Here is a 1,153,433-nt window from a genome sequence, read left to right as displayed (position 1 = left end):
TGAAGCCTCTTCCTAATGATGGGCCTTTGAGCTCCATTAGTCCTAACAAAGGACTTCTGAAAGCTCTGGAATCCCATGGGTTATGGGATCCTGATCATCCCTGACTCCCTGTATATGCATGTGCACACACAATTGTATGCTCAGCTCAACCACTACCCATCCCCATGGGACAATAGACATAAAGAATTTATAAATTCAGCCTCAAAAGGTCCAGTGAGGTCTGGGTGGTCCTAGCAAAGGGTGGGCAGAACCACCTTCTGACTTGGGGTTTTCTCTCTGAAGCAGAGAAGTGGACCTAAGCTCTTTGTCTAGATGTTGAGGGGAGCTGCAGTATGGACAAAATGATATTTAGGGAACATCAGAATGCCCCCCAGAAGAAACGGATTTCAGGCTGAGAGATGAGAAAGCCTGCTGCGCAGGCCTGGATGGTTAGAAGGGGAAGAAGGCTGCAGTTGGCAAAGGTCTTAGACCATTTTTTTTCCCATTGGTGAATCAGCAAAGAGTGGTAATAGGAGCCAGGCTGGCCTGACCCCGGCCACTTCTGTGAGTCATACTCCAGGGCCCTGTGCTAATCTTAACCACTCAGAGAGGACTTGTTAGGACTTGCCACCAAGCCTCGAACACCAAAATACTCTGGGGGAGGATGTGGCTCTGGAAAGGTCTGACCTATGAGGGCAGGAGCCAGCAAATGAAGCCTGGGTGGAGAGGGCCTGCTCTGGCACCCGGCTCGTGCTTCCCACTCTCCCGTGACCTCTAGCGGGCTGAGCTCCCAGGTCCGCAGCAGCTCCAGAATTCTCCCAGGCTGGAGCTGAGCAGCACCATGGAGGGACAGAACCTGATCTGAAAACAACCCCAGGACAGGTCTGGTCCTGCCCCATCCCAGAAGTAGCTCACCAAGAACATGGCTTTCAAGGGTGCACAGCAAGTGACAGCCACCTGGCTCTGGGGCCAGCTGACGCTATTGTGTGATTTTGAACAAATTGCTCCCAAGCCCCTTTCCTACAGTAGAAGCAATGTATTTTGAAGTCACACTAGCTTGGGTTAGGATTTGATTCCAGCACTGGGTGTCCTAGAGCAAGCCATTTAACCTCACCAAGCCTGAATTTGCTTACCTGTAAAGTAGGAATAATAAGAGTTATTTGCTAAGGGGATTACTCTGAGGGTCAAGTAAGTAGCATTGTGATATACTTGGATCAAGACTTGCTGTACAGAAAATCCCAACTGCTAGCTTTACCAGCCTTTATCAGAAAATAAATAAATAAAAGCAAAGTAAGAATGACAGTTCTATAACTGTCCTTTCTTCCAAACAGCTCCTTGGTCCTGCTCTCAGATGGTAGGGATTAAGAAAGCAAAGAGATGAACAGCTCTTCTGGGAGAGATTTGACACGTACAGAGGAAGAGAGGACAGGTGAGCACTAGTGAGCTTCGGGAAGGCTGTGCAGGAACAAAAGCCAGTTGAGTACTAAAGCTAGGGACAAGGACTACCTCTTGGTCCTGGGGTGTCCCTAACGGCCGGATGAAGCCAGTCCCTCAGCCTGACTGGTCCCCAGATTTCCACTGCATTCTAAACAGAGAGCACTTTCTCATTACATTTCCTCCAGGAGAGGTGGGTCTGAGTATTTATTGCCTTATATCGAGCCATCTAAAGACAGATATGGGGATACTGCTGTCAAACACAAAGCCAGGCCTGATGTTCAGATGAGAACACAGAAGTCCAGAAGGGCTGGACCAGAACAGAGGGGCCCAGAAGAGATGGAGGTGTCTTCTCTTAGGAAGGTGAGGTCACATGGAGACATTGAAAGGGACAAGGAGCTTGGGAAGAAAAAAGCCTCTCATTTGGATGTGTTGTCACACTGTCTCCTCCTGTAGGGAGGAACCTGGAGTACATGGAAGTCTTGAGTGTTTGGTGTGAGAGGCAAGCCCAAGAACATGGGAAGCAGGGTGGTGGGAATACAATGAAGACACAGAGGGAATAGTGTTGACAGAAGATGAAAGACTATTAGGGTGTGGGGAGAGGGAGAGAAAATTACAATTGAAATGCAGCCCCGTGTGGGACCTCTCAATTCCTGCCCCAACCCTGCTCAGCAGACCTCCAGTCTGAAAAGGTGAAGCTAAGATGGAACAGAGAAGGAGGGATGGTCAATCCCTGGACAGAGAGAGGCTGTGACTGAGGCCAAGGGAACAGCTGTGAATGCCAGAGGCACATCTGGCCAGCTGGGCTGAAGGAGGGTGTGCCTATAGCTGGCTGGAAGCCAGGGGCTTGGTGGAGACAGTTAGAGCTCCTGTTTACTGTTCATTGGAGGTGTTGCAACAGGAAGGCGGCTGGGGATGAGGAGGAGGCTCCTCAGGCGGAAACAATTTATCTGGGACATGAGGAGCAGCTGGGGAGGGAGGTCAATGGAACTGGATTGTTTCCAAGGCTAAACAGGACTACAAGACTGCCCTGGGCCAGAGTGCTGGTAGAGATGCCTCGTACCCCCACCTGCTGGCTGGATCAGCCACTGACTGGTCCAGAGAACAGTAACCATCTGTTTTCACTCCTCATCCAGCCTGGGCTATCTTTCTTTGGGGATGCCTTGTCCAGATGTAAGTTTTGTTGCCACTAACTGTACTGGGAGCAAGCACCATATGTGAAGTGTGATGCAGTTCTTCCACTTGAATGTCCTGGGAGACAGGTGAACTCTCCATTTTCCAGAAACAAAACTCAAGAGCTGAGGATGTAGCTCAGATGGCAGAGTGCTTCCCTAGCATGGACAAGCCTCTGGGTTCCATCCTTAGTCCCTCATAAACCAGAGTGATGGCACATGCCTGTAATCTCAGCACTTGAGAGGTAGATCAGGAATTCAAAGTCATTGTTGGCTCCACAGTAAGTTTGAGGCCAGCTTGGGCTATATGTGACTCTATCTCAATGAACCAAAGAAAAAAAAAGAGAAAATAGAGATTGCAACGAAAGGCTATACAAAAAGAGAGGACAGTGCTGTAGGAGAAATTCAAATCCAAGCCCATCTTATTTAGAGAATAACTCAAATGTCCTTAAGTATATGGAGGCAAATTGGGGCTTGTTTTTGTCCTTGTGGGAGCACCTCTAGCTCATTAGCCTTGACATAGAACCACTAACCTCTATGCACCTAACAGCCCCCTCCTGGTCAACAGATACTCCATGCTTACCGGGAACAGCCAGCACCAGCTGTTACCCTGCCCTAAGGCTTTGTGCCCAGAACCAGGCATGCCAATAGTAGCTGCTGAAAAATTACCTGAACAACTCTGTCTTCTCTTTTGGAGGAGGCTGAGGAGTGGGGGTGGGAGAAAGAAAGCAAAGGAGCTGGTGGCTATATTTACACTGTTAAAACCCACTAATCAGACACTGGAACAGAGACCCTAGTTCATGTCCAGCTGACTCTCAGAGGATGTCAACACTCTCTGAAGGGATGGACACATCCTATGGAATATCTAGTATGTGTCCCTTTCAGCCCTTGCAATAATCCTAAACAACAGGTGTGACCACTCCATTTTTGGATGAAGAAACTGAGGCTCAGAGATGAATGAACAGCCTAAGGTCATGAACAGTTGGAAGCTGCTTTCATTTTAGTAGAGAGGTATACACAATGCACCAGGTGTTAGTAAGGATAAGAGAAGTTATGCTGCAGTAACAAATAGCCCCCAAATTCTAATGCAACTAAGGTGGAATATTCTCTCACTCAAAAATCTGAAATGGACCTGCCAGGACAATTTCTCTGACTTCAACATCTTCTGTTTGGGGTTGTTCTGAGCTAGGGTTCTATTGTACCATCAAAAACTCATTCCCTGGGCCAGGTGATAAGACAGTTCACTAAAGCACTGTCCAGAGCTGGCCACACAGTCTTGCTTGTCTGTGGTGGAGTGGAGGGAATGGGGGTACTGGCAGCATGTTGATGGGTTCCATTCTCACTAGAACAGCCATTATGCTGCAAGGCCCTGGGGCTTATATGATTTCCTGATCTATTCTGGGATGTGCTGTTACCATGAACATCCTCTTGGGCACTGCTTTCTGTGGTGGCCACCAGGCTTCGTGTCTACAGCTAAGGTGAACTTGAGCCTCAGCCTCTGGTAAGCCTGGAGGAAACCTATAGCAGAATTCAAATAGGCCCAAGACTATTTTGCTGTTTTTTCAGACATGGTTATATGCAAACCAGCCTGGCCTTGAACTCATTATGTAGCCAAGGTTGACTAAAACTTCTAATCCTCCTGTCTCCCAAGTGCTGAGATAATAGGCATGCATCACCATGCCTGGTTTTATGTGGTACTGAGGATAGAACCTAGAACCCAGTGCCTGATAGGCAAACACTCTACCACCTGAGCCATATTCCTAGCCCCCAAGTCCATTTTGAAGACATATTTCTTTTTTAAAAATTAAATTAAATTATTTCTCAATTTTTAAAACATTTTCCATGATTATAAAAAATATCCCATGGTTTTTTATAATCATGGAAAATGTTAATAAAAATTGAGAAAAAAATATCCCATGGTAATAAAAACCATCTTCCCTTTTTCCCCTTTCAAATTCCATTCTCCATCATATCTCCTTGCCATCTCAATAAGTCTCTCTTTTATTTTGATGCCATGATCTTTCCCTCTTCTTATGATGGTCTTGTGTAGGTAGTGTCAGGCACTATGAGGTCATGGTTATCAAGGCCATTTTGTGTTTGGAGGGAGCACGTTGTAAGGAGTCCTACCCTTCCTTTGGATCATACATTCTTTGCGCCACCTCTTTCGCATTAGACCCTGAGCCTTGGAAGGTGTGATCGAGATGTTACTCGGTACTCTAGTCACTTATTTCCAGCACCATGATACCTTCTGAGTCATCCCAAGGTCACTGCCATCTGGAAAGAGGAGATTCTCTACCCAAAGTGAGAGTAGCATTAATATAAGGGTATGAATAGTAAGAGAAGTGCTTACTGGGCAGTTTGATAAGCATAGTATATACACTTATCCACACATCAGCAGAGGTTACACCCCTAGGGCTCATGACTACCCCTGTTATAAGTTTTCAGTATCAGGGATGTATTCTCTCCCTTGGAGCCGGCCTCCAGTCCAGTTGGAGGGAAGTTGGTTTCCACCATGATAGATGTACCACTATTGCACCCATTGACTCATTAGGCCAGGATGGCCAATTATAAGGCTTGCAGGGTCCACTGTTGAGTATCTTCACTGGTGATACTCTTTCTATCATTGAATTGCATGTAGAATGACTTCTTCCAGCTTTCTGTCAGCTGGTCTACCTGGGGGAAGTTATCAGCTCAGTTCCAGCAGGATTTTTCAGTGGCCTTGCAGCCCAAGTATGTGGAGTCTTCAGAAATAGGGTCTTACCATCTATTTCTGGTAGGAAACCAAGGGCATCAGCAATGGCCTATAATGTTTTGGCGGCATCAGGAACCTCCCTGGCCAACAGCTCACTGGGAGATATTCCATCCCTGGCACTGAAAAATTTCTAGCAATGCTCTACAGCTCCTGAGTGTTCTATTGTCAAAAACTGGAGAATTCCATATGGTTTATTTATATCCTCTTAGATTTTGATTAGCCCTCCCTCTACCTTTCCTTTACTCAATCTCCTCCCCTGACCTCACTTTGGGCCTTTTCACCCAATTAATCTATTCTTCTACTTACATATATACAATACCAACCTATTAAGTACCCTCCTTCCTTCCTTTCTCTTCCCTTTGTATTAATTTTTTAGCTTACTGGCCTCTGCTACTGTTTGTTTTTCCTTCTCACACAGAAGCCCAATCATATGTAGCTACGATCCACATATGAGAGAGAACATGTGGCGCTTGGCTTTCAGGGACTGGGTTACCTCACTTAGTATAATCCTTTCCAGGTCCATCCATTTTTCTGCAAATTTCATAACTTCATTTTTCTTTACCGCTGAGTAGAACTCCATTGTATAAATGTGCCACATCTTCATTATCCACTCATCAGTTGAGGGACATTTAGCCTGGTTTCATTTCCCAGCTATTATAAATTGAGCAGCAATAAACATGGTTGAGCACTTACTTCTAAGGAAATGAGATGAGTCCTTAGGATATATGCCTAGGAGTGCTATAGCTGGGTCATATGGTAGATCAATCTTTAGCTGTTTTAGGAACCTCCACACTGATTTCCACAATGGCTGGACCAGATTGCATTCCCACCAACAGTGTAGAGGGGTTCCTCTTTTTCCACATCACTGCCAGCATTTATGATCATTTATTTTCATGATGGTGGCCAATCTGACAGGAGTGAGATGGAATCTCAATGTAGTTTTAATCTGCATTTCCCTGATGACTAGGGATGTAGAACACTTATTTAGATGCTTATAGGCCATCTGTATTACTTCCTTTGAGAACTCTCTATTTAGCTCCATAGCCCATTTTTAATTGGCTTGTTTGATTTCTTATTATTTAACTTTTGAGTTCTTTGTATATCCTACATATTAATCCTCTATCAGATATATAGCTGGCGAAGATTTTTTCCCATTCTGTAGGTTGCCTCTTTGCTTTATTCAGTGTCCTTTGCAGTAAAAAATCTTTATGATTTCATGAGGTCCCAGTGGTTAATCTGTGGTTTTATTGCCTGAGCAATTGGGGTTGTATTCAGAAAGTCTTTGCCAAGACCAATATGTTGAAGGGTTTCCCCTACTTTTTCCTCTAGCATTTTTAGAGTTTCCAGTCTGAGGTTAAGGTCTTTAATCCATTTGCACTTAATTCTTGTGCATGGAGAGAGAGAAGAATCTATTTTCATCCTTCTGCAGATATATCCAGTTTTCAAAACACCATTTGCTGAAGAGGCTGTCTTTTCTCCAATGAGTATTTTTGGCATTTTTATAGAACATCATGTGGCTATAGCTACTTGGGCTTACATCTGGGTCCGCCATTCTGTTCCACTGATCTACATGTCTGTTTTTGTGCCAGTACCATGCTGTTTTTGTTACTATGGCTCTGTAGTATAGGTTAAAATCAGGTATGGTGATACCACCAGCCTCATTTTTGTTGCTCAGTATTATTTTAGATATTCGAGGTTTTTTGTGATTCCAAATGAATTTTTGGATTGTTTTCTCTATTTCCATGGACAATGCCTTTGGAATTTTGACGGGGATTGCATTAAATGTGTAGATTGCTTTAGGTAAGATTGCCATTTTCACAATATTGATTCTTCCAATCCAGGAACAAGGAATGTTTTTCCATTTCTTAGTGTCTTCTGTAATTTCTTCCTTGAGTGTTTTAAAGTTTTCATTGTAGAGATCCTTCACTTCCTTGGTTAGTTTTATTCCAAGGTACTTTATTTATTTATTTATTTATTTATTTATTTATTTATTTTTTGATGCAATTGTGAATGGGAGTGATACTCTGATTTCATCCTCTGTGTGTTTGTTGTTAGCATATATGAAGGCTACTGATTTCTGTGTCTTTATTTTGTATACTGCTACATGGCTTTGGTTTTTGTCAGTTCTAACAGTTTGCTAGTAGAGTCTTTAGGGTCCTTTATAGAATCATATCATCTGCAAATAATGATCACTTGATTTCTTCCTTTCCAATGTGTATCTCTTTTTTTTCAACAATGTATTTTATTTATTTATTTATTTATTTATTTATTTATTTATTTATTTGAGAGCGACAGACACAGAGAGAAAGACAGATAGAGGGCTTCCAGCCACTGCAAACGAACTCCAGACATGTGCGCCCCCTTGTGCATCTGGCTAACATGGGACCTGGGGAACCGAGCCTCAAACCAGGGTCCTTAGGCTTCACAAGCAAGCACTTAACCACTAAGCCATCTCTGCAGCCCAACAATGTGTATCTCTTTATGTGTGTCTCTTGCCTTATTGCTATGGCTTAGACTTCCAATACTATATTAAATAAAAATGGGGACAGTGGACACCCTTGTCTTTTCCTGATTTTAGTGGTAAAGCTTCCAGTTTTTCCCCGTTTAGTAATATGTTGGCTGTAGGCTTGTCATAAATAGCCTTTTTTATATTGAAATATGTTCCTTTTATTCCCAGTCTCTGTAGGACTTTTATCATGAAGGGATGTTGGATTTTGTCAAATGTTTTCTCTGCATTTAATGAGATAATCATGTGATTTTTGTCCTTCAATCCACTTATATAATGTATTACATTTATCTATTTGCATATGTTGAATCTTTCCTGCATCTCTGGGATAAAGCCTACTTGGTCAGGGTGAAGGATCGTTCTGATATATTCTTGTATTCTGTTTGCCAATATTTTGTTAAGAATTTTTCCAACTATGTTCATGAGGGAGATTGGTCTGTAATTTTCTTTTGTTGTTTGTCTTTGCCTGATTTTTGTATCAGGGTAATGCTGGCTTCATAGAAGGAGTTTGGTAGAATCCTTCTTTTTCTATTTTATGGAAAAGCTTAAGAAGCAATGGTGTTAGCTCTTCCTTGAAGGTCTGGTAAAATTCCACAGTGAATCCATCTGTGCCTGGGTTTTTCTTAGTTGGGAGACTTTTAATAACTGTTTGGATCCATGCTTGTTATAGGTCTATTTAAGTGATTAATCTTATTTTGATTTAATTTAGGTAGGTCATATAAATCAAGGAAATCATCCATTTCTTTTAGATTTTCATACTTTGTGGAGTATATGTTTTATATTATGTCTCTATGATTTTTTGAATTTCTCTGGCATCTGTTGTGATGTTACCTTTTTTTTTTTATTTTTATTTGAGAGTGACAGACACAGAGAGAAAGACAGATAGAGCGAGAGAGAGAGAATGGGCGCACCAGGGCTTCCAGCCTCTGCAAACGAACTCCAGACGCGTGTGCCCCCTTGTGCATCTGGCTAACGTGGGACCTGGGGAACCGAGCCTCGAACCGGGGTCCTTAGGCTTCACAGGCAAGCGCTTAACCGCTAAGCCATCTCTCCATCCCTGATGTTACCTTTTTCATCTCTAATTTTGTTAATTTGTGTCTCTTCTCTCTTTCTTTTGGTCAGATTTGCTAAGGGTTTATCAATCTTGTTTATCCTTCCAAAGAACCAACTCTTTGTTTCATTGATTTTTTTTGGATTTTTTTTTATTTCTATTTCATTAATTTCTGCCCTAATGTTTATTATTTCTTCTTGTCTGCTGATTTTGGGTTTGCCTTGTTCTTCTTTTTCCAAGGCTTTAAGGTGAAGCATTAGGTCTCTTACTTGCGACCTTTCTAATTTCTTAATATAGGCACTTAAAGCTATAAATTTACCTCTTAAGACTGACTTCACTGTGTCCCAGAGATTTTGTTATGTTATGTTCTCATTATCGTTTGACTCTATAAATTTTTTGATTTCCCTCTTGATTACTTCATTGACCCATTCATCATTTAGTAATGTGTTGTTTAATGTCCATGATTTTGTGTATGCTCTGTAGCCTTTTTTGCTATTGATTTATAGTTTGATTCCATTGTGGCCAGATAGAATGCAAGTAATTGTTTCAATTTTCCAGTATTTGTTAAGATTTGCTTTGTGTCCTAATATATGGTCTTTTTTAGATAATGTCCCATGTGTTGCTGAAAAGAATGTATTCTCTGTAGCATTTGGATGAAATGTCCTGTATATATCTGTTAGGTCCATTCCTTCTATGACCTCATTTAGTCCAGATGCCTCTGTGTTTATTTTTTTGCCAGGATGACCTGTCAATTTATGAGAGGGCGGTGTTGAAGTCACCCACTACCACTGTGTTTGATTTTATCTGTGACCTTAGTTCTAATAGCACTTGATGATGAATTTGGGGGCCCCCATGTTAGGTGCATATATGTTTAGGGTTGTAATGTTCTCCTGCTGGAGGGTGCCTTTAATCAATATAAAGTGGCCTTCCTTATCTTTCTTAACTAATGTTGGACTGAAGTATACCTTGTCAGATATTAGGATAGCAATCCCTGCTTGTTTTCTAGGCCCATTTGCTTGAAACACTGTTTTCCAACTTTTCACACTAAGATAGTGTCCATCCTTTGTAGAAAGGTGGGTTTCTTGGAGGCAACAACTTTAAGGGTCCTGCTTTTTAACCCAGTATGCAAACCTATGTCTTTTGTTTGGGGCATTGAGGCCATTGATATTAAGAGATATTATTGAAAGGTATGTATTCATTTTTGCCATCTTTTTGTAGTTCTTCTGGTTTTACCTTTTCTCTCTTGTGTTAACTAGTATTTAAGTATTGTTTGTTTTTTTTCCCAGTTCCTTAAATGTGTGCTTTTCTTTTTCTTCAGCATGGGGGATTTTTTCAAGTATTTTCTGTAGAGTGGTTTTGTCTTCAAATAGTCCTTTAGCCTAATTTTGTCGTGGAATGTCCTTATTTCTCCATCTATTTGAATGGATAGTTTTGCAGGATAAAGTAATCTTGGTTGACAGTTGTTATCTTTCAGAACTTGGAATACATCACTCCATGCCTTTCTGGCTTTTAATGTTTGTGTTGGGTAATTTGCTGTAATCCTGATAGGCTTGCCTTTGTAGGTAAATTTTTCTCTCTGTCTGGTTTCAATATTTTTTCTTTGGTTTGTATGTTTGGTAGTTGGATTACAATATGGCAAGGAGAGTTTCTTTCTAGGTTTTGTCTGTCTGGTGTTCTTAAGGATTCCTGTATCTTCATTGGCACCTCTTGCACAATTTGGGGGAAATTTTCTTCTATGATTTTTTGAAGACACCAACTATGCTTTTGGAGTGAAATTCTTCCCCTTCTACTATGCCCTAAATTCTTATGTTTGATCTTTGCATAGTGTCCCGAATATCTTGAAATTCCCACTCATACTTTTCTATAAGTTTTTCTTTCTCTTTGTAGGACTGTATTAGATCTACAACCTGGTTTTCTAACTTAAATATTCTGTCCTCTCCTTCATTCATTCTACTAGTGAGATTTTCTACAGAGTTTTGTTTTTTTTTTTTAAGTGAATCATACTTTATTAGAATTTGAGTAGAACAAGCATGGTTTGTTACTTGTACTTAAAATGAAAAGATGCTAAATTTTAAGTTATTCAACATTCATAAGTAATATTAATTTAAAACTAAAATAACTGTAAATTGTTCTTTCTCTCTAACGAGTTTTTTATTTCATTAACTGTGTTCTTCATTGCTAATAATTCTAACTGGTTTTTCTTTATTATTTCTATTTTCTTATTTATGTCTAGTGTTGACCTCTTTATTTCATTAAATTGGCATCCTGTGTCTTCTTTGCTTCCTTTGATTTCTTCTTTGAGTTCTTTGAATTTTGTAATTTTTCTTTTGAGATCTTTCTCAGGCATTTCCTCTAACTCGCTCTCACTGGAGGTCATTTCTGATGCATTAATACTTTTTGGTGGATTTATATTGTCTTGATTTTTGGTGTTTCTTGTGTTATAATGTATGTATTTTTGCATCTTGGATTATTTAGATATTAGATTTTCCAGTTAGCTGCTTATCATGAGATGTATCAATCAATCTGATGTTATATATTTTCAGGGTAGGATCTTAAGGTGTTAGGTGTGGCTCTGAAGACTCTCAGAGTATCTACAAAGGTGACTCTAGGTGTTGGGTGTGTCTGCTATGAATGAGAATATTCAAGTAGTCTAAGTGGAACAAAATACAGGCAGATTCTAAAATTTACCTAAACAGTGTACACTTACAATGAAAACCAGCACAGAGTATTCATCCAAGAGTAGGTTTTATGACAACCAGATCCTCTGTCTGTCCCTTAGGCTGTGTGGTGCCTCACCCACTCTCTTAATCCTGACAACAAGGTGGTTAAGATTTCTGGTCTGTAGAGGGTTCTGGGTCAGCTTGTGACCAGGTGAGAGCCTTCTCTAATGTATAACAGAAGAGTAAACAAAGCCACTATAATTTAAAAAGCAACAAACAATAAGCCCAAACTACAGCTTATTTAAGAATGGCAAATTTGACCATCCATCTGATTTAAAAATTTATCCTGATATGGAAGGTGCAATTAGCACTTCTGGTTCAGGCATATATACCAGGTTTATTAGGTGGGTACTGACCTGGTGTATTCCCAGTTACCTTTTGGGATGATTGTGGTCTCAGCTGTGCTCTTGATTGGGACCTTCTTTGGCGCTCTGTCAGTTCAAGTAGGTGTAGCCAGGTCCCTGGACTGCTGCTCTGTTCCCAAGGGCTGGGCACTGGCGGTGGGGAAGGGGAGGGAGCTGATGCTGCTCTAGTTTTCCTGCTGTTTCATGGGTTCTTCTACCTTGTGATCTGCTCCTCCGTTGTTCACTGCTGTTCTCCTTTCACGTTTCTTGAGTTTGCAGAGTGCTCCAGTGGAGTGGAGAATCCCCTCACCTGGCTTTTCCTGCAGCTCAAGCCGAGCCTGGTGGCTGGCTGGCTGGCACATGCCGCCACCGCCTCACACACTGGCCCACCCTGCCGGAGCAGCTTCTGGTGTGTTCTGGATGCTCTGGATCTCACCTACTTCTCCGCTACTGTTTCAATTTCCTATACACCTCACTTTTTAGTAAAAGTGTGTATTTTGCTGGGTTTTCTTTGGCTTTTCCCCGCTAGGCTGCTTTGGCGGTACCTATGCCACCATGTTAACCGGAAGTCTGAAGTCACATTTCTTTAATCACTATTTCTTGAGAAGAAATCCTGTAGTCACCAACCACCAGCTGCATTTCTAAAGCTCATGGTGAAATGCCCTCTAGCCCCCTCCTAACAATGGCCAGAAGCATGCCTACTTTTGTTAGCCAATGAAAGACAAAGAGGGACCAAAGGGTCATGAGAAGTCACCTCCATTGCTTCAATTCAGCCTGTCCCCAAGCAAGAAACTGATACAGGATCTTGTGTTCTATAAAGATGCAGGAGATCCCAGGCTTGTTGACCACAGATTTTGGATTCTTATCTGCATTAGCAAAGTACTGAAAACCATAGACTCCAAAAAGGGTAAATTATGAATTATGAGGTTTATTTTTGGGAGAATTAGGATTCAAGGGGAAGGCTAGCTAAAAGACCCAAGCTAGAAGGGAACTCTTGTACAGCTAGAAAGGGGGAGAGGAAAATGGAGAGACCCTCCTCTGGCAAAGGTATGTGCATGTACACACACACACACACACACACACACACACACACACACACACATGCATGCATGCACAAGGAAAGCAAGGCATGAGTCCAAGCCACAAAATGCATTCACCTTCACATTCACATAGGAGGTCAAAAAAGATTAAGAGAAAGTAAAGGACTCAGAGCTTAGGAAGATCATACATATAACAAAGCAAGAAAGCACCCCCAAATAAGACAGGAAAGCCCCAGGACAAGATAGAATGCCCCACTTCCTAGCCCAGCTGGGAAGGGGGAGAACTTACCAAAGCAAGAATCAGGAGAGTCAGGATGCAAGAAGAATAGCCAAGAAATTTACACCCATGTGCCAGGCCCATTTATATAGGTCAGACTTCCAATAAAGACAAACACTGTCACTGGACTCAGGCATATAAGGGAGAGAGACCTGAATGGTGGGTGGACTCAAGAGACTGACTCAGGAGGAGCCGGCCAGCAGGAGTGCTAATCTGAGAAAGAAGCAGGAAACGTGCTGAGGAATTACTTGCAGCCATCTTGTCTGAGACTGGCTTTAGTCCTGACAGGGCAGGCTGACTGCCTAAAAATACACTCCTTCTCCTGCCCCTCCTTCAAGAGGACCTCAGACATCTCTGCTTTCTTCCCCTTTCCTAACATCTTGGTCCAGCACCACAGCCTCTGCTCTGGCTCCCAGGATCCTGGGGAAGCCCGGGTTCTTTGTATGTGGGATTCAGGTCTCCCGGGTGTGTTTGTCTAAGCTGTTCCTCCCAAGCACCCCATCTTGACTCAGAGGCTCCTCCTTTTCCATCCACAATGTCACTTCACAAAGCTCTGCTCTTCAAGAGCACAGGATACAGACATGAGAGAGATTTCCTACCCATTCTGGGAAGATGGGGAAGGAGAAGCTGGGTATGGGGCCCCTCAGACGTTTTCTATCCATTCTGTAGAGAAACAGAACAAACCTCATGGTTTCAAAGAGGCAGTTGCCTGGGATTCACATTCCTCTAGGGCATTAAGGGAGTTAATGAGATAATTATGTAGAGTACCTTGTAAAGCATTCAACAAACATTGGACAACTATATTCTGCATTAGTTGGTATGTGTGTATGTGTGTGTTTGATGTATGTATGAATATGGGCTCCAATGCCAAAGCACATGTATGGAGGCCGAAGGATAACTTTGGGTGATTGTCTTGTCTTCTACCTTGTTTGAAGCAGTATCTCTTGATGTTCACCACCAGGTTAGCTGGCCCACAGGTCTCCCATCTTGCCTTAGATGTTCTGGGATTACAGACACCACCACAGCATCCAGCATTTGACATGGATTCTGAGGAGTGTTGCCAGTGTATTTATCTACTAAGCCACTGCCCCAGCATAGCTTTAAGAGCCCCAGCTTGAAATGTTTACTGTCTCTATTGAGAGGTTCTAACACACCTGGCTGTAGACTCTCAATAGCCATTCTTTTCTCTGCCCATTTTCTTTTTCTTCAAGTCTATCTTCCATATTGATGGGTTGGGTCAAAGTATAGGGCTGCAGTAATCCACAAGTCTGTCCACAAGTTTGTATGGGGTGACATTGGCTGTGGGCAGATCCTTTCCTGGGTCTTAGGTGGAAAGCTTCCATGTGGACTACCTGATTCACAAGATGGGCTTCTTCATGTGTGGGGGAGCAAGTGCTGTGGGTGAGGCTTCAAACAGGTCATGCACTTTGTCTTCCTAGATGTCTTTCCAGCTAAGGCATGGACATATGATTTCACTTTGACAATTGGACCCAAGTGTCTATTAAAATAGGTACAAGAACCGAAATTGTGTTCCCTTTTGTCCAGGAGTTAGCTTTTTGAGATGGTGCCTACATCTCCAGGAGCCATTTTGTGATCATAAGGGGATAAATAGATTGGAAATGTGGGAAAGTACTGTCTTAGTGATTCTGTGATTGAACCAGTAAACCAATCCTGCATGCCTGGGATTATCAGTATATAACTTTTGTTCTAAGCTACTTTCAGTTAGGAATTCAGGGACAAAACTGACATTATCTTAACCAATATACCACTCATAATCAATGGATCAAAAGACAAACTTGTTAACTCCTCAAGGCATGCTTCGCCAAGTTCCTCATCTCAACATGATGGTCTTTGGCTAAACATTGCATAGCAATTTCTGTCCCCTTCTCCTTCATTTCATCTATCTAGACTGTCACCTCCCACTTTGATGTTCATTCCAGTCACTTCTGTGCCTGCCTGTTGCCAAGCTGATTATGAAAGACTCCTGCTGGTCTCCCTGGTGCTGTTTCTGCTGCTTTAGTTCAGTCTCTGTGGCCTTGAGCATCTCTTGTCTGAACATACCATCCATGTCCTTGTGTGACTAGGGCTAGACTAATCCAGAAATCTGTCAAAGAGCATGTCTGATGGGTGATACGGGTAGTAGGCTGGGCTTTTCACTGAGTCTTAGATGGAAAGGTGCTATGTGTACTCTCTTTATAATCTGGGCTTCTTCACATGTGGGGACGATCAGGTGCTAAGGGCAAGCCTTCCAAGAAAACCAACAGAAGTCATATCACCTCCATAGACATGGCTTCAGTAGTCACATAGTGTCTCTATCATCATCATCATGTTCTAATTAAGACAGTCACAAAAGCCAAGGAGCATACCAACCCCAGGAAACAAGCACTAAGACTCCAAAGTGGTGGCAGCTCAGAGTTAGAGCAGGGATGATCTACACCCTGAGAGGAGGGCAGAACAGGCTGGGGAAGAGCACTGAAGTCCAAGCCACCGAACTTGGGGAAGAGGAAGATAATTGTGAGCATGTATGGGAACAGGAGGTGCCTGGGATGCAGCTCAGTTGGTAGACACTTGCCTACCATGTACAAAGCCCTAGGTTCTACCTCCAGCACTACATAAACCAAGTGTAGTAGTACACACCTCTAATACTAGCACTTAGGAAGTGGAGGCAGGAAGATCAGGAGTACAAAGCCAACCTTATCTACATAGTGAATTCAAGGCCAGCCTGGACCATGTAAGACCCTGTCTCAGAGGAAAAAAATTTCAAAACACATAGGACAAAATACACTGTGTTTGGGCTGGAGGGATGGCCTGGCACTTAAGGCATTTGCCTGAAAAGCCAAAGGACCCAAGGTTCGATTCCCCAGGACCCACGTTAGCCAGATGCACAAGCATAGCGCGGGGCACTTAACAAGCATCCAAGCAACCCTCAGTGAAAGAAGGAGGCTACTCATGTTCTGGGGAGAATGAGACCCCATGTCCCTTCCAGTGTGGTCTGATTAATGAGAGCTTGGTGGCAATGCTCCCCTCCCTGGGTCCCCATATTATACTTTTCTTAATGTGGCCCAAGATTGTATTAGTCTTCTTGGCAGCCTCCACACACAGATGATTCACATTGAGCTTGAGGTCAACTGCAGTCTCTGAGTCTGTTTCGCATGAGCAGCTATTAAGGCAGGGTTTCCCCATCTGTCCATATGTAGTTGATTTTTTTTTTTAACTAAGTGCCTTATGTAACATTTCTAACTTGGTGAGAGTCCCTCCCCTGGCTTCTTAAAATCTATTTAAATCCTAAATCTGGCTCGAAGTGTTATTCATCCCTTCAGCCTTGCTTCACTCATCATGGCATCACAAAGAACTTCTGATCCTATGACAAAAATACTGAGCAAGACAGGCCACAAGCCACCTCTCTACATGTGGAGAATGATCTTTTGATCAGTGTAAATTTGGGAAAATATTAACTTAGTGGTGATGTCTACTCTTCATTGTCCACTTGATTGGGTTTGGAATCACCTAGAAGACACATCTCTAGACATGTCTATAAAAGTGGTTTCAAAAGATTTGATGGATTCACCCTGAATGCAAACAGTACCATACCATGGGCTGGGGGCCTGTACTAAGTGAAAATGAGAAAGCACGCTGAGCAGAGGAAACCATGTCTCTCTGTTACCTGACTACAGATGCAGCATGACCAGCTTCTTCATGCCCATGCCACTGTGCCTTCCCTCCTCTCAAATTGTGAGCCCACACAAACCATTCCTTCCCTGAGATGCTTCTTGCCAGGTGTTCAGTCATATCAACAAGCAAAGTTACTAATACATTAGCCATCTAGTCACCTGTCTGTATCCTCACCTAGCCTGTCCAAAGATACAATGAAACATAGAAATACCATGACCCCATCTCCCTCACTACGGTGGGGAAGGAGTTCAGTCAGGGACACTTGCTTTTCACAAAGCCATGCTGTTAAATCCTCTCCTCGGCTGCCAGAGGGTTGTCTATCCTTGATCAGAATCTATCAAGAATCATGGAGATATTCAAGTTCTTAACCTTGTAACTTCACAGTAGTGTTGATTAGGAGTTCAAAGAAATGACAATGGGGAATGTGGTAATCCTCTCCATGGAAGGGCAAGCACCCATTAAACCAGTAAAAACAACCAGAAAAACACCCCAAACAGGAGAAAGTTTAGATAGAATGTGAGTGTACAAAAGCATGTTGTTAGAGCTGAGAGCTAGCTCAGTGACCTGCACACTAACATGTGGACCTGAGTTTCACACACAGAACCCACATAGAAAAAGCAGATGTGGTAGGTTCTTACAATCTCAGAGATGGCAAAGTGAAGACAGGAGGATCCCCAGCATGCAGTGGCTAGCTAGTCTAGCCTACTTGGTGAGCTCCAGGCTAATGAGAGACTGCTTCTCAAAAATGCTATACATAGTGTTCCTTAGGAATACCTGGCGCTGTCCTCTGGCTTCCACACATATGTGAAAACACACACGCACACACGAACAATCACACAATAAAAGCAGCTTATAAAATGATGGTAACAACATGCAAACAAAACTGTAAAAAAAAATGCATGAGGAAGAGTCAGATAATATAGACACAGCTATACAGAAAACACTGGACTTGATTTCTCATTTCTCTTTTGCAGACTTTCCAGAACTCTACAGAAAGCAACATTCGAGGTCTAGTGGGTAGAGGGACCACAGGGAAGGAAGTGGGCAGAGAGGGCAAGATGGCCTCCAGTCGGTAGTGTCCAATAGGCCTCATGAGATAAACAACATGGCTGCTGTCAGTGAGGGACATGGGGAGAACCCACCACCTTCTGTTGCATGCTGGCAGAGGTTTGCCCATGGGTACTCACTCTTGGTACTAGAGGTCGTGTATGTGAGAACATTTAGGAGGTTCCTGGAGAACCAAACTGTTGCATCCATAGTGATTTCCTACAAAGCGAGGCAAAGGGCCTTTGATTGTGCCCCTGAATCTGCCCCTTGGGACAGCACCAGCTACACCGAAGCACTTGCTGAGGAGCCGGGTGGAATATGCAGAGTGGGCCAGTCAGGCCCAGCCATACTGATGGTTTAGACAAAACCCTGTAAACCCTGTTCTGTTCTAGTGCCGGGGACAGGTCTCTCTGTCTCCAGCTAAATTCCCTCTTGAAAGTCCATCACTAGTTTCCAGCTTTCTCTTCCCATCTAGTTGGCTGTGGTTGCCATTTCTGCCAGATCCTGAAGCCCAGTCATAACAGCCTGTACCTCCTGTGTCCATTATAGCTCTGCCTCTCCTGCTGCCTCCCAGAGAAGATCATTTCCAAGGATGTGCCCTCCTTCTCCAAGGATGAAAGGTCATTTTTGGAGGTGAGGGTTCAGCCATCTCTCTCCTCATCAGCTCTTCGCATTTTGATAAACTTCTTGCTTCATTCTTGTAGAAACACTGCAAGCCACCTGACCTGAGGATGTGGCTTCCTGCACAAGGAGCTGATTTGCATTTCTGGCTATGTGCTAAATACCTCTCTACCTCCTCTGTGTTCTTTATCCATTGTTGGTGGTAGTTTCTGGTTTGGTTGGCTGGTTGTCTTCAATTTTTCATGGAGCTGTGGAGCCTCATTGCTCTGTTGAGTCGTCTGCTTGGAGCCATTATATTTTCTTCACTTGAAAGCAATCTACTTTCTCAAGGCCCACCCTGCACAGCTGGCTTTGCCACCCCTCCCCTCCTGTGACATTGTGGATGCAGGGATGACAAAGCCTCCCCCTCTCCATCCCTATCACTTTCCTTTTGCCACCATGTGCTTCTTTGTAAATAGGCATTGGGTGGACCCTGCTCAGCCCACTTGTTGCTTTTTCAGTGATTAAGTTATCAGCCAGGAATGAATGTAGCAAGTGTCCTGGCTTTGCAAATGTCCTTGTGGCTAAAGTCCCATCACTCCAGCTGGGAGCTGACTTCTGCCAATTTAAGATCTGTGATCATGAACTTAAAGAAGTGCTTCCTAACTTATTCACTCCACAGTGAGGCTAGAGATCTTCTTGGCTCCCAAAGAAATGCACGGGGGAAAGGAACTGGTCAGCATGGCTGGCTTCCCAGGGCAAACCTTGCAGGTGGTTGGAAGCAGGATCAGGGAGAGTCAGGCTTCTAACCTTACATACTATTGGCTGTATAATTTGGGGCTAGTCCCTTAACCTCTGGGTTTTAGTTTCAAAGGCCATAAATACTGAAACTTTCTTGATTATTCCATGACTTTTCAGAGGAAGATTGGTTTCTGCAGATGTATAATATGTTTACATGATATGGATGTGATAGATGTGTGGTGTATGCACCCATATGTGTTTATGCAATGCCACATGTCCTCAACCTCCAGGGCCCCATGGGCTCACCTGTGGCTATGTTTTTCCTTGTGACAGGTCTCTTACTGATTCTGGAGCTTGCCCTTGTGAGCCCCAGTGATTCTCCCAGTCTTTGCACAGCACAGGACTGGGGTTACAGATTCATGTAGCCATGCCTAGCTGTTTATATGGATTCTGAAGATTTGAACTTGGGAGATTTGGGGCCTTCAAACTTCTGCAAAAAGCATACTTAACTGCTGAGCCATCTCTACAGCCCTCAGAAGGAAGGGTTTTGTTTTTGTTTTTGTTTTTTTTTTTTTTGCACGCTCACCCTGATTGCTGTTCAGCTTATGGCCAAGTGTAAGACATCATTTTAGAACCCTAAAGGGTATGTATTGGGGTGGCGATACATCTCAGAATCTATGAAATAGAGTGGTATGTACTCATATAGTGTTGTAAGAATGGCAGGACTTAAAATGTACAAAGCACAGCAACAATGATTAGTACATAGCACCATAGGTGTAGTTGCTCTTTTGGATATCCCCAGTGCTATGTGACTCATTGTCACATGTATGTGGGTCACTTCCCAACCAAAGGTTTCACAAAGGAGTGTGCACTCTCTAGACTCTGCCTGTTCACTATATCTGAAGTCCTGTGGGTTGAAGGGGTGGCACGACAGAAGTCACAATCACCAGAGCCACCACATGGAGGAGAGTAAGAGGAACACCATGTCAGACTGCCTCCAAAGTGATGAACAAGCCAGGGTTCCATGAAGCCACTGAAACTGGCTAACTGATGTCAGTACCCCATTAAACCAAAGTCTCTGGGTGCCTGTAGAGGAGGCTTAGAGAAATATCAGAGAAGTGGGAGGAACCTCAAAGCCAAGGTCTCTCTCCTCAGTGCCTCAGAAAACAGTTGAGAACCTCAGCCTCTCCCAGTCATTGCTGACTTTATATTGAAGTTTTCATCTAACATGTAATACACCTCTATCACATATTAGTGCCAAGTCCCAGCCTGATAGAGTTCTGCTGGGTGTGGTATCCATGTGACCCTCAATCCTGTGGTCAGGCCCACTCCCCACAGGCCATACATCACACTGACACAAAGAAGAAACCCCATTAATCACAACACCTCATTTGCTAATGTTACTTCATTGGCCACACTGTCAGAGAGGAAGCTCCCCCCAACCAGGAGTGGGTGGGGGTCAGGGACAGTGCCTTGAACCCCATGGACTAAAAGCAGAGTTTCCAGGCTCTCGTAGACCCCATTTGTGATGGGTCCCTCTTCATGGCTGCACAGACGCACAGACTCCACAGGAAGCTTTCAGGAGGCTGGGGACCTTTCCAGCTCAGCCTGGGAGGCATGCAAAGTTTCCAGTGCTATTATCTGAAGTGAGCTCTGAGTTTCTTTCACTCTTTTCTTTTTGTTGTTGTAAAAAAAAAAAAAAATACCAGCACACACAGTTGGTCTGCATTTTCGTTCAGTATGTTAAGATCAAGATTAAACAGTCTTTGGTTGCTCCTCAGTTCACCTCTCAGATCATAAAACCTCCTGGTGACTGAACACAGGAGTCTATCACATCACTTTGGGTTCCCTCCCCTGCCCCCCAGGGCTACTTATAAGGAATCCAAGTTACAAAGTGCAGGCTCCTTGTGGCTGAGCCCCCGGGTGGCCTTGAATGAGGTTCTCATAACTCCAGGCCTACAATTGGGTGTGACAGGTTGACCCAGGCTGACCTGGGTTCTCTGAGGCATCCCTCCCAGACTCCTAGGCACGTGGCCACTGAGCAGCCCCTTCCCCCAAATCCTGACTTTTGCCTGGTCCCATGGCTGGGTCTGGCAGGCCAGCTGGAGGAAGATGTCCAGAGGAGAGAAGCCTGGTTTGGAGGAACTACTAGTTCTCTGCATGGAGCCTGGTCTCCCCTGCCACCCTCCCATGACTCTTTCACTACATATCCTTCACAGTGTTTCAGACCCATAAGCTCGTTACTCAACAAAGCATGGCGACCAGGAAAAAATGAATTTGCTCCAAAAACACAAAAGAGTAAAATTGGAAATCATAAATATTTAATGAATACATTCTAACTTATTAATCATGCAATTGCAGACCCCTGAGATTTTCCTTCCATTTGAAAACAATTTGTACTTTACGTTTTCTCACCTTGTATAGATTCCTGAGTATGATGGTGGCTGGGAATTCAGAGCCAATCGTAAACTAAGTGTATAAACTGCAGCCAAATCATTTCAAAAGCAAAATTATAAAAATTCTTTCCAAGTATTTTATAGCAAAATAATTCTATTTAATGTGGGATGTGGGTGCATTGTAATTCTTTTATATACTCTGGGGTGGAGCCTACAAAAGTTAGACTGTCTGGTACCCAGGAAAGCCCCAATTCTCCTTGTCCTTTCTACCCCCACTCTCTTTTTCCTTGGCTCCCCACCTTTGTATACTCCTCAGATCTTCCTTGTTGGCAGTATTCTTGCTAGGAATACTCCTCTGGGTGAAGACACTGATTGTAACCATTAGTGTGTGTGTGTGTGTGTGTGTGTGTGTGTGTGTGTGTGTGTGTGCGCGTGCACATGTGTGCATGTGTGCGTGTGTGTGTGTGTGTGTGTGTGCGTGTGTGAGTGTGTGTGTGTGTGTGTGTGTGTGTGTGTGTGTGTGATATGTTTGTATGGGTGCGCCTGTGCCATGGCATACATGTGGAGATCAGAGGTGTGGTCCATGCCTTCTAAACCTTGCTTGTTCACTGATGAGAATGTCAAAAAAGCTGGCCCTGAGCATCAGGAGTCTTCTGACTCTACTTTCACTGCCATAGGGGGCTTGAGATTGTGGATATGTAAGCCACTGTGTGTCTGGCTTTAGTGGGTGTGGGTATCCAGACTCCAGTCAGCAGGCTGGTGCAACAAGTGCTTTTAAACAAGGGCTACCTCCTCATCTCATGATTTTAATACTCTCAAGGCCTTCCCTGGGGGTGCACATAGCACACAGAGGCATTCCCAAGACAACAGTGCTGAAATGGCATCTACTTCCCAGTAGCAAAGGTACTAGGACACACTGCCCTGTCTTTTCAGTGGGTGGCCTAGACCCTCACAATTCTGCCTGAGTGTTGGCTGCCATCATGGTCCATGGGTTTTTAGGCTCTGTGGTAAATTCAAGCAGGAATAAATCACAACTGCAGTCTGTGGTGTAAGCTAAAAAGTCCTTTTTAACCAGACAAGTGGGTTACCCACAGCCAGGTACTGTCTTGCCTAGGTGCTTAATGCTCTCAGGGCTTGGAAAAATGACTTTCTTACCTCACAAGAAGTCTTTCTTGAACAGAAGTCTTTTTTTTTAAACAGCTGAGTGTGTGGGGGGTGATCTGCCCCTAGCACTTAGGGGATCAGAAGAGAGGCTCAGAGGCACTCCCAGGAAGCTCCATGGGCCCTTTCAAACAATAAGGAGAACACTTCTCCCAGTTTAGGGTAACAGGTCCTGTGGTGTTCTCCAAGGACCTTATGGTGGCTCTGTAGTTCTCTCCACATTCCCCTTACCCCTCATGCTCTGCCCTCCCCATGGCAGCTCTTGAGCAGCTTAGGCCCAACTGAAGTCTCTCTGTTTACACGGTCCCCCTCTTGCAATTGCCTGTGGCTGTGGCACCCCAACCTCACCAGTCATCTTCTGTCTCCTGTAAGACTGGGCTAAAGTGTGCCCTCTTCTCAGTGTCTTCCAAGAAACAGGTAAGCTTTTTTTCAGCCAGTTTTCCTCTCCCTAGGCCAGAGATGCTCTTCTGTGCTCACTGTGCAAAATAGATGATGGATGACAGATAGATTGAAGTATAAATAAATGATTGATACATCAATGATTGGGTGGATGCATAGATGACCATAGGTGAATAATAGATGGATACTAGATACAGAGATGAATGGATGCATATAGAGATGATGGATGAATAGATTATAGATAGATACATAGATAATATATGGATGAATTAATAGATGGAAGGAAAGATAATTGGTGGATTGGTTGACAGATGGTGGATGATAATGAGATAGGAGGGTAAACAGATGACATGAGTGGATGAATAGATGGATGACAGATGACAGATAAAAAATAGATTGGTGGATGGACAGATAGATTGATAGATAATAAAGATAGATGACAGATTGATAGAGACATATGATAGATAGATAGATAGATAGATAGATAGATAGATAGATAGATAGATAGATAGAAAGACAGAAGAGAGAGAGAGAGAGAGAGAGAGAAGCTAGCAGAAACCCTTACTGTGGTAGATGTCAAGACAAAGTCCCAAACCATGGCCATTGTTCTGATTCAGGAGATCTGCAGAGGGTCTGGGACTATGAATATTTCACCAGTACCCCATACTCCATCCCTTTTGTCTCTAAGCAGTATTCAGCTGCTCTGTGAGGAAGCAGAGAGAAGAGTGGAGGCCATACCTTCATGAGGTCTACCTGCTCCCCTGCCATATGTACTTGACTGAGTGCAGCCAGGGCATTACCCAGGGAAACATCAAGTGGACATGGAGCCACTCTCTCAGAGTGGATCAAGTTAGTAAAGCATTTGAAGATAGCTCATTGACAAGACATGGTTAGCTGGATCTATAAGCCCAGCAGAATCTGAGTGGATAGAAAGGCAGATGTACTTGGGCCCTGGGGAACAGGAACTCACTGGCCCCCATAGTCAGTTTTGTATTAGCAAGAGAAGAAGCAGCAGAAGGGAAGACAGATAAAAGTAGACTCAAGCCAGGGGGTGGTGGCGCACGCCTTTAATCCCAACACTCAGGAGGCAGAGGTAGGAGGATTGCCATGAATTTGAGGTCACTCTGAGACTACATAGTGAATTCCAGGTCAGTGTGGGCTAGAGTGAGACCCTACCTCAAAAAACCAAAGGAAAAAAAAAAAGGAAAGAAAGAAAGGGGGGAAAAAAGACTCAAAGAGAAGCTGGAATGAAATGTTCCCAATGTCTAAGTGAACCTGAAACTCTGAGTTCTGATGCCGTTTTTCCATCTTAGTCACTAGTCAGGGTTGGAGTAGACGGAGCCAGGCTTGAGAAGCCGAGCATGTCCAAGTGTGTTCCTGGGTTTGGGCCCTGGGTATGGTGTCCTGCGGGTAGGATTCTGGCCCTGGGCCCAGATGTTAGCCTTTCCTGCCCAGAAAGCCAATCTCCCCATGATTACCTGCCACTGGTGGGTTTCCAGACTGGCTGCTGCCCACTTCCCTGCCTGGGCACCAGCTCCTGGCCTTGATATCTTTGTGAACAATCCTTTCTTTGTACCCTTTCCATTCCTCACTCAGCTCTGTTATACAGCTTCTCCCCTACACAAGCTCAGAGGAAACCTAGTGTTCAACTGAGGGATAGATTAAAGATGATAAAGAAAGTGTCCAAGACCAGGAAAAGGAGCCTGGCCTGGAAGACCCAAGGCCTGGGCTCCAATTCCGTGTTGGGGGCCTGGTCTGACTACTTTCCCTTTCTGGACTCTAATCTCTCTGAAGTGAAGGCAATGAAATGTTCAACTCAAAGGTCACTCGAGTCCAGGGTGCTGTGTCTGGGGGAAGACTTACAGGGTGTATGTTATGGAGATAGTAAGCCAGGAGCATAAGGAGTGTAACGGGAGGTCTCCTAGGAAGTGGTTTGCACTAGATCTAGGGGGAGAAATTTGTTCCTGAGCTGGAAGCAGAAGCCCAGGCAAACATGATGGGTTGAAAGGCTGAGAGTTCTCACCTAAATGTGGTTAAGTGCCTGCAACCAGGTACTAGGTAAAAGAGCTTGACCAATGTTAATATGTCCTCTCAATAGCTCTGGAACAGTGGTGTTACCTGCATCACAACAATATGGGCATTTAGGCTCTGAGAATGTAATTGATACATCCAAGCTCCAAGGGAAGGGAACTAGGAACTATGGCTGCATTGGTCCAGGACAAGGCATCCAGGGAACTACTGTGAGTGAACCTTCTATCAAAACCTTGCTCTCTTTGGGCATGAGGCAGGCTCAGAGGCTCCTAGGACTGGGTGAGAATCTGCCTCTAGCCTTTCCCTTCTGTAACAGCCTCCTGACCCACAAGGCCTGGGGGTTCAGGAAGAGTCCTGATCCCATATAGGCTGCACCAACACCCCAGGCCAAACTAGTCAGTAACTCAGACAAAGCTAGGGCCTCATATCAACTGCCTCATTTGTTGTTTCTGACCAGGCTACCCTGAATGCACCTGATCTTGTCTGAAATTCCCCTATTTAGAAAATGGGAAATGATAGGGAGAAGCCTACAGTGGTTAAGCCATAGCTTGGCTTCTTACGGGACAGCTAAGCGCCATGACAAGGGCTTCGGGGATCCTGGAATATTTTGTGACTTTTTCAGGACTAGTGTTTCGGTAAGAGAGGCCTGAAATAAAATCTCAAATACCAGGGCTGGAGAGATGGCTTAGCAGTTAAGGAGCTTGCCTGCGAAGCCTAAGGACCCAGATTCAATTCCCCAGAACCCCCATAAGCCAGATGCATAGGGTGACACATGCGTCTCGAGTTTGTTTGCAGTGGTTAGAGGCCCTGATGCACCCTTCCTCTCTGTCTTTCTGTCTGTCTCTCTCATTTCTCTCTGCTTGCAAATAAATAAAAATATTTTTTTTAAAAATTCCAAATACTTAAAGATATTTTATTTGCATGTGTACATGTGAATTATGTGTGTTTTTGTATATGTGTTTTTTTTGTGTGTGCACACATGTCAGTGCAGGTACATGATGTATACATATATTATGGAAGCCTCCACAATGTCTAGTATCTTTCTCAATCATTCTCTATTTCTTTGAGCTGGGATCTCTCACTAAACCTAGAGCTCACCAATTCAACTAGACTAGCCAATGAGCCCTACAAATGCTCCTGCCTATGTCTTCCCAATACTGGGGTTACAGGTAGTGCCTTCATGCTTGACTTTTACAGGAGTGTTGAGGGTCCAAACTCAGGTCTTCATACTTGTGCAACCTGGACTTTATTAACAGATCCATCTCTCCAGAATCCGAACAAATATTTTGGACACTTGGTATGTACCCAGAGCTGTTTTTAATGCTTTGTATAAATTAGCCCACTGAATCCCACTATAGGTCCATGAGGTAGATATTACTATTATCAGCATGTTTGCCAATGTATAAACTGAGGCACAAGAAGGAAAGAGCCTTGTCCAAACTCACTTGTCTGGTAAGCAAGTGGCAGGGCTGTCACTCAGGCTGAGCAGGCTGCTTCTCTGAGGCTGCAGGACAGGAATGGGCCAGAGCCCTTCTGACAGCATTCTCCCTGGAAGCCCTCTGCTTGTTGTCTGTGAATTACTATAGTCCTTCTGGCCCGTGTTTCCATTATAGTCTGGCCTCCAAGTGAGGATACGACTATATAACCTTTGGAGAAGGAGCATCTGGGATCTGTCACCATGCTTGGGGGAACTGACCTGAGTTCTTTGGTCCAGCAGTCTTCGGCAGGAACACTTCATAGCACTCGGCTTTTAAATCCATCCAGCTGACACATTATACTATCAAAGCTTTCCGATGCATGTATTTCAAATTCCTCCTGCTTGCAGTTGTTATTCTTAAGGAACACAAGTTTCATTTGTATTTTTTCTTTGCAAATTGCCTACTTACGTCACTTGCTTACTTTTTTCTGTTTAAGTGTTCCTTTTCGTATTGGTCGGTTGTAGCGCTCTCACCTGTGCTCTCTTTCTCTCTCCTGTCTTCATTTCCTCCATCTCTCTCACATTGTTGTCCATTCACTTCCAAACTTCCATTCTCACAGCTCGAGTGGAAATCCTCCCACCGTAGCAGCAGCTCTGTTCAGATTGTAAGGCAGTGGTCAGCACTGTTCTTTTCAGTTGGTTCAAATTCTCTCTCCCCTCTTCATCAGCTATGTAACCTTGCATGTGTCACCTATCATTTCATGTCACAATTTCCCTGACATGAAATGAGAATAATAATAGAACTTCCTGGGCTGGGGAGATGGCTCAGTAGATAGAGTACTTGCCATGTAACCCTGAGTACCTGAATTTGGATCCCCAGACCTCATATAAAAGCTAGAAGCTGTAGCAAGCTTCTGTAATCCCAGTTTTGTAATACTAGGGATGAAAAGACAGGAGAATTTCCTGGAAGCTTACAAATGGAGCCATGAACAATAAGATAACCTACCTCAAAACAAGGTGAGCTACAAAGAATGACGGGAAAGCTGTCCTCTAACCTCCACACCAGTGTAATGGTGAGCATCCCTGAACACATACACACCTAAATTAATTAATTTTAAAAGTAGACTTTCTTTACAGGGGTGTTGAGAGGATTAAGTGAGAAAAGCTAAGTAGTGTTTAGAATAATGCAAATAAGTGTCAAGTGAGAACTATAATTTCACCACTAAGTATACTCCCTTCATTGGTAGTCTGCCATTTGTTCCAAATATAATAGGAACCTGCTGTCCTTTAAGGTCCAAGGAGCCTATAGAGTAGCAGGCTTAGAGTTGAGCTGAGTTTGAAGAGTTGGGCTTTTGATTATGAGATGAAACAGAGCAGGCAACTACTGAACTGCTCCACACAAGCAAAAGAACTCAATTGAAATTCAAGGATGGAGAGAGTATTAGCAACTCTTCTCAGTGATATAACAAAATACCTGACAAAAGCAACTTGAGGAAGAGTTTATTTTGGCTCACAGTTTTAGAATATAGTCCAGCATGGCAATAAGAGCCTCAGGACATTCGATCCATAGTGAGAAAGCAGAGAGCAATGAATGCTACTGATCATCCAACTGTCTCCTTTTTATTTAGTACAAGACCCCAACCCATGGAACAGTGCCACCCACATTTAATATGGGTCTCCCCACCTCAGTTTTCTCACTCTACGAATTCCTTCACATACATACTCAGAGATGATTCCGAATCTGTCAAATTGATTGTGAAGAATAGCCATCACACAGGATGGGAAATACGCAGGGGAGAGAGCATGTGGGTACTTTCCAGAACACGACCCTCTCCACAGGGGAATGGGAAGGTACTTAATGTAAATTTTCTCTTGGTCTGGATTCCACACCCTGATGGAATGACGTCACTGTGGAGTTGAGGCCTCTTAGAGCCCCAAGTTTCTGTGGCTTCCTGAGTTGGTACACCAACCGCCAAGTCGATGCATGTGCTGGTTTTACAGTTGTGGAGGACACCATGATGTGTGTCCCTTCTGGGAAAGGACTGTGGCTGGACATCTTGGCAGGAGGGGCTCACCACATAGCTGCTTGAGAGCGCTAAGAACATGATGGCTTTTCTCCCTTCAGGAGAGAAGTGCATTACCTTATGGCCTAGGCTTCGACATCACATGTAGCACTTCCAATCCATGCTATTAGCTAGGTGTGGCTCAAGTCCTCACTCAAAGGGAGGGAAATAGGTTCTACTATTTTAGGTTCAAGTGTTAAATAACCATAGACACATTTTTTAAACTATCACAGTGCTCCAGTCCAGAAGGGGCCCACACCTAATGTTCACCTGAAAATATCAAGGCCAAGTTTCTTCTCCCAACTTGGGGTCAAACCTGAAGGGCTGTGCCAATCTCCGTGTTCCCTGAAGAGGCAGCTGAGGCTCCTGTTGAGACACATCCCCTCAGACCTCAACTTCCCACTGCTCACTCCTGCTTCTCCACTTCCTGTTCTCCCAAGAACACCCTCTGCTAAACCTCCCACACTTTCATTTCCTCCTTGGCTGGCTTCCCAAGAGCTCTCCCGTGAAAAACGGTGGCTTTAGTTAATGTGTGAATGGGTTTTTCTAGATGTCAAACCTATCAATCTTGTTTTTGTGGTTCTGCATTTGTAATGGTTTTAAAAAGACTTTCCAATCCTGGGGGAGGGGGGAGACAAACATTGTATCAGTCAGGTTCTGTACAGCAAAACAAACGATAGAATGAATACGTATTATAAAGGTGATTTATTAGATTGGCTTACAAACTGCAGACTGGACAACCCAACCATAGCTGTCTACATCCTGGAGAGTCAGAGAACCCTGGAGCTGTTCAACCCATGAGGCTGGATGTCTGAGCAGTGTCAGTCTGGTGCTGGAGGCCTGGAGGTTCCTGGAGCAATGCTGGTCTTCACTCAACCCTGGAAGGCTGATGTCCATGAAGGATGGCACAACGAAATATGGACTCACCAACAGGTAGCGCCAGCAGCCAGGTGAAAGGCACTGCTTTCTCTTGGAGCTTCTTTATTCTTTAAAATATTTTTATTTATTTATTTGCAAACAGAGAGAAACAGAGACAGAGAATGGGTATGCCAGGGCCTCTAGCCACTGCAAACAACTCCAGACGCATGTACCACCTTTTGCATCTATCTGGCGTTATGTGGGTCTGGGAAACCAAACTCAGGTTGTAAGGTTTTGCAGACAAACACCTTGACCACTGAGCAATCTCTCCAGTTCTCTTGGAGCTTCTTTATTTATACTCTGCCATAGCAAGGGCCAGCCATTCTGGTGGAAGGTCTTCCTCCTTCCTTCAATCCTTCCTGGAAACACCCACAGATGCACTCAAAAGGCATGTCTCCTACTTGATTCCTAATCTGATAAGGTTGACAACAGAATTTAAGCATCACAGACACCTAGACTTTTTGTTTCGTGCATGTGTGTATGTATATGTGTGTGGTGTGCATACATGTATGAGTGTGCATATGTGTGTGAATGTATGAGTGTGGGGTGTGCATATGTGTATGTGTATGCATATGTGTGGATGTGTGTGTGGTGTGCATATGTGAGTGCATGTGTGTGTATGTCTGTGTGTGTGATGTATATGTGTGTATGTGTGTACATGTGTGTAGCTGCATGTGTATATGTGTATGTACATGTGTGTGGATGTATGGGGAGTGTGTGTGTGTAGGTAGATACCTGAGGTTGACATTGACTGTCTTCCTCAATCGTTCTCCACCTTATTCTCTGAGACAGAGTCTCTCACTGAACCTAGAGGTCACCATTTGGCAAGCTGCAGCCAGCGCTGGGAATGCTACTGTCTCCCTAGTGCTGGGGCTGTAGGCGCACAGCTCCACAGCCAGCTTTGAGGCAGGAACTGAGGAGCGGGACTCAGGTCCTCACGCTCGTGCATTTTATCCCCTGAGCAGGTCCCTGCCACAGCTCGCAAACATGACTGAACATGTGTTCTTAAGGATCTCATATAACTGGAAGTCTTTATATGTCTTAAGAAAAAGAGATCTAATTTTTCTTTTCTTCTGTGGTTTATCAACTATCCCACACCAAAGTTTTTTCTCAATTATTTTACTTATTTTAGATGACCTGTGCACTAAATTCTTACTGGACTGATTTCTGAGCTTTCTCATCTGTTTTGGATTCTTGCCATATATATATATATATATATATATATATATATATACACATACATACATACATATGGTATTTTTTGTTGTTGTTTTTTTTTGAGGTAGGGTCTCACTCTAGTTCAGGCTGACCTGGAATTCACTATGTAGTCTCTGGGTGGCCTTGAACTCATGGTGATCCTCCTACCTCGGCTTCCTGAGTGCTGGGATTAAAGGCATGTGCCACCATGCCCGGTGATTGTTCATTATATTTTAAAGTATTGAGAGGACAGGCCAGTTTTTCTTTCTCTTCTCATTGGATATTGCCATAAATTTAGTTTTTCAGAATACCTTTAGAGAAAATTCTTTAAATCCTCCATTGCCCAAAATTACCATGATATTTTGATTGGGACATCAAATTTTTTTCATGACGTTCTTCAAACATACCTTTACTATATTAAAACTCAAATATTTTAATATTTTTGTTTATGAAAATCTCATATAGAGAAGGGCTTGCTGGGTATAAGCTATATAGGCTATCTCTGTGGAGGGAGTGTATGAGGACATGACCGCGTAGAGGTTCTTATGTGTATGTAGAATAAGTATAACACATGTGTGTGTTAGTTACCTAACAAAAGCAGCTTAGGAAGGACATGTTGGAGGGATACAATCCACCATGGAAGGTAAGGGATGGCAACAGAAGAATGTAAGAGCTAGTCACATTGTATCCAGCCAGGAAGCAGAGAGAGATGAATGTTGATTTTTCAGCTCACTTCCTCTTTTAATTCAGTCTGGGACTCCAGCCCATTGAATGGTGTTGCCCACATTCTAGAAGGCTCTTTCATCCTCAGTTAAACCTCCCTGGGAACACCCTCATAGACATGCCAGAGGTGTGTCTTCTGGATAATTCTAAATCAAGTTGACACTGGAGATCGACCAATCATGGCTTCACAAGGTGTGGGTGTATTACAAATGCCAACCTGTTAAATCCAGATAAAACACATGCACCTCTCTGCAACACCTCATACATTTTCTTAAATGATTTCACACACACATATACGTGTATGTGCAGTAGTCACCCTTGTCCATATTTCCATATGTTCTGCAGATGCTTCAAATGCAGCTAGCTCAGAACCTCATGTACACTGTGTGTTATCTTATACACATGATAAATTTTTCTTAAGGGCTGGAGAGATGGCTTAGCAGTTAAGCGCTTGCCTGTGAAGCCTAAGGACCCTGGTTCAAGGCTCGGTTCCCCAGGTCCCACGTTAGCCAGATGTACAAGGGGGCGCATGCATCTGGAGTTCGTTTGCAGAGGCTGGAAGCCCTGGCGCGCCCATTCTCTCTCTCTCCCTCTACCTGTCTTTCTCTCTGTGTGTGCTGCTCTCAAATAAACAAATTAAAAAAATTAAAAAAAAATTCTTAAGATAAAAGGTTAAAATGGATTATTGATTGAATACAAAAATTTAAAATTGATCTGGTATGGCAGCATATGCCTTTAATCTGAGCACTTGGGGGGTAAAGATAGGAGGATCATCATGAGTTCGAGGCCCACCCTGATACTACAAAGTAATTTTATATCAACCTGGGCTAGAGTGAGACCCTACCTCAAAAAAAAAATTGAGGGGAATATAAAATATTTTTTATTTTTAAAAAAGTTCAGGACATCTAAGTTGTCCTCCTTTGATAGTCCTTTAAATATCCTTTGGAGAGTAGCTCTGAGCCCTGTCCCTTCCCATCTTCCCCATGTGGTATACATTTCTAAAATCAAGTTGGTGAGTCAAATGAGACATGCTCTTAAGAAATTTTGATTTATGTAATATTTTCATGATAGTGGTCACAAGGGGGGTTATAATCCTAAGTGTTTCATTGGCATTTGCCTCATCTTTGCTCTCAGAAATGCTGATTTTACCATCCCTTTTCATCTTTGCCAACTTGAAATAAAAGACATCATACTCCATTATGAGTTTCTTTAATTACAGGGCAGAGTGAATCCAGTTGGAAATCAGATCTTTCTTTCTTGGGCTGCCTGCTTACATAGTTTGTCTACATTTAGATTGTGAGGGGGTGATTGTGTAATTATGTTATTGAATCTCAGGAATTCCACACATAAAAACAATTCCAACCCATTTTGGTCAAATATATTGCAAATACTTTTAATAGTTTGCTGTATAACATACAGAAAATTATAATCTTATAATCGATACATGCATTTTGTCACTTGGCTTTCAGAAATGTCAACTGTCAATTTGCCCTGAGTTTTAAACCAGAGAACACTCCATTATACTTGAAGGACTCTGTGTTCTTCTCCACATTTTTATTCCCCTGCAACTCTTTCCAAATCTAATCACCATGCTAATTTTTTTTAATATCATCCCTCTACCAGTTGGCTTTGCATTCATATTATAAAATACATAAGATAATTAACTTTTACAGAGACAAAGTTTATTAAGCTTAGGGTTTTGGAGGCTACAACCCAAGATCACTTGGATCCCGTGGTGGATGTGCCAGCAAGCAACGGCAGAAGACTTTTGGTCTAGTGATTCAGGAAGAAAAGAGGAAAGGCTTGGGTGTACTGGTATGTAGGATTAGCACTGGGAAGGCTAAGGCAGGAGGATTGCCATGAACTCAAGGCCAGTCTGGGATACCTAGAGTACCAAGCCAAGCCAATCAGGGATATATAGCAAGCTTGTGTCAAAAAGTGAGAAGGGGGAAGGAAAGAAAGAGAGAGAGGGAGAGAGAGAGGATCTGAGTATTATAATACCCTTTGAGGTATAACTCAAATGACCTAAAGACCTCCCACCAGGCCTCACCTGCTAATAACCACCTCCCCATAGTGTCACTCTGGGGGCCAAACCTTTAACAAGAAGACTGTGGGGACACCTATCCAAAGCCTAGCAATCCCCATGTGTGTTATAATAACACTGCACATGCATTCCATAAGCAATTTTTGCCATTGTTTTGCACGTTTCATGTTTTGATATTTTATTTAAACAGAACCACCTTGTAGGTATCTCAATATGATATTTTGGAAAGGTTTTCATATTGAAATACATGGTTGTAATTCTTTTTTGTTAATGTAAGTCACGATATTTTGGGCATAATATTCTGATTTATAAATATATCACAATTTTACCATTTTCTTTTGATTGGTACTTAGGCATTTCTTTAAAATTTTCATGACAAACCCTCTAAATATTTATGTTTATGCCTATATAGCGATGGTGTTCTCACTTTTGGCTAGAGAAGCTTCATTTTTCAGATGGTGATAACCACTGAGTAGACTTAAAACTCATCTAAGTGCAAGTGGGAGGATAGTTAATCAAGATTAAGATTTATGAATAAGTCATGTGAAAACCTACTTCTTTGCTAGCTAATAATATATATGTCAAAAAGAAAGAGGTTGGGCAGAAGTATCTTGTGATGGTGGATAATATCGTGCCTAGCAGCCATCCATAGATTGTTGTTGGAAAAATTCCATTGGCAGAGGAGAGATATCTTCCAGAGAGATGTTTGCCAGGGAGGTCTCTGATGCCCCCAAAACATTACAGACTATTGTCCAAGGCTCTTGGTTGCCCATCAGAACTAGATGTAAGGATCCTGCTGGTGAAAACTACACATGTTTGGGCTGCAGGTCACTGATAAATCAAGCTGGAGCTGAACTGGAAGTCTCTTCCATTTGACTAGTTGTCAGGATGCTACAAAGAGCTATGCAGCCTGTTGGTGGGGAGAAAGCCATCAATCACTGGAAGCAGCAGAAGACCCTGAAAGCTTTACACCTGGCCAGACAGGCCAATGTACCACCTGGAGCAATGATGACATGTCTGTTATAGGGGAAATAAATGGCTCTGACTGGACTTGAGGACTGCTCCATGGGAGGGAATTCTTGCCTAGTAAGGATGGTACAAAAGGATATCTCACTACTTTATTTCTATATTTTCTTTGCCCAAATAATTTTAGTTACCTTTTAACATGCTTATTGGCCTTGAGCTTCTTTCTTCTCCAAATCCTTTAGTCTTTGTCCATTCTCTCACCCATCTCTCTGAGTGAATCACACACTCCTGTGTAGTCAGATGCGGTGGCAGGTTGTGTTATAGTTTGCAGTTGGCTTCATAAACTTATAGTGTGTTTTTGTCAAGCAAAATCCATATAATGTCCTTTCTGATCTTTCCCTTCAGACTGGGCTCTTCAAGTGTTTCTGCAAGCATCTTTCCTTTCCCTAACAGTTACAAACATTATATATTTTGTTCTAAAAGTCAAAAAGTTTTTCTTTCTATATTTAGATTTTAGATATACCTAGAAATTTTTATTATTATTATTGGATTTTAAGTATTTGAAATTTACTTCAAACTGTCTTAAAAAAAAAAGTATAATGGTCAAGTGTGTGGGAGGTGCGTTCATGTGAAAGACTGTGTACCTTCTTCTTCTTTTGTTTTTTTTCTTTTTAAAAAATTTTTATTAACATTTTCCACGATTATAAAAAAATAGCCCATAGTAATTCCCTCCCTTCCCCCCCACATTCCCCTTTGAAATTCCATTCTCCATCATATTACCTCCCCATCTCAAACATTGTACTTACATATATACAATATCAACCTGTTAAGTACCCTCCTCCCTTACTTTCTCTCCCATTTATATCTCCTGTTTAACTTACTGGCCTCTGTAACTAAGTATTTTCCTTCTCACGCAGAAGCCCAATCACCTGTAGCTAGGATCCACATATGAGAGAGAACATGTGGCGCTTGGCTTTACAGGCCTGGGTTACCTCACTTAGTATAAACCTTTCCAGGTCCACACATTTTTCTGAAAATTTCATAAATCATTTTTCTTTACCGCTGTGTAGAACTCCATTGTATAAATGTGCCACATTTTCATTATCCACTCACCAGTTGAGGGACATCTAGGCTGGTTTCATTTCTCAGCTATTATAAATTGAGAAGCAATAAACATGGTTGAGCACATACTTCTAAGGAAATAAGATGAGTCCTTTGGATATATGCCTAGGAGTGCTATAGCTGGGTCATATGGTAGATCAATCTTTAGCTGTTTTAGGAACCTCCACACTGATTTCCACAGTGGCTGGACCAGATTACATTCCCATCAGCAGTGTAGAAGGGTTCCTCTTTTTCCACATCCCTGCCAGCATTTATGATCATTTATTTTCATGATGGTGGCCAATCTGACAGGAGTAAGATGGAATCTCAATGTAGTTTTAATCTGCATTTCCCTGATGACTAGTGACGTAGAACATTTTTTTAGATGCTTATATGCCATTCGTATTTCTTCCTTTGAGAATGCTCTATTTAGCTCCATAGTCCATTTTTTGATTGGCTTGTTTCATTCCTTATTATTTAACTTTTTGAGTTCTTTGTATATCCTAGATATTAATCCTCTATCAGATATATAGCTGGCGAAGATTTTTTCCCATTCTGTAGGTTGCCTCTTTGCTTTTTTCACTGTGTCCTTTGCAGTACAAAATCTTTGTAATTTCATGAGGTCCCAGTGATTAATCTGTAGTTTTATTGCCTGAGCAATTGAGGTTGTATTCAGAAAGTCTTTGCCAAGACCAATATGTTGAAGGGTTTCCCCTACTTTTTCCTCTAGCAGTTTCAGAGTTTCAGGTCTGATGTTAAGGTCTTTAATCCATTTGGACTTAGTTCTTGTGCATGGCGAGAGAGAAGAATCTATTTTCATCCTTCTGCAGATATATATCCAGTTTTCCCAACACCATTTGCTGAAGAGGCTGTTCTTTCTCCAATGAGTATTTTGGGCATTTTTATAGAATATTACGTGGCTATAGCTACTTGAGCTTACATCAGGGTCCTCTGTTCAGTTCCACTGATCTACATGTCTGTTTTTGTGCCAGTACCACACTGTTTTTGTTACTATGGCTGTGTAGTATAGGTTAAAATCAGGTATGGTGATACCACCAGCCTCATTTTTGTTGCTCAGTATTATTTTAGATATTCGAGGTTTTTTGTGATTCCAAATGAAATTTTGGATTGTTTTTTCTATTTCCATGAAGAAAGTCTTTGGAATTTTGATAGGGATTGAATTAAATGTGTAGATTGCTTTAGGTAATATTGCCATTTTCACAATATTGATTCTTCCAATCCAGGAACAAGGGATGTTTCTCCACTTTCTAGTGTCTTCTGCAATTTCTCACTTGAGTGTTTTAAAGTTTTCATTGTAGAGATTCTTTACTTCCTTCATTAGGTTTATTCCAAGGTACTTTATTTTTTTGATGCAATTGTGAATGGGAGTGATTCTCTGATTCTCTGTGTGTTTGTTGTTAGCATATATGAAGCCTACTGATTTCTGTGTATTTATATTGTATCCTGCTACATGGCTACAGGTTTTGATCAGCTCTAACAGTTTGCTAGTAGAGTCTTTAGGGTCCTTTATGTATAGAATCATGTCATCTGCAAATAATGATAACTTGATCTCTTCCTTTCCAATTTGTAACCCTTTTATGTGTGTCTCTTGCCTTATTGCTATGGCAAAGACTTCTAAAACTATATTAAATAAAAGTAGGGACAGTGGACACCCTTGTCTTGTCCCTGATATTAGTGGAAAATATTCCAGTTTTCCCCATTTAGTAATATGTTGGCTATAGGCATGTCATAAATAGCTTTTATTATATTGAGATATGTTCCTTTTATTCCCAGTGTCTGTAGGACTTTCATCATGAAGGGATGTTGGATTTTGTCAAATGCTTTCTCTGCGTCCAATGAAATGATCATGTTATTTTTGTCCGCCAACCCGTTTATATAATATATTACATTTATAGATTTGCGTATGTTGAACCATCCCTGCATCTCTGGGATAAAACCTAATTGGTCATGGTGAATGATGTTTTTGATATACTCTTGTATTCTGTTTGCCAATATTTTGTTGAGAATTTTTGCATCTATGTTCATGAGGGAGATTGGTCTGTAATTTTCTTTTTTTGTTCTATCTTTGCCTCGTTTTGGTATCAGGGTGATGCTGGCCTCATAGAAGGAGTTTGGTAGAATTCCTTCTTTTTCTATTTCCTGGAAAAGCTTAAGAAGCAATGGTGTTAGCTCTTCCTTAAAGGTCTGGTAAAATTCAGCACTGAATCTATCTGGGCCTGGGCTTTTTTTAGTTGGGAGATTATTGATAGCTATTCGGATCTCCATGTTTGTTTAGGTCTATTTAAGTGATTAATCTCATTGTGATTTAATTTAGTTAGGTCATATAAATCAAGGAAATCATCCATTTCTTTCAGATTTTCATACTTTGTGGAGTATATGCTTTTATAATATGTCCCTATGATTTTTTGAATTTCTCTGGAATCTGTTGTGATGTTACCTTTTTCATCTCTGATTTTATTAATTTGTGTCTCTTCTCTCTTTCTTTTGGTCAGATTTGCTAAGGGTTTATCAATCTTGTTTAACCTTTCAAAGAACCAACTCTTTTTTTCATTAATTCTTTGGATTTTTTTTGTTGTTGTTGTTTCTATTTCATTAATTTCTGCCCTAATGTTTATTATTTCTTCCCATCTACTGATTTTTGGTTTGCCTTGTTCTTCTTTTTCCAAGGCTTTAAGGTGAAGCATTAGGTCATTTACTTGCGACCTTTCTAATTTCTTTTTTTTTTGTTGTTGTTGTTGTTTCTTGGTTTTTCGAGGTAGGGTCTCACTCTGGCTCAGGCTGACCTGGAATTCACTATGTAGTCTCAGCGTGGCCTTGAACTCTCAGCGATTCTCCTACCTCTGCCTCCTGAGTGCTGGGATTAAAGGCGTGCGCCACCATGCCCAGCTCTAATTTCTTAATATACGCAGTTAAGGCTACAAATTTACCTCTTAGAACTGCCTTCATTGTGTCACAGAGATTTTGATATGTGGTGTTCTCATTATCATTTGACTCGATAAATTTTTTAATTTCCATTTTGATTTCTTCATTGACCCATTCATCATTTAGTAGTGTATTGTTTAGTTTTCATGACTTTGTGTATGCTCTATAGCCTTTCTTGCTACTGATTTGTAGTTTAATTCCATTGTGGTCAGATAGAATGCAAGGAATTATGTCAATTTTCCTGAATTTGTTAAGATTTGCTCTGTGTCCTAATATATTGTCTATTTTAGAGAATGTTCCATGTGCTGCTGAAAAGAATGTATATTCTGCAGCATTGGATGATATGTCCTGTATATATCTGTAAGGACCATTCCTTCTATGACCTCATTTAGTCCAGATGCCTCTCTGTTTATTTATTCCTGGGATGACCTGTCAATTGATGAAAGTGGGGTGTTAAAGTCACCCACCACCACTTTGTTTGATGTTATCTGTGACCTTAGTTCTAATAGTGTTTGTTTGATGAATTTGGGAGCCCCCATGTTAGGTGCATATATGTTTAGGATTGTAATGTCCTCCTGTTGGAGTGTGCCCTTAATCAATATAAAGTGAGCTTCCTTTTCTTTCTTTACTAACATTGGACTAAAGTCTACCTTGTCTGATATTAGGATAGCAACCCCAGCTTGTTTTCTAGGCCCAGTTGCTTGAAACACCGTCTTCCAACCTTTCAGCCTAAGGTAATGTCTATCCTTTGCAGAAAGGTGAGTTTCTTGGAGACAAAAAATCATAGGATCCTGCTTTTTAACCCAGTCTGCAAACCTATGTCTTTTCGTTGGTGCATTGAGGCCATTGATATTAAGAGATATTATTGAAAGGTGTGTATTTATATTTGCCTTTTTTTTTTTTTTGTGGTTCCGGTTCTACCTGTGCTCTCTTGTGTTAACTAGTATTTGAGTATTGCTTGTATTTTCTAGGTTTCTTATATGTGTGCTTTTCCTTTTCTTCAGCATGGAGGATTCTATCCAGTATTTTCTGTAGAGCTGGTTTTGTCTTCAAAGACTCCTTTAACCTGCTTTTGTCATGGAATGTCCTTATTTCTCTGTCTATTTGAACAGATAGCTTTGCAGGATAAAGTAACCTTGGTTGACAGTTGTTATCTTTCAGAACTTGGAATATATCATTCTAAGCCCTTCTGGCTTTTAAAGTTTGTGTTGAATAATCTGCTGTAATCCTGATGGGCTTGCCTTTGTAGGTAACTTGATTTTTCTCTATGACTGCTTTCAATATTTTTTCTTTGGTTTGTGTGTTTGGAAGTTTGATTATAATATGGCGAGGAGAGGTTCTTTCCAGGTTTTGTCTGGCTGGGGTTCTAAAGGCTTCCTGTATCTGTATTGGCACCTCTTTCCCAATTTGGGGGAAATTTTCTTCTATGATTTTGTTGAAGATGCCTACTATGCCTTTGGAGTGTAATTCTTCTCCTTCTACTATGCCCTGAATTCTTATATTGGATCTTTTCATAGTGTCCCAAATATCTTGAAATTTCCACTCATACTTTTCTATAAGTATGTCTTTCTCTTTGTTGGACCGTATTAGGTCTGCGACCTGGTCTTCTAGCTTAGATATTCTGTCCTCTCCTTCATCCATTCTACTGGTGAGATTTTCTACAGTTTTTTATTTCATTAACTGTTCTTCATTGCTAGGAATTCTGACTGGTTTTTCTTTAATATTCCTATTTCCTTATTTATGTCTTGTATTGCCTTCTTTATTTCATTAAATTGGTGTCCTGCATCTTCTTTGATTTCCTCTTTGGTTCATTTGATTTCCTCTTTGATTTCTTCTTTGATTCTTTGATTTGTTCTTTGACCTCTTTGAACATATTTACAATAATTTTTTGAAATCTTTCTCAGGCATTTCCTCTAAGTCGTTCTCACTGGAGGTCATTTCTGATGCATTAATGCTTTTAGGTGGATTTATATCATCTTGCTTTTTAGTGTTTCTTATATTATAATGTATATATTTTTCCATCTTGGATTCATTTAATGCTTGGATTTTGTAGCTAGCTGGGTATTCTTAGCTGTATCAATTGATTTGATGTTATATATTTTCAGGGTAGGAGCTTAAGGTGTTAGCTGTGGCTCTTACGACTCTCAGAGTATCTACAAAGGTGTTCCTAGGGGTTGAGTTTCCCTGCTATGGGAGTATTCAAGTAGGCTGAGTGGAATAAAATACAGGTAGATTCTAAAATTTAACTAAACACTGTACACATTCACTCAAAAACAGCCCCAAGTATGTATGCAAGAGTAGTTATTATAACGACCAGATCCTCTATCATGAAAGAGGTTAAGATTTCTGGTCTGTTGAGGGATCCAAGTCAGCTTGTGAATAAGTGAGACTCTTCCCTGGTGCAATCCCAGTTACCTTGGATGATTTTGGTCTCAGTCAAGTTGCTGCCTGGGTTGTCGGGCTGCTGTTCTGATTTCTGGAGCTTGGGCACTGGCTTTTCCTGTGGGGAAACCGAGCCTGGCTAGTGTGGCCCTGCAGATCAGCAGCCCCGCTACTGGAACTGCTGCTGCTAAAGCTGCCACTGCTTAGTCTGTTGCCACTGCTGCTGAAGCTGCTGCTGCTGGGTCCACAGCTGCTGCTGCCACTGAAGCTGCTGCTGCGGGATCTGCTGCTGCTGCCTCTGAAGCTGTTGCTGTTTGGTCTACTGCTGCTGCTGCTACTGGCTCTGCTGCTTCTGGGGCCTCTGTTACCAGTGCTGGAGCTGCTGATGTTGCTGCCAGACCCTGTTCCTGCTTGGGTCACACTGTCGGCTCAAGTTGGCGTGGCCGGGTACCGGGACTGCTGCTTGTTCACTGGAGCTGGGCTCAGGCGGTGGGGGAGGGGAGGGAGCCGCAGCTGCTCTAGTTCTCTTGCTGTTTCCCGTGCTCTTCCACCTCGTGGTCTGCTCCTCCGTTGCTCACTGCCCCTCTCCCTTCACGTTTCTTGAGTTGCGGAGAGCTCTGGTATGAGTGGAAGCTCCCCTCACCTGGTTTTTTCTTTGGCTGGAGCCAAGTCTGGCGGCTTTCTGGTGCACTGCCGCTGCCACCACTGCAGTTGGCAGAACTGCCTGGGCTGCTTTTGCCGGCCTGTGCAGGCTCTGGATGCTCTGGATCTCTTTTACTTCTCCACTGCCACTTCAATTTCCTATACACCTCACTTTTTAGTAAAAGTGTGTATTTTGCTGAGTTTTTTTTGGTCTTTTTTCCCCCAGGCTGCTTTGGTGTGGTACCTACACTGCCATATTAACCAGAAGTCCCTTATTATTATTTTTGACGCAAGGTCTCATGCCAACCCAGGTGGCTAGCAAGGTCTCACACTAGCCTGGAACTTACTCTGTAAGCCAGGTTGGCCTTGCACTCATATTGATCCTCCTACCTCAGCTTCTCAAGTGCTGGGAGTAAAGTCCTGAGCCACTCCACCCACCTTATTTTTACATGGTGTGGCACAGAAGTCTAATTTGACCTGTTTTTTTCTCCTGTGGATACATGTTCTCTTCGCACCATTCACTAAAGAGTTTGTGCTTTTGCCATTTGCTTGATACTGCCTTTTCTGTCCTTTTCACTCTCTGAATATGAGCAAGACTGTTCTTTTTTTGTTTCCTATACCATTAATATCTTTGTCAGTCCATCAACAGCACATTATATTAACCACACATTTGTGATGTCAGTAAGTGATCAAAAAGTCCCTAAATCAGTTTATTATTATTTTTTTTTTGCAAGTACAGGAAGTGAGAGGGAGAGAAGAGGGGAAGAATGCGCACACCAAGGCCTCCAACCACTTCAAACAAACTCCAGATGCACGCACCACTTTGTGCATCTGGCTTTATGAGGGTATTTGAGAATCAAACCCAGACCATGAGGCTTTGCAAGCATCTCTAACCGCTGAGCCATCTCCCCATCTCCAGGTTGACACACTACAGAGACAGTGTTCTGGGTTAGGTAGATCAGGAAGGAGCCCTTGGTGACACATGATAGCAAAAGGATGCAGTAGCTTCTCCTTCTTCCTGGTCTGGATGAATTTTCCCTCAGTGCTGCTTTGGTTGGCAGGCCTGACCAGCCTCCTGAGAACTGGCTCAGTAGTGGATGCACCATAGATCAATGAGCTCCTCACCCCTTAACTCAAGCCAACCTTCACTCACTCAGGACAGGTGGCCCTTTCCCCTTTCAGTAAAGGTTTGGTTCTGACAGAAACTGTGGGATTTTCTGGCTTATTCTCCACGGTGCGGAGCTTGCTTTCTTTCCTCTTCTTTCCCTCTTACAGTAAAGTATACTTTACTGTCTCTTGATTCCTTAATTGGCAGAGAATATGAACCCAGACCCCTAGATGGTATCAAGGTGTGTGTGTGTGTGTTTTTTTTTTTTTTTTTTGAAGCTAAGACAGAGATGTTTATTCATGATTGAGAGTCAGGCAGAGCCTTTCTTCTGACCTAAAGTATTTTCTTTTTTTTTAATTTTTATTAACATTTTCCATGATTATAAAATAGATCCCATGGCAATTCCCTCCCTCCCCACTGCCACACTTTCCCATTTGAAATTCCATTCTCCATCATATTACTTCCCCATTACAGTCATTGTAATTACATATATACAATATCAACCTATTAAGTATCCTCCTCCCTTCCTCGCTCTACCCTTTATGTCTCCTTTTTACATTACTGGCCTCTGCTAATAAGTATTTTCATTCTCACGCAGAAGCCCAATCATCTGTAGCTAGGATCCACATATGAGAGAGAACATGTGGCGCTTGGCTTTCTGGGCCTGGGTTACCTCACTTAGTATAATACTTTCCAGGTCCATCCATTTTTCTGCAAATTTCATACCTTCATTTTTCTTTACCGCTGAGTAGAACTCCATTGTATAAATGTGCCACATCTTCATTATCCACTCATCAATTGAGGGACATCTAGGCTGATTCTATTTCCCAGCTATTATAAATTGAGCAGCAGTAAACATGGTTGAGCACGTACTTCTAAGGAAATGAGATGAGTCCTTTGGATATATGCTTAGGAGTGCTATAGCTGGGTCATATGGTAGATCAATCTTTAGCTGTTTTAGGAACCTCCACACTGTTTTCCACAATGGCTGGACCAGATTGCATTCCCATCAGCAGTGTAGAAGGGTTCCTTTTTTCCACATGCCCGCCAACATTTATGATCATTTGTTTTCATGATGGTGGCCAATCTGACAGAAGTGAGATGGAATCTCAATGTAGTTTTAATCTGCATTTCCCTGATGACTAGTGACGTAGAACATTTTTTTAGATGCTTATATGCCATTCGTATTTCTTCCTTTGAGAACTCTCTATTTAGCTCCATGGCCCATTTTTTGATTGGCTTGTTTGATTCCTTATTATTTAACTTTTTGAGTTCTTTGTATATCCTAGATATTAATCCTCTATCAGATATATAGCTGGCGAAGATTTTTTCCCATTCTGTAGGTTGCCTCTTTGCTTTTTTCACTGTGTCCTTTGCAGTACAAAATCTTTGTAATTTCATGAAGTCCCAGTGATTAATCTGTAGTTTTATTGCCTGAGCAATTGAGGTTGTATTCAGAAAGTCTTTGCCAAGACCAATATGTTGAAGGGTTTCCCCTACTTTTTCCTCTAGCAGTTTCAGAGTTTCAGGTCTGATGTTAAGGTTTTTAACCCATTTGGACTTAATTCTTGTGCATGGTAAGAGAGAAGAATCTATTTTCATCCTTCTGCAGATATATATCCAGTTTTCAAAACACCATTTGCTGAAGAGGCTGTCTCTTCTCCAATGAGTATTTTTGGCATTTTTATCGAATATCAGGTGGCTATAGCTACTTGGGCTTACATCTGGGTCCTCTATTCTGTTCCACTGATCTACATGTCTGTTTTTGTGCCAGTACCACGCTGTTTTTGTTACTATGGCTCTGTAGTATAGGTTAAAATCAGGTATGGTGATACCACCAGCCTCATTTTTGTTGCTCAGTATTATTTTAGATATTCGAGGTTTTTTGTGATTCCAAATGAAATTTTGGATTGTTTTTTCTATTTCCATGAAGAAAGTCTTTGGAATTTTGATAGGGATTGCATTAAATGTGTAGATTGCTTTAGGTAAGATTGCCATTTTCACAATATTGATTCTTCCAATCCAGGAACAAGGGATGTTTCTCCACTTTCTAGTGTCTTCTGCAATTTCTCACTTGAGTGTTTTAAAGCTCTCATTGTAGAGATTCTTTACTTCCTTGGTTAGGTTTATTCCAAGGTACTTTATTTTTTTGATGCAATTGTGAATGGGAGTGATTCTCTGATTTCATGCTCTGTGTGTTTGTTGTTAGCATATATGAAGGCTACTGATTTCTGTGTATTTATTTTATATCCTGCTACATGGCTGTAGGTTTTGATCAGCTCTAACAGTTTGCTAGTAGAGTCTTTAGGGTCCTTTATGCATAGAACCATGTCATCTGCAAATAATGATAACTTGATCTCTTCCTTTCCAATTTGTATCTCTTTTATGTGTGTCTCTTGCCTTATTGCCATGGCTAAGACTTCCAAAATATATTAAATAAAATTGGGGACAGTGGACACCCTTGACTTGTTCCTGATTTTAGTGGAAAAGCTTCCAGTTTTTCCCCATTTAGTAATATGTTGGCTGTTGAAATATGTTCCTTCTATTCCCAGTCTCTGTAGGACTTTTATCATGAAGGGATGTTGGATTTTGTCAAATGTTTTCTCTGATTTTATTAATTTGTGTCTCTTCTCTCTTTCTTTTGGTCAGATTTGCTAAGGGTTTATCAATCTTGTTTATCCTTTCAAAGAACCAACTCTTTGTTTCATTAATACTTTGGATTGTTCTTTTTGTTTCTATTTCATTAATTTCTGCCCTAATCTTTATTATTTCTTCTTGTCTACTGATTTTTGGTTTGCCTTGTTCTTCTTTTTCCAAGGTTTTAAGGCGAAGCATTAGGTCATTTACTTGCGACCTTTCTAATTTCTTAGTATAGGCACTTAAGGCTATAAATTTACCTCTTAGAACTGCCTTCATTGTGTCCCAGAGATTTTGGTATGTTGTGTTTTCATCATTTGACTCTATAAATTTTTTGATTTCCTTCTTGATTTCTTCATTGACACATTCATCATTTAGTAGTGTATTGTTTAGTGTCCATGATTTTGTGTATGCTCTATAGCCTTTCTTGCTACTGATTTGTAGTTTAATTCCATTGTGGTCAGATAGAATGCAAGGAATTATTTCAATTTTCCTGAATTTGTTAAGATTTGCTTTGTGTCCTAATATATGGTCTATTTTAGAGAATGTTCCATGTGCTGCTGAAAAGAATGTATATTCTGCAGCCTTTGTATGAAATCTATTAAATCTGTTAAGTCCATTCCTTCTATGACCTCCTTTTGTCCAGATGCCTCTCTGTTTATTTTTTCCTGGGATGACCTGTCAATTGATGAGAGTGGGGTGTTAAAGTCACCCACCACCACTGTGTTTGGTGTTATCTGTGACCTTAGTTCTAATTGTGTTTGTTTGACGAATTTGGGAGCCCCATGTTAGGTGCATATATGTTTAGGATTGTAATGTCCTCCTGTTGGAGTGTACCCTTAATCAATATAAAGTGACCTTCCTTATCCTTCTTGACTAACGTTGGACTAAAGTCTACCCTGTCCAATATTAGGATAGCAACCCCTGCTTGTCTTCTAGGCCCATTTGCTTGAAACACCGTCTTCCAACCTTTCACCCTAAGATAATGACTATCCTTTGTAGAAAGGTGAGTTTCTTGGAGACAACAAATTGTAGGATCCTGCTTTTTATCCCAGTCTGCAAACCTATGTCTTTTCGTTGGGGCATTGAGGCCGTTGATATTAAGAGATAATATTGAAAGGTGTGTATTTATGTTTGCCATTTTTTTTTTTTTTTTGTGGTTCTGGTTCTACCTGTGCTCTCTTGTGTTAACTAGTATTTGAGTATTGCTTGTTTTTTCTAGGTTCCTTATATGTGTGCTTTTCCTTTTCTTCAGCATGGAGGATTCTATCCAGTATTTTCTGTAGAGCTGGATTTGTCTTCGAATACTCCTTTAACCTGCTTTTGTCATGGAATGTCCTTATTTCTCTGTCTATTTGAATGGATAACTTTGCAGGATAAAGTAACCTTGGTTGACAGTTGTTATCTTTCAGAACTTGGAATATATCACTCCAAGCCCTTCTGGCTTTTAAAGTTTGTGTTTAATAATCTGCTGTAATCCTGATGGGCTTACTTTTGTAGGTAACTTGATTTTTCTCTCTAACTGCTTTCAATATTTTTCCTTTGGTGTGTGTGTTTGGAAGTTTGATTATAATATGGCGAGGAGAGGTTCTTTCCAGGTTTTGTCTGGCTGGGGTTCTAAAGGCTTCCTGTATCTGTATTGGCACCTCTTTCCCAATTTGGGGGAAATTTTCTTCTATGATTTTGTTGAAGAAACCTACTATGCCTTTGGAGTGAAATTCTTCTCCTTTTACTATGCCCTGAATTCTAATATTTGATCTTTTCATAGTGTCCCGAATATCTTGAAATTCCCACTCATACTTTTCTATAAGTTTGTCTTTCTCTTTGTTGGCCTGTATTAGATCTGCCACCTGGTCTTCTAGCTTAGATATTCTGTCCTCTCCTTCATCCATTCTACTGTTGAGATTTTCTACAGAGTTTTTTATTTCATTAACTGTGTTCTTCATTGCTAGTAATTCTGACTGGTTTTTCTTTATTGTTTCTATTTCCTTATTTATGTCTTGTATTGTCCTCTTTATTTCATGAAATTGGTATCCTGCATCTTCTTTGATTCCTTTGATTTCCTCTTTAAGTTCCTCTTTGACTCTTTTGATTTGTTCTCTGACTTCTTTGAACATATTTACAATCATTCTTTTGAAATCTTTTTCAGGCATTTCCTCTAACTCATTCTCACTGGAGGTCATTTCTGATGCATTAATACTTTTAGGTGGATTTATATCATCTGCTTTTTAGTGTTTCTTGTGTTATAATGTATATATTTTTGCATCTTGGATTAAGTTGATGCTTGGATTTTCTAGTAGCTGGGTATTCTTAGCTGTATCAGTTTATTTGATGTTATATATTTTCAGGGTAGGAGCTTAAGGTGTTAGATGTGGCTCTTAAGACTCTGAGAGTATCTACAAAGGTGCTCCTAGGGGTTGAGTTTCCCTGCTATTGGAGTATTCAAATAGGCTGAATGGAATAAAATACAGGTGCATTCTGAAAGTTAACTAAACACTGTACCCATTCAGTCAAAAACAGCCCCAAGTATGTATGCCAGAGTAGTTATTATAACAACGCGATCCTCTATCAACATAGAAGTTAAGATTTCTGGTCTGTTGAGGGATCCCAGTCAGCTTTTGACCAAGTGAGACCCTTCCCTGGTGCAAACCCAGTTACCTTGGATGATTTTGGTCTCAGTCAAGTTGCTGCCTGGGTCATCGGGCTGCTGTTCTGATTTCTGGAGCTGGGCACTGTCTTTTCCTGCAGGGCAAGCCAAGCCTGGCATCAGTGGCCCTGCATATCAGCACCTCTGCTGCTGCAACTGCTGCTGAGAAAGCTGCCTCTGCTGGGTCTGTCAGCAGCTCAAGCTGCTGCTGCTGGGCCCTCTGCTGCTGTTGCCTCTGCTGCTGCTGCTGTAGCTGCCACTTCTGGAGCCACTGCTGTTGCTGAGGCTGCTGCTGCTGGGTCTGCTGTTGTTGCCGCTCCTGGGTCTGCTGCTGTGGGGTCTGCCATTGCTGCCGCTCCTCAGTCTGCTGCTGCTGGGGCCGCTGGTACCGGTTCCGGAGCTGCTGATGTTGCTGTCGAACTCTGCTCCTGTTTGGGTCCCGCTGTCGGCTCAAGTTGGCGTGGCCAGGTCCCGGACCGCTGTTCTGTTCGCCGGAGGTGGGCTCAGATGTTGGGGGAGGGGAGGGTCCTGCAGCTGCTCTGGTTCTCTCGCTGCTCCACATGTTCTTCTACCTCGCGGTCTGGTCCTCCGCTGCTCACTGCCGCTCTCCCTTCATGTTTCCTGAGTTGTGGAGAGTGCCGTTGTGAAAGGAAGCTCCCGCACCTGGCTTTTCCTGCGGCTGGAGTCAAGCCTGGTGGCTTTCCGGTGCGCCGCCACCACTGCGGTTGGCAGAGCTGCTGGGGTCGCTTTTGCCAGCCTGTGCGGGGTCTGGATGCTCTGGATCTCTCCTACAGCTCCGCTGCTACTTCAATTTCCTATACATCTCACTTTTTAGTAAAAGTGTGTATTTTGCTGAGTTTTTTTGATCTCTTTTCCCCTCGGGCTGCTTTGGCGTGGTACCTACGCCGCCATCTTAACCGGAAGTCTAAGGTGTGTTTTTTTTTTAACAAGGTTCTTTTTTATTATTTTTTGCTTGTTTGTTTTAAACAGGTTGACATGTATGCCAGCTGGTCTGTAACTTGCTACATTGCTGAGGGTGACTTAAAACATATGATTGATTCTCTTGTCTCCACCTCTCAAGTGCTAGAATTATGCATGTGTCAACAGACCTAGTTTTATTCTGGGGGTTGAACTCAGCTTCACACATGCTATGTAAACATTTTGCTAACTGAGCTACATCCCAAATCCTACAAAGTTGTTTTTTAGTATAGTCAAGGATAACATTTTTTCCTTACTTATGAAGACTTAAGTAATGATTTTCAATGCTATGGCAGAGCCAGCCTCAAATGCAATCAGGAATTGGCCAGTTATTCCCATAATTGTCATGCCACTATTGTATTAACTAGCAGGCACGTCTTGCCTGGTAAGTCAGTACTGCAACATGCAGGTTGCACAAATGGGAAAAGCTTTTCTCCCCCCAGTAGCTTCTGGTACTATGAAGGCTGACTGTTAGGGAGGAAGTTTCCAGTTCACTTCCATCTTGATTTCCTGTGCTTTGTGTGTGGGTAGGAGGAGGTGGGTGTCTTCAGTTTTTTTTTTTTTTACTGCTTGGATTTTATGCTGTAACCAATATAGCAAACATGACCCATGACATAAACAATATAAACTTTTCTTTTATCATTGCTTCAGAAGTATTTCTTTACTATAACACTTCCTGCTCCTGGTGGCCAGCAAGCAGAGAGAGAAAGAGAATGGGGAAGAGAAACAGACAAGGAGAAGATAAAACACTTCAAGGGCATGCCTCTAGTGACCTACTTCCTCCCACAAGACCCCCATCTCAATGTTGCCACCACTCCTAATAATGCTATCCACCTGCCAATCATGACTATAGCATACAGCCTTTGAGGGACAGTCAGATCAAACCAAAACACTATTCCAATGCAAAAACCAAAACGCTGAACTTGACTTGGTATAATGTCTTCTCCCATGTCTCTGGCCTTGAGGACTTCCGGTTAAGATGGAGGCATAGGTATCATGCCAAAGCAGCCTAGGGGGGAAAAAGACCAAAATAACTCAGCAAAATACACACTTTTACTAAAAAGTGAGGTGTATAGGAAATTGAAGTGGCAGTGGAGAAGTAGAAGAGATCCAGAGCATCTAGAGCCCGCACAGGCCAGCAAAATTGGCCCCGGCAGCTCCGCCAACAGTGGCGGTGGCAGCACACCAGAAAGTCGCCAGGCTTGGCTTGAGCCTCAGGAAAAACCAGGTGAGGGGAGCTTCCACTCACACCAGAGCTCTCCGCAACTCAAGAAACGTGAAGGGAGAGCAGTAGTGAGCAATGGAGGAGTAGACCATGAGGTAGAAGAACACATGGAACAGCGAGAGAACTAGAGAAACTGTGGCTCCCTCCCCTCCCCCACCACCTGAGCCCAGCTCCAGTAAAGAGAGCATCAGTACCAGGACCGGCCACGCCAACTTGAGCCAACAGTGGGACGCAAGCAGGAGTAGAGTCCGGCAGCAACATCAGTGGCTCCAGCACCAGTAACAGCAGCCTCAGCAGCAGCAGAGCTAGTAGCAGCAGCTGCGGCAGACCCAACAGCAGCAGCTTCAGAGGCAGCAGTGGCAGTGGACACAGCAGCAGCAGCTTCAGCAGCAGTGGCGACAGACTCAGCAGTAGCTGCTTTAGCAGCAGCAGTTTCAGCAGCGGGTGTCCTGATATGCAGGGCCACATTTGCCAGGCTCGGTTTGCCCTGCAGGAAAAGACAGTGTCGAAGCTCCAGAAATTAGAACAGCAGTCCGACGACCCAGGCAGCAACTTGACTGAGATCAAAATCATCCAAGGTAACTGGGATTGCACCAGGGAAGAGTCTCACTTGGTCACAAGCTGACTTGGATCCCTCAACAGACCAGAAATCTTAACCCTTTTTGTTGATAGAGGATCTGGTCATTATAATAACTACTCTTGCATACATACTTGGGGCTGTTTTTGATTGAATGTGTACAGTGTTTAGTTAAATTTTAGAATCTACCTGTATTTTATTCCACTCAGCCTATTTGAATACTCCCATAGCAGGGAAACTCAACTCCTAGGAACACCTTTGTAGATACTCTGAGAGTCTTAAGAGCCACATCTAACACCTTAAGCTCCTACCCTGAAGATATATAACATCAAATCAATTGATACAGCTAAGAATACCCAGCTAGCATGTCTCTGGCCTTGTGTGTTTGCTTGTGGCTCTCCCTTGCCACATCCTGCCCTGGTCATTGTTTCATACCTCCAGAAAGAGAAGGTGGGGGATGGGGAGAGTCAGCAAGAGAGGTAAAGAGACAGGACGGATATGCTTTTGGCTGAATGACTAAGTACTCTGCCCCTCACAAGTGTCTTGTGCTGTCTTTTAGTGAGCTTTGTGGAATCCCTAGAGAGCCCCACCTTCCCAGCGTTCTCCTGAGCTTCCCTAATGGGTCCTTGAGGTGCCTCTCAAGGTGTGAGTGCTGTAGTATCTCTAGCCTGGTTTCATCAAGCTCCTCTGGGCTCTGGGGACATCTCTAGTGATCCAGACCCAAGGAAGCCTCAGGTTGGTCCTCTCTTGGGCATACGGCCACATGAGGCTGTGTTCTAACTATCCCTGACATCAACAGGGCACTGACAGCTCAGGCATCAAAGCTACAAAGGCAGCCTTCTGGATTTTAGGGAATCAGCCCAGCTAGCAGGCCAGCTCAGCAGTCTCAGGCATGAGACCAGCAGCTGACTTTTATGCCTCCCACTGCTGTAAGTGCCTCTCAAAATTTTCCAAGAGGTCTTCTGAGAGGCCCCTGTAGCTGTTACCTCCTCTTTGCTTAAGTAAAACACTTGACCAGAAGCAGCTTATGGGAGGAAAGGGTTTATTTCAGGTTTACACTTTTAAGACATTTCACCATAGTGGAGAAAAGGTTTGTAGCTGGGTAACAATTTCATATATCTGCAGCAGAGAGAAAAGAGAGCAGCAAGGGCAAGCTAGTGTTAAACATCCAGTAGGGCTGAATTAACCAGCCCCAGGGTCTACGCCCAGCAACACAACTCTTTCAGCAAGACAGGTTCCAACTTCCAAAGGCTCCACCAGCTACAGACCAAGTAAGAAGTTTAATCACAAATACCTGATGCTATGGGGACATTCTAGATTCAAACCAACATACCATCTTCCTAGTTTTTTAATATTTACCATGGTTCCCCCATAGCTCCTTCTGTAAGTTCCCTCCTTAAACTTTCCACCCTCCTCTTCATCCTTGATCCTTCTGATTATTGCAAGAATCACTAAGCAGATTTGAGGCCTCATTCCTCTGCCTCTCTGTGAGGGTCTGTGACATACTTCCTTTGGTGTTTCCAGCCAAGAACAGCTACCTTCTGATATTTTGTTATGTGATAAGAAAGGATGCTTCTGTGACTAGCTTGGACAGGATATTAATTTATGCATGTGCATCAGTAAATATTCATGGCCTACCAGATGAATTATTGGAAGAGAAACAGTGTAGTCACAGTATGGAAGCACCCTTTCACCTTAATGGACACTGTCAAAACCCCTTCCACAAAGATATTGTCCTAATGAATCCACTCAGTGGAATGGAACCCATACCTGAAACAGAGAAGCCAGTCAGAATCATGTCCAAAAACAAGCCCATTCTTCAATATCAAGCCCTCACCAATAGTGGGCTACAAGAGGATCTACACCTATTAAATTCTCTCTAAAATAATAATGGGTATCCAGATATCTTGTACTGACCACACTCTCTGTTGGAGAATTTGCTTCTCTTTTTCAGATGGATGCAGAACCTGAGGAGAGGATCCACACATTGCACCCCACCAGGGCACTAGCTGAAGCCATACAGTTAGTGGGGTTAACGAGCAAGAGCTGCTTTCTCAGAGAACCTGGTACCATCACAGGGAGAAGGAGACAGACACAGAGAACACTCAACTCCTATCAAACCAGATATCCAGAGACACAGAGACTCCCAAGACCTCATCACTGAAATAGACCTAAGACGAACCCAACATGGCTCAGGGAAATTTGCAGAGGAGGGGGACAAAAGACTGTTAGAGCCATAAGTTGGGTCATTATGCACAGAGACATTGCCTCTCCCCCATAACTGAAGGCCACCCCTACAATGCAACACCCATAATCTGCAGGGGGGATGACAGGGAGAAGGCTAATGATGGTACCATCATGGCTGTATACACACTATATACATAACTAGTAAAAAATACTGTCACCAAAAATGTACAAATGCCTGTTTTCCACTTAATGAGCTCATATTTAACACCTACCTTATTTACTCTATCCAAAGCATGTTTTAACTCCTCACGGATCTCCTACTCCAAATATATTGCATAGTAGGTTCATATTTATTTATTGAACAAATCCATCTTTGCCTTACTGTTTGGAAATGCTCTTCTATCTTTCAGAAGATTCTTGTACTTTTTTCTGTGCTTTGTCTTTTGTTCCAAGTGATCTGTTTTGTCTACCTCTGCACAGTTCCATACGATTGTGATTATTCTAATTTTATTATACATTTTTGATGTCTGGTAGAGAAACTCCCATTTCATTACTCTCTGTTTTCAAAAGTTTCCTGGATCTTCTCAGACTTTATTCTTTTGGTATTTTTTGGAATCATTCTGCCTACCTCTAAAACAATTCCTTATGGATTTTGATGAGGATTACAAATAATTTATAGTTAATGTCTGGGAGATGGACAGCTTCCTGGTAGTAAGTACAGCCAAATGAGAACACAATATTATCCCTACTCATTTATAACTTGTCATTCAATTGAGCTTTGTAATTTTGTTAATATAATTTATTTATGTATATTTTCCTAAACCTAAAAATATAGATATATGATATTGTATTTCATGACTCATTGTTATTATACTGAAGATTTTACCATTATATTTTAGTTAAATAGTAGAAATCCTCCTTTTGAACAAACTTACTATTTCCAGCCATTTTTGCTTCATTTCTTGGGCTTTCTGAATTGGTAGTCATATTGCCTATAAGTGATCATAGTATTCCTAACTCTATTCCAAGCTTTACACTAACTACTTAATTGTGCTTATTTAATTCCAAGTTTCCACATCAATCATATAAATTTACAAAGCCCATATCCATGAGTGTCTCCAAATATGGATAAATATTGTAATGACATCTAGCAAAATATCAATAGTAATTATTTTCTTTGTCAAAAGCCCCAAGTCTTGGCAATACCAGAAATATCATAAAGTCAGCAAAATGAATTTCCAATAATTTGCATCTGTGCTTCTTAGATAGATTGAGATTTTCTTATATTCTCTGTCAAGAATGAAAAGGATGTCTGCTCTTTCACTCCTAGTGATGATGGATTGATAGTCAGGGTTTACTCTCTAAGCTTCAGCAATTACAAATCAGAAAAAAAACATATAAGACAACTGTGCTCAAATGTTGGACTGTAGACAGGCCAGACTGTGATGCCTTGAGACTGAAGATATCTTCTGGACCACAGAAAATTTTGGGGGATCCCAAGTGTGTGTATGGCAATCTCCAAATTATGAAGATGATACTGGATCAAGGGGCCTGAAGCAGCTGAACACTGAGAAGAACTATTAGGTGGAGTAAGCCATTTAGCAGAACAGCCTGAGAAACATGCATAAAGTTACACTTGAGTCTAAATATAAGGTGATTAAGAGAAGAGTGAAGCTCCACATGCCACAGAATAAGCCACAGGGAGCCACTAGTTGAAGAGATTAAATGGGGCAGGTGGAACAAGAGACTAGAAGAAGTAGATTCCAGCAAATACACTAGTCTTCTGTTATGAACTACTAGAAGAAAGCTTAGAAGCTTTGAAAGGCTCAAACAAAACCACCAGTGTCATAACTACCTAGCAAAACAATGCCTTTTCTATTTCCAAAAAAAAAAAAAAAAAAATTCAAACTCTCCAAAATTCATTATTGACAAGGCCCAATCTCCAATATAAAATTTCAAAACTTGACGAGGAGTTGATTCATTTAAAAAGGCCAATACTAAATGTGTCCACCTCCTGTGACAGATTACCTCAACCCCTCACCTCTCACCCCCGTACAAGCATACACATACATAAACACACACAATGCACATACACACATACTCACACACACATATACTCACATACATACATACATACAAAACCTCACAGAAAAGGAGTCATGTTCATATCAGAACATACATTCTATTTATCTCAGTCTCTGCTATTTCTTCTACATGTCATGTCTAATATATAATAAACTAAAAATAAGAGCTAGAGAGATGGCTCAGGGGATAACATGCCTGCCATCCCTTTTATCCCATAGGCTGCTTCTGGTCAGGTGTTTGTCCCAGCAATGCTATATAAGTGTGAGGGCCAGGGCTCAGACCTCCAGTACCCACAGAAGTACTAGGCAGCCATGGCAGCCACCTTATAAACTCACTGCTTAGAAGGTAAAGACCAGATATTCCTGGGGAAAGCTGGATAGCTAGACGAGCAGAATCAATGAGTTCTGGGTTCAAGTGAGAGATTTTGCTTCAGTAAATAAAGTCGAGAATGATCGAGGAAGACACCCAATGTAAACTTCTGGTCTTCATATGCAGGCACACATGCACACACATACTTTTATAAAATAAAAATTTTGAAAAACTACTAAAAATTATAAAAAGCATTAAAATTAAACAAATCTGTTAAGAGTTAGAGCAGTCAACATAAATAGATCAGAGATTACTCATCTATTAGCATGATAAAGGGGAATCATAAACTAACTGGTTATTGTGTTAAATGAATAAGTGAAAAGGCTGGACAACAAGTTTGAACACAAGGGCACAGATTTGGAAACATAAAAGTATCAAATGTAAGTGCTAGTGGATCATGGTGGTTTGAATGTAAATGGCCCCATAGCTTCAGGAATTTTTTGTTTTGTTTTTCGAGGTAGGGTCTCACTCTAGCCCAGGTTGACCTGGAATTCACTATGTAGTCTCAGGGCAGCCTCGAACTCACAGTGATTCTCCCACCTCTGCCTCCTGAGTGCTGGGATTAAAGGTGTGCGCCACCATGCTTGGCTAGCTTCAGGAGTTTTTAATTAAGCTTTCTCCTTAGTCTCCAGCAGGTGAAGCCCACTTAAGCAGGTGTGTCATTGGGGCAGATCTTGAGTCCAGACCTAAGGTTTTCAGAGTCAGCTCCTTCCTCTTTGTTGGTGTAGGCTTTGGTCTCTCTGCTGTGGATGTGTAATATGGCAAGCCAGCTTCTTCCGCCATGACGATGGTTCCTCCAGATGCTGCATGAAGTAAACCCTTTCATCCCATAGGCTGCTTCTGGTCAGGTGTTTGTCCCAGCAATAAAGCCCAATATTCAGGAGCAAGGGTTGGCATGTTAGCCCTGGATTTTATGTGGAAAAATAAAGGAACTAGAATGACCAAAACAATTTTATAAAAGTCACAGCTGAAAGACTCATCCTAGGTGATTTCAATACTCATTAGAAGGTTACAGTATTCAAGACTGGGGAACTCAGATCAATGGAACAGGAGGAAGTACAGAAATAGTCTATCATGCATCTAGTTAATTGGATTTTGATACTGAATCAGACAATTGATTAGAAAAAGCATAGTGTTTTCAAAATTGGCCATCCAAGTCTGGTTCTTCTACAGCCTCTAGTGAATGCTCTGCATATTCCAAACTTCATAAAATATTTTCAAAATTTCAAAAACAGAATTCAGTTCCATACTGCACTCCATACTAAAAAAAAAAAAAAAATTCGAAATATGACATAGTGGGGAAAGAGGATGTGAGCGAGTAGTGTGGTGAATATGAGCAAAAAACCAATGATACATATGTAGGAAAATGTCGTAAAGAAATCCAGCATTTAGTACATTAGCTAAAAAAAAGTGCCATTAACATAAATGTTATTTCTAAGCCTAGAAAAGGAAAAGATTTTGAAGGAAATCTATTGTAAATAAACACATGAAGGCATAGTTAATGACAATCATCATTAGGAAAATATAAATTAAACAAGTGTGGTATCAGTACACAATGAATAACACAATGAATAACATTAAAAAATAACAAAAGGGCTGGAGGGATGGCTTAGCAGTTAAGGTGTTTGCCTGAAAAGCCAAAGGACCCTGGTTCAATCCCCCAGGACCCATGTTAGCCAGATGCACAGGGGGCACACACATCTGGAATTCATTTGCAGTAGCTGGAGGCCTTGGCATGCCCATCCTCCCTCTCTCTCTCTCTCTCTCTCTCTCTCTGTCAAATAAATAAATAAATAAATAAAAATGTTAAAAAAATAACTGAAAATATCAAATGTTAATTTAAGATGTGATGAATTAGAGCCTTCCAATGTTGCTTGTGAAAATGCAAAATAGTACAGCCTCTTAGTAAAATGCTTCAACAGTAACTCATAAAGGTAAACATAAGCTTAGTGTGCATGCTTGTTGCAGTAATCCTACTTCAATGAATTTCTCAAGAATAGAAATCGTTCAGTGATTAAAGGTGTTTGCATGTAAAGCCTGGCAGCCCAGGTTTGAGTCCTCAGTACACACATAAAGCCAGATGCACAAAGTAGTGAATGAGGCTGGAGTTCATCTGGAGTGACAAGAGGCCCTGGCATACTCGTGTGTTCTCTCCGTCAAGTAAATAAATAAAAATATTTTTTAAAGGGAAAAAGAATAGAAATGTATGCTCACTCACAAGAACTCAGGCCATGCTTTTGCTGTTTTAATAAACAGAAAGATGTTCAGCACCATTCTTATTTAAACTAGATACTTAAAAGAGTGTTACATAAAATTTGGGGGATTTCATTCATAATAACTCCAAATTGGAAAAATATAAACTTTTCAACTGACAAATGAATGAGCAAATTGTATGCAATCCACAAATGGCATACTAGACAGTAATGAAAAGTGGTAACATGCATGTGAATGAATCTCAAGAGCACTGTAAAGTGGGGGAAAAAATCCAATCATGAAAAGAAACTACCATATTATTCCATTGATTTGTCATTCTAGGAAAGGCAAAATTAAAGGGATAGAGATTCCCAAGTTCTCTCCCCAGTTCATATGCATAAATGTTCTCTACATTAATTCTTCAGGTGCAAACAAACATGCAAAACCAAAGCTCTAGGGGGAAAATATCAACCTACATGTTGACTATCTTAACGTTCATCATCGTGTTCTTTAAAATAGATATTGAAATGAAACAGTTGGGTAAATGGTCTCTGACAAGAAAGCAGCTATGTGGTCATGTTACAGAGAATGTTAATGATCCAGGGTGAAGGTTAGGTCATACATGTCAGAGGAAAGGCTAAAGACCAGAAACACTAACATGATCACTGTTGCATGATTAGTACTGGGTCCCGTTGAAGTGCTTTAAATGTGCTATCCCACTCAGCCCTGGCAGCTACCAAATTGTTATGTTATCACCAACTGGAGATGATAGGCCTGAGGTTTAGGAAAGTGATGTGACATGCCATTAAATCATGAAGCTGGCATGTGGGTGTGGGTTGCCTAGTCTACTAGTCTTCAAAATTGAATGACTGTGCTGTTTCTGTCCTGAGTGGCTCTAAATGGGGATCTAAATGAGAATTTAAAAACACACATACATGCACACACATACACACATACTCATTACAGGCCTGAGTTGTGAGTGTAATGTGAAATGCACCGCCCCCCCCCCCCCAGGCTCATGTATTTGAATACTTGATCCCCAAATCAGCTGCTGTTTGGAATAGGTGTAGAACCTTTGGGAGATGGAAACTTTCTGGATGAAGTAGGTCACTATGGGTGAGCCGTGAGGTTATTGTTATTAACTTAGGGTGCTGGGAATTGAACCTAAGGCCTACAACATGATAAGTAAGTACCCTATCACCTGGTCCTTGAGAGTTGATGTTTTTACCTTGCCTCACTTCATGTCAGTTCTCTGCTTCCTGATCATGGATACTACCTCACAATCCCATCACCATGCATTCCCATCCATGGACAGTGCTCTGTTTTAAACTACAATCCAAAATAAACTATTACTCCCCTAAGCTGATTCTTGTCAGATATTTTGTCACGGTAAGAAGAAAAGTGACCTGGAAGTAACTATACTGAAGTGTTCACAGAACTCTCTTTGAGAATGGGTTTTAGGTAGCTTTTATTTTGCTTTACTGTGCTTTTAAGATTTGTACAAAAGGAGAAAAGGTTATGCTGTTTACAAGGAAGAAGTGAAACAATGTAAGTCTGAAAGCAAGCTCATCTGGAAAGTTTCCTGCTCATGAGACACTGCAGTCTCGTGCTGGGGCTTAGTCCTATATTCTGCCCGTGACACTCAGGGAGCCTTGCCTCTCCCCACCCCCACCTCTCCTCCTGGCTCAGCCCACTCAGAAGCCTAGGAGGAGCAGAAGTGCTGTCTCCAGAGCAAAGGACTCCTGGATGGCAGTCTGGGGTAGTCTTATAGCTAAGGGTGAGCTGAAACCACTAGCCCTGGGTCCTTGGCTGAGTATAAGCAGCAAGACATAGGTCTTCCAGCCCAGACTGACTTAGAGAAGGAAGAAGACAGACAGCTACTGGTAGTGATGACCAAACTTAACAGAAATGACCTATACGAGGAAAGCCATGTCTTTCCTCCCCAGGCCCCTTCCTCCCTCCATGGGCTGTATTGAGACCCCATTGCATTGAAAGAAATCTAATCCATGTGTTTCTGATTCATTTACACATAACTCATCAAAACCCTGTTTTGAAAGAGGCCATTGGATGAGCTACAAAGTGGGAGCAATGCTCCCAGCCATCAGAATTCATCTATAGCAGGCACTGTCCCACAGAGAAGACTGACCTAGTGTCTGCCTGCCCTCTGGCCTTAACCTATGGAGGCTTCTTGGTTGCTTCAATCTGTGGGGGAGGTCTCATGCTGGGAAACACGTGGCTCAGGGAGAGACATAAAGGGAGTCCTGAGAATGTGAGCACATGAGAAAATTCTGTTGACCCTAGGGCAGAGGGCAGCACCACAAGGCCGGCCTGCAGGGGCCCAGCAAGCTGGTGGCTATTCACAGCAGGTAAGAAACGGACCCCTCACTCACCCATCTACATCCCAAAAGATTTCTCAGCCTCAGAGCTTGGGGTGGATTTGAAGGATGAGACTGTCTTCCCACAGAGCAGGACACTTAGTTCTCATATTCAGGTCCCAGAAGGTTCTATTGGGTCTTCTTGGATGTAAAAGCATGCCAGAGATAGAAAGGCCTTAGACAAATTTGGGTCCAATCTTCACGCTTACAGACCCATCCCCGGAAGAGACCCCTCCAGTCCAGAAGTGCTCAGGGAAACCCAGCACCTCCCACTTGCTGTTCTGGGAATGTATAGTGCGGCCACAGAAGGCTAAGCACCCCCAAGCAAAGCCCTAGATGAAACACAGGTGAGTAAGAATGGACTAAGACAATTAGGACCTGGGTACTTTCATGTGACTGTTCAGTGGCCTTGGGTCCTTCCTACATTGACTTCTTTTCCCCAAGGTCAATGACAGAGACAGTTCTTCAGAACCTTCCAAGAGTGTGTGTGCAAGTTGAGGACCAGAAGACAAGCAGTGTCCCGGGGGAAAACAATGGGAAGGGACACCAAAGGCTGATTAAAACAGAAGGGGAGAAGACGAACTATTTACAGGGGTCCTTCAATGGTAAATATGAGGGAGGTTCAGTAAGTTACTCTATTTCACACAGCTACTAAGTGATGACACCAAAATTAAAATCTGTATCTTGACAGTAAAATCCATGCAACTAAAGACAAAGCTTGGGGACTGGGGAGAGAGAATGAAGCTATGTGCTCATTGGTATTCAGGGCCAATAATCACAGAAGTCACAGAGAAAGCACTGTGTGCAGAGCTGGAAGGAGAGGAGAGAGAACTGTGATGTTTATGGTAAAGAGGAGGACGGTCCATAGCCAGGAAGCAGGTGGGATCCAGCTGGGATGTGTCTCCGGGTACTGGATGGTGTGCATTGGCTGCACTCAAAAAATGCCAGCAGGTGGCAGTATTTCTAGGACTAAGGAGATGCTCGCTGTGCTCTCCCTGAATCAAGCACTCCTGTCAAGTATCAGGCATTGCTATCGAAGTTTGGTGCAGACCCTTCTCATTTAGTTGTCACAATGACTATCACTGGGCTCACTTTACACATGAGAAAGCATCTAGCCACCCTCAAAGCCACAGAGGCAGGGACTACCAGAACCAAAATGCCACCAGGCCAGCTAACTCCTAACCTAAACTCTAGAGATGCAATTCCCTTTTACCTCAAAAAACCAAAATTATATATATATACACACATATGAGAGAGGGGAGGGAGTGGGAGAGAGAACATGCCAGGGTCTGTTTCTGCTGCAGACACACAGACTGTGTACACTTGTGCGTCTGGCTTTGTGTGAAGGGAACCCAGGCTGGCAGCTTTGCAAGTAAGCCCCTTTTAGCTACTGAGAAGTCCCCAGCTCAAGATGCAATATCTCAACTTAGGTGCTTTAAGCTTCACTCAATCTCCACCATGCAGTATGATTGTGCTGGGTGCTCAGTTTTACCAGTGGCACATTCTGACTCCCTGTGATGACAGCGATGGGTACATGCAGAGCAGCAGGTAGCAGAGTCAGTACTAGGCTCAGCCTGGGTGGACTGGAGCATGTGAAGTGATGTCTCGGGGCTCCATAGCTTCAACCATCTATGACTGGGCATAATGTCAGCCTCATGAGAATTCAATGAGAGAATACATGCAGAGAATTAGATATGGAGTCTCTCTTGTGTTTTGCTGAAGTGACAGCAAATAGCAATGGGAGCCAGAAAAGGGGAGACAGAAGCAAATCTCTGAGGCTGGGCAGCTTGGCTGACAGGGGGGTTGTGGCTGCCAGTCCAGGAGAACACAAGCATGGAGAGAGGCCGGCCCAGGCACTCGAGACAACATAGGGCAGAGGATCTTGGTGACCTCCTTGATTCTATGGAAACAGGACATTGAAATACATCTCAGAACTGGGAATGATGACCTCCCGGAGGTTCAGACTGAGCTAGATTTGTACAAGGATTGTACTCCAGTGAATACTATGTCCAACAAACACCTCGAGAGTCTACTTAGCACCCAGTGATAATCTTCAGTTGCTATCTCTGTCTTACTGTATTATCTTCCTCACTGTGTCTCTGGAGCTGCTCAGAACATAGTTTTGTCCCTCACTTGATCTAAGTTTACCGAGCTCTTACCGTCAGCCTCTCCCAGCTCTGCCAGCAAAGCTCAGCAGCCTTGATCGTGTAAGAATTTCCTGACTTACCATGTGCAAGACACTCCATCCACAGTTCCACCCTAGCTGCAGAGGGGACCCACCAGGGCAGCAGAGACAAGATGTCTCTATGTCTTCTGAAATGGTTAAGTCACTCAGAAATAATTCTGTAGGGTGCTAGAGGGAGGCAAAGTCCAGCCCTGTATATTTAAAAACAGATGACCTCTGAGGTATCTCTCAGTCGGCAGAAAAGGAGAGGTACTCAGGTCACACAGCCTGTACCCTCTTCTTTCCACCTCCTCCTCTGGCTTCCAAGTCTTCAGAAGTGGCAGCAAGAAACATCTCCCCACTCTGTTTCAACATCACCCCTTCCCCATTCCTGCCTCCCTCTTCTGGCCCTCATTTTGAAGATATAGAAGAATCAGGGTCTGGGGAGAGAGCTCATTCAGCAAAGTGTTGGCCTTGCAAACGCGAGGACCTGAGTGTGACAGCCCATGTCCATGTAAGAGTGCCGGGTGTGGTAGTGTACACCTGTAATCCTACCACTGGCAAGGTGACGGCAGGATCCCTGGGCCTTGTTGGTCATCCAGTCTAGCCTAATTGGTGAGCCATAGGTCCCTGAGAGACCCGGTATCAAAGGAGGTGGATGGTGTTTCTGAGGATGACACCTAAGCATATGCACCCCCCACACACGTGTGTACTTGCATACACACACACACACACATTTAAAAAAAGACATGGCAGGAACAAAGACATGTGGCTCTCCAGGGTGAGCAGGGGTTGACAAGAGAATGCTATCTTCTCAGCAATGCATTCCTTCCCTAGACTTCCCCTACCACAAAACATGACCATTCACCCCATTACACTCAGCTAGGGAGGGGGAGGCCATGACAGGTGGGCCAGTAGGGGAGGAGAGGATGGGGCAGCACTGCCTTCTTCCCATCCCCCAACAAGATAGATATGTCCCCTCTGAACATGCTTGGGGAGATTATTTTAACAAGCACTTTTGTACCAGGAAATCAGTGTGTTTAACCTAACAAGCAAAGAACAGCCCAGTGGGACCCATAAATCTAGTTCCCACCTATTAATTTTATGGCCTACATAAAGCAGTGTTGAAGTCCAAAGTATATGTGACCTAAAAAGGCATTGCTCATTCTGACACATATACGATGTGGCCAGGACTCGAACCCTGACCCTGACCCTAACTCCAGGAAGCCAGCTCCCAAGCCACACAGGGCTCAGAGGTTTACACTGCAGAAGCTTCCTCCTGAAAAGATGGGACAGCTGGTGTACACCAGGAGTCTTACCCAACATTGGAACAGTCCAGCTCCATCCCTGTTTTGGTTGTACTTCGATCTTGACTACAGAGCTCCTCTCCGACATGTAACCTCTTCCACAATTTCTTTGTACCAGGCTTGGGTCTCCAAGAAATCAAGAAATCCTCTATGTGGGGGCCAGAGGATCTAGGCACTGCTGGAAACAGTGAGAACCCTATGCCCAAAGACCTAGACTACCCCAGGGTGGCTGGGTGTCAGTCACTTCCAGAAAGCATGCAGATGGGCTTTCAAGTGAGAGGACAGGTGGGGACTGAAATCCAGCCTGCACTGCATTACCTACCCTGAGGCTGAGTGCAGGGCTGCATGTGTCCAGGGAGAGCTCCTTTTAAAAATCCATCTCAGGGCTGGAGAGATGGCTGAGCAGTTTAGGCCTTTGCCTGAAAAGCCAAAGAACCTTGGTTCGCTTCTCCAGGACCCACATTAGCCAGATGCACAAGGTGATGCACGCATCTGGAGTTTGTTTGCAGTGGCTAGAAGCCCTGCACGCCCATTATCTCTCTCTCTCTCTTTCTCTTTCCCTCTCCCAAATAAAGAAAAAAATAAAAATATTTTTAAAAACTCACTTCAGGCTGCTATATGAATTGGCAGAAGCTAACAACCTTTGATAAATCCTGGTCCCCACTCTGACATCTTAAAATAGCCCCAAATTCTGGGACTCATTATGCCACCAAACTAGCCACACAGCCTACCCAAGGAACTCCACAATGATTGACATCAAACACAAGATGTGGGCCAGTCACAACCAGTAGCAATCATACCCATAACTTGCCCACTCTAATCACCCCACAGCAATTATGAATGGCTCCCCAGAGATTCATGGAGAAATAAATAACTACAATACATATGAACCCTATAGTTCAGCCTCTTCAATCCCACACTGACCCTACAACAGAAGAAACAATACAAGGAAGTTTGATTCCAACAGTGCACACTTATTGTACCCCTAGCCCCAAGCTTCTCAATCCAAGTGTGCAGTGAGTGTTCTTTGTCCCTTTAGTTCATGTTCCACCTTTTACCATATTGCCTGACCCAGGGTATGATGTCCGGGGCTGCATGGTGTACCCTTTGCTCTTGGGCATCCAGCTGGGACTCTCAAAGCCCTTATTGGTGAGCTGAGAGAAGGCACCTCACCATTAGAGGCACAGACTGTATAAAGTTTTATGCTTTATCTACAAAAGTCACATGGAATTCATGCTCCATTATATGTCTCTATTAACTTTATTATAAAAATACATTTCTTAAACCAGGCATAGTGGCACACACCTTTAATCCCAGCACTTGGGAGGAAGAGGTAGGAGGATCACCATGAATTCGAGGCCACACTGAGAATACAGAGAGAATTCCAGGTCAGCTTGGGCAAGAGTGAGACCCTACCTCAAAAAAACATTATGTTTTTCTCAGGTTAGGTTCTCCAAAGCAGAGCTAAGATGGAATGCGAGGACAAGTCCATTTACCTGGGCCGTGAACCTAGGGAGCTGTACAGAGTGGAAAAGGGAGCCTGGGGAGAAAGAAGACCAATCAGGGTGCTCCAGGCAAAGGAGCAAAGGCACATAGTCTGCTATGTGCACCACCAGAGGAAGCACTGGGCATAGAGAAAGAAGGGCCCCAGGCACTGAGAGAGGAGCCATCTGTGCACCAAGAGAGGAGATCGCTGTATACCATGAGCAGAAATGTCTGCTGGGGAGGGTTCAGTCCTGATAAGGCTCTGAAGCTGGAGTACTTACCTTCTGCCATCCTTAGTGTTTGGTATTCTCTGGGAACAGGCTTCTCCCACCACTCAACACAGCCATGGGTGCTATAGTTCTTGCGTGAGGAGAGCTGAGAGTCTGGAAGCTGTGGGCAGTCTCGTCTGCTACAGCGCTTACTCAGCTAGTCAAGTCAATTTGACCCCTGGCTTCCGGATTCTCTGAGAAGCCTGGTTTGTGAGGTCAGTGCCCACAACTCTCCATCCCACATGAGGTGCCAGTGACCCACAAACTCCCTCTCCACGAGCTCCTATGATCTGTCCTCTATCTCAGGCTCACATACTGGCCTCTAACCCCATCACACAAGGAATCCACAGCCCCAACAAGCCACGTGTGCACCCCTAACTTCACCAACATGCTAACTCTCCAACCTGATCTTGATCCACTAACCCCCCCCAATACACACTGACCACTCCAAGCCTGGCTGCACCCTGACTGTTGAATCCTCAACCCCAAGCAACCCCAAATCATCCTGATTCTCCAGTTCTAATCAATTCAATACCTCAGCTCCATCCTTAGTGCCACACTGACCTAAGACACATATATGCATACTTAGCCTACCTAGTTACATGTTTATCTCTTAATTCAGGGACACAAGCCAGCATCCCCAACGCTTAATGTATATCAGTTCTCCAATTTCAAACAACACACAGGCTAACCCTCTTGACTCCATGAGACGCTGATCCCCAAACCTCAAAGGGTGCTAGTCACAAGCTTTCCAACCGCATGTTGACCCCAATCCCAGTCACTGTTATGCCCTGCTCAAGCTTCACATGGATCCTCACCACCCACAAAAATCACTGGCATAGATACCTTGTGAGCCAAGCCAAACTATGACCTCAATCCCAGCTACCCCAAGACCAGGCATTCTCATTCCACAACAAGACCACACCCATAATCCCAGAACATCACCCATCTGCAGCCCTAACACAAGGGTGATCTGCTAAACTTAACTTCAGAGGGACCCTGTCTCATCCATATACAGATCCTCAAGCCCCATCCCTACCACAACCCCAGCCCATCTCCTTCAACACAAATGATGACTCCAAAGAAGCCCCCCTCATGTCCAACCTGGCTTCAAGCCAAATTCCCCAAACCTCATTGGCCTTCAACTTAGAAAGGGAATTTTGATGGCAACACAACCCACTCAATATTCACAGACCTCCAAGCCTGTCTGGGCCTTCAATAAACTACTAACCTATCAGCAAACATTCCAAACCCAGCCTTACCCTTCTACCTCCCCCATACATGAACATTCACCCCAACTTGCTTCAATGCACCCAGATTCTCTGGCACAACTTCACCAAGGAGGCTGTTCCCCTACTTTGTCCACATATAGGGATAGTATTCACACAGGGAGTATTACCAGCTTCGGGTCCCAGCAGAGTTCACTCCTGAGCCTGACATTCTCTTAACATTCTATCTCTAAAACTCAGAGGACAGTGCCAAAGTCTTGCCCAGTATTGGAACAATCCAGCTACATGTCTTCTTTTGTTGTACTGCTATCTTGTGTGTGTGTTTGGGGGGGGGATACATATGTGTGTGCATGTGTGGAGACCAGAGGCTTTCTCCACTATTCTCCATCTTATTTTTTGTGACAGGGTCTTTTCTGAACCCAGACTCACTGATTTGGCTGAGCAAGCTAGCCAGTAAGCTTCTAGGATTCTCTTGTCTCTGCCACACCAGCACTGGGATTACAGGCATGTGGCACCACACCCAGCTTTTACGTGGACGTTGGGTCTCCAAACTTGTGCTTGTACAGGAATCTCTTAGTTTATGAGTCATCTCTCCAGCCATGTATCTGTTTTGACTATCAAGTTCCTTCCTCCAGTATATTCATATGTCCCGGGAATCATCTTGACTACACTCCACCGTGCAGCATGCAGGGCCGAAGGGTCAGGAGCCTGGGCAACTCTATTACTCAGTTTCCCACAATCTGAGTGAAGTTGACTTGTCTCTTCACCTCTCTGGCATTTATTTTATCTTATAGATCAGAGATTAGCAAGCCTCTGGCTGGGGTTCAAGTTTGGGCTAGCTCACTCATCTACCAATTATCTCTGGCTGGCTCTGCTCTGTGGTGGCACAGGGGAATTGTTTTGAAAGGAACTGTATAGAGCTCAAGGGCAAAAATCTTTACTATCATTTCTTTCAGAAGAGGTGGACCCTCGCCCCTTCTGTTTACTCCTCCTCTCTGGGAGGGAGGCCTCATTCTAGGGAGTTCTGTGTGAAAGCTTTCTTCCTTTTCTGGGTTCCCCCATGAGTTCACTCCTTTTAGATGCGTTCATTGTTCACTGATGGTGATAAACCTGTGATGCCCATCCCCCACCTGCAGAGGAAGGCTCGGATAACATCCCAGGATCAAAGACAAGGTCTCCTGGATTGAGTGGCCACACTGGGATGCTTCAGTCTCTCATTGAATTATGGAGGCTCTTCCAACATTACTGGTCTTGTTTATTGAAATCTAACCCCCATGGTGCTCACCACCCTTGGCCTTGTGCCCAGACCTGCCAAGGCCCCAGTTTGCCAGTCCTGGCCAAGAAGTGTGGGGAGGATGGTATAGGGAGCGCCAGCCAGGCCCCATTCCGCAGTGCTGCCTGCTTATAGCCTGAGGCGCCCCAGCCCCTCCCTTTTTAACGTCTTGCTTACAAGACAGCATTTGGAGACAATTTCTCATCAGACCTTCTTGTAAACATCCTCCTGGGTGAAGCAAGCCTGAAGGAACCCTTATTAGAAACACCTGTGCCAGACAGCAGGCCTGGTGAATGACAGCTTGCAGAACCATGCTGGGCCCCCTGCCAATCTCGAGCTGGTGAAATGGGGTGGAAGGGTGATAGGGGATGAGATTTGGGTGGGCAGCTGTCTCTTCCCTCCTGACACGTCCCTGCCAAGCCTCCATATGGCCAGAGTTGCCAAAGCAGTGCCCTTCTCACCCGGGGAGAGGACTAGGCAGAGACTCAGGGGTGTTAGCTAGGCCCATTAAACAGAAATCTCTCACCATCACCCCTGTCATTAGTCACCTGCTCATCTTAAACAATGTCCTTGACCAGGATAATGGCACATGTTTGTAATCATAGAACTTGGTTGATGGAGACAGGAGTTCAAAGCCATCCTTGGCTACATAGTGAGTTCAAGGCTAGCTTGGACTACATATGAAAAAGCCAAAATGGGGAGGGGGTGCCACAGACATACATATACACACACAACCCAACAGCAACAGTAATAATAACAAAAGGGTACTCACTGTATTTTCCAATAAAACAGGAGCCCTGGGCTGGGGAGATGGCTCATAGTTAAAGGCACTTGCTACCAAAGCTTGCCTTCCTAGGTTTGAGTCCCCAGTGACCACAGCAAACTAGATGCACAGAGTGGCACATGCATGAATTCATTTGCAGTGGAGGGAAGCCCTAATGTGTCCATGCTCACTTGCTCGTTTGTTCTCTGTCTCTCTCTCCTTGCAAATAAATAAAATTAATAAAAAACCACAAACCCCTTCTTTCTCATACGGGCACCCTAGCAGTGTAGCGTACTGGGAATCTGGCTGCTTTAAATGAAGGGGAGGTTTTAAGGCGTTCCTCACTGATAGAAACAGAGCTGAGACTCCCTACATGGAAACCTTGGGCTGGAAATGACCTTGACTTGCCAGTGAAGCCACAGAAAAAGCAGGCCATTGTATCAGAGGGCCAAGTCTTCCATGACAGGGCAGTTTCATGTCATCTTCCCTGCTCTGACCAAGCATTGTAACTGGAGCTGACCCCAACCCCCAGTTTTCTAAGAGCAAACAGGAGACCAGAAGGAGGAAAAGGGGCCCCCTAAATTGGGCCCTGGGTTGATTGGGCATTCTGCTACTAGTCTTTTGTGTATGCATGTAGGTAGAGGATGCACTTGTGTGTCCAGGCGTGTACATGTATGTGCTTACATGTGGAGGGCAGAGCACAACCTTGCATGTTGTTCCTCTACAGCATCATCCATCTCCTTTGAGACAGGGTTTCTCATTGGTCTGAAACTCACCAATTAAGTTAGACTGGCTGGCAGCAAGCACCAGGGATTCACCTGTCTTCATCTCTCCCATACTGGGATTTCAGGGGTACACCACCATACGTGTGTGTGTGTGTGTGTGTTGTTTTGTTAGGTTTGGTACTGGAGATCAGAATCAGATTCTCATGCAACAAGGCAAGCACTGATAACTGAGTCATCTCTCACCACTGCTGTTTGTCTGTGATTGAAATTTCTAAAGCTCCCTGCATCCCCATACCCTCCTGTTGTTCTCTGGGCAAAATCAAAAGCTCTCTTCACATGTTGTATGCAACATGTTCTGCTATTTATCTGTGAGTGGTGGGATGAGCTGAGGCCAGGTCTTGCCCTGGGTCATTCTTCAGCCCTCCTGAAAACCCAGCAAGGGATTTTCTTCTGGTCTGCCGTGGGACAACCCACTGTATCACTTTCCTGAGGCAGGCTCTGTTGTTCTTGAGGGAGCAGAGTGCACGTGTCTCAGGGCCAGGCCAAGATAACCCAAGTTCATCTTACCCCTCACCCTCAGCCTCAGCAGGTCACACTGCCCAACATGGACAGAGGTGAGAGATAGAGAAAGCAGCTGAAAGGAGACCTGTCTTTAATGAGTTGGGCAGAAGGAGGAAACACAAGGATCCATGAAATAAATTAGTGAAATCTCAATTCCGATAAATCCAGTTTCAAAAAAAAATACCCAGCAACTAGTAGGAAAAGAAAATGTAATTTATGCCCATTGAAAGGAGGCCAGGTTTAAATTGATGAAGTCTCCTGTTTATGTAATAAATCCATTTCCATTCATGTCACCAATATATTTATCCACACATCCTGGTCCAAGTCAAATCTTCATTATTTTATTATTCAATGGGGGGCAGAGGGGAGGGCAAGGGAACAGAGTTCTGTGTCGAATTAATAAAGTCTCACTCTCTCCCCCAGATCCTGCCTCACACAGGGACAATTTATTCCTAAGAAGGAGGCAGAAGAACTGGATGCAATTTATGTGTTTTGAAAGAGACCCAAACGTAATTAGGCAAAGTCTCAAGTTCATGGAGAAATAAATCCCAGAGAAAGTAGCCGGGGGGAGGGCGGGAAGGTAAAATTTACGTTCTCTGAAGGTCTGGAAGTCTCTCCTTGGCCTGCTCTGCCCCTCCCCCAGGCCACCATGTTTGGTGCGCCCAGCTCACCAAGGACTTCTCCCACACCCTCACTTCCTAAACTCTTTGCCCCTATGTGTCCATGGGGCGCCCCTCCCTGGAAAAGTCCCCCAGAGGAATGTTAGCTCTGCCCCTGCATTTCTCCCCAAGCAAGCCACTGTCATCAGGAAAAGAGGTGATCGGGGTTCTGTGAGGGAATAAAGGGGGAGTTGGTTTCTGGGATTTCTGACCCTGCCTGGACATATACTCAGAGAAACAAGGAATTCCCAGGCCTGCCTTCACCTCCACATCTAGCCAGATGGGTTTTTGAAGCAAAGCAAATAAATTGCATCCAGTTCTTTTGTCTCCTTCTTAGGGTGTTCCACATCCCTCAGTTTTGGTTTTTTAATAGGTTGGACTTGAACTCTCCAAGTAGTTAAGGATGACCTTGAACCTCCAAGAAGGGTTTTCTGAGCAAGGCACTTTCCCTCAAGGCATACTGACCCTTCCTTGGGGCTCAGAAGCCTTCCTTTTCCTCCTCCCACAGTGCAGCTTTGCTTGGGAGGGAGGGTGCAGGAGCTCCAGCAAGCTGGCACTGACTAATTAGGTGAGAGTCCTCCGGGGGTCTCTAAACATATCAATCTGCAGAACTCAGAGTGGCTGGGTGGGTCAGTAGTCAAAAGGGCTGTGATTTGAGCGGGAGCTCCATGAGTGGGTGGGCAAAACCAAGTGCTCCACCCCCTTGGGAAGCACCGGGGCTGCCAGGGGCTCCTGGAGGAGGTGCTAGTCTATCGGAGATCTCCTCCAGCCACCAGCCGCACTACTCAGGGGCAGCCAAGTGTGCCCATGGGGTGAACACACTGCCTCAGGCTTCCAAGTCCAATAAACAACGACAGGCCTGCTGCTGGGCCACATTGCTATGGAGACCACAAGACCTTCAGCTCAGTTCAGCTGTGTATTTCAGGGCCTCCTGGGCAGGACAGAGGCCTATGGCCCATCCCTTGTTGAACACATCTCTTTCCCCTGCAATTGGCAGGGGTGGGGAGGGTGGGGGGGATAAAAGCACTCTTGAAAGGGCCTAAAAGTGGACAATGAGGCTTGACCAAAGCTAAACCCTGGCCACAGAGAAAAAGGACATATGTGACAAGTGCTTTGTAGAAAAATCAACAGCCTACAGGGGGATGAGTGGAAAGGAGTAGCTCACAGATTTCAGGTTGAGCAACTGATTTGTGATGCAACTTGCTGCTGTGTGGAGTGGTGTGGGACACAGAGCTGAGTGGGTACCAAAGATGAGTTTCCCTGGAAAGAGTGGGACAGGGAGGAACAGCCTGGATTCCGGGGGCTCAGCTGTGGAGAGTGAGCTAGCTGAGTCTGCTGCTGCTTCAAGGTCGCATCTAAGAGGGACATAAGCAGGCATTAGAGAGGAGTGTGCTTTTGTCTGGAGTGGAAATCAGCAGCCAGCAGCCAGAAGCTCAGTCTGGCCAGGGCTCCATGACTCAGGACCTGCAAGGGATTGAGGAAGGCATATATAGGAGAAGAGAACAAGAAGGGGTCAACCCAACAGTGTCTAGCACTGAGAGATGTCAGTGCCCTGAACTCTGAGATGCCTGCATCATTGGCAGCATAGAAGGACTTTCCTGGAGGCTTTTTGGCAAAACAAGGAGACAGGGCAGAGACTAGACCTCAACAGATGGACAGTGGCTCAGAATCCTCTGTATCAGAGGACAAGAGAAGCTTGCATTTCATTAGAATCTTGGAGCTTTGGAGATGTGATCAGTTGTTTTTTTTTTTTTTCTCATCCTCTCTGACAAAACACCTGACAGAAACAACTTAAAGGAGGAATATTTATTTTGGCTTGCAGTTCAGAGGAATATAGTCATTCATAGCAGGGAAGGATGGCACCTGGGGTTGCTAGGTCCATGGTTGCAGAAGCTTGTAGCAAAACCTATTATACACCTCAACCATCTGGATACAGAAAGTTTAGGCCAGAAGTGGAACTAGTCTCTAGCCCTCAATCCTTCCCAGCCTGCCAGCCAGGTGCAGTACACAAAAGAAGGCACAACTTCCCAAAGTACTGCACCCAGCTGGGACCAAGTATACACGGGAACCTAGGGAGATACTCACACTCAAGACCACCTTCCCTGGAGGCTCTAACGTGTATGCTTATGCCCCCACAGTGTATATGTCTAAATCGTGCATGAACATACAATAGGGGGAAGAGGCAGGACCTGTGGGAGGTGACCTGGCCATGGGGACTGAGCATTAATGAATGGATTCATGGCCTTATAAAAGAAGCCTTAGAGAAACCTTTGCTCCTCTACTGTATGAGGACACAGCAAGAAAGTCCCACCTATGACCCAAAAGCAGTCCTTACTAGACAGATAACATGTCAGTGCCTTGATCTTGAACTTACCAAGCTCCAGAATTAAAAGAAATACATTTCTCTATGTGTACATGTGTGTAAGAGGGTGTGTGGGTGCATGTGCACATGTGTGACTACAAGCAGAGGCTAGATGACACCACCAGGTTTTGTTCCTCAGGAACACGATCACCATTTTTGGAACAGAGATTCTCATAGGCTGGGACCTCACCAATTAGGTTAGTGTCACTAACCAGGAAGGCCCAGGGATCCTCCTGTCTCTGCCATTCCATTGCTGGCATTACAAGCATGTGCAATAATGCCTAGCATTTTCCTTGGGTTTCTGGTATTCAATTTAGGTCCTCACGCTTGCAAGACAAGTCTCTCAGCCCAAATTACTATTGTGAAATGTTGCTGTGTTTTATTCTGGCAGCTGAAAGTCTAAAACACAGGCTGCAGGTAACTGAGCCAGGATGGCAATGGCAGGTGCTGAGCTGGGGCCTTGGGAGAGCATAGAAGCTGGTTCTCAGAGCAGCAGCTGAATGGAGCTGTGCTGTGGAGGTCATAGAAGACTGAGGTGGAGGGATGAGCCAGCAGGTCAAGATGGAGTTGGTTAAAAGCAGTCCCTTAGAATATGGTAGCACGTCAGAGCCAAGCCCTAGCCCTTTCCCCAGACTGAGCACTTTGTCTTGATCTGGGACCTTGCTGTCATCTGCTAGTGAGGTGTCCTGTGGGAAGCTGGCCACTGGGCCACTGCTGAAGAACATCCAGCTTCTGGTCAGCATCATGACTTTGCTGTAGTTTGGAGAGGGTGCCTTAGTCCAACATCTCAGCTGGAGCACCTTCCCCTATCTAGCCCAGCCCCAAGCACCACAGCCTGGCAGAATGCTGGTGCGAGGAATGCCAGTGTCTGTTTCAGAAAGGTCCCACCTGGGTGTCCTTGCGGGTACACTGCCTTTAGGAGACAGTTTGTAGGAGCCACACCTCTGGGAACATCATCATGACTGTGGGGGACCATCTGATCCAACTTACACATTATGACTCAACAGTGGTCCATGGCATATGCTGACAAGAAGCGGGAGTGCAGTTCAGCCAAAGAACTGACCCAGGTCTTTGATGATGCAACAATTGTCATATCTGTGACATGGGCAATCTACAGTGCTGAAAAGAAGCCCTTTCACCCTCAAGCTCCCTCTACACAGAGGTGAGCTTGAACTGGCTAGGGTAACGTGTAATGGAAGAGGCAGTGGTTGTGAAGGAACCTCTCTCCAGGGGGTATGTTCCCTGTGGTCACATGACCTTGATAGTGACTGTTGGGTCCCAGTCTAACTTCCTTGATCTGGGTATCAGAGACTCTGGCTGTAAAATTGCTCTTTTACAAGCTTCTCTGGGAAGCCAAAACTCCCCTGGCAGGCAGACCAGCACAGCCCCACAGGAGCACAGCAAAGCAAGCTTGGTTGCCAGGACGTGTTGGATCTTCATCACTGTGAAAGCCACTGTGTTCTCAAAATCCCAGACACCTGCCAACTGTCACAGAAGGGCCTTGCCTTCATCATGAAGGGTGGGCTCTGAGTAAAAACCCCCTGTGTCCTGCTGTCCTTGACCTAAGCTCAGTGTGGAAGGAGGGAGGGAAGGAATAACTGGTGCCAGCTCTAGGCTCTTCTTCCTTTTGCATCAGCCCCAGAAGCCCTTGCCAGAGCTGTGGCCTCCCATACCTTGAGGAGAAGATTCTTGTGTGGTTGATTTATCAGTGGAAGACTCCCAGAAGAGCCCTGGGAAGATGAAGCATGAAGCAGGATGGCGGATAGGGAAGAGGCCATGGCAGGATTGCATTTCAATGACATTCTAGCCTTGGCCTGTTCCCTCAAGGAGCTCTGGAGTATGAGTGCCTTGCAGGTATACCTGAGACAGGCATACTTACACCAAATGAGAATTAGCTTCAGTTGACCCCATGAGGGTAGAAATTCTTGCTTCCTCCAGATTCCCAATACTTTTCATGAAGCAGCCCTAGAGACCCAAGTTGCAAGTTCAAGCTGTTAGGATTGAGTTTCACATGAGCTGGGGATGGATGCATGGGACTGGCAAAGGGAGTCTCTATGGGCCCCAATGGCATCTCTCATACCTGATGGTTCCATTAGTCTAAGGTAGCGTGTGGGGCTGCCTCAGCTCCCACAGCACTGGAACTTTTGTCCTAAGGGGTAGGCATCACTTCCTAAAAATTGCCTATTGAATATCCACAGGCTGGTCACAAAAATACTACTTTTGGTCCCCATTGAAAGACCAGAAGAGCTGGTCTGTAACAATGCATATAATAGCCTACTGCCTTTGTGCTTAGCAAGAAGTGGCAGCTGGGCCTGAGGAGATGCCTCAGAGATAAAGCACTTACCACACAAGTGTAAAGACCTGAGTTTAGATCCCCAGCACCTATATAAGTCCTGGTGACCCTTCCTATAATCCCAGCCCTCAGAAGGTAGACATAGGGGATCCCAAGGCAAGCTGGATAGCTAGACTAGTGAAATCAGCAGGCCCTGGGTTCAAGTAGAAGACCCTGACCCAGTAAATAAAGTGGAGAGCCATAGAGAAAAACACACAACAATGACCTCTGGCCTCCACATGCACATATGTGTGAACATATGAATGCACACTACACAATAACTGGAAAAAAAAGATTTTTTTCTTTTGAAAGAAGTGTCAGCCTCTTTTTTATGGAAACTCCAAATTTATACCCATTCTGCCCAACAGAAACCATAGCTGAAAATCATCCACCCTCTTCTCAGAATGAACCACACAGTCCTGGCCTTGGCCTCCCAAGCAGGAACCACATCTAGAGCAACTGAGTGCTTTGAGTGTCACTCAGATGTGACTTGAGAACTTTGATGACCAACCTCGAACTCTGGGTTTCATTTATGACAGTTTCTTTTTGAAATGGATCAAGGAGGGCTCATATCTAGGCCCCTCCTAATTTTCTGAGACTTGAAGCATTTGGCTCCTGATGTAGGTTTTTAATGACTACCAAGACTCAACCAAGATATGGCAGTCCTCAATCCTCTGGGGACTCAAGGTTTTCTCATGAACCATAAAAAGCCTATGATCTTGGCCTTTTAGAACTAGTCAGTAAACTTTGAATTTGAACCAAGGTTTTCACAGAGAAGTAATATATGGAAGAAATCCATATGCTCACTGTCTATTATTATTTTGGCTGCCAGAAAGCTCCCATCAAAATGTTGATAGCAGGGATCCAGGCTAGTTTGTGCCTGTGTGTCTTCTCAATACAGCTTCCACTGTTTCCTTTCCTCTCCACTCTTTCTGAATTAGACTATCTATCCAGGCTTTGTTTCAAGAAATGGTGCCTTAATTTTTACAGACAGCAGAAGCTTTTTTGCCTATTTCACCAGCAGAGTCCATGGCCATGCCTTCAAACAAAATTAAAGTTTTTTTTTTTTCTGGTTGTGTGCATGAATTATAACCTGAACCATCTGCTACTTTTAAGGTTCAGGTAAAAGTTTGGATTAGAGAAATAGTCACCAGGGGTTGGAGTTTCCAGATGATATTAAAATTCTCATCCCTGAATCAAACCAGGCCATCCTAAGTCATCTGAGAGCTCAGACACAGACCACATGGCTTTGAACTCTTCTATAATTGCTCTTACTGAACTGTCTTTTTGTCCTCAGCTTGCATTTCATCCTGTAATCAACAGTATGCTTTATGTAACTGTATATGTGGTTCAAAATAAGTTGTATGAATTTACTATCCATTATGGGAATATTGCCTAAGCTCTCATCTATTAAAGTACCTATTTTTCTGAGGAGCAATCCACAGATGAAATTTTCTCTGATCTCATAGCCAAGAAGTCAGACCCACTGGTCTACTTTTTTTTAATTGTATGAGTATTGAGAATTCTGAAAGTAATTATCTATTTCTCTGGCCTTGTAAGCTTTCTGTCACTGTGAGAAAATGCCTGATGTAAAACAACTTAAAGGAGGAAGGATTTATTTTGACTCCTAGTTTCACAGGTTTTAGTCCATGATTAGCTAGATTTGTTGCAATGTTTTGTAGTGAGGTAGAGTATCCTGACAGCAGGAACACATGACAAAGGAAGGTAGTTAGAAAGCACTGGAGAGACAGGGCATGGAGAAGCACCAGCCAACATCCACCAACTAAGCCTTGACTCTACTTTTTACCACCTTCTACCCAGGTAGGCCATCACATTATGATCTCTCAATGGTAAGGTCAGAGTGCTCATGATCCAATCACTTCTCTAAAACCCGACCTCAGAGGAGTGCATTGAGGACCAAGGCTTCAACATATGTGTCTTTTAGGGGGTACACTGAAGAAAGTTCAATCCAGAGCTGAAATATTCTCTCTCCACTCCTTGGACTAATATTCCATTTGAATATTATTCTCATCTAATTGGTTTTTATGTGATGCACAGACCATTTTGCCTAGTTCCTTTTGCTCCTGACTCCTTGGAATGTTTTGAATCTGCTTCGATTCTGTGTCCAATTCCTTTGTAATATGCTCTGTGTGTGTGGGGGGGGGCACATGTGTGCATGTAGGTATAGAGGCCAATAGACAACCTCAACCTTAGGAGTCATTCTTAGATACACCATCCAGTTCATTTTGGCTAGCTGAGGTAATAAAAACAACCAAATTGAAATGGCTTAACAAAAATAAGTGTTTTTTCTGCCTTATACAGTCCAATGGCTGATCAATGATTGGTGAATCTCTTCCTAGCTCTGTGCATCACAGAGTTCCCTGCTGGCTCCTTCATATCTAGCAGGGGTAAAGGGTATGTGTGTGGTGTGTGCGGCAAGAAGAGGTTTTTGGGGCCAGGCCTCCAGTCACATACTTCTGCTTATTTCCCCTAGGCTGGAACTTGGACAGTCTGTCTTACTTCTCTTCAAGGGAAGCTGGAGATGCTTGAATAGAGTCTGAGGAAATAGGGCTTGGGGACAGCCTCCCCATTATTGCCCTCACATGGCTATCAACACTCTGTCTTTCAGTCTTACGGATAGCTCCATCTGTGTTTGCTTTCCTTGTTGCTTTCAGATCACAAATACAGCAGCAGTAAAGATAACTAACTGGATGCAGATGAGTGGTAGGCAGGAGCTGGGACAAAGTGGGAAGAGCTTGAACTTCCTCAGAATCTTTGGTGGGATCACTTTAAGTGTTGTGAACACCCATCTTTTTTAGGAATGAGAGATACAGGAAGAGGCTAAAGGAAGAGAAAATCTGAGGCAGTGGAGACAGCAGACAACAAAGGAGAAATTGCTGCTAGAAAAAGGGAGTGGTCAGCACTGGAAATGGGGAGATGGACCAGTGGGAAAAAGCACTTGTCAGGCAAGCAGAAGGAATCAGGTCTGGATCCTCAGACACGTTTGTGCATCTGTAATCCCAATATGCCTATAGATAAATGGGGGGGGGCAGAAACAGGAGAACTCCTAGAAGTTCTGCCTCAAATAAGTAGAGGAGGGGCTGGAGAGACTTAAGGTACTTGCCTGCAAAACAAAAGGACCCAGGTTCAACTCCCCAGGATCCATGTAAGCCAGATGCACAAGGTGGCACATGAGTCTGGAGTTCATTTTCAGTGGCTGGAGGCCCTGGCATGCTCCTCCTGTTCCCCCCCCCCCTCTCTCTCTGTCTCTCTGCCTCTTGTCTTTCTCTCTCTTTCAAATAAATAAAAATATTTTTTTAAAGAAGTATATTAGAATCAACATCTGAGGTTGTCCTCTGCCCTGGCACATGTGCAGTGCCTCCCTCACATGAGCATGCACATGCACACAGAAAAACTTCAAAAAAAAAAAAAAAAAAAAAAAGATTAGTGGTGGCCAGGCTTGTGAGCTAGGGAATGAAGAGACTTCAGAAATACGGTTTGAGACTAGTGGGTCCTTCTTTGAGAAGCCTGTCTGTCAGGGAGGATGTAGGTAGATAGACATGGCAAAAGGACAAATGCTCTGGGGACTGTTGAGAGTTGTCCCTGCAGTGGATCCCCTCCTGAGCCGGGGAGCAGCAAACAGAGAAGGTGGACAGAGTCCATGTTCTTGGGGCATTCAGTGTCGGGAAGGGCAACAGCCTCACCTGATGACAAAACCCCAAGAAGCCAAGTGCACAGCTTCCTAGAAGCTATGAGCAAAGGGACGGCATTTTCCATGATTACAAAATATATCCCATGGTAATTCCCTCCCTCCACACACCCACACTTTCCCATTTGAAATTCTATTCTCCATCATATTACCTCCCCATTAAAATCATTGTAATTACATATATACAATATCAATCTATTAAGTACCCTTCTCCATTCCTTTCTCTTCCCTTTATGTCTCCTTTTCAAATTACTGGCCTCTGCTACTAAGTATTTTCATTCTCACACAGAAGCCCAATCATCTGTAGCTAGGATCCACATATGAGGGAGAACATGTGGCGCTTGGTATTCTGAGCCTGGGTTACCTCACTTAGTATAATCCTTTCCAGGTCCATCCATTTTTCTGCAAATTTCATAACTTCATTTTTCTTTACCGCTGAGTAGAACTCCATTGTATAAATGTGCCACACCTTCATTATCCACTCATCAGTTGAGGGACATCTAGGCTGGACCCATTGCCTGGCTATTATAAATTGAGCAGCAATAAACATGGTTGAGCATGTACTTCTAAGGAAATGAAATGAGTCCTTTGGATATATGCCTAGGAGTGCTATAGCTAGGTCATATGGTAGATCAATCTTTAGCTGTTTTAGGAACCTCCACACTGTTTTCCACAATGGCTGGACAAGATTGCATTCCCACCAGCAGTGTAGAAGGGTTCCTTTTTTCCACATCCCCGCCAACATTTATGATCATTTGTTTTCATGATGGTGGCCAATCTGACAGGAATGAGATGGAATCTCAATGTAGTTTTAATCTCTATTTCCCTGATGACTAGTGACGTAGAACATTTTTTTAGATGCTTATATGCCATTCGTATTTCTTCTTTGAGAACTCTCTATTTAGCTCCATGGCCCATTTTTTGATTGGCTTGTTTGATTCCTTATTATTTAACTTTTTGAGTTCTTTGTATATCCTAGATATTAATCCTCTATCAGATATATAGCTGGCAAAGATTTTTTCCCATTCTGTAGGTTGCCTCTTTGCTTTTTTCACTGTGTCCTTTGCAGTACAAAATCTTTGTAATTTCATGAGGTCCCAGTGATTAATCTGTGGTTTTATTGCCTGAGCAATTGGGGTTGTATTCAGAAAGTCTTTGCCAAGACCAATATGTTGAAGGGTTTCCCCTACTTTTTCCTCTAGCAGTTTCAGAGTTTCAGGTCTGATGTTAAGGTCTTTAATCCATTTGGACTTAATCCTTGTGCACGGCGAGAGAGAAGAATCTATTTTCATCCTTCTGCAGATATATATCCAGTTTTCCCAACACCATTTGCTGAAGAGGCTGTCTCTTCTCCAATGAGTATTTTTGACATTTTTATCGAATATCAGGTGGCTATAGCTACTTGGGCTTACATCTGGGTCCTCGATTCTGTTCCACTGATCTACATGCCTCTTTTTGTGCCAGTACCATGCTGTTTTTGTTACTATGGCTCTGTAGTATAGGTTAAAATCAGGTATGGTGATACCACCAGCCTCATTTTTGTTGCTCAGTATTATTTTAGATATTCGAGGTTTTTCGTGATTCCAAATGAATTTTCATATTGTTTTTTCTGTTTCCATGAAGAAAGTCTTTGGAATTTTGATAGGGATTGCATTAAATGTGTAGATTGCTTTAGGTAAGATTGCCATTTTCACAATATTGATTCTTCCAATCCAGGAAAAAGGAATGTTTCTCCACTTTCTAGTGTCTTCTGCAATTTCTCGCATGAGTGTTTTAAAGTTCTCATTGTATAGATTCTTTACTTCCTTGGTTAGGTTTATTCCAAGGTACTTTATTTTTTTTGATGCAACTGTGAATGGGAGTGATTCTTTTATTTCATCCTCTGTGTGTTTGTTAGCATATATGAAAGCTACTGATTTCTGTGTATTTTTTTTGTATCCTGCTACATGGCTGTAGGTTTTGATCAGCTCTAACAGTTTGCTAGTAGAGTCCTTAGGGTCCTTTTGTATAGAATCATGTCATCTGCAAATAATGATAACTTGATCTCTTCCTTTCCAATTTGTATCCCTTTTATGTGTGTCTCTTGCCTTATTGCTATGGCTATGACTTCCAAAACTATATTAAATAGAAGTGGGGACAGTGGACACCCTCGTCTTGTTCCTGATTTTAGTGGAAAAGCTTCCAGCTTTTCCCCATTTAGTAATATGTTGGCTGTAGGCTTGTCATAAATAGCCTTTATTATATTGAGATATGTTCCTTCTATTCCCAGTCTCTGTAGGACTTTTATCATGAAGGGATGTTGGATTTTGTCAAATGCTTTCCCTGCGTCTAATGAGATGATCATGTGATTTTTGTCCATCAACCGGTTTATGTAATGTATTACATTTATAGATTTGCGTATGTTGAACCATCCCTGCATCTCTGGGATAAAGCCTACTTGGTCATGGTGAATGATCTTTTTGATATACTCTTGAATTCTGTTTGCCAATATTTTGTTGAGAATTTTTGCATCTATGTTCATGAGGGAGATTGGTCTGTAATTTTCTTTTTTTGTTCTATCTTTGCCTCGTTTTGGTGTCAGGGTGATGCTGGCCTCATAGAAGGAGTTTGGTAGAATTCTTTCTTTTTATATTTCCTGGAAAAGCTTAAGAAGCCATGGTGTTAGCTCTTCCTTAAAAGTCTGGTAAAATTCAGCAGTGAATCCATCCAGGCCTGGGCTTTTTTTAGTTGGGAGATTATTGATAACTGTTTGGATCTCCATGTTTGTTATAGGTCTATTTAACTGTTTAATCTCATTTTGATTTAATTTAGGTAGGTCATATAGATCAAGGAAATCATCCATTTCTTTCAGATTTTCATACTTTGTGGAGTATATGCTTTTATAGTATGGCCCTATGATTTTTTGAATTTCTCTGGAATCTGTTGTGATGTTACCTTTTTCATCTCTGATTTTATTAATTTGTGTCTCTTCTCTCTTTCTTTTGGTCAGATTTGCTAAGGGTCTATCAATTTTGTTTATCCTTTCAAAGAACCAAGTCTTTGTTTCCTTAGTTCTTTGGATTGTTCTTTTTGTTTTTATTTCATTAATTTCTGCCCTAATCTTTATTATTTCTTCCCGTCTACTGATTTTTGGTTTGCCTTGTTCTTCTTTTTCCAAGGCTTTAAGGTGAAGCATTAGGTCGTTTACTTGCGACCTTTCTAATTTCTTAATATATGCACTTAAGGCTATAAATTTACCTCTTAGAACTGCCTTCATCGTATCCCAGAGATTTTGGTATGTTGTGTTCTCATTATCATTTGACTCTATAAAATTTTTTATTTCCTTTTTGATTTCTTCATTGACCCATTCATCATTTAGTAGTGTATTGTTTAGTTTCCATGATTTTGTGTATGCTCTATAGCCTTTCTTGCTACTGATTTGTAGTTTAATTCCATTGTGGTCAGATAGAATGCAAGGAATTATTTCAATTTTCCTGAATTTGTTAAGATTTGCTTTGTGTCCTAATATATGGTCTATTTTAGAAAATGTTCCATGTGCTGCTGAAAGAATGTATATTCTGCAGCATTTGGATGAAATGTCCTGTATATATCTGTTAAGTCCATTCCTTCTATGACCTCATTTAGTCCAGTTGTCTCTCTGTTTATTTTTTCCTGGGATGACCTGTCAATTGATGAGAGTGGGGTGTTAAAGTCACCCACCACCACTGTGTTTGGTGTTATATGTGACCTTAGTTCTAATAGAGTTTGTTTGATGAGTTTTGGAACCCCCATGTTAGGTGCATATATGTTTAGGATTGTAATGTCCTCCTGTTGTAATGTGCCCTTAATCAATATAAAGTGACCTTCCTTGTCTTTCTTGACTAACGTTGGACTAAAGTCTACCTTGTCCAATATTAGGATAGCAACCCCTGCTTGTTTTCTAGGCCCAGTTGCTTGAAACACCATCTTCCAACCTTTCGCCCTAAGATAATGTCTATCCTTTGTAGAAAGGTGAGTTTCTTGGAGACAACAAATTGTAGGATCCTGCTTTTTAACCCAGTCTGCAAACCTATGTCTTTTCGTTGGGGTATTGAGGTCATTGATATTAAGAGATGTTATTGAAAGTTGTGTATTTATATTTGCCATTTTTTTTTGTGTGGTATTGGTTCTACCTGTGCTCTGTTCTGTTAACTAGTATTTGAGTATTGGTTGTTTTTTCTAGGTTCCTTATATGTGTGCTTTTCCTTTCCTTCAGCATGGAGGATTCTATCCAGTATTTTCTGTAGAGCTGGTTTTGTCTTCGAATACTCCTTTAACCTGCTTTTGTCATGGAATGTCTTTATTTCTCCATCTATTTGAATGGATAACTTTGCAGGATAAAGTAACCTTGCTTGACAGTTGTTATCTTTCAGAACTTGGAATATATCACTCCAAGCCCTTCTGGCTTTAAAAGTTTGTGTTGAATAATCTGCTGTAATCCTGATGGGCTTGCTTTTGTAGGTAACTTGATTTTTCTCTCTAACTGCTTTCAATATTTTTTCTTTGGTGTGTGTGTTTGGAAGTTTGATTATAATATGGCGAGGACAGGTTCTTTCTGGATTTTGTCTGGCTGGGGTTCTAAAGTCTTCCTGTATCTGCATTGGCACTTCTTTCCCAATTTGGGGAAAATTTTCCCCTATGATTTTGTTGAAGATGCCTACTATGCCTTTGGAGTGTAATTCTTCTCCTTCTACTATGCCCTGAATTCTTATATTGGATCTTTTCATAGTGTCCCGAATATCTTGAAATTCCCACTCATACTTTTCTATAAGTTTGTCTTTCTCCTTGTTGGACTGTATTAGATCAGCCACCTGGTCTTCTAGTTTAGATATTCTGTCCTCTCCCTCATCCATCCTACTGGTGAGATTTTCTACAGAGTTTTTTATTTCATTAACTGTGTTCTTCATTGCTAGCAATTCTGACTGGTTTTTCTTTATTATTTTTATTTCCATATTTATGTCTTGTATTGCCTTCTTTATTTCATTAAATTGGTGTCCTGTGTCTTCTTTGATTCCTTTGATTTCCTCTTTGATTTCTTCTTTGTTTCTTTTGATTTGTTCTTTGACCTCTTTGAACATATTTATAATCATTCTTTTGAACTCTTTCTCAGGTATTTCCTCTAACTCGTTCTCACTGGAGGACATTTCTGATTCATTAATACTTTAGGTGGATTTATATCATCTTGCTTTTTAGTGTTTCTTGTGTTATAATGTATACATTTTTGCATCTTGGATTAAGTTAATGCTTGGATTTTGTAGCTAGCTGGGTATTCTTAGCTGTATCAATTGATTTGATGTAATATATTTTCAGGGTAGGAGCTTAAGGTGTTAGCTGTGGTTCTCAAGACTCTCAGAATATCTACAAAGATGTTCTTAGGGGTTGAGTTTCCCTGCTATAGGAGTATTCAAGCAGGCTGAGTGGAATAAAATACAGGTAGATTCTAAAGTTTAACTAAACACTGTACACATTCAATCAAAAACAGCCCCAAGTATGTATGAAAGAGTAGTTATTGTAATGACCAGATCCTCTGTCAACAAAGAGGTTAAGATTTCTGGTCTGTTGAGGGATCCAAGTCAGCTTGCAACCAAGTGAGACCCTTCCCTGGTGCAATCCCAGTTACCTTGGATGATTTTGGTCTCAGTCAAGTTGCTGCCTGGGTCGCCGGTCTGCTGTTCTGATTTCTGGAGCTGGGCACTGGCTTTTCCTGTGGGGCAAACCGATCCTGGCAAGTGTGGCCCTGCAGATCAGTACCCCTGCTGCTGGAACTGCTGCTCAAGCTGCCCCTGCTCGGTCAGTAGCCGCTGCTGCTGAAGCTGCTGCTGCTGTGTCCACTGCCACTGCTCCCACAGACGCTGCTGCTTCTGGGTCTGCCGCTGCTGCTGCTCCTGGGTCTGCTGCTACTGGGTCTGCCGCTGCTGCTGCAACTGGAGCTGCTACTGCTGGGGCTGCTGTTACCGGTGCCGGAGCCACTGATGTTGCTGCCGCCGAACTCTGCTCCTGCTTGGGTCCCGCTGTCGGCTCAAGTTGGCATTGCCGGGTCCCAGGGCCGCTGCTGTGTTTGCCGGAGCTGGGCTCAGGTGGTGTGGAGGGTAGGGAGCCGCAGCTGCTCTGGTTCTCTCGCTGCTCCACGTGTTGTTCTACCTCGCGGTCTGCTCCTCCTTTGCTCACTGCCGCTCTCCCTTCACGTTTCCTGAGTTGTGGAGAGTGCCGGTGTGAGGCGAAGCTCCCGCACCTGGCTTTTCCTGCGGCTGAAGCCAAGCCTGGCGGCTTTCTGGTGCGCTGCTGCCGCCGCGGTTGGCCGAGCTGATGGAGCCGCTTTTCCCGCCTTGCGCGCTCTGGATGCTCTGGATCTCTCCTACTTCTCTGCTGCCGCTTCACTTTGCTATACACCTCACTTTTTAGTAAAAGTGTATATTTTGCTGAGTTTTTTGGTCTTTTTTCCCCCCTAGGCTGCTTTGGCGTGGTACCTACACTGCCATCTTAACCGGAAGTCCTGGTCCCACTTTTCAACTGACAAAATACAAAGTGAAGGAAAGCACACAGGTCTTGCCAGAGAAAGTGGATAGGCAGCAGAAAGGGTGTGACTAGGAGGGAAAGGCAGAAATCATGTGGTGTGTTCCTTCACCCAGTCACTGAGTAAGCAGTACCACCTTCTGGAGAGTCCAGGTCTGCCAATGCCAGCATGCCTCTAGGACCAGGGCCTCAGATAAGACCCTCTGCCAGCCCATATGTGCTGCACCCACCCTAGAGGCCAGTCTTCAGGTCAGCTCTGGGTTTCCTGTGGAGATGAGAGGCCATTTCAGTCACAGGCCTGGGTGATAGAGTAGGGCTCAAGTTTAGCCAGCCCCCTCCCAGAGTATGAGCTCCAAGATGCTGCTGCTCCTTCTGATCTTGAAATCCTGTCATGTGGTTAGAGTAATAAATAGTAATACAAACATCTTTGTCTGTAGGAAGCCAAAGGAATAGGAACCCTGGGTATAAATGTCTCATGCGCTCACCTGGATCTTGAAGGGCTCAGGGTAGGAGGATGAGCAGCTGTTGTCTGTGACATTCTGAGCAGTGATGTCGTCTTAGGACTCTTTTTGCTTCTCAAAATGGCCATTCTGATTTTCCCAGAAATGTGCAGCCCTGACCCTCTTACCTATAACCTTCAGGGCTGAACTCCTGCAGCCAATCATGCTGAGCCTCCAACCTGGTGATGTCATTTGAAGGGCAGATTGGTCCATGGTCACCGTCACATCCCATCCTTGTTCACATCCTGCTGTGACTTCCTCCTCTGGGTTCTGATTGAACCTCTCTAGAGCTGAGACTCCATCTCCCTCCCTACTTTTCTTGCTCCACCTTCAGCTCTCTTTTGAACAAAGATCTCCACCTACTGCTTCAGAACACTCAGACACAATCCCAACACCAAGCACAGCCCATCAGAGACCTTCCCAGGGTCACCCTCCAACCCCCATTCCTGAGTGCTTATTCCTTCACTCTACCACCTTTGCTTTTGCTCCCTACTGGTTTTCTGTCTAGTTGGGCACCCAGTTGAGAGACCAAGAGAAGACTCTTTTTGCCAAGAATGAGATCCTTGGGCAGGAAACTATGACTGCCCATAGGAAGTGGTGCCCCTTTGGAATGCACACCAAGGCATTGTGTGTGTTAGAAGATCCATCCATTCTGCCAACACCAGGAAATAACGTGCTCAGGTGTGATAGATGGAAAGTGAAGTGGCAAGGTGAGGTGAAGACCCAAAGGGCCTCTGTCAGGCTGTAGTACTGTCTTCAGCCGCTAGGCCATGCTGCTCCCCTGGGTTGGGGCCAATGGATCAGCTTCCTGCAAAAGGTTGAGGCAAAGCCCACAATCCTCCAAAGGGGAGGGGATAGGAGCCAACAGAAAGCAGTAAGTCCTCCATGCTAGACTCCCAGGATGTTGAATGTATTCCCCTATCTTGCCAGGAAAGGAGGAAGGCACAGGACCCGAGAGAAAGGAACACTATCCAGAGGAAGAGAAAACCTTTCCTTCATTGCCTTGTCTTCATTCCTTGCTGCATCAACTTCTCTCTAGCCTAAGATGGAGAGCAAGTGCTTCATAGAAGAAAGTCTCTTTCCTAGAGGGCCCACATATCTGGAGCCTGGCCTTCTGCAGACTCCATGGCTATCTCCTGGGAAGCTGGGCAATGTCCACTTGGTCCCTGGTTCTCCTCTGCCTCACCTAGTTTCCAGAGCTTACCTGAATGCCTACTCTGCATGACATCAACTGTGGACAAGATGCTCTGTCTCCAGACTTGGAGCTCACATCCCCTCCAGCCAGAGCACTGGGCAGGGGAAGGCAGAGGGACCATCCTGCCCATCCATAGCTGCAGGGATAGGCCAAGAACTAGGAGAGTACCGGAGTCCATGGCAACCTTCCCTGGGCTTATTAGGTCCCACCCATCATTTGGGGGCAAGCAGGTTTGACACATGAATGGACAGTGAATGAATCAAAGTTCCTGAAACTGTAGCAGGTCCCTGCTATTGCCCCCTCCCCATTATGATAGAGGGAACCTATGTCATGCCATACGGTTGTGTGCTCTATGTGAAACATTGGCTCTCTTAGAAAACTGAATGAATTCGAGCTACTTGGGCAGAGACAAATGGAGGCTAGTTAATGGTTTAGTCTTAACTACATAAAATTTTATGTTTCTTAAATATATGATGTCACCCTGGATGGCCATTAAGAAAGTGTGGTCAAGGAAGATCCTGGCTGCCTCAGAGATAAGGTCAGAGTTTATTTGTGATTGGCATGCTAACTTCTCCCAAGCAGGCAGGTGTTGCCAAAGGGCACACTACTGTGCTGCCATCTGGAACCCAACGCCTGAGGCCATAGTGTCTGTTATGATTATCTTGTTCCCACTAGGAGTTTGTTCAGCACATGTTCCATCCACAGGTCCAATTCCTTTCTGGCCTTGTAAAAGCATCACAAATTCTAAATTAGAGGGCCTCTCCCTCCACTTCTAATGTTTCTTCCATTGTGTGTTTCTCATCCACCCACACCTGATAGAGCTCCATTTCCATGGAGACAGGGACCATGTCTTTGATTTCATCCATTCAACAATTTTTGATTGGCCACCTGTCATCAGCTGCACCAGGTGCTCAGAGAGTACAAAACATGGGGAGAAGGTGAGTTTCACCTTCAGGGATGCAGCTACAGGTGCTTGCTGCATGTACTATTAATATTTAGTTCTATTTTAGAGGCTAGCTCTTTTGAGAACCACAAAGCTCCTGTGGGAGAGACAGAGCTAGTATTGCTGCCATTTGTCAAATGATTAAACTGAGATTAAGAGAAGCTAACTGTCTTCTCACAAACCACTCCCCATTCACAATGTATCTTGTGCCATATTCCCTGGCCCTTGCATGCTCACACGTAGCCCCTTCTACCAGCCTGTGTCCAGGAACTAGGCTCTGCTTCCTCTGTTTTTAGCCCCATATAACACAACACCAAACTTCCCCATCCACCCCTTGTGTCCAGCTTAAGCAATGCTTCTCAATAGGAGAGTCTGCACTCACTCATCTGGGAATTAACTAAGAAAATAATAAAGGCAATGAAAAAATTGATCAAAAATCTTGAATCTTCAGCCAAATGCTCACAAGGAAAGGAAGATTTTATTGACAGAAAGCAAATCCCCCATCCATTCAGTGCCTCCCACAGGCTCTGTCCCACCTCTGTGGAGGAGGGTCTTGTGTTCTGTGGGAAAGGGATGTCTGCTCTGCATAAGGGGGACCTGAAAAAATTGATCAAAATTCTTGAATTTTCAACCAAATGCTCACAAGAAAAGGAAGATTTTATTGACAGAAAGCAAATCCCCCACCCATTCAGTGCCTCCCACAGGCTCTGTCCACCTCTGTGGAGGAGGGACTTGTGTAATGTGGGAAAGGGATGTCTGCTCTGCATAAGGGGGACCTATGTTCAATGGAGAAGGTACCTGTGGAAGAGCCCCTCCCCCCACATGTTCTATGGAGCAGGAAGCTGTGTTCTATGAAGGAGGGATCTGTAATCTATAGAGGAGTATTCTATGATATGTAGAGGCGGGACCTGTGTCTTATAGAGGAGACCTGTGTTCTGTGGAGGAGGACCTGTGTTCTGTGGAGGAGGGACATGTGTCTTGTGGAGGAGGACCTGTGTTCTGTGGAGGAGGACCTGTGTTCTGTGGAGGAGAGATCTGTGTCCTGTGGAGGAGGGACCTGTGTTCTGTGGAGGAAGGACCTGTGTCCTATGGAGGAAGACCTGTGTCCTGTGGAGGAGGACCTGTGTTCTGTGGAGGAAGGACCTGTGTCCTGTGGAGGAGGGACCTGTGTCCTGTGGAGGAGGGACCTGTGTTCTGTGGAGGAGGGACATGTGTCTTGTGGAGAAGGACCTGTGTCCTGTGGAGGAGGACCTGTGTCCTGTGGAGGAGGATCTGTGTTCTGTGGAGGAGAGATCTGTGTCCTGTGGAGGAGGGACCTGTGTCCTGTGGAGGAAGGGCCTGTGTCCTGTGGAGAAGGACCTGTGTCCTGCAGAGGAGGACCTGTGTTCTGTGGAGGAGAGATCAGTGTCCTGTGGAGGAAGGAACTGTGTCCTATGGAAGAGGACCTGTGTTCTGTGGAGGAGGGACCTGTGTTCTGTGGAGGAGGGACCTGTGTTCTGTGGAGGAGGACCTGTGTTCTGTGGAGGAGGGACCTGTGTTCTGTGGAGGTGGACCTGTGTTCTGTGGAGGAGGGCCCTGTGTTCTGTGGAGGAGGACCTGTGTTCTGTGGAGGAGGACCTGTGTTCTGTAGAGGAGGGACCTGTGTTCTGTGGAGGAGGATCTGTGTTCTGTGCATGAAGGATCCATTTTCTGTGGAGGAGAGATCTGTGTCCTGTGAAGGAGGACCTGTGTTCTGTGGAGGAGGACCTGTGTTCTGTGGAGAGTACCTGTGTCTTGTGGAGGAGGACCTGTGTTCTGTGGAGGAGAGATCTGTGTCCTGTGGAGGAGGACCTGTGTCCTGTGGAGGAGGACCTGTGTTCTGTGGAGGAGAGATCTCTGTCCTGTGGAGGAGGGACCTGTGTTCTGTGGAGGAAGGACCTGTGTCCTATGGAGGAAGACCTGTGTCCTGTGGAGGAGGACCTGTGTTCTGTGGAGGAAGGACCTGTGTCCTGTGAAGGAGGGACCTGTGTTCTGTGAAGGAGGACCTGTGTTCTGTGGAGGAGGACCTGTGTTCTGTGGAGGAGGGACATGTGTCTTGTGGAGAAGGACCTGTGTCCTGTGGAGGAGGACCTGTGTCCTGTGGAGGAGGATCTGTGTTCTGTGGAGGAGAGATCTGTGTCCTGTGGAGGAGGGACCTGTGTCCTGTGGAGGAAGGGCCTGTGTCCTGTGGAGAAGGACCTGTGTCCTGCAGAGGAGGACCTGTGTTCTGTGGAGGAGAGATCTGTGTCCTGTGGAGGAAGGAACTGTGTCCTATGGAAGAGGACCTGTGTTCTGTGGAGGAGGGACCTGTGTTCTGTGGAGGAGGACCTGTGTTCTGTGGAGGAGGGACCTGTGTTCTGTGCAGGAAGGACCTGTGTCCTGTGGAGAGAACCTGTGTTCTGTGGAGGAGGACCTGTGTTCTGTGGAGGAGGATCTGTGTTCTGTGGAGGAGAGATCTGTGTCCTGTGGAGGAGGACCTGTGTTCTGTGGAGGAGGACCTGTGTTCTGTGGAGGAGAGATCTGTGTCCTGTGAAGGAGGACCTGTGTTCTGTGGAGGAGGACCTGTGTTCTGTGGAGAGTACCTGTGTCCTGTGGAGGAGGCCCTGGCTTCTGTGGAGGAGGACCTGTGTTCTGTGGAGGAGGACCTGTGTTCTGTGGAGGAGGGCCCTGTGTTCTGTGGAGGAAGACCTGTGTTCTGTGGAGGAGGGACCTGTGTTCTGTGGAGGTGGACCTGTGTTCTGTGGAGGAGGGCCCTGTGTTCTGTGGAGGAGGACCTGTGTTCTGTGGAGGAGGACCTGTGTTCTGTAGAGGAGGGACCTGTGTTCTGTGGAGGAGGATCTGTGTTCTGTGCATGAAGGATCCATTTTCTGTGGAGGAGAGATCTGTGTCCTGTGAAGGAGGACCTATGTTCTGTGGAGGAGGACCTGTGTTCTGTGGAGAGTACCTGTGTCTTGTGGAGGAGGACCTGTGTTCTGTGGAGGAGAGATCTGTGTCCTGTGGAGGAGGACCTGTGTCCTGTGGAGGAGGACCTGTGTTCTGTGGAGGAGAGATCTGTGTTCTGTGGAGGAGAGATCTGTGTCCTGTGGAGGAGAGATCTGTGTCCTGTGGAGGAGAGATCTGTGTCCTGTGGAGGAGAGATCTGTGTCCTGTGGAAGAGGGACCTGTGTCCTGTGGAGGAGGGACCTGTGTCCTGTGGAGGAGGGACCTGTGTCCTGTGGAGAGTACCTGTGTCTTGTGGAGGACTACCTGTGTTCTGTGGAGGAGAGATCTGTGTCCTGTGGAGGAGGACCTGTGTTCTGTGGAGGAGGACCTGTTTTCTGTGGAGAGTACCTGTGTCTTGTGGAGGAGGACCTGTGTTCTGTGGAGGAAGGACCTGTGTCCTGTGGAGGAAGGACCTGTGTCCTGTGGAGGAGGCCCTGGCTTCTGTGGAGGAGGACCTGTGTTCTGTGGAGGAGGACCTGTGTTCTGTGGAGGAGGACCTGTGTTCTGTGTAGGTGGACCTGTGTTCTGTGCATGAAGGATCCATTTTCTGTGGAGGAGGACCTGTGTTCTGTGGAGGAGAGACCTGTGTTCGGTGGAGGAGGATTCTGTGTTCTGTGCATGAGGGATCCATATTCTGTGGAGGGGGGACCTGTGTTCTGTGGAGGATGGATCTGTGTTCTGTGGAGGAGGACCTGTATTCTGTGGAGGAGGGACCTGTGTTCTGTGGAGGAGGGCCTGTGTTCTGTGGAGGAAGACCTGTGTTCTGTGGAGGAGGGACCTGTGTTCTGTGGAAGATGACCTGTGTTCTGTGGAGGATGGACCTGTGTTCTGTGGAGGAGGATCTGTGTTCTGTGTATGAAGGATCCATTTTCTGTGGAGGAGGGACCTGTGTTCTGTGGAGGAGGGATCTCTGTTCTGTGGAGGAGACCTGCGTTCTGTGGAGGGCCCTGTGCTCTGTGGAGGGCCCTGTGCTCTGTGGAGGAGGGATCTGTTTTCTGTGGAGGAAGGATCTGTGTTCTGTGGAGGAGGGCCCTGTGCTCTGTGGTGGAGGGTCCTGTGATCTGTGGAGGAGGGACCTGTGTTCTGTGGAAGAGGAACCTGTGTTCCTTGTTTTGTACAGGAGGGATCTGTGTTCTGTAGAGGGGTCTTGCTCTCTGCTTTAGAGACAACAGTGTTCCATAGTTTATTATATAATATTAGCCCTGTAAGTTCCACAGTGGAGTGGAGAGTATGAAAATTTGACTCCTTCCCCCCCCCCAAAAAAACAGTGAACTAAATACAGATTTTATCAGTGCATGCACACCTACTCTTTATCTTCAAGTGCAAGCAGATAATTATGAGTGTATCTGTGCTAGGGACAGAATTCTGGAGCAAAAATGGGAACCAGATAAGCTAAAGTGGAATTGAAGTTCAGGTAGACATCTTCATAATTAATGCCAACCAATTGATTCTTCTGTGTAGGGATGTTTTCCATTGATGAGGCTGGCTCTCCTGAAGTCATTTCATGGTTGTGACAGGCTTGTCTGTGGATAGGGAAGGAGGGTGACCCGATGCTGCTGCTTGAACTTCATTCCACGAGACTAGGAGAGTGAGAAGTGTGTGATAAAGTTAGTGTTCAAATGGGCAAAAATGACTTCTGGAATGGAGGCAGGGTCGATCCTGGAGGTGGTCTATAGGAACTTCCTCTGAGGGACCAGCGGAAGAGATGTAATGTTGCCAGGAAAAGTTTGGTCTCAGAGGAGCTAGGGATCTTAAACACAATTGTACATCAGAACCCCTCCACAGGGCTTATGAGAACAGGTTCCAGGGCTCAACAATTTACATTTCTATTAAGTTCCCACATGGTACTCATGCTGCTAATCTTGGGTCTAAGCCTTAAAAAGCACTGCCTTTTTTTTTTTTTTTCTTGAAGAATGGAGAAGTTAACCTACTATGTGGGGAGATTCAGAACAGAAGGTGAACCAATGGCTGTCTTCAAATGCCTTTTGTTTGGCTCTCTGATTATTATCTGGGCTGGTAAGGCAGGGAAAGTGTCAAAATGATACATTCTATCTCATCATGAAAAGAGAGACATGAAGGGATCAGGAGTGGTAAGGTGAGACCTCCTGGGATTATATGTTATATGTGCATTGTGTGTGTATTATGTGTGCATATATATGTGTGCACAAGTGCATAGTAGGAAGACATACTTCCTGGTAATGACTTCACTTTTCACTATTTGTCTTCAAATAAGTGTCAACAGCTTTGAAGGGCTCTCTCTTTTTACTATGGTAGTAATTTTGTGGGTTTCCTCTCCATGCCAGGACTGGTTGAAATAAATTCAGTGTACTGAGCTAATTCCTACCAGAGGTAAGAGAACCAGGGGTGGGAGGCAAGAGATGGAAAGGCCATGTGCTCCCAACTGCTGCACTAAAAGAGGAAAGTGATATTGCAGCCATGGAAGTTTGGCCTTCTTCCTTCTTTACCATCTGCTTTGTGAGGAAGGGAGCAGGAAGAGGCCATTGAATGTTCCTCACTCACTGAAGTCACGGGTTGAGGCAGATGGGGACAGAATTAGGCTTGTGTTATAACTAGAAAATAAAATGTCCCCAGGGCACAGGCTCATAAGTGGAAGGCTTGATCCCCAGCTGGTGTGCTATTTTGGGAGGTTCTAAAAACTTTAGACAGTGGGGCCTGGTTGGAGGAAGCATGTCACTGGGGACATGCCCTCCCCTCGAAGGTTATACCTGTTCCCCAGTCCTCTCCTTGCTATATTTTCTTCCAGTATTTTATGTAATGAGCAGCTCCTCACTACTCCCTCCTGCCTCCATGATACTCTGCTCAGGCAACCATGGGCTGACTGAGCCCTCTGAAACCATGAGCCAAATAAGCAAATTCCTTCCTTAAGTTGTTTCTGTTATGTGCTTTGGTCATGGCAACACTGTGAATGTTCCCTCCAGCCACCCTAGTTATTCAAACTGCAGAGTAGGACCCTTATTCTAGTCCCTCAGGATAACCAACCAGTGCTTTCTGCATTCATCTGCATTGAGCTGGTATCATCTTGTAAAGCCTGCCTTCTTCCCTTGCCTGAGTCCTTGTCAGCCTCTTTTCTTGACACACTAATGCTGTCCCCGCCCCCACCCCTGATCCACTCTAGCCAGAATGGTACTTCAGAAATGTAAGTTAGTCCTATCCACACTGAAGACTTTTAAAGTTCCTGTGGTGGAAGTCTATCACACTGTCTCTGAGCATAACACCCACTACCATCTTAATCAGGGGCTATGAATACCTACCTGCAAAAGCCTTTCAAGAGTGAGTCTATTGATATTCCTTCATAGAAGGAGGTCCATATGAGATTCCAGCCACCCATCCTGTACCCCACTCCCAGCTGCACATGGTCTCAGGAAGTGCTAGAGTATTTATAGAGAGGATGGAAGGCCAAGTGAAGGGACTCCATCTATCCAGCTACAGGGAAGTTGTCATCCATGCTGGGAGGAAACTTTCTGGTGATGTTTTGGGATCACCCATGCTCCTGTAAGCAAACCCTTGCTCCTATAATAGCCTTAATAGACTCGTTCATCAAGCCAGACTTGGGTGAACAATGCATTTATTCTGTCATTGTTGTGCTAGCTCTGATGAGTAAGCATTTGTTCATGTTTCCCCAAGGAAAGTGAACACATCAGCTCTCCATTGCTCTTAAACTAAATGCACACTCCTTCTCTGGCCTTCTAGCATTATGTGAAGTTATTCCTGCTCCAACCTCCACCTCTTCTTTCCCCTGCAGTTCTCCTACTTGACCCTTGTTCTGTGGGCACAACAGCCCCTGGTGTCCACTAGGGCCTCCCATGTCTAATCTCTTGGTACTGACCCTTCCTTGACTGGTAAGTTCTCCTTGAGGCTTGTCATTTGGAGTTTACTCACAAGCCATGTGCACACCATAAAGACACTGTTGGTTAGAGGATCAAGTGGTTGATCATTACGGACCATACCTATCCAAGAGGGATTCAGAAGAAAGACTTCCTGCACCATGGCAGTTAAGAAAGAGAGAGATTTTGAAGTAAGAGGGTATCCAGTTTTTTAACACATCTTTATAGGAAATAATGATACTTCAGAGTCCCAGACAAACAAAGATTCTTCATTGCCTCATGGAAAGGCCTGAGCTGCTTCTGCTGTTGAGGAGGGTATGTGGAAATCTTTGGGAGAGATGGGCTGAGATCTACACCAGAGACCATGTGAACAGTCACTGATGTTCTTCAGCACAGTTTCTTAGTGATCTGGGAGTGATGCCTTTCCTGGGAGGAGACAGCAGTGAAAAAAGAGAAGTTATGGTCAAATTCATGTTTGCATACAGAATGTAGTTTCTGTCAGTGGAGTGGTGGACAATACCAAGGAAAGGAGAGGCTCTTTGAACTTCATTGTTTCAATACATCTGCCTGATCCCTAATGATCACTTTTTTAAAAAAATTATTTATTTATTTATTTATTTGAGAGCAACAGGCACAGAGAGAAAGACAGATAGAGGAAGAGAGAGAGAATGGGTGCACCAGGGCTTCCAGCCTCTGCAAACAAACTCCAGACGCGTGCGCCCCCTTGTGCATCTGGCTAACATGGGACCTGGGGAACCGAGCCTCGAACTGGGGTCCTTAGGCTTCACAGGCCAGCGCTTAACCACTAAGCCATCTCTCCAGCCCTAATGATCACTTTTATTTCACTCTTAAAAATTATTTTTATTATTATGAACTTTACAGTATGAACATATTGCCACCAGTTTATACTCCTATCTCGTCTAACGTGCCCAAATTCCACTAAAGGCCCTCCTCAATGAGGTTGTTAGTATTCATTGTAAGGTCATGAGTGCACCAGTCAGTTTCAGTGCAGGGAACAATGCCCAGCCTGTGGCTCTTCAATCATTCTGTCCTGTCTTTCCCAAGGTTTCCCTGAGCCTTGACCAGCTTGTCCTAAGTCTTGTTTAGGGTTGAGCTCTCTGCATCCTTTGAATTTCTGCTTTGGTCTATGACTATACCACCCTGAATGTGCCCAATCTCATCTGAATTTCTGCTCTGAGGACTTTTGAGTCTCTTCAGTGTCTGCTGCCATCTCCCTGGAGGAGGTTACAGGACAGCAGTGGGAGAAGCACTGGTGTTTAAACCTCCACTTCCTTAATGGTGTCTCTTGGGCCCTGGTACATGTAATAGAGATGACTCTTCTCATGCTAGGCAGTCAGCTTTCTTGTCTTGTTGTAGTGATGGATCTTGGAACTCCTTAGTGACCTCCACCATCTTTAAAGGGCAGATTCTCCGACCAAGAGTGAGAGTAGCATGGATCAAAGAAGATAAATATAGTCCTCTCAAAGACTTTTTGATGGGCATACCTGCTTTTCTTAGCCAAAGAACAATAGGAGCTTCTCTCTAGGGTCTCTGATCTTCTTATCCATAGGATTCTGACTTGGTTCTCAGTGCCAGGTATATCCAATAAGAGAACAGGTAATTCCCATAACCTATGTGCACTATTGCACCCATGGGTACATCTTGTATGGCTGGTTAATTTGTAGCTTACAGGATCCACTGCTTGTTCACACTGCTGTGACCATTATCCAGGAGCAGCTTTCATAGCTATTTACAGCACTATGAGGGCCAGCCAGCAGAGAGCTGGCTTTCTTCTGAGTTCCAGCATGATCTATTGATGTCCTGTGACTGCAGCCTATGAGATATTCAGCAATAGGGTCTTTTTCTTTTTAATTTTTTTTTTTAAGGTACACACTCTCTAGCCTAGGCTGACCTGGAATTCACTAGGTAGTCTCAGAGTGGTCTCGAACCCATGGCATACACCTACTTCTGCCTCCTGAGTGCTGGGATTAAAGGCACGTGGCACCATGCTCAGCTAGCAATAGGGTCTTACCATTTATACATAATGAATAGCAAGAGCTTTAGCAATAGTCCGCATTATTTGGGGGATCTCATGGGCAACCTCTCTAACCAACAGCTTTCTGTTGAAGGGGTAACCAGTTCTAGGTCTGAAATTTCAGCTAGACCCTAGAGTTTGAGAGCTAAATTTTCTCCACCCTCTACAAGGCACTTCTACCTGGACAATGCCCACTCCTTAATTGAGAATTATATCTTTTTGTTAGCTGGCCAGGAGAAAGGTTTATATCGTACTGATTCACACTGTCATTAGTTTTGTGTACTCGCCCCTTCCTTATCCCCATAGTCCCACCACCCTTCTACCCTCTGTATTCTATCCCTCCACTTCCCTATTAAGTATCTCTTCCTCTCATCCATCTCTCCTAGTCTAATTTTAGTTCCTTGCCAATACCACTAATGTATGCTACAACCTTCAAACAAAACAAGTTGTTCCATGTTAAGATCTGCATTATCTATTTATCAGCTGATGGGTATCTGGGCTGGTTCCAGTTCCTAGCTATTGTGAACACAACAGTGACAAACATGGTCAAGCAAGTATCTGTAATAAAGACTAGAGTCCCTAGTGCATTTACCCAGGAGTGGTATGGCTTGGTCATATGGTAGATCTAATTTTGTGTTTTTTCAGAAACCTCCATCTGATTTATAGAGCAGCTGTACAAGTTTACATTCTTACCAACAGAAGATGAAGGTTCCTCTTTCCCCATCCTCCTGCTGGCATTTGTGACATTTGATTTTTTTTGATAATATCCATTTTGGATAAAGTGAGATGGACTCCCAATGTTATTTTAATTTGCATTTACATGATGGCTAAAGATGTTGGACAGATTTTTAAGTGTTTATTGACCATTTGTATTCCTTCTTTTGAGACTTCTCTGCTCAGTTCCTTGCCCCATTTTGGGGGGTGGTGCTTGCTTTGTTACTATTTAGCTTTTCCAGTTCTTTGTTCATTCTAGATATTAAGCCTGTCAGATGTATAGCTGGTAATGCATTTTCTCTATTTTTTAGGTCATCTATTGACTCCATTTTGCTTACCTGTACAGTAGCTTTTTTAGTTTCACGAGGTCCAATGGTTCAGTGTTTGTCTATTTCCCTGAACTACTGGGGTCTTATTCAAACACTCTGTCCCTGTACCTACAGCTTGGGAGTGTTCTCCCTGTTTTTTTCTTCTAGTCACCTTAGAGTTTTCAAGTCTTATGTTTAGGTCCTTGATCCATTTTGAGTTGAGTGAAGGTGAGAGAAGTGGGTCTAGATTCATTTTTCTACCTGTGGTTATCCAATATCTCTAGCACCATCTGTTGAAAATGCTATCTTTTCTCTAGTGTGCAGTTTTGGCCTCTTTGTCAAAGATCAGGTAGCCATAGTTATTAGAACTTACACCAGAATCCTCTATTCCGTTCCATCAGTCTATGTGTCTGTTTCATGCTGTTTTAATTACTATGGCTTTGTATGATAACTTGAAGTCAGGTATGGTGAATATATATATATTGCTAATGATACATTTGGCTATCCAAGGCCTCTTGTGTTTCCATATGAATTTTGAGATTAATTTTTTTCTAACTGTGAAAAATATTGTCATTATTTTGACTGGAATTTCACTGAATCTGTGTATTGCTTTTGGTAGTATGGCCTACAGTATTCTTCTAATTCATGAGCAAGGGGGATAGTTTCATCTTATCATGTCTTTCTCAGTTTCTTTTTTCAGTGATTTTATGTTTGCATTGTAAGGTTTTTCACTCCTTTAGGAATATTCCAAGATACTTAATTTTTTCTAGCTATTATAAATGGACTGCTTCCCTGATTTCTTTCTCTGTATATTTGTATTCAGTATATATGAAGGCTATTGACTCTTCTGTGTAGATTTTTATATCCTGCTACTTTGCAAAAAGAACTTTTGACCTCCAGGAGTTTTTTTTGAGGAGTCTTTCAGGTCACTTATATATCATATCATCTGCAAATAGGATTACTTTGACTTCTTTCCAATTTGTATATTTTTCATTTCTTTCTCTTGTCTTCAAGTACTATGTTGAAAAGTAGTGGTAAGAGTATTCCAGACATTATTGGCAATGTTTCAAGTTTTTCCTTATTTAGTATGATCTAGGTTTTTGTCTGTTATATATAGCCCTTATTATGTTGAGATATGATCCCTCAATATCCAGTCTCTTCAGTATTTTAGTCATGAAGAGTTATGTTTGTATGAAGGCCTTTTCCGCATCTACTGAAATGACCATGTAATTTCTGTCTTTAAGTCTCTTTATGTGATGTGTTACATATATAGACATCCTTATGTTGAACAATCTCTGCATTCTTTTTTTAATTTTATTTTTATTTATTTATTTGACAGAGAAAGAGGAAGAGAGAGTGAGAGAATGAGCATGCCAGGGCCTCTGGCCTCTGCAAATGAACTCCAGATGTATGCACACCCTTGTGCATCTGGCTAATGTGGGTCCTGGGGAATCAAGCTGGGTTCTTTGGCTTTGCAGGCAAATGCTTTAACCACTAAGCCATCCCTCCAGCCCCATCTCTGCATTCCTTGAATGAAACATGCTTGATTGAGATGGATGATACTTTTGATGTGCTCTTGGATTTTATTTGCAAGAATTTCTACAGGAATTTTACATCTATGTTCATCTGGAATATTGGTCGATAAGTTTCTTGTGGCATCTCTGTCTATTTTGGTATTAGTGTAATGTTTGCTTCATAGAAAAAGTTGGGGAACATTCTTTTTTCAATTATGTGAAATAAATAACTTTGTTTTAATTCTTCAGTGAAGGTTTAATACAATCCAGCAGTGAGTTCTAGGCTTGGACTTTTGGTGGGGGCATTGGGATATTGTAATAGTTTGAATATATGACCGCATAGACTCGTGTTTTATTAAATCTTATAACTTGGGGCTCCAGCTGCTTGGATGAACGACATGTCACTGGGGGTAGATTCTGTAGTCCAGCCAAAATGTATGTTTGGGGGCAGATCTGAATTCTAACCCAAAAGTATGCAGAGAGGTTTGAGCTGCCAGTTTGTGCTTACTGCTCTTTGGTGTTTGCTGGCTCATGGTTGTTTCTCTCTGCTTGAATTTATTAATGACAGCCAGCTTCTTCTGCCATTGATGGAACTTCCCCTAGATCTATAAACTTGAAATAAATTCCTTCCTCCCTTAAAACTGTTTGGATAGATCCAGCACTGTAGAGCTGTGTCTAGTGTAGACACTTTCACTTTTATTAGATGCTACCACTCTATCCAGGTAATTTATCTCTTCTGGATTTAGTTTTGGAAGGTGATATGAATCAAAGAATTCATCCATTTTTTCCACACTTTCCAATTGTGTGGAATATAGGTTTTTGAACTATCCCCTGATGATTCTCCCAATTTCATTAGTATCTGTTGTAACATCTCTCTTATTTTTTAATTTTTTTATTTTTTTGGTTTTTTGAGGTAGGGTCTCACTCTGGTCCAGGCTGACCTGGATTTAACTACAACTATGTAGTCTCAGGGTGGCCTCAAACTCTCAGTGATCCTCCTACCTCTGCCTCCCAAGTGCTGGGATTAAAGGTATGTGTCACCACGCCCAGCTATAACATCTCTTTTTTATAAATCTCTGATCTTGTTGGTTCAAAGTTTTATCTTTCTTTTTTGTGTTCTTTTGATCAATTTGGCCAGGGGCTTATCAACTTGTTTTTTTTTTTTTATTTTTTAGGAACCGGCTCTGCAATTCCTAATATTTTGTTTTCTTCATTTCCAACTAATTGATTTCTGCCCTGATCTGGATTATTCCTTCTCCTACTCCTCCTCCTTCTTATTATTTGCATTATTATTATTATTTTAGTTGTATTGAGGTAAGATCTCAATCTAGCCTAAGTTTACCAGGAACTCTATAACCCAGGTGGCCTCAAATTCAGCATTCATCCTACCTCAGCTTCCTGAGTGCAGAAATTAAGGGCGTTCACCACTTTGCCTGGCCTTGATTTTGTTTTTAGTTTTCATCTGGTACTTTTGGGTTTGGATTGTTCTTGATTTTCTGAAACCTTCAGATGGATAGGCAATTTATTTGAAATCTCTCTATTTTTATAATGTAGGCATTTACAGGTATAAACTTTCCTTTTAGCACTACCTCATTGTGTCTCATAAGTTTTGGTATGTTGTGTTTTTATTCTGATTCAGTATCAGAATTTTTAAAATTCTCTTTTGATTTCTAAACAACCCATTCATTGTTAATAGTGAGTTGTTGCGTCTCTAGGAGCTGGTGGATTTTCTGTTGTTCCTCTTGTTTATACCTAGTTTTCTTGCATCATGGTCAGATACAATTCAGAGAGTCATGTCAATTTTCCTGAATTCATGGAAACATGCTTTATGTCCTAATATATGATCTACTTGTGAGAATATTCCATGAGCTGCTGAGAAGAATATGGATTTTGTAGAGTTACAATGAAATGTTCTGTAGATGTCTATTAAGTCTGTTTGATCTGTGGTATTGTTTAGCTCCATTATTTCTCTATTTATTTTCTGTTTGTCTGATCAGTCTATTGATGATAGTGGCATATTAAAGTTTCCTACTATTATTGCGTTTGCATTTATTTCTTATTTAGTTGCTATCAGATTTTCCTTTATAAAATTTGGTGCACCTGTGTTTGGTGTGTATATGTTAATAATTGTAATGTTCTCTTGTTGAATTGTTCCCTTGATGAGTATAAAGTGGCTTTCTTTACATGTTTTATTACTTTTGTTTTAAAGTTTATTTTGACAGATATTAGTGTAGCCACACCTGCTTGCTTCCTATTTGCTTAGAATATCTTTTTCCATCTTTTTACCCTAAGGTGGTGTCTGTCTTTAATGGTAAGGTGATTTTTATTTTTTTTTTTAAATAAACAGCAGATGGCTGGATCCTGTTTTCTGATCCATCCTGTGTCTTTGGACTGGAGAGTTGAGTTCATTGATGTTAGAATTATAATTGAAAGGTGTAAATTAACCCCTGTCAAGCTGAAGAACTTTTGGAGTATGGTGTTTTCTTGATCTTCATTTGCATTCATGTCTGTTCTAGTTTTGGCTATTGTTTTTCCTCTCCTATAACCTCTTGAGTATGTTTGTTCTCTTTGGTATGAAGTATTCCATCCAGTATTCTCTGTGGATGGTTTTGTGCTCATATATTTATTTATTTGTTTGTTTGTTTTTTCAAGGTAGGATCTCACTCTAGCCCAGACTGGTGTGGAACTTACTCTGTAGTCCCAGGCTGGCCTCAAAATCACACCGATCCTCCTACCTCTCTGCCTCTGAAGTGTTAGGATTAAAGGCATGGGCCACCATGCCCAACTATTCTCATATATTTATAAAGCTGGCATTTATCATAGAACTTTTTTTCTTTTATCTTCTATTCTGAGGGATAATTATAATGGGTACAGTAGTTTAACTTGACAGACCTTATCTTTAAAAATTTGAAATATTCCACTCTAAGCCCTTTTGACTTTTAGATTTTCCATTAAAAAATCAGAAGTAATTCTGATGGGTTTGCCTTTATAAGTCATAAGTTGTTTTTCTCTTGCAGCTTTCAGTACTCTTTCTTTGTTTTCTGCATTTAGTGTTTTTAACTATGATATGATATGGTGAATTTCTTCTCTGTTCCTATCTGTTTTGTCTGTGTACTTCCTGTACCTTGATGCATCTCTCTTCTGTACAATTTTTTGGAAGATTAGAAAAAGTTTCTTCAATAATTTTATTAAAGATATTCCCTATGCCCTTGAGCTGTAGTTCTTTCCCTTTCTGTGTGCCCATGATTCATATATCTGGTCTTTTTAAAGTGTCCTACACTTGTCTCATGCTGTGCTCACATGCTTTTTTAACTTGCCATTGATTTTGGACTCCTGTTTCCTCTGTCTTGTCCTTGAGCTCTGATAGTCTGTCCTCCACATGATCTATTCTGTTGGTGAGGTTTTCTTGGGGGGGCTTTAATATGAGATATTTCATTTTTTGATTCCATTATTTTTTCTTTAGTGTCTCCATTTCTTTTTTTCCCATTTCTTTATTGAGTTCTATTTTTATTTCATGGTTTGACTTTATTATTGTCTCTTGGAATTCATTCCTGCATTTCATCATGTCCTCACTGAATTTATTCCACTGATCATTAAGCTCATTTTTTGTTGATTCTCCCCCATTTCATTCATCTGTTTATTGCATATTTTTTGTTGATTTTTTCCATTTAATTTAACCATACTTATTTCTCTTTATTTTGTCATTTCTCTTCCATTTCATTCAGCTATTTGTTCACAGCCTTGTTTGGGGGATATCATGTGTTGGTGTTCTAAATTATTTGCTTTGTGTTGGGGTTTGTCCATGTTGAGATCATTCTCATGTCTTGGTAAGGATGCAACAACAGAATCTTTTATGAAGCCTGTGTTGAGTGGCCTGGTCAGCTGCAATTGAGTTGGTGTGGGGTGTTAGTCTATCCACAGGTTCATGATGGGTACCTTTGAATCATCTGAATAGGTGCCTCCCTGTATGTGCAGCCTGCAGGAGTGTCTGGGCTGGACCTTGGGAGGCCTGGTATACTCAGTACCCAAGCTGTAGGGTATGATCAGCCAGGATATCCCTACTGAGGGAAATACAGAAAGGCCGACCAGACAAGGGAATGAGTGTTTGTAGCTCAGGGACAAGAGGAAGCTTTATTGGGCTCTGGCTGGAGCTTTGGAGTGAGATCATTTCTGGGGTCCCTAGTGATGGTGTAGTGTGGCTGATCCATATTCTCAGAAAGTGGGGAGGTTTTGTTCCCTGTGCGGTAAGGGGGAAAGCTCACCTGAGCCATGGTCACCCTGTGCTCCTCATTGCCCCAGACTTGGGAGTAAAATCAGCTCCAGAATCCCTACTGATGGCAGTGGCAGAGTCTGGGGAGAGGAGCTTATTTCATTCTTTGTATTTTTTTTAAAAAATTTTTTATTTATTTATTTGAGAGTGACAGACACAGAGAGAAAGACAGATAGAGGGAGAGAGAGAGAATGGGCGCGCCAGGGCTTCCAGCCTCTGCAAACGAACTCCAGACGCGTGCGCCCCCTTGTGCATTTGGCTAACATGGGACCTGGGGAACCGAGCCTCGAACCGGGGTCCTTAGGCTTCACAGGCAAGGACTTAACCGCTAAGCCATCTCTCCAGCCCCATCTTTGTATTTGTTTTGTTTGTTTTTATATGTGTGTGGTATGCCTGTGGGCATGTGTGTTTTTGTGTGAGTGCGTGTGTGGGGGGAGTGGTGGTTGTATGTGCATGAATGTGGAGGCCGGAGGACAACCTCAGGTGTTATTCTTAGGTATGCTATCCACTTATTTTTTTAATTTATTTATGAGAAAGAGAGAGAGAAAGGCAGATAGAGAATGGGCCCGCCAGGGCATCTAGACACTGTAAACAAACTCCATATGCATGCACTGTCTTGTACATCTGGATTTATGTGGGTACTGAGGAATCAAACTTGGGTTCTTTGGCTTTGCCAGCAAGCACCTTAATCACTAAGCCATCTCTCCAGGCCCCATTTACCTATTTTTGAGACAGGGTCTCTCATTGACTTGGAGTTGACCACTTAGGCTAGACTGACTAGCCAGTGAGCTCCAGGGATCTTCCTGTCTTTGCCTCCACAACACTGGGATTACAGGTGCACACTACCATGCTTGGTATTTTTACATAGACTCTGGGGATTTAAATCAAGTCCTCATGCTTGTGAGGCAAGTACTTTACCAATTGAGATATTGCCCTATCCCCTAATTTATGCTTTTTTTGTGACAACAATCTTTCAGTAATGTGTTAAATCCTATGTGGTTAATCTGAAGCACAGTTATACTATCTGGTCTCTGTATCCCCATCTCACTTTCTACCTTGTGAGTTGATAACTGACAGACCAACTTCTCTGCCCAGCGGTGCTTGGATAGCTATAGAAGTAATCACTGACAGCCCCCAGCATGGTGTCTTGTCTCAGGCATGGGGCTTTTGTCATGGGTCCTATGGACAAGACCAGGGTGGAGTGAGAATTTGGGAACAAAGACGACTTTCTGGCACCTCCAAAATTATACTCTAAGGAGAATGAAATTGGAAGAAAGCACAGAAAAGGGGAAAATAACAGTTCTACGTGTCAACATGCTTCCAATTTGGAGATACTGGCAAATGCTAGGAGTCAGCATGATGGGTGAGTAGAGCACTGACCCAAGGCCAGAAGTCTAGGGTCCTTAAGTCCCTTGCTGAGCTGTGGCTTACGGGCCTGTCACCTCATCCCTCTGCCTCCATTTCCCTCTGCACACCAAGGGGCCAAGAGGAGAATACCCCAGGCCAGCCGGCTCCTGCCCAGGCTGCATCTGAGATCTGGGATTCTATTTAAGCACATGCAGCCCATCTGGTTCCCATTGAGGAGGCTGCATTTTCTCAAGTGCTCCCTCCTCCTCCCCTACAATGCACAGATTCCCACCATGTGACCCTATCTTCTCCCAGTGGTGTTCTGTTTTATGACTTGTTGTTCTGTGTGCGTGATTTGAGTTTGGGGACTTTTTAAATCCCTCCCCCCCGCCACAGATTCCCCTCCCTCTTCCAGAAAACAAGAAGAGCCTGAACTTTTGACTGCTGGGAACCTCAGAAGCATGATGTTGTTGAGGACACAGGATAGATGAAGATGGTCTCCGCCTGCAAATATCCTAGCTTCTTCATTTCTTCTCTGTTTAAAGGAGTGGTCCTGATGGGACATGAATCAGTGAGAGCCAGGACAGAGAGGAGGCTGGGGAGAAAGAACCAGATCAGTTCAACAGTTCAACCTGCTTTTATTGAGCCACCTGGGCTTGTGTGCTGGAGCTGCAGAGGGAGAGGCTGGGCAGAAGGAAGCTGCCTAATAGGGTTAGGCTCTCATGCAAGTTAGCCAGCCCTGGCTGAGCACATGTATGGTGGGGAGATGGGAATCCACCAGCAAGGAAACCATAGAGAAGGTTTCTTGGAAGGTGTGATACCCACTCATTCATCCAGTTGCTCCACAGTTACTTTTTAGGTCCTTTGTAGGTGCCTAGCCCTGTATAGTAGTTTATAGTCTAACAGAAGGATATCAAATAAACAACAGCAGACACACATACAGAGTTATGAAGTACAAAACTGTCAAGAGAAATTATAAAGAAGTCTCGGGTGAACTAGCTGATCCACAAGAAAGGGGCATCTTAGCAAGATGGAGCAAAGAAAGACCAGGAGGAAGGAGAGAGTGTTGCTGGGAGACCAAAGGGTATATGAAGGTGTAGAGGTTTGAAAAAGCTTTATGCCTCCAGGCGACTGGGAGAAGAGCAAGACATGGAGCTGGAAACATGGGGGCACAAGTCACCGGTGGGGGGGGGGGCAAATCATCTAGCCAGGCAAGGCAGGGGTCACTGGGGTCAAGAGAAGGATTAGTGTGAATCCAGCCTCAGTGCTCCAGCACCAGTGAGAGGCTGGGTCAGGCTGCAGTCAGAGTTAGGTTGTTGATGCCAGAACTTTGGGTTGGTCTGTGGCCAGTGTTAGAAGTCATCCTGAGGACAAGCGTAGGGGTCAGTCTGGAGACAGTGTTAGTATCAATCACTCATTAAATATTCAGTGAGCAGCTCCTAGCCCTGGGAGGACAGTGCTGGCCCGGAAAGCATCCCTGCCCTCCCAAACATGGAGATGACTGAAAAAGTAATCCTTAAAGGGGGAATTGCTTGCCTGTGCCACTCATTACCTTTGCAGAGATGCTACAGGGACAATTCCAGGTGCCCTGAGACCTCAGGGCAAGGTGACCATGACCACACAGCTAGTGACCTATCCCCAGCTTACAGAAGCCATCCATGATGCCCTCGGGGCCTGTGGAACTAGATGGTGAATCATGTCATGTGGTACTTCAGCTGTGCAGACCCAACAACTGGGACTCCAGGGTCTGGAGTCTCCTGAAGATTCTTCACTCACACAGTTGGCACTGGACCAGGTGAGATTATTTCTCTTTGTGCCTTGACTTCCTCAAAGTATGGCAGCCTGTGAGCAGTCAGTGCTCACCAAGAATGAAGGAAGATGGTGGGAGCCGACTGGTCAGGAGGGCACGGGGATGAGAGATACTCAGCCACCAGTGAAAGTCCAGTATTCCACAGACTCAAGCAGAGGCCAGTCATTTGGGGCAATGGGGTTCCATCCAGGAGCAGAGGAAGAAAAGAAGATAGTTTGCTTCTGGAATTCACCCTGACCTCTCTCACACTGTAGCTAAGGCCACAGTTAGGTAACCCCAAGCCTGAAGGACATTTGGGAAGAAAGGGGAGAATTCAGAATTAACAGTGCTCCTTAATAAAGAGCCCTCACAAGGATCTCCTTGCCTTTCTGGAATCCTGTGGCCAAGTCTGGCCTAAATGTCTTCCAAAGGAGTTTGTAAATCACAAATTTCCCCCACATCGGGTTTTTGGAAGTGCAGTGGGGTGAGGTGAGGCCGCTTCCTCAGACTGTAGATTCAGAGCACCTTCTCCCTCTCCCCTTGTCTTTCTCTGCTGACCAGAATTTTGACTTGTGCCCTGGGGGTCTTGAGAGGAAAACAAAGGGGCTCCAAACAGCATCAAGGTAAGTCTCAAGTTATGAGTGGGCATTGATCCAGAGATGGGCAGGGGAAATCAGAGCCCTGTAGCCTCAACGACCCTTTATGTTAGGACTAGAAAAGGCCTGGACGCCACTCACAGCTGGCTGACAACCTCCTCAGTGACCTCTCTCTGGGCTCCAGTTCCTTGCCCCTTAATTGTCTCTCAGGTCAACTCCACCACTCTGGGCTTTATCCTCAACAGCAGCCCACCCATCATCTCTCCCTGCTTGGTGGTGGTGGAAGCCTGGCAGCAAGCTCTGCGTGACCCCTTCCTCGCTGGCTTTGGGAACTCCCTGAACTTGGCCCCAGGGCTGGAGTCAGGCAGGAAGTGTGGCCCCGATGACTTCACACTCTTGCCCTGCTGCTCATCCTTCTGCAGCATATGACTCACCTCCAAGAGGGGGAGGAGCACTACAAAGCCATTTGAAAACTGAAAGCCTCATGGGGCCTTTCTGTTCCACAGCTCTGAGAACAGACCTCTGGCAGCATTTAGCTCCTTTCTCCTCATGAACACAGAAAGAAAGACCAAATATTTCCAAGTAGATTATTTCCCCCACCTCCACTGTGGCCAGGTACTGCATCTTGTCTTCTCAACTCTCCAATTCAGGATTCAGGACTCAAGGTCCAGTCTGGCTGTGTGGTAGTGACTAGGCTCCCTGCCCTCTATGGGCTGGTGTCCACATCTCTAATCCCACCAATCATGAGAGATTCGCATCTCTAGTCTCATATCTCCCTTCCCCATCTCTTTCTACCCTTGCCCTACTCTTCAACTAGACTTCTCAGCTGCCCCCACCACCCAGCTCCTCATGAATTTTGGCAAACCTGTGGCAAAGTGTCTCTGGCTCTGAGTACCCAGTGCTTTCTCAGTTTTCCCTCACTGTGAAGAAGGATCTGGTGACTAATTCTTACCTATGATTACTTCTTGACTGGGCAGAGAATTGCTGGTGGAGATTCTCCATGCTTTTGTCTCCTCACACCCAAGAGTGGAACAGATTTCATGTTATGGATTAGTGCTGTGCAGTGAGGAAGCCACCAGCCATGCAGGTCTGTGTAAACAAAATAAAGCAAAATAGAATTTAAAATCCTATTCCATAGTCACACTCACCACATTTCCACTTCTGAATGGACCCAGGTGACTAAGAACTCTTTTAATGCATATCACAGATACAGAACATCTCTATCATTCCAGAAAGTTCTGCTGGACAACACACTTCCAGGTGATGAAACTGTAAGACGTCAGGTCCTTCTTAGCCTGGTCCTGGAGCAAGACTCAGGAGCAGGTCCGGCTGACAGCCCACAGCAGACATGCAGCACGAGTGAGGAATAAGCTTGCCCTGTGTGCAGCTCCTGAGGTGGGTCAGTGGACTGTTGGTTGGGCAGAGTCAGCCTATCCTGATGAGCCCAGCCTAGCTGAATGAATTAAACAGAAACAGTGAACACAGGCAGAAGAGGATTAACTCGTAGCTTCTTACTTAGGTGCCATATGCCACACAAACAATCCGTGTGGCACAGTATCAAGACCTTGTGGGCTTCACTGGGGCAGCTTTAGCACAGTCATGAGAAGGACCCTGGAGGAGGGAGTGAAGGAAGGGCCTTTGGGAAGATGGAAGGGGCTCACATAGGCATGAGCTTGTCAACCAATATGAATGTTTGGTTGTCTACCTGGCAAGGCTGAGATGAACCAAGTAGGTAGGAAGGCTTTGCTACAGTAGAACCAGGATGGGAAATACACACAAGCAAAAATATTGGCACAAGCAGACCAGGATCTGGCCATGCAGTTGTCCTTGGAGTTGCCTAGGAACAGTAGCAAGCTGAGGAGGTAACTCAAATGGGACTCCAGAGGCGAGTTTCTCCGTATCTTTCCACCCAGAATTGGCCAAGAACAGGAAGCAAAATGTGTAGAGAATGGTGAACTGATGTGATCATTACTGATAGTCAAGGGTGGAGTTGATCTCAGCAATGACAGGCTGGAATTCAATAACTGGGGTTGCAGTGGGAATTTACAGGCAGTGTATTGCTGGTGGGATGATGACAGGAAATAATTGGGACTAATTCACAGCAGAAACTAATTGTGGAGCTCCTCCCTTCTAAGGAGTTGAACTTCCCATGCTCCTATTGGCTTCCTCAGCAGAGTGTCCACTCACTACCTCAGCCTCTTTAAAGGTATGCACATATTACCCACCCCTATAACTGGGTGCCAAATGTCATGGCCAAGAATGATCATTACTTTGTAATCCTATGGGAGTCTCTCTCTCTCTTAACAAGTCTTGCCCAGACCTCTCTTCCTGCCTCAACTTCTGTGGCACTTCCATCCCACTTTGGCTGTAGTAACCTCACAAGTGCTAGCCTTGCCTACTATCTCTCCATTTTCTCAACTTACCCTGCATTCCAGTACCAGAAGAGGTCCCTGATATTTGTCTGGGTCATGCTTCTGGCCCAAACCCTTCCTCCTCAGCCAGCCAGCCAATTTAAAGTCTTCTGCTATCTGGTTCCAAACCATGCTGAACCTCATTTCTTACTACTCCCTTGAAAAGAAAATCCCTGCCAAATAGATACCCTTTGTCCCTTACTGCTTTCAGACCCCTGTGTCCCATCAAGCCTTCCCTGATGCCTCTAATAGTTCACCTGTCTCCAGGGGCAGACTCAAGGGCTGTAGCTGGAAACCTGCTTCTCTACTTGTTATGTGATTTAGGTAAGCCACTGAACTTGTCTGAGCTTCAGTTTCATCTCCTAAGTGAAGATAATATGAATGTCACAGAGCAGTAAAAAGCTGAGAAACTGCTTTGCAGAGCCTTAACATAATCCCCAGGTTTCAAGGCTTTGCTTAGACTATGGAGCTACTTTTGTAAATTTATTCAATTTTATTTTTCCATGTATGTGTGTATGAATGTGCGTGTGGGGGGCAGAGGACAACCTCTAGAATCATTTCTCATGTATACCAGTCATCTTTTTTTGAGACAGAATCTTTCACTATCTTGATTTCACCAATTAGATTAGACTGCTGAGCCAGGGAGTCCCATGGATTTGCCTGCCACTTTCCCTATCCTGGGAATATAGGCACGTGATGTGAGGATAAACTCAGGTCTTCATATTTGTGATCCAAAACCTTTACCACTGACCTATTTTCTTGATCCTGTTTGTTTAAGGCAAATATTTTAGAGTGGTTCACACTTAATTGAGACAGTATAGAAATTTCCCACTCAGCCCCTAGTATTTATAGCAGAGCACTGCATTTACTGCAATGAACCTCCATTGACTCAGCATGATTACCCTCAGCCTCATGCTTACCTTGGAACTCATTCTTGGTCTTGTGTGCACTGTGAATTGGATGAATATATAACAAGACATATCTACCATGACAGTATCCTAGAGCACATTTCATCATTGTTGCAGCTAAGTACTCATTTGTGGGACAAAACACTGGACCAGAAGCAACTGATGGGAAGAAAGCTTTTATTTTGTCTTACAGTCTCTGGGGGAAGCGTCACAATGGCAGGAGGAAGCACGGCATGAGTAGGGGCTGGATGTCACCTCTGCCATGGCAGTTGGAAAACAGCAGTAGTAGAGTGAGCTGAGTTCTGGCAAGGGGTAACTAGCTATAACAACCCTAAACCCACCGCAGACAAATACAACCCCTGCCTCTCAAACTGCCATCAGCTAGAGATCACACATTCATGTGGGACATCTGATCTAAACCACCACAGTCACCATAAAAATCATCTATGCTTTACCTATTCAGCCCCGACTCTGCTCTTGCCTCTGGCCACTATTTTCTCCATAGTTTTGCCTTTTCCAGATGTCATGTAGCTGGAATAATGGTATTTAGCTCTTCAAAGTTGGTTTCTTTATTTTAATAATATGTGCTTGCCCCACAAGTGTAAGTACCTGAGTTCAGATCCCCAGAATTCACATAAAAAGCTAAACACTATGGTGGGTGTCTGTAATCCCAGTGCACTGATGGCAAGTGACAGGACAGGGACAAGATAACTTCTCAGACGCTCATGGACCAGCTACCTTGAAAAATGCAGTGATGCACAAGGTGTAAGGCAAGGACTAACACCTGAAGTTGCTCTCTGACTTCCTCACGTGTCTCATGGCATGTGTATGACGGTATTCATACATGTGAACATACACACACACACCAAAATAATCATAATAATAATATTCTTCCACATCTTCTTATGGTTAAATATCTCCTTTCTTTTCAATGATGCCTGGATATGCCACAATTTATTTGCCCTTTCGCTTACTAGGTCAGTAATGACTAAGCTTCTATAAGCAGCCATGTGCCCGCTTTGTGTGGCCATCTCTTAAGTCTACCTGAGTAAATCCTAAAGGATGTTGCCAGGCTCCCCCTGCAGGTAGTGCTGAGGAGGTTGAGGAGGAGGGTGAGTGTCGAAGGCCAGGAACATACCACCAAGCTGGGAGTCTTGTTGAAGCAGGAACTCACTTTATTGTAACAGGCAGGTGCTTATATAGCTTTGAGAACGAGGGTGGGGATTTTAGGATGGGGTGAGATGTAAGGGCCAATAGCATACCGCGACTTTTGGGATGATTGGTTCTAAGCGTGCGCCAACTTCCTACGCAGAAGTAGCAAGCCTGAGGCCATTAGGCGTCCTGCTGAGTCCTAGCTGGCCAGAGACAGGTCGCCAAACTTTAGCTAGGCTCAGGAAGTTCCACTAGGCCTCACGTCCAGGCTTCTCAAGGCCCAACAGGATGTGATTAACAATCATATGGTAAGGGTAAGTACAGCTTTGGAAGACTCTGTTGAGCTGTCTTCCAATGTGTACTGTACTATTTTTCATTTCACAAACAACGAATGAGTTCCTGTTGCTCCACATCATTATCACCACTTGGTGTTGTAGATTTGGGACATTTTAAAGGTATGTAATGGTCCTCTGTTGTTTTAATTTGCATTTTCATAATGACATAAGGTAGGGAACATCTTTTCATATGCATATTTAACATTTGTATGTCTATTTCAGTAAGGTATGTAATTAAGGTCTCATTTATTTGCAGGCAGAGAGATTAAGTATGGGCAGGTCTCTTGCTACTGCAAATAAACTCCAGAAACATGCACCATTTTGTTCAGCTGGCTTCAACAGGCATTGCAAGAAAGTGCCTTTCACCTCTGAGCCATCTCCCCAACTCAGAGAGTATATGGGCACTCAGGACCTTCTGCCATTGCAAACAAACTTCAGTTGCATGCACCACTGTGCATCTGGTTTTATGTGTATATTGGGTCATTGAACCTAGGCTGGCAGGCTTTAAAAGCAAACATCTTTAACCACTGCTCTATCTTCCCAGCCCTTTAGCCTGTTTTTTAAAAATTAAGTTCCTTGTTTTATTTATTTATTTATTTATTTATTTATTTAAGAGAGGGAAAGAGGCAGAGAGAGAGTGAGCACACCAGGACTTCCAGCCACTACAAACAAACTCCAGATGCATGTGCCCCCTTGTGCATCTGGCTTACATGGGTCCTGGGGAATCAAACTGAGGTCCTTTGGCTTTTCAGGCAAGTGTCTTAATCACTAAGCCATCTCTCCAGCCCAAGTTGCTTGTTTTCTTATTGTTTTTAATAGTTATTTGTATAATTTAGAGAATAGTTTTTGATCAGATGAGTCATTTGCAAATATTTTCTCACAGTCTGGGGCTGGTCTTTTCAGCCAACATTGTCTTCCAAAGAAATTTGAATAAAATGAGGCTTATCAGTGGCTTCTTCATGGTTTGTGCTTCTGGTGCTGTGTTTAAAAAGTCATCTAGGTCTCTGTTATCACCTAGGAGGTTTATAGCTTTGCTTTTATACTTGGACCTAACTCCCACTTTGTGTTTACTTTTCTGCAGGATGTGAATTCTGTGTCTAGATTCATTACTTTGGTTATGGACGACCCTAACTCCAACACCTGCATCCACTGCATCACTTAGCATCTGTACCAAAGAACATTGACTCTATTTATACAGCCCTTTTCTGGACTCTGCGCTCCATCCCTTTGGTCTGAAAGTACATCGTTTTAACAAATTACTTTGGGTATGTATTTGTTTAGTCATATTATACAATGGATCGACCTAGTTACTTTCTCAGTGTTGACTCTGCTTTACATAAATCTTACTTGGTTATGATGTATAAATTCTATTTATATATTATTGGATTCTTTGCTGAAAATACTTTTTTCAGGAATTGTGTGTCTGTGTTCATGAGGTATGTTGAACTAGAGGTTTCTTTAGAAGTTGCTGACTTATTTTAATAGTAGGATAATGCTGGCAGCACAGGATGAATTAGGAAGTATTTTTAAACTTCTACCTTAGGAAAGAGAAAATATCAAATTGATATAATTTTTTCTTAGAAAATGTTAAGGTTTACCAGAGAACTTGCCTATGACTAATATTTTCAGTTTATAAGATTGTTATATATTCTGTTCCTTTTAATGTAGTCTATTTCCTTTTGTGTAAGCAAGTTTTGGCAGATTGTACTTTTCAAGATCTAGATTAAGTGACAAAATTTGTGGGCATACATTATTCACATTATCCCTTTATTATCCTGATTATATCCATAGAATCTACAGTTATGCCTCCTTTTCATTTCTGACATTAGTAATGTATATTGTCCTTTTCTTTTTTTGTTAGCATGGCTAGCAGATTGTCATCTTTTACTGATCATTGCAAATAACTAGCTTTCGGCTTTATAGATTTTTCACCTTGATTTTCTGTTTTCAATTTCACTGATTTCTGCTGTAAATACTTTTTTCTTCTGTTAATTTTAACCAAACCTGTTCTAGTTCTCCTAGTGTTGCAAGGTAGGAACTTAGATGAGTCATTATAGATCTATATTGACCTCTAATATTTATATTCAGAGTTATAAATTTACCTCTAAGTACTGCTTTTGTAGCATCCTATCAGTTGTGGTAAGTTGTGATTTCATTAAATTTAAAATATTTTTTAAATTTATTTTTAAAATATTTTTTGTTGTTGAGAGAGTGAGAACATTGGCGTGCCAGGGTCTTAGCCACTGCAAACAAACTCCAGACACATTTGCCAGCTTGTGCATCTGGCTTATGTAGGTTCTAGGGAGTTGAACTTGGGTCCTTAGTCACCACAGGCAAGTGCCTTAACCACTAGGCCATCTGTAAAACCCCAAAATTTATTTTTGTTAATAGAAGCTTTGCTGATCCTAAAATTTGACTTTAAAAAAACAAAAGCAAAACAGACATATTTAACACTGTCACATCTAGGAGAAGAGGACTGTTGGCAAGCTATAAACAGCTTTGCATGTGGATGGTAATGTGAGCAAAAGGAAGAGGAAAAAATAAATTCAGATGTGTACTAGAATATTTATTTTTAAAATGTTTTAATTAAAGTGATTTGTAAATTATCCATTGTTTTTGAATATACCTAATTGATGTGATAAAATTTTCATTGTCTTACCATAAAGCCTTGATGATCAACATGGGGGAAGCAGATATTGTAAAGCTTTTGTGAACTTTAAAAATGCAAAATAAGGCAACTGAGATGAGGTTAAAAAAGAAAGAAAGAAAGAAAGAAAGAAAGAAAGAAAGAGAGAGAGAGAGAGAGAGAGAAAGAAAGAAAGAGAGAGAGAGAGGAATAGAAGCTTTGTGTGGACATTGCATATGTATCATCATTTTCCTCCTCCCTGCCCCCACTCCACTGGGGGTCCTCCTCAGTGGGATTGCTGCTCTTCACCCTGCGGCTGGCTATGGGTTATAAGCTGCAGTCATTGTGAGGAGGAAAGGGCAATGCCTCTGGACTTTCCCCTCCATTCTGTGGCTATTACAATCTTTTTTTGTTTGTTTGTTTTTTTGATTTTTTGAGGTAGTGTCTCACTCTAGCCCAAGGCTGACCTGGAATTCACTATGTAGTCTCAGGGTGGCCTCGAACTCACGGCGATCCTCCTACCTCTGCCTCCCAAGTGCTGGGATTAAAGGCGTGTGCCACCACGCCCGGCGCTATTACAATCTTTTTGTCCCCACTTCCACAAAATCCCCTGAGCTGTGGGAGATGTGCTTTAACTCTACTTTAGTGTAGAGTTCTCAGAAGCTTCTGGATTTCTGCTCTAGTGCATTTTAAGTCTCCTTAGTGTCTGTCCATCATCCTGGCACTGGTTGACAGGCTCGCCATGGAAGCAGCACTCTTGCTCATCTCACCAGTTCCTCTGTGGTGTCACCTGGGCCCTGGATATGTGTGAGGGAGGGTTATCTCCTCAGTTCTCACTGCCTTCTGAAAAGGAAAACCAGATTTTCCAGTGGAGAATAAGGTTAACATGGGGTCAGTGAGATAAGCATTGTTAATTAAGAGATTTTAATGGGTATAACCTCTCTTTTGGTTAAAGACTAGTGAGAGCTTCTTATTGAATTCCAATATCTTGGTCTCTATAGGATTCTGACTTGGTTCCCAATGCCAGCTATGGGTTCCTTTTCATTGAGCAGATCTCTTAGCCAAACAAAGAGCCATTGGTTATTCACCTAGGCTGGGTATAACTATTGCACAGGCATAGCTATCTTGTCAGGCTGGTTGCTTTTATATAGCAGTGTCCCCTGCTAACACACAATTTTGGCCATTTTCTCCTAGCAGCTCATGTAGTGTTTTCCAGCACTAGATGGGCAGACTATCTGGGATTCTAGTCAGATCTCTCGATGCTCTGTGTCAGCAGCATGTCGTGTCTTCAGCAATAGGGTCTTTTACCTCAGGTGGTTAATTAAGTGCTTTGACAGAAGCCTTGTCTTGTTTTGGGGACCTAGTAGATTTCTCTGATCAACAGCCTAATGTGGGTTGTAACCTATTTCTAGTACTGGGAGTTAGAAACCAGAGCTAAATGTTTTACAGAGAGGCTTCATTCCACCCTCACCAGAGTCCTTCTTACCAGACAACCCCTGCATACTCCTGTTGAGGGTTGTATCATTTAGTCTTCTAGCCAGGGGAAAGGTTCCATGGAATGAATTCATTTTGGATGTAGTTTTGTATGTATCTATCCCACCCTCCCATTTCCCTTCCCTGAAAAACTTCCATCTCTATTATTTAACCCTCACATTGCCTGTCAGGAATGCCTGAAACTCAAGCTGTTCCAGGTTAGGAGCCACAGATGAAGGAGAACATGCAGCTTTTGTCTTTCTGTCTTTCTGTGCTCATGTGAGTTCACTTACTATGATCTGTTCCAAGTCCATCCATTTTCCTACAAATTTCATTGTATCATGTTTCCTTACTGCTGAGTAAAATTCCATTGTGTATAAGTGCCACATCTTCATTATCCAATCATTAAATGATGGGCCTCTGACTTGATTCCAGTTTTTAGCTTTTGTGAAGTAAGCACAATAAGCATGGTTGAGCAAATATTTCTGCAGTGAAGAATGGAGCCTTTAGGGTAGATGCTCAGTAGAAGGATGGCTGGATCAGTTGGTAGCTCTATTTTCATCTTTCCTAGGAGTCTCCATATTGATTTCCATAGTGGTTGTACAAACTTGCACTCCCATCAGGAGTGAATGAGGATTGCTTTTTCCTCACAACCTTGACAACATTTATTGTCATTTGATTTTTTGATGATTGCCATCCTGACTGGAGTAAGGTGGAATCTCACAGTTGTTTAATTCTGCATTTCCCTGATGTGTTAAGGATGAACATTTTCTTTTTTTTTTTTTAATTTTTTATTTATTTACTTGAGAGCGACAGACACAGAGAGAAAGACAGATAGAGGGGGAGAGAGAGAATGGGTGCTCCAGGGCTTCCAGCCTCTGCAAACGAACTCCAGACGCGTGCGCCCCCTTGTGCATCTGGCTAACGTGGGACCTGGGGAACCGAGCCTCGAACTGGGGTCCTTAGGCTTCACAGGCAAGCGCTTAACCGCTAAGCCATCTCTCCAGCCAAGGATGAACATTTTCTTTCTCTTTTTTTTTTTTTTTTTTTGGTTTTTCGAGGTAGGGTCTCACTCTGGCTCAGGCTGACCTGGAATTCACTATGTAGTCTCAGGGTGGCCTCGAACTCTCGGCGATCCTCCTACCTCTGCCTCCCGAGTGCTGGGATTAAAGGCGTGTGCCACCACGCCCGGCAAGGATGAACATTTTCTTAAGTGAGTATTAGTCATTTGTATTTCTTCCATTGAGAACTCCCTATTCAGTTTTCCTGTCTTGTTTTTTTTTATTTTCTTAGTAGATTGTTTGATTCTTTTCCTGTTTAGTTTTTGAGTTCTTTGTACTAAATATTAGGCCTTTGTCAGTGGTATGTCTGGTAAAGATTTTTTCCCATTCTGTGAGTAATCTGTTGGCTCTGTTTATGGTATGTTTAACTGTCAAAAGATTTTAGCTTCATGAGATACCACTGGTTGAGTGACTTTAGTATCCTGGGCTATTGAGGATTCCCCATCCCTATATAATGGAGTGTTCCCCCTATTTTTCCTTCTAGGCAATTAAGAATTTTCAGTCTTATGTTGAGGTCTTTCATCCATTTGGAGTTTATTTTTATGCAGAGTGAAGTATGTGGGTCTACTTTTATTTTTCTATGTGTGGTTATCCAATTTGACCAATTTGGCCAGCACCCTTTGTTGAAGATGCTTTCCTTTCTTCAGTGTATGTTGTTGGCTAGTTCTTCAAAATAGCTTGAGAAAAAGTGGTTTTAGTTCTTTGTGAAGGTTTGATGGCAACTGACTGAGAATCCATTAGGTTCTGAAAGTTTCCTTTGGGGGAGGTTTATTATTATTATATTTTCAATTTTGATTGATGTAATGGGTTTGTTTCGATAGGTGGTATATGTCTAGGAATTGGTCCATTTCTTCCAGGTTATTCAATTCTGTGGAGTAGAGGTTTTGGAAGTATGTCCTCATGATTCTTCCAATTTCATTGATGTTTGTTGTGTCCTCCTCCTTTTCATTTCCAATTTTGTTAATTTGAGAATTCTCTTTTGGTCAGGGGTTTATCAATCTTGTTAATGTTTTCAAATAAACAGCTCTTCACTTCATCAGTGTTCTTGTTTTGCTAGTTTCCAATTCATTAATTTCAACTCCGATCTTAATTATTTTGTTCTGGATTGTTCTTTTTTGCAGTGCCTTTAGGTAGATGTTTAGGTTATTAGAGATCTATCTTTGTTATGAAGGTATTATTGCTATAACTTTTCCCCTTAGGACTGCCTTCATTGTGTCCCATAAGTTTTGATATGTTGCATTTTCACTATCATACAGTTCAAGATACTTTACAATTTCCTTTTTGATTTCTTTCATGATCTATTCATTGTTTAATAGCATGTTGTTGTCTCCAGGTACTGGTGCAATTTCTGTTGCTCTTCTACTTCTTAATTCCTAATTTTGAAGCATTGTGGTCTGATATGATGCAGGAAGTTGTATCAATTTTCCTAAGTTAATGGAGGTATTATTTATGCCCTGATATACGATCTATTTTGGAGAAGGTTCCATAGGTTGCTGATAAGAATGTGTATTTTATGGAATTGGGGTAGAATGTTCTGTAGATATCTATTAGATCTAATTGATATATGGTATTAAGATCTACTATTTCCTTGTTGATCTGTCTAATGATGATAGTGAGGTATTGATGTCCCCTACTTGATGGTACTGGGGTTTACTTCTGATTTCTTGTCAAGTAGGTTTTGCTTTATATAATGTGGTACATCTGTGTTTGGTTCATATAGATCCTCATTGTGGTGTCCTCTTCTTGGATCTTCCCTTTATGAGCAAAAAGTGGCCTTCTTTGTTCTTTCTAATTACTTTTGGTTTGAAGTCTATGTTGTCAAATATTAATATAGCCATATCCACTTGTTTATTATTTCCATTTGCTTGGAAAATCAGTTTCCATCCTTTCACCCTGAGGAGGTATCTATCTTTAACAGTGATATGGGTTTCTTAAAGGCAGCAAATTGAAGGGTCCATTTTTCTGATCCTGTTAACTTGTGCTTTTTTATTGGTGAGTTAGGTCCATTAATATTCAAAGTTGTAACTGTGAGGTTTGATTTAATCCCTGCCAAGCTGGAGAGTGTAGAGGTTTGGTACTTTTTCAACCCCGTTCTCGTTTTGGTTATCGTATTCATCCTTTTACAGGCTCTTGAGGTTGGTTGTTTGCCTCTTCCATGTCCATGTGAATATTTGCTGGCGTATTCTTTGTAGGTTTGACTTTGGGTTCATTTAATCCCAGAGCTGGCTTTTGTCATGGAAAGTTTTCCTTTCTCTATCTATTATGAAGGATACTTTTACTGGGTACAGTAGTTTGGGTTGGAAGACATAGTTTTTTTAGGGTTTGAAGTGCTCCATTCCAAGCCCTTCTGTCTTTCATGGTTTCCATTGAAAAATCTGAGGTAACTCTGAGATTTCCCTTGTATGTAATGACTTGTTTCTCTCTTGCTGCTTGTAGAACTCTCTTTGTTTTCATTGTTTAGAGTTTTAACTATGATGTGCCTTGGAGAGTTTCTTCATTGGTCCTGTCTGTTTGGTGTTCTGTTAGCTTTCTGTATTTTGGATGGGCCTCTCTTTTGCAAGATTGGGAAATTTTTCTTTAACAATTTTGTTGAATATATTCTGTATACCTCTGGCCTGGATTTCTTCCCCTTCTGTTATATCCATGATCTGGATGTTTGGACATTTTCAGGTATCCCACAATTCATCGACATTCTGTTCACATGAGGTTTTGAACTTATCACAGTTTGTGGACTCCCAATCAATTTCTTCAGTCTTGTCATCAGAGGTTCTGTCCTCCACATTATTCACTCTGTTAGTGAGTGCTTCTTGTGAGGCTTTAAAAGCTCTATTTGATTTTTGTTTTCTGTTGTATTTTTCTGGATCATGTATATCTCTTTTGTGAGGTTCAATTTTAGGTCAAGATTTCATTTTGTTGATGCTTTCTGGAATTCATTCTTGCATTTGATCATATCCTCCTTAAGCTTAGTTAGCTTGTTGTTGAGATGTGCTGACACACTTTCAATTTGTTTATCTCTCTTTTGATGTCTCTCTAATTTTATTCAATTAGGTTGAGCCTATTGACAAAGGCTATTTACTGTAAGAGTTGACTCTGCTAAATTTCATTTGTGTGATTGTTGGGATTTTTTGTTTGTTTGTTTGTTTTGATAACTTGCTTCCAGTTCATAAATTCACTTGGTCGGGGTCACATAGCTGATTGTGTTTTCATTTAGAATTTAATTTCTGTTGTTTCCTCAGTGTTCATTGTAAATTTCCATTGTGGGACTAGTGATCCTTGGTGGAGACCTCTCAATTTGTTGATTTTTTTTGCATTGGGGGTCTACTCATTTCTGGTTAAAAGTCTTATTTTATTAAGGAGGAAGTATTTGTCCTTATAGGATCTTCAGTGAATGCTCTTTTTTAGATCTGAACCAGGTTGGATAGCGATGGGGTTATAACCACAGATGCACAGTTTGTGGAGGTTACAAATGCACCAGAAGCTCTAGGTTTGTGGCTGATATGCGAGCTGGTTTGGAGGACTGGGATCTCTTCAGCCTGAGGTCATAGCTGTGCCTTGCATGTGGGGCGCAACAGCAGTAGCACTTTCCCCTACTCCTGCACTGTACCTCAGCTGAGCATATTGTGGAGGTGCATGGAATTCCCCCTGGGTTTGCCAGGTGCTCCTGTGATCCCCATCTGGGGCAGAAGTGATGTACAAGGAGACAAAGATGGTGCCTGTCTGGGCATGTGGGCAGTGGGAAGGAGAGGGAGATTGGTGGAGCCGGGTTCCACAGACCATGCCTGATTGAGGATCTGCAGAGGAGGCCAAAGGTGTGACTTGGCACCATCAGAGGAGGTGGTGAAGTCAAAATGTGGGTTTACCTATCCCTCGCAAGCAGGGTTTCCCCTGTGATGCCCTGCCCCCAGTAAGCACTTCCCTAGCAGCTACCTGTTCCAGGCTTTTTTTTTTTTTTTTTTCACGGTAGGGTCTCACTATAGCCCAGGCTGACCTGGAATTCATTCTGTATTCTCACGGTGGCTTAGAACTTATGGTGATCCTCCTACCTCTGCCTCCTGATTGCTGGGATTAAAGACATGTGCCACCACTTCCAGCTTCCCTCTATTAAATTTTTATTAAAGGTAGGACAGAACCCAAAACTTAGAGTTCATAAATTCTGGGCTACCCAACCTGAACTCCCAAATCCTGCATCAACAATACATGTAGGGATTCAGTGGTTCCCTATCCACCCCACTAAGGAGTAGGAAACCAGGGCCTACTCTCACTGCACATGTGTGTAGGGTCCAAGCCATCCCATACCAGTAGCAGGGGAACCAGGAGTTGGGGAACCAGGAGCTGGGAACCCAGGCTTGCTTGCCTGCTGGAGCACAGGATCCAAGCAGCCCCACACCAGTGGCAGGGGAACTGGGAGCTAGGGAGCCAGGATCCAGGAACAAGGAACCCAGGCTTACTGCCACTGTACCCACTCAGGGTCCAAGCAAGCATCCTCATACCAGCAATAGGGGTACTGGGAGCTGGGAAATGCTTTAAAATATTTCTAAACTTCTGCTGAGATTTCTTCTTTGCCTGTTTAGAATTAGGAGTTTCACCTCCAAAAGTTCAACCATGTACAAAAAAAAAAAAAATTCTTCATGCTTAAGAAAAAGGAGGGAAAGGACTTATCTGGAAATCCAACCTCAGCATTCTGTTCTTAGCAAGGCCTGCCCTCCTGCACTCAGAAGTGATTTGACCAGAGTCCAGCCTTGAAGATTCCCTCCACCTAGAGTCCTACACTCCACTGGCAATAACCACCCTTCTTTGAGGTCCCAGTTCATCAGTGGTTTCCTTGGGTCAATCTGTCCCCACCCCCACCATAGATCTGAATATTCATATTCACTCCCATAACACATTGTTATTTTTCTCCCTAGCTTTCCTTCAGTTTCTCTTCATCTTTATTTTGCTTGTATATGTGTGGGGGGCTATTTATGCATGTGAAGGCCAGAGCTTGATGACAGAGTCTCTCACTGAACCCAGAACTCACTGATTCAAATAGATAAGCTAGCCAGTAAGTCCTGAGGATCCTCCTGCCTCCCCCTAACCAGCACTGGATTTACAACTATGTGCCACAAGCCAGGTTGTATGTTGGTTTGGGGGAAGTGGACTTAGGTCCTCATGCTTGTGCAATACTTTAAAGCATGTACTTTACCCACTGAGCCCACTTCCTAGCACCTCACAGTTTGTAACCACACACTGGCGTGCTTATCTGTCCTTCTCTCTACATCAGAATGCAAGCTCTGTGGAGACGAGGACCAGCCCATTTTGTTCACTACTTAATCTTCTTCAATGAGTCTGACAGCTAGTGATGCATAAAGATTTGAGGAACAATGAGTGAATAAATGCATAGGAAAGAAGAGACAGTTTTGAATCATGAGAAAGGATACCACAGGTGACCACACTCTAGGCTTGTCTCCTCAGTCAGCTCCACACCCCACCCTCACCATTCTCTGCTCCACTCTGCTCATCCTTGCCAGACATGGGAAGGGGCCATTCCATATGGCCTGGGCCCCACACTACAGCTGGCTGGCTGGGGTCTGCAGTGAGTCAATAGTCCTAATCCAGACAGGCCTTGCTTTGCCCAAGAACTGGGTTTAGATGCAGAGAGCAGTGGATGTGATCTCCGCAGACTTCAAGCTGCCACCTCTAGTGGGGCCTCTGGACAGAAGCCAGAACCCTCAGGGTCTTTTGCCTCCCACAGTTCTCAGGCCCCTCCACTCATAATCTCTCATCCAAGATGTAAAAATATGTTTTAAGGCACTAACCAGGGAGGTCATTACTTCAAAGACCCTCTTGGCAAATTCTTTTATTGGCCCCAGTTTAAAAAGCCAGAGTCTTCTTATAAAGGGGGCTTCTTAAAGCAAAGCCCACCTGTGAAAATACGGCCCTTGTTAGGGATTGAGCCAGCAGGGAAGCCAGGCACCAGACCCCTCAGCAGCTCCCGGAGGAAGAGTGGGGAGGAGGCTCGGAAGAGGAAGAACATGGGACTGGTCTTACCCTAAAGAGAAAGAAAGTCCTTCTGGTCTAAAACTGCAGATGGGAGTTAACACTTTCTTTTCTAGGCAGCCAGCGGCATGCTAGTCCCAAGCAGCAACTCTGCTAACTTCAATGTAGGAATTCAGTGTAGCAAGGGGACGTGACTAGACCTAACACACTCATAACTCTGCTCCCCAGCCCTCTGAGCAACCAACCTCCCTCCAGTTGACACAGGAGCTACTTCAATCCCTTACCTTACTTGAAGTACAGTCCTCACAGAAAATCATAATCATCACTTCTCAGGGTTGGTCTTGCAGTCATCACCCTGTCCTCACTATTTGCTCCCTGACTCTATTTTCCCTCCCATCAATATTTATAGTTCTCAGGTGGCTGACCATTTAAAACTAAGCAGTTGGCTGCAGCCCTGCTCCTTCCCCCACTCACAGTAAGCCTCCTAGTATGCACATGGGCTGGCTTTCCTCCACCCCCCTTTCCTCCTGTGTTCATTCACATTTTGCTGCTATAACAAAACACCTGATGCTGGGTGTCTTGTAAGGGAAAGAGATTGGTTTAACTCATGATTTTGGAAGCTAAAGGTCCAAGAACAAGCAGCCCCAGGTGTTTGGTCTGTGAAGGCCTCTTTAACACCTGTCACCAAAGTGATGGGAACTCATATGGAAGGGATCATATGGCAAGACAGAAAGCCAGGAGGAACCAGAGGTCAGACTTGATCCTTTTGTTGACATCTTGCTTTCTTAGGAACTAAGTCAGTCTAGGAAACCAGCAGTAATCCCTTCTGAGGACTTAAGTACCCTGTGGGAGGCCCCACCCTGTAAAGCTTCTCTCTTCTCTTTCCTTCCATATTTTTCAAGGTAGGGTTTCACTCTATCCCAGGCTGACCTGGCACTCACTCTGTAGTGTCAGGCTGGCCTTGAACTCATGGCCATCCTCCTGCCTCTGCCTCCTGAGTGCTGGAATTAAAGGTGTGCCACCATGTTCCACCTCTCTCTTCTCTTTCTGTATCCTTCTTTCTTTCTCTCTGAACAGAGTCTCACTCTGTAGTGCAGGTTATCAAATTTATAATCCTCCTGCCTCAGCTTCTTGAGCTGAGATGACAGGAATGGGTGACCACACTTGTCTTGTACCACTGCTAGTGCCACTACATTAGGAACTGACTGAGTCTTCAGCACATGCAGGTTGAGAGGTAAACTGTATCTAAACTAGGGCACCCTAAACCCATATTGTATGGCTTCTGCCCCCCTCATTTTCCTGGACCTGCTTCCCCCAGGGAGCTAGCATTATGGCATATAACCTTGTCCCCCTTCAGGACACCTGCTTTTCCTTGTTTTTCTTCTGTCAACACAACTGTAGTTGGTTCCTACTCTCAGGCAGCACCTTCTCATTTTCCCATATGGTCTCTTTCAGAATTCCATCTTTAACTCTTTTTTTTTTCTTATTTTACACTCCCTTTCGGTAATCTCATCTACTTCAATGGTTTCAATGACTTTAGAATGAAAAGCTCATATATCTCCTGAGCTTTGGACATATATAATATAACCATCCATCCCTCAAACAGCACAGATTGAGCACATTGGCGTGCCAGGCACTGTCTTCAGCAACCAAACAGATCAGGTCTCTGCTCATGAGGCACTTAGCACCCTAGTGGCAACAATATGTGCAGGAACTCAGCTTTGAGGCATTGTAAGTGTTTGATAAATATCTGTTGACTTAGCAAAGACTTAAAAGAGTTGCACAAGAAAACATAACTAGGAGTATTCTATGACACTTATGCAAAAGCCAGAATACAAATATTTGGGAATAGTACAATCTCAATTTATAAAATAAATAGAAGAAAAATTATGCACAGCCAAAAAGGGGGGAGAGGGGGAAGGAACTAGTTGTAACTATCCATACAGGCTCACCTCATGACTATGAGTGAGTTTTCTTCTTTCTGTTTCAATTTAATACTGTTCTTTGAGATTAAAGAATTTACCATTAAACTTTCTTTCAAAAGCAATAAATTGCCCTCTTGCCACCCAGTTCTATTTTTATATTTACATTCCTTCCTAGTCACATTTGTTCTACTCTCCCAAGAATTAAGGACTGTCTTCAAAGGGTAAAGCCAAATTTTCCCTTTCAGTGGGAGTTGACTGACCTGTCTTCTCTCTGTCATCTGCTCTCAGACACCATCTGTCAGAAAATGTGTTCCCATTTCTTTCTAATTCTTCTTTCTTGGTATGAGGAAAGTAATCATGAGGAGTGGGTATTTATAGAGACAGATAACCGAGTGTGGATTCACATATCCTGCTTTCAAAAGGCTTCCCCCAGCTTCTCAAAGGGAAATATAAGCCTGTGAAATAGAATAGGACAAAGGAGTCCTTCATACTCTATTGAAATTTTGTCAAATCTTGGTTGTAGTATTGAGCCAAGTGTCCCTTGGCTGGTCTGGGTCACCGAGTGTGGTCAGTCTTAGGTGTTGGCCTTCATCAAATGAGGAAGGTCAACCCCACATACTGCAGGCTGGGAAGAAGCAGGGGCATGGTCCCTGCACTCTGGTCTTTGTGATCCAGGATCTTCATTCCAGCAACGAGAGCATCTGCCAGACTTGCCCACCTCATCTGTTCAGTGAAAGTAAGTAACCACACAGAGACTGAATGCAGGAGAGAAAGTCCACCATACTTCAGGTAGTGAGGACTAATCTATAACCTTGGGCCTCTGATGGGAGGAGGAAGAGGGGAAAACATGAAAGAGGATCTCCACCATCCCAGCAAAGAGTAGTTTTTAAATTGACATTTTAGATTGCTCTAAGTCTAAGCTCGAGTTTTCTTAGATACTCCCCTCTCTACCTTTGCTTAGATTCTATTGTACTATGCTCATCTTCAAACTTCCTTGGAAGCTTTAGATGAAACATTTAAAATAACTTCTCAACACCTTCAGTACCTCTTATAATACCTTCCTTTTGCAATTTTCAATCACTGCAAGCCATGGTAAGGCACTTTGGGGCTGGGAAGATGACTCAGCAGTTAAAGACAGTTACTTGCAAAGTCCGATGGCCCAGGTTTGACTCTGTAGTACCCATGTAAAAGCAGATGCACAAAGTGGTGCATACATCTAGTGTTTGTTTGCAACAGTAAGAGGCTCTGGTGCACCCATACTCTAGCTTTAGCTCCCTCTCTTTCTCTTTCTCTCCAATTACAAATGAATGAATGACTGAAAAAATAAATAGACAAAATTTTAAAGCCACTTTAGCTAAATAACCTATCATCAACTTAAAGCACAAGCAGAGTGAGATAAGACTTGTGCCAAGAAGATTACTAAAATCCCATTGCAGTAATTTAGTGATCCATAACAGAAGACTGATATTATCATTCTAATGTGTCCACTAAGTATCATGTGTTGGAAAATTAAACCCCAAGTTCATAAGTTACTAATATTTGTAGGTGAAACTTTGGGAGTGATTAGATCAGGCACTTATGAATGGATTAAATACACAGATTAATGGATTAATAGACTATAGAGGGAGTGGTTTTCTTATAAAACCAAGCCTTCTTTGGTATGCTTATTCTGTCTCAACTAGGCTGTGATGCCACAAGGTCCAAGGCAGGTGCCTGGACCATGTACTTGGACTTTCCATCCTCCAGAATGTGATTTCAATTCTATTCTTGGTAAATTGCATGCTCTCAGGTACTTTGTTACAGCAACAAAATGACTTCTGAGCTAAGGAAATTTGAGGAGGTGGTTTCATGGGAAGATTTGAGAGACATTTGGAGGGGACAGTTAATTAGATTAGAGACAGAGAAAGGAGAAATGAAAATTATACACAAGTTTTATAGATTTAGAAATAATTAGTACCGACTGTACCTAAGGTGTGTAACACAAATGGGAAAGTGACAATTTGAGAAAAGAATAAGAAATTTTTGAGATGCTTGCGGAATATCCAGGTAGACATTTTCACTATGTTTTTAAAAACATGTCTCTGGAACTTGGAACAGAGACAAGAGATGTAATCAGTAAGGATACAGATATAGAGAGATGTGGACCATTCTCTGAGTGATGTGGACCATTTTTTAACCTGTGGAATCTGCTGTTCTGTCCATGTAGACAGTCTCAGACACTCAGCTGGCATCTAAAAGAAAATTGTTTGGCATGTGGTGAGAAACCCACACACATCTGGTGGTGCACTGAGTGGTCTGTAGGAGTGAAGGGGGAAAAGGACTTGATCTCTGCCTTTAGAACCATACCAGGAATGATAGGTCTCCCTTGGGCTCCTGCAACTCTGCAATTTTATGAAAATATTTAGGTAGCTTGAACCTTTCTGAATATTGCTTCCCTTTTAAAAATACACAATTTAATAAAGGCATATGCATTTAGAAAATGATGAAAAGTAGAGAAAGATATTAGGAATTATTTGTAATTTAATTTTTTAGAAGATGAAATTAGATTATACTTCATTGAATTGTTTTCAAATCCTTTGTCCATGTCTTTAAAGGTCATTATAAGTTGTTTCTTACCATGCGTACTAGCTCTTAGTCACTTTCACCAATTCAGTGAAATACCAAATAGTGCTATGCTTTAATATTTTGTTTTGAATTATTTTATTAGCATTTCTTAATAAGGAACATCATTATGATCTTTCCAAATATGAATATAATGTACTTTAATTATACTCACCGCCTCTATTACTTTTTTAAATTAATTAGTTTTGTACTCAGTGAATACAGTCAAGTTGGTACCATTGTTAGGCTCATCCATGTCCTAACCCCTCCCCATGGCCCCTCCTTGTTGAGGTATATGGGTCATGCTTCTAATACTTTAATAAATATCTTTATTTAATTAAAATTCAAGCTACTGATGCAGTTTTTTTAGCCTACTTAGTGTAAGTTAATATTATGGGAATGTTGTACCATTGAATTTAACTTTCTTTTGTGGTTCTGAGGGTGGAACCCAGGCCTCTGTGCATGCTAGGCAAGCACACTACCACTGAATTCTATCCCAGCCTCATCTAATTTCTTTTTTTATATATTTCATTTTTATTTATTTATTTGACAGAGAGAAAGAGGGAGAAAGAGGGGGAGAGAGAAAGAGAATGGGCACACCAGGGCTCCAGCCACTGCAAATGAACTCCAGATGCATGCACTCCCTTGTGTATCTGGCTAACATGGGTCCTGGGGAATCAAACCTGGGTCCTTTGGCTTTGTAGGCAAATGCTTTAGCTGCTAAGCCATCCCTCCAGCCCCCAGCCTCATTTAATTTCTTTTTTAAAAAAGCCTATTTTAATGTTGTTATCTCCACATGAATCTTGTAAATAATGTATGATACTCATCTTTAAATATATCTGTATTATTTCTGATGAATTCCTTCAAGTAAAATTACTGATTGGAAGAGTATGTCTTTAGAAAGCTCTTGATATAATATAAAGGACCAATTTCTTTCCAGCAAGTTTTTAAAATTAGATTTATTTTTATTTATTTATTTATTTATTAGAGACAAAAGGAAGAGAGAGAGTGAGAATGGGAGCACCAGGGCTTCTAGCCACTGCAAACGATCTCCAGATGCATTTGCCACCATGTGCATCTGGCTTACGTAGGACATGGAGAACTGAACCTGGGTCCTTAGGCTTTGTAGGCATGTGCCTTAACTGCTAAGGGCCATCTCTCCATCCCCAAAAGGCTTTTTTTTTAAAATCAGTTCCTACCAGATCTTCTTTAACTCTGCCATTTATGATTTCTTATCTACATATTTATTTTGGGGGGGTGTTTTTGTTTTTGGTTTGGTTTTGGTTTAGACAGTGTCTTCTGTAGTCCAGGCTTGCCTGAAACTCCCCATGTAGCTCAGGGTGACCTTGAACTTCTAATCGTCCTGCCTCAGCTTTCCAAGTGCTAGAATTCCATGCCCATGCCATCACAACCAGTTATTTATGAGGTATTTATTTATTTATTTAAGAGTGACAGACAGAAAGAGGCAGATAAGGAGAGAGAAAATTGGCTTGCCAGGGCCTCCAGCCATTGCAAATGAACTCCAGAAGTGTGCGCCCCCTTGTGCATCTGGCTAACATGGGTGCTGAGGAATCGAGTCTCAAACCAGGGCCCTTAGGCTTCACAGGCAAGCACTTAACCTTAACCACTAAGCCATCCCTCCCGCCCTATTTATGAGGTTTTTAGTAATGTGATTTAGCATGCTTGTTTTGGTAGTATAAGTTGATTTTATTTTACTTATTACTTACATAGCTTGCATGCATGCTTGAAATTTTCATTTATAAGCTAAGAGTAAGGAGTACATGCACAAATGCTTGGTAGATACTCAAGTTGTCCCCTGATATCTGTGTCCTGTCTTCTCTACTAAGAGACCCCCAACAGCCACCTAGTAGACACCTGGCCACTTATAATGAAGACCTCCCTTCTTGTTGCTAGAATGACCATGGGACTGACATCTGACCAGTAGAGTGCAAAAGGAAGTGATGTAGGCAGCACTATTTTCTCCTGAAGGATGGTGCATGAGCCTTCTTTCCCCTTTCTTGACCTTGCTGCCTTGAAGGGGACTCTTCCAGGACTGTGAGAATGTATAACAAAGAGCTCCCTGTACTGTCTAGATTCTGTGTCTCAGACACTAAATGAGAAACAGGTAGGTTTTCCAACTAAGTCACTGGCATTTGGGCTGCTGCACCAAGCCAAGTGTGAAGAAAGAGACACACCTCTTGGACAGGTCTGTGAGGACATTTCTAGGAAGGATTAATTGAAGGGAAAGACCCTCTCCCAGAGTGGGCAGTGTTGCAATGGCAGCCCATATGTAAAAATTTACAGAGAAAAGCAATGCTTTTGTCTTACTACTTTCTGGTTGTTGCTGTCCTCTGGACACTGGTACTCAGTTTCTTTGGCCATTCAACATGGACTGAAGATGAGGCACCCAGCCTCCTAGATTAAGTAATTACCATCTTCTCAGGCTCTTCAGCATGCAAAGAGAAGCTACTCTTGGACTATTCAGCCCAAATGTGTAAGCCAATAAAATACATTCTTTTGTGATATGTACTTATTCTGCCTGTTCTATTCCTCTAGAGAACCCTGACTAATACACAGATGCAGTTCCTGACTGATTTATACATCAAGGAAAAAAAATCTTTAGCCATCCATTAAAATGGGATGAAAATAGAGATCATTTTAATTGAGGCTTTACAGAACCTAGGTGGTGCAGGGAGCTGCTTGCTCTATCTACCACATGGTCTGCGTATTACTGCCTTGAATCTCCTCAATAATCCTGGAAAGTGGATGCTTTTATCCTGTTTGTCACACCTGAAAAGACTGAGGTTCAAATAGTTTCAGAAACTTGCCTATAATCATCTAATTATAACCTAACTAGTTTGGGGGTTAAATTCATAGATCTGTCTCACTCCCAGACCTGATTCTACTCATGTCCTGTTAACCTGAAGAAAGCAGGGCATGGTGGTACATGCCTTTAATCCCAGCACTCTGGAAGCAGAGCTAAGAGGATTGCTGTGAGTTGGAGGACAGCCTGGGAGTACAGAGTGAGTTTCAGGTCAGCCTGTACTAGAGTGAGACCCTATCTTGAAAACACCAGACAAGGGCTGGAGGGATGCTTAGTGGTTAAGGCATTTGCCTGCAAAGCCAAACGACCCAGGTTCAATTCCCCAGGACCCATGTTAGCCAGATGCACAAGGTGGTGTATGTGTCGGGTTTATTTGCAGTGGCTGGAGGCCCTGGCACCCCCATTCTCTGTCTCTTTCTCTCTCCTGTCAAATAAATACATAAAAGTAAAATATTTTTTAAAAAATTTTAAAAGACAAATAGCAAAAGTTAAACAAAAGACAAGACTTTAACTTTGATCCTCTGACGATAAATGAACATCAGAACGGGGGATCCCCAGTGGACCAAGAGAAACATTATATTCTTGGTTACTTCATCATCTCTAGAACCTGTATGAGAAAACAAAGAGCTGATGGCAGAACTTGACAACATTGTCCTTGGAACACAAAAGATGCAAGATGGAGGAAGTCATGGAGTCTTATGCCATGGTGCCAGAGACTTACTGAGGCCAGGCAATGTGTGGCAGAATCAGACCCTCTGCAAGGAGACCATAAGTGCCATTGCATTCAGCTATGAAGGGGAACCATAGCTTGCAATGGAGACCCTAAGATGTTGAAGATGCCAGAACCATGAGACATCTTCCAAGGAAAGCTGCAAGTTGAGTGGAGCTACTTGAAGAAAGATGCTCTGTGTGCTAAAGGCAGCAGAGCCTGGGGGTGGGGCTACCCAACTTCAGTGGAGATGCTTAAAGAAAAGTGCTCTGAGTACTATAGGCAGCAGAGCTTCATGGGCAGGCCTACCCAAGTTCTTTGGAGTCCAGATGATTCACTCATGAGTCCCAGATGCTAGACATACAACTGGAAGGTTTGAAGTTTGCTCAACTGGGTTTCAGTCTTGCTTTGGCTTGATATTTACTTTCTATGATACAATTTCTCCTTTTTGGATTGGGAATATTTATTATGTGTCATCCTATTTTAGAAGTATGTAACTTGATTTTTGAAGTTAGAAGAACTTGAAGTTAAATGACAGCCTAAATCTCAGACGAAACTGGGAACTTACACCTTTGAAAAATTTTGAGACTGTTAACGACTTTTTAAGGGGACTTTTGAAGTTACACTGAACACATTTTGCACTATGAGATGCCCATGAGCCTATGAGAACAAGGGATAAAATGTTCTGGCTTAAAAGTGTACAGTTAACAAAGGGTAGACTTGTGATGGTTAATCTCTGATTGTCAACTTGACAAGATTAGAATCATCATGGAAACAAATCTCTGGGGATGTCTATGGGGAGGTATAGCTTAAGTTGACTAAAATGAGAAGACATGCCCTAAGAAAGGGCTGTACCGTTCAGTGGGAACAGTAAACTGAACAGTATTTATCCCTCTCAAATTCTCACTGTGGACTGAGTACGACCCGCTGCCTCAAGCTCCTGCTCCATGCCTTCCTGCAATGACAGACTAAAACTTCAAACTGAAAGTCAAGAATAAACTCCTCCTTCCTTAAGTGGCTTCTTATCAAATCTTCTGTCACAGTATTGAGCAAGTAATAATACATCATCTCATGATAGCAACTGCTCTTGACAAATCAAAGTTTCCTTCAACACTGAGGAATGGTTAGGAGCTTTCAGCCCAGGGGAATTATAAACCATAAGAAAGGCAAGAATTTCAGACTCCTGCTGGTCAAAATAGAGGCTTATAAAAGCCAACACACCATATATGTCAGATACTTATGACTCAGATGCCATTGCCAGTCTACTACTACCTCTCTTGTGCAAAACAATAAATTCCCCATTGACATTCCTGTTCCTCTTTTTTGCATAGTTGATAGCCAGGCAACAGGAGAGTGGACTCATAGACATTTTGGACAGGTCTTCTTTTTTTTCCTTCTCCAGGATAGTATGAACACGAACTGCATCAAATAATGTATCTGGATCCTGGATACCAAGGGGTTGTCATTATTACTCAATGAGAGCTTCATTTTGGTACTTTCTAGGCTTTTGTTTTCCCAAATGACTCCTGTGGACCAGTGCTTGGTGGGACACAACACAAAGTTAATCTGTCCTTTCAGATAGTCAGGTTGTCACTACTGTTGTCCAAGGGCCTGTGCTGCTGTGCTGGAGTTTCAGGTCACTGGGGATAAGAAACTTTGCTGGGTTCTACACAAGAATCCACACTTACTACTGCTGAGTGCACAGTGAAGCAGCCATTATGAGAAACAGTTTAGCAGCTCTTCAGTAAGTTAAATGCAGAGCTACTGTGTGACCCAGCAACTCCACTTCTAAACATATACCCTATAAGAGCTGCTTTCCTTCTTTCTGTAATAAGAACGTGATAAGAAGCAACTTCAGGGAGGAAGGGTTTATTTTGGCCCCATTATGGTGGGAAAGGCTGGTTGCAGTAATGACTCAAAGCTATGGCTGCAGGAGATCCTATCTCAAAAAATAAGATAGAGATGGGGGCAAGGAAATTGTTCAATGGTTAAAGGTGCTTGCTTGCAAAGGCTTCCAGCCTGGGTCCAATTCTTCAGACACCCACGTAAGGCAGATACAAAAGATAGTGTACATGTCTGGTGTTTGCTTGCAGTGGTAAGATGAGACCTGCTCCTGTTCACACATGTGTGTGCATAGACCCATGTGCAAATGCATAAATAAAAATTTAAAAAATAAAATGGGGCTGGAGAGATGGCTTAGTGGTTAAGGTGCATGCCTGTGAAGCCAAAGGACCCAGACTCAATTCCTCAGGACCCACGTAAACCAGATGCACAAAATGGTGCTTGCATCTGGAGTTTGTTTATAGTGGCTGGAGGCCCCAGAACACCTATTCTCTCTCTCTGCCTGCTCAACAAATAAAATAAAAAGGGTTTGTTTTTTTTTTTTAAAAAAAAAAAAAAGGTGATGAGCAAATGAGGAACACACCTGACATCAACCTCTGGCGCACACACACACACACACACACACACACACACACACACACAGACACATGTGCAGACATACACACATGAACAGGCAAACACACATGCACACTACACACACCTATCATGTACATACAATGAAATGTTATTCAGCCACCAAGACAAGAGTAAAATCTTGTCATTTTCAGTAAAATGAATGGATCTGAACGTCATTATGTTAAATAAAATAAGTCAAGCACTGAAGGACAAATACTGCATGCTATCAGTCATCTGCAAAAGTCAAAAATTGTTGACCTGAATGTTGAACAGCGATTTCTAGATGCTAGGAAAGGGGAAGTGGGCAAAGGTAGGAGGAAGTTGCATGTCAGACACCAGAAGAAGTAAGTGAGGAGTAAGTTTTAGTATGCCACAGCATAATGAGGTAACTGCAGCTCACAGTAAACTTTATGTATTTTATGAAGAACTAGAAAACAGGAGCTCAAAGTCCCTAAACCTAAAAGTAATGAAGAGGAAAGGGAACTTCTAATCACTCTTACTTGATAATACAGGCTGGATCCACATATGTCCACATAAAAGTCACATATGTATCTCATATGTGCAATTAGTGCATATTAAAATTTTAACAAGAGATTTCAAGCAGTACCTTTCATAGTCAACATTAGCCCTTTGTTCCAGAACTAAATTCATGTGTATGAATCTGGAGTTATACCTATCCCATTCTTTTTCCTCCTCTGATGTCATAAATGTTGACTCCATAAAATGTAGTAAATATTTAAGATAAAATGAAAATAATATTCCTTGAGCTGCTAAAATCCAAACATAAAGTTTATATCACTAGTAGACAGAGAAAGACAGATTCAGGTAATAAAGAAATGCCATTTTACCCAACAGATTTTCCCAGAGGAGACACAGAGGAAGTGGAACATTAACATATTGTGTGCAAGTTATGAAAAACAACCTGTAAGCAACTATAATATATAGAACATATATGTACATGTGTCCTAATGATTACACTGTTGGTAATCTAGCCAAGGAACTAGTATATGGGAAATGTATGCAAGGGTGTTTATTATAGCACTATTATTTTGGCAAAAAGAAATTTGTCACTGCAAGTGTTTGAGAAAATATGGAATAGATAAACCATGGAATATTTATTATGCAGCTGTTTTTTAATTAATTGTATACTTTAGTACACAAACATATTGCGTATTGGTCATATTCTCATTAGGTTATGTTCCTTTTCTTCCATCCCCATTCCTCTGAATTCTCCTCAGTGGAATTATTTTTATCCACTGTGGGGTCATATGAATGCACCAGTCAGTCTCTGTGGAGGGTTGCTGTCACTCCTCTGTCATATTTCATGAGCCTTGGTGGGAATGTTATAAGTCTCCTTTAGTGTTAAGCTCTCTGCATCTTCTGAATTTCTGCTTTGATGAGTTTTGAGTCTCCTCAGTGTCTATCACCATCTCCCTGGGGGAGGTTTGCAGACTAGCAGTAATAGCAACACTTGTGTTTAAATTGCCACTTCCTCTGTAATGACTCCTGGACTCTTCAGATGTGATAGAGATGACTCATTTGTGCTAGGCAGTTGGCTTTCTTTTCTTGTCCTGCGAATGAGTCTCAGGTCTAGTATTTGCTGCCATCTTTAAAAGGCAGAATCTCTAGCAAGAGTGAGAGCAGCCCAGATTAAAGGGGATATGCATAGACATTTAGAAGACTTTTTGATGGACATGCCCTCTTTTCTCAGCCAAAGAAGAGTCTATGATCTTCCTATGCATAGATTTCTGACTTGGTTCTCAGTATGAAGTATGGATTCACTTCCACTGAGCCAGCCTCATAGTGGGTCAGAGAGCCTGTTTGCCACTGTTGCTCACGTGTGTGCATCTTGCCTGGCTGGTGGATTGTGTAGCTTTCAGAATCCTCTGCTTGTTCATACTGTTGGTGATCATTATCGCCCAGCAGCTCACATAGCACTTTCCAGAACAATGAGGGCTAGCCAACAGGGAGCTGGCTTTCTTCTCAGCTCAAGCATGATTTGTCAGTGTTCTGCAAGACAATCTGTGGAGTCTTTAGTAATAGGGTCTTACCAGGTCAGCCTGGGCTAGACTGAGACCCTACCTGGAAAACCAAAAAAAAAAAAAAAGAGAGAGCGCTATATCTTTTATTTATTGATTTATTTAAATTTTTATTTATTTACTTATTTGGAGAAAGAGAGAAGAAGAAGAAAGAAAGAGGCAGATAGATACAGAGAATGGGTGTGCCAGGACCTCTAGCCACTGCAAGGGAACTCCAGATGCATGTGCCATTTTGTGCATCTGGCTTTGTGTGGGTATTAGGGAATCAAACCTGGATCCTTTGGCTTGGCCAGCAAGTACCTTAACTGCTAAGCCATCTTTCCAGCCCAAGTTATATCTTTTAATTAACTAACCAAGAAGAAGAGGAAAGCTTCTATGGTACAGATTCATGACTTCATTAGTTTTGTGTATTCCTCACTGCTACCCTCCTATAGTCTTGTCTCCCCAAATATTCTTCCACCCCTGTATTCGTCCCTTCACTTACGTGCCAAGTGTCCCCTCCTCTTGTCCCTTCCTGCTTCCCTTTTCTAGCCTCATTCTAGTTTCCTTGCCAATACTACTATACAACTCATAAACAAGTCAAGCTCTTCCATGTTAGTAGCTGCATATGAGAGAGAAACATGATACATTTGTCCTTCTGAACCTGTGTATGTATCATTTTGTATAATTTTTTTTCAAGTCCATTCACTTTCCTGAAAATTTCACTAATTTGTTTTTCCTTGCTGCTGAGTAGAATTCCATTATGTACATGTGTGATATCTTCATTATCCATTCTTCAGTTGATGGTGATCTGGGTTGATTCCGTTTTCTAGCTATTCTGAATACAGCAGCAATAATTATGGCTGTATCTCTAGTAAAGAGCAGTCTTTAGGGCATATGCCTAGGAGTGGTGTAGCTGGATCAAATGGTAGATCTATTTTTAGGATTTTGAGGAATCATCATACTGATTTCCATAGTGGAAATAGTGTACACTCCCACCAACAGTGAAAAAGAGTTCCTCTTTCCCCAAACTCTTGCCAGCATTTATTGTCATTTGTTGTTGTTTTTTAAGTATTTATTTGATTGCAAGGAGAGAGAAACATAGAAAGATAATGAGAATGAATAGGAACAACAGAGTCTCCTGCCACTGCAAATGAACTTCAGATGCATGTGTCACTTTGTACATTTGGCTTTACATGAGTTTTTACTGAGGGATTGAATCCAGGCCATCAGATTTTGCAAGCAAGTAACTTTAACCACTGAGCAACATCACCTGCCCATCATTTGATTTTTGGATCATAGCCATTTTGATAGGAGTGAGATGGAATACCAAAATAATTTAAATGATTTTTATTAATGTGTGTTTCCCTGATACTTAAAGAAGTTGAACATCTTTTTAGATGTTTATTGGCCATTTGTATTTCTTCAAGAACCTACCCTGTTATATTGAGTGGGTTGATTGATAATTTTTTAAAATATTTTTTGTTCATTTTTTATTTATTTATTTGAGAGCGACAGACATAGAAAGAGAGAGAGAGAGAGAGAGAGAGAGAGAGAGAGAGAGAGAGAATGGGTGCATCCTGGCTTCCAGCCACTGCAAACGAACTCCAGATGTGTGCACCCCTTGTGCATCTGGCTAATGTGGGTCCTGGGGAACCGAGCCTCGAACTGGGGTCCTTAGGCATCACAGGCAAGTGCTCAACGGCTAAGCCATCTCTGCAGCCCTGATTAATATTTTTTAATTGTTTAGTTTTTGAGTCCTTTGTCTAGTATAGATATTAAAATTCTGTCAGTTTTATATCTGGAAAAATTTTCTCCCATTCTGTAGGTTGTCTATTAACTTGTTGATGGTTTTCTTATCTGTATAGTAGTTCTTTAGTTTCATGAGATCCAGTGGTTGACTGTCTAATTCCCTGAATTACAGGGACCTTATTCAAATAGTCTTTTCCTATATCTATATATTAGAGTGTTCTCCCCATTTTTATTGACAACTTCCATAATTATAGACAATAAATCACGGTAATTCCCTCACCTCCCCCACTTTCCCTTTTGCAACTCCAATCTCCATAATATCCCCTTCCCCTTTCAATCAGTCTTTTATTTTGATGTCATCATCTTTTCCTCCTATTATGATGGTCTTGTGTAGGTAGTGTCAGGCACTGCGAAGGATTTCCAGGCCATTTTTTGTCTAGAGGAGCACGTTGTAACCCTATCCTTCTTTTGGCTCTTACATTCTTTCTGCTGCCTCTTCTACAATGGACCCTGAGTCTTGGAAGGTATGATAGAGATGTTTCAGTGCTGAGCACTCCTCTGTCACTTCTTCTCAGCTATGGTGCTTTTTGAGTCATCACAGAGGTCACTTCCATCTGAAAAGAGAAGCTTCTGTAACCAAAGATGAGAGTAGAATTAATATATGGGTATGAACATTAAGAGAAGTGTTTACTGGGCACTTTGGTGAGCATAATATATATTTAGACAGATACAAGCAGGTGTTAAACCCCTAGAGGTCATGACCTCCCTACCATAAGTTTTCAGTACCAGGCATGTATTCCCTCCTATGGAGCAGGCTTCCAGTCCAATTAGAGAGCAATTTGTTTCCCCTATAACAGACATGCCAGTATTGCACCTGTTAGCTCATTTGGCCTGGCTGACCATACTTAAGGTGTGAAGGGTCCACTGTTGTTCATTTCTACTAATGATTTCTCTCCCATGGAGCTGCATGCAGTGTGGCTTTTTCTAGCTGTCAGCTGGTCTACATGGAGGAAGTGTTCAGCTCATCTCCAGTATGATTTCTCAATGACTTTGCAGCCCAAGTATGTGAAATCTTCAGCAACAGGATCTTATCATCTATTCCTGGTGGGAAACCAAGAGCCTTGGCAATGGCCTATAATGTTTTAGGGCTATCAGGGACCTATCTGACCAACAATTCACTGGAAGGTATCCCATCCCTGGCACTGAAATTTTGCTAGTAACAATTTATGGCTTCTGGGTGCACCATTGTCCAAAATAGTGTGTTTCCATATAACTTATTCCTACCCTCAAGTCAGTTTAAAGTTTCAGGTCTTGGGCTGGAGAGATTGCTTAGTGGTTAAGCACTTGCCTGTGAAGCCTAAGGACCCTGGTTCAAGGCTTGATTCCCCAGGACCCACGTTAGCCAGATGCACAAGAGGGTGTACATGTCTGGAGTTCATTTGCAGTGGCTGGAGGCCCTGGCGTGCCTATTCTCTCTCTGTCTGTGTGTCTCTTTCTCTCTCTGCCTGTCGCTCTCAAAAAAATAAATAAAAATATTTTAAAAATTAATTTAAATTAAAATAATTTAAAAAATTAAAAAATAAATAAACAAATAAAGTTTCAGGTCTTATATTGAGGTCTTTAATCCATTTGGAGTTTATTTTTATGCAGGGTAAGAGAAGCAAGTCTAAATTCATTCTCCAACATGTGGTTATCTAATTTCTTCAATACCATTTGTTGAAGATGCTATCTTTTCTCCAGAGTTCATTTTTGGCCTCTTTGTCAAGAGACCAGGTAGCTATAGTCACTAAAATTTATACCTGGATCTCCTATTCTGTTGTATCCTATTGATCTATTTGTTTTGTGCCAGGACCATGCTATTTTTATTATTATGACTTTGTAGTGTATCTTGAGCTCTGGTATGGAGATATCACCAGTAGTATTTTTTTGCTGATGATATTTTTAGCTATTCAAGGTTTCTTGTGTTTCCATATGAATTTTTAGACTATTTTTTTTTTCTATCTCCAAAAGAGGGATGCTGAGATTTTTATTGTAATTGTATTGAATCTGTATTACTTTGGTAGAATGACCATTTTCATAATATTAATTCTTATGATTCATGAACATAGAAGGACTTTCCATTTTCTCATGTCTTCCTCAATTTCATACTTCAGTGTTTCAATGTTTTTATTGTAAAGGTCTTTCACTTCCTTAGTTAGGGATATTCCAAGAAAATATCTTTGTGGCTATTGTAAATGGCACTGCTTCCCTGATTTCTTTCTCGGTATGTCATTGGTACATACAAAAGTACTGATTTTTGTGTGTTTATTTTATATTCTGCCACTTTGCTGAAAGAATTTATCACCACTAGAAGATTTTGGGGGTGGTTTTTCAGGTTATTTATGTATACAATCATATAACTACAAATTGGGCTAGTTAGTTTTACCTCTCCCTTTCCAATTTGTATCCCTTTTATTTCTTTCTCTTATTATTTGAACTAACACTTCAAGCACTATGTTGAAAAGCAGTGTGAGAGTGGGCACCCTTGTCTTGTTCCAGACCTTAGTGGGAATGCTTCAAGATTTTCCTCATTTAGTATAATAAGGGCCTTAGGTCTCTTATATATAGCCCTCATTATATTGAGATATGATCCCTACATCCCAAGCCTCTCTGGTGTTTTAATCAAGAAGGGATGTTAAATTTGTTAAAGGCCTTTTATGCGTCTGGTGAGATGATCATGTGATTTCTGTCCTTAAGTCTATGTGATGTATGACATTTACTAATTTCCATATGCTAAGCCATCCCTGCATCCCTACCTCAATCAAATTGGATGAAACCTATTTGACTGAGGTCAATGATACTTTTAGTGTGTTCTTGGATTAAATTTGCAAGAATTTTATTAAGAATGTTTGTCTCTGTTCATCAGAGATACTGTTCTATAATTTGTTGTCTCTCTGTCTGATTATGGTATTAGTGTAATGCTGACTTTATACAAGGAGTCAAGGAGCACTACCTCCTTTGCAATTGTGCAAAATAACTTGAGAAATGGTGGCTTCAGTTCTTCAATAATAGTTTGGTATAATTCAGCAGTGAATCCTTCTGGGCTTGGACTTTTTTTTTGTTCCATCTCATTAAATATTATAGCTCTATTCAGGTAATTTGTCTCTTCTGGGTTTAGTTTTGGGAGGTTATAAAGTAAAAAAAAATCCATTTATCCCGTATTTTCTAATTTTGTGGAATGTAGGTTTTTGACATATGTCTTGATGATTCTTCCAATTTCATTTACATCTGTTGTAACAACTTCTTTTCATCTCTAATCATGTTTATTAGAGTCTTTTTCTTTGGATAAATTTATCCAGGCACTTATAAATTTTCTTTAATTTTTAATAACCAGCTCTACAATTCGTTGAAATTTTAATTTCTTTCTTCATTTCTTTAAATTTGAGAGTAATTTCCACTTTATTTTGTTTTCTCAGAAGATAGCTCATCTTCAGTCCCTAAGAATCCCGCTTGGCACCTGGGCTTTGGTGGCTGCCGTGAAGCAGCACCAGCAGGTCTAAGCCGTGTTGAGCGGTTTGGTCCTTCCAGGTTTCTCCAGATCAATTCCTGACCACTTTGCTGTGAACTGCGTAACTCACACAGCAGCTTCACATAGAGCTTCGAAAGAACATAAGAGTTGAAGACACTTGCTTCAGAAGTGTCCCAGCGGCCTCTACTACTCTCCGAATGATGAGGTTTTTTTAAATATTTTATATATTTATTTGAGACAGAGAGAGAGAGAGAGAATGGCATGCCAGGGCAAATGAACTCCAGGTGTATGTGTCACCTTGGGCATCTGGTTTACATGGTTCCTGGGGAATCAAACCTGGGTCCTTTGGCTTTGCAGGCAAGCACCTTAACCACTGAGCCATTCCTCCAGCCACAAATGGTGAACTTCTTACTGGCCTCCTCCTTGGGCACACTTAGTGAAGCAAATTGGCTGCATGTGCCCACGGTCTTTCTTGGTTCCACTACTGCTCTTCACTTCTTTGTCATCTTGGAAGCCAGGGCCAGAAAGAAAGCTTTGTTCATTTCTAATTCATTGATTTCTGCTATGATCTTGATTATATCTTTTCATCTGATATTTTTTGGATTTGGATGGGTCTTGCTTTTTCTTCAAAACCTGCAGATGGGTTGTTACTTATTTGACATCTTTCTGTTGCTGTGATGTAGGCATTTAGTGCTATAAACTTTCTTCTTAGGACTGCCTTCATTGTATCCCATAAGTTTTGGTATGTTGTGTTTCTACTGCCATTCAATTCTAATTTTTTTTTATTTCATTTTTGATGTCTTCAATGACCCATTCATTCTTTAGTAGTGTGTTGCTTAATCTCCAGGAGTTGGTGTATTTTCTGTTGTTTCTCTTGTTGATTTCTTGCTTTATTGCATCATGGTCAGATATAATACAGGGAATTATGTCAATTTTTCCAAATTTGTGAAGACTTGCTTATGTTATAAAATATGGTCTTTGTTAGAGAAGGTTCCATGAGCTGTTAAGAAGAATGTATATTCTGTAGAGTTTGAATTGAATATTCTGTAGAAGTTTGTTAATTCTATTTGATCTAAGGTATTGTTTAGCTCTATTATTTCACTGTTTATTTTCTATAAAGATGATCTGTCAATTGATGATAGTGGGATATTAAAGTCTCCCATTATTATTATGTTAAGACTGGTTTCTGATTTAATAAGGTTTTGCTTTTATAAAATTTAGTGTATCTGGGCTGGAGAGATGGCTTAGCGGTTAAGTGCTTGCCTGTGAAGCCTAAGGACCCCGGTTCGAGGCTCAGTTCCCCAGGTCCCACGTTAGCCAGATGCACAAGGGGGCGCACGCGTCTGGAGTTCATTTGCAGAGGCTGGAAGCCCTGGCGCGCCCATTCTCTCTCTCTCCCTCTACCTGCCTTTCTCTCTGTGTCTGTTGCTCTCAAATAAATAAATAAATAAAAACTTAAAAAAACAAAATTTAGTGTATCTGTGCTTGGTGCACATAAGTTTATGATTGTAATATCCTCTAGTTAAATTATTCCCTTGGAGTATGAAGTCTCTCTCTCTGGTTTTGTGAGGTAGATTCATGCCCAGGCTGACCTGGTAATTCACTGTGTAGCCTCAGGCTGGCCTCAAACTCACAGCAATCCTCCTCCCTCAGCCTCTGGAGTACTGGGACTAAAGACATGCACCACTATGTCCAGTTTATATCTTTTTTTAAAATATTTTACTTTTATTTATTTATTTATTTGACACAGAAAAAGGGGGCAAAGACAGAGAAAGAGAGAGAGAGAATGGGCACTCCCGGGCCTCCAGCTATTACAAACAAACTCCAGATGCATGTGCTCCCTTGTGCATCTGGCTAACACGAGTTTTGTGGAATTGAACGGGGGTACTTTGGCTTTGCAGGCAAATGCCTTAACCACTAAGCAATCCCTCCAGCCCCGGATTATCTCTTTTTATTCATGTTTGTTTATAGTCTATTTTTGCCACACCTACTTATTTCCTATTTTCATTTGTTTAGAATATGTTTTTTTTTTTAAATTTCCTTTCACCCTAATAGTAAATTGGGTTTCTTATATACAACAAATGGATAAATCTTGATTTCTGATCCAACCTGTTAGCCCATGTATTTTATTTTTCATATGTATTAATTTTTTTAATTTTTTTTTTTCAAGGTAGGGTCTCACTCTGGCTCATGCTGACCTGTAATTAACTATGTAGTCTCAGGGTGGCCTTGAACTCATGACGATCCTCCTACCTCTGCCTCCTGAGAGTTGGGATTAAGGTGTGTGCCACCATGCCAGCAACCTGTGTCTTTTAATTAGGGAGTTGAGTTGAGTCCAGTGATGTTCAGAGTTATAACTGAGAGGTGTAAGTTAAGCCCTGTCAAGCTGAAGACTGTTGAGTTTAATGTGTTCTTGATCTTCTTTTTCTTTTCTGTCTGTTCTAGTTTTGATTATTACTTTTTTCCCCATCCTGTAGCATCTTGGGTATGTTTGTTCTTTTCTTTTTTTTTTTTTAATTTAATTTATTAGTTTTCATTTCAGTGAATACAGGCAGTTTGATACCATTATTTAGGCTCATCTGTGATCTACCCCCTCCCATTAGACCCTCCTTGTTAATGAAAATGGGTCGTGCATTGTGGAGATAGCCCCCAGTTATTAGTATGATAAATGTCTCTGCAAATCATGACCCAACATGTAACTCTGACATTCTTTCCGCCCCCTCTTCCGCAAGATTTCCCTGAGCCATGTTGGGTTCATTTTTGGTCTGCTTCAGTGCTGAGGTGTTGGGGACCTCTGAGGCTTTGGCTCTCTGATTTGGTAGGAGTTGATTTTTCTCTGCATTGATCTCCTTCCCCTTTGTGCTGGTATCCAGTTCACAGGAAAACATCACCCTTGCTTATTTCACCAGTTGTCCTTAGTTTCAGTTGGGCCCCTTTTGAGGTATGTTGGGGCAGCTCTCTTCTTAGGATCTGCATCTATCTAGAAAAGAGAAGCAGATTCTCCAACAGAGAGTAAGTTAGCACCCGGAAAATTGAGATAACACTTACTTTTTTGATAGACAGTTTGATAGGTGTAGGCCCTCTTATACCCCATGATTGATGGTAGCTTGATATTGTAGAGTGGGCTTGTGTTTGGGTATGGTTCTGACTTGTTTCCCAGCTCCAGCTAAGGGTCTAGTACCACTGAGTGGATCAGTTAGCCAAATCAAGAGCAATTGATTCCTCACCATGGCTGTGTACCACTATTGAACTTGTGTGGGCATCACATCCGGTTATTTGTTGCTAATTAGGTTAAACAATGTGTTGCTTGGACAGATCTTGGTCATTTCCCCCAGTCGCCTATGTAGCGCCTTCTGGCACTAGACACGCTGACTGTCTGGGGACTGACTCTCTCCTGGCTTCCAGCCATGTCATTCCATTTTACGCATCAGCTGTGTATGGAGTCTTCAGCAATAGGGTCTTATCACTGGCCTTTGGTGGGTCATCAAGTACTCTGACAGAAGTCTGTCATTGTTTTGAGAAACCTTGTAGGTTTCTCTGATCAAAAGCTCATTGTGGATGGTAGGCCCAAGCTGGAAGTGGGGGTTACAGGTCAGTGTCCACTAAGAAATTGAGGAAAAAGATAACTAATATACAAGAGTTAGAGAGGAGAGAGATAGAGGGGAGAGGGGGAGAGGGAGGGAGGGAAGATGTAGGAGATTTAGGTCAGTCTTGATCCTACCCTCTCCAGTGTCTTGTGGTTCAGGTGTTTCCTGTAAGGGTCTAGTGAAGGTTCAGCCATTTGGTCTGTCTTTTAGGAAGTAGAATTTTATGGTACCATTGCCGTTTGGGTCCGGATTACTGTTTTCCACTCTTTGATTCCCTCCCCGCCCTCCCATCCATCTTATTGTCTAGTCCATGAGGTACTTGCTGGGTATGTAAGGCATCTTGGGCAGATTCAGTTTAGGTGTGGCAGATGAGTGAGACTATGTGTCGATTTTTTTTTCTGTGATTGGGTAAGTTCGCTGAGAATGATCTGTTCCAGGTTCAACCATTTTTCCTCAAATTTCTTTATGTCGTTTTTTCTTACTGCTGTATAGAATTCCATTGTGTACATATACCACATCTTTGTTATCCATTCTTCTAATGATGGACATCTGGGTTGATTCCAGCTTTTAGCTATTACGAATTGAGCTGCTACAAACATGGTTGAGCAAATCTCTCTGGCTTTTGGTTTGAAGGTTTTAGGGTACATGCCCAGTAATGGTATAACTGGGTCTGTTGGTATTTCTATAGTCAGCTTTTTCAGGAGTCTCCATATTGCTTTCCAAAGTGGTTGTACCATCCTGCATTCCCACCAACAGTGAATGAGTGTCCCTGCTTCTCCACATCCTCGCCAGCATTTATTTTCATTTGACCTTTTGATGTTGGCCATCCTTATTGGGGTAAGGTGGAATCTCATCGTTGTTTTAATTTGCATTTCTCTGATGATTAGGGATGATGAACATTTTCTTAGGTGTGTGTTTGCCATTTGTATTTCTTCCTCTGTGAATTGCCTGTTTAACTCTGTGCCCCATTTTGTGAGTGGGGTATTTGTCTTCTTATTGTTTAGACTTTTGAGTTCTTTGTAAATTCTAGAGATAAGGCCTCTATCAGTTGGATAACCTACAAATATCCCATTCTGTGGGTATTCTATTGGCTTTGCTTATTATATGCTTGTCTGTAAAGAAACTCTTCAGCTTCATATGATCCCAATGATTGAGTGACTGTTTAAGAACTTGAGCCACTGGGATTTTATTCAGGAAGTCTTTTTCCATTCCTATATCATGGAAGGTACTTACTAAATTTTCTTCCAGTAGTTTTCGAGTTTCTGGTCTTATGTTGAGGTCTTTGATCCATTTGGATTTGAGTGTTGTGCATGGTGAAATGTGTGGATCAAGTTTTAGTTTCCTGCATGTGGTTATCCAGTTTGTCCAGCACCATTTGTTGAAGATGCTATCTTTTTTCCAGTCTATATTGTTTGGGCCTTTGTGAATATCAAGTAGCTATAGTTGCTTGGCCCAAAATCCGGGTCCTCAAGTCTATTCCATTGGTCTATACTCCTGTTTTTATGCCAGTACCATGCTGTTTTTATTACTATGGCTTTGTAGTATAACTTTATATCGGGTATGGTGATGCCACCAGAGGTATTTCTTTTGCTGAGGATATGTTTGGATATGCGAGGCCTTCTGCCTTTCCATATGAAATTTGAGATCATTTTTTCTATGTCTGTGAAGAACACTGTAGGGATTTTAATTGGAATTGCGTTAAATCTATATATTGCCTTTGGTAAGATTGTCATCTTCACAATGTTAATTCTGCCTATCCAGGAGCATGGGAGGTCTTTCCATCGTTTCAAGTCCTCCTCAATTTCTTTTTTGAGAGTTTTTATATTTTCGTTGTATAGATCTTTTACTTCCTTGGTTAACGTTATTCCAAGGTATTTTATTTATTTTTTGTTGCTATTGAAAATGGGACTATGTCCTTTATTTCTTTTTCTGTGTCTTTGTCATTTGCATACAGAAATGCTTCCGATTTTTGTGCATTGATTTTGTATCCTGCTACTTTGCTATAGGAGTTAATCACCTTCAGGAGTTTTGGGATGGAGTCTCTCAGGTCTCTTACATATACAATCATGTCATCGGTGAATAGCGCTAACTTAACTTCTTCCTTTCCAAATTGTATCCCTTTTATTTCCTTCTCCTGCCTTATTGCTTGGGCTAGGACTTCCAGAACTATATTGAAAAGCAGAGGTGAGAGAGGACATCCCTGTCTTGTTCCTGATCTCAATGGGAATTCCTCCAGTCTCTCTCCATTAAGTATTATTTGGGCCTTTGGAGCTTTGTATATTGCCTTTATTATATTAAGATGTGAACCAGCCATGCCGATTCTCTCCAATGTTTTGATCATGAAGTGATGTTGTATCTTGTCGAAGGCCTTTTCTGCATCTATCGAAATGATCATGTGATTTTTATGTTTAAGCTTGTTTATGTGGTGTATTACATTGACAGATTTTCGTATGTTGAACCACCCTTGTGTTCCTGGGATAAATCCCACTTGGTCAAGGTGGATAATGCTTTTGATGTGTTGTTGGATTCGGTTTGCGAGAATTTTGTTGAGGATCTTTGCGTCTATGTTCATTAGGGAAATAGGCCGATAGTTTTCTTTTCTTGTGGCATCTCTGCCTGGTTTTGGGATTAGGGTGATACTAGCTTCATAGAAGGAGTTGGGTAGTTTTCCCTGTTCTTCAATTGTGTGGCACAGTTTTAGGAAGATTGGTTTGAGTTCTTCCATGAAGGTTTGATAAAATTTGGCTGGGAATCCATCTGGTCCTGGACTCTTCTTTTTTGGGAGGTTTTTTTATTACTTTTTCAATCTCCATGAGCGTGATGGGTTCATTGAGGTGATTGATCTGCTCTGAGTTTAGCTTTGGTAGATGATATGCATCCAGGAATTTATCCATCTCCTCCACATTTTCCAGTTTTGTGGAGGAGAGGTTTTTGAAATAAGTCCTGATGATTCTGCCGATTTCACTGATGTCTGTTGTGATCTCTCCTTTTTCATTTTGAATTTTGTTAATTTGGAGTCTTTCTTTTTTTTGCTTGATCAAATTGGCCAGAGGTTTGCCAATCTTGTTTATTTTTTCAAAGAACCAGCTCTTTGTTTTGTCAATTGCCTTAATTGTTTCCTTGGTTTCCAATTCATTAATTTCTGCTCTGATTTTAATTATTTCTTTCCTTCTGGAGCTCTTTGGGTTGGATTTTTCTTGTTTTTCCAATGCCTTTAGGTGGATGGTTAGGCTATTGATTTGGGATCTTTCTGTCTTTTTTATGAAGGCATTGACTGCTATGAATTTTCCCCTGAGGACTTCCTTCATTGTGTCCCACAAGTTTTGGTATGATGTGTTCTCATTGTCATTCAATTCCAGGAATTTTGCAATTTCATTTTTTATTTCATCCACTATCCATTTATTGTTTAAGAGTGTGCTATTCAGTTTCCAGTTGCCATTGGGGCTCTTGTTGGTTTTTTTGTTGTTGATTTCTAGGACTATAGCATTATGATCTGATATCATGCAGGGAATTATGTCGATTTTCCTAAATATGTGGAGGCTATCTTTGTGACTCAGTATATGGTCTATTTTAGAGAATGTTCCATGGGCTGCTGAGAATAATGTGTAGTCTGTGGATTTGGGATGGAAAGTTCTGTAGATGTCTGTTAGGTCTAAGTGCTCTATGGTTTTGTTGAGCTCTCTTACTTCCCTGTTGAGCTTCTGTTTGGATGATCTGTCTATTACTGATAATGGTGTGTTAAAGTCCCCAGCTATGATGGTGTTGGTGGTTATTTCTGTTTTATTGTCAAGCAGGTTTTGTTTTATGAACTGCGGTGCCCCTGTGTTTGGTGCATACAGATTTATGATTGTAATATCCTCTTGATGGATTGTTCCCTTTATAAGTAGGAAGTAGCCTTCTTTGTCTTTTTTGATTGTTTTTGGTTTGAAGTCAACTTTATCTGATATTAATATAGCTACACCTGCTTGTTTCTTATTCCCATTTGCTTGGAATATTGTTTTCCACCCTTTCACCCTGAGGAGGTTTCTGTCTTTAGTGGTAAGGTGGGTTTCTTGAAGGCAGCAGATTGAGGGGTCTAATTTTTTGATCCACCCTGTTAGCCTGTGTCTCTTGATGGATGAATTAAGGCCATTAATGTTTAGGGTGATGACTGTGAGATTTTATTTGATCCCTGTCATGTTGTGGTGGTAGAGGTGTGTTGGCATTTTCATGGGATTTAATTTTTTTTTTTTCTATCTACTCTGGGTTTGGTTGCTGTGATCTTCTTCTTGTAGGCATTTGTGTTTGGTTATTTGTTTCTTCTCTGTGGAGAATTTCCTGGAGTACTTTCTGTAGGTTTGGTTTTGTGTTCATATAATTGTAAAGCTGAGTTTTGTCATGGAAAGTTTTCCTTTCACCATCTATTATAAGGGAGACTTTTGCCGGGTAGAGTAGTTTAGGTTGAAAGCCATAGTTTCTTAGAGTTTGGAGAGTTTCATTCCAGGCCCTTCTAGCTTTCAGGGTTTCCATTGAGAAGTCTGAAGTAATTCTGATGGGGTTTCCTTTGAAAGTGGTGTGCTGTTTTTCCCTAGCTGCTTTTAGGATTTTTTCTTTGGTGTCAATGTTTAGAGTCTTAATGATAATATGCCTTGAGGAATTTCTCCTTTGGTCTAGTCAGTTAGGAGTTCTGTTTGCTTCTTGAATCTTGATGGGCCTTTCTTTTAAGAGACGGGGGAAGTTTTCTTCAATTATTGTGTTAAATAAGTTCTCCATGCCTTTGGTCTGAAATTCTTCTCCTTCTGGTATTCCAATGATTCTGATATTAGGACGTTTAAGTGTATCCCACAATTCTCTCATGTTCTGTTCACAGGAACTTTTGAACTTACTGAAATTTTTGGATTCTCGAACTGTTTCTTCCATCCTGTCTTCCAGATCAGAATTTCTATCTTCCACTTCGCTGACTCTATTCTTGAGAGCCTCTAGTGAGTTTTGGACTTGTTCAATTAAGTTTGCATTTTCTACTACTTTCCTATGTATCACTTCCATCGCTTTGTCCAGCTCCCTTTTGGTCTCATTTTCTGATTTTCTTGCTGATTCTTGGAAATCATCCTTGCATTTCTTTATGTTTTCATTTAGTGTGGCCAGCTGATTTTTAAGGTCCTCTTTTTTTTCACTCTCCCTCAACTCTCTTAGCTCTTTGAATTCCTTCCAGTGTCTTATCATATTGCTCTAGCTTAGTGATGGTAGCATCCATACGATTATCTATCCTTTGTAGCTTTCCTGTCAGTTCTAGCAGTAGTTTGGTCAGGGTTGCATTGTTCATTGCTTCCACTTGATGTTCTGATCCTAAACACTCTTCTATGTTTTGGTTAGTTGTGATCCTTGTTGGACTGGGTGATCTGTCTGGATTTTCTTCCATTTTATTTTTCGTGTTATTTCTTTTGTGCTGTGGTCTACCCATGTCAGTGTATGGACAGGTAGGTGGGTGGAGCAGCCTGGGATCTAGCTTAATGTGAATCCAAGGCAGCCTGGGGCAGTTGTAAGCAGCCTGGGTTTTTGGTCAGTCTTGCTAAAGCCGCCTACCTATAGCCTGGCAGGGGCACCAAAGTTGCCTGAATTCTCACCCAGTAATGCACCTAAGCTGCCTGCCTTTGAGCTTGAAAGGGGACTGAGGTAGCAAGCCCTGAAGGTGCTTAGATTCTGGCTGGGTACACTGGGGTCTGTAAACAGTCTGTGCTCTTCCGCCTCAGGGGAGTGGGGGCTGGGTGACGATGTACAGGTAGGGGATGGCAGCAGCGCTGGCGCTAGTGACTCAGTGTGGACTTATATGGCTCTTGCTGTGGGGTGGGCCTGCACGTGCAATTGTAGTGCAGAGGCAGATGATGTGGGTACGTAATCAGGACACAGCAGAAGCTGACCGGCGTCAAGTGATGTGAGCACAGCAGCAGGGGATCTGGCAGCCACCTATTCACGGCAGGGGTGGCCCCCACAGGCCTGCGAACCGAGCACCACGTGGCTGGTCTACTAGCAGGATCAGAGAACAAGGGCGAGGTAGGAGGTCTCAGCTTCAGTGCAGCAGGCTGGCAGGTGTGACTGGTGGGTGCCCGATCAGAGCACAGCCACGCGGGATGTGCAGAGGGTGTGTGGGCGGGTGGGCAGAAGGGGGCGCGGGGTGCGATGGTGTGTATGGAGCGAGTGGGGCACGCGGCGGGGAGGGGGTCGGGGTGCGCCGGGGCACCGGGCAATCAGGGTGGGGTGTGCGGGAGGTGGCAGGGCTCAGGGGGTGCGGGGTGGGGTGCCCTGGAGGGGCGGGGGGCGTGGGGCGCTCTGATCAGTTAGGGGGCAAGGGGCGCACTGTTGGTGCGGGGGGGTGCGCATGCAGGGGGGGTGTGCGGGGCGCGGCAGGGTGCAGGGCACCTGGGGGGCATGAGGGGGAGCGCGGGGCACGCGGGGGGTCACGGGGTGCACAGGGGGGCGCGGAGGAGCTTGCAGGAGGCGCGGGGGGGCTAGGGGCACAGGGTACGTGGGGGGTGCACAGGGTGCGCGTGGGGGGAGGGGGTGCGGGGCACACCGGGGTGCGGGTTGCCAAGGGACACCACAGGGTGCTCTGGACGCGGGGGGGGGGGGCAGGACTTGCGGGGGGGGGTTGAGGGGGTTGCGCGTGGGGCGTGGGACGTGGAGGGGGGCGGGGTAGAGGCACTCTGGGGCGCAGGACGCGTGGGGGTGGGGCACAGGGGGCACGGGGCACGCCTGGGCACGCAGGGGCGCCCGGGGCCGCCTGTGGCGGGGTGACGAGGGGCCTGCGGGGTGGGGGGCGGGAAGCGCCGGTGCGGGGCGCAGGTGGGGCAGGGAGCGCTTCAGGGCGCACCGGGCTCAGGGCGCGGATGCTCTGGGGCACGTGGGGAGGGTGGACGGCTGGGGGGGGCTGAAGCCACGGGGTGCTCTGGACTGGGGGGGAGGGGTGGGTCATGTGGGTGAGGGGGTCAAGGGGGTCGCGGGTCTTGCATGGGGTGTGGAGCACGCTGAGGTAAGATGGAGCGTGGGACGCTGGGGGACGCTGCAGGACACCGTGGGGCACTCTGGACGCGCGGCAGGGGTGGGGCGCACGGGGGCGGGGGACTCGAGGAGCGCGGGGGTGGGGCGTGGGGGCGCGGGGCAGGCCTGGTCGCCGGGGCGCGGGAAGCTTAGGTTCACTCCGGCTGAGCCTCTGTGTGTGGATAGGGAGCGTGGGGCGCGCTGGGGGGGAGGGGCGCGCTTGGGGGGGCGGGGGGTGCGCAGGCGTGGGGCGCAGAGGTTGTGGGGCGCGCGCGGGTCGCCGGGCCGCGTGGGGCTTGGTGCGCACGGGCACGGGGCGCCGGCGGCTGAGGTGCTGGGCCGTGCCAAATGCGGCGATTCGCAGTGGGCGGGGTGGCGGGGCGTGGGTTGAGGGGGTGTGTGCTTCCCTCTTTTACCCCATCTGTGCCCTCCCTCTTCAAAAAGTTCCTAATTTCCCTTGAATACTTACCTTTTTTTCCCCTTGTTGTTTGTAGTGCAGCTAGGCGGTTGCCATCTTGACCGGAAGTCTGTTCTTTTCTTCAAAGTTTTCTCTGTAGAGCTGTACTGGTGTTCATATATTCATAAAGCCATCTTTTATCATGAAACATTTTTTCTTCGTTTTCTGTCATGAGGGATAATTTTTCTCAGTAGAGTAGTTTTGGTTGGCTGTCATGGTCTTTCAAAACTTGAAATAGGAGCTGGAGAGATGGCTTAGCAGCTAAGGCGTTTGCCTGCAAAGCCAAAGGACCTCTGTTTGCTTCCCCAGGACCCACATAAACCAGATGCACAAGGTGATACATGCATTTGGAGTTCATTTGTGATGGTTGGAGGCCCTGGCAGGCCCATTTTCTCTCTTTCTGTCTCTCTCTCCCCCCGCCCACCTTCTGTCTTTCTCTCTCTCAAATAAATAAATAATAGAATATTTGGGGGGAAAATCTCCATTACAAGCTCTTTGGCTTTTAGAGTTTCCACTGAATAATCATATGTAATTCTGATAGGCTTACCTTTGTAAATGATGAGCTATTTTTATCTTGTAGTTTTTAGTACACTCTCTTTGTTTTCTGTGTTTAGACTTTTAACTATAATGTGATGTGAGGAACTTCCTCTCTGTCCCTGTTTATTTGGTGCTCTGTGTTCCTCCTGTATCTGAATGGGCCCTCTTTTGTAAGATTAGGAAAATTTTATTCATACATTTTATTGAAGATAGTCTCTATTCTCTTGGTGTATAGTTATTCCTCTTCTTGCATGACCATGATTCAAAGGTCTGGTCTTTTTAGTGTGTCCTACATTTATCTCGTGTTCTGTTCACATGTTTTTTGAATATGTCATTTGATTTTGGACGTCAAGTCTATTTTCTCTGTCTTGTCCTTGAGTTCTGATAGTCTATCCTCCAAATGATCTAGTCTATTGGTGAAGATTTCTTGGAAGCCTTTTAAATGAGTTGTTTTATTTTTATTTTCCATTAGGTTTTCTTCAGTATCTCCATCTCTTCATTGAGCTTCATTTTTATGTCTTGATCTGATTTTCTTACTGATTCTTGGAATTCATTCCTGCATTTTATCATGCCTTCACTGATTTTTTTCCACTGACCATTGAGTGCATTTTTATTCTCTTCCATTTTATTCAGCCATTTATTGAGTTCTTTTTATTGTTTCTTTTCCATTTCATCCAGCTATTTCTTCATGGCCTCAGTAAATTTGTTGAATATGCTTGTTGTATCTGCAGTTTGGAATTATATGTCTTGAGTTTCTTATAAGTTTTCTTTGGAGGTTTTCTCTGTTGAACTAGTGGGGACATCTTACCTTGGTGTCTTGCGTTATTTGTTTTGCATTGTGGTTTGACCATCTCAAGATAGTCTTGCTAAGGAGGCAGCAATAGCAGCTCTAGTGGAGTCTGTGCTGAGTGGCCTGGTCATTCTTGATTGAGGAGCATGTGGAATAGCAGTCTATCTGCAGTTTTAAGTTGCATACACTTGAATCTGAGCAGGATCCTCCTTGTGTGTCCAGTCTCTATGTGGTTCTGGGCTTGATCTCAGAAAACCCAGCCTCCTCAGTGGCCAGGCTATTGAGTGTGATCAGTGTGAGAGTCTATGCACATGAAAGTGCAGGTACCCAGGCCAGGGAATGTCAGCACCAAATGGGGCTGATCCTCAGTTCCAGCAAGTGAAGGCTAGAGTTGGACCCATGTGGGCTGACCTTACCTAGATCCTGTTCAGCCAACCATACTCACTGCCTGGGGCCTTGTAGTGCAATCAGCTCCATAGTTCCTACTCTGATAGATGTAGTGGGAAAGCTCAGCACAGGCCCAAAGGGTGGGGGGGGGGATGGGGAGGGGAACACAGCTGTTTTTTAATAGGGTTGTAAATATAGCTTTTGCAATCTTGGAAGAATTTACATAGTTTCATTTGGCAAGATATGGGATTTAAAAATGAGAAACAAAACAGTCTCATGTATATGAGTGTTCTGTGCATGTGTGTGTATTTGAATGGGTGAGCATGTGGCACAAATAATCACAGTGGTATGGAGCAAAAGGTAGGAGAAAGCATGTTAGTCACTGTCACAGACTTGCATGCTGTCAATAGAAGGAGGGACAATAAAGTGGGAATGAGGGAGGACGTCAAGCAAAATCATAAGCAACACAAGCAATATATTTGTGCCTTTTGTAAAATTAGCTATATAGACATAAATAAAAACTTCAAAAGGTAAAGATTAAATGATTTTATGAGAAATTAAATAATCTTTTGCTTCATTCATCTTTCTGCTTATTTCAAGGATGTAAGTGTCATTTATTTGCTTCTAAACCATAATTGGCCAGCTTTTCTTTTTTTTCCATTTTTTTTTTAACATTTTCAACATTTTTATTTAAACTTTGTGTCTTAAAAAGTCCTTAAAGTATCCAGTACAAGAATAATAGCTCATCTACCTTGCCTTGTTATTTTTTTATAACCCACCTTAAAATTTGAGAATATACTAGCTGCTCATGTTACTACTGTCCATCACACTGGAATAAGCAAGTCCTAAGATAGGATCTAGGTCTTTCATTTACAATTATGTCTCCAGTGCCAGGAAAAGTATCTGGACAGTAGGACACCTACCTTGAAAGTAGGTCTTTAGCCAATGCTTAAGTGAATTTACAAATAAATAAATTTTATAATTTGATTTTTCTATATTTGAGTTTATTCAATACCTTAAGATTTACTTATTACATGCATAAATAATATTTATTATATTATCAGAAGTAAAAAACAGTGAGACAAGGGCTGGAGAGATGGCTTAGCGGTTAAGCGCTTGCCTGTGAAGCCTAAGGACCCCAGTTCGAGGCTCTGTTCCCCAGGTCCCACGTTAGCCAGATGCACAAGGGGGCGCACACGTCTGGAGTTCGTTTGCAGAGGCTGGAAGCCCTGGCGCGCCCATTCTCTCTCTCTCCCTCTATCTGTCTTTCTCTCTGTGTCTGTCGCTCTCAAATAAATAAATAAAAATTTTAAAAAAAACAGTGAGACAAAAATAGAAATAAGTAGAGGAAGAAGCTATGGTCCACTCCCCTTAAGCAGCAATGTTTTGGTGGAAGATCAGGAAATCAATGATTGTGTAGACCAATAATGAAAGTGGTACATTGACATATGAAAAAAGTGATGCTTCAGTATTGTTTGTTTGCTTGTTTGTTTCAAGGTAAAGTCTCACTCTAGTCTAGACTAACCTGGGACACACTAGGCTCGAACTCATAGAATCCTCCTACCTAGCCTCCCAAGTGCTAGTACTAAAGGTGTATGGCAGTAGAGGTGTGAGAAAACTTCCAGAAGGTAGAAACTGCATAAGGAAAGGCACAGTGGGTGCCCAGCTCCTGAGATAGCAATAGGGCCTCTGTGCCTGAAGCCAGTATGCCTAAGGAAGGAGCTAGATGAAGGAGAATGGGTCCAGACAGCATGGTGTTAAGTGCTGGGCAACTACTTCTTGAAGTTTTCTGGGACAGACCTCTTGTCTGAATCAACTCGGAAAAAGTGACTAAGCTTAGAGGTGCCACTACATCCAGGGGCCCAGTTCTGTGGTTTGCAGAGGCAGGGGCAGCCTGAGCATTTCCCATGGGATTTTCTTCTCATCTTGGAGGTGTGAGAAGTTATGAATGCCTCTTCTTCCTACATAACACCATCTATTACATGCACATCTGGGGGTAAGTAGCTGTAAGTTTTTTGTTGTTTGTTTTGTTTTGCTTAGTGTGCTCTTTCTCCTCCCCTAGCACTTCTGAAGTTAGTGACAGTAAAAGTCACTATATGTTGGATTATTCCTGTGCCTTCCTTAATCTTCATAAGAATCCTATGAGATAGTGTGGTGGTTGAGGTGACAGTTTTCCCCATATCCTTCTGTATTTTGAATACTTGGTCCCCAGCTGATGACCATTTTGGTAGTGGAGTCTTGCTGGGGGAAGTGTGTCACTGGGAGCGGACCTTGGGATTTGTTAGTTCAGCTGGCTAGTGCTGAGTAACTCAGCTCACTCTTGCTGTTTTCTGCTAGCTACTATGGTAACATGTGATGCCCAGACTCTGCCATCTTTTCCCTGCCATGATGAAATTTCCCCTCATGACTGCATTAAACCTTTTCCTTCTATCAGTTCCTTTGAGTTGGGTGTTTTGTCCTGGCAACATAAAGTTAACTACACCAAGGCAGGGAGGCCAGCCTCTATCCTGGTGAGATAGGCCAAGAAAGAAGAAAAGAGGCAGAGAGTAACCAACTCCTGTGAAGGAACCTGGACCTGTGGACTATGGGGGCAGCTACCTTAATTACATTTTATGTTGCCTCAATCTACTGCTTGTCACTAGAGCTACCCCAAAATAAATACCTTTGAGCATGAAACCCATCAAAAGATCCAATTTAGTCATATCCGAGAGCCTACAGAGAAGAGAGAGTTTTCCTAATTAACTCTGTGTCCCACTTTCAAAATTTATATTTTCCAGTTTTGTGATTAACCTTTTGTAAAGATGGTAGACATGAGGCTGGAGAGATGGCTTAGCAGTTATGACACTTGCCCGCAAAGCCTAAGGATCCAGGTTTGAGTCCCCAGTGTCCCTGTAAGTCAGATGCACAAAGTGGCACATGCAATTGCTGAAGATAGTCGACAATGGAAATTAACTTCACAAAAATTTCAGACCTTAACCCTAGGAACACAACGTTGCCTATTAAATCTTAAGAAGCATATGAGCCTATAGTTACAACTCAAGATATTTCCCAAACTGGCTTAGTTTGTCTTGAAAAATGCCATGTGTGATCTATTAACAGCCCAAATGAATAAAATCATTCCTGTTTCATCTTTCCTATATAAGCTGTGTTGATAGACTTTCATAGTCTGTCTGTCGCCTTCAGGGTCTCCCCCAAGGCCTGTGACCCAAGGCTTGAAGGTAATATAGAAGCTGCTCTGATGAACAGGTAATGTTACACCCAGGATTACAGCCAGACCCAGTAGTTGTAAAAGAGGTATTTGTTTCAAGAAAGTCACCCTGTCTGCAGCGGTGTGACTCTGTCCACACCTCCCGGGCTACAAGGGGACCTGTGGATGCTGACATGCAGAGACACATGGGTCTTGGAAATCTATTCCCCTTGCTTTGCTTATCAGAAGGGCCCTTGCCCAAGAATAAATCTAAGAACTAGCCTAAGGCAACAAAGGACATCTCCCGAACTTTTAAATTCATGGCTGTCTTCCAGCTGCGTGCTTCCTGATGGGAGGACACAGACAACAGGACCAGTGTTTGCTCTGAACGGCAGCTCAGAGGGCCTGGCCCTTCTCTTCACATTAACTGTTCTGTAGGGAGGGAGGAAGTTTCCAGAGTAGGTGACTTGACACTTCCTAGGGCTGAGCACTTTACACACACTTCCACAAAAGAGAGTCAGTCATCCCGAAAACCCAATTAAAGAAAGAAAAGATTCAAACTCCGAAAGGCTAACCAGTTTTCTCAGGGCCCTACTGTGAATAAGCATGGAAATCGTCATTGAACCTGAGTCATACGGCTCAGCTTTCTTAGCTGTGACTTACACAGCTTCCCATGTGGGGATCTGGAGGCAAGGAAAGTGCTGGGTCCTTCTCCCTTCTGCTACAGTCCACGGGCAGCCAGGCATTCTCCTCTATGATACAGAAAGCCCCTCAGCTGACACCTCCTGTCCAGACTCAACCTGCAGGGCCCCTCCCTCACCTATGCCCTAAACCTGGAGGAGAAAGCAGCTGTGGGTGCAGGTCTCCTTCACCGCTGTCCAGGAGAACCCCAGATTCCATCCTCAGGGCCTCTTCTTTCTTGTTGTTTCTATTGACACTAGCATCAACTATACACGATCACTTATGGAAGCCCTGCTGTCACTGCAGGCCATTCGCCTGCTGTCTTTACTAATAACGCAATACCACAGACTAAGTTGTAAGGAAAGAAGTTCATCTTGGCTTGTAAGTCTGATCCTAAGTCAAGGGGCCACATCTTATGATGGCCTTCTTGCTGGTAGTGTCCTGAGGCAGGGCAGGGAATTATGTAGCAAGAGACAGGGAGTAGGCAAGAGATCTAGTCAAACTGGCTTTTATAGCAGACCCACTCTACAGATAAACACATTAGGCTATTAATACATTAATCCATTAATCACATGAATGAATTAACCTATTGATGAGGGTAGTGCCTACTTAGCTGCACCTCTTAATATCTCACAGTGGGGTTAAATTCCACATGAATTTGGACAGGACAAACCCTATTTAAAATGCAGCACCTGTCTCTCTGGCAGCTGGAGGAGTAAGTTGGAGGAAGTGGTTGCTGGGTAAGAATAGAAGAAAGGGAACTAAATTCCAAAATTCTAAACTAGTGAGATTGTCAGCTGATTTCACTCCCTGATTTTCTTTCTCAGTAGAGTCCCTTCTTATGCCCACGGGGATCTCCAAACACAATGCTTCTCTTTCCCGTGTGTTTTCCAAACATCTGACCTATTTGTTTTGGATGCAGAGGTGGAGTCTGACAAGCTTTTACGCTGTTTCTTCACCCAGTTCCCTCAGCACTGTGTTTAGTAAGCACTCCTTTGAATCTGTGATATTTAATTAAGCAAGCAAATAGGTGATCTTTATTTAAAACCAAGAAGTGGCTTTAAATGAGTCCAACAAAGTCTTAGATGTATTAACTACAGAACATCCAACAATATTGCCAGTGTGATTACTAAACCATTATTGATTCTGTCTGAGAGGTCAGAAAGATCAAAACAGGAAACTAGTAAGTGTTTAGTATTTCTCATTGATCAAATGAAGGTGGGGAAATTGCAAACGGGTGAGGATATCTTTTGCCAGGAAGGCACGGGACTACACTACTGAACTGACAGTTCTTGCACTAAATCAGCCCGCGTAATTATCGGTTCTCAGGATAGAGCTCAAAGTAAATCATCTTGTGTTTCCACTTGGCCATTTGACTTATGGGTCAGGGAGCACGGAGGGCGTGTCTCCTTTCCTGGCTTTTGTGAACCATTTGGTAAAGCTTCTCCTGAAATCTTACTAAGATACAATGGAGAAGTCTGAATTGGCTCCTCATAATATAAGTGAATTTATTACTGGCTATATAATTATGCCTAAAGGATGCTGACAAAATACTTTTTATTCAGCAACTTAAACAAAAATATTTATAACATTCTTGGAAGATTTACAAATGATACAAAATTACAAGGGATAACATATATTGGATGGATAAAAATGGGATTCCAAAAGTTTTTTGACAGACTGGAACTTGATCTGAGACTAGCAGTTACAAAGCCAATGGTAGTGAAGTTTTTCATGTAGATACATGGAAGGCAGTAATGAAAGCACACAGGAAGTATCCGTGAGAGTTACCAGTGATGCCTCACAAGGATAATTTGGACTGCAAGTAAGCTGGTTCAAGATGCACAAGGCAACTTATCAGGTCCTGAGACAAGGGAGTGATGAGAAGCAGTAGCAGGCATGCATATTTTGCTTCTCTGCGATTCCAGTGAATGGTTCTCATGGGGCTGTTTGCCCCAAGGAAATATCTGGAGACTTTTTGGTTGTAACAACTGGTGAGGTGGTAATAGACTCTGGCAGTTAGTGTGTACAGCCAGTGATACTACCAAACACCCTATAATGTTCAGGACAGCCACACCAACAAAGAATTTTCTGGCCCCAAATGTCAATAGTTCAAGACTGAGGAACTCCTGATTTTTATAGTAACTCAGACTCATCCTTGAAGAGGTCAGAAATTATTTTCCCAAAGTCGCATGGGGGAATAGCAGACATGGCAGCAAAGTTGGAGTTTGTTAGGAATAGGAGTGGAATGGTAGCAAGTCCACCCTAAAGTAGTTCATGGACCAGGAGTCTTTGCACGAAGCAGAAAAGGCTCCCTTTCCTTAAACTCTGTGCTGCCACCTGCTGGAAGTCATCCAAAGTAACCTATAAATCTATACTATGTTATAAATAGAGCCCCCTAGAGTTGTGCAGCACCTAAGTTTACAATAATTTATAGTATTGCTTCTGGAGTCTAATATGAGCCAGCTGTAAAAATGGCTGCTAAGAAAGTAAATTAGGACTTCACAAGCAGGAACTGTATGCCCAGGTAAGAAAAGTCAAATCTCTATGAAGACATTGCTTGAAGCAATGTGGAATTGGTCCCTCCTAATACTTCATTCTCCTGTTGGGCATTAACATTTTAAATGGGAACTGAGGAGATGGCTCAGTGGGTAAGAGCACTTGCTGCATAAGCATGAGGACCAGAGTGCAACCCTTAGCACCCATGTTAAAGGGTGGGCATGGCCACACATGCCTGTCATGAGGAGGACAGAGACAGGAGAATTCCTCGGAATTCCTTGCTAGTCAGCCATTCTCCCAGAAACAAAGTAGAAGAGTGAAAAGAGGATATCAGATGCTCTACTCTGACTTCTATATGCATGTACATATGCATGGGGCACATCTGCATACATACCCATACACTGTACACACACGCGCACACACACACACACACACACACACACACACACATACACACACACATCAAATAAAATAAGTAACCAAAGAAGTTGGACAGGAACAGTAAGAATCAGGAAGTCATAAATAGTGGTTTGAAAAAAGGAACAGGCTGTGTACATGGTGAAAAAGAAACACTAGAAGTGAACTGGAAATTTCTCTGCAAATATCCGATGAGCTGATAGGTGAGGGATCTTACTGAATCAGTTCTCAAAACAGCCAAACTAGGTCCAGTGAGTACAACTCCAAACTCCTGAGACCTAAGGGCTGGACACGGCTTGTGGTCAGCTAGCCTTCATGCATTCAGCACTCCTTTTGCACATTCCCCAGCATCACTGTCAGGTAAGGGGCAATTTGGCCATCTCCACATGACCCTGAAGTGTCCTTCATCCCTTTGAACCCTACCTGCTCTGTCTCCTCTATTCCTCTCTCATTGTCAAATTCATATACATGTTTTTTTATCCATGGGGCAGACAGTTTGTAGCCAGCATTCCCCTCCCACACAACCCTGGACTTAGAACAGAAAATGGATACCCATCAGCTAGAAGTCAGGTCACTCATCTATAAAAGAGACTAAATGGAAGCTGATGATCCCAAGAGCTTCCTCATATGGAAGTGGAGAGTGGCCACGAGCTGCAGAAAATGGGTTCCTTCGCCTCCTCACACGCCTGGTGCATTTTCCCCATTAGGCGTTTGAATACACCATAATGAATTTAGCCCGTCTCCAGCTCACAAGTCTTCACACTGTTCCCAGTTTTTCATTACTAAAACCATCCTACTCTAAATATCTTTAAATATCCCTTTGGGACACTTATGTAAATATTTTTATAGGTTAAGTTCCCGGTAATGGAATTGCAGAGTGAAAGGAATAAAAAACCAGGCATGGTGGCTCGCGCCTTTAATCCCAGCAACCGGGAGGCAGAGAAGTGGAATGGGAGGATCCCCTGAGCTGAAGACCAGCCTGGGCTACAGAGTGAGTTTCAGGCAGCCTGGGCTAGAGAGGTGAGACCCTACCTCAAAAAATGAAGAAAGGTAAAAGGAAAGGGGGGAAGGAAGGAAAGAAGGAAAAGAATAAACACTACAAATAATGCTCTTTATGGCTTATCTTTCTGTATCCATGTCCATACTGACAATCATTTTGTCAATGTAATGTGTGCCATTTAAGATTCTTTAGGGGTAAGAAAAGATTTTTGATTAGTAATGAAGTTGAGTAATTCTTTCCTTTGTTTATTCGTTTCTGTGAATTTCTCTTCATAATCTTTACCTGTCTTGTGAGTTATCAACATTATGTAAATGTTCTTTGTATGTGAAGGGGCATATATACACACATGTAACAACAATAATATAATTTATAACTTTTAAAAAAATAAAATATTTTATTTATTCATTTGCAAGGAGGGAGGGTAGGGATAGAGAACATGGATATTCCAGGGCCTCTTGCCACTATAAACAAACTCTAGATGCATGTACCACTTTGTGTATCTGGCATACATGAGTACTGGGGAACCGAACCTGGGCCATCAGACTCTGTAAGCAAGCACCTTTAACTGTTGAGCCATCTCTCTTGCCTCATTTTATAACTTTTTGATATTAGTTACACTTGGAAAGGTGTTTCAAATGGAAAAAATGTGGAAATATTCTCCAATGCCTTTACAGTGGGATGTCTTACATTAATTAGTCTGAAAATGTTCTTGGATGTGATATCAAGTAATTATACACACTATTTTTTTATGTATGTGTCCAAATATTCTGACCCCAGCTAACATGACTGCCACCTTTTTAGGCTTAGCTCTACACGTATTCACATGTGTTTCTTTTCCTTGTTGTGTGTGTATAGGTGCAAGTGTGCTTGCATGTGTGAGTGGGCACATGCCACAGCATGCATGTACAAGTCACAGAATAACTTTTAGGGTAGTGTTCACCTTTCTACCATCCTGAGGCAGGGCTCCTCTCTCTCTAGATCTCATGCTACGATTGTTCTTTGCTGAGCTCACCCTGAGCTTCCAAAACTTCTGTCTCTGCCTCCCATCTTACGGTCAGTGTGCTGGAGTGACAGACGTCCTCCACAGCTTCCAGCTTACTACAGTAGGTCTGGGGTGCTCAAGCTTAGGCTGTGAGCACGTTTCCTGCTGAATTATCTTCTCAACTCCAGCGCATTCATTTTTAAATTCATTTTCTTCCACTCGTCCATTGTTATTTTTTGGTTCTTCCGTCATACACTCTTCATTGATGTGGCTTTAGAGTATTTTTTGACACCATGAAGAGTACATTTGCTCTAAATAGCCTTCCTTTTACAAAATGAAAGTTATTTGTCATGTGAAAATGTTAAGTTCCCATCGTGCTTCTCATGGTAATGAAATGAGCCAACAATCTGTGAAGAACTGACATCTGCACAACTCATTGTGTTCCTTTATTTTTTCAAATATTTAAATATCTTCTATGTCTTTCAATAAAAGTGTATAATTTTACATGTCTTCCACATTCTTTGTTAAATGTGTTATGAGTTACTTTGTAGTTAAACTTTCCTCTGAGTGACTTTACATTTCTTCCTAAGAAGTTACACTCAGTATAGGAAGCCTACTGATTTAGGAGTTTTACATAAAATTAACCTGGCTGTCCCTTGAAATTCATACTGCTACATACCAACCAGCCGATTCTCCCAGATATTCCATTCCTCCATTATCTACAGTAATGACAACCTTGTCTCTCATCATTTACTCTGTGTGTCTTCACTGAGTCCTCTTGTTATTTTGATGACTCTTCAGAACAATGATAAAGATAAGGATGTTTCATGTGCCATGGTGATAATGTCTCAACCTGAAAGCTATAGTTCGGTTAATTTACTATAGATATTTTTATCCAGTTAAACTTGCTTGTATCAAGGACACATTTGAATTTGTCAAATTGCATTTTGATACCTGTGTGTGTACATGTTTGTGTGCAGGTGCACATGTGTGTGCAAGTGCTTGTGGTGGCAACCTCAGGTGTTCCAAAGGCATCATGCATCTTTCTTAGAAACAAGGTCTTTCATGGGTCTGGAGCAATCCAAAGCAGCAAGACTGGCTGGCCAGCAGACCCCGGGAATTTGCCTGCCTCTGCCTCTCCATCTCAAGAATAACAAACACGTGTCACCACACCTGGCTTTTTTTGCATGTGTACATATGTCTGGTATGCAGGTAGGATTATGTGTTCATATATGTGTAGGCACATACATGTACATTTGTGGAGGCCAGAAGTCAATGTTGAGTCTTTCTCAGATTGCTCTCCATCTTTTCCTTTGAGACAGTCTTTTGCTGAATGCAGAGCTCATTAATTTGGCTAGAAAAGCTAGCCAACAAGCCCAAGGGGCCCTGCTTCTGCCTTTCTAGTGCTGGGACTACAGGTGTGTGCCACCATGCCGGGCACTTTATAGGGGAGCTGGGGATCTGAACCAAGCCTAATTTTCATGGTAAGTTTCTCACTCACTGAGTTGTCTCCCAAGTCTTATGATTGGCATTTTTATGTAGGCTCTGGGCATCAAACTGAGGTCTTCATGTTTGCAAAATGGTTACTTTGACAACTGAGCTCTCTCTCAAGTAGCAAATAACATTTTAGCATCTGTCACAGTTATCATACCTTTTCTTTAGCTTATTAATATGACTTAGTGGATTCTTCTATTTTATCCATTATCTATCTACCTCCCTCCCTTCCTTCCTATTTATTGCTATGCTGGTGAATGCACCCTGGGCCTCACACATGTTAACCAAGTGCTCTGCTACTGAGCTACACTTCTAGCCCTGAGTTAATGATTTATAATACTGAACCAATCTCAAGCTGTCATGGTATTTTTAAATCCTTTAACACATTGTTATGCTCTGATAATAATTTACTTAGGATTTTTGTATTTCCATAAAGTGTTCTATATTTTCTGCTATCTTTTAGATTTTGGTATCAAGGCTCACGAGTCTCATGAAATTGCTAACAGATAAAGTCACTTTATCTGTAAGTATAGATAAAACATATTTGTCTTTGAGAGATAAGCTAAAATCATGAGGTCTCAAGTCTTTGGGGTATTAAATATTTTACTACCTTTCACTTTCTTCAATGACATTTTTAGACCTTTTTTCTTCTCCTGAACTAATTTAGCTACTTATATTAAGTATGAAAAGTCTTCATTTCCTCTAAAATTTTAAATTTGCTGAAATAAATCTTCCATGATATCACATTTTAAAAATTACCCTCCAGAGCTGAAGAGATAGCTTAGAGGTAAAGGCACTTGCCTGCAAAGCCTAAGGATTCAGGTTTGATTCCCAAGAACCCACATAAGCCAGATGCACATGGTGCATGCATCTGGAGTATTTTTGCAGTGGCTGGAGGCCCTGGTATGTTCTGTGTCTCTCTTTCTCTTAATAAATAAGTAAATAAATAAACAAAAATAAAATACTTTTAAAAACTGGGGATGGAGAGATGGCTTAGTAGTTAAAGGCACTTGCCTGCAAAGCCAAAGAACCCAGGTCTGATTCCCCAGGACTCACGTAAGCCAGATGCACAAGTTGATGGATACATCTGGCATTCGTTTGCAGTGGCTGGAGGCCCTGGCACACTCATTCTCATTCTCTATCTGCCTCTTTCTCCCTCCTCACCCCCATAAATATATTAAACTATTTCCCTCCACGTTTGTTATATCTGCTTTCTTATTTATTCTCTTTATACTTTATTTGTGTCTCCATGCCCTTACTGTTGTGTGCTCTGTGTGAGATGACAAACATCAATAAAACTATGTCTTGGGCTGGAGAGATGGCTTAGCGGTTAAGCGCTTGCCTGTGAAGCCTAAGGACCCCGGTTCGAGGCTCGGTTCCCCAGGTCCCATGTTAGCCAGATGCACAAGGGGGCACACGTGTCTGGAGTTCGTTTGCAGAGGCTGGAAGCCCTGGCGCACCCATTCTCTCTCTCTCTCCTCTATCTGTCTTTCTCTCTATATCTGTCGCTCTCAAATAAATAAATAAATAAAAATAAAAGAGAAGCCATTTAATAAAACTATGTCTTTATTTTTCATTGATTCTATTTTCCTCCCACGACTTTAATTTCTTCATCCTACTCTCTTTTGATGTTTTGTTGTTTTGGGGGGAAAACACTCAGCCAGTTATTTTCTACTTTTATTTATAATAATAATCAACTAAAAAAACGAATTTTATTCTGAGTACAGCTTTGGACTTTCTGTGTAAGCTTTGATCCATTCTGCCTCCTTCATTATTAATTTTTAAGTAGGTAATACTTTAAAATATGTTTAATGTTTATTTATTTATTTATTTGAGAAAGAGGAGAGAGAAGGAGGGAGAAAGAGCAATATTGTGTGTGTATGCATGGGTGCACCAGGGCTTCCTGCCACTGCAAACATGAACTCCAGATGCATGCACCACTTGTGAGTGTGGCTCACAAGGGTTTTTCAGGAAAGCACCTTTAACTTCTGAGCCACCTCTCTAGCCCCATGGAAAATCATTTTTAAAAGTTGTTTCCAAGTGATTTCTCTTTATATAATTTTTTATTATTATTATTTCTGGCTTTACTGCTCTATGATAGGTTTTGGGAATTTGTAGAGAATTCATTTAGGTACTTGTACATTGTCAGCGTTTAGAAGTAAGTCAGAGGTATTTTAAAAGACTTTTTCTGCATGTCAGGTATGAATTATACTGTATACATTAAATCAAACTTAATTATTGTGTTTTGTAATTCTTTCCAATGTCTGCCCCATTGAGAGAAAAGTGTGCTAAAACTTTCCATTATTTCTGGGGCTTCATTAAATACTTGCATTTTATATCTTTATCTACTTTTTAATAATAAGGGCTTACTAGTACTGCATATTTAGATGTGTAAAGTTTTTTTTATAAATTATTCATTTTTTCTAAAATTAATTTTTGCTATCTAATTAAAGTATACTTATTCTGATATGCCAGTTAAATTTTTTCCTAATCATCTCTCTCTTACACACAGACAATTTTTAGTCTATCTTTTCTAATATTATTTTAACAGTTTTTGTCTGTTTGGTTTAGCTATTTCTCTTATAAAAAGCACACTCCTGGGTTTAACTTTTATACCCAAGCTGAAGTGCTTTTCTTTTCTTCAAAATTGAACTTGGTGTACTTGTGCCTGTAGCAAAGTCACTGTTGCCAGCAGGACAAAAGAAGGTTGGGAGGGGCTGCTGGGAGAGCTGAGCGCCTTGGAAGCTTTCCCAATCTTGAAATCCCATTCCTTCCATCCTTCATATTTGAGGTACTTCTTAGAGTTTGTAGGTATGCTGCCTCACCCCATTTTATGCTTTCATCCTCATTGAGACTTGGTAAAGAACTCATGCAGAATGAACCTATTGCTTTCACCACGGGTAAATGACCCAATTCCCAGTTCATGTACTTTCAATTTGCCAACCAGGTCTATTCCATGACACACCTTCATTCATCATCCTTATTACACCAAGCACTGGTCCTCTGAGGCCCTGCCTTCCCTTTTAGGAAGATCCTCCTCACTTGCATGCCACCTGTGTCTGCTCAGCTGTCCCTTTAGCCTGACCCTCTCTACTTGACTCCTTCTAGAAATCCCTGAGTTCCTTCTCTGACCACAGTATCCTTCCCTCTTGGAAACGGTGCTATAGACCTTGTCTAACTTTATTCTTGTTGGTGACATCTGAGGATTGTTGACAGGCAACTTTCCACCCTGGATCTGCACATCCTGGGATGTGTATTCAAGCCTGGAAGAAGAGCAGCAGTTTGGGAGTGAAGGAGCAGGTGCTCAGGCAGAGGAGACTTGAATGTGCTCTGCAGAGCCACTGTAGGACAGCTGGATTGGAGAAGGGGGTGTGTCCTAGGTCAGTCTCAGGAGACACTTTCCAGGCAGAGCCTGAGAAGTAGAAGAGCTAACTCCTGGTATGCCCATCCCAGAAGTGGACGAGCTGCCTGTAGCAAAAAGCCCGAAAAAAATGAAACTGAAGAGAAGTTTAGTTTAAGCCATTAGTAAACCTCCTGCATCTGCTGTCACTGCTATTCTAATGTCACTGCAGCTGTGGCTTCTGCATACAGGCACACATTGGAATTTTATGGAACAGCCAAAAACCTGTAATACGAGAACAAGTAGTATATTGTATGAGCAAAAGGTAAGGGACTTCCAACTATGGATAATCCTTAAACATTCAGTCAAAGAAGGGATGTAGGGGTGTGGCCTGCGGGAATCTGCTGATCCAGAACCCACATGCACTCTGATCACAAGAGCAATCACGTTAAGCCCACCTGTTGTCTTTGACAGATCTGTGGGCTCTTAGTTACTGATCTTGTTGTCTCCAAAAAATTATGGTCAGCACTTTTTATGAGTGTATATTTTCTATGAGTTGAGAGTCTAATCGGATGTCTAGGGCAACTGGGCAAAACAAATAGCTTAAGATTAGTCAGCATCTCTAAACATTACTTGTCAATATTGGTCATCTTGTGCTGTTTAGACCAAAGACAGAGGAAACTTAATTACATTGCTTTAGGCAGATGGGTGACATGGTTATAAGATTAACTTAAGGGCAAGTGACAAGTAAGGAATTTAGCATTTCACAGCAATAATCTCAGAAAATTCTTTCCCACAGTTTGTTCTTATAACTCACTTCCACAGTTCATCCCCACAGACTTTATTCTGGTAGTCTCATAGGAATGGGAATGAGGAAAGTGAGCTTTGTGTTTTAGAAAAATCACTGCGGAGGCAAGAAAGAGGAGCGTCCTGGTAATGCAGAGCTAGAAGGACCATTGCATCACAGGAAGTAAGAGCCACTGAACCCCTGAACTTTGGCAAAGGCCAGAAGACTGAGAGGAGGAGATGGAACACTAAGATAATAGAAAGGATATTCACTTGAACCTGGAGACCTGTTGGATACAAGGAAGAGTTGGGGATGACTCAGAGATTTCTGGTTGGGGCAACTCTGAGGATTATGCTGCTATTCATCGAGACGAGCATGGGGAGGAGAAGCAGGTGTGGAGGCAGAGAATAGGCTCAGGCTTGAACTCGCTGCTCTTAACTTGCCTGCAAAAATGACACAGTGCTGAGGTCAATAGGTTGGGCCAACAGCTTCAGTCTGGGGCTCAAGAGAGAAGATGTATCTGGGCACTGTCGTGTGTGTGGTTGGTAATGCCACCCTGGATGAAATTGTCCAAAAGTATGTAGAGCAAGCTGGCTTCATGGGCCTGTGAATAGCAAAGTTCCCATTCACAGCCTGTGCTGGCTTTCGCAGTCTGCCACTGTCATCATGTTGAATTCCTTTACAACTTTTGAATAAGACATCCACTGGGCTATGAATGGTGTAGACATTTCCGAGAGTGAAGACAAAGACAAACCTGAAGCAGCGAGCTGAGAGAGCCTTGCTATGCTTGAGAGGAGTATGGTCATGGGGAGCGCTGTGCCAGATGGGCAGAAGTACTGCTGAGGGAGTCACGGGAGGGAGAGAGGTGAGGGTCCCATGGGCACCACCATGGTGTATAGAGAAGCCAGTGACCTGAAAAAAGATGTGCACAGCCTCTCTGCTACGCCATACCACTTGGAATGAACTTACAATGTAGACAAGATGAACTTCTGTAAGAGTGAAACAGGATGGAGATAATTCCAGATTCTGACCATTGTCACTACTGTCATTCCAACCGTTATCGCCTGCAATCAAACCACTTCTGGACACTCCTGACTACCCACTCGATCCTTGACCCCTGATGGTCAAGGTAATTGTGATGAGACTTATGTTCTATGTTCAATTACATCATGCCTCTGCCCAAACTCATCAAAAGCTTCTTTCTTATGTGAGAAGCACAAACTTTTACTGTCTTGAAAGGACCAGCCCTGCCTCCTGCCTCCTACAGCTCTCATCTCCACTTGCTTTGCTCTGGCTATGTTGCCTCTATCATTACTGGCACTGTCCCCAATGGCCTTCTGGTTGCCTGTTTTCTCACCGTAGGTGCTCCAACTCCCTCTCTTGCTTGGAGTTTCTCATATAACACCTTTCAGGGTACCCTCCCTGCCACTGTGTCTGCACCCTTACCCTGCTCTCTGCTCCTCACAGTCTTAACACCACCTACTTAAGGTGTCATTATTTGTTTGCTTTTTGTCACCCCACTCTTCGAGGAAGAAATGGTTGGCTGGTCTTGTGGAGAACAGTGGCCTTGAGGGACAGCAAGATTTATAGGAACCCTATTTCCTGAGCCAGAAATTTTATGACCAGTAATGGGAATGCATATTCATTTGTATATGCATCTCTTTGTTTCATAAAAGGATTTAAAGCACTTTACAAAGCTACATAGAATTCAGTAAGATGATAAAAATTAGAAGCAGGTGAGAAATAAAAAAATAAGTCCACAAAAGAGTAAAGCTATAAAATGGAGCCAAAGATAGAACTAATACAAAATAAACATCCCATAAACTTTGATCCATTTGCTAGGGGTGGGCCACAAATTTGGCTCTGATATTTCTAACCAGTGCCAGGATGAAACATGATCAGCTGTACAATTCCCTGGATCCTTGAGATTAAAGCAAACCACCAGCCCAGGAGAAACAGTGCATTCTTAACTACAGGAGGACAGAGAGCATTGTCTCCTTCATCCCCCCACACCCCCCGGGACAGTAAGCAAGGGCTTTGAGGCATCTCTGTGTGGCTGGAACCCCAAACTTTGTTTCCTTCATTTCCTAGCCAGGCTTGGGGGCTAGATTTGTCCTCCGACACATATGTCCAGGCATGTGGTGGCTGCAATGGACTGCTAACCCAAAGCAATGCTCCCAAGTGTGACTAGGTCGAGCCTCAGGAGTTGTCAGGGGATGTGGTTTCTCTGAATCATACCTCAGTTTAAAGCCCTTACAGGTGACAAAGCTTTGTGTGACCCAAAGAGCCACATCAGGCTAAAGAAAAGTTGGGCATCTTGATGTGAAACCTTATGAGAACATGGCTCCTCTCTGAAAATTCACAACTAGGGTTAGGATTCTTCCCAGAAATTAAGATTGACACAGTGAAATAGACATCCAAACACCTACCCAACTTCAGTGTCATCAGGAAAGTCTTCTTCCTGCTGTTCCTTCCAAGACAAACAGCTTGTGAACCACCCTGTCGAGTTAACTGTGGGGAGACTAGTGCATGACATACTGTCCTTAAGAGCTGAGGAACAGCTACCAAAAAAGGACTTTGCTGTCCTCCTTCTTGGTGATAAGTGGCAGGGCCCACTGTGTCTTGGGACTAGATATTGAAATTGTGCTTTCCCCAAAAAAATCCAGAGTGCAGACCTGTAGGACACAGAGAGGGGCCCCTCCCCAAATGGGGTTCTCCACCCCTGATAAGGATCCCAACCGCCTCTGCCTCCCTGGAGTGTTGAAAGTCTCTAAGATAACAAAATGAGCTTCTAAGGCCCTGGGAAGGAAAAGCGAAGTAACAGAAAGCCAGGCCTTGAGCCAAGAGCCCCTCAGACTCACCATCTACATGAACTCACGTGGCCCCAGTCCACTAGCCTCCATCCCTCCCAGAGCACTGGCTTTTGAAATTGAGGTCTCCAATCCCAAAGCAGGTCAGACTATTTTTTTTTTTTTTGAGGTAGGGTCTCCCTCTAGCTCTGGCTGACCTGGAATTCACCATGTAGTCTCAGGGTGGCCTCAAACTCACAGTGATCCTCCTACCTCTGCCTCCCGAGTGTTGGGATTAAAGGAGTATGTCACCGCTCCTGGTCAGAATTTTTTTTAATATAGTTTCAAAATAGTCCTTTCCTTCTTCCCCCTTCTATTCCTGAGACCCTTCTCTTCATGCTCTTACTCCTCCTTCTCCCCTTCCTCCTCTTCCCCTCCTCCTGCTCTTTTCCTCCTCTTTCCTTGCTCTTCCTCCTCCCTCTTCCCTCTGTTCCTCTGCCCTCTCCCTCCTCACTCTTTCCTTCTCCTCCTCTCCTTCTTGTCTTCTCCTGTGCCTCCTTCCCTCCTCCTCCACAATCTCTCTTGTTTGTCTGAGACAGGCTGTCACTCTAAAACCTAGGCTAGCTTGAACTCACAGCAATCCTCCTGTCTCAGTATTCCTAGTGCTAGAATTACGGATGTGTCCACTATAAATTCTTGGCACAGATTAAAACACAGGGAAGTCCACCAATACCAAGTACTTTCAGTAACCAAAGTGCAGGGCATATAAATTCCAAAGAACTTCTTGCTTCCCTTTGGCCCCTAGAAGCTTCTCTGCTTTACAGAATCCCCTCTCAGCCCCTTCTCCAGCCTACCCTATCCCTGGCCCCTAGAAACCCAGGCATCCACTTGCCCAACCTCCTGGGCCCACCAGGCTTTGCACTGGCTATCCCCTCTCTCACCCTTCATAATCCTGCCTGCCCTTTAGGGTTAGTCATAATAACCCCTCACGTCAGCAGGGCAAGAGATCACCTTATATCTGCCTCACATGCACAAGGAGGTGGGTGGTGGGAGGCTAATTACCCTGTGTTACAAATAAGAAAACAGGCTCAGAATCGCCCCGTGATTTTCCCAGGGAGCTTCCAGGTCAGAAGCAAAACTCAAAACTCCAGGCTCTCAGCTCAAACCACACCTATCCTGACCCTCAAAGGAGCCTCCCTGGTCCAGGAGATGTCAACTTCACTGAAAGAGTATGAGCCGAGCAAGCTATCTGCAGGTGTATGAATGGAGCCCAAGGCAAGGCAGGATGAGACCTTTGGAACCCCATTACCTTTGCATCTCATATTCCCAGGGAGGCCTTGACCAGAAGGAATCCAACTTTCTTGAATGCAACTCTCTACTTTGGAGGTGGGGAAACTGAGAAAGGAAGGCCGTCTATTCCATGACTAGAGTTGGCTACCAGTACCCCTAGGTGATGGCTGAAGGAGTCAGCGTCTCAGGCAGCCACACATGTCCATGCCTGCCTCTCACCCTTCACCTTCTGAACATCTATGCTGCCCTGAAAGGAGCACAGGACAGGGCACTAGCCAAAATTCCTCTGCCCCAGCTTGATCACCTTGGGGGCCGCGGGCCATTCCTTTAACCTGAAAAGACCTGTTCTCACTCTCTTTTTGTTTTTTTTTTTGAGGTAGGGTCTCACCCTAGCCCAGGCGGATCTGGAATTCACTATGGAGTCTCAGGGTGGCCTCAAACTCATGGCAATCCTTCTATCCCTGCCTCCCAAGTGCTGGGACTACAGGCATGCACCACCACATCTGGCTGTTCTCACTCTTTATCACAAAGGAGTTGACCAGCATGAGCTTCTAGGTCTTTCCAGTTTCAGTGTTCATTCTAAACTCCTAGGCTTCTCTAGGAAGTAGGTCCACCTTAGAGAAATATACTAGATCTGGGGAGTTGGGATCCCAGGGAGCCAGAGTTGACCAGGCAAGGGGAGTGTTAGATTGTGGTTGGAACTAGAGGCAGGAAGTTGGCTTGCAGAAGACAGAAGAGCACTGAGGAGGAAGATCAGAGGGCTAGACTTGGGGAGAGGACTGGGAATCTATAAAGCTGTGGCCCAGCCCAAGGCACTGGTGTTATCAACTGTCCAGCTTCTCCTTCCTCAGACCAAAAAATCCCAGGTCCACCTTTGACATGAATCAATCCTGAATGGTTCATGATGGACAAGTTGACAATGCAGGATCCCATCACTGCTCCATACCTAATTTGCCATTAGATTAACGTCCCCAATTTGCAGATTAAAAAAAAAAAAAAAACCGAGAATAGAAAAGTGAAGTCAGAGCAGAACTATAGCAGAAGGATGGATTATAGGGTATAGACCAGAACTTTCTCCTGTGTGAAGCTCTTGGCCTCAGCAGACCCCTTCATGCCTTCCTGCATCTGATAACAGGAAGACTAGGTTGTGAGGAAGGCCTTGACACTGAAAACTGCTGCTCGGACTTTTGATGTCTTTTCTATTTTTTTTTTCCTTTTGTTCTCCTTTCCATTCTTTTTCTCTTCCTCCCTCCCTCCTTCCCTCCCCACCCCCTTTCTTTCTTATGCCCAGAAGCCAACTCAGCCTCCTATATGCAAGGCAAGTGCTCTTTCATTGAGCTACATCCCTGGCCCATAACTTCCAGTTATGGAATCTGAAGTGTCCTTTCCCAGGTGAAAACATTTCTTATTCAATAACAAACTCACCTACACAGTTTTTTTTTCCTTCATCAAACACTTATTGATCTGTGCTAGTGCCTATGCTGCACTGTAATTTTATGATTTAGATTGGGTACAGACTTTAAAATGCTCATGCACTGGTATACTTGAACATCATTGGGGGCAACTATTCTGCTTGACCCCTGAAGTTCTCCTGGGAGTTGTGTTCCCTATGGGGCTCTGTGGATGCAAGGAGTGGAGGCTGTGAGAGTAGTGGAAAGGGAGTGCCGAGCCTGAGAGAGCTGTAGAGGGAAGAGGTAATCGCTGGAGTTCCTCTCCGTCATTAATGAGAATCTTAATTAAGGTCCCTGAAATAGATACTCAAAACAACTGGCAGCTGTGGGAACCAGACCTGAGGGATGGAGGGCTCGCACAGCTGCCCAAAGGTGCTGGGTGTTAGCTGACTCCTCACCTGTCATTAGGGAGTGGGAAATCTCCCCACATCAAAGCCAGCCAGGAAGGAATGTGACAAAAGCCATTCACCTTTAAAACAGTGATGAAAATAAATGTTAAAGTCTGCCAACCATTGTGTGCGAAACTCCTCAGGCAGAGGGATGAGAGAGAGGTGTGTCCATCAGGAAGCAGAGGCAGATGCCTGGAACTGGGAGAGTCTTCCCAGCCTGTGGCCTACTTGAACTGACCATGCTTTCCTTGACCTCTGACCCTCAGTTGACTGGGGCTGAGGCTCTAGGGGGATCCTCACTCACTATCCCACCACCTGACCAATTACCTCAAAAGTTGCTTTTGTTTCCAGAGACCACCAGGGAAGACAGATGAAAGGTAGAGGTCCAAAGACATTCCTACCACGGGCTCTGTCACCCATGATGAGGAGCAGTTACTTCCTGCTCTGGGCCCTCTGGTTTCCATATTCTGGGGTCTTTTCTCCTTTTGCTTTGTAATATAGATAACTGCGGGGGAGCAGTGGAAATGTGCCTTCTGAATGGTGTGTTTTATTACAGCATGACCCACAATATGGGAAACAATGGTGGGTTGGCTTTTCAACATGGTCAATGGGGTCAGGAATTTGCTAGAGAAAACCTGGAAAAGAGGGAGCCATGGTACCAAGGTTGTGTCTACTCACTCCCCTGTTGACAGGGCCTCCAGCGATCTTGCCTCATGGACATTTTAAAGGGGACATGAGATGCTTTTTTGAGAACTGGAGGCTTGTTAGGAGAGTATAGATTATACTGGGTTCTAAAGCCCGAGATGGAGTGAGAAACTCTTGAAATCCAAGGAAAAAAGCAAGGTGGTCCTTCTGAGGGGCAGGGTTATGCCTGTGCTCAACTACACCAGAGAAGTCACAAGTCCTGAGGCAACAGAGGACAATGAGAGACAAATAAGGCCTCTGGGTCTTCAAGATCTCCACAGGGGAAAGGCTGTTATGCTCCTGTTTTTTCAGGGTGAGTGTTGGAGAGGCAGGAAGGCACACTCCATAAAAGAGTGATTACTTAAGATTGCCTCAGCCCAGGCAGCAGCCCCCGTAAAGTGACTGCATCTGTGTTCTAACACTGCTTTGAGCCCAAAGCAGTGACATAATGGCACAGAGACTAAGAGACGGAAGGGGCGGCAGGCAAGGGGAGACCCAAAAGAGCCTGGGCAAAGACCCACCAGCCATAGAAGGTTTGGTGAGACACTGTGTTTCCTAAGTACTTTCTGTTTACACTTTACTTCAGTTCCAACTGAGAGAGCCCAGCCTACCCTCTCTTTTGAACAAGTTCAAAGTGTACCCGTTCAGAAGCCAGTATGGTCAAGGCGCATCATGGCTCTCAGCACAGGAAGACTAAGTGCCATCAGGGCAGCAGAGAACTCTGTTTCTTGACCTTCAGACACTTCATCACACTGTTGGTTGCTTTGGCCAGGCCTCAGCTATCACAACAGAGTGGTATAGCAGGACAGGATGGACCCTAATCCAGCTGAGACACACTTGATATTTATATCAAGGGCCAGAGATGGCTTCCTGATGGAGAAGGCATGTGATCTGAGCCTTAAGAGTGGACAGGAGCTGACATAGCTATGAGAACACCATTTGCCGTGGCAACTGTGCAGGCCATGGATTGGGGGCCATGGCTTTGAGTGTCCCAACCAAAACTCATGTTGAAATCTAATCTCCATTACAAAGTATTAAGAGGCAGGATCAGGTGAGGCTTTTAAGAAGTGGTGATATCATGAGCTCTGTCCTCATCAATGGATTAATCTACTCATGGATGAATGGTTTAACGAGTTACTTCAGAGTGAATCTGCTACAGGGACAGTCTCTCACATGTTCCCTTCTCCCCATGTGACGCCCTGTGCCATCTCAGAACTCAGCACAGAAAGGCCTCACCAGGTGCTTTACAGCCTGAAGAACTGTAGGCTAAATAAACATTCTGTTCTTTATAAATCACGGTCCCAAGTACTCTGTTACAGTAGTGGGAAAAGAACTAAGATGGGGACACATACTCCTTGGGTCATAGTGACAGAGGGAATGTTGTATTGTGCCTCTCTGAGGTGGGTAGAAACAAAGAAAACTGGTATGCAAAGCCTTGATGTGAACTCTGTTTACAGTTCTCAGTAGTTGCTCTAGTTCAGGCAAAGCTTATTAAATTGTTGATCATGAACCCTGTGGAATTGTGCCACTGAAGGTAGGGTTGGGAGTAATTTTTCAGTGGTTAAAGGTTTCTGAATGTGCAATGGCCAAAAATCAGTTAAAAACCAAATGTAGGAGGAATCCATGGTGCTTCTAGCAGCCCTCGCCCATGATGCTTGTCATGATTTCACTGCAGCCTTGGCTCTGAACACACACAGGGACACTTTGCACCATGCAGTGCCCGTGCAAACACGCACTACCTGAAACTCCCAGACTCAGATTCCAGACAGTTATGATTGCAGCATTTTCATATACTTACAGACTTGCCTGCTCTTATAGAAACAATGGCTTAGGTACAGAAAATAAAGACTTAATTTTTTCCTGCCATCATCCTTCAGCATTTAAGTATGGAATTTGGATTGTATTGGGTTAGACAAGCAAGCACATCTATCTCATTAGCATGAAAATATGCCTTTGTCCTTAATATATGGTAAGTTTATATGTATGCTAAAGAGTTGTTGAAACATAAATTCCATGGACCTGGGGAGATGACTCAGCAGTTAAAAGCACTTGCATGTAAAACCTGACAGTCTGAGTTCAATACCCCAACCACCCATGTAAAAGACAAAAAGTGGTGCAAGCGACTGGTGTTCATTTGCAATGATAAGAAGCCCTTACATATGCTCACACATGCATGCACACACACAAAAATAAATATAAGTAAATAGATTTCTTAATGATGCATTATCAGTAGATGTTTGATTGGTGTACATATTTTATAAACCAATATATCCAGGGTTGTGTAAAAATTTCTCCATCAAAAAGGATCACGAGTGGAGTAAGTTTAAGAAGCCCTGTTTTAAGGCTGGGTCCAGGGAAGCGGGAACGATAGCATGCCGGGGACCACCCTCACTCCATCCTCTTCTCATGGCTCTGGCCACTAGGAAACTCTAGCCTGGGAATCAAGCCATTCTCCTGTTCTGTATTGAGCAAAAGGGAAGCACAGATTTGATTAGGCTGCAGTTATGGCTAGAAGTCTGATGTAAGAAGGAACTTCCTGACAGGGACAATGTGAAACTCTAACAAGAATTGAGAGCGATCTTAGAATCTTTTACCCTACAGGCTTTAACAAGACCCTTGTCTGTTAGCCAGTGGTAAACCCATCCATACAGACCCTTAGGTTCTGGAAGGTGGGACTGGGAAAGGCCAGAGTTGAGACACCACCATCTTTACCATAAGTCACAGCCATTATTATAGCTGACACTCTAGGTTCTGGGTGCTGTTCTAAGTGTCTTTTTGCATGTAACTGTGCACACTTCATGCAATCCTGGGAAGCATTATCACTCCATTATACAGCTGAGGTAACTAGGAGTGAAGACAAAGAGTTCCCCATCACTTCGTTGGGAAGTGGTGAGGTTAGAGTTTGGCGCCCTGCTCCTGAGCGCTCTGCACCATGCACATCATCACAGGTCTCGGCTGCGTTCCCAGAACTCTTCATGTGCAGCAGGCAGACCAGAATTTAGCTCATCCACAGCCTCGGGGATCTCCTGAATGTGTGAGATGCTACAAGACACCTAGGTACTAGATGAAGTTTGGCCCAGAGTAAAATCAAATGACTGTTTTCCCGAACTCTAAATGTAGGCTCAATACCAGGCAAAGGGCTGAACTAAACTTTGCAGGAACGCAGGGGTGTGAGAGCCAACAGATTCATGGAGGAGTCTGAGAAGACCTCAGGGCACCATTGTGGATGGTAAGGAGGAGGTCCAGCCATGGCAGCTTCAAGCAGGGCCAGTGGCAAGAGCAAAGGCACGCTATTGTCCAACAAACCTGGTGACCCTGAATATGGTACCCTGCTCTGCCGGAGAATATGTCATGCAAAGGGTGGGAGGAGCACTGCAGCGTCATGGATTCAGGTGGGTACCACAGGCCAATATGCTCTTGCTACCACATGATCTCATACTAACTTCAAAGAAAGTAGGTGAGGGCCAGAAGCCTCTGGTCAATGCCAGAACTGAGCATCCGCAAACACCACGGATAATGTTCCAGCTGCCACATATACTTATCTGCTGGCCTCATTAGCTAAATCAGTGATGCTTCAACCCTTAGGACACCAGGATACTGCCATCAATTTTCCAAAAATAAATATATTCGAGGAAAACAGAAAAGAGAGATAAGTCAGCCATGCATTCAACCATCAGTCATGCAGCAAAAAGAATTAACTACATACACTACAGACTATACACTATGTCCATAGTGGGACAATGAGGGAAAAGTAGGACAACATTCTGGGATGGGTTTCCTGGCAGAAGATTCCAGAACCAACCTGGCAAGTGGAATTTCCTCTTCCATCCTAGACTAATGGGGCAATTAGCTCACCTGTTTTAACAATCCCAAAGTTTCCCCACCTCAGAAGTCACAACTGGGTAGTTCCCCAGCCAGGTGTGTGAGGGCCAGAGGGTTAGTGGTGGGTGGAGGCCTCATCCTTTCTCCGATGGAGAAAGCTACTTATGACCTCATGGGATGAAAGGAACCAACCCAGGCCTGTTGCACTGTTATTATAACAATTATCAAGACCATCACCTCCCTTTGGGAAATGTCCCCTTTCAAGTTGCAGGGCCCTGTTGTCCCCTGGATCACAGTCATTGTCAGATGCCCAGGGCAACTTATTAATGCTTTCTTTCCCATGTGGATGGGTACAATCCTGTTGAAAGGGCTGTAGCTTTGCGAGGGGCTGTGTATACATGGGTGTGTAAATACCACCCCTTCGCCTATATGCCATCATCAAGAAGTACAGCTGGCTTTGATCCTACTCAACCTCCCTGCCATGAACATAGCCTCCCTGCTCAGGAGGAAGAGAGGAGGACCAGGGGAAGGTTTTCTTAAAATTTCTACTACCAGGTGACTCATGCCTGCCACCTCTCAGCTGCAGAAGTCTGTGAACACTTGGCTGGAGACTTCTGGGCATGCATGGGCTCTGTTTCCTTCTAGAAGTTGATTCCAGACCAGAATTTCCTCACCTGTATCTCTTTTCCTCAGATCCAAAGCTACTTGAAAAAGTCCACTCATTCATACCTGCCCCCCTACATCTTGACTGTTCTCACCGTCATAGATCTGTGGGGGGTTGGGAACCAGTGGCTTTGGATTCTTGAGGAAGCATGGGGGAACTTTCAAAGTATTTTTGACAGTCACAAATTCTGTTTACCTTATAGAGGGAACATGAATACTCAAGAAGGCAGATGCCTAACCCACAGACACACGGCTGGCCAGTTGGATATTTGTGTGATTGCATAGAAGGCTGCTCATATTTCATTTTAAAATGCTTTGGCACGCTGACAAGATGGCTAAGCAGTTAGAGGCACTTGCTTGCAAGCCTGAAGTCCACATTCATTCCTCTTCCCAGCACCCATGTAAAGCCAAATGCAAAGTACCTCCTACACCTGTGGCCCCTTTGCACCTACGGTGATGGATGGCAGGGTCAGGAGAATCGGAAGGGTTGTAGGCCAGCTAGACTGGGGCACACAGTAGCAAAGCAACAAGGAAGATCCTGTTTCAAGAGAAGGTAGAAGAAAAAGACAAACACCCCAAGTTGTTCTCACATGGCCATATTCATGCACATTCACACCAACTCTAGGATACTGGCATGAAGGTTATCTCCATTTTCCAAATGAGCAAACCACTCCCCAGAGAGGCTCATGTTCAGAGTTGCACAGCTATAAAGTGGTAGCACGAGAAGTCAAGCCCAGAGGGCCCAGGCCTGCTCTTTGCATTTTGCCACCAAGACCACCTCTTCATGGCCCTGGGGTAACACACAAACTCTTCCAGAAGACTTCTCTCATCTCAGCCCTCTGTAGCCCTGCAGAGAACTGTTGCTGAACCTTCACAGGACCTCTTCGCAGTGCTGGCTGCAGCACTTCACATTCCTCAAGCTGAGCAAGCATAGTGATTCTCAACGATGCCTATTGCAGAGCTGAACTGGGCTAACAGGGCCCACCCACAAATGCAGAACCTGTCCTCACTCTGTGTTTTCCCTGACTCAAACTAAACTATCTGGGTCAGGACAAGTTTGAATTATTTTAGTGCTGTGTGTGTGTGTGTGTGTGTGTGTGTGTGTGTAGTGTGCAAGTACATGTGTGTGCACATGCATGTGGAGGCCAGAGGACAGCTCCCAATGTTATTCCTCAGGAATGCTATCTACATTTTCTTTTAGAGACAGGGTCTCTCATTGGCCTGGTGCATGCCAATTAGGCTACACAGGACCCTCTTGTCTCCGCCTCCTCAGCACTGGGATTATATCTGCACCACCACAGTACATTTTAGCCACCTTAAAGGATAATTTCTGTCTTCACAAAGGGAAGAAAGGAGTTTTGTCCTTTGTCTACTGTCATGGACATCTTTGGACAGTCAAAACCTACAGCCTCCTCTCATGTGGATTCTGGAAATTTTGTCTCCTGTAGGTATAAAGGTCTGGGGTGTAAGGGTGCAGGGGGGCCTCCAAGGTTGGAAGGGAAGAGTCAGCAAGGCCTGGGAGATAAGTCTAATGGAACACAGGAAAAGAGGAAGAGAACCTGGTGGGGGAGGCAGAGAGATGCTCATCCAGGCTAGCAGGAGTCATTCACTATTAGAAGACAGACAGATGGACATATGAAGACAGTGGGGGAGAGGAGGAAGAGGCAAAGGAAAAGAGGAAAGAAAAGCAAGAAAGGTATCTAGGAAGGGACACAGGGGACAAGAAGGGATCAGGATGAGGGATTTCCGGTACCCTAACTTGTCGTCAGCAGGATTCCCCTGCCTACAGCCAGAGGGAAGCAGGACAGAAGTGGGACATGGCTTCCCTTGGAATCCAGGGGCACAGGAGGGAAGAAGAAAGGGATGAAGGGACTACTCCCTCTCCAGACTGATCTGGGCTGCCCATGAGTGGGCTCCGCATGCCCCTGACTCAGCCGTGCCTTTGGGAAAGGACCTACCCTTCATCAGGCCTCAGACCCCCCTTCCCAGCTTGCCAGTGAGGGAGCCCTGGTAGGCACAATACCCGCTTCTCACACTACCCAGGGAGAAAGATATGGCCTCAGTGTCAGGAAATCCCACAGAAGTTTCCTGTGACAGCTCCTCCCTGCTCATGTCCCAGGAGGTGTCACCACTGTCAGTACACTCTGGATTCTTCTACCCATTCTCCAGGTGGGGAGGCTGAAGCTACACATTCCCTATCTGGCAAAGTGCTGAGAACACGTGTCAGCACTTAATAAATGTCAGCTCTGGACGTCATTACAAACTCAGGTCACTAGCTTGTTTGGAACCCTCCCAGGGTGTGCCATCTCCACACATCTCTGGGCCCAGCCCCTGGCTCCTGGCCAGGAGAGTGAGATCTAGAAGAACACAACAGGAGCACTGGTGGGAGGGATGGAGGGCTTCAGCTGCTCTAAGCAGGCCTTGGGAGGCTCAGATGAGCCTTACTTCGCATGTGACTCTCAGTCTCATTATCTGTAAAATGAAGATGCTGATATATTCCTAAAGAAAGAGCCACGGGGTCAACACCTATGGGCAGGTGACAAACACAGGCAGACCTAGAGTCTTTCTTTTTCTCAGTTAATGCTGGCCATGTCAGTCAGAGATGCCTTTGAGAGGCTATGCCAAGGGCCATCCATATGCAAGAGATGCAGCAAGGTCTGAGAATCACTGTGGGGCCGACCTGAGCATCACTCACAGGCAGCTCATCATGCCATGCAGGCGTAGGAACACAGTCCATGCAGACTACTAGAGGCATTGCAAAGTGCAGGATGCAGGGAATGGCTTACCTGGTCTGTCTTGATTGCTCTTCTCCTCTGATACCTGGCATAGGGTCTATGCAGAAGAGAGAGGTCAACATAGGAGCCCTGTGGGTTGAAGTGACCAAGGTGGAGCTGGGATTCTGGCCTCCCTTGCAAGGCAAGTTGTGAAATGGCATCATTATGAAAATACAAACACAGGAATATCTGCTTATAGGAACTAATGGTTTTTAATGAAGGTAACCAGCTGGGTTATTCCAAATTATTCACTTTGACAATAGATGTGTAAACAGGAACGTAATGAATTTGTTGATTGTTCTTGCCTGCTCAAAGCCCTTACAATAGTCATCTAGCCTGGATAACACATGTGGTCTACCCTCCCAGGGTTAGGCAACACCCTCCTCCATTACACACATAGGGACACACACCAATGCAAATATTCTGGGAGCTCCCCGAGGCAAAGAATCTATCTTTCCCATCAGCTCAGGATCCCGAGGGGTGGGGCCCTTGTTCTGCTACTTATATTTCTGTCTCTCTTCTGATATGTTCTTCACATGGTGTCTGCCCAGTACCCAGTCTTTGGGGAACAAGAGATCAAAGGGGCACAGAAGTCAGGGCAGGAGTGGAATGGAATAAAGACACTAGGCTTCTATGTCCCAGCATTTTTGCCTATGGGATGTTCTTGAATCCCGTGAGGGTAATTTGTGATGTTAATCCTCCTTTACAGTTTAGAAAACAGGTCCAGGGGAGGAGTAGGCTGGGGCAGGGCCGGCTCATTCAGTTGGTAGAGAAGGTCAAGTCCAAGGAGGCCGAGAGGTTATGGGTGGATACGGTCAGAAACGCAGGCCAGACCTCAGGGCTCACTACTGGGATTATTTGTAAGCATCCCAGCTCTAGTGATACCCTAGTAGCAAAAATGTCCTAAAAGTTTCCACTTGGGGACTAGAGAGATGGCTTAGCAGTTAAGGTGCTTGCCCACAAAGCCAAAGGACCCAGGTTCTATTCCCCAGGACCCAGGTAAAGATGCACATGGTGGCACATGCATCTAGAGTCCATTTGCAGCAGCTGGAGACCCTGTTGTGCCCATTCTTTTTCTATTTGCCTTTCTCTCTCTCTCTAATAAAAATGTTTACAAAAAGTTTCCACTTAGAAGAAATCACATGGCTTGTTCATCAGTGGGTACAGAGGGACTCCTTCCCTTAAATATACACAAATTCACATATATTTGCATACATGCATGTACACACATGTTCCTATGTCAACCAGGCAGGTATCCTCATAGTCCTTGAGGGTAGGGTGTTAATCCTATGTGTCTGTGAAGAATGCACTGAGCCCAGGCCAGGGCTGGGGTTGGGGCCAAATAGGGGTTGAGGCAAGCAATAGGCAGACAATGCCAGGAGAAAGCTCACCCACGCCACCACTGAGATACCATCACAGGTATACCGCAAACACAGCTGCTGGCCAGGGCAGCAACTCAGGCGACATTGTTATCTCTCACCTGGGGCTGGAGAATAGCAACATTAGTCAGATGGAGTGAGGGAAGAGTGTGTTGAAACCACCTCAGGCCCTCTCCAGCTTCTTGTGGCAAATAGGCCAGCCTGAGAGGCTCCAACGACCCTTTCCAGACAGATCCAGTCCCTGTCCTGGGCCGGTAGGAAAGATCCACTGAAGTTATAACCCCTGGGCTGGTGGGAAAGCTTCGTCCCACCACTCAGCAGCTTGATCTGTATTAGGGAATACACTTCTGCACTCTATCTCTTGATGCCTGCAATCAGTTACATTGGGACACCTGAGATTGAGAGCCATTTCAGAGAGACATAAAATGAGGGTGAGAGGTGGGATAGGCACAAGGAGTAGCAAAGAAGGAAGGTATAAGAAGAGCTTCTGGCCCAAAGACTAGCATGCCAAGTCAGGAGGAGTGGAGATAGCTACAAGCTGGAGACACAGATGCTGTGACTGTGAACTTTACTAATCCAACAGAAGGACGTGCCAGACCACAATGTGTCCCCAGGAAAAGTTTTTTTAAGGAAGACAATCTATCTCCAGGGAGTTTGTCAGGGTGCCTGGAAAAGTGTGGCAGAAATCTAGCCACTCTAGAATTCCTTCGCAGAGTGACAAGTTCTTTCCTCAAGGTGAACCTGGTGATACAGAAACAGGAACTTAGGAATTGGCTTGGCACCGAGACAAGGACTGCCACCAGCTTAGAAGAATCCGTTCCGAGGATGGAAAGAGAGGCCTCTATTCCAGCTCTTGGCTCCTGCGATCAGTGGATCTGCCCTGTCCAGAATTCTCATCACACATTGTACATTCCTCTTCTAGTACAGTATGTACTAATTAAATATGTCCTTCCTTCACTAGCTAATGAGCTGCTTTAGTGCAGAGATGGTATGCCTGACTCACAGTGGGTGCTCAGTATTTGTTGTGATGATGGGTAGATGAATGAATAAATGAATAAGTGGGCAGATGGATGAATAACAGATGGATGGATAAATGGTAAATGGAATGTAAACAAGCAGATGGATGATTGGAGAGACAGAGAGAAGGATGGTGGATGGATGGATGGCTGTTGCAGTCTGGTTCGCATTGCTGTTAGAAATCACCCAACCAAGAGTAGCTTCTGGGAAAAAGAGATTTATTTTGGCTTACAGGCTTGAGGGGAAGCTCCATGATGGCAGGAAAAACGATGGCATGAGCAGAGGGTGGACATCACCCCCTGGCCAACAGAAGGTGGACCACAGCAACAGGAGGGTGTGCCAAACACTGGCATGGGGAAACTGGCTTTAATACCCATAAGCCCGCCCCCCAACAATACACTCCCTCCAGGAGGCATTAATTCCCAAATATCCATTAGCTGGGGAGCTAGCACTCACAACACCTAAGTTTATGGGGGACACCTGAATCAAACCACCACAATGGCAGAGATATGGATGGTGGGTAGAGGGATGGTAGGTGAATGGGTGGCATATTTTCATACTCAGAGAAATGGATGGATGGACAGAAGAGATGAGTGAAGTTTGTGAATGAACAGGTGGGTGATGGATGATGAATGTCAGAAAAGTGGACAGATGGTGAATGGATAGCAGATGGATAGCTTAGTCAATGGATGTGAGGTAGAGAGATATGTGGATGGACAGAATGATAACAGAGACAAGGATAGGTGGATGGATGATGGATGGAGAGAGATGGATAGTGAAGGACAAGTGGGATGGTTGGATAGCATAGATATGTTTATATCAGGGATGATTGGTAAGGCAAGTAGATGGCAGGCATGTAATTGGGTAGATGAACACCACACTCACACCCATCAGATGTGTGAATTGATAGATGGATGAATAGATGGCAGAAGGATATATTACTGAGGGTGATTGGGAGAGTGGGTAGACAGCAGACATGTGAGTGGGTAAACACTATACTCACATCTATCGATGGCATGGAGGTATATGTATTGGAGGTGACTGGGAGAGTGGGTAGATGGCGAGCATATGAATGGGTAGATAAACACCTCATTCACATCCATTAGCACTCCTAGCTCCCACCAGAGTTTGCCTTCTTGAATTGGAGCTGGATCAGCCTTTCTCCACTTTAGCTCCATGCCACTGATTCAAATGCCTACAAGTCATTGCCTTGCAAAATTTCATTCTCAGAAGTGGTTTAGAGGCCACAATCTATGTCTCTACACCCTACATAAATGCCACTCCAGATTGTGGTTATATCAAAAACTTCCATTGGAGAAGGGGTAGAATCAAAACTGGTAGAAGAATGGAGAGACTTCCATAGGAGAGAGAGACAAAGTTTTCACTCCCTTTCAATCCCAACATGCTTCCAGGGATGGAGCAGGACAAGTCCATTTTAAGGGATCCTGGTACTGGCACTTCCCAAACACAGCCCCCTGTGACCATGAGGCAGAACCTTGGCTAATGGGTGGAATCATGAACTATAGTTACCCTTACTCTGCGACTAACCCAGCCCCAAGCCCTAGTCTAACCCCAAACAGTACAATAGCAGACACTTAGATAGCAATTACCAAGGCATTGATCTAAATGCTTTACATATATTAACTCATTGAAATGTCACAATAACCTCTACATATTGTACATTCTTCTGCTAGCACAATGTGTACAGATTATTGTTATCATGAAATGAGGAAACTAAGACCAATGTTACATCAGTTGTTCAAGGGAAACAATCAGTGGTGGGAGCATGATTTGAACTTTGAAATCCTGGATCCTAATTTCTTGCTCTTAGCTACCAAATCATCACGCCCAATGCAACCATCTCTGCCCTGAATTTAAACCCTTTTCAACCCCACATTAAAGTCCCCTCCCCTAACTCATTCCCCAACTCTTAGTCCACTCATTACACCCTGGCCCTGCCAGAAATAGAGGTCTTTAGAAGTAAATTTTTTCACCAGAAAATATAAGGGGTAAAGGAATAAAATCAACACCAAAAAGAGGCAAAAAAAAATCTGGATTTGGAGAAATTCTACAAAATTACTTAGCATGTTTCTACAGTCAATGGCATGAAAAAATTAAAATGAGGGATTAATGCTCTTCACTCAGAAATTTCAGAAATACAATGACCTAATATCAACTGGAGCACTTATCTGCATGCATCCAGTTGGGATAAACACACTATAAGAGGCAATTTTGAGACATTTGAGGTCATTTCATAATTGGCTGCCTATTGGTCATACCAAGGAATCAATGTTGGTCTTGTGGAGCACAGTAATGCCATTGGAGTGTTGTAAAGAAGCACTCCCAAACACTAGTGCCGAACAGATTCTTGATATTCGCCATAGTTGTGTCATAGAAAGCTACCAAAACACTAATTTAGCCAATGCTCTTGTACTGCTTGCAGGGGGAATATAGGGTCAGTTTTCTGTGTACATCTGCTCACATCTTCATTTGGTCAGCATGTCCCTTTGTCTCACCTGTGTTTCTGTTGACATGCAGGTTGACATTGACTTTGAACTCAAGACCAACACCACCACAGCTCAAGCTTGCATGAAGCTCACCTACCACATGGATGTCCTTCATGAGGGCCTCATAGCTTTCTTGTGCTTGGGAGCCACTTTTTAAACAGCAAAGCAGATAGCAAAAATCACAAAGGTGCAGAGTGTGTGATGCTAAATAGACCACAGAGAACACTTGCTGAAGTCTGATGACCATAACATGAAGACAACCTCTCACCTGCCGGACCCCGTGCCTTGCACTCTTCACCACTCTGCACAAGTCTATGAAGAACAAAGAGCATGCTCCAGTGTTGACTTTGGCACTCTAAATAAATGTTATACATATGCAAATAGAGAATATACGATTAATGAGGATCTGTTATATTTAAGACTAAAGACATGGTGTCTGGGATTTGCTTTAAATTATTTAATTGGAGAAAGAAAAAGAACCAGGAAAGAATAAATGAAAAATGTGCTGGAAAATATCACTAATCATTGCCTATGGACAAGGGGTCTGTGGGATCTGTTAGTCCAAGTCCTCTATGAAGCAGGCACGAAGACAAGGAAGCAGAGAAGGGCCTGCAGGGCGGGTGGAGCCAGCACCATTCTGAAAACCAGCGGGATCCAAACACAGGGAAGGGGAGAGGAGAGTGAGGAGGTGAGAGGAACAGGAGAAGGAGCAGGAAAGGGTGAAAGCGGAAGTAAAAGGAGGAAGAGAAGGAGAAAGGGAGAGGAGGAGGAGAACAAAGAGGAAAAGGACAAATAAGGGAGAAGAGAAGGATGAGCAGAGAAAAAGCAGGAGGTAAGCCTGGACAGTAGTGGACAGGTGGGCAAGATTGCAGGGTCTCCTTCTACTAAGTGAAATATGCTCTCTGGGCCGCCACAGGGAGGTTCATGAGACAACTCTCTAGAGTATATTTAACAATTTTCAGTGAAAATTATAAGAAAAAGGCAGCAGAGAGAGCAGCCACATCTAGGTGGAGGAAACTCTAACAAGCTACAGTGTGTAACACCATTTTGACACACGGAATCCAGCAGGCTGTCAGCCATGCGCAACTTCTCATTTGAATATCACAGTCTGGATAACATGTCCACGTTTCCAAACTACTTCTGCTCCTCCAACACTGAACCCCCATGCCTGCTGCAGTGCCCAGAGGGCAGGTGCTTGGTCTCATGATACCCATTGGGCAGGTGAGTAAGTAGCTGCACTGCAGTGGAGAGACTTATCCAGTCATTGGGTTGAGCCTGAGCCAGATTCTCCATCCAGACCAGGCTGGGCTGTGAGTAGGTACCAGGGACTCCCATGGAGCCAGCACACCACCGCACCCACTCTCTGTTGGAGAGAAGGGCATTCATTCTATAGGGCAATGAATAGGGCTTACAAGGTCAGCATGAGGAAGCAAGATTGGAGCTCACCTGAGGCTTGAAGAGGGCCACACTTGGGTCAGGATAAAGGGAACTGCCTGTGTGGGAGAGTGATGTTTGGGGACCCCAGTGCTGCCCACATTGAGCCACTTCACTCTTCAGGTGCCCGCAGCCCTCTGGCCTGATCTGAGCTCTTTCCTTTCTGGACCACATCTACAGCAGAGGTGCCCTGCGCTTGGCTTCCAGGTCCGTTTGCATGTGGTGCATGGCAGGTTCATCCGGAACATTTCTCAGGAATTTAGCAAGTCAGCTGCCTGGGTTTCAGCCCACTGACAGCAGGACCAGCTTTGGGACAAGACCTGTCCAATCTCCCACCCATTGCTTCAGACTTAATTACAGTGTCCGGACATAGCAAGTGGCTATCTTCTACACCTGTGTGGGACAGAGGAGGGGCCCAGTTTGTGCTCCACTAGTGAGAATCAACAAGATAAGAAAAATCGGGCTGAAGAGATGGCTTAGTGGTTAAGCGCTTGCCTGTGAAGCCTAAGGACCCCAGTTCGAGGCTCGGTTCCCCAGGTCCCACGTTAGCCAGATGCACAAGGGGGCACACGCGTCTGGAGTTCGTTTGCAGAGGCTGGAAGCCCTGGCGCGCCCATTCTCTCTCTCTCCCTCTATCTGTCTTTATCTCTGTGTCTGTCGCTCTCAAAAAAAAAAAAAAAAAAAAAAAAAAGATAAGAGAAATCAAGCACCACTGGAAATGTGGTCAGTCTCCATGGTGTGATGTTCTCAGGTGCCTAGTGCTCTGCTTTCTATGCTCCTCTGCCTCAAATCTCTTGTCACCCCAGTCCTCCATTCACCTGGAAAGGAAATTGAAATGTCTTGCCACTCTGTGAAGGAACCCGAGGGAACATTGTTTCTGCCCACAAGCAGGTGGCTATAGCAGGAAGACTGGTTGTGGCCATGGACCTTCTGGTGCTTGGTAGAATCAAGGCCCCTCCAATCTCCAGCCGGAGCAGTACCCTTCTCTTCATTAGTGTCTTGGCCTCTCACCAAAGCTGTATGTGGTCCCCTTCCCCTTGAGCTGTCTGGGGAAAAAGCCAGTGTGCTATGGCTATCCATCACCCCACAGCTGAACCTCTTCCCCCCGCATACCTAGTCCTTATCCAGAGAAAAGTCTAGCAAATGCATTCCACCTCTATACTCTGGCTCTAAGGGAAGACTGTCCTTCTATACCTGGGCAACAGCTGTTAGCTTCTTCTCCACTGTGTGATACAGCACTTCAGCCATGTCATTTCTCAGCAAAGCACCCACCACCAAGGCCCTAATCATGCCATGTGAGATGCAAAGGTCAGCTCCTGCCCACCGCCTGCCATCCCAACACCCCAGCAGGTGATTATTTTACACAGTCAGTTGTAACCAGAGTGTATATTTATTTAAACATTGTTTTATTCATTTATTTGAGTGAGAGAGTATGGGTGTACCGGGGCCTTTTACTAATGCAAATGAACTCCAGACACATGTGTCACTTTGTGCATCTGGCTTCACATGGGTCCTGGAGAATCAAACCTGGGCCAACAAGCTTTGTAAACAAACACCTTTAACCAATGAGCAATCTCTCTAACCCCAGCAAATGCTCATTTTAAACTGCAGTTAAGTGAAACACTATATCCCCAGAAAGTCATACTCTTTTTTCATGAATATGCCTTTGTAATTTTCATTCTGTTATTATTTTATTTTAAAATTTTTCATGGAAAAATTGTGAAAGGATGATTTATCTCTTGTCATAGAATTGCATGTAATATAAGTATCTCATTTCGTGCAGCTTTTGTTGTTGTTCTCTCTCTCTCTCTTTCTGTGTATGTGTGTGTTTTGAGGTAGGGCTTTGCTCTAGCCCAGACTGACTTGGAATTCACTATAGTCTCGGGCTGCCCTCAAAGGCATGTGCCACCATGCCAGCACAAAAAGCTTTTTTCACTACTCTTATGATCAGCACCTATCCATGGGTATAAGAATAAGTATTTAGAAGGCAATCTGACATCATGTCCATTTAGCAAAACAATAGAAATAGGTTTCCCTGTAGGGCCTATGATCTCCCCAGCTAGCCCAGCAACATTAAATTTAAAGGATTACAAAATAATGAAAGTCATGTAAGTAGCAGGGGACTCGTTGGTAAGAAGGATTTGGGGTTGGGGAGTGCAGGGGGATAAGAGAGGAGTAATGGGGATAAATGTGACTAAAACACTGAATTTACATGTATGAATTATCACTAATAAGAAGAATTGCATATAATAGTATCAGTTTTCCCTCCTTGGCCTTCAGAGTCTGAAATATTTACTGTTTGGTCCAGAAAAGGAAAAGGTTGTCTAATATTGGTGCACCTGGTATATCCAACTGCAGCCCATGGGCCACAAGGGCTGAGGGTAGCTATGAATGTCACCAAATACAAAATCATACACTCACCTAAAACAGTATCAGTTTTGGGGGGGTTGTAACTTGATTGCACAATTCTTGAGTGTGAACTTCATAGATGGTAACACTGGACTGGACATTCAGGTCCCATAGCTGCAAACATGCCTGCCTCCCCCACACTACTAGCAGACATGTTTCCTAACCCTTCCGTTTACCTTGCTGAGGGGTTATTTATGCTATCTGTGCCTCAATTTCTTGATCTGTGGAAATGAAGTCAGAAAGTTGTAATGAATTAGTATTTACAAAGTATTTACAAAGCACTTATAGCAATGCCTGCAGTGTAGTAAGCCTGTGCATGTGTTTGATGCCAAAGGAAACCCTTCCCCACGCACTGTGACCCTAAGCATTCCTGGAGAGTCCGTCTCCTCCCCTGTTTCCCTCTGCTTTCACTGTCCCTCCAGCGCAGACCTTACCTCTGGTGCACATGAACAGGGCCAACTCCCATGCTGCATCCTCCACTCTATTCCCTACAAGCTCCTTAAGAGCAGGGATAATGTCTTCACCAAGATGATTACCACGCTGAATGTAATTGAACACACACACACACACACACACACACACACACACACACACACAGGAAAAACAGGTGATGTCCCAGAAGTAGATGAGGGAAGCTCCCCCCCCCCTTTTTTTTTTTAAGGTAAGGTTTCACTCTAGCTCAGGCTGACCTGGAATTCACTATGTAGTCTCAGGGTGGCCTTGAACTTGGGGTGATCCTCCTAACTCTGCCTCTTGAGTGCTAGGATTAAAGGCGTGTGCCACCATGCCCAGCTGGAAGCGTTTTCTTAAATGAAAGTAGAGGAAGCAGTTAGAAAGAAAAATATTTCCAATTGCTTAAAAAATTTGTCCTCCAGAGACTAGTTGGAATGAAGGTATTCAGTGAAGGGGTATGAGGAGGAAGAAGAGAGAGCACAGTGGGAGGGTATTATGATCATGCGATGTTGTCTATATGTTTGGAAGTCATAAATAACAAGTCAAAAGAATAAAAAAGAAGGCCCAGCATGGTGTCACACACCTTTAGTCCCAGCACTTGGGAGGCAGAGGCAGGAGGATCACCGTGACTTTGAGGCCACCCTGAGACTACAGAATGCATTCCAGTTAGCCTGAGCTAGACTGAGATCCTACCTCCAAAATAAAAAAGATCTGTCTCCCACATAAAAGAAAAGCAGAATATAAAATAAAACAAAACAATATATAGAAACAATATTTGAAACAAACATAGCCAGTAAAAAAGAGCTAACGTCCTTCAATATGAAGCTGGATATGGTGGCTCATACAATCTCAACACTCAAGAGGCTGAGGCAGAGGATTACTGTGAGTTCAAAGCAAACCTGAACTACATAGTGAGTTCCAGACAAGTCTGTACTACAGACTGAGACCCTCTCTCAATAAAACAAAACTTTAAAAAATCAGCATAAAAAAATTCTGGGCCAAAGTATAGAAATGTCATAATAACAAACAGAAAAAAAATTAAAAATGTAAATGAAAAATTAAAATGCTTATCATAATTAATAATGAACATATGCAAATAAAATAGAATGACACAAAATTAATAAATAATTTTAAAATAATAATAATATCCAGATCCAACAAAGGAACAAGAAAAGCAGAATTAGTGCTGGGCATGTGAACTAATCATTTCAATAAGTGTGATGACATGAATGAATCCAAGACCTTTTAAAAGTCTTACCATTTGACCCAAGGACTCATTAGATAATTGGATCAAGGTTCCTGCATCGTGATGTGAGAAATAAACACAATCATAGTTCCAATAATGGGGGGTTGGTTTAACAAATTGTGCTCTACCCAGATTATAATAGATTATGCCATGATTAAAAATAACGTTTACAAAGAGTACTTCATGGCATAAGAAACAAATTATTAATTTATTAACTATAATTAATAGCAACTTTAAAATTAAACATGTTGGGGTTTTTCCTTGACAATAAAGACTTACTATGTAGCCCAGGCTACCCCAGAACTTGGAATCTTCCTGCCTCAGCTTCCTAAGTGCTGAGTTAATATACCTGCACATCATGACCAGCTTCAAGTATAGTTTTCAAGAGACCAAAGGTGATTATGTATTACACCCACCTTCAGCTTACTTTAGGGAACCAAACCTCACGTAGGTACTGTCACACATCTGAGACAGGGGCATCTGTTTTTGTATGCAGTTCTCTGTTCATTGATGTGCATTGGAAAAACATGTCCTCATTCATAGATATGAGTGTGAAATCACACACACAGTGTACATATGTCTTTGCACAGAAGATGTTATGTTTAAGCAATGCAATTATAATGCCAGTACACCTGACCCATAGGAAACATGGCCTCCACAAAATGCACACTTGGCCTCTGAGCTGTCTCTTTCTAAAAGCCTTGTTAAGCGCACACTAAAGTCCAGGACAACCTGGGGACCAAGGGTGGAGTAAGTGTGGGCCTGCCAGTCCAGAATAGCAGTGACTAGAAGTCCCTGTCCCCATGCTCATTGCTGCATTGTTCCCAACAGCCAAAGAATGGAAACATCCCAAATGATTGTCACCTGGTGAGTAATGAGCTGTACACACACACACACACACACACACACACACACACACACACACACACCATGGAGCACAGAACAGTCAGAGAAGTTAAGAGAAGGATGGAGGCGACCAGAGGCTGGAGTGTGTTTTACATGCTAAAACAAGGCTCTTGGTCTAGGGAGATGGCTCAGGGGTAAAGTGCTTGCTGTGCAAGCATGAGGACCTGAGCTCAGATCCCCAACACCCATGTAACATGCCAGGCATGCTGGCACATGCCTGTAAATGCAGGGGTGGAGAAGCAGACACTGGAAATCCCTTGGATTCAATGGCTAGCTAAGCTAGCCAAATTAGGGAGCTCTTGGATCAGCTAGAGACCCTGTCTCAAAGAAAAAGGTGAAAAGTTACTGAGGATACCTGACATTGACCTCTGGTCTCCACACACATGCACACATGTATCCACATGCATACAAACACACACACACACACATGCACCCAGAAAAATACACACACAAACTACATCAAAATGTAAAAAAAAAAAAACACAAAAAGAAGGATCTTAAATGTTTTCACTATAAAGAAATGAGTGACATTTGAAGAGATATGTTTGCCAACACTGAATCATTATGCAATGAATCCATGTATTGAAATATTACATGGCATTCTATGAGTATGTATAATTTTTATATTTTCATGCATTTGTTAAAATAAATTTACATTTTAAGAGAATTGATTAGAGGTTAGGGATTTGCCTCACACTGTGAAGTGCTTGCCTTGCAAGCATGAGGATCCAATTCAATCCCCAGTGACCACATACATGCCCGACATGGTGGTGCATGCCTATAATCCCAGCTCTAGGGAGGTGGAAATTGATGGATCTCTAGAGCTTGCTTTCCAACCAGTCTAGTCTATTTGATGAGCTACAGGCCAGTAAGACACCCTGTCTCAAAAAGTGGTAGCATTTCTGATAACTCCTGAGGTTGTCCTCTGTCCTTCACACATATTGCACCACACACATGAACATGCATATACACATGCATGCAAATCATATACACACACATAAAATGTGATTATAAATACTGAGTGGTGGGCTGGAGAGATGGCTTAGAGGTTAAGGCACTTGCCTCCAAAGCCAAAGGACCCGAGTTCAATTCCCCAGGACCCAAGTAAGCCAGATGCACAAAGTGGAGCATGTATCTGGAGATCCTTTGCAGTTGCTACAGGCCCTGGAGCACCCATTCTTGCTCTCTTTCTCTCTCTCTCTTTCTCAAATAAATAAATAAAAGCAATAATCAGGGGCTAGTATAAGGGTACTCTTGATTCCTGAGGCCCTGAAAGGTTCCATGTGGTGAGAACTGACCCTCAGTTCAGCCTGATTCAGCCTAAGTACTGACCACATGAGAGTATCAGAGAAAAAGCCCACCTGTTTTCCTGAACACCTTTCCCAAGCCCACAGGCATGACTTCTGGCCCAAGCCTCTGTTCCAACTCCCAGGAAGGGACCATGTGGCGCTGTGATTTTCCACTGATGAAAGCCTGTGAGATTGCCATCTCCCAGAGCCAGGCTGGCTCTGCCCACTGGCCTGGTTGGCGATAAGTGGGCCCCACCTGCTGTCCCTGCCCCAAAAAACAGGTGGGGGCAGGTCACAGGGGTGTGCCAGGATACTATCTGGAGCACCCAGCCCATATCACCAAGTTGAAATGTCCCAGACACCCTAGCACCTTCCCAGAGCCACCTGACCAGGAGTTGACCCCGGGTACCTTGCCTGCCTCTTCCCTCCTTCCAGGGACTACCCTCTCCCAACCAGATCATCCTATCTATCCCTCTACCTCCAATCTTGGCTAAGACTCAGCTTGGCACACATTTATTGAGGACCTACTCAGCCACTAGAAGCTTCCTCAGAGCCTTGCCCAGTCAAATGGTATCTGAGTCACTGTCAGCCCTCCTGAGAGACAAGGAGGACTTAACCAGTTCATGGGGAAAATGGCTACTTGCCCTAGTGGCAGACAGCAAAAGGTGGGCTAGCTTGAACAAAAGCCAGCACAGGGGACTCAGGAGCTGCAGGCCTTTTCTGTAAGGAAGGGAGAACTAGCAAGTAACTGCTGCACCCCTGCTGGGCCAAGTGCAAGCTAGACACTGGGCCAGCTGCCACCCTCCTTGCTCCTTGGACCTGACGTTTACTAGAGAGGCACACTCATCAATGGGCCACTACTGTCCTTGCTCCCTGAAACCTACAGTCTGATAGAGAGTACATTTATCAAAGAAAGATAGCACCGCAACTGCAGTAGGGACTTTAAGCTAGAGTATAGTGCTATTCTATGTGGAGATGGCAGCCTAACCACCCCCATGCACCCCATAACCCTGTGGGGCTGCATACTTTCCCCATGTCTTCCATAGCTTCTGATTTCAGTGCAAGCTTCAATCTAGTTTTCTGAGTCTGCTGGTTCTCCCAGAAGCAAAGTTACCCTGTGACTGCCCCCATGTGAAATGAAAGGGCTCCCAGCCATCACCAATGTGAGATAAAATGAACTTGTAACTAAACATGGAGCAGAGCAGCAAGTTTGACATGCAGGCTCCACATACAGCAGGATGGGGGTTTAAAGGCTGCAAGAGTTTGGACTGTAGAACTGGCATGGGGTGCCCTATGTAGAAGGGCCAAGGCCAGACATACATGCAAGCACAAGCAGGAATGCACACAGGGGATGGTCCACAGGAGCCTGGTGGGACATGAAGGGCAGCCAGGACTGGCCCTTGAGGGCTAAAATCTGCCTCTTGTTCTTATCCTGGAGGTGGTGGGACACATGGAAAGACTTGAAGCCTAGGATGACATGGTGAACTCTGCATTTTATGTCCATTTGGTCACCAGTGGAGACCAGGGGATGGTCCTACCTTAGAGGAAGGCAAAGAGGTGACAGAAGTGGACAAGATGTATTGCCACAAAGGGAAAAGGGATAGGAAGTAGGGCACAGGTGTAGATAAGAAGTGATCACTCAGCAAGATGTCTCAGAGAAACATACCTCAATGGGGAGCTCAGCCTCACAGCCTCCCACCCCAGCATCTGCCCTGTAGCTGATCCTGTGGCATATCAGAGGCCTCATGGCCTGGGAAGTCATGGATAGCATACAGAAGTTCTGAGAATTGAATAGGAAAAAATAACTTTTTTTTTCACCAGCCTTAACTATTTTCTTTTCAATTATGCATGAAGACAACAAACCACAAGTCTGAAACATGTCTGAGACATTGTCCCAGTAGAAAGCAGATATTTTCATGTCATGTTAGTTGGGAAGTACCTGAATGATCACAGATGCTTATCCCTTGGCTGAAATGATAAGAATTACTAGACCTGCTGCTGGTTCTTGTCACTGAACACGTTATAAGAACACAATGTGGCTATATCCAAACTGCAAACTGTGGAATATTTCCCAATAGCATCCCCAGCCCCCCTGCCACATTCACCCAGCTATACTCACCAGAGGGGGAGCTAATAATTTGGTGGTTCCGCTAAGCCATCAAAAGTGACTTCATTTGGGTTGGAGAGTTGGCTTAGCAGTTACAGGCAACTGCCTGCAAAGACCCATGTTTGACTACCCAGATCCCATATCATCCAGACGTGCAAGGTGACATGGTCATACATGAGCACAAGATGGAACACGTGTCTGGAGTTTGACTGCCACGGCTGGAGTCCGCAGTGTGCTGATTTTCTCTCTCAAAATAAAATAAAATAAAATAAAAATTAAATAACTTGGATTCATTCAACTTATTTATTAGAAATAGAATCAGTTTCCAGAAAATATTAATTATATACATTTTTATGTTTAGTATGAGCAATGAAGTATTTTCAGTAAATGTAACTTTTTTTTTAAAATTATTTTATTTATTTATTTGAGAGCGATAGACACAGAGAGAAAGACAGATAGAGGGAGAGAGAGAGAATGGGCACGCCAGGGCTTCCAGCCTCCGCAAACGAACTCCAGACGCATGTGCCCCCTTGTGCATCTGGCTAACGTGGGACCTGGGGAACCGAGCCTCGAACCGGGGTCCTTAGGCTTCACAGGCAAGCACTTAACTGCTAAGCCATCTCTCCAGCCCAGTAAATGTAACATTTTTAATGTACTTGAAATGGTCTTCATTTCACAATCTTTCCACTTTTTAATAACTAGCCACTGTGAACTACATTGCATCATTGCTAAGGCTTATTTGTAATATATTTTTAGATCACTTTATTCTGATTTACGGTCATTCACTGATCATGCCCCTCAAGTTCTTAGTGTTTGTTTTCCTAAACTGCACCTGTTTCTGAGAGTCATGTCAAAGTCTTTAAACTTTATAGCTAGGTATGGCAGTTCATTCCTATAATTCAGAACTGGCCTCGAGTACATGTCTTGCAAGCTTGAGGACATGAGTTTGATCATCAGAACTCACATTTTACAAGCCAGACATGGAGGCGCACTCTCATAATAAAAGCACTAGGAAGCCAGCCTGAGATACAGAGTGAAACTGTCTCCAAAAAAAAAAAAACAAAAAACAAATCCAGGAGTGGTTGTGCATGCCTATAATCCCAGAACGCAGAGATAGAAACAGGAGGATCAGGATTTCAAGGCCGGTTTCTACTATATAGTGAATCCAAGGCCAGCCTGGGCTACATGAGATCATACCTCAAAATAAACAATGAATATAACACTATATATGATAAGTCACCCTTCTCCTCAACCATTTCTGTGTGTCCCATGCAGCTGTGACTCTGGGTCCCAAATGAGAGGTGTGGCTTGTAATGTACTGTACAACATATGCATACTTAATACAAAAATATACAAGTAAGCTACATGGGTGCTAGGCTTTTCAACCTTACTCAAGGGTACCACCTGTCTTAGTGAAGCTGAGTTGCATCTTGTCAGTAATGGATGGGGCAGTGAGTAGAAACCTGAGTTAGTTGGTATAATGTTTGTAGCTTGAATTTTCTGTACTACCCCAGCCGGGAGTGGTGGTGCAATCTTTTAATCCCAGCACTCAGGAGGCAGAGGTAGGAGGATGACTGTGAATTTGAGACCAGACTGACACTACATAGTGAATTCCAGGTCAACCTGGGCTAGAGCAAAATCCTACTTTGAAAAAATGAAAAACAAACAAAATGACTGGCTACCTTGCTGGTGCCAGACTGGCTTTCCCTAAATCTACAAAGAAGAACTGGCCTCAAATCCATTTTCTACAAGTCTTGCAAACTTGAGGACATGAGATCAATCCCAGAACTCACATTTTACAAGCCAGACTTGGATTCGCACTCTTGTAATAGAAGCACTAGGAAGGCAGAGACAGGAAGGCTCCTGGGGATTGATGGTCAGCTGCTCCAGCCTTCATGGAGAGCCGAGGGCTAGTGAGGTAGACAGAGCCTAAGGAATGACACCGAGCTTGTCTTCTGGCCTCCACATGCACATCCACACACACGCATGCACCTTCTACACACAAACACACATAAAAATTACTTTTTTATAAAAGTGACCAATCTTACATCCGATATGAAAGGAAGCCAAAGTCCCACAAGAAATTTCATTGAAAGAACAAGATTTCTTAGCTGAGAAGGCCAATGACCAAGTGTGAGAATAAGTTATTTTAAAGTTTCCCAGCGGACATAAGAGTGAAGTGGCCTCCCACACCTTCCTTCCCTCAAGGTTGTGGGGTAGCCCTGCTCTTGTCACTCTCGCAGAAGAAAGCATTCCATATGGTATTCACAGTGATGGGCACAGCTATATCCTCCAAGGGGAATTTTCCTATAACTGGGGGCTATGTCCAAGTCCAAAAGCGTGAATTGTCTTCAGTGCAATTCCAGACAGTACAGTGTACACTCCAGGGCCCTTCCCACAGTACAACTGACCAAGGGGCCAACTCTCCCAAGCCCTCACTCCTCTTGGGACAGTCTCTGGTTTTCCCAGCATCTTAGTGGTATAAACACTCTGATCTGCCCATGCCCTATTCCCTGGGACAGTATGCATGACCCAGGAAGTACCAGCTGTGTTGTGGAAGATCTGGCTAGGGCGGAGGAACCAGAGGAGTTAGTGCAGGAAGGCTTTCTAGAGAAGAGGCAGCAGCCCTGGGCCCCTCACCATATGGCCTAGAACATTCTATAGGCATTCAGAAACTTCTTCAACTCTGCCCTCCTCCCCACCCTATGTTCCTGGACTCTGATTCCAAATTCACTCCCTTTCTCTGGCTACTTTCCTCCCTGGAGCACCTTATATCCAACTTGTTCTGTGGTAGTCTTCTGATTACTCCCATGGTGGGGTGATCGCTAAGTGCCTAGACCACCCAAGAGTCATTCACCTTGCTGTTCTTCCATCGCTCCTCTGCCTATCAACAATTTTCCTCCTCAAAGCCACAGCTTTCTCATTTAGAACAGGGAACTGAAGCAGAGTTGGAAAATGTCAAGCAGGCATAGGAACAGTATTGGTTGGGCACAGGAGAGATGCTGGCTGCCGAAACCTAGGCTTTCCTTATTGTCTATATGGGCACTCTTAAGCCAGCCTTCCTATCTCTCTGAGCCTCAGTTTACTCATCTGAAAAATATGACCATTTGAAACCAGGTGTAGTGGTTCATGCCTATAATCCCAGCCCTTGGGAGCTGAGGTAGGCAGATCACCTTGAGTTCAAGGACATCCTGGGCTACAGCATAAGTTCCAGGTCAGCCCTGGCTACAGTGAGAGCCTGCCTCAAAAACAAAAATAAAAACAAGGGCTGCAGAAATGGCTCAGTGATTAAGGCACTTGTCTGCAAGGTCTAAGGACTCTTTTTATCCTCTCCAGGCCTCACGTAAGCCAGATGCACAGTGATGCACGCACACTAGGTCACACATACACACAAGGGGGCACATGCGTCTGGAGCTCAATTGCAGTGGCAGAAGGCCTTGGTACACCAATTCTGTCTCACACTCTCGATATCTTATAAAAAAGATCAGTCTGTTGGGTTTGTCTCAAAAAATAAATAAAAATAAAAAGACAACTTGAAAAGCCTATAAGCTATAGAATACCAGGCATGTCCTTGGAAATGGCTAGCTAGCATTCCAGGACCAGGCAGGAACTTGGAGCAGGTGTGGTCGGCTGCCTGCCTCACAAATCCTCACAGATGAACAAGGTCAACCTTGGCCAAGAGTTGTCCATAACCCTCCTCCCAGAATCCAAGGATTTGCCAAACAGGCAGCCCTTGCCTGAAAAGAAAGTGACTCAGGCCTCCAGGAGATCTGGAATGAATCAGGGAGGCAGGACTGAGTGTGGGGCCTCCACCCGGGGCCTAGGCCTCTCCCAGCAGGAAGAGCCAACCCCAGCACTCGCTGAGTGAGATGGCAATTCTGCTGAAATGTGCCCCTGGCCAACCAATGGGCTCACACTCACTCCTACATTCCATACCTGTCTGGGCTCCTTCCCAGCACCAGAGTGTCATGCAAAGTTTCTGCAGCCCAAGTCAGGGAGGCCAGGCAGTCACATGAGCCTCCCATGTGGAAGGTACTGGGGACTTCAATGGCCCTGGCCTCTTCTTTTTCTGGTGGGAAAGTAATAACCAAAGAACATGGGACACAGGAGCACTTGAGAAAAAACATGGAATTGGAGCCCAGTTCTGCCTTTGTCCAACTCTGCAGATCCACCTCTCACTGTCTTCTCAGGGCCTGTCCCTGCCCTGCTGGTTGGTGGGACCCCAGACGCAGCTCCCCTACCTGTTCCTCTCTCTTTACATCAGACCTGTACATCCAGCTGCTGGCCCAACAGTGTGAACTGCTCCAGCTCCATACTGACTTTCAAGCATCTCCCAAATGCCCCCCAAAGAACCTTCTCGAACCTAGATCTCCATTCCTCAGCATGTAGTTCTCTCTTCATTACCTCTCTGCTTCCCTCATCTCTTACCATACCTTTCCTTCCTGGCTGTTGGGAGCCCTGTGGTGTCCTGAGCCACATGGGAAACTCATTAATGGGTCTTTTAGTCTTGGTCTTCTGGAACTCCTGCCACCATGCTCAGTTCAGCCAGAGCTTTCATAAACACAGAGTTATACAGGCCTCCAGCACTCAGGACTCTGCAGAGGCTACCTCTGGGTCAAAGCTAAACCATGTGACATAGCTATCCTCTTGTTCTGGCAGTAAAGAAATTCCCAAAGGCCCTACAGGAACCTGCGGTCTACTAGGTCTACCCTGTGACTAAGAGAAGCCATGCCCTTGTGTCTTCCTTTGCTCCTCTTCCCTTGAGACATGCCAGTGACTATGGATGTTTTCCTCCCAGATATCGATGTGCCTCCTCCTCCCACTCCAGTCCGGCTGTGTTATGATTTGATCTGAAATCGTTCCTCCATCCCCATCCCCACAGGCTCATAGTTTGGATGCCTAATTCCCCATTTGGTGGCACTTTGGGAAGGCTTTGCAACCATTAGTAAGTGGGGCCTAGCTGATGGTAGTAGATCTTTGTGGGTGGGCCTTTGAAGGTAATGCTCATACCCTGGTTCTTGTCAAACTGTCTGCTTCCTGGCCTGCTGGATATGAACAGTATCTGCTGCATACTTCCGCTTGCCATGAACTGAGCTGCTCTCCATGGCTTCCCAGCAAGGTGTTTCATAGTGACACAAAAGTAACCTAGTCCCCACCTCCCTCTGCTTCCCCTTCCCCTTCACAACTCCACTCTCCACATATCCCCTCCTCCTCTCAATTAGTCTCTCTTTTATTTTGATGTCATTATCTTTTCATCCTATTATGATGGTCTTCTGTAAGTAGTATCAGGCACGGCAAGGTCATGGATATCCAAGCCATTTTGTATCTGGAAGAATGGATTGTAAAGAGTCTTACCCTTCCTTTGGCTCTTACATTCTTCCCACCGCCTCTTCCACAATGGACCCTGAGCCTTAGAAGGTGTAATAAAGATGTTTCAGTACTGAGCACTCCTCTGTCACTTCTTCTCAGCACTATAGTGCCTTCTGAGTCATCTCAGAGGTCACTGCCATCTGAAAAGAGAAGCTTCTCTAACCAAAAGTGAGAGTAGCACTAATATGTGGGTATGAACATTAAGAAAAATGCTTGCCTGGCAGCTTGGTGAGCATAATTTATGCAGTTAGCCAGACGGTAGCAGATGTTACACTCCTAGGGTTCATGACTTCCCCCATCATAGGCTTTCAGTATGTATTTTTTCCTGTGGAACAGGCCTCTAGTCCAATTAGAGAGTGGTTGCTTTCCCCCATAGCAGACATGCCACTATTGCATCTGTTGGCTCATTGGGCCTGGCAGGCCAAACTTATGGCTTGTTGTGTTCACTGTTGCTTATCTCCAATGATGACTTCTTTCTCTCCCATGGAGCTGCATTCAGTGTGGCTTTTTCCAGATTTCTGTCAGCTGGTCTACAGAGTTGTCAGCTCAGCTCCAGTAAGATTTCTCAGTGACCTTGCAGCCCAAGTATCCACATGGAGCCTTAATACTGGCTACAGTATGCACTTAGTACATACTTATGAAATGAATGAATGAATGCAGAAAAATCAGCATATCATATTGATTAAAAGAATCTTGGTAACCAGCCATTTCCTACCTGTATGACATCATCTCTTATCACCTCAGTCTCTTTATTTACAAAGTTAATCTAATAATGATAATTAGTTCACTGAGCTGTTGTATGTGTTGACATGCATTCAGTAAATGTTGACTGTTACCATGACATCATATGCATAACTACTAGAAGACAGATGACCTGGTGACAGTCCATCAAGCATGTATTCAGGTCAGGAGATGCCCCTGGAGAACTCCCTTTGTATTCTTCTGCTCAAGGCAGCTGAAAAGCTGGCTCCTGCTTCAAGGGAGTTTGAGCTGGCTCTAATGCTGGGAAGGTGACTTGGAGGAACTGAGGCCAGCAGTGGGAGCAGACAGCAGTGGGATTACTTTAGAGGTAGCTCTCATTATCATTTGTGTAAAACATGGATCCATCTTTTAGGAGCCAGGAGTCTTTCCAGACATGGAACCTGAGCAGCTCCTGCTCCACGCAGCAAGAGACAAAAAATAAAAATAAAAATAAAAACCTGATCATAGAAATCACTAAAATCCTTTTTTTTTTTAGGGGAGCCTCAAGAGGCCTCCATGAGAGCCAAGCTCAGACCCTCACCAAATCAACAAGGACCCACAGGAACAAGAGTATCTGCTGGGGGTTCTGATAGTACAGAAAGGAGAGGCTGGGGCCAGTAGCCAACAGCCAGCTTGTGACCCCAAACTCAGGCCAGTATCCTTCCAGAGAGCCATAGGGTGAGCCAAGTTTTGGTTAAACCTGTTCCCCTACCAGAGGTTGCTACAGCTGAGTATTTTTCCAGGGTCGTTAGCCCTGAGAACTTGCTATGACACACTATGCAGTCCTAGATTTCCTAATCAATAAGGACGAATGCTGGCTATTCTCGTAGGTCCCACTTGACAGTCTGTGAGTACCTCCAGGTCCTGCAATTTGATGTAATTCTACTTAACCTGCTCCCAAAGAGGACTGGGCACAGTTTGCAATAAAACACAAATGAAATTTTAAATTCATATAACACTGCTATAAACAAAATAGTTAATAAGAAAAAACAAGGGAAAGACCCAAAGATGCTGTAAGTAGGAGCTGAATGATTCACTGTGATGGAGGATTTAATGACACCAGAGCTCTCAGTGGTTAAGGCAAAAATGCTCTCTAGGAAGGAAAATATCTTTCCAGGAGTCTGAGGAGACAGTTCAGTCAGTGAAGCACTTACATTTAATCTTCAGAATCCATATTAAACATCCAGTCATAGCGGTATACTCTTGTAACCTCAGTTCTGGGGAGGCAGAAACAAGAGGATCCTTAGGCCTTGGTTGGCCAGCCAGTCTGACTCACTTAGGCAAGTTCCAGACCAGTGAGGGATCCTGTCTCAAAAAAGGGGGACATTGCCTGAGGAACAACACCGGAAGCTGTCCTCTGGCCTCCATATATGTGCACATGCATGTACACTTGTGCACACACACACACACACACACACACACACACACACTATTATCATTATCTCCCCCACCTGATATCTTGGACACCCTTTGAGAATTTTCAGTGCTACTGGAAACAGAGGTGCTCTAGTCTCCTGGGTAGTCTGAGTCCTTACCTTGCTTTGGATGAGGGATCCTACAAGAAGTCACATGCCCAGCCTTATAATCTGTCTCTGAAGCCAATCTAGAATGAGCTTTGGCTAAGCCAAGGCCTACACTTGACCTTTTCCTGCCCTAAGTAATGATCCATGGGCAGGATCTCCTCCCTAACCCATCCACAGGAAGTGCCCCAACTCAGGATGTCATGGATGACTTTGGCACCTGCCCTGTTGCCCTAATAATGAGTCAAGCCTCAGTAAGGAGAAAGCCTCAAGTAGCTGGCTGGAGTGATTCAAAATGACTTAATTGATTTAATTCATTGAAAAGAGGAAAGGAAGCCAAGCCCTTCTGAAGGCAGTTTGAGTACCACTTGGGTCATGAGTTCTGTAGAGATGTCCCCAACATGTGACTCTACATAAAGGACTCGCTCCCCACCCATGCCCCAGGTCTTTGTAGGAGGGACAGGCTAGCCTAGATCATAATTGTCTTGGAGAACTGGCAGCCAGAGATCACAGCAAGGCCACCGCTGAGGATCAGTGGAGGTTTTATGGCTTAGTCTCAGAGAGCCAGGCCCAGGCAGATGCCAACACTGGAAGCTTCCTCAACAGGGGAGGGCTGGGTCAGACAACCCAGGCAGGATGGGCAGGGTGTGGGGAGATGAGGCCTGGGAGGTGAGGCCTTATGATGGTGCAGCCCTCTGGGGAAGTTGGCTAAGCACTGAGGCCCAGAGCCCCAGAGAAAGCATGATGAGCATTGGTGGGCAGCAGAGACCTTGTGAGCCTGTTCTAGGTAGAAACGGCTGCTCTGCAGTGGGGAAGACCTCAGTCTTGTTGACTCTCCATACCCTGGGGAAAGCCTGATGAGAGGTATCGAAGGCCCCTCATATCTGACTCATGACTGCTAACATTCTCCAAGCACTGGTAAGTAGCTAGACACTGCTCCAAGCTTCTTGATGCTTATGCCACTTAATCCTCACAACTCTGAGGATATTATGTCACTGGCTCCATTTGTCAATGAGGAAATGCAGCGAGTACACAGTGAGGCCAAAATTGCAGTCCAAGCTTATTCAAGTCCAGCATCCAAGCTTTGGGACAATCCTTAGGGATTCCACTCCAGTGATTGACACCCATGCTGTGTGTATCTCCCAGTCTGATGGAAGAGACATGCATGCCCTTAAAAAACATGGTGCAGGCAGAAGAGATGGCTTAGTGGTTAAGGGGCTTGCCTGTGAAGCCCAAGGACCCATGTTGTAGCTCTCTCCAGATCCCACATAAACCCAACACACAAAGGTGAGGCAAGGTCACACATGCCCACTAGGTGGTGCAAGTGTGTGGAGTTCAATTACAGTGGCTGGGGTCTTGGCATGACAATTCTCTCTCTGTGTATCTATCTCTAAAAGAAAGAAAGAAGGAAGGGAGGGAGGGAGGGAGGGAGGGAGGGAGGGAGGAAGCAGGCAAGCAAGCAAGCAAGCAAGCAGGAAGGGACCTGGTCCAACTAAAGGAGCATGACAGGACTCATGGGGAGCCCCTTGGCTAATGGTAAGGGTTGGAGAATCCCTAGTATCTGGGAGCTGCCACCAGAAGGGCTGTGAGAAAAGAGGTTCCTCTATGTGCATCATCACAAAGTAGGCCAAAAGAGAAGACCTGCAGAGCCCACCTGCATGGTCTCCGCTAAGGCTCCTGTGACACCCCGTCCCCATGAGCAGACCATGCCCAGCAGGAGACAGGCAGGTCCAAGATGAGCAGGAGGGTAGTAGATGCACATAATGGGTGCATCAGCCCAGCCATCCCTGAGCCCTTTCCACATCTGTGAGATGGGCCATCAGCAACTGAGGCCTACACCAACCACCAGGGCTATCTGAGCCAGTCAATCCATGGTCAGAGGTCAGTTAAAGGTCATAGGCCCATGTCAGAAAGAGGCTACTTAAGGTCTCAACTAGGGATCAGGGTTAATGGACCATCCAAAGCTGGAATTGGGGTCAAGCTTTAAGCAAAGGACTTCAAGAAGGAACAGTTGGGAGGTCCTGTGCCCTGGTCTGGATCAAGAAGCTACAATGAGTCACAGGATGATTCTTGGAGTGACCCCTAGGGACCAGCTGTCTGTTGGTCACCTGCTTGGGATCTGGTGCAAGGTGGGGCTGGGTGGCCCCAGGGGTAGGCAGGGGCCTGAGATCAGCCCTGGCAACTCCTCACCCCTCATTCTTCCTGGCTGAGGTCATTCCATTGGCCCAGCCACCCTGGCTTGGGGGAGGAGGCAGAAGTTCTGAGGCTGCTCCCCCATAGTACCCAGGATCCATGTTCCCTGAAACTGTAGCCACCAGGTCCAGCAGCAGATGGGTACCCCAGCACACTGCTCCAAGACCTCACATAGTAGTTCATGGCCGGATCATATGGAGCCATAAGCATGTGGCAGCACAATTTATGTAAGGTATTTCTCTTAATCCAGTAGTGTTGCCTCTTGCCTTATCGATGAGGAAAATAAGACCAAGAATGATTAAATACATGGCTCTGGCATTCAAATATGGACAATTTCAACCCAGGTGGCCAGTCTCATTCTTTTTTAACAATAAAATTATTTATTTATCTATTTGCAAGCAGAGAGATAGAAGAGAGACAGAGAGAGAATGGGTATACCAGGGCCTCCAGCCACTGCAAATGAACTCCAGATGGATACACTCCTTGTGCATTTGGCTTACGTCGGTCCTGGGGAATTGAACTTGGGTCCTTTGGCTTTGTAGGCTAACACCTTAACTGCTAAGTCATTTCTCAAGCCCACCAGTCTCATTCTTAACCATTCTTTTATGTCAAAACAAGGCCAAGATAAGCCCTCCTCACTTACACAGGCTACAACAAGTCACCCCATGTCCCCACAGTTCCTTTTCTTCCTGAGGATAATTGAAGCCAGAAGTTCAATCTTTGCGAATGACAGGTGGTAGAAGTAGGTGCTTAGAATAGGGTAGCCTCCAGGCAGTGTTAAAATTGACACTACTTTCCTTAATCTCTGAAAGTCCACTATCTCCATTGCTTGCTTTCCCTGGGCCCTGGGCCCAGACAGCTTCCCTGGACCTGATAGGCTGTGCCCGCCTGCTTTTTGAGAGGATGGGTGAGAAGTGGGGTACTTCTGGGAACTGATGGGCTGCTCCCATAGCTGCATGTCTACTTGATAAATGTGAACCTGGGCCTATCCTGTAGTTCCTCCAGGCAGTACTGACGGATAACAAATGTGGTAGCCTAGAGCCATTGCATTGGGTGTGCAACCTCTGCATTACTGGAAACCCTTGCACTTAAGGCCAGTGTTCTACACACTCAAAGAAAGCAATCCTCCTGACCCTGTTATTTCTAGTCTGCTTTGGTAATGTATCTGAGCCCTTCTCTCCAGTATCCCAAAATGACACTCACGTAATACACTTGCAAAAGGAAATAAACCAACACAACACCTTAGCTGACATACAGAAGAAACTATTTCCCCTGAAGTTTGTGCTGCAGCATGCAGATGGTCAGCAGGCCACACCCAGGATGGCAACAGATGCCACCAACCCAAAGTGCTGTGGTCACTTCTGCCCCAACAGCTGCTCTGCTGAGGCTTGGAAACCTTCAGAAGTGGTGGGCGGCTCTCATTCAAGTTCCAATGAAAACAACAGAGTGCTTTCCCCCAATTTACCTGGTTAATCTTGGGCAAGAACATGTCTATAAAGTGGAATTAGGTCCTGGGCTTGGATAATAAAAAGCAGGTTTTTCATCTCCAAGGTTGGCTGCTGTGACTGCTATGGAGAGAACAAACCATCCCATGACATGCACAGTGTTCAAATTCCCCTCCCCCAGGCTGCTGCCACACACCATGATGCCCAGGCACTACTATGGTTACCCCCTCAGAGCCGATGGTGTAGGCTGATGACTCGGCTCCCTTCCTTGGTCTCAGTGTGCCCTGTGGAAAGGGGCTGAGGGAAGATTTTCTCATGCAAAAGAGGGAACCACCCCTCCTGTCCAGCAAATACTATTTTATCTCTTGCTAACCTAAGGGAGAGACCATCAACTGCTACCTTAAATAGAAGGTCCAAGTCTTTGGAGGTTAGGGGACTGTGACCTGCTAGATCCATAAGCCATAGAGTCACTATGGGTCATATAAAAAGATAACCTGCTGCTCTGAGGCAGACCCTAGTTAGTTTTCATTGTGAGTACCCAGATACAAACAGTGGCCTTTTTTTTTTTTTTTTTTTTTTTTGGCAATTCTACTGATTGAACTCATGGCAAAGTCTCTACCACTGAGCTCCTATATCCCCAACCAGTGATTTCTCTAGACCTCATAGCTACTCCAGAAAGCAGTGCCTGGGCTCCTGGCTTTGGTAAGTGCTCTTTCTGAAAATTGGAAGTGACAGGCCATACACTTTAAGGGAGCACCTTGGCGGTGGGGGGTGGGCTCTGAAACCCTGAGGTCCAGACCCTGAAGGGGAATATCTCCTAGGATGGTTGAAGGGGCCTAATCCAAGAGCACCTTGGGAGCTGACCCCTCCATAGCTCATCCTCTGACTCAAGGGGATTAGCACCACATTCCTCACTCCTGTCATCGTTTATGCTGCTAAGTGCTTTACATGCACTTAGTTAGCTGCCAAAGCACCCCACCTCCAGATGACACAGAGGCAAGACCAAGTGTCACCTGCCCCAAGCATGGAATGCTTACTTGGGGGCCCTGCTCAGCCCCAAAGGGTAAGATGGAAGCATGGGTCCTGGTGGAAGTGGCTGAGAAGACCTGTAGCCAGTAGACCCAACAGGAAGTAGGCCATAGCTACTCAAGGTGGAGACCCAACAGTAAATTCTGAGCTTCACTCAGGACATGAGGGAGGGGCCATTGGACAGTTTGAGCACAGGATGACACAGTCACCTGGAACTGGCCTGTTCCTGATCACCCGCGCATATGCCAAACAATTCTCACTTCCATTGAACCCAGATGCAATGAGCTGGAGTTCTCTCTTCTATGAAACCAGAATCTAAGCAGCTTCCTTCATGGCCAAGGACAATGCCTCTGGCATAAGTCTTTTGATGCTTGGACTATGGGCAATAAAGTATCAGTCCACTGTTTTCTGTAATTGCTTCTTGCTACATGGCTTTGTAATCTATTGTATGCTCCCCACACTGTCATGGCTCCCTTATGGCCAAGATATCAAGTCCAAGTCCACCATCTGGGCTTGACTGACCTCTGTACCTTTCCCCCTTTATGCATAAACCCCAATGCTCAGGTACTACCCAGCAAGCTGACTTCACACAATGTTACCACCTTAACACCATTGTTCATGTTGTTCCTCCCCCCTGGAATGGTCACCCTAACTACACAATCACAGACATCACCTGTAAGCTCCACTGGTTCTCACCAGCTACATCTGTTACAAACTCCATCAGTCCCTTAAGAAGATAGGGAAGATAGGATTGCACTCTCACTGGGTCTCCAGTATTCCCTTGAGCAGTTACTTTCATCTTATATTGTTACTCATCTTTTAGCAAGGGGTTCTTCCACCCACCTCAGCTCTACCATCAAGTCTTGGAAAATGGAGACCTGTCTTACTCACACATTCCCAGAAACTAGTGTGGTGCTGGCACTGGCCTGATGGGGCCCAAAGAACATTCTGTGGTTTTTGAAAAATGACTCAGTGATAAAATTTCCTATAGGGAGATAATTGATGTGGGAGCCTGAGGGAAGGGTCCTTTGTACAAATTATCAATGGATACTTGTTTGTCTTTGTTGCTATTCTATTTGGAATAATGATGATGAGAACTCCACAAACAATAAATGAAAATGGAAAAACAGAACCAATAAATATATACACAGAGCTGGGTATGGAGATGCACATCTGTAAACCCAGCACTTGGAAAGCTGAAGTGGGAGGACTGTGAATTTGAGGTGTTCCCTGTTTCAAAAACAAATAAGAAAGACATGGATGTAGGACAGAGGCCAGAAAAAGATGGAGCCAGAGGTGTGAAGACTTCAGAAGGCACTGATGGGGACAGTTGAAAAAGGGTCTGGAAGAGGATAGAGGCACACAGAGACAGGTAGAAACCTATAGAGATGAGCAAACAAGTGGACAGAGAGAAAGCCAGTTGAGAGGCCAAAGGGCGCTGAGTTGTTGAGTCTCTCCCTCCCTAGTTGCCTCAGAGATAGACTGGGCTCTACATCCTCAGAGCTGCTCTTGAAACTTCTACGTGTCAGGGCATGAATGAAGGCTGGGAGGAACACAGCCAAGCTGAAGAGCAGCCCAGCACCCATTGCCAAGAAAGTGTACACTCAGGAAGGTGGCATGGACAAGGACACCTTGCCATTCCTATACCCTCCCCATCACATGCCCTCCCTTCTGAACTGGAGGATGGTTCCTTTCCTTGCCAGCTAAGTTTGGCTGATGGTAAGTTGTACAGTGCTTGACTGAGGTGCCTGCTGGGGACAGCACAAGGGAGTGGCCCAGCTGAGACCATGGCAGCTGGGGGGATCAGGAACCAAAGGAAAGCTAGGATTAAAGTTTCAGTAACCTGCCTTGAAAGTGCCAAGGCATTGTGTGTGTCAGGATTCCTGGGTGCTGACTAAGGTAGCTATCCCAGTATGGATAATGGAGGAGAGCCCTGGCCATTGATTGGGGTAAGCAGAGGCACAAACAGCTCGGCTGCATCTGGCAGGGGACCATGGTCTCACCCTGATTCCACAGTTTGGTTGGTCCCTTCTTCACAGCTCAGGCAAATAACCCATTGCCTGAGGGCTCAGACCTCAACTAATCAGAATTCTGTGGGAAAACTCAGGAGGGTGATGAGTTTCTATGTAGCCTGGGCTACATAGAAAGACCTTGCCCCCCCCCCCACACACACACACTAAAATAAAATAATGCAGAGAAGAGGTGGGTTGAGACTTAGAGATGGTCTAGAAAAGATTCCTATATGTATGGACTGGGAAGATGGCTCAGCAGGTAAAATGCTTGTATCCCAAGCATGAATACCTGATTTTATATCCCCAGCCATCTATATAAAAGCTGAGCAAGGTGGAGCACACTGGAAATCCCAGTGCTGGTAAGGTGGAATCAGGGGATTCCTAGAGCTTGTTCCTGGCTATTCGAGCTGAATCAGTAAGCAAGAGACCTTGCCTCACAAAAATAACATGGAAAGCAATTCAAAAAGACACCCATCTTCAACCTCTAGCATACACACATAAACATACTCATGTGTTCACATATATACAAACATGCCTACACACATGGACCCATACATATACATGCAAAAATAAAAAGATTCCTATATGTATAGTGGACTGAAAAGGGGAGAGGACAGGAAAGAAGAGACCAAGGATGATAGGGACTAAGAGACAGAGGATATAAGACTAGCTAGCCAAACTTTGTTATGGATTTGTGCCTTTAAGCCACACTTACTGGCACAGAAAATAAATTGGATCAATTCAGAAACCAGCACACTGACAAACCCAAACCCTGATCACAGACTAAGCCCTAAACCTGGCCTCAGAACAATCTTTAACCATGGCCACAGACTTGCCACTGGACCTGTCCTTAGACCCATCCCCAATCCCGACCACTCCAGCTCCACTGTGACTAATCCTGGCTGCTGGCTATCTCAAAACCAGTTCTATCTGAAAACATACTGGAAAAGACCCTGTAGGTGTTTCTGGAATATGCCACCAACAACAAGCACACAGCTGACAGGCTATATGGATTTGGCATTTAGATGCATGTTGGAAGTGGTTGAAAAGTTTGCCCACCTATCCTGACTCTGAGATTTCCCATTACAGGCTCCTTTGTAAAAACCTCTGGTACCTTTGGGATCTGGCTTCTCTCCCAAACATTCATATGCTTCATGGGGGTGTTGAGCTGTGATACCATCATCTCTGACTCTGAAATCCCTCCCATTGCAGGGTCCTTTTTAATCACTGGCATGGCTGAGATTTGTTGTCCCCCAAACACATTGGTTCCACTGATTGTGGTGAGATCTGGCACCTTTAAAAAGTAGAGCCTAGAAAAAGGCAATTGGGTTAAGGGGGCTGTACCTTCATAAATGGACTGATACTATCTCAGAGAAGTGTGTCAGGTCTCCTGTGACTACATTAGTTCTCACAAGGGCAACACCACCCATATCTTGGCTCCTTTCTCATGTAGCCAGGTTACTCTCCACTTCTTCATGTTGTGACAGCCACAGAAGTGTGGTGGTATCATGCTGTTTGGACCTAATCATCAGAATTTCGAGCCCAGGAAGCCCCATTTCTTTATGCATTGCCCAATATTAGGCATTCTATTATAGCAAGTTTCCAAACCCCTTGAACCCAATCTTACCAGCCTAGTCCAAACTTCACTTTCTTCTCCTAACCAATCCTAGCCAGAAGGCTCCACCTTTCCCCAGAATTCCTGCAGTGATATGAGTTAAGATTCACCTACCTACTAGAACTGTCATTTTATTATTGTCTTTATTGTTATTATTGTCTTTATTATTATTATTATTATTAAACTGTAATTTTCACGTGCAGCATGACTGCATTATGATATATACTCAAATTTTCTCTCCAAATAGCAATATTTTAATCAGAAATAATACTTCCATTAACATCTTTACATTATATCTTTAAAAAGCGTTTCTAAGGAAAGAAGTCAGAGGAGGAAAGTGAATGAGGGGGCATAAATGAGAGTTGTGGGAAGAGATTATAAGAGTTTTATTTTAATTAAAAACACTTCCTCGGGCAGAGCAATATTTGAAATACGGTTTAAGTAGTGCTGGAGATAGAGCCCAGGGCCCTACACATGCTAGCAAACTCTATCACTGATTTACATCCTCAGCCTTTCGAATAATAATTTTAAAAGTCAAGTCATGGGGGCTGGAGGGATGGCTTAGCAGTCAAGGCATTTGCCTACAAAGCCAAAGGACCCTGGTTCAATTCCCCAGGACCCACATTAGCCAGATGCATAAGTGGGCGTATGTATCTGGAATTCATTTGCTGTGGCTGAATGCCCTGGCATGCCCATTCTCTCTCTTTCTCTGTCAAATAAATAAATAAATAAATAAAAATAATTTTTTAAAGTCAAGTCATGGGCTGCAGAGGCAGCTCAGTGGGTAAAGTTATTGCTACACAACTCTGAGTACCTGAGTTCCAGTCTCCAGACCACATGTAAAAGCTGGAAACTATAGCAGGCTTCTATAATCACAATGTGCCTACAGAAAAAAGGGAGGCAGAGACAGAAGAATATCTCAGAAGTGTGCCATTAAACAGAAATCCTTCCTTAAAATAAGGTGGAAGGTGAGGATCAACCCAAAACTTGTACTCTAACCTACACACACACACACACACACACACACACAAAGCCAAGTAAGAAATCTCACAATGAAAATTATCCCTGCTCTTCCCTGCTCCTCCTGTCCTCACCTCACCCTGACACACTTGTAATTTCTTTAGTGATTTTTTGGTACTTAACTGCATATACCTCAATAATATGGTTATACTTTGCTTTCTGAATTTATTAAATTTACACATCATCTTTTGACTTTCTGTTGTGGAAAATGGAAAGGAGATGCAATTGTACTGCCCAAACACTGTCCGACCTGATCTTCTAACAGGGTTGAATCGCAACATACCCAAATGTGAACCAGGTAAAAACTAGGATTACATTTCCTGTTTTGTACAAATTTTAGTCTTTCTGTAATCACTAAATCCTCTCATTTTTTATTTGCTTAGCTTTCCCACTATGGATTGCTAACTCTTTCCAAAATTCCTGACAGGAGCACCAACTCCTCTACACAGGTCACCTCTCAAGTCACCTCTGTACTTTTTCTTTAGGATTCCGTATTGTAACAGCTACAATACTGATGCTTCCACGTGGTCTTGGGTTGGCATGTCAGATCACTGTTCTTTTAAAGTCTCCTGAGTTCATGTTGGTTCTGTTTTGTGTTGGCTCTTGCTTCCTAACTGCTCTATTTATTTTATTTTATTTATTTATTTATTTATTTATTTATTTATTTATTTTTGGTTTTTCAAGATAGGGTCTCACTCTAGCTCAGGCTGACCTGGAATTCACTATGTAGTCTCAGGGTGGCCTTGAACTCACAGTGATCCATCCTCCTACCTCTGCCTCCCAAGTGCTGGGATTAAAGACATGTGCCACCAAGCCCAGCTCTAACTTCTTTATTTTCTTTTTGTTGTTGTTGTTGTTGTTGTTTTCAAGGTAGGGTCTCACTGTAGCCCAGGCTGACTTAGAATTCACTATGGAGTCTCAGGGTGGCCTCGAACTCACGGAGATCCTCCTACCTTTGCCTCCCAAGGGCTGGGATTAAAGGTATGCACCACCACACCCGGCTTAACTTCTCTATTTTCATAGTCATCATTTCTTCCTATATTTCATTGGCCTGCGACTTCATAGTCATTTATTGAGGAAGAATTGGATATTGGAGTTGAGAAAGAATTTGAGAAATTAGATGCCCAAAGATGCTTCTACTTTGTCATTTCATTACTTGACTGTTCTAAGTTCATAGGGTTTTTTTGTCTTATTATTTATTTTGAAAGAGAAAGTTGGAGAGAAAGAGAGAGAGAGAGAGAGAGAGAGAGAGAGAGAGAGCACAGAAGTGAATGGGCACACCAGAACCTCTACCCACTGAAAATGAACTCCAGACACATACATACACCACCATGTGTATCGGGCTTATGTGAGTACTGGGGAATCAAACTTGAGTCCTTAGGCTTCACAGGGAAGAATCTTAACCACTAAGCCATTTCTCCAACCCCTAAGGCAGCAGGATTGCCATATGTTTGAGGCCAGCCTGAGTTACATAGTGAGTTCCAGACTAGTGTATGCTACCATGTAAAACCCTGTCTTAAGAACCAAAAAAAAATTCAAAATTAGAAAAAAAATTGAAGGAAAGTAATAAAGAGAATAAATCAATTTTTTTAAAATTTTTATTAACATTTTCCATGATTATAAAATATATCCCATGGTAATTCCCTCCCTCCCCACCCCCACACTTTCCCATTTTAAATTCCATTCTCCATCATATTACCTCCCCATTACAATCATTGTAATTTTTAAAAGTAAATAAAAACAACAGAAAAATCAGTGAAACCAAGATACTTATGTGAGGTGTTAGGGAGATGGTTCAGTCCTTGCAAGCATAGGGACCTGAGCTAAAGCCCCAAAACCTAAGTTTAAAATAATTAAAAGATGGCATAGTAGCACACACTTGTAATCCCAGTGCTAGAGAAGGCAGAGATAGGTAGATCCCTGGGACTTGCTTACCAGCCAGTGAAACCTACTTGGAAACGTCTATGCCAATGAGAGACCATCTTCAAAAAATCTAAAGGTAACCAGGCATGGTGGTGCATGCCTTTAATCCCAGCACTTGGGAGGCAGAGGTAGGAGGATCACCATGAGTTCAAGGCCACCCTGAGACTACATAGTGAATTCCAGGTCAGCACATACATGCATGTGCAAATATGATCCTATACACACACAATCACACACAATATTTATGTGAGAAGTGGCACTACAACCATAATACTCAAAACTAAAAATGACTGTGAGAAACTCCATCAGACCAACTTTCTTCATGACACTCATGAGGTTAGAGCTAAAAGAAAACCTTTCAAATGTGTAACAAATTAGAACCCAAAATATCTCTCTAGGGCTGGATAGATGGCTCATCAGTTAAAGCTCTTGCCTGTGGAGGCTAAGGACCCATGTTCCACTCTCCAGATCCCATGTAAGCCAGATGCACAAAGGTGAGGCAAACACAAAGTAGGACATGCTCACTAGGTGGCTCAAGAGTCTGGGGTTCAATTTCAGTGGCTAGGGCCCTGGAGTGCCAGTTCTCTCTCTGTCTCTTCCTCTCTTTCTCTCTCTCTGTTTCTCTCTCTCTCTCTCTCTCTAAAAGTAAATAAATAAACAAAAATATAATATAAATATAAAAAATATAAATAAGGTGATTCAGAATAACCAAATGGGGTTTATCTCAGGAATATAAAGTTGGTTTAATATTCTGAACTCAATAAACTTCAAATAGCATATGTGACAGGCTGAAAAATGGCCCCTAAAAGATATTCATAGCCTACTCCCTGGAACCTATGAATTTACATTTATTTGAAAGTAGGCCTTTGCAGGTGACATAAATGAAGAATTTTGAGGTGAATTTAGCTTGGAACACCTGGGATGACTCTAAATGCCATTACAGAAGAGCAGGTGAGGTAAGATTGCCAGGCTAATATGGTATGGCTGCCAATTAGGGAGTGCTAAGAGCTGTCTCCAGACCTCCCCTCACCTGCTGGAAAGAAGAGAGGCAGGCACCCAGAAGTACAGCTCTGGAGTAGAAATATGGAGATCTGATTAATTATGAGGGTTTTGTTGTTGTTGTTATTGCTTTGAGGTGTGTGTGTGTGTGTGTGTGTGTGTGTGTGTGTGTGTGTGTAAGGAGACAACCCATGCACATGCATGTGGAAGCCAGAGAAAGATGTTAGGTGTCTTCTGTCACTCTTTTGTTGGTTCACCATTCTTTGGTTAGACTGGCTGACCAGGGAGCCCCAGTGATCCCACTTGTCTCTGCCCCCAGTCATTACTGGGGTTTCAGGTGTGTGCTTTATGCCCAGCTTTATACATGAGTGTGGGGACTCAAACATTATCAGCCATCTCTCTAGTGCCCTGTAGCCTCTTATACACCTTTCAAACAAATCTTCTTTTCTTCACCTCCTTCCAGAGGTATTTAGACCCTGGGTTCTTGGGACTTGAAGATTCTGTATGTATTCCAGGAAAAGTTTGAGGCTTCTCAGCTTTGCCTGCTAAGTTAGCCCTCTTCTATTGGGCTCTCAGTTTATAGACTTGATTGCTTATTTCTCATGTCCCATTCTGTCCACCCTTGTGAGCTGAGTGAAATAGAGAAGGTCTCACAGTACTGTCCAGGCTGGCCTCAAACTCTCAATCCTCTAACCTCAGCTGGAATTACAGGTGTATGTCATCATTCCAAGTGGTTTCATGTCTTTTACACAATTTTTTATTGTAGTTTTAGTGAACTTTCATGGAGGATGCAGGAAAATCAAACACATGTGTTCAATTTCCCACTGTCTGGTTGTGCATCTGCTTTTCAACTTCTGTGGCTATGTTGACTTTATTCCTTTGTCATCTCCTTTTTAGTTGATTTAGTTGTTTTAATTTGATGTTGGTCTAATGGGTTTGAGGAGGGGCAGAGAGAAAGTCATGTATTCAACCCACCATTTAACTTAAAGCTCTCTAAGTATTTGCATAGGAAACATCCCATCCCAGAAGTGAAAACAGTGGGGCTTGCACAATATTAGGACTTAATAGACAGTGGATAATCTTTGTGGGAATGTTTTGTTAAATTATATTCAAAATAATTGTTAGGGAAGTGCTAGTTTCACTACATCCCAGCAATCATTGGGCAATATTCACCTTTAAATCTTTGCCAGTCTGTTAAAGGGGGAAAGATTTCATTTCACATCACTTTTACTACTGAGTATCAATGATTTTAATAGGCTTATTGGTGTTTTGTTTTGTGAACTGCCTGCTGCTGACTTTTTAATTTTTTATAATTAGGCTTTATTCTCTTTCTAACTAGTTTTAAAAACCACCTTATAAACAGACTATTGATTCCTACAGATTTATTGCCAAAAAGTCCCACTTTGGCATCCTTCCCTTTAATGTTTCCTTCATAACAATTTTCTAGTATAAAATCACACTTCTTAGAAATTGAAGCAAGAGGAGGCATAGACTCTCCATCTCAAATGATAATAGATATGTGGTACAAAGGAGGGAGGAATTGATAGCTAACATCACAGAGACAAGTTGCCACATGGCCTAGAAAACTCACATAATATATAAATACAGGTTATGCATGGACCAATAATAATCCATTAATCTAATACTATAGTACTTCACATTTGTCCATTTGGTGACAAGAGCAGAAAATATCTCTCATCTTAGGCTGTGAAAACAAGAATTATTTTGGCTTATAGGCTTGAGGGGGAAGCTCCATGATATAAGGGAAAATGATGGCATGAGAAGAGGGTGGACATCACCCCCTGGCCAACATAAGGTGGACAACAGCAACAGGAGAGTGTGCCAAACTCTGACATGGGGAAACTGGCTATAACACCCATAAGCCTACCCCCAACAATACACTCCCTCCAGGAGGCATTAATTCCCAAATCTCCATCAGCTGGGAACCTAGCATTCAGAACATCTAAGTTTATGGGAGACACCTAAATCAAGCCACCACACTCATTTTCCCCCAGTTTCTCATGTAACACCTTCTGGCACTAGACAAGCTATCTGGGGACTGACTCTCTTCCAGATTCCAGCCAGGTCACTCCATGTTCTGTACCAACAGCATATGGTATCTTCTGCAAGAGGGTCTTACCACTAACCTTTGGTGGGTCAAGTACTCTGACAGAAATCTGTCTTCTTTTGGGAAACCTTGTAAGTCTCTCTGATGAACAGCTCATTATGGATGTTAGCCAAAGGCTGGTACTGAGAGTTACAGGTCAGTGCCCAAGAAAAGAAGGACGAAAAAGATAAATAATAGAAAATGTATAGAGAGAAGAGGGAGCAAGAGAGAGAAATAGGAGACAATTAAGGTCAGTCTTCATCATACTCTCTCCAGGGCCTTGTGATTCAGGTGTTCCCTCTAAGGGCCTGATGAAAGTTCAACCATTTAGTCTGTCTTTTAGGATGTAGAATTTTATGGTACCATTGCCATTTGGGTCCAGTTTTGTGTCCCCCCACCCCCACCCTTACCCTATTGTCTGGTCCTTGAGATACTTACTTGGAATATCAGCATCTTGGGTAGTTTTAGGTTAGGAGCCATATGAATGAGACTATAGATTATCTTGCTGTAATTGGGTGAGCTCACTAACAATGATCTCTTCCAGATTCAACCATTTTTCTTCAAATTTCATTGTGTCATTTTTTTCCTTACTGCTGAGCAGAATTCCATTGTGTAGATATGACATATCTTGGTTATCCATTATTCTAATGATAGACATCTGGGTTGATTCTAGCTCTTAGCTATTATGAATTGAGCAGCTGAAACATGGTTGAGCAAATTTCTCTGAACTGAGGTGTGGAGCTTTTAGGATAAATGCCCAGTAAGGGAATAACTGGGTCTGTTGGTAACTCTATAGTCAACATTTTTAAGAGTCTCTATATTGCTTTCCAAAGTGGTTGTACCATCTTACATTCCCACTCACAGTGGATAAGGTTTCCTATTTCTCCACATCCTAGCCAGTATTTATTTTCATTTGATTTTTTTTTAAATGTTTACTGTCCTTACTTGGGTAAGGTAGAATCTCATAGTTGTTTTAATTTGTATTTCCCTGATTATTAGGAATGTGTGTGTTTCTCATTTGTATTTCTTCCTCTGAGAAACTGCCTGTCCAGTTCTCTGCCACATTTTGTGAGTAGGTCGTTTGATTTTTATTGTTTAGATTTTTGAGTTCTTTCATAGATTCTAGAAATTAGGCCTCTGTCAGTTGGATGGCCAGCAAATATTTTCTCCCATTCTATGGGTAATATATTGGATTTCCTTATTGTAATTTTGTCTGTGAAGCAACTTTTCAGCTTTATGAAATCCCAATGGTTGAAGGATTGTTTAAGATCATGTGATCCTGGCATTTAGTTCAGGAAGTTTTTTCCATTCCTATATCATGTAAAATTCCTCCCAGTTTTTCTTCCAGTAGTAACTGAGTTCCTGGTCTTATATTGAGGTCTATCATCCATTTGGACTTGATTGTTATGCATGGTGAGATATGTGGATCAAGTTTAAATTTCCTGCATATGGATATCCAGTTTGTCCAGCACCATTTGTTAAAGAAGCTGTCTTTTTTGTTTGTTTGTTTGTTTGTTTGTTTTTTTGAGGTAGGGTCTCACTCTAGCCCAGGCTAACCTGGAATTTACTATGTAGTCTCATGGTGGCCTCAAACTCATGGCAATCCTCCTACCTCTGCCTCCCTAGTGCTGGGATTAAGGGCATGCACCACCATGCCCAGTTTGAAGATGCTGTCTTTCTTCCAGCCTATATTGTTAGGCCCTTTGTCAAACATCAAGTAGCTATAGTTAATTGACTCAAAGTCCAGGTCCTTGATTCTGTTTTATTGTCTATTCTCCTGCTTTTATGTCAATATCATGATGTTTTTATTACTATGGCTTTGTAATATAGCTTCAAATCAGGTATGGTGATGCCTCCAGAGATGTTTCTTTTACTGAGGATATGTTTGGATATCCAAAGCCTTCTGCCTTTCTGTATAAATTTTGAGATCGTTTTTTTTCTATCTCTGTGAAGAACAATGTTGGGATTTTGATTGGTTTTGCATTAAATCTATAAATTGCCTTTGGTAAGACTACCATTTTCACAATGTTTATTTTGCCTCTCTGGGAGCATGGGCAGTCTTTCCATTTTCTCAAGTCCTCTTTGGCACAGGTGGGGCTACGGTGGCCTGGGTCCCCTGGCCTGCAGTTCGTGCAGGAGGAGCCTGTGGCTGGGACTATGGCTAGGACGGTTGCTTGAGGTTATGAGGACTGGTGGGCAACCTGAGAGTGTGGGAATCAGCCGGTTCCCTTTTCTGCCCCTGCATACCCTCCCACTGGAAGTCTATAAGAGACTGCTAGCCCTAGAAGACCCAATGAGCCCTTAATGTTTTGCCATTCCTTCCCCAAGAGGTGTGGCAGGGTTAGGTGGATGCCATTTTGACCCTTTCTTATAGTTGTATTGCTCAGTTACATTTATTAAAATTATACTTTCTATTTTAATTTTATTAAAATGGTATACAGAATCAGTGTTTTGGCAATAACGTCAATATTACAATAATATTATATTTTAGGATTTAAATATGTAGTTGGATGTCAATTTAGTTCATTTGTTCATGGAATATCTTATTACCTGGTATTACCATAATGTACTCTTCCACACTTGTATTTATGACATTGATATCATTAGGTTTTTAATGATGTAACAATAGCTGTAGGAATAGACTTACATGTTTCTTTTTGTATTTGTGCTTATTTCTGCAGGTATATATCTACGACTAGAATTATTAGCTTTAAAAAAGTGGCTAACTTCAGGAGGCATGCCTGTTTTCCATGTTTGTTGTGCCCATTTCAATCTAACCAGCAATATGCAAGGTACATGTCTTTTGGAAAATGCCAGAAGATTCTATTCTGGTCTCTTCAGCTTTAGAGTTGGCAGATATTTTTTTCATCTTTGTCAATTTCATGAATTTATTCATTGAATTTGAAATGTTCCTCACAGGTTGGTGTTTTAAGTGCCTAGTGCCCAGCCCATGGTGTTATTTTGAAAGTTATCAAGGCTTTAGGAGCTGGGAACTAGCTGTCAAAAGTAAGACACTAGGAGTAGGCCTTTGAAATTATGCCTGTCCCTGGTTCATTCCACTTCCTGTCCACCACCATGTGAAGAGCCATACACAATTCTAACACCATACACTGAGTTTTCCCTACCATGTACTTTCTGCCACAATGGACTGAAATCCCTCTGAAACCATGAGTCAAAATAAGCCTTTCCTTTCCATTATTTCTGACTGATATTTTTATTACAATGATAAAAGTAACTAATTCAGAAAAATGGTATGAAAAGTGGGGGGTTTTGCTTTGACAAACCTGACCGTGTAGTTTTTTAGGCCTCTGGAACTGGTTTGTAAGAGGAGTGCAGAGGAGCATGGAGATGTGGCTAGAGAAGCTCTAGAAGGCTTCAAGCTCTTATGAAGTGGAAGACAATGGTGGCAATTTGGAAGACCATAATGCAGAGAAATATAGACAGTAAGAACTATGCTGTTGAGGTTTCAGATGAGAATAAGGACTGTGTTGGGAACTTCATTAGAAGCTATTTTTTGTCACATTCTGGCAAATTCTAGCTATTTTCTGTCCTAGAAACGTAAGTCAGACTGAATTCAAAAGTTCTGAACTACTTTACTTGGCAAAGAAAATTTCCATACAGTCCAATTTTCAAGATGTAATGTGGTTTTTGTTCACCTTTTGCAGCCAACATTAAAGTGAAAAATGGGAGAAAAACAACAGACCAATAAGATTTGAAAAACATGACTTTTCTCAAGGAAAGGAATGTGAATACAAGCTGGGTGTGGTGGCACATGCCTTTAATCCCAGCACTTGGAAGGCAGAGGTAGGAGGATTGCCATGAGTTCAAGGCCACCCTGAGACCACATAGTGAATTCCAGGTCATCCTAGGCTTGAGTGAAACCCTACCTGGGGCAGGGAGAAAGATGAGGAAAGAAAAAAAGGAAAGTTAAATTTAAATTTACAAAGTAGCTATAGGGGTTAAGAGATTAGTGTCTTTAAAGAGAAGTCACACACTTCTCTGGGACAATAGAAAAGGTGCCTTGACCTGGAGACTCCTTTCATGACTCCTGTATAGAAAGGTGAAAATACATTTAAAAACTTTCCTTTAAAAAGGGCATTCAAATCAGGGTGTGGTGGTGCATGCCTTTAATCCCAGCACTTGGGAGGCAGAGGTAGGAGGAGCATGGTGAGTTCAAGGCCACCCTGAGAGTACATAGTGATTCCAGGTCACCCTGGGCTAAAATGAAACCCTATATTGAAAAACCAAAAAATAAAATAATATCAATAATTTTAAAAAATAAAAAGAGCATTGAAATGCAAATGAAAACTACTTTTGAGATTTCATCTCAAAACACTCAGAATGGCTATCATCAAGAAAACAGATAACTGGGCTGGAGAGATGGCTTAGTGGTTAAGCGCTTGCCTGTGAAGCCTAAGGACCCCGGTTCGAGGCTCGGTTCCCCAGGTCCCACGTTAGCCAGATGCACAAGGGGGCGCACGCGTCTGGAATTCGTTTGCAGAGGCTGGAAGCCCTGGCGCGGCCATTCTCTCTCTCTTCCTCTATCTGTCTTTCTCTCTGTGTCTGTCGCTCTCAAATAAATAAATAAATAAATAATTAAAAAAAAAAGAAAACAGATAACAATTGCCAGCAAGGATGAGAAAAGAATCTCTATTCAATGATGGTGGGAGTATAAACTAGAATAATCATTATGGAAATCAACATGGAAGTTTCTCAAAAAATTAAAAATATAACTACCATAAGACCCAGCTATACTACTCCTGGATAAATGTACTAAGGACTCCATATCCTATCACAGGAATATTTGCACTCAGAGTTTATTGCTGGATTTTTCACAATAGCAAGGAAATAGAAATATTCTAGATGTCCATCAAGAGATGAATGGAGGGACATCCAGTTAAGATGGCAGTGCAGGTACCATAGCAATGCAGCCTGTGATCGGGGAGGAAGCCAAAAAAAAAAAAAAAAAATCTCAGCAAAATACACACTTTTACTAAAAACCGAGGTGTATAGGAAATTAAAATGGCAGCTGAAAAGTAGAAGAGATCCAGAGCATCCAGAGCCCACAAAGACTGGCAGAAGCAGCTCTGGCAGGTCCTCCAACCGCAGTGATGGCCACGGCATGACAGAAAACTGCCAGGCTTGCCGTGAGCCACAGGAAAAGCCAGGTAAGGGGATTTTCCACTCACACCGGAGCTCTCCACAAACTCAAGAAATGTGAAGGGAGAGTGGCAGTGAAAAACAGAGGAGCAGCTCACAAGGTAGAAGATCATGTGGAACAGCAAGAGAACTGGAGCAGCATCAGCAGCCTCCCCTCCTCCACTGCCAGTGCCCAGCTCCAGCAAACAGAGCAAACAGGTCCAGGGACCTGGCCATGCCAACTTGAACTGAAGCAGGACCCAAGCAGGAGCAGAGGTAACTGGGATCCCACAAGGGAAGACTCTCACATGTTCACAAGCTGACTTGGAACCCTCAACAGATCAGAAATCTAAACCTCCTTATTGTCAGGATTAAGGGTATGGGTGGGGCACCACACACCCTATGGGGCAGTTATAGTATCTGGCTGTCATAATACCTACTCTTGGATAAATAGTCTGAGCTGTTTTTCCTTGAAAGTGTACATTGCTTAGTAAATTTTAGAATCTGCCTGTGTTCCACTCAGCCTACTTGAATACACTTATAGCAGGCAAACACAACACCTAGGGTCACTTTTGTAGACACTCTGAGAGTCTTGACAACCATACCTAATACCTTAAGCTCCTACCCTGAAGTTACATAACATCAGATTATCTGATACATCTAATAATACCCAGGTAACGAGAAAATACAATCATTAAATAAACCAGGTTGCAAAAATATATGCATTATAACACAAGAAACACCAAAAATCAAGACAATATAAATCCACCAAAAAGTATTAATACATCAGGAATGACCTCCAGTGAGAATGAGCTAGAGGAAATGCCTGAGAAAGATTTCAAAAGAATGATTACAAATATGTTCAAACAAGTCAAAGAAGGAAACAAAGGAATGAAAGAGAAAATCAAAGAATCAAAGAAAACACAAGATACCAATTTAATGAAATAAAGAGGTCAATACTAGACATAAATAAGGAAAGAGAAATAATAAAGAAAACACAGTCAGAATTACTAGCAATGAAGAACACAGTTAATGAAATGAAAAACTCTGTAGAAAATCTCAACAGTAGAATGAATGAAGGAGAGGACAGAATATCTAAGCTAGAAGACCAGGTCACAGATCTAATACAGTCCAACAAAGAGAAAGACAAACTTATAGAAAAGTATGAGTAGGAATTTCAATATATTCAGGATACTATGAAAAGATCAAACAAGAATTCAGGGGATAGTAGAAGGAGAACAATTTCACTCCAAAGGCATAGTTGGCATCTTCAACAAAATCATAGAAGAAAACTTCCCCTAAATTGGGAAAGAGGTGCCATTAAAGATACAGGAATCCTTTAGAACCCCAGCCAGACAAAACCTGGAAAGAAGCTCTTCTTGCCATATTATAATCAAACTACCAAACATACAAGCCAGAGAAAAACTATTGAAAGTAGACAGAGAGAAAAATCAAGTTACCTACAAAGGCAAGCCTATCAGGATTACAGCAGATTACTCAACACAAACTTTAAAAGCCAGAAGGGCATTGAATGATGCATTCCAAGTTCTGAAAGATAACAACTGTCAACCAAGGTTACTTTATCCTACAAAGCTATCCATTCAAATAGACGAAGAAATAAGGACATTCCATGACAAAAGCAGGCTAAAGGACTATTTGAAGACAAAACCAGCTCTACAGAAAATACTTAAAGAATCCTCCATGCTGAAGAAAAAGAAAAGCACACATATAAGGAACTGGGAAAAAGCAAACAATACTCAAATACTACTTAACACAAGAGAGCAAAGGTAAAACCAGAAGAACTACAAAAAAAAATGGTAAAAATGAATACACACCTTTCAATAATATCTCTTAATATCAATGGCCTGAATGCCCCAACCAAAAGACATAGGTTTGCAGACTGGGCTTAAAAGTAGGATCCTTCAATTTATTGCCTCCAAGAAACCCACATTTCTACAAAGGATGGATACTATCTTAGGGTGAAAGGTTTGAAAACTGTGTTTCAAGCAAATGGACCTAGAAAACAAGCAGGGGTTGCTACCTAATATATGACAAGGTAGACTTCAGTCCAACATTAGTTAAGAAAGACAGGAAGACCACTTTATAATGATTAAAGGCACCCCTCAACAGGAGGACATTAAAATACTAAACATATATGCACCTATCATGGGGGCCCCAAAATACATCAAACAAATGCTATTAGAACTAAGGTCACAGATAACACCAAACAGAGTGGTAGTGGGTGACTTCAACATCCCTCTCTTATCAATTGACAGGTCAACCTGGGGAAAAAAAAAGAGGCATCTGGACTAAATGAGGTCATAGAAGGGATGAACCCAACAGATATCTACAGGACATTTCATCCAAATACTGCAGAATATACATTCTTCTCAGCAGCACATGGAACAGTCTCTAAAATAGACCAAATATTAGGACACAAAGCAAATCTTAACAAATTAAGGAAAATTGAAATAATTCCTTGCATTCTATCTGACCACAGTGGAATGAAACTACAAATCAATAGCAAGAAAGGCTACAGAGCATACACAAAGTCATAGAAACTAAACAATACACTGCTAAATGATGAATGGGTCAATGAAGAAATCAAGATGGAAATCAAAAAATTTATAGAGTCAAACGATAATGAGAGCACAACATATCAAAATCTTTAGGACACAATGAAGGCAGTTCTAAGAGGTAAATTTATAGCTTTACTTGCCTATATTAAGAAATTAGAAAGGTCGCAAGTAAATGACCTATTGCTTTACCCTAAAGTCTTGGAAGAAGAAGAACAAGGCAAACCAAAAATCAGTAGACAGGAAGAAATAATAAACATTAGGGCAGAAATTAATGAAATAGAAACAAAAAAAAAATCCAAAGAATTAATGAAACAAAGAGTTGGTTCCTTGAAAGGATAATCAACATTGATAAACCCTTAACAAATCTAACCAAAAGAAATAGAGAAGAGACACAAATTAATATAATTAGAGATGAACAAGGTAACATCACAACAGATGCCAGAGAAATTAAAAAAATCATAGGGACATACTATAAAGCATATACTCCATAAGTATGAAAATATGAAAGAAATGTATGATTTCCTTGATTTATATGACATACCTAAATTAAATCAAGATGAGATTAATCATTTAAATAGACCTATAACAAGCACTGAGATCCAAATAGTTATCAAAAATCTCCCAACTAAAAAAAGCCCAGGCCCAGATGGATTCAGTGTGGAATTTTACCAGACCTTCAAGGAAGAGCTAACATCACTGCTTCTGAAGATTTTCCATGAAATAGAAAAAGTAGGAATTCTACCAAACTCTTTCTATGAAGCCAGCATCACACTGATACCAATACCAGGCAAAGATAGAACAAAAAAAGAAAATTACAGACCAATCTCCCTCATGAACATACATGCAAAAATTCTCAACAAAATATTGGTAAACAGAATACAACAATATATCAGAAAGATCATTCAAACTGACCAAGTAGGCTTTATCCTAGAGATGCAGACATGATTCAATATATGCAATTTATAAATGTAATACATTATATAAATGGATTGAAGGACAAAAATCACATGATCATCTCATTAGATGCAGAGAAAGCATTTGAAAAAAATCAAACATCCTTTCATGATAAAAGTCCTACAGAGACTGGGAATAGAAGGAACATATCTTAATATAATAAAGGCTATTTATGACAAGCCTACAACCAACATATTACTAAATGGGGAAAAACTGGAAGCTTTTCCACTAAAATCAGGCACAGGACAAAGGTTCCACTGTCCCCAATTTTATTTAATACTGGAAGTCTTAGCCATAGCAATAAGGCAAGAGACACACATAAAAGGTATACAAATTGGAAAGGAAGAGATCAAGTTATCATTATTTGTAGATGACATGATTCTATACATAAAGGACCCTAAAGACTCTACTAACAAACTGTTAGAGCTGATAAGAACCTACAGCCATGTAGCAGGATACAAAATAAATACACAGATATCGAGACTTCCGGTTAAGATGGCGGCGTAGGTACCACGCCAAAGCAGCATAGGGGTGAAAAAGACCAAAAAAACTCAGCAGAATACACACTTTTACTAAAAAGTGAAGTGTATAGGAAATTGAGGCGGCAGCAGAGAAGTGGAAGAGTTATAGAGCATCCAGAGCCTGCACAGGCGGGAAGGGCGGCCCCGGCAGCTCGGCCAATCGCCGCAACCGCGGCGCAGCAGAAAACCGCCAGACTCTCGGCTCGAGCCGCAGGAAAAGCCAGGTGCGGGATTTTCCCCTCGCACCGCGCTCTCCGCAACTCGGAAACGTGAGGGGAGAGCGGCAGCGAGCACCGGAGGAGCAGACCACGAGGTAGAAGAACACGTGGAGCCGCGAGACAACCAGAGCAGCCGTGGCTCCCTCCCCTCCCCCACCGCCTGAACCCAGCTCCAGCGAACACAGCAGCGGCCCGGGACCGGCCACGCCAACTTGGGCTGACGGCGGGACCCAAGCAGGAGCAGAGTTCGGCAGCAAATTCAGCGGCTCCAGCACCGGTACAGCAGCCCCAGCAGCAGCGGACCCAGGAGCGGCAGCGGTGGCAGATCCCGCAGCAGCGGCTTCGGGGGGAGCAGCGGCGGTGGACACGGCAGCAGCAGCTTCAGCAGCGGTGGTGGCTCCGGTGGTGGCAGCTACGACAGCAGCAGAGGCAGCAGCAGCGGCTCGGTTTGCCCCATAGGAAAAGCAAGTGCCCAGCTCCAGAAATCAGAACAGCAGCCCGACGACCCAGGCAGCAACTTGACTGAGACCAAAAGCACCCAAGGTAACTGGGATTGCACCAATGAAGGGTCTCACTTGGTCACAAGCTGACTTGGATACCTCAACAGACCAGAAATCTAAACCTCTTTGTTGATAGAGGATCTGGTCATTATAATAACTACTCTTGCATACATACTCGGGGCTGTTTTTGATTGAATGTGTACAGTGTTTAGTTAAATTTTAGAATCTAACTGTATTTTATTCCACTCAGCCTGCTCGAATACTCCTATAGCAGGGAAACTCAACCCATAAGAACATCTTTGTAGAAACTCTGAGAGTCTTAAGAGCCACACCTAATACCTTAAGGTCCTACCCTGAAAATATATTTCATCAAATCAATTGATACAGCTAAGAATACACAGCTAGCTAGAAAATCCAAGCAGTAACTTAATCCAAGATGCAAAAATATATACATTATAACACAAGAAACACTAAAAAGCAAGACGATATAAATCCACCTAAAAGTATTACTGCATCAGAAATGTCCTCCAGTGAGAAAGAGTTAGAGGAAATGCCTGAGAAAGAGTTCAAAAGAATAATTATAAATATGTTCAAAGAGGTCAAAGAACACATGAAAATAATCAAAGAAGAAATCAAAGAGGAAATCAAAGGAATCAAAGAAGAGGCAGGACAGCAATTTAATGAAATAAAGAAGGCAATACAAGACATAAATAGGGAAATAGAAATAATAAAGAAAAACCAGTCAGAATTACTAGCAATGAAGAACACAGTTAATGAAATAAAAAACTCTGTAGAAAATCTCACCAGTAGGATGGATGAGGGAGAGGACAGAATATCTAAGCTAGAAGACCAGGTGGCAGACCTAATGCAGTCCAACAAAGAGAAAGACAAACTTATAGAAAAGTATGAGTGGGAATTTCAAGATATTCGGGACACTATGAAAAGATCCAATATAAGAATTCAGGGCGTAGTAGAAGGAGAAGAAATCCACTCCAGAGGCATAGTAGGCATCTTCAACAAAATCATAGAGGAAAATTTCCCCCAAATTGGGAAAGAGGTGCCAATACAGATACAGGAAGCCTTTAGAACCCCAGCCAGACAAAACCCAGAAAGAACCTCTCCTCACCACATTATAATCACACTTCCAAACACACAAACCAAAGAAAAAATATTGAAAGCAGTTAGAGAGAAAAATCAAGTTACCTACAAAAGCAAGCCCATCAGGATTACAGCAGATTATTCAACACAAACTTTTAAAGCCAGAAGGGCTTGGAGTGATATATTCCAAGTTCTGAAAGATAACAACTGTCAACCAAGGTTACTTTATCCTGCAAAGTTATCCATTCAGATAGATGGAGAAATAAAGACATTCCATGACAAAAGCAGGTTAAAGGAGTATTTGAAGACAAAACCAGCTCTACAGAAAATACTTGATAGAATCCTCCATGCTGAACAAAAGGAAAAGCACACATATAAGGAACCTAGAAAAAACCAGCTATACTCAAATACCAGTTAACAGAAGAGAGCACAGGTAGAACAAGTAACACACACACACACACACACACACAAAAATGGCAAACATAAATACACACCTTTCAATAATATCTCTTAATATCAACGGTCTCAATGCCCCAACGAAAAGACATAGATTTGCAGACTGGGTTGAAAAGCAGGATCCTACAATTTGTTGTCTCCAAGAAACTCACCTTTCTACAAAGGATAGACATTATCTTAGGGTGAAAGGTTGGAAGACAGTGTTTCAGGCAAATGGGCCTAGAAAACAAGCAGGGGTTGCTATCCTAATATCAGACAGGGTAGACTTTAGTCCGACGTTAGTCAAGAAAGATAAGGAAGGTCACTTTATATTGATTAAGGGCACACTCCAACAGGAGGACATTACAATCCTAAACATATATGCACCTAACATGGGGGCTCCCAAATTCGTCAAACAAACACTATTAGAACTAAGGTCACAGATAACACCAAACACAGTGGTGGTGGGTGACTTTAACACCCCACTCTCATCAATTGACAGGTCATCCAGGGAAAGAATAAACAGAGAGGCATCTGGACTAAATGAGGTCATAGAAGGAATGGACCTAACAGATATATACAGGACATTTCATCCAAATACTGCAGAATATACATTCTTTTCAGCAGCACATGGAACATTCTCTAAAATAGACCATATATTAGGACACAAAGCAAATCTTAACAAATTCAGGAAAATTGAAATAATTCCTTGCATTCTATCTGACCACAATGGAATTAAACTACAAATCAGTAGCAAGAAAGGCTATAGAGCATACACAAAATCATGGAAACTAAACAATACACTACTAAATGATGAGTGGGTCAATAAAGAAATCAAAAAGGAAATCAAAAAATTTATAGAGTCAAATGATAATGAGAACACAACATACCAAAATCTCTGGGACACAATGAAGGCAGTTCTAAGAGGTAAATTTATAGCCTTAAGTGCCTATATTAAGAAATTAGAAAGGTCGCAAGTAAACGACCTAATGCTTCGCCTTAAAGCCTTGGAAAAAGAAGAACAAGGCAAACCAAAAATTAGTAGACGGGAAGAAATAATAAAGATTAGGGCAGAAATTAATGAAATAGAAACAAAAAGAACAATCCAAAGAATTAATGAAACAAAGAGTTGGTTCTTTGAAAGGATAAACAAGATTGATAAACCCTTAGCAAATCTGACCAAAAGAAAGAGAGAAGAGTCACAAATTAATAAAATCAGAGATGAACAAGGTAACATCACAACAGATTCCAGAGAAATTCAAAAAATCATAGGGACATACTATAAAAGCATATACTCCACAAAGTATGAAAATCTGAAAGAAATGGATGATTTCCTTGATCTATATGACCTACCTAAATTAAATCAAAATGAGATTAATCACTTAAATAGACCTATAACAAACATGGAGATCCGAACAGTTATCAATAATCTCCCAACTAAAAAAGGCCCAGGCCCGGATGGATTCACTGCTGAATTTTACCAGACTTTTAAGGAAGAGCTAACACCATTGCTTCTTAAGCTTTTCCAGGAAATAGAAAAAGAAGGAATCATACCAAACTCCTTCTATGAGGCCAGCATCACCCTGATACCAAAACCAGGCAAAGATAGAACAAAAAAAGAAAATTATAGACCAATCTCCCTCATGAACATAGATGCAAAAATTCTCAACAAAATATTGGCAAACAGAATACAAGAGTATATCAAAAAGATCATTCACCCTGACCAAGTAGGCTTTATCCCAGAGATGCAGGGATGGTTCAACATACGCAAATCTATAAATGTAATACATTACATAAACGGGTTGAAGGACAAAAATCACATGATCATCTCATTATACGCAGAGAAAGCTTTTGACAAAATCCAACATCCCTTCATGATAAAAGTCCTACAGAGACTGGGAATAGAAGGAACATATCTCAATATAATAAAGGCTATTTATGACAAGCCTACAGCCAACATATTACTAAATGGGGAAAAGCTGGAAGCTTTTCCACTAAAATCAGGAACAAGACAAGGGTGTCCACTGTCCCCACTTCTATTTAATATAGTTTTGGAAGTCTTAGCCATAGCAATAAGGCAAGAGACACACATAAAAGGGATACAAATTGGAAAGGAAGAAATCAAGTTATCATTATTTGCAGATGACATGATTCTACATAAAGGACCCTAAAGAGTCTACTAGCAAGCTGTTAGAGCTGATCAAAACCTACAGCAATGTAGCAGGATACAAAATAAATACACAGAAATCAGTAGCCTTCATATATGCTAACAACAAACACACAGAGGATGAAATCAGAGAATCACTCCCATTCACAATTGCATCAAAAAAAATAAAATACCTTGGAATAAACCTAACCAAGGAAGTAAAGAATCTATACAATGAGAACTTTAAAACACTCAAGCGAGAAATTGCAGAAGACACTAGAAAGTGGAGAAACATCCCTTGTTCCTGGATTGGAAGAATCAATATCGTGAAAATGGCAATCTTACCTAAAGCAATCTACACATTTAATGCAATCCCTATCAAAATTCCAAAGGCATTCTTCATGGAAATAGAAAAAACAATCCAAAAATTCATTTGGAATCATAAAAAACCTCGAATATCTAAAATAATACTGAACAACAAAAAAGAGGCTGGTGGTATCACCATACCTGATTTTAACCTATACTACAGAGCCATAGTAACAAAAACAGCATGGTACTGGCACAAAAACAGACATGTAGACCAGTGGAACAGAATAGAGGACCCAGATGTAAGCCCAAGTAGCTATAGCCACCTGATATTCGATAAAAATGCCAAAAATACTCATTGGAGAAGAGACAGCCTCTTCAGCAAATGGTGTTTTGAAAACTGGATAAATATCTGCAGAAGGATGAAAATAGATTCTTCTCTCTCACCATGCACAAGAATTAAATCCAAATGGATTAAAGACCTTAACATCAGACCAGAAACTTTGAAACTGCTAGAGGAAAAAGTAGGGGAAACCCTTCAACATATTGGTCTTGGCAATGACTTTCTGAATACAACCCCAATTGCTCAGGCAATAAAACCACAGATTAACCACTGGGACCTAATGAAATTACAAAGATTTTGCACCGCAAAGGACACAGTGAAAAAATCAAAGAGGCAACCTACAGAATGGGAAAAAATCTTCGCCAGCTATATATCTGATAGAGGATTAATATCTAGGATATACAATGAACTCAAAAAGTTAAATAATAAGGAATCAAACAAGCCAATCAAAAAAATGGGCTAAGGAGCTAAATAGAGAGTTCTCAAAGGAAGAAATACGAATGGCATATAAGCATCTAAAAAAATGTTCTACGTCACTAGTCATCAGGGAAATGCAGATTAAAACTACATTGAGATTCCATCTCACTCCTGTCAGATTGGCCACCATCATGAAAACAAATGATTATAAATGTTGGCGGGGATGTGTTAAAAAAGGAACCCTTCTGCACTGCTGGTGGGAATGCATTCTGGTCCAGCCATTGTGGAAAACAATGTGGAGGTTCCTAAAGCAGCTAGAGATTGATCTACCATATGACCCAGCTATAGCGCTCCTAGGCATATATCCTAAGGACTCATCTCATTTCCTTAGAAGTACATGCTCAACCATGTTTATTGCTGCTCAATTTATAATAGCTGGGATATGGAGCCAGCCAAGATGTCCCTCAACAGATGAGTGGATAATGAAGATGTGGTACATTTATACAATGGAGTTCTACTCAGCGGTAAAGAAAAATGAAGTTATGAAATTTGCAGAAAAATGGATGGACCTGGAAAGTATTATACTAAGTCAGGTAACCCAGGCCCAGAAAGCCAAGCGCCACATGTTCTCTCTCATATGTGGGTCCTAGCTACAGATGACTGGCCTTTGCGTGAGAATGAAAATACTTAGTAGCAGAGGCCAGTAAGTTGAAAAGGAGACATAAAGGGTGGAGAAAGGAAGGGAGGAGGATACTTAATAGGTTGATATTGTATATATGTAATTACAATGATTGTAATGGGGAGGTAATATGATCGAGAATGGAATTTCAAACGGGAAAGTGTGGGGGTGGGGAGGGAGGGAATTACCATGGGATATATTTTATAATCATGGAAAATGTTAATAAAAAAAAAAATAAATAAATAAATAAATACACAGATATCAGTAGCCTTCATATATGCTAACAATAAACATACAGAGGATGAAATCAGAGAATCATTCCCATTCACAATTGCATCAAAAAAATAATAAAGTACCTTGGAATAAGCCTAACCAAAAAAGAAAAGGATCTCTACAATGAAAACTTTAAAACACTCAAGTGGGAAATTGCAGAAGACAGTTGGAAGTGGAAAAACATCCCTTGTTCCTGGATTGGAAGAATCAATATTGTAAAAATGGTAATCTTACCAAAAGCAATCTACACATTTAAAGCAATCTCCATCAAAATTCCAAAGGCATTCTTATGGAAATAGAAGAAAACAATCCAAAAATTCATTTGGAATCACAAAAAATTTTGAGTATCTAAAATAATACTGAGCAACAAAAATAAGGCTAATGGTATCAACATACATGACTTTAACCTATACTACAGGGCCATAGTAACAAACATAGAGTGGTACTGGCACAAAAACAGACATGTAGATCAATGGAACAGAATAGAGGACACAGGTATAAGTCCAGGTATCTATAACCACCTGATATTTGATAAAAATACTCATTGGAGAAAAGACAGCCTCTTCAGCAAATAGTGTTGGGAAAACTGGATATGTATCTGCAGAAGGATGAAAATAGATTCTTCTTTCTCTCCATGCATAAGAATTAAGTCCAAATGGATTAAAGACCTTAACATCAGACCTGAAACTCTGAAACTGCTAGAGGAAAAATTAGGGGAAACCCTTCAACATATTGGTCTTGGCAAAGACTTTCTGAATACCACCCCCATTGCTCAGGCAATAAAACCACAGATTAATCACTGGGACCTCATGAAATTACAAAGATTTTGTACTGCAAAGGACACTGTGAAGAAAGCAAAGAGGCAACCTACAGAATGGGAAAAAAAATCTTCGCCAGCTATATATCTGAAAGAGGATTAATATCTAGGATATACAAAGAACTCAAAAAGTTAAATAATAAGGAATCAAACAAGCCAATTAAAAAATGGCCTATGGAGTTAAATAGAGAGTTCTCAAAAGAAGAAATATGGATGGCATATACGCATCTAAAAAAGTGTTCTACATCCCTAGTCATCAGGGAAGTGCAGATTAAAACTACATTGAGATTCCATCTCACTCCTGTAAGATTGTCTACCATCATGAAAATAAATGGCAGGGTTTTAGAAAAAGAGGAATCCTTCCACACTGTTGCTGGGAATGCAATCTGGTCCAGCCATTGTGGATCAGTGTGGAGGTTCCTAAAACAACTAAAGATTGATGTACCATATTACCCAGCTGTAGCGCTCCTAGGCATATATCCTAAGGACTAATCTCATTTCCTTAGAAGTACGTGCTCAACCATGTTTATTGCTGCTCAATTTTTAATAGCTGGGAAATGGAACCAGCCTAGATGTCCCTCAACTGATGAGTGGATAATGAAGATATGGCACATTTATACAATGGAGCTACTCAGCAGTAAAGAAAATTGAAGTTATGAAATTTGCAGAAAAATGGATGGACCTGGAAAGTATTATACTAAGTGAGGTAACCCAGGCCCAGACAGCCAAGAGCCGCATGTTCTCTCTCATATGTGGATCCTAGTTACAGATGATTGGGTTTCTGTGTGAGAAGTTAAAAACTCAGTAGCAGAAGTCAGTAAGCTGAAAAAGAGATACAAAGGGAAGAGAAAGGAAAGGAGGAGGGTACTTAACAGGTTAGTATTGTGTATATGTAAGTAGAGGAATAGATTAACGGGAGTAAAAAGGCCCAAAGTGAGGTCAGGAAAGGAGATGGAGTAAAGGAAAGCTGGAGGGAGGGCCAATTAAAATCTAAGAGGATATAAATAAATCATATGGAATCCTCCTATTTTGGACAATGTAACACTCAGGATCCATAGATCATTGCCAGAAAGTTTTCGGCACCAGTGAGTTGTTGGCCAGGGAGGTCCTTGATGCCCCCAAAACATTATAGCCCATTTCTGAGGCCCTTGGTTTCCCACCAGGAATATATGCTAAGACCCTATTATTGAAGACTCCACATACTTGGGCTGCAGGGCCACTGAGAAATCCTGCTGGAACTGAGCTGATAACCTTTTCCATGTAGACCAGCTGGTAGCAACCTGGAAGAAGCCATTCTACATGCCATTCAATGGGAGAAAGATACACCACCAGTGAAGACACTCAACAGTGGACACTGCAAGACTTATAATTAGTCAGCCAGGCCAATTGAGCCAACAGGTACAATAGTGGCATGTCTGTCATGGTGGAAACCGACTGCCCCCCAATTGGACTGGAGGCCCACCCCAAGGGAGGGAACACATCCCTGATAGTGAAAACATAAAACAGGGGTTATCATGAGCCCTAGGGGTGTAACATCTGCTGATATCTGGATAAGTGCATATACTATGCTTATCAAACTGCCCAGTAAGCACTTCTCTTAATATTTATACCTTTATATTAATGCTACTCTCACTTTGGGTAGAGAATCTTCTCTTTTCAGATGGCAGTGACCTTGAGACAACTCAGAACATATCATGGTGCTGGAAAGAAGTGAAAGGAGTACTGAGTAACATCTTGATCACACCTTCCAAGGCTCAGGGTCTAATGCAGAAGAGGTGGCAGAAAGAATGTAAGAGCCAAGGGAAGGGTAGGACTCCTTACAATGTGCTCCTTCCAGGCATAAAATGGCCTCAATATCCATGATCTCATAATGCCTGACACTGCCTACACAAGACCATCATAAGAGGAAATGAAATATCATGTCATCAAAATAAAAGAAAGACTTATTGAGATGGGGAGGAGATATGACGAAGAATGGAATTTCAAAGGGGAAAAGGGGCAGGGGGTATTACCATGGGATATTTTTTATAATCATGGAAAATGTTTTTAAAAATTGAGAAAAAATAAAATAAAATTTCGAAAGAAAATAAAAGTGACCCAGATCCAAACAAATATGGCATGTTCTCTAGCATCTGTGGATCCCAGCTTTTAATATCTCTCTCTCCTCCCACCCTTCGTCTCTCTTTCTCTCTCTCTCTCTCTCTCTCTCTCTCTCTCTCTCTCTCTCTCTCTCTGTGTGTGTGTGTGTGTGTGTGTGTGTGTGTGTGTGCAATAAAATGAGAATAGCAACCACTACAAGGGGAAAAGTTGTGTTGAAGTAGTGACAGAGGGCAATAAAACATTCATGATAGTCTTGAAGTCCTACCAAGATATGAAGAAGAGTAAGTAATCTTACTCCTTAAGCTGCATTATTATTATTTTTTAAGTTACTCTAATCCTATATAGTCCTTGAGACTCTATCTCAATATACTGGGACTTAGTGACCAATTAAGAATGATTAGTGCAGCTGATGTTTTGTTTTTGTTTTTTTTTTTAAGTCACAGAAGTCAGCCTGGATGAGACATCTGAATCAATTTACCTTTGGTGTTGGGAATGCCTGGTTCTGTACCGACTCAGTTTCCTTTCATTGAGACCAATATGTTGCATGAAGTTGGGGGAAAGTCATAAAACAACTGACAGTTCCTGACCAGGGTTGTTCTGTGGTGAAACTTGAGGACTTTTTGACTAGAATCCATTTCTGACTGCCTGAATGGGTGACAGACAAGGAATCTCGGTATGTTCCTACCCTTCCAAGGTGATCTGTTTGTCACACGAGGTCAAATAAAAGTCTCAGAGCATCTGACAGTTTCTAGCTGGAATCTTTAGAGACTACCACAAAAGAGCTGATAGTCCAGCAATCTGAAGGCTCTTTGACTAAACTTCACCTTCCACAGCCTGAATGAAGAAAGAAATCTCACCACCTGTTTTTGTGGCCAAACCTCTTCCCCTGATGGCCAACTAGGTAGTAGTGCCCCTTCAGAGCAAAGAGCACCCAAGTTAGAAGCTAGATTGGTCTCCCATGCCAAGCCCACCATCCTGGCTCAGCTCTCCAATCCACAGGTCTCCGCTTTTGACCTGCCCTCTTGCTAATCCCCTCCTTACACCAACTTCCTGTCAATTCTGTCTGTGTTTGTATCACCCGTCCTGGTTGATGGAGTATATAAATTTCCCCCAAGGGAATGAAATTATTTTTCAGCTTGCAATCCCAATTCAAGGAATCCCCTCTGTGTAGCATGGAGGAAGGCTGTGTCGGGTGTTAGAATGGATAGCATGTTTTCTCCAACACTTTTGTGGACATGCCTATGGCTGCTCCCGCCCAGCTCACTTACAGCGCTTGCACATTTTCATTCGCCTCACCGCCCTTCTGTCTGCTTGCACTTTATTCTAAGCTTTCCTGCTCTTTCTCACAGTTCACATGTAATGCTGTTCTTGGGTTGTTTAATTCTCTTCTCTCTCTCTAGGAACTGGGCCTTTCTTTCACTGTCATCCAGAGTCAGGAAAACCTCAACCAAATTTTAAGAGAAATGAGAAAAAAAAGCCTGTTGTTCCATATTGCTTTTAGCAAGCTGGTGTAGAAAACCCCTAAGCAAAATGGCTTATACCTGGGGTGGGGGGTTGCCATCACAAGATCCCCAGGCACTTCCTTTTCTAACTGGGTAAAAGTGCCACATAAGGCTATTGAGACTTTAAACTTGAAAGCAGGGATTAACTCATTTTTTTTTTTTTTTGAACAGTTTGCTCACATTTACCAGCCAAAAATAGTGATGGCCTCAGGGACTAATATGTATGGCATCAGGTGAAGATGAAAATACCCTACCAAAAGTCATAAGAGCAAATTAAACCCAATTCCATATATAAATGACATGGAACCCCAGAATACCCAGAAATTGAGCCAGAATAGGAGAGCTCTCCTGGCTGCAGACCTAAGGTGTTCTCCCTCTCCCTCCAGGCCATGGGGCTGCCTTCAGGTTTCCCTCTGCCACCTGAAGCAGAGAAACAACAAAGGGTAGGCATCTTTCCTTCTGCTTACCTATTCTTGCTCCATTTCTGGAGATTCTTCATATCCACGCTATTTATATATGAAATCAGGTTTAATTTGTTTTGATGACTCTTGATAAGGCATTTTCTCTAAAAATGTGTATCAGACAAATGCCGTTGAGGAGTAATGTTCAAAAGCCAGCAGGTGCTGAGTACAAAACTAATTAATAAAAAAAAAAGAAAGAAAACAAAAGGCAGTGGGGGAAAAAAGCCAGCAGGTGAAAGTATCCATGTATGTATTTTGGGTAAAACATTACAGTCGAGTCTGGCTATGGCTTCCTTGGACTACCATTAAAAATAGATCAATAATTTTTACAATATTTCTGATAGGGAAAGATGTTTTCTCCTGGGCAGGCCAATAGGAAGCACCTTCACCATTTTCTTTTGCCAACTTCTGGGGAGGCAGAGATTACTGTCAAACTCATGCATTGATTGGAAAATAGGGACGTTCCTTTAAAAGAGCTTCTTGACAACATAAAAATGACAGATGCGGGCTGGAGAGATGGCTTATCGGTTAAGCGCTTGCCTGTGAAGCCTAAGGACCCCGGTTCGAGGCTCGGTTCCCCAGGTCCCACGTTAGCCAGATGCACAAGGGGGCGCACGCATCTGGAGTTCGTTTGCAGAGGCTGAAAGCCCTGGCGCGCCCATTCTCTCTCTCTCCCCCTCTATCTGTCTTTCTCTCTGTGTCTGTCTCTCTCAAATAAATAAATAAATAAATAAAAATTTAAAAATAAAAAAATAAAAAATAAAAATGACAGATGCTAGATCTACTATAAAATTTTGACAGAATGGAAAGGAAACAGTAAGTAAGAGAACTGTTAAGGATATGAGCATACAGATATGTCTGGTAAGGAAGAAATTTTTTAATTTTTTTTCAGTTTTATTTATTTATTTGAGAGCGACAGAGAGAGAAAGAGGCAGATAGAGAGAGAGAGAATGGGTGTGCCAGGGCTTGCAGCCACTGCAAACGAACTCCAGACGCATGCGCCCTTTTGTGCATCAGGCTAATGTGGGTACTGGAGAATCAAACCTTGAGCCAGGGTCCTTAGGCTTCACAGGCAAGTGCTTAACCACGAAGCCATCTCTACAGCCCAGGAAAAAATTTTTGATGGTATGATTTCTCTGAAGTAAAATGGTTGCATTTTTCCAACATGGAAAAAAAAAAAGAAAGACGAGGACAAAAATAAAAAATTTAAGTACATTATGTTGTAGGAGGTCTGAGTAATTTTCCAAATTTTGTGAAATTTGGAGATTGTATGGGTATGGGTATGGGATGTAGGGAAGAGGAAAGAGTTGCAACAATGACAGATCTATAAGGAGAAAATGAGAATATGGAGGTGTGACTGGAAGAGGAAATAGTATCTGGAAGGAAAGGGGGAAAAAAGGGACTAAAGGCTGCCCAAAAGTGGGTGTACAGTTTGATAGGCAAGCCGATTTTAAAAAATGAAAGAGAACGCCGGGTGTGGTGGCGCACGCCTTTAATTCCAGTACTCGGAGGCAGAGGTAGGAGGATCGCTGTGAGTTCGAGGCTACCCTGAAATTACATAGTAAATTCCAGGACAGCCTGAGCTAGAATGAAAATACCTCGAAAAACCAAAAGAGAGAGAGAGAGAGAAAGAGAAAAATAGAACACAGGGAATAAACAGATTTTCAATGAACAGGTCAATTGAATAAATGCTATTAATGCCAAAACAATTTGCATTCAGCTTTTGGAGAGATCTAACGAAAAAGAGGATTCCAAGTTGGGTATAGGTAAATCAAATAATACCTTCCTACCTTGGGGCACCACATGGTCAAAAACACAGGTACAGTTGAGTGCTGTCCTTCCAGGATCTTCTTCCCTTTATTTGGGTCGCATTGAAGAGGAAAAGATATTTATGTAGGTAATCTGAGATATTCTTACTAATCTGACTTTTTTTGTCCTTTGGGTAAATAATTTAAGTGGAATTCTTGAGTTTAATTGCCACCCTTTAGGCATTATAATTATTCTATCACTAAATATTTTGCCAGGAGTCCCAGCATTAACAGGTTAATCATGGGGCATTGACTTAGAAAGGCTAAAGGAAGTTTCAGGGTAAGAAGAGGCACTAGTGGGTGTGCATATTCTGATTGGTTTCTCTTCGTAGGTCTCTGGTAATTGCCAGGAATGTACCAGTTGACCAGGCTTCAGGTGACACTCCAAGGGTGAAAGAAGACAGAGATTTTTAAGAGACATCTCTTGTGACCAACTCTGTCTTTCTATGTGGGTAACAGGTCCATAGTTGCATGAAGACTCCTTTGTTCCCCAAAACCTAAAGACCAAAGAAAAAACAGACCATCCAATCTTTATACTACTTGGCTGGCCTACAATTAGAAGATGCAAGGACTACAAATTAAACAAAAAAGTAGTCATTTGCCATTTCTCCAATTCTTCAGAAAGACAACTGCCTTTTGTAACTTACTAAGGTTTTGGCACTCTGTATATTTTCTCTCACATTTTATTGCCCACTGTGATGTACATTTATTAATAAATTGTCATGCACTGTTTAACCTTGTTAAAAGCTGGCTCTCAGAATAGGGTAAGTGCTCCCCTAGCTCAGACACAAGCAGGTTTATCTCTATATCCTCCAAGACCCTTGTCCTGAGATAGGCTGGACCCCCTGGTTCTGTGACAAGGAATAGGAGAACAGCAAACACCTCAAGAGTTAAAACCACTGATCCTTCAAAAACAGGTAAAACATAGTTTTCCTCTACACTGTCTAACAAAAGACATCTCTATGTGTTTCTCATAATATAAAAATGCTAAAAAAATGATTATGATAAAAAGGGTTAACAATACTTAATAACCTGTTAGAGCTAAAAGATCAGACCCTTTTGCTGAAGACACTACAGGAGTCATCACCAGTTATAAAAATACCATACTGGAACTGAGAGGGTAAGCAATTCCCTCCTGGCTAATACTCATAGTGCTAGAATGTGCTAAGGGTGTTGCTGGGGAACAATGGTCACTGACAGCATGAATAAGCAGGGGACCATGCAAGCTATGAAGTCAAATAGCTGGGCAAGAAGTACACATTTGTGCATTAGTGGCATGCAGCCTCTGTGTGTAACCAACTGTTCTCCTCCTGGACATGAGGCCCACTCATCAGGGAGGAACTCATATCTGGTAATGTATAGCAAGTCATAATTCCATGAACAGGAAATTCATAGACTCTAGAAAGAATCTGTCAATGGTCTCTAAATAAGAAGGGTGGGCTTACACACCAACAACTCTCACAAATAGCTATGTACATTCCCTTTAACACAAGCTGTTCCCAATCTTGGTTGGGGAATCTGTTATATTTTACAGATGGCAAAGAGAACTGAGGAGATCAGGATGCATCAATATGACAAGAAAAAATAGCCAATTGCCTACCATAAGATGTGCCACCTCTACCACATCTGCCAGGGCCCCATGAGAACTTGCAGAGAAATGGTGACATGAGTGCTGACCCCGCCGCTAGCCTAACAACCAGCTTCAAGGGAATAGTGAATACATCGAATCAGAAACCCAGAGACTACAGAGAACTCAGTACTAAGGCAGACTGCTAAGAGACTGCCTAGGCTCAGGGACCATTGCATAAGAGGGGGTGGGAAGATTTTAAGAGCTCCAGGGTAGATAGAAATATCCTGACATAGCCCCCATCCTGCAGAAACTGATTGAAGCCCTAATTACCCCACAGAAAATGCCAATAAACCCACTGAGGTGAGCCCTCAAAGAAAGTAGGACTGGGGTAGAGGTAGTATAAGACTCTACCTTTGTAAAATAAATAAATAATTGTTATTATAATACAAAACAAAATGTAAGTGAAGTTAAAGACCCTTATTTTCCATAAAAGGGTTAACCTGTGAAGAGTTTGGTTCTCTGTATTTTCTCTCCTCACCTTTAATTGCTTACAAGTCATTTCACTATCCAAGGTTTTTGCTACCTCTTATCTTTACAAGCTCCTGCTAGACTGTAATTCTCAAACTTTTGTGTGACAGAAGAAAAGCATAAAAGAGTCTTTTTTAAAATCCAAGTGGCAACCAAGTCTGCCTAAGACAATCGACAAGGACTTGACTGTGTAACATGTGAACAGGCAATCCTAATTTATTTTTTTCTTTTTTGTTAATATATATATATATATATATATATATATATATATATATATATATATATTTTTTTAATTGACAATTTCTATACTTACAGATAACAAACCATGGTATTTCCCTCCCTTCCCCTTCCCTCCTCCTCCCCACTTTCCCCTTCATAACTCTGCTCTCTGTCATATCCCCTCCCTCTCTCCATTAGTCTCTCTTTTAATTTGATGTCATCATCTTATTCTCCTATTATGGGGGTCTTGTGTGGGTGATGCTAGGCACTGTGAGGTCTTGGATATCAAGGCCAAATTCTGTCCTGACAGTTGTATGTAAAGACTGGTACCCTTCCTTTGGCTCTTACATTCTTTTCGCCACCTCTTCTACAATGGACCTGAGCCTTGGAGGGTGTGACATGTTTCAGTGCTGGACACTCCTCCATCCCTTTTGGGTCATCCCAGTGGTCATTGCCACCTGAAAAGAGAAGCTTCTCTAACCAGAAGTGAGAGTAGCATTAATATATGAGTATGAACATCAGGTGTAGTGCTTTCAGGGCAATTTGGTGAGAGTAATATATGCATTTATCCAGACAAGAGCAGGCTTTATACCTCTAAGGCTCATGACCACCCCTGCCATAGGCTTTTAATTAGGTTTTCAGCATCAGGCACGTATTCCCTCCCATAGAGTGGACCTTCAGTCCAATTATAGAGCAGTTGATTTTCCCCAGAGCAGACATGCCACTATTGCACTCATTCAGTCATTTGGCCGGTCTGGCCAAATCTGAAGTTTCAGTGTCCACTGTTCTCACCACTGATGATTTATGTCTCCCATAATACTGCATACAGTGCAGCTTTTTCCAGCTTTCAGTTGGCTGGGCTACAGGGAGAAGGTTTTCTGCTCAGCACCAACTTGATTTCTCAGTGACTTTGCTGCTCAGGCATGTGAAGTCTTCAGCAATAGGAGCTTACCATCGCTTTCTCATGGGGAACCAAGGGCCTTCGCAATAGCCTGTAATGTTTTGGAGGCAACAGAGACCTCCCTGGCCAATGATTCACTGGAAGGTATCCCATCCAAGGCACTGAAAATTTTATAGTAACAATGTATGGCCTCTGGATGTGCTATATTTAAGAAAGTAGATTTTCGTATGTCTTATTCAGAATATCTTGAATTTTGATTGACCCTCCCCCTAGCCTTCTTTTATACAATCTTTTCCCCTGAACTCACTTAGGCCTTTCTCCTTCCTGTAATCAATTCTTCTACTTACATATATATATAACACCATCCTCTTAAGACCTTCCCTCTCCTCTATCTTATAGCTTTTTTCTAGCTTATTTGGCCTCTGCTATTGATTTTTGGTTCCAGATCACACACAAATCTATACATTTGTAGCTAGAACCCACATATAACAGAGAACATGTGATGTTTGGCTTTCTGGGCCTGGGTTACCTCCTTTAGTATAATCCTTTCCAGATCAGTCCATTTCCCTGCAAATTTCATGATTTCAATTTTCTTTACTGCTGAATAGAACTCCATTGTGTAGATGTACCACATCTTTATTATCCTTTCCTCTGTGGATGGACATCTAAGCTGGTTCCATTTCTTAGCTATTGTGAATAGACATGGTTGTGCAAATATCTCTAATGTAGTGAGAAGAGTCATTAGGATATATGCCTAGGATTGCTATACCTGGATCATATGACAAATCTATTTCTAGCTATCTCAAGAACCTCCACACTCTTTTCCACAATGGCTGTACCAGATTACATTCCCACCAATAGTGCAGAAGGGTTCCCCTTTTACCACATCCTCACCTTATTCTCATTTGTTTTCTTGATTGTAGCCATTCTGATGGAAGAGAGATGGAATCTCAAGGTACTTTTAATTTGCATGTCCCTGATGGCTAAGGATGTAGAACACTGGATTAGCATTTGCATGGAATGTTCTGTAGATATCTGTTAGGTCCATTTGTTCCATGACATCATTTAATTCAGATGTCTTTCTGTTTGTTTTTTGCTGGAATGACCTGTCAATTGATGAGAGTGCAGTATTAAAATCTCCCACTACAGGGCTGGAGAGATGGCTTAGCGGTTAAGCGCTTGCCTGTGAAACCTAAGGACCCCGGTTCGAGGCTCAGTTTCCCAGGTCCCACGATAGCCAGATGCACAAGGGGGCGCACGCGTCTGGAGTTCGTTTGCAGAGGCTGGAAGCCCTGGCGCGCCCATTCTCTCTCTCTCCCTCTATCTGTCTTTCTCTCTGTGTCTGTCTCTCTCAAATATATAAATAAATAAATAAAATTAAAAAAAAATCTCCCACTACAATTGTGTTTGATGTTATCTATGACCTTAAGTCTAATCGTGTTTAATGAAACTGGGAGCCCCCATTTAGGTGCATATACATTTAGGATTGTAATGTCCTCCTGCTGGTGTGTTCCTTTAATCAGTATTAAATGACCTTCTTTATCTTTCCTCACTAATGTTGGTTTGAAGTCTATTCTGTCAGATATTAGGATAGCAACCTCTGCTTGTTTCCTAGGCCCATTTGCTTGAAATACTGTTTTCCATCCTTTCACCCTAAGGCAGTACCTATCTTTTATTGAGAAATGAGTTTCCTGGAAGCAACAAATGACAGGACTCGCCCTTTTTAACCAGTCTACAAGCCTGTGTCTTTTGGATGATGCATTGAGGCCATTGATATTAACAGTTATTATTGAAAGGTATGCATTTGTTCTCTCCATTATTCCTTATTTTGTAGTGTTGCCTGTTTTCCCTTTACTCATTTGTTTTAATTGTTATTTGAGTGTGGTTTATTTTTTCCTATTTCCTCCTGCGTGTGTTTTGCTTTCTCTTCAAGTATTTTCTATAGAGCTGGTTTAGTTGTCATAAATTCCTTTAGCCTGTTTTTGTTTTGGAATGTCCTTATTTCTCCCTTAATTTGGAATGATAGCTTTGCAGGCTAAAGTAATCTTGGTTGACAGTTGTTATCTTTCAGAACTTGGAATACATCATTCCAAGCCCTTCTGGCTTTTAAAGTTTGTGTTGACTAATCAGCAGTTATTCTGATGGGCTTGCCTTTGTAGGTGACTTGCTTCTTCTCTCTACCTGCTTTCAATATCTTTTCTTTGGTTTGTGTGTTTAGTAGTTTAATTATAAGATGGCGAGGAGAGGTTCTTTCCACATTTTCTGTTTGGTGTTCTAAAAGCTTCTTGTATCTGCATTGGCATTTCTTTCTCAATTTGGGGACAATTTTCTTCTATGATTTTGTTGAAAACACCTACTGAGCCTCTGGATTGAAATTCTTCTCCTGTTATACCCTGAATTCTTTTTTTTTTTTTTTTTTTTTTTTTTTTTTTTTTTTTTTTTTTTTGGTTTTTCAAGGTAGGGTCTCACGCTGGTCCAGGCTGACCTGGAATTAACTCTGTAGTCTCAGGGTGGCCTCGAACTCATGGCGATCCCCCTACCTCTGCCTCCCGAGTGCTGGGATTAAAGGCGTGCGCCACCACGCCCGGCTACCCTGAATTCTTATGTTTGATCTTTTCATAGTGTCCCAGATATCTTGAAATTCCCATTCATACCTTGTTATTAGCTTGCCTTTCTCTTTGTTGGACTGTATTAGATCTGCCACCTGGTCTTCTAGTTTAGATATTCTGTTCTCTCCTTCATCCATTCTACTGGAAAGACTTTCCACAGAGTTTTTTTTTTGTTGTTTTTTTTTTTACTGTATTATTCAGAGCCAGGATTTCAGCCTGGTTTTTCTTCAGTATTTCTATTTCCTTAGTCATGTCTTGTAATGTCCTCTTTATTTCATTAAGCTGATTTCCTGTGTTCTCTTTCAGAAGTTTGTTTTCTTCTTTAATTTCTTTGTTTTCTCCTTTGATTCACTTCATTTCTTCTCTGATTTCTTTGAGCATAGATATCATCATCTTCTTGAAATCTTTTTCAGGCATTTCATTGAAAACAGTCTCATTGGTGATCACTTCTGATGAGTTTATAGTTTTTGGTGGCACTGTATTGTCTTGAATCTTTGAGTTTCTTGTATTATATTGTATGACTTTTACATCCTGAATTGATTTGATGCTTGGGTTTTCTATTTATCTGCAGTGTTCCCAGATGTGGCAATTCACCTCTATGTACCCTCAGGATATGAACTTAAGGTGCCAGGTGTAGCTCTTGTCCCCCAATCAAGCCACAAAAGTAATTCTAGGTGTTGAGTTTGCTTTGATAAGCAAGTATTCTAGTGGACTGGGTGGAATAATTTACTGGAAAATTCTAAACTTCAACCGAGTAACATACACAATCAATAAAAACCAGCACAAAGTATGCAATTATGGGCATTAAAACAAACAGATAGTCATATAAAGCAAAAATCCCTAAGGGTATGTGTTGTTCTACACCCTTAATCTTGTCATCTGGGAGGTAGAGATTTCTTCTCTGAATTGTGTTCCAGGTCAACCTGGATCTGGGTCAGACCCTGCCTCCAATAATGACAAAAGCAAGACACAAAGGCCCTATATATATGAAAGCATCAAAGACAACAATATTCAACCCCCCAAATACAGGTTATTTGAAATGGGAAAGTCAAACAAGAATATATAACCCATAACCTGCCCTGACAAGGAAAGAGAGATTAGCTTTTGAAGGACTGTGTACCTGATTTTTTTGTTTTTTGTTTTTTGTTTTTTGTTTTTTGTTTTTTGTTTTTGTTTTTGTTTTTTCCCAGTACTCCTAGTTGCTTTTAGGGGTGGCTTCCAATCTCACCAATGCTGAGTGTCCACCTCAATCTCTCCATGGTGTGCTGTGCAGCTGTACCTCTCATCTGCTCTGCTGGCTGTGCTGCCACTAGGTGCTGAATGCTGGAGGTTCCCTGTTCTGATGGTGGAGGACAGGAGAGTTCAGACTTCTGGAGTTGCTCACATTTTCAGTAGCTCTTTAGTTGAACTCAGCTGTCTTTCCTTCAGATCTCTTAACTTAGCAGGAAGGCTGATGGAGCTGAAAAATCTGTTGCTTGGTCACTGCTGCTGCTGCTGCTGCTGCTGTTGCTGCTGCCTGTCACGCCTTGCTGGGCAGGCTTGTGGATCACAGGCCACAATCGGCTCAGTGGGATTCTGGCTGTTTTCCTCCTTTCTGGTGGATCTTGGTCTCTACAGCTTCTCCTCTGTGTCTAAAAATAACCTATATTCCCTCAATTTTCAGAAGAAGAGTGTATTTTGCTGGGGTGTTGCCTAAATCCCTCCTTAGGCTGGTTTGGCATGGCTCCTAAGCTGCTATCTTACCCAGAAGTCCAGGCAACCCTCATTTATACACAATGCTGTGAATGTGATTCAGACTCAACTCTTTATTAAGTTGATACATTTTCTTCTCTTACCATGTTTCATGATATCAAGGTGTTGTAGTTACAGGGAAAACACTTGACCAACAGCAGCTGATGGGAAGAAGAATTTATTTTTGGATTATAGTCTTGTGGAGAAGCTTCATGATTGTAGGGGAAAGATAGTAGAGCAGAGGCTCCAGCAAGGGTCCACCTCCCAAATTGCCACCAGCTGGGGAGCAAGCATTCAGAACACATGAATTTATGAGGTACACCTGGTTCAAACCACCAAATTCTGGACCCCATAAACTGATGACCATCCATGATGTAAAATATAATACATTCAGTCCAACCTTAAAATTCTCTATAGCTTTTATCAAATCCAGCATTGTTTAAACATCCCCATAGGCCGAGGTCTCCTAACTATGAGCTATAAAACCCAAAACACATATTTTCGCAGAGTAAACCTTCACACTACAAAACATGGCATTACAAGGAAAGATTGAACCAATGTAAGATCTAAAACAAACAGGGAAAACATCAAACCCTGTAGCTCCAAGTCTGACATCTAGCCCAAGCTAGCACCATGCAGTTTTTTTTTAATTAATTCACTTATTTATTTATTTGAGATAGAGGAAGAGGCAGATAGGGAGAATGGGCACTCAGGGCCTCCAATCACTGCAAACTAACTCCAAACCCAAGTGCTACCTTGTGCATCTGGCTTACATGGGTATTGGGGAATCAAACTGGGCATGGAAGGTAATCTACCTTAACCACTGATCCATCTCTCCAGCCCAATACAGTCCTTTGTAAAATTTATTTATTTTTATTTTATAGATATTATAATAAGTTATATTCTTTTATCCATGTGTCCCAGCTTCTATTACCCTACAGGCCCTCCTCAGTGGGGTTATGGTATCCTCACTGTGGAGTCATGAAGACCTAGGTCAGTCCCTGTGGGATAGTGGGAGATCATGCATTAGGATATTGCTACCTACTCTGTGGCTGTTCCAATCTTTCAGCTCCCTCTTCTGCAATGCAGAAAGGACATTTTCAAGTTTAGATGGGTAGGCACAGAGGCCACTGCATCCATGGGGACCTGGCTGCTTCTTTTACTAGCAGCAGAACTTGGTATCATACACATTGTACTGGTTTGCAGTCATGCAAACTATAAGAATTATGGAATCATGAGACTTACACCATGGTTCCAGAGAAAAGCCTTTGAGGTTAGGCACTGTGTAACAGTATCAGATTCTCTATAGGGAGCCCCCTGAAGACTACGCATGAAGTTGTGAGGGTGACACCTAAATTGCAATGGATGTCCCAGAATGTGCCAAGGACATAGCACATCTTCCAAGGAAAGCTGTAGACACTGAGTGAAACTGCTGGGGAAATGTCTGTACAGAAATTGACCTTGACACCAAATTGGGTGGAAAAGAGGAGATTTATTAACATGTATTCTGGAGCCAGGATATCTCCTGAAAGACTCCAGTCAGCAGCACTGCATGCCCTTCCAATTTTATTGATAAGTAGAGACACTCAAGCAGGCAAGTGGGCATTCCAGATGCAGATATGTGCCAGTTAATGGCAGCAGTTCACACAAGGAGATGAGGAGAGGTGTACAGGGAGAAATTACAAAACAGTATGTGTAGTTCTTATCCTTAGCAAGCAGGACTAGCTGGGCGTATGTCTTTGGGCAGGAAGGGGGTTGCCATAGCAGCCTCAGGTCTTTTCTAGCAACTTTACAAATTTTAATTGTTCCACCACATTCCCTCCTCTTCACCTCCATAATACTTTATGTCTTTTACCTTATCTTGCAAGAACTCATAGGTAGTCTTGGCAGGTGAATCTTGACAAACCTAGATAGAAGGTTGAGAAGGACGGCCCAAACAGCAGACCCAATACGATCGTGACTAGGAGCCCCACTAGAGGCATGAACCAAGGTTCCCACATCATACAAACAGCTTCCCATTGTGTACCTTCCTTTTTGCTCAAAGCCTTAATATTTTCTAACAATTGCCTAACATTTTCTCTTACATTCTTCACCCAGGAACACACGTATTCCCCATTTTTATGCAGTAAACAAGCCTAGTCCTCTCTGTTTCTTCAGGACCACCACTGTCATCAAGTTCATTTGGTTCTGAAGGGTGACTGTGCTCTGTTGGACAATGGTCAGGTTCTCTTGAATGTGGCTAAAGAGTTGACTATGCTGTACTTGTGATGTACTGGTGGCTGCAGTTCCTGCCAAGGCAAATCATTCTATTTTTCCTCCCTTGGTTTATAGGTACTTACAGACTTCATCTCCTGGGAACATATCCAAGTCAGGGGCTAGGAATACTGGCTTATAGTTCCCTCCTGGATAGCAAGTATTGATACCTTAGGGAAAGCATCTTGGTGGCCAGCCTAAGGTGATTTTTCTCCTGTTCCAATACATTGAGCCTTCAAATTCTGGGGAAATGCACCTCCAGAAATCAACCCAACACCCAATAGGGTGAAAAGAGGAGATTTATTCATGCGGACTGGATTTAGGATATTTCCTGAAAGACTTGGGCTCCCATAATCTCATGTCCTTCCAATTTATAGTTTAATTGATAAGCAGAGGCAAGCAAGCAGGCAAGTGAGCATTCCAGAAGCAGATACATGGCAGTTAGCAGCTGCAATTCACCCAAGGAGATGGGCAGAGGGCTAAAAGGGAGAAATTCCAAAGCTGAGTATGTGTAGTTCTTATCTTTAGCAAGGAGGACTAGCTGGGCTCATGTCCTTGGGCAGGAAGGGGGTTGCCTTAGCAGCCTCAGGCCTCCTTTCCTAGCAACTTTGCAATTTTCCATTGTTCTACCACAAAATCAACCCAGGAGAGAGGCCACATATGCTTCAAATAGCAGGGCCAGGTTAGAACTCACACTCATATATATGTGGTAAGGGTACTAGACATGGAAATACAGCATTTAATGCTGCCTTTCCTGGTTTTTGGTCTTGCTGTGATACTTTCTTTCCTTGCTATCTTCATATTCCTCCCTTTTAGAATGGAGTGTTTGCTATGTACCATTGTATACTGGAATATGTAATAGGGGCTTAAGCTAAGATACGGCCTTGATGCTCAATAGGGATTTTGAACTTTACACTTTTGAGCAGTATTAAAACAGACTATGGGACTCTTAAATTTGGACTAAGCACATTTGCATTATGAACTAGCCATGAGCCAGGGATATTGTCAGATTCTCTTCATCTTTGCCAATTACAGTATGTTATCATTTGAATCTGAATAATCACCCACAGGCCCATATTTTTAATGCCTCAGTCTGCAGCTGACAGAGTGTTGCAGTCCGGTTCGCACTGCTGTTAGAAATCACCCAACTAAGAGCAGCTTCTGGGAAAAAGAGATTTATTTTGGCTTACAGGCTCGAGGGGAAGCTCCACAATGGCAGGAGAAAACGATGGCATGAGCAGAGGGTGGACATCACCCTCTGGCCAACATAAGGTGGACATAGCAACAGGAGGGTATGCCAAACACTGGCCAGGGGAAACTGGCTATAAAGCCCATAAGCCTGCCCCCAACAATACACTCCCTCCAGGAGGCATTAATTCCCAAATATCCATCAGCTAGGAATCTAGCATTCAGCACACCTAAGTTTATGGGGGACACCTGAATCAAACCACCACACAGAGCTATTTTGAAGGCTGTAGTGCCTTTAGCAGGTGAAGGCTGTCTGGCAGGAGTAAGTCACTAGAGTAGGCTTTTGAAGGTTATACGCTACCCTGGTTCAGGCTTGCTCTCTTAATTTTCTAGTCTGCCACAATGGGAACAGTTGCCACCACATTCTCCCACCACCAGGAACTGAGCTGTTTCCGCCATGCCTTTCCTTCCACAATGGACTGAAATCCCTCTGAAACTATGAGCAAAAATAAAACTTCTCCCCCTTAAGTTGTTTCTGTCAGGTATTTTGGCCACAGTGATATAAAAGTTATTACTACAGATGTGAATTAAATGATATTACGTTGTGGTCATTTCAATTTGTGCATTTGTAAATGAAAAAGCAAATACTGAGTACATGAAAATTGTTTTAGAATATCAAAGTAAGCCATTGCATTGACACCATTAGTGGCATAGGGCATGAAGTTGCTTGCAGGGCTTGGGGTGGCTACAAAGGCAGACGTGGGCTTTTGTTCCTTCCCTGAAGATTACTCAGTCTTAATATGCATTAAGTAGTGTTGAACATCTCTTCCTCCCCTTATGAGTGTTGTGTGTTTCTGCCATGAAGTATCTGCTCATATCTTTGACAAATTTCTATTGGATTCTTTGTGTTCTTCTTAATTTTCTGCAGGAATTTCTTATCTATTCTCAATATGATTGCAACTGTCATCCTCACATATTTCCAATATCTTCTCTTGGTTTTTACTTTGTCTTCCTATTTCATTTTGCATTTATTTTTAAAATGTTTTTATTGACAACTTCCATAATTATACACAATAACCCATGGTAATTCCCTCACTTTCCCCACTTTCCCCTATGCAACTCAACTCTCCATCATACCCCTTCCCTCTCTCAATCAGTCTCTGTTCTATTTTGATGTTATCATTTTTTCCTCCTGTTATGATGCTCTTGAGTAGGTAGTGTCAGGCACTGCAATGGATATCCATGCCACTTTGTGTTTGGAGGAGCACACTGTAAGGAGTCCTATCCTTCTTTTGGCTCTTTCATTCTTTCTGACAGCTCTTTTTTTTTTTTTTTAATTTTTTATTTGTTTCTTTGAGAGCGACAGACACAGAGAGAAAGACAGATAGAGGGAGAGAGAGAATGGGCGCGCTGGGGCTTCCAGCCTCTGCAAACGAACTCCAGACGCGTGCGCCCCCTTGTGCATCTGGCTAAAGTGGGACCTGGGGAACCGAGCCTTGAACCGGGGTCCTTAGGCTTCACAGGCAAGCGCTTAACCGCTAAACCATCTCTCCAGCCCTCTGACAGCTCTTCCACAATGGACCCTGAGAATTGGAAAGTGTGATAGAGATGTTTCAATGCAGAGCACTCCTCTGTCACTTCTTCTTAGCACTATGGTGCCTTCTGAGTCATCCCAAGGTCACTGCCATCTGAAAAGAGAAGCTTCGCTAAAAAAAAGTAAGAGTAGCATTAATATATGGTTATCAACATTAACAGAAGTGCTTACCAGGCACTTTGGTGAGCCATTTAGCCAGACACCAGCAGATGTGACAGCCCTAGGGCTCATGACTACCTCTGTTGTAGGTTTTCAGTATCAGGGATGCATTCCCTCCCATGGAGTGAACCTCCATTCCAATTAGAAAGAGGTTGGTTTCCTCCACAACAGACATGCCATTATTGCACCTGTTGGTTCATTTGGCTTGGCTTGCAGTATCCACTGTTCAGTATCTCCATTGTTGATTTCTCTGTCCCCAATGGAACTGCATGCAGTGTAACTTTTTTCCAGCTTTTTGTCAGCTGTTCTACATAGAGGATGTTTTCAGGTCAGCTCCAGAAGGATTACTCAGTGACGTTGTAGCCCAAAAATGTGGAGTCTTTGCTGTAGGGTCTTACCATCTATTCCTGGTGGGAAACCAAGGGCCTTGGCAATGGCCTGCAATGTTTATTGGGGGGGGGTCAGAGATCTCATGGCCAACAACTCACTGGAAGGTATACCATTCCTAGCCCTGAGAATTTTCTAGTAACAATCTATGGCTTCTGGGTGTTCCATTGTCCAAAACTGTGGGTTTCCATATGACTTATTCATACCCTCTTAGATTTTAATTAGCCCCCCTCCACCTTTCCTTTACTCACCTCTTCCCCTGACCTCACTTAGGCCTTTCCATTCCAATTAATCTGCTCTTCTACTAATATATATGCAATACCATCCTAGTAAGTACCCCTCCCTCCCTTTCTATTCTCTTTATATCCCCTTTCTAGCTTATTGGTATCTGCTACTGAGTTTTATTCCAACTCATATGAGATTCCAATCATTTGTAGCTAGGATCTACATAAGAGAGAGAATATGTAATTTTTGGTTTTCTGGGCCTGGGTTACCTCACTAAGTATAATCTTTTACAAATCCATCCATTTTCCTGCAAATTTCATAATTTCATTTTTCTTTACCACTGAGGAGAATTCCATTGTATAAATGTGCCACATAATTATCTAGTCATCAGTTGAGGGACATCTAGGCTAGTTCCATTTCCCAGCTGATGTGAATAGAGCAGGAATAAAGATGGTTGAGCAACTATCTCTAAGGTAGTGAGATGAGTCCTTAGGATATATACCTAGGAGTGGCATGGCTGGATCATATGGTAAATCTATTATTTGCTGTCTCAGGAACCCCCACAATGATTTCTACAGTGGATATTCCAGATTGCATTCCCAAAACAATGTAGAAGGGTTCCTCTTCTTCTGTATCCTCACTGGCACTTATTGTCATTTGTTTCATGATAGTAGCCGTTCTGACAAGAGAGCCATCCTTGATGGCTAAGGATGTAGAACATTTTTTAGATGTCTACATGCCATCTGTATTTCTTCTTTTAAGAACTCTCTATTTAGTTTCATAGCCCATTTTTAATTGGGTTGTTGGATTTCTTATTTTTTTAGTTCTTTGTATATCCTGGATATTAATTCTCTGTCAGATGTATAAACTGGAAAAGATTTTCTCCCATTCTTTAGGTTGCCTCTCTGCTCTATTTACAGTGTTCTTTGCAGTACAAAAGCTTTGTGATTTCATGAGATCCTGGCAGCTGATCTGTGGTTTTATTTCCAGAGCAACTGGGGTAATATTCAGAAAGTCTTTGCCATATTAATATGCTGAAGACTTTCCCCTACTTTTTCCTCTAGCAGTTTCAGAGTTTTAGGTCTGATATTAAGGTCTTTGGTTCATTTAGACTTGATTCTTGTACATGGAGAGAGATAAGGATCTATTTTAATCCTTCTACATATAGATATCCAGTTTTTCCAGCACCGCACATTAAAGAGGCTATCTTTTCTCCTGTGTATATTTTTGACATTTTTGTTGAAGATCAAATGGCTGTAGCAGCCTGAATTTATATCTGGGTCCTCTATTCTTGTCCACTGATCTACATGTCTGTTTTTATGCTTTTTTGTTACTAAGTCTCTGTAATATGTATTAAAGTCAGGTATGGTGATATCACCAGCCTTATGTTTGTTGCTCAAAATTGTTTTAGATATTTGAAGTTTTTTTTGTCCTTCCAAATGATTTTTTTCTATTTTTGTGAAGAATGCCATTGGAATTTTAATGGGGATTGCACTAAATATGTAGATTGCTTTTGGTAATATTGCCATTTTCACAATATTGATTCTTCCAATCCAAGAACAAGGGATATCTATCCATTTCCTAGTGTCTTCTGCAATTTCTGTCTTGAGAGTTTAAGTTTTTATTGTAGAGCTCCTTCACTGCCTTGGCTAGGTTTATTCCAAGGTACTCAATTGTTTTTTTTTTTTACACAATTTTGAGTGTTTATCAGCTCTAACAGTTTTCTGATAGAGTCTTTAGGGTCATTTACATATTGAATCATATCATCTGCAAATGATGATAATTTGATCTATTCCTTTCCAATTTGTATCCCTTTTATGAGGGTCTCTTGACTTATTGCTATGGCTAAGACTTCCAAAACTATATTAAATAAAAGTGGGGACAGTGGACACCCTAGTCTTATTTCTGATTTTAGTGGAAAAGCTTTAAGTTTTTCTCCATTTAGTATTATGTTGGCTGTAGATTTGTCATAAATAGCATTCATTATGTTAAGATATGTTCCTTCTAGTTACTGTAGGGCTTTTATCAATGAAGGCATGTTCGATTTTGTGAAATGCTTTTTGTGCCTGTAATGTGATGGTCATGTGATTTTTGTCCTACAGTACACTTACAAAATGTATTACATTTATCAGTTTGAGTATGTCAATCTATCCTTGCATTTCTGGGATAAAGCCTACTTGGTCAGAGGGAATGAACTTTCTGCTATATTCTTGTTTTCTGTTTGCCAATATTTGGTTGAGAATTTTTGCATCTATGCTCATGAGGGAAATGTCTGTAATTTTCTTTTGTTATTCTATTTTTGTCTGGTTTCAATATTTGGGTGATGCTGGCTTTGTAGAAGGAGTTTGGTAGGATTCCTTCCTTTTCTATTTTATGGAAAAGTTTGAGAAGCATTGGTGTTAGTTCTTCCCTGAAGGTCTGGTAAAATTCACCATTGAATCCATCTGGACCTGTACTTTTTTTAGTTGGGAGATTTTTGATAGCTGCTTGGATATCCTTATTTATTGCAGGTCTACTTAAGTGGTTAATCTCATCTTGATTTAATTTTGCTAGGTCATATACATCAGGTAAAAATCAAAGAAATCCATTTCTTTCAGATTTTCAAACCTAATGGAGTATATGTTCTTATACTATGTCCCTATGATTTTTTTTTAAGTTTCTTTGGTATCTGGTTGTAATGATGCCTCTTTCATCTCTAATTTTATTAATTTATGTCTCTTCTCTCTTTATTTTGGTCAGATTTGCTAAGGGTTTATCAATCTTGTTTATCCTTTCAATGAATCAACTCTCTGTATCCTTGATCCTTTGGATTGTTTTTTAGTTTCCATTTCATTAATTTCTGCCCTAATCTTTATTATTTCTTCCCATATACTGATTTTTGTTTTGTCTTTGTTTTTCCAAGGCCTTAAAGTGAAGAATTAAGTTGTTTACTTGCAAGATTTCTAATTTCTTTTTAAATTTTTATTTCTTTATTTAAAAGTGACAGAGAGAGAGAGGGAGAATGGGCACACCAGGGCCTCCAGACATTTCAAAGCTCCAGATGCATGCATCCCCTTGTGCATCTGGCTAATGTGGGTCCTGGGGAATTGAGCCTTGAACCAGGGTCCTTAAGCTTCACAGGCAAGTGTTTAACCGCTAAGCCATCTCTCCAGTCCTCTAATTTCTTAACATAGGCTCTTAAATCTATAATTTTCCCTCTTAGAACTGCCTTCATTGTGGCCCAAAGGTTTCGGTGTATTGTGTTTTCATTATACTTGACTCTATGAATTTTTTGATTTCCTTCTTGGTTTCTTCATTGACCCATTTATCATTTAGTAATGTATTGTTTACCTTCCATGATCTTGTGTATGCTCTATAGTTTTTCTTGCTACTGATTTGTACTTTAATCCCACTGTGATCAGATAGAGTGCAAAGAATTATTTCAATTTTCCTGTAATTGTTAATATTTGCTTTGTGTCCTAATATATGGTCTATTTTAGAAAATGTTCCATGTGCTGTTGAAAAGAATGTGCATTCTGCAGCATTTGGATGAAATGTTTTGTAGATATCTGCTAGGTCCATTTGTTCTATGACCTAATTTAATTCAGATCCATCTCTTTTTTTTTTTTTTTTTTTCTACAGGGATGACCTGTCAAATGATGAAAGTGGATGTTGAAATCACCCAGTACAACTGTGTTGTCTGTGACCTTAGTTTTAATAGTGTTTGATGAAATTGGGAGCCCTCATGTTAGGTGCATATATGTTTAAGATTGTAATGTCCTCTAGTTGGAGTGTTCCTCTGATCAATATAAAATAAAATTACTTAACTTTATTAACTAATGTTAGTCTGAAGTTTACTCGCAGATATTAAGATAGTGACATCTGCTTGTTTTCAAGGCCTATTTGCTTGAAACGCCATTTTCCAACCTTTCACCCTAAGATATTGTCCATCTTTGGTGGAAAGGTGAATTTTTGGAGACAATAAGTTGAAAGATTCTGCTTTTTAACCCAGTCTACAAACCTGTGTCTTTTGGTTGGGGCATAGAGGCCATTCATACTGAGTTATTATTGTAAGTATGTGCTTATGTTGCCATTTTTCTTGTTTTGTATTTCTTCCAGTTTTTCCTTTGATCTCTTGTATTAAGTAGTATTTGAATATGGTTTGTCTTTTCCAGGTTCCTTATGTTTGTGCTTTTATTTTTCTATTTATCTTTTTCCTTATAACTAAAATATCTTGAGTCTTCATAAGAAATATTTTTAGTTTTTAAAGTTGGGATACTGATTTAATCTATCATGAGTTTATTTCTGTATGTGATAAATGGATTCCAATTTCATCTTTTTCCCATATAGATAGCCTTCTTGCCAACCTCCCTTCCTCCCTACCTCCATTCATTCCTTAATATATCTTTCTTAAGTTGCTGCTGTTGTGTAAGATGGAATGATGAGTCCTTGGAAAGTGTGATAAACATACTAGCTAAACTGTCTGTAACTGCTGCTCTTTGTGGGAAGATTTGAGTCACTGCTTTACTTCTTTTTACAGGCAGGTCCTACAGTTGCAACTTTCTAGGATTTTTTCCTACTTTGCCTAAATTTTCAAAATTGTTGGCATAGGGACTGAAGAGCTGGCTTAATGGTTAAGAGCACTTCTATGAAAGTATAAAGGCCTGAAGAGGCCTGAGAGACCACTCAAGTTCAGTCTCCAGGATCCACATAAACAGCTGAGCATGGACATCTGTTACCCCAGCCTTGTGGGGAGCAGAAATCTGAATCACAGGAGCTTTCTGAAAAAACAGCAAGCTCCGGATTCAGTGAGACTCTGGCTTGGCAGAAGAACAATGGAGAGGGACTCCCACTATTCCAATCTGGCCAGCACAGGTAAGTACACAGGGTAACACATGGCAAAAACACATGGATTTCACACACACACACGCAGAAATAAATTGCTGGCATATAGTTGCTGATATAACCTCTGATCTTAAATATGTAGTGGAGGCTGCCTCCCTGCTTATGTTGGTGATACGTGTCTTTCTTTCTTCTTTCCATTATCAAGCTCCCACTAATCTTGGGCTAGAAGAGGGTCTACACCCTTTAAATTTTCTCTAAATTAATGGTTATCCCATTTAACTGGTGCTGACTTCACTCTTCATTGGAGAATCTGCTTCTCTTTTTCAGACAGGAGCTGGAGCTGAGGAGATAAACAATTCAGCGTACTCCACCCCAGCCCCACCTGAAACCACAGAGGAATTGGGGAAATGATCAAGAATGTTGCTTTCTTAGTGAACCTGATTTCAGGCCAAGCGTGAAGGAGATAGACACTGAGGACATTCAGCACCTACCAAACCAGAGATCCAGATGCTCCTAAGAGCCCATCACTAAGTAGACTTAAAATTCACCCAACATGGCTCAGGCAGAAGAGGAGGCTGAAAGATTGCTATAGCCACAAGTGGGGACATCTTGCACAGAGACATTGCCTCTCAACCCCATAATGCATGATACACAATCCCCATGGGGTTGACCTGCATCCTCAATGAGGAAGGTCTCTTCGGAAAAGGAGCAGGTAGGATGGAAAGGCTGGTACCAACATGAGTTGTTTACATACAAAATATGCCCGTATATAATAAATATAAATTTTTTAAAATCTTAGGAAACACATAAGATATCCAAAAGTCATGTTTATTATTCAGGAATGTAAACTCTGGGAATACAATTCAAAACAAGTGCATTTTCTAAGAAAAGGTTAGAATCACCACATGATTATGAGATCAGAGGTACACAGTACATTCTGAATGACAGAAAGCAACAGTATGTGAAACAGTATCTTGAGTTCTCGAGTAAAAACTTCATATTAAGATGCAAGTCCTCTACAATGTTACTGTAAAAAAAAATAACTTCAAAAAGTTTCACTGTTAGTCTTTTTAGATATGTACAAGTTATGCACTCTGATAGAAAGTATAACAGGGTTAAACATAAATGTGAGGTCTGGAGAGATCACTTAGCAATTAAGGCACATGCTTGTGAAGCCTAAGAATCCCGGTTTGATTCTCCAGGTACCATGTAAGCCAGATGCACAAGGTGGCGCATGTGTCTGAAGTTTATTTGCAGTATATGGAGACCCTGGCATGCCCATTCTCACTCTGTGTGTCTCTAATAAATAAATAAAAAATAATCTGGGCATGGAGACACATGCCTTTAATCCCAGCACTCAACAGGCAGAGGTAAGAGGATCACCGTCAGTTTGAGGCCACCCTGAGACTACCTAGTTAATTCCAGGTCAGCCTGGACCAGTGAGACCCTATCTTGAAAAACAAACAAAATAATAAAATAATAAGTAAATAATAAAATCTTTTAAAATAACATAAATCTGAATATTTACAGTATGTGGTTAAATTTCACTATGCAACAAATCTAATTTACATTCATGCTAATTAAAGGACCAGAGTTTATCTTCTCACTCAAAGATTGGGAAAACACTATTATTCATCAATTTATATCTACAATGCTTAATTTAAGTATTCATTAAACAGTTTTTTTTTAATTATTTATTTATTTATTTATTTATTTATTTATTTATTTATTTATTTATTTGAGAGTGACAGGAGGAGGAGGAGGAGGAGGAGGAGAGAGAGAGAATGGGCGCGCCAGGGCTTCCAGCCACTGCAAACGAACTCCAGACACGTGCGCCCTTTTGTGCATCTGGGTAACGTGGGTCCTGAGGAATTGAGCCTCGAACCAGGGTCCTTAGGCTTCACAGGAAAGTTCTTAACCACTAAGCCATCTCTCCAGCCCTCATTAAACAGTTTTGAAGACATCTTTTCAGGTATGTTATTCAACATGTATTTTCTTGATGTGCTTTCCTTTAGTATTGGTTTACTGTGACTATCCTCTCAGCTACTAAGATGCCTTCTTTTAATTACTTGTTTAAAATTATGTTTCAGAGTAAACTTTTCCTTCCTAATTAAGCATTTAACATTTTAGTCATATTCTTGCAAAATAGGCAGTATCCTTAAAACTTGGATCATTGTCAACTATTTTGGTGTAAAATATATATGCCCCTTTAATTCAATGTTAAAAAATAAACGTTGTGTAGGTAGTGTCAGACACTGTGAGGTCATGGATGTCCAGGCCATTTTGTGTCTGGGGGAAGCACACTATAAGGAGTCCTAACCTTCCTTTAGATCTTCCATTTCTTCCGCCACCTCTTCTGTAATAGACGCTGAGCCTTGGAAGGTGTGATGGAGATATTGCAGTGCTGAGCACTCCTGTCAATTCTGTCCAGCACCATGATGCCTTCTGAGTCATCCCAAGGTCACTGCCATCTGAAAAGAGAAGATTCTCTACCAAAAGTGAGAGTAGCATTAATACCAGAGTATGAACATTAAGAGAAGTGCTTACTGGGCAGTTTGATAAGCACAGTATATACATTTAGCCAAACAGCAGCAGACATTACACCCTAGGGCTCATGACTACCCCTTTTCAGTATCAGGGATATATTCCCTCCCATGGAGCAGGCCTCCAGTCCAATTAGAAGGCAGTTGGTTTCCATCATGACAGACATGCCACTATTGTACCCGTTGGTTCATTTGGCCAGGCTGGCCAATTATAAGGCTTGCAGTCTCCACTGTTGAGTATCTGAAGTAGTGATTTCTCTCTCTCCCATTGAACTGCATGCAGAATGGCTTTTTCCAGATTTCTGTCAGCTAATCTACATGGAGGAGGTTATCAGCTCAGTTCTAGCAGGATTTCTCAGTGGCCTTGCAGCCCAAGTATGTGGAGTCTTCAGCAATAGGATCTTCCCATCTATTTCTGGTGGGAAACCAAGGGCCTTGGCAATGGCCTATAATGTTTTATGGGCATCAGGGACCTCCCTGGCCACCAACTCACTGGAAAGTATCCCATCCCTGGCACTGAAAATTTTCTAGCAACAATCTATGGCTCCTGAGTGTTCCACTGTCCAAAAAAGTAGGTTTCCATATGGTTTATTTAAATCCTCTTAGATTTTGATTAGCCTTCCCTCTTTGTTTCCTTTACACAATCTCTTCCCCTGACCTCATTTGGGTCTTTTCACCCCCATTCATCTATTCTTCTACTTACATATATACAATACCATCCTATTAAATGACCCCATTCCTTCCTTTCTCTTCCCTTTATATCTCTTTTCTAGCTTACTGGCCTTTGCTACTGAATTTTCTGCCTACTCACACAGAACTCCAATCATCTGTAGCTAGGATCCACATATGAGAGAGGGCTTTCTGAGTTACCTCACTTGGTATAATCCTTTCCAGATCCATCCATATTCCTGCAAATTTCATAATTTCATGTTTCTTTACAGCCGAGTAGAACTCCATTGTATAAATGTGCCATATCTGCATTATCCACTCACCAGTTGAGGGACATCTAGGCTGGTTCCATTTCCCAGCTATTGTGAATTGAGTGGCAATAAACATGGTTGAGCAAGTATCTCTAAAGTAAAGAGATGAGTCCTTAGGATATATGCCTAGGAGTGCTATTGCTGGGTCATATGGTAGATTTATTTTTAGCTGTCTTAGGAACCTCCACACTGATTTCCACAGTGGCTGGACCACATTGAATTCCCACCAACAATGTAGAAGGGTCCTTCTTGCCACATCTTCGTCATTTGTTTTCATGATGGTAGCTAATCTGACAGGAGTGAGATGGAATCTCAATGTAGTTTTAATCTGCATTCCACTGATGACTAGGCATGTAGAACATTTTTGTAGATGCTTATATGCCATCTGAATTTCTTCTTTTGAGAACTCTCTATTTGGTTCCATAGCCCATTTTCTTCTTATTATTTAACTTTTTGAGTTCTTTGTATATCCTAGATATTAATCTTCTATCATATGTATAGCTGGCAAAGATCTTTTCCCATTCTGTAGGTCACTTCTTTGCTTTATTTACACTGTCCTTTTCCATACAAAATCTTTGTAATTTCATGATGTCCCAGTGGTTAATCTGTGATTTTATTGTCTGAGCAATTGGGGTTATGTTCAGGAAGTCTTTGCCAAGATCAACATGTGAAGGGTATCCCACACTTTTTCCTTTAGCAGTTTCAGAGTTTCAGGTCTGATGTTAAGGTCTTTAATCCATTTGGACTTAATTCTTGTCCATTGAGAGATAGAAGAATCTATTTTCATCCTTCTGCAGATATATATATATCTCCAGTTTTCCAAGCACCATTTGCTGACAAGGCTATCTTTTCTCCACTGAGTATTTTTGGCATTTTAATCAAATATGAGGTGGCTATAGAACCCAACTTACACCCGGGGCCTCTATTCTGTTCCATTGATTTACATGTTTGCTTTTGTGCCGGTACCATGCTGCTTTTGTTACTATGGCTCTGTAGTATAGGTTAAAATCAGGTATGGTGATACAACAGCCTTATTGCTCAGTATTGTTTTAAATATTCTAGAGCTTTTGTGATTCCAGATGAAGTTTTGCATTGTTTTTTTGATTTCTGTGAAGAATGCCATTGCATTTTGATGGGGATTGCATTAACTGTGTAGATTGTTTTGGTAAGACTGCTATTTTCACAATATTGATTCTTTTGATCCAGGAATAAGGGATGTTTTTCCATTTCCTAGTGTCTTCTGCAATTTCTCACTTGAGTGTTTTAAAGTTTTCATTGTAGAGATCCTTCACTTCCTTGGTTAGGTTTATTCCAAGGAACTTTATTTTTATTGAATTTCCTAGTGTCTTCTGCAATTTCTCACTTGAGTGTTTTAAAGTTTTCATTGTAGAGATCCTTCACTTCCTTGGTTAGGTTTATTCCAAGGAACTTTATTTTTATTGATGCAATTGTGAATGAGAGTGATTCTCTGATTTCATCCTCAGTGTGTTTGTTATTAGCATATAGGAAGGCTACTGATTTCTGTGTATTTATTTTGTATCCTGCTACAATGCTATAGGTGTTTATCAGCTCTAACAGTTTGCTGGTAGAATCTTTAGGGTCCTTTATGTATAGAATCATGCCATCTGCAAATAATGATAAATTGATCTCTTCCTTTCCAATTTGTATCCCTTATAGGTGTGTCTCTTGCCTTATTGCTATGGCTAAGACTTCCAGTACTATATTCAATAAAAGTGAGGACAGTGGGCATGCTTGTCTTGTTCCTGATTTTAGTAGAAAAGCTTCCAGTTTTCCCCCATTTAGTAATTAGGCTGTAGGCTTGTCATAAATAGCCTTTGTTATATTGAGATACATTCTTTCTATTTCCAGTCTCTATAGGACTTTTATCATGAAGGGATGTTGGATTTTTTTCAAATGCTTTCTCTGCATCTAATAAGATGATCATGTGTATTTTTGTCCTTCAGTCCATTTATATAATGCATTACATTTATTGATTTGCATATGTTGAACCATCCCTTCATCTCTGGGATAAAGCCTACTTGGTCAGGGTGAATGATCTTTCTGATATATTCTTGTATTCTGTTTGCCAAAGTTTTTTTTTGACAATTTTTGCATCTATGTTCATGAAGGAGATTGAGTTGTAATTTTCTTTATTTGTTCTATCTTTGCCTGGTTTTATCAAGGTGATGCTGGATTTGTAGACGGACTTCAGTAGAATTTCTTCTTTTTCTATTTTATGGAAAAGCTTAAGAAGCAATGGTGTTAGCTCTTCCCTGAAGGCGTGGTAAAATTCCCAGTGAATCCATCTGGGAATGGACATTTTTTAGTTGGGAGATTTTTAATAACTGTTTGGATCTCCATACTTGTTATAGGTCTATTTTAGTGATTAATTTCATTGTGATTTAATTTAGGTATGTCATATAAATCAAGGTAATCATCCATTTCGTTCAGATTTTCATGCTTAATGGAGTACATGTTTTTATTGTATGTCCCTGTGATTTTTTGAATTTCTCTGGTATCTGTTGTGATGGTTCCTTTTTCATCTCTAATTTTATTAATTTGTGTCTCTTCTCTCTTTCTTTTGGTCAGATTTTTCATTCTCCTTTTTTCAATTTTTTTAAATTAGTTTTGTATTCAGCAAATACACTCAGTTTGGTGCTATTATTAGGCTCATCTGTGACCTACCCCCTCCTCTTGGCCCCTCCTTATTAAGGTATATGGGTCGTGCATTGTGGAGTTAGCCCACAGTTATGGGTAAGATAAATGTCTATGAATATCATGACCCAACATGTGGCTCTGACATTCTTTCTGCCCCCTCTTCTGCAAAATTTCCCTGAGCCATGTTGGGTTCATTTTTGGTCTGCTTCAGTAAAAAAGGTGTTGGGGGCCTCTGGGTCTCTGGCTCTCTGATTGGGTAGGCATTGATTTTTCTCTGTGTTGATCTTCTTTACCCTTGTGCTTGTATCTGGTTCACCAGGAAAACAGCACCCTTGCTAGTTTTGCCACTTTTTCTTAGCTTCAGCTGGGGCCCTTTTTATGTATGATGGGGTGGCTCTTTCCTTAGGATCTACATCTATCTGAAAAAGTGAAGCAGATTCTCCAACAGAGAGTAAGTTAGCACCAGGACAAATGAGATAACCCTTACTTTTTTTATACAGAATTTAGAAGTTATAGGCCCTCTTGTAGCCCATAATTGATGGTAGCTCTATAATGGACAGTGGGCTTCTGTTTGGATATGGTCCTGACTTATTTTCCAGCTCCAGCTATGGATCCCGTACCACTGAGGGGATCAGTTAGCCAAATCAAGAGCAGTTGGTTCCCCACCATGGCTGTGTGCCACTATTGCACTTGTGTGGGCATCACATCAGGTTATTCTATGCTAAGTAGGTTAGACCATGAGTTGCTTGGACAGATATTGGTCATTTTCCCCCAGTCGCTCATTTAGCACCTTCTGGCACTAGACATGATGACTGTCTGAGAACTGACTCTCTTCCAACTTCCAGCCATGCCATTCCATTTTATGTGTCAACCACATAAGGTGTCTTCAGCAGTGGGGTCTTACCACGAACCTTTGGTGGGTCATCAAGTACTCTGACAGAAATCTGTCTTTCTTTTAGGAAACCTTGTAGGTCTCTCTGATCCAAAGCTCATTGTGGATGATAGCCACATGCTGGTACTGGGAGTTACAGGTCAGTCCCCACTAAGAAAAGGAGTTAAAAGATAACTAATATACAAGAGCTAGAGAGAAGAGAGAGGGGGGGGGGACAGGAAGCTGTAGAAGATTAAGGTTAGTCTTCATCATACCCTCTCCAGTGTCTTGTGGTTCAGGTGTTCCCTCTAAGGGCCTGGTGAAGGTTCAGCCATTGGGTCTGCCTTTTAGGAAGCAGAATTTTATGGTACCATTGTCGTTTGGTCTAGATTAGTGTTTCCCATCCTTCCATTGCCCTCTCCCCCCTCCCCACCCATCTTAGTGTCTAGTCCACAAGATGCTTGCTGGGTGTGTAAGGCATCTTGGGTAGATTCAGGTTAGGTGCTGTAGATGAGTGGGACTATGTGGAGCTTTTTTTTTCTGTGACTGGGTAAATTCACTGAGAATGACTCTCCCAGGTTCAACCATTTTTCCTCAAATTTCACTGTGTCATTTTTTCTTACTGCTGTATAGAATTCCATTGTTTACATATACCACATTTTAGTTATCCATTCTTCTAGTGATGGATATCTGGGTTGATTCCAGCTCTTAGCTATTACAAATTGAGCTGCTACAAACATGGTTGAGCAAATCTCTCTGGCCTGTGGTTTGAAGGTTTTAGGGTAGATGCCCAATAAAGGAATAACTGTTGTTGTCTATGTATATGTCTGTTGTTATCTCTATAGTCAGCTTTTACAGGAGTCTCCATATTGCTTTCCAAAATGGTTGTACCATCCTACATTCCCACCAACAAAGGATAAGTGTTGCTACTTCTCCACATCCTCGCCAGCATTTATTTTCATTTGATTTTTTGATGTTTGCTGCCCTTATTGGGGTAAGGTGGAATCTCATAGTTGTTTTAATTTGCATTTCCCTGATGATTAGGGATGATGAACATTTTCTTTTCTTTTTTTTCTTTCTTACCTTACACTTTCTTTTTTTCTCAATTTTTATTAACATTTTCCATGATGATAAAAAATATCTCATGGTAATATCTCCCTATACCCCCCCCACTTTCCCCTTTGAAATTCCATGCTCCATCATATCCCCTCCACATCTCAATCATTCTACTTACATATATACAATACCAACCTATTAAGTACCCTCCTCTCTTTCTTTCTCTTCCCTTTATATCTCCTTCTTATCTTACTGGCTCCTGCTATTGAGTGTTTTCCTTCTCACGCAGAAGCCCAATCATCTGTAGCTACGATCCACATATGAGGGAGAACATGTGAAGCTTGGCTTTCTGGGCCTGGGTTACCTCACTTAGTATAATGCTTTCCAGATCCATCCATTTTTCTGCAAATTTCACAACTTCATTTTTTTTACCACTGAGTAAAACTCCATTGTATATGTATATGGCCATATCTTCATTATCCACTCATCTGTTGAGGGACATCTAGGCTGGTTCCATTTCCCAGCTATTATAAATTGAGCAGCAATAAACATGGCTGAGCACGTACTTCTAAAGAAATGAGATGAGTCCTTAGTATATATGCCTAGGAGTGTTATAGCTGGGTCATATGGTAGATCAATCTTTAGCTGTTTTAGGAACCTCCACACTGATTTCCACAATGGTTGGACCAGATTGCATTCCCACCAGCAGTGAAGAAGGGTTCCTCTTTTTCCACATCTCCTCCAGCATTTATGATGATTTGTTTTCATGATGGTGGCCAATCTGACAGGAGTGAGATGGAATCTCAATGCAGTTTTAATCTGTACTTACCTCATGATTACTGACATAGAACATTTTTTTAGATGCTTACATGCCATCCATATTTCTTCCTTTAGAACTCTCTATTTAGCTCCATAGCCCATTTTTGATTGGCTTGTTAGATTCCTTATTATTTAACTTTTTGAGTTCTTTGTATATCCTAGATATTAATCCTCTATCAGATACGTAGCTGGCGAAGATTTTTTCCCATTCTGTAGGTTGCCTCTTTGCTTTCTTCACAGTGTCTTTTGCAGTGCAAAATCTTTGTAATTTCATGAGGTCCCAGTGATTAATCTGTGGTTTTATTGCCTGAGCAATTGGGGTTGAATTCAGAAAGTCATTGCCAAACCAATATGATGAAGCATTTCCCCTACAATTTCCTTAAGCAGTTTCAGAGTTTCAGGTCTAATGTTAAGGTCTTTAATCCATTTGGAGTTAATTTTTTGTGCATGGAGAGAGAGGAGGATCTATTTTCATCCTTCAACAGATACATATCCAATTTTGCCAATACCATTTGCTGAAGAGGCTGTCTCTTCTCCAATGAGTATTTTTGGCATTTTAATCGAATATCAGGTGGCTATAGCTACCTGGACTTATACCTGGGTCCTCTATTCTGTTCCATTGATCTACATGTCTGCTTTAGTGCCAGTACCATGCTGTTTTTGTTACTATGGCTCTGTCCTATAGGTTAAAGTCAGGTATGTTGATACCACAAGCTTTATTTGTGTTGCTCAGTATTATTTTAGATATTCGAGGGTTTTTTTGTGATTCCAAATTAATTTTGGATTGTTTTTTCTATTTCTGTGAAGAATGCCTTTGGAATTTTGATGGTGATTGCATTAAATGTGTAGGTTGCTTTTGGTAAGATTGCCATTTTCACAATATTGATTCTTCCAATCCAGGAACAAGGGATGTTTCTCCACTTTCTAGTGTCTTCTGCAATTTCTTGCTTGAGTATTTTAAAGGTCTCATTGTAGAGATTCTTTACTTCCTTGGTTAGGTTTATTCCAAGGTACTTTATTATTTTTTTTTTGATGCAATTGTGAATGTGAATGATTCTCTGATTTCATCCTCTGTGTGTTTGTTGTTAGCATATATGAAGGCTACTGATTTCTGTGTATTTATTTTGTATCCTGCTACATGGCTGTAGGTTTTTATCAGCTCTAACAGTTTGATAGTCGAGTCTTTAGGGTCCTCATATATAGAATCATGTCATCTTCAAATAATGATAACTTGATCTCTTCCTTTCCAATTTGTATCCCTTTTATGTGTGTTTCTTGCCTTATTGTTATGGCTAAGACTTCTAGAACTATATTAAATAAAAGTGGGGATAGTGGACACCCTTGTCTTATTCCTGATTTTAGTGGAAAACCTTTCATTTTTTCCCATTTAGTAATATGTTGGCTGTAGGCTTGTCATATATAGCCTTTATTATATTGAGGTATATTCCTTCTATTCCCAGTCTCTGTAGGACTTTTATCATGAAGGGATGTTGGATTTTTTTCAAATGCTTTCTCTGCATCTAATGAGATGATCATGTGATTTTTGTCCTTCAATCCATTTATATTATGTATTACATTTATCAATTTGCATATATTGAACCATCCCTGCATCTCTGGGATAAAGCATACTTGGTCAGCGTGAATGATCTTTCTGATATATTGTTGTATTCTGTTTGCCAATATTTTGTTGAGAATTTTTGCATCTATGTTCATGAGGGAGATTGGTCTATAATTTTCTTTTTTTGTTCTATCTTTGTCTGGTTTGGTATCAGGGTGATGCTGGCTTCATAGAAAGAGTTTGGTAGAATTCCTACTTTTTCTATTTCATGGAAAAGTTTCAGAAGCAGTGGTGTTAGCTCATACTTGAAGGTCTGGTAAAATTCCTCACTGAATCCATCTGGGCCTGGGCTATTTTTAGTTGGGAGATTTTTGATAACTGTTCGATCTCCATGGTTGTTATAGGTCTATTTAAGTGATTGATCTCATCTTGATTTAATTTAGGTATGTCATATAAATCAAGGAAATCATTCATTTCTTTCATATTTTCATACTTGTGAGATATGCTTTTATAGTATGTCCCCATGATCTTTTAAATTTCTCTGGCATCTGTTGTGATGTTACCTTGCTCATCTCTAATTTTATTAATTTGTGTCTCTTCACTCTTTCTTTTGGTCAGATTTGCTAAGGGTTTATCAATCTTGTTTATCCTTTCAAGGAACCAACTCTTTGTTTCATTAATTCTTTAGATTCTTGTTATTTTTGGTTTCTATTTCATTAATTTTAGCCTTAATGTTTATTATTTCTTCTTGTCTACTGACTTTTGGTTTGCCTTGTTCTTCTTTTTCCAAGACTTTAGCATGAAGCAATAGATCGTTTACTTGCGACCTTTCTAATTTCTTAATATAGGCAATAAAGCTATAAATTTACCTCTTAGAACTGCCTTCATTGTATCCCAGAGATTTTGGTATGTTGTGTTCTCATTATCGTTTGACTCTATAAATTTTTTGATTTCTATCTTGATTTCTTCATTAACTCATTCATCACTTAGTAGCTTACTGTTTAGGTTCCATGATTTTGTGTATGCTCTATAGCCTTTCTTACTATTGATTTTAATTTGATTCCATTGTGGTCAGATAGAATGCAAGGAATTATTTCAATTTTCCTAAATTTGTTAAGATTTGTTTGTGTCCTAATATATGCTCTATTTTAGAGAATGTTCCATGTGCTGCTGAAAAGAATGTATATTCTGCAGCATTTGGATGAAATGTCCTGTAGATATCTGTTGGATTCATCCCTTCTATGACCTCATTTAGTCCAGATGCCTCTCTTTTTTTTTTTTTTTCTTGGCATGACCTGTCAATTGATGAGAGTTGGGTGTTAAAGTCACCCACTACCACTGTGTTTGTTATCTTTGACCTTAGTTCTATTAGCATTTGTTTGATGAATTTCGGAGCCCCCATGATAGGTGCATATATGTTTAGGATTTTAATGTCCTCCTGTTGGAGGGTTCCCATAATCAATATAAAGTGACCTCCCTTATCTTTCTTGACTAACATTGGACTGAAGTCTACCTTGTCAGATATTAGGATAGCAACCCCTGCTTGTTTTCTAGGCCCATTTTCTTGAAACACTATTCTCCAACCTTTTACCCTAAGATAATGTCCATCCTTTTTAGAAAGGTGAGTTTCTTGGAGACAACAAATTGTAGGATCCTGCTTTTTAACTCAGTCTTCAAACCTATGTCTTTAGGTTTGGGCACTGAGGCCATTGATATTAAGAGATATTATTGAAAGGTATGTATTTATGTGTTCCATTTTTTTATTGTGGTTCCGGTTCTACCTTTGCTCTTTGTGTTAACTAGTATTTGAGTATTGCTTGTTTTTTTCAGGTCCCTTATATGTGTGCTTTTCCTTCTCTTCAGCATGGAGGATTCTTTCAAGTATTTTCTGTAGAGTTGGTTTTGTCTTCAAATACTCCTTTAGTCTGCTTTTGTCATGGACTGTCCTTATTTCTCTGTCTATTTGAATTGATAGCTTTGCAGAATAAGGTAACCTTGGTTGACAGTTGTTATCTTTCAGAATTTTGAATACATCACTCCAACTCCTTCTGTCTTTTAATGTTTGTGTTGAGTAATCTGTTGTAATCCTGATGGGCTTGCCTTTGTAGGTAACTTGATTTTTCTGTCTAAATGTTTTCAATATTTTTTCTTTGGATTGTGTGTTTGGTAGTTTGATTATAATATGGCGAGGAGAAGTTCTTTCCAGGTTTTGTCTGGCTGGTGTTCTAAAGGCTTCCTGTATCTGCATTGGCACCTTTTTCCCAATTTGGGGGAAGTTTTCTTCTATGATTTTTTGAGGATGCCTGCTATGCTTTTGGAGTGAAATTCTTCTCCTTCTATTATGCCCTGAATTCTTTTGTTTGATCTTTTCATAGTGTCCCAAATATCTTGAAATTCCCATTCATACTTTTCTATTAGTTTGTTTTTCTCTTTGTTGGACTGTATTAGATCTGCCACCTGGTCTTCTAGCTTAGATATTCTGTCCTCTCCTTCATCCATTCTACTGGTGAGGTTTTCTACTGAGTTTTTTTATTTCATTTACTGTGTTCTTCATTGCTAGTAATTCTGACTGGTTTTTCTTTATTATTTCTATTTCCTTATTTATGTCTTGTATTGACTTCTTTATTTTGTTAAATTGGTGTCCTGTGTCTTCTTTGATTCCTTTTATTTCCTCTTGGATTCCTTTGGTTTCCTCTTTGATTCCTTTGATTTCTTCTTTGACTTCTTTGAACATATTTACAATCATTCTTTTGAAATCTTTCTCAGGCATTTCCTCTAATTCATTCTCACTGGAGGTCATTTCTGATACATTATTACTTTTTGGTGGATATATCTTGTCTTGATATTTGGGGTTTCTTGTGTTATAGTGTATATATTTTTGCATCTTGGATTAAGTTAATGCTTGGATTTTCTAGTTAGCTGGGTATTCTTAGCTGTATTAATTGATCTGATGTTATATATCTTCAGTGTAGGAGATTAAGATGTTAGGTGTGGTTCTTAACACTTTCAGAGTATCTAGAAAATTGTTCCTAGGGGTTGAGTTTTCCTGCTTTGGGTGTATTCATGTAGGCTGAGTGGAACAAAATACAGGTAGATTCTAAAATTTAAACACTGTACACATTCAATCAAAAACAGTACTGAGTATTTATGCAAAAGTAGGTATTATAACAACCAGATCCTCTATCAACAAAGAGGTTAAGATTTCTGGTCTTTTGAGGGTTCCAAGTCAGTTTGTGAGCAAGTGAGACCCTTCCCTGTTACAATCCCATTTACCTTTTTGGATGATTTTGTCTCAGTCATGTAGGCTGGCTGGGTAGCTGGACCACTGTTCTGTTTTCTGGAGCTGGGCACTGGCTTATCTTGCGGGGCAAACTGACTCTGGCAATGGTGGCCCTGCAGATTGGCACCACCACTGCTGGAACCACCACTGCTGCTCCTGAAGCTGCCACTGCTGGATTCCCCGCTGCTGCTGCTGCTGAAGCTGCCACTGCTGGGTCCACTCTGCTTGGCCTGCTGCTGCTGCTGCTTAAGCTGCTGCTTCTGGGTCCGCCATTGCTGGAGCCACTGTTGCTGGTGCCTGAGCCACTGTTGTTGCTGCCACAGCTGCAGCTGCTTCCACTGCTGGAGCCCGGGCCACTGCTGCCAGAGATGCTTCGGCCTGCCTTGTGGGTTCTGGATGCTCTGGATCTCTCTTACTTCTCTGCTGCCATTTTAATTTCTTATACACCTCACTTTTTAGTAAAAGTGTGTATTTTTCTGGGTTTTCTTTGGCCTTTTTCTCTCTTCTGCTGTTTTGGCGTGGTTCCTATGCTGCCATCTTAACCGGAACTCCAATGAACATTTTCTTAAGTGTGTGTTTGCCATTTGTCTTTCTTCCTCTGTGAACTGCCTGTTCAGCTCTTTGACCCATTTTGTGAGTGGAGTGTTTGATTTCTTACTGTTTACATTTTTGAGTTCTTTGTAGATTCTAGAGATTAGGCCTCTATCAGTTGGATAACCTGCAAATATTTTCTCCCATTCTGTGGGTAATATATTGTCTTTGCTTATTGTATGCTTGTCTGTAATGAAACTCTTCAGCTTCATGTGATCCCACTGGTTGAGTGACTGTTTAAGATCATGAGCTACTGGGGTTTTGGTCAGGAAGTCTTTTTCCATTCCTATATCATGGAAAGTACTTCCTAAATTTTCTTCCAGTAGTATTTGAGTTTCTGGTCTTATATTGAGGTCTTTGATCCATTTGGACTTGAGTGTAGTGCATGGTGAAATGTGTAGATCAAGTTTCAGTTTCCTGCATATGGTTATCCAGTTTGTCCAGCACCATTTGTTGAAGATGCTGTCTTTTTTCCAGCCTATATGGTTAGGGTCTTTGTCAAATATCAATTAACTATAGTTGCTTGACCCAAAGTCTGGGTCCTCAAGTCTATTCCACTGGTCTATACTCCTGTTTTTATGCCAGTACCATGCTGTTTTTTATTAGTATGGCTTTGTAATATAGTTTTAGAATAGAAGGTGATTAACTCCTATAGCAAAGTAGCAGGATACAAAATCAATGCACAAAAATCAATAGCCTTTCTATATGCAAATGACAAAGATATAGAGAAAGAAATAAGGGATATAGTCCCATTTTCAATAGCATCAAAAAAATAAAATACCTTGGAATAATGTTAACCAAGGAAGTGAAAGATCTATACAATGAAAACATAAAAAGACTCAAAGAAGAAATTGAGGAGGACTTGAGAAAATGGAAAGACTTTCCATGCTCCTGGATAGGCACAATTAACATTGTGAAGATGGCAATCCTACCAAAGGCAATATACAGATTTAATGCAATTCCAATTTAAATCCCTACAGTGTTCTTCACAGAGATAGAGAAAATGATCTCAAATTTCATATGGAAAGGCAGAAGGCCTCGCATATCCAAACTTATCCTCAGCAAAAGAAATACCTCTGGAGGCATCACCATACCTGATCTTTTGATCAGATTTGCTAAGGGTTTATCAATCTTGTTCATCCTTTCAAAGAACCAACATCTTGTTTCATTGATTTTTTGGATTTTTTTTTTTTTTTTGGTTTCTATTTCATTAATTTCTGCCCTAATCTTTATTATTTCTTCCTGTCTACTGATTTTTGGTTTGCCTTGTTCTTCTTTTTTCCAAGGCTTTAAGGTGAAGAATTAGGTTGTTTACTTGAGACTATTCTATTTTTTTTTCTCAATTTTTATTAACATTTTTCCATGATTACAAAAGATATCCCATGGTAATACCCCCCCACTTTCCCCTTTGAAATTCCATTCTCCATCATATCCCCTCCCCATCTCGATCTGTCTCTCTTTTATTTTGATGTCATGATCTTTTCCTCCTCTTATGATGGTCTTGTGTAGGTAGTGTCAGGCACGGTGAAGTCATGGATATGCGGGCAATTTTGTGTCTGGAGGAGAGACTATTCTAATTTCTTTTTTTTTTTTTAATTTTTTATTTATTTATTTGAGAGCGACAGACACAGAGAGAAAGACAGATAGAGGGAGAGAGAGAGAATGGGCGCGCCAGGGCTTCCAGCCTCTGCAAACGAACTCCAGACGTGTGCGCCCCCTTGTGCATCTGGCTAACGTGGGACCTGGGGAACCGAGCCTCGAACCGGGGTCCTTAGGCTTCACAGGCAAGAGCTTAACCGCAAAGCCATCTCTCCAGCCCCTAATTTCTTAATATAGGCATTTAAAGCTATAAATTTTCCTCTTAGGACTGTCTTCATTTTGTCCCAAATATTTTGGTATGTTGTGTTCTCATTATCATTTGACTCTGAATTTTTTTATTTCCTTCTTGATTTCTTTATTGACTCACTTGTCATTTAGTAATGTATTGTTTACTTTCCATTATTTTGTGTATGCTCTATAGCTTTTCTTACTATTGATTTGTAGTTTGACTCCATTGTAGTCAGATAGAATGCAAGGAATTATTTCAATTTTCCTATATTTGCTAAGATTTGCTTTGTGTCCTAATATATGGTCTGTTTTAGAAAATGTTCCATGTGCTGCTGAAAAGAATGTGTATTCTGCAGCATTTAGATGAAATGTCCTGTATATATTTGTTAGGTCCATTTCTTCTATGACCTCATTTAATCCAGATGCCTTTCTGTTTATTCTTTGCTGGGATGACATGTTAATTGATGAGAGTGGGGTATTGAAGTCACACACTACAACTGTATTTGATGTTATCTTGGACTTTAGTTCTAACAGCCTTTGTTTGATAAAGGTAGGAGCCCCCATGTTAGGTGCAAATATGTTTAGGATTACAATGTCCTCCTGTTGGAGTGTGTCTTTAATCAATATAAAGTGACCGTCCTTATCTTTCCTAACTAATGTTGGACTGAAGTATACCTTGTCAGATATCCGGATAGTAATCCCTGCTTTTTTTCTAGGCCCATTTGCTTGATGCACCATTTTCCAACAGATAAAGTAATATAGTAACCTTGGTTGACAGTTGTTACCTTTCAGAACTTGGAATACTTCACTCCAAGCCCTTTTTGTGTGTGTGTGTTTGTGTTGAGTAATTTGCTGTGATCCTGATGGGTTTGCCTTTGTAGGTAACTTGATTTTTCTCTCTAACTACCTTCAATATATTTTCTTTGGTGTGTATGTTTGTTAGTTTAATTATAATATTGTTATGTTTGATCTTTTCATAGTGTCCCAAATATCTTGAAATTTCCATTCATACTTTCCTATTAGTTTGTCTTTCTCTTTGTTGGACTATATTAGATCTGCCACCTGGTCTTCTAGTTTAGATATTCTGTCCTCTCTTTCATCCATTCTACTGATGAGATTTTCTACAGAGTTTTTGATTTCATTGACTGTGTTCTTCATTGCTAGTAATTCTGACTGGTTTTTCTTTATTTCTACTTCCTTATTTATGTCTTGTATTGACCTCTTTATTTCATTAAGTTGGTTTCCTATGTCTTCTTTGATTCCTTTGATTTCCTCTTTGACTTCTTTGAGCATACTTATAATCATTCTTTTGAAATCTTTCTCAGGCATTTCGTCTAACTCATTCACACTAGAGATCATTTCTGACATATTAATACTTTTTGGTGGATTTATATTGGCGAATTTTGTTTCTTGTGTTATAATGTATATATTTTTGCATCTTGGATTTATTTAATGCTTGGTTTTTCTAGTTAGCTGCAGTATTATTAGATGTATCAATCACGTTGATGTTATATATCCTCAGGGTAGGAGCTTTAGGTGTTAGGTATGGCTCTTAAGACTCTCAGAGTATCTACAAAAGTGACTGTAGGTGTTGGGTTTGCCTGCTATGAGAGTATTCAAGTAGGCGGAGTGGAGCAAAATACAGGCAGATTCTAAAATTTAACAAAACAATGTACACATTCAGTGAAAAACAGCACAGAGTATTTATGCAAGAGTAGGTATTATGATGACCAGATCCTCTAACAAAGGCACTATCCCTTATGGTGTGTGGTGCCCCACACCCTTAATCCTGTCAACTAGGAGGCTAAGATTTCTGGTCTGTTGAGGGTTCCCAGTCAACGTGTGACCAAGTGAGACTGTTCCCTAATGCACAACAGAAGAGGAAACAAAGCCACTATAAATCAAGAAGAAACAAATAACAAGCCCAAAATATAGCTTATTTAAGAATTGCAACTCCAACCATCCATCAGATTTAACATATATTTTATCCTCATATGGAAGATGTAATTAGCACTTCTGGTTCAGGTCTATATACCACGCTTGTTTGGCAGGTGTTGACCTTGTGTAATCCCAGTTACCTTTTGGGATGATTTTGGTCTTAATTATGCTGTGCTCATGCTTGGGTCCCTCTTTGGTGCACTGTGGGCTCAATTAGGCTGGCTGGGTTGCTGGATCACTGCTCTGGTCGCTGTTGCTGAGTGTGTGAGCTCCCTTCCCCTAGTCTCTGGTGCTTGCTGACGCTTGTGCTGGTGGTGGGGGAGGGGAGGCTGTGGATGGTGGCTCTAGTTCTCCTGCAGGTCCATGTGATCCTCTACCTCGTGATCTGCTCCTCCTTTGTTCACTGCAGTTCTCCCTTCATGTTTCTTGAGTTTGCAAAGGGCTCTGGTTCGAGTGGAAAATCCCCTCACCTGGCTTTCCTGTGGCTCAAGCGGAGCCTGGCAGCTGTGACCCAGCAGGCCTGGCGCTGCCGCTGCTGGAGCCGCTTCTGCCGGCCTGTGCGGGCTCTGGGTGCTCTGATCTCTCCTACTTCTCTGCTACCTTTGGTAATTTCTTATACACCTCACTTTTTAGTAGAAGAGTGTATTTTGCTGTCTTTTTTGGGGGTGAGGGGTGATTTTTCTCCCCTAGGCTGCTTTGGCATGGTTCCTATGCAGCCATCTTAATGGGAAGTCCCTAGACTCCTGCTCTTGATGAACACTTACTATAGATCCATAGGAAGCCTGTCATCGTGAAGATCTTTATAGGAAAGTGACCTACAAAGACCCCACCTTTCAAACTTAAAAGGCAAAAGGAGAAAGAGTAGTGAGGACAGTAACAAGTGTTGCCACAGTTAATATCACCTAACTTTTATAATTGTTATAAAAGCCTTAAGTGTACAATTCTTATTTGAAATAACTTTTTTTTTTTTGGTTTTGTTTTTAGGGGTATGGTCTCACTCTAGCTCAGGCTGACCTGGAATTCACTATGTAGTCTCAGGATGGACTTGAACTCATGGTTCTGCCTCCCAAGTGCTGGGGTTAAAGGCTGAAATAACATTTTTAAATTTTATTTTTTGTTTATCTTGTAGAGAGCAACAGACAGAGAGAAAGAGACAGAGAGAGAGAGAGAGAGAGAGAGAGAGAGATTGAGAATGGGCATACCAGGGCTTTTAGCCACTGCAAACAAACTCCAGACACATGTGCCCCCTTGTAAATCTGGCTAACATGGGCGCTGGGGAATCGAGTCTTGAACCAGAGATCTTAGGCTTCAAAGACAAGTGCTTAACTGCTAAGCCATCTCTCCAGCCCCAAATTTTATTTTTATTTTTATTTATTTATTTGAGAGAAATAGACAGAGAGAGAAAGAGTGAGATACAGAGAGAGAGAGAATGGACTCACCAGAGCCTCCAGCCACTGCAAATGAACTCCAGACCTGTGCGCACCCTTGTGCATCTGGTTAACGTGGGGCCTGGGGAATCAAGCCTCGAACCGGGATCCTTAGGCTTCATGGGCAAGTGCCTAACTGCAAAGCCATCTCTCCATCCCTGGCCTAACATTTTTTAAGACAGATTCTTACTACATAGACTTGGAAGCCCTGGAGTTTTTGCTTTGCAGACTAGGCTGACCTGGAACTTGCAGGAATCCCCTTACCTCTGCCTCCTGAGTGCTCGGATTACAGGTGTGTGCCACTGTGTCCTGGTTTTTAAATATTCTTTATTGTGTCTTTTTTCCTATTACATGATCTTAATTTCTGTTTTTGTTTTTTATTCTATTTTTTTTATTGCCTAAGCTAAATATATGGCTTACTTGTCTTGATTGCATTGTTCTCTCATACATATATTTAAAACTTTACCTTTTGGCCAGGTGTGGTGGCACACACCTTTAATCCCAGCATTCGAGAGGCAGAGGTAGGAGTATCACCATGAATTCAAGTCCACCCTGATACTACATAGTGAATTCCAGGTCAGCCTGAGCTAGAGTAAAACCCTACCTTTTATAACTTCTGCATGTTCTGATATTTAGTGTTTTGTAGTCATTTACATATAAATAAATTTAGTTTTATATAACAATTTATATAACAATTTCTTCTTTATCCATGATCTAATTAAGAGTGTATTTTCAAAATACATGAAATTCCTTATTGCTCTTTTTGTTATTAGTAAGTGTGTGGTGGTCAGAGATCACAGTCTGAATCACATCTAAGATTTGAAATTATAACTACTCTGGTTTGCTTTTAAAAATGCATACTGTTGGGCTGGAGAGATTGCTTAGTGGTTAAGGCCCTTAGGTTTGATTCTCCATCACCCTCATAAGCCAGATGCACAAGGTGTCACATGCATTTGGAGTTCATTTGCAATGGCTAGAGGCCCCGGCCACCACACCCATTCTCTATCTATCTATCTATCTATCATCTATCTGCCTCTTTCTATTTCTCTCCAAATAAGTAAATAAGTAATATTTTTAAAGTTAACAAAAAAGCATACTTTTGATTCTTTATCATAGAATTTAATAGATGCCTACTAAGTCAAGCTTGTTACTTATATTATTTAGATCTTTAAAAATGTGTGTATAGTGTGTATATGTATCTTTATATGTGTGTGCTGGTGCACATATAGTTGTGTGCACAGGAATGTGGAAGCCAGAGATTAATAGATCTTACTTGACCACTCTCTCATGCTCTGAAACGGGGCTTTTTTCTAAACCTACAGCTCACTGATTTGGCTACATTAAGCTAGACAGTGTGCCCAAGGGGCTTCATCGCCACCTCCCCAGCACTGGGTTACAGGTGGGCTGCCATGCCTGGTCAGCTTTTATGTGGGTACTAGCGATCTGAACTCAGACTCCTATGCTTTTATCGTTACATTCTGTAGTGTTTCCTATGCTGTTTCCCTAGTGTCAATATCATTTGATATCAATATAACTATATCATTTATGTTTAGATTAGAATTCACTAATATATATTTCCTTTTACCCTATGCCTACACATATCTATGAGGTTTTATGCATACATCTGGATTTAAACTTAATATGTCACATCTTCCCTTGTTGTGAGGTAAACAAATTCATAGTGAGGAGAGACAAAGACTAGAAATGCTGCATCACTATTTTATCCTCAAGACAGTAAAGAAGAGGACAGAGAAGAAGGAGGCCCTAACCTCAGCCTAACATTCCTCACTTGCCCTGGGAAATTAGAAATTGAGGATCCCAGAAGCAATTTTCTAAAGTTAATTAACTGCTCCCTTTTCTGTGACGGTTTAATTGGATGGGGGTGAGGCTATTTGTTTTGTTTTATTTTTAAAATAGAGTCCACTATGTTTCTCTGACTGGCTTTAAATTCTTGGGTTCATGTGATTCTCTTGCTTCAGCTTCCAAAATACCTGGGTCACAGGTTTAAACACAGGTGCCAGCTTTCTATCAATTGATCTTCCTTCTTTTTTTCTCTTTCCCCCTCATTTTAAAAAAGATTTTAAAATTTTTGTTTTATTTATTTATTTGAGAGAGAGAAAATGAGCACACCAAGGCCTTCAGCTACAGCAAACTCGAGATATATGTGCTGCCTTGTACATCTGGCTTAGATGGGTCCTGGGGAATTGAACCTGGGTCTTAGGTTTTGTAGGTAAATGCCTTAACCACTGAGCAATCTCTCCAGTCTTCTTCTTCTTCTTTTTTTTCCTACTCACACAGAAGTCTAATCATTTGTAGCTAGGATACAGTCCTCATTTTTTTAATGTAATGCTGGAGATTGAACCTAGGACCTCATGGATGATAGGCCAGTGCTCTGCCTCTGAGCATCTCTATCTTCCACCCTCTACTTTTTTTTTTCTTTGTTCCTCATACTTAATTTGAATTTCTGGAAAGAGACCTGTTTTAGAAAAGTGTGTTGTTATTTTTCTATATGAATATATTTGATGTGCTGATGTTTTCTTGGTGATTTCATGAGCACATTATTCAGTGGCTTGTATTCTTGCCTATGGAATGTTACCATCCACAGTTAAGGTGGGTCTTCCCTACCTCAGTTAACCATTTCTAGAAACTACCTCATAGAGATGCTTGGCAATTATAAAATTGTCAAGCTGACAAATGAGATTAATTACTATATCTTAAGTTCTCTAAACTTATCCCTTTTAATAACATCTTTCTGGTTATTGTAGGTCTTTTAAACTTTTCAGATAAACTTTAGATTATGCTTATCAATTTCTTGCCTCTCTTCCCACCCAAAAGTACCTACTGAGATTCTGATTTGTGCTAAGTTCAATCAATAGATCATTTGGTGGACATTTGAAGTCTTAAGTTCTCTAATTCATGGACATGGAAAGTTCTTATTTCTCCTTCAACTATGATGGATAGCTTTGTTGGATACAGTAGTCTGGGTTGGCAGGTGTTGTCTTTCAAAACTTGAATACATTGTTCCAAGGTCTTGATTTTGTGGCTTGCATTTCATAATCTGCTGTTATCTTGATTAACTTGTCCTTATAGGTGATTAGGTGCTTCTCTCTTCTTGAATTCAATATATTTTCTTTGGTCTTTGTGTTTAGTAGCTTATAGTTATAATATGGTGAGGAGAGGTTCTTTCCTGGTCTTGTCTGTTTGGTGCCCTAAATATATCTAGTTTCTGTATTGGAATCTCATTCCCTACGTTGGAGAAATTTTCTTCTGATTTTGTTGAAAATACTTACTATGCCTTTAGATTGAAATTCTTCTTCTATACCCAGAACTCATAAGTTTGATTTCTTATAGTGTCCTAAATGTCTTGAAATTCCAACTCATACCTTCCTGTTAGTTTGTCTTTATCTTTGCTAGAATGGTCTAGATCTGCCATCTTATTTTCTAACTCAGATATTCTGTCCTCTCCTTTATACATTCTGTTTGTGAGACTTTCTACACAGCTTTTATTTGACTTGCTGTGCTTTTCAACTCTACTATTTAGATTGGTATTTCTTCAATATTTCTATTTCCTTATTCATATCTTTTATCAACTTCCTTATTTTATTAGGTTGATTAACCATGTTCTCCTCTGGGACTTTGTTTTCTTCTTTTATTCCTTTGAATATACTTTTGCATTATCTGTCTGGCATTTCATCTGATTTTGTCTAATTTAAGGTCATTTTATTTAGATTTATAATTTTTAGAGGAATTATGTTGCTGTGATTTTTTTTTCTGTTCATTTTCTTTGCTGTGATTTTTTTGTGGTTCTTTAATTATTGCATAGAGACTTTTGCTCTTGAGCTATTTCAATGATTAAGTTTTCTAGTTATCTGCTATGTTCTCAGACATGTACATCCGAAGTTATGTTGTCAGGGCAGTAGTTCAAGTTGCCAGATGTGGCTTCTATATTATTCCCAGAGTGACAGCAAGAATAACCCAAGCTGTTATATATGACTGCTATGCAAATATCCTAGTATCAAAATTACAACAGTGTTCTTTTTGATGTCAGTAACTGTTGGTTGGTAAAATAATAAGGTTGGTAGACATATGCTAGGTTGGTGTTTACTCAGAAGTGGGAGCAGAGTAGAGGGAATTAGTGTTAGGGATAGTATTAACTTTGAAAAAGTTCAAGGTGGCACAGGAATCTAGAAGACAGATTTTGGAATAGTGTTAGTTTCCACAGATTTTAGAAGTTGTTGGGGCTATGGGAGATTGTAGTTAGGAAAAATAAGGTGGAGAGATAAGAAAAAGAGACTTCCCAGAAAGCCAAGTGCCACATGCTCTCTCTCATATGTGAATCCTAGCTACAGATGATTGGGCTTCTGTGTGAGAAGGAAAATACTTAGTTGCAGAGGCCAATAAGTTAAAAAGGAGACATAAAGGGAAGAGAAAGGAAGGGAGGAGGGTACTTAATAGGTTGATATTGTATATATGTAAGTACAATGATTGAGATGGGGAGGTAACATGATGGAGAATGGAATTTCAAAGGGGAAAGTGTTGGGGGGGGAGGGAGGGAATTACCATGGGATTTTTTTGTAATCATAATAAAATATAATAAAATATAATCAAAATGCTAATAAAAAATTTAAAAAAAGAGACTGGAAAGTGGATTGAAAGGAGGGAAAGTAAAATGTTGTGGGTGGGAAGGGTAGTAGAAAGAGTACAATAGTATGCAGGATGTAGAAAAATACCAAAGAATCCTAAAATTCAACTGAGCAATATGAAAACACAAATAAAACTAGCATGAAATATTTATGCATGAGTAGAGATTAAAACAAACAGGCAAATTTACAAGACCAAAAGCCTTAAGCTGGCTGGGCATATTGGTTCACACCCTTAATCCTATCAACTGGGAGGCTGAGATTCCTGGGCAACAGTGGGTTCCAGATCAGCCTGGGCCAGAGTGGGACACTGCCCCCATGAAAGAAAGAGGTTAAAAACAAACTATCAATTAAGAAGTATCAAAAATGAGAAAAGTTAACCTTAAAACAACTCGTTTAAGTAAAGCAAGGTAGAGTAATCATACACCAAATCCAACACATCACTATTTTTTTTCTTAGTGTGTTAGGTTTCAAATTCTTTCCCTCCCTGGTATTCTTTTCTTTAGTAACCTGTGCTAATAATATGAGCTACATATGGAAAGTGTAATTGGAACTTCCAGTGAAAGCTTATATTCATTGGCTTTGGGGTATATATTGCAAGCATAAAATAGCTCAGTTACCATTTGGGGTAACTTTTTGTCTCACCTACATTGAGTGTGTAGCTGGTTTCCTCTTTAGGGCACGTTGGGCTTGGCTGCTCTTCAGATCAGTTGTGCTGGATGCTGTGTGGGGGTAGGGGGAAGGTAGTGATTCAGATCCTTTGTAGTCCTGATATCTCCAGCACTTTCTGGTGCTGCTGGATGGAAGAGGCGATGTGGAGAGTTGCCTGAAGTTGTTCTGGAACTTCTCTGCTTGTTCCTGTTGTCTTATTATTAAGCTTTTTTATTTTGCAGGGCCAGCGTGGGTGGGAGAATCTATCCCCAATAGTGTTGCTCTTACTGGCTCAGGTAGGGCCCCTGCAGTGGCTGAGTGGAGCAAGATCAGTTATGTAATTACGGGAAACCCCAGCTCCCTCTTGCTTCTCTGTTGGGGTCTCACCTGGATTGGTAATTCCTTACACTCCTTAACATTTTGGTAGAAGAGTGTGTGTTGTGTGTTATCTTGTCTTTCTTCCCCCTCGTTTGTCTGGTGAGAGTCCTATTCTGCCATCTTAACAGGAAGTTCAAAATAAAAGTTTTGGCATAGGTTACTTAGTTCAATTTTTTTTTTGCCTAAAGTTTTTCTTTTTGTTATGGTGCTAGGTGTTGACCCAGGACCGTGTACATGTGAGATAAGCACCACTGAGTTATCACACCAGAGACCTCGTTGATTACTTCTTGCATGTGTGTTGGCACTATGTAGATAACAAAACTGAAACTCAATCCAAAACATCACTGCCTAGCACTTAACACCTACTCAAAATTTTAGGTGTTGTTATTGCTGGTAGTGGCACTGCTTCATAGATAATAATCTATAAAGAGGAACTATAACTGCTCCAAAAGGCATGATGTGTGGTCCACTGCTTGTGATCAGAGCCAGAGAGCATAAAATTCTATCTGCCCTCAATCCACAACTTTTCAAGGTCTAGCATCATGTTCCACTAATCTCCAAACCACATGGCCCAGTCAATCCCAAATCTTTTTTTAGTTTTTGTTTTCTTATTTCATTGACTTTATTATTTTTTTTTTAGCTACATTGTAGGCAAGTTCTATGGTCCTATCTTTTTCTAACATTTAGGATATTTTTATTTGAAAAATTAATCAAAATGTAAGAAATAAACATTTCTGTATGGCACATCTTGCATATGAGGGTTTTACTGTTACCTTGTCAGTTTTATTTCATCGAGTAATCTTCCACTTTGTGAATACAGACAAACCTAAGAATGCCTATATTGTCTTATACATAAATAATAATCAGGTCCAATAAGTGAATATTTGTTCATTTGGTTTGCTTTGTTGTTTTGTTCTCTGTGTGGACCTGGCTCCTATTACTTTCTTTTAGCGAGGGACTGCTAAGGTAGGCAGACATATGAAGATGAGATGGTGGTGATCTTTCTGCCACAAATTAATTTGGTGATGGCATTGGCTATTCCAGGCCAATGAGAGTTAGATGAGGGCCAGGGGATCCTTGAAGGAATATTTCTATTTGCATGACTGCAGTGCCCTACCTGCTGAGTCATTGCACATATTACCTACCTGAAATGATGCCATCAAAGATGTTTCTGTTAATGAATTGCAGGCTTCAACCTCTCTCCGTGTCCAATCTTTTTCTCCACGGGCATGTGCCCCTTGTCTTTTAAAGTCTATAGTGTGGTTGGAATGCTTACATCTTTTATATCTCCCTCCATCCACAGCAGCATGCCAGCTCTTTCTAACTAGCTCTCAAATCTGCCTCTCTACTCTAAACTCAGGTATTTGGTAGGTAGTAAGGTAACAGGTAAACTGATTTCACATGTAAAACACAGACTCGCAGTGCCTCCCTCAATCCAGTAATTCTCAACCTCACAGAGGTTTCCTTCTAAGGAGGCCCACCAGAACACATGTACATAGAGAAGTTCTGAGGAAGACAAATACAGTGAAAACAGGGAAATTCAATATTTTTAAATTTATATCAAACTAAAAGTAAAGCACAACAGATGTTGTTGACAGGAGATTATGTTGAAGACAGGGTGAGCAACCTTTCCAAAGGCAAAGATACTGATAAACACAGCATCTGATTCCATCCAGGAACTTCCTGAGGGATTCCTTCCCATATTTTGGTCATGTAGATACACAAAGAGTAGGTGATCACATGGATAGATTGTGTGGTGGTTTGAGTCATGTGTCCCTGTAAACATGTTCTGAATGCTAGGTCCTCAGCTGGTGGCAATTTGGGAATTGGAGCCTCCTGGAGGTAATGTATTGTTGGGGAGGGCTTATGGGTGGCCAGCTTTCCCTTGCCAGTATTTGGCATATTCTCCTGCTGCTATTGTCCACCCGATGTTGGCCAGGAGGTGAGCCAGGAGGTGACATCCACCCCATGCTTATGCTATCATTTTTACCTACCATTTTGGAACTTCCCCTCAAGTCTAGAAGCCAAAATAAGCAATTTCCTCACACAAGCTGCTCTTGGTTGAATGTTTTCTGCCAGCAACACATAGCTAACTACATACCCAGATCTATCTGTAGATCCCATGAAGAAAAAAAAAAAGACATTTGAAAAGTACAATATATTTTGAATCAGCTTGACTTTCCATTTAGAAAGATAACTTTTATTTGGGACTACTAGTGTCTTCACAGTGGTAGCTCCAAGTGTTGACTGTCTACGAAAACACCATCTCTCTTTCATGGATGGTTGAGAATGCTCTCTCAGAACAGGCTGTGAGCCTAACACCACACTTCTCAGTCCCCTTTCCCAAGACAAGGTTACATGGCTGCCCAGCATGGCCAATGCTCACATCCCTTTCTGTCCCTTCCAGGAATGAGGTGGCCATACTGGAGCATCCTTAGAGGTTGATGCTGGGGTTGATAGAGCTTTTGTCAGCTTGACTCCATGCATGACTGGCTGGAGCAGAGAACTTCTGTGTAATACAAGTATCACCTATATTCACATGGCTTTTAACTCCTTTTTGGGAAGCTTATTGTTTTACCTTAACTACAAATGACTTTGTCCAAGAGTTAGTCACTTCCTCCCCACTTCCTGCTACTTCTAAGATGTGCAAAAAGCACAGAAGAAGCAACTTTATCTGTAGAAAATCTTAAAGCCTTTAATTTTATCAGCATCTTAGAATAGGGAAAAATCAGTTACCTGGAAGATTACCCTAAAGAAGTAAGAGGCCCTGAGTGATAAGTTCCCAATGGTAGGGAAAACTGAGTCTTAAGACATCTAATACTCAATGTGATGTAGCTCTAGATCCATCAGCCCCTTGTAACATCGTAAAATTGCTACACAAAACTGTGTTAACTATTCATTAGACAAATGACTGCTGTGTACACTAAGCACAGTGTTAGCAAAAAAAGTCGCACAAGATACAGAACCAGTCACATAAGTCTTTTCACTTACATGCCTGCACAGCTCACATTCTGTGAGTTTGTTTCATCATTAATAAGTCAATGAATAATTACTCCCAGTCTTCCAGTTAAATATGGTAGATTGAGCCACACTCCCTAGGAATCCCCTAAAACTAAAATAAAATGATGATCCTAGGCACAAATCCATAATCAGGAAGAATAAAATTAGTGAACAGGGCTAGGACTATAGCTCAATGGATAAAGGGATTGCCATGAAGACCCAAGTTAAGATTCCCAGTACCTGGTACATGCCTGTAACCCCAGTACTGGTGAAGCAGAGACAGGGATCCCCCAGGTAGGTTAGAAAGCCAAATCAGCAAGGCCTGGATTTAGTGAAAAACCACCCTGTCTCAAAAATTAAGGTAGCTGGGTATGGTTGTACAAGCCTTTAATCCCAAACTTGGGAGGCAAAGATAGGAGGGTCTCTGTGAGTTCTAAGCCAGCTAGAGCTAGAGTGAGACCCTACCTCAAAAAAATAATAAAGTAAATGGCTTGGAAGATGACTCAGTGGTTAGAAGAACTTCTTGCAAAGCCTGTTGGCCCAGGATAGAATCCCCAGCACCCATGTAAAGTCAGACTCAAAAGTAATACATGTGTCTGGAATTTGTTTACAGCAGTGGGAGACCATGGAGTGCCCATATACTCTCTCTCAATCTCTTTCCCTCTCTCTCTCAATAAATAAAAATACTTTTACAAATAAAATGGAACACATTCCAACCTTGAGCAAGGCAGACTAGCCCTCAGGCCTTCTTTCAGTAGTATACCATAGATTCACACCTATGCCCTGTCCAGACTGTTACTGTGCACCTGCCTAGAACACTGCAGACTCTCAAACCAATAGTTAGACTACCTGACCATGGTCTCCTGCTATAGCTGCATTCTTGACAAGACAGGGGTTTTCTCCAAATGGGCAAAGTACAACACAAAACAAACAAAGAAACCAAGGCAAGAGGGCTGGAGAGATGGCTTGGCAGTTAAGGCACTTGCCCATAAAGCCTAACAACCAGAGTTCTATTCCCCAGGACTTGTGTAAGAGCCAGATGCACAAGGTAGGACATGTTTGTTTGCAGGGGCTGGAGGCCATGATGCATCCATTCTCTCTTTTTCTCTGCCAGGCATGGTGGCCTATGCCATTAATCCCAGTACTTGGGAGGCTGAGATAGGAGGATAACTGAGTTTGCAAACAGCCTGAGACTACATAGTTTCCAGGTTATCCTAGACTATAGCAATACCCTACCTTGAAGAAAAAAAAAAACAAAAAAACAGGGACTGCAGAGATGGTTCTGCAGTTATGGCACTTGCCTGCCAAGTCTAAATGACAATAGTTCAATTCCCCAGTACCCACATAAGCCAGATATACAGAGCTGCACATGCATTTGGAGTTTATGTGTGTGCAGTGGCTGGAGGCCCTGGTGTGCCCATACTTTCTCTCTCTCTCTCTCTCTCTCTCTCTCTCTCTCTCTCTCTCTCTCTCTCTCTTTCTCTCTCTCTGTATCTCTCTTCATGCAAATAAATAAAATATTTTTAAATATGTTTTTAAAAAAGAAACCAAGGCAAAATATCCCCACCAAGAATGCCTAGCCTCATAGTGGATGCCTCCAGTGAGAACTATTAAAGGATAAACCAGACAAAGAATTCCAAAATGCAATTATTATAATCATATTCAACAAACAATGAGACTATGAACAAACATCTGAATGAAATGAAAGAGAATCTATAAAAGAACTCAATAGATAATAGAATGAACTCAAAGAGGACATGATCAGATGCAGGATTGAATTCCAAGCAACAGTGAATGAGTCAAACTGAGAAATGAAAATGGAATTCAATAAAGAAATAGAGATGCTGAAGAAAACCATAATTGAAATCAGAAATGAAATAATCAATTAAAAGTCTCAGCCTGGTGTGGTGGCACACGCCTTTAATACCAGCACTTGGGAGGCAGAGGTAGGAGCATCACTGAGAGTTCAAGGCCACCCTGAGACTACATAGTGAATTACAGGTCAGCCTGAGCTAGAGTGAAACCCTATCTCGAAAAACAAAAAATAACAACAACAAAAAAAAGGTCTCTCAAAAAAAGCCTCACCAACAAAATAAGATCATGTGGAGGACACACTACCAGGGATTGAGGACAAGACAGAGGGAAAATAAGCCAAAAAAAATAATCTACAGAGCATGAGGGAAATGTAGAAACACCTTAAAAAGACCAAACAGTCAACTCATGGATATACAAGAAAAACAAATGGCCAATAAACATCTAAAAAGATGTTCAACATCTCTAGGCATCAGAGAAATGCAAATTAAAATGACTTTGAGATTCCATCTCACTCAAGTCAGAATGGCTATCATCAAAAATGTCACCTACCAAATCAGAGACCCAGAGGTCCCCAACACCTCATCACTGAAGCAGACCAAAAATGAACCTAACATGGCTCAGGGAAATTTTGCAGAAGACGGAGTGGAAAGAATGTCAGAGCCACATGTTGGGACATGATATGCAAACATTTATCCTACCCATAACTGTGGGTTAACTCCAGAATGCATGACCCATATACTTCAACAAGGAGGGGCCAAGGGAAGGGGTAGGTAATGGATGAGCCTAATAATGGTACCAAATTGACTGTATTTGCTGAGTACAAAACTAATTAATAAGAAAAAAAGGAATTGACCCAGTTTCTTTAAAAAATATCCTTTTGGGGGCTGAAGAGATTGCTTATTGGTTAGGGCATTTGCCTGTGAAGCCTAGGGACTCAGGTTTGGTTCCCCAATACCCACGTAAGCCAGATGCATAAGAAGGTGCATGTGTCTGGAGTTTGGTTGCAGTGGCTGGAGGCTCTGGAGTCCCCATTCTCTCTCTTTGTCAAATAAAATATTTTTAAAAGTAAAAAAAAAAAAAAATCAAATGATGGGGCTGGAGAGATGGATCAGTGGTTAAAGGACTGGAATGCAAAGCCAGATGAACAAAGTGGTACATGCAATTGGAGTTTGTTTGCAGCAGATGGAGTGCCCATTCTCTCTCTCTTCCCCCTCCTTGCAAATAAATAAATAAAATAAAATAAAACAAATGACAACAAATGCTGAAGAGGTTGTGGGGAAAGAAGAACCCTCATCCACTATTGGTGGGAGTGCAAAGTTTGAATAGCCACTATGGAAATCTAAAAATAGATCTACCATTGAACCTAGCTATACCACGACTAGGAATATACCTTAATAACTCTTTACTATAGAGATAAAGTATCTATAGTTTGTTTCTACTCTCACAATATCTAGGAAATGGAATCAGCCCAGATGCTGTTTAACTGATGAATAATAAAGATGTGGTACATATGTACAATGAAATTCTATTCAGAAGTAAGAAAAATAAATTATAAAATTTTCAGGAAAATGTATATATATGGAAAAAATAATTGTACTAAGTGAGGTAAACCAGGCGCAGAAAGACAAATGCTGCATGTTCTCTTTCATATGCAGATCTTAACATGGAATAGTTTGATCTGCTTATGTCACAGTAAGCATCAGTAATGTTGCAGTCAGCTTTGCATTGCTGCCAGAAAACACCAGACCAAGGGCAGCTTGTGGGGGAAAAGGGTTTTTGTTTTGTTTTGTTTTGTTTTGTTTTGTTTTGTTTTGTTTTGTTTTGTTTTGTTTTATAGATTCGAGAGGAAGATCCATGATGGCAGGTGGAAAATGAAGGCATGATCATAGGGTGGACATCACCTCCTGGATAACATCAGATGTACAATAGCAACAGAAGAGTATGCCAAACACTAGCAAGAGGAAGCTGGCTAAGACACCCATAAGCCCACCCCCAACAATACACTGCCTACAGAAAGCTTTAATTCCCAAATTGCCATCAGCTGGAGATATAGAATTCAGAACACCAAAGTTTATGAGGGACACCTGAATCAAACCACCCATTCTGCCCTGGCCCCCATAAACATTAATGATGTAAAATACAATGCATTCTGTCCAACTTTAAAAGTCCCCATAGTTTTAACAATCTCAATGATGTTGAAACATCCCCATAGTCCAAGGCCATTTAACTGAGCTATAATAACAAAAAAGAAACCCATTAGGGCACAGACTAAACAGTCACACTGTAAAGGATGACACTGAGTATAGCAAAGAAAAATTCAACCAATATAAGATTTAAACAGGACAAACACCAAATATACAGCTCCAAGTCCAAGAACTCTAGGCAATGACAGGTCTCTAAGTCTGATAATTCTAACCAGTTTTAAGTCTCTGGAGTTCCAATTCTACCCTTCCAGCTAGGCTACTCACAGTTCTGGAACACTTCACTTGGTGCTGGCAGCTCTCCTTGGCAACCATCTCAAAGTTCTGGCATCTCCACTGGCTCTCCACTGCAACTTGTGGTTCATCCTGATGGCTCCATTGGGTCTGCATGCAGGTAGTCCAATAAGCCTTCTTCACACTACCCATGACCATATCCAAAAACACAAAACCATGTTGCAAATTCAATGACCCTCTCTTTCCTACATTTGTTATTAATACAAGGTGGGCAGCCAAGTTCTTAATCCAGGGAGGAATAAAGCAGTATTTAAAGGACAGGACAGTCCTTTAGCATTAACACCACTTCAAAAGAGTCTGTATTTTTTCCTGTTGTTCCAATGCAGGTCAGATGGCCCAATATCAAAGGTTGTAATCTCTCATACAATTGCAGCTGTACAGGAAGAAGTTTCTGCCCAAAGATTTCTTATTGTGCCATATTCCTCTGCTCACACCAGTTCGTTTCTATGCAATGCAACCCTGCACAACTTCTCAGAACACAGGCATAAAAGCAAGCCTTTCACACAAACTGCTTCTATCCCAGTCTAGACAAAGCTCTTCCTCACCCTCATAAGCCAAACCTCAAAGTCCATAGTGGTTACTGCATTCATATCTTTCAACTCTGACCAGAATAGTCCATGAAGATATTCTTACAGCACTTCAAGGCATCTCTTAGGCCAAGGTTTCAAATCCTTCCACATTCCTCTCAAAAATCAGTTCCAAAAGGGCAAAAGGACAAAAATTGTTGTTTCTAACAACAATAACCCCACTCCTGGAACCAATATTACTGTTGTAGTCAGCTTGGCGTTGCTGTAAGAAAACACCACACCAAAAGCATCTTGTGGGAAAAGAAGGTTTATTTTGGCGTATAGACTCGAGGGGAAGCTCCATGATGGCAGGGGAAAACAATGACATGAGCAGAGGGTAGACATTACCTCTGGACCAAGATCAGATGGACAAAAGCAACAGGAGTGTGCGCCAAACACTGGCAAGAGGAAGCTGGCTATGCCACTCATAAGCCCAACCCAAAAATACACTGCCTCTAGGAGGTTTTAATTTCCAAATTGCCATCAGCTGGGGGCCTAGCATTTAGAACATCTAAGTTTATGGGGGACACCTGAATCAAACCACCACAAGCAGTGTTGGTAAGGAAGCTACAATGAGGCTTAGAAAGAGGGGAAGCATGAAAGGATCAGCGGAGGGGGGATACTTGATATGCAAGTGTTGGAACAAAATACACAGGCTGGAAGGTTCTGAGGGGAGAGTGTGAGGAGAGGGAGATGGAAGACAGGAGAGCCACATATTTAATGTGCTTGCCTGCAAAGCTTATAGACGTAAGTTCAATTCCCCAGTACCCACATAAAATCGCATCAACAAAGTGGTTCATGCATCTAGAGTTTGTTTGCAGTTGATAGAGGTACTGGTATGCCCATTCTCTACGTCTCTCACACCTCTCTCTCTCTCTGTCTATCTATCTCCATCTTCCTCTTTCTCTCTTTCAAATAAATAAATAAAATAAAGTTCTCAGGTGTGGGGCACCTGGGCTGCTGTGCATGTGTAGCCATGAGTAGGCCTGGGATCCTGGTTCTTCAGCTCTCAGTTCCCTGAGTCTGGGGGAAAGAGCTGGAGCCCTGAATGCATGAGGTATGAGTAGGTCTTGGCTCCAATTTTCTGGCTCCTAGTTCCAGTGGCTGGGGTGGGGTGGATTGGGCCCTGTATGCAGTGCAATTAGGCCTGAGCCCCGGGGTATCCACCTCCAGGTTCCCTGGTTCCTGTTCCCCTACAGTTGGCATTGGTCAGCTGGGACACTGTGTGTGCGTGCATGTCCAGTGAGAATAGGCCCCCAAGACATGGTGAAGCAGGCTCACAAGCAGGAATCTACCTAGAACCATCTCAACCCCAAACTCGTGACCCAGGCAAGGCCCATAATCACCATGACTGAGATTCAACCCCCGCTGGGATCTCTACTATCCCTCGCCCTGCCTTCCACCAGTTGTCATAGCCAAGCCCATTACTAAGGACCATGAAGCAAGTGCCAGAGAGTCAACAGGACCCTCCATGGTCACTGAGTTGGCCAGGCAGTCCAGGACCCCACCCAGAATTCCCAGGAAAGTGAATATACAAGAAAGACTTGCTCAGGCTCAAGAGCACCCAGTCAAAACCTGTGAATATACCGCCTTCTCACTCCCACCTTGATAAAGCCTGAATAAGGAAATCAATACACATTCCACAAAAGATACTAATTGCGCCGGGCGTGGTGGCGCACGCCTTTAATCCCAGCACTCGGGAGGCAGAGGTAGGAGGATCGCCATGAGTTCAAGGCCACCCTGAGATGACAGAGTTAATTCCAGGTCAGCCTGGACCAGAGTGAGACCCTACCTCGAAAAACCAAAAAAAAAAAAAAAAAAAAAAAAAAAAGATACGAATTGCCACAGTCCCAGAAAAAAAAGACAATAGTCTCAAGATAGGCAAACCCCAATGCAAAACAAAGAATGTAAAACATCAAGCCAAAATATCCCCACCTAGGCCACCCAGCCCCACAATGGAAGCCTTTATTGCAAAAATAGCGGAAACCCCAGCCTTGGAACCCCAAAATGAAGCTATGGCACTTATATGCAACAAATGTATTGAGGTCATGAATACTAGGGTGAAAGAATTAGTTGAAAACCAAAATAAACAACTCACAAAAGATTTTAAAGCATGGTTGAATGAAGAAAATCAACAAAAGAATTCAAGAATGAACTCAAAGCATAGCTGAAGGAAATGAAAACAAATCAGTAAAAAAAAAAAAAAATACAATTCTCAAAGAAATTGAAGATAGTCACAAAGAACTTGATAGAAGGATATAGAAAATGGAGGGGAAAACAAATAAATGACCTCGATATGCAGTGAAATAAACTCAATGAAGATATAATCAAATGCAGGAATGAACTCCAACAAACAACTAGCAAATCTATGCAAGAACTGAAATTGGAATTACACAAAGAGATAGAGATGCTAAAAAAATTATAGACAATAACATTGAAATAACACTTTTGAAAGGCTCCCAAGAAAGCCTTACCAAAAGAGTAGACCATAAGGTATACAGAAACAATGATAAATTCCAAAAATCATTTACATAGCATATGATGGAAACTCAGGAGACCTTAAAAAGACAAAATATTCAGATTATTGGCATACAGACCAAAAGCATAGAGAACATCTTCAACAAAATATCGAAGAAAATTTCCCTAACCTCACAAAAGATAGCCCTATTAAGTACAAGAGGTGTACAGAACACCAAACAGGCAGAACCAGAGAAGAAAATCCTCACATCATATTATAGTTAAACCTCTCTTAACACTGAAAATAAAAAAGGGGGTTTAAAAGGCTGCAAGAAAAAAAAATCTTCTTACATACAATTGTAAACCCATCAGAATTATCTCCGATTTTTCAATAGAAATTCTAAATGTCAGAAGGGATTGAAATGGAGCATTTTAAATCCTAAAAGCTTATGGTGACTTCCAGGTAAGATGGTAGCATACTATCCATGCCAAAGCAGCCTACAGAAGGTTTTAAGCAGAAAGAGAACAAAGTACAATCTTTTACTGAAAAAGTAAAGGTGTATAAGTTATGATTAACACAGCAGAGAAGCAGGACAGACCATAATCTTCCAGAAAGAAGGAAACTGGCCAGAATCCTGCCAGGGTGCCTGCAACCCCTATCCACTCCCACTTGGGTGGTGCAGAGCCAAAAGAGGAGAAACAAAGTGAAGGGATTTTCCACTGACATCAGCCTCCTTGCAAAGTCAAGAAGCCTGAAGGAGAAGTCAACAGTGACCAGCTGAGCAGTTGCTGAAGGAGAATCCAGATGGGACCAGCTGAGAATCTCTAGTGCCACTACAGGTACTCTGCATAGCCTCCCATCCCCCAACCATCAGGGCCATAAACCTCCAGAGAAGTCATTCAACCCTGGCTGCCAGAGATCAAGGTGAGCACTCAGCATTGGTGAGATTGGAATTCACTCCAAAAGGTAACAGGGCCTACTTACACAAAGCCAGATATGCAGGACTACACTTGAAGTGCTAATCTTCCTTTTCATGTCAGAAAAGTTTATGTATTACATTTGAATAATATATTCATGGTTGGCTTTACCACTCTCAAATAAGCTGTATTTTGGTGATGACTATTATTGCCTCTGATGTATCCTAATTTTAGGACCTTTGTATTTTTCATCTGTGATTACTGAGGGTAGGGTCTCACTGGCCCCAGGCTGATATAGACCCCATTTCAGACCAGAAATCTCAACCTCCTAGTTGACAGGATTAAGATTTTGGGACAACACACACCTTTAGGAACTTTGGCTTTATTAGATTATCTGTTTATTTTAATCCCCACACTTGTATAAATACTCTGTATTGACTTTAATTGTATATGTGCATTGCTCAATTGAATTTTAGAATTTGCCAGTAATTTGCTCCACCAAGTCTACTACAATACTTGAATAGCAGACAAACTCAACACCTAAGATCACTTCTGCTGTTACTCTGGGAGTAATATAAGAGCCACATTTGGCACCTTAAACTCTGACCCTGAAGATATATAAAGTCAGATTTACATGTCTAAGAATGCTGTAGTCAATTAGAAAACCCAAGCATCAAATTAACTTAAGATGCAAACATCTGTACATTACAATGCAAGAAACACAAAAAATCAAGACAATGCAATTCCACAAAAAAATTGTAAATCCATCAGAAATGACATTCAGTGAGACTGGTTTAAATGAAATGCCTGATAAAGATTTCAAAAAAAAAAATGATCATATATATGTTCAAAGGAATCAAAGAAGAAAACGAACTCCTGAAGCAATCCTAAGAAAGCACAGGAAACCAACTTAATGAAATAAGGAGGTCAATACAAGACATGAGAAAGGAAATAGAAATAATGAAAAAATACCAACCAGAAATAATAGAAATGAAAAACAGAGTTAGTCAAATAGAAATCTCTGTAAAAAGTCATAGAAGAAAGCTTCCTCCAAACAGGAAAAGTTATGCCAATGCACATACAGGAAGCCTTTAAAATGCCAAACAGATAAAATCAGGGAAGAACCTCTCACCATCATATTATAATTAAACTACCAAACGCACAAATCAAAGAATATATATTGAAAAGCATTTAGAGAGAAGAATCAAGTAACATACAAAGGCAAGACAATCAGGATAACAGCAAATTACTCAACACAAACTTTAAAAGCCAGAAGGGCTTGGAATGATGTAGTCCAAGTTCTGAAAGATAACAACTGTCAACCAACATTACTTTATCCTGAATAGCTATCCATTCAAATACCGTCTGAATAAGGACATTCCAAAGTAAAGCAGGCTAAAGAGTTGGATCTTTGAAAGGATAAATAAGATTGATAAATCCTTAGCAAATTGGACCGAAAGAAAGAGAAAAGAAACCAAAAAACATTCATAAAATTAGAGATAAAAAGGCACCATTACAATAAATACCAAAGAAATTCAGAAAATCAGAGGGATATACTTTAAGAATATATACTCCATTAAGTTCAAAAATCTGAAAGAAATGGATGATTTCCTAGATTCATATGACCTAGCAAAACTAAATCAAGATGAGATTAACCAGTTAAATAGTCCTATAATAAGTATAGAGATCCAAGCAGTTATCAAAAATCTCCCAACTAAATAAGTCTAGACCCAGATGGATTCATTGGTGAACTTTACCAAACCTTCATGGAAGCACTAACACCACTGCTTCTCAAATTTATCCATAAAATATGAAAGGAAGAAATTCTACCAAACTCCTTTTAAGCAGCCAACATCACCTTAATACCAAAACAAAAGACAGAACAAAAAAAAGCATATAACAGACCAAACTCCCTCATGAACATACATGCAAAAATTCTGAACAAAATCTTGGGAAACAGAAATATAAGTTGTACTAGAAAGACCATTCACCTTGACCAATTAGACTTTATCCCAGAGATGGAGGGATTGTTCACTATATGCAAATCAATGAGTGAAATACACTATATGAATGGACTGAAGGACAAAAATCACATGATCATCTCATTTGGGGCACAAAAAGCATTTGACAAGATCCAACTTCCCTTCATGATAAAAGTCCTGCAGAAACTGGAATAGAAGAAACATATCTCAATTAAGGCTATTTATAACAAACCTACAGCCAATGTAATACTCAATGGGAAACACTTGAAGGTTTTTTGCTTAAATAAGAAATAAGCCAAGGGTGGCAACTTCCCCACTCTTACTTAATAAAGTACTGGAAGTTTTAGCCATAGCAATAAGGCAAGAGACACACATAAAAGGGATCCAACTTGGCTTCATTTTTGGTCTGCTTCAGTGCTGAGGAGTTGGGGGCCTCTGAGGCTCTGGCTCTCTGATTTGGTAGGAGTTGATTTTTCTCTGTGTTGGTCTCCTTCCCCCTTGTGCTGGTATCCGGTTCATCAGGAAAACAGCTCCTGTGCTTGTTTCGCCAATTTTCCTTAGTTTCAGTCAGGCCTCTTTTGAGGTATGTTGGGGCAGCTCTGTCCTTAGAATCTGCATCTATCTGCAAAAGAGAAGCAGAGTCTCCAACGGAGAGTAAGTTAGCACCCAAAAAATTGAGATCACACTTACTTTTTTGATAGAGAGTTTAATAGGTGTAGGCCCTCTTGTACCCCATGATTGATGGTAGCTTGATATTGGAAGAGAGGGCGGAAAGAATGTCAGAGTCACATTTGGGTCATGATATGCAGAGACATTTATCGTACCAATAACTGTGGGCTAACTTCACAATGCACGACCCATTTACATCAACAAGGAGGGTCCATTGGGAGGGGGTAGATCATGGATGAGCCTAAACAATGGTACCAAACTGCCTGTATTTGCTGAAAAAAAAACTAATAAATTAATTTTTTTTTAAAAAAAAGGGATACAAGTTGGAAAGAAAAAGAAAAATATCATTATTTGCAGATGATATCATTCTATGCATAAAGGACCCAAAAACTCTACCAGCAAACTATTAGAACTGATAAACACTTATAGCAATATATCAGGATACAAAATAAACACACAGAAATCAGCAGCCTTCCTATATGCTAACAACCATGCTGAGGATGAAATCAGGGAATCACTCCCATTCACAATTGCATCAAAGAAAAAGTACCCTTGAATAAACCTAAACAAGAAAGTCAAGGATCTCTATAATGAAACTTTCAAACACCCAAGCCAGAAATTGCAAAAGAGAGTAGAAAATGGAAAGACATCTCATGTTCTTTGATTGGAAGAATAAATGTTATAAAAATGTCAATCTTACCAAAAGCAATCTACACACATTTAATGCAAGCCTCATCAAAATTCCAATGGCATTCTTCACAAAAATAGAAAAAAAAAATCCTAAGATTCAACTGGAAGCATAAAAAACCTCAAATATTTGAAACAATTTTGAACAACAATAATAAGGAAGGTTGTATCACCATACCTGATTTTAACCTATATTACAGAGCCATAGTAACAAGAATAGCTTGGTATTGGCATAAAAACAGATATGTAGATCAGTGGAATGGAATAGAGGACTCAGATGTAAGTCTAGGCAGCTACAGCCACCTGATCTTCAACAAAAGTGCCAAAAAATACTCATTGGAGAAAAGTCAGCCTCTTCAACAAATTGTGCTGTGAAAGCTGGATACATATCTGTAGAAGGATGATAACAGATCCTTATCTCTCTCCATGAACAAGAATTATGCCCAAGTCCAAATGGATCAAATACCTTAACATCAGACCCAAAACTCTCAAACTGCTAGAGGAAAATGTATGGGAAACCCTTCAACATAGTTGCATTGGCAAAGACTTTGGGGATATAACCCAGGTGTTCAGGAAATAAAACCACTAATCAACCACTGGGACCTCATGAAATTACAAAGCTTTTGTACCGCAATGGACACTATTAATAGAGCAAATAGGCAACCTACAGAATGGGTGAAAATCCTTGCCAGCTATAAATCTGACAGAGGATTAATATCTAGGATATACAAAGAACAAAATAATAAGAAATTAAATAACCCAATTAAAAATGGGCTATGGAGGGCTGGAGAAGTGGCTTAGCAGTTAAGGCACTTGCCTGCAAAGCCAAAGGACCTTGGTTTGATTCCCCAGGACCCACAAGGTGGCGCATGCATCTGAAGTTAGTTTGCAGTGACTGGAAGCCTTGGCATGTGCTTGCTCTCTCTCTCTCTCCCTCTTTTTATCTCTCACTCTGCCTCTCTCAAATAAAAATAAATAAATAAATAATTTTTTTAAAAATGGGTTATGGGATTAAATAGAGAGTTCTCAAAAAAAGAAATACAGACGGCATATAAACATCCACAAAAATATTCTACAAACCTAGCCATCAGGGAAATGCAAATTAAAACTATTTTGAGATTCCACCTCATTCCTTTCACAATGGTTGCCATCAAGAAAACAAATGACAGGCTGGAGAAATGGCTTAGCGGTTAAGGCATTTGCCTGCAAGGACAAAGGACCTCAGTTTGATTCTCATAAGCCAGATGCACAGGGGCTGCATGGGTCTGGAATTCATCTGCAGTGGCTGGAAGCCCTGGCACACCCATTCTCTCTCCCCCCCCCCTTCTGCCTCTCTCTCTCTCTCTCTTTCTCTCAAATAAATAAATAAAAATAAAGTTGTTTTTTAAAAAAAAAAAAAGAAAGAAAACAAATGCTGGCAAGGATGCAGAAAAAGAGGAAGCTTCTACACTGTTGGTGGTAATGCAATCTGGTACATTCACTGTGGAAATCAATGTGGAGTTTCCTGAGACAGCTATAAACTGATCTACCATATGGCCCAGCTATAGCATTCCTAGGCATATGGACTTGCCTCACTTGAGAGATACTCACTCAATAATGTCTATTGCCACTGTATTCACAGTAGCTAAGAAATGCAACCAGCCTAGATGTCCCTCAACTGATGAGTGGATAATGAAGATGTGGTACATTTATAAAACGGAGCTCTACTCAGTAGTAAAAATGAAATTATGGAAAAATGGATGGATCTGGAAAGGATTATACTTAGCGAGGTAACCTAGGCCCAGAAAGCCAAATATTGCATGTTCTCTCTCATATAAGGTCCCTAGCTACAAATGTTTGGACTTCTATGTGAGTTGAAATAAGACTCAGTAGCAGAGACCAGTAAGCCAGAAAGGACATATAAACGGAATAGAAAGAGGGGGAGAAGAGGGTACTTAAAAGGATGGTATTGTATATATGTCAGTAGAAGAACAGATTACTAGGGTTAGAAAGATCAGGGGAAGAAATTGAGTAAAGGAAATGTGGGGGGGGGACAAATAAAAATATAAGAGGGTATAAATAAATTGCATGGGAACCTACTCTTTTGGACATTGGCACACCCAGAAGCCATAGCTTTTTTCTAGAAAGTTTTCAATGCCAGGGATGGAATACCTTCCAGTGAGTTGCTGTCCAAGGAATTCCCTGGTGCCCCCCACCCCAAACATTACAGGCCATTGCCAAGGTTCTTAGTTTTCCACCAGGAATAGATGGCAAGACCATATTGCTGAAGACGCCACATACTTATGATGCAAAGTCACTGAGAAATCCTGCTAGAGCTGACCTGAACCCTCCTCTGTGTAGACCAGCTGACAGAAAGCTGGAAAAAGCTATGCTGCATGCACTTCCATGAGGGAGAGAGAAATAACCAGTGAAGATAAACAACAGTGGACACTGAAAGCATTAAATTTGGCCAGCCAAGCCAAATGAGAAAACAGGTGCAATAGTGGCATGTCTGTTATGGGGAAAACCAACTGCTCTCTAATTGGTCTGGAGGCGTGCTACACAGGAGGGAATACATGCCTGATAATGAAAGCCCACAACATAAATTATGATCCCTAAGGGTATAACTTCTGCTAGTGTCTGGCTAAAAGTATATACTATGCCAAACTTCCCAGTAAGCACTTCTCTTACTGTTCACATCCATATATTAATGCTATTCTCACTTTTGATTAGAGAAGCTTCTCTTTTCAGATGGTAACCTTGGGATGACTCAGAAGGCACCATGGTACTGAAAAGAAGTGAGAGAGGAGTGCTCAGCACTGAACCATCTCTGTCACACCTTCCAAGTCTCAGAGTCCATTGAGGAAGATGTGGTAGAAAGAATTTAAGAGCTAATGGAAGGGTAGGACTCCTTACAATGTGCTCCTCTGGGTACAAAATATGCTTGGATATCCATGACCTCACAGTGCCTGACACTACGTACATGAGACCATAATAACAGGAAAAGATCATGACATCAAAATAAAAGACAGACTGGTTGAGAGGGGGAAGGGATATAATGGAGAGTGGAGATGCAAGGGGGAAGGTGGGGGGAGGAGAGAATTATCATGGTTTATTGTCTATAATTATGGAAGTTGTCAATAAAAATAACACTTAAAAAAATAAAAAGGAACTCATGGCTACCAACCCAAAATATTACACCCACCAAAATAATCCCTCATAATCAAAGATGAAAGAAAAACTTTACATAATAAAAGCCAGCTTTATGATTATAGGGACACTAAGCCAATCCTACAGAAAATATTGCATAGAATAATCCAAACTGAGGAAATGAACAATCACACCCAAAAGTCTACAAGAGGGGAAAATAACAACAAGGAGTAGAACAGACCTGAAAACTTACAGAGTCCAAGTAAACACCAAACTCACAAAGCCTCCAATTTGACAGAGATTAACTAACACCTCACAGTTATAACTCATTGGTCTCAGTGCCCCAATCAAAAAACACAGGCTTAAAAGCTGGATCACAGAAATGGACCCATCCATCTGTGGTCTATAGGAAAGCCATCCTACCAATAAAGATAGACACTACCTTAGGGTGAAATGATGGAAAAAGATATTTCAAGTGAATAGAAACAAGGGCTGGAAAGATAGATTAGCAATTAAGGCCTTTGCCTACAAAGCCAAAGGACCCAGGTTCAATTCCCCAGGACCTATGTAAGCCAGATGCACAAGGTAGCACATGTGTCTGGAGTTTTTCTTGTGGCTAGAGGCCCTGGTATGGCCATTTTCATTCTCTCTCTCTCATCCTCTCTCTCTCCCTCTTTCAAATGAATAAATAAAGATAAAATGTTGTTTTTAAAAAGAAATAAGCAATCTCCCTAATCAAGGAAGTGAAAACATATGCAATGAAAGTATAAAAAATTGATGAAAGAACTGGAGGAAGACATGAGAAGATGGAACCATTGTACATGCTCATGGATGGGAAGAATTAATATTGTTAAAATGGCCATCCTACCAAAAGTACTATATAGATTCAATGCAATGGGTGCAATAGGGGCATGTCTGTTATGGGGGAAACCAACCATCCTCTAATTTGACTGGAGACCCACTCCTTGGGAGGCAATACATCCCTGATATGGAAAACCTACAACAGGGATAGTTATAAGCCCTAGGGCTGTAACGACTGCTGGTGTCTGGCTAAATGCATATACTATGCCCACCAAACTGCCCAGTAAGCACTTCACTTAATGTTCATACCCATATATTAATGCTACTCTCACTTTTCATTAGAGAAGCTTCTCTTTTCACATGGTCATGACCTTGGGATGACTCAGAATGCACTAGGATGCTGAGAAGACGTGACAGAGGAGTGCTCAGCACTGAAATATCTCTATCACATCTTTCAGGGTCTTTTGCAGAAGAGGTGGCAGAAAGAATGTAAGAGCCAAAGGAATGGTAGGACTCCTTACAACGTGCTTCCTCCAGACACAAAATGTCCTGGATATCCATGACCTCACAATGCCTGACACTACCTACACAAGACTGTCATAATAGGAGGAAAAGACCATGACATCAAAATAAAAGAGACACTGATTGACAGGGAGAAGAGATATGTTGGAGAGTGGAGTTTGAAAATGGAGGGAAGGAGGGAATTACCATGGGCTATTGTCTACAATTATGGAAATTGTCAATAAAAATATATAAATAAAAAGGTCTGAAAATAGAACTACCATTAGATCTAGCTAAACCTCTTTTTACATTTATTTAAGAGTGACAGACAGAGAGGAGGAGGAGAGACAGAGAGAGAGAATGGGCATGCCAGGGCTTCCAGCCACTGCAAACAAACTCCAAATGCGTGGGCCCCCTTGTGCATCTGGCTAACGTGGGTCCTGGGGAATCGAGCCTCAAACCAGGGTCCTTAGGCTTCACAGGCAAGCGTTTAACCACTAAGCCTTCTCTCCAGCCCAAGCTATACCTCTTTCAAACATATACCCTGAAGACTCTAGTATACACCAAAGAGACACTTGCACAACCACTTTTGTTGCTTCTCTATTCACAGTAGCCAGGAACTGGAAGCGGCCCAGGTGCTCATCAACAAATGAATGGTTAGTGAAGACGTGGTACATATACAAAATGGAATGCTATTCAGTGGTAAGAAAAAATGAAAAAATCAAATTTGCACAAAAAATGGAGGGACTTAGAAAAAATCATGCTGAGTGGGGTCACACTGGCTCAGAAAGACAAACTACTGCATGACTTCTGTCATATGTACTTCCTAACCTGGTCCAGTATCAGTTAATTGTTAGCCATAATCAATATCTACAATATTGACATGACATTGGAATGAAGATAAGGAAAAGGAGAAAATAGTGAGGGAAGGGAAGAAGGATTACTGGACCAGTAAATGATCAGCAAAAAAAAAGATTAGTATGGAAAGGCCTAGGGAGTAGTAAAATGGGGGGAGGGGTAGAAGGGATACACAAAACTAATGGGGCCCTAGAGTGACACCCACAATCAAAAAGTTTTATGCATACATATGATACAGATTCCCAAAGGATTTTTAGTACACCTCATTGCTATGACAAAATATCATAAAAGCAACTTAAAGAAAGAAAGAGGAATTTGTTTTGGCTCAGAGCTTCAGGTAGCAATGCATCGTGGCAGGGAGGTTACCATACCAGGAACTCAAAGCAGCTGGTCACATGGATCTGCAGTCAGGGAGTAGACAGAAATGTCTGCTGGGGCCCAGACAGCTTTCTCCTTTTAATTCCATCCAGAAGACCAGCCATGGAATGATACTACCCAGAGTTAGGGTGGATTTTCCCACCTTAGTTAGCCTAATCTAGAAACTCCCTCACAGATAAACGTAGAGATTTGTCTTCATGGTAACTCTAGATCACTTCAAGTTGTCAACCACGAGATTGAGCATCACCTCTTCAATAGGAAGTCCTAGACACTTCAGCTCAAGACCTTGAAATGCTCATAGCAGATAGATGTGAAGTGAATTAAAGTCTTCGCTACAGTCTTCCCACTGAGGTGGGATCAAATCCTCCTCTCTTGAATGTGGCTTGGGCCTTTACAGGCTATGGACCAGTCACTGGCCCTGAGACAGCCATGCTACAGTGGCCTCCTGAAAGTGTTTGGTTTGACAAAGCCCCAGCTGAGTCTGCTGTGGCAACTCTCATCTAAGCCTACAGAAATCCTTTGAAGAAAGCCAAAAGGAGCTAACATATGAGTAAGGTCACATAATCTTCCAGAAAAGCCTATTTCCAGATGGCATCCAACACAAGAGTGAAATTGTCTAGCTAAGCCTTTTATCTGACCCATGAAATGCCAAGATATAATAAAACAGTGCATTTTTTAAGTCTCTGAAGTTTTGAGGAAGTTTGTTACACCACAATAAGAGTCTGTGCCTGGCCATTTGGGCCAGGATGCATGCACAACGTGTTCGTGGACCAGAGAATGAAGAGATGATTTGTGTTGACATAGTGAGGGATGAAGAAATTTCATGGGAAGAGACACGTGAGTGGAAGAGTAAGAGAACTGGGAGAAAAAGAGTCCTAAAGTTTATCAAAAAATATGAGGAAGGCACTGGCGATCAACAGGGTTTCTGAAAGAGGGGCTCAAGGAGCAGGGGCTCAAAAGAGAAGCCCAAGGGGTGAAGCATGGCTGAGCCCCATGAGTCCTTGTGAGATTCTGGTGCCACCAGCTCTCTGTGCCTGTCTGCTTGGGTCAGGCAAAGAGAAGAGGGGGTATCTTCATTTTCAAAAAAAATAAATAAATAAAAACACCTTAGCTAAGGCCAAGTGTGACAGCCATGGGCCCATGCTCCCTTCTACCCTAAGTGAGCTCTAGTGGAAAAGGAAGGGCAGACTTCTGGGAAAATCAAGAGTCAGCAAACCACACTTTGGAAAGCAATATGGAGACTCCTGAAAAAGCTGGCTATAGAAATACCAAAAGACCCAGTTATACCCTTACTGGGCATCTACCCTAAAACCTTCAAACCAAAAGCCAGAGAGATTTGCTCAACCATGTTTGTAGCAGCTCAATTCGTAATAGCTATAAGCTGGAATCAACCCAGATGTCCATCATTAGAAGAATGGATAACAAAGATGTGGTATATCTACACAATGGAATTCTATACAGCAGTAAGAAAAAAACGACATAAAGAAATTTGAGGAAAAATGGTTGAACCTGGAACAGATCATTCTCAGCGAACTTACCCAATCACAGAAAAAAAATCGACACATAGTCTCACTCATCTGCAACACCTAACCTGAATCTGCCCAAGATGCCTTACATACCCAGCAAGCACCTCATGGACTAGACAATAAGATGGATGGGAGGGCGGGGAGGGAATCAAAGGGTGGAAAACAGTAATCCGGACCCAAACGGCAATGGTACCATAAAATTCTACTTCCTAAAAGACAGACCAAATGGCTGAACCTTCACTAGACCCTTACAGGAAACACCTCAACCACAAGACACTGGAGAGGGTAGGATCAAAACTGACCTAAATCTCCTACATCTTCCCTCCCTCCCTCTCTCCCTCTCCCCTCTATCTCTCTCCTCTCTAACTCTTGTATATTAGTTATCTTTTTCCTCAATTTCTTAGTGGACACTGTCCTGTAACCCCCACTTCCAGCTTGGGCCTACCATCCACAATGAGCTTTTGATCAGAGAAACCTACAAGGTTTCTCAAAACAATGACAGACTTCTGTCAGAGTACTTGATGACCCACCAAAGGCCAGTGGTAAGACCCTATTGCTGAAGACTCCATACACAGCTGACACATTAAATGGAATGACATGGCTGGAAGCCAGGAGAGAGTCAGTCCCCAGACAGTCAGCGTGTCTAGTGCCAGAAGGTGCTACATAGGCGACTGGGGGAAATGACCAAGATCTGTCCAAGCAACACATTGTTTAACCTAATTAGCAACAAATAACCGGATGTGATGCCCACACAAGTGCAATAGTGGTACACAGCCATGGTGAGGAATCAATTGCTCTTGATTTAGCTAACTGATCCACTCAGTGGTACTAGACCCATAGCTGGAGCTGGGAAACAAGTCAGAACCATACCCAAACACAAGCCCACTCTACAATATCAAGCTACCATCAATCACGGGGTATAAGAGGGCCTAAACCTACCATACTGTCTATCAAAAAAGTAAGTCTTATCTCAATTTTCCGGGTGCTAACTTACTCTCCGTTGGAGAATCTGCTTCTCTTTTCCAGATAGATGCAGATCCTAAGAAGAGAGCTGCCCCAACATACCTCAAAAGGGGCCCAACTGAAACTAAGGACAACTGGCAAAATAAGCAAGGGTGATGTTTTCCTGTGAACCGGATACCAGCACAAAAGGGAAGGAGATCAACGCAGAGAAAAATCAACTCCTACCAAATCAGAGAGCCAGAGCCTCAGAGGCCCCCAACACCTCAGCACTGAAGCAGACCAAAAATGAACCCAACATGGCTCAGGGATATTTTGCGGAAGAGGGGGCGGAAAGAATGTCAGAGTCACATGTTGGGTCATGATTTGCAGAGACATTTATCATACCAATAACTGGGGGCTAACTCCACAATGCACGACCCATTGTCATTAACAAGGAGGGTCTAATGGGAAGGGGTAGATCACAGATGAGCCTAAATAATGGTACCAAACTGCCTGTATTTACTGAAAAGAAAACTAATAAATTAAATTTTAAAAAATAATAATAATAATAATAAAAGAGTCAGCAAACCAGAACATGGCTGGAGTGACACACCCAGTGTGGGATGAGCCGGGGCTCTGCGGTTCTTGGTCTTCACTCTTGTTCTCACCACCAGGCCACACTTGAGTAACAACCTCTGCGGAGGGGGAAAAGATGAGCGATGGGAGATGAAGGGAAAGGAGGTAAGAGAAGAAAAAGTGGTTCACATCCCACCTCAAAGCTGGTTTTAGGCAGAACTGTGGCTGTGTAACTGTCACTCACAATACAGTGTGTGAACATAACCCAATTATTGGTGTATGTCATGCATGAGTGTGCATGCATGAGCATGCATGCACACACACACACACACACACACACACACACACACACACATATTAACATGAAAGGGTCTATGATTCACAAACAAAACCATGTGAATCCTGAAGACCCAGGCAGCAGCATTCCACACTCAGTACCCTCCTCATCATTTGAGGTCCATAAGGGTGACTAATAGAGCATCCTGGGAAGGAAGGAGAACTTGGATGATTTCTGACATGATGACTCACCCACCTTTACCCTTAAGTCCACCCTGATGCTTTGGTCACACAGAGTACGGCAATTCCAGGTTACTTGGAGGAAACCATGAGTTAGCCTGTGGCCCTAGAGCAGCTCTTCACTCCTCACTCAGCCACTGAGCCCAGGATCCACAGCAGAGGGACACACATGCCTCAGAGTTCATGGGTCCCCGCCTGTCTGCTTCTCACTCTTCTGTAAACCCAAGTGACTCAGTACTATGAGACTCCCAGATCTTCCTCCCTTTGTAGCTCAGCTGACATAGCTAAGTCATCAAAGTATCCATTTCCCAATCTTTGGGCTCCTTTGGAGGCCAGCAGAGTCTTGGTTGTCAGGGTCACCTCTTATTAAACCCCTTGGCCTACTATGACCCTAATCTCAGCTTAAGCCCCAGAACAAACAGCTCAGTCCTGCCTCCCTCCCCCACTCTGGCCGAGCCCTTCCTGGTCTCCATCTTGGCCATCTGGCCCCCACACTCCTGAGAATTCTGGGGAAGTAGAAAGGTGTGGCCTAAAATTAGAACCGACAGCAGAAGCATGGAACTCTGAGTCACGCACTGCTCTGCTGCTGCTTCTCAGGCTAGCCTGGCTAGCGCTGGCATCAGGATCAGAGCCAGCTGGGCCTCGATCAGAGGGACTGTAGAGGGACAGCTCATCGGGCCTGGGCTTCTGGACCTTATAAATGCAGAAGGTTCTGATGGGCATAGAGGCCCAAGGCAGCATGAGGTGCCTCCGCTGCTGCATCTCCTACCTGCCTTTGACTCACAGCCTCCCCCAGCATGTCTGTGGCATGTAGTATGGATGTGCAAAGTTCCATGTTCACAAGAAATGATCTTGGCTGGGAGGCCAAATCACCCATGGTCATGGTTAACCCAGGATCATTATGCAATAGGTCCTTCCCCTGAGGCCATATGTATGCTACTTTCTCAGAAAAACTGATTCACATACCCACACTCCTGGAACCCAGGAAGGGAACTGTGTGGACTTCTGCACCGGAGTGTAGGGCCCTCAGCACAGAACCCACAGAGACTTCCTGCCCACTTTACCACCCCACAGACTTCATTTAATGAAAGAAAACAAGGTTGGATGTCCTAATCTGCTTTTAGCCTCTCTACCATCACTGAGGAGTTAAGCATTCCATCTCTAAGCAGGTCATTCTGAGGTAGGGACAGCCTGAGGTGGAACATGGTTTTCTTTTGTTAGCACTAGGTATTGGAGGGACTAGAAAGGAAAGACAGCCCCCACCCCATTCAGTTGTCCCTGGCATACTTCAGGGCTCCCCAAAGGCAGCATGCCAGAACCACTATTCAGGACTCCCTGACTTTGCATTCCCACTTCCTGTTCATCTCTTAGAAACAGGCAATGACATTTGTAGGTTTACTGCCAGGAAGGGTTTCTGCAAGACAGGAGAGGGCACAGCCTTGAGCTGGGGCAGACTGAAGAAGAAAGAAGAGCAACAGCTCAGGTGAGAAGGTAGGAGATGAGGCCTGGGAATCTTTTTTTTGTTTTGTTTTGTTTTCGACGTAGGGTCTCACTCTGGTCCAGGCTGACCTGGAATTAACTCTGTAGTCTCAGGGTGGCCTTGAACTCACAGCGATCCTCCTACCTCTGCCTCCCGAAGTGCTGGGATTAAAGGCGTGCACCACCACGCCCGGCAGAAGCCTGGGGAATCTTACCTGGGGTTGAGGTGGGGATGAAGGGAGGAAGGGCAGGAGGGAGGGAAGAAGGAAGGAAGGTGTAGGGAGCTAATGCAGACGCCATTACAAGATGGCGCTGGCTTCCTGCCAGTCTTGAGGTAAACAATTCCTTATTTAGGCAGCGCCTTGGCGCCAACCTCGCTTGAGGTTGCGCATGCACTTGACGCACCTTGTCCCGAGCCTATCCCGTGGCTCCTGTGGGTGGGTGAGCCTATGGCAGCCAATCAGCAGGCGCCCTGTAGTATTCTGCCCTATAAAAGCAGCTACACTCCTGCGCCCCTCGCCCCTCGCCATCAGCTTTCCTGTTAACCAAGAGGCTCTCCAATAAAGTGTGATCAAGAAGGATCTTCGTCTGGTGGTCGTTCTTCTCCTGCAGGACAGGGGGCTCGCCCCAGGAAGGAGGGAGGGTTGTGGGCACTCTGGGCTTTACTGAAAAGTTACACATGTGTACAATGTCGCTGTGCTGCGGTTTTCACAGATGCCATCCTATTGTGCACCAACACCCACCCACAGGCTCACAAGTCCTGAATCTGGAGGGGAACTGTGTCTGTTAAACTCTGTCCCTCCCAAAGGGCAAAGGCATGTTGTCTGTCCTCCCAGTCAGTCAGTATCTCAAGAGAAGATCTGGCAGCTGGAGGGGCTCCCCACAGCTGGTGAATGCAAGCACAAGGAGGGGGTGGGAAAGGTAGAAAGGGAGGTTCAGGCAGCCACCATCATCCAGGCCTGAAGGAGACTCAAGTCTTTGTAAGGAATTGAGGGTGGGGTGGGGCCAAGGTTCTGTTTATATTGAAAGAAAATCATCAGAAACTCAGACTTCCAGTTCCAGTTCAGACTGGCTCACGGGTCTGTACTCCTTTCTAACACTGTCTTTGTGTATAAAGCATGTTTGTATTTGTTTCCATTTGGGATTCGGCAGATGAGTGTGGTGCATTCCAGAATGAGCTTCACAGATCAGCTCCACTTATACACATGCACACTCCGCACTCATTCTGGGGGAGTCCAGGGATGTGCTGACTCAAATCTGCCTACACTGTAGACAGCTCCAGGATGGAGGGTGTCCTGAGTAGAGAGGAGCCAGGGGCTGCCTACTAGAAGCAGTGAAGGCTAAAATTCTATACTGGACCAATGTGGAGACTTCCCATGTGCCAGCTCTTGGATCACCTCCTTCCATCAGAACAGTCATTAACCCATCCTGCAAATGGAAATGGACATTCAGAGAGATTTGAAGTATGCCTTTGTTTGCTCTCCTGGCACCTGAAAACCTTGAACTTGAACCCAGGGATCAAGCAGTAAGGCTCCTGGAGTCTATCTGAGCAATCATATATAGTTGTTACCTCCCACACAAGCAGTAACTTCTCTATCCTGCATCCAAGCAGGTACCTAAGGGGCTAGAAAAGCCAACTGTAGAGGCGTGGGACCCAGACCCATCTCAGGCTGCAGAGCCAGAAGCAGTCTCTCTTCTGGATACCTCCTCAGAACTCTGTCCAACTCCTAGGCAGCTTCTGCACCACATCACCTCCAGCCATGTCAGGGGATGAAACATGTTTGGAGGGCCGGTTTGCGGGGAGGAAACCATCTTCATGTAAAGACACCCATCACAGATAACACCTGCTACAGACACATCAAGGTCAGAGATAGGAACAAGAACCATCCACAAGCATCAAGACTAACACAAAGACCAGGAAGCTGACCCACATCTCTGGTAAGCAGCCTATGGCAAACAGTAAGGTGTGGGGTGATCCACCAGTTCCCCACACCAGGATTAAAGGAGACAGCTTTCTGAGTACTTCTAGTGCTCCATCTCCAGAGGCTCAGGCTCCCAGGAAGATGCACTGAGCTACCAGGTCCTCTACAAGCCACAGAACCTATTCTGTCAGAGGGAAGAAGAAGCAGAGAGGGAAGATAGGCTCAGCCGGGGAGGAGGTGAGAAGCCTTGTCTGTGTCCAGCAGCTGTACCACCTAAAATGTCAGTTCTGCAACTCATTCCCTGACCACAGCCTCCCTCCTCCCTGAATAGGACCCAGGGACATACATGGACCCAGACACCCCAGCCTCTTGCCACCTTTACTGTGCCCCAAGATGTCCCATGCAGCAATACTAACCAGTGACCTCTCCTTCCCACCTGTGCTCTTGGCTCTTTTACACAGACTGCCAGCCAGTATGAACTTTCCACTCCTGGAAACCAGGATGCCTCCTGCACCTTGTTCCTAATCTGGACTGACAAAAGGACACTCCTTCTTCCTCAAGATACAAACTTTCTGTGAAACATTTCTGGCTTCCTCTCCCCCACTAGGATGAATCTCTACCATAGTGCTAGACCAGTGAATGTTTGGAAAAGGAAGGAAGGAAGGAAGGAAGGAAGGAAGGAAGGAAGGAAGGAAGGAAGGAAGGAAGGAAGGAAGGAAGGAAGGAAGGAAAGAAAGGGAAGGAAGGGGGATTAGGATGATGTTTGGACACCACGGACTCCTTTCTTCTCTCCACAGGCTATATAATGGCTCCCTGAGGACAGCTTTGCTGTGGACCATTGGTGGAGGCTGAACAGAGACCATACTCATCATTGCAGTATTTGAATATGTTCTGCTTTTATTCCTTTAGAGTACCTCCCTCACCCTATGGGCTATTTTCCCACAGCCAATGAGACATATCAAATATTTCTCAACAGAACTGTGGTGTTGTGGGATGCTACAATCAGGGAAGAAGGAGCATCCTCCATTCATCCACCTCAAGAGTCATCACACATCATTTGACCCATCTTTCTAGCCTAATGAGGTCTCCTTGATCTTTGACCTTAATACTCCATTACTAATCCTCCTCAGTCCTGGGTCATAACCCCATTTGATAAACATATCATCTAGGCCTTCGTCTCTGTAGCTACTGAAATCATTAAATGGGCTGAAACATTTTGAAGAAATCTCTATTCATCTGACCTCCATGTTTTCCTTCAATCCCTTTTGGGTACAATCATTAGACCTAGAGTACTACCTAGGACCAAGGTCCTCCTCAGGTAACTCAGAAGTAAAGTTTGCCACTGATAGGGTTCCTCCAGGCCTGAAAGGCTGATACTAACTGACTGTCAGACACCCAAGACTGGCTCAGCTTGGCTGGGGAGCTTCATCTTCATCTTCCCCATTTCAGAAGCACATGCCCCTCTTCCCATGTCTTGCCCTGATTCTCCTTTGCCCTGAATTCTATAAGTTACCTACTTGTACAATTTCCCAGAGGAAAGATCTATTTAGGTGAGCTAGTCACCATCCAGTACAGATATCCTATTAGGTGCAGTCCCACCACATAGGTGGCTGCCAGTCAGCTTATCTCCAGCCAACAGATAGCTTCCTTAGACTCAAGTTCTGAATCCCATGGCCAGAACAGCAGAGTCCAAAACCAAAATACTCACCATTCACTTATAAGTAGCCACCCAGTACTGCCTTCCTCAGCAGGAAGTGTGTATGTGCTCTTTGGAGTCCCATAGACTAGCACTTCTGGAACCCAGCTTGTGAAAGATGAGGCTTTGGGGATTGTAGGATGTGAGAGAGCTGAGATCTGGAGTGAGACAGGACTCAGGAGCAGCAGGTCACTAGGGTTACAGCCAGCTATTATAATGGGCAGGAAGTGCAATTGACCCAGTATAAAGAGAGTGGCTCACAGAGGATTCTGCCCAAGCACTGTCAGCCTGGAGAGGTCCAGCGAAATGAACAAAGAGTGTGGGGCATTCCAACCAGCTAGGTAGATAGGCCTTAGCAGCTGCATGGAGTTTGCTAGGAAGAGAGGGTGCAATAGACTAGTAAGAACAAGAAATGTGGCCACACCTAGATGACCTTGGAATCTTGAAAGCACCTAGACAGGCAATAGGCCCAGTAACCCAGTGGGTCCCCATGTCAGACTGGCCTCATGTAAGCCCTCATCTCTGGAGCTGGGCATCAGGTCCTAGCAAGGCTGAGAGCAGCAGCGAACAGGCCCGCTATATCCAATCACAGACCTAGAACTTTCTACTCCCTACAACCTAGGTTGAGATTTATTCCTGAATCGGCCTGCCAGGTAACTGGACATCCACCTGCTCTCAGCTTTGGCAAATGAAAAGGGTCAGAGAAAGGCCAGGTCATCCCAGCCCCAAGGGTCTCCATTAGGTCTGAGCAGGGTGACTCCAGAGACTTTGGGTAAGACAAATATACCTGCCCACCCCTGGCCTCCACACCTACCTGCTACAGTGTTGCCCACCATGAATGAACATGAAGAAAGTTCATAGGCCTATCAAACACAGTCAGATTGGTTCCTGGTCGTGACCACTTTTCTTTTTACAATTTTTGCAAACAATTTCAATCTACACAGAGATCAACATGTGGGTCTTATGATCCATCTCCTCTCCAGTTTTAAAATTTGGAATGTCCCTAGCCCAGGTTTCCTGTCCCTGGCCTAGGTTCCTGTTGCACAGGTCTCTCTAGGCCTGTAGGATAGTATCCACAACATAGCAACAGGAGTCAGAAGAGCTATAGAGTGCTCTGTGGCAATGTCTGGGCATGGTCTTGAGTCATCAATAGTGCAGTGACAGAACTGTATATATGCTGCAATTGGTTCTGGCTCATTCACCTACAGGAAGGTTAAATTTATCCCAGGGGCCACTTGAATAGAGCCAGTTGGAGGCAAAGGGCAGGTCATGGGGAGTAAGATGCCTATGAGCCACTTACTCATGTATTTTACAAGGTCAAATCCAAGCTTCTCAGCCTCTATGAGGAAATGACTCTATCATAGACCATGTTTTTCAGTGTATCACGACAATGTACTTTGAAACATAAACCACACTGATAAGACATGGAAAAATCATTTTATTTGAAAGTCCAGAGAAGGATGCCTTGGTGCTAGAGAAAGCTGGTGAATGTAACTGGAAAGGGCTTGCTCGTCTCTTGGTATAATCATCTCTTCTGTCCAAATGTACTGGAAATCAGGGGTGTACCTTGACCTCTGTAACTGGAGATGGAAATGTTCTAGAAGGGCCATGAATTGGAACCAAGGTTGTTATTCTTCCCTTTCCTTCAGCATCTCCCCCCACTCCCTCTCCCCCAACCTGAAAACTTCTATAAACAACAAATATTCCTCACTGGATGGAAAAGAGTTTAAAAAATTATAAAAATTATTTCACATCTATTTATATGTATTTACTATATCAATAAACATTTAATATAGTGTGGTATGATAGTATCCTTCTGCTACTATTTAAATTTAAAGTAGCATTATACTGCTTTTATAACAAGAAAGTAGTGTTCCTAGCCCAAAGCCAAAATGAGGATCAAAGGCATTTGCTTTTTAAGTTTATGTGAACACTATAGACATTTTCACTCAGTAGAAATCCTTTATTAGTTTCACTGTCCAGCTCACCATAAGCTTTTCTAAGGATTTGGTTTTTCTTCAATGCAAGCAGCTTCCAGAACTCTATGAATCTCTGGTCAGTCCAGTTTTCCATTCCCCCACCCCATCACCATCTCTTTATGATTCCTTCCCTAACCCTCATCTCATGGAGAAGTTCAGTTACTCCCTCTTCATCCTCAACTCTGTCCTCTCCCCAGTGCTGGGCACTAGAACTTCTGTCTTTATCACTTCAGGAAGACTGGTCAAGTCACTAGCAATCTCCAGGTGTGATTTCTCCATAATATTTCATACTTGGCAACTCCCTGTTTCCCCCAAAGTCCTCTCACATTAATTCCTGTCTCCTCTTCTAAATTTCCCTCACAGCCCTCCTCCAGAGTCAGCACTCTGTCCTCTTGCAGGGCTCTTTCCCACAGGTCTATTTCCATGGGCACAATGCCATGGACTATCTCATGATCTAAATCCCACCAGTACCTCCAAGCTAACAGGTTCAAAGCAAGACATTATCTTCTCCCTCTGTGCCACTTCTCCTGCCCCTTATACCCTGTTGTTCCTCTGCTAGGGATTCTAGCACCCAGTCTGTCCCTGAGGTAGAAAATGTGGTGGTATCTTTGATGTTCTTCCTTTATCTTCCTCATTCGACCCATCTCAATGTTCTATAGCCATGTCTTCCTTAAAATGCTCAGACAATCTTCTTCTCTCCAGTTCCTCCTGGGAAATGATGTCTTCTCACCTCACCAGGATCCTGTGTAGTCTCATGACTGGTTTTGCTAACCGTCCCGCATCTCTACCCTCACTACAATACAACCTCCACACAGGAGATATTGTTTTAAAAAATGCACATCTGATGATACCACTCCCTTTTTGTAAGATCCCAGAGGCAAACTATCCCTGCCCAGCTCTTACATTTGAGGCCTTGCACCAGACTCAAGCAGGAAATGATACACCAAGCCTCCAGACCATGTTCCAAGATCTTACAGCTTTGTACTCTGGTTGTCCAAAGCCTCATCAGGCCCTGAGAGCAAATGAGGTCATTGTCTTGATGGAAACCTAGATTTCTATGGTCCATGTCACATAAGAATTTAACATTTTGGGCTGGAGAGATGGCTTAGTGGTTAAGCGCTTGCCTGTGAAGCCTAAGGACCCCAGTTCAAGGCTCGATTCTCCAGGACCCACGTTAGCCAGATGCACAAGGGGGTATACGTGTCTGGAGTTTGTTTGCAGTGGCTGGAAGCCCTGGCGTGCCCATTCTCTCTCTCTCTCTATCTATCTGCCTCTTTCTCTCTCTGTCACTCTCAAATAAATAAATAAAAATGAACAAAAAAACTTTTAAAAAAGGTTTTTAAAAAAGAATTTAAGCCGGGCGTGGTGGTGCATGCTTTTAATCCCAGCACTCGGGAGGCAGAGGTAGGAGGATCGCCATGAGTTTGAGGCCACCCTGAGACACCATAGTGAATTCCAGGTCAGCCTGGGCTAGAGTGAGACCCTACCTCAAAAAACCAAAAAAAAAGAACTTAACATTTTAAAATCTCTACTCCATTCATGTCTAAGAGTTTCCAAGAGTGTCTCCTTCATGTACATGCACAATTCTAATTGCCACCTAGTGGTCTGCTGGGCACCTATAAGGATATATTACCATTCTAGCATTCATATCTTCCTCACCCCTTCTAGCTGGGTAACCAACCAAACTGTCTGAAGCTCTGATCCAATCTCAACCCCAATGGGGCCCTAAATCTAAGCCAAAGTTTCTCAATTTCAGCACTATTGACATTTTGGGCCAGTTAGGGGAGGGCTGGAGCTGTCCTGTGCAATTTAGGACAGTTAACAACATTGACAACCCTTATTTACTAAATGCCAGTCACACATATACCTACATTTTGATTGAATGTTCCATACATTGCCAGTGTCCTCTGGCTGAACACATTTGGTCTTGCCCATCTTTAAATACCATTATCGTCCACAGATATTGGCCAAGCTAGGCATAATTTGGATGAAGTTCAAGAACTATGTTCCATGATTTTCTTTCTTACCTGTTCTAGAAAAAGCCATTTTGCAAATACAAGAGCTCCAGCTGTAGAAAGAGATAAATACTGTGGAAACAAAATAGAGATATGAGGACTGGAGACATGGCTTAGGGGTTAAGGCACTTGCCTGCAAATCCAGAGGACCCAGGTTCAAATCTCCAGGACCCACCTAAGCCAGATACACAAGGTAGCACATGCATTTGGAGTTCGTTTTCAGTGGCTGATGGCCATGGCATGTTCTCTCTCTCTCTCTCTCTCTCTCTCTCTCTCTCTCTCTCTCTCTCTCTTTCTTTCTCAAATAAACAAATAAAATAAAATATTTTTAAAAATAGAGAGATGAAATAAAGTCCTGAATGACATCTGAGGACTTCTAGATACTGCTGTCTTGGCTGTACATTGCTAGACATTTCTACATACCATGCCTGCAAATTCTCTTTATTGTTGAGAATGTTTATAGTCATGCTATATCCTGTGTATGGAAAGATCCCCGATTGACATAGAGTTCTGCACAACCACTGCATATGACTAGGCACTGAACTCCACCCCAAGTATGGCATCTACATCTGACATTTCTAGTAGGCAATCAACAATCTGGAATATTTAAGACGTAAGAGCAATATAGGGCCAGGACAAAGTGGCACAGAATATCTCCCATCCTTGTGTATTACTCTTTGGGATGTATAATACTCACTGTTTTAGATATCATTCTGAGTTTTAGTGAAACAGATATTTAGGATTTACTTAGGTTATAGTACTTTCTTCCCCAAAGACAAGACATGAGTTCTTGGAACATGACCAAGGATGTATTTAAATATACTATGCCACTCTGTATTAGATTCCTTTATCCTCTCTAATGCAACTAAACCACATGTGAATCTTTTAAATTTTCTAATCTGGGGGCTGAAGAAAGATGGCTTAGTGGACAAAGCACCAGCTGTACAAGTGTGAGGACCAGTTCATATCTCCACAATACATGCTGGGTTACATTTCCAGCCCACCTGTAGTTACAATGCTTAAGGTAAGACAGATCCCTAGGGCAAGCTAGCTCTCCAGACTAGCCAAATTGCAAGCTGTACGATAAAGTAAGAGAATATGTCTCCATAAATAAGGTAGAGTGATAAAGGAAGACACCTAATATGTCCACATACCTCTGGCCTATACACATACCTGCATACCACATACACATTAACATGCAAAATGAAGGTAAAAGTGGTCCCTCATTCAAATAGACCCTGGTTTATAGTCTAGCATTGGTGTATCAGTGAGTTTGTGCTAGTTCAGGCTGCAGTGACAAGCAGTCCCCAAATGGCTTGCAACTTTACATTGTCAATATTATAATAACATAAAGGTTTATATGTTAATTTACTCAAGCTTCATCATCAATCCTTGAGAATAAAAGGGTTTCATCATCCAAGAGTTCTTTATTTAGAGTCATTTCTTGATTAACTGGATTCCATCACCAGGTAGTTTTTCCAGAATATTTATGGGTGCAACAGTCCTGGCATATTTTCATATCATGTTTGTGAATGACTACTGTCTTTGTACTCGAGTGACAGCTTGGCTAAATGAAAACTTGTTGGTTCATCTATCTTTCAGAGCTCTGCAGACAATAACTCACTACTTGTTACAACTGAATATCACTGGCGATCTGCCTGAGGCAAGCTGTGTGTTCCTGTGAGTGAACTTAGTTTCTGCTTGGATGGACATGGGTATCTCTCCATTCTATTATTTCACAGGGATGTGCCCTTTCTATAACATAATACACCCTTCCAAATTCATATTTGCCTCAGTCTTCCTTAATAGAACAATTTTCCTATTCTTGACCTTTGTTCTGCTTATCCTGTCTACTGTTGAAATAACAATTTAGCTTCTATTGGACTTTATCTATCTTGACTATCTACCAATTTTTCTACCTTTATTCTCCATTTTATTTTATTATATTTTTCTCTCGTATCTATTATGCATCTGATTCCAACTTTCAAAACTCCATTCTATTCTTGTGATTGCCAATAATGTTTTGGTATTTTCAACACATTTCTAATAAGAAATGCGTCTTACATTTCTCTAATTTGTCATATTACCTTTCACATCTCTCCAGCCTATTCCTTTCTTTTCTTTTTTTTTTAATGACAAGTTCACATGTAGCCCATGCTGGTCTTGAGCCTATAATATAGCCAAAGGTGGCCTTGAATTCCTGATCTTTCTGCCTCCACCTCCCAAGTGCTGGGATTACTGGTGTGGACCACCTGGCTGGCTCTATAGTCTCTTCCCATAGCTTCTCAGAGATCTTTTTCTTCTTAGCAGTTCATGTTTCTTGTGCATTCCTTTGATAATGGACAGGGTAATTTGTCTGAAAAGTTCCTCTGTTTCCTAAAGTAAGTCTTTTCCTGAGATATTTTCTGTGTTGGTTTTTACTTGTTTGGTGTCTTTTTTCCTTTCTCTGGTGACACTCCTGTATTCCTATTTTTACTATTTTACGGCTTTCAATGGGGAAAGATTTGCCCTAAGTAGAACTTTTCCCAAGACTCATGGAGCCCTGGAAGAGGGCTCTGATAGTGTCAACTAAGGCATCCCTTTGAAACTACTTTCTCACTCAAAGCCCTGTCAGGAGTGTCAGATCCCCTCAAATTTCCATGTTGATCCATAATGATGAGCAGAAAAATTTTCTTACAGTCCTTTCTTCTTTGATTGTTCTTTCTATCATTTTATACTTTCCTCCCTTCATCTAAATAATCATATTTATTGGGGTATAATTTATACACATAAAGTATTGTAAATTTAATTTTGGAAATGACTGGGTATTTATATACAGTCTGAGATATACAGTCATTGCTGGCAGAAATCATCCAACCAAGAGCAGCTTTTGGGAAAAAAGGCTTTATTTGGGCTTACAGACTCAAGGGGAAGCTCCCCGATGGCAGGAGGAAATGATGACATGAGCAGAGAGTGGACATCAATCCCTGGACCACATTTGGTTAACAATAGAAACAGGAGTGTGCCAACCACTGGCAAGGGAAAACTGGATATAATACACATAAGCCTGCCCCAAACAATACACTGCCTCCAAGAGGCATTAATTCCCAAATCTTCATCAGCTGGAAACCTAGCATTCACAACACCTAAGTTTAAGGGGAACACCTGAATCAAACCACCACACAGTCATCAGTCCATTATAATCACCAAGATATAAAGTACTTTCCTGACCTAAAATGTCTCTGTGTTTTTTGTTCAGTCCCCTCTTCTAGAGGCCTTCAGTCCCAGACAACCTCTTTCTTTTCTTTCTGTCATGATAACTTTACTAATTCTAGAATTCCAAATTCTAAAACATGTGGGCTTTGCATTTGCCTCACTCATGTGGCATGATATACCCATGTTTTGCTCTCTAGCTGTGGAGTAATAGTATATGGAAATTCTCCACTCTGTCAGCCCCTTGTCCTGTTTATAGGCACTTGTATTCTTTCTAAATTGTAATGTTTTGTGGCAGTACTGAGAATCAAACCCAGGACATTCAGTTGAGCGCTGGCTTAGTGGTTAAGGAACTTGCCTGTGAAGCCTAAGCACTCATGTTCAACTCTCCAGGCTCCACGTGAGCCAGATGCACAGTGATATAAGCACGCAAGGTGGCACATATATACAAGGGGATGTACACATCTGGAGTTTGATTGCAATGGTTGGAGGCCCTAGTGTGCCAATTCTCTCCCCACTCCCTCTCTCTCACACACATTAAAAAAAAAAAAAACCTTAGAGGGCTGGAGAGATGACTTAGTGGTTAAGCACTTGCCCGCGAAGCCTAAGGACACCAGTTCACCAGTTCAAGGGTTGATTCCCCAAGACCCACTTTAGCCAGATGCACAAGGGGGCGCATGCATCTGGAGTTCATTTGCAGTGGGCTAGAAGCCCTTGCACGCCCACTCTCCTCTCTCTCTGCCTCTTTCTCTCTCTGTCTGTCACTCTCAAATAAATAAATAAAAATTAAAAAAAAACATTTAAAAAACAACCTTAGGGATTTGAATATGTTAAGGAAATGTTCTACTACTGTGCTACATCCCATGCCTCTCCATTTGGGGCCATTTATGAATAAAACTCTATGGACATTCACCTATAAGTATCTGAATGAATGTGTGTTTTCCTCTTTGGAAAGTACCTGGGGGGGAGTGTAGATTTCTGTGTTGCAAGTTAAAGGTGAGCTGTGCCTTTACAATCAGGCTTTTAAAATATTTTTTTCTTTTATTTATTTATTTATTTGAGAGCGACAGACACAGAGAGAAAGACAGATAGAGGGAGAGAGAGAGAGAATGGGCGTGCCAGGGCTTCCAGCCTCTGCAAACGAACTACAGACGCGTGCGCCCCCTTGTGCATCTGGCTAACGTGGGACCTGGGGAACTGAGCCTCGAACTGGGGTCCATAGGCTTCACAGGCGAGCGCTTAACCGCTAAGCCATCTCTCCAGCCCACAATCAGGCTTTTTGTCTTACATTCCCAAGTAATGTGTTAGCTATCTACCTGATTGAACTTGACAGCATTTGGCATTATCAATCTTCTAACTTTACTTCTAGTATGAAGTGGGATCACATTGTGGTTTTAATTTGTATTTCATTGAAAAAATAGTGAGATCAAACATCTTTTGTTTATTCACCATTCATATGATTTTTAGTATTTATTTATTTATTTGAGAGAAAGATGAGAGGGGGCTGGGGAGAATGGGTGCCTCCAGCTACTGCAAAAAACTCTAGACGCATGTGCCACCTTGTCATCTGGCTTATGTGGGTCCTGGGGAATCAAACCTGGGTCCTTTGGCTTTGAAGGAAAATGCTTTAACTGCTAAGTCATCCCTCCAGCCCCCATATGTTTCTTGAAGAAGTATCTCTTTAAATTTTTCTCATTTTTAAATGGCTTTTTGTCCTATTATTGGGTTGCAGGAGTTCCTTGAATATTCTATGTACAAGTCCTTGGCTAGATACATAGTTAGTAGATATAATCTTCCATTCCGTGACTTACTTTTTCTCCTCTTCTCCTCTCCTCTTATCCTTCTTATTTCTTTCCTTCCCTTCCTCTCCTTTCATGCTAGAAATTAAACCCAGGCCTGTACCATTAAGGTATACCTATAAACCCCTTATTTTTATAACAATTTCATTTGAAGAGGAAAGCTCTTTAATTTAGTGAGAATTATTCTCTCAACTTTCTTTTCCTATGTTATAAATTTTCTGTGTGTTGTTTCAAAAATCTCTATGTAAGCCCAAGCTATAATGATTTTCTCTTGTTTTCTCCTGCAAACTTTTATCATCTGATCTCTTACATTGTTCTACTTTATCACATGTCATGTATCTATTAATAGACATTGAGCACCTAGTGTGTGCTTGATACTCTACTAGTTGCAAAAAAAATTGGGGGGAACAAAATAAAACCCCATAAATATATTCCATGAAAGAAGCAAATAATAAATATTTGAGGACAATAAGCAAATTTGAGTTAACAAGACAGCAAACTTTCACTTCTGTCTACTCTCCCCAGTGGATGATACAAGGGCACTGGCTATATGGATGGTGTGCTGAAGACACCAAGCAGAACTCTGGGGCTTGCTGGCCAGTCAGTCTCTTAGTGAGCTCCAAGCCAATGAGAGACACAGTCTCAAAAAGAGGTAGATAATGTGCCCAAGGAATGACACCAAAGTTTGTCCTATGGTGTCTACATACATATGCACACACACATGTACACATACAAACATGCATACACACATTTAGTCACACCAAACACAAATTCACAAAAGCAAAAATAAATTGATAGAATTGACGGGATATAAAGAAAAGAAGATATCCAAGAATGAGTCCAAAACTTTTGGCCTGCATTATAGCATGGGAGGAATATGCCAGAAAAAAAAAAAAAAAAAGGATAACTGCTTGAGAAGCACAGGGGACAATCAAGTAGACATGCTAATTGGGATGTTAAACATTTCTGGAGTCCAAACACAAGGACACTGGAAGTGCAAACATATTAATCATCAAAACACAGACAGTTCTTAAAGCTAAAATATTAGATGGCGCCACCAAGGGAGGGGAAGAAAAGAAAGAAATCCAAAGGGAGCTCTCAACATTGTTTATGAAGACCGACTAAAGAAATTCCTTAACATGTGTATAGTTAAAGCTATGCACTTGGCCTTTCATAGTATCTTTAAAAATCCTTTTAACCCACAGATACATAACTATCCATTAATGGGTCTTTTGTGGTGAAATTTTGAATACTTAATAGTGTTAAGATCTTTATTTCTTAACATCATTTCCCAGACAAATGAACTAGTGTTCCTTACGAAAATGGCTGATTCCAAATTTGGGGTAGGGAAAGTACAAATTAAAGCTAATACATCTTATGCCAGAGAGCAAAGAAGTGCTCACAAAATGATGGGAACATGACAAAAGGACAAAGGAACTGCTTGTGCAACCTAAGACAACTTGAGCATCAAAATGATTAAATATGGTAATGGAGAATAGCCTTTGATAGCATAAGAATCCAGGATTGTTGACAGGAAAGGAAGAAAAAGAAATGGGAAGGAAGGTCTTTCTTTTTATGTTTTGCTTTGCTTTGCAAGGCAGAGTCATACTATATAGTTAAGACTGGCCTTAAACTCACCCTGTAGCCCAGACTATCCTCAAATTTGTACACCTGCCTCAGCATTCCAAGTCCAGGGATTATAGGCTTATACCACAACCCAAGCAGTAAAGTTCCTTCTTACAGTAAAATGCCAACTAGAAAATATGAAAGGACTATTAAGAGTTAGAAAAGTATCACCTTAGCACAGTCCTAGAAATAATTAGGTTAGGCAAAAATAGACAATAGGTTAATTCACACAGCCTTCAAGTATCTACCACAAAGATTTTGTATGAATCCCAAAAGGAAGTAGCATAATTTCACACTAAAAAAACTTGTCAAACACTTCTTAATCAAATGATCAAAGTTAAGATCATCATTTGAGTGTAGTGATACACACCTAAATACCAGGACTCAGGAGAAATGTAAGGAGGATTGCCACAAGTTTGAGGTCAGCCTGGTCCATGCAGTGAGATTCAAAGTTATCCAAGGTTGTCAAGTGAGACCCTGCCCCTAAAATCAAAACCAAACCAAAGCAAACAAAAACCATCATTCGTGATGGAAGGTGACCTCCTCCATAGATGTCTGCTGAAGGTGATGCAGCAAGAACACAACGGGCCTTCCCCTGTCCATAAAACACAGTCTGTCTCCAGTTATGAAAAAACGTCAGGTGCACACAAGTTAAGGTAGATTCTTCAAAACAATTGTATATTAAAGCATAAACAGACATATCAGTGCTAAGCAAGACAATGAAAAGCTGAAAAGTTAGTCCACATGGAAGATGTTGAAAGCCTGTGACTAAATACCATGAATGGGCCCAGATTGGATGGAGGGAAGGAAATGTGTATATAAAAAATACTCTAGGAAAATTTCTCAATATTAGAATATGAATTAAGCCTTATTCTGGAAAAATGTCATTGAAATATTTTTAAAGATAAATACTTTGCATTGCCTGCAACTTACTTTCAAATGCTATAGGAAAAGCATGTGTGTGTGGGGGGGGGGGGTGGAATGTAAGGTTAATTCAATGAGGTTGAGAATAAAATATACAACCCACAACCCCATAGGGAATACCTGCAACCCTGCTGAGGAGGGTCCTCAGTGGAACAGGGGCAGGGATGAGGGAAAATAGGATACCAACACATGATGTATCCATACAAAATATGTTGTTAATAATAATAAATCAAAAAACAATAATTCAATATACATACATATATATATACATAATTAAAAGCTGATATTTGTTTTTATATGTATCTTGTAGAAAGAATCTAACTTAGACCTAATTAATTTATTGGTTCTATTCTAATTGTCTGAACTGCCTCTGTAATCAGTAATAAATCTTCACACATGCTGGGATTCATTCCTGCCTTCTTCAGCCTCTGAAAATTTCTTCCCTGCAAAGTTTGTTTTAATTATTAGACCCTTTAACTATGGTTTTTATATGATAGGGCAGTACTTTTCTTCACAAATTTCTACTCTACACATAAAGTCTTCCAAAGAAAATTATAATAACTTTGTCAAGATGTGCTTAAGAAAATAAGGCTCATTGAGATTATTAGAATTTTTTCATTTATAAATTGGCTGGGATGATTGGAGTCTTATGTTACAGACTCTTCCTAAGAAAAGAAAGCATATTTGTTCTCTTTAAATTTCATATTGTGTTCCTCTGTAAAACTTTTTTTTACTTTTCTTTGTATCAATCTTGAATATTTCTTAAGTTTAGTCCCATGAACTTTGTTGCTTTGATAAATGAAATACATTTCCATGGTGTATTCTAACAGTTTGCCTTAGAAAACCATAACTAACATTATATGTCTATATTTTGTGGCTGCTACCTACTCATTTGTTAGACATAAGACATTTTCAGATGAGTCTTTTTGAAATATTCAAACTACAAAACCATATCCCCTGAAAATGATGGGGATAATATTTTACCAGTGGAAATATTTATGACCCTTACTTTTATCTTCTTATTTAATTTCATTGCTAAAACTTTCAGAGCATTAGCAAGTAATAATAAAGACAGAGGAGTCCTTATATTTATCCTGAAGTTGAATGGGATGTCACTAATGTTTCCACAGTTAATGATGCTGTTGTTGTGGTTTGAGAGTTTATCTTTGCAATGATAAAGAAATGTTCTTTACGTCTGTTTACAAAAACACTACCAGGGATGGTTGGGTGGCAATGTCTTGGAATTTTCTAGAACTCTGATTTACTAAGCTGACTTTCATGCCAGGCTCTGTGCCAAGATTTTTGTATCTATTATTGGATTCATTCTTTTCCAAATTTTAAAAGAGGTAGCATCCTTCCTGTACCCCAGCCCCTCCCAGTTCCCTGGTCCCAGTACCCTGTGCTGGATGGTGTGCATGCCCTGCACAGAATGAGTAGGTCAGATCCCTGTTCTACAACTCCTCCCAGTTCTCTGGTCCTGATACCCTGCACAGTGTGGTGTGCAGGTGCAGCATGAAATGAGTAGGCCAGATCCCTATTCCCTGGCTCCTTCCAGTTCCCTGGTCCCCATAGGTCTCACTGCCCCTGTCTTGGAGAGGCCGTGGTCTCTGTGGGGGGAGGGGTCTATGGAAGCAGGCCTTTTGCTCTGGTATCCTGACTGGCCACTGGGAGCCAATATCCCTATCCACCTGAGTCAGAGGGTACATGGGCCATTGTAGGAGCTGGTCTCTTGCCTCTGGTTCTCCAACTTCCTGGTGCTTGGTCCCCAACCTATGATCCCCACGTGCTGAAGAGTATGTGCAAGTGGAGTGAGCAGGCCAGAGCTCCCAGTTCACCAGGTACCTTTGATGTACCTGCAATCTCCACAATCTGCACATCTGTGGTTATAACCCCATCATACACCAGTACACCAATTCAATTCATATTTAAAACAGAACATTCTGAATATCCTATAAGGAAAAAAACTTGATTCCTCCTCAATAGAACAAATTGTGTCCCCAAGATGTATAGAGCACAATGCAAAACTGCCAACAAAATTCAGAAAATGGACAGATGTCCACCAAGGATGCCCAGTCCTACAACGGGAGCCTCCAATGAAATCAAAAAGAAATTAACAGAAATCCAATCCCTAAATGAAAACAGAACAATCAATGTGACCCTGATCAAAACAATTGCTGAACTGGAAGCAAACTATCAAAAACACCAACAATCATATGAATGAATTTGAACAGAATCATCTCTTAGAGTATTCAGCTTCTGACAGTAGTCTTAACTTGATTAAAGAAAACATTAAAACCCTCAAAAGAGATATGAATGAATTGAAGGTGAGTCAAGAAATGGAAGATCTCAACAACCAATAGATTAAACTTAATGAAGACTTGAACAAATGTAAGAATGAATTACAGGAAGCATCAAGAAAATCAGAACGTAACTAGGTGGGGTGGTGCACGCCTTTAATCCCAGCACTTGGGAGGCAGTGGTAGGAGGATTGCCATGAGTTCAAGGCCACCCAGAGATTACCTACTGAATTCCAGGTCAACCTGGGCTACCATGAGACCCTACCTTGAAAAACAAAAACAAACAAACAAAAAGAAAATCAGCACTTGAACTGAAATTGTACCTCAAAAAAGAAGAACATAATGCAAAGTTGCACAACAGAAAACAATCAAATAGAGCTTATAAAAAACCTCTCTAGAACTTCTCACTAACCAAGTTACTCATTTGGAAGACAGAACCTCTGACTTGAAAGACAAGACAGAAGAAATTGATTGGGAGACCAAAAACTTCACTAAGTTCAAAAATCAAGTAAACAGAATAAGAGGGAACTGTGGGATATCCTAAAATGACCATACATCTGGATCATGCTTATATAAGAAGGAGAGTCATAGAGAACATATTCAACAAAATTATTGCAAAAAATTTGCCAGTCTTTCAAAAGAGAGGCCCATCCAAATACAAGAAGCCCATAGAACACCAAACAAACAGGAGCAAAGAAGAAACTCCAAGGCACATCATAGTTAAATCTCGTAACAACGAAAACACAGAGAGAGTGTTAAAAGCAGCAAGGGAAAATCAAATCACAACATACAAAGGCAATTCCATCAGAATTATGTCAGATTTCTCAATGGAAACTCTGAAAGCCAGAAAGGCTTAGAATGGAACACTTCAAAGTCTAAAAACCTATGGCTTCCAACCCAAGCTACTTTACCCAGCAAAAGTATCCCTCATAATACATGGTGAAAAGGAAACTTTCCATGAGAAGAAGTCAATTCTATGATTATATGAACACAAATCCAAACCTACAGGAAATACTTCAGGGAATACTCCACACAGAACAGGCAAACAACCAATCTCAAGAGCCAAAAAGAAACAGATCACAATCACCAAAAATAGACCAGGCTCAAAAAAGGACAAAACACAAGAAAGCACCAAACCCCATAAAACACCTCATTATGGCAGGGATTAATACAAAGCTCGCAGTGATAACCTTAAATATTAATGGTCTGAACTCACCCATCAAAAGACACAAGTTAGGCCAGGTGTGGTGGCGCACACCTTTAATCCCAGCACTCGGGAGGCAGAGGTGGGAGGATTGTGAGTTCGAGGCCACCCTGAGACTCCATAGTGAATTCCAGGTCAGCCTGGGCTACAGTGAGACCCTACCTCAAAAAACCAAAAAAAAAAAAAAAAAAAAGACACAAGTTATGAGGGTGGATCAAAAAAGTGAACTCTTCTTTCTGTTGTCTTCAAGAAACCCACCTCACTGCCAAAGGTGGACACCTCCTCTGAGTGAAAGGATGGAAAACAATATTTCAAGTGAATGGAAACAAAAACCAAGTGGTTTTTGCCACATTAATATCTGGTAAAATAGACTTCAAACAAAAATTAATCAAAAAGGACAGAGAAGGCCACTTCTTACTTGGCAAGGGAATGATCCAATATGAAACATCACAATCATAAATCTATATGTGCCAAACACAGGGGCACCACAGTTTATAAAAGAAAACATATTCGACATAATTAAACAGAAATCAACACCATCACAGTCAGAGACTTCAATACTCCGCTATCACCAATAGACAGATCAACCAAGCAAAAAATCAACAGGGAAATAATAGAGCTCAACAACACTATAGATCAACTAGACCTAACAGACATCTACAGAACTTTTCACCCCAACTCTACAGAATACACATTCTTCTCAGAAGCCCATGGAACCTTCTCCAAAACTGGCCATATATTAGGCCATAAAACCCCCATAAATTCAGTAAAACTGAAATAATTTCCTGCATCATATCAGATCACAATGCTTTAAAACTAGTAATGAACAACAAGAGACTCATCAAGAATTTTACCAGCTCCTAAAAGCTAAACAACACACTTTTAAACAATGAAGGTGTTGTGGAAGAAATTTTTTAAAAATTGTAAAATTCCTAGAATTGAATGATAATGAAAACACCCTAACTCTAACCCTATCAGAACTTATGTGACACAATGAAGGCAGTCCTAAGGGGAAAATTCATAGTCCTAAATGTCATCATAACAAAAACAGACCCCAGATTAATAACCTAACAGTCCACTTAAAAGCACTGGAAAAACAAGAAGAGGTCAAGATAGAGAGAAATAGTCAAATCAGAACAGAAATTAATGAATTGTAAACTAAGAAAACAATTTTTAAAATGATAAAACAAAGAGCTGGTTCCTTGAAAAAAATAAATCAAATTGATATAGTCCAGGCCAATTTGACCAGGCAAAAAAGAAGTCTCAACAAAATCAGAAATGAAAAAGTACAGATCACAATATCCATCAATGAAATTGGATGAATCATCAGGGCATAATTCCAAAACCAATACTCTACAAAATTGGATAATCTGGAAGAAATGGTTGAATTCCTAGACACATACCACTCACCAAAACTAAAGGCAGAGAAGATGAATCTAATAAATAAACCTATCACATCCATAGAGATTGAAAAGACAATCAAAAACATCCCCCAGAAGTAAAATCTAGTACCGGATAGATTCACAGCCAGATTCATTCAAACCTTCATTGAAGAATTGAAACCAGGCTGGGCGTGGTGGCGCATACCTTTAATCCCAGCACTCAGGAGGTAGAGGTAGGAGGATTGCCATGAGTTCGAGGCCATCCTGAGACTCCATAGTGAATTCCAGGTCATCCTGGGCTACAGTGAGACCCTACCTCAAAAAACAAACAAAAAAAAAGAATTGAAACCAATTTTTCTCAAACTGTTTTGCATAATCAGAGACCAGGGAATCCGCCCCAACTCCTTTTATGAAGCTAGCATTGCCCTAATACCAAAACCAGACCAAGATACAACAAGAAAAGAAAACTACAGGCCTATATCCCTGATGAACAGAGATGCAGAGATTCTGAACAAAATCCTCACAACTGAATAAAACAACACATCAAAAGCATTATCCTCCCAGATCAAGTAGGCATCATCCCAGGGATGTAGGGGTGGTTCAACATATAGAAATTGGTCAATGTAATATATCGCATAAATAAACTTAGCCATAAAAACCATATGATCATCTCAATTGAAGTACAGAAGGCCTTTGACAAAATACAATACTTCATGATGCCTATACAGCATTTATATCTTAATAGAATGAAGGCTATATATAAAGCACCTAAAGCCAAAATAATACTTTGTAAGGAGAGAATAAAAGACTTCTCATTGAGATCAGGTACAAGACAGGAGTGCCCATACTCATCACTGCTCTTCAATGTAGTACTAGAAGTCCTAGCCTAAGTGATAAATCAGGAGAGAGAAATAAAAGGGATTTAAATCAGAAAGGAAGAAGTGAAGTTATCCCTATTTGCAGATATCATGATCCTGTACATAAATGACTTGAAAGACCCCATCTCAAAATTCCTTTTTTTTTAAGTCTTTTTTTTTTGGCTCTTTCTTTTTTTATATATTTAATTTTTATTAACATTTTCAATGATTATAAAAAAAAAATCCCATGGTAATACCCTCCCCCCCTCCACACTTTCCCCTTTGACATTCCATTCTCCATCATATTACCTCCCCATCTCAATAATTGTACTTACATATATACAATACCAACCTATTAAGTACTCTCCTCCCTTCCTTTCTCTTCCCTTTATATCTCCTTTATAACTTAGTGGCCTCTGCTACTAAGTATTTTCCTACTCACGCAGGAGGCCAATCATCTGTAGCTAGGATCTACATATGAGAGAGAACATTTGGCACTTGCCTTTCTGGGCCTGGGTTACCTCACTTAGTATAATACTTTCCAGATCCATACCATTTTCCTACAAATTTCGTAACTTCATTTTTTTTTTTTTTTTTTTACTGCTGAGTAGAACTCCATTGTATAAATGGGCCACATCTTCATTATCCACTCATCTGTTGAGGGACATCTAGGCTGGTTTCATTTCCCAGCTATTATAAAATGAGCAGCAATAAACATGGTTGAGCACGTACTTCTAAGGAAATGAGATGAGTCCTTAGGATATATACCTAGGAGTGCTATAGCTGGGTCATATGGTAGATCGATCTTTAGCTGTTTTAGGAACCTCCACACTGATTTCCACAATGGCTGGACCAGATTGCATTCCCACCAGCAGTGTAGAAGGGTTCCTGTTTTTCCACATCCCCGCCAACATTTATGATCATTTGTTTTCATGATGGTGGCCAATCTGACAGGAGTGAGATGGAATCTCAATGCAGTTTTAATCTGCATTTCTCTGATGACTAGTGACGTAGAACATTTTTTTAGATGCTTATATGCCATTCATATTTCTTCCTTTGAGAATGTTCTATTTAGCTTCAAAGCCCATTTTTTGATTGGTTTGTTTGGTTCCTTATTATTTATGTTTTTGAGTTCTTTGTATATCCTAGATATTAATCCTCTACCAGATACATAGCTGGTGAAGATTTTTTCCCATTCTGTAGGTTACCTCTTTGCTCTTTTCACTATGTACTTTGCAGTGCAAAATCTTTGTAATTTCATGAGATCCCAGTGATTAATTTGTGGTTTTATTGCCTGAGCAATTGCGGTTGAAATCAAAAGTTCTTTGCCAAGACCAATATGTTGAAGGGTTTCCCCTATTTTTCATCTAGCAGTTTCAGAGTTTCAGGTCAGATGTTAAGGTCTTTAATCGATTTGGACTTAATTCTTGTGCATGGCGACAGAGAAGGATCTATTTTCATCCTACTACAGATATATATCCAGTTTTCCCAACACCATTTGCTGAAGAGGCTGTCTCATCTCCAATAAGTATTTTTGGCATTTTCATCAAATATCAGGTGGCTATAGCTACCTGGGCTTACATCTGGGTCCTCTATTCTGTTCCACTGATCTACATGTCTGTTTTTGTGCCAGTACCACACTATGTTACTATGGCTGTGTAGTATAGGCTAAAATCAGGTATGGTGATACCACCAGTTTTATTTTCGTTGCTCAGTATTATTTTAGATATTCAAGGTTTTTTGTGATTCCAAATGAATTTTTGGATTGTTTTTTCTATTTCCATGAAGAATGCCTTTGGAATTTTGATAGGGATTGCATTAAATGTGTAGATGTGTTAGGTAAGATTGCCATTTTCACAATATTGATTCTTCCAATCCAGGAACAAGGGATGTTTATCAACTTTCTAGTGTCTTCTGCAATTTCTCGCTTGAGTGTTTTAAAGTTCTCATTGTACAGATTCTTTACTTCCTTCGTTAGGTTTATTCCAAGGTGCAATTTTTTTGATGCAATTGTGAATGGGAGTAATTCTCTGATTTCATCCTCTGTGTGTTTGTTGTTAGCATATATGAAGGCTACTGATTTCTGTGTATTTATTTTGTATACTGCTACATGGCTGTAGGTTTTGATCAGCTCTAACAGTTTGCTAGTAGACTCTTTAGGGTCCTTTATGTTTAGAATCATGTCATCTGCAAATAATGATAACTTGATCTCTTCCTTTCCAATTTGTATCCCTTTTATGTGTGTCTCTTGCCTTATTGCTATGGATAAGACTTCCAAAACTATGTTAAATAAAAGTGGGGACACTGGACACCCTTTTCTTGTTCCTAATTTTTGTGGAAAACCTTCCAGTTTTTCCCCATTTAGAAATATGTTGGCTGTAGGCTTGTCATAAATAGCTTGTATTATATTGAGATATGTTCCTTCTATTCCCAGTCTCTGTAGGACTTTTATCATGAAGGGCTGTTGGATTTTGTCAAATGCTTTCTCTGCATCTAATGAGATGATCATGGGATTTTTGTCCTTCAACCCGTTTATGTAATGTATTACATTTATAGATTTGCGTATATTGAACCATCCCTGCATCTCTGGGATAAAGCCTACTTGGTCAGGGTGAATGATCTTTTTGATATACTCTTGTATTCAGTTTGCCAATATCTTGCTGAGAATTTTTTGCATCTATGTTCTTGAGGAAGATTGGTCTGTAATTTTCTTTTTTTGTTCTAAGTTTGCCTGGTTTTGGTTTCAGGGTGATTCTGACCTCATAGAAGGAGTTTAGTAGAATTCCTTCTTTTTCTATTTCCTGGAAAAGCTTAAGAAACAATGGTGTTAGTTCTTCCTTAAAGGTCTGGTAAAATTCAGGAGTGAATCCATCTGGGCCTGGGCTTTTTTTAGTTGGGAGAGTATTGATAACTGTTTGATCTCCATGTTTGTTATACGTCTATTTAAGTGAGTAATCTCATTTTGACTTAATTTATGTAGGTCATATAAATCAAGGAAGTCATCCATTTCATTCAGATTTTCATACCTTGTGGAGTATATGCTTTTATAGTATGTCCCTATGATTTTTTGAATTTCTCTGGAATCTGTTGTGATGTTACTTTGTTCATCTCTTATTTTATTAATTTGTGTCTCTTCTCACTTTCTTTTGGTCAGATTTGCTAAGGGTTTATCAATCTTGTTTATCCTTTCAAAGAACAAACTTTTTGTTTCATTAATTCTTTGGATTTTTTTTTTCTGTGTGTGTTTCTATTTCATTAATTTCTGCCCTAATCTTTGTTATTTCTTCCCGTCTACTGATTTTTGGTTTGCCTTGTTCTTCTTTTCCCAAGACGTTATGGTAAAGCATTAGGTCCTTTACTTGCGACCTTTCTAATTTCTTAATATAGACATTTAAGGCTATAAATTTACCTCTTAGAACTGCCTTCATTGTGTCACAGAGATTTTGATATGTTGTGTTCTCATTATTGTTTGACTCTATAAATTTTTTGACTTCTTTCTTGATTTCTTCATTGACCCATTCATCATTTAGTAGTGTATTGTTTAGTTTCCATGATTTTGTGTATGCTCTATACCCTATCTTGGTACTGATTGTAGTTTAATTCCATTGTGATCAGAGAGAATGCAAGAAATTATTTCAATTTTCCTGAATTTGTTAAGATTTGCTTTGTGTCCTAATATATGGTCTATTTTAGAAAATTTTCCATGTGACCTCATTTAGTCCAGATGCCTCTGTGTTTATTTTTTCCTGGGATGACCTGCTAATTGATGAGAGTGGGGTGTTAAAGTCACCCACTACCACTGTTTGGTGTTATCTGTGACCTTAGTTCTAATAGTGTTTGTTTGATGAATTTAGGAGCCCCCATGTTAGGTGCATATATGTTTAGGATTGTAATGTCCTCCTGTTGGAATGTGACCTTAATCAATATAAAGTGACCCTTATCTTTATTGACCAACGTTGGACTGACGTCTACCTTGTCAGATATTAGGATAGCAACCCCTGGTGCGGGAGCTTCCACTCAAACCACGCTCTCCGGAACTCAGGAAACATGAAGGGAGAGCAGCAGTGAGCAGCAGAGGGGCAGAACGCGAGGTAGAAGAACATGTGGAGCAGCGAGAGAACCAGAGCAGCTGCTGCTCCCTCCCCTCCCCCACTGCCTGAGCCCAGCTCAAGTGAACAGAGCAGTGTCCCAGGATCTGGCCAACCCAACTTGAGCCGACAGTGGGACCTAAGCAGGAGGAGAGTTTGGCAGCAACATCGGCAGCTCCAGAACCGGTACCAGCGGCCCCAGTAGCAGCAGACCCAGGAGCAGCAGCAGCGGCAGACCCAGGAGCGGCAACAATTGCAGACCCAGAAGCAGCAGCAGTTCCAGCAGCGGGAGTGCTGATCTGCAAGGCCACAGTTGCCAGGCTTGGTTTGCCCTGCAGGAAAAGCCAGTGCCCAGCTCCAGAAATCAGAACAGCAGCCCAACGACAAAGGCAGCAACTTGACTGAGACCAAATTCATCCAAGTTAACTGGGTTTGTACCAGGGAAGGGTCTCACTTGGTCACAAGCTGACTTGCATCCCTCAACAGACCAGAAATCTTAACCTCTGTGTTGATAGAGGATCTGGTTGTTATAATAACTACTCTGGCATACATACTTGGGGCTGTTTTTGACTGAATGGGTACAGTGTTTAGTTAACTTTTAGAAGCTACTGGTGTTTTATTCCACTCAGCCTGCTTTAATACTCCCATAGCAGGGAAACTCAACACCTAGGACCACCTTTGTAGATACTCTCAGAGTCTTAAGAGCCACATCTAACACCTTAAGCTCCTACCCTGAAAATATATAACATCAAATCAATTGATACAGCTAAGAATACCCAGCTAGCTAGAAAATCAAAGCATTAACTTAATCCAAGATGCAAAAATATATACCTTATAACACAAGAAACACTAAAAAGCAAGACGATATAATTCCACCTAAAAATATTAATGCATCAGAAATGACCTCCAGTGAGAACGAGTTAGAGGAAAGGCCCGAAAAAGATTTCAAAAGAATGATTGTAAATATGTTCAAAGAAGTCAGAGAACAAATCAAAGGAGTCAAAGAGGAAATTAAAGAGGAAATCAAAGGAATCAAAGAAGATGCAGGACACCAATTTCATGAAATAAAGAAGGCAATACAAGACATAAATAAGGAAATAGAAATAATAAAGAAAACCAGTCAGAATTACTAGCAATGAAGAACACAGTTAATGAACTAAAAAACTCTGTAGAAAAATCTCACCAGTAGAATGGATGAAGGAGAGGACAGAATATCTAAGCTAGAAGACCAGGTGGCAGATCTAATACAGGCCAACAAAGAGAAAGACAAACTTATAGAAAAGCATGAGTGGGAATTTCAAGATATTTGGGACACAATGAAAAGATCAAATATAAGAATTCAGGGCATAGTAGAAGGAGAAGAATTTCACTCAAAAGGCATAGTAGGTGTTCTTCAACAAAATCATAGAAGAAAATTTCCCCCAAATTGGGAAAGAGGTGCCAATACAGATACAGGATGCCTTTAGAACCCCAGCCAGACAAAACCTGGAAAGAACCTCTCCTCGCCATATTATAATCAAACTTCCAAACACACACACCAAAGGAAAAATATTGAAAGCAGTTAGAGAAAAAAATCAAGTTACCTACAAAAGTAAGCCCATCAGGATTACAGCAGATTATTCAACAAAAACTGTTAAAGCCAGAAGGGCTTGGGGTGATATATTCTAAGTTCTGAAAAATAACAACTGTCAACGAAGGTTACTTTATCCTGCAAAGTTATCCATTCAAATAGACGGAGAAATAAGGACATTCCATGACAAAAGCAGGTTAAAGGAGTATTTGAAGACAAAACCAGCTCTACAGAAAATACTTGATAGAATACTCCATGCTGAAGAAAAGGAAAAGCACACATATAAGGAACCTAGAAAAAACAAGCAATACTCAAATATTAGTTAACAGAAGAGAGCACAGGTAGAACCAGAACCACAAAAACATATTGGCAAACATAAATACACACCTTTCAATAATATCTCTTAATATCAACGGCCTCAATGCCCCAATGAAAAGATATAGATTCGCAGACTGGGTTAAAAAGCAGGATCCTACAATTTTTGGTCTCCAAGAAACTCAACTTTCTACAAAGGATAGACATTACCTTAGGGTGAAAGGTTGGAAGACGGTGCTTCAAGCAAATGGGCCTAGAAAACAAGCAGGGGTTGCTATCCTAATATCAGACAGGGTAGACTTTAGTCCGACGTTAGTCAAGAAAGATAAGGAAGGTCACTTTATATTGATTAAGGGCACACTCCAACAGGAGGACAGCACAAACCTAAACATATATGCACCTAACATGGGGGCTCCCAAATTCATCAAACAAACACTATTAGAACTAAGGTCACAGATAACACCAAACACAGTGGTGGTGGGTGACGTTAACACCCCACTCTCATCAATTAACAGGTCATCCCAGGTAAAATTAACACAGAGGCATCTGGACTAAATGAACTCATAGAAGGAATGGACCTAACAGATATATACAGGACATTTCATCCAAAGGTTGCAGAATATACATTCTTTTCAGTAGCACATGGAACATTCTCTAAAATAGACCATATATTATGACACAAAGCAAATCTTAACAAATTCAGGAAAACTGAAATAATTCCTTGCATTCTATCTGACCACAATGGAATTAGACTACAAATCAGTAGAAAGAAAGGCTATAGAGCATACACAAAATCATGGAAACTAAACAATACACTACTCAATGATGAATGGGTCAATGAAGAAATCAAGAAGGAAATTAAAAATTTTATAGAGTCAAATGATAATGAGGACACAACATACCAAATTCTCTGGGACACAATGAAGGCAGTTCTAAGAGGTAAATTTATAGACTTAAGTGCCTATATTATGAAATTAGAAAGGTCGCAAGTAAATGACCTAATGCTTCACCTTAAAGACTTGGAAAAAGAAGAACATGGCAAACCAAAAATCAGTAGAAAAGAAGAAATAATAAAGATTAGGGCAGAAATTAATGAAATAGAATCAAAAAGAACAATCCAAAGAATTAATGAAACAAAGAGTTGGTTCTTTGAAAGGATAAACAAGATTGATAAACCCTTAGCAAATCTGACCAAAAGAAAGAGAGAAGAGACACAAATTAATAAAATCAGAGATGAACAAAGTAACATCACAACAGATTCCAGAGAAATTCAAAAAATCATAGGGACATACCATAAAAGCATATACTCCACAAAGTATGAAAATCTGAAAGAAATGGATGATTTCCTTGATCTATATGACCTACCTAAATTAAATCAAAATGAGATTAATCACTTAAATAGACCTATAACAAACATGGGGATCTGAACAGTTATCAATAATCTCCCAAGTAAAAACAGCCCAGGCCCAGATGGATTCACTGCTGAATTTTACCAGACTTTTAAGGAAGAGCTAACACCATTGCTTCTTAAGCTTTTCCAGGAAATAGAAAAAGAAGGAATTCTACCAACCTCCTTCTATGAGGCCAACATCACCTTGATACCAAAACCCGGCAAAGATAGAACAAAAAAAGAAAATTACAGACCAATCTCCCTCATGAACATAGATGCAAAAATTCTCAACAAAATATTGGCAAACAGAATACAAGAATATATCAAAAAGATCATTCACCCTGACCAAGTAGGCCTTATGCCAGAGACGCAGGGATGGTACAACATATGCAAATCTATAAATGTAATACATTACATAAACGGGTTGAAGGACAAAAATCACATGATCATCTCATTATACGCAGAGAAAGCTTTTGACAAAATCCAACATCCCTTCATGATAAAAGTCCTACAGAGACTGGGAATAGAAGGAACATATCTCAATATAATACAAGCTATTTATGACAAGCCTACAGCCAACATATTACTAAATGGGGAAAAACTGGAAGCTTTTCCACTAAAATCAGGAACAAGACAAGGGTGTCCACTGTCCCCACTTTTATTTAATATAGGTTTGGAAGTTTTAGCCATAGCAATAAGGCAAGAGACACACATAAAAGGGATACAAATTGGAAAGGAGGAGATCAAGTTATCATTATTTGCAGATGACATGATTCTATATATAAAGGACCCTAAAGAGTCTACTAGCAAATTGTTAGAGCTGATCAAAACCTACAGCAATGTAGCAGGATACAAAATAAATACACAGAAATCAGTAGCCTTCATATATGCTAACAACAAAAAAACAGAGGATGAAATCAGAGAATCACTCCCGTTCACAATTGCATCAAAAAAAAATAAAGTACCTTGGAATGAACCTAACCAAGGAAGTAAAGAATCTGTACAATGAGAACTTTAAAACACTCAAGCGAGAAATTGCAGAAGACACTAGAAAGTGGAGAAACATCCCTTGTTCCTGGATTGAAAGAATCAATATTGTGAAAATGGCAATCTTACCTAAAGCATCTACACATTTAATGCAATCCCTATCAAAATTCCAAAAGCTTTCTTCATGGAAATAGAAAAAACAACCCAAAAATTCATTTGGAATCACAAAAAACCTCGAATATCTAAAATAATACTGAGCAACAAAAAAGAGGCTGGTGGTATCACCATACCTGATTTCAACCTATACTACAGAGCCATAGTAACAAAAACAGCATGGTACTGGCACAAAAACAGACATGTAGATCAGTGGAACAGAATAGAGGACCCAGATATAAGCCCAAGTAGCTATAGCCACCTGATATTCGATAAAAATGCCAAAAATACTCATTGGAGAAGAAACAGCCTCTTCAGCAAATGGTGTTTTGAAAACTGGATATATATCTGCAGAAGGATGAAAATAGATTCTTCTCTCTCGCCATGCACAAGAATTAAGTCCAAATGGATTAAAGACCTTAACATCAGACCGGAAACTCTGAAACTGCTAGAGGAAAAAGAAGGGGAAACCCTTCAACATTTTGGTCTTGGCAAAGACTTTCTGAATACAACCCCAATTGCTCAGGCAATAAAACCACAGATTAATCACTGGGACCTCATGAAATTACAATGATTTTTCACTGCAAAGGACACAGTGAAAAAAGCAAAGAGACAACCTACAGAATGGGAAAAAATCTTCGCCAGCTATGTACCTGATAGAGGTTTAATATCTAGGATATACAAAGAACTCAAAAAGTTAAATAATAAGGAATCAAACAAGCCAATCAAATAATGGGCTATGGAGCTAAATAGAGAGTTCTCAAAGGAAGAAATACGAATAGCATATAAGCATCTAAAAAAATGTTCTACGTCACTAGTTATCAGGGAAATGCAGATTAAAACTACATTGAGATTCCATCTCACTCCTGTCAGATTGGCCACCATCATGAAAACAAATCATCATAAATGTTGGCGGGGATGTGGAAAAAAAGGAACCCTTCTACACTGCTGGTGGGAATGCAATCTGGTCCAGCCATTGTGGAAAACAGTGTGGAGGTTCCTAAAACAGCTAAAGATTGATCTACCATATGACCCAGCTATAGCACTCCTAGGCATATATCCAAAGGACTCATCTCATTTCCGTAGAAGTACATGCTCAACCATGTTTATTGCTGTTCATTTTATAATAGCTGGGAAATGGAACCAGCTTAGATGTCCCTCAACAGATGAGTGGATAATGAAGATGTGGCACATTTATACAATGGAGTTCTACTCAGCGGTAAAGAAAGATGAAGTTATGAAATTTGCAGAAAAATGGATGGACCTGGAAAGTATTATACTAAGTCAGGTAACCCAGGCCCAGAAAGCCAAGCACCACATGTTTTCTCTCATATGTGGATCCTAGCTACAGATGATTGGGCTTCTGTGTGAAAATGAAAATACTTAGTAGCAGAGGCCAGTAAGGTAAAAAGGAGACATAAAAGGTAGAGAAAGGAAGGAGGAGGATACTTAATAGGTTGATATTGTATATATGTAATTACAATGATTGTAATGGGGAGGTAATATGATGGAGAACGGAATTTCAAATGGGAAAGTGTGGGGGTGGGGAGGGAGGGCATTACCATGGGATATATTTTATAATCATGGAAAATGTTAATAAAAATTAAAAAAAAAAATAATATGATGATGAGGAGGAGAAGTTCTTTCTAGGTTTTGTCTGGCTAGGGTTCTAAAGGCTTCCTGTATCTGCATTGGCACTTCTTTCCCAATTTGGGGGAAGTTTTCTTCTATGATTTTGTTAAGATGCCTACTATGCCTTTGGAGTGGAATTCTTATCCTTCTACTATGCCCTGAATTCTTATATTTGATCTTTTCATAGTGTCCCAAATATCTTGAAATTTCCACTCATACTTTTCTATAAGTTTGTCTTTCTCTTTGTTGGACTCTATTAGATCTGTCACCTGGTCTTCTAGCTTAGATATTCTGTCCTCTCCTTCATCCATTTGACTGGTGAGATTTTCTACAGAGTTTTTTAGTTCATTAACTGTGTTCTTCATTGCTAGTAATTCTGACTGGTTTTTCTTTATTATTTCTATTTCCTTATTTATGTCTTGTATTGCCTTCATTATTTCATGAAATTGGTGACCTGTGTCTTCTTTGATTCCTTTGATTTCCTCTTTGAGTTCCTCTTTGACTCTTTTGATTTGTTCTCTGACTTCTTTGTACATATTTACAATCATTCTTTTGAAATCTTTCTCAGGCATTTCATCTAATTCATTCTCACTGGAGGTCATTTCTGATGCATTAATACTGTTAGGTGGATTTATATCGTCTTGCTTTTTAGTGTTTCTTGTGTTATAATGTATATATTTTTGCATCTTGGATTAAGTTAATGCTTGGATTTTCTATCTAGCTGGGTATTCTTAGCTGTATCAATTGATTTGATGTTATATATCTTCAGGATAGGAGTTTAAGGTGTTAGGTGTGGCTCTTAAGGCTCTCAGAGTATCTACAAAGGTGTTCCTAGGGGGTGAGTTTCCCTGCTATGGGAGTATTCAAGCAGGCTGAGTGGAATAAAATGCAGGTAGATTGTAAAAGTTAACTAAACACTGTACACATTCAATCAAAAACAGCACCGAATATTTATGCAAGAGTAGTTATTATAACAACCAGATCCTCTAGCAACAAAGAGGTTAAGATTTCTGGTCTGTTGAGGGATGCAAGTCAGCTTGTGACCAATTGAGACCCTTCCCTGGTGCAATCAATCCCAGTTACCTTTTTGGATGATTTTGGTCTCAGTCGAATTGCTGGCTGGGTCATTGGGCTGCTCTTCTGATTTCTGGAGCTGGGCACTGGCTTTTCTTGTGGGGAAAACCGAGCCTGGCAACTGTGGACCTGCAGATTGGCATCCCTGCTGCTGGAACTGCCACTGCTGCTAAAGCTGCCACTGCTGGGTCTGTCACCTCTGATGGGTCCACCGCTGCTGCTGCTGCTGATGGTGGTGTTGGTGCTGCTTTAGCTGCCATTGATGGATCCTCCACTGCTGTTGCTGGATCTGTGACTGCTACCTCTGAAGCTGCTGCTGCTACTGGATCTGCCACTTCTGAGGCCACTGCTGCTGGTGCCAGAGCTGCTGATGTTGCTGCAGGACCCTGCTCCTGCTTGGGTCCCATGTCGGCTCAAGTTTGAGTGGCCCAGTCCCAGGACCACTGCTCTGTGTGCTTGAGCTGGGCACAGGTGTTGTGGGAGGGGAGGGAGCAGCAGCTGCTCTGGTTCTCTCACTGTTCCACGTGTTCTTCTACCTCGTGGTCTGCTCCTCCATTGTTCACTGCTGCTCTCCCTTCATGTTTCTTAAGTTGCGGAGAGCTCCAGTGTGAGTGGAAGCTCCCATCACCTGGCTTTTCCTGCGGCTGGAGTCAAGCCTGGTTGCTTTCCAGTGCGCTGCCGCCGCCACAGTCGGTGGACCTGCCGGGGTTGCTTTTGCCGGCCTGTGTGGGCTGTGGATCTCTTCTACTTCTCTACTGCAGTTTCAATTTCCTATACACCTCACTTTTTAGTAAAAGTGTGTATTTTCCTGAGTTTTTTCTGTCTTTCCCCCCACAGGTTGCTTTGGCGTGGTACCTAAGCTGCCATCTTAACCGGAAGTGTATCCATCTCAAAATTTCTAAAGGTAAGTACTTCCTTCAGTAAAGTGGCAGGATACAAAATCAATGCATAAATCACTAGCCTTTCTATATACAAAGGATAAATATATAGAAAAAGAAATCAGTGAGGTTGTTCTGTTTTCAATAGCCAAATAAATAAATAAATAAATAAAACAACCTTGGAATAACACTAACCAAGGATGTGAAATACCTATATAAGGAAAATATCAAAAAAAAAAAAAAAACATAAACACCTTAAGAAAGAAATTGAGGACTTGAGAAGATGGAAAGACCTCCCATGCTAATATATAGGTAGGATTAATATTGTAAAAATGGCAATCCTACCAAAAGCAATACACAGGTTTAATGCAATTACAATAAAAATACCAGCATCTTTCTTCACAGAGATTGAAAAAATGTTCTCAAAATTCACATGGAATGGTAGTAGCCTTAAGATATCCAAGCCTAACCTCAGCATTAGGGAAATGCAAATTAAAACAACTATGAGATTCTACCTTACCCTAGTAAGGCTAGCAAACATTTAAAAATCAAATGAAAACAAATGTTGGGGGGGGAATGTGTAGAAATAGGAAACCTCATTCACTTTTGATGGGAATGTAAGCTGGTAAAACCACTGTGGAAATCAATATTGAGACTCCTGAAAAGGAAGAATATAGAGTTGCCAATAGACCCTGTTATTCCCTTACTGGGCATTTACCCTAAAAGCTCCATAACCCGATTCAGAGATACTTGCTCAACCATGTTTATAGCTGCTCAATTCATAATAGCTAAAAACTGGAATCTATGCAGGTGCCCATCATTGTACAAATGAGTAACCAAGATGTGGTATATCTACATGATGGACTTCTACTCAGCAGTAAGAAAAAAAAATGACACAGTGAATGAAATTTGTAGAAAAATGGTCAAATTTGGAATAGATCATACTCAGCTAACTCAGACAATGACAAAAAGACAATCATCTAATGGTCTCACTCATCTGTCGCTCCTACCCTGCATCAGCTCAAGTTGCTGACATACCTGATAGGTATCTCAAGGCCTGGACAATACAGAGAGTAGATCTTGGGGGAGGAGAAGGGTGGGTGGGACACAAAACTGGACACAAATTGCACTGGTACTATAGAATCCTATATCCTGGAAAATAGACTGAAAGGTTAAACCCTCTACAGAACCTTAGGGGGAGCTCCTGAACTGAGGGACCCTGGAGAGGGTGCGATGAAGCCTAACCTTAAATTTCTCCTGTTTGTCTCTGGTTTTTTCTTTCTTTCTTTCTTTTTCTTTTTCCCTTTTTCTTGTTGCTGGCCTGTAACTCCCAGTGCCAGGATGAAGTTAACACTCACAATGAGCTATTGATCAGAGAGACCTACAAGGTCTCCCATAACAAGATAGATTTCTATCAGAGCACATGATTACCCACTAGAGGTTAATGGTAAGAACCTTCTGCTGAAGACACCAAGTGCTGTTGACTCAGAGCATACAGAGACCTGGCTGGAATCCAGAAAAAAAGCCAGTTCCCAGACAGCCCACCTAGTGCTAGAAGGCACAACATGAGCTGCAGGAGAAAAGTGGCCAACATCTGTCCAAGAAACTTGAGTCCTAAACCACTCAGAAGCAAACAACCTGACATAATGCTCACACAAGTGCAATAGTAGCACACAGCCATGGTGGATAACCAGCTGCTCTTTGATTGGCTAACAGATCTGCTCAGTGGGAAGGAAATCATATCTGGAACTGGGAAGCAAGTCAGAATCATATCCAGATAACAATTTTTCTTTCCAATATAAGCTTCCACTAATCTTGGGCTATCAGAGGGTCTTCAGCCATTAAATTCTCTCTAAATTAATGATGGTTATCCCATTTAACCTGTGCTGACTTCACTCTCCATTGGAGAATCTGCTTTTCTTTTTCAGACTGTAGTAGGATCTGAGGAGATAAATGACCCATCACACTTCAGCCTGGCTCCATCTGAAACCACAGAGGAACTGGGGAAATGAGCAAGAATGCTACTTTCTTAGTGAATCTGATATCAGCACAAGAGTGAAGGAGATGGACACTGAGGACATTCAACACCTACTGAAGCAGAGATCCACAGGCTCCCAAGAGCCCATCACTGAAGTAGACTTAAAATACACCCAATATGGCTCAGGGAATTTTGCAGAAGAGGAGGTGTAAAGACTGTTAGAGTCACAAGTTGGGACATGTTGCACAGAAGCATTGCCTCTCCCCCATAAGTGACTGCTGCCCCCACATTGCAAGAACCCACAACCCCCATGAAGATGACCTGCATCCCCAACAAGGAGGGCCCCTTTGTAAAAGGGGGAGGGATGAGGGAAATGATGGTACCAACATATGTTGCTTGCATACTAAGTAGGTCCCTAACTAATAATAATAAATTTTAAGAAAAGAGGGAGCATGACTACTAGACTCCAGTTAGGATATAGAAAAGGACAGGGTAAGACCTCAGGCTTTTGATTTCAGAACATAACTTAATTTCTTGCATTTTATTACTTTATTTATCATTATTAACAACATATTTTGTATAGATACATCATGTGTTTGTACCTTCTTTTCCCTTATGCCTGCTCCCATTCCACTGGGAATCCTTCTCAGTGAGGTTGCAGGTATTCCACATGGGATTGTGGGTTATGCATGGTGGGAGCAACAGTCAGGTTTTGGAGGGTGGCAATGTCTCTGGGCATGAGGTCTCAATCTATGGTCTTATAATCTTTCTGCCCCTTCATCTACAAAATTCCCTGAGCCATGGTGGGTGAGTTTTAAGTCTACTTCAGTGATGAGCTCTTAGGAGCCTCTGGATCTCTGCTTTGGTAAGTGTTGAGTATCCTCACAGTCTGTCTCCTTCAACCTGGCACTGATTGTCAGGTTCACAATGGAAGCAGTACTCTTGCTTGTCTCCTCAGTTCTTCTGTAGTTTCAGCTATAGCTTGGCTGAAGTGTGAGGGGTAGTTTACCTCCTCATGTCTCACCACCTTCTGAAAAAGAAAAACTGGTTTTCCAACAGAGTGAAGTCAACATAGCTTAAATGGGATATGCTTGCTGAGGATATGTTTGGATATTCAAGACCTGCTGCCATTTCATATGAATTTTGACATTATTAACTTAGGCAGAATTTGATGTATGTAACTGCTTTTTTATCCAATGTCTAGTGAGAGCTTGACCCTGGAGAGCATAATCTTTGTCCCCATAGGATTCTTATCTGGTTCCACTTCCAGATATGGGTTCCTTTACACTGAGTGGAACTCTTAGCCAATCAGAAAGCTATTGATTACCCACCAAGTCTGTGTGTCACTGTTGCACTGGCATGTACATCCTGTCAGGGTGTTTGCTTCTGAGTAGCTTAGATCTCTTGTTGCTCAGACCTTTGTTGGCCACTCTCCCCCAATAGCTCATGTAGTGCTTTCCAACACTAGATAAGCTAACTGGGGACTGGCTGTCTTCCAGATTCTAGTCAGATCTCTCCATTCTCTGTGTGGGCAGCATATGATGTCTTCAGCAATAGGGTCTTACCTTTAACCTCAAACTGGTAATCAAGTGCTTTGACAGAGACCTGTCTTGTTTTGTAGACCTCATAAGTCTCTCTAGTCAATCACTCATTGATCAGATCAACCAATTTCTGGTACTGGAAATTATAGGCTAAAGATTAAAAAAAAGTTAAGGTTAAGCTTCATCCCACACTCTCCAGGACCCTTCTTTTCAGGTGCTCCCCACTTACTCCTGTTGAGGGTCTATCTCCAAGGATTAAGATTTCTATGGTTTCTATTTTGGATTTAGTTTTGTGTTTGTTTTGCCCCACTTTCCCCTCCTCCTCCCCCCAAAGCATTCCATCCCTATTGTCTGGGCCTTGAGTTGCCTACCAGGTATGTCAGCAACTCTAACTGGTCCAGGTAAGGAACCAGAGACAAGTGATTCCATGCGCTGTCTTCCTGTGATTGTGTGAGTTTGCTGAATATGATATGTTTTAAGTCTTCATTTTCCTACAAATTTCATTGAAGCATTTTTTCCTACTACTTCATAGAATAACATTGTGTAAATGTACCACAATTTCATTATTGATTCATCCAATCATGGGCACTTCAGTTGATTCCAGTTGTTAGCTATTATGAATGGAGCAGCTATGAACATGGTTTGAGCAAATATCTCTGTAGTGAAGCATGGAACATTTAGGGTAAATGCACAGTAAGAGAATAACTGGATCTGTTGGTAACTCTATATTCATCCTTTTCAGGAGTCTCTATATTGATTTCCATAGTACTCATACAAGTTTACATTCCCACCAACAGTGAATGAGGGTTCCTCTTTCTCCACATCCTTGCCAACATTGGGTGTTTGTTTTTTTAATGATTGCCATCCTTACTGGAGTAAGGTGGAATGTCATGGTTGTTTTAATTTGCATTTCCCTGATGATTAGGGATTTTCTTAAGTATGTGTTAGCCATTTGTATTTCTTCCTCTGAGAATTCCCGACTTAGTTCTCTGAGCCATTTTTGGAGTGAGTTGTTTGGTTTTTTTATTGCTTAGGTTCTCAGTTTTTTGTAGATTCTAGATATTAGGCCTCTGTCAATGGTACAGCTGGAAAAAAATTTTCTCCTATTCTGTGGGTAACCTATTGGCTTTGATTATGGAACGTTTGTGCAACAGCTTTTTAGTTTCAGGAGCTTCCAATGGTTGAGGGACTGTTGGGCTACAGCGGTTTTGTTCAGGAACTATTTCCCCACTCATATCATTTTGTTTTGTTTTGTTTTTTTCCAGTAGGAGAAGAATTTCAGGTCTTATATTGAGGTCTCTAATCCATTTGGGCATGATTTTTGTGTATGACGAGATGAGTGGATCTAGTTTCATTTTTTTACATATGGCTATCCAATTTGTTCAGCACCATTTGTTGAAGATGTGTTGCAGTCCGGTTCACATTGCTGGTAGAAATCACCCAACCAAGAGCAGCTTCTGGGAAAGAGATTTATTTTGGCTTACTGGCTCAAGGGGAAGCTCCACGATAGCAGGGGAAAACGATGGCATGAGCAGAGGGTGGACATCACCCCTGGCCAACAGAAGATGGACCACAGCAACAGAAGGGTGTGCCAAACACTGGCATGGGGAACCTGGCTATAAAGCCCTTAAGCCCGCACCCAACAATACACTCCCTCCAGGAAGCATTAATTCCCAAATATCCATCAGCTGGGAACCTAGCATTCAGAACACCTAAGTTTATGGGGACACCTGAATCAAACCACCACAAGATGCTTTCTTTTCTCTTGTCTATGTTATTGGAACCTTTGTCAAAGATCAAGTATCTGGAGTTATTTGACCTAACTAAGGTCCAGGTCTTCAATTCTATTCCATTGGTCTATATTTCTGTTTTTATGCCAGTACCATTGTTACTGTGGCTTTGTAATATAGCTTTAGATTGGGTATGGTGATACCTCCAGAGGTTTGTTTTTGTTTTTTGTTTTGTTTTTGATGAGGATATGTTTGGATATGCAAGGCCTGCTGCCATTCCATGTGAATTTTAAGATCACTTTTTCTATCTCTGTGAAGAATGCTGCTGGAATTTTTATTGGTATTGCATTAAATCTATATATTTCTTTTAGTAAAATTGTCATTTTCACAATATTAATTCTGTCTATCCAATAATATCAGGTTTTCCCTCTTCTCAAGTCCTCCTTGATTTCTTTCTTGATTTTTTATATGTTTTCATTATATGTATGATTCACATCTTGGTTAATGTTATTCCAAAGTATTTGATTTTTTGCTGTTGTTGTTATTGAAAATGGGACAGCCTCACTGGTTTCTTTCTCTGTATTTTTGTTTTTTGCATATAGAAAAGATACTTGTATTATTGCATTGATTTTGTAGCCTGCCACTTTACTGAAAAAATTAGTTACCTCTAGAAGTTTTAAGATGGAGCTTTTTGGGTCACTTATATATAGGATCATGTCAACTGAAAATAGGGCTAACTTGACTTCTTCCTTTCCAACTTGAATCCCCTTTATTTCTTGCTCCTGTTTTATTGCTTGGGCTAGAACTTATAGTACTATGTTGAAGAGAAGGTTTTCTTTTTTAAAAAGAAACCTACGTTTTTGGACAATGGGACACTTAGGAGCCATTGATTGTTGCTAGAAATTTTTCAGTGCTGGGGATGGGATACTTTCCAGTGAGTTGTTGGCCAGGGAGGTCCCTGGTGCCCATAAAACATTATAGGCTATTGCCAAGGCCCTTGGTTTCCCACCAGCAATAGATGGGAAGACCCTATTGCTGAAGACTCCACACACTTGGGCTGCAAGGCCACTGAGAAATCTTGCTGGAACTGAGCTGATAACCTCCTCCATGTAGACCAGATAACAGAAATCTGGAAAAAGCCATTCTGCATGCAGTTCAATGGGAGAAAGAGAAATCACCAGTGAAGATACTCATGAGTGGACACTGCAAGCTTTATAATTGGCCAGCCAGGCCAAATGAGCCAATGGGTGCAATAATGGCATGTCTGTTATGGGGAAACCAACTGCCCTCTAATTTGACTGGAGGCCTGCTCCATGGGAAGGGAATACATCCGTGATACTGAAAACTTAAAACAGGGAGAGTCATAAGCCTAGGGGTGTAAAGTCTGCTGTTGTCTGGCCAAATATATATGTTATGCTTATCAAATTTCCCAGTAAGCACTTCTGTTAATGTTCACACCCTTATATTAATGCTACTCTCACTTTATGTTGAGAATCTTCTCTTTTCAGATGGCAGTGAACTTGGGATGACTCAGAAGGTATCATGGTGATGGAAAGAAATGACCACAGCACTCAGTACTGCAATGTCTGTATCACACCTTCCAAGGCTCAGGGTATAATGTAGAAGAGGTGGCAGAACGAATGTAAGAGCCAAAGTAAGGGCAGGACTCCATACAACATGCTCCCTCCAGATACAAAATGGCCTGGATATCCATGACCTCACAGTGCCTGGTACTACCTGTATAAGACCATCATAAGAGAAGGAAAAGATCAAGACATCAAAAGTAAATGAGAGACTGATTGAGATGGGGAGGGAATATGATGGTGAGTGGAGTTTCAAAGGGGTAAGTGGGGGGGTGTATTTTTTATAATCATGGAAGTTGTTAATAAAAAATATTAAAATAAGCCTGTCTTCATTGTGTCCCATAATTTTTGGTAAATTGTATTGTCATTATCATTCAATGCTAAAAATTTTACAATTTCTTTTTTGTAATTTTACAATTTCTTCCACAATGCATTCATTATTTAAAAGTATGTTGTTTAGTCTCTAGGAGCTGGTGAAGTTCCTAGTGTGTCTCTTGTTTTTGATTTCTAGCTTTGTGATTTCTTGTGATGCAGGAAACTACTTCAATTTTCCTGAATTTATGGAGGCATGCTTCATGGTTTAATATATGGTCTATCTTGGAGAAGGTTCCATGGGCTTGTGAGAAGACTGTGTATTCTGTAGAATTGGGGTAGAAAGTTCTGCATGTATCCTTTAGGTCTAGTTGATCTAGGATGTTTGTGAGCTCTATTATTTCTCTGTTGATTTTCTGCTTGGATGAACTATTGATGACAATGGAGTATTAAAGTCCCCAACTATGATGGTGTTGGTGTTTATTTCTGCTTTCTTGTCAAGTAGGTTTTGTTTTATAAACTGTGGTGCATCTGTGTTTGGTGCATATAGATTAATGATTGTGATGTCCTCATATTGGATCATTCCCTTGACGAGTAAGAAGTTGGCCTTCTTTTTCCCTTTTGATTACTTTTGGTTTGGAGCCCATTTTATCAAATATTAATATAGCAATGCCAGCTTTTTTCTTATTTCCATTTGTTTAGAATGTCATTTTCCATCCTTTCACCCTGAGGAGGCTTTTAGTGGTAAGGTGGATTTCTTGAAGAAAACAGACAGAAGGGTCTATTCTTCTGATCCACCCTGTTAACTTGCGTCTTTAAATGGGTGAGTTAAGACCATTAATATTTAAGGTTATATCGATGAGGGTTGAATTAATCCCTCCCATGACAGGGTGCTTTATGGGGTTTAGTGCTTCCTTGTGTTTTGTATTTTTTTGATCCTACTCTAGTTTTAGTTACTGTGATCTTCTTTTTGTAGGCTCTTGAGATTGGTTGTTTGACTCTTCTTTTTGAGAATTTCCTGAAGTATTCTCTGTAGGTTTGGATTGGTGTTCATATAATCATAGAGCTGGCTTTTGTCATGGAAAATTTTCCTTTCACCATCTATTATGAGGGATGCTTTTATTGGCTATAGTAGTTTGGGTTGGAAGCCATAATTTTTAGATGTCTTCCATTCTGGGCCCTTCTGCCTTTCAGGGTTTCCATCCAGACATCTGAGATAATTCTGATGGAATTGCCTTTGTATGTAGTGAGTTGTTTCTTTCTTGTTGCTTTTTAAAAACTCTCTCTTTGTTTTCATTATTAAGAGATTTAACAATGATGTGCCTTGGAGAGTTTCTTCTTTTGTCCTGTCTGTTTGGTGTTCTGTGAGCTTCTTGTATATGGATGGGCTTCTCTTTTGTGAGATTGGTAAATTTTTCTGCAATAATTTTGTTGACTATATTCTTTATGCCTCTGGCCTGGATTTTTTCACCTTCTGGTATACCCATTATCTGGATGTTTGTTCATTTTAGGGTATCCCATAGTTTCCTCATATTCTGTTCACATTATTTTTTAACTTACCAAAATTTTTGGCCTCATGCTCAATTTCTTCAATCTTGTCTTCCAGCTTGGAGGTTCTGTATTCCATGAGTAACACTATTAGTGAGGGATTCTAGAGAGATTTTTTTAATCTTTATTTGATTTTTCTTTTCTTTTGTGTTATATTGCATAATGACCCTCTCTTTTCTGAAGTACAATTTTGGTTTGAGGTCTGATTTTCTTGATGCTTCCTGATATTCATTCTTGCATTTGATCAAGTCTTCATTAAGCTTAGTCAGCTAGTTGTTGAGATCCTCTATTTGTTGACTTGTCTTCAATTCATTTATATCTCTTCTGAGGCTTCTCTGGTTTTCTTCAATAATGCCTACACTAGTGACAAAAGCTGAGTGATCTAAGAGATGATTCTGCTCAATTTCATTTATGGGATTGTTGGTTTTTCTATGGTTTGCTTCTAGTTTAGCAATTCTTTTGATCAGGGCTTCATAGTTTGCTGTGTTTTCATTTTGGGATTCAATTTCTGTTGTTTTCTCTGTGATTTCACAGGAGGCTTCCATTGCAGGACTAGGCATCCTTGGTGGAGATCACTCAGTTTTCTCACTTTTGTTGGTTTGTTTTTTGTTTTGCATTGTGGTCTACCCATCTTGGGGAAAAGTTTTATTATATTGAGGGGGAAGCAAGTATTTGTCCTTGTAGGATCTTCAGTAGGTGTTCTGTTTTAAATTTGAGCCAGATTGTTGTATGATGGGGTTACAATTGCAGGTGTGCAGATTGTGGAGATTGCAAGTACCTGGGGAACTGGGAGGTGAGGAACTGGGAGCTCTGGCCTACTCACTCCACTTTGTACACTCTTAAGCACAAAGGGTTGGGAACTCAGGAGCCAGGAATCTGGGAAGCCAGGGCCAAAAGGCCAGGTCCCACAGTGGCCCAGGTGAACAGGGATTGGAGATTCAAGGGGGTGGTCAATCAGGAAACCCCAGCAAAAGGCCTGCTTTTGCAGAACACACATAGGAACCAGGCCACCTGAAGGCAGCAACAGGGGTACTGGGACCAGGAAACTGGAAAGGTGTAGAAACAAAGTGGGAGCTCTGGCCCACTCACACTGCATGCACATCCTCCAGAGCAGGGCATCTGGGAGTTGGGGTCCCAGGGTCCAGAGCAGGGGAATAGGGATTTGGGGACACAGGGGTTGGTCAATCAAGAAACCAGAGCAGGGCTGGAGAGATGGCTTAGCGGTTAAGCGCTTGCCTGTGAAGCCTAAGGATCCCAGTTCGAGGCTCGGTTCCCCAGGTCCCACGTTAGCCAGATGCACAAGGGGGCGCACTTTGCAGAGGCTGGAAGCCCTGGTGCGCCCATTCTCTCTCTCTCCCTCTATCTGTCTTTCTCTCTGTGTCTGTCGCTCTCAAATAAATAAATAAAAAATTAAAAAAAAAAAAAAGAAACCAGAGCAAAAGGACTGCTTCCACAGCACACAGTCAGAGACCAGGCTATACAAGCCAGTAGCAAAGAAACTGGGGCCAGAGAACTAGGAGGTGGGTAAAGAGCTGGGAGCTTTGGCCTACTCACTCTGCATACACATCCTCCAGATCAGGGGATCCAGGAGTAGTGGACCCAGAGTCCATTCAGTCAGGAAGATAGAGCAAGTTCACAGGGCCCAGGCAGCTCCTGGACAGCAGCAGGGGAATGGGACCAGAGAACTGGAAGGTGGAGAAGGAGCTGGGAGGCCTGTCCTAGTCACTTTGTGCACGCACTCTCCAGAGCAGGGGATTCAGCAATTGGGGACCCAGGGAGCCAGAACCTAACTTCATAATTCCCTGAGAGGGCTGATGTGGCTTTCTACCATGATCTACTAACACAGTCAGTCATAGTAAAAGATGGCCTTTCATACTTTTCTGGCATGTGTGAGGTTTTTGTTGTTACTATTGTCGTTGGAGATAGTCCCATGAAGACCAGGCTGATGTTGGATATCTTATCTTCTTGCTTCTTTTTTTCAAGTGCTGAGATTACAGATATGCTTCCAACACACCCAGAAAGATGTTTTAATACTGAACACTTGCTAGAATCAACTCTGCTGGTCATGGTGTGTCACAGCTCCAAGCCCATGGCTGAGAGCAGGAGAGATGGCTTTATGGGTAAAGTGTTCACCATGCAAGCGTGAGGACCTGAATTCATATCTTCAGCACCCACGTAAGCACTGGTGGGGGTGGCAGCCCAGCACTAACTCAAATGCACAGGAGGCAGGGACAGGGGATCCCTGGGGCAAGCTGGCTAGATGGACCAGCCAAAACAGTGAGCTTTTGGCTCAAATGAGAGACCCTGTCTCCAAAAATAAGGTTAAGAGCAATCAAGGAAGAAACCCAATATTAGCTACTGACCTCTATGTGCATAAGAACATAACACACACATGCACTCATATCACATACACATGGAAGAAAGAAAACACATATGGCAGAGTTCAATTTTCTAATATTTTGAGTCTGTGCTTGTGAAATTGAGCTGCAACTTCTGCCCATCTGGCTGGCTTTGGCACTGGGCATCACTAGCTTAGTAAGGTGCTGCAGGGAGCTGTCCACATTTGCCCTTTGACTTACCTTTGTAAATAGCACAAAGACAACCAGTTCCATGCGCTTGAAAAGATCTTACCTCTGAAATAACCTGGGGTTAGTATTTTGACAACCTTTATCAGCCTTCTTTATGAGTATTAGTCCATCCAGGCTTACTACTACTTCCATGAAAGTTCATGATTTCTATTTTCCCAGAAAACTATCCACTTCATTATGACTTGCAAGTTTATGAGCATATAGTTATAAAACCTATTTTTCCGTTTAACAAACTACGATTTATCATTTCTACACTTTTATATTTTTTCTTTCTCTTGATTAGGCTTGCCAATAGTTTCTATAATGAGTTGGCCTTTTTAAGGAGCCAGACCCTGATTTTATTTATCAAGTTATGTTTCCTATTTTCTAATCCATTAATTTCTGGGAGGTTTCATTACTAGATTCTTGTTTCCTTGGGTAGTGGTGGTGACTGTTTGCTAATATCTCTCTCTCTTTCTCTCTCTCACTCATTCCCTCTCCCCCCCCCCCCGCTCTCTTTCTCTCTCTCTCTCAACTGGCTCATTTATTTTTCTGTGTCACCATCATTATCATTATGTTCTCTATAGTATTTCTAGGGTCTTCACTCCCTCCTAGTCTAGGGAGTTACTAAAGAAGGGATTTTTTTCTTTCTTATGTGTCTCAAGGTCTTGTTCTCTGCTTATCCTTTGGTTTTTAATTTCTGGATTTCTCATATTCTGAAGAAGGTGCCTTGTAGTATCTGTATATCACAGAGGTCATTGGCAACTTTGTGGTTTGGTGCAAGCACAATTTCTGAATGTCCTCGGCAGGGACAGGCAAATGTGGGGGGGGAGTGTTGTTGTTTTGGGGTTTTTTTGTTGTTGTTGTTGTTTGTTTGTTTGGGCTGTGAGAGTTTGCATGGCTGCCTCAGCACAAACTGCATGGAAAACTGTGTCTTTGACTTTCTCCCACTGTCTGGCTAACACTAGAGAGGAAAATCAAACAATGGATTAGATCAACTGACAGAACTCCTGGGCAGCAAAGGTGCTCACAGAGCAGGGACAATGGCACTCTATACTGTTGTCTGGCCTGACTCAAAATGGGACCCAAAGGTGACCTGGAAGCTCTCCTTTGAGATGTGCATGGCAGGAAGTAGGTAGAATGTGTGGACTCCTCTCATGGCATCATCCAACTGTTTAATATCCCAATTTTGTATTTAAACAAGAAAAGATAAATTGTCGCAGTGGGCCAAATAATGTCCCCAGAACCAGCCACTCACCTTAGCCCCTTGCTCCCTCTCTTGATGAGAATACATCTGTCCTTCCTTGGCTCATGAGGGATTTAGTACTGACACCCTCAGAGGAAAGGGAGCCTAATTTCTGCTGACAAATGGCTATGTCTTCCTTAGAAATGGGCATGAGTGTGTATTATTGTGTGTGTGTGTGTGTGTGTGTGTGTGCATACATGTATGTGTGTGCACAAGTGTGTGTAACTGTTTGTGTGTGTGCATACAAGCTGTGTGGCAGTACAAGGTGTTCTCTTCTTAACTCATCACATATCACAGCTTCTTCCAAACCATAACCACACACCACTATAGGAACCCCAGCCCACTGCTCTTGGAGTCCAACCTTCTGACCAAATTGCCCTCTGTGTCCTTGTCTTTGTTCTCTCTCTTTCTGTTTCTCTCATCCTCTGAGGAAGTTAATCTTTATCATCCACTTGACTGAACTTGGAATTACCTAGGAGAAACACCTCTAGGTGTGTTTTGGGGGTGTTTGCAGAGAAGTTTAACTGAGGTGGGAAGACCCAATCTAAATGTAGGAAGTATCGTTCCATGAGCTTGGGTCCCAGGCCACATCAAAAGGAGAAAGAGTGCTGGCATTCGTAGCTCTGTGATTCCTGACTGTGGTGGTTTGATTCATGTGTCCCCTATAAACTTATGTGTTCAGAATGCTAGGTCCCCAGCTGGTGGCAATTGGGCAATTAGATCCTCCTATAGGTGATGTATTCTTGGGGGAGGGTTTATGGGTGCTATAGCCAGCTTCCTCTTGCCAGTGTTTGGCACACTCTCCTGTTGCTGTTGTCTGCCTGATGTTGTACAGGAGGTGATGTCCACCCTCTGCTCATTCCATAATTTTCCTCTGCCATCATGGAGCTTCCCCTTGAGTCTGTAAGCTAAAATAAATCCTGTCCTCCCACAAACTGCTCCTGGCTGGGTGGTTTCTGTCAGCAACATGAGGCTGACTACAACACTAACAATTGCACACACACACACCAGCTGTCTCATGCACCTGCTGCTGTGCTTCCCATCACGAAGGGCTGAACCCTCAGACTATGAGCCAAAATAAACTCTTCTTCCCTTAAGTTATATTTGTCAGGAATTTTGTCATATCGGTAAGAAAGGTAACTAATAAACTTTCTAACCTATAGAAACAGGAGGACTTGATTCTGCAGAGGAAATGAGCTGTCTTCAATAAGGTTACCCCTTTGTATAGTAAGCCCCCGGCCTTCCTCATGCTTCTTTCACTGAAGGTGAAAGACTTGCAGGATGCCAACAACATGCCTGTTTACATTTACTTTTCCCACTATCCCTGCCCATACCTGCAGCTGGCACAAAACATCTTAGACAGGTGACTTATAAACATCAGGAACACATTCCTCACAGTTCTTAAGGGCAGCAAGTCCAAGTGCAAGGCACTATCAGATGCAGAGTCTGGTGAGAGCCACTTTTCTGCTTTATGGATGGTGACTTGCTCTAGTTATCATGTGGCAGAAAGGCAAAGGACTACTCGACTCCATCAGCCCTTTTGTAGGGTGCTAACCCCACTCATGAGCAGAGCCCACCAGCCCCAGTAACTCTCAGAGACCCCCATCTCTTACTACTATTGCACTGGAGATTAAGTTCCAACAAGTATTGGAGGCACATAAACATCCAAATAACATCACCCATTACCAGCCCTTTAAATGGTATTTTTTTGTTTCTTACTTTTAGATAATCAAAGCCCCAAATAGCAACTCAACTCTCCAGGCCCCTGTGATATTAGTCTTCAAACTTGATTTTCTTCTTTGTCCCCATAAGGGGATGGGGCTATAGTGACCACTTGGTGTATGAAAGACAGTAGTCCTTAGTACTCCTTCCCCTGATCCTCCAGGGTTGGAGGCTTACTGAGAGGAGAGAAGAAGGAAAAAAGAGGCAGATGAGCTCTTGCATGGATGACTTTCTTCTGGTGCATGTTCATGGGTCTGCAAAGGACCTGCAGGGCATGGACTGACCCTGATAGAAAAGAGGCGGGTGTTTCTTCCCTGGTCCTTTCCCACTTTTGTGCAGATTGGCTGTCACTGGCAGGAACCCCTTGTTCTGTCTGAAGGTTCTCTGGGTAGGGTGTCTAATGGGTCCACATTAGTTTATGAGTTCTCCTTCCACATGGCTCTATCACAGGCAAGAGTCTATGAGAGGCCATTGAATGTACTCTCCACAGAAGTATCTCCATAAGTAATAGCTGGCCCTCACAATGTTCCAGCTCCCTCAGGCCTTCTCAGTGGATCCTACATGGGAGACTGAGACAGACTCTTTCTGACTCTATGGAGGAAGTCCCCTCAGAGCATTTCCAACTCCAAACATCTGTATTCTCACAGGAGGCTTGTTGACCATAAGTAATGAATGTGCCCAAGAGTCAGCAACCTTATTGTTTATTGACTTTTTGTCACTTTGAGTGTGCTGTCAAATGATGGTTCATAGCTTCCAGTATACCCAGAAATAACCCAATGTGTTTTAAAAAGTGGTAATGTCTGGACTGAATCCTCTGATTCCTGCTCACTTGGTTTCTAGATGATTCTAGGGAGCAGCTGAGAACTTGATCTAGCATTCCTCACACTTAAATGTTTCTGAAGTTCCCAGGGTGACCTTGAACTGAGCTTTCTTTCTCAGCAGTTCTGGATGGGGTGGAGGGTCTGCACATTGCTGACGTGAGGACCACACACGGGAGCATCAAAGAACCCAACTGCCCTGCACCTTGGCAAAAGTCTAGTCTATAAAAGAAAATTACTTTATTTTTTAGAAGAATCCTAACAAAATTGAGTATAAAGAACAAGAAGGCCCCACCTATGAAGATCCTTTCCTATCCTAGTCACCTAACCTATCATGGCCACCTAAGGAGTCCGTAGATGGCATGATGATCCACTTGTGGTGCCAAGCAGTATGGGTCTACAGTTGTGGAAGAGTTTATCTCCTCCACTGTATGAGAAGCTCACAGCCGCCTAATTCCCCTGGGATTTGTTTATTCATGTGTCCTCCTGTAGCCTCTGGCAACCTCATAAAACTTTGATTTTTTTAGATTCATCTTACTTAGTTGAAATCTCTAAATTCCCTAAGTAAAGAACATGCTATGTGCTTCAGTAGTTTCCCTCTTTATGAACATTTGTGGGCACAGAATTCTCCATCCTGGAGCTACTCTGTGGGTTCTAGATGACCAGCAGCATCCCCAAACTCCATCCAATAGCTACCATAGCAACCCCAGTGTATCCTCTGGGCATAATCACTCCACAGCCAAGAACTACTGGTCCAGAGCCACAAGGAACACAGGGACATTGTAAATTGTTCATATTTATGAATCATGCTATCGAGTACCTATCATGTGACAAGAAGAATCCTATCAGTGGGAACAGAGGTGAGCAAACAGAACGTTTTTATAATATTACATCAGATAGTATTTACTGTGCGTACAAATACATAAATAAAAAAGAATAAGGGGTGGAGGTGGCTTGGCGCAGGTGAGCTGGCAGGGACAATCCCACTGCACAGTTAGGGAAGGCTTCTTTGGGAAGGTGACTGTTGATCAGAAAAATGAAATGTTGGTATGTGAGTCAGGTGAGTATCATGAGGGCAAGTTGTTAAGAGCCAAGGGAAAGCTGGTACAAAGGTCCTGTGGTGGAAATGAGCTTTAATCCAATTGAAGGCTGGGCCAAAGATGAAGGGTTGTCCCCTCTCCAACAGACGAAAAAGCAATGCAGGCTAAGAAGATGACTCTGCCCTGTTCAGATGGAACCCTAGGGCCTTCCACTTCCTTGGTTCATAGGAATGTCCATAGCATTCAGTTTCTCTCTATTTTTTCAAACTACTTTCATCTTCAAGTACAGAGATCCACATGTTAAAATCCTTGCTTAAAGCCTCTGTTTTATGAGTTTCTTGTACCTAAAATAGTTTTTGCTTTCTGTTTTTAGTGAGATGTTATTTGGTTTATATTGTTTATAATGTGTTGTCATTACAGATTATCATTTTAAGTGACATAAAAGAGCTTCTTTTCCCTTGAACTCCACCTCTTCTACTACCATTTTATGACTGTTTCCTTTAGTTTGTCTTCTGAGACTATTTTCTGCTTTATTTTGACATTTGCATATCATTGTATATTTCTGAAAAATAGTATGTATTTTATGCAATGTTAAATTTTTTATTTATTCAAAATGAAATTTTAGATGTTTGTATCTGTTATGAAATTAGTATGCTTGGCATTTTTCTGAAATATTTCATATCTTGTTTCTTTTTACTAATTTATTCAATTGTTTCTTCTTGACTAATTTTTGTCTGTAATAATTTAAAAACTATGTGCCTATGGAATAAGACAAAAACATTCTCAAATTCTAAGAAAGAATTGGCTGAGGAAATGGTCTATTGGTGAGAGTGCTTGCTGCACAAGCATGAGGGCAGAAGAGGACCTGAGACCATCTGAGTTCAATCCCCAGCACTCCTAAATAAAGTTGTGCATGTCTGTAAGCCTAAGGCTGTAGGTGGGGCAAGATTAGAGAATCACTAGGAAGCAAGTCTGACCCAAAACAGCAGCTCCAGATGCCTTGATAGACTCCTTCTCAAAGAAGCAGGAAGAACTGCTGTAAGGAAAGGCATCTGACGTTCTCCTCTAGTCTCTGAGCTTATGTGCACACACAGACACACTCATGTGAACACACACCACATACACATGTACTACATACGCACAAGCAAATAAAGTCCAAGAATTAAATAATAAGCAGATTGCATAAGATAAGAACTTTAGGACACTTAGAATTCTTTCCTTGCCTTTCCCTGATCTTAAATTCTTGTCAGAATAATTATGTTTGGAATTTACATTTTTTTCAAGAATTATTCTTGGTGTTTGCATTTGGTTTCGTAATCATGTTTCAAACAATGATTTAGACATGAACCACTCTTTTCTAATCTAATTGCTCACGCTTGTTTCTTTTGTACCTCATCTTTCGTTCTTGGAATCTTGGTCTGACTCATTTCTTGGTTCGATGGTGGCCCTTTGGGGGCATTATTTTTCAGACGGTTTACATAAGTCCTTACATGTCTTAGAATGTCTCATTCTTGACCTGTATGAGTGACATCATAGTTCTGTAAAGAATGCTGCTGGTCTTCAACTTCAACAGATATGGCTTCCTGGTCTTCTGAAGTAAGTAAAGTCTTAAACAAGACAACTCTATCTATCTCACCTGTCTCTTCCTTGCCTAAATACTGAAAACATTTTTTCTTTATCCTTGAAACATGGAATTTTATAAAGCTATAAAAATGTATGAGTCCCACAAGTTTGAAAAAAAAAAAAAGAAGAGACAGAGATATCTTGAGCAGAAGTATCCTGCTAGTGGAGAAACTTTACTCTGAAGCCATGGAATGACGCAGGTGAATCCCAATGCCAGAGATGGGTCACCCCTACCGAATGAGCTGTTGGTCAGAGAGACCTATAAGGCCCCTAAAACAGTGCAGGCCATTTCCAAAGCACTTGGTTACCTACCAAAAGAAGATGGTAAGACTTTATTACTGAAGATGTCACAGGCCGCACTCACAGAACACTGAGAAATCAAGTTGAAACTAAGATAGAAACCATCTCCTTGCTAGATAGCAGTCATTGTGCTGGAAGGCGCTTTATGAGCTACTGGGGGATAAAAAGCCATCAACAGTGTGAACAAGCAGTGGATGTTGCAAGCTACAAAATAAACCAACCAGACAAGATGTGGCCCACTGGTGTAATAGAGGTACATAAGATATGGGAGTAATTAACTGCTCGCTGATTGGATAAGAGGCCTCACTCAAATGGCAGGAAATTTACACCTGATACTGAGAATGGGGTCAAAAACCTATGGTTTGGAAATTGAGAGGCCCCAGAGAAAAGCTTCCACTGCATAAGTTTAAGGTTTTTGATTAATCTCATTCTCGCTTTTGATTTTAAAACCTTCATTTTGGGGTGAAGAGATAGCTTAGCATCCAAGGCAATTGCCTGCAAAGCCAAAGGACCAAGGTTCAATTCCCCTTGATCCACATAAGCCAGATGCACAAGGTACCACATGTGTCTGGAGCTCATGCAGCTGTTGGAGGCCCTGGTGTGCCCATTCTTTCTCCCTTTCTTTCTCTCTCTCTCTGCCTCTTTCTCCCTCTCTCTCTGTCTCTCTCAAATAAATAAGTACACATTTTAAAGAAACATTAAAAATAAACTAAAGGGCTGGAGAGATGGCTCAGCTGTTAAGGCTTTTGCCTGTAAAGCCAAATGACCTAGGTTTGATTCCCCAGGACCCAAGTAAGCCAGATATACAATGTGGTACATACATCTAGAGTTCATTTGCAGTGCCTGGAGGCCCTCATGCCCATCCGCTCTCTCTATCTGCCTCTCTCCTTCTCTCTCAAATAATAAATAAAATTAAAAATTAAACAAAAAAATAAAAAAGAAAACTAAAAAACCTTCATTTTAACATCTTTATTTATTTATTTATTATTTTTGTTGTTTATTTGCAAATAAGCAAGCAGATAGAGGGAGGAGAGAGGGAGGGAGAGGGAGAGTGTGTAAATATCAGGGCCTCTTACTGCTGTAAACAAACTGCAGACACATGTTTCTTGGTGCATCTGGTTTTACACAAGTACTAAGGATTGAATCCAGGCTGTCAGGCATTTCAAGCAAGCACTCTTAACCCCTGAGCTGTCTTCTCAGCACAACCCCTCCCAAATGCTTCATTTTACAGATGGCAGAAAATACTAGGAAGACTCAAGACTTATCAAAATGACAAGAAGAGAAAGCCCAGGGCCTAGCCCTGGATAAGTCCTCTCCATCACCCCCCTCAGAGCTCAGGGAACAATACAGAGGTAGTTGCAGAAATAATACGAGTGCTGCTCTCACTGCTAGACAGAAACCTTTCTCCAGGGAGATGGAAGTAGACACTTAGGAGACTCAAAGCTCATCAAAGTAGAAAATAAGAGACTGTTGAAAGCTCAACACTAAAGAATATTTCTATCACACTCTCCAAGGCCCAGGGTACATTGAGGAAAAAGAGGAGATATAATAGGCATACTGTGGGGCATTATCCTCCTGACATGAACTAATTGCTACATTCATACCCTCATAGTGGTTACCAATACCCACACAAGATCACCATGATTCTGAGCCCAAAAAAGATTTTGATATAGAATATGGAGGACAGAAAGAATGAGACGAAAGGACAGAGGAGGGTCCTCAGGGATGTGGGTAGAAGAGAGGGGACATAAAATAATAAGGACAGGGGAGCATGATCGAATTAGTATGTCTTTATATATTAAAGTGCTTAATTTAAAAAAAAAAAAGAGGGCTGGAGAGATTGCTCAGTGATTAAAGGCACTTACTTGCAAAATCTGCTGACCCTGGTTCAATTAATTTCCCAATGCTCATGTGAAGCCAGATGCACAACGTGGTTTATGTGTCTGTAATTGTTCACACAACTCTCTCTCTCTCTCCCTCTCTCTCTCTCTCTCTCTCTCTCTCTTTCTCTCTGCATGTATGTGTGTCTACGTCTTTCTCTCAAATAAATAAATAATATTTTTTAAAATTTTTAAAAAGAAGGGGGAAAAAGAATGTATGAGTCCCATTATGTCAATTTTGAAGAATATGTTTTTCTTCATGCCAGAGAAATTATCTTCTATTGTTTCTTTGATTATTATTCATATTTAAACAAAATTTTAGGTAAGAACTTGAAATAGATATGTAAAATACATAAAATTTCTTCCTTCTCCTTTGTATTGCTGGGAATCAAACTCAGGATCTTGTACAAGCTAGGCAATGGCTCTACTACTGAACCCATCTCCAATCTCAAGAAATCAATTTTGGCCAGGCATGGTGGTGCATGCTTTTCAACCCAGCACTTGAGAGGCAGAAATAGGAAGAGCATTGTGAGTTTGAGGCCACCCTGAGAATACATAGTGAATTCCCAGGTCAGCCTAGACTAGAGTGAAACCCTACCTCAAAAACAAATAAAAAAAAAAAGAAATGGATTTTGAATGAAAAGGCAACCAAATAAATGAATTACTGAGTTCTTCTCTTTTGTTCTCTTCCTTTCCCTCTTTTACATATGTTGTACCACTAACAGGTCTATGCAAGTGTTTTCCCTTGAATGCTTCATTCTTTTTCCAAGTCCATGTGGTTTCATGCTGTGCAAGGCTTTCATTGTTTAAATTTACCAACAACAGTGAATTTTCATACAAATGAAAATTTTTCTCATTTATGTGTTTCTAAAAAACTACAATAAGTCTAGGAGAAACTGTAAGGTAGTATATATATAATGCCATACTTTTTTCCTTCTGCTTTATTTTTCTCTTATTTTGTGCACTAAGTTTTTCCTAGGGGATTATCTGTACCACTCCTTGCATGAGCTCTGTGGCAGCCATCTCCCAAGATGTCCCTCTAGGGATCCCTCCTGCTGTCTCTGCCTTTTGTGTGGCCCTCATCTGGTGAACCATGATGCCTCAAGATGCAGAGGGATGCCTGTGACTTCTGAGGCTAGGCCAGGATGTTGAAAAGCATTGCAGTCTCTGCCTGGAAGCCTAAGGACATTGAACAACATAAAAGGGCCCGCCTGCTGAGGGGATAAACTCTCTGCCAACAGCCTGTGGTATGGCTGAGCAACCTTGGAGGTGGTCCCTCCTGTTCAGCCTGCCTGTAACAGCAGCCCCAGTGGCCTATGAAAGAACAAGAACCACCACAGGCTACCAAACCAGAAGCACCAACTAGGGGACTCCCAAATTCCTGGCCCACCAAATTACAAAAGACATTAGACTTGGGCAGATAATTGAGACAATCTGCTTTCAAATGAATTTGCATCAATGTCACTTTTCCTCTGTCTTGCCATTATGAGGAGCTTTCACAGGTTCTCTCCATGATGGGATAGGCTCCAAATATTCCATCCCTGCTGGAGGGAGAAGGGAGAAAAGTGGCAGCACCATGGCTTACTGCTTCTGTCTGGAAGTTGGGGATCAGGGTAGACAGAAGTATCTGTGGTCTACAAATCCTGGAGTTGGTGTCCCATCACAATGGAGGGGGTTGCCTATGGGGAATGGCTGAACACCAGCAGAAGCAGGAGCCCATCTAACTCAGGTTGACACTATCAGAGGCAGCAGGCACCTCAGCTCCTTCTCCACTCTTCCTCTGAAAACCTTGGAGCCACCATGCCCATCATCTGGCTTGCTTGCATCACTCTCTCATCTGGCGCTGCACTGAGCCTCCCAAGAGTCCTCATGTTGTCTAGCATTCAAGAGCCAATCACCTCTTTCCTCCACTGAAACCCATCTGGCTACTTAAATGAGCTCTCCAAAACACAGACTTTAGTTTATGTTTGTGTGTGGGTTCATGTATATGGGTGCACATATGTGTGTGCGCATGTGGAGGCCAGACAACAACCTCAGCTGTCATTCCACAGGTGTCAACCACCCTTCCTTTGCCTAGACGACCTCAGCAATTAGGTTAGACTGACTGGGTTTATAGGCACATGCTACCCCATGTGGCATTGTATGTGGGTTCTAGACATTGGACTGAGGTTCAACACTTCAGTGACTGAGTTATCTCCCCAGGTCCCTAATTTATGTTCTTAACTAGAGATTTACATAGCATCAGGAGTGCCTACCACACAGGAAGAACAAACCTGGAGAAATACTGCTCTGTCCCTTCTACCCGATGACATCTTTGCAGGTGATTGGATATTGGTGCAAGATGTATGGCTTGTGACTAGACAAAAAGAAGGAGATGGGAGGTAAGGGTTGACTTGTCTGAAGTGAAATCCCTGATGTGGCCTCTGCTGCCTCCGCTCCGCAAAACCAACTCGGTTCCCAGAGTAGCTAGTTTTGGTCGGAGGGAGGGGCAGTCTGTCATGCCGAGAGAGGCAGCAAAGTTAGCAACTCTCCTTCCCTCCAGAGCCCCACAGCCCTTGGCTTTCCCACAGCAACACCTGACCCCATGTGCTGTCTGTCCCTGCAGAATCCCTGCTACATGGCTTCCTGTAATCAAACATCCCCAAAAGGCCCAGCTGCCATGCGGTCTGGTCATTTCTTCTGTCCACACAAAGAGGAGCAGGTGCCTGCTCTGCACTGTAGTGAAGCCTTTTGTGTGTGTTTATATGTGTGGTTTGTATGTATGCATGCTTGCATGGATGTGGGTGTACATGTGTGCATGTGGAGGCCAGAGGTCAGCATCAGATGTCTTCCTTGATGGTGCTCCACTACATTTATTGAGTATGTCTCTCACTTGAACTCAGAGCTTGCTCACTCAGCTAATCTAGCTAGTTATTTGTAAGTCGCAAACCACTGCCTCCCCCTGCAAGCAGAGCTTCTCCTCTAATGGTAACAGCAGTAATGGAGAAGACACATTGACTGTGAAAAGGGACTGGGCTATGTAATTGGCTATGCAACCAATTACTTCTCAGATGGGTACTGAGGGAGAAGATAGTTCCTGGAAGGAGGGGAGGAGTTCCCTGGCAGCAGGAAGGAGGCTGGGAAGATGGGAGAGCCAAGCTAGCTGCTGGAAGGTTTTCCAGCTCTGGCCCTGTCCAGCTGGTGACCAGGAAGTATTGACATGTGGCAAGGCTCAACCTCCTCTCAAAGGGTGGGAGGCCCAAGGAGGAAGAAGAGGAGGAGGAAGATGTGCTGGGCGCATGGTCACCTAGGGCTGACCTCTGAGGAAGTAAACAGCCATCCTGGGTGTCACCCTTTCCCAGCACTTTCACTGTCTGTGGGTCCCCTGCTTGTCAGCTAGCTGCTGAGTCACAGATGCCCCAGGCCGGGGGCTGCCTGCCAGAGGCCTGACTCACTATGGATGAGTAGTTGCCCAGCCCTTGCCCCTCCCTGTTGTAACACGCAGAGAGGCTGCACTGGGCCACCCCTCTCATACATGGATTATGTCTTGCTATGCCCTGCACCCCCAGACCACAATGGCCACCTCAAGGACCTGTTCTGCGGAATTCTTTCTGTCCCTAACCCACCCATCAGGAGCCATGGTACGGCTGGGTATTGTGGTGAAGGACAGAATGCGTCCCCTGGATGCTGCTGAAAGTACACCCACCCTCCTCACTCCACACAGCATCCCTCCTCCCTAGCTCCTCAGAAGTATTAGAAGCTATAGTCATGATTCCACCAGGATTGAAAGAGACATTTTCCTCACACTCCACTTAGTGCCATCAACATTTTATGTGAAGAGTAACACCCACTTTTGAGCCTAGATGATAAATGGGTCAAAGTCAGAGCTTAGACCTGTGAGTGAGTCCTGAGGACAGAGAACTGCAAGGACCTCCAGGGTGGGTGATGCTAAAGCTGGGGAAATCACTTCCTGGCCCTTAGACCCCACGCCCTGTCATGCTGCTTGGACCCACCCCTGACCCCAGGCCTTTTTCTCAAACCTGTATCCCCAACAGCTCTCCCACCCTGGGTATTCATGCTGCCAGCTGCCCTCAGGACACACCTTATGCTCATTCCTTTGGTCTGAGCCCACACATGCCCTGACTCTTCTCTATGCTCCTGTCACTCCTCCCAGCCTCTGGGCACAACTCCCAACTTACATACTAAAGAGGCCTCAGCAGAGATGAGCCAGAGAAGGGGTGCACACTGTCTGCCCTGGGAGATGGGGGATTCTGGGCCCTTTCCCTCAGCACCCTCTCTGCTTGTCCTCTAGGGTAGTTAAAGAGGAGCCCATGCCCAAAGGAATCCTACATAACCTGTAGGTAACTTTAGCACCCCTGGCCTTCTGGGTAGCCATAGCCAAGAGAAGCCTAGCACCTCCTTCATATGACACATGGGGACCTTCCCACCCTTTAAGTCTTCCCCACTCCAGGCTCAAACTCTCAAGGGACAGCCTGTGAGAAAGGAAACTCACTCTCCAGTGTGGCACCCTGGCCAAGTGACTTAGTACTCAGAGTTGGAAATAGGAGAGTGAGGAGTAAAAATGACCTCTCACTATTGAGTTGCTATGGACCAAAGACAAAGCCCTACTTCTGGACCAAGGCCTTTAAAAAGCTGTGAAAACTGAACAATCACCTCCAGGAAGGTGCATGCAGGAAACATGAAAGCATACTTCTGAGAGTGCAAAGACCTCCTGAAGCCACCCTTTATCTCGAATTAAGATCCCTGTTCTGCAAAGACTATCTGCAGCCAGACTTGGTGCTTAGGAGGCAGCTAAAGCCAGTTTCATAGTCAGTCTAGGCCTGCAATTAAAGAATGTCTCTGATCTACTGTTACAGCAATGTCCCAGCCCCACTATGGTAGCAATATGCCTGCCCAGAAGAAGTGGTTCCACCAATGAAAACCCTCATGGGAACTGTGGTCTAACCCTTCACTATAGTTTTACACACCCTAACTACAATACTAACAATATACTTCATCTTACCTGCTTTAAAATTATACATACATATGTAAGTACATACATAGTGGAGATTTGCTCCTTAACATCACCAAAAGTATAATGTATACAACCTCAATTTTTTTATTAAGTAGACACTTTGTGTGGACACATCATGTGTTGGTGCCATTATTTCCCTCCTCTCTGCCCCTATCCCACTGTGGGCTTGCCTCAGCGGGATGCTGGTATTCACCACGGGGTTGTGGACTATGAGATGTGAGAGCAGCAGTCAGTCACTGTGGGAGAGCAATGCTGGACATTAACATCCATTCTGTGGCTCTTAGAATCTTTTCACCCCCTTTTCCACAAAATTCCCTGAGCCACGGTGGGTGTAGTTTAAGTCTGCTTTAGTATATCTAAAATTTGACGTCTAGCTTCTTTTGATCAATCTTTTATTTAAACTTAATCCATACTGATCATATAGCTGTGATTTGTGGACCAAGCTATATCACTGTGTAGAGAAATCCAAGACACTCTGGAGGACTCCAGATCCCCAGTGTGCACACCATCCTATAGAATCTCCTCTTAGTATATATGAGAGGGGCACATAACTCTGATTGGATGTCACACCAGGGATAAAATGATGTTTTCTGCCAAATATAAAGGGGCTTTGCCAATGTAATTAAGCTCCCTAATCATTTGCCATTAAATTAATAAAAAAAAAAAGGGAGGAAAGGGAAAGGGAGGGGAGGAGAGGGGAGGGGAAAGAAGGGAGGGAGGGAAGGAGGGAAGGAAAAGGAAAACTGAAAGGGAAAGAGAAAGAGAAAAAAATAAGGAAGGCAGGAAGATATTACTGAGTGGCCTGGCTTTTTCAGAGGTCTAGAAGCTCAGCATCAGACAGAGGAGAGACCTCCTGTTGGCCTGGAGGAAGCAAACTATCAAAGAACGACATTCTGAGCAGGTGGTGTTTAGGAGCAGGCCTTCATTCTACAGCACTGAGGGCCACAGTTCTGCCAGTGACCAGGGTCTTGGGGAGTAGCCAGAGCCCCACACCAGCAGAATGCAAAGGCACCCAGAGAATGGTCCCTAGTCTTAATTCTATTTCAAATCATGTGTCTGGCATTTATCCACAATGTATAAAGAACTACTACAATTCCACAACAGCCAAATGAACGTAGTTTAAAAACAAACCAAGTAAATTTTTTCAAGGAATATCTAAAAATGACCAATAAACACATGAGATGATTGTGTATTCATTTTTTTCCTCATCAAAGTGATCATATATCTGGCAAAGGTAAACTTAAGGGAGGAAAAGTTTCCTTGAGCTCAGGGTGTCAGAATGTGACCCATCATGGCAAGGAAGATGTGGCAGCAGGCATGCAAGGTGCTGTCCACGCCACCCTCACACAGTCCCAATGTGGAGAAAGGATCACCCCAAGACCCCAGGGTGCTCTCCACATTGAGGGTGAGTATTCTACCATCAGCTAAACCTCTCTGGAAACACTCATAGCAACATTATCACGGAACTAAAAGGTGGAAACAATCCATGTGTCCGCTAGCAGCCTGGTAGTTAAACAAGATATAGGATAACAATGGAGTACCAGTCTATCTTTAAAAGGAAAGAATTTCAGGGTTGGAAAGTTGGCCCAGTCAGTAAAGCCCTTGCCTTGCAAGAATGAGGACCTGAGTTCAATCCTTAGCACCCACATAAAATGACAGCCATGTAGCATGGTGCTATAATGCCAGTACTAGAAAAACAGACACAGGCAGATCCCTGGGGATCACTGGCCAGCCAGGTAAGCCTAATAGGTGAGCTCCAAGCTAATGAAAACTCCTGTCTCAAAAAGAGGTGGATGGTGTCCTTAAGGATGACAGCTGAGGTTGTCCTCTGGCCTCTACATGTACCATATACATATGATCATGCATTACACAACCTGCTTGCAGAAAATAAAGTTCAGAAATGAGAAGCAACATGGATGGAACTTGAACACATACTTACTGAAATAAGCCAATCAAGAAGGAGCAAACTGGGAGCTGGAAAGATGGCTCAGAGGTTAAGGTACGTGCCTACAAAGCCTAACTACCGGGGTTCAATTCCAGAGCACCCATATAAAGCCAGGTGCCCAAAGTGGCACATGCATCTGGAGTTTTTTGCAGCAGCTGGAGGCCCTGGCATGCCCATTCTCTCTGTTTAACTCTCTTCTCTCTTTCTGCTTACAAATAAATAAACCAAAAACAATTTCCTTTTTTTTTAAAAAAAAGGTGGACTGGAAAGATAGCTTGGTGTTTAAAGCACTTGATGGCATTTCAAAGGATACAGATTTGATTCCCTAGTACTCACATAAAGCCAGATACACACAATGATACATGCATCTGGAGTTCATTTGCAGTGGGTGGAGGCTCTGGTGCATCTATTCTCTATCTGCTTTTCTCTCTCTCTCTCTCTCTCTCTCTCTTCCTCTCTCTCTCTCTCTCTCTCTCTCAAACAAGTAAACAAAACTTTTTAAAAGGAACAAACTGTGTGCAACTCCACTTACATGAAGTTCCTAGAGGAGTCAGAGTCATGGGGGCCAGAGCAGAATGATGGCTTCCAGGGTCAACTGATTCAGGCTTTCAGTTTTAGCAGATGAAGGTGCCCTGGAGTTACATGGTGTAATGTATGCACAACAATGTGAATATAATTAAAGCCACAGAACCACATATTTAAGAATGGATAAGGTGGGCTGGAGAGATTTCTCAGTGGTTAAGGCTTGCCTGTAAAGCCTAATGACTTGTGTTTGATTCCTCAGTACCCACATAAAACCAGATGCGCAAAGTGGCACATACATCTGGATCTTGTTTGCAGCTGCTGGAGACCCTGGCACACCCATTCTCTCTGTCTCTCTCCCTCTGCTTATAAATAAATAAAGATTTTTTTAAAAAGTACCGCATAAGAGGGCTGGAGAGATTGCTTAGTGGTTAAGAACTTGCCTGTGAAGCCTAAGGACCCCGGTTCAAGGCTCGATTCCCCAGGACCCACGTTAGCCAGATGCACAAGGGGGTGAATGCGTCTGGAGTTCGTTTGCAGTGGCTGGAGACCCTGGCCTGCCCATTCTCTCTCACACTCTCTGTCTCTGTCTCTGTCTCTGTCTCTCTCTCTCTCTCTCTCTCTCTCTCTCTCTCTCTCTCTCTCTGTCACTCTCAAATAAATAAAAATAAAACAAACAAAAAAAATACCACATAAGAGCTGGAGAGATGGCTTAGCATTTAAGGCACTTACCTGCAAAGTCAAAGGATTCAGGTTTGGTTCCCCAGGGCCCATGTAAGCCAGATGCATAAGGTGACACATATATCTGGAGTTCATTTGCCGTGGCTGGAGGTTCTGATGTACCCATTCTCTCTCTCTCTCTCTCTCTCTCTCTCTCTCTCTCTCTCTCTCTCTCTCAAAATAAACAAATACAAATATTAAAAGAATGTATAAGATGGTGTCTTATATATATTTTTACCACTGGATATATCTATGCATATGTGTGTGAGTATGCAATATAAACTAGCAACAAAGACCAAGTGGTGTTTACTCCAAGCATATAAAGCTGGTTCAAGATGCAAAACTGAAAGACATTCCTGATGGCTACATTAATACTACTTTCTTTTTCTACATTAAAAAAAATCTTTCATTGTTATTATTAGCAACATATTTCACATGGATACATCATGTGTTGGTACTCTCTCTTTTCCCTCATCCATTCAGTAGAATCTTTGGACACATCATGTGTTGGTACCATTATTGCCTTCCTCCCTGCCCTCTTTCTGCTGAGGGACCTCCTCAATGGAATTGCTGGTATTTTCCCTAGGGTTGTTACATGCAGTCATTGTACATGGTGGCAATGGCTCTGGACAGTCCCTTCTACTCTGTGGCTCTTAGGATTTTTTCACCCTCACCCCTTTTTTGCAAAATTCTCTGAGCTGTAGTGGGTGTGTTTTAAGTCTACTTTAGTTTTCTGTTCTCAGAAGCTTCTGTATTTCTGCCTTGGTGCGCTTTAAGTATCGTTAGTGTGTGTCTCTATGTCTCTGGCACTGGTTGTCAGGCTCGCCGTTGAGGCAGCACTCTTGCTCATCTTGCCAGTGCCTTTGTGGTTTCACATGGGCCCTGGAAGATGTACAAGGGATTCTTTATCTCCTCAGTTCTCCCTGCCTTTTGAAAAAGAAAAACAGATTCTTGAACAGAGAATGAGGTTAGCATAGGTTAAATTGGATAAACATGGTTAATTTAGAGATTTTTATGGGTGTAGCCTCTGAGTTGGCTACAGATTAGTGGGAGCTTCTTGTAGGACTCCATGATCTTGGTATTCATAGGAATCTGACTCAGGGCCCAGTTCCAGCTATGGGTTCCTTCCCACTGAGTGGATCTCTTAGCCAATCAGAGAGCCATTGGTTACCCACCAAGGCTGGGTGTCACTATTGCACAGGTGTGTACATCTTGTCTGTTTTGCTTGTTTGTTTGCTTTCTTATTTGTTTGGTTTTTTTTTTTTGTTTTTGTTTTTTTGTTTTTAGAGACAGAGAGAGAGAGAATTGGCATGCCAGAGCTTCAGCCACTGCAATCAAACTCCAGACACTTGTACCACTTAGTGGGCATGTGCATCATTGTGCTTGTATCACCTTGTGTGTCTGTCTTATATAGGATCTGGATAGAGATGGAACATGGGTCCTTAGACTTCAAAGGCAAGTACCTTAACTTCTAAGCCATGTCTCCAGCCAGGCTGGGTGTTTTTGCATAGTAGTGCCCCTTGTTATCACACAACATTGTTGGCCAATTTGCCCTAGCAGCTCATCTAGAGCTTTCACTTTCCAGCACTATATGGGCTAACCATCTGGGAACTAGCTTCCTTCCATATTCCAGCTGGATTTCTAGATATTCTGTGTCAGCAGCATGTGGGGTCTTCAGCAATGAGGTCTTCTAAACAATGTTTCTAGGAGTAGGCCAGACCCCTGCTTCCTGGCTCATACCAGCTCCCTGCTTCAGGTACCCTGTGCAGGAGTGTGCAATGTGCAGGCAGGCACAGCAAGGAGTGAGTAGGCCAGATCCTTATTCCCTGGCTTCTCTCAGCTCCCTGGTCCTGGTAGGTTCCATTTTGCCTTTCTTGGAAAGGCCTAGTCCCTGTGTGGGCTGTGGAATCAGGCTTTTTTACTGGCCACTGGGTACAAACATCCCTGTTCACCTGAGTCAGAGGGTGCATGGGCCAAAGGACAAGACTTGCTTTCTCTCAATGAAGCAGTCTCCCTAAAATGGGTAAACAACAATGCAAAAGAGCCAATGAAAATCAGAAAACTGAGATCGCCACCAAGGATGCCTAGTCCTACAATGGAAGCCTTTGATGAACTCATTGAGAAATCAACAGAAATTCATTCCCAAAATGAACACACAACAATTAATGAGACTCTGATCAAAAGAATTGCTGAACTGGAAGAAAGCCATCAAAGAACCAACAATTGTATCGATGAAATTGAATAGAATCATCTCTTAGAGCATTCAGCTTTTGACAGAAGGCTTAACTTCACTGAAGAAAACAATAGCACCCTCAAAAGAGAGATATAAATGAATTGAAGGTAAGTCAAGAAATGGAAGATCTCAACAACTGGTTGATTAAGCTTACTGAAGACTTGATCAAAGTTAAGAATGAATTACAGGAAGCATCAAGAAAATCAGAACATGAACAGAAATCATGCCTCAAGAAAGAGATGGAAGTGATGCAAAATAACACAACAGAAAACAAAAATCAAATATAAATTGTAAAAATGTGTCTAGAACCCCTCACTAAACAAGTTACTAATGGAAGACAGAACCTCTGATCTGGAAGACAAGAAAAAAGAAGTTATTTATTGGAAGGCCAAAAACTTTGCTAAGTTCAAAAAAATCAGGTGACTTCCAAAACTATATTAAATAAAAGTAGGGACAGTGGACACCCTTGTCTTGTTCCTGATTTTAGTGGAAAAGCTTCCAGTTTTTCCAGCTTTAGTAATATGTTGGCTGTAGGCTTGTCATAAATAGCCTTTATTATATTGAGATATGTTCCTTCTATTCCCAGTCTCTGTAGGACTTTTATCATGAAGGGATGTTGGATTTTGTCAAATGCTTTCTCTGCCTCTAATGAGATGATCATGGGATTTTTTTCCTTCAACCCATTTATGTAATGTATTACATTTATAGATTTGCATATGTTGAACCATCCTTGCATCTCTGGGATAAAACCTACTTGGTCAGGGTGAATGATCTTTTTGATATACTCTTGTATTCTGTTTGCCAATATTTTGTTGAGAATTTTTGCATCTATGTTCATGAGGGAGATTGGTCAGTAATTTTCTTTTTTTGTTCTATCTTTGCCTGGTTTTGGTATCAGGGTGATGCTGGCCTCATAGAAGGAGTTTGGTAGAGTTCCTTCTTTTTCTATTTCCTGGAAAAGCTGAAGAAGCAATGGTGTTAGCTCTTCCTTAAAAGTCTGGTAAAATTCAGCAGTGAATCCGTCCAGGCCTGGGCTTTTTTTAGTTGGGAGATTATTGATAACTGTTTGGATCTCCATGTTTGTTATAGGTCTATTTAAGTGATTAATCTCATTTTGATTTAATTTAGGTAGGTCATATAGATCAAGGAAATCATCCATTTCTTTCAGATTTTCATACTTTGTGGAGTATATGCTTTTATAGTATGTCCCTATGGTTTTTTGAATTTCTCTGGAATCTGTTGTGATGTTACCTTGTTCATCTCTGATTTTATTAATTTGTGTCTCTTCTCTCTTTCTTTTGGTCAGATTTGCTAAGGGTTTATCAATCTTGTTTATCCTTTCAAAGAACCAACTCTTTGTTTCATTGATTCTTTGGATTGTTCTTTTTGTTTCTATTTCATTAATTTCTGCCCTATTCTTTATTATTTCTTCCCATCTACTGATTTTTGGTTTGCCTTGTTCTTCTTTTTCCAAGGCTTTAAGGCGAAGCAATAGGTCGTTTACTTGCGCCCTTTCTAATTTCTTAATATAGGCACTCAAGGCTATAAATTTACCTCTTAGAACTGCCTTCATTGTGTCCCAGAGATTTTGGTATGTTGTGTTCTCATTATCATTTGACTCTATAAAGTTTTTAATTTCCTTTTTGATTTCTTCATTGACCCATTCATCATCTAGTAGTGTATTGTTTAGTTTCCATTATTTTATGTATGCTCTATAGCCTTTAAACTACTGATTTGTAGTTTAATTCCATTGTGGTCAGATAGAATGCAAGGAATTATTTCAATTTTCCTGAATTTGTTAAGATTTGCTTTGTGTCCTAATATATGGTCTATTTTAGAGAATGTTTCATGTGCTGCTGAAAAGAATGTATATTATGCAGCCTTTGGATGAAATGTCCTGTATATATCTGTTAGGTCCATTCCTTCTATGACCTCATTTAGTCCAGATGCCTCTCTTATTATTCTTTCCCGGGATGACCTGTCAATTGATGAGAGTGGGGTGTTAAAGTCACCCACCACCACTGTGTTTGGTGTTATCTGTGACCTTAGTTCTAATAGTGTTTGTTTGACAAATTTGGGAGCCCCCATGTTAGGTGCATATATGTTTAGGATTGTGCTGTCCTCCTGTTGGAGTGTGCCCTTAATCAATATAAAGTGACCTTCCTTATCTTTCTTGACTAACGTCGGACTAAAGTCTACCCTGTCTGATATTAGGATAGCAATCCCTGCTTGTTTAATATAGTTTTGGAAGTCTTAGCCATAGCAATAAGGCAAGAGACACACATAAAAGGGATACAAATTGGAAAGGAAGAAATCAAGTTATCATTATTTGCAGATGACATGATTCTATACATAAAGGACCCTAAAGACTCTACTAGTAAACTGTTAGAGCTGATCAAAACCAACAGCCATGTAGCAGGATACAAAATAAATACACAGAAATCAGTAGCCTTCATATATGCTAACAACAAAAAAACAGAGGATGAAATCAGAGAATCATTCCCATTCACAATTGCATCAAAAAAAAATAAAGTACCTTGGAATAAACCTAACCAAGGAAGTTAAGAATCTATACAATGAGAACTTTAAAACACTCAAGCGAGAAATTGCAGAAGACACTAGAAAGTGGAGAAACAGCCCTTGTTCCTGGATTGGAAGAATCAATATTGTGAAAATGGCAATCTTACCTAAAGCAATCTACACATTTAATGCAATCCCTATCAAAATTCCAAAGGCATTCTTCATGGAAATAGAAAAAACAACCCAAAAATTCATTTGGAATCACAAAAAACCTCGAATATCTAAAATAATACTGAGCAACAAAAAAGAGGCTGGTGGTATCACCATACCTGATTTTAACCTATACTACAGAGCCATAGTAACAAAAACAGCATGGTACTGGCACAAAAACAGACATGTAGATCAGTGGAACAGAATAGAGGACCCAGATGTAAGCCCAAGTAGCTATAGCCACCTGATATTCGATAAAAATGCCAAAAATACTCATTGGAGAAGAGACAGCCTCTTCAGCAAATGGTGTTTTGAAAACTGGATATATATCTGCAGAAGGATGAAAATAGATTCTTCTCTGTCGCCATGCACAAGAATTAAGTCCAAATGGATTAAAGACCTTAACATCAGACCAGAAACTTTGAAACTGCTAGAGGAAAAAGTAGGGGAAACCCTTCAACATATTGGTCTTGGCAAAGACTTTCTGAATACAACCCCAATTGCTCAGGCAATAAAACCACAGATTAACCACTGGGACCTCATGAAATTACAAAGATTTTGCATCGCAAAGGGCACAGTGAAAAAAGCAAAGAGGCAACCTACAGAATGGGAAAAAATCTTCGCCAGCTATATATCTGATAAAGGATTAATATGTAGGATATACAAAGAACTCAAAAAGTTAAATAATAAGGAATCAAACAAGCCAATCAAAAAATGGGCTATGGAGCTAAATAGAGAGTTCTCAAAGGAAGAAATACGAATGGCATATAAGCATCTAAAAAAATGTTCTACGTCACTTGTTGTCAGGGAAATGCAGATTAAAACTACATTGAGATTCCATCTCACTCCTGTCAGATTGGCCACCATCATGAAAACAAATGATCATAAATGTTGGCGGGGATGTGGAAAAAAGGAACCCTTCTGCACTGCTGGTGGGAATGCAATCTGGTCCAGCCATTGTGGAAAACAGTGTGGAGGTTCCTAAAACAGCTAGAGATTGATCTACCATATGACCCAGCTATAGCACTCCTAGGCATATATCCAAAGGACTCATCTCATTTCCTTAGAAGTACATGCTCTACCATGTTTATTGCTGCTCAATTCATAATAGCTGGGAAATGGAACCAGCCTAGATGTCCCTCAACAGATGAGTGGATAATGAAGATGTGGCACATTTATACAATGGAGTTCTACTCAGCGGTAAAGAAAAATGAAGTTATGAAATTTGCAGAAAAATGGATGGATCTGGAAAGGATTATACTAAGTGAGGTAGCTCAGACCCAGAAAGCCAAGTGCCACATGTTCTCTCTCATATGTGGATCCTAGCTACAGATGACTGGGCTTCTGCGTGAGAATGAAAATACTTAGTAGCAGAGGCCAGTAAGTTAAAAAGGAGTCATAAAGAGTAGAGAAAGGAAGGGAGGAGGATACTTAATAGGTTGATATTGTATATATGTAATTACAATGATTGTAATGGTGAGGTAATATGATGGAGAATGGAATTTCAAATGGGAAAGTGTGGGGGTGGGGAGGGAGGGAATTACCATGGGATATATTTTATAATCATGGAAAATGTTAATAAAAATTAAAAAAAAAATCAGGTGAGTAGAATATGAGGGAACTGTGGGATACCCTAAAATAACCAAATATCCTGATCATGGGTATACCAGAAGGAGAGAAAATCCAGGCCAGAGCCATAGAAAGCATATTCAACAAAATTACTGCAGAAAATTTTCTGAATATCTCAAAAGGGATGCACATCCAGATATAAGAAGCACATAGAACACCAAACAGACAGGACCAAAGAAGAAACTCTCTAAGGCACATCATAGCTAAAACTCTTAACAATGAAAACAAAGAGAGTGTTCAAAGCAGTAAGAGAAAAAAGTCACAACATACAAAGGCAATCCTATCAGAATTACATCATATTTCTCAGTGGAAACTCTGAAAGCCAGAAGGGCCTGGAATAAAATACTTCAAAGCCTAAAAAACTATCACTTCCAACCCAAGCTACTCTATCCAGCAAAAGCATACCTCATAATAGATGATAAGTAGAAAACTTTCCATGAAAAAAGTCAACTCTATGATTATATGAACAAAGCCAAACCTACAGAGAATACTTAAGGAAATACTCCACACAGAACAAACAACCAATCTAAGAGTCAACAAGAAGAAGATCACAATAACCAAAATAGACCAGGCTCAAAATAATACAAACACAAGAAACACCAAACTCCATAAATCACCCCATAATGGCAGGGGTTAATTCAAACCTCACAGTAATAACCTTAAATATTTATGGTTTTTACTCACCCATGAAAAAAATAGGTTATCAGGGTGGATCAAAAACTGGACCCTTCTATATGTTGTCTTCAAGAAACCTACTGTGATAGTTAAGGTGTTGTCAACTTGATCTGTTTAGTAATCCACAGGCTGCTTCTAGGAAGGATCAACTAAAGGAGGAGGTCTTTCTCCCAGGGTGAGCCCTTCCCCCAGAGTGGGCGGTCCCGCTCAGAGAGGGACTTGATATAAGGAAGCTCTGGGTAGAAGAGTTCCCTTTTTTCCTTCCTTCCTTCCACTTGGCTGCGGGAGCTGCTCCCTACCTTCTAGCGTGGATTGAAGACCAGTGCGGACTAAAGACCAACATCAACTGAAGACCCACGTGGATCGAAACCCAGCGGCTCCTCAGGAAGCCTCCAGGCTTTCCGGCTCCTCAGGAGGCCTCCAGGTTTTCCGTCACCATCTGCAGTGCCGGTCGGGACTGCTGAGGCATCTGGCCACGTGGACTGAGCAGCTACCAGGTTCGGTGATTCTCAGGCCTGCAACTGCAATTGGACTACTGTAAGCTAATCCAATAAATTCCCTTTATAAAATAATTCATTCTAGTAATTCTGTTCCTCTAGAGAACCCTGACTAATACACCTACCTTACCACCTCCTCAGGGTGAAGGGATAGAAAATGATATTCCAAGCAAATGGAAATATGAGTACATCACAACTATATGTATATATACAATTATATATATAGGTATACCACATTTTATAAAACAAAATCTACTTGACAATAAAAGAGAAATAAACACCAACGCCATCACAGTCAGAGACTTCAATACTCCACTATCATCAATAGACAGATCACCCAAGCAGAAAATCAACAGAGAAATAATAGAGCTTTGGGCTGGAGAGATGGCTTAGTGGTTAAGCGCTTGCCTGTGAAGCTTAAGGACCCTGGTTCAAGGCTCGGTTCCCCAGGTCCCACGTTAGCCAGATGCACAAGGGGGCACACATGTCTGGAGTTCGTTTGCAGAGGCTGGAAGCCCTGGCACACCCATTCTCTCTCTCCCTCTTTCTCTCTGTGTCTGTCTCTCTCAAATAAATAAATAAATAAATAAATTTAAAAAAAATAATAATAGAGCTCAGCAACATCATAAATCAACTAGACATCTTCAGTACTTTCCACCCCAACTCTACAGAATACACATTCTTCTCAGCAGCCCAGAGAACCTTCTCCAAAATGGAACAGATATTATAAAGCATGCCTTCATAAAGTCAGGAAAATTGAAGTCACTTCCCGCATCATGTCAGATCATAATGCTTTGAAACTAGAAATTAAAAACAAGACTCACATTAAGATTTCCACCAGCTCCTATATACTAAACAACATACTTTTGAACAATGAATGGGTCTTGGAAGAAATCAAAAAAGAAATTGCAAAATTCCTAGAATTGAATGATAATGAAAACACAACTGCCAAGCGTGGTGGTGCATGCCTTTAATCCCAGCACTCGGAGGCAGAGGTAGGAGAATTGCCGTGAGTTTGAGGCCACCCTGAGACTACATAGTGAATTTTCCAGGTCAGCCTGAAGCAGAGTGAGACTCTACCTCGAAAATCCACAAAAACAAACAAACAAACAAACAAAAAACCCCACAACCTACCAAAACTTATGGAACACAATGAAGGCAGTCCTAAGGGGGGAAATTAATAGTGCTAAATGCCTTCATTACAAAGCCCGAGAGATCCCAAATTAATAACCTGTATGTCCACAAAAAGGCACTGGATAAACAAGAATCCAACCCAAAGAGCTCGAGATGGAAAGAAATAACCAAAATTAGAGGAGAAATTAATGAAGTTGAAACTAAAGAAATAATTTTTTTAAAAACTGATAAAGCCAGGCATAGTAGTGCATGCTTTTAATCCCAGCACTAGGGAGGCAGAGGTAGGAAAATCACCATGAGTTCAAGGCCACCCTGAGACTACATAGTGAATTCTAGGTCAGCCTGAGCTACAGTGAGACCCTACCTTGAAAATAAATAAATAAATAGGGGTGTACACCAACACACACACCTCAAAAACTGATAAAATGGAGAGCTGGTTCTTTGAGAAAATAAACAAGATCTACAAAGGCCTGGCCAATTTGATTAAGCAAAAAAAAAAAAAAAAGCAGAAGTTTCAAATTAATAAAATCAGAAATGAAAAAGGAGAGATCACAGCAGACATAAATGAAACTGGAGAAGCATCAGGGCATACTTCCAAAACCTATACTCCAAAAAATAGAACAATCTGGAAGAAATGGTTCAATTTCTAGACACATACCACTTACCAAAACTAAGCCCAGAGAAGGTCAATCTCCTAAACAGACCTATCACATCCATGGAGAGTGAAAAGATAATCAAAAACCTCCCCAAAAAGAAAAGTCCAAGACTGGATGGCTTCTCTACCAAATTCTATCAAACCTTCATTGAAGAACTGAAATCAATTTTTCCCAAACTGCTTCACATAATCAGAGACCAGGGAATCCTCCTCAACTCCTTTTATGAAGCTAGCATCACCCTAATAGATGCAAAGATACTGAACAAAATCCTTGCAAACTGAATTCAACAACACATCAAAAACATTATCCACCTTGACCACATTGGCTTCATCCCAGAGATAGAGAGATGGTTCAACATACAGAAATAAGTCAACTTAATACAGCACATAAATAAACTTAACCATAAGAACCACATGATAACATCAATTGGTGCAGAGAAGGCCTTTGACAAAATACAAGACCACTTCAGGATCAAAACACTGGAAAGAATAGGCATGGAGGGTTTATATTCCAACAAAATAAAGGCTATATATAAAGCACCTAAAGCCCAAATAATACTTAGTGGGGAAAGACTCAAAGAGTTCCCACTGATATCAGAGAGAAAGGTGGGGTGCTGTGGTGGTTTGATTCACTTGTCCCCCCCATATAAGTGTCTGTTCTGAATGCTAGGTTCCCAGCTGATGGGGATTTGGGAATTAACACTTCCTGGAGGCAGTGTATTGTTGGGGTGGGCTTATGGGTACTATAGCCACTTTCCCCTTGCCACTGGTTGGCACACTCTCCTGTTGCTAGTGTCCACCTTATGTTGGACAGGGTGTGATGTCTACACTCTGCTCATGCCATCATTTTCCCCTGCCACCAATTATATGACAGATTACAACCTTTGATATTGGGCCAGCTGACCTGCACTGGGCAACAGGAAGAATGTAGACTCTTTTGAAGGGGCCTGAGTGCTCAAGGAGTATCCTGTTCTTCAAAGTCTGCTTTATTCCCCCCCACCCCCTATTAACAAATTGGCACCCTACTTAATATTGTGGAATATAATAAATGCAGGAAAGAGAGGGTCATTGAGTATGCAACACTGTCTTGTGTTTCGGAAAAGGCCATGGGCAGTGTGAAGCAGGTTTGCTGATTGCCTGCATGGAGACCCGGTGGAGCCATGAGGATGAACCTCAGGTTGCAGTGGAGACCCACTGGAGATACTAGGACCAAGAGATGGCTGACAAGGATAGCTGCTAGCCCATATGAAGTTTGCCAGAACTGTGAATAGCCTAGCTGGAGGGGCAGAATTGGAACTCCAGAGTTGTTTTGCTGGTTTGAATTACTGGACTTGGAGACTTTTCACTGACTACTTATTGGACTTGGAGCTACTGTGTTTATTGCTTGCTCTGTTTAAATCTTGTATTGGTTGAATATTTCTTTGCTATGTCCAATGTCATCTTTTGCAGTGTGACTGTTTATTTGGTGCCATTATGGGTTTTAGGGGGATTTGTTTTGGTATTATGACTCAGTTAAATGCCCTTGGATTATGTGGATTTTGAACATCATTAGAGTTGATAAAAATTATGGGGACTTTTAATGCACTAAATGCATTGTTGTTGCAGTCGGGTTGCTGGTAGAAATTACCCAACCAAGAGCAGCTTGTTGGGGAAAAAAGGCTTATTTTGGCTTACAGGCTCAAGGGGAAAGCTTCATGATGGCAGGGAAAATGATGGCATAAGCAAAGGGTAGACAACACGCCCTGGCCAACATCAGATAGGCAACAGGAAAAGGAGAGTGGGCCAAACACTGGCAAGGGGAAGCTAGCTATAATACTCATAAGCCAGCCCCCAACAATACACTGCCTCATAGAGGTATTAATTTCCAAATCAAACCACCACATTCTGCCCGTGGTCCCCATAAACTGTAACCATGCGTGATATAAAATACAATTGTGGTGGTTTGATTCAGATGTCCCCCATAAACATGTCTATTCTGAATGCTAGGTTCCCAGCTGATAGAGATTTGGTAATTAATGCCTCCTGGAGGCAGTGTATTATTGGGGAAGGGCTGATGGGTATTGTAACCACTTTCCCCATGCCAGTGGTTAGCACACTTTCATGTTGCTATTATCCACCTTATGGTGGCCAGGGGGTGATGTCCCCTTTTTTCCCAAAAGCTTCCCTTGATCGGTTTATTTCTGCCAGCAATGTGAACCTGACTGTAACAGGTGCCCACTCTCACCATTGCTCTTTAATGTAGTACTAGAAGTACTAGCCCAAGCAATAAGACAGGAGAAAGAAATAGAAGGGATTCAAATTGGAAAGGAAGAAGTAAAGGTAGCCCTATATGTATGTGACATGATCCCGTATATAAGTGATCTCGAAGTCTCCATCTCAGAACTTATAAAGGTGATTAGTTCCTTTAGTAAAGTGGCAGGATATAGAATCAATTCACAAACATCAGTGGTCTTTCTATGTGCAAAGGACAAATATACAGAAAAAGAAATCAGTGAGGCTATCCCATTTTCAATAGCAACAAAAATTAAATACTTTGAATAACACTAACAAGGGATAAGAAAGACCTGTATAATTAAAATACTTAAAAAAAAAAAAAAAAACAAGAAACAAAGGACTTGAGACAATGGAAAGACCTGCCATGCTCCTGGATAGGTAGAATTACTATTGTGAAAATGGCAATTCTACCAAAAGCAATATGTGGATTTAACATAATACCAATAAAAATACTGGCATCATTCTTCACAGAGTTCAAAAAATGATGTCAAAATTCATATGGAATGGCAACAGGCTTCAGATATCCAAACATATCCTCAGAAAAAAACAAACAAAAAAAAATACCCTCTGGAGGTATCACCACACCCAATCTAAAGCTATATTATAAAATCATAGAAATAAAAACAGCATGAGGCCAGGCATGGTGGAGCATACCTTTAATCCCAGCACTCAAGAGGCAGAGGTAGGAGGATCACCAAGAGTTCAAGGCCACCCTGAGACTACATAGTTAATTCCAGGTTAGCCTGGACCAGAGTGAGACCCTACCTCAAAAAAACAAAACAGTATGGGACCTGGAGGGATTGCTTAGTGGTTAAGGCACTTGCTGCAAAGCCAAAGGACCCATGTTCGATTCCCCAGGACCCACATTAGCCAGATGCACAAGGGGGCACATGAGTCTGGAGTTCGTTTGCAGTGGCTGGAGGCCCTGGTGCACCCATTCTCTCCCTCTCTTTCTCTCTCTCTCAAATAAATAAATAAATAAATAAAATATTTTATAAAAAAACAGCATGGTGCTGGAATAAAATCAGAAACATAGGCCAATGGAATAGAATTGAAGACCCAGACCTTAGGTCAAATAACTAAAGCTACTTGATCTTTGACAAAGGTGCCAATAATGTAGACTGGAGAAAAGATAGCATCTTTAACAAATGGTGTTGGGCAAATTGGATGACCATATTTAGAAAAATGAAATTAGACCCACTTATCTCTCCATACACAAAAAACAAGTCAAAATGGATTAAAGACCTCAATATAAGGTCTGAAAATCTTCAACTACTGGAAGAAAAACTAGGAGGCACTCTCCAAGATATAGGACTGGGAAAGACTTTCTCAACAAAACCTCACTAGCCCAGGAAATTAAACAAGCACTCAACCAAGGGGATTTCATGAAGCTAAAAAGCTTTTGCACAGACAAATATACCATAAGCAAAGCCAATACATTACCCACTGAATGGGAGAAAATCTTCTCCAGCTGTACCACTGATAGAAGCCTAATATATAGTATATACAAAGAATCTCAAAAAGCTAAACAATAAAAAAATCAACCAATCCACTCCAAAAGTGGGGCAGAGAACTGAATAGGGAGTTCTCAGAGGAGGAATTCCAAATGGCTAATACACACTTAAGAAAATGTTCAACATCCCTTACCATTAGAGAAGTGCAAATTAAAACAATTATGAGATTCCACCTTACCCCAGTAAGGATAGCAAACAATAAAAAAATCAAATGAGGGCTGGAGAGATGGCTCAGTGGTTAAGCGCTTGCCTGTGAAGCCTAAGGACCCCGCTTCAAGGCTCAGTTCCCCAGGTCCCATGTTAGCCAGATGCAAAAGGGGGCGCACGCGTCTGGAGTTCGTTTGCAGTGGCTGGAAGCCCTGGCACGCCCATTCTCTCTCTCTTCCTCTATCTGTCTTTCTCCCTGTGTCTATCGCCCTCAAATAAATAAATTTTTTAAAAATGAACAAAAAAATATTAAACTATATATATTAAAAAAATTAAAAAATTTTTAAAAAATCAAATGAAAACAAATGTTGGTGAGAATGTGGAGAAATAGGAGCACTCATTCACTCTTAGTGGGAATGTAAGCTGGTACAACCACTATGAAAATCAATATGGAGACTCCTGGAAAGGATGAATATAGAGTTACCAACAGACCCAGTTATTCCCTTACTGGGAATTTACCCTAAAATCTCCATGACTAAATACAGAAATATTTGCTCAAGCATATTTATAGCTGCTCAATTCCCAAGAGCTAAGATCTGGAATCAACCCAGATGCCCATCATTAGATGAATGGATAACCAAGATATGGTATATATAAATGATGGAATTCTACTCAGCAGTAAGAAAAAAATGACACAGTGAAATTTGTAGAAAAATGGTCAAACTTGGAACAGCACACTCAGTGAACTCACACAATCAGAGAAAGACAATTGTCACATGGTCTCACTCATCTGCAATTCCTAACCTGAATCAGCCCAAGTTGCTGACATACCTGATGGCATCTCAAGGCTTAGACAATAGGGAGGGTAGGGCTTCGGGGAAGGTGACGGGTGGGGGGGACACAAATGTGAACCCAAATTGAACTAGTACCATAGAATCCTATATCCTGGAAGTTAGACTAAAAGGTTGAACCCTCAACAAAGACCTTAAGGGGAGAACCAGAATTGAAGGACCCTGGAGAGGGTGAAATGAAGCCTAACCTTAAATTTCTCCTGTTTATCTTTTTTTTTTTTTTCCTGTCTTTTTCTTTTCCCTTGGTGCTGGCCTGTAATTCCCTGTACTAGGATGTGGTTAACATTCACAAGGAGCTGTTGATCAGAGAGACTTCAAGACAAACAGGACAGACTTCTGTCAGAGCACTTGATTATCCACCAGTGGTTAATGGTAAGACCCTACTGCTAAAGATACCATATTCTGTCAGCACAGACCATTGAGAGAACTAGCTGGAATCCAGAAGAAAGCCAGTCCACAGACAGTTAGCCCATGTAGTGCTGGAAGTGCAATATGAGTTACTGGGGGAAAGTGGCCAACATCTGTCTGAGCAACTCACCCAAAGTCCAAGCAACCCAGAAGCAAACAACCTAAGGTGATGCTCACACAAGTGCAATAGTGGCACACAGCCATGGTAGGTAACCGAGTGCTCTTGGATTGGCTAACAGATCCACTCAGTGGAAAGGAAACCAAATCTGGAACTGGGAAACAAGTCAGAATCATATCCAGATAATGATTTTGCTGTCCAATGTCAAGCTCTTGCTAACCTTGGGCAATTAGAGGGTCTACACCCATTAAGTTCTCTCTTGGTTGTGTGATTGCTTAATTTCCTGAGGCACTAGGGTATTATTGCTCAGGAAGTATTTCCCACTCCTATATTGTGAGGAGTTACCCCTACTTTTTTCTTCTAGGCAATTAAGAGTTCCAGATCTTATGTTGAGGTCATTAATCCATTTGAAGTTGATTTTTGTGCATGGTAAAAGGAGTGTGTCTAGCTTTGTTTTTCTACATGTGGTTATTCAATTTATCCAGCACCAGCACCATTTGTTGAAGATTCTGTCCTTTCTCCAGTGTACATTGTTGGCTCCTTGGTCAAAGATCAAGTAGCTTGGTTGCTTGAACTGAGAACTGGATCATCAATTCTATTTTATTGGTCTATATGTCTATTTTTATGCCAGTACCATGCTGTTTTTCTTACTATGGCTTTGGAGCATAGTTTTAGATCAAGTATGGTAATACCTCAAGTGGTATTTCTTTTGCTGAGAATATTTTTGGATATGAGGCCTTCTGCTATTCCATATAAATTTTGAGATTACTTTTTCTATTTTTATACAGACTGATGCTAGGATTTTTAGTGTTATTACATTGAATCTGTGTGTTGGTTTTGGTAGAACTGCCATTTTCACAATATTAATTCTACCTATCCAAGAGGGCTTTCCATCTTCTCATGTCCTCTGCAATTTCTTTCTTTAGTGTTTTTATGTTTTCAGTTTACAGGTCTTTCACTTCTTTGGTTAGTGCTATTCCAAGGTATTTGGAATTGTTTTGTTTTGGGGGATTTTTTTTTCTTGGTTTTTCAAGGTACAGTCTCACTCTAGCTCAGGCTGACCTGGAATTGACTATGTAGTCTCAGGGTGGCCTCGAACTCATGGCAATCCTCCTACCTCTGCCTCCTGAGTGCTGGAATTAAAGGTGTGTGCCACCATGTCTGGCTTATTTGGGGGTTTTGTGGCTATTGAAAGTGGGACAGCCTTGCTGATTTCTTTCTTTGTATATTTGTCCTTTGTATATAGAAAGGCTACTGATTTTGTGTGTTGATTTTGTATCCTGCCACTTTGCTGAAGGAATTGATCACCTTTAGAAGTTTTGAGATGGAGACTTTCCAGTCACTTATGTCATCTGAAAACAGGGCTAACTTGACTTCCTTCTTCCCAATTTGTATCCTTTTATAACTTTCTCCTGCCTTACTGCTTGGGCTAGGATTTCTAGTAGTAAATTGAAGAGCAGTGGTGAGAGTGGGCACCCTGTCTTGTTCTAGATCTTAATGGGAACTCCTTGAGTCTTTCCCCATTAAGTATGATTTGGGCTTTAAGTGCTTTGTACATAGTCTTTATTATGTTGAGATATAAACCCTCCATACCTAGTCTCTCCAGTGTTTTGAACATGAAGTAATGTTGTATTTTGTTGAAGGTCTTCTGTACTTCTATTGAAAGCATCATGTGGTTCTTGTGTTTAAGTTTATTTATGTACTGCATTATGTTCATTGATTTCTGTATGTTGGATCATCCCTGCATCCCTGGGATGAAGCCTGCTTGCCCCAGGTGGATAAAGCTTTTGATGTGTTGCTGAATTCAGTTTGCAAGGATATTGTTCAGAATTTTTGCATGCAAGTTCATCAGGGTTATGGGTCTATAGTTTTCTTTTCTTCTTGTATCTCCATCTGGAAGGATCTGGGGAGGATTCCCTATTCTCCAGTTAGGTTAAATAGCTTGAGTAAAAGTATCAGTTCTTCCATGAAGATTTGGTAGAATTTGGCTGTGACATTTCTTTTTGGGAAGATTTGTTATTCTATTTTCAATCTCAATGGATATGATGGGTTTGTTTAGGAGATTTATCTGCTCTGGACTTAATTTTGGTAGGTGGTATGTGTCTAGGAATTTGTCTACCTCCTCCAGGTTATCCAATTTTGTGGAGCAGAGATTTTGGAAATATGTCCTAATGATTTTTCCAATTTCATTGATGTTTATTGTGACCTTCCCTTTTCATTTCTAATTTGTTAAGTTGAGACTTCTGTATTTTTTTTTCATTTGATCAAATTGGCCAGGAGTTTATCAATCTTGTTTGTTTTTTACAAAGAACCAGCTCTTTGTTTTGTCAATTTTCTTTTTTCTTGGTTTCCAACTCATCCAATTTCATCCCTGATGTTAATTAATTCTGTCTGGAACTCTTAGAAATGGATTGTTCTTGTTTTTCCAATGCCTTTATGTGTGTGGTTAGGTTATTAATTTAAGATCTCTGTCTTGTTAAGAAGGCACTTAGTGCTATGAATTTTCCCCTTAGGACTGCTTTCATCGTGTCCCTTAAGTTTTAGTATTTTTGTTATCATTTAGTCCAAAAATTTTACAATTTCCTTTCTGATTCCTTCCATGACTTATTCATTGTTTAATACTGTGTTGTTCAGTCTCCAGTAGCCAGTACAATTCCTGTTGTTTCCCTTGTTGTTAATTTCTAGCTTTAAAGCATTGTAGTCTGATATGATGCAGGAATTTGTGTCAATTTTCCTCAGTTTGTGGAGGCATGACTTATGCCCTAATATATATGATCTATTTTGGAGAAGGTTCCTTGGATTGATGCAAAAGTGTATTCTGCAAGATTGGGGTGAAATTTTCTATAGATGTCTGTTAGGTCTAATTGATCTATGCTGTTGTTAAGATCCTTATTTCCCTGTTGCTTTTCTTCTTGGATTGTTTGTCTAATGATGATAGTGGGGTATTGAGGTCTCATACTGTGATGGTGTTGGGATTTATTTGTGATTTGTTGTCAAGTAGGTTTTGCTTTATAAAATGTGGTGCACCTGAGTTTATGATTGTGACATCCTTTTGTTGGGCCATTCCCTTGATGAATAAAAAGTGGCTTTGTTTTCCTTTTTTTGTTTGTTTGTTTGTTTAATGGTTTTGGTGTTGTGAGGTAGGGTCTCTCCCTAATCCAGGCAATACAACAAACTCCAGACACATTCACCACTTATGTATCTGCCTTATGTGGGTACTAGGTAACTAAACCAGGGTCCTTGAACTTTGCAGGCAAGTGTCAACTACTGAGCAATCTTTTTTATTTACTTTAAGTTTGAAGTCTATTTTGCCAGATATTAATACAACCATACATGCTTGCTTCTTATTTCCATTTTCTCGGAAAATCATTTTCCATTCTTTCACCATGGGGTGTCTGTCTTTAACAGTAAGGTGGGTTTCTTTTTTGTAATATATAGATATTTTTTAATTGACAACTTCTATACTTACAGACAAAAAACATGGTATTTCCCTTCCCTCCCCCGCTTTCCCCTTCATAACTCTGCTCTCCGTCACCTCCCCCTTTCCATTAGTGTCTCTTAATTTGATGTCATCATCTTTTTCTCCTATTATGAGGGTCTCTTGTGGGTATTGCGAGGTCTTGGATATCTAGGCCAATTTCTGTCAAGACAGTTGTATGTAAGGAGTGGTACCCTTCCTTTGGCTCTTACATTCTTTCTGCCACCTCTTCTGCAATGGACCCTGAGCCTTGAAGGGTGTGAGATGTTTCAGTGCTGGATACTCCTCTGTCCTTTCTTCTCAGCATTATGTTGCCTTTTGGGTCATCCCAATGGTCATCACCATTTGAAAAGAGAAGCTTCTCTTACCAGAAGTGAGAGTAGCATTAATATATAAATATGAACAGAGGTGGGTTTCTTGAAGGCAGCAGATTGAAGGGTCTATTTATCTGGCCCACACTGCTGGGTGAGATAAGTCCATTAGTATTTACAGTTATAACTGTGAGGTTTTATTTAATCCCTCCCATGCTGGAGGGTTGGGGTTTTGGTGATTTGAACTTTTTCATGCCTGCTCTCATTTTGGTTATCATGTTTGTCCTCTTGTAGGTGCTTGAAGTTGGTTGGTTGTCTCGTCCATGTCTGTGTGGAATATGTCCTGAAGTAGGTTTGGCTTTGTGTTCATATAATCATAGAGCTGGCTTTTGTCATGGAACGTTTTCCTTTCTCCATCTATTAGGAGGGATACTTTCACTGATATAGCAGTTTGTGTTGGAAGCCATAGATTTTAGGTTTTGAAGTGTTCCATTCCAAGCCCTTCTGGCTTTCAGGATTTCCATTAAAAACTCTGAGATGACTCTGATGGAATTGCCTTTGTATGTAATGAATTTTTTTTTTCTCCTGCTAGCTATGCCTCCTTCTTAAAATTACAAGATCACCTGTGTAAAGAATAGATTCCTAGCTGCAGAGAGGAGGGAAAGAAGGACAGTGGTGACAGGACAGGGTCACGTCTCGTGCACAGGGGTTCCATAAGCCTATAAGGATGATTAAAAAACCTCAAATTGCACAAGTACACCATGCCAAAGTCAACCTCCTCATTTTGATTTTGTACTAGAATTGTATAGAATGTCTTTGGGGGAACCCCAATTAAGAGTACATGTCCTGTCTTTTTAGTTATAATTATTTCAAAATTAAAAGTACATTCAAGGGGAACTGGGATGGAAAGGGAGATAGAGAGGGGACAAAGCCTTGAGGCTCAGGACAGGCTTTGTTTGCATGGAGAAGGGTGGCATGATTACAAACAGCCTGGTGTAACACAACCCAGGCTTCCATGCAGCTCCTCTGCTCTCAGGCTCACTCGTTGTTCCTCCATCTCCAGGACTTTCAGCAACACTGGTCTCCCACCTTGTGAGCTCCTGCTCCTGCCCCTTCCCTTCCCATATTTCCCTAAGATTGTCCATCTTACAACCACTCCCCAGTCCCCATCCCTCCAAGGGGACCCATTAGAGGAAGTTTGATTCCTGGCCAAAGGCTGACTCAAATTGATCCTGCTAGATTCCTTGCAAGGGGTTGTCCTCCTTACCTCTGTGGGTATGGTCTCACCTGAGGGGCACCACTCACCATGTGTCTTCATCTGAGTCCTAGAGGAGGAAGTAGGGTGTGGCTGTATGCTGAGGCCAGGCAAGGCCTGTGTGGACGTGTGGATGCAGATCAGCACTCATGCCTCCTAGAACACTCACATTCCCTCCCAGGGAGCCCACACACCCAGAAGCACCAGCACTCTGGGCCATATTTCTACTGCAAGCCAAGGAACCCCCACTATACCTCAAAGAGCCTCCAGGGCCAAGGTAGCTCCCTGTAGGTGAGGTCACAGATTCCCCACCCATTTAATGGACATTTTCTGGGCTCCCCTATCACTCTGCAGCAGGATGGGGACCAATAAGGAAGGCTAGTCATAGAGCAAGGGGTCTATGAGGAATAAAGGGAGAGTCCTCTTTTCAGGGAGGAAGCCATGGATAAAGATGCCAGAGCTGAAGTAGGAAAGGCCAGAGCCACCAAAGCCTGGGGCAGATCAGCCTCTGGTGAGGTAAAGGGCAGCTGGCTGGGAGTTGAAATGTGTGAAGCAAAGCCCCAGTCTGCTGTCTCCATGGCCCTTATGCCATGCTGAGTACCCAGGAAAGAAGCCTGAACACACATCCCTCTCTCCCTGCCTCTCAGTCCCTCCTCCTGGTCTTTCTCCTCCTCCCCTTCTTCTCCTTCTCCCCATTTTTCCCTCTTTCCCTCCCTTTCTTCTCCAAACTCCAAGGCCCATCAAGCTGAGCAGGTCTATCTGTCTCTGACCTTCCTTGGTCACTTTACTCTGCTATCTCTGAGTCCTTACTTCTCTTTGCCCTTTACCTGGCTTCTAGCCCCTAGACATCTTGGGGAGCAAGGCCTAGCCAAGGTCACGCTGTTTTGGAAAAGTGCTGGGTGATGGCAAAATGTGTGGTCTCTGAGCTCCTCTCCAAATTGGTGCCCCAGTCCCAGGACAAACAGTGTCCTCATTTGCCTGTCCACACTGCTGTGATCTCCTTCCAGACTGGGGCTCTGGGGTCAGCAGCCCACTGTGGGGAGGGCCGTGTGGTGTGCAAGCAGGCTGCTGATGTCATAGACTCATCCTACAGGTAAGAGGCAAGGACAGGCAGGTGATGACAGGGTTCTGTCTGCCAACCCTACACAGGGCAGTCAGGCCAAGGGAAGCTATGGGGCCACACTTGGTTCTCTCCCCCAGCTGCCACAGAGAACATTCCCCCAGCACAGATGGAATTTGTGCCCTAAGAAACCACTGCCTTCCTTGGCAGGTTCTCTGGGCAGTCTGGCTCCTGCTGGTGGTGAGGCCTGGGGCCTAAGGCAGCCTCAGGGGGCCTCCATTCATGGGGCAGAGCACCAGTCTCTGTCATCCTCCCTTGGTTCCCCCTATAGTCACAGAAGTCACTAATACTTAAGGTTGCATTTATGGAAATGGAGACTCCCCTCATTCTTCTCTACCCTGGGAGAATAGAGGGTCTGGTTGGGAGATAAGACCCTGGCTTGGCAGGATGGAAAACAAGGACATACCAGGAGCAGAGGAGCAGGTAGCCAGGATCCACTGCACCTATGGGGAAGCCGTCTAGGTGGCCAGTCTTTGTGATCCAGGCTGGGCAAGCCCTTGTGCCCTGGTGTAGCTGGGCCAAGGGTTATGAGCTCGGATCTACCTATATCAAAAAGAACTCCTATCCAGCTCAGCAGTGGCCATCCTGGACTGTAGGAAGGGGAACAGGCCGGGAAATCTGCAGTCTTTCTGGATCCTAGTATCCACTCTGTCTCTCTGCTGCCCTCCCTCCACCCACATAGCCTTAAACTTTGGACCCTCAGTGAATGCTCCTGGCCTCAGAACTAGAGGCTGTGCCTTTCATTGTCCCCCACCTCAGGCCATTGGGACTGTCAAGCTATATAATAGCTGAGGAAAGAGGACAACATTGCAGTTGTCAATCATGCTCATAGAATACAATAGTATTACTTGACATTAGACCACTTCCTAAGCCATACTATTCTGGGGCTCAAGGCTTACAAACCTGGTTAATTTTGTTCAGCTCATTTCCCAAGCGTACTAGACCATGGGCTCTGTTACATGCCACAACACTCATGAAATGGCTTTGAGAAGTGCCTACATAGGGCATGAGGCTGGAGTCAGGATGGAATCCTGCTCCTATGTTCCCCATGTCCCTGTGGACATGAGCATCCTTACTCAAACTGATAGACAGTCCTTCAGATCTCTGGATCACTGAGCCCAGATCATAGATGCTTGACAATCAGTCTTGGCCTCATTCAGCAGAGAGCAGGGCCTCACCTCTCCACCCCTCCAACAGGCTTGTCTTCTGCAGGGAACCTCCTCTCTCCGGGATCCTGCTACATCCTTCTCTGTACCCACATGTGCCCAAAGAGCACGGGCTGGCCTGCCTCTAAGATGTATAGTTTAGAACTTCTTGACAGGTTGGTCTGGGCATTGCCAATGTGAACATGGATAACCTAGGGAGTCTTTTAGCCAGAGTAGAAAGCAGAGACCAAAGAGGAAAGAGACAAAGGAGAGTCCCCATGGTTTATTATGGAAGCCGATAAGAGCCACATTGAGTATTTCCAAAATCACAAAATGCACAACATTCATTGTTTTAATATGCAACATGGAATATTATACACAGATTAAAACCACACAATAGCCAAAACACACGGCACCAAGTTCATATCAAAACACACAAGTGTTTTTTCAATTATTAAAACAACTGTGATAAAAACATATTAATATTTTGAACCATGTTTACAATAGAGAACAATTCATATTTTACTAAATAACAAATATTTAACAGCAAAAACTTTATACTAAATATCTATTTTGAATTATAACAAAAATAGTACTTATAATAGATTATAAAGACAGACACAAAATTATAACATTTATGGAAAAAAAAGTTTTGAGTATAAAATAATATTCTAGCATTCTGGACAGGGTCGGAATGTTACCTAGCACACAAACGCCAGCGCCTAATTTTGAAAGTGCTTTGATGCGCAAGCCCATGGCAGGAAGAATTTTGTGGGGTTTGTCTTTTTAATGTTATCATAGTTAGGAATGGTTAAGTGAAAAAATCACCCATCTAATGCTACCACAATGAAACACACACATACATACAAGCAGGAACACAGGGACAGCAACACAGCTCTACAGAGGCATGACAGAGGGGTCGCCTCAGTGGGCTCCTGTTAGCCAGGCCTTTGTGTTGCCTTTGAGGCCCAGCCGGGCAAACAATCTTTCCTTCATCCCTCATAAGTATCCCTTCTGCTTTTCCTTCTCCACCTTTCCCAGGTAGCTTCCCCAAAGGAAGATCCCTAAAGGGACCCTCTAGCACCCCCCCCACACACACACACAGCAGACATACTGCATTCCATATTCAATCTGTCAGTTGGTTCTAGGCAAGTGGGATCGGCATGAAGGACAAGGGAACTTCCAAACACTGGACTTCTGGTGAGTAATAGATTCTGGGTCCCCATGCAGCTATATCCCATGCTTTGATGAGTCTCCACTCATTTTTTCCCTGTGTTATAGAACTGGGGAGGAGGATGAAGGGATTTTACTGACAAAAAAAAAAAAAATCAGTAATTCTTACCAGTAATATCTGTTAAAGCATGAAAAAGTAGACCAATGAAACATTTTGGAACTGGGCTTATAGGATGATGTGTGTGATGTGCCCCATTCCTATAAAATTTCCCTTTGGGGAGATGTGGGATGCTCTGTTCAGTGGACTTCATGGGGGCACAAGTAGCCATGGTGGCTATGGGGGAATCCACATGGGTTGTCAGGCCATAGTTTTTATTTTCCTGTAAAAGTGTTCACATTTATAACATCCAGAACCAGTGAAGAAACACAGAAGTAAAGATGAATTTGAAAACAAACCGAATTGCCTAGACTCATCAGAGGACCCCAAAGTATTCCAAAAGATGCCCCAATTTGCCCACAATACAAATGCCCATGGCAGGAGCTAATTCTTTCCCTCAGTTAGCTCCACTGGCCTGTCTGCAACCCAATCACTTCTGACAAATCTCATATATGCTGTTATCCTACTCTTCCTCCTTATTCCCTCTCACTGCAGCCTCCACCTACACACAGTGTCTCAAGACCACACAGGGCCCAAGTCAGCTCAGAAGGAGGGCTCTCTCTGCCTTACTTCTTCCTTGTTTCCATCTTCGCCCCACAACCCTGAGCTGGGCTTCCACAGACAGTGGCTTACAGGAGGGAGGGCTCAGGACATTGTTCCTGGCTAAGGGTGAGGGGTAAAGGCTAAAAAAGGGAAGATGGGCCCTAGTGCCTGTCGGAAGAAGGAACCAGAACCTTTCCCCATCCTTGTTAGTGGAGTGGGCGGCACTAGGGTGGGCAGTGGACAACAGGAAGTGGTGGCACATGGACAGGGTGTGGAGATGCTAGATGTCAGTCTCTGAGGTTAAACCTGGTCATCTGTCAGGTACCCTGGCTGGGCCAGGGATCTGGGTTTGACCAGAGACCCCAGCCTCTCCACTCACAGAAGTTCTGCAGGGAACATGGAGTCTATATTTGCATCACACCTCAGTATGGTCAAGGTCACTGAATAAATATGGCCTGGGTTTGGGGACAGCAAAGCCCAACCTTAGCTAGGAGCCACCTGGCTATGGAGGTCCTGTCTGGAGGGGCTGTCAGTGTACCTGCCCAGGGCCACCAGGGAAGATGCTAGAGAACAGGTCTGGGACTCCTGTACCCCAACATCATAAAACAGAATAGCAGCAACAGGCAATTTCAAATGTTCAAACTGACTGGGCTGGTATAGGGGCTATGCAGTCTGGTGGCAGCCCCCACCCCACCCAAGTTGATTTGGATGGCATCCCACTGCTCCAACTGAGCAGTGGCAAATGGCGGCTAGGGAGCTGACAAGAGCTCCAAGGGGGACCTTCATTCCTCTCTCCTGCCCCCACAATCACCTGACCACTAATGAAAACAAAGGAGTGAAGGGAAGGGACCTTTCAGAAGGTCACAAGCACACACTGCAGCTCAGCTGACTGGCACTAACACTGATGGACATGCAGAGCCCTGGCCCAGGAGCTAAGCTAGGAGGAAGAGGGGAGATCTGAGAGAGCGGGAGCCAGGAAGGCCCCAGCCCCAGGAATGACAGGGCCTTTTGGCATTGGATTTGGTTTGCCAGAGGAAAGCATGCACGGGGGCCCCTGGTCTTCCCATCCAGCCCTTCCCACACACAGGTTTCTACCTCTGTCCCCCATCCCTCCACCAGGCTGGGCTGGGCAGAGGCCTGAGCACTACACAGTTGCACTCAGCATGGCCTCTGTCTCAGGCAGAATCTTATTCTGATTGGAGTCCAGGCCAAAGAACTTGACGCTGAGGCCATCTACAGGGTGCAGGACTGGGACGAGGGTCATGCGAGGGAAGGTCCGGGTGGCCAGCTCAAAGCGGCTGGTGCTGGCCAGCTCCACAGCTAGCACCTTCAAGAAGAGCTTTGCCAGGTGCTTGCCCAAGCAGGTCCGCACACCACCTCCAAATGGTAGGTAATGGAAGCGGCCGTCCTTGTCTTCACTGCGTGCCTGGCTGAAGCGGTCAGGGTCGAACACATTCACATCTTTGAACACAGGTGCTGTGTCATGGGTGTCACGGATGCTGTACATGACACTCCATCCTTTGGGTATCTGGAAACCCTGGAAGGAGACAGAGAGCAGGGAGTAGAGTGATGATGAGAGCTGGAAGAGACTAAAAGTGGGTTCAGGACTGCTTGCAGCCTGTCCTCACCCTCAGATGCTCAAGGCCTGTGTCTTCCCAAAGATACTCCCTCAACACTCTACTTATACAGGCTGCATGCAGCATTACATGTGACACCCAGGTTAGCTTTGCCCCTCTCTGTTTTGGGGGTGATATCTCTCCCCCTTCATGCAGAAAGTTTCCTCAAGGCATGCAGTCTCCCCATCACACTGAGGATGTTAGATGGTACTCTCCAGAGGTCAGCCCGGGCCCTAGGGCACTCGCAGGTCCTCAGCCCCAACCTCCCAGGGACCCAGGCTCACATCAAGCTCGAAGGTCTGCAGCACAGTGCGGTAACCACCAGAGATGGGTGTGAAGAGCCTCATGACCTCCTTGATGACGCAGTCCAGGTAGTGCAACCCGCTGAGCGTGTCGAGGCGCAGGCTGCCCTCGCAGGGGCAGCCACCGCTGTGCAGGAGGCCCTGGGCCCGCAGCTCCTCCCGCAGCTTCTCTAGCACAGCCGGGTGTTTCAGCAGCTGCATGATAAGAGATGTGCTGGCACTAGCTGTGGTGGCATAGGCTGCAAAGATCAGCTCCAAGGTCCCGTCCTGCAATGACAGAGAATGGAGGTGCTCTGGGACACGTGCAACAGCGGCATGGGGCAGCCCATGCTGCCAGTGTCTCCTAAGCCCAAACTCACTGGCATGGGGCCCTGTAGCCAGATATCAGATCTTTTTCTGTGAGCCTCACAGGCTGAAGCTTCAGGGGTACTAACTACTCCTGTAGGGCACAGCAAATCCCTGGCTAGGCTGAAGACACACTGCTATAACCCAGGGCAGAGCACTGGGCTGCTGACTCCCAAGGGCTGGGCCACTTCTCACTCACTCACTGCTGGGTTTCTGGCCAATGCTCACAGAAGAGAAAGGGCAGTTCACAGGAGCCAGGCAGTGCATTTGTGAGTGGGTGTACACAGCTGTGGGTGGTGGTTCACAGGTGTACAAATCCTGGTCTCCTTGCTCCCAACCCCAGTTCCTTTCTTCATTCCCAGGAAACAGACATCTGTTAGATGGTCAGAGGGGTAGACAGGATCTGGAGACTGCCAAGGGCCACAACCAAGAGGACCTAGCAGTGGGACCTGAAGGTTCCTTCCAGGTTCGTGAAAAGGCTACAAGAGTTCCTTCACTCCAAGGCCTATGCTTTACAGATGGGGACTTCCAGCCCAGAGAGGGCTAAAGTGGCTGGGTCCCTCACTTGTGGCCATACCCCATTTTCCCACGACTTGTGCCTGGCTGTATTCAGGAAAGCTGAAGCTAAGACACTGAGAAGCAAGACTGGGGGGGGGGTGAGAGCCTCCCTTCATGAAGAATCTTTCTGCACCTGGCAAGGAAATGGGTGAGCAGAGTCTGGGGGAGGGGATTAACAAGTCCCTCTCGGTAGAATACCTCCCCCCCCCCCCCGCCAGACAGGACCCAATTCAGACTAGCTAGGAAAGTGTAGCTGGGCTGGGGCAGTGGGATGGACAAGATTTGCAGGGCCAACCACTGGAGAAGCTGGATGAGGAGGGGCCTGAGTGGAGACCAGATCTCCCCTTGATTAAGGCTGCCTCCAGCAAGCAGCTTTCCTCTGGAGGGCTGCGTTTCCTCCATGGCCCCCAGGGCTACTGGGCCCATAGATTGGACTGAGTGGACTTGGGGTGGGGTGGGAGGCTCAAAGGGAGGAGTCAACAAGCCACTGATGTCCTCAGAAGTCCAAAGTAAGGACTGGGAAGATGGCTCTATTGGTAAAGTGCTTTTATGCAAATGTGAGGACCTGAGTTTGGATCCCCAGCACCCAGTAAATGCCAGCAGGTGTGGAATGTACTTGCAATTCAAGTAGAGGTGGAGACCAGGATCTCTGGTATCCCAGGAGGAAGCTGGATCCCTAGGCTAGCTTATTGGTGAGCTCTGAACTCAAGTGAGCCCTGCCTCAGCCAAGAAGGGGACAGTGATTGGAGAAGACACCAGACCCAACATCAATCTGTGGCCTCCACAAGCCAGTTCACACATGTGCACGTATGCACATGTACCACACACAAGTGTCTTCACATAAATACAGGCATACCACACACAGAGAGAAAGAAGGGCAAATGTTCTGAATGCTCTTAAGAACAATCGAGATGGCTATGGGCAGGATGGAGGGTGTTGGGTCAGGCCACACCAGGATGTGGTGCAGACAACCCCTGGCCACCTGCTGCTGGAGTCAGAACAGGAAAGCCCTAGGGATCTTGCCCGGCTCAGCACCTCATGTCCATGACACTGACATTCTGTCCTGTTCAGAAAGCAGGTGGAATGGCCAGGCAGCCTTCCAGCACTGGGGTCCTGGAGGAGCAGGTGGGCTCCCCACCCACCTTCAGCTCCTGCATGGTCATCTCCTTGCCGTGCTCTTTGCTACTCTCAATGAGGATGTCCAGGGCGTCCGCGTAGTCTTTGCCCTGGGTGCACTGCAGCTTCTCGCGGATGGCCTTTTCCAGAGCCTTCTGGAGGATGTGCCGAGCCTGAATGCCCTGAAGGAAGATGGGCCATTAGCCCTATAGGATGGACAGGGCTCCCTCCAGCCTCAGTATTGTTAAGGAAGGTTCCAGACCCCTCCCACTAACTAGCTCTGTGTGTACCCAGGCATCTGACTAAACGTCCCCTGTCCAGCAGTCACATCCCCTTCCTGAGGATGGGTCCTGTGTCCTCTCCTCCCGGGCACTGGATACTCACCCTCCGGTAGCCACTAAAGGGCAGGTCCACGGGCAGGGAGAAGACATTCTCCATGAACTGCTGGTAGACCTCAAAGAGGTGACCCAGGTCCTCCTCTGGGATGCTGAAGCCCAGCAGCACACGGATTGCCATGTGAAAAGTGAGTCTCTGTGCCTCTTGGTACACATTTACAGCCTCGGGCTGACTGCTCCAGGCTCTCAGAGTATCCTGGATCACCAGCTGGATCTTCGGCAGGTAGCTTTCCAGTGCTTCCTGGCTGAAGATCTTGGAGAATACCTGGAGGGCCCAGAGGGAGATGGTGATGGTGTTAGAACCACAGCCAGGCAGCCCTCTGTCCTCACCCCCCACCCAGCTTCCCTAACCTACAGACACATCCCCCCTACGGCATTCCCTACTTGGAGCCCCTCGCCCTACCTCCTGTGTCTAGGGGAGAGGGGCCATGTGGCTCTCCAGGACTTGGCACCAGAAAGGAAGCTGGCCTTTGCTGAGAGGCCTAGCTCCCAAATGTCCAGCCACAGGACAGAAGTGTCAGGAGAAATGAGACACAAGTGCTGGCCACAGAACACACGGGAAAGCAGTAAGTAGTTCTCCTCTGCTCCACTGGTGAGGGACCCCACAGCAAAACTACAAACATCTTCCTGGGAGCAAAAATTCTCTTCTCTCTCTGTGAAACAATTGTTGGGAGAGATTCTAGGAAGTTTATCAGCTGCACCATTAAAATGTCTTCTGTGTGGCCAGGTCTGGAGGTTGTGGTCACCCTAAAACACTGAGAGCAAGAGAAGCTCTTTAAAGTAGGTACACCTTTCAGGACCATCCTGCGTGGCCAAGGAGGCCCGTTCCCAGCTCCTGCCTTACACGGGAGGATTGGCAGGGCACTGCCCTGTCCCCCCCCCCCCCGGCACATATTTTCACACCACTGCCCCATAGATCAGGAGAGACTCGGTCAGAGCCCTGGGATCCAGAAGAGAAGGGGGTGTCCCCACTGGAGCTGAGGGAAGGGTTGTTGTGGGAGGAGGGTGCAGGGGAGGACACTTACACCCACCCTGTGCAAACCACACACACGTGCTTGCTCTCCTGCCTGCCCCCAAACACAACCACCACACAAACTGTAAATGTGAGAATTTCCCCTGCAGTCAGCTCGCAGAGGAAAAGGTAACATTTTCCTGGCCTGGGCCCTGCATGGCTAATGGGAGGGCTGGTTTGCAAAAATAACAGTGCTGGCCCTTCAGTGGCCCGGGCCGCTCACACAATAGCACTTTCATTCCCACATTCCCGGTGGGCAGAGGGAGGGGAGGCAGTCCAGTGAGGGGCAGAGAGCAGCATTACTGGAGCCAGTTCTTCCATGAAGGGAAGGGACAGCTACAAGGTACCAAGGTGACAAGAGGGCCTCTAGGTCGGCCACATCTTGCCTAGTGTCAGAGGTCCCAGGGAATTTCCAAGGGAGCTTTGGCTTCCACCTCCTGTCAGAGGATTGTAGAGAAAGGAGGTACCGAGTGCCTCAGCCCCTTTCTGGTGTCTTTAGGATTTCAGGTTCAGCTCTTGGCCAAGGGGTCTTGATGAATAGGGGTGCAGTTCCACCCCCATACCCCATCAGCCACCCAAGGGTCCTTGCAGAACAGCAGAGACCCCAGATGAGTATGACAAGGTACACAGGAGCTGAGCAAGGTGCTGAGAACTGCTGTGGGGCTGGAAGATCCTGTCACAATCAGTGAGGCCATGCAGACCCACAGCCAGCTACCTGACAGAGGGGACAGGATCAGAGATGGCATTCAAGAGACCTGAGCCCAGAGATTTTCATGTGAAGGAGGGACAGGCAGAAGACAGTTACCAGGACGAGCTGAAGCTAGACCACCGGGGCTGCAGGGTGGGAGGAAGAAGCCCAGCAGGCATGAGTCCTGACTTTTACTCATGACTTGCCTGCAAGACCACTGTGTGGTCACGGCAGTGCCACTCAGCCCAGTTCCTCAGTTTCCTCATCTTTACAATGGTAAGGCCACATGTGTGATAGCTGGGGTTCTCTTCAAGTCCCAGAGCAGCTTACCATCAATTTCTAGTTTCCCAGCACCCCAGCCTACCAATGCTGAAGCCCTCTGTGGGTGGTCTTCCACTCCACAAGGGCTGTGATGGCTGGGCATGGGCCAGCAGAAGGCTAATCAAAGGAGAGCACCTTGAGGAGTGACCACCCTGGACCATGGGCAAGCCCCTTGTTCCCCTTAGGGTACAGTCCCTGCGCCCTCTAGTGACAGCCAGCTGAATCACTGCTTCCCTGGCTTTGCAGTCTAGAACAGGGACAGCCTAGGAAGGATGAGGACTTAGAGACAGGGTTCCACACTTGCCCTACATAGGAAGGGGTGAGGAGCCAGGCCAGGAGCCACAACTGCACCACAGCTGGGGCCCCTGCGAAGATAAGTGAAGGCGGGAGTAGAGCTCTTTTTCAGACCAGCCTCACACTCAATGCCCTTCTGGGCCTCAGTTTCCCCACTGGGTTCAGAGGGGTCCAGCTGGGTGTTTGGAAATACCTTTCCATCTAGATTTCCTCTGAGTGTCCTCAGAGCCCCCCAAAGTGGAGCAACCACCCAAATGTGAAGGTACATCAGCCTAGGGGGCCCTTTGCTCGGAGTTCACCAAGTCCATGCTCCTGTCACCAGTCCAGCTGCCCCGGAGACATGGGAGCCTCCTGCATGTCTGGGTCACCTGTGTCCAGGGTTAACAAGGTGGATACTTCCCAAAGCACAGAAACAGCTGCCCACCACAAAAGACAGGCAGAAGCATCTGCCAGGACAGGGAAGGGTGGTGGGTCTGAGGCCACTGTCCACAGAGGTCAGGCCTTGGGAACAGGAGAAGGCAGTGGGAACTGCTTGGTGTGAGGAGAGGAAGGGTTCTGGTCCCCATTGCAATGGCCCTGACCACAGGGCAGCACCCATTGACCAGGCTGTTTTGTCTTCCACCACTGGGGCTTCCCTGGGAATTCCTGAAACAGCCAAGAATGCCACACAAAGGTCACTGGGAACAAGCCAGGCGCAGGCAGAGCCCTGAGTAAGCCCAAGGTATGAACTTTGCAGGGAGGGCAAGGGCAGAGTGTCCAGGAGACCAGGGTCGCCACTATGAGTGCATTTTCAAATTGCAGGGAGGGCTGAAGGGAGGATGGGCTCTACTTTGGGGGTGTCCATAGAGAATTCCCCAGCTCCCCTTGGTTTCCTTAACAACACAATCACCTAAGATCCCACATCCCGTTCTCTGCCTCCCCTTTCTACTCAAAAGGAACTGGTTGTGCAGGGTCTGGGGCACCCCTCCCTCACTCCTTTCAAGGCCTAAATTCCCTATATTTGACCTTACAAATGTTTCCTCACCTCAACCAGACTTTCTCATTGCTCTTAACTGGTGGCCCTGGGGGAGGGGATTACCCTGTGAAGCCCCACAGCCCAACAGGGGCAGTACCCTCCTGTCAGCTGGCAGCTGTGGGTGGATGGGCTAATGGATGGACAACCACAGGAGCTGGTAGAGCACCGAGGAATCCCAGCCCCCTGCCAGTGACTCAGACCTGGAGGAATGAGGCTGCTAGCCAGGAGGGGTGGGGGCCCAGCAGGCCACCCGGCCAAGCCACCAGAGCCGCAGGCCTGTGGAGTGGAAAGAACAACACAAGGCAGGCAGCTTTACGCGCAGGGGTGACGCCAAGGTGTGTACTTTATACTCCAGTACGGGGCGGCCCACAGAATGAAGGCGTCATCCACTGGGGCCTGCACTCCACCTGGAGCAGGCCCCGTTCAGCACCTCTGGTCAGGAGAGGAAGGCCCAGCCTTCCCAAGTCTGTGCTCTGAGTCTTCCTGGCCTGGTTGTCCCACAGACTCAATCAAGTGCTTGATGGGAGAGGGGAGGCAGTGCTGGCCAATACTCGCTGGGGCCCCTAATTGGAAAAGGACTGCCCAGCTGAGCATGCCCTCTTCCCAGGTGAGCCAGTGGGGAAGGGCCTCCTAAGGTCACAGGGTAGGGCATGACTGGCCATACCCTGCAGAGCCCTTCAAGTTCCTGCTTCTCACCACTCTAAACGCCACCATGCTGTCCTCCCCCAGGTCTGGTGGGTTCTGAAGTTACTTAAAGTCCCAGATAGCCTCTTCGTAATTCATATGTGAGGCCAGGCCAGCTGTGGTGCCCATTCTGTTTTGCTGTCAGCATTTCTTGGGCTTCTAGAGCCCTCTCTTTTAGGCCTAGGGAGCCCAGAATGGCTACAGTGACTGGCACAAGAAGCTCAGTGCCACAGCAGACCCCAGCCAATCCTCCCTAACCCCTCAAGGCCACATTCACCTTCCAAGGCTTACAGAGTAAGCAAACACATCAGCACCTCTGCCCTGGACCCCTCCCCACACTGGGAGTTGGGCATCTGAAGAAGAGGAGGAGGAAGGTGCGGCCCCCACACTCATCCGCCTGCTGCCCGGCACAAGGGCAAGCAGAGGGAGTTGCCCACTCCCAGACACCCTGGCAGCTGGCCCTGAGCTTCCTCCCCACTGACCTTCAGAGAGATCTGCTCCTGTCCCAGCCCCCTCAGCAGCCCGTGGGCCTACATACCAGTGCTACAGTAACTTTTGGGTGAAAGACTTCAGCTGGCAGAACGAAGGCTCTGTGCCTAAGCCCAGAGCTGGGAAGATCTTTTAGTAGTTAGCCTTTGTAGCCATGCTACCTGCCTGCCTAGCTCTGAGCTACCCTGAACCAAGCCCTGTGCACATGACTGCAAGCACTCTAAGCGTTGGTCCAGAGGCCTCCAGAGACGGGCCAAAAGTTTTTAGTCTGCTGCAGAATCCTGTGCCCATGGCCACTCCTGGCTCTCTGGCCTCTACAACCCCTAATAAACCTCAGTGAGTTTCTGAGCTGCACGCGGTGACCCTCATCCTCACCCCACTCCAGTGGGAGTGGGTGGGTGGGTAGGGCTCTGTGACCCTGACTAGCTGCTCCTGCTTCAGGTACACAGAAGGTCCTGCAGACAGTGGCCTGAAGAGAAGGAGCAGGAAACCCACTCCTGGCTGTCTCCAACCTAGAGGCTACAAGCCTGAATGTACCCCCAAATGTCCTCCAAGTTCCCTGGGAGGTGTGGGGGGCCCCAGTCTGGGGTGCACAGAAGCCATTAGCCTCTTGGTGTGGAGGTCCAGTTCAACCCCTTCTACGTCTCTTTCCACCTCTCACCTGACTCCACCCACCCTCCTCAGCAGTACCCAGCCTTAGTGCACACTCCACCACAGAAAGGGCCTCCTGTCCCAGGTGGGGAAGGATCCCAAAGGAGGAGGAGGGAAAGAGTTTGAGGATTGGCTTTCCACAGGTGACACTATTAGACTGTGGAAGACCTTTCTAGAGCTCTTCTGGCAACCCCACCCCTGCTGGCCATAGACCACCAGAGCAGCCAGGGCCAACACCTGCAGTGCAGTGATCTGACTGAGGCACCTCCTGGCTGCACATCTGGTCAGACCTCCCAGAGAAGGAGTGGCTTTCCCACTCCAATGGAAACAGTGACACTTCTAGTTCCCCAGCAGCCATGCCTCAGCACACTTGGGCCCAATTTCCTGCACGTACATCCTAACCAGGCACAGTAGCCTACTCTCCAACCAGGCTCCTGACTATAGTGCTAGATAAGACAGCGTATCACTGCATGCAACTCAGAAACTCACATTGGCCACAAGATGCCCTCCAGGCTTTGGCTCCAGAAGACTGGCCCATCTCCAGGACAACATGGCTATTCTAGAACCAGGCACCTGAGTACTCTCTCTTCATCCCTTCTGCCAAGCTGTACTTGCTGAGGGCAAAGGTCATGCAGCCTCTTTGTTTATACTTAACCCAGGGCTTCCTATGTAGCTTAGTGAACCCAGGGTCATGGATCAGTCATTAGGGGGACTAGGGGGGTAAAATCCTACTCATGTGACCCTCCCCCCAGAAAAGACTCCTTGTCTGGTTCCTGTGCCTGCACGCCCTGGCCTCTGAGGATTCTCCACCAGCAAGGAGCTAGAGAGCCACTGTGCCGATGAGAGGGAAACTGCGGAACCTCACTCATGTCCTCAGTTTCCAGCCCATTCCTCCTTCTCTCTTTCTGCCCCAGCACTGTTCATCTGTGCTGTGCTGTCCCCCTCCTAGTCCCTTTGCCTCCGGATGGAAGAAAGTGCAATCCCAAACCTTGGCCTTTCCACACAGACCTTCTCCATCTGCCAGCTGGAGGCACTAGGCCAAATTGGGCAGAGGGTGAATGGATAGGGCTCAAAGCCTGCTGTGGCCCCCTTCCCCGGGGCCTCACACTGGAATCCTGACCAAGCTCCTTCCTCACAGCATCTCCACCACCCCAGCTTCCAGCAGCCACAGCATGCTGGACCCTGTACTGCTGGAGCCAAGCGTTCCTTCTGCAAGGAGGAAGAGGAAGTGCCCTCCGTATATCCCATAGCTCTTGACTCTTTACAATGTGCAAAGATAGAGTCCCAGAGATTAAGGTGTAAAAACCACTGTCCACTCTCCTTAGAACCCTTCTCCCTTCCCTGCTACTTCCCCAAATACCTCCTATTTATTTGCCAGAGCTGCCTTAACTGCTTTCAGTTCTGACAGACCTTTAGGAGCCCCTCTGCAATTCACGAAATACCGGCGTCCTCAGGGGATTCCTAGGTGGACCTGATCACCCTGTGTAGTTCAGAGAACATCCATGGAGAGGCCGCATCAGCCAGCGTGGCCTCTCCAGCCACTTGGACCACCTCACACGAGGACTGCTAGCCAAGGGAGCTGCCCCAGGATCTCTGCCCCCTCGCGCCCTCCGCCACTCCTCGGAAGACTAGAGGCCCCATCTTCCTTTCCTTTAGGTTGCTGTCATGGGTGAGTCCTCTGACCCAATGGAAAAAACGGAGTGGAGAAGCCCAGCAGCCTCCGTTCTGGCAGCGTCCAGCCCGCAGGCAGACGCCCCGCCCAGCCGGCCGGCTAAGCTTTCGGGTTACTACAGTTCAAACAGCACGTGCCGCCCGCGCGGTGAGCCCGGCGGCGGCGGCGGCGGCGGCCAGCGCAGGAGGGGGCGGGGAGGCCTCTCCGGGCGCCGCGGCTAGCCTGCTGCGCCTCAGGCAGTCACTCGGGAAATCCACAGGATAAACACCCACTTTCTCTTCCTCTTTCAGAGAGGTGGGTGCGCTTTGATCCTCCACGCGCGCCTGGGCTGCGCTCCCACCCGTCGCCCTTCCCCCACCATCCATTCTGTCAGCGCAGGGTCCCCAAGTTCACTGAACCTCTCTCCCTGCATGACCCTCCAACCACTGCTCAAAGGGTTCCCCCAAGGTCCTAGAGCTCACGCAAGTGTAGCCCTCAAAGCAGCCTGTGGTTGCAAATCAGGGCTTGAGTTTAGAATGATCTGTCCTAGGAATTCCCGGGTGTGGGTAAGGGGGGCACTGACTGTGCAGCCCAGGTCAGGCCCTGCATTTTCAAGCCTCAACACCTCCAAGGAAGCCCCCTTTGATCTTGTCAGTCACCTCTGAACAATCCTCCACAAGGAAGGTGGGATCAAGGTGGGTGGGAGGAGACCCAAAAGGTCCCCCGCTCAGGCTGGAAACTTGGACAAAGTGCTCAAAAGGGAGTTCAGATTCCATGGGGCCCTTCCCAGCGCTCGTACACTCCTTTCCAGAGGGAGGTACTGGCCAGGCCAAGCGAGCGCTCTTACCTTGCGCTTGTTGCGGTGGATGTCGCCAATGGAGTTGGCCACCGTGTTGGGGCCCAGCAGCATGCGCGCGCTGCGCGGCCACTCGGTGCTCACGAGCTGGTGTTCGCCCAGGAGGATCTTGCGTACATTCTCAGCACCAGTAACACGGATCAGCGGCCGCCCCAGCAAGTGTGTCTTGAACACGTTGCCATACTTCTCCCTACGCGACGACTGGAAGCCAGAACCCTGGGGAAGGAACACCAGACACGTCTCTCAGGACTTGGTGAAGACTTGCGAGGCCCAAGGGTGCGAGCACGCGACACCTGCCCCCTGCACAAGAGAGACCGCGCGCACGCACACACACACACACACACACACACACACACACACACACCGGGAGTGCACGCAGATTTTATTTTTTCACTGTGCTTATTTGGGAACTGGGGCCTACAGGATAGCGCAGGGAGGCAAAGGAACGGACAACCTCGGAAGGTTGTTTTTAGTAATGACTTTCCAAAGGGAAAAGGAATCTGATGGCTGGACTTGAACCTTGAGCATCCACCCCCACCTCGTGCTCGGGAGACTCTCCGAATAAATATTTCCAGGCTCCAGGCCACGGGCTGGCGAGACCCGGAGGGGTGGCTGCAGGCCAAGGATTATTTATAGCATCGGGCCGTGCGTGCCCGGGAGATGGAGGCTGGAGTTTCCTCTTTTCTCCGGTGTGGCCCATAAGGGGACCCGCAAACCTCTGCGGAGTGGAGGGTGGGATGTTGGACAGAGAGCCTAGACTTTCCTAAAGTATTTTGCCCTGGAAATAACTGCGACGGACTTTCGTCACCGCCCTGCCGTTTGGCACTGGAGAGCCGGGAAGGCGCTTCTGGGGGAGGGGTGGGACCTGGCGCGGCGACCCGCACACGTAACCGGATCCCTGCTGCGGCCGGACCACTGAGATCCTGGGGCCTGTTCCGACCCCAGTTCTGAGAGAATCTGGAGCCCAAAGCCTGCGGGACCGGAAGCCGAAGGGACCGGGGAGGGGGGAAGGGGCACAGGGCGTCCGGCTCACCTTGAACATAGGCATCCGCCTCCCCAGCCCGCCTTAACCCTTTTCTTGTAGGGGCGCACAGAGGGCGAAGGGGCGGGGCGCCACCTGTCCGGCCCTCCAGCCCGGGCGCTGAAGCGCTATTCCCGCCCCGACCTCCCCTTTATGTTCCCCAAGGACAGCTCAGCTTCCTCCCTCCACCGCCACCACCAAGGGACACGTCGACCCCCCTTTCCAGGTTGGCCCGCCTCCTTGCTCTCCTTTCTTCCACGGAAACTACTCCAGCTAATGTGAACACGCCCCAGCACCAGCGAAAAGTGACTCTGCAGAAGCAGATTCCTAATCGCTTTTCCACATGGTCTTCGCCCCAGCGCGCGACAGGGCGCGAGGCGGGAACCCCGGCGCCGCCAGGAGAGGGGGGCCGGGCCTGGTGCGCCGTCCCGCTCCCGCCCGGGGATCGCGCCGCGCTTCCCTAACCCAGACGCCTGGAGACGGCGCCTCTGTCTCGGAGAAAAGTGAGGCGGAGGGAAAGAGCGGGAGTTCGGTCCTCGGTCTGCAGTATAGGCTCCCTAGAAGGTCTCTTTCCCCGTTTCTTCTCTCCGACTTTTCCTCTGTTTTTCTTGTTTTTTTGACACAAAAGTTAGGTTGTGAATTTTCCGAGGTCGCCGCCGCCTTGCCATCACCCCGCCTCTGATCTGCCTAACTATAATTAAAGTGCGTTTTGTGGCATTAATAAAGAGTTATTTGTCCGCCGTTTCCACGGTCTTCACAAAGAGGACTTTCATAGGGGCGGCCGCTCGGGCCGCTAGTCCAATTTATACAAAAATGTTGTATTTTTAGCCCTGGGCTCTGTTTAGATGGCGCTTAGTGGAAACGGAGAGCCCTTGGAGGTCTCCCCCCTCCCCGTAAAATCTGATAAATGACTCCTAAAAAATAACGTCGGGATTCAGAGAGCGCGCCTTAACCCCTTCGGCACCCGCAGCCCTCCTCCGTGCTGCTGCGTGGGGCGCACGGGGCGCAGGTCTTCAGGCCAACTTCTCCGAGGCTTGCACCAGAGACCTTCAGGGCCCTTGGTGGGATTGGTGGTAGGTCAAGAGGCTACGAGAGGCGGAGAAAGGTCAGGGAACGGAATGGGTGGGGGGGTAACACGGGGGATTCTGCGGATCCACTCTAACCAGGCAGGAGCCATTGTCCACGTGAGTTATTTTCTAAATTCTTGGCCAAAGCCTGGACCACCGCAGCAGTTAACCCTTTAAATGTGGTACCAGGGAAAAAGGCGACAATAATTTCTTTTGGAAGGATCTTCAGGTTGGTTGAAGAGACACCCCCTCCCCAAGAGATGGACCAATTCCACGACTTGGACAGATCCAGGAGGAGAGAACCTTACGCACCACCCTGTACCCCTGGCTCTCCAGGCTCTTGGCCTGTGGCCGCCACCGCGGCGTGTATGCGCGCGCGCCTGCGGATTGCACGCGTCTGTTAATTTCAAGCCAAGCTTTTGCTCATCTAAATTTACATCCCCGTGCTCGCCTTACGTTTCAGCTTTCGCGTACTGCAGTTGTCTGTTTCAGGATACCTAGGCTCCCTCTGATGTCCCCGCTGGACAAACACACACACCCAAATACACCTTGGGCGGTTGCCCCAGAGCAGTTCCCTGGGGGAGGGGAGCCAGAGGTGTGTCAAATTGCAAAAGCGATTGCCTAGCATTGGACAAGGTTAACTCTAGGTTAATCTGGTGTTACCTGCCTGGGACTGGTCCTCCGCGCGCCCAGCTTTCATACTCTCGGATGGACTTGTTGGCATCTCGCTGCGCTCACACTCTCAGGATCTCCCGCACATTTCTCCCAGCTTCCTTCTGCTAAACTTCCCCACCCAATAAGCAAACAGACCCTTTCCCCGAAAGCTGGGGTTACTCAGGTCTCCTGACCTTCATTTTCCTTGAATTACCTTCATCCTTTCCCATCAGAAAATACAAAGACGCATACGAGAGCGGTTGTACCTGGTGCAGACCGCTACATGGCCGGAATGCAGCTCTGATCTTAAAGGGGGGCATTCCAGCTACCACCGCTCTTGTACACCCTCCCCTGATCAGAGTTTTTGGCTCTGGGGACTCCGTGAAATCCCAGATCGCTGACACAGACTGGGATCTGGAGCGCAAAGGGGAGACGTAAAAGACCCAACGCCCCTTGGGACTCTCCGGGGCGCTCCACGTACCCCTATATGGTGGCCCGCTACAAAGGGCAGAAGTTTAGGAACTCCTCTCTGGTCACAGGCTGTCTGAACTCTTGCACCGGGCGTCTTTGGTCTCCAAGCCAGTAGGCGAACGAGGGAAACCCGGGAGGTCCAGGTGGGGAAGGGCAAAGGCGGGCAGAAACCGGTGCCTTTAAGCTCCTGGCACCCGCGGGCCCTGCCGCCACTCAGCCGGCTCCGCGAGGGCAGGTAGCGGACCCCGGAGAGCAGCGGTGCGAGCGTGCGCTTACCTGGAGCAGCCAGTGGCCAGTCTCTCCGATGAGCGGGAAGCCCATGGAGCCCTTGGGGATGGGCAGCTTGCAGCTCTTGTCGCGGGTAGCAGCCCAGCGCAGCTGCCACAGCTGCTGCGACACGGCCAGCAGCAGCGTCACGGACACAAGGCACGCGGCGAGGGTGGCCAGCGCCGACACCAGCTCCAAGCCCTCAAAGAGCATGTTGGCCGCTTGGGGGATTGGCTGTGCTGGCCGCGACGGGGGAGGGGAGGGCCGGACCAAAGTGACGGGGGAGGGGAGGCTGTGGCCCGGGTCCTAGCGAAACCCAGAAGGAGAATGGGATCCAGGGGGAAGGGGACTGGAGCTGCGAAGTGAGAAAGCAAAGAGAGGGAGGAAAAAGATTGCCTGAAAGAGGAGAAACAAGGCAACTTGAGGTGTGACTTTGTTTGTTTGTTTGTTTGTTCCTTTACAGCGGGTTTAGGGGCTGTTGGAGGGGTGGTGAGATGATGTCCAGAATCAAGCTGGTGGGTTTGCTCTCCCGGCAACCATCACAGTCGGAAAACTTTGGAAAACTTTCTGCGCCAGAAGTCTCTCATAAGCTCCTTCCCCTGCTCAGAGAGAGGGGGAAGAAGAGGAACAGAGAGGTAGCGGACAGAAAGTGTGATCAATTTATCAAAAGTACTCCCCCAAAATTCCTAGGTGCAAAGAAATAAAAATGGAAAAATATCGGAAGCCAAAAATTCTAACGAACCAGAAACTTTGGGGGCGAGGGAGAAGGCTCCCCAGATGAGGCGAGTGCGGAGGCTTGAGCCCAGCGTCCTGGGCAGTCCTGGGCGGTGTACCCAAGCCCCGAAGCGCGAAGGCACGGCACTCCGAGGCGGGCGCGGCTGCGCGGCGGCCCGAGCGCGGGTGCGGCGCGGAGTCGGCGGGCCGCGGCGGGCGACAGAGCCCCGGGCAGGCGGTGGGGCCGCGGCGGCGGCGGCGGGCAGGCGGGCGAGCGGGCGGGGTGAGGTGGGGTGGGGTTGGGATAGGAGGTAAAAAAAAAAAAAACCGGAGCCGGGATATCGTATCAATTAAGAAAAGGTAGTCTGTCCCAGGACGCAGTCTCTCGGCTCAGGAGGAGCTGTTGGGGAAGGAAAAAGAGGAGAGGAAAAAGAAAGGCAAAAGGGATGTAAGAGGGGAGAGCAGGAGGCAAGACTTCAGGGCTGGTGGTTTGAAAAGCGTCTCTCAATCTGATTTGATCCCCAGCGAGGCGATGCGTGTGTTTATATAGAGGCGGGAGGCTGCGCCGTGGCTCGCGGCCAGCACCCCCCTCGCGCGCTCACAAAGCGGGGGCGTGGTGAGAGGCCGGCCCGCCGCGGAGCGTGTGAGCGCCGCCGCCCCGCCCGCCCGCCCGCCGCCGCCTTGCCGAGGACCCACTTGTAGCCGCCTCGGGATCACACTCAGTTCACCTCGCGCCTCCTCTTCCTCCTTGCCGGCGTCGCGCGAGCCCAGCACCTACGGACAGACGGGAGGAGACACTGGCGCGCGCGCAAACGCAAACGCGTGGGGCACAGTCGCGGGGTGCCCGCTCGGCTTCCAGGCTACTTCTCCCGGGCCCTGGGTCCCCAGCCCCCTCCTCCTGCTCCCCGCCGTCCCCTCAGCGGAGGTCTCGCCCTACTTTTCTCTCTTTGGGTTCCAGAAGCCCCCCCCCCACAGCTGTCTAGCGTCCATGACCCCCAGCGATGCCATGGGACCCCCGCGGGCTCCTGCCTCCTAAAACCTCTCATTTGTCACTCCCAACCCCCTATAGCCCGGGTCCCCACCCCCTGATCCCTACATCCCCACACCTCAGCTGTCAAGATTCCCCTCCCACCTTCAGTCGTACGCTCGGGCTTCCGAACCTGGAGCGTCCCCTGTCGCGGCCTGTCGCTGATGCAGAAACACCTTCTCTCCCTCCCCTTCGACACACACACACACACACACACACACACACACACACACTTTATAGTAGTGCAGGCTCGCAGCAGCGGTGTCACAAGAATTGCCATGCTGGTCCCTGAGAGTGTCCAGACCAGGTGCTAAATACGAGACCCCTGCACCGGACGCGGGAGGAGGCCGGTACAAATGTTCATTGATACGGAGGAGTAAATAAATGCCGCGAGCTGGGCCACCTTCTCAGGGCGGGCTGCAGAGAGCCTCGAGCGCGTGCGTGCCCCTGTGAGTTGTGCATGTGGCCCGGGACCGCACCTCTGTGTGCGCACGTGTTCCAGTCTTGCGTTGGCCCAAATAAGTGGAGTGAGGTGGGTGTTCAGTTTTTTGGGGTTCTCTCTGAAGCCCTATGTGTGTCTGTGCATCCATGCATCCATCTGTCATGCCGCCTTTCCTAAGAGCCAATGACTGATTTACGCACATCAGTTCCGACAGAGACCGCTCTCTGGTGGATCCTTTTCCAACTCACTTGTCTTGTAGTTCACTTCCAGACCAAACACAGAAGACTAGACATCCCACCTTCCTTTTAGAAGGCTATGCGTGTAAACGAAAATGGACTGTCCTTAAACAGCCTTCTGCACTTAGTGCGGGTTCTGCTGTGGAGCTCATTAGAAGAGAACTGCGCGAGCATCTTAGATGCGCGCCGGTGTTGCTCAGCCTCTGGGGGTGAGCGGGGCAGAGCTGCAGGGCCAGCGGAGCAGTCTTCTTGGGCTCCGGGGCTGCGCTCGCGAGGGGCACTCTAACTCACTCGCTGCCCTGGAACCCCACCTGGTGGACAGTTGCAGTACTACAGAGCCAGGGAAAGCAATTCCTGCTTTGCCTTCCCTAAATGGCCTTGATCAGCTCCAAAGGGCCAACTTTTAGGCTCAGAGGGTTTCCCTCCCCTACACCCAGGGCTGAGGGACTCGGAAAGTCTGTATCAGGACCACTATGATCACAGAAACAAAGCGCTGGGGAGTGGCAGCCAGAGGAGATTTTGCAGGACAGTCAAATCCGTGTTTGACCGCTCTGTAGCCCCAAATCTAGCACAATGCCCCTCAGAGGCCAGCTTGGGGCACAATAGGACTAGGGGGAAGTTGTTGAGGCCCTGCTGTTTTGAAGAGCTCTAAGAACCTTTCCAAGTGCCCAGAACTACCCTTGAGGTGAAACAGGCAAAATGATAGTGAGGCCCCTACGTGGTAACGTCTATCTCCACACGAATGGACATGAACACAGCCACCAAGAGGGGCACAGTGATGCGTAAGAAGACACCGAGCATGCACGAAGAGCGCACGCAGAACCCTTTACTATAGTCACAAGACTCTTTCTTCCCAGCTACCAGCCCAGGTCCACAGAATCTGTCCAATCTGGGAGTTAGCTATCTCCTGCCTTCAAGTGCCTCTTCCACTTCCTTACTCCCTGGGGACTCACTCCCTGGGTGGCTTTGGGAGTCCTTTTGCTCTCTCCTACCTTTGGCCTGATCAGCTGTGGAGTAGAAGTGGTGACGGAACATGGGGGAACATTCTAAAATCCCTCTTACTGCTCAGCCCAAGCGGGTTCCTGGGGAGCGCCCACAGGGACACAAAGTTCCAAGGCACTATGTGGTCAAATCCCAAAGTGTTGATGAGCAAAGAAACACCTGCCGCTGTGAATGCGCAGGGTTTTCAGCAGTGATGTACACATGGGCATGCTAGGACAGTGGGCAGGCTGGTGAAGAGGGAGGCCAGCGCCCCGCACACCCAGGGGAAGAAAGGCTGAGGTTGCTAAGCCCCTGAGGTGGACTTCTGATCCTGGCCCAAGACAAAGGACTGATCCACACCTTACTATGAGTCATAAGTCTGTCCTAAAATAAACCTCTGACCCTAATTTCTGACAGGTCACTGATCCATCCTGTCCCTGACCCCAGAGCAAGTCCTAGTACAAACAAGCATTACCTAGGCCCACCTTGAGCCACAGAGGGTAGCCATTATCTTGTGGAAAGTCCCATGGCTGGTTTTCACCTCATAATGCTCTGGGAGCAGGCAAGACCTCCGAGTAGGAATATTTCACCTCATCCAGCCTTTAAGTGGCCTCTTGGCTCCCAGGTGTTCCCTTTTAGTTCCTGCTTGTATAGTGGATCACAGGAGCTTCTCCTGTGAAACTCTATGCACAGTCCAGGTGCAGCAGGGCTTCAGCTGTGGTGCTGAGAAGTCTGAGCTTACCTGGTATGTCACTAAAACCCTCAAGGCACTTTGAAATTAGTGATAGCAGATGAGGACTTCAGATGGGGGACACTGGGTCTAGGGGTGTTCTGCCTGGATGGTATTTGCAAGGCCTGGTAGAAGGGGCTGGAAGAATATTGAGGACGGGCCTTGGGCACTGGTAGAGTCTGTACATGGTGGGCAAACCACGCTCCTTCCGGGCTCAGAGAACGCCCAGCAGGCCTAGCTCAAGCCCCACTCTTTATTGGGTCACAAAGCTATGAGAACTGTCATTTGTCCCAGATGTCCTATACCCAAAGCAAGGATGACAGCACTCCTTCAAGTCCCTCTCTAAGTACAGTCCTGTGTAACCAGCAGACGTTTCCACCACTATGATTGAATATCACCCCACATAGCACTATGAGACAATGCTATTTGTGGAGACAAACTTTGAATATTATTCCTTACATTGATGAGAAAAGTGCCCATGGTTTTGTTTTATTTTCTCTCTCACAAACTGGAACATATTTCCCGGTCGTGAGACCCTTTATTAAATTCTCATGTTTCTCATTATGGAGGGAATCCTCTATTTTATACTCAATTTGCACAGTTTTGGCCCTGATATTTTTCAATTGATGTTTCGTCATATTCTTTTCCCTAAAACCATTTTTCTTTTATCCCATCAGAGACAAAAAAAAAAAGGGGGGGACAGGGATAAGGGTGGGAGCACTCTGTAAGTGTCCAGAGATCACAGAGACCAGGCAGTGGTGAGCAGGATACAGGGATAGGCCCTCAGGGACCAACGCAGGCTGCACCCGACCAGCTCAGAACAAGGGAGGGTTCCACCTCGGCCTGCTCTGCGCTTAGCTCTGGAGCCTCTGGATTTCATCTCACAGATCTTCATCCTCCTCAGGGTCCCAGAATGATCTCATTCCACTCTAATGTCCCTTGGCACCCTGCCTCAGAGAGGCTAGGGGACTAGGTCCTACCCAGACCCTTCTACAGAGCTGGAGCAGAAACTGCAACTTCAGCAGTTCGAAAGGGCCTTCTTGTTCCTGGATGTTCCTTCTAAGGCCCGTTTGCCTACCCCTCTCCAACTCTGTGCCCTCCCTAAAGAATAGGTGTGACAAGGCCAGCCACAGCCCTCTAGTGCCCAGAATTCAAGGACGGTTTAGAGGACACTGTGAGCAGCGTTCAGGGTCTGTTCAGAGAGGGGCTGGGCCCATGCTGTCCAGACTGGTGTGAAAACAACCACAGTGCAGGGATTCTACCTCCAAAGCCTGCAGCTGTGAAATATTCCACTCCCCTCCACTGCTTCAAAGGCTCTTCAAACCAACAGCCTACCTTCTAGAAAGTCACCAGCCTGCCCACCGCTTTGACGTGCCGTCCTTTCGTCTTCCATACTCCTAAACTAGAAGTTGGATGTGGCTTCTCTGAGGTTGCTCCTTCTTTTCCTTTGTCCCGTACTGAGACTTGCTCCACCACTTACCCCAGCCCAACCATCTTCAGATATTTTTTAGGTTTATTTCATAGATAACAGCCCCTGTGTAAGTGGCTCTACCAGGCAGAGGCTGATGCAGACATGGCCTGACTCCATATTGCCAGATCCTTAGGCATGCCTAGCTAAGAGGATCCCCTCTCTCACCTATTTGCTACCCTATAGGAAGGAGGGTAGCCTTGAGGTAAGAATTTGCTGCTTCCTCCCACATCACACCTTACCTCAGGAACCTCAGCTCCCACACTTGCCCTAGAAGGAATTGCTTTTCAAAAGTAGAAATCTTCCCACCCTCCCCACCAAAGCCCCCAGGCCCAGCCCTTCTCCTGCTGCCTGCACCACCCCAGACCCAACCCAAAGCAATCTGAAAAGGGACTTGCCGATGGGAGGTACGTCGCTGACAGCTGTGTCTAAAAGAGGAGTCTGCCTGGTAGCGATGGGACACCGGCAGTGGCCCAGGCTGCCTGTGGCTGGCAGGGACACTGCCGCAGCGATGGCGCTCCCTCAGGCCCAGGGAGCCAAGAGCCCTTTATAGCCTGAAACCTGCCCTGGCACCGCCCACTGGGCGGTTGCAACAAGGGCCTCTGAGCTGGGAGGGCATCCACCCCAGGACCCTATGCACAAAGTCTGGTATTTCACCTCTTCCCTCCCCAGACAACTCAATGTCCTGGTGTGTGTGTGTGTGTGTGTGTGTGTGTGTGTGTGTGTGTGTTTTGTGTGTGCCTGAATGTAGTGTGCATGTGTGTGCTCCTGCTTAAACGTCCATTCAAAGATCTCAGATCTCTCTTCCCCATCCCCTTTCTCTGGCAGTAACAGTTTTTGAAAGGATGGGGAGAGAGTGTGTTTTGCTCAGTTTATCAAATTACACTCAGTGACAAAGGGCTGAAGTACATTTTCTTGAAGGCTTGACAATTGGATCCAGGAATCAAAAAGAAAGGCATGACAGAGAACTCAGAGCTTTTGTGGAAGGTAACACGGAGATGGGGAAGGTGGGGGACATGGCCGGGTGGCATTCAGTGAATCTGCCTGCATGTTGTCCAATGTTAACAATTGCTTTCCTCACCCTCTACCTAAGCTGCAAACAACCCACAGATCCCAGAACTTGCAAGAGAATTGATTTGTGAAAGGAATAAACACTGCACTGGCAAAATCAGACAAATTTAAATACAGCTTCCTCTCCTCTGGATTCTCAGGGCCCCCAGGTTCCTTTCTTAGCCACCATGCATGCCAACGAAGCCTCCTCAGAGGGTTCACCTAAAGAGATACACTGCCCTTTGTCTCCTCACTGTCCTACCAAGAGCTCCTTAGGGTCACAGTGGAGACAAGAACAGAGTGGTCTATCCCTGCTGACCCACAGTCTCTCCTCTGAGACTGGCTCTATGACAGGCTGCTTTGTGCCAGAAAAAGAGTGTATGAGGCACTAGATTGCTCCTGTCTGAGGACAGAGGTCAGGCCAGCAACATAAATCACCAGTTCCATGAAATACAACAATCTGAGAGGAAAAATATTCATTTATACAGAGCTTGGAGACAGCCAGAAAACCCACTTTTCTGTGCCTGTGGGCTTCTGTTCCAAAGACCCCACTGGGCAAATTGGCCCACTGGCCAGCACCCTTGCTCAGGGGTAACCTCCGAATCTAGTTGACAGAGTCATTATGTAAATAAAAACATGCCACCAGCTCACGCCCTCCTGTCTATGGCCGCCATTCCCGATATTCCTGCTAGCAGATGAAGAGGCAGAGCCCAAGGCTGTGTGGTCATCTGCAGGAGCTCCTCCTTTCCCCATAGCCTAGCTCTAAGCTCACATGAGTTCCCAAGCTCCCTCAGAAGTAGGTGTGGTGGGGGGCTGGAGAGATGGCTTAGCAGTTAAGGCATTTGCTTATGAAACCAAAGGACCCAGGTTCTATTCCCCAGGACCCACATAAGCCAAGCACACAAGGGACACATGCCTCTGAAGTTCGTTTGCAGTGGTTAGAGGCCCTGGTGTGCCCATTCTCTCTCTGTCTCTCTTCTCTCTGTCTCTCCTTGAAAATAAATAAAAATAATAAATAATAAAAATAAATTAATTAATTAAATTAAAAATAAATAGTTGTGGCCAAAGATAAGAAGAATCAGGCCCAATAAAGATACTTACTCCCCCTGACTGCTCCTCTGGCCCAGTCCTGGCCATTCTGATGACCTGGGCTGTGAGGCACAGGCATGTCATCCCTGCAGGGCCTGACTTGCTCTGAAGGCCCTGAGAGGGTCTTTGGAGGACTCGTCCTTCCAACAGCTTCTTTCCACCAGCATCTACCCTGCTTTTCTTCAGCCTGGCATCAGTATGTGTTCATCCCTTACTCCCACAACACTGTCACCTGACCTCCTTGCTGTGCAGGAATCTGGGACCTTGAGTACTCTCTTTCAGTTCTCTCTCTGTCTCTTTCAGTTCTCTCTCTGTTGGCTTCATTTATTCCTCACTGTCTTGCTATTCCAGACCCATTTATTCTCCAGGCTCACAAACAGGAAGGTGGTTTAGTAGCTGAGAACAAGAGCATCGAAGTAGGTGATTTCGGGTCAAACTCATCTTAAGCAGTAGACGGCACTGTCCTGGGCTACAGAGGTGCTTCTCATGTGGAGAATGGATGAGAACCAAGTGGTAACTTATAGTGGTAACAATAGTGATGATCAGGACAGGTTTACAAAGGGCTGCCTGTGTGCTAGGCTCTATACAGCATGCATTGTGTCCCATAATCCTGACCACAGCTCCAGAGGTAGCAATTTGTTCAAGCAGCTTGAGCTGCACTTCGGGGGTGGGGGTAAAGTACAGCTTCCTCTAGACACCCTCCCATGGCTCTGGATCAGAAGCAGAGTCTGGGCTCTAGAACATAGAACATCAGCCAATTGCAGTGAGGATGGGGAAAGAGTACAGATTCCAGAAAGACATGGTGGACACATTTGGCAATTATGGTAGGGTTAAGGAGAGCTGCGTTGTGGAAGCTGGGTGCATGGTGATGACAAGGTGTCCTGAGCTAGGGAACTTAGAAGGAGCAAGTTAATGAGTGTGGTTTGAGCCACAATAGATTCTCAGCGGCTTTGTACTAATCCCAAGGCTCCGTCTGAGGGCCATGGCAGTCTGCAGTGCTTAAGGCAGGTTGATGGACAGGCACGGGCCAAGGAGTCTGCCCACACAGAACAGCCAGCCTAGGAACAGCAGCCATGTTTAAGGCTCAGTAGAAATAAGAAGGAACACTTGCTTTGCTCCACATACACACACCCTAGCTAACCTCACTAGAGACTGATTATCCTTTTGTTTGTTTTCCTTCAGTGCTTGGAATCACAGAGTTCTTAAGGGAGTTGGAAACTAGCATTCACTGCATCTTCCTGACCTAGGGACCCTGACACATGCACACATACACACAGAGGTATGTGTACTTGGACACACAGGGTTTCCTGGCCAATAGCCTCCCATTAGCAAGGTTCTGTGCCTTTTTAAAGGTTAATTCTGGAATCCTATATTTGTATATAAACTTATCAAAACACTGAGGCTTTCCACTCTGTCATGCGTAACATTTAGAGGGCGCCTCCCACATGGCTATGAGCTGATCACTTCCATGTCTGCTTGTTTCTTCAGGGTGGAGCCCATACAGGGCTCTGCAGACTGTGCAGCCTGGATCACACACCCTAGCCGGTTGCTGTGTGTGCTTTTTGTTTGCTTGTTTTGCTCAGGGATGAGGCAGCAAGGGTACTGGTAGGAGGCTAGAGTGGGAAGACCTGTTGTGGTCAGAGGAAGGAAAAGAATCCCCTACTAGATGGCCAGAGTGGGAGTGAGGCACAGAGAGATCCATATAGCAAGTGGTGACTGCTGTGTGTGGAGGAGTCCCGGTGGAAGGAGTCTTGGCCATTTGGAGGCTGAGGCATAGGGAGCAAAGGGAAGGACCAGGTCAGGGTAAGGGAGAGGGAAAGGACAGTGGAGCTTTGGCAAGACCTCTACAAGATGGTACTAGCAACTGTGGCCACAGACCGGGGCTAGAAAAGCCCTTGTGGAAAGAGAGAATGTAACATCCTGAAGGCAAGATTGGGGAGAAACCATGCCTCTCTACTGGGTGAAACATTCTCGCTCTTGCAAAACACAAAGATCCCGTGTTTTCCACAGGAGCTATGCTCGTCCAACCCCCTCTCCTCTCTTCACAGCTGAGCTTTGTGGTCTCAAAACACTTGCTTGACAGGAGGAGGCGCCATCCTCAGCACCTTAGTATCCAGGAGGGAGTGACTTAGCTGCAGTATGATGAAGCCCGCCAGATCATGGATGGAAAGGAAAACTTGTTGGGAGGAAAGAGATGAAGGTGAACAGGCTTGAAGTCTACACAGATACACAAAGGAGCCTTGCATGGTCCTCTGCTTAGGCCCCAGATGTGCCTTCTAGTTCTTCTCAGCTTGAACCCAGCTCACATGTGGCCATGGGTTCTGGGGGAGAAAAGCAAAGTACAGGCTCACAGTACCCACCACTTCTGCCTCTGCTCTATGTGTCAAGGGCTCTTCCTTCTCTCCAGTCCCCTATCGCTTGAGGAATCTGGAAAGGTCCCTCCTGACCCATCACTTAACCAGGCAACTCAAGCCCAAGGATGATGAAATGAGCACAACCCCAGAGTCCAGTCGTCATTCTGTCACTTACCAGGCGGCCAGGTCACTTCATCTCTCTAAAGGTTCACTTTCTTATAAAATTGTTCTGCTGACCAGTTGGCAATTCTGGGGATATTCTGTTACCAGCACAAAGGTGAAGGAAAGAGACACAGAGAACACTCAACTCCTACCAAACCAGATATCCAGAGACACAGAGGCTCCCAAGATCTCATCACTGAAGCAGACCTAAAGTGAACCCAACATGGCTCAAGGAAATTTGTGGAAGAGGGGGCGGAAAGATTGTCAGAGCCACGCGTTGGGTCATGACATGCAGAGACATTTCCTCTTACCCGTAACTGAGGGCTAACCCCACAATGCACGACCCATATACCCCAACAAGGAGGGTCCCTGTGGAGGGGGAAGGACAGGGAGGAGGCTAACGATGGTACCAACTTGACTATATTCACTGAGTACAAAACTAATAAAACCAATAAAGAGGATGAATTTAAAGCCTGTGGCGTGGCAGTCGCTCGCGCCGGCGCTCCCCATGGTGTGCTGCAGAAGCTGAAGCAGTAGGGCCTCTTGCTCCGAATGCGCTTCTCCCAGAGCCCTAACAGGTCGTAGCAAGTCATAATTTTGCAGGAGTTTTAAAAATAATGTCTCTCAAACCACGTAAGCTTCAGCATCTATGAATACTAAAACCTGAAAGGGAATGATTAACATTGATATCCTGATATCATCTGCCTTCTCACAGGCTCCCCTGTGCACAGCAAAGTCGCCTAGGCTGCAGGACAATGACAATAAGCGCTCCATATGGCCTCAGCCCAGAATGTCTTTCATGCGAAGGGGGCCTAGGACTGGTCTCTTTTCTGAGCATGCTTGGTGTCTCTTCCTTCTGCCCTCAGCTTGTAGCTGTGAACCCAGCCTATGTCCTAGCTTCCCCAGCAGCTATGAGTAGCACTGGACACTGTGTCCTTGTCCTGACTGGGCTTTGCTCCAACCATTATAAAATAGAGAAGCCATTACTAGGATTGTGCTAGACAACCTAGGGCCTCAGGAGTGGGCCTTCAAGAGAACAAAGGCAACGCGGCTAGTTCCCTATTAGCACCCGTTTCCCTACGGAGTCTTGGAGTTGAGTAGGGACCCAGGACACCCTCCTCGGTGTCTGAGAGATGGATGAGACTGATTTTTTCCAAGATTCCTCCTCATAAATCTGACTTGGCCCCTCATCTGTCTGGGTCAGTCTCCATGGAGGTGGGTGGTCATGATGAATGGGCTGGCCGACTAATGTGACTGGGGTGGCAGGGTCTTGGGGAGGGCTCTGCTCTGATGGATGCTCTCATGAGGGCAGATTGCATTAGACCCTGTAATATAATCAGCAGGGCCATTTCCATCCAAATTTGTTGCTCCTCCTCACCAGGGTGGGGCTGTGGAGCTAGAAGATGAAGGAGGGTGTCAGGACTTTGGTGACACCTGGGGTTTTGGAGAGGAGGCAAGATTTCCCTAATGAGCTATTCCTAGGAAAATACTATAATATGGAGCCTAGGAAAACACAGGCTGAAAGAGGAAGGAAGGCAGGTCTAGAGAGAAGATGTGACCTGGTCAAGGTCACCTCTGGAGCCAGAGGAAAGAGCTGGAATTAGTGTCTAATGTCTTTATGCCTGAAGAAGGGATAGAATCAGGAAAGCCATTATCTCACTGTGGCCAGAAGTTCTCAGACATGGAGAGTATACTGAAATGGCTGAAGTCAGTGACTACCTTCAGTCTAAAAGGAGGTGATCCTCTGTGGGTCCTGGTACTGGCCCTAGGGGACACCCACTCCTGAGCAATCAATCTACCATGGCTCTGATGGTCATATCTTTGTCATTTTACAGGACATTTCTCAGCACTCTATTGCCTCTATCTCTTCTTAGCATCCAGTCACCAGAGGGGATCTTTTGGAACTCTGTGCTCTTTTCTGACTAAGAGCTGTCAGCAGCTCCTAGTTGCCCTTAGGCCAGGGACCACTGTTCCAGCCTGGCCTCTCTGGCCTCTTCTGTGGTGAACAGACCAAACACACACACATGACCTGCAGCAAGAAACTAGTTTTCATACTCTGCCACACATGGTGTATCAGCCCACCATGTTTCACTCTTAGTTCCTTTCCCCTTTGCTGACAGCCCTTGTCATGAGCCTCCTCTTGCCCTCAGAAACAGGCTCCACTCACTGTTGGTGCTGTCTAGAAACACAGAGTTCATTTGTTGCAGAGGGATTTTCTTTTTTAACACATTTTTGCTTTTTTTTGTTTATTTGTTGTTGTTGTTTTATTGTTTTTTGGTTTTTCGAGGTAGGGTCTCACTCTAGCCCAGGCTGACCTGGAATTCACTATGGAGTCTCAGGGTGGCCTCGAACTCACAGCGATCCTCCTACCTCTGCCTCCCAAGTGCTGGGACTAAAGGCGTGCACCACCATGCCCAGCTTTTTTAACACTATTTTTCAGATTTATCTATGTTAATTTATTACTTCTAGTTCATTACTTCATGTTTTGAGCATATATATATATATATATATATATATATATGTATATATATATATATATATATATATATATGGTGTGTGGTGTGCATGTTCACATATGAATAGACAGATGTGTGTTATGTGTATGTCCATGCATGTGGAAGCCAGAGGTTAACACTGGATGTTTCCCTCAATTGCTCTCCACCTTGTTTTGTGAGGCAGTGTCTTTTACTGAACATAGAAACCACTGATTCAGCTAGACAAGATAGCTAGCCAGCAAGTCCTGGGGATCCTGTCTTCCTAGTGCTAGGGTTACAGGTATGCACCACTATATCTGGCTTTTACTTGGATGCTAAGGATCCAATCTCAGGTCCATATACTTGGCAAGCACTTTAGGGACTGGGCCATCTTGCTGGCCTAGCTTATTATTTCTGACTATCTATTGCATTTTACCCTAGTAACAGACACCTAGATCCCGCCAACTCCTTGTCACTGCACTGTGCAGTAAATGGCATTTTCTCTGGCGTTTTAGCCAAAAGTGAGCTTATGGGGTCCCAGCAGATGTGTGTATTTAAATGACTTTCTGCTGGGTGACTCTCCAGTGAGGCTATGGTAGCTGGCATTCCTTAATAAGGTTCACTATGTCATCTTCAACTTACATTATTTTACATTTTCATTTTGCCTGTCTGATGAGTGTGATATGATGGTACATATCAACTGCCACTACTTTGAAAGTACTTTCCTCTTAATAATTATTTTAATATATTTCTACTTAAAATAACCTTCTCACTGCTGTGAAAACTCTTACTCTTTCCAAACCCAATTCTTTTTTTTTTTTTTTAATGGTCCTTTCTCTTTTTTTTTTTTTTAAATTTTTATTAACATTTTCCATGATTATAAAATATATCCCATGGTAATTCCCTCCCTCCCCACCCCCACACTTTCCCGTTTGAAATTCCATTCTCAATCATATTACCTCCCCATTACAATCATTGTAATTACATATATACAATATCAACCTATTAAGTATCCTCCTCCCTTCCTTTCTCCACCCTTTATGTCTCCTTTTCAACTTACTGGCCTCTGCTACTAAGTATTTTCATTCTCACACAGAAGCCCAGTCATCTGTAGCTAGGATCCCCATATGAGGGAGAACATGTGGCGCTTGGCTTTCTGGGCCTGGGTTACCTGACTTAGTATAATATTTTCCAGGTCCATCCATTTTTCTGCAAATTTCATAACTTCATTTTTCTTTACCGCTGAGTAGAACTCCATTGTATAAATGTACCACATCTTCATTATCCACTCATCTGTTGAGGGACATCTAGGCTGGTTCCATTTCCCAGCTATTATAAATTGAGCAGCAATAAACATGGTTGAGCATGTACTTCTAAGGAAATGAGATGAGTCCTTTGGATATATGCCTAGGAGTGCTATAGCTGGGTCATATGGTAGATCAATCTCTAGCTGCTTTAGGAACCTCCACACTGTTTTCCACAATGGCTGGACCAGATTGCATTCCCACCAGCAGTGCAGAAGGGTTCCTTTTTTTCCACATCCCCGCCAACATTTATGATCATTTGTTTTCATGATGGTGGCCAATCTGACAGGAGTGAGATGGAATCTCAATGTAGTTTTAATCTGCATTTCCCTGATGACTAGTGACGTAGAACATTTTTTTAGGTGCTTATATGCCATTCGTATTTCTTCCTTTGAGAACTCTCTATTTAGCTCCTTAGCCCATTTTTTGATTGGCCTGTTTGATTCCTTATTAGTTAACTTAATGAAATTACAAAGATTTTGCACCGCAAAGGACACAGTGAAAAAAGCAAAGAGGCAACCTACAGAATGGGAAAAAATCTTCGCCAGCTATATATCTGATAGAGGATTAATATCTAGGATATACAAACCCAATTCTTTCATCAGCATTTTTGTGGAGCTTTCTAGTTTGTTCCTTGTGTTCCAGAACATTCTATACAGACCATCCTAGTACTTTACATCTTTCTTATTCATATCCTGCTACCTACCTTAGTAATTGAGACCAGAATGGTTCCTTCCTAATGTAACTATGGGAGGATGAGGGGAGGAGGTGAGAGAGGAAATGGGAGAGTTAAGTGGTGAGAGCTGGGAAATCAGACAATTCACTGCATGCTGTCTTCTTGAGATGGAGTAAAAGAACTTTAAGTACAGAAACTGTATGTTCTTTGTGGTTCCACGTCTATGCTCTCAGTAAGTGCTTTCCTATTTAAATTGCCTCTTGTGGACTTCAGGACCTCACTCACTTCCATCTCAAGTAACTTTGTCCTGGCTATTTCTCAACAGCTCTTCACTTCTGCCTCTAACCAAGAAAGTAACTCTACCGGAAAAGACTAGTGTCAGTGAACTCTGCGCGGACATCTCACAGAGCGTGGGTGTGATGAACATTAGAAATGGCAACCTTGGGAAAGGCTTCCCATTTCTGGGCCATCACGTTTGGCCACTGTACAATGGAGATGTGTTAAGTTCTGTGGTTAGCATCAAGCACACACTCAGCCATGTCCATCCTCTTTCCTGCCCCCTCTCTCTTCTTTTGGCTATACTGGGGATTTAACCTGGGGCTTTATGCATGCTAGGTAAGTACTCTACCCCTGAGCTACATCCTCATTCTCTTTTACTTTTTATTTTGAGACAGGGTCTCACTATATAGTCAAGTCAGGCCTTGAACTTACAATTATCCTGCCTTAGTCTCCCAAGTAGCTGGAAATACAGGGCTGTGTTACCAGGCCCAGCTCCATCAAGCTTGATAATGTCTTCTATACATGTCCAAAATTAAAGTCCTCATCTTCTTTGAAATCAGCAGTCCTTATGAACTTGTTCTTGTATCCCCTTATTATTTTCCTGCATTCAGCAGTTTAGTTAAGCCATCTATGTTCATTCTGCCTCTTAGTTTTTCCTGAGGCACTTACAATGAAGTGCAAAGTCTTGGGTATAGCAAATGAGCACTATGCTCCCAGCCCTCTTGTCCATTCTTAAGTAGACCCTCGTTTCTGTCCTCGGTGACATAGGCCAGAGTGGAGGAAACTTCAGACTGAAGAAGAGTTGGTTTAGAGACAATGTATTGCACTTAGTAGTATTCATTTCCAAGAGGCAGAAGGCCCTGGCATGCCCATACCTACACTCACTCCCTCATTCTCTCTCAAATAATAAATAAATAATTTTTTTAAAAAATTGTTCTGATACAAGACAAACATAATCAATAGCTCTCTTACATGTGGTTAGTAATAAATCTGAAAATGGGACTTAAAATTTATAATAAATAGTATGAATATTCATGTGAATTCACATGAGTAAAGCTAATTCATAAATAATGCAAGACTTACTACGAGAAGGAAACATAAAACTTTATGAAAGACATAAAAGAAGACTTAAACAGAGGCTTACCACAATGGGATGTTAAAATCTCCCACACTGAATGAATTTAATTTAATCTTCCTCATCAAAAATTCCCAAGGCATTTTAAGGATGTACCCTCATAGATGGGTCACCTTTTACCTCATCTACCTAGGCCTAGAAGTCACCATAGAGGAAGTGGTGACATGAATACTGCTCTCACTCTCACAACCTGAAAACCAGTTCTAGGGAAATGGAAAAAGACACAGTGGTCAGTCAAACCTCATCCAAACAAAGATCCAGAGGCTACAGAAAAAGCAACACTAAATCAGATCTCTATCTTATCTGCCAAGGATCAGGAACATTGCAGAAGAGCCTCAGGGTGGGTGGGAATATATTGAGGCACTGTGTCCACCCCGCTGCAGAGACTGACTGCACTGACCCCACTGAAGAAGACCCTTGGCAGGATTAGGGTGTGGGTGAGGAGGTCTAAGAGTACAACTTTTAATTTAAAAAAATCAATAAATAATGAAAAATATTTTTTAAAAATTCACCCTCATAAATTAAATAAATCATAACATAAATCATGACACTTTATCTGTGGAATTGAACATACAAGGAGATCTAAGAGATACTTGAGAAAGATGCTGGAGACTGTCCCTACTGCATTGTTCAGAATAACCCCAAAGTAGAAATAACTTAAGGTTACAAAAAATTAAAAGGACCTCATGTTGGCACAGAAACAAAGAGACTCCCAGAACACAGGGTTAGGAAGCAGCCCCACAGCAGCCCAGGGTGGAGAGGACTAGTAACAATAAATATCTGGGCTCTTGGATGGCCACTGAAGAACAGGGGTTGTGTCCATTCCTTGAAATATAAAGTAAAACTAGGAAGTTTCAAATCAGCAGGGTGGGTGGGTGGGAAAACCCTTATAGGCAAGATATCAAATTCAAGAACTTAAAAGAAAAAGACTGATAAGCTACCTAAAATTTTTCTGTTTTGTGTAATAAAAACAGCCACAAAGGGTGAAATCAGGCAAGAGTGGAATGAGTGTACAGGATGACAGTTTTAAAACTATGTGCTAGGGTTAGATCAGTAAATGGCTAGCCAGAGAGAAACAGTGAAAGACACTTCAGTCTAGGCATATACTGTGGTTGACGGAGTGCCTGACCAGCATCCATGAAGCCCTGGGTTTGATTCCAGAATGATATAAACTGAGCATAGTGGCACATGCCTATAATCCTAGTACTCAGGAGGTAGAGGCAGGAAGATCAAGAGTTGAAGGCCAGCTATGTCTACATAGGGAGTTTAAGGCCAGCAACATGAGATAAACAAACAAAAAGCTTGTCAGTTCCTTGAAAAATGGTCAACTCCACTCCTAGGTACATACCCAAGAGAACTGAAAACAAGTTCAAACAAAGAATCATGCATCAATGTTGAAAACTGCATTGTTCAGAATAACCCAAATGTAGAAATAGCTTAAATGGATAAAGGCAATGGAGTATTGGCACGTGCTACAACATGGATGAACTTTGAAAGCATGCTAAATGGAGGAAGTCATGGCAGATCGGGTTGCATGAAGTATACAGAACAGACACTTCACTGGGAGAGCACAGGCTAGAGGGAAGAGGGGACATGGAAGGACGGCTATCACTGATACTCACCGAGGGTAGGTACACACTGTGAGGATAATGCAAAAACTGGACAGTCAACTTCAAACTGTGAGTTTTATAATATTGGATGAGTTACTTCTCATTTGAAAAAATTAAAAGAAATAAGAAACCTGGGCTGGAGAGATTGCTCAGTGGTTAAGGCAATTGCCTGCAAAGCCTAAGGACCCAGGTTTTATTGTCCAGTATGCAGGTAAGACAGATGCACAAGGTCTTGCATGGATCTGGAATTTGTTTGCAGCAGCTGGAGGCCCTGGTACACTCATTCTCTCTTTCTCAATTTGTGCCCCTTCTGAAACAAATAAAGAAAGAAAAATAAAATCTAAAAAATAGAAACCTAAAATAGGTTCAGAGAGAAACCTATGAATTCACACTGACATACATACACGGGATATGGAGTAAGAGGTCCTGTATACCTTACAGAAGAAGGTTGTTGGACAAGGATTTTGTGGGAAGGGAACCTTAGTCCCATCTTCCCCTTGCTGCTGTAATCTAGGTGTGGGCTGCAATTGTGATCTGAAACACAGGAGCTTCATGGTGAGGGCATCTGGCAAAGACAGAGTCAAGAAATGCTGATAGCCAATGTCGGCAGTGATACCATGCTGATATCAGCTGACCTCTAATTCATGATAAGGAAGGTCCTTCACCTTCATTGTCTTCTATCAAAATGCCCATCAGGGCTGGAGAGATGGCTTAGTGGTTAAGTGCTTGCCTGTGAAGCCTAAGGACTCCGGTTCAAGGCTTGATTCCCCAGGACCCACGTTAACCAGATGCACAAGGAGGGCACACACATCTGGAGTTTGTTTGCAGTGGATGGAGGCCCTGGCGGGCACATTCTCTCTCTCTCACTCTCTCTCTCTCTCTCTGCCTCTCTCTCTCTGTGTCTGTTGCTTTCAAATAAATAAATAAAATTAGACAAAAAAAAAAGAAAAAAATGCCCATCATAGCCAGGTATGGTGCTGTATGTTCTAATCTCAGAAGTAGGGAGGCTGAGGCAGGAGGATTGCCAGTTCGAGGCCATCTTGGGTTACATAATGAGATCCCGTCTCAAAGCAAAAAAAGAAAAAGAAAAAAACACCAAACAAATAAACAAATGAACAACCAAAGATCCAAAAGCAAAACAAAACAAACAACAAATTAACAACCAGTCATCAATGCAATCTAATCAAGAAAATTTGAGGGACATACACAATGCTCTGTGCTGGCCACGGGAACAACGAAAGACAGAGCTGCCATCACACAGCAAGGCAACCAATATGACCACTACATGCAATGTCGTCTCGTGGACTGGATCCTGGCATGGAAGAACATCAGTGAGAAACTGCAAATCTGGATGAAGTCCCACTTTAGTCACTATGAAAGTGTCGCTGTAACTTTTAGAAATGCACGTGATGATAAGACCCGATAATAGAACATTCTAGTTGGGGATATGCAGGAGCTCTGCCAGTTTGCAACTTTGCTGTAAACCTAAGATTATTCCAAAATAAGTTTATTTAAAAGGCTGGTGAAAAGACTGGGATACACCCCCAAGACCCTCAAAACCCTAAGCTAACATCCTATCCTATGCGACAAATTAAACCCACTTGGCAGGAACAGTATCAGTAATCAAAGCCATACTGACAGACCCACCTCTTGACAATCATCATTTCTGCCTCAGCAGATGGGCTCTGAGTGGTGCAGCCCTCTATCTCCTGCCCCACCTTCATGCATTCTCCAATTGGGCATACTCTTAGCTCCTCCAACACTTACTGAACTATGTGGGAATGAGGCTGCGACCCGAATGTCCTGACCTCATGGAGTTTGCAAGGAAAGGGCTACCATCTGTGTAAGCCAGCTGTGATACTCTCATTCCTCCTTTAGTTACACTGGCTTACAGTGACTGTGATTCAGCATAAGGTAAGGTGAGGTATATAAAGCAGTACTTATAAATGATATTTTAAATTAAATAATTTTGAGAATATATTACATAATTTCAGGAAAATCTGTGAATGTAAAGCAAGATAGAAATCATGGACCTATAGGGAAAAGAGTAGATTCAGCCTGCAGAGCTCTTCAATTTCTTTGTGTTGTCTCTATTTCTTCCACCTGGAAAGTAGATGTGAGGTCTCAAGATGAAGCAGCTTCCATGCCTAGGCAATGAGAAGCATGCTAGGGATGGCCCAGCACAAAACTGTGCTGCTCCCATCTGCGCTTCAGCCACTCTGCTCTGTGCCACTCATGCCTAAGCCCCAGAACCTTCATGTCACAAAATGAAAACCAAGCCAAACCTCCAAGTCCTCAAAGCCCCCAGCTACCACTGTACCTTATTATTTATTGCATTAACAGTCCCTTTTGAATTACTTGTAGCTGAATATACATCAAACTAATGAAAATCAACAGGCAACTGAATGAGGACAACTACATATGGCTAACAAGACATTAAACAGCCCATCCAAAGTTGGAAAATTATAGCCATTTCTCCTCACTCCAGTCTGACAGTCTTGTTAAGTAAGAGTGTAGGAAGGCTGAGGTCACAGGACCCTGAGAAAACAAGTTGGAACTGAGATTGAAGCCATCTCCCCAATGCACAGCTGCCAAAGTGCTGAACTTCCCTGTACGAGCTGCTGGGGGAGAAGTCATCAGCAGTGTGAACAAGCAGTGCCTCTGGCGAACTCCAAAATCAACCAGCCAAGCAAGATATGTCCACTGGTGCAATAGTGGCACACAGGCTATAGGGGTAATCAACTGGTTTCTGATTGAATAAGAGACCCCACTCAAGTGGAAGAGCATTCACACTTGGTTCTGAGAATCAAGTCAAAAACATATGGCTTCAAAGGTCAGAGACTCCAGAAGGAAATTTCCACTCTCCTTTAGATAACCAAAGTTGTTATGCCCATCTGACAGCCTTCTCAGCGTGTATGTTTAAACCCTTTGATTTATCCTGATTTTACTTTTAATTAGAGAATGGCCTTTTTACAGATGGTGGCAAGTGCTGGGGAGAGTCAAGACTCACTGCTAAACCATCTCTATGGAGATGGCGATAATACTGAAGAGGTTCAAAACTCATCAAAGAAGAAAACTAAAGGAGATGTTAACCATACCCCCAAGGCTCAGGGTACACTGAAGAAGAGGGGACAAAAAGAATATAAGAGCCACAGGGGCACTGTTCTCCTGACATTAGCTGTCCAATAGCATTCCAATACCCCCACAAGGCCAGCATAGCTCTGAGCTCACCAACATTTTGACATGGAAGATGGGGGAGGGCTAAAAGAATGAGACAGCAATACAGAAGCTGGAATACCTTGAAAAAGGAGGGCCCCCAGGTATTGGGGAGCAGGGAAGAGGGGACAACAAGTATAAAAGGATGGGGACATAAGGAACTGGGCGTGGTGGTTCATACTTTAATCCCAGCCCTTGGGAGGCAGAGGTAGGAGGACTGCCATGAGTTCGAGGCCACCCTGAGACTACAGAGCAAATTCCAGGTCAGGCTGGGCTACAGTGAGACCCTACCTTGAAAAAAAAAAAAAAAGATGGGGACATAAAAATAAAAGACTATGGGGAAATGACCATTCTTCTATGCTGTTAATTAATGAACTGGTACATCCTTTCCGAAAGACAAGTAGCATTATTTGTGAAAATGTAAAATGTACCCTTCACCTATAGAAATATTTGCATGCCTTAAAAAATATATCAAAGATGTATACTTTAGTAGTGTTTGTCATAATTAGCAAACAAAAGCAAGTAAGAGGAAATAACTATACAAATCAAGAAAAAGTTACTCTATAAAATGTCATACAGCCATTAAAAGATCAAGAGCACTATATAGAGTACCAATCTGTACCTGTAAAAATATCTGAACGTTTTCCACTTTCATATTTTAAAAATAAAAATGGAATCTAGAGATTACATTTAAAAACCTACTGTGTGGGCTGCAGAGATGGCTTAGCAGTTAAGGGGTTTGCTTGTGAAACCTAAAGAGCCTGGTTCGATTCTCTAGGACCCATGTAAGCCAGATGCACAAGGGGGCGCATGTGTCTGGAGCTCGTTTGCAGTGGCTTAAGGCCTTGGCGAACCCATTCTCTCTTCCTCCCTCCCTCCCTCTCCCTCTCTCTCTCTCCCCCCCTCCCTCCCTCCCTCCCCCCCTCCCTCCATCCCTCCCTCCCTCCCTCCCTCCCTCCGTCCTTCTTTCTCTCTCAAATAAATAAATAAAATATATTAAAAAATAAAAGTAAATAAAAAATTTTAAAAACCTACTGTGTGCCCCAGGAACTTCAGTCTTCCTCCCTCTGCAGAGAGAGCTATTACACTGAATTCAGTGTTACCAGCTTCATGTGTTTTCACTTTAAATGGTACTGTGCTGTTTTCTAGCAATCCTCTACTCCCTTTTAAAATTAAAAAAGTGGCTTCTTTTAAAAATATTTATTTTTATTTACTTTAAAATTTTTTATTTTTTTTTATTTTTATTTACTTATTTATTTATTTGAGAGCATCAGAGAGAGAGAGAGAATGGGAGCTCCAGGGCTTCCAGCACTGCAAACAAACTCCAGATGTGTGTGCCCCCTTGTGCATCAGGCTAACGTGGGTCCTGGGGAATCGAGCCTCAAACTGGGGTCCTTAGGCTTTATAGGCAAGTGCTTAACTGCTAAGCCATCTCTCCAGCCCCTTTTTAAAATTTTTTATTGACAACTTCTATGCTTACAGACAGCAAACCATGATAATTCCCTCCCCCTCTTTCCCTATAACAGCTCCACTCTCCATCACATCCCCTTCTTCTCTCCATTAATCTCTCTTTTATTTTGATGTCATTGTTTTTTTCTCCTATTATGAGGGTCTTGTGAAGGTATTGCTAGGCACTGCGAGGTCATAGATATTGAGGCCAGTTTCTGTCTGGACAGTTGTATTGTGAGGAGTGGTGCCCTTCCTTTGGCTCTTACATTATTTATGTCACCTCTTCCACAACAGAGTCTGAGCCTTGGAGTGCTGGACACTCCTCTGTCACTTCTCAGTTCTATGTTGCCTTTTGGGTCATCCCAATGGTCACTACTATCTGAAAGGAGAAGCTTCTCTAACAAAAGTGAGAGTAGCATTAATATTTAAATATGAACATTAAATGTAGTGCTTTCAGGGCAGTTTGGTGGGAATAATATATGTATTTATCCAGACAAGAGCAGGCTTTATACCCCTAAGGCTCATGACCTCCCCTGTCATAAGCTTTTGATTAGTTATCAGAACCAGGCATGTATTCCTTCCACAGAGAGGGCCTCCAGTCCAATTAGAGAGCAGTTGGTTTCCCCCAGAGCAGACATGCCACTATTGTACCTGTTGAGTCATTTGGCCTGTCTGGCCAAACTTAAGGCTTCCATTGTCCACTGTTTTCACCACTGATGACTTCTGTCTCCCATAGAGCTGCATACAGTGCAGCTTTTTGCCAGTTTTCAGTTGGCTAGTCTACATGGAGAAGGTTTTCAGCTCAGCACCAGCTTGATTTCTTAGTGAGCTTGCTGGCAGGCATGTGAAGTGTTCAGCAATAGGGTCTTACCATCTATTACTCATGGGAAACCAAGGACCTGGGCAATAGCCTGTAATGTTTTGGAGGCAACAGGGACTTCCCTAGCCCACAACTCACTGGAAGGTATTCCATCCCTGGAACTGAAAATTTTCCAGTAGCAATCTATGTCTTCTTGATGCACCATTATCCCAAAAAAGTAGGCTTTCATATGTCTTATTCAAAATATCTTGAATTTTGATTGATCCTACGCCCACACTTCTCTTACTCCATCTCTTCCCCTGGCTTAACCTGTTCTTCTACTTACATATATAAAATACCTTCCCCTAAAAACCCTCCCTCTCGACTTCCGGTTAAGATGGTGGCGTAGGTACCACGCCAAAGCAGCCTAGGGGGTAAAAAAAAAACAAAAAAACTCAGCAAAATACACACTTTTACTAAAAAGTGAGGTGTATAGGAAATTGAAGCGGCAGCGGAGAAGTAGAAGAGATCCAGAGCATCCAGAGACCGCACAGGCCAGCAAAAGCAGCTCTGGCAGCTCCGCCAACCGTGGCGGCTGCAGCGCAACACAAAGCGGCCAGACTCGGCTCCAGCTGCAGGAAAAGCCAGGTGCGGGAGCTTCCATTCACACTGGCGCTCTCTGCAACTCAGGAAACATGAAGTGAGAGCGGCAGTGAGCAACGGAGGAGCAGACCACGAGGTAGAAGAACACGTGGAACAGCGAGAGAACCAGAGCAGCTGTGGCTCCCTCCCCTCCCCCACTGCCTGAGCCCAGCTCCAGCGAACAGAGCAATGTCCCAGTACCCGGCCACGCCAACTTGAGCCAACAGTGGGACCCAAGCAGGAGCAGAGTTCGGCAGCAACATCAGTGGCTCCGGCAGCAGTAACAGCGGCCCCAGCAGTAGCAGATCCAGTTGCGGGAGCAGCGGCAGACCCAGCAGCAGCAGACCCAGGAGAGGCAGCAGCGGCAGATCCCTCAGCAGCAGCTTCAGTGGCAGCAGCAGCAGTGGACACAGCAGCAGCAGCTTCAGCAGCACTGGTGGCTCCAGCAGTGGCAGCTACAGCAGCAGCAGAGGAAGCAGCACCGGTGGGCCCAGCAGCAGCAGCTTCAGCCGCAGCGGCTACAGACCCAGCAGGGGCAGCTTTAGCAGCAGCAGTTCCAGCAGCAGGGGTGCTGATCTGCAGGGCCACACTTGGCAGGCTAGGTTTGCCCCGCAGGAAAAGCCAGTGTCCAGCTCCAGAAATCAGAACAGCAGCCCAATGACTCAGGCAACAACTTGACTGAGACCAAAATCATCCAAGGTAACTGGGATTGCACCAGGAAAGGGTCTCACTTGGACGCAAGCTGACTTTGATCCCTCAACAGACCAGAAATCTTAACCTCTTTGTTGATAGAGGATCTGGTCATTATAATAACTACTCTTGCATACATACTTGGGGCCATTTTTGATTGAATGTGTACAGTGTTTAGTTAAATTTTAGACTACCTGTATTTTATTTCACTCAGCCTGCTTGAATACTCCCATAGCAGGGAAACTCAACCCTAGGAAGACCTTTGTAGATACTCTGAGAGTCTTAAGAGCCATACCTAACACCTTAAGATCCTACCATGAAAATATATAACATCAGATCAATTGATACAGCTAAGAATACCCAGCGAGCTAGAAAATCCAAGAATTAACTTAATCCAAGATGCAAAAATATATACATTATAACACAAGAAACACTAAAAAGCAAGATGATATAAATCCACCTAAAAGTATGAATGCATTAGAAATGACCTCCAGTGAGAACGAGTTAGAGGAAATGCCTGAGAAAGAGTTCAAAGGGATGATTATAAATATGTACAAAGAGGTCAAAGAACAAATCAAAAGAATCAAAGAAGAAATCAAAGAGGAAATCAAAGGAATCAAAGAAGACGCAGGACACCAATTTAATGAAATAAAGAAGGTAATACAAGACATAAATAAGGAAATAGAAATAATAAAGAAAATCCAGTCAGAATTACTAGCAATGAAGAACACAGTTAATGAACTAAAAAACTCTGTAGAAAATCTCACCAGTAGGATGGATGAGGGAGAGGACAGAATATCTAAGCTAGAAGACTAGGTGGAAGATCTAATACAGTCCAACAAAGAGAAAGACAAACTTATAGCAAAGTATGAGTGGAAATTTCAAGATATTTGGGACACTATGAAAAGATCCAATATAAGAATTCAGGGCATAGTAGAAGGAGAAGAATTCCACTCCAAAGGCATAGTAGGCATCTTCAACAAAATCATAGAAGAAAATTTCCCCCAAATTGGGAAAGAGGTGCCAATGCAGATACAGGAAGCCTTTAGAACCCCAGCCAGACAAAACCTGGAAAGAGCCTCTCCTCGCCATATTATAATCAAACTTCCAAACACACACACCAAAGAAAAAATACTGAAAGCAGTTAGAGAGAAAAATCAAGTTACCTACAAAAGGAAGCCCATCAGGATTACAGCAGATTATTCAACACAAACGTTTAACAACTGTCAACCAAGGTTACTTAATCCTGCAAAGTTATCCATTCCAATAGACGGAGAAATAAGGACATTCCATGACAAAAGCAGGTTAAAGGAGTATTTGAAGGCAAAACAAGCTCTACAGAAAATACTTGATAGAATACTCCATGCTGAAGAAAAGGAAAAGCACACATATAAGGAACCTAGAAAAAACAAGCAATACTCAAATACTAGTTAACAGAAGAGAGCACAGGTAGAACCGGAAACACAAAAAAATAATAGCAAACATAAATACACACCTTTCAATAATATCTCTTAATATCAACAGCCTCAATGCCCCAACGAAAAGACATAGGTTTGCAGACTGGGTTAAAAAGCAGGATCCTACAATTTGTTGTCTCCAAGAAACTCACCTTTCTACAAAGGATAGACATTATCTTAGGGTGAAAGGTTGGAAGATAGTGTTTCAAGCAAATGGGCCTAGAAAACAAGCAGGGGTTGCTATCCTAATATTGGACAAGGTAGACTTTAGTCCAACGTTAGTCAAGAAAGATAAGGAAGGTCACTTGATGTTGATTATGGGCACACTCCAACATGAGGACATTACAATCCTAAACATATATGCACCTAACACGGGGGCTCCTAAATTCATCAAACAAACACTATTAGAACTAAGGTTACAGATAACACCAAAGACAGTGGTGGTGGGTGACTTGAACACCCCACTCTCATCAATTGACAGGTCATCACGGGAAAAAATAAACAGAGATGCATCTGGACTAAATGAGGTCATAGAAGGAATGGACCTAACAGATATATACAGGACATTCCGTTCAAAGGCTGCAAAATATACATTCTTTTCAGCAGTACATGGAACATTCTCTAAAATAGACCATATATTAGGACACAAAGCAAATCTTAACAAATTCAGGAAAATTGAAATAATTCCTTGCATTCTATCTGACCACAATGGAATTAAACTACAAATCAGTAGCAAGAAAGGCTACAGAGCATACACAAAATCATGGAAACTAAACAATACACTACTCAATGATGAATGGGTCAATGAAGAAATCAAGAAGGAAATTAAAAACTTTATAGAGTCAAATGATAATGAGAACACAACATACCAAAATCTCTGGGACACAATGAAGGCAGTTCTAAGAGGTAAATTTATAGCCTTAAGTGCCTATATTAAGAAATTAGAAAGGTCGCAAGTAAATGACCTAATGCTTCGCCTTAAAGCCTTGGAAAAAGAAGAACAAGGCAAACCAAAAATCAGTAGACGGGAAGAAATAATAAAGATTAGGGCAGAAATTAATGAAGTAGAAACAATAAGAACAATCCAAAGAATTAATGAAACAAAGAGTTGGTTCTTTGAAAGGATAAACAAGATTGACAAACCCTTAGCAAATCTGATGAAAAGAAAGAGAGAAGAGACACAAATTAATAAAATCAGAGATGAACAAGGTAACAGCACAACATATTCCAGAGAAATTCAAAAAATCATAGGGACATAGTATAAAAGCATATACTCCACAAAGTATGAAAATCTGAAAGAAATGGATGATTTCCTTGATTTATATGACCTACCTAAATTAAATCAAAATGAGATTAATCACTTAAATAGACCTATAACAAACATGGAGATCCGAACAGTTATCAATAATCTCTCAACTAAAAAAAGCCCAGGCCGAGATGGATTCACTGCTGAATTTTACCAGATCTTTAAGGAAGAGCTAACACTATTGCTTCTTAAGCTTTTCCAGGAAATAGAAAAAGAAGGAATTCTACCAAATTCCTTCTATGAGGCCAGCATCACCCTGATACCAAAACTAGGCAAAGATAGAACAAAAAAAGAAAATTACAGACCAATCTCCCTCATGAACATAGATGCAAAAATTCTCAACAAAATATTGGCAAACTGAATACAAGAGTATATCAAAAAGATCCCTCACCCTGACCAAGTACGCTTTATCCCAGAGATGCAGGGATGGTTCAACATACACAAATCTATAAATGTAATACATTACATAAACGGGTTGAAGGACAAAAATCACATGATCATCTCATTAGACGCAGAGAAAGCATTTGACAAAATCCAACATCCCTTCATGATGAAAGTCCTACAGAGACTGGGAATAGAAGGAACATATCTTAATATAATAAAGGCTATTTATGACAAGCCTACAGCCAACATATTCCTAAATGGGGAAAAACTGGAAGCTTTTCCACTAAAATCAGGAACAAGACAAGGGTGTCCACTGTTCCCACTTTTATATTTTGGAAGTCTTAGCCATAGCAATAAGGCAAGAGACACACATAAAAGGGATACAAATTGGAAAGGAAGAGATCAAGTTATTATTTGCAGATGACATGATTCTATACATAAAGGACCCTAAAGACTCTACTAGAAAACTGTTAGAGCTGATCAAAACCTACAGCCATGTAGCAGGATACAAAATAAATACACAGAAATTAGTAGCCTTCATATATGCTAACAACAAACACACAGAGGATGAAATCAGAGAATCACTTCCATTCACAATTGCATCAAAAAAAATAAAGTACCATGGAATAAACCTAACCAAGGAAGTAAAGAATCTCTACAATGAGACCTTTAAAACACTCAAGCAAGAAATTGCAGAAGACACTAGAAAGTGGAGAAACATCCCTTGTTCCTGGATTGGAAGAATCAATATTGTGAAAATGGCAATCTTACCTAAAGCAATCTACACATTTAATGCAATCCCTATCAAAATTCCAAATGCTTTCTTTTTTTTTAAATCTTTTTTTAAAAATTTATTTATTTGAGAGGGACAGACACAGAGAGAAAGACAGATAGAGGCAGAGAGAGAGAATGGGCGCAGCAGGGCCTCTGCAAACGAACTCCAGATGCGTGCGCCCCCTTGTGCATCTGGCTAACATGGGACCTGGGGAACCGAGCCTCGAACTGGGGTCCTTAGGCTTCACAAGCAAGCGCTTAATAGCTAAGCCACTTCTCCAGCCCCAAAGGCTTTCTTCATGGAAATAGAAAAAACAATCCAAAAATTCATTTGGAATCACAAAAAACCTCGAATATCTAAAATAATACTGAGCAACAAAAATGAGGCTGGTGGTATCACCATACCTGATTTTAACCTATACTACAGAGCCATAGTAACAAAAACAGCATGGTATTGGCACAAAAACAGACATGTAGATCAGTGGAACAGAATAGAGGACCCAGATGTAAGCCCAAGTAGCTATGGCCACCTGATATTCGATAAAAATGCCAAAAACACTCATTGGAGAAGAGACAGCCTCTTCAGCAAATGGTGTTTTGAAAACTGGATATATATCTGCAGAAGGATGAAAATAGATTCTTCTCTCTTGCCATGCACAAGAATTAAGTCCAAATGGATTAAAGACCTTAACATCAGACCTGAAACTCTGAAACTGCTAGAGAAAATGTAGGGGAAACCCTTCAATATATTGGTCTTGGCAAAGACTTTCTGAATACAACCCCAATTGCTCAGGCAATAAAACCACAGATTAATCACTGGGACACAGTGAAAAAAGCAAAGAGGCAACCTACAGAATGGGAAAAAAATCTTCGCCAGCTATATATCTGATAGAGGATTAATATCTAGGATATACAAAGAACTCAAAAAGTTAAATAATAAGGAATCAAACAAGCCAATCAAAAAATGGGCTTTGGAGCTAAATAGAGCATTCTCAAAGGAAGAAATATGAATGGCATATAAGCATCTAAAAAAAATGTTCTATGTCACTAGTCATTAGGGAAATGCAGATTAAAAGTACATTGAAATTCCATCTCACTCCTGTCAGATTGGCCACCATCATGAAAACAAATGGTCATAAATGTTAGCAGGGATGTAGAAAAACAGGAACCCTTCTATGCTGCTGGTGGGAATGCAATCAGGTCCAGCTATTGTGGAAATCAGTGTGGAGGTTCTTAAAATAGCTAAAGACTGATCTACCATATGACCCAGCTATAGCACTCCTAGGCATATATCCAAAGGACTCATCTCATTTCCTTAGAAATATGTGCTCAACCATGTTTATTGCTGCTCAATTTATAATAGCTGGGAAGTGGAACCAGCCTAGATGTCCCTCAAATGATGAGTGGATAATGAAGATGTGGCACATTTATACAATGGAGTTCTACTCAGCGGTAAAGAAAAATGAAGTTATGAAATTTGCAGAAAAATGGATGGACCTGGAAAGGATTATACTAAGTGAGGTAACCCAGGCCCAGAAAGCCAAGCTCCACATGTTCTCTCTCATATGTGGATCCTAGCTACAGATGATTGGGCTTCTGCCTGAGAAGGAAAATACTTGGTAGCAGAGGCCAGTAAGTTAAAAAGGAGACATAAAGGGAAGAGAAAGGAAGGGAGGAGGATACTTAATAGGTTGATATTGTATATATGAAAGTACAATGATTATAATGGGGAGGTAATATGATGGAGAATGTAATTTCAAAGGGGAAAGTGTGGGGGTGGGGAGGGAGGGAATTACCATGGGATTTTTTTTTATAATCATGGAAAATGTAATAAAAATTCAAAAAATTTAAAACAAAAAACCTTCCCTCTCCTCCCTCCCTTATACCCTTTTTTGTAGCTTACTAGCCTCTGCTACCAATTTTCGGTCCCAGCAAGCACACAAGTCTACATATTTGCAGCTAGGATCCACATTTGAGAAAGAACATGCAATGTTGGCTTTCTGAGTCTGGGTTACCTCACTTAGTATAATCCTGTCCAGATCCATCCATTTCCCTGCAAATTTTATTTTTTCTTTACTGCAGAATAGAATTCCATTGTGTAAATGTACCACATCTTTATTATCATTGATCTATTGAGGAACATCTAGGCTGGTTCCATTTCTTAGCCATTGTGAATAGAGCAGCAATAAACATGATTGTGCAAATATTTGTAAGGTACTGAGAAGAGTGATTAGGATATATGCCTAGGAGTGCTATACCTGGATCATATGGTAAATCTATTTTCAGCTATCTCAGGAACCTCCACACTGATTTCCACAATGGCTGTACCAGACTACATTCCCACCAACAGTGTAGAAGGGTTCCCCTTTTTCTGCATCCTTGCCAACATTTGTCATTGGTTTTCTTGATGATAGCCATTCTGACAAAAGTTAGATGGAATCTCAAAATAGTTTTCATTTCCCTGATGGCTAACGATGTAGAACACATTTTTAGATGTTTATATGCCATCCATATCTCTTCTTTTGAGAACTCTCTATTTAGTTCCATAGCCCATTTTTAATTAGAATGTTTGATTTCTTATTGTTTTATTTTTTGAGTTCTTTGTATATTCTGGATACTAATCCTCTGTCGGATGTGTAATTAGCAAATATTTTCTCCCATTCTGTAGGTTGTCTCTTTGCTCTATTCACAGTGTCCTTTGCTGTACAAAAGCTTTGTAATTTCATGAGATCCTAGTGGTTTTACTTCCTGAGCAATTACCTAAGCCAATATGTTGAAGGGTTTCCCCTACTTTTCCCTCTAGCAGTTTCAGAGTTTCAGGTCTGATATTAAGGTCCCTGATCCATTTTGATTTTATTCTTGTGCATGGAGAGAGACAAGGATTTATTTTTATCCATGTACATATAGATATCCAATTTTTTCAGTGCCACTTGTTGAAGAGGCTGTCTTTTCTCCAATGACTATTTTTGGCATTTTTTTTGTGTCAAAAATCAGATGGCTGTAGCTGCCTGGATTAACATCTAGGTCCTATATTCTGTTCCATTGATCTATGTGTCTGTCTTTGTGCCAGTACCATGTTGTTTTTGTTACTATGGCTTTATACTATAGTTTAAAATTGGGTATGGTGATACCACCAGTCTTACTTTTATTGCTCAAAATTGTTTTGGATATTTGAAGTTTTTTGTTCTTCCAAATGAATTTTTAGAATTTTTTTCTATTTTTGTGAAGAATGCCATTGAAATTTTTTTTTTATTTTTTTATTTTGAGAGCAACAGACACACAGAGAAAGACAGATAGAGGGAGAGAGAGAGAATGGGTGCACCAGGGCTTCCAGCCTCTGCAAACGAACTTCAGACGCATGCGCCCCTTGTGCATCTGGCTAACGTGGGACCTGGAGAACCGAGCCTCGAACCGGGTCCTTTGACAGGCAAGCGCTTAACCGCTAAGCCATCTCTCCAGCCCGCCATTGCAATTTTAATTGGGATTGCATTAAATGTGTAAATTGCTTTTGGGGAGACTGATATTTTCACAATATTGATTCTTCCAATCTAAGAACATAGGATGTCTTTCCATTTCCTAGTATCTTCTGCAATTTCTTGCTTGAGTGTTTTAAAGTTCTCATTGTAGAAATCCTTCACTTCCTTGGTTAGGTTTATTCCAAGGTACTTCATTTACTTATTTTTTATTTTTATTTTTATTTTTTTGTTTTTTGAGGTAGTGTCTCACTTTGGTTCAGGCTGACTTGGAATTCACTATGTAGTCTCAGGGTGGCCTCAAACTCATGGCGATCCTCCTACCTCTGCCTCCCAAGTGCTGGGATTAAAGGAGTGTGCCACCATGCCCAGCTCATTTATTTATTTATTTATTTATTTTTGAGACATTTATGAATGGGAGAGATTCCCTGATTTCATCCTCCTCATGGTTGGTTTTACTATATAGGAAAGCTACTGATTTCTGTGTGTTTATTTTGTTTCCTGCTATATTGATAAAGGTGTTTATCAGCTCTAACAATTTGTTGGTAGAGTCTTTAGGGTCCTTTATGTACAGAATTATATCATCTGCAAATAATAATTTGATTTATTCCTTTCCAATTTATATCTCTTTTATGAGTGTCTCTTGCCTTCTTGCGATAGCTAGGACTTCCAGTACTATAGTAAATAAAAGTGGGGACCTTTGTCTTGTTCCTGAATTTAGTGGAAAAGTTTCAAGTTTTTCCCCATTTAGTGTTATGTTGGCTGTAGGTTTGTCATAAATAGCTTTTATTATTTTGAGATATGTTCCTTCTGTTCCCAGTTTTTATAGGACTTTTACTATAAAGGGATGTTGGATTTTGTCAAATGCCTCTTCTGCACCTATTGAGATGATCATGTGACTTTTGTCCTCAGTCCATTTATATAGTGTATTATTTTATTTATTAATTTGCATATGTTGGACCATCCCTACATCTCTGGGATAAAGCCTACTTGGTTGGCGTAAATAATCTTTCTGATATATTCTTGTATTCTGTTTGCCAATATTTTGTTCAGAATTTTTGTGTCTATGTGCATGAAGAAGATTGTTATGGTTTTCTTTTTTTTCCTTTTTTGGTTGTTCTGTCTTTGCCTGCTTTGGGTATCAGAGTTGATGCATGCTTTGTAGAAGGATCTTGGAGAATTCCTTCCTTTTCTATTTTATGGAAAAGCTTGAGAAGCAATGGTGTTAGTTCTTCCATGAAGGTTTGGTAAAATTCACCAGTGAATCCATTTGGGTCTGGACTGTTTTTAGTTGGGAGACTTTTTATAACTGCTTGGATCTATGTACTTGTTATAGATCTATTTAAATGGTTTATCTCATCTTGATTTAACTTTTGTAGGTCATATAAACCAGTAACGGTGGCTTTTTTATCTCTAATTTTATGAATTTGTGTCTTATCTCTCTTCTGGTCAGATTTCTAAGGGTTTATCAATTTTGTTTATTCTTTCAAAGAACCAACTTTTTGATTCATTGATTTTTTTGGATTCTTTTGTTTCTATTTCATTAATTTATGCCCTAATTTTTATTATTTCTTTCCATCTACTGAGTTTTGGTTTGCCTTGTTCTTTTTTTTTTTTTTTTTTTACCAAAACATTAAGTAGAAGCAATACATTATTTACTTGTGAACTCTCTCTAATTTTTTAATATAGGCACTTAGAGCTATAAATTTCCATCTTATATGTCTTAAAGGTTTTGCTATGTTGTATTCTCATCATCATTTGATTCTATGAATTTATTGATTTTCTTTTTGATTTCTTCAATGACCTACTCATCATCCAATAGTGTACTGCTTAGTTTCTATGAATTATTGTATGATCTGTAGTTTTTATTGTTTCTGATTTGTAGTTTAATCCCATTGTGGTCAGATAATTATAAGGGATTATTCAGGGGCTGGAGAGAGGGCTTAGCGGTTAAGCGCTTGCCTGTGAAGCCTAAGGACCCTGGTTCAAGGCTCGATTCCCCAGGACCCAAGTTAGCCAGATGCACAAGGGGGCGCATGTGTCTGGAGTTTGTTTGCAGTGGCTGGAGGCCCTGGAACACCCATTCATTCCCTATCTATCTATCTATCTATCTATCTGTCTGTCTGTCTGTCTGTCTGTCTGTCTATCTATCTATCTATCTATCTATCTATCTATCTATCTATCTATCTATCTGCCTCTTTCTCTCTGTGTCTGTCACTTTCAAATAAATAAATAAATAAAAATAAACAAAAAGAGAAAAAAAACAAGGGATTATTTAGTTTTCCTATATTTGTTAAGATTTGCTTTGTGTCCTAATATATGGTGTATTTTGAAGAATGTTCCATGTGCTGCTGAGAAAAATGTATATTCTGCAGTATTTGGATGGAATGATCTGTAGATATCTGTTAGGTCTATTTGTTCCATCACATCATTTAATGCAGATACCTGTTCATTTTTTGCCAGGATGATGTGTCAATTGATGGGTGTGGGATACTGAAGTCACCCACTACAATTGTGTTTGGTGTTATCTGTGACCTTAAGTCTAATAGTGTTTGTTTAATGAAACTGGGAGCCCCCATGTTAGATGCATATATGTTTAGGATTGTAATTGCCTCCTGTTGGGGTGTTCCTTTAATCAGAATAAGTGACCTCCTTTATCTTTCCTCACTACTGTTGGTTTGAAGTCTCTCCTGTCAGATATTAGGATAGCAACCCCTGCTTGTTTCCTAGGCCCATTTTCTTGAAATGCTGTTTTCTATCATTTCACCCTAAGACAGTGCCTATCATGAGAGATGAGTTTCCTGGCAGCAGCAAACAGGAGGATCCTGCTTTTTAATCCAGTCTGCAAGCTTGTGTATTTTGGTTGGGGCATTGAGGCCATTGATATTAAGAGTTATTATTGAAAGGTATGTGTTTATTCTTTCCATTGTTCTTGTTTTGTAGTGCTTCCTGTTTACCTTTACTCTCTTGTTTTAACTGTTACTTGAGTGTGGTTTATTTTTTCCTATTTCCTCCTGTGTGTTTTGCTTTCTCTTTAGCATGAAGGATTCCTTTGAGTATTTTCCATAGATCTGGCTTAGTTTTCATAAATTCCTTTAGCCTGTTTTTGTTGTGGAATGTCCTTATTTCTCCTTCAAATTGGATAGATAGCTTTGCAGGATAAAGTAATCTTGGTTGACAGTTGTTATCTTTCAGAACTTGGAATATATCATTCCAAGCCCCTCTGGCTTTTAAAGTTTGTGTTGAGTAGTCTGTTGTGATCCTGATGAGCTTGCCTTTATAGGTGACTTGCTTTTTTTCTCTAACTGTTTTTGATATATTTTCTTTGGTTTGTGTGTTTGGTAGTTTGATTATAATATTTGCCATATAAGGAGAGTTTCTTTCCAGGTTTTGTGTGTTTGGCATTCTAAAAGCTTTCTGTATCTGCATTGGCATTTCTTTCCCAATTTGGGGAAATTTTTCTTCTATGATTTTGTTGAAAATGCCTACTATGCCTCGGATTAAAATTCTTCTCCTTCTACTATACCCTGAATTCTTATGTTTGATTTTTTCATAGTGTCCCAGATATCTTGAAATTCCCATTCATACCTTCCTATTAGCTTGTCTTTCTCTCTCTCTCTTTTTGTTCATTTTTATTTATTTATTTCATAGCTACAAAGAGAGAGAGAGAGAGAGAGAGAGAGAGAAAGAGAGAGGCAGATATATAGAGAGAACAAATGGGCATGCCAGGGCCTCCAGCCACTGCAAATGTACTCCAGATGCGTGTGCCCCCTTGTGCATCTGGCTAATGTGGGTCCTGGGGAATCGAGCCTTGAACCAGGGTCCCTAAGCTTCACAGGAAAGCACTTAAGCACTGAGCCATCTCTCCAGCCCTTGTCTTTCTCTTTGTTGGACTGTATTAGATCTACCACCTGGCCTTCTAGTTTAGATATTTTGTTCTCTCCTTCATCCATCTACTGGTGAGGCTTTCCACATAGTTTTTTTTTTTTTTAATTTGACTTACTGTGTTTTTCAATACTAGTATTTCTGCCTAGTTTTTCTTCAGTATTTCTATTTCCTTACTCATGTCTTGTAATGATCTCCTTATTTTATTAAGCTGGTTTCCTGGGTTCTCTTGGAAGTCCTTCAGGAGTTTGTTTTCTTCTTTAATCCCTTTGTTTTCTTCTTTGATTTCTTTGAGTGTAGATTAAACCTTTTTTTTTTTTTTGAAATCTTTGTCAGGCATTTCATCTAAAATAATCTCAATTATTGAAAGGTGTGTATTTATGTTTGCCATTTTTGTGTGTGTGTGTGTGTGTTACTGGTTCTACCTGTGCTCTCTTCTGTTAACTGGTATTTGAGTATGGCTGGTTTTTTCTAGGTTCCTTATATGTGTGCTTTTCCTTTTGTTCAGCATGGAGGATTCTATCAAGTATTTTCTGTAGAGCTGGTTTTGTCTTCAGATATTCCTTTAACCTGCTTTTGTCATGGAATGTCTTTATTTCTCCATCTATTTGGATGGATAACTTTGCAGGATAAAGTAACCTTGGTTGACAGTTGTTATCTTTCAGAACTTGGAATATATCACTCCAGGCCCTTCTGGCTTTAAAAGTTTGTGTTGAATAATCTGCTGTAATCCTGATGGGCTTGCTTTTGTAGGTAACTTGATTTTTCTCTCTAACTGCTTTCAATATTTTTTCTTTGGTTTGTGTGTTTGGAAGTTTGAGTATAATGTGGCGAGGAGAGTTTCTTTCTGGGTTTTGTCTGGCTGGGGTTCTAAAGGCTTCCTGTATCTGTATTGGCACCTCTTTCCCAATTTGGGGAAAATTTTCCTCTATGATTTTGTTGAAGATGCCTACTATGCCTCTGGAGTGGAATTCTTCTCCTTCTACTATGCCCTGAATTCTTATATTGGATCTTTTCATAGTGTCCCGAATATCTTGAAATTCCCACTCATACTTTTCTATAAGTTTGTCTTTCTCTTTGTTGGACTGCATTAGGTCTGCCACCTGATCTTCTAGCTTAGATATTCTGTCCTCTCCCTCATCCATCCTACTGGTGAGATTTTCTACAGAGTTTTTTATTTCATTAACTGTGTTCTTCATTGCTAGTAATTCTGACTGGTTTTTCTTTATTATTTCTATTTCTCTATTTATGTCTTGTATTGCCTTCTTTATTTCATTAAATTGGTGTCCTGCCTCTTCTTTGATTCCTTTGATTTCCTCTTTGATTTCCTCTTTGATTTCTTCTTTGATTGTTTTCATGGATCCATTTATGGCGGATTTATAATTTTTGGTGTTTTTGTATTTTCTTGATTCTTTGTGTTCTTGTATCATAATGTAGCAATATTTATATCCTGGGTTTATTTGATGCTTGGGTTTTCTAATTTTCTGCAGTGCTTTTAAAACTGGAAATCCAACTTTATTTATTTTCAGAGTAGGAGTTTAAGGTGCCAGCTGTAGCCCTTGGAGTATGCAGAAGTAGTCCTAGGTGTTAAGGTTGCCTGCTATTGAAGTATTCTAATGGGCTGGGTGGAGCAATTTACTGGCAAAATTCTAAAATTAAGCTGAGCAATGTACACATTCAGTAAAAACGAGCACAGAGTATGCAAGTGTGGGAATTGAAACAAACAGATAACATTATAAATCCAAAACCCCTAAGGGTGTGTGTTGCTCTACACCCTTAATCCTGTCAGCTGGGAGGTTGAGATTTCTGTTCTGAAATGGGTTCCAGGTCAGACTGGGTCTGAATCAGACTCTGCCCCTAATACTGACAGAAGAAAAAGACATAGGCCCTGTGAATCTGAAAGCATCAAAAGCATCCATAGTCAACCCCCAAATACATCTTAATTGAGAATGGTAAATCAACCAAGAACATGTAACCCATATCCTGCCCTGACATGGAAAGAGAGATTAGCACTTCCAGTGCAGGCCTATGTACCTGCTTTTTTGTCAGTCGGCCTTGTTACCTTTTGGGGTGGCTTCCAATCTCATCGATGCTAAGTGCCCACTTTGATACCTCTGTGCTGTGCTGGATGCCTTGCCCTGGGGGCTGAATGCATCCTCTAGAGGGTTGTGGTGCTGTCAGCTGGAGAATGGGAGAGTGCAGGAAGCCTGGAGTTATACTGGAACTGCTCAGCTGGTCCAGCCTGTGTCCCTTTCAGCAGCTGTTCAGCTAATTTCTGCTGTCTTCCCTTCAAGTTTCTTGACTTTGCAAGGAGGCTAATGAGATTGGAAAATCCCCTTGTTTGGTCTTTGCTCCTGTAGCTGGGCACTGGGCAGGCACGCGGATCTGTGCAGATAGGGTCTGGGTCCACAAGTGCCTCGGTAGGAATCTGTCCGGTTTCCTCCTTTCTTATAGATCTTAGTCTCTTCTGCTTCTCTGCTGTGACCTATAAGAACTTATACACTTTCACTTTTCAGACAAAGAATGTATTTTGCTGTGGTTTTGCTTAAATCCCTCCCAAGGTTGAATTGGTATGACTCCTCTGCAGCCATGTTACCCAGAAGTCTAAACTATTTTTATTTATTTATTTATTTATTTATTTATTTACAAGGAGAGTAAAAGAGGGAGAGGGTAAGAGACAGCGAGAGAATGGGTACATTCGGACCTCTTGCTGCTTCAAACTACAGATGCATGCACCACTTTGTGCATCTGACTTCATGTGGGTACTAAGGAATAGAACCCAGGCCATCAGGCTCTGCAAGCAAGCAGTGCACTGGCTCAACAGTTAAGGCTCTACCTCATATTAATGGATACATAGCATTCTACTAGGTGAATGCATCATACCTTATGTTTTCTCTTGTTAACAAATATTTCTGTTTTTCATCATTATGAAAAATGCTATAGTAGACATGCAGAGACATATCACTTGATGCATGTGGATAAAGTTCTCTAGGGAATGGCCTTAGAATGGCTGGGTTTTGGACTATGCAAATGTTTGACTCTACTTGGATCTATAGTAGGTTTTTCAAAACACTTGGGGCCAAATATGTTTAATTTTGATTTTAGAAAGACTATATGTTACATGGTAATATAGTAACTTCAGCAAGGTTTGAGAAGTAGCCCATCATCAAACATACTACTCATACTACTTTTTCTGTTGGGTAAAGTCTTATCTGTCCATTCTAAGTGGGATGAATGAACACAATAAAGTTCCACATCAGGTTGGGTTTTGCCACCAGTGAGTTCACACAGGCCTTTCAGGTTTCAGATCTTTCTGTGTTTTGGAATTATAGATGGAGCATTCGAATCTGTACCACATAATTGTTCTCTAAGGGGGATGTGGGAAATTATCACATCCCATTATAAAATTGTTTTTCCATACCGTCACCAACAACTGGTTACATTATACCTGATGACTTTTCCCTACCTGACAGACATGCACATTTTACTTCTATAATCAAAACAAGAATGCTGAGACTGGGGTCTCAAACTTATAATTTAGGCACTTAGAAGGCTGAGGCAGGAGGATTGCCAAGAGTTAACAGAGAGCTTAAACTATATAGTGACTACCAGGCCAACCAGAGTCACTCAGGAAGACCTTGTCTTAAAACAAACAAACAAACAGTAATGAAAAAAGCAAAATAAAATGTCAAGGATTGTACTAAATAAGAAAATGCTAAAACTGAGGAATATGATTTTCTGTCACCACATGGGTAAGCTTTGTGTTATAAAGATGTATCCATCTTTATTTTATAAATTCAACACAACTTTTTATTTTTTTGTTTTTTTGAGGTAGGGTCTCACTCTCGCTCAGGCTGACCTGGAATTCACTATGGAGTCTCAGGGTGGCCTCGAACTCATGGCAATCCCCTGCCTCTGCCTCCCAAGTGCTGGGATTAAAGGCGTGTACCACCACGCCCGGCTTTTAACATAACTTTTAATCAAAACCACAATAGAGGGGCTGGAGAGATGGCTCAGTGGTTAAGGCACTTGCCTGCAAAGACTAATGGCCTGGGTTCTATTCCCCAGTACCTACGTAAAACCAGATGCACAAAGTGGCACATGCATCTGGAATTTATTTGCAGCAACTGAAGGCCTTGCCCACCCATTCTTTCTGTCTGACTTTCCTCTCTTTATCTCTGCTTGAAATAAATAACTAAATAACTAAATAATCACAATATAACATTTGAAATTTGAAAAACATATGAAATTATTCTAGAAGAACAAATATCCAGGAAGATTCTGAAAACACAAGTTACAAAGATGCAGTGATTAAATCAATATGGTCATGGTATAGAAACAGAATGACTTTGTATAGGTAAAGAACATTCAGAAATAGACCCAAGGATAAATATGAATCAAATATGTGATAAAGATTGTACTCTAAGGCTTAATATTTTTATAATTTTGAGATGGAGAAATGCAGCATGAAATCTAATTGTAATGATGAAAAATAATGAGCTGTTATTTCAAAAGTAAAAACCAAACCAAAACCAAAACCTGCCAGGATCAACAAAGCAAACAAACAAGAACCCCAGTATGCAACCACTGGTAGCTGCCTCTTCATGGTCCCCACATCTTGCCTAGTGGGACTGCTGAGGGTGTGTCTTCACCTCCTGGCTCCGAGGTCAGAGGTGGGGCTAGACTGATTGCTTTCTCCTGGCAAGAATCCCAGCCTTGCCACAGGGATTGGCTCTGCAATGCTAGTAAGCACAGTAAACCCAAGGCACACTTCTGGTCAAAACCAATGCCATGTCCGACTCAGAGCATAAAGGAACTCCCACTTCTTCTAAGTGGGTACTGGAAGTGAAGTCATGTTTTGCACAGTAGAGTGTGGGCATGAAAGCTGACCAAACGACAATCATACAGCCTCAATGAGGACAGTTGAGATTTAGGATGGCCTTGTTCCTAAAAAAGACAGGGTGACAGAAGGAAAGAAAACAGGACTTTAGCCATTGAGTCAAATTCACCATGAACTACCTTTGGACAGCCAGTCAATAAATCTTCTTTTTTTGCATTTTTTTGTTACTTGTAAATAAAGGTCTAACTGATTACAGACCATGAGCAAACCCAAAAGGCATACTGGGGCGAGTATCTACAATGCAAGTGATTAACTGAAATTTTTCATACAAAGAGCCCCGAACATGGCAAAGAAAATAGACTAATTTCAAAAAGGACAGAGCACAAATGACCAACAGACAATGAATAGAGCAGGTGCTTAAGATCACTATAAATCACAGACTCTGAATTGGGGAAATGCTTTATTTTTAACTTATAAGCATGGCAAGAATGAAAAACAGGACTGAGGACAGGTCAAAAGCAGATTCATATCCTGCTTGTGAATATAAATTGGTGATCAAAAGAAAGTATTAACATAGCTTTTAACCAACCAGCTAGTCCATTCTGCTTCTCAAATTTTATGCCACAGAAATACCTAAGCAAGAAATAAATGATATCTACAACTCTTCTTGCAGTTTTTTCTTTTTTTTTTTTTTTTTAACAGTGGCATACTGGAAGCATTCTGCCTCCTCAGTCAGTTCATAATTGGTGATGTGACCATCTCCTCTCCAGTGCACTAAGGATTCTTTATGGGCTTCATAAAAGGTGAGAAAGTGTGCATGTGTCAGTGCGCAATACTTAAGGTATACTATTAAGTGGAAAAATGAACTTGTAGTATAATACGCTATGACTGTGTGGACCACTATATGTAGATTGCAGTAAGTAAACTGAAAGAATCTCATTATATTGTTAACAGTTGTTATATGTGGGAGATAGAATTAGGGATCAGTGTAGGAAGTCTTGATTTTGCCATTACACACACACACACACATCATCATCATCATCATCATCATCATTATCATCACCAAGACCATGCCCTGTCACAATTAAATGACCACTTGTTTTTCTCTCCTGATTCTTCCTACTTCCTACCTGTCCATTGCTTGGTGGTGTAACAACCAAGTGACTGCATGCTTGCAGAGAATCTTAAAACCACAAGAACATGGGCATGCAAGTTGGTTTGCTTGTTAATTATGCATCATATGCCTACAGTCCTAAACCATGTTAGAGGAAGACCATCTTTTCCATCAGGGGTATGTCTACTATCACTGTGACTCATTAGGTCATGTGTGTCCATGTGCTTTGTGTGAGGCTGGATGTGCAGAGGGTTCAGACAGGAATGCTATACCTGCCTTTGAAGAATCCATAATTTAATAAAGACATTAGACCAGTCCAGAAGCAAGTTAACCAGAAGCAAGGATTCTCTGAGGCTCCACTTCCTGCATGTGAGGCCCACCTACCTGGATTACAGCCTCACATCAGCCTGGTGCCCAGCTGTCCCTGGGTGGGCTCTGTCCTCATCCTCTTATCTTGCTGCCCTCCTGCTGCCCTGCACCTGACCTGTTTCCCCAACCTTGGCCAAAAAAGAAAAAAGAAAAAAAAAAAGGCACATTGATCTTTGGCTGTACTTTGTCTCATGTCCATCTCACTGGGAATCCTCCACTTTGCTGCGTGATTCTTTCTTGAAAACTTCTTCCCTAAAACCTTGGACACACATCAGGCAAGAAAAGTGACTGGTCACTCAGCAGGTGTGGTTGTAGACCTGTTTCCAGGGTCTGTGGAAGTGAATTCCCCAGCAGGTTCTCTGAGGAGGCGGGACCTTCCTCCTCCAGCTTTAAAAGTAAGCACCTCATGGAATAGAAAGAAAGAGAAAGCCATCCGCCAGCCTTAACCTGAGCCTGGTAACAGAGAGGGGAGAGTGTGAGGAGAACAAGAGGGAGATGCAATTAATTACCCTTCGAAGCAAAGGTAAACGTTGAAGATTGCAGGACCTATTTACAGGAGGGAATAGACCCATCATTGAGCCTAGAGAAAGGGAGGATTGTTCAGGGCCAGAAATGCGACTCGATGTTCAGATTCCATTCCATTTCTGGAGCTTTGGAGAGAAGAAGGTCATGACTTGGGCTGGGAAGCTACGATTATCAGATGGGAGGGGGCTGGCTGCAATCTTGGGTCCAATTTTGGGCCTGCAACCTGCCCTACTCTGAAAGAACAAGCTTCACTCCTTTCTGGAAGCTGTTGTGAGATAGCAGAGGAAGGGGTGCCCTGGGATAGGAGCTCCATTACCATCACAACACATGATGTCCCAGACCCCATAAAGCAGTTGGGGCCCCAAATGCAGGGTAACCCTAACCCTACAGTGATTGAAACAGATAGAGGGGGAGCTCTCCTACACAATGCTTGGGCCCTGACCCCTCTCCTCCTCCTCCTACTACTTCCTCAAGAGCCTTTGTCTTCTGGTCCCTGGGGCTTCGGGCTTCGAGGCTCTCTCATTCCCCACAAATGCTGCCCATTAAACTCAGAATGAGGTCTCAGGGGAGAGGTCTGGCACTTTCCCTCTGGCCTCTTCTTGTCTCCCAGAAGCCATTCTCTGTTCTCCAGTGCCTGGTGAACAGATAAGAAACCCAGCTGAGAGAAAAAGGGAGAGCTGGAGTTTTCTGGGTTTGCTCCCCACCCCTGCCCTCAGATCTCTCCACACAAGCTGCTGGCAATCAGGGCTCAGGGGCCATGAAAGATGCTCTGGGGCATCTGAACCCTCTGTGTACCCAAAAATACAGCCTCTCCTGCCACCCCCCGCCCTACCAGTACTGCAACCTGGGGTGGTTGCTGTGGTCTATAGGATCCGGAAATGACGGTGCAGAGCAGCAGAGCTCTGGGAAGCAGGGAGAGGCGGCAGCTGCTCAGAGCCTCCGGCTCAAGGGAGCGCTGCATCTACACAGGGCGTTGGCTATGAGTTACAGCATTTTAGTCATGCCTATTTCTTAGACATTGATAAAAGCCATAGACCTCTTTTCCAGAAAAATAAAGAAGGGGGTCAATAAAAGCCCTGCGCACATGTGCACATGAATACCACGCCCACATTTAAAGGGGTTTGGAGGAGGTATATGTTTTGGCATCAAGTGAGAGTGGAAGAAGACTCCAGGAGGGATGAGGGCAGGTTCCTCTTGAGGGGCTGGCATTACTCAGGGCTTGACAACTAGAGGCCATTTCCTCTACAGGTGTGGGAGAGGCCTGGTTCCCACCATCCCTGTGCTGGGCTGGGAGGCAGTGCAGCTGTGGACATTGCCTTCTACTGAGCAGCACAAGCTGCTGCAGAACCTTAACCTCCACAGCATCTGTGTTTCTCCACATCCCTGTAACTTAGGGACCGTCACTTTGTTGTTAAGGACTTAAGAGAATGAACTGTTCAAGGTTATTCAGCTAGCAAGTGGTCCTGCTGAGACCTCCCAGGCAGCAAAGCCCATGCCAGTGTCATAGGTGTTCTTTTCAGCCTCTTCCCATGGTTTCCATGCCAGCCCAAGGCATGGGCATGCTGGGTCTACTACATTGACATTTCTGGTCTTACTATGGTTGCAGAAGTGTTCACAAAGTCCTTTACTTCTTCCAGGACACACAGGTTAGGGACAACTTTTCATTCCAATGGGGCCTGCACCTCACTCTCATAACTGCGAATTCCTTCAAGGCTGAGTTAAGGAACACCCACTTTCTCTATGCAATCTTAACTATCAGAGCCTTCTCCACACCATGTGTGGCTTGGCTCCCCTCCTACCAGCTGGCTTTGATCTGGGTAATGCTGTATCATTCCACTTTGACTGGGAACCTTTCTGTGCAGGGTTGGTGATCAAAAGCTCTTTGGATCCACAAGGCCCAACCCAGTATTCCACATAAATCAGGTATTTCAAGCCGTGTGTATACATATGTGTGAGGTATGTGCATGTTACCATGTGTAGGCACACAGCCATGTGATGGTGAGGGTCTTCTTCAATCCCTCGGCACCTTATTTACTTAGGCAGGGTCTCTCCCTTGAACTCAGGGCTCACTGATTGGGCTAGCCTGGCTGGCTGGCTCGTCCCAGGGATCCACTGTCTCTGCCTGCCAAGCACAGGAATTGCAGGTGTGCACCACCCAGCCTGGCATTTACATGAGTGCTGGGGATCACAATTCTGGTCACCACACTTGTGCAGAAAGCATTTTACCCACCGAGCATCTCGCTAGCTCAAATCATTCCTCTTGATGATGCCAGCCAGTAGCTGCTAAATAGATAGTAAAACTAAGCCCAGTCCTTAGGGACACTTCCAAAGTCCCTCCATATCAGGCTCTTTTCTGCTCTCATCCTCAGTCAAATAGATGGGGACATAATGCCTGCCACCCAGTTTTAGTCCCCAACCACAGCTGCACTGTGTAAAAGAAACGGACGAACAAAAAAAACATGAGACACATGTTGGTTTTGGAAACCAGTATGTAGGCTGTTGTTTAATAACCAGTTAAAAGAGGGCTATGTATGAGAGAATACACATGCTTGCTCCACCGGGGAGTCCCCACCATGGGGCCATCTGCAGCGGCAGCTTTTCCAGTGACTGCACAGGAAAGGCTTCCTTTCACAAGTGGAGACTTCACTACATTTCCCCGTAACTGTGTAACTAGCTGTGCAAAATAAAACAGCCATTTCCAACACATTAGTGAAAAGTAATTACCGATGCCAAATGCAGACAAAGAAAAGAGAAGAAAGGAAGGGGAGAGGGAAGAAGGAGAGCGAGGAGGAGAAAAAGAAGGAGAGAGAATGAGAGCTAGAGAGAGAGAGAGAGAAGAGAAGAGATAGAGAGGCACTGGAAGTATTCAGAAGGTGGCCCGGGAGATGGGATGCTTTTGGAAGCAGGCCCCAGAACCTGTGTTCAGAGGTTTGAGGAAGAAGATTTTGGTGGCCACTTCAGTGCCACCCTGGGCCTGGGATGTACTGAGCTAGGTGGAGGGAAGCTAGATGACTTGGAGTATTGGAGGACCATCAGGCCTGGTATGTGACTGATTCTCTGGGGATACTTCTTCTGCCAACAGGGGTTCTGCAGAGTTCTATGAGCAGTTCAAACTCTTCCCCATGCTTATCAGCATCACCTTGTCTACTAAAAGTGATTTCTTCATGAACAGCAAAATGGAGCCAGCTGCCTAACACTCAAGGGCCCCACACCAGATACTTTACAGAAATGTGGATCTGGTGCTCCCAGAATTAGGCCAAAAGTTCATGGTAACTAGAAGGCAGCTCCAGGGCACCTCCTGGTCTGTTAGCATTTGAGGCTGGATCTAAGGAGACTGAGGACCCTAAACATGCATACATTCTGTGCTCAAGACCTCAGGGGCTAGCTGAGCTATAGGACCATGGACAAAAAAAAAAAAAAAAACAATTCCCATGTCACTGGTTGGAAACAACTTTGACATCACTGCTCCCTATTTTTGCCTTTCTGGCTCATCAAGAGGGGCTCTGCACATAACTCAGAAGCAGTGTACTGTTAGGGAAGAATACAGACAGACTAACAGCCAAGAGGACGTATGTCGGTGTGGCCATCTTTATGTGTCCTGAGCTTGCGCAAGCTTTGCCTTTAGCAGAACTGTGTACTGAAAGTAGAGGAGCCCTGTCCTATAGCAGTTCTTCTGAGGCACTGAGTGGGTAGCAGGGTAGCAACAGGACTCTTTGAAGGACAAACTATGACATCCCAAGAGTCTCTCCACTGAAAATCTTAGCACTGAAGGCTGATGAGGTCTTGCACATGGAGCACTAGCAACAAAGGATTCTGGCTCCTTCTCAAATAGTGGGGCTTCAGATAGTGAAATTATTTCTCACTCTTCTGAAACCCAGGACTTGGAGATGCCAACTTGTGTGGCAGCATTAGCTCATGGCCCTTTTCCTAGCCAGCTGCCCCTCAAGATGAGCCACAACAAGACTCTGTGGAACTCAGGGGCCTGGTCTCTGAACTGCGGGGCTGCTCTAGCTGGGATGGAGACCAAGGTGGGAGATGGAGACAGAAGAACTGCTTTCCCTGCAAGCAGTCAGCACTTGAGGAAGGTAGTGAATAATTCTGGCTGACAATTCTTTCCTCCTGCTAATCAAAGCTGCAAACACCCATGTAGCTGCTCAGCATTCAATAATGCACAATTATATTCTTACCAACAGCTTCCTGAAGTATGTAGGTTCCTCTGACTGACCACCCAGCAAAGCCCTCATACCAAGCCTCAGGAGTCCATCTGGAACATAGCTCCAAGCTAAGCTGACTCGTGCTCCAGAGGTGGGGGACAGAATAGCAGGCAATCATTAGGCCAAAAGAGACTCAGAAGAGAATGGAAGTCTTGGCTTTGAGCAAGAAAAATTTTCTATCCTTGAAATAACTCAGCAAATGACAGTTAGGCCAGAGACAACAAACTGCTGGCCATAGCCCTGTGCACTTTACAGTGGAGGTAGCTCCAGTCATGGCTGTGCCCTGGTGACATTTCCTTTAAAGACAGTGGTCATAAGGTTGCTTTTAAAACATGTATGAGTAATCCCAAGAAATCCTCAAGTTTTAGCAAATGTTACAGTAAGGGCTATTTTCAGGCTTCTAAGATATGGCCAACCTCAATGAAGTCTTGAGGCAAGTCTGAGACTCCCATTAGCACCTATTAGTGTCCCTTTACTACCTCACCTCACTTCCCAAGGCCAGGTGTCAAGTGCTCTGACCATGAAGAAGGGACAGAGATAGAGAGACAGGAGCTGGGATCTTGCCTCAAACTGGCTTTTAATACCTAGAAAAACCCAACTTTCCCCCCTCCATGGGGAATGGCTCTACTCTGCCCCAAGCCATAGGCCCAGGTCAGACCTAGACAAAAACAACGTAGCCATCTTGCCACATGCCATGCTTGTTCACTCGCTTGATTTGAGTCAGGCAGCAGAGAAGGGCACCCTGAATTGAGCATGGCTTTAGCATATTGAGTTGGCACATTTCCTTGTGTCAAGAAACATCAGGGCACCCTTTATTCTCCTTTCACTATCTCACCTCACCTGACCTCCCAGGGCCAGGCACCTGCTTAGCTCATGAAGTTCCTGGGCGCTAGCCTAAGCTTTGGACAATGGTTGAGACAGCTCCCTATACTGGACTGATGATGCCACCTTCCTAGGATAACATGGCAGTGCAGCAGGGACTTCTCCTGAACCCCACTGAGTTGCATCTCCTGTCCTTGCTTATTCTTGTGCCTCTCTTGTGATAGGGAAAACTATGTGAATACTATACAGGGATTAATAAAAAAATACATATGCTCTCTTTGAGGAAAGATGCACAAGTGCAGGGCCAGCTTGGGCGACATCCTAGACCACGGACGTGGCAGCCGAGACTGGCATTCAGGAGTGGTGGCTGCTGATGAGTCCTCGGAGCTGCTTGGCCACAGTGTCAATCAGTTTCTGTTTGTCTCGCTCATTTTTCCGAAACTGTGCAAACATGTTGTTCTTGCGGCTAGTATCTTTCATCCTAAACAGAGGAAAGAGAGCCAAGTGTTCAAGGAGATACTAGAAAGAGAACTTGCAGGAAGAAGTGGCAAGATGTACCTGAGTCACTATCCACAGTGGAAGGGGCCAAACTATATCTGTCCATTGTCAAGCTCTCTAGTAGTTATGGAGTTATCCACTGGGTGCTAACTTTCTGACTTCAATTACCTTTGGGCAATAAGAGCTGGCTTTGTCCCTCACACTTGTCCCACCTACTTTCCTGGCCAACTGTTATAGGAGTCTGAGACATGTCACAGACTCCTGTGACATGTCTGGCCACCAGGGTCCTATCAAATGTTTGGTCCACTCAGTATTTTATGAGCCTGCTGGGATCTCAGAGATAGAATTTAGAAAGTGAAGCAGAAAAAATGGTAGGCCATTGTGTGACACTGTCCTCAAGCTGGGTAACTTTCATGGCTTTTTGGGCTACATGTAGTCATGCCAGAAGAGGGAAGGAAAGGAAGCTGCCCTGGGGGTAAATTACCCCTAGGTATACTTCTAAAGGTCTCTGGCTATTCCTGGGCATTCTACCCCATCCCCACCTCCATAGGCAGTCCTTGGAAGAGGGGCATATTAGAGGTCAGTGAATCAAAAGTAGAGCTCCCAAGGGAATTGAGCACTGTGTATATGATTCACATAAGTATCAATAAACCACATACATGATATACACAAGATATGTGTTTAAGTACTTCTATATCCCCTAGATAGACAGCTGTGGTTCTTTTCTCCCTAGACTAAGCTCAGAGTCATTCCTTCAGGCTGGGCTTACTCATCACACACACGCAGAGCCCCACCCACATGTGGAGAGGTAACTGTATAGCGGAGAAAGCCCAAGGGCCCTCACAGTTCTCATAATCACTATACTTGGCTCCTTATACACTAGTTGCACAATTATGTCTGTGGAACCAGCATGGTTTTGGATTATTCTAAAGGACTTCCTTTTCTCTGCTGGGCAAGCTAGAAACCTAAACGACAACATTAAACAAACAGGACAGAATGAGAGAGTGCCCAGAAGTGCTTTCTGCACTCCCAGGGCATTTGGTTTAACCAATGTCATAACTCATAGCAGCCCAGGAACAGGCAGCCAGGGCTGTCTTCCCACTCTTGTGCTCCAAGGGACTTCTTGAGCACTGAGGCCTACAGCTGGAATCAGCATATGGTTTACACTCAGAAATGATCACCTCCTATTCCTTTTGATAAACCCAATATCCTTTTCACTGTGGCTATGGCTACATCTCAGTGACACAGGACATCTCCTTTCTCCTGGATGCCAGCAGCAAGTGTTGGGTTTTTCTGAGTGTAACTTCTCTAAGAAGGGCCTGGCAGGAACAGAGAGACTATCAGGCTCAATGGCATAGCTACTGTGGGGAGGAGAGATTCCTCTAAAGGCGGACAATGTATACTTCAGTGATCCAGTGGCTTTTTTCCTCTTGTGTTGGGTATGAAGCTTTTAGGGCCCACTGTTTCCAGGGCTCGAAACACTGCCTTTTTATAGGCTGGGTCTCCTGAGCTCGCCACCCTAGCCTACTGCAGATGCAAGGATGTGGGTGAACGAGTACTCTTTGGATCTAGACTTGGGAAGAGGAGTACAGGATCCTGAGAGAAACAAGTGACTGAAGTGCTTTCCCACAAGAGCTCGGGGCCTACCCTTTCCTGGGGAATCTGCATGTGAGGCATGGGTTTTAGATCTTGAAGTGTAGGCCTCATTCCCTAAAGAAAGACTGTTGAGGAGATCCTCTGTCAGGGCTGAATTTCAGGCTCTGCAGCAGCAAGAGCACCAAGCTAGCCATGAAGCTTAATGGGAGCAATCCTTTAATGCATTGGTGGGAAAAATCCATGCCACCACTCCCAGCCCCAAAGGAATTGGTAAGCCAAGGGTCACTCTAAGGATCGAGGACAGAGGAGGCATCCAGCTGGTTGGTACCAGCCCAGTTTAGAAGATTAGTTTGTCATGATGGAGATAACTCAAAGGGTAGGGATGTTAGTATAGTCACTAGTGTCAGTGGGAACCCAGAAAGACTTGCCTCACAGTGATAGAAAAAGCCCAAGTGAACAGTATACTTACTCTCTAGATATCCTAGAGAAGGAAGTCATTGGGAGAGAACCATAGGAAAGACAGTTACATGGAAGCATCAGTCCTCAACATGATATCTCTTAGCTTTAACACACAGCCCTGCATCTTGCTCTTGCCAACCCTCTATCAAGGCACAAGTAAGAAACATACACTCTTGATTTCTCCTTCTGTATAAGGCCCAGTTCTAACCTCCTCGACTCTGGGTCATGCCTTCCTAGGGTTTGAGGCATGCTTGATTGTCTACACATGGAAACTTTCTACACTGCCTAGAGGCAGACACTTCTGATTAGTCATTCTGGTTGCAGTGGAGAGCTACTCTGTATTTGGTCTCAATTAGGTCAGCAAGTCAAAGCCAGGCTGAAGTGCACAAAAACCTGGCATCTAGGTGGCATGCTGATCAACCAGTTCCAAGAGACTATATAGCTCTAAAGAGCTCTCCTTTCCACCATTTCCAAGGATGGGGGCAAGGCCCTATCTGGTCTTGACACCAGAAAAATACCATCCTCACACTCCCCTCCCCATCCCGCATATGGAGCACTGGCATGGGTACTCACTTCTCTAGCAGGGTCAGAGCTGTCACTGGGTTCACACGGAGGTACTTGCAGTTGGGCTGCCCATAGTCAGCCAGGTATGTAGACCAATCCCATTGAATGAAGAGGTCCAAAAGCTGAAAAACATTCAGATCCCCATAGATGTTATTCAAACAGACAAGGATCTCAGCAATCCCTACATCTTTTACAACAAGCTAATAGATAAGAAAAACAGAAACAAACAACCAAAGAAACAAACAAAAAGAACAGCAACAGATTATAGTGCAAGTAGGAAAATGAATGTCAGAAGACAGTAATTTTTGCTACAGCATAATTCCATTGTTAAGTCTATAATGCCAGCAGTGCACCTCAGAAGCCTACAAAGAAACTAATACTGAGCTGGTCCCAAACACAAGGCTCCCACAATAAAATCACTCATTTAATAAGTACATGCCTTCCACATACCAGCAATAAACAAATAAGGGGGGCGTGCAGCTCAGTGCTATGATGTAATTTTCAACCTTAGTTAATTTAATTAAATAATAGCATACTGTTCATATTCTACTTTTGCAGACTGACTCAATGTCTATGGTAGGCTTGTTGTTGTTGCTGCTCTGTTCCATGGCATAGTTTCGGATCAGGTCTTATATATAGTTGTCATGTCTCTTTAGTCTGTCCCCCTCCCTTCTCTCTCTCTCTCGAGGTAGGATCTTGCTATAGCCTTGGCTGACCTGGAATTCACTATGTAGTCTCAGGCTTGCCTCGAATTCACAGTGATCCTCCTTTAATTTCTCTTCTTATACAATATTAACTCTTTTTTTTTTCCTATTTTATTGTCTTGAGATCTGTCTCATGAGGCCTAGGCTGACCTTAAAATCACTATGTAGTCAAGGATGACCTTGAACTTCTGATCCTCCTGAGGGCTGGGATCACAGCCATACACCACCACACCTGGTCTATGATATTGACATTTTTTTTACAATGCAGTCCCCCTTCCTCCACTGCTCCCCTCAGTTTTGTTTGGTCTGATGCTTTCTCCTCAGATTCAAGGAGGGCATGCCTGACTATAACAAGGCACAAGTAGCATTGTTCCCTAGGGTGTTACATTTACCTGTTCCTCAGTGATGATATTAGTGTTGATAACTTGGTCAAGATGTTTGATTTTATGTTGTTGTCCTTTGTAATGGGTAAGCCATTAGGGAGACTACTTAACTCCACACAAATATATTGCTCCTGACTAAACTTCCCCAATATTTAGCACCCAGTTGGAGATTCCTTCTTGACCAAGCATGTTGCTTATATACTTGTGACATTCCAACACTTTCCTTCCTTCCACACTGAGCAGTTGTCACTCATCCTGCTATAGGGGTGCTTTTCCTTTTGTCCGATGCATTGATTTATCACTAGTATAGAACCATGGGTTCCCATTTTAATGTTTTATACTCATTACTGTGCACATTGTTTTGGAACTCAACTTGTCCCAAGTTTGGCAGTAGGAGGCCCCTCAAGTTGGGGCCTATTTTGCTATGACACATTCCCATAGTTTTTGTTTTAATTTTTTGGAGTACTTTGAAGCTTTATGGCATAATAAGGAGTTGTAGGCACCTCTTGCATCTAACTGGTTATAGTATGACAACCAGTCATTTCTTTGAGAAGAGTCTTTAATGAGAATGTTATTGGAGACCAATATTCACGTGCCACGTGTGCTCACTACTACTAGAGTGTCTTTTTACTGTTAGGGGTCATTTTTCAAGGAGCTAAGCTCTTTCAATATACAGATATAGAATAATACCTATGTCATAAATCTACATATGCATACACATATACATTCATATCTTAAAAGGTCATGAATCCACACCAGAACCTCCAGTTCTAACCCTCTCACAGGGTTCTTTTTGCCTTCCTCAGTGCAAACTCTGGCTTTCAACAACAGTATCTCATTTTTCAATCTTAAATTCATCTGGAATTATTTGTACATGCCACTAAAATGATAAAAGCAGGGCTACTGAACAAGAAGCTGAGTATTTGTCCACAATTCTCCCTTGCAAGTGAACAATAAGTGGTCACCATGAAATACTTGTTGTGAATCACTCAGATTAGCTCCCAGCCCTGCAGTGGAATTACAGCATTCATCTAAAAGCAAGTAGGGTTGTTTTCTCATTTGCTTTTACTTTTAGGTTCTTCTTTTCCTACCTTGTTAATTTTCAAATATTCAGGATATTACAAATGTCAAAACCATAACAAGGTTAACAGAGAAGCATCATTCCTTTCCTTGTTGCATCTCATTTACCCCAATTCCTCCTATGCCATATAAGTCACCAACTCCATTGCTTGTAGGTTGTTCTGTTTTTATTAGCGTAAGTGAAGTAGATACACATGTGCTTTCTTATCTTGCTTTTTACAGAAGCTAGCATGCCATATACTTCAGAGAATATGCTTACAATTGCAGGTAGGCGGAGGATAGAGAAGAGGTCAGAGGGAGAAAACAACTTAAGATCACTGTTTCTCAAACTTTATCATTATCACACCTTTAAAATTTTTGCCACATCTTTTTTTAAAATTATTTATTTATTTGAGAGTGACAGACACAGAGATAAAGACAGATAGAGGGAGAGAGAGAGAATGGGTGCGCCAGGGCTTCCAGCCTCTGCAAACGAACTCCAGATGTGTGCGCCCCCTTGTCATTTGGCTAACGTGGGACCTGGGGAACCGAGCCTCGAACCAGGGTCCTTAGGCTTCACAGGCAAGCGCTTAACCACTAAGCCATCTCTCCAGCCCTTGCCACATCTTCATGCCATATTCTAATACTGATTCGTGTTTTAATTATTCAAAGTTAAAAGTTAAAGTTAAAAGTTAAGGTTTAATAACAAAAAGCACACTTTATATTATCACCAATGCAAAACCAATCTATTTTCCATAAATAGAAGGTAACTCAAATAGTAGCACATGGAGACATTCTCTTTATCATAGACTATCAGGGAATAGCTTTCTCATGTGATCTACTGTCAAATCGAACATCTGCCATCTAAACCTGACCAGGTGAGGCCTTCAATACCTTTAGTACCTCATCCAGCCAATGCTTTGGAATTAGTCTATGACTCTCACCTAGAGTTGAGTGGGACACCATTAGGTGCCCCATATGTACAAAGAGACAACTGGAATCAAAGCTTTAGATCAATGTACCTATGGGTCCTTGACTGCCCAGGAAGTTCCATGGCTCAGGGTCTTGGTCTGAGCTGGTAAAGCCTGGTGAACCTTGCTAACCCAGCCACAATGTTCATCTCATAGAAGGAAATAAGCTACTCCTTTTCATGCTCATTTTTCTCATACCAGCTTTCCTGAAAGAGGAATTTTGGTGATTTTTACCTGTTTGTCAGAACAGCACTAAAATTTGCGATGCCCCAAAGTGATTATTTCTGATAGAGTTTACAGAACTGTGCAATATGTCCATTCTGCTTCTATTTCTTAACAGTTGAATAAAAACTTTTGAGGTTTAAACAGTTTAAATATAACAACTTCTTTTTACATTTATTCGTACAGGATTTGAAACATAATGAAATAGGTTTGCTTCCCTTAGATTTAAGAAATCTTAATGAAGATAAAACCTACAGAATTCTGCAAATGCTTTACAAATATCCAGTATACACAAAAAATCTGGATAGGCTTTAAAAGTAATATTAAAATTGAGGGTATCCCATTATACAGGAAAATAAAAGAATATGAATAACTAGCCCAAGCTAAAACAGCTAAGTGCTATTAAATAACATACTGACTGTTCTCCCTTTTGGAACCATCCATTGAAAACTACAAAGTTTTAAGCCAGGCGTGGTGGCATACGCCTTTAATCCCAGCACTTGGGAGGCAGAGGTAGGAGGATTGCCATGAGTTCAAGGCCACCCTGAGATGACAGAGTTAATTCCAGGTCAGCCTGGACCAGAGTGAGACCCTACCTCAAAAAACCAACCAACCAACCAACCAACCAACCAAACAAACAAACAAACAAACAAAAACTACAAAGTTTTCTCTCATTTATAACAAAATTTAAGCAGCACATATAAATTGTGGTATCCCCCCAACTTTAAGTACACTCTTAGATTTTTCTAGTTATCAGAAAGTGTCTCAAATATGACAAGAACCAGATCAGCAATGTCAAACAATAGCTAGACATATATGTCTTATTATAGAGTTCAATAAAGAAAATTTACTTGTATTAATATTAGCAGCAGATTTTTTTCTTAAAGTATTTTTATGTTGATATTACAGTTTCAAATAAAGCTCCTCTATACCTGTGTTAGCTGGCTTCTTTTTTCAAATTTTATATTTTATGTGTGTATGGTGTACATGTATGTATTCATGTGTGTGTGTGTGTATGTGCAGGTGCATGTGTGTATGGTAGTCAGAAGTTGACACCGAGTGTCTTCCTTCCTCAGTCACTCTCCATCTTATTTTTTGAGACAGGGTCTCTCGCTAAACCTGGCACTCCCTATTTCTGCTAGACTGGTTGACCAGCAAGCCTTATGAATCCTTTCCAGTGCATACCACTAACCACAGATTTTACATGAGTTTAAGATGGTGGCATAGTAGCCACACCAAAGCAGCCTGAGAAGGGTGAAAGGCAGAAGAACAGCACAATCCACTCTTCTACCGAAAAGTGGAGGATGTAAGGAATTATTAACCTCAGCAGAAAAACAGGAGAGCTTCTAGCAAGCACACAAGCAGCCAGAATTGGTGGCTCTAGCAGGTGGTCTGCTGGGAAGAGCTATGTGCCTGAGCCTGCATGAGTTAAGGGAATCTTCACTCATACCAATTTCCTTGCAAAGTAAAAAAATCCTGAAGGAGAAGACAACAGGGACCAACGGAGCAGCTCTGGAAAAACTTCAGGCACTCTCCACAGCCTCCCATCCTCTCTCAGCCGCCAGCACTGGGAATCACTGGAGATCTGGGAACACCAAGGGATCACAGCCACTCATCAACCATACAGCATCCGGCATAGCCGATCTGAACAGCAGACCTCCTGACCCCACCAGCCTAGCTAAGCCCACAGTGCAGAAAAGAGGAAACCTGGTGGGCACTCATTATACCTGAGACCAGAAGCCATCCCCAAAGGTAACAGGGCCTACTTACACTGGGTCAATCAACACCTGCTCCAAGACAAAGATTACGCTCTTCAGCGTCAAGCTCTCACTAGTCTTGGCTAAAAGAGGGGTTGCATACATCAAAGTTTCCCTAAATTAATAATGCTTATCCCATTTAAAATATGCTGACTTCACTGTCCACTGGATAATCTGTTGTCTTTTTTTTTTTTTTTTTCAGAAGGTAGCGAGATCTGAGGAGATAAATTGCCTCTCACACTTCAGCCAAGCCACAGCTGAAACCACAGAGGAATTGGGGAGGTGAGCAAGAGTGCTGCTTCCAAGCTGAACCTGATAATCAGTGCCAGGGTGAAGGAGACAGACCCTGAGGATACTCAACACCTACCAAAATAGAGAGCCAGAGGCTCCTAAGAGCTCATCACTGAAGTTTACTTAAAACTCACCAACCACAGCTCAGGGAATTTTGTGGAAGAGGAGGTGAAAAGATTATAAGAGCCACAGGTTGAGACATCATGCCCAGAGACATTCCCCCTCCCCCAAAATAAATGACTACTGCTCCCACAATGCATTACCCACAACCCCATGCGGAATACCTGCAACCCCACTAGGGAGGGTCCCCAGCAGAATGGGGCAGGGACAAGGGATAAGAGGGTACCAACACATGATGTATCCATACAAAATAAGTTGTCAATAATATTAACAACAAAACAAAAATACCTGCTCCAAAGCCAGGTATGTAGGCCTTCACTGGAAATGCTAATTACACCTTCCATGTCAGGGCAGGTTATGTGCTAGATTTGGCCAATGTACTCTTGGTTGGCTTTGGGTTTAACTTTTGATGCTTTTAATATTTCAAGACTTACAGTGCCTTTCTGTCTTTTTCTTTTGTCTTTCTTGGGGACAGACTGACCCTGACCTAGAACACATTACAGACCAGGAATCGCAACCTCCCAGTTGACAGAATTAAGGGTGTGAGTCAACACATGCCTTAGAGACTTGGGCTTTGTTACATATCTGTTTGTTTGAATCCCCACTCTTGCATAAATACTCCTTGCTGGTTTTGAGTATGTATACTGCTCAGTGAGATTTTAGGATTTGTCTATATTTTGTTCCATCCAGCCTACTAGAATATTTGCATAGCAGGAAAATCCAACACGTAGGGTCACTTCTGTTGCTTCTCTGGGAGTAATATAAGAGCCACACCTGGCATGTCTAAGAATATAGCAGATAATTAGAAAACCCAAGCATTAAACTGAGTACAAAAATCTCTACATCATAATATTAAAAAAACACAAAAAAATCAAGTAAATATAACTCTACCTAAAATTATAAATCCATCAGAAATAACCTCGAGTGAGACTGACTTAGATGAAATATCTGACAAGGAATTCAAAAGAATGATTGTAACTATGCTCAAATAAGTCAAAGAAGAAAACTATCTCCTGAAGCAAACTAACTTAATGAAATAAGGAGGTCAATACAAGACTTGAGTAAGGAAACAGAAAAATGAAATGCCAATCAAAAATACTTGAAATGGAGCCGGGCGTGGTGGCGCACACCTTTAATCCCAGCACTTGGGAGGCAGAGGTAGGAGGATCGCCTTAAGTTCGAGGCCACCCTGAGACTACATAGTGAATTCCAGGTCAGCCTGGGCTAGAGTGAGACCCTACCTCCAAAAAAAAAAAAAAAAAAAAAAAAAAAAAGATGAAAAAAAAGTACTAGAAATGGGGCTGGAGAGGTGGCTTAGTGGTTAAGTGCTTGCCTGTGAAGCCTGAGGACCCTGGTTCGAGGCTCGATTCCCTAGAGCCCATGTTAGCCAGATGCACAAGTGGGCGCACACATCTGGAGTTCGTTTGCAGTGGCTGGAGGCCCTGGCGCACCCATTCTCTCTCTCTATCTGCCTATTTCTCTCTCTGTCTGTTGCTCTCAAATAAATAAATAAAAAATAAACACAAAAAAATACTAGAAATGAAAGACAAGTCAAGTAAAAACCTCTGTAGAAAGTCTTAACCAATAGAATGGTTCAAGGAGAAGACAGAATTCCTAAACTAGAAGACAAGCTGGCAGATATAGAATAGTCCAACAAAGAGAAAGACAACTCATAGGAAGGTTTGAATGGGAATTTCAAGACATTTGGGCCACTATGAAGAGCTCAAACATCAGAATTCAGGGTGTAGTAGAAGTAGAATTTACTCCAAAGACATAGTAGGTATTTTAATAAAATCATAGAAGAAACTTTCCCCTAAATAGGGCAAGAGATGTAAATAGGAAGATGCCAAAAGGAAGCATTTAGGACACCAAACAGACAAAACCAGGAAAGACCCCTCCTCACCATACTCTAATTAAACTACTAAAAACACACAAACCAAAGAAAATATATTGACAGCAGTAAGAGAGATACATCAAGTCACCTACAAAGGAAATCCCATCAGGATAATAGCAGATTACTCAACACAAACTTTAAATGCCAGGAGAGCTGGGAATGATGTATTCCAAGTTCTGAAAGATAACAACTGTCAACCAAGATTACTATATCCAAAGAGCTATCCATCATAATTGATGAAGAGATAAGACTTTCCACAACAAAAGCAGGCTAAAGGAATATAGGACCACTAAGCCAGCTCTACAGAAAGAAGAAAAGCATACACATGAGAAAACACGAAAAAAATCATTCAAATAATAATCAATACAAGAGAGTAAGGAAAAAACAGAAACACTATAAAGCAAGAATAGCAAGAATAAATACATGCCTTTCAATAATAACTCTTAATATCAATGGCCTCAATGCCCCAACAAAAAGACACTGGCTTGGAAACTGCATTAAAAAGTGGGATACTTATATTTGTTGCCTTCAAGAAACTCACCTCTCTGTAAAGGACAGATAGTGAAAGGGTGAAGAATGGTATTTCAAGCAAATGGGCATAGGAAACAAGCAGGTATTGCAATCCTAATCCTAATGGATAGACTTCAAACTAATATTAGTTAGGAAAAGATAAAGAAGGTCACTTCATATTGAGTAAAGGAACAATCCTAACAGGAGGACATTACAATTCTAAACATACATGCACCTAACATGGGTGCTCCCAGTTTCATTAAACAGACACTACTAGACTTAAAGTCACAGATGACACCAAGCACAGTTGTAGTGGGTGACTTCCATACCCAATTCTCATCAATTGACAAGTCATCTTGGCAAAAACTAAACAGAGAAACATCTGGATTAAATGACATCATAGAAAAACTGGACCTAAGAGATATACACAGAACATTCCATCCAAATACTGTAGAATATTTACTATTTTCAGTAGCACATGGAGCATTCTCTAAAATAGACCAAATATTAGGACACAAAGCAAATCTTAACAAATACAGGAAAACTAAAATAATTCCTTGTACTCTGTCTGATCATAATAGGATGAAACTACAAATCAACAGCAAGAAAAAATATAGAGCATACACAAAATCATGGAAACGAAACAGTATACTACTGAATGATTAATGGGTCATTGAAGAAATCAAGAAGGAAATAAAAAAAATCATAGAATAATAATGAAAAGACAACATACCAAAACCTATGGGACACAATAAAGGCAGTCCTAAGAAAGAAATTTATAGTTTTAAGTGCCAATATTAAGAAATTAGAAAGGTCTCAAGTAGACAACTTGATAAATGTTAAGGCTAACTTGATCAAAGGCAAACTTTTAATCAGTCAGTAGTGATACTTTGCTTTCAAACACACTTGTTTATGATATTTGTCAGAATAGGGGAATTAAACTTGTGTAGTAATTGATGTGGTATTTTATAAGCTATACAGATTAAATAACATGATAAATTACACAATTAATACAATACTTATTATACAAAAACGTATACAGGTAGGATAGCCTATGAAAAGGGAAACATATTAAATAGCTATGTTGGATAGATTATACTAAATTACTAAGTAGGGTATCTTTGCATTTTTTAGTTTTTGGCCTCCATTATTTATCAATGTGACTTTTAATAAGGGCTTTGGTAAAATTCTAAAACTTCCTGTTATGCTTACTTTTACTTCAGAACATTCCTGTGGCTTAATAGGGCTTGAGCTATAATTCTGAGTTCTTAGTGGCAGGTGAAGGGGAGGCGAGGAGGGTCAAGAGCAAGAAAGGATAAGCAACTGGCAACCATCACAAGGTGGCAAGAAGTGAAGACAGCTTTTTGGATGGTAGTCCCCCAGAGGCCATAGCGATCTGCTTCTTCAAAACCCTCACTGACTGTGTTTCTGATTAAGTACTCCTCAAAGGCTATGTCCAACTTTTGAAAGACTTTCTCATTTTTTTATTTTTGCAAGTGTAGCTGAGAAAAATCCAAATGAGTCAAAATCAAAGTGGTTCCAGGCTACAGGGTGAGATAACCAGACAGAGAACAGACATAATAGCAGAACAAATGTAAAGTTCCAGGAAAGAGCTTCAGGGTGAGACAGTATTAAGATAAAGTATGGCTCTAATGATCTTTGTTAGTGCAATTAATATATACACATCAGCAGAAAATACACAGATAGTTCAGATGGATAAACTGCTTATGGCTAAAGAAGTAAAAGGCAATCTTCAAGTAGATGTTTCAGGCTGATGTCCAAACAAGCTCTCCTGAGTGCCTGTGCATCTTCTGGGCAGACAGGAACTCCAGGAAGATGAAGAACCTGGTGGAAGAGCTAACCTGTTCCCATCTTGGACTACTAAGAGGTACTATATCATTCTTATCCTGCCTATGCAAGGGTGCCTATGGAGGGATTGCTGGATATATCTCAACTTTATTGCTAATTGTGCTATGAACCTCTTCTCCCAGGCTGTGATGGTCAATCTTCATTGTCAACTCAATTGCGTTTTAGGATCACTTAGGAGGCATATATCTGGGAATTTCTATGAGGACATTTAACTGAGAAGGTAAGATTCACCTTGAATGTGGGCTGGGTACCCAGACTGAATAAAAGGAGAAAAGGGGCAGGGAAACTCATTGAGCAGCAAGCAGCATTTATCTCTGTGTTTCCTGACTGTGACATATTACCAGCTATCTCAAGCTCTTGCTGCTAACACCTTCCTTACCATGATAATACTCTCAAACTGAGACCCAAGATGAACCATTTCTTCCTTAAGATGCTTTGGCAGGTATTTTGTCATAGCAATAAGAAAAGTAGCTAATGTATAAATAAAATAGTAGCAACCAAGGAGAAGAACTGCACATTAATGTAATAAACAGGTGAGCTGACATTTGGTAGCAACAATGTTAGCCAGATGGCAGGCCAGACTAATAACTTGCATTCTAACACTACCTGATCAGGTGGACCAAACCCAGGTTCCACATGAGTGGCAGTAGAAGGAAGGCTATACAAAGAGGAAGGACTCATTTGAACTGGACATTGAGATGCATCCATGGCAGGCAAGGGGACCCCGCCCTGGATAGCTGGCTTGAGGGCTCCCTCACAAGTTATATGAAATGAATGGGAGCCCAGCATATGCCTGACCATGTCCAGACAAGCTCTCCTGTGTAGCACAGGGCTGACCTCATGTTAGGGAAAGCCTACTCTTTCCCAAAAGTCTACAAAAACTCCATGGGGATCAAAGAATGGCAGGCACGCAGGCAGAAGCAAATACAAGGACATACTGACAACATCCAAATCTGCTTCCCTTCAGAGTGACTATCCTGACATATTTTCTCTTGAACACACTGAGTCTTATAGAAAACTGTGCTCCCAAAATAGGCGTGTCCTTGAAATAAACGTGGTATAGGGAAACCTGTATTTGTACTTTATATACCTCCAGAAAAAACTGTTCAGTTAAATAAGACAGACTATAAGATGACTCCAATCTGTTTGTTTGAGACACCATATAGAATCCAACAAAAATTGTAAATATGCCACACCATTTGGCTACTGCACAGGTACAGTTTTATTCACTCAGGAGAATTGTAAAGTATAGAACACTAGGCCAATTTTTCAGCACATCAACTATTTCAGATGGGATGACATTTATGGCAACAGTATACATAATTTTTTTACAATCTATAACCCTCAGGTACTGAACACACCAAGAGGTCACCTAAGAGCATTTCCCCAGATATGCCACCAAATCTGCCTTTCTGGTTCATGTATGGAAATCACAAAAACTCCTATCAATGGCTGACAGCAGAACCACTGTAACAAGTCCACTAGAAACAGACTTGACTGATGACCTCTTTGTGTTTATTGCCCAGGATTTCCTCTGACCCAATACCCTCAGCCACCTCAATTCAAAGAACAGCATTTGCTTACCTCCTGCATGACCTCAGAAGTGCTCCCTGACAGAAATCTGGGCAAACATCGGAAATTTAACATAGGGCTTTAAAAAACATAACCTGAGTACCAACAATGTATCAGGCACTATTGGGCACTGCACAGGAAAAGATGGTGAGACACCGTGTCCAGCTTGGGGAACTCAGGATGGTAACTAAGTGATGAACAGTACAAAGCACAAAGAAAGTGCAAAGGAAGGACTTCTAAGCCCAAGACTGGCAGATGGGAATGGCAGGGCTGAGGTGGGGGAACAAGGAAGGAGAGCAACATGGCTGGATCTCTTAAAAGAGCTTGGACATAACTACAACAAAGGAAGCAAGAGATAAGTGGCCTTGATGTGCTAAGTTAGGGAGACTAAACTGCAGCCCAGGGGGCTTTTCTAATTGTTTTCATCCAGGTTACCATGTGGAGGTTTGAATGTAAAATGTCCCTCATAGCCCACGTGTTTGTGATTAAGCCTCATACTTAATCACCAGCTGGTGGAGTCTTTGGGAGGTGGATCCTTGTTGGAGGAGGTGTGTCACTGGAAGTGGGCCTTGGAGTGTTTCACTCCATTCAGCGAGCTTACTCACCCCGTTTCCTCCTCATTGCTATGGATGTATGTCCTTGCTATGGACGTATGACTGTTCTTGCTCTGTTTTCCCTACCATGATGAAACTTTCCCTCAAAACTGTAAGCTGGAAATCAACTCTTTCCTCCCATAAACTGCTTCTGGTCAGATGTTTTGTCCCAGCAATAAGAAGGTAACCACTACATTCCATCTGCTCTTTTCTAGAGCAGGGGACAGAAGACTTTATGTTGTTGTATAAGAAGTTTTATTAGAACAGAGCTATGTTCATTAATTTATATAGTATCTATGGCTTTGTGTTATAATAGGCAAGTAGTTGTGACAGTGAGCACATGGGCTGCCAATTTTGTCTTTGGTGTTTTATAGAAAAAGTTTTGTCTCTAGAATCCTGGTCAGGGAGGGCTATAAACTAAGAAAATTTTAGATGTGAGAAATCTTTTATCTGTTAAAAGAAGAATTTATAATCTCAATAAGATTGTAAAAACATTATTTAACAATTGTCAAGAATTCTTTTAGGAGACAGAACTCTGTCAGGGAACTTTCCTGCTTGGGTGAGCCCCTTACAGTGACAAGTAGAGAAAAGAGGAAAAACTTAAGATAGTTTCTTAGAGGCAGACTGTGAGGAGAGGAGATTTAACGAAGTGTAAGAAGGGCTGTGAAGAATTCTCCAGTGATACTATGCACAGGACAACTTCCAAACTTGTAGTGTAGTTATGATGACATCTCTACAAATCCACTCTCATTCCAGTGGTTTCCACTGTGCTAGTGAATGGCTTCTGTGGCTGGGTATGTCTGTGTGTGTATAACTCAGAGAAGCAGCTGGGTAGCACACCTAAAAAGCTGCAGATATCACTGGAGAAATGAGACCCAGGAGGTGAGAAGTTGGGAGGTCCTAAGTTTGCACAAACCTGGAGGGAACCTCTGGACTGTCTACAGGTGACAAAACAGGATGAGGGAGACTTCAGGATTCTTAGTGTCTCTCCCTGAGCCTTAAACCAGTGGCTTACATAGCAGGCTGGAAGCAGAGGGAGCAGAAGGGTAAGTGTGGCTTCCTGCTGTCTCCACAGCCCAGCTCTCTGCAGAGGCTTCATGAAGCTGTATTAGTGGGTACCTTCATCTTGATCAGCAGCTTCTTCTGAAAAAATATTTACTTAGTAAATAAATAAATGTAGATTTCTAAATCTTCTGTCTAAACTTTTCACTTCTGAGATATCTTGGCAAAGAAAAGGGAAGATAGGCAGGCTTAGGTCTTGTCACTATCTTGTTACTACCACCAGCCAGAGCCTAGGGAAAGTCTCCAAAATGAAAACAGCATATAGCACTCCTTGCAGTGAGACTGTCCTGTGAGGTGATATCTCACTGACCACAGCACCCATCCTGAGTGGGGACAAAAAGAAAGGCCATGTCATACTGGGTGATAGCAGCCATACTGCACCTCAGACATGCTGAAGGAAAAGAGGGCAGGCCTTAGTCGTGGCTCACTGAGCAGCCCAGTTGGGGTGGGTAGACCACAGGTGAGATTTTTAGATGGAGCTCATATCCCACAAATGATAGAGAGAGGGAGTAGGAACCATGAACTGGCATTTTTCTTTCAGTGTACAATGGTTTGCTAATGACAACTGAGTAGGGTTAGAGACTATGATATTGAGTTGTTCACTAAACTGTCACTCCCTTCTGAAATGACCAAATGGCTTAGAAAACATCCCTGAAAAGAGACCATGAGTTGAAGCTAATGCTAACATAATCAAACATCAAGAGACAGTTGAACTAAAAAAAAAAACAACAACAACAACAACAACAACAAAAAAAAAACACAAACCTAACCATAGTGCAAGCTCTTTATTATCTACACTAGAATGGGACAATACTGACCTGCTAGCTAGATTTGGTTGGTCCCCCAAATTTGGAGTAATCAGAAAGGCTGTTTGAAATATGATTTGCATCCACAGTAGTGATTAATATAAATTAATTACTTAATCTTGAGTACAATTCTGCACCTTGAAATATTAATGATAGTAGCAAGTGCATGTATACACATGTACATATACACACAAGCAGATTTTAAAAGCTAACAATAATGTTCTATTCTTAACCTATAGTAGAGAGGAGGGTATGCATGGAAATAGTCTTCAGTTGCTATTCAACATCTAATTACAATTTATTAACAAATTATTATACACATAAATAAACTGCAGGTGAATCTTCAGTATTTACTAACAGTGGTGCTCAATTAAAGAAGTTTGGAGACATTGGTTAGAATCTTCAGGTCAAATTATCACAGACAGGCAGCACACCTTTGATCTCAGCACTATGGAAGCTGAGGCAAGCAACCAATGAGTTTGAGGCCACCCTAGGTGTGAGACCCTGTCTCAAGAAACAAAACAAGAAAACTACCAAAAACTCATAATGACTTTTAAAAATTATTTCATTTATTTATTTGAGAAAGTGATATAAAAAGGGGGGAGACAGAGCGCATGCCAGGGTCTCCATCCACTGCAAATGAACTCCAGATGTGCATCTGGTTTATGTGGGTACTGGGGAACTGAACCTGGGTCCTTAGGCTTTGCAGGCATGCACATTAACTGTTAAGCCATCTCTCCAGACCCTCTTTCTAAAACACTGTTTTATTTATTTATTTGAGAGAAAGCATAATGACTTTTATATAAATAGATAAGTTATGAAACAGTTGTAGCTGGGCATGATTGTGTATATCTGTAATCCCAGCACTAGAGACAGAGGTAGGAAGAGTGTCTCAAGTCCCAGGCTAGCCAGGGGCTAATAGGGAGACACCTTGTTTAAGATAAGAAAAAGAAAAAAAAAACCCACAAAAGAACCTATCAAACACCCCCACATAGTTGTTGATTACTTTTTACTGTACACAGATTATCATTATTATAAATTATACTACAAGCACTTCATTTTAAGGAGTGTCCATATACATTGGGTAAGTTGTAACCTCATTGGTCTTTGGTCACTTTGGTCTGACCAGAAGGCTTAATACTAGGACAGCTAACTTCTTCAGAACTTTAGCCAAAGTATAGATGCATTGAAAACCCATTTTGTTCACTCCCTGGAGGAGGTAGAGACAGGATAAAACTGAGTTTGGAATTCCACTACCAAATTTTGGAACTAACCAGTCAGTCAATTAAGGAAATATTAGATAAGTAGTTCTCAACCAAGAGATAGGTTTGGCATTAAGATGGATGGAGTTGAAAATTTTTGGCAGGAAGATCTGAGACAATGAAAGTGTACCCTAGGATGGTAGCCTAGGGGGAGAGAGAAATGGGTAGCCAACGTTTCAGTCTCAGGGATTTCAAGGATAAGTGAGAGAAAGTGGGACAGGGAAGAACAAAAAAAAAAAAATGATTCACATGACAAGGTGTTAAAAATAAGTTGTCCAAGATATCATCCAGTAACATGGATGAACAATAGAGGAAGGTAAAATACAACTATGAAAAGTGGGAGCTTTTGACAACTGTAGAGTACCTATTCCCCAAAGCCATTCAAATATGATGTTTCAAAGACATTCTGCCAGTCACTTCTTGGATGATCAGTCTGAAACATTTGTGTAGGTTTTAAATCTGGACAGAAAACAAAGTAATCCAAAAAGGAGACTATAGCCACTGTCAGGGCCCTGCATCTTATGTCCTTCTCTCCTTCATACCACATTATTTAGGATTACTATCAGTCCTTTCTTTTCTCCACCAGCTGGGCTGACATGCCTGTCCCACAAGGAATACATTCAACCAGTATGAGGACAAGTTTTAAGCTCAAGCCAGTGTTATCAAGGCTGCTTGCAACATACCACCATGAACTATACCAGTGGTGTCAGGGGAATAGGCAGGTCAAGTGAGCTGCTTCCTCCAAGAAGAGCCAGTATAGTGAGGACTTTACTTACCTCCCTGGCTTTTCCTTGTCTCTAATACCAGGGCCCACACTGTATAGCCATTCTTAGGTCACATCAGTAAGGAGGGGAGACAGAAGCCAATTCATATCTGTTGAGAACCTACCAACTGCTGGTGTGGCAGTACATGTGTCATATATATAGTATTACTTTTCTTTCCACAATTCTGAGACTACCCATTGTTATGAATATGAACAAGAGCTTTAAGTGACTCAACCAATATCATAAATGCATTAAATAGCAGGGCTTGTATTTTAAGTTAAATCCCTTTTTTAAACTCCAAAGTGGCCCTATTCTGCAATGCTACATTATGTGGAAAAGGAAAAAGATGTCAAGGGCTAAGGTCCTGACTGTCCCAAAACTGTTCTCATTCCAAACAAAAGCAGACAAGTCAGTATTAATTACACTTCCGAGTTCTGTCTTTTCTTCAGATATGTTCAGTACTTAATATGACTGATCAGCTAACAATAATGAAATCAGATTACTACAAATGTGGTTTATCTAAGCTAGAGAAGTTCATATTTGAGCCCTAGTATGAGGCAACTGTGAGGATGTGGTAAGGGTTGGATGTACGCCTGACTTGCCTGGCCCACACATGAGTCAGACTTTTAGAGCTGCCAAGAAGTGCAGAGCAGAAACTCAATGAAATCCCAGGAAGCAGCTGCGTTCACTGAGGGAAGCATATGAGAAGAGGTGAGGATTAGACTGAAGAAGCAAAGGTCCCATAATAGCTGGCTGGTAAGCCTCTGACTGTGGTTAATTCAGTACGAAGGGGATAGGAATTTCAGTGTAGATGTCCAGAAAACCTTACTAGGCAACTGACTTGGAGGGTAAGATCCTCATACACCTCTTCTCAGTGCCACATGCACTGGACTGCCAATGAGTGCAAAGGCAGGCCACCCAAACTGGCCTGAGGAAGTGAGTGTTGGCAAAAATAAATAAATAATCTTGGCTACATCTAAATAGCTTAACTTGCTGAAAAACTACCTGGCAGGGAGGGGTGGAAAAGGAGAGAAAGTGTGTGTATGTAAGAGTCATGCATGCATGTATAGGTGTGTGTGTGTACACATATATTGGGATATGTGTGTACAGGAGGTGTGTGTGCATGGTAGGTGGGTATGTACGTGGTGTGTGTGCATGTGTGGGAGTATGGGTGGGCATGAAGACATAGGTGTGTTCAGGTGAGTGTACATGTGCAGGAAGGGTGGATGTGTGCATGTGTGTGTGAGGTTGGAGGCAGTAAAGATAAACATTCCGTGTCTTAAAAATATTTTATTTTTTTTTTTATTGGAGAGATAATAGGTGTGCCAGGATCTCCAGCCACTGTGAACGAACTCCAGATGCATGTACCACCTTGTGCATCTGGCTTAAGTGGGTCCTGGCAAATTGAATCTAGGTCCTTTGGCTTTGCAGGCAAGCTCTTTAACCACTAAGACATCTCTCCAGCCCCATTCTGTGTTTTCTTCTTTGCTGAGTTCTCACAGGCAGAGGATAGAGCCACCTAGGGGTCTGGGGCAGGTTCCTGTGACCAGTGGCAGTTACGGCTCACAGAAACAATGACAGCTTACAACTGATCACAACTGTAGGACAAATTGCCTCTTCTCTCACTGTCATAAATATATGAGCAATTGCTGCCTGAATTCCACCTGCCATCTCAAAACATCTTGAACCCCATACATCTTCAGTTTATTCTGTGTTACCTGACTTTTGTTTCATAAGGAAACCTTCCTTCAGTCATCTGTTCCTGTAGCTTTTGAAGGGCTTCTAACCCTAACAGAAGACTGAAGGCTGGTTCTGGAATTCTGGATCTGTCACATGTATGCTTGGATTCCTCATGCTTCTAGAAAAGCTCACTTTTATTAACAACTAAACATTTAATGTCTACTAGATATAAGATTTTAACTAATAAACCCCTTCTAACAAGTGAAGGATTCGGGATACAGCAGTTTTTGGCACTCAGCAGGAAAATGTTAAGAGTTATGCCATTCCTTCATCTTCCTCTCCTTCACAGAGGAGGAGACTGTGACCCAGGCAGACTCCTTGGGACAAAGCTACTGTGACTGGACTGCAGCTACAGTCCAAGGCCAGACTTGACTTCACTTCACTTTTCTTTCTGCACAGAAAAATGTAACCTGCTTGTGGAGAACCAAACTCTTTGAGAACAGTACACTGGTCAGGTACCTCTGGAAGTGAAGGATGAAAGAGAGTTTTTTGCTTTTTTTTTTTTTTTAATGGAGAAATAAGAAAGTGTGTGCTGGATGTGGTAGCACATACCTGTAGTGTAGCACTTAGGAGGCTGAGGCTGATGACAAATTCAAGGTCAACCTGGGCTAGGTAGTGAAATCCAGTCTTAAAAACTAAAACTAAGACAAAACAACATTTCTGTAAACTTCATGCTAAGGATTTTTCTACTTTATTTCACATCTTCCCTTTGAAAGAAATAAAACATTAAAGGCGATGGACTGAAGAGATGGTTCAGCACTTAAGGGTGATCTCTGGAATGACTCAGAAGGCACCATAGTGCCGAGAAATGACAGAGGACTGCTCAGCACTGAAACATCTCTATCACACCTTCCAAAGCTCAAGGCCCATTGCAGATGAGGTGGCAGAAAGAATGTAAGATCCAAAGGATGGGTAGGACTCCTTTACAATGCACTCTTCCAAACACAAAATGGGCTGGATACCATGACCTCGCAGTGCCTGGCACTAACTACACAAGACCCTCAGGAATAAAAGATGATGACATCAAAATAAAAGAGACTAATTGTGGGGGGGGGGGTGATATGATGGAGAGTGGATTTGTGAAGGGAGAAGTAGTGGAGGGGAGGGAATTATGGCTTATTGTCAATAATTATGGAAACTGTTAATAAAAAACGATGGGTGGAACAGCAATAGAGTGGTATACCCAAAGTTCAGCTTCAGCCACCGCAGGCAAGTGCATGGAGCTCAGAAAGACACATACATATGCATATAGCACACATACCACTGCACACACATACACACAAACAAAACGTCAAAGAGAAAGGTGACAGTCCCTTTCCCTTGTCCCTTCACTTTCCTGGAGAAGGCTGTTGTCATGACTGCTTAGCATCTGCTATATGTTCTTATGGCATAGACTACACATACATAAACCACTGTATGTAACAGTCTGTGACATGAGTGTTCCATTCATCTGTATGTTTCCACCTCAATAAGTCTAAATCTACTTTTTTCACTTACACTGTTGAATGATATCCATCAGTGTCTAAGAATACTTACATATACTACAATGTGTTTATCAATTCATTCCTGGTGGGATGTTACATGACTATGATCTGGCTGTCACAGATACAGAGTGTTTGCTGGCACCCAACAGTAGGCAAAGTAGGTATGGTGAGAAAAGATTACCAGTCAGTCTTTACCATAATACATATAAATGCATAATATAAAATGTCACCTTGTAAATACTCCCTGAATCTGGTCCTATAGCAAGAGCCACAGAGTAAACTCAGGTGGTTAGTCCAGAAAGAGATAATAGAAAGAATGCCATCTCACCTCTGAAGAAAACACACAGAGAAATAAAGAAACACACAGTAAAGATGAGGTCACTGATCTTACCCTGACCAAAATGAAGATAAACACAGCATATTTATTCTTTATAAAGTGTCATATCAGAATCTTAGGAATCTTTCGATATCTATCTGACCTGGAAGGATGGAGGACAAGCTCTGTTTTCATGTCTACCGTGTTTGATGACACTTTGTCTGAAGCTCTCCAAGAAGTACCTAAGTGCACATCAAGCCAGCATGTGAGTTAGGAGGGTGGGAGAAATTAGGAGATAAAAGAAACCTGCTTGGTGTGGAAGAGCTTCTGAATGCTTATTCTCAGAGGTATGAGGATGGGGCAATTTCTTCCCTTATCTGCACATATAAGCTTCATATTTTGATTTATTGTGTGGCTAAAGCAGTGAGGTCTTTACTTTGATGATGGGAATTTTAAAATTTTTATTATTTATTTATTTGAGAGAGAAAGAGGTAGAGACAAAGAGAGAGAGAGGGAGGGAGAGAATGGGTGTGCCAGGGCCTCTAGGTACTACAAACAAATTCCAAACACATAAACCACTTTGTGCATCTGGCCCTTTATGGATACTAAGGAACATTGAACCTGGGTCCTTTGGCTTTACAGGCAAGCACCTTACCCACTAAGCAATCTCTCCAGCCCAACACAGGAATCTTGATCAGCACTGTATCTTTGTGTTTATTAGCTCTGCATTACAATATGGTTAGTTATAAAGTCTCAAACAAATTATTATAGATTTCTGATTCGGTTTCTTAAGTCAGTTAGATGACTTTTTAAAGCTTATTGAATTAGAATGTGAAAAGAGGTATGGTAAGTGAAAGGATTTTAAAACTTCACCTTGTTATAGTTAATAACAGCACTACACAAGGGTATCATTATTAATCAAAGACATTTTCACTGCCCATTATGAACTTCACACTAACAGGAACTGTTCTGATTGCTGCTCCATATAATGTGGACCTGAGCTCTGCTCTCACTCCAGCCACAGCTCCTTCTTCTGACCTAGACATCATGCCCATGCCTTGTGAGCTAGGCCAGATGGACACTCTCCAGATTAGCATTTGTCATGTGGCTTGCTCCCCAAAACAGAGTTCCTTCAAAGATCTTAACTAGGGCCAAAATGAAGGGTTTTTTTTCTGAAGAGACTACTACTGTCTAAAGCTGAAGGAGAAGCAATCTACCCTTTTACCTGTAGTTTCTCCCATGTCTATAAGAAAATCACTCAAAAGAACATACCCAGATGAGGGACTGCAGATCAAAGCATTTCTTTGCCAAACCTAAGGACCCAGGTTCAGTTCCCCAATACCAACATAAGCTAGATGGCCAAGGTGGCACATGCATCTGGAGTTTGTTTGCAGTGGCTAGAGTCCCTGGTGTGCCCATTCTTTCTCTCTCACTCTGCCTCTTTCTCTCATAAATAAATAAATAAATAAAATATTTTTCAAAAAGCATATCCCAGGCGACACTGGGAATGTCACTTTGTTTTAGCCAGGTCTACTCTGTCCATTTTGTGATAGGCCACTACTGCAGTCACCTTTACATTGCTTGGATAAAGCACCCAATCAAAGTAGCTCATGAGCTGGGTGTGGTGGTGCACACCTTTAATCCTAGCTCTTGGGAGGTAGGAGGATCACAGTGAGTTCAAGGACACTCTGAGACTACATAGTGAATTCTAGGTCAACCTGGGCTAGAGTGAAATCCTACTTCAAAAAACAAAACAGAACAAAACAACCAACAACAAAAAAGAAGCTCATGGGAAGAAAGCTTTATTTCTTTTTTATTTTGGCTTGTGGTCTTGAGGGGAAGCTCCATGATGGCATGAGCCGAGGCTGGATATCACCTCTGCCACAGCAGGTGGAAACAGCAATAGGAGAGTGAACCAAACTCTAGCAAGTAATAATAACACAATCAATAACACATCTCCTCCAGTAAGGTTCCATCTCTCAATATGCCATCAGCTAGAAACCAAGCATTCAAAACATGAGTTTATGGGGGATACCCAATCCAAAACATCACAGTCACGTTTCTGACTTATAATCGTTGCCCTTCTTACCCATGTTTTCCTGAGACCTTTATACCTTGTATCCCCTGTATGGTTTCCTAACAAATGTTTTATAACACTGGACTGGATAAGGGGTTGGAAGGGGACAGGACATCTTTAGTCATGATGAGCAAAAGTGTTGAGGCCAATTCAAGTCATTATCTAGGTGCTATAGTCTGTTCAGGCCTTTTACATTTTTGTACTCACACACCCTACAGCCAGTTACTAGGCTCTCTTGAAAGTGGAAACAACACACAGCTTAGCATAGTGCCTAGCACACAGCAAATGCTCACAAGTGAAGTTAAGAAACTCATTCCTGCTTTCACAGCTCACGCCTTGCTATCTACCTCATTTCCTTTCTCCTGTCCAGATCCTTGACATTCTAAAAAGACTTGTTTTTCTCTCTGAGGCAGGGTCTCATCCTAGCCCAAGGTGACCTAGAACTCACAGCAATCCTCCTATCTCAGCAACCTCAGTTCTGGGACTAAAGGCCCAGCTTCTAAAGAAACAACTGAGAAGTTTCCCTCAGTCAGTCTCTGGCTAGTACTGCAGTGGTGGTACCACAGCCTATCTTGAATTACTAGGTACTTCTTTGGCTTTGTCTCCTGAGGGACAGTATAAGCTCCTTAGGGCCTTTGTTCATACTTGGCACAGGCCTAGCCCATGGTAACTAGGGACAGTTGAGGGGATTTGTACATGCTGGGTTGCAAGGAACTATCTCAGCTAAAGGCTGTGTCCTTCTGGTTGTTCAATACCCTTGTATTTCTTTTATAAACCCATGTAAAAAAATACTAAAAATCTACATTCTCTTAATATCTCTCAGTGAGCAAGGGGTTCTAGATGCTGGTTTGAGATTACTACTTGCCAGGTATAACTCAGGATACCTGAGCATTAAATATACTTCTACTCTAAGGAAGGCAGGACCAAGGTGAAGCAGAGGTAGATTCCCCATGTAGGTATATCCTGGCCCCTGCTAAGGCACAGGGATTATGACAAATGACAGCTGGCCACAAATCAAGTTGTCACTATTTGTTTGCAAGATGGTAAGGTTCAAGTTATTACACACTCGGGCCCAGGGTATCACATAGTGCCTTTATATACTTATAGAAATGTCTGGCTTAGTAGCATCTTCACTGTGGGCTGGCCACAACAGCACAGAATGGAATGGGAGCACCTTCCAAAAGGATGTTATGCAGATGCTGTACTCAGCACTCTTGGGATACCAACCAAGTCCTCCTTTATCCTCCAACCTCTAAGCTGGGTCACTGACTTTCCCTTTTAGCCTGTCCATGACTTCAGGGCTTTCCACTTTTGCCTTCATAGTGTCAAGCACTGTGTACGGTGGGGTGAGAGGGACCTCTTGGAAGCTGCTGACTACCATAGGGTCCTGGTGCCTTAGACTGCCTTGAGCCCACTGAAGTAAATGCCTCCTGCCCTGGCCATGTTTCTCCAAGTTAGCTCGAGATGTGGCTTGTGAGGTACAGCTCTCTGTTGTGTTTCTCCATGCTCTCTGAAAGGCGAGGAATGGGTGGGAAGGCTCAGCCACAGGATACTGGACTGTTTACAGTTGGCCAGGCCAAGATTAGCGTGAGCACAACATATGCCAAGTTCATTGGAAGTTACATTTTCCCTTTGTTTACACATTACAGGGGAGAAGACCAGAAGGAAAAAAAAAAAAAAAAAAGGCAAGTGACCTCCTGTTAACCTCCCCTGTCTGCTAGAGGCTGCTGCCCTCACCTCTGAATGAACTTTCAGATTATCTCAGACAAGATTCACCTTGCGCTGAACTTGTACGCCTGCTCTGAAGCCCCCAGTCACGTAGCTGTGATTAAACATTACAGAGTGGCCATAAATTTACAGAAGTATTATTGTGGCTTGCTTTCTTTTCTTCTTTGGGAGAGGAAGAGAGCAATAGGTTTGGGTGGGGGAAGTTCAAAAAAAAAAGGGGAAGCCTACAGTCAAATAGTTCCTTTTCATAGTTCTGAACAATAACAGCAAAAAACATGGTATAGGTATCTGAGAAAGTAAGGGAAAGAAATGTGGTAACATGTGGGAAATCAGAGCTCTAGGAGTCTGCAAGCCCCAATCTCAGTAGGAGTGCTTAGGAGCTCCTAATCCTAATTCCAGACTGCCAGAAAGTTCACAGATGATGTTCAAACCTATCTGACCTGGCTTCTGACTTATCCTGAAGAGATCCCCAACACCAGAGGTGACACTTTCCCTCGGGCTTGTTGCATGGCTTTGAGTAAGTGACAGAGGAGGCAGCAAGGGAAATGAGGCTACAAGAAAACACAGTTGGTTTTTTTCTCTGAGTGGCTGTGAGTGATAAGGAAGCCCTAACATCTGGGACATATAAACAGAGAATGGACAAAGGCTGGACCATGTTCTCAAGGAAACACCCTGAATCTGCATCCAGGAGACTGACAAAGATGACCAAAGAACATCTATTTATACAATTCACTGTTTCATGCTTAAAGTAGAAAAAAAAAATGGATATCCCACTAAAAGAAAGTTTGCTAAGTTCTCTAGGATTCCAAGGCCAAGAGACACCTGCAAAAGGCCTATGCTTCCCATGAGACAGAGACCTCTATAGCCAATAAAGGCCATGAGGGCTCTATTCAACCCAGAAGAATTGTAAAAAGTGGTCAGGAAGCCCAGACTGAGGTGACAGGTGCTGGCCAGCAAAGCCACCTTTGGAAAGGAATCATTCTGTCTCTGGTTTCCTCATGGCAGTGACAGGGTGCTAAGAGGCTTACTGTTTCTACAGCTGGCAAGGCCATGTCCAGGAGAATAGCAAATAAGGATGGCAACTGATGACTTAACTCAGTGCTACCTGTCAGCAAGATTCCTCAATGCTATGACTATGGGCCAGGGGTCAGTGTCCGACACAGAGCTGGGCTAGGAAGCACAAGCCATGGCTTCACGAGTGTTGAACATACTAAGTTTCAGCACAGGAGCCAATCTCTGATCCCAGTGACAACTTGTGTGCAGACCTTTGGTTTGGACTTGAAGGACAAAAACAACAACAACAACAACAAAAGGCTTATGCCTTTCCATGTGAGTTCTCTGTTGGATGGTCTAGGAATCTGCACATAAAGAGACTGGCATATGGGAATCTTGTGGAAGCCAAGAGAGAAAGCAGGGTGCTAAGGTAAAGGTGACACCTTGAAGTCGGGCAAATCACAGAAACACAGAGGAACTAGCCAACGGCAAGAAGACTGACTGTTCAAGGCAGCTAGGCACTAGAAAGACATACAAAAAAGTAAGGCAAACCAGTACCAAAATCTAAAAAATAAGATAAGACTTTGGGTAGGAACATGAGAGAAAAGACACAATAAAATTTACATTTGTTCAGTCAAAGTGGGCCAAGTATTACACTATTACTATATAATATTATATTACAATTCCACTTCACGTAAACTAAGAAAGATACTACTGTTGTGCCTATTTTCACACAAAGTAATTGAGTATAATAAATACACAAGGCCAGGTGTGGTGGCACACACCTTTAATCCCAGCGCTCGGGAGGCAGAGGTAGGAGAATTGCTGTGAGTTCAAGGGCAGCCTGAGACTACATAGTGAATTCCAAGTCAGCCTGGGCCAGAGTGAGACCCTACCTCAAAAAAACCCCAACAAACAAACAAACAAATAAATAAAATAAACCAAATAAACAAAAATAAATGCTCAAAATCACACTGTTAGTTATCAAGAAGTCAGAACCTAAACCTATCTGTAAATCTGAGGATAAGGCTTTTGGAAACAGAGTTAAGGAAACGTAGAAATTCATGTCAGACAACATGAGTAAAATTTCCTGTTGTCCTTCAGAACTCAATTGAAGTCCTGTCTCCTCTAGGAAACCTTGAATTCTACTATCAGCTTCTCAGATTCAACCCCTCTCTGAACTCCATTTGTACTTGCTGTTTACAGAGCACAGGAAGTGCTGCATTGCATATTTTCCCATTCTTCCAACTGTTTGTCCCTCACATCTGAATAGTTGATTATGTCAGTTAACAAGATGTTGACATAGGGAGAAACCAAGACTTACTTTGTATCTCCCAGAATAGAATATCAATTCTTTGAGGACTGAGGCTCACACAGTGAAACCTCAACATATTGTGACTCGACTGGTCCCATTAGGAATGAATGAAAAGCTCCTGATGCAGAGCATAAGGAACATCTGTAACAGAGGTGCTTATTAGTGAAATGTGTAGAAAGAAAAGGACATACACATGCAAATACAGTGGCTTCTACTACTATTTTTCTATATCAAAATTTGGTAGTCTTCTTGTGTATTCTATGAAACAATATGTGTGTGTGTGTGTGTGTGTGTGTGTGTGTGTTTACAGAACTGTCTTTAATTAAAAAAAAAAAAAAAACATGGCCTGGATATCCATGACCTCATAGTGCCTGACACTACCTACACAAGACCATCATAAGAGGAGGAAAAGATCATGACATCAAAATAAAAGAGAGACTGATTGAGATGGGGAGGGGATATGACGGAGAATGGAGTTTCAAAGGGGAAAGTGGTAGGGGAGGGAGGGCATTACCATGGGATACTTTTTATAATCATGGAAAATGTTAATAAAAATTGTGAAAAAAAACATAATGGGAGCTGGGTATGGTGGCACATGCCTTTTATCCCAGCATTCAGGAGGGAGAGGTAAAAGGATCTCTATGAGTCTGAAGAAAAACATCATCATCAACAACAACAAAAACAAACCATAATGGGGAACTATAACCTCATGTCCTAGAGAAAATAAACCAAGAACTGGAAATATACCCTTTACAATTGCTTCTCACCAAACATAAAACAAATTATGCACACTATTAAAAGCTAATTCCCACCCACAGTAAGTGAACAAAGGTATCTCTTAATACATGTAATTAACTTAATTTTTTTAAATTATTTATTTGCAAGCAGAGACAGACAGAGAGAGAATGAGCACAACAGGACCTCAAATAAATTTTAGATGCATGCAAACTTTGTGCATCTGGCTTTACATGGGTATTGGGGAATCAAACTCAGGTCATTAGGTTTTGCAGGCAAGCCCCTTAACTGCTAAGCTATCTCTCCAGCCCTTAATCATTGTTTTAAAACTACAGTATTTTTAATGGCTATAACCCATAAAAGTTGAATGCATACTGTGCAAATTGATGTTTTTGTTTTTTCCCTAGTCCTCCTATATTATACAATGTCTTGACAAAACACTTGGGAAAATATTTGTATATTTCTTTGAGCTTTTCTTCAGAAATGACAATGTAGCACAGCAGACAATTGTTCAGTCTGGATCTAAGTAGCCTGAGTTAAATTTCTGGATGATCCACTAATCAATTTTGTGGCCTTGAGCTAATTATTTAACTTTCCTCTTCTTTTTCTCTCTCCCTCCCATTTACTTTGAGACATGGTCAAGCTACATTATGTAGGCCAGGCTGGCCTGCTTACTCATTGTCCTGCATCAGTCTCCTGAGAGCTGTGACACCACACCCAGCAAGTCCTCTGGCTCTTCCAGAATCCAGCTTCATTCTCTATGTAATGGGGGTGACAGTACTGTCTTAGGCCATGCTGCGGTGCAGTGCAGACTGGGTGAGCTCAGGCAAAGCACTCAGAACAGTGTCTTTCACACAGTGAATGCTGAGCAAATGCTAGCCACAGTGACAGGTGGTGCTGATGACAAAGTCCTAGGAGTGGGATCTGAAATCAAAGCTTTGGATATCCATTGACAAATTTCTCTTTGAATGGTTTATCAAGATGCACTACCATTAGCAGTTAGCAAGAGTAATTTTGGACTTCTGGTTAAGATGGCAGTAAAGAAACTATGCCAAATCAGCCTAAGGGAGAAAAAACCAAAAATACCCGGCAAAATACACTCTTCTATTAAAAAGTGAGGTATATAAGAAATTACCAACAGCAGCAGATTAGTAGGAGAGATCCATAGCCCACACAGGTAGGCAGAAGCAGCTCCAGCAGCAGTGGCACCGGGTCCATGGGGCCATAGCTGCAAGGCTAGGGTTGAGCTGCAGGAAAAGCCAAGTGAGGGGATTTTCCACTCACACTGGAGCTCTTTGCAAAACCAAGAAACGTGAAGGGAGAACTGTAGCAAACAATGGAGGAGCAGATCACAAGGTAGAGGATCATGTGGACCAGAGGGAGAACTAGAGCCACCATCCACAGCCTCCCCACCCCCAGCGACAATGCACCAGAGACCAGGGAGAAGGAAGATCACAGCACTTAGCACCTGCGACCAGAGCCAGCCAAGCCTACTTGAACCCACAGTGCACTAAAGAGGGACCCAAGCAGGAGCACAGCCAAACTGAGACCAAAATCATCCCAAAAGTTAACTGGGATTATACCAGGTCAGTACCCACCAAATAAGCCTGGTATATAGGCCTGAACTGGAAGTGCTAATTGCACCTTCCATATCCGGATAAATTATATGTTAAATCTGATGGATGGTCGGATTTGCCATTCTTAAATAAGCTACATTTTGGGCTTGTTATTTGTTGCTTCTTGATTTATAGTGGCTTTGTTTCCTATTCTGTTGTACATTAGGGAAGGTTCTCACTTGGTAACAAACTGACTTGGAACCTTCAAGAGACCAGAAATCATTAAAATTTTTTTTTGTTCATTTTTAATTTATTTATTTGAGAGTGACAGACACAGAGAGAGGGAGGGAGGGGGGAAGAGAGAGAGAGAGAGAGAGAGGGAGAAAGAAAGGGAGGGAGGGGGGAGGAGAGAATGGGCACGCTAGGGCCTCCAACCACTGCAAACAAACTCCAGATGCATGCGCCCCCTTGTGCATCTGGCTAACATGGGTCCTGGGGAATTGAGCCTCAAACTGGGGCCTTTAGGCTTCAAAGGCAAGCGCTTAACCACTAAGCCATCTCCCCAGCCCCAGACCAGAAATCTTAACCTCCTAGTTGACAGGATTAAGAGTGTGGAGCACCACATACCCTAAGGGACAGTGACTTTGTTAGAGGATCTGGTTGTCATAATACCTACTCTTGCATAAATACTCTGTGCTGTTTTTCATTGGATGTGTACATTGTTTAGTTAAATTTTAGAATCTGCCTATATTTTGTTCCACTCAGCCTGCTTGAATACTCTCATAGCAGGCAAACCCAGTATCTAGGGTCACTTTTGTAGATACTCTGAGAGTCTTAAGAGCCACACCTAGCACATTAAGCTCCTACCCTGAAGATCTATAACATCAGATTGATTGATACAACTAATAATAATACAGCAGCTAACTAGAAAACCCAAGCATTAAGTTAATGCAAGCTGCAAAACTATATACATTATAACTTAAGAAGCACAAAAAATCCAGACAATATAAATCCACCAAAAAGTATTAGTGCATCAGAATTGACCTCTAGTGAGAATGAGTTAGAGGAAATGCCTGAGAAAGATTTCAAAAGAATGATTATAAATAAGAATATTTTTGAAGAGAAATACCAAAAAGAGCCTAAGTAAGCATCTGATTGAAATACTAAATGGTTTAGGTTTAGTATCTCAATGATTCCTGTGGAAGTTTGAATCAGATGTCCCCCATAAACTCATGTGTTCTGAATGCCTGGCCCCCAGATGGAAAATTGGAAGATGGAGGCTTGCTGGAGGAGGTGTGTTGTTAAGGATAGGGTTAAAGGCAGCTCCCCATTACCCAAGGTCAGCTCACTCTCTTGATGTTTTCCACCTGCTGTGGCAAGAAGGTGATGTCTAACCTCTGCCCATGCCATGCTTCCCCCTATGATCATCAAGTTTCCTCCTGCTGTAAGCCAAAATAAACTTTCCTCTCAACAGCTCCTTTTGGTTCGGTGCTTGGTCCCAGTAACAAGAAGGTAAATGCAATAAATCCTTTCTATCTTAATATCCCATGCTTCCTTGTTCTATTTTAACAACATATATACATTAAAAATTAGGAAAACAACTTGGATATACCTGAAACACTTTGGAAAGAGGGAGGGTGCTAGCCTGCATGTAGATAGTGCTTTATAGTTTGAAAAGTGTCTTCTAATGTTTTCACTTTTTAATATGAATACCACCTAATTTATTGGCTTGGAAATCTTGGAATTTCCAAATGGGACAAGTAAGGAATAAGTAGGTTAGGAATAACCAGTGCTGTTAACTTGTGTTTTCTCTCTCTTTCCCCTCTCCCTCTCTCCCATCACCTACCCTTCTTTTTTTGATCTTTTGACAGGGTATTACTATATACCCCAGGTTGGCCTCAAGTCCTTTATTGTACTCAAGTCTTACCTGAACTCTTAATCCTCCTGCCTCAAAGTACTGGGATCTTAGGAGGGTTTCAGCATGGCCAGTTGCCCTAGAAATTATTCTTAGTTCCTTAGACTCAGTTCTGTGCTTCAGAATAGAATATGCCCTGGGCAATCTTGCACCCTTCTACTTACTGCTTATCCCTCTACTTCATACTCTTGGTTGTTCTTATATTACACATCTTTCACTCAAACTTCCAAAGCATTAAGAAGCATCATTTCCTTAGATTTCAGCCTTGTGGCCATAGTCTTTTCTCTCTACTCTCTGGAATCTCATATCAAATGAATACAAAGGCAAGGAGTACAGACATAGTCTTGTTACTACTACCTGAGGTAGTCTGAAATATTTTAGCTTACCTAACTATTGCTCCCTGTATCAAATATGAACACTTATTAGAATTTTATAAGTAAAATGGTTTAAAATATTTTTATTGATTGATTTATGTGACATTTGACAGGGAGGGAGGAAAAGAGAGAGACAGAGAATGAATATATGTAAGGTCAGGGCCTAAACAAACTGCAGATGTGGACACCACTTTGTGCATCTGGTTATACACAGTACTAGGGAAGTGAACCTGGGCCAGGAGGCTTTGCCAGCAAGTGCCTTTAATTGCTGAGCCACCTCTCCAGCCCACAAGTAAAATTTCTTAGCTAATTCTACTTTATTGTTCTCTCCTCCAATAAAACCTTCTTTCTTAAAATTTCAGGCTTCTGAACAAGCAAAGCCTAGGCTTCTAAAGATTTCTTGCAAATTTTTCACCTTAGCTCCCTACCAGGAGGTGTGAATGTTCTGCTGTACTAGAAACGACATGTTGCAGCCAAAGACCCAGTGCAGGCGAACGCACCCAGAACAAGCCGTTCATTTAAATGCTGGCTCTAATCAGCACACCATTTGCTGAAGTGATACTTAGCCCTACCTTTGAGAATCAATGCTATAACTTGTGTCCATGGTGTCAAGGTCAAGGTGGGGCACTGAAAGTACAGCATGGGCACCTGAAAACAGCTTACTTACTAAGAACCACACTCAATACAGTCTCGCTTGTTTAGAACACATTTAATTTAGTTCTTCAGTGATAATGTCTTCATGCTGTGGTTTTCTGATTCAAATAGGATGAGGATGTATGTATCTAATAAGGCTCCTATGCATCCATTACACAGCCTTACATTGTTAGTGACACTTTCTTTTGGCAGGTAACTGCAGTTGCCACCTACACTGTGTGCTGCTCTTTTGGGTGCTTGCTATCAGCCTTCCTACTTGTTTTCCAGATATTTTTAAGGCAAGCTAAGCATTTTTTTCTGTCCCTGACATCATCTAAAATGCTATGAAGATTATAGAAAGGGGAAGCTAAGATATGTCTTTAGGGAATCTACAGCTTAACTGGGGGCAGGGAAAAATCCATATATTTAAATCAATAAAAACACATTTAAAATGTTTTATTTTTATTTATTTATTTGAGACAGAGAGATAGAGGGAGAGAATGGGCACGCCAGGGCCTTCAACAGCTGCAAATGAACTCCAGACACATGTGCCACCTTGTGTGTCTGGTTTATGTAGGTCCTGGGGAATCAAGCCTAGGTCCTTTGGCTTTATAGGCAAACACCTTAACCACTAAGTCATTTCTCTAGCCTCTAAAAATATGCTTTTATGGATGGCATATTATCAGCATTCCACTGATGCTAAATAAAATGAGAAGTCAGTAAAAAATAGATAGGACCACAATGAAGGCTGATAAGAAGGAGCAATGGACAATGGTAGCATTTTGTTCATATTGGATACCTTGTTCCTAGCATACTACCTGACACAAGAGACACCCAATGCATATTTATAGGATAAGTTCCCCTCTCCTAGCCAGCCATCTAATTCAAGGCCAAGGGACCAGGTGTTTTCCAGGATACCTGCCTTCCCCAAGGGCCCCTGTGTCATTACAGTTTCCATAAGGTTGTACAGTTTTCTGGCAGCCATCCCAAAGGGGGCTGAGTCTCATCCAACAAGTCACTGTGCTGCTGCTGTGGGGATAGTACTCATGGGAGCCAGGCTTGCACTTCTAATGAGAATTTGTTTTCTGTGTATAAGTGGTGGGACTATAGGCCTTTGTGGTGAGGTAGACCCTGGAACTCTGTCCTTCAGTCCTCAGAAAGCAGACTGGGGAAACTGCATTGCAAAGACATTTTCTCACAGCACTTTCACTTAATACTTATTTGAGGGTGCTCACTAGTTTGCAGAAGATAATGATGCCACCTTCTGCCCTCCCAGACAGCCACAGCCTCTTCTGCCCAGAGTTGACCCAGAAAAGTGTTAGCAGTTTTACTCCCTTTCCTCTCCAGTCCATGCCCGGAGACCTGCCAACTCTAAGACTCGTTCCTCAATGGATCCTTTTTATATGCCCCTTGCAGGACTCAGTTACAGATGTAGACAGGTTATACTGGAAAAAGTAATAATATTTCTGGACTAAATTTCTCTAGTAAAATGAAGTTCAGGGACTAATTGATTTCCAAGGCCCCCTTTTCTAGGTCTGAAACTTAATCTCTAAATGTACCATATTCTCCAAAGAGACAGAATCAGGAAAATAAGCCTTTCCTCTTCTGCAAGATCTGTACTATCAGGGAAAGGAAGTGGGGATAGAAGCCTGGCAGATGCTCCAAACAGTTTGGGTTCTGTTATATCTGTACAAATTTATTTATTCATCCATACTTTAAAGAATATCTACAGTGTGTCCTCAACAGCAGGAAGAAGCCACAAGCAAAGACCCTGTCCCTGCTTACAATGGCACATTTTGCCATACCCGCCATAGGCTGAGCTTTGTGGAGATGTTCAATGAGGCATCCATAGCAAGGGTCCTGTAGGTGATCTGTGGAATATGAATGAATGGTTTTTATAATGCAGCTCCCCACTTCCCAAGGCAAATTTGGTATGTAGTCAGGTGGCATAATCTGGGATTTCTGTGAAGCTGATGAGATTTTGGCTAAAACTATGTGATTTTGGGGAAAGGAGTCAATTCCAGAGGCTTTGTGGAGGTTGTAGGAGGCTATGTATGGCTTGGTTTATTGTTGCTTTACTCTGGCTTTCATAGTCACCCTTATGTGACTCTCCATGGTGGACTTTTTCCAGCCCCAAAGCTGTTCCCAGGACTTGCCGCCCTAATGAGCCTCTGACACTGACGGGAGTGTGTGGACTCCCTCAGGTATGCGGAGGGGGGGGGGGGAGTCTCCATGCTCTGGAATATGCTGAGTGCTGAGTACATCTCTCCCTTTGGCATAAGATGTATGAGGTGAGTGCATTTCAATGTGGCTGACCTGCTCAAGCCTGGTTAGCACCACTCTCTGCAGCAAGGTGGCATCTCTGCTCTCAGGAAACCAGAAGCATGTCTCTATGTGGGGAGTAATACTATTTTCAAAGGATGTAGAGGTACATATTACTCAGACCACCATACTGGAGGGTTTTTTTTTCTTTTATATCTGCCTGATACAGTTCTTAATTTTCTTCACAGTTTCAGTTTCTCAGAGCAGAGCAGGCTGTTTTATGACTTCTTGGAGTGATCTACTTTAATTACTAACATATCATGGAGATAAACCTAAGTTCCCAACGCACACAGGAACAGAATAGCCCTAGAAAATAACAGCCCTATAAAAGAGGGACTGAGTTGCCAGGACTAAGAAGAGATAAAAGAACAGCAATAAAAAAAATTAAATGTCAGTATCAAGCATATTAACTGAACTGAAAAATCCCTGTGTGGATAATAAAACACCTTCAACTTAGTAATAATAAAAATGCATTTGACCAAAATAATGATGGGAAAACCAATTAGGAATTTTCATCTTATCTCCTTCCAGGCCTTTCCTCACAACTTCTGATTTTAGGAAAAGCAGAGCCCAGACATGCTTGACAGTCAACCTTTCAGTGCTGTGTGGAGGGGACAACTCACATGTTTACCATCTCCACTATGAAGGGCAAAAAAGATTAGAGGCCTAAGGAAAGCACATAAAACTCCAATGAAACAAAAACCATTTTTGAGACAGGCTCTTCCTGTGTGGCTCAGACATGCCTTGAACTTGCTATTGTAGTTCAGATTAGCCTTGAACACACTGTAATTCTCCTGTCCCAGGTTTGGTTTGCAAGTGCTGGGATTATGGGCATGGGCCACACCTGGCTACAAAGCAGTTCTTAGTGGAGCAGTTCAAGAGGAGGTCCTTTGCTGATGCAGTGGGTTGTAATCCCAAAGATGGTTGTTGCAGGCAGCTTCACATTGCTGGCAGAAATCACCTGACCAAAGTAGCTTGTGGGGGGAAAAAAAGGTTTATTTTGGCTTAGAGACTCCAGAGGAAGCTCCATGACGGGAAAATGATGGCATGAACAGAGGGTGGACATCATCCCCTCACCAACATCTGGTGGACAACAGCAATAGGAGAGTGTGCCAAACACTGGCAAGGGGAAACCGGCTATAACACTCATAAGCCTGGCCCCAATAATACATTGCCTCCAGGAGGCTTTAATTTCCAATTGCCATCAGCTGGGGAGACTAGTATTCAGAATACCTAAGTTTATGGGAGACACCTGAATCAAACCACCACAATGGTTACAGCAGTATTTCTCACCCATATGTTCTTTTGCAAGTGACCCTTGCTATGCATCCATCAAGAGGTGTTTTTCTTTGCCCTCCCTTTAAACCTGGGCTAGGATTTGTTTTCATCTATAGACTATGGTGAAAGTGATACCTTCTGAGCATGGACTGAAGAGATGGTAACTTCTGTCTTTCCATTTGCAGCACTCATTCTTGGAACTAGTAGCCAAAGAGAGAAAGCTGACAGGGAGAAGTAGCAAAAAGTCCTGGCCTCCTGGCCAGCTACCTCAAGGTACCAGATGAGTGCCAGTGAACAAACAAAACTGCTCAGCTTACCTCTGGCCAAATCCTGGACCTACAGAACTGCAGACACATAAAGCGACTGCTGATTGAATAACCAAGTCTGGGAGAAGCAAGTTAAGATAGGAAAAGATGAACAAAACTGCTTGTCATATTCTGAGATAAATTCTTGAGAAAGGTTAGATATTGTTTGGGGCACTTTGTAGTAATTTGAAGAGGATTCAACCTTACATTTCTGGTTTTAACAAGTTACTGCACAGAGAGAAGGTGGAAGAGTCTCTAGTGAAGGACTTCTAGGCAGGGCTTCCTGATAGGAACCTTCGGGGGTGATATAGTATAGATGTTGGACCTCTCCAAAATTAGGATATGGGGCTTTGGAGAGCTGATTAGGTCATGGAGGCATGGTATGATGGTTTTAAAACAAATTTTATGTCCCCCACAAACTCATGTAGTTTTGATTAAGCTTCCTCCTTAGTCTTCAGCAGGTGGAGTCTTGCTTCAAGATGTATGCTATTGGAGGTGGGGTCGGGATCTTGAATCTACTAGCTCTGAAGCATGTAGACGGCCAGCTTAAGCTCTAGCTATTTGTGCTTGCTGGTTCTGGCTTCCCTCTCCCTGCTGTGAATGATGGAGTGAGCAAGGTTCCCCTGGAATCTGTAAGTCTGAAAAAAAAAAAATAAACCTCTCCTCTTATAAGGGGTTCTTATAAGGTAGGGTGTTTGTCCAGGAACTCAAAGGTAACTGCAACATATAGCCCTCAAGAATGGGATTAGTGTTCTTATAAAAGAGATCTGAGGGCTGGAGAGATGGCTTAGCGGTTAAGCACTTGCCTGTGAAGCCTAAGGACCCCGGTTTGAGGCTCGGTTCCCCAGGTCCCATGTTAGCCAGATGCACAAGGGGGTGCACGCGTCTGGAGTTCGTTTGCAGAGGCTGGAAGCCCTGGCACGCCCATTCTCTCTCTCTCCCTCTATCTGTCTTTCTCTCTGTGTCTGTCGCTCTCAAATAAAAATAAATAAATAAATTTAAAAAAAGAAAAAAAAAAAGAGATCTGAGAGAGAGCTTTGTTCTTCTGCCAGACAGTAAGACAGCAAATTTAGTGTTATGACCCTCACCAGATATTAAATGAGCCCCATATCTATAAGAAACCATTTTCTCTCACTTGTAAGCTAAACAGCTTATGGTATTTTGACATAGCAAAATATGAACTAAAACAAGAGGAAGTTGAATTTTTTCCTATTGGCTGAGTAGCTCTTAAAACATAGCTTCTAGTGTTAGAAAGGATCCCAATGATACTCTTCTACCCAGTAGCCACTATAGCTCCTTCATGCTGGGGAAGACCCAGATTAAGAGTGCCATTTCTGCCCACACTGCCATTTGGTTTTATGGAGATTTGTTACTTGTGCTGGGGGATGGGTTGTGTTCATGAACGTCCTTCCGTATGACTGCTACAACATGACTGTCTCTTCTAGACCGGCTTCTCCATCAATACCACCATGCTCTCCTACTTCCTTCACGCTGAGCACACAGGAATGGACAGAAGTGGACACTTGCAGCCTTCTTTTGTAAGATCCTACCCACACCATGGTGGGAGATCCCACTATCATAAAGAGAACAACTTGGCTTTGTGAGCAGAAGCTCAGGAGAAGCTCCATACAGGCTTGGCTGATGCTATGCTTTTGTATGTGAAAATGTAGCTCTGGGGTTGTGAACTCTTTAAAACAAACAGCTGAGATCATTGTTAATGGGAGGCAGGATGACTTGCATAGCTCTGTCAAGACTTCTTTTAAGGAGGAAATGCAGTGAATAGGGTTGGGCCTTTTCAAAATGATCCATCTTTCAAGAGTTCGAGTGAATGCCCTCCCTCATTAATCATGAATCTGGCTTGCCCAGGAAATGGGAGCAAGAACTACTCATGAGGCCCTTTCTACTCACAGTAAGAGGACCAAATAGTCTACTCTTCATTTATTTGCCTACTTGAGAACATCTCTCTCGATCTGACCAAAGGAAGAAGAGGTGGACACTCAAATATGGAATCTTACTATTTCATGACTCTCCTCTGAGGCAAGACGTTAAGGAGGAAACATGTTTCATGCTGAAATTGCCCTAGGCTAGGCACAGGTTCTAACATACCCGTTTAAATCATTACCTTACCGTCAGACAGTAACTAAAACAGCCAAAGCAGGTGTATCTGTTACTGCAAACTATCTCCTTAGTCTGCCTTACTCCTTTAGTCATATAATACTTAGTACCTAAGCCTTCTGGCCAAGAAAGACCATTATTTGGACTACTTTGATTAAAGTACAGTAAAAGCATCATAGGAGGTTACTGCAGACAAGCATGGTAGCACACACCTTTAATCCCAGCACTCAAGAGGCAAAGGTAGGAGGATCACTGTGAGTTTGCAGTCAGCCTGAGACTACACAGTGAATTCCAGGTCAGCCTGGGCTATAGCGAGACCCTATAATAATGACGATGATGGTTAGTTTCACAGCAAACAAAGAAATGGGCATCTTCACAAAGTCATGGAACAGAAGAACTTACTTACTTGAAGATGCTGGGTGTCAGACAAAGCTGGATCAGCTAAATTTGTTGACAAATTGCTAAACAGTTGAGTATGGACTAACATGAGTGTACTCTGGAGTCAATACATGTGAAATGAGAGAGCTCTTTGAGACTACTCAGCACAGACTGTTCATAAGAGAGTGAGAGGAAGTAGGCAACAACAGCATGGAGAGGCAGAAGAGCCTCCAGGGGAGGGGAACAAAGCCCTGTCCTAGGACTTTCACCCTTTCTCTACCACACAAGAAGGGCTTGAGGGGAATCCCAGTGCAGCTGGAGTGGGGGGGGGGGTTAGGGAGAGACGAAGGAACAGAGAACAAAGCAAGACAAGAACCAACACAAACTCTGAATCTAGGGAGACAGAAAAAGGAACTGAGGGGTTAAGGCATTTGTCTGTAAAACCTAATGACCCAAATTTGATTCCCCACTACCTGTGTAAAGGCACATGCACAAAATAGCACATAAATCTGGAGTTCATTTGTAGCATCTGGAAGCCCTGATACTCCCATATATATTTTCTCTCTCTCTCTCTCTTCCATTCTCAATCAATAAAACAATAAAACAATAAAAATATTTGTTTCAAAAATAGAATGTCCACTTCTCCCACTTCTCAACATTGTGGAAGAGGTAATAAAATGAAACAGGAGAAGGCAATGAAAGGCCCTCAGATCAGAATAGAAGAGCTAGTATTATTCACATACATAGAAAATCCGTCAAATTCATCCTAATGCTATACTAGCAGTACACTATTAGAAACACTTTTAAAAATAAAGCATAAATCCTGTCATATTGGCTACCATCATGAAAACAAATGATCATAAATGTTGGCGGGGATGTGGAAAAAGAGGAACCCTTCTACACTGTTGGTGGGAATGCAATCGGGTCCAGCCATTGTGGAAATCAGTGTGGAGGTCCCTAAGACAGCTAAAGATTGATCTTCCATATGACCCAGCTATAGCACTCCTAGGCATATATCCTAAGGACTTATTTCATTTACTTAGAAGTACATGCTCAACCATGTTTATTGCTGCTGGGAAATGGAATCAGCCTAGATGTCCCTCAACTGGTGAGTGGATAATGAAGATGTGGCACATTTATACAATGGAGTTCTACACAGCGGTAAAGAAAAATGATTTATGAAATTTTCAGAAAAATGTGTGGACCTGGAAAGGTTTATACTAAGTGAGGTAACCCAGGCCTGTAAAGCCAAGCGCCACATGTTCTCTCTCATATGTGGATCCTAGCTACAGGTGATTGGGCTTCTGCGTGAGAATGAAAATACTTAGTAGCAGAGGCCAGTAAGTTAAAAAGGAGATATAAAGGGAAGAGAAAGGAAGGGAGGAGGGTACTTAATAGGTTGGTATTGTATATATGTAAGTACAATGATTGAGATGGAGAGGTAATATGATGGAGAATGGAATTTCAAAGGGGAAAGTGCAGGGGGAGGGAGGAAGGGTATTACCATGGGATATTTTTTATAATCATGGAAAATGTTAATAAAAATTGTGAAAAGAAAAAAATAATAAGTAAACAACAACAAAAAAGTAAAAAAAAAAAAAAAAAAGCACCATATACAAAGTGCCTCCAAATCCAAGCCATATCTGAATGCTAAAAACTATAGTGATGAAAGAAACCAAAGGAGAGCTACAAACATGGAAAAATACACTATGATGTGGACTGGATAACTCAAGATTATTAAGATACCAAATGTCCCAAGTGATCTACAGATCACAATTCAAGTCTTAGCACAATATATTTTTGGTGAAAATTGGTAAGCTGATTACAAATGTTATATCAAGGCAAATACAATTTTGAAAAGGAAAACAAAGTCACAATATTCATATGGCCTTTTCTAAAGTTACTATAAAGAAGAGTAAATATGATAGGGTATTTTCAGCAAACTGATAGGTAAATAGAGCAATGTATCAGAGTGGAGGTCCAGAAATAGACACAATGCATATGTGTGTCCAATGTTTTCAACAAAAGTGCAAAGACAACTCAATAGAGAAATTAGTTTTTAAAACAAATAGTGCTGAAAGTACTGGCCAGCCATTGGGCTAATCCCTTATTATTGTAGCAGATTATCATATGCTTAAGTGGCTTGAAATAATAGAAGTCTGCTCCCTCCGGGATCTGCAAACAAGAACAATTGCAATCCAAGTGCAAGATGCTGGGCTTCATTCACTCTGAAGGCTTTTTGGGAGAAGCTGTTTGTCCCTCACCACTCCCTGTTTTTGATAGCTTCAGGTGTTCAATTGCTCAAAAATTCTTTTGCCTGTTTCTTATATGGATACTAATAATTACACTTAGGGCCCACTGAGACTCCTCAAAAAAACTGGTCCCCTCAAAACCATAATTATGCCTTTTGCCACATAAAGTAATATCTATGGTTTTGGAGATTATGTGAGATGGGGCATGTTCAGGGTGGGATGACCATAGATGGCTTTGGAGATTAGAATATGGTTATACCTATTTGGTCCCTGTAGCTATATATGACAAAACAAAATAATAACAAAAGATCCAAGTCTAATATACACATTGGATCATATAAAAATTGACTAACAGTGGATCATATACTTAAATCTATAAAACTCTTAGGAGAAAATGCTTGAGCATGGTTTAAAGATTATTTTAAGAGATATTTATTTGTGAGCAGAGAGAGAAAGAATGAGAATGGGCCCTCCAGGGCTACTTGCCACTGAAAGCAAGCTTCAGATACATGTGCCACTTTGTGCATCTGGCTGGGTATTGGGCAATGAAAGCCAAGTTGGCAGGCTTTACAAGCAAGTGCCTTTAACTGCCGAGACATCTCCCCACTCCCCTGGTCAGGTGAGGTTCTCAAGCTTCAAAGTGCACAACATATATAATAATACCTACCAACTCAGATCTCATCAAAAGTGAAGAACCTCTGCTCTTTAATGTCAGGGGCAGGAAAACAATCAAATGGAATAAAATATTTGCAAATCACATAGATGATAAAGGAAAGATACTCAGAGTCATTGGTCATTGGGATACACAAAATAAAGCCACAATGAGGTACCATTGTATACCTGTCAGAAATGCTTGCATTAAAGAAAATAGCATATCATTTCGGAAAAGTTTGGCAGTTTCTCTTTTAGGTTTAACATATAATCCAGTAATCCCACAATATGTTGTCACTAAAGCTAAATGAAAACTGAGTCACACAAAAACAAATATGAATACTTCAGATGGCTTTATTTCTTACCTGTGAAAAAAAAAGAAAAAGAAAACCTTACAAGTAAGAAATAAATGAGATGTCCTTTAGCTAGAAAATGAATTAAAAGAATAAGTGGATGGCTATAAACAGAAAACTAGCAATAAGAAGGAACAAACTACAGGTACATGCTATAATATGAATGAATCTCAGGTTCATTAAACACAGTCAAAGGAACAGGCTCAAATAAACCCCTATGGTAGGACTTTATTTATTATACTTCCTGGAAAGGCACATAAACAGGACCAGGAAACAGCAGTGATTTCAGCAGCTGTGAGTGGAAAAAGGAACTGACTACAAACTGGATGAATGTAGTTTTTAGGAAGGATGACACTATTTAAATTGTTGATGATGGAGGTTACATGAATATGTGTACAGTCAAAATGTGTGCTACAAAGTGTGTCAATTGAAGAGTGTAAGCCATGCCTCAGGAAAGGCTCCTTGCATACACAGACCCACTCCTGATCTTGCTCAGACTCTGACATTGGTGCCAGGCCATTCCTCAGCACAAACGCTATTTTGCCCTTCATTGTAAACTTCTGAACACAGAATCTCTATTACAGAAGCTTAATGTTCAATTTTCAAGATGGGAGAAAAATGGATGCTGAAAACTAGAATAAAATAGACAGCTCATAGGCTTTTACCAATGTTCTTTGACACAGTAATTTTATTCCTAGTAGTTTGTACTGAATTGTCTGACATGCTAAAAAAGAAAGCCTCTGTAATCCAAAATGACCACAGTCGATTAGCAGATTTATCTACAATAACTAAAAATCTCTTACATCTACCTACATTTCAGATGCTCATTTGTATCAAGTCTTGAGACTCAGCACCTAAAGCTGCATATAGATATATGTGCATATTCAGCTACGCAGAGCTATATGTTCAGGGAGGAAAGGGGTGCACCAATATTTATAGTGATTATCTTGGGGTGGTTTAAGAATGTGCAACTTTATAGCCGAAATAGTCATAGCAGAAGTGTTTTTGAGAAAAGAGCATCAAGTGAGGAATGAAGAAAAAGTGACCTTTATCAACTAATATACTAAATCTAAAAAGTTATCAGACTAGAGACTTCCCTTCTGTGAATAGAAATGGATAAATATACTTGGAATTATGATCAGAAAGAAGGAAATGGGCCACTATTTCAGAGTCTGTGGGGCCGAGCAGTTAAGAGTTCCTTCTCCACACAGTTTTCCATCTCTTCTGAAGTCTTCCCAATACCTTGATCAAGTTCACTGCTTTCCTGTTTGTCTCTCACAAGAACCTCTCTTGTCCTCTGGAACCACATGAAACAGTGATAAGAGCTAATATTTAGGAATGCTGACTATGTAGCAGTAGGTGCATCAATTCCTTTAGTTCTCACTGAAACTTTCATAATAGGTATTTTTATTATTCTTGCCTTTCAGATGAAGAAATGAAAGTCTAAAGTGTTCCAATCCAGTGTTCAGGAGACAGCAAATATTAGAGCCCAGGCCTGTCTGTGTCTCAGGTTGTTTTCCTTTAACCATTTTGTTAGGCTCTGCTCAAACTACCTCACAAGAAGTCTGGTGTCCTTTTGGGAGTTTTGTTAGTTTTAGGAGTATCTGCTCCATAATAAGAGATTTCTGGCAATAAAACATAGTCACACCTGCAAAAAAAAAAAAAGAATGTGCAACTCTTTCTTTTTGAATCATAGCTCTTATATTTGCTAATTTTTAGTAAGTGTGCAATGGTTATAAAATGAGAACAAAAAATTAAGTAGAATATATTTTCATAGTACTATAAGGAAAGCAAAATTAAATATACCAAATGAAAAAATTAAGTACAATGCCACTTTTTAATATTTTTATTTACTTGAAAGGAGAGAGACAGAAAGAGAGAGAGGGAGAGAGACAAGGAGAGTATAGGTTCACCAGGGCCTTCAGCCACTGCAAACAAACTCCAGATGCATGTGCCACCTTATACATCGGGCTTACTTTGTGCATCTGGCTTACGTGGGTTCTGGGGAATCGAACCTGGGTCCTTTGGCTTTGCTGGCAAGTGCCTTAACCACTAAGCCATATCTCTAGGCCATAATCTCACCTTTAATGAGTATTGACATGGGTACTTATAACCCTGACTGAAGAACATGTCTCTTCCTAGGCTGGGAGATAGTTCAGTAGCTTTTCAAGGATGAGGACCTGAGTTTGATACCTAAAACCCATGAAAGTGCTGGGAGGTGGAGAAAGGCAGATTCCTGAGGCTTGCTGGCCAGCCAGTCTACTGCTGACCTCTAGGCCAATGACAGACTATGTCATAAAATCAGGTGGATGGTGTACTTGAGAAACAATGTCCTGGGTTGTCTTCTGGCCTCTACACACATATATGAACACACACACACATATACACATGCGAACACAAATGTCACACAGCATGTACAGCACAGACACACATACATGCAAAATTTAAGATACAGTAAAACGGGGGTGTCTGCCTGATGAGAAAGCCATTCCTTAGAAGTGGGCCAGTGATGGCACACCTTCTACTCCAGCACTGGTAGTTTTGTAACACAGATTGTACTTAAGCTGGAGAGCCATAGACGACAACCGAGTTATGGCTAGAGGATCTCTGAGAGGAGAGACATCACCTTCCCCCACCCCCAACAAGAATGACTCAGCAGAGAGACAGCAGGGAGGCCACTCAAGTCAAGTGTGGTAGTGAATATAAGGGAAGAAGGTAGTCTAAACCAACATCTTTCTCTTTTTCTGTGGGCCTAGCTTTGTGGATTAAAAATGTGAATTCCATTGCATGTTTCCCAGAGAATCCCATCTTTTGCTTTACTTTCCCATAGCAGCCCTGCCCTGCATAATACCAAGACTTGCAGGTCAGGAGAAATTGGAGATTAAAGAAAATTGTGCAACTGTGATGCTTAAACCTTTATTCCTCCTCCAGAGCTACTTTTTCTCCCTTTTGCTTAAATTAGGTTAAGAAGCAAACAAAGAGGAACATCAAAACCCAAGATGTACAGTAAAGATAACTCATCAGATTTCAAGCTCAGTGACACAGACAGAGGACACCAGACCCCCTTTGCCTCTGTAAGTCCTCAGTGAGAGAGGAACTGCTGGGCCAGGAGAGGGTCCAATGCCTGGGGGAAGGATGAGACATTACCTGCTGAGAAACTTGTGCTCAACAGACTAGAGCCCACTCTTCCATGATAGGGACATTTTTTGTTCAAAGTAGAGGGAGGGAACTTGCTTTCAAAGGAACAGACATAAGTCTGGGAATCAGGGAAAAGATACAAAACAATCATCCATAGTGTGACTATGGATGCCTGGGTGCCAAGGAGATTGAGGTCTGCTTCAAGGGACATCTGGGAATTTTGGGTTCTAATCCTAGAAACTGAAAAGCCAATAAGAATATGGAGGGCTCTCTAATTACAATTTATTTTTTTAGCACCTGAATTCAGAAAATGCCTAGCACATAATCAAGCATGCACTAGCGCCACTTTGCACCAGCCACAGTTCTAACCATTTTACATAGCGTTGTAATTATTCTAAGAGGTAGGGTTTGCTAATGAGCACACTAAACAGATGAAGAGAATAAGACCAGAGAGATTAAGTAGCTTCCTCCAAGTGATGGAGTGACTCAGGAACAAGAAAATGCAGGACTTCCAGTTAAGATGGTGGCATAGGAACCACACCAAAACAGCCTAGGGGAGTAAAAGCTAAAAAACAAACCCAGAAAAAAACACTCTTCTACTAAAAAGTGAGGCATATAAGAAATTATCAACTGCATCAGAAAAGTAGGAGAGATCCAGAGCGTCTAGAGCCCACAGAAGCAGCTCCAGCAGCAGCAGAACCAGGTCTGTGTGGCCACGGCTGCAAGGCTCGGCTGAGCGGCAGGAAAAGCCAGGTGAAGGGATTCTCCACTCACACTGGCCTGCTCACAAACTCCAGAAATGTGAAGGGAGGATGGCAGGGACTAACAGAGGAGCACCTTGTGAGGAAGAGGACTGTAAGAGCCAGTGGGAGAACTACAGCCACCATCCATAGCCTCCCCTCCTCCCACCACCAGTGTAAGCACCAGCAATCAACAAACGCCTGGGTAAAGGAGCTCACCTACACAGTACCTGGCACAAGCGATCAGAGCAGCAATCCAGCGACCCAGCCAGCCTACATGAGCCCATAGTGCAGCAAAGAGGGACCCAAGCAGGAGCGCAGCATAACTGAGACCAAAACCACCCCAATAGGTAACTGGGATGACAACAGGTAAGTACATGCCAAATAAGCCTGGTATATAGGCTTGAATAGAAGTGCTAATTGCACCTTCCATGTCAAGATAAATTATATGTTAAATCTGATTGCAAGCAGAGAAAGAGGGAGGGGGAAAGGAGACAGAGAGGAAGAGAATGGACACACCAGGGCCTCTAGTCATTGCATATGAGCCCCAGACATATGCGTCACTATGTGCATCTATCTGGCTTTACGTGGGCTCTGGGGAATAGAACCTGGGTCCTTAGGCTTCATAGTCAAGTGTCTTCACCACTAAGCCATTTTTCCAGCCTGAATTTTCCATTCTTAAATAAGCTATATTTTGGGCTTGTCATTTGGTGCTTCTGGATTTATAGTGCCCTTGTTTCCTCTTCTGTCATTCATTACAGAAGGGTCTCACTTGGTCACAAGCAGACTTGGAACCCTCAACAGACAAGAAATCTTAGCTTTCGAGCTGACAGGATTAAGGGTGTGGGGCAACACACATCCTAAGGGACTGTGACTATGTTAGAAGATCTGGTTGAAATACTACCTACTCTTGCATAAATACTCTGTGTTGTTTTTCATGGAATGTGTACATTGCTTAGTTAAATTTTAATATCTGTCTGTATTTTGTTCTACTCAATCTACTTGAATACTCTCATAACAGGCAAATGAAACACCTAGGGTCACTTTTGTAGATACTCTGAGAGTCTTAAGAGTCATACCTGGCACATTAAGCTTCTACCACGAAGATAATGTAACATCAGATTGATTAATACCTCTAATAATACTGCAGATAATTAGAAAATCCAAGCATTAAATTAATCCAAGAAGCATTATAACAAAAGAAACACCAAATATCAAGACAATATAAATCCACCAAAAAGTATATTAATGCATCAGAAATGACCTCAAGTAAGACAGATTTAGAGGAAATGCCTGAGGAAGATTTCAAACAATGATTATAAATATGTTCAAAGAAATCAAAGAGGAAATCAAAGAAATGAAAGTAGACATAGGAAACCAATTTAATGAAATAAGGAGGTCAATACAGGACATAAATAAGGGAGTCAAAATACTAAAGAAAAAACAGAATTAATAGCAATAAATAAAATAGTCAATGAAATACAAAACTCTGTAGAAAATCTCATCAGCAGAATGGACGAAGGAGAAGACAGAATATCTAAACCAGAAGACCAAGTGGCAGATCTAATATACTCCAACAAAGAGAAAGACAAACTAATAGCAAAGTATGAATGGGAATTTCAAGATATTCAGCATAGTATGAAAAGAGCAAACCTTAGAGTTCAGGGTATAGTAGAAGGAGAAGAATTTCACTCCAAAGATATAGTAGGCGTTTTCAACAAAATCATAGAAGAAAACTTCCCCCAAATTGGGAAAGAGGTGCCAATGCAGATACAGGAAGCCTTTAGAACACCAAACAGACAAAAGCTGGAAAGAACCTCTTCTTGCCATATTATAACTAAACTACCAAACATACAAACCAAAGAAAATATATTGAAAGCAGTGAGAGAGTAATCAAGTCACATACAAAGGCAAGCCCATCAGTATCACAGCAGATTACTCAATACAAACTTTCCAAAGCAAGAAGGGCTTGGAATGATGTATTCCAAGATCTGAAAGATAACAACTGTCAACCAAGGTTACTTTATCCTGCAAAGCTATCCATTCAAACAGATGGAGAAATAAGGATATTACACCAAAAAAAAAAAAAAAAAAAACAGGCTAAAGGAATATTTGAACACAAAACCAGCTCTACAGAAAATACTTGAAAGGATCCTCCATACTGAAAAGAAGGAAAAACATAGATATATATATAAGGAACCTGGAAAAAACAAACCATACTCAAATACTACTTAATACAAGAAAGCAAAGGTAAAACCAGAAGAACTACATAACAAGAAAAATGACAAAAATATATACACACCTTTCAATAACTCTTAATATCAATGGCCTCAATGCTCCAACCAAAAGACATGAGGTTGGTGACTGGGTTAAAAAGCAGAAACCTTCAGTTTGTTGTCTCCAAGAAACTCACCTTTCTACAAAGGATGGCTACTATCTTAGGATGAAAGGTTGGAAAACGGTGTTTAAAGCAAATGTGCCTAGAAAACCAGCAGGGGTTGCTATCCTAATATCTGACAAGGTAGACTTCAGCCCAACGTTAGTTAGGAAAAATAAGGAAGGTCACTTTATATTGATTAAAGGCATACTCCAACAGGAGAACATTACAATCCTAAACATATATGCACCTAACATGGGGGCTCCCAACTTCATCAAACACACACTATTAGAATTAAGGTCAAAGACTACACCAAACATAGTTGTAGTGGGTAACTTCAACACTCCACTCTTATCAACTGATAGATCATCTGGGCAAAAAATAAACAGAGATACATCTGGATTAAATGAGATCATAGAACAAGTGGACCTGACAGATATATATCATTTCATCCAAATGCTGCAGGATACACATTATTTTCAGCAGCACATGGAACATTCTCTAAAATAGACCACATATTAGCACACCAAACAAATCTTAACAAATACAGGAAAATTAAAATAATTCCTTGCCCTCTCTCTGATTACAATGGGATCAAACTACAAAGCAATATCAAGAAAAGCTATAGGGCATATACAAAACCATGGAAACTAAACAATACACTACTAAATGATGAATGGGTCAATGAAGAAATCAAGAAAGAAATTAAAAATTTCAGAGATAAATGATAATAAGAACACAACATACCAAAACATTTCGGACACAATTAAGGCAGTCCTAAGTGGAAAATTTATAACTTTAAGTGCCTATGTCAAGAAATAAGAAAGGTTGCAAGTAAAAAACTTAATGCTTCACCTTAATGCCTTGGGAAAAGAAGAACAAGGCAAACCAAAAATCAGTAGATGGGAAGAAATAATAGAGATTAGGGCAGAAATTAATGAAATAGAAACACCAAAAACAATCCAAAGAATCAATGAAACAAAAAGTTGGTTCTTTGAAAGAATAAACAAGATTGATAAACCTATGGAAATCTGACCAAAAGAAAGAGAAAAGAGACACAAATTAATAAAATTGGAGATGAAAAAGGCACCATCACAGCAGATACAAGAGAAATTCCAAAAAATCATAGGGACATACTATAAGGTCATATACTCTACTAAGTTTGAAAATCTGAAAGAAATGGATGACTTCCTTGATTTATATGACCTACCTATATTAAATTACTATGAGATTAACCACTTAAATAGACCTATAGTAAGTATGGAGATCCAAGCAGTTATCAAAAATCTCCCAACTAAAGAAAGTCCAGGCCTAGGTGGACCCACTGGTGAATTTTACCAAATTAAAACTTAAACTTTTCCATAAAATAGGAAAGGAAGGAATTCCACTGAACTCCTACTACGAAGCCAGCATCACCCTCATACTAAAACCAGGCAAAGATAGAACAAAAAATACCAATCTCCCTCATGAACATAGATGCAAAAATTCTCAACAAAATATTGGCAAAGAGAATATAAGAAGATATCAGAACGATTATTCATCCTGACCTGTAGGTTTTATCCCAGAGATGTAGGGATGGTTCAACACATGCAAATTGATAAACATTATATAAGTGGGCTGAAGGACAAAAATCAAGTGATCATCTCATTAGATGCCGAAAAAGCATTTGACAAAATCCAACATCCCTTCATGATAAAAGTCCTGCAGAGACTGAGAATAGAAGGATCATATCTCAACATAATAAAAGCTATTTGTGACAAGCATACAGCCAATATAATACTAAATGGAGAAACACTTGAAGCTTTTCCACTAAAATTAGGAAAAAGACAAGGGTGCCCACTGTCCCAACTTTTACTTAATATATTACTGGAAGTCTTAGTCATAGCAATAAGGCAAGAGACACATATAAAAGGGATACAAGTTGGAAAGGTAGAAATCAAGTTTTCATTATTTGCAGATGACATGATTCTATACATAAAGGACCTAAAGACTCTACCAGTAAATTTTTAGAGCTGATAAACATCTATATCCATGGAGCAGGATACAAAATAAGCACACAAAAATCAGTAGCCTTCCTATATGCTAACAACAAACACACCAAGGATAAAATCAGGGAATCACTCCCATTCACAATTGCATCAAACAAAATAAAGTATCTTGGAATAAATCTCACCAAGGAAGTGATGGATCTCTACAATGAAAACTTTAAAACACTTAAGTGAGAAATTGCAGAAGACACTAGGAAATGGAAAAACATCCCTTGTTCTTGGATCAGAAGAATCAATATTGTAAAAGTAGAAATATTACCAAAAGCAATCTACACATTTCATGAAATACCCATCAAAATTGTGATGGTACTCTTCATGGAAATAGAAAAAACAATGCAGAAATTCATTTGGATGTACAAAAAATCCAGAATATCTAAAACAATTTTGAACATCAAATATAAGGCTGGTGTTATCACCATACTTGACTTTGACCTATACTACACAGCCATAGTAACAAAAACAGCATGGTACTGGCACAAAAGCAAATATGTAGATCTATGGAATGGAATAGAGGACCCAGATGTAAGTCCGGGTAGCTACAGCCACCTGATCTTTGACAAAAATGCCAAAAATACTCATTGGAGAAAAGACAGCCTCTTCAGAAAATGGTGCTGGGAAAACTGGACATGTATCTGTAGAAGGATAAAAATAGATCCTTGTCTCTCTGCATGCACAAGAATTAAGTCCAAAAGGATCAAAGACCTTAATATCAGACCTGATATTCTGAAACTTCTAGAGGAAAAAGTAGGGGAAACCTTCAACATACTGGTCTTGGCAAAGACTTTCTGCATATAACCCCAATTGCTTAGACAAAAAAGCATAGGTTAACTGCTAAGACCTTGTGGAATTACAAAGATTTTGCACAGCAACACTGTGAAATATTCACACAGTGAATACAGCAAAGAGGCAACCTACAGAATGGGAGAAAATCTTTGCCAACTATGTATCTGATAGAGGATTAATATGGAGATATACAAAGAATTCAAAAAATTAAATAATAAAAAAATCAAACAACCCAATTATGAAATGGGCTTTGGAACTAAATAGAGAGTTCTCAAAAAAAAAAAAGAAATACACATAGCATATAAATATCTTAAAAAGTGTTATATATCCCTAGACATAAGTGAAATATGCAGATTAAAACTATGTTGAGATTTCCTCTCACTCCTGTCAGATTGGCTACTGTCATGAAAACAAATGACCATAAATGGTGGTGAGGATGCAGAAAAAGAAAAACCCTTCTACACTGTTGGTGGGAATGCAATCTGGTCCAGCCATTGTGGAAATCAGTGTGGAGTTCCTGAGACAGCGGAAAATAGATCTACCATATGACCCAGCTATACCACTCCTATGTATATATCCTATGGCCTTGTCTCACTACCTTAGAGATACTTGCTCAACCATGTTTATTGCCACTCTATTCACAATAGTTAGGAAATGGAACAAGACTAGATGTCCCTCAACTGATGAGTAGAGAATGAAAATGGGGCACATTTACACAATGGAGTTCTACTCAGTGGTAAAGAAAAATGACGTTATGTAATTTGTAGGAAAATGGATGGATCTGGAAAGGATTATAGTTAGTAAGGTAACACAGGCCCAGAAAACCAAATTTGCATGTTCTCTCTCATATGTGGATCCTAGCTATAAATGATTGGATTTCTGTGTGAGTAGAAATAAAACTCAGTAGCAGAGGCCAGTAAGCTAGAAAGGAGATATAAAGTAAATAAAAATGGGGACCCTTAATAGGATGGTATTGTATATATGTAAGTAGAAGAACAGATTAAGGGGGTGAAAAGGCCTAAGTGAGGTCATGGGAAGTGATTGAGGAAAGGAAAGGTGGAGGGAGGGCTTATTAAAATTTAAGAGGATATAAATAAGTCATATGGAAACCTACTTTTTTGGACAATGGAACACTTAGGAGCCATAGATTGTTAGTAGAAAATTTTCAGTGCCAAGGATGGGATACCTTCCAGTGAGTTGATAGCCAGGGAGGTCCCTGATGTCCCCAAAACACTATAGGCCATTGCCACGGCCCTTGGTTTCCCACCAGGAATAGACAGTAAGACCCTACTGCTGAAGACTCCACATAATTGGGCTGCAACGCCACTGAGAAATCTTGTTGGAACTGAGCTGAAAACCTTCTCCATGTAGAGCAGCTGACAGAAAGCTGGAAAAAGCCATGCTATATGCAGTTCAGTGGGAAAGAGAGAAATCACCAGTGACAATAATCAACAGTGGATAGTGCAAGCCTTATATTTGGCCAGGTAGGCCACATGAGCCAACGGGTGCAATAGTGGCATGTGTGTTATGGGAGACACTGCCCTCTAATTGGACTGGAGGCCTGCTCCATAGGAGGGAAAACATCCCTGGTAGTGAAAACCTACAACAGGAGTAGTCATGAGCCGTATGGGTGTAATGTCTGCTGCTGTCTGCCTAAATGTATATACTATACTTATTAAACTGCTTAGGAAGCACTTCTCTTAATGTTCATTCCCATGTATTAATGCTACCTTTTCTTTTCAGATAGCAGTGCCATTGTGATCACTCAGAAGGTACGATGGTGCTGAGAATAAGTGACAGAGGAGTGCTCAGCACTGAAACATCTCTATCACATCTTCCAAGGTTCAGGGTCCATTGTGGAAGAGGTAGCGGAAAGAATGTAAGAGCCAAATGAAAGGTAGGACTCCTTACCAGGTGCTCCTCCAGATACAAAATGGCCTAGATATCCATGATGTCACAGTGCCTGATACTACCTACACAAGAGCATCATAAAAGGAGGAAAAGATGATGATATCAAAATAAAGAAAAATAATTGAGAAGTGGAAGAATTATGAAGGAGAGTGTAGTTTCAAAGGGGTAAGTGGGGGGGTGGAGGGAGGGAATTAACATGCGATATTATTTACAATCATCGAAGTTGTCAATAAAATATAATAATAATAAATAAAATTGTGAGTTTGAGGCCACCCTGAGACTCCATAGTGAATTTCAGGTGAGCCTGGGCTAGAGTGACACCCTACTTCATAAAACCAAAAAAAAAAAAAAAAAAAAAGAAAAGAAAAGCAAAACAGAAAAGAAATAAAAAAAGAAAATGCAGCCTATCTGGGGAGAGAGAGGCAGGTTTGTAAGTCACTGTATACTCAGAAGCAAAAAATTACTTGTTGATTGTGAGCTATGAAAACATCTCATTCATGAATACATTCTTTGTAAGTATGTAGTATCCATAATAATGTATTCATGAGATAATAGTAGGTGCATAAAGTGGTTACTAACTATATAACACATAAAAGATGACAATCTCAGGGTGCTTCTTTTTTTTAACATTTTGTTTTTATTTATTTATTTATTTGAATTGAGAGAGAGAATGGGCACACCAGGGCCTTCAGCCACTGCAAACAATTTCCAGACACATGCACCACCTTGTTCATCTGGCTTATGTGGGTCCTGGGGAATTGAACTGTGGTCCTTTGGCTTTGTAGGCAAGTGCCTTAATGCTAAGCCATTCCTTCAGCCTTTAGGCTGCTTCTTGTTCTCCTGTAGGACTTTAAGCCTAAACACAAACTCATTTTAGAGTTTCATATCTATGTACATGTATGAGTTATTTTATCTAGCTTTAATTTCTAAAGATTCACCCAAAATAAGCTGAGTTACACGAACGGGTGTGAGGAGACTTAGTTTTGTTTGAGTGTCAGCCACAGGTGCTCTCTCTTCATTCTGTTCTGCTCTGGCACTTCCTAAATAAGAAAAAAACAAGGCTGCCATGTCTTCCTGCCTTACTTAACCCATTACACCTAATTATAGCTAGTATTAAAGCACCTTTGGTTTACCTTATTTCGTTTTTGCAATTTTTTTTCAAATAAGTAGAACAAAGATCATTAGTATTCCATGTATATAGAAGAAGATGGAGGATAGCTAGATTATGGGATTGCTGCTGGTTCAGGAAAAGATGAATTCTGACTTACTGGCTGTGAAGTGACTGGAGGCCTGACTCACAGGGCAGCCTCGGTTAAGCTGCGTGACCTATTCATGTCTAATTTCCAAACTGGGAATGAGAGTACCAACTTGCTACCAGGGAAGCTGCAGAGATTAAGTAGTCAATAAAAGACTTATAAAGGGATTTGAAAATTCCAAATGTTACATACATGTTTTAATAAGCTTTTAATGGTACATCTCCATCGGGCACCCACTGAGGGGAATTCACTGACTGTCAGCTTCTCTGTTTTCTGGGGCCTGGAGAGAACAATTGCTGGTTCAGGCTGGTTTAAAGAACAGGCTCGGTTCTTTCTAAGGTGTTTCCAGAAGCTGCCCTGAGACTTGGAAGTCCTGCTCCTACTGATCTTCCCATGTGGGCCCAAGCAGACTGGCTATTCTCTATCTAGCCAAGACCATCATGAAACATAAGAAAGAGGGCTTGCTCTTGATGAGGCCTCCACATGATAGCAGGCTCTTACTGTGACATCCTCCAGCAAACATACCTAATAACTTGAAAGGCACTCAGAAGTGTACAGTATAGTAATGGCCACCAAAAATGACGTGTATTTTTCCTCTTTTCATTGGACTTAACTCTATTGCAAGTATTTTATTGCATAGGGAAATTAGTGACAATTTGACATTATACCAAAGCATATATCTGCAATCAACTTATAAGAAAAGAAACTTCTAAGGTCCAAGGAAGACAAGCTGAGCAAAGCAGACTATTGCGATGCCAACCTAAAACACCTGAAACATTGTGTCCAGTGGGATGCTGTTCAGTTCTGTGACTCTAAGGAAGTCACTTCCTCCTCCATTTCTAGGCCTTACTTTTTCTAATCTGTAAAACAAAGACAACGAACGGTTCCTGACTAAAATCTGCCCTAAGTGAAAGTCACTTTAAACTAAGGCTGCGACACCCAGTTTCTTTTAGTTAAAAAATAAGTATCAAACAACCCACATCACATTTCTAAACTTAAAAATGCTCTAGGGCTGGAGAGATGGCTCAGAGGTAAATGACACTTGCTTGCAAAACCCTATGGCTCAGGTTCAATTCCTTAGTACCCACATATATCCAGATACACAAAGTGACTCATACATACTCTGGAGTTTGTTTGCAGTATCAGGAAGCCCTAGCATACTCATTCCCTCTCTCATTCATTCTCCCTCTCTCTCTTTTACTCTCTACTTGCAAATAAATAAGCAATTTTTAAAAATCCTGTAAAATTTAAAGAAAAGCTGCATATGGCAGCATTTGCCTATAATCCCACCACTGGGGAGGTGGAGACAGAAGAACCCCTAGGACTTGCTGGGCAGCTCATCTAGACCAACTGGTGAAGACACCTGTAGGCAGGACTCACATGAATGTGCCCCAGCACACACACGTATGCGTACTCACACACCACAGTGCACACACACACACAAACACACTAAGAGGAGAACCATACATAGCCTTCTCATCATCTGGAATGCCATTCTCTCAGACACCTATGCTCAACTTCCATGTCACATGCTTCAGAATGCTGTACACACTTCAGGACAGAGCACTCCTCTTCCTGTCAAATACCACACCTGTCCTCCAAGTCCCTTTCTGGGTCTATTTTCTTAATTACTTATATGTTTCTTCTACCTGAATTGTGTACTCCACAAACCTAGGAATAAGTCTGTTTGCTCAATGATGTGCAAGTGCCTGTCATATCGCAGATGCTCACCTGTTGAATGAATGAATGATCATTTATATATAATTAACTTTTAGATTATGCAAGGGAAGGAGCTAACTGCTTTGGAATGGTCACTATACTAAGCTTAAGGTTCAGACCCAGGAGATACCTGAAATGTGATCGATACATACATCTGACAAACGTAAGTGCTCTGTAATTAAATCTGTCTCTTCTTTGTTTTGAGAAAACATTTGTGATTTAGAGGATGGATAAGATGGTCAAGCTGGGCAAAGACAAGGGACACAAAGACAAAGGTGAGAGAGCTCCACAGAATAGAAACAGTGGACTGACAGCAATCAGCATAAACCCTGCAGAATGTGGGAGACTAAGCCACTAACCCAGCCAGCCAGCCAGTCCTGAACATGTACAACTTTTATCCCTTTGTTGTCCAGACCCTTCCCCTGCTGTGCTCCAGGTACCTGGATAGCAAGTCCTGTAATATTCAGGGACTCGGGGACCGTGAGAGGCTGCTGCAGAGAAACAGAATCACATCTGACCAAGCTGGTATCATTGCACAGATACAGAAGCAAGCATATAATAATTATGTATATGCAGACAGAGCTAACCATAGGGGACAAGTCACTTGAGAATCTTCTTAATCCTTTTTTTGGTCCAAAAATTTTATTGAATATTTGAGTGTCACTGTACCGCATTATATAAACTGTTACAAAAAGGAACAGAAGGCCCTGGGCTAGAAGCTAAGCAGATTGTGAGCTGACAAGAGCAACACAGCTATTCTTTCTGAGATCCAGGTAGTGTTTCTCTGGAAATGTCCAATACTTGTCTGTGCGGAAGAAAGATCATGCAGCTGGCAGGCTACATAGGTAATGCTCCTGGAAAATGCTTATTGCACATTAAACTATGCATATCTCTTAGCATATTCCCAGCACTTCAAATAATTCATCACAAACTACTTTCTAACTGTGCAGAGGGAATTCTCATGCCAGTGATCTCCTGTCTTTGGAAACTGAAGCAATAAGGTAAAGCTGCTGGCTGACCAGGAGAGGAGGTGTTAACTTTCAGGGGAGGGCTTGCTGTTCACACAGAATGCACTGCTGGAGAACAGCAGATCTGGATGCGGAATCCCAGCACTTGAAGATGTAGGATAGCAATGGCACCTGCACTCAGTGTATCTCTGAGGTACATTCTCTCGGCCCTGTGTCCTTCCCTGCATCCCACCCAAAGCACAGCTATCTGCCCCTTGGCCAACAAGCTATACTCTAATTCATTTATTTTATTTTATCCAAGGTAGGATATCACTCTAGCCCAGGCTGACCTGGAACTTATATGATTGTCCCAGGCAGGTCTCAAACTCACAGTGATCCTCCTACCCCTGCCTCCCAAGTGCTGGGATTAAAGGTGTACACCACCACGCCCAGCTTTATACTCTAATTTGGGAAGAATGTAGAAAGTGCCCAAAAGGCAGATGAGGTTATGAGGTTAACTGATTTCAACAGCCTATCGCAATTAAGGGCTTCTATTCAGAAAATGCAGTAGGAAAAAAAAAAAAAACAACCCCAAACACAAGGTTCCTTCAGCTTGTTTTAAATCACTGGACCAAAACAAACAAACAAACAAACAAACAAAAAAAACACAAAAAAAAACCAAAAACAAAAAACACTTAAGACCTCAAGAAAGAGCAAAGCACTGGCTTATGAGTGCAGATAATAAAAGACAACAATCTGAGCCATCCCTCTGTGGTTACAGATTATGAAACCAGTCCAGACTCTCCCTCACCAGTATTTCCTATGCATGCTAGATTGCAAACAGAGCAAACCAGAGTGTAAGCCTCTCTGATTACTATCCCTGTTAAAGTTTTATACTAAGCATCCTTGCATACTTTACAATTTAAGTTTTTGCCTTTGTAATCTGTAGCCCTTCTGTACATGTCATCTAATGAACAGCCTTTTTTGAATTAACATGGTATTTGGAAAAAGAACATGTGTTTCTGTTTTATTATTAAATGTACTTATAAAGACAGAAAATGTTCTTAGACCTAGCGGCAGTCTGACTTTTTGTCTGTTTTTATTTTTAAAACTAAGAATTCTGTCAGGCCTCAGGAGGAGAGACTCCTTAATGCAAATGGACGGAGGCTTCATGCATTTTGGGCTAGAGAGGAGTTCTGGTGCTTAGGAATTCAGATTTGCCTCTTCTGAGCAGCCTGGGGGTAAATACACCGCTCCTTCTTGCCCCAGTTAATCGGTAGGCTTGGCATCTACTAAACAGGGCCTTCTGGAATACACATCATTTCAATTACCACAGTGTCTTACATTTCAAGACTGCTCATTTATAAACATGGCCACTTTTCTAGCTTAATTCCTCTACTTTTTTGGTTTGTTTAAGTTCCAAATTTTTTCAAAGAGCAAGAACCTAAAGATTTTTTAGATTAATGCCTGGAAATATGCATTCAAGTAATAAAAGATACAAGAAATATATGTTGTGCAAATAGCTACTTTACATTCACTAGTAATCAAGGAAATATACAACAAAGCAATGAGAAGTTGATATTTTGCAAATGAGAATTAATGAACAAATTAAAAATAGCTTGTCTCTAAGGCTTTAGTAATGAGTTCACTGATACTTCTGTATTGTAAATAGCACTGCAATAGTTGAAGTCACTTAGGAGGAAATATTAACTCATGTCTTGAGAATCACAAAAATGGGATTCTCTCCTGGTACAATGGCTCCATTCACAGAGATCTACCAGAAGTGCTTACTAGTCTAGAAATATGCGCACAAATGTATTTAACAGACCCTCAGGATGAAAAAGAAAAGAAAAACTACATAAAATGAGAAATGAAATAAATAGATCTTAAATATCAGGGAAGAATACATATCAGAATTAATGCTTCACTTTATGATTTTAAATAATAGTTAATAGGGCATATGTTTATATTAATTACAAGAAGATAAAAGTTAATTACAAAAAAAAAGGAGATCCAGGCATGGTGGTATTCTCCTGTAAACCTGGCACTTGGGAAGCTGAGATAGGAAGATTGCCCAGCCTACTCAGCAATCCCTTATCCAAAAACCAAACAACACAATAAATAAATAATTAAACAAAATAGGGGCCAGTCAGTAAGTTGAAAAGGAGACATAAAGGGAAGAGAAAGGAAGGGAGGAGGATACTTAATAGGTTGATATTGTATATATGTAATTACAATGATTGTAATGGGGAGGTAATATGATGGAGAATGGAATTTCAAATGGGCAAGTGTGGGGGTGGGGAGGGAAGGAATTACCATGGGATACATCTTGTAATCATGGAAAATGTCAATAAAAATTTGAAAAAAAAATAGGGGCCAGAGAGATGGCTTAGCAGTTAAGGCACTTGCCTGCAAAGGCAAAGGACCCAGGTTCAACTCCCCAGGACCTATGTAAGCCAGATGCACAAGGCAGTGTGTCTGGAGTTCATTTGCAGTAGTTAGAGGCCCTAATGCACCCATTTTCTCTCCCCCTCCCTCTCTTTCTCAAATAAATATAAAATATTTAAAAAGAGGGCTGGAGGGACAGCTTAGCATTTAAGGTATTTGCCTGCAAAGCCAAAGGACCCAGGTTCGATTCCTCAGGACCCATGTTAGCCAGATACACAAGGGGGCATGCACATCTGGAGTTTGTCTGCAGTGGCTAGAGGCCCTGGCATGCCCATTCTCTCTCTTGCTCTCTCTCTGTAAAATAAATAAAATAATAAGTATTTTTAAAAGTATTTAAAAAGAGGTATGAGTAAAGAAAACTTAAGTGGTTGGGGATATAGCTTAGTAGTAGCGCATTTGTCTAGTGCAAAGATCTGAATTCCAAAAAAAGAAAAAACTGGATTGGTGGTACAGTCATGAATAATCTCAACATTTGGGAGGCTGAGTCAGGAGAAGCAAGAGTTCAAGGCCCACCTCAGCTACATAGAGTTTCAGAGCAGCCTGGGATACATGAGATCCTCTCTCTCTCTCAAAAAAGATTTAAAAGGGCTGGAGAGATGGCTTAGCAGTTAATCACTTGCCTGTGAAGGACCCCGGTTCAAGGCTCGATTCCCCAGGACCCACGTTAGCCAGATGCACAAGGGGGCACATGCATCTGGAGTTCGTTTGCAGTGGCTGGAGGCCCTGGCATGCCCATTCTCTCTCTCTCTGCCTCTTTCACTATCTGTCTGTCGCTCTCAAATAAATAAAAGTACCAAAAAAATAAAAAAAAAAAGATTTAACCCCCCCCCAAAAAAAATCAAAGTTTGCCAAGCGTGGTGGTGCACACTAATTTTAGCACTCTGGAGGCAGAGGTGTTTGCAGTGGCTCAAGGCCTTGGCGTCCGTATTCTGTCTGTCTCTCTTCTCTTTCTCTCTCTCTCTGCTTTCAAATAAATAAATATTTTAAAAAATTTAATATGTATTTTATTTTTATTTATTTATTTGAGAGACAGAGAGAGAAAGATAGAATAGGTGTGCCACGGCACCAGCCCCTGTAAATGAACTCCAGACAATGTGGCCCTTGTGCATCTAGCTTATGTAGGTCCTGGGGAATCAAACCTGGGTCCTTTGGTTTTACAGGCAAGAGCCTTAACCACTAAGCAATCTCTGCAGCCCCATTTAAAAATTTTAAAAAGGAGAGAGAAATGAAGACCAACTTAGTAGGAGAGGAGGGCAGCAGAAGCAAAGACAGTTGTGTGTGTGTGTGTATGCGGCCATATCTCAATCCATGCAATGTATTCCAAGTGGTTTCTTGTTGCTGGATAGTAAAGTTGTTCCTGAACCCAGGAGCCATTTAACTTTTCTTTTTCCTCGTGTCATTCCTTAAAAAACCCTATTTGGATTTACTTGGGTTGTCATGCTTCAAAGTATAAACTTCAGCTTTATGCTCACTCTGACTGGTCCTAATAGCAGCACTACAGCACTGCTACTCTGTAGCACCTGTGCATACTCAGGGTGGATCCAGCATGTCAGTGATTTGGTTGTGAAAGAATGAGAACAGCCAAGAGGTGGTGATTACATATAACTCTGATCTCTGTCAATCAGTTAAAAAAAGAAACACATTAAAAGCAAAATCAAATGCTTTGAGAGTACCAAACAATGTTTTCTGTCCTCTTAACTACAGCAAACTGCTGACACATTTGTCAAGGAAAGGAAGAACAATAGAATTGACAACCACTGTATAAAACCCAAAGAATTAAAAGAGAGATGATACAGATGTACATCAAAGACAAGGAAACTCGGGTCAAAACTCTAAAAATATGTCACCTATATATTCATATTTGTAATGCTCACTTTTAAAACCAAAGCATGCAAAGCAGAAGGCAAGAAAACATAAAAACAAAGAAAAATGCATATACAAATCATGATAAATTATACAAATGAGGAGGAAGAGGAATTTTTATCTATGTATATATTAAAAATAAGATATGGTAGCAATAGTTTGTGTGAATGCTTTAACGTTCAAAGTTGGGCTGGAGAGATGGCTCAGTAGTTATGGTGCTTCTTGCAAAGCATAATGACCTGGGTTCAATTCCCCAATATCCACAAAAAAGCCATATGCACAAAGTGGCACATGGTTCTTAACTTCATTTGCAGCAGCTGGAGGCCCTGGAGTGCCCATTCTCTCTATCTTTCTCTGCTTGTAAATAAATAAAGAAAATGTTTTAAAAATATTTTATTTATTTACTTGCAAGAAGAGAAATATAGACAAAAGAGAGAGAGAGAAAGGGTGCACTAGGGCCTCTAATCACTGGGAATGAACTCCAGACACATGCACCACCTTGTGCACCTGGCTTATGTGGGTCCTGAGGAATCAAACATGGGTACTTTGGATTACATGCAAATGCCTTAACCACTAGGGCATCTCTCCAGCAACCCCCCCCAATTTTTTAAAAAGTTCAAAATTATGCAAAGGAGAAAACCAATAAGTAATACTAAAAAAAGAAAGAAAAGGAGTAGAAAGCCCTATGGACTATGACACATAAAAATTTTATTAGAAATTAATAGGATACATACATACTGATAAAGAATAATATACCAAGAAGAAATGAAACTTCTAAACATTTACATGTCAAATAGGATAGATTTAAAATATGCAATTATACAAATCCAAAATTGATCACATAAAGATAACTTGATAGAGATTTTTTTTTTTATAATTTTTTTTAATTTTTTTTATGTATTTATTTGAGAGCGACAGACACAGAGAGAAAGACAGATAGAGGAAGAGAGAGAGAATGGGCGCGCCAGGGCTTCCAGCCTCTGCAAACGAACTCCAGACGCGTGCGCCCCCTTGTGCATCTGGCTAACGTGGGACCTGGGGAACCGAGCCTCGAACCGGGGTCCTTAGGCTTCACAGGCAAGCGCTTAACCGCTACGCCATCTCTCCAGCCCTTGATAGAGATTTTAATACTATCCTTTTTAATAACTGATATATATATATATATATTTTAAATTAATAAAGATGCAAAATATCTCAATGGCATAATTATTCTATTTAATCTGCTGGATAAGTAACATTGCATTCATTTATCAGAGAATACACATACTTTCAAGTACTATGGGTCATTTATAAAAATTGGCCATAAAGATGATATAAAGCAAATCTCAAATAAATAGCACATTCTTTGAATCAATGAAATAAAATGACAAATGACTTGAATCTGTGTGCCTTTTTCTTTTTTGAACAACATGCTCTGTATGGAAGGAACATAATTTTATTCAACTTGCAAAGCAACCGTGTGGGGCAACAAAGCTAAGGAGGCCATGGCATGTGTCATGGCCTCACAAGACAAAAGTCACTGTACCAGGAGAAGCAGATGTGGGAGGAAGAATGTGGGCAAGGGGCAAAAGATAAGAAAGACAAGGTATGTTGGGGGAAGGGGCTGTTTTTGAATGAGATGAAAAAGGTAGAAAATACTGGCAGGGAAACTGGAGTCAGGAAGTTTGGTTTTTATCCAGGAGAAGGAAGTTTGGTTTTTGTCATTTGGGACAAGGGCTGCAATCAAGTGTCTAAGTATGGGATGTTGAGAGGTGGTGAGGCATAGAGTGGATGTCAACTGATAATTTACCCTCTGGGCATAGAATGAGGAGGCTATGGCTTCTCAGTTTGGGTGACTCATTGATAATGCCACCTTTGGTAGGGGAAGGAATCAAGTGGGAAGAAGAAAGAAAGATGTCATTTATTTTATTTTTTATTTCAAAAAAATTTTATTAAAAAAATTTTATTTATTTATTTATTTGAGAGCGACAGACACAGAGAGAAAGACAGATAGAGGGAGAGAGAGAGAATGGGCGTGCCAGGGCTTCCAGCCACTGCAAATGAGCTCCAGATGTGTACACCCCCTTGCGCATCTGGCTAACGTGGGACCTGGGGAACCGAGCCTCGAACCAGGGTCCTTAGGCTTCACAGGCAAGCGCTTAACCGCTAAGCCATCTCTCCAGCCCTATATATATATATTTGAGGTAGGGCCTTGTTCTAGCCCAAGCTGACCTGGAATTCATTCTGTAGTCTCAGGCTGGCTTCTAACTTACAGCAATCTTCCTACTTCTGCCTCCCAAGTGCTGAGATTAAAGGTGTATACCATCATGACCAGCAAAGATTCATTTTGACAGAGGTCCCCACTTGAAAGAATTTAATAAAGAAGGACCTTTTACTGTACAGTATCTTAGACAGAAAACCAAAAAAGAATAGAAGGAGAAAGAGAACAGTAAGGAACAGCACTATTTTTCCAGGTATGTTCATAGTACTATAAGAAAATAAGAAGAGAGTTCTGTAGGCAATAGGTCTGATTTACTATGTTTAGTGGCAGGTCTGGTTAGCTCAGCATGTCCCATTTATTTACTATGAAGTTCTTTTACTGCAAGTTACTATCATGCTCTGGAATTATGATTTTATTGAACATACTTTGAGAAATATGAGCTAAATTTTAAAAAATGGTGAATGAGAAGGGAAGAACTAGTAGAAAGACAAGAAGACTGAATTTGGGAGGTCTGACTTCTTATGATGTCTTTAAGTAATGAAGGTATTACTACTTACATTACTGTCTTATAATTATTGTGTAAAATATGGTTCATAACTTAATCTGTTTTAAAGACTCTTACATTATTGGTTGCATAAAGCACTAGCAGTGATGGTGGGCTCCCTGCATTCAAATATTTTGACAAACCTCATCCATATACTTAAATGAAGTTTAAAAATTTGTAGTGCTAGGGATAAAGATGAGAAGAAATAGCTTACAATATCCAGCAAAATAAGATTTATACATAGGATGAAATGAATTTCAATGTTCACTTGTTATTCATAGACTTACTAGAGCTACTAGAATTCATGGGACAGAAACAGGAAAGGGAGATGGAGAGATAGCATTTAGCCTGAGTATGGAACTGCAGCTGGGAGCTGGTCAGACAGTAGGCATGCAGGCAAGCCACTTATACTGTATAAATGCCAACAGGAATAAAAGGACATATTACTAAGAGTGAAGAAACAGCATATAGGTATCTGTTGGAGAAAAGTGGTTAAAAGGGGTCAATAAAAAAATCAGTTCAAATACTTTGTCAGTGAGAACAACAAAGGAACAGCAGTCACTGATGTTTTAAAAATTAAATTTACTGATAATGTTAGAAGTTCCCACTGAAAACAGAGCCTAGGTACTCAGATATGGTTTAACACAGTAGAAGGCTGTTGTGGTTTGTATATGAAGAGTCCTCACCAGAAGGATCACATGTTGAACAGCTGGTGGATTCAATCACTGAGAGGTGATTAGATCTGACCTAATCAATGAATTGTTTCATAACTTTCTAATATGATGGCATTACTGGAGAGTGCTGGATAATAGGAGGTGAGGCTAAGAAAAAGTAGGTCATTAGGGTGCCCTGGAAAGGAATAACCTGTCTCCAGCACCTTCCTGTCTTTCTCTCTGCTTCTTGGCCACACTGAGATTAGCAAATTTGCTCTACCACATCCTTCCACCATGATGTACTGCCTTACCATGGCCCAGAGCTAGCTAATTGTGGACTGACACCTATAAAACTGTGAGCCTGTCTTTTGAAATTGTCTTTTGAAAAATCTGTCTTTTGAAATTGTTTACTGGTATTTGTCACAGTGATGAAAACTGATTTACATGAAGATTTTGAAATTGTTTACTGGTATTTGTCACAGTGATGAAAACTGATTAACATGAAGATTTTCCCAATTTCTTATTATCAATGAGAATAAAAATTAAAAAATAAAAGCAAAGAGACAAATCACAAAAGAAAGCTACAGATCTGATTACATAAAAATTTAAAAATACAATTATAAAGAAGCAGAAGAAAACAGGCAGGTGAGGGATAGTGAGGCCCACTCAACATTCTTTTGGCCTCTGCAAGTATGCACACAGAGCACTGCATCAGTATGCACATAAGCATACAATATACATACATACCACACCACACATACTACACATATACCAAAACAAAATGGAATATAAGCTGGGAGAAATGTCTAGTAAAAGTAATAATGAACTAGTAGCTCTACAAAGAGCTACTGTTGAAACTGGTGTGGTGGCACGAGCCTTTTTTTTTTTTGAGGTAGAGTTTCACTCTATCCCAGGTTGACCTGGAATTTATTTTGTAGTTGTTTCAGGGTGGCCTCTAACTCATGGTAATGCTTTTAACTTGGCCTTCCAAGTGCAGGGATTAAAGACATACCTGGCTGAGCTCAAGGCCAGCCTGAGAGTACAAAATGAATTCCAGATCAGACTGGGTTACAGTGAGACCCTGCCTCAGAAAAACCAAAAATAAATAAATAAAAAATAAGCTACAATTGACAAGAGTTTCAGATGTCTATGAAACATTAGTCAAAAATAATGGACATTATGATACTTCACAGATAAACACTGAAAGATAGTAATACTCAAGCCCAATTAACAAAATACCAATCAAAACAATGCAATATGTTATCAATTCACCAAAGTTGTTTTTGCGTGTGTGTATGTAGTATGATGTGATGTGTGTGTGGCATATGCACGTGTGTGTGCAGATGTGTGTACCCTTGTACGTACATGCATGTGCAGAGGCCAGAACTGAAGTTGAGTGCTCTTCTCTATTCTTCACCTGCATATTTCCTTGAGGTAGAATCTCTTTCTTACTGCCATTTTTAGAACCGTACTTTTTGGTTAGTAAGGCCCAGTGAAGCTCTTGTCTCCACCCCCAGCAAGACTGGGGGTTACAAAACATGTATGGACACACCCAGCTATTGACATGAGCGCTGGGAAATCCTTGTTCTCAGGCCCTCCCTCATTCATACGTGGCAAGTACTCTTACCTATTGAGCCACCTCCAGAGCACCATAGCAAAGCTTTTTTTGAAAAAAAAAAAAACAGAGTATTTAATACTGATCATAATGATATTAAGTTGGGCTTGTGCATATACCACATATGGAGTAAGTATTTTTATTTTCAATGCAGGGTCTCACTCTAGCCCAGGCTGACCTGCAACTCACTCTGTACTTTCAGGCTGGCCTCTAACTCATAGCAATCTTCCTACTTCTGCTTCCCGAGTACTGGGGTTAAAGGCATGCACCACCATGCCTAATCCTGAGAGTAAGTACTTTCTAGGAAGCAACTGTTAATATACATCAAGAGCCACAATATATTCACTTATAACCTAGTAATTGTTCTAGAAACTGACCAATGAAGAAAATACATATATATGATGTTCACAATAGAGTTATTCATGTTAGTACAAAATTAGAACCAATCCAAATGCTTAACCATAGAACATTATATCTCATGATGCAGAATGTAAAAAATGATATTTGTATAGTTTTAATGATATGAAAATATGCTCATAATATTAAGTGAAAAAATGACACAAATATATGGAATATGAAGTAACATTACTCTAAATCTATACTCTTCTATAAATTTCATATTTTCCATAATAAAGACATATTATTTTTATTGTTAGGCAAAGAAACCCTTCTAAATATGATAACTTTGCTGAGTATGGTGGTGCATGCCTTTAATCCCAGCATTTAGGAGGCAAAGGTAGGAGGGTTGCTATGAGTTCGAGGCCACCCTGAATTCATAGTGAATTCCAGGTCAGCCTGAGCTAGAGTGAGACCCTACCTTGGAAAAAACAAAATAAAATAAATAAATATGATACCCTTTAAAAGCTACCAAAGTGATTGATAATCTCAAAATTCTCACTGAAGCAGACCAAAAATGAACCAAACATGGCTCAGGGAAAGTTTGCTGAAGAGGGGTCGGAAAGAATGTCAGAGCCACATGTTGGGTCATGATATGACATTTATCCTACTGGCTAACTCCAGAATGTATGACCCAAATACCACAACAAGGATGGGCCAGGGGGAGGGGATAGGACATGAATGAGCCTAACAATGGTACCAAATTGACTGTATTCGCTGAACACAAAACTAATTAATAATAAAAAAAATTTCTCATAACTGAGAAGTCATACTTTCTTAATTAGTTACAAGGGGCTAGGAAATCGAGATGGCTCTGACAAGCACAGCTTCTAAAGGGTACTGTGGGGACTGAGTTGAACAAGGCATCAAGGGTTTCCTGTCATGTCTTCCTCACTACAGGTCTTTTCTTCCACCACAGTTGTCTGCTAGACCAGAACTCACACTGAACTGCACCCCGGCCCTAGCCATGATCTTCTGGATGTGCTGTGTTCCTTTCATGCAGTGCTGTCTTCTCTGGTGTATGGTGAGGACTTTCATCCCTCTAGCAGCTCTTGCCATTCCAGCCTGTGCTCATCTCTTCTATCCATGGCTGTACCACTCATGTGGCATTTATACACATTTTGGAGTATGACTACCTTTATATGGCTATACCCAGTATCCTCCATTCAGAGGGCTTATAAACACAATTTTCTTTGAGATATAGACCAATACATATAAATATTTTTAGGTTTTGAAGATCCTGGGAACTTCATACCAGCATTGTCCTTGTCTCTGAATTGTTTTGACATGTTTGGCCCATGATGACTCAATCACTTAGTAATGCTACTCCACAGGCAAAGTGGTTGGGATTTCTGTGACTCAGCAGAAGGATCTTGAAAGACACGTTTTGCTTTTCTGGCAACTTCTGACTAAACTGTCACCTAGCTAGGTCTAGTGAGAATAACAGAACAAGCAAACAAGGACATCACAATTCTAGGGACTCTGGGAAGCTTCAGTTTCCCCTTTCTAATCTCAGATGGTTCTGGGTTAAATAGCAGCCAGCTGCGCTGCTGGCCTTTCTTCTAGAATGACGTTCTACTTGCTCAGTAGAAAAATGACATGGCTATAACATGAACGTCAATACTTCCCGAGTCTTCAAAAAGGAGAGAGAGGCTTGGGAAAGAAAAAGGCATAGGACAGAAGAATGGTAGGCTCATAACGGACTCCACCTGTCATATAATCTATTCATTCATAAACACTGACCAATCCCATATGAAAAGACAAAACACTAAACTCCTAATGTTTAATATCTCACTAAGATAGGACCCTGCCTAAGCTAGGGAGGTGTGTGAGATATGTGACAGGTATCTAAATCTGGAGTACCATCTCTATTCTGATGGCTGATTTTTATCATTGGCTAAGTACACTTACCTTCCTTAGAATAATCAGGAAGGTGCAAGTGTATACACACAAATTTCAAATGAAACATTTTTAATAAGGGATGAAGGCAAATACCTCAAAGAACAGAGACTCAGCAAATTTACCTAAGGAAATATACATGAAACCAACACCTACACAATGGAAAAAGTATAAAACCAGAAAACTGACAATACAGGAAGTGACAACAGAAAACAGGCTACTGTGTTCCAGCTTACTCTTGCCCTCCTTACCCTCTTTACCTTTACCCCCAGCCTGACCTCTGAGTCTCTGTAATCGCCAGTATGTGGTGGACTTCACAGTTTATGGCTTTTTGACTTCTGCTCTGTATAATACATTTCTACAGTCTGACATTGTGGCAGCAGGGGCTGTAAACTGAGTGCTCCTTGGAGGCTGCTGTCTTAAAGTGTGGGTGGAAAAGAGGCAGGAGAAAGCCAGGCTGGGAAACAAAGAAGAAAACAAGATTTTCTCTTACTCTTGAACTTAAGAATCACTTATTCTTTTTAATAGTTTAGTTAAGGTATAATTTGCATACCTCATACCTCACCTACTGAAATGTACAATGTTCACAAAAATGCAATAGGCACTACAGTCACTTCAGAATGTTTATCAGCACTACAGAACAAAGTCATGGCCGCATTTTCAGTGGTTCCTCTCTCATGTCCGTCTCTGGCAACCAGTGCTTTGCTCTGTCTCTGCAGATCAGCCATTCTGGGCATTCTTAGACCATGGAACCATACAATATGTGGTCTTTTGTGGCTGGCTTCTTTCCCTTAATGCACTGTTTTTAAAGTCCACCTGTGTTGTCATTCATCCCCTCCTTTTTATTTTTATTATTTGTGGTGCTGAGATCAAACCTGAGTCTTCATGCATCATCAGTTCATGGACATTTGGGTTATTTTCATTTTGGGGTGTTCCAGATAATGCTGCTATGAACATGTATAAGTGTTTGCATATAAAAATGTTTTTTATTTATTTATTTATTTATTTATTTATTTATTTATTTATTTATTTATTTATTTGAGAGCAACAGACACAGAGAGAAAGACAGATAGAGGGAGAGAGAGAGAATGGGCACGCCAGGGCTTCCAGCCTCTGCAAACGAACTCCAGACGCGTGCACCCCCTTGTGCATCTGGCTAACGTGGGACCTGGGGAACCGAGCCTCGAACCGGGGTCCTTAGGCTTCACAGGCAAGAGCTTAACCGCTAAGCCATCTCTCCAGCCCATAAAAATGTTTTAATCTCTCTTTGGTATATACCTCAAAATGGAATTGCTGGGTCATGTGATATTTCCATGTTTAACTATGAGGGACTGCTATGCTGTTTTCCAAAGTGTCTGTGTCTATTATCTTCGTCCCCACATCTGGGATGGTTCTGATTCTTGCATATCCTAACCCACAGCTATAGTCTGCTGATTTTGTTATATAAATCTAAAGGGTGTAATGTTTTAAGTCTTAATTTTTATTTTCCTAATGAATGATGATGCTAAGATATCTTCAGGTGCTTAGTGGCCATTTGTATGTTTTCTTTGAAAAGTATCTTCAAGTCCTTTGAGGTACTTTTAAAAATTGCATTTACTAATCTGTATTATTGGACTGTAAGAATTCCTTATGTACTATGAAAGACACATAATTTGCCAATATTTTCTCCCATTCTGTGGGTTGATTTTTCATGTGTGTGTAGAAACATGCTTGTCAGGGCATAAGTGTGGAGGTGAAAGGGCAACCCCATAAATAGGTCCTCACTTTCCACCCAGTTTGAAGCTGGGTCTCTGGCTGTTCAAAGCTGGGTTTGTGAGGCTAGCTGACCCATGAGATTTTGGGGTACTCTCCTGTCTCTGCCTCCCATTTTGCTGTAGGTGTACTGCCATTGTGGATGTCCTCCATAGCACAGGGCTTTGTGTGGGTCTAGGGATATGAACTCAGATTCTCACACTCCTCATCCATGGAGCTATCTTCTCAGTCTGACTTTAAAAAAAATTATTTTATTTTTTTATTTGACGGAGAAAAAGAGGAAGAGGAAGAGAGAGAAAGGGCATACCAGGACCTCCTGCTGTTGAATTCCAGGTGCATAAACCACCTTGTGCATCTGGTTCACATGTGTTATGGGGAATAGAACCTGGGTCCTTAGGCTTTGCAGGCAAGGGCCTTAACCACTAAGCTATCACTCCAGCCCTTCAGTATGCCTTTTTTGATGGCATTGGCAGCACAGATATTTTAAATTTTGTTGAATTAGAGCTACCTTTGCTAGTTTCACTAGTTATTGTCATGGCGTATCTAGGATGCAGCTGCCTAAGTGAAGTCAGAAAATTCTCTCCAATGTTATTTCCCAAGAATTATACACAGGAGATTAGTAAAGCATATCTCTGGGCATGTGGAAGGGGATTTCCAGAAGTGACTGACTAAGGGAGTCATGCCCTGGATGTGGGTAGCACCATCTCATTACTTGGGGACACTGAGGAACTAAAAGCATAAAAGCAACTAGTATAGGAATCCTACCTCTTTACTTCCTGACCACCATGCTAGGAAGTGCTCTTTCTACCACATGCTTCCTATCATGATGGTTTGAAACCTCCAAAACTGTGAGCAAAACAACTTACCTCCTCTAAATTATTCCTCAGGTGTTTGGTCACAGTGACAAAAAGTATGATTAACATAGTATATCAAAGGTTTCACTTTCATTGTTTTGTGCGTGTGTGTGTGTTATACATGTATGTACAGATGCCACATGTGTTCAGAGGCCAGAAGAAAATGTAAGGGCCCTCTTCTATTGCTCTTCTACCTAATTTTCTCGAAAGAGTCTTTCATTGAACTTGTACTTCATTATTTTTCAGTTGTCCTGGCTGAGCAGTGGACTCCAGTGATCTCTTTTCTCTGCCTTACTCTCTGCTGGTATTACAGACATGTATGGCCATAAACAGTTTTTTTTTTTTTTAACATGGATGCTAGGGATTGTACTCAGGCCCTCAGATTTGTTTAGAAACTGATCTTACCACTGAACATGAGCTTCTCACTCTTTTCTTGCCTATGGATATCCAGTTGTCATAACAACATTTCCTTAACAGATGATTCTCCCTCTCTCACAATGAACGGTTTTCACACACTTAAAATCTTTACCATTAATGTAAGATTATTTTTCCCTATTAATTTTCAATTCTGTTCTGTTGATGATGCAACTATCCTTAACATTATCCTAAACTATATGTATATTTTTGGAATTTTTCTTCTCTATTGGAGAACAGGATATATGTAAGCCATTTTGCTTTCATTATAGCAGAGAATTTTGTCAGTTTTAAAATACTAATTTCTACTTTCACAGAAACCATTTTGGATTTTTCTGCCATGATTATAATGCTAAACTACATAATCTTGATTATTGCTGCTGGGTAGTAACTTCTGCATTCAGATATAAGTCCTCCAGCTGAAGAGATGGCTTAGTAATTAAGGTGCATGTCTGCGAAGCTTAAGGGCCCAGGTTTGAATCTCCACGCTCCATGTAATCCAGATGCGCATGGTGACACATGTGTCTGGAGTTCATTTGCAGTGGCTAAAGGCCCTGGCATGCCCATTCTCTCCCTATCTCTCCCTGTCTCTAATAAATAAATATAAATAAATATTTAAAACAAAATAAGTATAAATCTTGTAGCTTTGTTCTTTTTCAAGAAAGTTTTTTTAATTTTTTTTTTATTGACAGCTTCTATAATTACAGACAAGAAATCATGGTATTTCTGTCCCCTCCCCCATTCTCTCCTTCATAGCTCTGCTCTCTGTCATATCTCCTTCTCTGTCCATTAGTCTCTGTTTTAATTTGATGTCATCACCTTTTTATCCTATTGTGAGGGTCTTGTGTGGTATTGCTAGGCACTGTGAGGTCTTGGATATCGAGACCAAATTCTGTCTGGACAGTTGTATGTAGGGAGTGGCACCCTTCCTTTGGCTCTTACATTCTTTCCACCACCTCTTCCGCAATGGACCCTGAGCCTTGGAGGGCGTGAGATGTTTCAGTGCTGACATTCCTCCATCCCTTCTTCTCAGTACTACGTTGCCTTTTAGGCCATCCCAGTGGTCACTGCCATCTGAAAAGAGAAGCTTCTCTAACCAAAAGTGAGAGTAACATTAATATATAATTATGAACATTAGGTGTAGTGATTTCAGGGCAGTTTGGTGAGAGTTGTATATGCATTTATCCAGACAAGAGCAGGCTTTATGCCTTTAAGGCTCATGACCAGTCCTGGCATAGGCTTTTGATTAGGTTTTCAGTACCAGGCACATATTCCCTCCCATAGAGTGGGCCTTTAGTCCAATTAGAGAGCCATTGGTTTCTCCCATAGCAGACATGCCACTATTGCATTCGTTCAGAAATTTGGCCTATCTGGCCAAAATTGAGTTTCTAGTGTCCACTGTTTTCACCACTGATGACTTCTGTCTCCCATAAGACTGCATACAGTGCAGCTTTTTCCAGCTTTCAGTTGGTTGGGCTACAGGGAGAAGGTTTTCTGCTCAGCACCACCTTGATTTCTCAGTGACGTTGCCATTCAGGCACATGACATCTTTAGCAACAGAGTCTTACCACCTCTTTCTCATGGGAAACCAAGGGTCTTGGCAATAGCCTGTAATGTTTTGGAGGCAACATAGACCTCCCTGGCCAATGACTCACTGGGAGGTATCCCATCCCAGGCACTCAAAATTTTCAAGTAACCATCTCTGGCATCTAGATATGCCATTATTTTTAAAAGTAGATTTTCTTTTTTAAATTTTTATTAACATTTTCCATGATTACAAAATATATCCCATGGTAATTCCCTCCCTCCCCACCCCCACACTTTCCCATTTGAAATTCCATTCTCCATCATATTACCTCCCCATTACAATCATTGTAATTACATATATACAATATCAACCTACTAAGTATCCTCTTCCCTTCCTTTCTCTTCCCTTTATGTCTCCTTTTCAACTTACTGGCCTCTGCTACTAAGTATTTTCATTCTCACACAGAAGCCCAATCATCTGTAGCTAGAATCCACATATGAGGGAGAACATGTGGTGCTTGGCTTTCTGGGCCTGGGTTACCTCAAAAAGTAGATTTTCTTATGTCTTATTCAGAATGTCTTGAATTTTGATTGACCCTCCCCCCATCTTTCTTTTATATGATCTCTTCCCCTGACCTCGCTTATGCCTTTCCCCACCTTGTAATCTGTTCTTCTTCTTACATATACACAATACCATCCTCTTAAGACCTTCCCTTTCCTCCCTCCCTTATAGCCTTTTTCTAGCTTATGGTCCTCTGCTACTGATTATTGGGTCCAGATCACACAAAAGTCTATACATCTATAGCTAGGATCCACATATAAGAGAGAACATGAGACATTTGGCTTTCTGGGCCTGGGTTACCTCACTTAGTAAAATCCTTTCCAGATCCATCCATTTCCCTGCAAATTTCATAATTTCAATTTTCTTTACTGCTAAATAGAACTCCACTGTGTAGATATGAAAGAGAGAGTGTGAGAGAGAATGAGCACACCAAGGTCTCTGCCCACTGAAAATGAACTCCAGATACATGCACCTAGTGCATCTAGCTTTATGTGGATACTGGGAAATCACATCTGGTATTTTAGGCTTTGCAGGCCTGAACCTTAACTGCTGAGCCATCTTTCCAAATCCCAGAAAGTTTTTTTAATGTGTATGCTTGCAGTGAGTGAGTGAGTGTGTGTGTGTGGGGGGGGAGGCTCATATACATGTGCAGGCCAGAGGACAATCTCAGTGTTGATTTTCAGGAATGCTATTCACTTTCTTATTTTGAGACAAGGTCTCTCATTGGATTGGAAGTTGTTAGTTATGGTAGGCTAGATAGCCAGTGAGCCTCAGAGATCTGCCTGCTACTGCCTCCCCAGAATTGGGAATACAAGTGTGCAGCATTCCACCTGGCATTTTCATGCAGGTTCTAGGGATCAAACTCAGGTCCTCATGCTTGTGGGACACTTAATAGAATGAGCTCTCTCTCCAGCCTCTTTAAGACTACTTTGACTGTTACAAGTCACTTGTCTTTCCATGCTAATTTTTTGATCAGTATGTTAATTTTTGCAAAGAGGTCAATTTTGATTTAACAGGAAGTATGGTGAATCCACAGGTCAATTTGTGGGATTTTACAATATTCACAATATTAAGTCTTCTGAGATCCATAAACATAAGGTATCTTTCCCTACATTTTTATGTTCTTAACTTTTGTTCAACAATGCTTTATAGGTCTTATAAATTCTTTTACTTTGCTTATTAAGTTTTATCATTGTATTTCATTCTTTTGATATTAAAATAGATGGAGTTGTTCTCTTAATTTCACTTTTGTTTGCTTACTGCAACTATATTTGTATATTTTATGTAGAAGACAGAAAGGTATAAGGTCGTATCCTAGAAAATCACTTGGTAGAAGAATCTAGGGATTTTACATTTCCAATGCCATTACTATAATAAAACATTGTGAAAATTTGCATAAGATGCTATCTTACCTTGAAAAACCAAATAATAATAGTAAAAGTATGAAAAGATAACAAGCTAGGAGGAAATACATTCAAAACACCTATTTATAAAATGTACAAAGAATTTTTAAAACTAGAGAAGATGGTAGTGAATCTGTCTAAAAAGCAGGCAAAAGACCTGAATAGACACTTCACCAAGAAGTTATACAGATGTCATATAAATAGCTCAACATTACTGTATGCCACCAACAAAAACAAGAAACCGCTACACTTTTTGACAACTGCTCCCCTCCAACACTGACAACACTGCATGCTGTTCAGGTGTGCTCTCATTCACTGCTGGTGGGGATGAAAAACAGTATAGTCACTTAAAAGGCAGTTTGTCTCATAAAAATAAATATACAATCTTAGAATTGGGGCTGATTTGTTTAGTTTAAAAATTTGACATTTAAATAAAAATTTGCACATATTTTTAGCAGCTTTATGTATCTTTGGAAACAACCAAGATGACCTTATGGGTGAAAAGGGAGCTGGGAAGATAGCTCAGGGGTATACTGCTTGCTGTACAGGCATTAAGAACCGAGTTCCAGCCGGGCGTAGTGGCGCACGCCTTTAATCCCAGCACTAGGGAGGCAGAGGTAGGAGGATCGCCGTGAGTTCGAGGCCACCCTGAGACTCCATAGTGAATTCCAGGTCAGCCTGGGCTAGAGTGAGACCCTACCTTGAAAAACCAAAAACAAACAGAACCGAGTTCCATCCTCATGTTAAAAAAAAAAAAAAAAAAAAGGAGTGGTGGCAAATGGATGTAATCCCAATGCTGGGGAGGCAAAGACAGGAGGATCTCTGGAGCTTGTGGGCCAGTGAGTCTGGTCTTCTTGATGAGCTCCAAGCACATGAGAGACCCTGTCTCAAGAAAGATGGATGGTGCCTGAAGACAGGCTCCCTAAATTGTCTTCTGGCTGCCACATGCACATGTATGTATGCATATCTACATACAAACGTGCAACCACTCACAATCCATACCCCCCCCCAAACTCAATGAATGTATAATATAAAAAGAAAATCTTAATATCAATTATACAATTTAGTGAAAATAGTGAGTGCATCAGTTTTAACCACCACACTATTCTAATATAGGACATGCATGGTAAAGAAAGCTATGGCTGGGGCTGAAGGAGTGGCTTAGTGGTTAAGGCATTTGCTTGCAAAGCCGATTCCCCAGGACCCACATTAGCCAGATGTACAAGGGGGTGCACGCGTCTGGTGTTCTTTTGTAGTGGCTGGTAGCCCTGGCACACCCATTCTCTCTATCTGCCTCTTTCTCTCTTTGTCTGTTGCTCTCAAGTAAATAAATAAAAAGAAATGAAAGAAATAAAAAAAAAAAAGAAATCTATGGTAAGAGAGGCAAGCCAGGCGTGGTGGCACATGCCTTTAATCCCAGCACTTGGGAGGGAGGCAGAGGTACAAAGATCGCCCTGAGTTCAAGGCCACCCTGAGAATACAGAGTGAATTCCAGATCAGCTTAGACTAGAGTGAAACCCTGCTGTTGCTGAGGGGGGTAGGTAATGGGAGGGGATCATGAGCATGGTATGTTATATATATATATATATGTATGTATGTATGTATGTATGTATGTATGTATGTATGTATGTATGTATGGAAGTTGTCAATAAAAAGAAAGTTATGGTGCTGGAATGATGGCTTAGCAGTTAAGGTGCTTGCCTGCAAAGCCAAGAACCTAGGTTTGGTTCCCCAGGACCCACGTAAAACAGATGCACAAGGTGGCACATGTGTCTGGAGTTAGTTTGCAGTGGCTGGAGGCCGTAGCGTGCCCATTCTATCTTTCCCTCTCTCTCTTTCCTTCTCTCTCTCTCTCAAATAAATAAATAAAAGTAAAATATTTAAAAAAAAGAAAGCTATGGCAGAGAAGGAGCAAGCATGTGAGAAATCTTTTCTTTCTGTTCCATTTTTTCTGTAAACCTAAAACTGATCTAGGTATATTACTTTTATTAATGTGAGACATTTCTACTTTACATCTACTACAGCCCTTCTTAATAATTAGATCTGAAAATCAAAAAACTATGCTTATAACCTCCTAAATATTTTCCTCCTTCTCTGTTGCAAACTAAAGTATCACCATGATCAACCCAGTTACTCAAGATAAAGACAGAGATATTGTGAAAGAAGTAGTAGAAAGAATATAAGAGCCAAAGGAAGTATAGGGATGGCCTTGATATCCACGACCTTGCAGTGCCTAGCACTATCTTCATAAGACCCTCATAATAGGAAGAAAAGATGATGACATCAAAATAAGAGAGAGACTAATGGAGACAGGGAGGGAATATGATGGAGTGTAGATTTGTGAAGGGGAAGGTGGGGGAGGGGAGGAAATTATCATGGTTTAGTGTCTGTAAATATGGAAACTGTCAATCAAAAAAATGCTTGCGAGGATGTGGAGAAGCAGGAACACTCAATCACTTTTGGTGGGAATGCAGGATGGTACAACCACTTTGGAAAGCAATATGGAGATTCCTGAAAAAGCTGACTATAGAAATACCAACAGACCCAGTTATACCCTTACTGGGCATCTACCCCAAAACCTTCAAACCACAGGCCAGAGAGATTTGCTCAGCCATGTTTGTAGCGGCTCAATTCGTAATAGCTAAAAGCTGGAATCAACCCAGATGTCCATCATTAGAAGAATGGATAACAAAGATGTGGTATATCTACACAATGGAATTCTACACAGCAGTAAGAAAAAACCACACAAAGAAATTTGAGGGAAAAATGGTTGAACCTGGAACAGATCATTCTCAGTGAACTTACCCAATCACAGAAAAAAAAGTCAACACATAGTCTCACTCATCTACAACACCTAACCTGAATCTACCCACATACCTTACATACCCAGCAAGCACCTCATGGACTAGACAATAGGATGGATGGGGAGGGCGGGGAGGGCACTGAAGGGTGGAAAACAGTAATCTGGACCCAAACGGCAATGGTACCATAAAATACTACTTCCTAAAAGACAGACCAAATGGCTGAACCTTCACTAGACCCTTACAGGAAACACCAGAACCACAAGACACTGGAGAGGGTAGGATCAAGACTAACCTAAATCTTCTACATCCTCCCTCCTTCCCTCTCCCCCACCTCCTCTCTCACTCTTGTATATTAGTTATGTTTTCCCTCAATTTCTTAGTGGGCAGTGACCTGTAACCCCCACTTCCAACTTGGGGCTACCATCCACAATGAGCTTTTGATCAGAGAAACCTACAAGGTTTCCCAAAACAATGACAGACTTCTGACCCTATTGCTGAAGACTCCATACGCATCTGACACGTAAAATGGAATGGCGTGGCTGGAAGCCAGGAGAGAGTCAGTCCCCAGACAGTCAGTGTGTCTAGTGCCAGAAGGTGCTACATGGGCGACTGGGGGAAATGACCAATATCTGTCCAAGCAACTCATTGTCTAACCTAATTAGCAACAAATAACCTGATGTGATGCCCACATAAGTGCAATAGTGGCACAAAGCCATGGGAGGGGGGAACTAACTGCTCTTGATTTGGCTAACTGATCCCCTCAGTGGTATGAGACCCATAGCTGGAGCTGGGAAACAAGTCAGAACCATACCCAAACATAAGCCCACTCTCCAATATCAAGCTACCATCAATCATGGGCAACAAGAGGGCCTACACCTATCAAACTCTCCATCAAAAAAATTGTTATCTCAATTTTCTGGGTGCTAACTTACTCTCCGTTGGAGAATCTGCTTCTCTTTTTCAGATAGATGCAGATCCTAAGGAGAGAGCTGCCATAACATACCTCAAAAGGGGCCCGACTGAAACTAAGGACAATTGGTGAAACAAGCAAGGGTGATGTTTTCCTGATGAACCGGATACCAGCACAAAGGGGAAGGAGACCAACACAGAGAAAAATCAACTCCTACCAAATCAGAGAGCCAGAGCCTCAGCGGCCCCCAATACCTCAGCACTGAAGCAGACCAAAAATGAACCCAACATGGCTCAGGGAAATTTTGCGGAAGAGGGGTGGAAAGAATGTCAGAGTCACATGTTGGGTCATGATATGCAGAGACATTTATCGTACCAATAACTGTGGCTAACTCCACAATTCACGACCCATTTACATCAACAAGGAGGGTCCAATGGGAGGGGTTAGATCATGGATGAGCCTAAACAATGGTACCAAACTGCCTGTATTTGCTGAAAAGAAAACTAATAAATTAAATTTAAAAAAAAGTTTAAAAAATAAGGATACAAAGTAAGAAAAAAGAGATATTTCCATGTGTATTTTATGTATTCACTCATTCACTTGAAAATTATTTTCTCATGAAGTCATATTTATTAAATGTTGATCTTATTTCCTAGGAAGTTAGTGATTTATTCAAGAAGTTTCTGCCCACTCTTATATCATTTTTTACTTCTAGCAGTTGTAGAATTTCATGTCTAACATTAAGGTCTTTGATCCATTTGGAGTTGATTTTTTCACAGGGTGAGAAACACAGATTGTGGTGGTTTGAATCAGATGTTCACTATAATCCCATGTGTTCCAAATAACTGAATCCCAGCTGATGGTAATGTGGAAGGTGGAGCCTTGTTAGAAGAGGTGTGTTGTTGGGGGCAGGATTTGGGGTGTTATAGCCAGCTCCCCTTTGCCAGAACTTGGCACTTTCATACTGTGGTGTTTCACCTGCTGTGGCAGACATGATGCCCAGCTCTGCTCATGGCATCCTTTATCCTGCCATCATGAAGCTGCTCCCCAACCCTGAGTCTGTAAACCAAACGAAATCCTTTCCTCCCACAAGTTGCTATTGGTCTGGTGCTTTGTGTCAGCAATGAGAAGGTATCTGCAACAAGGATCTATTTTCATTCTCTTGCATGTGGATATCCACTTTCCCAGCACCCTTTATTTAATAAGCTATCCTTTATCCAAGAAATCTTTTTGGCATTCTGTCAACAATCAGGTAGCTATAGCTGCTAAGATTGTCAGGATCATCTATTCTGTTTCACTGATCTACCTACCTATTTTTGTGCCAGTACCTTACTGTTTTTGTTATTATGATTCTATAATACTGCTTGAAATCAGATTGGTATTACCTTCCACCAAATTGTTTCAACTCAGGAATGCTTTGGCTATCCCAGGTCTTTGGTACCTCCAAATAAATTTTAAGACTCTTTCTTCTTCTTCTTCTTTTTTTTTTTTTGGTTTCACAACGATCTTTCTACCTTTACCTCCCAAGGACTGGGATTAAAGGCATGCACCATCACGAGCCTGGCTAAACTTTTTTCCCAGCACCCTTTCTTTAATTATTTATTCTATTTCTAGATTATTTATTCTATTTCTGTGACTAATGGCATTAGGATTTTGATGAATCTGAAATTGCTTTGGGTAAGACAGCTCATCTTCAATATATTAGTTTAATTCTTCAAATCCACGAACATAGGAGATCTTTCCATTTTCTAAAGTTTTCTTCAATTTCTCTCTTGGGAATTTTACAGTTTTCACTATTGAGGCCATTTGCTTTCTCAGTTGGGTTTATTCTGAGGTATTTTTATCTTGTGTCGATTGTGAATGGAGCCACTTCCCTGATTTTCTCCTTAGCTATTTGTTATTGGTACATAGGAAGGCAATAGATTTTTCTATGTTAATTTTGTAACCTGCCACTTTGCTGAGTATTTAGCAGTCCTAAAAGTTTTCTGGTGGAGTGTTTAGGGGCTCATGTATAAAATCAGTACCAGCTGAAAAGAAAAATACTTTTCTATTTGTATCCCTTTTATTTGCTTCTCTTGTCTTACTGCTGTAGCTAAGGCTTCTAGCACTATATTAAATAAAAATGGAGAAAGTGGACACTCTTATGTTGTTTCTGATTCTTAAGCTTTTCTCCATTCAATATCATGTTGGCTGTAAGTTTCCATCATATAGTTCAATTTGAATGATACACATTTAGCAACTTATGAGCTATTTTGTATAGAAGAAAATGGCCTATACAGGACCAAAACATACACCTAGAAGGACCTGCTACCTGGGAATGTGAAAGACAGGGCTTTGTGCTAGAATATGCACCTCTTTTGTCATCAGAAAAATGGCAACAACTTTTCTAACAAGGAGTTTTCATTTATTTAATGCACTCATGTGGTCTGTGAAGCCGGTACTGGGCCAGTCTCACCTCTATCTTGGGAATGAATATGGGGAATGGCAAGATGTGGACAGACACTAGGAATTGTAATGCTGACCTCATCATGTGATTTCTTACTGTGATGATCCAGAAGTCTTCAAAGGTACTGCAACAGGATGCCTAAGAAGTACTCAGTAGAGACAGAGACTCCTGTTTGAGAGGAAGGCATGGGGTGATGCCATCATCACTTTGAGGGACTCCAGCTGGAGAGGAAGACATGCAGTGGTGTCATCCTCACTGTGAGGCAGTTGTTTGCTCAGTGCCTTTGAAAAGTTTCCATTCTTTCCCAGGCTATTCTTTCAGGGTTTCTCAAGGATAACACATTGTAATGACCTACTGGTGTGTTCCTGACCTTTCTAGCTCCCTTCAAATGTTTAAAACCCTTCCTTTCACGTCTCCTCTGAAATTAAGACTTTTTGGCAGGCTAACGTTCCTGAGTGTAACCACTCATGTAAACTTGCAGCCCCTTTGGAAAGCAAATATGGGAAATACGCAAATTTATTAGACTATGATGGCTGTACTACAACTGAAATTCTTTTCTGAGGGGAAGGGAGTGAGGGCAGCTGGTACTTTTTCCAAAGTGAATGCTTTGAGCCCTTTAATGCCTTGTTTTGACTCATCTTATAAGGAGGTTTAGAAGACATATTAAGATGCTTTGAACTTGAATCTTGCTCTTAAGAATCTTGGAGAGTTAGAGAGATTGTCATCTAACTTTTTATGATGGAGGTGGAGGATGGCTGGAGAGTGGAAGACACACTAGATGTTCCTGAAGTGCCTTTCACCAAGAAATCTATGATACACCACCAAATTTCAGGCTGATTTTAATGGTCATTATGGTAGCCAGCAGTCCTGGGACATAGGTATGCTTTCTAGCATTTTAGAAGCTATACTCCATACCTTTGATACAGCATGAACTACTAAGAGATCATAAAATGTGGTGACAACTAACCTGTGTTAGAACTTTACCTATCTTAATCCCATGTCCCTGTAACAAGTATAAGTGCCTACACATATATCTGGGGTCCTTTAATCTGTGTGCTTTTAATGTTTACCAGAAAGACTGATGGGTCTCTAAAGGTAGGCTTTCAGTTTGATAATCATCATTTTCTTGTAAACAACACTTAGTAAAGACATTTAAAGTAGTATTATTATCTGGATTTATAGAACTTTAAAAGTCTATACGCAGAAACATTTTGGCTTAAATTTATCTCACTTTTTGTCATATGCTTCAGGCAGTATAAGTTAGAAGACTGTTACCTAAAGTTGAGTTAGCTTTTTTAAAAACAAACAAACAACAACAACAAAAAAACCTTTCTCATTTGTTTGGCTTAGCTTTCTGAATATCTGATCTTCCATTAAAATATAATTGTTCTTTGCTTTGGAAATGCCAAAAGTCTGTTTTCACATGTAACTACCTTCTACAGACCTTATCTGTCTTGTCTACTGCTTATTTCTCTATGTCTAATATGCGGGCATTGAGTCAATGCTCAGTAATAATTATAAAATTTGACAGAGTTGTGTGAATCAGTCTGCTTGTAAATTGGGGCGGGGGGCGACCTTGCCTGTCTTGCTCAACACTGTGTCCTCAGAGAAGAACTCCTGGCACAGAGAAGGTGCTCAGTAAATGTGGGCTGAATAAACAATCTGAGTGGGTCAAATACTGAGCAAATAATCATTCGCCAATGGCCTCACTCACTTCCTTTGGCCAGTCCTGGTTTATGACAACAAAGTTATACTAATAGGAGAAGAAAGAAAAGAAAAAAGAAACCTTGCTTTGTTGGAGGTATTCACTTAATTCAATAAGCTGCACTGCATGGAATTGTGGTTTTTATTGGTAGTTTCATATGATTCATCATAATGTAACAGAATTATCAAGCCATTTAGGTTGATAATCACAGCTAAGTAATCAATCAGTCAATATAATTGGGAACTGTCACTAGAATATAAATTTCCTAGAAGTAGGGCCTTGGCTTGTCTTGGTTCAACTAACTCCTTTGTGCCAGGCACTGTGATGGGTAATCACTGCTTGTCAAATTGACAGGATATAGAATCACCATGGAAATAAACCTCTGGTCATGTCTGTGAGGAAATTTCTAGATTAATTGAGGGAAGGATCCATATAAACTGTGAGCAGCAACATCCCACAGACTGGGTCCTTGGACCATATAAAAAGGAGAGAGCTGGTTGAGCACCAGCAGTTATTGCCCTACTTTGCCTCCTCGCTGCTGATGTAACAAAAGGAGCCAGCTTGTGGCTTCTGCCATGCTTTCCTTGCCAAGATGAACTCTGTCATAGACAATTCCACGCTGCTGGGATGGACTTACAAATAGACATAGTCTATGGGAGGAGCAGGGTTTATTCCAGGCTTACAGATCCCATAATGTGAAAGAGGCTGACTCCTTTTCACAGATCCAGGAGTAGCGAAGAACCAGCAACAGCCAGCACCACACTTAGGCACCAAACCAGAAGCAAAACAGCAGGGACCCAGGCAGAGCTCAAACTGCTCTGCAGACCTTTGGGCAGGGAATCAGATCTGCCCCTAAACACACCTTGGGGCTGGACCACAGGATCTGGCTCCCAGTGATACCTCCTCCAAACAGGCAGCTGGAGACAAACTTTAATAAAATAGCAGAGTCTATTGGGGGGCATATATTCAAACTACCACAGACTCTGTATTCTGGAAATAAACACTGAAATAAACCCTTTTCTTTCCATAAGCTGATTCTGGTTGGGTATATCCCATCACCAAGAAAGTAACTGAAGCCAGGCCTGGTGGTGTATGCCTTTAGTCCCATCACTTGGGTGGCAGAGGAAGGAGGATTTCCATGAGTTTAAGGCCAGCCTAGGTCTACAGAGTGAATTCCCGGTCAGCCCGAGATAGAATGAGACATTACTTTGACAAAAAAAAAAAACATCAACAACAAAAAAGAAACTGATACAAGCACACAATGAGTTGTTGGAAAAATGGAAATATCTATGTCACCCTATCTTTGTATTTTGGAAGTAGAATGTAGATTCTCCATTGTCTAGGTTCTAGGTTCATAGAGCATATCCATATTCTCATGCTATGTGGTATAGATGATTCAGATTATGAAAGTGGGATGACTGGTTTGGTGATATGTCAATGACTTCTTAGACTTAAAGCTACTAGTGAAATAGGTTGTGATTTTGAAGCATGTTGGAAAATGGGAAATGCTTTGTCCCTGAGATGGTTGTGAAATTTTGTATGCCAGAAAGTGAAACATTGTGGGCTGAATGGTCCAAAATAGATAGGTCCAAGTATCCCCATGTATCTGTGAATGTGAAAGTTTTAGGAAGAGGGACTTTGCAGATAAAATTCTGGCCCCTAAATCCATTGCAAATGTCCCGATGAGAGACATAACCTAAGTCATGGGGAAAGATTTCCCATAAAGTCAGAAACAGACTGGAGCTATGAAACTCATAAGCCAAGGAACCCTTTAGCCCCTGAAGTTAGCAGAGACAAGGAAAGATTCTTTTTCATGGCTCTGGATGGAGCACAGCCCTTTTAACATCTTGACTCTGATCCACAACATCTAGAAAAAAAAAATTCTGTTGGTTTAAGATGCTGCATTGGTGATGATTTGCCATGGCAGCCACAGACCAAGATAGCAACTAAGATGCCACTAAGCTTATCTGCAGTTAAGGTAACTAAAATTTAGAGAACTTAAGTGATTTCAGTTCAGAAAATAAGCACAAAATGTTCCTTTGAGGCAATATAAAAAAACCCCTGAGTGGGACTTGAAAGATGGGAGCTCTACCTCCAGCTGTGTGACTGTGGACAGAGTACATGTCTCTGGGCATTTTCACATCTGTAAGTAAGGATAGTGAGCATGGATAAGTATAATTTAAAACTTACTGGTCATCTGAAATATGTGAAAAGCTTCCTTACCCATAGATCCTAGGCTGAGCCACATGGCCCTAGTCCAATCTGCTGAATGACCCTGGCACTCCCCAGGCTGGAGGGATGGCTTAGCGGTTAATGCGTTTGCCTGCAAAGCCAAAGGACCCAGGTTCAATTCCCTAGGACCCATGTTAGCCAGACACACAAGGAGACACACGCATCTGGAGTTGGTATGCAATAGCTGGAGGCCCTGGCATACCCATTCTTTTTTTCTCTCTCTCTGTTAAATAAATAAATAATATTTTTTAAAAAGCACTCCCCGATGTGGTAAGCACCAGGACTAGATATTACCACATTTCTTCTGGTGTGAACTTTTACACTGGGATTAGAGACTAATTCCAAAGTACGTAAGTATCTGCACAATGTGTTACACATTTCTATGAACATAAATAGACTGAAGAGAAAAGCCAGTATATGAACCATTCATTCATGGGTCAGGGCATGGAGTTTGAGCCTAAAGCAACCTCAGGTCCTTCATTCTGGTAAGCAGGTGTGTCCCTGGGCTGGCTCCATCCTTCCTCATCTCACCAAACTGGGATCAAAAGAACGGTGGAACAATAATACTTTCCACAGAGGGAAAATGCACATGGGACATAGCAATGCCAGGTGAATCCCTGTATAATTCAGTTTGCATGTAAGCCAATCCTGCTAACATGTATTTGCCACATCTGAGAGTAATATTTCAAAATCCTTTGTATCTTTCAGAAGTTACACAGCTTTAAAAAGATAAACAAAACACATCTTCTTTCTTAGGAAAGGCCTAGTTTGACTAAACAAGTTGTTTTGTTTTTAAATCCAGACTTGGGCTATTTTCTTGGTTCTCAGTTTAACCTCTTTCTCACCTGCATTTCATTTCTGACAATATTACTGTTGGCTAAATCACATTTGTTTTAGAGTTTAAATTTAACTATTAAAATTAGATGATCCTAATAAGCCCAAGCTCGGCAGAATGAAAAAACAATGTCAACCTCAAGTCATTAAATCAACCAAAGCAACATATTCAGAGGCTGACCACCTGCCAAAAGCAGTGTGTTAACAAGGCCTGTTAACACCAAAGCTTGAATAACATGTCTGTCAGCTCCCAAAAGACCTTGAAGGAGGCAAGATCTGTGAAGTCTATAGTTAGGAAGATCAATGAAACACCAATGTCTCCCTCTCATGATGAGATCAAAGCCAGAATTGTTCACCCCAAATCACCCAATTTCCTAAGACCAGGCTAGTTCTCCCAATAGTCAGAGGACAGTAAGTAGGAGGATGAGGATGATGAAGGGCTATGAGGTCCCAGATAGCTCTCTGGTTCCTACAGTTCCAGTGCAGGGAAGAGCTGTAGTTAAATGGGCATGGGAATCAACAGGGCACCTGGGAATTCAGTCTTGAAACTTCCCAGGAGGCTGCCTCGTTTACTAAACTTACCATCCTTTTTGTAACTTATAGCATTTAGTTAGATGCACATGCATTTTACACACTCCCATTCAGCTGTGAGGCTCCCTAAGGACAGGGTGACCTAAGAATGCTTCAGTGACTAAGTAACAACAACAACAATCATAATACAGGGATACACAGAGACAGCAATTACTTCAGGGAGACGGTTTGCTTTTTGTCCTTATGGCTGTTACTACTTCGTAACTCCACCATGCATCAACAGTTTACAAACAAATTCAAACATACAGAAAATTTGAACAATTTAACAGTGATCATTCATATACTTATCACCTAACTTCAACAATTACATTTTACTATACTTGTTTTATTATATACAGATTCCTCAGTTACCCTTCCTGATGAGTTTCAAACATCAAAATAATAGGCTTACAGTTCCATTTTATTTTTATTTTAGGGTAAAATTCACATAAAATGAAATGCATAGTCAGGCATAGTGATGCATGCCTTAGGAAGTTCAAGTAGGAGAACAGCTGTAATTTCAAGGCTAGCCTAGGCTACCGAGTGAGTTCCAGGTCAGCCTGGGCTATAATGATACCCTGCCTAAAAAACAAAACAAAAACAAAATAAAAACAAAAAGAAGTGCTCAATTCTTAAGTGTACATTTAGACAAATTCTGACAAATACATACACTGGTGTAACCCAACTTTCTATTAGAATAGAATAGTTTCACCATTATTCTCAAGTCTTTAGAAGCAATCATTATTTTGACTTTTTTATTAACTTTTGCTCAATCCACAATATTACTCATTATATTTTAGATAATTTAAACAAATTTAACATAAACAAGAACATATAATGGATCTCTCCTGTGTAAGTTTTTTTGTTCAATACTATATTTTAGAGAGGCAATCATAGTGTTGTATATATCAGTAGTTATTCTTTTTTACTCCATTATTTGAATACAGACATTTGCTTACACATGGTGGACTTGGGATGTTTTAGACAATTATGAATACAGCTTCTGTGAGCATTCTTTTACAAGTCTCTGTGAACTAACATTTTCATCTTGGTTAAGCATGCAGGACTACTGGACTATAAGGTAATTTTGTATGCACTTGTTGCCAAGGTATTTTCCATAGTAGTTGTACTCCTCCACAGTCACACTAATAATGTACAAGTGCTCTCATTACTAAGATCAGCCCACTTGGGGGCTAGGGTGATGGCTCAGTGGTTCCAGGCACTTGCTTACAAAGCCTAATAGCACATGTTTGATTCCCTAGTACCTATACGAAGTGGTACATGCATCTGGAGTTCGTTTGCAGTGGCAAGAGGCCCTGGTGTGCCTATTTTCTCTCCTTGAAAAGAAATAAATAAAATATTTCAACATTAAAAAAAAATCAGCCCACTTTTGCCCAAACAATTCAGTTCCAGCTAGTGTCACATTATCATGGAAGTTGAGCTTCCTCTTCAAGTTCATATATGTTTATATGTGACAGTAAAGCAGCACTTTGATGATACTATAGATTGAACCTAAGGGAAAGCTTGTGATCCACAGGGCCTGCCAGACTGAGCAACAATACAGGGTCAGGTGATACAGATTACAGTATTTAGTAAGAATGACAGGGCCACTTGTTAAAAATTCATGTATTGAGGCTGGGAGTGGTGCTACACACCTTTAATTCCAGCACTTGGAAAGTAGAGGTAGGAGGATCACTATGAGTTTGTGAGTTTGAGGCCACCCTGAAACTACATAGTGAATTCCAGGTCAGCCTGGGTTAGAGCAAGACCCAAACTTGAAAAACCAGGAAAAAAAAAAAAAAAAAAAAAAGGAAAAAAATCATCATGCTTTAGAATGAGCCTGTAGGAAATCATAAGACATGTCCAATTTTGACTGCAAGAGGCAACATTATGAATGGAGGATCAGAAATACAACTTCTGTAAAGTTGGAAGACTGCTTTTAAAAATGTCACTGGACAGATCAATTTCAAAGATTTCCCTTTCCCTGCCCCCAATGCCAATAATCCGGACAGAATTTCAAACACCCTGAAAATGTAATGGAAAAATACTCACATAGAAAACATAGGCTCCAGCAGATTTCAGCAAGAAGATGGGGGAATAAGAGAGCCATCCAGATCATTCGATAAGAGAACAGAGAAGATCTTGGCAATTTCCTAATAATAGCTGCAATTCTTGGTAACTTAATCCTTGAGGGTGGGGAGGTGAAGGTATTCCCACACGCAAGAGCATGTCCCAAGGGCTTTCCTACCATAAGGAATGTCCAACAAAATGGGAGTCTTATTTTCTATCTGGTGATAATCTATAGAATTCTTTTCCTAAAACCACTGTTAGAAGTATAAAAGTTTAGAGAGTACTATTAATTCTGCATGACTGTGGTGCTGCAGGACATCTGTGATATGAACCCTCCTTGGTCTGCTCTTTAGAGATGAGAGGATGAATGCAGAGTTTATGTTGACAAGGACTATAAACTAAGCAGCCCCAAGCACACTCCCCCAGGCTCCTGGAATACAAAGAAAAAGTAATCATTCCAAATGACCCCCAACTATTTAGAATTTCATGCCATCAAGTAAGATGAACCAAAATTGCTACCACCTGTAAAGATTCAAAGAAATACAAAAATCACTAAGAAGAAGAAAAGAAGTGGCAGATGTGCTTGCAGGGAAGGAGAAGCAAAAAAAGCATGGCTGGAGCACCCCCTCCAGGGGACACAAGATCATATCCGAACCAGAGATGGTGTCCACACCAGTGAAGAGTAATGCAACAACAGCATATCTATTCTTCTCACATTTAGGATTTGAAGAAAACTGTTGTTAAAAACTCTAGCTTTTTCAGAATCACAGACATGAGGGCAGGAAAAAAGGCTGTTTGTTTAAAATTGTTTAAAAAGTTAATGAGTTTAAAAAATCATTAACTTTTAGCTTTTCCAAAGACCTTGGGGATGACTGACTGTAATTTGCTATCCAATATATAGCACATGCCTCTAGTTAGCAGAAATGTAGGCTGTTCCAGTTTTTGAAAGCCCTTGCTATTGACAAGTTATTCTCTGATTGGAAGCAATCTACTTTTCCTAAAATTCCAATCACAAGTCCTTCCTAGGTAGCAACAAAGATATAAATATTGAATAACTCACAACACGTTAGACCTTCACACAGTTGGAGCCAAATATCATGAAGCTCCTGAGTTCTCTCTTTTCTACCAGATATCCAGTTCCTTAAACAAAGTTTCCAGAAGGCTTACTAGCCTTGTTAACTTTTTCTTCTAAATTTACTTTACCAGTGTTCTCCTTAAATCATGGCACTCTAAAGGAAAAGACAAGTTTTGGCCACAGGCTTCTCATCTACCACAGATAAATGCTTCCTATTGTAGCATAAGAAAGAAATGCCTAGAAAGGTTAGGCTACTTGCTCACACTTACACAAGCAGTCAATGGCAGAGGTAGAAATATTTCTGCTCCTCATTCTCTATATTTGACTAGACATAATCCCCACTGGCCAGAAAAATCGGAATGTTTCTTCAACATGGCATTGGAATATGGGGATGGCAAAAAAAGAATGAATGAAAAACAGCAAGGCATAGGATCCAGAATCAGTGGCGGCGGCTTGTCATTTCAGCACTTGGGAGGGGGAGGCAGAAAATTAAGTGTTCAAGGCCATCCTTGGCTATAACAGAATAGCTGAGGCCAGCCTGGGCTCAGCTATCATACTGTTGTCCTTCCAAGAACCTAAACAAACCTTAACTACTTGATAGGCCAGAGTAATATCTTTTCTTGGGTTTCTACCCCTGCTTAGAAAGAAAATAAGGTTTCTCCCAAGGAATGTCTGAGGCCAACCCTTACAAAGTTTAGTGTGCAAAGGGTCAAAGGACAGGGGTGATGGTTTTTGTTTAGGGATTTGGAGCAGTGCAGGCAGGTTCTCTGAACCTCCTAACTGAAATTCCAACACTGAACTAGTTAGCTAACAGTGTCCTCTGACAATACAGGTAGCGCACAAATTATGATGAAAATATGAATAACAGCTGGGCATGGTGGCACATGCCTTTAATCCCAGCACTCAAGAGGCAGAAGTAGGAGGATCTCCGTGAGTTTGAAGCCACTCTGAGACTACATAGTTAATTCCAGGCCAGCCTGAGCCAGAGTGAGACCCTACCTTGGAAAACAAAAACAAACAAAAAAGAATAACAACTAGATGTTGATGTGGGTGCAGGTGGGTGGAGAGCTCTGTAAGCCACACTCAGAATCTTGATACAATGTATGTACTAAAAGTGCACAGGAGAAGTGACATTACCCCTGGGGCAGCATTTAAAACTTAGCTTGGGACTACTGGCAAGACAATATTCTGGTTGCATAATTGCTGAGATTTGGCATATGCATTTTCATTGTAGAGTTTTCCTACCTCCTAAACATCTTAATTCATCCTTTGAAATGCATATGGAATTAATTCAATATGTACTTACTGAAAATCAGCAAGACAAGGGCACTAAGGGCTGAAGTTCACAAAATAGAATGTGAACTCCCTGAAGGAGTTCAGTAATGAGACAAACACAGAGACAATAAACAAGGCACACTGATATCAAAGGAAATGGCCACCAAGAACACAAACATACATAGATTGAGGCAAGATATAATTTAGAATTGGGACTCAGTTACATTAGACACTAGGCTGAGGAACCCATGCAAGCCCCACAACATACAAGATCAAGGAAGTCCTTTTTTGTGGATGGGCAAAACCTTCCCTTTGAAATCAGCTGATTGAGTGAGAACTGACTGGATCACAGGTTAATGACGACAGGGAGATTTGGGTAACTGGGTGCCAGACCTGGCATCTAAGCTTACCACAAGTAAAGATGAGCTGCTTGAAAGAGACAATGCTCTATAGTCAAAACTGACAGCCAAACCTCCTAGAAGGACATCCCTATGGCAGGGTTAAAATAAAGGAACAACCAATAAGATGTGGCTGCTGGGACAAGCTACACTGTCTTTCCCCCTCCTGCCACTGGGTTGACAAGCAAGCAGAAAACCAATATTATTGTTATAATAATAACAAGCTTGCTTCATCCCCTCCAAAGCAAGGGATCTTATAAGCCAAGCAACAAACAGAAACCAAACCTAGGAATGCTAAATCCACTGAGAAATATCAATTGTCAATTCTTTCCCAAAGAGACTGGAGAGGTTGAATAAAGCAATTCTATAAAATGCAGTCCAAAAGCCCTCATTGTTTACTGCATGGTAAATCATAATGGCAGGAGTGGTCTTATCCTGTTACACTGGAAAATGAGCTAGAAGAAGATAAAGTCACAGCCACAGCCACTAAGTAGAGTAAACAAATACTTTATGCAGACATCAGAATGCCTAGACAATGTGAAGTCTCCCTGCTCCCAGGCACTCCTGCAAAGGAAAGTTCCTTTTGGGTTCTGCTGCAGACATCACAGTAAAGCATTTTGACAGTCAGAATGTGATGAAGATCCTGAAAACAGTTTGCTTAGAATCCCACAGAGTTGGCTGAGCCTGAATTCTGGGCATGAGCTATTTTATTTCCTTTCTCTGATTAAAGAATGGGACTATCCCTGAGTGCATGAAAAGGACAATGTACCAAATAAAGAAAAAGTGCCATATTTATGCTCAGCTCTCATGCCTATACAATCAAGTGGGAACACTGCCACAGTCATGGCCTCACAAGCTCTCATTTCTGCACTTGGCATTGATACCATCCCCACTCGTCTTCTCTGACTATAAATATAATTCTTACAGTTCCACTTTTGTATTTCAGCAAATTTTAAAAAAATGTCATATATATCAAGAAAAAGTAATTCAATAATGGAATCATTCTGTTCCGATGCAGACTTCCAACTTGAAAGCTCCCAAAACACTCTTGTCTGAACAAGGTAGCCAAGATAAAAATGTTCTGTAATGTGCTATTTGGAATAACAAAAATGGGAGCAACTTTATGTTCAAAGACAGAACAGTAAAGTGTGGTCTACTGACACAACAAAGAACATACAGCACATGGGGGCAGGCAGAGGTGGGGGACCTACAGCTGGAGAGGTACAGCACTTGCCTAGCATGCACAAAGCCTTGAATTCAATCCCTAGGACCTCATAAAACCAAGTGTGATGGTTATGTGTCTGTAATCCCAGCATTCTGTCTGGAGGTGGAAGCAGGAAGGTCGGAAGTTTAAGGTCATCTAGGCTATAAGAGATTAAAAAAAAAAAAAAAAAAAAAGGAAGAAAAAAAGCTAGATGACATCACAGCACTCTAGGTTGAGGCAGGAGTATCAACTTGAGTTCAACACTGGCCTGGGGCTATAGAGTGAGTTCCAGATCAGTCTGGGCTCCAGGGAGACCCTGACTTGACAAAAAAAAAAAAATCAAAATAACAACAACAACAAAAACTAATGGCATTATTGGCATGGCGAAATACTGAAAAGAATATTTAGTGAAAAATACCATAGAATAAACGAGTGTGATGTACATACATAGATTCAGAAAAGACATAAGACAACACTTAATATTGTCCAAAGATATGCAGAGATGCTTAAAACAGAAAAAAAAAAAAAAAAAAAAGTAAGTGAACTGGAAAAGTAAATGCCAAAGTCATGGTATGAATGTGCTTGCCTAGTTAGGCCTAGCAGTCAAACAGGGTATTGTATATGCTACAATATATTCCTTCTTTAACTTCTATGTATATATATTTTTACTAATTGCATAGATGTTTAAATATAGGAGAAATAAAAATGTAAATTTTGGGAGGGGTCTGGAGATATGGCTTAGTGATTAAGGCATTTGCCTACGAAGCCAAAGCATCCCGAGTTCAATCTTTCAGGAGCCAGGTAAGCCAGATGCCCAAGGGGGTACATGCATCCGTAGTTCGTTTTCAGTGGCTGGAGGTCCTGGCATGCCCATTCTCTCAAACACACTCTCTACCTCTTTCTCTCTCTCTTTTTTTTTTTTGTTCATTTCTATTTATTTATTTATTTATTTGAAAGTGACAGACCGAGAAAGAAAGAGGCAGAGGGGGGGGGGAGGGAGGGAGAGAATGGGTACACCAGGGCCTCCAGCCACTACAAACCAACTCTAGATGCATGCGTCCCTTGTGCAGCTGGCTAACGTGAGTCCTGGGGAATCAAGCCTCAAACTGGGTCCTTAGGCTTCACAGGCAAGCTCTTAACTGCTAAGCCATCTCTCCAGCCCCATCTTTCTCTCTTAATAAGTAAATAAATAAAATATATTAAAAGAATATAAATTTTCAAGTGTGGACAGGGGATATAGATTTTATTATTTAAAAAAGGTTTCTTGAAGATATAAAGTCTCCAAAAGGATAGTCACTTGCCTGTTTTTATTTTAGTCTATAGAGAAATGCATTTATTGTGTGTAAGGAATTCTAAGCTCAACTAAAGAAGTAATTTCCTCTGAAAATTAAAGGCACAGAGCTTATGGCTATCTGAATAAATGTCTACTATTTCAGACACACACACATACACACACCCGCTAGTCAGGTGGTACACTGACTCTAGGTAAGGTCTTAGGCATCAGAAAGTCTGAGTTCAATTCCTTGCTTAGCAATACACTGTGACTTAGGCTGAGTTTCTGTTTCATCACTGATAAAAAAAAAAAAAACCTGATTTTTTTTTTTTTAATCTCACATGGGCTTTGGAAAATTACCTGGGATAATATATAAACATATCACTTAGTTTTTGCCTAGTATATTGCGAATCTTTAAAGAATGGTGTGAGGCAAACAGAAAGGAATAAGTATTTATTGAGAGTTCAAAAAATTAAGCAATAATTTGTCAAGTCAACAAGTGTGAGGAGTGCAGCACAGCCTCATCCTACCACTGGTGATGTGAAGGTAACAGGACAGGAAGCCTCTGTTTCACCTCCCCTGCTAACCATCATTACTGTTCTGATACGGGAAAATCAAGGTAAAGTATTTTAGGCTCACTGAACTGCAGAGGGGAAGCTGGTGGCAGTTCAGGACCATTGCTCTCTTCAGAAGCCAAGTTTTCAGACTTCCTGTTGGCAGTGGTTAAACCCCTGGGTAGCCTAAACTCTGGGGTATCAGAAGGACATGGTGGTAGGTCTTCCTCATACACAGTTTCAAAGCAAGGTTGTCTCAAGAGTACCTGCCCAGAATCAGAGAGCAGAATCCTAATCAAAGGCAAGCAGGTTGTCCAGACCACTGGTCTACCTGAGCCTTACTTCTGTAGAGATAATGCTATGGGTTACTTTGCACTATTAGTAAATACTTAGAATTAAAGTCTAAAAATGTGACCTCTTCAGACATATTAAACCAAAGACTCTGAAGAAGCCTCTATTAGGATCCCTCTACCTCTACCTTTTCGCCCACACTGTCCAGAACTCAGTAGAAGTGTTTGTTGAAGACGTGACAGAAGTACTTTTCTCAGGCATTTGTTTCTCATCAGCAGCTTCTAAAGTTCAAACTTGTCCATGGAAGATAGCTGTTTCCTCTAGTTACTAATCTTTAACACTCGCAGGATAGTAAATAAATGAATGTTTTTCCTTTTGATTAAGCTACCTGAATAGCTCCTTTCCTGGACAAGAAGATGAAGAACCTTTCTAAGCAAATTAAAATGTTTCTTATTGGGGCTGGAGAGATAGCTTAGCAGTTAAGGCACTTGACTGTGAAGTCTAAAGACCCATGTTATACTCTCCAGAACCCATGTTAGCCAGACTCACAGAGGTGAAGGAAGTGCAAGGTCACACATGCCCACTAGGTGGCATAAGCACCTGGAGTTTGATTGCTGTGGCTGAGGCCCTGACACACCAATTTTCTCTCTCTCTTCTCTCTGTCTCTCTCTCTTTAAAATAAAAAAGTTTCTTATTGGCATTTATACCCCTTCTCTTGTTATGAACAAAATGTCTTTGAAGGAAGAGAAAAACAACTCAAGCAAACCCATTAGCAGTTTTCAAGTACAAAAATGCCTGAGCAATACTCTCTCTAGATATGCCTCTTATTCTGGAGACCATGACTTCTATGAGTAGCAAGGTGCTTTGCTGTGCTTCCTAGATGTGAGAAAAAAGATGGTAGAGAGAGGATTTAGGGCATACTGGAGGCCTGAAGCAAGAGGTTTAGAATTCTTCCCTTTTGGTTCATTTAGGATACATTTCTTTTGTATACTGGTCTGGATTCTTTCAAATGGTTCAACAAGGAGGGGAAGATAGCAGGGACAGTTCTGACCACTCGGGCTCTCATTGAGTCATGGGCCTTTCCATGTTACCTAGAGACTCCTGAGGAGGGGGTCTTGAGGGTCAGAGGTGCTTTGTCAAGTCAGACTTTTCATGACTGAGAAAGATGGTCTATGGATAGAAAGAGGAGGAGGAAGGGAGAGAGAGAGAGGAGAAGGGGTTAGAAAAAGGGAATAAAAAAGTAAAGGATAAGAAGAAAAATGTTGTGATAGGGAAAGTATGATGCCAGTCTCAGGTGCATTTGCATCTGTGACTGTGGAGAAAAGCTACATGTGCATCTTGCTCAATACTTCAGTAATGCACAGGCAATACAGCACATTATAGCTCAAGACCAAAATGGTGGTCTTGTACTCCACAGTGAACTAGATTTTGCTCTAGTTCTGAAAGGTGCTGTACAGCAAAGCCAAATCAGAATAATGCTTGGGGGGGGAAGGTACTGAGAAGCCCTGGCAATTTCTCCTGCATTTCACATGCTGCCAAGGTCAACTAGAGGTAAAGCTGAACTCTACATTTGACCCCTTTGCTTTTTCCTTCCCTCCCCTCTCTTCACTTCCCTGAATACCTCAGCAGGATTATCTATCACTTAGCACATTATCAGACAGGACTGGGGAAGCAGGATGTGAGGGTGTGGCAAGGTCCTTATCAGGGAGGTAAGAAAGAGAATCTACCTGGCAAGCTTCTGGCTGGCTGGGAAGAACAGGGAGGTGAGCCAAGGTGCCAGGAAGTTAGGAGGAGGTCACCTTGGATAAGTGCCTAAAGCTTGCCTATTTAGCTTATCACCTTCTCCAGTTTACAAAGATGTATTTCCTGTGTTTCTCCCTCTCAGTCATCCAGGCAAAAGACTCCAGTTGGAAGAATGAATGGAACCCAATTGTGGTAACTCATTCAGAAAATCCTTAGGTCACAGACACAGGTTAGACCCCACACGGTGCAGGCAAGAGGAGAACAGTCAGGGATAGCTGTGCTGTCCTCATCACCACACTGTCCTGACTCTGACCTGACCTGGAACCACCTCACACACCACTCACTTCAGCTGCCTTGTATTGCCTCTCCTATAAATGGCAGTCCACACCATTTATTTCTCAACTGCTTCTTCTACTTGCTTAGGGAGACATGGAAAGGATAACAACTCTCAGCAGAACAAGATCACATTCAAGAGCTGCAATGTGAGAGGAGAGAATGATGTCTGTTTGTTAAGCAAATTTCTAATATAACAGGTTGTTTTGGGAAAAATGATTAAAGTACAAGCTACATAAAAATGCTGATTAAGGCCTAGAGAGATGGCTTAGCAGTTAAGGCACTTGCCCGGGAAGCCTAATGACCCAGAGTACACTCCCCAGAACCCACGTAAGCCAGATGTACAAGGTGACACATGCACAGGTGGACATGTGCACAAGGTGGCACACATGTCTGGAATTTGTTCACAGTGGCTAAGGCGCTGGTGTGCCAAATTCTCACTCTCAAAATTTTTTTTAAAAAAGCTGATTAAATTCCCCCTAAAGGTCAGCCACAACTATTACAGAACTGTTGGAAGAGGACTGATGAGAAAGTGTAAGATGAATTGGAGCCTCTGCTCTCCTAGACCCCATCAAACTGATGGCTAATCTTGTTGATCTGATTGGCTCTAGCCTGTGAGGATTTTCTAGATTAGGTTACTTGAGATGAGGCGACCTACTCTGTCCTGTGGGTGGCACTATCCCATGGGTATTCCAGAGGAGAAAGCAAGCCAAACAATACCATTCATACCTTTCTCTTCCTGACAGTGGTGCAATGTGATCAGCTGCTTCACTGTGGTGGTTTGATTCAGGTGTCCCCCATAAACTTAAGTATTCTGAATGCTAGTCTCCTCAGCTGGTAGCAATTGGAAATTAAAGTCTCCTGTAGGCAGTGCATTTTGGGGGGCAGACTTGTGGGTATTGTATTATAGCCAGTTTCCCCATGCCAGAGTTTGGCACACTCCCCTGTTGCTATGTCTACCTTATGTTGGCCAGGGGGTGATGTCCACCCTCTGCTCATGCCATCGTTTTCACCTGCCATCATGGAGCTTCACCTAGATCCTATAAGCCAAAATAAACCTCTGTTGTTTTTTTTTTTTTTTCCCCCACAAGCTGTTCTGGCTGGGTGACTGGGTGGTTTCTACCAACAATGTGAACCTGACCACAACATTCATACTCCTTCAGCCAAGCCTTCTCCACCATGATGGACTGTACCCTCAAATTGTAAGTTGAAATAAACCCTTCCTTCCTCAATTACTTTTGTCACAGCAACAAGAAAGTTAACTAATATCCTGACTGACTCTGGAGTGTAGCTCTAGACAATTATACTGGCAATAGTTATTTCTACCCAAACTCAAAGAGCTTCTCATAACCCAGTTACTCATAGCTAAGACACATTTCAAAGTCTGTCAAGAAACAGAGCATATGCCCAAGCCCTTTAGCCAGTAGTTCAAATGTCAATATGGAACTTTGAATTTCTATGCATTTCTTTCTTTAGAAATCATCTGGTTACCTTTCAGTTCCATAAAAAAGGTGTTTGTTCACTTGTCTATTCAACAAACACTTACTGAATAACTGTGATGTTTCAGGAACTGAGGCAAGGTATACAAGGATATAAAAATAATAAACAGTGTTTATCTTAAATACTTCACAGACTCAGGAAAATGGATACAGTATCATGTGAGATGTTGTAACAGACTTGGAAGAGTGCAGTATCTAGGGTCTCTCAGGGGAGGAAACATCTGACCCAAAATTTAAAAGGCAGTCACTGTTTATAAGAGGACTAGTGCCTTATTGAAAGGAAGATACTTGCTTATATCACAATCAGGGAACAGCAACAAAGTAGTGTAGGTACACCATGGGGATGCCAGGAAATGCAGAGGGTGTGACCTGAGAGGGTACATGACCTCTAAGAAGATACTAGTAGGCAGGGCTTAGGGATTCCCTGGACTCGTGATAGGTAGACATCTAATGTGTCATCACATATCATGTGGGGGATAAGTTCTTCCTGTACGTTGGTCTGCCTTCTTTCAGAAGATTAAATTAAGTAGGTGAAGGTCACAGTGAATGCTTCTACGATTTATGAATAAGGTTACAATATTTTTCTAAAAAGATTTATTTAATTATTTATTTGAGAGAGGGAGGGAGGGAGGGAGAGAGAGAGAGAGAGAGAGAGAGAGAGAGAGAGGAGGGAGGGAGAGAGAAAGGCAGGTAGAAAAAGAATGGGCACGCCAGGGCCTTCTGCCACTGCAAATGAACTCCAGATGCATGTGTCACTTTGTGTACCTGGCTTATGTGGGTCCTGGGGGAATTAAACCTGGGTCTTTCAGCTTTGCAGGCAACTGCCTTAAACACTAAACCACCTGTCCAGCCCAAGGTTAACATCTTGAATGTTTTGCTATTCCTGCATTCGAGTGAGCTTGCCTAGTTCACACAGTATCTTCTAAATAAAGTCCCTTGAGGGGCAAAGTTGGTCTCCTCAAGGAAGATTTAAGAGTTTTAATGATGAAAGTTCTATTCTATAAGATCACTTTGGCAGTGGTGATGATTTGTCAACTTGATGAGATTAAGAAATAACATGGACATTAGTGAGGCACATCTTTGGGTGTGTCTGTGAGAGTCACTTAAACCAAGGAGGGAAAACCCACCCAGAATGAACCTGGAGGTCCAGGAGTGGTAAACAGGCAGCCAAGAGAGAGGCTTGTCCCCTGGCACACATCTATTTATAATGTTACTGTGATGGGTTTCACCTTCCGGCTCAGATGAGCCAGAGTGAGGACTGATTGGTCTGGGCTGTAGGGGATGAATTTGACCAACCACACTGTCAAGATTAGATTTAAATTCTAGGAAAGGGAACCTCCCTTCCAGGAGGGGCTCAGGTTGTCTGTGGAAAAATAGATCTAGGAAACTTCTTCAGACATGAGATAAAGAAGAAACCAGCTTCTCTGATCTCTAGCAAAGTGGAGACTGCAAGGGCAGACATTACTGCCTTTACTTTCCAGGGCCCAGTACTCTAACTGCCTGACAAAGCTACCTAACTCACTCTCATACCCGCTCACACCACAATAGTCCTCTCCTTGACTAGCTATACTGCATTCACTGTTGTATGGCTTGTCCCATTCTTCCTTGTGAAACAGTTCCAGAAAGCTGTCCAACTTACATGTCAATGGACCACTTAGAGTTCTGGTGGTATTTCATAGTGCTCAGCTAGTAATTACAGTATTCTTATAAACTTTCTGAATACTCTTAGTCCACCAGGCCAAACCTCTTTGCATCAGGAATCAGTGTACAAGATCAGCAGGTGCCATCACTTTCCTCAGCAATTTTAACATGACAAAACTCATCTTTATTTTCTGATTAGTGTCACTCAATTAACTCTCAAATTTCTTACAATGGACACTGAGAGAGAGATAATCTTCTTCCAGTAAGTACAATTGGCCTTGGACATATCCTGATTTCACCTGTTCAGGTCTCTGGGTATTTAATAAAACAAGTTCAGCCACTGTGCCAAGAGGCCACACAGAGTTCAAGGTAACACCTCACAGCCATCAGCAGGTTAATTATAATTTCATTTTCAAATATACCGATGGCATGCTTGTTTCAACTCCAAATGACCTTACCTGTTTTTTGGGGGGAGGGGTCTACATGGAGTAAATTTCTGTCAGCAAAGCTGAAAGGCCACTGAGAGTTCATAGTAACAATTCATATTTTTAACAGGCTGCCCAGACCTAAATTCTCACCTTCAAACATAACAGAAAGAGAGAGAGAGAGCGAGACCTTCATCTTTCTGTAAATATAAAGGAAGTAGGGAACAGGATGGAAAAGGAAGAGGTTTAAGGACAAGAAGGTAGACAAGGCAAGGAGGCAGCACAGCTGACTTCTGGAGCTTTGAGGGACTTAATAGCCATCATAGCGAGCTGACCACCTATGATAGGGGTCTGAGCTTTTGCTGTAGCATTTTGGAAGACCTCACTACCAATAACAAAACTGGCTCAAAGGCAGTTCATACTACATTCTAATATCTCAATTGTGGATACAAGACTTTAGCTTTTTTCCTCTCCATATAATCTAGATGACACAGTTCTTCACAGTATTAACTCATTTTGTAAACTGACTTGAAGAGATTGAAAACAAGTTTACTAGTAGCTACACCTTGACTGGAGATTCACTTTGAGACAGTGGTTAGAGCGAGGCTTTGCCTCAGGTTATGTTGATGTCTTTCCTGGTACTCTTGGCTGAGGAGCCTGTGTAGTCTGACAGCCCAGTCTGTCTTGTCAACCCAGTTTGGCAAATAACAACCTCTATCAAGCTCACCCATTCCTTCTTCAGAGGACCCTTTTTTTTGTTGTTCAAGTGGGTGAATCCTTTCAATACTGATTTTCAAATCAGGAGGTAATTTCTGATTATTGTAGGAGCATAAAAATTTTGGCTGAATGCCCATACATAAAGCCCAAATGTTCTGTGGATGTTACAAAATATGCTGATTTAGATTTTAATGGTAAAGCCTATTTTCTTTCCCCAAATGAATTTTATGAGGAAGGCTAATACATAGAACACGATGTATAAATGCTGTTGAGTAAAATTTGAGCTCAACCATCCAGAGATCTCTCAGCTCAGCCCTTTTGTCTTGCCCCATTTCTTGCATTTCTGCCACTATTGCACAGAATCTCTCCCAAAGCATTTCTGAAGAATCACTAGCTTCCTTGAAATGTAGCTTCAGAGTGAATGAGGAACACATTTGTGTTAACTACAGAGAAGGTATGATCGATTATGTCAGAACATTCTTTCACTAAATTATCATCAGGCTAGTCTAGTGGTAGTGTGGCCTGAATGTTAACTGTCCCTGATAGGCTCATATACTTGAGCACTTGAGACCCCAGTTGGCAGGGCTATTTTGGGAAGTTGTGGAACTTTACAAGGTGGAGCCTGGTAGACAGAGATGGGTCACTTTGGTGGGCCTCTGAGAGTTACAGCGCCATCCTGTTTCTGCCCAGATGCCATGTGAAGAAGCGGCAGCTTTAAACTTGTGCCTTGGAGAACACCAAGCCACCATGCTCATCTCACCACAATGTACTGAAATCGCCTGTAACCATGAGCCCAAATCAATGTTTCCTTCCTTCTGTCATGTATTTTGTACCAGTGGGAGAAAAGTAACTAACACAAATGTATAGAATGCCTTCTAGCATGTGCCTGGCATGTTCTATCTTCAGCAGCGTATGTGTTAAGGGACATGACAAAAGATAAACATACACACGTATCTCTTGAAAGGACAGGTTTTTTTTTTTTTATGATTTTTCCACAACATGTAGCTCATAGTACATATTCAACAGATTCTTATTGCATTAAGCTCACCAAATCAGAAAAATGCTTTCATTGAGTACAGAATCTTGCCTTTTAAGGAAGCAGGAATTAAAATCTCTTCCTCATTCTTCATTTACCTAGGGACCCCTAGTCACCACACAGATCATATGAGATTAGTCATGACATTGGTGGGGGTATCAAATCATAACAAGAAAATAATTTAAAATTACTCCTCAGTTAACAATCAACCACTTATTTGTTACTATTATTGGGACACCAAGAAGAGTACTTAAGTGAAAGTTTGGCTCTGTGTGTCCAAGGTTAGGATATGGATTGCAAACTATTGCTCAAGAGTACCTTCAGCATCCCTCCAAGTGGAACAGAACCTGTTACCCTACCCAATTGTTTTACACGAAGGAGGTAAGCCTTATGAAAATGCCTAGTGCTATTCCTGATGCATGTTGGACTTAGGGCCTGTGTGAAAGCCAGGCACATAAAGGGTCAAAGTGCTACTCTGCCTACATTCTGTGCTACTCATATTATCTAGCTGAGTCTCAACTCCTCCATGATCTTAATCTTTGAAACAGGATACTGGAAGTTAGAAAGGCTTCTTCAGGTGGGGTAGCTGAAGATGGCTGGACTTAACATGACTGCAAGAGTGACCCCTAACCTCTGTCTTCATTATAATCATACATGTATACCAGATGGCACATCCTCAAGCATGATGACAGCTGCCAGCTGCCATGACAATGACTGGAAAAAACAATAAAAAGAGCAAAAACATTAATGAGCTCATTAATTTGGGTGGGGCCTAAAATCTGTGAAAGCCTCTGCCCCTTCCCAGAAAAGACAGGACTATTTCTCCTTAACTAGTTTGTCCTCTTCCTCATTTCCTTACCCTATTTCTATAACTACTTGTTACTATTTGACTGTCCTATTAAAAGTGTATCCCTGGGCTGGAGAGATGGTTTAGCAGTTCAGTGCTTGCCTGTGAAGCCTAAGGACCCCGGTTCAAGGCTTGATTCCCCAGGACTAACGTTAGCCAGATGCACTAGGGGGCATATGCATCTGGAGTTCATTTGCAGTAGCTGGAAGCCCTGGCGCGCCCATTCTCTCTCTGCCTCTTTCTCTGTCACTATCAAATAAATAAAAATGAATTTAAAAAAAGTGTAGCCCTACTTCAGAGTTTGGAGTTGACTGGGTCACAAAGGCTCTAACTCCATTAATGGATTAATCCACTGATGAATTCATAGCTGAATGGACAGAGGTGGGCCCTGGCTACAGAGGTGGTTCACTGTAAGCACACCTTTGAGTGTAATAAGCCTTACTCCAAAGACCAGTTCTTTCTCTCTGAAGCCTCCTCTGCTTCACCCTCCTTCTACTGTGATGCTCTGCCTCTTTGGGCCCAAAGCAATGAAGCCAGCTGAACATGGATGAAACTGCTATCCAACCAATGGCTGATCTTGTTAATGGCTGTGCAACTCTGAGCGTGAAAGGGCCCAGTCTGAGGTCAAAGTTTGATAATAAAAAGAATGATATAAAAGAAATACAACCATGTCCTTCAAATCAATAGGCAAGATTTGAAGACCCAGGTAATTCACATTTTAATTTTTATAGGACTCAGGATGCAAACTCAGCTCTAGGAATTCAAGATATGGATGGTGTGAAAGGAACCTGACTTTGGGTGTGTTCCAGGGCTAGCCTTGGGATGTACAGAATTATTCAGGAAACTACAAAGTGTACAGGCTAGAGAGTAGAGCCACCTTCTGTTTACAGGACAAGCACACTGGCAGGTGCTCTGTGACACTAAAAGGACTTTGATCCCAGTTGCTATAAATTAATCCATTGATGGATTACTGATTAATTCACTGATGGAGTCCTAATCTGATGGCAGTACTGGGAGGTAGTGGAAGGCTTGGCTGAAGAAAGAAGCTCATTAAGTTCTGGTTTCTGTTTCCCTCCTCTGCTATGGCTGCTCTGCCATTTTGCTCTGCTTCACCCCAGGCTCACAATGGTGGGGTCAAGTAAGCATTGAACTAAACCTCTGAAACTGGCTATGTCAGGTATTTTGATCAGTGTGATGAAAAGATAACTGAGATGATAGTTAAAATGAAGAGCATTATAGACAGACTGATGAGCAGAGTTTATACAGCTGAAGAGATCAGCTAAGTGGAACATATCTGCACTGAAACAAATACTCAGCTTGAAGCAAAAGGGCAAAAGCATGGGATCCAGTGAAGAAAGTAAGTACAAAGATTAGTGTATTTTGAATTGCAAGGAGGACCCAGGAAAAGAGAATAACTACAAGTTTTCCAAACTAGTCAGAGTCATCAAGACACAGATTCAAGAGGTATGCTAAAGCTCATGCAGGAGACACACAAATATACGCAACAACACATTAGAACCAAGCTGTCAAGAGTCCAAGACAGAACATTTTACAATACACAAATAAGGATGGGAGAGAGTTCCATGTTGTTAAGGGCAATTGCTTGCTTGCAAGCCTTGACAGCCCAGAATGAATTTCTCAGTACCCCTGTAAAGCCAGATGCAAAACTGGCACATGGGTCTGGAGTGTGTTTACAGTGGCAGGAAGCCCTAGTGCACCCATACTTGATCTGTCTGCCTCTTTCTCTCTGTTTCAAATAAATAAAATATTTTAAAAAAATACATAAATATTCATAGGAGCAGCAATAATATTGATATCTGCAAGGAAAATGACACAAATGATAGGCTTTAAAGGAATGCAAAAAGAAATAATTGACAATTTATTTATCTGAAGAAAATATCCTTCCATAATTAAGGGGACAGAATGGCATGTCAAAAGCAGATAATTCAACAGCAGCAGCAGCCTATGCTATTAGAAATATATGTACAAATATATGTTTTCTAATCAGGGGAGAATGCAAAGCAGTCCTCACTACCACACGATATGAAATTGTGTTTTCCTCATTTAGGGAAACTGCAGGAGTCAGCACATCCAGAGTGCAACTGATAAGCTTAATCCTGGGAAAACCACCATCATGATCATCGCATCACCCCTGCCAGATAAGTGTTAGCAGTAATTTTTTTACATTTTATTTTATTTTATTTATTTGGGAGAGAAAGAGAGGTAGGAAGAAAGAGAAAGAGAAAGAGAGAGAGAGAATGGGCACAGAGCCTCCAGCCATTGCAAACGAACTCCAGACACATGTACCACCTTGTGCATCTGGCTACATGGGTCCTGAGGAATTGAACCTGGATCCTTAGGCTTTGCAGGCAAGTGCCTTAAGCATCAAGCCATCTCTCCAGCCCAGTAACATTATTTCTTAAACTTTACTTATTTATTTGAGAGAGAAAGAGAGAAAAAGGGCACACTAGAGCCTCCAGCCACTTTAAATGAACTCTAGATGCATGTGCTACCTTGTACATCCGTCCTTATGTGGCTACTGGGGAATCAAACTTGGGTCCTTAGGCTTTGCAGGCCTCAAATAGGTAAATGAAATAAAATAAAAAGATAGTTTTTGTTTGGGAGTATTCATTCAGTACTGTACCAGCAGATAAGATAAACTTTTTTGAGCATTTTAATAAGTGTAAATATTGTTATATGTATACACATTATATAATTTTATATACTTAGTATATTTTTGTAAATTAAAATCATGTATATTAATAAAATAAATATCTATGAACATACCTAATAACTGTACTACCAAAAAAAAAATTGAGGTAGGAGGAAGATCAAACAATCCTAAATTTGTATGCAGCTCATAGCTTCAATGTATGAAAAGCAAACAAATAGCAGGAGAAAAATTTAAAATCCATAGCCACAACTGGAGAACTGTACACATTTAGGTAACTGAAAGAACAATTAGAATGACAGTCAAGCCAGGAGTGGTAGAATACACCTTTAATTCCAGTACTTGGAAGGCAGATGTAGGAGGATTCCTGTGAGTACAAGGACACCCTGAGACTACATAGTGAATTCTAGGTCAGTGTGGGCTACAACGAAACCCTACCTTGAAAAACTAACTAATTAACTAACTAACTAAGAAGAAGAAATGGTTCCAAACTTACTCTACCAGGCCAGCTAGGTTAAAATTTGAAAATCAACTAATGTAATCTATCATAACAACAGGATAAAGGAAAAATAGTGCATGAACATATAATTAGACAAAAATTGACAAAATTTCACATTCATTCAAAATTTTAAAAGAATCTCTCAGCAAATTATGACACAGGGAACACATACTCAATTTGATAAATAATATACAAAATTGAAAAAAACTTCGCCAGCCATATATCTGATAGAGGATTAATATCTAGGATATACAAAGAACTCAAAAAGTTAAATAATAAGAAATCAAACAAGCCAATTAAAAAATGGGCTATGGAGCTAAATAGCGACTTTTCAAAGGAAGAAATACGGATGGCATATAAGCATCTACAAAAATGTTTTACATCCCTAGTCATTAGGGAAATGCAGACTAAAACTACATTGAGATTCCATCTCACTCCTGTCAGATTGGCTACCATCATGAAAACAAATGATCATAAATGCTGTCGGGGATGTGAAAAAAGAGGAACCCTTCTACACTGTTGGTGGGAATGCAATCGGGTCCAGCTATTGTGGAAATCAGTGTGGAGGTTCCTAAAACAGCTAAAGATTGATCTATCATATGACCCAGCTATAGCACTCCTAGGCATATATCCTAAGGACTCATCTCATTTCCTTAGAAGTACATGCTCAACCATGTTTATTGCTGCTCAATTTATAATAGCTGGGAAATGGAATCAGCCTAGATGTCCCTCAACTGATGAGTGGATAATGAAGATATGGCACATTTATACAATGGAGTTCTACTCAGCAGTAAAGAAAAATGAATTTATGAAATTTGCAGAAAAATGATTGGATATGGAAAGGATTATACTAAGTGAGGTAATCCAGGCCTAGAAAGCCAAGCACCGTATATTCTCTCTCATATGTGGATCCTAGCTACAGATGATTGGGCTTCTGTGTGAGAAGGAAAAAACTCAGTAGCAGAGGCCAGTAAGTTAAAAAGGAGATACAAAAGGAAGAGAAAGGAAGGGAGGAGGGTACTTAATAGGTCAGTATTGTATATATGTAAGTAGAGGAATAGATTAACGGGAGTCAAAAGGCCCAAAGTGAGGTCAGGGGAGGAGATTGAGTTCAGGAAAGGTGGAGGGAGGGCTAATCAAAATCTAAGAGGATATAAATAAATCATATGGAATCCTCCAGTTATGGACAATGGAACACTCAGGAGCCATAGATCGTTGCTAGAAAAGTTTCAATGCCAGGTATGGGATACCTTCCAGTGAGTTGTTGGCCAGGTAGGTCCCTGATGCCCCTCAAACATTATAAGCCATTGCCAAAGCTCTTGATTTCCCACCGAGAATCAATGGTAGACCCTATTGCTGAAGACTCCACATACTTGGGCTGCAAGACCACTGAGAAATCCTGCTGAGACTGAGCTGATAACCTCCTCCATGTAGACCAGCTGACAGAAAGCTGGAAGAAGCCATTCTGCATGTAGTTCAATGGGAGAAAGAGATACCACCACTAATTCAACAGGGCATTAAAAAAAAATAAGATGTATACTAGTTAAGAAGGAATGGTTACTTATTTTATTATATACATGATAGAGTTATCTACAAAGAAAGTAAAAAAGGACAAAAATATTCTGGAACTAGCAGGGTGTGGTGGCGTACACCTTTAATCCCAGCACGTGGGAGGCAGAGGTAGAAGGATCACCGTGAGTTCAAGGCCACCCTGAGACTACATAGTTAATTCCAGGTCAGCGTGGGCCAGAGTGAGACCCTACCTCAAAAAAAAAAAACAAAACAAAACTGGAACTAATAGGTGATTATACCAAGGCTGCAGAATACACAGCCAACACTTTGTTTATTTGCTTTATTATTATAGGAATTAACAGCTGGGAATTGAAGTTAAAAGTACAATGCCATTTATATTAATATCTCTCAAAATGAAATACACAAGTATAAATCTAATAACATATGAACAAGATCTACATGAGGAATAGTATAAACTCTAATGAACAAAATTAAAAGAACTAAAAAAAGAGAAGCTTTCTCAGATTCATTGATAGGAAGATTCAATAATATATCAGTTATTTCCAGCTTGACATATACATACAATGTAACCTTAGTCAAAATCCAAAAATGATTTTTTTGGTGAATACTGACAAACTGATTACAAAGTTTATATGGAAGAGCATAATACCTACAATAAACAATCAACACTTGAGGGGGGGGGGCGTCAGTAAGAGGACTGACCGAATCTGGCTTCAAGACTTATAATAAACTTATAATTTGGCACTGACAAAAAAGCCTGACAAATAGATTAACAGAAAAAAGTAAAATGTGGGCTGGTGAAATGGCTTAGTGGTTAAAGTGTTTGCCTGCAAAGCCTAAAGATCCCAGTTTGATTCCCCAGGACCCATGTAAGCACAAGGAGGCATATGTGTCTGGAGTTCATTTACAGTGGCTAAAGGCCCTGGCACATCCATTCTCTCTTTCTATCTGCCTCTCTCTCTCAAATAAATAGTTAAAATATTAAAAAAAGAAAAATGTAAAAAGCTAGGAAGGTGGGGTGTAGTGGCCCATGTCTTTAATCCTAGCACTAGGAGGCAGAGGTAAGAGGATCGTTATGAGTTTAAGGCCAGCCTGAGACTACATAGTGAATACTATGGTCAATCTGGGCTCTAGTGAGACCTTACATTGAAAAACCAAAACAAACAAACAAATAAACAAATAAAGCCAGGAAGTAACATGCAAATATATCCAGGTGTTCACTGGCAAATTAATGGAGAAAAGGTGATGTTTTTAACAAATGGTACCAGTACAACTGGATATCCAGGTTTTGAGAAAAAAAAGGAACATAGACAAAACTTAAATCTGCCACAAAATAAACTAAACTGGATCACAGTTCTAAATGTAAAAGGCAGAACTATAAAACCTCCTAGAAGAAAATCTAGATCCTCTTGGACTTGGCAATGACATTTTATATACAATAATAAAGGCATTACCCATGAAAGAATCTATAACCAAGACATCAACAACATTAAATTTGTGTTCTGTGAAATACATTCAAGAGAAGGGCGGGGGGAAAGGCTCAAAGTGGGAAAAATATTTTAAAAGGACATATCTTACAAAGGATTGTTATCCAAAATGTACAATGAACTCTTAAAACTGAGTAATAAAAAAGACAACTCAATCAAAAAAAAAAAATGAGAGATCTTAATAGAAACCTCACCAAAAAGATACATATGCTACATGATCTGACTACATCCTATGTCACGAAAACACAAATTCAGCCAGGTGTGGTGGTGCAAGCCATGAGTTTGGAGTCAGCCTAGGACTACAGCGAGTTCTAGCCTGGGATAAAGTGAGATCTTATGTCAAAAAAGAGGGGAGGGTCTGGAGAGATGGCTTGGCAGTTAAGCACTTGCCTGTGAAGCCTAAGGACGCCGGTTCAAGGCTCAATTCCCCAGGACCCATTGTAAGCCAGATACACAAGGTGGCACATGAGTCTAGATTTCATTTGCAGTGGCTGGAGGTCCTGGCACTTTCTTTCTGTCTCTCTCTCTCTCTCTCTCTCCCTTTTTCTCTTCCTGTCCCTCTCAAATAAATAAATAAAAATAAACCAAAAGAAAAGATGAATTCAAATAACTCTGCTACTGACAGCAAAAACCAGATGAACAGAATCTAAATGTCCAATGGAATCAACAAACTCCCAAAATGGTTCTTTAAGATAAGTAAAAATGATAAACCTCTACTAACAATGAAAAAGAGGAGAGCACAAATTCCCACTATTAAGATTAAAGAAAGGGCATATAACTATAGATTTAAGATATTTTAAAATAGAGTAAGATTATGGATGACTTTAATCCAAGATGTTAGGAAATTTAGATGAAATAAGACACATTACTAAAAGACAATTTCCCAAAATAGAAAGAATCATCAGTAGGATTTGGCTAGTCTCTGACACAGGAAGATCAAGACTATCCTTAATGTTACCAGACAGAAGCTTCCTGTTGTGTTGTATTTCACCCAGAAACGTTCTCACTCTTACTTAAATTCTTACAAACAATGTCTTAGGTGGGTATAGCCTTATACCAAAATATATATAGGTATTATGATCAAAGACATGCTCCTGAGTCAGTTGCTGTGACAAAGTGGTACAGCCTCCCGGCTTCCTGTCACAGGTGCGCCTTCAGCAGTGCTGTCACCTGCTGTGAGGGGGAGGGTAATGCCTATGAACCTCCCAACTGTGAACCAAATGTGATAAAATATTAGCTGGAATAGCTGTGCTTTCTTTTGTATGTCAACCAACTTAAGATAAAGTAAGTACATAAGTTTTACTAAGGAAAGGTAAAGTGTTTTAACTAATACATTTTAAACTGCATTAAAATTAAAATCTTTAAAAACATACAAAATCTGAATTTCTAAATTTTTTAACCATGTGTCATACAAATCACATTATTTTGAAGTTCTGGAGGGGTGACCAGGAAATTATACATACTGTAACTTTTACAGCTCATAGATGTATGAACAGTGCTAACAACAGCTTTTACAGACATGGGGAGTAAGGTTCAGGGCAGCTGGGCCATTGGACCAAGGGCTCATTTTTAGTTAGTGGCACTGTTGAGTAAACATTCGTGTTTCCTGATGACTGATTCAGTGTTCTTTGCACTGTAGCACATCGGACTCTTGTAGCATCATGTGTCATATTCTTTGTTCTGCAACTGATTTTCCATATGCGCAAAAGAACCTGTAGCTATTGAAAAGATAAGATGTCTGATGGAATAAGTCACAAATGTCAGGACTCTTTAAATTTCCCCTCCATCTTCAGTGGAGCTAGCTTTTAGCTTTCAGCAGCTCATGTCTAAAAACATCTTTAGATAATTTTTAGCAGAGAAACAGTATATTAGGGATGCCAGTGGCTGCGAAGTGAGAGCTTTTCCAAATTTCATAAACAAAAACTTCAGTGATGGAGCTTTCAGGTTTGGGTTGCGTTTTCCTAAGTGACGTTTCCACCATGATTGTCTTGGCTGCCTTCCACTCACTAGCCAATGTGTGTGTGGGGGATGGGATCTCACATCATTGTAAGAAATTGGTCAAGAGAAACAATTTCTTGTCCTACTGGGGAGACCTGGAATTGGGTGCTATTCACGTGAGGATGAGGTAAAGACAAGCCCATCTGAAGAGTAGGACTACCCTCTTCCTGGGTAAGGTGGCGAATGATTAATGGCTCTAGAAATCCCCACCAAAACAGTGATCAAACTCAGAAAAGAAGGGAAACTCTTAACAAATGCTGAAGTCTAATAGGAATAGTTGTTATTGCTTGTCAGAATTCAGAAGGATGTTCAGACGAACAAGAAAGCACGGGGGGGGGGGGGCTTGAGAATCACAGCCAAGGTTCATAGAGGCCAGGCTGCCCCTGACTGAGAAACCCATGGTTCCAACTTTGAGCAATTTTGTCAAAATTCAGCTTCCTTGGTTCCATTTCTAGAGATCTCAACTTACCGGGTACATGGCAGTAGTAGTGAGAGGATACGAGCCCTCCACCCCCCCCCCCCACCGCCCCTTTTATAAAGCTCTTTTAGTGACTGAGCTCAAGCTTGAAAGCTGCCGGCTTATGCCACACCTGCCCATCTGGCCAGTTGTCGCTCTACTGAATAGTAGCTTCCCTTTTTAATGTTTTTATTTATTCTGAACTACACTCAAAGGAAGTTAAAAAACCACAGGACATGTAAAAACCTAGTAACTGACACTGATATGTGAACAAATGCACAGATCTTATTTAGATTATATTAGTTTTTGCAGGTCATATGTGTGTGCAGCCCAGTTTATAAATATTCATGTGCAGGTTCATGCATCTTCATCCTAACTAAAGCAAAACTGTTCCTACCCTATACAAACTGTCTTTGCTTAATCTCTTGTTAGTCACAGCATATCACACATGTACATATGCGCAACATGACTTCAGCCAATGAAGCAGAACTCAGTGAATACGGAGTATAAGCCTTAATTTTCATAAGAGTCCTGAGGTCAAAAATAAAAGACAAGCCGGGCATGGTGGCACACACCTTTAATTCCAGCACTTGGGAGGCAGAGGTAGGAGGATTGCTGTGAGTTCGAGGCTACCATGAGATTACGTAGTGAATTCCAGGTCAGCCTTGGCTACAGTGAGACCCTACCTCAAAAAATAAGAAAATAAAAATAAAAAATAAAAGACGAAGAAAAGTTGGTTTGTATGCAGAGATAAGGCCTAACAACTGAATAAGCAATGAATATTTACCGAGGCCATTCTGCTCACTTGTTCTCGGTATCATTCTTCCACAGTGATAGACTGTTAAGGCTCCAAAACAATTGCTCATCTCTATATGTTTGCTTAGTGTGGTTCTAGTTTGAAGGTGTATGAATCAGACAGGCACGTGTGCAAACGGACACCGCTATCACATCTGTCTTTTCTCAATTAAGTATCTCCTGCTGCTTGTAACCAACTCATCTTTTCCTGTCCTACACAGACGCACAATTAAAAGCAAAGACTTGGGCTAGACAGATGGCTCAGAGGTTAAAGATACTGTTTTCAAAGCATGGCAGACTGAGTTCTATTCCCCAATACCCACAGAACACCAGACACACAAAGTGGCACATGTGTCTGCAGTTTGTTTGCAGTGGCAAAGACACTGATATTCATTTTCTCTCTCTCTCTCTCTCTCTCTCTCTCTCCTTTCAAACAAATAAATCCTTTTTTTAAAAAAAGCTAAGACTACATCCTCCAGAGGGTGTCCGTTTCACAATGACTGGTCTGGATGATCTTGCTTAATCAGTAACTCACTGACATAATCCAGTGTAATCCACTGAAGTACAATCTGAATTACAAGTTGGTATGCTGGCTCCTAATGTGACCATCTACATCTAATGCTACAGCTTCTGCTTCCCTTTAAACTGTATTAGCTTTAATGTTCTTGACTTTTGCCTTCTAACATCTCAGAATCACATTTTCTTTTCTTTTGTCACACTTTTTGATGTGTTGGGGGGCTTGAGACAGAGTTGCTATACCGTTCAGGATGGCTTCAAATTCATGATTCCCTTGCCTCAGTTTACAGGGTGCTGTGATTACAGGTGTGCATGGGCACATCCACTTTTTAAAACTTAGATGTTTTCCTTCTGCTTAATATGGACGCAATTTACTTACGAGAATATGTCTGGTCTTATCTGATCTGGTACTTTCTGCTTTATGTTCTTCAGTGTTTTGTTTTTCTTTTTGCTTATGCTCATGGCTGACACAGACATTTATTTTAAAATTATTCTTATTTTATTTATTTGACAGCTACACAGAGAGAAAGAGGGAGATAGAGAGAATGGGTGTGCCAGTGCCTCCAGCCACTGCAAACGAACTCCAGACACGTGCGCCCCCTTGTGCATCTGGCTAACATGGGTCCTGGGGAATCAAGCCTGGAACAGGGGTTCTTAGGCTTCACAGGCAAGCGCTTAACTGCTAAGCCATCTCTCCAGCCCTGACACAGACATTTTATTTCACCTTGCTTTTGCTAATTAGTTAGAATATGTGTGAATGCTTTCAATTTATTTTTTAAAATATTTAAAAAATAATTATCAGGGCTGAGAATAAGCAAGGATCTATTTACTAAACATTTCTTCTTTTGATTTATAAAATTAGATATTTCAAATCAAGTTCTTAAAATATTTTTATTTATTTATTTGCAAACAGAGAGAAAGAGAGAGAAAAGAGATAGAATGAGCATGCCAGGGCGTCCAGCTGCTGCAAACAAACTCCAGATGCATGTGACCCTTTGAGCATCTGGCTTTACATGGGGAATTGAACCCTAGTAGTCTGGCTTTGTAGGCAAGTGCTTTAACTGCTGAACCATCTTCTCCAGTCCTGTATCAAGTTCTTTATTTTCAAATAGTTAAAAAAAATATTTATAGAGTCTGAGGAGATACCTCAGCTGCTAAAGTGCTTGCCACTCAGGCATGAGGACTCGAGTTTGGATTCCCAGAACCCAAGTAAAAAATGTTGGGTGTTGGGCTGGAAAGATGGCACAGAGGTTAAGGTGCTTGCCTGCAAAACCTAATGACATGAGTTTGATTCCCCCGTATTCACGTAAAGCCAGATGCACAAAGTGGCGATACGTCTGGAGTTTGTTTATAGTGGCTAGAGGCCCTGGTACATCCAATCTCATCCTCTTTCTGATCTCTCTTTGTTTCTCTCTGCTTGCAAAGAAATAACTAAAAAGGAAAATGCTGGGTGTGGTGGCACCCTCTTATAACCCCAAAGCTGAAGCAACACATGGGGTTTCCTCAGGACATGCTGACTACTCTACTCTAAGCTGGTAAACTCTAGGTTCAGTGAAAGACCCTATTTCAAAGAATAAGGTAGAAAGAGACTTAGGCTGGGTGTGGTGACATGTGCCTTTAATCCCAGCACTTGGGAGGAGGAATGCTGTTGAGTTGGAGGCCACCCTGAAAGTACATAGTGAATTCCAGATCAGCCTGTGCTAGAACAAGACCCAACCTCAAAACAAACCAAAACAAAACAAAACAAACAAACAAACAAACAAAAAAAAAAAAACAAAAAAGAGAGAGAGAGAAAGAAAGACTTAGGAGAATACCCAATGGCAACCTCTAGTCTCCACATGCATGCACACATATATGAGCATACACACACACACACACACACACATAAAAACCACATAAACAGTCGGGCATGGTGGTGCCTGCCTTTAATCCCAGCACTCAGGAGGTAGAGGTAGGAGGATCACCATGAGTTCGAGGCCACCCTGAGACTACAAAGTGAATTCCAGGTCACCCTAAGCTAGAGTAAGACCCTACCTCAAAACAAAACAAAACAAAACAAAACAAAACAAAACAAAACAAAACAAAACAAAACAAAACCAAACCAGACCACAAAATATATACCTATAATACTAATATTTTTAAATCTTAAAAATGTCTCTCAAAAATTTATTTTAAAATATGTATATGTTGGCTAGCAACTTGACTCTTTTCCCTTAAGAGCTATTAAATGCTTTGCTGTTCTTATATTTGATTCTAGAGAATCACAGAGAGAGCCTTTCATTTCTTTTCCTAGAATGGGCTAGACAGTGACTGCTCCAGTTTGCAAGCTGTAGTTCACTCTCTGCTACAGATCTCTGCCATTGCAGGGTATAGCATAGTGTCATTGTGTCATTCCATAATAGGAAATGAATAGGAAAATGAATGAGAGTCTCTTCTAAGAGGCTGGACTACAGACCTAACAGATATAAAGTCATTATTTATTATGAGTAAAATAACAAGTAAAACTAGCACTTCAATAAATATTTTAGAGCCAGAATGACCACAAAATGCTCTTGCCGAAGATCAGAGACTCTTTGGTCTTTATGTAATTTCTTTTGACATGCTTATTCTATCAAGTGGAAAATTCAGGTTTTCTGTACTAAAAAAGCAGCCAAAGGCTCTGTCCAGCGTCTTGGGCTTTGGTGAAAGTAGCAACAGTCTCACATTGGCATGTTTCAAAGGATATTCAGTGGTAGCACATTAACCCCATACCACTTTTTAAAATCACAGTGATTAAGGGGCTGGAAAGATTTCTTAGTGGTTAAGGTACTTGCCAGCAAAACCACAGGACCCAGGTTTGATTCCCCAGAACGCACATAAAGCCAGAGGCACAAGATGGCACATGCATCTCTCTCAGAAATCAGTGCTGGAGAGATGGCTTAGCGGTTAAGCGTTTGCCTGTGAAGCCTAAGGACTCTGTTTCGAAGCTCCATTCCCCAGGACCCATGTTAGCCAAATGCACAAGGGGGTGCACATGTCTGGAGTTCGTTTTCAGTGGCTTGAGGCCCTGGCGTGCCCATTCTCTCTCTCTGCCTCTTTCTGTCTGTTGCTATCAAATAAATAAATAAAAATGAACAAAATAAAAAAGAAATCACAGGATTAACATGTACTAAACATTGTTCTAAGTACTTTATAAGTAACTCAATCTCTATTAAGCCTCTATGAAACTCATATCATAATTCAACCAGATTAATAAATTTAATTATGACTGATTAATCTACTTGCTCCAAATTTTTGTCATTGATCAATATTGCAGCAATTTTTTAAAACATATCCCTTTGTGCAGCCATGTGATTGACTATTTCCTTAAATGGCTTCCCCATAAATTGGGAATAGTGGCAAAGATAGTGAAGGGAGCAGAGAAGAAGTCAGAAGGCATGCCTGGGAGGGCATATGTGAGCATTTAATGAGCACTTGCTCATTTTCAACACACTCATTAAAATGCTTGCCTAAAATGCAATAAGCTCAGGGTTTGGTATGGCACACGCCTGCAATCCCAGCACTCAGGAGGTAGAAGCAAGAGGCTCAAAGTTCAAGATTATTCTCAGCTACATAGGGAGTTTAAGACCAGCCTGGGCTATACAAGGCTCTGTCTTAACACGCCCCACCACACATAACAACAAATATTGGCTGCATAGAATCTGAAATAAAAATTTTGATTTATTATTTGAGAGAGGCAGAGAAAGAGAGAGAGAATGGTCATACCCAGGCCACTAGCCACTGCAGAGGAACTCCAGATGCATGTACCACCTTGTGCATCTGGCTTTACATGGGTACTAGAGAACTAAACATGGGTCCTTTGGCATTGCCAGCAAGCACCTTAACTGCTAAGCCATCTCTCCAGCCTCGCTGCATAGAATTTTAAAATGGAATAAATAATACATAAAATGATTAAGAGGTAAAAACTTAAAATTAAAATTCCAATCATATTATACAGTGAAGTACAGAGTCAAAATTGAACATTTCAAAACCCCAGGAGATTAAGCAATTTGGTTAAGATGCTTCCACTGGAAAAGCAGAAGGACAGAAAGATCATATGTAATAGAAAGCAAAAAGCTATTATGATTTATAGATGGTTAGAATTATGAAGATGAAACAGCACAGAAAAGAAATACAATAGAAACAAAACTAGAGCAGTGGAAAGAGAGCAGTATACAGATAGGAAAGTTTACCACAAAATAACATAATACAATTGAGGAAGAAAACAATGCCTAAATACATGTCTTTGGGAATTTGTTGAACCTTAATGACAAAGAAATGAGTTTAAAAACATGTAAGCATCCGGGCATGGTAGCATACATCTTTAATCCCAACACTCGGGAGGCAAAGGTAGGAAGATCACTGTGAGTTCGAGGCCAGCCTGAGACTACATAGTGAATTCCAGGTCAGCCTGGGTTACAGCAAGACCCTACCTTGAAACGCCAAAATGTGTGTGTGTGTGTGTGTGTGTGTGTGTGTGTGTGTGTATGTATGTATGTATGTATGTATGTATGTGTGTGTGTATGGGGGGGGATATGTAAGCAGAGCTGGGAAAATGGCTCAGCGTTAAAGGCTCTTGGTTGCAAAGCCTGACAGCCTGGGCTCAAATTTCCAGTACCCATATAAAGCCAGATGCACAAACAGTGCTTGCACCTGGAGTTCATTTGTATTCTCTATCTCTTTTCCATTTAATTTTTTAGTTTTATTTATGTACTTGGGGGGGGGAGGCAGATATATATGTACAGAATGGGCATGCCAGGGCCTCCAGCTACTGCAAATGAACTCCAGACGCATGTGCCACCTTGTGCGACTGCTTTCATGGGTGGTGGAGAATCGAACCTAGGTCCTTTGGCTTTGCAGGCAAGCAATTTAACAGTTAAGCCATCTCTCCAGCCCTCTCTCTCTGCTTGCAAATAAATAAAAATATGTATTATAAAATATTGTAAAAATATATGTAAGAACAGAAGGAGTAAGTTATTAAGAAACAAAACTCAGGCTGGCCATAGGACATATATAGGAGGAGAAAAAGAGATAATGCACCAATTTTGCATTTCTCAGGTTATCCTTCCCTGTGACACTAAAAGGAGGTATTCTAGAGGATACAAAGACAAAATTCACTTCAAATTACTCTTGAAAAATCACTTAGATACCACCAGCCTGTCAAGAATTTACAAATGAAAGAATTCATGTTGTCAATGATTGGTGAAAAAGCCACACATGTTTGATCTAAAATTATTTTAAATATGATTAAAAGACACAATAAAACTGCATAAACTAGTTTCTGAAAAGCAAGTTGTTAAAGAGTGTCTTAGGTCCTCTGTAAATTCATGTTAAGCACTGACTTTATTGCATTATCACTACCTATTTAATGTTCTGATCCCGACTAACCTAGTATTACTGCTACCCCTCCTATTCTCTATTTTCTAAAATATACATGCACACACGCATGCACATATACAGAGTGATGTGCATACGAGTATTAACAACAGCTAAAATAAAGTGATGGGTAAGAAAAAATCAGAGGAAAGCAATGTTCATGTCCTCGCATTTATAAGTATGGAGAAATAATTACATGGAACAGAAAATAAAATTTTCATAAGACAAAACTTAAAAATACTAACAAAAGCAAAACCTTAACACATACCTTCAGTTTACTAGAGAAGATTAAAAAATATAGAAAACAAAAGTCCCATACCAAAAGAGAGAAAAGCAAACAGCATGAAAATCTAAAAAGCTCAACATATTGTCAGGACAATTCTTTATGAATTTTCAGGTGGCCTGTAATAGTATGTGACAGACAGACAATGCACAGATTTCTTGGTGATATTTTGGGAAAATGTTTATGATAAATAAAAATACCAAGTTGCAAATCAAGAATGATTTATGCCCAATTTCATAAATATATTATATATATATATATATATATATATATATACACACACACACACACACACACACACACACACACACATACACATACATACACTATATACCATATATATGTGTGTGTGTGTATGTATATATACATTGGTTTTATGAGGTAGGGTCTCACTCTAGCTCAGGATGACCTGGAATTCACTGTATTCTCAGGGTGATCTCAAACTCATGGCGATCCTCTTACCTCTGCCTCCCTAGTGCTGGGATTAAAGGCGTGCACCACCACACCCAGCCCAATACCTATATTTTAATATCAAGAAAGCATCAAGATACAATGAAACCCCTCCTGTAGCTGCTAGGGCAATCTGCCCCATTTTCTTCCTTGCCTCTTCTAGCAGTGCTGGAGCTCCAAGCTGCTGCTTCCTTGTGAGCAAAAGAGCAGGAGACTCATGGGGCCTCCAGCCACTGCAAACAAACTCCAGATGCATGCCCCCTTTGTGCATCTGGCTTACGTGGGTCCTGGAGAGGCGAACCAGGATCTTTTGGCTTTGCAGCCAAATGCCTTAACCACTAAGCGGTCTCTCCAGCCCCAAAATGTGCAATTATTGAGAATTAGGCTGACTATGCATTCTTCGTTTAGTTTCTGCTCAGTTACACACCAATCAGATACTTTAATGAAACCAAGAGGACAACAGAACATAACAGTCTACATTAAACTCTAAGTCATTATTATTCCCCTAATGCTAAGAAAACTTCCTGAGTTCTTCCATTCACTGATACTAGTTTTGTGGACACATACTGACTACCCCTTGACCTTAGGTTTTAACTTTTTATTGACAATTTTCATACATATAGACAGTATACCATGGTCATAGCCCCCGCCTCCACTGAATCTCTTGCTTCTTTCCAACTAATCTCTCCTCTGTTTTGATGTCATTATTCTTTCCCTCCTATTATGCAGTCTTGTGGATATCATGCTCATCCACAGCAGGTTAATTTTTGTACAGGTTAAACCTGGAGACACAGAAAACTATATACTCCTAGGACACAAGGAACGCAAACAGCTTCTACAAAAATTTTCCTTATGCAATACGTATGTTTCAAAAGAAAACATTCAAGTCTACAACTCATGATCTACCTTATGCCGAGAATAATAAACATTTTTCATTTTGACCTAAACTCCACAAAACTTTTATTGGCTTAAATTCTCAATAAAAGCTGTGAGTAAAGTAAAGCCAGGGCTTCACTCCAGTGGGGGTGACTGGCCCTCTATCTTGTGTGTTGTGTAGCCATTTTGCATCCTTCCGGGTATCGCAGGGTGGTGCCAAAAAGTGACAGCCAGACAGGGACCTTGGACCTGCAAGTCAAGGAAACTGAGACGTAAAGGGGGCTCCATAGTGGGACTTTAAGTAACGGGTGACTTTTTGCATTGTCAGGACTTTCCAGCCAGGGTGACATGCAGCAGTCATTACCCACAGGTCACAGGGCATATACTAAGGTGCTTCAACCTAGCAGTCAGAACATGCAAGTTGGAGCACACCTGAATCCAACCACCACACCAGCTTAAAGTGTGAATGTGAATGTTTTGATGACATAGTAAAAGGCCTTATGAGTACATATTTATAAAATCAACTTGAAAATCTGTAAAATTGCTACTTTTGGATTTACTAATTTTTTTTCTGGTTTTTCGAGATAGGGTCTCACTGTAGCCCAGGCTGACCTGGAATTCACTACATTCTCAGAGTGGCCTTGAACGCACAGCAATCCTCCTACCTCTGCCTCCCATGTGTTGGGATTAAAGGCGTGCACCATCATGCCTGGCTTTGGATTTACTAATGTTTTATGAAACCTTAAGTGCTGCTTGTTGCCATGCATGCTGACACATGCCTTTAATTCCAGCACTCGGGAGGCAGAGGGAGGATTGCTGTGATTTAAAGGCCACCCTGAGAATACATGGTGAATTTCAGGTCAGCCTGGGCTAGAGCGAGAGTCTACCTTAGAAAACCAAAATAAATAAATAAATAAATAAATAAATAAATAAATAAATAAATAAATAAAGTCTTATTTGGGTGACATAATGCTCATTAACAATCATAAAACAGACATTTCATTAGGCTATAGAGGTTAACATTGGATGCATAGATTTTGAAACAATTCTATTACATTTTTCAATGGTCATAGGCAGTAAAAATCAAATATAAAAATACCTCCAAATAATATAAACTAAAGTTACTTTAATTAGATTGATTACAATGGATTCCCTTTTCAGGATTGATGTACAAGTACTAAATATAGTTTTCATTTTATGTGCTTGTTGGGATCTTTATGTGAAATTTCCTTTCCACAGCAGAGATTACAGAAAATACAATCCCAGAAAAAGGGAATGGCATTCAGAATCTAGATAGGCCAATACATGTGTAAAAAAGAGGGCTGTGTTGTTAATTCTTATATATATATGACATTAAGATTATAAAAATTATTGCCTGTCTGTGTCCTTCCCCTTCAAAATAATTTAAGGTTTTATTCAAATTAAAAAAAAATCACTTTAGCCAGGGGTGGTGATGCACACCTTTAATCCCAGCACTCAGAAAGCAGAAGTAGGAGGATCAATGTGAGTTCTGGGCCACCCTGGAAGTATAGACTGAGTTCCAGGTCAGCATGGGATAGACTGAGACCCTACCTTGAAAAAAACATGGTCACTTTAAGGGCTCTGTTTTTTAAAAAAATATTTTATTTATTTGAAAGAAAGAGAAAAAGAGGCAAAGAGAGAGGGGGGTGGGAAGGGAGAGAACAGGCATGCCAGGGCCTATAGCCGTGGCATTGTGCCACCCTGTGCATCTGGCTTACATGGGTACTGGGGAATAGAACTGGTTCTTACGCTTTCACTGCTAAGCCAGCTCTACTGTCCTAAAGACTCTGTTTTTAAGATCTAAATTTTCTGTTTTATTTCTACTAAGTCATATCTTTTGAAGGTATATATTTAAGATTAAAAATCAGCCATACTAGTCGGGTGTGGTGGCACATGCCTTTAATCCCAGCACTTGGGAGGCAGAGGTAGGAGGATCGCTGTGAGTTCGAGGGCACCCTGAGATGATATTGTGAATTCCACGTCAGCCTGGGCTCAAAAAAACAAAAAAAGTAAAAATAAATAAATAAGTAAATAAATAAAGTAGCCACACTAATAATATAAACTAGATACTAGTAAAGATAGATCTAAAAAATATAGAATTTGTGGTCTTATTTAATCTATTTCTCAATATAATTATATATGTCTGTATATCATCCACATGCATTAATATTTATATTATGCTTATATATTATCAAATTGACTTGCTAGTAATATAAATAAAACCAGTTATTCCAGATTCCTTTGAATCACAATAAATTTTTAAACAAAAAGGATATGTATAATTAAATAATTTTTATTAAGATTTTATTTGATAAGTCACTGTCTTGATTTTAATTTCACAAGAAGTCCTTATGGCTTAGACTGGCTTTCAGAACATGAGTCTCCTGCCTCAAGATTTTAGCCTCTCCCTCACAAACAACTGCCCACACCTGGGAGATAAAAGGAAAAAATAATACTCTAAGCTCAAATTTAAATCCAAAGATTAAAACAATCACTATCTCTTTCCACTATCTTTAAATAATTAACATGCTTGAGTACATAATATACTTACCTACAGAGGTAGACAGGTAACCATTAAAACATGTTTTAGGGATGGTATGATGGCTTAGTGGTAAAGGTGCTTACCTATGAAGCGTAAGGATCCAGGTTTGATTCTCCAGTACCCATGCAAGCCAGATGCACAAGGTGGAACATGCATCTGGAGTTCATTTGCAGTGGCTTGAAGGCATGGCATGCTCATACTCTCTATCTGCCTCTCAATCTCTAATAAATAAATATTTTTTAAAAACATGTTTTAAAACAGGAAAAATATGCTTATGATCAATAGCCACATGGTAATTTGGGGACTCTATTCTCCCTGAATAGGCCTATATTTACCAGTCATGAATACTGGCTACATGGTTTGTTCTTTATGGTGCCAGGTGAAGATAAAATGACCTCCCAGTCAATTCCATGGTACACACTTTCCCTAAGGGCATACAAGTCTCTCTTCTATGCTAAGAGTCTTCCCACAGTCAAAGAAAAATGCCACTTATAATTCAAACTGCTAATAGCTGCTGCCCTGTCTTTAAGATTACTTAGTGCTATAAAGAAAATAAACAGGGTAACAGTGTAGTTTTAAAACTGCTAAGTGACAAAAGCTAGAGAATCCATTTGGTCTTTGCAGTGGTCTTTGTGGCTAAAAGTATAAATACTCTACATATTTTATATGGTAACATTAGCTTACAAATGAATGCTTATAAATTGAAAAATATCTAATTGGAGTAGATGCCCAGTAAGGGAATCACTGGGCTTGTTGGTAGCTCTAGAGTCAGCTTTTTCAGGAGTCTCCAAATTGCTTTCCAAAGTGGTTGTACCATCTTACATTCCCACCAACAGTGGATGAGTGTTCCTACTTCTCCACATCCTCTCCAGCATTTATTTTCATTGATTTTTTGATGTTTACTATCCTTAGTGGGGTAAGGTGGAATCTCATAGTTGTTTTAATTTGCATTTCTCTGATGATTAGGGATGATGAACATGTTCTTAAGTGTGTGTTTGCCATTTGTATATCTTCCTCTGTGAACTGCCTGTTCAGCTCTTGGCCCCATTTTGTGAGTGCAGTGTTTGATTTCTTACTGTTTAGATTTTTGAGTTCTTTGTAGATTCTAGAGATTAGGCCTCTGTCGGTTGGATAACCAGCAAATATTTTCCCCCATTCTGTGGGTAATCTATTGGCTTTGCTTATTGTATGTGAGTCTGTAAAGAAACTCTTCCACTTCATGTGATCCCACTGGTTGACCAACTGTTTAAGACTGTGAACTACTGGGGTTTTGTTCAGGAAGTCTTTTTCCACTCCTATATCATGGAAAGTACTTCCTATATTTTATTCCAATAGTAGTTGAGTTTCTGGTCTTATATTGAGGTCTTTGATCCATTTGGACTTGAGTGTAGTACAAGGCGAAATGTGTGGATCAAGTTTCAACTTCCTGCATATGGTTATCCAGTTTGCCCAGCACCATTTGTTGAAGATACTTTTTCCAGCCTCTATTTTTAGGGCCTTTGTCAAATATCAAGTAGCTATAGTTGCTTGACCCACAGTCCAGGTCCTCAAGTCCATTCCATTGGTCTACACTTCTGTTTTTATGCCAGTATCACGCTGTGTTTATTACTAAGGCTTTGTAATAAAGCTTTAGATCAGGTATGGTGATGCCTCCAAAGGTATTTCTTTTGCTGAGGATATGTTTAGATATGTGAAGCCTTCTGCCTTTCCACATGAAATTTGAGATAATTCTTTCTATCTCTGTGAAGAACACTGTATGGATTTTAATTGGAATTGCATTGAATCTGTAAATGGGCTTTGGTAGGATTGCCATCTTCATAATGTTAATTCTGCCTATCCAGGAGCATGGGAGGTCTTTCCATTTTCTCAAGGCCTCCTCAATTTCTTTTTTGAGTGTTTTTATGTTTTCGTTGTATAGATCTTTCACTTCCTTGGTTAACATTATTCCAAGGTATTTTATTTTTTTGTTGTTGCTATTGAAAATGGGACCATTCCCTTATTTCTTTCTCTGTATCTGCCATGTGCATTGATTTTGCATCCTGCTATTTTGCTATAGGAGTTAATCACCTTCAGGAGTTTTGGGATGGAGTCTCTCGGGACTCTTACATATACAATCATGTCATCAGTGAATAGAGCTAACTTAACTTCTTCCATTCCAAATTGTATCCCTTTTATTTCCTTCTCCTGTCTAATTGCTTGAGCTAGGACTTCCAGTAATATATTGAAAAGCAGAGGTGAGAGTGGACAACCCTGTCTTGTTCCTGATATTAATGGGAATTCCTCCAGTCTCTCTCCATTAAGTATTATTTGGGCCTTCAGAGCTTTGTATATTGCCTTTATTATGTTAAGAAATGAACCAGCCCTTCAAACCACAGACTAGAGAGATTTGCTCAACCATGTTTGTAGCGGCTCAATTCATAATAGCCAAAAGCTGGAATCAACCCAGAAGTCCATCACTTGAAGAATGGATAACTAAGATGGGGTATATCTACACAATGGAATTCTATGCAACAGTAAGAAAAAAAATGACACAATGAAATTTGAGGAAAAATGGTTGAACCTAGCACAGATCATTCTCAGTGAACTTACCCAATCATACACACACACACAAATGCCACATAGTCTCATTCATCTACAGCACCTAACCTGAATCTACCCAAGATACATTACATACCCAGCAAGCATCTCGTGGACTCGACACGAGGATGGATGGGAAGGGAGGGAAGGGCATCGAATGGTTGGCAAACACAAACCTAGACCCAAATGACAATGGTATGATGTCGGGAGCCATAGAGCAAAAGCCTCTTTGCCTGGGCCTGCTCATAAACTGACTCATTACTCAGAAAGCTGGTCCATCCAGCTTTCTGTTAGGTACTTCTGGAACTGGTCAGCAAGCTGCTTACAGAATCTTATCTTTTGCTAAAGGCCAGTTTATGGTCAGGATGTGAAACCTGGTGTAGTCAGGATGTTAAGCCAGTGAGGCAAGATTAGATGAACACCTAATTACATCCCCTCTAGGTTTCCTGACAACTCCTTGTCCTGGCCATGTCCTCCTCCCCCTACAACTCCTTGCTCTGACCACGTCCCCTTCCCCCTACAACCCTATATAAACCTACATGTAAGAATAAACTCTCGAGGCCGTGACAAACATCCAGCATGGTCTCCTTCTTGTGTCTGTTTGCCTTGCTTCATTCAGGTTGATTTTCACCTTGCTTCTTTGTTTGACTCCCCGCTGGCCAGGGCAAATGGCGCCCAAACATGAGGCCTGAGGTACCAAGAAAGACCTGAACATCGCTCAAAGTGGACGGCCGTCCCAGCCATTAGACCGCCACCCCACTGGGGGGGGGGGTGAGTGAAGGTCTGCATAGAGGTCACTACAGGCAATACATCTGTAAAACAGACCTGCACTGTGACTGATGCAGAAAAGCCCGCCTGCGAAATTGATCCGTTTGAGGCAAGCTACGAATTTTAGGCAATTAAAGTAAAGACTATTGAGTTATTTTTTTCAAGGCACAAGAACTGTGGGACTTCCTTTTTGCACTTCTTTTCCTCCTTTTACTTTTGGTTGGTTCCATTGCGTGGAATTGCAACATAGCGACAGGGCAACTGAAGCCTCTTGGCCAGGGCTACCCTCTGGCATTGGCTGAAGGCCCCAAGCTCCCTGTGCGAATCCCAACAGCCTGTTCGGGCATTGGCAAAGACTTCCTATTTAGCCTCTCTTCCTATCAACAAAACTGGGTACGCAACAGCCAGTAAATGCTCTTAGAGTGGTCACCAGCTCTTAGAATTATGGCCAGGCTCACGTCAGGCCCACCAGGGAAACCCCCTGTGCCGGTTCTCCGACCGGGAATGTTGCCCTCTGGTCTTGCCATTTCTCCTCTTTCCTTTTCTATCATGGGACAGATCCTAAGTAAGCATAAATTGTTGAAAGGCTTAAAACTTCTCTCAAGGCATAAGGAACATGGGTTAAGAAAAAAAAATTCAGCAAAGAGTAAAAAGGAGCTAATTGCCATAGTAAAAGATATTTTAAAAACACAAGAAATTGAGATTGCTTCAAGTTCTTTAAGCAAATTTTTTAATTTTATCAGGAGGAATTGTTCTTTTTAGGTGTGTGTGTATTATGGCCAGGCTCACGTCAGGCCCACCAGGGAAACCCCCTGTGCCGGTTCTCCGACCGGGAATGTTGCCCTCTGGTCTTGCCATTTCTCCTCTTTCCTTTTCTATCATGGGACAGATCCTAAGTAAGCATAAATTGTTGAAAGGCTTAAAACTTCTCTCAAGGCATAAGGAACATGGGTTAAGAAAAAAAAATTCAGCAAAGAGTAAAAAGGAGCTAATTGCCATAGTAAAAGATATTTTAAAAACACAAGAAATTGAGATTGCTTCAAGTTCTTTAAGCAAATTTTTTAATTTTATCAGGAGGAATTGTTCTTTTTAGGTGTGTGTGTGTGTGTGTGTGTGTGTTTATGTGTGCTCATTGTGCTTGCTAGTCGTGTCATGCTTGTGACTGTAACTAAAGAGATGAGACGGACACAGGTGACATTCCTTTCTCTTCTAGAGAACCATTTCAAGGAAATCAAAAGCCTAAGCATAGAAATTAAAAAGAAAAGTTAAATGTCTTTTACAGGAGTGAATTTGCCAGATATTTGTTCTAGGTCAACTTCACCTTACATAGAGGATCATTAAAAACAACAAAACTTCCTCTAAAGAGGTAACTTATAATTTGTCAGATATTTTAAAAAAGATTGTAATGTCCTGTTACTTAAAAGAAGGAGGTAACTGATCTGACTTCTGAGCCAGCCTGCCTCAAGATAACAACACAATTTGCCTTAGCTACTCCTAATAAAATCATTCCCAAGTGTATTATTGGTATTAATGATATAAAATTGTATTAAGACTGCTTTCTTTTTAGTAATAGGAATAATCAATTTGGTGTAATTTTTTAATAGCCTTATAAGAAAGATAATCACTTCTTGGCCTTTTGGCTAAGACCAAGTGTAGTATCGGTTCTTATCAGTTTAATATCTGATATGACCTCTATCTGAGGACAATATATTAAATGGATTTTTGGAGTTTGGAGTTGGAATAGGAGCTTACTCCGTCCACTCCATGCATTGACCTGGTATTGCAGTACTTCCAGGAACGGTGCACCCCCTCAGGGGAATAAAAAAAAAAGAGAGAGAGAGAGAGAAACGATAATTAATGATGGGGTGAAATGAATTGATTGAAGGAACTGGAAAAGAATTTCTCAATGTTGGGACATAGAATGCTCATTAAAAATGCTTTTTGAGTGGTACTGAGAATGTTAAAGTATGTGGATAAAGATGTGCATATGTAGGAAAGAATTTTCAGGCTAAACCCAAATGCCATGCCTAAAGTTAGAGATTCTTCAACTGTTTATAGACTCTTAAGGATACTCTAAAAGTTTTATATAGGGACATAGTCTTAATCTAAATTCATCTCACATTAGACACAGGTGATGCCTATGTTAGGTGGATCACAAAGTCATAAGTACAGATGTAATTGGAGGTTTAACCAGGTTAAACCATACACAAAAGTCTATCACCTTGTGTTTTACAAATGGGTAAATTTGCTATGTAAAAACAAACAACTTCGAAATAGTAAAAAAATGTCAGGATACTTATCTCTCTGCTCTGTAATTTCATTTTGCTCTTGCTTTCCAACATATGCTACTTAAATTCATGGAAAGCTGGACTCTAAAAAAAAAACAGGTGGAACCCCCTTTATCTCAAACCCCATGCAAGTTTAAGCCATGTGTCCCCCCAGACTCTGACTAGAGACAAAAATGGCCAATTGTCTCTGACAAGGAAAAAGGAATACAGCATATAACTGTGGTTCTCTTTATCTCTTATGAACACCTAAAGTCACATCTGTTAGATAAAGTCTCTCACTAGACAAAATGTTAAATAGATAAACTGAGTCTTATGATAAGGCCTCACTCATTAACAGGTCACTGATGCTAATTTGTTATGATTTAATGGTTATAAAACTGGCTTTAAGACTCAGCAAAGTAAATTAGATTCTTCTTTTCATCAAGGTTTTAACTATTTTAAAGATAAAGGCTCACATAGAAATGGTTAATTTCCAAAGGTGAATTACTCATACCAAAAGACATTGTGACTTTACAGATAGCTTCTGTCTTATTTATGCTAATTTTACTGAATGGTCATAACTAGGTTTAATCAGTTAGGTTTAAGTGATTTAATTTCAGTAATAATAACTTTCATCTTCCTGGGATTTGTTGGGATAGCTTACCTAAACTTTATCAAATTTAAGCCATGGGTAAAACATAAAATTGTTTTATGTTAATAAAAATTTCTGTGGTACATAAAATCAATAGCTATCAAGTTTAAGCCAAAATCATTGGTTGTCAAATAATGTTTTTTCTTTCAAAAAAATTTATCAAGAGTTATATTATTTTTAGCTAGCTATTTTGGCTCAGAAAGACCAAATTCTACTCTATTATATGTAAAGTAACTGTCTCAATTTTTACATCTTAAGTCCAGTGCTTATAACAAAATTAACTCAAGACATATTCCCTACTTTAGGGTACAGCCTCATGCTCAAACAATGGTCCTCATCTGAAAAAAAAATACACACACACATATTACACACACACACACACACACACACACACACACACACACACAATTCAAGCTCCATAGTTCTGTTTCCAATGTTCTCTAGGTAATTTGTACCCACACAGGTATCTGAACTAATCAAAGATGTTTTCACACAGGTGATAAGACCTTATACTGTCTTACTTGTTCTTTTCTGATAATTTCTAGGTTAAATTAGTTAAGTTTATAAATCAATTGGTACTGTTTTCAAGACTGGTAACAGGTTCTGCCTATATTTATAAAGGTTATATATTTAAAATGTGAGATGTGCCTACTTCCTATGCCTCAGATATATGGCTTATGCTGCCACAGTACAACAAAAATTTTAAAGATAGGACAAAATGATTTTAGAAGCCCTTGTGTCATTTTTTAACTAAGTCTATTTCAGTAATTAAATGTGCTCTATATGTACATACATCCAGGCTGATGTAACTTCCTTTTTGATTGTGTTAATCACCTATGTATAAGCCAAAGCCAACTGGAATCATTAGAGTAAAAAGTGTCAATATTTTGGCTGGTACTCCCATGTCATGAGGCCACTGGAGATGACGGGACACTTCTACACTGGCCCTCTGGTAAGTCACCTGTCTTCCTGAGCAGGGAGGATATGGAGACCCAAACAAAATTGGTGCACATTCTAAAACAGGAGATTCACAATTGAGGAACAATCTGCCCTCCTGACTTCCCAAGGAAGGGAAAATTACTTGGCCAACATGGCCCTGACTCATCCTAACAGGCTAGACACCAATAAACTATGGGGCTGCTCCTGTGTCACTAAAGTCTCTTTGGAGAGCCATTAATGACCTCTAAAATTAAACCCTAATTAACTTTTGGCTATCTGCATGGTCTTAAACACTCAGAGAGAAATCTGTAACCAAAGATAAAAAAAAATACCTTAAATGTATAAATGACCCTTAACTTCTGAAATTAGCTACAGCCACGATGTTAATACAGGAACAACTTGCTGCAGGCCATATTGGACCTACCACCTCTCCTTTGAATAATCTTTGTATTGATCCATGACCTTAGAGAAATTAATAAGGCCATGGTATCTATGGGGGCCCTACAAGGAGGCCTCCCCACTCCAGTAGCAATTCCTGCAGGACAATGTAAAATCATAATTGACCTAAAGGATTGCTTTTTTACAATTCCCTTACACTCGTCATCAGCATTTTACATTTAGTTTACCTGTGGTAAATTTTAGAGGACCTGAAGATAGTGGAGGCTACAATTCTGAGCCAAAGAGTCACTTTTATCTCTTATAAAAAGCCTCTTCTCCTGGTCATTTGTGCTACTGACTTTATACCCACTGGGGTGTTCTGGCAGGAGGGGCCCCACTTCTGGGTCCATTTACCCTCCAAAAGTTAAAAACGGGGGATTTATACCCCATAAAAGGCTCTCCAAGAAATATCCTTCATCATGCCTTGTTTGTCCTAAACTTTTTAACCCTTGATACTCAGGGAAATTCAGCTGCTGATCACTTTTGGCATACAATACCAAAAATACCTTTGCCAAAGCCATGTGGAAAGATCCTTTAACTTTAAAGTGGAATGGCCCAGATCCAGTACTCATTTGGGGCCAAGGATCAGTATGCTTGTCTGACACCAAAGAAAATGCTGCGAGATGGCTACCAGAGAGACTTATAAAACAAGCTGATGATCCTCCAGTGACATCTTACATATCCAGGGAAGAAACACTTCCCTGAGAGAATCTCCCTTTTTTTCCCTAACTTGACAAAGCTGGAAGGACCTGTACTTATCTTAATCCTCTCCCTCATAATCGGACCCATTATTATAATTAAAATCATGTCTTTTATATGTCAACAGATTAAAGCCATTAAGGTGCAGCCTTTACAGGTCCATTATCACAGACTGGAGCTGGCAGATCGAGATGTTGCCACTGAAGACCTGCCACTTGCAGCTGTCACTCTCCCTTTATCTTACATTCTGTACTTATTAACTATACTGCTGTTCTCTGCACCCCTGTTATTGCTGTGGTCTACCTGTCTTGGCCAAATAGCTACCCCTCCTTTAGGAGCTGCATAGGATTCAGACCTATACATATCAGCTCGCAATAAAGTGAGTGTGATATGGGCACCAACGTGGGTGCAAGGCAAAGCGCCGCAAGGGAAGGTCCCTTTCTAACCACTTCTGGATTCCCTGAGAGGTATACCTGGCTTGCATGGAGGTTGGTACCATAACTGTTATCACTAAGGCCGTGCCTCGCTCTCTGGCCACACAGCCCTGCCTCCCCTCCCCAAATGATACCAAGGGCCAAAGATTGTGGGAAAAAGACATCCCATGGGAGGAGTCGGGTCCCTACTTCCCCAGTTGGTTAATGCCCACTGCTGCAAAGCGGGCCTCCCCCGAGAAGATGTTGGGAGCTATGAATCAAACCTTGGCCATGTTAACAGAAACTGCCATATAGCAAGTTAAGTTCCTACTTCCTCACCTAATATTCAACTACCAGAAACAATGGGATTGTACACCTGGCTAAATACTCCCCCATGCTGATGAAGAAACAAAGGCATTGCAGTCCACCACTGAATAGTGGGCCTCCCCGTTTTTTGTATGAAAGAAGGGAGGAGATGTCGGGAGCCATAGAGCAAAAGCCTCTCCATTTTGCCTGGGCCTGCTCATAAACTGACTCATTCTGTTAGGTATTTCTGGAACTGGTCAGCAGGCTGCTTACAGAATCTTATCTTTTGCTAAAGGCCAGTTTATGGTCAGGATGTGAAACCTGGTGCAGTCAGGATGTTAAACCAGTGAGGCAAGATTAGATGAACACCTAATTACATCCCCTCTAGGTTTCCTGACAACTCCTTGTCCTGGGCATGTCCTCTTCCCCCTATAACTCCTTGCCCTGACCACGTCCCCTTCCCCCTACAACCCTATATAAACCTACATGTAAGAATAAACTCTCGAGGCTGTGACAAACATCTAGCATGGTCTCCTTCTTGTGTCTGTTTGCCTTGTTTCATTCAGGTTGATTTTCACCTCACTTCTTTGTTCGACTCCCCACTGGCCCGGGGCAGTAAAACAAAATTCTACTTCCTAAAAGGCAGACCAAATGGCTGAACCTTCACCAGGCCCTTACAGGGAACATTTGAACCACAAGACACCAGAAAGGGCATGATGAGGACTGAACTTAATCTTCTACATCTTCCCTCCCTCCCTCCCTCTCCCTCTCCCCCTTCTCTCTAACTCTTGTATATTAGTTATCTTTTTCCTCCTTCTCTCAGTGGGCACTGACCTGTAACTCCCAGTACCAGCATGGGGCTATCATTCACAATGAGCTTTTCATCAGAGACCTACAACGTTTCCTAAAAGACAGGCAGATTTCTGTCAGAGTACTTGATGACCCACCAAAGGTTAGTGGTAAGACCCTACTGCTAAAGACACCTGATGTGGTTGACATGTAAAATGGAATGGCATGGCTGGAAGTTGGAAGAGAGCCAGTCCCCAGAAAGTCAGTGCATCTAGTGCCAGAAGGTGCTACATGGGCGACTGGGGGAAAATGACCAATATCCGTCCAAGAAACTCATGGTCTAACCTACTTAGCAGCAAATAACCTGGTGTGATGCCCACACAAGTGCAATAGTGGCACATAGCCATGGTGGGAAACCAACTGCTCTTGATTTGGCTGATTCCCTCAGTGGTATGGGACCCATAGCTGGAGCTGGGAAACAAGTCAGAACCATATCCAAACATATGTCCACTCTTTGGTATCAAGCTACCATCAATCATGTGCTATAAGAGGGTCTACACCTATTAAATTCTCTATAAAAAGAGTAAGGATTATCTCATTTGTCCTGGTGCTAACCTACTTTCCATTAGAGAATCTGCTTATCTTTTTCAGATAAGGAGAAAGCCACCCCATCATACCTCAAAAGGGCCCCGGCTGAAACTAAGAAAAATTGGCGAAACAAGCAAGAGTGCTGTTTTCCTGATGAACCGGATACTAACACAAGGGGGAAGGAGATCAACACAGAGAAAAATCAACTCCTACTAAATCAGGGAGCCAGAGCCCCAGAGGCCCCCAACACCTCATCACCGAAGCAGACGAAAAGTGAACCCAACATGGCTCAGGGAGATTTTGCTGAAGAGGGGGCAGACAGAATGTCAGAGCCACATGTTGGGCCATGATATGCAGAGACATTTGTCCTATCCATAACTGTAGGCTAACTCCACAATGCATGACGACCCATATACCTCAACAAGGAGGGCCCAAGGGGAGGGGCTAGGTCACAGATGAGCCTAATAATGGTACCAAACTGACTGTATTTACTGAATACAAAACTATTTAATAAAAAAAAATCTACGATCCAACAAAAAGGAAAAATATCTAATTGGTTCAAATCTTCAAGTTAAAGCATAACTAAAATCTTATATAAAAGACATCCCTTCAGTCTGTTGTCATGTCTAAGGTTGCCAGCCACTTGTCAGGCAGTATTGTGTTCATGTTTCATGTAGTCTGTCTCTATGTATAAATAAATTTTGGGCCATTACACAAAGACCTCTAGCCACTGCAAATGAACTCCAGATGCATGTACCACCTTGTATATCCAGTTTTACATGGGTACTGGTGAAATGAACCTGGGTCCTTTTCCTTTGCCTGCAAGCATCTTAACAGCTAAACCATCTCTTCAGTCCCTGATTTTCTTTTTCTTTTTCTTTCTCTCTCTCATCTCTCTTTTCTTTTTCATTTTTTTTTTTTTTTTTAATGAGGTAGGGTCATGCTCTAGCCCAAGATGACTTGGGATTCATTACATAGTCATAGGCTGGCCTCAAACTCAGTGATCCTCCTACCTCTGCCTCTGAAGTGCTGGGATTAAAGGCATGTGCTACCATGCCTAGCATATGTTCGAACTTCAAAGTGTACACATGTTCATAGATGTATTTTAAGATAATGCTAAGTTGTTAAACAAAAAGTTTGAAGTAATTCATCTCTCTGCGTTTGGTTTTATGCTTGCTCATACTTACTACATTAGCCAAGGGTTCATAGGCCAAATTCAATTCCTGCTTCTAAAACTGCTTTCTAAATGTATTATTTCTAATTTTATAACAATAATAATGAGAATAATACAGAGACCATCAAGAAAAGAGAGGAAAATCATCACTATAAAGTATGTTTTCAGTTTAGAAGGATTAAATACAGGCATAGTTTTAGATTAAAAAAATACATGGTATATTAAAAGCCATGTTGTTTTGACAAAAAGGAATAAAAAACATGGTCAGGCCACCTGCATCTAAACTATATGCACCTACCATTACTCTTATTTTTTTAATGTTAAAGGAGATGAACTCAGGTACTCAAATTTGGGACAAACCAAACCAACTCTGTGCAGCCCTCTTCATCTGTGGCCAACCAGGAAGTCCCTTAATGTGACTTGAGGGAGCCGAAGAACTTTCCCACCTAGCTGAAGTGGTTCTGGCTAAGTCAGGACAACCTCAAAATCCTACTACTGTGCTGTGGCCATGAGAAAAGTCCTCTCCTGCACAGTCACGACGCAGGATTTGGGGCTCAGTTTTGGATCCTTATCCTATATTAACAAAGAATTGAGAAAACGGGCTCAAGAAAGACAAGTTATGAATTACTGAGTTTAGGGAGAAATTATAATTTGTAAGGCTAATTTAGGGGATATTGATATCTAGGAAAAGGCTAGAGCAATTTTATGCAAACACACACACAGAGAGACAGAATGAGAGAGAGAGAGGGAGGGAGGGAGAGAGAGGGGGAGGGAGAGAGAGAGGGAGAGAGGGAGCGAGAGGGAGAGAGACAGAGACAGAGCCAGCCAGACAGAAAAGGATAGAGAAGATCATAGAAGCCTCTTCAAATAACAGACCAGGGATAATTAAAAATAGTGAAGGACTCAGAGATCAAAGATAAATTCGATAGGCATGGTGGTGCCTGCCTTTAATCTCAGCACCCAGTACTGGGGAGGTACAAGTAGGAGAATCTCTGTTAGTTCCTAGCCAGCCTGCAACTACATAGTGAATTTCTGGTCAGCCTGCAACTACATAGTGAATTTCTAGTCCGCCTGCACTAGAGCACAACCCTACGTTGAAAATCCACAAACTAAAAAAGATCAATTATACATGTAACCATAGTGAGAAGGGACCCCTCCAAAGCATGACACAGCTAGAAGTCAAGAAGAAAAATTCCCAAGCCAAATAAGTATTCTCCCCTTCCCACTCAGCCCCACATCTTGCTCAAGCTAGGTCACAGGGTCAAAGAAAAGGTCTGGGCCAGAAGGGTAGCCTCCTTTATATGGATCAGGCATCCAATCAGGGTGAGCCTTGTCATTAGGCTTGTGTGTAATCAGACACCTGATTGGTTCATGACCCAGAGAGGCTGAGCTGAAGAAGAAGCAGGGAGTTTCTCCTGGTCTTGTCATTGGCAGCCATCTCCTTGTTCCGATGTTGGGCTTCTGTCCCTGACAACCTAAAAATAAAACAACCTTACTCCTGTTTCTTCTTCAGTAATGTGTTTACTCTATGTAAAAGAGGATGCCTCTTGGGCTTTCATTGTGGAGTTCCCTTTATGTAAGCCCATTACATGGATGGTTCTACCTTTCCCTATTTTCAGTTAATGTTACTTCTTGGCTAAGAGGCACAGAACCCCCTAAAATTAATAGCTAATTCAATCATACCCACATTTCACCTTCAAAAATCAATTTCTGGTTCACTCACTTGCCAATATGCATAGGGCCTAGTAATTTATGACTTACACTCAAGCTACAAGGTTGGCTCCACTTAAAAACTGGCCATCAGTAAGCTGAATTTTTGGACTGGCTAAATAATATGTCTATGGCAAAGAGACAACCAATTCCTCTGGACCTCCTGTGCCTCTTGGCTATATTCATATTGACTTGATGTGGTGGTTTGATTCTGGTGTCCCCCATAAAGTTAGGTGTTCTGAATGCTACGTTCCCAGCTGATGGAGATTTGGGAACTAATAACTCCTGGAGGCAGTGTATTGTTGGGGGTGGGCTTATGGGTATTATAGCCAGCTTCACCTTGCCAGTGTTTGCACATTCTCCTGTTGCTATTGTCTACCTGATGTTGGCCACGAGGTGATGTCCACTCTCTGCTCATGCCATCATGGAGCTTCCCCTCAAGTCTGGAAACCAAAATGAACCTTTTTTTTTCCCCCCAACAAGCTTCTTTCCATCAGGCGATTTCTGCCAGCAATGTAAATCTGACTGAAACACCTGCATCCTGAGTATCAAGAAATTCCATGGGAAATTATTTGGGGCCTTATAGGGCATATCACTAGATTGGAAATTATAATATTACTGATTGGAACCCTGAATGATCAGATTCATGACAGATATAACCATTCCTTATCTGTCTAAACCTCCAACAGTGTATAGCAACAATTCTGTTGTAAGAAGGTAGGGGAAGAGACTATTCAGGCCCTAATCCTTTTGAAGATTGGGACCACCACAAACCACTATTTGGTGACTTGGCTCTACATTTTTAAATTATTCAGTGTGGGAAGGACTAATTGCCAAAGTAAATAATGTCTCTTCTTTTCCATTAAAACCACACTGGACCAATTCACTCTGTACTCCTCATCCACATGTCTTTCTTATCTGTCCTTTCAATATCACACAAGAAGAAAATATACTTCATGTTATGTTTTTCCAGCCACTAACTATGTTGCCTGTCTTATCGGCTGGTCTCTTAAACAATGTATCATAATTTTGTGGCATAATGTGCTTAAGTCCTAGTAAACTTTGCTGAGCCTTGGGAAGAATCCTGAGCTTATGGTTAACAGTAGTTAACCATAATACAACTTATGGAATCAGCTACATACAACATATATTTGCAAACAGGTTCAGCCACTCAGCTCCAAGCTGCTTTAAGTTGTGATTAAAGACATAAATTCATATGTGTGACCCCACACCCCTGGAATGAATCTGACCGCACACAGAACAGTATTGAGACATCTTCAAGTATGTTTGGAATCATTGTCAAAACTCAGATAGCTATAGCTGCCTGGGTTTACATATGGGTCCTCTATTCCACTCCACTGATCTACATGCCTGTTTTTGTGACAGTACCATGCTGTTTTTGTCACCACCGCTCTGTAATATGTCTTTCTTTATTAAATTTTTTGTATTTATTTATTTATTTCTGAGAGACAGAAACAGAGAGGGAGAGAGAGAAAAAGAGAGAGAGAATGAATATGGGTATATAAGGGCCTCTAGCCACTGCAAATGAACTCCAGATGCATGTGCCACTTTGTTCATCTAGCTTCATATGGGTACTGGGGAATTGAACCTGAGTCCTTTAGCTTTGCAAGCAAGCATCTTGGTGCTAAGCCATCTTTCAAGCTTTGTAATATATCTTTTTATAAATGCTGAAATAGTCTTTAGTTCTAAATATTTCAAAACAGCATTGTACACAGTAACAAAGAATAATTTATATAACCATAAGAAAGCATTCATTGTGCAAATGGGTTTTGTAAAAGAGCTATCAAAAAGATTTATTTGTGAGCTGTAGACATGGGTTACCAGTTAAGGCACTTAACAGCAAAGCCAAAGGACCCAGGTCGATTCCCCAGGACCCATGTAAGCCAGATGCCCAAGATAACACATGTGTGTAGAGCTCATTTGCAGCCTATATTTCTAAAATCAGGTTATAGTGATACTGCCAGACTTATTTGGTGGCTCAGAATTTCTTTGGTTATTTGAGGGTGTGTGTGTGTGCACGTGTGCTTCCAAACTAAATTTAGGCTTTTTTTTTCTGTTTCAGTGAAGAATGTCTTTGTAATTCTGATGGAGATTACATTCAATATATAGATTGCTTTTGGGAAGATTGACATTTTCACAGTATCGAGTCTTCCAATCCATCAACATGGGATGTCTTTCCATTTCCTACCCTCTTCTGCAATTTCTCTCTTGAGTATACTAAGTTTTCATTGTAGAGATCCTTCACTTACTTGATTAGGTTTATTCCAAGGTGATTTCTTACTTTCTTTATTCTCTGAGGCAATTGTGAACGGGAGTGTTTCCCTGATTTGATCCTCAGAACATTTGGCTTTGTTATATAGCAAAACTATTGATTTCTGTGTATTAATCTTGCATCCTGCTATACAGCTGAAAACATTTATCAGCTCTAACAATTTTCTGGTAGCATCTTTAGGGTCCCTTATGTATAGAGTCATATTGTTTGCAAATAATGATAATCTGACTTCTTCTTTCCAATTTCTATCCCTTTTATTTGTGTCTCTTGTCTTGTTTCTGTAGCTCAGACTTCCAGTACTATATTAAATAAAAATGAGTAAAGTGAACATCCTTGTCTTGTTCATAATTTTAATGGAAATGCTTTGAATTTTTTCCCATTTAGTACAATGTTCCCCATTTAGTATAGCCATAGGTGCAAGCCTATATACCTAATTTTGGGGTATTTATTGCCCCAGTGTGAAACAGCCCAGTTCATTTTGGGATAGTTTCTATCTTTCTCAAGTTGAGTGTGAAGCCAGTTCTCCCTCTGGTAGTCTTGGCTCAGCTGGTTAGGTCAATCTGTCTCTCAGATGAGCTGTGCTGTATGCTGTGTGTGGGAGGGATAGCTCCAATTCCTTGGTGGAGTTCTCCAGTGGTTCCAGGTAATGGTGTATGATGGAGGAAAGCTGTAGAATGCTGTCTCAATTTATTCCTGTTATCTTCTCCCTCGGGTTTTATTTATTTATTAAAATTTTTATTTGTTTATGTGAAAAAGAGATTGCAAGTAAGCAAGCATTGGGCATACCAGAGTCTCTGGCCACTGAAGGTGAATTCCAAACGCATACACCACTTTGTGTAATGACTTTACATGGGTACTGGGAAATTGAACTCAGGCTAGGGGGCTCTGAGAGCAAGTGCCTTTAACCATTGAACAATCTCCCCAGCCTTCCTTCAGGTTACTTGATTTTGGAAGACAACTGTGAGTGGGAGATTCCCTTTCTAGTAATTTTGCTCCTGCTGGCTCAGGCAGTGTGCTCTGTGAGTAAAAACACTTCCCAGTGGCCGCTGGAGCCCAATCCTGGCTAATGGTTTGCTGGAAGCTCCTAGCTTCCTCCTACTTCTCTGCACGGGTCTCACCTGGGTTAATAATTCCTTACACCACTTAGCTTTATGGCACAAGAGTATGTTGTGTGTTATCTTGCTTCACCGGCCCCCCACCCCACTCCCAGGGTTCTTAAACTAAGCTCCTATTCTGACATCTTAATGGGAAGTCTCCACATTTTGTAATTATCAAAAGTAAAGCTTAACATACAGATTTTAGCTACTTTTAAGTGTACAATTCAGTGGCATTAAACGTATAGTGTTGTACAACCACCACTATGATTTAGTTCCAGAACATTTCATCACCCTCAAAAGAAATGTACCTTTTAAGCCATCATTCAATATGTGCTTGCCTCTGACAGTCATTCTGGCTTACCCTGAATATGAAGTGATGGGACCATACAAAACCATGATGTGCTGTGCATCAGAACATTCCTTTTCATGGGTGAATAATATTTCATTGTACGGATACAGCACATTTTGTACACAAATACATTAGCTGGTGGACACTGGGTTCTTTTGACCTTTGTGTTAAAAAATGCACAGTGCTGATGTTAAGTATTCATATGTAACTTTTTGCTAGATTTTTGAAAATTACTTGGGGATACACTCAGGAATGGAACTGCAAGTTCACATGACATTTCTGACTAACATTTTTTGGAATAAGAAAAAGCTAGATTACTTTCTACAGCAGCAACATCATTTTGCATTCTCCATCAGAGTGTGCTGGTTCTAACCTTCCTACTTCCTTGCTAACACTTCTACTTTCTAACCTCTGGCTGTGGCCATGCCAGTGCTTTGAGCTGGTAACTCACTGTGGTTTCATTACAGCCCCCAATGTCTACTGCAGAGCAGCCTCTTCATGTTGTGTGCATGCAGACACCTGAAAACATCAACTTAGACATAACTTTCTCAAAGTCCTTTGGCCTAGTTTTGTACCTCCTAGTCTGGTCATCTTTAATGGTGTTGATTCTTGGGCAGTAACCACAAATTTAAGTTCTGCATGTAAGATCCAGAGATGGGACTGCTGAATTGGCTACATACTCAAAGACTTCTTTTCCAGGAACATCTTGTCCTAGGCAAATAGAATAAGGGATAGTGGCTGGAACTCCCAAAGCAAAGAAGCCCAGGAAGTCTGTAGCACCCAGAGGGCAAGCTCCATTGACAGAGGGAGGCATACCCTTTCCTCGCCCTTTCAAAGGGTTTCAAAGGGAGAAACTATGTCGGGCATGTCCGATAGTCAAGGCTCAGTAGCCAAGAAGTTCCCTGGTTATAGACATATACACTGAAAAGTATGAGCTTAACTAACACAGTTGGGTTTAATATACAGGATCATCAGTAATAGCAAAGCTAAAAAGCTTTCTAATAATGGACTAAGGAGATTGTTGCAGTCCGGTTCACATTGCTGGTAGAAATCACCCAACCAAGAGCAGCTTGTGGGAAAAAGAGCTTTATTTTGGCTTACAGGCTCGAGGGGAAGCTTCACGATGGCAGGGGAAAACGATGGCATGAGCAGAAGGTGGACATCACCCTCTGGCCAACAAAAGGTGGACCACAGCAACAGGAGGGTGTGCCAAACACTGGCAGGGGGAAACTGGCTATAAAGCCCATAAGCCCGCCCCCAACAATGCACTCCCTCCAGGAGGCGTTAATCCCCAAATCTCCATCAGCTGGGAACCTAGCATTCAGAACACCTAAGTTTATGGGGGACACCTCAATCAAAACACCACATTCCGCCCCTGGCCCCCATAAACTGATATCCATACATGATGTAAAATACAATGCATTCAGTCTGACTTTAAAAGTCCCCATAGTTTTTATCAGTTCCAATGATGTTCATACATTTCCATAGTCCAAGATCATTTAACTGAGCCATAATACCAAAAAATAACCTCAAAAAACCCATAATGGCACAGAATAAATATTCACACTGCAGTAGATGGCATTGGGCATAGCAAAGAAACATTCAACCAATACAAGATTTAAAACAACCAGGGCAAACATCAAACTCTGTAGCTTCAAGTTCAGCAACTCTAACCAGTGACAAATCTACAAGTCCGATAATTCTAACCAGCAACAAGTCTCTGGCATTCCAATTCCGCCCCTCCAGCTAGGCTACTCACAGTCCTGGGAAACTTCATCGGGGCCGGCAGCTCCTTGGCAGCCATCTTATGGTCCCGGCATCTCCGCTGGGTCTCCACTGCAAGCCACGGTTCATCCTCAAGGCCCCATGGGGTCTCTATGCAGGCAACCAGCAAACCCGCTTCACACTGCCCATGGCCATTTCCAAAACACAAGACCGTGTTGCAAACTCAATGACCCTCTTTCCAGCATTTCTTATACTCCACGATATCAGGTAGGTGCCAATTTGTTAATCCAGGGGGGAATAAAGCAGACTTTGAAGAACAGGACTCCTTGAGCACTCAGGCCCCTTCAAAAGAGTCTACATTCTTCTTGTTGCCCCAGCGCAGGTCAGCTAGCCCAGTCTCAAAGATTGTAATCTCTCAGTTGCAGCTGAATGGGCACCAGTTCACCCAGAGGTTTTTCTTTCTGTGCCATATCCCTCTGTACACACTAGTTCATTTCTACGCAAAGCAACCCTGCACAACTTCTCAGGACATGGGCATAAGAGCAAGTTTCTCACACAAATTGCTAGCCTAGTCCAAGCAAAGCTCTTTCTCACCCTCATAAGCCAAACCTCACAGTCCATAGTTCTTACTGCCTTTAGGTCTTTCAGCTCTGACCAGAATAGTCCATCAAGCTGTACTTACAGCACTGCAAAGCATCTCTTAGGCCAAGGTTTCAAATCCTCCCACATTCCTCTTGAAAATCAGCTCCAAAAGGCCGAAGCCACATAGTCAGGTGTCTAGCAGCAACCCCACTCCTGGTACCACTTTACTGTTGCAGTCCGGTTCACATTGCTGGTAGAAATCACCCAACCAAGAGCAGCTTGTGGGAAAAAGAGACTTATTTTGGCTTACAGGCTCAAGGAGAAGCTTCATGATGGCTGGGGAAAACGATGGCATGAGCAGAAGGTGGACATCACGCTCTGGCCAACATAAGATGGACCACAGCAACAGGAGGGTGTGCCAAACACTTGCAGTGGGAAACTGGCTATAAAGCTCATAAGCCGGCCCACAACAACACACTCCCTCCAGGAGGCGTTAATTCCCAAATCTCCATCAGCTGGGAACCTAGCATTCAGAACACCTAAGTTTATGGGTGACACCTGAATCAAACCACCACAGAGATGGCAAAGTGAGTAAAGTGCCATGCAGGTGCTGAGGACCTGAGTTCAGATCCCCAGAACACATGTAAAATGCTAGGCATGGTGATGCGCAGCTGTAATTCTTGTGCTGGGGAGGTAGAGACATGAGGAGCCCTAGGTCTACAATCTAGCTATTCTACCTGAATTGGTGAGTTCTAGGTTCAATGAAAGATCCTGTCTCAAAGAATAAGGTGGACAGCCATTGAGGAAAACATTTCATATCAACCTCTGGCCTCCACAAGCAGGTCATACATGCGTGTCCATATACACATATACATGCACACCACACAATATACCCCTGAAATCCTCCTAGTAAATAAATACCCAATTCAACAGCATATACAAAAAAGGCCAGGGGGAGGGTGAAGCTAAAGCTAGCACATGTGCTCACCTGTCACAAGATGAGAGAGGATGCAGGGAGTAGAACACAGAGACTATCTCATCTAGTATAACTGGTTTCTAGGGGTTCAGGAAAATCCTTGAACTCTAAACCCTAGGTTCCTGTCTACTTTTCAGCAATAAATTGAATAAAACAAGATTAAGAAGAATATTTAATAAATGGTTATATTTATTAAGGGAAATACAGAACCAAGCAAAGGAGAATGAACACATCCACCCACAAGGCTTGAAAGCACATGTGATAGGCTTGGAAAAACCATGGGAAGGACAGAAAAGAGTTCAAAGAGCTCCTGCCATGTGCAGAACAGGAGGGGTAAAGAGAAGGGCTTGGGGGCTCCCACTTGGTTTGGCCTGGCTGTAGCCAAGGGGAAACTCACTAGCAGCTGGAGGTTCCCAAATGGTCAAGCAGCTCAGAGAGCATGCCTTCCCCTCACACACTTATTCATAACCTTTTGGTGGTGGACCCTCCCTTCCAGCTCAGATGAACAGAGGGACAGCTGATTGGTCTGGGCTAGGGGCTGTCTCAGGAAGAGGCTGACCATGAAGCCATGTTCTAGGGTTTAAACTTGACCAACTATAATGTTAGGATTAGTTTTAAGTCCTAGGAAAGACCTTCCTCCCAGGAGGGGCCCAGGCTGTTTGTGGAAAAACGGATCTTCTTTAGGCAAGAGATAAGAATTCAGATCATCCTTTAATATCTAACAAGTGTAGAATGTAAGGACAGACCCAAAAGAAACTCCTGTTACTTTCAAGGGCCCTGTCACCCTAACTGCCTAGAGCTACCTGACTCCCTCTCACTAGCATTTTCCATTTTTTAAATTGGCAATGTTATACAACAAAAAGGCCACTAGAATACCTCTTGTTGCTGGACACTTTGCAGGTACCCTGACTGCTCTTTTGGTTTGACCTGGTGTCACCTATAAGAGGCTTTCCTGTAGGTAAATGCATTTTAATCTCTCATCTAAAATCAGAGTGGCACAAATGGGGTAAGCCATGCCAACGGTTACTACTGCAACAACTATAGCCTCAACTCTACTGCAGCCAGCAAAGAACACCTTTCAAAAGTAACAGATGATTTATTTAGAGGTGTGTGTGTGTGTGTGTGTGTGTGTGTGTGTGTGTGTGTCTGTGTGTTTAAGTATGCAAAATTACCACTGAATCTGAAGAAAGAGAAAGCAGGAGAAAAGTTTAATGGTTTCACTTCTGTTGTATCTGACTTTTTGCCAAGACTTTAAAAACACCTTATAAAAAGTAGAAACCAAAAAATAAAGAAATCCCTGAAACTCGTGCTTCCTACATGTTGTGGGGCACACTAGCATAAACCACAACTATTTTATTTCATTCCAGACTGAAATGTTTTGAAAAATTCAACATTGCAAGGGATCCACAGCCTTATCTGGGCCTCCTGACCTGAGCACCTATGCAATTAGCCAGTTATGGATATAGCAATTAAATGCTGATTCCCTTCCAGGCAATCTGCTACTCAAGAATGCTGAACTGTTGCCAATGACCTCTACAACAGCAGTATGAGACAAACAAGCTAGACCCATGAATCATTTCCCGTTTCTCAGTTTCTAGATTCCTATGGCTCACCAGTGGCCCACCAGGATGAATAGGCCCCCAAATATAAAAGCATGAATGTCCTTGAGCCTGCCCTTGTAGTTTCCACTTTGCTGGAGATCACAGAAAGCTCTAATTTCTCCTTATCTCTTGCCTAAAGGAGTTCCCTAGATCTGTTCTTCCACAAACACCCTGAGTCCCTCCCTAGGCAGGAGTTCCCCTTTCCTACAGTTAATATTTCTGGAAAGATTAAACTTGAACCTGGCATTGTGGATGGTTAGCTTAGCCCCAATTCAGAACCTATAAATGACCTCACTCTGGGTCTCTAGGCAGGCTTTCCCACTCCTACCTTCTCATAGGCAGGAGCTCGTCATACTTTCTCCTCTTTCCTTCTCTTAAGCTAATAAGTTCTCTTTAAATTTTATCCTCTGGTCTGTGGATTTCAGTTTTTTGAAATCATAAGACAAGAATTGAATCCAGGGACACTCCAAAATTCTTGTATCATATTGGTACAATGGCATATATTGGTGCATTGGCAAAGGAACTCCATTGGAGTTTAAATACCTTTCATATAATAGCATCCACTATTACAATTACTGCAATGACAATTATTCTTCCAGGCTGTCACAATCACCTGGCTTCTCTATCCTCCCCCACTAACCATGTCCCTTCATACCCTACTGTATGCTATGGGACAAGGAGGCTGCCCTGCCCCTTTGGGGACTAAAATTCACAACCTACTTCCCCAGGATGGAGTCAATCTCCCATTTACAAAAATATTGCCTCCAACATATTTGGTCAGGTTATGCTGAGCATTTTCAAGTGTCTTTTGTATTCTTTTATAAGCTGGTCTTCCTAAGTGTCAGTGCCAACTTGTGACAAGTGGCTGGCTCCTGGTTCATGATGCCTCTTTCATAATATCAGCAGCCTCCCCATCATTACCTAGGTGACATAGTATTGGGGAGAGACTATAGATGCATGTATGTATACTTATATTTTATATAATATACATCTTTTATATATAAGTTGTTATTTGTACTTCCTAATTTTCTTCTAGTAGTATTCGAGTTTCTGGTCTTACGTTGAGGTCTTTGATCCATTTGGATTTGAGTGTAGTGCATGGTGAAATGTGTGGATCAAGTTTTAGTTTCCTGCATGTGGTTATCCAGTTTGTCCAGCACCATTTGTTGAAGATGCTATCTTTTTTCCAGCCTGTATTGTTTGGGCCTTTGTCGAATATCAAGTAGCTATAGTTGGTGGACCCAAAATCCGGGTCCTCAAGTCTATTCCATTGGTCTATACTCCTGTTTTTATGCCAGTACCATGCTGTTTTTATTACTAGCTTTAGATCAGGTATGGTGATGCCACCAGAGGTATTTCTTTTCCTGAGGATATGTTTGGATATGCGAGACCTTCTGCCTTTCCATATGAAATTTGAGATCATTTTTTCTATCTCTGTGAAGAACACTGTAGGGATTTTAATTGGAATTGCATTAAATCTATATATTGCCTTTGGTAGGATTGCCATCTTCACAATGTTAATTCTGCCTATCCAGGAGCATGGGAGGTCTTTCCATCTTCTCAAGTCCTCCTCAATTTGTTTTTTGAGAGTTTTTATATTTTCATTGTATAGAACTTTTACTTCCTTGGTTAACGTTGTTCCAAGGTATTTTATTTTTTTTTGTTGCTATTGAAAATGGGACTATGTTCTTAAACAGTCACTCAACCAATGGGATCATATGAAACTGAAGAGTTTCTTTACAGACAAGCATATAATAAGCAAAGCCAATAGAATACCCACAGAGTGGGAGAAAATATTTGCAGGTTATCCAACTGATAGAGGCCTTATTTCTAGAATTTACAAAGAACTCAAAAGTCTAAACAATAAGAAGACAAATACCCCACTCACAAAATGGGGTGCAGAGTTGAACAGGCAATTCACAGAGGAAGAAATACAAATGGCAAACACACACTTAAGAAAATGTTCATCATCCCTAATCATCAAAGAAATGCAAATTAAAACAACTATGAGATTCCACCTTACCCCAATAAGGATAGCCAACATCAAAAAGTCAAATGAAAATAAATGCTGGCGAGGATGTGGAGAAGCAGGGACACTCATTCACTGTTGGTGGGAATGCAGGATGGTACAACCACTCTGGAAAGCAATATGGAGACTCCTAAAAACGCTGACTATAGAAATATCAACAGACCCAGTTATACCCTTACTGGGCATCTACCCTAAAACCTTCCAACCAAAGGCCAGAGAGATTTGCTCAACCATGTTTGTAGCAGCTCAATTCATAATAGCTAAAAGCTGGAATCAACCCAGATGTCCATCATTAGAAGAATGGATAACAAAGATGTGGTATATCTACACAATGGAATTCTATACAGCAGTAAGAAAAAACGACACAAAGAAATTTGAGGAAAAATGGTTGAACCTGGAACAGATCATTCTCAGTGAACTTACCCAATCACAGAAAAAAAATCGACACATAGTCTCACTCATCTACAACACCTAACCTGAGTCTACCCAAGACACCTTACATACTCAGCAAACACCTCATGGACTAGACAATAGGATGGAAGGGAGGGCGGGGAGGGCATCGAAGGGTGGAAAACAGTAATCTGGACCCAAACGGCAATGGTACCATAAAATTCTACTTCCTAAAAGTCAGACCAAATGGCTGAACCTTCACTAGACCTTTACAGGAAACACCTGAACCACAAGACACTGGAGAGGGTAGGATCAAGACTAACCTAAATCTTCTACATCTTCCCTCCCTCCCTCTCCTCCTCTCCCCTCTATCTTTCGCCTCTCTAACTCTTGTATATTAGTTATGTTTTTCCTCAATTTATTAGTGGGCACTGACCTGTAACCCCCACTTCCAGCTTGGGCCTACCATCCACAATGAGCTTTTGATCAGAGAAACCTACAAGGTTTCCCAAAACAATGACAGACTTTTGTCAGAGTATTTGATGACCCACCAAAGGCCAATGGTAAGACCCTATTGCTGAAGACTCCATATGCAGCTGATACGCAAATCGAACGTCATGGCTGGAAGCCAGGAGAGAGTCAGTCCCCAGACAGTCAGCGTGTCTAGTGCCAGAAGGCGCTACATGGGCGACTGGGGGAAACGACCAATATCTGTCCAAGCAACTCATTGTCTAATCTAATTAGCAACAAATAACCTGACGTGATGCCCACACAAGTGCAATAGTGGCACACAGCCATGGTGAGGAACCAACTACTCTTGATTTGGCTAACTGATCCACTCAGTGGTACTATACCCATAGCTGGAGCTGGGAAACAAGTCAGAACCATACCCAAACACAAGCCCACTCTACAATATTAAGCTATCATCAATCATGGGGAACAAGAGGGCCTACACCTGTCAATCTATCTATCAAAAAAGTAAGTGTTTCAATTTTCTTGGTGCTAACTTACTCTCCATTGGAGAATCTGCTTCTCTTTTTCAGATAGATGCAGATCCTATGGAGAGAGCTGCCCCAACATACCTCAAAAGGGGCCCAACTGAAACTAAGGACAATTGGTGAAACAAACAAAGGTGATGTTTTCCTGTGAACTGGATACCAGCACAAAGGGGAAGGAGATCAACGCAGAGAAAAATCAACTCCTACCAAATCAGAGAGCCAGAGCCTCAGATGCCCCCAACACCTCAGCACTGAAGCAGACCAAAAATGAACCCAACATGGCTCAGGGAAATTTTGCGGAAGAGGGGGCGGAAAGAATGTCCGAGTCACATGTTGGGTCATGATTTGCAGAGACATTTAGCATACCAATAACTGGGGACTAACCCCACAGTGCACGACCCATTTACATCAACAAGGAGGGTCTAATGGGAGGGGGTAGATCATAGATGAGCCTAAACAATGGTATCAAACTGCCTGTATTTGATGAAAAGAAACTAATAAATCAAATTTTTTTTAAAAAAAGGCATGTTCCACCATGCCCTTCTAATTTTGTATTTTTGTATTTGCTTAAAATTTTCTTCTTGTTTCCCCATTCTATGTTCAAATTTACATTCTAAAATTCATGGAATTTTCTTAGCAGAGTACAAAAGCATTCATTGTTCAGCATAAAATTGTACAAGACCAAAGGATTAAATCTTTCTTTGCAAATAACTCAAAAAAAAAAAAAAGAAAAAAAGAAAAAGAAAAACTAAGATGAGAAGGATATCTGCAAAGTAGAAACCAGGAAGCTCCCTGTAGAGCAGAGGACTCTGTATCAGAATATGGCACACTCAGTGTGCTTTCCTATCCCACAAGATGAAGACAAGCATATTTTTGGCACAGAGAATGTGACTATATTATATTTTATTTGTTTAGTTAATTTATTTGAGACACACACACACACACACACACACAGAGAGAGAGAGAGAGAGAGAGAGAGAGAGAGAGAGGGAGTGTGTTTGGGCATGCCAGAGACTTTAGCTACTGCAAATAAATTCCAGACACATGCACTACCTTGTACATCTGGCTTACAATGGTCCCGGGGAATCAAACCTGAGTCCTTAGGCTTTGCAGGCAAACATAATAACCTTTAAGACATCACTCTAGCTGTACATTATATTTTCTTTTTAAAAAAAGATTATTTTATTTATTTATTTCAGAGAGAGAGAGAGAAAGAGGGAGAGAGAGAGAATGGACATGCCAGGGCCTCTAGCCACTGCAAACTCACTCCAGACACATGCATCTGGCTTACGTGGGTCCTGGAGAATCAAACCGGGATCCTTTGGCTTTGCAGGCAAATGCCTTAACTGATAAGCCATCTCTCCAGCCCTTACATTGTCTTTTTAAAAAATATTTCATTTTATTTATTTATTTGAGGGTGAGGGGAGAGAACAGTTATGTCAGGGTATCTAGCCACTGCAAATAAACTCCAGACACATGTACCACCTTCTACATTTGGCTTATGTGGGTCCTGTGAAAATGAACCTGGGTTCCTTGGCTTTGCAGGCAAGCACTTTAACCACTAAGACATCTCTTCAGCCTTATATTACATTTTCAATATCATGTTCCCTTCCCCTCCACCTGTTTCACTGGTCTGGCCAGGAATCATGGGTAACTACTTCAGAAGTCATTCTGAGGAAGACTTCAGCACCCTGCATTGGATAGAGAGCTTGGACTGACATCCTGGCCCGCTTTTGGAGCTCTGCTTAAATAGGCCACACATATCTTAAAGGGATGTAACAAAGGAACAACTCTAGATGAATTTAAAGGCTACATTTGCACTGTGAACAGTATTCCCAGTTTTAGCACAGGAATGATGAAAAGGCAACATCTGACACTTAACCCAGGTGCTCAGTGTCAGTGGAAAAATGACCAAGTACCTCATCTTCCCCACCCCCAGGTAGGGTCTCGCTCTATCCCAGGCTGATCTGGAATTCACTCTGGAGTCTCAGTGTGTCCTCAAACTCACAAGCGATCCTCCTACCTTTGCCTCCCAAGTGCTGGGATTAAAGGTATGTGCCACCATGCCCAGATAAGTACCTCATCTTATAAGACATTTCCCTCCAAAGCAGCAGAGTAAGCTATCTGCCTGCACAGTGCTCTTCCTAGCAGCACTCACTCGAGAAATCCTTTCTGCATATTTGGTCTTGCCTTGCCCCACAGCTATGGCTTCTGAACTTTATTTGACATGATTAAAGGTAAATGAAAATTAAGATCATGGGATGGGAGAAAAATGATTAGTCTGCTTATTTATGAGTCTTTGAGAACAACTATTATTCAGAAATTCAATGCAGTTCCACTTACTTCTGAAATGTCACAGAACAACATTGAGTCAATACACTGTAGTAAACAGTCATAAAAGCAGAGTATATAACAAGAACTATGTTACCCATCGGGGGAAGTCCAGGATAAATAAAACAGGGCTCCTGCCCTGGTGAACTCAGAATCTAATGAAGGCAGATGATTAAACAAGTAATTATAAAAGCATTTGTAATGAAGGGACATACAAAATGTCAGGGACCCAAAGGGGGAACAATTAAATCTGCCTGAGGAGGCTGGTGAGGATTTATAAAGGAGATGACATTTGAGCCAAGCTGTGAAGTAAGGAAGGGAATTTGTCACTCTACCAAGAGTGCTCTCTGTGACAGGCAAGGGGGAGCAGGAAAACCTCAGCCAGTTTGGTGGCTGGATAGATATTTAGAGCAGTCTAGGTAGAGGTTATATGGGGAAGAATGACAGGAAGAGGAGACTGGAAAGACACTGTGGACCCACACCTGCTTTACCGTGATTAGACCTCTATCATTTAGTCAACAGAAAACATTCAGTGTAATTTTTAAGTAAACACACAGCATCATTCACAATGGTAAGGGCATAATAAGATCAAGAAAGACCAAGAACAAACTACTCCTGTGTGTCTCCCATCCCTACAACCTAGCATTCTCTCCATCAATTAAACTAACTGCTTCCCTTCCACTACCATGTCATTCACAAAGGGTGTAAAAGAAGAAATGTCCACACAGAAAAAGACGGGAAGGAAGACAAATACATAGAAAATGACCTTTCCTTTTTTTAAAAAAATATTTATGAGAGACAAAGAGACAGAGAGAATGGGCATGCCAAGGCCTCTGGCTACTGCAAAGGAACTCCAGACACATGCGCCCTCTTGTGTATCTGGCTTATGTGGGTCCTGGGAATCAAACCTGGGTCCTTAGGCTTCTCAGGCAAGTGCTATAACTGCTAAGCCATTTCCCCAGCCCCCGACCTTTCCTTTTTAATTATACTGTTATAAGGGAGTAAACATTAAAAGCAGCATACGGAACTGTAAACACACCAGGATTTAAAACATAGGGAAACATGTATGAACAAACACATGTACACATACAGCTTGCACTGACAAATAAGTACATACATCTTACTGAGTTAGTCATTGCTGTAATTAATACCGAAGATGATCTGCTATGAAGATCAAAAAGTTATCTTGAGCCAGGCATGGTGATGTATGCCTTTGATCTCAGCACTTGGGAGGCTGAGGTAGGAGGATTGCCAGCCTGAGACTCCATAAGGTCAGCCCAGGCCAGAGCACAGCCCAATCTTAAAAAAAAAAAAAAAGAAAAGAAAAGAAAAGGTTTATTTTAGCTTTCTGTTTTAGAGGGTTTAGCCTATCATCAGTTAAGTACATGGAAGAGAAAACCCACCCACCTCGTGGCCAAGAAGTGAAAAAAACAGAGGAAAAGTTTTTACTATCTTCTTTAAGGTTATATCCTCAATGACCTGAAGACCTGTCACTACATCTCCACTACCACTGTCCTTTTGTTATTTTGTTTTAAGACAGGATCATGCTGTGTCAGCCAGGCCTTGAACTGGGCATCTCCTGTCTTGGTTTCTGGGCCCCACTCTTTTTTGGGCTGGGGTGTGGGGGAGGTAGGGTCTCACTGTATCCCAGGCTGACCTGGAATTCACTCTGTACTCTAAAGGTGGCCTCAAACTCACATCACTCCTCCTATCTCTACCTTCTGAGTGCTGGGATTAAAGGTGTGCACCACCATGCTTGGTTTTATATGTGGTTTATTTTCCCCCCTCTGCCCTATTCTAAGTTACCACTTCCCAACAGATAAGCTGCCTTGTGACGTGGGCATCTGAGGGCAGTATAGATGCTCACATGCTGTGAAGTTGTGGTCCTGCCTTTACTGTTTGCTCTGAGAAGCCAGTGTTAAATTAGAGATACAACTGGCATTCAAGGGTTGAAATGATGATCACTAATAAATTAACCCTCCAGTGTTCATGTTCACAGGCCACTCAGTATTTTGATGTACAGCCAGAAATGTAATGGAAATTAAGGGTCTCCTTTTATCCCTATCAAATTAACCATAAAACTTAAAATACTAAGATTATATTTAAATGGGGCTCTTACAAAAGTAGCACATGAATAAATGTCTAGAAATAGATGAATTTGGCATAATCCTGTGTCAGGAGGCAGAAGTTAAAAAAAAAATAGTGTCATTAACATAGCAATACCATCACAGTGAAAATGGATTGCTTTGGAAGCAATCTTCCAAAATATGTAAAAAATTCACTAATTAAAAAGTACTGATGTCAGAACACAGACACAGATAAATGGAGAAACTAGATTTAGGAATTAGAATCTTAAACACTGCCAGTGTTTTCTCAGTTGATCTATGAACTCAATACACTCCTAATCAAAATTTCAATGTTTACGGGGATGGTGGTGCATGCCTTTAATCCCAGCACTCAGGAGATAGAGGTAGGAGAATTACTGTGAGTTCAAGGCTACCCTGAGACTACGTAATAAATTCCAGGTCAGCATAGGCTAGAGTGAGAACCTACCTTGAAAAACTAAAACAAAACAAAACAAAAAAATTCAGAAAGCTTACCATTAATACAAGTTGACAAACTAATTTTCAAATATATGTAAAGGATTTAAAAAAAAATTAAAACATTGCTGGTAAAAGAGGACAAAGATCAAGAACTCAGACTACTAGATTTGACCATTAATATAAAAGATCGTGAAACAGTAAAACATACAGATCAACTGAAAAACACAGACAATCCAGAGATAGATCAACATATTTATGGTCAACTGATTCTTGGTAAAATTGTCAAGGAACATAAATGAAGAGTGTACAGGCATTAAAAAAACCTGTGGTCTAACTATACAGTGCAAATTTTATTTTTGTAATTTTTTTAGCGACCTCAAGAGAGAGAGAGAGGGGGGCAGGCAGACAGAGGCAGACAGAGAGAAAACTGGTGTGCCAGGGCCTCAGCCACTGAAATCCAACTCCAAACACTTGCCCCACCTAGTGGGCATGTGCGATTTTGAGATCTCCTCACCTTTATGCATCTGGCTTATGTGGGATCTGGGCAGTAGAACATGGGTCCTTAGGCTTTGCAGACAAGTGCTTTAACCATCTTACCAGCCCTATACACTGCATATTTTTAAAAGGGCCTTGATTATAACCTCATATCATACTGAAAAATTAACTCAAAATGTGTGCTATATAGACCTAGAAGAAAATCTTTGTGATTTTGGGTTACTTAAGATCTGTTAGCATCTGTTAGCAAACTGAAGCCATTATAGATGTGATGCCATCAAAATAAAAAATACCAAGGTTTTTGAATGATACTGTTTGGAACAATGAAAAGCTACAAAATAGGCAAAAGGTTTCTAAATGCATTTAAACCATGAACTGTTAACCAGACTATGTAAAGCACTTTCACAAGTCAGGTTTAAACAAACATACCACCAAAGAGCTAGGAATGTCAAGCACACGCAAGAAAGATACTCAGTGTCACTAATCATTAGGGAAGTGCCAATTCAAACCTCCCCAAGATACTACACACACACACATATTAGAGTGCACAGACTGAGATCAAAGCATTATATTTGAATTTTAAAATGTCATAATTAAACCCATTATTTTGTGCAATTAATTTATGCTAAAATATCAGACGCTCATGTATTGCTGGTAGGACTACAAAACTACAAAGTCCCTTTGGTAAGCAACTTGACCACTTTAATAAAGTCCAAGTATACTGATATAGTATGTATGCTATACCTATACTAGTGCTCACTGTGAATTTATTCACAAAATCCCCAACCAAAAAGCAAGCAAAATACAAATTAACTGGCAAATGGGTAAGCAAATAATGTACACTATGAAATATTACTTGGCAATGCCAATGAATGAACTACTAATATAGATGACAACATGGGTGAGGCTCAGAAACACTATGATAAGTGAAACAAGATGAAATTAAAGGTATGAGTCCACTTGTCTGTGCAGTTTCATTATATGGCATTCTGGAAATGACAAACAGTAGATGTCAGAGAGCACAGCATGGTCTAGAAGTGAGGAGAGAACTCAGTATAGAGACATGAAGGCCCTTTCTTAGCAATGGATATATTTTGTACCTCGATTTGAGTGATTAAACAACAGAATAACCCTGTAAAATTCACAGAGTTGAATGTATACAAGGATAATTTACTGAGTATAAACTGTGCCTTAGTAAACCAACCAACCAACAATCTGGAGTTCATTTTCAGTGACAGGAACCTGGCTTGCTCGCTCTCTCTTTTTGTCCCTCTCTTTGTGGTATCAGAAATTACCCTTTTGTAGAACCCTCCTTGCTAATCAGTTTCCTATAAAAGGCTGCTTCCTGGTACAACAGTGTTGGAAATTGAATATTCCCTGTCTTGTCTTTGTTCCTTAACCACTCACTCTGGCTGCCTTCTTCCAAGGTTCTTTCTTCCACTGGTCCCTGTTTCATCTCGGCTTGCCACCACAATCCTTGCACTTTAGACTGCCCTTCGGCTCCCAACCTTCACTTGGTTCACCTCATTCCTTTATCTATTCCTGGTTCTTGAACTTGCTGAGAACAAAGTCTTTTACCCTTCTCTATAGGGTTCTGGATTCTCTTTTTGGTCGTCATTTCCTAGATGGTTCTCAGGTAGCTAAATTCTTTTTTTTTTTTTTAAGAACATTCTATTTTGTTGTTGTTTTTATTTATTTATTTATTTACTTGAAAGCAACAGACATAGAGAGAAAGAGGCAGATATAGAGAGAGAATGGGCGCACCAGGGCCTCCAGCCACTGCAAACGCGTGAGGCCCCTTGTGCATCTGGCTAACGTGGGTCCTGGGAAATTGAGCCAGAACCGGGATCCTTAGGCTTCACAGGCAAGCGCTTAACTGCTAAGCCATCTCTCCAGCCCTAGACTAAATTCTTTTATAGACAAAAGGTGCTTCTAGCCTATCACCTTTACCATGCAGTTACAACTATAGACCAAAAGGTGCTTCTTTCTTAGAAAATGGAAACATACCTCAATTCCCTAATCTGGACCTTTGTTGTCACTCTCTGCTGCCCTCCAGGGGCTATAGGAAATGCAGGAGAGACATCAGTTCCTAGGCCTGGCCCCGAGGCCCTTTCCTCTGCTGGACTCATTTCTTTAGGACCTCAGGCACTGAAATTAAGGGACCAGAAGCCTGTGTTCAGAAACTAATGACTTTTATTCAGATCTGACAATGCAGTGGTCCCTAGGTAAATGTATCAGTGATGACTCCTGTCCCTGCTCCTGAATATGTGACTGTGTCAGAACCCTAAATTCCAGGTTTACAGATATACATCTTCATGCTAGATATTAGAAATGTTACAGACTTCCTGGCTCAGCTGCTGGGGGAAGCATGGGGTTCCTTGGGCAGTGTCATATGCTAAAGCAGAAGATCAGCGAGGCTATCTGTGGACTAGATAGAAACTTCCAGGGGTGAGTACTTTTCTATGCTTACCAGCTCCTTGCTCAGAGCTAAATTGGGATGCACAGACCTTGTCAGAAAGTTATGTAGAATGACATCAGGGACAATGCCCACATTGAAAGTACAGTGGTCATTTTGCTGTAACACAGGGGGCAGAGGGTTGTGAAACTGACTGCTCACCAGTTGAAGTAGACATGGTAGACTACCAAGCTGCTCATCAGGCTCCCCACCAAACCCAAGACTTGACAACAATAATGGGAAGACCTATCAGCCAGAAGGCCAAACGTAACGTATTTTTCATAAAGAAATAGGTCAAAAGCCAGCTGTTTTGTCTGTGGCTTCTGAAAAGATAGCTATATAACTGAAAGACTTGCCTCTTGACTTGTCTTCACATGTTTTATTTCTACACTAGGAGCACCCTAACAGGAACATGGTGCCCAGAAGACACACAAGCTATTCACAGCCATCAGACAGACGAGAAGCTACTTTTGTACTAAGCACAGCCATGCAAAGAACCAAGGTTTAGGGCCTATATTTCCACTTAGGGGTGAGCATCCCCTCTAAGGAAAATCCAAAGTCCCTGGAAAAGACACACTAGAGTTCATCAGAACTTCCACTGCCTTCAAGGATTCTGTATCTCTATCAAGAAACAAACTAGCAACAAACAAATAGAAAACTAGTCTATCCTTTGTAAGACTACCATGATCTTCATGTGGTTCACATCTAATTCCCACCCTTCTTAAATGACCTTAGGAAGTAGGAACTCTGAAATGTTAAGATGATTCTTCCTCAGTGAGAGGATAGTAAGCAGACAAATAGCCTTCCAAACATGTACTGATGCTATTTGGCTCATTAAATGTCTGGGTCTTTTTCTGGCACTTAAATGACATGATTTTATATACCAAAGAATAGAGTTTTGCTTGGATTTTTTCATAAGATGGTATTCTCTAAAACATAGCATGTTTGTTAACTAAGAACAGGTGTTGAAGTAGAATTTATGAACTCACTTCTGTCATAGTTAGGTTTGAAACTCAATAGTTTAAGAGTAAATTCTCCTCCATTCAGAAAATACCAATATATGTTACATGCAATTGGCAATTCCTCTCACTTAGGTTCCCTGATGGCTCTGGTGACTAAGCGTGGTGAGATGCATCTTGTCTGCAGGGGCAGAAAGGGCACCTCCACAGCTTATGTGAAGCCAGGGGCAAACTTAGTGAGGTCTATGCCCAGAGTGACCTGATCTGCCCTTTTCACAGAATGAGGTGCAGAAATTGTTATCTGTTCCCCTGCCTGGCTGAGGAACAAAAACAAAGAAGTTACTGTCTATCAGAGTTTGCTTTGCTGCAGGAGGCATGGCTCTGAGGGTTATAAGTACTCCTGGTAAAACTTGAGTGAAATAATTTCCTCAAAACAACCAGAAAACTCTGCATTTAGATATTAAAGATTCTCTTTCGAAGTTAAGCATTTTATTCATGCCAGGTTGTCAAACCACAACTAAAAAGTCCTTACTGAAAACCTGGGTATCAGTATACACAGCACGCTTGGCCTTACCGTGAGGATGTTACTAGAAAATTCTGCAGCTGTCCCTAAAACTGAACAACAGAATAACAACACAGGTGTGCGTGCATGTGAGCACACACACATACACACACAGCTAGATGAGTGACATTTCCTTGAAGTACCAGCACAGAGTGCTGCAAAGGCCTCCTTTACTTGCATGTACGCTTACATGGGAAGATGAGCTCTACCAGCTAAAGACCATGTTTTATTCACAACATTTTACCCACTGCCTATAGCAGTGTTAAGTAAGTATCATGCTGAATGGATGCACAAACACTTTGACTTGGGAGGTCTAGATCTACACCCAGGTGCTTGGTATGCCTATGTTAAAACACAAAGTAGGGCCTGCAGGAACATTTAGTAGTAATGAATCAGCCGGGTGACAGGCGTAGGTAGTGTGAAATATCATTATGTCCTCTTCTAAATAATAAATGCTGCTGAGATACAAGAATTATCCAGTTAAGACAATAGGACAGTTAAAGTGAAACAATAAATAAGAAATCTATGGATCATATAACTTATTGACATTTGCTATGTTAAACAAAACCTTCTTTTGATAAAAATTGTTTTTCTTTATTTTTAATTTTTTCTTTTTTTTCAAGGTAGGGTCTCACTCTAGCCCAGGCCAACCTGGAACTCACTCTGTAGTTCCAAGTTGGCCTCAGGCTTACAGAGATACTCCTACCTCTGCCTCCTGAGTACTGGGATTAAGCTGGCTATAAATACGGTTTCTACTGAAGCTAACATTCAAATTATGAAGAAAAGCTAAGGTTTTTCCAGATGAGTCCCATAAGTCATGCAAAGGGGTCTGCATCTATTAGGAACAACATAATGGTCATATACACAGGCAATTTGACTTCAAAACCAGCATTTCATTGAGAAGGCGCAAGACAGGACAGAAAACAGGAGGGGAGTCTGACAGAGTTAGGTTCCTGTGTGGTTTACTAGTCTCCCTAGCATAGTGACAAACTGAAGTCACTGGTTTTGCATGGCTGCCTTCAAGTGCCACAGAATCAGAATCTGTTCAACACCTCAAAAGCAGTTTACAGTTCTCTCTTAGGTTGTATAGTTGTTTTTAAGGAGGTTAAGTGTCTGCGATGGAAATGCACTGTGTTTACTTCAGACCATATGTCATAAGTTAGGGAATAAGAGCTCCAGAGGGACCATCAGCAGCACAATCTAAAAAAAGCCTTAGATATCTAGGGATGGCTTACTGTAGAAGAGCTTCTGCCAACAAGCTCCATTCAGCAGATCTGATGCAACGCCACAAGCTTGTTCATTCAGCTTTAGAAAAACTTGTGTGTATTGCAAGTAAAGGAATTGAAGATAATGTGATATTATTTCTTTTTCCTGATGGCAGAAATTAAATAAATAATGCAAAAATTACTTGGGAAGTTAGATTCCCTTAGCATTGAATATGAGAAATAGCAATGCAAAATGTTTCAAGGTAACCACAACAAGCAGAAGGATAAATAGGACATTAACAAAAAGAGGTCACAGGAAACTGAACAGCACAAAAGAAAGACTAAATAAGAGAAATTAGGAAATGAAGGCTTAAAGAGATTCTACTACTTAATAAGGAGTCTATCTTAGTTAAATCAACGCACAGTCACACATGCAGTGTGAACACATACACACACACAGAGAGTTTTCAAACAAACCTTAAATCAACTGTTTTCTACTCTAGAATTTCTTTTAAAAATTCTTTTTTATTTGTGTGTGTGTGTGTGTGTGTGTGTGTGTGTGTGTGTGTGTGTGTATGTGTGTATGGGCATCCTAGGGCCACTTGGCACTGCAAACAATAGATGTTTTTGCCACATTTTGAGTCCAGCTTAGAGCTGAACCCAAGGCAGGTTTTGCAAGCAAGTGCTTTTAGTTGCTGAGCCATATTCCTAGCCCCCATGCTAGAATTTCATTCTTTCTTTATGTCTATTTTTTCAGTTTATCTTTTTAATGAGCATTTTATAAATATTTAAGCTCATAAGGCAATCTGTCTGCATTTCAGATTCAATTTTGCTCCTCATTTTCACTGTTTAGACTTGAGTCTTACAAAACAGCAAGAATGTGAATAATTATTTCCAAATTTCGTAAATTTGGGCAAGAGAATACAGTGGAAGTGAAGGTTTGCTAGTTCCAATGCACACCTGGATGATTCTGCATGTTTCCTGTCACTGTCTTGGGAACCCTAGTCACACTGCAGGTAGGCCTCAATGTGGCTGCATGTCCATGAGAGATCACATGGAACAGAGAGGAGCCAGTCATCTGCCATCCGCCTACCCAGGGTTTCCAGAATGCCTCATCTTTTGGTTAATCAAGCAGCTGCCTGCAGTGTGAAGGCCCACTGAACCTATCCCAAACTGCTAATTGGTAGAAACTTGATATTAATAAATGATTCATATTTTAAGCCAATATGTTGTGTTTCAGCACAATCTGAAATAACTGAGATATACACAATGGCTTAACTTCTCTAAGGTAACACTTATCACAGTGTTCTCCTATTAGAATCAACAAGGATTTGCTGATCACCAATATGCTCTGGCAGAGCCAAAGTTCCATTGTATTATTTTGTATATTTCCACACTTGTGCTTTGTCCACAGTAGGAACTCAAGAGTTTGGACTGAAATTAAAATCAAATTCAGTTTCATCAGCATCATCTATTTAAAGTTTATTCATAGAGCTGTTGAAAGTTGAAGAGCTACTAAGAGCCCATCCAAATCCCAGTTAAGAACCACTAAAGGCTACCAGGTCCTGGAGTGTATCTACCACTTCAAGATAGTTAATTAAATGACATCTTACTTTGTCCTCCTCAAGCTTTAACACTAACTCAAATTTGCTCAAGCTTTAACATTTACTCATTTGGACTTTTTTTTATTGGGGTGGGGAGAGGCAGGTAGAGACAGAATGGGCTCACCAGGACCTTCAGCGTGCTATAAATGAACTCTAGACACACACATCTGCTTGTGTACATGCAGCATTGTGCACTTGCACACTGTACCCCTGGCTACATGGGGCCTGAAGATTTCAACATGACTTCTTAGGCTTCATAGGCAAGCACCTTAATTGCTAAGCCATGTCTCCAGGCCAAGTTTGGATTTTGATAGACACATATGCACAGTGTTTGCATGCAAAGTTCTACTGAAATTCTACTTTAAAAAATATTTTTTTTTTTGGAGAGACAGAGGTAGTGTGATGGTTTGATTCGGGTGTCCCCCATAAACTTAGGTGTTCTGAGTGCTAGGTTCCCAGCTGATGGAGGCAGTGTATTGTTGGGGGCGGGCTTTTGTGTGTTATAGCCAGTTTCCCCATGCCACTGTTTCGCACACTCTCCTGTTGCTATAGTCCATCTTATGTTGGCTGGGGGGTGATGTCCACCCTCTGTTCATACCATCATTTTCCCCTGCCATCATGGAGCTTCCCCTTGAGCCACGAGCATGTAAGCCAAAATAAACCTCTTTTCTCACAGGCTGCTCTTGGTTGGGTGATTTCTACCAGCAATGTGAACCTGACTGCAACAGGGAAAGAGAGGGGAAAAGGCAGACACAGAGAGAGAATGGGCATGCCAGAGCCTCCAGCCACTGCAAATAAACTCCAAATGCATGGGCTACCTTGTGCATGGGGGTACTGGAGAACTGAACCTGGGTCCTTAGGCTTCTCAGGCAAGCACCTCAACTACTAAGCCATCTCTACATAAAATCCTAATTTTGTAAGATACAGAAAATATAAAATGTTCAAGAAGGCACTTTTGATTTGGATTACCTAATTTACATTATTATTAATAGGAGGTTTTCTAAACCTAAAAAGAAAATAAATGAGATATGTATACTAATGTATTTTCACTCTGAAGTATTATAGAAATGTACAATATCATGACAGCTTTTATGTTAAAAACATCACTCTTTTCCCAAAGAAATAGAAAAGTGGAGGCTGGAGAGATGCTTAGTGGTTAAGGCATTTGCAGGCAAAACCAAAGGACTCGAGTTTGATTCCCCAGGACCCATGTATGCCAGATGAACAGGTGGCACATGCATCTGGAGTTCATCTGCAATGACATGCCCATTGTTTCTCTCTGCCTCTCTCTCTATCTGCCTCTTTCTCTCTATTTCTGAAATGAATAAATAAATATTAAAGAAAAAACAGAAAAGTGGAAGCAGATCAGGTAAAAAAGATGAATTGTTTTGCTATCCACACTTAATTTGCTTTCTAATGAAATTTTATACCTTTCAAATGACACTCTGCTATGACAGTCTATACAGCAATGCCTTCATCAACTATTCCATGTTCATCATTCATGTGATGGTATTTGACAGTAATGCAAGACAGCATGAGAGCGTGATCAGAATGATATGCTAAGAAGCCAGACTACAGAATCACAGAAGAACGTCCTTGCTGGAACGCACTGAGGCAGATCCACTTCTTACTTGTGCAGGCATCCTTTGCCCTGTCTATTATGAAACCCTGTTCTCCAGGCCTGACATAGTGGCTGTTGCATCTTTAAATCAGGACAGCTATGATTATCTTCAGAGATACTCAAGACTGGACTATTTATATTATCTTGTGAAATGAGGGGCATGGGGTGTTGAGGCCCTACTTCTTCCTGAGAATATATGTGATTAACAGTTCCTAGAGGAGGACTTTTCTTCAGAGATGTAGCTGCCAGTAACTTGTCCATACTCCTGCAGTTACCCCTCACTCATGCTTCTGTAAGTATCTTCCACTCAGGCTCTAATAAGTAATCCCAATTAAACTCACCAGTTATGATGGTTTGAATAGAATAGATGGCCCCCAATATATTCAGTTGTTTGTTTGTTGTTTGCATCTGCAGCCACCTGACTGGAGACAATGTCACTGGGTGGATCTTTTGGTGTGGTGGTGGGTTTCAGATTCCAATCTAAAGATTTGCAAAGTGTACCTAGCTGGAGTTGCTGAAGTGTGCTGTGCTGTGTGACTTTTTGGCTTGTACTTCTCTCTCTCTGCTTGGTCCTGTGAAGGCAGGCCAGCTTCTTCTGCCATTTATGGAACTTACCCTGGATCTGTAAGCTTCAGTAAATATCCCTTCCTCCGTAATTGTACCTGGTCTGAAAGTTCATCTTAGTTGAATCTGTCTAATATACCAGTACACCAAGCTATACATGGGTAGAAACATTTCTTTGGTCTGCTGTTGGTGCCCTGTGTGGGGCGAAGAGACATTTATCTTCTTATCTTCCCACTAAAAGTCACATAACACTTGCCTTAATTTTAACATCTGCTATTTCTATTCAGTGTTTTTACCTTTATAAAAAGTGAAATGAGGGGTGGAGGAGATGGCTCAACAGTTAAGACAAAGTCTAAGGATCTTGTTTTGATTCTCCAGTACCCATGTAAAGCCAGATGCACAAAGTGGCACTTGTGTCTCGAGTTCCTTTGCAGTGGCTAGAGGCCCTGGCATACCCATTCCCCCCCTCCCCCCGCCACACCTGCCTCTCTCTCTCTCTCTCTCTCTCTCTCTCTCTCATAAATAAATATTTTTAAAAGTGTAATGAATCAGGACATAAGAAGGTTTAGACAGGACATTCTATAATGATAAAAAAACTATATTGCTAATGTCTAAAATTAAAATAGGACTAATGAGAGTTAAATCTCCAAACTTGGTTCATAAAATCAACTATATAAAGACCAGGTGAGGAGTAAGTAGCAATGCTACATGTAAAAACAATTTTACTACTAGTAAATAGGAAGGCTGTGAAACGAAATCAGTAATACAAAGTCAATCGCTTCCATACTGAGGAGGCAGTCAAGAAAACATCAAGATCAGTATTGAGATATACTTTTGCCAACTAAAGAAAAAAAGGTTTCTAATAATCAAATTTTCCAAAGGTGAGCCTTCTACTCTTAGGCTTCAGCATCTTTTTTGAGGAAAACTGCCTAAGTCTGGGATGCTGTGAAAGTGCTTAAGGATCAAGCCACAGGGTACCGTGTGACAGTTAAAACTAATGTCCACATCAAAATTCAACAAAATCTATTTTAAGATTCTGAAGACTGTATGCTACAGGATACTAAATCATACCTCATTTGACACTGAGTTTTATCTCCTCTGGTAACACATGCCCAGACATTCTATTAGTTATTTGAACATCTCTATAGTTCTGAAGCCTCCTTTAAAAAGATGCTCACTTTAACTCCTAAGAATGGCTTGGCTAAATTGCAAACGGACAGATATTTTCAGCACAGGATGTGAAAAGATCAACCTACCCAGGACCTGCTAGCTAATACAGCCTCAAAACTAAGAAAGTTGTTCAAATCATGTAGGTTGGAAAATTATCCCCTTTGTGCTGCATTAACAGAGACAGACATAAGTAGAATTTAGATGACAGATTCAATAGGAAGACTCACAGTCTGTAATTATCAGCAACATTTTGTAGTTGGGCTTTTTCTATTCAAGTATCATAAAAGAAACTCGGGGGACAGGAGTGCGACACAAATAAGGAGCTGAAGTATGAACACTACCACTGCCTTCTGAGCACTCACCAGAATTTGAGCTGTCACCCCCGGCTTAGCTCTGCCTTCCTCACTTGCCCCTCAGTTAACATTTTCTGTGAACACAAGTTGCTTTCAATAGTGAGAAGTACCACAAAACAGTGAGAAGAAATAGAGTTCCTTCTTATGAATAGAGAAAAAGGAAATTTCTTCTTGGATATGTTCCTCTAATGAAAACCAAATTCTACTTCCTAAGCAAAGCCAAATGGCTTAGAGATTCCTGAGAACAAATTGGGAAAGGGTGTCCATCAGACACAAGCACACAAAACCCTACAGCAAAATCTCAGTGTTTCAACTGTTCATCAAAGGGTTAACACAGGAATATCTCTACTGAGTCAACATTCTCCAGGTGGATGGTCTCAAGGGTGGAAAGAGATAGCTCAATTTCCAATTGAGCAAGGAAAGCTGTTACATGTAAGAGAATTCCCAACCTAGCCTCCCCTCCCAAATATTAAGTTGATACACGTTTCTGGGACATGGCCTGAATCCTCAAACTTTGGTAGGTCTGTAGACACACATTTCACTTTCTGTTTAACAGAGCCTTCCAGAATTGTCATCAGATGACAGATTACATGGCCCATCCACCAGAATTCAGAGGTGGCTCAGGCCATCCATTATGGGTTAAAAGCTGCTCCTGTATGAATCAAGTCACAGTGGTAAGGGGATTACCAATACAAGGGGTCCTATGGCTTTAAGAAACACCCTGGGCATCGAGAAGTTTTCAGGATGCAAACTATGTCAGCTCTGACAACAAGAGGCAGTGCATCATTATGGCAGGAGAGACAAAGCCAGCCCCCCTTTTAAGACAGACAAAAAAAGATTGTTTTAATAGGAGAGAAGCATCAGTCATTGATTCCTGCTTCATTCACACTTTCTATCCAGCCCCATCCATCTTCAGGGTGAAGAGATGACAGGGCCAGTTAATACTTTCCTCCTTTAAGCCCCCGCCCATCCTTCTCAACTGGACCCTGACAACCAGGGCCTACCCACTCTTCCTGTACAGTCTTTGACAGCAGCCCTATGGGCAGCCCTTTCCATCTAGTAGGCTTGCCAATGCTCAGGTATGCCTAAGAGCCAGCCTTCACTGTGTTCTTTAAATAAGGCTTCCTGTCAGGTCAGTGCAAATGGTCAGGGCCTTTGCCAATCATTTTCAAAAACAACCACTTCATTGCTGATGGCTGACTACCTTCTACAAAGGAGGTGATAGAAGACATAAGGCAGCAGGAAGAAGTCAACAAACCACACCAGAAACCCATAAAGGAAACCATTTCATTTCCCTTCAATGCTGCTGGCCACATTATCCACACACAAAACTTCTCCAGGCAGGCCGTCTCTGCACCAGTGCACCTGCTTAGCATTGGCTGGACAAGTCATCTTTCTGCTGTGTCTGCAGAAGTCAACTGCAACACAATGGGTCGCATCACTTGAGGGTCACTTGAGTCCCTCTACTCTCTGGATGCCTCCTCCCACTCCCTGCATTCCCTTCTACCCACAAAACCTTTAACTCCACCATAGCTAAGGATGTCAGATAGCTAAATAAAAGAGGTGGCCTCAAACACAGGGAAAAGCCCTGAGGTCTCCAATGGGAATCGCCAATGCCAATCCCCTCCCCTCCCCTTTTCCTTAAGACCTGATGGTCTTCAGTCACACATCTTAAAAGAAAAACAAAAAACAAAAACACAAAGACTTACTTGTCTCAAGTCGATGAAGGCCAACTGCAGCGTGTCCTCCTGGAACCCAGGCACCGGGCCGGATCTGGCAAACTCTGTGGGAAAGAAAAGAGGATAAAAAGCGCCTTTAACTAACCATGGACAGGGAGATTGGCAGACGGATGACAGGGAAGACAAGAGAGGCTGGGGGAGAGGAGGACCGAGCTTCTAAGGAGTCATGTCTTTCTGCCTTCAGCTTCTTTGTGTGCCCTTCAAAATTCGTGTCATCAAAACACCATTAATTCCAGCATCCTGACAGCAAGGAAACTGTACTAATTCGACCTGAAATTTATTCCCATGAGCTGCGCTGGGCTTCAGAGTATTTGTTTTGTGAATGGACAAACAACTTGCAAAGGAGGAGGGAGTGGGAGAGAGAAAGAAGTTTTTCCTCCCAACACAATAAAATCTTCAGCTGTGAAACTCTTTTCAGTTCCGAAAGCTATTTATATTTTAGATCGCTGAAGGAATTTTCTAATTTCACGCTTGTCACCTCATTCCTGAAGCATTTATCAAAAAATATTCCCTGACACATCATTAATTATTCCCTCACTGATTATTTGTATTATCTCATGAGTGCCAGCCCTACATAACACACACCCCAAGAAGCAGTGACTGCCCCAACACAGAGTTTGGCTTGTGGGCAAAGGAGTATTTGCAGATATGGAAATGCCAATCTGAGCGAACCTCCCTGCAAAATATGAGGAACATTTGCATGTCTGTTCTAGCAAAATTGTCATTGTTGACTTGCAATTTCATTCTACTCTCAAAATTCTCTTTCCTCCACTACAGTGTCCTCTTAGGTCAAACAGACCACATAAATGCCATCTGCAATTTACAGTGGCACCTTGGGTACATGCTCCCTTTATGATTCTGGCTTCCATATCATTAACAAGAAGATAACTGCATAGGGCTACAGGGACAAATACTGGTAAGAATGTCAAGTTTTATTGTTCCTGAGCCCAGATTGCTAGGCTGGAAATTCAACAGTCTTAAGTTTCCTCTACACAGATGTGTGTACATACAGAACAATTTCAAGAGTAGGACAGTCACTATGTCTTCAATGACTTCAGTGAGGCTAAAATGTGATGGACATATAATATCAATCTGCTATTTACCTCAAAAAGAACATTAAGTGCTTTTTAAAAGCAAATATGAAAAAAACTTCCCCTTTTAATATATTTTCCCTAAGACTGAATTAAAAAAATAAATAAAATTAAGATATGGCATATGTAACCTGAAAGTTACTGTCAACAGGCTAAATCAGAAAGACAATTTTTGAACAATGATTAGAATTTCTTTTTGTTAATGTTTTGTAACAAGGTTTAGACAGAGGAGATTTTTATGAAATCTGTGCCCCATATTTTTTTAAAAATTTTTTTTTGTTTATTTTTTTATTTTATTTATTTGAGAGTGACAGACAGAGAGGAAGAGGCAGAGAGAGGAGAGTGGGTGCGCCAGGGCTTCCAGCCACCGTAAACGAACTCCAGACACATGCGCCCCCTTGTGCATCTGGCTAATGTGGGTCCTGGGGAATTGAGCCTCGAACCGGGGTCCTTAGGCTTCATAGGCAAGCGCTTTACCGCTAACCCATCTTTCCAGCCCTGTGCCCCATATTTTAAAACAATGGCAACAACTTAGATTGTAGAGATACAGGAATACTATGTGATATGAAATGAAAAATTTAAATATTAAACTAATTTAAATACAGAACAAGTGTTTATATACCTATATGCAAGATACTATTGTAGACATTTAAAATTTACAGACAATACATAACTGAAAGGAGACAAACTATGGGCAGTTGGTGGTGATAAAATTTCTATTTGCTTTCAGAAGAAAAGCCCACGCCTTTGAGGAACTAATTCTATCATGCATGTTACCCAAGTAATAATAGTTTAAAAGAGCAAAAATTCTAAAACTACAAATACTGGATGAAAGGCCCACTGACAGAAAGCTTGACATAGCCCACCTTCCTACCAATAGTAAGCATATCTTTGATAACTTTGCATACAGGAGTTTTTCATCTCAAATGTCTCACACTGAGATCTTGTTAAAAGGACTCTGAATTACATATACAGTCAAGTGGTCAACTCATACACACTTCCCATGCTTGATGGTTTCTTTCATGGATGACAGATCATCATGAGTGATGCTATGTAATCTAAGTCTGTGTTGTATCATTTAAACCATTGGTGGTTCTCTGTCAACAGGGGCTCTGCTTGAGTCAAAATGCCTGGCTATCAAGATGAGTATTATGGTGCTCAACCAAAGCCCAACTGGACAGAATAAGGCTCAGGATATGGCTTTGCTCTTGGCACTCCTCATTGGCATGGCCCATGGTGAGCAGATGAACAACTTCAGAGTCTTGAGGTAATGCACTCCTAGTTCCCAAGACTCACTGACACCTGATTTTTAAGACACATTTACTCTAGGTTCTCAGAGAATGTGGCAGCCTTTACTGTTTTCTGAATCAGAGACTTGAGAATAACAATTACACAAAGTATGGCAAAGTGAAGGGATTCATTTATACAAATTGCTCTTGGGAATGTCTAATTACTATACATTCAACTTCATACCTAGCTAATTTTTCTCACTGTTTCATATACATAATTCTCTCTCTCTCTCTCTCTCTCTCTCTCTTTTTTTTTTTTTTTTTTGAGGTCGGGTTTCACTTTAGCTCAGGCTGACCTGGAATTCACTTTGTAGTCTCAGGGTGGTTTTGAACTCACGCAATCCTCCTACCTCTGCCTCCCGAGTGCTAGGATTAAAGGCGTGTGCCACCACACCCAGCTCATCTTTTTTTTTCAGTGCTGGAGATGGAATCCAGGGCTTTGTGCATGCTCAACAAGTGCTCTACCACTGAGCTACACCCCTAGCTGTGTAAGACTTAAGTGCTCATGTAAACTCCTAAGAAATAAAGACCACATCATAAAACATAACAAGTATTCAAGAGAGTAGATACTCAACAAATGTTGTGCTTTAATTAAGTCTCACCAAAATCAAGACTCACTGGCCATATGTACTCACCACTAGCACACAATCCCTGCACTGTGCAGTTAAGAGGTTCTTAACTTGGGATCAGTTGGCAGCTTTAGCAATTAATGAACTCCCTGAAACACATACACTTCAAGGGAACAGGCTTTGGGACCATAAAATCAGAATCTGACCCTAGTTCTCTACCTAATAGCTCTCTAAGCCAGCTCAGACTGTTCTTTAAGGCAAAAGTTTAGAGAATGACAACACATTCCTGACCATGCAGTGGTAAGGATTAAGGGACATAACACAAGAAAAGCAGCTGGCAGAGTGCCTGACATATAACAGATTACCATTATAATTAGGAATTTGTATGAATATGCACGGTGGAGTTTGTAGCTTTTGTTGAATTATCTGAAGGTTGGTGATTCAAGTAAGAAGGTCTATTCTATATCTAGGATAAAACATGAGAACTCAGCTGCTATTCAATGATGACTCACTGAGAAACCCATGCAGTTATTTATAGACCAATATTTTATTGCTTCATTTAAAGTGTGTTAATAATAGTTTATCAGTGACAACATAGAAATTTTCATTTGCAGTACTCAAAAAAAATCAATAAATATATAAAGTAAATTTCCTATAACTTATGACTTACTATGCTCTGAGAAACATGACTGGCCTCCCAGAGTCAAGATTTTCAATATGTAAAACATTAGTATTTTAGAAAAATAAAATGAGAATGCATATATAGACTGACTTTTCATAAAATATGATACACATAGAACTCATGGTGGTCAGCATTCACTTCATAATTTTATCCAAGGCTGATACAGAGAAGAAGAGAGTTGGGGGCGGGGAGAGTATGTGAGTGAGTGTGTGTGTTTTCAAGGTAGGGCCTCTCTCTAGCCCAGGCTTACCTGAAATTCACTATGTAGTCTCAGGCTGGCCTCAAGTCACAGCGATCCTCCAACCTGGGCCTCCTAAGTGCTGGGATTAAAGGCATGTGCCACCACACCCAGTGATTTTTAAAAAATATTTTATAAACTTAAAAAACAAATGATCTTCATAACCCAAAGAAGATGAAATGTGCTATGCATACACTATATAGCAGTGCTGACTGACAGGGACTTTCCCTGGTGACAAGAGCTGACTGAGCACTGCAAGTAATAGGTCTGGCCAGCATGCCCAAGGCAAATTCCCACATGCTGCCTGCAGAAAGGAAAAAGCCTACATACTGATATAGCTGTAGGTTGCTTATGAAGTGCACAGAAAGCTCTTAGTCATCAATGGAAGCCTTTTTTCTTTAGACATAACAAGGGATACATACATGCATTTGTGGCCACTGGAACCAATGACTGACCACAACAGACTATCATATTCCTAGACTTGTCTTTGGACCACAGGTTTTCAGTCTCAAATAACCTCAGCCAGCATGGAAGTACCCACAGCCTTGAGTTCTACAAGGCAGCATGCTTGCTTTACTCAACACAGACCCTAGCCCTTCCATGGACTGAATACTGTAGCCTGCACACAGGTTAAAGCTTCAGTGACGCTGGTGTGATTGCTTCCTCCTGGAAGAAAGGTCAAGGTTTATACCAGCCTTGATTAGCAGTAACTCATTATGCGGAACTTGACTCCATCCTTTAGCCTTTCCTACTGTGCAGGGCCTCACAGAGTGCAATGTGTTACCTGGTCCCAAAGCCAAGGTTCAATTTGCTAGCATGAGAACTGTCTCAGTGGGGAAACTGCCAATTTACTGGAGTTTATGAAGAAAATAGTTTCATTCAAACAATTAAAAGGAGATATACAAAGGTACAGAAAAGAAGATTGTCAGTGGAGGTACAGAAAAAGAAAATCAAACAAATCAACTTAAGTTTACTTTCTAAATATACAACAACCCTTCATGTTCCCACAAATCTATGAGATGTAGTAATCATTTTTAGTAAAATTAACTTTTCAAAAATATCCTGTAAATTTAAAATTCAAGTAATCCTCACAGCATAATAAAGTCACCAAAGGGCAAAAGTGGTTCCAATAATTTAAAAATGTTTTATAGATTTCTTTCATGCTGTGCTTAAAATTAATAAACTCTGTCACTAAATAGGGAAGGAAAAAATGTTTCAATTTTTATCTGGTACACAGTTGGATGAAGAAAACAAAATAAATTAAGTACCCTTCCCCAGAATACTAAGTTCAAGTGTAATGACAGAAGTAAAGTTGGAAGGGGCTTTGAGAAGTCATGACTGCATCAACCTGTAACCTGCATATCAATAGGATTTAATATATTTCAGAAAAGCCAAATTAGTATAGTGTCTAGTAAATAGGTAAAACAGAAATTGTGAGGAAAATATAATTTGTTATAAGAGGAAAGCAAAAGATAATCTACAAAAGACCCCTAAGATAACATGAATCTGACATTGCTCATACTGAGCTTCTAGCTCAGACAATGGGCAAGACAGCTCTTCCTAGAATGTATTAAGAATTTAGTATATGGGCTGGAGAGATGGCTTAGCGGTTAAGCGCTTGCCTGTGAAGCCTAAGGACCCCGGTTCGAGGCTCGGTTCCCCAGGTCCCATGTTAGCCAGATGCACAAGGGGGTGCACGCATCTGGAGCTCATTTGCAGTGGCTGGAAGCCCTGGCACGCCCATTCTCTCTCTCTCCCTCTATCTGTCTTTCTCTCTGTGTCTGTCGCTCTCAAATAAATAAATAAATAATTTAAAAAATTCTTAAAAAAAAAAAGAAAAGAAAAGAAACTGTTTAAAAAAAAAATTTAGTATAGGTCCAACTGTCAAATAAGGAAGAAAACTCAGCATAATGAGCACTTGTATCTTAAGATTATGTCAGGTCAATGTCGGTTTTTTTGTGGGACTTAAAAAAAAAAAGAGATGTTGTTGCTGTATTAACATAATGGTTTCCTGGTATCTGGCTCCCTAGAGCAGCAGATCAGAGCTATGCTACATATGCGGTATGGCTCTGGGGAGGCCAGGTCTTCTTGCATCACTTCACAGTGGCCACCAAGCTAATTGCAGAGAAGAGTTCATGGACTCCACGGGGAATACACTTTAGACCATTCTGGTCAGAAATATGTTGGTCAGCATATGAGGAAGAAAGAACATAAAAAAGATAGAAAAGGAGTGGCAGGAGTAGAAATAAATGGCTTGGAGATTCAGCTTGCTAGATCTCCCAATTCAAGAATGGGCAAGCACTAAAGAACACTATGCATATAGTTAACAATACTGCTATACACCTTGAGATTTGTTAAGGGGGCCAATCTCATGTACATGTTCTTATCACAATATGAATAAAGAATGAATGAATAAAACAATACATAGAACACAGACTTAAAGAAAATAGCCAAAAATCATGTCCAATGAAGAACTTGTATTAGAATTTACAAGGAATCACTTAATTAAACGATAATAAAAGTACTGTAAACATCAAACACAGAGTAGACACCTGTCAGCAAGATGGAGGAATAGAAAGTTCTCCACTTATATCTGCACACACATAACAAAAATAATTTGATAGCCATCTATGCATACAAGTACTCTGAAGGAGTACTGGGATTCAGGGAGAAGATACAAAGCCTTGAGAAAGCACAAGAACGAATATGTCCAATGAGAGATAAGAATGGTACCTAGAAGAAGACTTGTCAACCATGTTTCCAGCTGCAGACCCAGAACCGGCCCCAAGCCCTAATGCCACCTGGGTCTTGAAAGGTTTCATACCAACGCCATCCACCAAAGAACCTGAGGGAGTAGATGAGCACTTGTGTCTTGGGTGACATGACCACCACGCCTGGCTCAGTTACTTGATCTCTGACAAAGAAGCCAGAAATGTACACTGGAGAAAAGGCAGCATTTTCAGAAAATGACACTGAAGAAAACAGAAAGCCACTTGTGGAGGTATGAATCTAGATCCTCTTATCTCACCCTGCACAAAAATCAACTCTAACTCTGTGAAGGACCTCAATATAGCAGCTGAAACTCTATAATATCTGTGTGTGGGGGGGGGGGAGAAGTTGTGAAAACAGGTCAAGATATAAGTGTAGGGAAAAGCTTTCTGAATTAAGACCACAGTAACCCGGGGAATTAGACAAACAGTTAACCTTGGATCTCATGAAATTGCAAAACTATTGTACAACTAAGCAAACTATCAACAGTCAACAGACAATCTAGAGACTGGGAGAAAATCTTCACCAGCTATACATGTGACAGAGGTTTAATACCTAGAATATACAAAGAACTCAAAAAATTATGCAGTTAAAAAATCAATCAACTCAGTTATCAATAGGGCAGGTAGCTGAACAGAAAATTCTCAAAAAAAGAAATACAAAATACCAATAAGCATCTAAAAAGATGTTCAGTATCTTTAGCTATTAGGGAAATGTAAATTAAAGCTGCTTTGAGATTTCATTTCACTTCTGTCAGAATGGCTATCATGAAAAATCAAGTGAAACAAATGCTATGACAGTGTGGGGAAAGAAGAACCCTCGCCTACTGTTGGTGGGAGTGCAAACTTGTATAGCTACTATGGAAGCCAGCATGGAGGTTCCTCAAAACAGACCTACCATTTGATCCAAAGACGCCACTAACTTACTATAGAGAAACCTGCTCAGCCATGCTGTCACAGCTCTATTTACAATAGCTAGGAATTGGAATCAGACCAGATACCCATCAACTGATGAGTAGATAATGAAGATGTGGTACATACACACAATGGAATTCTACTAAGTAATGAAAAATAAAATATGCAGAGAAATGTATGTACCTGGAAAGAAATCATGTTTAGTGGGGTTATACAGGCTCACAAAAACAAATGCCACATGTTCTCTCTTCTATGTGGATTCTAATATGAATAATTTGATTTGTTTGTGAGTTGTAGTAAGAATCAGCAGTACTGGTAAGGAAGCTAGAATGAAGCTTGAAGAGAGGAGAAGCAGAGTGAACAATGGAGGGGATACTTGACAGACAAGTAAAGGGTCAGACACAGAGAGTGGAGGGGTCTGAAGGGGACTGGTGCAAAGGAAAGATAGGAAAGGAAGGATACACAAAACTAACAATGGCATGGATCAGCACCATAGAAACCTTCTGCTTGGTTAGCTAACTCTATAACTCTCTTAATAAGGCAGAAAAAGAAAGGGGATAATTTGGACAGAAGCATCCTACAAGGGTATAGAAAGCTTTACCCTAGAACCACAGGCTATTGCTAGTAAATCCTATTATCAGAATTACGTTGCTCCCACAATAAGCTATTGCTCAAGGGAAGCACATGAAGCCCCAAAACAATGCAGGCTATTGCCAAAGTGCTTAACTTACCCACCAGATCTAAACAGTAAGTTCCTATTGCTGAAGCTGCCACAAATTATGGTCACAGGACATCAAGAGATCAAGCTGGAACTGAAATGAAAGCCACCTCCCTATTGGCTGCTCTCATGGTGCTGGAAAGTGCTATGTGAGCTGCTGGGGGATAACGGTCACCGACAGCATGAACTAGCAGTGGATCCTGCAAGCTACAAAAATCAACCATTCAAGCAATAGTGGCACATGCATACAAGGCCATCTCAGAAGGAAGGAACTCATATCTGGTACCAAGAACCAAGTCAGAAGCCAATGGCTTAGAAGGTCTTAGTCTCTAGAGGGAAGCACCAACTGTTCTTTGGCTAAGAAAAGTATGCCAATTAGAAAGTATTTTAAAAAACTATGTGCATCCCCTCTGATCAATGCTACTCTCACTCTTATCTAGAGAATTTTCTTTTTACATATGACAATGAATACCAGGGAGACCCAAGACCCATAAGTATTAACAAGAAAAGAAAGTCACCTACTTAGTATGAGAGGAGATATCTGTGTCACATTTGACAGAGCCCAGGAAACATTACAGAGAAAATGGTGGATTATATATCAGTGCTGCTCTCACTGCTAGCCTGAGATTCCCCCTCCAAAGAGATGACAGTCAACACTTAGGAGAGCCATCAACGCAGAAAATCAGAACTACTGAGCTCAACACTAAAGGTGTCTCATTATATGGCTCCAAGGCTCAGGGAACATTGTGGAAGAAGAGGTGGAAAGAATGCAAGAGCCACAGGATGGGAAGGTGTATTCTGAAGTACTGTTTCCTCTGCACACACAGAGACTGACTGTGCATTTATGACCCCACAGTGAATACCTATAATTCCACTGAGGAGGGCTCTCAGAGGAATGGGAGGGGGGAGAGAGGACATAAGAGTATAACTTGATGGGAATATAACCAATCTGTAATATGTTCATATATAAAAGTTCTCAATAAAAAAAGAAATGCAGAACCAAGCCAGACTCCCGAGGACAGGAAACCAATAGGCTCCAGAGAAAATCCCTACTACTTTTTAGGAAGATTAGTTATATATATCAATATATATCTCTAATAACTAGGCTTATTCCCTTTAGTTCAAACTATTCTCACATTTGATTGGAGAATCTGTTCTATTTTACAGATGGAGGAGAATACTGGGAGAACAAGGATATACTAAGAAGAGAGAACCTAAGGGTGCCTAAGACTGCTAGAGTTCAAATCCACATAAACAGCTGAGCTGGGTTGCAACTCGTCCCACAGAGAAACAGATACGGGAGATAGTCACAGTCTAGCAAGCTCCAGAATCAGAAAAGACTCTGGCTCAAAACTAACACCAGGCAGAAGAACACTGGAGCAAGTAACCAAATATTCTACTTTGGCCACCTTAGGCACACCATACACATAAAAAAATATTAATAAAGTATTAAATAAAATTGTATAGCTCCAATAATTTGTCAATTGATACAATATATAGAAAATAACAAATGATGTGGCATTAATAGTGAGAAAGGTGAAGGGAGTAAACATGTATTTATATAAGACTGAAGTTGTTATCAGTCTAAGTACAATGTTATATAGGGAATGTATTCCATATAACGTGAAGCCAAAATAAACCCTTCCTTCCTTATGGTGCTTCTTATCAGGTATTTGACCACAGCAATAAGAAAAGTAATACCATACTGAAGCTTCATTATAGCCTTAAGGACAGGAATAGACTGAAGGGATTAAAGAGGACATTTCATGTATATGGTAACTAGAAAAAGAAATGATCTCACATAAATAAGCTAAAATTTCACCAGAGAAACAAAAAGAAGTACAAAGTGAATAAAAAAAGAAATAGTAAATTTGAAAACAGAGAGACTAAAAAATAACATTAAAGAACAATAAAACTAAGAGGGTATCATGGTATATTGTCTGTATTACAGAGGTTGTGAACAAAAAGTGAAAAAACTAAGAGGTTGTTTGTTTTTCTTTTTTCAGATGAGGAAAATTAAGCTCTTAACTGGGATAGATATCAAATGAACAAAGTCCTTCATGAAAGAGCAGACATAACAAATGTCACCAGAAAACCCCAAAGGACCAAGAAACTCTCTCTTCTTCTTTCTGATCCTCATTCTGAATAACCTGCCCTACCTTCTCCCTATGAGCACTGATTCCTGCTTTGAATCTCCGCCAGTGAATGTTTTCAGCGACTGTACTTTTTGTCTTCTCTTAACCTTTCCATGTATTAATTGTATTCTGTTCGTATATTATTTCCTCTGTTTTTCTTAGCATCTTTCTTTAGTTGTCTAAGCATCTTTAAGGCAGCTACCAAATACATCTGACATCTGGTCTCCTACCACCACCCACCACCACTATGTTTGGTGTTATCTGTGACCTTAGTTCTAATAGTGTTTGTTTGATGAATTTGGGAGCCCCCATGCTAGGTGCATATATGTTTAGGATTGTTATGTCCTCCTGTTGGAGTGTGCCCTTAATCAATATAAAGTGACCTTCCTTATCTTTCTTGACTAACGTTGGACTGAAGTCTAACTTGTCAGATATTAGGACAGCAACTCCTGCTTGTTTTCTAGGCCCATTTGCTTGAAACACCATCTTCCAACCTTTCACCCTAAGATAATGTCTATCCTTTGTAGAAAGGTGAGTTTCTTGGAGACAACAAATTGTAGGATCCTGCTTTTCAACTCAGTCTGCAAACCTATGTCTTTTCGTTGGGGCATTGAGGCAGTTGATATTAAGAAATATTATTGAAAAGTGTGTATTTATGTTTGCCATTTTTTTTGTGTGTGTGGTTGCGGTTCTACCTGTGCTCTCTTGTGTTAACTAATATTTGAGTATTGCTTGTTTTTACTAGGTTCCTTATATGTGTGCTTTTCCTTTTCTTCAGCATGGAGTATTCTATCAAGTATTTTCTGTAGAGCTGGTTTTGTCTTCAGATACTCCTTTAACCTGCTTTTGTCATGAAATGTCCTTATTTCTCCATCTATTTGAATGGATAGCTTTGCAGGATAAAGTAACCTTGGTTGACAGTTGTTATCTTTCAGAACTTGGAATATATCACTCCAAGCCCTTCTGGCTTTAAAAGTTTGTGTTGAATAATCTGTTGTAATCCTGATGGGCTTGCCTTTGTAGGTGTGGTGGTTTGATTCAGGTGTCCCCCATAAACTTAGGTGTTGTGAATGCTAGGTTCCCAGCTGATATCCCTGATGGATATTTGGGAATTAATGCCTCCTGGAGGGAGTGTATTGTTGGGAGTGGGCTTATGGGCTTTATAGCCAGTTTCCCCTTGCCACTGTTTGGCACACCCTCCTATTGCTGTGGTCCACCTTCTGTTGGCCAGGGCTGATGTCTACCCTCTGCTCATGCCATAGTTTTCCCCTGTCATCGTGAAGCTTCCCCTCAAGCCTGAAAGCCAAAATAAATCTCTTTTTCCCAGAAGCTACTCTTGTTGGGTGATTTCTACCAGCAATACGAACCGGACTGCAACCATAAAGGGGTACCGAGGAGTGGGATTGCTGCTAGACACCTGACTTTGTGGCTTCAGTTTTTTGTAGCTGATTTTCAAGAGGAAAGTGGAAGGAGTTGAAACCCTGGCCTAAGAGATGCCTTGCAGTGCTGTAACTACAGCTTGATGGACTGTTCTGGTCTGAGCTGCAAGACCTGAATGCAGTAAGAACTGTGAAGTTTGGCTTATGAGGGTGAGAAAGAGCTTTGCTTGGACTGGGCTAGCAGCTTGCCTGTTTTGCCTGTGTCCTGAAAAGTTGTGCAGGGTTGCTTTGCGTAGAAATGAACTGGTGTGTGCAGAGGGATATGGCACAGAAAGAAAAATCTTTGGGTGAACTGTTGCCCGTTCAGCTGCAACTGAGAGATTACAACCTTTGAGACTGGGCTAGCTGACCTGCGCTGGGGCAACAAGAAGAATGTAGACTCTTTTGAAGGGGCGTGAGTGCTCAAGGAGTGTCCTTTTCTTCAAAGTCTGCTTTATTCCCCCCCTGGATTAACAAATTGGCACCCTACTTGTTATCGTGGAGTATAAGAAATGCTGGAAAAAGGGTCATTGAATTTGCAACACGGTCTTGTGTTTTGGAAATGGCCATGAGCAGTGTGAAGCGGGTTTGCTGGTTGCCTGCATAGAGACCCCATGGGGCCATGAAGATGAACCGTGGCTTGCAGTGGAGACCCAGTGGAGATGCTGGGACCATGAGATGGCTGCCGAGGAGCTGCCGGCCCCGATGAAATTTTCCAAGACTGTGAGTAGCCTAGCTGGAGGGGCGGAATTGGAATGCCAGAGACTTGTTGCTGGTTAGAATTATCGGACTTGGAGATTTGTCACTGGCTAGAGTTGTTGGACTTGAAGCTACAGTTTGATATTTGCCCTGGTTGTTTTAAATCTTGTATTGGTTGAATGTTTCTTTGCTATGCCCAATGCCATGTTTTGCTATGTGAGTTTATTCTGTGCCATTATGGGTTTTTTGATGTTATGTTTTGGTATTATGGGTCAGTTGAAAGATCTTGGACTATGGGGATATATGAACATCTTTGGGATTGATAAAAACTATGGGGACTTTTAAAATGAGATGAAAGCATTGTATTTTACATCATGTATGGATATCAGTTTATGGGGGCCAGGGGCAGAATGTGGTGGTTTGATTCAGGTGTCCCCCATAAACTTAGGTGTTGTGAATGCTAGGTTCCCAGCTGATGGATATTTGGGAATTAATGCCTCCTGGAGGGAGTGTATTGTTGGGGGCGGGCTTATGGGCTTTATAGCCAGTTTCCCCTTGCCACTGTTTGGCACACCCTCCTGTTGCTGTGGTCCACCTTCTGTTGGCCAGGGGTGATGTCCACCCTCTGCTCATGTCATCGTTTTCCCCTGCCATCATGAAGCTTCCCCTTGAGCCTGTAAGCCAAAATAAATCTCTTTTTCCCAGAAGCTACTCTTGTTGGGTGATTTCTACCAGCAATACGAACCGGACTGCAACAGTAGGTAATTTGATTTTTCTCTCTAACTGCTTTCAACATTTTTTCTTTGGTTTGTATGTATGGCAAGGAGAGGTTCTTTCCAGGTTTTGTCTGGCTCCCGTTCTAAAGGCTTCCTGTATCTGCATTGACACCTCTTTCCCAATTTGGGGGAAATTTTCTTCTATGATTTTGTTGAAGATGCCTACTATGCCTCTGGAGTGGAATTCTTTTCCTTCTACTATGCCCTGAATTCTTATATTTGATCTTTTCATAGTGTCCCGAATATCTTGAAATTCCCACTCATACTTATCTATAAGTTTGTCTTTCTCTTTGTTGGACTGTATTAGATCTGCCACCTGGTCTTCTAGCTTAGATATTCTGTCCTCTCCTTCATCCATCCTACTGGTGAGATTTTCTACAGAGTTTTTTATTTCAGTAACTGTGTTCTTCATTGCTAGTAATTCTGACTGGTTTTTCTTTATTACTTCTATTTCTTTATTTATGTCTTGTATTGCCCTTCTTTATTTCATGAAATTGGTGTCCTACATCTTCTTTGATTCCTTTGATTTCCTCTTGATTCTTTTGATTTGTTCTTTGACCTCTTTGAACATATTTATAATCATTCTTTTGAAATCTTTCTCAGGCATGTCCTCTAACTCGTTCTCACTGGAGGACATTTCTGATGCATTAATTCTTTTAGGTGGATTTATAGCTTCTTGTGTTATAATGTATATATTTTTGCATCCTGGATTAAGTTAATGGTAGGATTTTCTAGCTAGCTGCTAATTCTTAGCTGTATCAATTGATTTGATGTTATATATTTCAGGGTAGGAGCTTAAGGTGTTACATGTGGCTCTTAAGACTCTCAGAGTATCTACAAAGGTGTTCCTAGGGGTTGAGTTTCCCTGCTATGGGAGTATTCAAGTAGGCTGAGTGGAATAAAATACAGGTAGATTCTAAAAGTTAACTAAAAATTGTACACATTCAATCAAAAACAGCCCCAAGTATGTACGCAAGAGTAGTTATTGTAACGACCAGATCCTCTATCAACAAAGAGGTTAAGATTTCTGGTCTGTTGAGGGAGCCAAGTCAGCTTGTGACCAAGTGAGACTTTTCCCTGGTGCAAAATCATTGGATGATTTTGGTCTCAGTCAAGTTGCCGCCTGGGTCGTCGGGCTGCTGTTCTGATTTCTGGAGCTGGGCACTGGCTTTTCCTGTGGGGCAAACCGAGCATGGCAAGTGTGGCCCTGCAGATCAGCAAACACGCTGCTGGAACTGCTGCTGCTGGGTCCACTGCCACTGCTGCCACTGCTGGAGCCACCGCTGCTGCTGAAGCTGCTGCTGCTGGGTCCACCGCCTCTGCTGCCACTGAAGCTGCTGCTGTGGGATCTGCTGCTGCTGCCGCTCCTGGGTCCGCTGCTTCTGGGTCTGCTGGTGCTGCCGCTACTAGGTCTGCTGCTGCTGGGGCCGCTGTTACTGGTGCTGGAGCCGCTGATGTTGCTGCCGGACTCTGCTCCTGCTTGGGTACCGCTGTAGGCTCATGTTGGCATGGCCGGTCCCAGGACCACTGCTCTGTTTGCTGGATCTGGGCTCAGGTGGTGGGGGAGGGGAGGGAGCCGCAGCTGCTCTAGTTCTCTTGTTGTTCCACGTGTTCTTCTTCCTCGTGGTGTGCTCCTCCATTGCTCACTGCCGCTCTCCCTTCACGTTTCCTGAGTTGCGGTGATCTCCGGTGTGAGTGGAAGCTCCCGCACTTGGCTTTTTCTATGGCTGGAGCCAAGCCTGGCGGCTTTCTGGTGCACCCTGCCACTGCCACAGTTGGCAGAGCTGCCAGGGCCGCTTTTGCCGGCCTGTGCGGGCTCTGGATGCTCTGGCTCTCTTCTAGTTCTCTGCTGCCGCTTCAGTTTCCTATACACCTCATATTTTAGTTAAAGTGTGTATTTTGCTGAGTTTTTTTGGTCTTTTTCCCCCCTATGCTGCTTTGCGTGGTACCCATGCTGCCATCTTAAAAGGAAGAGCCCACTGCAAGTTTTCTTGGACCCTAGAGTATGAGAAAGAGGTGGCAAGTCTTGTGGTGGGCACTCAGTTATCTTCTTGTGTTATCAATGGATCTTGACTATCCTCTGTTTTCTCTGCTATCTGTAAAATAAAGCAGATTCTCCAACCAACAGTGAGAGCAGCTTGGGCTAAAGGGGGAATATGAAAAGTCATGAGGGATTTTTGGTGTGTAAGACCACCATTCTTCTCCAGAGAGCAGTGGAGGCTTCCTTTTGAAGTATGAGTTTCTTTATAGGGATCTGATTTGGTTTCCAGTAACAGGTATGAGTTTCTCCCACTGAGCAGGCCTCATATCCAGTAGGTGAACAGCTGGTTACCCACAGAGGTATGCCAGGGTCCCCTACTTATTTGTACTGATGATTACTGTTTTATTCCAGCTTCTCCAACAGTGCTTTCGAGCACTATGAGGGCTACCCAGGAGGGAACTAGTTTTGCTTTTGGTTGTAGCACGGTATTCCGATGTCCTATGACCATGGCCTGTGGTGTCTTCATCAATAGGATGTAACCTTTTAGTTCTGACAGGTATTCAAGTGTTCTGGTAATGGTCTGCATTGTTTTGGGGATCTTATGGGCTTCCCTGACCAATAGCTCACTGTGGGGACAACCTAACTGTAGGCTTGGGAAGGTTAAGCTTTTTCTGTCTTCTGTCTGTTCTGCTCCTTGCCCCCTTTATTGGTGGTTAAAACTTGTAGAATGCTACTCAGAAATAGTATTTCTACAGTACTGATTCATGTTGTCTTAATTTTTGTGTAATTCCCTCCTCACCCTCCCTACCCCTATCCCTTCAGGACCCCCACCCCAATATTCTTCCCTCCCATAACTTGTCAGGTAACTCCTCTTGTCCTCTCTCCCTAGTTTTTTTCTCTACCAGTCTTATTCTAGTTCAAAGCCCCACTTCTAGTGCTGACTACCATTTGCACTCATCTCTTAGTTGATCCTAGTTAGGAATGTGGCATTTGTCTTTCTGTGCCTCTGTGATCTTGCTTAAGAGTGATTTTTTTTTTCCAGTGCCATCCATTTACCAGTAAATTTTATTGTTTCATTTTCCTTACCTCTGAGTAGAATTACATTATGTACATGTGCCACATCTTTGTTACCCATCCATCTGTGGATGGGCATCTGGGCTGACTCTAGTTTCTAGCTATTGTGAAATATGGCTGAGAAAGTATCTCTGTAGTAAAGAGTGCAGTTTTTAGGGTATATGCCCAGAAGTGGTATAGTTGGATCAAATTATAACTCTATCTTCAACTTTTCAGAGGTCTCCACTGTTTTCCATAGTGGTTGTAAAAATTTGCACTCTCACCAGCAATGGGTAAGGGTTCGTCTTTCACAGCCTTGCCAGCATTTGTAATCATTTGAATATTTTTTATTTCAACAAATGATCTTTCATTTCATCCAGAGATACAAAGGCAATTGTGTAAGGGGCTTTTGGGGTTGGAGATTTTATAGGCAAGCACCTTAACTACTGAGCCATCTCTCCAACCCTTTTTTGGGGGGAAATGTTTATTTACTGTTCAATTTCATTGGAAGTAATAGGTTTATTTAGGAAGTCTATCTGTTCTGTATTCAGTTTTGGAAATGGATGAGTCAAGGAATTCATTGATTTCTACCAGATTTTCCAGTTTTGTGGAATATAAGTTTTTTAAATATGTCCTGATGATTCTTCCAATTTCATTGGTATCAGTTGTGATGCCTCCCTTTTACTTATATTCTTGCTGATTTGAGTTATATCTTTTATTTTCTTTTGATCAAATTGGCCAGTGGCTTATCAATCATTATTATGCCCTCCTTCTGCTGAGAAGGAGCCATATTATTTTTATTTTTATTTCTGACATAGGGTCCCACTCTAGCCAGGCTGACCTGGAACTCACTCTGATTCAGGCTTGCCTCATATTCAGGGAGACCTTCCTACTTCAGCCTCCTGAGTGCTGGAATTTATGGTTTTCATAGTCACCATCTCAGGAGCCAGGTTTTGAGCCTTGTGTTCTTAGCTGCAAAATGGCTACTCTTTATTGACTGGGTATTATTGGTCTTGAAACTAACCAAAGAATAATTCAGGCTCCTGCCACATTTCACCTAAGCTTATTCAAGTGGGCAGCTAGAAATAAATGATACTCAACATCTGAAATTCACCCATCTTTTTAATTGTTTTATTTCTTGTTTATTGATTTCTGTTTTGATCATAATAATTTCCTTTTGTCTAGTACTTTTGGACTTAGACTGCTCTTGCCTTTCCAGCACCTTCAAATGCATATTTGAGTTATTTATTTGAGCTCTCTGTTTTCAATATATGCATTTAGTGCTATGAACCTCATTCTGAGAACTGCCTTCATTGTGTCCCTTAAGTTTTGATATGTTTTGTTTTCATTTTCACTCAGTTCAATAAATTTATGGATTTCCTTTTCTGACTTCATCAACAACCCACGCATTGTTCAGTCTCCAAGAGTTGGTATGCTTTCTGTTGTTACTGTTGTTGTTGATTTCTAGTTTTAATGCAATGTGGTTGGCTAAATGCAGGGAACTATGTCAATTTTCTGAATTTATGGAGACATACGTTATATTTGAATATATGGTATATTTTGGAGAAGGTTCCATGAGCTGCTAAAAAGAAGGTGTATTCAATAGAATTAAGGTGAAATGTTCTATAGGTCTGTTAAGTCCATTTGACGTATGGTGGTGTTTAGCTCCATTGTTTTTCTGTTTATTTTCTGCCTAGGGGATCTGTCTGTTGAGGATACTGGGGTCTTCTATTATTGTATTAAGATTGATATCTGTTTTATTGTCTAGTAAACTTTGTTTTATAAAATTAGGTGCTCCTTTGTTTGGTGTATACAAATTTAAAATGGTAACATCTTCTTTTTGAATTGTTCCTTTAATGAGTATAAAGTAGCCTTCTTGATTACTTTTGGTTTAAAGTCAATTTTGTCCAAAATATATACAGCTACTCATGTTTGTTTCATGATTCCATTTTCTTGGAAAATCCTTTTTCAAACTTTTACTCTAAGGAAGCATTTATCTTTAATTGTAAGGTGGGTTTCTTATAGAGAGCAAATTGATGGATACAGTTTCCTGATCCAGGCTGTTAACCTGTGTCTTCTGATTTGGGAATTGAGGCCATTTATGTTCAGATTTCCAATTGTGAGTTGTGAGCTAATCCCTGTCATGTTGATAGTTTTGTGGCATTTGATATTGTCTTGGAATTTGGTATTGTCTTGGTCTTTGCATGCTTTTATGACCAGTCCAGATCTGACTATTTCTTTTTCTCCCTTCTTGTGCCTGTTGGTTCATTTGAGTGTGTATTCCATGCAGTCTTCTCTATAGGGTTGGTTAGGTACTCATGTAATCATACAGTTGTTTTATATCATGAAAGTTTTTTTTTTCACCTTCTATTATGGGGGATAGTTTTGTTGGGCATAGTAGTTTGGATTGGCAGCCATGGTCATTTAGTTTTTGAAATATGCATTCCAAGCTCTTCTGGTTTTACGCATTTCCGTTGAAATATCTGAAGTAATTCTGATAGGCTTACCTCTATATGTTATGAGCTATTTTTCTCTAACAACCTTTAACACTCTCTCCTTGTTTTCCATACTTTGTGTTTTGATTATTATGTCATGAACTATCTCTTCTCTGGTCTTGTTTTCTGTGTATTTGGTGTCCTGTGTACCTCCTATACTTGAATTGCTCTCTCTTTTGTAAAGCTGGGAAATTTTTCTTCAATTTTGTTGAAGATATTCTTTATGCCCTTGGCCTTTATTTCTTCCCCTTCCAATATGCCTATAGTCTGAACAAATACTTGTTTTTTCTTTAAGGTGTCCCCAAGTTCCCTCATGTTCTGCTCGCACAATTTTCTGAACTTGACAATGTTTTTGGAGTCCTAGCCTAATCTGACTTGTTCTCAAGTTCTGAAATTGTGTTGTTCATGTTGTCTATTCTGTTGGTGAGGTTTTCTTGGGAACCTTCTAAGAGGGTTACTACATTTATGTCTTGTTTTTCTTCAACATTCCATCTCTTGCTTGAATTCTATTTTCATTTCTTGATTTGACCTTTTTATTATCTTTTGGAGTTCATTACTACATTTGGATATGTCCTCATTGAGCTTGTTCCATTGGCCCATGAGCTCATTTGACGTTCATTCTCCTCAAATTCTTTCAGTCTTCTGTTATCTCTGTTTGATTGTCTTTGATTTCATTAAGCTGTCTTTGGAGTACTGTTTCCTAATTTTCTTTGATTTCCTTCAGCCATTTATTGTGATGTGCTTGTTGACTATCTTCCATTTTCTTAATCCTTCCTTTGAGTTCTTTTTGTTGAATTTCTCCCAATTCCCCAATTCACTGAGCCAATCTGTGATTTGTAATTTGAATTCTTTTTGCCAATTTTCTTCTATTTCCTTCAGCTACTCTTGGAGTTCCTGATTACTCTTTGTCCTGTTTCTTCCCATTCAACATGCCCTTTGTTCATGTTCTCACTAAGTTTGTTTAAACTGTTTGTTTAGATTTCATTCTGGGCTTCTATGTCTTGGGTTTTCTCTAAGCTTTTATTGGAGGCTTCCATTGCAGAAGTAGGTAATCTTGGTGGCAATTCCTTTGCTGGGTATTATTTGTTGTTTGCTTTGCACTGGGGTGTATCCATCTTGAGTTCAGTTGTTTCACTGAGGATGTAGCAATAGCAGCTCTTCTATAGCTTGTTTTGGGTAGCCTGGTCTAAAATGACCAATGTGGGTGTGGGACTGAAGACTGTCCACTGGATTGGGGTATGGGTACACTTGAGCCTGAATAAGGTCTACTTTGAGTGTGGCTCCACAGGAAATTCCAAGTAAGACCTTGTGAGACCTGGTTTTATTATGTCTGAACTGGGTACTTCAAGCTCAGCCTCTTCGTACAGTTCTCACAATGGCATGCAGCTGGGTCCTTCACAACCTCTCTTGTGCTGCTGGCCTTGCCTTCCTAGGCAGCTACCCTGGGATGGCTTCACCCTTGGAGCATGACTCCCCAGCTCAGCCCTGACTCTTGATGGTGTGCTGCATAGCCCTACTCCCAGCCTCATTAAAGTCTATTTGATTCCAATAAAAAAAATGAGAAAACTGAATGGAAGAAAACCTCTACCCATCTCTTGCACAGAGATGGAAGGAACTTGTAACAACAGCCATAACTTTTCTCTGAATGTCAGATAAAAAGCTAAAATTAGCTATCAGAACACAAAACCTGGTATTTGGAGAACAGGGTCCTTTTTGTCCATCCTGACTCCCACCAGCTGTGTATACACTGCTCTGGAAACATTGTTCACAGCACCTACCATAAGGCTGGAAGCTGGGAGTGGCTGTTACTATTAAAGCTAAGAAATGGCACTGATCAAAATTCACCAAAGATTTAGCTTGGAACACCTACTCCTAGAGGAGTTATTCTTTAAGTAAGGAGACAGACAGCTTGTGTTTCCTCATTCTCATCATATGCTCCAGCAATTGTATTCTTTAGTATTTCACTAAATGAGTTTAAAGCTGATAAACAAACAAAAACCTGAAGATAGGTGCTTAGAGCATCTTGGATTATAATTGCCAAAACAAGGAAATAACCGAAATGTCCTTCAGTAAGTGAATAGAAAAATTGGCACATTCAGACAATGGAATATTACTGAATGCTGATAAAAATGGGGGTGGGGGCCTGAGGAGATGGCTTAGGAGTGAAAAGCACTGGTTTGGAAAACCTGCTGACCCAAGTCCAATTCCTCAGTACCCATGTAAAGCCAGATACACAGAGTGGAACATGTGTCTAGAGTTTATTTAGAGCAGTAAGAAGCCTGGCATGCCTTTTCTCCACCCCCTCTCTGCTCACAAATAAATGAAAAGTATATATTTTTTAAAAAAGGAAATGGGGCTGGAGAAATGGCTTATTGGTTAAGGTGTTTGCCTATGAAACCTAAGGACCCACCATGTTCTACTCTCCAGATCCCACATTAGTCAAGACACACAAAGATGAGGCAAGTGCAAGGTCGCACAAGCCCACCAGGTGTTGTAAGTGTCTGGAGTCCGATTGCAGTGGCTGAGGCTCTGGTGCACCAATTCTCTCTCTCTCTCTCTAAAATAAATAAATAATAATAAAAATAAATTTAAAAAGAAGTGCATTACTAAGTCATGGAAAAAACATTGAGGAAGCTTGAGTTCATATTACTAAATAAAAGGTGTCAATGTAGAAGGTTATGCATCATGGGTCCAATTCCATGAAATGCCGTGTGAGGGAAAACTGTGTAGACAGTAATGGATCAGTGATGGCTAGAGGCTAAGGGAAGGGAGATATGAATTGATGGAGGGCAGAAAGTTTTTATGGAAAGGAAAATTATTCTCTATAAAATTATAATGGTAGCTACATGTTGTTATACATTTATCCAAACCCATGGAATGTATAACACCAGAAATCAACCCAAGTATGAAAGAAAGACTTGGACTTGGGAGATGGCTTAGTAGCAAAGGTGTTTGCCTGTGAAGTCTAAAGACACAGTTTCAATTTCCCAATACCCATGTAATCCAGATGCATAAGGTGTCACATGCATCTGAAGTTTGAATGCAGTGGCTGGAGGCCCTGACCTGCTCATTCTGTCTCTCTATTTGCTTCCCCTCCCCAAGAAATAAATAAATAAAATATTTATTAAAATATAGAGACTGAAGTGAAAGAGCATGTAAGTTCACTGATTATAACAGACACAGTGCTCAGGGTTAGAATATTAAGGAGGACATATATGTGTGGGAAGGACAGGAACTATACTGGAACTTTCCATATTGCCTAATCAATTTTTCTGTAAATCTAAATCCACCCTAAAAATAAAGCCTATACTTCAACAGCAGAGTAAAATGAAGGCTAAGGCATAACGTACTCTCAGAGTTTCCTTACAGGAAATGGGGTTAAAATTGATAGAAAATGCCAAGCCAGTATACCAAATAAATTTATAAATTCTTTTTAGCAGTCAGATGTTGGTCAGGGAGGCCTACAAGGTCCCCAAAATAATGCATGCCATTGCCAAACCATTTTGTTACTTTCCAGAGCTAAAAGGTAAGATCCTATTGCTAAAGACAGTGTAGGCCACAGTCACAGGACATCAAGACCATGCTGAAACTGAGAGGGAGGCCAGTATCCTCCTGGCTAGTCCTAATAGTGCTGGAAAGAGCTATGGGAGCTGCTGGGAGATAAAGGACATCAAGAACATGATTTAGCAGGAGATCCTGCAAGCTATGTAAACATTCAACTAGGAACCAGTGCAATAGTGGCACACAGACTATTCAGGTAACCATCTGTTCTCAGACTGAACATGAAGCCCACTAAATGGGAGAGAACTCATACCTGATAGTAGGAACCAAGTCAGAATCCCATGGATAGGAAACTCATAGACTCTAAAGAGAAGCTCTCACTGCTCTTTGTCTAAAAAGAGTGGGTACACACATCAAAAAGTCAAATAACTATGCTTATCACTAATCTGAGGAGCTTTCACTCTTGGTTGGAGAATCTATTATATTTTACAGATGACAGAAAATACTGGTAAAATATAAGATCCATCAATAAAACAAGAAAATGGCTTGACAGAAACCAAGTGACTTTTACATTGGGTGATTGCTTGTAGAGGAAGACGGATTACAAACAGATAAGGCCATACATGTGGCAGAAGGATGTCAAACCATAAAGGACTGGATTTTATCTTAATACGCCACAGACAAATCAACCAAAGGCATACCAGATCTTTGATCTTCATATAGGCTACTCTGGAGGGGTAGGATTGTAATCATCTGTCAGATGCACCAAAAGTACTGTATTAAGTTACTTTTAGGCTGTGGATATAAGGTATATATAAAACATAAAGGAATTTTGTATTCAGACTCAGATCTTATTCCCAAGACATCTTATTACATATGCTCAAATATTTCAAAATTAAAATCTAATATTGGGGTCTGGGGAGATGACTCAGTGGTTAAAAAGTGATTCCTTACAAAACCTACAAGGCACAGGTTCAGTTCCCCAGCAACTCATGTGAAGCCAGAAAGGCATTCATTTGCACAAGCAACAAACCCTGGTATGCCCACATTCACACATATACACAACACATACAGACATGGAAATAAACCAATAATTTTTTAAAAATCTGAAATAGCTTTGTTCCCAAGGAACATTAATAACTTTTACTAATACAAGGTTATTTGTTTTGTTCATTTAAGTTCATTTTCCCTGGAGTTAAAAATTAACTAGTGTGGTAGTTTGAAAATGATAGACTCAGGTATTTTTTTTAAACTGAGCCCCTAACAGGCAGATCCCTGATATAGTGATGTGTCACTGAAGACAGATATTGAGTCCAAAACTAAGGTGTGCAAAGAGCAGTCGGGAGCTTTGGTAGTTCTTCCTCACTCTTGTGGGTGTCTGTTTGCTGCAGTTGTTTCTCTCTGCTTGGATCTCTAGAAGTAAGCCAGCTTTTTCTATCACTGATGGTGCTTCCCTGGAATTTATAAACCCGTAATAAATCCCTTTATCCTCTAAGGTGCTTCTGGTTGGATGTTTGTGCCAGCAACTCAAATCTGACTGCAACAGTAAATCCAAAACATCTGGGCTGGGTGTGGGGATACAACCCTTTAATCCCAGCACTTGGGAGGCAGAGGTAGGAGGATCACTGTGAGTTCGAGGACAGCCTGAACTACATAGTGAATTATAGGTCATTGTGGACTAGAGCAAGACCCTACCTCAAAACACCAAAAAATAAAAATAAAAAATTTCTGGGTTTTTATCTGGTAACCTTACTGCTCAGTGGTTTTTTTTCTAGTCTTGCCATTCTCTCACAAGTTCTTCTTACTTTTTCCATAGTAATTAAAATATATATATATATATTTATTTTAGAGAAAAACAGAATGGGACATACCAGGGCCTCATATCACTGTAAACAAACTTCAGACACATGAACCATGTTGGGTACCTGGCTTAATATGAGTTTTAGGGAATCAAACTCAGACCAGCAGGCTTTGCAAGGTGCCTTTAGCTGCTGAGCCATCACCCCAGCCCTGACATAGTGATATTTATTTATTTATTTATTTTTGGTTTTCCAAGGTAGGGTCTCACTCTAGCTTAGGCTGACCTGGAATTCACTATATAGTCACAGGGTGGGTGATCTTGAATTTATAGTGATCCTCTACCTCTGCCTCCCAAGTGCTGGGATTAAAGGCATGAGCCACCACGGCTGGCTAGATTTTTTTTTTTTTTTTTTCCGAGGTAGGGTCTCACTCTGGTCCGGGATGACCTGGAATTAACTATGTAGTCTCAGGGTGGCCTTGAACTCTCGGCAATCCTCCTACCTCTGCCTCCTGAGGGCTGGGATTAAAGGTGTGAGCCACCACACCCGACTCTCAGCTAGATTTTTGAAAACTAAACATAAACATGTTACTCTCACATTTAAAACATAAACAGCTCTCAGTGGTCTTAGAATAAAGTATATGCTTCTTAATAAATCTAAAAAGGTCTAGCAATGACTTATCACTGCATCATTTCTTCTGGCTATTACACTTCATCTCACCCTATTCTTTGGCTACTTACTGTTGCAGTCAGGTTTGCATTGCTGGTAGAAGTCACCCAACCAAGGGCAGCTTGTGGGAAAAAGAGGTTTATTTTGGCTTACAGGCTCAAGAGGAAGCTCTACGATGGCAAGGGGAAAACGATGGTATGAACAGAGGGTGGATATCACCTCCTGGACTACATAGATGGACAATAGCAACAGGAGAGTGTGCCAAACACTGGCAAGGGGAAACTGGTTAGAACACCCATAAGCTTGCCTCCAACAATACACCACCTCCAGGAGGCTTAATTTCTAAATCTCCATCAGCTAGGAACCTAGCATTTAGAAAGAACACCAAGTTTATGGGGGATACCTAAATCAAACCACCACACTTAACTAATACAGTGCACTTTCTATTTCCTCTCAGAATTTGTAAATCTCACTGCCCTGTAGAAGATACTTCCCAAACTCCCTCATTACAGGTAAATGGCTCTTTAAATATATGTATTTAATTAAATTTAATTAAAATATAAATATATAATTTGCAAGCAGAGTGAGAACGAGAATGGGCACAGCAGGGCCTCTAGTTGCTGCAAACAAACTCTGGCTGCATGTACCACCTTGTGCATCTGGCTTATGTGGGTCCTGGGAAACTGAACCAAGGTCATTAGGTTTTGCTGGCAAGTGCATTAACCATAGAGAAATCTCTCCAGCTCCTAAATGACTGACTCTTAATCATCTAATGCAACTGGATATTCTATTCCACCCCACTCATAATATGAATTAATGAACTTAGGAAAAATTTAGTCATACACATTCACAGCTAACAAAGACAAGAACACAGACCTCATTTCTCATTCCCAACCAATGAATGGCTCCACTATATCCCACTTATCTGTCCATGAAAGTAGTAGGAAATAGAAGCAAAAAAAAAAAAAAGAGGTCTACCACCATTATAGGACATTATAGGCAGGATTTAAAAAATTCTTCACAGTGCCTGGGAAATTCACTTTTATAATGGAAATGTTGACAACAATATTTTCTAAATTATAATTCAAAAAATATGAAGTTGAGAATGCCAAGGTGAAATTTAGGATTACTTATCTTCTCTTCTTCTCTCTCTGCACCCATAAAAATAAACACATATAAGTAAAGAGTGAGAAAGAAGGGAAACATTTTTAAATTTGTAATACTGCAAGTTGACTAAATAGAAGACATAATGAAAACAGCAACACTGAAATCAAGTCTGTTAAATGCTAAAACCCTAGGATGGACAATAATAGAAGGGCAAGATAATTTTTTCTTTTAAAATCTATGAGGTAGTTTGAATGCTAAAAGCCTCTTCATAGGCATATGTTTGAATACACAGTACTCATAAAAGTGGCACTATTTGTGAAGGCTATCGAGGTACAGTCTGGCTGGAGGAAGTCTGTCACTGAGGTCAGGAGTCCAGTCCTACTTGCTCTTCTATCTCTCTCTACTTCCTATCTGACAGAGTGACAATGGGATGCTGGCTTCCTGTTCCTGCCACGTTCCTACTTGGGAAGCTAAAGCCAAAATATCTCCTTCCTCCCTAAGTTGCTTATGGTCGGGTGTTTTGTACTATCAGTGAGAAATTATCTGTGAAAATCAGGAGAAGCCATGGATGGGTTAGAGTGTGTGGGAGGAGATTTAGCTCTGAGGCAGTGCATATGCCTAGTAAGTATAGACCCTGGATTTGATCCACAGCACCAAAGGGAAAAGACAAAATGCTAAGTGATTTTCCTGTAGACCTAAAAATCTAACAAATTTCAACAATTAAAATATTTTTAAAGGCATTAAATAATATGATCTCAGGGCCGGAGAGATGGCTTAGCGGTTAAGTGCTTGGCTGTGAAGCCTAAGGAGCCCAGTTCGAGGGTTGATTCCCTAGTACTCATGTAAGCCAGATGCACCAGGTGGCACATGCATCTGGAGTTTGTTTGCAGTGGCTGGAGGCCCGGATGTGCTTATTCTCTCTCTGTCTGTTGCTCTCAATTAAATAAAAATAAACAAAAAAGAGAAAACAAAACAAATAATATGATCTCCTTATTAATACCTCATAAAATGATTCAATTAAGTAGCTGACTGCTGCTAGCTGTGGCAACACCAGATGAGGACCAAAGAGTATGTGAAAAGACTGAAATGTAGCAGCACTGACCACTGGAGACAAGAACAGAGAATCATCCAAACTTCCTGGGAGATTTCCTTGCCAGAAGCATGAAGACTGGCCTATGTGAGCAACAGGAAGGTCTTAATGGACAGCAGCAGGGCTAAGAAGGTGAAATGACTTCAGCTGGGCTGAAGTCTGCAGCTAGCTGAAATACATAAGCACCAAGCCACATACTCCTTTGGGCTAATGGTGAGGTGAGACTTTGGACTAAGATTTCTGCTATTCACTGGCTTCTTAGTGAAAACACTTCACTGACTTCAAGATAATTTTGGGGTTTATGAAATCTTTAAATATTTATTTTTAGTTTTTTTTTAAATAATAGAACAATAAAAGAGGCTGGAGAGATGACTTAGCAGTTACAGCATTTGTCTGCAAAGCCCAATGAGCAGGGTTTACTTTCCCAAGACCCACATAAAGCCAGATGCACAAAGTAGCACATGGAACTGGAGTTCATTTACAGCAGCTGGAGGCCCATTCTGTCTCCTTTTCTCTTTCTCTTCTCTTTCCCTTCTCTTCCCTTCCCTCCCCTCCCCTCCTCTTCCCTTCCCTCTTTCTGCTTGCAAATAAATAAATAACATATTTTTAAAACCAGTAAAAAAGTGTTTAGAGATTGGTTATTATGATATATTCCCTAAACTTAGGAAAATATGGGGCTGGGAGATTTCTCAGAGGTTAAAGGCACTTGCTTGCAAAGCCTGACGGCCCAGGTTCCATTCCTCAGTAACCACATAAAGCTAGATGCACAAGTGGCACATGAATTTGTAGTGAAAGGAGGCCCTAGCATGCCCATACTCATACTCATTCTCATTTTCTCTCTCTGTCTCTCTGCTTCTATTTGTCTCTCTCTTAAATAAATAAATAAAATTTTAGCTAGTTTATTGCCACAGTCAGGAGACATGAAAGCAGTGATAACCACAAAATGCTTGGCATTTCTTAATCTTTTTAGTACCTGAAACTTCCAAGGTATATAAGGTCTCAAAGTTAAGGAAAAATAAAGAATAAAACCCAAGGCAAACAAAGAAGTAAGAAGTACTAAGTTTGGAATGGCATATCAGTCTACTCAATCTCCTTTTTTTTTTTTTTTAATTTTTTTTGGTTCCTTCTTTTAAAATTTATCTATTTGAGAGAGACAGACAGAAAGAAAGGCAGAGAGAGAGAAGGAGAGAGACTGGGCATGCCAGGGCCTCCAGCCACTGCAAACGAACTCCAGACGCATGTGCCCCCTTGTGTATCTGGCTAACGTGGGTCCTGGGGAGTCGAGCCTTGAACCAGGATCCTTAGGCTTCACAGGCAAGTGCTTAACCGCTAAGCCATCTCCCCAGTCCAAAAAATACTCACTCTCTAAACCATGTAGCAGAAAGACAGTTTTGGGGGAACTATGAATGGAACAAGTCAGACCCCTACTGATGCTGACCCCTGGGCATTCCATTAAATTGAACCAGGTGGTGTATATCGGGAGGGTGACTCTCAAAAACTTTGCATAGGCATCAGCCACTGTCTTTAGAGATGAAACAAAATCCACAGTAGCCTAAGATCCAGACAGAGTTTGAGGGTCCTAAAAGAGTTCACCCAGAGAAAGCTGAATGGGGGATGATGACCCCTCAGGTAGTGGGCCTTTTATACTCCCTTATCACTCACAAACAATCCAAGGTAACATCTGCTACCAGAAAGTGTGCTCTGTCTGCTCTGGTGCATCTCTGTAACCAATAGCAGGGCTATTGACAGTGACATATGACAAAGTTAAGGCTATGCCATCCATCTCCATTTTCTTGACAAGGATGGCACCTGGGGCCATGCTGAGGAGGAGATGGCCTGCCCCCACCACTCAGGTTGGCAGCATTTACTTATCAAACGACTGGGTGTCTGGCAATGGGCTCAGAGAAAACAATGACTGCCTTACCTCCGGAATTCAAGGAACTTCAGGCCCAAACCCAAATAACAGCTGAGTTGGCACTACTAACTGACCCATGTCTGACACAGTCCCTGTTAAAAGGCACAGTATTCATCACTCACAGTCACAGGGAAGTGATACTGCCATTTTAATGGCCCGCATGGTTAAGCTTCCATATCATAGAAGTGTTGCAGTAGCTAAGCCTTATAGTTATGGGGAGATAGCAGCCAAAAAAGTGCATTTCTTATGGAGTGAAGATATTTGCCATTTATGGTCTTTTCACATTCTTTAGATATGAGAATCTAACTCAATCATGCTTTTATCAAAAAGAACTCAAGGCCTGGGAGGTATGGAGAGACATCACCAAACAATACATACATTTCCCAAGAAGCATGTGCATAAGTTTATTAAAATTTATGCACCTAAGAAAATTGATGGCAGATTATAGTAGACTTCTTTATATTCTACAATTTTCTAGTGTTCTTGTGTCTTAAGTCTGTTTTTGTACATAACATACCCAATGTGCCGGCTCCTCTGGAAAGAAGCAACAAAAAAACAAAGTAATAAACTAGGGATTGCCATATATAATTGCCAACTTCATGATTCTCCCTTACAAACTTCTGAGTTTCACTGCAAATATTAAACTAAAATGATAATCAGAAATAAAAAATAGAACAAAACTGATAAAGGAGAAAACAAGTGATAAGCTTAGAAGACTAAGAATAGCTACTAAAACCCATCTAGTTTCCAGCAGGGAGTTAAATATTATTGTAAAGAGCAGACATGAAATAGCTTTCTGATCCCATTAACCAGTCAGTCATCTAAAAGACAAAATGTATTAGCCATGGAGCTTTTCTTATGAAGTTAATGTTTTCCTCATATTAAAGCAATAACAACTAATTACTGTTGGGTTTTCACATGTGCAGAACACTACAAATTACAGAAAACAAGTTTATTTTTCTGCATACAAACTAGAAATCTATCATCAGTCTTCTGACCTTAATATTTTTCTGGTGGAATAGGACGGAGAGAGAGAATGCTTATTTTATTTTAAAATTCTAATTCACTAGGATGTGGTTGTGGATAGCAGCTGAAGAATCCAAGCTCAGTGATGCCAGAACACGCTGAATTCCCTCAGAAAGCTCCGAAAGCACTTCAGTAAGTAGTCTACCCAGAGGAGATCTGCACCTCCAAACACTGTGTGTTCTTATTTTCATTTTAACAGTTTTATTTATTTGCAAGGGAAGAGAGAGAAGGTGGGGATAATGGGTATGCCAGGGCTGCTAGCTGCTGCAAATGAACTCCAGATGCATGTGCCATTTTATGTATCCATCGTTACATGGGTACTGGGAAATCAGACCAGGATCATCAGGCTTTGTAGGCAAGTGCCTTAACTGTGAGATATCGTTCCAGCCCCCAAATACTGTGTATTCTTAAAAAAAACAAAAAAGGAATCTCTTATTTTTTTTTAACTAGTAAGTGAGGTTCAAACTTCCTTCATTGTTTTTCTACAAACCTTACATTTTTACCCATGCTCTACTGCAATACTTGAATAGGAAACAAATGTCTTGGGTATGATCTGAAAGCATCTAAAAGATCTGAAAGCATGCATAAAGTATTAAAATATGCCTTGACTAGAAACAATTCAAACTTTTCATTACACATCACCCACACACACCACACACCTAACACCACAATACATATTCTACACATATGTTCACATATGTCCCCCTCCCAAAAAAATCATAGAAATCTCTTAGTATGAAATGGTGCTGTCTGCTACAATGAATAGAAATCTTAAATATTTATTTAATTTCACAGAGACCCAATTTCATGTTCTAAAACCCATTTCTACTTATATTTATGTCCAGATCCCCAAGTTTCCAAAAGAAATACATTCCTCAAAGTAAGCCCTGCTTTATTCTAGAACTGGTTTAGATAGAGTGTTGCTCCTACTATTAGGGCTGCATATTTGTGTATCTCCCAACTTGTGGAAACTTGACCTTTAGGGCAATAGCATCAAGAGGCACAGCCCCACAGGAGGTGGTTAGGCCCTAAGGGCTCAGACAAGAGGAATGAGATTAGTAACCTAATGAAGCAATAGATATAGGGTCTTCTCAGCCTTTCATCCGTTATCATGGAGGACATAATTTTCAAGATGCCATCTTCGAGCAAAGGTAGAGCTCTCACCAGAGATATCAAACCTTTGGACACCTTGATCTTGACATTCCAGTTTCCAGAATCTTGAAAAATGAGTGTCAGTTGCTTATAAATTACTCAGGTGTTTTGATATAGCAGCACAGATGGATGGAGACACTTATAAATGAACTTAACCCAAACAAGGCAGATTATTATTAAGAAACAACGTACTAGACAAGAGAAAATGGGTGGTTCCAAATGGGTTAACTGATAATGGAAGGAGAAGGCAATGAGAGCTCCTTCCATTTTCCAGGATGGAAAGCTAACTGTTTATGAAACTAGTGGCAAAGCTCACAACTAAGGTATTATCTCAGGTCTCCTGGGAACATGTTCCCACTGAGGGCGAAGCATGAGAGACCAAGATTCTGCTACCATTTATAGGTCTAAAAATAGCTGAGAGGGCTGGAGAGATGGCTTAACAGTTAAGGCACTTGCCTGCAAAGCCTAAGGACTTTGTTTGATTATTCAGTACCCATGTAAGTCAGATGCACGAGCCAGCACATGTCTGGATTTTGTTTGGAGTGGCTAGAGGCCCTGGCACACCCACTCTCTCCTTCCCTCCCTCCTCCCCTCCCTCTTTCTAAGGTGTACTGGTGTTTAAACCCCAATTTAAGAATATTTCTTGGGCTAGAGAGATGGTTTAGTGGTTAAGGTACTTGGCTGCAAAGCCTAAGGACCCAGGTTCAATTCTCCAGGACCCATATAAGCCAGATGCACATGGCATATATATCTAGTTCGTTTGTAGCAGGTGGAGGCCCTGGTGTGATATTCTCATTCATTCCTTTTTCCCCTCTCTCTCTCTCTCTCAAGTAAATAAATAAAAACATTTTTTTAAAAAAAGAATGCTTTTTAATGTTACAGTGATGTGGTTAGGATTAAGTAAGATAATGCATGAAAGATTTTATTTCACTGGCTAGTAAAGTATTCCTTGAAATATTGACAGTGATCTCTGGAATTTTTTTTTTTAATCTATTTCAATTTCATCATGTTCACTGTCTTTGTCACTGTCTTTACCAGGATCCAGTAAGGTAATAATGAATGCAGACTGTTGGGATTTGAATATGAACTATTCCTCTGTTTGAGCACTTGGTCCTCAGCTGGGTGCACTGTCTTGGAACCTTAGGAGATAGACAGGATGGGCCTCGAGGTTTGATAGCTATGCTCCACTTCCTACCTACTTTCTGCCTCCTTACTGCAGATGTAATATCAGGCCCCTGTCACCTGCCATGATGGACTGCATTCCTTCAAAGTGTAAACCCTTCTTCCCTTAAGTTGCTTCTTGTCAGATTTTTGGTCAGAGTAGCAAGGACAGTAAGTAATACAAAGGCATAAAATGAAACTGAAATAAATCAAAAAACTCCAGAGATCACTGTTGATATTTCAAGGAGCACAGATAATGTTTTTACATTTCTTAAATCAATTCTGCCATAGAGATACTTGGTTTGGTGTTTTGTCATTAAGAGTTACCTATCAGCAACATGCCTGCTACATGAAGATATCCTAGGCAACAGTTCCCATCTTTAAAAAAGACAAGAGCTAACTATTTTACAAAAGCATCAAGCTGTGAATTAGAAAATCACCAGCTCTAGATGTCACCTTTCAAGACAACTACAGAAATCACACATTAATTTCTTTTATCAAATTTACAAGCATCTTCAAATGTGGTAACTGAGTCACCAACTCTAGACAAAGGTTTACCTGGTCTGCAGAAGACTTTCTGAGAGTGGTGGGGTACATGCTCACTGCTGCTGGTGCTCTTGGGTAAAAGGACCTTTAGCAGCCAAGGAAATAAACCCTTCCATGAATTATATTAATTAATCCTGACTCCATCCTTGTAACATTAAGAAATATTACTATACCTGTTTTAATAAATGGGGCTGTAATGGACTAAATAATTTGCTAATGGTCACACAAAATAAGTGGTAACTTGAATCCACTCAGACAAGCTAAAATATATATATATATATATATATATATATATATATATTATTAATAATGATATTATTAGCTGGACAATCTTAGGTTTGTGGTGGCATGCACAACTCCTCTATGTATTGGGGATCTAAAAAATGGCAACCCAAGCCTTAGAATCAGGCACTCAAGGTGCACTCATATTTTGTCATGCCAACAGTTTGATTTCAAGACCTACAAGTTCCTCCAAGGACTCACCGACAGAAAGAGAACACTATCTCACATCCACACCACTGGGTAGAGAGATAGTGAGTGTTAATTATCCTGTCATTTGCAGCTGCTTTTATACGCCTCTGTATAGCTACATGGATTTTATGTATCAACTCTTTAAGATGTTTTTTATAGATCACTGAGCATCTAAAGGAAAAAATTGAAGGGGGTGGTATAGCAAAGACATAGAATAGAGCTCTTTCTTTTAAAGTAAAATAAATGTCCATGGAAACTTTCTTGACAGACAAATTACTGCCAGTCAGAAATGAAGCATTAAATCCTAAGTCAACGAAGCTTGGTAGTTCTACAATCTGGAAAAGATTTTCAGTGCTGATGGTTATTAGTGGTGCTATTGGCCCCTCAATGGCTGGCTTCCAGTTGCTCTGAGTCTCATAACAGGGAAGACATGGTGCCATTCACAGCAGTGGGGGTGAGTAGAAGAAGCCCTTTACGTCCCGGAAGATAAAGTAGAGAGCAGCTGGAACCAGGGCAAGGGCTATGCCCTTCCAAAGCTGGCCCAAGGACTGGAGAGAGAACTTAGTGGTTACGGTACTTTCCAGCAAAGCCAAAGGAGGACCCAGGTTCAATTCCCCATTACCCAAGCAAAACCAGATGCACAAGGTGGCACATGCGTCTAGAGTTCATTTGCTGTGGCTAGGAGGCCCCAGCATGCCCATTCTCTCTCTCTATGCCTCTGCCTCTCTCTCTTCCTCTCTCAATTAAGTAAATAATATATTTTTTAAAAAGCTGTCCTAGCAAAAGTACCCCTATTCAATAATGTCCTGGGTGGAAGTCAAGGTGAGCATCAGGCTTACCTTACCTGCTTGGTCACTCACTCCAGGAGATCAGTGTGGCTTTGCTTGTTGTCAATACATGAAAGGGCTGCTTCATAGTTATCCATTTTACTGACACTTATGGCAAAAGGGGAGAATTGAAACTCTGTACTCTATGATAGCTGGACTTGGAAATCTTTATTAACACCTCTATAACTGAATCTAGAACAAACAATAAAAATGTTAATTTCCAGCCATCAGAAAGTTACTACAAAAAAAAAATAATAATAATAATTAAACCAGGCATGGTGGTGCATGCCTTTAATCCTAGGATTTGGGAGGCAGAGGTAGGAGGATCACTGAGAGTTTGAGGCCACCCTGAGACTGCATAGTGAATTCCAGGTCAGCCTGGACTAGAGTGACAATCTATCTTGAAAAGCCAACCAAACAACTACAACAACAAAAATAAGTAATTAACATAATAAAATGAGGCAGAGTTAGCAGCAAATCTAAGCAAATGAATGCATTATTTTCATTTTCTTAAGGTCAGAAAAATGGCAGACTTGGTGGCATGCCTTTAATTCCATTACTCCAGAGGCAGAAGTAGGAGGATCATTATGAGTTTGAGGCCAGTTTAAGATTATATAGTGAATTCCAGGTCAGTCTGGCTACAGCAAGACCCTACCTTGAAAAAACAAAACAAAACAAAAAAACTCAAAAAGACTTCAGTGGGTTACCATTTTTTTTCCAGTGGGTTCCATTTTAATTTCTCACTGACAGCACAGTGAGTAAAATAGCATTCCTCAACTGTGCCTGGCCAAAGTCTATTTTGCATTTAATCCTATGTGGACAATTTATGCTGTGTGAATGATACCAATAGAGATGTTCTTCTTTCATTCCACCAGACTCTTAGTCTCTGGTACTTGTGGAGCTTATAATAACCACATGGAGGTATATGAGTCAGGATACATACAAGGAGGTTTGACTGAGCTCTCCCAGAAAAGGTTTTTATTTTCTTAATAAAAGAAAGAGGGGATGGAGAGATGGCTTAGTGGTTAAGGCACTTTCCTGTCATGTCTAAGGACCGAGGTTCAATTCCCCAGTACCCTTATAACCCAGGTGCACATGGCAACACATGCGTCTGCAGTTCATTTGCAGGGCTAGAGGTCCTGGTGCACCTATTCTCTTTCTAAACCTGCCTCACTCTCTCTCTCTCTCAAATAAATAAATAAAAATAAAATATTAAAAAGAAAAAGAAAGAGGCACACAGGTAGAGAGTTGGGTCAGCACCAGATGGGGCCAATACCCAACCCACTTAGTGGGGGACTGAGTTGTACCCATAGAAGGGTGAAGAGGGAGCATCCACCTGGGCCCAAGACTGCCTGCTTGGCCAACTAAGTGTCTGGGGGCTATGGGGTGCAATCAGCTCAGACTCAGGAGTCCTGGCACAAAAGCTATGGGGATAATCAACTGCATTCCAATTGGACATGAGAACCGTTCAGTGGGAGGAAATTCAAACATTGTACTGAGAACCTCATCAAAAGCCTATGACTTGAAAAGCCACAGATCCTAGAGGGATCCTACTGTTTTTTAGCTAAAAGGAAAGTATATGCCCATTAAAAAGTCTTCACAATAGCTCCATTCTGTTCTCAAAAATCTGCTTTTCTCCCTCCCTAAAGTTTCAAGGTAGGGTCTTGCTCTAGCCCAGGATGACTTGGAGTTAGTCTCGGGCTGGCCTTAAACTCACAGGGTTTCTCCTACCTCAGCTTCCTAAGAGCTGGGATTAAAGGTGTGGGCTACCATACCCTGAAAAGAGACAGAGAGAGAGAGAGAGAGAGACTGAAAAAATGGGTGCACCAGGACTTCCAGCCACTGCAAAGCAACTCCAGACGCATGTACCACTGTGCATCTGGCTTTATATGGGTACTAGGAAATCAAACTCTGGCTGTTGGGCTTTACAAGCAAGTGCCTTAACCAATCAGTCATCTCTTCAGCCTCAGAATCTGCATTTTACAGATGGCAGTGAATATCATCACAGAAACCCAAGACCCATCATTATAACAAGAAAAGAAAGCCAACTGCCTAGCATGAGTTGAGACATCTCTGCTACATTTACCAGGGCTCAGGAAACATTACAGAGGAACAGGTGGATTAAGTATGAGTGCTGCTCTTGTGGCTAGCTTGAGAACCTCCTCTAGGGAAATGGTGCTAGGCACTGAAGAGACTCAAAATTCATCAAAGCAGAAAGTCAGAGACTGCTGAGAGCTCAGCACTAAACAAGGCTCATTACATGCCCTCCTAGGCTCAGGAAGAATTGTGGAAGAGGCAGTAGAGAGAATATAAGAGCTACATGAGTAGGAAGGTACATTAAGAAGGTCCTTATCCCCATCCCCCACACTGACTGGTACATTCATGACCCCACAGGGAATACCTATAACCACATTGAGGAGGGCCATCAGTGGAAGAGAGATAGGGGACAGAAAATGCAGAAGCATAACCTGATGGGAATATGACCAATATATGCAATATGCTAATAAATAAATAAATAAATAAATGGAAAGAGGCAGGACTGGTCTTTTCTCCCATGTTGAAGATGGGTCTCTTCTGGCTGTACTACATAAGAGAATTCAAAGCTCGCACCCTAGACAAGGTAGAAGAGAAAAAAATGAGGCTAGCTCCATAATGATGTCATGGACCAACTCAACAAGACAGCAAGTGAACACTTTTGAGGAAAAGAAAACTGTCAAAAGTTTTCTATTTCCCAGATCTAAAATAGAGGTTGAAAAGAAAGCAGTGGGAATGTATTCACTGGGTATCTTTGGGTAGAGCAGGTTTTCTGTGGTGTAAGTTACACGCATGTCAACTATCCTCTGCTGGATTACAAATTCCCCTATGGTCAGGTATATATTCAGTTCTAAATATGGTACTGGATACATGGCAGCATACAAATTAGCTTGCTGATAGGCTCTGCTACTCAACATTCTGTAAGTTACCACTATCATCCATATATTATTTTTATTAATTTTGAGTCAGGATCTCACTCTACCCCAGCTGACCTGGAACTCACTTTGTAGCCCTGGACTGGCCTGCAACTCAAAGTGATCCTCCTACCTTAGCCTTCTAAGTGCTGGGGTTAAAGGTATATGCCATCATATAGATATTTTCTTGCTTTTTGCTTGTTTTGTTTCATTTTTTTTGTCAGATATTCTTTGAAGCCATGATTGAACAAGGATACTATAACTATATAGGACCTGTTTTTCCCACAGTATTGAGTTGCACATAACAAAAGAATGCAAGCAAGAACATGGTGTTCAGACTTACGTTCACATTCTCTGACATCCAGGTTGAACTGCTGTAATGCTCCCAATGTGAGCTGCCTTACTTCAGCTTCCAGCAACAGTTGCATCAGTGATGTGGCTAAATGCTTACAAGCGGACATGCAAGCGGTCTGGGCAACCTTACCCTGAAATATACATGTGTAAAGCAGACAGTTAAGTAAAATGAAACATCCACAAAATTTTATTTATTTTTGAGACAAGGTCTCAGATAGCCTAGGCTAGCCTTGAACTCCCTGTGTAGTAGACGATGGCCTTGCACTTCTGATCTTTCTGCCCCTACCTCCCTAGTGCTGAAATTAGAAGCAAGTACCACCACAATAGGCTTAAGTGGTGCTGGGGGTCCAACACAGGGCTTCCTGAATGCTAGACAATCATTTTACCAATTGAACTATATCCTCAGCCCTGAGAATGTATGTAACTTATTGTATAAGCAGAGATTTGTTGAAATTTCTCCCCATCATGATGTTATTACATCCAAACAATCTTAGGATAAACATGTGATAAATTATTTTAGTTGTTTCCCTCACCACCAGCCATGGTGACTATAATATTAAGTTGTAATTCATAGTGTAGTTCATCTGGAGCTATGAAAGGCAACTTAAAAATCAACATAAATAATATTCAAAGTCTTACGTAAACTGAGCAAGAATATTTTCTTTTTTTTTGAGAAAGAGTTTTTTCAATAAAATAATTTTGAAAATGTCCTGTCTAAAAAATTCAAAACTTACTGGTTTAGGACTCATCACATATATAGAGAAAAGAATAACTCAAAATAAAACAGGTTACTAAAAAGCAATTAAAAGGACATTATTTAAAAAAAATTTGTTTATTTTTATGTATTTATTTGATAGCGACAAAGAGAGAAAGAGGCAGAGAGAGAGAGAGAGAGAATGGGCGTGCCAGGGCCTCCAGCCACTCCAGACGCGTGTGCCCCCTTGTGCATCTGGCTAACGTGGGTCCTGGGGAATCGAGCCTCAAACCGGGGTCCTTAGGCTTCACAGGCAAGTGCTTAACCGCTAAGCCATCTCTCTAGCCCTAAAATGACATTTTTTTGATTTCTTGGAAAACATTGGGACTTATTAACACAAACTCTATGCTTAATTTTAAAACATTATTTTAAAATTAATACTTAACTGTCATCTATAAAGGATTCAGAACACCTTATATCATAGTATCAGACATAGTTACACATCTCAGATTATATATATAAATTTTTCCAAATGTATAATACTTTGGCGTATGTTATTTATCATCAACTCTGAAAGATAGGAAGATATGTGTTTTAAAGTCTTGATTCTCAAATTAGTGATGAATTCTCTGCCTTGAAATTGCCCAGCCATGTAGGTAAACACATTGAATCACATGATCAACACTTACATAGTCACTACACATCACATGTACAGTTTAAGCTCCAGAGTCACATTATTAATCACTTCCCTACTTTGCCTCAGAAGAAAATTATTGATATTAAGTACCTCTCTTGTACACTAAAAACACTGTTATGAGGGCTGGGATGTAGTTCAACAGTAGAACACTTGTCTAGCCATGCCCAAGGCACTTGAACAACATACTATTTTCAGTTTAGTTATAGTAGTATTTTTGGTTGGAAAATTTATGGGTGGAAACAGGTGAGAAATCTAATTGTGTTCATTCAAAATGAGGCATATTTCCATCAGAAGAACCATACCCAAGCATGAGTAAAGATCCACAAAAATTATTGTCCAACATTTCACCATGTGGCTCTTTGGTGCCTTCAGAAACATATGCCAGATTACTATTTTCTGATTCTACCTATGTCCTTTCATTCTCTCTCTCAACCATGCTAACATAACCATGTCATTTTATACCTGGTGAACACTATATCGCTATTTCATGCACAGAGCTCACATGGAACATGACATGCTCTTGAAACAAGTAAAAAATGGAACACAACACACTATATTCTAATTTTTTTTGTTTATTTTTATTTATTTGAGAGTGACAAAGAGAGAAGAGGCAGAGAGAGAGAGAGAGAGAGAGAGAGAGAGAGAGAGAATATGAATATGGGCGTGCCAGGGCTTCCAGCCACTGCAAATGATTATCTAGACATGTGCACTATATTTTATGGGGTGTATAAAAAGTACTTCAAGATAAAAAGTTTATTGCAGCAAATGTCTACACTAAATGAGAAGAAAAATCATAACATACAACTTAACAATTTATACCATGAAACCAGGAAAATTTATACAAAGCTCAAAAGAGGGAAGGAAATAAATAAAATATAGAAAGCAATAAGCAAAAATTTACAAAACTAGCCAAGCATGGTGGCCCAAGCCTGGAGTCCCAGCATTCAGGAGGCAGAAGTAGTAGAATCACCATGATTTTGAGGCCACCCAGACAATACATGAATACATACTGGATTCCAGGTCAGCGTGGGCAAGAGCAAGACCCTACCTTAAAAGAACAAAGAAAAAAAAAACACAGAACTAGCATACAGTTATAAAAAAAAAAAGATAAAATTATGGCTGGAGGTAAGATAGTAACTAAAGTGCTTGTCTAAGAAGCCTAAGGACCCATGTTTGACTCTCCAGATCCCATGTTAGCCAGACACAAAATGGTAAGGTAAGTGCAAGGCCACACATACCCACTAGGTGGCACAAGCATCTGGAGTTTGATAGCAGTGGCTGAGGCCCTGGTGTGCCAATTCTCTCTTTCTCTAAAAATTAAAGAGAAGATACAATTAACAAATCTTTATCTAGACCAAAAAATAAAGAGAGAAGATTCAGATAAATGAAATCAGAAATGAAGAAGGACATATTGCAATGGATGTCTCAGAAATAAAATGGATTCTAAGAGGACATAATGAGCAATTAGCACTGAACAAACTGAATAACCTTAGACCACAAGGACAATTCCTAGTATGCAATCCACCACAACAGAATCATGAAGAGGCTGGACATGTGAACAGGCCAACAAGTAAATATACTGACTCGGTAACCAAAACCCTGTGTTAAATAAAAACAAATAAACAACAACAACAACAAAAATAACCAGGGCTACAGAGATTTCTCAGTGGTTAAGGTCCTTTCCTGGAAAGCCTAAGGACTGGGGTTCGATTTCCCATTAGCCACTTAAAGTCAGATGCACAAGGTGGTACATGCTTCTGAAATTCATTTGTAGTGGCTAGAGGCGCTAGGGCACCCATTCATGCTCACTCTCACTCTTCTTCTCACTGCCTTTTTTTCTCTTTCAATAAATAAATAAATGAAAAAATTTTAAAAGCCAACCAGGAAATAATGACTTTATTGGTAAAGTCTACTAAAAATTTAAAGAACATTTATCAATCCTTCCCAAACTCTTCCAAAAAATTGAAGAGGGAAAAATGCTTCTAAATGTATTTCCCAGGCCAGCACTGTAATGGTACAAACCCTAACAAGGAAAGTAAGAATAAAAAATTGCAGGCCATGAAGATAGGTAGAAAATCCTTAAGGAAATACCATCAAACCAAATTTATCAAATTCATAACATTGATTTGGGCAGTGATATTTTGGATATGACCATGAGAACAGGCAAGAAAAAGCAAAAACTGACAAACTAAAAGAACTTCTACATAGCCAAAGGGGGGAAAAAAAAGTATCACCAGAGTGAAGACTAACAGAGTGTGGAAATATATTTTCAAATCATACCCAATGCACATTAGAAAATTAATACACCATCAAGAGAAAATAGCCCAGCTAAAAACTGGTCAAAGAACCTATGTAGACATTTCTCAAAAAAACAAAACAAAACAAAACAAAAACAGGTATACACAAAACAGCTCAAAATCTTAGCTAGGAAAAAACAGCTGGGTATGGAGTTCCACACCTGTAATCCTAGCACTTGGAAGACTGAGGCCAGTTTGCTCCACATAATACATTCAATGTATATTTCCCTGTCTCACACACACAGCCACATGTTAGTCATGATATGCAGAGACATTTATCTTACCCAAAACTGTGAAGTAACAGAAAGTGTTATACAGAAAATGGTTTCTGCTATACAAACTTCCACAGAATGAGAAGTCCTCTCTTTGAAAACCAGAACATCCTTCCTCTCTCAACTACGCTTCAGGTTACAAGTCAGTGCCGCCACGTCAACCACAGCCCAGAAAACTTTCTGCATTGATTCAGTCTTTGCCAAGCTGGACACTCCACCAGCCACAGCCTGGAGGCCAACGAATGAGATTCAAATATTACTGAGCAAAAGGTCATGACGAGGTAGTCTCCAAGCTGTGTTAGTTCCTGCTTTTTGACCCTATCCAATTCTTACTGCCCTCTCTCTATTCCTCTTTACCCCATATATTTACAGCCACTGGCTCATTTTCAAGACACACCCCCCATTTCAAGTGCATTTTAAGTGGAGGACTCTCAGAGTCCAGATCCTCAACCCAAGGGTGATCTGTATAGAAAATAAGTTGAAATAAAAACGAAGAAAAGAATCAACTAAAACTAAATCCAACTTTGAGTTTTAACTACCAGAATAAGGAAAAAAGAGAAGAAAAAGAGGAGGGGGAGGGAAAGAAACAGTGAGAGAGGATAAACCTCCCCTTTCAGACTTGCCAATAAGCCATTTAATAGACTGACAAAGCAAAGCATATTAAAATATTAACCAAAGCTTCCAGGAAAACCTGTATAATCTCAATTGTTTATTCAAGACCTTTATAAACCTCATAAAAAATTAAGTGGGCTTGGAAAAAAACACACCACAGCCATAGGAGAACATTTACAAACCATGATGCTGCAGACGCCTGCCTGTCTGCCAGCCAGGACCTTTTAACTTCCATGTACAACTTATTACTCAGTTCCTAACTGGTCAATACCCGAAATAAGAGTATTTCTCCTCCCAAACACCTCATTAGCTTGAGTTTCTCTTGTGCTTTTTGAGCTAATGTATCCTGTAGGTGCTCTGGTTCATTACTCTCTGCCAATAACAGATGATTCACTTCAGAATACTTAAGCCCAGAGGTTTCTCTGAGGGAAATCACTTAAGATCTTCTTTATTTCTTTACATTAGTTTAATTACATATTTAATTAATCTCAGTAAGGGAGAACAGTCCACAAACCATCATGTTTATTTTATGGGACCTAGCAGTAAACCAAGGTAGGAATGCAGAGGAAGTGTTAGAAAAAAGGCAAGGTCACTGAATCACATTTCACATTCAAACCTTGATTGACCCTTTCACGTATGTGATCTTAATGATGTTATTAAGATTTGGTTAGACTTAGCTTCCTCTTAAGTAAAATGCAGATAATAATACACAGAGCTCTGTAGAATATGTGTCACAAAGGAGGGCCCAATGGTAGCCACTTTAATATAAGATGCATTTTAGAGAATTACTGCCTATAGCTTAAGGGAATTTTAAAATGCAATTGTATGAGTTTCCCAGACAGGTTTAAATAATCCACATATCTTAAAACAGGGTTATAGAAAATTTCAACCTAAAACTTTAATCTGAGCTATATTTATTGATCATTAGTAATTTTGGATCTAGAAATACACCCTGAATTATGTTGTAGGAAAGAAACATCATAAGATGTGAAAATTATAGCTTGGGAAAAGAACTCCTCTTAAATCACTTATATTTCAAGAAAAAATGCATACTTTCTCCATTTCTTTCCTTGTCCCTCTGAACTGTACTCACAGGAGCTGTCAAAGAGGAAACTACCAGGGATTCTGGGCAAAAGCACCAAAATGTGCTAAAAATTAAAGCTGAGGAAACCCAAAAGATGGGCCTTGTTAATTAAGGAATTTCTATCAAAGAACTCCTTAAGAGGTAATGAAATCAAGTGACTATAAAAATAAATATAGGAAAACTTTGGCTAGCAGTCCCTCAATACAGCTCCTATCCAATACTTCCAATAACAAGCAAAGATCCAGAAAAAGATGAAAAGCTACAACATGCTAAAAGAACACTGACAAAAATCAAACAAAACATGATCTTGGTAGAATACAGAAGGTACATCAAGGAAATTGGTCTGGAATTCAGAAAACGGGACATAGGCTATTGAGAGCACTCTATCACCCAACCATCCTCAAGATCTTGGGCAAAGTATACTAGACAACTAGGGTTTATCCTTTGCTACTCCTTTCCAGCCATTAAGGTAGAATATGGTTATTCCTGTTCCTAGTGACTCCTTCATTTAGTCGTTGCCACTCGGCTTCTTCCTTATCTAAATAGCCAGAAATAAAAGCAAAAACCACATGTGAGCATCACCACAGAGGCTCTCTACAAGCAGTCAGTAAACACCTGACACACCCACGTGAGCATCGCCACAGAGGCTCTCTACAAGCAGGCAGTAAACACCTGACACACCCACGTGAGCATCACCACAGAGGCTCTCTACAAGCAGGCAGTAAACACCTGACACACCCACATGAGCATCACCACAGAGTCTTTCTACAAGCTCAGGCAGTAAACACCTGACACACCCACGTGAGCATCACCACAGAGGCTCTCTACAAGCAGGCAGTAAACACCTGACACACTCATGTGAGCATCACCACAGAGGCTCTCTACAAGCAGTCAGTAAACACCTGACACACCCACGTGAGGATCACCACAGAGTCTTTCTACAAGCGCAGGCAGTAAACACTTGACAAACCCACGTGAGCATCACCACAGAGGCTCTCTACAAGCATAGCCAGTAAACACCTAACACACTCATGTGAGCATTACCACAGAGGCTCTCTACAAGCAGTCAGTAAATACCTGACACACCCACGTGAGCATCACTACAGAGGCTCTCTACAAGCATAGTCAATAAACATCTGACATGTTAAGGTCAAGGGCGACATTGCATGGGTGTCTCCTGACTGTTGGCTTGATTGGCTTGAGACACATTTTTAAGTTTTAAACAGTACACACTAAGACCAAGAACTGAATTGATCTTTTAACAAGGTATGTATGTATTGTTTATGTGGTACTCAACTCTCTCAGAACATTTTCAAAGTACCAGACACTGGCAACAGATAGAAAATGCCATCTCTACTGAAAGAAAAATGTATGTTTAAAATATACTGGCTGCTGGCTCATTGTCCACATTCTTCTTTACCTCACCAGAAATAATCCATGGCAAAACAAATAGGAAGAATATAGTAATTTTCAGGCTCTCATCAGATATGGGAGTCTACTGATTTAAAGTAGCAACGTTTGCAGAAGCCTTATCACTTCTTCCTCCTGCCTTAAGTACAGATGAGGTATCAGGAAATCTAGCAGATTTCTTGGAAACTTTAAAAACAGGTCAAGAGAAGACAAGAGAAAGTCCACAATATCAAAGATAATTAACTTTATGATTAATTTTATTGATGTATAGAATGGGAAGAAAGTGCAAAATTTATGCTGTATAAACTGTCCAAGCTGGGAGGGAAACAAATATGGAGAATTTCTTATAATTCAGAAAACAGCATGAAATTAAAAACTGTAGCAGAGTGACAATAACTTCAAGATTGGAGAAATTTTTTGATGTGTATTTCCATATTCAGAAAATAGAAAGTTGAATAATATTTTGGAAAAAGTGGAAGTTCTATTTTTAAAGATAAGTATGTGTAAAAGTTTTAAAATATATGGCATATGCATCAAGTGCACAGAAGAGAGGCTCTCTACAAGCAGTCAGTAAACACCTTTAAACTTTAAAATGTGAAGGCTTACAATAAGACAGCACATATATAACCAAATAGCAAAATTATTGCATAAATGATAGTGATAAGACTAGAAAAATATTGCACAAAGGCACAAAAGAAAAGGCAAATGTAAGGAGAGAACTAGTCATACGTCAGTGAAAACTATGTTCAAGTTCAAGACAAAGTGTCATTTTATATAAGCATTTGAAAATAAATTTTTACACACAGTACCTTCATATAATATACAGCAGTCCATTAAAATTTATAAAGAGCCAGGTGTGGTGGTACATATCTTTAATCCCAACATTTGAGATTAAAGGAAGCCAGGAGTTCAACGGCAGTTTTGAACGAGTTCCAAATCAGCCAAGGATAGAGTTAGACCCTACCTCAAAAACCAAACCAAACCAAACCATATATATATATTTGTACCCCAAACACAAAAAGGCACAAAGGTCATAAGAGAACATCACACAATACATTACAATTGATAGATCAAGCAAGAAATTATAATAAATGGATTTGAATAATATTGTAATAACATGAATTATAAATTTAGAAAAAAATCACAAGGAATCCAAGAATTTTGGGGGCTCACAGACCAAAAATGGTAAAACATCTCAAGAAACTATGCAGTTCAGCAGCAAGACAGAGTACCCGAAGTTCTCTTCTGCTGGCCACACAGACATGCACGGTATATGCATCTGCGTATACACATGCCTACTCTATACATAACACACATACTCCACACATGCACAGAAAAAAGACTTCTCAAAAACTCATAAGGGCTAGGGAAATGGATCAGTGGAGAAAACATCTGCCATGAAAGTAAGACTGCCTGAGTTCAGATCCCCAGATCCACATAAATGCTGGATGCTGTTGAGGGCTTCTGTCATCTTAGCATGCCTACAGCTAGATGAAGGCAGAGGCAGGAGAACAGCCCAGAATCTCACAGGCCATTTAACTTACCAAACAGAGTAGCAAACAAGGAGAGATCCTGCTGCTTCAAACAAGGTTAAGGCTAAGACCAACACGCAAAAGTTGTTCTCAGGCCTCCACATGTGCATTGTGGCACATGCATGTTGGAACTCACACACGATACACACACATAAACACACACCTAATAACACATAATAAAGCAGCAGATTAGGAACCTTAAATAAAATGAAACACATGCACACATATCTTATTGTCAAGGTTACACATATATATGGATATTTAAAGGAAATATAGAGAACAAGGGAATATTCTAAAACCACAAAGGTAGCCATGAATGATGATACACTCCTGTATATCCAGCACTCAACTCAGGAGGTGGAGGAAACAGAATCAGGAGTTCAACATCATCCTCAGATACAGAGTATGTTCTAAGCCAAAAAAAAAAAACAAAAAAAAACCCACAAATACAGAAATAAATTAAAAAACAAACAAACAAACAGGGATGTCCCAAGGGAAATTGTATAGGACAAATAACTGTGATTCTTTTGTAAAAAATAATTTAATTTAATTTATTTATTTGGGGCAGGGAGAGAATGAGTGCACCAGGGCCTCCAGCCACTACAAATTGTAGACACATTGTGCTACCTTGTGCATCTAGCTTACTTGGGTCCTGGGCAACTGAACCTGGGTCTTTTGGCTTTGAAGACAAGTACCCTAACCACTATGCAATCTCTCTAGTCCATAACTGTGATTCTTTACCAAAAAAAGGGCAAAATATGAAAATATCTCCAGCAACAGAGAGAAAAAAAAGAGAGACATACAGAGAGAGACAGACAGACAATTTACAGATGCAAATAGGCTTACAAAATCTATCATTCTTACCAATAAAATGTATCTTATGTAAAACCAATCCTCTAAGATCCATATTAAAACAATAAAATAAAATAAAATAAAATAAAATAAAATAAACAAAAGCAATCGTTTTAAGCTATCATCATTCAACAGAAATTAAAGAATTGTGATGGTGTTAAAAACCTCCAGTGTTAATTCTATTTACAGAACTGCCTTATTCACAACACAAAGCATAAAGGCTGAGAAAGTGGCGGGCTCTCAACAATGCTGAGACAAAATATAATGGAGTTCTTCACCCCTACCCATACCAAGCTCTATAAAAATAACAGTGAAGACTTAAAAGAACACAATTATGGAATATAATGTACTTCAGAGAAATGTAACTGACATTCTTTACAACATCAGTCAGGCCATGCATACAATGGAGCATACCATACAGTGGAGGCAGGCAATGGACACCATCTAGGTGTATGCAATTGCATCTATTATAGTCACACAATAAATGTTAACACCTCAAAATACATTTAACATACATAACATATCACTGTCATTAAACTATACATGACTAAAGATCATGTAGAGGTGTGATAAAATAAGATTTAAAACACCCCCTTACAATGACCCTCACCCTTGGATGACTGCAATAGGACAACTTGTCCCATCTAAGAACATTTAAATTAAATTAATACACTTAGAAAAATAGGTAATAACGAATTTCAATAAAGACATTAAATCTGGAATTTAAAAATTTAGAACTTAAAAAGGCAATTTCTGGGCTGGAGACAGGGCTTAGCAATTAAGGCATTTGCCTGCAAAGCTAAATGACACAGGCTCAATTCTCCCAGGACCCATGTAAGCCAGATGCAGAAGGTGGCACATGCGTCTGGAATTTGTTGGAAGTGGCTAGATGCCCTGATACACTCATTCTCTCTCTCTCCCTCCCTTACCCTTTCCCTGCTCCTTCTTTCTTTCTCTTTCCCTCATAGATAGATAGATAGATAGATAGATAGATAGATAGATAGATAGATAGATAAAATTAATCTTTTAAAAAATCTTTTAAAATGCAATTTCTGAAATTAAGAGTTAATTTACTGGGCATTGTGGCACATGCCTTTAATCTCAGCACTTGGGTGGCAGAGGCAGGAGGATCACTGTGATTCTGAGCCAAATCTGGGACTACAGAGTGAAATCTAGATCAGCCTGGGCTACAGTAAATAAGACCTTATTTGTTTCTCTTTTTCAGGAGGTTAGCAAGACTCATATAAACTACCCCTTGCATCGCAGTCAAGGCCCAGGCAAAACCACAGAAGAAGCAAGAGTGCTGCTTCCATGGTGACTGACAATCAGCACTAGGGTAAAGGAGAAAGATTGTTTCTGTGGATACGCAACACCTACCAAAGCAGAAATCCAGAGGCTCCTAAGAGCTCACCACTGAAGTCGACATACAACACCAACCAAACCTCAGGGAATTTTGCAAAAGATGGAATAGAAAGATTGTAAGAATCACAGGTTGGGATGTCATGCCCAGAGGCACTGCCCTCTCAATAACTGACTGCTACTCCCACAACCCCATGGGAAATACCAGCAACCTACCCCACTGAGGAGGCCCCCCTGCGAAATGGGAGCAGGGTGAAGAGAAAAGATGGTACCAACACATGATGTATCCATACAAAGTATGTTTTTAATTTAAAAAGATACAAGGCTCTCTTAGCCTTCTGCCATATGAGAACACAGCAATGAAGGCAAGAATATAGGAAATGGACCTCAACAGATTAAAAACCCATGGGCACCTCAATCTTGAACTTCCTAGCTTCCAGCAACTGTGAGCAATCAGTTTGGTTGCTTAGAGGCTACTAGTCTACAGTATCCTATTAAAGGAGCCTGAATGGACTAGTATATTATTGTATCCATTACTCGCCAAATATAAAAGGTTTGATTGGCCCACGTAAAATATATTCTCAGGACACAGAAGTAGGAGAATCTCCACAAATTTAAAGCCACCCTGAGAATGCACAGTGAATTCCAAGTCAGCCTGGGCTAGATTGAGACCCTACCACAAAAAAACAAACAAAAAGAAACATATGAAAACAATGAAGGTATGTAGAATAGGAGCTCCAGAAGGTAAGATAAAAAGTTTCAAAACTAAAATGAGCAATAAACCACAGAGTCACTAAGGTCTATGAAGGCTGGAGTTATAGCTTAGAGGTTAAGATGCTTGCCTAGAAAGTCAAAGTACCCGGCTTGATTCCCCAGTACCTCGTAAAGCCAGATGCACAAGATGCGTCTGGAGCTCATTTTCATTGTCTAGAGGCCTTGGTGTGCCCATTCTGTCTTTATTTATCTCTTTCTCTCTCTCTCAAATAAATAAAATATTTTTAATTCTATGAATGGAAAATATCAGTAATAAAAAGAATGCCATACCTACAATAACTATAATATAATTACAGAAAGTTAAAGATAAAAGTTGAATTATAAAATTTGCCAAAGGAAACAAAATTATAGCAACAATAACATGACAGCTGTCTTCCAGAAGAAATGACAGATGTGAAAAGATGAGCTTGACCATATAAGAATGTTTAAGTATTTAAAAAACAAATAGAAAAAATGGATTTTAAAAGAACAAAAACTAACCTTATTGAATGAGGAAATGTTACTTCATTTCTCTCTTTGAAGGAAACTAAGATGGATCGTGTTGCAGTCAGAAAGCACCCAACCAAGAGCAGCTTGTGGGTAAAACAGGTTTATTTTGGCTTACAGACTAGAGGGGAAGCTCCACGATGGCAGGGGAAAATGATGGGAGGAACAGAAGTGGGCATCATCCCCTGGCCTACCTAAGGTGGACAATAGCAACAGAGAGTGTGCCAAACACTGACAAGGGGAAACTGGCTATAACACCCATATGCCCACCCCCAACAATACACTGCTTCCAGGAAGCTTCAATTCCAAATTGCCATCAGCTAGAGATCTAGCTGAGGGACACCTGAATCAAATTGCCACAGATCAGTAAATTATTTCATGATTAGAAATTAATGATTACCAAATCTCCTTTCATTGACAGAAGTCAAGCCGTGATGTTATCAGCCTTTTCTTTGCTGTTGTTGCTGTTTCAAAGCTTATTCATTCTACAAGGCTACATAATTTTCTATGAGTTTAAAAAAATATTTTAATTAATTAATTAATTAATTAATTTGTGAGAAAGAGAAAGAAAGAGGTAGGGGGGAAGGAAGAGGGAAAGGACACATAAGGGCCTCTAGCCATTGCAAGCTCCAGAGGTATGTGCAATCATGTGCATCTGGCTCATATGAGTATTGGGGAATCAAACCTGGGTCTTTAGTCTTCACAGGCAAGTACCTTCACTACTAAGCCATCTCTCCAGCCCTTCTATGATGTTTGAATCACATTAGGAAATCTATGTGAGTCTAAGAATATTTCAGCTTCATTTAGATTATCTTTATGTTGTCACAAATTATAATTTCATACATTTATGCCCAATAATGTATTTATAATTAATTTTATGTATTTATCTTCTGGACCATGTAGAAATAAAATGTGTACTTATACAGTGATCATGTGATTATATTACAGATATAGTAGTTTGAATGTGAATGTATGTTTCCCCTATCCTGAAGTATTTCTGCTTAACACTGAGCACGCAATTTGAGACTCCAACTGCCCTGCTTGAGGAGGTGTCACTGGGGGTTGATCATTCAGTCCAGCTCTAAAATATATAAAGTGCAGTTTGAGCTCTGGCTGTTGGTGCTTGCTGGCTGGTGTGTCTTTCTGCTATGCATCTATGGAAGTAAGCCAGATTCTCCCACCATGATGGAACTTCCCCAGGAATTTAAAAGCCTGAAATAAGCCTTTTTTTTCCCATACTCTGCTTCTGGTCAGACGTTCATCCCAATAACAATAACAATAACAATAACAATAGCTAGTAAGAATATAGACAAAATGGTACTGAGGAGTGGGGCCATTACTACAATAAATATAACCATATGGGTTTTGGTCTTTTGGAATGTGTTTCTGGAAGAAATGTGGAAGGTTTTGGTACTTTGGACTGGAGAAGCCTTGCAGTGGTATAAGCAGAGCTTTATGGGCTATACTGGTAGGAGTTTGAAAACTCTAAATGTAGAGAAAAGTGTAGACTGTGAAGACTTTACTTATGAGCTTTTAAAATTTGTTTACAAGGGGGAAGGGGAGAGAATGGGCACATCAGGGTCTCTTGCCACTGCAAATGAACTCCAGATAAATGTACCACCTTGTGCAACTGGTGAGTAATGGGGATTTGAACCTGGGTTAAATGTAAGCCTGCAGGCTTTGTATTCATATGCCTTTAACCTCTAAGCCATCTTACCAGCCCCTTGACTTAAGAACTTTTAAAGGGTAAAAGGAGAACTTTGTTGGGGTTGGGCTTCTGGTGAAAAGGCTGGCTGCATTTTTGGCCCATGCCTAAGAGTTTGATCAGGGTTGAATTTAATATTAATGGACTGGTGTTCTTAGTGGGGATCACACCTGATCAACTGATAGCCACCAGTATGTTATATCAGACACAGAAATTGGCAATAAATGGCTATTAAGGGGCTAATGGCAACCCAAGGTATAATGACTCTGATCCTACAAAATTCCACCTCTACAGGAAATCTATCAGTCCATTCAGTCTTATCTGAGGCAGATGAAGCATTTCTTGGGAACTTAGTTCAAAAAGGTATAAAAAGGAAAGATATGAAAGATATACCATTAATCATGTGAAAAATTAAAGTAAGTTTGAAGTTGAAAGCACAGAGACTAGTTATAGATTATTGAAGCTGCAAATAGCACGTTGATTATCACTATTACTGGTATGCCAACTGCTCTGCTTTGAAACAATGGAAATAATGCCCTGAAGGTGAGCTATGTAGGGCTCAAATGAGTAAAAATACAAATTCTTCTACAAGGACGAGGCTTTCAGGAAGAATTCTAAAGACATATGTTGTTCAAGGTCAAGGTTTATTCCCCCCTGGATGAACAGATTTGTTGACCCACCTGGTACTATGGAATATGACAAAAGCTAGAAGAAATAATCATTGGACATGCAACATGTTTTTGTTTGTTTGTTGGAAATATGTCCTGGGAAAAGTGAAGCACTGTTGAAATCAATGTAGGGAGGCCCATGAAGGCCATTGTATGAAGATGAACCAGTTCCAGAAGCCACTGCTGAGATAGGGAATGCAAAGCAGGGTTAAAATCCTTGTGTGGAGACGAAGTAAATCCAATGTATGGAGCTATGAAGGTGAACCATAGTTTTCAGTGTAGACCTGAACATGTTTTCAATATACAAGGACCGTGAAATGAATGCCATGAAGTATGCTGGCTGGGGATGGAGTTTCCATGGGCTGCTCAGTCAAGCTAGAGGGGTGAAAGTAGAATCCAGAGACTTTCATCACTGGTTATGGATGATAGACTTGAACTGAAGATGTTTGATGTTTACCTGCCAGTTAATTGATTTTGGCATTGGTCCAGTCTCTTTCTTTCTTTTTTAAATGAGAAAGAGCTCTAGAGAGAAAGAAAGAGAAAAAGAATTGGTGCATCAGGGCCTATACTCACTGCAATTGAATGGCAGAAATGTGAGCCACCTTGTGTGCATGTGCGACCTTGCGCATGTGTCACCTTATGTGTCTAGCTTATGTGGAGATCTGGGGAGTTGAACATGGTCCTCAGGCAAGTGCTTTAACTGCTAAGACATCTCTCTAGCGCTTGTTGTGACTTTGCAATGGAAATATTTACTTTTTGCAATTATGTGTTGGAATTATGTAACTTCTGTTTTGCGTTTACATGGCTCACAGAGACTTTTTTTTTTTTAATTTGAGAGTGACAGACACAGAGAGAAAAGACAGAGAGAGAAAGAGACAATGGGCATGCCAGGGCCTCCAGCCACTGCAAACAAACTCCAGACACGTGCGCCCCCTTGTGCATCTGGCTAACGTGGGTCCTGGGGAATCGAGCCTCGAACCAGGGTCCTTAGGCTTCACAGGCAAGCACTTAACTGCTAAGCCATCTCTCCAGTCCCACAGAGACATTCTTAAATCTCAGATGAGAGCTTGCACTATTGGACTAAAACTATGGGGACCTGGGCTGGTAGGACTGCTTAGCAATTAAGGTACTTACCTGCAAAATCAAAGGAACATGGTTTGATTTCCCAGGACCAACATAAGCCAGATGCAAAGGGGGTGCATGCTTTTAGAGTTTGTTTGCAGTGGCTGAAGGCCCTGGTGCACCCATTCATATTCTCTCTCTCTCTCTCTCTCTCAAATAAATAAAATAAGTAAGACTATGGAGACTTTTGAAGTTTGACTGAATGCAATTTACATAGTGAGCCAATCATGACTCTATGGGGACCAGAGGCAGAATGTGGTGGTTTGAAAGTGAATATTATTCCCCATAGCCTCAGGAAGTTTTTACTAAGATTGAGCTTTGAGGCAGGCATAGTGGTACACACCTTTAATAGCAGCACTCAAAAGGCAGAAATAGGAGAACTGCTGTGAACTTGAGGCCAGTTAGGGACTATATAGTGAGTTCCAGATTACCCTGGACTAGAATAAGATCCAACCTTAAAACATGAAAAGAAAAGAAAAATGTTCCCATAGCATTTATACTAAGACAAGTCTAGTAGAGATGAATACTCTCAAATTTGACTGATCAAGAAACCAAAATAGAAGAAATACTAGTTGGAAAGAAGAAAGAATGGAGTAGGGATTTGGGAGGGTATAAAGGAAGGTAAGTGAGAAGGAACTATGACCATGGTATATAGCCTGTATATATGAAAATTGTCAATAAAGAGTTTAAAAACAGGGTTGGAGAGATGGCTTACCAGTTAAGGCACTTGCCTGTGAAGAATTAGGATCCAGGTTTGACTACCCAAAACCCACGTAAGCCAGATGTACATGTTGGTACATGAGTTTGGAGTTTGTTTGCAGTAGCTAGAGAGACTTATGTGCCCACTTTCTCTCTCTTTCTCTCAAATAAATAAACATTTTTTTAAAAGAGCTTAAAAAGAAAAACAAAGTGTCAAAAAACTGCAATGTCCACTGTGCTAGAAGAATGGAGTTCCGGTTAACTGAAGAGGGAAAGGAGGGACATGTTTGGCCAGGAAGACTGGGTGGCATAGACTGGGGTCATTAGATATCAATGTGGTTTGAAAACAAATGTCCCTATAGCTCAGGTAGTTTTGATTAAGGCTTTCTTTTTTTTTTTTTTTTTTGATTTTTTTTTAAATAAAACTAATAAATTAAATTTTTTAAAAAAAGAAATATCACCTCCTTTGTGCTTTCAAAGTAAAAGGTAACTAAATAAATACAAGAAAGAAATTAGCCACCTTTAATGTGTGGAAGACTGTAGTAATAAAAACTTGTCCAGCAGTTATATAATAAGAATTTTAGCCACTCAAGTCTTCAAATTGTTGCTATACAACAATCAAACCCAATCTATTTGTTTTATTAAAGGTAAAATTCAATAGGAAATTTGTATGAAGTATTATGGAATGTATTATATTATATATTGGTTGAAATGAAAATACTTTTTTCAGGCAAAAAAAAAATTAGTTTTCTATTCAGCAAATACAGGCAGTTTGGTACCATTATTAGGCTCATCCATGACCTTACCCATCCCCAATGGCCCCTCCTTGTTGATGTATGTGGGTCCTGCATTGTGGAGTTAGCCCACAGTTATTGGTATGATAAATGTCTCTGCATATCATGACCCAACATGTGGCTCTGACATTCTTTCCGCCCCCTCTTCTGCGAAATTTCCCTGAGCTATGTTGGGTTCATTTTGGCCTGCTTCAGTGCTGAGGTGTTGGGGGCCTCTGAGGCTCTGGCTCTCTGATTTGGTAGGAGTTAATTTTTCTCTGTGTTGGTCTCCTTCCCCCTTGTGCTGGTATCTGGTTCATCAGGAAAACAGCACCCTTGCTTGTTTTGCCAATTTTCCTTAGTTTCAGTTGGGGACTTTTTGAGATATGATGGGGTGGCTCTCTCCTTAGGATCTGCATCTATCTGAAAAAGAGAAGGAGAATCTCCAAGGAGACTTTCTTATTTATGATTAAGCTTCTTACTTAAGTCTCCAGCAGGTAAAGTCCTGCTACAGGAAATGTGTCCCTGGGGGGAGGGGGGCAGATCTTGAGTCTAGCCCTAAAGTGTGAATTCAGAGTCAGCTTGGGGTTGTTGGGGCTGTCTTTTGTCTCTTTGCTATGGGATGTATGATGAAGTGAGCCAGCTTCCTTTGCCATGATGAAGCTTCCTTTGGAATATGTAGGCCTAAAATAAACTCATTCCCTATATAATCTTCTTCTGGTAGGATGTTTGTCCCAACAACTGGACAGTAACTGCAACAAGTTCCAAGCAGAGAAGTCCCACAGGCAGGATATAGATAAAGAATCTAATAAGCATTCTAAGCTGGAGATATAGGTATAGATAAGTATATGGGGAATATGTAAATCAAGAGACTGGATGAGGTCAGCAGAGGCTTTGGTGGTGGTATGTGGCGATATGAGCATAGACCTTTAGGCCTTTGATGTCCAATATTTGGGAGAGTACAGAGCAGTGAGAAAAGAGACCAGGAGAGTACTCAAACCTAGTGAAGAAATATTTCACAGTGATCTATGGTGTCAAATGGTACTGCTCAGCTGAACAAAATATGGACTGAGAGCCAACCACTGGATTTGCTAATATACAGGTCACAGACAATCTTTACAAAAACAATTTGGGAGAATGGTGAGGCTTTAAAGCCTGACAAAATAGAGACTAATATCTATAAAGATAAGAAGAGAAATGGGATAGTAGCTAAAAGCAGAAGTGAAATCAAGAGAGCAGCTTTTATCAGCCAGGTGTAGTGGTGATGCATACCTTTATAATCACAGCACTCTGGCGGCACAGGTAGGACTGCAGTGAGTTCAAGGCCAGCCTGGGACTACACAGTTAGTTCCAGATTATCCTGGGTTAGAAAGAGATCCTACTTTGACAAAGGGGAGGGGAAGGGAAGGGAGGGGGGAAAGGGAGGGGGAGGGAAAGGTAAAGGGAAGGGAAAAGGAACAAACTAAAGGAGAGGTGGTGGCTTTAATTTTAGAGATGGAAGAGCTTATCTTTAGGTTAAAAGAAAAATATCAAAGACCAAGTATGATCGCATGTATCTGGATCAGGAGTTCAAGATCAGCCTGGCAACCTGAGATGTCGTTTCAAAAACAAGCTAAACAAAGGAAAACAATAACAAAAACAAAAACTACTGCTGAGCTTGCTTGTTTCTCTAAGCTGCAACTCAGAAAGCATGACTTTTCCTTCCTTTTTTTTTTTTTTTTTTTTTTGGTTTCTATTTTTCTCTTCTTTGGCAAGTTCAAAAAGTATAATATTTCCTCTTCTTTTGCCCCTTTTCTTTTCTTTTTATTTATTTATTTACTTTTGATGCAGGGTTTCACTCTAGGCCAGGCCTTGAGCTCATGGAGATTCTCCTTTCTCAGCCTCCCAAGTGCTGAGATTAAAGGCATGGGACAAAATTCCTGGTTTCCTTCTCTTCTTTTGAGGGCAGCTGAAATCCTGAATATGATTGCCCGAACATTCTGGGGCTTTTTCACCTGTTCATCAATAAATTTCCTCTGCCTTACTACTTGTTGTCTGTGTGCCCAATATTTTGTTATCATAGGGCAAACAACTGAACAGTATGAAAATCTGTAACATTTTGCCTCTTACTGCTAAAGGAAGCTTTTTACTTTCACTACTCGATAAAACTTTGATTGCCCCCCCCCCCGCCACCAATCCCCTTGCAAAAGACATCAAATAGAAAATAGAAAATATATTCTTGGGCTTTTGAAAGTTTCAATATATGTATCTCAGTTTAGTTCTCTTTGGCTTTATCATGAAGCTCATATAACTTCTTTAACTTGTAGATTCACATCATCTACCACAGCACTGCTGAGACAAGGATTATCATTAACTACCCCAATGCCTGCACTGGTACAGCTCACTACATCATGGAGATAGCACACAATGTTTCTGTTAGAATGTTCTTTACTTAATACTACTCTGGAAATTAAAACAGCCTTTTAGCTAACTGAAGTGACAATTACACGCTTTAACCCTTAAGCTTTATACCCCCTTTACACTAAATATACCAAATTTCTTCCAAATATTCACACAGAATTTGCTTATAGTCAATTTCATTCAAATATTGTCTTTGAATTTATAGTTACTTCTGAAACACAGACTTTTCTTCTGGAGTATTCCACTGGATCATGTTGTAGTATAGAACAGAAAGAGATAATCCATGTATGCTCTAACCAGCATAAAGTGGATGTGGGTTTTGTTCTAAATTATTATTTCTTATTGTCAGTAGCCCAGGCAGGCCTCAAACTCACTGTGCAGCTAAAAGTTGTTAGACTTGTTTCAATGTATCACCCAAGGGGCTGGAGGAGAGATGGCTCAGCAGTTCAAGGCATTTGCTTACAATGCTTAGAACCCTGGGCTCAAATACCCAGTGCCTGGCATTACTTGGAGGACTCATTAAAACAGAGACACCCAGGCCAAAGCCCAATCTTTAATCTAAAAAGTGCTCTGGAAATAATAATCCTAGTGTTCTAGAGACTACACTTTGAGAACTGTTAGATAATGTCTTGTACAACATGATCTAAGATCATTTTAACTTTCTAGCAGGTTTACAATCTGATGACTTAACAACTCAGTCTTTTCAGATAACCTATTTAACATTCCCATTTTTCTCTTCTGAACACATAGAGAAAACTCAAAATAAACTATGACATAGGTAGAAATCATTTGTTAGATATTTGTATGAGCAGGATTATATTAATGTCTTTTATATCTTTGCTTTAATTCATAAACTAAAAAGAGTTTGAGATCTCTGCTACCTCTAACTTGTAAGTCAGCCTCTTTTTGAGATGTCTTGATGTTCTTTCTCTGACATTAAGAGAACTAAAAGGCTCAGCATTGAGTATTCCCCAAATTAGTTTCTAAAATCCCATAACAATAGCACAATTGCTAAGGAAGACAATAAAAACAATGAAACAGATACAAAATGCGTTCCAAAAGCACTTGACAAATAACCATGGCTCTTGTCAACTATATGAACAGATCTAATTGTCCAATTACTAAAGGTAAAAAAATAATCAGTTTTATAAATACTTATCCCCACTGGAAAACAAGTTAGTTTTGAGTTTGAGTCCTTGACTGCAATTAGCTAATGTGACAAGCCATTTTTACAGAACATGGACAGAGACCCTCTCTGCAGGGATATTAATATGCTAAGAGAATGGCATTTCAAGGAACAGATCCACTCAGTGTCACTCAACTAAACTTTAGAAATTAATGATCTTTACTATATTGCTTAGGTCTTTTTTTCTTTTTTTGGTGCTAACTTCTTGAAGAGGAAATTTCAAATCAAGTCAGCATTACAGACTGAAGATAATATCCTAAGAATACAATCTCTAACTTTATATGAATCTACAGCTCACTGAAATGGAACTGTTCTAGCATATTTACCCCAATTTAGGATGTTCCGAGTAATACAGAAAGAAAGGCAAGACAATGACTATATTGTAGTATAGCACATATTAATTTCCTTTGTTTACTCTTTCCTAAATTAACTTAAGATTTTATGCCCATTGCCACAACTAAGTTAAACTATTAAGTATTCTGGCCAACTTAAGTTAAATGCTGGGTTTTTATGTATTATTCTTTTAAAAAATATAATTGCTTTAGCAAGTCTTAAGATTGAGGGACTCGTCTGTATTTTCAAGTCAGGAAAGGTAATAAGGCTTGAGATTCTATATTTAATTAAACTAAATAAGCTAAATTCTCTCAAGTATAGCAGTGGAGTTCTGAAATCTAAGGGCAGACTTTCACAGAGGAAAAATGGAAACCTGGATTTCTAAAAACATACTGACCAAATGCTGAATCACTGTGGATGGATATAGCTTTAAAAAAGTAATGTAGACAAAAGCAAGGTCTTCCAAGTTTAAAACAGAAACTTAGGTTTGAATATCATCTTAAAAACTCTTACAGCTCATTAACACTGAAGTATGAAATATATGGAAACCATTCTATGAATTTTACAGGGAAATCTATTGGAAAGAGAAGATATGACTCATTGTCTCTAAGTAAATGTACAATGTATGAGGAACAGGGAGATCCAGACCTCTAGATTTAACCTTGCCTATGCAAAAGTCAGTTGACTAAAACTTTTGCAAAACACTCTTTCCATTACTAATGAGAAGGACTAGGTAGCAAAAAGTGTAATTTCTGATTATTGTATTTGACTTTCTAACAAAGCATTTGTGGATGGCTCATGTGGAATAGTGCCAAATACTAACATCCCCCATTAATAAAGTGTAAAGAAAAAGTGATTAGGACCCTTTGAAGTCTTCTCTTTTTTGGTATTGTAAAAGTTAACCACAGTACTAGGTTGCTGGAGTGGCTAACAATTACACCTCTTCATGACATGCAACTAAAAAGATATATTCTTACTTAATTGTACATCAGCCATTGGTCAGTCAAAGAAGCAGCACATTCTGGGGCAAAATTAGAATTGGGTAGCTCCTTTTGGAGACATGTTATATACATGACAGAAAGAAAAAGTAATGGTTGTAAAAGTATCCTGTGAAAAGTAGCCTCGAAACTCATACTTCTGTGTGTAAAACCAAGCCATAAGCCACATCTACACAATAAGGACACTGCATCGCTGAAAATAACAGAATCTACAGAACACCATCAATCTGGGCATGGTGGCACATGCCTTTAGTCCAAGAACTTAGGAGGCCAAGGCAGGAGGATCACTGTGAGCCTGAGGCCGGCCTGAGAGGACATAATGAATTCCAGGTCAGTCCTACATTGGGAGGAAAAAAAAGCCCACCATCAAAGCAAGCTTATTACATCAGCACATATAAGGATTCAGCCACTTTATAAAACAAAATATTAATTCAACTTGCAAAAATGCAAAACAATGTTACACATGTCAGAAAAATCTTTGTTTTACAGATGGACATTTTCCTACTATTTATGTTAGTAAAGATTCATCATTCATCATATATGGAAATAAATATTTATTTAAATAATTTTAAGAATTAAGTTCTTATTAAATAAATAAAATATATTAAGAGCTGGAGTGATGGCTTATTGAAGAAGGAACTAGCCTTCCAAGCCTAAGGAGCCAGGGTCAATTTCCTTGAACTTATGTAAACCAGATGCACTGCACAAGGTGGTACATGCACCTGGAGTTCATTTGCAGTGGCTTCAGGCCATGGTATGCCCATTCTCTGTCTCTGTCTCTCTCTCTCTCTGTCTCTCTAAAATATATAAATAATTCCTTACATGGCATATATACACAGATTTAACAAAAAAAATCTTCAAGATTTTAGGCAGTAAATGACTAACAAAACTAGGGAACAGAAGTGGAGAGATGGCTTAGCAGTTAAGGCGCTTGCCTGCAAAGCCAAAGGACCTTGATTTGATTCCCCAGGACCCACATAAGCCAGATGCACAAGGTGGCACTTGTGTCTGGTGTTTGTTTGCAATGGCTGGAGGCCCTGGCATGCCATCACACCCCCCCACCATGTCTTTCTCTCTCTCAAATAAATAAATAAAAATAATAAAATATTAATAAAAAATGGGGAACAGCTGCTCTAAGAAGATAAAGAAAAAGAATACATAAGAAATGGTAGTATAAGCCAGATATTGTTTGCAATAGGCTTGGTACAGAGTACATACCAAATATGAAATGATGACAACTAGAGGAAAGAAAACAAAAGAAGATCCTTTCTAAGAGACAATTTTAAACATAAAAATCGTAAAAGAATTTTTCTTCAAACAAAAGGGCAGATTCTTAAAGAGTTTGTGTGTCCATGACCATAGAGACGTTCTCTGATAATAAAAGCAAGCATAACTGTGCCAAGACAACAAATAAGAATTATAGGTATGTATAAAGAAAAAAGGAAAAGGAAAGGCCACTTCAATCCAAAAGTGCACAGAGTATAGGGATTCAACTTTTATGGACATGTGATCATTTATTTTCTAACAAATATATACCTTCCAGATAGATGCATACTTTGGAAAATGGAGATAACTAAACTAAGCGTGGTAATAGCCTGTATTAGCAGCACTCAGAAGCTAAAGGTATAAGGATCAGGAGTTCAAGGTCATCCTCAGCTACATACTGAATTCAATGCTAGCCTGGGCTATACAAGACTATCTCATGAAAGGACAGACGGGTAGAGAAAGGAAATTATAGATAATCTGTGCAATGTGCATTAAAAAAGTGCTTCCTATACAAATTTTAATGTGTACACAGGTAGATATATATCTTTCTGCTGTATATTTGCCAAAATATAATTAACACCCTTCTGGTTCACTTTAGTATGCTATTGTTTAAAACAATGCCATTTAAAAAGATTGTCAGTGCTTAAAAGAATGTCTATATAATGATACATAAGAAAGAAGCTGATGAGTAAAAGAACAGGAACAAACAAGATTTTGGGAAAAGAATAAAGTCATGTCCTTGTGCAAAACAAGCAATCTCCCACTGAACTACATTCTCATTCTATTTATCATTGTTGTTACTTGGTAAATTTGACTCAAAAGAATACTGAATTTAAGAGCTCAAGTGATAAAGTTGTAACATTTATGAAGCAGAAAAACTCCCAACAAATCCCATACTTAACAGCATAGAGGACATCATTCTATATGTGAGTATCCATTTTATGCATTTTCATACCGTTTCAAGTTAAGTACTCCCTTTAAATGTAAGGTCAACAAGAACTACTGTTCGAAGACTTGTATTTTCCAATACTAACATATCACTGCATTCCTTTCAAAGGTCCAGTATTAGTAAAGTCTTCTGTATGGTACAGAGTATAATTTACTCATCAATTACTATAGTCATATGGGTCTTGATTGCAACATTGGTACAAAAATACATTGATCTTGATATATAAATTGCTCAGTATACAAATATATACTTATAGTTTTATTAAGTATGGTTATATTGTTCTCAAAAATATCATTTAAATGTATGAAAGAACTTATTTTCCTACATTTCATCAATCTTTTACATTTTTGAAAGCCTGATAGGCTAAATTTTCCCTCTGATTAGGTAGTTTTTTTTCTTTAATTTGTATTTTTAAAGTTTTTAAAATTTTTATCTAATTTCTTTTGTTCACCAATGAATGTTAAAAGTCTTCAGTTTTTCACTTGCTAATTTTTTCTATCTATTATAAAATGTCTTCTAAATTATTTCCATTCTAGTGAGCATATTTTTATTAATTTGGAAAACTTGTACAACACTTTTTGTTATGTATATATCCTATACATATTTCATATTCCAGAAGTAAGCATCTAGAATTATGTATGATTGAATTATACTACCTTAAGCATACATGAGTTTAAACTTTATGTGATCAAGTGATTATTGTGGCCAGGCATGTAGTACATGCCTTTAAACCCAGCACTCAGGAGGCAGAGGCAGAGGAAGAGGCAGGAGGTTTGCTGTGAGTTCAAGGCCAGCCTGGGACTATGGAGTGAGTTTCAGGTGAGTCTGGTCCATAGTGAGAACCTACCTCAGAAAAATAAAACAAACAAACAAACAAACAAAACAAAAACTATTATTCTGGAAGCTACACACATAACAAAGTTTGACATATAACAAACTTTTACAGTATTCTATACATCTTTCTTCTGTAAGTCTGACTTTGTCATGAGTTCTAAATTTATAATACTGATACTGCTATAAATTTAGCATTCATAGACATTTTTGTTTTATTTCATTCTGTTGAAACAGGATCATACTCTGTAGTCCAGACTGATATTAGTTATCATGCCTGGATAGAATATATCTTTTTACATTTCTTGTATATTTTTCTTTCTATTTTTTATTTTAATTGTATGTCTTACATACAATACATGGATGAATTTTGTTTTAAAGCAAAACTTGGATTCTCTATATTTAAAAGAAACAAACTATTTTCACATCTAAAGTGATTATTAACATATTTTGAATTAATAACATCATTTTATTATATTCTTTCTTATTTAATTTTTAAAATTTACTTATGATACACAGAGAGAGAGAGAGAGAAAGAGAGAGAGAGAGAGAGAGAGAGAATTGGCACATCACAGCCTCTACCCAATGCACTCTAACTCTAGACATGTGTACCATCTTTTGCACATGCATGACTTTGTACACAATACATCTGGCTTATGTAGGCTTGGGGAGCCAAACTTGGGTCCTTGAACTTCATAGGTAAACACTTTAACTGTTAAGCCAGTTCTCCAGCCCTCATACTTTACTTTTCACAGATTTTCTTATCTTATCTCAATTCTGAATTCAGCAAATTTCCTTACTTCTGACAGGCCCTCTACTATTACACATCTTCATGACACACACACACACACACACACACACAAACACACACCTATATATACATAGATGAAGACTGAAATTTTAATACATTTAAAAGATGGATTTCAGTGCTACCTACCTACACTTCATTGCTGTATTAAGAAACCATGTTACTTCCATGCAACCATGACATCCCAACCTTCTCCAAACACCTTTCACATTATGGAACTCAAACTCTGCACCCATTAAACAACACCTCACAACAATCACATTGTCATATCCATTATTGAAAGAAAGATATTGAGGACTCCACCTATTATTCTAGAACTATCTATTTCTATCAATAATTCAATTAGAGTTTATTCACAGATGTTTATACTCTCTTAGAGTAGTTATGTGTTTATAATTAAATTTAATTGCTGGATTGAATATTTTATCATTACAGGTTGTCTTTAATTTCATACAACCTTTCTAAAAATATTTTATTATTTATTTGTTGACACAGAGAGAGAAAGAAAGGAAGGACAGGAGGGAGGGAAAGAAGGAAGGCCATGGCAGGGATTCTGGCTTTACACAGGGACTAGGGTGGTACATCTCCGGGTTGACAGTGGGCTGCCTATTTTTTTTTTTCAAATTGATGGATATAGGATTATCTCAGTATTCTCTGCAATCTTCTTTCTCCCTGGAAGTCCTAGCATGGCTATAAGTCTGCCATTTTAACCAAAACTTTCATTTTTTATTTCTCTGTATATTCTATGCTGATTTTTTGGCTAGTATTGGAAAGTATTTCTCATCTTAAAGTAACACTACAAATTCAATCTGTACAAGTTGAATTCAAAAGCCTACTAAAAATCTGTCCCTTCAAAACCTCACCCCTTTCCTTTCAGTAGAATGTCAAAAACTACAACTTCTATACAATGCATTCAAAAATTAAATTAATAATTAAAGTCAATAATGCCTTATGTTGAAATTGGCTCCTACTTCCTGACACAAACATCCAATATCACAGAGCTTATAGAATGAAGGGGTTTATTTCAGGCTTACAGATCCAGGGAAAGTTCCATGAGTGGTGGAAAAAGTTGGTACCGTTTCATACACTCAGGCAGAGAGAAATCATCAACAGCCAGTACCACACAGAAATTAAATGGCCAGAGATTTAACTGCTCAATATTAATAAAACACCTGAGTCTATGGGACCATACATTCAAATTATCATATTCAAACTACTGGATTCCACCGCCTGTCCCGCTTAGACTCATGAATATATCACAAGACAAATTGTATTCAGTCCAACTCTGAAGGTCCCCATGAGCTTTACCAACTTCAACAATGTTCAGAAGTCCAAAGTCTCAGTTAAGATTATGAATCCTGGAAAAACAAAACAAGTGACATATTTCCAATGCACAATGGTAAAGAGCAAATATATTCATTGCAAAAAGATATAAAAGGAGAGACTAGATCGAATATAAATTAGTAATCATCAGGTAAACATTAAAAACACCTACAGTTCAAGTCTGACATCTATAACCAGTGACAATAGTCTCTACATTTACTATTCTGCCCCTCCAAATGGGCTGAGTAGACTGGGGAAAACTTTCTTTTTTTATTAATTTTTATTACCATTTTCCATGATTATTAAAAAAAATTATCCCATGGTAATTCCCTCCTCCCCCACAATTTTCCCTTTGAAATTCCATTTTCCATCATATTACCTCCCCATCTCAATCATTGTACTTACATTTATACAATATCAACCTATTAAGTACCCTCCTCCCTTCCTTTCTCTTCCCTGTATGTCTCCTTTTTAACTAACTGGCCTCTGCTACTAAGTAATTTCCTTCTCACACATAAGCCCAATCATCTGTAGCTAGGATCCACATATGAGAGAGAACATGGGACACTTGGCCTTCTGGGCCTGGGTTACCTCACTTAGTATAATCCTTTCCAGGTCGAAACATTTTTCTGCAAATTTCATAACTTCATTTTTCTTTACCACTAAGTAGAACTCCATTGTATACATGTGCCACATCTTCATTATCCACTCACCAATTGACGGACATCTAAGCTGGTTCCATTTTCCAGCTATTATACATTGAGCAACAATAAACATGGTTGAGCACGTAACTCTAAGGAAATGAGATGAGTCTTTTGGATATATGCCTAGGAGTAATATAGCTGGGTCATGTGATAGATCACTCTTTATTTGTTTTAGGAACCTCCACATTGATTTCCACAATGGCTGGACCAGATTGCATTCCCACCAGCAGTGTAGAAGGGTTCCTCTTTTTCCATATTCCCGCCAATATTTATGACCATTTGTTTTCATGATGGTGGCCAATCTGAAAGGAGTGAGATGGAATCTCAATGTAGTTTTAATCTGCATTTCCCTGATGACTAGTGACATAGAACATTTTTTAGATGCCTATATGCCATTTATATTTCTTTCTTTGAGGATGCTCTATTTAGCTCCATAGCCCATTTATTTAAAATTATTTATTTATTTATTTATTTGAGAGCGACAGACACAGAGAGAAAGACAGATAGAGGGAGAGAGAATGGGTGCGCCAGGTCTTCCACCCTATGCAAATGAACACCAGATGTGTGCGCCCCCTTGTGCATCTGGCTAACGTGGGACCTGGGGAACCGAGCCTCAAACCGGGGTCCTTAGGCTTCACAGACAAGCGCTTAACCGCTAAGCCATCTCTCCAGCCCGATAGCCCGTTTTTTGATGGGCTTCTTTGATTCCTTATTATTTAACTTTTTGAATTCTTTGTATATCCTAGATATTAATCCTCTATCAGATATATAGCTGGCGAAGATTTTTTCCCATTCTGTAGGTTGCCTCTTTGCTTTTTTCACTGTGTCCTTTGCAGTGCAAAATCTTTGTAATTTCATGAGGTCCCAGTGATTAATCTGTTGTTTTATTCCTGAGCAATTGGGGTTGTATTCAGAAAGTCTTTGCCAAGAACAATATGTTGGAGGGTTTTCCTCTAGCAGTTTCAGAGTTTCAGGTCTGAAATTAAGGTATTTAATCCATTTGGACTTACTTCTTATACATGTTGAGAGAGAAGAAACTATTTTCATCCTTCTGCAGATATATGTCCAGTCATCAAAACACCATTTGCTGAAGAGACTATCTCTTCTCCAATGAGTATTTTTGGCATTTTATCGAATATCAGGTGGCTATATCTACTTGGGCTTAAATCAGGGACCTTTATTCTGTTCCACTGATCTACATGTCTGTTTTTGTGGCACTACCATGCTGTTTTTGTTACTATGGCTCTGTAGTATAGGTTAAAATCAGGTATGGTGATACCACCAGCCTTATTTTTGTTGCTCAGTATTATTTTAGATATTCAAGGTTTTTTGTGATTCCAAATGAATTTTTGGATTGTTTTTTCTATTTCCATGAAGAATGCTTTTGGAATTTTGATAGGGATTGCATTAAATGTGTAGATTGCTTTTGGTAAGATTGCCATTTTCACAACATTGATTCTTCCAATCCAGGAACAAGGGATGTTTCTCTACTTTCTAGTGTCTTCTGCAATTTTTCACTTGAATGTTTTAAACTTCTCATTGTAGAGATTCTTTACTTCCTTCAGTAGGTTTATTCCAAGGTACTTTTTTTTAAGCAATTGTGAATGGGAGTGATTCTCTGATTTCATCATCCTCTGTGTGTTTCTTGTTAGCATATATGAAGGCTACTAATTTCTCTGTATTTATTTTGTATCCAGCTATATGGCTGTAGGTTTTGATCAGCTCTAATAGCTTGCTAGTAGAGTCCTTAGGGTCCTTTATGTATAGAATCATGTCATCTGCAAATAATGATAACTTGATCTCTTCCTTTCCAATTTGTATCTCTTTTATGTGTGTCTCTTGCCTTATTGCTATGGCTAAGACTTCCAAAACTATATTAAATAGAAGTGGGGACAGTGGACACCCTTGTCTTGTTCCTGATTTTAGTGGAAAAGCTTCCAGTTTTTCCCCATTTAGTAATATGTTGGCTGTAGGCTTGTCATAAATAGCCTTTATTATATTGAGATATGTTCCTTCTATTCCCAGTCTCTGTAGGACTTTTATCATGAAGGGATGTTGGATTTTGTCAAATGCTTTCTCTGCATCTAATGAGATGATCATGTGATTTTTGTCCTTCAACCCGTTTATGTAATGTATTACATTTATAGATTTGCGTATGTTGAACCATCCCTGCATCTCTGGAATAAAGCCTACTTGGTCAGGGTGAATGATCTTTGTGATATACTCTTGTATTCTGTTTGCCAATATTTTGTTGAGAATTTTTGCATCTATGTTCATGAGGGAGATTGGTCTGTAATTTTCTTTTTTTGTTCTATCTTTGCCTGGTTTTGGTATCAGGGTGATGCTGGCCTCATAGAAGGAGTTTGGTAGAATTCCTTCTTTTTCTATTTCCTGGAAAAGCTTAAGAAGCAATGGTGTTAGCTCTTCCTTAAAGGTCTGGTAAAATTCAGCAGTGAATCCATCCGGGCCTGGGCTTTTTTTAGTTGGGAGATTATTGATAACTGTTCGGATCTCCATGTTTGTTATAGGTCTATTTAAGTGATTAATCTCATTTTGATTTAATTTAGGTAGGTCATATAGATCAAGGAAATCATCCATTTCTTTCAGATTTTCATACTTTGTGGAGTATATGCTTTTGTAGTATGTCCCTATGATTTTTTGAATTTCTCTGGAATCTGTTGTGATGTTGCCTTGTTCATCTCTGATTTTATTAACTTGTGTCTCTTCTCTCTTTCTTTTGGTCAGATTTGCTAAGGGTTTATCAATCTTGTTTATCCTTTCAAAGAACCAACTCTTTGTTTCATTAATTCTTTGGATTGTTCTTTTTGTTTCTATTTCATTAATTTCTGCCCTAATCTTTATTATTTCTTCCCGTCTACTAATTTTGGGTTTGCCTTGTTCTTCTTTTTCCAAGGCTTTAAGGCGAAGCATTAGGTCGTTTACTTGCGACCTTTCTAATTTCTTAATATAGGCACTTAAGGCTATAAATTTACCTCTTAGAACTGCCTTCATTGCGTCCCAGAGATTTTGGTATGTTGTGTTCTCATTATCATTTGACTCTATAAATTTTTTGATTTCCTTTTTGATTTCTTCATTGACCCACTCATCATTTAGTAGTGTATTGTTCAGTTTCCATGATTTTGTGTATGCTTTATAGCCTTTCTTGCTACTGATTTGTAGTTTAATTCTATTGTGGTCAGATAGAATGCAAGGAATTATTTCAATTTTCCTGAATTTGTTAAGATTTGCTTTATGTACTAATATATGGTCTATTTTAGAGAATGTTCCATGTGCTGCTGAAAAGAATGTATATTCTGCAGCCTTTGGATGAAATGTCCTGTATATATCTGTTAGGTCCATTCCTTCTATGACCTCATTTAGTCCAGATGCCTCTCTGTTTATTCTTTCCCTGGATGACCTGTCAATTGATGAGAGTGGGGTGTTAAAGTCACCCACCACCACTGTGTTTGGTGTTATCTGTGACCTTAGTTCTAATAGTGTTTGTTTGACGAATTTGGGAGCCCCCATGTTAGGTGCATATATGTTTAGGATTGTAATGTCCTCCTGTTGGAGTGTGCCCTTAATCAATATAAAGTGACCTTCCTTATCTTTCTTGACTAACGTCGGACTAAAGTCTACCCTGTCTGATATTAGGATAGCAACCCCTGCTTGTCTTCTAGGCCCATTTGCTTGAAACACCATCTTCCAACCTTTCACCCTAAGATAATGTCTATCCTTTGTAGAAAGGTGAGTTTCTTGGAGACAACAAATTGTAGGATCCTGCTTTTTAACCCAGTCTGCAAATCTATGTCTTTTCGTTGGAGCATTGAGACCGTTGATATTAAGAGATATTATTGAAAGGTGTGTATTTATGTTTGCCATTTTTGTGTGTGTGTGTGTGTGTTACTGGTACTACCTGTGCTCTCTTCTGTTAACTGGTATTTGAGTATAGCTTGTTTTTTCTAGGTTCCTTATATGTGTGCTTTTCCTTTTGTTCAGCATGGAGGATTCTATCAAGTATTTTCTGTAGAGCTGGTTTTGTCTTCAAATACTCCTTTAACCTGCTTTTGTCATGGAATGTCTTTATTTCTCCATCTATTTCAATGGATAACTTTGCAGGATAAAGTAACCTTGGTTGACAGTTGTTATCTTTCAGAACTTGGAATATATCACTCCAAGCCCTTCTGGCTTTAAAAGTTTGTGTTGAATAATCTGCTGTAATCCTGATAGGCTTGCTTTTGTAGGTAACTGATTTTTCTCTCTAACTGCTTTCAATATTTTTTCTTTGGTTTGTGTGTTTGGAAGTTTGATTATAATATGGTGAGGGGAGGTTCTTTCTGGGTTTTGTCTGGCTGGGGTTCTAAAGGCTTCCTGTATCTACATTGGCACCTCTTTCCCAATTTGGGGGAAATTTTCTTCTATGATTTTGTTGAAGATGCCTACTATGCCTCTGGAGTGGAGTTCTTCTCCTTCTACTATGCCCTGAATTCTTATATTGGATCTTTTCATAGTGTCCCGAATATCTTGAAATTCCCACTCATACTTTTCTATAAGTTTGTCTTTCTCTTTTTTGGACTGCATTAGGTCTGCCACCTGGTCTTCTAGCTTAGATATTCTGTCCTCTCCCTCATCCATCCTACTGGTGAGATTTTCTACAGAGTTTTTTATTTCATTAACTGTGTTCTTCATTGCTAGTAATTCTGACTGGTTTTTCTTTATTATTTCTATTTCCCTATTTATGTCTTGTATTGCCTTCTTTATTTCATTAAATTGGTGTCCTGCCTCTTCTTTGATTCCTTTGATTTCCTCTTTGATTTCCTCTTTGATTTCTTCCTTGATTGTTTTCATGTGTTCTTTGACCTCTTTGAACATATTTATAATTAGTCTTTTGAACTCTTTCTCAGGCATTTCCTCTAACTTTTTCTCTCTGGAGGACATTTCTGATGCATTAATACTTTTAGGTGGATCTATATCATCTTGCTTTTTAGTGTTTCTTGTGTTATAATGTATATATTTTTGCATCTTGGATTAAGTTAATGATTGGATTTTCTAGCTAGCTGTGTATTCTTAGCTGTATCAATTGATTTGATGTAATATATTTTCAGGGTAGGACCTTAAGGTATTAGGTGTGGCTCTTACGACTCTCAGAGTATCTATAAAGATGTTCTTAGGGGTTGAGATTCCCTGCTATAGGAGTATTCAAGCAGGCTGAGTGGAATAAAATACAGGTAGATTCTAAAATTTAACTAAACACTGTACACATTCAGTCAAATCAGCCCCGAGTATGTATGCAAGAGTAGTTATTATAATGACCAGATCTTCTATCAACAAAGAGGTTTAGATTTCTGGTCTGTTGAGGGATCCAAGTCAGCTTGTGACCAAGTGAGACCCTTCCCTGGTGCAATCCCAGTTACCTTGGGTGATTTTGGTCTCAGTCAAGTTGCTGCCTGGGTCGTCGGGATGCTGTTCTGATTTCTGGAGCTGGGCACTTGCTTTTCCTACGGGGCAAACCGAGCCGCTGCTGCTGCCTCTGCTGCTCCCATAGCTGCCCCCACTGGAGCCACCACTGCTGCTGAAGCTGCCACTGCCGTGACCACCGCCGCTACTCCCCCCGAAGCCGCTGCTGCGGGATCTGCCGCCGTTGCCGCTTCTGGGTCCGCTGCTGCTGGGGCCGCTGGTACCGGTGCTGGAGCCGCTGAAGTTGCTGCCGAACTCTGCTCCTTCTTGGGTCCCGCTGTCAGCCCAAGTTGGCGTGGCCAGGTCCCGGGCCGCTGCTGTGTTCGCTGGAGCTGGGCTCAGGCGGTGGGGGAGGGGAGGGAGCCGCGGCTGCTCTGGTTGTCTCGCTGCTCCACGTGTTCTACCTCGCGGTCTTCTCCTCCCCTGCTCGCTGCCGCTCTCCCCTCAGGTTTCCCGAGTTGCGGAGAGCGTGGTGTGAGGGGAAAATCCCGCACCTGGCTTTTCCTGCAGCTCGAGCTGGTCTGGCGGTTTTCTGCTGAGCCACGACTGCGGTGTTTGGCCGAGCTGCCTGAGCCGCTGGAGCCGCTTTTCCCGCCTGTGCGGGCTCTGGATGCTCTATAACTCTTCTACTTCTTCGCTGCCGCCTCAATTTCCTATACACCTCACTTTTTAGTAAAAGCGTGTATTTTGCTGAGTTTTTTTGGTCTTTTTCCCCCCTAGGCTGCTTTGGCGTGGTACCTACGCCGCCATCTTAACCGGAAGTCTCACCTCTAATTTCTTAATATAGGCACTTAAGGATATATATTTACCTCTTAGAACTGCCTTCATTGTATCCCAGAGATTTTGATATGTTGTGTTCTCATTATTGTTTAACTCTACAAATTTTTTGATTTCCTTCTTGATTTCTTCATTGGACCCATTCATATTTAGTAGTGTATTGTTTAGTTTCCATGTTTGTGTATGCTCTATGGCCTTTCTTGGTACCGATTTGTAGTTTAATTCCATTGTAGTCAGATAGAATGCAAGGAATTATTTCAATTTTCCTAAATTTGTTAAGATTTGCTTTGTGTCCTAATATATGGTCTATTTTAGAGAATGTTCCATGTGCTGCTGAAAAGAATGTATATTCTGCAGTCTTTGGATGAAATGTCCTGTATATGTCTGTTAGGTCCATTCCTTCTATGACCTCATTTAGTCTAGATGTCTCTCTGTTTATTTTTTTCCGGGATAACCTGTCAATTGATGAGAGTGGGGTGTTACAGTCACCCACCACCACTGTGTTTGGTGTTATCTGTGACCTTAGTTCTAGTAGTGTTTGTTTGACGAATTTGGGAGCCCCCATGTTAGGTGCATATATGTTTAGGATTGTAATGTCCTCCTGTTGGACATCAATCAATATAAAGTGACTTTCCTTATCTTTCTTGACTAACATTGGACTGAAGTCTACCTTGTCAGACATTAGGATAGCAACCCCTGCTTGTTTTCTAGGCCCATTTGCTTGAAACACTGTTTTCCAACCTTTCACCCTAAGATAATATCTATCCTTTGTAGAAAGGTGAGTTTCTTGGAGACAACAAATTGTAGGATCCTGCTCTTTAACTCTGTCTGCAAACCTATGTCTTCATTGGGGCATTGAGGCCATTGATATTAAGAGATACTATTGAAAGGTATGTATTTATGTTTGCCTTTTTTTTTTTTTTGTGGTTCTGGTTCTACCTGTACTCTCTTGTGTTTACTAGTATTTGAGTATTGCTTGCTTTTTCTAGGTTCCTTATGGTGTACTTTTTCTTTTCTTTAGCATGGAGGATTCTATCAAGTATTTTCTGTAGAGCTGGTTTTGTCTTCAAATATTCCTTTAAACTGCTTTTTATCATGGAATGTCCTTATTTCTCCGTCTATTTGAATGGATAGCTTTGCAGGATAAAGTAACCTTGGTTGACAGTTGTTATCTTTCAGAACTTGGAATATATCACTCCAGGCCCTTCTAGATTTTAAAGTTTCTATTGAATAATCTGCGTAATCCTGATGGGCTTGCCTTTGTAGGTAACTTGATTTTTCTCTCTAATTGCTTTCAATATTTTTTCTTTGCTTTGTATGTATGGTAAGGAGAGGTTCTTTCCAGGTTTTGTCTGGCTGCAGTTCGAAAGGCTACCTGTATCTACAATGTCACCTCATTTCCAATTTGGGTGAAATTTTCTTCTATGATTTTGTCGAAGACGCCTACTATGCCTTTGGAGTAGAGTTCTTCTCCTTTTACTATACCCTGAATTCTTATATTTGATTTTTTCATAGTGTTCTGAATATCTTGAAATTCCCACTCATACTTTTTTATATGTTTGTCTTTCTCTTTGTTGGACTGTATAGATCTGCCACCTGGTTTTCTAGCTTAGATATTCTATCCTCTTCTTCATCCATTCTACTGGTGACATTTTCTACAGAGTTTTTTATTTCATTAACTGTGTTCTTCATTGCTAATAATTCTGACTGGTTTTTCTTTATTATTTTTATTTCCTTATTTATGTTTTGTATTGCCTTCTTTATTTCATAAAATTGGTGTCCTGCGTTTTCTTTGATTCCTTTGATTTCCTCTTTGTGTTCCTCTTTGACTCCTTTGGTTTGTTCTCTGACTTCTTTGAACATATTTACAATCATTCTTTTGAAATCTTTCTCAGGCATTTCCTCTAACTCGTTCTCACTGGAGGTCATTTCTGATGCATTAATACTTTTAGGTGGATTTATATCATCTTGCTTTTTAGTGTTTCTTGTGTTGTATGTATTTTTGCATCTTGGATTAAGGTTTTTAATGCTTGGATTTTCTAGCTAGCTGGGTATTTTTAGCTATATCAATTGATTTGATGTTATATATTTTCAGGGTAGGAGCTTAAGGTGTTAGGTGTGGCTCTTAATACTCTCAGAATATCTACAGAGGTGCTCCTAGGGGTTGAGTTTCCCTTCTATGGGAGTATTCAAGTAGGCTGAGTGGAATAAAATACAGGTAGATTCTAAAAGTTAACTAAAAATTGTACACATTCAATCAGAAACAGCCCCAAGTATGTATGCCAGAGTACTTATTATAACGACCAGATCGTCTATCAACAAAGCGGTTAAGATTTCTGGTCTGTTGAGGGGTCCGAGTCAGCTTGTGACCAAGTGAGACCCTTCTCTGGTGCAATCCCAGTCACCTTGGATGAGTTTGACCTCAGTCAAGTTGCTGCCTGTGTCGTCGGGCTGCTGTTCTGATTTCTGGAGCTGGGCACTGGCTTTTCCTGTGGGGCAAACCAAGCCTGGCAACTGTGGCCCTGCAGATCAGCACCCCTGCTGCTGGAACTGCTGCTGCTAAAGCTCCCACTGCTGGGTCTGTAGCACTGCTGCTGAAGCTGCTGAAGCTGGGTCCACTGCTGCTGCTGCCTGTGCTGCTGCTGCTGTAGCTGCCACTGCTGGAGCCATCGCTGCTACTGAAGCTTCTGCTGCTGGGTCTGCTGCTGCTGCCGCTACTGGATCTGCTGCTGCTGGAGCCGCTGTTACCAATGCCAGAGCCACTGATGTTGCTGCCACAATCTGATCCTGCTTGGGTCCCACTGTCAGCTCAGGTTGGCGTGGCCGGTCTCGGGACTGCTGCTCTGTTCGCTGAAGCTGGGCTCAGGCAGTGGGGGAGGGGAGGGAGACGTAGCTGCTCTAGTTCTCTCACTGTTCCACGTGTTCTTCTACCTCGTGGTCTGCTCCTCCATTGCTCACTGCCACTCTCCCTTCATGTTTCTTGAGTTGAGGAGAGCTCTGGTGTGAGTGGAAGCTCCCCGCACCTGGTTTTTCCTGCGGCAGGAGCTAAGTCTGGTGGCTTTCTGGTGCGCTGCCACTGCCGCAGTTGGCAGAGCCGCCGGGGCCAGTTTTGCCGGCCAGCGCGGGCTCTGGATGCTCTGGATCTCTTCTATTTCTCCGCTGCCCCTTCAATTTCCTATACACCTCACTTTTTAGTAAAAGTGTGTATTTTCTTGAGATTTTTTTGGTCTTCCCCCCCCCTAGGCTGCTTTGGCATGATACCTATACTGCCATCTTAACCAGAAGTCAGAAAACTTTCATTTGGAGCCAATAGGACTCCTTGGCAGCCTTTGACTAGTATGGTATATTGATAACCTCTTCATGTCTCTAGAACAAATCATGGTCCATCTCCACAGTTCCAACAATGACCTTTTTTGTTGTTCAAATCAGGGGCATCCACCTGTTTTATAATGCTGCATCAAAGCAGCATCTCTTGATTCAACTTCAAGCAATGGCCTCATTGATTTCTACTCAGAGACAGAACCATACTTCACATGCCACACCTCAGCAGCAGATCCTGGACTTCATGACAAACACCCAACCACACAAAGCTTAATAGAGGAAGGGGTTTATTTCATAGTCTTACAGATCCAGGGGAAGGTCCATCAATGGCAGAAGAAGGTAGTTCCCATTCATAGATTCAAGCAGAGATAAACCACCAACAGCAAGCACCACAAGCAAGCACAAACTGCCAGAGCTCAAACTACTCTGAACACACCTAGTAGGGCTGGAATTAAGATCATCCCCAGAACACACCTTAAGGTTGGACTCTAGGATCTCCCCCCCACCCCCCGTGACACCTCCTCCAGTGAGATGGCTGAAGACCCAAGTTAGAAGCTCAGTTTTAACAAAACACCTGATGGGCTGGAGCGATGGCTTAGCAGTTAAGCGCTTGCCTGTGAAGACTAAGGACCCTGGTTCGAGGCTCGGTTCCCCAGGTCCCACGTTAGCCAGATGCACAAGGGGGCGCACGCGTCTGGAGTTCGTTTGCAGAGGCTGGAAGCCCTGGCATGCCCATTCTCTCTCTCTCCCTCTATCTGTCTTTTTCTCTGTGTCTGTCGCTCTCAAATAAATAAATAAATAATTAAAAAAAAATAAAGGTGTGTGCCACCACGTCTGGCCCCCAAACATTTTAACAAAATACCTGAGTCTATGGGGTATACATTCAAATTATCATATTCAAACTACCACACCTTACTTCCTCTGCCCTGATACTCCATTTTTGGGAAGACAATACATTGCTATGTAGCACAACCTGGCCTCAAACTTTCATGATTTTCCTGCCTCAACCTATCGAATGCCGAATGACAAGCTATTATGACGCTATTATTTTTAATGGAAATTTTTCCCAGGCATAAGAAACTTGGTAGATAGGTTTTATTTTTGCTTTTATATTTCCTCTTAGTACTTTGGCATTCAGCCTTCTAGCTTCCCATTTTTCTAACAAGATTATTAGTTTTAATCTGACTAAAGATACTGTCTGGAAAAAAAAATCACTGCTCTCTTGCTACTAATCAGATCAGTTGTTAAGACTGCTCGCCTCATACACAGAAAGCTTTTGGGTTCAGTGCTCAGTACTGCATAAAAATAAGCACAGTAGCACATCGTAAGAATCAGTAATTCAAGAATCAGAAATCCAGCACCTCCAGGGAATCAGAAATAGAAGGTCATCAGGCTGTGGATATAGCTCAGTTAATAAGAGTGCTTGTTTAACAGGTACAATATCCTGGGTTCAATCTACAACAATACATGAAATATAAAAACAAAACAAGGCAGGTGTAGTGGTGCACACCTTTAAGACCAACACTTGAGAGGCAAAAGATAGGAGGATCACTGTGAGTTTGAGGCAAGCCTTGGACTACAGAGTAAGTTCTAGGTCACCCTATTAGCCTGGGATAGAGTGAAACCATGCCTCAAAAAAACAAACAAAAAAAAAAACACAAGACCAGAGAACATGTCATGGTTCCACACATATATAATCCTAGAACTCAGGAGGTAGAGGCAAGAGCATGTACAGTTCAAGGTCATTTTTTAACTTCACAATACATTGAAGATCAGCCTGTACTACATGAGACCCCATAGAAGAGAAAAGAGAAAATACAGAGGAGAGAGTGGGGGGAGAGGGAAGGGCAGTAAATATAGCATCACAGCTGAATTGACTGTGTAGTCTATAAGAAGATACTATCCCTTAAAGAGACACAGACATTACCTCTAAGCAGGGTACAAACTCTTACTACATCCTGTGTCATAGATATTGAGGATAAGGATTCTTATATTTAACAGATGTCTACCATATATTACATTCTCAAAGAGGTTTAGATATATTTCAGGACTATCGATTCCATAGTGCTACATGTTTGGATCCTTATAAATGTCACAAGTTTATTGACAAATTTGTTCCTCCAAATTAGGGAAGAAAAATGTACTCTCTTTAAATTTCTATTTGAGAATTTTAGTAATCAAGTTATGATCACAATGGGCACATTTTAATTCCAGAAAGAAAAACCACCTATTTGAAATAAATTCCAATGCAAATTAAAATGGGATTTTTTCCTAGTTTGTTTATTCATTATTTACTAGCAAGGAAAAGGGAGGGGGAAAGGAAGGAGGAAGAATGAGAGAGAAGGAGAAAGGGTAGAAGGGAAGGAAGGAGAAAGAGAATGGGCAGGGCCTTTTGCCACTATAAATGAACTCTAGAAACACGTGCCACTTTGTGCCCCTGGCTTTACCTCAGGTACTAGGGAATTGAACCGGGAAGGCCAGACTTTGTAATAAACACCTTTACCTGCTGAGTCATCTCTCCAGCCCACCAACAGACTTCTTTATTAAGGTTACATTATCAGTAATATTTTAGAGATTCTCCAAACAATATTTACATATCTTGTGCTTGTCCCTGTGTTCTCATCCTTTTGTTGGTATAATGAATGAGATCTTCTCATGCACTCTATTTTGTGAATTTGGTTTTCCAAAAAGGAAAATTAAATTAATGTACTTGTTAAGTTACTAGAAATGTTTTGCTGCTAATCACTACCTGATCAAGTATGAGTATACTAAAGATATATGGTCACAGATGCCACAAGAAAACTATAGGCCTATTTCCATGATGAACTTAGACACAAAGATCCTGAACAAAATCCTCGCAAACCAAATTCAACACATCGAAAGCATTATCCACCTTGAACAAGTAGGCTTCATTCCAGAAATGCAGGGTAGTTCAACATACAGAAATCTGTCAGTGTGATATACCACATAAAAACACAAAAACCACATGATCATTTCTGACAAAATATAACATCATTTCATGATCAAAACATTAGAGAGAATTGGCATAGATGGTTTATATCTCACCATAATAAATGCTATATATAAGGCTCCTCAAGCCCAAATAATAATTAATGGAGAGAGACTGAAGTAATTCCCATTGATATCAGGAACAAGACAAGGGTGTACACTTTCACCCCTGCTCTTCAACATAGTACTGGAAGTCCTAGCTCAAGCAATAAGACAGGAGAAAGAAATAAAAGGAATACAAATTTGAAAGGAAGAAATTAAGTTAGCTCTATTTGCAGATGACATGATTCTATACATAAGAGAACCAAGAACCTCCATCTCAAAACTCTTAAAGTTGATTAACTCCTTTAGAAAAGTAGCAGAACACAAAATCAATGCACAAAAATCAGTAGCCTTTCTATATGCAAATGACAAACATTCAGATAAAGAAATAAGTGACAAAATACCTTGGAATGTCATTAAGCAAGGATGGGAAAGACCTATATAATGAAAACATAAAAACACTCAAGAAAGAAACTGAGGAGGAATTGAGAAAATGGAAAGACCTCCCATGCTCCCGGATAGGCAAAATTAACATTGTGAAAATGGCAATCATACCAAAGGCAATATACAGATTTAATGCAATACCAATCAAAATCCCAATATTGTTCTTCACAGAGATAGAAAAAAAGATCTCAAAATTCATATGGAATGGCAGAAGGCCTTGGATATCCAAGCATATCCTCAGCAAAAGAAATACCTCTGGAGGCATCACCATACCTGATCTGTATCACAAGCCACAGTAATGAAAACAGCATGGCACTGGCATCAAAACAGGATTATAGACCAATGGAACAGAATCAAGGACCAAATCTTTGGGTCAAGTAACTACAGCTACTTGATATTTGACAAAGGTCCTAACAATGTAGGCTGGAAAAAAGACAGCATCTTCAAGACATGGTGGTGGACAAACTGATAACCATATGCAGGAAACTGAAACTCAATCCACACATCTCTCCATGAACAAAAATCAAGTCCAAATGAATCAAAGACCATTGATGGAAACTTGGCTACTACTATAAAAAAAAAAAAAAAGGGAGGAACTTTTGATGATATGGGAATGGAAAAAGGCTTCCTGAGCAAAACAATAGTAGCTCAGGAACTTAAAGAATCACTCAACCATTGGGATCTCACAAAGCCAAAAATGTTCACAGACAAACATACAATAAGCAGAGACCATAGATTACCCAGAGAATGGGAGAAAATTTTTGCTGGTTATATAACTGACAGAAGCCTAATTTCTAGAATCTACAAAGAAATAAAAAACCTAAACAATCAAAAACTCAAACAAACCACTCATTAAATGGGGCAAAGAATGGGAAAGAGAATTCTCAGAGGAAGAAATACAAATGGCAAACACACACTTAAGAAAATGTTCATCATCCATAGTCATAAAGGAAATTCAAATTAAAACAATTATGAAATTCTACCTTACCCCAATAAGGATAGCAAACATTAAAAATCAAATGAAAACAAATGTTGGCAAGAATGTAAAGAAATAGAGACCCTTATTCACTGCTGGTAGGAATGTAAGATAGTATAACCACTATGGAAAGCAATACACAGACTCCTAAAAAGGTTGACTATAGAGTTATCAACAGAGCCAGTTGTTCCCTTACTGAGCATTTACATAAAATCTTCACACCTCAGTTCAGAGAAATTTTCTCAACCATGTTTATAGCTGTTCAATTCATAATATCTAAGAGGTAGAATCAACCCAGATGTCCATCATTAGATGCATGGATAACCATGAAGAGGTATATCTATATAATGAAATTCTATACAGCAGTAAGGAAAATTACACAATGAAATTTGAAGAAAAATGGTCAAACCTGGAACAGGTCATTCTCAGCAAACTCACCCAATCATAGAAAGATAATCGTAACATACCTAAGAAGCATTTTGAGGTAAGGAAACAGGGAGAGTGGAGCAAGAGGGGAGGGGAGGGAGGGTGAGGGGTGGAGCACAAAACAGGATCCAAATGTCAAGGGTACCATAAAATTCTACATCCTAAAAGAGTTGAACCTTCATCAGGTCCTTAGAGGGAACACCTAAATCACTAGGCCCTGGAGAGGGTATGATGAAGATTAACCTTAATCTCCTATTTCTTTTTTTGTTTTTCTCTCTCTCTTTCTCCCTCTTCTTTCTCTTTTATATTACCTATCTTTTTCTTGGCACTGGCCTATAACTCCCAGTACCAGCATGTGGTTAACATTCACAATGAGCTCTTGATCAGAAAGACCTACAAGGTTTCCCAAAAGAGGACAGATTTCTGTCAGAGTACTTGATGACCCACCAAAGGTTAGTAGTAAGACCCTACTGCTGAAGACACCATATGCTGTTGGTATGGAACATGGAGTGACCTGGCTGGAATCGGGAAGAGAGTTGGTTCCAGACAGCTCGTCTAGTGTCAGAAGTTGCTACATGAGTGACTGGGGGGGGGGGGAGGGAATGAGCAATATCTGTACAAACAACTTGTGGACTAAGCTACTCAACAGCAAACAACCTGACGTGATGCTCACACAACTGCAATAGTGGCACACAGATGTGGTGGTTAACCAAATGTTCTGATTTGGCTAATTGATCCACTCACTGGAATGGAACCCTTACCTGGAGGTGGGAAACAAGTCAGAAACATATCCAAAAAATGAGCCCGCTCTCCATTATCAAGTTCCCACCAATAGTGGGCTACAAGAGGGCCTACACCTATTAAATTCTCTCTAAAATAGTAATGGCTATCCTATTTATCTGGTGCTGGAGAATTTGCTTCTCTTTTTTGGATGGATGCAGATCCTGAGGAGAAAATCAGCCCATCGCACCTCACCAGGGCCCCAGCTGAAACCAAGAGTAATTGGGGAAATGAGCAAGAGTGCTGCTTTCTTGATCAATCTGCTACCAGCACAAAGGTGAAGGAGATAGAGAGAACACTCAACTCCTACCAAACCAAATATCCATAGACATAGAGGCTCCCAAGACCTTGAAGCAGATCTAAAATGAACCCAACATGGCTCAGGGAAATTTGCAGAAGTGGGGGTGGAAAGATTGTTAGAGCCACATGTTGGGACATCATGCACAGAGACATGGCCTCTTACCCATAACTTATGGCTAACCCCACAATGCATGACCCAAATAGAGAGGGTCCCAATAAGGAGGGAGGACAGGGAGGAGGCTAACAATGGTACCAACATGTTTGGATACACACCGTGTATATAAGAAACATAAAAATTTAAAAAATGCTAATCAATGTGAGACACTCTTTGGTCATCTCTTTTAGAACACCTTTCCTGACTATTTTATGAAGTCTAGTGGTAGCAAGCATTTTTTATTTAATTCTTTTAAAAGTTTACTTTAGATAAAAGAAGGATTTTCATCTGGAAATAATGTTTCTCTTCCAGGGTTCCTGCAGTATCTGCAAACAGTTCTGGCAGTCACAAGGGAAGGGTCTGGTGTCTAATGAGGCCAGAGATGTTGTTAAACATGCTTCAGTTCAGTTTTTCACATGATTTTTATATTACTTTTTGCTTTTTTAAAGACTTCTGTTTCATTTTGTTTATTAAGAGACTGAAAGAGAAACAGTGTGTGTGTGTATGAGAAAGAATAGGCATGCCAGAGCCTACAACAACTACATATGAACACTAGAAGCATGTGCCACCTTGTGCAACTGGCTTACGTAGGTCCTAGGAAATTGAACCTGGGTCCTTTGGCTTCGTAGGCAAGCACTTTAACAGGTAAGTCATCTCTCCAGTCCCTAATATTTGCTTTTTCCTTTAATATTTATTTTATTTTTACTTATTTATTCACAGAGGAAGAGAGAGAAAGGGAGAGAATGGGCATGCCAGGGCTTCTAGCCACTGCAATGAACTCCAGATGTAAGTGCCACCAAGTGCATCCAGCTTACTAAGGTTTTGGAGTCAAGCCTGGGTCCTTAGCTTTTGCAGGTAAGTACCTTAACTGTTAAGCCATCTTTCCAGCCCATATTGTTTGTTTTTTTTTTTAAGAGAAAGAATTCAACAATGAGAGTAGTAACTAGCTAACTTATAGAAAAATAAGATCAAATAAACAGACATTCATTACTCACAGACATAATGGCTGAAATTTGGGGTTGGTGATGTGATTTATAATCAAAAGCTATATATTATAATCAAGGAACTCATTAAAAACCTTTTATTTTAATTTTAGTGAGAGCAAGACAGACAGAGAGAGAGAGGGAGAGAACTGATAAACCATGGCCTCAGCCATTGCAATCAAACTCCAGATGCTTGTGGCACCTAGTGGGCATGTGTAACCTTGCACTTGACTCAGCTTTGTGCATCTGGCTTACATGGGATCTGGAACATGGGTCCTTAGGCTTCGCAGGCAAATGTCTTAACCACTAAGCCATCTCTCCAGTTCTGGAGGAACTCACTGAATCAGGCAGGAGGCCACAAGGTCCTCTTAACTTTGTATTTTGAAATATTTTATTTTATGTATTTATTTGAGAGAGAGAGAAAGAGAGAAGCAGAGAGAGAGAATCAACATTCCAGGGCCTCTAGCCCTGCAAATGAACTCCAGACACATGTGTCACATTGTACATCAGGCTTATGTGGGTCCTAGGGAATTGAACCTGGGTTCTCTGGCTTTATAGGCATCATGTTAACCACTAAGCCATCTCTCTAGCCTTCCTCTTGAGTTTCTAATCAGCATTAGGAACACAGGAGTACCAGGTCTGACAAACTACCCTCAACAGAACATATTAGGTGTGGTTATGGCTGCTCATACCATTGTGGTAGAGAGACCATCAAAGCCAACATAAGGGCTGAATGAGGACTGTTTTGTCAGTACTGTTATTGAAGCTAGAAGCTGGTGCTCATTAGACAACACTTGGGAGTCAGGCTCCATCTAAGAAGGCAAAAATGCAAACACGGGGAAACCTTACAGAAAAACGGTAACTAAACATCCCCTAAGGAACAGGGGATGTTTCCTGTACCTTTAACAATCTCAAAATAACTGATGTCTCGTATATCTTATAGAGGAATCTCTAAAGTGTTTTGTCTCAGTGCTGGGAACGAAACCTAGAGCTTCATATATGTTTGAAAAGCACTCTACCACTGAGTTATGTTCACAACTGAAATCTTCCAGTTTTAATGATACCTATTAAGTCAAGTTTAATGTTATCCATTGTAAATATTACAGGTACTAGTAAATGCTGGCTGAATATAAGGGAGCATACCACCCAGCACATATCAACTTGACATGACCTAGAATCAACTTCTGTGAGAAATTATATAGATTAGTTTAGCCTCTGGGCATGCCTACAGGGGTTATGTGAATTAGGCTGAGGCATAAAAACCCACCTTCACTGTGAATAGCACCATTCCATGGGCAGGCTGGGGCCCTAGACTGTATTTTTTAAAAAGAAAATAGAAAGATAGCCAATCCTAACCTTCACAGCTCTCTGCTTCCTTGCAGTAGCATACAATATAACCAGCTGCCAGGCTTTCCCTGACAGGATGGACTGCATGCTCACACAGGGAGCCAAAATAAACTTGCCCCAAAGTTGCTTTTGTCAGGTATTTTGTCACAGCAATGAGAAGTGGAACTATTATACAGATCTACAACAATTAATGAGAACATACTTAGAATCTACCAAAATGTAACTTCATAAAAGTATTTGAGCTTTCTGCTTATAATCTTTCCCTTTTTCAATTACAATCTATCAATTAAGATGTTTCAAGTGAGCAATCATGCATGGAACATGAAGCAGACTGTAGAATACACAATTCAAGCATGCAGGGCACGGAAAAGTAGAACCACACTATCATAGTACAAAGAATATTTCCATAGGGCTATAAGAGATAGGAGGAGGCCTAGAACAGAAGTATACAGCACAGACAAGTACAGTGGGGAAGTGATATTACCATTACTAGGATTATAATTCCTTGGGGAAAATAAAAAAACTTAGTTTTGAGAATAATTCTATAAAATGAATTTCTCATTTCTTTTGAGACAGGGTCTGTGAACCCAGAACAGGATTTACATCAATTACTCTGCTACCACAGACTACCAAGTGAAATTTAGGCCTCTTTAAAGAAAATTTTTATCATGTATGTATATATGTGTACATGTATATAGGTGGGCATGTATATGTGGAGACCACAAGTCAACAAAGAGTATTCTCAGGAACCCCATCAGCTAGTTTGTAAGACAGGGTCTCATTACCCTGAAGCTCGCCAATTAGAATATGCTGACTGGCCAAGGAGTCCCAGGGATCCTCCAGTTTCCAATTCCACAGTGCCTTTCTGTACAGGTGCCTGCCACCAAAGTCAACATTTTGTGGTGGGCAATGTAGGATGAACTAAGGTTTTCATGCTTATAAGGCAAGAACCTGATCACTGAGGTATCTCCCCAGCTCCTCCCCCTATCCTTGAATCTTTTATTTACCATACAAAGTAGCTACTTTCTTTATAGTAGTTTTATATATAGTTAGTTTTGGTTGATTTCCCATACCTCCCCATTACTTGTCCCAGCTCCTTTTTTCCTGTCCCTGCTGTATACCTCCAAGCCTCCCCATATTCAACCCTTAATTTTCATGTCACTTGTATCTAAAACTTACACTTCTTGAAAGGTAAGACTAAAACCAACACACCATTAGAAGAGTAAAAAAGGAAGTAAAAAATGAGAAAATATTTGCAATACATGATAGCCTTTAGAAAACCACCTAACCAGAATGGTGTGCTTCAGAACTCTTCAAAAGGTGTATACAAGGGTCAAAACAATCTCAGTGAAACATTAATATGGTGTTTGGCATTTTTACCATTAACATTTGATTTGATGGTGCAAAAGCATTTGTATCCCTGGCTAAATGAACAACACAACCTTGCACTATCTATCACCATCTTCTTCATGCCCAACACTCACATACCAATGACCTGAAGAAGAAACAGGGGTTGTTTTTGGTCAGTTTTCCGAAATTCTAATCCTTTAATATACATCATTTTAACATTCTGTGTGACAAACTGGGAAGTGTTCTGAAAGCACTAAGGCTATATCAAGTATGAGAGTCCTTCAAAAAGAAAAGCCCTTGCATGATGATGTGTAGGCTAAATTTTTACTTTTTTGCCATAAAGCATCATTTCTTTTTTACTTGAAAGAATAGCAAAGAGATAAAACTATAATGACTTGAATATTTGGCAGGAAATATCCTGAAAATAAGACATGAGCCTGCCATTAAAAAAAAAAAAAAATCACTGACAGTGCTAACTACAGAGATAAACTTCAAGCATATGCAAACTTTAGATTTTTGAAAACTAGAGACAGCTTTTCAACACAATGATTTTTTTTTTTCCCAAGGTAGGGTCTTACTTTAGCTCAGGCTGACCTGGAATTCTTTATGTAGTCTCAGGATGGCCTCAAACTGACGGTGATCCTCCTACCTCTGCCTCCCGAGTGCTGGGATTAAAGGCATGCGTCACCATGCCCAGCCCATCAACGCAATGAATTTTTAAAACTGAGAGCAGTGGGGTTAGAGAGATGGCTTAGCAGTTAAAGCACTTGCCTACAAAGCTAAAGGACCCAGGTTTGACTCCCCGGAACCCACGTAAGCCAGAAGCACAAGGTGGTGCGTTGGTGTGTACATCTGGAGTTTGTTTGCAATGGTTAGAGGCCCTGGCATGCCCATTCTCTCTATATATGCCTCTCTCTCTCTCAAAAATAAATAAATGTAATACTTTAAAAAATGAGAGCACTGATAATAAAGATAAGAAACTTTAGTATGTATAAAAGCAGGTCAACATTTATAGGAATGCCCTAACTCAGAGAAATCAGTATTTCCTAAATATTCATACTATAAAATGATGCCAGGATAAAAGAACCAACTACAAAATGGTCAAAATACACTCTTCCAGCTTTTTAAAAGATGTTTACATTGCTATTATCTGAACACACCAACTGGAGAATTTTTAATGTTTTTCTGTAAAGACATCATAGTATTTGAGGAGATATGTTTACCATAATTTGAACATTATACAATTCATACATGTGCCAAAACATCACTTGGTATCCCATCAATATGAAAACACTTTATATACCTGTTTCTCCAAAGTGAAAAATGCAGACAGGAACTTTTAAGGTAATGAAGTATGGAAATTTTACTGATAAAATTGAAGACACTACATTGCAAGTGACATTTAACAAGTTTGAATGTGCTAAGCTTTGTACTGGTAAGAAATGTGGTTATTAAAATATTCCTCCTATCTAACTGCATGTCTTTTATGTCTGAGACAAGATTTCCTCATGTGTTCCAACTATAATATAGTGAAGGGAAGGATACAAAGGCAAATTGGAGATACCATCTTCCATTAAGCCAAACATGAAAGCTACATACAAAGACGTTGCAAATCTTCTCAGTAAATTTCTCTTACTACTATGACAAACACAGTTGCTTTTCTTTAAAAAAAAAAAATTGGTTTGGGCTGGAGATATGGCTTAGAGGTTAAGTGCTTGCCTGGGAAGCCTAAGGACCACAGTTCGAGGCTCGATTCCCCAGGACCCACGTTAGCCAGATGCACAAGGGGGCGCACGCGTCTGGAGTTCGTTTGCAATGGCTGGAAGCCCTGGCACGCCCAATCTCTCTCTCTCCCTCCCCACCCCCGTCTTTCTTTCTCTGTCACTCTCAAATAAATAAACAAAAAAAAATTTTTTAAGTTGGCTCATGTTAATGCACCATTTCATTTAAAATGTATGCATATGTGAAGAATCTTACTTTTACTGTCTTATATGATAAACACAAACAGATATAATTATAACAAACAAAAGTTTTTTTTATGTCCTTTTAGCCATGTAAAGGACCTAAAAACCAAAAGTTTAGGAAGGGCTGTGTTTGTTTCCCATGCAGGTGTGTAGTTTGCCATAAACTTAGTGACTCAAGACAGATTTATTAGTTTATAGTACTGTGGGTCAGCGTTCACAGGCTACATTCCATCTGGAACCTCTGTAGGAAATGTATCCCTTGCATTTTTCAGTCTCCTGAGGATGCCCATGGCATATCATGGCATCTGGTTAATGACTCAGATCTCTATCCTTCCGCCATGCTATGTCCTCCTTAGGCATCCACAGAGAGCCCATTGAAAATCATTGCATGTTTTAACCATAAAAATGTTGGAAGTTTCAACCCATCCAAGAAAGACAGGTTCACAGGTTCACCAGCCTATCTCAAGACTCTTAGCTTAATTATGACTCTTCAGAGACCTTTTGGTCATGTATTTGTTGATAAGAATAAATATTAAGAGGAGACCATTATTGTAACCATGACAGCTGATTATATATATATATATATATATATATATATATATAACTTGAAAATCACTAAGGAAAAAAAGATAATAATACACTTAACTATGTATCTCACAAAGGAGCATATACAAATGATCCAAACACATATGTGAAATGCTGCTGAATTTTAATAGCCCTGAGGAAAAACATGGTAATAGAAATGCCAATATAAAAGCTGGGATATTGTGAAGTAGTTCAGTGACAGGACAGGCCAGTCCAAATGAAGCAGAAAATGGAAGCACTGGAACTCTCAGATCTTATCATTGAGAATATAAATTGTTTGGCTCAAAGACAGGCATTTTCATGCCATATGAAAGACCAATTATACTACCAAGTATTCACACAAAATAAATGTCAACTAAGGTGGATGTGAAAGGGCAAGCCAACAATCCCAGCACTGGGGAGCCTACGGCAGGAAGCTGCCACAAGATCAAGGCCAGCAAGCACTACCATGCAAGACTTTGTGTCAAAAAAGGAACATTAAAAACAATGTTCACAAAAATATACATACCATGAGTTTTCAACCAACACTATAGTTGACCAACCAAAAACTAGAAACAACTTCAATATCCCACAACTCTAGTGTTGGTAATGCTATAATAAACTTGGGCCTTGGAACAGTGGACAGTGATGAGACAAAGACTCCAAAAGTGTATGGAGTAGATGAGTTTCAGAAAGATGTAGTGTTGACCAAAGAGCACTGATTGTCTCTTTCCACAAGCAAACAAAACCAGGCTATGTACTAAAGTGCATAATATAATGGTCACCCTGGAGAAAACAGGGCATTCTGGAAGAGAGTAGGGAACAAGTGAAAGGGTCTCCTAGGAAATCAGTGATGCCGTAGACTTTGATCTTGGTCAGATAACCCAGCTATGCCTACTTTGCAAATTCATCACAATATAAACCTAAGTTGTTCAATTCTTTTCTGTTATACTTCTATTTTTTGCATGTATATGTGTGCACTGTACAAGCTATCATGTGTTTCATATAAGTAGTAATCCACATATGTATGGATGGGTACATGTGTGTGCATGTGAAGGCCAGAGGTCAACAATATATGTCTTCTTTGGGCATCCTCCCTTTTATTTTTTTTGAGGAAGGGTTGCTCAGTGAACTTAAAGCACACTGATTCAGCTAGTCTAGGTACCCAGCAAGCCCCAGGGATCCTCATACCTCTGCTCCCAAGTGCTGAGCTTAAAGGTGTGTGCCACTACACCTGGCTAAGTTCTTTCTTTTGTAAAGGTAACCTATATAAAAAGTGTATTCTTTTGGGAAAATCGTTCAAATAACAAGTTATAGGAGTCACTGCAGATGTTTAATAACAGTAGAAAATTTACACTGTCAACACAGCATCAAACATAGTGTTCTGAAGATTGTAGACAGTTCCAGCTGGAATCGATGCTCCTATGTAGAAGCATGAAAGGGACAACCCTTTCAAAGGGCTCATGTGCAACTTCTCAAGTGTGCAGAACCAGGGCATGTTTGTTAAAGACTGCCTTCAATTTGCAGGTTCCTGTCATCTCCTGATTCTCAGACCATCTTTCCATTTGAGTTAGCAAGATATATAATAGCTAAAGAAAAGTAAAAATTAAAACAAACAAAGACCCCATATTAATCCACTCAAACAAAACACATGTATGCAAACACACTTCCTTGTTTTATTACCATTTTAGAATAGTTAACAATAGTAAATCATTCATTTGCAAAACTCCTATAAAGGCAATCAAATTATTCTATATTATAAAAATAACAAGGAGATGTCCTTTAGAGACATCCTTTTGAAAAATATGACATAATGTTTTCAGGGAAGCATTTCAGGCTGCTAAGTATCTCTCTCTCCTCATTCAAATTTTAAGAACAGAGATTTCCCCTCAGAAGACAGTGACCATCATCTGCAGGCAAGGAACTAAGGAGGAATAAGCTCTCAACCATTAATTCAAAGAAAGGAGGAAAGGAGTCCCTGTGTATGGTTTCCAGTAATGTGTATTATTTGTGTGGAGAAATCCAGGCACTTACTAAACTATGTTGAAATTCATGACTTTAAACCACCATGAAAGAACTACTGAATGATAGCATTATGATATCTGTTCATTTAACAACTCCTTTGCCTGCAAAGTGTGTACTTATGCCACCTTTCCTGGTACCAATTTACAGACTCAAATTTGCCACATGTCAAAGAAGCAAAAATATAGTTTAGAATGACCATACAGCAGTGTTACCAAGTAGCTATATGATCTTCCATGGGAACTTGTATAAAGACCTTGTCAGTGTCTGCCCAATCTCACTCTCACTGAAATGGAATTATCAAGCAAAATCAATTGGCAATAAAAAGGTGCAATCAGAAGAGAAAATGCCACATGATGGCACACATCTGAGTTTCCACTAAGACATATCCAATCTGTGACATTCACTGGATACCTACTTGGTTTTGGATGTATTTAAAAGCCTAAGAGACCTTTTCTTAAAAGAACTCGTAAAGAATATCACAAGTTTTAGGCAGGGAAGAGAAACGTAAAGTTAACCCTTGAGATATATATGGATTGTGAGAAAATTCGCTTGCTTGTTTGTTTGTGGTAGGGCTTTGCTTTAGCCCAGGCTGACCTGCAATTTAGTATTAGTCTTGGGCTGGCCTCAAACTCACAACAATCCTCCTACCTCTGCCTTCAGTGTGCTGGGATTAAAGATGTGCACCACCACATGCAGTAAAAATAAGCTTTGAATGACATTTTAAAGGAAATAAAGAGTAGAAAATGAGAAGTTGTTCTAAGGAAAAGGCAATCATGAACAAGTCTCTACACACAACATACACACAGTCTTTTTGTGAACAATGAACAGGAATACTTGGTGTGATAGTTAAGGTGTTGTCAACTTGATGTGTTTAGTAATTCAAATAAATCCCTTTTGGGTGGATCCTTGAGTTTGCTTCCAGAAAGGATTAACTGAAGGAGGTGGTCCTTCCTCCAGAGTGAGCCCTTTCCCCGAAAAGGGCAGTCCCTCTCAGAGGGGGACTTCATATAAGAAAGCTCTGGGTGGAAAGAGCCCCTTCCTTCTTCCCACTTGGCTGCCAGAGCTGCTCACTGCCTTCTAGCATGGGTTGAAGACCAGGGCGGACTGAAGACCAGCATCAACTGAGGACCCAAGTGGATCGAAACCCAATGGCTCCTCAGGAAGCCTCTAGGCCTTCTGGTGCAATCTGCAGTGCTGGATCAGGACTGCTGAGGCATCTGGCTTCGTGGACTGAGCAGCTACCAGGTTCCATGATTCTCAGACCTGCAATTGCTATTGGACTACAGTAAGATAATCCAATAAATCCCCTTTTTAAAATAATTCATTCTAGCAGTTCTGTTCCTCTAGAGAACCCTGACTAATACACTTGGCTAATGTACCACCTTTATAAGGGAATCTTGAGAAATATATTTTATGGCCAGGAGAGGAAATGATTAAAAACTTCTCAACAACATTGCTTAGCAGTTAAGGTGATTGTCTGCAAAGTCAAAGAACCCAGGTTTGACTCAATTCCCCAGTACCCATTTAAGCCAGATGCACAAGGTGGCTCGTGTGTATGGAGTTCATTTGCAGTGGCTGAAGACCGTGGTGCTCTCATTCTCTCTCTCTCACTCTTCCTCGCTTTCTCTCTCTCTAATAAATTAATAAAAATAAAATAAAAACTTCTCAAAGGAAGAAGCAACACACAGACCAAAGATCTTGGAAAGTGCATCCAGATATAAACTGACACTAAGACACACTCTGCCTATGTTCTTCTTCAAAATGCCCTATTGCACCTCATCCAATCTTGACCATGCTTCCTAGTCCCCACACTAGCACTTCGCTAGGAGCCTCCATCCCATCTTACCCTTACATGTTCCATGCATCTCCTTTCAGTCTTCAAAATTAAGGGGAAAAGAAATTTGTCTATCATGACTTGTGATTCCGAGGGAGCCTCAAGACCTTGATTTGAGTAACTGTCCCATACATGTGATATATATATATATATCCTTAGACCAGGTATCACTTGTCTCTACCCTCTAGCAGACACAGCTTCCTTTGTGAAGTATATTGGCACATGATAGAATCTAAAATGTGATACTTTGCCTTTTACTAGTATAATTCATTAGCAGAAGATGGCTCTGAAATGAGAAAGGAGCTATAAATATCTGTTTTAGTGGGCTGGAGAAATAGATGACTTAGTACTTAAAGCACTTGCATGCAAAGCCAAATGACCCAGGTTCGATTCCCCAGGACCCACATAAGCTAGATGTACAAGGTGGTGCAGGCATCTGGAATTCACTTACAGTGGCTGGATGCCTTGGTATGCCCATTCTCTCTCTCCCTCTTTTTCACTCTCAAGTAAATAAATAAATATTTTAAAACGTGTAAGTAATGTAATATATAAATATTTTTAACTGTAAAACACAAAATATATACATATAATATTGGAATCTGAAGAAAAGTAAGCCACCCCACCAACATAATAATTTAGTTTTATAAAATAAAAATTCAGGCTGATGTTTTTTAGCAATTACAAATATACTTTTGGAATTTTTTACATATTTTATTTATTTATTTATGAGAAAGAGAATATGAGTGTGTCAGGGCCTGCAGCCATTGCAAATTAAGTCCAGATATAAGCAACATCTTGTGCAACTGGCTTACATGGGTACCAGGGAATTGAACCTGGGTCCTTAGGCTTCATAGTCATGGGCCTTAACTGCTATACCATATCACCCGTCCCGACTTTTAGAATTTTTACACATTTGCAATCACTTTGTTATAAAATTTTATTATGCTTTTTTTATTTGACACATTATAAATATTTTGCAGGGACATAATTTAATATTTATAAAATCAGTCTTAACAAATGTATAATGTTCAAATGAGCAACATATGGTTTACTTAACTGTGTGTATTACTATATGGTTACAACTTCAATTGTTTTTATAAACAATGTTGATATAATCTATTCTATTCCCAAATAACACTTAACATCAATGAGAGAGAGTCAAAGTAATGTCTCTGTCCTAAAAGGCAGAGGCAATACTAGTGATCAAGTGTTGCAGGACTTAAGAGATGCTCACAGAACTTTCTGACTAAAACAGATCATAGACATGGATATTAACAGTTATTGTTTTCAAGGCCTTTAAACCTCACCTTTTGTTTGTTTTCTACCTTATCTCATCACTAAAATCGGATTAGAGTTAAGTTACTATTAGTATTTATAATCAGATAAGTTCTATTTATTAATTATGAAAAAGGATACATTTAAAAGGTCACTGTCATTAAAGATGCCAAGAGAGAGTGGATACTACTGAAAAAAAAAAAATCCTTGAAGTCTCTGAAGAAACAATTTAAAAGAACTTAAGAGATAAACTTAAACTCACAACTCAATATACTCTAGGTAGCTCAAATAACCTATAAGGCTAAAAGCATAGAAATGGGAAATATAAATCCATTTCTTGGTAGGCAGAGGTATCATTAGCAAATCTATTATTTCTGCACATCAGAGAAAAGAAAATGAAGACAATTCCTGACACACTGACTCTACCTATAAAATTAATTTGAAGAAAAGTTTTCTTGTATCCTGAAGCTCTGAGGCCTATTGGCCCCAGCTGAGAGACTTCCCATATAATGTGTCAAATAAGGTAATGAAGGTAAGGTTACAAATAGGCAGTTCACTTGTTAGTTTCCTTTCTATTCCCTTACAGAATTCCTGCTTCATGGAGAGAAACCATAGTTTATCTCCCCTACTGGGTAATGTCCTGATCATAATGACTAAAATTTGTTTTCTTTTGCTTGATTTTTGAAGCACAGTCTCACTCTAACTCAGGCTGACCTGAAAGTCCTGTAGCTCCTGGATGGCCTACAATTCACAGTGATTCTCCTTCCTCGGCCTCCCAAGTACTGAGATTAAAAGTATGCTGCCTAAAATTTTAGACACAAACAGACAAAACAGAAGAATCCCACCGGGAAAAGGGCATTTAAATGACTCCATACAACATAGCTAGCACCCCTCATGCATAGCTTGGAGGTAGTGCAGCCCAGGGGAAACAGCATAAAACCCAGCAGTACCTGTTTAACATGTTAATAAGCCTCTATTTAATTCTCACCATAAAATAAAAAATCTCAAACAATGAGATTATTATTGCTTCATTTTTAATTTCTACAAATTTGGCGAAATCACACACACACACACACACAGGGATGGGGAGACCCACATATACATAAACACATAGAGATGAAGATAATACTTCACATAGACCTGGCATCTGGTGCATAATCAAAAGGTAGTCAATATTATACAAGGCAAAAGAGTGCTCATTTGTTTTCTGGCTTTGAGCAAGGTCACTTAAGACCTGGTTCCACATTTGTCAAATGGAGAAAATATTCACTGCCTGTATGTCATAAAGATTGTTTTAAAAACCAAATGATATAATTAAATATAAAAGAATCCTAATAAAATCCTACCTCAAAAAAACAAGAAAAAGCACTGAATATTATAGTGATACATGAATAAAAGGCATTTTATAACTAAAATTCTATCACTTAAAAATTCACAACTTGTGGAAACATGAACAAATATGTAAGAAGACAAATTGATATTTTAACCCAAAAGTCTGTTTTTCATTTCAGAAGAGCATGATGTGATTTCCTTCCTCCCACTCCCTCCCTTTGTTTTTTTCAGAGTAGGGTCTCATTCTAGCCCAGGCTAACCTGGACCTTACTCTGTAGTTCCAGTCTGGCCTTGAATTCACAGCAATCCTCCTACCCCTGTCTCCTGAGTGGTAGGATTAAAGGCATATGCCAGCATGACCAGCTAATTTCTATTTTTAACCATTAAATTGCCTTGTCTTGTTTTGTTTTGTTTTTCAAGGCAGGGTCTCACTCTAACCCAGGCTAAGCTGGAATTCACTATGTAGTCTCAGGGTAGCCTCGAACTCACAGCAATCCTCCTGCCTCTGCCTTCTGAGTGCTGGGATTAGAGGTATGTGCCACCACGCCTGGCTTTAAATTTAAATTTAAATTTAAATTTAAATTTAAATTTAAATGTGACCTAAAATAGTCTTCAATCCCTGAGCAAGAATTCATATGTTATTATTCATGTAAAATTGAATTTACTTGAAAAATTCAAGTAAAATTGACAAAACAACTTTGCAACACATGCAAGGCACTGTATTTCACAGACACATTAATCAACATGGTCCAACTCATAGGTTCACAGCCAATAGGTAGTAATCAATTAGAGAAGATGGCATAATAGAAAACTTTCAAGGTCAAATAAATCTACTCAAATCCTGAGCCTGACATCTGTTATTTGCCATACTCTTTAAAATTATATAACCTTTCCAAGTTTATGTTCTCATTAGTAAAACAAAGCAACAGCTTATCTAGTGTGGGTAGCAGGTATGTATCATGCATAAAGCATCTAGAACATAGCAAGAGCTTCTTAGTTACTATTCCTCCTTGCTCTGGATCAATGACACATCTCCCCAAGGGAGAAACAGGCTAATATCATGTAAGAAGCACCTAAAGGGGAAGATGTCAGATCTGGTCAGTGGTTAGACATGGAAGAGGCTTCACACTGGTTGTGGTATTTGAAAGACTGCTGTGTGTACACTTACAGGGCATAGCAGTAAGATAGTCAATAAAAGCATGGTGAAAAGTCCTAAGGTACAGAGTTGAGTGTGCTTGACAAAGAGCAATACTTAACTTGGACGGACCAAACTGGTTAAATAGAAAACAGTAATACAAACAACAATAACAGCAACAAAAAGATGTCTGAGATTTCATCAAGGAAAATCTTGCTATTCACAGAGAAGACTCTATACTCAAAGAGAGGCCCTGACAACTTCCCCATAGCAGAATTAATTGGCAGTAGTCCTAAAGTGGCAGCAGTTCATAAACTAAGTATAGCAGTAAGAAAAATGTGAGTGGTAAAAGGGTTTCAGATGGGAAGAATTTTAGAAAGCTGTATATGGAAAATAACTACCTTGGAGATGTCCTCTACCCAGGAAATAGGCCAGAGATAGGCAGCATCATATTCTTAGACAAAGAAATCAAGCCATACCCCATGCTGGGTTAGTGGAGATCCTGCCCCAGTTCATACAAGTTAACACTAATAGAGAACAAATCTGGATTCTGTCCTCTAGCTCTGTTACTTGAGACAGTATTTCCTCTCTTTCTCCAACATTTGTGAGATAATTATCAGGAAAACAAAGATATTCTTAAAAATATGCTCTTATCTAAGCATGTAAAATGGGTAAATATGCATGCAATTATAAATTATACAGTCAGAGCCCAAGATAAATGCTTGTATACTTACCTCATCCACTAACCCAAGAAACCTAGTCCAACTGGAAAACAGTAAGATGGTTTTTCAGGGTGCCTTATAAAAACAGGCAAGCTACCTTGGTCACCAAGACTCAAAGGGAAAAATTTAATAATCCCCCTATCTGAAACATTCACTGTCTAATAATGAGTATTACTTGGGGATACCCCCTTCACCCAAACACACTAAGACTCACACTCATACATAGTCATGTGCACACACAGCAGACACTGACCTTTATACAGATCATGCTGTTGCTGGGATGTGCAGGTAAATATCCCTAAGAAGTAAGGACTAAGAAAATAAGGAATTTCAAACGGCAAGAGAAGAAGGCATACTTTGTCTATTTCTCTTCAGTTCTCTTCATATACATATTCTTGACAGAGAGCCACTTCTGCCTTGGAATTTAAAATATGAAAAGAAAATATTCACATTAAGTAAAAGACAAATGATCTGTATTCATTCTCAGAAAAAGCTCTTTCTCTTATCATTATTTCTTTAGTAATGTGTAAGGATTCCACAGATATTATCTAGCATTCTGCAGAATGTGAACACAAATGCCAGGGAATCTAATTTGCTATGAGTAGCAAACCAGAACAGTAGTTTCAAAAATGAGACTTATCTGATCCAAGCGAATTGTTAAAGTACACAGTTAAGAAAGAGAGATCTCTGGGCTGAAGAGATTGCTCAGTGGTTAAGGTGCTTACTTGCCTAGCCTGACAGCCTAGGTTCAATTCCCCAGTACCCACATAAGCCAGATGCACAAGGTGGTGCATGTATCTGGAGTTCATTTGCAGTAACAGGAGGCCCTGTGGTGCCCATTCTCTCCCTTCCCCCCCTCTCCCTCTCTCTCAAATAAAGAAAGAAAGGAAGGAAGGAAGGAAGAAGGAAAGGAAGAAAGAAAAACAAAAATTTTTTAAAAAGTAAACAAAAGAAAAAGCCATCTGTCAAAGTACATTGGATATACACACGAAGATGTCACAATGAAACTCATTATTTGTGTGCTTAAAATATGCTAAATAGAAAAAAGGTCTCTATTTCAAACAAGACAGAATTAGGTTATTTATGAAAGCAATGTTGAAAATTTAGGATGTTCAATTATTTCCTACCTTGATTCTAATGGCTCATAGCAAAGAGGACCTATAGTCTTAATGAAAGGATCGATTCAACCCACACTGATAAGCTGCACAATGTTTGGTGGTGGCAGCTCTGATTTAACAAAAGACAAAAATCAGGTGAGTCAAGAATGGTCAGAATTCACAATTGAAAAAGACATCACTTGGGCTGGAGAGATAGCTTAGTGGTTAAGCGCTTGCCTATGAAGCCTAAGGACCCCAGTTTGAGGCTCGATTCCCCAGGACCCACATTAGCCAGATGCACAAGGGGGCGCACGCGTCTGGAGTTCATTTGCAGTGGCTGGAGGCCCTGGCATGCCCATTCTCTCCCTCCCTCTCTCTCTCTCTCTCTCTCTCTCTCTCTCTCTCTCTCTCTCTCTCTCTCTCTCTGCCTCTTTCTCTGTCACTTTCAAATAAATAAATAAAACTAAACAAAAAAATTAAAAAAAAAAATAAAAAGACATCACTTTGTTTATACAAATAGCAGTTTGACTCACATTACTAATGCTAAGTGACCTGAAATTTGCAGTGAGGAGAACCGGTAAGATGTTGATGTAGGGTCAGCTACTAGACATACAGGAGTCACTAACTGCATGATGTTAATGTAGGGTCAGCTACTGCACATACAAGAGTCACTATATTGCATGATATTGACCTAGGGTAAGCTACTGCACATATAGGAATTAATATATTACATGGCATATTTGATCTGTAACACATTAGAGTATTAAATTCTTACTTTTTGTTTTGTAAACACAGAAAAAGAAAGTGATGAATGTAAGGAACATGTTTCTGGAATGGCCTAGACTTTCTACTACAGTGTACTTTCCATATGGTGCTATAGGGCCTTACTCACTGAAGTAACCAAACAAGGTCAAAGGGAACATAAGAGTAAAAATAATATTTGCATTTTTCCATCCAAACAATGAAATACATTTGGAAAAATATTTTTCAATAAAAATATTGTTTTAGAGCTGGGGAGATTGCTTAGTGGTTAAGGTACTTGCCTGCAAAGCCAAAGGACCTTGGTTCATTTCCCCAGTATCCACTTAAAGCCAGATGCACAAAGCAGTGCATGCACCTGGAGTTTGTTTGCAGCGGATAGAGGGCCTCCTTCCTGCAAACAAACTCCAGACACAAGTGTCTAACTGCAGAGCCTTCTCCTCAGCCAGAGAGTAATTCCTGAGATGAAGAATAGAATCCTAAATATCATCTTCCCCTGAGACAAGAACTAAAAAGCAACAAATGTTTCATAACAGAAAAAAATAAAAATCCAGAGCTCGGGAGATGGCTCGGTTAAAGGTGCTACCTTAAAAAGCCTGTCAGCCTAGGCTCAATTCCCCAGTACCCATGCAAAACCAGATGAACAAAGTGGTATGTGAATCTGGAGTTTGGAGCAGCAAGAGACACTCGCATTCACTTACTCTCACTCCCTCTTCTTGCAAATACATGAATAAATAAATAAATAAAACTTTTTCAAAAAAGGAAAATCCAACAGCTATGTACAGATAAGCATGTAAATCAGGGTATATACAATTCTAGAATCACTGTATATAACATACATGATTGCTATGTATATTAGAAATCATATATTATCTAGGCCATTTCTAATCTATGTTCCAATTAAGAATAAAGATGTATACACACACACACACACACACACACACACACACACACACACACACACATATACACACACACATATATATACACACACACATACACATTTATGAATGAATAAAATCATATTACATGAATACACAAATACAGTTTACTAACATATCTGTGTAACTAAGACTTTAAATTTATATCAACTGTTTACTATATAAAGCACAATATTTTAACCAAATAAAGTTATGTTTGAGCTTTATATACTGCAACTATTAATATTTCATAAATAGAATTCCTAAAGTGGAAGTGCATGGTGGAAAGGTACCATTTTAGGGATTTCTGCCACACTGAAGCAGCGACCTCTAAAACAATGTAGTCCTCTACTTAGCAATGTCCCACAAGGCCTACTTCCAGGAATGTTTCTCACAAAAACCGAAAGCTATCATTTCACATCCTTTTGGCAGTATTAAAGCTCAGACTATTCCTGCAACATAAATATACATGTCTTATTACAGAGTCACCTATTTTATTCAATCATTTTTTATTTTCTTTTCTAAATGCCAAGTATAACTTTTGAAAACTTTTCTATTAAGATATCTTTGTATTGTTACAGATGTTAATACACTAAAATTATTTTTCATATTGAGATTTTCTATTTTCTAGTATTCTATTTTCCTTTAATGTACTATCTTTTGTAGTCAAATTATCAGTTTTATCTTAATGACTTCAAGCTTTAACATGGAATTCTACACAGCAGTTAGAAAAAAAATAACACAATGAAATCTGTAGAAAAATGGTCAAACTTGAAACAGATCACTCAGCGAACTCCCCCAATCACAGAAAGACAATTGACACATGGTATCACTCATCTGCAGCTCCTAGCCTGGATCAGCCCAAGATTCTGACATAACCAACAGGCATCTTGAGGACCAGATAATAGGGAGGGTAGGTCTTGAGGGGAGGGGGGGAGGTGGGGGAGAGAAGACAAAACTGGACCCAAATGGAACTGGTACCATAAAATTCTATATCCTGAAAAACAGACTAAAAGGTTGAACCCTCATCAGCACCTTAGAGGGAACACCTGAGTCAAAGGGCCCTAGAGAGGGTGAGATGAAATCTAACCTTAATTTTCTCCTGTTTCTCTGTTGTTGTTGTTGTTGTTGTTGTTTTTATATTTTGTTTCTTTTTCTTCTTGCTTTTCCCTTGGTGCTGGCACAAGTACTAGCATACACTTAACACCCACAATGAGCTATTGACCAAAGAGACCTACAAGGTTTCCCAAAAGAAGACAGACTTCTGTCAGAGCACTTGATTACCACCAGAGGTTAATGCTAAGACCCTACTGCTAAAGACACCATATGCTGTTGGTATGGAACTGGAGGACAGCCAGTCCCCAGACAGTTAGCCCGTTGAGTACTAGAAGGTACTACATGAGCTACTGGGGGAAAGTGGCCAATATCTGTCAGAGCAACATGGGGGTCTAAGATACTCAGAAACAAACAACCTGTAATGTACTTTACCAGGGCCCCAGCTGAAACCATAGAGGAATTGGGGAAATAAGCAAGAGTGCTGCTTTCTTGGTGAGCCTGATATATACAAAGGTAAAGGAGACAGACACTGAGGATGCTCAACTCCTACCAAACCAAAGGTCCAGAGTTATAGAGGCTCCTAAGAACCCATCACTGAAGTAGATCTAAAACAAACCCAACATGGCTCAGGAAATTCACAGAAGAGGGGATGGAAAGATTGTTAGAGCCACAAGTTGAGACATTATGAACAGAGACACTGCCTCTTCCCCATAACTGATGGCTACCCCCACAATGCACAACCCACAATCCCCATGGGGATGACCAGCATCTCCAACAAGGAGGGTCCCTTTGGACGGGGGACAGGGATGAGGGTAAAGATGGTACCAACAAGTGCTCTTTACATGCCAAGTATGTCCATAACTAATTAAAAAGAACAAAGAATAAAACAATAGAAAGTTGGCCCAGAGTCCACTGTGGAAGAGGTGGCAAAAAGAAAGAACCAAAGGAAAGGTAGGACTGCTTACAATACAATCTTTCAGACACAAAACGCCTTGATAGTTGTGATCTCCTAGTACCTGGTACTACTGGCACAGATCTTCATAAAAGGAGGAAAGGATGACGACATCAAAATAAAAAAGAGCTAACTGGAAAGAAATGCTTGATGGAGGGTAGAATTGAGAGAGGAAAATGAGGGTCGGGGTTGGAATTATCATGGACAATAGTCTATACTTATGGAAGCTGTCAATAAAAAGTTTAAAAAATTGTTATTTTGGGACTGGAGAGATGGCTTAGCTGCTAAGGAACCTGCCTGCAAAGCCAAAGAACCTCAGTTCAGTTTCCCAGTACCCAGGTAAGACAGATGCACAAGGTGGCGCATGCATCTGGAGTTCATTTGCAGTGGCTGAAAACCGTATGCACCCATTTTCTTGCTCACTCTCTCTCATACTCTTCCTCTTACCCTCTCTCAACTAAATGAATAAAATAAAATATTAAAAATTGTTATTTTGCTTTATATATTATATATATTTTATATCTAGTAAGACCATACTTTTCTTTTTAATATATTTAACAAAGTTTACCTATTTTTTCTTTCATGCCAATTTTAGAATTGTTTTGTTAATACACATCACCTATCAAATTTATATGGTGCTAGTATATTTACTTGCTATCAAATATATACTTATGTATTTTATTAGACTTGGAAAAACTAATAACCTATTCTTATCCTGGTACATGGTTATCTGTACATAATGAAACTTCAACTCTGTAATATCTTTTCCACATCAATTCTACAAATTCCTTTTTAGAAGCATGCATAAATTTCTGTTTCTCATAAATTACTCAAATATCTTCTTCTACCAACGGCACAAAAGAGTCACTAAGGCACAAATTGTATAACAACAATTATACATTACCCTACTGACTCATCCTTGTGTGATGGGTAAAATGGGTGGTCAACCTAATAGGATTTGTAATCACCATGGAAACAAATCCATGGGCAAGTCTATGAAGGATTTTATAAATAAGGTTTGAGGTAGGGCATGTCATTCCATTGGCTGAAGTCTTAGACTGTGTAAAAAAATAAAAGAAAGCTTGTTGAGCAGCCACATCCATCATTCTCTGCTAGTGGCCAGCTTGTCTTTGTGCTCCCACAAGTCTTCCCCACCATTATGGACTGTACAGGAATAAAGACTCCTTAAACTGAGCTTGTTCAGGTAACTTTTTTATAAGGAAGGTAATCATTCTAGTCCAGACTGATATGGGCCTAAATCTGTAGCAAAAGCTAGTCCTAAACTGATGGCAACCCTCCTATCTCAGCCACATGAGCTACTGTGCCTGGCTCATCCTTGTATTTCTACAATTAATCCTATATAGTAGTCTCTGAGCATTTCAGAGAAGTAAGTCAGTAGTGGAAGAGTGCATAAGAATCAAGATGGACACTGTCCTGATCCATTCAAGCATAAATAACACAATACTATGGGTTGGATATCTTATACACAACAAAAATATCATTGACTGGGTAGCTTCCAAACAAGAGTAAACTTATTTCTCACAGTACTAAGTCCTGGGCAGTTCAAGACCAGGTAATAAGATTCAATGTCAGGTGAGGGTTCATTTCCTACTTCAAGAAATCTTCTTTCAATGAGGAGGGCCCCTCTGGAAAAGGGGAAGGAGTGAGGGAAAGGATACTAAGTATGTGCATAACTAATAAAATTAAATTAAAAAAAAACCTTCTTGGACTAGAGAGATGGCTTAGTGGCTAAGGAGCTTCCCTATGGACCCAGGTTTGATTCCCCCATACCCCCATAAGCCAGATGCACAAGGGGGCACATACATCTGGAGTTCATGCAGTGGCTGGAGGCCCTGGCATGCCCTCGCTCTCTCTCTCTCTCTCTCCACCTCTCTATCTCAAATAAATTTTTAAAAAAATCTTGCTACATCCTTACATAACAGAAGCAACAAGAAACTCTCTATAACTTCCTATATATGAACAATAATGTCCTTCACAATTCTGCCCCCCTCATGATATATTATCTCCAAGCATCTCATCTCCTATGGTTGCTCATTATAACTAGGTTCAACGTATGCATTTTGGATGTACACAGACCACAGATATAAAGCAGAATGTTTGAAGAGAAAAAATATACTGGCAATGTCCAGTCACATTTCTTTCCTGTTGTCAACTGCTGATTTGCTTGCTGCTAAGATACCTTCTCAAGACATTTGCCACATCTTAAAACTAAAGAAGACAGGAGGCAGAATAGGTGAGCATTCTTGGAAATGTAGCAATCTCTACAATCCTGTTTGATGCTGTGTAGACTACCACATGCCAGGCTCTTATAAATACCCTGCAGCACTATGCCTAGAAGCAGAAAACAGAGGGCTGGGAAGATGGTTTAGCAGTTAAAGGCACTTGCTTGCAAACCTGACGGCCCAGGTTTGAATCCCCAATAACCATGTAAATCCAGATTCAAAAGTGGTGCATGCTTCTGAAGTTCATTTATAGTGGCAAGAGGCCCTGGTACACTCATTCATGCATTTATTTATTCTCTCTCTCTCTCCTTGCAAATAAATAAATAAATAACAATATAAGAATAAAAAATAATCATAGCAAGAACAAGTACAAGATGTACACTACAGCTACAAGCCAACTTTGACAAATTAACTGGTGAGTTCATTAAGATGACCAGCCTCCAGACACTGAGGATACCCAAAACACACCAAAGCAGAAATCCAGAAGCTCCTGAGAGCACAATGCTAAAGTAGACTTAAAACACACCCACCATGACTGGGGTATGTTTTTTGAAGACTGGATGAAACATTGCAAGATACACAAAGGGAAAGGGAAAGGGAAAGTCCAGAGGCATTACTCCCACCCTAACCCCTTACAATGATTGACTGCTGCTCTCCATCTCATAACTCACAACCCCATGGTGAATACCAGCAATCCCACTGAAGAGAATGGGCACAAGGAAGAAGGAAAAGATGGTACTAACACATAATGTGTCCATACAAAGTTTCTACCTAAATAAAAAAAAAAAAAAAAGATGACCAACCTCAGGAACAACCCACCTTCACACTACTTGCATTGAAAAAGTAAAGGATGAAACAGGAAAGGTGGCACACCACACATTTTAGATACAATGTTGAACAACCAAGAAAAATACTGGAAAGAGACATGAACAAGTGACTGAACCTGAGAAAACAATCAGAAGCAAATCTACCAATAGGCATATAAGTAACAAATAAGTAGTAAACAATGACTAATGTGCATGCTCAAAAATCAAAGACCAATTGCATAAAAAGACAAAGAGTCTCATCAGAGAATTTCATCTTATACAAAATTTAAAAGAGAACTGGGCGATAACTCAATCATGAGAGAGTGCTTGCTTTGCATACATAAGGACCTGAGTTAAATCCCCAAACACACATTAAGATGGCAAGCACTGGGCAAAGTGGTTAAAAGCACTTGTCTTCAAAGCCTGATGGTCCGGGTGTGGTTCCCCAGTATCCACGTAAAGCCAGATGCTTGCAAATAAAAAGTAAATATGTTTTTTAATGCCATGGTGGCCCATTCTTATAAACAAAGCTCTGGGAAGGTGAGAAAAGGAGGACCCTGGCCACTCTAGCTTACTTGGTGAGTTCCAAATCAATTGAAAACCTGTTTCAAAAAATAAACACAAAACAGATGGATAGCACCTGAGAGGAGCAGCGCCTGAGGTTGTCTCTGGTACCACCACATGCATGTGCACACATGTACCCACACAAACATGCACACCCACACATACAGGAACATGAACACACCTAAAAATTAAAGGTGCTCTACAACTAACAGACCTAGATCTGAAATTCTAATCCCCAACATTGTTCTATATTTCATAAAAGACATTTTTATGTCTTGTATTAATTAACCTGAACCTAACTAGAAGACATAATCATAAGGACCATTGTCAGAATAAACAAAACACAAAAGCCAATGAAAACATATGGCATGAGAGACTTCAAAATCTTCTTGAGCATTTAAAAATATAGGATGAGCTTTGTGATACACTAAGAACTCCTTGGCTAAGCCAAAAACTAATATCTTTTACCAACCTAGAAGGTATTTTGAGAGGCAAAACTAGGAGCAACTACTACTTACAGGAAGGTGCGTGAATACAGCAAATGTGCTCCGAAGGAAGGCGATGAGATCGACTAGGTAATCGCTGGCTTTGTTGTCTAAATCTCCTGTCATCCAGTCATAGTCTGCCAGCTGTAGAAATTGATCAATCTTCTGATTTAAGTTGGTATAAATCTCTTCTTCAGCTGCATGCCTAGCATCCTGTGAAGCAATGTGAAGTTTAAGAAAGCAACCAGACTTCCAGAATTTAAAAAAAAAAAAAAAAAAGTTGTATGTTTTGGACCACCACATAATTCTCACCCACATTAAGTGACACCATTGGAAAGTTTGAGTATCACTTACCACTTTCAAATAATTTTTATTTTTCCAAAAACTCAAAGTAATCTTTAAAAACTTTATGTGTGGTTGGGGCGGGTGGCTGGTTGGTCTTTAAGAAAAGCTATTATTGGTTTGCTTCATTAAATGAGGAACGTACATTCACTGCCCTTGGCCACCTGCTTATTTGCTTCTGTTCAAAAGAAAACGTCCTCTCAGTCGGGCATGGTGACGCACACCCTTAATCCTAGCACTCCAGAGGCAGAGGCAGGAGGATCACTGTGAGTTCAAGGCCAACTGAGACTACATAGTGAATTCAGATCAGCCTCTACTAGACCACAGGGGAAAAATAGAAAAAAAAAAAAGGAAAGGAAAGGAAAGGAAAGGGGAAAGGGGAAAGGGGAAAGGGGAAAGGGGAAAGGGGAAAGGGGAAAGGGGAAAGGGGAAAGGGGAAAGGGGAAAGGGGAAAGGGGAAAGGGGAAAGGGGAAAGGGGAAAGGGGAAAGGGGAAAGGGGAAAGGGGAAAGGGGAAAGGGGAAAGGGGAAAGGGGAAAGGGGAAAGGGGAAAGGGGAAAGGGGAAAGGGGAAAGGGGAAAGGGGAAAGGGGAAAGGGGAAAGGGGAAAGGGGAAAGGGGAAAGGGGAAAGGGGAAAGGGGAAAGGGGAAAGGGAAAAGGGAAAAGGGAAAAGGGAAAAGAGAAAGGAAAGAAAAAAAGATCCTCTCAGAATCCTATTCCTATTCATCTTTTCTGAGACTCCAGGAAGATCCCTTTCTACATTCCCAAGGTCTCAAAATACTCTTAATTCCTTCAAGTTGCTTATGCTTGAGGCCCAGCCTCATCTTCTGTATTCTCAGTAATACTGCAATAGCACTCTCCTTCACTGGAGACCACATAGGTGGCTAGCTTCCTAGCTCATGGTCTCCACAGGAAGACACCAGGTTTCTCATGGGAAATGAAATGTTAGCTCAGTGGCTCTTTCATATGACCTTACCAGGTGGAAGAAACTCACCCTATTTCAATTTGCTAAGTCTTTGAAATAAGTATTTTTCTTCTACTACTGTTATGATTCTATAATTTTTCTATTTTTAGTCTGCTTATATAAAGGATTACATTAGCAGACTTTTAAATACTGAAGCACATTTAAGACACAAAATATCATTCAGTTGCAACACATTTGCTAGTTTATAAAGATTTGTTTAAAAATATTTTATTTATTCATTTGAGAGAAAGAGGCAGATAGAAAATGAGACCACCAGGGCCAAAAGCCACTGTGAATGAACTCCAGATGCTTGCAACGCCTTGAACATCTGCTGTTTTTGGGTATTGGGGGATCAAACCTGGGTCTTTTGGCTTTGCAGGCAAACACCTTATCCACTAAGACCAAGATTTTTATATCCATGTTTATAAGCAACACGCATCAATAGTTCTTTCTTATCATTATTGAGTTTGATATTAGGATAATGATGGCCTCATAAAATGTGTTAGAAGCTGGATATACAGGTTCACACCTTTAGTCCCAGCACTTGAGAGGCTGAGGTAGGAGAACTGTGATGGGTACAAAGACAGCCTGGACTACTGAGTTCTCTGGACTACTCAGTCACTAGTCCAAGCTGGCATCAAACTCAAGACATTCCTGCTCCCTCAGCTTCAGGAGTGCTGAGATTAAAGGCACATGTCGACATGCCTAGCTTCTTTATTATCCTGTAAAGGGTATGAATGGATCATTGTTCATGTATAATATTGTCTTTCCTCTACTTTTCCCTTGGTTAGGCACACTGAAGTTTAATAATTTTATTGTGTGCTTTGCTAAGAATTCACTTTTGAATTTGGTGATGTCCAATAATAGTTTCATTTTTCATTTTTCTTGATTACTACTTAATTTTCTTATTTCTATTATTTTGATTATATTGGAAGTATTAGATTTTTATATTCTGCTATTTAGTAATTAATGCCACAAATTTCGCTGCAAACAATGCATTATGAAAACGGTGGTGAGGTGTGTTTTTATTTTAATTTCAAATAAAATATTTTAAAATTCCTTTTAGGAATCATTCTGGAATCAATTTTTCTTAGAACATATTGTTTAACCTCCAAATATTTTAAGATTTTCTAAGTATACTTTTGTTACTCACATCTGGTGTAATTCCACATGTTTTAAAAGCAGGTTTTTATTATGCCATTAAATTTTTTCAAAGGTATTTGGTTAACCTAGAATATATTGTGTCATCCTCGGTGTTCTGTATAAGTTTAGGAAGAATGTGCACTCTGCTAATGGAAGATGAAATGCTCTACAAATGTCAGTTAGATCCAGTTGATTGAAGTCACCATTCAGGTCAATGATGGCTTCAGCTGGTCTTCTACTTTCTGGATTTGTAACGTCCATACAGAGGTTTTATCAGAAGTAGATGTTGATATACAAATGCTCTTTTATCCTTTTTCTTTCCTTTTCAAATTTTTTTTATTAACAACTTCCTTGATTATAAAAAATATCCTGCCATGCATGGTGGCAGACACCTTTAATCATAGCACTCAGGAGGCATAGGTGGGAGAAGCACTTGAGGTCGAGGCCATCCTGAAACTACATAGTTAATTCCAGGTCAGAGTGGACCACAGTGAGACTCTACCTCAAAAAAACAGAACAAAAACAAAAACAAAATCCAAGGGTAATGCCCACACTACCCCCACTTTCCCCTTTGAAACTCCATTCTCTATCATATCCTCTGCCCCTCTCAGTTAATTTCTCTTTTATTTTGATGTCATGATCTTTTCCTCTTATTATGATGGTCCTGTGTAGGTAGTGTCAGTCAGGCACTGTGAGGTCATGGATATCCAGGCCATTTTGTGTCTGGGGGTAGCACATTGTAAAGAGTCCTACCCTTCCTTTGGCTCTTACATTCTTTCCGCCACCTCTTCTGCAATAGAACCTGAGCCCTGGATGGTGTGATAGAGATATTGCAGTGCTGAGCACTCCTGTCACTTCTTTCCAGCACTATGATGCCTTGTGAGTAATCCCAAGGTCACTGCCATCTGAGAAGAGAACATTCTCTACTAAAAGTGAGAGTAGCATTAATATAAGGGTATGAATATTAAGAGAAGTGGTTACTGGGTAGTTTGATAAGCATAGTGTACATACATTTTGCCAGACAGCAGCAGATGTTACGCCCCTAGGGCTCATGATTCCACGTGTTTTAAGTTTTCACTATCAGGGCTGTATTCCCTCCCATGGAGGGGGCCTCCAGTAAAATTAGAAGGCAGTTGGTTTCCACCATGATAGACATGCCACTATTGCATACATTGGATCATTTGGCCTACTGGCGAAATATAAGGCTTGCAGTGTTCACTATTGAGTATCTTCACTCTCCCATTGAACTACATTGCATATAGAATGGCATCTTTCAGCTTTCTGTCAACTGGTCTACACAGAGGAGGTTATTAGCTCAGTTCTAGCAGGATTTCTCAGTGGCCTTGCAACCCAAGTATGTGGAGTCTTCAGCAACTGGGTCTTGCCATCTATTCCTGGTGGGAAACTAAGGGTCTCGGCAATGGCCTATAATGTTCTGGTAACATCAGGGACCTCCCTGGCTAACAACTCACTGGAAGGTATCCCATCCCTGGCACTGAAAATTTTCTAGCAAAAATCTATGGCTCCTGAATGTTCCATTGCCACAAAAAGTGGGTTTCCATATGATTTATTGATATCGTCTTAGATTTGATTACCTCCCTCCATCTTTCCTTTTTAATCTTTTCCCCTCACCTCACTTAAGCTTTTTACCCCCATTAATCTATTCTTCTACTTACATATATACAATACCATCCTATTAAGCACCCCGATACCTTCCTTTCTCTTCCCTTTATGTTTCTTTTCTAGCTTATTGACCTTTGCTACTGAGTTTTCTTCCTACTCACACAGAAGTCCAGTCATCTGTAGCTAGGATCCACATATGGGAGAGAACATGGGACGCTTGACTTTTGGGGCCTAGGTTACCTCAGTTAGTATAATCCTCTCTAGAGCCATCCATTTTCCAGCAAATTTTCTAACTTCATTTTTCATTAAGGCAGAGTAGAACTCCATTGTATAAATGTGCCATATCTTCATTATCCACTCATCAGATGGGGGATATCTAGGCTGATTCCATTTCCTAGCTATTGTAAATTGAGTGGCAATAAACATGGTTGAGCAAGTATCTCTAAGGTAATGAGATGAGTCCTTAGGATATATGCCTAGGTGTACTACAACTGGGTCATATGGTAGATAGATTTTTAGCTGCCTAAGGAACTTCCACCGTGATTTCCTCAATGGCTGGAACAGAATGAATTCCCACCAACAGTGTAGAAAGATTCCTTTTTTTTTCACAACCATGCCAGAAATTATGGTCATTTGTTCTTATGATGGTAGACAATCTGACAGGAGTGATATGACTAGGGATGTAAAATATTTTTTTACATCTTTTAATTGACTTCTTAGATGTCATATTATTTAATTTTTCAAGTTCTTTTCTATTTACTTTCTTTCCTTTTTCTTTTTTTTTTTTTTTTTTTTTTTTTGGTTTTACGAGGTAGGTTCATTCTACCTCAGGCTGACCTAGAATTTACTATGTAATCTCAGGGTGGCCTGGAACTCACGGTGATCCTACCCCTGCCTGACAAATGCTGGGATTAAAGGTGTAAAACAGCACACCCTGATGACTAGGGATGTAGAAATTTTTTACATGCTTATATGCTATCCATATTTCTTCTTTTGAGAACTCTTTATTTAGTTCCATAGCCCATTTTTAATTGGCTTGTTTGATTTCTTATTATTTAATTTTTTGAGTTCTTTATATATCCTAGATATTAATCATCTATCATATATATAGCTGGCAAAGATTTTTTTTTTACCATTCTGTAGGTTGCCTCGCTACTTTATTCACAGTGCCCTTTGCCATATAAAATCTTTGTAATTTCATGAGGTCTCAGTGGTTAATCTGTGTTTTTATTGCCTGAGCAATTGGGGTTATATTCAAAAAGTCTTTGCCAAGACCAATATGTTGAAGGGTTTCCCTTACTTCTTCCTCTACCAGTTTCAGAGTTTCAGGTCTGATGTTAAGGTCTTTAATCCATCTGAACTTAATTTTTGTGCATGGACAGAGAGAAGAATCTATTTTCATCCTTCTACAGATACATATCCAGTTTTCCCAGCACCATTTGCTAAAGAGGCTGTCCTTTCTCCAATGAGCATTTTTGAAACTTTTATTGACTATCAGGGGGTTATACCTATACGGACTTACATTTGGGTCCTCTATTCTGCTCCATTGACCTACATGTCTCCTTTTGTACCAGGACCATGCTTTTTTTTTGTTACTATGGCTCTGTAGTACAGGTTAAAATCAGGTAGGGTGATACCACCAACCTTATTTTTACTGCACAAAATTGTTTTAGATATTCAAGATTTTTTGTGATTCCAAATGAATTGTTGGATTCCTTCTTCAATTTCCGTGAAGAATGCCATTGGAATTTTGATGGGGATTGCATTAAATGTGTAGATTGCTTTTGGTAAGATTGTCATTTTCACAATGTTGATTCTTCCAATCCTGGAATAAGGGATGTTTCTCCATTTCCTAGTGTCTTCTGTAAAATCTTGGTTGAGTGTTTTAAGGCTTTCAATGTAGAGATCCTTCATTTCCTTATTAGGTTGATTCCATGGTACTTTAATTTTTCATGCATTGTGAATGACAGTGATTCTCTGATTTCATCTTCTGTGTGTCTGTTGTTAGCATACAGAAATGCTACTGATTTCTATGTATTTATTTTGTATCCTGCTACATGGATGTAGGTGTTTATCAGCTCTAAACAACTTTCTGATAGATTCTTTGGGGATCTTTATGTATAAAATCATGTCATCTGAAAATAATGATAATTTGATCTCTTCCTTTCTAATTTGTAACCTTTTTCTGTGCGTCTCTTGCCTTATTACTATGCCTAAGATTTCCAATGCTATATTAAATAAAAGTAGGGACAGTGGACACCCTTGTCTTGTTCCTCATTATAGTGGAAAAGCTTCTACTGTTTCCCCATTTAGTAATATGTTGGCTGTAGGCTTGTCATAAATAACCTTTATTATATTGAGATATATTCCTTCTATTCCCACTCTCTGTAGGTCTTTTTTTTTTTTTTCCTGTAGGTCTTTTATCAAGAAGGGATGTTAGATTTTGTCAAATGTTTTCTCTGCATCTAATGAGATGATCATATGATTTTTGTACTTTACTCCATTTACATAATGCATTACATTTATCGATTTGCATATGCTGAATCACTACTGCAACTCTGTAATAAAAGTCAACTTGAATGGGGTAAGTGGTCTTTCTGATATATTCTTGTATTCTGTTTGCCAATAATTTGTTGAGAAATTTTGCATCTATGCTCATGAGGGAGATTGATCTATAATTTTCTTTATTTGTTCTACCTTTGCCTGGTTTCAGTATAAGGGTGATGCTGGCTTCATAGAAGGAGTTTGGTAGAATTCCTTCTTTTTCTACTCTATGGAAAAGCCTAAGAAGAAATGTTGTTAGCTCTTCTCTGAAGGTCTGGTAAAATTCACCAGTGAATCCATCTAGGCCTGGATTTTTTTTGTTGGGAGATTTTTGATAACTGCTTGGATATCCATAGTAGTTATAGGTCTATTTAAATGGTTAATATCAACTTGGTTTAATTTACATACGTCATAATAAATCAAGGAAATCATACATTCTTTCAGATTTTCATACTTAGTTGAGTGTATGTTTCTACAGTATGGCCCACTGGTTTTTTGAATTTCTCCAGTATCTGTTGTGACGTTGTCTTTTTCACCTCTAATTTTATTAATTTGTGTCTGTTCTCTCTTTCTTTTGGTCAGATTTGCTAAGGGTTTATCAATCTTGTTTATCCGTTCAAAGAACCAACTCTTTGTTTCATTGATTTGTTAGATTTTTATTTTTGTTTCAAATTCATTAATTTCTACCCTAATCTTTATTATTTCTTCTTGTCTATTGATTTTTGGTATGCCGTGTTCTTCTTTTTCCAAGGCTTTAAGGTTAGGCATTAGGTCATTTACTTGTGACCTTTCTAATTTCTTAAGACAGGCACTTAAGGCTATATATTTCCCTCTTAGGACTGCCTTCATTGTGTCCCAGAGATTTTAGTATGTTGTGTTCTCATTATCATCTGACTCTATGAATTTTTTTGATTTCCTATTTGATTTCTTATTGACCCATGATTTAGTAGTGTATTGTATACTTTCCATGATTTTGTGTATGCTCTATAGCTTTTCTTGCTATTGCTTTGTAGTTTGAGTCTATAGTTGGCATATACAATGCAAGGAATTATTTCAATTTTGCAGTATTTGGTAAAATTTTCTTTGTGTCCTTATATGTGATCTATTTTACAGAATGTTCCATCTGATGCTGAAAAGAATGTATATTCTGAAGCACTGGGATGACATGGCCTGTATATATCTGTTAGGTCCATTTCTTCTATGACTTCATTTATTCCAGATGCCTCTCTGTTTATTTTTCTTGGGATGTACTGTCAATTGATAAGAATAGGGTGTTGAAGTCACCCACTACAGCTCTGTTTGTTGATATCTGTGACTGTAGTTCTAATAATATCTGTTTGATGAAGTTAGGACACCCCATGTTAGGCGTATATATGATTAGGATTGAAATGTCCTCCTGCTGGGTTGTGCCTTTAATCAATATAAATTGACCTTCCTTAGATTTCCTAACTAATATTGGACTGAAGTCTACCTTGTCAAATATTAAGACAGCAGCCCTTGTTTTTTTCTAGGCGTCTTTTCTTGAAACAGTGTTTTCCAACCTTTCACCCTAAGATACTAACCATCCTTTGTAGAAAGATGAGTTTCATGAAGGAAACAAATTGAAGGATCCTGCTTTTTAATCCAGTCTGCAAACCTATGTCTTTTGCTTGGGGCATTGAGGCTGTTGATATTCAGGAATATTATTGAAAGATGTGTATTTTTTTTACCTTTTTTTTGTGTGTGTTCATGTTTTTTTTTCATTTTTTTAAAAAATTTAATTTATTAGTTTTCTTTTCAGTAAATACAGGCAGTTTGGTACCATTATTTAGGCTCATCTGTGATCTACCCCCTCCCATTAGACCCTCCTTGTTAATGAAAATGGGTCGTGCATTGTGGAATTAGCCCCCAGTTATTGGTATAATAAATGTCTCTGCAAATCATGACCCAACATGTGACTCTGACATTCTTTCTGCCCCCTCATCCACAAAATTTCCCTGAGCCATGTTGAGTTCATTTTTGGTCTGCTTCAGTGCTGAGGTGTTGGGGGCCTCTGAGGCTCTGGCTCTCTGATTTGGTAGGTGTTGATTTTTCTCTGTGTTGATCTCCTTCCCCTTTGTGCTGGTATCTGGTTCACAGGTAAACATCACCCTTGCTTATTTCACCAGTTGTCCTTAGTTTCAGTTGGGCCCCTTTTGAGGTATGTTGGGGCAGCTCTCTTCTTAGGATCTGCATCTATCTGGAAAAGAAAAGCAGATTCTCCAACAGAGAGTAAGTTAGCACCTGGAAAATTGAGATAACACTTACTTTTTTGATAGACAGTATGGTAGGTTTAGGCCCTCTTATACCCCGTGATTGATGGTAGCTTGATATTGTAGAGTGGGCTTGTGTTTGGGTATGGTTCTGACTTGTTTCCCAGCTCCAGCTATGGGTCTAGTACCACTGAGTGGATCAGTTAGCCAAATCAAGAGCAATTGATTCCTCACCATGGCTGTGTACCACTATTGCACTTGTGTGGGCACCACATCCGGTTATTTGTTGCTAATTAGGTTAAACAATGTGTTGCTTGGACAGATCTTGGTCATTTCCCCCAGTCGCCTATGTAGTGCCTTCTGGCACTAGACACGCTGACTGTCTGGGGACTGACTCTCTCCTGGCTTCCAGCCATGTCATTCCATTTTACGCGCCAGCTGCGTATGGAGTCTTCAGCAATAGGGTCTTACCCCTGGCCTTTGGTGGGTCATCAAGTACTCTGACAGAAGTCTGTCATCAAACCAAAAGCCAGAGAGATTTGCTCAACTATGTTTGTAGCAGCTCAATTCGTAATAGCTAAAAGCTGGAATCAACCCAGATGTCCATCATTAGAAGAATGGATAACAAAGATGTGGTATCTACACAATGGAATTCTATACAGCAGTAAGAAAAAATGACATAAAGAAATTTGAGGAAAAATGGTTGAACCTGGAACAGATCATTCTCAGCGAACTTACCCAATCCCAGAAAAAAAATCGACACATAGCCTCACTCATTTGCAACACCTAACCTGAATCTGTCCAAGATGCCTTACATACCCAGCAAGCACCTCATGGACTAGACAATAAGATGGATGGGAGGGCGGGGAGGGAATCAAAGGGTGGAAAACAGCAATCCAGACCCAAACGGCAATGGTACCATAAAATTCTACTTCCTAAAAGACAGACCAAATGGCTGAACCTTCACTAGACCCTTACAGGAAACACCTCAACCACAAGACACTGGAGAGGGTAGGATCAAAACTGACCTAAATCTCCTACATCTTCCCTCCCTCCCTCTCCCCCTCTCCCCCCTCTCTCTCTCCTCTCTAACTCTTGTATATTAGTTATCTTTTTCCTCAATTTCTTAGTGGACACTGACCTGTAACCCCCACTTCCAGCTTGGGCCTACCATCCACAATGAGCTTTTGATCAGAGAAACCTACAAGGTTTCCCAAAACAATGACAGACTTTTTTACCATTTTTTATAATTCTTCAGTTTTACCTTTGCTCTTTTGTGTTAACCAGTATTTGAATATTGCTTGTTTTTTCCAGTTGCCTTATATGTGTGTTTTTCTTTTTCTTCAGCATGGAGGATTCCTTCAAGTATTTTCTGTACAGTTGGTTCTATCTTCATTTATTCCTTTAGCCTTCTTTTTTTTTGGTGGAAAGCCTTTATTTCTCCATGTATTTGATTGGATAGCTTTGCAGGACAAAGTAACCTTGGTTGACAGTTGTTATCTTTCAGAACTTGGAATACATCACTCCAAGCCCTTCTGGCTTTTAAAGTTTGTGTTGAGTAATCTGCTGTAATCCTGATGGGCTTGCCTTTGTAGGTAACTTGATTTTTCTCTCTAACTGCTTTCAGTATTTTTTCTTTGGTGTGTGAGTTTGGAAGTTTGATTATAATATGGCGAGGAGAGGTTCTTTTCAGGTTTTGTCTGGCTGCGGTTCTAAACGCTTCCTGTATCTGTATTGGCACCTCTTTCCCAATTTGGGGAAAATTTTCTTCTATGATTTTGTTGAAGACGTCTACTTTGCCTTTGGAGTGGAATTCTTCTCCATCTACTATACCCTGAATTCTTATATTTGATCTTTTCATAGTGTCCCAAATATCTTGAAATTCCCACTCATACTTTTCTATATGTTTGTCTTTATCTTTGTTGGACTGTATTAGATCTTCCACCTAGTCTTCTAGCTTAGATATTCTGTCCTCTCCTTCATCCATTCTACTGGTGAGATTTTCTTCTGAGTTTTTAATTTTATTAACTGTGTTCTTCATTTCTGGTAATTCTGATTTGTTTTATTTTATTATTTCTATTTCCTTATCTATGTCTCGTATTGACCTTTTTATTTTATTAAATTGGTTTCCTGTGTCTTCTTTGATTCCTTTGATTTTCTCTTTGACTTCTTTGAGCATAGTTATAATCATTCTTTTGAAATCTTTCTCAGGCATTTCCTCTAAATCATTCTAACTGAGGTAAATTCTGATGCATTAGTACTTTTTGTGGATTTGTACTGTCTTGATTTTTGGTATTTCTTGAGTTATAATGTATATATTTTTGCACCTTGGATTAATTTTTTATTTTTATTTATTTAAGAGTGACAGAGAGAGAGAGAGAGAGAGAGAGAGAATGATCATGCCAGGGCTTCCAACCACTGCAAACGAAGTCCAGATGCATGCGCCCCCTTGTGCATCTGGCTAACATGGGTCCTGGGGAAACAAGCTTCAAACCTGGGACCCTTAGGCTTCATAGGCAAGCACTTAATTGTTAAGCCATCTCTCCAGCCCAACATCTTGGATTAATTTAGTGCTTGGGTTTTCTAGTTAGCTGCTGTTTTATTAGATGTATCTATCAATCTGATGTTTTATCTCTACAGGGTAGAAGCTTAAGGTGCTAGGTGTGTCTCCTAGAATCTCAAAGTATCTACAAAAGTGACTATAGCTATTGGGTTTGCCTGCTATGGGAGTATTCAAATAGGCTGAGTGGAACAAAATATAGGCAGATTCTAAAATTTAACTAAACAATGTACACACCCAATGAAAAACAGCACAGAGTATTTATGCAAGTGTACGTATTATGACAACCAGATCCTCAAACAATGTCACTGTCCCTTAGGATGTGTGGTGTCCCACACCATTAATCCTGTCAACCAGGAGGTTAAGATTTCTGGTCTATTGAGGTTTCCAAGTCAGCTTGTTACCAAGTATGAACCTTCCCTAATGTACAAAAGAAGAGGAAACAAAGCCACTATAAATCAGGAAGCAACAAGTAACAAGCCCAAAATATAGCTTATTTAAGAATGGCAAATCCACTGCAAAGGACATAGTGAAAAAAGCAAAGAGGCAACCTACAGAATGGGAAAAAAATCTTCGCCAGCTATATATCTGATAGAGGATTAATATCTAGGATATATAAAGAACTCAAAAAGTTAAATAATAAGGAATCAAACAAGCCAATCAAAAAATGGGCTATGGAGCTAAATAGAGCATTCTCAAAGGAAGAAATATGAATGGCATATAAGCATCTAAAAAAATGTTCTACGCCACTAGTCATCAGGGAAATGCAGATTAAAACTACATTGAGATTCCATCTCACTCCTGTCAGATTGGCTACCATCATGAAAACAAATGATCATAAATGTTGGCGGGGATGTGGAAAAAGAGGAACCCTTCTACACTGTTTCTGGGAATGCAATCTGGTCCAGCCATTGTGGAAAACAGTGTGGAGGTTCCTAAAACAGCTAAAGATTAATCTACCATATGACCGAGCTATAGCACTCCTAGGCATATATCCAAAGGAATCATCTCATTTCCTTAGTAGTACGTACTCAACCATGTTTACTGCTGCTCAATTTATAATAGCTGGGAAATGGAACCAGCCTAGAAGTCCCTCAACTGATGAGTGGATAATGAAGATGTGGCACATTTATACAATGGAGTTCTACTCGGTGGTAAAGAAAAATAAAGCTATAAAATTTGCAGAAAAATGGATGGATCTGGAAAGGATTATACTAAGTGAGGTAACCCAGGCCCAGAAAGCCAAGTGCCACATGTTCTCCCTCATATGTGGATCCTAGCTACAGATGATTGGGCTTCTGCGTGAGAAGGAAAATACTTAGCAGAGGCCAGTAAGCTAAAAAGGAGATATAAAGAGAAGAGAAAGGAAGGGAGGAGGGTACTTAATAGGTTGATATTGTATATATGCAAGTACAGTGATTGAGCTGGGGAGGTAATATGATGGAGAATGGAATTTCAAAGGGGAAAGTGTGGGGTGTGAGGGAGGGTATTACCATGAGATATTCTTTTATAATCATGGAAAATGTTAATAAAAATTAAAAGCAAAAAAAAAAAAATTTTAAAAAAAGAATGGCAAATCCGACCATTCATCAGATTTAACATATAATTCATCCTGATATTGAAGGTGCAATTAGGACTTCCAGTTCAGGCCTATAAACCACGCTTCTTTAGCAAGTACTGACCTGGTGTAAACCCACATACCTTTTGGCATGATTTTGGTCTCACTTTTGCTGCGCTCCTGCTTGGGTCCCTCTTTGTTGCGCTGTGAGTTCAACTAGGCTGGCTGGCTTTTTAGATTGCTGCTCTGGTTGCCGGTCCTGGGTGCTGTGAGCTCCCTTTCCTTGGTCTCTGGTCCTTGTTGGTGCTTGCACTGACCATGGGGGAGTGGAAGCTGTGGATGGTAGTTCTAGTTCTCCTGCTGGTCCAGGTGATCCTCTACTTCGTGATCTGGTCCTCTTTTGTTTGCTCCAGTCTTCCCTTCACACTTCTTGAGTTTGTGAAGAGCTTCGGTATGAGTGGAAAATTCCCTCATTTGGCTTTTCCTGCAACTGAAGCTGAGCCTCATAGCTGTGGCCCTGCAGACCTGGTGCCACGGGGAACCTAGTGCTGCCACTGTTGGCCCCTCTCCTGCCTGCCTGTGCAGGCTCTAGATGCTCCGGATCTCTACTATTTCTCTGTTGTCATTGGTAATTTCTTGTACCTCTCACTTTTTAGTAGAAATGTCTATTTTGCTGGTTTGGTGTTTTTTTGGTTTTTTTTTTGGGGGGGGGGGCCTTTTCTCCCCTAGGCTGCTTTGGCATGGTTCCTACAACATCTTAACCGGAAGTGTCTTTTTGCCTCTTTCAAAACACTAATATATTTTTTTCTTACTGGATCTTTCCGAGTAATGGACAGATTTAGGTACCTGTCTAATACTTACCATCTTTGCATTTTTAACCTTAATCTTTCACTTTCTGGTATAGGCTTTATGCCTGGTTTTTACATTATTATAATTACAGTATTTTATTGAGTTTATCTATGCATTGAATCAGGGTGTACTGATACAAAGGAATTGAGATATTTTTCTTTTTTCTCTATGATCTGAAATGGTTTATACAGCAACTATCTGGCAATACCATCTGTAACTTGGCCAATTATTAGTCTTTTCCAATGTTTTCACATCTTACAAGGTTATTAGTGAATTTTGATTTCCTGTCTTTAAAATCAATTTTAGCCATATACTTTCCAGCAGATCCTTAAAATTTATGAGTACAGAGTTATTTAAAGAGTTCTAAGTTTTCATTTACTTAACTTACTGCTCACTTCTCATTTCTTTGATGTTCCCTGAGAGCTCTCCTCTGGACTGTCACTCAGCGTCTTGGCAGCTCCACCTTGACATCTTTTATCCAGAGCAGAACAAGTAACAAACTGAGCCTCCATACCAAGAAATACTAAATTTTTAGACCCAGCTATGATTCTACCCTGAAAACATCTCTATGACGATAAGAAATATCTCAAGCTTGATATATAAAACTAAAAGTGTTGCTTCTACCTTCATTCTGTAAGTTTTCTACTCTCTTAAGGGACAATAAATGTTCCCCTTCTCAGTGAATATTATCCCCATCTCATAATTTATTCAAAGTTTTGGAATTATCTTTTGATTACTTAAAACTTCCAGCCAATCCAAGCAGTAAGTCTTGTCATTTCTATCTTCAAGATGTTTCCTGATGCTTCTAACTCTATCACCCCATGTGACCATTATCTCTTACATGAATTCTTGCAACAACCTCCAAATTGGACTCTCACATTCCACACTTACCAATTTATAATGGATTTAATTTTCATATAATAACCAGATCACTACAACATACTTCCACATATTGAAATTACTGTACATCTAAGCTCAGAAAAAAAAAAAAAAACACACTACTTTGTATTTCCCAGAGGGCCAGAAATCATCTGACCCTATCTAGCTTCTTAACAATTCCACCAGCGAGCAAAGCATCACTGGTAAACTGAGCACTCACTATACCCTGCACTACTATTACTCCAAAGCCTTGGACTGAAATGCACATTTACCAGACTGCCAAAGGCTTCAAACCACTTTATGTCAGTTTGAGTCATTTTCTCTCTAGTTCTTACCACCAGTTAGATCGGTTTATCACCCAGCAGTTCATTTGAATATAAATTCTATAGAGTCAGGAGACTGATATGTTTTGTTAATACCTATAAAATTGCTTAATTAATATATGGTAGATGCTTTATTAAAACCCATGGAGATCTGGAGGAATTGTTCAGCAGTTAAGGCACCTGCCTGAAAACCTTAATGACCCAGGTTTGCTTCCCCAGTACCCACATACAACCAGATGCACAAAGTGACACATGCATCTAGAGGTCATTTGCAGTGGCTAGAAGCCTTGGTGTACCCATTCTGTCTTTTTTCGTCTGTCTCGTCTTGCTCTCTCCTTGCAAATAAGTGAAATATATTTTTAAAAACTACTTAGAGCTGGAAAGATGGCTTAGCAGTTAAGGTGCTTGCCTGCAAAGCCTAAAGATTACATGTTCCATCTCTCTCCAGATCTCACACGGGCCACATGCACAAAGGTGCTATAAGCACAATGTTGCACACATGTTTGGAGTTCTACTGCAGTGGCTGAGGCCCTGGTGTACCAATTCACCCCCATCTCTCTTTCTCCCTTTCTCTCTCTCTCTCCCTCTCTTGTTAAAAAAAAAAAAAAAACAACTACTGAATAGATGAACACATTTAAAGTATTTTACATTTTACTGCTATTTGCAGAAGATAGTGTCTGGCTTCCCTATAGATCACAGAAACTCTAAGTCCAACTCTAAGAGACTATGCACATTTCCTCTTCCTAAAATTTACCAGACTGTCACAGAGTATATATACAAACAGTATTTGAGATGGAATATCTTTGGTCTCTTCTATAAGAAAGAGTAAAATCTTAGGAACAAGGAAAGTTAAGAATGTCAGTTTGATTATGCCATGTGGCAGAGAGAAACAGAGAATGCCGTGAAGACCAGCTTGTATTTGCTCCTTTTCCAGAATAAAGGCTTCCATGTGTAAGGAGATGGTTTCTGGAAACAGTAGCATAGGAAAATACACAGCATGAAACTGAAATAATTGCAGTGTTTATACTGAGCTCTAGGCTAGCTAGTCTCCAACCGACCTGGCAGAAATAAAGTTTCATTCTGTTTAAGTAACAAGTGTTTCATAAAGCACAGTCAAACATGACCTTCATGGTCTACAGAATGTTCCTTTATTAAGTATTTCACTGGCAGCTCAATCCCTATGGGTTCTTGCATGCCTCCCATCTTCCCTCAGTATTATATGCTGGAGCAAGCTGTGCATGGTGGCTAAAGCCTTTACTTACCTAGAAGGCTGAGGCAGGAGGAATACTACAAGTTTGAGACCAACCTGGGCTATGGAGTGAAACAGTCTCAAAACTACCAAAATAAACCCTTCCAAGTGCTAGAGTAACTCCAAAATACACAAGCATCTTGTAAGAGGATTTGTGAATATAATTTGAAAGCCACTGCAACTGTGAAAATGAGACAGGTTGGAAGTGATTATTAGATATAACATATGCTCTATCTATAAGACAATTATACATGAATCTCTTTGTAATTCAATAACACCTCATTTTTTATATAATGCTGAAGTATAATTATTCCCACATTTTCTTTTGGGACAAATTTTAATTTTTTGTTTTATTTTGTTTTTCAAGGTAGGGTTTCACTCTAGCTCAGGCTGACCTGGAATTCACTATGTAGTTTCAGGGTGGCCTCAAACTCATGATGATCCTCCTACCTCTGCCTCCAGAGTGGTGGGATTAAAGATATGTGCCAACATCCAACATGCCCGGCTCAATTTTTGACTTTGATAATAGAACAATAAAACCATTTTCTGATAAAATTATTACCCGGGCCCTAAAATAATGCTAATTTTGACATGTATATGTGTTTGTGATGTGCATACATGTCATGCATGCCCATAGGTGTGTGGGCACACATCTATATGCAGGTACATATGAAAGCCAAAGGTACACAATGCCAGGTATCTTCTTTAGTCACTCTCTACTTTACTTATGGAGGCAGAATCTCTCACTGAAGCTAAAGCTTAACAACTTGGCTAAAGAAGCTAGTCAGCAAGCCCTAGAGATTCTCCTGTCTTCACCTCCCCAAAAATGAGACCACGGGGGTGCTTCACAAAACTGGATTTTACATGGGTGCTGAAGGTCTATAAACTCAGGTCCTTACGTTTGCATACCAAGTGTTTTACTGATTTATCCCCCTTCACAGCCCACCAAAGGCTAGTATTTAAGAGTAATTTTTGGTCTGGAGAGATGGCTCAGAGGTTAAAGGCACTTGTTTGAAAAGCCTAGTCGTCTAGCTTCAATTCCCAAGTAGTCACATAAAAACACATGCACAAAATGGCAAATGTGTCTGGAGTTTATTTGCAGTGGCAACAGGTCCTGACACACTCTCTCTCAATCACTCTCTACTTGCAAATAAATGAAAACTACCTTCTAAGAAAGAATAGTTTTTATTCTTATTAAGTGGCCTAAGTTCACTGTGATGGTCTGAAAGCTGTTGTCATATTTCATACTCATTCTCAGGGCCTCTCTGTTACATAACTCTCTTCTTCATTAAAAAAAAGTACCAATAGTAAAGACCCTATTGCTAAAGACTACACATACTTAGACTGCAAGGCCACCAAGAAATCCTGCTGGAACTGAGCTGATAACCTCCTCCATGTAGACCAGCTGACAGGAAGCTGGAAGAAGGCATTCTACATGCAGTTCAATGGGAAAAAGAGATACCACCAATGAAGATACTCAACAGTGGACATTGCAAGCCTTATAATTGGCCAGCCAGGCCAAATGAGCCAACGGGTACAATAGTGGCACATCTGTCATGGTGGAAACCAACTGCCCTCCAGCTGGACTAGAGGCCCGCTCCAAGGGAAGGAATACATCCCTGATACTGAAAACTAAAAAAAGGGGTACTCATGAGCCCTAGGGGTGTAACATCTGCTGATGTCTGGATAAGTGTATATGCTATGCTTATCAAACTGCCCAGTAAGCAGTTTGATATTCATACCCTTATATTAATGCTACTCTCACTTTGGGTAGAGAATTTTCTCTTTTCAGATGGCAGTGACCTTGGGACAACTCAGAAGGTATCATGGTGTTGGAAAGAAGTGACTGGAGTACCGAGCAACATCTCGATCTCACCTTCCAAGGCTCAGGGTCTAAGGAGGAAGAAGTGGCGGAAAGAATATAAGAGCCAAAGGAAGGGCTGGCCTCCTTACAAAATGCTCCCTCCAGACATAAAATGGCCTGGATATCCATGACCTCATAGTGCCTGACACTACACACACAAGACCATCATAAGACAAGGGAAAGATCATGACTTCAAATTAAAGAGAGACTGACTGAGATGGGGAGGGGATATGATGGAGAATGGAATTTCAAAGGGGAAAAGGGGGGAGGGAGAGTATTACCATGGGATATTTTTAATAAGCATGGAAAATGTTTTAAAAAATTGAGAAAAAATTAAATTAAATTAGATTAAATTAAATTTTAAGAAAGTACCAATCGTAATATAAAGTTAATTCTAGGTACCTGTAGGTTCCTCAATCATGGATTCAAGCACCTAATCATACTTTGAAAATATTCAAATAAAAAACAGCCTTACTAAACTTGTATACAATTTCTCTTATTATTCCCAAACAATACATTGTAACAAACACAATAGCAAGTACATGGCTAATGTAGTATAAGTAACCTTGAGATGATTTAATGCATCCTGGAGGAAATGTGTGAGTTAGGTATAAGCATAGTAATGATTTTATATAAGGAACTTGTAAATCTGAAAACTTTGTTTTTAGTGGTGGTTCTGGAACCAGTTCCCAGTATATATAAAAGGATGGCTATAGTAAGACATTAGTTAGCAGTTTCTAAGGAATGACATAAACAATGCAATGTGTAATAAGTTCTGTTTAATGGCACTGTTGATAACCTAGTGAATACGTAATATGGGCTAAGAGCTAAATTAATCACAGGGAAATTGAAGAACTATTCTGTAGTTCAACATTACAGTGTTTTCTTATAACAGCAAAAAGAAGTCCTTCCAACAATCTATCTTATAAAGTGTAAAAACAGTATGAATTCAAGTTGATTTCTTCTTTCAGGCCTAATTTTAAGAGATAGCACCAAAAAAGAGACAAAAAGGATGGGAAGCAGGAAATATCAGAGGAATCATCTAACTCTACATGTATGTGACACCAATTTTTAGATTCCAAATAACAATGAATGTTTTAAAATAAACAATTTTGTAACAACAAAACTTCAAACCATATAGGACAGTCTTTATATTCACCCTTTTAAATGTGCTTTTTCTAGTTAAAGTACCAATTTAAAGACTGCATGGCACCTTAGGAGTAAGACATTTACCACCCTCCCCGCAAGATGCTTGTTTACCAGAAATCTTTCTTTTGCTCTATAAAAAGGTGTCCTTATGCTGCTGAGTATGGTGGTGCACACCTTTCATCCCAGCACTTACAATGCAGAGATAGGAGGTAGGAGGATCACTGTAAGTTAGAAGCTACCTTGAGACAGCATAATGAATTCCAGGTCAACCTGGGTTAGAGTGAGACCCTACTTCAAAAAAAAACAAAAAAGGGCTGGAGAGATGGTTTAGTGATTAAGCGCTTGCCTATGGAGCCTAAGGACCCCAGTTTGAGGCTCAATTCCCCAGAACCCACATTAGCCAGATGCACGAGGGGGCACATGCATCTGGAGTTCTTTTGCAGTGGCTAGAAGCCCTGGTGTGCCCATTCCCTCTCTCTCCCTCTCTCTCGCTCTCACTCTCAAACAAAACAAAAAAATTTAAAAAAACAAAAATAAATAAATATTTTTTACATTTAAAATTAATTAATTAATTTATTTATTTATTTATTTATTTTGACCGAGAGAAAGGGAGAGAGCCGTAGATATAAAGATGGGGGTGGGGGGAATAGCTGCACCAGGCCCTCTAGCCCTGTAAACAAACTCCAGACATATGTGCCACTCTGAACATCCGGCTTATGTGGGTACTGGGGAATCAAAATTGGGTCCTTAGGCTTCATTAGCAAGTACCTTATCTGCTAAACCATCTCTCTTGTACATTTTTGAAAAGTTTTTCTTTAACTACATGACCCCCCTTCAGATATATATTCTACACTAAATTCTAATCTTAAAAATTATGACTCAAGATGTAGTTCAGATGTAGATAACTTTCCTAGCATAAGCAAGGCCCTGAATTCAATCCTCAGTACCTAAATATAGTAAAAGCATGTGAAAGATTATTTAAATCCAAAATTAATGAGGGAACCAGGAAGATGTTAAAGCTGCTTAAATGAAGAATTTAAGGAGGGAGGATTTATAAAGTCAGTCAAGGGAAATAATGTTAAACGAATCTGGCAATTGATATCATATAGCAATAACTCTTATTTTTTTTAAAAAAGGTGTCATTTTCCCCATTTGATCTAACACTGAATCAAAACTCATAAATGGCTGTGAAAAATGATTAGAAATTATTAATTACCATAGCAAAGAATTCCTCATTAAAGGGTAAAAGAGTTAACACAGAGAACAAAAGGAGTTACCAAGTGGGAAATTTCTTTTTTTTTTAAATCTTATTTTATTTTTTCTCAAGTTTTTAAAACATTTTACATGATTATAAAAAATATCCCATGGTAATACCCTCCCTCCCCCCACTTTCTCCTTTGAAATTCCATTTTCCATCATATCACCTCCCCCAAGTGGGAAATTTCATTTGGTATTAATAGCAACTGAAACCATGATACTTCTGACAATTGTAAATTAGGATTATTCAGTTTAAACACACACACACAAACACACACACACACACACACACACACACACACACACACACACACACGAGTACCTGTGCTGGTTAGAATGTAAATGTCCCCCATAGGCTAATGTATTTAAATTCTTGTGCCCTAATTGCTGCTGCTGTTTGGGAAGGTTGAGGAACCTCTGGGAAGTATAGTCTTGACATGGATCACTGTTGACAGGAATTGAGGTTTTATAGCCCAGCCTCACTTCATATTTATTCTCTGCTTTCTGACTCTGGGTGCAACGTGATAAGCCTGACTGCCATCCCTTCCAGGCCATCATGAGCTACAACCCCTAAAAACAAAGCAAAATAAATCTGGCTTCCTTCAGTTATTTCTCATCAGGTATTTGTTTAAGCAATGAAAAAAAGAACTAGTGTACCTATCTTTGTTTTTCTAGAAAACAAGCAAACAAAACACCACCTCTGTATGCTTAAGAGCAAAGTAAATGTGTTATCAGCCCCCAATCAAAGTACCCAGTAGACCTAGAGCTCTCACCTTAAAGGTTGTGGTGCCATAGAGCTTCGTGGTATGGACTGTCTCAGGAAGCACATTAGTGATGTTGGTGATGAATTCCTCCAGGTATTTACAGGACTTCTCCAAGTGTGTGGTGTTGATGATAATCTGAACAAGCTAGAAAATGAAGAAAACATGCAACACTCAAATGAGTATTCACTGGAGATAGCACTGCTCCAACACCAAGGGTACAAGGCAGACACCAGAGCACCCTGTATTCTCCATTCTATAGCAACACTTGCTACTTCTTTTAGTACATGTTTTTATACATTTTTAAAATATATTAGGCATGACAAAAACTGCTACCTTTTATCACTGGTACTGCCAAAAAATAATTGTCAAATTAAATACATCAAATCTCACAAAAGGAGTATAAATAATTGAAAACAGCAATAAAAGTTTAAAAATCAGACATGGTGAACAGAATAGATTTTGACAGATTACCAAACTACATTAGTTCATGGAAGAAAGGACCCTGAGCAGGCATTTTTCTCTGGCTTCCAGATTGGCCCTTGGGTCCCCAAGTCCCAAATCCCCTGCAAGAAAGGGTGCATGTGCCAAATGAATAGGCCAAAGCTCCCAATAAGTTCCCCACCTCCCAGTTTCCTAGCCCGTTGCCCCTGCTGCTGGCTTAGGAAAGCCTGGTCACTGTGTACATGCTAAGGAAGCAGGCCTTTTGCTCTGACTTCCTAATCTTCCTGGCTGACTAGACCCTGGGTCCCCAACTCCCAGATCCCCTGCCCAGATGTTGCACTCACTGAGTGAGTAGGCCAGAGCTCCTCGTTACTTCCCCAACTCCAAGTTTCCAGGTCCCAATAACCCTACTGCTGGATTGGGGCAGCCTGGACCTGGTGTGCATGCTGCTAACGCAGGTCTTTTGCTCTGACTTCCTGACTGACTGGGTCCTAAGCCCCACCTCTCAGATCCCGTAGACCTAAAGGTACGAGCATAAAGTGAGTAGGCCAGAACTCCTGGTTAGTTCCTCAACTCCCCATTTGCAGGCCCGAGTAACCCTGCTGCTGGCTTAGGGCTGGCTGGACCAAGTGTATGTGTTGCAAAAGCAGAACTTTTGCTCTCGACTTGTGAATGAGCAGCTTCTGGGTTCCCAACTCTCACCAGCCCTGTGCCCAGTCAGTGCTCACTATGAGTGAGTAGGCCAGAGCTCCTTGTTAGTTCCCTACCTCCCAATGTCTAGGACCTAGTACACCTTCTGCTGGCATAGCACATCATGGACCCTGCATGCTTGCTGCAGAAGCAAGCCTTTTTCTATGCCTTCCTGATTGATTGGCCTCTGAGTCCCCAAATCCCTGTTCCTCTGAGGCAGAGGGTACACAGGACAATGTAGGAATTGGCCTATTGGTCCTGGTTCCCCAGCTTCCCAGCTCCTGGTACCCCAACCCCTGGTTCTTCTGTGGTGAAGAGTGCAAAAGCAAAGTGAGTAGGTCTGAGATCCCAGTCCCCATTCCCTAGCTTCCCAGGTACCCTTGTTACACTTGCAAGCTCAACAATCTGCACATTGGTAAACATTACTCCATCCTACTCCAATTTTGTTCAAATTTAAAATAGAATACTCACTTAAGATCTTACAAAGACAAACATTTGCTTCCTCCTTAATAAAATAAGATCTTTAACTCAAAATAGGCAGACCAAAATGTAAAAAAATAAATAAATAAATAAAAATCATAAAACTGAGAGACCTTGACCAAGAATGCCTAGTCCCACAATGGCAGTCTTCAATGAAAACAACAGAAATTGAATCACAAAATGAAAACACAACAAACTATGTGACACTGACTAACCTAATTGCAAAAGTGGAAGCAAATCATCAAAAAAATAACAATCACATAAATGAAATTGAGCAGCAGTATCTTTTAGTGCTTTTGTCACTAGGCTTGACTTAATTGAAGAAAACCAGAGAGACCTCAAAAAAGAGATAAGGGATTTGAAGATAAGTCAATAAACAGAGGATCTCAATAACCAGCTGATTAATCTTAATGAAGACATGATCAAATATAAGAATAAATTCTAGGAAGCACCTAGAAAATCAGACCTCGACATGAGGAAATCACAATCATAAATCTACATGCACCAAAATATGTGCACCACAGTTTATAAAACAAAACCTGCTTGACAACAAAACAGAAATAAACACCAACACCATCATAATTGGGGACTTAAATACACCATTGACATCAACAGACAGATCTTCCAAGTAGGAAATCAATAGGGAAATAATAGAACTCAACAACACCATAGATCAACTAGACCTAATGGACATATACAGAACTTTCCATCCAATTGTACAGAATACGCATTGTTTTCAGCAGCCCATGGAACCTTTTCCAAAATACATCATATATTAAGCATAAAGCATGCATCCATAAATTCAGGGAAATTGGCCTAACTTCCTACATCATATCAAATCATAATGCTTTAAAGCTAGAAATAAACAAAAGACACCTAAGGAACTCCACCAGTGCCTGGAAACTGAACAACACACTTTTAAACAATGAATGGGTCATAGAAGAAATCAAAAAAGAAACTGTAAAAGTTCTATAACTGAATAATAATGAAAACATAACTTATGGGAAACAATGCATGCAGGCTTAAGGGGGAAAATCCATTGTGCTAAATGCCTTTATAAAAAAGTCAGAGATCATGGAAAATGCTAATAACAATTTTTTTAAAAAGCAGAAAAATAAAATAAAATAAAAAAAGTCAGAGAGATCTCAAAGTGCCCTGGAGAGGGTGTAGTAAATCCTAATCTTAAAATCTTTTGGCTCTACACTTGACTACCCACCAAAGGTTAATGGTAAGACCCCACTGCTGAAGACACCATACGCTGTCAGCACAGATAATGGAGAGACCTGATTGGAATGTGGAAGATAGCCAGTCCCTAGACAGTCAACCCATCTAGTGCTGGAAGGCACTACATGATTTACCTGGGGAAAGTGGCCAACATTTGTCTGATCAAATCAAAGTCTAAGTGACTCAGAAGCAATCAACCTGAGGTGATGCTCACATAAGTGCAATAATGGCGCATAGCCATGGTGGGTAACCAACTGCTCCTGGACTGCCTAACAGATCCACTAAGTGGAAAGGAACACTTATCTGGAACTGGGAAACAAGTCAGATAGATAACAATTTTGCTTTCCAATGTCATGATCCCACTAATCTTGGAGTATAAGAGGGTCTACACTCTATATTCACTCTAATTCATAATTGTAACCCCATTTAACCTGTGCTGACTTCATTCTCCATTGGAGATTCTGCTTCTCTTTTTCAGATAGGAGCAGGACTGAGGAGATAAATGGCCCAGCATACTTTACTCCAGCCCCAGCTGAAACCACAGAGGTTGAGGAAATGAGCAAGAGTGCTGCTTTCTCAGTGAACCTGGTATCAGAACAAGGGTGAACGAGATAGACACTGAGGACACTCAACACATATCAATGCAGAGATCCAGAGGCTAAAGAGCCCATCACTGAAGTAGACTTAAAATACACCCAACATGGCTCAGGGAATTTTGCACAAAAGGTAGCGGAAAGATTGTTAGAGCCACAAGTTGGGAAATTCTGCATACAGACATTGCCTCTCCCCCATAACTGACTGCTTCCCCCACAGTGCATGACCAACAATCCCCATGGGGTTGACCTGCATCCCCACTGAGAAGAGCCTCTTTGGAAAAGGGACACAGATGAGGGAAACAATGGTACCAACATGTATTGTTTACATATGTCCATATCAAATGAAAATAAATTTTTAAAAAATTTGGCTCTGGCCTGTAACTCCCAGTTCCAGAAATTGTACTACACACAATGAGTCTCCAAAACAAGACAAGTTTCTGTCAGAGCACTTCATTTGCCATCTGAGGTAAAATGTAAGATCCTATTGCTGAAGACATCAAAACAGAACAGAGAGAGACCTGGCTGGAATCCAAAAGAGAACCAGTCCCCAGGCAGTTAGCCCCTCTAGTGCTGGAAAGCACTACATAGCTCATAAAGCGCTTCATAGCTCACTGGGAGAAAGTGGCTAACAATGGTGTGAGCAAGCAGTGGTCTAAGATACTCAGAAGCAAACAGCCTGACAAGAAGTACACACCAGTACAATGGAGGAACACAGCCTTGCTGGGGCTGGCTAATAGATCTGCTCTGTAGAAATGAACCCATATTTGGAACTGGGAACCAGGTCAGAATCCTATGGAGACAAAGATTATACTCTCTACTGTCAAGCTAGTCATAGGCTAAAAAGTAAGCTATACCCATCAAAATCACCCTAAATTGATAATTCACATCCTATTTAATTAATGCTAATTTCACTCTATATTTGAATATCTGTCTTTTTAAGAAGATAGCGAGACCCAAGGACATAAACCACCCCTCACATTTCAAACAAGGCACAGGTGAAACCACAGAGGAACTGGAGAGATATGAAAGAGTGCTGCTTCCATGGAGAGCCCGTCATTCAGCAGGAGGGTGAATGAGACTGACGGTGAGGATACACAACATATACCAAAGCAGAACTCCAGAGGCTACTAAGAACTCATCACTGAAAAAGACTTAATACACACTCAGCAAGGTTGAAGAAATTTTGAGGAGGGGGAAAGGGCTTAAATATTGGAAGAGCCACAGATTGGGACATCACAACTGGAGGCATTGCCTCACTCCAATAACTGACTGTTACTTCCATAACATACAACCCAATGGGAAATACCAATAAACTCACTGAGGAGGACTCCCAGTGTTATGGGGAAAGACGGGAGGGAAGAGATGGTACCAACACATGATGTATCCATACAAATGATGCTCTTAACTTAAAAAAAAAAATGGAGCATACACACATAATTCAGAGAAAACAGTATTATTAATTACTAATCTTAAGGATTTCTCAACTTTCCCAAGCCTATTTGCTTATCTAGAAACTGCTCATAGTAATTTCTAACTCATATATTATTATGAATACTAAATAATTTATTTATACTATTCCCTTTCCTTATAGAAAAGATCTTTAAAGAACACAGTACTGGGTTGGGGAGATGGCTCAGTTATTAAAGATGCTTGCTTGCAAAGCCTACTGACCTAGGTTCAATTCCCCAATGATCATGAAAAGCCAGAAGCAAAAAATGGCACATGCGGTGCTTGCTGGGTATGTAAGGTATCGTGGGTAGATCCAGGTTAGGTGTTGTACATGAGTGAGAATATGTGTTGATTTTTTTTCTGTGATTGGGTAAGTTCACTGAGAATGATCTGTTCCAGGTTCAACCATTTTTCCTCAAATTTCTTTGTGTCGTTTTTTTCTTATTGCTATATAGAATTCCATTGTGGAGATATACCACATCTTTGTTATCCATTCTTCTAATGATGGACATCTGGGTTGATTCCAGCGTTTAGCTATTACGAATTTAGCCGCTACAAACATGGTTGAGCAAATCTCTCTGGCCTGTGGTTTGAAGGTTTTAGGGTAGATGCCCAGTAAGGGTATAACTGGGTCTGTTGGTATTTCTATAGTCAGCTTTTTCAGGAGTCTCCATATTGCTTTCCAAAGTGGTTGTACCATCCTGCATTCCCACCAACAGTGAATGAGTGTCCCTGCTTCTCCACATCCTTGCCAGCATTTATTTTCATTTGATTTTTTGATGTTTGCTATCCTTATTGGGGTAAGGTGGAATCTCATAGTTGTTTTAATTTGCATTTCTCTGATGACTAGGGATGATGAACATTTTCTTAAGTGTATGTTTGCCATTTGTATATCTTCCTCTGTGAATTGCCTGTTCAACTCTGCACCCCATTTTGTGAGAGGGTATTTGTCTTCTTATTGTTTAGGCTTTTGAGTTCTTTGTAAATCCTAGAGATAAGGCCTCTATCAGTTGTATAACCTGCAAATATTTTCTCCCATTCTGTGGGTATTATATTGGCTTTGCTTATTATATGCTTGTCTGTAAGGAAACTCTTCAGCTTCATATGATCGCATTGGTTGAGTGACTGTTTAAGAACTTGAGCCACTGGGGATTTGTTCAGGAAGTCTTTTTCCATTCCTATATCCTGGAAAGTACTTCCTAAATTTTCTTCCAGTAGTATTCGAGTTTCTGGTCTTATGTTGAGGTCTTTGATCCATTTGGATTTGAGTGTAGTGCATGGTGAAATGTGTGGATCAAGTTTTAGTTTCCTGCATGTGGTTATCCATTTTGTCCAGCACCATTTGTTGAAGATGCTATCTTTTTTCCAGCCTATATTGTTTGGGCCTTTGTCAAATATCAAGTAGCTATAGTTGCTTGACCCAAAATCCGGGTCCTCAAGTCTATTCCATTGGTCTATAATCCTGTTTTTATGCCAGTACCATGCTATTTTTATTACTATGGCTTTGTAGTATAGCTTTAGATCAGGTATGGTGATGCCACCAGAGATATTTCTTTTGCTGAGGATATGTTTGGATATGTGAGGCCTTCTGCATTTCCATATGAAATTTGAGATCATTTTTTCTATCTCTGTGAAGAACACTGTAGGGATTTTAATTGGAATTGCGTTAAATCTATATATTGCCTTTGGTAGGATTGTCATCTTCACAATGTTAATTCTGCCTATCCAGGAGTATGGGAGTTCTTTCCATCTTCTCAAGTCCTCATCAATTTCTTTTTTGAGAGTTTTTATATTTTCATTGTATAGATCTTTTACTTCCTTTGTTAACGTTATTCCAAGGTTTATTTTGTTGTTGTTGTTGCTATTGATAATGGGACTATGTCCTTTATTTCTTTTTCTGTATCTTTGTCATTTGCATACAGAAATGCTACCGATTTTTGTGCATTGATTTTGTGTCCTGGTACTTTGCTATAGGAGTTAATCACCTTCAGGAGTTTTCGTATGAAGTCTCTCAACTCTCTTACATATACAATCATGTCATCAGTGAGTAGAGCTAACTTAACTTCTTCCTTTCCAAATTGCATCCTTTTTATTTCCTTCTCCTGTCTTATTGCTTGGGCTAGGACTTCCAGAATTATATTGAAAAGCAGAGGTGAGAGAGGACATCCCTGTCTTGTTCCTGATCTCAATGGGAATGATCAAAGGGTAGAAAACAGTAATCTGGACCCAAACGGCAATGGTACCATAAAATTCTACTTCCTAAAAGACAGACCAAATGCCTGAACCTTCACTAGACCCTTACAGGAAACACCTGAACCACAAGTCACTGGAGAGGGTAGGATCAAGACTAACCTAAATCTTCTACATCTTCCCTCCCTCTCCCCCTCTCCCCTCTCTCTCTCTCATCTCTAAGTCTTCTATATTAGTTATGTTTTTCCTCAATTTCTTAGTGGGCACTGACCTGTAACCCCCACTTCCTGCTTGGGGCTACCATCCACAATGAGCTTTTGATCAGAGAAACCTACAAGGTTTCCCAAAACAATGACAGACTTCTGTCAGAGTACTTGATGACCCACCAAAGGCCAGGGGTAAGACCCTATTGCTGAAGACTCCATACACAGCTGACACGTAAAATGGAATGGCATGGCTGGAAGCCAGGAGAGAGTCAGTCCCCAGACAGTCAGCGCGTCTAGTGCCAGAAGGTGCTACATGGGCGACTGGGGGAAATGACCAATATCTGCCCAAGCCACTCATGGTCTAACCTAATTAGCAACAAATAACCTGGTGTGATGCCCACACAAGTGCAACAGTGGCACACAGCCATAGTGGGGAAACAACTACTCTTGATTTGGCTAACTGATCCCCTCAGTGGTAGGAGACTCGTAGCTAGAGCTGGGAAACAAGTCAGAACCATATCCAAACATAAGCCCACTCTCCAATATCAAGCTACCACCAATCATGGGGTACAAGAGGGCCATACACCTATTAAGCTCTCTATCAAAAAAATAAGTGTTATCTCAATTTTCTAGGTGCTAACTTACTCTCCATTGGAGAATCTGCTTCTCTTTTTCAGACAGATGCAGATCCCAAGGAGAGCTGCCCTAACATACCTCAAAAGGGGCCTGACTGAAACTAAGGAAAATTGGCAAAACAAGCAAGGGTGATGTTTTCCTGTGAACCGGATACCAGCACAAAGGGGAAGGAGACCAACGCAGAGAAAAATCAACTCCTACCAAATCAGAGAGCCAGAGCCTCAGAGGCCCCCAACACCTCAGCACTGAAGCAGACCAAAAATGAACCCAACATGGCTCAGGGAAATTTTGCAGAAGAGGGGGCAGAAAGAATGTCAGAGTCACGTGTTGGGTCATGATATGCAGAGACATTTATCATACCAATAACTGTGGGCTAACTCCACAATGCACGACCCATTTACATCAACAAGGAGGGTCCATTCGGAGGGGGTAGGTCATGGATGAGCCTATACAATGGTATCAAACTGCCTGTATTTGCTGAAAAGAAAACTAATAAATTAAATTTTTTTAAAAAAAATGGCCCATGCATCTGGGATGTTTCCAGTGTCAAGAGTATCTCACATGCCCATGCTTTCTTCCTTTCTTTCTCCTTGCAATAAATAAGTAGATGAATAAAATATTTTTTAGAAAATTCACATTTAATCTTACTAAGTTATCTTTTCATAAACCTGAAGACTCACACTAAAAGAGTGTAATCATCACTTCCATATTACTACAAAAGAAAAATGAAGTGACTTTCTAACAGCCATGTAAATGTACGTGGAATTTATACTCTAATCCAAGTCATCTATTAGATTATAGCATTAGTATAAGATGGTAATCCTGGAGTGTTGTATGATGTTGAATTAACATGAGATGTCAGATCTGGTATCTTCCTTTATAAAGCATGTCATCAGGTATCGAAGACACTTTCTGAAAACTGAAGGAGGAAGAAGAGAAGAAGTCATTCCTACTTTTCCTTAATTATGAAATGACTGAAAGTATTCATATTCCTCAGTATGAGAAGTAACTGAACTTCTCTCTTTCTGTTTTATATACTTAATCTCTCATTTTCCTAAAAGTGTATCTGGCCACAGGGTTATGGCAGTAAGGGAGAATTTTAGTGTAGAAGACTATGGATAGCTTTGGGCCTTATAGTAGTTACTCTAGTTGTAAAGTGATCCAGGAGAGAGTAGGGAGCAGGGCAAAGGAAGAATAAGAACTAAAGATGAACATACATGGTACACATATTATAATCAAATGATGTTTCAAGTAATACTGAAAAGCATGATTTAAACTTCAAAAAGAATCATTTTCCCAGGAATGATAGCACACACAAATACACACCTTGAAACCCAGGACATGTTTGACATCAGCCTAGGCTACCCAACAAGAACTTGTTCAAAAGAAAAATCAGGGTTGAGAGATACCTCAGTGAGTTAGGTGCTTGCTTGCAAAACCTAATGGCCCAGGGTTGATGCCCCAGTACTCACATAAAGCCAGATGCACAGAGTGACGCATGTATCTCGAGTTTGAGTGGCAGGTAACATTGGTGGGCTCCCCCTCACCTTACAAATAAATAAAGATATTTTTCAAAAAAGAATAACCAAACAAAAAGTATGAGAGTGCCACAATGAAACCCATTATTTTGTATACTCATTTAAAAAGTAATTAAAGGGCTGGAGAGATGGCTTATCAGTTAAGGCATTTGCCTATAAAGTCAAGGACCCGGGTTCAATTCCCCAGGACCCACATAAGCCATATGCACAAGGTGGCCCATGTGTCTGGAGTTCATTTATAGTTGCTGAAGGCCCTGGCATACCCATTCTCTCTCTCCCTCTCTATCAATTTGCCTCTTAGTCTCTCTCTCAAATAAATAAATATATTTAAAAAGTAATTAAAATAAAAAGAATCATTATTAAACAAAAAATGAGTAGGTCTATAATCAGACAGTATATTCTTCCTTCCTCCATAGCATCCAGCATCTGGATAAAGTACATGTTTGCTCTAAGCATGTTGGCTCATAATGAGTGAGTACAAGAGTGGAAAGGACCAACTTCAACTCCACTAAGGACCAGCCTGAAGACCACAGGCTCATAGCTGTTTCCAAGACAATGATCAAGGGTCAACAACTGAGATGAGATTAGGAATGATCTGAGATGAAAAAACAGGGAACCACTGGAGAAAGATCTCCCCATTGTTCCCTAGAAATCACTAGGCAAGCTCAAATCTGAAAAGATCCTTGCCATTTATCCCAATTATGAATCTCAATGCTAGGTTTGTACACAAGACTATGGTCTCTTAAAATAAGATTATCCAGATACCAGACCTTTAATTTTACTGTGCTTGAGGGGAAAAAATGTCCACCCTAACAAGCAGTTCACCCCCTTTTCACTCATTCTGTCTCTCCTTCAAAGGAAGATTAAACCATTTTAAATATTAAAGTTGTCTAAGTTAAATCATCCTTCCTTCTGTACTGAAAGGTGGCTGGTGGCAGGGTTGGGATATGGGAGGCAGAAAAGAGGGTTTCTCTTCACTGAAAGGTGGCTGGTGGCACAGTGGTAAAATGGGAGGCAGAAAAGTTAATTTTCTGGAGTGAAAGGTAGCTACTGGCAAGGTCCGGATATGGAGGGAAAGTGAGTTAATCTGGAAAACTGGAGACTCTATTTTAAAATCAGCAGGGAACACATTCTGTCTATCAAAAGAAATGCAAATAATACGGAGGAATTGTGTTATAGAGATTAAAAAAAAAACAGCGGCAATCAAAGAGAAAATTGTCCTGTTTTGTAGGATATTGGCAGTTTTAAAAAAGAAAAAGGGAGGCAGCTTCACTGGGTACAGTAGTAATTTCCCACGACTTTTAAAAGATGTGTCAACACAAAAGATCACCATGAATTGCATCAAATGGCTGTCAGTCACTTTTGAAATGTTTCATTGCTAAGCATATAATAGACAATTAAAACATTTCAAGATTACAGTAGATACTATGTCATTTTCAGAGGGAATATTGTCTGTTAATGAGGTCTAAGCGAGCTCACTCCTGAATGACAACTAACAAAATCCTTACAAGGGCATTTACAAATGGAAAGCCACATGTTTGAGGTGAGGGGAGAAGTCTGAACATAAGCATGAAATGAAGCAATTTGAAATACCAACTTTCACCAGAGTTTGAGTACCCCGATGGTATTTTTAGACCACAATTCCCATTCCAAACTGTCCTTAACACTATTTGAAGGACACATAACTAACAATAGATTATATCCTGGTTATCACCTACAGAAAGTCCAATGAGGGGAATTCCAGTAAAGATAGTAAGTAGCATAGTAGCCACACCAAAGTTAGCTGGAAGGTGGAGGAGTGAAAAATGGAAAAATACACTCTTCTACTAAAAAGTGAAGGTATGTTAAGAATTAGCTCTATCAGAGAAACAAGAGAAAACCAGAGCTTCTAGCAACCACACCACCAGCCAGAATCAGCTCCAGCCATAGTTCTAGGAGTCCTGTGGGAAGACCTGTTCATCCAGCCCTCCATGAGCTAATACTAGCAGAACTATGGTGAAAGAATTCATCCCTCACACCAGCCTCACAAAGTCAAAAACCCTGAAGAAGACTACAGGGACCAGCTGAGCAGCTCCTGAAGGAGAAGACAACAGGGACCAGCAGAGCACAAATTCAGGTACTCTCCAAGGCATGCCCTGCCACAACCACCAGCATCAGGAACCACAGGAGGTCTGGGACTCCATGGGATCTCAGCCATCCCTCAGCCAAACAACATCCAAAAGCTAACTAGAACATCAGATCCACTGACCCAATCAGCCAAGGCTAACCCACAGTGCAACAAAGAGGTAACCAGGCAAGCATTCAGCATGGTTGATACCAGAAGCCATCCCAAAAGGTAACAGGGAGTACGTACTACACTGGGCAGTACCTGCCACAATGCTAGGTGTATAGGCCTACACTGGAAATGCTGATTGGACTTAAGGGCAGGTTATGTGTTAGATATGATTGCTGGTCAGCTTTGCCATTCTTAAATAAACTGTGTTTTGGGGTTGATTTTTGTTGCTTTTGATATTTCCTGATTTATAGTGCCTTTTTTTCCCCCTCTGTATTTCTTGGGGGCAGGGTCTCATCTGGACCCACACTGACCAGGAACCCATTACAGACCAAGAATCTCAGCCCCTTAGTTGCCATGATGAAGAGTGTGAGTCAACACACACCCTTAGGGACTTTGGCTTTGCCAGATTATCTGTACGTTAATCTACACTCTTGCATTTCATGCTAATTTGAATTGAGTATGTATCTACATAATTAATATCTTTATAATATGGTATCTACAGAACATTCCATCTAAATACTACAGCATATACATTCTTTTAAGCAGCACATGGAACATTCTCTAAAAGAGACCATAGATTTGGACATAATGCAAATCTTAACATATAAAGGAAAATTGATATACTTCTTTGTACTCTATCTGATCACAATTGGATTAAGCTACAAATCAACAGTAAGAAAAACTATAGATCATACACAAATTCATGGAAACGAAACAGAATACTACTGAAGGATGAATAAGTCATTGCAGAAATCAAGAAGGAAAACAAAAGTTTCACTGGATCAAAGGATAATGATGCTGGGCATGGTGGCACATGCCTTTAATCCCAGCACTCGGGAGGCAAAGGAAGGAGGATTGCCGTGAGTTCGAGGCCACCCTGAGACTCCATAGTGAATTCCAGGTCAGCTTGGGGTTAGACCCTACCTCAAAAAACAAAAGAAAGAAAAAAGCAAAAATGAATAATGATAACACAACTTAACAAATCCTATGGGATGTAATTAGTCCTAAAAGGTAAATATATAGCTTTGAGTTTCTATATCAAGAAACGAGAAATGTGGACTTCCAGTTAAGATGGCGGCATAGGTACCATGCCAAAGCAGCCTGGGGGGAAAAAGACCAAAAAAACCTCAGCAAAATACACACTTTTACTAAAAAGTGAGGTGTGTAAGAAATTGAAGCGGCAGCAGAGAAGTAAGAGATCCAGAGCATCCAGAGCCCACACTGCAGCTCCGCCAAATGCGGCGGCGGCGGGGCACACCAGAAAGCCACCAGGCTCTGCTCCAGCCGCAGGAAAAGCCAGGTGCGGGAGCTTCCCCTCACACCGCGCTCTCCGCAACTCAGGAAATGTGAAGGGAGAGCGGCAGCAGAGGAGCAGAACGCCAGGTAGAAGAACAGGTGGAACAGCAAGAGAACCAGAGCAGCTGCAGCTCCCTCCCCTCCCACACTGACTAAGCCCAGCTCCAGCGAACAGAGCAGTGTCCCAGGAACTGCCATGCCAACTTGGGCCGACAGTGGGACCCAGGCAGGAGCAGAGTTCAGCAGCACAATCAGCAGCTCCAACACCAGTAATAGCAGACCCAGCAGCAGCAGACCCAGGAGCAGCAACAACAGCAGACCCAGAAGCAGCAACAGTTCCAGCAGCGGGGGTGCTGATCTGCAGGGCCACAATTTCCAGGCTTGGTTTGCCCCGCAGGAAAAGCCAGTGCCCAGCTCCAGAAATCAGAACAGCAACCCAACGACCCAGGCAGCAACTTGACTAAGACCAAAATCATCCAAGGTAACTGGGTTTGCACCAGGGAAGGGTCTGACTTGGTCACAAGCTGACTGGGATCCTCAACAGACCAGAAATCTTAACCTCTATGTTGTTAAAGGATCTGGTTGTTAAACTAACTACTCTGGCATACATACTTGGGGCTGTTTTTGACTGAATGGGTACAGTGTTTAGTTAACTTTTAGAATCTACCTGTGTTTTATTCCACTCAGCCTACATGAATACTCACATAACAGGGAAAATCAACCCCTAGGAGCACCTTTGTAGATACTCTCAGAGTCTTCAGAGCCACATCTAACACCTTAAGCTCCTACCCTGAAAAATTAAACATCAATTCAATTGATACAGCTAAGAATACCCAGCTAGCTAGAAAATCCAAGCATTAACTTAATCAATGATGCAAAAATATATACATTATAACACAAGAAACAGTAAAAAGCAGGACGATATAAATCCACCTAAAAGTACTGATGCATCAGGAATGACCTCCAGTGAGAACGAGTTAGAGGAAATGACTGAAAAAGATTTCAAAAGAATGATTGTAAAGAAGTCAGAGAACAAATCAAAGGAGACAAAGAGGAACTTAAAGAGGAAATCAAAGGAATCAAAGAAGATGCAGGACACCAATTTCATGAAACAAAGAAGGCAATAAAAGAAATAAATAAGGAAATAGAAATAATAAAGAAAAACAAGTACAAATTACTAGTAATGAAGAACACAGTTAATGAAATAAAAAACTCTGTAGAAAATCTAACCAGTAGAATGGATGAAGGAAAGGAAAGAATATCTAAGCTAGAAGAACAGGTGGCAGATATAAGACAGGCCAACAAAGAGAAAGACAAACTTATAGAAAAGTATGAGTGGGAATTTCAAGATATTTGGGACACTATGAAAAGATCAAATATTAGAACTCAGGACATAGTAGAAGGAGAAGAATTTCACTCAAAAGGCATAGTAGGTGTCTTCAACAAAATCATAGAAGAAAATTTCCCCCAAATTGGGAAACAGGTGCCAATACAGATATAGGAAGCCTTTAGAACCCCAGCCAGACAAAACCTGGAAAGATCCTCTCCTTGATATATTATAATCAAACTTCCAAACACACGCACCAAAGAAAAAATATTGAAAGCAGTTAGAGAGAAAAATCAAGTTACCTACAAAAGTAAGCCCATAAGGATTACAGCAGATTATTCAACACAAACGTTTAAAGCCAGAAGGGCTTGGAGTGATATATTCCAAGTTCTGAAAGATAACAACTGTCAACCAAGGTTACTTTATCCTGCAAAGTTATCCATTCCAATAGACGGAGAAATAAGGACATTCCATGACAAAAGCAGGTTAAAGGAGTATTTGAAGACAAAACAAGTTCTATAGAAAATACTTGATAGAATCCTCCATGCTGAAGAAAAGGAAAAGCACACATATAAGGAACCTAGTAACAACAAGCAATACTCAAATACTAGTTAACAGAAGAGAGCACAGGTAGAACCAGAACCCCCCAAAAAAACAAAAAAGGAAACATAAATACACACCTTTCAATAATATCCCTTAATATAAACGGCCTCAATGCCCCAACGAAAAGACATAGATTCGCACACTGGGAAAAAAAGCAGGATCCTACAATTTGTTGTCTCCAAGAAACTCACCTTTCTACAAAGGATAGACATTACCTTAGGGTGAACGGTTGGAAGACGGTGTTTCAAGCAAATAGGCCTAGAAAACAAGCAGGGGTTGCTATCCTAATATCGGACAGGGTAGACTTTAGTCCAACGTTAGTCAAGAAAGATAAGGAAGGTCACTTTATATTGATTAAGAGCACACTCCAACAGGAGGGCATTACAATCCTGAACATATTTGCACCTAACATGGGGGCTCCCAAATTCGTCAAACAAACACTATTAGAACTAAGGTCACAGATAACACCAAACACATTGGTCTTGGGTGACTTTAACACCCCACTCTCATCAATTGACAGGTCATCCCGGGAAAAAATAAACACAGAGGCATCTGGACTAAATGAGGTCATAGAAGGAATGGACTTAACAGATATATATAGGACATTTCATCCAAAGGCTGCAGAATATACATTCTTTTCAGCAGCACATGGAACATTCTCTAAAATAGACCATATATTAGGACACAAAGCAAATCTTAACAAATTCAGGAAAATTGAAATAATTCCTTGCATTCTATCTGACCACAATGGAATTAAACTACAAATCCGTGGCAAGAAAGGCTATAGAGCATACACAAAATCATGGAAACTAAATAATACACTACTAAATGATGAGTGGGTCAATGAAGAAATCAAAAAGGAAATCAAAAAATTTATAGAGTCAAATGATAATGAGAACACAACATACCAAAATCTCTGGGACACAATGAAGGCAGTTCTAAGAGGTAAATTTATAGCCTTAAGTGCCTATATTTAGAAATTAGAAAGGTCGCAAGTAAACAACCTAATGCTTAAAGCCTTGGAAAGAGAAGAACAAAGCAAACCAAAAATCAGTAGACAGGAAGAAATAATAAAGATTAGGGCAGAAATTAATGAAATAGAAACAAAAAGAACAATCCAAAGAATTAATGAAACAAAGAGTTGGTTCCTTGAAAGGATAAACAAGATTGATAAACCCTTAGCCAATCTGACCAAAAGAAAGAGAGAAGAGACACAAATTAATAAAATCAGAGATGAACAAGGTAACATCACAACAGATTCCAGAGAAATTCAAAAATCATAGGGACATACTATAAAAGAAAATACTCCACAAAATATGAAAATCTGAAAGAAATGGATGATTTCCTTGATCTATATGACCTACCTAAATTAAATCAAAATGAGATTAATCACTTAAATAGACCTATAACAAACATGGAGATCCAAACAGTTATCAATAATCTCCCAACTAAAAAAAGCCCAGGCCCGAATGGATTCACTGCTGAATTTTACCAGACTTTTAAGGAAGAGCTAACACCATTGCTTCTTAGGCTTTTCCAGGAAATAGAAAAAGAAGGAATTCTACCAAACACCTTCTATGAGGCCAGCATCACCCTGATACCAAAACCAGGCAAAGATAGAACAAAAAGAGAAAATTACAGACCAATCTCCCTCATGAAATAGATGCAAAAATTCTCAACAAAATATTGGCAAACAGAATACAAGAATATATCAAAAAGATCATTTACCCTGACCAAGTAGGATTTATCCCAGAGATGCAGGGATGGTTCAATATACGCAAATCTATAAATGTAACACATTACATAAATGGGTTGAAGGACAAAAATCATATGATCATCTCATTAGACGCAGAGAAAGCATTTGACAAAATCCAACATCCCTTCATGATAAAAGTCCTACAGAGAGGGCTGGAGAGATGGCTTAGCGGTTAAACGCTTGCCTGTGAAGCCTAAGGACCCCGGTTCGAGGCTAAATTCCCCAGGTCCCACGTTACCCAGATGCACAAGGGGGCGCACGTGTCTGGAGTTCGTTTGCAGAGGCTGGAAGCCCTGGCGCGCCCATTCTCTCTCTCCCTCTATCTGTCTTTCTCTCTGTGTCTGTCGCTCTCAAATAAATAAATTAAAAAAATGAACAAAAAAAATTAAAAAAAAAAGTCCTACAGAGACTGGGAATAGAAGGAACATATGTCAATGTAATAAAGGCTATTTATGACAAGCCTAAAGCCAACACATTACCAAATGGGGAAAAACTGGAAGCTTTTCCACTAAAATCAGGAACAAGACAAGGGTGTCCACTGTCCCCACTTTTATTTAATATAGTTCTGGAAGTCTTAGCCATAGCAATAAGGCAAGAGACACATATAAAAGGGATACAAATTGGAAAGGAAGAGATCAAGTTATCATTATTTGCAGATGACATGATTCTATACATAAAGGACCCTAAAGACTCTACTAGCAAACTGTTAGAGCTGATCAAAACCTATAGCAATGTAGCAGGATACAAAATAAATACACAGAAATCAGTAGCCTTCATATATGGTAACAACAAACACACAGAGGATGAAATCAGAGAATCACTCCCGTTCACAATTGCATCAAAAAAAAATAAAGTACCTTGGAGTAAACCTAACCAAGGAAGTAAAGAATCTCTACAATGAGAACTTTAAAACACTCAAGCGAGAAATTGCAGAAGACACTAGAAAGTGGAGAAACATCCCTTGTTTCTGGATTGGAAGAATCAATATTGTGAAAATGGCAATCTTACCTAAAGCAATCTACACATTTAATGCAATCCCTATCAAAATTCCAAAGGTTTTCTTCATGGAAATAGAAAAAACAATCCAAAAATTCATTTGAAATCACAAAAACCTCGAATATCTAAAATAATACTGAGCAACAAAAATGAGGCTGGTGGTATCACCATACCTGATTTTAACCTATACTACACAGCCATAGTAACAAAACCAGCATGGTACTGGCACAAAAACAGACATGTAGATCAGTGGAACAGAATAGAGGACCCAGATGTAAGCCCAAGTAGCTATAGCCACCTGATATTCGATAAAAATGCCAAAAATACTCATTGGAGAAGAGACAGCCTCTTCAGCAAATGGTGTTTTGAAAACTGGATATATATCTGCAGAAGGATGAAAATAGATTCTTCTCTCTCACCATGCACAGGAATTAAGTCCAAATGGATTGAAGACCTTAACATCAGACCTGAAACTCTGAAACTGCTAGAGGATAAAGTAGGGGAAACCCTTCAACATATTGGTCTTGGCAAAGACTTTCTGAATACAACCCCAATAGCTCAGGCAATAAAACCACACATCAATCACTGGGATCTCATGAAATTACAAAGATTTTGCACTGCAAAGGATACAGTGAAAAAAGCAAAGAGGCAACCTACAGAATGGGAAAAAATCTTCGCCAGCTATATATCTGATAAAGGATTAATATCTAGGATATACAAAGAACTCAAAAAGTTAAATAATAAGGAATCAAACAAGCCAATCAAAAAATGGGCTATGGAGCTAAATAGAGAGTTCTCAAAGGAAGAAATACGAATGGCATATAAACAATTAAAACAATGTTCTACATCACTAGTCATCAGGGAAATGCTGATTAAAACTACATTGAGATTCCATCTCACTCCTGTCAGATTGGCTACCATCATTAAAACAAATGATCACAAATGTTGTCGGGGATGTGGAAAAAAAGGAACCCTTCTACACTGCTGGTGGGAATGCAATCTGGTCCAGCCATTGTGGAAAACAGTGTGGAGGTTCCTAAAGCAGCTAAAGATTGATCTACCATATGACCCAGCTATAGCGCTCCTAGGCATATATCCAAAGGACTCATCTCATTTCCTTAGAAGTACATGCTCAACCATGTTTATTGCTGCTCAATTTATAATAACTGGGAAATGGAACCAGCCTAGATGTCCCTCAACTGATGAGTGGATAATGAAGATATGGCACATTTATACAATGGAGTTTTACTCAGTGGTAAAGACAAATGAAGTTTTTGCAGAAAAATGGATGGACCTGGAAAGTATTATAGTAAGTGAGGTAACCCAGGCCCAGAAAGCCAAGCACCACATGTTCTCTCTCATATGTGGATCCTAGCTACAGATGATTGGGCTTCTGTGTGAGAATGAAAATACTTAGTAGCAGAGGCTAGTAAGGTAAAAAGGAGACATCAGGGTAGAGAAAGGAAGGGAGGAGGATACTTAATAGGTTGATATTGTATATATGTAATTACAATGATTGTAATGGGGAGGTAATATGATGGAGAATGGAATTTCAAATGGGAAAGTGTGGGGGTGGGGAGGGAGGGAATTACCATGGGATATATTTTATAACCATGGAAAATGGTAATAAAAATTTTAAAAAAAATTTAAAAAAACAACCTAGGACTTCTTCCACTATACAAATAACTCAAATAACTTTAATCTATACTAAATCTTATATCCTTTGGAATGTTTAATAAAAGTCTATTTAACAAAAAAAAGAAATTAGAAATGTTGCAAGTAAACAACTTAATGCTTCTCCTTAAGGCCTTGGAAAAAGAAGGATAAGGCAAACTAAAAATCAGTAGATGGGAAGAAATAATAAAGATTAGGGTGGAAATCAATGAAAAAAAAATAAAAAAAGTGACACAAAGAATCAATGAAATGAAGAGCTCGTTCTTTGAAATGATAAATAAAGGATAAATAAGATTGATAAACCCTTAGCAAATCTGACCAAAAGAAAGAAGAAGAGACAAATTAAGAAAATTAAGAGATGAAAAATGTACCTTTACAACAGATACCAATAAAAATAAAATTCAAAAAATAAGAACATACTTTAAGATCATATACCCCACTAAGTTTGAAAATCTGAAAGAAACAGATGTATTCCTAGATTTATATAACATACCAAAATTAATCAAGGTAAGATAAACTATTTAAACAAATCAGTAACAAGCACAGAGACCAAAACAGTTATAAAAAAAAATCTTCCAACTAAAAAAAGATCAGGGCCAAAAGGATTCACTAGTGAAATCTGCTAGACCTTCACAGAAGAAGAACACCACGTGTTCTGAAAGTTTTTTGTAATGTTCGAAAGGAAGGAATACTACCAAATCCTTTCACAAAGCCAGTATTATTCTGATACTAAAACCAGGAAAAAAAGAAAAAGAAAAAGAAAACTACAAACTAATCTCCCTCTTGAACATAGATGCAAAAATTCTCAGCAGAATCCTGGCAAATAGAATACAGAATATATAAAAAAATATCATTCACCCAACCAACAAGACTTTCTCCCAGAGATGTAGGGATGGTTCAACATATGCAAATCTACAAATGTAATGTACTATATAAATGGACTGAAAGACAAAAATCACATGATCATCTCAATAGATGCAGAAAAGGCATCTGACAAAATCCTGTCATGGTAAAAGTCCTAGAGAAACTGGGAATAGAAGAAACATACCTCAACATAGTAAAGGCTATTTATGACAAACCTATAGCTAACTTTATACTAAACAGAGAAAAAGTTGAAGCATTTCTTCTAAAATCAGGAACAAGACAAGGGTGTTCACTACCCTCAGTTTCATTTAATGTAGTACTGAAAGTCTTAGCTATAACAATAAGGCAAGAGACACACATATAAGGGATACAAGTTGGAAAACAAGAGATCAAATTATCATTATTTGTGGATGATATGATTAAGTATATTAAGGGACACTAAGGACTTTACTGGCATACTATTAGCACTGAAAAAAAAAAAAAAAAACTTTTAGCAACATACCAGAATACAAAGTTAATACACAGAAATCAGAAACCTTCCTATATACTAAAAAACATGACAAGGATGAAATTAGGGAAACATTCCCATTCATAATTGCCTCAAAAAAAAAAAAAAAGTACCATGGAATAAACCTAACCAAGGAAGTGAAGGATCTCTACAATGAAAACTTCAAAACACTCAAGAGAAAGTGCAGAAGACACAATGAAATGTAAAGACATCCCATGTTCTTGCACTGGAAAAACCAATATTATGAAAATGTCAATCTTACCCAAAGCAATTTATATATGCACTACAAACCCCATCAAAATTCCAATGGTATTCTTCACTGAATAGAAAAAACAATTCTAAAATTCATGTGGAAACATAAAAATACTCAAATAACCAAAATAACTATGAGTAACAAATTTAAGCCTTGTAGTATCAATCACCATACCTGATTATAAGATGTATTACAGAGCCATAGTAACAAAAACAGCACAGTACTGGCACAAAAACAGACATGTAGATCAATGGAACAGAACAGAGAACTCAGATGTAAACCCAGGCAACTACAGCCATCTGATTTTCAACAAAATTGCCAAAAATATCCAGGAGGAAAGAGCTTGTTCAACAAATGGTGCTGGGAAAACTGGTTATCTATATGTAGGATTAAAATACACCCTTATCTCTTTCCATGCACAAGAATCAAGTCTAAATGAATCAAAGATGTTAATAACAATCTGAAACTCTGAAAATACTGGAGGAAAAAGAAGGATCTTCTACATATTGGCCTAGGCAATGACTTTCTGAATAGAACCCCAGTGGTTCAGGAAGTAAAACCACTAATCAACCACTGGGACCTCATGAAACTAAAATGCTTTTTCTTCAGCAAAGGACAGTGAATAGAACAAACAGGAAACTTACAGAATGGGAGAAAGTCTTTGCCAGCTATACATCTGACAGAGGATTCATATCTAGCATATATACAAAGAACTCAAAAATAAATGAGAGGAAATCAAAGAACCCAATCAAAAAATAGCCATGGAACTAAATAGAGTTCTCAAAATAAGAAATATAGAAGGCCTATAAATACCTAAAAATATGTTCTACATTCTTATCCACTAGGGTAATGCAAATTAAAACTACTTTGAAATTCCATCTCACTACTGTCAGAATGGCTATCATCAAGAAAACAAATGACCATAAATGCTGGCAAGGATACAGAAAAAGAGGAACCCGTCTACACTGTTGGTGGTAATGCAATCTGGTCCAGCCATTGTGGAAATCAGTGTGGAAGTTCATGAGACAGCAAAAAATCAATCAACCATATGACCCAGCAATAACCCTCCTAGGCATATATCCCAGAGTCTCTGCTCACTAACTTAGAGATACCTGCTCATTCTTGTTTACTGCCGCTCTATTCACAATAGCTAGGAAATGGAACCAGCCTAGATATCCCTCAACTGAAGAATGGATAATGAAGATTTAGTATACATTTATACAATGGAGTTCTACTCATCGGTAAAGAAAAATCAAATTATAAAACTTACCTGAAAACTGGATAGATCTAGAAAAGATTATTCCAACTGATGTAATCCAATCCCAGAAAGCCACAGACCATATATTCTCTCTCATATATGGAACCTAGCTACAAATGTTTAGATTTGGATATAAATTGAAGTAAATGTCAGTAGTAGAGGCCAGCAAGCTAGAAAGGAGCTATAAAGGAGGAAGGAAAGGGAAGGACTTAAGGGGAAGGTATTGTATATATGTAAACAGATTACTGAGGGTACAAAGGCCTAAGTGAGGTCAAAGGAAGGGATTGAGTAAAAGAAATGTGGGAGGAGGTTTAATCAAAATTTAAGATGTTAAGAATAAACCACACAGAAACCTATCATAGACTGTTATAAGAAAAATTTCAATTCCCAAGATAGGTCACATTTCAGTCATTTATAAACAGGAAGGTAGGTCCCTGATGCCCCCAAAACATTACATTGCTAGGACTCTTGGTTTCCATAAGAACTAGATGGTAAGACCCTGTTGCTAAAGACTACACATGCTTAGGTTGCAGGACACTGAGAAATCAAGCTGGAGCTGAGCTGAAAACCTCCTTGTAGACAAGCTGACAGGAATCTAGAAGAAGCTATGCTGCATGCAGCCCTATTGCAAGAGAGAAGACATCAGTGGTGGTAAACAATAGTGTACACTGCAAGCCTGAAGAATGGGACAGCCGGGCCAAATGTACCATCTGATGCAATACTGGCATGTCTGTTATGGGAGAAACCACTTTCTGCATTGACTGGAGCACACTCCACAAAAAGGAATACATGCCTGGTACTAAAAACCTACTCAAAAGCCTACGGCTGCATAGGTCATGAGCTCTAGGGTAGTAACACCTGCTGTTTTCTGGATAAATGCATAGATTTTGCCTACACAACTGCCCTGTAAGCACTTTCTTAATGTTTATACACATATATTAATGCTATTTTCACTTTTGGTTAGAGAAGCTTCAATTGTCAGATGGTAGAATCCACTGGGATGACCAAAAAATCACCATAGGGGCTGGAAAGATGGCTTAGCGGTTAAGCGCTTGCCTGTGAAGCCTAAGGACCCCGGTTCGAAGCTCGGTTCCCCAGATCCCACGTTAGCCAGATGCACAAGGGGGCGCACGTGTCTGGAGTTCGTTTGCAGAGGCTGGAAGCCCTGGTGCACCCATTCTCTCTCTCTCCCTCTATCTGTCTTGCTCTCTGTGTCTGTTGCTCTCAAATAAATAAATAAATAATTTAAAAAAAAAATCACCATAATGCTGAGAAGAAATGAGAGTGGAGAGTTCAGCAATGAAACATCTCTCTCAAACCCTGCAAGTCTCAAGTTCCATTGCAGAAGAGGTGGCAGAAAGAATGTAAGAGCCAAAGGAAGGGTAGGACCACTTACAATATTCTAGATACAACATGGCCTGTATATCCATGACCTCACAGTGCCTGGCACTACCTATATAAGATCTTCATAATAGGAGGAAAAGATAATGACATCAAAATAAAAGAGACACTAATTGAGAGCGTGAGGGGGTATAATGGAGGCTGGATTTTTGTGGGCAGAAAGCAAGGGTGGGAGGGAATTATTATGGCTTATTGTCTATAGTTATGGAAGCTATCAATATAAGTTTTTTTTAAAGTCCTATGAGAACCACACTGAAAAAACAAACAGCAAGCTCTTACAATTAAACAACAGATGTTACTTAAGTTACAATCCATTATAGAGAGACTGAAGCAGGAGTATTGGGAGTTTGAGGACAGCCTGAGCTACATAGTGAAGCCCTGTTTCAAAAACTTTAAACAAACAAACAAACAAAAGAACCCATTAGGAGTAAGAACTTTTTTCTTCTCCTGGTATCAGAGAGAGTCTCATGACAAAGGCAGAGATCATTTTACTTTTAGCCCTGTCCACACCCCAGAGAACTTGAACCATAACAACACATGTTCTACCCTTCATCAACTGCAGAAAAAGAAATGTTGATCTCATCCTAAGTAGTTTAAACCCCAAATATGAAGATGAGTGGTCAGTTTTCAACTATAAATTACTATATACTTATACTAAAGCCATCTTTCCCTTTTCAAACAAAGAGCAGTTACTAACACTGAAACTTCAAGAGGATGAACCCAAAACAAGAAAGTAGACACAGGCTGGAGAGATGGCATAGAGGTTAAGGTGCATACCTGCGAAACCTTCAAGACACAAGTTCAATTCTCCAGGTCCCACATAAGCCAGATGCTCATGCTGGGACATGTGTCGGGAGTTTGTTTGCAGTGGCTAGAGATCCTAGTGTGTCCATTCTCACACATACACACTCTCTCTAATAAAAATAAATCTTAAAAATATAGTTTGTTTTTTAAAAGAAAGTGGACTCATACACTCTAGCCTCTTGAAACTGCCAGACTTGCATGCAAGGAAACAAAAATTGGATAGCAGTTTTGGTTTTCATCCACAGAAATAAGTGAGCCCTCAGACATAAGAGGTTTATCAACTCTTCACCCCAGCAAAGTTAAAAAAAAAAAAAGCTACATTAGAGGCTGGAGAGATGGCTTAGAGGTTAAGGTGCTTGTCTGCCAAGCCTAAGGACCCAGGTACAATTCCTCAGTACCCACATAAGCCACATGCATGAGGCAGTACATGCATCTGAAGTTCATTTGCACTGGCATGAGGACCTGGAATGTCCATTCTCTCTCCTGATCTTCCTTTTTCATAAAAAAATAAATAATTTTTGAAGAGATACATCAATAATTCATTATATACTAAACTTAAAATTAAACCATGTAGAAGTTCTAGTTCCTAATTCTAAGGTTTAGTACAATCTTTTTATTGATAAAACTTAAATATAAACTGATTTCACACAGTCTAAGCAAGATTGTTGCTGTGAAAAAAAAGGGCTACAGGTAAACAGTACATGAGAGGCAAGCAGAACTACAGCTATCTGGCTATCAAGCTAAATTATAACAAAACAAAGCAGTAGATATTTCTTTATGGCCACCTTAAGTGCTACTTTCATCATTAAAATCCAAGTCTGAATCCTAACCTTATCATTTCTTTTTGATTACAGTAACACACACATAAATATAAACATATTGAATAATGTTTATACAGGTTGAAGTGAGGATAAGGGTTACACAGTGGTGATAGTCCTCAACTATTCTGAAATGAGATGGTCAACGAAGATCAATGACACTGATATTTGAGTAGCTATTTAGAGGGATGTTTTTCTGTGATTTATATTAAATAAATTCTTAAATTCCAATTTATACCTCAATCATTTCTATTAATAACATGCTTCAGAAGGAAGTAGAATTTCCTCTCATGTTAAAATTTTCTCTTAAACTTAACTAATACCAGGATTTCTACAGTTTTTTTTTTTAAATTTATTTATTTATTTGAGAGCGACTGACAGAGAGAGAAAGAAGCAGATAGAGAATGGTGCTCTGGGTCCTCCAGCCACTGCAAATGAACTCCAGACACGTGTGCCCCCTTGTGCATCTGGCTAACATGGGTCCTGGAGAGTAGAGCCTTGAACCAGGTCCATAGGCTTCACAGGCAAGTGCATAACCACTAGGCCATCTCTCCAGCCCAATTTCTATAGTTTGATATTTGAAAACTGGTTTTCTCTCCTGTTGTATTACCATATTTAAATGAAAAGACTTAAAATGTACCCATCCTGGAATAAATAGGATATTGTAAGAAGTGACACTTGTATACTCCCTTCAGTATCAGACTACTGAAACAATGGATCCCTAGAATGCGCTTCTCTCTCAGAAACAGAGTTCACACATTTATGACAACTTGCAAGAAACTAGAGCAAAAAGACAATGATAGCTGGGATCACACCTTGTCCAAGGCTACTTAGGTATACAGTCTTGACTTCTGCTTAAACTGGAACCTCACTCTGTCAGGAATTGGGAATCATTGGATTTCTTTGTTCTTTTTCCCAAAAAGGCCACAGTGAATAAATCTTCCTCTGCTTTTCATTATCACTTGTCTCTTCAATTGGTATATTGATGATTGATGGTCAAGTCTGGCTTATTGAGGGTAACAGGACCCAAGCTTTGACCTTAACACTCCCAGTAACAAAAAGAATAAAGTTTTAAAATTTTAAAATCTTATTGAAAAGCTTATTTAAAATTTTATTTTAAAAGAAAATCTTCAAATTTATCTAAAAGCTTAACTAAATAGTCAGTCACTGTATTCATCATCTTAAACTGAGATAACAGCATCAATGTTTCTACTAAAGAGACCGTAAGTGTATTTTAAATAATCATATATGAATAATAAATGATAAAGTATCAGGTATAACATGTGCTCAATTCATGATAACATTTCTTCCTTTTTTTTATTGACTTTTACATTTTTTGGTCTTTCAAGAAAGGGTCTCACTCTAGCCCAGGCTGACCTGGAATTCACTATGTAGTTTCAGGGTAGCCTCGAAGTCATGGCAATCCTCCTACCTCTGCCTACCAAGTGCTGGGACTAAAGGCGTGCGCCACCATGCCCAGGCCATGATAACATTTCATGATACAGGCAATTTTATTGTATCTTAAGAGAACATTTTGCTCTCGTTGTTTGGCTTCTCTCAATTAAAAAAAAAAAAATCCCACTTTTGACCAGGCATAAAAGCTCGTAACTAATCAACCAGCACTCAGGAGGCTGAAATAGAGGATCTTCATGAGAGAGGTCAGTCTGAATGACAGAGTGAATTCCAGGTCAGCTGTTACTAGAATAAGACCCTGCTTCAAAAAAATTAGTTTCTTTTTTCATTTTTGTACTAGAATTACTGTTCACCTGTTTAGACCTCCTTAAATGACACCCAGTATGCAATGCCCATTCCCTAAGATTCAGGCACTGTTCTAAATATTTAACATGTTTACTTAATCCTCACAAGAATCCTATGACATGAAAGCTATTCCCCCATTTAAAACAGAAAGTCCAGTAACTGGCCCAAAGACACAAATATTTTGAGGAGCGGCAATCTGAAACATAGACAGTGTACATGAGGATAGACATGTTCATACAGTAGCCAACTACTCTTTCTACAGATCTGGAAGAAGCACTCTGAAAAACACAGTATCTTCTGAAGGAACTAGAATCACACATTTGCCAAAAAGTATCTAAAACCGAAATGTTAATTGGTACAACAAGGAAAAGCAAAGAAGCCATGAAAAAAGTCAGAAGTCCATAATGAAGAGAAAAAAAAAATAGAACAGATATCATATAACACAAAACAAGCTAGGCAGACAGATGAGTAATTACAGGAAGTCTTAAGTCCTTAGAGAATTATCTGACATCCTGAACATTCTATGAGTTTTGTATGTTTATGAAAATTCCATTGTTTGTATTTCTGCTCCCTAACCCAAAACCATTTAGAACTAGAACAATGTCCATGTTACCATGCACTGCCTGAAAAACCCCTCTCCTTACTGACATCAAATAATTAAGTCAATATTAAAGTCAAGGCAAAAGCAAAAGTGAATCGAAGTGGAAATCTTAACCCAGATTTATGCCTCACTTCTACTATTTTTGTTAACAGTAAGACCTTGGGCAATCTCCCTGAACTTTAATGGCATCGTCTATAAAATGGGGGTAATAACACATGCCAAATCTACCTCAAATGTTACTGGACCAAATGAAAGTGTTTCTGTGACTGGGCTTTGAAGAACATATAGTGTTCCACACATGTTACCTATTAAGATGACGCTTCCAGATGTGAACTCACTTTAGTTACTTAGAAAGGATATAAAGTCTTCTCTTTCCAGAGATGAGTAGTTTATTCAAATACTCTAAGTGGTAAAGGGAGAAGTCACTTCATGTTCATCTGTACCTGTCTACAACCTAAGACCCAAAAAACTAAATGTGTGTGAATGTTCCTTCAGTTATATGCAGACACTGAAAGCAAATTTGCTCCCCAAATTTCCAATGATTTGGTAACAACCTCTAGCATTCTATGAAAGAGAATTACAATAAATTTTTTCCTTAATAAGCTCCAACTTATTCTTCTTGCTATCTGATTTCGTACAGTGCCCTGTAAAGGACAAAAGAGTAAAGAACAGTCAAGCTGAAAACTCAGACTTTTCTCTTAAGATGTTACAGTAAGCCAGTGACAAGCCACAACCAAACTAAAAAGTCTTCTGAAGTCAAAGCTGTTTCTATCAGACCACGCCATGCTGGGTTTCTTGGTTTAAAAGGGATGCTAAGAGATTATAAAATAGCATAAAAAGTGTTATATTAAAAGTTATAGGCCTAGGGGTGCAGCAAAGTGATAAGAGTGCTTGCTTAGTAAGTGTGAGGCCTGGATTAGCCCCATAGTACTGAAAGGAAAGAAAAAGAAGGGGAAAGGGGAGGGGAGAGAAGAGGAGGAAAGGAAAAGGAGAAGGGAAAAGAACAGAGAAAGTATAAGAGAGGTAAGGAAAGAAGGGAGGAAGGAAAGGAGGAAAGGGAAGGAGAAAAAGAGGAAGAAAAAGGCAGAGAGAGAGGGAAAGAAAGAAAAAGGGCAGGAGGATGGAAGGGAAGAAGAAAAGAAGAAGAAGAAGGAGGGATAAAGAAAGAAAAAATAAAGGGAGAAGGAGACAGGAAGATTTATAATCAGAAGCTGGTATTCTTAAAAGAAAAACGTTTAATCTAACAAAAACAAGATGTTCAAATTTCCCCTCCCACATCTCCATTTGTGTAGGCTTCTTGAAGATGAAAGCAGTTACCACATTTTCAGATGAATAAAAGCAACACATGATATCTCTCCCCTAGGCATTAAGAAGGAAACCAGAGACTGAAGAAGATCCTAAATCTTATCTAAGGTGACAAAAAAAATTGATTATGAGGGAAGCTCAATTGATGCCAATGTCCTATCACTTAATATAGTTTGATCGTAATGCAGTGGAAGAAGTAGAGCTCACCTGGCTTCCAGCTGTCTTTGTGTATAGTCATCATCATTAACCATTCACTGAATTTTCACCATAATCTTTGACAGCATAGACTTACAAATGCCCATTTTTCCTACAGCAACTGACATTGAAACTGTACCACCTCCTAAACAAAACAGATGGCCAGCAGCCTTCTCTTTTCCTGAGTAAAAAAAAATTCCTATAAGCTCTCACTTTTGGTACATTAACTCTAGTGAATTCCAGATCTAGGCTACCAGGAAATTCAGAGTTTCAAAAACAAAAGAAAACTTCATAGTTCTCCAAATTTTAGGACTTTATAGCAATGGGTAAAATATTCAGTTTATACAATTTTCTCAACATACAATGTCTCTCCCAAGAGACATAGCAAAAACAGAGGTAAAGTCAAACACAGGCCAAGAGGCTTGGGTACCAATATCCCTGGTATTAATAACTGATAAAGGAAGAGCTGGATAGATGGCATAGCGGTTAAGGCCCTTGCCTACAAAGCCAAAGGACCTAGGTTCGATTCCCCAGGGCCCATATAAGCCAGATGTACAAGGTGGCACATGCATCTGGAGTTTGTTTGCAATGGCTGGAGGCCCTTGCATGCCCATTCTCTATCTGTCTCTCACTCCTTCAAATAAATAAATAAAAGAAGAATATTTAAAAATAATTGATACAGGAAATGTAATTTCGTACTTTACATTGTAAATGTAACCATTATTTTGTATAAATATTTAATGCCTACTATATTTTTCCATCAAAACTTTTCTTATATGATTAGTGGTAAGACCAATAGAAGAAAAAGCTAGTTAATCTAATGAAATCAATGAAAGGGGAAATAACTTCTTAGGAGACAGATTATAGTTCTCAAAAATGCCCAATAAAAAACAATAGATTTTATTCTGTACTTTCAATACTCTATCAGAACCTATCAGACCAAAACATAACATTAGAGAGGAGCATGACTATGTATGTTAGTAGCCTCTATACCTCAATAAGGCCAAGACAAATCAGGGAGAGTAGCATGGCTACCTGCATTAACAGTGACTTTACCTCAGTAAGGCCAATATTTTTTCTTTTGATAACATTTTGTAGAGAATTGCTTAGAGTCCTGGTCAGTAGAAGATTTGTAGATTTACGAATCATGTCATCAACTTCAGTGGAACTAAAAAAGAAATGATAAAAGTCAGCTTGACTGTTCTTTACTCTTCTGTCCTTTACAGGGCACTGTACAAAATCAGATAACAAGAACAATAAGTTGGAATTTATTAAGGAAAATGATACTAGGTACAACTTGGGCAAGCAAGCAAATTGCTAATGGAGCTTGTAGTAATAATAGCATTAGTTGTAATAGCAGAGCAGCAATAGTAGTAGTGGTGATGGCTGTAGTTGTGGCAACAACAAATATTTATTGTGTGTCAGAAAACATACTGAACACTTTAATACACTCAGATTTTATCCAGCTAAAGTCTTCCTCGGCCTTCATTCTTAAAAAGTATTTTACTGACCACACAATTCTAGATTTTTTTCCTTTGAACATATTGAGTTCTATCCCTTGCCTCTGGCTTGCATCCCTTCAGAGAAGTCTGCAGGAATAGTAATGATATCTTCATTATTGCTTATTTTTCTGAATGCCATCTAGACATTCTCTTCCCACTTCATTTTCACCAGCTTGAACATATCATTAAATACTTTGTTCTAGTTACTATTGTGTCTGTAGAATGGAATTCTCAAAATCAGGACTTTCTACTTTGATAGCTTTTATTACTTTTGGAATATTGTTAATTATGCCCTAATCTTAAAATATTTATTCTTCTTGTTTCTGTCTTCTCCATCTTGGATCTACTAATTAAATCTTCAGTACTTTGTTCTATTTGTTTCACATTCCATCTTCTTTGTGGTACTGCAGATTAAACCCAAGAGCCCTTACACATATTTATCAAGCCTCTACCACTCAACAGCTCCCCAAATCTTAGCTTTTTCTCTCTTTGTGTCAGTTTGCATAACGTCTACTGACCTCTCTTTAAGTTCATGAGTTATGTTGCCAGCTATGTCAAGTCTACAGAAGAATTCGCTCAAAACAATTCTTTACCTCTAAGAATTTCTATGATGTACATTTGTCTGCTAAAAGTCTCTATATGTTCCTCCGTGTGATGTTTTTAAGAAGCTAAATGATGTTCTAATCATTTGGTCATCTCAACTTGGCAATAAGGTTGCTTCAGATATTTTCATATATTTCATATTTTCAAATGATAGCTGGATGTCTAATGCAAACAGCTGAGGCGAAAATAAACCATATCTGTGCTTGGAAATGAACACTCCTTTTTCAGCTGAGCCATTAGTGTGGCAGTCAAGTCAAGGTCAATAGGAATTAAATTGCACTGAATTGAGTGTGTATTTTTGATTACTGTAGTTATGTTCAGTATCTCAGAAATTTTATATTCCTTCAATGTGAGAAGTAGCCTACTACAGGTACTAGAGTCCCAAAAGGATTTTCCCTCTATAGTGCTTCTCTTCTTTCCAGTTTTCAGCTGCCTCTATATGCCTCCAGCAGAGAAGTGCTCTTTCTCTACACTCTAAGCCCCACTGTCCAGTGCCACTTCTTGCTAGGCTAGGAGTGGGGTCAATGGGCTGTGTTATGCCTCACTCTAAGAAGCAGCCTGATGCTCACTGGGCTTGTTCTGCCCTTCTTTCCATAGTAGAAAACCTCTGATAGCACAAGCTCTATGTTCTGCTCTTTGTCCAGGTTAGAAAGCTTTGTTGTTAATCCTTCCAGGAGTAACAATAACTCTTTCACAATTCCCTGAACAGAGATAGAGGGTTTTGTTGTTGCTGTTGTTTCCTAGTAGCACAAAGAATTTGAGTCTATAAGAGAAAAGGAGTTAAGTAAGTGAAGAAAAAGGACTTTTGTTGTTTCTTTACAGCAGTGGCTTATGGCTTATACCGTCTACACACTTGCAAATTATCAGTGATCCTTGCTGAACCCCACAGCCCACAATTATTCCATGAACACACAGAAAAGAACAGATAGTGACCAGAAGTGTCTCCTGGGTCTAAGGCTTCCAACTAGGAGTGTAACACTGTGGGTTGTGAGGAAATCAGAAAGATTGTAGCTGATTTTCTCATGCTCACTCATAGAGTAGTCAGAAATGTGTGCATTCTGTCTCTCCGTAAGAGGGACCAGTCCCATCTTAGGTTTGGAGTACTCAGTAGTCCTGTGACTTCAGCTCTTTGGGAAATTCCAGAAGTTAGAAATTTTTAACTTACTTTGTCTTATACTTATTATTAGAGAAAAGGAAATGTTCTTTATGGTTTGTTATATGTAGAACAAATTGGAAATAACTCACAGCAATCTGAGAGAAATAGAGACAGGGAAAAAGAGAGAAAGAACACAAACAAATGACAAGGTGAGTGCTTCTGGCCATGGCAGGTGTCTCAAGCCTCAATTCTAGCTCCATTGTGAGCATCAAGGAAACTATATTTACATTTTTAAAAATAAATATTTTATTTTATTTATTTGAGAGAGAGAGAGAGAAAGAAAGAAGAAGAGAAAGAGAGAGAATGGGTGTGCCAGGGCATCTAGCCCTGCCAACGAACTCCAGCCACATGTGCCATCTTGTGAATCTGGCTTACATGGGTCCTGGGGAATCAAACCTGGGTCCTTTGGCTTTCCAGGCAAGTGCCTTAACCACTAAGCCATCTCGCCAGCCCTCTATTCACATTTTAAAAAAAAAAAAAAGATGAAAGGGGGAAAACCAAATTTAAAAATAATGCACAATTACTCTATGGCAGAACTTGGGATCTTTTATACTTTCATGTATTTTTTTTCCTTTTTAATGCTATTTTATACCCCAAAATTCTTTATAAATATCTAGCTTCATAATGGGCAAATGCACATACTGTATTTTTTAAAGTAACATGCAAATGCTAGAACATCATTTTTATTATGGAGTATCATTTATATGCTATTCAAAATGTTTTCAAAAAGACAGAGTTCTGTGTCCTCAAAATTCATGCAATTATACAGTTCATCATTTGCAATGATATTCAGCAATTTCTATCCACATAAAAGAATTTATTATTTTTTTCAAGGAAGGGTTTCACTCTAGCCCAGGCCAGCCTCAACTTCACAATAATAATCTTCCTACCTCTGCCTGCCAAGTGCTGGTATTAAAGGCATGTGCCAACACACCTGGAGAAGAAAATGATTCTTATAGGAAAAAAAAATTTTTCAGTTTCATTTTAAGATAATTTCCCTTAAAATTATATAGAAAATCTCAACTTAGGGTAGGACAGATGGCTTAGTAGTTAAGGCACTTGCCTGCAAAGCCAAAGAAAGGACCCAGGTTCGATCCCCCAGGACCCAAATAAGCCAGATGCACAAGGTGGCACATGCATCTGGAGTTTATTTGCAGTGGCCGGGTACACTGGCATTCATTCTCTCCCCGCCTCCGCCACCAATCTCTCAAATAAATAAGTAAATAAAAATAAAATATTTTTAAAAATCTCAATCTTCTGCTTCTCTTATTTTGGGAATGTATTTAAAAGAGTGTGTGTTTTTTTGTGTGCCATGCTGACCCTATTGCAAGACAGCAATGATTGAAAAATATGACCTCTGACACTCCAGGCTACAAAGTAAACATAATCTGGGATAGAAGACAGTAAGTATAAAACAAATAGTAAAAGCAATCATAAAATACTTCCTAGAGTTGACTATTTAATTTAAATTACCAATGTGAAACACATCACAGAGTTTCTAATGAAAAATTTCATATGACCCAGGTGTGCTTATGCACACCTTTAATCCCAGCACTTGGGAGGCAGAAGGATCACTGTAGGTTCAAGGCCAGCCTAAGATTACATAGTAAACTCCAGGTCAGTGGGCTAAAGAAAGACACTACCTCAAAGGAAAAAACATGTATTCAAGTAAGAAAATAGTATCTAAATAATTTATCCACAATATCCCATCATATTGCCTTTGGACCAAGAAGTACATTACAAAAGGCCATTCTGCAAGGAAATTGTAATCTACAAGCACTAACATGCATGCATCACTCTCTCTCTCTCTCTCTCTCTCTCTCCCTCTCTCTCTCTCTCTCTCTCTCTCTCTTTCTCTCTCTCTCACGACTCAGGTTAGGTAAGAGTCATCCCTCATGATATTCTGTATATCTGTACTTGGAGCACTTACTGTTTAATTCTTCAATTAGGCTAAATCCTTCTTGAAGATAAAGGCCATACTTTGAACACCTTAATGTGTTCGATTCTATACAGCATCAACTACAAATCTGCCAAAATATATTATGACAAAAACAATCAATGATCAAGGAAATGGGGCTGCAGTAGAGACGGACACACAAATAGAGCAAGAATCATTTTTCCAGAAGGTTTATCTGCTGCTCCTTTCTGGTTGTAAAATTTCAAGTAAATGTTAAAAATGGTGTGATAAACTATAATTTGCCATTGGATTCTCATTAATAGAATGTGCTAAAATATGCAAGACAGGGGTAGAGAGATGGTTCAACAGCTGGTTCCTTACAAAGCCTGATGGCCCAGGTTCAATTCCCCAGTACCCATGTGTGGTGGTTTGATTCAGGCGTCCCCCATAAAGTCAGGTGTTCTGAATGCTAAGTTCCCAGTTGACGGAGATTTGGGAATTAATGCCTCGTGGAGGGAGTGTATTGTTGGGAGTGGGCTTATGGGTGTTATAGCCAGTTTCCAAAGACCAGTGTTTGGCACACACTCCTGTCCTTGTTGTCCACCTTATATTGGCTAAGGGGTGATGTCCACCCTCTGCTCATGCCATCATTTTCCCTTGCCATTGTGGAGCTTCTCCTTAAGCCTGTAAGCCAAAATAAACCTCTTTGTTCCAGAAGTTGCTCTTGGTGGGTGATTTCTACCAGCAATGCAGACCTGACTGCAACACCATGTAAAGTCAGATGTGCAAAGTAGTACATGCATCTGGAGTTCATTTGCAGTGGCAGGAGGCCCTGGCACATCCAAACTCAAAATCTCTCTGCTGCTTCTCTTCCTCTCTCTCTCTCTCTCAAATAAATAAATGAAAATACAACATAATTTTTCTCTGTGTATGACTGTGTTTATGTGTAAGGTGTATCTGTGGCTATATGAGCATGTGCATGTCATGAAACACATGTGGAGGTCAAAGGACAACCCAAGTGTATTGGTCCTCACCTTCTTCATTGTTTGAGACCAGGTATCTCTTGTTTGCCACTGTGAATGACAGATTAGAACTCCTCTTCCCATTGCTATTAACATGATGGTATTACAGATGTATGTATGGACTGCTTGCAAGAAGCTTTCCACGGGCTCTGTGATCTGAAGGACAGTCATCAGCCTTGGACAGCAAGTACTTTTAGACACTAAGTCATCTCCTTAGCCCCATAAGTTTTAAATATTATTCAAACTTGCCTACTTTTTCCTTTCGCCATAACTGTCAAAATTAAAGCAGTGCTATGCAGTCAAGGGCTAACCTAAGACTCTGAAAATGACAGCTAAGGAAAGAGTAGCATTTTTAGCATTGGTTTGTTTCATACTATACCTTAGATGAAGGTCTTCTGAAAACTTCAGGCAAGCGTAGATAAATTCTTTAATTTGGTTATAAACTTTTGGCACAAATTCAGAGAAAGGAAACTTTTTTGGGAATGGTTGCTGTAAATGCAAGAATTATTGAAAGCAAGTCACAAACTTATATTGAAGATACAAGCTATTTAAAAATATAGAAGGAACCTTCTTCAACTTTGTGAACTATCTGCTTTAACAATCTAAACTTTATATAATTGTCTCCCAAAGATTATTGATACTCAACACAATAAGATGGGTTTAAATAAAGCAATAATCTAAATATCCTTTACTATGTGATAAGCTAAACAAACTGTACCACATTGTCAGAAATAAAAAGGAATAAACTATTGATAACTACAACCACTTGAATAAATCTCAAAAGCATCCTAGTCAAAGAAGTCAGTCTCAAAGGTTACATACTGTGTGATTCCAAGTTTAAGGTACTTTGTGAACAGGTGAAGTACATGTGGTAACCACAGACTAAAGATTAGGGGAGGGTCTAACTGGAAAGGGTCAATATACAGAAAATTTGGAGGATGACAAGGCTTCTGTGCAATATTGCTGACAATAGAGAAATAATTCACTGAACTATCAAAACTAATAGAATTATATCCCCAAAGAGTAAAAGTAAAGATTTCAAAATGTAAGCCACACTATAATACTCCAGCAATCCTCCAAAACCTTCAGAAATGCTAAGACCCACAAAGCCATTTACTAAGTCCCCAAATGGGTAATTCTTTTCATCTAAAAATCAGCAAAAATCTTTCTGAAGATGTTTTAAAATTCTAACCTAATGAGCTGAATGTTACTATTTTCAATGAAATTTATCTAATGAATGCATATAAGGATACCAAAAATGGAGAGAATTTTATTTTCAGTATTTCTTACCTTTTCAAGCTCTGTATCTTGAAATGGGAATTGTCCTACAAGCTTTTTATATATTTCTTCACTTGTTACAGGTATGGGACTATAGTTGTCAGAATCAAGTATGTTTCTGGAAGGAAAAATAATAGAAAGAAAGAATGAAGGGAGGGAGGGGAAAAAGAGAGGCTGTGAGGGGGATGGTGAGTTAAACAGACTTTTCAGAGGAACTTGAATGACCTTTATTTATATTTACATCTATAAAACAGAAATTCAAATAAACACATTCTAGTCAGTGCTATATTTCTTCTACAATTTGGTTATTTTGATTGGATAAAGCCATATATTTTTAGAAAGAAATAAAGAAAACATTACTGTGAAACAAGGAAGATAGCTAAAACTTGATCTCCTACTATTTGTGATTTATAAGTGGGGCAGAAAACTTAAAGCAAGTGATAAGTAATCCAGGAAAAATGTGTAAAATACACAGCTTGTTACAGTTCATTTTAGTAAGACACATTTGATAATTGTTTTGTAAATACTGTACTACTGTTGCAATCAGGTTTGCATTGCTGGTAGAAATCACCCAACTAAAAGCAACTTGTGGGAAAAAGAGGTTTATTTTGGCTTATAGGCTCAAGGGGGAAGCTCCATGATGGCAGGGGGAAATGATGGCATGAACAGAGGGTGGACATCACCCTCTGGCCAACATAAGGTGGACAACAAGGACAGAAGAGTGTGCCAAACACAGGCAAGGGGACACTGGCTATAATAGCCATAAGCCCATCCCGAATAACACACTGCCTCCAAGAGGTGTTAATTCCCAAATCTCTATCAGCTGGGAACCTAGCATTCAGAATACCTAAATTTATGAGAGACACCTGAATCAAACCACCACAACTAGATATTCTATTTTAACTTTTGGAATTAGCAGACAGGAAGATCAACTTCTATAATAAATGTAAATAATGGCCATTTACTTAATCTACTGTTTTGTATTAACCCCAAGCTTCTATCATCCATAGGGTCACCCTCCTTAACCAGATTAAAAGTTTGCTAAAAGCTAGAACAATTCTACCAAAATTCAAAGAGAAATTCACTAAATGCCCAAATGGCTGCAGATAGACTACTTATAGCTATAACCCTCCCATAAAAACAATTATCACGATTAGGTAAACTTGGATTCTGGAAATATAACATTTACATTAACATAAGGATGAGCTGGCCTATGTAACAATCAAGGTCAGGTTCATGCACTGTGCAAAGTAAGATTGAAAGAAGCAAGTATAAGCACAGAAACTTGAAAATGGGATGGGCTGATGAGGAAAAGGAATCATGCAATAGACCACAAGACTGTAATCTGAAGGAGTACACTGGAACTATGATGGGAATTTACTGAGTCTGTTCAGAGCATTAATCCTTGTGCTATGAACGTGGAAGTTTTTATGCATTTTAGTGTCATCTTCAGTTTCTTTCTTCAGTGCCTTACAGATTTCAATGTAAAGGTCTTTTTACTTCCTGGGTTAGATTTATTCCTATAGTGTTGTTTATTCCTCAAGGCTACTATGAATGATGAAGGACATTATTTTCCCAATTTTGATCTCAGCATGTTTGTTGAGGGGAAAAGTTACTGAAAGTGGTAAGTTGATTTTATGTCCCAGTACTTCCCTGAATGTGTTTATCATTTCTCAGACGTTTCTGGAGGAGTCTTTAGGGTATTATAAGTATAGGATCATGTCATTTGCAAATGAAAATACTTTAACCTCTTACTATTTTTAATTCTTGTATTTTGTTCTCTTGCCATATTATTCTGGCTATTACTGCAAGCACTGTATTGAACAAAAATACAAAGAATAAAACCCTTTATGTCATTGCTGATTTTAGAGGACAGATTTTTTTGTTTTCTTGTTTTGTTTTTTTTTTTGGTTTGTCGAGGTGGGGTCTCACTCTAGCCCAGGCTGACCTGGATTTCACTATGTAATCTCAGGATGTCCTTGAATTCATGGCAATCCTCCTACCTCTGCCTTCAAACACTAGGATTAAAGGTGTGTGCCACCATGCCTGGCAAGATGACAGATTTTTCAGAGAGATTTGACTGAGCTAGAATGCATGGGGTTTGCACCAAGAAAATGGTCCAAAGAGACTTTTCTGTGAGGGAGACTGAAGTTTCTCTTAACTTTCTTATTATTGTAAGCATGTTGTAATAACTATTTGAAGAGTTTGCTTCAAATATTGGACTATAATAAGCCACTTCTCTGGTGTGCAAAAAAAAAAAAAAAAGAGTGACAACATGATTCCTCAAAACAGGTTTACTAAAACCAGGCTCAGAGATGCACATCTTTATATCCCAACACTTGGGAAGTGGAGGCAGGATGTCAGGAGTTCAAGGTAGTGACCCTAAGTAGCCAGTTGGAGGCCAGCCCTGGCTACATAAGACATTTCTCAAATAAATATTAAAGCTTCCTAAAAGCTCAAATTATTCAAAATGACTCAATTGCCATTAACAAGTAAGTAAGTAATAAACTAGATATTATCCTCAGAAAGCACCAAAAAAAACAGAATAAGAAGATACAAGTTGATCTGGACAGTATGAACCAATAAATCTGAAAAAATTCCAAGGAAACAAAAATGCCAAAGTAGGGTATGGAACTTCCCAGTACACCAGATACTCACAATGGATATTTTGGGAACATCATTTTGTATCTCATTACAATTCACTTGAATTCTAGATCATAAACTGGAATAGACAGAAAAACACACTAAGTATAATGGTGTACAACTCTAGTTCCAGAAAAATGTAAGTAAGCCATGTGTCCTTGGTGCTCATTGCATCTGAAAAAGCTATCCATTATGTGTGTACACATTGCACAGGAAGATATATACATGACCACAAGTTCTCACCTGAAAATGCCTGCCCACTTCTTCAGCAGAGTCTCACTATACTGGTCTCTGATTTCTAACAGCATGTCAAACAGCTGGTTGACAGGAAACCCATACACCTGAAATTTTAAAAAAAAAGGTTCATTTTCTATAGTGACTTTTAAAATAAACAACATAAATGAGATAAAGCAATAAAAAACAGGTTTTTTGACAATTTATATAAAACCATGATCATAGAATCTTTCATTTTTATCTAATATCTAGTGTTTAGCTCTCAAAAACTAAAATATACATGTCAAAATGTGAAACCCAATCAGAAAAAAAGAGGGAAATAATAATAATTTAAATCAACATATACTATCAGCCAGGTTTACTATACAGCACGTACAATCTTCAGAAAAAGGGACAGTACAGATGCTACCAGTTTCACCAATGTCTAATGCTACCCCAGTGAATAGTATTAAATAGCTTAAAACAACTGTCATTATTTAGGATGATAGTTATACAAACTACAAAATCACTCAGGAACCATGTTAAATTAGGAGTGAAGGAATAATTTAGCAAGTGATTCAAATAATTGATTTTATCTGCAAGAAAAAGTGTTAATTGTTTATGATAACAAAGGATCAGGGTGAAGCCTTGAGCATGCTATAAAGAGATAAAAATGGGAGCTGGAGAGATGGTTTGGCAGTTAAGGCAATTGTCTGACGAGGCTAAGGACCAAGGTTCAATTCTCCAGTGCCCACATAAACCAGACGCACATGGTGGCACATGAATCTGGAGTTTGTTTGGAGTGGCTAGAGGTCCTGGCATGCCCATTCTCTCTCTCTCTCTCAAGTAAATAAAAATAAAAAATTATTTTTAAAAAAGAATGCTGGGCGTGGTGGCGCACGCCTTTAATTCCAGCACTCGGGAGGCAAAGGTAGGAGGATTGCCAAGAGTTTGAGGATACCCTGAGACTACATAGTGAATTCCAGGTCAGCCTGAGCCAGAGTGAGACCCTACCTCGAACACACCCCCTGCCCCGCAAAAAGATAAAAATGATCTAGCTCTAAGAAAAGAATAATCCAGAAAAATGAGGGGCTCTCACTCCCTCCTGCCTTCCACATGGCAGAAGCTCACTGTACTTCCTTCTTGTTCCTTCTCTTAAGTGTAATAAAGTCTCTCTAAACCTTAAAAAAAAAGAAAGTAAGTAAGTAAGTAAAGACAAAGAAAAGAAAAAGGTGTTACCTAAGCTTCTGAAGACAATAAAAAGACTTACGGCTAATGAAATACTACTCTAGACAAACAGAGGGGGAAAAAAAAAATCACATACCTGAAGGGTATCAGCAAAAAGCACAATGAGGTTCTTCAAGTCTAGCACAAGGTTTGGATCAGAACAGTAAGACTAAAAGAAAGAAAAATCAAAGAGAGAAAAATATTTTATAAAAAACACAACAGGAGTTTTACTCATCAAACTATTTAATGTCTACCTGGTTGGGGGTATTTACAGAGTCTAGCCATCCCATCCCCTGGGAAGCTTCAGGGTCAGTTAGGGAAGAGCTGAGTAGAGAGAGTTCAGTATCCATGATTTATGTTTTCTGCATGTATTTGTACGTGTGTATGTGTGTGTGTGTGTGTCTATGTGTTGTGCATGTCCCAAGTGCATGCATGCAGAGGCCAGAAGAGAACAACTGTCCTTGTATTGCTCACCTATGTATTTCTTTCCTTGACATGGGGTGTCTCCTTCAACCTTCAGATGGTGACTGTCAATATGACCCAAAGACACTGATTTCCACCTGCCACGGGCTTGGATTACATTTGTGTGTGGCTAGGCCAAGCTTTCTCCTTGCATTCATTTTAAGTCATCTATGGTCTAAGAGACCATTGCTTAAGGAACAAGTGCTCCAAAGCACTGAGCCATCTCCCTAGATCTGACAATTTACATTTTTAACATTTAGTAATTTTTTAAAAATATACTTTGAAACTCCAGTTAACAAAGAATTTATATATATACATATATATGTATGTATGTATGTATATACATATATATATATATACATATATATATATATGCACACACACACATACATACACACACACACACACATATATGTATATTCTTTATATTAAAACATTATATAAACCTTATATTCAAACATTGTACAGTAACCTAACTAAAAATGGAACACATGAAACTAGAGGAAGGAAAGACAAATAAATCATGGTTAATTATATAAAAAATTAAGTTAAACGCAGAAACTAATGACACAGAAAGATGAAACATTTGACTATTTAAGCCCAAAGTCCAAGAGAAACTTAAAATAAGTAACATACACAGATCTTAGGAAAGTCTGATTAAATAATAAAAAACTGATATTAAATAATACAAAGAATACAAAAACTAGATATGCAAAGAAAAATTACAAATAAGGCCCATCTATAACCTCCTCTCTACAAAGCTGAAATCATAGCTGATATGGAAGCCCTTTTACAGTGACAGCCTAAGAAAATGTATACTACTACTTTATAAGTTTACTGAATTTTGGTACCTTGTTCTATATTTAAACTTGGTTTCTGGAAAAGGTGCATGGGTTTTCCCACAATGATAGGGTATTTAGTCTCTGTCATGATAAAAAGCTTGTATTTCTTGTGAAGAGCTCTTATCTTTTTGGTGAATGAAAACTAACAATAAAAATACCACTTTATTCTTCTATTTGAAGCTCTTCAACATCACATTTGCCTTCTAGTACATGGTAATTTTTTTTTTTTTGCTTCTATTTTAAAACTTTGTAGGACTCTTAATATTCTAACTCTAACATTTTCTGGAATTATTGACATAAGTAAGCCAACATAAGCCATGGAACTTTAAATTTTCTATTGACATGCTTTTTTTCTTTTTACCAAGTATTTTTTCATGTTTGTTAGTGGATTAACACTTTTGAATTGTCCTGTAATGGTTAATAAATTACTTTTCTGCCTCCTGGTTACTTAAAATGTTGTAGAATTTTCATTAAATACTTTCTGTATATGATGACTCAATGTCTTTAAGTATAATTAAAGCAATAGACACTATATATAGGCTAAATATTTGTTCATTAATTAACTTGGATTTATCGATGAATGACATTCACATATGCACATATTTGCTGTCATTTATACTGCCTGTCACTCAATGTATCTTTTCTACTTTAAGAATCTGATCTTTTTTCACTAATGAGAAATTTCTTTCTGTTATCCTATTATTATAGTTCCTTCATTTGAAACTGATTTTTCTTTCTCAGTCTCAATCAGATATATCAAAAGTCTAAATATATCCATTTTTTAGCTTTCTGTTCACATTTTCCCTTACCTGTGTCTCTGCCCTATATTTTATAATACACATTTTCCTTGACTTTAAAATGTACAGTTTTATTCACATAATCTTTGAATTCTATTTCTCTCATAGTCATAAATTTTCAAGGAGACAATTTATCTTGAATTCAAATTTTCTTTGGATTCTTTCCATCATTTCTTTCTGTTCTTTATTTCTTGAAGTTATGAATATCATACACAAAATTAGTAAAACCTTTATTTATTTTCCAGAACCTCTCAGATCCCCCCCCACCCTAATTACAACCTCATTACTCACCATTCAAGAAAAGAGCATTTTCACTTTCATGTGAATCATCCCCATGTCTTCCCTTAATTTTTCACTGCTACTTTAGGTAGAAGGTAATTTTTAGAGCAATTTGAACATCTTGGCTCTTGTACTTGGGCTTAAGATTATCATACATCAGATCATAAAGTGAGAGTCCCCTTGTCAATACTAACACTACTGAAATTTTGACAGGCATTAAATTAAATCTATAAATTAAGGATGTCTTCATTTATGCAAATACCACAGACATGGCCATTTCTGGCATGTGGACTAGTATTAGTATAAGAGCTTTTATATATAAGTGATCAAGAAATAAAATTGAGGCATCAATAACATGAAAATTTGGCACTTAAAAAACTATACTGAGAGTTGGAGAGATGGCTCTGAGGTTAAGGTACTTGCCTACAAAGCCTGACTGACCGGGTTAGATTCTCTAGTACCCACATAAAGCCAGATACACAAAGTGATGCATGCATCTGGAGTTCTTTTGAAGTGGCTAGAGGCCCAGGTCTCTGCCCATTCTCATTCTCTCTCAGTCTGCCTTTCTCTACTTGCAAATAAATAAGTATTTAAAAAAAAAAAAAAAAACCTTCAAAAGGAGTCAAGGAGATGGCTCAGCAAGTAAAGTGCTTGACCCACAAGCATGAGGACCTGAGTTCCACCCTAGTACCCACGTAAAAAGGTAAAGTAATGGTGGTTCAAGCCAGTAATCTCAGTGCAGGGACACAGAGACAAGAAATCTCTGGAGCTCACTGTCTACAAAGTCTAACTGAATCAGAGAACTCTAGGGTCAGTGAGAGACCCTTTCTCAGAGAATAAGGTAGGGAATGATTAAGAAAGACACCCAGGCTGGCACATACCTTAATCCTAACACTCTGGAGGCAGAGGTAGGAGCAATGCCATGAGTTCGAGGCCACCCTGAGACTATATAGTGAATTCCAGGTCACCTGGAATAGAGAGAGACTCTACCTCAAACCACCCTCCCCCCCCCCAAAAAAAAAAGATAGACACCCAGGGCTGGAGAAATGGCACAGTGGTTGAGATGCTGGCCATAAAGGCAAATGATCTGAGTTTGATACTGCAGTATCCACATAGAGCCAGGTGATTAAAGTGGAGTGGGTGTCTGGAGTTTGTTTACAGGGTCAGAAGCCCTAGTGCACTCATATTCATTCTCATTCTTTCCCACTCTCTCCCCTAGGTGTATGATGTGCATGCCTTTAATCCCAGCACTTGGGAGGCTGAGGTAGGAGAACAGCTCTCAGTTTTAGGCCAACCTAAGACTAAATAGTGAATTCCAGGTCAGGCTGGGCTAGAGTCAGACCCTACCCTGAAAAAACAAAAAAGGAAGAAAGAAAACCAACATAAACCTCTGGGCTCTACTGGCATATGCATCCACACACGAACATGCATACTTTCACACATGCACATCATACACATATACCCACAATGAAATTCCATTAAATGGGCTGGAGTGATGGCTTAGTGGTTAAAGTATTTCCCTGTAAAGCTTCAGGACCAGTGTTTGATTCCCCAGAACCCATATAAGACAAATGCATAGATTGGTGCATGCATCTGGTATCCGTTTGCAGTGGCTAGAGGCCCTGGTATGCCCATTCTCATTCTTTCTCTCATAAATGAATAAATAAATAATAAAAATACAAAATAGTTTTTACTGAATGTCTCTACTATCTGTATAGTTGAATCAGCAATTAATTCAAATTAGTATTCTCCACCTACAATAAACTAGACTACCACCAAAATGTATGTAGAAATCAAGAATCGGACAGCTTAACATGTTATAAACTTTTTCAAAAATAGCAGTAAATATCAATAGAACTGGAAATCATTGTAAGCAAAATAAACCAGACTCAAAGAAAAGACAATACCACATTTTCTCTTATATCAGGAATCGAGATTTAAAATTACAAATGTGTGTATCCAAAAAATTTAAGCAAAACTTTTACCTGCACATCAGTATTTATAATATTAATAGGTATGATAGAAGGTACAATGAGGTGGTAACAAGAGCATGTTCTCTGCCTATGTTTGAATCTAAATCTCACCTTATTATGTGACCTAGGGTTGGTTCCCAGGCCACTCTGAAGTAAATTCTCTACAGTATCAAGGAAATATAATAACAATGATATGCTTGTCTTTATATTGCTTCAGTTAGGATGAAATAACACACTGTATATTAAATAAACATATAGAACAAAGAACAATCAACAGATGTTAGCTAATATTTCCTATGCAAAGGACAGCCACAAACCTAAGCCAGTGTTAAGAGAATATAGCAATTTTTTTTTTTGTACTCAGTGAATACAGTCAAGTTGGTACCATTCTTAGCCTCAACCCTGTCCTCCCCCCTCCACAGGGACTCTCCTTGTTGGGGTGCATGGGTTGTGCACTGTGGGGATCTATTTTTAAAATTTTTATTTATTTAGTTATTTGAAAGAGATGTAGAGGAAGAAAAAGACAGAGAGAGAGAGAATGGGTGCACCAGCACCTTTAGTCAGTGCAAACGAACTTCAGACACATGCACCACCTTGTGCATCTGACTTATGTGGGTCCTAGGAAATTGAATCTGGGTCCATTGGCTTTGCAGACAAGCACATTAATGGCTAAGCCATCTCTCCAGCCCTTTTTTCTCTTTCTTTCTTTTTTAAATTTTTATATATTTATGTGAGAGAGACACAAAGAGAAAAAGAGACAGATATAGAGAGAGAATGGGCAGAACACAGCCATTTAAATGGACTTCTTCCATACGTCTTTGAAGGACACACAAATTGCCAAACAGGTAACCCCAAAGAAACATATACTGATATGTGTAACAGTGAACACAGGTGATCAGCAGTAAGCCAGAACGTTGCCGCTGCTTCTTACATACCGAGTGGGTACGGAGTGCTGCAATGGTTTTTGAAAGTGCCATTTCCCATAGTTCATCAATATAGGCTCTATTTACTAAGCCCTGGGTTGTATGTAAAATGTGATCTTCAACCACAAAGAAGCTAAGATAGGGATGAAAAGAAAGCATAGTTGTCAGAACTCACAGTTTATTATGCTCTATATGCACTAACAAACATTAAGAGCCACCATCCAACTAAAGGTAATACTTATTTTTTTTCTTTAAAACAGCTATTCAGTGTTGTGAATGATATCACTTCATAGAATAAGAATATAAACATATTTTCTTAACCATTTCTACAAATATGTTTCCATTAAATGTTAACTATCACACAGCAATTTAAACAAGATGAAAATATATATAGCTAATAAAGGCGTATTTTGAAAAGATGGGTCATTAATACATTTTGAGAAATTAACATGATTTTTAACAAATAATAGAAGCTAAAATGGATTTTTAAAACAAATCAATATACAACTGTCAAAATAATTCATTCAGTTAGGCCTGCAATACCAGATACTCAGGAGGTTGAAACAGGAAGCCTTGGAAGTACAAAAGCTAACTGGGCTCTATAAGGTGAGTTCATGGGCAGTTGGGAAACTTAGCTAGGCCCTAGCTCCAAAGAAAAAGTGAGTTGGGGGTAAGGGGAGGTCCTGGGATATAGCTCAGCAGTTAAAAGCATTTGCCTACTAGCCCACTTTCAATTGCCCCTCACCCACATCAACCTGTAGAGGTACTTGACTATAGCTGCAGGAGACCCAGCACGCTCATACACACACAATTGCAAATTAATAAATAATTACAAGAAAGAAAAAGTGCATTGGAAATATAGCTCTGAGCTAGAATGTTTACCTAACATTCATAAGGCTTTAAATTTAATCCCCACTACCGTAAAACAAAAGGGGTGGGGGCTGGGGCTTAGTATTTAAAGCACTTGCCTGTGAAGCCAGCTTCAATTCCCCAGTACCCACATAAGCCAGATGCAATAAGTGACACATGCATCTGGAGTTGGTTTGAAATGACTGAAGGTCCTGGTGTACCCATTCTCTCTCTCTCTCTCTCTCTCTCTCTCTGCCCCTCCCCCCTTCTCTTACTCCCTCTCTCTGTCAAATAAATAAAATAATTAAAAAGGAAAGGAAAATGGAAGGGGAGGAGAAGAGCAGGGGAAAGACAGAGGAAGGAGGAGGAGGAGAGGGAGAAAAGAGGAGAAAGTAAAAGAAGGGAGATGGAAAAGAAAAGGAAAAATAATTTCTCCAATGTAGACCTTCTTAACAAAGTAAGGAAAACATAAACATAAAGGTTTTCTGAAAAAATTATAACCTAAGATTTAACTTCATTTTACATTTTTTAAATATGTGTGTGTGTGTGTGTGTGTGTGTGTGTGTGTGTATGAGAGAGAGGCAGATAGAGAGAGAATGAATGTACTAGGGTCTCTAGCCACTGCAAATAAACTCCAGACTCATGTGCCACCTGGTGCATCTGGTTTATGTGAGTCCTGGAGAATCAAATCTGGGTCCTTAGGCTTTGCAGGCAAGTACCTTAACTGCTAAGCTATCTCTCCAGCACTAGATTTTGCATATTAATGCATTTAAAACATTTTCAGTTTACCTGCCTAAATGTCTAGTCAAATAAAACAAATATTTATTAGGAAAGTTTTAACAATTTTTTAATTTATTTCTGAGTTAGGGTCCTATCCCTATCCAGGTTGGCATGGAACTTGTTCTATATGCTAGGATGGCCTTGAGATTCTGATTCTCCTGTATCTACCTCCCAAGTACTAGGGTTACAGGTATGAACTATCACATGTAGTTTTATGCAGTATTGAGACTCCAATGCAGAGCTTCTTGTGTGCTAGGCAAACACTCTACCAATTCAGCTACATCCTCAGCCCTTAATGATAAATTGTAATCAAAATTATTAGTTACATAAGAAAAATTAGCAAAATAAGCAAGGGTGCTATTTTCCTGAGGATACCAGCACAAGGGGGAAGGAGACCAACACAGAAAAAAATCAACTCCTACCAAATCAGAGAGCCAGAGCCTCAGAGGCCCCCAACACCTCATCACCAAAGCAGACCAAAAATGAACCCAACATGACTCAGGGAAATTTTGCGGAAGAGGGGGCGGAAAGAACATCAGAGCCACATGTTGGGTCATGATATGCAGAGACATTTATCTTACGCATAACTTTGGGCTAACTCCACAATGCACAACCCATATACCTCAACAAGGAGGAGCCAATGGGGAGGGGGTAGGTCACTGATGAGCCTAATAATGGTACCAAACTGACTGTATTTGCTTAATTAATAAAAAAAAAATTTTTAAAAGAGAAGGAAGATCCAAACTAACAAAATTAGAGGCAAAAATAGAAATATTACAATTGTTACTAATAAAATTCAGAAAATCATAAAAAATTAAAAATTATTAGTTATAATATGCAGTCTAAATTTGATAAAAGAAAAAGAAAAATAAAGAAAAAAAGGAGAGAGATGAAGAAAGCGAAGGAGAAAAACTTTATGGATGAATATTTGCCTTTTTTTTAATTGTAGTCATCATTGTACATTGTATATTGTACAATTGGACAAGATACTGCTTGGATCTAGAAAATTTATTGGTGAACTTGAACTCCATACTGCTATATATACTCTAGATAAGGGTGGCAAACCATAGCCCATGGGATAAACCTGGTCCATTGCCAGCTTTTATGAGTATTGTTTTATTGGAACAGAGCCATGCTCACTGCTTCACATATTGTATATAGCTGCTTTCAGATTATAAGAGAGCCAAATAGTTGAAACAGAATGTCTTGGGTCTTGCTAGGTCTAAAATGCTTGACCTTTGGAAAAGAGTACCACAAAAACAAAAACAAAACAAAAACCAGGAAAGGAGATTTGCTGATTATTTAGTTACATTCTGGAACCAAAATGCAGAAAGAAAATATTAAGAAAAATAATATTATAATTGAGACGGGCATGGTAGCACACCATCTTTAATCCTAGCACTCAAAAGGCAGAGTTAGGACTGTGAGTTTGAGGTCAGCCTGAGAACACATAGTAACTTCCAGGTTAGCCTGAGCTAGAGTAAGAACATACCTCAAAAAAATTATAGCATAATGACTCTCTCTTTTTAGCTATAAAATGTATACTCCATGAATGTAAGAGGGCCCTTTATGAACTTATTTATTTGTGAGATAGTATCTCTTTATTCTAGCTTTGAAATTATGATTTTCCTATGTCAAACTCCTAAAGCACTAGCTTAAACTTGCCCACCCTTTTAAATCATAAGAAAGGGAAAAATAAATCTTTTTGTTGTTGTTGTTTGAGACAAGGTCTTACTTTAGGCTAGTTTGGACATCAGTCTGTAACCTCCTACCTCAGAGTGCAGGGTTACAGGTATGAACCTTCACAACCAGTTTAAAATTTTCTTAGATATTTTTAAGCATAAAAGAAAATTTCCCAAGGAAAAAAATTTTTTTGTTTAATTTTTTGAGGTTGGGCATCACTCTAGCTCAGGCTCATCTTCAATTCACTATATAGTCTCAGGGTAGCCTTGAACTTATGGTAATCCTCCTACCTCTTCCTCCTCAGTGCTGGTATTAAAAGGCATGCGCAACTATGTTCGGCTTAAGATATTTTTACAAGTCTTAGAAATCTGGGTATCTCAAAGTGTGTAAATTTAAATATATATACCTACCCTACAATTTGATTAAAATACTTCCTGTAGCCATCTAAAGTTTCATGCTGCAACAAAGCAAAGCACAGTTATTATTTTTGTTTTGCTACATTCAGACAAAATGCCATTCAGTGAGCATTCTCTTGAAGCTTAGTTCCAAATTCGACAGTTACATATGTACATACATATATGACAGAATGAATGATTCCAATAGAATAAAATCAGAGACTACACATTCAGTACTTAACAATGGCTAGCACACAGCAGTCAAGAGAAACTAGTTTCTATTCTTACTGCAATGCACAGTCACCAAAAGGCATCTCAGAGTGATGGAAAATACATGCACAACCATGCATGCACACAACAAAATATTACCAGAGACAAAAAGGGAAAGTGCACAGAATGTGTAGGTGGTGATCCTACCATGTTAGATGGTGGTTGTAGTACCAAGCGAGCCTGTTTACGCCTCTGTTTTCGATAGTAATTCTCAAATGTTTCCCGGGCACCCTGAAAAATAAGCGAAATTTCATGAGTTGACACAATTGGACTAATTATGCTTTAAATCAAAAGGAAGAAGATCTGAGTATGAAATCCCAGATATAGTTCTCAAAACCTGCTACTGAAATAACAGAAAACAAAAAGCATTGTTACCATTTACTGAACCTTACTTACAACCCTGTCAGGGTGCTGCAATATAACTTTAAATGAAAGTATCAAGACACAATCACCCATACACCAAAGCTGGTTTCTGAGACAATTACCACAATTTCACAAAAATGAAAGCAAAGGCCAGGAGTGGTGATACACACCTGTAGTCCCAGCACTGGGGAGGCAGAGGTAGGAGAGTCACCATGAGTTTGAGGCCAGCCTGCAACTACATAGTGAATTCCAGGTCAGCCTGGGCTGGAGAAAGACCCTATCTTGGAAGGAACAACAATGAAAGCAAAACAACCTTCCCATAGTCATTCTAACAGGTAGGAAAATTTCATTTGGAAAATACAACAAAGGAGCTAGGAAGATGGCTCAGGAGGCTAGAGTGTTTACACTTGAGGACCTAACACTACCTGGGTGTGATTCTCCAGCACTCATGTGAACAGTTGGACATGGTCATATACATCTAAAACCCTGGTTCTGTGGGAAAGAACAAAGAATCAGTGGAGCTCAAATAATAATAATAATAATAATAATAACAACAACAACAACTCTGATAAAAAAGAGACAGAGACTGAGATCTCAAGAAAATAAGGGATCAGCAATAGAAGAAGGAAACCCTATGTTCTCTGACCTTTGCATACATGCACAGGGCACATACATCTGTATGTACACATGCATATACCACACACCACCAGCACCATATGTATTATGTATACAAAAAAGAAATATAAAAATGCACAAATTAAAAACTAGCCTTCAAATAGTCATGAGCAGAGCCAGCAGAAAGTGGGGAAAAGGCAAGAACTAAGAATGGCAAATCCACCTTCCCAGATAAGAACATAACCCAGAACAGAATTGAACTTTTCAAAAAAAAGAAATAAATCCTTGAATATTCTAGATGCACTGAGCTTAACATGAGGTGTTCAGTGAACAGTGCCTGGCTTATGAGCTCTATACTCATGAACCCCGTACTGCATTGAGTAGTCACCCCAAGCACACGTCCTTCCAAGAACCTGAGAAAGGGGCTTTAGCTGGAATTATCAGCAATAATACTGATATAACTGGCTAAACTGTGGTGTGCATTTGACAATACAGAAAGAAATGTGACTAGACTCCAGTAAAACCCTCTTTGTGGAGACTGAAATTATACTTTTATATAATTTCACCTGACATGTAATATTATTCTCTTTTATATTAAAAAATGTAAGATCCAGCCAGGTATGGTGGCACATGCCTTTAATCCCAGCACTCAGGAGGCAGAGGTAGAAGGATCACCATGAATTCCAGGCCACCCAGAGACTACATAGTGCATTCTAGGTCAGCCTGAGCCAGAGTGAGACCCTACCTCAAAAAACCATTAAAAAAAAAGTACAATACTATTTCAGTTCACAGGCTGGATAGTCAAGGGCAGCAAACTGTAATTGACCTAAGTGTGACAGCTTGTTGAGTCCTGGCTTAGCTTTAAAACATCATTAGCTTCTAACATGATTGTAACTCTTAACATATTTTTTTGTCTATAAAATTAAATAAAATAATACAACAGCTACTTTGGGGTTTTCTTCACTCATATGTTAATGAGAACTAGCTGATTCTATTTATTAAATAAGAGATAGACACTATTTGATTTGCTCAAGTTATTCCCATCTGTCACCATCTTGCAGCACAGTATTATGAAATGTCAAGTCCATTCTGTATACACTGAAGGGCTTTCCATTTTGAGGTTCACACTCCTGGAGGACCTTATTATTCTTAGTGTCATTACAGAATCAGCTCCTGAGCCAAGATACACTTACCTGAGAGTTCAGGAAAGCCTTCTGCCTAATTAGACCATAAGACACTTATTTGATTTCTTTGTTGTTGTAAATGATACAAAATACATTAAGATGAAATTCTATATCAAACTAAATCATTAACCCACTCTGTTAAATTCTAAGCTGATTGTGATTTTAACTTTCATATATTCTTTCAATAGAAAAAAAAAACAAAATAATGTAAGTCTGGCTTCCTTATTTATAAAAATGAGTTGGGACCCAGGGAGGTAGATCAGTTGGTAAAGTGCTTGCCTTGCAAGAAAAAGGACCTAAATTTGATCAAAAAAGCTAAGCTGGTTGTGGTGACATGCCCTTCAAAATCTCAGCTATGTGGAGGCTAAGACAGGAGGATCCCTGGGGCTAACTCACCAATGAATCTACAGTCTAGCCTAATTCAGGGAGTTCAGCCCAGTAAGAGACCCTATTTCAATGAAGTTGGACAATACCTGAAAGAACGACACCTGAACCTGTCCTCCACACACATGGGCACAAATGTATATGCGTGTGTGTGCACACAAGCATGTGTGCGCACACACACATACATACACACACACATAAGAATAACAATTTTTTAATGAGTTGGATTTTTCCTTAGTAGCTGCTAAATAAACTCACCTTTGATTACTCTCTTCTTTTTGCCAATTTTATCAACTCAATGCATAAAGGCAGAATCTGAGAAGTTGAGTAACTGGTGAAATTAGTCCTATGCAGCAGGCCACTAAATGAACACAGAGTGTCAGCTCAGTCCCAAACTCTCCCCACCACTAATAAGTATTATGGGTTAGAGTGGGAAGGAGGTAAAGAAGGAAGGAGGGAGAAAGAGAAAGAAGGAGGGAAGACAGGAAGGAGAGTCAGTTTATTGGCAGAAAAAAGTTTTCAGAAAAAAAAACCAGCATTTATACTAACTGAAAAGTAAGTCAGAGGAGTCAACTAGGTAATGAGAAAAGGAAAGAATGTTTCTAGGAGTAACAACTGAGCCATAACACAACTTGAATCTCTGGAAGAAATTCTCCACGTTAGAAGTACAGGTCATGAGGTACAGGAAAAAGAAGAGAGAAAGCTGAAGGAGTTGCAAATCAAGTTGCAAATCAAGGAGAGCAGCTATAATGACAATCAAAACTTCAGACATTTTGCAAGTTGTCATATAGATATTGGACAAAGAGAGGGGAAAGCAGACCATCATCTCATTCAGAAGCCCTGCATGGTGGCACATGCCTGCTGTGCCAGCACTGAAGAACTGAAGAGGCTGGATGAAGCAAATGATCATGAGCTCAAGGCCAGACTGGGCAACATGATTTGTTTTCTCATCCTTTTTTTTTTTAAAGAAAGAGAGAGAGGGAGGGAGAGAGGAAGGGAGGAAAAGAGGGAAGGAGGGAAGGAGGGAGGGAGGGGGGGAGGGAGGGAAATGGCTCAGCAGTTAAGGCACTTGCCTAAAAAGCCTAACAGCCTGGGTTTAATTCCCCAGTACTCATGTAAAGCCAGATGCAGTGGCACATACATTTGAAGTTCATTTGCAGTGGCTGGAGGCCATGGAGGACCCATTCTCCCCCCACCCCCGCTTGAAAGTAAATAAATAAATAAGAATATTTAAAAGAAAAGTCAGAATCAGCATTTAGGTACATGCTGAAACTGATAGGATGTGAGTGAAAAAGGATGGGAAGAATAGGTCATGTGATGTTTCTAATGGGCAAGTAGCTTAATGAAAGCAATAGCACAGGGAAAAATATACAGTCGATCCTCACTATTCACAAATTCTGTATCTGCAAATTTGTTTACCTGCTAAAAGTTATTTATTTCTAGAATCAATCCTCATACCTCGCTCATAATCATTCACAATTATTGTAAAAATTCAAGAAATTTAAGCTGCCCAGTGCACAAGTTCCCAGTTGAGGTCAAGCAAGGCATCAGTCTACACTTTTACTTCAGGTTTTGCACTGTAAATAAGTATCACTTTCATACCCCATCCAATGCCACATTCTTAGCATTTTTGTGCTTTTTGTGCATGATTCTACTTAAGATAGACCATTACTATAGCATTACAATGATCTCTTGTGTTACCAAGCTTAAGAAGGTATGAGGCGACTTACAGAGAAAATGTGCATTCATTTAAACATTATTATAGTGCTATTGCTGAGTTCAATGTAGATAAATCAACAATATATTAAGATGTCATTTGTGTTCTTGTTGTCTCAAGTAGCCCAGGCTACCCTCCAGCTTAAACTCCTGTTTCTCGTAACTTCACCTCCTAAATGCTGACATTATAGCACGTGCCACCATAACCAACTATATAAAGTATCTTTAAATATAAAAATTTCTAAACAAAAGGTCATGTATTATTGCGTTGATGAAAATGTAGCAGAAGCTCACAGGAAACAAACTCTGAATTTCTCCTAAGAGCAACCTGTCAGTACTCACTAACTGGATGTTCAACAATTCTTTGTAGAATAGAACTATCATGAATGAAAAGAACTGGCTACAAATATTTGGGAAGCTGCTGATTATGGTATCTGGGCATCTTTAGCCACTTGCAAGTGCCAAGTACTCAGAATTCTACATATTTGGGTCCACAGCTCTGGAAGAATGAACTAAGCTAAAGGACTTCAGAATCTCAGCAGAGGGACAAAAATCAAAGCCCTAGAAAACCAAAGGGACTATAAGGACTGTCTATACAATAAAAGTACAAAATGTTCTAGCCAATATACAACCAGAAAATGCATGGCTCTTTCTTGTAATTCAAATGTAACTTTTAATGTTAGCTACTTTAAGAAGACTTTCAAAATGGAAAGTCTTGCCTAGTGCATAATTCTCTTTCAATTCATTGCATGACATATAACTCCATGGACATTAAGCTGTGTACTTGTTTTACTGGGATACAAGCTCCATGAGAACAAAGTTCCAGTTCACTCTGTTCATCACTATGTTCCAGGCCTGCAACAAGGCAAAACATAATAGGTATTCAATATAAATGTATGATCAAGTAATGGTTTAAAGTATGAATAAAATATTGATCCATATTTTCTTGAAAGGCTCCATTTTTTCCAGGATTTCTTTAAGTAGAATCTCATTCTTAGATCACAAAGACTTGGAATTAAGCTCAGGGTATCCTCACCCTCATGGTAATCTTCCTGAAGATTTTGAAGGAGGATAGAAGAAAGCTGGCTTCTTTTAGGCAGTTACAATTAGAGATTGAGGCCCACAGAGAACCAGGAGATGCCACCCCACATGCCACCTCACCCTCACATAAGAAAGAAACTGGCAGAAATGAAACTCATGCCTGGTGGAGACTGATCTACAGCGTCCCCTGCTGTTCACAGTCTAGTGTGCTACCTAGATGAAAGGACCAGGTTGAGTCCACCCTCCACATCTACACACCAATCAGGTTTGCCCCTTGCATATAAAGGTTCTCACCTTCTTCCTGTCTTGCCTTTTTCCTCTTTGCTGGAGCTCTCTCTGGATTCCCTCTCATCTCTGTCTCTGCTTGGATACAAATGAGTCTGGCTTCCTCCTCACCCAGCCTAGCTGGGTGGGTGAGGAGAGAAAAAAAAAAAAATGTTTTTTGGTCTGGGGAAATTTTTCTGCCTTCCTCTGCTTTATACTTTGGGATAACTTCTCACTTTTGCCACATGCATGATATTCCTCTGGTCTCTGAATCTAACACATTCATATTTCCCTTACACCCCATATCTACCATGCGGGTGCTTTCACTAACTCAAGGCCAGCTACTTGTGTAATTTCTTTAAACTTGGGGTAACCATAAGTATAACTCTCTTCATTACTCATTTCTCCTCTGAATTTCTTGGTTTCTGCTGTGCTATTTTCTCTCTGGTATTCTTCTTTAAGTCACCACCATTTGCTCTTTTAACTTTCTTCCATAGGGAAAGCACAAGGCAGATGTCATGGGTATTCCTTCTAAGTCTCCCTGTAGAAGCTCCTAAATTCTATCCTCCACATGCTTGGGGCTCTACTCCAGTCTTTCTTTGAAAGCCTCAATTTCTCTTAAATGAACCTTATGAACCATAATTTCTCTTAATTAAACTCATCAACTCCACATTTCCAGCCTAATAACTCTGCTCCAGCCTTCCTTCCTAGCTCCCAACTCCCTTAAAATAAACCCCACAATTTGTGATTTCTCCCTAAATAAATTTAGTAGTTCATAATTTGTCATTCTTGAGTCCATCTATATTAATCCTTTGTTAAAGGTAGGACAGAATACAAACTTGGGTTCATAAATTTGGGGACCCTTCTTGAACCCTAGAATTCTACACCACCTTGGCCATCCAATTACTGGAATTACAAGCATAAGCAACAATGCCAAGTTCTGTCCATTTCTTAATCCTTTATTTATTTATTTATTTATTTATTTGCAAAAGGAGGAAGAGAGGCAGAGGGAGAGAATGGGTGTGCCAGGTCCTCTAGCCACATAAACCAACCACAAATACATGCTCCACTTGTGCACCTGGCTTTCCCTGAGTACTGTCTGCCTTTTTTAAAATATTTATACTTTATTTGCTGCCATAATCATCATTTTTAAGGCAATTTAGGGGTAACAGGATCTCCAGAAGAAAAGGTGAGGAATATCTTTGAGCCTACAAGGGGAATCCTGTTCCTTATCTCTTTTCCCCTAAAATCTCACCTGAGGATGTGAATAAGATTACTACTACCTAAATGTATGACATGGGATATGTCTTTCCCTATTTCTATGTCCTGATTCAAGAATTTTAAGATTCCTCAACAATGCACCATTATATGCCAACACACTGATATGACAAGAGAATTTTTGGATGTTCCCAAATTCTTGTTCTTTGAATTCCAAGAACTGAGACCAAAGAGTAAGGTTTAAAGACATTAGATTAAGAAAAGGAAACAGGAGAGTGCAGAAAGAGCTCCTGCTCATGAGAAGGCAGGAGCAGGGTAAAAACCCAACTCTAGCCCAAGTTGGGTCATTTATAGGTTCTGAAAGGAAGCTCAGCTAACCAGTCACAATGCCAGGTGGAGATTTAATACTTCCAGGAATCTTGATCCTAAAAAAGAAGAACTTCTTCCTAGGGAGGGACTCAGGTTAACTTTAAGGAAAAACAGATCTAGGGAACTCCTTAGGCAACAAATAAGGAGAAGACAATCCCTTCTCTGACCTCTAGCCAAGTGGAGACTATAAGGGCAGGCCCAAGGACATTCATGCTTTTACTTTCAGGGGAGCAAGGTAGTGGGGGCTACTATACCCTAAACTGCCTAAGAGTCCTCTGAGTCTCCATCTTACTAGAAGTCAGAAGGCTCATTCCCTTTCCTGGAAAGATAAATGGATTACTTCCTTTCTTGGACACCTGATGTGAGGGGTAGACTGACCAGCTCAGGCCAATTAATTACCATAAAAGACTCCAATCAAAGATACTAGGCAGGTTTTCCCATCTCTGGGAACCCCTCCTGCTACACAGGAGCACCACAGTCTATCTTTCTAAACTTTACCCTTGATGGTATGTGGATTTCTTTTTTAAAAATATATCTGTTTGTTTGTTTATGAGAGAAAAACAGAAAGCGAATATGGGTACACCAGGGCCTCTTGTCATTGCAAATGAACTCCAGACATATGTGCCACTTTGTGCATCTGGTCTTATGCAGATAGCTGGGCTAGAAGGCTTTGTAAGCAAACACCTTTAACTTCTCAGCCCTCTCTCCAGCCTGGTTTGTGGATTTCATTCATCAAAAGTCATAAAAATCTTAAGGCCACTGATTAAATGGAAATTTTGTGTGGCCATGAACATCACACACCCCAACTCCTGAGTTATATTGCCTGACCAAGACCTGAGCAAAGCTCCATTGCTCTCACAGATACTCCACATTCCTTTATCATTTCCTTGTAATCTTTCTATTTATTGTATCTGGTTTTCTATTTTCATTTACTCAAAGTTTATATCTGTGCTGTAAGTATTACACCTTCATTAGAATAAACAACCTTCAAGAATTTCTGGTGGTGTAATTTGGTTCCTGTATTAGAGTTGTTTCCTCTGGAATTTTAGGATAATGTTCCTTGACATTTTTTATTTAGGAAGGCTTCTCAGATTTAACTTTGTTCTATTTTGCTCTATTTTTCCAAATACCCTATTCTGAACCAGAAGAGCTCCTTTAGAGCAACTACTCTCCTCCAGGTTCATTTTGTGACTTTGGCTCCCTCATTACTCATCTAGCTATAGCAAATCACCACAGGTTGATATATAAAGGTTCAAAGCCTTGTCGAAAGCAATCCAAAACTTAATGCCAGTGTCTAGTAAGCAATTATCCTAATAAGTTCGCATGAAACACGGCTAAACACTGCACCATCATATTTCTAGTGTATAGTTATTTGAACTTCTTACAGTGAGTGAAAATCTGAATAACACAGGTTGGCTGGTTTGTTTGTTTGTTTGTTTCTCGATCTTTAGTATTGAATGGCACTAAGGATATATGGGGGAAACCTCCAGTATGAATAGAATAGGTCTAAAAAGACAAGTAGGAAGAAAAGTGAAAGGACACGTGTGACCCGCTTTTAACAGAGAGGAGGAGGATTGGAAGAGGAGTAGGGAAGAAGAATCAACTAAAACAATCTGTATTTGAATATGCCAGAATGAATGATATCTACATCTCTGTATGCTAATAAAACTACATTTTTTTTAAAAGTCACAACATGGATATCAAAATGAAATTTGAAAGATCCTTACAAAAATGTCATAAGGAGGGCTGGAGAGATGGCTTAGCGGTTAAGCGCTTGCCTGTGAAGCTTAAGGACCCCAGTTCGAGGCTCGGCTCCCTAGGTCCCACGTTAGCCAGATGCACAAGGGGGCGCACGCGTCTGGAGTTCGTTTGCAGAGGCTGGAAGCCCTGGCATGCCCATTCTCTCTCTCTCCGTCTATCTGTCTTTCTCTTCGTGTCTGTCGCTCTCAAATAAATAAATAAAAATTTTTTAAAAATGGCATAGGAAGCCATGTGTGGTGGCGCACACCTTTAATCCCAGCACTCGGGAGGCAGAGGTAGGAGGATCGCTGTGAGTTTGAGTCCACCCTGAGACTACATAGTGAATAACAGGGCTAGAGTGAGACCTTACCTCAAAAAACCAAAACACAAGCAAACAAATAAATGGCATAGGGGCTGGGGAGATGGCTTAGCAGTTAAGGCACTTGCCTGCAAAGTGTAAGGACCATGTTCAACTCTCCAGATCCCATGTAGGCCAGATGCACAAAGGTGAGGCACGCACAAGGTCACACATGCACACTTGGTGGTGCAAGTCTCTGGCATTCAATTGCAGTGACTCAGGCCCTGGTGTGCCAATTCTCTCTCTCTCTCAAATTAAAAAAAAAATTGCAGGGCTAGAGAGATGGCTTAGCAGTTAAGCACTTGCCTGTGAAGCCTAAGGACCCTGATTCAAGGCTTGATTCCCCAGGACCCACATTAGCCAAATGCAGAAGGGGGGGCATGCATCTGAAGTTCGTTTGCAGTGGCTGGAGGCCGTAGTGTGCCCATTCTCTCCCTCTCTCTCTTTCCCCTCCCTCTCTCTCTCTTTCTCTCTCTCTCTCTCGATCTGCCTCTTTCTGTAACTTTCAAATAAATAAATAAAAATAAACAAAATGAATAAATAAAATAAAATAAATGCACAGGGGCAGGCAGAGTAGTGAACGTCTGTGATTCCAGCACTCAGGAAGCTGAAGCAGGAAGACTTCAAGTCAAAAACCAGCCTAGAAGACACAGTGAATTCCAGGCCAAGCTAGGCTAACTACTGCAACTATCACACTTTCTACACTGAATATGTTCACCCCATCTGAAATACTAAAGTCTCTACCACAAAGATATATCTACAAGAAATTTCTTATTTAGTTATACAAAAGCTAAAAGGGCTCAATGATCCCAGCACATAGTGGATTTTTATTTAATATGAAAATAAGAAAAATATTCCACGATCTGTTCAGCTCTTTGACAACACTTAGATGCTTTCCAATAAATCATACTTCACTTAAATATTTAACATCAAAACATGCCACAGAATAAATTAGGGATGCAAAATCATTAATCCTAAAAGGTATTGACAGTAAATAATACATTTCCATAGGCAATGCTGGAAATAATTCTTTTCAAAAAATTGTATTTGGGAGGCTGGAAGGATGGCTTAGTGGTTAAGTCGCTGGCTTGTAAAGTCTAAGAACACATGTTTCACTTCCCAGATCCCACATAAGCCAAACACACAGGTGATGTAAGCGCAAGGTCACATATGTGCCAAACGTGGCACACATATCTGGAGTTTGATTGCAGTGGCCAGAGGCCCTGGCACACCAACTCTCACTCTTTCTCCCTCTTTCTCTCTCTCACTCACTATCTCTCACTCTCTCATTTAGAAAAAGAGGTTGGTGGCATACCCTCCATTGAAAATCACTTTTGGGGGAGGGAGGGCTGGCTGTGGTGGTACACACCTTTAATCCCAGCACTCAGGAGGCAGAGTTAGGAGGATCACTGTGAGTTCGAGTCTACCCAGAGACTACATAGTGAATATCAGGTCATCCTGGGCTAGAGTAAGACCCTACCTCAATAAAAAATCAAAATAAATAAATATTTTGTCATAGTGTTTTATATACCATTTATCACATCTTAAATTGCTAAACATATGACTTAAAAATTAGACAATAAAAACTCAGCCAAGAGAAAACAAAAGCTATTCATAATTCCATCATTCAGTGATAACTGTTGTTTACTTTTTGCTGTGCTCTCTTAAAAAATTTCTCCTCTTGAAAATAGGTATTTCACATATACTTGTGCACAAATAGATGTGGCATCACATTGTATGTATTCCTTTAATTAAATTCTGTATGGAAAAAGTTTTCCTCCAATATCATTATTTGATGTGAGCCACTTACTCCACAACACGATTCCATTTTTCTTTTCTTTTTTTATAAAATCTTTTGGTGTCTTTCTTGTTTTAAATTTTTATTTATTTATTTATTTATTTATTTATTTATTTATTTATTTGAGAGGGAGAGAAAGAGAGAAGAGGAAAATAGAGAAAGAGGGAGAGAAAAGAAAGAGAATGGGCATGCCAGGGCCTTCAGCCTTTGCAAACAAGCTCCAGACGCATGCACCACCTTGCGCATCTGGTTTATGTGGGTCCTGGGGAATTGAACTTGGGTCCTTTGGCTTTATAGGCCAACACCTTAATTGCCAGCCCTCCACTTTTCTTTATTCAAACATATTCTCCCACCATACATATGACAAAACAACTGAATAAACATTTAAAAATAAAAACAAAAGCAACAACCTTAAAAACACAAGTAATAACCTTAAATGCTCCCTGTGTCCAGACATTGTCTACATATGAGCATATTAAGGGCAAACACTGCCACATACTGTGTGCAGGAGAGGGAGGTAGTGTTTGCGGGTGAGGGAGGCAGTGTGGTCTGTTCAGGTGAGCAAGGCAGTGTTTGGGGCAAGGGAGACTTGGTGTTTTTGTCTAATAGAATGGTAAAGTTACTGCTAACAAAGCTCAAGCCAGATTCTGCAGCTATAGGACACAAAGGTTTACATTACTCAAACAAGTTGAGATCATGAGACTCAAGTGTTGGAAGGGAAAGAGCAAACCACATAAAGACCTTCCTCTTGGTGTCTTTTTCTTCATAAACAGTTTCAAATAAATGTAGATTGAGACTATTTTTAAAAATACAGATTTGTTTCTGTACTGAATAGGTACAGGGTTTTTTTTTTCTTTTCATTATTCCCTAAACAATACAGTATAGCGATATTTTATATGGATTTGCATTGTACTGGGTAGATAATTACTCTAGAGTGAGTGATTTAAGTGCATGGGAGATGTGCACAGGCTGTATGCAAAACCTAAACCATTTTACAAGGGAACCGAGTATTGCTTTCAGCAGAGGGTTCTGGAACTGATACCTCACAGATCCAAAGGGACAAGACACCCTGAATACTTCATACAATTATACCAGGAACCCTCCTCATATGGGCGATCAGTCTACACAGCAGGCAAAGGAGAAGAGACCCTATACCCTCTCCATGTTATATTTTTATACCATTATTTGACTACACAGTTCCTTATTTAGTGAATCTTTCTTTTGTACCACAGTCTATAGAAGAGGGGCTGAATGCTGTTTACTAAACATGGTAGCAGAAAAATGACCCTTGGATTGACAATCAGAATAGGACACTAGACAAAGCACAAGGGAAGTAGCAGAAAGAAGGGAAACATGCTGTTCTTCCTACTTTGCCTACAGGAAGCAATATTTCCATTTGGTCCTAGGCAAAGCCTGTAATTTCACCCCCATGACTGCAGCTGGAACTCCCTTTTAACTGTCACAGCACCCAAGTGTAGACAGGTTTATTCAGAGTTTAAAAGAAACAACTGAAAAAGCTATTTTAATTTGCTTCCCTGTGTAGCGGGAAGTCCGTTCCTAGGTCCATAATGATGTTCAGCAGGATATTACACTTCACCATATGGCTAATCTGCACAGCAGGCCCAAAGCAGCATTCTCTTTCATTAGAACTGCCCCAAAGCTCATACTGCAGGAATCACGTAAAGAACAACCCCAAGATGCCCCCTGTTGTTAAAGTCTAGAAACATTCCACTCCATTCAGAGTATTCCACAGCAAGGTCAATCAGGAGTCACCAAGGTAGGTGTCACACCACCACTTGCCTAGATTAGGGGGTTTAAAAACTGCCTACATTTTTTCTAGAGCCACAACACTGTCAAAACTACTCAAAAAATGAGCTATGAAACAAAGATAATTGCACTGGTGGACAATGTATCATTCAAATATCATTACTTTCAAATGTCCCAATTTTTTATTTCACTCGAAGGCATACAAAAATGGGTCTACATAAACTTCTGACCCTATGTAAAGAGAGCAGCAGGGCAGTGGGACATTCTAGCAGTGTCCTGTTTATTTTTAAGACGGCCCTTAAAACCTGTGTTTGTCTTGGCATTTCCTCTTTCTGCCATACCCAAGCATGAGCCACAGAAGAGCATACCCTCCGGGGTTTAAACACAGAAAAAGAAAGAAATCCAGTGTCTAATGACCATGGAGTCGCGCCTGTGCTTCTGAAGAAAGTAAACATTATGATTAACGATCTCGGCCTTTGTAATTAGCTTTCCCCTTCCAAGACAGAGTGTTAATTTATTAAATATTTTAACAAAGAGTCTTTTATTATCAGATTCAGTTCAGCTGGCTCCTTTCATAGCATTACCAATTACAACCAATAAAGCTTTAATTGATGACTACTTTTTATAACCTATGACCCAAGATGATAAACAGTTGTACCTTAAAGTGAAAGGGCAAACCTCAAAGGAGTGGTGTCTTGATCATGTTCAGTAACCAAACCGCCTCAGTGTCAGCTCACTTACCTGGTTACTTTTAAAATAAGTGTGCCTTTTAGTGGGGAAACATGAGCCAGAATAATTTGTTTGTAGCTATATACCTAATGTAGTAATTATGTAAGGAATATATCTTGAAGACAATTAACAAGAAAAGCTAATATATGACTTAATTCAACAGAATATGAGTAGAACACAAATTATCGTACTTTTTTGTTCTTTTTATGTTTATTCATTTATTTGTAAGATGAGATAGAGATAAAGAGAATATAGACAGAGAGAATGGGCATGTCAGGGCCTCTAGCCACTGCAAACAAACTCCAGAAGCATGCGCCACTTTGTGAATCTGACTTACGTGAGTACTGGGGAATCAAACCTGGGTCCTTAGGCTTCATAGGCAAGTGCCTTAAGTGCTAAACCATCCCTCACTCCTTTGGTGGTAGTTGTTATGGGTTTGTTTTTTCAAGGTAGGGTTTCACTATAGCCCAAGCTGTTCAGGAATTCACTATGTAATCTTAAACTGGCCTTAAACTCATGGTCATCCTCTTAACTCTGCTCTTGAGGTTTTGGGATTAACGGCATGCACCACCACACTCTGCCATTGTACTATTTTTAAAAGCAATGTGTTTGAATTATATTCCCTCAAACCCCATCTGCTTATTCAGTGGCTCCTGCCATAATCACGGATGACTAAGGATCAGGGGGCAAGGAAACAAGCCGAAATACTTGCCCAATAGTAGAACAACAACAAAAATTGGAAATTATCTATATGTAATAAGCAAAAACAGTCATTACTTCACCTAGAATGGGCAAAATGGGGCATTTCTGCATTTTCCCCAAAGAACTATTCCCCAAGTTACTACACCAACGCCCAGTCTCTTATAACTGAACTTGTATCTATCAGTGTTCTAAACTACTAAGGTGCTTCATGTTTTTGAAGCTGAAGCTTCTCCAGATAAATCTCATTTGTATCATGCTGGGGAAATGAACAGAAAAATTATTAAAGAGCTAATAGGCATCACATCTTCTTACAAACAAGACAATGAGAAACTGACAGTCCTCACAATAAAAGGCATGGGCTTAAACAAGATACAGGACAAACTGTTCCTGCAAAGCAACCCAACTTATAGCTTCTAAACAATTTCCCACGTATTCCTAAGAATGCTGAAAGTGCAAAATCTGAGGTTCAACTGAAGTACTGCACAAATTCAAAGACTTCTACATGTCATTTTTATGATGCATAAGTGTACATAATGGCTATTTCACTAAAGACACATGGTACTTCCCTGAATTTCAAAACTCTCACATTATAAACATACACAAAATAGCTTTTGTATACTTAAGTAAGGGCTGGGGAGATTTTGTATAAATGAATTTATTCCCTCCACTTCAATGAATAGATGCTGTGCACAAACAAATTTAGGATCTAAGAATCAATAAATCTGCCACACTAAGATTCAAAAGCAGAAAAAACTGCACACAATAATTAAAAATAAAGTGGAAAACATTAGGCTTCTACTTGGTAAATAGAATATAAGAGGAGCTGGAGAGATGGCTTAATGGTTAAGGGGCTTGCCCATGAAGCCTAAGGACCCAGGTTTGATCCCCCAGTACCCACATAAGCCAGATGCACAAGGTGGCACATGTGTCTGGAGTTCATTTGCAGTGGCCAAAGGCCCTGGCATGCCTATTCTCTCCTCCTTCCCTTCCTCTCTCCCCCCTTCTCTCTTTAACAAATCAATAAATAAAATATGTTTAAAAAGAGCATAAGGGAGGGCTGGAGAGATGGCTCAATGGTTAATGACACTTCCTTGAAAAGCCTGCTGGCCTAAGTTTGAGTCCTCATTACTTATGTAAAGCCAGATACAAAAGGCGGTGATTACATATTGAGTTCATTTGTAGCAACAAGATACACAAGGTGGTGATTACATATGGAGTTCATTTGTAGCAGCAAGAGGCCTAGGAGTGCCCATTTATATTCATTCATTCATTCATTTATATCCTCCTTACCTTCCCCCCCCCCCTCTCTCTCTCTCGCAGTCCTCTCTCTCCATGTAAGTAAATAACTAAAAATATTTTTAAAAAAAAGAACATAAAAGAAAAAAAAAGCCTAATAAGTGGAGGTCTCTGTAACATTTTTCTACCACTAATTTTGATTAAACTTATTTTTTCTTATTAGAATTATACATCCACATACTGTAATAATAAATAAGAGACAAATAGCAAATACCTTTTACACAGTTACCCAAAGGTAAGCATCTCAGAAAGCTAATATAATATCATGCTAGGATGGTAATGTTGAAAGAATCAAGACTTGCATTTTCAAAAAGTCAAGAACCCTCCGAACTGCCTTTTGTAGCACAACATCTTCCCATCAGCCCTATCCACTTACACAGACCTCCACTTCTGTAATGTTTTGTAGCTCTGTAATTTTTTTTGTTTTGTTTTGATTTTGTTAGGTAGGGTTTTGCTCTAGCTCAGTCTGACCTGGAATTTACTATGTAGTCTCAGAGTGGCCTCCAACTTATGAAAATTCTAACTCTGCATCCAAGTGCTGGGATTAAAGGCATGTGCCACCACATGTGGCTTCTGTAATTTTTTATAGATAAACTATCTTCTATCCCTGTCCATTACTCCAGACCTCCACTTGTATAGATTTTGGTAGCTACACCATCTGTCCTCCATCCCTGCCCACTACTCCAGACCTCCACTTCTATAATTCTTTTGTAGCTACACCATCTGTCCTCCATCCCTGCCTACTACTCCAGATGTCCATTCTGTACCATGACAAAAAACAAGCCAAGAGGAGTACAAATATGGCTATCATGTAAAAATATTCAAAATACACTAGCTGTATACTCCTGTTAACGGTTGTATCTTTTATTCTACCTTCAAGGAGAAAGGTTTCTATGGTGCCAGTTCATTTTGGGTTTAGTTTCGTGTTTATTTTCCCCCATCTATTCCTTTACCTTCCCCCACACCTTTCCATCCCATTGTCTGGGCCTCAAGCTGCCCATTCTATATGCCAGGAACTCAAGGTGATCCAGGCTAGGAACCGCAGATGAGTGAGAACATGCACTATTTGTCTTTCTATGACTGTGTGTGCCTTGATTATGATCTGTTCCAAGTCCATATATTTTCCTCCAAATTTCATTGTATCATTTCTTTTTCTTACTGACCAGTAGAATTCCATTCAATATATATATCACAACTTTGTTATCCATTCATCCAATCATGGATACATGGGTTGATTCCAGTTCTTAGCTATTAATAATTGAGCAGCTATAAACATGGTTGAGAAAATAATCTCTGTAGTGAAGCATGGAGCATTTACAGTAAATACTCAGTCAGGGGATAGCTGGGTCTGTTGGTAGTTCCATATTCATCCTTTTCAGTAATCTCCATATCGATTTTCACAGTGGTCGTACAAGTTTGCATTCCCACCAACAGTGGATGAGGGTTCCTCTTTCCCCACATTCTCAGTAACATTAGTTGTCATTTGATTTTATTATGACTGCCATCTTTACTGCAGTAAGGTGGCATCTCATACTTGTTTTAACTTGCATTTCCTTGATGGTTAGGGAAGTTGAACATTTTCTTAAGTACATACTTAGCCATTGTATTTCTTCCTCTGAGAACTCCCTATTCACCTGTCTACCCCATTTTTTCAGTGTGTTTTTTTTTAATTGTTTTGTTGTTTGAGTTCCTTGCAGATTCTAAATATTGGGCCTCTGTCAGTGGTATACTGGCAAAAATTTTCTCCCATTCTATGGGTTCTGCTTATGGTATGATGGTCTGTGAAAAATCTCTTATGCTTCATGAGATCCCATTGGTTGATAGATTATTTAATTTCCTGTGTATTAGGATATACTTTAGGAGGTCCTTCCCTACTCCTATTTCGTGGAGACTTCCAACCATTTTTTCTTCCAGTAAGTGATTAGCTATGGTGATACCTCCAGAGGTGTTTCTTTTCTTGAGGATATATTTGGATATCTGAGGCCTACTGCCATTCCATATGAAATTTTGAGAACATTCTTTCTATCTCTATGAAGAATGATGCTTGGAATGTTTATTGATATTGCATTGGTATTGTATATTGCTTTTGGTGAAATTGTCATTTTTACAATATTAATTCTACCTGTCCAAGAGAATGGGAGGTCTTTCCATCTTTTCAAGTCCTCCTCAATTTCTTCAATGATTTTATGTTTTTGTCATATAGATTTTTCACATTTTTGGATAGTGTTATTAAATGGTATTTAATTCTTTGAGGCTATTGAAAATGAGACAGCCTCATTTATTTCTTTCTCTGTACACTTGTCCTTTGCACATAGAAAAGCTACTGATTTGGGGGCAGTGATTTTGTATCCTGCCACTTTACTAAAGGAATTAATCACCTTTAGAAGGTTTTAGATAGAGACTTTCAGGTCACTTATGTATAGGATCATGTCATCTGCAAATAGGGCTAACTTCTTTCTTTCTAATTTGTATCCCTCTTATTTCTTTCTCCTGTCTTATTGCTTGGGCTAGGACTTCTAGTACTACGTTAAAGAGCAGTGGTGAGAGTGGGCACCCTAATCTTGTTCCTGATTTCAATGGGAACTCCTTGAGTCTGTCCCTATTAAGTATTATTTGGGCTTTAGAAGCTTTATATATAGATTTTACTGTGTTGAGATATAAATATTCCATGTCTATTCTCCCCAGTGCTTTGATCGTGCAGTGGTATTATATTTTGTCAAAGGCCTTGTCTGCATCAACTGAGATGATCATGTGGTTCTATGGTTAAGCTTATTTATGTGGTATATTACATTGACCAATTTCCGTATGTTGAACCATCCCTGTGTCCCTGGGATGAATCCTGCTTGATCAAGGTGAACAATGCTTTTGATGTCTTATTGAATTGGATTTGTAAGAATTTTGTTCAACATTTTTGCTTCTATGTTTATCAGAGATATAGGCCTACAGTTTTCTTTGCTTGTATCTCTGTCTAGTTTTGGTATTAGGGTGATGCTGGCTTCATAAAAAGAGATGGGGAGGATTCCCTGGTCTCCAATTATGTGAAACAGTTTCAGAAAAAATGGTTTTAGCTCTTCAATGAAGGTTTGGTAGAACTCTGCACAGAAGCTATCCAGTCCTGGACTTTTCTTTTGGGAGATGTTTTTGACTAACTTTTTAATCTTTATGAATATGACAGGTTCATATGGGAGATTAATCTATTCTGAGTTTGGTTTTGGCAGGTGGTATGTGTCTAGAACTCATCCATTTCTTCCAGATTATCCAATTTTGTGAAGTAGAGGTTTTAGAAGTAAGTCCTGATGATTCTTCCAATTTCATTGATTTCTGTTTTGACCTATCCTTTTTAATTTCTGATTTTATTAATTTGAGCTTCCTTTTTTTCTGTTGTTCCAATGCCTTTAGGTAGATGGTCAGATTATTGATCTGGCATGTATCTTTGTTATGAAGGCACTTAGTGCTATAAATTTTCTCCTTAGGACTGCCTTCATTATGTCGCATTAGTTTTGCAAGGTTGTGTTCTCATTATCATTCAATACTAGAAATTTTATAATTTCTTTTTTGATGTTTACACAACCCATTTATTGTTTAAAAGTATGTTGTTTATTCTCCAGGAACTGATGGAGTTCCTGGTATGTCTTTTGTTGATAATTTCTAGCTTGAAAGCATTGTGATCTGATATGACATGATGCAGAAAGCTACATCAATTTTCCTGAATTTATACAGGCATGCTTTATGGCCTAATATAAGGCTATTTTAGAGAAGGTTTCATGGGCTGCTGAAAAGAATGAGTATTACATAGAGTTGGGGAGGCATGTTCTATAGATGTCAATCAGGTCTAGTTGATCTATGGTGTTGTTGAGCTCTATTATTTCCCTATTGATTTTCTGCTTGGGTGATCTGTCTTTTGATGATAGTAGAGATCTGAAATCCTCAACTATGATGGTGCTGGAGTTTATTTCTGTATTCTTGTCTCAAGTAAATCTGGTTTTATAAACAGTGGTGCACCTGTGTTTGATGCACATAGATTTATGATTGTGATGTCCTCATGTTATATCATTCCCTTGGTGAGTAAGAAGTGGCCTTTTTTGTCCTTTTTGATTGCTTTCAGTTTGAAGTCTACTTTATTAGATATTAATATAGCAAAACTTGCTTCTTTCTTGTTTCTATTTGCTTGGAATATCATTTTCCATCCTTTCACACTGAGGTGGTGTCTGTTATTAGTGGTCAGGTGGGTTTTTTTGAAGATAGCAGACAGAAGGGTTCATTTTTCTGATCAACCCGATTAACTTTTTATTTTTTGATGGATGGGGTAGGACCATTAATATTTAAGGTTATAACTGTGAGATTCAATTTAATCCCTACCATTATGGGGTGCTTTATGGGGTTTGGTGATTTCTTGTGCTTTGTACTTTTTGAGCTTACTCTAGTTTTAGTTATTATGATGTTCTTTTTTGTAGACTCTTAAGATTGGTTGTTTGACTCTTCTGTGTGGTGTATTCCCTGAAGTTTCCTCTGCAGATTTAGCTCTGTGTTTATATAATCATAGACCTGACATTTTTCATGGAAAGTTCTCCTTTCACCATCTATTATCAGGCACACTTTCACTGGGTACAGTAGTTTGGGTTGTAAACCCTAGTTTTTAGAGACTCAAGTGTTCCATTCCAGGCCCTCCTGTCTTTCAGGTTTCCATTTAGAAATCTGAGGTAATTCTGATGGAATTGCTTTTGTAGGTAGCAAGTTGTTTTATTCTTGGGTTTTTAGCACTCTTTCTTTGGTCTTATTGTAAAAATGTTAACATAATGTACCTTGGAGAATTCCTTTTTTTTTTTTTTTTTTGTTCTAATCTGGTGTTCTGTGAGCTTCTTGCATCTGGACAGGCCTCTCTTTGATGAGACTGGGAAAATTTTCCTCAATAATTTTGTTGAATATGCTCTCTATGCCTGTGGCCTGCAACCCCCTCCCCCTTAGTATATACCCCTGATCCCAATGTTTCATCATTTTAGGGTATCCCACAGTTTCCTCACAGTCTGTTCACATGACTTTTTGGGCTTAGCAAAGTTTTTGGACTTCTAATCAATTTCTTCTGTCTTGCCTTCCAGTTCAGAAGTTCTGTCTTCGATAAGAGTGATACTGTTACTGAGGGGTTATAGAGAGGTTTCTGAAAGCTCTATTTGACTTTTGTTTACTATTGTCACTTCTTTTCTTTTCTTTTTTTTTTTTTTGCATCCTGTACATCTCTTTTTTGAAGTTTCCTCTGTAGGTTTGGCTTTGTGTTTGTATCATTTTCTTGATTCTTACTGCAATTCATTCTTGCATTTGATCATGTTTTATTAAGCTCAATTATGTGGCTACTGACATCCTCTACTTGTTGAATCACCTTCAGTACATTTATCTCTCTCTTGAGACTTCTCTAGTTTTCTTCAATTAAGTTAAGCCTTGTAACAAAAGCTGAGTGTTCTAAGAGATGATTCCGCTAAATTTCATTATGTGATTGTTTGTTTTTTGATCTTTCACTTCCAGTTCAACAATTCTCTTGGTCATAGTCATATAGTTTGCTGTATTTTCATTTTGGGATTCAACGACTGTTGTGTTTTTTTTTCTGATTTCACTGGAGGCTTCCATTATAAGACTAGACATCCTTGAGAGATCCTTTAGATCTCTCAGTAAGGCGAAATAAAAGACCTGCTTCAGCAGCAAGCACACATCTTCTAGGCAGCCTAGAGACAGAAGCAGGGGTACTAGGACCACGGAATTGGGAGATGGAGAATGAACCAGGAAGTCTAGCCTACTCACTCTGCACACACACCCTCAAGAGCAAGGGATCTGGGAGTTGGGACCCACGGGCAGGTCAGCCAGGAAGGTGGAACAAGGGGTCTGTTTCCACAGCATGCACACAGTATCCAGTAAAGCCTCAATCTAGCAGCAGGAGTACCAGAACCAGGGAACTAGGAATGGGGAACAAACAAACCAGGAGCTCTGGCCTACTTGCTCTGCATCCACATGTGTACCTTCTAGAATAGGGAATCAGGGAGGTTTCTGGTTTGTTTTTTGGGTTTTTTTTGGTTTTTTTTTTTTTTCATTTCTCAAGATAGGGTCTCACTGTAGCCGAGGCTCACCTGGAATTCACTACATAGTCTCAGGCTGGACTTGATCTTTCAGTCCAGAAATATTTTAATATGTATTTGTCAGGGCTGCACCATGAAAATATTAATATATATCTTCCACAGTTGTTATGAGGATTAAATAATAAGCCTACAGCTTGCAATAAGAATTCAATGGATAGTATCCATTATTATCACCTCATGTTAGCTTCTAACAATGAGAATCTGTCCTTTTCTTTCTAATGCAGCAACATTACACAATCAAGTAAAAACATACAATAGAAGCAGAAACAATAATGTTGGGTCTTTATTTATTGATACAAAGAGGTATTTGTGCTATGGTACGGTTAAAGGGAAAAGCAAATTATAAAAATAAATATATATCATTAGTATAACTAAATTTTTATAAAATAAATCAAATGTATCTAAAGTGCAGTGTCTATAAGAAAGCCAACCAAATTTCAGTGAAGCTATGAGTGATTTTGTCTCTTCATTTTTTTCTATTTTTCTAAAACAATGAACAATGGCACGTAAAAAATAAGTGAAGGCATTTCCTTAGTTACCTTTTCTTCAAGAAACGGAAAGTAATAAGCATCTATATCCCATGTATCACCACGTCCAAGGGCTAATCTCACTAGGTCAGAATAGAGAGAGCCTAGAGCAGACAATGGGGCAACAATTTGTATAGACACAACCAGATGACCAGATAAAGAACATAGGAAGAGGAATAAAAGTGCTTTCTGGAAGTTCATAGGTGGGAATAAAAGTAGTTCCTGTGCTGAGCCCCAAGTTAGCCAAAGATAGAGGTAGCTATAACGGTATCTATAAAAGATTCCATTTGTCCTGAAAGCAATAAGATGACTATAACATCAATGTTTGCATGGCCCTAACCTCATCTAGAACTTGGTACTATAGCCATGATTGCCAGCAAGCTAGTGACACACCCCACTCAAACAGTGCCAAGTATGCAATTCCTGGATGACTATGTGAGATGACTTCAGACACCAGGAGACACCCTGTGCAGTGGAAATGTTCAATAAACATTGAGCTGAAATAGCCAAATATGTGAAGGTCTCCCTTAAAAAGAAAACAAAGTTATGGAAAGGGGGGAAATATGTGCTCTTTTCTGAATGGGAGGGTTCAGAAGAAGTCTGATCCTGAAACAAGCTAAATAATAACCTGGTATAATAAAGAGCTATTGGTGACTCTAGTAAGGATAACACCACCACCACCCCCCCCCCCACACATACACATACATAACAAGGCTAAGTCCACAAGGAGTCTGGTGATGATCCTGTCATATAGCAACATTGGCTTCCTCTCTTCTGGTTTTTCCAGTCAGATCCAGTGTGAACAGCATAGGGCAAAGGGTGGTTTCCAACTAAAAACAACCCTGACAGACCCAGAGTGACCATACATGACAATACCAACACATCATCAGTGCTTCTCATCAGGCAATTCTCCCAATCTTGCAAGTAAGCTATTAAGCACTTTCCAGCACGTCTCTCCAACCACTCAATGTTCTAAGCCAAAATCAATGTGGTTTGTTGGCTGCCCTTTACTAATTCCATGGATCTGACTTCTAAGCCATTGCCATTAGAAAGTGGGACATGACTGTAATTTTCAATGTAGTCTTTCTACAAACTACCAAGATACATAGATTTTTCTTCAAACTAGAAAGGCTAGAATTTATCTTAGTAATATCTTCAGAATGTATCATTAGGAAATAGGCTGTTTACTGTTTTGTCCTGAAACAGAAATATCAATGACACCATGAAGTAAAAGTAAGTTTCAATATGTTTCTCGAGTTCAGACATGGACCTGAGTTTTACCAACCACTAGCTCTGTGATGCACTGGATAGATCAATTAATCCCACTGGTACTCAAGCCCTTCAACATCAAGTCAATATGGAACACTCACTATAAAACTGTATGTTATGGACTGGCATGATGAGGCTTAAATGAGATAAATATATGTGAAGTGCTATTGAAAGATACAAAGCTTGAAGCTAGGCAGATGGCTCAACAGTTAAAGTTGCTTTCTTGCAAGTCTACCTATCCAAGTTTAATCTTCGTTGCTGCCCAAGGAAAGCCAGACACAAAGAGGCACATGGATCTATAATTACAAAGCAACTATGGCAATGAGAGGCGGAGCCAGGAGAATCCAGAATTTCACATGCAACAGGGGTAAAAAGAGACCCTGCTTCAAAAGCAAGGAGTGGAACCAGGCATGGTGGGACACATCTTTAATCCTAGCACTTGGGAGGTAGAGGTAGGAGGATTGCTGTGAATTCGAGGCCACCCTGAGACTATATAGTGAATTCCAGGTCAGCCTGAGCTAGAGTGAGACCTCACCTCAGAAAAAAAAAAAAAAAAGGAAGGAGTAGAAAACACTCACTGTCCTCTGACCACAACACACGCTGTGGCAAATGTGTGCCCAGACATATACATATAGATACACACAAAATAAATAATAAAATAGAAAAATACAAACCTGCTATATTTGAAAGTGCTCAGCAGTTTGGGATACTGACAGTAAAATAGTTGAGAACTAAAAGTAATGGTATAAAAAAACAGAAAACTATAATTCTTTCAGCATTATAGCTTTGATTCTTACCCATCTTGGTACTTTCAAGAACTGTTGAAGATGACAAATGTAGAACTAAAAATTAAAATGGATTCTTGGGAGTGAGGAGATGGCTCATTCGATAAAGTGCTAGACATGCAAGCATGACAATCTGAGTTTGATCCCGGGTCTCCATATAAAAGCCAAGAGTTGGCAGGCTACACCTGTAATTCTAGCACTGGGATGGTGAATATAGGAGAATCCCTGGCACTCACTGAATAGCCAGGCAAGTCAAATTAGTGAGCCAATGAGAGATGCTGTCTCAAAAAGAGGAAGACAACATACTTGAGGTGTACAATTTACTTTGTCCTCTGGCCTACACACACACACACACACACACACACACACACACACACACACAAGCATCCACACACTATGAATACACATATATACACACACACATACACTACACACACAAACACAAACTGCATTTTCAATACCTTCCATGCTCATAATGGACATTTCACAGAAGCCATAGAGCAATAAATATTTTTCTTTTTTTGGGTTTTCGAGGTAGGGTCTCACTGTAGCCCAGGCTGACCTGGAATTAACTCTGACATCTCAGGGTGGCCTCGAACTAATAAATATTTTTCATTATAACTAGGATAAGAGGAATGAAAAACTAAAACAATTTCTGCTCCAGGTTTTAAAATATAGTAACAAGCCGGGCGTGGTGGCACACGCCTTTAATCCCAGCACTCGGGAGGCAGAGGTAGGAGGATTGCCATGAGTTCAAGGCCACCCTGAGATGACAGAGTTAATTCCAGGTCAGCCTGGATCAGAGTGAGACCCTACCTCGAAAAACCAAAAAAAAAATTTAAAAAAATAAAAATAAAAATAAATAAAATATAGTAACAAGTTATCTTAAAGGTGATGTATTTTCTATGTATTTTATAAAACCAAATTTTACCTTGATGACATAAAGATTGGGTTGAAGGTCTTAGGATACAGAGGAAATAGCTTGAGAGCCAATTTTTATTACAAAAAATAATAGATATCAATAATCACTATACCCACATATGAGGCACATAAAGGTAGCTAGTAACTAAGTAAAAATGATCACCTAATCTTAATCTTTTATAAAGAAAACTCTCCAATATTCATTTTCCTATATCTGTAAGGAAACTGAAGGCCAAAGTTACAAACATCACTGTTGGCAACACAAATTCTCCTGAGACCAGCTCATCATTTTCTACTATTCCAGCCTGGTGTACATAAGCTTTCTGGTAGGCTACACACTTCCACAAACCCAACAAAAGCAGCTTTGGGGGCCTTTCTTCCAAGAATGGTTGAATGGATGATTTCCTTCTGATACTCTCCCCTACCCCAAATTATACTTTAACACTAAGCCACATCAAGTTTCAGGCAAGATGGACAGCGTAAAGCAGTTTCAGGACCAGCCCCATCAAAACTGTGTGCACCAGTCAGTCTCTCAGTGTAATGGAAGTGGTAGAGAAGGAATAAGAGAGTAGGAACATTATGGGAATGTGACTAATATGCAATATGTGCAAACAGTAAAGCTCACAATTAATAAGAAAAACTAATGGTGTGGTAAAACAATGCAACACTAATTGCTAAGCACCCTCAGGAGCTGAAAGCAACAGGCTGACTTGGAGCTATATAGCTAGACTGCATCTCAAAAGTGAAGGGGGAGGATGGAGAAGAAGAGCAAAGGAGGGAGGGAAGAAGTGGAGGAAGAAAGGAAGAGGAAGTATGGGATGAGTATTTGGTTTCCCTCTTCCCTTCCTTAAGGTGCCAATGACCTAATTTCATGATAGGGTCTCGTGTCAATGAAGACGTTGAGTGAAAAAGTATTCCTATGATGACGGATTGAGATGAAAAATTACAATCCTCCAAATTCATGCTTGCCAACAACATAATATACAACCTGCCTAAAGACAAGAAAATGATTTAAAAACATGAGATCCTGATGATAACTACTATGTGTAGTGAAGATTTAACATCAAGCTTCTGTAGGACACCAAAATACATACACATCAAAATACAGCTTTCTTGGGGAATGCCAGAATCAATATTTCCAAAAGACACACCACAATGTTTTCATTAGAGTAGAATGACTGCAGATTTCAGAAACAAAAGTTAATCTCTGCAAGTAAACACTACATATATACTGCATCATTCTGTCCATGAAGTATATACTGTATCACTCCATACATGAGCTGCTGAAGTGACTTCATGTTACTATGTGTATACTGCATCATTCTATACAGGCACCAAGTGTATAATGAATCATTCTTTTTTTTTTTTTTTTTTTTTTTTAGGTAGGGTCTCACTCTAGCCCAGGCTGACCTGGAATTTACTCTGTAGTCTCGTGGTAGCTTTGAACTCAAGGTGATCCTCCTACCTCTGCCTCCCAGATGCTGGGATTATAGGCATGTGCCACCATTCTATACAGGCACCAAGTGTACACTGTATCATTCTCTGCATGCACTAAGTATACTCAGCATCATTCTGTACTTGTACTATAAAAAAATGTCTACATGTTCAAGACTAAGTTCTTAGTTCTTTCATATTTCTTAATCTGTTACACCATGGGACTTTCATAACCTCATTCTCTGTAGCCATAAAAGTTTAAAAAATGCTATAGCACTCCTAAGCATATATCCTAAGGACTCATCTCACTACCTTAGAGATACTTGGTCAACTATGTTTATTACTGTTCTATTCACAATAGCTAGGGAATTGAACCAGCCTAGATGTCCCTCAACGGATGAGTGGATAATGAAGATATGGTACATTTACACAATGGAGTTATACTCAGCAGTAAAGAAAAATGAAATTTGCAGGGAAATGGATGGATCTGGAAAGGATTATACTTAGGGAGGTAACCCAGGCCCAGAAAGCCAAATGTCACATGTTTTCTCTCATATGTGAATCCTACTTACAAATGTTTGGATGTGAGTTGGAATAAAACTCAGTAGCAGAGACCAATAAGTTAGAAAGGGGATATAAAGGGAATAGAAAGGAGGGGTGACTTAAGAGGATAGCATGGCATATATGTAAGTAGAAGAACAGAGTACTTGGGGTGGAAAGGCCTAAGTGAGGTCAGGAGAAGAGACTGAGTAAAGGAAAGGTGGGCGAAGGGGGACTAATCACAACCTAAGAGGATATGAATAAGTCATATGGAAGCCTACAATTGTGGAAATGGCACACCCAGAAGCCATATATTGTGACTAGAAAATTTTCAGTGCCATGGATGGGACACCTTCCAGAGTTGTTGGCCAGGGAGGTCCCTGATGTCCCCCCAAACATTACAGGCCATTTCTGAGGCTCTAGGTCTACCACTAGGAATAGACAAGAGAATATGACAAGGGAAAGTCATGAGCCCTATGGGTATATTGTCTGCTGGTGTCTGGCTAAACGTATATACTATGCTTACCAAACTCCCCAGTAAGCACTTCTCTAATGTTCATACTCATATATTAATGCTATTCTCAATTTTAGTTAGAGAAGCTTTTCTTTTCAGATGGCAGTGACCTCTGGGATGACTCAAAGGCACCATAATGCTGAAGAAGTGACAGAGGAGTGCTCAGCACTGAAACATCTCTATCACACCATCCAAGATTCCGGGTCCATTGTGGAAGAGGTGGTGGAAAGAATTTAAGAGCCACAGGAAGGGAAGGATTCTTTACAATGCGCACCTCCAGACACAAAATGGCCTGGATATCCATGACCTGACACTACCTACACAAGACCAACATAATAGGAGGAAAATATCATGACATCAAAATAAAAGAAAGACCATGATGGGGTAGGGATATGCTGGAGAGTGTAGTTTCAAAGGGGAAATGGCGGGGGGGGGGGGGGGTCTTACCATGGTCTACTGACTGTAATTATAGAAGTTTTCAGTAAAAATAAATAAATAAATAATTCTTAGGGAGAGTTTCCTTAAACTCTTCAGTAACACAAAAATCCTAGCAGAATTTATAGAAACACTAACATCACACACGTCAACTTGTTAATTAATCAAGTTGCCCAGTGATATTCTCCAAGGTTCTGAATTTATTCAGAAATGGTATACCACATTGACATAAACTGACAGTGCTTTTGATGTGTACTCACTATCATCAAATTTTGAAGGAAAATTAAAAGAAGCACTCAGTACCCATGGATCATATTCTTCATGAAAATGCTCAAAATTTTACTATAAATAACCATAAAATTTCTTTGCTATCAAAGCAGGGAAATATTTAAGATTCTTATGAACAAACTCATATCTGATAAACAGTAATGTTTAATGAATACATAATGTATACTATAAGATATGTCAATCACCCATACATTTTTATCAACCACAGCAAAAATGTAAATGGTTCATAGTAAATCTAAATAACATGTCTAATTCCATCTAACACAACAAAAATATTTTCATTTTAATAAGTAATATAAAATTATTTACAACACACTTCATATTCCTTTTTGGTGATGAGTTTGAAATCTGCTGTTTATCTTAAAAGATATTTCAATTCATAGTATCTTTGTTTCAACTGACCATCAGGCTCATTGGCTAGTGGTTTCCATAATGGACAGCCAAAAGCTAAACTACCCAGAATTCCCAAAGGCAAAGGATGTGCCAGGTGCTCTGCATACTCTAAATGTTCAATAAACACTGGAGAGATAAAGGAGCAAAGTGAATGCACTAGCATCCTGAGAACACAAGCATGTAAATGAAAGACATCATCACACAAAACGGAGTTGAATAAAGGTGGGGTTCTCTGCAACAAGTATCTCTGACCTTCTACACTATGGCTGCAGTTCCTAAGGTCTAGAACACAAGTCCATGGAAGAAGCCTTGTACTGGGAACAGGCAGAAGCTAAAAGAATGACTCAGACTGTGCCCAGAGGTGCCAGTACAAACTACCAATGTTTCACTAAGCCTAGGTACCATTTTAATATCAATGACCCAAGCTCAAAGTGCCTAATTCAAACAAGACACATCACCATCCACTAGCCACAAAATTAAAACACAAAAGTTATCCCCAAAGCCCAGAGAAGTGCCACATTTCCAGCTGACAAAATAGCCTGCCCAGAACTGGATTTGCCAGTAGAGCAAAGCAAACAAACACAACAGAGGGGGAGGGAAGCATCTAATGTACTTCTGCCCTGTTATTTTTACTCCCCATGATGACAAGACCTTTGCAAGCAGGCAAGGGAGTGGAGAAGAAAGAACTCCATCTCTGCTGTGCTGGCCACTTCACATTTTTGAGAAATTACTGCATGTTCAAACAACAGGATATTTGTCAAAGTACAACTTGATCACACAATTCATCTGTTTTTCATAACCACATTTGACCTAAACTGTGCTGACTAAACAAGGTACCCTGTGTTTCACTGTCTGGAAAATGTGGCTCCCAACATCATTTCAGACTGCACTCAAACCTCTGGCCCTGCACTACAGCCTCTTGGTAACTAAGTGCATTCAGACTAGGCCAAGGATGATGTCTACAAGATCCCTTGTTATATCAATCACAGATTTTTATTTTTAACTCATAATTTGCTTGCTTTCTTTTTTTCTCTGTAGGACTCTACCAAAAGTCTAAAGGAAATATAAATTTTTAAATATTATTCCTTTTGTATGGCTACGTGTGTGTGTGTGTGTGTGTGTGTGTGTGCATGCGTGCACGTGTGTGTGAAATTTTGTAATTTTTATTTTTATTTATTTTTTTCATTTTTTGGTTTTTAGAGGTAGGGTCTTACTCTAGCTCAGGCTGACCTGGAATTCACTATGGAGTCTCAGGGTGGCCTACAACTCACAGTGATGCTCCTTCCTCTGCCTCCCAGTGCTGACATTAAAGGCATGCACCACCACGCCTGGCTGCAAATTTGCATTTTTAAACTCACACTTAAAAACATGTATTTGGAAATAATTTTGATTTGCAGAAACTTATAAAAATCATAACAATAGAACAAAAGCCATGTACCCTTACATACTGACATTGTGCTACCTTTGAGGTGTAAATTGCTATTACACAGTCATCCTTCCATGTCCAAAGTTGGTGACTGCTTCCAGGACATGTCATGGATATCAAGATTCATCTTTGCTTTTTCAAGGGAGGGTTTCACTCTAGCCCAGGCTGACCTGGAATTCAGTATGTAGTTCCAGGGTAGCCTTGAACTCAGTGTGATCCTCTAACTCTGCCTCCTGGGTGCTGGGATTAAAGGCACCCAGCCTCAAGATTCTTAAATTCCTTACATATACCCACATAGAATTTTCATGTAACCTGTGCATATTCTCCTATATACGTTAAATTATTGCTAGATTACTTAAAAAGCATAGTGTGATATAAACTACTGTTATGATACAATGTTTAGGGAACAATGACAAGGAATCTGGGAAAGTTCAGTACAGACATTTTTTTTAACTTTTTGTTGATGACTTTCATAAATAAATATAGGCAATATACCATAATCATATTCCCTTCCCATCATCCTCTTTTTTACCCTCCTTAATTCCCTTCTTCTTCCCATCTAGTCTCTTTTCTACTTTAAGATTTATTTATGGATGGATGAAAGAGAAGAAAGGCAATAAAAAAAATTAGAAAACACAAAAATTAAATGGAAGAAAACCACTGATGACAAAAAGTGTTCATTACCAGCCTCAATATAATTGGAGACAATAAAAAGATCTTAACAGATAAATGATTTGAAGGTGAGTCAATAAATAGATGAGCTCAAGAGTCAATGGAATAAGCTTAATGAGGACATGATTAAATGCAGGAATGAAATCCAAAAAAAAAAAAAAAAAAAGTCAAACCAGGAACTGAAAATCTAACTCAATAAAGGCATGAAAGTGTAGGGGAAAAATACAAAAGAGAATAAAAATGGGTTAGCCCTTTTAAAAGACTCCCCCAAAAGCCTCACTAACAGAATGGGGAGAAAAGAATTTCAAAACTCAAAGACCAGGAGTACAAAAACTATAAGTTCAAAGACTTATGTGAGAAGAATATGAGGGAATTGTGAGACACCTTAAAAACAGCAAATATTTGGATCATGGGAAAACAAGAAGGTGAAAAAATACAGACCCAAATGCATAGAAAATATCTTCATCAAGATTATTTAAGATAATTGTTCTCGGCTGGAGAGATGGCTTAGCGGTTAAGTGCTTGCCTATGAAGCCTAAGAACCCCAGTTCAAGGCTCAACTCCCCAGGACCCACGTTAGCCAGATGCACAAGGGGGTGCACGCGTCTGGAGTTCGTTTGCAGTGGCTGGAGGCTCTGGTGTGCCCATTCTCTCTATCTCTGTCTGTCTGCCTCTTTCTCTGCTGTTGCTCTCAAATAAATAAATAAACAACAAAAACAATTTTTTTAATAAAAAAAAGATAATTGTTCTACTTTCACAGTAGAGACTTATCAAGATACAGGAAGCTCATAGAACACCAAATGGACAGGGCAGAAGAATAAACTCTTCTATTCACATTACAGTTAAAATGGTAAGCAATGAAAATGAGACAGTAATAGAATCAGCAAGGAAAAAAAATAGATTATATACAAAGGTAAATCTATCAGAATTACCTGCGATTTGTCTATGGAAACTATAAAAGCCAGAAGGGCTTTGAATGGAGTACTTCAAAGCTTAAAGAACTATGGCTACCAACCCAAACTACTATTCCCAGCCAAAGTACCCCTCACAAAAGAAAGTGAGAAGAAAACATTCCATGAAAAAAGCCAGCACTAGAAATATATAAGCACAAAGCCAATCCTGCAGAAAATACTCCACACAGAAGAGACAAACAACCAATCCAATGGGGCTACAAGAGGGAAAAAAAAGCAATAAACAATACTAAAACAGACATAAAAATATACAAAGCTCAAGAAAGCACCAAACCCACATAGCCTTCAACATGATAAAATAAACTCAATCAAAACACAGGTTAACTGGTCTGATAAAAGTAAATAAATAAAATAAAATAGATCCATCCACCTGCTATCTACCAAAAACTCACCTTACCATTAAGCTACCACCTCAGAGTGAAAGGATGGAAAATGATTTTCCAAGCAAACAGATATAAGAAAGCAGGGCTGGAGAGATGGCTTAGTGGTTAAGCGCTTGCCTGTGAAGCCCAAGGACCCCGATTTGAGGTTTGATTCCCCAGGACCCATATTAGGGGGCACATGCATCTAGAGTTCATTTGCAGTGGCTGGAGGCCTTGACATGCCCCATAGTAGGGGATTACATACTATCATCAACAGACAGATCAACCAAGGAAAAAAATCAATGGGAAAATGATGGAGCTAAACACCACCAATAACCAGTAAGATCTATAGAACATTTCACCCTAATTCTACAGAGCACAGTTTTCTCACCAACTCAAGGAACTTTTTAAAAACAGAACATATATTAGGGCATAAAGCATGTCTCCACAAATTCAGAAAAACTGATATAAAACTCTTGCATTCTATCTGACTACAATGCATTAAAGGCAGAAATTAACACAAAAGAAACAACAGAAAACACACCAGCTCCTGGAGATTGAACAACATGCTATGAAACAATGAATGGGTCACAGAAGAAACCAAAATATAAACTAAAAAGTTTCTAGAACTTAATGATAATGAAAACATAATATACCAAAACTGATGAGACACAATGAAGGCAGTCCTAAGAGGAAAACGTAAGCTGGGCATTGTGATATGTGCCTTTTATCCCAGCACTTGGAAGGCAGATGTAAGAAGATCACCATGAGTTCAAGGGCCACCCTGAGACTACATAGTGAAGGTCAGCCTAGGCTAGAGACCCTACCTCAAAAATAAAATATAATATAATATAATATAATATAATATAATATAATATAATATAATATATAAATTAAAAGGATACAAACTGGAAAGGAAGATATCAAATTAGCCATATTTACAGAGTACATGATTCTACACAGAAGTGATCCATAAGAGTCTACTGAAACCTCCTAAAGGTGATAAATTCTTTCAGTAAAGTAGAAGGAAACAAAATTAACACACAAAAATAAGTAGCCTTCCTATATGCTAAAGACAATCACACAGAGAAAGATTAGCAAGGCTGTCCTGTTTTCAATAGCCACAAAAAATTAAATTTCTTGGAATATCACTAACCCAGGAAGTGAAAGACCTATACAATGAAAACAAAAGCACTGAAGAAGAAATCAAGGAGGAGCCAAGATGGCGACCGCCTAGCTGCACTGCAGATACCAGGGAAAGAAAGATAGATGCAGATCCTAAGGAGAGAGCTGCCCCAACATACCTCAAAAGGGGCCTGACTGAAACTAAGGAAAATTGGCGAAACAAGCAAGGGTGATGTTTTCCTGTGAACCAGATACCAGCACAAAGGGGAAGGAGACCAACGCAGAGAAAAATCAACTCCTACCAAATCAGAGAGCCAGAGCCTCAGAGGCCCCCAACACCTCAGCACTGAAGCAGACCAAAAATGAACCCAACATGGCTCAGGGAAATTTTGCGGAAGAGGGGGCGGAAAGAATGTCAGAGTCACATGTTGGGTCATGATATGCAGAGACATTTATCATACCAATAACTGTGGGCTAACTCCACAATGCACGACCCATTTACATCAACAAGGAGGGTCCAATGAGAGGGGATAGATCATGGATGAGCCTAAACAATGGTACCAAACTGCCTGTATTTGCTGAAAAGAAAACTAATAAATTAATTTTTTTTTTAAAGTGGTCTGCAGGCTGAGAGATAGCTTACCAGCTAAAGTGTTTGCCTGCAAAGCCAAATGATCCAGGTTTGATTCCCCAGGATCCACGTAAGCCAAATGCACAAGGGGCACATATGTCTGGAGTTCATTTGCAGTGGCTGCAGGCCCTAGCATACCCATTCTCTCTTTCCTCTCTATCTCACTTGCTGTCTGCTTGCAAATTAATAAATAAATATAATACTTTTTTTTAAGTGGTCTGGAATAAACACAGCAGAGAAAGCCTAGAAGTAAATCCATGTATCTACAGCTTGTCAACAGAGGTGCTGAAAACCTGTGGGGACACAGAGCACTGTCAATAAGTGGCCCAGGGAAGATGGAGCACCCATATCCAGAAGAATGGAGACAGAACCTACCTCACACCAGTCACAAACCCACTGCATGAATGACTTAAATGTACAGCCTGGAGCTATGAAACTATGAACAGAAAACATAAAGAAGGTCTCTAAACAATACATATTTTTAGATGTAACAGAGGAATCAACAGCAGAAACAAACAGAATTATATCAATTTAGCAAGCATCTGCACAACAAAGGAAACAATAATCAAAGCTGAAAGTCATTCACAGCATTGAAGAAAGCATTTGCATTTGACAAGGAGATAGTATTGAGACTATATAAGGAATTCTGAAAACTTAATAAAAACAAATGACCCCATTTAAATAGACACAATAGATCCAAGGAGATATTTCTTAAAAGAGGACATGTGATGGTTAACAAGTACATTTAGAAACTTCTCAACATCACTAATGAAGCACTAGAGAAATGAACCTCAGTGACATGTCACCTCACCCCAGGGACAACTGCTGTTCTCACACAGCTAAAGAGTGGCAAGTGCTCCTGAGGATGGAGAAATGGGAACCCTGAAAACTGTTGGCGGCAATGTAAAACAGTATAAATACTATGGAAGTTCTGAGGTACCACTGCAGAGTAGGTAACTACAGATAACAGTTATGCACCATATAATTCAAAAAGCTAGAAGCTGGGCAAGTGTTGTGACATAAGCATGAGGACTAGAGTTCCATCTCCACAATCTATGTTTAAAAAAAAAAAAAAAGTCAGGGATGGTGGTGTACATTTGTAATCCCAGTATTGAGAAGGCAGAAACAGGCAGATCCCTGGGGCTTGCTGACCAATTAGCCTACCCTAATTAGGTGAGTTACAGGCAGTGAGAGACCCTGTCTCAAAAAAGATGGGCAGTGGAGTTGGAGAGAAAGCTCTGCAGTTAGAGGCACTTGCTTGCAAAGCCTGATTGCCTGAGTTCAATTTCCAATACTCTCAAAGCCCAGATATACAAAGCGGTGTATGCATCTGGAGTTCATTTGCAGTGACAGATAGCCTTGGCATGCCTCCCTTCCCTTCCCTCACACACACACACACACACAAAAGTTATAACAAAAAGGTAGACAAAACTTAGTAACTGATACCTTGGCTTGTCCTCTGGTGTCTACCACCACCACCAACAACAACAACAACATAGACACACACATATGAATTCGTGAGTGTGTTCTCTCTCTTCCATGGAGCTGCATGCATGCATGCAATTTTTCCCAGCTTTCTGCCAGCTAGTCTATAGAGAAGAGGTTTTCAGCTCAGCTCCAGCAGGATTTCTGTGTGTGTGTGTGTGTGTGTGTGTGTGTGTGTGTGTGTGTGCGCGCGCATGCGCACGCGTGCACGTGCAAGCACTTCCACATACATGTACCTGCACATACTCACTCAAAGCTCAAGGTCTAGACATGGTGATTCACACCTGTAATGCCAGCACTTAAAAGGTAGAAGCATGAATATCAGGAATTACAGGCTAGCCAGGGCTACAATGCAAGACGCTATCTCAACAAAATGAAAAGTCAAACTAAATACAAGACAAACACAGTACTTAGAAGGATTTTGAATGCTTTGATCATAAAAAAAAAATGTATTTCTAGAATGATGGCTGCTCCCACCAGGGTTGAGGCTTGAATCTGCATGATGTTAAGCCCATTTCTGACTAGAACTTGGCATTGGGAACCAGCAGTTGTGCCTGTGGACTGATAGGAGAGAACTCAGTCTTGCAGAAGCAGCGCTTTATAACTTGCTTTAAGTTACTTTGCTGGAATGTAAAGTCTCATGATTTTATGTACAATAAAATACTATATACATGGCAGTAAAAATAATAATAATAATAATGTATTTGAGGGATGAAGAGATGGCTTAGAGGTTAATCGATTGCCTGAACCCTAAGGACCCTGGTTCGAGGCTCAATTCCCACATAAGCCAGATGTACAAGGTGGCATATGCTTCTGGAGTTCATTTGCAGTGGATGGAGGCCCTGGCACGCCAATTCTCTCTCTTTCTCTTTCTGTCTGTCACTCTCAAATAAATAAATAAAAATAAACAAAAATAATAATAATGTACTTGAGAAGATAATGTTCAACCAGGTTTAGACTAAACAAAATAAAATTTTAAAAGTAGCCATCCCACTGTAGTTTTCTATACTGAATTTTTCTTTACAGCACTAACATCACCTGAAACTGTCTTATATTTACATGTATTTGTTATTTGACACCCTACAAAAGCAAGAGCCCATCTATTTTGTCCATACTGTATATCCAGCTTTTTCGTACTCAATACATACATTTTTCATGAACAAAAAAAAATCAAATACACAAACAACAATAAAAATGAACATTGTTTAAGTAATTACAATGGGGTTTTGGTACACATAGTAATTACAATCGGAACTTCTATCAAGGTCACTGCTAAGCTTCATAATTAAGCTCCTTTTTTTTTCTTTTTTTTTTTTTTTTTTTTTTTTAGTTTGTTGAGCAGAGTCATGCTGAATAGTCCATGTTGCCCTCAACTTTTCTTCCTCTCAACTTAGCTTCATGTGTAACAGAATTACAGGCATGTAGTACCATGCCCAGCCTATGACCTGAATTTTCATATAGATGATGGAAATGTTAATACCTTCTTACAGTCAGGTTTGTATTGCTATCAGAAAACACCAGACCAAGAGCAGCTTGTGGGGGGAAATAGGGATTATTTTGGCTTATAGATTCAAGGGGAATATCCATGATGGCAGAGGAAAACAATGGCATGAGCAAAGGGTGGACATCACCTCCTGGACAACATCAGGTGGACAATAGCAACAGGAGAGTGTGCTAAACACTGGAAAGAGGAAGCCGTCTATAACATCCATAAACTTGTCCCCAACAACACACTGCCTCCAGGAGGCTTTAATTCCCAAACTGCCATCAGCTGGGACCTAACATTCAGAACACCTAAGTTTATGGGAGACACCTGAATCAAACTACAACATACCTCTTGTACTTAAGACAGTAACAAATCTCTAACCTTAACTACTAATACTATACATCTAACAGATTGACAAACTGATTAACCTTAACCAAAAATAGCTAACTCTTAGAGCTAACTTACTTCATCCTCCTTTTGTGGGTCTGGATTATTTTTTCAAACAGTATTTTCTTCAGGTATTTTACATTCATTTATTACAAGTATGTATTGAGCATATTCGATAACACAGACTTCCAAGATTCCAGAATATCTGACCAAAAAGAAATGATTCTGAATGTGTTATTCATGAAGTAATGCTATGCTTAAAAGGACATCTAAACCACCCCCTCCAAAACTCAGGGATGCTCATGGAAGAGGAAACAGAAAGAATGTTAAGAGTAGGAGAATGGGGAGGGCTGCAAAACACTGTCTTCTGGGAACAACATGGCCCTTACAGTCATGAATTCACAGGAGTTGTGGTTTCCTGCACAAGAGTGAGCCAGTTAATACATCACCATCAATGGACAAAGGAAACATGAGGCCTCACATGTCCCAGCAGCTAATGGTTGCTGGGAGAGGTTAGTCAGGTTCATCAGTGGTATGGCCACTGGCAAGATATCCATTCCATGGTAAATAACTTTCTACCCACGGTCATGAAAACAGCCCTAATTTAACTCAATGTTTTTTGTTGCTTTTTTTTAAAGGCATGAGACATGAAAGTAAGATGAGGATTAACAGGGAAAAAGAAAGGTGTTAATGGGAAACAGAAGGGAATAAGAAGGACAATTAGAAAGAATAGTATCAAAATACATAGTACACATATGAAAATGGAAAAAGTGAGTAAAAATTAAAAGAGAAATGTAATTGCCAAGACTCTTGGTTTCCCACCAGGAATAGATGGTAAAACACTCTTGCTGAAGACTCCAAATGCTTGGGCTGAAAGCTCACTAAGAAATCCTGCTGGAGCTCAGCTGAAAACCTCCTCTCTACAGACCAGCTAACAGAAAGCTGGGAAAAACTGCACTGCATGCAGCTCCATGGAAGAGGGAGAAGTCATTAGTGGGGATAAACAACAGTGGACACTGCAAGCCTTAACTTGGGCCAGCCAGGCCAAATGACCCAACAGGTGCAATAGTGGCATGTCTGTTATAGGGGAAACCAACTACTCTCTACTTGGACTGGAGGCTTCCTCCATAGGAGGGAATACAACCCTGAAAACTTATGACAGGGGAAGTCATGAGTCCATGGAGTGTAACGTCTGCTGGTGTCTGGCTAAATGCATATATAATGCTCACCAAATTGCCCCAGTAAGCACTTCTTTTAATGTTCATGCCCATATACTAATTAATGCTACTGTCACTTTTGGTTAGAAAAGAATTTCTTTTCAGATGGCAGTGACTTCTGAGATGACTCAAAAGGCACAATAGTGCTGAGAAGAAGTGACAGTGTAGTGTTCACCACTGAAACATCTCTATAAACCTTCCAAGGCTCAAGGTCCATTGTGGAAGAAGTGGTGGAAAGAATGTAAGAGCCAAAGAAGGGTAGGACTATGTACAATGTACACTTCCAGATACCAAATGGCATGGATATCCATGACCTAAAAGTGCCTGGCACTACCTACACAGGACCATCATAACAGGAGGAAAAGGTGATAACATCAAAATAAAAGACTAACTGAGAGAGGGAGAGGATATGATGGAGAATGGAGTTGTGAAGGGGAAAGTGGGGGGGGGGTATCATGGTTTATGTCTATAATTATGGAAGCTGTTAATAAAAATGAAATGTAGGACTTCCGGTTAAGATGGCGGCATAGGTACCACGCCAAAGCAGCCTAGGGGGGAAAAAGACCAAAAAAACTCAGCAAAATACACACTTTTACTAAAAAGTGAGGTGTATAGGAAATTGAGGCGGCAGCGGAGAAGTAGAAGAGTTATAGAGCATCCAGAGCCTGCACAGGTGGGAAAAGCGGCTCCGGCAGCTCGGCAGCGGCGCAGCAGAAAGCCGACAGACTCTCAGCTCGAGCCGCAGGAAAAGCCAGGTGCAGGCGCTTCCCCTCACACCACGCTCTCCGCAACTCGGGAAAGGTGAGGGGAGAGCGGCAGCGAGCAGCGGAGGAGAAGACCGCGAGGTAGAAGAACACGTGTAGCAGCGAGAGATCCAGAGCAGCCGCGGCTCCCTCCCCTCCCCCACCGCCTGAACCCAGCTCCAGCGAACACAGCAGCGGCCTGGGACCGGGCCGCGCCAACTTGGGCTGACAGCGGGACCCAAGCAGGAGCAGAGTTCGGCAGCAACTTCAGCGGCTCCAACACCGGTACCAGCAGCCCCAGCAGCAGCGGACCCAGGAGCGGCAGCGGCGGCAGATCCCGCAGCAGCGGCTTTGGGGGGAGCAGCGGCGGTGGACACAGCAGCAGCAGCTTCAGCAGCAGTGGTGGCTCCGGTGGTGGCAGCTACGGCAGCAGCAGAGGCAGCAGCAGCGGCTCAGTTTGCCCCGTAGGAAAGCAAGTGCCCAGCTCCAGAAATCAGAACAGCAGCCCGACGACCCAGGCAGCAACTTGACTGAGACCAAAATCACCCAATGTAACTGGGATTGCACCAGGGAAGGGTCTCACTTGGTCACAAGCTGACTTGGATCCCTCAACAGACCAGAAATCTAAACCTCTTGTTGATAGAGGATCTGGTCATTATAATAACTACTCTTGCATACATACTCGGGGCTGTTTTTGATTGAATGTGTACAGTGTTTAGTTAAATTTTAGAATCTACCTGTATTTTATTCCACTCAGCCTGCTTGAATACTCCTATACCAGGGAAACTCAACCCCTAAGAACATCTTTGTAGATACTCTGAGAGTCTTAAGAGCCACACCTAATACCTTAAGGACCTACCCTGACAATATATTTCATCAAATCAATTGATACAGCTAAGAATACACAGCTAGCTAGAAAATCCAAGCAGTAACTTAATCCAAGATGCAAAAATATATACATTATAACACAAGAAACACTAAAAAGCAAGACGATATAAATCCACCTAAAAGTATTAATGCATCAGAAATTTCCTCCAGTGAGAAAGAGTTAGAGGAAATGCCTGAGAAAGAGTTCAAAAGAATAATTATAAATATGTTCAAAGAGGTCAAAGAACACATGAAAACAATCAAAGAAGAAATCAAAGAGGAAATCAAAGGAATCAAAGAAGAGGCAGGACACCAATTTAATGAAATAAAGAAGGCAATACAAGACATAAATACGGAAATAGAAATAATAAAGAAAAACCAGTCAGAATTACTAGCAATGAAGAACACAGTTAATGAAATAAAAAACTCTGTAGAAAATCTCACCAGTAGGATGGATGAGGGAGAGGACAGAATATCTAAGCTAGAAGACCAGGTGGCAGACCTAATGCAGTCCAACAAAGAGAATGACAAACTTATAGAAAAGTATGAGTGGGAATTTCAAGATATTCAGGACACTATGAAAAGATCCAATATAAGAATTCAGGGGATAGTAGAAGGAGAAGAACTCCACTCCAGAGGCATAGTAGGCATCTTCAACAAAATCAAAGAAGAAAATTTCCCCCAAATTGGGAAAGAGATGCCAATACAGATACAGGAAGCCTTTAGAACCCCAGCCAGACAAAACCCAGAAAGAACCTCTCCTCGCCATATTATAATCAAACTTCCAAACACACAAACCAAAGAAAAAATATTGAAAGCAGTTACAGAGAAAAATCAAGTTACCTACAAAAGCAAGCCCATCAGGATTACAGCAGATTATTCAACACAAACTTTAAAAGCCAGAAGGGCTTGGAGTGATATATTCCAAGTTCTGAAAGATAACAACTGTCAACCAAGGTTACTTTATCCTGCAAAGTTATCCATTCAAATAGACGGAGAAATAAGGACATTCCATGACCAAAGCAGGTTAAAGGAGTATTTGAAGACAAAACCAGCTCTACAGAAAATACTTGATAGAATCCTCCATGCTGAACAAAAGGAAAAGCACACATATAAGGAACCTAGAAAAAACAAGCTATACTCAAATACCAGTTAACAGAAGAGAGCACAGGTAGAACCAGTAACACACACACACACACACAAAAATGGCAAACATAAATACACACCTTTCAATAATATCTCTTAATATCAACGGTCTCAATGCCCCAATGAAAAGACACAGATTTGCAGACTGGGTTAAAAAGCAGGATCCTACAATTTGTTGTCTCCAAGAAACTCACCTTTCTACAAAGGATAGACATTATCTTAGGGTGAAAGGTTGGAAGACGGTGTTTCAAGCAAATGGGCCTAGAAAACAAGCAGGGGTTGCTATCCTAATATCAGACAGGGTAGACTTTAGTCCGACGTTAGTCAAGAAAGATAAGGAAGGTCACTTTATATTGATTAAGGGCACACTCCAACAGGAGGACATTACAATCCTAAACATATATGCACCTAACATGGGGGCTCCCAAATTCGTCAAACAAACACTACTAGAACTAAGGTCACAGATAACACCAAACACAGTGGTGGTGGGTGACTTTAACACCCCACTCTCATCAATTGACAGGTCATCCAGGGAAAGAATAAACAGAGAGGCATCTGGACTAAATGAGGTCATAGAAGGAATGGACCTAACAGATATATACAGGACATTTCATCCAAAGGCTGCAGAATATACATTGTTTTCAGCAGCACATGGAACATTCTCTAAAATAGACAATATATTAGGACACAAAGCAAATCTTAACAAATTCAGGAAAATTGAAATAATTCCTTGCATTCTATCTGACCACAATGGAATTAAACTACAAATCAGTAGCAAGAAAGGCTATAGAGCATACACAAAATCATGGAAACTAAACAATACACTACAAAATGATGAGTGGGTCAATGAAGAAATCAAAAAGGAAATCAAAAAATTTATAGAGTCAAATGATAATGAGAACACAACATACCAAAATCTCTGGGACACAATGAAGGCAGTTCTAAGAGGTAAATTTATAGCCTTAAGTGTCTATATTAAGAAATTAGAAAGGTCGCAAGTAAACGACCTAATGCTTCGCCTTAAAGCCTTGGAAAAAGAAGAACAAGGCAAACCAAAAATTAGTAGATGGGAAGAAATAATAAAGATTAGGGCAGAAATTAATGAAATAGAAACAAAAAAAACAATCCAAAGAATTAATGAAACAAAGAGTTGGTTCTTTGAAAGGATAAACAAGATTGATAAACCCTTAGCAAATCTGACCAAAAGAAAGAGAGAAGAGACACAAATTAATAAAATCAGAGATGAACAAGGTAACATCACAACAGATTCCAGAGAAATTCAAAAAATCATAGGGACATACTATAAAAGCATATACTCCACAAAGTATGAAAATCTGAAAGAAATGGATGATTTCCTTGATCTATATGACCTACCTAAATTAAATCAAAATGAGATTAATCACTTAAATAGACCTATAACAAACATGGAGATCCGAACAGTTATCAATAATCTCCCAACTAAAAAAAGCCCAGGCCCGGATGGATTCACTGCTGAATTTTACCAGACCTTTAAGGAAGAGCTAACACCATTGCTTCTTAAGCTTTTCCAGGAAATAGAAAAAGAAGGAATTCTACCAAACTCCTTCTATGAGGCCAGCATCACCCTGATACCAAAACCAGCCAAAGATAGAACAAAAAAAGAAAATTACAGACCAATCTCCCTCATGAACATAGATGCAAAAATTCTCAACAAAATATTGGCAAACAGAATACAAGAGTATATCAAAAAGATCATTCTCCCTGACCAAGTAGGCTTTATCCCAGAGATGCAGGGATGGTTCAACATACGCAAATCTATAAATGTAATACATTACATAAATGGGTTGAAGGACAAAAATTACATGATCATCTCATTAGATGCAGAGAAAGCATTTGACAAAATCCAACATCCCTTCATGATAAAAGTCCTACAGAGACTGGGAATAGAAGGAACATATCTCAATATAATAAAGGCTATTTATGACAAGCCTACAGCCAACATATTACTAAATGGGGAAAAACTGGAAGCTTTTCCACTAAAATCAGGAACAAGACAAGGGTGTCCACTGTCCCCACTTCTATTTAATATAGTTTTGGAAGTCTTAGCCATAGCAATAAGGCAAAAGACACACATAAAAGGGATACAAATTGGAAAGGAAGATATCAAGTTATCATTATTTGCAGATGACATGATTCTATACATAAAGGACCCTAAAGACTCTACTAGCAAGCTGTTAGAGCTGATCAAAACCTACAGCAATGTAGCAGGATACAAAATAAATACACAGAAATCAGTAGCCTTCATATATGCTAACAACAAACACACAGATGATGAAATCAGAGAATCACTCCCATTCACAATTGCATCAAAAAAAATAAAGTACCTTGGAATAAACCTAACCAAGGAAGTAAAGAATCTATACAATGAGAACTTTAAAACACTCAAGCGAGAAATTGCAGAAGACACTAGAAAGTGGAGAAATATCCCTTGTTCCTGGATTGGAAGAATCAATATCGTGAAAAATGCAATCTTAACTAAAGCAATCTACACATTTAATGCAATCCCTATCAAAATTCCAAAGGCTTTCTTCATGGAAATAGAAAAAACAATCCAAAAATTCTTTTGGAATCACAAAAAACCTCGAATATCTAAAATAATACTGAGCAACAAAAAAGAGGCTGGTGGTATCACCATACCTGATTTTAACCTATACTACAGAGCCATAGTAACAAAAACAGCATGGTACTGGCACAAAAACAGACATGTAGATCAGTGGAACAGAATAGAGGACCCAGATGTAAGCCCAAGTAGCTATAGCCACCTGATATTCGATAAAAATGCCAAAAATACTCATTGGAGAAGAGACAGCCTCTTCAGCAAATGGTGTTTTGAAAACTGGATAAATATCTGCAGAAGGATGAAAATAGATTCTTCTCTCTCGCCATGCACAAGAATTAAGTCCAAATGGATTAAAGACCTTAACATCAGACCGGAAACTTTGAAACTGCTAGAGGAAAAAGTAGGGGAAACCCTTCAACATATTGGTCTTGGCAAAGACTTTCTGAATACAACCCCAATTGCTCAGGCAATAAAACCACAGATTAACCACTGGGACCTAATGAAATTACAAAGATTTTGCACCGCAAAGGACACAGTGAAAAAAGCAAAGAGGCAACCTACAGAATGGGAAAAAATCTTCGCCAGCTATATATCTGATAGAGGATTAATATCTAGGATATACAAAGAACTCAAAAAGCTAAATAATAAGGAATCAAACAAGCCAATCAAAAAATGGTCTATGGAGCTAAATAGAGAGTTCTCAAAGGAAGAAATACGAATGGCATATAAGCATCTAAAAAATGTTCTACTTCACTAGTCATCAGGGAAATGCAGATTAAAACTACATTGAGATTCTATCTCACTCCTGTCAGATTGGCCACCATCATGAAAACAAATGATCATAAATGTTGGCGGGGATGTGGAAAAAAAGGAACCCTTCTGCACTGCTGGTGGGAATGCAATCTGGTCCAGCCATTGTGGAAAACAGTGTGGAGGTTCCTAAAGCAGCTAGAGATTGATCTACCATATGACCGAGCTATAGCGCTCCTAGGCATATATCCAAAGGACTCATCTCATTTCCTTAGAAGTACATGCTCAACCATGTTTATTGCTGCTCAATTTATAATAGCTGGGAAATGGAACCAGCCTAGATGTCCCTCAACAGATGAGTGGATAATGAAGATGTGGTACATTTATACAATGGAGTTCTACTCAGCGGTAAAGAAAAATGAAGTTATGAAATTTGCAGAAAAATGGATGGACCTGGAAAGTATTATAGTAAGTGAGGTTACCCAGGCCCAGAAAGCCAAGCGCCACATGTTCTCTCTCATATGTGGATCCTAGCTACAGATGACTGGGCTTCTGCGTGAGAATGAAAATACTTAGTAGCAGAGGCCAGTAAGTTGAAAAGGAGACATAAAGGGTGGAGAAAGGAAGGGAGGAGGATACTTAATAGGTTGATATTGTATTTACGCAATTACAATGATTATAATGGGGAGGTAATACGATGGAGAATGGAATTTCAAACAGGAAAGTGTGGGGGTGGGGAAGGAGGGAATTACCATGGGATATATTTTATAATCATGGAAAATGTTAATAAAAATTTAAATAAAAATGAAATGTATTTAAGAAGATAATGTTCAACTTAATGTCTATGACAACACTGATATATATACACCAGAGTTCTCATGATAAGATGAGGAAGTCAGAAGTCAGAGACAAGCTTGTACTTCCACATAAGGTCCTATATGACTTTATCTCTAGATCATTGCTTGATTACAGAAACATAAAGAACTACAGAATCCACAGTAGCCCCAAACTCAAAATTTTCAAAGCCCCACAATTTGAAATAAATCCCTCCTATTTATAAATTAAATAAACTCCTTGTTAACACCTGCTATTATCCACTATAAATAGGTATGAACTTCATCTATGGCATTTGCTTCTGGTAATAGGATTACTTTAGTGTATGACCTGTAACTGACTGAATAAACAACCCCTCCCCCTACATAAAACAAGAGACTTGTTTTCACTCCTGTGTGAGCTTCCATGTTGTAAAACATATGGCAATGGGTACAGTTATTTGTGCCCCCACTGCATACACACGATTGTAAATATATTAACCTAGATATACAGGAATAAGGCATCTAAGATAAGTCTAATAAAACTGAAAATTGACAAATTCAAGAAACAAACTGGCAATTAGAACCAAATTAAGCTGTAGGAAGAAAAGTATGGAATATAAAGAAGGAGTGAAATATGAGCTATCCAGACACCTTATCTGAGATGGGGAAGAGTTATAAATGCCAAATCCAGAAATATCAATAATGGTAGAAATGTGGTCTAATTGAGAAGAGTTATCAAAGAGAAAGTGAGTGAAGGCTATACTGAGGAATGAGAATAGCCTGTGCAAGGCATCCTGGGAGGCCCAGGGGGTAAATGAGGAGACCAGATACTGAGGAGGAAAAGAGGAGGAAGAAACGAGGAGACAGTATACCAACAACTATTCAGACCACATCAAGAAAGTTACTGCATTCTGAAACAGTGAGAAATTAGATTGTAAGAATGCTCTTGATAAGGTTAAAATTGTTTTAGGATTATTCAATGCCAAATATAATACGAGTTGGTTCTTGTTTGCTTTGTCTAGGCTTAAAAAAAAGTCATCATATTATTGTGGTATCTAAAGCTAGTTATGTGAGTTTTTTTAAAGTGACAAGTAAACACTTGAAAAGTTCAGTTATCTTAACATAAGCATTTTGTAAAATAAAAAAAGTACAACCATATCTATATTTGTAACTCATTTTCCTCTTTTTTGGACTCTTACTTTATTTCAAGTCAAATGATATGTATGCCCATGAGTAATAAAGTCACGGTCAAAAGAGCAAGATGACAATTACAACAAGTTAGATTACAGCTACCACAAACCAGGGCCCATTAGCCTATACTGCAGGAAAGTTATCACTGTAAATGGCTTTTCCTGTGTCCTTATCAACACAGTGCACAAAGTATCTCACGCTTGGCTCTTTTGCTATGATCTACTCAGTGTTTATGCCTATCTAACTCGCCAGGCACTGGTGGTTGGTGGCTCTGAGAGGCACAGAGATATGCTGGGAGTATGATGAGACAGCCTGCACTGTGTCAGAAAGAAACTAGGAACTACTAAATAGTTGAAGACAAAACTTTACATACACAAAAATACTTAAAATATGTTCTTTTGGCTCAGACATACTCAAGATCACCCTAGAAATGAATAACCAGAAAGCTTTCAGTTCTTTTCTAACAGTAATATAAGGTCCTAATGTACAGTCCTTATGTTAGGGTGCAATATGCATTTATCTTAGAATACTGTGGGAACATAGGTCAGTGTTTTGAGAGATAAAATAAAGTCCATTAAGGTGAAAGTAAAACAACAATTATTAAAAGAAACAAGAAAAATAGGGTCTAAATGCCACCTTCTGAACTTAAGTAATTTAAGTTCTTAAAAGTAAATGTCAAGTACATAAACAGATGAAAAACAAAGCTATTCTAAAAGACCTGAAACCAGTACCTACTTCATCTCAAATTCCTGTTCTCAAGAAAAACTTTTCCATTAAAGGTTCAATGTTTGTTGCTTATTCCCAGAAGAAATCTGTGTAATTCAAATACCCCTGATAAACATAAAAAAAATTCAGGTCTCTTAGCAAGTAGCATGTCTTTACGTCCACTCACTAAATCACACCTGGTTCTGATCTTCTTTGCATCCTGCAGTGTGTCCACCAGCCAGGCTGGTGAGACAAAAGTGTAGCTTTTTTTTTTTCCATAAATATTCTCAGAATATATTGTAAAAACTCCAAAACAATACAGTACGAAGAGTTTGCCTGACATCAGATATAGAGGCCTCTTTTGCTTTTATTTATTTATTTATTATTTATTTATGTATTTATAAATGAGTTGATGAGCTACTATTCCCTGAAATTTGTCTCTTCTTACAGTTATAAGAACATTTGCTTCTGGCAATGTTAGAGCTCTATAATCACAAGTTCCAGTTTCTTCTCGCTGGCAAAATAGTTTCCCTATCTTTGTAACCAAGCTTGGGGAATACAAAATTTAGAAGTTACTCACAAATACTATTTACCTCCAATGTTGCATCCAGGCATTTCTCACTGGCCTCATTTCCAGCCATGGAATAGTAAATGACCTCATTGTGCTTATGGTCAAAAGAATATCCTAATGTCCATTTAAGTGCCTTTATGGAAAACTGAAAGAGTTTAAATAATAGATTCTTCTTATAGTTATATACAATACATACAAATCAACAGTTCTACAACATAAATCAGAATAGCTTTTTAAAAAGAACTTCATTATAGTAGTATGAATTTTAATAAAAACATTAAATACCCAGTAATGCTTCTACTTGTTTACTAGCATTCAGAGTATCAATGGCTTGTGACTAATATTGACAAAAACACATTGAGGGTGGTATATATCTTTTTTTGGCCAATCAACTGTCTTAATATCAAGATAGGACAGAAATGTTCCACTACCTTTTAAAGTGTCTCATTTCTTAAAATAATAAACATACTAACAAAAATACAACCAATTGTTCATATTTGCTTTATATTTATGCTCCAATTTTTACAGGTGAATTTATCTGGCCTTATGCAACATGCATAATGATAATAATGCAAACATAAAAACTTCACTGTGGTGTGTCTCAGTAGTAAGGTATTCCCCATGTGTACCACAGGAACAAGTCACTTACTTAATGCAGTCTGTTGTGAAGCATTGAGACTAAACTCAAGAGATACATAAACAGCACTTCATAGCCACTATTCAAAAACAACACAAAGTCTAGCTTTAAGAATGCTAGAACTCCAGCAATGGCATACATTTTTCAATTTATTTCCTAGGTGCTTTAATAGCCAACATCTATCAGAATTCTTTAAGCAATTTCATTAAGAAAGTCCCATAATAGCTCAGTATACATATCACTGGAGCTGCTCATATCAATTGCTGCTCACATTCTCCAAACCCTTCCCTTCTGTTATCTCCAGCTATATAACCATGGTCTGTACAGTTTCTCCCAGTTGCCAGTAGAGACTATACCAGGAGGAATCCTTAGACTAAGAGTGGAGATTACATTCCATCCTGCCCAGGAAGGAAAGTGAGGAGTGGGAGAAACATGTTCCAGAAGAATCCAGCCCATCTCACACCATCTAATCCTCAGTTGCTACCATGGCTAGAGGATTGCATAAGGGTGATGAGCAATCCCAGCAGCCTGCTGATTCACTTCTTCTTAGTTATAGCTGAGTCCTCACAAAACAAGTGAGAAGGAAAATGCTCTGGAACCTTAAATCTCTCTCTCCTGAACCTTTCAAAGTAACAGAGTTCAGAAAAAAACTATTAGCTTAATTGTGGAGACTAACTCCTAAAAGAAAAACAGGTCATTATCTTGCCATACGTAATGGTTGTCCAGGGAGTAAAGATTTATGACACAAAAATAAGGTCATTTTAAAACATGCATTCACATTTAGATTTTGGCAAGGTTTTATAATCTGAGAAAAAGACGACAAGGCAGCAGGGTATTGTTCATAGGCTTAAAAAAGAGAGTACTCAGAACTGGCAAGAGCTACTGTGGGGCAGGGGTCTGTACTCAAGAGATAGCTGAAACCTGACTCAGCCTGCATTTCCTTTTAGATGAGGGATTCTTTCTGTGTCTATAGATAAGATTCAAGGAGATGAGGAAGTTTAAAATTCTAATCAATTTTTCACATGTACAGCCAGTTACAGTGCTACAGGCCTACAATCCAAGAACTTGAGGTTGGGGGAGGGGGGGCAGGCTGAGGCAAGAGGATTGCAAGTTTAAGACCTGCCAGGGCTACAAAGCATAACCCTATCTCAATGGGATCTTTGCCATTCCTGTTCATCCTAGCCTGTTTTAGTCTCCTTTACTGAGTGGAAGAATTGAGGGAAAAACTGAGTTCTTAATATTAACATTCTACCAGGAAGAAGTGCTGCTTACTTGTTTTTAAGTTCATATTATTACTATAATTACTGGACTCAAGATGTCATAAATCTTTAATGCTTTTTTTTTTTTTTTTTTTTTTTTTTAGGTAGGGTTCACTCTAGCCCAGGCTGACCTGGAATTAGCTATGTAGTCTCAGACTGCCCTTAAAATTGGTGATCTTCCTATCTCTGCCTCCCTGGTGCTGGAATTAGAGGCATGCACCACCATGCCCAGCTGCAAATTTTTATTACACTATAACACAATTCATAAATCAAATGGATCTATTTTGTCAACATTTTTAATATAGGAATTTAAATTAATTAACAGATGATATAGGTCATTGGAGACCAAGACATTGCAAGAACAGAGGAACATAAATGAGAATCACAAACAAGATGTGTAATTTTATTTACAGGTTTCCTCCTAATGACACCCAAGCAACTTGTCATGGACTGTATACAAAATGGGTGAGCAGTTAACTTAAGATTTAGAAAGGTGGTTCAGTGTATAAATAGAAACTTAAAGAATGTGCAATTCTTTGTCCAAATTGTACTGGGTTTGAGGACTGGGACCCATAAACATGGCAGATAACCCTGATCAATACAATTTTAAAAATCTGCAAGACAGACTCATTTTTGTATTCATTAGGTAGACAGTCCATCCATCTTTTAAACCAATACACAATGAGCAGAACCTCGGGCTATTATTATTCATTATTTTCTTAACAAAAAGATTTTTACTTTATATTGTATATTTTTCCTTTAAAAATATCTTCTCTGATAACCATATAATGTATATCCTTATCTGACCACCTCTAAAATGTGTGTGAAGATTTAAACCATATAAACTCTTTAAAACAATTCTACACAGTGCACCTACCTTTGCCCTGCACACTTTCATTGCAATATTATATCAAGGCCCAAATCTCAATTAACCACTATCTGACCCTTGTTCACTTTCTTCCCCCTCCCCCACCAAAGTTTGCCCTTCCTGCCAAAGTTCAGCACTTCCTAGAAAAGTCTCACTGCCTGTTTGATATTGTACTTCACGTTAGTCGCCAAAGGAAGAATTTACAGGTGCTTGGCCCCATCTATAAGACCATGACCGAAATCTGACCTCCTGTTACAATACGTGAACTTCTGCCCTACTGATAAGGCTGGCAGATAGAAGTAGGATTTTTCAAATAATCCTTTGGGAATTTATAAGCAGTACAGCCATAAAGGGGGGTGAATGGAAGGTCGGTTTCACTAAAAATAATAAATATTGCCATGTTTATTCAAAGTGTGCCTTGTTATGCTCCAGGCCAAAAGTTCAGATAAACACTATTGTAAATGACAAAATATTAGAACTTTTTGTTACTTGTGTTATGATCCTTCCGTTGAACACCAATAGAACTGTTTTCCCGTGTGTAAGTGCCTGCCCTGACATTGAATAATACTGCCTCTCAGATGAGAATATTGGATTCATTTGCAGGTCAAAAGGAGGGTGGTTATCTTTCACAATCAAAAACAAACATTTATAGAGTATTATATACTACTAAGTGCTAGGGCTAAAAGAAACAAAATTAATAAATATTATAGCTGCCCTAAAAGGGCTTATAATCTATTGAAGAGAAAGGTGCCTTTACAATATGGTGACCAAAGGAAGTGAGCTCTAATACTAATACATAGCCTACATGATACGAAGGACAGCAGACCAATCGTGCACAATCTTAAACACCAGGAAAACTTGCCAGAGGACAGATGCAGGAAGAAAATACATAAGAATCAGTAAAATAAAATAAAATAGATAAACAAATGATTCTATCTGCCTCTTTCTCTCATAGATCAATAAGAAAATAGGACTAGAGAGATTGCTCAGTGGTTAAGGAAGGACCCAGATTACTGACAAGACTGACTGAGTTGACATTCATTCAATGTCTATAACTGAACTAAGTAGAAAATTACCAGCCCATTTTATACATAAGTATGCTAAGCTATCTTAGCACCACACAGCTAGTAAAAATGTACAGTGATATTATTTTAATCCTATTTCATATGTGAGCATGTTAGGCTAACAACACCAAATAGCTACTAAATGAGCAATTAAATTATTTTCATACTCATGAATTACTAGTAGAATCCACTTGAGAAAAATTATTTTGATAAGATCTTAATAAAGCTTATACAAACCGGAAAGCAAAGCAGCGAGACATTGTACAAAGAATGCAACTTCTCTCCTGGAATATAATCAGTTTAAAGTATAATCCTTGGCTTACTTATATGCCTCTGCCTCTGCAAATGCACTTCATGCAGAAGAGAAACTAGGTGAATACTGAAAAGGTGCATAATATTTCCATCAGTAAGATGTGAATAATTAAACACTGAAGGTATGTAAGGGAAATATTTGTAACCTCGGATGAGGGACATTGTGGGGGTTGGGGGCAGGGGTGTGTGTGTGTGTGTGTGTGTACACAACTCAAACATTAGGAACTGTAAGATTAAAACTTAAGATCCTGGTTACCTCAAAAAGAACAATTTCTGTTTCATAAAACATGACATGGACACAGTTTATAATATGATGACAAACTAGGAGAAGAGACATGTACAGCTTCCTAAACAGTTAGTTTCTATAATACATAGGAAATTTATGAAATATTTTCTAGCAAAAAAGAAAACAATCAAGGGTGATAAACTCAATTTTTAACTAAACAAGGGTTAAAAACAGGCATTACATGATTAGTATGCTTATATAGAAAACATTTTTTTTTTACTAGTAGTCAGAAAGATGCATATTTAAAGAAAAGAGATTACAGTCAACAGCCACCAAGTTGTTCATGTGTTTACTTGTGTGTACTTTACCAAACTGAGAAAGGGACCATTTCTTAGAATTTAATTAGCACCTTTAATATTTTCCCTTTAGACAATTTCTTCTTTCATGTGCTTTATAGACAAAGAATGACTGCCATCAGGAATTTAAGAATATAATGCTGGAAAGATGGCTAAATGGTTAAGGTACTTGTCTGCAAAGCCTAAGAACCTGGGTTTGATACTCCTGTACCCACGTAAACCCAGACGCACAGGATGGTGCAAGTGTTTGGAGTTTGTTTGCAGTGGCTAGAGGCTCTGGCATACCCATATTCACTTATTCATTCATTCTCTCTTTCTTTCTCATATAAAATAAACAAAAATTTTAAAAACTGAAAGTTATAAGGATTTTTTTAATGTACAAAGTTTTCACAAATACTATTTTATGTATACGAGCAAACTATTATAAGTGAAACATACCAGATTTTAAACAGAAATCTGAATGTATGAATGATTATTACTAGTTATGATCTACCAATCTGTTGATGGCTGATAGAAATGCCACACAGTATATTACATGGAAAGCATACACAAAAGATTCATGCAAAAAAAAAAAAACCAGAATACAGGATGGATTATTTCTAAATTAATATCTTTGATTGTTTTTTAAAGGAGAGGGGATTTATTTTGGTTTGCAAGTCCAACAGAGACAGTCCATCAGGGCAGCAGGGCATGAAGCAGCCAGTCACAGCAGTCCACAGTTACAAAGCAGAGAGAAATGAATTACCTAATATTCTTTCAGCAATACTAAGTTCTTCTAGGACCAAGATAGCTTTTTTCTGACTGATAGTTAGCTAGGAACTAGCCCACAGCCTGCTCTGGCAAGACTAGAACTGAGATTCAGTCATGCAAGATGTCCACAAACATCAACTCCAGCATCAGCTTCCTGCTTGTTCCTCAACCTTTCCCTAGCTTAGCATATCTATGTGTTGGCCTTTCCTGAGTAGTCCTCTTGAGCCTGCCAACCAATCAGGTCCTACCTTATATTTCTAAGTCTGGTGATAAAAGTCAGTCTAGATGGATGCTATATTTATACAAATGATCTTGAAAGACATGTGTGATGCCTCTTGGCTCTTTTGACCTCTCTTGCCCCCTTGACCCCTCTCCTTTCTTAGCCCCCATGTGAGGGGATCTTCTCAATCTCATCTTCCTCAGGTTCCTCTCAGAACAGCTGGTGGCAGAGACTTTCTTTTGTCTTGGGCTTTCCTGCTTTGCTTTCCCTCTTAATCCTAACTCTCCCTAAAATTAATCTCTTAATTCATAATTAACCCTTCTCTGAATCCACATTTGCAATTTTTTGATAACTTAAACAAGGACCCAAAGTTGAGGTTCACAGACTTGGGAGTCTCCTGCATCTGTATAGAGATTTAATCCCCCCATCACTCTAACCCCCCATTGTATTCACATGCTTAATAATAAATTGAAAACTCTCAAAAGAATACTGCAGAGTTCTGAATTCAGAATAGATCTTGATTAGGCAGAGCCAGGGGAGACTCACCAGGACAGAGTATATGTGTAGACACCGGTACACAGGAGAAAAGTCCACGAGATCTTGGGCCCCAGGTACCTGCAAGATTATCATGAAGTTCAAATAAAGCTATTGAAAACAACTGCATGCATTTTCACTACTTAAGTAATTTTCTTGTTCAGTTTTTAAAAAGGCTAGCACTAGAGTCTACATGAAAAACATCAAATAAAAAAGCCATGTTCGTAAGCATTTGTGAGGTGGCGGTTGGAGGATCAGGAGTTCAAGAGTAACCCCAAATATGAGACCCAGTCTCAAAATTGATCAATCCCAAAACCAGGTAAACAAACAAAAGACCCCCCCCCTCAAATTTACATTTGTTACTCTCATGATGAGGCTAATATACTAGGAAGGTATGCAGAATGGGGCGGGGGCAGTTGGGCCACAGAGAGCAGAGAAGAGAAACATGTAGACCAGCCCTGCATCTACCTCTACAGACATGGCAGCCTTATAGGCAAATACAAAGAGAGTAAAGATGACATTTTTATGGCTTCCAACATGATAGCTTACATAAAAACTGAGTTTCAGTGTTCAAAAGCAAAACATGCCACACAAAATGAATTTTTTAAATGGACACCTGTTTCTGAGGGCACAAGCATGAATGAATACTTAAATTGTCACACAATCAAAACACATTAATACTGAGGCAAGAAGGGGCCATCATGTTCTAACACACACACACACACACACACACACACACACACACGATAATATGCAAAGCCAAATCCAGAAGTAATTCTGGTATATTTTAATGTGAATAATGGCTTGTTGAGAAAACATCAAAAGAAAAAAGTATCAGGGAAGAACTGAAGTCAATTCACAGAGCTAAAACTGATTTGCCAAGTGATATGACAACAAAAGTAAGCGGTAATTGACTTTGGATCAATTTCCTCAACTGAAAAGGAAACTAACAGTTAATTTCAGAAGAAAAATGCATAAAGAAATAATCAAAATAAAGACCTCACTAAAATTTTAACTGATTCATTGGAATAGACTAGCAGACATAGCTAACTTGAGTCAGGCTGTTCGAGACCATAAAAGCTGGTCTCCTTTAATTTACAAAGCAAGCCTCAGTTCTTTGGTGAGCAAAGCTACTCTAACCAAGCATTTTTCTTAATGTAATCTCTTCATTGTCCAACTACATGATTACTGAAATTTTCTTCTTTCAGACACCATCATACCTCATATTTATTAGTTCAAACTTACTGCTTGCTCTGTTCACCTGCTCTGTACCATTAAGGGCAAAGACTCTATATCTAAGTCCTGTAGTAATATACCTTGCACAGGCAAGCCAGATCAACAACCTTCTGTGATAATCTAAAAGGAAAGTGCTCAAAACATCAAGCCATGGTCTAAAAAGAAATTTATGCACTCTCATTTCAGGTGATCATGATATTAAAGAATCTTTACAGCTGAGCATGGTGGCTCATGCCTTTAATCCCAGCACTCAGGAGACAGAGGTAGGGGATCGCCAAAGTTCTAGACCACCCTGAGACTACACAGTGAAATCTAGGTCAGCCTGAACTACGGTGAGAACCTACCTCAAAAAAAAAAAAAATCTTTACAGTTACTCCTCTTTAATTTCAAAGTGAGGAAATTTACCTTGACACCTAACCACAATCTATAGCTATAAAGAACACAGTCTCAAACAAAAAACATAAGAAAACAGATTCATAATAATATTTAAATTAAACAAAAACTGCATATGCGTATTAAAAAGATAAAAATGTAATGTTTAAAGTTCAGTTTATATAAGAAATGAAACATTTTTATTTTGAATGACAGTTGCTTAAAACATTTTATATACATATATATATATATATGTGTGTGTGTGTGTGTGTGTGTATATGTATATATACATATATATATATATATATATATTTACTAAAAGCTTCAACATTCTTAGCTAATTTTAAATGGCAAATTTAATCCTAACTTGTTTTATCTTTTTGTATAGTTTATTTGTTTTGTTTTACTTTGCCTCCGAGCCATAGTTTCTCTCAAAAGGAAACTGCCAGTACATTAGTTCATTTACCTGTCAGACTCCTCATCATAGAATGAAAAGCTACACTAAGGAACATTTCTCTAGAAATCTGTGACAAATAAGTTAATAGGCCCTTTAGTAACTAATGGGTTAGAACTAGTTTATCTTTGTAAAGTTTAAAAATTAAAAAAAAAGATATTTCAAGAGGAAACAAATAAGTTTTCTATCATCACCAACAAATATTTACAATCAAATCTGTACTCTGAGGCTGTTTAATATCATTGTATCAGCTTCAAACTGTATTTTATAGTGACCTGGCCTACAAGCTTTGGGTCTACTATTTCTTGGCTTTTGCAACCAACATCCAGATAAATTCTCCCAAATGCATGTAGATCAGCGATGCACTTTAAAAACACTACAAAGAAATCTAGGCAAAGGATAAAGGAGCAAGATGAAGCTCCAGCTCACAGTCTCCTCACCTCCCCAAACAGCTCAATATTTAGAAATCATTTTCCTCTTGCTCCCCTCTGTGAGAAACACTGGGAATGATGCTGGAGCTCTGAGGAGAGTGCTGGGAGGGCAAAGGTATGTGAAATATGCACTGACTCATGGTGCTCAGAGCCAGAAGTGTTTTCTCTGCTTCTCCTAATGAGAAAGAATCACATCTACAGAAGGACAAAAGAAGAGAACACTGTACGTGAAGGAATGCCATCCATCTGCAAGGAGAAGGAATGCATTTTCTAAAATCTAAATCAACAAGGGCAAAGAAGAGTCTCAGGACAAAGGTGGTTTTCCTGACACATGGCCACAGGTCTGTCTTAAGGTCCACATTTTGCTCTGCATTTAAAATGCTATCATGGTCAAAGCTGGTTTTATGTTTTCTTCCCCTCCTTACTGCTTCTTCCACCACTGGCAAAGAAATGACTCAAGATGATTTAGGTTTCAGCAGGGAGGGGTCCAAAGACACTTTACTAAGCTAACAATGACTATTTCTAGTGGTTTCTGTCTCCTAACAAAAGTCATGACTTCTTTATCAGCTTCATCTAATTTTTCCTTTCCAAAGTAAATAACACAGCCCTTACATTTTACACATGTCCAAATTTGACAAATCATTATCGACTAAAACTATAACTGATAAGAGATAACTTTGTGGTAGGACCTTGTCATTTCCTCTCATAAGAGCTTTCTTTCTGGGATACAAAAACATGATTAAAATAGTTAAACATTTCCTCTGCCTGGCGGTCAGGGACTCAAAACATTCAGATACTGGAGTCTGTATTTTTCTAGAAGTTCAAACAGCTCTATGATGATACCAACAAACAGTACAGTCCAGATGATCCCACATAATAGCTAGATGTTTTCCTAGAGAAGTCACAAGAAATAATTTCATCACCAAGGACAGCAGCTGCCTAATTCCCTACAAGCTTCCTGCATGGCATGTAAATGCCTTCTCTCAGTACTTCTTGAAGGATCAGAAAGGTTTTTGATTATAGAGCTCACATCCATACCTCAGAGCATGCTATATAAGTTAAGAGAACTTGGGGCTAGAGTGATTTCTCAGTGGTTAAGGTACTTGCCTAACAACTCTAATTCAATTCCCCAGTGCCCACATAAAGCCAGATGCACAAAAAAGGCACATGCATCTGGAGTTCATCTGTAGCAGCTAGATCTAGATGTCTTTCCCTCCCTCCCTCTTTCCCTCCTGAGCATGGGAGCTCATGCCTTTAATCTCAGCACTCACGAGGTCAAGGTAGGAGGATTGCTGTGAGTTCAAGGCTAGCATAGGCTACAGTGAGATACTACCTTAAAAAATCAAAAACAAAGAAACAGGAGGAAGGGAGGGAGAACAAACTTGACTAATTTAAAAATAACAGATAAGTAATAAACTACTCAAAGAATGTTAAGGTAACTGAACTACAATATAAGGACACAAAGAGCCAGTTTCAAAGTCTTTCTGGGTCTCTGTCTGCTTCAGCGACATGCTTGAGCCCAGCATCTTGGACATGCTAGGCAAAGGCTCTCCACAACTGAACTACACTCACAGTTCTTTCTCCTTAAGACAGGTTTCACTATGATAACCTCAATCCTCTAGCCTCAACCTCCCAAATGCTGGGATTATGGGGTATGCCACCACACATGGAAAATTCAGCCTTGCTAGCAAATAAATATTTAAGTTTGGGCAAATGCACAATCATGTACTAATCATCAGAATCATGATAAATATAAAATGCCACCACCCTTCATGCCCCTTGGGAGTCCAACCATTCCCTGATACCTAGCCCCTTGGCAATTTTGTCCTAGAGCTTTGCCATTTCAGAGTGTCATCTAAATTGACTCATACAGCACGTAGTCTTTTCAACCTGGCTTCTTTCATCTAGCATAATGCCTCCATTGTTTCGTTGTCTACATTCATTCATTTTTATTTCAGAGTGATACACTAACTGTGGATATACCTAACTTCATTTTATCCCTTTATCTACTGAAAGATATTTGGGTCATTTCCAGTTCTAACAAGGTATAAACAAAGCTGCCATAGATTTCCAAGTGTAAGTTTCTAAGTGAACCTATTAAAAATCTAGGTTAAATACATTGGGGTGGGATGATGAGGCCATATGGTAAAGGCCAGCTAACTTCATGATAAACAAGCAGTGTTTTCTACAATGACTGTACCATTCCACATTTTCACATAAGTACAAGGCCAGTAGCTCAACATCCTTGTCAGTATTATGTTGTCAGTACATTTTTTAATCTTACCTATTTTAATAGTTGTTTAGTTAAAACAATATTTTTATAAGAAAATACATTATGTGCCCCCATTTAGATTAGCTAAATAAACTAAACCTACATACAGTAGTGGAGTCCTATTCAGTAAAAATAGAATAAGATGACTTTCTATGAATTTATATAGAGACATTTTCAGTATATATTTTCAAATGAGAAAAAGTCCAAAAGTATATTTGTATATTATGATACTCAGCATGTTATTTAAGGACACACATATAAATTAATGAGGCTAATTAATTACAAAGGCTAAGTATATTGGGGAAGAATAGGGAAGAAAATGAGATTTCACTCAAAATATCTTCTGTAATTTTGTCTTTTCAACCATGTTCATATCTTACATTACTTAAAAGATTAAATTATCAAGTCTAGGGGAACACTAAGAGAAGATTAAACAGACTAAACTCACATAAAAAATAAACACAATTTATGATGACCACCTGGCTGTAGCTTCAGGAAACCAAACAAAAAAATTATAATCTTATAAAACATTGCTGACAGTTGGGGAAAACTGCATACACTACTGTACCAAAGTTAAACTTCCTAAGTATGATCACTGTTTTGAGGTGAGATAGAGGAATATCATTCCCAAGAAACAGCTTGCAGAGGCTGGAGAGATGGCTTAGCAGTTAAAGGTACTTGCTTTGCAAAGACTACTGGCCCAGGTCCACTTCTTTGGCACTCACATAAAGCTGGTTGCACACTGGCACATAAATCTGTGATTCCCAACAGAACTACAATAATGGCACAGACAGAGCCAGGAGACTCTAAAACCCATAGGCCAACTACTTTGATGTTCCTTTAAAGTGTGACAGTTCATTTGCAATGACAAGAGATCCTGTCTCAAAGAAAGTGGAGCATTGACACCTTGAAGTTTCCACTGACCCCCACATGCACATTGTAAAAAACCATACACACATATCAAAATAGATAAAATTACAAAATGAAGAACTGGGCTGGAGAGATAGCTTAGTGATTAAGGCTCTTGCTGGCAAAGCCAAAGGACTCAGGTTTGATTCACCAGTACCCATGTAAAGAACAAGGTGGTGCATGCATCAGAGTCTGTTGCAGTGGCTAAAGGCCCTGGTGTACCCATATTCATTCATTCATTCATTCATTCATTCTCTCTATATATCCCTTCCTCTCTCCCTCTGCCAAATAAATAAATAAATACAAGAGCTGATTGCAGTAACACTCATGCATGATGAAGCATGCCATTTTCTCTCAAATGGCTCAGTATGGGGAGCGGAATACATATATATTCCTGATTCTTTCAACAACTTTTGACAAAGAGAAGGAAAGCAGCAAATGTAGTAAGTGGAGTATTTAGGGGAGGAGTAGATTGATCCCATACATGTAACTTTTCTAAACATTTGCAACCCTTCAAAAGAAAAACAATGACTGAGCCCAGGGTTCTACCCATGCTAGGCAAGTGCTCTCCCTCTGAGCTAGAATTAAGCCAGTCATTTTGAGAAGGTAGAACAGGGTATTTCAGAACAGCAGAGGGGAAGGAGCACATTCCATGGCTGGGGCTATCAGCCACTTAGCACAGGGTGAGAGAGGTGAATAAGCAAAGCAATGAGAATACAAAGGAGAAATTCCAGGAGCCCTGAAAAGACAAATAAAACTTTAATAACTTAGGTGAAATTTCAAAGTAACAAAACATTTACACTATTCCCACATTGAAAACAATTTAAAAGACCTTAAACTAATGTGAGTCATAATGTATTTTCCAAATGAAAAATCTGAAATAATGTAAATAAAACAACCAAAACCAATATGCTTATTATAAAAAACCATAATGTTTTCATCCAGCATTCTAAGTTGCCCATTGGGAACTTAGTCATATACATGACTATCTAATTTTCTTTTGACTATATGAAACTTTTAACGGGCCAGCTTTCATTGAGAAAAGAATTTTTAAAAAGAGCACACAGAGGTCAATGAGTACCAGGAACAGGCCATCACTTTATACTTTTTTAAATTAATTAATTTTGTTTTGTTTTGTTTTTCAAGGTAGGGTCTCACTCTAGCTCAGGCTGACCTGGAATTCACTATGTAGTCTCAAGAAATTATTTTATTATTATTTTATTCTACATTGCCTTTTTGAGTCAAGGTCATACTGTGCAGCCTGAGCTAGCCTTGAAGTTACAGCAATCCTCCTACCTCAGCTTAATATAATGCCCAGTTGATAAGTATGTTTTAGTAACTTGCCTATTCTTAGACTTTATATAACCTTTTCTCTTATTTTTATTTAAATTTTATTTTTTTTAAAGGTTATGCTCTTATACCCTCTATTCTCCCACCTCCATTCCACTGAGGGCCCTCCTCAATGGTTTTTTTTTTTTTAATTATTTATTTATTTATTTGAGAGCGACAAACACAGAGAGAAAGACAGATAGAGGGAGAGAGAGAGAATGGGCGCGCCAGGGCTTCCAGCCTCTGCAAACGAACTCCAGATGCGTGCGCCCCCTTGTGCATCTGGCTAACGTGGGACCTGGGGAACCGAGCCTCGAACCGGGGTCCTTAGGCTTCACAGGCAAGCGCTTAACCGCTAAGCCATCTCTCCAGCCCTCAGTGGGGTTATTGATAATCATTGTGAGATCCTTAAATCTGTTGTCATTTTTGGGTAGGGACCCAATATTAAACAAGCTGCTGCTTCCTCAAAATGAGCACACAGTTGATGATCAACAGCAACTATCAAGTGTCCAGACATAGCAGTGGAGTGACTCACTCACAGTCCTTACCCTTGGTGGCCACCTGCTACTCAGAGCCACTCTAATGCTGAGAAAGAGAGAAGTGGGAAATCCAGACTTTTTATCACATGACCTTTAAAAATTGTTGACTGTTGTAATTTGGAACTTCTATGTCCTCCAAAAGCATACATGTAAAAGCCCTGGACATCAACCTACAGCACCAGTAGGAAGTAGTAGAACCTTTATGTACTGCACAGCATAGTGGGAAGATATTAGGTCACTTAGGGCAGGACCTATAGTATGTATTTAGACTGAGTTTACATTTTAACATTACCAGGAGGTTCCCAACACATGTGCGCTCAAGAAACCCTGCTCTATACCATGGGTTCTTAACTAGGTTCTTAGGAGTAAAATTAATTCCATCAACCCTTGAACTTTCATATAGAACTTTTCACATGAATCCACACACATTCTACAGGGAAAAAAAAATACGTTTTCTTAAAAAACTCTCCAAGTAACGTAGAACCACAAATAACCTAAGAACAATTGCCCCACAAGACCCTGTGCCACAGTTCCCCTGCTCACAGACTCAAAGTCACCATGCTCCAAAACTGGGCTTCTCTCAATGAGGTCTGCTGAAGAATGACAAGAATGAAGGTCAGAACGTCACAGTGGGCCATGAAAGACCTTATCTGAAGAATTTATTCGCAACATGCAAGAACTATGCCAAGAAACCAGTTTGGAGACATCTAAATAAATAATTCTCTACATGAGGTTTGAGATTAAGAATGTGCACTTGAAGAAGACTCAAACTGAGAAGTAAACAAACAGAAGGTAGGATTTGTTAAGATAGGATGCCATTAGATGACAGTGAAGGGCTGACTTCTTCTAAATGCTCAGTCAGCAAATCTCTAATATAGATTGTGTCTTAGAATATGGGATCATTTAAAACTATTAATTTTCCAGTACTTTCTTATCATACTTCCCTTACGAGAGAGCCCCAATATATGTTACAAATCCCACTTTCCTCATCCCCTCTGGACCTCATTGGAGTACAACACACCAATTCCAAGGTATTTACTCAAGATCGTCAATGAATTCATGATAAAGAAGGGGTTCTATCCAAAAGATTCTCAACTGTTCTACTCAAAGAACTCTGTTATATTTTATTCTTAGTTTTATCATCTAAGAGCTCTTCTGAGTGTGTATTATCCAAGGTAGAAACTCTATGTAGCTCAACATTCCATTAACTCATAGCACATATATAATTTTTTGGATGATGGATACCCAAAATGAAGAAAGGAGTAAACTTTTCTTTCTTGAGATAGATGCTGCATTGTACCATTGTGGCACTGGTCATTTGTGCTGACTGCAATACCTGATACGTCATTCAGGAGATCTATGTCCTCATATACCAGACACTGACAGCAAGAAGAGATAATGCCTGAAAATGTTCAGGGATCAAGTCCTTTCTGCCTCTTTCTATCGAAATGGTTTATCAGGCACATGGTATGTTCTTTAAAAGTTATCCATTAAAAAAGAAAAACTAATTAAGTAAAAAGGGATCCATTAAACAACACTCACAAGATCTATTTTTTGGAGGTGGGATATTTATTAGGACTTTTTACTATCCTAGTATAATATAAATTAGAATGAAACCTTCAAAGTTTTTTGAGTCTACAGTATTATGTATGGGGCACACAAGCTCTAACACTAAACTACAATCCCAATCTACTTTTTGCTTTTTATTATGAACATAAGATCTCTCAAAGTTGCTTATGCTGGCTTTGAAATCATTCTGTAGCTCAGGCAGGCTTTGAACTTGCAACCTCACCTAAGTTAGCCTCTCTGGTAGCTGAAATTACAGGACAAAGCCACCAGGCCTGGCTGCTTCCAAGCATTTTAACTATTAGTGTATCTTATTTACATATTGAACATTTTCTTTCTTTTTTTTTTTTTTTTTTTGGTTTTTTGAGGTAGGGTCTCACTCTAGCCCAGGCTGACCTGGAATTCACTATGGAGTCTCAGGGTGGCCTCGAACTCATGGCGATCCTCCTACCTCTGCCTCCCAAGTGCTGGGATTAAAGGCATGCGCCACCACGCCCAGCATATATTGAACATTTTCTAAGAACGAATCTATTTTAATTAAAAATGATAAATATAATTATTAAATTATAATATTTTAATTTTTTTTTATTTATTTATTTGAGAGCAACAGACACAGAGAGAAAGACAGATAGAGGGAGAGAGAGAGAATGGGCGCGCCAGGGCCTCCAGCCTCTGCAAACGAACTCCAGACACGTGCGCCCCCTTGTGTATCTGGCTAACGTGGGACCTGGGGAACCGAGCCTCGATCCGGGGTCCTTAGGCTTCACAGGCAAGCGCTCAACCGCTAAGCCATCTCTCCAGCCCTAATTATTAAATTATAAAAATGTGCCCTCCTTAGGCTGGAGAGATGACTTAGCGGTTAAACACTTGCCTGTGAAGCCAAAGGTCCCAGGTTTGAGGCTCCATTCCCCAGGTCCCACATAAGCCAGATGCACAAGATGGTGCATGCATCTGGAGTTTGTTTGGCTGGACACCCTGGCATGCCCATTCTCCTCTCTCTCTCTCTCTCCCCCTCTCTTTCTCTCTCTCTGTTGCTCTCAAATAAATATATAAAAATAAACAAAAAAAATTTAAATGTGCCTCCTCAAGCCAGGTGTGATGGCACATGCCTTTAATCCCAGCACTAGAAAGGCTGAGGTAGGAGGATCGCTGTGAGTTCAAGGCCACCCTGAGACTACAGAGTGAATTCCAGGTCAGGTTGGGCCAGAGTGAGACCCTACCTCGGGGGAAAAAAAAAAAACCTGCCAAAAAAAAAAATGTGCCTCCTCAGTAATGTAAACAAGTATGGTACTTTACACATGATGGCAGACTTTCAATCAAACTTCAATACTAGATAATTTGGTATTTGCTTTTCAGGCCAAACAGCTTAGATGAAGCCAACTAGAATGTTGCAATCTACAGCAGTGGTACATCTGAGAAGTCAGCAAGGAAGAGAAGTGAAAGTAAGACAGAAACTAACGTGTGTGTTTCTGTGGAGGTAGAGAAAACTTCTGGTGTCATCTTTTGGAATACCATCCACCTCCTTTGAGATAGTGTCTCTCACTGGCCTGAACTAATTAGGCTACACTGGCTAGAGAAAGCCACAGAGATGCTCCCAGCTCCTCCGACTCAAGGCTGGGATTACAAGTGCATGCCACCACGTCCGATATTTTACATGGGTTTGAGGTATCAAACTCAAGTCCTCATGCTTCCAAGGAAAACACTTTATCAACTGAGCTATCTCCTCAACCCTGATGACCACTTTGTTATGCGGAAGATAATTATGTAACTGTGTAAATTATAGTGAAATTCCACGTCACTTCTGTCATTCGGCTATCATTGGATATGTGCCCAATATTTTATTTATTTATAAGCAGAGAGATACAGAGGGAAGGAGGGAGGGAGGGAAAAAGGGACAGAGGGAAGAAAGAAGGAACAGAAGAAGGAAGAAGGGCAGAGAGAAAGAAAGAATGAATATGGGTATAGCAGGGCCTCTTGCCACTGCAAACTAACTCAAGACACATGTGCTACTTTGTGCATCTGGTTTACGTGGGTACTGGGAAATCAAACCCAGGTTGTTAGGCTTTATAGGCAAGCTTAACTGCTAAGCCATCTCTCGAGCCCCAATGTTTGGTGTTTTGAAGAACCTCTATACTGATTTCCACAGTGTATACTGGTTTATGTTCTCACCAGCAGTGAATATGGATTGGTTCATCCCTGGACTCATCCTTTTCTTCTTTCCTTCCAATTAGCAATAACCAGACTTTGCATTAATCTCAATGGTTAAACTAATAATGCTGTGCAAAGCTAGCACATTTTCTCTCCCTCTCTCCCCATCTCTTTATCTCTCTCTGATTATAAATAAACAAAATACTGGACAGATATACTAAACAACTAAGTTGGCAAACCACAAAGATGTTTACTGCATCACTATTCACAGTAGCTGAATTATGCAATCAGCCTAGGAATCCATGAGGAGATGAATGGATTAAAATGTGGCATATGCATGCATGCAATGGAAATGATATTCAGCAATAAGGAACTAAGTTATGTCACTTACAGGAAATGGATGGAACTAGAGATCATCATATTAAGCAAGACAAGCCAAACCTAAAACTAAAGGTCTTATTTTTCTCTCACATGTATAACCTAGTTATTACAAATATATCTACATACATACACACACACACACACACACACACACACACACACACACACACTCAACATAGAATGGTAACTCTTTGAGAAAAGAATGGGAACTAATGTGCGAAGGAAGCCCAGAAGAAGATGGAGAGGAAATATGGTCAAAATACATGATATAATTAAATAACTATTACTCAAAACCCATCATTTTGTATATTGAATATGCACTAACAAAAAATTTGAAGAACAAAAATATGTTAATTCTCAGGAAAATGGATATAAATGAAGGCCATCATGCTACACAAAATGGACCAAACTCAGTAAAACAAGTATCATGTGTTCTTTCTTTCACATGCAGAATCTACATTAAAAAAAAAGGGGGGGGCTGAAAAGACGGCTTAGTGGTTAAGGTGCTTGCTTGCAAAGCCTATGGACCCAAGTTCGATTCCCCAGTACCCATGTCAGCTAGATGCACAAGGTGGCACATGCATCTGGAGTTCATTTGCAGTGGCTGAAGGCCCTGGTGCGCCCATCCTCCCTCTATCCTTCTCTTCTCTCTCTCTCTGCCTCTTTCTCTTTCTCACATAAAATAAATAAATAATAAATTTTAAAATATATTTTTAAAAAAAGGCCAGGTGCGGTGGCACATGCCTTTAATCTCAGCACTCAGGAGGCAGAGGTAGGAGGATCGCTGTGAATTCAAGGCCACTCTGAGACTCCATAGTGAATTCCAGGTCAGCCTGGGCCAGAGTGAGACCCTACCTTTAAAAAACTAAAACAAACAACAAACACAAACATACGTAAGATGTGAAATTAGAGGGCGACTATTTGGAAGAGGAAGGCAATATGGGGAAGTGACAAGGGAGAGCAACAGAGGGCTGCATATGAACAGAGGATATAATTGTTTATATGAAGGTGACATAGTCAGGCCAATATATTTATACAATTAATATGCCCTAATAAAAAGAAAAGAAAAAGTGAATGAGTGGAAAACATCCTTTGTTGGTTTCAAAACTTTTCCAGATTCAGAGGAAGATCACTTCTACATCTAGGATTCAAGCTAGACAAACTGTATTCTTCCTTTCAATCAATATAGAACCAAGAATCTTCAATCTTTTCAAAACTTGATCAGTAATTGTTCTGAAAATAATGTAATTTATTTTCAGTAACTTTGATTTATTTAAGTTAGTACTCATTTAAATTCAAAATAGTACTTAATATTCAGCAGACCATATAATTGTTTATATAAATAAACTCACATCTCAAACATTCTAAGTTGAAGCTTAAAATGATATAACTTCCCCAGCCTGAATATTAGTTACCTCTTCATCATCCTCCTCATCTTCAACATCCAGGATTCCTGAATCCTGCTCAGACTTTGGGCTTGTGCTTTCCATCTCTGCATCAAAGACTATATATGCATCTTTCTTGCATTTTCTTTTGCTGCCTATTCTGGGTTGTTGCAAGACAATGTTATCCAGGTTTCTTTGCTGTTGAGCCTAGGATACAGAGACACACACAGAAGGAGGAAGTAGGGAGGGAGAGAGAGGAGGAGGGAGAAACTTAAGCATTCAATGAACTAATGATGAACAGATTAGAAAATACAATAAAATGTCTTAATATATAGATTTTTAGCCCCAGAAATAAAGTCAAATATAGTTATGCACAGCCATAAAGTTTATTTTTCAAGACAGGGACTCATAACCCAATCTGGCCTCAAACTTGCTATGGTACTGAGGCAGTCCTTGAACTCCTGATCCTCTAGCCTCCACCTCCCAAGTGCTGGGATTACAGATGTGTAACCCAATCCCAGCTTAATATATCCTTTTATTAACCCTGAAGTTATCCTGTCATTTCCTAAGTCAGAGAAAAAGAAAGTCAATATTATAAGATTTTTTTCATATATATCGATTAAATCAACACCAACACCAACACACACACACCTAGAACTGGAGAGATGGCTCAGTGGGTAAGAGCACTCGCTGTACAGTTGGAGGGCCTGAGTTTGATGCCCCGCACATATGTAAAAAGTCAGGCATATAGGGTATGGTAATATATGCCTTTGATCCCAGCACTTGGGAAGCTAGGATAGGAGGATTGCCATTAGCACAAGGGTTTGAGGTTAGCCTAAGGCTACAGAGTGAGTTCCATTCAGCTCTGGCTAAAGTGAGAACCTGACTCAAAAGAATAAATAAAAAAAGAGAGATAGAGGGCTGGAGAAATGGCTTAGCAGTTAAGGAACTTGCCCACAAAGCCAAAGGATCCAGGTTCAATTCCCCAGGACCTACATAAACCAGATTCATAAGGTGGCACATGCATCTGGAGTTCGTTTGCAGCAGCTGGAGACCCTGGCATGCCCATTCCCTTTCTCTGTCCCTGTGCCTGTCTATTTCTCCCAAATAAATAAATAACAATCAAATATCTTATTAAAAAGATAGATGGTAGATACAGACAGACAGACATACAAACAAAAGGCCAAGCATGCTATAATGCCAGTACTAAGTGGGACAGAAATAGGATGATCATTTATGTTCAATGCTCAGCCAGTCTAACCAAAACACAAGGAGCTCCAGTTTCGGTGACAGACTCTGTCTCATGGAAATAAGGTAGAAGAATAAAGAATAAATAAATAAAGAAAGAATAAAGAATAAAGAAGGTCACCTGATATCCTCCTCTGGGTTTCATACATGTGTGCATAGGGCATGTACATCCACATACATGTGTTTATACCCCACATATTATACCCACATACACACACAGAAGAATGAAAAACACCCCCAATTTCACCTAAGTGGCCAGAAATAAGCACAAATGCCTCCTAATGTATACCTCTTGCAAGAAAATGTGACCACAGGGAATCAACAACAGAAACAGGAAACCATTCAGTATTACACCTAGAAGGGACCTCAGTCACATTCAGGAAACTGAGACTATAAGATAAAAGATTTGTTCAACTCATAAGTCCATTGAGTTAGTAAATCAGAAGCTCAGAGTGTGATCTTAAATCCACATTCTGCATTCTTCCCTGCACCAGCAGTCCTTCTAGCATAAGTAAAACATTTCCCAAAATAAGGGTCCTGTGACCACATCAATAAAAACACTGCATGCCGTGGCTTTACGGTCATTACACATAGTGCATTAAGCGAAGAATAGCAAAAGGAACACTGTCTTTAAGATACCTGTATAATTTGGTTAAATCGAGCATGTTTCAAAAGTATTTACCTGTGGAGCTTTCCTTTTTTGTTGTTTTGTTTTAATATGATACTTAGCATCATGCCAAGATGTAAGACTTGAGCATGTGGCCTCTCGGAGCAGATATTTATCAGTCAGTAAATTTCTCCTCAGTAACAAGTAGAAATTTGTTCAGGAGAAAAAGGTCTTTCCAAATCTCATGAATGAGATTAAGGAATTCAAGATAAGTATAAGAAGTTAGTTCAAGCACTGGGCAAATGAAACAATTATAACAGGACACAGAAAAACTGAAACTGTTTAAGCTAGTTTCTGCCAAAAACAAAATGAGAAGAACCTACATTCCACAGATTAAAATCTATGGACAGATTTGTTTCTCTGCACATTACCCATATGGATAATGTTCTAGGTTGACTGACATAAATACTTGGCTTCAGTTAACAGAAGGAGATAGAGCATGCACACACAAACACTTAACTTGGGTCTACATATAAGACACCAGCATTTCCAGGCCCGCCTGGGCTAGAGTGAGACCCTACTTCGAAAAACAAAAACAAACAAACAAAAAAAAAAAAAAAAAAGCGAGAGAGAGATCTCAGACTCTTTCGAACTTTCGACGCCTCTCAAAAGTACAGTGTCCTTTCACGTGGCATCTACTACAGACTACTCCTATAAGGATAGAGGACTCAGGAAAACAAATGGAACTTCTGCTCTGTCCTACTCCAAAGAGCAAACCCTCAACTGTAGAATGATCTCCTGTTCCCTTCTTCCTCAGCCTTCTTTCAGAACACCAAAACCAAAGCTTTTCATACTGAAGTGTTGTCTTATAAAATCCCAATTGAACAGCTATTCAAATACTGCTAGTCTGTCAAGCAATCCAGGGAAGCACTACTATGTAGGCCCTGTCATTTACACCCAAAGATGATACAAATTGGGAAATTACCTATGGAAGTAATTTCCAATGTTCTATGATTGTTTTTAAGCTGGTGTCTGACTTTCCTATTCATTTAGAACAATGCAAAGCAGTTTGAGCAAATCAGAACACTGAAGGAAGTAGTGAGCCCTTGGCCAGAAACCACAGGGTCTTACATCACATTCTAAAGATCTGTCAGAAACTGGATCTCACTGTCAAAATAATCAAGACTTCTCCTATAAAGGAGTCATCAGAGAAACTATGACACACAGAAACTGGTCAAGTTGGAAACAAAATATCATATAAAATAATAAAATTAATACAACATTAATATCATTATGGATACAAGTAAAATTGCTATCTATTCTTCAAAATGTATGTTATGGCATTGGGAGGAGGTGGTGATGACAAAATATAGAAAAATACACAAAGTAGATTATGATGAAAATGTGACATTAAGGTTCATGAACAAATCCACTAAGAGCCCTTCAGAGCTCTTCCCTAACATGCTAAGTTACTTTACTGAGAAAACTCACTTTATGCCCATACAACAGCCCTGATCATTTCTGTAGACTCTGGACAAGGTAAGCCTACATGGCATTTGAGCAGTTCAAAGTCATCCTCAGCTATACAGGAAGATTGCAGACAGCCCAGAATACAGACAGGAGACACTGTCTGGAGAAAAAAGAAAAGGGAGAGGGGGTAAGGGAACAGAAAAGGAAGAGAAGGGAAGAAAAGGGAAGGAAAATGAGAAGAAGGGAGGGGAGAAATAAGGAGAGAAGAGAGGGGAGCAAAGAGGAGCAAGAAAAGAAATATTTCTCTTACTATAGTCTATCTCACATAGTACTTTCTGTATTACTACTACAGTCAAGTACCATGTAAAGCAGCTTCAATGTTTACAAGTAGGCAATGGAGAAACAAGGAAAGAATGTGAGCACAGATCAGCTTTATAAATCAGACAAATCCTCTTGGCACAGAGAAATAGTCAAATAGGAGAAAATAAAGACTAAAAGGAGGAAAACCAATACATATGACTATGACCACGTAGATTGCAATGATGAGACCCTGGAAGTACAGGAGTAGCACACATGTAAGCAGCAAAAGTAAAACAATGCACTGATCTGTATGTTGTACATGACAAAGAAAAGAACTAACAATAACTCTAAGTATTCTGGTCTTGATGACAGGATGGTGGTTCTATTCCAAACAATAGATACCATAAAAACACTAGGCTGGAAGAAGTAATTGAGAAGGTGAGTTCAGTAAACATACTGAGTGTGCAAGTATAAATGATACTTGAAGCACTAAAAAAATTGTCTAATTGAAAATACAAAGTGTTTTACAGATGTAGGAACCCTAGTCCAGACATAGTAACTAACACACACAGTAAAGTTTGTTATATAAAGCAATGGATAATAAAAGGAATCCATGTGAGAATGTAACCTGGTCTCTAAAATTAAAGGATATCTGCAAAACACAAGGCATGGGTGCTCTCTTAACCTACTAGAAAGGGGCAGGTAGCTGTGGGCATGACCATAACCATAACCTCATATGAATTATCAAACTATAAAGTTACTATCCACATTCTTCAAACCATCAAGAGTAACATAAAGCATCCTACAGGCAGCATGACATGAAGGTCTATTGTGGAACACAATCCCAGCTCCCAAGAATACCTATCAATGACTTAATTTAAAAAGCAAGAATCAAAGTCAAAGGCACTAGTTTATTAAACCAATACTGACCTCTAGCGGATTACAGGAGTACACACAAATGACATTTAGAATCACAATCTAATGAAGAGAAGTATAACTAACTGAAAACCAACTGCTCTCAATTTGGCTAACTGATCTGCTCAGTGAAACAAAACCCATAGCTGGAGCTGGGAAACAAGTCAGAACCATATCCAAAAATGAACCCACTCTCCAGTAAACTACCTCTAAAACACAATGGTTAACACATCTACTTGGTCCAATTTTACTGTCCACTGGAGAATCTGCTTCTCTTTTTCAGAGAGGCAGATACTAAGGACAGAACCACCCCATCATACCTCAAAAGGGCCCCAGCTGAAACTAAGAATAACTGGGGAACATTCAAGAATGCTGTTTTCTTGGCGAACAGGAAACCATCACAACAGGGAAGGAGATAGACACAGAGAACAATCAACCCCTACCAAACCAGATACCCAGAGACACAGAGGTTTTCAAGATCTCAACACTGAAGCAGACCTAATATGAACCCAACATGGCTCATGGAAATTTGCAGAAGCGGGGGCGGAAAGAATGTTAGAGCCACACATTGGGTCATGACACACAGAGACATTTCCTCCTATCTGAAACTAAAGGCTAACCCCACAATGCACAACCCATATACCCCAACAAGGAGGGTCCCGGTGGAGGGGGAGGACAGGGAGGAGGCTAACAATGGTACCAACTTGGATGTATTCACTGACTACAAAAATTAAAAAATAAATTAAATTTTAAAAAGAGTGATTCAAGTTTTAAATTGTAGACCTAATATAGTAATAGGATACTAATAACAATTAGAAAAGGTTTTGTGGAATAAGAGGTCTTTAACCGTTTTTGTTTTGTTTTGTTGAGATAAGAGTCTTACTCTAACCCAGGCTGACCTAGAACTCACTCTGTAGTCCTAGGCTGGCCTTAAACTCCTACATCAGCCACCTGAGTGCTGAGATTAAAGGCATGAGCCAGCAAGCCTGGCCAAGAAGTCTTTTATTTGAGAGAAAGCGACAGAGAGAAAGAGGCAGAAAGAGAAAAAGAGAGAGAGAATGGGTACCAGGACATCCAGCCCTCCAAATGAACTCCAGACACATGCACAGACACACTGTGTATCTGGCTTATGTGGGTCCTGGGGAATCAAACCAGTGTCCTTTGGCTTTGCAGGCAAGGGCCTTAACCACTAAGTTATCTCTCCAGCCCCCAAGAAGTCTTTAAATCTAACCTCTGAGACATATTCATTCTGTAACCTAGGGCACTATTCCCATCCATTAAAAAACTAAAACTTAGATACAACACAGTAGTGTCACAAGGTAACATAAGACAATACATATGGAAGACCCTGATTTAGGGCTGGAGGGATGGCTTAGCGGTAAAGGTGTTTGCCTGCATCTGGAATCCATTTGCAGTGGCTGGAAGCCCTGTTGCACCCATTCCCTCTGTCTATCTGTCTCTGACTCTCTCAAATAAAAAAAAAAAAAAAAGGACTGGTTTAAAACAAAAACCTATCCACCTGTTTTCCCTCTGAAAATGAGATGAGAAGCTGTTCCGTTATTTTCTATTGAAGATTCTGAGACCCCCCCAAAAAAAATATTTAGATATACAGGTAATGACAGTATCCAACATTGTGACATATTAGCATTCAAATATTTCATCTGTGTACATGTCATTGCTGTAAATGATCCAGCCTCCTTTCTTATTCCAGCTACAGCAGCCACAGCCATACATGCCATAAGTAGCATAACATCAAGAACTCACTGGATACCTCCACCTTCTTACCCTAGGCTTTTCTGACACAATTTTGATCTCATAAGAAGTAACTTGGCGGGCTGGAGAGATGGCTTAGCGGTTAAGCACTTGCCTGTGAAGTCTAAGGACCCCGGTTCAAGGCTCGGTTCCCCAGGTCCCACGTTAGCCAGATGCACAAGGGGGCGCACGCGTCTGGAGTTCGTTTGCAGAGGCTGGAAGCCCTGGCGCGCCCATTCTCACTCTCTCTCCTTCTATCTGTCTTTCTCTCTGTGTCTGTCGCTCTCAAATAAATAAATAAATAAATAATAAATAAAAATTTAAAAAAAAGAAGTAACTTGGCACTCATAAAGGACAAGCCAGAAGTGAAGCAAGCCTTCCAATAGAAAGGACGAATAATGTCCCCTTGTTGTTCTTCCCATGAACTCCACAAGCTTCTCAAAAAAGTCCCATGGATTAGGGATCCCAAATTCCCTTTATCTGCACCAATGTACAGACTCTCCCACATTCTCTTTTAATTTCTCCTAACCTCTATTCTGTGTCCTCCAATCTTATTACTGAATGAACCAATCTCATCTCAATCCTCTAGTGCCTTTAAAGTAAAAAGACAAAATAACATCATACAAAACTGAAGTGGAATTGTGACTCCTTATTTTGTGTTAGAAGCCAAAGGATTAATAAAATTTCCTTTTACTTTGTAAGTATGTTCATCTAACAGACAAAAATGCTGTAAATATTTGTACCAACATTTTTTAAGCCAAGTCAAAAAATAAAAATGTTTTTCAGAAACAAGTTAACATATAAAGTAGTTTTATATAAAATATCAATTGTCTTGTCTATTTTGATAAGTAGCAGTACAAGCTTTCATTTGTAATACAGTTTGTGATATTAGAAGAAAAGGATTTTTTGATTGTTGAATTGTGTTCTAAATGCAAAGGGAAGATAAAATATTTTCTAAAAAAAAAAAATCAGGATGAAAAGGTTCCAAAGGTGTCTTTTTCAAATCTGAGCAATAAGAGAACTGTAAATGAAGCTTGACCACTCTCAGCATTGATCTGGAAGATTGCTTCCTTTAGCAACCAACCTCCTATCAGGAATGACAAAATGAGGAAGGAAAAAAAAAGACCAACTGGTTCAAAATGAAAAAAAAAATTATTAGCATAAGACTGTCTACAGAGGTGTGTTTATGTGAATGCATTTTGCATAGTACTAAAGAATACATAAATATGTATATAAGCAAATAAATAAAAGGTCTTCCTTTGAAGTATTTTGAACAATAGGAAAAGGAGTCTAAGATTATAATGCTTTGAAAGCAGTCACAATGTCACCTTCAAAATTATCGTGAGTAAATATCAAATAAAATAAAATACTGAATAAAGTAAAAAGGCAAACTAGAGAATGGGACAAAGTACCTGCAAATCATGTACAATCTGAGCTAATACATGGGTTAATCCCTTCATTGATTCATTCATTATGTGATAGCCAGGAGGTGAAAAGTAAAAGGCTGGACTCAACTGGAGGAAGTAAGTGAATGGGGACATGTCATTATAAGCTAAATATCTGATCTTGGCCCCTTCTTATATTTTTATTTACTGCTCCTTGGCTGCTAGGAAAGGCTCTAATTCATCATGCACACTCTACCAGATGGACTGATACCTCTAAAACTGTGAACCAAAATAAGTAATTCTGACTCTGAGTTGTTTGCAACTTTCTGCCACAGCAATGAGAAAATAATTAATAGACTAATCATTATGGAAATATGAATCAGGACCACAAAGATTATCATCTCTTACTTATTATCATAGCTGCTATCAATAATAATACAAGTTACAAGTATTGGCAAGGATGTGGAAAAATTGAAGACCAAATAACAACATGTAAAAAATTAAATACATAAAATCCAAAACACTATACTTAAACCTAAGTATAAGGTTAACGTAGTGTTATACTATACACTATTCAACATACTTTATCAAAAGCAAAACAAGAAAAATTATCTCTGATTTTTCTTACCACCAAGAAAAGAGACATAGATAGAAGCCTATAGTGAAACCTTATTTCCAAAATAAAGTACATATATATGAGAGAGAATAAAATATTACTAGTGAGAGACACAGAATTTTATATCCTGACAAGCTGATATTCATAACTGAAAAAGAAAGTTTGTCAGGCCAAAAAACAAAACAAAAAAATCCTAGCTGGCATGGTTGCTCACAATCCCCATGAGTTGGAGGCTACCCTGAGCAACAGAGTTGAATTCCAGGTCAGCCTGTGCTAGAGTGAAAACATGCCTAAAAAATAGAAAAAAGGAAGAAATGGAAAAAAATATTTTTTTAAATTTAAAAAATGATAACTGAGGAAATTTGCTGGCAGTAAATTATCTATTCAAGAAACATTAAAAGTTCTTCACAGAGAAGGAAAATAATACAGATTAGAAACTCAAACCAACATTATCAAAAAGAAAAAAGAAGGGCTAGAGAGATGGCTTAGTGGTTAAGGCACTTGCCTGCCCAAGGTTCAATTCCTCAGGACCCACGTAAGACAGATGCACAAGGTGGCGCATGCATCTAGAGTTCGTTTGCAGTGGCTGGTATGCCCATTCTCTCTCTCTTTCTATGTGCCTCTTCCTCTCTCTCTCTCTCTCTCTCTCTCTCTCTCTCTCTCAAATAAATAAAAAGTTTAAAACTCTCATTCAAATAGTTTCCATGAAAATAAAATGTTGATTTCTATTTGGCCAATATATTAACTATAAAGGAAGTGTTTGCCAGGAGATGGTATAAGGAATAGTCAAATAATTTTTAAAGATTCTATACTTACACATTGGGTAAACATAAAAGAATGAAAATGATGCTGCTTTTTAAATGTAGTGCTTAAGGACAGTCTGAGTCATAAAGAGATATATGTGCTTCAAAGTGTGAGAGTTCTTTACTTAATGTTGAAGGAAGCCTTACATGGCCAACGTACTGCTTTTTAACCCAACTCCACACACAGACTTATGACTATTGTGTAAAAAAAGGACTCTAGGGCTGGAGAGATGGCTTAGCAGTTAAGCGTTTGCCTGTGAAGCCTAAGGACACCAGTTCGAGGCTCATTTCCCCAGGACCCATGTTAGCGACATGCACAAGGGGGCGTAGGCATATGGAGTTCGTTTGCAGTGGCTAGAGGCCCTGGCGTGCCCATTCTCTATCTATCTCTCTATCTATCTATCTATCTATCTATCTATCTATCTATCTATCTATCTATCATCTATCTATCTATCTGCCTCTTTCTCTCTCTGTCACTTTCAAATAAATAAAAATAAAAAATTTTTTTAAAAAGGACTCTAACATAATACACACTCTAATAGGAATAGCATGTTTATCACATTACCAAAATTTCTTAGTCATTTTCATGCAACATTTTTAAGAATGTTATCTAAAGATAAGAACAATAAGGCATGCTGTTGATGTCTAACATATACAAAAAGGCACTCAAATTCATTCATACATGATTCTCACAAAGTCTAGCTTATGAATAAACTAAACTTCAAGGTAGGGTAAAACCTTAGTTTGATAATTACATTAATGTTTCTCTGCAAATTTTACTACACATCAGTTCACTGTTCATATTCTTTGTCATGTCACTCTTCAGGCAGTGATAAAAGTTATCCCCAAATACTCAAAAAAAAAAAAAAAAAAAAAAAAGCAAAGCTAGGAGGAAATAATCAAGGGAAGGTAATATCCACAAGGCAGGACAGGCACCCTAGGAACATACTCTTATGTTTTATCCTAGTCTCACAGAAAACATCTTCCCACTGCCCCTCAGAACAGGACCAAACAGAGACAAGGGGGGAGAGAGAGAGAGAGAGAGAGGGAGAGGGAGAGAGAGAGAGAGAGAGAAACAGGGAGGGAGGGAAGGAGAGAGGGATGGGGGGAAGGAGGGAGGAAGAGGTGACTGAAAGAAATATACATCCTTAGCATTATCACTAACACAGATGATCCAAGTACATAGCAAATGATATGGAAGTTATATGCAAACATTGCATCACTTTAATAAAGGTCTTAAGGGCTCAGGATTTGGTACCAGCAGGACACTGGAACCAATTCCCCCATGGATACCAAGGGATAACTTTATTGTTTATAGACTTCTAAATAATAAAACTCAGTCTTTAAAAGTACCAACTATATGGAAAGAAGATGGGATTCAGTGGAGGGGAGACTTGGAAGAGGGGTGGGAAGGGATTATGATCATGGTATATTGTCTATATTTATGCAAGTTGTCAATAAATAGTTTTAAAAGAGTGTCAAATACACTACACAAATTTTAAAAACTGGGAAAAATAAAAATAATTTTTAAAGTACCCTAACACTTTCTGGTAAGATCTTTGACACAAACTTAAAAGCTTCTACGATATTTAACAGACATTATTTAGGCTGAAATAACCATAATTCAAAGTGAAAAGTAAATTTCTTCCTTCTAACAATCTTCAACAATGCTACAATGTGCTGTCTTTCTTTCTTTCTTCTTTCTTCTACTTCTTATTATTATTAATTTATTTATTTGGTTTTTCAATGTAGGGTCTCACTCTAGCCAAAGTGACCTGAAATTCACTATGTAGTCTCAGGCAATCTTCCTACCTTGACCTCCACAGTGTGCCACCAAGCCCAGCAAAGTGCTGGGTTTCTTATATGGTATCAAAAGGCAAGTAGCACAAGCCGCTGGGTTCAACCCCAAGTACTGAGGTGAGGGGTGAGTAATTCAAATGGAAAACATTTAATAGTATACTCAACAGTAAATACTGAACACTCAGGGCATTTAAGTACAGGGTCAAGAAAAAAGGAAGTAGTCTTTTTTTTTTTTTTAAGAGTCAGAGAAAGGAGACTTAAAGAATTGGCGTGCCAGGGCTTCAGCCACTGCAATCAAACTCCAGACACCTGTGGCACCTAGCAGGCATGGGTGACCTTGTGCTTGTCTCACCTTTGTGCATGGGGCCAATGTGGGATCTGGAGAGTAGAACATGGGTCCTTAGACTTCGCAGGCAAATGCCTTAATCACTAAGTCATCTCACCAGTCCTTTTTTTCTTTTCTTTACATATTTTTATTTATTTGAGAGGGACAGATAGAATGAGCATGCCAGTGCCTTCAGCCACTGCAAATGAACTCCAGGCACATGTGCCACCTTGTGCATCTGGCTTACATAGGTCCTAGGGAACTGAACCCGGGTCCTTTGGCTCTACAGGCAAGCATCTTAACCTCTAAGCCATCTCTCCAGCCTGAAGTAGTCTTTTAAAATATTTATTTATTTATTTATAAGAGGAGGATGGGATGGGAGAGAATGGGCCTGCCAGGACCTCTAGCCACTGCAAACAAACTCCAGATACAAGCACCACCTTGTGTATCTGGCTTTACACAGGTACTGGAGAATCGAACCCTAGTCATGAGGCTTTGCCGGCAAGCAACTTAACTGCTGAGCCATCTTTCCAGCCCAGGAAGTAGGTTTTTGCTGATATTTCTTTTTTGTTTTGGCATAGTTAAGGGGATTCTGAAAAGGAGCTGGTACAAGTGTGCACAAGTCCTTGTTTCTACTTTTTCTTTTCACCTCCTCATGTGTTTATATTAAAAATGATATAACAGATTTGACATAACATACTTGACATAGCACTGAATGAAAAAAAAATGATGTGCTATAAAGTCATTTTTGGATTGAAACCTTCTGTTTCAAATAAAGACGTTCTGTAAGAAACCCAAAGAAGAGAAGAAATTCAAAGACCACATCAAAGTGAAGGGCAATAGTCCAAGCTGCCCTCTGAAGTGGGGAGAATGATGGAGAAAACCAACTTCTGGCAGAGGAAACATATACCTCTAGTGTGGTTTACTAGAAAGGCTTCTCCTCTCCTGCAAATTATCTTGATAAAGGGACAGGATATTGAGATTTCAGTAAGGTTTCTGGATATACCACTGGCCATGTAGGATGCTACTGAAACCAAAGATGACATCAAAATAGAAGAGAGATATGTTGTAAAGAAGGAATTCAATGGAAGAAGGATTCAGGACTGGAAAAAGGGAGGGTGGTAGAATGGGCTTTTAATTATGTTACATTGCCTCTATGTATAGAAATTGCCAATAAAAAGTTTTATTAAGTTGCTCCAATCAGTAAACTATTTCATGCACAAACATGAGGATCTGAATTCTGGTCCCCAGCATGCACATCAAAATCTGACACAGTAGCATGCACCTGTAATCCCAGAGCTAGATAGACAGAGATAGAAGATCTCAATAGATCTCTGGCTACCTAGTCTAGTGAAACTGGTGAGCTCTGGATTCAAGTAACAACTTGAATAATAACAACTTGCATAATTATAAATCAAAAAATAAGGAGGAGGGCTGGAGAGATGGCTTAGCGGTTAAGCGCTTGCCTGTGAAGCCTAAGGACCCCGGTTCGAGGCTCGGTTCCCCAGGTCCCACGTTAGCCAGATGCACAAGGGGGCGCACGCGTCTGCAGTTCGTTTGCAGAGGCTGGAAGCCCTGGCGTGCCCATTCTCTCTCTCTCCCTCTATCTGTCTTTCTCTCTGTGTCTGTCGCTCTCAAATAAGTAAATAAATAAAAATTTAAAAAAAAAAAAAAAATAAGGAGGAGAACAACTGAGAAAGACAACTAACATCAACCTCTGGCCTCCACACCAATGCTCTCACACATGCATGTGCATACACACAAACATACAAAAATACACATGCACCACAAACATATACAAAAAGTTCAAAAGTTCAAGACTGAGTGTGGTGGTACATGCCTGCAATTTCTGGTCAGCCTGAGCTACAAAGCAAAACCCTATTTAAAAATACAGATGGTTCCGCGTGAGAATAAAAATACTTAGTAGCAGAGGCCAGTAAGTTAAAAAGGAGACACAAAGGGAAGAGAAAGGAAGGGAGGAGGGTACTTAATAGGTTGATATTGTATATATGTAAGTACAATGATTGTGATGGGGAGGTAATATGATGGAGAATGGAATTTCAAAGGGGAAAGTGTGGGGGGGGGGGAATTACCATGGGATATTTTTTTATAATCATGGAAAATGCTAATAAAAATTTTTTTTAAAGGGCTGGAGAGATGGCTTAGCAGTTAAGCGCTTGCCTGTGAAGCCTAAGGACCCCCGGTTCGAGGCTCGATTCCCCAGGACCCACGTTAGCCAGATGCACAAGGGGGCACATGCATCTGGAGTTCATTTGCAATGGCTGGAAGGCCTGGCGCGCCCATTCCCTTTCTATCTGTCTCCTTCTGTCCCTCTCTCTCTGTCACTCTCAAATAAAGAAATAAAAATGACCAAAAAAAAATTTTTTTTAATTTTTTTAAAAAATAAAAATAAAAATACAGATGGATGATGATGGGAGAGACAGACAGACAGACAGATAATAGATAAATGATAAAGTGTTTTTTTAAACAAAAGCCCTTCAATTCATTTTATGCAATAGTCCCTAACTCTAACTGGCATATAACACACATTTGAAAACTCCCACAATCAGATGCTTTCTTGTTTTATGGAAAGCTTGCTGTCCACATGGAAGGTATGTGTTTTCCATGAACAACACTAGGCTGGAAAGAAGAACAATGTAACAAGGAGCTCAAATCTCCACACTTTTTTGTTTTGTTTTCTTGAGGTAGGGTCTCACTCTAGCCCAGGCTGACCTGGAATCATTATGCAGTCAGGGTGGCCTTGGACTCACAGCAACCCTTCTGCCTCTCAAGTACTGGGATTAAAGGTGTGCTCCACCATATGCCCAGCTGCCACTATTCAAAAGTTTTACAAGAGTCACAGGAAATGGAAAAGCATATTACCAATTTAGTCAGCTCATGAAAACCCTTGCAAAATGACCAAAATGAATAAACTGGATGGTAAGATTTTCTACAAAAATTGAGAGCTGGGCTGGAGAGATGACTTAGCAGTTAAGCGCTTGCCTGTGAAGCCTAAGGACCCCGGTTCAAGGCTCGGTTCCCCAGGTCCCACGTTAGCCAGATGCTCAAGGGGGTGCACGTGTCTGGAGTTCGTTTGCAGAGGCTGGAAGCCCTGGCGCACCCATTCTCTCTCCCTCCCTCTGTCTTTCTGTCTGTGTCTGTCGCTCTCAAATAAATAAATTAATTAATTAATTTAAAAAAATTGAGAGCTGACAGGAAGTACACAGGAAGAATATCAGGTAACAGAGAGAACATATCTCTAATACCTACTTCTAAAAAAGTAACATAGGGAAAAAACACTAGCAAAATTTGTGATGAAGCTAACCTGTGAAACACCAAATATTATCAAGAAGATCTAGTTTATGAAAGTATATAAAGAGGCTGATGCAAATATCTCACAAAAATTGAGGAGTAGAGCTAGAGAGATGGTTCAGCAGTTAGGGTGCTTGCCTGCAAAGCTTAAGGACCTCAGTTCGATTCCCCATCATGTAAAGCCAGATGCACAAAGAGGCACAGGTATCTGGAGTTTGTTTGCAGTGGCTAGAGGCCTGGCATATCTATTCCCTGCCTCCCACCCACACCCACCCTGGCCTTGCTCTCTCTTAGGCATGGTGGCACAAGCCTTTAATTCCAGCATTTGGGAGGCTGAAGTAAGAATACTGCTGTGAGTTCAAGGCCAGCCTGAGACTACATAGTTAATTCCAGGTCAGCCTGGGCTAAAGGGAGACCCTACCTGAGGAGTATGCTGTTAGGCTGAATCAAAGCAAGGTTAGTAAGATATCCAATTTAGATATCCAATTTAGATTGTCTGTCTATATATGAGATGTTTAAATGCTTTATTCTTATTCACAAAAAAATACTAGTAAAATCTGTTTCAAAAAGATAACCAAATTAACTTGCTGTTCAAAGAGCCAATGGAGGCTGAATATTCACCAGAGCTAAACAAGCCATTGCTGCCTCTGTGGTTACTGCACATTCTGTTATGATGCTCTTGGCACCCTTTAATGAACTAAGACATAATTTTAAGATTATGCTTATAATAACCACTTGAATAGCATCATATGTTTAAAAAAATACTACACAAAGTAAGTGTTCTGAGAAAATAAAGAGAAGAAAGTTAATAAAAACTGACAGCAAGAATGGCTCAGGGCCCATTTGAAAGTTAAACTTAAAAAATCTTCCCAAGATCAGATGGACATGTGTTTTCTTATTGCTAGGTGTAAAACTATACACTCACAAAAGCTTCTGTTTCTAGTTTTAACTTAAAAGCCAGGTGTTTCAGACAATGTTGACAGCTGCTATTCATTCTTTAAGTAAAATCACAGCAGATATCTAGTCAGTGAGAATGGCTAGGTTTATATGATACATGGAATGTACAGTTAAGGAACTATAAATGCAACTGAATCTAGAGCTATCATTATATAGCAAATAAAAAAGGAAAGTATAAATAACTCTAGGTGTCAACTAACTAGGAACTGGATCAGGAAAGAAATAAGAAATTATACAACACAGAAATAAAGACATAGTATGACGTTAATTTGAAAAATCACATCTTGAAACATTATTTAATAACATGAATAAATATTCTTATTTTAAGGTTTCTCAAAACTTGAGATAGAATTTATATATATGATTTACTCAAAATATAATAAAAATAGGTGTGAATGAAAACAGTAAAGGAATAGCCAATATAGCTAAATATGTAAGTCACACATATATAGCAAAATATATGTCATCTGCTTAAAAGTGCCAGAGAGCTAACAAGATGGCAAAACCTCACCAGGTCAGGGTCTAGGAATGGTGTGTGGCATGGGAAAAGAGACCAGTATTTGTAGCAGTTCTTCCTTATAGGATATTTTTCCCATATAGGAAGGAGTAACAAAGTGGTTAAATGCTACTTTTGACACCAAAAGATTAAAGCCACAAATAAAAACCAAGTTCCACTAGAAAGGAATGGCCTTAGTAGATGTTCATTTTGGGTCAGAACTCTGAGCAAATGTACACTATAACAACGGAAAGCCAGGGTGAGGCTGGACCATGAAAGTATTCATACCAAGCATGAGATCAGAATATGGCAGTAACCAAGTTCTTGTGTCCTCCAGGATGACCAGTAGCATCTACCAAGAAAAAAAATTACTCTCATCTTGGACAGTGCCATTATATTGTGATAAAATAAAAAATACAGTCTTCTCCAGCACAATGCATGGAGTTTTTATGACCCTTGGAAGATCTTGAATGATAAAGGAACCAACAATATCCTTTGCTGTTGATGGTGGTAGTGTTTGTTGGGGGGGGGTGCAGTTCTTAGCACAGAATGTCTTAAAATCCTGGGACTAAGCTGGAAATTGTGGCTCATCCTAGTAATCATAGCACTGGAGCAGCTTCCCAAGAATCAAGAGTTAAAGGCCTATTCCATATACTGAGTACCAAGCAAGCCAGGGCTTTATAGTGAGACCTGGTCTCAAAAACAGAAAAATGAAAGTTGGACTTTATGAGTGGTAGATAGGATCCTTTGTCATTCATAATAAACCCATTTCAATGACATCATAGTTTGTATTCAATGAGGTGACACTTGGAGGATGGAGGACGGTCACCTGAGAAATCAACCATATGATTAAAAGGTTTGCAGGTTCAGGCCCCTCCCCTCTTCCTAACATCCATGAAGGAAAGTCACAGGGAAGATACAGTTCAGAGAATTTTTTCAGTCACAGCTATAATGGGACTCCACAAGAACTCTACTAAACAAAAGGGGTTGGAGAAGTTCCAGATTGATGAATAATATATCAAGGTACTAAGGGACAGCATGACCTAAGAAGGTTTAAAAAAAGAAAAATTAAGCTGAGCAGCTCCAAAACAACTTCAGATAGCTTTCTACAACCTCCCCTCCACGTACGCCAGCACTAGAACACCTGAAGACTACAGGACATCAAGGGATCTGAACCACCCTTCCCCCACACAGCATCAAACTCAGCTGATCTGAGAAGCAGACAGACCTAACCAGCTGAGCCCACCCACTGTGCACCGAAGAGGGAACCAGCTTCACTTTCAACTAACTTGAGATAGAAAATCACTCCCAAAGGCAGCCAGTTCATTTATACTGGGGCAATACAAACTATAAAGCTAGGCTTTCACTGGAAGTGCTTAATTGCACCATCCATATCAAGGCAGATTGATAAAGAAAAGAATTCCAGGAAAGGAAAATTTTGAAACTTAGCCCACAGGACAAAATTACTGATTTGTTGGATTATGATGTGCTTTTGGTCTACACTGCCATGCTTGAGTGGGTTATGTGTTGGGGTGGCTTTTGACACTTTCAATGTTTCATGGAATATTTTACCTTGTTCTTTTTTCGTTCTTTCTTTGAGGGCAGGGTCTTACTCTGGTACAGGATGGCCTGGAAGTCATTGCACCCCAGGAATGAAGGAATGACAAGATTAAAGGTGTGAGCCCTCATGGCCAGCAGCTTAGAGCCTGCAGTTTTATTAGTATGTCTGTTTGTTTTAATCCCCACTCACACAAAAGTGTCCCAAACTCATTTTTTGTGTGTTTGCATATTGTTCAGTTGGACTTTGGGATTGGTTTGTACTTTTCTCCACCCAGCCTACTATTAGAATCGTTCTACTACACTTTCCAACTACAGCTTGCTTACTTTCCCTTTCCTCCCAACTCCTTTTCCACATTCTCTCCTCCTTATTCCTTCTTCCTTATTCTCCATAACTAAAAGCTTTCATAACCCAACACTTCTAAAATCTGTGGAAGTTAACAGTACCCCAACAAAAAAATCACAAGACTGGGCAGGAGAGCTGGCTCAGTGGTTAAGGCACTTGCCTACAAAACTTAGACCAGAGTTTGATTCCCAAATACCAACATAAAGCCAGATGTACAAAATGGCACATGCATCTGGAGTTTGTGTGCAGTGGCCAGAGGCCCTGGTGCACCCATTCTCTGTCTCTCTCTATGTCTTGTTTTCTCTGCTTGGAAATAAACAAAAATATTTTTAAAAATCACAAGATTAACTAAACAGATACAAAAAAGGCATCTGACAAAATCAAACATCACTTCATGAAAAAAGTCCTAAAGAAACTGGGAAATAGAAGAAACATATACCAATATATTAAGGCTATTTATAACTAACCTATATTCAACATTATACTAAATGGAGAAAAAACTCAAAGCATTTTCAATAAAATCAGGAAAAAGATGAGGTTATCTGCATTCTCTATTTTTATTGAATAAGTACTAGAAATCAGCTATAGCAACAAGACAAGAAACACAAAAGGGATACAAATAGGAAAGAAGTCAAATTGTTATTATTTGCAGATGATATAATTCTATACATAAGGGACCCTGAAGATTCTCACTAAAAACTGTTAGAGGTGATAAATGCCTTAATCAAAGTAGCAGGATACAAAGAAATCAGAAGCCTTCCTACATACCAATAACAAACATGCTAAGGATGAAATCAGGGAAACACTCCCATTCACAACTGTCTTACAAAAAAGTACCTTGGATGAAACCTAACTAAGGAAGTGAAGAGTCTTTACAATGAAAATTTTAAAACACTTGCAAAAGAAATTGCAAAAGATACCAGGAAATATAAAGACATTCCATGTTCATGAATTGGAAGAATCAATATTGTGGAAAAAAAAAAAATCTATCTTCCCAAAACCAATCTACACATTCAATACAATCCTCATCAAAATCCAATGGCATTCTTTACCAAAATAGAAAAAAAAAAAAAAAAAAAAAAACACCTAAGACTCATTTGGAAGCACAAAAAATTTTGAGTAGCCAAAGCAATTGTGAGCAACAAAAATAAGGCTGGCAATATCACCATACTTGATTTTAAGATAAAAGCCACAATAACAAAAACAGCATGATACTGGCAAAAAATTAGATATATTGATCAATGGAATAGAACAGAGGAACCATGTATAAACCCAGGCAGTTACAACCATCTGATTTTTGATAAAAATTTTAAAAATATTCACTTCCCTAGAGACAAAACAGCCTCTTTAACACAAGGTGCTGGGGAAGAAGGATTAAAGTAAATCCTTATCTCTCTCCATGCACAATGAAAGACTCCAAATGGAGGGCTGGAGGGATGGCTTAGTGGTTAAGGCACATGCCTGTAAAGCCTAAGGACACAGGTTTAATTCTCCAGGTCCCACATAAGCCACATGCACAAGAGGGCACACGCATCTGGAGTTCATTCACAGTCACAGTGGCTGGAGGCCCTGGTGCTCCCATTCCCTCCCTCCCTCCCTCCCTCCCTCTCCCTCTCTCTCTCTCTCTCTCTCTCTCTCTCTCTCCCTCTTTCTCTGTCAAATAAACAAATAAAAATAAAGGTATTTTTTTTTAAAAAAAAGAAAAGAAAGACTCCAAATGGATCAAACATCTTGAATTTTAGACATGAAGCTCTGCAACAGCTAGGGGGAAAACCTTCAGCATATAGACATAGGCAACAACTTTCTGAATAAAAACCCATTTGCTTAGGGAATAAGACAACTAATCGACTACTGAGACCTCCATGAAGGTAAAAAGCTTTGTGTCCCAAACAACACTATGAATAGAGCCAAAAGGTAGCCTACAAAATGGGAGAAAATCTTTGTAAGTTGTGCATCTGAAGAATAATACCCAGGATATACAAAAAACTCAAAACCCTAATTAATAAGAAATCGAACAATCCTGTAATAAGGGAAAGGATGGTACCAACATGTGTTGTTTACATACTATGAATGTCCATAACTCATAAAAATAAATTTCAAAAATAAGCTATAGAACTAAATAGAGAGGTCCCAAAACAACAAATACAAATGGCCAATAAACATCTAAAATCATGTCCTTCATCCTTACCATCAAGAAAATGCAAATTAAAACTACTTTGAGATACCATTTCACTCCTGTCAGAATGGCTAACATCAGTAAAACAATTGACAATAAACGCTGGCAAGGATGTAAGGAAACATCTTCATTGTTGGTGGGAATATAAACTGGTCCAGCCATAGTGAAAATTACTTGGGAAGTTCCTAACATAGCTACAGGCAGATTTACCCTATGACCCAGCAATACCACTCCTTGGGTAAGAACTTGCCTAAGAACTCTGCATATTCCAATATAAATACTTCATCATCCACGGTCACTGCTGCTCTATTCACAATAGCTAGAAAATGGAACCAGCCTAGATGTCCTTCAACTAATGAATGGATAATGAAGATATTTACACAACAAAGTTTTATTCAGCTCTAAAGAAAAATAAAATTATGAAATATTCAGGGAAATGGATAGAACTGGAAAAGATTATACTAAGTGAGGTAACCTGTGCTCAGAAAGTCAAATGCTGCATTGTAAAGGGGAGCTCAGGGTCCTGGAAGGTCCCTGATCCCCAAACCCTAGGTTCGTTTCTAATTTTTTAATATATTTTATTTATTTATTTGGGAGAGAAAGAGGTAGGGAGTGTGTGAGAGAATGGGTACACCAGGGACCCCAGCCACTGCAAACAAACTCCAGACACATGCACCCCCTTGTGCATCTGGCTTGCATAGGTCCTGGAGAATCGAACCGGGTCCTTTGGCTTTACAGTCAAACACCTTAATCACTAAGCCATCTCTCCGGCCCTCATTTCTAATTTTAATCAAAGAATTGAATAAAAATAGACTGAGAAGGATAATTATTAAATTATTATATTTATTGAGAGAAGTACAGAGCAACAAGGTAAGGCACCCACAGGGCTAGAAATCCCACACAGAGGGCCTGGAAAAACTGTGGGAAGAAAAGAGAGAAAAGAAAGTTCAAGTTGCTCTTATCACATGGGGAGAACATGTGGGGAGCTGGGGGTAATGGAGGCCATGTGGAAAGTAAGGGCTAGGGGGCTCTCCTGGCAGGCCCAACCAAGGGAAAAATTCACCCACAGCCAGGAGGTCCCAAGTAGTCAGAGGGCCACCCTCCCCTTGTGAAGGTATATACCTTATAGTGGAAGACTGTCTTCCAGCTCAGATGAACCAGAGGGAAAGCAGGTTGATTAGGGCTAGAGGCTGTCTCAGGAAGAGGCTAACCCTGACACCAAGTTCTGGGGGCCGAACTTAACCAACCACAATGTTTAAGTGCTATGAAAGACCCACTCCCAGGGAGGAAAAACAGGTCTAGGGAACTAGGCAAAAGATATGAAGTCAGATCATCTTTGAGTTCTAGCAAGTGTGGACATTCCTGCCTTCTGCTTACTTCCAGGAGTCCACTCACCCTAACTGTATCCTCCACTCAACATGTTTTCTTTTATATGTAGATCCTAGCTTCAAATATTTCAATTTGTATGTGAGTTGGAGGAAAAGTCAATAGTAGAGGCCAAGAAGCTATGAGGAAAGCAGGAGACAGAGATACATACACACACATACTGTTTTGTCAGCTCCAAGTTGCTGGGACAAACTTCCAAACAGACAAGAGTTTATGGAAGGAAGGGATTTATTTAGGCTTACAGACCAGGGGAAGTTCCATCAATGGCGGAAGCTTTATTTTTTATTATTTTTTTTAAGGTTTTTCAAGGTTGGGTCTCACTCTAGGCCAGGCTAGGTTAGAATTCACAACCTCTGCCTCCTGAGTGCTTGGGTTAAAGGCATGCGCCATCACGCCCAGCTGGAAGAAGCTTCTTGCAAATCTGAGTAGAAAGACAACCATAGCAACCAAAATAGCAACACCAGCAGATAGCACAAACCCTGCAGGAGCTCAAGTTCCTCTCCATACACCTTTGGGCTGGAATGTAGATCCACCCCCAGTGAAACCTCCTGCACAATGCTGCTGGTGACTTCAGCAGGAAGCCTGACCTTCTTGAATCTATGGGGGACATACATTCACATTAAAACCACCACATTCCACCCCTGGCCCACATATAATCATGACCACCTCACAGTGCAAACTGCACTCAGTCCAACTTCAAAGGTCCCATTTAAGCTTTACCAACTTTAAGACTGTTCCAAAGTCCCAAGTCTCAACTGAAATTCTAGACTATCTTTCTTTCTTTCCTGCGATTCCTATAAAACCAAAACAGGTTACATACTTCCAACATACAATGGCATACAATAAGCATTGCCATTGCAAAAAGGCATAACAAGGAGAGACTATACCAATACAAAATCAGATCCAGGGAAAGTTCTACCAATAGCAGAAAAAGCTGGCTCCCATCAAGCAGAGAGAGTAACCACCAACAGCCAGCAAACACCAAAAAGCAGCAAACATAAACCAGCAGCAAACACAACCTCACCATAGCTCAAACCTCTCTGCACACCTTTGGGATAGAATTCAGCTCTGCACCCAGTGACAGACACCTTAGAGTTAGACTCCAGGATCTGCCCCAGTGACACCCCCTCCAGCCAGACAGCCAGAGATCCAAGTTCCAAGTTTAATTTTAACACCTGAGTCAATGGTGGACATACATTTAAACTATCACAGGTAGATGATGGATAGATAGATGATTGATAGATAGATAGATAGATAGATAGATAGATAGATAGATAGATAGATAGATAGATGGGTGGGTGGGTGGGTGGGTGGGTGGGTGGGTGGGTGGGTGGGTGGGTGGGTGGGTGGATGGATGGATGGATGGATGGATGGATGGATGGATAGATAGATAGATAGATAGATAGATAGATAGATAGATAGATAGATAGATAGATAGATAGATAGACAGACAGATAGATGGACAGATAGATACATAGATAGATATGACAGATAAATAATAGATGACTAGATATAAAGATAAATTAGATAAATAGAAAGAAACAAACAAGCTACAGGTTACCAAACTCTGAAGGAACATATACAGAAAAAAAAAAATCAAAACAGGGCTGGGGAGATGGCTTAGCAGTTAAGGCATTTGCCTACAAAGCCAAATGACCCAGGTTCAATTCCTCAGGACCCACATAAGCCATATGTACAAGGTGATACATGCGTCTGGACTTCATTTGTAGTGGCTGGAGGCCCTGGAACACCCATTCCTTCTTTCTCTCTCTCAAGTAAATAAAAATAAATGGAGAGCTATTTTAAGTTCATTAATAGAATTGACATTGTTAAGGTAGAAGTTATCCTCAACTTGACTTATAGGCTAAATAAAATCACAATAAAAACCCCAAAGCTATTTTGTAAATACTGACAAGTTGATTCTAAAGTTTCTATGAAATTCTGACATATAGTCAAAATTCAGAAGGAATATGAAGAAGAGGATATACAGCTGCAAGTCTCAATATGAGGCTATAATAATCAAGTCAGCATAGTATTGAGAAAAATGAAATATAGTAGATTAAAATAGATAAGATTAAATTATATAGACAGACACAGACCAAAAGAATTAAATCCATAATCAAACCTACACACAGTCAACTAGCTTCAGACAAAAAAAGAATATACTATTCAATGGAGAAAGGATAGCAATTTCAACAAATAACTAGAGAGCCAAATGAATTTAGACACAGACTTTGGTATCATCCACAAATAAAAGAAATCAACTGGATCACAGACCCATATGTAAAACACAATTCCTATAAAATAACACTAAAAATCTGGTTGGCCTTGGGTTCAGTAATTACCAAAAAGCATGATCCTTAACAGAAACAGGTAGTAAGTTAACATTTGTTAAAATTTTTAAAAATCTTTTATGCAAAAACCAATGTGAAAAGAATAAAAACACAACCTATAGACTGGGTTACAGAACAAAATAAGAAGATGAACAGCACCATTTAAAAAGCAAGAAACTGAGCTGGAGGGATGACTTAACAGTTAAGGTGCTTGCCTACAAAGCCAAAGAATGCAGGTTCAATTCCCCAGGACCCACATAAGCCAGATGCACAAGGTGACGGATGCATCTGGGGTTCGTTTACAGTGGCTAGAGGCCCTAGTGCACCAATTCTCTCCTCTCTCTCTCTCTTGCCCTTTCAAATAAATAATAATAATATAATAATAATAATTTAATAATAATTGTCAAATAAATAATAATAATAATTTAAAAAGCAGGCATCACCAGGCATGGTGATGCACACTTTTAATCCCAGCACTCGGGAAGTAGGAATATCACTATGAATTTGAGGACTACACAGTGAATTCTAGGTCAGCCTGGGCTAGAGTGAGACCCTACCTTGAAAAGCAAACAAACAAATGAATAAATAAATAAAAGGGCAGGTCAGGCTGGAGAGATGGCTTAGATGTCAAAACCTTCCCAGCACCCACAAAATGGCAACAGCATCCAAAGCCTTAGGGCAAAGACTGTGTCTCAAAGAAGGTGGAGAACATCAGATACCTCAAGGTTGATCTCTGACCTTTACTAAAGCACCTGCTATACACACATACACATATGTGAACAAGTTAATTTAAAAAAAATTGATGGGCAAAATATTTCAACAATCATTCTCCCAAAGAAGACAAACAGATAGCAAATATGAAAATTGCATAGGTGCTACAAAGACAGCTCAGTTGGTAAAGTGCTTGATGTACACACATGGGCACTTGTGTTCAGATCCCCAGAACCCACACAGAAATGGACCGACCATGTGCCTACAATCTCAGCACTGACAAGGCAGCGAAAAGACTTGGTGGCTAGCTAATTTAGCCAAATCAGTGAGTCCTGAGTTCAATGGGAGACCCAGATTTTTTTTAATATATTTTATTGAGCTGGAGGGATGGCTTACTGGTTAAGACATTGTTTGCCTGCAAAGCCAAAGGACCCAGGTTCAATTCCCCAGGACCCACATTAGCCAGATGCAGAAAGGGCTCAAGCATCTGGAGTTCATTTGCAGAGGCTGGAGGCCCTGGCACACCCATTCTCTCACTCTCTCTCCCTCTTTCTCTGTCAAATAAATAAATAAAAATATTTTGAAAATATATATATATAGTGTATTTATTTATTGGAGACAGAGAAAGAAACTGACAGAGACAGAGAATGGGCACACCAGGGACCCGAGCCACTGCAAATGAACTCCACCTTGTCCATCTGGCTTATATGGGTCCTGGGGAATTGAACCTGGGTCCTTTGGCTTTGCAGGCAAGTGCTTTAACCACTAAGCCATCTCCCCAGCCCTCCAGACCCAGTTTTTAATAAGGTGGAAGAGCAACTGAGAAATATATCTGACAATAAACTCTGGCTTCCACAAGCCTGAAACACTCACACAAACACACACAAAACACATGCATACATAAAGAAAATGAAAGGTACTTAAGATCAGAAGTCATGGCCAGGCTTGGTAGCATATACCTAACCCTAGCACTTGGGAGGCAGAGCTAAGAGGATCACTGTAGGTTTGAGGGAACCCTGAGAATATACAGTGAATTACAGATCAGCCTAGGCTAGAGCGAGACCCTACATTGAACAACACAATGAAACAAACAAATAAAAAGTTATTATGGAATCACTAATCAAAATAACAGCCATCAATACAAACCTGCTGTGTTAAAATTTACAATGAAGTGACAAGAGTAAAAAGTTGGTGACGACATGGAGCTGCAGGACTTCTCTCATTCACTGCTGGTGGCAATCCAATATAGAATAGCCACTTTCAAAAAGTTCATTTCCTACAATAATAAATATAGACTAACTATATGATCCAGCAGTAATTCTGTGAGGACTTTACTCAAATGATTTGATGATTTAAGTCCATACAAATGTTTATAGCAGCTGCAGTTTTACCTATCAAAACTTGGAAGCGGGACTTCCAGTTAAGATGGTGGCATAGGTACCTCGCCAAAGCAGCATAGGTGGGAAAAGCCACACACACACACACACACACACACACACACACAAAAAAAAAAAAAAACCCCAGCAAAACACACACTTTTACTAAAAAGTAAGGTGTATAGGAAATTGAAATAGCAGCAGAGAAGTAGGAGAGATCCAGAGCCCAGACCGGCCGGCAGAAGCGCCTCTGGCGGGCAGGTCCACATGCCAGATGGCAGCTTCAGCGCTCACCTTGAGAGGCAGGAAAAGCCAGATGAGGGGATTTTCCACTCACACCAGAACTCTCTGCAAACTCAAGAAATGTGGAAAACCACAGTGAACAACAGAGCAGCAGATCACAAGGTAGAAGAACACATGGAACAGCGAGAAAACAGAGCAGCATCGGTTCCCTCCCCCTCCGACTACCAAGAGCCCAGCCCAGGGGAACAGCTTAGCAGTCCAGGGACCCCACCATGCATACTGAACTCACAGAGCACAAAAGAGAGACCAATCAAGAGTGCAGCTCAGACCAAAATCATCCCAAAAGGTATCTGGGATTACACCAGGTCAGTACATGCCTAATAAACCTGGTATATATGCCTGAACCAGAAGTGCTAACTGCACCTTCCATATCAGAATAAATTATATGTTAAATCGGATGGATGGTCAAATTTGCCATTCTTAAATAAGCTGTAGTATGGGATTGTTATTTGTTGCTTCTTGAATTATAGTGGCTTTGTTTACTCTTCTGTTATACATTAGGGAAGGGTCTCACCTGGTCACTTGGAAACCTGTACAGACCAGAAATGTTAACCACCTTGTTGAAAGGATTCAGGGAGTGGGTGAGGCACCACACAGCCTAAGGGACAGACAGAGGATCTGGTTGTCATAATACCTACTCTTGGATAAATACTCTAAGCTGTCTTTCCGTGAAAGTGTACATTGTTTAGTTAAATTTTAGAATCTGTCGATATTTTGTTCCTCTTAGCCTACTTGAATACTATCATAGCAGGCACACCCAACACCTAGAGTCACTTTTCTACATGCTCTTCAGAACGACACCTAGTGCCTAAAGGTCCTACCCTGAAGATATATAACAACAGATAGATTGACACATTTCATAATACCCAGCTAACAGGAAAATCCAATAATTAAATAATCCAAGATGCAAAAATATATACATTATAAAACAACAAACACCAAAAATCAAGACAATATAAACCTACCAAAAATTACGAATGCAACAGAAATGACCTCTAGTGAGAACAAGTTAGAGGAAATGCCTGAGAAAGATTTCAAAAGAATGATTACAAATATGCTCAAAGAACTCAAAGAAGAATTCAAAGGAAGCAAAGAAAAAACAGAATGCCAATTTAATGAAATAAAGAGTTCAATACTGGACATAAATAAGGAAATAGAAATAGTAAACAAAAACCAGTTAGAATTACTAACAATGAAGAACACAGTTAATGAAATAAAAAACTTTGTAGAAAATCTCACCAGTAGAATGGATGAAGGAGAGGACAGAATATCTAAGCTACAAGACCAGGTGACAGATCTAATACAGTCCAACAAAGAGAAAGACAAACTAATAGAAAAGTATGAGTGGGAATTTCAAGATATTCAGGACACTATGAAAAGATCAAACATATGAATTCAGAGCACAGTAGAAGGAGAAGAATTTCACTCCAAAGGCATACTTGGTGTCTTCAACAAAATCATAGAAGAAAACTTCCCCCAAATTGGGAAAGAGGTGCCAATGCAGATACAGGAAGCCTTTAGAACACCAGCCAGATAAAACCTGGAAAGAACCTCTCCTCACCATATTATAATCAAACTATCAAACATACAAACCAAAGAAAAAATATTGAAAGCAGTCAGAGAGAAAAATCAAGTTACCTACAGAGGTAAGCCTATCAGGATTACAGCACATTACTCAACACAAACGTTAAAAGCCAGAAGGGCATGAAGTGTTGTATTCCAAGTTCTGAAAGATAACAACTATCAACCAAGGTTGCTTTATCATGCGAAGCTATCCATTCAAATACACTGAGAAATAAGGACATTCCACTACAAAAGCAGGCTAAAGGACTCCTTGAAGACAAAACAAGTTCTATAGAAAATACTTGAAAGAATCCTCCATGCTGAAGAAAAAGAAAAGCACACATATAAGGAAGCATGAAAAGGCAAACAATACTCAAATACTAGATAACACAAGCAACCAAAGGTAAAACCCAGAAGAACTACAAAAAAAAAAAAAAATGGCAAAAATGCATACACACCTTTCAATAATATCTCTTAATATCAAAAGCCTCAATGCCCCAACAAAAAGACATAGATTTGCAGACTGGGTTAAAAAGCAGGATCCTTCAATTTGTTGCCTCCAAGAAACCCACCTTTCTACAAAGGATGGATACTACCTTAGGGTAAAAGGTTGGAAAACAGTGTTTTAGGCAAAGTGACCCAAAAAACAAGCAGGGGTTGCTATCCTAATATCTGACAAGGTAGACTTCAGTCCAACATTAGTTAAAAAAGAAAAAGACAGCCACTTTATATTGATTAAAAGCACCCTACAACAGGAGGACATTATAATCCTAAACATATATGCACCTAACATGGGGGACCCCAAATTTATCAAACAAACGCAATTAGAACTAAGATCACAGATAACACCAAACACAGTGGGAGTAGGCAACTTCAACACCCCAGTCTCATCAATTGACAGGTCATCCCAGGAAAAAATAAACAGAGAGGCATCTGGACTAAAGAGGTCGTAGAAGGAATGGACCTAACAGATATATACAGGATATTTCATCCAAATGCTGTAGAATATACATTCTTTTCAGGAGCACATGGAACATTCTCTAAAATAGACCATATATTAGGACACAAAGCAAATCTTAACAAATACAGGAAAGTTGAAAGAATTCCTCGCATTCTATCTGACCAGAATGGGATCAAACCACAAATCATTAGCAAGAAAGGCCATAGAGCATACATGAAATCATGGAAATTAAACAACACATGACTAAATGATGAGTGAGTCAATGAAGAAATCAACAGGGAAATAAAAAATTTATAGAGTCAAACAATAATGAGAACACACCATACCAAAATCTCTGGGACACAATGAAGGCAGCCCAAAGAGGTAAATTTATAGCTTTAAGTGCCTATATTAAGAAATTAGGAAGGTCACAAGTAAATGACCTAATGCTTCACCTTAAAGCCTTGGAAAAAGAAGAACAAGGCAAACCAAAAAATCAGCAGACAAGAAGAAATAATAAACATTAGGGCAGAAATTAATGAAATAGAAACTAAAAACACAATCCAAAGAATCAATGAAACAAAGAGTGGGTTCTCTGAAAGGATAAACAAAATTGATAAATCCTTAGCAAATCTGACCAAAAGAAAGAGAAAAGAGACACAATTTAATAAAATTAGAGATGAAAAAGGTAACATCACAACAGATGCCAGAGAAATTCAAAAAAATCATAGGGACATACTATAAAACCATATACTCCACAAAGTATGAAAATCTGGAAGAAATGGATGATTTCCTTGATTTACATGACCTACATAAATTAAATCAAGATGAGATTAATCACTTAAATAGACCTATAACAAGCATGGAGATACGAACAGTTATTAATAATCTGCCAACTAAAAAAACCCCAGGCACAGATGGATTCACTGATGAATTTTACCAGACTTTCAAGGAAGAGCTAACACCATTGCTTCTTAAGCTTTTCCAGGAAATAGAAAAAGAAGAAATTCTACCATACTCCTTCTATGAAGCCAGCATCACCCTGATACCAAAATCAGGCCAAGATAGAACAAAAAAAGAAAATTACAGACCAATCTCCCTCATGAACATAGATGCAAAAATTCTCAACAAAATATTGGCAAATAGAATACAAGAGTATATCAAAAAGATCATTCACCCTGACCAAGCAGGCTTTATCCTTGAGATGCAGGGATGGTTCAATATATGCAAATCTATAAATATAATACAACATATAAATGGATTGAAGGAGAAAAATCACATGATCATCTCATTAGACACAGAGAAAACATCTGACAAAATCCAACATCCCTTCATGATAAAAGTCCTACAGAGAATGGGTATAGAAGGAACATATCTCAATATAATAAAGGCTATTTATGACAAGCCTAAAGCCAACATATTATTAAATGGAGAAAAACGGGAAGCTTTTCCCCTAAAATCAGGAACAAGACAAGGGTGTCCACTGTCCCCACTTTTATTTAATATAGTACTGGAAGTCTTTGCCATAGCAATAAGGCAAGAGACACACATAAAAAGGATACAAATTGGAAAAGAAAAAATCAAGTTATCATTATTTGCAGATGACATAATTCTAAATATAAAGGGCCCTAAAGACTCTACTAGCAAAGTGTTAGAGCTCATTAAAACCTACAGCAATGTAGCAGGATACAAAATAAATACACAGAAATCAGTTGCCTTCATATATGCTAACAACAAACACACAGAAGATGAAATCAGAGAATCACTCCCATTCACAATTGCATCAAAGAAAATGAAGTACCTTGGAATAAACCTAACGAAGGAAGTAAGGAATCTCTAAAATGAAAACTTTAAAACACTCAAGCAAGAAATTGCAGAAGACAATAGGAAGGGGGAAAACATCACTTGTTCCTGGATTGGAAGAATCAATATTGTGAAAATGGCAATCTTACCTAAAGCAATCTACACATTTAATGCAATCCCTATCAAAATTCCAAAGGCTTTCTTCATGGAAATAGAAAATAACAATCCAAAAATTCTTTTGGAATCACAAAAATCCTCAAATATCTAAAATAATACTAAGGAACAAAAATAAGGCTGGTGGTATCACCATACCTGATTTTAACCTATACTACACAGCCATAGTAACAAAAACAGCATGATACTGGCACAAAAGCAGACATGTAGATCAATGGAACAAAATAGAGAACCCAAATGTAAGTCCAAGCAGCTATAACCACCTGATATTCAATAAAAATGCCAAAAACACTCATTGGAGAAAAGACAGTCTCTTCAGCAAATGGTGGTGGGAAAATTGGATATGTATCTATAGAAGGATGAAAATAGATTCTTATCTCCCTCCATGTACAAGAATTAAGTCCAAATGGATTAAAGACCTTAACATCTGACCTGAAACTCTGAAACTGCTAGAGGATAAAGTAGGGGAAACCCTTCAACATATTGGTCTTGGCAAAGACTTTCTGAATACAACCCCAATTGCTCAGGCAATAAAACCACAGATTAACCACTGGGACCTCATGAAATTAAAAAGATTTTGTACTGCACAGGACACAGTGAATAAAGCAAAGAGGCAACCTACAGAATGGAAAAAAATCTTCACCAGCTATAAATCTGACAGAGGATTAACATCTAGTATGTACAAAGAACTCAAAAAGTTAAATAATAAGAAATCAAACAAGCCAATTAAAAAATGGGCTATGGAGCTAAATAGAGAGTTCTCAAAGGAAGAAATAAGAATGGCATATAAGCATCTAAAAAAATGTTCTATGTACCTAGTCATTAGGGAAATGCAGATTAAAACTACATTGAGATTCCATCTCCTGTCAGATTGGCCACCATCATGAAAACAAATGATCATAAATGTTGGCAGGGATGTGGAAAAACAGGAACCCTTCTACACTGTTGCTGGGAATGCAATCTGGTCCAGCCATTGTGGAAATCAGTGTGGAGGTTCCTAAAACAGCTAAAGATTGATCTATCATATGACCCAGCTATAGCACTCCTAGGCATATATCCAAAGGACTCATCTCATTTCCTTGGAAGTACATGCTCAACCATGTTTATTGCTGCTCAATTTGTAATAGCTACGAAATGGAACCAGCCTAGATGTCCCTCAACTGATGAGTGGATAATGAAGATATGGCACATTTATACAATGGAGTTCTACTCAGTGGTAAAGAAAAATAAAGTTATGAAATTTGCAGAAAAATGGATGGATCTGAAAAGGATTATAATAAGTGAGGTGATCCAGGCCCAGAAAGCCAAGCGCCACATGTTCTCTCTCATATGCGGATCCTAGCTACAGATGATTGGGCTTCTGTGTGAGGAGGAAAAAACTCAGTAGCAGATACCAGTAAGCTTAAAACGAGATACAAAGGGAATAGAAGGGAAGGGAGGAGGGTACTTAATTGGTTGGTATTGTATATATGTATGTAGAAGAATAGATTAATGGAGGTGAAAAAGCCCAAAGTGAGGTCAGGGCAGGAGATTGAGTAAAGTAAAGGTGGAGGGAGAGCTAATCAAAATCTGAGAGGATATAAATAAATCAAACGGAATCCTTCAGTTTTGGACAATGGAACACTCAGGAGCCATAGACTGTTGTTAGAAAATTTTCAGTGCCAGGGATGGGATACATCCAGTGAGTTGTTAGCCAGGGAGGTCCCTGATGCCCTCATAACATTATAGGCCATTGCCGAAGCCCTTGGTTTCCCACCAGGAACTGATGGTAAGACCCTATTGCTGAAGACTCCACATACTTGGGCTGCAAGGCCACTGAAAAATTCTGCTGCAACTGAGCTGATAACCTCCTCCATGTAGACCAGCCATTCTACATGCAGTTCACTGGAAGAAAGATATACCACCAGTGAAGATACTCAACAGTGGACACTGAAAGCCTTATAATTGGCCAGCCAGGCCAAATGAGCCAACGGGTGCAAAAGTGGCACATCTGTCATGGTGGAAACCAACTGCATTCCAATTGGACTGGAGGCCTACTCCAAGGGAGGGAATACATCCCTGATACTGAAAACTTAAAACAGGGGTAGTCAAGAGCCCTCAGGTTATAACATCTGCTGATGTCTGGGTTAGGGTATATACTATGCTTATCAAAGTGCCCAGTAAGCACTTCTCTTAATATTCATACCCTTATATTAATGCTACTCTCACTTTGGATAGAGAATCTTCTCTTTTCAGATGGCAGTGACCTTGGGACAACTCTGAAGGTATCATGGTGCTGGAAAGAAGTAGCTAGAGTGCCGAATAACATCTCAATCACACCTTCCAAGGCTCAGGGTCTAATGCGGAAGAGGTGGCGGAAAGAATGTAAAAGCCAAAGGAAGGGTTGGACTCCTTACAATGTGCTCCCTCCAGACAAAAAATTCACCTCAATATCCATGACCTCATAATGCCTGACACTACCTACATAAGACCATCGTAAGAGGGGGGAAGGATCATGGCATCCAGATAGAGGAGAGACTTATTGAGATGGGGAATGGATGAGATGGAGAAGGGAATTTCAAGGGGCAAAGGGGGGAGGGCGGTATTACCATGGGATATGTTTTATAATCATGGAACATGTTTAAAAAAACTGAGAAAAAAAAACGTGGAAGCAATCACGATTTCCACAAAAAAAAGAGAGATAACCTATAGTACATTCACACAAAAGATTATTCATGAATAACATGAAATAGGCTTGGAAAAAAAAAAACCACAAAGGAGGCAACTATCCATTATGTTAAGTACCCAAAACAGGACAGTTTGAAAGGTTATACTGTGTGACAATCTAAAATACAAAACACTAAAGACAAAGGTTATTGGGTTGGGAGTGTGAACAGATGAACCATTTTGCATGAAGCTGAAATGATAGGTATGTGGCATTATGCATATCTTGACGTTTAACTGTACAGTAAGATCACATCCTAATATAAGCTTTAATCACTAATAATATATCAATATTTGTTCAGCAATTATAAGTGCTGTATCACACTAATGTAAGATGCTAACAATAAAAGGGGTCAGGGTAAATCAGTGGTAGAACACAAGCTAACTATGGCTGAGGCCCTGGATTTGATCCCTACCGCAATCTCCCCAACAATGAGTAGGGGAAATCATGACTTTGGAATGGAGGGGACATATGGAAATTCTACTGTCTCTCAACTTTCCTAAAGCTTTCCCTAAAAACCAATGTTGGGGGCTGTAGAGATGGCTTACTGGTTAAGGCACTTGCCTGCAAAGCCCAAGGACCCAGGTTTAATTCCCCAGTACCTACATAAGCCAGATACCCAAAGTGGTGTATGCATCCAGTGTTTGTTTGCAGCGGCTGGAAGCCCTGGTATGCCCATGCTCTCTCTTTCTCTCTCCCTCTCTCTGTCTTTTTTCCTCTCTCTAATAAATAAAATATTTTTTAAAAAAAAGTTGCGTAGGAGAGATGGCTCTTTGGTTAAAGGTGCTTGCTTGTAAAAGATACTGAACTGAATTCCATCCTCTCTAGCTCACATATAAAGCCAGATGCAAAATGGCTCATGCCTGTGTAATCTCAATGCACCCCACAATGGGAGGCAGAGATAAAAGAATCCGAAGCATGCTGACCAGCTAGTATGGTTTTCTTTATCAGGGAAAGAAACTCTCTCTAAACAGTGGAAGAAAAGCACAAACACCTTGAGGTGGCCCTTGACCCCCACAGACAATCATGGCATACATGCAGGGCATGCATGCATGTGTTTTTGCGAACACACACACACACACATTTTAAAAAATGTTTAGGTGCCTATTAAATTTTTTGAAAACATTTTGCCATTAAAGTAAATCAAGAAGACATATTCTTTTTTTTTATCCATAGAAGGAAATGATATTCAATCATAATGAACCCTTCAGGAAATTTTACTTTAAGTCATAAATGCAACTAACTTTTTATTTTAAGTAGTATTTATTTATTTGAGAGATACAGGCAGATGCGTGCACCACTGTGTGCATCTGGCTTACATGGGTTACTGGGGAACCAAACCTGGGTCCTTGGGCTTTGCAGGCAAGTCCCTTAACCACTAGGCTACCTGCAACTAACTTTGATTCAAAAGGAAATACTTCTGACTAGACAAGTCAGCTATGAAAAGATCAGCAATTAAGCTGGGCATAGTGGCCCAAACCTTTAATCCCAGCACTGAAGAGGAAGAGGTAGGAAGATCGCCATGAGTTCAAGGCCAGCCTGGGACTACAGAATGACTTCCAGGTCAGTGAGATACTACTTTGGAAAAAAAAAAAAAGAAGAAGAAGAAGAAGGAAGAGGAGGAAGAGGAGGAGGAGGAGGAGGAGGAGAAAGGAGGAGGGAGGAAGGAGGAGGAGGAAGAAAAAGAACAGACCAGCAATAAATACCTGTTCATGATTTCATACTCTAAAATTAGTTCTAAATAATCTACCACACATTGATAAACAACATGAAACTACTGGAATCATTCAAAAAGGATTTAAATACTTTTTATTTATTTATTTATTTTATTTGAGAGCGACACACACAGAGAGAAAGACAGATAGAGGGAAAGAAAGAGAGAGAATGGGCGCGCCAGGGCTTCCAGCCACTGCAAATGAACTCCAGATGCATGCGCCCCCTTGTGCTAACATGGGACCTTGGGAACCGAGCCTCGAACTGGGGTCCTTAGGCTTCACAGGCAAGCACTTAACCGCTAAGCCATCTCTCCAGCCCTCAAAAAGGATTTATAACCTACCAGAATTCCAACCAGAACATGTTCCCTTCCTAAATATATATTATGAGAAGATGATATACATTAATTTTTTTAACCTTCATTGGGAGAGGCAGGTATCAATAAAAGGTAGAGACAGTGGAGGAGGAACACAATAAGAGGTAGAGGCAGAGACAGTGGAAGAGGAATAAGAAGAAGGTATAATTTTTATAGGCAGTCTGCCAGGGACAATGGCTGATGGAGAACATGCATGCCACCTTCCTGCCCTGGCAGAACTAGAATCTGTGTCTGATCCAGACTCATCCAAGATGGCTACAAACAATTGCTCAATAACAATGTTTCTCGTTTCTTCCTCAGCTTAGCACTCCTGTGGGCTGGGCCCTCCTGAGTTAGCCTACGTCTGCCAACCAATCAGGTCTCTCCCTTACATACCTAAACCTGATGACAGGGCTCATCCTAATTGGATGTTTAATCCATAAATGAGCCTGGCAAGTGTATGTAAATCTCTTGGCCCACTCTCATTTTCCTGGCTCCTGACTCTCCTGGCCCTTGCTTTGGTAAGTTCTCCCCAGCTGCAGTGTGAAGGCAATCTTTTCTGTTGGGGACATTTTCTATTTGCTTTCCACAAGTGTCTGGCTCTGGGGCTTTCTGAACACACGTGTGTACTCTCCCCTTCCTGGCTGGCACTGGGAAGGAGGAGGATTTCCCCATATCCTTGTACTTGCCAGCCTTGTTTTCACTTTCCTGCTTTACTACATATGTGATCTCTCTTTAATCTCTGGGTCCTTCACTATCTCTTAAATCTCTTAATCCTCTCTGCTCTCTTATGTGAGTGGGATCTTGTAGCTTAGGCTGTGCTTTCCTGTGTGTGTGTCCGTCCCCTCTCCAGAGGCTTCTTCCCTGGATATGTGAAAGTGATTATTCTCCATCTTCTCTCCCCCTTTCCAGCTGGGCAAGGGGAAGAGCTCTTTTATTTTTGGCTTGGGTCTTTAAGCTAGCCTTCCCCTCTAGATCCTGTCTCCCTAAAATAAACATCATGTTTTATAATTTTCTCTTCTCAGAGTCTGGTTTTTAATTCTTTGTTAATGTAAATAAGAATCCAAAAGTAGGAGTCCACTCCTACATCATTAGGGAATTTAATCCCTCCCTAGACCCAAAAATCTTGCATTACTAGGACAAATTGAGTGCACATTACAAATGCCACTACAGATTCCAATAGCACCAACAAAATCTCAGAACTCGGGAGACTTCAGTCCAAGATTTAAGTGCTAATAGAATCAGTATCTGATGAGGGACAGGCTTCCTGCTGCTTCTTACAGTGTCCTTACATGGTGGAAGAGGGAAAGGGCCTCTCCTGGACCTTTTTTTTAAGGCTACAAATAGAAATACATTCTAATTCTATCCATGTGTGTTCCACTTCTATGACAAAATCACCTCCCAAAAGCCTTACTTCCTAAAATATGGCTTTGGGCATTTGAACTGCAGCATATGAGTTTGGAGGCCACACACTCTGGGCAAAAGCACATCTATCACTTGACTTGTAACCAGACCTGGTCTTCTTTGCCACACTTCAGGAAACACATAGGAACTACAAAATTCTTTGTGCTGAGCACACAGAAGACCATGGTGAATACGGAACTGAACTGAAACACCAAAGGTATTATTGGTAAAGAACAAAACAGAACTATAAGGCTATTAAAAAGAACCATAAAGGGCTAGAGAGATGACTTAGCAGTTACAGCACTTGTCTTCAAAGCCCAAAGTCTCATGTTCCACTCTCCAGATCCCACATAAGCCAGACGTATGCATCTGGAGTTCAACTGCAGTGGCTGGAGGCCCTGGCACACCAATTTTCTTTCTCATTCTCTTTTTCTCTCTTTCTCATAAGAAAATAAAAAGGCAGTCCATTGGGCTTGCCTCAAAATAAATATATAAATAAATAAAAGAACCATAAAACTAAAATTTCATTCAAGAGGGAAGTATAGCTAAAAGAATATTTTTTTATTATTTTTAGTTTAAAACTGTTTAGGGGGAGAAGTAAAAGGGCCAAACAAGAGACTGAACAATGACAGGGCATTACTATAGCACCAAAATTTTGGAAATTCTGGAACATGCAGGATTAGAAGAAGTTTGAAGCTATTAACTTAAGGAAGTCAGGATCTAGGAAAGAGAGGGTGGTAACCTAGAGGAAATATGAAAAGGGACAAAGGAATCTAAGAAAGCTCTTCTACATGGCCTGGAGTGCTTATAAGCCTCTACCTAATGAAGCAAAAGAAAGTCTGCTGAAATACAGACTTGAAGTTTGGAGGCCTGAGGAGAATGAGGACACCTGCCACTTCAGAGACAGGTAAAACTCTGATAATTATGCATTTGCAAGCAGCAACCAATGCCTGGGTACCATCACCACAGTGGATAAGATAAATATAATTGTATCACCCTATCCAGGAAGGAATTTGATTCTCAGTAGCAATACTTCCTTTTTTTGTTATGGGGTTCACTGCTTATGATCGTAGTCAAGATGATCACTGTTTTTCATGTGATAAAGAGAAAGCAGGGACTGGAGAGATGGCTTAGTGGTTAAGGGGCTTGCCTATCAAGCCTAAGGACTCAGGTTCAATTCCCCAGAACCCACGTAAGTCAGATGTACAAGGTGGCAGATGTATATGGAGTTCATCTGTAGTGGCTGAAGACCCTGGTATGCCCATTCTCTCCATCTCCCTCTCCCTCTCCTTCCCCTCTAATAAATAAATAAAATATTTTTTAAAAAGAAAGCAATAATGATCATGGTAGGTAATGGTTAATAAACACAAAATTTTCTCAACAAAAGCATGTTGTGAAATCCAGTCATATGCCTATCAGTTAATTAAACTCTTATCAGATAGTTGCTTTACTTCAGAACTCACTTATAACAGAATGCTTACAGAGTACAGTAGTCCGACATGAACTTTAATCCCCACTAACAGTTTGTAAATCCATGCCAAAATGTGCTTATGGTTACAAATACAACAATGTGTATTATGCGTATCAAGAATTATGAATTCTTACTAAATCTAGCATCATTTGATCACACTGATTACCATTGTCCTCATATCTCTAAGATACATACAGAGAAACCAAGAAATGAGCCCCACATTCAGAAGAAGCAACATGTTGAAACTAACAGTAGCCTCAGATCAAAATTAAGCTCTTTTCCTCTTATTCAATATCCTTGGATTTGGATTAATCACAGCTATCAAGGTATAAGTGATAGTTTATAGGATATGGGAGACACAAAATCTTGTTGGATCAAAGGTATGGCTAGTGAGAAAAGAGAGAAGAAGAATAAGGAAAATAGAAAAAGGGGAGAGACAGAAGTAAAGAGGAAAGGAGGGGGAAGAAGAGATAAAGAGGGAAGAAGGAGAGGGAAAAGGAAGGCGGACAAAAGAAAGAACAGCTAGGGTTAACTTGTATATGGACAAATGGAGTTTTCTTAAAGCACTTTCTTTTCCACCAGGGAATATCAATAGCCTTTTAAGCAGTCTCGCCTTTAAATGTGTGTTCTGACAGTCATGTCAGAGCCTGAGTAAAAGCCTTTTCATGAAAATCATTAAAAAGAAAAGATCCAGACAAGAGGCCAGTCGTCCGTCCGTCCCCCCCCCAGGGAGCAAGAATAGAATAGAATAACCTCCTCAGTTTTAAAGTGTGGAAGTACCTTACTCACTGATGGGACAGATAAAACACCCTCCCCTTCCCTACTCCTTTGACCCCTACCACCTGAAATTTTCTACCTGATGCTGTCTAAAACACTCCTTTACAAATGGTAAAAGAACTTAGGGCTAGGGCTCAAAGGGAGGATAAAAAGTCTGCAAGCACACATTTCATTTGTGATTCAGAACAAGAGGGAATTAGAACCCCAGAAGTATTTCAACAGAGCTGACCCTCCTGGGTCCCCTGTTCCCCACATGCAACCCACAAAGTCTCACAGCTCTCAACTTTAAACTGCTGAATCATTTCAGCGGGTGCTGTGTACCTATCTGCTAGTGAGAAACAACAGTCATTCCTAGCATCAGCCATCATTTCCTTACTTTCCCCCTGCTAACTGCTCTGCTGCTCAGGCCAAGCAAAAGCAGTGAGACTCTCCCTAGAAAGCTGGAGGTCACACCAGCCAGCTACAGGTCACGTTATGTCTTGGATCAAACAATAGGCCCTCTGTAAATGATGGTTTTTGTTCCCAAAAGACCATAGAAATATTGCTATTTCCCCTACCCAAGTTAACATCTTTGTTAAGGTCTTTCCCCACAGGCCACATTTTTCCAACCCTCTTGCAAAATACACACACACTTAATATCAAGACTGGAATCTTGATCTGTTAGAATGGGTTTTCATTTATATGTCCCATTAAAATCATTTCTGAATGATTATTGACTGTGTCAGAAAAAAAAAAAAATCTTCTTGTATTTATTAGTCCCAGTCACTTGATGCTGATGGAAATTTCTATCACAATGACCTTCTAGATTCCCCAGTGATTTACTGGCTAACCACCTTCAGAAGCACAATATAAAAATCCAAGCTAATGTTATTGAAATAAATCTCAGAGATGCCTGGAGGTTCCCCCTGAGAGTTAGTATTATTCATACTCTTAACCCACTAAAAATCTGTGAATAACCCTTGGTTTCAGATTCCTGAAAGATACTTTGAAATTTTTTTTCACTTTTGCTCTTAAAATGAGTAAAATCCTGTAATCCTTTTGAGTCCTTAAAAACATTACAGAAAGGAATTCCATAAGGATGATGGTGATGATGATGCCTAAACCTACTCATGCCCACGCACAACACTAAGCATATAATCTGGCTTATTTAATTTAATCTCTACAAAGGAGATACCTTTGTTATTGTCACTTTAGAGAGGAGGAAATTAAAGTTTAAAGAAGTATGTTGTCAACACAGGTTGCAAATCCCATAGAGAACCAAGACTTAAAAGAAAAACCAATAGTGACTATGCCCTTAACCTCCATAATCATACCTGTGTGCTTAAAAATGGATTCTCTTGCTGATCTCATCCAGATTACCTTCCATTACTTCATTCATCCCTGCCAGCCCATGTGTGTGTGTGTGTGTGTGTGTGTGTGTGTGTGTGTGCTGTGTAGTCCATCCTGTTCTCAAATAATACTCTGACCTTAGTCTTCCAAGTGCTGGGACTTCATGTTTGTGCCTCACCAAAGAGTAAAAGAAATAACACATCATTGTGAGAAGGAGTGAAGCAGTTAGGGTGGCCCTTGAAAGTAAAAAGGTAGGAAGGACTACACTTGTTAGAGATCAAAGGATGATCTGACTTTTTATGTCTTGTCTAGTTCCTTAGACCTGTTTTTCCATACCTGAGCCCCTCCCTTGCTGGAAAGTCTTTTTCTAGAATCTTAACATTGTGGTTGGTCAACCTTAGACCCCAGGACTTGGTGTCATGGCTAGCCTCTTCCTGTGTCAGCCCCTAGCCCAAACCAATCATTGCCCCTCTCGTTCACCTAAGCCAGAAGGTAGAGCCCACCACCAATAGATTATAAATACATTTGAGAGAGGTAGGCAAGGCCTCTGGGCTGCCTCACACTTGACTCCAGCTTCTGGTGAGTTTCTACTCGGCTCACCATGGCTGGGTTGAGCCAACATGCTTTCACCATGGGCTCTTTACCCCTCCTGCTCTCCACATGGCAGGAGCTCTCTGTACTTTCTTTTCTGTCCTCTCCATGCTTGTTACAAACACTCCATGTGGGCTCCCAAGCCATGTGGGTATATTCATTCTCCTTTCCTTGGTTCTTGGTTCCTTGGTTCTGTACTTCCTTCAATAAATATAATAATTTCATAATCATCCTCTCAGTCTTATTTTATCCAATTCTTTGGTTAAAAATAGACATGAACATAGGATTTGGGGTTCAAGGACTTTCCTAAACCCCTAACACCCCATTTCAAAATTGGGTAGGGGAGTTCCCAGTTAATAAGTTTCTTATGAAGGACAACTTTTCACAAATCATTTCTTCAGAACCAATTATTTAGTCAGCTCCTCCTATCCTGTCAATTAACAAACAGCAATAAAAACTGATTGTTCTCTTAATTATTTGATAATACATAAAAAAAAGCATTTTTTATGCATCTAAGGAATTCCACATTATCGAGAGAAACACTCAAGTTCCAGGTTGAGAAGACAGGTGTGTCTCAATTAAAAACACTTGAATCGATTTCTGGAGTGAAAGGAAATGTCTTCCACTATTTCCAATCCTATCCACTTGGTCTCTGCCCATTCTTACCTTGATTAACTATCCTCTAAAAGAGCAAAAAGGCAGTTTTGTAAGGTTTTGCTAGTTCTAACTATATGGTAACAACTTGTCTCAAACATTAAAAGTACCTAAACCACTGTCTTTTCTCAGCAAACAACTGTATTAAGAAGAAATCTTTTGCTCTTCTTTTGTGTGCTGGGTTTGAAGGACCACTCCCATGACATCCAAGAAAGTTAAGATGGAGACACATATGTTAAGGGAAAATGTGTACCTCAAACAACTCTCTGGAAAGTATATTCATAGCTTCTAAAAATCTCTCTAAGTCTACTCTCTTTAGACCACAGAAAAGATGAAAAGTGAGTTAAAGAAAATGTTATTATTTTTAAAAAAAAAAGTCATTGGGACTGATTAATTTTAGAATTTCAAAATGTTTCCCTCAATCTGACATCACTGAAGATAACAATCCTGATATTTAGGACATATCAATGACTACATAATCATAACTCAGGAACTACTTCACCTATGTGACTTTAGATAAAAGGATTAAACGGCAACCGAAAATTGGAAAGGACAAAATTGTATTTACTATACACGTACTGCCCTCTACAGGCTATTAGTGGGATAAATTAAAGAGCTAAAGATTTTTTTTTGATATACTATGCATCAACACATTTTTCTAGATATACTAATAGTAATTACTCCATTTTCAAACTATATAATTTTCAAATAAAATGTTCTTCACTCTTTTAACACATTCTTCTCAGAAGCCCATGGAGCATTCTCTAAAACAGATCATATATGAGGCCATAAAGCATACCTGTACAAATTCTGGAAAACTGATGTAACTTCCCGTATCATATCAGATCCCAATGCTTTAAAGCTAGAAATTAACAACAAGCAACACATCAGAAAATCCACCAGATTCTGGAAATTAAAAAACACACTTTTAAACAATTAAGGAGTTGTGGAAGAAATCAAAAAAGAAATTTCAAAATTTCTAGAAGTAAATGATAATGAGAACACAACCTAGCAAAACTTAATGGGACACAATGAAGCAGTCCTAAGGGAAAACTTTGTAACACTAAATGCCTTCATAACAAAGATGGAGAGATCTCAAATTAATAACCTAGCCATCCACCTGAAGGCATTGGAAAAGCAAGAAGAATCCAACCCAAACATCTTCAGACTAAAAGAAACAATCAAGATCAGAGCAGAAAGAATTGGAAACTAAGAAAACAACTATGAAAATTGATGAAATGAAGAACTGGTTCTTTGAAAAAATAAGTAATGCTAAGAAGAAGTGACAGATGAGTGCTCAGCACTGCAATATCTCTATCACTCTTTCCAAGGCTCAGGGTCCTTGTGGGAGAGGTGACAGAAAGAATGTAAGATCCAAAGGAAGGGTAAGACTCCTTACAACAAGCTCCTCCAGACACAAAATGTCCTGGATATCCATGACCTCACAGTGACTGACACTACCTACACAAGACCATTATGATAGGAGGAAAAGATCCTGACATCAAAATAAGAGAGAGATTGATTGAGAGGGGGAGGGAATATGATGGATGGAGAATGGAGTTACAAAAGGGAAAGAGGGAGGAGAGAGGGAATTACCGTGGGATATTGTTTACAATCATGGAAGTTGTTAATTATAAAAAATAAGTAAAAAGGTGAATCCCATAGTGACCGAGGTGGCAGTCATCTCAAAGGCCATGTGTTCACTAGGACTTCGACAGGGGTGAAGACACCTAGACCTGGCCTCTTCAAGGTCGTTTGGATGTCACTGCTAATTGCATTTAAAAGCTACCTTTCACAACGCTGTCTTCTGGACATGAAATGACCATCGCATTCATTTCACTGGGGCAACATGAAGAATGTAGACTCTTTTGAAGGGGTCTAAATGCTCAAGGAGTGTCCTGTTCTTCAAAGTCTGCTTTATCCCGCCCCAGATTAACAAATTGGCACCCTATCTGGAATTGTGGAGTATAAGAAATGCAGGAAAGAGAGGGTCATTGAGTTTGCAATATGGTCTTGTTTTGGAAATGGCCATGGACAGTGTGAAGCAGGCTTGCTGGATGCCTGCATGGAGACCCGATGGAACCATGAGGATGAACCGGGGATTACAATGGAGACCCAGTGGAGATGCTGGGACCACGAGATGGCTGCCAAGGAGAGCTGTCGGCCCGGATGAAGTTTTCCAGGACTGTGAGTAGCCTAGCTGGAGGGGCAGAACTGGAACTCCAGAGACTTGTTACTGGTTAGAAGTATTGGACTTGGAGTTTTGTCACTGACTAGAGTTGGACATGAAGTTACAGAGTTTGATGTTTGCCCTGGTTGTTTTAAATCTTATATTGGCTGTATATTTCTTCGCTATGCCCCCCCCAAAAAAAGTAAAAAATAAAACAAAATTAAGTAAAAAAGAAGTAAGATTGATAAACCCTTGGCCAATTTGAGCAAATGAAAAGAAGTCTCAATTTAGCAAAATCAGAAATGAAAAAATAGAGGATAAAAGACACATCTATAGAATTGGAAGACTCATCAGAACATACTTCCAAAATTTTTACTCCAGGAAACTGGATAATCTTGAAGAAAAGGATATATTCCTGCACACATACCACCTAGCAAAACTAAACGCAGAGCAGATTAGTCTAAACAAACCTATCATTATCCATCAAGATTAAAAAGGTAATCAAAAACCTCCCCCAAAAGAAAAGTCCAAGGCCAGAGGGCTTCTCAGCCAAATTCTATCAAATGTTCATTAAAGAACTGAAACCAATTTTTCTTAAACTGTTTCACGTAATCAGAGAACAAGAAATCTTCCCCAACTTATTTTATGAAGCTACTTTCACCCTAATACCAAAACCTGAAATAGATACAAGAAAACTATAGGCCCATATTCCTAATGAACTTAGATGAAAAGATTATGAACAAAATTCTTGCAAACCTAATCCAACAACACGTCAAAAGCATTATCCACCTTGATCACGCAGGATTCATCCCAGAGATGCAGGGATGGTTCAACATGTGGAAATCAGTCTATGTAATATACCACCTAAATAAATTTCATGACAAGAACAACATAATCATTTTAATAGATGCAGAAAAGGCCTTTGACAAAATACAGTAACACTGAGGAGAATGAGCATGGAGGGTTTACAGCTCTGCACAACAAAAGCTGCATATAAAGCACCTAAACCCACAAATAACACTTAATGGGGAAAGACTCAAGGAGTTCCCATTGGGATCAGGACCAAGACAAGGGCGCCCATCCTCACCACTGCTTTTCAACATAGTACTAGAAGTCCTACCCCCAGCCAATAAGGCAGGAGAAAAAAACAAAAGAGATAGAAATTGGAAAGGAAGAAGTGAAATTAGCCCAATTTGCAGATGACATGATCCTATACATAAGTGACCCAAAAGACTCCACCTCAAAAATCTCTGAAAGTGATTAATTCTTTTAGAAAAGTGTCAGGATACAAAAATCACACAAAAATCTATAGCCTCTCTATATGCAAAAGATAAATATACAAAGAAAGAAATCAGCAAGGCTACTTATTTTCAATAACCTCAAAAAGATGAAATACTTTGCAGTAACACTAATCAAGGATGTGAAAGACCTATATAATGAAAACATAAAATCACTTAAGAAAGAAATCGAGGTGGACATGAGAAGATGGAATGACCTCCCATGCTACTGCATAGGTAGAATTAATATTGTGAAAATAGCAATTCTGCCAAAAGCAATATACAGATTTAATGCAATAACAAAAAAATTCCAGCATTATTCTTCATGAGTAGAAAATATGTTCTCAAAATTCGTATGGAATGGTAGCAGGCCACAGATATTCAAACATATCCTCAACAAAAAACAACAACAACAACAACAACAAAAACACTTCTGGAAGTATCACCATTCCTAATCAAAAGCTATATTACAAAGCCACAGTAACAAAAACAGCATGGTACTGGCATAAAAACAGACATATAGACCAATGGAACAGAACTGAAGACCTGAACCTTAGGTCAAGTAGCTCTAGCTATTTAATCTTTAATAAATGTACCAATAATGTAGACTGGAGAAAAGATAGCATCTTAAGCAAATGGTGCTGGACAAAATGAATATCTACATGTAGAAAAATTAAACTAGATCCACTCATCTCACCATATACAAAAATCAATTCCAAATGGATTAAAGACCTACACTTGGGACCTTAACCTTCTACTCTGAAGGTACAAAACAGGATTTCCAAGTCTAAGAGCATGGCAGATAATTAGAAAGCTCAAGCATCAAATCAATTCAGGATGAAAAAATTGCTACAAGAAACACAAAGAGGGCTGGAGGGATGGCATAAGTTAAGGTGTTTGCCTGCAAAGCCAAAGGACCCAGGTTTGATTCCCCAGGACCCACGTTAGCCAGATGCACAAGGGGGCGCATGCATCTGGAGTTCGTTTGCAGTGGCTGGAGGCCCTGGCATACCCATTCTCTCTCTCTCCCTCTTCCTCTCCCTCTTTCTCTGTCAAGTAAATAAATAAATAATTAAAATTTAAAAATTAAATAAAAAGAAACACAAAGAATCAAGACAATAAGGTATATAAATCCATCAGAAATGACCCTCAATGAGACTGTTTTAGATGAAATGCCAGACAAAAGATTTTTTTTTAAAAAGTTATCTATACTCAAAGAAATAAAAAAGAATAAAAAGTAATTAAAGAAGAAAAGAAACTCCTGAAGGAATTCCAAGAGAACACTTGAAACCAGCTTAATGAAATAACAAGGTCATTACAAGACATGAACAAGAAAGCCAAGCACACACATGAGGAAACAGGAAAAAATAAACCATACTCAAATAACAGTTAAAACAAGACAGTAAAGGGAAATAGAAGCACTACAAAATAAGAAGAATGGCAAGAATAAAAACATACCTTTCAATAATAATAATTCTTAATATCAATGGCCTTAATGCCCCAACCAAAAGACACAGGCTTGCAGACTGAATTAAAAGGCAGGATCCTGCTGATTGTTGCTTCCAGGAAACTCATCTCTCCATAAAAGACAGTTGTCTCAGGGTGAAAGGAAGGAAAATGGTATTTCAAGCAAATGGGCCTAGGAAACAAGCAAGGGTTGCTATCCTAACATCTAACAGTATAGACTTCAAACCACCATTAGTGAGGAAAGATAAAGAAGGTCACTTTATACTGATTAAAGGATCACTCCAACAGGAGAGCATTATAATCCTAAATGTATATGCATCTAACATGGGGCTCCCAACTTCATCAAACAAATTGTATTAGATGTAAGGTCACTGATAACACCAAACACAATTGTAGTGGGTGACTTCAATACCCCATTCTCATCAATGGACAGGCCATCCTGGCAAAAAATAAACATGTGGATTAAATGATGTCATAGAACAAATGGACCTAAAAGATATACAGAACATGCCATCCAAATGCTGCAGAATATACATTTCTCTTGTTAGCACATGGAACATTCTCCAAAAAGGACCATATAGCAGAACACAAAGCAAATCTTAACAAATACAGGAAAATTGAAGTAATCCCTTGTACTCTATCTGATCACAATAAGATGAAACTACATATAAACACCAAGAAAAACAACACAGCATACACAAATTCATGGAGACTAAACAGTACACTACTGAATGATGAATGGATCATTAAAGAAATCAAAAAGAAAATCAGACTCAAATGATGAGAAAACAATATATCAAAACCTTGGAACACAATGAAGGCAATCCTAAAAGGCAAATGTATAGCTCTAAGTGCCTATATTAAGAAATTAGAAGAAAAAAAAAAAGAAATTAGAGAGTTCACAAGTAAATAATTTACTGCTAAACCTTAAGGCCTTTGAAAAAGAAGAACAAGCCAAACATAAAATCAGTAGATGGGGAGAAATAATAAAGATTAGGGCAGAAGTTAATGAAACAGAAACAACGACGAAAAAAAAAATCCAAAGAATTAATGAAACAGTTGGTTCTTTGAAAGGATAAACAATATAGATAAACCCTTAGCAAATCTGACAAGAAGAAAGAAGAAACAAATATTAGTAAAATTAGCCAGCCATGGTGGCTCACGCCTTTAATCCCAGCACTCAGGAGGCAGAGGTAGGAGGACTGTGCGTTCGAGGCCACCCTGAGACTCCATAGTCAATTCCAGGTCAGCCTGGGCTAGAGTGAGACCCTACCTCGTAAAACCAAAAAAAAAAAGTAAAAAGAAAGAAAGAAAGAAAGAAAGAAAGAAAGAAAGAAAGAAAGAAAGAAAGAAAGAAAGAAAGAAAGAAAGAAAGAAAGAAAGAAGGAGAGAACCAACCAACCTACCTACCTTGGAATACACCTAACCAAGGAAGTGAAGTATCTCTACAATGAGAACTTTTAAAGACTCAAGCAAGAAATTGCAGAAAACACTAGGAAATGGAGAGAAATCTCATGTTCTTGGATTACAAGAATCAATAGTGTGAAAATGGCAATCTTACCAAAAGCAATCTACACATTTCATGAAATCCCCATTAAAATTCCAATAGCATTCTTCCCAGAAATAGAAGAAACAATCCTAAAGTTCATTTGGAAGCATAAAAAACCCCAATAGCCAAAACAATTTTGAGCAACGAAAATAAAGCTTGTGGTATCACCATATCCAATTAATATATAAAATATATAAATAAAAATAAAAAATGAGCATGGTACTGGTACAAAGACAGACACGTAGATCAATGGAACAGAATAAAGGACTCCGCTGTTAATTCAGGCAGCTACAGCCATCTGATTTTTGACAAAATAGCCAAAAATATTCATTGGAGAAAAGACAGCCTCTTCAACAAATGGTGCTGGGAAAACTGCATATCTACTATATGTAGAAGGATAAAAATACATCCTTGTCTTTCTTCAAGTGCAAGAATCAAGTCCAAATGGAATTAGGGACCTTAATATCAGACATGTAACTATGAAAATGCTAGAGGAAAAAGTAGAGGAAACCCTTCAATATACTTGCATAGGCACTGACTTTATGAATATAACCCCAATTGCTCAGGAAATAAAACCACTAATCAGCCACTGGGATTTCATGAAATCGTAAAGATTTTGTACAGCAAAGGACACTGAATAGAGCAAAGACACAACATAAAGAATGGGAGAAATCTTTACCAGCTACACATCTGACAGAGGAGTAATATCCAGAATATACAAAGAATCCAAAAAACAAAGCAATAAGAAATCAAACAACCCAATTTAAAAAATGGGCTATGGAACTAAATAGAGAGTTCTAAAAAGAAAAATACAGATGGCATATAAACATCTAAAAAAGTGTTCTACATCCTTGGCCATAAAGGAAATGAAAATTAAAACTATTCTGAGATTCCATCTCACTCCTGCCAGAATGGCTATCATCAAGAAAACAAATGACAATAAACGTCGGCAAAGATGCAGAAGAAGGGGAACCCTTCTACACTGCTGGTAGGAATGTACTCTGGTACAGTCATTGTGGAAATTAGTGTGGAGGTTCTTGAAACAGCTAAAACTAGATTTACCATATGATCCAGCTATAACACTCATAGGCATATTTCCTAATGACTCTTCTCACTATGTTACAGATACTTGCACAACCATGTTTATTGCTGCTCTGTTAACAATAGCTAGAAAATAGAACCAGCCTAGATGTCCCTCAATGGATAACAAAGATGTGGTACATTTACACAATAGAATTGCATTCAGGGGTAAAGAAAAATGAACTTATTAAATTTTCAGGGAAATGGATAGATCTGGAAAGCATTATACGAAGTGAGGTAACCTAGGTCCAGAAAGCCAAACATCACATGTTCTCTCTCATATGTGGTTCCTAGCTACAAATGTGTAGAATTATATATGAATTGGAACCAAAAATCGATAGCAGAGTCCAGTAAGCTAGAAAAAGGCTATAAAGGAGGGGGGAGAAGGAAAGACTTGAGGGGATGGTATTGTGTATATGTAAGTAGAAGAGATTACGGGGAGTGGAATGACCTATGTGAGTCCAGGGAAAGATTGAGTAAAAGAAGAGTGGGTGGATGGTGAATAAAAATTCAAGATATTCTGAATAAGATATATAAAAACCTACTTTTTTGGATAATGGCACATCCAGAAGCCATAGAATGTTACTAGAAAATTTTCAGTGCCAGGAACGGGATATCTTCTAGTGAGGTTATTGGCCAGGGAGGTCCCTGTTGCCTCCAAAATATTGCAGGCTATTGCCAACACCTTTGGGTTCCCACAAGAAACAAATGGTAAGACCCTACTGTTGAAGACTTCATGTGCCTAGACAGCAACATTACTGAGAATTCAAGCCAGGGATGAGCTGGAAAAAAAAAAAAAAAAACTAATGGAGAGAGAGAGGGGATATGATGGATAGTGGAACTGTGAAGGGGAAAGTGGGGGAGGGGAGGGAATTATCATAGTTTATTGTCTGTAAGGATAGAAGTAGTCAATAATAAAATTATACATAAAAAATAAAGGATAGACTGTAAAATACTAAACAAAAAGATAAAGGATGCAAGGATTTTGTTAGTTAAAAAAAAAAGTCAGGACAATAAATGTTGGTGGGGATGTGGGGCAAGAACCCTCATCCACTGCTGGTGTGAATGGAAACTTGTACAACCACTGTGGAAATCAATATGGAGACTCCTGAAAAAAGATGAATAAAGAACTACTATCAGACCCAGTTGTTCGCTTACTGGACATTTACCCTAAATGTTCCATGCTTCACTACAGAGATATTTGCTCAACTATGTTTATAGCTGCTCAATTAATAATAGCTGAGAACTGGAATCAACCCAGATGCTCACCATTAGACAAATGGATACCAAAGTTGTGGTACATTTACACAATGGAATTCTACTCAGCAGGAAGAGAAGGGGTACAACAATATTTTCAGGAAAATGGATGGATTTAGAACAGATCATACTCAGCAAACACACATCAATCACAGAAAGACAAACGCTACATGTTCTCATTCATCTGTGATTCCTACAATAGGGATGGAAGAGCTGGGGGGAGGGGGAGGTGAAGGGGGAGGGGATAACAGTCACAAACTAAAACTAAAATGAACTGGTACCGTAAAAACATTCTCATTGAAGGTAGGTTAAAAGATAAAACCCTCAACAGGAGTGTAGGGGAGCACTTGAAAAGAAGGGCCCTGGGATGAAATTTAACCTTAAAAAACTTTGGCTCTAACCTGTAACTTGCAGTACCAGAAATAGGTGCTACCCAAATTGCACTGTTGACCAGAGACAAGCTCTGTCAAAACACTTGAATACATCAGGCATGGTAGTGCACGCCTTTAATGCCAGCACTTGGAAGGCCTCTGCCTGTAGGTGGATCACCGTGAGTTCAAGGCCACCCTGAGAGTACATAGTGAGTTCCAGGTCAGCCTGGACTAGAGTAAGACCCTATCCCAAAACAACAAAAAAAAAAAAAATGATTACCCATTTGAGGTAAAAGGTAAGACCCTATTGTTGGAGACACCATATGCTTCTGGCACAAAACATGGAAAAACCTGGCTGGAATCTGGAAAGAGAGCCAGTCTCCAGACAGCCCATCTACTGCTGGAAAGAGCTACATGAGCTACTGGGGGAAGTAGCCAACAAAAGGTCTAAGCAAGCAGGGGTCTAAGCAACTCAGAAAAAACAGCCTGTCAAGATGTAACACCACTGCAATGGTGGCTCACAGCCTCCTTGGGTAGCCAATAGCTGATTGGCTAAGAGATCCACTCAATGGAAAGGAACCCATATCTAGAACTGAAAACCAGGTCTGAATCCTATGGAGACAAAAATCATGTTCTCCAGTGTCAAGCTCTCACTAGTCTTTGGCTAAAAGAACCTCTCCCTAAATTCCTAACACTTACCCAGTTTAACCTATGCTGACTTTATGCTCCATTGGAGAAGCTATGTTTCTTTTTCAGAAGATAGCAAGATCTGAGGAAATAAATCATTCCTCACATCTCAGTCAAGGCCCATGAGAAACCACAGAGGAAGTGGGGAGATGAGCCTGTCAATCAGAGCCAGGATGAAGGAGATCAATACTGAGGATAATCAACACCTGCCTAAGCAGCGATCCAGAGGCTCCTAAGAGCTCATCACTGAACTAAACTTAAAACATACCCACCAAAGTTCAGGGAATTTTATGGAAGAGGAGGTAGAAAGAATATAAGAGCCACAAGCTGGGATATCATGCCCAGAAGCACTGCATCCCCTGCAATAACTGCTGCTCCCACAAGGCACAAGCCATAATACCATGGGGAATATCAGCAACCCCACTGAGGAGGGTGCCATGCGGAATGGGAGCAGGGAGAAGGGAAAGGGTAGTACCGATACTTGATATATCCATACAAAATATGTTCCTAATAATAATATTAGGGACAAAAACAGCCTTCTAATGGGTGGCAAGAGGCTAAGACTAGTGTTCAGGGCACAAGAAGTAAACCAGAGTATGAAACTAAACCTAGAATGTTGGTATTAAGTCTCTAACAAAAGCTTAAATACTGTATCATAAATGACCTACAGATACCTATCCCACTAAATCATACTGCATGAACATATGCCTGCTTCCACAATACTCTTCAAGCAGGGACAAGGAAAGTTTCTTCAAGTATCTGAGACAACTGCACAGCCTACAAAAAGGACTGAGGCTCAAGAACTATCAAACTGAGAAAGCCTGGAGCACTGATGTCAATTCTGAACAGGAACATTTCCCAATCATAATCCACAAACTTGGGGTTTAGTTTGGTTACCAGAAAGAAGAGGGCAGAACCTACAGCTACACAATAAATTACAGAAGAAAATGTCCCAAATAAAGCTTCAACACACTGAGCCTGAAAAATAAAACCCATGGTTTGACATTTCTCCCAAATATTTCATGGGTTTGGTGTCTTAATTCACTGTGTGGCAGTGTTAGAAGTAGGACCTAGGGGAGGTGTCTGGGTCATGGAGGCAGAATCTTCATGAGCAGCCTTTTTTACTTTTCAAAGGTAAAGATGAACTGTCTAGAGGCAGACTGACAGGAAACCTCATTCAGCTTACTTGCTTTACAACCGAGCTCTGTGATCACTCCGCATTCCCCATCAATGCTGTGAAGCAGCATAAAGCGTCTGTCAGATTTAACTGTCCAGCCTTGGAGTTTTTGCCTTCCAGAGCTATGAGCTGAAACTGACCTCTTTTCTTCATAAGTAACTTAGGCTCAGGTATTCTGTTAAAACTATAGGAAATAAACTTAAATATGCCATTTAAATGGTATAATACTGCATGCCTTTAATCCTAGCACTTTGCCTCATAAGGTAGGAGGATTACTGTGAGTTCCAAGTCAGCCTGGGTTAGAGTGAAATCCTATCTCAAAATAAATAAATAAATAAAATTGTAAGCAGCAGCAAAGCCAAGAAAGATTGCTCTGCTAAACTTTTTTTTTTTTTTTTTTAATGAAACAAAAGAAAAAACATGCTAAAAGGGCTGTGGTCATAACAAAGGCCTCACAAAGTTGGGCGACCAGGCTTAGATGAACCACAGGAACTTGGTTTAAGAAAATCTTTTTACTGGGCTGGAGAGATGGCTTAGAGGTTAAGCGCTTGCCTATGAAGCCTAAGGACCCCGGTTCGAGGCTCGGTTCCCCAGGTCCACGTTAGCCAGATGCACAAAGGGGCGCACGCGTCTGGAGTTCGTTTGCAGAGGCTGGAAGCCCTGGCGTGCTCATTCTCTCTCTGTCTGTCTCCCTCTATCTGTCTTTCTCTCTGTGTCTGTCGCTCTTAAATAAATTTAAAAAAAAAAAGAAAATCTTTTTACTGCTAAAAATGTGACAGAAGCAAACTATATCCAACTGTGGAAGAAGAAACTTTCATCATAGGCTCTGGGAAAACATACACACATACAGACACACACTTATTTTCAACTGATACATAGTCAAAGAAACCTAGGAACAAAAAGAAAAGCAAAAGAGAAAGAAAATTTTATAAGAACAAAATGTTAAAAATGTCACCCTGAAATGGAAATTATTTGACAGGATACTCTAAATTTGAAAAGACAAAAGAAATTCTATAAATGAATTACACAATGCCTGATATTTAATAAAAACATATCATTGGGCTAAAGAGATGGCTTAGCTGTTAAGGTGCTTGACTGCAAAGCCTAAGGGCCCAGGTTCAATTCCTCACTATCCACATTAGCCAGATGAACAAGGGGGCACATATGTCTGGAGTTCATTTGCAGTGGCTGGAGGCCCTGGCATGCCCATTTTCTCTCTCTCTCTCCCTCCCTCCCTCCCTTTCTCTCTCTCTCTCTCAAATAAAGAAAATAAATAAAATTTAAATTAAAAAAAATCTTTAATAGAACACAGCAAAAGAAATCAAGAGTTAATTGGAAAATAGAATACTAGAAATTATTATAGAAAATATATCACAGAAATTATGCAAAAAATTATGCAAAATTATGCAAACAAGAGTAAATATATATAAAGTTCAAAGTAAAATTAATCTAATACATATTTGTTTCAGAAAGAATGTGGGAAAACTGAGATAAGGACAATATTTGAACAAATAATGGCTGAGAATTTTCCAAAACTGATGAGAGGCCACAATCTGTGGCGTCAAGAACCCAAAAAACAAATTAAAAATCCAAACTGGGGGCTGCAGAGATGCCTTAGTGGTTAAAGGTGCTTGCATCTGGAGTTCATTTGCAGTGGCAGAAAGTCCTGGCACGCCCATACATTTTCCCTCCCTCCCTCCCTCTCTCTCTCCCTCTCTCTCTCTGTCTGTTTCTTTCTTCCCTCCTTCTCTCTCTCATAAATAAATACATTTTTGAAAACCCTACACCAGGCATGAAGGTGCACACCTTTAATCCCAGCATTTGGGAGGTAGAGATAGGAAGATCACCATGAATTCGGGGCCACTCTGAGACTACATAGTGAATTCCAGGTCATCCTGGGCTCCAGCAAGATCCTACCTACAAACAAATAAACAAAAAAATTTAAACAGTATACGTTAAAAAAGAATTTACTCCCAGACATTTAACAATGAAGCTGGTAAAAGCTAAAATATGGAAAAAATGTGAAAAGCACTACATGTGATCATCTAGCAATAAATACCATAACCAAATGTAAACACCTAATGACAAAGCCTTTATATGAATAAACAAAAGTATTCATAACCCAATAATATACTATATACACGTATAACTTTTATAGATGTCATTTTATATGTACAAATATTCTGTACATGAAGCTTGCATTTCTCATTTCCAGGCCTGTGCTACCTCCAAATATGCATCTTCTGTTGAGCAGACAATACATCAAAAGATTTTCCTAGGGCTGGAGAGATGGCTTAATGGTTAAGCACTTGCCTGTGAAGCCTAAGGACCCCAGTTCGAGGCTCAATTCCCCAGGACCCATGTTAGCCAGATACACAAGAGAGTGCATGTGTCTGGACTTCATTTGCAGTGGCTGGAGGCCCTAGAGCACCCATTCTCTCTTACTTTCTCTCTGCTTCTTCCTCTCTCTCTCACTCTGTTGCTCTCAAATAAATAAATAAATAAAAATCAACAACAACAAAAAAGATTTTCCAAGAACAACAAAAATAAATGGGCTTCAAAGATGATGTTTGGTAGCAACAGGATGCTGGGTATAAAGTTCTAGCACCAGAGATGTTACCCTTTTGTTTTTATTAAGAGAGAGAGAGGACAGGAGAGAATAGGTGTGCCAGAGCCTCTAACCATTGTAAACAAACTCCAGTCATATGCACGACCATGTGCATCTGGCTTATGTGGGATCTTGGTAATCAAACCTTAACTGCTTAACTGTGCCTTAACTGCTAAGCCATCTGCTCAGGCATTTTTTTTTTAAGGTAGGGTCTCACTGTAGCCCAGGCTGACCTGGAATTCACTGTGCAGTCTCAGGCTGGCCTCGAACTCACAGCTATCCTCCTACCTCCCCCCAGCTCTAGGGCTGGGATTAAAAGCATGTGTCTCCGTGCCTACCAATGTAGCCCTTTTTGATCTTAGAGATCAAATCAAAAACAAGGAAAACTAAATAATATGTTATTTGTGAATATATGTGTGACCACAAAAAAACAATGAACACAATGTGTAGTGTCCTGGTGACATCCAGTCAGGTGACAGGACACGATGAAGACAGGGCAACTCAGAGGGCTTCAGAACTACTGGCAATGTCAACCTTAAGATGATCAGCTGTACAAAGATGTTCCTTTTAATTTCTTGTTTTATGATTCTTTCTAATGTCATATTTTTAATGTATTAAACATTTCACATTGAATAAAAAATATAATTACTAAACTACATCTAACAGCTCCTCTGTAAATAAGATGTGAATATTTTTAATAAGCATATATTATGCATAGTTTTTTAAAAGAATGAAACCTATTAAAGTAGTAATAAATGCTTTCTGGAAGATACAAGATTCATGATGTATATTTTCTTCATTATACCTTTTAGCATTTTCCAAGTTCTCTAAAATGAAAATATATTACTTTTATAATAAGTGAAAAAAGTTTCCATAAAATTAAAAATAGAAACAACAACTCAAGGCAAATGTTTGGAAATTTTCTGGCCTTATTGTTTGCAACTGATTTTAATAAAAAAATATGGTTGTCATTTAAAAAATAACAACAACACTTTTATGTTTTACATAAGTAAAGTCCCAATAATTTAGCCTTTGGGGCACTTTAGAAGAATAGTAGAAGACTTAAATGGTCACAGTGATTTCAGTCCAAGAGCCTCATCAAAAACCAAAAGATGTGGGTAACAAACTATTCCAAATATCCATAAGTGAAAATTGCATGTAGAAAAATATGTTCTCAACTTTTACTTCTGTTGATGAAACCAAAACCATATGACTCCAAAGCCATATTATAGTGACTGATAATTAATTATCCATAGATGTTCCCTTGCATGGGTCATTTTTCAAAGGTCCACAAGCAGGTAGACAATATGGACAGGTAATCATTCTCAAGAGATAACCAGTGAAGCTGAGGTCCATAGCCTATCTTCCTTCTCTTTTAACTTTTTGTCAACAACCTCCATAAATATTATAATACCATCTTACCCTCACTTCATCCAAATGAATCACTTCTTCTTTCCAACTAGTTTCTCTTCTATTTTTATGTCAATCATTGCTACCCCCACAGTTGACCTGCAGATCAAGCAGGTGGAGTCTTCATCAATAAGCTCTTACCACCTAGTTCTGGTGGGCAAACAAGAGCCTTAGCAATGGCCTATAATGTTTTGGAGGCATCAGAGCCCAACCTGGCCAACAACTTGCTGGAAAGGTATCCCACCCCTGGCCCTGAAATTTTCTAGTTATAATCTATGGCTTCTGGAAACAACAGCTCTTCTATTTTCTTGTTGCTATCCCTTTACTCGTATTTTCTTCTCCACTTGGTACATCTGTCTTTCTCTTTTTTTCAGAACAAACATGCAAGAGTCAATTCTGAGATAACTTCATCCTGGAAGCCTTCCCTGAGTTCTTTCTCCCCCAGTCTTTTCTTTGCAGGCTATTGTCATCCCAGGGACATGTTTCTCTACAATTAACTATAGCCTGCAGTGTGCAGATGTGTGGTGGTCATTTCTCCTGCTCAGTTGGCCTCCTTGAGGAGCATATCACAGTTATATTTAAACATAGCATTAATAAAGTATCTGACACACACAACCATTTAGTAAATGTTTGTAGGACTGAAACAAATAGTTACTATTTGCAGTCTTTTTTTTTTTCAAGGTAGGGTCTCATTCTAGCCCAAGATGATCTGGAACCCACTCTGTAGACCCAGGTTGACCTCAAACTAACAGTTATCCTCCTGCCTCTGCCTCCAGAATGCTGGAATTAAAGGCAGGCACCACCATACCTGGCTTATTTGCATATTCTAATACCTTCCCGTTGTGCCATACAGATGCTGTAAAAATGTATGTTGTGTAGTTCCCTTGTTGACATGAAGCTGTGCAGTGTTTTCATTGTACATAGAAATGTCACTAAGCAGAAGGCTATTTATTGCTAAAGCAGCCTATCTTATTTTTCTAGATTTTTCTTTAACATGGATATACATGCTGGTAGTTAATGCTAGTACTCTCCATAGGCCAATGGGAATACTTGTGACTGGAAATTCCTTGTTGCCAACATGTTTCTTCTCATTTTCTCCTAGTTTTCTCCATAACTCAGCTTTATCTTATATTGATTTGATCCCTCTGGGACCAGTTTAGCTTAAGGTTTTTAGTGATTCTTTGCATTTTCTAAACTCAGCATCTCTTGTGCTTATTGTTTTGTTAATTTCCCACTTCTGTATCATCTCAAGTCTTCTCATTCTTGTGGTCTAATAATACTCCTACCGTGTCCTGATGGATTCTCTGCTTCCCAGCTCTTCGGTAGAAGGTTATGTACGTCATCCTTTTCTTGTTTCCTTTGAGGTAGGGTCTTGCTCTACCCAGGCTGAAGTGGAATTCACTGCATAGCCCCAAGCTGGCCTCAAACTCACAGCGATCCTCCTACCTCTGCCTCCCGAGTCTGGGGTTAACAGTGTGCACTACCACCCTACTTCATTTTTTAAACTCTCTTTATTTTGATGCATGTAGCAAGGAGAACCCTTATACCCCAAATTGTATAGACCTGTAGCCACCTATGTTCAGAGAACTTTGTACAACTGTAAACTCCAGTCATCTCTTCTCATCTTCCATTGGATGGAATGAAAGAAACAAGATTAGCCTTGTGCTTACCAAATTTTTCTGTGAGGAAAAAAAAAGTGCTTAGCTTTCCATTTTTGTGCTTATTCTTCTTTTTCTGAATGAATTTGTTTTTTTAATTTTTTAAGTTTTTCTTAGCATTTTCCATGATTATAAAAAAAATCCCATGGTAATTCCCTCCCTTGAATGAATTTTTTTAATTACCATTTTAATTAAAAATTTTATTCACTGTCTTTTCTAGTTATATTCATAGTCAAATACATTGATATGTGTGTATGTGCTATGTGTTATCCATCAAGCAGCTAGCATCCTTAAGGCTTCTGTGCATAAGGAAACCATGAATAGTGCTGGTCCTATATGTACTGTTTATTCCAATGCATACATACCTTATGATAAAGTTTAATTTGTAAATTAAGTACAGAAACTGAGCTTGATAATGCATGATCTGAAATTCCAGCACTTGGGAATCTGAGGCAGAAGGATTACTACAAATTTGAGGTAAGCTAGATTATATAATGAGTACCAGATCAGCCAGGTCTACATAGCAAGACCATGTCTCACGAAAGCAAAAGATAAACAAACAAGCATCCATAAGAGAAAAACAAGAGCATAATAAAATAGAACAATTGCAACAGCTTACTCATATAAAAGTTCAGGGAGTATAGTCTCTCCCTCTGCTAAAAGAACCTACAGTTTTAAGTTTCTGATGACAACATGACAGATACAGGGCCTGTGTGATGGGATGAAATGTAACCAGTAACTAAGCTCTTATCATGAACTGTTGGCCATAGTTTGTGCAGTTTTAGTTATAACAGCAAATTTGTTATACATTTTTCCTTCTGATTTCACAGATAGAAGATTCATTCTTACTACAGATTTTGGTAACTTCAGTTTTTTTTCTTTCCTTAAGTCAGAAACTTTCACCTTTCAACATCAAGGAAACACTTAATGGCTTTTCTTTAGTATTTCCAAACTGCCAGCATCACTGCCTTTGTGTTTTGGGGCCATTATTAAGTAAAATCAAATTTACTTGAGCATAAGCACTGAGTATCCCAGGAGTTGACTGGTAACTGAGGCAACTGACTGACAGAGGGTGTGATATATATAGCACGAACACAGAGAACAGAGGGATGGCTCAGTCAAGTCCCAGGTGATCTCAGATTTCATCACATTACTCAGAAGGGCATATAATTCAGTACTTATAAATTTTTTATTTATGGAATTTTCTGTCTAATATTTTTGGGCTGCAGTTGACCTTGAGTAATTGAAACCATGGAAAGTGAAACTGCAGTGAAAGGGAGCTTCTGTATTCTGTTCTAGTTTTGTCCACTGCCTTGTGTTATGATTTCAGGGGACTCATTTTAACTTTCTTTGATTCCTTTTTCACTTTTCCTTGTGTGTGCATAATGTGATGCACTCCACATGCTTGCCTGTGCAGGATACATTCTCCTGAGGTGGCTGGAGCAGAACATTGCTCTTCAATTCATTCTTATTTGAGCCAGAGTTGCTTACTGACAGTGGAGCTTCCTGCTTTTTCACAAGCTCCTGCAATTTTTGGATCTCTGCTCCCCTACAGGACTGGGGTTACAGATGGGTGGCCATGTCCAAGTATTCATGTGGGTCCTAGGGATTGAATTTGGGCAGTTTCGTAGGTCTCTTCAGGCCCTTATGCTTACCCAGGAAGTTCTTACCTGCCAAGCTATCTCTTCAGCCTTTTCTCATTGTGTGTGTGTGTGTGTGTGTGTGTGTGTGCGCGCGCGCGCGCATGTATGTGTAATGAATGCACATGTGTGTGTACAGGATACAGGAGGATGTCAGGTGTACACTTTTATTGCTCTCCTGCCTTATTTCCTTGAGACAGAGTCACTCCCTGAACCTGGAGCTTGTGCTGTTTTGGTTAGAGTAGATGACCAGGGATCCCCAGTTATCCTATTGCCATCCCCTCAACACTAGATTACAGACAGGTCCATTCATGCCTAACTTTTTACATGGGTTCTGAGGATCGAATTTAGGAGTGTATAATTTTGTAGCAAGTGTTCTTATCCACTGAGCCATCACTCCAGCTCCCAGTTTAAATTTCTGGATCTATTTTCCCAATTTTACTTGGTAGCATAGATTGGAATAATGAGAATCAACAGCAGAATAAGCTATTCTGGAAATACCTGTTTAACACTGAGAGAGTATGCAGAAGTAACTGATGATTTAGTCTTCACAGTAGGTTTTAGCATCAGCCTTGCAGTTCAGTTTTCACCCACAATGAGTTCTGTATATTGCATTGACACTTTTCTCTGTGCATTACATACTTTTCTAGCATCAATTTTCCTAACGTAACAGATGCTAAAAGGTTTTCTTCTGCGATTTCATTCTTTCCATAAGTATAAAAGGACAAAATACCCTGGTGATAAGGAGAAGGAAGGCATCAAAAGGTGGGATATCTTCCAGTGAGTTGTTGGTCAGGGAGGACATTACAGGTTATTGTCAAAGCCCTTGGTTGCCTACCAGACCTAGATTGTAAGACCCTATTGCTGAAGATATCACATGCTTGGGCTGTAGATCACTGAGAAATCAAGCTGGAGCTGAGCTGGAATCTTCCACTCTGTTGATGCTATGCAGCCTGTTAGAGGAGAAACATTATCAACAGTCTTAATGAGGAATGGACCCTGCAAACTTTACAGCTGGCCAGCCAGGCCAGATGTACCAACTGGTATACTAGTAGCATGTCTGCTACAGGGGAGTCTAACTGCTCTCTAATTGGACTTCAGGCCCACTCCATGGGAGAAAATTCCTGCCTGGTACTGAAAACCTAGTAAAAAGCCTACGGCTAGGGAGGTCATGAGCTCTAACAGGGAAACTACTACTGTTGTCTGACTAAACATGTATATTACTACCACCAATTTGCCCTCTAAATATTTATACTTATGCCCATGAATTAATGCCACTTTCACTTTTGGTTACAGAAGCTTCTCTTTTCAGACAGTGGTGACCACTGAAGTGACTCAAAAGTCACAACAGTGCTGATAAGTTCAGCACTAAGTGAGACATTTGTATCATACCCTCCAAGGCTCAGGGGCTAATGCAGAAGAAGTAGAAGAAAGAATGTAAGAGCCAAAGAAAGGGAATGAGTGCTTATAATACTGTCCTCCAGACACAAAATGTTCTTGATAATCATGACCTCACAGTGGCTAGCCCTACCCACACAGAAGCTGCATAATAGGAAAGAGGAAATGATGACATCAAAATCGACAAAAGACAAGTTGGAAAGAAGGGATTCAGTGAGGGTGGACTTGGAAGGGTTAGAAGGTGGTGAGATGCCTATGATTAAATGCTAATAATAATATCTACCATTTGAACACATAAATTGCTTGTAAAGACCAAGTGATAGAGAAGTAGGCAGACTGGCTAAGGACCTGAGAAGGCACAGAATGTCACAGCAGAGTTCCTCAATTTTTGGGTTTTTTTACTTTATCTTTCTGGGGGTTTTGCCTCATATACCTGAGTAGATGCTAACAATTAGGAAAAGTGAACTAAAGAAGCTGAAATGTTGGAAAGGACACCTCTCTCTAGACAAGGACTGGGAAAGGATCACATGAACAAGATGGTGTTGGCCAGTAATTGCAGCCAAGGGGCACAAAAAAGGAGGCACACTTCCCTGCTTCCATCAGAAAAGACTAAACAGCAGCACTTGGGAGGCAGAGGTAGGAGGATCGCTGTGAGTTCAAGGCCACCCTGAGATAATACCAGTGAGTGCCAATGAGTGAATTCCAGGTCAGCCTGAGTGAGACCCTACCTCAAACCCCTGCCCCCCCCAAAAAAAAACAGACTAAAGAGGAAGTTTAGACTTCCATATTATTCAGGCTGGAAGTATCCCCCTCTTATGGGAGAGGTCACATGAGAATCTTGGACATCAACCCCCATAGTATGGTACAGACACATCACACCACCATAGTGGTGATGGCAGAGGAACAACAGAAAGGCAAACTTTACTATCACCCAGTGGTAATGAAACACTGCAACATGAAGACAATGAAAAGGTGCTCCTAACAGTCCTAGCCAATGAGGGTTCAAGATAGATATCACAGGGAACATGAAATCCCAACTCCCCCCAGCAGTAGTGAAGCATACCTCTTCCAGAGTATCACAGGAGATCAACCAGGGACCATAAATGTCACCTGCAAAATCATCAACCAGTATTTTAAAATATTTTCATCTGGATATAGGAGCATATGCCTTTACTCCCAGCATTCAGGATGCAGAAGTAGGAAGGTCGCCATAATTCCGAGGCCTCCCTGAGAGTACATAGTGAATTCCAACTCAGCCTAAGCTAGAGCAAGCCCCTACCTCAAAAAGAAAAAAATAAAGAGCTAGAGAAATGGCTTAGTAGTTAAGGCAATTGCCTGCAAAACCTAATGACCCAGGTTCAGTTCCCCAGTACCCACGTAAAACCCGATGCACAAAATGGCACATGCATTTAGAGTTTGTTTGCAGTAGCTAGAGGCCCTGGTGTGCCCATTTACTTACTCTCTCTCTCTCTCTCTCTCTCTCTCTCTCTCTCTCTGAAAAAAAAACAGGATCTTTTAATTAATGAGAGCTATATAGCTCATATAGCATCAGCTAGCCAAAAATAACCTTGTATATCTGATCCTCCTGCCTCCACTTCCCAAGTTCTAGGATTATAAGCATCAGCTACAACACCTGCCTTATGAAACTACTCTTCAAACTTAGAAGCAAACATAGCTCTTCACAAGAACTGTCATTTGACCTAATGCTTACATTGGAGCCCATTTATATATCCAATAGAACATAGATGCAAAAATTCTCAACAAAATACTGGCAAACAGAAAAGAGGAATACATCAGAAAGATCATTTCCTCCTACCAAGTAGGCTTCCCCCAGATATGCAGGGATGATTCAACATACAAAAATTGATAAATGTAATACACTATATAGACTGAAGGAAAAAAAATCATCTCAATAGATGCAGAAAAGGCATTTGACAAAATCTACGTCCCTTCTTGGTAAAAGTACTAAAAACACTGGGAACAGGACTATATCTCAACATAATAAAGGCTATTTAGGACAAACCTGTAGCCAACACTATACTAAATGAAGAAAAACTTGAAGCATTTCCACTAAAATCAGAAACAAGGCAAGGGTGTCCACTGTCCCCACTTTCATTTAATATAGTACTGGAAGTCTTAGCTATAGCAAGAAAGCAAGAGACACAAATAAAAGGTATATAAATTGGAAAATACGAGATCAAATTATCATTATTTGCAGATGGCATAAAGGACCCTAAAGACTCTACCAGCAAACTGTTAGAGCTGATAAACACTTTTAGCAATGTAGCAGGATACAAAAAAACACTATTGCTGAAGACTCCACATGTTCGGGCTGCAATCAAACTGTGAACCAGCTGATAGTAAACTGGAAAAAAAGCTATACTGCATGCAGCCTTATGGGACAGAGAGGTCATCAATGATGATAAACAGCAGTGGACACTGCAAGCCTAAAGATTGGCCAGTCAGGCCAAATGTGCCAACTGGTGCAATAGTGGCATGTCTGTTATGGGGGAAACCAAGTGCTTTCTAATTAGACTGTAGACCTGCTCCACAAAAGAGAATACATGTGTGATATTGAAAAGCTAGTCAAATGCCAATGGCAGGGAGGTCATAATCCCTAAAGAAGTAATGCCTAGGGCTGGGGAAATGCCTTAGTAGTTAAGGCATTTGCATGCAAAGCCAAAGGACCTAGATTCGATTCCCCAAGACCCATGTAAGCCAGATGCACAAGGAGGCACATGCACCTGGAGTTTGTTTGCAGCGGCTGGAGGCCCTGGCATGTCCATTCTCTCTCTCTATCTCTGATTCTCTCTCTCAAATAAATAAAAAAATATTTTAGAAAAAGAAGTAACACTTGATATTGTCTGGCTGAATTCATATATTATGTCAGCCAAACTGCCCTGTAAACTCTTTTCTTAATGTTTATAAATATATATTAATGGCACTCGCACGTTTTGTCAGAGAAGCTTCTCTTTTCAGACAGCAGTGACCACAGAGATGACTCTAAAGTCACCATAGTGCTTAAAAGAAATGACAGTGGAGTGATCATCACTGAGACATCTCTATCACACCCTTCAGGGCTCAGGGTCCATTGTAGAAGAGGTGGCTGAAAGAACATAAGAGCCAAAGGAAGGGTAGGACTGTTACAATGCAACCCTCCAGATACAAAACGGGCAGATTATCCATGACCTCATAGTGCCTGGCACTACCTACACAAGATTTTCGTTAACAGGAGGAAAAAAGGATGACATCAAAATAAAAGAAAGACTAACTGGGAAGGGGGGAGGATATGATTGAGGACAGATTTATGAGGGGGGAAGTGAGGGTGGGGAGAGAATTATCATGGTTCACTGTCTATAATGATCAAAGCTGTCAATAAAAATATTTTAAAAATAAACATTTTTTAAAATAGTTCTTATTTTGTTTGCAAGCGCGGGGGGGGGGGGAGTTAGAGGGAATATGGACATGCCAGAGCATCTTGACATTTCCAATTAATTCTAGACACATGTGCTACTTTGTGCATCTTGTTTTACGTGGGTACTGTGGATTTGAACTCAGGCTGTCAGCCTTTGCAAGCAAGCATCCTCAACCAGACATCTCTCCAGCCCCATAAACATATTTTAAATAAACTAAAAGGGTCTTTTGCAAAATTATTTTTAAAGACTCATTTCATGACAACATTTGACCCTCTACTTTTTTATAATGTTTATAACATATGGCATAAAATATATAGAAACTACCCATGCAATTTCTAAGTTAATAATTTTTTAACTAACTGGGAAATGCTATCAGAAAACTGGGAAATCACTGGTCAAAGTCCTGTCCCCTGAAGCTACTGAACAGAATTTCCTATAAGTAGGAAAACCACAAAGAATGGTAATGATACAACACAGGACTTCAATGGCAGGTCAAATGGTGAAATCACAAAATTGTGCATTTCCTATACAACAAATGACAGTTTTCCTACAATCTCCTTGGTGAATGAGAAACCTTCCTAGCTAATTCCAGTTGGATACTGACAAATCAATCTTGATACTGTCCACACAGAGTAATAGTGCTCACAAAGTCTACTTCAGTTATACTCTCATAGCAGATAATCAAAAAGCAAATGCTGGGCTGGAGACATGGCTTAGTGGTTAAGCACTTGCCTGTGAAGACTAAGGACCCCAGTTCGAGGCTCAGGTCCCCAGGACCCACGTAAACAAGATGCACAAAGGGGACACATGCATCTGGAGTTTGTTTGCAGTGGCTAGAGGCCCTGGCACACCCATTCTCTCTCTATCTGCCTCTTTCTCTCTCGTCTATCACGCTCAAATAAACAAACAAAAAAAAAAGCAAATGCGAAATGAAAATTTTAATCCTGTTTTTAGTCCTCAAAATGAAATTGAAATGAAAATAGACTATAAAGAACAACTCTCCTGGATCAAAGTCACAGAATCTTTTTAAGCTTAAAAAGCATTTATGGGGCTGGAGGGATGGCTTAGCAGTTAAGGCATTTGCCTGCAATGCTAAAGGACACTGGTTCAATTCTCCAGGACCCATATAAGCTAGATGTACAACAGGGTACAAGCATCTGGAGTTTGTTTGCAGTGGCTAGAGGCCCTGACGTGCCCATTCTCTCCCTCTCTCTTCCTCTTCCTCTCTCTCCCCCATCCCTTCCTTCCCTCCCCCCTTTCTCTGTCAAATAAATAAGTAATAAAAATAAATAAATAATTTATAAGAGCCAGGTATGGTGTTACATACCTTTAACTCCAGCACTTGGGAGGCAGAGGTAGGTGGATTGCCATGAGTTCAAGGCCACCCTGAGACTACATAGTGAATCCCAGGTAACCCTGGGCTAGAGTAAGACCCTACTTCAGGAAGGAAAATAAAAGTATTTATCAGGGGCTGGGGAGATGGCTTAGCAGTAAAGGCACTTGCCTGCAAAGCCAAAGGACCTAGATTCAATTCCCCAGGACCCACATAAGCTAGATGCACATGTGTCTGGAGTTCATTTGCAGCAGCTGGAGGCCCTAGCATGCCCATTCTGTCTATCTGTCTGTCTGTCTCTCTTTCTCTCTCTCTTTCTATCTCTCTTTCTCTCTCTCTCTCTCTCTCTCTCTCTCTCTCTCTCTCTCTCTCTCTCTCACACACACACACACACACACACACACACAAATTAATTAATTAATTTTTTAAAAGAGTATTTACCTGGCTGGCTTTAGATGGCTTAGCAGTTATGACACTTGCCTGCAAAGCCAAAGAACCCAGATTCGATTCTCCAGGACCCACATAAGCCAGACACATAAGGTGGCACATGTATCTGGAGTTCGTTTCGTTTGCAGCAGCTAGAGGTCCTAGTGTGTCATTCTCTTTTTCTCTTTCTCTCCCTCTCTCTCTCTCTCTCTCTCTCTCTCTCTCTCTCTCTCTCTCTCAAGTAAATAAATAAAAACATTTTAAAATTATCTATTACATACTACTTATCAGGTATCATTCTTTATACTTATTACCATATTTAATTTTGATATGTATCTACTCTATGAAAGCAGACACAAACACACACCAATAAGTGTGTTACAAGGTCATACAAACTGCAAGCAACAAAGTTGGATTTGACACACATAGTCTAACCACAAAATCCACACAGTTAGTCACTATATTTTTCATCCCAATCAATACAAACACCTAGTGGTCTGTCATTCTATACTTTTCCCCCTAGGCTCGGAACATATAAAGGGGCCCCAACATTTAAATAAAAATAAAGACTGCCAATGCTATCTAAGATTTGTTCACTTGTGAGTAGTCTTTTTTTTTAAATTTTATTTATTTATTTGAGAGCGACAGACACAGAGAGAAAGACAGATAGAGGGAGAGAGAGAATGGGCGCGCCAGGGCTTCCAGCCTCTGCAAACGAACTCCAAACACATGCACCCCTTTGTGCATCTGGCTAACGTGGGACCTGGGAAATCAAGCCTCGAACCGGGGTCCTTAGGCTTCACAGGCAAGTGTTTAACCGCTAAGCCATCTCTCCAGCCCACTTGTAAGTAGTCTTTTCCTATTTGCCTATAAGTCAAATGTAGGTCCTTAGGGACAGTAGTACTGAGCTTCTGCCTTCAGTCATCTCCCACACACAACCTACTGGAAGCCTCTCACCAGGACAGCAGAGAAATACCAGTGTCTCATTTGCCTTGTTGCCCTTATTCCAGCAGCTCATGAGAAACTCGCCATGTAGCACATCTGGAAAGAGAATGTTTTTGCTCAAAATTTGCTAACATATGCCAAGTAAGGCTTCAGGCTATACCAATTACCTCCAAATTCCTATTCTGCCCAACATCCCAAATGTCATGCATTCCCTGGAGACTGTTAGTATTTAGCTTAATTGTGTAAATATTAGGGATATTCCCATTGTCCTGATGTCCTACAAGATCACCACAGGATGTGCCTCCAATGCACATTTGGTCAGCATTTAAACCAACAATGATTTCAAATTAAATGTGCTGTGGTTTTAATAAACCTATACCCTTTCTATGATTTCAGAGACTAAACTTATATCTTCTGGCTATCCTTCATAGTTTCTACTAGCCATCTCTACCTTCTGAATTCAACCTCATTTAGAACTTAAAAGTATTCAGGACTGCTGCATAAATCAATAATTTTAAGCAAGGTTTCCTGCATCTTCCAGAAAACGCTACATAAAAATAACAAAAAATTCCAAAACATATTTTTACATAAGGAATGAGAAGAAATGAAATGTAAGACCACTCTAAACTCCCTCTTGTAGATAAAGTCATATTCAACAACAGAAATGAATGGCACTTTCAGCACGCATCCGGCTGTAAAAACAGAAGTCCAACTAGCTAATGAACACACCAAGAATTCTGAAGAGGTTGGAATTCCTCTAAAGATAGCTATCTGGCATGATAGCTTCCAAATCTAGCTTCATCCAAAGATGTAAGAGTCTAATTTAGAAGTAACATCTGTGAGATAACCCAATCCTGACCTGTGAGATGCTATGAATTCTCTCACTGAGCTTTCCTTGGCCTCTATAACCAGTGATCTTTCTTTGTTCTGATTACCTTGATTACATACTGTGTGGCAGGTTGACTTGCTGTTTGTATACTACCATGTTCATTTCTATGTACAACGGTTTTGTCATCACATAAACACAGTCATGACATTTTAATATTTTGGCATCAGCTAACATAGTTTATAGAACATTTACTATTGAATATTGCCAAATAAGAGCTTTTTTCCTTCCTAATATGCCAAGGTCTACTTACATAGAAAAAACTTTTTTGTTTTTATGTTATTTTTAAATATATTTATTAGCAGTCTAATGTGTACTAAAACTGCTGTGGCCTAAACTGTGCTGCCAGCTGGGCATTGACATTACTGAAAGAACTTCTTCTGGCCCAGGCCTTGTTAACTATTAATATTCAGAACAACTCTAATTCCTCCTTAATGAATTTGGCTAAGCATTATATTGCAGAGGATGGGCTATGTGGAGATTTAGAGAAGACAGCAGTATCACATAAATATCATATGGCTACAGTTGAGGACTGAGACTGCTTTCAGGGCTCCTATGAAGACACTGTGGACCAGAGTTTATGTGCAGACTTTCAGTAAGCAAAAAGGACATTCCATCTTGTTTATTGTTAGCATTCTGACTGCTGCTCTGCATTCAAAATGGTTTTTCTCTTCATCTTTGCTTCTTAGGTTACAGACAGGACAAAGGATAAGCCAAATTCCTTCCCTCATTGAATATAAGTCCCTGAAAGCTACTCTGTGGTTCAGCACTGCTTCCTTCCTCTACTGGTGCCACATCAGAGGTGATGCCTAGTGTGGCATCACCACTTCCACAGCACAGCCTTTCAATTCAGCAAGCAATGCTAAGCAGATTCTGAGGTAACCTGTGTTCAGTCCAGTGATGGGAGAGCTTCTTAGATGGAACTGGCTTCAAATACTGTATTTTTATACTCAAAGAAAGCAATCTACTTGCTAATAAGTGAGATACTAATGAAAAGTATTAGCTGCTTCTTTTCATGTTAATCGGCAGCCAAGGACACCGAGCCACATTAGGGAACATGTGCTCTGTGGGAGTCTGGCAGCCACTCATCTGTTCCATACAATCACTCCTCTGGAGAGAACACTATACAGTGCTCCCTGTTGTGCTAGGTCCTTATATTTGGAAGAATACTTCCAAGTTAGAAAATTCACTCATAAGAAACACTGAGCTGTGGTATAATTTGTTATTTGCTTATATGTGGGTTTTGATTTATGGATTTTTGCAGGTGTTTCTTGTTTATATCCAGTTCTATAAAAGAAGGATATATAAAGCACTTAATCTTAACTATCATTCTAAACAAACATGGAATTAGCAAATGTTTGGCCTTTTTATTGCAAAAAGTGAACATTTTTATATAAATTTTAACTATTTTAAAAAAAATAATCCTTACTGTGTTACTAGATGTTACAAATAATTTGAGCCCATCGAATTTCTTATATTGGGGCTAGAGAGATGACTTAGGCATTAAGGTGCATGCCTGCAAAGCCAGAGGACCCAGGTTGGATTCCTCAGTACCCACAGACGCACAAGGTGACACATGCGTGTGGAGTTCATTTGCAGTAATAAATGCCCTGGCGCACCCACGCTCATGCATTCTCACTTTCAAATCAATAAATTAATATTTAAAAAGTTTAAAAAATTCTTATGTTGAATTCCTCACATGAATGAAACAATGACTAGATTCCTGAGGGTGGACCTGTTGTGAACAGAATCAGTGCTCTTAAGACAGAAGGCCCTGAGGTCCTTCTCCCCACTTTGGCACCAGAAGGATACAGTGAGAAAGTCCTCACCAGACCCCAACCATATCACCATGCAGATCCCAGAAGTCCAGCCTGCAGAATTAGAGAAATACATATTGTTGTTTATAAGCAACCAAGTCCCCTTTCATACAGCAGCCCAAAATAAGTAAGATAGAATTATATATAAAGTGTAAACATATGATAGGTGTTCAAAAATTATTCCTTAAGCCAGGAGTGGTAACCTTTAATCCCACCATTTGGAAAGCAGAGGTAGGAGGATCACTATGAGTTTAAGGCCACCCTGAGACTACATAGTGAATTCCAGGTCAGCCTTAGAACCTACCTTGAAAAACAAAACAAAACAAAACAAAACAAAACAGATATATACATTCCTTCACTCTCTTCTTGTATTGTAATATTTCTCCAACCTGGGACTCAAAGCCTCTCTTTATCTAATATGATGTTTCTCTCTTGAGGCTAAGACATCACAATTCTAATAAATGTGCTATGTTTTACCCTTTCAAAATATCATCCCAGGGCTGGAGAGATGGCTTAGCGGTTAAGGGCTTGCCTGTGAAGCCTAAGGACCCCAGTTCAAGACTCGATTCCCCAGTACCCATGTAAGCCAAATGCACAAGGTGGCGCATGCATATGGAGTTCATCTGCAGTGGCTGGAGGCCCTGGCACACCCATTCATATCTCGTCCCTCTCTCTCCCCCCCTCTTTCTGTCTGTCTCTCTCAAATAAATAAATAAAAATAAACAAAAAAAATTTAAATAACATCCCAAGGGCTGGAGAGATGGCTCAGAGGTTAAGGCACTTGCCTGCAAAGCCTAATGACCTGGATTCAATTCCCCAATGCCAACATAAATCCAGATGTACAAAGTGGTCCATGCATCTGGAGTTGATTTGCAGCAGCTACAAGCTCTGGTGTGCCCATTCTCATTCATTCATATCCCCCCATCCTCTTTCTCTCTGCAAATAAACAAATAAAAATAGTGTTTTTAAAAATATATAAAGCAAAAGCTGGAGAGGTGGCTCAATAGTTAAAGGTGCTTGCTTACAAAGCCAAACAGCTGGGGTTTGATTCCCCAGTATCCACATAAAACCAGACATACAAACAGGTGCATGCCTCCGGGGTATGTGTGCTGTGGCAGGAGGCTCTAGCTCCGAATCTCCCCCTCTCTTTCTCTCTTTTTTCTCTCTCAGATATTAAAAAGTAAAGCCATAAAATCCCAATATGGTAGGTAGTTCATGCCTTTAATCCCAGCACTTGAGAGACTGAGGTAAGGAGGACTGCAATGAGTTTGAAGCCAGCCTGGGCTAGAGTAGTGATATTTTGCTTCAAATAAACAAACAAAAATTATATATACAAAGCTATAATGAACTCCCTCAAAGTTCTTTGCTTTCAAGGTTAAAAACATCTTTAGCAATGATGTCTTCTCCTGAAGATATTCTGCCTTGGGCACTGAAAATTGAATACACACTCCAGGTGTACTCCAAACAGAAAAAAATTAAACTACCATTTCGTTCATGAAGACAAGATGACAACACTCAATTTCTTTGCAGCCTTGGCTATTTTGAATAACCACATTGCACCTGCCTTTTCCTCCCATTGTGTACTACTTAGCACGCCCTTACTTAGGGTTTCACATCGAGTCAAGACAGCTTCTTCTATTAGATGAACAGATTTAAAATTCACTAAAGATCCTCACAGTTCCTAATTCTCATACTCTTCATACTTATTTGATAAAAACAGAAAGATAATAAGCAAAATTTTAAATGTTATTTATTTTTGTGGTGGCAAGGATAGAAACCAAGGCCTTACCCTTTCTAGTCATGCACTCTGCCACTGAGCCATCTCCCCAGTCCATAAACAAACTCTTCACTCTTTATTTTTTAAATATTTTATTTTTCTTTCTTAATTTATTTATTTGAGAGAGGGACTAAAAACAAACTCAAGACACATGTGCCACCTTGTGCATCTGTCTTACATGGGTCCTGGGAAACTGAACCTGGGTCCTTGGCTTTGCAGACAAGCACCTTAACCGCTAAGCATCTCTCCAGCCCCTCTTGACTCTTTAATGTAATGGAATGGTTATGACTTAGTATAAACAAAAGCCTCTACTACATAATAGCAGCACTCTTCTATTCTCATAGGTTCATCTTTCACTATGCTTCACATACCTCTTTCACATACTTCACAGCTGTAAATTTATTGGCTTATTAAGTTCTGATTTTTAACCTTGTATAAACACTGACTAGCATGGCAATGATATATGAAACAATATTTAAAATGAAGAAAACACGGGGCTGGAAAGATGAGTCCATGGTTGAGAGCATTTGCTGCATAAGAATTAGGGCTCAGACTGTCTGAGTTCAAAATCCCAGTACCCACATAAACACGTACCATGACTACAAACATCTGTAGCCTCAGTCCTGCAGGTGAGGCTTGCTGACTGAGAAGAATAACAAAAAAAAAAAAAAATGGCAGCTCTGAGTTGCAGGAGAGACTCGTCTCAAGGAAATAAGGAAGAAGTGGGAGGGATGATCTAAGAGAGGATACTGCATTCTCCTCTGGTCGCCACATAAGTGTACACAAGGTCCAAGCATTTGCACATACATATACACACTATACACACATCACAACACACATATAATGAAGGTCATTATATTCCAGTTTCTACATATACCATCCTCTCTTGCCTTGGGGCTTTGTAAGCCCTGTTCTCTTCCTACAACATATGAACTTCCAAGCAACCCCAGCATGTTGACCTATATCAAACTCCCTGGTCATGGTTATGATACCAGTTTTCATGGGAAATCTGGGTTAGATACCCATCCCTCTTCTGGGATGCAAAAAAATTCTATACTTCTTCAGAGACTCACTACCCTCGATACCAACATCTTGTCTTTAACACTTGCCAGACTAGCAGCCTTGGGAAGTACCACTAGCTACAATAGCACACAAGGCCATGTCTCAACACCCAAAGAATCCTGAAGGAAACACTTAGGACCAGAGCAAGAGATCTGATTTCCCACCTCTACTTCTAAGCCTGTCTAGAACAATTCCATAATGGCTCACATCCATCTTCTTCAAAGACAGTGGCCTAGCTCTCTAATCACCTGTCACCCCCCGCCAGTTATCCCTACATGCTATGCTATAAGATCCCCTATGTGTCAGCTCAAAAATGTATTACCTGACAATATTTTAAATTGAGAATTCACAGAAAAAATCCAGGTCCATCTAAAACACTTAGGGTCTGATAACAATAGGTCTACACTCCCCATGGAAATCATCAGTTCAAACTAACATAATCCTCACTAATCTACATTCTGTTCTATCTGAGAGTAACCTGAATGTACAATATCTGTCCTCACACAGCCAATTTCCAAGCCCTACCACTATGACCTCTGCCATCTAATTGAGAGAAGATATATCCTTCTATATTATACAACACACATGTATTTTCCAAATATAAATAGTCATTTAGTGTTTTTGGAAGTACTAAGACTGCCAGAAGTAAGCAATATATAATTGCTTCTCCAGTTAAATTAAAAAAAAAAAAACTCCTGTTAGTTAAACAATTGAAGTAGGATATATGATGACCAATATTAAGCATGGTAACTGCATGTTTGCTTGTTTGTTTTTTACCCTGGACAAATATTGTTAATGTTCAGGTGCAATTCTCAGGAGGAAGTAGCAATAAGAAGTAATGATGTGAAGGCAGCATAGTCAGCACTACAGGAAAAAACACTGGCATTGCATGAGATCACCAAGCTAAACTAATCCCAAAGTGATATTCTGAAATAGCAAACAACAGAACAGTGCATTCATCATGACTGCATGAAAAGAGCATCCTACAAAACTTCAAACATCCTACAAAAGCCAACATATAAAGAATACTATGTCAGGCGTGGTGGCACAAGCCATTAATCCCAGCACTTGGGAGGCAGAGGTAGGAGGATCGCCATGAGTTTGAGGCCAACCTAAGATGATACAGTGAATTCCAGGTTAGCCTAAACAAGAGTGAGACCCTACCTCAAAAAACAAAACAATAAGCCAGGCATGGTGGTTCACGCCTTTAATCCCAGCACTCAGGGGGCAAAGATAAGAGGATCACTGTGAGTTCGAGGCCAGCCTGAGACTACATAGTTAATTCCAGGTCAGTCTGGATAAGAGTGAGATCCTACCTAGAAAGACCAAAAAAATAAAGTAAAATAAAATAATAAAATAAAATAAAATGACAATGTGTGAACAGGTTAATATGGCATAATCAATGTTCCCTAAGAGTGCTAAAATACAGGTGTGTGTATGCATACTTTTGGACTTGTGAATGCATATTTCTATGAAATAACATAAAATTTAAACAAATCAGATAAGTTATCCATAATTTATATCGCTGTTATTTATACAGGAGTCCCACTGCCCCCCCCATCCAATCACAAAGTAGAACTCTAGTAACGAGCCTGTAAAAGAAGAGGACTCACAAATTTATAACAGAACACAGGGATTATCTGATACATGGTGATGCCAATCAGAAAAGTAGTTTAGATTTTTACATCATACAATACCCCAAAATAAATTCCAGATGAATTAAAGAGTTCAAGGGAAATAACAATGCAAGTCATTTTAAAAAGTATAAAAAACAAATGCTAAACTATAAAAACTTTAGTAATTCAAGACTAATAGATAATGTACATGGGATAGGAAGAAATCATGACTAAAAAAATAAATAAATAAACTAAGCACAACCTCCCAACCTAACAGAAGAACCAACAAAGGAAATGAACACACAATATACCAAAGATCTATTAGGGGCTAGAGAGATTGCTTAGTGGTTAAAGGGACTTACTTGAAAAGCCTGATGGCCTAGGTTTTATTCCCCAGTACCCACATAAAGCCAGATACACTAAGAAATACTTCTAGTAGATAAGCATATATTTAGTCATACTAATGATTAGAGAAATACAGAGTAAAACACCACCTATAAAAATTTAAAGAGCCAAAAGAAAAAGTACAGTGAAAAAATAGCAGTAAAAGCCTAAATGACAAAGTCTGGAAAACAGGGCTGGAGAGATGGCTTAGTGGTTAAGACGTTTGCCTGTGAAGCCTAAGAACCCAGGTTCAATTCTCCAGCACCAACGTAAAACAGATGCACAAGGTGGCACATGTGTCTGGAGTTTGATTTCACTGGCTTGAGGCCCTGGTGCACTCATTCTCATTCATTCATTCATTCCCTCTCCCCGTCCCCAGCTGCTTTATAAATAAATAAAATGTTTTTTTCTAATCTGGAAAATGTACTGGAGGGATGGCTTAGCATTTAAAGCATTTTCCTACAAAGCCAAAAGACCCAGGTTCAATGCCCCAGTACTCACGTTAGCCAGATGCACAAGAGGACACATGCATCTGGAGTTTGTTTGCAGTGGCTGGAGGCCCTGGCACATCCATATTCATTCATTCATTCATTCATTCATTCATTCATTCATATTCTCTCTCTCTCTCTCTCTCTCTCTCTCTCTCTCTCTCTCTCTCTCTCTCCCTTTCTCCCTCCCTCCCTCCCTCTTTCTCCGTCAAATAAATAAAATAAAATCTGGAAAACAATTGAAGTGTGACAAAACCTTACGAAAGTTCATGACCTTTACCTAGGGATCCCATTTCCCTGAATGGATTCTTAAACAACCTTAAATGTGAGGAAAGTTACACAGTTGGTGTTTTAATTTTTCTTAAAACTAGAGATAATTTAAATGCCCATCACTTGCTAAAATAACAAGCATACAGCATGACTATCTAGACGAACTGCTGAAGTTCACTGAAAGTGACGGATCTACTGTACAAGTATGGCAGCATAAACCTGCAGTAGAGTCCAAGTTCAGCCTTAGCTACACAGCAAGCTTGAGGCAGTTGAGGCTACATGAGAAGCGGACTCAAAATAAGGGGGAAGGGCTGGAGAAAATGGCTTGGCAGTTAAGGCACTTGCCTTCGAAGCCTAAGGACTCATATTTAACTCTCCAGGTCCCACATAAGCCAGATGCAAACTGACGCAAGCACGCAAGGTCACATGTGTGCACAAGGGAGTACATGCGTATGGAGTTCAATTGCAGTCAATTCTCTCTTTCTCTTTCTCAAAAAAAAAAAAAAAAGGCGGTCTGTTGGGCTTGCCTCAAAAAATAATAATAATAAGGAGGAGGAGGAGGAAGATGAATAGGTCCTAAGGCCAGAAATGGGTTGAAAAGTCCCTAAGGCAACCAATGGTTCCATGGCACTAACCATTGACCCTGGCTACCTACAGGATGAACTGGAAGTTGTACTCTAGTATTTCTTTGGATGCACAGTCGAGTAAAAACCCTAGATCGTCATGCCAATTTACCTATGTTACAACATGGATGAACCTTAAGTGTTTTCAATGGTACGATAATTCAGCTTCCATTTTTATCCCAGCTATATGTCTAAAAGGTGTCATTTGGCATATAGAAACTCTCACTAAATAAACTCAAAAGGCTTTAAATGACACTTCAGGGGATCTCCCTTCTTAATTCTGTGGTTCAAAGGATAAGTAATTATACCATATGGCTTTAGACATTTTCACAGCAGCTCAGGGTAGCACACATGCCATTATCAAAGTTGATGTTGTAAATATATACTTCATCTGCTTTACAAGACTGACAAGAAAAGATGAAGACCATGTCAGATATCACTGTGCCATTTGGTGAACAGTTTTGGAAGTGAAATGCAACCAAAAGCAGCTGATGGGAGGAAATTTTTCACTTTTGGTTGCAGTCTTGGGGGAAGCTTCATGATGGCAAGGGGAAGCATGGCCTGAGCAGGGCTGGACATCATCTCTACCACAGTGAATGGAAAACAGCAGGAGGAGAGAGAGCTGAACTCTGGCAAGGGGGAGCTGGCTATAACACCTAAAAGCCCACCCTCAACAACAATTGTTATCAGTTGGAGAACCAAGCATTCAAAACACATAATTTTTATGGGAGGCAGGCATCTGATTCAAACCACTACAGACCCTGACTCACAAAAAAGGGGGGGTGGGGAATCACTAATAAGAAACACTGGGCTGGAGAGATGGCTTAGCAGTTAAGGTGCTTGCCTGCGAAGCCTAAGGACCCAGATTCAATTCTCCATCTCCTACGTAAGCCAGATGCACATGGTGGAATAGTCATCTGAAGTTCGTTTACAGTGACTAGAGGCCCTGGTATGGTTCACTCTCCTCCTGCTGTTTTCCAGCCACTGTGGCAGAGGTGATGTCCAGCCCTGCTCAGGGCACACTTCCCCTTGCCATCATGAGCTTCCCCCAGGACTGCAACCAAAAGTAAAAACTTTCCTCCCATCAGCTGCTTTTGGTTGGGTACTTTTTCCTAGCAATCAGAACATAACTACTACAGGGTCTCACCCAGGCTAGCATGAAACTCACTGCAATCCAAGCCAGCTATGAGACTATAAACCCCTTACATCAGCCCTACAACTGACCAGATTAAGGGAGTGATCTACCATGGCCAAAAGTTTTATTTGCTTTAATCTCTACTCATGAATATATATTTAGTGCGAGTTTTCTTTTTGTTTGCATGCTGCACAGTTGGATTTTATGTTTGTTATGTATTTTTCTCCACACAAACTACTATTAGGATCTCTCTTTAAGACTCTTCCCACACACAATCCCTTTATTTAATCCTCTTTCTAACCTCTATACCACATTCTCCCCTCCTTTATCCCCTTCTTTTTACTCTCTACAACTACAGCCTTCCATAGCCTCAACAACCTCTAAAATCTGTGGAAAATAACAGTACCCCAACTTCCCTTTCTCAGATCCTTGTGCCACCTCCACTTTTTCAAGGTCCATACTTGCCCACAGCCCAACCAACCTTACACTGCCCCTATCTATCTATCTATCTATCTATCTATCTATCTATCTATCTATCTATCTATCTATCTGCCTGCCTGCCTGCCTGCCTGCCTGCCTACCTACCTACCTACCTACCTACCTACCTATCTATCTATCTATCTATCTATCTGCCTGCCTACCTACCTACCTATCTATCTATCTATTTATCTATGCATGGAGGGAGAGAGGCAGACAGAGAGAGAATGGGCATGCCACAGCCTCTTGCAAACAAACTCCAGATGCATGGCACCACCTTGTGTATCTGGCTTATGTGGGTCCTGGGAAATCAAACCTGGGTCCTTTGGCTTTGCAGGCAAGTGCCTTAACCGCTAAGCCATCACTCTAGCCCAATGCTCTAACTTCTAAATAACCAAATCCCTAGAATAATTCATAACAGTCTTCTTCATTTACTTACCAGAAATTACGGTAGTAAATAGGAATATTGTTATTTCCCTACTACGACATTCACACAGCAGGCAAATTCACTAATTTGAATTACTCCTGCCATCACTATGGAAGTAATATAGAGGCCACATCTGGCACCTTGAGCTCCTACCCTGAAGATATAACTTCTGATCTGCACATCTAAGTATACAGCTGGTAAACCAGAAAATAAGAAAGAACCTGAAATGCAAAAATCTCAATGTATTAATATAAAAAAAAACAAAAAAAATCAAGACACCATAACTCCTCCAAAGGTATAAATCGACTGGGTATGGCAGTGTACACCTTTAATCACAGCACTCAGAAGGCAAAGGATAGGAGGATCACTACGTATTCCAGGTCAGCCTGGGCTACACCAAGACCCTAACCTGAAAAATTCAATTATAAATCCAACAGTGATGACCTCAAATGACACTGACATAGACGAAAAGCAAGACAAAGCATTCAAAAGAACAATTTAAAATATCCTCAAGGAAATGAAAGCTGAAATCAAAGAAGAAAACAAACTCCTGAAGGAGAACACAGTATATAACTTAATGAAATAAATAGAACAATACAAGATATGAGTAAAGAAATAGAAATCCTAAAGAAATAACAATCTGCAATACTAGAAATGAAAAACACAGTAAGTCAAATAATAAATTATGTAGAAAATCTCACCAATAGAAAGGATCAAGGGAAGGACAGAATATCAGAGCTTTAAGACAAGGTGGAAAATCTATAATATTCTAACAAAGGCAAAGAAAATTAATAAAATATGATCTGGGTGTGGTGGCATACACCTTTAATCCCAGCACTTTGTACACAGAGGTTAGGATTTACCATAACATTCAGATATACCACTTATTTAGCCTATACCCTATCAACTCTGGTCATTATGATGAAGATATTTACTCATCCATGTTTATTGCTATTCTACTCACAATAACTAGGAAGTGGAACCAGCTTAGATGACCTTCAATTGATGAATAGAAAATGAAGATTGGTATAATCACACAATGGAATTGTATTCTGTTATAAATAAAAATGAAATTATGAATTTTGTGGGGAAATGAATGGGTCTGGAGAAGATTATACTAAGTGAGGTAACCAAAGCTCAGAAAGTCATACATGACATGTTCTCTTTCATATGTGGATCCTAGCTTCAAATATGAGTTGATGTAAGAGTCAGTGGCAGAGGCCAAGGAGCTAGTAAAGGGGCATAAGAGGAGGAGGACAGAGAAGGGCTTCAGAGGAGGGTGCAGCAGATATGTTAAGTAGAGGGGCAGAATACTGGGGTAGAATGGTCAAAATGGAGTCAGGGGAAGGAATGAAGGAGAGGAAGGGATAGAAGAAATGCTAAGTAACTGAAAATGTTATGAATAAGCCATAAGAAATATACTTTTTCATTAGCTGTAATTATATACATCCTGAAAGAGAGAGGATGTGGGAAAAATAGATAATGCTGTGTCCAGTAGCCATAGATTATTAAAAGAAAATTGCAGTGCAAGGTATGGGATATATTTAAGTGACTTGTTGATCAAGGAGACTCCTGATGCCCCCAAAATATCACAAGCTATTTCCAAGGCTCTTGGTTGCCCACCAGAAGTAAGTGATAAGAACATTCCTGAAGGGGCTGGAAAGATGGCTCTGTAGTTAAGGTGCTTGCCTACAAAGCTTAAGGACCCAGGTCTGATTTCCTAGCACCCATGTAAAGCCAGATGCATAAGGCGGTGCATGCATCTGGGTTTGTTTGCAGTAGCTAGAGGCCCTGGTGTGCGTTCGTGCGCGCTCGTGCGTGCGCGCACACACACGCGCGCGCGCTCTCTCTCTCCCTCTCTCTCTCTCTCTCTCAAATAAATAAGTATTTAAAAAAAAAAGAATATTACTGAAGACATCACATGCTTGGGCTTCAGGACATTGAGAAATCAAGCTGAGCTAGAACCTACTCCCTGTTGGCCTAGCTGTCAGCATGCTGGACAGAGCTATGCAGCCTATTAGGGAAGAAAAGTCATCAATGATCTTAACCATAAGTAGACCCCAGAAGTTTTATGGCTGGCTAGCTAGTTCAAATGTGCCATCTGGTACAATGGATGCATCTCTATTTAAGGGGGAAACCAACTGCTCTATAATTGGACTTGAGTCCCAGTCCATGGGAGGGAATCCTTGCCTGATACTGAAAACCTAATCAAAGGCTATGCCTGGGGAGGTCATAAGCTCTAGAAGGAAACTTACTATCTTTGTCAGGCTAAATGTATATATCATGCCCACCAAACAGCACCCTAAATACTTATGTTTATGACCACCTATTAATGCTATTCACACTTTTGGTTAGAGAAGCTTCTCTCTCCAGAAAGCTCAGGGAACACTGTAGAAGATGTGGCACAAAGGATGTAAGAGCCAAAGGAAGGGGAGGAGTGCTATGCAATACTGTGTTCCAGGCACAACATGGCTGTATTATTCACGATTTCACAGTGGCTGAAACTACCTACACAAGACCAATATAATAGTAGGAAAAGAAATTTTGAAATCAAAATAGATGCGACACTGGGCTGGGGAACTGGCTTAGTAGTTAAGGTGTTTGCCTGTGAAGCCTAAGGACTCTGGTTCAATTCCCCAGGACTCACATAAGCCAGATACACAGGGGGCACATGCATCTGGAGTTTGTTTGCAGTGGCTAGAGGCCATGGCATGCCCATTCTCTCTTTCTCTCTGCCGCTTCCTCCCTCCCTCCCTTTCTCTCTCTCTCTCAAATAAATAAAGAATAAAATATTTTTTAAAAATAGATGCAACACTATATTCAAAACTATGTGCTTAGGTATGGTATATAGTTCAGCGGCAAAACAATTACCTAGCATATGTGAAGCCCTGGGTTCAATCTCAGTACCTAAAAAAATCCAAACAACCCAAAACAAAAAGGTCACCAAAACTGTGTGTTTAAAATGTATATGTTTAGAAAATAATAAAAGACTGATAAAAAAAAAACTAAGAACAAACTGTGAAGCATTGTGTTCATAGATTTAAGTAATCAATATAATGATATAGATAATTCTCTCTAAATCAACCTATAAATTTAAAGCAATTCTTTTAAAATTTCATTTCATTTATTTATTTATTTGAGAAAGAAAGAGAAAAGAGAGAGAGAGAATGGGCATACCAGGGTCTCTAACCACTACAACTGAATGCCACACATATGCACCACCTTGTGTACCTGGCTTATGTGGGTACTGGGGAATCGAACCTGGGTCATTAGGCTTCGCAGGCTAGCACTTAACCACTAAGATTCTCTCCAGACCTAATGTAATTCATATCTATAGGTCAGAGTGCATTGTGAACGTATAAACACAATTATTCTTATAGCTAATTACAAAAGCAAAGTAGAAGCTAGGATAAATAAAAATAATTTTGAGGGCTGGAGAAATGCCTTAGCAGTTAAGGCACTTACCTGCAAAGTCAAAGGACCATGGTTCAATTCCCCAGGTCCCACGTAAGCCAGATGCACAAAATGGCACATGTATCTGGAGTTCTATCTGTCTCTCCCTCTCCTCTCTCCCTCCCTCCCTCCCTCTCTCTCTCTCTCTCTCTCTCTCTCTCTCTCTCTCTCAAATAAATATTAATAATAATAATAATAATTTTGAAAGAAAAGAGAGACAAGAAACATGAACCTAACTTCAAACATATAGCTACCATGCTATAGACTTAGCAGAGGGCTAGACTTAAGAGATCCATGGAACAGAATCGAGTACAGAAATAGCCCTACCATGCAGCCAATTGATATTTCACATATGGACAAAATCATCTCAGTGGAAGAACAATAGTGTTTTCAGCAAGTGAAGGTGTAATAATTTTATCACCTTATGGAAGAAAGACATGAACTTTAACCTAATACCCTACATTTAAATAAATTTAATGAATCACAGTATAAACATAAAACATGATCATACAAATATCTCAGAAAAAAAAAAACAGGAGAAAAATCATTGGGACTAAGTCCTGGTGAAAAAAGAGACAAAGCAAAGCACAATCCCTACAGAAAAAAAAAATCAGTAAATCAAAATGTAAAAGTTTTGAGGCAGGGAAGATGGCTCAGTGGGTAAAGTGATTCTGACTACCTGAATTCAGATCCTCAATCCACACTTAACAAAGCCAGAAAGCTTGAGGGCTTCTATAATTCTGGTGCCCTTATAGTGAGAAAGGAGGCAGGGAAACAGAAGAATTTCCCAGAAACTTGCAAAAGGAGAGGTGAATGACAGTCCCTGCCTCAAAAGAGGGAAAAGGCAAGGACAACCTGAAAGTTGTGTGCTAACCACCCACAACCCCTGCACAAACACTGAGGTGTGCTCATGACTGTACTGATACATGAACATGTATATATACATACCCCAAATAAATCAAATAATAAAATTTTAAAAATAAAGATATTTGACCTTCAAAAGACCCTATTAGGAGATTTTAAGTGTGTGTGTTTATTATTTACCTCTTTATTTGAGAGACAGAATATGAGTGATACAGGGCTCCTGCCCCTGCATGTGCCATTTTGTGCATCTGATTTCATGTGGGCACCAGGGAAGTGAACTCAGGTTATCAGGCTTTGCAAACAGGTGACTTTATCTGCTGAGCCACCACCCCAGCCTGGATTTTTAAAAATACAATTATAAAACACCAAAAGGCTACAAATACGGAAGGAATGTATTTCCAAGCCATATATTTAATAAAGCACTCACACATAGAATATAAAACTAAACTCTTAAAACTCAACATACATAAAGGAATCCAATTGAAAATAAGTAAAAGAGGGCTAGAGATATGGCTTAGCAGCTAAGCACTTGCCTGTGAAGCCTAAGGACCCCTGTTCAAGGCTCGATTCCCCAGGACCCACATAAGCCAGATGCACAAGGTGGTACATATATCTGGTGTGTGTTTGCAGTGGCTACAGACCCTGGTGCACTCATTCTCTCCCCCCCCCCCACCTCTTTCTCATGTCTGTCGCAAATAAATAAATAATAAACAAAGAAAAATTTTTTTAAAAAGAAAATAAGCAAAAGACATGGTAAGACAGTTGCTGAAAAGGCTTTTTATTAAAAATATTATTTATCTGGGAGTGGTGGCACATGCCTTTAATCCCAGCACTCAGGAGGCAGAGGTAGGAGGATTGCTGTTTGAGGCCACCCTGAGACTACATAGTGAATTCCAGGTCAGCCTGGGCTAGAGTGATACCCTACATCGAAAAAGAGCAAAAAAGAAAAAAAAAATACACACACACACACATATACATATATACATATATATATGTATATATATAATTTGCAAGCAGAGAGTGAGCATGTGCAAGCTAAGGCCTCTTGATGTGGAACTCCAGATGCATGCAGCACTTTGCACCTGTCTATATTTGGGATTTCAGAAACTGAACCCAAGCCAGCAGACTTTGCAAGCAAGTACCTTTAATGGCAAGCTGTCTTCCCAGCCCCTAAGAAAGCATTGAGACAGCAAATTAAGCAACTAAAAGGTGTTCCCTACTTCTATAGTAACCATCAGAATGGCTACAATAAAAAGATATTACAAAATCAAATGCTAGAGCTGGGTATGGTGGCGCATGCCTTTAATCCCAGCACTCAGGAGGCAGAGGTAGGAGGATTGCCATGAGTTCAAGGCCACCCTGAGACTCAATAGTGAATGAATTCCAAGTCAGCCTGGGCTAGAGTGAGACCCTACCTCAAAACAAAAAAAAAAAAAAAAAAAAGCCCACAAAATCAAATGCTAGAGGATACATAAAGCAGATTTCCCATACATTACTGACAGGAAAATAAAAAAATACATCCACACTAGAAAACAGTAGTACAACAGATGCATACTGAACATGCAAATGAGATTTGCAGTTATGAGCATTTTGTCTAGAGAAATGAAAGTGCAGGGCTGGAGAGATGGTTTAGTGGTTAAGCACTTGCCTATGAAGCCTAAGGACCCTGGCTCGAGGCTCAATTCCCCAGGACCCACGTTAGCCAGATGCACAAGGGGGCGCACGCATCTGGAATTCGTCTGCAGTGGCTGGAGGCCCTGGCGCACCCATTCTCTCTCTCTCTCTCTCTGCCTCTTTCTCTGTCTGCTGCTCTCAAATAAATAAATAAAAATAAACCAAAAAATTTAAAAATAAAAAGAAAGTGCAAACATATCCACACAAACACCTGTACATACTTATTCATAGAAGCTTACTTTCTATAGCCAAAACCCAGAAATAATCAAGTTGTTCCTTCATGAAATACTACTCAACAATAAAGAGAAATGAATTACTAAAGGCAAGTTTTTTAAAAAGCCAATCCCCAAAAGTCTCTTCATATCATACTCTTGAAATGATTAAGTGACAGAGATTAGCAGCACCTAAGGGAGGTAAGCATGACTGAAAAGCAGCAGCATGAGGCAGTTCTCTGAAGCTACTGGTTAGCTCTGCGTCTTCACAGCCAACTCAGCAGCAGTAAACACACATAGACACAGAAAAAACTACACTGAGCTAATATAAACTTCTTGGTTGTTTTTTTTTTTTAATTTTTATTTATTTTTATTTGAGAGCGACAGACACAGAGAGAAAGACAGATAGAGGGAGAGAGAGAGAATGGGCGTGCCAGGGCTTCCAGCCTCTGCAAACGAACTTTAGACGCCTGCGCCCCCTTGTGCATCTGGCTAACGTGGGACCTGGGGAACTGAGCCTCGAACTGGGGTCCTTAGGCTTAACAGGCAAGCGCTTAACCGCTAAGCCATCTCTCCAGCCCAACTTCTTGGATATTATACTGCTCTGTGATTAAGTAAAATTTATGCACTGAGGAAACTGTGGGAATGGTATGTAGGACCTATCAACACCTAATATAGAGTATTAGGAAAATGGACAAATGATAAAAATAAAATTGAGGGGGAGCATATGCAAAACCCTAGGTTCAATCCCTAGTATCAGGGGGAAAAAAATAGAATGATATAATCTACAAGGATATTTTGGGGCTAAAGAGACAGATGGCTCAGAGGTTAAAATTTCCTAGTATCCACATAACAGTAGATACACAAAGCAGTGTATGCATCCAACTGGAGTTCATTGCAGTGGCAAGAGGCCCTGACACATCCATGTACACGCATTCTTCTCTCTCTCATACATGTAATAAATACATAAATATCTTTAAAAGAAAATTTGGAGCTGGGCATGGTGGTGGCGCACACCTTTAATCCCAGCACTCAGGAGGCAGAGGTAGAAGGGTTGTTTTGAGTTCAAGGCCACCCTGAGACTACATAGTAAATTCCAGTTCAGCCTGGGCCAGAGGGAGACACTACCTCGAAAACCAAAAATAAAGAAAAAAGAAAAAGAAAAAGAAAATTTGGGGGCTGGAAGGATGGTTCAGTGGTTAAGGTACCTATGTGAAAAACCGAGCAATTTGAGTTCAATTCCCCAGTACCCACTTTAAGCCAGATGCACAAAGTAACACATGTGTCTGGAGTTCATTTGCAGTGGCTGGTGGCTCTGGCACACCTATTTTCTCTCTCTTTCTGCCCAGTCTAGGGTAAGACCAACTGACTGTCCTCCTCCCTCCCCTCTCTCTCTCTTTCTCTCTCTCTCTCTATATATATGTATATATTTATATATGTATATATGTATGTATGTATATATATGTATGCATGTATATATATGTATGTATGTACATATATATATAAATTGCATTTCTCCTGAAAATATTTTATGTATAATAGATAATAAAATTCTTAATCATGAAACTATATAATTAAGGTTACCAAAAGCCCAATATTACCAATGTATTCATTGAAGACATGGATGAATCACCCAGAAATTCAGTAAATACATAATAACAAAAGCAAATTCTAAGTATCTATATATGCCAGTAATTATATTAAATATCATCTCTGTTTAATCGGTTTAATCAATCACCCAGTTAGGTTGGACTTAGGCTTATTGCCTTACACTATAAATTACGGAAGTTAATTCCTGTGCTCAAAGCCTTACTGTTAGGAAACAGGAAATGGTAGAGCTAAGATGCAAATTGACACAGTCTAACTTTAAAGCCTATAGTTCTTTTTAAAATTTTATTTATGTTTGCTATCCTAAGGTGGAATCTCACTGTTGTTTTAAATTGCATTTCCCTGATGATTAGGGATGATGAACATTTTCCTAAGTGTATGTTTGCCATTTGTATTTCTTCCTCTGTGAACTGCCTGTTGAGCTCTTTGCCCCATTTTGTGAGTGGGGTGTTTGACTTTTTACTGTTGAGATTTTTGAGTTCTTTGTAGATTCTAGAGATTAGGCCTCTGTCAGTTGGATAACCAGCAAATATATTTTTCCCATTCTGTGGGTAATCTATTGGCTTTGCTTATTGTATGCTTGTCTGTAAAGAAACTCTTCAGCTTCATGGGATCCCATGGTTGAGTGATAGTTTAAGATCGTGAGCTACTGGGGTTTTGTTCAGGAAGTCTTTTTCCATTCCTGTATCATGGAAAGTACTTCCTATATTTTATTCCAGTAGTAGTCGAGTTTCTGGTCTTATATTGAGGTCTTTGATCCATTTGGACTTCATGTCAAAATGTGCAGATCAAGTTTCAATTTCCTGCATATGGTTATCCAGTTTGTCTGGCACCATTTGTTGAAGATGCTGTCTTTTTCCAGCCTATATTGTTAGGGCCTTTGTCAAATATCGAGTAGCTATAGTTGCTTGACCCAGAGTCCGGGTCCTCAACTCTATTCCATTGGTCTATACTCCTGTTTTTAATGCCAGTACCATGCTGTTTTTATTACTATGGCTTTGTAATATAGCTTTAGATCAGGTATGGTGATGCCTCCAGAAGTATTTCTTTTGCTGAGGATATGTTTGGACATGCAAGGCCTTCTGCCTTTCCATATGAAATTTGAGATCATTTTTCCTATCTCTGTGAAAACACCGTTGGGATTTTAATTGGAATGGTATTAAATCTGTATATTGTCTTGGTAGGATTGCCATCTTCACAGTGTTAATTCTACCTATCCAGGAGCATGGGAGGTCTTTCCATTTTCTCAAGTCCTCCTCAATTTCTTTTGTTTATTTATTTATTTATTTAAAAAGAGAGAAAAAGCTGGGCATGGTGGCGTATGCCTTTAATCCCAGCAGAGGTAGGAGGATCACCATGAGTTTGAGGCCAGCCTGAGACTACATAGTAAATTCCAGGTCAGCCTAGGGCTAGAGTGAGAACCTACCTCAAAAAAAAAAAAAAAAAAAAGAGAGAGAGAGAGAGAGAAAGAGAAAGAGGAAGATACAGAGTGAGTATGAGCACAGCAGGACCTTCTGCCACTACAAAAAAACTCAAGATGCATATACCATTTTATGCATCTGCCTTTACATGGGTACTGAGGAATTGAACTCAGGCTGTCAGACTTTACAAGTGCCTTTAGTTGCTAAGCCATCTCTTCACCACTAAAGCCTACAGTTCTAACCTGTAATCTAACATTGTCTTCTTTACCTTGGGTGGGGGTTGGGGAAAAACTAAGAATGCAGGAAACTGAATACCACTCACACTGATGATAGTGAGTGGAAACGTAACTGATGTTTTGTTCACCTTTGAAAAGGCACCTGAAAGAAAACCTCTGAAGACACAGTTGTTTTAAGTATGCACCCACCGGATGTGACAGCCATTTCCTAACTGAGAATTAGCACTAAATAACACTTTTTGACTGGAATGCCTATACTTATTAAGCCTACAAAGAGCTATGAAGCCGGGCATAACACACAATGGTATACAGGCCCAGTAGTAACTGGCCTGTCCCTGGAAAGGTATGAATAAAGGCTTCTGAAAGTCTCTTCCTCAATGGCCTATGATTTCTAGTTCAGAACTAACTAATTTCATAAATAGGTCACTATGTTTCACTTTTCCAAATTTCTATAAAACAAAACCATACAGCCAGGCAAGAGAATTATGAAGCATAATACATTAAATGTTAATATTTGACTCTAAAACTTAAAAAGCAAAATTGAGGGACAAATAACACACACAGTAGCAGAAAAGCAAACATTTAAAAGAACGGTAAGAGGGCACAAAAACAAGCAAAACCATTTGGCAACCATAAAATACTTGACAAAATGTTAGCATTCTAATACAGATCTAATTGAGTTTGATTTACTTGTCAAGATAATTGCTTCAGTATTAATTAAATATGTCTCCTGCAGCTGCACTAAAAGCAAAACCTTAACATTCTGCTGATTATATAGGATATACAGCATTCAGTCAAGTCACCATTGCCAAGCTCATGATACATCAAAACTAGCTCTCCACATTATTAACATCACAGATTCTGACAGTATTTTCTCAGACGTTAAGAAGGTATTTCATAAATCTTGAGAGGCAACTGTTAAAGCTATCTGTAGATTAACCAGAAAAAGAAAAACTCACTATCAATAATATTTAATTCTGAACAGCTCTTTCAGAAGAAGTTTTAAATTTCCAGAGTATCTGAAGCACTGTATTTGTCTATATGTTAGTGATGGACAAAATAAACACCAGAAATCAACTGTACCAACTTCCCTTATAACATTTCTCAATTTACAAGTTGGAAACCATTTTCCAAATAGGTTGAGACCATCTTCTCTTATTAAAAGAAAACAACAGATGGGGAGGTAATATGATAGAGAATGGAATTTCAAAGGGGAAAGTGCAGGGGGAGAGGGTATTACCATGGGATATTTTTTATAATCATGGAAAATGTTAATAAAAATTGTGAAAAGATTAAAAAAAATAAATAAATAAACAAAAAAGCCAAAAACAAAAAAAAAGAAAGAAAGAAAACAACATTGTGTGTTCCCATCGCTTCAGTACAAACCACCAGAATTATTTGTACCATGAAAATTCACCCACGTATTTTCAATTTAACCTCTACAATAGAATTCACTGAATTTTTTCTCATGAAATGGTGTGAAATATATGATCAATGTTTGAAAATTAATCGCATGTCTAGACACTTAAAGCTGTTTTTGGATTCTCCTGCTTACTTTCAGATCATTTGTGATCCTCTTGAATCTGGTAACTTTGGCTCATTGCTTCTATTCTCTCAATCTTTAATCATCTGGGTTAGTCTCTTCCAAATGCCTTCCAAGTTTTATCCAGTAGAGCAAAATAAAGAAAAAAGCAATGGCAGTCTAGTCTAACCAGAGCAGGTTATGTGAGTTATACTTAAGGTCACATGTAGTTATACTTAAGGTCACACGTAAGTGAATCTCCATATTGCATGTTCCTCTTTCATTCTTCAGCTATTCATTCATTACTCACCAGCAAAGGTTTCTGAAGCTCCTGCTCAATGCTAGGCACTGCTCCCCACCCTCCATGGGTTTACAGCACAATGGATAACATAGATTAAAGGCAAATAAGATGTAATGTGGAATGGCCTAAGATAAGGACAGAAGAACATGTGGATACATAGAAAAGGTGCATGCAAGGGATGTGATACGGGACAAAAAATATCTTTGAAAAACGTACCCAACAAAAATGAAATTTATATTGAAGTTATCAGAAGTTAGCCAAGTTAGGCACAAAGAAGGAAGACAAATTTCACACGGGATAAAAAGATAACATTCAGACAGAACTGTGGAACTAAAATACATCTAATTCAAACTGGAAAAAAGCAAAATATGAGTGGAAATAAGGCACATGAAAAAGTATGAATGATGAACAAGAAAGGCATAAGTCTAGAAAATTAAAGACATAATAAAAGAGCTTTCTTTGGGCTGGAGAGATGGCTCAGTGGTTAAAGGCACCTGCTTGCAAAACCTGCCATCTCGGGTTCAATTCTCTAGTACCTACATAAAGCCCGATGCACAAAGTGGTCTGTGTATCTAAAGTTCATTTGCAGAGGCTGGAGGCCCTGGAATACCCATATTCATTTTCATTCTCATTCTCATATTTTCCCTCCCTCCCTCCCTCCCTCCCTCTCTCTTCTCTCTCTCTCTGTCAGTCACTGTCTCTGCCTCCCCCCGAAAGGAAGGAAGAAAAATATTTTAAAACATAAATGAAGGCTGGAGGGAAGTCTCAATGGTTAGAAGTGCTTGCTTGCAAGTTTGAGTCCCCAGTATCCACATAAAGCCAGATGTACAAAATCAGGTATGTATCTACAAGTTGCCTGCAATAACAAGAGGCCCTGGCATACTCACTCTTTCTTTCACTCTCTCTTTCTCCACTCCCCCTCCTTACAACTAAGGAAATTAAAATGTTTTCAGGGCTGGAGAGATGGCTTGGCAGTTAAGTAATTTTCCTGCAAAGCCTAAGGACCCAGGTGCAATTCTCTAGTACCCACTTAAGCCAGATGCACAAGGTGACACATTTGCAGTGGCTGGAAGCCCTGGCATGCCCCTTCTCTCTCTCCCTCTCCCTCTTCCCCTCCCCCTCTCTCCCTCCTTCTCTCTCTCTCCTCTCTCCCTCTCTCTCTCTAATAAATAAATTAATTAATTAATAAACATTTTAAAGTATTTTTTAATTAGATAAATGACTTGCTTTTAGCACTTCTAAGCAGAATTTTACAAAGATTACTTTGGCTGTTGTGTAACAAAAGGATCATTAAAATGTATGGCAGGAGCCAGGCGTGGTGGCGCATGCCTTTAATCCCAGAATTTGGGAGGCAGAGATAGGAGGATTGCCATGAATTTGAGGATACCCTTAGAGTATATGGTGAATTCCAGGTCAGCCTGGGCTAGAGAGAAATCCTACCTCGGTGGGGGAGGGGGAGCGTAATATGGCAGAAAGAAAAACAAGATGATAAAAATGTATTCCTGCTGGGCGTGGTGGCACATAACTTTAATCCCAGCACTTGGGAGGCAAAGGTAAGAAGATTGCTGAGAGTTTGAGGCCACCCTGAGACTATAAGAATACAGAGTGAATTCCAGGTCAGCCTGAGCTAGAGCGAGACCCTATCTTGAAGGAAAAAAAGTATATTCCTTTCAATCCCCAGCAAAAAGACAGGAAGAAAGAAAGGAAGGAAAAAAGAGAAAGGAAAGGAAGGAAGGAGAATGAGGGGAGAAAAGCAAGTAGGAAAAGAAGGGAGAGAGATAAACTGGCGTGCAGAGGAGAGAGAAATTGTATATATACATGCATACATAAATCAATGATTGTAGCTCAATAGCAGAGAAAATGCTTGTTATATTTTTGGCCTTGGATACAGTCGCCAACACCTCTCCATAAAAATATTACAAAGTAAAATTTAAAGATCTTCATAGCATTATACGTGGCAGGTAACAGAACACAAGAATCATGAGAGTTTAAACTCTCATGGTAGATCTAAATACAATTTTTTATTCTACATTTTTTGAGGCAGGATCTCACTCTAGCTCAAGCTGACCTGGAACTCACTCTGTAGTCTAGGCTGGCCTCAAACTCATGATGATTCTTCTACCTCAGACTCCCAAATGCTAGAATTATAGGTATAAGCTACCATGCCCAGCTTATCTGTTCATGCTTTAGGTTGTTTAGAATTTTGTCCCCTAACTTAAATAAATAATACTTCTTGCACGAGGGTGATGACTCAGTGGTTAAAGGTGCTTGCTTGCAGAGCCTGCTATCTTGGGTTGGGCCAGGTTCGATTCCCAAACATCCACATAAAGCCAGATGCACCAAGCGGCACATATATGTCATGTTTGTTTGCGGCGGCAAGAAGCCCTGGTATGTGCATGTCTTTTTCTCTCTCAAATAAATTCTTTAAGTATATTTTAAACAAAATAGTACTTTTTCATTGTGGAAATACTAACCACAGAAATAAAAGCAGTAATTCAACAAATAGTTGAGTTCAAAAACTACTACTGTAGAACATTTGTTGATTTATTAAGACATGATCATTTATTTAATTACTCCTCTAATGATGTAATGCTTTTACCATTTGGGTAGTCTCTATGGTTTGCTGACATGTTGCATACAACTAGACCTTCTGATTCTTGATTATTTTAAATAGAATAGTTCCTTGAAATGTTTTTTCTAGGTCAAAGTTTTAGAACTTTATTGCACATTTAATATATGATTTTCTATCCCTCAGCATGGTCTCTTATTTATTATTGGAGTACTATATCATATAGCTTCACAATGTCTTGGCCTGTATTTCAGAGATTCTGCAGTTTTCATTAATTCAATTCTTAGAACAACTTCAAGCTTGAGTGGGCATACCTGTCTGAGCTACTGTACCTAGAATCTCTTCCATTTTTACTTATTTCTGTAGTTAGCAACAAGATTATGCCATGGTAATCTATGTACCCTGTACCCTATATTAACCTCCCATGTCTGCCTTTCCTCAATTCCATACGGTAAACATTGAATTTTTGAAAGTTTTACAATAGATTTGCTTGAGTTGTAGAGTAAATATTCTATACAAAGTTAATATAATGCTCTTCTAGTATAACTCACTTCATACTTGTTTCACTGCTCCGAGTTGAATTTCATTAACAGTTGAACAAGATGTCAGAGCATACTGTCTTAATTAAAATACTAGCCAGACATGGTGGTGCAGGCCTTTAATCACAGCACTAGGGAGGCAGAGGTAGGAGGACTGCTGTGAGTTTGAGGCTAACCTGAGATTATGTAGTAAATTCCAGGTCAGCCTGAGCTAGAGTGAAACCCTACCTCAAAATAAATAAATAAATAAATACTAAAGGTTTATATTTTATAAGATATTCTACTTAATCATAATGAAGACTTAATAAGCCGTTGCACTCATAACCTCCTTACAGCCTCTATTTATTGTACACACATTATTTTTTTTCTCTAACTGTGCAATATTTACATGGGGCTACCTTTGAATATTGTACTGACTGTATATTAAATCCTAGTGTTCAGTGATAGCTCACCCAGCTTCTTCAATAGTATATATTTACATTGATATAGGGCAGGAACAAAACCACCCAGCAATTACAGGACCATTATAACACTACCACAGAACATGCTCTTCTAACTTTCACTCCTACTAATGAGCAACTATTAAAGTAAGAAAATTAAGGATAGATTACAGGAAGAAAGGGCAGATAATAGTCTGCTGTGTATGTGTGCTAATGGACACTTACGCTAATTTCCCAACGTGGCTATTGTACATACTACTGTACTGAACAAGGCTATGTAGCTCACTTTCATATACTAAATATGGATCAGGATGTAGGACTGTTAGATGATATGAAGATATGACTCATGTTTTTTTGATATACATCCAGAAGTAGTGACTACAAGAATCTTATTTTTAAGTTTTTTAAAAACCTCCATCCTATTTTCAATAATGGCTATCCCAGTCTATATTCCTACCAATGATGTACAAGGAGTCAACTCTTCTCTCTGTTGCCCTCAACACATATATGTTTTGTCATACTATAAAAAGAGAACATCCAAGAATGGAATTTTAAGAGAAGAGAAAGGTGATTCACATACTAAAACAGCATACTGTGAGAGAATAAAGGAGAATAACATCTAATATTGGAAGAGAGAAAATGTTCAGAACAGAAGAGGCTCAAAATGGTATGATTACATAAAACTGAAACTTCTATACATCAATGGAAGGGCCAATAAAAGACAAACCACCAAAGAATAAATAAAATAATAACAAAATTTCAAATCAAGACAGTAAAATACCAATTATTACTTTTCACTTAAAAAAGGTTTATTTTAAAAAATCAGATTTCCAACAATACAGATAAAAATTCACTGTCATTTACTATTGTTAAAAATCCAAAACTGCTTCTTTATGGATGCTCAACACAGAAAAATCTAAAAATACAAAAAAGTGCCACCTTGTCATAATCATAATGGTGTATTCACATATATGAATATATACAAACACATAAAGATGGTATTCTCTTACCTGCTACTTGTTTTTGCACTTCAGTTACCAACAGATTACCAATAACTATCTAACTACTTAACCATATTACTACAAGTGCTTAGCATCAGTTCTTCATCCTTCGGGAGTGGTGTTGAAACCATAATTCTGCTGGCAAGAATGTTGTTGGGACACTGAAACATGTATAGTCATGGCAGGCATGGAGGCACTGACAAATAGTACAGCAAAAACTGAGAAAAGACTAGATCTCTGCTAATGTAGTAGATGATACCCATTGACTAGAAATGCCCTACGAATTTCATATGAAGGAAATAAATCACTTAGTAAATATTAATGACCATTACTATTAGTAAATAGTATTTACTTACATAAACAACTGCTCACTAAGAGACACTAAGCACTGGCATACAGAGAATCACAAGAACACTCACTAAAACAGCAGCAGTGGCACCTTTATTTCCCCCAGATATTTTATATTCAAAGTATCATTTTGACAATTTAAAGAAATATGAAGAATTAAAACAAAAACAAGTTAGAAAATGCCGGGTGTGTTGGTGCTGCCTTTAATCCCAGCACTCAGGAGGCAGAGGTAGGAGGATCACCATGAGTCTGAGGTCGCCCTGAGACTACATAGTGAATTACAGATCAGCCTAGACTACAGTGAGACCCTACCTCAAAAAAAAAAAAAAAAAAAAAAAAGGAAAAGTATCAGGGACTTCCAGGTAAGATAGGTGCATAGGAGTCACACCAATCCAAAGGCATAGGAGGGATTTTCAACAAATTCATAGAAGCAAATTTCCCCCAAATGGGGAAAGTAATGCCAAAACAAATAAATGAAAGCCTTTAGATCATGAAACAGACAAAATCAGGAAAGAAGGTCTCAATGTCATATAATAATTAAACTACCAAATATACAAACCAAATAAAACATACTGAAAGCAGTTAAGAAAGAAAAAGCAAGTCACATGCAAAGGCAAGTCCTTCAGGATCAGAGCAGATTACTCAACACAAACATTTTAAAAGCCAGAAGGGCTTGGAATGATGTATTCCAAGTTCTGAAAGATAACAACTGTCAACCAAGAATACTTTAATCCTGCAAAGCTATCTATCCAAAGGAGAAAAAAAGGGCATTCCACAACAAAAACAGGCTAAAGGAACCTATGAAAACTAAGCCAGCTCTACATACTTGAAGGAATCCTTCACACTGAAAAGAAAGCCAACCACATACATGAGGAAACAGGAAAAAGTAAACCATACTCAAATAACAGTTAAAACAAGAGAGTAAAGGGAAACAGGAATCACTACAAAACAATAACAATGGCAAGAATAAACACATACCTTTCAATAATAACTCTTAATATCAATGATCTCAATGCCCCAACCAAAAGACAAAGGCTTATACACACTGGCTTAAAAGGTGGGATCCTGCTATTGGTTGCCTCCAGGAAACTCATCTCTCAATAAGAGATAGATACTGTCTTTGGGTAAAAGGAGAGAAAACAGTATTTCAATCAAATGGGACTAGAAAACAAGCAGGAGTTGTTGTCCTAATATCTGACAGGATAGACTTCAAATCAACATTAGTGAGGAAATATAAAGATCATTTTATACTGATTAAAGGAACACTCCAACAGAAGGACATCACAATCCTAAACATATATGTACCTAACATGGGGGCTCCCAATTTCATCACAAAAACAGTATTAGACTTAAGGTCACAGATAACACCAAACACAATTGTAGTGGGTGACTTCAATACCCCATTGTCATCAATGGGCAGGTCATCCCAGCAAAAAAAATAAACAGAGAAACATCTGGATTAAATATTATCATGGAACAAATGGACCAAACAGATATTTACAGAACATTCAACCCAAACACTGCAGAATACACATTTTTCTCAGCAGCACATGAAACATTCTCCAAAATACACCATATATAAGGACACAAAGAAAATCTTAACAAATACAGGAAAACTGAAATGATCCCTTATAATCTATCTGACCACAGTGGGATTAAACTACAAATCAGCAAAAAGAAAAACTACAGAGCAGACAGAAATTCATGGAGACTAAACAGTACACTATTGAATAATGAATGAGTTACTGAAGTAATCAAAAAGGAAAACAATAAAATCATATAATATGAGCTGGAGAGATGGCTTACCAGTTAAGTGTTTGCCTAAGTGAAGCCTAAGGACCCCAGTTCAAGGCTCGATTCCCCAGGACCCACATTAGCCAGATGCACAAGGGAGCGCATGCGTCTGGAGTTCATTTGCAGTGGCTGGAGGCCCTGGCATGCCCATTCTGCCCCCCCCCTTTCTCTCTCTCCCTCCCCCCCCCCCTCTTTGCCTCTTTTTCTCGGTCTGTTGCTCTCAAATAAATAAAAATGAAAAGTTATTTAAAAAAATAATAGAATCAAATGATGATGAGAATACAACGTACCAAAATGTTTTGGACACAATGAAGGTAGTCCTAAGAGGAAAATTTATAGCTCTAAGTGTATATATTAAGAAATTAGAGAGTTCACAAGTAAACAATTAAGGCTTCACCTTAAGAGAGAACAAGGCAAACCAAAAATCAGTAGGTGGGAAGAAATAATAAAGATTAGGGCAGAAATTAATGAAATAGAAACAAAAAAAATCCAAAGAATCAATGAAACAAAGACTTAGTTCTTTGAAAGGATAAACCAGATTGGCAAGCCCTTAACAAATCTGACCAGAAGAAAGAGAGAAAAAACAAGTTAGTGAAATTAAAGATGAAAAAGGCACCATTTCAACAGACACCAAAGAAATTCAGAAAATCATAAGGACATTAAGAATATATGGGCTGGAGAGATGGCTTAGCGGTTAAGTGCTTGCCTGTGAAGCCTAAGGACCCCGGTTTGAGGCTCGGTTCCCCAGGTCCCACGTTAGCCAGATGCACAAGGGGGCGCATGCGTCTGGAGTTCGTTTGCAGAGGCTGGAAGCCCTGGTGCGCCCATTCTCTCTCTCTCCCTCTGTCTTTCTCTCTGTGTCTGTCACTCTCAAATAAATAAATAAATAATTTTTAAAAAAAGAATATATATGCCTCTAAGTTCTGAAAATCTGAAAGGAATGGATGATTTCCTTGATTTATGACCTACCAATATTAAATCAAGAAGAGATAAACAATTTAAATAGACCCATAAGAAGTACAGAGATCTAAGCAATTATATAAAAAAAAAAATCTCTCAACTGAGAAAATGCCAGGCCCAGATGGATTCACTGGTGAATTTTACCTGACCTTCATGGAACAGCTAACACCAATGCTTCTCAAACTTTTCCATAAAATAGAAAAGGAAGGAATTCTATAAACTCCTTCTACAAAGCCAGCATCACCCTGATCCCAAAACCAAATAGAACAAAAAAAGAAAATTATAGACCAATCTCCCTCATGAACATAGATGCACAATCTCTCAACAAAATATTGGCAAACAGAATACAAGAATATATCAGAAAGATTATTCACCCCAAACAAGCAGACTTTGTCCCAGAGATTCAGGGATGGTATAACAAACGCAAATTGATAAACAATATTGTGAAAATGTCAATCTTACTTAAAACAATCTATACCTCACAAGAGCTAGTAACAAGTGTGTGCCAGTATGTCTAGCAGCTTTCATTTTTTCACAAATTTAACTATATTACTAACTACTGTTATTCTCTATTATTTTCTTGCAATAGTGGTTGGGTACATCTGCTCTATAATCGGGTTACCTTTAGTTCAAGACAAACAAAACAAGACCTATCTTTGTTGTTTTCGAAGTCATCAAGGATCCTGGAGTGGTGGCCCACACCTTTAATCCCACTATTCAGAGGCTGGGGTAGGAGGATCTCTGTGAGTTCAAGGCCAGTCTGAGACTACATAGTGAATTCTAAGCTAGCCTGGCCTATAGCAAGACACTACCTCAAAAAAAGGAGGTAAAATATTTTTTTTAAATACCCTTTACAAAAGGCTGGAGGAATGGCTTAGCGGTTAAGGCATTTGACTGCAAAGCCCAAGGACCCAGGTTCAATTCCCTAGGACCCATGTTAGCCAGATGCACAAGGGGGCACACACATCTAGAGTTCATTTGCAGTGGCTGGAAGCCCTAGTGTGCCCTCCCTCCCTCCCTCCCCCTCTCTCTCTCTCTCTCTCTCTCTCTCTCTCTCTCTCTCTCTCTCTCTCTCTTTCTTTCTTTCTTTCTTTCTTTCTTTCTTTCTTTCTTTCTTTCTTTCTTTCTTTCTTTCCTCCCCCTTTCTCTATCCCCCTCCTTTGCTCCCTCCTTCCTTCTCTGTCAAATAAATAAAACATTTAAAAGATGAAAGGGCCAGGTGTGGTGGTGCACACCTTTAATCCCAGCACTTGGGAGGCAAAGGTAGGTGGATCACCATGAGTTCAAGGCCACCCTAAGACTCCATAGTGAGTTCCAGGTTAAAAAAAAAATGAGGGATGGATGATGAGGGAGAAGAGTCATACTCTCTAAAATCTTTTTTACTGACAACTTCCATAGATCTATACAATATAACACATATGTTTTATCTGATAATGATGCTCATCTTGTCTTTTATTGTCCTTCTTTTTTTTATTAAGTAGAAACTCTGTACATACACATTATGTATTGGTACCATCATTTCCCTCCTCCCTTCCCCCATTCCGCTGAAAGCCCTCTAGGTGGGATTGCTGGTCTTCACCACAGGATGTGGGTTATGAGTAGTGACAGCAGCAATCAGTCATTATGGAGTGGGGACAAGGCCTCTGGATATTCCCTCCCACCCTGTGGCTCTTACACTCTTTCTGCCCCCTCTATAGCAAAATTCCCTGAGTCTTGGGGATTTTGTTTGTTTATTTGTTTGTTTTTGATTTTTCAATGTAGGGTCTTACTGGCTGACCTGAAAACTTACTCTGTCCTCTAGTCCCAGGGTGTGTGTGAACTCACAGGCTCTCCTATTTCTACCTCCTGAGTACTGGGACTGAAGCCATGTGCCACCACACCAGGCCAGCCTTGGTAGTCTTTAACCTTAGCTGATAAAGAATTTACAGTGAAAAGTTCAGAGAACTAAAATACAGTAACTGTCTTAGGTCTGTTTCCTAGTATTTACTTCCTACTTCCTTTAGTTATACCTCCAACCATAATTTTCATTATCACATTAATGTTTCATTAGCATTAATATCTACAGTTCTTTATTGTTTTAAAAGGTGTCTCGGGACTGGAGAGCTTGCTCAGTGGTTAAGGCACTTGTAAGGACCTGGGCTTGATTTCCCAGTATCCACATAAAGCCAGATACATGGAGTGGTACATGCATCTGGAGTTCATTTGCAGTGACAGGAGGCCCTGACATGCCCATTCATTCATTCATTCTCATTCTCTCTCTCTCACTCCCTCTCTCTCTCTCTCTCCCCCCCTCCCTCCCTCCCTCCCTTTCTCTCTATGTCTCTCCTCTCTCTCAACTTGCAAATAAATAAATAAATGATTTTTTAAAAAGGTATCTCAAAACATTTGTAGAAATAGGTCGAAACAATCAATAACTTACTTGAATATATACAACATGAAAATAACTGAGATGAAGCCACTCAGGAAGCAGACTTCTCTTCACCTCAGGTGACAGTTAATATCTATTCACTACAATAGCCAATGTCCTTTCTACTGACCCATCACGTACCTTGTAATTTTTTTTCTAATTTTTAACTATTTTGCCATAAGAAAACTAAAAAACTAGGTTATAGCTCTATTTCTAAGTCTACATAAGAGTTCCTTATCTTCATTCAAATGCAAACAGATCTCCATAAGTTTGGTATTTTAGTTTTTACCACATTTTTCTTTCTTTCTCCTCTAAAATTTCACTATTACATTGAAGAGTGCAGACATTTAAGAAGGACCTTAGCTGGGGATAAAACAAAATTTCAAGTAATTTATAAATAATAACTTCAAGAACACGTCTTTTCTTCTTTCATCCTACAAAAGACAGTTTTATTCAAGACTTCTCAGAATACTCAAACCTCGCTTAGCTCTCCCTGTTGTAAATGAAGAATTTCCTGACCACATCAATAAATAAAATTCTCAAAAGAATCATTTTGGGATTTGATTCACATTTGTTTTATATAAGCCAACGACTCTATGGTATTTGTGACAGTAAATTGTTAAAAACCTTACCTTACCAAAGGGTCAGCTAGTATGAGAACTGCACAAGGTCTTACTCCAAGCAGGCCAGCTTGGACAAAGCCCACAGTAAGAATGGTAAAATAAACTGCCAGTGTGTCTGTCACTAAGCCAGCCCATTCTCTCCCATTATATTATTAACTGATTTATTTATAGTAAGAATGAAGATAGACAATTCATGTGCAAGTGACAAGCAAACACTAGTACCCTAATTTTTAAAAATTATAACTTTCGGGCTGGCTGGAGAGATGGCGTAGTGGTTAAGCGCTTGCCTGTGAAGCCTAAGGACCCCGGTTCAAGGCTCGGTTCCCCAGGTCCCACGTTAGCCAGATGCACAAGGAGGCGCACGCGTCTGGAGTTCGTTTGCAGAGGCTGGAAGCCCTGGCGCACCCATTCTCTCTCTCTGCCTCTATCTGTCTTTCTGTGTCTGTCGCTCTCAAATAAATAAATTTAAAAAAAATTTAAAAAAAAATTATAACTTTCTAAGTCTGGCATGATGGTGCACATGTTTAATCCCAGCACTTGGGAGGCAGAGGTATGAACATCACTATGAGTTCAAGGCCACCCTGGAACTACATAGTAAATTCCAGGTCAGCCTTAACTAGAGCAAGACACTACCTTGAAAAGGAAGAAAAAAAAAAGGCTTTCCTGATCAAAAAGTTGAAAGAAGTCCAGGGATGTAGTCCACTAGGCAGAATGGACTAGCATGCACAGAGCCTAGAGTTTAATCTTCAGTGCCACATAAACCAAGCTTAGTGGCACGTGTTCATAATCCCAGCACTCAGGAAGCGAAGGCAGGAGGATCAAAATTTCAAGGTCATCCTCAGCTACCTAGGGAGTTTAAGGCCAGCCTAGGCTACATGAGATCCTGTCTCAAAAAAAAAAAAAAAGAGCTAAAAGAAACAAAACATCTAGTCATTTAACCATCTTGAATATATTGAACTATGCTATATATTCTTTGTTGTTTGTTTGTTTGTTTTCGAGGCAGAGTTTCTCTCTAGTCCAGAATAACCTGGAAATCTGTAGCCCTAGCTGGCCTAGAACTCAGGGTAATTGATCTTCCTACTTTAGCTTCCACCATTCCCAACAACAATAAATTCTTAATACATATGTTTCCAATGACATTTGTAGACTGGTAGGAAGAAAGCACTCTTCTTTCATAAGAAAATTAGCCAGTTTCTGTTTTCTTAAATTAACTCTTTAAAAATAGATATAGAAATAGAGCTTTTGTAAGGCACAAAGAAAGAAAGGATTGTTTCTTATGTCCTTGAAGTTCCACTGAGAAGCAAGGTACAAATTTAAGGCATCCTAAAAAAACTGTCTCTACCAATTTATTTACTTACCAAGTGCCCAATCAGAACGCTTTTACTTAACTATGGCAACATTACAAACTCATTCATTCTGTGGTTAACTTCAATTACACACAGAAGAGGGTAAATTAGCTGAGTGCATACAGGATTCTATGAATGGAGTCCAATTCCAGTTAAAGACCTCTCTTCCACTGAACCATTACAAACTTTAGATACAACGCATGGGGTATTCTCTCTGATGACACTAAAAATTGACTCTAAAGAACACTAACAGCTGATGCACCACAAAACTTGGCATTAAATCAACCAGCCTCTCCCAACACCCCATCCTCTTCTCAAACCCATTCCTACCCTGCCAATCCCAGTGGATACATGTTTCTGGTTATCACTCGGACTAAATTCAACTCACCAGAAATCTGTACAATTACAGAAGCTCCAAAGCTGGCCTTCAGATCATCCAAGCACAAAGTCAGCAGAGAAATAATGGAGCTAACAACTAGACCTAACAGACATCTACAGAACCTTCCACCCTAATTCCACAGAATAATCATACTTCTCAAAGGCTCATGGAACCTTCTCTAAAATAGATCATTATTACGGCAGAAAGCATGCCTCCATAAATTCATCATTCCCTGACCACAATGCATTAAAGCTAGAAATCAACAAGAAGCGACACAACAGAAAATGAACCAGTTCATGGATACTCACTATTAAATGAATGGGTCGTGGAAGATATCAAAAAGAAAATTGTAGCATTTCTAGAACTGAATGAAAATAAAAACATATCGTACCAGAAGTCATGGGCCACAATGAAGACAGCCCTAAGCTGGCATTTAGTGTCATAGCACTAAATTCTTTCATATCAAAGACATAGAACCCAAATTAAAAACTTAATGACTCACCTAAAGGTACTGGACAAACAAGAACATTCTAATCCCAAGAATATTCCAATCCCAAGAAATAATCAATATCAGAGCAGAAATCAATGAAATGGAAATTAAGGAAACAATTAAAAAGATTGACAAATGAAGAGCTGGTTCTTTGAAAAAATAAACAATATCAACAAACACCTGGCTAATTTAATCAAAAGAACAAAAGAAAAGTCTCAGATAAATAGGGTAGAAATGAAAATGAAGAGGTCACAAATGACATCAATGAAATTTAAAGAATCATCAGGACATACTGGATAACCTGTAAGAAATGAATGAATTTCTAGACACATACCACTTACCAAAACAACACTCAGAGCAGATAAGCTTCTTATATAAACCTATCACTTCCAATAAGATTGAACATGTAATCAAAAACCTCCCAAAAAGAAAAAGAGTACAGGACCTGATGGATTCTCAGCCAAATTCTACCAAGCATGCATTGAAGAGCTAAGGCCACTTTTTATCAAGTTATTTCACATAATTGGTAGAGAAGAAATGATCCCAAAAACCTACAAAGCCAGCATATCTCTGATCCCAAAACCAGACAGAGACACAAGAAAGGAAAGGAATAAACCAGTATCCCTGATGAACCTAGATATGAAAATTTTCAATAAAATCATCAAACCAAATTGAAGAACACATCAAATGCATTATCCACCTTAATCAAGTAAGCTTCATTCCAGGGATGCAGCTGGTTCAACATATGGAAATCCATAAATGTAATACACCAAATAAATAAACCTAAACACAAGATCCACATTATCAATTCAACAGATACAGAGAAGGCCTTTGACAAAATACAGCATCACTTCATAATCAAAATGCTGAAGAGACTATGAATGGAAGGACCATATTTCAACATGATAAAGGCAATTATTGTAAAGCACATAAGGCCCAAATCATACTAAGTAGGGAAAAACAGAAGTTCCCATTAAGATTAGGAAAAGACAGGGGAACCCACTCTTACAATTGTTTTTCAAAATAGTGCTAGAAATCCTAGCCCAAGCAATAAGACAAGAGAAAGAAATAAAAAGGATACAAATTAAAAAGAAGGAAGAAGTCAAACTAGCCCTATTCACAGACCACATAATTCTATGCATAAGTGACCTAAAAGACTCCATCAGAAAAACAAGCTTCTAGTGCTGGAGAGATGGCTTAGCAATTAAGGTATCTGCCTGCAGAGCCAAAGGACCTTGGTTAAATTCCCCAACACCTATGTAAGCCAGATGCACAAGGTGGCACATGTGTCTGGAGTTCATTTGTACTGGCTGGAGGCCCTGGTACACCCATTTTCTTCCTCTCCCTCTCTCCCTCCCTCCCTCCCTCTCTCTCTCTCTCTCTCTCTGTCTCTCTCTCCTTCCCTCTTTCCCTCCCTCTTTCTCTCTTGCTCTCAAGTAAATAAATAAATTTTAAAAACTAAAAACCAAAAATAAAAATAAAAAGTTCTAGAACCAGATTAGTGATGGTGGAGAGCCCTAAGTGAGGTCAGGGGAAGAAACTGAATAGAGGAAGGTTGGAGAGAAGGTTAATCAAAATGTAAGAGGGTATAAATGAGTCATTTGGAAACCTACTTTTTTTGACAATGGAAATCCAGAAGCCATAGATTGTTACTACTAAAATTTCAGTGCCAGGGATGGGATACCTTCCAGTGAGTTGTTGGCCAGAAAGATCCCTAATGCCCCCAAAACATTACAGGCCATTGCCGAGGCTCTTGGTTTCTCATTAGGAAGAAATGGTAAGACCCTATTGCTAAAGACTTCACAAGCTTGGGCTGCAAAGATACTGAGAAATCTTGCTGGAGCTGAGCTGAAAAACTCCTCTGTGTAGAACAGCTGACAGAAGGCTGGAAAAAGCTATGTTACATGCAGCTCCATGAGAGAAAAATCACCAGTGGAGATAAAAAATAGAGGACACTGCAAGCCTTAAATCTGGGCAGCCAAGGCCAAATGAGCCAACTGTAATATGTCAGTTATAGGGAAACCAACCACTCTCTAATTGGAGTGAAAGTCCACTTCATGAGAGGGAACACATGCCTGATACTGAAGAACCTATGACAGAAAAAATCATGAGCCCTTGGAACGCAATGCCTACTGGTGTCTGGCTGTATGCATATATAATGCTCTCCAAACTGCTCAGTAACCACTTCTCTTAATGTTTATACCATATATTAATGCTACTCTCAGTTTTGGTTAGAGAAGCTTCTCTTTTCAGATGGTGGTGACCTCTGGGGTGAGTCAAAAGGCACCATAGGGCTGAGAAGAAGTGACAGTGGAGTGTTCAGCAATGAAATATCTCCATCACACCTTCCAAGTCTCAAGTCCCATTGCAGAGGAGGTTACAGGAAGAATGCAAGAGTCAAAGGAAGGAGAGGACTCCTTCCAATGTACTCTTCCAGACACAAAATGGCCTGGATATCCATGACCTCACAGTACCTGGCACTACCTACAGAAGACCAGTATATTAGGAAGAAAAGATGATGACATCAAGGGCTGGAAGGATGGCTCAGCAGTTAAGGCGCTTGCCTGCATGCAAGAGTGGCTGCAAGGGGGCACACATGTCTGGAGTTACCTGGCATACCCATTCATTTTCTCCCTTCCTCCCTCCCCTCCCCTTTTCCCCTCCCTCTTTCTCTCCCACTGCCTCCCTCTCCCCCTCCCTCCTCTTTCTCTGATAAATAAATAAATAAATAAATAAATAAATAAATAAATAAAATGACATCAAAATAAAAGACAACCTAGCCAGGCGTGGTGGCGCACACCTTTAATCCCAGTACTTGGGAGGCAGAGGAAGGAGGATTGCCATGAATTCGAGGCCACCCTGAGACTCCATAGTGAATTCCAGGTCAGCCTGGGCTGGAGAGAGACCCTACCTCAAAAAAAAATAAAAAATAAAAGACAAACTGATTGAGAGAATGAAGGAAGATGATGGAGAGTGGAGTTGTGTGAAGTAAGGAGGGAAGGAATTATCATGGTTTATTGCTTATAATTATAGAAGTTGTCAATAATTTTAAAACATGTTTTTAAACTTCTAAATGATTATCTTTTTCAGCAAAGTGGAAGGTTACAAAATCAACACACACAAAGCCTTCCTCTGCACTAAAAACAAACATATTCTCTCTCCCTCTCTCTCTCTATGTGTCCAATAAATAAAATATTTTTAAAATATAGAAAAATAAATTTGATTTACCATCTGTCCCAGCTATTCCACTCCTCTACTTCAGAGATACTCACTAAACCATGTTTATCACTGTTCTATTTACACTACTGAGGAATTGGAATCAACCGAGATGTCCATTAACTGATGAATGTATAATGAAGCTGTGCTACATTTACACAATGGAAATCTACTCAGTAGTAAGGAAAAATGAAATAATGAAATTCACAGGAACATGGACAGTCTTGGAAAATACCATCCTAATAGAAGTCACACATTTGAAGAAAAAACAAAAGCAACATGCTTTCGCTTATATGTGGTTCCTAAACTGGCCCAGGGAGGAGGCATCTAAAAGGAAGTAAGCATTAGGACTATGTATGTGTAACTAGAATAAGACCAGAAAATGAGAAACCAGGAAAGAGGAGGTGTTTCCAGACAAAGCAGTATAGGAAAAGAATATTAGGGTAGGTGGCTCAGGGAAAGGAAGGGTGGGGAGGGGAACCACACAAAACCAAAGGCTAAAGCAGTCAGCACAATAGGAACCTCCCTCTTGGAAACCTCTATAAGAGATAGAACCCCCATTAAAGGAAACAGATGAACCAGACTGTAATGCCTAGTAGAAAGTGGAGAAAACTGAAGTCTTAAAGTATAGGCTCTGGCTTAGGGTATCCCAGGGCCAGGCCTGGAGTAACCCCCACAGTGATCAGTTGGCCAAGGTGACCAATGTGAGTCCCAAAAACAATGCAGGCCTTTTCCAAGCACACGATTACCAGACAGAGCTAAAAGGTAAGACCCTATTGCTGAAGACACCATAGGTTGCCATCCCAGAACAGAGATACTACATGGGAACTGAAAATAAAGCCAGTCCTCACCTGGCAAACCTTCATGGCACTGGAAAGTGCTATGGGAGCTACTGTGAAACAATGGTCACCCACACCAAGAACAAGAGACCCTGCAAGCTGCACAGTCTACCACCTATACAAGGTCCAAGACCCATCAATACAAGAAAAGACAACTGAATGCTCACAAGATGTACTACCTCTACCACATTCACAGGGGTCCAGAAGAAACTGCAGAGGAAGCAGCAATTTGAGTGCTGCCCCCAATACTAGCCCAACATCCACATCCAGGAAAACAGCAACAAACACTGTGGTGAACCAAACCACATCATAACAGAAACAGAGAAGTCAACACCAACTGGGACTGTTGTGGAAGAGGGGGTGGGAAGATTGTAAGAGCCACAAGCTGGGTAGATACAACCTGAGGCACAGCTCCCCACCAGAGACAAAGGCCCTAATTACCCCACAGGGATTATCAATAACCCTACTGAGGAGGGCCCTCAGGGAAATGAGACCAAGGGAAGGAACATACTAAAACCTGTATTAAAATATTAATTAGTTAATAAAAAAGACTATAAAAACTAGTAAGAACTTGAAATGTAAACTAAAATAAACCCATCCTCCCGTAAGTTGTTTCTTGTCAGGTATTTGATCACAACAGTGAGAAAAGTAGCCAAAATAATCTGTTAACAAGTTATGACAATTGCATTATGCCTTCAATACTTAACTATTCTTCAAGCATGTATATAGATTGAAATATATAGTGTTCCATTATAAATTACTTTATTTCTTTTTATACTACAGTTGTGACATATTATTTTAGAAACATGTATTGATCTTATTATTTATGAAGCTTATTAAGATAGCATTGAGTTGGATGAGTTGGACAGTACAGTGGACTATATAATATCTTACCTAAAATTCTCCAGTAATATCATGGTTAGGTCTCCTTGTTTTACTTTTATTTTGTTTTATTTTGTTTTACTTTGTTTTGTTTTGAGTGTCAAGAACTTTATCCACTGAGCCATCCTCCAAACCCTGTTGTTTTCATTTTGTTTTGAGTATGTGTCTGTGTAATACTGGTGTGGAGTGATGTGTGTGCAGATACAAACACCCCATATGCACAAATGTAGAAGCTATCATAGAATGTCAATGTCTTCTATCACCAAATCCCCATTTTAGATTCAGTCTGGCTGACCGATGAGCCTAGAGATCTCCAGTCTCAAATTCCCATAGGCATGCCCACATGAATTCCCACAAGACTGGAATTACAGGTATGCATGGACATGAACAACTATTTATGGTCAAACGCAGGGTGAATCAGGCCTTTATGCTTTCACTCTTACCCACTACACCATCTCCCTGGACCCTCCTTTTTGTTTAATCATGCTACACAATGCTTACCAGTAATCCTTCCTACCACACAAACCTAATCACACCCCTCAGCTATTCATAACCATTTGAAAAGGCAGACGGAAAACCAAACTCCTTGAAATAGGGGCACAAATGCACTTGTACTAAATATGTACATTCTTTTTACTTAAACAATACAGTATTAACAATTATCTACGTATTATTTTTATTCTATGTGGTACTGTAAATAATCTAGAGATGACATAACATATAAAGGAGAATTGTGTAAGTTACATGCAATATACTACACCCTTTTATAAAAAGGACTTGTATGTCATCAACTTTGGTGTCCATAAAGGTCCTGGAATCAAATCCTTATGTATATAAAGGAACTGCTATGCTTATTTTTCAAATCCTTTAAGTTAAGTCTTTTCCCACTATCAACCCCTAGTTAGACATAAGACCAATGAAAAGAGATTCTGTCTATTGTCAACATTAATAGCACAATTTCTGATGCACAGCAGATATTGAAATGTTTCCTGAGTGACAAATGATGGCTTTACAGTATTTAAAACTACTCTTATACCAGGTGTGGTAGCACATGCCTTTAATCCCAGCACTCAGGAGGCAGAGGCAGAGGAGGATCGCATGATTTCAAGGCCAACCTGGAGCTAAAGTGAGTTCCAGGTCAGCCTGGACTGAAGTAAAACCTTGCCTCAAAAGAAAATAGAAAACTAACTTCTCTTAATTTAGAGGTAAATCTGAGGAGATTTGTCTTGACAGAGTCTATGACTTTAGAGATTTCTTTTACCATTTAACTTTGTCTATGATTCCTCCATAAGTGAGCTTCACTAGGAAATCCAAGTAATACCTTTGCTAGTTCCTGTTTTAGTTTGTTCTACTTACATTTGCCAGCTTTGTCATCATCAAGATGAAACACCTCCCATGATTAACTTATAAAGAGCAATATGGCTCATAGTTGTAGCAGCTACAGTCCAAGGTCAGCTGAATCTCTGGGCCTTAGGTGGGGCAGACAAGCAGCACTCATCTCATCAGCCAGAAAGCAGAAGAAGGAATAAGGGTCCACAATGCCCTTTCGAGGCACATCTCCATTCACTTAAGACATTCCATAGAACCCTTCCCTAAAGGTCTACAACACCTCTAAGTAGTATTATCCTTGGGATCAAGTTTTTTGTATAAAGACTGTTGGCAGACACATGACATCCCATCCATGTTCCAATATTATCTCAACGTATCAAACATCTAAGCACTAGCACTACCCAAGCCCATCAAGCATTCTCTTAGTGTCCCTTTAATGACAACTTACCTCTGAGACTTTTCTCCAATGGGGCTCTACAATTAAGGAGTTTCCATCTATAATGATCACTACGCTCTTCTATATTCCTTCAAACCCAGTGTCTATCCTCCTCTAGAAAACATTTTGTTAATTGATGATCCCAGAACCACATCTCTAAACATATATTCACCCTTTTTCATATTTTGTCTTTCACACATATTAACATAGATACATTTACATAAATGGCCTTTTATTTCAATCATTTGTGCTTATCCAATGATAGTAATACACATATAGTTTTAAAGGTTATTCAACTGACTGAAAAAGCATAAATAGACAACATTTTTCGCTTTTGCTTATGTACTCTATCACAATAAATGAGTGAAATAATGATGCTTAGGGGCTTCCTAAGTGTACTCCTTTCCTATCTTTAGGCAAATATCAAATTGAGATGTACATATCTTCCCTAAACAAAAGAAGGTTGACATGTTCCTTATATACCTCTCAAAGCAAGCACCACTGAAACACCATGCTCCACCTTGTCTGGGAAGACACACAGACAACATAATACACTCCAGGAGCCAGTCGGTGATAGACTATATGATGGGGCATACCACCCCATCATATTTACACTGACTTCCACGTCTAGAATTTTGTAATGCAAAATTATCAAAAGATGATTATCTGTGATCTACCCCCTCCCATTAGACCCTCCTAAATAATGGTACCAAACTGCCTGTATTTACTGAAAAGAAAACTAATAAATTAAATTAAAAAAAGATGATTATAAAAACAAAATAACTAAAAGTTTTAAGAAATCTCTTATAGTTTAAAAATAATATTTAAACACTCTCTTACTTAGTCTGATGTCATTTAGTAGAATCTTGTAGAAAATCTACCATTGAAAGCTTATATACTGTAAAGGCACAGATTGTGTAAACTGAGTCAATTACATGAACACTTTTCTGGTAGAAGTGGATGGTTCACAGCTGCTAAATGCACTTGACCAGCATGACAAACTTTATTATGAAAGATGTATTTGTCTACATGTATGTCCTACTGATGGTTCAACATACTTAGGAGTGATTTCCTCCATGTTTTAATACATCACAAATTAGTGTCTCTCTCTCCCTCCCCTCCCATCTCACTTTTTCCAATGACCCTTATGCAGGGACATGGCATAAAAATGCAAAGCTCTGAAGCTGTATGTGTACATGTTATTGTCATTTAAAAGAAAAAGCCTTTCAAATGTTGAAGGGAAAAAAAAATGCCTTGCTTCTAAGTCATTCTTACTTTCCAGAGAATGCCGGGACCATTCTCTTTCAACTCAGAACTTCGACCTTCCAAATGATTTTTTAAAAGGTTCAAATACCACAAAGCATCTGACTTGGTGAAAAACACTCTCAATGCCTCTCCAAGTGCTTCCCACTGGATCAAAATGTGTCAGAAATGTTGTAAACACTCTCAGTCATGTTCCAGAGGACAATTTAAACAATGTTGTTTTGCTCTTTTGTCTGGAAAAGTAGTTTCTGAAGTGAAGAGTTCAAAACTTTTAGCCCTACATACCATGCAATATGGGGGAAAAAAACTGATCTTTTAAATATCAGAAGCAGAGTACACAATAGGCTTTGTTTTATTAAACAAAAAAAAAAAAAACACATGGTTTTCTTTTTGATCACTTCCAGCTGTGTGATCTGCCTCTGTGGATCAGACATTAACAGCATCTGGCATCTGGCTACCTGCACAGACAGCATATAAATCTGATGTCTTCAGTAAGATTAACCGGTCTGCTGACTGGCTGGAAGTGGAGAATGAGCCACCAAATACCACTACTTATACACAGGCAAGAACCCTAGCTGAAGAAAGCAACTGAGACTATTTCTACTAATCAGAGGTCAACTATGCTCCTCCTGGAAGCGACTTACATCACAACACCATCCTGCCCCAGGCAACGCTAGAGAGCAGCACCACAGAATATAGAGCCGGGTTGCTTCTCAAAGAAGGAATCCTTATGTGGGGTGGGAGGGAGGGTAAAGAAAGAAAAAAGAAAAAAATTCTGGATTATCTTACCTTGTGACATATATCAGATGCTTTGGAGCTAAGTAAGTGAGAAACCAGAAAATTCAAATACCCTGAATCATTCTTGTCAAATATTCCACTAAGTCTTAGTACCAGTTCTATATCAAACAAGAGCAAGAAAAGCACTCTATCACTGAGCTGTGCCTAGCTCTATTAGATATTCCTTATTAACACCAATGGACCAAAACTCGGCTAGTTCTGAGAATATACTTCAGTGTTTATGAATTCACACGTCCTTAATTTCTAATCACCAGCTGGCAAAGCATAAATGCTAGATTTCCCTTCTTGGCTGGGCATGGTGGTGTACACTTTTAATCCCAGCACTCGGAAGGCTGAGACAGGGGGATTGCTGAGAACAGCCTGAGACTACATAGATTTCCCTTGTAGAAAACAGGGAAAGGGGAATGTGGGGCAGTAAAGTGTAAGAGTTGCTCTTCACAGTGAAGAGTTAGTACCACAGAGTTACTCTTAACACTGAAGAGTGAGTACCCCTAAGGAAAGAGCTGCTCAAAAGAAGGAAAAGTGATCCTTTATTCTTTATTTTTTTATTCTTTATTCTTTCCCAATTCTTTTCTCCACAGCTTTAGTCACCCAACATCTTCAAGTCCACACTACATACTATTAATACTGTTGGATATTTTCATCTGGACCCTCTCCAAAATACTCTACCTGAAAGGTAGAAAAGGAGGCCTGAAAGACATTCTACTATTTGTCAATGTCATGCCTATCAATGAAAGTGGAAAAAAATACATGTAATTTGTTAGTAAACCTAATCAGAAGTAAGCTTGTAGTAAATATGTCAATAAAAGTTAAGCCCAAAGCTAGGCATGGTGATGCAAGCCTTTTAATCCCAGCACTTGGGAGGCAGAGGTAGGAGGACCAACATGAGTTCGAGGCTACCCTAAGGCTACACAGTGAGTGCCAGATTAGCCTGGAGTACAGCAAGACCTTGCCTCAAAAAAGAAAAAGAAAAAGAAGAAAGAAAGAGAAAAAGGTTAAGTCATCCCTTAGCATTGGAATGTCTTAAGACTCTCAATAGTGAAACATGGCACAGCAGGAAAGTGATACACATGGAAAGGCAGAATTGAAATTTCTTAAAGACAGAAAAAAAAAATTAAAAAGATGAACAATCAATAAGAAAATCAACTACTGTAATAGTTTTCAATACACATAGTCCACTAAAAAAAATTACCAAATTATAAGCTCTTTAGTAACTATAGGGATTGTGAGGTTCCAATGGGACTATCTGAATTTAAGAGAAAAAAAAAAAAGAAGACAAAAGAAAAAGAAGACCAAAGAGCTAAAAACAATAACCAACTTGATTTCATCTCTGATTCTCCCTCTACAGGCAGTGCTCAGGGAACCTTGGCAGCCTGACCACATCCATGTACTGCACACCCTGAGGCACTTGGTCAAACACAGGAATCTATGTAACACAGCTGCTAAGGTTTGATCTTCACGTGAAAAATGCAAATACAATGCGCCCAACAGCTGTTCACATTTACAACTGTTTCTTACAAAGCTGGTCATGAAATTTGGCTGGCTGAACATTTACAACAATGATCAATTTATGTTTCAATGCCTATAAGTATGCTGCTGCTAGTGTACAATTTGATTTCTCTGCCCAGCAGTTACACAGTGGCTGGACTGTACTCTTGCTCTTGAAGTTGCAAAAGGAGAGAGAGCCATTTATTAAGAAAGCGACAGCTGAAATGCACACAATTGCATTCTGTTTCAGCTAGGTACATGGATACACTAACAAAGTGTACATACATAGAGACAATTGGTGTACATTCTACTGCATACATGTAGAGGTCAGATGAAAACTTTTGGGGATCAGGCCTCATCTTCCACTTCCTTTGAGACAGAACATCTTCTTACTGGTCTACAAGCTCACAAGAAATTCCCCTGCCTCCTTTTCCCATCTCCCTATGTTATCATCAGCATACTGGGATTGCCCACCATAGCTTCCAGATTTTACATGTGGTACTCAAGCTTGTGAGGCAAGCACTTTAATCCATTGAGCCATCTCTCAAGCTCCTAATAAATATATCTTAAAAGTTTACAATCCATCAAGATTATGGTTTTTAGAAGTGTGTGTGTGTGTGTGTGTGTGTGTGTGTGTGTGTGTGTGTGTGTAAAATTTGGCAATTCTCTTATCTCTCACAAAAATCAACTCCAAATTGAAGGACTTCATTGTAAGCCCTGAAGCCCCTGAAATGACTGGAGGAAAAGGCAGGAAGGACACTTCCCTCCCTCCCTGCCTGCCTGCCTGCCCCCCTCCCTCCCTCCCTCCCCCCTCCCTCTCTCTCTCCCTCTCTCTCACACACACACACACACACACACACACACACACACACATTTTATATATATTTTTAAAAGGCAGCCCATTGGTCTTGCTTCAAAAAACAAAATCTAAAACTAGATCTAACACATAATCCAGCTATAGCACTCCTGGGCATAAACCCAAAGGACTCTACTACCAAGTGTTTATTGCTACTCTGCTCACAATAACTATTTATTAAAAGCAATGTAAAGGGCTGGAGAGATGGCTTAGCAGTTAAGACGTTTGCTTGCAAAGCCAAGGGACCTCGGTCTGGTTCAATTCCCCAGAACCCAACGTAAGCCAGATGTACAACAGGGCACATGCATCTGGAGTTCATTTACAGGACTGGAGGCCCTGGCGTACCCATTCTCCCCCCCCCCCCGACCCCTCCCTCCTTCCCTCCTTCTCTCCCTCCCTGCCTATTTCTGTATCTATCTCTCTCTCAAATAAATAAATAAATAAATAATAAAATATTTCTTAAAGCAACATAAACAACTAAAAATACATTTGTTGCCAGAGGCCATGCACTACATAAAATGATAACTCTTGGTGTATTCTCTGTAATAGAAATGAAATAGAAGGCCTAATTTCAGTTTATAAATCTTTTTCTAACAAGAATAATAAATAAAAAATAGAATTAAAACAATCTGCCTGAGAAGGCTTTTCATCTTGCTATTCAAGATGGCTGATTAATTCCTAGAATCAAAGTCTTGACCAGAATTCTCTTTTTCACCAAAACACATAGGCAAATTAAAAAAAAAAATGCTAGAAAAAGATCCTTGCGCCATATTAAACACAATGGAAATAACATTTTCAAACAGTATCCATCCCAGCTGGATACGAATACAACAGTTCCAACCATCTGCTTTCTACCTAGAATTCCTTTTTCACAAATGGTTAGAAAGAGTCATTATTTCATTCAAGAAATAACTTGAGAAACAGTATCTAAAGAAGATAAAATTTATACTGTAATTTTAAAAATACACAAAGTACTAGGCACATTTTCAGGGTGTTCTTTTTCTTTTTATATAATCTCCTCTTCACTTTCCTTTTTTTCACTTTTTCTAATTGCTATACCTCCTATGAGAAAATTCAAACTTCTTAAAATATGTTCTAAATAAATTTTGAAAAAAAAACTGATACTTTCACATAACTAAAGGATATCATAAGTAATACAGAATAAGTGCTGAAGAAAAAAAGAGCTATTCAGTGCATCAGTAATTTTAAAAGATTTAAACTGTCTAGTGAAAAAGTTATTGAGTGTGGACATTTCAACCTCTTTGGGTCTGCCTTAAAAAAAAAAACTAACAAAAACACACACAAATATTATTTTAACCTCACATGTAAAATACAAACACCATGAAGCTGTTCTACAGAATTGTTAACACTAGGCCTCCAAATCCTACTAGGCGATTTCACATGAACACTAAAGTGTCAGGCTGAGAACAGAGGTGTTTGAGAAGGTGGTTTCTAGGGTACAGTTCAGGGCAATGGCAAATGAACTCCAAACCCAAAACCAAGAGGAAAAGGGCAGAGCAGGAAGGAAAGAAACAAGAAAGGTAGAGGCAACTATGAACTATCTCATGGGGAAAGAACAGGTTTTTAAGCCCTTTGGGGAGGGGAGAGGAGGAGAGGGGAGGGGAGGGGAAGAGAAGGGAGGGGAAGGGAGGAGAGGGGAGGGGAGGGGAGGGGAGGAGAGGGGAGGGGAGGGAAAAAGGAAAGGGAAAGCGGGGAAGGGAAGGGGAAGGGAAAGGGAGAACTGGGGAGGGGAGGGGAGAGTTGGGGGGGGAGGGGACAGGAGGGTTGGGGAGGAAAGGGGACAGGAGAAGGTTAGTGAGGGGAAAGGAGGGGAGAAGAGGGTTGGGGAGGGAAGGGGAGGGAAGGAGGGGGAGGGGAGGAGGAGGTTAGGGAGGGGAAAGTAGCAGAGAGGTTGGGGATGGGAGGGGAAGGGAGGGGAGGAGAAGGTTGGGGAGGGAAGGGGAAGGGAGGAAAGGGAAGGGAGGGAAGGGGAAGGGAAGGGGGGAGGAGATGGAAGGGAGGGGAAGGGAAGGAAAAGGAGGGGAGGAGAGAGGAGGAAATTCTGCACTGTGCTGTAGAGAGTATGGATGGGGGGAATACTACCACCTGGTACCTGCAATAGTCAGGCACTCTGGACCTCCTGCTGAATTCCTTTGGGAAAGTTGACTCAAAGTCAACCAAGATCAAGGAAGAAAGGAGGGGTTTTTTTGTTTGTTTGTTTGTTTGTTTGTTTTTGCCTCTCAGCTCAGGTGCAGAAAAGCTTAGTCACAATTACCATGATGGTAAGTGGAGATTCTAAGATTTCAGACCTAGAGAGAACATACATGGAAAAATGAATAAGATAACTTTCTCTGAAATCTCAATTACTATAATAGGAGGTAATTTCAGATCCTCAAGCCTGGTGAGAGGAGGAAAAGAGGAGAGTTCAGGGATTCTTTTTTTTTTTTTTTTTTTTTTTTTTATTTTTTGTTTATTATGATTAACAAGATGTTTCCTATGGATACACCCTGTGTTGGTACCCTCTTTTTCTCATCCCTGCCCCCATTCCGCTGGGGATGCTCCTCACTGGGGTTGCAGGTATTCCCCATGGGGTTGTGGCTTATGCATTGTGGGAGCAGTAGTCAGTTATCTTTCAGGGAGAGGAAATGCTTCTGGACATGATGTCTCACCCTGTGGCTCTTACAATCTTTCTGCCATCTCTTCCACAAAATTCCCTGAGCCATGGTGGGTGAGTTTTAAGTCCACTTCAGTGATGAGCTCTGAGGAGCCTCCGGATCTCTGCTTTGGTAGGTACTGAGTATCCTTAGGGTCGTCTCCTTCACCCTGCTGATTATCAAGAACAACATGGAAGGAACACTCATGTTCATCTTCCCATTCCTCGGTGGATACGGCTGTGGGCTGGCTGAAGTGCAAGGGGTAGTTTATCTCCTCTGGTCTTACTACCTTCTAAAAAAGAACAGATTCTCCAACAGAGAGTAAAGTCAGCATAGTTTAAATTGAATAAGAAGTATTAATTTAAGAACTTGATGTATTTAACCCCTCTTTTAGTCAAAGACTAGTGAGAACTTGACACTGGAGAACAAAATCTTGGTCTCCATAGGATACTAATCTGGTTCCCAACTGCAGATATGGGTTTCTTTACACTGAGCGGATCTCTTAGCCAATCAGAAAGCAACTGGTTACCTACTGAGGCTGTGTGCCACTACTGCACTGGCATTTACATCATGTCAGGGTGTTTGCTTCTGTGTAGCTTAGAACTCTGGTTGCCCAGACCATTGTTGGCCAGTTTTCCCAGTAACTTCCAATACTAGTCAGGCTGTCTGGGGACTGGCTTTCTTCTGAATTCCAGCCAGGTCACTAGTGCTCTGTGTCAACAGCATATGGTGTCTTCAACAATAGGGTCTTAGCTTTTGCCTCAGGCAGGTAATCAAGTGCTTTGACAGAAAGCTGTCATAATTTGGGGACCTCATAGGTCTCTCTGATCAACAGCTCAGCATGGTTAAAACCAATCTCTGATACTGAGCATTGGGGGTCAGACCAAAAAAAAAGAATTTTCTTTTAAGCTTAGGCTTTATCCCACCCTTACCAAAGCCCTACTTTTCAGGTGCTTCCCACTTACTCCTTTTGAGATATCTTTTAAGATATCTCCAAGGACAAAGGATTCTATGGTATCAGCTCATTTTACATTTAATTTTGAGTTTGTTTCCACCCCTTTCCTTACCCTGCCCTCTCCCCAAACTCTACCATCCCTATTGTCTGGGCCTTGAGTTCCCCATCATGTATGACAGTAAGTTGAGCAAGTCCAGGATAAAGACACCATGTGGTGTTTCTGTCTTTCTGTGATTATATATGTTTGTTGAGTTATGATCTGTTCCAAGTCTGCCCACTTTTCTACAATTTTGGTTGTATCGTTTTTTTCTTACTGCTGAGTAGAATTCCATTGTGTAAAAGTACCACAACTTCATTATCCATTCATCCAATGATGGGCATCTAGGTTGATTCCCGTTCTTAGCTATAATGAATTGAGCAGCTATAAACATGGTTGAACAAATGCCCAGTAAGGGAATAATTGGGTCTGTTGGTAGCTCTATGTTCATCCTTTTCAGGAATCTCCAAATAGATTTCCATAGTGGTTGTACAAGTTTACAGTCTCACCAACAGTGGATGAGGGTTCCTTTTTCCCCACATCCTCGACAACATTTGTTGCTGTTAGATATTTTTTAATGATCACCACCCTTACTGGAGTAAGGTAGAATCTCATGGTTGTTTTAATTTACATTTCCCTAATGGTTATAACTGTTGAACATTTTCTTTAAAAAAGAAAAAAAAGAAACAAAGAAACAAAAACTGGGCTGGAGAGATGGCTTAGTGGTTAAAGCATTTGCCTGTGAAGCCAAAGGACCCTAGGGCCTACATAAGCCCAAGGTAGTGCTTGCATCTGGAGTTCAGTGGTGGCTGAAGGCCCTGGCATACATTCACTCTCTGTCAAATAAATAATAATAATAAAACCCCACATTGTTACCAGTGATTTAAAGCAATGTTAAACTGTGGACTTCTGAGCATGGAGTTTATTATAATCCCAAGCAGAAAAGCAAAATACTCAGAAAAATCCACATGTAATTTAGAAAACCTCAACTATGTTCTGAGTAGACAAGGTACAGATATCAGCTTAAATGTCTTTGACAATGAGGTCAAATTTCACAGATCAGAGACACCTGCATCAGCACCTAGTATTCTAAACTCATCTAAAGGCCTAGAATAAAGGTATCAGGTAGCCAAATACTTCTGTAACAGCAGGGCAACTCTTTCCTACTTCAATCCTCATAGAAGACAAGGAAAGAAAGAAAACACGAAGAAGACAGCAACCCAGTCTAGTTAAGTAATGTACCAAGCAAGGTCATTTCAAGCAGTGAGCAAGGAGTGTTCACTGATCATTCGTCACCAAATATTTTCTTACTCTTCCCACCACTTCAGAGAGCTGTCCAACACAATGAACACAACAGATCTACAGTCCTTTGACCATGCTGTTATTAATTTCTAAATAATTTTTACAAAGCAGCCTTATTCTTACAGGACTGCTAGTGACATTCATAATGTGAAGATCTGCAGCCGATTCTGCCCTGGAAAAATTGAGACTCCCTGTATCAGGTCATAAGAGATGGTGCTGGGGCTCAAATGTACAGTTCTCGGAAACTGTTAGCGAAATGCCCATGACACACTCGTAACAGACCTGGACAGCCCTTCCTTTTCAGCAGTTAGACCGGGCCTGCTAGGGGCCGTAAGAAGCGAAGGGTTACGAGTCCAAGGTCACCCAAGTCCCAGACAGGAGACTTCCTGGAGCAGCCACCACGTGCTCCAACCGAGCACGCCGGCGCGGCCGCGGCACACAGCCGGGGTCCCTCCGCTCTCCACCCGCGCACCAGGGCCGGCTTCTCAGGGCGAGTTAGCAAGGCGCACAGCGCGCGAGGGACAGCTGGAGGTGGCACGGGGCTGCAGACGACCGGCGACACTAAGCACAGCGCCCCAGCCCCACAGAGAAGCTACGCGACGGTCCGCTCCCCGGGAAGGCGGGGAGGGCCGCAGCAGACGCCCCTCCGCCCAGCAGCCCGGCCCTGCGGCCGGCTCCCGCAGCCCGGCACTCACAAGACAGCGCCTCCTCTGCGCGGCCCCCGCTCACCGACAGCCACCCGCGACAGCCACCCGCGACGCCAACGCGCTCTGGTGCCTGTTGAACATTTTCTTAACTGTGTGCTACCCATTTGTAATTCTTCCTCTGAGAACTCCCTATTCGGTTCTCTACCCAACTTTTGAAGTGGGTTGATTTTTTTTTTAATTGCTTAGTTTTTTTGAGTTCTTTGTAGATGCTAGATATTAGGCTTCTGTTAGCAGTACAGCTGGTGAAGATTTTCCCCCATTCAGTAGGTAATCTATTGGCTCTGCTTATGGTGTGTTTGCCTGAGCAAAAGCTTTTTAGCTTCATGAGTCCTATTGAGAGATTGTGTTTACCTTCCTGGGCTGCTGGGGTTTTGTGTAGGAACTCTTTCCCTACTCCGATATCTTAGAGAGTATCTCCTATTTTTCCTTCTAGTAGGAGAAGAGTTTCGGGTCTTATATTGAGGTCTATAATCCATCTGGACTTGATTTTTGTATATGGAGAGATGAGTGGATCTAGTTTCATTTTTCTACTATGGTGTTTCTATGGTGATCCAATTGGTCCAAAACCATTTGTTGAAGATGCTGTCTTTTCGCCAGTCTACATTATTGGCTCCCTTGTCAAAGATCAAGTAGCTATAGTTACTTGACCTAAGATCTGAGTCTTCAATTCTGTTCCACTGGTCTATGCTTTCATTCTTATGCCAGAACCATGCTGTTTTTGTTACTATGGCTTTATAATATAGCTTTAGATCAGGTATGGTGATGCCTCCAGAGGGTAGGTAGGTGGGTGGGTTGGTTGGTTGGTTGGTTTGTCCTGAGGAGATATTTGGATATCCAAGGCCTGCTGCCATTGCATATGAATCTTGAGATCATATTTTCAATCTCTGTGAATAATGATGCTGGTGTTTTTATTGGTATTGCATTATGTGTTTGGTATAATTGCCATTTTCACAATATTAATTCTACGTATCCAGGAACATGGGAGGTCGTTCTATCTTCTCAAGCACTCCTCAGTTTCTTTCTTGAGTGTTTTTATGCTTTCATTATATAGGTCTTTCACATCCTTGGTTAGTGTTATTCTAAGGTATTTAATTTTTTTGTTGCTACTGAAAATGGGACAGCCTCACTGATTTCATTCTCTGTATATTTGTCCTTTGCATATAGAAAGGCTACTGCTTTTTGTGCATTGATTTTGTATCCTGTCACTTTACTGAAATAATTAATCACCTTTGTAAGTTGTGAGACGGAGACTTTCGGGGCACTTATGGATAGGTCATGTCATCTGCAAATTGGGCTAACTTGACTTCTTCCTTTCCAATTTGAATCCCTTTTATTTCTTTCTCCTATCTTATTGCTTGGACTAGGACTTCTAGTACTATGTTGATGACAGTGGGCACCCATCTTGTTCCCAATCTCACTGGGAACTCCTTGAGTCTTTCCCCATCAAGTTTTATTTGGGCTTTGTGTGCTTTGTATATAGCCTTTATTGTGCTGAGTTATAAACCCTTTATGCCTATTCTTTCTAGTGTTTTGATCACGAGCCTCAAACTAGGGTCCTTAGGCTTCACAGGCGAGCACACCACTAAGCCATCTCTCCAGTGGGGGGAAAAAAACTTTAATACATTAAGAACTATAAAAGTAGAATTTTAACCCAGAATTCTACTACTCAGGTACATTTACCAAAGAAATAAAATATATATTTATAAAAAAAGCCTTAAAAAGGATGTTCACAGGAGATTTATTCAAAAGTCAAAATCTGATCCATGACCCCATGGTGCCTAACACTATCTACACAAGACCATCCATCATAATGGGAGGGAAAGATCATGACATCAAATAAAAGATTGAGGGGGGAGGGGATATGATGGAGAATGGAGTTTCAAAGGGAAAGTGGGGGAAAGGAAGGAATTACCATGGGATATTGCTTACAATTATGGAAGTTGTCAGTAAAAAGAAAAAAAGAAAAAAGAAAAAGAAAAGAAGTGTGGACTTCAAAAAAAAAAAGTCAAAATCTAGAATGTCTCAGCCGGGCATGGTGATGCACATCTTTAATCCCAGCACTTAGGAGGCAGAGGTAGGAGGATCTCTGTGATTTCGAGGCCAGCTTAGACTACAGAGTAAGTTCCAGGTCAACCTGGGCTACAGTGAGACCCTATCTCAGAAAAAAAAAAGAAGTCTAGAATGTCCCATGTATCCATCAGTAGGATAAAAAGGGGGGAAAAAAGTATTAAGACTCAACAGAAAAAAATAATTACTCATAAACTGGGAATGGTGATGCGTGCCTTTAATCCCAGCACTTGAAAGACAGAGGTAGGAGGACTGCCATGAGTTCAAGGCCACCCTGAGATTACATAGTGAATCCCAGGTCAGCCTGAGCTAGAGTGAGACCCTCCCTCAAGAAAAATAAAACTACTCATTCATGAAAAGGGATGAACTATCAAAATATCTAATAATACAGATGCATTAGGATGAATGAAAGAAGCTGTATATAAAAGAATACAAACTATTTGATTCCACTTATATGACATTCTATAATAGGCGAACTAATCTATGCTGGAAAAAATCAGAACATTGGCTGCCTATGGGGAGAAAACAGTAAGGGGAATTCTGAAAGAGTGATAGTAATAACAGTAAACTCTGATATACAACTCAAATTACTTTCTGGTCTGTGTCAGCTGAAATCAACTTCTCTCCACTTCAACACTAGATAGATGGTTAGCAGTGGAGTCAGCAGTAGAAAATAGCAAGTATGCCCAGTGGACAGCCTAGTTCCAGAGGCTGAGCCAATGGGAAACCCACTTGGGCAAAGCCATCAAAGAGTGGTTATACTACTTCTGATTGGAAGAACACCTTCAGTAAGTGCTTCTTGAGCCAAAATCCAAAAGCATTCCAACCAATACTATATCCCCTTTAGGGAAGTCTGCCACCAAACACCAAAATAGTCCCTAAAATTCTTAGGCAGCTTTTCTACTCTAAGTACAACCAGAAGTACCTTTGAACAAAAACACACAGCTTTGAATTACAGCATGGGACAGATTTATGGAATATGGAAGACATTAAAGTATTTGCTTTCTCTCTGAAAATAAAGAGAGCAGACTTATAAACAATGCCTGAAAGACATTTCAGCAGCTTAATCCATACAGGACACGTTTTGCTTTTTGAGGCAATCAGGAAGTGGGGTACAAGAAGCCATAAACAACAAGAATTTGGCCTCAGAAGTAGAACAGAATCAATGTTTTTTATGGAAATCACTTAACAGTTTTAAGAGGTTTATTTATATGTTACAAAGCCAACAAGATACAACTCTGTACATACGTAGAAGCACTTAAATGGACCTAATACTGACTGACTTCTCATGACAGTGGCTCCAAGCAAGACTCATCTGTCAGCGTTTCCATCAACAACTACATTTACTGGGCTTAATAATTCCTTTTTCCAATTTTTTCCAGTCAAAGAAAACTATTTAGGTGGTTCTTAACAGTTGCCTTGGCTTAGTCAAGAGTTTTCCTTCTGAGCTCCATCACAGATGAAATCTGAAATGGATTGCCTTAGATTGCAATTGTCTTTGAGATCTAACAAGTAAAAGGACCATGGTGGAAAAACCACCCAAGGAGTTATCACTTAGCAAACATGTCAAATACAAATCACTGAGCTAAAATGTTATTAAAACAGGTAATACTAAGGAGTTTAAAAAAAAAAAAAAAGGAAAAGATTGACTTGGAGAAAAACTACTATTTAAATAGATACCTGTGGTAGTTTGATTCAAATGTCCCCCACAAACTTAGGTGTTCCAAATGCTAGGTTCCCAGCTGATACAGATTTAGGAATGAACACCTTCTGGAGCAGAGTACTGTTGGGGGAGGGCTTATGGGTATTATAGACAGTTTTCCCTTGCCAGTATTTGACACACTCTCACATTGCTATTGTCCATCTGATCTTGGCAAGGAAACAATGTCCACCCTCTGCTCATGCCATCATTTTTCCCTACCATCATGGAGCTTCCCCTTGAGTCTAAGCCAAATTAAACCCCTTTTTATTACAAGCTGCTCTTGGTCAAGTGTTTTCTGGCAGCAATGCAAACCTGACCGCAACAGTAAAGTTGGTTCCAGATGAGTAGGATTGTTGCTACTAGAAATCTGACTTTGTGGCTTTGGCCTTTGGAACTGCTTTGCAGGAGGATGTAGATAAATTTGAAATCTTGGCTTAAGAGATGGCGTGCAGTTCTATAAGTACAGCTTGACGGACTATCCTGGTCAGAGTTGAAAGGCCTAAATGCACTAAGAACTAAGGACTGTGAGGTTTGGTTTGTGAGGGAGACAAAAAGCTTTGCCTGGACTGAGCTAGAAGCAGTTTGTGTGAGAGGCTTGCTGTTTATGCCCATCCTGAGAATTTGCAGAGGGTTGCATTGTGCAGAAATGGACTGGTGTGAACAAAGGGACATAGCACAGAAATGAAATCCTTGGGCTGAAACTTCTGCCTGTTCAGCTGCAATTATATGAGACATAACAACCTTGGAGATTAGGCCAGCACTGGGGCAACAAGAAGAATGTAGACTCTTTTGAAGGAGCCTGAATCCTCAAGGAATGTCCTGTTCTTCAAAGTCTGCTTTATTCCCCTCCCCCATGGGTTAACAAATTGGCACCCTACCTGGTATTATGGAGTATAAGAAATGCAGGAAAAAGAGGGTCATTTAGTTTGCAGCACAGTCTTGTGTTTTGGAAACAGCCAAGAGCAGTATGTAGCAGGTTTGCTGGACTGCCTGCATGGAGACCCGATGGAGACACAAAGATGAACTGTGGGTTGCATTGAAGACCCAGTGGAAATGCTGGGACCACAAGACTGCTGCTAGGGAGAGCTGCCGGCTCCAGATGAAGTTTTCCAGGACTGTGAGTGGCCTAGCTGGAGGGGTGGAATTGGAACTCCAGAGACTTGTTGCTGGTTAAAATTATTGGACTTGGAGATTTGTCACTGACTAGAGTTGTTGTACTTGGAGCTACAGAGTTTGATGTTTGTCCTGTTTAAATCTTGTATTGGTTGGATATTTCTTTGATATGCCCAATGCCATCTTTTGTAGTATGAGTGCTTATTCTGTGCCATTATGGTTTGGGGGAAGGTTTGTTTTTTTTTTATTATGGCTCAGTTAAAAGATCTCAGACTATCAGAAGGTTTGAACATCATTAGGATTGATTAAAACTATGGGGACTTTTAAAGTTGGACTGAATGCATTGTATTTCACATCATAGATGATTATCAGTTTATGGGGGTCAGAGGTAGAATTTGGTGATTTGATTCAGGTGTGGCCCATAAACATAGGTGTTCTGAATGCCAGGTTCCCAACTGATGGAGATTTGGGAATTAACACCTCCTGGAGGCAGATTATTGCTGGGGGTGGGTTTATGGGTATCCCCTTGCCAGTGTCTGGCATACACTCCCATTGCTGTTGTCCACCTGATGTTGGTCAGTAGGTGATGTCCACCCTCTTCTCATGCTGTCACTTTCCCCTGATATGGAGCTTCCCCTCATGTCCGTAAGCCAAAATAAACCCTTTTTTCCAACAAGCTGCTCTTGGTCAGGTGTTTTCTAGCAGCAATGTGAACCTGACAGAAACAATACCTGAGAGCATATGGTGTCTAATGGGTACTGAAGGAGCCCTAGAGGTTCTATAAAGGTATAGGCAGAATCTGGGATAATCTAAGTTTCAGAGATAACCAAGGACTATTATCTTCCAGGACTTATAACCATAAGCAAAATTCTAGAGTCTTTATTTATTCCATTAAACACAGACAAACTCGTGGACTGGAGAGATGGTTCAGCTATTTAAGGCACTTGTTTGCAAAACCTAATGACCCAGGTTTGATTCCCTAGTACCACATAAAGCCAGATGCACACAGTAGTACATGCATCTGGAGTTTGTTTACAGTGGCAGGAGGCCCTGGCACAGTCTTATAATCTGCTCTCCCCTCTCCCCCAGCCCACCCGCTCAATCGCGCTCACTCGCTCGCTCGCTCGTGCTCTCTCTCTCTCTCTCTCTCTCTCTCTCTCTCTCTCTCTCTCAGTAAATCATTTATTTATAAGGAATGGTGTTCTAGCCTTATTCCTTCTGTTAAAAAGGTTCTGTACAAAACATAAATTGTACCCCAAACGATGGCATTCAAAACAAAATAACCCACACAAATACAGAATACTTATGCTATACCTATTAAAATCATAAAATCTTAGTTTCATTTCCAATCTTCACTTCTGTGTTTTCTTACTCTGCAATATTTTATGAATAGTCTAGAAAGAAATAGTGTCTTTTCGCTTGTTATTATCTGGGTCTTAGGTGTCCCTCCAAAGGACTGTGTGAACACTTGATTGTGACTGAGATATGGTAGAAATTTTAGGAAAGTGGACCTAACAGAAGAGCTTGGGTTGTTGGTAGTATGGCCTTAAAAAGGATATTGGACCATTTCCTATCCTCTCTTTGGCCTCTCAGCCACTTGGTAAAGAGTTCTGCTCTACTATGTACTCTACACCAGTTTGTGGTACCTTGCCAAAAGTCCAAAAGCCATGGAGCCAACCAATCATGAACTAAACCTCCCACTGTGAACCAAAATAAGCCTTTCCTCTTACTAAGCTGACAGCCCATGTATTCTTGTAGTGACAGAAGGCTAACACAAGTTGTTTTCCCTCATATGCTCTGAAATTACATATGAGTTGTTAACTACTAGAGACACTCTATGGAACCTACCATTTTGTTCAATACTGCTGTCAGATATCCTTATTTATTGTTTACTTTAATAAACACTACACTCTGTGATTTCAAGTTAAGGACAAAATGGACATGTATAATGAGCTGACCTCCTTCCTCAAAATTTCACTAAAAAGGATCTGAAGACATATATTCATGGGTAAAGTACTTGTCATACAAGCATGAGAACCTAAGTTCAATCCTCAGAACCAGGGTAAAATGCTGAAAAAGACAGTGCACAGCAATGATCCCAGTGCTGGGGAGGTAGAGACAGAAAGATTCCTGAAACTTGCTAGCTAGTGAACCCAGCCAGTAAGCTCCAGGCCAATGAAAGATCCTGTCTCAAAAAGGGACAGACACAACTCCTAACAATGATACCTGAGATTGCCCTCTGACGTCCACGTATATGCCCACATACAACATACACATGCCCCCCCCCCAAAAAAAACCTGCCAGATGTAGTGACAGACACCTTTAATCCTAGCACTTGGGAGGCAGAGATAGGCGGATTGCCATGAGTTCAAGGCCACCCTGATAGTACATAGAACTTAACCTTTCAAAAAATAAAAAATTTTTAACTTTACATTTCACTCAAATATATCAAATCTTCCTAATTTAAAAGGGGGGGGGGCAGAGCTGAAGAGATGGCTTAGCAGTTAAGGCACTTGACTGTAAAGCCTAAGAATCTCTTGGTCAAATTTCCAGAGATCCCATGTAGCCAGATGCAGTGTTGCAAGCATGCAATGTGGCACATGAACACAAGAGGGCGCACACATCTGGAGTTTGTTCAGAACAACTGAAAGCCCTGATGTGCCCATTGTGTGTATCTCTCTCTCTGTCTCTCTTTCAAAAATAAAAATTAATTTTTAAAAAAGGCAAAAATTTGCAGAAAAAGAATCAAGAAAATTTTGGAAGTTTATCCATTTAGTAACTATAAAAACAAGTAGTAGAGAAAGTCAAGAGATACCCTGCCAAGTAACCTACTGGGAACTTAAGAACTCTGAAAGGGAAGGTCCTGAGTGGGCTGAGCTGGAAGTCTGTGAAGAAGCAATTACTCTGTGATCACCCTCCAACTTCATCTAGCTAAGTACCTGTTCTCTTGCCACAGCAAAAGGCATTAAAAAGGTAAAAAGAAGGGTCCCTGGACTGCAAGACAAGGCAAAAGGTATCATTCTGAAAATAAGAACTCAATATGGAAGTTTACATACTGAATGGTGAGCCCCTCAATCGTTTCCCCTTGTTTGGATTCCTTAAAATGATGGCAAGCAAGAAGAAAAACCTACAAGGTTGTTATTGGAGTTAATGTGATTACCAAGACACTGACAAAGGAGACCTCACCCAAAGGAACTGATCCATCCATGTCACTCTAGAAAAGGACACCAGGAAAATCAGGAAGGGGCATGGGAAAGTGAGACAGGAAAATCAGTACCAGATATGTTATCAAGCAATTTTCGTAAATGAAAACTTAATTCTGGGTAGAACTTCAAAATTATTCATACTACTTGCCTCAGAGGTATTCTGTGCCTTTCTCCTACCTAATTCCAGACAGCACAGATGTTTCTACACTGATCTACATATGAGTTATTGATTATGAGATATTGGGGCAAGAGACACAAACAGTGGCATTATACCCATCCCGACAAAGAGATGGTGGCACCTGGAGGATCAGGAAGCATGCACTTGAAAAATAAGATGAAAAATAAGATCACAGCCTCAAACCAGGGAAGTCCACCACAGTAACTAAGCTAATCTGTGCCCATAAAGTAGTCACTGTAATTCTTCTATTAAAGGTACATTCTTTTTTTTTAAGAGGCAAGCTCAACAGACTGACCCCTTTTTTTATTAATGCAAAAGTGGGAGAGAGAATTAGCATGTCAGAGCCTACCACTGTAACAGAACTCCAGATGCATGCGCCTCTCTTGTGCACACGTGCGACCTTGTGTACTTGTGTCACTTTGTGTATCTAGCTTAGGTGGGATCTGGGGAGTCGAACATGAGTCCTTAGGCTTCACATGCAAGCACTGTAACTGCTAAGCTATCTCTCCCACCCACAGGTTCATTCTTGAATTCCTTTCTTTCTCATCTTTCTTTAAAAAAAAATCTTTATTTATGAGAAGACTATCTAAATGGGTGTGCCAAGGCTTCATGCCACTGCAAACAAGCTCCAGATGTATGGTTCCATATTGTGAAACTGGCTTTACATTGGTACTGGGAAATCAAGCTTGGGCTACCATGCTTTGCAAGCAAGCACCTTGAACTGCTGACCCTCTTCCCCAGCCCTCTTTCCTGTCTCTAAGTCTTTAGGGGAAAAAAAAAAAAAAGTTAATACCCAGTAGTAATTGATAAGACCCCCTATATTATCAATCACTTTTATGAAATTATATACCTCCAACTACAGTTAATGGTGAGAGCCCCATTACTCTGTATTACAGATACATATTAATCACCCCTGTTGAACCAGTAAGAAAATGGGCCCAAACCAGTAAAGTGTCACATGAGATTCAAAAGTAAAGTGAGGCTAATTAAAAGTTAAATAAATAAATCCAATTTAAACTTTTCAAACACACTACTGACTTTCACATTCACATGTATTATTCTAATTCCCAGCTCTAAGGATTTTAGCCCAGAGCAACTGGGAAGAAAGGTACATGTTATTTCATGATTAAGTAACCTAATCATGTGGTTGTCTGAAAGTAAAATGCTACCCATAGCCTCACGTGTTTGTTATTAAGCCTCATACTTAATCCCCAGCTGGTGGAGCCCTTGATGGGGAGCTATGTCGCTGAGAGTGGGCCTTGGGGTGTCACAGCCCCTATAAGTTGCCAAATAAACTGGGGCATAAGGACATGCCTGTGCAAGATTTAGAGAGTAGAATGAAGTAAAAGCCACTTGGTGGTTCATGCACAACACACTTACCTGCTGGATAAACGTGGAGGGAAAGGCTGCAGCAGACCTGCAATTACTCCCCTTTCCTTGGATCCTGAGTCTAGGAATAACACCACCTTCTCTTACAGGATGCCTACATCATCATGGTCAGAGACAGCAAGAAATATTGTTCCAGTCCACCTCCTGTCTTCTAACACACATGTGGGTTCTAGCTTCTCAGCAGCTCTCCCCTATTCTATATTTACTGTTTTGTTCCTGCCTACTTACTGGCAGCCTTCAAGCGCCAACATGAAATACAATGCTAGCATTCTTGCTGAGAGCTGGGCATGGTGGTGCATGCCTTTAATCCCTGCACTCTGGAGGCAGAGGTAGGAGGACCACTGTGATTTTGAGGCCACCCTGAGACTCCATAGTGAATTCCAGGTCAGCCTGGGCAAGAATGAGACCCTACTTCCAAAGAAAAAAATTCTTGCTGGGAGACTGGACTGTATTAAAGTGCAGAAACAAAACACTACCCTCCTATAAGTGGTTCTCCTCCTCTAACTATACCTTGACCTGAGAGTTCAGGAAAGTTATGAACCAAGAAATGCACACAAACATTTAAAAACACTTCCAGCAGCTTCAACAAACCCATCTCAAAATCCCTATTTTATGTGCTGAGGATAAGGCTCAGTGGGTAAAGCTCCCCACAAAAGTGTAAGGATCTGAGTTCAGATCCCCAGCACCCACAGGAAAGGTGGACATGGTAGTTTGTACCAATAATCTAGGGCAAAGGAGGCAGATATAAGGAATCCCCAAGGCTTGCTGGTTAGCTAGTCTGGCCTAATCAGTGAGCTCTGGGCTCAGTGAGAGAGACTATCTCAAAAATAAGGTGAAGGGCTGGAAAGATGGCTAAGCAGTTAAGCCTAAAGACCCAGGTTCGATTCCCCAGGTCCCACAGAAGCCAGAAGCACAAGGTGGCACATGTGTCTGGAGTTTATCTGCAGAGGCTGGAGGCCCTGGCATGCCCATTCTCTCTCTCCCTTTCTGTCCCTCTCTCTGTCTCTAATAAATAAATAAAAATAAATTTAACAAAAATGGTGAAGAGCCACTGAGAAAGTTACCTAATGTCAACTTCTGGCTGCTACACACATGTATGCTTACACACATGGGCACTGACATACTCTCAAACATTCCCATCACACACATATGCATATACAAAGAAATAGCTACTCTGGGATGAGAGATCACTCAGTGGATACATATACTTCCTAAACAGGTATGGAGGTCTAAGGGAGAATAAAACAGCCAAAGTTTGAAACTCCAGATCCCAACTGGGCACAGGCATGTGCATCAGTAACCTTAGTCCCACAAAGGGGAGGAGAGATCAAAAAACTGTACAGGGTCTGGTGGGTGTGGAGGGAGCAGCAAGCTCCTGTATCAGTCAGACACTCCAATTCAAAAGGAGAGTGGGCTGAAGAGCAATGATGCGTGACACCTCATGTCCTGCTGCAACCACCACTTGCAAGTGTACCTCACCACAAGAAAGTATCTGAGCATGGCAAAGGCACATACATATGTACACCACCCACACACAATACTACTTTTGAGTAAAATACATCAAAACTCAAAGCAGTACCTTGAAGACTAAATGATTTGAAAGTTTCCATCCTTCAAATAAAATATCAAAGATATCAACTGCAACAAAAGTAGGAAGTGTATTCAAATCTGGCTTTTGCTTAATAAATCTAAAATATCTTTTATCTCAAAGTTTCTAATATTTCTTATATTAAAATATATAGGGCTGGAGAGATTGCCTAGTGGATAAGGCACTTGCCTGGGAAGCCTAAGAACTCATGTTCAAATCTCCAGGTCCCATGTAAGTCAGATGCAGTGATGCAAGCACACAATATTGCATATGTGTACAAGAGGACAGATGCATCTGGACTTCATTTGCAGCAGCAGAAGACCCTGGCATGCCTATTCATTCTCCCTATCCATCTATCTCTCTATCTATCAAACTATAATTTGCAAATTATTTGGCAACCTGCTATTTTATTCACTTTTATATTAGTCAAAGAAATTATGAAAAACACCAAAGACAGATCTAAAATTTAGATATCCAGTGGGACAATCAATTACAACATACAGAGTAAAAACTAAAACTTTATGTCCATTAACAGCAGTTATTTATAGTCACACAAAAGCATTAAATGCCATGAACAAAAGATAGCCTAAAAGCTAACAAAATGATGTTAGGAAACCATTTCAGAAATAACAGCATTTTTAAGTTTTAAATATCTAGCTAAAGAGTATTGCAAGACTAAATATCTTACCCAAGTCAATCTAAACATTAGTTTTCCCCCTATTTATTTTTCTATGGCAAATACCATGAAATGACATGATACAGTGACTTGCTTTTAAGATATTTTTAACATACAGTAAATATTTATTGATTGGAAAAATAAAGTGGTACATGCTAACCCCAGCACATTGGAGGCAGAGGTAAGAATATCACTATAAGCTCAAGGTCAGCCTGCAACGACAGAGTGAGTTCCAGGTCAGCATGAGCTAGAGTGAGACCCTGCCTCAACAAAAAAGAAAAAAAAAAAAAAAACAGAAAGAATGAAGTGTAAATCTTCAAGATAATGAATATGGGGCTGGGTAGATGGCTCTGTTGGTAAAGTGCTTGCCATGTAAGTATGAAGATTTGACTATAGATCCTCAGCACCCATATTACAAAAATAGCTGGACACAAGAGTGTGTTCCTATAATCCTAGCACTGGCAAGGTGGAAGTTGGAGGACTGCTGGAGCAAGTTAGCAAGTTTGTTCATCTAACAAAAACAGTGAACTCCAGGTTCAGTGAAAGATCTTGTCTCCAAAATGAGGTACAGACTTCCAGTTAAGATGGCGGCATAGGTACCACCCCAAAGCAGCCTAGGGGGGAAAAGCAAAAAAAAATCTCAGCAAAATACACACTTTTACTAAAAAGTGAGGTGTATAGGAAATTGAAATGGCAGCAGAGAAGTAGGCAAGATCCAGAGCATCCAGAGCGCACACAAGCCGGCAGCAGCAGCTCAGCAGGTCCACCGACCACGGCGTGCCAGAAAGGCTCCAGGCTCAGCTTGAGCTGCAGGAAAAGCCAGGTGAGGGGAGCTTCCACTCACCCCGGAGCTCCCGTAAACTCAAGAAACGTGAAGACAAAGCAGTAGTGAACAACAGAGGAGCAGATCACAAGGTAGAAGAATACATGCAAAAGCGAGAGAACTAGAGCAGCATCAGCAGCTCCCCTCCCCCACCATCAGTGCCCAGCTCCAGGAACAGACCAGTAGTCAAGGGACCCAGCCACGCCAACTTGAACCTACAAGGGAACACAAGAAGGAGCAGAGGTAACTGGAATTACACCAGGGAAGGGTCTCACCTGGTCACAAGCTGACTTGGAACCCTCAACAGATTAGAAATCTTAACCTTCTTATTATCAGGATTAAGGGTATTGGTGGAGCACCACACACCCTAAGGATCTGGTTATCATAATATGAACTCTTGGATAAATACTCTGAACTGTTTTTCCTTGAAAGTGTACATTGTTCAGTTTAATTTTAGAATCTACCTGCATTTTCTTCCATTCAGCCAACACCTAGGGTCACTTTTGTTGATACTCTGTGAGTCTTGAGGGCCACACCTAATGCCTTAAGCTCCTACACTGAGGTTATATAACATTAGATTGTCTGACACATCTAATAATACCCAGCTAACTAGAAAATCCAATCATCAAATAATCCAGGATGCAAAAATGTATACATTATAGCACAAGAAACACCAAAAATCAAGATAATATAAACCTACCAAAAACTATTAATGTATCAGATATAACCTCCATTGAGAACGAGATAAAGGAAATGCCTGAGAAAGATTTTAAAAAAATGACTTTACATATGTTCAAAGAAGTCAAAGAAGAAATCAAAGGAATGAAAGAGGAAATCAATGGAAAGAAAACACAAGACACCAATTTAATGAAATAAAGAGCTCAATACTAAACATAAAAAGGAAATAGAAATAATAAATAAAAACCAGTCAAAATTACTACCAATGAAGAACACAGTAAATGAAATAAAAAAAACTGTAGAAAATCACACCAGTAGAATGGATGAAGGAGAAGACAGAATATCTAAGCTACAAGACCAGATGGCAGATCTAATACAGTCCAACAAAGAGAAAGACAAACTTATAAAAAAGTATGAGTGGGAATTTCAACATATTCGGAACACTATGAAAAGATCAAACATGAAAATTCAGGGCCGAGTAGAAGGAGAAGAATCTCACTCCAAATGTAGTAGGCATCTTCAAAAAAATCATAGAAGAAAACATCCCCCAAATTGTGAAAGAGGTGCCAATGCAGATACAGGAAGCCTTTAGCACACCAGCCAGACAAAACCTGGAAAGAACCTCTACTTGTCTTATTATAATCAAACTACCAAACACACAAACAAAAGAAAAAAAAGTAGAGAGCTGTCAGAGAGAAAAATCAAGTTACCTACAAAGGCAAGCCCATCAGGACTACAGCAGATTACACAACACAAACTTTAAAAGCCAGAAGGGCATGGAGTGATGTATTCCAAGTCATGAAAAATAACAACTGTCAACCAAGGTTACTTTATCCTAGAAAACTATCCATTCAAATATACGGAGAAATAAGGACATTCCACAACAAAAGCAAGGTAAAGGAATATTTTGAAAACAAAACCAGCTCCACAGAAAATACTCAAAAGAATCCTCCATGATGGAGAAAAAGAAAAGCATACATATAAGGAACCAGGAAAAAGAAAAAAAAACATAATACTCAAATAGTAGTTAACACAAGACAGCAAAGGCAAAACTAGAAAAACTACAAAAAATGGAAAAAATGAATACACACAATTCAATATTATCTCTTAATATCAACGGCTTCAATGCTCCAACCAAAAGATATAGGTTCTCAGACTGGGTTAAAATGCAGGATCCTTCAATTTGTTGCCTCCAAGAAACCCACCTTTCTACAAAGGATGGACACTATCTTAGGGTGAAAGGTTGGAAAATGGTGTTCCAAGCAAATGGACCTAAAAAACAAGCAGGGGTTGCTATCCTAATATCTGACAGGGTAGACTTCAATCCAACATTACTTAAGAAACATAACGAAGGTCACTTTATATTTATTAAAGGCACATTCTAACAAGAGGACATTACAATCCTAAACATATATGCACCCAACATGGGGGCCCCAAAATTCATCAAACAAACGCTATTAGAACTAAGGTCACAAATAACACCAAACACAGTGGTAGTAGGTGACTTCAACACCCCACTCTCATCAATTGACAGGTTATCCAGATAAACAGAGAGGCATCTGGACTAAATGAGGCAATAGAAGGGATGGACCTAACAGACATATACAGGACATTTCATCCAAAGGCTGCAGAATATAAATTCTTTTCAACAGCACATGAAACATTCTCTAAAATAGAGCATATATTAGGACAAAAAACAAATCTTAACAAATACAGGAAAACTGAAAGAATTCCTTGCATTCTATCTGACTACAATGGAATAAAACTACAAATCAATAACAAGAAAGGCTATAGAGCATACACAAAATCATGGAAACTAAACAATACACTACAAAATGATGAGTGGGTCAATGAAGAAATCAAAAAGGAAATCAAAAAATTTATAGAGTCAAATGATAATGAGAACACAACATACCAAAATCTCTGGGACACAATGAAGGCAGTTCTAAGAGGTAAATTTATAGCCTTAAGTGCCTATATTAAGAAATTAGAAAGGTCGCAAGTAAACGACCTAATGCTTCGCCTTAAAGCCTTGGAAAAAGAAGAACAAGGCAAACCAAAAATTAGTAGATGGGAAGAAATAATAAAGATTAGGGCAGAAATTAATGAAATAGAAACAAAAAAAACAATCCAAAGAATTAATGAAACAAAGAGTTGGTTCTTTGAAAGGATAAACAAGATTGATAAACCCTTAGCAAATCTGACCAAAAGAAAGAGAGAAGAGACACAAATTAATAAAATCAGAGATGAACAAGGTAACATCACAACAGATTCCAGAGAAATTCAAAAAATCATAGGAACATACTATAAAAGCATATACTCCACAAAGTATGAAAATCTGAAAGAAATGGATGATTTCCTTGATCTATATGACCTACCTAAATTAAATCAAAATGAGATTAATCACTTAAATAGACCTATAACAAACATGGAGATCCGAACAGTTATCAATAATCTCCCAACCAAAAAAAGCCCAGGCCCGGATGGATTCACTGCTGAATTTTACCAGACCTTTAAGGAAGAGCTAACACCATTGCTTCTTAAGCTTTTCCAGGAAATAGAAAAAGAAGGAATTCTACCAAACTCCTTCTATGAGGCCAGCATCACCCTGATACCAAAACCAGCCAAAGATAGAACAAAAAAAGAAAATTACAGACCAATCTCCCTCATGAACATAGATGCAAAAATTCTCAACAAAATATTGGCAAACAGAATACAAGAGTATATCAAAAAGATCATTCTCCCTGACCAAGTAGGCTTTATCCCAGAGATGCAGGGATGGTTCAACATACGCAAATCTATAAATGTAATACATTACATAAACGGGTTGAAGGACAAAAATCACATGATCATCTCATTAGATGCAGAGAAAGCATTTGACAAAATCCAACATCCCTTCATGATAAAAGTCCTACAGAGACTGGGAATAGAAGGAACATATCTCAATATAATAAAGGCTATTTATGACAAGCCTACAGCCAACATATTACTAAATGGGGAAAAACTGGAAGCTTTTCCACTAAAATCAGGAACAAGACAAGGGTGTCCACTGTCCCCAATTTTATTTAATATAGTACTGGAAGTCTTAGCTATAGCAATAAGGCAAGAGACACACATAAAAGGGATACAAATTGGAAAGGAAGAAATCAAGTTATCATTATTTGCAGATGACATGATTCTATATATAAAGGACCCTAAAAACTCTACCAGCAAACTGTTAGAGCTGATCAAAACCTTCAGCCTTGTAGGAGGATACAAAATAAATATACAGAAATCAGTAGCCTTCATATATGCTAACAACAAACACACAGAGGGTGAAATGAGAGAATCACTCCCATTCACAACAGCATTAAAGCAAATAAAGTACCTTGGAATAAACCTAACCAAGGAAGTTAAAGGATCTCTACAATGAAAACTATAAACCGTTCAAGCAAGAAATTGCAGAAGACACTAGAAAGTGGAAAAACATCCCTTGTTTCTTAATTGGAAGAATCAATATTGGGAAAATGGCAATCTTACCAAAAGCAATCTACACATTTAATGCAATCCCCATCAAAATTCCAAAGGCATTCTTCACGGAAATAGAAAAAAAAAATCCAAAAATTCATTTGGAATCACAAAAAACCTCAAATATCTACAATAATACTAAGCAACAAAAATAAGGTGGGAGGTATCACCATACCAGATTTTAACCTATACTACAAAGTCATAGTAACAAAAACAGCATGGTACTGGCACAAAAGCAGATATGTAGATCAATGGAACACAATAGAGGACCCAAATATAAGTCCAGGTAGCTATAGCCACCTGATAGTCAATACAAAAGCCAAAAAACCTCACTGGAGAAGAGACAGCCTCTTCAGCAAATGGTGCTGGGAAAACTGAATATGTATCTTTAGAAGGATGAAAATAGATTCTTCTCTCTCTCCATGCACAAGAATTAAATCCAAATGGATTAAAGACCTTAACAGCAGGCCTGAATCTCTGAAATTGCTAGAGGAAAAAGTAGGGGATACCCTTCAACACATTGGTCTTGGCAAAGACTTTCTGAATATAACCCCAATTGCTCAGGTAATAAAACCGCAGATTAAGAACTGGGACCTCATGAAATTACAAATATTTTGTACTGCAAAGGACACTGTGAATAAAGCAGAGAGGCAACCTATAGAATGGGAAAATATCTTTGCCAGCTATATGTGTGATAGAGGATTAATATATAGGATATACAAAGAACTCAATAAGAAATCAAGCCAATTAAAAAATGAGCTATGGAGCTAAATAGAGAGTTCTCAAAAGAAGAAATACAGATGGCATATAACCATTTAAAAAAATGTTTTACATCCTTAGTCATCAGGGAAATGCAGATTAAAACTACATTGAGATTCCATCTCACTCCTGTCAGATTGGCTACAATCATGAAAACAAATGATCATAAATGCCTGCGGGGATGTCAAAGAGGAACCCTTCTACACTGTTGGTGGGAATGCAATCTGGTCCGGCCATTGTGGAAATCAGTGTGGAGGTTCCTAAGACAGCTAAAAATTGATCTACCATATGACCCAGCTATAGCACTCCTAGGCATATATCCTAAGGACTCATCTCATTTCCTTAGAAGTACATGCTCTACCATGTTTATTGCTGCTCAATTCACAATAACTGGGAAATGGAACCAGCCTAGAAGGAAAGAGAAAGGAAGGGAGGATAGTACTTAATAGGTTGATATTGTATATATGTAAGTAGAAGAATAGATTAACAGGGGTGAAAAGGCACAAAGTGAGATCAGGGGAAGAGACTGAATAAAGCAATGGTGGAGGGAGGGCCAATCAAAATCTAAGATGATGCAAATAAATCATATGGAATCCTCCGGTGTCAGACAATGGAACACCTCAGGAGCCATAGATTGTTGTTAGAAAATTTCAGTGCCAGGGATGTGATACCTCCAGTGAATTGTTTTCCAGGGAGGTTCCTGATGCCCCCAAAATATTACAGGCCGTTGCCGAGGCCCTTGGTTTCCCACCAGGAATCGATGGTAAGACGCTATTGCTGAAGACTCCACATACTTGGGCTGCAAGGCCACTGAGAAATCCTGCTGCAACTGAGCTGATAACCTTCTCCATGTAGACCAGCTGACAGAAAGGTGGAAGAAGCCATTCTACATGTAGTTCAATGGGAGAAAGAGATACCACCAGTGAAGATACTCAGCAGTGGACACTGCAAGCCTTATAATTGGCCAGTCATGCCAAATGAGCCAACGGGTGCAATAGTGGCATGTCTGTCATGGTGGAAACCAACTGCCCTCCAATTGACTGGAGGCCCACTCCTGGGGAGGGAATACATCCCTGATACTGAAAACTTAAAACAGAGGTAGTCATGAGCCCTAGTGATGTAACATCTGCTGATGTATGGATACGTGTATATACTATGCTTATCAAACTGCCCAGAAAGCACTTCTCTTAATATTTACACCCTTATGTTAACGCTACTCTCACTTTGGGTAGAGAATCTTCTCTTTTCAGATGGCAGTTACCTTGGGATGACTCAAGGTATCATAGTGCTGGAAAGAAGTGACTGGAATACTTGATCACACCTTCCAAGGCTTAGGGTCTATTGTGGAAGAGGTGGCGGAAAGAATGTAAGAGCCAAAGGAAGGGTAGGACTCCTTACAACATGCTCCTCCAGAAACAAAATGGCCTGCATATCCATGACCTCACCGTGCCTGACACTACCTACACAAGACCATCATAAGAGGAGGAAAAGATCATGACATCAAAATGAAAGAGAGACTGATTAAAATAGGGAGGGGATATGATGGAGAATGGAATTTCAAAGGGGAAAGTGGGGGGGAGGGTATTACCATGGGATTTTTTTTATAATCATGGAAAATGTTAATAAAAATTGAGAAAACAATGAGGTAGAAAGCTAGAGAGATGGCTAAATGGCTAAAGAACCTTGCCTGGAAAGCCTAAAAGCCTGAGTTTGATTCCCCTGTATCCATGTAAAGCCAGATACACGAAGTGGCATATGTGCCTGAAATTTGTTAACAGTGTCAGGGGGCCCTGACATACCCACTCTCACTCTCTCTGTCTGCCTCTTTCTCTCTGTCTCTCTCTGCCATAAATAAATAAATAAATAAATAAATAAATAAATAAATAAATAAATAAATAAATAAAATTTACTTTTAAAATTGAGGTAGAGCCAAGCATGGAGGCACACACCTTTAATCCAAGCACTTGGAAGGCAGAGGGAGGAAGATCACAATGAATTTGAGGACATCCTGATTCTACATTATAAATTCCAGGTTAACCTGGGCTAGAGTGAAACACTCCCTTAAGAAAATAAATAAATGAGTGAATAAAAAGAGGTAAAGAGCAATTGAAGATGATGCCCAACATCAACCTATGGCCTCGACATGTACCTGCATATATGTGCACATTGCCTTGCACAAATGTGCTTCCACATGTATACAAACATACATACACACCACATACACACACACACACACACAAATTAAAGTCAAAGTACACTTTAGAAATAAGTGCCTGTGGGCTGGAAAGATGGCTTAGAGATTAAGTATGCTTCCTGTGCAAGCATGAGGGTCTGAAGGGACCTGAAACCACCAGAATTCAAACCTCCATACCCATGTAAACAGATGGGTATGTTATGCCTATAACCCTAGTCCCACAAAGGGGAGCAAAAAGACCAGGGAGTCACCCAGGCTTACAAAACACAGTGAGTTCCATTATCAGTAAGAGATTCTGGTTCAAGTAAGAACAAGCAAGAGAGTGATGAGGTGAAACACCTGACTTTCTACTCTGGCCACCACAGGCTCAGCACCCTCCCACTCCCAGTGCAGGCAAAAGAATGGGGTGCAACAAGGGCACACAGACATACATACATATCACACACACCACACACACTCAAGGCACATGACACAGACACGCATACAAAGAAGGGAGGGAGGAAAGGACCTGTGACTGAAAGGCTGAGCTCTAATAACCAGAAGAAAATGAGGTGGAAACTCTGAAATTCAATAAAAAGTTCCAAAATGATATGCAATGAGCCAGTTTTCTCATTCAATTCTCAATATATTCTTTGTTCCCTTTTCTAAAGAATAGAGAAGCAAGAACAAGAGGATTGAGAGGTAAGAGAGAAGCAATTTGAGTTAAGGAGGAAAAATACATTACAAAAAAGAACAAAACAGACACTGACAGTCTCATCTGAAAAACAAATGGATTCCTATGTTTAAAGTTTGCAATTTAGAGTTCCTAAAAGCAAGTTCTACACAATCAAATGTTTTCACAACCAGGATCTACGTATCCAGTGATGCTTTTCTTTGCCTATAAAGTTGTCCAAGTTATACCTCCCCAACTCACATACAGCCCAGATGAAAGCACTATCTCACAGTGAATCCTCAAAGTTAATTTGAGCCATGCTGAAAAACAGAAGGACAAGGCATAGGATCAAACATCTCTGGAGATCAAGATCCTACAGCAGATAGCATAATAAGATGTGTTGTAACTGGGTTTGCACCAGGGAAGGGTCTCACTTGGTCACAAGCTGACTTGGATCCCTCAACAGACCAGAAATCTTAACCTCTGTGTTGATAGAGGATCTGGTTGTTATAATAACTACTCTGGCATACATACTTGGGGCTGTTTTTGACTGAATGGGTACAGTATTTAGTTAACTTTTAGAATCTACCTGTATTTTATTCCACTCAGCCTACTTGAATACCCCCATAGCAGGGAAACTCAATCCCTAGGAGCACCTTTGTAGATACTCTCAGTCTTAAGAGCCACACGTAATACCTTAAGCTCCTACCCTGAAAATATATAACATCAAATCAATTGATACAGCTAAGAATACCCAGCTAGCTAGAAAATCCAAGCATTAACTTAATCCAAGATGCAAAGATATATACATTATAACACAAGAAACACTAAAAAGCAAGACAATATAAATCCACCTAAAAGTATTAATGCATCAGAAATGACCTCCAGTGAGAACAAGTTAGAGGAAATGCTTGAGAAAGATTTCAAAAGAATGATTGTAAATATGTTCAAAGAAGTCAGAGAACAAATCAAAGGAGTCAAAGAGGAACTTAAAGAGGAAATCAAAGGAATCAAAGAAGATGCAGGACACCAATTTCATGAAATAAAGAAGGCAATACAAGACATAAATAAGGAAATAAGAGGGCTGGAGAGATGGCTTAGCGGTTAAGCGCTTGCCTGTGAAGCCTAAGGACCCCGGTTCAAGGCTCAGTTCCCCAGGTCCCACGTTAGCCAGATGCACAAGGGGGCTCACGCGTCTGGAGTTCGTTTGCACAGGCTAGAAGCCCTGGCGCACCCATTCTCTCTCTCTCCCTCTGTCTTTCTCTCTGTGTCTGTCACTCTCAAATAAATAAATAAAAAATTAAAAAAAAATAATAAGGAAATAGAAATAATAAAGAAAAACCAGTCAGAATTACTAGCAATGAAGAACACAGTTAATGAAATAAAAAACTCTGTACATAATCTCACCAGTAGAGTGGATGAAGGAGAGGACAGAATATCTAAGCTAGAAGACCAGGTGGCAGATCTAATACAGGCCAACAAAGAGAAAGACAAACTAATAGAAAAGTATGAGTGGGAATTTCAAGATATTCAGGACACTATGAAAAGATCAAATATTAGAATTCAGGGCATAGAAGAAGGAGAAGAATTCCACTCAAAAGGCATAGTAGGTGTCTTCAACAAAATCATAGAAGAAAATTTCCCCCAAATTGGGAAAGAGGTGCCAATACAGATACAGGAAGCCTTTAGAACACCAGCCAGACAAAACCTGGAAAGAACCTCTCCTTGCCATATTATAATCAAACTTCCAAACACACACACCAAAGAAAAAATATTGAAAGCAGTTAGAGAGAAAAATCAAGTTACCTACAAAAGTAAGCCCATCAGGATTACAGCAGATTATTCAACACAAACTTTAAAAGCCAGAAGGGCTTGGAGTGATATATTCCAAGTTCTGAAAGATAACAACTGTCAACCAAGGTTACTTTATCCTGCAAAGTTATCCATTCCAATAGACGGAGAAATAAGGACATTCCATGACCAAAGCAGGTTAAAGGAGTATTTGAAGACAAAACCAGCTCTACAGAAAATACTTGATAGAATCCTCCATGCTGAAGAAAAGGAAAAGCACACATATAAGGAACCTAGAAAAAACAAGCAATACTCAAATACTAGTTAAGAGAGCACAGGTAGAACCGGAACCACACACACAAAAAAAAAATGGCAAACATAAATACACACCTTTCAATAATATCTCTTAATATCAACGGCCTCAATGCCCCAACGAAAAGACATAGGTTTGCAGACTGGGTTTAAAAGCAGGATCCTACAATTTGTTGTCTCCAAGAAACTCACCTTTCTACAAAGGATAGACATTATCTTGGGGGAAAGGTTGGAAGATGGTGTTTTCAGCAAATGGGCCTAGAAAACAAGCAGGTGTTTCTATCCTAATATCTGACAAGGTAGACTTTAGTCCAATGTTAGTCAAGAAAGATAAGGAAGGTCACTTTATATTGATTAAGGGCACACTCCAACAGGAGGACATTACAATCCTAAACATATATGCACCTAACATGGGGGCTCCCAAATTCGTCAAACAAACACTATTAGAACTAAGGTCACAGATAACAGCAAACACAGTGGTAGTGGGTGACTTTAACACCCCACTCTCATCAATTGACAGGTCATCCCGGGAAAAAATAAACAGAGAGGCATCTGGACTAAATGAGGTCATAGAAGGAATGGACCTAACAGATATATACAGGACATTTCATCCAAAGGCTGCAGAATATACATTCTTTTCAGCAGCACATGGAACATTCTCTAAAATAGACACAAAGCATACATTAGGACACAAAGCAAATCTTAACAAATTCAGGAAAATTGAAATAATTCCTTGCATTCTATCTGACCACAATGGAATTAAACTACAAATCAGTAGCAAGAAAGGCTATAGAGCATACACAAAATCATGGAAAGATGTGTCAACATCTGGGGCATAATCTAAATCCAAAAGTCAGTATCAACATGGCTGCTTTCTGCTGATACTGTGTGTACACTGTATTTCCTAACTTCTCACCTCCTGCTCACCTCTGTACTTAACCCTCTCCCTTCCAGTTTCTTCAAGCTTTGACTTTTCTTTTGGTATGGGTGCCACTCGTCCTTCTACACTCCCTACTCTTCTGCTTCCCTAGCAAAACACCTAAATGCTTTTAAAGAAGTGATGTTTCTCTTCCCTAATCCTGTCATAAAACTGAAGATGTCAGGCTGGAGAGATAGCTTAGCAGTTAAGGCACTTGCCTGGAAGCCTAAAGTTCGATTCTCCAGTATTCACATAAAACAAGTTCACAAAGTGGTATATGCATTTGGAGTTCGCTTACAGCAGCTAGAGGCCCTAGCATGCCCATTGTCTTCCTCCTTCCCCCTTCTCTCTTTCCTTCTCACTCTCCCCTCTCCTTCTCTTTTCTGCTTACAAATAAATAAATTTTAAAAAAAATATTTTTTAAGGTGGAAATGTCTCAGTACAGGTGACCTGAGATACTAAAGCTGTCTGAGTTCCATTGGAGATAGTGTTGGGCTGTGCTTATGACATAAATGTACACTTTATCATAAAATGTTGTCCTGAGGAGACCCTGAATCTAAAGCCCTAGAACAACCTTATCAGTTTTATAAAGAGTTTCATCCTTCTAGTTAAACTTCACAGGTTGCATCTCAATGACCTGCAATGTCTAGCCTCAGTGTCTTTGGTCTACTAAGTTTTTAAGCAAATAGAAAACTGGAGGAAATAATAATTGAAAAATTAATATTTACAAGTGAATTTTATTGTTGTTTAAAGACAAGGAAAAGGAAAAGAAAAATGCCACAGTAACAAAGGGACTACTAAGGAATCCCGGATGCTCCAAAGTCTGCAGACTGACCCTCAGCCAGGCTCCTTTTTCTTTCTGTAGGTTTACATACTGCTAAGATAGACAGGTTTCAAGCCTTGCATTTGTAAAGCAAGGCATTTCTCTGTATGTCATTTGGCAGATGCAGCTGTGTGGCTCTGCCAATTCGCCCTGGAGCCCTCCATTTTAATCAGCATCACATAAAGTTTCACACATGCTTTGAAATATGTACCAGATCCCAAGTTCTGCCTGGGGATGGGGGTGGGATCCTTACTACAAAAATACATACCATCCCAGCCCCTGCTCCACATGCAATTATCTCTCACCTTTGGCTGAACCAAAAGAACTGTCAACACCAGCACACTGCCAACTGGGAGAGAGGTTATGGGGTCAAACAGGAAAGAGGCTAGGGGGTTTGGAATTCAGACTGACCATCTGTTAATCCTACTGGCTACATGGAAGAAGTATTCTCTTTAGTTATAGATTACAAAAAAAAAGAGAGAGAGAGCCATAGCCATAACAGACCCAGCTAGAGTACACTAAAATTTAGCAAACCTTTTCAACTACTAAACTTAATATAATCAAAAAACTCCTGTTATGCAATAATTCTGCTCTGTGGAAAAGCCAAATAACTCAGACCAGAAATGCACACACCTCAGGACAATGTAACTGCAAGCTGAACTTTACAGAGTAGTGGACTACAGCAAACTTCATCCACACACAAATTAAAAATACCCAATGTTTCTGGGCATGGTGGCACACACCTTTAATCCCAGCACTCAGGAAGGAAGGGGGGGGTGGCTCGATGTGAATTTGAGGCCAACCAGAGATTACACAGTGAATTCCAAGTCAGCCTGAGCTACACCATGATCCTACCTAGAAACATCACCCCTTTCCCCCCCCAAAAAAATTATACTTTACATACAAAAACCAAAAGATTTTGCCACTGATATTTTGTTGTTGTTGTTGTTTTTATTTTTGAGGTAAGGTCACACTCTAGCCCAGGAAGACCTGAAACTCACTCTGTAGTCCCAGCTGGCCTGAAACAGCAATCCTCCTGCCTCTGCCATTAAAGTGCTGGGATTATAGGTGTATGCCACCATAGCTGGTACCACTCAAAGAAAAAAGAAAACTTTTTAATAAAGGGCTGGAGAGATGACTCTAGAGGTTAAGCACTTGCCTGTGAAGCCTAAGGACCCCAGTTTGAGGCTCACTTCCCTACTACCCACATAAGCCAGATGCACCAGGTGGTACATGCATCTGGAGTTCGTTCGCAGTGGCTAGAGGTCATGCACAAGTCAAGGAAATGCCTCTGGTCCTTGGGGTCGGGAGCAGCAACAATCCAGTCCTTTCTGCTAAACTGAGTCCTAGGGCCTAGATTTCAGACTGCCATCTCAGAAGGTTCTTAGCCTATATAGTAGATTTGATGTTTTTAATATAATAGCTTTGGTTGGTGCCAATTTCTTTCAATTATATTTGATTACTCAGAAGTCTTTGGTTTATAAGACATTACAGTAACTTCTATCACTAATTTCATAAACACCCTATTTCCTTGGGTAGTAAATGATCCCTGCTAGCCCTATGAAAGCATAAAAAAACACAATGAAAACACTAAGCTCATCAATTATACTTTATGAGATCTAGCTTACATAATTACATTAAGTAAATAAGAGTAACTCAATATGAAAGAACATTCAAATTTAAGATGGAATTCAAATAGTAGAAGGAATTATTGTGTACAAGTACTATTGAAAAATTAATCTCATTTAAGTAAAAACTGAGCGCAATTTACAAGCATTTTAAACATGCCCTTAGTATGCTGATTTGCTCTGAACCCTTTACATCCTATTTGTTTCATGATAAAGATAAGTAGATGTCTTAAAAATAGGAGATCTGGGGGGTTCATTTGCAGAGGCAAGAAGACTTGGCATGCCCATAGTCTCTCATTTTCTCTCTCTCATAAATAAATATTTCTTTAAAAATATGGGAACTGGAAGGAACCAGGACTGATTACTCAATACTTCTAAATTTAAATCCTCTGAAAATATCATATTTGGATTTATTATGCCAAAGAACCACTACCTGGATATACATGAAATCACATATAAAAATATAGATATGTGTAATGGAAATATATGCATAAATATATGCATGCATAAGCAAATTCCACAGTTCTAAAACTGAATTTAAACTTTATGTTTGACTTGTGGCCATATGTCACATGGTTTCAAAACATAAAAGTCCCCAATTGAAGCAGCCAACATGGACACCTGCTCCAAAAGAAGCTTCATCTCTACATCTTGCTAAGTAGGACTGCTAGAAAGGAGGAGGAGATGGGAGGGGAAAGAGAAAAGCAGAACCAGGAATGATGCTCTACCCCTGTAGCCCCAGTACTCATTAGGCTGAGACAGGAGAACTGTGGATTTGAGATCACCTGAGCTACATAGTGAGGCCAGGACTCAAGAAGAAGAAAGATAATAAGGAAGTTAGAGAAAAAATAAGCTAACCATGTAAAGAGGCAAGAAGTAAAACAGAAGCAATTCTTTTTATATGCGTTTCTTTTTTTTGTTTTGTTTTATTTTTTGTTTTTTCAAGATAGGGTTTCACTCTAACCCAAGCTGATCTGGAATTTACTATGGAGTCTTGGGGTGGCCTCGAACTCACAGTGAACCTCCTACCTTGCATGCACCTCTAATATCCGACCTGGGAAAACACCAGCCATATCCAAGCAAAGGAAGAGAGTCACTATGTAAATACATATGACAAAAGAATATTCTTCCAAACATGTTATGAGGGATACTGACCTTGCATGCAAAAGCATTGATAGTTGACTCCAATGATATATGAAAACTATATTTTGTTTCCCTCCATCTTTTAGAAAGGCTGACAGGGTTTGCCTAAGCAGATGTAGACTTTCTCATGGCCTCAACATAGGACTGCATAAAAACACAACTAGAGAGAATCTACTTAATTACATTAATTCATTGTACCTTCATAACTTAGACTTCTTAGATTCTAAAATATTACAGGTCAAAGTCAAAAGCAGTGAACTGAACCTCATTTCCACATTATGTGGCACAGCTCATGCTACTTGAGACAGGAAGACCCAGCAGTGTCTTAGTGAAAAGTTCTGATACTACATAAACAAACTTCATAGTGTAGGTCAGGATTTTAATTTTAATTTTAAGATTAAGAAAAATCTCAGCTTCCCAATGAAGTAATAATGAGGCCCCCTGTTCTTCTCCAAGAATGAAGCAGGCCAATTATACAAAGACTACTTAGCAGCACTGTTCTCCTATGCTGTTCTGAGCCCCTCCTTGTCCCAAGTTCCTGTGCTACAGTTCACGAATCCTTACTCACCAGAGCATGAGCCTAGCTTTATCTATCCTCCCCTGAACAGAGGAAACTTTATCTTAAGAATTTCCTCAGGACTGGAGGAACAGCTTTAGCAGGTACGGCACCTGCCTACAAACCCAAAGGACCCAGGTTTGATTCCCCAGGACCCACATAAGCCAGATGCACAAGGTGGCACACGCATCTGGAGTTGGTTTGTAGTGGCTGGAAGTCCTGGCATGCCAATTCTCATTCTCTCATAACTAAAAATTTTTTTAAAAAATCAAGAGAAGCAATTTCCTGCTCAGTTGGATGGGGAATCTTAAAAATAATTTTTCCTCAGAACTAACCAGGCTTGGTGGTTCACACCTTTACTTCCAGGACGAGGAGAAGTGCCATGAGTTTGAGGACAGCCTGATGCTACAGAGTGAGTTTCAGGTCAGTATAGAGTAGAATGAAACCTTTGCTAAAAAAAAAAAAAAAAAAAAAAATCCTTTAATACCAGCACTTGGGAAACAGATAGGAGGATCACCATGAGTTTGAGGCCACCCTGAGACTACATAATGAATTCCTGATCAGCCTGGACTAGAGTGAGACCCTACCACAAAAAAAAAAAAAAAAATAAGAAGAAGAATAAAAAATGGAATAAAAAAATTCCTTCACCTTCAGGATTCTTGTAATAAAGAAACACACTCACTTTTCTGCCCAGTATATCAAATCTGTTTGCTCTCATGTTCAAAAAGGCACACAGCATAGTCAAGGGTAACTGGAACTTCACTAATACTTACCACGTAATTCAATCCTATCCTGCTGTCACAGTGAAATCTGGGAGTCAAGTTCATTTAAGTACCCCACATAAAAAACAGAATTGAAAATCAATAATGCAAAGCAAGCACTTTACCACTGAGCCCCATCCCCTAATGCTGGGCATGGTGACATATGCCTTTAATCCCAGCACTCAGAAGGCAGAGGTAGGAGGACTGCCATAATTTCGAGGCCACCCTAAGACTACATAGTGAATTTCAGGTCAGCTGGACTACAGTGAAACTCTACTTCAAAAAAAGAAAGAAAGAAAGAAAGAGAGAGAGAGAGAGAGAGAGAGAGAGAAAGAAAAGAAAATCAATAATGCCATAGATGAGTATAAATAATGTCTTAAGTAAGTAATGCTTCCTTGGCACCCTCAAGATTGGAATTTTTTTTTTAAATCAGAGACAAAGAAAGAATTGGCATGCCAGGGGCCCCAGCCACTATAATCGAACTCCAATCGCATGCATCATCTTGTGCACATATGCTACCTTGTACACTTGTGTCACACAGTGCTTCTGGCTTACATGGGACCTGGAGAATTGAACATGAGTCCTTAAGTTTAGCAGACAAGCACCTTAACTGCTAAACTATCTCTCCAGCCTTGGAAATTCTTATGCCTCCAATCTATTGGTATATCTTCTCTGCTATACATGTTATAATTACATTTATTATACTGTCTGTCTTTTCTTTTTTTCAACACATTTCATCAAAGTCATATCTTCAAAGCTATGCAGTTAAGTTATACATAGTCATAGTTCTATAGGATTATGAGAAATAAGTCTGCCTCACTAACCCCCACCTTAGCAATGCTGATCCCCAGAGGTAATCACTCTGGTTATGCACTTCCTTTATCTTTGTGTAAAATGCTTATAAAAGCTACTGCTTTCTTTTTTCCTTTTTTGTATTATGTTAAAGATGGATAAAATTTATCATTTTCACTTCTTTTTATGAGGCAAGCCCAACAGACTGGCCATTTTTTTATATTTTATATATTTATTTTTGTTTATTTATTTGAGAGAGAGAGAAATAAGCATGGCAGGGCTCCAGCCACTGCAAACAAACTCCACATGCATGCGCCACCTTGTGCATCTGGCTTACATGGGTATTGAGAATCGAACCAGGATTCTTAGGCTTCACAGGCAAGCGCCTTAACCAGTAAGCCATCTCTCCAGCCCCCAGACTGGCCTTTTTTATGCATGACAGTGAGAAACAGAAAATTGGCATGCCAGGGCCTCAGCCACTGTAATCAAACTCCAGATGTGTAGGCCACCTTGTGCACGTGTGACCCTGCACACTTGTGTCGCCTTGTGCATCTAGCTTACATAGGACCTAAGAGCCACACCTGGGTCCTTGGGCTTCACAGGCAAGCACCTTAACTGCTATGCCTTAACTGCTAAACCATCTCTCCAGCACCATTTTCACTTCTTTTAAATGTATAGTTCTATGGCATTAAGTGCTTCTACACAAGTGTACAATCATCATTAACCATCTTCCAAACTTTCTCAGATTCCCCAAAGGAATTCTATACTCAAGACAAACTAAGTCATCACCTCCCCTCTCATAGCCCCTGGGAAACAATGTTCAATCTTGTCTCTATGAATTGGATGATTCCAACAAATGCTGGAATCATATAATATTTGTCTTTAAGCCTAACCTATTTCACTAAGCATGATGTCTCCAATGTTCATCCACTTTTTATCAAATATGAAAATTTCCAGAGATCTCTTAATTTGAAATTTTATGTCTTAAAATTCTGATCTTCTGTTTATGATGGTGTAGTGAGAGCCTCCCCAAAGAAGTCTGGGGTAAAAAGAGTCAAGATAACACCCAGTGCACACTACTAGCAAAAAGGTAAGAAATGTAAGGAATTATTAACCCTCAGCAGAAAAGCAGGACAGAGCTGGAGCTTCCAGCAACCACTCAATCAGCCAGGAAGAGAGGCTCCAGCCAGTGGTCTCCGGAAAATCCTTCACCAGGCCCTACCTGAGACAGCAAGAAAAAAATCACTAGCAGGGGATTCTCCACTCATACCCACCTTGCAACATCAAAAAACTTGGAGAAGACAACAATAAGGACCAGCTGAGCAGCTCCAGAACAATGCCACACAGCTTTCCACAACCTCCCTTTCCTCACACACTAGCACCAGGAACCAATGGAGATCTCAGACCTCCGAGGAATCTGAGTCCCTCCTCTATACAGCATCCACCACAGCTGATCCAAAGAGCAGACCTACCTAACCAGCTGAGCCCAGCCCATAGTACACCACAGAGGAAACCAGCTTCACACTCAACATAAAGTCATACCGCTAGGGCAGTATATAACCTAATGCCAGGAATATAGGGATGCAATGGAACTGCCAATTACACTTTCCATATAAGGGCACATTGCTAAAGAAAAGAATCCCAGAAAGTGAAAGAATTCAAACATAGCTATGGTAGTTTGAATGTGTGGCTCCATCTAGAGTGCTTTGTTTTTAAATATTTTATTAATGTATGTATGTGGAAATGAACAAGAGAGAGAGAAAGAGAGAGAGGAAGAGGGAGAAACGCAGAGAAAGAGACAGAATAGGCACACCACGGCCTCTAGCCACTGCAAAAGAACTATACACATGCACCACTTTGTGCATTTGACTTTACTCGAGTTCTGTAGTATCAAACCTGGGTCCTTAGGCTTCACAGGCTAGGGCCTTAACTACTGAGCTATCTCTCCAATCCTCAGGTGTTTTTGATTAAAATCTGATCTTGTAACTTGAGTCTCCAGCAGCCAAACAGAAGGAATAGGTATCACTGGGGTCAGATCTTGAGTACAGCCCTAAAGTGTGAGAAGAGCAGTTGGCACTGGCTGCTTTCTGTTACTGGCTGTTGGTGATTTTTCTCTTCTTGGATCTATGGAAATAAACTAGCTTCTTCATCCATTAATAGTTGTGCAGTCAGGTTCGCATTGCTGGCAGAAATCACCTGACCAAGAGCAGCTTTGGGGGGGGGGGTAGAGTTTATTTTAGCTTACAGGCTCTAGGGGAAGCTCCATTATGGCAGGGTAAAACGATGGCATGAGCAGAGGGTGAACATCACCCCCCCCCCCGGCAAACATAAGGTGAACAATAGCAACAGGAGAGTGTGCCAAACACTGACATGGGGAAACTGTCTGTAACACCCATAATTATGCCTGCCCCCAACAAGACACTGCCTCCAGGAAGATTTAATTTCTAATTGCCATCAGCTAGGGAGAGTAGCATTCAGAATACCTAAGTTTGTGGAGGACACCTGAATCAAATCACCACATTCTGCCTCTGGTCCCCCATAAACTGACAACCATCCATGATGTAAAATGCAATGCATTTAGTACAACTTTAAGAGTTCCCATAGTTTTTAATCAATCTTAATGATATTAAAATATCCCCTTACACTCCATGGGGGGAAACACATCCCTGATAGTGAAAATTTAAAACAGGGTAGTCATGAGCACCAGGGGTGTAACATCTGCTGATGTCTGGATAAATGTATATACTATGCTTATCAAACTGCCCAGTAAGCACTTCTCTTAATATTCATACCCTTATATTAATGCTACTCTCACTTTGGGTAGAGAATCTTCTCTTTTCAGAAGGCAGTGACTTTGGGATGACTCAGAAGATATCATAGTGCTGGAAAGAAGTGACTGGAGTACTGAGTAACATCTCAATCACACCTTCCAAGGCTCAGGGTCTAATGAGGAAGAGGTGGCGGAAAGAATGTAAGAGCCAAAGGAAGGGTAGGACTCCTTACAACGTGCTCCCTCCAGACATAAAATGGCCTCGATATCCATGACCTCATAGTACCTGACACTACCTACACAAGACCATCATAAGAGGAGGAAAAGACCATGGCATCAAAATAAGAGAGACTGATTGAGATGAGGAGGGGATATGATGGAGAATGGAATTTCAAAGGGGGAAGTAGGGGCACGGAGGATATTACCATGGGATACTTTTTATAATCATGGGAAATGTTAATAAAAATTGAGAAAATAAAATATCCCCTTAATCCAAAGTCTTTTAACTGAGCCATAATACCAAAAGTCCCCAAAACCCACAATGGCACAGAATAAACACTCATACTGCAAAAGATGGCACTGGGCATAGCAAAGAAATATTCAACCAATACAAGATTTAAACAGGGCAAACATCAAACTCTGTAGTTCCAAGTCCAACAACTCTAGTCAGTGAAAAGTCTCCACATCCGATAATTCCAACCAGCAACAAGTCTCCAGAGTTCCAATTCCACCCCTCCAGCTAGGCTACTCACAGTCCTGGAAAAAGCTAGCAGCTTTCCTCAGCAGCCATCTTGTGGTCCCAGCATCTCCACTGGGTCTCCACTGCAACCCACGGTCCATCCTCACAGCTCCATCGGGACTCCATGCAGGTATCCAGCAAACCTGCTTCATACTACCCATGGCCACTTCCAAAACAAAGACAGTATTGCAAATTCAATTATCCTCTCCTGCATTTCTTATATTCCACAATACCAGGTAGGGTGCCAATTTGTTAACCCAGGGGGGAATAAAGCAGACTTGGAAGAACAGGACAATCTGTGAGCACTCAGCTCCTTCAAAAGAGTCTATATTCTTCCTGTTGCCCCAGTGCAGGTCAGCTAGCCCAACCGAAAAGGTTGTAATCTCTCAAACAATTTGCAGGTGAATGGGCAGCAGTTTAGGCCCAAAGACTTCATTTTTTCTGTGCCATATCCCTCTACTCACATCAGTCCATTTCTATACAAAACAACCCTGTACAAGTTCTCAGGACATGGGTATAACAGCACACCTCTCACACAAACGGCTTCTAGCCCAGTCTAGGCAAAGCTCTTTCTCTCCCTCATAAGCCAAACCTCACAGTCCATAGTTTTTGTTGCATTCAAGTCTTGCAACTCTGAACAGCAATGCCACTCTTGGTACCAATTTTACTGTTGCAGTCAGGTTCAAATTGCTGGAGGAAATTGCCTGACCAAGAGGAGGTTGTGGGAAAAAAAAAAAAAAAAAAAGTTTATTTTGGCTTACAGGCTCAAGGGGGAAGCACCATGATGGCAGGGAAAACGATGGCATGAGAAGAGAATGGACATCACTCCTGGCCAACATAAGGTGGACAATAGCAACAGGAGAGTGTGCCAAACACTGGCAAGGAAAAACTGGCTATAACACCCATAAGCATGCCTCCAACAATACACTGCTCCCAGGAGGCTTTAATTTCCAATTGCCATCAGCTGGGGAGACTAGCATTCAGAGCACCTAAGTTTATGGGGGGGGGGGGCACCTGAATCAAAACACCACAATGGTGCTTCCCCTGTATTCTGTAAGTTTGAAATAAACCCTTTTGTTCAATCAGCTGTTTCTGGTTGGGTGTTTATCCAGCAATGAGAAGGTAACTGCAACACTAGCCCACCAAGACAAAAATGTGTTAGATCAGAAGTAGAGTTTTCCCACTTTGCCATTCTTTCTTTGTTGTTGTTACTATGTTGTGTTTTGTTTTTTCAAGGTTAGGTTTCACTCTAGTCCAGGTTGACCTGGAACTCACTGTAGTTCCAGGCTGGCCTCAAACTCAGCAATCTTCCTACCTCTGGCCCTCAAATGATGGGATTAAAGGCATGAGCTACCACACATGGCTCTGCTTAGCCATTCTTAAATAAATTGTGCTTTAGGGCTTTTGTCACTTTTGATATTTAATTTATAGTGCTTTCTGTTTCTTTCATCTTTCTTTCGTGGGGGCTGGGTTTTACTCTGGCCCAGGCTGACCTGGAACTCCATGCAACCTAGGAATCTCAGCCTCCCAACTAACCAGAGTCAGGACGTAAGCCATCATGCCCACCACCCTGCTTGCCCAGTAGAGGACCTCAAATTTTGTCAGTTTGTCTGTTTGTTTCAATCCCCACTCAAGCATAAGTATTCCATCCTAGTTTTGTCAGTGGTCACATATTGTTTAGTTGGATTTTAGGCTTATTCTTTATTTTTCTTCACCCAGTGTACTACTGGAATCTTTCCACTACTCTTCATATGCAAAACTTTTTTACTTTCCTCTCTTGCCAACATTTTTCCACATCCCTCCTCCTTATTCTCCATAACTACAACCTTCCAAATCAACAACCCCTAAAATCTGGAAGCTAACAGTTCCCCAACTTCCCTCTCCCAGATAATTGAGCCACCTCCATCTTTCTTTTTTAATATTAATCCTCATGCTAACTCACCCTACACTGTTGCTCCCACTTCTAAGTAAACAAAACCCTAGCATACTTCCACAAGACTTGTTCATTTACCCACCAGCAATTACTAAAGTCAAAATGCACATTGTTGTTAACTTGTTACTAAGGCATGTGCATAGCAGGCATATCCAACAGCTTGGGTCATTCTTGCTGTTACTCTTAGAGTAATACAGAAGCCATATCTGGCACCTTCAGCTCCTACTTTGAAGATACAACTTCAGATGTTCACATTGAAAAATACAAGAGATTGAAAAAGAAAAAGAAAAAAGAATACAGGAGATTGGTGATTAAGATACTTGCCTGCAAAACCTAAAGACCCAGGATTGATTCCCCAGGACCCACCTAAGCCAGATGCACAAGGAGGTGCATGCATCTGGAGTTCATTTACAGCGGCTAAAAGCCCTGACATACCCATTCTCTCCCTCCCTCTCTCTCCCTCTCTTTCTCTCTCCCTCTCTCTCTCTCTCTCTCTCTGTGTGTGTGTGTGTGTGTGTGTGTGTATAAAATAAAAATTTAAAAAATAATATAGCAGATAACTAGAAAACCCAAGCACTGAAATAATTAGAGATGCAAATATCTCTATGCAACAATACAAGAAACACAAAGAATCAAGACAACAAAACTCCTCCAAAAATTATAAATCCAACAGCAATGACATTGAATTAGATGACACAATGTCAGACATAATTCAAAGGAAGGATTATAAGTATGCTCAAAGAAATAAAGGAAGAAAACAAACTCCTACAGGAATCCCCCAAAACAACAAAGAAACCAACTTAACAAACTAAGGAAGTCAATATAATATTATGAGTAGGGAAACAGAATTGATGAATACCAGGGCTGGAGAGATGGATCAGTGGTTAAGGCACTTGATTGCAAAACCTAATGACCCAAGTTTGATTCCCTAGTACCCACATAAAGCCAGATGCACAAAGTAGCACATGCATCTGGAGTTTGGCTGCAGTAGCTAGAGACCCTGGCACACCCATTCTCTCTGTCTGTCTCTCTTCTCTCTCTCCATCTCTCTACTTGCATATATATATACACATACATACATACATACACACACACACACACACACACACACACACACACACATAAATACTGAATAGCAATCTGAAATACTAGAAATGAAAAGCACAGTGAGTCAAATAAAAATCTTTGTAGAGGGTTGAAGAGATGGCTTAGTAGTTAAGGTACTTGCCTGTGAATCCTAAGGACTCAAGTTCAATTCAACAATATTCAAATAAGCTGGATGCACAAGGTGGCACATATGTCTGGAGTTTGCTTGCAATGGCTAGAAGCCCTGGAGTGCTCATTCACATACACACATATATAATTTTTTTTAATTTTTTTTGTTCATTTTTATTTATTTATTTGAAAGTGACAGAGAGAGAAAGAGGCAGAGAGAGAGACAGAATGGGTGCCAGGGTTTCCAGCCACCGTAAATGAACCCCAGACACGTGTGCCCCCTTGTGCATATGGCTAACGTGGGTCCTGGAGAATTGAGCCTCGAACCAGGGTCCTTAGGCTTCAAAGGTAAGCACTTAACTGCTAAGCCATCTCTCCAGCCCCATACATAATTTTTTAAAGAAATTTGAGTAGAAGTCCCACCAAAAGAATAACATCAAGAAGAGGACAGAATGTCTGAGCTTGAAGGCAAGGTAGAACATCTAGAACATTTCAACAAAGAGAAACACAAACTAATGAGAAGGTATAATTGGGAAGCTCAGGACACTATGAATAGATCAAACTTAAGAAGGGAGCCCAGGCATGGTGGCACACGCCTTTAATCCCAGCACTCGGAGACAGAGGTAGGAGGATCACTGTGAGTTCAAGGCCACACTGAGACTACATAGTGAATTCCAGGTCAGCCTGAGCTAGAGTGGGACCTTACCTCAAAAAAAAACAAAAAAAGTAGTCAGGGTATCAGAACAAGAATGTCAATCTAAAGCCATAGTAAGTATTGTCAACAAAATCATAGAAGAAAATTTCCCCCAAATACGGAAATAGGTACAAGAGAAATTTAGAACATCAAACAAGACCAAAAGAGTTTTATTTGGCTATAGAGAAAAATGACAAAAGGACTGGAGAGACGGTCTACTGGTTAAGGCACCTGCCTGCAAAGCCTAAGGACTCATGTTCAACTCTCCAGGTCACACAGTGATGCAAGCACACAATGTCACATATGCACACAAGAAGATGCATGCACCTGGAGTTTGACTGCAGTGGCTAGAGGCCCTGGCACACCAATACATTTCTCTCTCCCTCTCTCTCTCTCCCTCTCTCTCTCTCTCCCTCCCTCTCTCTCTCTCTCTCTCTCTCTCTCTCTCTCACACACACACACACACACACACACACACACACACACATTCAGTCTGTTGGGTTTGCCTCAAAAAGAAAGGTGAAAGTATATTTACATGGAAATGGATGGATCTGGAAAATATTATACTAAGTGAAGTAACCCATGCTCAGAACGTCAAACACTGCATGTTCTCTCTCATATGGGAACCCTAGCTTCAAATGTTCAGATTTGTATTGAGTAAGAATAAAAGTCAGGAGTAAGGGCAGACGGCTAGAAAGGGGCTATTAAGGATAGAGGAAAGGGGAGGAATTAAAGGGAAGATATAGTAGATATGTAAGTTAAGGGGCAGACTACTGGGGGGGGGGGCCTCTAAGCGGGGATGGAGGAGAGGAAGGGGTGGGAGGAAGATTAATGAAAATGATAGATGTTTTGAATAAACCATATAGAAACATATTTCTTTGCTAGCTAATAATATATATGTTAAATGTAAAAGAGAGCTTGACAGAAATATCCTGTAGAAGTGGATAATATGCTCAGAAGCCATACACTGTTATTAGAAATATTTGGGGGCTAAAGGGGTGGCTCAATAGTTAAAGGTACTTGATTCTAAAGCCTGATGGCCCAGGTTCAATTCCCCAGTATCCACCAAAACCCAGATGTGCCTAGAGTTTGTATGCATTTGCAGGAAGCCCTGGTTATCCATATTCATTCTCATTCTCATTCATTCATATTCCTCTCTCATAAAAAAAAAAAAAATCAAGTGAGTTGTTGGCTAGGGAGGACCCTGAGGCCCCCAAAACATTACAGGCTATTGTCAAGGCTCATGATTGCCCACACAAACTAGATGGTACAACCCTATTGCTCAATACCTCACATTCTAGGGTTGCAGGTCACTTAAAAGTCAAGCTGGAGCTAAGACAGAAGCCCTTTCCCTGTCAGGATGCTGGAAAGAGCTATTTATTTAGTCTGTTGTGAGAGAAAAGTCATCAATGGTCTTAACCAGCAGTGGGCCCTGCAAGTTTTACAGTGGCCAGCCAGGACAAATGTACCAACTGGTACAATGGTGGCATGTCTGTTATGGGGGAAACAAACTGCTTGGACTTCAGGCCCACTCCATGGGACAGATTCATGCCTGGTACTGAAAACCTAATCAAAAGCCTATGGCTTTTGAAGGTTATAAGCCCTAGGGGGAAACTACTACTGTAGTTTGGCTAAAGGAATATATTATACCCACCAAACTGTCCTGTAAATTCTTATGTTTAGGCTCATATATTAATGCTACTCTCACTTTTACTTATAGAAGCTACTATTTTCAGATGGTGGTGACCACTGGGATTCAAAACTCACCAAAGTGCTGAGGAGAGACAGTAGAGTGTTCAACATTAAGTAAGACATCTATCACACCTTCCAAGGCTTACAGACTATTGCAGAAGAGGTGAAAAAAAATGTAAGAGGGCTGGAAAAATGGTTTAACAGTTAAGGCACTTGCCTAAGAAGCCTAAGGACCTAGGTTCAATTCCCCAGTACCTACATAAGCCAGACGGACAAGGTAGTGCATGTGTCTGGAGTTCATATACAATGGCCAGGGGCCCTGAAGCTCTCATTCTCCACCCCCTCCCCCCCCACACACACACTATTGCCTCTATCTTTTGCTCACTATAAAAAATAAAATAAATAAAAGAATTTAAGAGCCAAAAGAAGGGGAGGGAGTGTTTACAATATTGTCTTCCAGACACAAAGTGGACTTGATAGTCATGACCTCACTCTGGCTGACATACCTACACAAAACCTGAATAATAGAAGGAGAGGGAAGTAACATCAAAATAGAGGAGAAACAAGTTGGAAATAAGAAGTGATTCAGTGGAGGGAGAATTTAGGAGGAGGAAAAGAAAGAGTGGTAGAAGAAAATTGTGGTCATGGTATATTATCTGTAATTTTAGAAGCTGTCAATAAAAAGTTAAAAAATAAAAATTCTATAAACTTGGGGCTGGAAAGAAAGCTCAATCAGTAAAGTGTTTGCCTTGCAAGCATGAGGACCTCAGTTCAATCCCACAAATCCACATAAAATGCTACATAAAATGTGTCTGTGATCCCAGCACTGGAGAGGCAAAGAGGACTAGTCAGCCAGTCTAGCTAATTGGTGAGTTTTCAGCCAATGAAAGACTCTCTCAAAGAAGTGGATGGCATTACTGAAGGCAACACCCAAGGCTGTCCTTTGGCCTGCACACACAAATAACCACACACATACAAACACACACACACACACACAGCCACACATATGCATTAAAAACTATGGAAGAATTTCCCACAATATTTCTAATGAATCTTTCCTTTTACTTTCCCTGTTTTCTTTTTGGAGAATACTTAAAATTAACTGCTGCACATCCTATACTAGCTCACTAAAGCACTTATATCTTTTCTATTTCCCATGCTTGATCTCTGTCTTTTTACTCTTCTCTAACATTTTCCTAACATTTTCTTCCAAATGCTCCTTTAATTAGCTGTGCTATACTTTTCATTCTTAAACACTGTTTTTTGTTTGTTGTTGTTGTATTTTCTTCGGTTGGGTAGCACTGTGATCTTGTGTTTGTTTTTTTTTTTAATTTTTATTTTTTTTAATTATTTATTTATTTATTTGAGAGCAACAGACACAGAGAGAAAGACAGATAGAAGGAGAGAGAGAGAATGGGCGCGCCAGGGCTTCCAGCCTCTGCAAACGAGCTCCAGACGCGTGCGCCCCCTGGTGCATCTGGTTAACATGGGACCTGGGGAACCGAGCCTCGAACCGGGGTCCTTAGGCTTCACAGGCAAGAGCTTAACCGCTAAGCCATCTCTCCAGCCCGATCTTGTGTTTTACATGTATCTGGTTTTATTATCTTTCTAATGCTATACATACAGGATAGGCTGCTTTGTTTTTCAAGTTTATTTCCGCTGACATAATACTTACTTTCCTAATGGGAAATTATTTTGCTCCTTTATAATGTGTATGTATGTGAGCATGCAAAGATTTCTTATAACACACCACCTTTATCCTTACTAAATTTATGTGTGTGTGTGTGTGTGTATAAATGTGTTTTCCTATTCTCTTTTACTCATCCTTTATTTGTTTAATTGTTTTATTTGCATGTGTGTGTGTGTGTGTGTGTGTGTGTGTGCACGTGCATGTATGTGAGCATGTGTATATGAACATGCCAGGGTCTCTTGACACTGCAAACCAGTACCCAGGACTACAAGCTTTGTAAGCAAGTGCCTCAATTACTAAGCCATCTACCCAGCCCCTCATCCTTCATTCTTGAGACACCATATTATTTTAAGTAGTATTGCTCTTTAATACAAGTCAAAAAGAAAAATGATCTCTAAATAATTTCAAAATAGGGGCTGGGAGTGGGGGTCAATGGATAAAGTGCTTGCTGCATAAGCATGAAGACCTGAGTTCAATGTTCAATCCCAGCATGTATATACAAGTTGGAAGTGGCAGCATACACTCTGTCCTCCAGGTGCATGCTTGCATAGCCGTACACACACACACAAACACGTGTGCATGCAATAAATAAATAATTTTAAGATGGCTTCCACATGAGGAAGCTGAGGCAAGAAAACCTTGAACTTAAACTCAGTACTTTTTTTTAAATTTTTTTTTGTTATTTTTATTTATTTATTTGAGAGCAGCAGACAGAGAAAGAGGCTGAGAGAGAGAGAAAGAATGGGCGTGCCAGAGCTTCCAACCACTGCAAATGAACTCCAGATGCGTGTGCCCCCTTGTGCATCTGGCTAATGTGGGTCCTGGGGAGTCGAGCCTCTAACCGGGGTCCTTAGGCTTCACAGGCAAGCGCTTAACCACTAAGCCATCTCTCCAGCCCAAAACTCTGTACTTTTTAAAGTATAACATTAATAAAATCTAAAGAATAACATTAATAATACCTAAAAGAAGGAAAAGAAAACTTCACTGCCTTATGGAAAAACAAATAGAAAATCTCTTCTGCAGGATCAAACATACATCTGAACAAGGATTATCAGAGCTATCTGAAACCTAGAATAATGATTCTAAATATAACCTACTGCCTCATTTCTCACAGAACAAGAGATATAAATGGCCTATTCAAGAGCAATGCTGCTTATAAAACCAAAAACACTTTCCATATATAACTTAATCTTTTATTGTTGCAGTCTATATCATCAGGTATACTAAGAAGTAAATTGCAAAAAAGCAAGTATTACTACAAATCATTGCTGTTTTTATCTACAATAACCAAAAAGACATACCTCATAGCTCATACCTTTAATGACTTAAAGATGAAGATATTCAAAGAAAAAAATTCTAACACATTTGTAAGCTATACATCTATAAGCTGCAAATAAACTCTTTTCTGTGATCATAATCCACAGTATATCACAACAGAACTGTTTGTCATAATGCCTACCTGTTAATATTAGAATTATTTATGTATTCATAGCATCTTGTTTATACAGTAAATAATCAGCCAAAGGCACATGCAACACAATTATAATATTAACTGAAACATTTTGAAATACTTTGGGCTTCAAGTAATATCTGAAGTCAAGGGAAATATTCAAAACAAAACATGTTGGATTTCATCCATCTCAAATATAAGCCATCATAATTGATCCTATTTACTAAACATGCAGACCATGTAAAATAGTCGATATTGATGATGAGTTCCCTAAAATCATAAGAAACAGTTAAGACATTTGGCAAGAAGAGATCGGTATTCACTAAACACTTGCAAAGCCACTAACCAATCTATCCCAAAACCAGAACCTACCTGCTTCATAGCAGTCTCCCCAATTTTATCTGAATGCTTTCGGATGCTCTCCAAAAAGTCCTTAAGATCAGACATAGAAACCTCCTTGATCTCCTCCCGAAGTTTGGGGATGTTGTCCACCATCACCTTGCAGAACCGATAGTGGCTTACTTGAGGCAGATAGGTATGCTCCAGATGTTCCAAAGTTTTCAGTGCAGGGTAATGCCTACAAAAGGAATTGACAATCTTTAGTCCAGCATTGTCCTTTTAGGGTCACAAATACATTCTTCAGGAAAAATTCTAGCTTGAATTATTTTTCACTGTACATTTAAACAAATCCAATATTCATGCCTATAATCCGACCACTGAAGAGGCTGAGATAAGACGAACACCATGAGTTCAAGGCCAGCCTGGTCTACACAGTGAGTTCCAGGTCTGTCTGGGATAGAGTGAGACTGTGCATCCAAAAAAGAAAAAAGAAAAAACATTGATACATGCTTTTAAAAAATTAATATAGCATCAAAAATTATTTTAGCCAGCTGTAGTGGCACACACTTTTAATCCCAGCACTTGGGAGGTAGAGAGAGGAAGATAGCTATGAGTTCCAAGACAGCTTGGGACTATACAGTGAGTTCCAGGACAGCCTGTGCTAGACTGAGACCCTAGCTTGGGGGAAAATATATGTGTATGTGTGTGTGTGTGTGTGTGTGTGTGTGTGTATGTGTGCATATATATGTATGTGTATATATATATATCTCTCTCCAAGGAATTTATATAACATAGCATCTATTTATGAACCTACATAAGGTATTAAAACCCACCTCAATGTCAAAAATAATCATGCTATAAAATAAAACACTCAGAAGCTGGAAGAGAGTCAGTCCCCAGACAGTCAGCGCATCTAGTGCCAGAAGGTGCTACATGGGTGACTGGGGGAAAATGACCAATATTTGTCCAAGCAACTCATGGTCTCACCTACTTAGCAGCAATTAACCTATTGTGATGCTCACACAAGTGCAATAGTGGCACACAGCCATGGTGGGAAAACAACTGCTCTTGATTTGGCTAACTGATCCACTCAGTGGTACAGGACCCATAGCTAGAACTGGGAAACAAGTCAGAACCATATCCAAACATAAGCCCACTCTCCATTATCAAGCTACCACCAATCGTGGGCTACAAGAGGGCCTACACCTATTAAATTCTCTATATAAAAAGTAAGGATTATCTCATTTGTCTGGTGCTAACTTATTCTCCACTGGAGTCTTTTTCAGATATAGATCCTAAGGACAGAGCCATCCCATCATACCTCAAAAGGGCCCCAGCTGAAACTAAGAACAATTGGCGAAACAAGCAAGGGTGCTGTCTTCTTGGTGAACCGGGTACCAGCACAAGGCTGAAGGAGATTAACACAGAGAAAAATCAACTCCTACCAAATCAGAGATCCAGAGACCCAGAGGCCCCCAACATCTCATCACTGAAGCAGACCAAAAATGAACCCAACCTGGCTCAGGGAAATTTTGCAGAAGAGGGGGAGGAAAGAATGTCAGAGCCACATGTTGGGTCATGATATGCAGACATTTATCCTACTCATAACTGTAGGCTGACTCCAGAATGCATGACCCACATACCTCAACAAGGAGGGGCCAAGGGGTGGGGGTAGTTAATGGATGTGCCTAATAATGGTACCAAATTGACTGTATTTGCTGAGTACAAAGCTAGTTAATAAAAAAAATGTTATAATACCTAATTACAAAAATAAAATAAAACACTCAATGTAAGACTTCCAATTATGGCAAAGGAAAGCAAAGAACCTGACAAATCGATGTAAACATACAACCATTTTAGGTTTACAGAGCTCTGGAAACAGACAAGAGGAGAACAATACATCAAGAAATATTTGTTCATTGAATCTGCTCAACCTGTAGTTAGTATTCTATACTATACTAATACTATATAGTAATTAATATTCCCTGGAGCTATTTCTATCACCTCACCTCCAATTTCCCTGCCAGCCATAAAAACCAGCAACTTTGTTGACATTAAAGAAGGACATAGGTGCTGAGAGTTGGCTCAGTGGGTAAGGCACTTACCTACAAAGCCTAATAAATGACTTAGGTTCCATCCCCCAGTATCTGCATGGGAGTCAGGTGCACAATGTGGTGTGTGCATCTGGAGTTCATTTGCAATGGCTACGGGCTCTGGCCTGCCCATCGTCTCCTTCCTTCTCTCCCTCCCTTTCTCTCTCCTCTCCTCTCTCCTCTCTCCTCTCTCCTCTCTCCTCTCTCCCTCTCTCTCTCTCTCTGTCACACTCCTGATTGTAAATTAATTAATTAAATTTTTTAAGAGAGGAGGACATGGTTTGGAACAGAAGGTGAAAAATACTCATCAAATGGCATCTGTCTCTTTTGCAAATACATAAATAAAATAGTATAATAAGTAAAAAAAAAGAAGGAAATATGAACAAGAAACATTTACACTTGAAAAAATATAGACAACAAGTAAAATCCAATTATAACAATAATTACATTAAATCTGAATGGACTGTACTCTAAGATGAAATTAAAGTGATACACTCAAATTCTGTCTACAAGAAACATTTGCATTAAAAAATAAAAGCATACTGAAAGTAAAACATGATAAGCCATACCAAAAAAATATATATATGTGTGTGTGTGTTTTAAAGTTTCTTTTTGTAAGGGCTTAAAAGAATGAAGTTTATTTCAAAATCAGAGGAAAAGAAAGTGGAGAGATCAGACTTCTCAGTGAGGATGGGCTTCCAGAACTGGACAATCCCTAGAGTTTATATTTTTTAGTTAGCATATGAAACAATGGGTTTCATAATGAAATTTTTGCACATATCTATCATTGTACCTTGCCCATATGCACAAGTTCCCACCTTTCTCTCAAAGACTCTTCACTTGGCGTTCAATGGTATGCATGTGCATGTGTGTTTGCAGTTAAATCTAGATTTTACATGAGAAAACATACTAATTTACCCATCTCCCATTACCCTTCTTTCCTTCTCCCCATAGTCCTCTATCTATCTACTTTCATGTCATACATATGTCTCACTCTGTGAGTATAATGTAGATTTGATCTTGCATTTAGGTTGCCATAATTTGTCCATAAATATTTTCTGCATGAGACAAAGCATGTGATATTTGTCTTTGAGGCTGGCTTCTTTCACTTAGGGATGATCTCCAGTCCCATCCATATTCCAGAAAATGTCATAATGTCATTCATTCTTCTTCTTAGCTGAGCAGTGTCTGTATACCACATTTTCTTAGTCCATTCATCTGTTAATGGGTATCAAGGCTGGAACCATACTGTGGCTATTGTGACTAGGGTAACAATAAGAACAGACGTACAGGTATCTCTGTGGTATGCTGACTCCGCATCCATCAAGCATATACCCAGGAGTGACAGAGCTAAATCATGCGATAGTTCACTGTCAGTGTTTGAAGGAACCTCCACAATGCTTGTATAATGACTGCACCTGTTTACCTTCCCACCCGCAATGAATAAGAGTTCTTCTTTCCCCACTTTTTCACAAATGTCTTTTGTTTTCTTGATATCTGCCATTCCTACTAGGTGAAATGGAATTACAATGTAGTTAGTGAGATTGAAAAGATTTTAAGACAATATTTCTGCCATTGCAAAGGAGTATCTTACAACGATAAAAAGGACACTATCTGATAAGTAAAAACTTATCCATGGGCATAAAGCGACTAAAAAACTAAGATTAATAAATTGACTGATAGCCAGGCGTGGTGGTGCACACCTTTAATCCCAGCACTGGGGAGGCAGAGGTAGGAGGATTGCCATGAGTTCAAGGCCACTCTGAGACAGAGTGAATTCCAGGTCAGCCTGGGCCAGAGTGAGACCCTACCTTGAAAAACTAAAAAAATAAAATAAAATAAAATAAAATAAAATAAAATAAAATAAAATAAAATAAAATAAAATAAAATAAAATAAAATAAAATAAAATAAAATAAAATAAAATAAAATAAAATAAAATAAAATAAAATAAAATAAAATAAAATAAAATAAAATAAAATAAAATAAAATAAAATAAAATAAAATAAAATAAAATAAAATAAAATAAAATAAAATAAAATAAAATAAAATAAAATAAAATAAAATAAAATAAAATAAAATAAAATAAAATAAAATAAAATAAAATAAAATAAAATAAAATAAAATAAAATAAAATAAAATAAAATAAAATAAAATAAAATAAAATAAAATAAAATAAAATAAAATAAAATAAAATAAAATAAAATAAAATAAAATAAAATAAAATAAAATAAAATAAAATAAAATAAAATAAAATAAAATAAAATAAAATAAAATAAAATAAAATAAAATAAAATAAAATAAAATAAAATAAAATAAAATAAAATAAAATAAAATAAAATAAAATAAAATAAAATAAAATAAAATAAAATAAAATAAAATAAAATAAAATAAAATAAAATAAAATAAAATAAAATAAAATAAAATAAAATAAAATAAAATAAAATAAAATAAAATAAAATAAAATAAAATAAAATAAAATAAAATAAAATAAAATAAAATAAAATAAATTGACTGAAAACAATTAGCTGCATATAAACTCAGAACTTGGAAGGCTGTCTCAGGAAAGTCAGGAGTTTAAGACCAGTATGAGTTACATAAAACCCTGTCTCAAAAAAAATAAAAATAAAAATAAAAAGGAAATGGCTGAGTAAATGACTCAGCGGGTAAGAAAGAGCACTTCCTAAGCAAGCATGAGGACCTACATTCAGCCCCCAACATCCACATTAAAAAGCCAGGGATAGCCAGGTGCAGTGGTATAAGCCTTTAATCTCAGCAGAGGTAGGAGGATTGCTTTTGACTTCAAGGCCAGCCTGGAAGTACAGAGCAAGATCAAGGTCAACCTGGGCTAGAGTGAGACCCTACCTCAAAAGAAAAAAATAAGGTAATATACTGATGTGTTGTAGCAAAACAAAATACAAAGCAGAGGGATATGAATAATGTCTGGCCCAGAAAGAGATGTGGACTACATTCAGTCTCAAGCCCAGAGACTCTAGCTGCTTTACCTGCAACTGATAAGAGATTACCAACATGAGGTCATGTGAAGAGACAGCATAAAAGAAGGGTGGGGGGAGGGTTAATCAAAACTCAGGATGTTATGAGTAACCCATATGGAAACCTACTTTTTTGGATAATGGCACACCCATACGCCATAGAACGTTACTAGAAAATTTTCAGTTCCAGGGATGGGATACCTTCCAGTGAGTTGTTAGCCAGGGAGGACCCTAATGCCCACAAAACATGACAAACCATTGCTAAGGCCCTTGGTTTCCCACCAGAAAGAGAGTAAAACTATTGCTGAAGAGTCCACATGCTTGGGCTGCAACATCACTGAGAAATCTTGCTTCATCCCTATAGACCAGCTGACAGAAAGCTAGAAAAAGCTGCACTGCATGCAGCCCTATGGGAGAAAGAAGTCATCAGCAGTGAAAACAGTGGATACTGCAAGCCTTAATTTTGGCCAGCCAGGGTGCAATAGAAGCATTCTGCTATGGAGGAAACCAACTGCTCGCTAAACGGACTGGAGGCCCATGCCATGGGAGGGAATACATGGCTGGTACTGAACCTAATCAAAAGCCTATGGTGGGGAAGGTCATGAGCCCTAGGAATTAACACCTGCTGGTGCCTGTCTAAATGCATATATTATGCTTACCAAGCTAACCTGTAAGCACTGTGCTTAACATTCATACCCATATATTAATGCTACTCTCACTTTTGGTTAGAGAAGCTTCTCTTTTCAAATGGTGGTGACCACTAGGATGACTCAAAAGTCACCACAGTGCTGAGAAGAAGTATTCAGCACTGAAACATCTCTATCATACTTTCCAAGGCTGAAAAAATATAAGAGCCAAAGGAAGGGTAGGACAACCTACAATGCAATCGTTCAGACAGAAACTGATCTTGATATCCATGACCTAGCAATGCCTAGAAATACCTTCACAAGACCCTCATAATAGCAGGAAAAGATGATGACATCAAAATAAAGGAGAAACTAATGGAGAGGGGGAGGGGATATGATGGAGAGTGGATCTATACAGGGGAAGGTGGGGGAGGGGAAGAAATTATCATGGTTTATTGTCTATAATTATGGAAACTGTCAATAAAGAAAGTTTAAAAGAAAGCAATTACCAACAGTGATGATGAGCCAGCAGCTATTGAGACAATGGAAGGAGTACTGATTCTTTTCAAAGGAGGGAGCCTGAAGGAAGAATGCTGAAGAATGAAGAAGGCTTTATTCCCTACACTCCAGATAAAAAAGTTGGCAGTGTCACCTGCCTGGTACTGATTTGGGAAGTATGACAAATGTCAAAAACAGAGGGTCATGAATTTCACTATAGGTTTGAAAGTCACTCAGGCTATGCATTAAGAGGATGGTTCAAAGACCCTGCAAGGAGGACCTGTGAGGTCATTGTATAGAGCTATAAAAATGAACCATAGGTTGCAGTGGAGACCCCAGGATGTTGGAGTATGAGATGCTACCAAGGAGAACTGCTGGCTTGGGGTGGATTCTGCCTGGAAAGCAACCAGCACAGCAAGAGGGACAGAGTTGCCAGCTTTTTGGAGCCCAGAGAATTTCATCACAAGTCCCAGGTGCCAGACATGGAACTACAGGAGGTTTTCTATCTTGAATTGGACCAATATTTCTTTGCTATGTACCCATTTCTACATTTTGTAAATGGGAATGTATGTTGTGTGCCATTTTGTGTTTTAAGTATGTAAATTGTGTGTCAATTTTGAAGGACTCCCAGTTGAGACTGTCTTGAGTCTCAGAAGACACTTTGGACTTTTTAATAGTGTTGGAACTTATAAAGACAATGGAGACTTTTAAGGTTGGAGTGAATGCATTTTGCATCATGGAATACCCTTGAATCTATGGGGGCCAGGAGTGTGATGGTTTGAATTATAAAGTGTCCCTGTAGCTGGGAAGATGGCTCAGCAGTTAAAGGTGCTTGCTTACAAAGCCTACCAGCCCAGGTCCACTCCCCTAGTACCCACATAAAGTGAGATGCACAGAATGGCACATGTAACTGAAGTTCACTTGCAGCCCTAGTGAGTACCTCCCCATTCCCCTGATCTCAAATAAATAAATAAATAAATACTTTATAATTTATCTGCAAGTAGAGAGAGAATGGGAATGGGCACACCAGGCACAAGTACCACTTTGTGCTTCTGGATTTATGTGGGTACTAAGAACTCTAACTCAGAAAGCAAGTGCCTTTAACCACTGAGCAAACTCTCCAGCCCTCAAAGTATTTTTTCAGGCACTTGGGGGGCAGAGGTAGGAGGACTGCCATGAGTTCAAGGCCAGCCTGGGACATCAAAGTGAGTTCTAGATTGGCCTGGGCTACAGTGAGACCCTACCTCAAAAAAAAAAATATATTTAATGTCCCCCATAGCCTCATGTGTTTATGATTAAGTCATACTTTATCCCCAGCTGGTAGAGCCTTTGGGAGGTGGAGACTTGCTGGAGGTAATGTACCGGGGACAGGACTTGGGATTTTATAATCTAGCCCAGGTTGCCAGTGCTAGTAAACTCACTTTCATTCCTCCCTGCTGCTGTGAAAATGTGATGCTCAGCTGTCTGATCTTGCCATGCTTTCCCCACCATAACAGAAACTTACCCTGAAAACTTTAAGCTAAAATAAACCCTTTCCTTCCACAGGCTGATTATAGTTGTATGTTTTGTCCCAGCAACAAGAAGATAACTGCTACAACTTTCTATTTTCATGAACTACATACATACACACACACACACACACACACACACACACACACACACACACACATACTCACTCCCCCTCTCTCTCTCTCTCTCTCTCATATACATGCATACATGTGTAATTTTAAGTCTAGACTTCAAATATGAAATAAAATGTTCAGTATTTTGCATCCATTTTCCTGAAAATGTGATGAATTCCATTTACATACAAACCATATTTTCTTTATTCATTCATCTGTTGATGGCCATCTAGGCTAACTTAAAAAGATTTATAATATTCTGTTTGGTTATGAGACAAGGTCTCATGTAGCTGAGAATGGCTTCAAACTCAGTATGTAGTAAAAGAGGATCTTAAACTCCTGATCCAACTGCCTCTATCTCCTGAGTTCAGGGATGACAAGAAGGTGTAACACAATACTAGTTAAACTTGAGTTCTAGAAGAAGAAAAAAGGTATGGGTGGAAAAAAAGGAAAGAAGAAAAGCAGGGGAAGGAAGAAAGGGAGAAAGAGACAGGAAAGAAGAAAAAAAGAAAAATCAAAGAAAACCCAAAAAAGATAAATATGGGGGGGGGGAATAGCTAAACTTATAGGTGAAGTAATTCAAATCGAAAACAGGATTTTATCACTCTGCCAAACAAATTCTTAAGAGACAGTGCATTACTGAATTCAGAGGCTACTGGCAAGTAAGTTTTTAATGACATATTTAAGTAAATACATATTTAAGTAACTACTCTAAACAAATGCATTTCTATGGGCTGGGGAGATAGCTCAGTGGTTACCAGCACTAGCTAGAAATGCCTTCCAGCCTGGGTTTGATTCTCCATTATCCATGTAAAGCCATATGCACAAAGTGATGCATGCATCTGGAGATCATTTTCAGCAGGAAAAGTCCTTGGCATGCCCATAAACACTCACTGTTTTTTCCCCTGTCTCTCTCTCTCTCTCTCTCTCTCTCTCTCTCTCTCTCTCTCTCTCCCTCCCTCCCTCCCTCCCTCCCTCCCTCCCTCCCTCCCTCCCTCCCTCCCTCTCTCTCAATAAGTAAATAATATTTTTCAAAGATAAAATTTAGATTGCCAGGCTGGAGGTGGCTTAGCAGTTAAGTGCTTGCATGTGAAGCCTAAGGACCCCAGTTTGAGGCTCATTTCCCCAGGACCCACATTAGCCAGATGCACAAGGGGGCACATGCATCTGGAATTCGTGGGCAGTGGCTGGAGACCCTGGCGTGCCCATTCTCTCTCTTTCTCTCTATCTGCCTCTTTCTCTCTGTCACTCTCAAATAAATAAATGTATTTAAAAAATTTAGATTTCCGAGGCCCTTGGTTTCCCACCAGGAATAGATGGTAAGACCCTATTGCTGAAGACTCCACATACTTGGGCTGCAAGGCCATTGAGAACTCCTGCTGGAACTGAACTGATAACCTCCTCCATGGAGAACAGCTGACAGAAACCTGGAAGAAGCCATTCTGCATGCAGTTCAATGGGAGAAAGAGAAATCACCAGTGAAGATACTCAACAGTGGACATTGCAAGCCTTATATTTGGTCAACCAGGCCAAATGAGTGCCATAGTGACACCTCTGTCATGGTGGAAACCAGCTGCCCTCTAATTGGACTGTAGGCCTGCTCCATGGGAAGGAATACATCCCTGATACTGAAAACCTAAAACAGGGGTAGTCATGAGCCCTAGGGGTATAATATCTGCTGCTGTCTGGCTACATGTATATACTATGCTTATCAAACTGCCCAGTAAGCACTTCTCTTAATGTTCATATCCTTATATTAATGTTATTCTCACTTTTGGTAGAGAATCTTCTCTTTTCAGATGGCAGTGACCTTGGGATGCCTCAGAAGGCATCATGGTGCTGAAAAGAAGTGACAGAAGTGCTCAGTACTGCAATATCTCTATCACACCTTCCAAGGCTGAGGGTCCATTGAGGAAGAGGTGGCGGAAAGAATGTAAGAATCAAAGGAAGGGTAGGACTCCTTACAACATGCTCCCCACAGACATAAAATGGCCTGGATATCCATGACCTCACAGTGCCTGACACTACCTACACAAGACCATCATAATAGGGGGAAAAGATCTGACATCAAAATCAAAGAAACTGACTGAGATAGGGAGGAGATATGGTGGAGAATGGAATTTCAAAGGAGAAAGTGTGGGGGGAGGGAGGGTATTACCATGGGATATTTTTTATAATCATGGAAGTTGTTAATAAAAATTTGAAAAGCAATAAAGAAAAATAAATTTAAAATAAAAATAAATAAATAAATAAAATAAAATTTAGAAGCCCAGCGTGGTAGCGTATGCCTTTAATCCCAGCACTCGAGAGGCAGAGGTAGAAGGGTCATTGTGAGTTCAATGCCACCCTGGCACTACATAGGGAATTCCAGGTCAGCCTGGACTAGAGTGAAACCCTACCTCAAAAACCAAAAATAATAATAATAATAATAATAATAAAATAAAATAAAATTTAGGCTTGAGAGATAGCTTAGCAGTTAAGGCAAGCACCTGCGAAGCCTAATGACCCATGTTCCATCTGTTGGGAGCTGTAGCTGCTCTTTGACCATGAGAACTGAAGCTGTTTTTGGATCTCCTGGCACAGAGACCTTATCGTATGGCCTTGGCAAACAGTCTTCAGGACAGAGGCATTTGTGGAGCAGACTTTAGGCACGTAGGCACTGTCTGGAAAGTTTTATTTTCTGCATATAAGCTTGTGCTTGCCTGAATAAATCTGAGACCTTGATCAGAATATAGACTTGGTCTCCTTCTTTGTGTCTCTTGTCTCCCATCCAGGTTATTTTCCCCTCATATCCTTGTTTAACTCCCCGCTGGCTGGGGCAAGTGGCGCCCAAACGTGGGGCTTGAGGTATGAAATGTGACCTGGACGTCGCTCAAGTGGACATCCGTCACCCCCACTGGATCGCCACCTCATCGGTGAGTGAAGATCCGCATGCAGATCACCGCAGGAGTGCCCACCTGTGATACAGATCTGCCGAGGTAAGAAAAGCGATGCAATTATGGGACAAGCATTAAGTAAGCATGAATTGTTTGTTGAAGGGCTTAAAACTTCTCTCAAGACACAAGGAACATGGGTTAAGAAAAAAGATTTAGGGAAATTCTTTGTCTTTTTAGAAGATGTCTGTCCCTGGTTCCCCCAGGAAGGAACTATAGATGAGAAGCGGTGATGCCGTGTTGGTGACTGTCTAAATGACTACTACCACTCTTATGGTTCCAGTGCAGGCATTTTCTTATTGGAATCTCATAAATGACGTATTACAGGTCCGCCACTATCACCCTGATGTTTCAAAAGTAGTTACAGATAGTGAGAATTTCCTTAAAAATAAATTCACCAGTAGTCAGACCTCCCTCCCTAAGAATGAAGTCCCAGAGAATCCCTACCCCGCCCGCACCAAGCGCCCGCGCCAAGCACTCTCGCTCCGTGTTGTGCTGCAGGCCAAAAACCTGCCCTTTCTTTCCAGGCTCTAATTGCTCCTCTATTATCATTCCTATACTAGAAAATGCTGATGATCTGCCACCTAATAACCCACCCCGGCCTAGTAGCCCTCTCCCGCAATCTATCTATCCAGTTCTGTCTAACTTAAAAACCACCAATCCTAATGATGACTCCCTTTCCCCTGAGAAAGAGGCAAATAAAGCTGAGGGAGAGGCTGAATTGCAGGATGAAGCTACTAAATATCATAACCCTGATTGCCCCCCCCCAGACACTTCTGGGTACACGGTCACCACCCTATAACATAGCACCCCCTTCTTCTGCCCCAGCGCTTGATGTTCCCTCTGATCTAGAAGAAATAACTAGACAAGCCATTACTAAACTTTCCCGGGAGGCACAATCTCTTAAGACACTCCTCCAAGCCAAATAGGAAAAGTCTCAGCTGCTCAAGCAATTATGCGACCTTGATTTAGAAATACGCTCCCCCTCCACTCACCCTGTTCAGAAAACTAAAACCAAAAGTAAAACTCTCCATGCCTTTCCTGTAACTCACTCCCAAGTTAAACCTATTGAAGAAAAAACTAATGAGGCTGAGCTGCAGGATCCAGATAGCCCAGAAGAGGGGGAGGGAGAATCTGAGACAAGGGAACATGCTGGGTCAGAAAGCACTGAGAATGAGGAAGGGGATGAAACTCTTCTCACTGAAGCCCAGAGATATCGCCGTCTTAAGTTTAGACATATAAAAGAGTTTAAAAAATGCAGTTACTTTGTATGGTCCTATTGCTCCTTTCACTCTCTCGCTGTTAGAATCTCTAAGTGAAGACTTACTTACTGTTAATGATTGGGTTATGTTAACTAAATCCACTTTAACTAGGGGTGACTTTCTTCTATGGAAAGCTGATTACACTGAGAGGTGCCAGGATGCTGCCCGTAGTAATTTGGCCACTGGTGGTTCCTCCAAATCCTGGACGTTAGATAAACTTTTGGGCAACCGTCCCTACAATATGAATGAAAAACAAACCAAATTTCCTCCAGGATTACTTACACAAATTCAACATGCAGCTCTTAAAGCCTGGAAGAGCCTTCCCTCTAAAGGGTCAGCTGTCACCTCTCTTGCTAAACTCAGACAGGGTCCACAAGAGCTTTATAGTGATTTTATCAGCCGCCTTACAGAGGCCACTGAACACCTCATGGGAAAGGAAGAAACAGATAATGAATTTGTTAGACATCTTGCCTTTGAGAATGCTAACTCAGCCTGCCAAGCGGCTATACGCCCCCATCTCTGTGGCAAAAATATTTCTGACTTTATCAAACTCTGTGCTGATGTAGACCCTGTGTCCCACAGCATTGGATTAGCCATAGGAGTGGCCCTTAAAGATTTTACCCAGAGGGACAAGCTCAAAACTTGTTTTAATTGCAAATAACCAGGTCATTTTTCCAGAGAATGCACAGCCCTTAAGGCTGAGCAGCCGCTCCCATCCTCTCTGTGCCTGGAAAGTTCTACCTCAAGGTATGGCTAATAGTCCAACTTCATGTCAGAAATTTGTGAATAAAGCTTTAGCTTCTACAAGAAGCAAATTTCCCCAATTATATATTATTCATTATATGGATGATATTTTATTAGCTGGAAAGAAAAGACAGAAATCTAGTTACAAAAAATAAAAAAGGAAAAAATGATATAGGGATCAGTAACAAGATGGTTAAATCATAGTTTGTTTACTTTAAATTTTTTTTTACTTTTGGATGCAAAAAAGGTCTTCTGCTGCTGACCACTTTTGGCATGCACAAACCAACAGTAATTATGCTAAAGTAATATGGAAAGACCCATTGACTAACAAATGGAGTGGACCCAACCCTGTATTAATATGGGGACGAGGATCTGTTTGTATTTTTTCACAGAAAGAAAATGGAGCCAGATGGTTGCCAGAACGTTTGGTGCAGCATGCAGGCCACGAGATCAAACAAGAGGACACTGCTGATCCTGATGATATGGAGTCATCTACACCTTGCTTACAGTGAACTTTACGGGACCTATGTTCCTGATCCTCCTATATTACATCCAGTGACTTGGGAGAGAAAAGAAATCATAGTTCCAGTCAATAACACTTGGTTGCTAAGCACGCCATCTAGTAAAAATATAGAATTACATCAAATAATTATGAGTTCATATTCAGGGCGTGGTCTAGGTATTCCACTATGCTTTTCTAAGACTAGCATAATGGGATGTTTTGAAATAAAGGAAAGAAACATGACTGTAAAGCATGTCCAAGAGCATGTACAAGGTACAAAGAAGATAAAGCAGGTTCAAACAAGCAGAATTTCTATTTGGCTTCCCTATGGAAATCAAGTTACAAGGGATAGTCCACCAGAGGACTTTATTCCCTGTGAAGGAAATACACCTTGGTTCAATAAATCTATACATTGGAGCAAATGTGTAGGGAAAAAATTTATCACGTACAATGTTTCTGGATCTACTAGATATGTTAAGGACTGGTCAGGGTCAGCAGGCTCTATAGAGAGTAAAACTGAATGGGTTAATGATTGGGCCACTGGACTGTCCTCAGGCTTGTGGTGGTCAGACAATGGACATCAGCAAACTTATGTGTGGAAAATTGTTGCTGCTATGGGAGGTATCAAGGTTACATCTGCCAGCAATAATTCAAATAGTCTTCCAAAGGGAACTGTTATGGCCTGTGTTACACCACCTTATGCCCTGATGTTAGGGAATATAAATATTACCTGGTATCATGGGTCTGAGGAAATGTTTAATGTTACCTGTGATAATTGTAGTCTGTCCAATTATATTTCTCATGATTCTGGAACTGTAATGATTGTCAAACAACCTGCATTTGTTATGATACCTGTTAATCTTTCAAAGCCTTGGAAAAATTCTAGCTATACAGAACAGTCATCTTGATTTTGATGCCACTAAGGCTGATAATGATTTACTTGCTACAATTCAGTCTGTGTTGCCTGGTTGGGACTCTCTAAGTTCCTGGATAGGCAGCTTTGCAGCTGTGGGAGTTTGCCTTCTGCTTCTCTTATGCCTATTGCCTATTTTCTTCAAGTGTCTAATGAAGTCTATTGTGAATATTCGTGCAGAGGTCCAAGCTATGCACTATAGAATACGTCCTTGACTCCCCTCCTTTAGGAGCTGCATAGGATTCAGACCTATGCATATCAGCTCACAATAAAATGAGTATGAAAGTGTGGGGGTGGGGAGGGAGGGAATTACCATGGGATATATTTTATAATCATGGAAAATGTTAATAAAAATTAAAAAAAGAAAAAAAAATAATAAAAATAAAACAAAAAAAAAAAAAGAGTATGACATGGGCACCAACATGGGTGCGAGGCAAAGCACCACAAGGGAAGGTCCCAGCTAACCTGGTATCCCCAACAGTAAACAACCAAGATGGCTTGCTTCAAACAAGGTGACAGGTAAAGACCAAAACTTGGGGTGGCCCTCTGACCCCCCACATGTACTCCATGGCACATGTGAATACACACTCATATACACAAATATTCACATATACCACATACCACACATACAAACACAGAAATATTTTTTAAAATTATATAAAAGCCAAGCATGGTAGATCTCACCTGTTATCCCAACCCTTGCAAGGAGAAGGATCTCTGAGTTCAAAGCTACATTGGGCTACAAAGTGAGTTCTAGGCCAAACTCAGCTGCATGGAAAGACCTTGCCTCAAAATATGCATCATAAATAGGTAAACATACATAATTTATAAATGCATATGCATACATTAATATCTACCACTGAATATAATACATATACAGAAGTACAGGAAAATAACTAGGACGATTCAAATAAAAATGAGATAACTGAAATTTTTTGTTTCTTTATACAGCAAAATGTGAATGATAATTTCTTTCTTTGGGCTTTTAATTGCCTAATTTCCACATGTCCCATGATATATTTAGTACAAAAAAGTAAGAAAACTTCCTTCCCTCTCTACAAATAAAAAGATATATAACTCCATTTTGAACTTAAAGAATTCTTTTCATAGCAGATACTTAAGTTTTTCTTACTGTAACACACTTACTGCCACAAATACTAAAGATTACAAACCAGTTTATTTAATTTCTTATGTCTTTTCTCATGGATTCTAACAGTCAAAATCTTACTCCAAATAAATAGAAAAAGAAAGGCTTATTATTCCTAAATTTAGAAATACAGGGACAAATATGGGGAAATCTGAAAGTTGTTTTTATTAAAATCTTACAGACTTGAAAACAGTACACTCCCACATAATTTAGGGTAAACAGAATAGTGTTTATACTACAATTAGGTAACAAGAGCTATGCGTAATGAAATGTAATGCCTCTAGAGAGAAACTTTAGAATGGATAGAAAGCCAAGAATTAAGACCAAAAGATAAACACATTTTGGGGTTTAGTTATATTTTGAAGCACTGTTTATAAAATGGGGAAAATTCAACATTGCCTGCAGACATGGGTACAGTCTCTGATGAGACACATGGCTCAGGCTGAAACATCTGCTCTGTCAAACAGACCCACATTTCTCAAGGATAATTAGTACAAAACCCAGTGATTACGGCAACAAAGAATACCACCTTATTTCCCCATTATCCCTTCTCCCTTAGCAAAGTCATGTTCCAGTGGTGACATATCAATAAATTATTTAGCATTTTAAAGTATTTCCATACCACTGGCAGAAAAAAATAATGACAGCCAATTAAACACCTGTATAACAGACACCAAAAGAAAAAAAGTCCATTTCCATGGAAACCCCACATGGGATTTTGACATTACTTTGAAAGTCGTCGCCCATTATTAACAGAATGGAAAGCCAAATGCGTGTTCACTCTCCCCTCTTGCCTCTGGTAGGTCCTCTAATCAAGATATAAGCAGAAATAAAATCAAAGAAGCATAAAGTAAAGGAATCAAAATGAAAAATACAGAAGACATCTAAACATTACTACAAACTCCAGGCAAGGCTGAATGCTTCATTAGAAAAGGAATGATGGCACAGCAGATAAATATTCATTGCCATGAGTACAACTCTTTCACAGTGTTTGTTTTTATTAATTGCAGTAAGGTCCTTAAAAACAAATCATGAATACCTAAATATATTTTTCTTTATTCTTAACATAAGATATTAAATCAAAACTTTTACCATAGAAAAATATTAGTTCCTTTCCTCACAAAAGAAAATCATTAACAAATACTTAATCCCTTTGATATGCTAGAGATAAAATAAAACACATAGTAAGGATTTATATCTAAAAAGAAATAACTAGGCCTCTGACTATACAAGTGAAACAAGAAACAGACGTGAACTCCCAATGGATAAACAAGTAGATTACTGACTAAAATACATGAAAGAACTATTTTCAGGAATAGAACACCAGGCATCAGTGAACTGTGAACTATAGAAAAACATAACAAACAAGGTGAGTTATCTACCTGATGGTGCAATTTCTACATCACAGTCAGTCAGCGAAACCATGCACAGTTCAGCAGATGTGTTGATTTAATAAGCCAAACAATAGTTCAAGAAGGTTGAGGAAGCTGGGCGTGGTGGCGCACACTTTTAATCCCAGCACTCAGGACGCAGAGGTAAGAGGATCACCAAGAGTTTGAGGCCACCCTGAGACTACATATTGAATTCCAGGTCAGCCTTGGCTAGAGTGAGACCCTACCTTCAAAACCCAAAAAAGAAAAGAAAGTTGAGGAGGGGTGGAGAGATGTCTTAGCAGTAAAGGCATTTGCCTGTAAAGCCAAAGGACCCAGGTTCAATTCCCCAGTACCCACATAAAGCCAGATGCACAAGGTGGCACAAACATCTGGAGTTTGTAGCAGCTAGAGGCTCTGGAGCACCCATCTTCTCTTTCTCTTTCTCTTTCTCTTTCTCTCTCTCTCTCCCTCTGTCTCAAATGAACATATAAATAAATAAATAAATATTTTTTTAAAATAAAAGAAGGTTGAGGAAAGTTGACAGAAACAAAAAAGCAAAAACCCACAATGCATCCCCTGAAGTTGCTACGGGGTGCATCAGACATGCAGGAAAAAGAAAAAGAAAGGAGGGGAGGGGAGAGGTAGAAGAAGGGAACATGGGAAGAGAGGAAATAGAAGAAAAATGAGAAAAGAAAACAGACAAATGAACATTTCATTGAAGTCAGACAATGCAGAGAAACATCCTAACTCTGAGCAGACACACTCAAGAGTTCTTGTGGACTACCCAGCACAGACTGCCCCGACATGAAGACCTAGCCCACCTTTAAAATGGAGGTCTGAAAAGGTCAGATGATCTGCAAAAAACTCTTTCCAAAATAAAACCCAACACTTAAAAAAAAAAAAAGTTACCCAAATCTAGACACTCATCAACATACTATAATGTCCTTCATTCATCCAAAACTTACTAGAGAGAATTCCAGGTAAGATGGCAGCATGGTACCTATGCCAAGTAACCTGGGGGGATATAAGCAGGAATAAAGCAAACTATATTTTTCTACAGAAAAGTGAAAGTATATAAGGAACTATCAACCAGAGCAGAGAAACAGGAGATACCCAAAATTTCTAGCAAGCAGGAAGCACAAAAGCGGCTCCTGCCACAGCACCATTGGCCTGATCCACATGACCACCTGACCCGGTGCAGCGCAGAGCTGCAGGAAAAGCCAGGTGAAGGGATCTTCCACTCACGTCGACCTCATCTCACAGTCAAGAAACCTTAAGGGGAAGACAACAGAAACCAGCTGAGCAGCTGCTGAAGGAGAACACAAACAGGATGAGCTGAGCAGGTCAGTTAAAACTCCAAGCACGCTGCACAAACTCCCTTCCTCCATCTACCAGTGCCACAAACCACCAGAAAACTCATCCATCTCCCAGCCCCACAGCATCCAGTACAACCAATCAGAACATCAGATCCAGCAACACAAGCAGCATAACCAAATCTTCAATGCAACAGCAAAGGACAGAGGCTTCAGCAATAATGAGATTAGAAGCCATTCCAAAAAGTAACAGGGCCAGGCGTGGTGGCACATACCTTTAATCCCAGCACTTGGGAGGCAGAGGTAGGAGGATCCCTGTGAGTTCGAGGCCACCCTGAGACTCCATAGTGAATTCCAGGTCAGCCTGGGCTACAGTGAAACCCTACCTCGAAAAACCAAAAAAAAAAAAAGGTAACAGGGCCTACATACACAAAACCAGGCACATAGCTATATCTGCACTGGAATTCCTAATCTCACCCTTCCATGTTTGGGCAGGTTATGTGATGGACTTTAATTGATGTATTCTTGGTCGGATGTACCATTCTGAAATAAACTATTCTGGTATTGACTATTATTGCTTTGATGTTTCCTGATTTATACGGCTGTTATCTTTTTCTTCTGTCATTATTGGGTACAAAGTCTCATTCAGCCCCAGGCTGACCTGGAACCAATTTCAGACCAGAAACCTCAGCCTCCCATTTGAAATCACTGAAGGGTATGAGGCAACCTAAGGGACTTCGGCTTTATTAGATTATCTGTTTGTTTTAATCCCTACTCTTGCATAAATACTCTGTGCTGGCTTACATTGAATGTGTATATCACTCAGTTGAATTTTTTAATTTGTCGGCAATTTTCACCAACCATCCTACTAAGAATACTTGAAAAACAAACAAATTCAACATCTAAGGCCACTTCAGCTGTTATTCTGAGGGTATAAGAGCCACAACTTACACCATAAACTCCAAACCTGAAGATTAATATAAAGTTGGATTGACACATGAGGGGAAGCTCCACATGGCAGGGGAGAATGATGGCATGAGCAGAGGGTTGCCAGAAGCCCCTGTCCAACATAAGGTGGACAACAGGAACAGGAGAGTGTGCCAAACACTGGCATTGGGAAAATGACTATAACACCCATAAGACCATCCCAACAAGATACCGCCTACAGGAGGCTTTAATTTCCAATTTCCATCAACTGGGGAGACTAGCATTCAGAATACCTCACTTTATAGGGGACACCTGACACAAACCACCACAATAATCAACATAATAAAGACTATTTATGACAAACCTACAGCCAACATAAAAACTTGAAACTTTTCCACTAAATTCAGGAACAAGACAAGGGTGTCCACTGTCCCCACTTTTATTTAATATAGTACTAGAAGTCTTGGCTATAGCAATAACACGAGACACTCATAAAAGGGATACAAATTGGAAAGGAAGAGATCAAATTATCATTACTTGCAGATGATATGATTCTATGCATAAAGGACCCTAAAGACTCTACCAGAAAACTGTTAGAGCTATAAAACACTTTTAGCAACATAGCACGATACAAAACAAACATACAGAAATCAGTTGCTTTCCTATATACTAACAACAAGCATGAAGAGGATGAAATCAAGTAATCATTCCCATTCACAACTGCCTCAAAAAAATAAATAAGTACCATGGAACAAACTTAATCAAGGAAGTAAAAGATCTCTACAATGAAAACTTTAAAACATTCAAGAGAGAAATTGCAGAAGACACTAGAAAATAGAAAGGCATCCCACATTCTTGGATTGTAAGAATCAATACTGTGAAAATGTCAATCTTCCCAAAAGCAATTTACACATTTAATGCAATCTCCATCAAAATTCCACTGACATTCTTCACGGAAATAGGAAAAACAATCCTAAAATTCATTTGGAAGCACAAAACGCCAAAAATAGCTAAAACAATTTTCAGCAAGAAATATAAGCCTGGTGTTATCACTGTACCTGCTTTTAATCTATATTACAGAGCCATAGTAACAAAAACATCATGGTACTGGCACAAAAACAGACACATAGATCAATGGAACAAAACAGAGGACCCAGACATAAGTCCACTGTTGGTGAGAATGTAAGATGGTACAACCACTATGGAAAGCAATATGGAAACTCCTAAAAAGATTGACTACAGAGTTACCAACAGACCCAGTTATTTCCTTACTGGGCATTTACCCCAAAAGCTCCACACCTTAGTTCAGAGACATTTGCTCAACCATGTTTACAGCTGCTCAATTCATAATAGCTAAGAGCTGGAATCAAACCATATGCCCATCATTAGACGAATGGATAACCAAGATGCAGTATATCTCTACAATGGAATTCTACACAGCAGTAAGGAACAATGACACAATGAGATTTGAAGAAAAAGGGTCAAATTTGGAACAGCTCATTCTCAGCGAACTCACCCAATCACAGAAAGATAATCGTCGCATGGTCTCACTCATCTGTGGCTCTTAACCTGAATGTGCCTGAGATGCTGACATATCTAATAAGAATCCCAAGGACCTAACAAGTGGAAGGGAGAGTGGGAGGGGAAGGTAAGAGTTGGAGGGGAGGACACAAAACTGGACCCAAATGAAAATAGTACCATCAAATCCTATATCCTGAAAGACAGACTAAAAGGTTGAACTTTCATCAGCTCCTAAGAGGGAACACCTGAATCACAGGGCCCTGCAGAGGGTATAATAAAGACTAACCTTAATCTTTTCCTGTTTTACTTGATCTCTCTCCATCTGTCTCCTCTCTTTCTCTTTTACATTACCTATCTTTTTCTTCCTTCTTTACCCTTGGTGATAGCCTGTAACTCCCAGTACCAGCATATGGTTAATATCCACAATGAGCTATTGATCAGAGAGACCAACAAGGTTTCCCAAAAGAAGATAGATTTCAGTCAGAGTACTTGATGACCCACCAAACATTAGTGTTAAGACCCTACTGCTGAAGACACCATATGCTGTTGGTACAGAACATGGAGTGACCAAGCTGGAATATGGAAGAGAGTCAGTCCCCAGACACTTAGCTCATCTAGTGCCAGAAGGTACTACATGAGCAACTGGGGAAAAATGACCAACATTTGTCCTAGCAACACATGATCTAAGCTACTCAGCAGCAAACAACCTGACATGACGCTCACACAAGTGCAATAGTGGCACACAGCTATGGTGGGTAATCAACTGCTCTTGATTTGGCTAACGAATCTGCTCAGTGGAACAGAACCCACAGCTAGAGCTGGGAAACAAGTCAGAATCATAGCCAAAGAACAAGCCCACTCTCCATTATCAAGCTCCCAGCAACCATGGGCTACAAGAGGGCCTACATCTAATAAATTCTCTCGAAAATAATAATGATCATCCCATTTATCTGGTGCTGACTTCACTCTCCATTGGAGAATTTGCTTCTCTTTTTCAAGTGGATAAAGATTGCACCTCACCAGGGCCCCAGCTGAAACCATAGAGTAATTGGGGAAATGAGCAGGAGTGCTGCTTTCAAGGTGAACCTGGTACCAGCACAAGGGTGAAGGAGATAGACACAAAGAATACTCAACTCCTACCAAACCAGATATGCAGAGACACAGAGGCTCCCAAGACCTCATCACTGAAGTAGACCTAAAACAAACCCAACATGGTTCAGGGAAATTCACAGAAGAGGGGACAGAAAGGTTGTTAGAGCCACGAGTTGGGACATTATGCACAAAGACATTGCTCTTACCCATAACTGATGGCTACCCCCATAATGCACGACCTACATTCCCCAACGAGGAAGGTCCCTTCAGAGGAGGGAGGAGGCTAACAATGATACCGACATGGCTATATACACACTGTGTATATAACTAATAGAAAAAAAAATTTTTAGGAAATCATTTTTTTTTTTAATCTTACCTTTTAGTTTTCATCTGGTCCCTCAGTTTGCTATACATCTCTAGGACTTGAAAGAGAGAAAAGAGCACACAAGCATTATTTATACAAAGCAAAGACTAAAGCTAAAGGAACTGCTACTCAATATTCCCACTCCATTTCAAGTTTCTCACCTGGAAGACACAACATTAATTTATCGACAGTGGCAGAAATATTTCTCTGTTGTAGCCGGCACTGCTTCAGCTCTTCCATTGCTATTACCAGCTTGGCAAAAGTGAAAAAAAGACTAAATTATGGCAAGAGTTGTAAATAAAAATCTTTCAGTCACATTTTTCCACAGTGTTCAATTCATCAGCAAACTCCAGACAATTTCACAGTAAGACCTGCCAAGCAGATTAAAAAACTGCCTTTCCCAACCAGTAAAATTCCTGTGTGGTTTCCTACTTTCTCCCAGTCTTCTAGGAAGGCAAAATGGCTCAAATGGGCTATCCAGGAGAAAAACCATTTTCACATTCCCCCCCAATCCTAGACTGACTGACTCCTCATGATATACAGTTTAATCTATCACTACAAAGATCCCTCATCTCCTTCATGAGGGCTGGCCTTCTAAAGGACAGCCACCCTTCCTGTAATCTTCAACTCAGCCTCTATTTCAACAATGAAACCACACACTTAGAAAACGGGGCTCTTCAACAAGATCTACTTTAGTGAAGATGAGTTCACTTCTATTCCCATAGTTCCTATTTTAAAGGATTAAAGCTGAAGTCATCTCACAGTATAACTAAGAGAAGCAGTCCAGTCTGTAGGATATTATATAGGATATATATTATTATATAGGATACTTATTTCAGAATATTTGAAAAGAAGGCGTAACTTAAATGTCTACTTACAGCATTCATCCCATACCCATGCTTAAAAACTTTAGCACAGGGCTGGAGAGATGGCTTAGCAGTTAACATGTTTGCTTGCAAAGCCAAAGGATCCCAGTTCAACTCTCAAGGACCCAAGTAAGCCAGACACACAAGGGGGCACATGCATCTGGAGTTCATTTGCAGTGGCTGGAGGCCCTGGCATGCCCATTCTCTCTCTAACCCCCCTTCTCTCTCTCAAATAAATAAATATGAATTTTTTTTAAGATAGCATAGATATCATGCAAAAAGAATGAATGAGAACAGAGGGAAGATACAGGACAATAATAGACTGTGAGTCAGAAAAATTGGTCCCAGCCCTGTCAATGATCATATAAATTTTAGCAAACAACCTTTTCTCATTTCCTCATCAATAAAACAGTGGCAACACCTGTCCTCACTTTGGATCCAGCAAATAAATAGATACAAAAATTATACTGCAAACTATAATGGTTTAAATGATTAGTGGACTACTCAAGAACTGAGGACTCATTTTTCAACAAATATTTACTGAATACTCACTTTATGCCAGTCATTTAGGTAGATGAAAGAGATGCAGCAATGAATATGACAAAACTTTTTAACTATATGGAATTTAATTCATAAGAGTGATACAAGAAAATATTACATAATTATAAACATAAATGAAGAGTATGATAGGTACAGTGAGGAAAAGTAAAATAAGAAGAGTAAAAAGAAGATAACATATAGAGTAGACATGATGACACACATAATCCTAGCACTTGGGAGGTGGAGGAAAGTGGATCAGGGCTTCAAGACCAGCCTCACTACACAATGAATTCAAAATCAGTACTAGACACATAAGACCTTATTTCCCCCTGACAAGTAAGTATAGTGACCTTATCTCTCAAACATTTTTTTAAAGCAACATGAAAGATTTGAAATAGATGAATATGGGGGGGGCTCTCTCTCTCTTCTTCCCTTCTTCCCTCCATCCCTCTCAAATTAAAAAACAAAAAGGAAAAAAAAATTTTTAGCCTGGCGTGGTCGCACACGCCTTTAATCACAGCACTCAGGAGGGAGGCAGAGGTAGGAGGATCACCGTGAGTTCAAGGCCACCCTGAGACTACATAGTGAATTCCAGGTCAGCCTAGGCCAGAGTGAGACCCTACCTTGAAAAAAACAGGAAAAAGAAAATGTTTTTAAGAAAAAAAGGGTGGAAAGATGGTTTAGCAGTTAAGGTACTTGCCTACAAAGCCAAAGGACCCAGGTTCAATTTCTCAGGACCCACATGAGCCAGATGCACAAGGTGCCACATGCATCAGGAGTTTGTCTGCAGTGGCTGGAGGCCCCTGGCATACCCACTCCACCCGCCTCCTTCTAAAATAAAACAAAAAAAAATGAGCAGACTAGAGAGATATCTTAGAGGTTAAGGTGCTTGCCTGCGAAGCCTAAGAATGCAGGTTCAATTCTCCAGGTCCCATGTATGACAGAAGCACAAGGCAGTACATGTATCTGGAGTTCTGCAGTGGCTAAAGGCCCTGGCATGCCCATTCTTTCCTCATCTCTCTGTCTCCCTCTCTGTCTCTAATAAATAAAAGTAAATCTTTAAGAAAAAAATGAAGACAAAATAGATGGACATGGGGGGACAGCAGCAACAGGCTTGGGTATAACATGACCTAAGAAAGTCTGCTTCTTGCAGGGTATGGTGGTGCATGCCTTTAACATCAGCACTCAGGATCACTGTAGTTCTAGGTCAGTCAGGGCTAGAGTAAGACTCTACCTGGGGTAGGGGGTTAGGCTGCATCTTTCATTACACTCTGTAGTAACTACATTCATTTAATTCACATAAACATTACAAGTAGCAGCAATAAAAAACATCCAACACATGGCTCATAGTATCAAAAGCCATTAAATGAAGAACAGTCATCCAAAGAGACCAACAAAAACGCATAAGATTTTTTCAAAAGGTAAACTGGACTTACTTCCTTTCCCTCATGCTGCAGTTTTCTATTAGTGTCCGTCACTTGGTTCTGTGGAGAGAAGGCAATTTAAACTCAAAAAACAAATAGCTAGACCACAGTTGAATAAGGGTTATCAATTCACTATGAAGAGACTGAGGCTGGATGCTAGGTACTCTCAGTATCCCACCACATGTGATCCACTGTCTCTCTCCTTGCCTATTTCTCTCTCTCAAATAAAGAAAAATAGAATATTTTTTTAAAAAGATATACTTAGTTTAGAAGATTCCAAACTAAGATAATACAGGATTACACTTTAATGTGAGAGAGAAAAGAGAAAAAAAAAAGAGAGAAAATAAAATAAAAAAAGTAATCCTTAGAAAGAGCTTTACCATCCGTATAATACCTAGAAGACAAATATTACAGACATTCCTCACAACACCAACGTATTATGCTGATTTTAGAAAATGCATTATCTAAATTGTTTTTGGATTATTAGTTCATAACAGCTTCTAACACTTTCATATTCTTATTAATCTTTCCATCAGATAGTTAAAAGTAGGTAAATAAGACTTTAAATTAGTTACAGCTTATAATTTAAAGGAACAAGTACATATTTTCAGTACCATCTACCTTTGATGGCACCACCAAGGTAAAAAAAATTAAGTATACAGCATAGTAAATTCTTTATCATCTCAAATACTTTCAAAACATGAATAGTAACTTTTAAAAGTTTTTCTGAGTGGAGGTTATTAACTGCTACTCTTTATACTTTCACTTCCTGCATTCCCTAACTCAGTATTTCTTAAAGTGTTCCTTAAAGCATCAAGAAAAAAGCATGCCCAAGAAAAAGATATTATAGGAAATATTTTCCAAACTCACTTAAAATCCTTTTATTCAGGACTTTAAGAAATTAGTTTTTCAGAAAACAAACTTTTTTAAATTGTTGCCCTAAATTGTGCACTATATATATGAACTATATTTTCAGAGCAGATTACCACATGTACCCTTATGTTCAAGACAAAATGAAATCTTACCTCTTCCAGGAAGCCTTTATAAAATATCAGAAAGAGAGACAAAAAACACTTACATTACCTCCTTATTATTTTTTTTTAATTTTTTATTTATTTGAGAGCGACAGACACAGAGAGAAAGACAGATAGAGGGAGAGAGAGAATGGGCGCGCCAGGGCCTCCAGCCTCTGCAAACGAACTCCAGACGCGTGTGCCCCCTTGTGCATCTGGCTAACGTGGGACCTGGGGAACCAAGCCTCGAACCGGGGTCCTTAGGCTTCACAGGCAAGCGCTTAACCGCTAAGCCATCTCTCCAGCATGTGAAATACATTGTTCATTTATTGGTCTGTGAGCTCAACAAAAATTAAGGGTATATAAAAAAAAAAAAAAAAAAAAAAAAATTAAGGGTATGATGGAGCTGCCCAAAATATAGATTTAAGGTAGTAATACAAGTATTATCTAAAACAAGGGTCAGAAATCTGTTTTCATAAAGAGTCAGACAGTAAGTATTTTAGATTTTTAGGCCACACAGTGGCTGCAGAAACTATTCAACACTGACACTATAGCCAGAATGCAGCCATAACAGAAGATGTAAATGAGTGGGTGTGGCTAAATCCCAATAAAACAGAAGACAAGCTAGATTTGGCCTGCAAACCAGAATTTGCTGATGCCTGCTCCAGAGTAAGATTAGGTACTAAAATGGTTAAGACCAAGTGATGAGAATTATATTCAGGGGTCGAGTTTTATGATGGCTTCAGGAAGTGGAGCTTATTACTCAAACAATATATATACTTCAGCTCAAGGTGAGAAAAAGCTTCCAGGCAGGACTGGAAAGATGGCTTAGCAGTTAAATAGCGAAGTTTAAGGACTCAGGTTCAGCTCTACAGTAGTCATGTAAGCCAGATGCATAAACCAGATGCATTAAGTTTGTCTGTAGTGGCTGGAGGCCCTGGCATGTCCATTCTCTCTCTATCTCAAATAAATGAATAATTTTGTTTTTGTTTTTGTTTTTGTTTTTCGAGGTAGGGTCTCTAGCCCAGGCTGTCCTGGAATTCACTATGTAGTCTCAGGGTGGCCTCAAACTCACCGTGATCCTCCTACCTCTGCCTCCCGAGGGCTGGGATTGAAGGCGTGCACCACCACGCCCAGCTCTAAAATATTTTTTTTAAAGCAGGCAATATGACTGAAAATATCTTTTATAAAAGCTTTAACTAATATGGAGCTGGATGTGGTGATACAAGCCTTTAATCCCAGTATTCCAGAGGCTGAGGTAGGAGGACTGTCATGAGATTGAGGCCAGCCTGGACTACAGAGTGAGTTATAGATCATCTGAGCTAACATGAGACCCTGCTTCAAAAAATAAACAAAAAATGGTATGAGTGGAAAGGAGCAACAGTACTATATCACTCAAAGAAGTCATTTGATAATAAATGAAAAGAAACTATAACTGTCTACGAAGGCACTTTTTTTGCTTCAGAAAACATAAACATGAGTATTATGTGCATATGTATCCCCATATACACATACATGCTATAGATCATGAATAGCTAGAATATAAATATTGTTAAAAATTGTTAATACTTAGTCTTTTCTATAACCTAAACTTTTCTTTTAAGAGTTCAAGACCCTAAAAATTTATTTCATAGGTTCTTTTTTGTTTTTTTGTTGTTGTTTTTCAAGGTAGGGTCTCACTCTAGTCCAGGCTGACCTGAAATTCACTAAGTAGTTGCAGGATGGCCTCAAACTCATAGCAATTCTCCTACCTCAGCCTCCCAAAGCCTGGGATTAAAGGTGTGAGCCACCACACCCAGCTCGTGGGTTCTTAATCTAGGTCAGATGGCTTCCCCTACAGCAAAGCGTACCAAGTGTACAAGAGATAGTCCTCAACCCTCTGAGTAAATGGGCAAAGCGTGAAGCAGCCTAATAACCTTAACTGTTAATATGTAGGCAAAGGGTTCCCTCATGGGCACCCTCACCAATTTGAAGGACTTTGCAATTTGAGCTATATAAAGTAAAGGGAGAGAGGAGGAGGAAGAAAAAGTGATACAAGTAAATGGTGAGCATTACAGGTAAAATTCAGTATTATTCAGCCCAGAAGATATAGATCAGGTTACCAAAGGAACTGTGGGAGGACTCTGGGATACCAATGTCCAAGGAGCATAGAAAAGAACAGCCCAAGGCTAGGGAGATGGCTCAGCTAGTAAACTGTCTACTGTGTAAGCATGAGAATCTGACTTTAATGCCCAGAATCCATGTAAAAATGCCAGTGTGACAGCACATGCCTGTAATCCCAGCATTAGGGGTGGTGGAGAAAGGTAGATTTCTGGGGTATTCTGCAAACCAGTCTAGTCTGCTTGGTGAGTTTCAGGCCAAGAGGGACTCTGTCTCAGAAAAAAGGTGGATGGTGTTCCTAAGGAATGACACCTGAGGTTGTACTCTCCCACATATACATGACAACATACACATATGTATGCATGCATATATACATTTTTTTAAAAAAGGGTAGAGGGCCAGGTGTGGCGGGTCACACCTTTAATTACAGCACTTGGGAAGCAGAGGTAGGAGGATGGCCATGAATTCAGGCCATCATGAGACTACATGGTGAGTTCCATGTCAGCCTGGACTAGAGTAAGGCCCTACCTCAAAAAAAAAACAAAAAAGAAAAAAAGATAGGGCTGGAGAGATGGCTCTGGGTTAAATCTCCTGCTTGCAAAACCTAATGACCCAGGTTTGATTTCCCAGTACTTATGTAAAGCCAGATACACAAAGTGGCCCATGCATCTGGAGCTCTTTGGCAGTGGCTAGAGGCCCTGGCATGCTCTCACTTGCTCACTTGCTTGCTATCTCTCTCCCCCTGCAAATTAATGAAATGTTTTGAGGATGAGGGAGAATAGCCCAAGAGGATAGGGATAACATAGGATAAGAGAGGTGGGTGAGGATAAATAGCACTTAGCAACAAATTAAGATTTGTTACCTAAAGGATGGAAATAGAGAATTATGTTGGCAATATTTTCCTTTAAAAATGGATTCCTTTTTAAAATCTTAAGGTCCAATGCAGTTTAGACCAGAATTTTGGAAATGTTATACTAAGATATAGTATACAGCATATTGTAAGTATGTTCTATATCATTACCCAGTTGGGACTAGCACACCATAATCAAATATGTTAATATTTATGTAATGAAGTTGAGAAAATGGCTTAGCGGTTAAGGCTTTTGCCTGCAAAGCCAAAAAACTCAGGTTCGATTCCCCAGGACTCACGTAAGCCAAATGTACAGGGTGGCATTTGCAGCAGCTGATGGCCCTGGTACACCCATTCTCTCTATCTGCCTCTTCTTTTTTTTCTCTCTCTCTCTTTCTCTCAAATAAATAAAATAAATAAAAACTAAAACTTAAAAATTAAAAAAAAGAGGGTTGGTTCTGGGGATATGTCTCATCAGTTAAGAGTGCCTGCCTTATATGGCAATGTCAATGTGAATGTATGTCCCCCATAGCCTGAGATTGATGTGATGTGATGTGATGTGATGTGATGTGATGTGATGTGATGTGATGTGATGTGGTGATGTGATGTGATGTGATGTGATGTGATGTGATGTGATGTGATGTGATGTGATGTGATGTGATGTGATGTGATGTGATGTGATGGTATGTTATGTTTTGTTGTTTTGGTTTTTTTGTTTTGTTTTGTTTTTGAGTTACAGTTTTGCTCCTGCCCATGCTGACCTGGAATTTATGTAGTCTCATGCTGGCCTCAAACTCTCAGTGATCCTCCTATCTCTGCCAGCCTAGTGCTAGAATTAAAGGCATGAGCCACCACACCTAGCCCTGAGGTATTTTGATTAATGTTAAGCCTCCTACTTAAGTTTCTAGCAGCCAGCTAAAAGAGGTGTCACTAGGGGCGGATCTTTTGGTCCAACCCTAAGCTGTATAATGAACAGTTTTGTTCTAGCACTTTGTGTTTGCTGGCTGTTTGATGGTGTCTCTGCTATGCATCTATAGATACTTCTTCTGCCATTGATGGAACTTCCCCTGGATCCTATACTCCTGAAATAAACCTTTTCCTCCCATAAGCTGCTTCTGGTCAGATGGTTGTCCAGAACTGCAACACCTTATAAGTATGAGGACTTGAATTCAATCCCCAGCACCCACATTTAGAAAAAAAAAAAAAAAAGCCAGGCATGGTGGCATACGTCTTTAATCCCAGCATTCAGAGGCAAAGGTAGGAGGATCACTGAGTTCGAGGGCAGCCTGAGACCACATAGTGAATCCCATGTCAGCCTGATCTTGAGTGAGGCCCTACCTCGAAATCAACCCCTCCCCCCCAAAAAAGCCTGGCCACACATATGCCGGTAACTCTAATCCTGAGAGGGTGGCAACAGGAGAAATACTGGGTCCCATCAATCACAGTTTGATTGAAAAAGAGCAACCCCAGGGTTCAACAAGAGATTCTGTCTCCAGGAAACAAAGCAGAAGAATGGTAGAGAGGGACCACACCATTCTACTCTTGCCTGGGACATATACACCTACACACACACATGCATGTACTATACGCACACATACATATGCGAGCGTGTGTGTGCGCTCTCTCCCCCCCCCCTTTCTCTCTCTCGAAAAGGAAAGATATGATCCTAAAGAAATGGCAGGGACTGAAGAGATGGCTTAGCGGTTAAGGCATTTGCCTGCAAAGCCAAAGGATTCCAGTTCAACTCTCTAGGACCCACGTAAGCCAGATACACAAGGGGGTGCATGCATCTGGAGTTCATTTGCAGTGGCTAGAGGCCCTGGCCTGCCCATTCTCTCTCTGCCTCTTTCTCTCTCAAATAAATAAAATAAAATAAAATAAAATAAAATAAAATAAAATAAAATAAAATAAAATAAAATAAAATAAAATAAAATAAAATAAAATAAAATAAAATAAAATAAAATAAAATAAAATAAAATAAAATAAAGAAATGGCAGAACCAGGTCAGAGGGGAATATTGTAGTAAAGATCCTGGACTTTGTTCTTTTGAGTCTAAGCAAAGGGATCTACTGATGCTTTTAAATCAGGTAAGTGATATATTTATATTTGAATTTTAGATAAATTGTTCTGAAGTTTCTGACTACTTAGTACGATTACTTGGTATAAACTCTGTGACGTTGGTCATGTGTTTCATTTATCTTTACTTCAATTCTGTATCTATAAGGTGGGAATAAAAAGTATCTACCTCATAAAATAAATTTTATATTAAATAAATCTTCACTATAATTATGTCATGCAATGTAACCTCTATTCTTTGCATGCAAGTTGGAACCCCAAAACAGGACAAGAGAAACAAACATGTAGAAGGGCCTCCTTACTTTGAGTTTTTGGGCTTCTCCTCTCACTTTCAACAATTCAGTAATGGAGTCCACAAAGCCCTGGTAATGAAAGTTGCACATCTTCTCAATTTCTCGATCATGGTTGCGGATGCGAGTTTCCAGCTTCTCCATGAACCGTCCATGTTCCTCACCATCATAAACAGACCTTTGAAAAACAAATGGAATAGAGTTATAAATGAGAGACAAGGGCATCACCCTGGTTATCCTCTAAGAGATTAAAAAAAAAAAAATACTAGCCCCCTGAGGGGATGATACCATCTTCTAGGAGATGTGTTTCAAGAAAAATGGGCTACGGTCCCTCATGTCAAACCCTTTTTCTCCTACTCTGCTGTCTAAATACCCCAAGTGGTTTAGAGGATAATTGGGAGTGACAGGATTCTGCCAGGGGTGGTGGAACACATCTTTAATCCCAGCACTTACTTGAGAGGTAGAGGCAGCAAAATCAGGAGTTGGAGGCCACACTATTTCCCAGTCAATGACAACAGAAACTCTCATAATTCCCAATTCCTGAGGCTACCATATTAACGCTGGGGTGCTTCTCATGATGTCTTAACAGAGGTGTCAAGTCTTTAGTCTGCTTTAGTTGATTTAAAAGAGAAAGAAATACTTCCAAGGTGTTTTAAATTCAATGGTAAGAATTATTTCTAGGGATGTTTTGCCTGCTCTTACAAATCCATGCTTTTGTTCTATACTGGTATAACTGTCCTTCTGAGTGCTTAAAAAGCAGAGCTAAAAAGGGAAAGCAATATTTTGTTCCATGCTCCCAGATCAAGGAGGCCCAGTAGACAACAGGACACTTCTTCATGATCCCACAACTCTGATAAGTCACCTATCTTCTTGATCAGGAAAGACATGGAAGCCTAGAAATTGAACTCCAACCAGTGTACAGTCTGCAAAAGGAGGAGTCGGAACAGAGGTGAAGATCTTCAAGGCTTCCAAAGGAAGCCACATGGTCAGCACGCCCCTAACTCATCCCAGAAGATGGCATAAGTGCTTAGCCACAGAGTTCCTCCCAGGTCCCTAAAACTCACTTCAAAAAGACCACAACTGCCCTTAAAAAGTAATATATTTCTAGGCATGGTAGCACATGCCTTTAATTCCAGCACTTGGGAAGCTGAAGTAAGAGGATCACTTTGAGTTTGAGGCCAGTCTGGAAGTACAGAGTGCATTCCAGGTCAGCCTGGGTTACAGTGAGAACCTATCTCAAAAAAAAATATATATATATATGTTAAAGAGTTAAGTTTTGGCTACCAAACCTGGTTTTCAGCATTCACCAAGAAAAGTATAACACAAAGTAAAGTACTTACTCAGAGTGATACTTATGCCATTATCAAGGTTAAATGCTGTATATGTATTCTTCATAATTCTGATAATGTTTCACCTGCTTTACAAGATCCACAAGAATAGTTATTGACCATGTCAGATACCATCATGTCATTTTGTGAACAGCTTTTTGTATGTGGGGCCTAAATCTAAATAAAAAAATCATTATATGTTTTCTTAGCCTGTTTGGAGCCTAAAGGTAATTTTTTGGTTCAAAAATAGTCACTGTTTATTTCCAAAATAATTAAGTACGGGAACATTCATTCTCCTTACCTCAAAGGTTTATCCTTCATCCTCAGTACTGATCTGATACCCTGAACTATCTCCTCTTCCCCCATGAAAATCAACCAACCTATTTGCATCTATACTTTTTCCTCTGTCTACTCTCCAAAACAGTAGCAGAATCCCTACAAGCCCTTATCTGTGGCCAATCTTTCTTTTTACCAAGAACCTTACTCCTGTAATTATTCTTTACTATACCTTCCTGCATCATATGTTTCTCCTTCTCTAGTAGATCACATATGTATAACCATTTCTTTTAAACATCTTGTTTCTCTACTCTCCTTCCTAGCAAAACTCCTTTCCCTTTCCTCAGCCCCTCACTTCCTGACCTTATGAGAGGAAGTATTACTCTCCCTTCACCTACCAGCAGCATTTGTTGGGGCTTGGTGCTCACTCCCTCATGAAGCACTCTTCTGGAGACTTCAGTGGAAAACCATACTCGCATGGACTTCATCTTCACTGACATGCCTTCTCAAGCTTCCTTCTCTACTCCTCTTCCATTACCCTGCTCTCTCCCCAAGCAATGTCATAGCCTGAAAATATAATCCTTACAGTGTTGACTTCCTAATGTATAAAGTACAAATCAGAGCATTTCCCTGAGCATTAAGCTCAGTATATCCAGCTTCTAGTCAATACTTCCCACTGGAGCCGGGCGTGGTGGCGCACACCTTTAATCCCTGGGGGACAGAGGTAGGAGGATTACCATGAGTTCAAGGCCACCCTGAGACTACAGAGTTAATTCCAGGTCAGCCTGGACCAAAGTGAGACCCTACCTCAAAAAACAAAAAAAGTTTTAAAAAAATTCCCACTGGACTTTTAAAAGCCATCAAAAATATAGTACAGATTTAAAAAAATAGTTTACCAATCTACTTCCACTCCCAAACTTGTTCCTCCCACATATCTCAATGCCCCATCACAACTAATGGCACTATCCAGTTCTTTAAGACAAACACCCACAAGTCGTTTCTAACCTACCTCTCTCTGTCCTATCCCCCATTTAACCCACTAGTAGTTTTTAGCAACTTGACCTCCAAAATGTACCTTAAAATAGAACACACCACATCATTCCTACTAGAACAGTTCTAATCTCCAACTTGATCACTGGACCAGTTAACAATCTCCAAGGTCTATTCTGTACTCTTCTTCCTCATCCCCATCCCAATACACACTCCACACAGCAGTTAAAATGATTTCTTAACAACAATAATTCAGACATTATCTCCCCATCTAGACTTCTCCAATGGCTTCTCTTTACAAAAGAATAAAACTCTAGAATTGTTGCCATGGTCTACACCACTCTACATACTCTAGCCTTTCTCTCTACTGCCCATCTGTGATCCACCTCCACTTTCTATAATGTAGCTACACTGACTATTTTTATGACTATTTTTTAAGGCTATTCTTGCCTCAAGGATTTGTTGGTGTTTTAAATCTGTGTGTGTGTGTGTGTGTGTGTGTGTGTGTGTGTGTGTGTGTGTGTTTTGTGTGTTGTGTATGTGCGTGCACACACACACATGCACCAGGACCTCTTGTTGCTACAAGTAAACACCAGACACATGGAATTTGTGCATGGAGTATGTGAGTGGCTTGGAGATTGAACTGGGTCTGCAGGCTTTGCAAGCAAGTGCCTTTAACTTCTGAGCCATCTTCCCAGCCTCAAGGATTTGTTTTGATGTTCTTATGCCAGCTAATGTTTCTCCCCATCTTTGAACAATGTCTTCATCATCATCATAATCATCATTACCATCCATGGCTTATTCTGTATTTCTCCCTACAATCCACATGAACTAGATAGATTATAAACTCAAAGGCAAGAACTCTATCTTTAAGCGGCAAATATTCATGCACTAACGAATGACCAAACTATATCTAAGATGTCTTTGATCTCTGACATTCCTTCAGCAAATACACATCTGTTCATTGCCACTGTCTCCTGAATTTGTAGTCATGTATGGGTACCAGACTGCCACCCCGTCCTGTGGATTAGAAAGCACACTTTCCTCGGCATGTCAGTTCTGCTGCTCAAAACTCAGAAGTAACAAAAACACATACATGTTCCACTACAAATTCTGAATACTGACTTCAGAAAAGACCTAGTAATGTATAATCATCCCTCTTCCTCGGGAAGAAAGGAAGATTGTCAAATAAATATAAACAATCTTTCAAATGGTTCTTGCCTGGAGGAGATACTTCACACACAAAACAATTCACCACTGACATTACAAGAACTCTCAACCTTAACCTTTCACCTTTCAAAGGCAAGAAAAGGGAATTTTTCAATGAAAGATCCATATTCCCTACTCCTCCACCTAAAGACAGGGCTGAAAACATCTTGATGTCCAGTTCAATAGTACATTCTGACTCAACAATACTTTCAAGTTGAATTCCACCACGTGAAATATTTACTTTTTCTCTAAAGACAAAGAACAAAGTTGGAGAAAAGAAAATCCCAAAGTTAAAAAATTCAGGAGCCAGGTGTGGCAGCAAATACCTATAATGCTGTAATGTCAGCACTTGGAAGGTAAGGGTAAGAGGATGAGAAGTTTAAGGCCAGTATCAACTATCTAGACAGCCTAGAGGAAGACAGGAGAAAAACAAAACCTTGGCTTACACTAATAATGCCTTCCTAAACCACCTGAATTTCCTATCTAAAACAAAACTGAAATCAAAAATAAGAGGAAGGAAACACAAATTTTAGCTGCCTGATTATGGGACCTTGGTTTCAGTATTGTTCATTAGCTAGTCTTCGGCCAACTCAGTTCATCTCTCTGGCCCTCAGAGTGCTCTCATTTACAAAATAGGAAGCAATCAATAACAATGTTCCTGAAGCTTGACGTTTCTACAATTCACCTCCACTTTCAAATTCAGCCCATAATGTGAAGAGCAGACATTTTCAGAATAGTATAAATGGTTATTAATGCTAATCACCCTTACTTCCAGCTGTTTCTACTTAAAATTGTTATGACTACTGCTCTCTTTAATTATGATACTGAATTAACATAAAAGGTTTGCAGTGGATCACAGAGCATTCTGAAAATGAAAGTAAGAATTAGGGCAGGTCATGGTAGCACATGCATACCTGTAATCCCAGAATTCAGGAAGCAAAAGGAAGATTGCTGTGAGTCTGGAGCAAGCCTGAACTACAGAGTACCAGACTAGCCATGACTACATTGTCAAGACACTATCTAGGAAAAGAAAATTACTAGTAAACACTACAACACACATATTTAAAGCAAGGATTATGAACACTATTTAATAGGTCTGTATTTTGTGGAAATGTTTCCAGTTCTATAGGAGTTTTGTGTATATAGGCATATATATACATATATACCTATGTATACATACATGTGTATACATATGCAAATTAATGAAAAGGATACACAGTCTCCATCTGGTTATCAACAGGTTAAAACACACAGGTTTAATTTTTTTTATTATCTATTACACTAAAAAGCAAATGTGAACTCTCTTAGAGTTCACTTTGAATCAGTATTTCAAGTATATTTCAGCATAAGTCACTGATAACCAGCAGATCTACTGGATATAAAAGGCAAAAGACTGACTAAAGTTAACACTTACTTGAATAATTTTATCACTTTTTCCCTACTGAACAAATGACAAAGGTGGAGAAAGACTGCCATCTAGTGAAGACCAGTTTCTAACAGTACTCAAAACTTGAATTTTTAAAACATTTTTATTTATTTGATTTGTATGTATGTGTGGTAAATGTATGTAGGGTATATGTGTATGTGTGTGTGCCAAAATGCACAGGCCATGTGCACACATGCATGGTCAGCATAGAATGCTGGGTGTCCTCAATCACTCTTCTGCTTCATTTCCTTGATTTTCTCATCAAATAGGGACAAGTGAGCCCCAGCAAGCCTCTTTTCTCAACTCCACTTAGAACTGGGGTTACCGCCATTTGTGACTACATCCAGCTTTTTATGTAAGTGCTAGGATTGAATTCAGGCCCTCATGCTTGCACAGCAAGTGCTCTTAACCACTGAGCCATCTCACCTGTCCCAACTTAAATTTCTTATTTGCTTGTTTGCATTTCACTTTTTGAGGTAGGGTCTCACTCTGGCCAAGGATGACCTGGAATTCACTATGCAGTCTCAGCCTGGCCTTGAACTCATAGCAATCCTCTACCTGGGTCTCCAGAGCACTGGGTTTAAAGGCATGTATCACCATGCCTGGCCCAACTTAAATTTTGATGTGACCAATAAAAGTAACTGCTAAGAACTCTGAAAATCAGGCTGGAGAGATGGCTCAGCAGTTAAGATACTTGCCTAAAAAGCGTAAGGACACAGGTTCAATTCCCCAGTACCCATGTAAAGCCAGATGCACAAAGTCGTACATGGATCTGGAGTTCATTTGCAGTAGGTAGAGATCCTGGTGCGCAATCGCTCTCTCTCCCTCTCTCTCTCTCTCTCTCATAACTTTTTTTTTTATTTTTTGGAGGTAGGATCTCACTATGGCCCAGGCTGACCTGAAATTCACTATGTAGTCTCAGGGTGGCCTTGAACTCACGGCGATTCTCCTACCACTGCCTTCCAAGTGCTGGGATTAAAGGTGTGCGCCACCATGCCTGGCTTTTTTGTTTGTTTGTTTTGGCTTTTTGAGGTAGGATTTTACTCTAGACCAGGCTGGTTTATGTAGTCTCAGGGTATCCTTGAGCTCACAGCGATCCTCCTAACTCTGCCTAATAAAATATTTTTAAAAACCCTGAAAGTCATATAATCCTCTTGTCCAAGAGCTAGGGATGTAGCTCAGTTGTAAAAGACAAATACAATAAAAACATAAAAATACTCAAGAAAGAAATTGAGGAGAACTTAAGAAAATGGAAAGACCTCCCATGCTCCTGGACAGGCAGAATTAACATTGTGAAAATGGCAATCCTACCAAAAGCAATATACAGATTTAATGCAATACCAATAAAAATCCCTGTATCACTCTCACAGAGACAGAAAAAAAATGATCTTAAAATTCATATGGAATGGCAGGCCTCAGATATCCAAGCATATCCTCACCAAAAGAAACACCCCTAAAGGCATTACCATACCTGATCTAAAGCTATATTACAAAGCCACAGTAACAAAAACACCATGGTACTGGCATAGAAACAAGGATATATACCAATGGAACAGAATTGAAGATTCGGACTTTAGGTCAAGTTATTACAGCTACTTGATCTTCAACAAAAGGCCCAATAACATAAACTTAAGAAAAGACTTAGTATGTCTTAAGAAAAGACAAATGGTGTTGGACAAATGGGATAACCATACACAGAAAAATGAAAACTACACAAACACATCTTTCCATGGACAAAAATCAAGTCCTCAATAAAAGACCTGAAATTCTTCTACTACTGAAAGAAAGAAAAAAAAAGGAGGAACTTTCCATAATATAGGAATGAAGAAAGACTTCCTGAGCAAAACCCAGTGGCTCAGGAACTTAAACAATCACTCAACCAATGGGATTTCATGAAGCTAAAAAGCTTTTACAGACAAGCATACCATAAGTAAAGCCAATAGACTACCCACAGAATGACAGAAAATTTTTGCCAGCTAAACAACTGACAGAGGCCCAATATCTAGAACCTACAAAGAACTCAAAAACCTAAACAATAAAAAATCAAACAACTCACTCACAAAATGGGGCAGAGAACTGAATAGGGAATTCTCAGAGAAAGAAATACAAATGGCAAACACATACTTAAGAAAATGTTCAACATCCCTAAACATTAGGGAAATGCAAATTAAAACAACTATGAGATTCCACCTTATCCCAGTAAGGATAGCACAATTAAAAAATCAAATAAGCCTGGTGTGGTGGCACACACCTTTAATCCCAGCACTCAGGAAGCAGAGGTAGGAGGGTTGCCATGAGTTCGAGGCCACCCTGAGACTACATAATGAATTACTCTGGCCCAGGTCAGCCTGGGCCAGAGTAAGACCCTACCTCAAAAAAAAAAAAAAAAAAAAAATCAAATGAAAAGGCTAGACATGGTGGCACACCTTTAATTCCAGCACTCAGGAGGCAGAGGTAGCAGGATCACTGTGAGTTTGAGGCCACCCTGAGACTACATAGTGAATTCCAGCTCAGCCTGAGCTAGAGTGAGACCCTACCTCAAAAAAAAAAAAAAAAAAATCAAATGAAAACAAATTTTGGTGAGGATGTGGAGAAATAGCAACCCTCATTCATTGCTGGTGGGAATGTAAGCTGGTACAACCACTATGGAAATCAATATGGAGACTCCTGAAAAGGATGAATATAAAGTTACCAACAGACCCAGTTATTCCCTTACAGGGCATTTACCCTAAAAGCTCCATGCCTCGGTTCAGAGACATTTGTTCAACCATGTTTACAGCTGCTCAATTCATAATAGCTAAGAACTAGAATCTACCCAGGTACCCATCATTGGACGAATGGATAACCAAGATGTGGAATATCTACATGATGGAATTCCACTCAGCAATAAGAAAAAATGACACAATAAAATTTGTAGAAAAATGGTCAAACTTGGAACAGTTCATACACAGTGAACTTACACAATCATAAAAAGACAATGGTCGCATGGTCTCATTCATCTGTGGTTCCTAACATCTCGAGGCTTGGACAATAAGGAGGGTAGGGCCCAGAGGAAGGGGAAGGATGGGAGGGGGACATAACACTGAACCCAAATTGAAGTGGTACAAAAGAAACCTATATCCTGGAAGACAGACTAAATGGTTGAACCCTCAATAGGACCTTAGGGGGAGACCTGAATTGAAGGGCCCTGGAGAGGGTGAGATGAAGCCTAACCTTAGATTTCTCCTCTTTCTTTTTTTTTTTTTTTGGTTGTTATTGTTGTTGTTGTTTTCTTATTCTTTTTCCTTTTCCTTTGGTGCTGGCCTGTAATTCCCAGTTCCAGGATGAGGTTAACACCCACAATGAGCTGTTGATCAAAGAGACCTACAGGGTCTCCCAAAACAAGACAGACTTCTGTCACAGCACTTGATTACCCATCAGAAGTTAATGGTAAGACCCTACTGCTAAAGACACCATAAGCTGTCAGCATCGAACATGGAGAGATCTGGCTGGAATCCGGAAGAGAGCCAGTCCCCAGACAGTTACCCCATCTAGTGCTGGAAGATGCTACATGAGCTACTGGGGGAAAGTGGCCAACATCTGTCTGAGCGACTCGAGGTCTAAGCTACTCAGAAGCAAACAACCTGATGTGATGTTCACACAAGTGCAATAGTGGCACACAGCCATGGTGGGTAAGCAACCTTGGACTGGCTAATAGATCTTCTCAGTGGAAAGGAACCCATATCTGGAACTGGGAAACAAGTCAGAATCATATCTAGATAGTGATTTTGCTTTCCAATATCAAGCTGCTAATCTTGGGCTGTAAGAGGGTCTACACCCATTTAATTCAGTCTAAATTAATAATGGTTATCCCATTTAACCTGTGCTGACTTCACTCTTCACTGGATAATCTGCTTCTCTTTTTCAGATGAGAACAGGACCTGAGGAGATAAACCCATCACACTTTACCCCAGCCCCAAATGAAACCAGAAGAATTGGGGAAATGAGCCAGAGTTCTGCTTTCTCAGTGATCCTGGTATCAGCACAAGGGTGAAGGAGATAGACACAGAGGACACTGAACACCTACCAAACCAGAGATCCAAAGGCTCCTAAGAGCCCATTACTCAAGTAGAATTAGAACACACACAACATGGCTCAGGGAATTTTGCTAAAGAGGGGGTGCAGAAAAATTGTTAAGAGCCTCAAATTGGGATATTATGCACAGAGACACTGCCTCTCCCCCATAACCGACTGCTGTACCCCAGAATGCATGACCCACAATCCCCATGGGTATGACCTACATCCCCAACAAGAACGGCCCCTTCCAAAGGGGGCAGAGATGAGGGAAAGGATGGTACCAACATGTGGTGTTTACATACTAAGTATGTCCAGAACTCATAAAAATAACTTTTCTTAAAACTCTGATAGTCATATTCTATAAACCTCCTGGGCAGGAGCTAGGGATATTGATAGAATGCTTGCCTAGCACAGGTTTCCATCCCCAGCATTACATAAACTGGATATGGTGACATATACCTGCAATCCCATCATTCCAGAGGTGGAAGCTCAAGGTCATCCTTGGCTTCATAGAGGAGTCTGAAGCCAACCTGAGCTACAGAAACCCTACCTCAAAAATAAAAAGCAAACAGCCGGGCGTGGTGGCGCACGCCTTTAATCCCAGCACTCAGGAGGCAGAGGTAGGAGGATCGCGTGAGTTCAAGGCCACCCTGAGACTACAGAGTTAATTCCAAGTCAGCCTGGACCAGAGTGAGACCCTACCTCGAAAAACCAAAAAATAAAAATAAAAAAAATAAAAAAATAAAAAGCAGAATCTTTAAAATAGTCATATTTTGACATATGTAGGTATCGAACAGTAAAACAAGGCTCTGTATGGAACAAACTGTCCTGGTTTACTTATGATTACCCCATGAATACTATAGTACCTAGTGAAAGGTAATTTAGAAGAAATGCTTGGAAATTAATAATTTTCACAGCCTAAATTTTGACCCAACTAATAAATGTTCAACTGTGGAATCCAATCCTAAAAGCCCCCCAAATAAACTAAGTTTTTACAAAAAGTAAAAATATTTATCTATCTTAGGGTGCATACCTGATACATACCTTGAAATATCATAATGATACTAATCCCCTCTCTCATCTAGATTTCAAGTGTATATTGAAAGTGAGATTTTGGACTGGGAGATGGCTCATGGATAAAAGCACTTTCTGAGCAACTCTGAGTGCCTGCATTTGGGTTCCATGTAAACGCTGGCTGCTGTAATCCTAGTATATAGCAAGAATGAGGTGAGGATGGAAGAATTTCCCAGAAGCTTCTGAATAAAGCATTAAACAAGAGACCCTACTTCAAACAAAGTAGAAGGCAAGGATGGTCCTAAAGGTTAACCTGTAATGTCCAAATGCACTAGGACCCTTATACATGAACATAAGTATACATGCCAAATAATTTTTTTAGAAAGTGAGGTTTTTTGTTTTTTTGTTTTTCTTTTTTGTCTTATTGTGTAGCCCACTCTTGTTCAGACTGGCCTTGAACTCACAGCAAACCACCTGTCCCAGTTTCCCAAGTAAGGATTAACTGCATGAGTCACAATGCCAGCTTATAAAATGATATTTTAACTTATAAAATGGTACTTGAGGAGCTGAATTTAACAATATTTACCATTCTCCTCTACTAAATAACTACAGAGTTGTGTAACTTACTTAGAGCCTATATTCACTCAGTTCAGCTGGTCAAAACATAGGGAATGGCTGGGGAAATGGCTTAGTGGTTAAGACGTTTGCCTGCAAAGCCTAAGGACCCCAGTTCGGTTCACCAGGGCTCACATAAGCCAGATGCATAAGGGGCACATGTGTCTGGAGTTCATTTGCAATGGCTGGAGGCCCTGGTGCGTCCATTCTCTTTTTTTATCTCTACCTCCCCCCCTCAAATAAATAAATAAATAAAATATTTTTTTATAAAGCACAGGGAAGTAGCCAGGTGTGGCGGTGCACACTTGTGGCCCTGACATTGAGAAGGCTGAGGCAGAAGGATGGAAAGTTAAAGGCCAGCCAGGGCTACAAGGCAAGGTCTCATCTTCAGGATGCCTTCTTTGTGCTGGACAAGTCCTGATCTATTTGAGGAACACAGTCCTAAAATTATATAGAACTAACCCTTGGGAGTCTTACCCAAGTAGGCAAACTGCTTCTAAGAGCAGAGCCTGTGAAATAAAGAGAACTAACTCTTAAAGTTACCAAAGAGTGGGCTTAGCTGTCTCTAGCAGCCGCCGGAGGGGGGGGGGGAGCTAAAGGTTAGAGTTTAGTTTAAGCCATTAATAAACCTGCTATTGCTATTGCTGCTGTCATCACTGCACTGATCTTACTGCAGCTATAGATTCCTCTACATACAGGTACTCATTGGCATTTTTATTGAATAGGCAAAAACCAGTAAAACGTAAACAAGCAGTAGATTGCATGAGCAAGCAGTTAAGAAACTTTTGACTTTGGATAATCCTTAAACATTTGTTAAATGATTTAGGAGTATGACCTGTTGGTATCTACTGATCCAGAACACACACACACTGTTCAATAACATTCATTAAACCCAACTGTTGTTTTCAACAGATTTGTGGGCCCTTAGTTTCTGACCTTGCTATTTTCAATGCTATGGCCAGCATCTCTTACACATGTATGTTTGTCCTGAGTCAAGAGTCCAACTAGTCCACTGAGAAAATTGGGAAAAGAGCATAGCCTAAGATCATCAGCATCTAAACATTGCTTATCACTATTGGTCACCTGTACTATCCATGCCAAATGTCCACCAAGGCAGAGGAAACCTCGTCCCATTGCTTTAAGTGGGTGTATTACACAAGTTGTAAGATTGACTTCAGGGCAAGTTACAAGGAATTTAGCAGAACACAGCAATAATCTCAGCAAAGGTCCATAAGAAATATTCTCATGGTTCATTTCCATATGTCATTCTTATAATTCATTCCCATAGGGTCCCAACTGGTGCTGGCACTTTACCTTCCTCTTCTAACATGCCCTTTGCAAGGGCATATGACAGAACCATCACCAATGAGAAGTAATGGGAAATCTGTTAGTGAAGGGCCAAGAAAAATGATGTGGATTTTGCATTTTCTTCTCCTGAAGGATGCAAGACAGGATCCTGCTTTTCCTATAGTAGACATTGCTAAATAAAAACATGATACTTGGGGATGGATGGAACAACCAACCTAAGAGAAGAGGAGATATTGCCAATCATGTGAAGATGGTAAAGGGGAAAGATGGAAGCTATTTGGGGCTATCTGGGCCCTAGATTATGAAGCAATCCTGACTATCCCTACCTCCAGATTTCAAAATGTGTCAACAAGTTCTGTGTTGTTTAAGCCACTTTTCCTTGATATTCAGAACACTGTTCAGTCTTCAAAGGTAGCAGGGAAATCAAAGAAACGACAATGTTAAGGAATCACATTGAAGAATTAAGGAACCCCTCATTTCCACAGAACCCTCTCTAATCAGCCTCTTAGGCCCACCTCTTTTGTGGCTACTGCCCTCATAGAACTCATTAAAACTATATTCTAATGCCCTTCTCATTTGTAAATTTCCCCATACCAGAACATGAGTCTCCACTAGGGAAAACTGTATCTTCTAACTGCTTGTACAGGAAGGGCCTGGAGGTGAAGGAAATTCCCTATGCATGCTGAAGAGCAGGAGGTTAGATAACTAATGTAACTTCCCCTCATTTCAAAGTAGATGCAAGAGTGACACAAAGCACCATCTGTTAGAATGGCTTTAGAACCGGGGAGAACTTCAAGACACAAAGGACTGAACATTTTGGAGTTTGTTTTTGATTAATCTAAGAAAAATTCTAGACTTTATTCTAATCTTTTCCTATTCATATATCTTTTTTAACTTGTCATGGTTTTAGTCTTAAAACATTTTCTTCTCATTAGACCCCATAAAAGCATCATTAGTATTTTTGTTTATCCCAAAAGTTAAAAATAAAGTGGAAAACAAATTTGATCATGATGTTGAAAGAGAAACTACAAGAGGTCAAAAGGAGTTTACAGTGCCTTCTCCTTACTTCAGTGTATCTATCAATTTATTATTTATTATTATGCTGGGTACCTAATAATGAAATAAATCACTGCATACCATCATGAATAAATGGAGAAGCATGTGCTAGTTAACAGATTCTAAACTGAACAGTATACCCAAATGTATTTGTACTGCCACATAACAACAAACACATTCACACCCTTTCTCCCCCTTTGCAAACTCCAACATATCCACCAGGCTTCAAAGAGAAAGCCTGGTCAACAAAAACAATGTTAGAGAAAGACCTCCATTGTGGCAGGAAGGGAACCCAAGGATGTCCATTTTCAAAATAATAGATAAAAAGAGCAGTTTCAGCTGGCTCCTAGCCAAAGGTCCTACTTCTAAAAAGACAAATGTGTTTTTTGTTAAATACCAGTGGAAAGTTTCAGAGAGGGAGAATTTGTCACATAACAGTCAAATCAACAACAGAAATCAAACGGGAAATAAACTAATGAAAGCAAGGAAAGTCCAAACTAAGGATATAGAAGCTCCCATAAACTACCATGATAACATCATACTGTGGGAACAAGGAATCATTATCAGTAACTGAAGATACAAAGGCTCAACAGGACAAGTCAGTACCTTCATTTTTTTCTTTGTACTGATTTGTGTTAAGAACAAAAGATTTAGCCGGGCGTGGTGGCGCACGCCCTAAATCCCAGCACTCGGGAGGCAGAGGTAGGAGGATTGCCATGAGTTTGAGGCCACCCTGAGATTCCATAGTGAATTCCAGGTCAGCCTGAGCTAGAGTGAGACCCTACCTCGAAAAAAAAAAAAAAAAAAAGATTTATTCCATTGCATCTTTCAGTACAGTCAGGGTGTCTGCCAACTAAAGGTTATATGAAAAATAATGCTGCCAATAGTAAGACTAGAAACATAAGTACTTGATATGGGATTATTTTTGTGTTCATGAGCATAATGACTGGGTGTTCATGCCACTATGTGACATGCATCTCCCTTTAACTTTGTCATAATGTTAACATGTTCCCCATCTCGTGTGGGAGTGAGGAGGGAAGGGAATGCGTGAGGTGGGCACAAGCCTATAATACCCAGGCTACATAGCTAGTTCAAGGCCAACACGGGATTCAGCGTGACTCTGTCTCAAAAATATATATTTACATATACATATATACATATTTAAAAACCAGGCATAGCTGTGCATGCCTATAATTCTAGCACTAGAGAAGCAAAGTCAGGAGGATCATAAGTTAAAGGCCAACCTGGTCTCCATAATAAGCTCCAGGCTGGCCAGGGAAATTCTATGAGTAATGAAGACCATAAAGGATGCTAAATAGAAGATATCAAAGTTTTCTCTATCTTAAAAGTGATAGAAAACAAAGTAGCAAAAGCAAATGCTATTCCTTGAATAATAGGAAAGACTGTATACCATGAAATGCCTTCTTATTGTAAAATAGTAAAAATGTGAAACTAAGCTTGTAGATCTTCTTTAGCACCTGGCTAAGCAGAAAAGAAATACAGAAACTCTCCAGAGGCTAGAATAAATTGGGGACAGGAATTAAGATTCTGTCATTCACCTATAACAACCATGTTTCTATTATAGTGCCAGGAGGAAAACAAGACACATAGTACATGGCCCACAAAAGGAAGGATCCAAAAGAGTAAAGCCAAGATATAATACTGAAAGATAAAGAGAGCCTGCAAGGAAACGTCTGTTCTGATACTGGCTCCAACTGGAAGAGAAGGGGAAATTCCAGTCATTTGAAACCATAAAATGGAAACCCTTATTCATACCATCAATATGACCTCAAATTGAGTACTTGTTTTAGGGCTGGGTATGGAGATACATTCCTTTACTCCCAGCACTAGAGAGGTAAAGGGAGGAGGATCACTTGGGTTCAGGAGTTTGATAAGAGTCTAGACAAAATAGAGGAACTCCCATTTCAAAAATAATAACAATTATTATTTATTTTAAAAAAATCCCAATTCCAACGCCTTAAAGAAAACTGAATGCAAATGTTTTCTGAAGGAATCTTAACCTATATTTTTAAGATTTATCACAGTTATAATTTTTAAACTTTTTGTTATTGTTTTTGAAGCAGAGTCTCACTCTAGCTCAGGCTGACCTGGAACTAACTCTGTAGGACAGGCTGGCTTCAAACTCATAGCACTCCTCCTACCTCAGTCTCCCAAGTGCTGAGATTAAAAAGCAAGTGCCACTATGCCTGGATTTTTAAATTTTTTATCAATAATTTTCATAAATGCACATGATGTATTTTGGTAATAATCCCCTCCCATTACCTTCTCTTGTCCCTCCTCCGCCTTCTACTGAACCTCTTCTTTCCAATTAGTCCCTCTTCTACTTTGATATGGTACTTTTGTGTATTTTTATTAAAATATTTTATTTGAGGGCTGGAGAGATGGCTGTGAAGCCTAAAGACCCCAGTTCGAGGCTCAATTCCCCAGGACCCATGTAAGCCAGATGCACAAGGGGGTACACGCATCTGGAGTTGGTTTGCAGCGGCTGGAGGCCCTGGTGTGCCCATTCACTCTCTCTGCCTCGTTCTCGCTCTGTCTGTCACTTTCAAGTAAATAAATAAAAATAAACAAAATAATTAATATTTATTTATTTGACAGAGAAAGAGGGAAGGAGAGAGAATGGGCATGCCTGGTCCTCCAGCCACTGCAGACAAACTCCAGACGCGTGTGCCCCCTGTGCATCTGGCTAACGGGGGTCCTGGGGAATCAAACCTGGGTCCTTTAACTTTGCAGGCCTTAACTACTAAGCCATCCCTCCAGCCCTGTAACTTTTTTTTTTTTTTTTTTTTTTGCATGTGCCCTCCTCCATCATACACGACAGAATGGTGATGACTGCAATACTGTTTGGGTAACAACAACTGCTGTGAGATCATGAATGCAATGGCCAATTAGTAATATTCTGTTTTGGTTGTTTTTGTTTGTTTGCTTCTTCAAGATGTGTCTGACTTTAGCCATTCTGCAGTCCCAGGCTGGCCTTGACCTCACATCAATCCTCCTATCTATGCCAGGATTAAAGGTATGTGCTGCCAAGCCAAGCTTTTGTTGTCATTGTTGTTGTTTAGTGGGGCATTTTTGATTAACAAGTAATATTTTTTTTTAATTTTTTTGTTCATTTTTATTTATTTATTTGAGTGTGACAGAGAGAGAGAAAGAGATACACACAGGGAGACAGAGACAGAGAGAGAAAGAGAGAGAATGGGTGCGCCAGGGCTTCCAGCCACTGCTAATGAACTCCAGACGCGTGCGCCCCCTTGTGCATCTGGCTAACATGGATCCTGGGGAATTGAGCCTCGAACCAGGGTCCTTAGGCTTCAGTGGCAAGCGCTTAACCACTAAGCCATCTCTCCAGCCAACAAGTAATATTTTTTAAACTGAAACTTAAGCATCAAAAATCATAAAACAGGAGCTGAAGAAATGGCTTGGTGGTTAAGGCACATGCCTTCTAACAACATGTCCTCCTCCTAACAAACCAACACAGCCTATCATTTTAAAGGAAAAGGGAAGCAGTGAGTTAAAAATCTCTTTTATTCTATCTCTTCTTTTACAAATATAACTTAAGTGGCCACACTGTACTCATTACCTCCACTTCCTCAAACTGGACTTGTTATTCAACCCAGTGTGATCCATTTCTTCCCTACATCACCTCAATGAAAATTTTATTACCTTGGGAGACAAACAATAAAATGCTACTAATTATGAAATCAAATAACTTTCATTTCATCATTTACTTGACTCCTTTCCTACAGACACGATCCACTTCCTTAAATTTCACACTGACACTGCAAATTTAAATTGGCCTTGACCTAAGCAAACCATGTGTGCTTTGAGGTAAACTTCACCAAAAGTACTATGACACTGCTTTGCTTAAAGTTCTTAAACATGCAGTTATGAACAGGCATCACTCAGGATACTCCCCCAGAGAGGGCTGATACCCTTGTGCCAAAAATGTTTATTTGTTCATCCCTTTGAAAGAGTCCTACACTGAATACCATGTACATACACAGTGATGATTTAGTGACATGTCCATCTCTCAACAGGACCATAGTTCACACCTGGAGCAATGCCTGTAGTACATACAGAGGCATTATAAATGATAAACGGCCTATGGCAGTACACAAAAATGTTTCAACATTTCAACTTTCTACAGGGCTGGGCACTAGAGTTAATAATAAACATTCTTACTAAAAAGTAAATTCAAGTTCCAACAATGTAAATAACTTTTACTTTCTTTAACTAAAATGCTAAATAGAGAAGGAGAAAATCAGAGAAAAAGAAGGACATGCAAGGAAATTTATTGTAGGAGAACAGTGCCTGGGAATAATTTGCTATTTCCCCAGCTCTCCTCTAACCCTCTCTGGAAGCTAGGAGCAACAAAGTCAGGCTTTAAAGGGAGCTGGTGTTTCTAACCATTGTTGCCAACTAAAGGGGGAGGGAAAGGCAGTCCTGAAGGGCTTTTAGAAAAAATTGCTTCCAGGTGGAAATTTTTTACGGTACTGTGCAGCCTGGAGCCATTTTTCGCTTTCCTTCACAACTACTGATGATTAAACCATGGACAATCAAGCTGTAACAATGGAAATAGTTAGACAGTGCCCAAACATCATGGTTATATGCTCCGAATTACCAAGTTAACTCTAAAAAGAGAAAAAACATTCATTGGCAAAATTTTGTTTTGGAAGGTAGGGTAGAGACTATTAAAGATTTGTATGTGAAAGAACATAAAAGTAGCCAAGAATTGATGATGAACATCAGTCACATTGCAGCCCTCAACATGGTGACATACAAACATAAAAGGTGAACAGAAGGCAATCCCCCGTGTTCTGTCACGTGGCAATGTTTTAGTACTCTATTTTGACTGTATGTAACACTGTCAAGCTCTCCTACTGTCACGGGATTACTTAGGAAAATCCTACCAAATATTATGGAGGAAACTTTTATAATTAAATGATAAAGCTCTAATGTAGTGATGGAGAGGTGGCTTAGCAGTTAAGGTAGCTGCCTACAAAGCCAAAGGAGCCAGGTTCAATTCCCCAGGACCCCGTAAGCCACATGCAGAAGGTGGTACATGCATCTGGAGTTGTTTTGCAGTGGCTAGAGGCTTTAACATGCCCATTCTCTCTCTCTCTCTCTCTCTCTCTCTCTCTCTCTCTCTCTCTCTCTCTCTAATAAATAAAATATTAAATAATAATAATAATAAAAGCTCTAATGTGTATGTATATTTATAATTCCAGCACAAAAACATGAGAAGAAAAGTTACTAACATTGTCAGCCATTCAAAAAGCAGAAAATGGAGCCGGGCATGGTGGCGCACGCCTTTAATCCCAGCACCCGGGAGGCAGAGGTAGGAGGATCGCCGTGACTTCGAGGCCACCCTGAGACTCCATAGTGAATTCCAAGTCAGCCTGGGCTAGAGTGAGACCTTACCTCGGGGAAAAAAAAAAAAAGCAGAAAATGGAGCCAGATGTGGTGGTGCACGCCTTTAATCCCAGCACTCAGGAGGCAGAAGTAGGATTGCCGTGAATTCAAGGTCACTTTGAGATTACATAGTGAATTCCAGGTCAGCCTGGGATAGAATGAGACCCTACCTCAAAAAATAAAACAGTTGAAAAACATCAAATAAATAAATCAGAAAATGGCCAGTCATAGTGGCACATGCCTTTAATCCCAGTACTTGGAAGACAGAGGGAGGAGGTTTACTATGAGTTCACGGCCAGCCTGGAACTGAAGAATGAGTCCCAGGTCAGCCTTGGCTGCAATGAGACCCTACCTTGACAAAAAGAAAAAAAAAAAAAAAAAAAAAGAAAGAACACAAAAACCAATCATATGACCACCTTGGAATTTAACCAATCTTACTGTACCTGTCACTCAAATGCAAAGGATCACCTACTCATGCAAGATGAATGTTCAATAATGATAAAAGTGAGTATTTTTAAAATCTGTGCCAAGAACTCAGTTGAACATGTTACATATAATAACTAACTTATCCCTCAAATATAATCCTGCCAGATTTGTTAGTATCATCTTTTGCATGAAGCAACAGTTCCGACAACAGCAGTACACAGAAATGTTTACCTTTTCCAGACTGCCACAATTCTATCAAGGATAGTAAAATTACAGAAAAAAGAGGAAGAAAAAGAAAAATGAAATAGGAAGAAAGAGAACAAGAGGGAAAGCAGGTGAAAATCAGGATATAAAGTAACACACCAAGGCTGGAGAAATGGCTCAGTGGGTAAGAGCACTTGCCACACAAGCATGAGGTATGACACAGCCTGATTCACTCTGAATTCCATCTCCAGCATTACATAAAAACCTCCAAGCTTTGCATGATAGGAGGGGGTGGGGGAATGAGGACATCAAAACAGAACAGTTGGAAAGAAAAAATTCAGTGGAGGGGGACATAGAAGAGTGGTGGGAGGGGATTATGATCATAGAATATTATGTATTCTGTATAGCGGTTTTCAATGTAAAGTTAACAACAACAACAAAAAAAAATGCCAGGCATAGTCATACACGGCTGCAACCGAAGGCCTGTGATAGGTAGAGACTGGGAAATCACTGGGACTCACTGGTCAGCCAGCCTGTCCACAAACAGCAGCTGCAGGTTCAATGAGAAATTCCATCTCAAGGGAAAAAAAGGAAATAGAGATAGAACAAGACACCATTGTTTTCCTCAAGCCTCTATATGGAGGTATGTGGCATATACACACACACACAAACCACACCACATACTACACACACATCAAAAAAAGTAAATAGAAGCCAGGCATGGTGGCGCACACCTTAATCTCAGCACTCGGGAGGAAAAGGATCACCATGAGTTCAAGGCCACCCTCAGACTACATAGTTAATTCCAGGTCAGCCTGGACCAGAGTGAGACCCTACCTCGAAAAAAAAACAAAAAAAGTAAATAGAGCCAGACATGGGAGTGCACACCTTTAATCCCTGCACTTGGGAGGCAGTGGTAGGATTGAGTGAGTTCAAGGCCACCCTGAGACTACATAGTAAATTCCAGGTCAGCCTGGGCTAGAGCAAGACCCTGCCTCAGGAAAAATAAATAAATAAACAAATACAACTATATCCCATTCAATATCATGGTAAATATCCAAATATCTTAATTTTCATCCCAAGTGGAAAATGAAAAGAGTAATTTAAAAAAACCAAAACAGCCGGGCATGATGCCTTTAATCCCAGCACTCAGGAGGCAGAGATTACATAGTGAATTCCAGGTCAGCCTGGGTTAGAGTGAGACTCTACCAAAAATCAAAAAAAGACCAAAACAAGCGTGGTGGTGCATGCCTTTAATCCCAGAACTCAGGAGGCACAGGTAGGAGGATTGTGGAGAGTTCGAGGCCACCCTGAGACTATATAGTGAATTCCATGTCAGCCTGGGCTAGAGGGAGATCCTACCTTGAAAAAAAAAAAAAAAAAGATCAGAACAATACAAATGACAACATCTAGATGATGTAATTCTTTTTCCCCCTTCTATTTTTATTATTTTACTTAAATAAGCAAGCATTATATTACTGACTGAACAAAGAAAACACATTTTAAAAGTGCAAAATAGAGTTGAAGATATGGCTCAGTCAATAAAGGACTTGCCTAGCAAGCACGAGGACCTGAATTCAAATACCCAGCACCCACATTAAAGCAAAGTGTGGTAGTGGGTCACTGCAATCCCAGTGCTAAGAAACACACCCAACACTAACCTCTGGTCTCCACACACACATGCATACTCACATGAACATACACACCACACATACATGTTAAAAAATAAAAGAGGGTTAGGACAGTACCTGAGTCACAGGGAATAAGATGTTAAATGTAAGTTCAAACAAACAAACAAAAAGAATAGTTCAGGGTTAATTGGAGGTGAGATTTTTAACAATTATCAAAATAAACACACACTTGTAATAGCAGCTCAAGGCACAGGCAGAGACAGGAGGAGGTCAACCAGGTTTATATACGGAGTTTCAGGTCAGGCATACATACAGAGACCTAGTCTGAGAGAGGAGGGGGGAAGAAGATTGAAATGTGAGGTGGTAGCAAGGAGAGACAGAAGTTTAAGGTCATTTTACATCGTACATATTAAGTTCAATGTCAGCCTGGTGTGTATGAGACCCTGTCTCAAATTAATAAAATTAATTTTAAAAAATCTTTAAATAAAACATAAAATTGGGGCTGGAGAGATGGCTTAGCGGTTAAGCACTTGACTGTGAAACCTAAGGACCCTGGTTCGAGGCTCGACTCCCCAGGACCCATGTTAGCCAGATGCACAAGGGGGCGCACGCATCTGGAGCTCATTTGCAGTGACTGGAGGCCCTGGCGCATCCATTCTCTCTCTCTCTCTCTCTCTCTATCTGCCTCTTCCTCTCTCTGTCACTCTCAAATAAATAAATAAAAATTAAAAATTAAAGTAAAAAAAAACATAAAATTGCAGTATCTTGTCTAGTCTACCAACTCCTTGTGAGGATCACCTCAAAAACTGATTCATTATCCCTTAAAGGGGCAAGAAGGAAACAAAGAACTCCAATTGTTACTATGTTGGAACTTCTGAATTGAAAAAGCAGGCCACGTTTTTACTACTTAGGCTATAATATAACTCCCTATCAACATCATTAAAAAAAAAAAACCTTGAGCTGGAGAGATAGCTTAGCGGTTAAAGCATTTGCCTACAAAGCCTAAGGACCTAGGTTTGATTCTCTAGTACCCACGTAAGCCTGATATACAAGGTGACGCATGCATCTGGAGTTGTTTGCAGTGCCTACAGGCCCTAGTGTGTCCATTCTCATCTCTCTAGCTGTCTCTCAGTCTCTTCTCATTTGTTCATTTGCAGTGGGTAAAGGCCCTGAAATGCTCGCTCTTACGCGCTCTCTCTCCCTCCTTCCCTCTCTCTCTGTCTTTCTCTTTCTCAAATAAATAAATAAAAGTAATCTACAATAATGCATATTTATGCTGGGTATGGTAGTGCATGCCTTCAATCCCAGCATTCTGGAGGCAGAGATAGGAGGACTGCAATGAGTATGAGGCCACCTTGAGACTACGTAGTGAATTCCAGGTCAGCCTGGGCTAGAGCCTACCTCAAAAAAAAAAAAAGGAAAAGAAAAACATATATTGATTTTATAGCATGATACAAACTGACTCAAATGAATTTTTTTTATGAGAGAGAGAGAATTGGCACACCAGGCTCCAGTTTAATAGAACTCCAGACACATGTGCCTCCTTGTATGCATTGTGAGCTTGTACACTTGCATGACCTTGTGTGCCTGGCTTACATGGGACCTGAAGAGTCAAACATAGGTCCTTAGGCTTTATAGGCAAGTGCCTTAACTGCTAAGCCATCTCTCCAGCCTTCACATGCAATCTTTCAATGTTTTTATACACTGCTATATGCAATCAATTGATACTGTGAATCTATGATTAAAGTTATTACAGTTACAGTCCATCTTTCCAGTCTTTTTTGTTTTGTTTTGTTTTTTTGAGGTAGGGTCTCACTCCTGCCCAGGCTGACCTAGAAGTCACTATGGAGTCTCAGGGCGGCCTCAAACTCATGGCGATCCTCCTACCTCTGCCTCCCGAGTGCGGGGATTGTTCCAGTCTTTTGAGGCCTTTCAAAACAATGATTTTGTCAATCAGCCTTCTATTTCCTTGTGTCCCTTTGTTAAGTAGATACAAAAGGTTTTTACAAAAGCAGATTTTTAATGGGGTAGGGTGGAAATACAAGCAGTTCTAGAATCTAAGAAAAGACAACCTTAGAAAGTATGAACATATGAAACCAAGATTTTCTGGTTTCCATTTTTTTAAGGGGGAAGGATGGACATGCCATCAAATGAAGACTCAAAAAGGTTAATGTCAACCTTCAAAAAAGCATTAAGGAAATAGGAGTTACCAACATCACTTCCTCAAGCCAATATTCAGCCCCCATTTGAGTCCAACTTGGAAAGAACTTGCCATGAGCCAAAGGTTTTAATGTCCCTCCCTTTTGAAGGCACAATGGAAACAATTCCCCAGAACAAAGAAGTTGCATCAGCAGTGGACTCTCTGCTTGCAAGTTGGAAGGACAGTTGATTTACACCATGTGTCAGAGAGAACACCAGTTAGAATCAAGTGAGATAAATTTTAGGACTACAGATCTGTTTAATATTAAACTGTAATAAATCATCTTTACAGAAAATTATAAACAAAATATTTTGTTTACCCTCCCTATCATATGTCCCTTCCCTTGAAAAGAAATTGCAAGATAATTCACAATTCTGAAATCACAGATGCTCCACCAAGAAATCATTTTCAAATGTTAGCACTCAGAGCCAGTGATCTGGCCGACACTATCCACAGACTGCCCTCCATATTACAGGCAGCCTAATATACACCCTTTTGTTCTGAAAGCAAACTGAAACTGAAAAATAAACACTGAAAAATAAAATATAAGTTGAGGAAATGCTACTTTAATAAATATTTTATGATAGTGCTTTAAATGTCAAGACATTTTTCTGTAAGAGGAAAAAAATAGATCACCTAGACTGCAAGAAATTAATTAACAAGGGTAACTGTTAATAACCTGAACTCCTTTTAGAAATGATTGATGATTCAAATTTTTTAGATATCTGCCTTTGGCACACTGTATATATATATTTTTTAATATTTTTGTTGTTTATTTTTTTTTACACTGTATATTTTTACTATTCATCTATTATCAACAGCTGAATTTACTCTAGGTCATAGTCATTCTTTAAGAGAAACTGATACTCTACACAGATCAATTCTAAACTCAATAACCTATCTAATGGGTCCTAACCATGGCTAAACAAATTCCAATAAATAAGTACTCTAAACAGTCAATTCACAAAGCAGCAAAATGCACAAACACATTCTAGTTCTTCGATGAACATAGAGTCTTAACTAATGATATAGAATGTTTATGTTGTACCAAAGCAGGGGAAAAAAAAAAACTTTCAAAAAGGAGGATAAATTTGGCTATTAAATAATTAAAACAGAGTAATAGGCCTCAACAATTAAACAAATTTAAAAATACTGAAATATACTAGATGGTTTGGCAATTTCCTATGCTACGTTCTTGGTAAGTAATTCTACAAATTTGTTAATCTAGAGGGGAGTAAATCTGACTCTGAAGAACAGAACACTCTTTCACCATTCAGAGCCCTTCAAAGAAAGAGTACATATTCTTCCTCTTGTCCCAGTGCAGAAAAGATCAGCTAGCCCAATCTCAGTGGTTATAATCTCTCAAACAATTGCAGCTGAATAGGCAGCAGTTTCAGACCAAACATCTCATTTCTTTCTGTGACATATCCATTTGCTTACAACACTCCATTTCTACAACACGGAAACCTGTACAAATTCCCAGGACACAGGCAGACAGAATGCAGGAAGTCTCTCACAAACTGCTTCCAGCCCAGTCCCAACAAAGCTTTCTCACTTTCATAAGCCAGACTTCATAGGTCTTTTAGGCCAAGATTTCAAGTTCTTCCACATTCCTCTCATAAATCAGCTCCAAAAGGCCAAAAGCCATAGGATTCTAGCAGCAATGACCCAACTTCTTGGTATCAATTTTATTGTTGCAGTCAGCTTCACATTCCTGGCACAAAGAACCCAAAGAAAAGCAACTTGTGGGAGGAAAGGGTGTGTTGTGACTTACAGACTCAAGGGGAAGCTCCAAGATGGCAAGAAAAACCATGGCATAAGCACAGGCTGAACATCACCTCTTGGCCAGCATCCGATGGACAATAGCAACAGGTGAGTGTATCAAACACTGGCAAGGGGAAGCTGGCTATAACACCCATAAGCCTGTCCCCAACAACATACCACCTCCAAGGAGGCTACAATTCCCAAACTGGCTGGGGACCAGCTGGGGACCTAACATTCAGAGCACATAAGTTTAAGGAGGCTCCCTCTATCAAGCCACCACAAGTTAAATAAAAGATTTTTAGGCTAGGCGTAGTAGCACACGCCTTTAATCCCAAGCACTTGGGAGGAGACAGAGGTAGGAGGATCACCGTGAGTTCAAGTCCATTCTGAGACTACATAGTGAAGTCCAGGTTAGCCTGGGCTAGAGTGAGACACTACCTCAAAAAAAGGAAAAAAAAAAAATTTTATCATTTAGTTCTTCAGAAGATAACTTTGAAACAAAAACAATAATGATAAATTGTAGAACTCATAATATAGAGAAACGTAAGTTAATACTAGTTCACAGACCAATGAGAGTAATGAAAGTTACTGTTACAAGGATCATATCTCTATGGGAACAGTCAAGAAATAATTTGAAAGTAGACTCTGGTAAGTTAAAGACACATACTATAAAACCTAGAACAACCATCCAAAGAGTAAAACTACAACCCCATATAAGAAGTACCTAATAAACCATTGTGGAGAACATGTGAATCCTCAACACTACCTGCTGGGCTGGGAAGACGGCTCAGTGGTTAAAGGCACTTGCTTGCAAAGCCTGCCAGCCAGAATCAATTCCCCATGTAAAGCTAGGTGCAAATGAGCACATCCATCTGTGGTCCCTATGTGTGTACAACAATACAGAGGCAGAGCTAGGAGAATCTGAAACTCCTGGGCCAAGAAATCTGATGTTAATTTGCAATATAGGAGTTTGTTTATACTGGCAAAAGGTAGGGCTAGAGAGATGGCTTAGCAGTTAAGGTGCTTGCCTGAGAAGCCTAAGGATCCAGGTTCAATTCTTTAGTACCCACATAAGCCAGATGCACAAAGTGGCACATGTGTCTACAGTTGGTTTGCAGTGGCAGGAGACCCTGGCCCAACCAATCTCACTCTCTCTTTTGTCTGCCTCCTCTCTCTTCTTTCTCCCTCTCAATTAAATAAAAAAAAATTTTTTTAATGGTACAGTAGACAGGACTCGTGGCACATGCCTTTAATACCAACACTGAGGAGGCAGAGGTAAGAGAATCACTGTGAGTTCAAAGCCAGACTGGAACTACAAGACTGAGTTCTAAGTCACCCTAGGCTAGAGTGAAACACTACTTAAAAAAAGAAAATGTTGAGGGGCTGGAGAGATGGCTCAGCAGTTAAGGTGCTTGCCTATAAAGCCTAAGGACCCTGGTTTGTTTCTCTAGTACCTATGTTAAGCCAGATGCACAATATGATGCATGCATCTGGAGTTCATCTGCAGTGGTTGGAGACCCTGGTGAGCCTATTAGCTCTCTCACTCTTTCTCTCTTCTCTCTGTCTCCCTCAGGCAGCAAATAGATAAATAACTTTTTTTTAAAGTTGAACAGAAACATCTTAAAGTCTGTACTGTGACCTCCAACGTATACGACAGCATACCTATACATACTCATACATACATGTTACTTGGATTAGCCTAATTTGGTTAAGAATAACAACCACAACAGCAACAACAACAAAAAGTGAACAAAGAACAGACAGTACAATTTAAAAACAAATAGCAAGATGATAGACATATAGGTTATTGATTACATTGATATAAAATATTTCCTCCTTCCTAGTTACTTTCTCAGTAATTGTGTGTGCTTCCATGACTCCCTTACCACACAGTCACTGTTTTGAGCAGTACTCTCTGAAGTTTCAATGTTTTTGTTTGCTCATTGTTTGAGGATTCCTGTGCTTCTTAAATTTCTCAGAGAAATCAACAGGAATTATGCAAAATTAAGAACTAGCTCTTCCTTTCAATTTCTTTTCCTACCTTCTCCAACTACAAAAATGAACTTTATAGTGAAAGGGTGATAGCATACATGATCTATATCATAATTTCTTTTCATACACTGACCATACTTTGTCTTTGAAAATCAATAAACACATTGGAATCTCCCTTTTCCTGGAACCTATTTTCTTGAATCCTTTCTTTCTTATGCTCCAATTTAAACTGATACTTCTCAAAGTCTTCTGTTTGTGATGTTCTGTCTTAGCTAACTTACAGAGATGCTCAGGAACCAGACATCACAGGAATAAAACACTGGTTAGGAGGGAAACAATGAAAAAGGGTGAGCCAACATTCTGCAATCACTGTTACTAACCCTCAAGGCATTTGCTAATTCTGTGCACAGAGGATAAAATTCCCAGTGAAGAGAACATGAAGGCAACAGAAGACCATGACTAAGAGGTGGAGAAATCAGCTTTTGACAGTTTCATGGAACCTGAGTAATTTAAATTAAAGACATAAGAGGTTAGAATCCTGAGGAAGAAAAGTGGGAAGAAATGAAACATTCATGATTTTCCCTCAACATATTTGCTAAATTTTTAAGCTACAAAATGTAATTTAAAAAAAGAAGCCTTGGAGAGGCAGAACAATTTTAGGGACTCTTAAAAAAAGATAAATAGTAGAATTCAGACTATGAAGGAAAGATCTAAGGATAACTGCATGGTGTTTAGTGATTATAAGGGTGGCCATCCCAGAAAAGCAAGAAGGAAGCAGCAGTAGCCACATCCTTGCCAAAGTCAAACCCTAGATTTAGGCAGCTCAGTCCAAGAGTAGATCAAAGACATCATTGCTGTACTACCTACCATACCAAAAATTTTTAAATAAAGGAAAAAAATCACCTAAGAAATAAAAAATAAAATGTCATCCAGGAGCTCCACACTTAGTCCAGAATTACCAGGCATGATGCAAAACACTGGGACTTTGGAGCTATTAATTTAAAAAAAAAAAATCAAGACACACAGAAAACACAAAGTGTGACAAGGATCTTTTTTTTTTTTTTTTTTTTTTTTTTTTTTTGTAGCTTTAATCCAAGATGTGACAAGGATCTTGAAATGACTATAAGTGACAGGAAGGACAAATACAGGTGAACAAAACAGAGTGGAAACCATGGAGAATATCATCAAAGCTTTGGAATTTATGCTTTGTAAAACAGAAAATCCAGGGGGTTGCTGGTTTGATTTTTCAAGGTAGGGTCTTACTATAGCCCAGGCTGACTTGGAACATACTCTGTAGTCCCAGCCTATATATAAACTCATGAGTGCTTGGACTTAAGGCATGTGCTACCATGTCCAGCCTGGAAAAGTTTTTAATAAAGAACATCTATTGAATGGTTTACCAGGAAGAGAGCATCAGTGACGATACATCAAAAGAAAATATAAGACAGAAACAAATGGAGGAAGGATGTGAAATAGGAAACACCAGAAACATTAAATATCATATGGGACATAATCAAAAGGTTTAACCAAGCAAAACTTATTGGCAGTACTGAAAAATGAACCCAAGGCCTCACACATAGTAGGCAAATACACGGCCAAGGAGCTACATCCTCAGTCTACAATATATTTACACTTTTAAAAAAACAACACTGGATGTCTCAATAATATTTGTTGTTTTATTTATTTACTTATTTATTTATTTATTTGAGAGTGACAGACAAAGAGGCAGATAGAGATAGATAGAGAATGGGCATGCCAGGGCCTCCAGCCACTGGAAATGAACTCCAGACACATGCGCCCCCTTGTGCATCTAGCTAACAGTGGGTCCTGGGGAATCGAGACTCGAACCAGTGTCCTTAGGCTTCACAGGCAAGTGTTTAACCGCTAAGCCATCTCTCCAGCCCGTCTTAAGAGATTTTTTTTTTTTTTTTGATTTTTCGAGGTAGAGTCTCACTCTAGCCCAGGCTGACGTGAAATTTACTATGGAGTCTCAGGGTGGCCTAGAACTCATGGCAATCCTCCTACCTCTGCCTCCCGAGTGCTGGGATTAAAAGCATGCACCACCACACCCGGCTTAAGAATTTTTATCTATGTAGTATTATAGTTAATTTTGACTGTGAACTCAATTAGCAAATTACATTCTAGATCTGTCTGTGAGGGTCTTTGCAGACGGGATTAATGAAGATATAAAGCCCTGTCCTGAATGGGAGCAGCACCCATCCCTGAGGCTTGCGATTCAGACGGAGCAAGAGGAAAGCACAGCACTTTGCAGGTACCCTCCGTCTCAGCCACCATTGTACGTATGGCTCGGCTCCCCCACACCTTTCCTATCATAATGGACTGAAACTATGAGCAAAATAAATCTCTCCTACTAAGTTTTTTTTTTCCTCTGGTACTGTGTTCAACTAAAGAAAAAATGCGCTGGAGAAATGGCTCAGCAGTTAAAGGCACTTACTTACAAAGCCTGACAGCCCACATCCAATTCCCCAGTATCCATGTGAACCCAGGTGCAGAAAGTGGCAAAATGGCACATTCATCTGGAGTTCATTTGCAGTGGTAGGAAGCCTTGGTGCACCCATACTATTTCTATTTCTCTCTGTATCTCTCAATTTAATTAATAAATTAATAAAAAACATTTTTAAAAGAATCTAGCACATGGCTATGTTTGTTGACATTAGAAATTGAAAATGTGGGCTGGAGAGATGGCTCAGCGGTTAAGGTGCTGCATGCAAAGCCTAAGGACCTGAGTTCAATTCCCTAGTACCCACATAAAGCCAGATGTTCTAAGTGGCACATACATCTGAAGCTCATTTGCAGTGGCAGGAAGCCCCGGCATGCCCTCTCTGTGTCTGCCTCTTTCCTTCTCTTGCTCTAATAAAATAAATTAAATTTTTTTTAAAAATTGAAAATGACAGAGAAGTAACAGTGGAGTGTTCAACACTAAGTGAGACATCTCTACCACACCCTTCAAGGCTCAGGGACTACTGCAGAAAAGACGGTGGAAAGAATGTAAAAGCCAAAGGAAGGGGAGGAATATTTGCAATACTGACTTTCAGGCACAAAGTGACCATGGCATTAATTAACCCACAGTGGCTGACACTACCTACATAAGACCTGCACAACAGGAAAATGAGTGGAGAAAAATTATGGCATCAAAACAGAACAGGGACTAGTTGGAAAGAAGGGAGTCAGTGGACAGGGGGATAAGGAAGGGGTAAAACAGAGTGATTATGTTCATGGGACATTGTCTATTTGTATGGAGATCATTAATAAGGCTAAAAAAATGAACAAGGACTGGTTGAAGAGATTCAGTGGAAGTAAGATCGAGGAAAGAAAAGGTGGTGGAATGAGATTATGGTGGTATATTGTGTATTTGTATGAAGGTTGTTGATAAAACATTATTTTTAATTATTTTACTTCACGCTGTTACTTTTACATGATTGCTCTTAAGGGAATGAATTCATGGGCATAATAGTCACTAGAGGGCAGCAGAGTATAACATATCCTCTAAAAGGAAACAAAAAGTTCCTTTTTTTTTTTTTTTTTTTGTTTTGGTTTTTCAAGGGTAGGGTCTTGCTCTAGCCCAGGCTCCAAGATACAACAGGCATCTTCAAAAAAAAGTTTTAGTCACCAGGCTTGGTGGTGCAGCCCTTAAACCCAGCACATAGGAGACATGGAGGTAGAGAAAGGAGGATTGCTGTGAGTTTAAGGACAGCCTGGGACTACAGTTAGTTCCAGGTCAACACAGGCTACAGTGAGAACCTACCTAAAAAAAAAAAAAAAATTCAGTCATTCATAAGCAGAATAAAGTACTAACTAATCTATGATAATTGCTTACATGACACAGATGATATTGCTTTATAATGCTGAACTTTTTTATTTTTTTTAAATTTTTATTAGCATATTCCATGATTATAAAAAAAATCCCATGCTAATTCCCTCCCCACACACACACACACTTTCCCCTCTGAAATTGCTGAACTTTTAATATGAAGTAATTTCACATTGCACAGAGAACAAACCTTTGTGCAAAATTCAACCTATGATTGCCACATTTGTTTTATTGTCTTTCTAAATATGTATGTACATGTATGTTTATACTTCTAAACCATTTATAAGCACGTTTTACACTTACTTCAAGTGTCCTTAAAACAAGAGTGCTTTTTATTTTATTTGAGAGAAAGAGAGAAGACTGGGTGCACTGCCAGGGCCTCTAGGCACTGCAAACAAACTCCAGATGCATGCACCACCTTGTGTGTGCATCTGGCTTTATTTGGGTACCAGGGAATCAAACCTGGGTCCTTGATTTTGAAGACAAGCACCTTAATAACTAAGCCATCTCTCCATCCCAAAACAAGAGTATTTTTTATTAATTAGGGTAGTATTGCTGTCAGTTCTGTGTTGCTGGACAAACACCCAACCAAAAGCAGCTTATATAAGGAAGGGATTTATTTCAGGCTTACAAAGTCCAATGTAGAAAACTTCCAGAGATCTAAGCAGAGAGAAAATAACTGCAACAAGCAGGCAGCACCAAAAAACAGCTAGAGTTCCAAAGCTGCTTTCCACACATCTTTGGGGTGGGCTTCAAGATCAGCCCCAAGCCGGGCGTGGTGGCGCACGCCTTTAATCCCAGCACTCGGGAGGCAGAGGTAGGAGGATTGCCATGAGTTCAAGGCCACCCTGAGACTGCAGAGTTAATTCCAGGTCAGCCTGGACCAGAGTGAGACCCTACCTCAAAAAAAAAAAAAAAAAAAAAAAGATCAGCCCCAGTGACACCTCTTCCCCAAAAATGCTCCACCCACTAGACACTCAAAACTTAAGCCCGAGTCTATGAGGCCATACAAACTTACCACAGATATTATCATCAAATTCAAGAAAGATTTCAAAAGATTCAAAGAGGGCTGGAGAGATGGCTTAGCGGTTAAGCACTTGCTGTGAAGCCTAAGGACCCCAGTTCGAGGCTCGGTTCCCCAGGTCCCAGGTTAGCCAGATGCACAAGGGGGTGCATGCGTCTGGAGTTCGTTTGCAGAGGCTGGAAGCCCTGGCGCGCCCATTCTCTCTCTCTCCCTCTATCTGTCTTTCTCTCTGTGTCTGTCTCTCTCAAATAAATAAATAAATAAATAAAACTTTTAAAAAATGTTCCAAGAACTCAAAGAAGAAATCAAAGGAATGAAAGAGGAAATCAAAGGAATCTAAGAAAACACAGGACACCAATTTAATGAAATAAAGAACTCAATACTAGACAGAAAGAAGGAAATAGAAATAATAAAGAAAAACCAGTCAGAATTACTAGCAATGAAGAATACAATTAATGACATAAAACACTGTAGAAAATCTCACCAGTAGAATGGATGAAGGAGAAGACAGAATATCTAAGCTAGAAGACCAGGTGGCAGACCTAATACAGTCCAACAAAGAGAAAGACAAACTAATAGAAAAGTATGAGTGGGAATTTCAAGATATTCAGGACACTATGAAAAGATCAAACATCAGAATTCAGGGCAGAGTAGGAGAAGAATTTCACTCCAAAGGCATTGTTGACGTCTTCAACAAAATCATAGAAGAAAACTTCCCCCAAATTGGGAAAGAGGTGCCAATGCAGATACAGGAATCCTTTAGAACACCAGTCAGACAAAACCTGGAAAAAAAACTCTCCTCGCCATATTATAATCAAACTACCAAACACATAAACCAAGGAAAAAATATTGAAAGCAGTCAGAGAGAAAAATAAAGTTACCTACAAAGGCAAGCCTATCAGGATAACAGGAGATTACTCAACACAAACTTTAAAAGCCAGAAGGGCATGATGTATTTCAAGTCCTGAAAGATAACACCTGTGAACCAAAGTTATTTTATCCTGCAAAACTATTCATTCAAATATATGGAGAAATAAGGACATTCCACGACAAAAGCAAGCTAAAGGAGTATTTGAAGACAAAACCAACTCTACAGAAAATACTTGAAAGACTACTCCATGATGAAGAAAAAGAAAAGCAGACATATAAGGAACCTGGAAAAAACAAACAATACTCAAATACTAGTTAACACAATAGATCAAAGGTAAAACTAGAAGAACTACAAAAAACTCGCAAAATGAATACACACCCTTCAATATTATGGCCTCAATGCCCCAAACAAAAGGCATAGGTTCGCAGACTGTGTTAAAATGCAGGATCCTTCAATTTGTTGCCTCCAAGAAACCCACCTTTCTACAAAGGATGGACACTATCTTAGGGTGAAAGGTTGGAAAATGGTGTTCCAAGCAAATGGACCTAGAAAACAAGCAGGGGTTGCTATCCTAATATCTTACAAGGTAGACTTCAGTCCAACATTAGTTAAGAAACATAAGGAAGGTCACTTTATATTGATTAAAGGTACACTCCACCAAGAGGACATTACAATCCTAAACACATATGCACCTAATATTGGGGACCCCAAATTCATCAAACAAATGCTATTAGAACTAAGGTCACAGATAACACCAAACACAGTGGTAGTGGGTGACTTCAACAGCCCACTCTAATCAAGTGATAAGTTATCCCAGGAAAAAATAAACAGAGAGGCATCTGGACTAAATGAGGTCACAGAAGGAATGGACCTAAGAGATATCTACAGGACATTTCATCCAAATGCTGCAGAATATACATTCTTTTCAGCAGCACATGGAACATTCTCCAAAATAGACCATAAATTAGGACACAAAGCAAATCTTAAAAATACAGAAAAACTGAAATAATTCCTTGCATTCTATCTGACCACAATGGAATCAAACTAGGTTAAATTAGTTAGTCTGTAAATCAACTGGTACTGTTTTCAAGATTGGTAGCAGGTTCTGCCTATACTTATAAATGTTAGACATTTAAAATGTGAGATGTTTATAAATGTCAGATATTTAAAATGTGAGATGTGCCTACTTTCTATATACTTTGTATGTAAGTCTTATGCTGCCATAGTACAACTGAAATTTTAAAGATAGGACAAAATGATGTTAGAAGCCCTTGTGCCATTCTTTAACTAAGTCTATTTAAGTAATCAAATATGCTCTATATGTACATACATCCAGGCTAGTGTAACTTCCTTTCTAAGGGTGTTAACTACCTACACAGAAGCCAAAGTCAATTGGAATCATCAGAGCAAGAGGTGCCAATATTTTGCCTGTGCTCCCAGGTCATGAGGCCACTGGAGATGATGGGACATTTCTACACTGGCCCCTGGTAAGTCACCTGTCTTCCTGAGCAGGGAAGATATGGAGACACAAACAAAATTGGTGTACAGTATGAAACAAGAGAGTCACAATTGAGGAGCAATCAGTCCTCCTGACTTCCCAAAGAAGGGAAAACTATTTAGCCAGCATAACCCTGATGCATGCTAACAGGCAAAAGATACCAGTAATCTATGGGCCTACTCCTCTGTCCCTAAAGTCTCTTTGGACAGCCATTAATAACCACCAAAACTAATCCTTAATTAAATGTGGCTATCTGCATGGTCTTAAACACTCAGAGAGAAATGTATAACCAAAGATAGAAAATACCTCACATATATAAATGGCCTATTAAGTAACACAGGAACTTTCCAAGAGGGGAAGCAAACATTAAGACATCTTTTCCCCATAGATTTAATTCTATAATAAAGAAAAACAGAGATGTTCAAAGGGTTATTTTCAAATCTAAAATATGCAAATATGTAAAATATGTAAATAATCTGGGAGACTAGGTGCTGAGAGGCACTGGAACCCCACTAGAAGGGACCCTAAGTCTTCATCCTGACCACACCTACCGCTGTGAAAATGGACAGAATTGCCACTTGGATTCATCACACCCACCCACATCCGAACGGCAGATACACTGGCTGAACATGAGAACTATCTGCCACAATGGAAACGCAGCACCAAACACAGTACTCAAGTTTCAACTCCTGATCCTGACTGTGCTCCTAACTGTACATATTGTGGCAGCTACTCCCCACCAAGTTAATAATCTGACCTGGATAATAACCAACACTGCCACGGGGGAAGGTGCTTACTCCAAATCACATCTTGACCAACGGGGAACCTGGTTTCCTGATTTGATCTTCGACCCCCATCAACTAGTGGGTGACTCATGGGACTCAGTGATGAATCAGGAAATTTCTTATTTTTATGTATGCCCTGGGCACTTAGGGAAAACAAGAATCAAAGAGGGCTGTGGGGGACCTGAAGCCATCTACTGTGCTGGCTAGCAATGCGTGTCTACCCAAAGGGCATAATGGAACCCGCCTAATAAGGGGGACCTTACCACCAAGACACTGAACCAGACCAGGCACCAAAATGGACCATGTTACCTCCCTCCCTTGAAAGGAAATAAGACCTGTAATTTCGTTTCTCTAAAGTTTATTAAAAAAGGGAGACAAGTGTCCTGGGATAATAAAAAGACCTGAGGAACAAGACTGTCAAAAAAAAAAAAAAAAGAAAGAAAGAAAGAAAAGAAAAGAAATTAGAAAGGTCGCAAGAAAACAACCTAATGCTTCACCTCAAAGCCTTGGAAAAAGAAGAACAAGGCAAACCAAAAATCAGTAGATGGGAAGAAATAATAAACATTAGGGCAGAAATTAATGAAATAGAAACAAAAAAAAAAACAATCCAAAGAATCAATGAAACAAAGAGTTGGTTCTTCAAAAGGATAAAGAAGATTGATTAAACCCTTAGCAAATCTGACCAAAAGAGAGAAGAGACACAAATTAATAAAATTAGAGGTGTCACAAAAGATGACAGAGAAATTCAAAAACTCATAGGGACATACTATTAAAGCATATACTACACAAAGTATGAAAATCTGAAAGAAATGGATGATTTCCTTGATTTATATGACCTACCTAAGTTAAATCAATATGACATTAACCATTTAAATAGACCTATAATACACATGGTGATCCAAACAGTTATCAAAAATCTCCCAACTAAAAAAAGCCCAAACCCAGATGGATTCACTGCTGAATTTTACCAGACCTTCGGGGAAGAACTAACGCCATTGCTTCTTAAGCTTTTCCATAAAATAGAAAAAGAGGGAATCCTACCAAATTCCTTCTATGAAACCAGTATCACCCTGATACCAAAACCAGGCAAAGATAGAACAAAAAAACAAATTACAACCTTTCTCCCTCATGAACATAGATGTAAAAATTTTCAACAAACTTTCTGAATATAACCCCAATTGCTCAGGCAATAAAACCACAGATTAACCACTGGGACCTCATGAAATTACAAAGATTTTGTACTGCAAAGGACACTGGTAATAAAGCAAAGAGGCAACCTACAGAATGGAAAAAACTCTTTGCCAGCTATATATCTGATAGAGGATTAATATCTAGGATATACAAAGAACTCACAAAGTTAAATAATAAGAAACCAAACAAGCCAATTAAAAAATGGGCTATGGAGCTAAATAGAGAGTTCTCAAAAGTAGAAATACGGACGGTGTATAAGCATCTCATAAACTGTTCTACATCCCTAGTCATCAGGGAAATGCAGATTAAAACTACACTGAGCTTCCATCTCACTCCTGTCAGATTGGCTACCACCATGAAAACAAATGATCATAAATGTTGGTGGGGATGTGGAAAAAGAGGAACCCTTCTATACTGCTGGTGGGAATGCAATCTGGTCCAGCCATTGTGGAAATCAGTGTGGAGGTTCCTAAAACAGCTAAAGATTGATCTACCATATGACCCAGCTATAGCACTCCTAGGCATATATCCAGAAGAGATTGAGTAAAGGAAAGGTGGAGGGAGGGCTAATCAAAATCTAAAAGGATGCAAATAAATCATATGGAATCCTCCGGTATTGGACAATGGAACACTCAGGAGCCATAGACTGTTGTTAGAAAATTTTCAGTGCCAGGGATGGGATACGTCCAGTGAGTTGTTAGCCAGGGAGGTCCCTGATGCCCCCAAAACATTATAGGCCATTGCCGAGGCCCTTGGTTTCCCACCAGGAACCGATGGTAAGACCCTATTGCTGAAGACTCCACATACTTGGGCTGCAAGGCCACTGAAAAATCCTGCTGGAACAGAGCTGATAACTTCCTCCATGTAGACCAGCTGACAGAAAGCTGAAAGAAGCCATTCTACATGTAATTCAATGGGAGAAAGAAATACCACCAGTGAAGATACTCAACAGTGGACACCGCACACCCTCTCATTGGCCAGCCAGGCCAAATGAGCCAATGGGTGCAATAGTGGCACATCTGTCATAGTGGAAACCATCTGCCCTCCAATTGGACTGGAGGCACGTTCCAGGTGGGGGGAATACATCCCTGATACTGAAAATTTAAAACAGGGGTAGTCATGAGCCCTAGGGGTATAACATGTGCTGATGTCTGGATAAGTGTATTTACTATGCTTATCAAACTGCCCAGTAAGCACTTCTCTTAATATTTATACCCTTATATTAACTCTACTCTCACTTTGGGCAGAGAATCTTCACTTTTCATATGGCAGTGACTTTGGGATGACTCAGAAGGTATAGTGCTGGAAAGAAGTTACTGGAGTACTGAGTAACGTCTCAATCACACCTTCCAAGGCTCAGGGTCTAATTCGGAAGAGGTGGCAGAAAGAATGTAAGAGCCAAAGGAAGGGGAGGACTCCTTAAAACATGCTCCTCCAGACACAAAAATGGCCTGCACATCCAAGACCTCACAGTACCTGGCACTACCTACACAAGACCATTATAAGAAGAGAGAAAGATCATGATATCAAAATAAAAGAGAGACCAATTGAGATGGGAAGGGGATATGATGGAGAATGAAATTTCAAAGGGGAAAGTGGGGAGGAGGGTATTACCATGGATAATTTTTATAATCATGGATAATGTTAATAAAAATTGAGAAAAAAAATAATTTTAAAAAAGTTAAAAAAAAAAAAGTGAGGTAGCTGGGCATTGTAGTGCATGCCTTTAACGCCAGAACTCATGGGACAGAGGTAGGAGGATTGCCAGTCTGAAACTACATAATGAATTCCAGATCACCTGGGCTAGAATGAGACCGTACCTCAAGGAAAAAAGAAAGAAAAAAAATAGGAGGAAAGAAAGACAGAAGGAAGGAAAAAAAGAAAAAGGAAAGAAGGGAAGGAGGTATAAAGTAACTAACCCAAGACAAAAAGTCATCAAAAAGTATCAAAGGTTGTATTCAGAAAGTCTTTGCCAAGACCAATATGTTGAAGGGTTTCCCCTACTTTTTCCTCTAGCAGTTTCAGAGTTTCAGGTCTGATGTTAAGGTCTTTAATCCATTTGGACTTAATTTTTGTGCATGGTGAGAGAGAAGACTCTATTTTCATCCTTCTGCAGATATATATCCCGTTTTCCCAATACTATTTGCTGAAGAGGCTGTCTTTTCTCCAGTGAGTATTTTTGGCATTTTTATTGAATATCAGGTGGCTATAGCTACCTGGACTTACATCTAGGTCCTCTATTCTGTTCCATTAACCTACATGTCTGCTTTTGGGCCAATATCATGCTGTTTTTGTTACTATGGCTCTGTAGTATAGGTTAAAATCAGGTATGGTGATACCACCAGCCTTTTTTTTTTTTTTTTTGCTCAGTATTCTTTTGCTCAGGATATACAAAGAATTCAAAAAGTAAAATAATAAGGAATCAAACAAGCCAATCAAAAAATGGGCTATGGAGCTAAATAGAGCATTCTCAAAGGAAGAAATACAAATGGCATATAAGCATCTAAAAAAATGTTCTACATCACTAGTCATCAGGGAAATGCATATTAAAACTACATTGAGATTCCATCTCACTCCTGTCAGATTGGCCACCATCATGAAAACAAATGATTATAAATGTTGGTGGGGATGTGGAAAAACAGGAACCCTTCTACACTGCTGGTGGAAATGCAATCTGGTCCAGCCATTGTGGAAATCAGTGTGGAGGTTCCTAAAACAGCTAAAGATTGATCTACCATATGACCCAGTTATAGCACTCCTAGGCATATATCCGAAGGAATCATCTCATTTCCTTAGAAGTACGTGCTCAACCATGTTTATTGTTGCTCAATTTATAATAGCTGAGAAATGGAACCAGCCTAGATGTCCCTCAACAGATGAGTGGATAATGAAGATGTGGCACATTTACACAATGGAGTTCTACTCAGCGGTAAAGAAAAATGAAGTTATGAAATTTGCAGAAAAATGGATGGACCTGGAAAGGATTATACTAAGTGAGGTAACCCAGGCCCAGAAAGCCAAGCACCACATGTTCTCTCTCATATGTGGATCCTAGCTACAGATGATTGGGCTTCTGCATGAGAAGGAAAATACTTAGTAGCAGAGGCCAGTAAGTAAAGAGGAAACTTAAAGGGAAGAGAAAGGAAGGGAGAAGGGTACTTAATAGGTTGATATTGTATATATGTAAGTACAATGATTGAGATGGGGAGGTAATATGATGGAGAATGGAATTTAAAAGGGGAAAGTGTCAGGGGGAGGGAGGGAATTACCATGGGATTTTTTTTTATAATCATAGAAAATGTTAATAAAAATTAAAAAAAGAAAAAAATAACATAAAATAAAATCTTATTTATTTATTTTTGGTTTTTCAGGGTAGGGTTTCACTCTAGCCCATGCCAACCTGGAATTCACTATGTAGTCTCAGGGTGGCCTTGAACTCATAGCTATCCTCCTACCTCTTCCTCCCAAGTGCTAGGGTTAAAAGCGTGCACCCCCACACCTGGCTAAAACCTTATTTTTGTTAAACCAATGTTAATTAAAAGGAAATAGAACAATGACATTTACAAAACATAAGTGGTATCCTTGAAAGTGATTAGACCTGACTTATGTTACAGCTGACACACTGATAAAATGCAGAGAAAAGTAAGAATATGGTCTCCCCTTCACTAGGGCTCACAGCTAGTCAAAAGCTGAAGCCATAACCCAGATGTTCTGTTTGTCCCCTAAGTGACTCCAAAATTTAAAGCCTGGTAAACAGGGAAGTAATGGCACCAACATAAATGGGAGAGTATAGAGAGATGGCAAGTTTCCAGTGGGTGGAAACAGAGAGTTTTAGTTTGTATGGGTGGAGTTTGAAGATGGTTCAGTGGAACTAGCTAGGTGATGGAATTTTAAAATTTGAAGTGACCCTGCCCTTACTGTTTTGTGATCTTGGACAAATCATTCTATCCCTCTTGAGCCTTAGTTTCCCCAGTAAAAATTGGGAATCATGTTAAAACTTAGTGGTTGTATTCATATGTATTTGTAATATGTATTAATTCATGTATTGGTAATATGTATTAATATGTATTTGGCACAGTGCCTGGTTCAAGGTATTAATTAGTTGTTTGTTAAATATAGTAGGCAAGATGCAATGTAAAAAATAGCAATTGGATTTCTAGGGAAGTCAAATGAGGTACAGGGCATCCAAGAGGAGAATTTAAGATAATTGATGTACGTTTGGTTATAGAGTCAAAAGAAATTGTGGGACTGAAGAGAAGGATCAGAGGTTAAAAGTGCTTGTGTGGGGCTGGAGAGATGGCTTAGCGGTTAAGCGCTCGCCTGTGAAGCCTATGGACCCCGGTTTGAGGCTCGGTTCCCCAGATCCCACGTTAGCCAGATGCACAAGGGGGCACATGTGTCTGGAGTTCGTTTGCAGTAGCTGGAAGCCCTGGCACGCCCATTCACTCCCTCTCCCTCTCTCTCTCTCTCTCTCTCTCTCTCTCTCTCTCTCTCTCTCTCTCTCTCCCCTTCTCTCTGTGTCTGTTGCTCTCAAATAAATAAATAAATAAAATGAACAAAAAATACATTTTTAAAAAAAAAGTGCTTCTGTGCAAAGCGTTTCAGCCCTGGCCCAATTTCCCATGAGCCCAACTAAAAGCGCAAAGTGGCAAAAAAACAAAAAAAGTAAAAAGTATCAATGGGATGGAGAGATGGCTTAGCAGTTAAGCGCTTGCCTGTGAAGCCTAAGAATCCCGGTTCGAGGCTCGATTCTCCAGTACTCACATAAATCAGATAGATACACAAGGTGGCGTATGCATCTGGAGTTTGTTTGCAGTAGCTGGAGGCCCTAATGCACCCATTTTCTCTCTCTGCCTCTTTCTCTGTCACTCTCAAATAAATTAAAAAAAAAAAAAATTTTGAGTATCAAGCCAGGCATGGTGGCGCACACCTTTCATCCCAGCAGTCGGGAGGCAGAGGTAGGAGGATCACCATGAGTACGAGGCCACCCTGAGACTAGTGAATTCCAGGTCACCCTACTCCCCCCCAAAAAAAGTATCAGAATCAGAAACTGAATCCAAGTAATCTAACTCCAGAAACTGCTTGGGGCTCTTAATTACTATCTATACTAATACTAAATTCAAGGGACTAGAGATGAGATTTTTTTTTCCCCTTGTACTGAATATCTATCTAACACAAGGCCTTACATAAATGAAGCAATCTACAAATGAATTATAGTCCCAACCCCTAAGATGACTTTGAAATATATATTTTATATAGGTTGGGGATATGACTAAGTTGCTAGAGTGCTTGCCTAGTCTGCATGAGTTTGATCTCTACTACCACCAGGCTTGGTGATACATTTCTCTAATGCCAGAACTCAGGAGGTTAAGGCAGGAGAATCAGTAGTTCAAGGTCATCCTCAACTACATAGGGAATTCAAAGCCAGTATGAACTATACCAGACTCTTAAAAAACATAATATGGGCCAGGCATGGTGGCACACACCTTTTATCCCAGCACTTTGGAGGTAGAAGAAGGACAACTGTTTTGAGTTCAAGGCCACCATGAGACTACTGAGTGAATGCCAGGTCAGCCTGGGCTAAAGCAAGGCCCTACCTCGAAAAAGATAAAAGGGAAAGAAAGCCAGGTGTGGTGGTGCACGCCTTTAATCCCAGCACTTGGAAGGAGACAAAGGTAGGATGATTGCTATGAGTTTGAGGCCACCGTGAGACTCGGTAGTGAATTCCAGGTCAGCCTGAGCGAGATTATTGGGAGCTATGAACCAAACCTTGGCCATGTTAACAGAAACAGCCATATAGCTAGTTAAGTTTCTACTTCCTCATCTAATATTCAACTACCAGAATCAAAGAAATCGTACGCTTGGGTGAATACTCCCCAATGCTGCCAGTAACTGATGAAGAAACAAAGGCATTGAGGCTTAACCAGTAACTCTGTGATCTTTGGCCTGATTACGTACCCTTCCCCCTACAACCTTATATAAAGCTACATGTAAAAATAAAATCCCGAGACCTTGACAAACACCTAGCTTGGTCTACTTCTTGTGTCTATTTGCCTTCTCCCATTCAGCTTAACTTCCCCTTGGGTCCTTGTCAACTCCCCGCTGGCCGGGGCAAGTGGTGCCCTTCGTGAGGGGCTCAAGGTACGAAGAGAAACCTGAACGTCGCTCAAGTAGACGGCCATCCCCACCATTGGACTGCCACCCCACCAGTGGGTGAGTGAAGGTCCGCATAGAGATCACTGCAGGGAATCCACCTGTGATACAGATCTGCACAGTGATCACCACAGAAAGCCTGCCTGTGATACAAATCCGATTAAGGTAAGACAAGCAACACAGACTTCTAGGCAAACCATTTAAATAAAGACTATTCAGTCAGATTTGCAAGACACAAGAACTGTGGGATTTCTTTGTTGCTCTTTGTAAACTTCTTTTCCTTCTTTTACTTTCGGTTGGCGCCATCACATGGAATTGCAACACAGCGACAGGGCAACTTAAGCCTCTTGGCCAGGGATACTCTCTGGCATTGGCTGAAGGCCCCTAGCGCCCTGTGTGAATCCTGACAACCAGTTCGGGCGTTGGCAAAGACCTCCTATCTACCCTCTCTTCCAACCATCTAAACCAGTCACACAATGGCCAGAAAATGCCCTTAGGGTGGCTGCCGGATACTTAAATTTGTGGACAGGCTTATGTCAGGCCCATTGGGAATGCCCTGTCCCAGTTCTCCGACCAGGAATGTTGCCCTCTGGTCTTGCCATTTCTACTCTTTCCTTTCTATCATGGGACAGACCCTAAGTAAACAGGAACTTTTCATCCAGGGACTTAAAGACTCTCTCAAGACTCGTGGGGCAAAAGTTAAGAAAAAAGATCTTGGGCTGGAGAGATGGCTTAGCGGTTAAGCGCTTGCCTGTGAAGCCTAAGGACCCCGGTTCGAGGCTCGGTTCCCCAGGTCCCACGTTAGCCATATGCACAAGGGGGCGCACGCGTCTGGAGTTCGTTTGCAGAGGCTGGAAGCCCTGGCGCGCCCATTCTCTCTCTCTCCCTCTCTGTCTCTGTCGCTCTCAAATAAATAAATAAATAATTTAAAAAAAAAAAAAGAAAAAAGATCTTGTTCACTTTTTCCTCTTCTTAGAAGATTTATGTCCATGGTTTCCCCAGGACGGTACCATTGATGAAAACAGATGGGGAACAGTAGGAGATTGTTTAAAAGACTACTATAGGACTTTTGGGCCTGAAAAAGTCCCAGTTCAGATCTTCTTCTATTGGAATTTAATAAATGACGTCCTCCAAGTTCACCAATGCCAACTGGACGTTTCAAAAGTTATTAGGGATGGAGAATTTTTTCTTAAAAATAATCTTAAACCTAGCCAGACCCCTCCCATTCATGAACTAACTTCCCGTCCTCAGGATCCCCACGCAGCGGCAGCTGCAGCTCCCTCCCCTGTACTGCCCCACCCTCCAGGCAGACATTGCGGCGACGGCCCCAAGGCAAAGGTGCTGGGTGGCACAAATGGTCCCCCTTCACAGTGCCACTCTGTCATTGTTCCTATGCCCGAGGATGACCCACTTGACCCACCTGCCCCTAAATCTATTTATCCTATTCTCTCCAAATCTACAGTTACCCCTCCCCCTAATGCCCCTCTTTCCCCAGATGAGGAATCACAGCTAGAAGGTGAGGCTGCCAGATATCATAACCCTGACTGGCTGCCTCCTACAGTCCCCATAGCAGACCCTCCACCTTATCTTCACAAGCCTAAGCCACATCACTTCTGTGCCCCTGTAAGCCTCGATTGTGATTTCGAAACAGTCACTCAACAGGCGACCCGCCAACTTTCCCAGGAAGCCCAATAACTAAAAACTCTCCTTGCAGTTAAAAAAGAAAAGGCCACCTTACTTAAACAACTCCATGACTTTGACCTAGAGATCCACTCCCCTGCTCCCTCCCCATCTGACATACAAAGACTAAGATCAAACCTCCTAAGACTCTTCATGCATTTCCTACAACATGTGCTCAAGCTAAAACAAAAAAAATTCCTTAGCCAGCCTACCGCCTGAATCAAGCAGGACTAAATCTGAATCAGAGGAAAAAGAATCTGAAAGAGAGGAACCCTCTGAACAATCTTCCAGTTTAGATGAAGAGAGTGAACCACCTAGTGGCAAAAATATTGTTATTAAGCCCCAACAGTATCACCATTTAAAATTTAAACACATCAAGGAATTAAAAAGTGCTGTTTCCTCTTATGGACCTACTGCTCCCTTTACAATGACCCTACTAGAGGCCCTTAGTGATAATTGGCTTTCAGTAAATGATTGGAAAATGCTTTCAAAGGCCGTCTTGACACGAGGAGACTTCTTCCTGTGGCAGGCTGATTATACTGAGAGATGTCGAGATGCTGCCCACCGCAACGCGTCCACTGGATCCTCTTCTATGTCCTGGATGCTAGATAAAACTTTTGGGCAATGCTCCTTATGATACTAATCAGGACCAGGCAAAATTCTCCCCTGGGATACTCTCACAAATCCAACATGCTGCCCTTAAGGCTTGGCGAAATCTTTCATCTAAAGGATAGGCTGTGACTTCCTTGACTAAAGTACAACAGGGACCAAATGAGCCGTACAGCGATTTTATCAGGTGCCTCACAGAGGCTGCAGAACGGCTTATGGGAAGGGAAGAAACAGATAATGAATTCATAAAACATCTCACCTTTGAGAATGCCAATTCGGCCTGCCACACAGCCATACGCCCCTCCCGCCATGGTAAAAGTATCTCTAACTTTATCCAATTATGTGCAGATGTGGACCCTGACTCTCGCAGCATTGGGCTAGCCATAGGAGCCACCCTGAAAGGCTTCACACAGGGAAATAACAATAAAACTTGCTTTAATTGTAAAATGCCAGGTCATTTTTCTAGAGAATGTACCGCCCCTAAGGCTACATGCCCACCTCCTTCCTCCCTCTGTCCACATTGTAAGCGTGGCAAACATTGGCCCTCTGAGTGCCATTCTAAAACAGATATCCAGGGAAACCCCTTATCACAAAAGCAGGGAAACTTAACACGGAGCCTACCCCAGGGCCCCAGGATGATCCCCAGACAGAGCCCTGGGGCTATCAGGTTTGTCCCCCAGTCTACCCAAAATGTAACATCTCTGCCCTCTCCCAGGCAACCACTGGCAGTGCAGGACTGGACCTCTGTTCTGCCTCCAGAACAATACTAACGCCATTGGTGGGGAAATTAAACTCATGGCCACCGCTCTTCAGGGGCCTATTACCATTCTTCCTGGCCAACAGATTGCTCAGTTAATACTATTGCCCCTCAATGAGAAAGCACCCTGCTAGAAACAAAAGAGAGGCCCTCATGGGTTTGGGTCATCAGACATTTACTGGGCACAAGAGATCACTCAAGCAAGGCCCCTTCTTAAATTAAAGTTAAAAGGAAAAACCTTTAAAGGACTTGTAGACACTGGCATAGATGCCACAATTATTTCCAATAAAAATTGGCCTGCATCTTGGCTTCTCACCACTTCCATGACCCATCTCAAAGGAACTGGACAGGCCTCTAACCCCTTACAAAGTTCTGAAGTTATTCAGTGGGAGGACGAGGAGGGCAATCAGGGCACTGTTCAACCTTATGTGGTCACAGGCCTGCCCATTAATCTCTGGGGCCAAGATATCCTCTCTCAAATAAAACTTATTACATGCAGTCCTAATGAGTTGGTAGCTCACCAGATGCTTAATCAAAGCTTCCACCTGGGACAAGGATTGGGCAAACATTCACAGGGAACAAAAGAGCCAATCCCAGTTACTATCAAGACTGATTGTGTTGGAATAGGCTATGAAAATTTATCCTAATGGCTGTTGACATGCCTGTACCCCATGCAGATAAAATATCTTGGAAAACAACAGAACCTGTTTGGGTTGATCAATGGCCCTTAACTTCTGAAAAATTAGCTGCAGCCATGATGTCAGTGCAGGAACAACTTGCTGCAGGTCATAATGAACCTAACACCTCTCCTTGGAATACTCCTATCTTTGTTATAAAGAAAAAGTCTGGAAAATGGAGATTGCTCCAGGACCTTAGAGAAATTAATAAGGCCATGGTACCTATGGGGGCCTTACAACCAGACCTCCCCACTCCAGTAGCAATTCCTGTAGGATATTGTAAAATCATTATTGACCTAAAGGATTGCTTTTTTAAAATTCCCTTATACCCTGAGGATCATCAGCATTTTAGCTTACCTGTGATAAATTTTAGAGGTCCTATGCAGAGATTCCAATGGAAAGTATTGCCCCAAGGGATGGCTAACAGCCCTACACTGTGTCAAACATTTGTAGCCCAAATTATAGATCCATTTAGACATAGATGGCCTTCCTTGTATATCATTCATTATATGTATGACATCCTCTTGGCTGGGCCTGATCCCACTGAACTCCTTACTTGCTCTGAAGAGCTTTCTAGGGCCCTTAACAGAGCTGGTTTTCACATAGCTCCTGATAAAATTCAATTAAAACCTCCTTACTTATTTTTTTTAAATTTTTTGTTTATTATTTATTTATTTATTTGAGAGCGACAGACACAGAGAGAAAGAGGCAGAGAGAAAGAGAGGAGAGTGGGTGCGCCAGGGCTACCAGCCACTGCAAACGAACTCCAGATGCGTGCGCCCCCCGTGCATCTGGCTAACGTGGGTCCTGGGGAATGGAGCCTTGAACCGGGGTCCTTAGACTTCACAGGCAAGCGCTTAACGACTAAGCCATCTCTCCAGACCGTTTAGGCTTTGAACTTTTTCATAACAAAATTCTTTCACAAAAGGTTCAGCTTAGAACTAATCATCTAAAACCTTTAAATGATTTTCAAAACTCATAGGAGATATCAATTGGCTCAGGCCTTATCGTAAGCTAACTACTGGAGAGCTTAAACCCTTGTTTGACATCCTCAAAGGAGACCCAGACCCTGCCTCCAGCTGCTCATTAATAGCTCCCGCCCTAGAGGTCCTGGAGATAGTGTAGCTGCAATTCTGAGCCAAAGGGTCATTTTTATCTCTTATGAGAAGCCTCTTCTCCTGGTCATTTGTGCCACTGACTTTACACCCACCAGGGTGTTCTGGCAGGAGGGGCCCCTCTTCTGGGTCCATTTACCCGCCTCACCACCCAAAGTCCTTACCCCTTACACCTCATGGGTGGCAGAGTTAATAAAAATTGGACATGATCAAAGCAGAAAAATATTTGGTGAGGATCCTGATAAAAATATTCTACCCTACTCCACTTCCCAAATACAATGGTTAATACAAAATGATGATGAATGGGCAATATCTTGCACCTCTTTTCAGGGATCCCTACCCTGCTAACAAACTTCTCTACTTTCTGAGAATTCAGCCATTTGTTTTTCCTACACTAACCTCTCCTGACCTCTTCCCCATGTCCCCCTAGTTTTCACTGATGGCTCCTCTAATGGAGTGGCAGCCTTCACTGTAGACAATCAAACCACTTCCCTACAATCCCCATTCTACTCTGCTCAACTGGTGGAACTTTTCACTGTTTTACAGGTTTTTCAACAACTTCCAAATACCTCCTTTAATCTGTATACTGATAGTGCTTATATTGCTCAATCCATCCCCCTGTTAGAAACTGTGCCATACATAAAACCCACCAGAAACACTACCCCTCTGTTTTTCTCCATCAGCAATACATACATTCTAAGCAACAACCTTTTTATATAGGCCATATTCGTGCTCATTCTGGACTCCCTGGGCGTCTAGCCACAGGCAATGCCATGACTGACGAAGCCACCCAGTTGGCCTTCCTTGTTAATAAGCTCGATCCTATGGCCCAGGCCAAAGCAGCCCACTCTGTACATCATCTTAACGCTCAAACCTTGTGTCTTATTTTGAAAATCACTAGGGAACAAGCTCACCAGATAGTCAAACAATGCACAAACTGCATCACCCTACTACCCGTTCCCCACCTAGGCATGAATCCTAGAGGTATAATTCCCAATGAGATCTGGCAAATGGATGTAACACATGTTCCCTCATTTGGTAATCTTAAGTACCTCCATGTTACTGTGGATACATCTTTGCCAGCCTCCATGCTGGATAAGCTTCAAAAAATGTCATTGCTCATGTGCTCAATTGCCTTGGTGTCATGGGAAAGCCCAAAATTATTAAAACTGATAATGGTCCTGGATATACTGGAAAAAAAATTCCAAAATTTCTGTCATCAATTAAACATATTACAGGCATACCATACAATCCCCAGGGTCAAGGAATTGTTGAGCGAGCCCATCAAACTATTAAATATACCTTCCAAAAATTAAAAACGGGGAATTTATATCTCATAAAAGGCCCTCCAAGAAATATCCTTTATCATGCCTTGTTTATCCTAAACTTTTTAACCCTTGATACTCAGGGAAATTCAGCTGCTGATCACTTTTGGCACATAAATACAAAAAATACCTTTGCCAAAGCCATGTGGAAAGATCTTTAACCTTAAAATGGAATGGCCCAGACCCAGTACTCATTTGGGGCCAAGGATCAGTATGCTTGTTTGACACCAAAGAAAATGCTGTGAAATGGCTGCCAGAGAGACTTGTAAAACAAGCTGATGCTCCTCCAGTGACATCTCACATATCCAGGGAAGAAACACTTCCCTGAGAAAAATCTCCTTTTTTTCCCTGACTGGACAAAGCTGCAAGGACCTCAAGACGACTCCGCCCCAGAGGACACAGCTAACCTACTGGAGAGGCCGACTCCCATTCACACTGTGTTTGGCATCATTGAGCCATCCCTGGAGGATACAGGCTCGTCCTGCCATCAAGGACACATAGCTCTCTATTGGGCCCTCTGTGTCTGTGCTGTGCTCGTGTGTCTATGTGCTGTGCTCACTTCAACCCTACAAACGCTTCTTCCTAGACATATACAATACAATGACACCTCACTAGTTTTATTAAACAACAAATTGACAGTGCCATTTCCAAGCTAATCATCCACTATCATCAATTGGACCTGATTGATCAGGGCTTCAATGTGCCAGGTGACTCCCCTCCTTTAGGAGCTGCATAGGATTCAGACCTATGCATATCAGCTCACAATAAAGTGAGTACAATATGGGCACCAACGTGGGTGCGAGGCAAAGCACCACAAGGGAAGGTCCCTTTCTAACTGCTTCTGAATTCCCTGAGAGAAAAACCTGGCTTGCATGGAGGATGGTAACATAACTGTTATCACTAAGGCCGTGCCTCGCTCTCCAGCCACATAGGCCCTGCCTCCCCTCCCCAAATGGTACCAAGGGCCAAAGATTGTGGGAAAAAGGCATCCCACGGGAGGAGTTGGGTCACTACTCCCCCCGTTGGTTAATGCCCACCACTGCAAAGCGGGCCTCCCTCTCTTTTTGTATAAAAGAAGGGAGGAGATGTTAGGAGCTATGAACCAAACCTCGGCCATGTTAACAGAAACCGCCATATAGCTAGTTAAGTTTCTACTTCCTCATCTAATATTCAACTACCAGAATCAAAGAAATTGTATGCTTGGGTGAATACTACCCATGCTTCCAGTAACTGATGAAGAAACAAAGGCACTGAGGCTTAACCAGTAACTCTGTGATCTTTGGCCTGATTACGTACCCTCCCCCCTACAACCTTATATAAACCTACATGTAAAAATAAAATCTCGAGACTTTGACAAACACCTAGCTTGGTCTCCTTCTTGTGTCTGTTTGCCTTCTCCCATTCAGGTTAACTTCCCCTTGGGTGCTTGTTCTAAAGCAAGACCCTACCTTGAAAAAATAAGAAAGAAAGCCAGGCATGGTGGTGCACACCTTTAATCCCAGCACTTGGAAGGAGACAAAGGTAGGATAATTGCTGTAAGTTCAAGGCCACCCTGAGACTACATAGTGCATTCCAGGTCAGCCTGGGCTAGATGAGACCCTACCTCAAAAAACCAAAAAAAAAAAAAAGTGTTGTACTCAGGTTTGTATTGCTGGCAGAAAACACCTGACCAAGAGCAGCTTATAGGGGAGAATTTTTTTTTTAAAAAAAGGTCTATTTTGGCTTAAAGACTCAAGGGGAAGCACAATGATGGCATGAGCAGAGGGTGGACATCACCTCCTGGCCAATATCAGGTGGACAACAACAGGCAGAGTGCCAAAACTGGCAAAGGGACACTGACTATATAATACCATAAGCCCACCCCCAACAATACATTTCCTCTAGGAGGCTTTAATTCCTAAATCCCTATCAGCTGGGAACCTAGCACTCAGGACACCTAAGTTTCTGGGGGACAGCTGAGTCAAACCACCACAAGAGTATACTACACACACACACACACACACGCACGCACACACACACACAGCTTCTCCTGAAGCACAGAAAGCATTAGCATCCCTACTTTGTGAGTATTTCATCATGAAAAATTATTATTTTTCTGTGTATGTTTGACAAAGCATACATATTTTATTACTTGCATATAATTTATAAACAAATATAATTTAAGATGAATGTGCCTATTGCTTACCATTGCTTACACTGTTTTGTTTGTTTGTTTTTTTCCCAGCTTTCTGAGGTAGGGTCTCACTCTAGCCCAGGCTGACCTGGAATTCACTATGTAGTCTCAGGGTGGCCTTGAACTCTGGGCGATCCTCCTACCTCTGCCGCCCAAGTGCTGGGAATAAAGGCACGTGTCACCACACACAGCAGTCTCTAAATTTTTTGACCATGTACTCCTATTAAAAAAGCAAACAGCCGGGCGTGGTGGCGCACGCCTTTAATCCCAGCACTCGGGAGGCAGAGGTAGGAGGATTGCCATAAGTTCGAGGCCACCCTGAGACTCCATAGTGAATTCCAGGTCAGCCTGGGCTAGAGTGAGACCCTACCTCGAAAAACCAAAAAAAAAAAGCAAACAGGCCAGGCATGGTGGTGCATGCCTTTAATCCTAGCAATTGGGAGGCAGAGGTAGGAGGATCGCCCAGAGTTCAAGGCCACCCTGAGACTACATAGTGAATTCCAGGTCAGCCTGGGCTAGAGTGAGACCCTACCTTGAAGAAGAAAAGAAAATGAAAAGAAAAAAAAATTAAAGACAACTAGCAAAAACAATTATTTGTGTGTGCTAAGGACTGAATCCAGGGCCTCATCCCATGTACTTTACCAAGCTATACCAGCCCTTAAATGTTTTCTTTTCAGCCTGACCTGGCCCCTTTATTGTTTCATTCTTGTGTTTTGGGGGATTTTTTGTTTGTTTGTTTGGTTGGTTGATTTTCGAGATAGGGTCTCACTCTGGTCCAGGCTAACCTGGAATTAACTAGGTAGTCTCAGGGTGGCCTCGAACTCACAGCGATCCTCCTACCTCTGCCCTCTGCCTCCTGAGTGCTGGGATTAAAGGCATGCGCCACCACACCCAGCTTCATTCTTAGTTTTTGGTTTGTTTGTTTTTTTTTTTCAAGTAGTGTCTCACTTAAGCCAATCCTGGCCTGGAACTCACTCTATAACTCCAGGCTGGCCTCATACTCACAGCAATCCTCTTACCTCTGTGAGTGCTAGATTAAAGGAGTGCCCCATCACTCCTGGTAGAAAAGCCCATTTAAACTCCCCTTGGTGTTGTTAGTACCAAATAAATTAAAGCCACACAAATATAATGTCCCCAACAGAAAATACTGCTTACTGATACTCTTTAAGGGATAAAGACCTTAAGAATATTCAAAATACCAGAAATAAAGCAGTAACTCCACCTCTACTATAATGCAAAAGCTTAAATAAAATTCCAAATCCAATTAACAGATACATCTCCAGATAGTAAACATTATTAAAAGCCTAGTGCTGGATACACAGGGTGACTTTCTCGAAAGTCTGAGCAATGACAAACAAACTTGAAATTCCAGCTGACCATACAATGAGAATCAGTAATACTCCGATCTCTGGCAAGAAATGTGAGGTCCATTCAACATACAATGGAGCTATTAATGATATCCAAGCACTGTCATGTCAAGGCCACAGGAACACCCTTCTGAAGGCTTTGAAGTTGCTAAACATTAGACACAAGGGTCCAAAACATTTCTCTCAGCAAATTCAGTTAAGAATGCATTTATCTGGTCAAAGAAAAAAACAATGCTGACAATATTAAACTAACTATAGGAAAAATGTAAAATCACAAGAAAAAAGGAATATAATATATTATAAATACAACTTTAAAAAGAATTTTCAAGTGTGGGGATAGAGCTAAGTGGTATGTTTATACTTGCCTAGTATGTGCAAGGTGCTGGGTCTAATCCCCAGAAATGAAGAAAAAATAGCCAATCTGTGTTACATGGCATAGTGACTAACACCTGTAATCCCACTATTTGGGAAGCTGAGTCAAAAGGATCCTGAGGCTGGATGTGGTGGCACAAGCCTTTAATCCCAGCACTCAGGAGGCAGAGATAGAAGGATTACCATGAGTTCGAGGCCACCCTGAGACTACATAGTGAATTCCAGGTCAGCCTGAGCTAGAGTGAGACCCTACCTCAAAAAAAAAAAAAAGGATCCTGAGGCCAGCCTGGAGACATTTTTAAGAGTTTGAGGCCAGGACTGGCCAGCGGTTAAGGCACTTGCCTGCAAAAGCCAAAGGACCCAGGTTTGATTCCCCAATACCCATGTAAAGCCAGATGCACAAGGTAGAGTATGCATCTGGAGCTCATTTACAGTGGGGAGGTGGAGTTGAGGCCAGAGTGAGTTACATAAAAAACAATGAAAGAAAAGAAGAGAGGGAAGATGACAAAATACATCATTTACAGTTAGAGTGAGAATGTGAGTGTTTGTGTGTGTATTTTCTAGAATGTCTAGTGCCAGAAGGTGCTACATGAGGGCTGGAGAGATGGCTTAGCAGTAAAGCGCTTGCCTGTCAACCCTAAGGACCCTGGTTCACGGCTTGATTGCCCAGGACCCACATTAGCCAGATGCACAAGGGTCGCACGCATCTGGAGGTCCTTTGCAGTGGCTAGAGGCCCTGGCGTGCCCATTCTCTATCTATCTATCGGCCTCTTTCTCTCTATGTCTGTCGCTTTCAAATAAATAAACAAACAAATAAGAAGGTGCTACATGAGCACCTGGGGGGAAATGACCAACATCTATCCAAGCAACTCATGGTCTAACCTACTCAGCAGCAAACAATCTGATGTGATGATCACATAAGTACAATAGTGGCACACTGGGTAACCAATTGCTCTTGATTTGGCTAACTGATCCACTCAGTGGAACAGAACCCATAGCTGGAGCTGGGAAACATGTCAGGACCATATCCAAAAATGAGTCCACTCTCCATTATCAAGCTCCCACCAATCTTGGACTACAAGAGGGCCTACACCTACTAAAATCTCTCTAAAATAATAATGGTTACCCCATTTATCTGGTGCTGACTTCCCTCTCCATTGGAAAATTTGCTTCTCTTTTTTCAGATGGACACACATCCTAAGGAATCAGCCCATTGTGCCTCAAAAGGGCACCAGCTGAAACCAATAGTAATTGGGGAAATGAGCAAGAGTGCTGCTTCCTTGGGGAACCTGGTACCAGCACAAGGGTGAAGGAGACAGACACAGAGGACACTCAACTCCTACCAAACCAGATATCCAGAAGCACAGATGTTCCCAAGACCTCTTCACTGAAGTAGACCTAAATGAACCCAACATGGCTCAGGGAAATTTGGGGAAGAGGGGCGGGAAGACTGTTAGAGCCACATACTGGGACATTATGCATAGAGACATTGTCTCTTACCCATTACTGATGGCTAACCCCACAATGCATGACCCATATTCCCCAATGAGGAAGGTCCCTGCAGGGGGGCAGGGAGGACAGGAGGAGGTTAACAATGGTACCAACATGACTGTATACACACTGTGCATATAACTAATAAAAAAAATTACAAAAAGGGAGGGGAGCTGTGCCAGACACTATGTCCATGTGTGGCTGGACTCAGACCAACAGGCTGTGAGGAAAATAAAGGCAATCAAGAGAATGTCAACATCTTTCAAGTAACTTGTTAGAAAGAAATGAAAACTTCCTAGGACTTTGCTTCAAATATCTTGAAAAATGTTTCTTGTTCTCTATCAACAAATGATTATAACTTAAAAGCTAATTTTAAGGAATGAGGAACATTTCAGGATCTAGTTTATCAGATTCCCAAGTAACAAAAATAAAACTCCTAACCACATTTATATAGCGGAATAGGAAATAAAAATGTAAAGGGGGAAAAAGAATACAATGATTACAACTGGGATTTCTTCTCTTTTTCTGAACTAACTTTAGTCATAAACCTCTGACTTATTTTAATAAGCCCAGTAACAAGGGCAAATTCTGGGTCATGTTGTCCAGAGCATGACTTTGATAATCAAAGTGATGACAGTGTAAATCTGCTAGACCACTGGAGGCTAACTTTTCCAGCTTGGTAACTGCCAGAACTTAATATGTGAAAAAGAGGTCACTTTCTCTCTTTTTTCGTTAATGATGACAATACTTGATTTTTATTACTTCAATTTTTCCCCAGCTTTATTAAGATATAATTGACAAATAAAATTTGTATACCTTTATAATGTTAAGTATTTTTTTCTTTTTTTTTGTTCCTTTATGCTTTTTTTAAATTTTTTTTCTTTCTAGTGCAAGTATTTTTCATAGTCATAGTTATTTGCAAGCAAAGAGAGAGAGAGAGGCCTCTTGTCACTGCAAATGAACTTCAGACATATGCCACTGGCTTTATATAAGGAATCCAAGCCAGGCCATCAGGTTTTACAAGCAATTGCCTTTAACCACTGTGCCATCTTTCCAGCTCAAGTGTTTTTCATAGGCTTTTGTTTTTTGGGGGGTTTTTTGTTTGTTTGTTTTTAGTTTTTATTTATTTATTTCCAAGCAGAGAAAGAGAAAGAATGGGTGACCCAGGGCCTGTTGCTACTGCAAAAGAACTACACACATGTGCACCACTTTGTGATCTGGCATTATGTGGTTACTGAGGCTTTGCAGGTATGGTATCGGATTCAGGTGTCCCCCATAAACTTAGGTGTTCTGAATGCTAGGTCCCCAGCTGATGGCAATTTGGGAATTAAAGCCTCCAGGAGGTTCCTCTTGCCAGTGTTTGGCACATTCTCCTGTTAACATTGTCCATCTGATTGATATTGGCTAAGAGATAATGTCCACCCCTCTGCTCATGCCATCGTTTCCCCCTGCCATCTTGGAGCTTCCCCTCAAGTCTATAAACCAAAATAAACCCTTTTCCAGCAAACTGCTCTTGGTCATGTGTTTTCTGCCAGCAATGCAAACCTGACTGCAACAGCAGGCAAACAACTGCTAAGCCATCTCTCCAGCCCTCAACTGTCTTGTTGATAATGGCCTCTACACACACAAACACACACACACATACAGGTGTGTTTGAGAGAAAATGGGTTGCCAGGGCCTCTTGCAGTTGCAAATTCCAGATACATGTGCTACTTTGTGTGTCTGGCTTTATGTGGGTACTGAAGAACTGAACCAGGCTGGCAGGCTTTGCAAGCAAACCCCTTTAACCTCCAAGCCCCCAATCTCTTCAGCCCCAATCTCTTCAGCCCCAATAATCGCCATTTGAACAAGTATGAGCTAATATTGCAGTTTTAATACACATTAATCAAATAATTAGTGATACCAACTATTTTTTCACATAATTTTTAAAATATTTTTATTTATTTACAAGCAGAGAACAATAGGAGATAGAGAATGGGCACACCAGGGCCTACAGCAGCTGCAAACTCCAGATGAATACACCACTTTGTGCAGCTGGCTTTATGTGGGTACTGGGGAATCAAACTCAAGTCCTTAGGCTTTGCAGGCAAGCACCTTAACTGCTGAGCCATCTCTCCAGCCCCTTTCATGTAAGTTTTGAAAAGAGGTTCCTTTCTGATTAAATACAGGTCACAAACATAGGATGTAGCCATATGGTAGAACTGACTAAAATTTAAAACTAGGAAAAGCCCTTAGAGAGGGTTCCTTTCTCCACAATTATGCAGGAACTGCTAGCCAATTATCTACTCTGTAATAATGATCTTTTCTGGTTAGACAATGGAACCTGAGTCATTATTTCAAAGAACAAGGGCTGGAGGGATGGCTGAGCAGTTAAAGCATTGGCCTGCAAAGCCAAAGAACCCAAGTTGGATTCCCCAGGACCCACATTAGCCAAATGCACAAGGGGGCGCATATGTCTAGAGTTCATTTGCAGTGGCTAGAGGCCCCTGTGCATCCCTTCTCTCTCTCTCATCCTCTTTCTCTGTCAAATAACTAAGTTAAATAAAAACAAAACAAAGAGCAACATTCTTTTGGGGTATGTATGTATGTGTGCAGTGTTTGGCATATGTATAGTATATGTACATGTGGCACATGTACATGTGTGTATACAGATGCACATGCCTTGTGCACATACCTATAGAGGCCAGAGCGGAACACTAAATGTCCTCTTCTATCACTCTCCCATGTTGTTGCCTTAAGACAGAGTCTCTGTTTCTGATCAGTCTGGCCTCTCAAAGAACAACATTTTGCTGGCAACTCTCTCCTGAGAAGCCTGAATCCATCTTGTAGTATATATGAACAATTGAGCTCTTCTTACATCTACTTACTCACATACCATGCTTAAATATTATTAAAATTTTTTCTCAGTAAACCCCACCTTGCTTCATACTGACACATCCTGAAATTCTTTACTGCAGCATAAATCAAGAATGTCATTTCTGAGCCATGCGTGGGGGTGCACGCCTTTAATCCCAGCACTTGGGAGACAGAGGTAGATGGAACACCATGAGTTCCAGGCTGAGACTACATAGTGAATTCCAGGTCAAACTGGACTAGAGTGAGACCCTACCTCAAAAAAACAAAAAGACAGAATGTCATTTCTGAAAAGAATTCCTAAGGCTGCCCAGCTGACAGTACTGAACTGTGTCTTCTGTGGGCACAGACCATCTCTGCAGTTAATCCAGGATGCTCTGAAGTACTGCTGGTTAGCTGTCCTTGAGGACCATTTAGCTTCAACTCAGTATTTTCTTATTATTTGCAACTTTTTTGCTTATATATATATTTTTTTCTGGCCAGATACCTGTATTTAAAGAGCACCAGCTACACTTATAAGAATCCCTATACAAGGGCTGGAGGGATGGCTTAGCAATTAAGGCGTTTGCCTACAAAGCCAAAGGACCCTGGTTTGATTCCCCAGGACCCATGAAAGCCAGATGCAAAAAGTGGTACATGCATCTGGAATTCATTTGCAGTGGCTGAAGGCCCTGACACATCCCCTCTCTCTCTCTCTCTCTCTCTCTCCCTGTGTCTTTCTCCAAAATACATAAATAATAATAAATATTTTTTAAAAAAAGAATCCCTACACAGGTTTTCATACTCCTAGGTCACATGGAACAATCATGGCTGCATAGAAGGGCATCACTGTAAGGGTTGATCCATTGATGTCCTAAGACATTCTCTTGCAGTAATGAACATTCAGGTTACGGCTAGGAGTAAACCTTGCTAAATAGAGCTCTCTGGATCCAAAATATATTAAAAATAGCCACTTCTATAGGGTATGGTGGTACATACCTTTAATCCCAGGAAGCAGAGGTAGGAGGATCACTGTGAGTTTAAGGCCACCCTGGGCTACAGTGAGACCCTACCCCCCCCCGGGGGGGGCTGTTTTCCAGTTTTCTCTCTCTTTGTCCTAAAACAGGAAAGTAGAAACGTTTCAGGGGAGTTTGAAGGAAAAGTTTTAATTAGAGAACCATAAAAATAAAAATAAATAAATAAATAAGGACACAAAAGCTGGAAAGATAGTTCAGCAGTTAAGGCATGTGCCTGCAAAGCCTAACCTAATGTCTAGAGTTTAATTTCCCAGTACCCATGTAAAGCCAGATGCACAAAGGGGTGTATGCATCTGGGATTCGTTTGCAGTAACTAGAGGCCTTGGTGTACCATTTTCTCTCTTCCCCCCCCCACTCTCTCTGCCTACAAATGAATAAAGAAAAAATACTTTTTAAAAAGGATATAGAGAGTTGGAGAGATGGCTCAGTGGTTAAGGCAATTACCTGTGAAGCCTAAGGACTGAGATTTGATTACCCAGGATCCACGTAAGCCAGATACACAAGGTGGGGCATGTGTCTGGAGTTTTTTGCAGTGGCTAGAAGCCCTGGCACACCCTTACTTTCTCTCTCTCTCTCTCCCCCTCTCTAACAAATAAATAAATAAAATATTTTTAAAAGGATACATAAATGGCAAATAAACACATGAAAAGATGTTCAACATCATTCACAATTAGGGAATTAGGGAAATGTAATTAAAACTCCAATGAAGCCAGTTATGATGGCACAGGCCTGCAATCCCAACAAATGAGAAGTGAAGGCAGAATGATCAGAGGAGTTCAAGGCCAGCCTCAAGTATTTAGTGAGTTCAAAGCCAGAATAAATAGGTTATAAGAGATCCTGTCTCATAAAAATAAAAACACCTACACTGGGATATTATTACTCATATAACAGAATGACTAAATTTGCTAAAAATGACAACAACAAATGCTAGTAAAGATGTGGAGGAATTGAAACGCTTTGTTAAACAAGCTGGGTACATGACCCAACAAGTCTACTCTTAGATAAGTACACCAAGTAAGTTTTGGGGTTCTTGTTGTTGTTGTTTTCTGAAGTAGGGTCTCACTCTAGCCCAGGCTGACCTGGAATTCACTAGGTAGCCTCATGGTGGCCTCATGGTGATCCTCCTACCTATACCTGTCAAGTGCTGGGATCAAGGCGTGTACCTCCACACCCAGCCCAAGTAAGTTTTATGCCCTAAATTCAGTCAAACCCAATGTCTGCTTTTATTTATTCATATCTCCTTTCTTATTTATTTGGGGGGGGGGGAATCAGATAAGAGAGAAAGAATGGGTGTGCCAGGGCCTCCAGCCAATGCAAACAAACTCCAGACACATGCCCCACCTTGTGCATCTGGCTTATATAAGTACTAAGGAATCGAACCTGGAGCTTTATTCTTCACAGGCAAGCGCCCTGATGGATAAGCCAACTCTCCAGCCCTCATTCATATTTCTTGATAAGATCTCATTTCATAGCAATACCTTTAGAATTTTGTTTATTAGCACCAGCAAATGAACAGTCTCATTGTGATGATTCTTGCATGCTTGCTTGGATAGTTAACTGAACAATGGGCATATCAATATATGTTTTAAAGTTCTAAATTACAGGAACTAGAAGGGTGATACAAAGGCAAGCACAAAAATAGCAGGGAAGGGCTGGAGAGATGGCTTAGCGGTTAAGCGCTTGCCTGTGAAGCCTAAGGACCCCGGTTCGAGGCTCGGTTCCCCAGGTCCCATGTTAGCCAGATGCACAAGGGGGCGCACGCGTCTGCAGTTCGTTTGCAGAGGCTGGAAGCCCTGGCGCGCCCATTCTCTCTCTCTCCCTCTATCTGTCTTTCTCTCTGTGTCTGTCGCTCTCAAACAAATAAATTAAAAAATTTAAAAAAAAAAAAGTACAGATATTGAGAACAACAGCATTAGACGTGGCTGGGCATATAGAACAAGAAAGTGGTGATCTCCTACACAGTATCACCATGCCAAATGTATGCTTAAAACAGCCTGTCAAGTATACAAAACAAAGTCAAAGATGAAAGTCTGTGCTCTTTTATAGTTTTTTTTATCACACACTATGTAAAATAAGACAGCCTATAATTTTACTAAAATTGTCGCTTTTGGCCATAGTTATTTATCTTGCATATGATACCACATTTAGCTAGAGTTCTAAACACTAGAAGATCTAACTATTCAAATGAGCCAGGTACAGTAGTGCATGCCTATAATCTCAGCATTTAGGAGGTAGTGGCAGTAGTAATAGTTCTCCCAAACTAGTTTTGAAAAAGTTTGAAGCCAGCCTGGGCTACATAAAACCCTACTTTAAAAAAATAAAATAATGAAAAACAGAGCCGGGTGTAGTGGCAGTGCACGCCTTTAATCCCAGCACTCCCAGCACTCCGGAGGCAGAGGTAGGAGGATCACCATGAGTTCAAGGACACCCTGACGACATAGTAAATCAAGTCAGCCTGAGCTAGAGTGAGACCCTACCTTGAAAAACCAAAACTAAATAAATAAATAAATAACAAGAGTTTGAATGGTGGTACAATGAGGAGTAGGTGCTGGGATCTTACTGTGCGTCATTTACCCTCTTCTCTGCCTTGCTGTGTGAGCTTCAGCAGACTCTGAAATGGCTAGTGATGAGGCTAGAAAGGTTTCCTGATGGCAGGCTCCCAGAGAGCCAAATCATAGTTTCCTGTGGACCACACTCATTGATACCTGAAATCTAGGACAACCAGCCGTGGAGGACACAGAGGTGTGACTATACACCATGGCCAACCTGGAGTACCTCACCACAGAGGGACTTGAATGGCAGAAAATGGCTCAAAGCACTTAAAGTGAGTTTAACTGACATCACTTGCAACTTGCTATTTGTGGAGATTAAGAATTGGGTGTCATTCCACACATCCGCAAACCTGTTACTGGGAATAAAGGGCCACACAATCCTGTCTGAAGGACACCTGGATTCGTGATCTCAGGACTCTAAATACTACTAATAGCTGGGTGTGGTAGTGCATGCCTTTAATCCCAGCACTGTAGAGGCCAGACTGGGACTACAGTTCCAGGTCAGCCTGAGCTAGAATGGGCCTCTACCAATACATACATACATACATACTATTAACAGGTGATTCCAGTGGACTGTATCTCTGAGAAAAACGCAGTTATGCCTTTTCATGATGCTACTTGAGCAAGTTAGAAGCTTAATCAGCTTTACAACCAATCAATTTTCTGCATTCAAGTTTTAATCATATTTAAGTGTTAGTGTGGCTTCCAAGGAGCTATTGATTCTAGCCAGGCATGGTGGCACATGCCTTTAATCCCAGCACCTGGGAGGCAGATGTAGGAAGATCGCTGTGAGTTCAAGGTCACCCTGAGACTATATAGTGAAATCCAGGTCAGCCTGAGCTAGAATGTGATCCTACCTCAAAAAAACAAAAAGAAAAAGAAAAAAGAGCTATTTATTCTTAAAGTAGTGGGTTTGGATTGAGTTGCTTTTAGAAAAAACTTCGGATTTTAATTGTGATGCAGAAGATAAAGTAACAAACATTTGGTTTTATACAGACATTTCTACTCTGGTGGATAAGCTCAATCAATATATCAAAAAATAAAATAAAATAAAATAAGGCTGGAGAGATGGCTTAGCAGTTAAGGCACTTGCCTGCAAAGCTTAAGAGACCCAGGTTCGATTCTCCAGGTCCATGTAAGCCAGATGCACATGGTGATGCATGCATCTGGAGTTTGTGATGGCTAAAGGGCCTGGCGCACCCATTCTCACCCCCACCTCTCTCTCTCTCTGTGTCCCTCTCTGTGTCTCTAATAACTAAATAAATAAAAATCAGGAAAAAATAAAAAAAAAAAACAAAAACTCTGGCTAGAGAAATGGCTCAGTAGCTAAAGGTCCTTTTCTGTAGGCCTGCCAACAAGAGTTCAGTTCACCCATGTAAAGAGACAAAGGAGCAATGGCTCATACATTCTATAATCCCAAAGAGCCTACAGCAATGGGAGGCAAAATCAGGAGAACCTTGAAGTTCAGGGGGCAAGCTAGTATGGCCTTCCCAAGGGCAAAACAACAAAAAGAGGAACCCTGTGATCAAGGTGGAAAGATAATACATGAGGTCTTCTCATCTCCACATGCATGCCATGGTATGCATGTGCCCAAACACGTGCACATATACACACTCACATAGCACTCACACACATAAATAATTTTTTTAAAAAACAAAAAATTAACCAGATGTGGTGGCACCTAGGGATGAAGACCTTTTTTTTAATGGTTTTTGTCAAGGTAGGATCTCACTGTAGCCCAGGCTGACCTGGAATTTACTATGTAGTCTCAAGGTGGACTCAAACTCACAGTAATTCTCCTACTTCTGCCTCCCAAGTGCTGGGATTAAAGGTGTTCACCACCACACCCAGCCTAAATGAAGACTTTTGTTTTTCAGTTATCATTATAAAACTAAGGACAATTTTATTTTTTTTTAATTTTTATTAACATTTTCCATGATTATAAAATATATCCCATGGTAATTCCCTCCTAAGGACAATTTTATAACATTCTTTGTGCATAGCTGTTACATGTAGGGCAATTAAGTAGAGATAAATTATTCTTAAAAATGAATTTTACATAGTTTCACTTCAAGCCAAAGACTTGTTTAAATAAACTTGTTTAAAATAATAATAATTGGGGCTGGAGAGATGGCTTAGCAGTTCAGTGCTTGCCTGTGAAGCCTAAGGACCCCAGTTCGAGGCTCAATTCCCCAGGACCCACATTAGCCAGATGCACAAGGGGGCGCACATGACTATAGTTCATTTGCAGAGGCTGGAGGCCCTGACATGCCCATTCTCTCTCTCTGCCTTTCTCTGTCACTCTCAAATAAATAAATAGAAATGACTTAAAATAATAATAATTAAGATGTAAACAAGAGAAATAGATGATGGCTTTTCCAAAAGAAATTGCTAGGCAACAGCCTCTATATGCATGGAAATGGTTGGACCTTTTAGAATTACAGTGAAAAAAAGAGAAGCACTGCCTTATATGTGGAATTCTACCAACACTGCATGGTTTACAACTAAAACAACGAATATGCCATGAAAAAAAATCAAGCCATTGTGATTCCTCAGCAAAAAAAAAAAAGGAAGGGGAGGGGAGGGGAGTTGAGGGGAGGGGAGGGGAGGGGAGGGGAGGGGAGGGGAAGGGAGGGGAGGGGAGGGGAAGGGAGGGGAGGGGAGGGGAGGGGAGAAAAAATATAGAATAGGAAAGGCATACTATAAAGAGAAGTTTGAACTTTACCATTAAGAGTGCTTATAAAAAGAGAACCTGGGCTGGAGAGATGGCATAGCAGTTAAAGCACTTGCCTGCAAAGCATAAGAACCCAGGTTGGATTCCCTAGTACCCACATAAGCCAGATGCACAAGGTGGTACATGCATCTGGAGTTCATTTGCCACAGCTATAGGGCCTGGCACACCCATTTCTCTCTCTCTCTCTCTCTCTCTCTCTCTCAAATAAGTAAATAAATAAATAGGTTTTTTAAAAAAGAGAGACAGAGAGAGAACCTACCGCCTTAACAAAACCCATCTAATGACTGTGATGAAAAATAAGAGATAATGACAATGGAGGAGATGCAAGGTAAGGCCTACACCTGAACCATCAAGTCTGTGCATGCTGCTGTGTCTGGATGGGGTGAGGTAAAAAGGTAAGATCATCCCTCACGAATATGGGCAGAGACAAGCCAAACTAAAGACAAAAATGGTGGGTACTATTTACAGGACATTCAAGTGTTTGAACTTTGAGCAAGATTTAGGGTTGTGTCTCAAACAAGCATGAAGTCAAACATCAAATCCTCTGATCTGGGGCTGGAAGGATGGCTTAGTGGTTGAGGCATTTGCCTGCAAAGCCAAAGGACCCAGGTTCGATTCCCCAGGACCCACGTTAGCCAGATGCACAAGGGGGCGCACACGTCTGGAGTTGGTTTGCAGTGGCTGGAGGCCCTGGTACACCTCTCTCTTCCCGCCCCCTTTCTCTATCCAAAGAATAAATAAAAACAAAATATTTTTTTAAATCCTCTGACCTGGGGAGATGGTTCAGTGATTAAAGACACTTGCTTATAAATTCTGAGAGCCCAGGTTCAATTCCACACCACCCATGTAAAGCCAGAGATCCTGCCTCAAATAAGGTGGAGCACGGGCACTTTAAAGTGCTACAAGCAGCCAGTGTGGTGGCGCACACCTTTGGTACCAGCACTAGGAAAGCAGAGGCAGGAGGATCACTGGGAATTTGAGGCCAACCAGAGACTACTTAGTGAATTCCAGGTCAGCCTGGGCTAGAGTGAGACCCTACCTCAAAAAAATAAAAAATAAAAGTGACACATATACCTATAGACACACAAATTTTTTTTTTTCAAACTTCAAACTCCTCAGTGATATAGGGAGTCAGAAAAAGCAACTAAAACTGACAGTACCACCAGTGATTCTAGAACTTGGATTTTGTGGGAGGTTTTTTTTTTTAATACATGTATTTTTTAAATTTTATTTATTTATTTACAAGCAGAGAGAGAGATGACAGACAGAGAAAGAATGGGCACACCAGGGCCTCTAGCCACTGCAGATGAACTCCAAACGCATGTGTCCCTTGTGCACCTGACTTACGTGTGTCCTGGGGAACTGAACGTAGGTCCTTTGGCTTTGCAGGAAAACACCTCAACCGCTATGCCATCTCTCCAGCACATTTGGGAGGTTTTTAATAATGTCCCTTTAAGGTAAAAAGGTAAAGGTAAAATTCATGATCTCTATAAAACTCCACTTTCCAGTTAAAAGAAAAGCTCAGTTACATAACAATGAAGAAATTTTAGGGAGCATGCATAATATATCTGAACCAAAATGCATACACACGTGTGTGCGTGTATGTGTGTAGGGAGATGTATACACATGCTATGGCACATATGCATGTGAAGGTCACAGGACAGCCAGTCCCTGCCTTCTGCCTTGTTTGAGATAGGGTTGTGTCTTTGTTTTCACAAATGTGCTCCATTGTGTTCCACTTATATGGTTCTGGGAATCTAAACGTAAGTCCTCATGCTCACATGGCAAGCACTTTACCCACTGAGCCATTGCTCAGGTCCCATAGTGCATAACAGTCAAGATACCAAGAAGTTATAGACCAAAACTCAGTTTATCCTTGGGGGCTGGAGAGATGGCTCAGAGGTCAAAGGGATTTGTCTGCAAAGCCTGTCAGCCTGGTTCAATTCCCCAGTACCCATGTAAAGCCACATGTATAAAGTAGCACATGCATCTGGAATTTTGTTTCCAGCTACAGGAAGCCCTAACATGCCCCTTCATTTTTTTCTCTCTACTTCTCTCACTCTCATAAATAAGTTTTTTTTTAATTTTTTTAAAATGTCATCTTTGGTTAAGTAGTGAGACTGACGCTAGCCTGGGATACCCTGACTCAAAAAGCAAAAAGAAATGTGTATTATTATTTGTTTGATGGTTAACACAATAAATTAAATTGACAGCCATGGCCCGGAAAGATGACTCAGCCTGCAAAACCTAACAACCTGGACTCAATTCCCCAGTACCCACATAAAGCTAGAGATCCTGGCATGCCGACTCTCTTTCTCTCTCTCTCTTCTTGAAAATAAATAAAAGTATTTTTTAATCTATAAAATTAAATATAATTACAGGCCAAGCGTGGTGGTGCACACTTTTTTGGGGGGGGGCACACCTTTAATCGAAGCACTCCAGAAGCAGAGGTAGGAGGATTGACATGAGTTCAAGGACACCCTGAGACTACACAGTGAATTCCAGGTCAGCCTAGGCTAGAGTGAGAACCTACCTTGAAAAACCAAGATAAATAAATAAATAAATACATTGATAGCACTACAGCCACCTCTGGTGGCACACACCTTTAATCCTAGCACTTAGGAGGCAGAAGTAGGAAGATCACCATGAGTTCTAGGCCTCTCTTGAGACTACACAGTCAATTCCAGGTCAGCCTGGGCTAGAGCAAGACCCTACCTCAAAAAAAAAAAAAAAAAAAAAAAGCTGACAGCACTAAAATATAGTTAAATAAAACAAAAACATCAACTGAAAATCATAAGTAACTCAAGACAACATACTCAGTAACACCTTAATGAAAAACCAATTATTAATAGGCACTAATAATACACTTAGGGCTCTGACTTTTCAAAAGACTGTAAAATAAGAATCACCAGCTTCTAAGAGCTTCAGAAAATAGGAAATGGGGGCTGGAGAGAAGGCACTTGCTTGCAAAGCCTGATAACTGGGATTCAATTCCCCAGTACACACATAAAACCAGATATACTCCAGATCTGGAGTTCATTTACAATGGCAGGAGGCCCTGGGGCACCCATATTCTATCTGCCTCTTTCTCTCTGTTTGTCTCTCTCAAAGAAATAAATGAAATATATTTTTTTAAAAAAGGAAATTATCATAATGCAACTAAATGTAAGAAAGCACTTGTTTGAAAGAAATGGTCCAAAAAGTAGAGCTAAACATCACTTTAAAGAGACAGGGGCTGCAGGTGTAATGCAGTGTCCAAGCGTTTGCCTCGCATGAGCTAGACCCTGGGTTCAATCCTTAGCATTGAAAAAAAAAAAAACAGTAGGAAGTTATTTCTAGGCATGGCACTGAGAAAACATGCTTGCCTTGCATAGTGTCCAGCCTGCTCAGACTGAGGCAACTCACCCCAGGAAAAAGCTTGCAAGGAAAAAGACACTGATGGGAGATTGCCCACAGAGGCTAAGGTGATTGTCTATGCATTGACCACATGGAGATCAGAATGGAGACCAGGAAGAATTAGTTCTAAGGTACCAGGAAACTAAGGAGTTTATTTCAAAGTTGGGCTTGATGAATAATTTTCAACAGAAAGTATGTCAGATGGTGATCCCCAGAACTGCAGTGGGCTGGGCATATGCCTCAGTGGGAGAGAGGGCCTGGCAAGCTGCAAGACCCTGGGTTCCATCCTCAGCACCACAGGAGAGAGGGAAGAGTGTCTGGACACAGACTGCCTGAACAGGCATCTAGGGACCCACCTAACTTCCTCTGTGACCTTGGGCAAGTCACAGTCTTTCTGTGCCACATCTGACATCAAGAGTAATAACAGTATCTGCTCCATATGGTTGTGGCTTAAGTAAGTTGCATTTGTAAACACTGAACTCACTGTATGTAACAAGTGCTAGGTAAGTAGCTGAGGAAGGTCGGGTTCGTTTTGACATCTCCAGATGAACCAATGTGAGGAACCAAGAAAAGGCATGGGGGGTGGGGGGCCGAAAGGAGAACGTTTTCCAAGCGGTGAAGCCTACCCCGAAGCTGCCCCGTGCGGGGGGCTCCTGCGGGCAGGCAGGCAGGGAGCCCTGGCTCTCAGGGAACTTCCTTCCAGGCCAAGGATGTTCGGGGACTCGCGTCCGAGGGGCTCTGGGCTGGGGGCGGGAGTTTACCAAGCGGACTCGGTTCAGACTGCCGGCCGGGCCCGAACCGGCTGGAGACAGAGGGAGAAGGGCGTCCGCTGGGCGGTCGGCCGCCCTCCAAGCCAGCGCTCTCCCGGGGCTGGCCTGGGCTGGGCTGGGCTGGCCCGGCAGCGAGCAGGAAGACAGCCTCGGCCGGAGCCGGCAGGCAGAGAAGCCCGCGGAGGAGCGCGCAGTGGGCGCGGCCCAGCCGGAGCGTTCGTCCGGCTGCACCCAGCACCCGCCTCGCCCAGGACGCGGGCGCCGCGGGGCTCCGCACGGTACCTGAGCGTGGGCCCGATGCAGGCCGTGTCGGTGCTCTCGATCTCCCGTAGGATCCGCTCGTGCTCTGCCGCAGTCTCCAGGCTCTCCGCCTCCGCCATCTTTCGCCGTTCTAGCCTCTGCGGCGCGGACAGCGCGTCCCCAGCCTCCGCCGCTCACCTTTCGCGGCTTCGCAGACCCTCTCACCGTAGTCTCCACAACCTCCCGGGCCTCCAGCAGTCCGCAGGACCCCGCCCTCGGGCTCGTCACGCCCCCTTGCGTCATACCTCCGCCATGGCCGCGCAAGGCACACTGGGGTTTGTAGTTTGCTTGGCAAGCTAGGCTGAGCTCTGTCCACTTGTCCAAGCCCATTATCATAAGCCAGGAGCACTTAATTGCGCTGTGCACACAGTGACGACCAAGTCACACAGGGGTGCGGACAAAAAACCCGTGCTTATAACCTTTAATGTAAAAGTTCCATATACACAAATAGTAAAAAGGGACTAACTGAATCTGCTGAGAGCAATCATACACAGCAGTGCAGGAGGCAAGGGAGTGAGCTGGAAAAATCACAAAATAAAGCAGCATAAGGGCTGAAAAGATGGTCCAGAGGATGGAGACAGGAATCGCACCTGCGGTGGAGGTTTTGTAGAGACCAAGTTTACAAGGTTAAAAAGAGTCTGAAAAGTGTGAGGAAGGACCCCCAGACAGCCTGCAAAGTTCAATTTGCACTCTCCAGTAAAGAAGGATCAAGAAGTGAGGCTGGCAGCCTGATTCGGATGGAGTATCCTGTAATCTCTGCTTGTAGGGCTGAAACAGGAGAAATCACCATGACTTGGAGGCTATCCTGCACGACAGAACGAGACACTGCCTCAAACAAGGGAGGGAAAAAATGGTGGGGACAGGTGGAGGAGGAAGCTGAGAAGACTACATTTGAGGGAAATTGTGAAGAATAGTAAATACTAAGCAAGTAAATTTGTACTTTATTCTAATGACTCACTGATCAACAACCAACTTTGTACCAGAAGCAACTAGAAACTTTTTAAAATACAAACTAAACGTCCAACCTCTGTACATTGTTATTCCGTCATCTGCATTTCATTAAGTCCCAGAAAACAATTTAATTATTAGATTTATTCATCAGTGCTAACATTTACCAAGAGAATAAACGACAAACTACTAAAGCCTTTTTAAAACAGGAAAGTGGCCCACACAAAACCTTAGCACTGAGAAATCTGATGAACAGCAAGTGCATAGATGTGCAGACGCAGAGAATTTGCAGACTGACACTCCAGGAGATGTTGAAGCCTAAATTAAAAAAGCAGGAATGCCAATGACAAAAATGAACAATAGGGAAAGCACTGTAAAAGTAGAATTGACCAGTTTTACTGGATACCAGGAAGGTTGGGTGCTATTTTCAGGAAAAGTAGTGTTACCATCAATCAAACAAGGTAAATGAGCCGGGCATGGTGGCACATGCCTTTAATCTCAGCACTCAGGAGGCAGAGGTAGGAGAATCACTGTGAGTCTGAGGCCACCCTGAAACTACATAGTGAGTTCCAGGTCAGCCTGAGCTAAAGTGACCTTGAAAAAACAAAACAAAAAAGGTAAGTGAAAAGAATTAAACTGGTTGCACCCATTCTCTTTTTCTCCCCCCCACCCCGCCTCTCTTTCAGAGAGAGAGAAAGAGAGAGAAAATGGGTATGCCAGAGCCTTCAGCCACTGCAAACAAACTCTAGACACATGTGCCACCTTATGCATCTGGCTTTATGTGCTAAGATTAAAGGGGTGCACCACCACACGCAGCTTGTTTGGTTTTGTTGAGTTGCCACAGAGGCTGAGACCCAACATCTTACCAAGGGTGTGAGAGTCTGAGCAACTAGCACAGGAAAACCCCAGTGAAGATGGACTGCCTGCCAAGTGTAGTGAAAATACCTGTGGATCAGTATTTCAAAGGTTAAGACAAAAGAATCTTAAGTTCAAGGTCATATTCAACTACATAGTGAGTTTGAGGCCATCTTGGACTACATTAGACCCTATATCAAAAAGAGGAGGTGGCCAGATGTGCTGGCACACGCCTTTAATTCAAACACTCAGGAGGCAGAGGTAGAAGGATTGCTGTGAGTTCAAAGTCAACCTGGGGCTACAGAGTTTGATCCAAGTCAGCTTGGCTAGAGTGAGACCCTACCTCAAAAAATCTAAAATAAAAGGGGGAAGGGAGAGCTGATGAGATGGCTTGATGAGTAAAGTTGTTACTGTATGTGATAGCCTGGATTTGGGTCCCCCAAACCCACGGAATGCATTAGCATGAGGATCTATAATCCCAGAGTACCTAGAATAGGATGGGAGGCAGAGACAGGAGAGTCCTAACTCAACAGACCAGCTGGCCTGGCATGTACAGTAGCAAAAGACCCTGCCTCAAAAAGGTGAACAGTGACAACCTCTCATCTCCACACATGCACCACAACACAAGTGATCCAGGGCGTGCACACGTGCGCACACAGATTTAGGGAAAAAGAAAAAGATGGCTCCCTACCAGTAATGTACTCCAAATCGAAAGAAAGTCAGGCAACTGTGCAGGCACCAGGAAAGTGCTGGACTAAGAAACAGAATTCGTTTGATCCATTTCCAGCACTAGCTGCTAGAAGATGCCTATATGAAAATATTCAAATGTTGGCTCCTTAGTTTATGCTCAGTTTTGTATAAAAAGAACTAGTAGCTGGACGTGGTGGCACACGCCTTTAATCCCAGCACTCAGGAGGCAGAGGTAGGAGAATGACTGTGAGTTGGAGGCCAGGCTGGGACTACAGAGTGAGTTCTATGGTCAGCCTGGGATAGAGTGAGACCCTACCTCAAAAAAAGCAAGAAAAAAACAACTGGGAGTGTGGCAGAGTGGTAGAGTATATGCCTAGGATACATGAGGGCATGTATCCTCTAGCCACTGCAAATGAACTCCAGACACATGTGCCACCTTGTGCATCTGGCTTATGTGGGGTCCTGGAAAATTGACCCTGTGTCCTTAGGCTTCCCAGGCAAGCACCTTAACAGTTAAGCCAGCTCTCTAGCCCTTTGTTTAAAAAAAAAAGTTTTGTTATTTTTATTTATTAGAGAGAAAGGAAGGGAAGGGTAAATTAATATCTTTGAGACAGGGTCTCACTCTGTTTTCCAGACAGGCTACCCTGAAATCATAGTGATCCTCCTGCCTCAGCTTCCCAAGTGCTGGGAATACAGGTGTGTGCCACAACACAGTGAAAAAGAAAGAAAGAAAGAAAGAAAGAAAGAAAGAAAGAAAGAAAGAAAGAAAGAAAGAAAGAAAGAAAGGAAGAAAGAAAGGGAGAAAGAAAGAATTTTAATAAAAATTCTAGGTGTTGGGCTGGAGAGATGGCTTAGTGGTTAAGCAATTGCCTGGGAAGCCTAAGGACCCAGGTTCAAGGCTCTATTCCCCAGGACCCACGTTAGCCAGATGCACAAGGGGGCGCACGTGTCTGAAGTTCATTTGCAGTGGCTGGAAGCCCTGGTGCGCCCAGTCTCTCTCTCCCTATCTGCCTCTTTCTCTCTCTCTCTGTCACTCTCAAATAAATAAATAAAAATGAACAAAAAAAAATAAAAAAAATAAAAAAATTCCAGGTGCTTCTGATAGATACAGTTGGCTGTTGGATGAGAGTTACCTTTCTGGCACAGTATAAAGAAGAAGCATTTTGCATACACCAACTGCATTTAATCCTTACAATAGATATCTTGTATCTCATTTTATAGAACAGAGGCGAGACATCTGGTAGTACCCACACCTCAAAACCAATAAATAATGAAACAAGTGTTCAAACAGGTTCCCCCTAATGTCCTTAATGTTAAGGCCTGTAAGCTGAGCAGTAACCCACAGTGTCCAACCATACCCTCCAAAGCAAGTAGCTAGCTTCAGCCAATCCTTCTGCCTCTCTGTATCTGTTTCCACACTAGCATAATGGATTGTTTCACTTCTCATGGCCTTCCAAATCACCTGGGGGGCTCTGCACAAAACCATCCTTCCACCCACTTAAGTAAACTGACTTCTTTTTTTGTGTCAGCAGATTGCTGCCTCCGCATTCACACTGCTCCCTGTGGCCATCACTCAACTGTTGCCCTCACACCATAATTCTGAGACTCTAAAGCCTGGGTATCAGGTGCCCTGTGGCCATCTACTAATGTCCATGTTCCTCAGAAATTTTACTACTTGCAGCCTTGAACATGGTGGTCTATGGGTGTAATACCGTCATTCATAAGGCTAAGGCAGGAGAACTGCAAAGTAGAGACCAGCCTGGGAGATAGTAAGACCATGTCTCAAGTAGGAGGAGGAAAAAGGAAAGGGAAGGGAAGGGGAAAGGAAGGGGAAGGGAAGGAAAATCAGAAAGAGGAAAAGGGGAAGGGGGAAAGGGGAAGGGAAGGAAAGGAGAAGTGAAAGAAAGGACAGGAGGAGAGAAGGAGAAGAGAAGGGAAGGGAAGGGAAGGGAAGGGAACATTTTTCCACTCAGTTCTCAGTCTTCCTCCTTTATCCCATTCTCTGCTTATGCCATTATCCCAAGGCACTTCAACATCACCAAGGATAATACACTCAGCACTTCAATAGACTCCCATTGCCTCAATCAGGTCGCTCCTGCCACATAAGCAATATATTCCCAGCCTATCTTTTACTCTATTAATCCATGAGCACCTCAACACTGATAAACAAACAAACAAACAAACACTGCTCTGCCCCACAAAGACTACCAAACCGTGAAGTTCCATTCTCTAATTTTGTTCCATCCATCCCTAACTCTAATTTTTATGGGACTTGCGCTTTTTAATCCTATTCTTCACCCAGATTTCTATGTAATCTAGTTGCATTTTTCTCCTTTCTGTCCTCCTGGTTTCTCCATTAACCAGTCAGGGGATTTTGGGAAAATTACATTGCTTTTTGGGCTGCAGTTTTCTCATATATAAAATAAGGTTGGGGCTGGGGAGATGGTTCAGTGGTTAAAAGTACTTGCTTGAAAAGCCTGTCCAACTGGGTTCAATTCCCTAATACCCACAGAAAGCCAGATGCACAAAGTGGTGCATGCATCTGAAGTTTATTTGTAATGGCGATAAATGGTGCATTCATTCTCTTTCTCTCAGGGTGTGTGTGTGTGTGTGTGTGTGTGTGTGTGTGTGTGTGTGTGTCTTCTCTTTCCTCACAAATAGAGTAATAACATGGGCTGAGGTGGTAGAGAGAATACCTTACATGCAAGAGGCCCTAGGTTCATGTATTCATCAGTTGATAAACACTTGAGTCATTTCAGCTTTAGGGGGGGTACTGAAAATTAAACCCACAGCTTTTCATATGCCAGGCAAGTGTTCCAGCACTGACTGAGTTACATCCCCAGCCACTTTTGTTAGTTTGGTTACTGTTTTGAGGCAGGTCTCATATAGCCCAGGCTGGCCCAGAACTGAACTCAGTAGTTGGCTGAGGCTGGCCTGATCCTTCAGCCTCAGTCTTGTAAGAGTTGGAATTTCAAGTGTGTGATAGAACACCCAGCTTCACTTTTGAACTATTGAAGATAATGTTGCTGTGAATATTCATGGTGTTGCAGTCAGCTTCTTGTTGCTGGACCAACATCCAACCAAACACAGATTATGGGAGGAAAAGGTCTACATAATGCTTACAGATTCCAGGGGAACAACATCAATTGTGGAAGAAACTGGCTGACTTCTATAAATCCAACCAGAGGGACACCACCAAACAGCAACACCAGCAAGCACACACTACCAGAGTTCAAACTGCTCTCCACACTCATCAGGGCTGGACTCTAAGGAACATGCCCCCTGTAGCAGGGACCTGCCTACTAGGGGCTCATGTTGTAAGCTCAGTTTTAATGAAATACTTGCGTCTATGATGCTGTACATTCAAACGGTCACATTAAAACTATCACGCACATGGGGCTGGAGAGATTGCTGAGTGGTTAAGGCCACTTGCCTGCAAAGCCAAAGGACTCAGGTTTGATTCCCCAGGACTCACATAAGCCAGTTGCACACAGTGGCACATGCATCTGGAGTTCATTTGAAATGGCTAGAGGCCCTGGTATGCCCATTCTCTCTCCCTACCTGCCTATGTCTGTATCTCTTTCTCTTTCTCTCTCACTCAAATTAATAAATAAAAATAAAATAGTTTTAAAACTACCACACACCTGGCGCACCTATTCTCTTTCTCTCTCCTGCTTGCTCATAACTAAATAAAAAATAAAATTAAACTATCCCACATGTACATGCTTTATATGGACATATGTTTCCAGTTGTTTTGGTTAGATAACTCAGGAATAGAATTGCTAAGTCATGTGGTAACTCTGTTTAACATTTTGAGAAACTCCCAGACTGAAGCTGGGAAAGTAGACAAAGAGAAGCAAAGTTGTAGGCCATCATTAGCCACATAGTGAGTTCCAGGCCAACCTGGGGTAAATAGGACCCTGTCTCAAAAAACAAGAAACCAAACCAGCAAAGAGAGAGAGAAAAGGAGAGGAGGACACACCTTTAATTCCAGCCCTTGGGAAGTAGAGGAAGGAGAATTGCTATGAGCTCAAGGCTACCCTGAGACTGCATAGTTAATTCTAGGTTAGCCTGGGCTAAAGCAAAACCTTACCTCAAAATAAAATTTCTAACTTCCCCCATGATGTTGTTTTCAACCTACTAGTTATAAAGTTCCAAGTTTCCTTTGGTTAGTGATTTCTAGTTTAAGTTCATTCATCTTTTTTAGTTGTTTTGTTTTGTTTTCTCAAGGCAAGGTCTTTTTTAATGTATTGGTATTGCTGGGTGTCCCATGAGCCCTTGATAAGAATGTGGACTCTGGGGTTGAAGAGATGGCTTAGCAGTTAAGGTGCTTGCCTGCAAATCCCAAGGCCTTGGCATGCTCATCCTCTCTCTGTGTCTGTCTATCTATCTGACTCTTTCTCTCACTCTCAAATAAATAAATAAATAAATAAAGTATCTTTTTTAAAAGAATGTGTAATCTGCACTCTGCTGCTATTCAAGTCTTCTAATTTCTGGTCCCTAGTTCAATCCCATATTGAAAGTAGACTAGGACTTCCCAGTAAGATGGTGGCAGCCACACCAAAGCAGCCTAGGGAGGGAAACAAACAGCAAAACATACTTTTCTTTTCAAGGTAGGGTCTCACTCTAGCTCAAGCTGATCTGGAATTCACTATGTACTATCAGGGTGGCCTTGAACTCATGGTGATCCCCTACCTCTGCCTCCCAAGTGCTAGGATTAAAGGTGTGCACCACCATGCCCAGCTCAAAATACACTCTTCTACTGAAAAGTGAAGGTGCATGAGTTGTTATCAACCACAGCATAGAAGGAAAGACTCAGCTTTTCTAGAAAGAAGAAAACCAGCGAGAATCCCACCAAGGTGCCTGTGGACCGATCCATGCACCTGCCTGCAGAGCTTCAGGAGGAGAAACCAGATGGAGGGATTTTCCACTCACATCATGCTCGTCACAAAGTCAAGAAACCTGAAGAGGAAGATATCAGGGACCAGCTGAGCAGCTGCTGAAGGAGACTATAAATGTGACCAGCTGAGCAGCTCCAGTACAACTCCAGGCATTATGCAACTGCCATTGCCACAGCAAGCCCCCAGAAAACTCATTCACACACACACATATACATGCTGCACAACATCCAGAACAGCTGATCAAAACACTAGATCCGCAACGCAACAGACAGAGATCAAGGTGGCCACTCAGCACTGGAGAGATTGGAAGCCGTCCCAAAAGGTAACAGGGCCTGCTAATACAAAGCCAGGTCCATAGGCCTGCACTGGAAGTGCTAATCTCTCTTTCCATGCCAGGGCAGCTTATGTGTTACATATCCTTGGTTGGCTTTGCCCTTCTCAAATAAGCTGTATTTTGGTGTTGACTACTCTTGCCTTTGGCATTTCCTGATTATAAGCCTTTGTCTTTTTCTCCTGACATTACTGGGTACAGAGTCTCACTCAGCTCCAGGCTGACCTAGAACCCATTTTTGACCAGAAATCTCAACCTCCCAGTTGACAGAATTAATGGTGTGGAGTAACACACACCCTTAGGGACTTTGGCTTTATTAGATTCTCTGTCTGTTTTAATCCCCACTCTTTTTTTTTTTTAAGTTTTTATTTATTTGAGAGCGACAGACACAGAGAGAAGGACAGAGAAAGGGAGAGAGAGAGAATGGGCGCGCCAGGGCTTCCAGCCTCTGCAAACGAACTCCAGACGCGTGTGCCCCCTTGTGCATCTGGCTAACGTGGGACCTGGGGAACCGAGCCTCGAACCGGGGTCCTTAGGCTTCACAGGCAAGCGCTTAACCGCTAAGCCATCTCTCCAGCCCTAATCCCCACTCTTGCATAAAAACACTGTTCTAGTTTTGATTGAATGTATATATTACTCAGTTGAATTTTAGAATTTGCCAGTAAATTGCTTCACCTAGTATCCTAGAATATCTGAATACATAGGAAAACTCAACACCTAGGGTTACTTCTGTTGTTTCTTTTAGAGTATGAGAAGTACACCTGGTACCTTAAACTCCTACCCTGAAGATACATAAAGTCAGATTTTACACAGCTAAGAACACTGCAGATAATTAGAAAACCTAAGCATAAAATTAATTCAAGATGCAAAAAACTCTGCATTATAATACAAGAAACACAAAAATCTAGATAATATAATCCCACCAAATTAGAAATCCATCAGAAATGATGTCCAGTGAGACTGATTTAAATGAAATGCCTGACAAAGATTTTAGAAAAATGATTATATCTATGTTCAAGGAAATCAAAGAAGAAAAACTCTTAAAGGAAAACACAGGAAAATCGATAAATGTAATATACTATATAAACAGACTGAATGACAAAAATAACATGATCATCTCAATAGATGCAGAAAAGGTACCTGACAAAATCCAACATCCCTTCATGATAAAAGTCTTACAGAAACTGGAAATAGAAGGTACATATCTCAGCACAATAAAGGCTATTTAGAACAAACCTACAGCCAACATAATACTAAATGTGGAAAAACTTGAAACTATTCCACTAAAATCAGGAACAAGACAAGGGTGTCCACTGTCCCCAGTGTTATTTAATATAGTACTGGAAGTCTTAGCTATTCCAATATATGATCAGACCCTATTACTGAAGACTCCACATGCTTGGGCTGCAAGGTCACTGAGAAATCTTGCTGGAATTGAGCTTAGAACTTCCTCCATGTAGACCAGCTCAAAAAGCTACACTGCATGCTTATCCATGGTAGAGAAAGAAGTCATCAGTGGAGATAAACAACAGTGGACATTGCAAGACTTAAGTTTGGCCAGCCAGGCCAAATGAGCCAACAGGTACAATAGTGGCATGTCTGTTATGGGGGAAACCAACCACTCACTAGTTGTACTGGATGCCTACTCCACAGGAGGGAATACATGCCTGATACTGAAAAACCTGTAATGGTGGAAGTCATGAGCCTAAGGGTGTAATGCCTGTTGGTGTCTGGCTAAATGCATATATTATGCTCACCAAATTGCCCAGTAAGTACTTCTCTTAATGTTCATACCCATATATTAAAGCTACTCACTTTTGGTTAAAGAAGCTTCTCTTGCCAGGCACGGTGGTGCATGTAAGGTATTCTCTCTACCACCTCAGCCCATGTTATTACTCTATTTTAATAATCCCAGCACTTGGGAGGCAGAGGTAGGAGGATTGCTGTGAGTTCAAGGCCACCCTGAGACAACATAGTGAGACCCTACCTTGAAAAACAAAAACAAAAACAAACAAAAAAAAAAGCTTCTCTTTCAGATGGTGGTGACCTCTGGGATGACTCAAAAGGCATCATAGTGCTAAGAAGTGACAGAGGAGTGCCCAGCACTGAAACATTTCTGTCACACCTTTAAAGGCTCAGGGTCCATTGTGGAAGAGGTGATGGAAAGTATATAAGAGCCAAAGGAAGGGCAAGATTGCTTTCAATGTACTCTTCCAGACACAAAATGATCTGGATATCTATGACTGACCTTGCAGTGCCTAGCACTACCTACACATGACCATCATAATAGGAGGAGAAGTTTATGACATCAAAGTAAAAGAGATACTAATGGAGAGAGGGAGGGGATATGATGGAGAGTGGAGTTGTGAAAGGGAAAGTGAGGGGAAGGGAATTATTAGGGCTTATTTTCTATAATTATGGAAGTTGTCAGTAATTTTAAAAAGAAGGAAAGAAAAAAAGAAAATAGACTAATAAAATGGGCTGAGGTGGTAGAGAGAATACCTTACATGCAAGAGGCCCTAGGTTCAATCTCTAGAACCACAATGACAAAAACAAGACATCACTAAAAAGCTGGGAGCTGGAGAGATGACTTAGTGATTAAGGTGCTTGCCTCCAAAGCCAAAGGACCCAGGTTTGAATCCCCAGGACCCACATAAGCCAAATGCACAAAGTGTTGCAAGTATCTGGAGTTCATTTATAGTGGCTGCAGTCCCTGGCATGCCTATTCTCTCTCTCTCTCTCTCTCTCTCTCTCTCTCTCTCTCTTCTCATAAAAATAAAAATAAAAATATTTTTTAAATTATTTTTTAGGAGCCGGAGAGATGAATAAGTTGCTAAGATGCTTGTTTGCAGTGTCTGATGGCCCAGGTTCAATTCCCTAATGCCAATGCCAGATACACCAGGTTACTCATGCATCTGGAGTTCATTTTTAATGGCAATAATCCCAGTGGGCCCATTCTTTCTCCCTCCCTCCCCCCCTCTATGTTTTTCTGTCTGCAAATAAATAAATTATAATTTAAAAAAATCAAGGTGGGGACTGGAGTGGCTTAGCAGTTAAGCGCTTGCCTGTGAAGCCTATGGACCCAAGTTCGAGGCTCGATTCCCCAGGACCCACGTTAGCCAGATGCACAAGGGGGGCACATGCATCTGGAGTTTGTTTGCAGTGGCTGGAGGCCCTGGTGTGCCATTCTCTCTCTCTCTCTTTCTGCCTCTTTCTCTGTCTGTCGCTCTCAATAAATAAATAAAAATAAAAGAATCAAGTTGGGATTTGGTGGTGAATGCCTTTAATCCCAGCACTCAGGAGGCAAAGATAGGAGGATCACTGTGAGTTTTTGAGGCCACCCTGAGACTACATAGTGAATTCCAGGTCAGCCTAGGCTAGAGCAAGATGCTGTCTTGAAAAACCCAAAATAAATAACTAGTTCCCAGCACTCTGAGAGGTTGAGTTAAGAGGATCACCATAAGTTGAAGGCAGCCTGAGGCTATAGAGTGAGTTCCAGGTCAGACTGGGCTACAGTGAGACCCTACCTCAAAAAAAAAAAAAAAAAAAAAAAAAAAGAATGTATGTTCGAGCCTATTATCCTAGCATATGGGAAGCTGAGGCAGGAAGAGCACCACAAATTTGAGGCTAGGACAGCCTGAGCTACATAACAAGACTCTCAAAAACCAAAATATAAGAAAACCCTTTAAGGGGCTGGAGAGATGGCTTAGCAGTAAAGGAAAGTTTTCCTGTGAGGCCTAAGGACCCAAGTTTGATTCTCCAGTACCCACATAAGCCAGATGCACAAGAGGGCACATGAATCTGGAGTTCGTTTGCAGTGGCTGAAGGTCCTAGCATGCCTATTCTTTCTCTCTCTCTCAAGTAAATTAATTAATTAAACATATTTTTTTAAAAAAAAGAAAGAAAGCCCTTTTAACCAAAAGAAAGGGAGAGACAAAAAGGGAAAAAAAAAAACATTTGTCAAATGGCTACATCAGCTCATCATTACCTGCCAGGTGCCTCAGGCTCAGTGTGTTCAACACCAGTTTTATCCATTCTCACTTCCACAGCACATCTAGTTCAATAACACCCATGTGTTCACCAGAAACTTAGAGTCATTCTCCATCTCTCTCTCTTTTCTTACCTCCTTCTACTAATAGACAACCAGTTCTTCCTAATTTTACCCATCTGCTCTCTTTTGCATCTAATGCATCCCTGCTGGACCTAGATCGGTCCTGGCATCTGACCACAGATATAGTATAACCAGTTACCTCACCTTTCTTCTGGATGTTGTTTTGCTGATGTTGTTCATTGCCTGGAACAACACGCTCATTCTATGAGACTCATCTCCAGAGTCCCCTCTCCTCTGGGCATCTTCCCTGAATGATATCATTCTCTCTGGGCTCAGCCTCTTGTGTGTACCTCTGTCCCAGAGCTACTGCATTACTGACTGCTGTCTACCCTTGGAGCAGCTGTGCCTCATAGCAGATAGCGGGAGCTCGGGCTCTGTAATGAGTCTAGAATTCAGCCATTTCTTCAAGGTTCTAGTGCTATGACTGGGCAAATTATTAATCTTTGTGCTCAGTGTCTTCACTCATCCTAGAAGGTCGGGAATAGTGCCTGTCTCAGAGTTACAATGAATAAATAGATGCAAAGTAATTAAGGAAAATACTAATCTAATGCTGATTCCACTTTGTAGCCACAGCACTTTAGCAAAGGACATTTAAGTGGTCATATAGTATCTTTCTCTCTCTCGGTCTTTGCTCTCTCTTCTCCTCCTCTTTCTTCTGCATGAAATATTCTTTCCTTTCTCCTGTGGGTTACCTGGTGAACTCACTCTTCATATTCAGTTCATTCTACCTCCTCTGTGAAGAGAAATCTTCCTTTCCTATCACAGCCAATTGCTCAAGATTATTCCTGTCTCACTGGGAGACTACAAATAGCAGCAGTAATAACAGCTACTGTTTAGTAAGCACCTACCAGGTGACAGGACTATAACATGATTTTTGTCATTTCATCTTCATAATCATCCATCTATGAGACAAAGATTGCTGTGATAAATTTTATTGATTAAAAACGTGTTGTCAGGGCTGGAGAGATGGTTCAGCAGTTAGAGGCCCTTGCTTGCAAAGTTTGATGGCCTAGATTAGTTAGATTCCCCAGTACCCATGCAAAGCCAGATGCACAAAGTAGCAAGTGCCTCGGGAGTTTGTTTGAAGTGGCAGGAGACCCAGGTGCATTCTCTCTTCTGTGTCTACCTGCCTATAAATAAATAAATAAATGTTTTTAAATGTGTGTCTCTGGTTTGGTTCTATAACTTATTCAAGGTCACATGGCAACTAATTCAGCGGGTGAATAAGGCTAGTAGCACAACTTCAAAGCTTCTAAACTTCTTCTTTTTTTTTTTTGAGGTAGGGTCTCACTCTAGCCCAAGCTGACCTGGAATTCACTCTGTAGTCCCAGACTGGCCTCAAAGTCATGACAATCCTTCTACTTCTGCCTCCAAGGTGCTGGTATTAAAGATGTGCACCACCTGCAATAGTGGCACATCTGTCATAGTGGAAATGAAGTGCCCTCTAATTGGACTGTAGGCCTGCTCCATGGGAGGGAATACATCCCTGATATTGAAAACTTAAAACAGGGGTAGTCATGAGCCCTAGGGGCATAACGTCTGCTGCTGTCTTGCTAAATGTATATACTATGCTTATCAAACTGCCCAGTAAGCACTTCTCTTAATGTTCATACCTTTATATTAATGCTACTCTCACTTTTGGTAGAGTATCTTCTCTTGGGATGATTCAGAAGGCATCATGGTGCTGGAAATAAGTGACAGGAGTGCCCAGCACTGAAATATCTCTATCACATCTTCCAAAGCTCAGGGTCTATTGAGGAAGAGGTGGCGGAAAGAATGTAAGAGTCAAAGGAAGGGTAGGACTCCTTACAACGTGCTTCCTCCAGACACAAAATGGCCTGGATATCCATGACCTCACAGTGCCCTGACACTACCTACACAAGACCATCATAATAGGAGGAAAAGATGATGACATCAAAATAAAAGGGAGACTGATTGAGAGGGGGAGGAGGTATGACAGAGAATGGAGTTTAAAGGGGAAAGTGGGGAAAGGGAGGGCATTACCATGGGATATTGTTTACAATCATGGAAGTTGTTAATAAAAACTAAAAAATATAAAAATATAGCTGGGCGTGGTGGTGCACACCTTTAATCCCAGCACTTGGGAGGCAGAGGTAGGAGGATTGCCATGAGTTCAAGGCCACCCTGAGATGACAGAGTTAATTCCAGGTCAGCCTGGACCAGAGTGAGACCCTACCTCAAAAAACCAAAAAAAAAATATAAATAAATAAAAATATATGTTAGATTTATAATGAAAATATCCTTAATCCTTATCAATTATTTTTTTAAAAAGATGTGCACCACCACACCTGACTTTTTTTTTAAATTAGTTTGCAAGTCTATCTCTCCACCTGTGAGCTGTCTGGGGGCCAGGTCTATCCCAGCTAATGGCTTTCTTTTGTTTGTTTGGCTTGTTGGTTGGATTTGTTTTCAAGATAGGGTCTATGTATCTGGCCCTGAACTCACAATGTAGCTGAGGATAATCTTGAGCTTCCGATCCTCCTGCCTCCACCTGCCAAGTGCTGGGATTACAGGTGTGGACACTACATTCAGCTCCAGCAGATGGCTTTCCAAGGGAAAGAAATATGCCTCCCAAAGAGGCCTAAGCCTTCCTTGGTACAGGCATTCATACCCCTTCCTTCTAGCTCCCTCCATATCCAAAGGATGGTTTTATGTTGGCAAGAAGAAAAGGAAAAGATACAAACCGAACCGTGGTGGAAGAAGCGCAGCCCCAGAGCCGCCGCCATGTGTGCTGCTCCAGCATCGCTGAGGGCTGAGGGCTGCTGAAGAGCCCTCCCTAGAGCCCGAGCTCACTGAGTCCCCTAGGTGATGATGTCACCTGCTGCTCTGCCAGGCCCCTGAGTCCACAGCCACACTGACATCACCCCTGTTTACATGGGCTCAGTCCACATGTCCTTGCTGAAGCAAATTCCATGATCATGACTTTTAGGGTCCATTCCTTCGCTCAGAGACGTCTTCCCATGTGTAATAATCAACTTTCCTCCTTATGTCTCACCCTGACTTCTGTCTTCTGAAATCGTGAGCTTCACTCAAGACTTCTCTCGACTCATAAACTGCCTGGAATCTCAGATACACCAGTCTAAATTGAGAAACACAGAGGATTACAAAACATGTTCCCCAGTGATTTTTGTCAGAAAGAGGAGAAAGCTGAGCAAAAGGGAATCAGGACACATCAGCTTTACCAGGGTCTGACCTTACTAAACTGCCCTAGTTTCAGGCTGGATATTGCAAAGGACTTAGTGGTACTGTCAAATATATGCCTTGTCTTTATCTCCTCCCCCTTCCCTGGTTTACAACTCCTAAAGTATTTGGAATCTCCCATACTGGATCTTCTATATAACCTGTGCACCTTCAGGATGGGGCAGGCGGAGGGGGGAAGACTTTAGCCTCTCCCTGGGGAGGGGAGAGGGGCTAAAGGTAAAGTTGATTATCGGGGTCAGTGATTTAACTGATTGTACCTATGTAATGAAGTCTCCATAGACCCCAAAACAACTGGGCTTGGGGAGTATCTAGCTTGCTGAACACGTGGAAATTGCTGGAGGGTGGTTCTGGAATTAGAGCAGAGCCAGCTGGCGTGTGTGGCTGTGTTACTTGCTTGATGGATGAGGCAAGTCCACATAGCTGGTGTGGGCCACAGTTGGTGAGAGCAGAGAGGAGACCAGGTTAGGCTCTGCAGTGCTCCTCTGTCTTCAGAGGTTTCGGTTCTGAACTTCAGCACCTGTGATATGCCAGTCTCTGTTGGCCACAAAGAGGGTATCTGCATCGGCTGGAACATGGCTCAGTGGGTAGAGTGGTTGCCTAGCATGCAGAGAAGCCTAGCTTGGATCCCCAACATCTCATAAAACCAGATGTGGTGGCACACACCTGTAATCCCAAGAGATGGAGACAGGAGGATCAGGAGTTCAAGGTCCTCCTCAGTTATACAATTTGAAGCCAGCTGAGATTACATGAGACCATGCCGGGAGAGGAAAAGGGAGAGACTGGGCATGGAAGTGCATGCCTTTAATCCAAGAACTTGGAAGGCAGAGGTATGAGGCTTGCTGTGAGTTTAAATAGTGAATTTCAGGGCAGCCTGGGCTAGAGTGAGAAAGGGCCTCAAAAAAAAAAAAAAAAAAAAGGAGAAGGAGGATAATAATCAGTCTGCACAGGACAATTCTCACCCTCCATACCTAGTTTAACTCAGTTCAACCAGTAATTATTAAAAATCCTGATTCATTTACCATAATACCTTGTATGATGAAATATGTTTAAAACACAATTGGATAGATACACCCCTTTTTGCATACACAAGAGCATGGCTACCTTAGGTTCTCACTATTCAAATGTCCCTTGAGACACACAGGACAAGTTGCAGTTAGTAGGTCTCAGGTTAATGACCTCCTCAGAGACAGTAACAAAATGCAAAAATGTAGAGGTCTGACCCCTCCAGAAACCAGTACCAAGCAGAGGAGCAAGGTGAGACACTGCTCCAGAGGAAAAGCAGAGGCCTGGCCTGGCCTGGAATAGAACCTAATTGCTCTCTACCATGCGCCAGAGGGGCCAGCCCTTGGGCCACATGCTCTCATAGCAGAGGAAGATCCTACTTTTTTCTTTCACGGTATTAACCTATCATTTGCTTGCTTCTTTGTTCTCTTTCTTCTTCACAGGCTGTAAATCCATGTGGAACAGAAACTTTTTGTTTGTCTGATTTGTTTAATGTACAAATATTATCTAAAATAGGTACTGCCATACAATAGAAGCTTACTATATATTTCTTTTCCAAATGGATGCTTCAGAAATGTCACCATAGCTAGCACCAGGGAGGCAAAGTTCGGAAAATGACTTTGAGTTCAAGGCCAACCTGAGATTACACAGTGACTTCCAGGTCAGCCTGGGCTAGAACAAGACCCTACCTTTAAAAAAAAGTCACCATATTCAAAAAGTATCTCACTTATTTGGGCAGCTAGTATAGCACATGTAGATCAAGTATAAATTTTGCTTTATGCTTTGGGAATGAAGGAAATGTTACATTATTTTAATTCTCATCAGTCAAAAAAAGATTAAGCTGATGCAGAAAGATCACAGCAAGTTCAAGACCAGCATAGTCTCTACAGAGAGTTCAAAGCCAACATGGCAACAGAGTAAGACTGAATCTTACAACTCCCTCCCCCCCACAAAAAAAAGAAATGAGACAGGCATGATGGTGCACACCTTTAATCCCAGCACTCAGAAAGATTACCATGGGCTGGAAAGATGGTTTAGCCATTAAGCACTTGCCTGTGAAGCCTGAGGACCCTGGTTCAAAGCTCAATTCCCCAGGATCCACGTTAGCCAGATGCACAAGGGGGCACACATGTCTGGAGTTCATTTGCAGTGGCTGGAGACCCTGGTGCGCCCATTCTCTCTCTATCTCTATCTGCCTCTTTCTCTCTGTGTCTGTCACTCTCAAATAAATAAATAAAAATAAACAAAATAATAAATAAAAAGAAAGATTACCATGAGTTTGAGACCTGCCTGGGCTACAAAATGAGTTCCAGGTCAACCTAGATTAGAGTGAGACCTTGTCTCAAAAAGAAAAAAGAAGAGATGAACGAGTAGCATATCACCTATACACGTTAGAATAGCTCTTTCATTTAAAAAGATGGTTTAGTGATTAAGGTGCTTGGCTGCAAAGCCAAAGGATCCAGGTAGGTTCGGTTCCCCAGGACCCACATAAACCAGATGCACAAGGAGGCACATGCGTCTGGAGTTTGTTCACAGTGGCTAGAGGCGCTGGCATACCCATTCTCACTCTATATATATGCCTCTTCCTCTCTTTCTCTATCTCTTCCTCTTTCAAATAAATAAATAAAATATTTTTTAAAAAAAGATAAGAGAGCTGGATGTAGTGGCCTACTCCTATAATTCTGGCACTCAGGAGGCAAAAGAGCTGATCACTGTGAGTTTAAGGCCAGCCTGGGACTACACAGTAAGTTCTAGGTCAGCTTGGACTAGAGTGAAACCCTACCAAAACAAAAACAAAAAATAATCAAAACCCAACAACGAGGGGCTGGGAGATGTCTCAGTGAAGCAAGTCCTGCAGAACAAGTATGAAGGCCAGAATTCAGATCCCCAGAAACCTGTACGTGCCAGATGGGCATGGAAGTGCACCTGTAGCCTTAGCACTGAGGCGGTTGAGATGGGTTTATGAGGGAAAGCTATCTAGTAGTGTAGCTAAATGGGTGAGCTCCAGGTTCAAAGAAGAAACCTTGCAGAGTGGAGAGCAATAGCAGAATACACCTGATGTCAACCTCTGGCTTCCACATGCATGTGCATGCACACATATAAGGAAAAGACCAAGAGCCAGGCATGGTGGCACACACCTTTAATCCCAGCACTCAATGGGCAGAGGTAAGAGGATCACTTTGAGTTCAAAGCCAACCTGGGACTACAGGGCAAGTTCCAAGTCAGTTTAGGCTAGAGTAAGACCCTACCTCAGGGGAAAAAAAGACAAAGAGGAAGGAAAGATGGAAGGAAGGAAGGGAGGAAGAGAGGGAAAGAAGAAGGGAGAGAAGAAAGGAAGAATGAAAGAAGGGAGGGAGGGAGAGAAGGAGGAAGGAAGGAAGGAAGGAAGGAAGGAAGGAAGGAAGGAAGGAAGGAAGGGAGGAAGGAAGGGAGGAAAAAGGTTGGTTGTTGGTGCAGAGACAAAGAATTAGAATCTGCGCATTGCTGATGGAAATATAAAATTGTGCAGCCACTTTTTAAACAATATGGTGCTTCTTTAAAACACTAAATATAAGTTAGCTGTCTCTGATAACTAGAAGCAACCAATTATATGAAGGTAGTGGGTGAGGAAGAGTAAAGGGAAAGAGTAGAGAGGGTGCAAAGCCCTCAGAAAGAAGTGTGTTTGGAGTATTCAGGGAGCTAAAGAAGGCCAGTGAGGAGGGCATAAGAGGGCAATCCGGCTGGAGTGGAGATAAGGACGTGACTGACCACCATGGGCAGCGCTTTCAAGACAAGTACTGTCTGTTCTTTCTCACATGTGGACATGGGGAAGCAAAAAAAAAAAAAAAAAAAAAAAAAAAAAACCAGTCTGAATGAAGAATAGCAAACAACCCTAATCCTGGGCATGCCCATTCCCTCTCTCTCATTCTTATTCTCTCACTCTCTCTCCACACTTCTCTCTGCTTGCAAACAAATAAATAAAATGCTTTTTGAAAAAGGAAAAATGGAGCTGGACGTGGTGGCGCACACCTTTAATCCCAGTACTAGTGAGGCAGAAGTAGGAGGATCACCATGAGTCCAAGGCCACTCTGAGACTACATAGTGAATTCCAGGTCAGTCTGGACTAGAGTGAAACCCTACCTTGAAAAACAAAAACAAACAAACAAAAATTTAATTAATTAAATAATAATAAATTAATTAAAAGGAAAAACAGGGTAAAGGTGCTGTGGATACTCAACACCTACCAAAGCAGAGATCTAGAGGCTCCTAACAGCTCATCACTGAACTAGACTTAAAACTCACCCACCTCGGCTCAGGGAATTTTGCAGAAGAGGGAGTGGAAAGACTGTAAGAGCCACAGGTTGGGACGGCATACCCAGGGGCATTACCTCCTCCCAATTACTGACTGCTGCTCCCACAACACATAACCCACAACCCCATGGGGAATACTAGCAACCTCACTGAGGAGGGCCCTCGGTGGAGTGGGGACAGGGAAGAGGAAAAAGATGGTACCAACACATGGTTTACACAAACAAAGTATGTTCTTAATAAAAAAGAAAAGAAGAAGAAAGAAAGTGTAGCGGTTTGAATGAGATGTTCTCCACAGCTTTATATGCCTTGAATACCTGGTCCCCAGCTGATGGCAGTCTGGGAGGTGGAGCCTTACTGGAGATGGGCTTTAATGTTATAAGCCAGTTCCCTTTGGCAGTAGTAGCTCAGCTCCCGTGGACCACTTCCTTCCAGAATGTGAGCCAGTTCACTCTCTTGCTGCTTCTGCCTGGTGTTGTGGCAAGATCTAATGCCCAGCTTCCTGCTTGTGCCATGCTTTTTCTTGCCATGATGAAGCTTCCCCTCAAAACTGCAAGCAGCAGCAAATCCTGCCTTCACATAAGCTACCTTTGGTCAGAAGTTTTGTCCTAGAAATGAGAAGGTAACTACAACAGAAAACAAAAGGTACTTTTAGGAACTGGAAATGAAGCTTGGACGGCAGAATACTTACCTAGCCCATCAGACCACTGGGTGTAATCCTGAGCACCACATGACCAGGTGTAGTGCCACATGCCATTAAAAAAAAACCCTTCTAGAATATATATAAAATATTTTGACTCAAACACAGAGCATAATTTACACAGGTAATTTTCTGCTTTTAAAAAAAATATTTGCAGAGCTGGTCATGGTGGCGCCTGCCTTTATCCCAGCACTCGGGGGACAGAGGTAGAAGGATCGGCATGAGTTCAAGGCCACCCTGAGATTACACAGTGAATTCCAAGTCATCCTGGGCTAGAGTGAAACCCTACCTTGAAAAAAAAATATTTATTTGCAAGGAGAGAGAGACAGAAAATGGGTGTGCCAGGGCTTCTAGCTGCTGTAAAAGAATGTAATATAAATGTAATGTGAATGTAAATGTAATGTAAATAAATATAAATGTAAATGATCTCCAAATGAATGTGCCACTTTGTGCATTTGGCTTTATGTGGGTACTGGAGAATCAAAGCCAGGTTGTTAGGTTTTGAAGGGAACTGCCTTAACTGCTGAACTCTAGCCTCTCTGCTTTTTTTTGTTTGTATGTTTTTGGGGTGGTTTTGAAGTAGGGTCTCACTCTAACCCAGGCTAGCTTTGAACCCACAGCAATCCTACCTCTGCCTCCCAAGGGCTGGTATTAAAGGTTTGTGCCACCATGCCCGACTTGTTTTTTGGTTTTTTTCTTGGTTTTGTTTTTGAGACCGAGTTTCATGTGTCCCAAGCTGGCATCATATGTTCTATGTAACATGATAGATAGCCTTGGACATCTGTCCTCCTGTCTCTACCTATGCAGTGCCAGAGTTATAGGTATGTACCACCATGCCCAATGTATGCATGCTGGGTCTTAAACCCAGGGTTTCATGCATGCTAGATAGGCAAGTACTCTCCCAACTGAAATACATCCCAGCTTGTTACTTTCTTAAGTGTGAAAAAATGGTGTTGTAAACAAAACTATTTAAACAAAAAGAAAGATTTTTCTGTTATAGGAAACAAATAGACAAGGAATAGTGGGGAGAGTTTTTTATTATAACTTTATCTTTTTCAAGATGAAAGTGATTGCATCTAAGGGAGAGTTGAGGATGTCCAGAAGAGGCAAAGATGTGGGCCCGAGGTCACTAATAAAGGAAGAGATAGAATCCATAACTCCTGGAGTGCCTTTTGTTTTTGGAAATGAAACCAAGGGCCATATTCGTGCTAGGCAAGCTCCCTACCGCTGAGATACGCCTCCAGCCAGCTCTTGGTTTTCTAGGCAGGGCCTTGTTATATAACCAGACTGCCCCCATTTATCATCCCCTGCCTCCAGCTCTTGAGTACTAGGATTGTAGTCATGCACCATCATGTCCAGGACCACTGTAGCTCGGTGACAGGAAATACCAATATATTCCTTGATCCTATATTTAATAATACTAGGCCTGAACAAACATTCCTATCTGTATGATAAATACCAACACCAAGTGAAAATCACTCATTGTTCCAAGAAATCCCTGCTCCTGGGAGACAAGCCTTGAAACACCTTCAATGACTTGTTCATTAAGACCTGTGTCTAACTGTGCCCACCAGTCCTGAGATGTTTTAACCTGCACAGTCTTAACGCATTCTCTAGCTGGCAATGTCTACATTAGCATCACATAGCCTGAGCCTTAAAATCCTGTTCAGATTTCAGCAGTTTGAAATATGACCAAGTGATATGCTCATGATTGCAGTAAGTCCAAAAAGCTAAGTTTAACTGGATAAGAAGAGCTTTCTTACAGTATGTAATATGTGTGAAGTCAACTGCTCATTGTTTGTTTGTTTGTTTGCTTGAGGCAGGGTCTCCCTCTAGCCTAGGCTGACCTTGAATTCACTATGTAGTCTCAGGGTAGCCTTGAACTCACAGCAGTCCTCCTACCTCTGCCTCCAGAGTGCTGGGATTAAAGGCATGCGCCACCACACCTGGCCTGCTCTTTTTTTTCTTTTTGAGACCAGGTCTCATATATAACAAGCTGGCCTCAAAGTCAACATATAGCTAAGGATGACCTTGAACTCCTAATCATCCTGCCTCTACCTCCCTAATGCTGAAATTACAGGTAAGCACCAACACGCCTGGTTTTATGTGGTGCTGGGATAGAACCCCAGGCTAGGCAAGCATTCTACTGGCTGAGCAACATCTGCACCATGGTTTGGGGTTTTGGATTTTGTAGCCCAGGTTGTCCTGGAACTCACTGTGTAGCCCAGGTTGTACTCATACTCATGTTAATGCTCCTGCTCAGCCTCCCAAGTGCTGGAATTATAAGCATGAGTTACCATGCCTAACCAGCACTAGCATGTGATGGGGCAGAGATATTCATCCATGTGACAGGGAGAATGGATGTAAGTGTTCTAAGGTTCAAGGAGTGGTGAGTCACATGACTCCACAATAACACCATCATGAAGTTACTATCCTAACATATAAACATTATATTGTAAATTGTTCATAGTGATATATATCTGTAATCTCAGTATTTAAGAGGTTAAGGCAGGGATCATGAGTTTGGGGCCAGTATGGATTACATAGTAAGCTCAAGACCAATCTGGGACACATGGAGAAACAGTAACAAAAACAAATGATGTGGCTGGAGAGATGGCTCAATGGTTAAGGTGCTTGCCTACATACCCTAATGACCCAGGTTCAGTTCCCTAGTACCCATATATAGCCAGATGCACAAAGTGGTGCATGCACCTGGAATTCATTTGCAGCAGCTAGAGACTCTGCCACACCATTCTCTCTGTCTCACTTCTATCTCTCTCTCAGTTTGCAAATGAATAAAAATATCAAAAATAACAAAAAAAATGAACCATAGCACAAGTACCATGTATTTTTTTCCTGTTGATGTGCTAGCAAATCACATTGCCTGAAACACACACTGCTCTCACAGTTCTACAGGTGAGTGTCACTGGTGTGAGTGAGAGGTTGTCAAGGCTGCATGCCTTCTGGGCCTCACGGGCAGATTCCACTTCCCTGGTCTTTCCAGCCTCTGTAGACTGACCATAGTCCTTGGCTTTAAGCTTTGAAGCCAGCAGGCCAAGCTGTGAGTGATGGCACAGTCGGTGGAAGAATCAAAAGTTCAAGGTCATCCTCATCTTCATCTACGTAATGAGTTCAACAACCTAGGCAAAACAAAAAACAAAACAAAACAAAAAAACGAGTGCCAGGCATGGTGGCGCATGCCTTTAGTCCCAGCACGAGGGAACCAGAGGTAAAAGGATTGCTGTGAGTTCGAGGCCAGCCTGACACTATACAGTGAATTCCAGGTCAACCTGGGCTAGAGTGAAACCCTACCTCAAAAACCCAAAAGAAAAAAAGCAAAAACAGCCAGGCGTGGTGGCGCACGCCTTTAATCCCAGCACTCGGGAGGCAGAGGTGGGAGGATTGCCGTGAGTTCAAGGCCACCCTGAGACTCCATAGTGAATTCCAGGTCAGCCTGGGCTACAGTGAGACCCTACCTTGAAAAACCAAAAAAAAAAAGCAAAAACAAGAGCAACAATAATATTAACAACAAAAAAGCCAAAGCTGGGATAGGGAGATTGCTCAGTGGTTAAAGGCAATGCTTATAAAGCCTGCCTGCCTGGGTTTGATTCCCCAATACCCACGTGAAGCCAGATGCACAAAGATGCACAAAGTGGCACATGCATCTGGAGTTCATTTGCAATGGTAAAAGGCCCTGGTGTGTCCATACACACTGTGTGTGTGTGTGTGTGTGTGTGTGTGTGTGTGTGTGTGTGTGTGTATGTTAAATAAATAAATAATTTTTAATAAATAATTTTTTAAAAGCTAAAACCCTGTATGGTAGCCCACATCTTTAATCTCAATACTCAAGAGGTAGACAAAGGAGAATTAGAATTTCAGGAACAGCCTCAACTACATAACAAGGCTCCATAGGACCCTTTCTCAAATACAAGTAAACAAATAAACAATAACAACAAAACTGTACTTCTGTACTTCTGTACTTTGCTTTCATCATCATATCTCACCTGACTCTGATTTTCTGTACCCCTCTGTTTTGAAGAAGAGGAGTAGAGAGCAAGAAGGAAGGGAGGAGGAGGAGCTGCAGTTTATTAAAGACATTTTTAGGGCTGGAGAAATCGCTTAACAGTTAAGGTGCTTGCCTGAAAGCCAAAGGACCCAGGTTTGATTCCCCAGTACCCACATAAAGCCAGATGCACAAGGTGTCACATGTGTGGAGTTCGTTTACAGTGGCCAGAGGCACTGACATGCCCATTCTCTATCTGCCCCTCTCAAATAAAGACATAATAAATAACCTAAATCCCATCTGAAGGGTCCCTTTTGCCAAGTAAGGCAGTTTCCTGAGGTTCAGATGCACACCTATTTGACTAACATTCTACTGGTGATACCCTATTATAAAACCTCAATGATTATTGCCAGCAAAGTGGAGCTGAGACTTCTACCAGTGACACTGAAACCCAGCCCCGCCTGACTTTCTATTCTCCTCCATCATCACATTCCTCATCTAACTGTCTTCATTCACTTCATCAAAAACATTTTCCTAGCTGGGTGTGGTGGCACACACCTTTAATCCCAGCACTTGGGAGGCAGAAGTAGGAGGATCATCATAAATTCAAGGCCACCCTGAGACTACATAGTGAATTCCAAGTCAGCCTGAGCTAGAGTGAAACTCTACCTCAAAATAAAACAAAATAAACAAAATAAAATAATAAAATAAAGAGTGCACACTGCTTACTGCACAAGCATGAGAACGTAGATCTGACTCATAGAATACACATACAAACGCAAGTATGTAGCAGGGTGTGGTGGCCACGCCTTTGATCCCAGCACGCAGGAGGCAGAGGTAGGAGGATCGCTGTGAGTTCAAGATGAGCCTGAAACTACAGAGAATTCCAGGTCAACCTGGACATGAGTGAGACCCTACCTCAAAACAAACATTAAAAAATTTTTAAAAGCCAAGCTGGGCATGGTAGCGCATGCCTTTAATCCCAGCACTTGGGAGGCAGAGGTAGGAGGATTGCTATGAGTTAGAGGCCACCCTCTAAAAAAAACAAGTGAATTTCAGGTCAGCCTGGGCTAGAGTGAAACCCTACCTCAAAAAAAAAAAAAAAAAGTGTGGGTGCCAGATGGAGATGGCTCAGCAGTTAAAGACACTTGCTTGCAGTCTTTGGCCTGGGTGCCATTCCCCACTACTAGGTAAATCCAGATGTATAGTGTGGCACATGTATGTGGAGTTCATTTGCAGTGGCAAGAGGCCCTGTTGTACCCATTCTCTCTCTCTCACACACACTCTCTCTCTCATAAATAATTTTAAAAAAATGAAGAGGAGGGACCGGAGACATCGCTCAGCAGTTAAGTAAGGGTGCCTGATTGCAAGGCCTGATAGGCACGGGTTTGATTTCCCCAGTACCCATGTAAGGCCAGATGCATTTGGAGTTGGAATGCAGTGTCAGGAGGCCCTGGAATATCCATTTCTCTCTTCTCTCTTTCTCTTCTTACAACTAAATTAACTAATTAAATTTTTTAAAAAGAGGAGGAAGAGATGAGGGTGGTATTAAAAGCCACAGAAGAAAAGTAACTGAGATCTGCTAGGAGACTGAGTCCTCTGAGCAGAGAAGTGGCAGGCTCTGACTTCCATCAAGGCCCTTCTGGTTTCTGGGTGGAGACCAAACTAAGACCACAAGGGCTGGACACAATGTTGGAAGGAGACTGTGGCGATGCTTAGGAGAAGA

At 40.9% G+C, this 1,153,433-nt stretch overlaps 2 protein-coding genes and 3 non-coding genes across 10 annotated transcripts; 2 read left to right on the top strand and 3 right to left on the bottom strand.

Annotated features, from left to right (window-relative positions):
• Nucleotides 1-393,509: 393,509 nt before the first annotated feature.
• On the bottom strand, nt 393,510-411,421 carry LOC101603638 (cytochrome P450 26B1). 3 transcript variants are annotated; one of them, XM_045152938.1, is made up of 7 exons: nt 411,330-411,421; nt 410,597-411,186; nt 407,099-407,323; nt 399,436-399,711; nt 399,078-399,233; nt 397,015-397,299; nt 393,510-396,651 (listed from the first exon to the last, which is right to left on the bottom strand). In XM_045152938.1, the coding sequence occupies exons 2-7, from the start codon at nt 410,798-410,800 to the stop codon at nt 396,259-396,261; spliced, it is 1,539 nt and encodes a 512-aa protein (XP_045008873.1). In that variant the 5' UTR covers nt 410,801-411,186; nt 411,330-411,421; the 3' UTR covers nt 393,510-396,258. The 3 variants fall into 3 exon arrangements, with proteins under 3 accessions (XP_045008873.1, XP_004668346.1, XP_045008874.1); XM_004668289.2 differs by having other exon boundaries at nt 410,597-411,419; XM_045152939.1 differs by lacking the exons at nt 410,597-411,186; nt 411,330-411,421 and adding an exon at nt 408,141-408,170.
• A 44,291-nt stretch (nt 411,422-455,712) lies between these two features.
• Exoc6b (exocyst complex component 6B) lies at nt 455,713-1,127,858 on the bottom strand. 4 transcript variants are annotated; one of them, XM_045152123.1, is made up of 23 exons: nt 1,127,639-1,127,858; nt 1,060,200-1,060,365; nt 1,053,871-1,053,918; nt 1,051,190-1,051,280; nt 1,051,041-1,051,086; nt 1,029,141-1,029,345; nt 867,927-868,103; nt 854,887-854,955; nt 800,875-800,958; nt 800,473-800,519; nt 796,763-796,883; nt 791,572-791,643; nt 790,278-790,375; nt 787,404-787,509; nt 786,493-786,602; nt 780,990-781,101; nt 750,801-750,935; nt 729,527-729,706; nt 662,550-662,691; nt 625,138-625,211; nt 461,404-461,516; nt 460,841-460,852; nt 455,713-458,758 (listed from the first exon to the last, which is right to left on the bottom strand). In XM_045152123.1, the coding sequence occupies exons 1-23, from the start codon at nt 1,127,734-1,127,736 to the stop codon at nt 458,632-458,634; spliced, it is 2,433 nt and encodes an 810-aa protein (XP_045008058.1). In that variant the 5' UTR covers nt 1,127,737-1,127,858; the 3' UTR covers nt 455,713-458,631. The 4 variants fall into 4 exon arrangements, with proteins under 4 accessions (XP_045008058.1, XP_012806570.1, XP_045008059.1 ...); XM_012951116.2 differs by lacking the exon at nt 460,841-460,852; XM_045152124.1 differs by lacking the exon at nt 867,927-868,103.
• On the bottom strand, nt 564,691-564,851 carry LOC123462004. Its single transcript, XR_006638041.1, has one exon. It is a non-coding gene; the product is annotated as a U1 spliceosomal RNA (small nuclear RNA).
• Nucleotides 587,172-587,362, top strand: LOC123462013. Its single transcript, XR_006638048.1, has one exon. It is a non-coding gene; the product is annotated as a U2 spliceosomal RNA (small nuclear RNA).
• LOC123461993 lies at nt 1,074,384-1,074,487 on the top strand. Its single transcript, XR_006638031.1, has one exon. It is a non-coding gene; the product is annotated as a small nucleolar RNA U13 (small nucleolar RNA).
• Nucleotides 1,127,859-1,153,433: the final 25,575 nt, after the last annotated feature.

Source organism: Jaculus jaculus, chromosome 6 (assembly GCF_020740685.1).
Source record: "Jaculus jaculus isolate mJacJac1 chromosome 6, mJacJac1.mat.Y.cur, whole genome shotgun sequence".
NCBI classification, from domain to species: Eukaryota; Metazoa; Chordata; class Mammalia; order Rodentia; family Dipodidae; genus Jaculus; species Jaculus jaculus.
The sequence above is the reverse complement of the archived record's forward strand: the minus strand, read 5'-3'. Positions and strand labels throughout refer to the sequence as shown.

Coding starts and splice junctions, on each gene's coding strand:
- LOC101603638 (XM_045152938.1), bottom strand. CDS start 410,800: ATGCTCTTTGAGGGCTTGGAGCTGGTGTCGGCGCTGGCCACCCTCGCC. Junction 399,234..399,435: donor CCTTTAGTGGCTACCGGAGG/GTGAGTATCCAG, acceptor ATCTTCCTTCAG/GGCATTCAGGCTCGGCACAT. Junction 396,652..397,014: donor TGCAGACCTTCGAGCTTGAT/GTGAGCCTGGGT, acceptor GTCTCCTTCCAG/GGTTTCCAGATACCCAAAGG.
- Exoc6b (XM_045152123.1), bottom strand. CDS start 1,127,736: ATGGCGGAGGCGGAGAGCCTGGAGACTGCGGCAGAGCACGAGCGGATC. Junction 1,051,281..1,053,870: donor TGCAGCATGAGGGAAAGGAA/GTAAGTCCAGTT, acceptor ACTTTTGCCAAG/CTGGTAATAGCAATGGAAGA. Junction 800,520..800,874: donor TACAACCACCATCTAACATG/GTAGGATCACCA, acceptor GCTTTGTTGCAG/CATGAAACTTTAGATGGCTA.